The sequence below is a fragment of the Phocoena sinus genome, chromosome 1 (genome assembly GCF_008692025.1).
Source record: "Phocoena sinus isolate mPhoSin1 chromosome 1, mPhoSin1.pri, whole genome shotgun sequence".
Classification (NCBI taxonomy): Eukaryota; Metazoa; Chordata; class Mammalia; order Artiodactyla; family Phocoenidae; genus Phocoena; species Phocoena sinus.
In genome coordinates, this window is record NC_045763.1 from 146,594,697 (window position 1) to 147,684,740 (window position 1,090,044).

Consider the following 1,090,044-nt stretch of genomic DNA (forward strand, 5'->3'; position numbering starts at 1 on the left):
ATGATGGTGTTGATGGAGTGGGGAGGGCGCCACCTACTGGAATAATAGATGGATGCATTATCTTCGTTGGACTGACCTTTTGTGCAAAGACTGATGAATATTGTGGGTTAGTTAGAGCAGGATAAAAGGTCATATCTTCTATCACGGAAAGATCAGTGAGATCATATAAGGAGGAAAAATCCTCTCCTTGGGCCTTACATTGCACCTCTAACTTCAGCTGCAAGTTAAAATGGAAAGTCCTTGCCTGTAATGGAACGACACATGGAAAGTGTGATAACAGCAGCATACCCCTCCCAGGCAAAAAGCGAAACCTCAGGGTACTGAGCACATAGAATGCGCACTTTCTCATTAAGTAGGTCCTGCCTTGAGACAATAAATGAATGAATGCCTGTGGATTTTCTGTATTTAACTTCTTAATCCAGTGATGCGAGGCTCCTTTGCTTTCATCAAATAACCTTTATTCAGCTCTGCTTGTCAGTGTGCTGACCACCACAGAAGAGAGGCAGGGAGTGCTGGGGGAAAGGGGGCTTCTCCGAGGACCGATGTAATTTTTTTTTAAAAAACTCCTTTTCTGGACTTCCCTGGGGGCGCAGTGGTTAAGAATCCACCTGCCAATGCAGGGGACACGGGTTCGAGCCCTGGTCCCTAGTGTGGGAAGATCCCACATACCCCGGAGCATGCGTCACATGCCCCGTGCGCCAAAACTACTGAGCCTGAGCTCTAGAGCCCGCGAGCCACAACTACTGAGCCTGCGTGCCGCAACTACTGAAGCCTGTGTGCCTAGAGCCTGTGCTCCACAAGAGAAGCCACCGCAATGAGAAGCCCGCACACCGCAACAAAGAGTAGCCCCTGCTAGCCACAACTAGAGAAAGCCTGCGCACAGCAAAGAAGACCCAATGCAGCCAAAAGAAAATAAATAGATTTACTAAAAAAAAAACTTTTCCAAAGACTTTTTCAAAAGGTACATCCATTGTCTGGATGTATCACAGTTTGTTTATTCATCCACTTACAGAAGGACATCTTGTTTTTTTCCAGGTTTTGGCAATTATGAATAAAACTACTATAAACATTTGTGTGCAGGTTTTGGCATGAACACACATCTCATATGTACATGCATCCAGCAGCTGCACTTTTAGCTTAGTAGCTCAAAAAAGACCCATGTTTCTTTTGTTCTACTTGATTCACTCTATTCTCATCTAGGCTCAGTGCCTATTTGAAGAAAACAGACTTACACTGTACCTGTATTTTCTGTATTTGTTCCAGGGGGTCCCCCACTCAGTACACACAACTCACCCATCCCGTTCTCTGTTCATGGTCTGATTATCTGATAGTCACTCTTTTTGTAGGAGAAACGAGATTTTTATTATTTTAAAATTAGGCCTGCTGTCTTCATTGTATGCTTGGCTAAATGTGGATTCTGTCCATTTTGACAGTACCTTTAATAAGAGTCACACATGCAAATTCCCATCAGTGCTTGGAAAGACATTTTAACATTAATTCTGCCTAACATGAATTCACTGTAAGACATTAAACTATAGATTTTAAGGTTGTTATTTAACCTTAGGAACCATGAAGTAAGATCAAGGGTTTGGTTGGCATGATTTGGCTTTGTTAGACTTTGTAGTAAGTTGATAACAAGGAAGACCTTTCTTTTTTTTCTTTTGGTATTTCTTCTTTTTGAGAATGGTGGCTACGCTGTATGAAGAGGTTTTAAACAACGCTCTTATACCTTGGTTAACCACATCTTCTGTTTCACAGAAAACAAGACAGAAGAACTAAGAAGCTCAGGAAGGGGTTAACCTGGGAAAATTTGACAAATAAAGTTCAAATGTCTTTGATTCCAACCACACCTCAGTATTCCATGACCTTGCCCCTCTGTCCTGAGAAATCCCATGTGATCTCCTGTGGGCACAATGGGGGCCTCTAATTATGGAAACACTGGAGTCCCTATTGCACATACTTTTGTTTCATACTTTTTCCTTTTTTAAACAACTTTACTGTTATACTTTCAATACCATTCATCCAATCAATGAATTTTAGTAAATGTATACAGTTTTTCAACCATAGCCATAATGAAATTTTAGAACAAATCCATCACCCCTTGTCCTTTTGCGGTCAATCCCCACTCCCAGCCCTGGACACAGGCAAGAGTGGATCTGCTTCCTGTTTCTATAGTTTTGCATTTTCTGGAAAATTTATGTAAATAATCATGTACCACTTTGTGTCACTTGGCATAATGTTTCTGAGTTTCAACCATTTTGTTGCACGTATCAGTAGTTTCTTCCTTTTCATTGCTGCATAGCATGCCGTTGTATAGATACACTACATTTTGTTTATCCATTCACCAGCTGATGGATATTTGGATTATTTCCAGCTTTGGGCTATTATAAATAGCGCTGCTATGAATAAAAGGAAAAGAAAGAATGCTGCTGTGAATATTTGAATACAAGTTTTTGTGTGGACATACATTTTCTTTCTCTTCAGGTAGACCTAGGAATAAATTACTGGGTTGTGTTGTACATGTACATTTAATCTGCTGGAGATTGCCAAACAGCTTTGCAAAGTGGCTTATCACTGTAGCATATTACATTTCTACTGGCTGTATGAGAAGGTTCCAGTTTCTTCACACCCTTGACAACGGTTGATATCGTCAGTCTTTTTAATACTAGCCATTCTAGTGGGTGTTATACACACCTTGTTGTGGCTTTACTTTGCATTTCCCTTATGATTAATGATGTGACATCTTTCCATGTGCTCATTTGCAATTTGCATATCTTCTTTGACAAATGTCTTCAAATCTTCTGCTTATTTTTTTTGTTCTCTTTTTATTGACTTGTAAGAGTCATTATTATTTAGTTCTAAGAGTTCACATACATTCTGGCTTTGAAAAGATCTTTTAAAATCTTGATGAAATCCAATTTATTAATTTGTTTCTATTATAGATCATGCTATTGGTTACATTGTTTCTCCTATATTTTCTTCTAAAACTTTATAGTTTTAGATCATACATCTTGGCCTATAATCCGTTACAAGTTAATTTTTGTGGGCGGTGTGAATTTTTTTTTTTGACATCTTTATTGGAGTATAATTGCTTTACAATGGTGTATTGGTTTCTGCTTTATAACAAAGTGAATCAGCTATACATATATCCCCATATCTCCTCCCTCTTGCGTCTCCCTCCCACCTTCCCTATCCCACCCCTCCAGGTGGTCACAAAGCACTGAGCTGATCTCCCTGTGTTATGTGTCTGCTTCCCACTAGCTATCTATTTTACATTTGGTAGTGTATATATGTCCATGTGGGAGGTGTGAATTAAAGATCATCCTTTTTTTTTTTTTTTTTTTTCCCATACAGATATTCTATCCTTTCTGCCATTGAATTACCCTGGCACTGTCATGGAAAATCAATTGACCATATATTTGTGAGTGTATTTCTGGACTTTATTCTGTTCCATGGATCTATGTGTCTATCTTTACATCGATATCACACTGTCTTCATTACTGCAACTTTATAACAAGTATGGAAATCACTTAGTGTAAGTCACTCAATTTTGTTCTTCTTTTTCAAAATTGTTTTGGTTAATCTAAGTTCCGGGTTGCCACTTGTTTTTGTAAATAAAGTTTTATTGACATATAGCCATGCCTGTTCATTATGTATTTTCTATGACTGTTTTTGAACTACATTGGTAGAGATGAATAGTTGCAACAGGGACTGTGGAGACTGAAAAGCCTAAAATACTTACTGTCTTGGCCATTTAAAGAAAAAATTTCCTGGCTCCTGGCCTAGGTCCTTGCAATACCATATAAATTTTGGAATTAGCTTGTCAATTTGTACAAAACAAAGCTAAGATTTTGATAGGGATTGGGTTTAATATATAAAGCAATTTGAGGGGAATTACCATCTTAACAATATTGTTTTCCAATTCATGAATATGGTATGTCCCCCCATTTATTTAGGTCTTCTTTAATTTGTCTCAGCAGTATTTTATGTATTTCAGTGAACAGTTATTTCACATTTTTGTTAAAATATATTGTTAAATATTTTATTCTTTTTGATACTACTGTGAGTAAAATTGTTTTCTGGATTCTATTTTCAGACCATTCATTGCTAGTATATAAAAATACAACTGATTTTATATTGATCTTGTATCCTGTGACCTTCTTGAACTCATTATTCTATAACTGTTTGGAGGTTTATTAGTATTTTTTACATGCAAGATCATGTCATCTACAAATAAAGACAATTTTTGTTCTGCCTTTCACATCTGTAAGCCTGTATTTTTCTTGCCGTATTGAATTGGCTAGAACCACCAGTAAAATGTTGACTAGAAGTGATGAGAACAGGTATCCTTAGCTTGGTTCCAATCCTAGGGCAAAGCACTCAGTTAAGTGTAATATTACTTATAGGCTTCTTGTGGATGTTTTTTATCAGGTTGAGAAAGTTCCCTTATATTTCTAGTTTTTTGAGAGTTTTTATCAGGAATAGGTGTTGGATTTTGTCAAATGTCTTTTCTGTGTCTACTGTTATGATCATTTTCCTTTTCCCTTTATTTTATTAATATGATGTATTGCAATGATTCTCAACTGAGGGGTTTGCTCCCTGAGGGACATTTGGTAATGGCTGGAGATATTTTTGATAAACTGGAGGTGGGGGAGAGGATGCTACTGGCATCTGGTGGATAAAGGCTGAGGATTCTGCTATACATCTTACAATGCACAACAAAGAATTATCTAGCCGAAAATGTCAATAGTGCTGAGGTTGTGAAACTGGTATATTACATGAATTGATTTCTTTTGTTAAACCAAACTTGCATTCCTGGGATAAACACCACTGGGTTATGTTCTGCAATCCTTTTACTGCTGAATTTTATTTGCTAATATCTGTTAAGGATTTTTGCATCTCTGTTCATTAGTCTGAAGTTTCTTTTTTTTTTTCTTGTCTTTATCTGGCTTCAAATCAGAGTAATAATGCTCTTATAGAATGAATAGGGAAGTGTTCCTTCCTCCTGTATTTTCTGAGTTCATGTAGGCTTGGCGTTATTTCTTAAAGGGTTTGATAGAATTCACCAATAAAGCTATGTGGGCCAAGACTTTTTTATGTGTGAAGACTTTTTTAAAAATTAATTTATTTAATTTATTTATTTTTGGCTGTGTTGGGTCTTCATTGCTGCACGCGGGCTTTCTCTAGTAGTGGCGAGCAGGGGTTACTCTTTGTTGCGGTGCGCAGACTTCTCATTGCGGTTGCTTCTCTGGTTGCGGAGCATGGACTCTAGGCAAGTGGGCTTCAGTAGTTGTGGCACACAGGCTTAGTTGCTCCGCGGCACGTGGGGTCTTCCTGGACCAGGGCTTGAACCCATGTACCCTGCATTGGCAGGTGGATTCTTAACCACTGCACCACCAGGGAAGCCCCTATGTGTGAAGACTTTTAATCACAAATTCAATTTCTTTACTTGATTCAGATTTTCTATTCTTTTTGAGACAGTTGTGGTAAGAATTTGTCCATTTTAAAAACATTTACAAATTTGTTGACGTAAAGTGTTCATAAGGTTCCTTTACAAATACTTTTAATTTCTGTAGGTTATGTAGTGATAATCCATCTTCCAGTCTAGATTTTGATAATTTGCACAATTTTTTTCTTGATCTAACAAACTTTCTAACTAATGAATTTTCTATTTCGTTGATCTTTTCAAGAAGCAACTACTGGTTTCAGGGATTTTTCTCTATTGTTTTCCTGGTATCTATTTCATTTATTTTAATTATGATTTTATTTCCTCTCTTGTGTTTACTTTAAGTTATATTTACTCTTTTATTTCTAGCTTTTAAAGAAGAAAGCTTAGATGATTGATTTTATCTTCCTATATAATATAAACGTTTAAAGGTATCAACTTCCTTCTAGGCACAACTTGCTACAGCCATTGATTTTTTATATACTGTTTTTACTTATATTCAGTTCAAGATATTTTCTAATTTCTCTTGTAACTTATTTTCTGACCCATAACTTATTTAGAAATGAGTAAATTTCCAAATACTTGAGAATTTTCCATATTTCTGTTGCTGATTTCTAGTTCCATTGTACTTAGAGAACATATTCTGGGTAACTTGAACAGTTTTCCGTTTATTAAAACTTGCTTATGGCACAGAATATGGTCTATTCTTGGAAATATTTCATGTGCACATGAAATGTTTACTCTGCTGTTGTTGGGTGGAATGATCTATAAATTTCAATTAGGTAAAAGTGGTTGATAGTGTTGTTCAGATCTTTTATATTCTTACTCATTTGGGGTTTTCATGTTCTATCAACTATTAAGATATGGATATTTAAGTCACTGACTTTAATGGCAGATTTGCCTATTTCTTCTTGCAGTTCTATCAGGGATCCTCTTGATGAATTGGCACCTTTATCATTATGCAGTGAACATCTCTTTGACAATACTCCCTGCTTTGAAATCTTTGTCTGACATTAATACAGTCACTCCAACTTTCTTTTAATTGTGAAGATGGTATATATTTGTTCATTGTATTTGTTTCTATTGTTGCATAACAGATTACTCCAAAATTTAGCAGCTCAAAAGAACACTCTTTAATTCGCAGTTTCTGTGGTGTTAAGAAATCTGGGCACAGCTTAGCTGAGTTCTCTGTCTCAAGGTCTCTCATAGTCTGCAATCAAGGTGTTGGCTGAGCTCTAGTCATCTCAAGGCCCAACTGGGGAAGGATCCACTTCCAAGCATACGTAGTTGTTGGCAGGTTTCAGGTCCTGGCAGGTTGTTATTCTGAGGGCCTAAGTTTTCTGCTGGCTGTTGGCAGGGTGCTTGCCTCAGATCCTTGCCACATGGGCCTCTCCAACATGGCAGCTTGCTTCATCAAAGCATGCAAGCAGAGAAATCTACTAACAAGACAGACGTCCCAGTCTTTTAGCCTAACCACAGAAGTGACATTCCATCACTTTGCTGTATTCTCTTGGTCAGAAGCAAGTCCCTAAGTCCAGCTCGCACACAATGGCATGAATACTGGGAAGCAGGAATCCTTGGAGGCTGCTCCATATCCCTCGAATTTGAGGTTATTATGGGATCCTTTTGAGAATGTCAGTGTTTTCCTGCTCTTTTGCCTTCGCAGAATTGGAGCTTCTTTAATTCTATGAGGTTTTTGTCATAAATCTGTCTCTATCTGCTGGTGGCACCTTCTCTGGCTTTCCAGCACTGTTAAGCATTATTTCTGTTTTTGTATTTCTTGTCATTTCACCAAACTTTGGGGTGGGAAGAAAAATAAATAAGCTGAGGCACAGGGAGGTGAAGTAACTTCAGTGGAGTTGGAAGAGTCACCATGGTACAGGGAGAACTTTTTATATATAAGTCAAGTGACAAGCCCCTCAACAATTCTGATTGTTTTCAAATTCTCTTTTGGAAAGGGCACAGCATGTGAACAAAACTGGTCTTGGGAATAAAGGCCTTTTGAAGCCAAATCCTGCCAATTATGAAAGCTGCTCTGGGCAGTAAGCCAGATAGATACCTCAAGAGATAGATACCTTGTGTTGTGGTATTATTCAGGATCTTCTTAGTTATCGGTAATTGTATCTTATATATTTAAATACAATTAAATTAAATAGAATAAAAATTTAACCTTTCTTAAAATAATCCAGAAAAAAAGATAATTCTATAAAGCATTCTGGAAGATTACCCTTCATGCCATTTACAGTGTGAAGACTGCTCCTAGATCTCTCCACTTCACTTTCCCAGCATCTTTTTCTGAGACTGCTCACCCAAATTCCAGCTTTAAGATTGTAAAGTTTAAGTCACCACAATGCAAAGAAAGACCCATTCCTTATCAATAGCCTACTTTAAATCTGGTATAGACAATTTGCAAACATCTTAATCCAACACTAATTTCTGGTCTTCATTGTTTCTCCCTTAAGTGTTCTTCTGATAACAGAAGAAGGGAAGATAACGCCACAGGGCCTCTTAGACACACATTTAGGAACATTCCTCTTAATGTTTTACTCCCAAACTCCATTGTTACTAAAATTTATTGTTGCAGAACATTCCTTCACTAAGGCAGTTAATCAAGATTTAACTTGGGAGGAGTTACACGTGACCTATTTTTTTTCCTAAGAGAGGGCAGTTAAGGTACCCCCACAAATGCATCAAAAAGTGAGGTACTTTCTTGTAGACATTTTATAATATAGCATGGTTTCTCAAACTTGGTTCTTGGATTCTTTCTGTATTCACTTACTCTGTAATCTTATGAATGATATATCTATAATGATATATCTATAATGTCCAAATTAAAAAACGAATACACACTTTCTTGTTTCCTATTATCAGAATGTATTCATCATTTATTTCAGGAAAGCACAGAGATCCTCCTTTGAGTTCTAAGTCAGATTATTATTTTTGAGGAGACACTGACACCCCAGTGTTAAGTGATCAGCAGTTATTAATATCCATGGATAATATTCTTTTGATAGCAGGAAGAAACATTAAAAGAATACAACATATTTAAGAACTAAACTTGGTACTTTAACCAAAGTATTTGCAACATTCTTAGTATAGTTGAAAATCATGACTGCCAGGTTTTTTTGGCTTGTTCTCTACATCTATTCCTAAAAAGAATGTAGGCCTATATTAAGACAGAATTTGACGTTCTTTCACCTTTATTTTACATTATATTTTACTCACTTTATTATAAGACTATTAAAAAAAAGTGTTGATCATAACCTACTTTTACCTCCATCGTATTACACTGGAATTAAATCATATAGAAAAATAATTTTTATTAATATCACCAGATGTATCAACAGCGTGATTTATTTTTAGTTGAAAAAAATACTTGGGTGTAGATTTTTTTAAAAACTGATAAACTTGAAATTAATGAAATGGTCATTAAAAGATTTTCAGGTTTTGTTTTTTTTCCTTTTTATAAAAGTCAGTATTTAGAATTTCACAGTGAAGAGGTCCTAAATTTCTCATACAACATGAAATTATATAAAAATAGAAGACATACACATCTTTAACTCTTTAATCCTTTGATTAAGCAGCAAGCATATCACTCTTCCAGGCCAAACACTGCTTAAACAAAAAAGAAAAATAATGACGTGCAAAATATTTACAAAATATGCAAAGCACACAATAAAGACATCTCACTATATACATGTGTCATATTACTAATGAAGCTAAGATTTTTCTACTGTGTGCTTCTACTGTGTACGTAAATCAAATTACAGCACATCCCTCAGATACAGCAACTTTGCCCATGGTTGGGATAGAATGGATTTTAAATGAATCACAATATACTTAACAGCTGGACAGATGCTGGTGCTGACCAACTTGACTCACATATCCCACACACCGTATACTGAAGGTCTACTGACAAGAGACAAGACAATAGAAGCTGTATAGTATGCACATATGCAAGACAATCTAAATACTTTAAAAAATGCTTTAGATATTTTCCTTTAAGATATATAACTGTCCCCATGGCTATTAAAGTAAAAATAAGTATAAATTCTTGAATGTTAGGAATTTTAAATCATAAGGTGATCCAATGAGAGAGAAAGAACACATCCTGGAAAAAGTTTTAGATTATGCCAGAACTTAAGGTCCTTATGGAAAGAAGTGGTCTAAACTTCAAAATTAAAACTTATCAATGGATTTAAGTCAATAGCTCGTTAACACTTTAGAGCCAAAGGTAGGGACTACCCAATATTTGGGGAATATACGACATCTCGAAATATAAACTAGGGCCTTTGATGTTGACCATTTCGTGAAATAGTTCTAAATGTGAGAATGTGAATGTGCAAACATTTAGCTTAAGTTCCACTAGTATAGCAATCTAAGAGATCTGTCCCTTTGCACAGGTCATGATTCCAATATGAAATCACTGTATCAAAAATATTAGTAATACATTGTTGAAATACTATCACTTGTAAAATATTCTTTGTAGGTGCTTAATGATTATGTGTTGAATTAAGAAGACTTGAAATTATTTGTTTCTTTATAAAAGGGGTCTCAGCATTTCAAGTTAACAGCACAATTGTGACAATATACTGATACATCTTTGGATAACACAGAGCAAATTCTTAAATTTATTTTATGAAATAATGTTGATGATTTAACCCTAAACCAAACCGAGAAGTACAGGTCAGCTGCAAGGAATACACAAATGCATCCAAATAGTACAATAGAGATTTATCAAGAAAACATCCTTTATATTAAATACAGACCATATTAATAAGTCTGACAGCAATTTAAAGTTCAGAACCTAAACACAAAAAGGGTACTGTAAATAAATGCTTCCATAATCACTATCTCCACATAACTGACAAAATATAATTCTCTTCTAAAGTCCCCAATGTAGGCAACTACTAGTTAAAAGCAGATAGCATTTAGAAAGATTAAAAAAAAAAATCAAAATTAACTCCATTTTCAAGGAACTTAAAGACACTGTACTTTAACAGATTAAATCCTCATTTATATGTAAAATTATTATTCCGATCCTCTTACTACCACAAGATGGCAAGTCAATGACCTTTAAGCAAGGACTTTGCACTAGGACCCTAAACTGTGTGTTAAAGAGTTAGCAGGTTCAGTACATTCTTTGTGGGTTCATATAATTGCTTTGCAATTGATTAAACTGCTTTCTTTTAAAGGAATATATTTAAATTCCTTTAGAAAAAAAAGCAAGAGTTTTTGAAAAAAGGGATATGCAGCTATAATTTCTTAAATATGCATTAAATGAACATATGTCAAAATCTGAAATGCAGGCTATCTATTCTTGCACTCCTAACATAGGAAAATGTTAAAAATTAAATTAAAAAGAGAAAAAGTCAAACATCCTTAACTTATGAAACTTAAGGAGTTTTCACAATTCCTAAGTCAATATTCCTGTACTAAGAGCCTTGACTATGAAGAGGCAGGAATATAAAGATTCTCAATAAAATAAATACAGTAAAAACAAAACAAAACCCCTCGGTATATAGAATACTTAATCTCTTTTCCTTTAATGAGATCATGTCGCTGAACGTATACTCTAGAAAGGAGGCTAACTGTAGGCTTTCTGTTGTATAACATTTCAGTTGCGTGAACTAAAAAGTTTCTTAGGCATCTACTTATGCTAGCCCACTGCCACAGAACTAGTTTGCAGCCTCAGTATCTAGGAAGGATTATTCTTTCTTCTTTTGCATCAGTCAGGTGAGCACTGGTATAATGATGGGGTGAAAAGTTACTGCAGCTCTGTCCAATTTAATCTTAGTGCAGTGAGGACTGTGAATCTGTCTGAATTCCGATAAGTGATGGTGGCTGTTGACCACCAACTGTGGACAACACTGGTCTTGGGTTTAGACGGGGTGGCATAGAATTAGCAGGGCGAATGAGAGGTGGTGGAGGCTGATTTAAAGTTGGCCGGGGCTGGATGAACCGAGCCTGCTGCTGGAGTGGAGGAGGCTGCCGGTGAAGAGCAGGGGCAGCAGGCAGTGTTGGACGAAGAAGTGGTGGAGGCTGGTTCAGAGTGGCAATGGGGGCTGTTGGTGTTGGAGTGGATGATGGGGCAGGAGGTGATGGACCCAGAGTCCGAGGAGCCTGTGGGGTCTGTGCCTAGAGGTGAAGAAACAAAAAAAATACACGTATGAGATGACAGTTCCTAATGAACTTAATACAATATAGTTTGGGCTGTCACAGGAAAAAACAAAACAAAACAAAAACATAACACCAGTGTTTTTTGGAAGCACAAGCTTCTTTTATTTTAAACAAAACAAAACAAAAAACCAAAAACCGAAAAAGCAACGAAGCTACCAAACAGGCATCTTTATTAGTAAACAGCTTAACACTGGAAATAAAAATAAGACTATGAAAGAACAATACACTCTCCATTCTTCAAGGATCAGAACTTAGCATGTCATTATGACTTAAGAGTCACGAGAGATGCACCACTGAGTAAGTGTATTGTCAACCTTTCATGCTCATTTAGCTAGTCCTCTGACAAATTAACCTTACAGAACACCACACAAAATGGTGATTCCTCAACTCATATTAGCTCAAATTCCATACACAAACACACCTCCTCTTCTTCATCAGTGCTCTTCCCTGATGGCACATTAGAAGCACTTTTTGTCTCCTCCCCTAAAGTAGAAGCATCACCATTAGAAGCCTGGGTTCCTTGTTCTGCTTCCCACTCCTGCAATACCTCCTCTAAGTTAAACCGACGCCTGTAGTTTACAAAGAAGTTCTTCACTTGGCCAACAGTCTTGTTGCCAATTACATCTGCAATAGCTTGAAAATCTTTACCATATTTGCGGACACCTGGAAGGCAAAGTAAATAATACACCTGTGAAGGATCAATAAGGAGAGCTGTGTGTACTATACATCATGCACACACACAAGATACCAGCAATGAAAATCCTTTCTGATAAACTCTGCTCATTTCTCAATTCTGAGATAGAGGCTAAGGTATCAGGGTCACAGATGAAAACTATCAATTATGTCATTTCATCGAGCCAGCCACTTGCCTTCAACTGAACAATCAGAAACTTACCATTTTTTACATACTCAGTTATTTTCTCCAATCCTCTCTTGAACTCTCAAATACAGTCCATTTATTGTAAAGCATTGAATTCTTTGTTCCATCCTCAATTCCACATTCATTTATTTCCCTAGTAGCCAGTCACCTAAATTTGAGCAACACCGTTTGTAAACAAAACTGGATGGGAACGAACCATCTCTTTTATCCCCTCAATGGACTGAGTGAGTAGTCTTAGGGTTCCCCCATTAAGAAAAGCATTGTAATTTTGGTCTTAACACCAACTTCAACATAATTACTTGCCTATCTTACCAGGTACCAATGAAGAGAAATGAGATAAGAATTTAAACATAAAAAGCAGGAGAATCATCACAATCTGATGGACGAAAAAAGGGGAAACAATTTTTCAGAGTTTGTTGGATTTTAACTCACCTAACAGTTCTAAGGACTGTATATATGAAGGATTCCTGGATATGCTCTGTAGCCTAAAGAATTAGGGTATAATAGTGACTACTTGTAGATACTTGTGCTTATCATCACTACCTTAAATTTAAGAAGGATTGTACATTCAGTTATTAAAAAACCTAACTTCCATAAAATTATGGAAATTTTATTAAATGAGGGATAATATTTGATTTATGAACTTGAGATAGTCAATTATGCTACAGAGTTTAAAGTGAGTTTATATACTCAGATGGACAATAATTTGCTCTTAAGGGAATTCTAAAAGAAATTCACTGACTCATTCTAGAAAGAGATGCACTTAGCTCAAAATATAAAAGCTGTCAAAATTTTTATTTTACAGTTTGATAACTGCTTTTTAAAATACCAGAAAACAGTAACTCATTAATTAGAGATGAGAAAGGAGAAAAAAAATATTAATGTCTATGATATTAAAGTCTGTAGTTTAACCTAAGCAGCCAGAAATACAGGAATTTAGATAAACTTAACATGTATACAATCACACATAAGAGAATAATATAAGGACATATTAATACCCCAGCAGAAATGCTAGACATATTCTTACTGATAGCTATTTGGGTGATACACCTATTACCTAAAGCACCAGCATGATGTAACTCCTGTTCTTAAATTCTGTGCTTATTTTTTATTGAAAACTTGGGAGTAAGTATCTCTTGCTACATTCAACTTGCTAGGCTTGACTCTATGGGGAGTTCCTTTCTCTTAGAGCATTTTGGGTAGGAGGCCTGACATTATTAAGCTATAACCATATCCCATTGTTAATACAGAGTTTTGGGTTTATAAACTATGCTCATTTGCTCTGTTCTCAAAGGGAAAGACATATGCATGACAACAAAGTAATAATGATACTTAAACACTACTGATAATATTTTATTGTCTATTCTTTCACAATATAAATGAATTTATATTCTCTTAAATCCGTGAGCTGATTTCCAGTTTGAACTTCATAACTGAGTATAAATTCTAATGGTGACTAGGTTCCACCAAGGGTTTATCTGGCAACAAGAACCCAAGGTCATTTCGTATGAAGAATTACTGCTGCATACGCAAGTACTTCTCTACTACTTGTACTTTGGAAAACAGCAACTCAACTTGAGATGACTGCACTGAAAAACAGATACTAATAGGAAATCACACACAGTGTTCTACCAGTGTACTAATTTTCATAATGGATATTTAATTTACATTCTAGAAATGTCCAATGCTACTGAATACGTGAGCTTAGAAATGAAAACCTTAAATAAATCTAGGATTAGATCTGCTATATTCTTAGCAAGAAGTCACATTAAGAGTAACTCTTGACTCCGAGTCTGACAATATTACAACCCTCCGAACACCCATTTGTTTAGCAAAACATACTCTAAAACCTACCACTAAGCTGTCCCCAAGTCTAACTCCACTATATAACTGTCCCCTCTTCTTCTGACTCTATTTTTTTTTTTTTTTTTTTTTTTTTGGTCTTCCACTTTATTTTCTCTTGCTCGATAGACCTTGTCACTAATATTGTTGCATTTCCAGAATTGCATGCCCCCAAACCAAAACTACTTCCTATAGGAACTTTAGTTTACCCAGACACTTTGGATTTTCTTCAGTTCACCTAGGTTCTGAGTCACCTAGGTAAGTTTATCATTAACTTGTGTATGCTAGTCTCGTATCAACTTTGCAAAGTCTTAAGGCTCAGACCACACTGTAGACTTCTGTAGTCTGGCTAAGGATCTCAATCATGTCCTGAGAATAAGTGGGTCCAGATATTAATGTCTTTAACCTGCAGGATGGCTGGGCCGGGTCTGGAAGAGCTAGAGCTCCTTGGCAGTCTCCTCTGGACAAACAGTAGCCTCATCTGTCTGCCCCAGTGTGTTATGAAATTTTTCATAATTTTCTCTGTGTTCCATGATGTGAAAAAAGTTGGAAAGTACTGTCCTATGGAATACAAAGTACCACCAGCATTACTACAACGCAGAGTACAGAGGAAGTGCTCAGGAAATACGACTGATTTTTCTCCTCCATAGGGCTTCATTCTATTATTCTTCCCAAGCTACAAGAGTCACATATGGCTGACTTCTTTATCACTTTCACATTCCCAGTGACGTTGCACGTTTTGGCTAGAAGGTGGAATTCTTAAGCTCTGTACTATGGCTGATAACTAGTCAAACTCTAGTGAAACACCAAATGAAAACTTAATGGGACTGACTCCTTCCGATGAATCCCCAGGTAGGCTTCTGGAGGTCAGCCTCGCAAGGTAGTGGTGCTGAGCAACCATCTTTAACAACCTATGATATCAGAGCTACTTTGTTACAACTCGTACCTGAGGAAAGGGTGGTCCATTCTTTTTCCACAGTTTATAAAAAACGAGGTCCATCATATCTCATATTATATCCCTCATAAGAATTGGTGCTAGAATGACTTAGGATGTTCTTACTACAAAACTTGAAATTTCTCCTTCATTTTCATCATTAAATACTGCAGGTATGAGAATTTTGCTATGCTTTAAAGAATGTTCACCTTGATAATAATTCTAGGCACAAAAAACACATAAAATGGGAATGCTAATATTAATGACCTTGAAAACCCAAATTTGTATTCTAATGAAGGATCAACTTCTCATGGATTTCTTCAATAAACAGATTTTTTTTTTTTTTTTCTGGTACGCGGGCCTCTCACTGTTGTGGCCTCCCCCGTTGCGGAGCACAGGCTCCGGATGCGCAGGCTCAGCGGCCATGGCTCACGGGCCTAGCCGCTCCGTGGCATATGGGATCTTCCCGGACCGGGGCACGAACCCGTGTCCCCTGCATTGGCAGGCGGACTCTCAACCACTGCGCCACCAGGGAAGCCCAAAAAACAGATTTTTATGGTCTGAATTATATCCCATATCACAGGCTGAATCAATAAAGTAATACTGTGAGACAATAAGATAGTACAACTATTCCTAATTAGTAACTCTATTTCCTTATGTGAAATACTATCTCTATCACTTTTGATTGACAATTCACTAAAGGTATCAAAAAGTAAACAAGTTAAATCATCTAATCACTCATTATCTCATTATGAAATAACAAATGTAGAATACTTTTTAAATCTCTCTAAAACAAAACAAAAAAAAGATTAAATCTCTCTCACTCCTCCTGAAGATATAAAAGGCTTAGGTCCATCTGAACCATGGTTTTAAATTAAATTTGTGACCTTTAGGGCAAGAGGTCAGTTTTCAAAGGTGAGTGGGAAAAAACTTAAGAGAACCCCAGAAGAGGGAAATTAAATATTTCCCAGGGAGAGGAAAAAACTGTTTTCAGTAAAATTTCTAAATTTCATTTCAAAGTTACAGTGAAACAACATGGCTTCTACACTGGCAGATGAAACCGTATAACCTTTATAATATATACTTTTAAAGTTTCGTTTGGGAATTAATATAAAAATATAACTCATTAGGATATTGTGTTATCATTATTTTATTTTCCAACCAGTGTTCTATATTACCCAACCAAAAAACAATTTGTATTTTTAGAGCTTTGGGTAGTAAAATAGTAAGTTCAGGAGCATTTGTAATATGGTGTTTCCCAATTCTGGACATGGTATTTAGACGTTTTTTTTACGTTGACAGAAAGGATATCATAAATCTGCTTTCAGTACGTTTAAAAAGTTATTTTTAAAATCTTATTTTGGACTCCAAAAAAAACCCAAAGCCGATATTACAGTGACAAGCTACTTCTAGATATAGGTAATGAAAATTCGGGGGATACTTTTTCCTGCTTCTTGCACAAATGTCTTAAAGTGAGCATGTACTTAGTATAATTGGGAAATATTAATTTTTCAAAAATCTATTTTTGAAGTAAGAATACAGTGACATCTAGAAACTCCAAGGATATGGTTCTTTCCTATCAATAAGAGGTTAATTTTAAACTCAAACCATTCAGGAACATGCATTTCTTTTCACCTCCTGTAAATCTTGTCAAGAATTCCTAGTAAAGAAGGTAAAAAAGATATCAACAGCAGTGGGACAGTGATTGGTGCATCTGGGCAATGGCTAAAAGTCAAAATCATATATTCTCTTTCCAATGTCTAGCCTTTCTCTTCTGAAGCTTCCCATCTTCTTGCTACAAGTTAAATTCCATCCCAAAAATGCTGGGAATTTTGAATCATTAATTATCTGAAGCAAGTGCATCAGAGGGTTGACAATTATACTTTTGGGCCTCCATTCTTGTGGTATCAGTTATAACAGAAGAAACTCTCTAATGCAAACAGATAACTTTGAGATGGAAATGTATGAATCTATCTCCACCTCCTTTTGATCATTCATGTACTGAGGATCATGTAAGGATCGTTACAATCCTTATGCCTTAATCAATAGCCAAATCTCTTCCCCACACACACACTTTAGGGACCATTCTAGCTTTTTTTAAAGTAGGAGATAAAATTAGGAAGAATACAATTTCTAGACTTGCAACTTCATTGCTCCTAAAAAGGAATGAATGTATAAACTATAGGGAGAGAAGGTAAAATTTAACTGTAAGCATAACTCACTTGAACACAGTTCTGTCATTTCCTATTTTATATGAGAAGGCAAGTAATATATAAAAAAAAAACAACCTAAAAATTAAAGTTGATGCCTTGATAAAATTAGAAAAATTTTTTGTTGTTTATCTTAATATAGCACAAATCTTGTAGTTGGGAAGCATATTTTTTTGTTTGTTTTTTACCACTAATGACTAAGAAATGAATACATTTAAGAGGAGACATAAAATAAAAATGTCAAATGTTGTATACCATGCTTCTGCTCCTATACACTTTAAAAAGCAGATGTTTTGCACTATCATTTAAATGTATTGTTACTTTTTGAAAACAGATAATAATTGTTCCATTTTACATGAAAAAAATACACCTAGAATCTAATTCTTTTCTTAATTCTTGCTTAATAAGGAATGTTTATCATATGAATATCAAGACTGATTTTAGGATAATTTCTAAAAGCACCATAGATTAGAAAAAAATATTTATATATATGACATAAGCTACAAACAGGGGTATTTCACCATTAACACAAATATGTGAAGACTATAACTGGTCTTACTGTAAACTAATTTGTTATAATAGAAAATTTAGATACTCAAAGCTGAAACAGATTACAGAAATTGTAGAAATACCATTCTTGGTAAGTATTTTAAGAGGATTAAATTAAATTAAAGCAGCATTTATAATATCCCACTTGGGGACTCTCGAAGAATGCTACTGAAGTTATAACATAGTTAGAATAAAATCAACATAATAAAGTGATAGATTACACAAGTAAAAGCAGACATTCCTATCTGGTCTGAGCATGATTTCCCCCCCTTCCAAATAAGGGAGAAAGAAGGGGAAATGGCTTATTTATTTATTTAAATATTTGTTGTTAAAATATTTATTTACAATTTAAATGGCTAGTACTTAGTTAACAACAATATGAGCAGATGGAAGTGGGAAATATATATTTAAGCCCTAGGAAATGATCTTAATATACTTATTTGGTTTTCAGAATTACAACAAAAAGTTTATTTAATAGTAGAGTTATAAATCTCACTTGTGACACTAGAGTCAACATTTCTCTCTCTAGGTCACTGTAATGGTCAACTATGAGCAAGATAAAATAAAGCATTTAACAAATGCATGTCAAATCAGAATCTATATGTAAAATGTCTTGAATAGACAGTTCTATATAAATTAAAACATGTTAGTATCAAAACATAAATGATTTGAAACTGAAGTGGCCAGAAGAATAATATCATATAAAGGCTTATCATAAATAAAGATTAAAAAGAAGAAGAAAAAACCAAAAACAATTACCTGCTAAGATAAGTACTTCTGGATTACACATGTTAAAATAAAAAGTGCAATTATGTACCTTAACCACACTGAGACTCAGGTACAGGTGACATTACTATACGATTATACTGTTTATAAGACACACTTTTGAGTATTATATAAATACATGGGCACATGAAGCAAAGATGGTACTTTTTAATTCTCCCTAAAATAACTATTTTGGACACAAATAGCTTAGCTTTGTTTTATTTTATATAACAAAAACAAAAACAAAACCCAAAACAAAACCCAAAAAACCCTAGAAACTCAAAGTGAAAATAAAAATTTCCCACACAGAGTCAAAATAAATATTTAAATAAAAATGAAGACATTAACATACTAAGAGAGTGCTTTCAAAATCCTAAGAACATGAATCTTTCCATACAAATTGCTCCATTAGTGTAATTTATTTAAGGACTACTTTTTAAACAAGCATAAAAATATGACACTGAATATCCCTCAGGAGAGAGGAAATGTTTGATTATTTCTATAAATACTCCATTCTTTTAATATCTATAAGCTGAAATAATGTCCACATATATAGCTCAACTCCATATGTAAATCTTTCCATTGTCCTTCTCTTGAATGCAGCTTTTCATAATATCCAGCTCAGCCATAAGATTCAATGGATCCTACCACTTAAAGGAGTACTGCAGAACAGTATCAAATCCTGATTCTGTACATATAGAGAAAGATTAACCCAGAATTCCTAGCCGATTCTCTTAAGAAAACCATTTCACTGGGATAATTTCTTATATGAAGAGTACAGGATTAGTATACTAACCTTTAAGCAATGAAATACTGGAAGACGGGGTTAAATTCTATAGGCTACTCTGATGAAGGGAAACAGTCAAACCATCAGTCAAACCAACACCTACTCAAATAACTATGTTAGAGCCATAAGACATAATCCTAAATAAATATGAGACAGCCATTGAAAATACTGACTTTTTAATCAAAAATTTAAATTGTCAGTTTTTAGTTTTAAAACAGCTATTATTGAACATTATAAACTAATTAAACTTTGTTCTGACTCATTCAGAAACTTAATTCTGCAATTACAGATGTGCTCAATGCACATCCAGCACCCTGCCTCCATCAAATCAAGTATTTCTATTTACGAAATGACTGTATACCAAAGGGAAGGCTGACATTATCCTGTTGGCACCCTCCTGTGACATTTTCAAGTCACACTGGGTGAGTAATTCTTACTCTAATTCAAACTGCAGAGTCATCTATTAATCAATCTTTAACTACATTATTCTTATATCCGAATGATACTTGCACAACATTTTTGAGTTAAATATTTTCCCTATGTTTGAATCCTTGGAACTATTTTTAAAGGTATATGTTTCACTGGGGCCCAACCCTCTTATAGTAGTTAACCTAGACAGAAAAGCTATTAGTACTCAATACAGAGGGCTCAGCCAGGAAGAAACAAATTGTAAACCAAACTTAAATCACACAATCAGTCCTGCAGATAGTTCATCTTGAAAGGGAAAAAAATCTACAACACTGAATTAAAACATACAATATGCCCTTCTTTAAGTAATTCAAATACAAGAAAATCCAAGATTATAGTGCTTCCAAGTTGCCCATGGGTATTCATATTACAAAAAGTTTTCTGCCATACAATTCATACAACAAAGCATTCTTATAAATAGTGCATTTAAAATTGTATGTGTATATACATATATCTTAAGTCTCTCTTTTGTATAAATAGATATATTTAAAGTCAGGTTTTGAAGCATTCAGTGGCATATCTCTTAAGTAAGTTATGGTACACTGAAGGTAAAGCATATCATTAATATTTTCAGTACCTGACATTTATCAAATACAGAGTAATCAGGGAAACCAGAAACAGAGATTAGTTTATGCTTTAAGTAATGAGTTATTGACTGATACAGTAAGAATGAACCCAACTGCAGGAATACTGAAGTAGAGGCACGGAGAGACCATGACTTGTTCAAGCTTGTCACCACCATCATTTATTTAGTGCTGAGAATGCATTACATGCTGTTCAGGACCCAAAATGCACACAGGCTCAGTATGTCACATCCACAAGTGCAAAACAGAATTCATGGTCACCAGGACTTTGTGGTGAACACAAGACCCCTTTCTTGATCCATTTCTAAAGGAAGGGAAGAACTATGGTAGTCACCTTTCACGACAAGTTAAATAATTATTAACAACAGTAACTGCTTATCTTTAATATACCTTGCACTGCTAGAAGCTGCTCCTCTGTGGTCCAACGGGCATTAATTTTCTGATTTGACTACAAAATTAAAGAGAAGTTTCCTAATGAGGATATGAAGACAGACATTTTTCCAAAGTGCTTATTTTTTTTAAACTTTTCACCAAATCACAGACAAGAGATTACTAAAACTCTGATTTATGAGGATTTCATTTTTATAAGAATTAAAAAATATATTCTGAATTACCTTTTACCAACACAAAAAGATAATGAAAGGGAAATGTACCATTTTGGGAGAATGAACAACATTCGCACTTATACTCTAGGCAGAGATATCAAAACTGAGAAAATCTATTAATCGCCTATTTTCCAACTACAATGTTCCTATCATACGTTGCAGATGTTAATTTTAGCCTAGTTTTAAACATTTAAGAGACTTCGCTTTCTTCAGAGAAGGATCTGTGACTCTCTCTAAAATTTCTTCTCCTTCATATTTAGATTAAACCTATCCTTGCTCCATCAAAAACAGTGTTGCATAAATTACCATAAAACTGTAGATCAGGCCTATGCCCTAAAATACTTCATTTCTAAAGCAGAGAGTGACCCACTATAAGAATAGATTTTCCCTGCAAGACCTCCTACATTCTTTCCAGTATTTTTGTTTAACAAATTTCTAAGTTTAAGATTTTTACTATGGCAGCATTACAATATCAATTAAACAGCTAACCACATTTCACTAGTGTATACGCACTGCTGAGTAATCAAGAACCTTTGGCAGTAGATGGAGGGACAGAAATAAGTATACCGGCTTACAGAGGTTTGCAGTAGAAACTGCCCAGATAAAGTGGCCAATGTAATACACGCACATGCTGGGCAAAACAGTAACAAAGGCTTCCTCTGAGAAGGGTGTTTAGGGTTTATCTCACTTGTAGTCTTAGCAACAAGAGTTTCCACAATACACAGCGGTTCTGGGTAACACCAACTTTCTCACCATGAGTGAAGAGGTATAAGCAAGCATTTGGAAGAAAGAATGAAACAAAAATTCAAAAAAAAAAATTAGGAGAGAAGAAAGAAAAAAGTAAAAAAAAAACACCTATAGTAAAGGAGGAAAAAACGTAAAACACAAAGCACTGAATTCCAGATGATGAGATTATAAAGGGATAGCAAGGCAGGCCAGGCAAAGCCTGGATAAGCCTGCAGATTAGGATACTGGTGATAAGGTAAAGGAATAACAGTAAACAGGCAACGAGAAAGAGGGGAAATAGGACATACAGAAGCAGTAGTAAGGGTGAACCAAGGCTAAAAAAGTGAAAAGGAAAAGGAGATGACAGAGGAAAAAGAGGAGTAACAAGAATGAAGTAGGAGCTAATATTTGAGTTAATACCCAGGCAATCTGATGCTACCGTGGCTGTGACAGGTAGACAGAAGAGGCCCTTGGTACCCAAGGATAATTGGTACTGGAACCTATTTAAAACAGGTCCAAATATTTCAGAGTAAATGGTTAAAAAATAAAGGGTTGATTGTAACTTGATCTGAAATATGAAACTAAAACTTAGGAAAATTAGCTCATTAAAAAATAGTCACTGATTCCACTTACATGCTTTAATTTTATTTTTTGGCATACCTCTTCTGACTATACAATAGTATAACATTCTCTAGCTTTGCAATTTACAACATGAGCATAGCATATAGGCCATTTTTGTTTTGAAGACTTCAACAAATTTCTCTTAATTCTTTGAAACCCCTCTTAATTCTTTGTTACTCAAATTATTCTTTTTTAAAGTGCTTGTCTCAGTCACCATCCTCTTTTTTTCCATTGTTAATTCTGCTAGATACCCATTTGTCAACAATTTTGCAAATGATTAAAGTCATTCTCGTGTACTTTCATAGACTTCATGAAGTTTCACATCTTTTGCAAGGCTTACAATTTCATTTTGTATTTGCATTGTATTAGCAAGAGAGTAACAGAGAAGGATGTTGCTGTGATGGACGGGAAGGACAACAGCTAGAGTTAATTAGGGAGAATTGGTGAATAGAGCCTAATTTTATAGGTGCTCAATTCATTAGTGAATATTTTCTTATTTGGCAACTTTTGCTTCTCCATGTATCCCTTAGATTAATGAACATTTGGATACTAAGGATCTCTTGTAATACTACATTGCAAGCTGTTCTTAGGATTAAAGTTAGGATACATGTAGAGCAGATAGCACAGTGCCTTAGCAGCAGAAATTGATCAATCGACGTTTGTTAAACCTGAAAGGCATAAACTGGAGGAAAAGGTGTCATTAGTGAAAAGAGAATAAAAGGTGAAAGAGAAATAACAAGCACTATGAAGACTTATTTATCAGTTTACAAGCATATCAGGAGATGGGATGAAGACGAATAACTATTATTAAAATTAAAAAGTACAGAGTATATTGGGGATTCAAAGATGAGAGGGAAAAGTCAAAATGATTAGAATAGGGAAAATGGAAAGTTGAAGGGACTGGAGTCTGAGATGGGTTTAAGAATAGGAGAAGTTTCTGAAAGGCAAAAATGAGGAGAAGGCATACCATGACAGGGAACAAGAGGATTTTTGCCAGGAAGAAGTGATAAATAAGCCTGGAAGGTTGGTGATACTTAACTAAACCAAAATACGGTAAGGACCACTTTTGGAAGTGCCATAAAAACCAAGGTTGATGAGTTCCTACTAGATTTAATAAGCAATTGTGCTGGGCGGGGGGTGGGGCGGTAAGGAGCAAGGGGAGAAGGGTAGGATTATGAGCAGAGTAAGACTTTAAGCCTAGAAAGCTGGGAGAAGGGTGATGCTGTTAAGGATTTAGGATTTGGGAGATGTGGGAAGGCAAGGCTAAGGTGAGGAATTTAACTTGGGATACACTGAAAAAAGGTATTAGGCAGGAGGCTAATACAGATTCATCTATTCAAACACTTTTTTTTTAAGTGTCTGGAAAATGTTTATGAGGGAAAACAATGGAGTCATCTTACTAAAACCAGCCTGTGAATTTTTTCGTTTTTTCCTTCCAAAATTACTCTTGAAATGTTCTTACAAAGGTAGCCACGGAGACAGGCACAGTCTCTCAAAAAGTCCACATAGCCAATTATTCCTCCAGCATTGGAATGGGCCACTAGTTTCTCAGTTAAATCCCAGATGAAGCCTGTGGCTCGAATTTAGGATAGTACTGAATGAAAAATATAAATACTTATTTAAATACTAGAATATCGCTCAGTTCAAGGAAATGCTCAGAAGGCATATGGAAGCTAAAGCTGACTAAAGGAATGGTGGATTTACAGTTTCCAGCTCATAACTGCTCACTCTGGGGTATACACTCAATAAATGGAGTTTAGGCAGAATTGCCAGTACTACTGCATTCGCTATTACTAAACATACTCTTTTTTATTTGGCTGATAGCTATGGTTGAATTTATGTCATTTAAATGTACATATGATATGACTTTAATATAGCAAAGTGATGAGACTGTATATTTCCAAACAGAAGAGAAATGCATTCTGAGGATAAAAATTTGGAGAATGTCTTTATTTATGTAGAGAAAGAAAAATTACGGCTGAGAAGGGAAAATAATAGTTATAAAAGAGAACATAACTTCTCAAAAGTTAGAGGAAGAAGGAGGTCATCACTATGTGAAGGGCTCAGAAAAAGGCAAGGGAAATGAGTTAGAGCTGTGGAATTTGGTCATTAGCACCAATATTAATCTTTAAGAAGATGCTTCAGTGGAAAAATGCAGAGGGGGAGTTGAAACTGTATGGAATTTAAAAGTCTATGTGTTACAAAATGGAAACAGTGGAAGAAAGGGAACATTATAGGAGAAAGAGAATCAACATTTAAAAAATACAAAGGATTCCTTTAAGTTACTGATTTTTATATTTTAGACCCAAGAAACTTTGGTAGCGATTTGTTTAACTTAAGGAAAGGACAACTAGTCTATATCTAGGAATCTAAAACTGTGTGGTAGTAATGGTGAGCTATGAGGTACCACTGAACTATGAGGTACCACTGGGGTTTGCGGCAAACCCCAGTCTGAAATACTGTTGTTTTAAAAATAATAAAATATTAATATAAAACAATCCAGTATATAATAGTAACGATGATAATGTAGAAGGCCCCAAAGAGCCATCTAGAACAATCTATGACATCCTTAGTGAATTCAGCATCTTTACTACATCCTTCCCCTGCTAAACTGTCTTCACATCTCTCCCATTTTTGTCAGTAGTGGATTCATACTACCTCTACCTCTGACCTGGAAGAGTTAGAAAAGGTCACCGCTACTCTGTGTTGAAAATTCCATCCAACATCCATAATGAAAGGATGTCACACACCTATGCATGAAAATACCCAGACTGGGAAATTTTTAGCTTCAAAAAGCACTCCTTATTCAGTTTCTTCCTTCCTAGATTCATTAATCTCCTTGCCCCCCACTTACCTCCTCCCACAACAAATCAAAGCATAACCAAACATACCACCGCTCCCCACAACACTCTCACATACTTTCCAGGAGATACAGTAACCTCTACTTTGCAATGTTCTCTAGATTTATCACTTGCTGTCCATTCCTACAACTAATACCTGACACTACCCAGTACCCGTTTACCATTTACTTTATCACTCACATGCTTGGCATTTTAGCAGCTCTAAAGTTTCTAATGTATCTTGTAAAACACTGCCAGGATACCTTTTCCAAAATAAAAATTTTGCATTACATCCTTCCTAAATTGAAGAAGCTATAGGGCCTTTCCACTTGACTTAATTTAAGAGGCAAACTTCTCTTCCTAGCTTTCACAAAGACTTTGTTTTCACAGTGTTCTTGCCCACTGACCTCTATCACAAAGAAGTCCCTGTTAAACTCAACCTTATTAACATCTCTCATACACCCTGTGCATTCATCCTCTGCAACCAAGTCTGCCTTCCCAAGTAGACAATATGCTTCTTGAAAAAACATTGTTTTATACTTCCACTGAATTCTCAATAGTAATTAGCACAATAATGAGCACATAAGAAGTGCTCAGGGAATATCCAGTGCTTTTATTTTTCCCCACTGTATTTATATTTTGAATGTACTGCTCAACACCAAACCATTGTTCACGTTATTCCCTTCACCTGCCCTTTTTGTATGTGCAAAACTCCTACTCATCCTTCAAACTTCAGCTGAAACTTCCCCCTCTAGGAAGTCCTCCCTGATTACCCTAGCTGGAATGAATAATAGCCACTTATTTTCCTAAGATCTTTACTTATAAATCTATAACTTTAATCAGTTTGTCTTGTAATATCTAGACTATAAATTCTTCTTTTAAGAAGTAGATGGAAAAAATCTATCCTTCCTCCTTTTTAGGTGTCGCCTCTTCCCCCCACACACACTGCCTAATGCAGTGCCTTACATGAAACAGGTGATCATAAATACTTAGGGAAGTGAATGGACTTTCTTCACCAATATTTTCCCTAAATCAGTGAAAATAACAAATACAACCAAATGAATAAGTAAGCATCATAGTAACTGTTTACTTCCAGTTGAGTTACATAATTTAGTAGCCTATTGTTTAAAAGGTTAATAAAATTCTTTTATTAGGTATTAGGGAGAAATTTTTTAGGTTAGGTACCAGCTAACCTAAAGGTAAGGGGATAGATTACATGATTTTTCAAGGTTTTAATATGACTGTTAATCTAGTGTTTTGAAATATATCTATTCAGGTTGCTCTCCCCTGTAAAGCAATAGGAACAATGTGATGAATATAAATATATCCTGGGCATTTTCTAGATGATAAAACATATATACATTTTTCAAGTCATGTGAGTTCAAAATCAACCTCAAAGTAATATATAAACTTCAGTGTATGGATTGTAGTGTGTTAAGATTTTGATTGTTTCATTTTGATCATTATTTTTACAATAAACTAAGAGATATAATAAATGATAACTTCTAAACCAGTAACTGCATTTATTTTTTTTAATATTTTTTAAGATTTTTTTTTATGTGGACCATTTTTAAAGTCCTTACTGAGTTTGTTACAATATTGCTTCTCTTTTACGTTTTTTTGGACACGAGGCATGTGGGATTTTAGCACCCCGACCAGGGATCGAACCTGCACCCCCTGCATTGGAAGGTGAAGTCTTAACCACTGGACTGCCAGGGAAGTCCCCCAATAACTGCATTTAAATGTGAGAATCTAATATCCACTTTTACTATTACATGAAAACTTCCAAAAGTAAGAGGCAGCATGGCATTAATCTAGGACAGTGTGGCATTAAACTGGACTCTAAACATCTGAAATACAGCCAGAGTTTCACTATTTACTAGATGTGTGATCTTGATCAAGTCAGTTAATCTCTCTGAGGCCCAACTTCCTCATGTAAAATAACAGCATTTACTTCATCTACTTCTTTGGACTTATGCAATTATCAAAAGAAGCAGCATATAGGAAAGTTATAAATGCTATTGTACTTCCACATCTTACTTTATATAATGTTAGTGAATGAGACTATTCTGCAATTTTCTGGAAAATTTGAGATTTCCTTGAAAATTTGGTAGACTTTTTCTGTAAAGTTGTCTTGGCCTGCTGTTTTCTTATGAGAAAAAATGTTATTTGTTCCTTCAATTATTTAATGGTTATAAATTATTCAGTTTTCTTTCTTTTTAAGACACTTTTGGTAAGCCATATTTTCCTAGGAATTTCTAAGTTTCGTTTAAATTTTCAAACTTATTGGCATAAAGTTCTTCAAGATATTCCCATAATGTTTTCAACATCTGCTATATTTTTTAATTTAATTTTAAATTATAAATTCATAGGCATTTTAAGTTTTTTGCTTTTATGCATTTTATAATGCATAATTAAATATTAAATTAATTCCAATACAAAATTTAATTTTTTGTCGCAATAATATAACATAAAATAAAGCAGTATTCTTTGTATTACACTATCTTTATTTAAGTATCACTAGAATATTTGTCAGTTTACCTGGGGGTTTGGAATGAGCTATTAGTCTACATATATTTCATTCTTTTCCATTGCCTGACCTTCTTGAAAGAGACTACTCAAAACAAACAAAAACAACTTCCTTCATAATGATTCTTCCTTTCTGAAAGATTCTAATGAGCAAGATGGCATATGAAGTACTACTCTTCTGCCTCCCCCCATCCCCTCATACATATTTCCTTTGTAGATATTTCAGTCAACCTGTGATTTGGGGGAAAAAAACATCCCATTAAGACCAAGTAGGATTATTTGATTATTACATACATAGAAAAGCAAGTCCAGGATATGAAGCATAACACAGGAGTCTTAAAAAAGAGAGAGAAAAGAGAAAAGACTTTATAATAGAAGCTTCTGTAAAAATATTTGATTGGATTTTATGAGCATTTAAGTACATCCTTAGTCATCACAAATATAAAAAACATATTAAATTTTAGCTGAAGTACAAGTAAGACTTGAGAAAATGGCCAATCTATATCTTGTTTTTGGATTTTATATTTTCCGGGATATGAGTACAAGAATGTAAGTCCACCTACTAAAATCCTAATTGGAAACCTGAGCCAAAATCCAAATACACAAAATTAAAGTAAAATTTTGTTAAACTGTTAAAATGAGCTCCTTTTCTTGTGATCTTTTCTTCCTGTTACCAATTTACACAGGTAGGAAAGGGCTTTGAACAAACACTGCTCTAGACCTAAAAATGCCCTGGCTTGTTCATTAATGACCTTCTAGTTTCACATGCACTGGGCCTACTAGTATCGCTATTTTCCCTAACTACTTTGCTTGATAAGAAGTGCTAAGGACAGGGACGAAATGATTTAATGTAAATCATTAGCCAAGTCTCAAGAGAGTAACTATCTAAATGACAAAATAGAGACATAATAAATTATCCATATTATAAAACCTTCAAAGTATTAACACGTAACCAAAATAGTAGTTGAACACTGGGTAACTCAAAGAACAAGGTTTCACTGTACTTAGCACATGTACTCCTCAATAACATACCTCAGGAGGTTTGAATTCTTCAATTCCACCTTCCATTTTCTGTTTAAGTGCACTGTTTACTTGCTTAGCGTTCTGAACCTTCAACAAAATAACCCAAAATATGAATTAGATCATCTACTTAGGTGAATTTTTGAGTATTCAATAAGTGAAAAGGATATATATCAACACCCTGTTAAACTGAAGTTCATGAGGATAGGACACTTATCACACTTAGTGTGTGATACAACACTCATTCAAGTAATATACACATCAACTATATACATATCTAACAGACTCATAAATGATAGTGTTTGAATATCTGTAACAATGTCTCTTACAATCCAAGATAACTGGTATATATAGGGATTAAATTCCACCAATATTTCTCATTACCATAATGCTTTGATCAAATAACAATTATTCTAATAAGAATAATAATGATGACAGTGGATAATATTTATTAGGTGTTTATTATGTTAAGCATCATTGTCGGTGCATCATATGTAATAAATCACTTAATTCTCATAACTACTCTGTGAAGTAAGTACAATCAGTTCTGTTATAACCTGACATATGCATTCTCAAAAGCCACTGTACTAGGCAAAACTGCACAATAAAAACCACAGGGCTTATGGGGAGAAGGAGCTTGGGACACAACACTCAAAAACTTCATCAGTGACACGTAAGACAGACACCTAATAAAAATGATAGCATAGTTTTTATACATTCAAATAATAAAGAAATTCACAAGCGTTACAATAAAGATGATACTTTACCTTAAAAGGTTGCTTACGTAAGTGGGTGTCAAAATAACTGCAATTTGTGAGTCATTGGGAAGTGGTTGAAGAAGGGTTATTTGAAAACAGATAAAAAGTTTTAACAGCAGATGTGGATGTGGATGGCACATAACACACAGTGAATTGAGGTAGCTGGTATACATCTGAAGTGTGTGGGCATGTACTCAGCAAGATGTAGTTTTTCCCTAACAAAAATCACATGTAAGCAAATGCAAAAGTCACATTATGTTCAAACTGTTCCCTAGTATATCAACTGTGTTGGAAAAAATTCATGTTTTCAAAACAAGCATTATAGCAGAACTGACTATTTCTATTCTAACAATTTAATGATGAGGAAGGTAAGGTACGGAGAAATTAAGAAACTCCCAAGGCTATAGAAATAGGAGGTAGAACCTGATTTTGAACCATGCCAAGTTTGAAACTACTATTCCACTAGCAATTTTGTTAACCTCTACCTAGAATATTAAGGGTTAGGATTTTTTGTTTGTTCATTTGTTTATTTTTTTCTATTTTTTGTTTTTCCGGTATGGACAATCTGATATTTATAAAGTGATGTGCAAAATTTTTTTTCACCTGAGATCTTAAAAACAAAGCTAAAATGTATAAATCTAGGTTGGTTCAAATGAAGTTAATTGATCAGCCATGTTAGATAGATAGAAAGAGATAAAATGTGAAGTCTCAGTTTTTAGGGATTTCATAGATTAGTGGGGAGATAAATAAATATAAAAGTATGATAAGTGCTAAAACACCTAACGTAGTCTTGGAGAGAGAAAGAAGAGAGTAAGTGTGTTTGCATGTGTTAGCAGGTGTGGATCATGGGGAAGATTAGGGAAAGTTTTCCAGAGGAGATGACACCTAAATTGAGTTTTAATGGATTAATAACAATGAAGCAGGTAGACAAGACTGTGGGGAAGGAATGTCTTCCAGGCAGAATAGCATTAGAAAGACATGACAGCCCTAAAGCAGCAGCAAGCAGTTAGGCTGGGGCCAGACCAAAGAATTTGAATCTTGCCTAAAGACTGAAGGAAACCTTAAGCAAGGGAGCAACACAACCATATTTCACTTTTATAACAATAATTCCAGTAGTAATCTGGAGAACAGAATGGGGTGAAGAAGATAGAAGTTAATGTAACAATCCGAATGAGAAACGTTGAGGACTTCGATTTAAACAGTAGAAATGAAGGGGTGGCGGTGGCTGTGGTGCACAGAGATGGGTTAAGGAATAACCTGGAAACAAAATTAAGACGTCTTTGTAAACAACTGATTGTGGAGAATTAGGGAGGGGGAGTAATCAAGGATAACTCTTTGGTCACTGGTTTGAGTAACTGAGTGTACGTGGTGCTATTCACCCAGACAGGGAATGCAAAAAGAGGAACAGATACCTTGTGGGCACGGAAGAATTCAGTCTGGACACTGCTTATGAGATGCGTCTGGGATATAAAAGTGGTAGAATTTGCAAATCCAAGAGCGCAAATCTTTACTATGTTACACATCAAACGAATATCCAAGAAAGGAACTTAAAGCTTTAAAAAAGTTCCTTTGTAAAAATCAATAGGACTTCCCTGGTGGTGCAGTGGTTGAGAATCCGCCTGCCAATGCAGGGGACACGGGTTCGAGCCCTGGTCCGGGAAGATTCCACATGCTGCGGTGCAACTAAGCCTGTGTGCCACAACTACTGAGCCTGTGCTCTAGAGCCCATGAACCACAACTACTGAGCCCACACACTGCATCTACTGAAGCCCGTGCGCTCTAGGGCCCGTGCTCCGCAACAAGAGAAGCCACCGCAGTGAGAAGCCCGCACACCGCAATGAAGAGTAGTCCCCGCTCGCTGCAACTAGAGAAAGTCTGTGTGCAGCAACGAAGACCCAACACAGCCAAAAATAATAAATTAAAAAAATAAATAAATTTAAAAAATCAATAAAAATAGTCTTAAGTGAGGTAGTAGTGAAGTAGTAGTGTTGAGGATTAAGTATGATTACAGGTGACTGAGTACATTTTATTCCTTCATTACTTAAAAAAATTCTGCGAGGGCTTCCCTGGTGGCGCAGTAGTTGAGAGTCCGCCTGCCGTTGCAGGGGACGCGGGTTCGTGCCCTGGTCCGGGAAGATCCCACATGCTGCGGAGCGGCTGGGCCCGTGAGCCATGGCCGCTGGGCCTGCGCGTCCGGAGCCTGTGCTCCGCAACGGGAGAGGCCACAACAGTGAGAGGCCCGCGTAACTGCAAAAAAAAAAATTCTGCGCACTTTAAAAATATCACAGGCAAAGTGTTTCAGAAGTTCTCTAAAGAGAAGGAGTGCTGTGGGTTGGAAGATGGGAGTCTTGCACACAAGTATGGTTCGACTAAAGGCAAAGCATTCAATCAAATATATACTATATATATACTTGAGAGTCCAGGGTCATATAAGTCAAAACAAAGGAATTCTAAGAAGGAAGAAGTGGTTGTCAAAAGAGATAAGAACCAAGAAGAGGGCATTAGACCTGGCAACTTGTTCATAAACAATCTTAAGATAGCTTCTTCAGTGGCAGAATTGCGATGGGATGTAGGGAAGAAATTAGATTGCGAAGCCTCTGAGAATAAGTGGTAAGAAAGCAGAGTAAGCTAATGTGATAGATATTTATTCAGGAACTTTGCTGGAGAAGAAAAGAGAAATATAAAACCAGTTTGGGTGAGTAACCAGGGTCAAGGGATAGAGAAATTTGAATGTTTGGTATAGAGAAAAACTATCTTGGTCCGTACTACCCTGTTGCAAGGTTCTTACATTATATGTGAAATGGTATAATATTAACTCTAAGGATGCACATTGTAATATCTAAGCGAGGATGACACTGTAAGCTAAGGATGCATATTATAATCCCTAGAGCAACTGGAAAAAAAAATACGAAGAGATAAAGCTGAAAAACATAAATATGACCATGTTATACCTCTTTTAAATCCTTCAGTGGTTTTCTAACTCATGATGAATTTTAAATTTCTTAACATGACCTTCCTATAAATTCCTGTCTAGCTCTGCTGTAACCTGCTAAAGGCAAGTGGAAATTAATGAAGAGTTTTAAGATGAGTCATCTGGATTACACCAGAATTTTAAAAGGATAACACTAATAACAATGTGTAACATAGAGCTGAAGAGAGATGGACAGCAAGGAGAAGCAACAAGACGGGGATTGTCAGATAAGAGGTGATAAGGGCCTGAACAAGGGTAGTAGGGATGAGATTAAAAATAAGGGGATTGATTTAAAGGAAATTTCAGAGATGAAACTCACATAACTTACCACTTATGTTTGTGTGTGTTGGGGGAGTGATAAAGGCAAGGGATGAGTCAAGGATGATTCAGATGTTTCAACAGACAAGGAACACAGAAAGAAATCTTTTGGGGGTTAGATGAGATGTCTAGCTCGCAGCTGGAAATGTAGCTATAGAACTTGGGAGAAAAGCCACAGCTTGAGAAGTAGACTCAGAAGTCTCTGGCAAATAGTGTAAGGCTGGTTAATTTAGAGCAAGAAAGTACAGACTTAGAAGAGTACCTAAAACAAGAGAAACAAACAAATAAATAAAGGAAAACATGACTGAGAAAGACCGGAGACCTAATAACAACCATTAATTGAGTACCTATTATGTGCAAGGCAGTAATGTTTTAAGCACTTACCATATACTATCTTGTTTAATTCCCCCCAAGCAAAAATATTATTATCCTCATTTTGAGATGGGAAAACTGAAGTTGAGAGAAGTTAAACAAGCTCCTCTGTGGTTGCGCAGGAAGTAGACAGTGTAGCTAGGGTTAAAACTTAGGATCACTGACCCTAAAACCTAACTTAACCACTACCTGATTATGATAATGATACTTTTAAATAATATTGCTGCTACTACTACTGGTGATAATGATAATAAGGAAGAGGGCAGCCATTATTCACTGAGCATTCAAAATGTGCCAAACACTGCTGAACAATCTACATGCATTATCTCAAATAATTCCCAACAACCTGTGAGAGAAGTATGATTATTATGCCCAATTTTATAAATAAAAAAATTGAAGCTTATAGAGACTTTAGTATTTCCCAACATCACAAAGCTAACAGGTGGCAATGCTGGGATTCAAATCTAGAAAGACAGAGGCATCTTATAACTTGGAAACAAGGTAAATAAAAAAACAAAACTTATGTAAATGGGTGGCTGAGAAAATCTGCAAAAAAACTTGAGTTTACTGAGATAAAAGTATATAAGCAAAATAGATAGAATCATCGAAAATATGATTTTTATAAAATACCTGACGTTTTAAAGAGATCAACTCCATGTCCAGTTGCCTCAGGATGGTGTTGGCTGCATTGGGGCTACAGGAAACAGCTACCACATCTTCCTGGGTTAAATACATGCCCTTAGGTGGACGGCACTTAGAACGCTGAGAATGATGGCGGTGTTGTAAACTCTGATATTCTCTCCTCCCAAGTCCAATCTTGCTAGTTTGGACAGGTTGGTCAGTATTACCCTGGAAGAATAAAGACAGAATAATAGGTCATTTGGTTTTTACAAATGTATAAACTGAAAACAGTCTATTACTAGTAGAAGTGTCTGTTACACTAAGTACACCTACAAAATACTTCTAACCGATTATATTACATACGAGTCCAAATTCACACACACACAACAACTCATCAATTAAGAGGAAATGAGCATATACCATAACGTATCTTTGATTAATCCACTCAATAAAATGTTTGGTTTCTATGCCCAGAGGACTATGAACAAATGAAAAAGTAAGGTGGACTCTAAACTATTTCTGTTTGCTTCAAGATTTCAAGATGGGATATATTTTCCCTCAGCAATAAAGGGGAGGGGGAAGCTATAACTTATTAAGTGCAAAGTTTTAAAGAAAGTAAAAAAAAGGGGCAAATTAGGAATCATGACAAGTGGCAAATTAGACAACTGGTAAAAAAGAGGTAACATCTCATTCTCACTTTAGCACTGGTGAAAGAGAACTATGCCTTCTAAAAATTAAAAAGGGCACAGGGTTATTTTAATCCTAACAACATTTCTAGACTCCAAGTCTATTTAACTGTGAATAAAATAAAGTTCAAATCTGCATTTTGGAAGAGGTTAGGAAAGTTCTAACAATGATCACCATGAACTCTTAAGGAGGGTTTCATTATTACTTGCAATATTCTTAAAGTGTGATGTAAAAATACAATGTTATTCTGTGCTTCTGAGACAGGAATCCATTAGAAACTTGTGTCCATTAGGCTGAAGGCTATTTCACTGAATAGACTTAATAATCCAATTCTTTAGAAAAGAAACTCCAAAAAAAGTCACAAAATAATTGTATAGTGAAGTATAATCCACCTTGTTGCTTAAAATGCAACTCAAAGCAACACATGGCAGATTTGATGTTCAGGGAAACTCCTCCCAGTATAGCACTTCTAAAATTGCTAGATCAAGTACTTTTTTTAAAAAATAAATTTATTTATTTTTGGCTGCATTGGGTTTTTGTTGCGTGCGGGCTTTCTCTAGTTGCGGTGAATGGGGGCTACTCTTTGTTGTGGTGCATGGGCTTCTCATTGTGGTGGCTTCTCTTGTTACGGAGCACGGGCTCTAGGCATGAGGGCTTCAGTAGTTGTGGTGCACAGGCTCAGTACTTATGGCTCATGGGCTCTAGAGTGCAGGCGCAGCAGTTGTGGCGCATGGGCTTAGTTGCTCCGTGGCATGTGGGATCTTCCTGGACCAGGGCTCGAACCCGTGTCCCCTGCATTGGCAGGTGGATATTTAACCACCGTGCCACTAGGGAAGTCCCTAGATCAAACATATTTTTTAAATCTTTTAAATTAATTTCTGAGCTGGCAGAGAGGTGAGGAAGTCCCTCAGAGACCAGAAATGATGAGAAAGCAGGAAACCAGAGGGATAAGCAAGGATGCAGGAGCTGACATTTGCCTAGGCTTCAATGGACAACAGGTGCAGGGCACAGGAGATAAAGCCAGAACTCTGGAAGGGGACTCCATCATTGTGCAAAGTAGGAAAAGTGCCCCTGCCCTGCAGAGGGAGAAGATGATTAAAGAAAGTCATGCCTACTTCATCTTTGGCCGAAAGGAAAGGAAAGAAACCAAAAAGTCTTCCCTAAGAATCCCTAACCACAGGCCTATATTCAGGCAGGTTTGGGGACTAAATTTACAGGAATGTCTGGCCTGAAAAACTCCAAGTCAAAAATGTACTCTGAAGTGTCTCAGGTTGGTAGGGCCTTCAGACAGCTAGCAGAAGTAAAGGCAAACTATCCTCAGAAGAATGCACTGTAAAACCAGGTCTCAAAATTTTTCAACAAATATGTTCCAAGGAAAATGAGCTCACAACCACAAAGTGCCAAACAAGCCTCATGAGTGAAACACAGCAGAAAGCAAACAATAGAATTATATCTGCAAAGATGACAAATATTACAATTACTAGGTAAAGAGAATACAATAAGTGTGTTATATGTGTACAAAGAAATAAAAGAACTGAAAATATGGAATATTCTTATAAGAAATGAGTCTATCAAAACTGACCAAGCAGATATGCAAAAGAACCAAATAGAACACCTAGAAATAAAAAATATTATAAATAAGATTAGAAACTCAATGGATGGGTTACTTAGCCGATCAGACAGAGCTCAAAAGAAAATTAGTGACTTCAAAAGCACATATGAGAAAAATGCCCAAAACATAGTACAGAAGTATGGAAAGACAAAAGGATGGAAAATATGAGTGGTTAAGAGACACGTGAAAAGTCCATTACATTTCTAAAAGAATTCCCAAAAGAAAGAATAGAGAGAATGAGGGAGAATCTATATTCAAAGAGACAACAAATGAGAATTTTACAGAACTTAAGACAGGATTCAGAAAGTACAAATGAATCCGAAGCAAGTTTAAAAAAAGAAATCCATACCCAGATACGTTAAAATGAAACGACAGAACACTAAAGACAAAGAAGAGATCATAAAAGCAGACAAAGAGAAAAGCTAAATTACCTCCAAAGGAATGGTAACTAGCCTGACAGCCGACTTCTCTAAAGCAATGACAGAAATCAGAAAGCAGCAGAATAATATCTTCAAATAATATCCATCAACCTAGGAGTCTAACCCCAGCAAAACTAAGTGTTCAAGAACAAGGAAGGACATTTTGGACATTCCAAAACTGACTGTGTTTATAATCAATAGACTCACTAAATTAACCTGTAAAAGATACACTTTAGAAAAAAGAAAAATTATTTTCAAAGAAAGTTCTAAGATTCAAGAAAGAATGATAAGCAAAATTAATTTCAAGCATGTGAGTAAATCTAAACTAACCCCGACTATGTGTTTGATATGAGATACTTTAAAAAATAAGATGTAACTAAAACTTGGCAAAAATAGCATATAAATCAAGAGGATAGTGGTTGAAGTCAAAGCAGCCTAAGGGTCTTATATTAATTAGAATCCCATTAAAAACACCAATATTAGGCTTTAAGTTAAATATGCAGAATAAAATTTCCAGAATACACAGTAAGAATAGAAATATAGAAACATTCCAAACTAGTAGACAGTTAAAAAAAAAAATCAAACAAGAGATGGATTCTTAATCCAAAAAGAAGGCCATAAAGGAGGGGAAAGAAAACCAGAAAAAGCAAGCCAAATAGAAGGTAAAAATAAGAAAGAACAAAAATACAAATATCAATGATCATGACTGGTATATAGGAGCTAAACTCTCTAGATAAAATATAAAACCCAACCTATATGCTCCTGTAAGACACATACTTAAAATGTGAGGACACAGAAATGTTGAAAATAAGCAATAAAGATATACCAGGCAGGGCTTCCCTGGTGGCGCAGTGGTTGGGAGGCCGCCTGCCGATGCAGGGGACACGGGTTCGTGCCCCGGTCCTGGAGGATCCCACATACAGCGGAGCGGCTGGGCCCGTGAGCCATGGCCGCTGAGCCTGTGCCTCTGGAGCCTGTGCTCCGCAACGGGAGAGGCCGCAACAGTGAGAGGCCCGTGTACCACAAAAAAAAAAAAAAAAGATATACCAGGCAAACACTTAACAAAAGAAAGGTGATAGAGTTATATCAGACAAAATAATCTTGAAAAGTAGAAGACATCAAAAGAGATGAAAGGGTCATTACATATTGATAAAAGGTTCAATTCAACAAGATAAAACAATTTCTATACACCTAATAACAATAGCTTCAAAATATAAAAAGTATTATTTCTCAATAATCCATCAGATAAGCACATAAACACCAACTGAAACAACCCTAGCAAGTAGGCAAGCAGTAACAGAATATTGATTTCAAGCATATAACTGACAAGCTTCAATTAAGACATAAAAAGCCGGTAACCAATAATTAGAGTATGTATTACTCTCAAGCACACATGGAAAAACATTTATGAAAATTCGACATTCTAGACTTGGAGGTTTTAAAACATATCCTCAAATTCCTCAACATTCCAACCACTGAGAAGTGGGACTCTCTCCCATTCTCCTTGATTCTGGACCAACTTTAGTAACTCACTTAAAACCAACAGAATGCAGTAGATTTGGGGATGATTACTTCGGAGGCAACCAGCCATGGTCAGAAACCAAATTACTAAGGGACCACCAGGCTAGAGAGGAATGCTAGCTAACAGCTAGTATATCAACTACCAGTCATGCGAGCAAGTCAAAAACCTTTAATAACATCCTACTTGATGTTGAAACGTAAAAATCATTCTCTCTAAAGTCAGGAATAAGATAAAAATATTTGCTATCATAACTTCATTCAACATTATACTGGTGATTCTAACCAGTTCAGTAAGGGAAGAAATAAAAGGTATTATAAGGACTGAAAAGAAATAAAACTGCTGTTATTTTCAGATAATATAAACCTCTATATAGGAAATGCAAACTAATCTACAAACAATTAAAGATTTCATTTCTCTCCAGTTTATATGTAGATTCAACGGAACATCAAGTAGCACTTTCCTACTTTGAAGTTTGAGAGCAAAAGTCCAAAAATAGCCAAGGACTTTCACCTTTAGAAGCCCTACCAAGTAATGGGACTCATCCTAGCAGCTATCAAGACTTATAAAGTTATAGTAATCAAGACATTGTGTGACTGACAAGGGATATATAACTGACAAGAGAAGCAGACTAGAGAGCCATACATATATAGAAACCTCATCTATGATGAAGCTGACATGGCAGACCAGTTGAAAGAAATGAACTCGCTTCCATATTGGAAAACAAATAAATAAAAACGGGTCTCTATCTCACAACATAAAGAAAACCTAATTACTGAAAGATCAAGGACTTAAGTGTAAAAAACAAAACTTTAAAACTTAAAAATTTTATACATTGTCTTTAAGAAAAAGACAAAACCAAACCAATAGATAAAAAACAAACACAAATAAGCATTAAAAAAAGACACAATAATAGACAATGGATGGAAAAATAATTGGCCTTATTAGTAATCTCATGAATGAACTGAGAACACAATGAGATACCATTTCAGGTCATCAGATTTCTAACATCTTGAAAGTCTTACCACATAAAGTATTGGCAAGGAACTGGATAATGAGTACTCTCATAGCCCAACAGAAGTACATCAAATGTAGAAAATGATTTGCCATTACCTAGGAAAGTTAAACATGGTTATACCCTAAAATACAGTAATTCCACTCCAAACAATCCTAGGGCATTATTACTCACTAAGTCACTGCTGGCATTTTGGTGGAACAATCTGTGCTGTGCATTTCAGGAGAGCTGGCATCCCTTTCCCAATATATGCCAGTGGTGCCCATCAACCAAAAACACGTCCATAATTTTTTTTTTTTTTTTTTTTTTTGCGGTACGCGGGCCTCTCACTGTTGTGGCCTCTCCCGTTGCAGAGCATAGGCTCCGGACGCGCAGGCTCAGCGGCCATGGCTCATGGGCCCAGCCGCTCCGCGGCATGTGGGATCCTCCCGGACCGGGGCACGAACCCGCGTCCCCTGCATCGGCAGGCGGACTCCCAACCACTGCGCCACCAGGGAAGCCCGTCCATAATTTTTAAATGCCCTTTATGTGAGTAATACTAAACCTAGCTGAGAACCACTGTCCCAAAGGAACTCTTATATATATGTATCCAGGGTATGTTCTTATCAGTATTGTTCATAATAATAAAAAGCTAGAAATGATGTCCATTAATTAGAGAGTGGTTAAGTTGTAGCATATGCATACAAGGGAACACTGTAATACAGCAATGAAAATGAACTGCAAAAACATGTTGGACAGCAACAAAAAAATGCGGGTAGCTGAACACATACAATATAATTCCATTTAAATCAAGTCTGAAATGTACAAAACTAAATGTGAGTTGCTCAGAGATACATAACTTTGTGATAAAACTATAAAAAAGGGAGTGAATAATTGATAAATTTCAGGATAGATGTTCCCACTGGAAAGAAGGGAGGGGTGCAATAAAGAAAACATACAGAAAGGACTTCTGTTTCTTGAGCTCAGTCATGGACACACTGGTGTTTGTTTTATTATTATTCTTTAAATTGTACATAGTCTATGGTATGTATAGTTCATAATTTTTTAAAGTTAAAAATAAAAACCTTTCCATATAATGTGTCAACAACATGCAGAAGCAGCTATAAAGATGTGTGTTAAAGGCAATGATATAGTATCATTCCCTGAGTGGTGTCCCTATCATCTGTGAAAGAACAGAGAAATGAATGAAGCTGCTGACAAACAGTACGAGCCTCGGACCACAACCTTGCAGTATGTTTTTAACACTTTTTAACTTTTACTCCCCTCACTACATTTGCTAACAGGATGAGATCACAGGCCAACAAAAGACCAAATGTGTAAGTACCATCTCGCATAGTTGGAAAAAACAGTATTCCACATACATACATTTCCTACATAACTAAACCCAAATCCCTAATCTCTCATATTTGTACAGTAATTAAGAATTCATAACATATATTCTCATCTGTTAAAATAAATTTGACTGAAAGCCTACTATCTACCAGGCCCTGTAGTTAAGACACAATTCTTGCTCTTTAAGGGCTTACCACCCAGGGATAGGTAAGCAGGTGAGGGGAAACCAGATGTAAACAAGTACCACTTAGCTCAATGAGTGCTGCAACGGATTTAAAGAAAACTGAGGAGGTGGTCAATTCAACATAAGGCACAGGAGAGTTCATAGACAAGCTACATGTTGCAGAGTTATGAGGAATTTGCCTGGCAGATTTGAGAAGAAAGGGAATTCTAGAAAAAAAATGGACCAACAAGGAACAAAGGCTGGGGGAACTAAAACACTTACCTGAAACTCTCTTAGGAATGTGAAATAAGTGGGGTGGGGCAGGGAATGCCTAACTAGAAAGACTGTTTTATCCTATGGACAAAGCCATGGAAGGGTTGCAAACAGTAAATTTGGTTTTAAAAAGATTGCTTTGGCAGCAGGGTGAAGAATGGACTTGGAAGGTGTGGTGCAGAGTCTGGAGGCATGGAGATAAGGTAAATTAAGATAAGATAGAAAATGTCAGTAATTCAGAGAAGAGATGAGAACCTAAAAATAAGGCAGTCACCTAGAAGACCAAAGAGAAAAGAACAAAATTTACAGTTATTTGAGAGAGAGAATTAAAAATGGTAATGACAATATGAACAGAGTAATTGAGAAAAAGAAGTCACTAAAACTGAGACACAATGGTTAAAAAGGTAGACAGGAATCAGAGAATCGTGTTAGAAAACTCAAAAAGAGATTTTCAGAAGAAGGGAGGGGTCAATAACTTGAAATAATACAGGAAGCACAAGGAGAGTACACTGAGAAACCAGTCCTTGGATGTGGCAGTTAGCAGGTCACTGCTGGCCTATCAGCAGTTTCAGAGAAGTAAAGGGACAGAAGTCTGACTGAAGCAAACTCAAGTGAAGCCATGCTAAGGAGGATAATTCTTTCTAGACTGGTTGGGAGATAGTCATGCTTTTAAACGAAAGACTGGAGCTTACTTCTGGGCTGCAATGAAAAGGCTGAAAGTATGACAAACAGAAGGTCCTAGAGGCAATATGAGGGGATAAGATAGGTCAAACAAGCAGTGAAATTATACAGAACAAGGGGAGGGGCCTATCTTGAGAGAGAGGCATTCAGCTCAGACTGTTCATTCAGTAATTTCATATTACTGGATTTGTGACATTTTAAAATATCTGATCCTATCAAGTACCAGCAAGGAAGTGGACAATGAGTACTATGTGAAGTGCTAGGGGATACCAGATGTTCCAGTGTTACTGAGGCCCTGACTTCAAAGAGTTCACAGCTTAGTGGGCAAAAGTGGGCACAAGACAATAATTTTAATATAACATCCGAAGTGTAAATATACTCAGATAAAAAGGCTAGTATGGTAGCACAGAGGTTAGGGGAAGGGCTGGAATTTAAGGGTGTTCCTGCTTGATATTTTCTCCATGAAGTAGAAAGTGAAGTTATCTGCTAAGTTTTTTTAGGGGAGTGGAGAGGTGGTAGGTGATGTGTAGCAAAGGATGAATGTTCAAACAGTTGCTTACATAATAAATTTTATTCAAGATTTATTATGTACTGGGTACTGTAATAAGTACTTTTATACATATTACCTCTTTGATTGTCAGAACCTTTTAATTTTACCAATGGAAAAAACTGAAAATTACAGGTTGAAAAAAACTGAGAGGTGCTAAGGGCTACACTGAGATTGGAAACTACTTTTTGTAAGTAGCAACAATGTACGTGATCCTGCAATTTTCTCCTGCTACACCAGACCAAGAATAGCAATTGATCCAGCATTGTGGGTTTATAGGGTTAGAGAAGGAATAGCAGAAGGGTGAGAGAAATGGGGAGTCAAAGATACTGGGAAGAGAGCAACTTAAGTAATTGGTCATTTGGTCTATGGTTTAGGGAAACAAGGAGACTTGGAAAAGAAATGAAGGAATCTAGGAACTTGAGAACATTTAGCAGTAGTAAGAAAATCAGTAAAATATCAAGTTAAGGGTAGGATTTATTAAATTTCATTGATGAAAGATGACAAGGGCCAGAATGGGCCATGGCATTGAGTTCCTTAAGAGGAGGAATGGGAGTCATATTGGATGAAGTAACATTCTCCAATTTTCAATGTTATTTTCACTATTCCACAGCTGCCAATACATCACAAGCCTTTACTCATCAACATTTGGTCTATTTTTTTTACAATTATGCAATTCCTTGCCTTAATAAATGAGCATGCGTATCAATTTAAAACTTTTCTTTTTAATGATTTTAAGTCATCGTTATTATCATTAAATTGAGGAATATGAGTGCTCTTCTAGTTGGGGATTCTTCCATCTCTTCCTTTGATGCAGCTTTCAATTTTCACTGCTGTCAGTATACCTGGTACTAATTAATAATTTGTTATAACATGGAATAAACTAAATGTTTTCCAAGAATATTCTACACCTAATATTGTATTATCTGAGGGTGGTTCTACTTCTTTTCTATGGATTAAAGAATAGGCATCGGGCTTCCCTAGTGGCGCAGTGGTTGAGAGTCCGCCTGCCGATGCAGGGGACACGGGTTCATGCCCCGGTCCGGGAGGATCCCACATGCCGCGGAGCGGCTGGGCCCGTGAGCCATGGCCGCTGAGCCTGCGCGAAGAATAGGCATCGTGGGGAGTTCCCAGGTGGCTTGGTGGTTAGGATTCCGGGTTTTCACTGCTGTGGCTTGGGTTCAATCCCTCGTCGGGGAAGTAAGATACCACAAGCTACTTGGGGCAGCCAGAAATAAAAAATTAAAAAAAAATAAAAAAAATAAAAGAATAGGCATGGGGACTTCCCCGGTGGCACAGTGGTTAAGAATCCGTCTGCCGATGCAGGGGACATGGGTTCGAGCCCTGGTCCTGGAAGATCCCACATGCCACAGAGCAACTAAGCCCGTGCACCACAACTACTGAGCCTGTGCTCTACAGCCCTCGAGCCACAACTACTGAAGCCCGTAAGCCTAGAGCCCGTGCTCTGCAACAAGAGAAGCCACTGCGATGAGAAGCCCACACACCGCAACAAAGAGGAGCCCCTGCTCACCGCAACTAGAGAAAGCCTGCGTGCAGCAACAAAGACCCAATGCAGCCATAAATAAATACATTTATTAAAAAAAAAAAAAGAGTAGACATCGTGGCAGGGCTTTTATACTTCGGAGTGGATGAGATAACCCCAAAATTACTTAACTCATTGGCTAATTGGAGTTCTAGATGTTATCGTTTTTCCAAAAACCTCCAATTAACATTGAAATTTACTACCTTTTAACCCATTATATAAAAATGTTTTTCTTAATATGAAGTACTATTCGTTTTTTGGAGTGGATTTGTAGAACAATTATAAGCACCCTAATGATTATCATTACCTCTTTCTTGGCTTCTTTTTTAGGATCATAATCACTATCATTTCCATCCATTGGGTGTGTTTCTTCCACATCATCATCACTGAAAAAAAAACAAAGATTAATAAACTTAATTCACTTCCTTTTATTGTGTTCCAGTGCTCTCATCAAACTGCAACATACCTGGCTAATAATTTTACTAAATATTCCCCAGGAGTTGTCCTTGGGAAGATGAGCTTTTATAGTTTAGATTTCTGTAGTGTTTAGAAACATTTACCCTTTTAGGTATATAGAATCATTTAAGCAAACGTTTCTAGCTAAAAAACAGAGACCCAATAGGAAAGATATTTAGAAAGAAATATCATTTGGGAAAAAGAACACATTTATTAATTTGATATAATACTTATTTTCCAACTGGAGAACTGAAATAATAAGTTATTATATCAAATTAATAAATGTGTTCCAAGTGGAGAACTGAAAAAATGATCTTTTATACTACCAGAAAGATACAGCTACAATAATGTGGACCTCAGTTACTCAGATAACTGTGGAAAGACCATCTGCCAGAGAATATACTTCTTAATATATTCTAAATATATGTATTGAATACATCAGTACTGAAAGGAAGCATTTGTGATTAGTTAAATACAACTCACATATAACTCAGTTGCAAGGTTTGCTGGCTATGATTAACAGTTAAAGAGTTGAAGAGAGTCCTTACTATTAAGATTTCTGATCACTCAGTTCTTCTCGTCAGAGTGGAAACATGAATGTAAGGATAAGAAGCATTTACACTGTATTGTGATAATTGCTCTGCCTTAGGAAATACAAGCAATACCTGTAACTACATAAAGGCATTCAACCCACCTGTCACCCTGATTATGTCTATTGGCTAGTTTACGAGCCTGGCGATCCATCAAGCTTGTCCTAGATCGAGTTTTTTTCCAGGAATAGTAATATTTCACAAGGCTAGCAATTGTCTTATCTGGAAGCTTGAAAAAAAAATCATGTTAATATCAAGCAAGTTTATTCATAAACTCTGATTAACAGAATGAATAATATTTCTATTATTCTTTGATACTTAGCAAACAAAAGCATAGACAAAAAATATTTTCCCAGGTACCTTTATGAATTATAGAGCTAAAAAATGCAGCTATAGTCATAGCACCCCACCATACCTATGTCACTCACATTTCTAAATAAATATTCCTATTTATTCTGAGCAGGGAAAGGAGAGATAAAATTAAAATGATAAATGATGCAAATAGACTTAAGCTACAAAATGACTAATGATCACGCACTGCTTTGTCATACTGGCAAACAAGCACACACACTTCCAATGAAAAATGTTCTCTTTGATTATGGAAGACACTTAGATATATTTGCAAACATTATCTAATTTCCATTCATTCAAGTTAAAAGAGTTTAATGTAGCAACTTCTCAGATTTATATTATTTTGACACAATACTAGAAATTTAACAACTAGAAATAGCTTTTCTTTAAATAAAAAAAAAGCAACAGCACCTGAACAATGTTGAAATAATACAGAATTTCTAAAAATTGGTTTTCATATCCAAAGGAATATAAATTTGAAAATAAAATCCTAATGTTAGAAAAATGAAACATTTAAAAATAAAACTGAAATTTTTTTCCTGAAATGACATATTTAATAACTCTATTAAACATATACTTAAGTCATAATAAATGTTAATTTATTACAATGAAATGACACATAATGATCATGCATTAGAATAGTAGAAAATAAGACTGTATGTAAAATATACTTATTTAAAAATATTTTTAAAAATTAAAATTAGATTGGAAAACTTTTGTTTTTAATAATTAGGAAGTGTTTAACAATAGAATAAGTTTATCACTCAGGTATGAATCACAGTAAGAGCAAAATTACCATACCATTTGCTGAATCCTGTGAAAGCTCTTCCCATGAAAACTAAAGGCTTGTTCAAATAGGACTTTATCTTCCACTGTCCACTCATCCGGAAAGGGAGTGAAATTAGGGAGATCAGCAAGGGACTTCTCAATGTTATGTTTATGCCAGAACAACATGCCAAGTGCCTTTGAAGAGAAATCATTCCCCTTTGGTTTTAATGGACTTATGTTCCATCACACTTAAGAGAGTTAAACACAAATTAGGTTAAAATCTTAAGCCTATGACTTCAACTGAAGATACACTCACAGTTTGGGGCTTTTAATCAGGGGTGCCCAGGTAGCAGACCTCATTTATTTATTTCTTTTAATCAGGGCCTCAGAACAGTAAATGTTCTTACATACCATATTTGCTGTAGAATCTAGAAAAAGTGAGCTGAGGAGAGTGGCTATAATTACTAAAGCAGGTTTGTAGGCTCATATCAAGACTTTCACTCACATTTATTCATTTGTCAATGTGTAGAGAAAAATATGCTAAAAGGAAAAATAACCTGTAAGTCAATACTTAAATGAAACTATCAATTATAACACAAAACTAGAAGTGCTCGGTCAAGACTCAGTAGAGAAATATTTAGGTTTTAACCTGTTACAAATGTATCATGGGCTAAATACTTCTAAGAAGTAAGAGTACCTCAACTGCAAGTTTAACAATATTTTACCACATATATTTTTAAATGTTCTTTATTATCATAATATACACAAAGAATTATTATGAGGCATATTAATAACTTCAATGACTTTATTACCACATCATAGGAAAGCCTGAAATGGATAATTTCTAACAATTCAACAACTTTCCCTTCTATTGTAAGTAAGCGGTAGGTCTTTATCTTTACTATAAGGTACAGAGTATCATTTAGGGGATAAAGATTTATTTTTTAAGAAGAGATACAGCAACTTTTTAAATAGTGAGTTTTAAATTTCTGTACTTTGGTAATACTCCTTGAAAATGAAAATGAAAATATGTATAGTCACATTTTGAAGGATTAACCTTCTCAAACAAATATTAAAAAGCAAGCCGAGGCTTAAAAACAAAATACGTAATCAAAGTCTTCAAAATCCACAGAATAGTTAACTACATTTAGATAAACATCTCAGCTTCACTGAAATGACTTTCTATTATTTAATCATGTTACTAACTATAAAGTTAGCTCTTAATAATCCAGGTTACAGAAAATTCACTTACTTTATATTAATTCTGATAAAGGTTGATTTTTTACTTAGTCAAAATGAAATTTAAGAATTTCTATTTCACTTTTACTTTTCCATGTTCTCCATTCCCTTATTACTAGGGATATATATATCTCCTTTTAAAGTTATCTAATTTTTTTTAAAGCCCTTTGTGAATGATTTCCTTCAAAATCTAAAAATCTTAATTATTTCTTTAAATTAAAAGTTTAACTTTTAGGACTTTTAGGTTAAAAAGTCAAAGAGAATTACCTCTACTTAAAAATATTTTCCCTTTTTCTTGAGCATCTGCTAGAGTAATCCTGAAGGCTTTCAGATACTTTAAGAACTCAAAACAGATAAGAAACAGAGGTGTCGAGGGAAAAATGTTCAAGTCCTTGAGATAAATAATGTTTATAAAAGCAAAATCCTTGATGATGAAAGGTCAGACTTTGCTAGGACTTTTGTAGTAGCTATAAAGTTGGTTGAACTTATGCAGTTTCTTAAGACAGAAACTATCATGAGATGTTCTTTGGATTTGATAAATACTGAGGCAAACTTTAATATTAAAATGTTTCTCTACATACCTGTTCCACATTGTAGCCATGTTTCTCCTTTGCAATTGCAATATATTCATCCACTGTAATGAAACAATGTTATATAATTAATTATTCTCATTTACTTCATTTGCCCGGTTGACTCTTTTTTTTTTTAACAAAGCAAAATTTAAAAACAATTACACTCTAGGGGTAAAAAAATAGCCAAAGTCATTTTCCATGAAATACTATAAAAAAGACTTTCACTTCTATGACCAGGATCAGAAGTTCACTTGGTTTAAAATTTTACTTAGTATGAGTTATCTCTGTGACCATACAGCATCTACTTATTAAATTCACTGACATTACTATAATTATTTTTGTATTAAAAAAAAAACCAATCTGTGGTTAGCCAATAAAGCCTAATTACAGTATAAAATATTAGGTAACTTCTATTGCAGTCTTTATTTGAAGAGACAATTATTTAAGACCCCATCTCATGTTTAGAGTTTTCCCAAAGCTTTTACCTTCCCGTTTCTGATTACTGTATAAAGGATGGTTTATCTATAGTTTTGCCAGCTATACATAATTACAATTTATATATACTTCAGTATTCCTAAAATTTTCTTCAGCTCTTCCGGCTAGCTATACAAAAGATGTTTGAATATTCCATTTTTCTTCATCCTCAATTATTGTAATCAAGCCAGTAGAGTTGTTTAAATAAGCAGTTTCTATGATGATATATATACTGGCTATTTCAAGGCTTCATTGCCAAGAAATCTGCCACTTCACATTCAGCAGGACTCAGTTTTACGTGAAGTCCTTCTTGATCCTATATTTTATATATATATATATATATATACACATATATATAAATTCTTTAAGCACATTTTTGAGAAGCAGTGGTTGAGAATTCTAATCCTAGAACAGCTGGGCTACCTGGACTTGGTTCCCAGCCCTGTCACTTGTTTTTGGATTTTAGGCAATTAACTTGACCTTTTTGTACCTTAGTTTCCTCACTATAAATAGTGATAAAAATAGTACTATGTTTAATACTATTCCTCCTAGGATTAAATGAGCTAATATATGTAAAGTGCTTGAAACAGCATCTGGCCCATTTTAAGTACTTTCTAAGAGTTTGCTGTTATTAATAGTACAGTACAGTTTAATATATAAATATGCTGCTATAACAATAATGCTGTTAAGATTAACTAATTTTTATGGATGTTATTATATCTCCCTAAGACTGGAAGCTTTTGATGAAGAAAATCCAAATATTATATTCTATTTAGAACCCCTAGTACTTAAACATATGACAGGTCTAAACACATGCTGATTAACAAAAATGTCTCATAGTCCTATAAATAGAAGGCTGAACAATACCAATCACCCTGTGGCTCTCAGCCCTGGCTATGTATTAGAATCAGTAGGGGAGCTTTAAAAAAGTAAGTCCTGGCTCCACCCCCAAGATTTCTGATTTAATCAGTTTGAGGTAGAGGCCAGACATCAACAGAATTTTTTTTAAAGTTCCCCTAAGTGATTCCAAGCACAGCCAGGGATGAAAGTCACTACCCTGTACCTTCAGTTGGATATTCCACATGGACACACCACTACCAGGACATGTTGGCTTTCTGAATTTTGTTTTCCATTTTGCTAAGAAATGCACCATTGTATAAAACAGTGCTAAAACAGCAAACGCCAATGACACCCTAATGCTCAGTTTGTGACTGAAAACCTCTGCCTATAATGAAGATTGAACCAAAAAACCTGATCGTCTCTTTCAGGTTTCTCAGTACACAAAATGTACAATCTTGTGTTTTCTGTTAAGAATACCTCAAGGGCATATAATTCCTAGGTTACCAGCTAGACTTTTTGCTGGTATTCTGAAGCTCTTAAATAGGAAGAATTATCAGGTATGCAAAACAATACCCCGTTTTCAATTTTTAGTTCTCTTACTGCATCAATAAGTATGACTTACTATGCACATGATATATAGGACATCATTAATTTTCATGAAACTAAATAAACCATCATGGGACATCTTTAAGATTTAGTAAATATTTTTAAAAGACAAGCTTATTTTACAGCCACTAGAATAGCTGTTCAGTGGTTTTTGTTTGTTTGTTTTAATAAATCAAATGATAACTGAATGGAGGGGTGGGGATCTTAGTTTTGTTACCTGCACGTTTCCTATATCTGATGTGCCGCAAAGGATCAGGTCCGCTACATCACATTGAAGTCTAAAGCCACACCATGATTCAAGAAGTGCATGGTCAATGATCCAGAAGGTCTCCGTCCAGAAATGGAGAGCACAAAGATGACCTGATTGATGGCTGCTGAAGTCAGTTCTTTCCCCTTTCCTCTTTAAAATGGTAATGATAGTGGGCTCTTGGAAGTTTGAAGGCATTTCTTTACAGCTTCATATACTGAGGAATAGCCTGTGCAGATGTCTACATAGTAACTCCCTCCCCTGCTTGAGGATTTAAGCAGCAATGCCATCAGATCCTAGGTTTTTTCAGTCTTCCTGGGCCTGACACAAATTGGAATGATCAACCCACTACCTTTCAAAAGGAAAAACATTCTAACATAACAAGCTCCATCAAAAAAACAAAACAAAGACAAACTGATTTCTTATGAGAATCTAAGAGACCCAAAAACAAATATAAGTTGCATTTTGAATTGGTTGATAGATTCCCTATTGACATAAACATTCAATTTAAGAAAACTTACATTTGGCATCTGGGATACTGTGATATGGAGACCATACAAGCATTCCTCCATTGTCTTTATCGGTGTACTTTGTAGCACCTGGGGAAAAAATTAATTATTTTGAATATGATGAACTTTACATTCAAAATAAGTATAAACAAAGTAAGTTTTATTTCGATTTTAGTACAGTACCTGCAAAAGAGGACAAAGAAACAAAGTACAGGAAAACAAAGGAAGGAAAACAGATATACACTAAATATAGTAAATATACCACTTATAGATACCAACGAAATTTCACAAACACTGAAGCTTACCCTCTTTAAATTAAAAAGAAAGACTTTATTAAGTACATTTTATATCCCTACTTCTTAACGGGTAGTAAATCTGATTTAACCTTCTATACGTTACTTAGGAGTCATTAAAAACTCTGGCTTTAAAACTAGAGCAAATACCTCAGGTGATGAGTTAATTGTTTTGCCCATATCTAAATGGGCCAAGATTATTATAATTTTTAAATACCTGTATATGCTTTTTATGGTTTTTATTTAATCTTGTTCTCCTTGCTAGGAATCTGCCAGTTATTCCTTTTTAGAGTTAATTTCATTTATTACTTTTTATATTTATAAAAGTTTGTACTCTGTGTAAGAGGAAAACAAAGTCAAACCATGGAAAAGTTAATAATGCTATTTCTCCTTAATGTAATCTGAGTCTACCTCTAATCTAGAAGCACACTACTGCTGTTTCTAATTTTTATTTATTTTTTTTTTTTGCGGTACGGGGGCTTCTCACTGTCGTGGCCTCTCCCATTGCAGAGCACAGGCTCCGGACGCGCAGGCTCAGCGGCTATGGCTCATGGGTCCAGCCGCTCCGCAGCATGTGGGATCCTCCCGCACCGGGGCACGAACCCGTGCCCCCTGCATTGGCAGGCGTACTCTCAACCATTGCGCCACCACGGAAACCTGCTGTTTCTCATTTATTTCTAATCTGTTATAATCTAAAAAGTCAGAAAAATCAAGCTCTATTGAAACTGATTTAAGTTAAGAATAGAGAGAGGGGCTTCCCTTCCCTAGTGGCGCAGTGGTTGAGAATCTGCCTGCCAATGCAGGGGGCACAGGTTCGAGCCCTGGTCTGGGAAGATCCCACATGCCGCGGAGCGGCGGGGCCCGTGAGCCACAACTACTGAGCCTGCGCGTCTGGAGCCCGTGCTCCACAACGGGAAGAGGCCATGATAGCGAGAGGCCCGCGCACCGCGATGAAGAGTTGCCCCCGCTCACCGCAACTAGAGAAAGCCCTCACACAGAAACGAAGACCCAACACAGCCAAAAATAAATATATATATTAATTAATTTATATATATAATAAGATTTATTAAGAAATAAAAAAGAATAGACAGAATGAACGAAAGGCCTGACACAGCTATCCCAGAGCCAAGTCCATGCCAGTAGGTTCTGTCTTTAAATACTCGATGGTCCTTTCCTGGCTTCTTCCTAGTTCTTAGGTGCATTCAAGTTAATTAAAACTATAAGCTGTTGAGGCCTCTCCCGTTACGGAGCACAAGCTCCGGACGCGCAGGGTCAGCGGAGAGGCCCGTGAACCGCAAACAAAAACAAAAACAAAAAACTAAGAGCTGTTGATAGCCACCAGCAACTAATGCCTAGAATTCCAAAATTACTCACAGAAAACATTAATATAATTCTGAGGTTAAACTGTAATCATTTATAAAGTTATAAGATATTCAGAATAAAGAATATTCATTTCCAGGGGTAAAAGTAACTACTATTATACTCCCAACTACAGACTTTATCACGCAATAATTTAATGTCATTCAGCCGTTCTTTATTTTTGGAGAATAATAACACATCACTACTGTATATTCAATCAACAAATTTTAGTTAGAGAATGACACACTGTTAGTGCAATATGAAGCTAAAATTGTTATGTGTGTTTTATTATAAGGAAAAATTAGGTATGGAGAAAAAAGTATTGAGAGAATACTATAAAAGTATTAGAAAAAAGCATAATTACAAAATAAACCTAAAAGCAAAACATATTGCATTTTGTCATAACTATCTTTAATAAGAGGATAAAAATAGGAGCTGAGAATTTAAGAAAATGCAAGTTAGAAGTACATTATCTAAAATTTATATTCAATAAAAATAAATTTTAAGCTATCTTTAAAAAACTTCTTTAAAAAATATTAAGATATATATTTAATTTTTAACCACATAAAATAAAAACACAAAAGCAAAATAGCTAAACCACTCAGTGGAAATAAAACAGACATCTAAGTTGATCAGAAGCCTTTATTTAAGTAATAAAATCTATTGCTATTTCTAGTGAGTATCCTAAACTTCAATCCTTTAGTATGGGACTGATTCATTTTCACTACGGACTGTGACAAAGATAATTTAAATACTACTTAAAAGAACATGGAATGCAACAAAGAAAAGTCTTCCATTAAGTCTCAAGTCTTGATAGCATACATGCTTAATATTTAGACATATTTCCTTGCATCTGATTCTTGTATTACAGAAAATCTGAATTAAAATATTTTCATTAAATATCTCTTCTTAAACAGATATAAACTTTTTATTTTTTTTTTGTATTCTTGCCCATGAAGAACAACAGTTAAGTTTCCTCAAAAATTCTTAGCACTGTAATTAAGGGCCCGATCTTCTGACAGAAACTGGCATCCAAACTGTGGGGACTAACAGCTCTTCTAATATGGGTGTATATATCTGGAGTATAGAGAATGCCTAATTAGGCATTTCACAATGTTCTTTCCCTGACTACTGACTTGAATTGGGCTCCACCATTTTCAATCATATATGTGTCCCACTAGGACCAAAAGATGACTGATGTTTATAGGAAATGAGAGATAGCTTAGCATAATGGTTAAGAGTGTAACCACTTATAGAGCCAGACTCCAGGTTTGCATCCCAGCTCTGCCACTTCCTAGCTTTGTCACCTTGAGCAAATTTACTTAATCTGTCTCTGCGTCAGTTTAACCCATCTTTAAAAATAGGGATAATGAGAGCACCTTCTTCACAGAGTTGTTCAAAAATGAAGTGAATTCATATATGTAAAGTACCTGGCATGTGGTAAGCACTACCTAAGACTTATGATTACTACTATATGCTTACTGAAGACAGTTCTTTAAGTTCCCTTCTTTCTGTACTCTGGAAAGGCTTCTTCTTACCCATCAATCAAATAAAAATATAAATGTATAAAATCTCATGGGGCTCTAACTCAAACGGCTGATGACCTCTCTTACCAACCCTTTGAAAATGAAACTGAATAGCTGAAATGACTTTTTTGTTTTACTGACAACTCAGACCTGATTCCTCTCCTATAAAAGAATAGGAGAAAGTAACTTGCATTATTAAAAACAATTTACCTCTCAGGATGATTTGCATTCAGTAAAGCTTTACCCTTTCCATCATAAAAGTTGAAGTCAACCAAAATATTTAAAGGACACAAAAACACAATTTTTATTTTGCTTTTATCTATAACAATATTTAAGATTATACCTCAGAACTGTCTGATATTCAGAAATAATACTGAGAATCCAATTTGACTCAGCAGCAAAATAACCAAGGCCTTAGAAGTAGCCTATCTTCTGAATGGATCAAAAATAAACAAACCAAAACTTAGACAGCAAGTAACCACAATTTTAAAAGACTATAGTAGCTCAACAGCTATGAAAATAAAATTATTGAGCAATCAGTTTTTTAAGTATTAAATGAAACAAAAGTTCAAGCCTTCTGAAAACTTTTAGATCTCCTTAACTGCAGTTGGTAAAATACATTTATGAGACCAATTTGGGGAAAACCAACAACAAAAGTATAATTTTGATTAGGATTTCTATACAATAGCAAGTTTCAAAGTAAGTACAAAAATATAAATCTTCTATTTCTTTTAAGATTTCCTTTAAGACATTCCAACTAAGGATTTTGATGGAAATCATGGAACAAATATTCTATATAAAGAACTTAAATATTGAGATCAGTAAGACACTCCAAATATTTTTAAAATATACTTAATTCACCAATTTCAAACCAAGGTAAACAAAGACATTCCAAGCAGTACACAAGCATTAATAAGTTTTCTGGGAATCAATTTTCAAACTTCTCTATGTTTTCTTTCCCAAGACAATCTGCCTGAGAAATCACCTGCAGTCTAAGCTGTATACTTATTCTACTTCTGACCTCCTTCTTCACAAACACCCTTCCCTCACTTTAAAAAAAAAAAAAGGCAGGTCTCTCACCCATCCCAAATCTTACAAGAGTACACTGCCTAAAATTTAAAAACCTCTATGATGCCAAACGAACATCAGCAAAGCTCTCTTTTACTCAAGGCACCATGACTATTACAGTTTTAATTAATTGCACATTAATTATAATAACTCAAGCCAGAAGAGATTTAACACTTAGAACCTTATGTTCACAAGAATACATACTATGACGGTAGAGAAATTGGATAGGTGATCAATAAAGCACTTTCAAGCACAAAAATGTATTATAAAATTCTGTGAGGAAAATGCATGGAAATGATTTCAAAAACAAAAGGAACAATGTTAGAAGACTGTTCATATATTTTATAAAATAGATACTACCACATTACTATCGCATTTACATTTAATTGGATGCATTTAAAATAAGTATATAACAACTTTATTTCAAAGTGTTAACATTTTCAGTACACTGGAGATTACATTTTTCAACTAATAAACTCAGTGACAAATAACAGATGTCAACTTAAAAATATGTGAATCTGTTTTTTCAAATATCTTCTACGAGTATGCAGGCAAAATATTTTGAATGCCACTGCTTTATATACATGAATTTTTACTTAATCTTGTCATATAGTTAAGAGTATCTCCCTTTTACAAATGAGAAAACTAAGGCTTGGACACATCAGGTACCCAGTTCATCCAAGGTCACTACGCCACAGTGGCTAAAAGGCATATGATAAGAGGTAAGACTCTTAATCACCACACAAAACTGCTCCTCGTGACGTAAGCATAGTCAGTAGGCACTAAATAAAAGTTGGGGAGGGCCTAGCAAAGAATCAAAAGGAAGAGTCACCTAAAAAAGAATCAAAAATCCGCTTAGTAAATTTTTATAACGGCATTCTTAGCAATGGTCCATCAATTAACATAAACTGTTCCTAATCTCCTAACTTCAGTAATTCCAATTTAAATATCAGTTCTTCTCATATTTTGTACAATACTCATTTTAATAATTCATTCCTTCTGTGCTTAATTTCTATCATCTCCTCCAATAAAAATGGCCTCCACAAAAAAATCCTCTTTTAATTTTCCTACATTCTGATCATCATAATCTTGATACCTCAGGAATTTTTCTTCCAAACGACTTGGATGGCTATGGGTGGGCAACCTTCATGAAGACAGACTGAGTGGTTTATGAGACTAAATAGTATGAAGAAGAGAAAAGGAGGAGCTGACCATTTCTCAATTTCTATCATTAATTAATAAACATCTTTTCCTCTTTATCTCTTCCAAAGAAATATGTTTAAGTTCTCACCCAATGATATTGATTGACGTGGAGTAAAAACTTCACACACCAACACAACACTTAGAATAAGATAGAGCAGTGGTACTATGTTGAATGGCATACAGGCTCAAAATTTCCTTGTAAAAGGTGTCTAATAATTGATAATCTACATTTGCTTGACAAGATTTGCCTATAACAACTATAGAAAAGCCCACCTAAGTTTAAATGATAACTGGTTTTAGCTGTGTCTTTGGGTTGAATATTCTGCAGATTATTAAGGAGAAAATGAATACAGGCATAACTCGTTTTATTGTGCTTCACAGATATGTCCATCAAGTCTATCAGCACCATTTTTCCAATAGCATTTGCTCATTTCATGTCTGTGTCACATTTTGGTAATTCTTGCAGTATTTCAAACTTTTTCATTATTATTACATTGTTACGGTGATCTGCAATCTTGGATGTTACTATTGCAGTAAATGGTTAGAATTTTTTAGCAATAAAGTACTTTTTAATTAAGGTATATACATTGCATTTTTAGACCTAATGCTATTGAACACTTTTATATGCACTGGGAAAACTATAATTCGTGTAACTTGCTTTACTGTGACATTTGCTTTATTGCAATGGTCTAGAACCAAACCTGCAATTATCTCTGAGGCATACTTGTAGATGAAATTAAAGAATATCATATTTGTCCTTATTCTAATAAAAAGTATCAACTATATAGTCCGAGTAAATTATTGAGAATATAACTTTAAAAATTGTAATATTTGTGATTTTTCCCTCAAATATTCTACTTAGACAAATATTCTACTTAGACAAAATATAACGTAAATTGGATAATACAAATAGTGGCCATGTGAAACCACATACAAAGTATTCTGTACTTTCAATGAATTATTTTTCAAACTTTGAAATTTGTTCTAGTATTTGTTTGCTTGAAATTTTTTCCAAAAGTTGCTATAGTGATCAGGCTATGGCATGCATAAATTTGGTCTAGCATGAAGTCTGCGTCTTAAATACAAGATCCTTAATCAACTTGTGTACAGCTGTCTATGAAATATAAACCTATCTAATGGGGCAAAAAGATAGGTATGCTTATTACTCTGCTGAGTTCTAATTTGGAAATAAGTTTATTCTAGAAAAAACAGGATATCAATGAAAGCCCCAAATCAGAAAGGAATAAATGTATGCAGAATCATTCTTCACAATTATGAAATTTCATCTTCATTGAGTAACTGCCATTTGTCCACTCACACAACCTTGGCAAGAATTCCCCTAAGTATTTTTGTTTCCATTTTACAGCTAGAGAAACTGAGGTTTAGGGAGGGCCAGTGACTTGCTCAGGGCACAAACATAAGAGATGAGTGATTAATTCAGTCTGTCTTAAGCCAGAGCAAGCACTTTCCAAATGTCAAGCTAAAACCTGAGGCGGCCCTGTAATGTGAAAGTGCCATTCACCTACTAGCTACGTTAATAAAGAAAATTAGTTTCACAACAGTTAAAACTATTTGAAGCCCTCCAGCACACACACTGATAGCTTTTGAATAAAATGTATCAAAGCCATGTGATTTAGAAGGCAGCTTTTGAATAAAACGTATCAGAGCCATGTCATTTAGAAGGCAACTCTGATCTAGTGAGCACTCTTGTATCATTGTTTTTACCTGTTGAAAATAGCCTGCACTGACAATCCTTTTAACACACATTATTTTACCCTCTCCCTTGGGACAAAAAAAGCTGTCTAAACCCTAAAAATCTTTAAATGGTTGGTAAATATCACTTTGCATTGCAGTAATGGGCAGGAGAGGAATGAAAATACCCACCGAGACCCTATAATCAAATAAACATGCTATTTCCCCCCCAAGAAATACAAGTAAGCCCTATAAATATCTAATATAGAATTCGAGAGTCTGACAGAGACACATTACTATACGCGGGCAATGGGCAAAAACAAGAAGCGAGGGGGTGGGGAAGCCCCTTCAAAGTCTGCCCAAAGCCTGTACTGAAGAGGGTCTGTGGTGGGCTGGGGGGAGAAGGAAACACGCTCCACTCCGAGAGGCTCCAACAAGGGCGCCTCCATATGCGGAACTCTCGCCCAATCCCCGTCCAGGCTGAAATCCCGTGACCGCCAGAGAGCCTGTTTGGAGAAAAGTAGACAGGGAGCCCGCAAGCTGGGCTGGCAGAGGACGCTGGAACCTGGCTGCTAGGGGAGAAAATGTCTCCTTGGCAGCTGCAGTCACTGTCCTGTGGTCTGACTTCCCAGGGCTGGCTCTGGAGCGAGGTGTGCCTCTGGCTTCTCCCCACCCTCTTCCCCCAATCCCATTCGCTCCGCGGCTCCTACACTCCGCAAAGCTGTCGCCACCAAAGCTACACCACCTAGCCAAAAAGAAAGAAAAAAGAAAATCCCGTGTGTGCGCGGGTCGGGCTGGGCTCGCCCTCGGCTTCGGCCGGTGACAGCAGCCCGGGGATCGCCGCCCTGGCAGAGCGCGGGCCTCCGCTCCCGGGGGCCGGTGGTGTGGCAACTGACATTTGCATGGTTCTTCCACACACAGCCCGCACACCCTCTCCTCTAGCTCTCGGCCCCGCAGCTGCTCCACCCCCGGCCTCCGACCCCCGAATCCGCCGAGGGGCCGTCTTCCTCCGTTCACCCCGGGCTCAAGCGGTAGAAAGGTGATGCCACCAGCGGGCAAGTGGCCTCCAAAGGAACCATGTTAACCTTGCAATGCACACATCTGCCCACACGCCCTGTGTCACAGCCCTGCCAAGCGTGACAGCCTCCCCGCCAAAGATGCCTGTCCATCCCAGCCCCGCATCTCCTCCCAACCGCACACCCGGACCCCAACCCCACCCGCCCGCCCTCTACCCCTTCCACCCTAAACCAATCCCAGAAAAGGGGAGACAGGATTTTGCTTAAGCAAACAGATCTACCTGGATCAAATTCAGGGATCCGAGCTTGGTATTCAGCTCCGACTCTCATCCCAACATCTGCAAAGCAAGGTCAAAAAAGAAAAAAAGAAAAAAAGAAAAAGGCGTGGGGGCAGAAAAAGAAAGAAAAAAGAAAAAGGAAGAGACACTTAATAAAATATGAAAATTGCTGAAGGGAAGAAAGAAGCGGCGGGTGGATGGAAAGATATTAACTCCGGGCACTCCGGGAGATGGCAGCGGATGGGGGCGGGGAGCTGGGGGGGGGGGGCGAGGGCGGAGGATTGGGCGAGGGCGGAGGGACGGGGGTCGCGGCGGGTGCTGCTGCACTGCACCGGGAGTTCGAGGCTACCGCAGCGCCCGGGCTCCGAGGGGAGAGAGGGCGGGAGCGCGGCGAGGGGAGGGGGCTGGGGGAGGGGAGGAGGGAGGAGGGCAGGCGGGCTGGCTGGGAGGAGTTCGAGGCTACCACCGTGCTCGTCGTCGCTGCTGCAGCCGCTCTCGGGCTCTGAGAAGTGCAGCCCGCCGTTGGTGGACGAGGCACCGCTGCCACCGCCGCCCGCCGGGCTCTTGGCGCTGCCGTTGGCCGATCGGTTCTTCCCCAGTAACTCGGGCCCTTTCTCCATCATGCCGGGCATGGTAGAAGAGGGGAGGGGGAAAGGTGAGGAGAAGAGGTAGGCGTCAGGGTGAAGGGGGAGATGGCTTACGAGCGCGGGCGGGAGGGAAAGGAGGAGGAGGAGGAGACGGCGGCGGCGGCGGAGGAGGAGGAGGAGGGTGTTAATATGGAGCCGCCATAACCGCCCCGGTCCGGCAGTAGCGCAGTCGCCTCACAACAACCCGCCCCGGCCCCGCCTCTCTCCCCTCCTCCTCCGCCCGCCGGCCGCCCCGCGCAGTCCCCGGCGCCCCTCTCGGCCGCGCCGCGCTCTACGGCGCCGCCGGTATCACTCCGCCCCGCAGGGAGGTTCCGGCCGCCGGGCGGGGGAGGGCAGGAGGGGCGCAGGGGAAGAGGGGGAGGGGAGGGGAAGCCCCGCTCGCCGACGGACCGGGCAACCCCAACCGAGCGCTAATAAAATCGCTGTAGAGGCGCGGCCGCCTCTCGGGCTTCCTTTCTAGGGGGCGCTTCGGAGCGCGGGCGGAGGCGCACGCGAGGCATCCGGACTCTTTGCCCTATCTGGGCGGAAGGAACGCGGCCGGCCTGAGAAAGGGCCTGGTGAGACCCTAGGCGCCCGAGTTCTGGGAGCGGCCCCCCTTTTTTCTGGGGGGTTGCGCGGCGCGATGTCAGGACAGGCCTCGGCAGGAGCGCGGCCCTCTTGAGATGCTGCGGAGGACCGGCTGCCCAGTTTCATGGCTTCTCCAACAGCGTCGAGCTAGGGTCGTGCGCTTGCCCGCGGTGGAGTCGGGCGGAGTAACAGGGCGGTCTTCGGGTCCCGAGGCCCAGGTGGCCGGAGAAGTAGGCTCGATCCTAACCATCCAGACGCTGCAGTTTTGTTTCTGATCCTCAGAACTGGGGCCTGATTCCCTGGAGAGACTGAGGCTTCCGAGATGAGTTTCCAGTGCCGAGCAATACAGCTGTATATTGCTAAAAGGTGGTTGGTTTTGTTGGGTTTTTTTGGTAACCTTTCTCCTCCGTTTTCCTTCTCTTACCTTTTTTTTTTTTTTGGTCTTTGCTATTTCATTAGGGGAGTGGGTGCTGTCAGTTGTTAAATAAAATTAGGACAGGGTCCTTGCTCTGTTGGCGCTTTCTCAGTGCGCTGACCTGCGGTCGAGCCTTGGAGCAGAACTCTGGAGAGGGCGGAGGCCCGGAGTGGAGGTGAGGCCAGAGCTGCAGTCTGGCAGGGTTTCCAGCCTGGCAGGCGATGCGCTCTGTAATGCTTTCCTGAATTTCATTAGGCAGGAGTAGGAACTGCATTTTTCGTTCACCAGATTTGAGGACGTCTGCTCTGCGCCAGACTGCCTGGCATTGGGGGCTACTTAGGATTTTCTTCTTTTTCTATTTTTTTGGGGTTTTGGTTTTTTTAAATTTTGCTCACCAGTAAGTAGAAGTGAGGACTTGTTGTGAACATCTAGTATGCAGATGTATGCAGAGTGGTATTTGGGGTCCACAGTAAGGTATTCTTCAAACACTTAAAAATAAAGATTGTCCGGGAAGATTTCTATAGTAGGTCAATGCAGAATGGATCGAACCAAAAATAAGCCTCTCTGGCCAGAAAATAGTTCACTGAAAGAAACAACATCCCTAAAGCAGGAATGTCTAAATCAGGAATTGAGCCAAGAAAAGCCTGGGAAGTAAGTATTTGACAGCGTCTCAGTCTAAAGGGGAAGGTCTCCTGAGCAGGTACAAAACCTATCTGGTTCTGGTAGTGGAGGTAATTTCATCTCTATCAAAACCTGATATGATGACATTAAATATTTGAATCATAAAACTAAACCTTTTATTCCTTACCAAATACAGTTCTGAATATTATTTTAATTCCCATATAATTTTTCTACAAGGAATGTCTTCGCCGTATGAAATGAATAGTCGTTTCCCTTGACAGTTATATTTTTCATTGTGAATTAACACATTGGTATTTTGGTTTTCATACACAAGTTCTAATGATCATGATTCAGCATCTCTGGTCATGTAACACAAAGGCCAGACCCAGAACTGAGTGAATTCACAAAGATAAATGTCTCTCTGAGGCTGCTTGGCCAGCCAGCTTTCTGACACCCCAACTTTGCAACACCTTCCAGCAACTTTTCTACAGAAAGGAATTTTCATGTATAGATCAGGACCAAAACATTGTGAAAGTTTGGGGACTTCTGTAACTTTTATTTATTAGTAAAACCCTTAAAGTGAGAAGATTTCACGATTTTCTTGAGTATAGCAAAGAAGGCAGAGCAGGCCAGACTGCATTCTACTCGAATGAAGAAGGGGTCTTGGGGTATGAAATTTAAAAAAAAAAGGCAGGGAAGCAAGTTTCTGTTTTGCCCCTGAAGAAAAGGGTTCTGAAGAATAATAATAGGCCTCAAAATGGTATCCCAACAGTGAACAAGGACAGTATAGAAAGAGAAAAGTTTTAAGAAAATTTGGGGGATGTCTGTAAGGGGTTAGAGGAAGAAAAGAATCTGGACAAGGAAGAAGCAAGCATTAAAAAGGGTTAATAATATCTAAGGATGCAGAGTCATGAGGGGTTTAAGAAAAGTCCTTTGGATTTGTTAACTAGAAGGATGTTGATTATTTTGTTTGGCTGCTTTTTTATTGTATTAAAATTTTCTAATATTATTTTCATTATATTTTAAGTTTGGAACAGACAGTACATTTTCATAGTTACAAAATCAAAATGTATAAGAATTTATAATTCACTATTGTGCTAGCCCTCCCAGCGACTGTAAAAAGGCAAGGTAGAAATATATAAGGGTTAGAAAGAAATATGTAAACCTGTTATTTGGAGAAAGGGTGATAGTCTCTATATAAAATTATAATAATTTATAAACCATTTAGTATTAATAATGAATTTAGCAAGTTGATACAGTCAGTATGTAAAGATCAGTTATATTTTATGTACCAGCACTAAACAATTAGAAAATGAATTTTTTAAAAAGTGATACCATATACAAATGCACCAAAAATATCGAATACCTAGTGTATTCGTTTCCTGTGGCAGCTGTAGCAAATTACCACAAACTTGGTAGCTTAAAATGAATTCATCCTCTCACAGTTCTAGAAACCAAAAGTCTGAAATCAAGGTGTCAGCAGGGCCACGCTCTCTCCAGAGGCTTTAGGGGAGAATCTGCTCCTTGCCTTTTCCAGTTTCTGGTGTCTGCTGGCCTTCCTTGGCTTGAGGCCACAATCACTCCAACCTCTGCCTCCATCTTCTCATTGCCTTCTCCTCTGTGTGTGTCTTGAATTTCCCTTTTTCTTTATTATGTAAAGACACTACTGGCATTTACGGCCCATCTGGATAGTCCAGGATTATCTCCTGTCTCAAGATCCTTAATCATATGTGTAAAGATGCTTCTTCCAAATAAGAAAACATTTTACAGTTTCTGGGGATTAAGACCTAATGTCTTTGGGGCACCATCCCACCAATTGCACCTAGGAATAATTTTTTTTTTCTTTTTTTTTTTTGTAGCGGTACGCGGGCCTCTCACTGTTGTGTCCTCTCCCGTTGCGGAGCACAGGCTCTGGACGCGCAGGCTCAGTGGCCATGGCTCACGGGCCCAGCCACTCCGCGTCATGTGGGATCCTCCCGGACCAGGGCACGAACCCGTGTTCCCTGCATCGGCAGGCGGACTCTCAACCACTGTGCCACCAGGGAAGCCCTAGGAATAAATTTTAATGAAAGAGGTACAAGAACTCTGTACTGAAAATTGTGTTATTGAGAGAAATTAGAGAAGACCCAAGTAGCTGGACAGTTATTCAATGCTCATGGATCAGAAGACTTAATATTGTAAAAATGTCAGTTCTCCCAAATGATCTATAGGTTCAGTCTAATCCCTACTAGAATCGCAGCAGATTTTGTGTGTGTGTCTGTGTAAATTGACAAGCTGACCCTAAAATGTATATGGAAAGTCAGAAGATCAAGAACAGCCAAGACAATCTGGAAGAACAAAGTTAGGGGATTTATACTATCAGATGTTAGAAAGTAGACCAATGGACCTGAATAGGGTTCCCAAACAGATGCTTATGTGAACATTTTACTTATGCAAAAGTTGTAAATAGATTGTGGACCTAAATGTAAAAGATAAAATAATAGTGTCTTTAGAAAATACTTACGAATATATATAGCAGCCTATATACATGCTTAGAGGATGGGGTGTCAGACTCTGAGATGAAAGGGAGACTTTATCTCTTGTGTGTTCTGTTCACGGTTGGACTCTTTTACCATGTGTATGTATTACTGTTCCGAGGAAATAAATATTTAAAGAATCACTTAATAGACAAAACACAGGTAAATATAGTTTAAAAAACAATATTAAGACAATGTAACAAAGTAAACAATGTTATAGTTATTAGAAGCTGGGAAGTAGAATGGAAGAGGAAAGATGGAAAGGCGATAGGGGTTTTATCCTCATTTTACAAAAGGAAAAAAATTTAAGCATGGTGATGATTGTGGGCTACACCTTGATTCTCCAACTACAATAGGCACACAGGAAGGACCTCCACAGAGGTCCTGTTTTATTCATTTCCAGGTTCATAGTGAGTGTCTTTATGACACCACTTTTGCTGAAGAGTTTATTGATTTGCTCTTTGGTTCTCCTTTATTTTTACTTTAGCAGTGCCTGTCTTGGAATAAGTTTAACTCCAAGACAGAGTCAGGCAGCATGGCCAGGAGACTACCCACCACTGAGCCACTTATGTTGGACCAGGTCTGGTGGGGACAGTCCACACATGTTTTCAACAGGAAGGAGGAGCTGTGTGGTTTGGTTTTGTTTTTTAGAGCCCCTGATCCCCAGGTGGGGTGGGGTGGGGGGAAATCATACCTTAAGAGCTGAAAGAAACTTCAGAGTTCTGGTAACCCACTTTCTCTTCACCCCCTGGAATATTTACCGTTTCTGAAGCTAGTCTTACAGCCTCCATTTAAACAGATACAGAGATAGGTAACTGCATCACAAAGTAGATCATTTCATTTTTTTAAAGATGTCTAGGTCTTAGAAAATATCTTTTTTTTTTTTTTTTTTTTTTTTGGCACTCAAAGCTCAACTACATATAAGAGAAACCCCAAATAACAGTGTCAAACAAAATGAAAATTTATTTCTTTTCATGTAAAAGGGATCCAGAAGTTGAAACTCCTTGGCTGAAATGACAACTGCCATGAAGGTGTCAGGCACCCAGGCTTCTTCTCTCTTACCCCTCCTCCATTCCTGGAGTGTCACTTTTGCCCTTATGATCCAAAGTGGCTGCTAGAGGGCAGTCATCACGATCACACTCCTCACAAGAGGATAGAGGAAGAAATGCAGGAGGGCACACCCCTTCTCTTTAAGGTGATTTTCTGGAAGTACCATATACCATTTATGCTGATATATCAATGTTCAGAACTTAGTCACATGGCCCACTAACCTCAAAGGAGGCTGGGAAATGTCAAAGTGCTCTGCTAAGAATCAAGGCTCTGTGGCTAAGCATGAAGGGAAAAATGAGTACTGAAAGGCAGCTAGCAAGCTGTCACATGGGTCCTTTAAATATTTGAAAACAGCAATCATGTCCCACTTCAGCTTCTCTTTTAGGGTAAACATCATCATTCTCTTTGACAAATCGACAGTGATACTGTTTTCAGACCCTTCACCTCTTCAACTGTCCTATTAACATGCTCTAGTTTGTGTTGAATACTTAGAATAAGACACCCCCCATGACAGTGTGAGATCTAATTGCTACAAAATCAAGTTGAAATATTTTGACCCCTTTTCTTTGCACCATATTTTTATTAATCCATCCTAAAATTAGCTTTCTTGGCAACAACTGCACATGGTTACTAAATCTAGAATCAACTGCATCCTCCAGGCTTTTACATTTGTTAGTGTTTTGCCTGGTCTCTCCCCACTTAGACTCCAGTAGATTTTTTATTTTCCTTTTTTCCCCCCCACTCCCCTCCCTCCTCAGTAAATGAGTTTAAATGTATTGCCATTTAATTTCACCTGGCTTGTTTTAGCTTACCTGAAACTTTTGAGAACTTTTTGAATTCTGACTTTCTTACCCAACATACTAAATGACTTGGCTGTGGGCATTTCTACCTGTGATAAATGAAATTTATCTTTAAGGTCAGGAACAGTGACTTAATTTATATTCTCAGCATTGGGTACAATGCCTATGCATAGTAGATGTTTGTTTAAGGAATGAATTACGCAGTTAGACATAAAGAGCATTTTCTGGAAGAATTTTTTTTTAAGTTCTGGAATTGTTTGTGAAAGAAGACTACGAAATCTTCCTGTCTTTAAAAATAATATAGACTTTTATCTGGGAGAATTATATTTAAATGTGTATACAGTCTTTTAAAAGTAGGCAGGTGATTTAAACAATTTTGCAAAACTTCTAAATCATACAAATATGATTTTATAATGATTTGTTTGGCTAAATTTTTTAAAAAAAGAAAGAAAAAGACTAGACAGTGAAAAGTTTAAAGTTTACATTTTAATTCTGCCCCGATACAGAGTATACCAACTCATTCATTTCTTTCCCTTGGTTTCACAAATTATAAAAGAGAATTCACAAATCAATTTTTCTTGCTTAAAAAAGGTGTTTGCAAGAATATTCATTAGGGACTTCCCTGGTGGTGCAGTGGTTAAGAATCCGCCTGCCAATGCAGGGGACATGGGTCCTAGCCCTGGTCTGGGAAGATCTCACATGCCGCGAAGCAACTAAGCACGCAAGCCACAACTACTGAGCCCATGTGCCACAACTATGAAAGCCCTCGCGCCTACAGCCTGTGCTCTGCAAAAAGAGAAGCTACTGCAGCGAAGAGTAGCCCCTGCTTGCCACAACTAGAGAAAGCCCACGTGCAGCAACGAAGACCCAACGCAGCCAAATATATATATATATATATATATATATATATATATATATATATATATATATATATATATATATTCATTAAAACCAGTCTATAGGGAACTATAGAATCCAAATTGTGAGGTAATCTGAAGATCCAGGGATAAGATTAGATGTGTCAACCTCTGAAACGAACACAAACTAACATTAAATTGACTTGTGAAAGTAACTTGAAAATGTTTCAGAAACATGCTGCTCATGAGATTAGGGGCTCCTAAAATAAATTCTGGGAGATTGGAGATAGTAATCTAAATATAATGTATAGAATAATCTATAAATTTGGCACTTAGACATTGACAAAAACACAGTCATTGGCACATAGTAAATATTCAGATGTTAATTATTATTATTAAATATAGAGATTAGAAGTAAAATCAAAGCTTCTCCAGAACTGACCAAGGAGATGGCACCCCAGATATATACAATGGTCTCTTTTTTGGATAGAAATATTCCTACAGATAACTATACAAAGAAAGAGGTTCCCTAAAGAATCTTAATTTATTAGGATATAAACAGGATTTTTAAAAAGTAACTTAAAAAGTCCCCCTTTCCCTCTGGATACAGGGTTTCTTAGCTACATCTTGATCTAATTCCATTACTTTTGGTTATCAGAGTAATGTGGTTCTATTTAACATAGGCCAAAATTGTGGGGTTTGCAGTGGGTATGGGACCCTCCCCCCTGTCATCCCCCAGCCCTTTGAAGTGGGTCCAGGGAAGAAGAAGAATGGAGGCAGGTTGTCTTCTTACTTCACTATTCTTAGGGTGGTAACCTTCACTCTGTCATTACTGCTGCTTCTCTAACACTCGCTGGTTATGGCAGTTCCAAATTCTGGGGGTGTTTTTGTTGGTCTTCAAAAGGCCTTTACCGGGGTAGGGGGCTGGGGGCGGGGTTGGGATGAACTGGGAGATTGGGGTTGACATATATACACTAATATGTATAAAGCAGATAACTAATAAGAACCTGCTGTATAAAAACTAAGTAAATAAAATTCAAAAATAAAATAAAATTCAAAAATAAAAAACAAAATAAATCCCCCTCTGCCTCAAAAAAGGCCTTTACCTCCTCCACTGTCCCTCAGCCCTTACTGTGGGTGACTCACCTTACTGGTCTGTAACCCTCACCTGGTGGGCAGCCCTCTTAAATGGAGTACTGAAAGCATGGTAAATATAAAATTTATAGTAATGGGAGTTATTAATTGAGACAGTTATTAGAAATTATTACTTCTCATTACTTCTGAGCCATGAATTGCATTTTGAAACTAAAGTGTTTTAATTATAAGATATTTAAGCCTCTGTGAAGCATCCAACATTTTATAGTTTGAGATGTAATGATAATGGGTAGGATGAATTAAATTGTGAAGAAAACTCCTACCTTTGTTTCCAACATTTAATTTTATATATGATTTAAGCTAAGAATACTGCAAGGAGATGGATTATAAACAGAATGAATATATGCCAGTGTGAAAACCAGGACTTAATACTATTAATAAATACTATTGTATTAGAACTTGAGAAAAGCTTCTCTATGAAGAAGCAACAGGAAACAGTCAATTTTAGGGACCTCAGCATATAAAATAAAGGCTTGTTGCTATGGTGTCTCTGTCTCTTTCTGCCTCCCCACACAGACACCCCTCATTTCTCATCTCTCAGCTCTATTCTCTCTCTGTTTACCTTCATTCTTTATTACTGCAAGCAGCCACTCCCAGACAGGAACTTCCTTTAAGCTCATTAAATAGCAAGGAGTGCAGGAGAAACATGGTATTTTTCTAGACCAGTGGCTTTCAAACCTTTTGTTACCCACTGCAATACATATTATATTGTCAACCCAATACAGACATATAAATGTGTATCAGTCAGCTATTTGTTTGTAATAAAACAGCCAGAACATCTTAGGGATATACAAGAGCAAGCATTTCTTTCACTCAGTTGTGTGTTGGTTAGGGTCAGCTGATCTATGCTGGACTCAGCTGGGTGTCACGGCTGATCTTGGCAGGGCTTGCTCATGGGTCTGTGGGTTGGTGGGTGGTTAGCTGATATAAACTGATCCTGGCTGGTGGGGTCTAGCTTGGGTGGTTCTGCCCCATGTGTCTCTCATCCTATTATTGATTCTCGTGGACTAGCCTGAGCATATTTTTCTTATGGAAATGGCAGAGGTGCAAAATAGTAAGCCCAGTTGCACAAATATTCTTCAAACCTTTGATCATGTCACATCTAACATTCCACTGGCTAGAGCAAGCCAATGGCAAGCCCTAAGTCAAGGACAGAAAAGTATACTCACGGAGATAAGGGGAATGAATATTTTTAAACAATAACCTATCAAAAATGTATAAATATAACTGAATCAAAAGTTCCATAAAACAATTCTTAGCAAGTAGTTTGGGTCAAGATCTGTAGTTTGAAAAACAGTTTTCTAGAGGCATGTTGATTCAAACATACGTGATCTATGTCTTAGAAGTGTAATCTGAACACCAAACTGAGTTAATTCTGACAATTCTCTCTCCAGCCTCACTTGACTGGGGTAGGATGTTGGTGTGGGGATATAGTGAGATTTGCATTCTTGTCACTCCAATCAGTATTACTCGATGTGTAGTCCACAAACAAGCTAGTCCACTGACGGGTGCCAGCCCACAAACTGTTCATTACTAGACCGTAACCATAGTGAGGTAAGGTTCCAGAATATAAACGAACACACTGTTTATTTCATTGAGAAAAATCTTACTTAAAAAAAAAAAAAAAAGTCCGCTGAATGAAACTGCGTGCTTATTGGTGTAGTTGCTTTACATTTTCATGAAACTTCCTTATCTCAACCTCTGATCAGTAACAAACAGTTCACAGACCAGCATTACCCAAGGAAGACCCAGAATCTTCTAAACAGGAATCTCCATGAAATAGTTATCTTGTGTATCTGAGACAAAGAAGGGATGTTTTGGAAAAGTAGATTCTTAAGCGTTTCATAAATATTGTAGGGGAAGAAACCAGTAATGAGAAAGGAGCTGAAGAAACAAGAGCAGAGAGAGATTGACTGATGGAGCAAAACTTTGAAGAATGAAGGAGCGACAAGGACAAGGTGGTCTTGACCAAGAGGCAGTACACCTCATCCTCCTAAAAAGGAGATACTTGTAGGTAAGTCTGTAGGAGAGGGTGCTGGACATTTGGGGTGTTTCATGCCTGAAGGTACCATTCTTGTCTATGAATTAAGGGTCAAGATCATCTGCTGAGATGGCATCTTGTTACTGCCGTTTTGGAATTGGGGGGATTTGAATTAAACTCAATTGATTTAAAATCCTATAAGGATTTTGTTCCACTTTATTCTATTTACTTTATAAACATTCATTTTCCTATTTAACCTAAAGGGTTTTTTTCTCACAACCTGTGCATTTTAAATAAATTTCTTTTTTTTTTTCCACATCAGAAACTGCTTTTTATACATTTTGTACAAGGACCACTTTGGAACCAAGCATGTTTCCTCCAGTTGGTTTCAATGAATGGCAATGCCACATCACATGCTACACTAGCTCAGGATGAGAATTTTCTAATACTTTTTCTGATACTTTTTCTCCTTCCTTTCATATCACCCAAAGATCCACCCCAATCTGAAGGAAGAGAAGGACTGGATGAACCCTAAGTTTCTTGGGGGAAATCCAAGTTGATATGTCCCCTCTTTGCAAGGAGATGGGGCAGGGAGAGCGAGTTCTAGCCCCCAAAGAAAGGACTAACAATCAGTGAACATGCGGCTCCATCTTTCTTATGAGGCCCGCCTGCCCTTGAAAGGGAAGTATACGCTTAACCCACAGGTGTTCTGCAACATGGAGGTGGCTCACGCCATTTCTTGCAACAGAGCGCGCTGTTCCTCCCAGCTCCTCCGCCCACCCCTTACCACCAGCGGTAGTGGGCCCGCGCCCGGTTAACCTCGGCCGTCTTGTGCGTGTCGTGCTTTCTGTTTACCACAGGGCTCCACTTGTGAAAAGCCTCCAGCAGCTCCCGAGACAGCTTCTCCGGCATCAGCGTCCGCCGGAGCTTCATTCTCCCTACATGCAGTAATCATCCACTTCATGGCCAGGAAGTGGCGACTCTGGTCAGCTAGCGGCACAGGGACCTGATAGAAATGGCCACCCTTGAGCATGGGTACCAGCCCAATCACAGGCTCACAGTTTTTCAGTGCTTGTTGGAAGATGGTGTAAGGGTTGCGTTCAGTGGTTGCCTGTTCTTCTGCAGAAGCAGCATGGTACTTCTCAAACTGCTTCCTTTTCACAGTTTCCAGAGTCTGCGTCATGAGGGATCTGGCCAGTATTTTGTTTCCTCCTTTCATCATCATGTTGGTAAATTTACTGATCACTGGGTCTTCAAACACAGAGCTTGTTTTCGTCGCTGGAGCAGCTTTGATAACCGGAGTCTTCCTGAGCTCCCGCTCATACTTTTCCTCCTCATTCAGCTCGGCCGAGGGCTTGCGGTAATATGCCTTGTCAATCTGGGGGTCCTGGTATTCAGGACCATAGCGGCTCCACCTCACCTGGGTCAGCCCTGGAAGCTGTAGGACAACACTCCGCACGCCCAGCAGCAAGCCCGACCACCCTCGTGCAGCCTTCACCGTGGCGGCAGCCAACTTGGCTGGCCAATAAATTTCTTTTCCTCAATATTTTGTTATAAGAATCATCAGACATACAGAAATGTAGAAAGAATTATACAGGGAGAATTAATTTACCTACCACCTGGATTCTACAATTTATTTTTATGTTATGTCAATCTCAGTTTGAGGCCAATTTGGAAATGGGGTTTCCCTGGTGGCGCAGTGGTTGAGAGTCCACCTGCCGATGCAGGGGACATGGGTTCGTGCCCCGGTCCGGGAAGATCCCACATGCCGCGAAGCGGCTGGGCCCGTGAGCCATGGCCGCTGAGCCTGCGCATCCGGAGCCGCTGAGCCTGCGCATCCGGAGCCTGTGCTCCGCAACGGGAGAGGCCACAACAGTGAGAGGCCCGCGTACTGCCAAAAAACAAACAAAAAACAATTCGGAAATGGATTTGTTATTATTTTGTTTACCGAAGTTAGTAAATACTAGTGAAGACTTTGGGAAAGAAATCATTTCTAATTCAATAGGTCAAGTATGAATGTTCTTGGCTTCTGTTTTGATCAGGGTTCTTCAGAGAAGATGGATCTATCTATCATCTATCTATCTATCTAGCCATCTATCTATCATATGTATATTGGCTCCTGTGATTATGGAGGCTGGAAAGTCCCAAGATCTGCAGGGTGAGTTGGCAAGCTGGAGACCCAGGAGGGCAGATGATGTAGTTCTAGTCCAAAGAGCCAATGATTCAGCTCAAGTCTGAAGGCAGGAAAAATGCTGATGTGCCAGTTCAAAGGCCATCAAACAGTAGTAATTCTCTCACTTGGAAGAGATTCAGCGTTTTTGTTCTATTCAGGTCTTTAACTGATTGGATGAGACCCACCCACATTGGAGAGAGCAATCTGCTCTACTCAGGCTAAGGATTTAAGTGTTAATCTCATCCAAAAACACCTTCACAGAAACACCCAAAATAATGTTTGACCAAGTATCTGGGCACCCTGTGGACCAGTCAAGTTGACACATGAAATTAACCATCACAGCCTCTTTATGCTATGTATACTTAGGAGAACAGTATTCATCCCCAACCTACCTCTCAGGTTGCTCCTTCCCCACCCTCCCAGAGAAAAAATCATTGTAACACTCTTGTTTCTGGAAGATATGGCATGTTTACTTTGTAAGTTTTGTGAACCCACCACTGAATATCCTTAGGGGTTTAACACCTCGCTGTGAATAACACTATTTTAAACAAGTCTTATGTAATTGTATATTTTTTTCTCTACAAACACATATAAAACTATTTTCAATTTCTGTGGAATGGAATAAAATATAAATATACATGCAATTATCTTAACCAACCAAATGTTTTAAATTTTTAACTTATAAAGCAAAAGCTGTGTTTTAAGGTGTTAAGTTGTTAGGTTTTCAGACTAACTCAGTCTTCATATTTTTCTTCCTATTTATTAATAAACCAGAAATGGCTTTCCTGGTTCTTAACTTTTTTTCTACTTTTTCACAATTTCTTAGTTTGAAGGAGCAAGTAAGTCACAAGCTACATTCAGTGAATCTAGAGTCTTTAAAATTCATTTCTTCATTATTCCACAAACATTTATCCATCATAATTTTGAGCTTCTGCTGTACAATGAAGTGAATCAACTACATGTATACCTATATCCCCTCCCTCTTGGACCTTCCTCCCACCCCCCCCCCCCCATCCCACCCATCTAGGTCATCAGAGAGCACGGAGCTGAGCTCCCTGTGCTATATGGTAGGTTCCCACTAGCTATCTGTTTTACACATGGTAGTGTATTTATGTCAAACTTCATCTCCCAATTAGTCCCACCCACCCCTTTCCCCCCAGGTCCACATGTCCATTCCCTACGTCTACATCTCTATTCCTGCCCTACAAACAGGTTCATCTGTACCATTTTTCTAAATTCCACATATACACATTAATATATGATATTTGTTTTTCTCTTTCTGACTAACTTCACTCTGTTTGACAGACTCTAGGCCCATCCACAAATGACCCAGTTTTGTTCCTTTTCATGGCTGAGTAACATTCCATTGCATATATATACAACATCTTCTTTATCTATTCATCTATCGTTGGACATTTAGGTTGTTTTCATGTCCTGGCTATTGTAAATAGTCCTGCAATGAACATTGGGGTACATGTGTCCTTTTGAATTATGGTTTTCTCAGGGTATATGCCCAGAAGTGGGATTGCTGGGTCATTATGGTAGTTCTATTTTTAGTTTTTTAAGGAAACTCCATACTGTTCTCCATAGTGGCTGTATCAATTTACATTCCCACCAACAGTGCAAAAGGGTTCACTTTTCTCCACACCCTCTCCAGCATTTATTGTTTGTAGATTTTTTTTGATGATGGCCATTCTGACCAGTGTGAGGTGTTACCTCATTGTAGTTTTGATCTGCATTTCATGTGCCTCTTGGCCACCTCTATGTCTTCTTTGGTGAAATGTCTATTTAGGTCTTCTGCCCATTTTTTAATTGGGTTGTGTGTTTTTTTGATATTGAGCTCCATGAGCTGTTTGTATATTTTAGAGATTAACCCTTTGTCTGTTGCTTCATTTGCAAATATTTTCTCCCATTCTGAGGGTTGTCTTTTCATCTTATTTATGGTTTCCTTTGCTGTGCAAAAGCTTTTAAGTTTTATTAGGTCCCATTTGTTTATTTTTGTTTTTATTTTCATTACTCTAGGATATGGTTCAAAAAAGATATTGCTGTGGTTTATGTCAAGGAGTGTTTTTCCTGTCCGGGCTTACATTTATGTTTTTAATCCATTTGGAGTTTATTTTTGTGCATGGTGTTAGGGAGTGTTCTAATTTCATTCTTTTACACGTAGCTGTCGAGTTTTCCCAGCACCACTTATTGAAGAGGCTCTCTTTTCTCCATTGTATGTTCTTGCCTCCTTTGTTATAAATTAGGTGACCATATGTGTGTGGGTTTATCTCTGGGCTTTCTATCCTGTACCATTGATCTATATTTCTGTTTTTGTGCCAGTACCATGCTGTCTTGATTACTGTAGCTTTGTAGTATAGTCTGAAGTCAGGGAGCTTGATTCCTCTAACTCTGTCTTTCTTTCTCAAGATTGCTTTGTAGACCTGGTCTCTAGTGATGGAGCCTGTGAGTGCACAAGGATGTTAAATACAGGAGTGAGGGCCACACTAGGATGAGCTTCAGTAACTATGGAAACATGGAGGGGGGATCCTATAAGACTTTCTGTAGGACCTGATATCTGAATTGAGTCCTGAAGAACAAGCAGTAGACAGCCAGATGGAATAAATAGAAGGGAGTATTGGGCAAGAGAGGAATAGCATGTGCAAAGGCCCAGGACCTCCATCTTTGGGTTATTCTAGTCCATCTTTTCTGTGTTTTTAATCTCTCTCTTTCCATTTGGCCCCTTTTCCATGTCTTATAAACATGTTAATGTTTCTTATATTCAAAAGCAATGCAAAAAATAATCCCTTCCTCAACATTGTGTCCTCCTCAGGCTACTGTTCTATCTTCCTTTTTCTCAATGTAGGCATACTCCTTGAAGGAATATAGGACCTACCTCAAGTCCCTTACCTCCCGTTCCATCTTTAACCTGAGGACACAGGAGACCTTCATGGAAAAGAGGGGAGGGTTACAAGTAAAAGAACAAATGGTAATTCTGGAAGGTGAAGGATAATGGGAAGACAAGACTTCACCCTGTATGTGTTCAGATGAAAGTTCTGAGAACTTTGGTAATGAACAAAGAAGAAAGACTTTTGAATAACTTTCCAGATGTGTTCCAGGCAATTGTGATAAAGAAAGGGGATTTTGTTGAAGTTTTAAGTAAATTTTCTCCTTGGGGATTTTCTTCTGAGGGTATAGTAAAGATCTGAATTTCTATTTTAATTACTTCAGGTTGCTGGATTTGTGATTCTTTTAATGCTAGAACTGAACCGCACATCTGTCTTGTATTATGTGGATTACATTTCACTTTTAAGCTAGTAAATGCAATATTGGATTTTTGGGTTTTTTTTCGTTACGCGGGCCTCTCACTGCTGTGGCCTTTCCCGTTGCGGAGCACAGGCTCCGGACGCGCAGGCCCAGCGGCCACAGCTCACGGGCCCAGCCGCTCCACGGCATGTGGGATCCTCCTGGACTGGGGCACGAACCCGTGTCCCCTGCATCGGCAGGCGGACTCTCAACCACTGTGCCACCAGGGAAGCCCCAATATTGGTTTTTAAAAAAATTTTTAGTGTTTCATATACTATGATATTTTAAGGTACCAGAAGATCAGTATTTTTTGTTGGAATAAAACCATTATTCTAAAAATGTCTGAAATTTGAATCATTTACATATTAAACTGGATTACAGTTTCTAATCAAAACTGTTTCACTTATTTAGATAAAATTCTTCACTGCCTCCATAATTCTTAAGAGGAAGAATTAATGACAATTGAAAGGAAAATCTCCTATTGGAAGAATAATACTTATTTGTGTTCCAGGAACTTCTGAACAAATAGAATATGAAAATGCCAGTATTGAAACCAAGGCAAGAAACTCTCTGCGTGGAATCCCACCATGAAACTGAAGAAGCCAAAAGAGAACTGTAATATCTCTTTTGAAAGAATTAGAACAACAGCTTGCTGTCAACAAAAAGATCACAACCCATGGAAAAGATAGCTATTAAAAATATGTCATCAAAGTCAACAAGAGATAGACAGAGACAGAGATCTTTGGAGATGGAGTAAAAAGAAAATATATGGAGTTAGCTAATAACCAATATGTCCTCTTCCAACTAGTGTAGAATTAGAAAGAGCTTTCTCAGCAACTGGAAAAATGTGCACAAAAATAAGTTCACTGTCTAATAAAAACCAATTGACACTTAAAGAAACATCTTTCTTTAAAAAAAGATATCATATTTCATCTTATATTTTTCATGATTAATTACATTTTCTTTATTTCATGTAGTGTGTATATTAGTTTGTAACACTTTATTTTACCGGCCAACAACTGATATTGGTAATGATTTATATTTAATGTTTAAATTTTTGTAATTTTTCATTTTACTTAATGTACGATTTTAAAATTTAAACTGCATTAAATACCTAGTATTACACTTTAATTTTATGAATTAAAAAGCTTCAAAACAGAAATACTAGTATATTAGTTATTATTTGAATCAAGCATCCCAATTCTGCTATTATTCATGTTCTCTGGTATTGCAATGATTTTTTTTTTTTTTTTTTTGCGGTACGCGGGCCTCTCACTGCTGTGGCCTCTCCCACTGCGGAGCACAGGCTCCGGACGCGCAGGCTCAGCGGCCATGGCTCACGGGCTCAGCCACTCCGCGGCATGTGGGATCTTCCCAGACCGGGGCACGAACCCGTGTCCCCTGCATCGGCAGGCGGACTCTCAACCACTGCGCCACCAGGGAAGCCTTGCAATGATTTTTTTAAAGATGAAGTTCTGTCATAAGATCATCTCTGATTCCACCCCAGGGAAACTATGGGTTTTACTCCCCTGAGTAGATTGTGCAGATCCATTGATAATAACTACAATACTTAATTGAAATGATGTATTTATCTGTTTCCCTCTATTGTGTCACAAAATCCTTGAATATTTATAAAACAGGAAGTAATTTTCTTAATTACAATGGGGAAATACTCTTTTCAGGTTTGTTGAGTGTTTGTTTAGTATGGGGAAGGACCTGAAAGCTACACCAGCTCTGGATATTACAACGAAATTGAGTTGTGGCCATTCCCTGGGACAGACTGGGCTTCCCAAAGGTACAGCCAGTCAGCTAGTTCTGCCTTATTTTCCCTTAACTTCAACCATGTTTAAAACTGAGGAGGACCATCTGTGCTATGTAATAAAAAGTTATAGTCTTTATGCGATAATGATAATTTTGAAACTTAATATATTCAAAGTCTATACTTATAAAAATAATTTTAAAATGTGTTTAAATCTCATTTAAAAAGGAAAAACTCATTTTGATTATTTTCTTATTATCTAACCTGTTTGGTAAATAGCTTAGTCATGATCAAAATAAGATAATGTATATGGAAGCAACATGTAAATTGTAAAATGCTGCACAAAAGATTCTAAGAGCCATGGTTAAAGACAGGAAACATCCTCTTCTCTCCCCCAGAGGGAATCATCCTAAATCTGTTAATTTTTCTTAATAGATTTTCATTTCCAACCACACAAACTCTTGATACTGGTTTTTGAAACCCCATTAAATTACAGGCAGAAATATAGCCCTACACTGATCCTTTAGATCAAACTTTTCCTCATACCAGGCCAGACACAATTCCTAGGCCTGCCTCAGGCTGCCCTACGCCTGACTTAGGATTCTAGTTTTTAGAGAGGTGGAGCATTCTTTGCTCATTTGCCTTTCCTTCATTGTAGCGTTAGGCTCAAGCATGAAACCTTTCTCTGTAACTTTTCTTTGAAAGCACCAACAAAGTTAGCTTCAAAATTATTTTTTTAAACATTTTTTCTTATGAAGTGTTTATGTTTATTTATTTATATTTATTTATTTTTTGGCTGCGTTGTGTCTTTGTTGCTGCGAGTAGGCTTTCTTCAGTTGTGGCGAGCAGGGGCTACACTTTGTTGCGGTGCACGGGCTTCCCATTGCAGTGGCTTCTCTTGTTGTGGAGCATAAGCCAGCCTATCCTGTATATTTCTTTTTTTTTTAATTTATTTTATTGAAGTATAGTTGATTTACAATGTTGTGTTAACTTCTGCTGTACAGCAAAGTGATTCAGTTATACATATGTATACATTCGTTTTATGTTCTTTTCCATTATGGTTTATCACCAGATATTGAATATAGTTCCCTGTGCTATACAGTAGGACCCTGTTGTTTATCCATTCTATATATTGATATCATAGTTTGCATCTGCTCACTCCAAACTCCCAATCCATCCTTCCCCTAACCACCTCCCCCTTGGCAACCGAAAGTCCATTCTCTATTTCTGTGAATCTGTTTTGTAGATAAGTTCATTTGTGTCATACTTTAGATTCCACATATAATTGATATCATATGGTATTTGTCTTTCTCTTTCTGACTTACTTCACTTAGTATGATAACCTCTAGGTGTTACCGACTCTAAGCTTGTATTGCTCACCGCACAACAGGCCAATAATCAAGAGACGAGTTGTTGGGGCAAAGAATAGCAATTTTATTTGGAAAGCCAGAAAATAGAGAAGATGGTGGGCTCATGCCCCAAAGAACCATCTTGCCTGAGTTAGAATTCAGGCTCTTTTATACTAAAAGGGGAGGGAGTAAAGTCAAACACTTCCTGGTTCCCATCAGCCTCTGGAGGGGGATGTGTTAATTTCTTCTTCCCTGCAGTCATTCACAGGTGGGCCTGGTCATGTTATTTCCTGTGAGCTAAACAAAGGTATTTTAGCTTTAAGTTCATTACCTGGGAAGCAGGATTCCCAGAGATGGGCCATTATGTATAATTTAAGCTTATAGGCAACATCCCTTTAGTGATTAACTTGTAATAAAGTACAAAAGGTTCTTCCCTACTACATATGTCCATACATGTTGCTGCAAATGGCACTATTTCATTCTTTTTTTTTATGGCTGAGTAGTATTCTACTGTATATATGTACCACATCTTCTTTATCCATTTATCTGTTGATGGACATTTAGGTTGCTTCCATGTCTTGGCTATTGTGAATAGCGCTGCTATGAACATAGGGGTGCGTGTTTCTTTTTGAATTATAGTTTTGTCTGGACATATGCCTGGGAGAGGGATTGCTGGATCATATGGCAACTCTATTTAGTTTTTTGAGGAACCTCCATACTGCTTTCCATAGTGGCTACACCAATTTACATTCCCACCAAGAGTGTAGGAGGATTCTCTTTTCTCCACACCCTCTTCAGCATTTGTTTGTATCATGTCTATTTCAATACCAATATCGATATAGAAAGAATTTCAATCTAAAATGGAGCCAGAGGATATAAAATGGAAAGTCTCATTCATGTGCCTTCAGAAAAACAAAACTTAAGGAATGAAAAATGGATTTCCTGATATACTGAAAACTGAAAATGTTGGAATTTTCTTAAATGACAGGGAGTTAATCGGGGGTTATGTCATATCAACTTTGGAAAGTTTTTGCTTATGGTTTCCAGAGTTATGAATGGGAAATGACCCAGGTTGAGTTGGTCTTGCCAAGGGAGCTGAAGGGAGCTTTGTTTGTATGACTGGACTGGTTTTGTCTGCTTGAATTTTCAAAGCTGCTCTCTCTTTGTTTTGATTTTAACAGACTCCAACAGAACCCTCCCCTCTTTACATTCCCTTCCCATAAATACAGCCTACCCCAAACCCTCAGCGGACTCATTTGTAGCTTGCTATAGTTTGTGTGTCCTGAATTGCAGTTTCTCTGCTATTCTCGAATAAACTATCTCTTTGAGCTTACCTCAGTTTACCTCTTTATTTAGGTCGACAAGTAAATTCAGTGAGCATCTAAGATTATATTCTCCCTCTCTTGTTCTACCACCTTCACAATTCATTTTCACATTTACTCTCCAGACTTCTGCCAGCATAAATTAGCAAAATCTTGTGATTATTGAGAACTGTAATCCTTCTCTTCTTGTTTTAAACTTGTAATTATCAAACAACAAAGTCCTACTGTATAGCACAGGGAACTATATTCAATATCTTGAGATAAAGCATAATGGAAAAGAATATTTAAATATATATACACGTATAAAATACATATATATGTATTCATATATATGAATCACTTTGCTGTACAGCAGAAATTAATACATTGTAAATTAACTATATTTTAATAAGAAAAATTGTAATCAACTCTCAGGGGATTTCTGGCATTGCCAGATATTGTCTGATGCTAACTCAGCATCATCCCTGCCCTTTAAGAGTTCACTTGTATTTCAGAATCTGAAAACTATGTTTCCCAGAACCCCTTGCCAGCAGAGTTATGGTTTTGGTTCTTCCAATAAGAGTTATTCATGCTAGATTTTGGAAGACAATGGAACTCATTATTGCTCAGCCTCAACAAGCAGGCATGTGGTCTTCAGCAGACATTAAATGTGAGATTTTGCAATGACTTCTGGGCTTTCTACTGAGCACCATCTGCTTTGGTGCAATAGGCTATTGAGATCATTAGTGGTAGTTTCCTGCAATTTTCTGATTTCCAAAGATAACTGATGACTTTCCCTGTCTATTGCCCTCTTTGGTGCTTTCAAAAGTTTTGTAAACACCTAATTCCTTTCACTAAATACCCTCCTGCCTGAAATGCCTAGAGAGGTTACTGTTTCCTGACTATAGACTGATAGACTATGGTCTGACTCTAGTTATTGACAGCTATTTAGGTATGGTCACCATTCAATCAGAGGAGATGTTGAGCTAATCAAAATAGATTCCAGTTATGAGCAACCAGTATAGCTTCACTGGTAATACTAGCTGAGTTTCAGCTCTAGTTATGAAACTTGAGCAATGAGATATGTATATGAGAAAGGCATGAAGGACATTGAGACAAGGTCTTCACTGTTAAAGTAACAGCCTCATCTGATAGATAATAGGTAGCTGCATTGACTAGAGTAGTATAGTAAGAAATATATGTGGTCTTTGTTCCCAACAAAAACATTTGAAATTTCCTGAGTGATAGAAATGTCTTTTGTCATTCATTAGCTGTCTCTTTTGAGTGTGCCTGAGTTTATACTAATGAGATGACTTAGGGTGGGGTCCCTAGAGAGCCTTGAGATAGGGCTGGTCACCAGAAACACCAAATGATTAGAGGGTTAGAACTTTTAGACCCACCCACTGACCTCTGGGAAGAGGAAGAGAAGGGCAACTGTAGATTAAGCTCTATAAAACTCTTCAACAATAAGAGTTGATGAGCTTCTGGGCTGGTAAACACTTGGAGATGGGGGGAGAGTGGTGTGCCAAGAGAGCATGGAAGCTCTGTGCTCCTTTCCACATACTTTGCCTTATGCATCTCTTTCATCTGGCTGTTACTGAGTTATATCCTTTTATAATAAACTGGTAATCTGGTAAGTGAAATGTTTCTCTGAGTTCTGTGAGTTGCTCTAATAAATTAATCAAAGCCAAAGAGGGGATTGTAGGAAGTTCTCATGTATAAAAAAATATTTATTAATATATTTGCTTCCACTATTTCTTTCTGGGCTCATGTTCATTTTACAAAGAAGATCCTTTAGTTGTTTTTTCACAAAGAACTTATTACTACTGAACTTTCATAATCCTTTTATGACTGAAAATGCTTTCATTTTACACTTATTCTTGAAAAATAGTGTGGTAAACTCTGTTTCTCCTTCACATCTATTTTTGTCATCAATACCATGTATTTTAACTCTACATGTATTTTACATATATTTTAACCTCAACAAGCTATTACCATTGTTTAAACAGTCAATATTCATTTACTTTTAACCATATATCTACCCTTTCATCTGTTTTTTTTTTTAATTTTTTAAAGTTTTATTTATTTATTTTTGGCTGTGTTGGGTCTTCATTGCTGTGTGCAGGCTTTCTCTAGTTGTGGTGAGCAGGGGCTACACTTCGTTGAGGTGCATAGCCTTCTCATTGTGGTGGCTTCTCTTTTTGCAGAGCAAAGGCTCTAGGGTATGCAGGTTTCAGTAGTTGTGGCATGCAGGCTTCAGTAGTTGTGGTGCATAGGCTTCAGTAGTTGTGGTGCTCAGGCTTAGTAGTTGTGGTGCACAGGCTTAGTTGCTCCACGGCATGTGGGATCTTCCCAGACCAGGGATCGAACCCATGTCCCCTGCATTGGCAGGCAGATTCATAACCACTGAGCCACCAGGGAAGTCCTTCATCTGTTTTTTTATTGTTTTTATTTATTTATTTATTTTTTGCGGTACACGGGCCCCTCACCATTGTGGCCTCTCCCATTGTGGAGCACAGGCTCTGGATGCACAGGCTCAGCGGCCATGGCTCACGGGCCCAGCTGCTCCGCTGCATGTGGGATCCTCCCGGACTGGGGCATGAACCCGTGTCCCCTGCATCGGCAGGCGGACTCTCAACCACTGTGCCACCAGGGAATCCCCCTTCATCTGTTTTTATATCTTGTGTTACTGAGCTTCAACCAGGGATGATTTTCCTTTGCCTGGAAAATTTTTTTGATATTTCTTCTGGTGTAGGTCTACTGACATTAAATTCCCACAAGTTTTGTGTGTCTAAAAATGTCTTTATTTTACCCTTACCTTTAAAAGGATATTTTAACTGGATATAACTTTCTAGCTTGGCTGTTATTCTCCTTCAGATTTTATTCCATTGTTTTCTGGCTTCCATATTTTCTTTTGAAGAGTCAACCATCAGTTTTGTTTTTACACCTTTAAAATTATGCATCTCCCTCTCTTCTGCTGCTGCTTTTAAGACTTTTTCTTTTTTCTTTAACTTTTAACAGTTTTACTATGATGTGTCTAGTTATGATTTTCTTTATATTTGCTTTTCTTGAGGATTTTAGAGCTTTTCAAATCTGTAGCTTATTGTCTTTCACCAATTTTGAAAATTTTCAGACAGTATCTCTTCAAACATGATTTTTGCTCCTTCTCTTTCTCCTGTCACTTTGGGACTACATATGTTGATTTTTTGTCATGTCTTACAAGTCTGTTTTATAATTTTCTTTGTTTTCCAATCTTTTTATCTCTTTTTTAATCTGTATGGTTTCTTCTGTCCTATTTTTCAGTTCACTAATGATCTCTATGGTTGTGTCTAATTTGTTGTTAATCCTATATATTATTTATTTCTGAAATTTTATTCTTAATTTCTAAGATTGCTACTTGATTTACTTTTATATATCTCAGATCTCTATGTTGTAGTCTTTAACCTAGGGAATAGTCATTCAGAGGTCTTGGCTTGAAAACTGGCATATTGTCTAGGATTCCTTCTCCATTTCAGGCTCTGAACTCCTGTTTTTGTATGTTGAGCTTCAAGAGACTGCCCAAATCTCCAGTTACCTTTTAAACACCTTAACAACTGTGAGGTGTTTTTTATTTTTCTTTTTACTGCAACTGTTCCTCTTCCTTCCCCCATTATCTAGAGACTTAGGATTCAGAATAGTCCTTGAGGCAAAATCCTTGCAGAATGTCATACTCATTTCTCTGTGATTACACTCTCTATGGGATCCTGGCTGTTCAAGTCTTAGCTACTCCACTTGTCTGAATTCCAACTTTGGTCTTTCCATCCCCATGTGATTGTTAAAAGCTCTTGGCCACTGCTCTTTGCTGTGCCTCTATCTCCTAGCTATAAAATGGAAGAGGCCTTCAGAGGAAAAACTGGTGGAGTACGTCATTTATTCCAGTTTATTTCCCTTTCCTCTATGATCTTGACTTCTTGGGCCTGGCTACCTTGGTTGCTCTTCAATGTCTTCAAATAACTGACTTATTTTTGTGTTTTATCTACGTTTATAGTTGTCCTCGATGGGAGTGTTAATTTGAGAAGAGCTTCTCTTAAGAAGCTTAACTTTAGACTTAAAAACTGGAAGTCTAAAGCCTATGCAGCCTTTTAATGTTAAAAGAACCATACCATTTCCAATTACTATTTATTAGACTCTTTAAGATTTTTAGTATCTTCTATTACACCAAATAGCAGATGGCTTTCAAAGTTGTTCTCTCCTTGTGAGATAATCATATAAATGTTCATTATATATCTATCTATCTCTTCTATTACATCTATCCCAACAGAAGAGTCTTTGAATAGCAACAAAACAAAAGGGGCCAAATACGTTAGCTGAGCGGGAGAAATACAGTTCTTTCTTAAGTAAATCATGATGAATCAAATCCTTGCCTTTTTCCCATTTAGAATCAGGGTAGTGGCCTATAGTAGTGCCTTTTTGTTCCTGAAATAACTTTCTTTGGTCCTACTTTCTATAGCCCTCAGGTAGTAGCTTATCATAGTAGTGACTTTCCAAAAGGCAACTGATACATCTTTGCATTTGCCAGTAGACTATATTCATCATAATTTTAAACTCTTTTTGTGATTTGGCATCCATATAGTTATCCACGATTCCTCAACTGAATGCCTGTCTTGTTTCAGGCACTGAGCATACAAATGGTGAATAGACACATGGCTGTTCTAGTCTGTGACAAAAATGACATGCCTCAGGGGTCTGAAACAGGTAGAACTTAACCACTCTTATTCTTGAATACTGCCATGCTGTTGCACTGTCTTGAGTTATAGTTGATCTGTTTTCTCCATCACTGATGCCTTTGAAACTGTGAGGTTTGTAGGGCTGTTTCCACATTGCATGCTGTCATTCTCTTTTTGGTGGCGATAATGTTTTTTTTTTCTTTCTTGTTGCATCTCTCTTCTCCATGGTAACTTCTTGAAGCTGCCAGAATGATATAACTTTTTTTCTTTTCTTTTTTGTTCAGCTACTTCTGCATGGTTGCCAATGGAAACCAGATAAGTAAGTATTAAGTGTAATATTAATTTAAATATTCTGTGTCTAGATAGAGATAAAGTGCATGACTTTTATGACATCTATTTCAAACTAGCTTCAGGCACTTTATGCATTTACTTTAAGCCTTTTGTCGGGCTGTTCCAGAGTGGGGGTTCCTGGAAGTCTGAGTACCAGATAAATAGGGTGATATGTATGAAGAGAAAGTCCAGACAATGTAGTTCGGGAGATTGGGGGGGAAGACAAGCACTATGGCATATTTTAGATGGTCCTAATTGAAAAAATACTATAATATGAATGAATAAGGACAGACCTAAGGGTAATTTTTAACTCATTCTTGGCAGCTTCTGCTTTTAGTTCCCAAGTGGTAAAGAACTAGTGGGAAAGAAAGGCCACTCACTGGATAAAGTCAGCAAACTTCATCCTGTTCAACTTTTCTCTTCAATGAGCTGATCAGTCCACTTTCAGCTTCCTAAATGCCCACTGACCTTAATTCTGTAGTTTTAATCTGCTCTCTCACTTTGTGACAGTTATCAACTAGTTTCTTCTCCAAACCCACCATTCTATTCCCTGCTTTGTGTTCTTGGGCCCTGCAAACTACAGTTTTTGCTTTACCAGCTGACCCACTCCACCTTAGGCTTTGATAATAGGGGATGCTAGAGGAAAGCTATAAGTCTGGAGGAAAAAGAAACTTCCTCCTTCCTGTTTATGATCATTGTCACCAAGCAGTGATTCTTCACCTTAAAAGTGACAGCCCTAAGAGCAGTACTTGCTTCTCTTAATGATTATCTTTGTGAAAACTTAGCTTCCATGTTTGCCTTTTCAGTGTCCTACAAATGACTAACAACTATTTAAGTTAAATTCTCTCTGTTGAATAATTTGTATAGTTTCTCTCTTTTGAATTGGACCCTGACTGATGCATATGTGCCATCTTTTTTCTTCCCTAAGAAGTACCATAGGTTTATGGCACACTGAAGGTATATAGAAGATGGCCAATATTCATATCAATGGGGCTCCATACCTCCTGGATTCCAGGTGAGGAGCATATATAGTTACATAAAGCTTTCCTTATCAGACAGGAACAAGGTAGTATATAATCACTGATTTCTATAGCACGGAATTTTCTCATAATAAATTCAGCCCAACACAGAAAACTGATGACAGCATGGCAAATGAGGTTTGTTACAACCCACTGAGCTTTCCAGATGCGCAGGCTCAGCGGCCATGGCTCACGGGCCCAGCCGCTCCGCGGCATGTGGGATCTTCCTGGACCGGGGCACGAGCCCGTGTCCCCTGCATCGGCACGCGGACTCTCAACCACTGCGCCACCAGGGAAGCCCCCCACTGAGCTTTCTTTTTTGGTTCTTGAAGATAATGGAGTGCTCCAAATGGATGAGGCTTGGAAACTCAGTTGAAGTCAGCTGCAGTTCTGGCTTTCACAGTAGTTTATACTTAGCACTTGTCATAATGTGTTATTAAATAATTATTTGAGTAATTTTTAAATGTTTATCCAACTGGGCTGCTTCTTAAGGGCAGAGACTATGTCTGTTTTGTTCCTTTCCATATTTCAAATTCATAGCACAGTGGCTGGCAGAAAGGTGGTCAAAAAATACTTGTCAAATGGGAAGCAGAAGGAAAAAAGATAATTTAAAGTCTAAAGCTCACAGGGGGCATATTGTACAACATGTTCCTTTTTGAGAGTCACTAACTTGTCCATACGCCTAGGACATCATTTTTCTGTAAACTTCTTCGCCTATTGTTTAAGGATATCACCAACCAGGGATAGAATTTAGGGAGTGAGTTGGTACGTATTGGTTGTCATTCTACTTTTTTTTCCTGGTAATATTTTATAAAGGAGGACAATAAGTTTTCTGGTCTCTGAAAAATAGTAGACCTGAAAACCTTTCTGCTAAAAACATCTAGAAGTATTGGATAACAGCTAACAAGCATGGTTTTAAATACATTTCTGAGTTGGGCCTTGATTTTTTATCTACTCTGATATTTCCTCTCCCCTTCCCCATTTTTGAAGTGTTTAGTCCATTAACATTTAATGTAATGATTGATATGGTTTAAGTATGGTGTTTTATTATTTATTTTCTATTTGTCTCCTCTGTTTTGTTTGTTTGTTTTGCTATTTCCTCACTTTCAACCCTCTTTGAATTATTTGAATAATTTTTTGAATTCTACCTTTATTTATCTACTAGCTTTTTAACTATATTTTGCATTAATTTCTAGTTGTTCACTCCAGAGGTTATAATACATAGCATTAGCTTTTCACAGTCTGTTTGGATTTAATGTATCATGTCACACACACAAAAAAATGTATAAATTTCCATTTGTATAGTTCCATTTAACCCTCTATCTGCCATTCCTTTATGTTCTGGTTGTCATGTGTATTACATCCATACATGTTATAAACCCCAAAAGATAATGCTAAAATTTTTTGCTTTAAACAATCATGTTTATTTTAAATAAATTATAGGAAAAATAGACGTATATATTTATCGGGTATTTACCATTTCTGATAGTCCTAATTCATTCCTGAAGATCTAAGCTTTCCTTTGGTGTCATTTCTCTTCAGTCTGATGAAATCCCTTTAGCATTTCTTCTTTAGTGCACATCTGGTGGTAGTGAAATCTCTTAGTTTAACTTTACTTGGAAATGTTTTTAGTTTTCTTTAATTCTCATAGGAGATTTTTGTTAGATACAGCATGGTAAATCAATAGTTTCATTCTTTAAGCACTTGAAAAATATTGCTCACTGTTTTCTGGCCCTCATATTTTCTGGAAAAGTTCAAAATCATTGAATACTTTTCCTCTTGTGTGTAATGTATTGGGGTTTTTTTGGTTATTTTTCCTGGCTGTTTTCAGAATTTCCTCTTTATCTTTGGTTTCAGCAGTGCATTGGTTACCTATTGCTGTGTAGCAAATTATTTCAAAACTTACCAGCTAAAACAATACACACTTACTATCTCACAGTTTCTATGGGTCAGGAATCCAGAATTTGGGCACAACTTTCTGAGTCTCTCACACATTTCAGTCTTCTCAGGTTTGACTGTGAGGAACCTGCACATAGTTCACTCATGTGATTGTTGCCAACATTCAGTTCCTTATGGGCTGTTGGCCAGATGACTCGGTTTCTCATGAACTATTGTCCAGAGGCTTCCCTCAGTTCTTTGCCACATGGTCCTCTCCATACAGCACCTCACAACGGCAGCTTGTCTCATGAAAGCAAGCAAGGGGGAGAGAGGGAGAGAGTGAAAGACAGAGACAGAGAGACACACAGAGAGAGTGCTACCAAGAGTTATAATTTTTGTTACCTAATCATGGAAGTGACATCGCATAGCTTTTCTGTATTCTATTCATCAAAAGAAAGTCACAAGATTCAGCTCACACTCATGGGGAGGGATTACACAAAGGAATAAAGACAAGGAGGTTGGGGTCATTGGGAACCATGTCAGAAACTACCACAAGCAGTTAGGCTATGATATGTCTAGACATGATTTTCTTTGTGTTTATCCTGACAGACCTTTTGGTTTTGTCCCTCAGATTCCTAAGGCTCTGTTAATTTTTTGATAATTTTCCCTCTGTTTTCAGATTGGATATTTCCAATTGGATATTTTCTGGCAGTAATTAGAGGAGAGGGTTGAAATTAACCAACCCTTTCTATTCTCATCTTTGTTCTGCTATTAAGTCTACCCATGAATTTTTTAATTGCAGATATTATATTTTTCAGTTCTAAGATTCCCATTCAAAATATGCAACCATGTTATAACCCTTATTAGGCATTCTTCCTAATTTTTTAGTATAATAGTAGCCTCAAAAGATGGAAGTCATCCGACCTCCCACAACCTCTGGAAAGACTGCTGCTTAGAAGATATTCAACAAATGTTTGCTGATTTGAATTTAATTGTAACAAAGCAAGTGAAAGCAACATCAAGCCATAGAAAGCCCAGGAAGGAAGCAAGAAACAAAAGGTAACATTATTGACTAGTTTTGGGAAGTCAGGCACACTAATAAGTTTGATTAGTAGAGTACAAAAAAGGAGGGTATGTCTTAACTCACAGACAAGGAAGGTTTTAAATTTGTGTGGCAGACTGTAAGGTCACTCCATGACCTCTGTCTCCTGGTGTCCACACCTTTGTGTAATCCCTTCCCCTTGAGTGTAGACAAGATTTATGACTTGCTTCTAACCAATAAAATATGACAAAGGTCATGGGATGCCATTCCTGTGACTATGGTAGGTTAAGTAAAACTCCGTGTTGCTAGCAGATTCACTTACAAGCTCTTTTTGCTGGCTTGATGAAGTAAATGGCAATGTTGGGGAAACCTACTTGGCAAGAAGCTACAGGTGGCCTCCAGCCTCCAGCCAGTAAGAATCTGGGCTCTTGGGCTTCCCTGGTGGCGCAGTGGTTGAGAGTCCGCTTGCCAATGCAGGGGACATGGGTTCGTGCCCCAGTCTGGGAAGATCCCACGTGCCGCAGAGCGGCTGGGCCCATGAGCCATGGCTGCTGAGCCTGCGCGTCTGAAGCCTGTGCACCACAATGGGAGAGGCCACAGCAGTGAGAGGCCCGCATACCAAAAAAAAAAAAATGAGCTTTAAAGCAGATTTTCCACCAGTTGAGCTTCCAGATGAGAACACAGCCCAGCTAACACCTTGATTGCTGCCTTGCAAAGGACCCAGATAAGCCATTCCTAGACTCCTGACCCACAGAAACTGTGAAATAATAATGTATGTTACTTTAAGCCACTCAGTTAGTGGTAATCTGTTAGGCAGCAATAGAAAATTAATACAATCTACATTGTTACAGAATTTTGAAACCTTTTATTTTGTTGATATTGAGTTTCCTAACTGTTTTTCATACTTAGTATGCTGCTTGAGTTTTTGAAAATGAAATATTTTGAGAGCAGCAGTTTTATAGTGTAATCGCAGGAAAAATAAGACTCTGGGGAACCCACAAGGAAAGCATTTTTTTAAATGATCTGGTGTCAGAAATTCCACTCTTGAGGATTTGCCCGTAGAAATAAATTTTTAATAGCTCTTGGCAAATTACTCTCCAAAACGAGTATAATGGAAATGTTATAATTCACATTTCCACAACAGTGTATAAGTACCCTTTTTCCTACATCCTGTAACAAATTACTCCTATCCATCTGTTTTAGTTTTCTAGGGCTGCCATAACAAGGCCACAGAGACTGGATGGCTTAACAATTGACATTTATTTTCTTACATTTCTGAAGGCTAGAAGTCTGAGATCAAGGTCTTCAACAGGATTGGCTTCTTCTGAGGCCTCCCTCCTTGGCTCGTGGTTGGCTGACTTCCTCATGTTTTCACATGGTCTCTACTCTGTGTGTTTATATCCAAATTTCCTCTTTATATAAGGATACCAGTCATATTGGATTACAGCCCACTCCAATGACCTCATTTTAACTGAATTACCTCTTTAATAAAGACCCTATATCCAAATACAGTTACATTCTGAGGTATTGAGGGTTAGGACTTCAACATGTGAATTTTGGGGAAAAGACACACTTCAGCCTATAACACCATCCCATAACACCATCCTTTATGGCTCAGCTTAAATATCACTTCCTCAGGGAAACACTTCCTGACTCTGAAAGAAGTTTGCATCCCTCTGTTTTATATATATACACACACACATATACATAAATGTTCCTACACTTCTCCTTTATGACATATCATAATTGTAATATTATCTCATTTTTATAAAACAAACCATGATGTTCTCCTTTATATAAAGTTTGTATATTTGTGTGTAATAATATGAAAATGGAGAAAGGTATAGAAAGATACAATCTAGACTGGTAACATTGGTTACATGGGGACTAGAGGGGAGGGTCCAGTAAGAAGAGTGGGAGAGATATAGTAAGCAAGCAAACAAAAAAAAAAACCCTAAATCAACAACAAGAGCTGAAGAAATATCATGTCCATGTATGCATGGATAATATTATACAATTTATTATTCAAAAAAATTTTTTTCATTGCCTATCTATTGTTGTATGGACAAAGAATTGCAAACTCTAAGTGACATTGGAATAAACATTTCTTTATCTTCTATATCTGTGGCTTAGCTGGGCTGGCAGGGAAGACATCACTCAATGTGGCTCTCACCCTCTTCCTGGGATCAGCAGGAAGGCTGGGACAGGCTCTTCTCATGGAATGGCAGAAGCTCAAGAGGTCAAGAGGAGATGTGAGAGGCATCTTTGGGCCTCGGCTTGACACTGGCAGATTGTCACTTATTGGCCAAAGAAAGTGACAAAATCAAGGTATGAGGAAGTGTACTCTAAGCCTAGACTTGGGGATAGGAGAGGGAGTTAATAATTCTGATCTAATCTACAAATGTAAATATAAATATGTATTTAGAGTTATGCATTTCTATGTGTACATAAAGAGTTTTATGAAAGACTAGACCTCAAATTAATAGGAGTTTTGTGAACATGGTAGATTTTGAAATCGTTTTTACTTTAAAAAAAATTTATTTTTTTATTTTTGGCTGTGTTGGGTCTTTGTTGCTGTGCACGCGCTTTCCCTAGTTGCAGTGAGCAGAGGCTACTCTTTGTTGTGGTGTGCAGGCTTCTCATTGCTGTGGCTTCTCTTGTTGCAGAACACGGGCTCTAGGCATGTGAGCTTCAGTAGTTGTGGCACGTGGGCTCAGTAGTTGTGGCTCATGGACTTAGATGCTCTGCAGCATGTGGGATCTTCCCAGACCAGGGCTCAAACCCATGTCCCCTGCACTGGCAGGTGGATTCTTAACCACTGCACCACAAGGGAAGTCCCCTACTTTTTGTTTTCTTTACTTATGTGTTGTTTAAATTTTTGCCATCCATACACTTTTGTATAATCTTACCATAACAATAAAGATATTTTATTGGGGGATAAAAGTAATTTTTTCAGGTGAGGGTATAGTGGGAAGAGGGAAGAGCAGTGTAAGCAAAAAAAGCCCTCCAGATTCAGGCCAGCTTGACACACAGCCATGAATATATAAATAAGCAAAATATTTTCTGTCATCATGCAAAACCACTGAGTTGAGTCATGTAGATACTCAACTATAACTTGGTATATTATCATCCTAACTTAATTTAATAATTATTTTATACTCTGTAAGAAAATATACTAAAGCAGTAGATCCCCAGAACCTAACTTATCTCTAACCCCTCAGGGAGATTTTCAAATTAAATAAATTTCAAAGCCTTATTGCTCACTCAAGTCCATGACATGGGGCTTAGAAATCAGCATTTTCGCCCAGCTTCCAGACAATTTTTATGATTACCCACATTTGGAAACCCTTGGATAAAGCTAATTTTGTAGAGTTTTTCCTGCATGCCCTCTTCCACACAGATGAAAAAAGCAAGGAAGAAACTAATGACCATAATTTGGGAGGATAGGGGAGATGGAAATGTTGAGAATGCTTGGATATGCAGGAAGGGAACTCCATGAGAGAGAAAGTGGAGGAAAACGAAGGAAGATGCAGCTCCTCTGACAAGCTTGTCAAGTTTGTCTCAATGTGGAGAAGCAAAACCAAACTGACAGCTACTTAACAATCTGGACCAGTTTTCAAAAGTTCTTTGTATTACAGCCAAAGGAATTTGAAATTTACAGCCATCCAAAGTAAAGTAATTTCCTCCTTGTATTTCACATGGGTAAAATGTGCTGAGAAAAGTAAACCTAGACTAAAAGTACAGAATACATATTTCTTGTCCTCTTGCCCTTCTTAAGGGCTGAAAAATTCCATTTCTACCCATTGCATCTTAAACATCTCACTTGCTCACTTTTGGATGGAGTCTTATACTCCAGGCTATAAAAGATAAACACAAAGTCCTGTCAGGTACAAAGATCCCAATTTTTAGCCACAAATTTGACCAATTTGTCCCTTGTGTCAATAATTAAGAGGGCCAAGAAAAGAGTGAAGAACAAATAAAAATGTGATTAGAATTACAAAAGAAAACACAAGTTACGAAACTCAAACTAGGGTCTGGTTCTACTGAAATGTGCTGACTCTGGTCTGGGGGAAATGCCACTCTACTATGGCTAGACCCAAGGAGTTCAAACACGGCCCCTTCTCTCCCTCAACTTTTCCATCCATTATTCTTCCCTAACGTCTGCCATTCACCACTATATTAAACGTGGTGATGTCTTCATAAAAACAAAAGCAAAACAAAACTTCCAGTTCTCCTAGACATATACCATAAAATACTCAAGGTTAAAAGCACTGCCTTCCCTTCTCAAGGGGCAGAAACTTAACCACATGAATATCACTTCTCTTTAGGTTGTTTTGGAGAATATTTTTTGTAGACCAAATTTACTTAGTAATTTTATAAAAACAGCTGCACACTCACTTCCAATTTGAACGAGCGAGGTGCTTTTAAAATCCTTTAAGTTCATTTGAAGTGCAGTTAAATATAGTGCTCCAATTTAGTAAATGTGTGCAATTTGTTTTCAGATTTCAATTGTTTCAGTTTTGTTCCAGTGTCAGGCTAGGCTGCCACAATTAAAACAGTCTTAGAAATAAAAGGATGAGTCCAGTTAAATAAATATTTTTGTGTTATATTTGGTCTCACTGAGAGAAGAGTTTTTTCCTTCTGATAAAGGGACAGCAGGTTGGGAAGTGCTATGTCAATGATGTTTATGAGTTAAAAAGTTGTTAATACAGCTTATCATCTGATGCTTTGAAATGGAGGTGGGGAAAGGAAGCAGAATGCTTTAGGTGATTATTTTAACAATATGTTAAGCCATACTGTTATTCCAATTTCCAAGATAGTGACCCAGAAAGAGATAAAAGAAGGAAAGGAAAGATTGAGCCAGAGAACGACTTTAGAATGTTTGAAAACTGGGTCAGATGGCAGCATTCCTCCCATTGCTCTTCCTAAATTCAAGTCCTCGAATGCATCTTGTTTCTCAAACAGAGTTTATTTTGCCTTAAGGGAAGTCCTAGGAGTTTATTTTTTTTAATGCTAAGAACTTAACCAAAACTTCAACCAAAATAGCAAAGCAATTCAGATTGTTTTCATTGTTTTAAGGGGACCAATGATAGTGTTAGGGACTGAATGTCTGTCTCTCCAAAATATTTAATGTGATGGTATTTGGAGGTGGTGTCTTTGAGAAGTAATTGGGTTTACATGAGATCATGCGAGAGGGACCTGCATGGTGGGATTAGTATCTTTATAAAAAGAGGGAGAGACAATAGAGTTCTTTTTCTCTCCCCCATAAGAGCAAGGAGATAGCCATCTACAAGCAGGAAGAGAGTCCTCACCAGAAACTAAATCTGTCCGCACCTTGATCTTGGACTTGCAGCCTCCAGAACTCTGAGAAACAAATGTCTGTTGTTTAAGTCACCAAGTCTATGGTATTTTGTTATAACAGCCTGAGCTGATTAATACAGATAGGTTAAAGAGAGTAGTAGTCATGGGATGTACAGGATAATCTTAAAAGTAAGTGATGGGACATGTAGCCCGAGCATAACAGAAATAAAGGTAGAATAGGTACAAGTTAATCAGCTGGTCTTGTGAAAACCAGACTTAAAAGGAATATATAGGACTTCTACTTCCAACCATTACTGAAATAATTGGTCTTGAATTTCCTATCCTACCTACAATAAGAAAACCAGACAAAACGTATGTTTTCAAGATATTTTTTTATTTTTGGTTTTCAGCAGTTTGACTCTGATATATTAACTAGCTGTGATTTTCGTTGTATTTATCCTGCCTGGGATTTGTTGAGTTTACTGGATCTGCTAGTTAACATGTTCCACCAAATTTGGGAAATTTTCAGCTATTATTCATCAAATATTTTTCCTATCCCATCTTCTCTCTTCTCTTACTCTGGGACTCCAATTACATTGTCTCATAGGGTTTTGAAATGGTTCATTCTTTTTTCTCTTTGTTCTTCATATTGGATAATTTCTTTGGATCTTTTTAGAGTTCCCTGATTCTTTCTACTGCCATCTCAAATGTGATGTTGAGTCCATCTAGCTAACTTTCCATTTCTATCATTCTACTCTTTATTTCTATTTGTTCTTAAAATATATATATAATTTCCACATGTCTGTTGAGATTATCTATCTGTTCACACATCAAGACCATGTTTTCCTTTAATATTTGAACACATTTAAAAAAAATCTTTATTGCAGTATAATTGCTTTACAATGTTGTATTAGTTTCTGCTGTATAACAAAGTGAATCAGCTGTATGTATACATATATCACCGTATCTCCTCCCTCTTGTGTCTCCCTCCCACCTTCCCTATCCCACCACTCTGGTGGTCACAAAGCATCGAGCTGATCTCCCTGTGCTATGCGGCTGCTTCCCACTAGCTATCTGTTTTACGTTTGGTAGTGTATATATGTCCATGACACTCTCTCACTTCACCCCAGCTTACGCTTCCCACTCCCCATGTCCTCAAGTCCATTCTCTATGTCTGCGTCTTTATTCCTGTCCTGCCCCTAGGTTCTTCAGAACCTTCTTTTTTTTTTTTTTTTTTATTCCATACATATACGTTAGCACACGGTATTTGTTTTTCTCTTTCTGACTTACTTTACTCTGTATGGCAGACTTTAGGTCCACCCACCTCACTACAAAAAACTCAATTTCATTTCTTTTTATGGCTGAGAAATATTGCATTGTATATATGTGCCACATGTCCTTTATCCCTTCATCTGTCAATGGACACTTAGGTTGCTTCCATGTCCTGGCTATTATAAATAGTGCTGCAGTGAAAATTGTGGTACATGACTCTTTTTGAATTATGGTTTTCTCAGGGTATATGCCCAGTAGTGGGATAGCTGGGTCGTATGGTAGTTCTATTTTTAGTTTTTTAAGGAACCTCCATACTGTTCTCCATAGTGGCTGTATCAATTTGCATTCTCACCAAGAGTGGAAGAGGGTTCCCTTTTCTCCACACCCTCTCCAGCATTTATTGTTTGTAGACTTTTTGAGGATGGCCATTCGGACCTGTGTGAGGTGATACCTCACTGTAGTTTCAATTTGCATTTCTCTAATGATTAGTGATGTTGCGCATCCTTTCATGTGTCTGTTGGCAATCTGTATGTCTTCTTTGGAGAAATGTCAATTTAGGTCTTCTCCCATTTTTGGGTAGGGTTATTTGTTCTCTTCGTATTGAGCTACATGAGCTGCTTGTAAATTTTAGAGATAAACTCTTTGTCAGTTGCTTCCTTCGTGAGTATTTTCTCCCATTCTGAGTGTTGTCTTTTCATCTTGTTTATGGTTTCCTTTGCTGTGCTGAAGCTTTTAAGTTTCATTAGGTCCCATTTCCTTATTTTTGTTTTTATTTCCATTTCTCTCAGAGGTGGGCCAAAAGGGATCTTGCTGTGATTTATGTCATAGAGTGTTCTGCCTATGTTTTCCTCTATGAGTTTTATAGTGTCTGGGTTACATTTAGGTCTTTAATCCATTTTGAGTTTATTTTTGTGTATGGTGTCAAAGAGTGTTCTAATTTCATTCTTTCACATGTAGCTGTCCAGTTTTCCCAGCACCACTTATTGAAGAGGCTGTCTTTTCTCCACTGTATATTCTTGCCTCCTTTATCAAAAATAAGGTGACCATAGGTGCATGGGTTTACCTCTGGGCTTTCTATCCTGTTCCATTGATCTATGTTTCTGTTTTTGTGCCAGTACCATACTGTCTTGATTACTGTAGCTTTGTAGTATAGTCTGAATTCAGGGAGCCTGATTCCTCCAGCTCTGTTTTTCTTTGTCAAGATTGCTTTGGTTATTTGGGATCTTTTGTGTTTCCATACAAATTGTAAAATTTTCTGTTCTAGTTCTTTGAAAAATGCCATTGGTAATTTGATAGGGACTGCATTGAATCTGTAGTTTGCTTTGGGTAGTATAGTCATTTTCAAAATATTGATTCTTCCAATCCAGGAACATGGTATATGTCTCCATCTGTTTGAGTCGTCTTTGATTTCTTTCATCAGTATCTTATAGTTTTCTGCATACAGGTTTTTTGTCTCCTTAGGGAGGTTTATTCCTAGGTATTTTATTATTTTTTGTTGCAATGGTAAATGGGATTGTTTCCTTAATTTCTCTTTCTGATCTTTCATTATTAGTGTATAGGAATCCAAGAGATTTCTGTGTATTAATTTTGTATTTGCAACTTTACTAAATTCGTTGATTAGCTCTAGTAGTTATCTGGTAGCATCTTTAGGACTTTCTATGTATAGTATCATGTCATCTGCATACCGTGATAACTTTACTTCTTCTTTTCCAATTTGTATTCCTTTCATTTCTTTTTCTTCTCTGATTGCCGTGGCTAGGACTTCAAAAACAATGTTGAATAATAGTGGTGAGAGTGGACACCCTTGTATTGTTTCTGATCTTAGAGGAAATGCTCTCAGTTTTTCACCATTGAAAACAATGTTTGCTGTGGGCTTGTCATATATGGCCTTTATTATGTTGAGGTAAGTTCCCTCTATGCCTACTTTCTGGAGGGTTTTTATCATAAATGTGTGTTGAATTTTGTCAAAAGCTTTTTCTGCATCTATTGAGATTATCATATGGTTTTTCTCCTTCAATTTGTTAATATGGTGTATCACGTTGATTGATTTGTGTATATTGAAGAATCCTTGCATCTCTGGGATAAACTCCACTTGATCATGGTGTATGATCCTTTTAATGTGCTGTTGGATTCTGTTTCCTAATATTTTGTTGAGGGTTTTTTGCATCTGTGTTCATCAGTGATTTTGGCCTGTTGTTTTCTTTATTATTATTATTTTATTTATTTATTTGTGGCTGTGTTGGGTCTTCAGTGCTGTACACGGGCTTTCTCTAGTTGTGGCGAGTGGGGGCTACTCTTCGTTGTGGTGCATGGCTTCTCATTGCAGTGGCTTCTCTTGTTGTGGAGCACGGGCTGTAGGCACGCGGCTTCAGTAGTTGTAGCACGTGGGCTCAGTAGTTGTGGTTCATGGGCTCTAGAGCACTGGCTCAGTAGTTGTGGCACATGGACTTAGTTGCTCCGTGGCCTGTGGGATCTTCCCCAACCGGGGCTCAAACCCGTGTCCCCTGCATTGGCAGGTGGATTCTTAACCACTGTGCCACCAGGGAAGCCCTGGGTTTTTTTGTTGTTGATACTTCTTTTTTCTGTAATTGCGTTACTTTTGTAAGGTTAGGTTGTTTATTTGAGATTTTTCTTGTTTCTTGAGGTAGGATTTTATAGCTATAAACTTCCCTCTTAGAACTGCTTTTGCTGCCTCCCATAGGGTTTGGGTCATTGTGTTTTCATTGTCATTTGTTTCTAAGTATCTTTAGATTTCCTCAGTGATCTCTTGGTTATTTAGTAGCATATTGTTTAGCATCCATGTGTTTGTATTTTTTACAGTTTTGTCCTGTTAATTGATATCTAGTCTATAGTGTTGTGGTCAGAAAAGGTACTTGATACAATTTCAATTTTTTTTTAATGTACCAAAGCTTGATTTGTGACCCAAGGTATGATTTATCCTGGAAATGTTCCATGAGCATTCTGAGAAGAAAGTGTATTCTGTTGTTTTTGGATGGAATGTCCTATAAATATCAATTAAATCCATCTTGTTTAATGTGTCATTTAAAGCTTGTTTTTCCTTATTTATTTGTATTTTAGATGGTCTGTCCATTGGTGAAAGTGGGTTGTTAAAGTCCCCTACTTTTATTGTGTTACTGTTGATTTCCCCTTTTATGGCTGTTAGCATTTGCCTTATGTATTGAGGTGCTCCTATGTTGGGAGCATAAATATTTACAATTGTTATAGCTTCTTCTTGGATCGATCCCTTGATCATTATGTACTGTCCTTCTTTGTCTCTTGTAATAGTCTTTATTTTAAATTTTATTTTGTTTGAGAATTGCTACTGCAGCTTTCTTTTGATTTCTATTTGCATGGAATATTTTTTTCCATCCCCTCACTTTCAGTCTGTATGTGTCCCTAGGTCTGAAGTGGGTTGCTTGTAGACAGCATATATACTGGTCTTGTTTTTGTGTCCATACAGCCAGTCTATATCTTTTGGTTGGAGCATTTAATCCATTTACATTTAAGGTAATTATTGATATGTATGTTCCTATTCCCATTTTCTTAATTGTTTTGGGTTTGTTATTGTAGGTGTTTTCCTCCTCTCGTGTTTCTCGTGTTCCTTTAGCATTTTTTGTAAAGCTTGTTTGGTGGTGCTGAACTCTCTCAGCTTTTGCTTGTCTGTAAAGGTTTTAATTTCTCCATCAAATCTGAATGAGATCCTTGCTGGGTAGAGTAATCTTGGTTGTAGGTTTTTCTCCTTCATCACTTTAAGTATGTCCTGCCAGTCCCTTCTGGCTTGCAGAGTTTCTGCTGAAAGATCAGCTGTTAACCTTATGGGGATTCCCTTGTGTGTTATTTGTTGTTTTTCCCTTGCTGCTTTTAATATGTTTTCTTTGTACTTAATTTTTGACAGTTCGATTAATATGTGTCTTGGCGTGTTTCTCCTTGGATTTATCCTGTATGGGACTCTCTGTGCTTCCTGGACTTAACTATTTCCTTTCCCATATTAGGGAAGTTTTCAACTATAATCTCTTCAAATATTTTCTCAGTCCCTTTCTTTTTCTCTTCTTCTTCTGGAACCCCTATAATTCGAATGTTGGTGTATTTAGTGTTGTCCCAGAGGTCTCTGAGATTGTCCTCAGTTTTTTTTTTTTAAACATCTTTATTGGGGTATAATTGCTTTACAATGGTGTGTTAGTTTCTGCTTTATAACAGAGTGAATCAGTTATACATATACATATGTTCCCATATGTCTTCCCTCTTGCGTCTCCCTCCCTCCCACTCTCCTTATCCCACCCCTCCAGGCTGTCACAAAGCACCGAGCTAATATCCTGTGCCTTGCGGCTGCTTCCCCCTAGCTATCTACCTTACTATGTTTGTTAGTGTGTATATGTCCATGACTCTCTCTCACCCTGTCTAAGCTCACCCTTCACCCTCCCCATATCCTCAAGTCCGTTCTCCAGTAGGTCTGTGTCTTTATTCCTGTCTTACCCCTAGGTTCTTCATGACATTTTTTTCCCTTAAATTCCATATATATGTGTTAGCATACGGTATTTGTCGTTTTCCTTCTGACTTACTTCACTCTGAATGACAGACTCTAGGTCTATCCATCTCATTACAAATAGCTCAATTTCATTTCTTTTTAAGGCTGAGTAATATTCCATTGTATATATGTGCCACATCTTCTTTATCCATTCATCCGATGATGGGCGCTTAGGTTGTTTCCATCTCCGGGCTATTGTAAATAGAGCTGCAATGAACATTTTGGTACATGACTCTTTTTGAATTTTGGTTTTCTCAGGGTATATGCCCATAGTGGTATTGCTGGGTCATATGGTAATTCTATTTGTAGTTTTTTAAAAAACCTCCATACTGTTCTCCATAGTGGCCGAACCAATTCACATTCCCACCAGCAGTGCAAGAGTGTTCCCTTTTCTCCACACCCTCTCCAACATTTATTGTTTCTAGATTTTTTGATGATGGCCATTCTGACTGTTGTGAGATGATATCTCATTGTAGTTTTGATTTGCATTTCTCTAATGATTAATGATGTTGAGCATTCTTTCATGTGTTTGTTGGCATTGTGTATATCTTCTTTGGAGAAATGTCTATTTAGGTCTTCTGCCCATTTTTGGATTGGGTTGTTTGTATTTTTGTTATTGAGCTGCATGAGCTGCTTGTAAATTTTGGAGATCAATCCTTTGTCAGTTGCTTCATCTGCAAATATTTTCTCCCATTCTGAGGGTTGTCTTTTGGTCTTGGTTATGGTTTCCTTTGCTGTGCAAAAGCTTTTAAGTTTCATTAGGTTCCATTTCTTTATTTTTGTTTTCATTTCCATTTCTCTAGGAGGTGGGTCAAAAAGGATCTTGCTGTGATTTATGTCATAGAGTGTTCTGCCTATGTTTTCCTCTAAGAGTTTGATAGTTTCTGGCCTTACATTTAGGTCTTTAATCCATTTTGAGCTTATTTTTGTGTATGGTGTTAGGGAGTGATCTAATCTCATACTTTTACATGTACCTGTCCAGTTTTCCCAGCACCATTTATTGAAGAGGCTGTCCTTTCTCCACTGTACATTCCTGCCACCTTTATCAAAGATAAGGTGTCCATATGTGCGTGGGTTTATCTCTGGGATTTCTATCCTGTTCCATTGATCTATCTTTCTGTTTTTGTGCCAGTACCATACTGTTTTGATTACTGTAGCTTTGTAGTATAGTCTGAAGTCAGGGAGCCTGATTCCTCCAGCTCCTTTTTTCGTTCTCTTTTTTCGTTCGGGGTCTTTTGTGTTTCCCTACAAATTGTGAAATTTTTTCTTCTAGTTCTGTGAAAAATGCCAGTGGTAGTTTGATAGGGATTGCATTGAATCTGTAGATTGCTTTGGGTAGTAGAGTCATTTTCACAATGTTGATTCTTCCTATCCAAGAACACGGTATATCTCTCCATCTATTTGTATCATCTTTAATTTCTTTCATCAGTGTCTTATAATTTTCTGCATGCAGTTCTTTCGTCTCCTTAGGTAGGTTTATTCCTAGATATTTTATTCTTTTTGTTGCAATGGTAAATGGGAGTGTTTTCTTGACTTCGCTTTCAGATTTTTCATCATTAGTATATAGGAATGCCAGAGATTTCTGTGCATTAATTTTGTATCCTGCTATTTTACCAAATTCATTGATTAGCTCTAGTAGTTTTCTGGTAGCATCTTTAGGATTCTCTATGTATAGTATCATGTCATCTGCAAACAGTGACAGCTTTACTTCTTCTTTTCCGATTTGGATTCCTTTTATTTCCTTTTCTTCTCTGATTGCTGTGGCTAAAACTTCCAAAACTATGTTGAATAAGAGTGGTGAGAGTGGGCAACCTTGTCTTGTTCCTGATCTTAGTGGAAATGCTTTCAGTTTTTCACCATTGAGGATGATGTTTGCTGTGGGCTTGTCATATATGGCCTTTATTATGTTGAGGAAAGTTCCCTCTATGCCTACTTTCTGGAGGGTTTTTATCATAAATGGGTGTTGAATTTTTTTGAAAGCTTTCTCTGCATCTATTGAGATGATCATATGGTTTTTCTCCTTCAATTTGTTAATATGGTTTATCACATTGATTGATTTGCATATATTGAAGAATCCTTGCATTCCTGGAATAGACCCCACTTGATCATGGTGTATGATCCTTTTAATGTGCTGTTGGATTCTGTTTGCTAGTATTTTGTTGAGGATTTTTGCATCTATGTTCATCAGTGATATTGGCCTGTAGTTTTCTTTCTTTGTGACATCCTTGTCTGGTTTTGGTATCAAGGTGATGGTGGCCTCGTAGAAGGAATTTGGGAGTGTTCTTCCCTCTGCTATATTTTGGAAGAGTTCGAGAAGGATAGGTGTTAGCTCTTCTCTAAACGTTTGATAGAATTCACCTGTGAAGCCATCTGGTCCTGGGCTTTTGTTTGTTGGAAGATTTTTAATCACAGTTTCAATTTCAGTGCTTGTGATTGGTCTGTTCATATTTTCTATTTCTTCCTGATTCAGTCTTGGCAGGTTGTGCATTTCTAAGAATTTGTCCATTTCTTCCAGATTGTCCATTTTATTGGCATAGAGTTGCTTGTAGTAATCTCTCATGATTTTTTTTATTTCTGCAGTGTCAGTTGTTACTTCTCCTTTCTCATTTCTAATTCTATTGATGTGAGTCTTCTCCCTTTTTTTCTTGATGAGTCTGGCTAGTGGTTTATCTATTTTGTTTATCTTCTCAAAGAACCAGCTTTTAGTTTTATTGATCTTTGCTATCATTTCCTTCATTTCTTTGTCCTCAGTTCTTTTCATTCTTTTTTCTTTATTCTGCTTTGCAGTAGTTATTTCCACTATTTTATCTTCCAGGTCACTTAAACATTCTTCTGCCTCAGTTATTCTGCTACTGATTCCTTCTAGAGAATTTTTAATTCCATTTATTGTGCTGTGCATCGTTGCTTGTTTCCTCTTTAGTTCTCCTAGGTCTTTGTTAAGTAATTCTTGCATTTTCTCTATTCTATTTCCAAGATTTTGGATATCTTTACTATCATTATTCTGAATTCTTTTTCAGGTAGACTGCCTATTTCCTCTTCGTTTGTTAGGTCTGGTGGGTTTTTATCTTGCTCTTTCATCTGCTCTGTGTTTTTCTGTCTTCTCATTTTGCTTATCTTACTGTGTTTAGGGTCTCCTTTTTGCAGGCTGCAGGTTCGTAGTTCCCGTTGTTTTTGGTGTCTGTCCCCAGTGGGTGAGGTTGGTTCAGTGGGTTGTGTAGGCTTCCTGGTGGAGGGGACTAGTGCCTGTGTTCTGGTGGATGAGGCTGTACCTTGTCTTTCTCGTGGGCAGGTCCACGTCTGGTGGTGTGTTTTGGGGTGTCTGTGGCCTTATTATGATTTTAGGCAGCCTCTCTGCTAATGGGTGGGGTTGTGTTCCTGTCTTGCTAGTTGTTTGGCATAGGGTGTCCAGCACTGTAGCTTGCTGGTCATTGAGTGAAGCTGTGTGTTGGTGTTGAGATTGAGATCTCTGGGAGATTTTCACCGTTTGTTATTACGTGGAGCTGGGAGGTCTCTTGTGGACCAGTGTCCTGAAGTTGGGTCTCCCACCTCAGAGGCACAGCAGTGACTCCTGGCTGCAGCACCAAGAGCCTTTCATCCACGTGGCTCAGAATAAAAGGGAGAAAAAGTAGAAAGAAAGAAAGAAAGAAAGAAAGAAAGAAAGAAAGAAAGAAAGAAAGAGAGAAAGAAAGAAAGAAAGAAAGAGGATAAAATAAAATAAGATAAAATAAAGTTATTAAAATAAAAATTAATTTTTAAGAAAAAATATTTTTTAAGTAAAAAAAAAAAAAACGGATGGACAGAACCCTATGACAAATAGTGAAAGCAAAGCTATACAGACAAAATCTCACACAGAAGCATACACATACACACTCACAAAAAGAGGAAAAGGGGAAAAAATAATAAATCTTGCTCTCCAAATCCACCTCCTCAATTTGGGATGATTCGTTGTCTATTCATGTATTCCACAGATGCAGGGTATATCAAGTTGATTGTGGAGATTTAATCTGCTGCTCCTGAGGCTGCTGGGAGAGATTTCCCTTTCTCTTTGTTCACACAGCTCCCGGGGCTCAGCTTTGAATTTGGCCCCGCCTCTGCTTGTAGGTCGCTGGAGGGCGTCTGTTCTTTGCTCAGACAGGATGGAGTTAAAGGAGCCGCTGATTCGGGGGCTCTGGCTCACTCAGGCCAGGGTAAGGGAGGGGTACGGTTGCAGGGCGAGCCTGCAGTGACAGAGGCCGGCGTGACGTTGCACCAGCCTGGGGCGCGCTGTGCATTCTCCTGGGGAAGTTGTTCCTGGATCCCGGGACACTGGCAGTGGCGGGCTGCACAGGCTCCCTGGAAGAGGGGTGTGGATAGTGACCTGTGCTCACACACAGGCTTCTTGGTGGCAGCAGCAGCAGCCTTAGCATCTCATGCCCGTCTCTGGGGTCCGCGTCGTTAGCCGCGGCTTGCGCTCGTCTCTGGAGCTCCTTTAAGCAGCGCTTTTAATTCCCTCTCGTCGCGCACCAGGAAACAAAGAGGGAAGAAAAAGTCTCTTGCGTCTTCAGCAGCTCCAGACTTTTCCCCGGACTCCCTCCCGGCCAGCTGTGGCGCACTAGCCCCTTCAGGCTGTGATCACGCCACCAGTCCTCTCCCTGTGATCCAACGGAAGCCCGAGCCTCAGCTCCAAGCCCCCGCCTGGCCCAGCAGGTGAGCAGACAAGCCTCTAGGGTTGGTGAGTGCCAGTCGGCACCGATCCTCTGTGCAGGAATCTCTCCGCTTTGCCCTCTGCACCCCTGTTGCTGTGCTCTCCTCCGCGGCTCCGAAGCTCCCCCCTCCGCCACCCGCAGTCTCTGCCTGCGAAGGGGCTTCCTAGTGTGTGGAAACCTTTCCTCCTTCACAGCTCCCTCCCAGTGGTGTGGGTCCCGTCCCTATTCTTTTGTCTCTGTTTATTCTTTTGCCCTACCCAGGTACATGGGGGGTTTCTTGCCTTTTGGGAGGTCTGAGGTCTTCTGCCAGCGTTCAGTGGGTGTTCTACAGTAGTTGTTCCACGTGTAGATGTATTTCTGATGTGTCTGTGGGGAGGAAGGTGATTTCCGCGTCTTAGTCTTCCGCCATCTTCACCCTCTCTCCTATTTCCTCTTCATTTGTTAGGTCTGGTGGGTTTTTACTTTGCTCCTTCATCTGCTGCGTATTTCTCTGTCTTCTCATTTTGCTTATCTTACTGTGTTTGGGGTCTCCTTTTCTCAGGCTGCAGGTTCGTAGCTCCCGCTGTTTTTGGTGTCTGCCCCCAGTGGGTGAGGTTGGTTCAGTGGGTTGTGTAGGCTTCCTGGTGGAGGGGACTGACTGTTGCCTGTGTTTTGGTGGATGAGACTGGATCTTGTCTTTCTGAGTGGCAGGACCACATCCGGTGGTGTGTTTTGGGGTGTCTGTGAACTTATTATGATTTTGTGCAGCCTCTCTGCTAATGCATGGGGTTGTGTTCATGTCTTGTTAGTTGTTTGGCATAGGGTGTCCAGCACTGGAGCTTGCTGGTCGTTGAGTGAAGCTGGGTCTTAGCGTTGAGACGGAGATCTCTGGGAGAGCTCTTGCCAATATTACGTGGGGCCAGGAGGTCTCTGGTGGACCAATATCTTGAACTTGGTTCTCCCACCTCAGAGGCTCAGGCCTGACACCCGACCGGAGCACCACAGCCATATGGTTCAGAAGAAAATGGACAAAAGAAAGAAAGAAAAATACAATAAAATAAACTTATTAAAATGAAAAAATATATTATTAAAATAAAAAAATTAAAAAGTAATTTATAGAAAGAGGAGAGCAACCAAACTAATAAACAAATCCACCAATGATAACAAGTGCTACAAACTAAACTAAGATAAACATATAACTCAGAAACTAGTCAGTCACATACAGCAAACCCCAAGTCTACAGTTGCTCCCAAAGTCTACTTCCTCAATTTTGGGATGATTCGTTGTCTATTCAGGTATTCCACAGACGCAGTGTACATCAAGTTGATTGTGGAGATTTAATCCACTGCTCCTGGGGTTCAGATTTGGATTTGGCCCCACCTCTGCGTGTAGGTCACCCTCTGGCATCTGTTCTTCGCCCAGAGAGGAGGGGGTTAATGGAGTGGCTCATTAGGGGGCTCTGACTCACTCAGGCCGGGGGGAGGGAGGGGTACGGATGTGGGGCGATCCTGTGGCGGCAGTGGCTGGCATGACATTGCAACAGCCTGAGGCAAACCGTGTGTTCTCCTGGGGAAGTTGTCCCTGCATCACGGGACCCTGCCAGTGGCGGGTTGCACAGGCTCTCGGGAGGGGAGGTGTGGATAGTGACCTGTGCTTGCACACAGGCTACTTGTTGGCTGCAGTAGCAGCCTTAGCGTTTCACGCCCATCTCTGGTGTCCACGCTGATAGCTGCGGCTCACGCCCGTCTCTGGAGCTCGTTTAGGTGGTGCTCTGAATATCCAATATTGGGGTGCATCCCAAAACAATGGTCTCTTGCCTCTTAGACATGTCCAGACTTTTTCCCGGACTCCATCCTGGCTAGCTGTGGTGCACTAGCCCCCTTCAGGCTGTGTTCACGCAGCCAACCCCATTCCTCTCCCTGGTATCCGACCTCCGAAGCCCGAGCCTCAGCTCCCAGCCTGCACCCACCCCGGCGAGTGAGGAGAGAAGCCTCTCGGGCTTGTGAGTGCTGGTCAGCACCTATCTATGTGGGAGTCTCTCCGCTTTGCCCTCCGCACACCTGTTGCTGCGCTCTCCTCCATGGCTCTAAGCTCCCCCCGCATCTGCCCCCTGTCTCCACCCGTGAAGGGGCTTCCTAGTGTGTGGAAACCTTTCCTCCTTCACAGCTCCCTCCCAGAGGTGCAGGTCCCGTCCCTATTCTTTTGTCTCTGTTAACTCTTTTTTCTTTTGTCCTACCCAGGTTCGTGAGGAGTTTCTTGCCTTTTGGGAAGTCTGAGGTCTTCTGCCAGCGTTCAGTAGGTGTTCTGTAGGAGTTGTTCCACATGTAGATGTATTTTTGATGTATTTGTGGAGAGGAAGGTGATCTCCACTTCTTACTCCTCCGCCATCTTGAAGGTCCTCTGAACACAATTTAATTCTTTACAAAATTTGCTTTGATATCTTTGATTTCTATATATAAAATCTGGGCCCACTTGGGATCATTGCCTATTGACTTCTTTTCCTCCTGAGTGGGTCATGCTTTCCTGTTTTTTTGTACAGCTAATAATGTTTGGTTGAAAACCGAAGATTGTAGATAATACATTGTAGCCATGCTGGATACTCATAGTTTTCTAAGGATTGTTGGGTTTTTATTTTAATAGGCAGTTAACTTGACTGAGCTAAAACAGTTATTGTCCCATTGGTATCTCCCAGGCACTCATAATTTAGTCATTGGCCAGTAATATGGGCAGATTTATGTTCATATTTTGACACTTTTGCACTTCTAGAATTGTTTCTAAACTTCTAGCTATTCTTTCATCCTTGAACTCTGTCCTCTGTCACATTGAATGACTAAGGCTTCAGTTTTCTGCTTCTGGAAATATGGAATTTAGGGGAATATTTTAAGACAAAAACACCAGAAACTCATATTTTTACTCATTTCACTTGTGGATTTTCAAGCATAAATTCTCATCTGGTTTCTTCTGAAAGCCTTTAAATAATGGATTTTAAAAAATATTTCATCCAGATTTCATAATTATGATATGTGGAAGGATTTGCTTGAACACGTCACCCCACAAATATGGGAAACCAGACTTTCTCTCTTATTTTTGAAAAGTAGTTTTACTGCATTTAGAATTCTCTTCTGACAGCATTTTCTTGTTTTTTTTCCAGCACTTTAAAAATCTGTTCACTGACTTCTGGCCTCCACCGTTTCTAGTGACAATTTAGTTGATTTGATGTTTCTTATCATTGTTCCCCTGTATGTAATGTATCTCTTTTTCTCCAGCTTGGGGTATGTGCGTGTGTGTGTGTGTGTGTGTGTGTTTTGAATTTGTCTAGCTTGGGGTTCACTAAGCTTCTTGGATAAATATGTGTCTAAATACATCTTTTTTTCACAAAATTTGAGGACATTTTAGCCATTATTCCTTCAAATGTATTTTCTGCTTCATTCACTGTCCTCTTTCCTTCTGGGATTCCAATTACACACACTAGAATGCTTATTGTATTTTAAAAAGAATATTATTTAAAGCAAAAATTGTAACATTGCATACTGGGATTTATATAGAAATAAAATACATCACAAAATGGCACAAAATATGGAGGGATAGGAAAGGAATCATACTGTATACTCTTCTTACATTGTATAATATTAACCTTAACTAGGCCATAGTAAGTTAAAAGTGTACAATGTAATTCCTAGAACAGCCACTGAAAATAACTCAAAAACAAACAAACAAAATCAAAGGAGGAATTGAAATGTAATATTGGAAATATTTGAGTAAGCCAAAAGGGAAAGGATGAAGTCATGAAATAATAGATGTGGCACACAGAAAACTAAAAGCAAGATGGTAAACTCAATTCCAGCTCTTATATCAATGATTAGATTCACTGTAATTGGATTAAATACTTCAATTAAAAGGAAAAGATTGTCACAATGGATTAAAAAAAGACTCAACTGTCTACAAGAGAATGTACTTTGAATATAAATACACAGATAAGTTCAAAGTAAAAGGATGAGAAAAAATACACCATGAAGTAATAAGCATAAGAAAAGAGTCGTGATTGTATTGATATCAAAGTAGACTTAAAGAAGTATCACCATAGATAAAGAGGAACCTTTTTTAAAATTGAAGTATAGTTCATTTACAATGTTGTATTAGTTTTTGATGTACAACAAAGTGATTCAGTTTTATATATATAACTTTTTCAGATTCTTTTCCATTATAGGTTATTATAATGCAAGATATTGAATATAGTTCCCAGTGCTGTACAATAAATCCTTGTCATTTATCTATTTTATATATAGAAGTGTGTATGTTAATCCCAAGCTCCTAATTTGTCTCTCCTCCCCCTTCCCCTTTGTTTTTTATGTCTGTGAGTCTATTTCTGTTTTATAAACAGAAATTTCATTTGTATCATTTTTTTAGATAACACATATAAGTGATATCATATGATATTTGTCTTTTTCTGTCTGACTCATTTCACTAAGTATGATAGTCTCTAGGTCCATCCATGTTTCTGCAAATGGCATTATTTCATTCTTTTTTATGGCTGAGTAATATTCCTTTATATATATATATATATATATATATATACATATATATATATATATATATACCACATCTTCTTTATCCACATCTGTTAATGGACGCTTAGGTTTCTTCTATGTCTTGGCTATTGTAAATAGTGCTGCTATGAACATTGGGGTACATATATCTTTTTGAATTAGAGTTTTCTTCTTTTCTGGATATATGCCCAGGAGTGGGATCGCTGGATCATATGGTAAAGGAGGAACGTTTTATAATGATAAAAGGATTAATTCATTAGTAAGACATAACAATCCTAAGTATCTATAAACCTAATAACAGAACTTCAAAATATGAGAAGCAAAACTGGCAGAACAAAAGGGAGAAATAAATGAACCCACATTTTTTTTGGCCACACCACACAGCACGTGGGATCTTAGTTCCCCAACCAGGAGTCAAACCCATGCCCCCTACATTGGAAGTGCGGAGTCTTAACCACTGGACTGCCAGGAAAGTCCCCACGATTTTTAACATCCCTCTCTCGGTAATTAAGTGGATAAAACAAGCAGACAAGAATCTATAAGGATGTAGAAGACAGGTCAACCAACTTGACTTGTTTAAAATTTATAGACTATTTCACCCAACAACTGCAGAATATGAATTCTTTCAAAGTGAATATGGAATGGTTGCTAAGCTGGACCATATGCTGGGTCATAAAATAATTCTCAGTATATTTCAAAAGGTTGAAATCTTACAGAGTATATTGTCAGAATATGATGGAATTAAATTAAAAATTACATATAAAATACCTAAAGAAACTCCAGATATTTGGAAGTTAACACATTTTTTCTCTAAACCATAAAAAAATCATAGAGGGAACTAGAAAATATTTCAAACTGGATGATAATAAAAATAAAACATTAAAGTTATGAAAAATGTTTAGAGGGTAATTTATATTTTTAATGCTTTTGCTAGAAAATGGCAAAGTTCTCAAGTCAATGATCTCAGTTTCTACCTTAGGAAGCTAGAAAATCAGGAGCAAATTAAAACCAAATAAAGTACAAGAAAAAAATATAATAAAGAATAGAAATCACTAAAATAGAAAAAGTACCAGCAATAGAGAATAATTAACAGTTGCAAGTTAGTTTTTTGAAAGAAGTAATAAAATTGACCAAAAGAAAAGGGGAAAACACAAATTTCTAAAATCAGGAATGAAAGAGGGGATATCACTATATAGATTCTACAGTGTTATCTGGGGTGATGGAAATATTATACATCATAATTGTTATTTTGTTACATGGTGTGTACATTTGTTAAAACTCATTGAACTGTACACGTAAGACCTATGCATTTCACTGTAAGTTGTACCTTAAGTTAAGAAAATTAAATTGAGTATATCATGCTCTTAGTTGGCTTCTTTCTTTTCCTCTGTGTATACTTTTGTGCAAACCCAGGTTTAGATAAGACTTGAATTTATTCAGCCCATTCTCTAACTTGCAAATGCAATCTTTGACCTATTCATTTTGTAGTTACTATAATTGTATATTTTTATTTCCTTTCTTCCTAGATTATAAAGTCTTTAAGAAAAGGACTGCCCTTTCTGTATGCCATGTTCCGAGGACCTCAAATGGTACCATGAATTTTGTGGGTGCTTGACAAATATCTGGATTATTTCTTGACTCTCAGCTTTTGATCATAATTAAAGCAAGCAGAGCTAAACCAAGATAGGGTCAAATATCAAGCATTTAAGAGAGCGAATTAGAGCGTAGCCGCAAGTGGTTATATGAGTGTTTGTGCACATATAGCTCTTTGTTCCAAAACAGATGAACAACGATTTGGTTTCATTTCACATTAGCTATTGCTTTTCTCATCGATACCAGGCATGATTAACACTTCCCGTTTTCAATGAGTCTACAAAGTCATCGCAAGAATGTTACTTTGTTATAAAAATGTTTAACAAAGTTAAAGATTACTATGACTCACTTCCTTGTCAGAAACTTCATGAACAGAAATGAAATCACAAATAGAAATCACACAGGATGCAGAGGAAAAAATTCCCTAATGTCAGTGAAATAGTTTAATATGTATACAAGTATATACAACATGCTCATGGTAAATATTAATTAAAAGAACATCAAATGGGGGGAAATATCAAATATGCATTGGAGTCAAACGTGAGAGCCGATAAATTTAACTTCTAAGAATATGCCTTTGTGGGGGACAAGATGAATTAAGAGGGCAGATGAGAGAAAGAGAAGTGGAGGAAAAATTGGGGTGAGAAGGACTTATTTTTAAGGCATCAGAAAATTGATCTAATTATTTCAGGAGCTGTATGCTCCTTTCTTTCATCCTCAGCGTTTCTTGTGTATTGATTTTGTACCAGGTGTTCCACAAAGCTCCATGACTATTGTGACAGTCCTTGCCCTTCAGGTAGCCTGGGACTCATGAGGATACTGCAGGTGTATAGGTACAAAGTGCGTCATCTTTCTGGACATTTGGGCAACTTCTGTCTTACTATGTTTGTTCACTTATGGATCCTAGTACTCTCCCCCTCCACAGTTAGATTTCACACTCTTATGAAGAAACATGCCATGTCTTATAATTTCATCTTTTATTTTACACAGCACTTAAGGTACTGTAGGCAGTATAGCATTACTGTCCTTAGACTCCAACAAAGGGGACTTTGCCTTGGACCATATGCCTCAGAGGGCTCCATTTATCATACACACAAAATTAAATGTGTTAAGTAACCCATGGGCAGTATGTCACTTGTGATTTGTTGAGCTGTGGCAGAGCAGAACCTGTAATCCTAAACAGCCTCCCTCAAGACTAACCTGCTCAATGTCCTCAGAATAAAAGTTGACCATATCTGAGTGCAGTGAAGGTGACAGGTTGTGCCACTGCCAATATCAGAATCAAACAGCATTTCTGAGGGAAGGATTTGAGCAGTAAAATTTCCTAAGTAAGAAAAAGATAACAAATTAACTCTCAGATTATAGGAATAGTAATATAGCGGTATTATACAATATTTGTTTTTCTCTTTCTGACTTATTTCACTCTGTATGACAGTCTCTAGGTCCATCCACGTCTCTGCAAATGGCACAATTTCCTTTTTGACAGTAAATTGATACAGCTACTATGGAGAACAGTATGGAGGTTCCTTAAGAAACGAAAAATAGAACTACCCCATGACCCAGCAATCCCACTATTGGGCATATACCGTGAGGAAACCATAATTCAAAAAGATACATGCACCACAGTGTTCATTGCAGCACTGTTTACAATAGCCAGGTCATGGAAGCAACCTAAATGTCCATCAACAGAGGAATGGATAAAGAAGGTGTGGTACATATATACAATGGAATATTACTCAGCATCCACTTTCTTGCTCACAACAATTGAACATGGCACCTGAGAAACATTTTGTAATATTAAATGATTCACGTTACTCTTAGATTGATATATATGTAGGTCTAGATATAACATGGGTGAAGTGTGATACTGATCCTTTACATAAAAGCTTGGATATAAATATTGATTTAAGAGATGGTAAAATATTTTTATATGATAATAATTTATGTGATGAAATTAAAGTACTTTGTAATATTTAACAATTACAATAATTTGTAATTATACATTTATTACAATAAGTTTATTTATATTTTATTTATATTTATGTTAACAAATTTATCATGTTTGAACATGATACATAAAGTTCATGATTTGTTTCTGAATCTAAAATCTCTAGAGATTTTTTTTTTTTTTTTTGCGGTACGCGGGCCTCTCACTGCTGTGGCCTCTCCCGTTGCGGAGCACAGGCTCCGGACGCGCAGGCTCAGCGGCCATGGCTCACGGGCCCAGCCGCTCCGCAGCAGGTGGGATCTTTGCGGACCGGGGCTCAAACCCGCGTCCCCTTCAACGGCAGGCGGACTCTCAACCACCGCGCCACCAGGGAAGCCCTGCTTTAGAGATTTTACTTCAGGTGCTGTTACCTCAGCAAAGTTTCTCTAAATTGAAATTAGTAAAAAACAAACAAACAAAAAAAATCCAAAACTTATATAAGAACTTCTGTTGTTCAAGAAAGGTCATCTAATTTGGGATAACTTAGAGTAAAAGCAAATTATGTGAAAATCTTGATTATGACCACGTAATTAGTGATTTTGCTAGCATGAAAACTAGAAAAGTAAATTTCATACAAAAAATATAATTAATGAATTGTGTATGCCTTTGTTCTGTTTCATTGGTAATCACTGGCTCATCAAAAGAACAATACCCAGACACATCCAGTAGTAATTAACTTCAGTTGTTTTTGATATTTAGCTGACTTTTGGTCATATGAAAACATAGTTTTAGTTATTAAAATTTTTTTGTTGTTATGAAAGGTAATTTGTCAAGGTAAGAGGATAGAACATATTTTAGTTGAAAGCTTATTCACGTGTTGTATAACTTTCAAGTATTTTCTCTATTGGTATGTGAGTCTCCATTAGTACTCTTGCCAGGGGCCATGCAAATATTAGGGAAAGTTCTACAAAGTCATATATGATGAATACATTTTTGTTTATTGGTTGACATAAGATCTTCATGGGAAATAAACATTTTCTTCATGGTTATAACTGTTTTCATTTTTAAAAAAACACAAATCTTGCTTTGAATTGTTGAATATCTTTTTTCAAGCAGTTTTAAACCAACATCTCCAGTGATTTCCTTTTCTTCTGAACAACTTCCATGTATTTAAATAGCATTAGAAAATGTATCAATTTGTTTCCCTTCTGCTCTCTGAAGAGTTGGGATGTAAAGTCATGAGATGCAGAGCAAAGTGGGCCTGGCCTGGGGCAGGGGTGGGAGGGTAGAACCAAAGCCCACGCAGCAGCGAAGTGCATCCAACTGGACTTGATCCCATTCCCATCCAGTGTGAGGAGTGAAGAGCCCCAGTGGGAGGGGGCCCTTTATGTTTGGGGGCAGCACGGTGTGGGTTTTACAGCTGATCTGGGTGAGGAGGGCATTCACGTGGAGGGCATCCCAGAGGGGAATGTTGGAGCCAAGCGGTGTGAGAAGGGTGCCAGCGTAGGGCAGCCTGGCAAGAGGTTCCAGAGCCTGAACAGAATAAAGAGGGCGTTAGGCAGGGGAGATGTGGCAATGCTAATGGGAGATGGATTAAAAACAGGGGGATTGATCAAGAAAGTAAAGATGCCCAGAAAAAATAGGAGTCAGAATTTTCATTGTTTAATGGAAAGGGAGAAAACTAGAAAGAACACTGTGGTTGTATATTTGTGAACTCATGGATTTCAATACATATAATAAATTAAATTAATTAAATAAATATAGAATTAAATATAGATGTGAAGGTGTGTGTGTGTGCCATCGCCTTGCAGTAGCACCTGCTCCCTCCCTCCCCAATAGCAATGAACACCTTTTTCACCCAGGTTTCTAAGTATCCTGTTCTACTCAAAAGAATCAGAGCTTCTTGGAGATGACTGATTTCAGGACTCTGTCAAAACTTTTGGGACATCTTATTGAGCCAGAGAGTACAAGTATTCTGGGAATGATAGGACCATGTCCAAAGGACACAGAAGCCAGCTGAAAGGAGATCCCACTGATTAATTTGAGCACCAGAAAGATAATGACCTCTGTTATCTAAGTGGTGGTAACCCCTTGAATATAAGAGGACGTCATGAGTCCATGCTAATGTAAATTCCTACATGGAAAGTCTGATGAAGAATGGGATATTTGCAAATGTCCATCGACAGATGAATGGTTAAAGAAGATGTGGTACATATATACAGTGGAATATTACTCAGCCATTAAAAAGAACAAAATAATGCCATTTACAGCAACATGGATGGACCTGGAGATTATCATACTAAGTGAAGTGAGTCAGACAAAGACAAATATCATATGATGTTGCTTATATGGGGAATCTAAAAGAATGATACAAACTTATTTACAAAACAGAAACAGACTCACAGACTTAGAGAATGAACTTACAGTTACCGGGGGGAAGAGTGGGTGGGAGGGACGGATTGGGAGTTTGGAATTGACATGTGTGCACTGCTAGATTTAAAATTTAAGATTTAAAATAGATAACCAACAAGGACCTACTGTACAGCACAGGGAACTCTGCTCAATACTCTGCAATAACCTAAATGGGAAAAGAATTTGAAAAAGAATAGATAGACGTATGTGTATAACTGAATCACTCTGCTGTACACCTGAAACTAAAACAACATTGTTAACTATACTCCAATATAAAGTAAAAATATTTTTAAATACTAAATTATTTCACGTCTTTAAAACAATGTTTAAATATGATCTATAGAACATTGCAAACGATTTTTTTTTTAAACCCACATTTGTTTATTTATTTATTTTTGGCTGTGTTGGGTCTTTGTTTCTGTGCGAGGGCTTTCTCTAGTTGTGGCAAGCGGGGGCCACTCTTCATCGCGTGCGCGGGCCTTTCACTATCGTGGCCTCTCTTGTTGCGGAGCACAGGATCCAGACGCACAAGCTCAGTAGTTGTGGCTCATGGGCCTAGTTGCTCCACGGCATGTGGGATCTTCCCAGACCAGGGCTCGAACCCGTGTCCCCTGCATTAGCAGGCAGATTTTCAACCACTGTGCCACCAGGGAAGACCCACAAACGATTTTTTTAAAGTAATGTGAAAATATTACAACCTAAATGAATTCTTAATGTCACAAGTGTTTTACTTTGATGATGTACCTTTGATTTAATTTGGGACACTTTTAAAAGGATACTTTATTTGTGTTTGTTATAATCTTTGAAGTGCTTGGAAATAGAATTTCTGCTTAATTTTTTAAAAGTGGATTTAATTAAATAAAAACTTTTGATAAAGTTTGAAATAAAAGTGCCTCTACAGGAACTATTTATTTATTAGAAAGAGAAGAGTACATTTACCGTGGAGAAGTTGGCAGACATCACCTTAATCAAATGATTAAGGCTGACTTTCTCAGTAAAGGAATAAATCAAAATCCTGCACCGCTGATAGAATGCAATCAGAAGATCACAGCATTGTTTCATAATATTGCTGCCAAGCATGCATCAGCTGAATTTAATCATGAGGAAACACCAGACATTGGGAGACATTCTGTAAAATAACTGGCCTGTAATCTTCAAATGTGTCAAGGCCATGAAAGTCAAGGAAAGACTGAAGCATTGTTCTAGGCTGAAGAAGACTAGAGAAGGGATAACTAAATGCAGTACGTGACTGTGAACTATACCTATAAAGGACATTAATGGGACAGTTGGGGTCTGGAGATTAAATGGGAGTGTAGTGTCTGTTAACTTTCTGTGATGGTTGTATTGTGGATCTGTAGGAGGCTGTTCTTGTTTGTAGGAAATACACACTGCAGTATTCGGGGGGTGATGTGGCATCAGGTTGGCAACTTATTCTCAAATGGTTCAGGAAGAAAAGGCCTTTGAATTCTGCTTACAACTTTTCTGTAAGTTTGAGATTGTTCCAAGACAGAAAATTTATACTAAATATAAAAAATAAAAATAATCCTTCAAGTTGGCTAATATAGTTCAGAAAATGAATAGAATATAACAAATCAATTTTAGCCAACTAACCTAATGACATTTTCAGAGCACAGTTTTAAGTAGGACTGCTCAGGTTGTTCTAATGAAATGGGAGATAAAAATGCAAGAAACTGTGTGCCTTCTAAGAGATAAATAATCACAAAATACCGCAGAGCAAGGAGAGATGCCTACATTCCGTAGGAACACTGAGTACTCAGTACGGGGGGCTAAAGTGGACAGCTGAGTGTAGAGCATATATCTACATTATTAGAGTAGAAAATAGCATGTGTGTCTGTCCGCTAAGACAGAGCATCACAAGTGGCTTCACTGTTAATTAATTGATTGACTGATTCATCCTGGATCTGCCATTTACTAGCGTAAGATCTGGACGAATCACTTAAACTCTCTGTGCCTCAGTTTCCTCATAGATAAAATAAGTATAATAGTGCCTACCTCGTAGGCACTCACAGAATGAACCTTAAACGAATTAGTATGTGTACAATGCTTAGAACACTGCCCGGTACAAAACAAGTGACATAAAAGTATTAGCTATTGTTGTTGTTATTGTTATTAACTCATTCATCAAAAGTACAGTTTGCATTCTTCAATATTAATAACACTGACTCCATGGTGCATCTCCCTATGAGGAGTTGAGAGAAACTTTCCCTGCTGTGGAAATTCCTTATCCCATCCCCCAGCCTGTGTCCCTTTGGTCCCCCCTTAATGGCAGAGTGTCAGTACCCAACATGGCTTGACCCCAGCTTTTCATCCTGATCCTAGAATCCCACTGGCTGAGCTCAGAGCCCTTAGCCAGTATATCCAGGACATATCTTTTATTTTCTGGCAAATGGTTCATTGTTTTCCTTCATTCGACTCTGCCTTTAAGATGTTGGGCTCTTCTTTACCTCCTTTTATTTATTTATTTTTAAATTAATTTATTTTTTTAACAGCTTTATTGGAGTATAATTGCTTTACAGTGGTGTGTTAGTTTCTGCTTTATAACAAAGTGAATCAGCTATACATACACATATATCCCCATAGCTCCTCCCTCTTGTGTCTCCCTCCAACCCTCCCTACCCCACCCCTCTAGGTGGTCACAAAGCACTGAACTGATCTCCCTGTGCTATGCAGCTGCTTCCCACTAGCTATCTATTTTACATTTGCTAATATATATAAGCCCACACCACTCTCTCACTTCGTCCCAGCTTACCCTTCCCACTCCCCAAGTCCTCAAGTCCATTCTCTACCTCTGCGTATTTATTCCTCTCTGGCCCCTAGGTTCTTCATAACCTTACTTTTCTAGATTCCATATATATGTGTTAGCATATAGTATTTATTTTTCTCTTTCTGACTTACCTCACTCTGTATGACAGTCTCTAGGTCCATCCACCTCATGACAAATAACTCAATTTCGTTTCTTTTTATGGCTGAGCAATATTCCATTGTATATATGTGCCACATCTTCTTTATCCATTCATTTGTCAATAGACATTTAGGTTGCTTCCATGTCCTGGCTATTGTAAACAGAGCTGCAATGAACATTGTGGTACATGACTCTTTTTGAATTATGGTTTTCTCAGGGTATATGCCCAGTAGTGGGATTGCTGGGTCGTATGGTAGTTCTATCTTTAGTTTTTTAAGGAACCTCCATAGTGACTGTATCAATTTACATTCTCACCAACAGTACAAGAGGGTTCCCTTTTCTCCACACCCTCTCGAGCATTTATTGTTTGTAGACTTTTTGAGGATGGCCATTCTGACCTGTGTGAGGTGATACCTCATTGTAGTTTCAATTTGCATTTCTCTAATGATTAGTGATGTTGAGCATCCTTTCATGTGTTTGTTGGCAATCTGTATATCTTCTTTGGAGAAATGTCTATTAAGGTCTTCTGTCCATTTTTGGATTGGGTTGTTTGTTTTTTTGATATTGAGCTGCATGTGCTGCTTGTACGTTTTGGAGATTAATCCCTTGTCAGTTGCTTCATTTACAAATATTTTCTCCCATTCTGAGGGCTATCTTTTCCTCTTGTTTATGGTTTCCTTTGCTGTGCAAAAACTTTTAAGTTTCATTAGGTCCCATTTGTTTATTTTTGTTTTTATTTCCATGTCTCTAGGAGGTGGGTCAAAAAGGATCTTGCTTTGATGTATGTCATAGAGTGTTCTGTCTAGGTTTTCCTCTAAGAGTTTTATAGTGTCTGGCCTTACATTTACGTCTTTATCCATTTTGAGTTTATTTTTGTGTACAGTGTTAGGAGTGTTCTAATTTCATTCTTTTACATGTAGCTGTCCAGTTTTCCCAGCACCACTTATTGAAGAGGCTGTCTTTTCTCCATTGTATATTCTTGCCTCCTTTATCAAAAATAAGGTGACCATATGTGCGTGGGTTTATCTCTGGGCTTTCTATCCTGTTCCATTGATCTATATTTCTGTTTTTGTGCCAGTACCATACTGTCTTGATTACTGTAGCTTTGTAGTATAGTCTGAAGTCAGGGAGCCTGATTCCTCCAACTCCAGTTTTCTTTCTCAAGATTGCTTGGCTATTGGGGTCTTTTGTGGTTCCATACAAATTGTAAAATTTTTTCTTCTAGTTCTGTGAAAAATGCCATTGGTAATTTGATAGGGATTGCATTGAATCTGTAGATTGCTTTAGGTAGTATGGTCATTTTCCAATGTTGATTCTTCCAATCCAAGAACATTGTATATCTCTCCATCTGTTTGTATCATCTTTAATTTCTTTCACCAGTGTCTTATAGTTTTCTGCATACAGGTCTTTTGGCTCCTCAGGTAAGTTTTTTCCCAGGTACTTTATTCTTTTTGTTGCAGTGGTAAAAGGGAGTGTTTCCTTAATTTTTTTCTCAGATTTTTCATCATTAGTGTATAGTAATGCAAGAGATTTCTGTGCATTAATTTTGTATCCTGCCGCTTTACCAAATTCATTGATTAGCTCTAGTAGTTTTCTGGTAGAGTCTTTAGGATTCTCTATGTATAGTATTATGTCATCTGCAAACAGTGACAGCTTTACTTCTTCTTCTCTGATTTGGATTCCTTTTATTTCTTTTTCTTCTCTGATTGCTGTGGCTAAAACTTCCCAAACTATGCTGAATAATTGTGGTGAGAGTGGGCAGCCTTGTCTTGTTCCTGATCTTAGTGGAAATGGTTTCAGTTTTTCACCATTGAGTACGACGTTGGCTGTGTGTTTGTCATATATGACCTTTATTATGTTGAGGAAAGTTCCCTCTAGGCCTACTTTCTGGAGGGTTTTTATCATAAATTGGTGATGAATTTTGTCAAAAGTTTTTTCTGTATCTATTGAGATGATTATATGGTTTTTCTCCTTCAATTTGTTAATATGGTGTATCACATTGATTGATTTGCATATATTGAAGAATCCTTGCATACCTGGGGTAAAACCAATTGATCATGGTGTATGATCCTTTTAATGTGCTGTTGGATTCTGTTTGCTAGTATTTTGTTGAGGATTTTTGCATCTATGTTCATCAGTGATATTGGCCTGTAGTTTTCTTTCTTTGTGACATCTTTGTCTGGTTTTGGTATCAGGGTGATGGTGGTCTTGTAGAATGAGGTTAGGAGTGTTCCTCCCTCTGCTATATTTTGGAAGAGTTTTAGAAGGATATGTGTTAGCTCTTCTCTGAATGTTTAATAGAATTCGCCTGTGAAGACATCTTGTCCTGGGCTTTTGTTTTTTGGAAGATTTTTAATCACAGTCTCAATTTCAGTACTTGTGATTGGTCTCTTTATATTTTCTATTTCTTCCTGATTCAGTCTTGGCAGGTTGTGCATTTCTTAGAATTTGTGCATTTCTTCCAGGTTGTCCATTTTATTGGCATAGAGTTGCTTGTAGTGATCTCTCATGATCCTTTGTATTTCTGCCGTGTCGGTTGTTACTTCTCATTTTTGATTTCTGATTCTGTTGATTTGAGTCTTCTCAAATCAGAAATCAGTCTTCTTAGTTGGCTCTTACTTGTTGGCTCACCATATTCCATTATGAAGTCTACACGGTGTCTTCAATGCATTTGAAACTTAAATACTTTTGCCTTTTTATTTGATGTTTTATATTTCCAATACTCATTCAAGAACTTAGGCCTCAAAAAGTCTAAGATTATGAGCACATGGAACACTGACAGAGGAGGGCTTATGTCATTTTCTTAGGATCATGTGCAAAATTCTGAGCTTTAATTATTGTTACCAATCAATAGTTAGATTTCAGTTCTTGTTTGTTTGCTTCTGTTTATTGGACTCATTTAGGCAATTCTTTTAAGGTCTGTGAGTCACTTATTCATGCATCTATTGCCATGTCACTGTGAAGAGCAGATGGCAGTAAGTACATTTTGACTTGATTTAAGGACTTGAATTTCCCTTGCATTTATGGATTGCCATATTTAATGCTGCCTTCTCTTTTAAAGTTGCTTGCTTGTAAACATCTGAGAATCTACAGTAAAATTCTGTGTGTCGTTTATCTCATCTAGCACTTATGGCTAAATGTATACATCTGTGGATAAAATATGTACTTCAGAGTCAGTCACAGCTGTGTTTATCACCTGGTTCTTCAAGAATGTAGTTCATAGTAGCTGCATGAGTTTGAGCAAATGTCTTCATCAAAGAACAGTGATATTGACTGTGACTTCCCAAAAGACCACCAGAAGAAACACACAACTATTGACCAAACAAATCTAAGTGTATTGAATTTACTATGGTAAGGGTGAACATCACCTTGACAGACATAGGAACATCTCAGAAGAGAGCGGTCCAGGGAGGATATTTATAGGATTTAGAGTTAGGTTGCAAATTTTTTAAGGTGGAGAACTAGTTGAGATTGGGCAGAAGTGATGACATAATAGCTTTGAATTGGTGGGCCCAGTGGGACAAGCATGTTGTTAATCTTAGAATGAACCTATTTTAGTTGTCTCATGCTCTTATTTTCCTGGAGCGAGTAGTTAGGTCATTTTTGCTTCTTTTCAGCACTGACTAACATGGGGATGGGAAGGTATGTCCATTTCCAGGACTGTTTAACATAGGTTTAGGAAGTGTGTTAGTTTCTGTTCTCAGTGATCAAATTAGGTCATAAGATTGTTGTGTTAAATAGAATACAGTATGTAAATGAGACTGGCACTAAGTGCTCATCAAAATGTTAGTTTTTCTCTCTCCCACACCAACTGCTCCCCAACCCTTCCACCTTTGCTTATATGGGGGTCTCATCTTCATATTAATGAATACTATGGTATACCATAGTATTCGTACTATGTACTAATACCATAGTATTAGTACTCAAAAAATTTTGTTGAATGAGTAAATGAAAATCAAAATGTAAAATTTTTAAAAATCAAAGTACTTTGTAGAGTTTTAATACTAGTTGAAGCCCATGAAACCTGATGTTTTCCAAACATAATTAATTTATTGCCTTACTAAATGAAGTTTTCTCATTAACTTATTAAAGTTCTAGAAACTTGAAAACCTAAGGGAAAGCACTTAGATTTTGATCCCAAATATTTAGGTAAATTATTTATCTTTGTTAACTCTTGTGGGGAAAAAATTATCCAAATTAGTGGAGTCGTTATTTAAGATATTCTAAAGAGTCTATAGCATCAGAATAAAGTGAGAGGTCTGAAGATCAGTTTCCTTCTTTAGCATTTTTTCGTCTTTGAACTGATAGCCTTAGTTTTTAAATCACTCTTATTAGAAAACAATTTCAGTAAATGCTCATTCTGTTTGCGTCTACTTTTATCGATAGAGGCTCATATCTCATAATGCTCTACTTTCCCACAGTACTCACCTGTTTTCTTCTCTACCCCCAGGCCCTCCCACACACAAAAGGAGGATCCTAACATCAGATGGAAATGACGTTAGTCAGCAGTTCCCTGATCATTAGAGGCTCTCAGATCTTTTAAAGGCACACATATCAGAATCCCATTCTCTCCTCACCAACCCCTAGGAGATTCTGATGCAGTTAAGTCTAAACCAAGCATTTGGGAATCTGTTCTTTTTAAAAGCTCCTCAAGAGATCCTGGTGATCAACCAGGTTTGGGAACCACTCTCTGAAGATTAAGGTCTTAAGGGCACTCACAACCCAGGACGCCCGTGGTTTCAGAGGAGACCGACATCCTCTGAGAGTCATTTACACACATCAGGTGCAAGTGCTTGGATGTTTTTCTTTTCTACAGGCATCCCAGTTTCAGTGGAAGCAAGCAGGGCACATCTGGTTACAGGCATGCTTCATTAGTTGCAAGGATAATACAACTGTGACTTTTTCTTTTTTGCAGGGACAGCAGGAGGGTAAGATGAACAGGAAAAGGAAAATGAATACAGTAGAGTTCTATTCTTCTTTTAAGAATCGTAATCCCCTTTATTCATTCATGTGCACTATATATAAGGACTTGAGGTGTCACCTGACAACTGATTGTGAAAACCTCATCAAGATATGTCTGAGTTTCTATAGAATTTAAAGCCCCAGACTGATCTATTTTAGTTTCAAAGCAGGTGCTAATTCTTATGGCTACTGCAGGCCTCTCTCACTCTCTCCTGTGGCATTGGACTAATAATAGTTACCATTTATTGGCAGCTGCTATGTTCTGAGAACAAGTTAAGCAGTTTCTCTACTCTGTCTCATTTAATCCTCACGACAACATTGAGATCAGTTATCCTTTTATTACATAAGAAGAAACTGAGGCTTGGAGAGATTAAATAATTTACCCAAGGTTAGACATCACATAAATTGCATAACTAGAATTGAGACCCAGGGTTTTTTTTAGCTCTAAGACCTGTATGCTGAAGGATTCACCGATTAGTAGTTAGGACTGTGGGCTTTGAGCCCACCTGCCTGGGCTCAGCCCCAACTTTGAAAACTTGGGCAATTTGTTGAACCCCTCTGTGCCTCAGTTCCCTACCTGAAAATGGGGTTCTTAACTCAGTTAATACATGGGCAAAATATTTGGACAGATAGCAAATAAGTGTGTAAAAAATGCTCAAGGTCATATGTCATTAGGGAATTGCAAATCAAAACAACAACGAGCTACTACTGCACACCTGTTAGAATGGCCAAAATCTGGGACACTGACCATACCAAACTCTGGGGAGGCAGCAAAGCAACAGGGACTCTCATCATTGCTGGGGAAGTGCCAATTGGTGTAGCCATTTTGGAAGACAGTTTGGCAATGTCTTACCTAGCTACACATACTCTTACCGTCTGATCTAGCAGTCATACTTTTTGACATTTACTCAAATGAGTTGAAAACTTATACCTACACATAAACTTGCACATGAATGTTGATAGCCGCTTTATTCATAATTGACAAAACTTGGAAGCAACCAAGATGCCCTTCAGTAGGTAAATGGACAAACAAACTGGGACATCCATACAATGCAATATTATTCAGCATCAAGCCATGAAAGACATGGAAGAACCTTAAATGCATACTGTTAGATGAAAGAAAGAAGCCACTGTGAAAAGGCTACACATTGTATGGTTTTGACCATGTGACATTCTGAAAAAGGCAAACTATGAAGAAGGTAGAAATTGCAGTGATTGCCAGAGGGTCAGGGTTAGGAAGAGAGGGATGAATAGGTGGAGTGCAGGGGAATTTTAGGGCAGTGAAACTCTTCTGTATGATACTGAAATGATGGATACATGTCATTACACATCTGTTAAAACCCACAGATTGTAACAACACAAAGAGTCAACCCTAATGTAAACTAGGGACTTTAGTTAATAATAATGTATCAATATTGGCTCATCAATGTAATAAAAGTACTACACTAATGCAAGGTGGTAGTAATAGGGAAGACTGTGTTTACGGTGGGGTGGAAGGGGGAGGAGGAAAAGGAGGGTATAAGGGAACTCTCTGTACTTTCTACATAATTTTCCTGTGACCCTCAAACTTCTCTAAAAGAGAAAGTCTACTTAAAAAAAAAGAGGGTTATTGGGAGGGTTTGATGAGTTATTATAAATAAAATAGAACAAGTGCCTAGCACATAGCGAGTACTGAATAAAAGTTTATAAATAATAATATTGTTATTATTACTATTATCTCCACTGCTTTCTTGGAAATGACCCAAACATTTTTCTGGAAGAAACCTGAACTTTTGGTGGGAAACTTAGTGTGACCTTGGGCAGATAACATAAACTCTCTGAACCTCTGTTTCCTCCTCTATAATATGTAGATTTCTTAGGTTGTGGTGAAGATTTAATGAGTTGATGCACATAAAAGGTTTACAACAGTGCCTGGCATGTAAGTGTACACTAAACATAGCTACTTTTTTTGATCTTCTATGCTATCTTCCAACACTTAGAACTCTGTGGAGCTCTGCTCAAGCATACTACCTAATTGTTTCTTTTTCCTTTGCTTGCTCCTATTTCAGCCCAAGAGCCCTTAAGCACCTTTTAACTCATTATCTCTGGCCTTGGTACAGGGCATAGCACACCGAGATGCTCAGTATCTGCTGAACAAACAAATGTTCAGAGCTACAGAGCTGAAACCTGGACAGTTCACCTGCAAGGAACCGTTTAGCATTCAGTGTTGTGAGAGCACTTAAGTTATAGGTCTTATTTGCAGTATGAATGAGAAATAGTACACTTGATTTTCTGGGGGGGGTCCTCCTCTTTTACTATCTACTGTGGCTTGGGCTCTTCTTGGCTTATGCTAACATTTGGGCACTTTTCCTATAATACCTATCTCCCACCTCTCTATAGTCAGGTTTACTACTTGGACAATATTGCCATGAATTTCAGCTGTTTGATCATAGGTTCATGGTCCTATGGTTGACTTTGAATTTGAAAGGTATCCTTTCTGGTATGTTAACCTCTTTTCATCAGAGAGTTTATCAATAGCTAAACTTCACTGTCTGATACGGATGCTAGGTTTCAAATAAACTTTAATGTTTAAGGGGGCAGAATTACAAATATTCCACCATAGTTAATTACTTTTTCTAGAATGGTGTATGTATATATATGTGTGTGCATGTGCATGTGTATGTGTATGAAACATTTATATTGTTTTCTGTTTCATTATGAATTTTACAGATACTTAATTAAAATATATAGACACTGAATGTTCTCAAAACAGAACCACTTCTTTATAAGTGCATAAAAGATTGACGTGTTTATGTATAGCTCTTCTAGAGAAAGGTAGAACTAACAAAGACACAGTTTTAACAACAACTAGACAATCTATTGCCTTACACTTTTAGATGTGTTAATTATGATTAAATTCATGCATGAAAATTGAGATCAAGTTATTCCAAACTAAAAATATCTAGGGAAAGTGTATATACAAGATGTGATATCATTAGTGGTCATTCTAATAATAGGTCGGAACACATATATACCTTTTATAAGTAAACTCTAAATTATAGTTGTTCACTGGTCCTCTTGAATCTTAATCTTTTGAGGTGGCCTGGAGAATGCATTTGGTTTATCAATGCGTTGATGGTGTAGAAAATCCTCAAAGCAGAGAACCCCTTCTTTCTCTGGAAAGTTTATCAATACGTCAGTGAATGCTCACCCCTGTTATTGAGCCAATCAACTGTGCTTACTGACTATTCCAGCTTCTCTGGGAACCCTTAGTCTGATAAGACAATGTTAGTAAAGTGCTTTTGGTTCCTTAGAAAAGAGGCATTTCACAAAAATGGAAGGGATATATCTTTAATAATTTAAATTCTTTTTGGAATGCTAGAAGTCTACTCTATCCTGAGGACCTTGCACATAATAGGCTCTGTATCATTGTGATAAGGGAGGGAGGAATCTGCAAGGCCAGGTATGATGCCATTCTCTAAGATGAGAAAACTAAGTTCCCAGGTAGTCAAGTGACTTTTCAATGCCTACATGAAACTTGTCTTTCTGCCTGATTTACCTGCCCCCACTTCCCTTCTTGCAAAGGTGTAAACTTCCCATAACTTCCTTAATTTTTCATTACCATCAGATTACTGCCAACTGGTCTCACTGCCTCCAGGCCTAGCCCATATTAGCAATATATTTTCTACATTGCAGCCGAAATGATCTTTGGAAAATGCGAATCTAATCCTATGACTCCTCTCTTTAAACTCCTTCAGTTGGGGCTTCCCTGGTGGCGCAGTGGTTGAGAGTCCGCCTGCTGATGCAGGGGATACAGGTTCGTGCCCCGGTCCGGGAAGATCCCACATGTCACGGAGCGGCTGGGCCCGTGAGCCATGGCCGCTGAGCCTGCGCGTCCGGAGCCTGTGCTCCTCAACGGGAGAGAAAAAATCCTTCAGTTGTTCTTTGAGAGAGTAAACCTCTAACAGGGCTAACAAGGTCTGACACAAGCACCCCATCAGCCTCCCTAAACACATCTCTACCCACGTGTCCTCTCATCCTCTTAGTTAAGCTGCACCACGTCTTGACCTTCTATTTCCTCAGCCTGTAATCCTCCCCCTACCAACTGATCCTTAGAATGGGTAATTCCTGCAGGTCTCAATTTATTTTCTTAATTTTACTTGTAAAATATTTTAATGTCTTTTCATTTTCCATGTAATAAAATCATTATTATTCCTGAAGAACTCCTAATCCTGGTTAATGTTCTCATTTGAAATGTTAACTGATTCACACTCTGGCATGCTGTAACTCTATCATTTCCTTGTAAAGAGCACTTTATCTGAACGTTCAAGTTACTATCAACTAGACTATCTTAAGCTACAATATTTGACCTGTGCCATAAAAATCTTTGTTGTGTTAATACTACTGATTTTAAATTTCATTATAATTGGTTATATTTCAGTGAACATTTGTATTGTTACAAAATTTTTTCAATTTCAATTGTTTTGGAAAAGCTTCCTCTGAACCTCCATAGTTCTGTAGTGTGTGAATGAACCCAGCATGAAATGTTGCTGGATGACAGACCCTAAGATAAAGTTTGAAACAGATATTATTTTACTCTCCATATACCTAGAACATGAGTCCACATATTATCACATGAATTAGCAATGTACATCATACATAAATTAAAAAACATTTATTTTTCTATTATGCAGGTTCTCTAAGAAGTAAGCTATAATACAATTCTAAACTCAAGTTTTAATACATATTTTAGACATGATAATTCAGATTTAATAGTGACAATAACAAAAGAGCTTCATGTTCCTGTACTATGCTGAAAGGATCATTCAATAGCATTTAGTAATTACTCATATCTTTCCCTTAATCAAATTAAAAAGCTAGAGAAGTAAGTTTGGGAAATAGCAAGAAAGTTTGCCTTCCTGGAGGAGAAAATTATCATTAGTCCCCAAAAAGCAGGAGTATAAGTAGTTCCTGAGATAAACTGTAAACTCCTGAGACCATTTTTCTGTAGGAGATTCAGCCCACTGAGCTAAGATGAGAGCCACTCACATATCACCTCAGCACCATAGGGTGTGTGAAATGACCCGGCCCACTAGCTGCTCCCACGTTCCTGTTGGATCCAATGTGCAGTGTTGTTTCATTGTTACATCACATACAGTTTACACATTAATTTTCGGAGTAACAGCCGAAGGTTTACTTTGTTTTGGTTTTATTTCAACTAGTTTTTCACTGTCATGAGTGTTCTATATGAAATGATTTTCACAGGAGAAATTTCTATTTTGTATCAATTCACTTACTATTTGGAATGTTCTCAAAGGTGAGGTAGCCACTGTGGCACATGGATGTGGGTCACTGATCAGCCTTTGTACTTCCCATCTTCTCCAACTTGGCATCTGGCAGTGAGGGAGGCTCAGCACTTACCAGCCCTAAATCCTATAGGGCTGGCATTTAAGCAGCTTCTGGGACTGAGTTGGATGCATGGGTATGGGAGTGGGTAGAGCAGAGCTGGGGGCTAGGAGGCAAACTGACATTTCTTCCTGATGCAAGGGAAGGAGATGGACTAATTTTGAGAGAGACCGAAGGAGAATGAACCAGGGCTCACTGGCTGGCTGGACATTGGTTCATCCCTTTGCTGAAGGTCATTGTTACCACCAGCCCAGTTCCCTTCTTCCTCCAGTCAGTTTCACTGTGGCTCCATTATTTTCTGTCAGGTTTTTACTCCACTTCTGTTTTTTTCTTCAGGTCTCAGTTAGACCTTACTTTCTCTCCCCGTGCCCTATATATCTGTTCTTACTCTTCTTACCCATTTTCCCAAATTTGCATCATCAAAGATCTGGGAACTTTGATGGTAAAGCACATCCACTCTTTTGATCTTTCTGGGGATGCGGGGAAGTGGAGAGGCTGGAAGGCACGGGGAAGGAACAGTCCTGAATTGGTAAGTTTTGCCTCCATCACATAAATGACTAGGATCTCTGTTCCCATTAAAAACAAAGCTGTTTGCTTCTCTTTCACAAGATCTTGTGTAGCTTCATGGTTCCTGCATTGGGTAAAAAACTGGATTATATGGCATGCAAGAATCTCTGGGTCTAAGAATCTAGCTTTTCTCCTGGGTAATCTATCTTTCTGTACTTGGGTTCAGTTATCATGCTCTTCCCATGTTGCAAAATGTTTGATCCAAGATAGCTATAAGAATTATTGAGAAATATCAATGTAATTGAAGAGGTACTGAATTATTGCCCTCTGTTAATTTCTTATCATTCTTAAGGCAATACCATCAGACATGTACTGGTAAATGTGTAACAACCAGCCCTCTAAGGGAGAGGGGAAAGCCCATATTTGCCATATTTACTTCTTTCTGTGGTAGACATACTCCCACCATGGCCTGTTTCAAGGTCCCAACCTGCAGTAGCATACCACTATGTAGCATTTCCACTGGACAGATTTAAATAGGTGTGAATAACTTCAAGGAGGCAGATAATAGTAAAGTAGCAAAATAGAATAGTAGTAAAGTAATGAAGTAATTAGGAACTGATGAGTTTTGAGTATTTGTTATCTTTATTTTTAATATAATTTATTTAATTATAATTTAATTGTATTCTAATTTAATTTAATGTTGAATAATGGCTGTATTTAACAACTGGCTTGCAAAATTTTTGAAAATCTGTCAATCAGTTCTCATAAACTGATGTGAGCCAGTTCAAACACATCATTGAATACAGTTTTCTCCCCTTAGCATGAAAGTTCTGTTCACATTGAGATTCAACAAACATGAAATTTCCCCCCCTCCCAATTCCCTTTAGGAATTTAAGTTGTGTGTAAAGTTAGAGTTGTCAGTTAGGCACTAGGACTTTTGCAAGTAAGAAAGGTTAAGAGATGTTACAATGATCTTTTCTCACTGTCAGGCTATTTTTTTTGTTTGTTTCAGTATGCTTTTTCCACATGAAAGGAACACACACCAACTTAACAACATATGGGAGCTTATATCTAATCGTTTACTGTAAATGGTCGCTTCAAAGGTAAATATATAAGATTTAAAATGATTTAAATCTTCTTAAAAGATAATTGACTCTTTAGACAAAAATAATAAGAATGCATTGTGGTGTTTATAACATGTATAATAAAATGTATGACAGTAGGAAGAATTCTTCCAGAAAATTGCAGAGGAGGGAATATTCCCCAACTCATTTTATGAGGCCAGCATTACTCTGATACCAGAATCAGACAAACACATTACAAGAAAAGTACAGACCATTATCCCTTGTATACAGCAAAATTTCTAAAATCTCTCATGGGGCTCTTAATCCTATTCTACTGTCATATCTCTTGTGTACAGTAATGTTAGGGTTTCTTAGCTGGGTTTTCTGCCTCTCCTCTCCTCTTTCTTATTCATTTTATATACTTTCACTAGATCAGTTTTCCTTGCATATGCTTTGATGATGCCATTGCTCTATGGAAACAGCTCTTTACTGCATACTAAATAAATATAAAGTAGAGTTATTGCAGGAGGTGTTGAGGAAAATCTCTCTCCTACTAGACCATTAGGCAGTGTTCAAGGGTGATATATCATTGCTATGCTCTTCTCTGACATAGAAAAGGTCATGAAGGGACCGCTGGCCCTAACTACCCAACCTGTACACTCTGACATCAAGCTCACCTGTAATAACATGAAAATGATGATAGCTAACATTTATATATCAAGTACTATGTGCCAGTCATCGTGTAAGTACTTTACATGCATTATTTCACCTGTATAACGGGAATAATAATAAGGCCTGCCTCATAGAGTTTTATGGGGATCTAAAAGAGCATACAAAGTGCTTTACACAGTGTGGCAAATATTAAGTGCTAAGCTATTGTTGCTGTTGTTGTTGTTGAATCTTTATACTCTTAAGAAAGTTGCCATTATTAACCCTTACTTATAGATGAGAAAATAGGCACAGAGAGCTTATATAAGTTGCCCAAGATCACACAGCCAGTAAGAGGTAGAGTCAGGTCTCAAACTGGTTCTGTTTGACACTAAAACTTGTATTTTCAACCATAATGCTGACCTGACTCCAACAGGAGATTATTTCTACTCCTTTGCTCTTCAGTACTGAGCTAGCTCTAAATCAGCTGGATCTGTCAGAGTGTCTTAGTATGAGTTGATCCTCAAAAAATGTGGTTGATAAGAAAGACAGTCTTTCCATGAACTATTTCTGGAAAAGGTCGATACTCCCTGGGAAACAATTCACACATCATTTCCCACTTCCCCCTGCCCTAAAGCTAATATGGATTTTTAAATGCTGACAATATGTGAGAAGCTAATTTTAGACTTTCTCTCTCTGTTAGGAACTAGAAATATGAAACAATGAATTGATGATTTGAGCAGCTATCGTATCTTTTCCAATTACTTTGACAATCAGAGCATTGCTCTCTGTCCTGTGTTTTATGAGATTATTTATTTATTTATTTTTACATCTTTATTGGAGTATAATTGTTTTACAATGGTGTGTTAGTTTCTGCTTTATAACAAAGTGAATCATTTATACATATACATATGTTCCCATATCTCTTCCCTCTTGCATCTCCCTCCCTCTCACCCTCCTTATCCCACCCCTCTAAGTGGTCACAAAGCACCGAGCTGATCTCCCTGTGCTATGCACCTGCTTCCCACTAGATATCTATTTTACATTTGGTAGTTTATATATGTCCATGCCACTCTCTTGCTTTGTCCCAGTTTACCCTTCCCCCTCCCCATATCCTCAAGTCCATTCTCTAGTAGGTCTGTGTCTTTATTCCTGTCTTACCCCTAGGTTCTTCATGACATTTTTTCCCTTAGATTTCATATATATGTGTTAGCATACAGCATTTGTCTTTCTCTTTCTGACTTACTTCACTCTGTATGACAGACTCTAGGTCCATCCACCTCACTACAAATAACTCAATTTCATTTATTTTTATGGCTGAGTAATATTCCATTGTATATATGTGCCACATCTTCTTCATCCATTCATCCGATGATGGACACTTAGGTTGTTCCCATCTCCTGGCTATTGTAAATAGAGCTGCAATGAACATTTTGGTACATGACTCTTTTTGAATTATGGTTTTCTCAGGGTATATGCCAAGTAGTGGGATTGCTGGGTCATATGGTATTTCTATTTGTAGTTTTTTAAGGAACCTCCATACTGTTCTCCATAGTGGCCGAACCAATTCACATTCCTACCAGCAGTGCAAGAGTGTTTGCTTTTCCCCACACCCTCTCCAGCATTTATTGTTTCTAGATTTTTTGATGATGGCCATTTTGACCGGTGTGAGATGATATCTCATTGTAGTTTTGATTTGCATTTCTCTAATGATTAATGGTGTTGAGCATTCTTTCATGTGTTTGTTGGCAATCTGTATATCTTCTTTGGAAAAATGTCTATTTAGGTCTTCTGCCCATTTTTGGATTGGGTTGTTTGTTTTTTTTATTATTGAGCTGCTTGTACATTTTGGAAATTAATCCTTTGTCAGTTGCTTAGTTTGCAAATATTTTCTCCCATTCTGAGGGTTGTCTTTTGGTCTTGTTTATGGTTTCCTTTGCTGTGCAAAAGCTTTTAAGTTTCATTAGGTCCCATTTGTTTATTTTTGTTTTTATTTCCATTTCTCTAGGAGGTGGGTCAAAAAGGATCTTGCTGTGATTTATGTCATAGAGTGTTCTGCCTATGTTTTCCTCTAAGAGTTTTATAGTTTCTGGCCTTACATTTAGGTCTTTAATCCATTTTGAGCTTATTTTTGTGTAGGGAGTGTTCTAATATCATACTTTTACATGTATCTGTCCAGTTTTCCCAGCGCCACTTACTGCAGAGGCTGTCCTTTCTCCACTGTACATTCCTGCCTCCTTTATCAAAGATAAGGTGACCATATGTGCATGGCTTTATCTCCGGGCTTTCTATCCTGTTCCATTGATCTATATTTCTGTTTTTGTGCCAGTACCATACTGTCTTGATTACTGTAGCTTTGTAGTATAGTCTGAAGTCAGGGAGCCTGATTCCTCCAGCTCCGTTTTTCATTCTCAAGATTGCTTTGGCTCTTCGGGGTCTTTTGTGTTTCCATAAAAATTGTAAAAATTTTTTGTTCTAGTTCTGTGAAAAATGCCATTGGTAGTTTGATAGGGATTGCATTGAATCTGTAGATTGCTTTGGGTAGTATAGTCATTTTCACAATGTTGATTCTTCCAATCCAAGAACATGGTATATCTCTCCATCTGTTTGTATCACCTTTAATTTCTTTCATCAGTGTCTTATAATTTTCTGCATACATGTCTTCTGTCTCCTTAGGTAGGTATTTTCCCAGGTACTTTATTCTTTTTGTTGCAGTGATAAATGGGAGTGTTTCCTTAATTTTTCTCTCAGATTTTTCATCATTGGTGTATAGTAACGCAAGAGATTTCTGTGCATTAATTTTGTAACCTGCTACTTTGCCAAATTCATTGATTAGCTCTAGTAGTTTTCTGCTAGCATCTTTAGGATTCTCTGTGTATAGTTTCATGTCATTTGCAAACAGTGACAGCTTTACTTCTTCTTCTGTGATTTGGATTCCTTTTATTTCATTTTCTTCTCTGAATACTGTAGCTAAAACTTCCAAAACTATGTTGAATAATAGTGCTGAGAGTGGGCAACCTTGTCTTGTTCCTGTTCTTAGTGGAAATGGTTTCAGTTTTTCACCATTGAGGGCGATGTTGGCTGTGTGTTTGTCATATATGGCCTTTATTATGTTGAGGAAAGTTCCTTCTATGCCTACTTTCTGCAGGGTTTTTATCATAAATGGGTGTTGAATTTTGTCCAAAGCGTTCTCTGCATCTATTGAGATGACCATATGGTTTTTCTGCTTCAATTTGTTAATATGGTGTATGACATTGATTGATTTGCGTATATTGAAGAATAGTTGCATGACTGGAATAAACCCCACTTGATCATGGTGTATGATCCTTTTAATGTGCTGTTGGATTCTGTTTGCTAGTATTTTGTTGAGGATTTTTGCATCTATGTTCATCAGTGATATTGGCCTGTAGTTTTCTTTTTTTGTGACATCCTTGTTTGGTTTTGGTATCAGGGTGATGGTGCCTTCGTAAAATGAGTTTGGGAGTGTTCCTCCCTCTGCTATATTTTGGAAGAGTTTGAGAAGGATAGGTGTTGGCTCTTCTCTAAATGTTTGACAGAATTCGCCTGTGAAGCAATCTGGTCCTGGGCTTTTGTTTGTTGGAAGATTTTTAATCCCAGTTTCAATTTCAGTGCTTGTGATTAGTCTGTTCATATTTTCTATTTCTTCCTGAATCAGTCTTGGCAGGTTGTGCATTTCTAAGAATTTGTGCATTTCTTCCAGGTTGTCCATTTTATTGGCATAGAGTTGCTTGTAGTAATCTCTCATGATCTTTTGTATTTCTGCAGTGTCAGTTGTTACTTCTCCTTTTCATTTCTAATTCTATTGATTTGAGTGGTCTCCCTTTTTTTCTTGATGAGTCTGGCTAATGGCTTTTTCAATTTTGTTTATCTTCTCAAAGAACCAGCTTTTAGTTTTATTGATCTTTGCTATCGTTTCCTTCATTTCTTTTTCATTTATTTCTGATCTGATCTTTATGATTTCTTTCCTTCTGCTAACTTTGGGGAATTTTTGTTCTTCTTTCTCTAATTGCTTTAGGTGTGAAGTTTGGTTGTTTATTCGACATGTTTCCTGTTTCTTAAGGTAGGATTGTATTGCTATAAACTTCCCTCTTAGAGCTGCTTTTGCTGCATCCCATAGGTTTTGGGTCATCGTGTCTCCATTGTCATTTGTTTCTAGGTATTTTTTGATTTCCTCTTTGATTTCTTCAGTGATCACTTCGTTATTAAGTAGTGTATTGTTTAGCCCCCATGTGTTTGTATTTCTTAGAGATCTTTTCCTGTAATTGATATCTAGTCTCATAGCATTGTGGTTGGAAAAGATACTTGATACAATTTCAATTTTCTTAAATTTACCAAGGCTTGATTTGTGACCCAAGATATAATCTATCCTGGAGAATGTTCCATGAGCACTTGAGAAAAATGTGTATTGTGTTGTTTTTGGATGGCATGTTCTATAAATATCAATTAAGTCCACCTTGTTTAATGTATCATTTAAAGCTTGTGTTTCCTTATTTATTTTCATTTTGGATGATCTGTCCATTGGTGAAAGTGTGGTGTTAAAGTCCCCTACTATGAATGTGTTACTGTCAATTTCCCCTCTTATGGCTGTTAGTATTTGCCTTATGTATTGAAGTGCTCCTATGTTGGGTGCATAAATATTTACAATTGTTATATCTTCTTCTTGGATCGATCCCTTGATCATTATGTAGTGTTTTTCTTTGTCTCTTGTAATAGTCTTTATTTTAAAGTCTATTTTGTCTGATATGAGAATTGTTACTCCAGCTTTCTTTTGGTTTCCATTTGCATGGCATATCTTTTTCCATCCCCTCACTTTCAGTCTGTATGTGTCTCTAGGTCTGAAGTGGGTCTCCTGTAGAGAGCATATATATGGGTCTTGTTTTTGTATCCATTCAGCCAGTTTGTGTCTTTTGGTGGGAGCATTTAATCCATTTACATTTAAGGTAATTATTGATATGTATGTTCCTATTCCCATTTTCTTAATTGTTTTGGGTTTGTTATTGTAGGTGTTTTCCTTCTGTCATGTTTCTTGCTTAGAGGACTTCCTTTAGCATTTGTTGTAAAGCTGGTTTGGTGGTGCTGAACTCTCTCAGCTTTTGCTTGTCTGTAAAGGTTTTAATTTCTCCATCAAATCTGAATGAGATCCTTGCTGGGTAGAGTAATCTTGGTTGTAGGTTTTTCTCCTTCATCACTTTAAGTATGTCCTGCCAGTCCCTTTTGGCTTGCAGAGTTTCTGCTGAAAGATCAGCTGTTAACCTTATGGGGATTCCCTTGTGTGTTATTTGTTGTTTTTCCCTTGCTGCTTTTAATATGTTTTCTTTGTATTTAATTTTTGACAGTTTGATTAATATGTATCTTAGCGTGTTTCTCCTTGGATTTATCCTGTATGGGACTCTCTGTGCTTCTTGGACTTGATTAACTATTTCCTTTCCCATATTAGGGAAGTTTTCAACTATAATCTCTTCAAATATTTTCTCAGTCCCTTTCTTTTTCTCTTCTTCTTCTGGAACCCCTATAATTCGAACGTTGGTGCATTTAATGTCCCAGAGGTCTCTGAGATTGTCCTCAGTTCTTTTCATTCTTTTTTCTTTATTCTGCTCTGCAGTAGTTATTTCCACTATTTTATTTTCCAGGTCATTTATCTGTTCTTCTGCCTCAGTTATTCTACTATTGGTCCCTTCTAGAGTATTTTTAATTTCATTTATTGTGTTGTTCATCATTGCTTGTTTCCTTTTTAGTTCTTCTAGGTCCTTTTTAAGTGTTTCTTGCATTTTCTCTATTCTATTTCCAAGATTTTGGATCATCTTTACTATCATTATTCTGAATTCTTTTTCAGGTAGACTGCCTATTTCCTCTTCGTTTGTTAGGTCTGGTGGGTTTTTATCTTGCTCTTTCATCTGCTCTGTGTTTTTCTGTCTTCTCATTTTGCTTATCTTACTGTGTTTGGGGTCTCCTTTTTGCAGGCTGCAGGTTCGTAGTTCCCATTGTTTTTGGTGTCTGTCCCTAGTGGCTAAAGTTGGTTCAGTGGGTTGTGTAGGCTTCCTGGTGGAGGGGACTAGTGCCTGTGTTCTGGTGGATGAGGCTGTACCTTGTCTTTCTCGTGGGCAGGTCCACGTCTGGTGGTGTGTCTTGGGGTGTCTGTGGCCTTATTATGATTTTAGGCAGCCTCTCTGCTAATGGGTGGGGTTGTGTTCCTGTCTTGCTAGTTGTTTGGCATAGGGTGTCCAGCACTGTAGCTTGCTGGTCATTGAGTGAAGCTGTGTGTTGGTGTTGAGATGGAGATCTCTGGGAGATTTTCGCCATTTGATATTACATGGAGCTGGGAGGTCTCTTGTGGACCAGTGTCCTGAAATTGGGTCTCCCACCTCAGAGGCACAGCAGTGACTCCTGGCTGGAGCACCAAGAGCCTTTCATCCATGTGGCTCAGAATAAAAGGGAGAAGAAGTAGAAAGAAAGAAAGAAAGAAAGGGGATAAAAGAAAATAAAATAAGATAAAATAAAATAAAGTTATTAAAATAAAAAGTAATTATTAAGAAAAAAAAATTTTTTTTAAGTACAAAAAAAAGAACAAGAAAAACGGATGGATAGAACCCTAGGACAAATGGTGAAAGCAAAGCTATACAGACAGAATCTCACACAAAAGCATATACATACACACTCACAAAAAGAGGAAAAGGGGAAAAAATAATAAATCTTGCTCTCAAAGTCCACCTCCTCAATTTGGGATGATTCGTTGTCTATTCAGGTATTCCACAGATGCAGGGTACATCAAGTTGATTGTGCAGATTTAATCCGCTGCTCCTGAGGCTGCTGGGAGAAATTTCCCTTTCTCTTCTTTGTTCGCACAGCTCCCGGGGTTCAGCTTTGGATTTGGCCCCGCCTCTACGTGTAGGTAGTCTGAGGGCATCTGTTCTTCGCTCAGACAGGACAGGGTTAAAGGAGCAGCTGATTCGGGGACTCTGGCTCACTCAGGCCGGGGGAGGGAGGGGCATGGAGTGCGGGGCGAGCCTGCGGCGGCAGAGGCCGGCGTGACATTGCACCAGCCTGAGGCGCCCCGCGCGTTCTCCCAGGGAAGTTGTCCCTGGATCCCGGGACACTGGCAGTGGCGGGCTGCACAGGCTCCCTGGAAGGGAGGTGTGGATAGTGACCTGTGCTCACACACAGGCTTCTTGGTGGTGGCAGCAGCAGCCTTAGCGTCTCATGCCCGTCTCTGGGGTCCGAGCTGTTAGCCGCGGCTCGCGCCCATCTCTGGAGCTCCTTTAAGCAGCTCTCTTAATCCCCTCTCCTTGCGCACCAGGAAACAAAGAGTGAAGAAAAAGTCTCTTGCCTCTTCGGCAGGTCCAGACTTTTCCCCGGACTCCCTCCCGGCTAGCGTGGTGCACTAATCCCCTGCAGGCTGTGTTCATGCCACCAACCTATGAGTTTATTTTTAATGGCCCCATTCACAAACTAAGATGCTCTGTAATTTGCAACTCTTCTGTTGCCTTCCCAATACCAACTGAGCATTTGATCGCCTATTTTCATGTCATTTTCTAACCCCTAGGCTTGCCTACCACTCCATGTCAGCACCCTCAGTGTCTCTCTGTCATCTCCAAGATCAAATAAAACTCTTTATTCTTGGTTTATGTAACCCACATGTCAATCTTAAATCTATTACCCACTGATGCCTAAATAAGGTTATGTCAAACCGCAAGAAATCCAAGTTCTTCTTCAAGAGTCTCTGATCCTTTTGCATGAACACTCCTACTTCTGGGCTTGAGTTTTAGTGGGTAGTGCCTCTGCAGCAACTCAGATATTTAATTCTGCTTCTTTTCAAGTTTACAAACAGTTAAGGAATCCCATAGAACTTGGCTAGAAAATTAGCTGACACAAAGCTAATCTTGGAATGGTTTACACTGCATTAATGCAAATGACTTCAAATTGAATATTAAGCATGCTTCTTTTTGAAATGCCTTTTAGTTACTCAAACACAAAGAATTTTTACTGGCTCTTCACCCTTCCTGGTCTCCAACTGCACACCATATTCCTGATTCTCCTCTTCCCCTCCATTTTCAGGAGCTAAAACACGTTTCTTTCTTTGCTTTAGGAAGATCACGCTAGCCACCTCCTAAAATGTTTACCTTGGTCTCTGCTGACATCCATGTGGTCTATCACCAAGCAGCAGTACAAGTACTGGCTCAAAAAAATTATAGTAACCTTCTTAAGAAGAATTCTGGTGCCAGCTCTTAAGATAATACATTTTTCACTTCCATTATATCACAAAGCCCTTTTGACCTAATTTTGCTTACCCTTCCAAGCCTCATCTCCCCACTACTCCATGTGCCTTTTCTGCTATCAACACACTACATTCTTCCCCCTTCCCATATTTTAAAAACATGTCACTACTTCTTCTGGAAGTATATATGTTTATATTTATTTAAAATATACATATATATTTCAAAGGAAAATCATGCCTTTTATACAAACATAAAATAAAAACACATCAAAGATTTTATTTAACTCAATTAATGAGGGAGCTAGTAAGATGCTACGACTGGTTCAAAGGAGAATCTAAAGAGTAGCAATGTAATAGGCCATCAGAAATATTTAAATGAATTTTCTTCAAAAGTGCAAAACTGGCTTATTCCACACTGGGGGAGGAGAATCAACTGAACATCCATCAGAAACAATTCATTTGTACATTCCTGGACAAGAATCATTTGTATTGCTATAAGTTGTCTACAAATTACAGAGTTGTAAATAGCTCAAAGATCATGAAAGACACAAAGACCCCCCAAACCAGACACCTTGGAAGGATATGCTAGACACTGCCTGGTTTTCACCGAAGGCCTCCCACAACATTTTTGGTCCATTTCTAAGGCTTTCACATTTTTTTTTATACTCTCTCTCTTTCTACCATGTTCTGCTCCTCTTTTTCCCCATTTAGTTTACCCATGCTGGTTCCCAGTGGTTAACTCTTTTCTTTCTAGACACTCCCACCCCATCTGTTTAATAACCTAACAGCAATGTGTTCAGAATCACTATCAAGCTAACCAGTGGTTTGCAAAATAATTAATTTCTTTCTCCTTTTGAACAAAATCAGGAAGATGTTTTCTTGTGCTTAGGCTTCTGGTGCCTCTAATGTTTCATTCAGCTGGGCTTGGAGACTTGAACTAGCTTTAACTAGCTCTACAGTTTCTCAATATATATTCCCATATCTTAGACTTCAATTTCTTCTTTATGACTTTGGAAAGTTGAGTACAGTTTAAATAGCATTCTCTTTAACAAAGAAGGTAACAGCAAAGGGGACCTTTAGTAATCCCATTTTCTCTATCATTTGTTCTATTTATATGCATACATATTCTCCAAATGGTGTTCCTCTGCCTTGTGTATTCATTTACTTGCTCTAAGAATAAGATTTTGGCCGCCTACAGCATTTTCCACAATACTCAGAATATTGAAGGAGTCAGTCTCTGGCATTTGGTTCATAGGTTGATACAACTCTCTGGCATTTATCTTTTGTCATTTCTGTATTTATGTCCTTCTAAATTTGAACTACTTGGAGAGCCATAGATGCTCTGGTTTCTTTATGCTCTTTCTTCTTTATTGGGGTGATTTATAATAGTACTTTTAGAACTGTGTTGTAATAGTCAATAGTTACTTTAAAGAGGTAAATTGAATTAAGACTCCTGATAATTCATTCGACGTAGTTCTGAAACTGAGCAGGACCCTGTGAGGTTCCTGGGTGTGAAAGCCTTTCTGTGTTCCCCATTCCCATTTCTTGTTTGTAGGGAACAGACTCTAGCCTCCATGACCTTCCCTGAGTTCCAAAGGGCAGAATCGAACAGCTGCTAATCAGGGAAGGGAGGGGGTGCAGAGACAAGGGAGGAGACCACCTGAAGTCAGATTAAAGGAGTGCAAACCCTGCACACACCCTGATCCTTATTAGCAACTCCACCCTTGAACCACTGTTATAAAACTCCTCACCAAAACCTCCCCGGTTGGGACACCCAGATTTTGAGACCCCAGCCTGCTGTGTCCCCCTTTGTGTTCCCCCCTGGCAAAACAATAAAGCTGTTCTTTTCTACTTCACCCAAAACTCTGTCTCTGAGATTTGATTCAGCACCTGTGCATAGAGGCTGAGTTTTTGGCATCAGTTCTTACTAAAAGATACTTTACTAAGTGACTTACTAAGTAGCCACAGAGTGGGCCTGTTAACGCTGAGATAGTATTTTCAGAGAAGGAGGGCCACAGTGAGTAATCAAAGTGGCATTTGAAGAGCAGAGGAAAGTAGACCCCATGCTGGTGAGAGTGAAATCTTGTGAGAGCAAGAACTTGTGTTATGTAAACAAACCAAAGCTATCTAAAGAGAATCACAATGATTTCCCAGTGACTTAAAAGCACAAACAGAAATTACTACTCAGTTGGATTTTCATTTCTGTATTGTGCCCTGTGTTAGGCACAGAGAGGGAGGTCTTATGCTGCTCTCCAGGATTTTGGGTGCAGTTAGACAGTCATTTTTGTGATTCAGGCTATAAAAACTGCTGCTCACAAGGCTGGGCGGACTGAGGATCCCTAGCCTGGGGTAGGGGAGAAAGGCACTACCTGAGGCAGACACCAGGGTGGGTGGAAAGCCAGGCTGAGGTGGGTAGCTCTCACCTTAAGCATGTTGTCATCAGTAGACACCCTCAAGGCTTCTGCCCACTGCTTCTCTCAGGCGGCCTCTGCTACAACTTCTGGAAAGGTGTGTGTGGGGGGAGACTTTAGCTTCAAAGATAAACTCCCAGAATTCATGGTTTTCCTTCTTTCTCTTCTCATGCAGTGTCCCTCTTCCATCCCCCTGAATTATAGGCAGTTTAGTTGCATAAATTATTTTTAGAAAACTAAAAGGGAAAGGCAGGGCATCAAGTGTGTGACCAAAAACAAATCAACAAACAAGTGGACAATGGAGTGCCAGATATTGCTCTCAGTGCTTTACATTTATTAATGTATTTAATCCTCATCACAACCAAGTGAAGCAGATAATACGTATGTGCATTTTGAAGATGTGCAGCGTATATAAAATTACTTGTATCACTCAGCTCTTTAGCCTTGCAACGTAATGATCCATTCAAAAAGGGACTCTTCTTATTTTACACGATTTACAGTCATGGGTAATCCCAAACCTTGGTGGGTTTAGGGGGAGTTAGTGAGGGAGTCCTTGTTTCTGAGTAACTGAGTTAATTTCTGCCCTCTAGTCCAAAGCATCCCTCCCACCTCCCTTTCCTTTTTTTTTTTAATTCCTAAGGGAATAAATTCCACATGTGAAGACTGGTCACATTTTTCTGCAGTTGGCCACACCCAGAAATGTTGATTTAGCATTTCATACCACTATTGAAATCACACCGAATCTTCCAGCTCCCTATAGATCATGTCAAACTTCGTGACCTGTTTCTTTATTTGCTGATCTATCCATGATCTTCACCAGCAATATAGCCATAATAGCAGATCCTCAGATGGCTTTGTGTATATTATATTTGATGAAGATATTTCACTGATATAAGTTGATATTAAGACTCTTTTTTTCTTTAGGACTCTTTTAAACATTCTTTTGCATTATTTGAAACTGCATACAATAGGGTAATGAGCTCTAAGTCTTTTTTTTTTAGGATAACTAAGAAAGTTTACTATACCCCCAAAGACTGTCAGAAGCTACCATTGTTCCCTTAAGAGTAATAATAGCTAACACTTCCACAGTGCTTGTACTGTGCCAGGCACTGCTCTAATTGCTCTCTATATATTATCAAATTGAATCCTCACAATAACCTACACAAGCAAAATGAGTTTGACTTGCTTTCCTGTCATTTCCTTCTAATTCCAAGTCTCATGTGAATGCAGTAAGTAGTGGGACTTATGGCACTTATGCTTACACTTGGTTACAAGGGAGGCTGGCAAGGCAAGCCGCTGTCTTTGCTTTGGGAGTTAGGACTCATAATGAAGGAAATGAGCACAATATAGAATGCGTTCGAAAGATGCTAGGAAACCCTAAGTATGAATAATACCACTACAGAGACACAGGAGGAAAATCAGTCATATGGCATCACAGAAGCCAAGGAAAAAGTGCCACCAAGAGGCCCAGTACTATGAAGATTGAGAATTGTTCATTGACTGTAGTGACATGGAAGTCACTTAGTGACTTTACTGAGGATCATTTCAGCAGAGTGATGGGAGGGAAGGGAGATGGATTGGATGGAGAAAAGAATAGGAGGAAATGGAAGTAGTGAGTTTAGGCAATTCTTTACAGATCAGCTGTGAAGAAGAGGAGGGATGCACTTAGGTTAGGTCACAGAAACGCTGTGGCTTCCATCTTGGGCATCTACTTGTGCTCTCTAACTCAGCCATTCTGAGGGAAGCCAGCTGCCATGTTGTGAGCCACCTTATGGAGAGGCTCACATGTAAAGGACTACAAAGTAGCTTCTGGCTAACACCTGTGAAAAATTAAATCTTGCCAGAAAGTCTTGGCGGGGCTTGGAAAGAGATCCTCTGCCAGCTGAAACTTCAGATGAGAACACAGGCCTAGCCAACAGCACGACGGCAGTCTCACGAGAAACCTTGTACCAAGACACCCAGGCTAAGCTGCATCTGGATTCCTGACTTATGTAAACAGTGAGATAAGAAATATTGGTTGTTTTGATGCCTCTGCCTGAGATGGGAATCCACCAGTGCTGATGGGAGCTAAGTGCTAAAGCGTGGGGTTAGGAGAACAGATCTGGGGAGACCACTGTTGGCTGTGCGGATACAACAGAGGGGACAGGAGCGAGGAGCTCTGTGGCCAGGAATGCCCCTAGAGGAAGTGTGGTCTGCCTAGGAAATGAGACACTGTGGTCAAGTGGTGCGCAAGGGGCAGGGCCGCCAGTACCCCCACATGCCAACCCCTGCCTCCATGGGCACTGGGAGGGACTCCCACCAGAGCGAGTGTGCCCCAGTCTCTGGTCCCCTGTCCATCAGAGGGAAAAGACTCAGCTCTACCCACCAGAGTGTACAGGCACCAGTCCCTCCCACCAGGAAGCTGACACAAGCCCCTGGACCAATCTCAACCACCAGGGGCCAGACAACAGAGCAAGAGGAACTATAACCCTGCAGTCTGTGTAAAGGGACCATAAACACAGTGACTTAGACAAAATGAGACAACAGAGAAATATATTGCAGGTGAAGGAGTAAGGTAAAAACCCACAAGACCAAATAAATGAAGAGGAAATAGGCAATCTACCTGAAAAAGAATTCAGAGTAATGATAGTAAAGATGATCCAAGATCTTGGAAATAGAATGGAAGCAAAGATCAAGAAGATAGAAGAAATGTTTAACAAGGACCTATAAGAACTAAAGAACAATCAGTGAAGAACAACACAATAACTGAAATGAAACATACACTAGAAGGAATCAATAGAAGAACTGAGGCAGAAAAAGGATAAGTGAGCTGGAAGATAGGATGGTGGAAATAACGGCCATGGAACAGAATAAAGAAAAAAGAATGAAAAGAAATGAGAAGAGTCTCAGAGACCTCTGGGACAACATTAAATGCACCAACATTCGAATTATAGGGGTCCCAGAAGAAGAAGAGGAAAAGAAAGTGTCTGAGAAAACATTAGAAGAGATGATAGTTGAAAACTTCCCTGACATGGGAAAGGAAATAATCAGTCCAGGAAGCACAGAGAGTCCCATACAGGATAAACCCAAGGAGAAACATGCCAAGACACACATTAATCAAACTAACAAAAATTAAATACAAAGAAAAAAATTAAAAGCAGCAAGGGAACAGCAACAAATAACACACAAGGGAATCCCTACAAGGTTATCAGATAATTTTTCAGCAGAAACTCTGCAGGCCAGAAGGGAGTGTCAGGACATGTTTAAAGTGATGAAAGGGAAAAAACTACAACCAAGATTATTCTACCCAGCAAGGCTCTCATTCAGATTCGACAGAGAAATCAAAAGCTTTACAGACAAACAAAAGCTAAGAGAATTCAGCATCACCAAACCAGCTCTACAACAAACACTAAAGGAACTTCTCTAGGTGAGAAATACAAGAGACGAAAAAGACTCACAGAAACAAATCCAAAACAATTGAGAAAATGGTAATAGGAACATACATATCGATAATCACCTTAAATGTAAATGGATTAAGGGCTCCAACCAAAAGACACAGACTGGCTGAACAGATACAGAACAAAACCCATATATATGCTGTCTACAAGAGACCCACTTCAGACCTAGGGACACATACAGACTGAAAGTGAGGGAATGGAAAAATATAACCCATGCAAAATGGAAATCAAAAGAAAGCTGGAGTAGCAATTCTCATATAAGACAAAATAGACTTTAAAATAAAGACTATTACAAGAGACAAGGAAGATAATGATCAAGGGATCAATCCAAGAAGAAGGTATAACAATGATAAATATTTATGCACCCAACATAGGACCACCTCAATACATAAGGCAAATGTTAACAGCCATAAAAGGGGAAATCTACAGTAACATAGTAATAGTGGAGAACTTTAACACTCCACTTACACCAGTGGATAGATCATCCAGACAGAAAATTAATAAGGAAACACAAGCTTTGAATGACACAATACACCAGAAAGACTTAATTGATATTTATAGGACATTCCATCTGAAAGCAGCAGAATACCCCTTCTTTTCAAGTACACACAGAACATTCTCCAAGATAGATCACATCTTGGGTCACATATCAAGCCTTGGTAATTTTAAGAAAATTGAAATCATATCAAGTATCTTTTCCAACCACAACACTATGAGGTTAGAAATCAATTACAGGAAAAAAGACTGTAAAAAACAGAAACACATGGAGGCTAAAACACAATCTCCAAATTCATCACACCACCATCCCACCCCACCACTTTCCCCCCTTGGTGTCCATACGTTTGTTCTCTACATCTGTGTCTCAATTTCTGCCCTGCAAACCGGTTCATCTGTACCACTTTTCTAGATTCCACATATATGCATCAATATACGATATTTGTTTTTCTCTTTCTGACTTCAATCTGTATGACAGTCTCTAGTTCCATCCACATCTCTACAAATGACCCAGTTTCGTTCCTTTTCATGGCTGAGTAATTTCCATTGTATATATGTACCACATCTTCTTTATCCATTCCTCTGTTGATGGACATTTATGTTGCTTCCATGTTCTGGCTATTGTAAATAGTGTTGCAATGAACATTGGGGTGCATGCATCTTTTTGAATTATGCTTTTCTCTGGGTATATGCGTAGGAGTGGGATTCCTGGGTCATGGGGTAGTTCTATTTTTAGTTTTTTAAGGAACCTCCATACTGTTCTCCATAGTGGCTGTATCAATTTACATTCCAACCAACAGTGCAAGGGGGTTCCCTTTTCTCCACACCCTCTCCAGCATTTGTTGTTTGTAGGTTTTCTGATGATGCCCATTCTAACTGGTGTGATGTGATACCTCACTGTAGTTTTGATGTACATTTCCCTAATAATTAGTGATGTTGAGCAGCTTTTCATGTGCTTCTTGGCCATCTGTATGTCTTCTCTGGAGAAAAGAGGTCTATTTAGGTCTTCTGCCCATTTTTTGACTGGGTTCTTTTTTTTTTAATATTGAACGGCATGAGCTGTTTATATATTTTGGAGATTAATCCTTTGTCCATTGATTCATTCGCAAGTATTTTCTCCCATTCTGAGGGTTGTCTTTTCGTCTTGTTTGTAGCTCCCTTTGCTGTGCAAAAGATTTTAAGTTTCATTAGGACCCATTTGTTTATTTTTATTTCCATTACTCTAGGAGGTGGTTCAAAAAAGATCTTGCTGTGATTTATGCCAAAGAGTGTTCTTCCTATAAGAGTTTTATAGTGTCTGGTCTTACATTCCAGTCTCTAATCCATTTTGAGTTTGTTAGGGAGTGTTCTAATATCATTTTTTTCCATGTAGCTGTCCAGTTTTCCCAGCACCACACATTGAAGAGAATATCTTTTCTCCATTGTATATCCTTGTCTCCTTTGTCACAGATAGTTAACCATAGGTGCATGGGTTTATCTCTGGGCTTTCTATCCTGTTCCATTGATTTATATTTCTGTTTTTGTGCCAGTACCATATTGTCTTGATTACTGTAGCTTTGTAGTATAGTCTGAAGTCAGGGATTCTGATTCCTCCAGCTCTGTTTTTTTCCCTCAAGACTGCTTTGGCTATTTGGGGTCTTTTGTGTCTCCATACAAATTTTAAGATTTTTGCTTTGGTTTTTTTAAAAATGCCATTGGTAATTAGAGGAATTGCATTGAACCTCTAGATTGCTTTGGGTAGTATAGTCATTTTCACAATATTCATTCTTCCAATCCAAGAACATGGTATATCTCTCCATCTGTTTGTATCATCTTTAATTTCTTTCATCAGTATCTTATAGTTTTCTGCATACAGGTCTTTTGTCTCCTTAGGTAGGTTTATTCTTTTTGTTGCAATGGTAAATGGGAGTGTTTCCTTAATTTCTCTTTCAGATTTTTCATCATTAGTGTATAAGAATGCAAGAGATTTCTGTGCATTAATTTTGTATCCTGCAACCTTACCAGATTAATTGATTAACTCTAGTAGTTTTCTGGTGACATCTTTAGGTTTCTCTATGTATAGTATCATGTAATCTGCAGTGACAGTTTTACTTCTTCCTTTCCAATTTGTATTCCTTTTATTTCTTTTTCTTCTCTGATTGCCGTGGCTAGGACTTCCAAAGCTATGTTGAATAATAGGAGTGAGAGTGGACATCCTTGTCTTGTTCCTGATCTTAGAGGAAATGCTTTCAGTTTTTCACCATTGAGAATGATGTTTGCTGTGGGTTTGTCATATATGTCCTTTATTATGTTGAGGTATGTTCCCACTATGCCCACTTTCTGGAGAGTTTTTATCAAAAATGGGTGGTGAATTTTGTCAAAAGCTTTTTCTGCATCTATTGAGATGATTGTACGATTTTTTCTTCAATTTGTTAATATGGTGTATCACATTGATTGATTTCCATATATTGAAGAATCCTTGCATCCCTGGGATAAATCCCACTTGATCATGATGTATGATCCTTTTAATGTGTTGTTGGATTCTGTTTGCTAGTATTTTGTTGAGGATTTTTGCATCTACATTCATGAGTGATATTGGTCTGTAATTTTCTTTTTTTTGTAGTATCTTTGTCTGGTTTTGATATCAGGGTGATGGTGGCCTCATAGAATGAGTTTGGGAGTGTTCCTTCCTCTTCAATTTTTTGGAAGAGTTTGAGAAGGATGGGTGTTAGCGCTTCTCTAAATGTTTGATAGAATTCACCTGTGAAGCCATCTGGTCCTGGACTTTTGTTTGTTGGAAGATTTTTAATCACAGTTTCCATTTCATTACTTGTGATTGGTCTGTTCATATTTTCTATTTCTTCCTGGTTCAGTCTTGGAAGGTTATACCTTTCTAAGAATTTGCCCATTTCTTCCGGGTTGTCAATTTTACTGGCATAGAGTTGCTTGTAGTAGTCTCTTAGGATGCTTTGTATTTCTGCAGTGCCTGTTGTAACTTCTCTTTTTTCATTTCTAATTTCATTGACTTGAGTCCTCTCCCTCTTTTTCTTGATGAGTCTGGCTAATGGTTTATCAATTTTATCTTCTCCAAGAACCAGCTTTTAGTTTTATTGATTTTTACTATTGTTTTCTTTGCTTCAATTTCATTTATTTCTGCTCTGATCTTTATGATTTGTTTCCTTCTACTAACTTTGGGTTTTGTTTGTTCTTCTTTCTCTAGTTCCTTTAGGTGTAAGTTTAGATTTTTACTTCAGCTTTTTCTTTTTTTTTGAGGTAGGCTTGTATAGCTGTAATCTTCCCTCTTAGACCTGCTTTTGCTGCATCCCATAGGTTTTGGATAGTTGTGTTTTCATTGTCATTTGTCTCCAGGTGTCTTTTGATTTCTTCAGTGATCTCTTGGTTATTTAGTAACCTATTGTTTAGCCTCCATGTGTTTGTGTTTTTTACGTTTTTCCCTGTAATTCATTTCTAATCTCATAGTGTTGTGGTCAGAAAAGATGCTTGATATGATTTCAGTTTTTAAAATTTACTGAGGCTTGATTTGTGCCCCGAGATGCAATCTATTGTGGAGAATGTTTCATGTGCACTTGAGAAGAAAGTGTAATCTGCTGTTTGTGGATGGAATGTCCTATAAATATCAATTAAATCCATCTAGTCTATTGTGTCATTTAAATCTGTGTTTCCTTATTAATTTTCTGTTTGGATGATCTGTCCATTGGTGTAAGTGAGGTGTTAAAGTCCTCCACTATTACTGTGTTACTGTCGATTTCCTCTTTTATAGCTGTTACCAGTTGCCTTATGTATTGAGGTGCTCCTCTGTTGGGTGCATATATATTTATAATTGTTATATCTTCTTTGATTGATCCCTTGATCATCATGTAGTGTCCTTCATTGTCTCTTGTAACATTCTTTATTTTAAAGTCTATTTTATCTGATATGAGTATTGCTACTCCATGTTTCTTTTTTTTTTTTTTTTTTGCGGTACGCGGGCCTCTCACTGTTGTGGCCTCTCCCGTTGCAGAGCACAGGCTCCAGATGCGCAGGCTCATGGGCCCAGCCACTCCACGGCATGTGGGATCTTCCTGGACCAGGGCACGAACCTACGTCCCCTGCATTGGCAGGTGGACTCTCAACCACTGCGCCACCAGGGAAGCCCCTCCGTGTTTCTTTTGATTTCCATTTACATAGAATATCTTTTCCCATCCCCTCACTTTCAGTCTGTATGTGCCCCTAGATCTGAAGTGGGTCTCTTGTAGACAGCATATATATGGGTCTTGTTTTTGTATCCATTCAGCTAGCCTGTGTCTTTTGGTTGGAGCATTTAATCCATTCACGTTAATGGTAATTATCTATATGTGTGTTCCTATTACCATTTTCTCAATTGTTTTGGGTTTGTTTTTGTAGGTCTTTTTTTTCTCTTGTGTTTCTCACTTAGAGAAGTTCCTTTAGTGTTTGTTGTAGAGCTGGTTTGGTGGTGCTGAATTCTCTTAGCTTTTGCTTGTCTGTAAAGCTTTTCATTTCTCCATCGAATCTGAATGAGATCCTTCTGGGGTAGAGTAATCTTGGCTGTTGGTTCTTCCCTTTCATCACTTTAAGTATATCATGCCACTCCTTTCTGGCTTGTAAAGTTTCTGCTGAGAAATCAGCTGTTAACCTTATGGGAGTTCCCTTGTATGATATTTGTTGTTTTTCCCTTGTTGTTTCCAAAATTTTTTCTTTGTCTTTAATTTTTGCCAATTTGATTACTATGTGTCTTCGTGTGTTTCTCCTTGGGTTTATTCTATATGTGATCTCTGTGCTTCCTGGACTGGTGGCTATTTCTTTTCCCATGTTAGGGGAGGTTTTGACTATAATCTCTTCAAATATTTTCTTGGGTCCTTTCTCTCTCTCTTCTCCTTCTGGGACCCCTATAATGTGCATGTTGTTGCATTTAATGTTGTCCCAGAGGTCTCTTAGGCTGTCTTCATTTCTATACATTCTTTTTTCTTTATTCTGTTCCACAGCAGTGAATTCCATCATTCTGTTTTCCAGGCCACCTATCCGTTCTTCTGCCTCAGTTATTCTGCCATTGATTCCTTCTAGTGTAGTTTTCATTTCAGTTATTGTATTGTTCATCTCTGTTTGTTCTTTAATTCTTCTAGGTCTTTCTTAAACATTTCTTGCATCTTCTCGATTTTTGCCTCCATTCTTTTTCCGAGGTCCTGGATCATCTTCACTATCATTATTCTGAATTCTTTTTCTGGAAGGTTGCCTATCTCCACTTCATTTAGTTGTTTTTCTGGGGTTTTATCTTGTTCCTTCATCTGGTACATAGCCCTCTGCCTTTTCATCTTGCCTATCTTTCTGTGAACGTGGTTTTTGTTCCACAGGCTGCAGGACTGTAGTTCTTCTTGCTTCTGCTGTCTGCTCTCTGGTGGATGAGGCTATCTAAGAGGCTTGTGCAAGTTTCCTGATGGGAGGGACTGGTGATGGGTAGAGCTGGCTGTTGCTCTGGTGGGTAGAGCTCAGTAAAACTTTAATCCGCTTGACTGCTGATGGGTGGGGCCGGGTTCCCTCCCTTTTGGTTGTTTGGCCAGAGGCGACCGAACACTGAAGCCTACCTGGGCTCTTTGGTGGGGCTAATGGCAGACTCTGGGAGGGCTCACGCCAACGAGTACTTCCCAGAACTTCTGCTGCCAGTGTTCTTGTCCCCACGGTGAGCCACAGCCACCCCCGCCTCTGCAGGAGACCCTCCAACACTAGCAGGTAGGTCTGGTTCAGTCTCCTATGGGGTCACTGCTCCTTCCCCTGGCTCCCCATGTGCACACTACTTTGTGTGCCCTCCAAGAGTGGAGTCTTTGTTTCCCCCAGTCCTGTCGAAGTCCTGCAATCAAATTCCACTAGCCTTCAAAGTCTGATTCTGTAGGAATTCCTCCTCCCATTGCCAGACCCCCAGTTTGGGAAGCCTGACGTGGGGCTCAGAACCTTCACTCCAGTGGATGGACTTCTGTGATATAAGTGTTCTCCAGTTTGTGAGTCACACACCCAGCAGTTATGGGATTTGATTTTATTGTGATTGCGCCCCACCTACCGTCTCATTGTGGCTTCTCCTTTGTCCTTGGATGTGGGGTATCTTTTTTTGTTGAGTTCCAGTGTCTTCCTGTTGATGATTGTTCAGCAGTTACTTGTGATTGTGGTGCTCTCGCAAGAGGGAGTGAGAGCACGTCCTTCTACTCTGCCATCTTGAACAAATCCAATTTGTTGTTTGTTTTCATATATCCTGCCTTTTCAATTTGAGAATTTCTTAAATTGTGAGATATTTGATTTCTTTAATTCTGGAAAATTTATTCTCATTATCCCTTTGAATGTTGCTTCTTCCCTATCTATGTTTTTATTCCTTAGGGAGTTCTTTTCAGACCTATGTTTGAGCCTTTCACTCCATCCACTTATCATTTACATTTCCCATCTATTTATTTCTCTAGGCTACGTTCTGTGTAATTTCCTTTTCAGTTAGTTGGATCTAGACTACTGTTTAAAATACCCAGGGGATTTTTTAATTTCTGTAAATATTTTAAATTTTCTTTATTTCTTTCCAGCTCTGCCTGTTTTTTATTTTTTGTCATAGTGTCTTGTTTTCACCTTAAGGATTACATTTCTTTCTTATTTTCTGAATATTTAAAATACGCATCTTAAATTCTCTTTCAACTTGCTCCAGTCTGCATTGTTCCTCAGTTGTCGTTTTCTCCAATTTTTAATTTGACCTCATTTACGGTGTAGAATCATTTTTGGTATAACTTGTAATTATGTCTGTATGCTTACTATTGGGGGTAATTTTTATCAGTTGGACCTTAAAGTGTACTGGTTGGTATAAGTTTTTCCTATCAGGGCAGTTTCTTACTGGTTTCTGACAGGGTCATGTGACATTTCTGTATAAATTTCTTGGCACAAAATTCCCACACTGTGAGGGTAGCTGAGACAATTCTATCCCACATATGTGGAAAACTTGGTCAAGGGGTTCTGATTTGTGAAGGTTAACTGTTTCCACCCATGTTCTGGACCAGCTGAGAGCTTGGGCTGGTAGGTTCTATTTTTCCAGGTTCCTGAGTCCATCAGGGATTCAGTTTCAGTTTCCCCACCATGAATGGGGCCTGTGTCCTCAGCTGACATCATCACACAAATACTAAAACTGCAGACGCTAAGGAGCATTTCTTTGGGGTTACACTCCCCTGTTCTACCCCCAGTATTACCACCAACTGCTATGGAATCCTTCCTATTTTTGACCTCTGAAATTTCCCCCTATTTGCTTTTGATCTTGGCTATATGTTAAAGATAAGCTTAAAAACAATTTATTTGGCATTTCTATATGTTTGGGGTAGAAAGGCAATACTTACTAGCTCAGTCCCTATCTGGATTGTAACTTTCTAATTATTCTTTAAACCCATTGTAATGTGGACAAACCCCACTATTCCATTGAAAATGTTTCTACTAAGGTCTCAAATGACCAACTAACCATTCTATTTGGTGGACATTTTCCAGTTTCATAGCACACAGCATATGATTGTGTTCTTTACGCTTCCCATTTAAAGATCCTCACCCTCTGACCTTCTATGAAATGGCTTCTCCCAGTTCTCCCCACTTCCAGGTTGTTCCTTTTCACTCTCTTTTGAAGGCTATAACCTGGTGATTTTCAATCTCTGGCTCCATCCAGATGTTTATCTTGGGCTCTGCACCTGTGCAACCAACTGCCTACTTGATATTTCTCTGCAATGTCTCTCAGGCACCTCAACCTTTTCAAAATGGAATACAATTTTCCTTAAATATATTTAAAGAAGTGAAGAGGAATAGAGTTATTTTTATTGATCATGAACTTCAAAGGAGAAATTTTATATGAATGTAGAAGAATAGTGGTTTGGATATGGTAGTGAGGAACTGGATGAATTCTTGTCTCAACTTCTGGCTTCTAGGTACATGGGCTATGGCAGATGAATATCTTCCAAAGGAGTAGGGTCTGTGGGACTCGAAGGCCTTAGGGGAGAGCCAAGTCTCAGTGAAGAGAACGCAGGAAAGTCTTTAGTGAAGAGATCAAGCTGAAATGTAGTTTGTGGACAAGGACAGCAAGATTTGGAGGACACAACTGAGAGAGGAAAATAGCTGAAAGTAGAGAAATCATAAAGAAGCTAAGAGCTCACTAAGTGTTTACCGAGCTTTGTGAGGGCAGGTGCCACTCACAACCATCTTTTCTTCCTTAGAACCTAGTCCAGTGTCTGGTGTACACTAGACTCCAAGCAGATGTTTGTTATAATAGAATGAGACTGTTATAAATGGCTTTTCATTATTTTTCAGGAGAAGGATGAGGTAAAAGATCCTGTTCTCTTTTGATAAGAGGAAATGAGAAAGAAGGATAATAGCTTTGGGCGTTTAGAAGGATATAACCCAGTTTGACAAACATTTAAAAATGCCTATTAGGTTAGCCACAGTTGAGTGTCACACACACATTAGTGCATATTTTCCCTGCAGTCAATTACATTCATGGACTATGATTCTTATTGAGGCCGATTCTCATCTTTTTCCCAGCACTTGGTGGGAACAGGGTGGGGAGTAGATATCTATAATACAGAATAGATCTTTCCAATGGATATGGCCTGCCCAACATTTCCTATATGTCTATGAGAAAATACATTTTGTGAACATAAATTACATATAATAAATAATAAGTCAGTCATTGGGTTATAGAAGCTGAAATTTCCCATACTGCATATTCCCCCCCACCCTTTAGATATTTCACTCATGGTGGCCGGGTAGGTGAAATCATCTCCAGGTTCAGTTTCTCCTAATAATGCTACTAGTTTTCTGATGAGGAAGCACTGCTGCTTGCCCATTCTGGCTCCCAGGACTTCCAGGACTCATAGGCAGCTCTCTCCTATGTCTGAGGGGTTCTTGGCTTTCTGAAATATGTCACCTATATCTCATGGTCTTAATAAAAGAAAAACAATGTTATTCCTGTCTTTGTATGATGCCATCTGCCCCTCTGGTGTATAACATTGCCTTCCTCTTCATTTGATAAATTTTGTTGCTGTGCTTTGAGATTTTTCTGTCCTCTCCTGGAATCTTTTCCCAGCCAGTCTGTAGAGCTCTATCTCCATGCTCTCTCTGTAGCGTTATACCTTCATCATTATGAACTTATTTTGTGAAGTCACAAATTACACCATGGCTTAATTATATTTATGAGAACAGAGATTGATAAAGTTCATCTTTGTTTCAGGGAGCTTGCCATCTATTGTATGATACAGACATAACCATGTGTTATAATCGAGGGGTAACTGCAATACTGAGGGTATAGGAGAGGAGGACCACTGAGACACTGGCTACAGACATTGGCGTAAAATTTTAGAAGTTTTCATTTCATACTCTGTATTGCCCTTGGTAGAAGTTCTAGACAGATAGAACCCAATTTCTGCAGGGAGGGACGGAGGCAATTTAATTGGAACTCTGGTCCCAGGTACTTAAATCTGTCCCTTTGAATGAAAAGTGGCTTTGCCTGTTATGTGAAAATACAGAGGCTCTTTGCTAAGGCACAATGGTGTATTGTGGATCTATTACAAAGGCGTTACCAATTTTGACCAATTTGTAAGATTAAAGTTTGTTCTAGCTGAGTTTCCTACATTGTAGTGCTAGATCTCAGAACTTTTAAGCTGAGCAGCTCCTGGAATTGAATACAGAGTAGGTAACAGAAGGTGGGAAGTAAGAGGTAAGAAGCATAGTATATGGTACTGTCAAGCCAGCCCCAACAAAGATGGTATGTTTACCCAACAAGGAGCTACTGTATAGCACAGGGAACTCTGCTCAATGTTACGTGGCAGCCTGGATGGGAGAGGAGTCTGGGGGAGAATGGATACATGTATATGTATGGCTGAGTCGCTTTGCTGTGTACCGGAAACTATCACAACAATGTTAATCGGCTGTACTCCAAGATAAAATAAAAAGTTAAAAAAAAAAGATGTTGTGTTACTGAACACGTGCAACCTAGGCCTACAAATATCAAAGAGAACCTGGACAGGGCGGAACACAGCTTTATTCCCACAGTCAGACAGTGTTGAGGGTAGGCCAAGGGAGTGGGGGAACAGAGGATGTGCTTTTGTAGATGCTGTGAGATATCCTCACACTGAGTAGTGATGGTGGTTAAAGATTGCTGACTTTTTAAGTGTTAAGTCTTTTAATCTCTTTGAGTGTGCCACTAAAAATTATTGCATTCAAAATGGTGCCAGTACACACACACACACACACACACACACACACGCACACACACACACGAACACAGAGCACGCAGAGAGCCACTGGAGTAGCACATCTGAAATTAAAATGGAAGATATCTCCTTGTTCCTTTTTCTTATCAGGTAGCATACCAAGGCTTTAACATCTCTCACCTCAAATGACTATAATCTGTTTCCTTTATACTCGAGCCCTGAAACATGAGAGCTCATTAAAATCTGAGAAATTTTATTAATTCTCTCTGATAGCTCCCCCCCATTCTTTTCTTTATCTTCATTTCACAAGCAGGATTATGAAGTTGCTTGATAGGTTTTTAATATCGTCATGAAAAGTCTTCCCTTGGACATGTTTGTGCAGTAGATAACATAACCTTAAGAACCTTATTCAAATGAATGTATTCAAATGAAGTGGGCAGACACCACTGAACCAACTCAGCATCGATACATTTCAAAGGCCTCATTGACACTGTTATCTCATTTGTAATAGAACAAAGAACCACTAGACGGAGCTAGGGTTTAAGAAATCACAGCTTTGAGTTGGTGACAGCTGTGCCGGGTAGAATGTTATCTTATGGAAGAAGTGTATCATTACTGATTTCAAAGCCCATGCAAGCCTTCCTAACTCTGCAAACAGCCGTCATTTGTTTATTTTGTGTCTCCACAAGATAAGACACAGGGTGATGTCTGTAATGGCCCAATTTATTTAGTCACTCTAATGATGACGTCTGACCTTGGTGTAGTACTCCACAATTAGAGTGTTGTCCCCTACATAATTACGTTTGATCTTCACAGCAACTCTGAGAGATTGCTGGGCAAGAATTAGTTCCTCTGTTTTGGAGATGAATAAACTTGAGATGGTATCTGCAATACATTAGGATGCATCAGGATGGTTAACCCAGACAACTGAGGTTGCACAGCTTTTTTCCTCTTACATTCTTGTGTAGACTGTTGGTTGCCCCAGCCTGGAACTAACTAGAATACTATCAACTCATTCTTTTTGTGGGGCATTTCTTTAGTCTCTGATCACACACCCTCTGGGGACACATAGTGAAAAGACAGATAAAGCCCATGTGCAGGTAGAAATCTCCCCAAACTGGTGAACAAACTTGTCTGAGCTCCTGCCCAGAAACCTTGGGTTGATGTGATTCTTATAACAGGAGGCAGATGTGAAGACCAGCACATCATCCTCAGCAGGGTGGCCCATCCATCAAGCCAAGGCTGTGCTTTTTAATTGATGTCAAATGTCTGGGGAAGCTGCCCCCCCATGCCCGCCTGCCCCCCAGCATTTGCCCTCAGAGGGAAGCCCCCCTGTTTATATGTTCGTCAGACACACTGTCCCTGTGTCCTAACGTCACACACTGATCATAACAGGTTGTGCTTCAGCTAAAACAACAACAAAACTTTCTGTATCTATACATGTCTCTTCTTGGTCTTTTAGTAAAATATTCTCTGGATAAGAGTGGAAATCAAGTCGGTCAGCAAGCAAACTTGTCAAACGTCTGGAGCCTGCATCTTTGCCTTTGGTTATCTTTAAAAACAAACCAAGACAGCTCTTCTGGAGCTCACCCAGTCACTCTGCAAGTCTGACCGCTCACAGTGCTTCATTAATTAGTGGTCAAACCACTGGCTTCAGAAACCAGGTGGGGCAACTTTCACAACTGAGGCTAAGAAATCCTAGGGGCCAGCAGGAAGGTGTTCAAAGAGCCTCAGAGGTTCCAAGGGCTCCTGCCTGAAACGGAGCAAACGAGGAGAGGTACAGCATCATGCTCCCCCTCGACTCCGTGCGACATCTTTGGGAATTAACCCGCTAAGACAGCTGTTCCTCTATCCTCCTCTCCATCCAGCCCAAGACGCGTTCTGAACACATTTCCCGTCCGTGTCCAGAGGGTGGCGCTGCCCGCCCAGCCTTGGCCCTCCGCCGCGTTCGGCTTCCCAGCCGCTGCGGGAGCGCCCCGCTAGGTCTCCAGCAGGCCGTCGGGGGGCACGCGCCCGGTAGGGGGCGCTGCGGGCCCGGTCGCGGCGGCTCCCTCCGCCCACCCGGAGGCGGCTGCAGCGAGGCGAGCCCCGCGCGAGTGCAGTGCGAGGCGGGCCGCGGGGAGGGAGGCGCGAAGAGGGCGCTAGGGCGGCAGCCGGTGGGAGCCGCCGCCCCTGCCCGGCCGGGTCCCCGTGGGGCGCATGGGGCGCTTCGAGCCGGGATCGCTTGCGGGCCCCGCGCCCAGCTTGCTGCTGCCCTGAGAAGCTGCGCCGGGACGCCCCCAGACCCCGAGCTGCCGGGAGGATGACCATGGCCGGTGGCAGGAAGGGACTGGTGGCCCCGCAAAACACGTTTCTGGAGAATATTGTCCGGCGGTCCAATGGTAAGAGATGCATTCGGATTTGTTACCCCTGCTTTTTATCTGTGCCTTTATTGCAGACGCCTCCCGCTGCTCGGCGCCAGCAGATGCAGCAGAACCCCGAGGCTCTGATGGGAGCTGCGGCGCGGGCGCTGGGGGCTGCCTCCCGGGGGCTAGGAGAGGTGGGCAGGGCAGGGCGGGGTCTGATGGGCCCCCATCCCAAGAGGAGAGCTCTCCTGGGGTCGCTTTTTGGGCCTTTCTCGCATCTTCTCGGTCTCATCTGCAGGGAGTGTGACAGTTGATGAGCAAAGTACTGGGAAAAGTGATGGGAAGCTGGTCTCATTAGGAACGGCAGCGCGTTCCCCCATCGGTACTGCCCGCCCCTCCACTTAGGCTCTCTGGGTTCTCTGGCCGTTCCCCACGGCGCCGCCTCTACCGGGAGAGAGCCCCAGTAGAGACCCGCAACTCCGGGTCCCGGCCCCCGAGGGACGGGAGGATGCGGCTGCTTCCACCTTCCATCCAGGCAGCTGAGAAGTACGAATGTAGGGACGTGGGAACCTAGGGACGGGCTGCAGGCTGTCCGATTCCACCTCCTCAGCCACCCAACCCTCCGAGGTTAAGTGAAGTCTCCTGAGGGGCAGAGTTTCCTGGACTCAGGTGGAAAGTGGAGGGGCACAAGTGCAGAGCTGGCCAAGTGGTCACAGGTACAAACCTGTCGTCGATCCTCTCTTCCAAACCACAGCAGTGTTTTATGTCTATAATTCTTTTTTTTTTTTTTTTTTTTTTTTTTGCGGTATGCGGGCCTCTCACTGCTGTGGCCTCTCCCGCCGCGGAGCACAGGCTCCGGACGCGCAGGCTCAGCGGCCATGGCTCACGGGCCCAGCCACGCCGCGGCATGTGGGATCCTCCCGGACCGGGGCACGAACCAGCGTCCCCTGCATCGGCAGGCGGACTCTCAACCACTGCGCCACCAGGGAAGCCCATGTCTATAATTCTTGCTCCCCTATACATTCCCAAACTCACCAAACCTGTAAATGTATCTATTATTCAATAAGGCAGTGCTCCCAGATCCTCTCTTTCCCAGCGGCATTAAGACGGCATGAAGCGGTGGGAGGCGAGAGTCCTAGGAGCAGAGATGGAATGGAAACATTTCAAAAGCCTTTAGTACCCACAGCAAAGCTCCCTGGCGAAAGCACTTACAGAGCAAACAGGAACCCAGCAGTTGGAAGGTGCAATGCACACCCGTTCATCAAAGGGCTAAAATGAAAGAGGACAAGCCTAGAGATGCTCTTTACAGGCTCCTGGACCACTCTCGTTCCAGAGACAGATGACATTCTATTAGGAGGAGGTGAAGAGCCAACTCAGGAAATGGGCTTTAAAAATGCGTAAATATCACCATTACCGAGCCTTAAGGAGCTTGTGTTAAAACTATGTGCTTCTATTGGGATTTAGTTAGGGATTCAGGGGAAGGGCATGAAAGTGACTTATGCTACTAGGAAATACTCTTTAATTTAAAAAGTGATCTAAGTTTATCTTATAATAAAAAACTTAGCAACTAGGATAGCAAATCGTCATGTATTATTCAAGTACTTAAAAAATGATCATTTATCGTGTGACTTGAAGAATTTTGGGTCAATCACCTTTCCTTTCAAGGACTTCCTCACTCAAACTAAGGTGGCTTTTAGAACAAGGTCACAGCCATTACCTGGGGAGGGAAGGGGATGATAATTACTACATGAACAGCCACAATGAACCCTTCTGCCATGAAAAAGCTGGAGCTGTTTGTAGCTTAAGTAAAATCACCATCTAAGAGTTAATTTGCTGTGATTGCTTTGTTGGCCTGTTGAAGGAGATGAAGAGAGTCTTGCTATTTGGGGATCCCATTGCCAGTGACATAAACTTTCTCAGAAATATCAATGACAATTCCATGTTTTAGTGAAGAGGCAGTGTTCTTTAAGTTAGAGGTGAAACTGCATCTAACATTTACCTTATTCTGTTTTTGAGTGGAGAGAGTGGCAAGAGAATCTTAAACGTAGCAATCACAAGGTTCCTTAGGCTTGCGGGAGGAATTTAAGAATCCTGGAGCTAATACCACAATAAAATAATAAAAACCATGAATTCTGGAGCTGACAAAATTACAAAAAATCCTGGAGCTGAGAAGGCAGAATACCTTCTAGCTTAGTTGATCTTCTTGGACACCCCCCTTCCCCCTACTGTAAGCAGGCATAGACTGTTAGTAGAATAAGTGCCTGGCAGCGTTGTTAGCACTGGCCTTTTAATTTCAGCACCAGTTCCAACAGCTGGACTCTGATTAACCAACCAACCAAACAACATCAACAACAAAACCAAAACATCTTGGGAGGAGAGGTGGATGAACATTTAAAATGATCTATTGTTTCAGAAAGTCTGTGATCTTGAAATGTGGGATTTAAGTTTTTAGTGACCCCTTTCATTGGATTTCCTGAACCCAAAGAGAAAAAACAATTTGGACTCTTGGAAATATCACAGTATCTATAAGCATTATGTTATTTTACTGTGATGGAAAAAAATCTATTTAAAAATATTGATTGTCTCCTAAAATCCACCAGCCCCTTTTTGGGGGGGGCATTAAAGTATTTAAATAGCATTTTACCTTGAAATAGCAATACTTTATTTATTTATTATCTTTATTGGAGTATAATTGCCTTACAGTGGTGTGTTAGTTTCTGCTTTATAACAAAGTGAATCAGCTATATGTATACATATATCCCCATATCTCCTCCCTATTGCGTCTCCCTCCCACCCTCCCTATCCCACCCCTCTAGGTGGTCACAAAGCGCAGAGCTGATCTCCCTGTGCTATGTGGCTGCTTCCCACTAGCTATCAGTTTTACATTTGGTAGTATATATAAGTCCACGCCACTCTTTCACTTCATCCCAGCTTACCCTTCCCCCTTCTCATGTCCTCAAATCCATTCTCTACGCCTTCATCTTTATTCCTGTCCCACCCCTAGGTTCTTCAGAACCTTTTTTTTTTTTTAGATTCCATATATATGTGTTAGCATACGGTATTTGTTTTTTTCTTTCTGACTTACTTCACTCTGTATGACAGACTCTAGGTCCATCCACCTCACTACAAATAACTCAATTTCCTTTCTTTTTATGGCTGAGTAATATTCCATTGTATATATGTGCCACATCTTCTTTATCCATTCATCTGTCAGTGGACACTTAGGTTGCTTCCATGTCCTGGCTATTGTAAATAGAGCAAAATAGCAATACTTTCTGATCATTTTATTGGGTATTTTCTCCTAGTGGTCCTATGCAGTATTATTGTTCCTCTTTTACAGATCAAAAAACTGAGTCCCAATAATATTAAGTGACTTATTGAAAGTGGCAGGCAGACTGTGCCTGAGGCAGTTCTTTAGAGGGGATCATTCATCCTTCTTGTAGCATCATTGTTTCTCCAGCCATTATGACTTAGCCTGTGGAACTGTTTTTATCATCCTTAAAAAAAATCTCTCATTATATGCTAATGGATAATAGAACTGGATTTTTTCTGGGGCATTTGAATATCTGGTGTCTGGGAAATCATCAGACTGTCAGCTGAGACAGATCTTAGGTGCTCTGTCATCTGCCTTTCCTTCTCTATCACTGTATAAATGAAGAAATGAAAGCAAGTACACTTTCTCAAATACTTAAGGGCAGAACTGATGAGACCTTAAGCTCCTTGACCCCAGCATCATTTTCCTTATGGTACACCCATGAAACGACCTTCCTTGTGTTACCATTATTTTCTCTAGAGGAGCACAGTTTCCCAGTGGAGATTAAATAAAATGTTATAACAACAGGAACAGCAGCCATTTTGGCTAACAGCCATGCCACCACATCCAAACAGAATAATAGGGCAAAGGAGAAGCTAATTCTGTTTCAAGGAAGGACAGTATTTTCACCTTTGTCAATGGTTTAGCTGGAGCCATAGGGAGGATAACGGCACTTATCTGTGCACCTGTTGTAAAGTATTAAGTTATTTTTCATGGAACATCCCTTTGATACTCATAAGCCAGCAAAGGAGATGCAGTGTCTCCATTTTGGATTTCAGGAACTAAGAAGCCTCAGGTTATGTAATTTAGCTACAGCTGGTTAGTAAGAGGCAGAGTTAGAAAAAGGCAGTTAGAGGCAGCTCAGGGAGTAGTCAGCAGTTGTTACTGGTTTGTTCATTCAACAAAGATTTATTGAGCATATTTATTGGACACTGGGGATATAGTGGAAAACAAGAAATCCGCCTTACCCTTAGTAAGTTACATTCTATTGAATCTTGGTCCAAGGATCCTGCCCCTATTCCACAATGTTTCCTGGCTGCAACTCTTATTTAAACCTGACATTGTATTTTGAAAAAAGTTTAAAAGATTACTGGTCTTGGTGGGACTAAAATCTAGTTTAACTTTCTTTGATATATTCTGAAACCATTTGAAGGTGCGATTTGATAATTATCTTTTTTTTTTTTTGCATAGTTGTAAGTAATCAGCAGGAACAATTAGCATCCTAGATGGGGTTTGATTTTGCTTATGATCATTTCAGATCCTTCTGTGGACTTCCTGGCCACATAGGCAAAGCCAGCCTGTTTCTCTTTATATTCATGGTTGGAAAGTGTTATTCCAGAATATTTTTTGATGGTTGCTTAAATCTGTAGGCACTTACTGTCAGAATGCTCACTGAAGCAAATAGATCTGTCTTAGGAAGGCTGGCAGGCCTCAGTGCCAGGAAACTACAAAAATATTACCCTAAATGGTCCCATTCTAGGCGGAACATATGTTTTAGTGTTCGGAAACCTATATCAAACAATGGTAGGTGCCAGTTAAGAACCCATGTGTGTTAGCAGGAGTGAAGCACAACACATTTTGGCACAGACTTATGTACATGTGTAATTTACAGATTGCTAAATCAGCTGTGTTTTTGTAACAGTTAAGTTGGTTCAGGTTGTTGACGTTAAGTAGTTAGCAAACAGGGTGAGAGCCACGGGTAATGTTGTGTCTCAGAGAGGGGCTGAGCTGTGGGAATATTTATAAAACAGAACACTGGTTAAAATCCATTGTTACTCTGAATGGGCAATGGGTGATAATCTGGATTACTACCAGTTCAACAGAACTTGTTTGTTTCTTGTAATATGTTCTAAGATGACCTTCGACCCTGGCTCAGCTGTCTTTCTCTGAAAGAGTCACAAGTTTAATCTATTGACTGACATTGGCTGGGGGATCGAGAGGATGAAGCCTTGTGATTTAACGTAAGGCAACAAGGTTTCTAAACTCCGTGATTTTTATAAAATCCGTATATTTTAATAATCTGTCATAAAAGAATAGATGCATTTGAGGAACACTGCGGTAAATGGAATCTTTGGCTTCGTTCTTTCCAACACCAGCTCTTCATTTATGATTGTGCTCCCTTTGGCAGTGGTTTCTTCAGCATTCCCTTGAAGCTCCTCAATTCGTCCCTTCCTCTTTATTTTTTGTTAGATAATTAATGGCTTGTAAATGAACATTTAAAACATACTTTAGTTATTTATTCAAAGAAGCCCTTTATGTAAAGTGAGTATCTGCTTTATACATTCAGGGTGTTTGGACCATGGTTGTAGTTGTTTTTTTCTCTTTAAGTGGTTACACCTGTAACTGGTGAGAAAGAGAAATAGAATCACAGAATCTGAGGTCTGAAGGGACACACTTTGCAATTCCTTTTCCAGGGTTTGAATCTTCTGCAGAGCATCCCTCCCATTCACTTTTCTTAAGCAACTGTAATTGTGAACCGGTTTCTTCCCCTCCCTTCCCTGCTTCCCTTCCTCCTTCTTTCTTTTTAGCGTCATTGTCTGATCTCACCAAAATCTGCTCTCTTACAGAAACTGCTTATTCCAAGTCTGCCCTGTGGAACAAAACCTAGCCCACTCCTCTTTCCACCTGAAAACCATCTTTTCGGTAGTTTAATAAGTTATCTTGTCTCCATTCCTCTCCCTTGTTTTTATGAAACCTTTTTTATTGTTTAATACCATAATAAAAAAACACACAAAATAATTTTGTGCAGCTTAACACATTTGTATAAAGTAAATACTGTGCTGTCGCCACGTGAGTGACATCTTGCCAGCTCTCCAGAATCCCCGGGACTCTTCCTGTTCCCAACTCTGTTACTTTGTTATGGTGATCATAATTTCCTCATAATTTTCCCCCATATTTTTACCACCTTGTTTTGCATTCCTGGACACTACAGTTTATTTTTGTCTGTTTTTGAGCTCTATATGTGTGGGACCATACAGCATGGATCCTTTGTCAGTTGGAGATTCATCCCTGTCGTTGCATGTACTGTCATCGGCTCATTTTCATTGTATAGTACTTTATGGTATGACCATACCACACATTGTATTTATCCATTCTGCTGTTGATGGTCACGTGTTGCTTTGTAAACTGGCCCCCTTACAGGGATGGCAAGGAGAGACGGAAGAAAGAGGCAGACCACTCCAGATTGGTAGGTGGCAGGTTTAATAACCAAGGGAACTTACTTACCAGGCATGTCGTGGGCACTGCAAGACGAGTAGATCTCTGCACCCACCTGCCAAAACTGAAAGTTTAAATAGAGGCCTTAACTGGGTTAAGTCATGTATTCAGTCTACATGGTCTCAACAACACCTTCCTCTCTCCTTGGAACCGCTCCTACTGTGGAGTGGTGGGCAGAGTGTACATTCCAAGGACAGGGGAGGGGGTGAGGAGTCTCTGATTGCCTGGGTCCGGTTCAAGGGTCAACTAGCGGTCACGTCCTCTCGCTGACCTCCTCCAACAACGTGTGAGTTGTTACCAGATTTTTGCTATTATTGATGCTACAAATATTCTGGCTACAAATATGTCTTTTGGGCATATATTGGGTGTGTACTCTCACTAAAAGTGTAGGAGAGTTTTCATCATTCCACAACATACCCTTGCCAATACTTGCTATTTTCTCCTTAATAATGGCATTGCCCAAACAGTCTAGTAGCCAGTAAAACAGAGTCACTTAGGGTGATGTTAGTAGTGAGCACATGATCAAAATGAAATGAAGACAGAACTTGCCCTTGTCCTTTGGGAGGCTTCGCTATCTACTGTGTATTTAAATATTACTACAGTGTGAATTCCCTCACCGTACTGGTAAATGATATGACAGACTCTCACAGTTAGAACTGTGTGCAAAGGACACATGCAAGTGTGTGTGTGTGTGTGTGTGTGTGTGTGTGTGTGTGTGTGTGTTTGTGTTTGGGAGACTCATTTTCTTAAATTGAGAAGCCTTGCGGACATATTATGTAAGAATTGTGAGCAGGAAATGAGAAGGGACTAGGAGGTGAATGACATGTTTATTTTAGTGAAAGAAATAAAACAAAATGACTGAAGGAGGGGTGCCAATTTCATGGAGGAATCAAAAAATCAAAGACAAATTAAAATGAAAAGCCAAGACTAGCTTACGGTTTGGTTTCATAGACACGGCAGACCTCCTTTGTGCCACATACTGTGCTAGAGACTGGGACTCGCAAAAGTGACTGAGATGTTTGTGAAGCTGGGGCTCATTGAGGAGTGCGTGATGAAGATCAACGTGCATTGCAAACTTGCCAAAAATTTAAGAGATGCTATGCCAATTCAATACTCACCACACATTTTTTTTCCGTTGTAAACATCTCACCCGAAATTATTCTGAGATTTTATATCTATTTATTTTTTTGTGAGATTGGATGTGGGATAACCAGATCCCTTACGTTGACTTAAAGGGGAAGATTGCAGGATGTGTGAAGCTTTGTTTTGCTGTGGGGGAAGTTTTCTTAACAACCTCTCACTCCTCTGGGATGTCCCATTGCCCTGTCTTCTTTGGCACGAGGTTTTGGGTTGCTTACCCATTGCTGTGCCTTTCCAGCCTTTCTTAGATGCTGGAATTTGTTTGATGCCCCGGCTGTTCTCTGTGCAAGTGCAGTCTTGCTGAACAGATTGCAGTTTGGCCAACTTCCGTGTCTCCCTCAGTTCTCCTGGTCTCGGCTCTAACAGTCATGTGTGGCTGTTAAGGACAAAACTACTTAGCTCTTCTGATTGGATATTAGAGAATTATGCCAATTATCAGAATCGGTTTGCTCACTCATCCTAAGGTTGTTCATTCTGTCAATTAAAATGACAACTCTTTTGATTAGTCCTATGTTGCGTAAAACTGATGTTCTGAAATTAACGGAGTCAATCCTGTAATTATTAATGTTAACAATTAACCGAGAGTGCCTCAAGGCTCTCATTTCTCATAGCTTCTTAAAGGGTCTATGATGACATCAGGTGCTTCTATAAGGAAGAGGGATGGCCTCTTGTTACTTCCTTCTTCCCTTAAAGCAATGATGTAGGCACCCGCCACCAGCATTCTCAGAGGGCTGGAGTCAGCATTTGAAAGATGATGCTATTTTGGCAAATTTTACCAATATTTGTCTCCTGCTTAACTTAGGTTTCTATTAAGAGTGAATTTGGAAAGCATATTTTAGAATAGAGCTTTATAACTATGGCAAAGAAAATGGAGTTGAGGGATAAAACTAGATTTATTTCATCTACATGGGTTTCTAAGCTTATATTTTCTTTACTTTTGTTTCCTCTCAGCATTATTGGGACCGAATTGATTAGAGTTCCATGCTGCAATCTTTAAGGTTGTTCTTTGAGTGTCTACAAGGGCCAGTGCACTGCTTATCTTCTCTCTGCCTCCCTTGGGCCATTCTCTTCTCTTCTGTAACCTGTTCTGCATCCTGGGAGGCTGAGCCGCACGGCTTATGTCAATAGGCTCCCTTGCTTCCTGGATGGCTTCACAGCACCATGAGTTGGGGAAGGAGGGGTGGGAGTTTGTAGTATTTACTCTCCTCGTTTCCTCTCTGCAGGGTCATCATTGTAGCCTATCTGTTTTACCTTGATTAAAGGTTACATGTGCAGATTGCTCTCTTTGGGTTTGGGTAAACCTCAAAATTTGTAACTGTTACTAACCCTGGGGGTCCTGCCGTCCCTGAAGTTTTCCTCATGGTGTGCTGGGGCAGGTGCAGCCAGCTGGTCCTACCTCTCAAGATCTGGTTATGCCCATCTTTTCCCTATTCCTGGTTCAGGGACTTCATCTTGATAGCTTGAACTCTGTCATGTGGGAGTATTCACACCTCAGAAACTGGCAAATGGTATAAATCGGGGCTTTTTCTCCCCCAGAGAGTTATACTAGCTGTAAGCACCAATTATAATTATTGGTTAAAACCACGACCTCGCACAGATTAAACAGCCTTTCTCATATGTGCGCCTGGCCGTGAGCCAAAGGTTTTACATGTGTCATCTCCTCTAATCTCACTATGACTCTATGCTGTGGGCACTCTCACTGTTCCCACTGCAGAAACTCAGGTTTAATAAAGAGATTAAGTAAATTGCCTTTGGTTAATTTCTAGTGGTAGAATCTCTAGGAACTTGTTAGGAATGCAAATTCTTGGGCCGTACCTTATATCTAGTGAATCAGAAACTTGGGGGATGGGGCCCAGTTACCTGGGTTTTACTCAGTCCTCCAGGCAATTGTGATGGATGTCACAGTTGCAGGACCACTGCTTCCGAGTCAACCCCATGCGTCTCTTTACTTGAGAGGTAACTACGTGGCTGCCAGGGTGTATGGATGGAGGAGGGAGTGTGTTCGAGGGTGAGTGGACTTTTTCTCTATAGACTTTCAACTGGTTTCCCAGTTTTTGCTCAGATCCCATTCCTGCCTCAGGTAGTAGCTACTAGCATTTCAAGGTCCTGAGTCTCATTAAGCCCCCTCCTTGTCCAGCTCCACTTGGAATTTTAAAATTGGCTTCTTCTGCTGCACATCATCCTCCATCTACTTTTCATCTTCCAGAAACTGAGCTCATGCCTGCTGGTGACTCTTGTTGTTGTGTGTGTATCTCTTGAATTTCTCAGCTATCATTCAAGAATGAGGAAGTAAATGCATGTGCTCAATCTGCCATTTTGAAACAATCATTGGTAGTGTTAAAAGATGAAGGAGAGGGCTTCCCTGGTGGCGCAGTGTTTGAGAGTCCGCCTGCCGATGCAGGGGACACGGGTTCGTGCCCCGGTCGGGGAAGATCCCACATGCCGGAGAGCGGCTGGGCCCGTGAGCCATGGCCGCTGAGCCTGTGCGTCCGGAGCCTGTGCTCTGCAACGGGAGAGGCCACAGCAGTGAGAGGCCTGCGTACCGCAAAAAAAAAAAAAAGACGAAGGAGGTCCTAAATTCTAGTCATTCTCGTTCTGTCAGGTAAAATTCCCCCGATGCTTTTCCCACCTGGCTAGACCATACAGGGATAGTGCTCCTGCCCAGCTTCACTCACTGTGCCACCTTTCTCCGTTATTCTTGTCAAATGATAAAACTAAAGCAATTTAGTAACGACTTTGATGTCCTTTATTTAAGGGAAAACAATCCATGGACTGGGGGAGTGCAGGGCCTTACCAGCCGTGGAACACTCTTCCCGAGGGATCTGAGGCCGGAGCGGGTTTTTTTTTTTTTGCGGTACGCGGGCCTCTCACTGTTGTGGACTCTCACCGTGACAGGCTCCGGACGCGCAGGCTCCGCGGCATGTGGGATCTTCCTGGACCGGGGCACGTACCCGCGTCCTCTGCATCGGCAGGCGGACTCTCAACCACTGCGCCACCAGGGAAGCCCAGGAGCGGGTTTTATAGAGCATTAGGAGAGGCATCTCAGACCCGGGGCACGTTTGCCTGGGAGGTTGGGGATTTCCTTCGCAGGCTAGCTGGACCTGCTTTCTAGGGTGAGGTGAGCCAGCTCAAGCTGTGTTGGAGGATTGTGACCAGTGTTAGGTTTCCTTGACAGTGAGTTGTTTCCCATAAGTGCAGGCTGACTTAGGTTGAGATCTGTGATGTGGGCCACTGGAGTGGCCTCTGTTTCGTGGGTCCTGATACAGGAGTTAACTTTGTCATTCTCTCCCCCAGCTTCACAATGCCCGCCTCTCACTTGTCTCTAGCAGTGCCTTCTCTTTGAATGTTCTGGTTTTCTTCTCTCTCTGTATCTCCCTCTGGGTCTCAGTCTCTCCTGTGCCATCTCCGAGGGTCTTGAGCTCTCTCCTCACTCACTCTCTGGGTCTTGCTGTGGGTCTCTTGCTCTGCAGTGTCCTCTTCAGCTCTGCCTCATGCTCTGTTGCCTGGCCCCCCCAGGCTCCGTGCCTCTCCGTCCCCTCCCCTCCTCTCTCCTTTCCTCATCTCTGTGTCTTCCTGTTTGTCTCTGCCCATTGCTGCTTGCCCTGCCGCTGATTGTCTCTGTTGCTGTCATCTGTCTTTATCAGTCTCTGTCTGTCATCTCTCTCCATCTGTCACTGTTGCTGTCCGTCTTTGTCTGTAGTCTCTGCCTCCATCTCTCCATCTCTGCCCCTCTCTTGTCTGTCCAGTGCTCCCCTCACGTTGCCTCAGTCTCTACTCTTTTGTGTATCTGTCCGAGGTTCCCATTTCTCTTCCAAGATGGCCTTTCTCCACCTACTCACCAGCATTGCGCCTGGTCAGCTCTGCCGACTTCTCAGCTTCAGGGTTTAGTTTTTGTTCTGGAGAGAGAATCTGATTGGCCCAGCTCTGACTGTGGGTTGTTTGGCCAGTTGTCCACTCCTGGTCTACTCTGCTGTGTCTGGGTCCTGGATGGGGGAGCAGGATGTGGAGTTATGTGATATACAGATAAAGCTAGGCAGGGAAGTTGGGTAGAGCTTTCCAGTGGACAGAAGTGTCCCCTGCACTCCTGTAATGCCTGGGACAAAGTAGATACTCAAATATTTGTTGCATTAAACTAAGCTGCTCTGAGATTCCTTCCATCCACCCTGATGCTATACCCTGTCCTCACTGAGCCATTTGCCATGAAAGTGTTAAAATAATACAGGAGGTAAATGTAAAACTAACCTTAAAAAATCTTTTTCTAGTACCATTCAATATTTTTATATTGCTTACTTTAAGCCACTTTTTTTTAGTTCTGGAAATGAAATTTTTCTGTTATTCAGTGATGGTCTAGGAGTTTTGTTTAAAGTGCATATAGTATATACAGATGTGTGTTAAGAAATTATTATGACTATAAAAATGAGAATAAAACACCTGGTTGACTAATCTATTGCACCACTTTTTAGCACTTGATCAGACAAATAAATGTTTCTTAGCAGTAATTCAACATATCATTGACCTCTTATTAAGTAAATATTAAGTAAAATATCATTGAGTAATGAAAACGTCTGTGTTTCTAACACTATTTCATGTATATTCTCCTTGCCTTCCATTCTGCTTGTGAAACGAATTCATCTGTTTTTATTGTTTTTACGCGGGCCTCTCACTGTTGTGGCCTCTCCCGTTGTGGAGCACAGGCTCCGGACGCGCAGGCTCAGCGGCCATGGCTCACGGGCCCAGCCGCTCCGCGGCACGTGGGATCTTCCCAGACCGGGGCACGAACCCGCGTCCCCTGCATCGGCGGGCGGACTCTCAACCGCTGCGCCACCAGGGAAGCCCCTGTGCTTATAGTTTTAAAATCCTTTAATTTGATGCTAAATGAAGATGGAAGTCAGGCTTTTGAAACCACATACTTAGGGGTAACTACCCAGTCAATGAAGTGTTTGAATTTGCTTTTGAAATTGAAATGTCTCTCCCCATTGCAATTTACTGACTTAACCAAAATGTATTTCTGTAGGATATTAAAATCAGAGACAAAGCAAACACCTATTAAATCTGTTGGGAGTTCAGTTTGTCTAGTGCAAAGATTGGGCCCTTGACAATTTGGAAGAGTCATTTTCATGGAATGTTGTTGTTGAAAAGCCACAATAGAGCCACAAAATGACTTTTGCTGATATTAAGATTTTAGATGTACCAAACCGACTCCGCTTCTTCTCATCCCATCCTCTCCATTCTCCCAAATATTACCAAACCTTTTGATCTGTCTTTTTTTTTTTTTTTTTTTTTTTTTTTTTTTTTATGCGTTACGCGGGCCTCTCACTGTTGTGGCCTCTCCCGTTGCGGAGGACAGGCTCCGGACGCGCAGGCTCAGCGGCCATGGCTCACGGGCCCAGCCGCTCCGCGGCATGTGGGATCCTCCCAGACCGGGGCACGAACCCGTGTCCCCTGCATCGGCAGGCGGACTCTCAACCACTGCGCCACCAGGGAAGCCCTGATCTGTCTTTTTTGTTTTAAAATTTTATTGATTCATTCATTTAGCAACCACATTCCACGCGTGTGTGACTGAGGCCCTTGGCAGTGAAATATTAGTGTTTCTTAATTAGAGGCAGGGCCAGGACTTCGAACTCACAATCCCATTCTCTTTTCACTGCATGCGTTTTACATGAAAGAATGAAAGCATTCATTGGAAAGCACTTTGGTATCACTGGGGTCCGTTGTCGTCCTCTGCCCTCTCATACTTTTGTTGTTTAGAAGGAGTGAGCCTGTAAGTGAAGGGTGAGGTGATCTAAGCCACTGATTACCACGGGCCAAAGTCCCCCCCATAATGTCACTTGAGGTGCGATGGAAAGACCCATCCCCATCTGCCTCCCCCACCCACCATATGTCAACACCTTCAACATTAGGGATTCTGGGCATCAGGTTAAGCATTATTCTGTCCCTAGTGTCCTGTCTTAAAAATCAAACCTTCTGAGAGAGGTGATATTTTAATCACTAAGAGCTAACTCTGAATTTGTTTATAAGACAATGTTTTTCCACGATGGGAGAAATAAGTTGATCTAAGTGACAGAAAGCTCAGGAAAGAGAGAAAAGTACAGAAAGAGGAGATGAAGTATCCCAAACTTAATCTGCTTTACAATCTTGCTTAAGCCAGATCTTTACTATATTGTAAACATTGTTGACATATAACATACAAGTGACAAAATCCTCTAGTAACTGTAGATAAAAGATGACTAGTGCCCAAAGAGAATCTAAAGACCAGTTGTCATTTCTAATTGAGTCCAGAATTTTTTTGGCTACTAATATTTCAGAAACAATCCAGGGGAGATTGCAATTCGTGTGAGTTAATAATAAAGATAATGATGATGATGTCAATGACAATGGTAACATCAGGTATGCCTGGTACTGTTCTAAGTGCATTCATTCATTCATTCAACAAACACTCATTCAGTACTACTTCCTATGTGTAAGGCACTGTTCTAGTTGTTGGGCATTCAGTGGTGAAAGGAAAAAAAAAAGGCACTCTCCCTCATGAAGCTTGCATTCTACCAGGGAGGCAAATAATAAGCAAACAAGTAGATGTATAACATGTCAGATGGTATAAAGTGCTTGGAGAATGTAAGGGAAAAGGAAACAGGTGTTGTCAGGTGGAGCTTTTTTTTTTTAATTAGTTGATTCATTGGATAGCTATAGGAAAGGGACTAACAATTGGCAAACATGCTAAGAGTCCTACATTTGGTTAGGTGTTTTTTGTTTTTATAAAAATTAATTTCTGGTATGGATTTTATTTAGGTTCAGGTAAATAAAATCATTGTTTCCTGGTCTTTGTCTAGTGCTTATATACATATCTCTTGTCCTCTTCATTTATCTCAATCAGTCTTGTATTGTTCTAAAAGAAAAAATATATATTTTTACTCAAACCTGCTTTTTGTAAGAGCGTTGATATCCTTAGTAAATCTATAACGCTGAAAGTGTCATGAGGATGTGTTCTCTTCTAAGAAAAATATCCCGAGTTATTAGAAGCATATTGTGAAATATTTACTGTAGCCCTCTAAATAATCGGTGTTGGCAGGGAACAATAAAGTTGTGTGAACGGCTCGTTGAATGTAGCTTTTATCTGTGTAATTGCCCAAACTGAGTCACTTTTCTAAGTCATTGCTTTAGTTAGTTTCTCCTTTGTTAGTTGTGGTAATTAAGATGAAAAGCAATTTTCTAATAATTTCTTTTTAGACTATCCTTGTGTTATGCTTTATGGGCAAATGGTAGGTTTGGGATGATTTTGACACATCTGACTCCCGCTGTGTGGTTTGGCTCATACCCCATCCTCCAAAGAAACTTTACATGCTTGGGGGAGGGGACTCTTTCAAATGTTTAGAGAATGTTTGTTTTAGTCTACTAACTGGAGGAAAACTGGTGTGTGGGCTGAGAACGGTTGAATTTAGGGAGCCTTACATTTTTTTTTTTTTTTTTTGCGGGGGAAGCCTTACATTTAATTGCGTGCAGTCTGACAGCTAAAGACCCTCAGGGAGTAAAAAGGCATCAGAGGGAGACTGTAGAATGTGGTTAATTTGCATCAAAGGCCTGGAGCCAACGAGAACTTTCAGATGAGAGCCAAAGAGTAAATTAAGGCTTAGTGCTTCAGATGGGCCACTGGCTGATTGGAAGTTACACATTCTACCTGAAAAACCTGTGTATATGTGTACATACACACACACACACACACACACACACACACACAAGATATGTATGTAAACGTCAAGAGCATATATCTTACCTGAATTTTATTGATTCCAAAGACAGATTTAGGCATTTTCTGTATATATAAGTGGACACACCAATATGTGATTTATCACTACTGTAGAATCCCTTGACAATACAGTACTTTTTTTTTTTTTTTTTCGGTACGCGAGCCTCCCACTGCTGTGGCCTCTCCCATTGCGGAGCACAGGCTCTGGACGCGCAGGCTCGGCGGCCATGGCTCACAGGCCCAGCCGCTCCACAGCATGTGGGATCTTCCTGGACCAGGGCACGAACCCGTGTCCCCTGCATCGGCAGGCGGACTCTCTCAACCACTGCACCACCAGGGAAGCCCAGTACAGTACACTTTTACGTTAATACTGTACATCACATCCTGTCTCCAAATCCAAACAATTCCACTGAGCAAAAGCTGGATACAACACGGTTCACCTGAAATGTGAGTATCACGTCCCACTGAGTTGAGTTTAGAAGGTGTTTCTGCTATTTTTAAAGTGACCCAGGCTCTACAGAGTCCAGCGTTTGGAGAAGTGATATTTCAAGGTGAGGGCTGGTTGATTACTCCACATGGGTGTGAAGCTTGCCAGGTTGCAGAGGTGTCTTCTTATTCGTTCTTTGTTATGAGCCCAATTACTTAGAGCATCAGATTTTATTACTGCCAGAAGCATGGAGATCTTCTAGTTTGCCGCCATCGAGACTCACAGAGCTGAAGTGACTAACCCACACAGCTCATCAGGGACAACACTGCCACTAGAACCCAACTTGTCATTGTCCCCATTGTTACTCTTTCACATGGTGCTCTGGGAACCTAGGGAATAGCTGGGGAATGGTGGATTAATAAAGTGGCTCTTACCCCTCATTCTTCCACTGACTTTCTTTGTTGACTCGGTTCCTTGGTGCTTCTCCATGTCATCTCAGGGCCTTTTTCTTACTAGGTGGCCTCTGCTTGTCTCCATATGGCCTCTCCACTAGCTGGACTTTTCACATGGCAGCTCAGGGCTCCCAAGAGTACAGAAGCAGAAGCTGCTGGACCTTAATGCTTATGGGATTGGAATGACATCCATTCTACTGCCGTCTGTTGATTGGAGCATATCACAGAACCACCTAGTTTTAAGGGGACAACAGAAAAGTGTGAATGCAGGGAGGCACAGTTTATGGGGGGCTACCAGTATAATCTCAACTGTTTATAGTGATGCTTTTTTTTAAAATAAATTAATTTTATTTATTTATTTTTGGCTCTGTTGGGTCTTCCTTGCTGAGCGCGGGCTTTCTCTAGTTGTGGCGAGCGGGGGCTACTCGTCGTTGCAGTGTGGGCTTCTCATTGCGGTGGCTTCTCTTGTTGCGGAGCGTGGGCTCTAGGCGCGGGCTTCAGTGGCTGTGGCACATGGGCTCAGTAGTTGTGGCTTGTGGGCTCTAGAGAGCAGGCTCAGTAGTTGTGGCTCATGGGCTTAGTTGCTCTGCGGCATGTGGGATCTTCCCAGACCAGGGCTCGAATCTGTGTCCCCTGCATTGGCAGGCGGATTCTTAACCATTGTGCCACCATGGAAGTCCTATAGTGATGCTTTGACTGTACCAGCTACCGTTGAGTCAATGGCCTGAGACATGTAAGGGGTTGGTCTTTCTAAAAAACATTTTTTTAAAAAAGAAGAGAGAAAGTGAAAAGGTCTGACAAAGCACTAGTAGTGTTCTAGAAGGGATTGTATTGTCTCTTTTTCTGTAGGTATTTTGTGAAGACTGTCACCAGTGTGATTCAGTAGTGCCAGGAGGCAGGAGAGCAGGTGCTCTCTCAGTACCCTTTGGAGTATTAGAGGTTTGCTCCTTGTTCATGTGTTAGAGCCCATTTTATCCTCATTGGAGACTGGCTGAAGGAGCCAGAAGAAGGTCAAAATACAGCATCAGCTTTTTTTACTGTTAAACTAGATTAGAGAACATAGCAGTGCTGTCTCCTTCCTCAAGCCTAGGCGTTGGCTTCTAGGCTGTGAGTTACTGACCTACACCTAGGCCAAGAATCTGACAGCAGAGGGCTGGCAGGGCCTGTCGCAAGTAGGTTCTGAGTGTCATAAGGAGACAAGTAGCTCAAGCCCTCCCCTTCTTCTCCCACCACACTGGGGCTCAGGCTAGTTTGAGAGGCAAAGACACACAGAGTGGACACCTCTTGCTCTTGGTATGCCTACTGATAGCTTGATGACTCTACTTAGGGAGGTATAAGTGAGGGGGAGGGAGAAAGGGGTCGAAAGTATTCATTACATTTCTTTCTAGTGAAATGCCCAGGTGTGGAAGGATAAGTGTTGCCTTCATAAAAGCCCTTTACTAAAGTAGAGCTTTATAGAGTTACTGTATTCTGCCTAAACTAGAGTCCCAGAGTACTACCAAGGACTCTGAAGGCGTCTCAGAATTTGTGAGCTCTGGTTCTGCTGATTCTGTTAAAGATTATTGCAGAATGTCATACAGTTAAGAACATTGGCTTTGGCGCTTGTGATGGTTAATTTTATGCGTCAACTTAACTGGGCCATGGGATGCCCAGATATTTGGTTAAACATTATTGTGAGTGTTTCTGTGAGGGTGTTTTTAGATGAGTTTAGCATTTAAATGAGTAGACTGAGGAAAGCAGATTGCTCTCCCTAATGTGGGTGGGCCTCACCCAATCAGTTGAAGGCCCGAATAGAACAAAAGTCTGACTCACTCCCAAATAAGAGGGAATTCCTCCTGCCTTACTGCTTTTGAGCTGGGACATTGTTTTTTTTTTTTCTTGCCTTTGGGTTTGAACTGAAACACTGGCTCTTCCTTGGTCTTGAGCCTGCCAGCTTTCAGACTGGAACTTATACCATCAGTTCTCTGGGTTCTCAGGCCTTCGGACTCAAACTGGAACTATACCGCTGGCTCTCTAGGGTCTCCAACTTGCCAACTATAGACTTTGGGACTTGTCAGCCTCCACATGCACCAATTCCTTATAGTAAATCTCTGTCTGTCTTTCTGTCTCTGTCTCTCTCTCTCTCTATATATATCTCCAAATGGTTCTGTTTCTCTGAGTAGCCTTGACTAATACAGTGTTAGATGTGAGACAGTACCTGCTCTATTAGATGTGTGATGTAGGAAAAGTTCCTTTGATTTTCTAAGCCCTCTTACAAGATCTATAAAAATGTGTTAATACTAGTGCCTGCCCACCTGATAGATGAGTATTAATACATGTGGTCTTGGTGGTGGTGATGCTGTCTTCATAGATGAAGAATGTTAGATATCCTAACATTTCTCAGTTTAAAATCTTCAAATCTCTGAGATCCAGATCTGGCCAATTCTTTTTGTTTGTTTTTGAGTTTTTTTTTGGCCGCGGCCTGTGGCTTATGGGATTTTAGTTCCCTGACCAGGGATTGAACCTAGGCCCTCAGCAGTGAAAGCGTGGAGTCCTAACCACTGGACTGCCAGGGAATTCCCCAGATCTGGCCAATTCTGATGCAGTCTTAGGAGATTACGTTATTTTTTTTTTGATATTTTGTCCATGCAGTGGGTTACTTTCCCAATTGTTTTGTTTGGCTTCAAAATAAGTTTTCATTTACTGAGCTTGGAAATAGTAAATAATCTGAGTCATTTATGGTTGGATGTGGAATGCACATCACTCCATTTGGCTAGAAGATCTGTGTCACTTCACTAGAGCCCTCTTAGTTGGCATTCTTAACCAGCAGGAATATAGCCAGCTGCCTGGAGGAATTAAGGAGCCTTGGCTCAATGAAGTTGCTGTCATGGAGTCCTTGCACCAGAATTTATGCACTTTTTTCAGGAGATTCCTACTTTCTGAGCCTGTCTATTCTTATGACAGATACACTTCTGGAGGAATGATGGCAAATTGACTCAGACCCACCTAGGTCCACTTCTTTATTTTATTTAACAGATCTTATCTCTCCCTCATAAGCTCCTACCCCACTGACCAGCAAGGAGAAATTTGTTAGTGGGGGGACTCTGAACCTCCCAGTTAGTATCTCAAGCTCTTCCAGTTTAGGTAGTCTTTTGGGGCAACTCGGTTTGTGTTCAGATGCCGATTCTACCCACCCCATATGCTTCTCTCCACATGGTATGTGTGGTGGAAGCAGGCACTTGCGTCACCTCTGGGACCTCAGATCCCCAGATGCAAGGCCTTATTTTCCCCCACTACTTCTTTGGATCTCTGGCAATGGCCGCTGGTCGCTGGGTGACCAGTTGATCTGTGGGGCTCAAGTCTGCAGTTGGTGAACTTATGTTCTGTTCTTTGGATCGAACAGATCTTGGTGCTCTGCCCCAACTCAGCATATATTCTCTTTCTCTCTCTCTGTGTGTGTGTGTGTGTGTGTGTGTGTGTGTGTGTGTGTGTGTGTGTCTGTGTATGTGTATATGTAACTTGACCTAATCGAGGCTCTCACTGGCCCTGAGTTTCCTGAACCCTCAAATTAATCTCAGGCGTGGGCAGTTTGACATGCAGCATTGGTCTACATGGTCACCCCACTCCACTCTGATAACCATCTGCTTAGGCAACTACAGCAGGAGTGGGACAGTTGGAACCTTCTGGATCCTTTCCAGACCCCATGGGAGCTGAGGGAGGCTCAGGAATGCTGACAGGACCAGCACCTTTGAGTCACCAGTGTGGTGGTCTCTCCCACCCCTGAGTCTCAAATGGAGATCCAGACACATCTCCCCTCTCCTCCTCCTCTCCTGTCCTTCCTCCTCTTCTATCATTCTGTGGAAGGAGAACTGCTCTAGAAATAGGTTGGCACACTAAATTTTAAGAAGTAAGAGGTGATAGTTTACAAGAAAGAGAAGAGACAAAACATTGGAAAGATAGACAGGAGAACCCAAGCATTTAGAGGAGGAACAATTCATTCCACCCACATCAATATTTCCTGGGGGCATCATTGTATATTACAAGGAAGAATCATAATATAGGATGACAATAATGGTAATGGTAACTCACAAAGGTCTCATTATACTTAGCATTTTTATAGGAAGGCACATCAATCTAATGTGTTGCAAAGATGTTCATAGAAATGGTCTGATCTTAGTACTTAGTGGAATAAGAAGGAGACTATGTAATATAATGATTAAAAGTACGGATTTTGAAGTCAGATAGACCAGGTTCAAATCCCAACTGTACCCTGCTGTAACTATGTCCTTAGAGAGTTTTTCATGAGTAAAATGATAAAGTCCATAACACTTCATTCAATAAAGTAATACCACCTCACAAAGATTGTTGTAAAGGTTAAAAAAAATCCCTACTTTGGTATATGATAAAGTACTTAGTACAGAGCCTGGCACAGAGTAAATTTCAGTGAATGGTACCCATTCTCATCAATACCTGGAATATCACCTATGTAGAATCCCTTAGTTCTTGATGATATGTGATGTTATGGTATTTGTATGGGTAGCCCCCAATTTACAAATCCAGAGATTGTGCTCTGGAATGTAATTTATAGATTACTTATTTATATCTTATAAGTTGAAGAGAATCCAGAATATGCCCTTTTCCCGCCAACCAGGGCAGGGTACACATGCGGGTGCTAGGGATGGGGTAGGGAATGGGGAAGAATTTCTAAATGCTTGGGTCCTCTGGTATTAGAAGGAAATGGGTTTGTGACTGGAACTAGAATTCTTTCCTTCATTCACTCCAAGTTCTTGGATAAAGATGGAATTCTTTTGTTTTCTCCCAAGGCATATTATTTAATTGATTTGTTTGTTTGTTCAATTGAAGAATAGTTAATTTACAATATTGTGTTAGTTTTTGGTGTACAGCAAAGTGATTCAGTTATACATACATATATAAATACAATTTTTCATATTCTTTTCCATTACAGTTTATTACAGGATAGTTGGAATATAGTTCCCTGTGCTATACAGTAGGACCTTGTTTATGTACTTTATATAGAGTAGTTTGTACCTGTTAATCCCAAACTCCTGATTTATCCCTCCCTCCCATCTTTTCCCTTTGGTTCCCATAAGTTTGTTTTCTATGTCTACGAGTCTGTTTCGGTTTTGTAAATAAGTTGACTTGTATCATATTTGAGATTCGACATATAAGTGATTTCATACGATACTTGTCTTTCTCTGTCTGACTCACTTCACTTAGTATGATCATCTCTACGTCCATCCATGTTGCTGCAAATGGCATTACTTCATTCCTTTTTTTTGTAACTGAGTAATATTCCTGTGTGTGTGTGTGTGTGTGTGTGTGTGTGTGTGTGTGCGTGTGTACACCACATCTTCTTTATCCATTCGTCTGTCAGTGGACACTTAGGTCGCTTCCGTGTCTTGGCTATTGTAAATAGTGCTGCTGGGAACACTGAGGTGCATGTATATATCCAGAGAAAACTCTAATTCAAAAGAGGGAATTCTTAGCCCTTCTATCACATAGTGAGTAAGGAGTCTTGCTATTTGGAAGCTATAATTTCTTGCTTGGGTTAACAATGAAAGGAAACTCTTGGAATTTTATTCTATGATGAGAAATCCCCTAAGTGGATGATCAATAGGCTGATGATTCTATTTCTACTGCACTTCCTGTTCTTTGTTTCCTTTCTAAAGTCAAAGAAAATGCTAGTGGACTTGGTTTTTCCCAGATAAGGCTGTAATATGCACCCCAGGAACATTGGCAATGCTTGAGGAACAATCAATACCTTTTAAAGATGACCAGAATACTTTTATGAGACATTACAGTGATATCTGGAGCTTGAAATATATCCTGTTCTAATTTTTTTAGTAACTGAAAAATTTAAGCAATAAGTTAATCTTTTCTGATTAAATTCATTAAAAATTAAGAATATACTTATTTTTATCAAAGTAGTATATGTTCATGGTTAAAAATATCAAACTGAAAAGCTTATAAAGAAAAACAGTCATCCTATGCCTTGTCCTTTCACCCATCCTGCTCACCAGAGGCCACATTTTCTAATTTTAGCTGTTTCTTCTTATAGTTTCTGCCAGGTCTCTAAATAACATGCATTATAGCTATTTCCAGATTTATCAATTTTAGGTATTATCTGTTGACTGCTGTTAATTTATCTGAGCTTTTAGCTTACTTTATCTACTTCCTACCCCTCCTCCTAATATAATTATATTACTCCCTCATTGGTTATCTTTGCAGCTTTAAGTGAAATATTTATACCTTTCTTTTTACTGTATCAGCTCTAGATACCATCTCATGATTGTTTTCTCTTCTCTCTCTAAGCTTATCATTTATATTTTTGCAGTGTTAGAATTGATGTGGTTATTCAGATACTTATAGTTAAATATTCCCTGCTTTGACATGTTTTTATTTTTGACATCTTTATTAGAGTATAATTGCTTTACAATGCTGTGTTAGTTTCTGCTGTATAACAAACTGAATCAGCTATATGTATACATATATCACCATATACCCTCCCTCTTGCATCTCCCTCCCACCCTCCCTATCCCACCCCTCCAGGTGGTCACAAAGCACTGAGCTGATCTCCCTGTGCTATGCGGCTGCTTCCCACTAGCTATCTGTTTTACATTTGGTAGTGTATATATGTCCATGCCACTCTCTCACTTCATCCCATCTTACCCTTCCCCCTCCCTGTGTCCTCAAGTCCATTCTCTACGTCTGCATCTTTATTCCTGTCCTGCCCCTAGGTTCTTCAGAACCACTTTTTTTTTTTTTAGATTCCATATATGTGTTAGCATACGGTATTTGTTTTTCTCTTTCTGACTTACTTCACTCTGTATGACAGAATCTAGGTCCATCCACCTCACTACAAATAACTCAATTTCGTTTCTTTTTATGGCTGAGTAATATTCCATTGTATATATGTGCCACATCTTCTTTATCCATTCATCTGTCGATGGACAGTTAGCTTGCTTCCATGTCCTGCCTATTGTAAATAGAGCTGCAGTGAACATTGTGGTACATGACTCTTTTTGAATTTTGGTTTTCTCAGGGTATATGCCCAGTAGTGGGATTGCAGGGTCGTATGGTAGTTCTATTTTTAGTTTTTTAAGGAACCTCCGTACTGCTCTCCATAGTGGCTGTGTCAATTTACATTCCCACCAACAGTGCAAGAGGGTTCCCTTTTCTCTACATGCTCTCCAGCATTTATTGTTTCTAGATTTTATGATGATGGCCATTCTGACTGGTGTGAGGCGATACCTCATTGCAGTTTTGATTTGCATTTTTCTAATGATTAGTGATCTTGAGCATTCTTTCATGTGTTTGTTGGCTATCTGTATATCTTCTTTGGAGAAATGTCCGTTTAGGTCTTCTGCGCATTTTTGGATTGGGTTGTTTGTTGTTTTGATATTGAGCTGCATGAGCTGCTTGTAAATTTTGGAGCTTAATTCTTTGTCAGTTGTTTCATTTGGAAATATTTTCTCCCATTCGGAGGGTTGTCTTTTCATCTTGTTTATAGTTTCCTTTTCATATTGTTTATAGTTTCCTTTGCTATGCAAAAGCTTTTAAGTTTCATCAGGTCCATTTGTTTATTTATTTATTTATTTTATTATTATTATTTTTTTGCTGTACGTGGGCCTCTCGCTGTTGTGGCCTCTCCTGTTGCGGAGCACAGGCTCTGGACGTGCAGGCCCCGTGGCCATGGCTCACGGGCCTACCTGCTCCGTGGCATGCAGGATCTTCCCGGACAGGGACACGAACCTGCATCCCCTGCATCGGCAAGCGTACTCTCAACCACTGCGCCACCAGGGAAGCCCCCTATTTTTGTTTTTATTTCCATTTCTCTAGGAGGTGGGTCAAAAAGGATCTTGCTGTGATTTGTGTCATAGAGTGTTCTGCCTATGTTTTCTTCTGAGTTTCATAGTGTCTGGCCTTACATTTAGGTCTTTAATCCATTTTGAGTTAATTTTTGTGTATGGTGTTAGGGAGTGTTCTACTTTCATTCTTTTACATGTAGCTGTCCAGTTTTCCCAGCACCACTTATTGAAGAGACTGTCTTTTCTCCATTGTATATTCATGCCTCCTTTATCAAAGATAAGGTGACCATATGTGTGTGGGTTTATCTCTGGGCTTTCTATCCTGTTCCATTGATCTATATTTCTGTTTTTGTATCAGTACCATACTGTCTTGATTACTGTAGCTTTGTAGTATAATCTGAAGTCAGGGAGCCTAATTCCTCCAGCTCCGTTTTTCTTTCTCAAGATTGCTTTGGCTATTCGGGGTCTTTTGTGTTTCCATACAAATTGTGAAATTTTTTGTTCTAGTTCTGTGAAAAATGCCATTGGTAATTTGATAGGGATTGCATTGAATCTGTAGATTGCTTTGGGTAGTATAGTCATTTTCACAATGTTGATTCTTCCAGTCCAAGAACATGGTATATCTCTCCAGCAGTTTATATCATCTTTACTTTCTTTCATCAGTGTCTTACAGTTTTCTGCATACAGGTGTTTTGCCTCCTGAGGTAGGTTTATTCCTAGGTATTTTAATCTTTTTATTGCAATGGTAAATGGGACTGTTTCCTTAATTTCTCTTTTAGATTTTTCATCATTAGTGTATAGGAATGCAAGAGATTTCTGTGCATTAATTTTGTATCCTGCTACTTTACCAGATTCATTGATTAGCTCTAGTAGTTTTCTGGTGGCATCTTTAGGATTCTCTATGTATAGTATCATGTCATCTGCAAACAGTGACAGCTTTACTTCCTTTTTTCCGATTTGTATTCCTTTTTTTTTTTGCGGTACGCGGGCCTCACTGCTGTGGCCTCTCCCGTTGCGGAGCACAGGCTCCGGACATGCAGGCTCAGTGGCCATGGCTCACGGGCCCAGCCGCTCCGCGGCATGTGGGATCTTCCCAGACCGGGGCACGAACCCGTGTCCCCTGCATCGGCAGGTGGACTCTCAACCACTGCGCCACCAGGGAAGCTCTGTATTCCTTTTATTTCTTTTTCTTCTTTGATTGCTGTGGCTCAAACTTCCAAAACTATGTTGATTAATAGTGGTGAGAGTGGGCAGCCTTGTCTTGTTCCTGATCTTAGTGGAAATGGTTTCAGTTTTTCATCATTGAGAATGATGTTGGCTGTTGGTTTGTCATACATGGCCTCTATTATGTTGAGGTAAGTTCCCTCTGTGACTACTCTCTGCAGGGTTTTTATCATAAATGGGTGTTGAATTTTGTCGAAAGCTTTTTCTGCATCTATTGAGATGATCATATGGTTTCTATTCTTCAGTTTGTTAATATGGTGTATCACATTGATTGATTTGCGTATATTGAAGAATCCTTGCTTTCCTGGAATAAACCCCACTTAATCATGGTGTGTGATCCTTTTAATGTGCTGTCGGAATCTGTTTGCTAGTATTTTGTTGAGGATTTTTGCATCTATATTCATTAGTGGCAATGGCCTGTAGTTTTCTTTCTTTGTGGCATCTTTGTCTGGTTTTGGTGTCAGGGTGATGCTGGCCTTGTGGAATGAGTTTGGGAGTGTTCCTCCCTCTGCTATATTTTGGAAGAGTTTGAGAAGCATAGGTGTTAGCTCTTCTCTAAATGTTTGATAGAATTTGCCTGTGAAGCCATCTGGTCCTGGGCTTTTGTTTGCTGGAAGGTTTTAAATCACAGTTTCAATTTCAGTGCTTGTTATTGGTCTGTTTATATTTTCTATTTCTTCCTGGTTCAGTCTCAGAAGGTTGTGCTTTTCTAACAATTTCTCCATTTCTTCCATGTTGTCCATTATATTGGCATAGAGTTGCTTGTAGTAATCTCTTATGAACCTTTGTATTTCTGCAGTGTCAGTTGTTACTTCTCCTTTTTCATTTCTAATTCTATTGATTTGAGTCTTCTCCCTTTTTTTCTTGATGAGTCTGGCTAATGGTTTATCAATTTTGTTTACGTTCTCAAAGAACCAGCTTTTAGTTTTATTGATCTTTGCTATTGTTTCCTTCATTTCTTTTTCATTTATTCCTGATCTGATCGTTATGATTTCTTTTCTTCTGCTAAGTTGGGGTTTCTTTGTTCTTCTTTCTCTAATTGCTTTAGGTGTGAGGTTAGGTTGTTTATTTGAGATGTTCTTGTTTCTGGAGGTAGGATTGTATTGCTATAAATTTCCCTTTTAGAACTGCTTTTGCTGCATCCCATAGGTTTTGGGTTGTCGTGTTTTCATTTTCATTTGTTTCTAGGTATTTTTTGATTTCCTCTTTGATTTCTTCAGTGATCTCTTGGTTAACCTCCATGTATTTGTATTTTTTCCAGATTTTTTCCTGTAATTGATATCTAGTCTCATAGTGTTGTGGTGGGAAAAGATACTTGATACAATGTCAATTTTCTTAATTTTACCAAGGCTTGATTTGTGACCCAAGATATGTTCTATCCTAGAGAATGTTCCATGGGCACTTGAGAAGAAAGTGTATTCTGTTGTTTTTGGATGCAATGTCCTATAAATATCAATTAAGTCCATTTTGTTTAATGTATAATTTAAAGCTCGTGTTTCCTTATTTAATTTCATTTTGGATGATCTGTCCATTTTGACTTGGTTGTAGAAATTGGAATTTAATAATGTGTTTACATGACAGTGATGTGATATAGTATGATTTGGTTTCCCTTCCTGCACAGCTTTTGTTTTCTTTGATGTTTCTAGTTTTCTTTTCTGCCCCCCAAATTATATATGTTTACTAAACTTTTTTGTTTTAATTTTAACATGCCTCAGTATCTTTTTTTTAAAAAAAAATTTATTCATTCATTTATTTATTTATTGTTGGCTGCATTGGGTCTTCCTTGCCGCGCGTGGGCTTTCTCTAGTTGCAGCGAGTGGGGGCTACTCTTCATTGTGGTGCACGGGCTTCTCATTGTGGTGTCTTCTCTTGTTGTGGAGCATGGGCTCTAGGTGTGTGGCCTCAGTAGTTTTGGCACACGGGCTTAGTAGTTGTGATTCGTGGGCTCTAGAGTGCAGGCTCAGTAGTTGTGGCGCGTGGGCTTAATTGCTCTGCAGCATGTGGGTTCTTCCCAGACCAGGGCTCGAACCCGTGTCCCCTGTATTGGCAGCCAGATTCTTAGCCGCTGCGCTACGAGGGAAGTCTGCCTAAGCTTTTTATGTTATTCCAGATTATCAAGAATATCATTAACTCCTGACCTCCCTTATCTCTAAATAACTTCTCTTCTGGAACTTCTGTTCTCTGAAGCATTCCGTATTGAATGTTTTCTATTAGCTTCCTTCCCTGCTTTCTATATTTGGAGCCACTTTTTTTCCCTAGTTCCCATGTTGTCTTCTTTCATGTGTTACTCCCTCATTTTGCTGATACACATCCTCAAGTAACTTCCTAAGAAAGAATATATGGGAAATAAATTTCCCAGATCTTACCTGAAGATCATATCTGAAAATATTGTTATTCTACCCTCAGATTTGATTGTTTAATTAAAAAAAAAAGTCTTCTGTCCTATTGTGTTGTTCTTTCTGCTCTTCTTATTAGGATGCATGCTGTTTTTCTTGATTGATCTTCTGTGTCTTATTTTTTTATGTCTCTTTCTGTACTATACTCTGTGAGACTTTATTTTGTCTTCTAACATTTATGCTGAATTTTTAATTGTTACTTTGAATTTACAGGAGCTCTTATTTACTTTTTCATTTGTTCTCCTATGGGTCTTCCCCACCCCCACCCCCACCCAGCATCTTGTTTTTGTTTTATGGGTATATTGTCACTTGAGTCTTTCTGAGGATACTAATTAGTTTTTTTTTTTTTTTTAAGTTCTTCTTAAGAACTTAGAGAGTTAAACTGACTAGACTTCATATGAACTCAGGGATAATTCAGTGAATTTTGTACTTCTTTTAAGGCTTAGTTACTCAGTTCAAGAAACGTGAGTTTTTTCAGGGAGAGAAGACCAGCATGAAGGGTTAGTTTGTCTCCAGAATAAAGTCAGAGCTCCCTGATATTCAAGACCCTTTGCAGTCCAGTCTGTAGGCTCACCTCCCACTCATTCGTCTTCCTGGCTGCCCTGTGTGTACACCAGTCTGCTCTGTGTCCTGTGCTGCCCGACCTTTGCTCATGCTGGGTCCTCTGCCTGAAATTTTCTGTTCTTCCCACAGCCTCTTACGTTTACCAGAGGCAGGCGTCGTATTTTCAGTTCTCTATCTATTTTTATGTCATCTGTGGCAGGTACATTTTAGGCATTGAAAATGTTTAGGTGAATTTTACTCATCCTTCCAGACGAGAGCAACTTCCACTGTGACCACTCAGAGACACAGTCCTTTACCTCCCTCGAACAGAGTTAAGTATTTCATGCCCTGTTTAGTTAGTTGTATGCAGGCCTATTTGTTCTGGTAAGTTCCCGAAGGGCATGGACCATACCTTGTCAAGCTGGATATCCCAGGGTTTTGCATTGTGCTTGATATCCGATGGGAACTTGAAGTATTTGTGCATATATGGGGAGAGACAGAGGGAAGGACTGGCTGTGTATTTTTACTAAAGGCATATTTATAAGATTAGCAGGTTTGCAGATTCACTTCATGACAGTGCTGTTTTCTGTTCCTTTTCAGTATATCAAAGCATTCCCAAGAGTACATTAAGAGTAACTTACTGTATTACTCATCACAATAGATATGTACACAGATGCGTATCTTCAGCAAAGAGAAAGAAATTGAACAAATAAGTGATAGGCGCTCTCTAAATTTAGCCAGGGGTTAGAACTTTGAAGCTGTGCGTATTCATAAAATGAATCCCTCGAGTTGAAGTCCCTGCTCAGACTGACAGTAAGCGTAGCTTCCATTGCTAATAAATAAGTAAGTAAGCTCTTCTTTCATTTTAATTCTGCTACTTCCGACTGTGGAACCAATATTGTTGTTTTATCTGATGCTGAATCTCTGACCCTATGAGGCTCAGGTTGGCTGCAAGTGCTGTAGCCCATGAGGTCAGCAGTGCCCACATCACCACACCCAGGGGTTCTCAGTGAGGAATCTTACTTCCAGTACACAGCTGAGCTCTGACAACTTGGAGTAAAAGGAAATTTTGAGTAGGAAATGAAGGAGCCACAGCACCCACCTTAGATTGGGGAGCCAGGCATAGGATCCCAGGTGGCCCTGAAGGCATCTGCAGGCTGGGTGAGGGATGCAGCCATGCTCTCCCAGCAGGAAGGGGTGGATGAGCACCCCACCACCTGGTGACCACCTGCTAGTTCCCTCTCGTGTCCACTGTCAGAGGCTCAGGTGCGTGGGGTCCATCTGGATGAGGTAAGGTCTCTCTTGGCGGGGTGGGGAGCCACTGCTACAGGCCCTTTAGCTGTCAGCTTTCCTGGTGGCTGAAACCACCAAGCAGAGACATCACCTTTCACCAAGATTGCTCACACTGGAAGGGGCTGCAGCAGACTGTGAGGGCACAGTGAGGTAGGGCCCATCCTTTTGGACCACCAGAAAGGAACAGGTATCCAGGTACGCTGTGTAGCTGGAGCACTGCAGAGAGTCTTCTCAAAGCTGGTGGCAGCTAAGCTGCCCACTCAAATCTAAGAGCTTTCGAATGTTTGCAAGTGTTAATAAACAAACCAAAAGTCGGAAAAAAGAGTAGATTATGGTATTTAGCTATTCCTCCTGCCTCTCCTTCCTCTATTCCTTCCCACATAGATAGGAAAGGATGGTTACCCATATTGTGCATAAACTGTAAATGCTGTACTAGAACAAAATTAACCCCCCAATTAAATGAGGACATTACATGTCACCATTATTCCACATAGTGTACATATATAAACAAAACCCCCTCCAGTTTACAACAAAGGAAGGGTCTGTATGTGTGTCCTTTCATTCCTTTTTTTGGTCGGGGGGAGGTGTGGAAGGGGTGATTATTCTGTGGAGGGGAGAGAGCCAAGCCAAAATAATGATTATATTGAAGTTCTGGATGTTATTTGCTTAAGGTCTTGAAAAGAGAAGAGGGACACTTGATTTCCTGAGCACAAAAGGTATCGAAGACTTCTGATCTTTAAAAATGTGGAAAGTGGTGAGAACACGCTAAATAGCCCAACATATCTGGCTTACTTAATCCCCGTATCACAAGTGAATGGTGGGCTGGTGCTCCATGAAAGAGCTCTGAAATGTGCTTTCTGTGGCTCCATGATTTCAAAATCAGTAAGAAGGTTTTTGTCATTGCCAGCATCTTGATCAGGTTCTATGGAGCCCTAGCATTAGGAAGGTCTAAGTCACTTCTTTATGGAGAGGAAGACTCTCTGGTGTGTGTATTCCAGGAGGCAACCTGCTGTCCCCTTGCCTTTCTAAGAAGGCCTTCTCCTCCAAGGATCAGCAAATATTAATCAGGGTGAATAAGGCCAGTTTGTAGCTTCTGCCCAAAAGACTGACAGGGCCAAGATGCTGGATGGAGCCCAGAAGAAATTACTTTTGGATTCTCTCTGGCTCCACATTACCAGCATAATCTCACAGAGATGAAAAATTAGGACTTGAGTATGTCTTATGGAAATCACTGGATTTCTGCTGAAAACGTTGGTTGGTTGGTTAAGCATGCTTCCTTTGGAGTACAGAAACCTCAGCATTTGCATTCCAAATATTCAGTTCTAAAGCTCTGTTCTTCTGTATTCCTCAGAGGGCCATTTTGGAGGGAAACAAAAATACCTGGATTGGTTATTATTTATGTCCTCATTGAATCTCAACTAATGTCTTGCCTCATATGCCCTTTTCTTTTCTCCTTCCCCTTCTTCTTCTTCTTCTTTTTTAACAGATACTAATTTTGTGTTGGGGAATGCCCAGATAGTGGACTGGCCTATCGTGTACAGCAATGATGGATTTTGCAAGCTGTCTGGCTATCACAGGGCGGAAGTGATGCAAAAAAGCAGTACCTGCAGGTATTTATGTTTGGGGTTCTGTTCAACACTCTATCATGGTATCTTTTTGGAAAAAGAAACTGGCTTACTCAGCTTGGGAATTTCCTTTCATGCAGCGTTCATTCAGGAATATTGCACGATCATCTCTAGTTCACACACTGTACTGGGAAAATCAAAGAAGATCTAAAACATAGTCCCTACAGCTAATGAATTTACAGTCAGTGAGATGGGAGAAAACCTAGAAAAACTCAGGAAAGTCATTTTATCAATAAAATGTGAACTCAATTTTATGAGGGTTTAGATGCAAATTATGTGAAAGAAGATTAAATGAAATCAAATGAAATGGATGATTTTAGATGATTAAATTAATTTTAAAACACGTATGGCCGCTTTTTAAGAATCAACAGCATGTTGGAGGCAAGGGCCTTGTTCATAGGGCTTTTCATCAGAAAACGAGAAGAGAACCATGTCTTGCTGCCTTGCTGCTGTCACATCTCTCTCTGATCACTGACTCAAAGGCAGAAGCAAAGGGTGCTGTGCAGCTTGTGCATTTGACAGGGTTCCTAACCAAGCAGCACTCTTGGGCCGTGGCACTAGGAAAGCTCTTTTAGAGCATCTTCAAGGTGTCCTGCGGAGCGTGTGACCCGGACCCTGCGCCGCCCCAACAAGGTCTTGGCTCCACAGCCTTTGGCGCCTCTCACTCCTCACCTTCCTCAGAGTCTTCTGTCTTCAGTGGTGTTCGCATGCAGTGGAATCATTTTCCTAAACCTGCTACACCCAAAAGTGAACTCATCTCCAAAGGGTGGAAAAACCCATCTGACCCAGTCATAGTCTTTGGTTCTCAGAAGTTGCATTTTCTTGATATTAAATCAGCCAAGTAACTCATTTGGTGAAAAGTATTAAATGTTTTGAAAATATTATCATTTTCTTAAATTTTAGGTTTTTGGGACTGGGAAATGGAAAATTTAAGATTCCCTCAAAGGAGAGGGGTGGGATAGGGAGGGTGGGAGGGAGATGCAAGAGGGAGGAGATATGGGGATATACGTATATGTAGAGCTGATTCACTTTGTTATAAAGCAGAAACTAACACACCATTGTAAAGCAATTATACTCTAATAAAGGTGTTGAAAAAAAAGATTCCCTCAAAGGTTTAAAAATTATGACTCAAGTATTATGATAGAATTCTCTTATATTCTTGGTGTGCTGTTATCCTCTTGAGTATCTGTGTATCTGCATCTGTGTCTCCATCTGTACGGGCACGTACACAATCAGAACACACTGGGAGAGTGAGCTCGCTTTTTCGTGTGACTTGAGCAGCCTTTCCTTACCTTTCTTGCTTCTTATTGGCTATAATCAGACACTTTAAGAAAATCAGATAAGAGAACTGGATAATTTAGCCAACTTTCTTTTACGCGCAACTCTAAGAAACTTATTTAATTCCCTGAAGGTGTCCCTTCTCTAGAAGGAAAGTAAACATGCCTTTGTGTTAGCCACATCCCTAATTGCTCAGAAGCCTTTTGGCTGATTTCTTGCATTGCAGGCATCTGAAATCTAATGTCCAGACAAAGGAAATGTACACCTACCACTAAACTACAACTTGAAAAATTACATAAGAGTAAGGAAAGCTGGGCATAATTACGGCACTTCATTTATTTGAAGACTTCACTTTGCAGGGATTGGTTTTACCTTGTGAAGGAAATTGCCAACCTATACAACCATCACATAAGTCACTTATCTAGCAAATCCATTCAGAAAGGGAAAGTGGGAGGAAGCTAAAAAGGCCTTAGAGCAAAACCAGCTAAGTAAAATGGTTATAGAGCTTAAGTTTTTACCTCCTGGGAGAAAGAAATCCTCTTGTTCTCAGGCATGGCTAATTTAGCCTTGATCTATCCTTCTTTTTAAAGGTAATTCACCAAGCTCAGTTATCTGTTTTCCTGGTTTATAGACGAAGAGCACAGCCCCAAAGCAGAGTACTACATGAGATGGGCTCACGGGGAACCACAGATAATAGCATCTCTCGGTGGGCTGGGAAGGAACATGATAACAAAAGTGACGCAGAATTCATAAAGTCAATAGCTAGGGCACTTTTCTTGCAGGGTGCTGGAAAGTGGAAGCTCACAGTAAGCCCACGGCTGTTCCAGTATCAAGCTGAGCATGGCGCTTGACTTGGTAGTTCAGGAATTGTGCTTGATAACTTCTGAGGTTCTTGTTCTGAAATTCTGTGATTCTATGACTCAAGGCATCAAGAAAAAGCCAAATTGCACAGTTAGGTATGCGCAGTTTTAGAAGACAGGTTGTGTATTGTTTGGGAACCCACGCTGCTGCTTCTATACATTACATAAGCCTTGAGGGCTGAGCATGGCTGTCCTTCCTTGTTGGTGTCGTCTGAAGGCCTGGGGTGGGCAGGGGACATGCTTGGGGGGGGTCCATGGGCAGCCTTTGTTGGAGGACTGGCTTTTCCAGCCCCATTAAGGGATGGTTTCTCTCCTCTCACGTTTTGTTAGTGTCGCTCAGCCTAGTTGTTGGGAATGTTATCCCGTTCCTAGAGGGAAAAACCTTGGTCTTCAGACCATATTCAGTGTGCGGACCCAAGAAAATGGACAGTCCCGGCAGTTTTCCTGCCTCTGCTGAGAACCAGTATTAGTAGGCAGAAGCTTCTACTATCGAGAGGTTTTCTCTAATTTTTTTTCAGGATGCTTATTTACCCTGTTAGTTTACTTTTCTCCAAATTGTGAGGAGTGTGGAGAAGTATTAGAAAGAATTTATAGAATTTTATCATCTGGATTTATTCAACCCAGAGCTCTTTTTTCTTTTTTAGTGGTGGGGTAGGAAAAAGAGCTGCACAGACAGTGGCTGAATCTTCTGTTTGCTGAATCTTCTTTTCTTTCCTTAGCTACAGTATGTCTTGATGTTTAGAGCATCAAATTGCGCCCTTTTTCTTGTTTGGTGACTTTTTGTGTTTTTTTTTCCCCTATTCTTTTGTTTAATTTGTTAGGAATTAGAGGAGGAAAAGTCTGTGGTCCAGATTTATTCTGCCATCCTTCTCAGGACGTCTCTCAGAATTGTATTTCTAAAATGCAGATCTCGTTATGTAACTCTTTTGCCTGAAACCCTGCAGGGGCCCTCCCTGCATTGCTTTCGGGATAAAGTTTAAATGACTTCACCTGACCTGTAATGCCGTGATCTCCCCCATGATCTGGCCCTTGCTTACCTCTCCATATTACCTGTTGCTAATTTTCCCCTTACTGTCTACATTCCAGACATATGGAACTGAACCGTATTCAGGTTCCAGAATTAACCTTCCTCTCACCTCTGTGCCTTTGCACATGCTTATCTTTTGCGTAGAATGTTCCTTTCCCTCCTTTTCTCAGCAGATTTCCAGCTGCTCTTTAGATCTCTTTTGTTCTTGCCTCTGGGAAGCCTTTTCTGACCACTCAGACAGTGCTCTGTGCCTATTCTTAGTGTTGTAATTCCTCATGTGTTGGTCATACTGTTCTCTAATCTACTGTTTCCTGATCTACTGTTTCCTAGTGTGTCTCATTAGACTGTCAGTTTTGGGGGGACAAGGATGGAGTCTTGATTCCAGCTCAATCAGTAAATCGTTTTTGATTGAACAAATGTTTTCATTGTGTATGTGTGTGTGTGTGTGTGTGTTCCACAGTGCAAAGCACAGTGCTGGGTGTAGAGCAGGTATTTAATAGATGCTTGTAGAATAATAAATACTTGTTCATCTAACTTGGGCTGTTTGGTTGCTTTGCAGTTTTATGTACGGGGAGCTGACTGATAAAGACACCATTGAAAAGGTGCGGCAAACATTTGAGAACTATGAGATGAATTCCTTTGAAATTTTGATGTACAAGAAGAACAGTGAGTATTCAGACCATTCTGAACCATACCTTGATGTGCTTGGAAGAGTAAAATATCTCCTCTTTCTCTGTTGCTGTCTTAGGTTTTCTTTTCTCCCATCAGCTAAATGTCGTTCCTTGAAGCCAGTGTGTTTGTTGGGGTAAATGGTATGGATGAGCATTTGTACTTGTCACTAACCAATTAAGACTTCTTGATCTCTTTTCTGCCCAGAGTTAGTGTTTTTCCTATTGGTTTCCTTATGTTGAGTTGTTGGCCTAAGGCACTTGTAGACTTTAAGGCTTCTTAGGTGGGGAGGGAGGAGGTGGGTTAGAATCTCTGTCCAGATCACATTTGTATCTATCTCCCTTTAGCACAGTGGGTAACACCAGTAGATGCCCAATTAAGAGTTTCTAAATAAAATTTTGTTTCACTGGTGACCCCAGTTTTCTGTCAGAGACAGTATTAATCAAATACTGTAATCACTGTTAGTCAAAATGTATTGTTAATTGGTATTTGTTTTGTGTATAATAACTTCCACAAATATATTAATGAAGAATCTAGGTCAATAGCTATATACAAGTATAGAACTTGCTTTCTCTTAGCACTTTCCTGTTGAATGGAGATTAATTGTATTGGAAGTATGGGAAGTGGGCTGTATGGAAACATAGCCATAGCAGGGCTGCAGAGGTGTTGAAGAGTGCTTTGTTTTTTAAATTTAATTTAATTTTTATTTGTTTTTTATTTTTGGCTGTGTTGGGTCTTTGTTGCTGTGTGCGGGCTTTTCTCTAGTTGCATTGAGTGGGGGCTACTCTTTGTTGCGGTGCAAAGGCTTCTCTGGCTTCTCTTGTTGCAGAGCATGGGCTCTAGGCACGCAGGCTTCAGTAGCTGTGGCACGCAGGCTTAGTAGTTGTGGCTTGCGGGCTCTAGAGCGCAGGCTCAGTAGTTGTGGTGCACGGGCTTAGTTGATCCACGGCACGTGGGATCTTCCCGAACCAGGGCTCGAACTCATGTCCTCTGCATTGGCAGGCAGATTCTTATCCACTGCGCCACCAGGGAAGCCCGAGTGCTTGGTTTTTAAAAACACTATTTGGTTGTAAGGAATCCTGTTCTTTATATGTAGGATTGAACTCAGTAGGTCATTGGTTCACTAGAACATTCCCAGGATACGTGTTTATTTTGGTGGCATTCAGGATGATATGTTTTGCTCTGGAAAGCAGTGGGCACATGTGGCTTTTATCTGGAAGGAGCTCGGACTTTTTTTCAGTCTGGAGTGTTGGTGCAGGCAACGGAGAGGACTCTTTACTTGGTGGCCAGTGCAGACGCTGAGCTGAGAGATTAGCTTTGGGCATCAGCAACTCTGAGAGGGTTGGTCCTGCACTTTCACACTAGAGTTGCTGCCTTGTTCCATTTCACCTCCTCAGCCAGTAGGTCTAGTTCCTACCTCGAGACCTACCCTAGTTCCTACCCTGAGACATTTTGCCAAATAGGCCTGAGAGGAATGAGGTGAAAGACTGTGACTGGCTCCGTGCCAGCCCTTCCTCTACGGGGGACACAACTCAAAGCAACAGCTGTTCCCAGGAGCACGCCAGCAGTGCCTTTGCATGGGAGGGGAGGGGTCTGCCCATGTGCCCAGAGCTAAGGGAGTGAGTTAAAGGTTTCCCACACTGGTAGCTTTGTATCCTGAACAGTGTGGATTTCCCCACGTCACAGACTATTAATCAGGTAGGCGTATCACAAAGATAATGCCTTGCGTTTATACTTTGCTTCAGAGTTTTCAAGCTTCATTAGACCATGCATTTAACTTGCTCAAAGTCAACTATACATGTTGGGCATAAAAGGAAGAGAGAGGGAGACATAATTAAAACTGAATTAGTGATTCCACTTGCTATTCTCTTCAGTGGGCATGTACCCCAGAGTGCGTATGAGACGGCAGGGGGGAAACTGCTGTTCCCTCAGCTGCCTCGGGGGCTGAAGGCCTCGTACTGTGAGTATCTCATCGCACTGAGGGTGATTCTGGTACTTCCGGTTCTGTACGTTAGGTAGACATGGCCTAGGCATGGAAGCCAGTCAGTTCAACTGATGTTTTTACCAAAGAATCAGCATCTCTTCCCTCCCTGGAGGTTGTGGTGGGCTTATTGAGAGAGACGCATGCCAGTCTCCAGAGTGGCATGTCAGCCTGGGCATGGACTCTACTTCATGGGTGATGTGAAGGCATTCTCCAGAGCAATTGTGGTCATATGCAACTTTTACCCTACCCTTTGATTTTAGAAAATACACTCTGTGGAAGGTATGATGCCACTCTATTTAAAAATGTTGAGAGAGCCCTGTGAAGTAGTCACGGCTGACGTTACGTATCTCCATTGTATAACAAGGTAAATTCCTCACCCGAGGTCATGCAGAGCCAGGACCTGGTTTCCAGTGCTTGCTCCGTGGCTGTTCTTTCCAGACGGGGTTGGTTTTAGTCGGGGCACAAGGCAGGAACACCACATATAGTGGTGCAGGCTATACCCTGCATGGGGGCAACCAGAAACCAGTTTGCTTGCTAGGTCCTCAGTGCACCCTGGCCTAGAATTGCATCTGTGCTGAGGGAGGAACTTCTCTTTCTAATTTACACAAGGATGTCCAGTGGGCTGGCAGGGGTTTCGTCCAAGGCTAAGCCTGTGCATAAAACATGAAGCAGACGTGGATGCAGACAGTGTTGGTTTCTTCCTAGGAACCTGTTCACTGTCCCCAACTCCTCCAAATCTACCCTCACCCGAGGAATTTAGAAACTTTAAATTATTTTTTAAGCCTGGGTATTTTACAGTTGCACCAAATTCTATGTTTTTGTTAATGGCTTTTTACCGACCAACTACAGGCATACCTCAGAGATATTGTAGGTTGGGTTCCACAAATTTTTTGGTTTTCCAGTGCATGTAAAAGTTGTTATAGTGGTATACTGTAAACATAGCTGTCTGTTAAGTGTGCGGTAGCATAATGTCTATAAAAAAACAATGTGTATGCCTTAATTAAAATTAATTCAGTTTTTGCTAAAAAATGCTAATCATCATATGAGCCTTCAGGGAGTTGTAATCTTTTTGCTGTAGAGGGTTTGAAATATTGCGAGAATTACCAAAATGTGACACAGAGACATGACGTGAACCAATGCTGTTGGAAAAATGGTGCCAATAGACTTTCTCAATGCAGGGCTGCTACAGACTTTCAACTTGTTAAAAAATAAATGTGGTGTCTGTGAAGCGCAATAAAGCGAGGTCTGACTATACTCTGTCAGACACTAGGCTTGCTCCTAGGAACGCTCCTCTGCTCCCACAGTGTTTGCAGGGGTCGGGGGCCACATCACAGTATAGAGCTGTAAGTGTTTTGATGGTGGCACCACATGGGGGGTGTCCCTTCACCCTAACTTAGGAGGTCAGGGAAGGAAGTCTTCCTAGCAGGCAGGAAATTCATGTGGAAGCTGAAGGATAGTGGGGAGTTAGGCAGAGAGAAGGGCAAAGAGTGTCCCAGGCTGATGAAAGGCACGTGGAGAGGGCAATAGGGGAGAGCAGCACTGACATTTGAAGAAACGCAAAGCAGGGCTCCTCAGACTTTGACAGGATATATAACATCACCTGCAAATCAAAAAAAGTATATACTTGTATTCAGTAGGTCTGCAGAAGGGCCCAAGATTCTGCTCCAGGTGATGCTAATGCCGCTGGTCCAAGAATCACACTCTGAGTAGCAAGGACAGAAAGCAGCTGCAGTGAAGGCTGACTTCCATGCCTACAGGGTGTGTCTATACCCGGCTGGATCCCCTGCACCCAGCACAGTGCCTGACCCAGAAGGTGTTCCACCTGAACTCATGGAGTAATTGAATAAATCTGTAAATGCATGGGTCACCAGTGTAGCTGGAGAGGTTGAGAAGGGCCGATCGTGCAGCCACGTTAAAGAGTTTAGAATTTGTCTTAAGAGCAGAGGTGGTGGGGACAGAGGGTGGCCTGAGAGGCGTTGAGCGGTTTTAAGCAGGGTTAAGTGTGTAATAGGAAGATTTGCATTTCAGAAAGATGACTCCATTAGAGAGTGGAGATGGAATGCATTGTAGGAGACCAGAGGTGGGAGACGCGTTAGGAATCACCATTGTGGCCTGCTGGGGGAGCGGTGGGGAAGAGGCAGCTGAGAAGGAGAGGTGTCCGGGGAAATGGGAGGAGGCTGAGCCTAGGGACTTGCCAGTGGAGCCCACTGACTGGCAAGTGTCTAGCACACAGCCCAGCCCAGAGGAGGCACTCGGCCCATGTTTGCTGAGTGACTTTGAAAGGAACTTGACAGTTACCAAGAAACAGATGAGTGACCCAAGAGTATGTGATTCACAGTGAGGGCTTCAGAGCCAAGGAGCAAGCCTCGTGGGGCTGAACTGACCGGCTGGCCCGGGAGGAGCAGACTGAACAGAGATGGATGGGAGGAGAGAGAGGAGGAGGCAGGTTTGCTGCTACTTTCACAATTTGTAGTTCAATAGATTGAAACTTTCAGCATTTTAAAGCAGTATGGAGTCCCGTGGGGGAAATGTCACCCCATTTGAGACTTTAAAATGTGAAATGTCATCATTTAAAGGAAGGTTTTTTTCTTTTTTCTCTGATTTTTAAATGAATGCATTTTTACTATGGAGAACACGTATGAAGGCTTAAAGAAGAAAATCAATCACCCTAAAGACTCAAAGACTTGGAGAAATACTACCATCCTATTAACATTTTGGTGTTTTGTCTTGCACATGTTACATAGTTGAGACTTTGACATGTATGCAATTTGAAATTGTACATTTATTTAATTTTTTTATCATAAAAATATCCTTATCATTAAAATTCCCCATAAATATAATTTAGAAGGAATTTTATTAACACTTCCTTTATTGTTGGATATTTATGAGGCTCTAAATTTTCTTGATTAAATATAATGTTGAGGTGAAGATCTTCATGCAAAGATATTAGTTGACATTCTGAAATATTTCCTAGAAGTTGAAAATTACTGTGTTAAAGAATGTGAACCAAGGTTCCTGAGACATTTTGCCAAATTGTGTTCCAGAATTGAATGCATTTCCAAGTTCACTTGCAGACTGTGAGTGTCTGACTCATTGAATTGCTCTAGCACCAAACAGATTGCCTATAATTACATTTTTTTGTTTAATGAGTATTTTTAATGCTAGTGAGAGTGAAGTATTTTTCCTATTTAATATCCATTTAAAATTACTTTTTTATGTTAATTGTTCAGATTCTTTGCCCATATGTTCTATTTAATTCTTGTGATTTTCTTTATAAACTCTTAATAAATTGTTTTGATTCTCCCCCCTCCCATTCTTTAGTATTTACAAGGATAACTTTGTAGAAAGGATCCGCTAGTGATAGGCATTCATGCTTATTTTAACTTTTGGGGAGTTGGAAGTAATTAGCAGAAGGCTTCATGGTGTGTTTTGGAATGAGTGTGTGTAATACTATTACCTATCTTGGAGACTGGCTTATTTGAAACATTTCTTTCTATCTATTGGCGAGTCTGACCAGTAAACCTGGGCATTTTGGAATTGCTATATATTTTGTATTGTGACTTAACTCATTCTCAGTATGCTGGATAATTTTCTTATATCAATGACAGTCGTCATTCATGAACTCATTCAGCAAATATTTAGGTGGCCACTTTTGGGCTGGCCAATTAGTTTTTCCATTTTTCGAACAAGAAAGTTAAGAAGTATCAGCCCTGAGTGAAATCAGTCCACCCTCTGGATAACACCCCCCAGCATTTGACTGACTCCACAATTCATGGTGTGGCTGGGGGCCCTGGTTTGGGAGCTGTGGATCAGCTTCTCCAGCAGAGAAGCCCAGAGAAAGGCAGCTTAGAGCAGGAGAAGCTGCCGGCTAAGTCCTTATTGATTACCTACTGCAGGCCTGTGGGTTTGAGCCAAAGAGATCCACATATAAGAAACCGACTCTGCCTTTGAGGAGGTGACAATCTGTTGTGAAGACAAATCTAATAGGAAACAGTCGTCTTTTGCCTATTTTACCAATAGATTGTCTTTTACTTTTTCAGTACTAGAAGCTGCTTATATGTGAGGGATATTGATCCTAAATCACACACATAGTGAAAACATTCTGCCTATTAAAATTTTTTCTCTTTAATTAAAGACTTTTAAAATACCATATAGAAGTAAAAAATGTTTGTCAGTCTTTCCCTTTATGGTTCTGACCTTTATATAATACTTAGGAAGCCCTTCTCCTTACCTAAATAATAAAAATATTCTTCCATTTTTCCTTCTGTTACTTTAATTAAAGACTTTTAAAATACCATATAGAAGTAAAAAATGTTTGTCAGTCTTTCCCTTTATGGTTCTGACCTTTATATAATACTTAGGAAGCCCTTCTCCTTACCTAAATAATAAAAATATTCTTCCATTTTTCCTTCTGTTACTTTTATAGCACTCTTTATTATCATCCAGCTCTTTCTTTCCAATTTGAAATGCTCTTTTTACATATGCTAAGTTCTCACACATTTCATGGGTTTGTGTCTCTCCTCTTTTTCCTTGTGTAACTTATTAGCTACATGAGTTTGGTTAAAATGCTTTCCCACTTGGGTTGTCCATATTTAAATTGGGGATAATGTCACAGTAGCAATTCCACTTCACAGAGTTGTGAAAGGTAAACCATGATGTGTCAGGGATTGGCCCCGCTGGAAGCACTCAGTAAATGATATTATTGTCTTCATTATTGCTTGTTTTAGGGTCATTGCCAATGGCTCCTAGTTACTATAGTAGGTAGTCCCTGTCATACGTTTTCTCTTCAAAAATTTCTTGGCTGTTCTTCTACCTTTACTTTTCTATTTGAATTGAATGTCAATTCATCAAGCTCTGAGAAAAACAAATGAAAAAAGGAACAATTGAGATTCTGATTGAAATTGCATTAAATTTATATATTAAAAAGGGAGGTTTGACATCTTACAGAATTGATTCTTTTAATCTACAAACAGTGTAACTCTCTCCATTTATTGAGGTTTTGTTTTTTTGCCCTTCAGTCAAATTTAAATTACATGGAGGCTTAAGCATTGAATTTTCTACCTTTCCCTTGTTATGGTTGAGACTGGCCCTTTTCCTTATGAACAGGTAGACGCAGCTTTGGAGTTTCATTAAACACCTTAAGATACGTTCTCTTTTAAAGTCATACGAACACCCCTGTGAGGTGAGATTGAACATTTTAACCTTAGAGGTAAAGAATTTAAAAGGAAGGAAGAAAGGAAAGTAATAGTTTTAAATATCTGTGTATCATCATACATTTTAACTTAGTCTAAAGTAGGTCTATTATTCCCATTTTACAAATAAGGAAACTGATTCTGAGAGAAGTTAAAGTGGCGTGGCCAAGACATAAAATAAATGAAGAGATAGGGCTCAAACGCAGGGCTTGGGATTCTGAATCAGATGTTCTAATGGCCAGTGGTCACTACTTCCCCCCTCATGCTCTCTCATCCTGTCTACACTTGTCATTTGTCTCAGTAAAGTTGACTCAAATCCTATTGGTCTGTTTCCTGGGGCTGACTGCCATTCTCTAGTCTAGTTTCTGGACCCATCGGAATGGCCCAGCACATGCAACCCTTCTCAAGAGCCAATCACAGTGGCTTGGTCAATTCTGTTGCTGTCAAACGTGGCCTGGATGCCTGGCTCTAGAGAGTACCTGGGAGGAGGTCCAGGGTAGGAGGCCAAAAATTCTCTCATACACCTGAGCCTTGCTGTTTTGTTATCTGACTGTTGTGGTTGAGAAACCCTATAGCCAGGTTAGGTTGTCAGGCTCATTACTGCATAACCCAAGGGAGCTACATAAGGGATGACCATCACAGAGTGACCAGAAGGAGGAGCCTGACCTGGAACTCCCCTTCTACTGGGCATCCTCATCCAGGAGAGAGCTGCAGCCTTTGCCATCAGTAGGAGGTGTTTCTCCTGGATTTGTGTATTGATCTGCCTTTAATAGAAAATTTATCATTGACCCTTTGTTCTTTTTTGCAGAAACAGGGCATTAAGTACTTGCTTTTCTTGGTTTTTCCCGGAATTTTAACCTCTTCCTGATTTTGTGTGTGTGTGTGTGTGTGTGTGTGTGTGTGTGTATGTGTGTGTGAATATTTGTGCATTCATTGTCTCTCTTTTATCCTGATGGAATGGATGCTGCTGCAGAATCTGGGCTGTAGGAGAGGTCCCTGGAGGCCAACTGCTTGGGCATCTGCCCCTGGGCAGGTCTTTATTTGAATGGAGCCAAAGGGTTCCTTAATATCCCTGGGCGCATCCAGAGGGGTGTAAGGGAAATTGGGTGGGTGGGGCTCTGGACTATGAATGGTTCATGTTTGCTTGAAGGAACTGTTTCATGTACTGAGACCTTGAGTATTGTTTCATTAGTTAAAAATGCTTCGCTCTTAAAAAGCGAAAGGTTGAAATGACTGGTCTGTGCTATCTAAGAGGGACACATAGTCTTTTTTGGAAGAATTTCAGAAATGAAAATTTAAACCCATTCATCATTCCTAGATTGTTTGGGTGTGACAATTTGGGAGAGAGGCAGGTCTGAGTAACTGTGAAGACACTGGAAGTAGGATTTATTTCTTTGAAACTCAGCAAGCATTCCTAGAGTTTGTTGAGTTTCACCGCTGCAGGCTGGTGCCTCCTGGGGTTGAGCATCGTAATGGCCTATGTGACGCCCCATGGGTAGTACTGTATTGGATGCCGTTGGAATACGGGTGCAGGACCATCAGACAGAGGAAGTAGATCAGTTCTCCTGCCCTTGGAGTGCATTATGAATTATTTACAGAGATAGTGTTCAACTGTTAAGCTTTGAGAGGGCCCAATACATAGCACTTTCTTTTCCTGCCTGTGGTCAGAAACAATTGGGAGAGATACAGGAATCAGGCAAATGGAGGTTAAAATACCACCTTTATGATTAGTAAAGCAAATCCTAGAAAATGTAGTTTATATCTGTGGGCAGGTGAGTTTCTAAAAGTGAATCCTAGAATCAGACTTACCCACCCAACCCAGGTAACACCGGAGAACCACAGGCTTCTCCTCCTACCAGCCATCCCCCCTGCCCTTTGACTTCTCCCCTAACATTTATAGAATGGGGAAGTAGAGCAGATTGCACACTAATCTCTAAGCAGAGGAGGAGAGGTGGCCAGGCTACACATGTCCAATTCTTGTCCCCCAAATCGCCAACCCAGGGAAAAAGGCCTGGAGTGTTACACTGAAAGATGTCCCTCCACGAGGAAATACCAGTAGGAGAAAAGAGGTTCCTACCCTCAACAAGCCCAAGTGATCAGCTGGCGAGGAACTCTTAAAGTAATACATACTGACTCTATGAATTTTTGGCACAAGAAACATATTTAGATATTGAAACGGAATGATCAGAGTAGCATGCATTTAGTCAGGGAACATTTCTGGAAGGAAGCAATGGGCACAGTGTGGTGGAGAGAGGCACATAGCTTTAAACAGATTGACTTGTTGAAATGGAGGAAAGTTCACGGGGAGCTTGAACTATGGTAAAATGAAAAAGGCCTCCCACTGTGACAAATACAGTAGCTCTTGTGATCTGGGAGATGCGGGTTAGTGTCATCAGTCCTAGTAGTCATAAAGATTAGGTGGCACAGTCCCAAGTGAAACAAGTTCACAGATATCAGGCCCAGCTGATACAGCACAGGGGATGGCCCATAGGCGGCAGCTGTGAAGGCGATGGTTCTGGGAATTGCAGCAAGACGAGGCTCCTGGTGTGAGACAACATGCGGGGCCTCCCTTCTAATTTATTACTAGTTTGGTAAATTTGGCGTGCTTTCTTGTTTACCCAGCTGAGAGAATATTGCTTAGTTTTCTTTAGAGCAGAAAGAAAAGATTTTTTTTTCCTCCTTTTGTCTTACCAGCTAGGATACAACTGAGAGCTGTGGGTACATGGGCTCGATTGGTATGAGGCTTTCTTTTGAGTTTTCTGTTGCTTAATTGAAAGTGGTTTAAAACCCAGGCAGGTTCTGAGGAGGATACTGGGAGGAATAGTAACACAGACCTTCCAAAAACAGTGGATAACTCAGAGACCATATTCTTTTTGATTTTGGAATACGATGTGTGATTTTTTTTTTTTTTTTTTTGGCCACGCCAATCAGGTTGTGGGATCTTAGTTCCCCGACCAGGGCTCAAACCCAGGGCCTCGGCAGTGAAAGTGCAGAGTCCTAACTACTGGACCACCAGGGAATTCCCCTGATTTTTGTAAGGTGGATTTTCCTTTCAAAACACATTTTTCTTAGGGTGACACTATCATGTATTTGTCTTCTAAGAGTACCCAGAAACCAGCAGCTAAAAAGGGAAGGGGAAGTGGATAGACGTTTAAAATTAACTGGATGAATATATAGATAATCAAGATTTAAGGAGAACGTATTCCTATCTGATCCGTTTGCTGCCTGTTTGTACATTGTGGGGTTATTCATACTTACATATGAATAAGTGGTATAGTCAGATATGTAATCTTGTGATTGTTAAGTAAAATTGGTTCATCCTAATGTTAGTCAGAGATGTCTCTCCGTCCTTGTTGTATAGTATAGAGTTTGATGTGATTGCAGGCAGAGAGACCCAGGTGACCTTTTGGGGATCTATTTCCATCTCCAATATTCAGTGAGTTGTTTGCTTGCTATCTCCTAAAATAAAATATGTGAAATGCTGAGCACAGCGCCTGGTACACAGGAAGCTTCTCTAATACTTAACAACATGGGGAAATATTTACTGTATTTTAATTTGAAAATGCTTATAAAATAGTATGTAAAGCATTATCCCGGTTATGCAAAATTCAACAAATAGTTATTAAGTTCTTATATGCCAGCTGCTGTTTTAGGAACGGGGATACAAGAACAAGATGGGGTGAACATACCATTGCTTTGTGCCCCATTTAATTTTGTATCACAGAAGAGATTGATAGATCTTGCTATGATGTCCTCAATAGATAGAAAACATGTTTCTTTTCCTTCTTTTTTTTGTTTTTGGAAGCCAGAGACTGACTTTGTGCAGATATTTTTCCATAGATACCTGAGTGGGTGACCTCTCTGAGAAGTCAGTCAGGTAAGCCCTGCCCACCTTCTCCTTCTGTGATTTAGGGCAGTGCTTTGGAAGAGCTCATTTATCCCCCAGTTCAGCTCAGGAGCAAGGATTGGAAGTTGAAACATTCATTGAGCTTCCTAAAGTACTAAGTAATCACAGCTGAAACCCACCTGGAAACTCCCTTTCTGGGGGAGCCTTTGCGAGGAGAATCATTGTGGTGATTCTTTTCCTTCCTCAGTGTGTCCTTACTTGCCATTGTATAGGACCTTTGGGATTTTTATTCTGGGGAGAGAGGTTTAGAAACATAGTTTCTAGCCCATGGTCCATTGAGCCAAATTGATGGATTCCCAAGCTGAATTTTGGCACTGGGAGCTTTTAGCAATGGAAATTTGAGTTTCATGGTCGGCCGGCCATGGCTGGCAATACCCAAACTGGCCCCTACTCTTTACTTGTTCACTACATGGTCTAAGGTAAGTCTTTAGGTCTCTGTACCTTAGATCAGGAGGGCTTTTCAACCCATTTTCTAATCATTTTACAAGGGTTAAGAAATCTGCACTTACAAAATTATTTGAACAGGAGAAAACTCCCCACTGAGTAGTTACTATGAAAGTTTTTATTCCAGCAAGAGGAAAAATTAATGTTTTAAAACCCAGTCCCTGAAGGAATGAAACGATTCTAAAAATGAACTAATATTTGTACCTATTCATTCCCAAGTCTTTACTTCCATAGCCCCTCAAATGAGAATACAAATTACTGACCAACCTTTCGGTATTTCTTTCAGGGACACCTGTGTGGTTCTTTGTGAAAATTGCTCCAATTCGAAATGAACAGGATAAAGTGGTTTTATTTCTTTGCACTTTCAGTGACATAACAGCTTTCAAACAGCCGATTGAGGATGATTCATGTAAAGGTTTGTAATTCTGATCTGTACAAATAATTTTATGCCTTTTTAATTTTTTCGCCTATAGTGTGACTCTCGTTACAGAGAATTTGAGGTTGCCAAGGCAATCTCTGCACAAGGATCAAGATTTAAACTTTAATTTGTGTTGGGTAAAGCATTGTATCGTTCTGGAATGTATTGAGGGAAAAGAAAGTGAGAAAAAAGAGCTTTGGTTAGGAAGGCATTTGAATCAATTTCATACCTTTGTAGATTAACCCTTTCCAAGTAGACAGAAGGAGGTACCTGGGCACCTCTGGTATTGTCAGAATCTCTGCAGGTTTTCACATGACAGATGTCAGTCACCCAAATGTGGCAGTTCATGGTCACATTCATCTTATATCTGTATAAGCTTCTTTAGATTTGACTGAGTTCTAGCATTTTAAGAGTGTTAAAGTAGATTTTAGTACATCTCTGCCTCTGTGGTTGGTTAAGTCTGTGACTGGTTAATTCATTGGAAACATGGCATTAATGAGGCCAGTAACATTCCCGTATGGGTCATTTAATCAGCTCTGGGACCACAGATTTTAGCGCTCACCTCAGCCATATCACATGCATGTATTGTTTAAATAACACTGGGGACCTAGGAGAGGAGATGGCTCAGGATTTCTAGAACAACTGTACTCCCGAAGAGGTCCAGCTCATCAGGAAGCACAGAAGATGTCATTCCCAGAGGTTTGGGATTAGGAGGTATCACAGCAGTCTTTTCCATCCCCCTGAAGATAACCAAGTGGCCAGGAGCTCTTTCACGTCGCAGTGTTTCCTGGCTCTGCGGCTGATTTTCCGGCTCTACCAGAGGACGCTACTCCTTGCAGTTTTCTGAGATGCAGCAGAGAGATAAAAGTGGAGTTCATGGGAGAGTCACACTGGGGCACGTTATCCTCGACGTGACAAAATTGTGATTGTTAAATGGCAAGAAATAAAAAGCATTCTGTGGCTGCTCCCTTGGGGGCTGTGTCCTCTAAGGATATTTAAAATCCTACCACATTGGATGCTAATATTTATAGAGTTCAGAGCACAGCGCTGTGTATACCGGTGCATCCTATTTCTTTTGTAAGCTATCTATAGCTCAGTAAATCAATCACAGCCTGCCTTTGGGGTTCAAGACCAGAGCAGGTCTTGAACCTGCTCTAAATAAAGTCTCTTAACTTGTCTCACCCTCCGGCAGTCTCCTTTTCTCCTGCAGATTTGTGATTCCCTGAGTTCTGGTTTCTGACCTGAAGATTTCTCAGTGCAGTAGCTCTTACACAGTGATAGGCTCACTCATGATGAGTGTCATCTTGCTACCATCTAGAAAGGCCGTTTACTTTTTTAACTGAGTAGACTCATAAATAGCATTTTAAAGGTAATCTGATATTTTCACAGTTATTTTTGCAAGTTTTCTCTGAAAAAGGTGAACTGGGGGATGTAATTGAGTCAGAATGTTTTCTTATCATCACCACTGGGACATTTTCAGGTGACGTGAGGGATCGTTTAGTAGGAAAGGCAGAGTTAACCGAGAATGCTCCCTGCATGCCACCTAGGTGTCTGCCTGGCATTCTCATGAAATCTGAAAGAAGAGATAAATCAGATTGATGCAGTGGGACTCACTGAGGTTTATTTTCCAGAAATAAAATGCTCTACTTCATTTTTCCTGCCTCACTGATAAGGGTTTTGGTGGATGTGCGTGCACGCGCACACACACACACACACACACACACACACCTTATTCCCTGTTAGCCAAAGGGACCAGATATTAATTCTTTGTCAGTGAGATAAATTGGAGTAACACATGACTTGATTTCTAAAAAGTAAAACACACATGCACACACACACACATACACGTATATACTCTTTAGCCCTCAATATAGGAATGCTGGTAGTGGATCATGCTTAATATTTCTTCCAGGACATGACTTTATAAGCCTGTTCGCTCCAAATGCTGTGGCAGATATGTTTAGACCCTCCCACTTGTCATGTCACTGTGCCCCTGACCCACTTCTATTTGGTGGTCTGTTTAGGACAAGGTCAAATTTTATATAAGTCTGTTGTTGATGGAAGAGCATGATAATTCTCCAGGCCTTTATCGTTATAAGTCTCTAAACTGCAGTTCTGGCTGTAAGGGTCCAGTCTAGATGGAAAATACACTGCCATGTGGCTGGATTATTCTCCTGACTTGACATTTCTACTCGGAGTTGTTCTCACATTCTGAGAGTCCAACAGGTCCAGCCGGGCTTTCAGTACACTGCCTCAATTAGCATAAAGAGCCTTAAGAGTCTTGCTGACCCAGGCTTGTGTAGAATTCACTTTTGAGAGGGAATGGAAGGGTGGATAATGGAAAACCCCAGAAAATCCCTAGATAATTGCTTTTTGGCATAGCAATACAGATGTTTTCCCACCATTAGGTTAGACTTTTTTTGTTTGTTTTTTGGTTTTTTTTCGGTACATAGCCTCTCACTGTTGTGGCCTCTCTTGTTGCGGAGCACAGGCTCCGGACGCGCAGGCTCAGTGGCCATGGCTCATGGGCCCAGCCACTCCGCGGCATGTGGGATCTTCCCGGACCGGGGCACGAACCCGCGTCCCCTGCATCGGCAGGCGGACTCTCAACCACTGCGCCACCAGGGAAGCCCTAGGTTAGACTTTTTAAAGTCAACTGTGCTCAGATTGTCTTTAAAATGACTTTGTTTTCTCTCATCATGTTGTGCCTAACTTTGGGGCTTGGCAGTCGGGTGAATGCATCCTAATGGTGACTCAGGAAGCCAGTTGGTGCCTGACATTTTCCCATAAGCAACACACAAAGGGGAGAACACATGGGATCATTGGCGATAAACTATTTTAGCATCTCACACAAAGTAACTCCCCTTTGGCCCTGAGCTCCGAGCACATGTGATGGGCCCTGAGGATGCTCCCTGAACCCCCTCTTTTATTTAGTGTGTCAGTTCTCTTGACCCTTTTCATGAATTATCCAGACCCCTGACTTCCTCATCTCCTCTTTCCTATTCATCTTTTGGCTACTTCCCTTTCTCTCTGATAAAATGTGTCCACAGGTGGCATGGAGCAAGGGATCAAGGCAAGCTAGGTTTGCTGTTTGGTAACGGCTCTGCGGTGTGCGTGTGTGTGTGTGTGTATGTGTTTTTAAAGGCTGAATGAGAGAGTAGGTGGGAATTCTTGGTTGAAATGAGACTCAGTGAGGCTCCAGGCATTTCATTTCTTCCTTATCTGTTGCTTTTCTGGTACTTTGGATAATTGGGAGTAGGTTGCAGGAGTGTTTTTCTCTGTCCCATCCGCCCTTCAAAGCCAGGAGTCTTGGGCAAGTGGGTAGAGAAGAATTAGAGTGTAGGGCTCAGAGTTTTCTCTTTACATTGTTCACCCAAGGATGAGTCACCCCTCTTATTTTCTCTTACCCCACTGAATCATCTCACATCAAAGGAGCACATTCATTTTCAAAGATCCACTAAAGTAAATTTAGTATTATCTTGTAAATTCAGAGTTAAAATTGAGCCAAGAGTGGGCAATAAACGGAATGTAAAACTCCAGAGGAGATTTTTAAAGGCCAAAGATTTAGAATATTCAGGGCTGAAGGCTCCGGCAAGCTGTTGTAACTGCCAACCCTTCTCCAGGAGTCTTCATGCGGGATATATGTGAGGTGATCTTGGGGAAGAAAGAGTGTAATGGATACAAGCCACAGGCTCCCTCTCCACCACCAATATTAACATTTTCTCTCTCGGCCCTTAGGATGACTGAAAGGTGATGATAGTGACTTCTGCTTGAAAAAGCCATCCTAGTTTTTTGGTTATTTGTACATCAGTAGGGAAAAGATCTGGGGCGGAAGACTTGAGGACACCTAGTCATTGTCCAAATTGACCTGCTAGTCTCCTGTGTCCATTGTTCTCTGCTGGATGTTGGGTTATGGCACCAGCTCCTCTAAGAGGATCTGTGACTCTTCAGATTAGGACAAGCCCGGCCTCATCGCCTCCTCACCAGGGCGAGGATACTTTAAGGAGTCCTATGCAACTTCTCTTCCAAGTGGCTCAGCATGGTTTCCCAGGGAGGGGCCTGTAGGTCTGTCTTTCCTAGTATCTCTGGACTTAACCCTTGGAGGAACTGGAATTCCAGGTCATCCCAGAACCATCTCTTTGGGCCTAGGGAGGATACAGGGATGTGTGGGCTAAAGCAGCCTAGTGGGAGACTCACCCCAGTTGACACCAGTAGCCAATGTGGGCTCAAGCAAGGGAGATAGTGGTTGTCCTTACTGGGAACGGAGAAAGGGCCCAGTAAATGCTTTTTAGCTGCTTGCTAGATTGCAAACTGCATTCCCGTCCTTCTGTCGTTTTTTCCCTTTCATGCTTCCTCTTCCCCTCCTGCTCGCCCCGTCTCATTTTTCCTGATCATGTGATGCTTTTGATCTTCCCACGGCACCCCCAGCCCTGCCTCTGCCTCCCTTGTGGTGACGTTTATGACAGAGCTGGAAGAACCCTGAGCTAGGGGTTTCTTCATTTGAGCTCAGTTCACTGTTAAACTCCCAAATGGGATATAATTGGAAGGGTGGGTGCAGAAATACCTCCTAAAACTCAACAGAGTTTGTAAAATGGGCTACTTATATTTTGGGGCTTTATGTCTACTGGAAACCCAGGTAGAAGTAGGATAATAAGAGAACGCAATTTGTTCTTCATGCACATTTATTCAGCATACGCACTTACTGGGTGTCTTTGGGGTGTTTAACCTTATGCTAGATGCTGACCTTAAGGAAATGTCTAAGAGCCCCTGCTCATTACAGTCTGTTTGGAAGACAGGCAGACAGGTGAGCAAATAAGAACAATAAAGCCTAATCAGTGATCTAATAGAACTCTGCCTAAGGCAAATGGGGGTACACAGGCAGGCAATTCTGCTAGGGTAGGGTGGTACCAGGGAAAGGCTTCCTTGAAGGCAGCTGCCTTATTTTCCTTGTGGAAAATGACCACGTGGCTCCCCTTAAGCAAGATCATCTTGAGCTGAATTCTCATCAGCTTATTCTCACCCAGTTGACCCTTTGGACAATAGGAAATTGATTTTTCCAGGAATGTTTTTCCTGATGGCTCTGCTATGAGGGACATTGTTCGTCCAAATTGTACATGTATATTCCACCAAACCCATTTGCTTCTCTTCTGTGGTTTCTTAAAATTTTTATTAAAGTGTAGTTGATTTATAATATTGTGTTAGTTTCAGGTATACAGCATAGTGATTCAGATACATATATCTATCTATCTATATATAGATTCTTTTCCATTATAGGTTATTGCAAGATATTGAATATCGTTCCCTGTGCTATGCAGTAGGTCCTTGTTGTTTATCTATTTTATATATAGTAGTATGTATCTGTTAATCCCATACTCCTAATTTATTCCTCTCCTCCTTTCCCCTTTGGTAACCATAAGTTTGTTTTCCACGTCTGTGAGTCTGTTTCTGTTTTGTAAATAAGTTCATTTGTATTATTTTTTTAGATTCCACATAAAAGTGATATCATATACTTGTCTTCTTTAGTTTGACTGACTTTCTTCTGTGTTTTTAATCTCATTTCATGTCTGTCGCTCCAGTCACTCAAACCAGGGACCCAGAGGCCACCTGGCTTGCCTCTTCTCTCCCTCTATAGCCATTGATTCTACCTCTGCAGCTGTTCTCAAGTCTCCCCTTGTTACCTGGCTCAGGCCATAGCACTGGTGCAGGCCCTCATGGTGTCTTGCCTGGGATTCTGACTGGTCTTCTATCTGTTAACCCCCCTCCGCCCTCTTTATAGTCCACTATCCACACTGCCATTTTGTCCTAAAATTCCCCTACTATATTTAAACTCCTTCATTGGATTCCCTTCGGGTTTCAGGTTGAAGTTCAAATTTCTTAACTTGCCATCTAGGTTGTTACCACCTAAGTTCTTCTCGGCCTGGCCCTTGACAACCTCTTTAGCATTACTTCAGGCCACTGCCTGCATCCTCCTCCCCTCTACGGGCCACGCCCCATTCATTTAGCTATTAAGAAGGTCTTACTCTTCCCTGACATATTACCCTGTTGTATGATTTTTCTGCCTTCATAGGTGCTGTTCCTTCTGTGTGGAATGTCTGTCTTTTCCTTCCTGACTTCAAGTAGCTCCTACTCATCTTTTAAAAGTTTGCTCTAGTGTCACCTCCTGTGGGAAGCCCTCCCTGACTGCCCAGCTTGGATTAGATATGCCTTCTCTGGACAGTCTTGGCCATAGCGTCCTCTACTCACCTGTTATAGAATTTAGCTTACTATATCATACTTTTTAATTTACTTATCAGTCTTCCCAACTAGAGTACAAGCTCTTTGAGGCCAGAGCCTGTGCCATTTTTCATTTTAGTATCCCCAGGATTTAGCACTGTGATGGTATTTACATAGTAGTTATGTTTAGAATTAATATGTGAATGAATGATGTTCTTTCATCTGGCTCAGCGTGAGTCCTGTTAGAAAGTGTCTAGAGTCCAGAAAGGACAACATGGGGGTGGAGCTTGGGAAAGAACTTATTTCCTTCCTTCAGAATAGGCAGAGTCTGCCTATCCTGGTAGAGGTGTGATGGAAGATTTCACACTGCCTGTCCATTTCCCAATCCAACACCCACTCACCTTCTTGTGCCCTTCACTCAGCCACCTGAGAGCCAACTCTTTTAAGAGCCACATTCTTGAAAAGAGAATCAGGGCTAGAGTAAGGGACTAGCCTGGGCCTGGGGAAATGCCCTGAAGTCCAGGGATCTTTCTTTTAATTTTTTGTGCCATGTCATCTGATGGACCAGGGCCCTGAGCCCTGCCAAGCAGGGTCTGGGATAGCTGCCCTGCTAGCTCCCTCTTATCATTGGTACCAGAGTGTAGGTTGTGGTGGTGGTGGATGGGTAGGATTGAATGGGGGGGCATGTTTCAGAGCCCTTGCTGATGTTTGAGTGCACAATTGTTTTCTCGCCAGTTGAAAAATATACTTTCTGCTCCTCTTGAAAAACGTTGCAGAATTCAATTCCAGCTTTGTTTTCAGCTGTAGGAGAGGCTGACTCTGAAAGAGACTTTAAAAAATTCTAGTCCACGGTTCACTACAAGCAAATTCCAGTGAACACTTTCATGAATGGCCCATTTGGGGAAGATGTCAAATACCCCTGGAGAGTCTGGGCTGTCCCCTCCTGTCAGCATCAGTGGGAGTCCCCGCAGCCCGACCACCCTAAGCCTCTTTTCAAGGTGACCCATATCTCTGCTTAATGGCATCGGGATGCATGAAAATGCCACTATCTTTTATTAAAGCCCAGAACTTCTGGACTGAGATAAAAAGGAACTTGATTTGCTCTTCTTGTTATGTTGACAAAATTTATATAGATCTTGATTCTTAAAGGTTGTGCAAAAAAAGGGCCATCATTCTGCTTGACCTCATTGTCCTGTGGATTCTGAGTCCGTCTTATAAAGGTGCTCCAGGGTAAAATTTGGTAAATGAGATTTCTGCTGCAAGGCACTGGCTACTTCTAAACTCTAAAGGGCAAAAAATCAAATTGCCTAGTCTCGCTGTTAGCTGTCATGTAAAAATAGTTGCATGCTGTTTATTTGCTGTACCCCACATCCAGGTCTTTGGAGCTCCCTCGCCCCAAGCTTGGTTTTGAGAATCCCTACAGACTTTCAGGGGTCTCATGAGGCAATTGGCACGGTCGTAACCTTGATGAAGATGGCTTGCTGGATATTGGAGTGGACGGTTGTCTTTGGGGACCTTTAAACGATTCCTCATACATATTAAAATCTTAGTAAAGATCACTGGTACATCTTAGATTTTGGAGTATAGAGTGGTCTGGATTAGAAAAAGACAAGTGTTTTACTTTCCTAGGAGGAACTAGTCCAGAGGGCCAAGGAGGCCTCAAGACAATCTTTGTTTTAGCCCGGTAAACTTAGCCACTTTGTTTTACCAGGAAAATGCATCCTGCATTTAAGGCATGTAGATAGAGTATTTTAATTTCCACTTTACAGATGAGATCATTGAGGCCCAGATAATTTAAACAGTTTGTTGGTGACCTCAAGCAGGCCGGAGGCAGAGATGGGATTTGTATCCAGATTTCTTTAAGTTCAGTACTCGGCTCTTTGCGTTTCTAGTTTTTAGGGGACCTACCTGCCATCAGCTATCCTTCCCCCATCCTAGAGCAGACTAAAATCAACTAGTATTGTTTCCCCACCTACCCACGGATTAAATTCGTTTCTTATTCCCCTGGCTTTGGAGAAGGTAGTACATGCAACGGCCATTTGACTAGCTTGTCTAGTCATTTAAAACCCAGAATCAGCTTAGTCTCTGCTAGGATCAGACGACAGGGGGCTTGGGAACAGCCTGAGCCATAAAGTCAGAGAAACATCTTGACTGCCTGGTGTTGTCTGGCAGAAAAGCCTTGGGCCAGAGTGGGGAGATCTGGGTTCTAGACTCTTAGCTACCTAGGCACTCTGTGCCTCGATTTCCCTAGTTGTAAAACAGTGCTAATACCTGCCATACCTGCTTCACCAAGCTATGATTAGGGTCAAGTGAAAGTACAAGGGAAAAGTGCATCACTGCACAGATTTGAGCAAGTTTAGGGGCTTTGCTTTTTTTTTTTTTTTTTTGCCGTACGCGGGCCTCTCACTGCTGCAGCCCCTCCTGCTGCAGAGCACAGGCTCTGGACGCGCAGGCTCAGTGGCCATGGCTCACGGGCACAGCCGCTCCGCGGCATGTGGGATCTTCCCGGACCGGGGCACGAACCCGTGTGCCCTGCATCAGCAGGCAGACTGTCAACCACTGCGCTACCAGGGAAGCCCTAGGTACTTTTTTGATCAGCAAATCTTGATTACGAGGATGGCTGAGTGACTTGTGGATGTGCAGGAGGACATGGAGGGTGGGCGTCTGCTTCTGACAGGGTAACTCGTGGTATGAATGTCCGAGCACCTTCAGGACCTGGTTGAACCTGTCTCTCCTGTCTTCCACATGCTCCAGGCTGGGGGAAGTTTGCTCGGCTGACCAGAGCACTGACAAGCAGCAGGGGTGTCCTGCAGCAGCTGGCTCCCAGCGTGCAAAAAGGCGAGAACGTCCACAAGCACTCCCGCCTGGCCGAGGTAAGGGCAAGGGTTTAGCTCAGCTTAACCTTCACTCACTTCCGTGGGGTCCCTGGACTGAGAAAATGGTCCACAGTGAGTGTGATGGCTTGGAAGGGACCTTCAGGACCCCAGACTCTTGTCTTGGCTGGGCTATACACCACCACGTGTGACTTTGGGTAAGTGATCTAACTCCTGTTAGTTGTGTACTCTCACATATGTAAAGGGAACTGCAAACAACTCCATTCAAAATTGGTTGAGATTACAGTTGTCATCTGACTCTTTTCAAGGAGTAGGGAAGGAGCTACAAGTGCTGTATACGTGAAGGGGGTTTTACTTATAAATCATAAACAATTTTGTTATTTGAGCAATACATACTATTATAGGAAAAGAAGATACAGGAAGCAAAGAGGAAGAAAATAAAAATCACCTAGAATCCCACTAACCAGATAACATTGTTATAATTATTGTGGACATGCCTTAACTCTTTTATGCATTTAAGAAGCCTAAGAAATACATTTTTTCACATTAATGAAGTCGAGATGTATCTAAGAATCAAGGTGTATGTTTAAGGTGGGTTGTATTGCCTTTTCTTCATTTTATAAAGTTATGAACATCTTTCCAGGTTAATAAATATACTTAAAATTATTGCTGTTTCCATAACCTTTGTAGTAAGGAAAACTCATGGTGATGGTATTCTCCCTTTTGCTGGCACAAGTGAGAGGCTTGGAAGCCTGGACAAGATGTTTGATCAGGCTTAATGCACCCAAATTATTATTATCTGTCTTTGGTGGTCCTGCATCCAAATCACTGTTATCTCCCTTTGTTGGTGCCTGGTCTTTTTTTTTTTTTTTTTTTTTTCAACTAGACCAGGGTAGGACCAATTAAGAGCATTATACTTTCCATGTAGCAAATTTCCATCTTACCCAAAGATGACAGCGTTAGCTGTCTCTCTGCCTGGTGGTGGCCAGTCAGTTCCTGATCTGTGCTGAGATGACAGGGCACTTTCTGACCTGCCTCTTGGCTTCCATATCCCCGAGGGAGAAACTCCCAGCACGGTGCAGCTGACAGTGGGTGCTCTGCATATGTGCACCGAATGTTGAATGGGTTGACTGCAGAAGATGTCCTTATAGCAGCCAAAAGCTTCTGCCAGCAGTGGGAAGGGGGGCATTCATTTGTGTCGTGTTAGAGAAGGTGAGATCCTTGGATGATGGCAGCATCGTTTTTGTCATGATGTGGGCTCACCTTGTGATAGAAAGAATAATAAAAGAGACCCTTCAGCTCACAGCCTGCACTTTCTCTGTCCCTGCTGCTTCTTTTGGTTAATGATGTTCCCTCCTCTCCTACTGTCTCCAGCTTGCTCAGTCTTATCCAGCCACATTCCTTGCTTATACACCAGGCTTGCTCTTCCCCCAGACTTTTGTGTTCTATTTCTTCACCAGCTGCAAGTCTTTGCTCAGATGTCATTTTCTCTATGTGGCTACCTCTGCCAGAGATACAAGAACTGGTAGGATATTTGTATGTTAAGGGATTGATTGTAAGGAGGTGCTTTTGTGGGGACTGGGGAAGTCCAGAGTTCGTGGGGCAGCTTGGCCAACTGGAAACCCTTGGGAGGAGCTGGTTGGTGCTGAAGTCCCACATGGAATTTCTTCTCAGGGAAACCTCAGTTTTGCTCTTAAAGCCTTTCAACTGATTAGATGAGGACCACCCAGATTATGGAGTATAATCTCCTTTCCTGCAAGTCAGCTGATTGTAGATGTTAATCACATCTACAAAATACCTTCACAGAAGCACTTAGTGTTTGATTGAACAACTAGGTACCATGGCCTAGCCAAGTGGACACATGAAACTAACCATTACAGTTTAATCCTTGTCAGTTCGGCACCCGTATACATTTCCTTAAACCATACTTAATCTCCAAATAAAGATAATAACAAAGTCATACTCCCACCTAACATGATCCAGTTATGTTGCATATTACCAAAACATACCAGCCCTTTCCCCAGAAGAGGATGCAAAGTCCTCTGGTGAGATCGCCACTCCTTGATACCCTGTAACTGAAACAGTGTGATGTAAACTTAACTCTTAACATCTTATGTTAGATAATAAGGAGATAAGAGAGGGAAGAAAATAAAAGCATTTGCCTTATATATACACTATATACTCTCTCTATATATATATACACACACACATACACACTATAGTGTGTATATATATATATATATATATATATATATATATACGAACATTAATAACAAAATAAGAAATACTCATTAACTCTTAATCCTCTCCTTAACCTGCTCTACGTTATGCTCCACTTAACGGCTTCCAATATACTATACAGTTTACTTATTGTGTATTGTGTTTATTGTTCACTGGTATATCCCAAACATTTAAAACAGTGTCCAGCACATAGTAGATGCTCATCAGTAGCAAGTGTTTTTTTTTTTTTCCTTAATTGATCGAATGGATGAAAGAAAGGAAATGATGTTAGTGTTTTTGTCTAACTGTCTGGCGTGAGTAGTGGCTCATTGATTGGCAATATGAGGCAGACATCTGGGTCCCATCCCAGGGGCTGCTAAATTTTAATTAACCTGGCTAGAGGCTTATAGATTTTATTGATCTTTTCAAAGAACCAACTTTTGGTTTGTGGATTTTCTCTAATGGTTTTCTGTTTCCAGTTTCACTGATTTCTACTCTAATTTTTAATTTTTTCTTCTGTTTAGTTTGGAATGAATTTGCTCTTCTTTTTCTAGCTTTGTAAGGTGGAAGCTTAGTTTATTGATTTTTGATCGTTCTCCTTTACTAATGCATGCATTCAATCCTATAAATTTCCCTTTAAGCACTGCTTTCACTGCATCCCACAAATTTTGATAGGTTGTGTTTTCATTTTCATTTTGTTCAAAATATTTAAAAATTTCTCTTGAGATTTGTTCTTTGGTCCCAGGTGTTATATAGAAGTGTGTTGTTTTATCTCCAAGTATTTGGGGATTTTACAACTGTCTTTCTGTTATTGATTTCTGGTTTAATTCCGTTGTGATCTGAGAGCAGACACTGTATGATTTCTATACTGTTAAATTTGTTAAGGTGTGTTTTATGGCCCAGTATGTGGTCTATCTTGGTGAATGTTCCATGTGAGCTTGAGAAGAATGTATATTCTGCTACCGTTGGATGAAGTAGTTCATAGATGTCCATTATATCCAATTGATTGATGGTGTTGTTGAGCTCCACAACATCCTTACTGACTTTTTGCCTGCTGGAACTGCACGTTTCCATTAGGGGGTGTTGATGTCTCCAGCTGTAATAGTGGATTCATCTATTCTCCTTGTAGTTCTATCAATTTTTGCCTCATGTATTTTAATGCTCTGTTGTTTGCTGCATACTCATTAAGGACTGTTATGTCTTCTTGAAAAATTGACTCCTTTATCATTACATAATACCATTCTTTATCCCTGATAACTTTTCTTGCTGTGAAGTCTGGTCTGTCAGGAATGAGTATTGCAACTCCCACTTTCTTTTGCTTAGCATGAGTATGTTAAATCTTTCTTCATCCTTTTATTTTAATCTACATGTGCGTTTATATTTGAAGTGGGTTTCTTGTCGACAACGTATAATTGGATGCTGTTTCTTGATCCACTTTGACAATCTGTGTCTTAATTGGCCTATTTAGACCACTGACATTTAAAGTGATTATTGATATAGTTGGATTAATATTTACCATATTTGTTGCTGGTCTTTATTTGTTGCCCTTGTTCTGTGTTCCTATTTTGTCTTCCACTCTTTTTCTGCCTTTTGTGGTTTTAACTGAGCATTTTATATGATTCTATATTTTCTCCTTCCTTAGCATATTATACTTTTTTTTACATTTTTTTAGTGGTTTCCCTAGAGTTTGGAGTATACATTTACAAGTAATCCAAGTCCACTTTCAAATACAGTGGTCCCTAGGTATCCAAAGGGGGATATGTTCCAGGACCCCCCACAGGTACCAAAATCCATGGATGCCCAAGTCTTTTATATAAAATGGCATGGTGTTTGCATATAAATTATTCACATCCTCTCATATACTTTTTTTTTTTTTTTTGGCGGTACGCGGGCCTCTTACTGTTGTGGCCTCTCCTGCTGCAGAGCGCAGGCTCCAGACGCGCAGGCTCCAGACGCGCAGGCTCAGTGGCCATGGCTCACGGTCCCAGCCGCTCTGCGGCACGTGGGATCCTCCCAGACTGGGGCACGAACCCGTGTCCCCTGCATCAGCAGGCGGACTCTCAACCACTGCGCCACCAGGGAAGCCCTCTCATATACTTTAAATTATCTCTAGATTGCTTATAATACCTAATACAATGCAAACACTATGTAAATAGTCGTAAATATAATGTAAATGTTATGTAGATAGTTGCTGGTGTGCAACAAATTCAAGTTTTGCTTTTTGGCACTTTCTGGAATTTTTTGATCTGCGCTTGGTTGAATCCACAGATGCAGAACCCACGGATTTAGAGGGCTGACTGTAATACTGTACGTAGTGCAAGTACCTTGTAATAAAATACTCCCAATTCCTCTGTCCTGTCCATTGTGCCATTGCTGTGATTCATTTCACTTATTCATAAGCATACATAAGTGTATATAGGTATACAGTATCAAATACATTGTTGCTGTTGTTTTGAACAAACTGTTATCTGTTAGATCAATTAAGAATAAGAAAAATTGGGACTTCCCTGGTGGCGCAGTGGTTAAGAATCCGCCTGCCAATGCAAGGAATACGGGTTCAAGCCCTGGTCCGGGAAGATCCCACATGCCACAGAGCAACTAAGCCTGTGCGCCACAACTACTGAGCCTGAGCTCTAGAGCCTGCGAGCCACAACTACTGAGCCCGTGTGCCACAACTACTGAAGCCTGTGTACCTAGAGCCCGTGCTCCACAACAAGAGAAGCCACCTCAGCGAGAAGCCTATGCACCACAACAAAGAGTAGCGCCTGCTCACCGCAACTAGAGAAAGCCCGCGCGCAGTAGCAAAGACCCATTGCAGCCAAAAATTTTAAAAAATAAAAAAAAATATTTTAAGAATAAGAAAAACAAAAGTTTTTCTTTTACCTTCCCTTATTCCTTCTCCAGTGTTCCTCTTTTTCATTAAGTAGATCCAAGTTTCTGACCTATATCATTTTCTTTCTCTCTGAAGAACTTCTTTATAAATTTCTTGCAAGGCATTTCTGCTGGCAACAAATTCCCTCAATTTTTATCTGAGACATCTTTATTTATCCTTCACTTTTGAAAGATAATTTTGCAGGGTACAGAATTCTAGGTTGGTGTTTGTTTTCTCAACACTTTAAATATTTCACTCTACTCTCTTCTTGTTTGTGCGGTTTCTGAGGAGATTTAGGATGTAATTCTTATCTTCGTTCCTAATAGGTTAGGTTTTGGGTTTTTTTTTCCCCCTCCAGACTCTTTCAGGAATTTTTATTTGATTTTCTGCAGTTTGAATATGCTGTGCCTAAGTGTTTTTTCTTTTCTTTTCACTTATACTGCTTGGTGTTTTCTGAGCTTCCTGTATCTGTGGTTTGGTGTCTGACATGAATTTGGGAAAGTTATCAGTCATTATTGCTTAAAATATTTCTTCCATTTCTTTGTTTCTTCTCCTCTGGTATTCCTATTCCATGTGTGTTATACCTTTTATAGTTGTCCCACAGCCCTTGGACATTCTGTTTTATTTTATTTTACTTTTTGGTCCTTTTCTCTTTGCTTTTCAGTTTTGGAGGTCTCTATTGACATGTCCTCAAGCTCAGAAATTCACTCCTCTGCCGTGTCCTGTGCACTAAGGAGCCCATCAAAGGCATTCTTTGTTTCTGTTATAGTATTTTTGATCTCTGGCATTTCTTTTTGGTTCTTTCTTAGAATTTCCATCTCAGCTTACATCGTCTGTCTGTTCTTGCATGCTCTCTATTTTAACCGTTAGAGCCCTTAGCATATGAATCATAGTTTTAAAAATTTCTGGTCTGATAATTCCAGCATCCCTGCCATATCTAGGTCTGGCTGTGTCTCTTCAAACTGTGTTTTTTGCCTTTTACTATGCCTTGCAACTTTCTGTTGAAATCTGGACATGATGTACTGGGTAAAAGGAACTAGGGTAAATAGGCCGTTAGTGTGGTATAAGATGTCTGGGGTGGGGGGGGAGAGGAATCATTCTATAGTCCCATGATTAGGTCACAGTATTTTAGTGAGCCTATGCCCCTGGGCTATGGACTTAACAAGTGCTTCTGAGTTAGTTCCCCATTTAGACCAAACAAGATGAGGCAGCATGGCCTGCAGTGGTGTATTTCTCTTTCCATATGCCAGAAGCTAGAGCAGTTGGGTATTTTTCTGTACTCAGGTGAGTTAGGCTCTCATAAAACCCCCCAAATTAGGCTCTGGTTAACTAGTTTCTCCGGAGGGCAGGCCTTTTTAAGAGGAACAGAGTGCTGTGGTGTTTTTAAAAATGGTTACTTTTCGATTCCTCTTTCCAGGAGCATGGGGATACTTTTCTCTGATTTTTACTGTGAGAATCTGGTGGAGCTCCTGGAAGTAAAACTCACAAATGTGCGAGACCCCTGCCCATGACTGGGTCCCCCTAGAATTCTTAACTCTCAGGTTTGTCCATGCTGAGCCTGCAGCAGTTTGCTAGTTACATAACCTTTAGACTTTCCTGTCCGGTACTAGTTCTTGTGGAGGTTTCTGCTTCTGGGTTTCTTTGGCAAGTTGTGATTCTCTGTATTCACCTGTCTGTCTCTCCAATTTTTGGTACAATAGTTTGTCCTCTGACCTCACCTCTTGTGTGGAACTAAGAAGAGTTGTTGATTTTTCAGTTTGTACAGCTTTTTACTTGTTAGGATGGAATGACAATTTCCAAGCTTCTTACAACCTGCACGAGAAATTGGAAGTTGGCTACTAAGTGTTCAACAGAGAAAAATCTTTTCCCTGTCTAAAGCTTACAGCCAGTGTCCTGCTGAGTTTTCTCACTGGTAAATGTCGTTGATCAAATGGAGATTGAGTAAGAGTATGGACACCTCATTGAAACCTCTCCCACCTCCAGGAAAAAAATTGATGCAACACACAAGTGGCTGGGAATAGCAGTTTTGCCTTTCAATGGGTTGCACATGTGATTTTCAAGGCCACCTTATATCCCTGTTTGAACTCAGGCAATTTGGCTTTCGTCCTCACATGAGTCCTCTTGTCTCCCTCCTGGACTGATTCTAGAAAAGAAGGAAGCATGTACTGTGTGCCAGGATCTGTGCTGCTCATCTTCTCCTTTAATCCCCTAGACATCTTGGAGCAGTGTTATAGAGGGGGAAACTGGGGCACAGGGAAGTTCATTAACTTGTTTGTGGTTCACCTGGCAGTAAGTGGTGGACTCTGGATTGAGAACCAGGTTTATGTGACTCCAAACCCAACCTGTTTCCCATCTGGGGCACTTCCTTCTGAGCACTGTCTCTTCTTCCCAGCCCTCTGCTACTGCTTATACTAGGGTTACCATACCTTCCAGCTTTAGACATGATAGGGGACCATGGTCTCTCTCATCTCAGGATGGGACACCAAGTCCGCTTCATCTTGCTATTCTTCAGCACTCCATCCTCTTTCCTCAGGCTAGTGTGAGCACTTGTTCTTTTGGAGGGCCAGTTTATTTTCAGATCTTAAATATATCCCATGTCATACATGCACCCTAATGTTCATGGCAGCACCATTTGCAATAGCCAAGACATGGAAGCAACCTAAATATCCATCAACAGATGAATGGATAAAGAAGATGTGGTATACATATTTATAATGGAATACTATTCAGCCATAAAAGAATGAAATAATGCCATTTGCAGCAACATGGATGGACCTAGAGATTATCATACTAAGTGAAGTGAGTCAGACAGAGAAAGACAAATATCATATGATATCACTTATATGTGGAATCTCAAATATACAAATGAACTTATTTACAAACAGAAATAGACTCACAGACATAGAAAACAAACTTAGGGTTACCAAAGGGGAAGGAGGGGGAGGGATAAATTAGGAGGTTGGGATTAGCAGATACAAACTACTATATATAAAATAGATAAACAACAAGGTCCTACTGTATAGCACATGGGACTATATTCAATATCCTGTAATAAACCATAATGGAAAAGAACATGAAAACATATATATATATATATATATATATATATATATGAAATGAATCATTTTGCTATACACCAGAAACTAACACAACATTGTAAAGTAACTATACTTCAATGAAAAAAAATCTTATGTCAGTACATAGACCAGGCTAGAGGACCCTTTTCACAGGTTGAGTTCTCTGGGATTCAGATACTGCGTAACATCTGTGAAAGAAAAGGGGGAGGAAGCAGCATTGGGCAGGGAGGGCATCAGACACAGTGCAGATCCGATTGAGGCTCTGCCAGCCTGACAGGGAGCTCTGCAGCAGAGAAGGCAGTAGAGCAGCCCCACACAGAATAGGAAGGGCCGGGCTCCTCAACCACCTCCTCCTTTTTTTTTTTTTTTTTTTCTGTATTTCTGTATATATATATATAATTTTTTTTTACGTCTTTATTGGAGTATAATTGCTTTACAATGGTGTGTTAGTTTCTGTTAGTTTCCACTTTATAACAAAGTGAATCTGTATACATACACATATGTTCCCATATCTCTTCCCTCTTGCGTCTCCCTCCCTCCCACCCTCCCTATCCCACCCCTCTAGGTGGTCACAAAGCACCGAGCTGATCTCCCTGTGCTATGCGGCTGCTTCCCACTAGCTATTTGTTTTACGTTTGGTAGTGTATATATGTCCATGCCCCTCTCTCGCTTTGTCACAGCTTACCCTTCCCCCTCCTCATATCCTCAAGTCCATTCTCTAGTAGGTCTGTGTCTTTATTCCTGTCTTACCCCTAGGTTCTTCATGACAATTTTTCCCCTTAAATTCCATATATATGTGTTAGCATACAGTATTTGTCTTTCTCTTTCTGACTTACTTCACTCTGTATGACAGTCTCTGGATCCATCCACATCACTACAAATACCTCAGTTTCATTCCTTTTTATGGCTGAGTAATATTCCATTGTATATATGTGCCACATCTTCTTCATCCATTCATCCGATGATGGACACTTAGGTTGTTCCCATCTCCTGGCTATTGTAAATACAGCTGCAATGAACATTTTGGTACATGACTCTTTTTGAATTATGGTTTTCTCAGGGTATATGCCCAGTAGTGGGATTGCTGGGTCATATGGTAGTTCTATTTGTAGTTTTTCAAGGAACCTCCATACTGTTCTCCATAGTGGCTGTACCAATTCACATTCCCACCAGTAATGCAAGAGTGTTCCCTTTTCTCCACACCCTCTCCAGCATTTATTGTTTCTAGATTTTTTGATGATGGCCATTCTGACCGGTGTGAGATGATACCTCATTGTAGTTTTGATTTGCATTTCTCTAATGATTAATGATGTTGAGCATTCTTTCATGTATTTGTTGGCAGTCTGTATATCTTCTTTGGAGAAATGTCTATTTAGGTCTTCTGCCCATTTGTGGATTGGGTTGTTTGTTTTTTTGTTATTGAGCTGCATGAGCTGCCTATAAATTTTGGAGATTAATCCTTTGTCAGTTGCTTCATTTGCAAATATTTTCTCCCATTCTGAGGGTTGTGTTTTGGTCTTGGTTATGGTTTCCTTTGCTATGCAAAAGCTTTGAAGTTTCATTAGGTCCCATGAGGTGGGTCAAAGAAGATCTTTCTGTGATTTATGTCATAGAGTGTTCTTCCTATGTTTTCCTCTAAGAGTTTGATAGTTTCTGGCCTTACATTTAGGTCTTTAATCCATTTTGAGCTTATTTTTGTGTATGGTGTTAGGGAGTGATCTAATCTCATACTTTTACATGTACCTGTCCAGTTTTCCCAGCATCACTTATTGCAGAGGCTGTCCTTTCTCCACTGTACATTCCTGCCTCCTTTATCAAAGATTAGGTGACCATATGTGTGTGGGTTTATCTCCGGGCTTTCTATCCTGTTCCATTGATCTATCTTTCTGTTTTTGTGCCAGTACCATACTGTCTTGATTACTGTAACTTTGTAGTATAATCTGAAGTCAGGGAGCCTGATTCCTCCAGCTCCGTTTTTCGTTCTCAAGATTGCTTTGGCTATTCGGGGTCTTTTGTGTTTCCATACAAATTGTGAAATTTTTTGTTCTAGTTCTGTGAAAAATGCCAGTGGTAGTTTGATAGGGATTGCATTGAATCTGTAGATTGCTTTGGGTAGTAGAGTCATTTTCACAATTTTGATTCTTCCTATCCAAGAACATGGTATATCTCTCCATCTATTTGTATCATCTTTAATTTCTTTCATCAGTGTCTTATAATTTTCTGCATACAGGTCTTTTGTCTCCTTAGGTAGGTTTATTCCTAGGTATTTTATTCTTTTTGTTGCAATGGTAAATGGGAGTGTTTTCTTGATTTCACTTTCAGATTTTTCATCATTAGTGTATAGGAATGCCAGAGACTTCTGTGCATTAATTTTGTATCCTGCTACTTTACCAAATTCATTGATTAGCTCTAGTAGTTTTCTGGTGGCATCTTTAGGATTCTCTATGTATAGTATCATGTCATCTGTAAACAGTGACAGCTTTACTTCTTCTTTTCTGATTTGGATTCCTTTTATTTTCTTTTCTTGTCTGATTGCTGTGGCTAGAACTTCCAAAACTATGTTGAATAAGAGTGGTGAGAGTGGGCAACCTTGTCTTGTTCCTGAAACTGTGATTAAAAATCTTCCAACAAACCAAAGCCCAGGACCAGATGGCTTCACAGTCGAATTGTATCAAACATTTAGAGAAGAGCTAACACCTATGCTTCTCAAACTCTTCCAAAATATAGCAGAGGGAGGAATACTCCCAAACTCATTCTACGAGGTCACCATCACCCTGATACCAAAACCAGACAAGGATGTCACAAAAAAGAAAACTACAGGCCATTATCACTGATGAACCTAGATGCAAAAATCCTCAACAAAATACTAGCAAACAGAATCCAACAGCACATTAAAAGGATCATACACCATGATCAAGTGGGGTTTATTCTAGGAATGCAAGGATTCTTCAATATACGCAAATCAATCAATGTGATACACCATATTAACAAATTGAAGGAGAAGAACCATATGGTCATCTCAATAGATGCAGAAAAAGCTTTCGACAAAGTTCAACACCCATTTATGATAAAAACCCTCCAGAAAGTAGGCATAGAGGGAACTTTCCTCAACATAATAAAGGCTATATATGACAAACCCACAGCCAACATCATCCTCAATGGTGAAAAGCTGAAAGCATTCCCACTAAGATCAACCACCTTCTTGCTCAGTTATTGGCAGGTGCCTCCCTGGGAAGCTCAGGTTTCTGTCCCTGCCAACAGGAGGCTGTCACCTAACTGCACACTCCACAGCAGGGCAGGGAATCCTTTCTTCAAGCAGGATCTACATCTGCCACCAGCTTCTCTCTTTCTGCCTTTATAGGAAGGAAAAGTCATGGTCGGTGTATGAGAGACTCTGTGGTCTTCATGCGGGAGTGATCCTGGGTTTTGGGTTTTGGTCTGGCTGGGACAACTTTTTGCTGCCAGCTTCTCTCTTCATGGATAGGCTGGGGGGAAGATATGGACGAGAAACCATCTTTTCCTGTCACATCTTCTCACTCTTCCCTATGAGGGACGCAGGTCCAGATAAAATCTGAGCTGTGCGTTTGTGATGGCTGGAGTGCAAGCACACCCATTCAGCCACATCACAGCTCACAGCTCATGACACTCAGCATCTCACTGTAAGGAGATCGGGTAAATGCCGTAGGTGCTGCTGTTTTTCATGTAGGTGACAGGCGTAGTGGGCTGAAACAGCATCAAATGTTACTGCCCACTTGACAACTTACCGTGTGGTTTCAGGCAAGTCATTTCACTGCTAAGAACTTCCATTTCTTTCTCTTTCTTTTCTTCAAATGGAGAAATTGAGTTCAATTGAGAATAATATGTACTTATGAAGAGTAAAGGAGGTTCTGAATGTGAACAAACACTTTGGTATATAGTAAATGCTCAGTAATGTTAGTTTAATATTAAATTTTAATTTTTCGTTCTTTATATTGCTTTTAAAATTTTTCTCAAGAGAAGGAAATCTTGCTATTTGCAATGACATGGATGGACCTCGAGGGCATTATGCTAAATGAAGTATGTCAGACAGAGAAAGACAAATACTGTATGATCTTATTTTTATGTGGAAATAAAACAAGGCAAAACAAAATAAACTCCTGGTCTCATAGATTAGAGAACAGATTGGTGGATGCCAGAGGCAGGGAGTGAGGGCAAGTGAAATTGGTGAAGGGAGTCAAAGGGTACAAAATACCAATTATAAAGTAAGTAAGTTCTGGTGAAGTAATGTAAAGAATGGTGCCTATAGTTAGTAATACTGTATTGTTTATTCAAAAGTTGCTAAGAGAGTAGTTAAAAGTTCTCATTACAAGAAAAAAAATTGTTAGCTACATGTGGTGATGGATGTTAAGTAGCCTTATGGTGGAGATCATTTTGCAATGTGTACAAATAATGAGTCATTATGTTGTACACCTGAAACTAATAGGATGTTACCTGTCAATTATATCTCAGTAAGCAAAATTTCTCAATTTTCAGAAATAAAACAGATTCTTTATTGGATTTTCATACATAGAGGTATATAAAATAAAAGGTGAAACATCCACTGTTTCTTGGAAGTAACCATTTTTAAACAGTGTATGTGTTTAGTAAACTACATATGAACAAGTGTTCATATATATTTATGTTGATTTTTTTTAACAAAAATGTTGTCATACTATTATATATATTATTTTCCAATCTGCTTTTTTTCCCACCTACTAGTATATTTGGGATATTTTCCTAAGAGCATATATCCCCTTCATTGTTTTTTAATGGTTGCAATGTAGTCATTGCATGACTATATCCGACACTATTTAGCTGTCCCCTTGTTGATACATAATTAGATTGTTACCAGTCTTTGGTTATTAAAGATAATGCTCCAGTAAACCTCCTTGTATGTGTATTTTTGGTTTTAATTTAGAAACCTTTAAAATATTCAGAGTAGTAGAGAGTAGTTTAACAAGCATTCATTTACTTATTCTGTTTATATAGTACATGCTGACAATTTCTCACTTCAAATTCTTTTTTAAAAATTAAAATATTACAGGGGAATCCCCTGGTGGTCCAGTGGACTTGGCGATTTCCCTGCCATGGGCCTGGGTTTGATCCCTGGTCGGAGAACTAAGATCCTGCAAGCCACTCAGCATGGCCAAAAAATAAATAAATAAAATAAAATATTACAGGTAAAGTTGAGGTCCTCTTAGAACTTATTCCCAGAGGTAATCACTACCCTGAAGTTGTGTGTCTCCTTGCTATTGATGTTTTGATATTTTTTATTACTTATATATTTATCCCTAAAACACATATACTGTGATTGTGGGGTTTTTAAAAATATATTTGCACAAATGATATCATATTGTGATATTTTATGACTTGTGTTTTACACTCAACATTGATTTTTGAAAGCTTTCTATTTTGAAATTATTATAGACTCACGGGAAGTTGCAAAACTGGTACAGAGGGTGTTCTCTACTCTCCACTCAGCTTCCCTCAACGGTAGCATCTTATATAACTACAGTATAATAGTATACAGTAAAGCATATAACTACAGGAAATCAACATGTGTAGAATATTGTTAAACTAAAGATCATATTCAGATTTCAGCAGCCTTTACATGCACTCATTTGTGCATGTGTGTGCCTTTGTATATACATGTAAGTGTATATTTAGTTTCATAAGAAGCTGCCAAACTATTTGCCAATTGCAGTTGGTTGTATCATTTTACATTCCCTCCAGTAATGTATGAAACAGCCAGTTTATCTATATCCTTGCCAGCATTCGGCATTGTCACTCTTTTTTATTTTAACCGTTTTAATAAGTACGTAGTGATAGCTCATTGTGGTCTTAATTTGCATTTTAGTAATGGCTAAAGATGTTGAACATCTTTTCATGAGCTTGTTTTACAACCACATTTCCAGCTGGTGAAATGCCAGTTCATGTCTCTTGCCTGTTTTCTAACTGAGTTCTGTTAACATCTCTTCCTTTTTTATTGCTTTAGAAATGTCAGCTTACTTTAAATCCTCTCTTTTGGTGTTTACTTTCCTCTTGTAGTGAGCTCATGTACAATCTGAGTTTTTGGTGGGAGTCCAGTGGGTCCCCAGTTGATGAGGCATCTAGATGTGGTGGTTGAGTTTGCCTGTGCCATATTCATAAATTTTCACCTGGATCAGACCAACTTTCCTGTAAATGTTTTTAGCCCTGGGGCTCCCAACTATGTCAACAGCGTGAGTTTGGTTCCACACTCGTATATGGCACATACTTGGGGTTCTGATCTCTTACAGATCATCCTTTTTCTACCCAAAAGTCTGGACAGATGACCAGTTTCTTTTTTATGTCTCTGAGATATGGGTAGAGACTTCCTGTTCCATGTCTCTTTGTTAGGGCAGCCCCTTGTCACCCCAGCAAAAGCATATGGGTTCCCTTCCTGTCCCCTCCAGTGCACACCCAGCTCTAACAACCCCTGTTTCTGAAAAACTCCTGGACTGTTTGGTTTCAGTTCCTACTGGCTGCTTTGGTTTTGCATTCCTGTTACGGTTCTGGCACCTAAGATTTTGAACTTTATTTCTTTTTAAATGTTTGTTTACATTTTTAAACAGCATCTCAATGTGTTTGGTGTGAATGGACAGCTTACCATATTTACTCAGTCCACTCTATTGATTGGTAATTCTCTAAATGCTTGTGCTAGTATGAATATAATAGATTACTAGAAGTGGAATTAAGGAGACAGAGGGTACAAACGTTTCAAACTGGGTAGGAACTGCCAAAGTTCACACAACAAGGTTGTACTGGTTTACACTGCCAGTTTCTTTCTTCTCTCACCATTACCAATATTAATTGCTATCAACTGTTTTACTTAATCTTAAGTTTTAACGTTTCAATTAATTTTTAAGGGAAGATCATCTTTTTTTTTTACTGACCTGCACAAGGATTTGGTCTGATAAATATAGAGGCTGCCTTCCTTACATGCGTGAAAGTGCTGCTGCCCATCAGTAGCAGAGGCATGAGGAGCACGAGCCGGCCCAGCACCAGCCACCTCCGCAGGCAGCTGGACAGAGATGCGGAGAGCTCACGTTTACTTACTGAACATGTGTACAGCTGGGCTTACTGTCCACATTCCCAGGTGACAAGCAGGTATGCTGTGCTCTGCTGAGGGAGAGCGGAAGGTGGGTATGTCCAGTCTGAGCTAGTGTCAGGGTCCCTAGTTTTTTTGTCCCACAGACCAGAATCACCAGTAGAAGCTGCCAGGAGGTATGTGAGCAAAGGCGTTTTTTCTGAGAAACAGGCTCTATGTGACTGGAGATTTCCTGCCCGCTTTTTTTTTTTTTTTTTCCTCTTTGGTTGTTGACTTCATTTGACTCTTCGGACTCAGGGAAAAGTGACAACACTCAGTGGCGTCTCACCAGCAACACCCCATTCTATTGCTCTGCATAGGAAAGTAACTTGGCAACAGGAGCTTCTGCCACAAGTACCTGGGTTTGGAGCTCATTTTGCCTCTTGCAAAGAGTCTTTTTAAACACTCTCAACTAACTCAATATGCCGTAGGCTGTGCCTGGTAGTAAGTGTCATTTCTGGAGGTGTTTTGGGTGACCACTTGATGGCACGTGGAAGGTGAGCTTTGAAGTGTGGCTGGACTAATGGCCTTGCCATTGCCGTCGAGCTTTGAAGGGCAGCCTGGGCTTGGTGGCTCTACGTGCCCTCAGGGCCATGAGGTTCCTTCTAGTCAGTGCTCTCTTGTCTAAGGGCTGAAGTCTTATGGGGGGATTCTTTTCTTTTTTCCTAGGAGGGCCGTTTGGTTTATTCAAGCAGGCAGGGGAAAACTCAAATGTTCAGCAATGCCAGGGATCAACTCTACACTTGATTTTGATTAAAAAAAAGTTGTAAATGAACAGCTGAAATGACGTTTAAGGATTGTCTGCAGGGTTTATTTTTTTTTTTCCCCCTTAGAGACAGGATGATGTAGTGGAAAGAGAAGGGGATTTGGAGTCAGACTGACCCGAGTCCTGTCCAAAACTCCAGTACATTCCAGCTGTGTGACTTTATAAAAGTTACTTAGCCTCACTCATCTTTCCTCATCCTCATTAAATAAAGATACTACCTACCCTGAAAGACTGTCGTGAGGATTTGTGATGCTTTAAAAGACAAGCCCGATCTTATTTCTCCCTGCTTAAAATTCCTTTAACGTCGTCTTGTTACTTCTTTGGATAAATTTAAAATTTACATTGTGACTTACAAGACCTAACTCACCTCTCCAGCCTGATCTGCTAGCTCTCCGCTCACTCTCAGTGTCAGCCAGGTGGCATTCACACTTGTCACACTCTCCCCTGGACCTTGGAAATGCCCTTCCTCTGCCTGCAGCTCTTGCTGTGTCTCTTGACTGGCATCGTTCCTACCCATCCTTCCTTCAAGTCCCAATGTAGACATCAGACCTCCCCCGTGAGGCCTTCCCAACTGCCCCTGCCCCACCTCAGGCCAGGTAGGCCTCCCTTTCAGAAGCCCTCCTTGGCCTGGGCAGTTTCCTCTTTGAGCACTCAGGCCCCTGGGAAGGCTGTTGTTTAACATTGGCTTCCTCCAACAGATGAAAGGTCCATGAAGGCAGGGGCAGTATCTCTCTTGTTTATTCCACACGCCTACCACTGAACACAGTACCAACACGTAGTAAGTGCTTGATAAATGTTCGTTAAATGAACGAAGGAAGAAGGATGCAAGCCCTTAGTTTAGTAAATATTGATTCCCTTCCACATTTAACCTCTTCCTCCCCTCCTGAAAGTTGACTGCCTTGATCATGGATAATGGACAACTATTTGTAGCTGATTTGATGATGAAAGCCACGTTTCCATGACTCCACCTCATCACCTCATCATAATTCTCAAAAACTTGAATTTTAAAACTGTAGCTGAAGAATTCAAAATAAAAAGTTAAAAGAATACCACTGAAGTACTCCTCAGCAAAATAGGAAGAAAACAAAGATCGTTGCGTGATTGCATTTCACTCTGGGCTGATATTTGTGGAGGTATCGTGGGTTGGTACTGTGACATAAAGTATATGGGTTAATACTTTTAATTGCTTCCCACTGCCTTTATCTCTTCCATTAAAGAGCAAGTGCATCATGGAAAAAGTTCTAAAAATAGAGCCTGCCTGGTTTATGGAGAAGGGTGTTTATGACAAGAATTATGCAGTTGTTTAGCTCAGATGTCTGAAGCCCCAAATCAGGTTTTATTTTGTGGCTAGGGCCTTGTTAACATCCAGCTCTCCCTTTTTGTTTGAATATGCTTTTTCTGGCGGGAACACACTCTGTCCTCACTCTGTGGTCACAAAAAACCCATGTTGTTTCTAAACAGGGGAGATTTTTGGAGCTGTACTTGGGGAAAGGGAAAGAGACACACGTATAAGAGGGAGAGGTTATGCCTCGAGTGAGGGGTTTAGGGAAGCGAGGTTTCTCTTCACTCACAGGGCAGGATGTTTGAGGCAGTCGTGGGAGATGATGGTGATGGTGATGGTGCTGTTCGTGGAGGTGCTCTATCTGTGGCCTTAAATGAGGAATAAAGCCAGTTTGGTGGGCAAAGTGGTGAGTACCCGCTCTGGGCTTCCCTGAAAGAGGAAGTTCTCTGTGTTTGACTCTGATTTCTTCTGCCATCATCCAAGGTGATGATGCTGACATTCCCCATGAGATGGTGGTCTTGAGACGGCTGGGTCCTCTGACTCTTGTTGGGGGCCCTCCTGGCCATGGTGGACTGGCCAGGTTTTCAGGCTCCCAGGGAGACCTTAGAGTTGGCGCGTTATCTCTGTCCCGTGCTGCTCCCTGGTTCAAGTCCACATCCTCTCTTTCCTGGCGTTGTGCAGCATCACGTAGCAGGTCTCCCTGTGCCTCCAGGCTTGTCTCCTCTGGTCCTTCTTCCACACCGATGCTCAGGTACCCTCGCACAGAGCAATTTGATTAGGCACCTCCCTTACTTACAGTTCTTACCTTGGTGTAAAGGGCATGTCAAGGCTTGCCCTCCCCTCCCTTATATTCAGCTTCGTTTCTCAATATTGGCCTCCCTAGATCCCGCCCCCCACCCTCCCAAGTGCAAACAACAGCCGCAACAAAAGGCAAAAAATCCCGCTGCCTCAGTACACTGGGCTCCTTCCACGCTGAGCTCTTATACCACCTCCTTCACCCTTCCCAGCTTGTACATACTGCCTGCTGGAAATGCCCTGAGTTTTGTCTGTCTGCGGCCCATCCTTCAAGGGATACAGGACAGTCACCTCACACCCAAGCCTTTCCTGATGACCTAAGTCAGTTTGCTGTCTCTTTCCCTCTGCTCTTTTTAAAAAAATTTATTCATTTATTTTTGGCTGCATTGGGTCTTCGTTGCTGCGCAGGCTTTCTCTAGTTGCTGTGAGCAGGGGCTACTCTTCACTGCGGTGCATGGATTTCTCATTGCAGTGGCTTCCCTTGTTGTAGAGCACGGGCTCTAGGCGCACAACTTTAGTAGTTGTGGCACGTGGACTCAGCAGTTGTGGCTCACGGGCTTAGTTGCTCCGCAGAATGTGGGATCTTCCCAGACCAGGGCTGGAACCCGTGTCCCCTGCATTGGCAGGTGGATTCTTAACCACTGTGCCACTAGGGAAGCCCTCCCTCTGCTCTTAAAGTACTTCTATCCACGGTCTCTTACCACTTGTTGCATTATATCTTCATAGTATGTTTGCACATCTCTCTTCTAAACTGTGGAATCTTTGTATCCTTGTGGGTAACTTTTGGGTCCAAGTGTCCATGGATCTTTTTATTAGGAGACCATAAGTGTCCATAGCATTGATAGGGTCTGTGAAGCCATTTTGTCCTTTTTTTCCCCAAACAGATATATTTTATCAGTCTCCCTTTCTTCCCAGGCCATTTTAGTTCTGTCATTCTTGGTCCCCGATCCTTGAGAAAGCCAAAACATTCAGGTAAAAAGGATGTACTGCATGAGTTGGAGCCTTCCTGATTCTCACTGAGAATTTCCTGAACCAGTCTTTTTTTAAATTTGTGCAACAATCTTCGGGCTTCCCTGGTGGCGTAGTGGTTGAGAGTCTGCCTGCTGATGCAGGGGACACGGGTTTGTGCCCCAGTCCAGGAAGATCCCACATGCCGCGGAGCGGCTGGGCCTGCGCGTCTTGAGCCTGTGCTCCACAACAGGAGAGGCCACAACAGTGAGAGGCCCGTGAACCGCAAAAAAAAAAAAATTCTTCATTTTTCAGGTGAGGAAACTGAGGCATGGAGGCCTTGCCTTGCTTAAGATTGATCAGCTGTATCACTTCTATGTGGAATCTAAAATACGACACAAACGAACTTATCTACGAAACAGAAACAGATTCGCAGACACAGAGAACAGACTTGTGGTTGCCAGGGGGAAGGGGGCTGGAGGAGGGATGGATTGGGAGTTTGGAATTAGCAAATGCAAACTATTATATATTGAATGGACAAAGAACAAGGTCCTCCTGTATAGCACAGGGAACTATATTCAATACCCCATGATAAACCATAATGGAAAAGAATATGAAAAAGAATGTATCTCTATGTATAACTGAATCACTTTGCTCTACAGCAGAAATTACCACAACATTGTAAATCAACTATACGTCAATAAAATAAATTTTTTAAAAAAGGTTGATCGGCTGTGAAATCAAGACTAGGGATTCCAGGCCGGGGCTTGGCCGGGTTCAGCCTGCAAGAGCTGTATCTTGATTGACTTGCTGTGTTTGCCACCCTGTCTCTGATGCTCTCCCCAGCCACCTCTTTGTTACCTGACGTCCTCCCTTCTCACCACCCCCCCACCCCAACTCGCAGACAGTTAACGTGTACACACGTTTGTGATTCACGTTTTTTAATCTGTTTTTTTGCTTGTCTGGTGTGTGCTTAGTTTATCCATTCCACATCTGCTTTTGAGAGCCTTGCCTACATTTGTTTAAGTTAGTTGGGGACATTCTTACAATGCAGTGTAATGTCATGGTTTAGACTTGTGTTGTCCAGTGTGGTGGCCGTATGTGGCTATATGGAACAGCTTGGGTGTGGTTCATCTGAATTGAGAGGGGTAGTAAGTTACACTATACTTACTGGATTTAAATCACTATGATAAAAGGAATGTAAAATATCTCACTAATAATTTCCTATATTGATTACATGTTGAAGTGATAATATTTTGGATATATTGGGTTCAATTATTGGGTTGAATATTATAGTTCATTTGATCTGTTTCCTTTTACTTTTTTTAATGTGGTTATTAAAAAGTTTAAAATTGCATTATATTTCTTTTGGTTAATGACTTTGGGCTTTCAAATCAGATTTGGGTTTGAATCTCAGCTTCACCACTTAATTCGCTTTGTGGTTTTGGGCAACATAGCTTCCTTGGGATCATTTTTCTTACCTATAAAATAAAGACTAATATCTACCTCACGTGGTTATTGTAAGGATTAAATTGTATTTTGTACATAAAGTGCTCAGCCAAGAACCTGGCATGAGAGCATAGCAGTTAAAAGCATGGAACTTGGAGTTAAACTTGACAACGTTTTCGACACTGGCTGCACTGTTTAAAACTTTTGTGGCCTTGGACAAGTTACTTTATTTCCCCAAGCTTCAGTTTCTTCATTGTAAAATAGGGATGATAATAATATGTACCTCACAGACTTGTGAGGATTAAATGCAAGACTATGTAAAGGGCTTACTAGCTCAGGGTAGGGCATACAGTAAGCACTCAATAAATGACAACCAGTGCCATAATACTTCTGGGGAAGGGCACCTGCTGGAAACTTTCGTGATGTTAAATGGTATATGTGGACTCTGGTTTTTATTTTTTTTTCTTCATGACAGTACATATAATAGGAATATGGCCCTAAGATATAACACATTCTCTCTTTTCTATATCATGGTTATTATCGTGTTTGTAGAACATTCTTGATACTACATTTTTGTCAAGAATTATACTTTTATTTGAGTCTTCTTTTCTAGCCTTTTCTTTGGCTTTATTTGTTCAGTCATTCATTCACTTCTGCACGTGGTTTTGTTAAGCACTTACTACGTGCCAGACACTGTGCTAAGGACAGAGTATGTGGTGGTAAGAAGACAAGCTTGTGCCCTCACGGAACCTACAATCTAGAGAGACATCTGTGAACAACTGAATAAACGCTGTAAGAGGAACAGCCCTGGTGATGTGATAGAAGTCACCAGAGGAAGGGAGGTGGTAGAGAGTCTGTTTCAGAAGGTGGTCAGGGACGGCCTCTATGAAGAGATGACGCTGACACTGAGACCCAAAGGTTGGGAAGAACCATCCATGTGGAGAGTAGAGGAGGGGCATTTTGAGCTCCCCTCGGGTGGGTAAAGAGCTTTGGTATTTTTTTTCAGAAAGCAATGGGGTCGAGTGGTTGGTGTGGGGATGAAGGGCTTAGATGGGGTTGGAAATTGCCAGGGGCAGGTAAATTACAGCAAGACTGTTGATGTTGTTTGAAGTTCAATGTAAGAAGTGGGAGGGTTTTGATCAGGGAAGTGCTATGATCAGATCTGAGTTGCTATATGGTGTATGAACTTGACGGGGGGCCAGAATGGAAGTGGGGTGAGGTTAGGAAGCTACTGCTGTGCTGCAGTGAGAGGGGTGGTGCACTGGATGGAGTTGTAGAAGTAAGTTGGAAAATGGTGACTGGATCCTGACTCAGATGTATTTGGTGGTAGAAGCAGCAGAACTCCCTGGTGGGTTAGTTCTGGAGGTTTTCTCGAAGGGAGATATCAGCTGCACACTTTGTGGTACCGTAGCAGGAGAGAGTGGCATTAAGAAAGCCAAGCAAGGAGAGTGTTTCAAGAAGGAAGAAGTGTGAAAATCTGTAAACAGCTCCGGAGAGCATGAGTTAGATCAGGATGGAAACGTCCATTGGATTTAGCAACACTGAGTTTGTTGGTGACCTTGACAATAGCTATTTGATTAGAGAGTGGAGGCAGTGGTCAGGTTGGGGTGTGTTGAAGGTGACTGGAGGGGAGAATGTGGAGCCATCGTGTTTAGGTTACTCTTTCAAAAAATCTGGTCATAAAGGGGGAAGAGCAAAAGGAGCTGAGCAAAAAAGGGCCTTTGATTGATGTCTAAAGATGCTGATGGAATGATCCTGTGTCCAAGGAGAGGTTGATGGGAAGAAAAGAGGGGGAATCATGGCGGGTGTAAAGCACTTAAGGAGGGGGAGGAGAATGAGATTCAAAACACATGAGAGGAATTGGCCTTTGATAGGAAGAAGGCACTTCCTCTGTAGAAACAGGAAGGAGGCAGGTGGATGAGGGTGGAGACTGATTTATAGATACATGACCATTCGAAGACTGGTTCTATTTTTTTCAGCAATTCATTAGGTAAAAACTTGAGCTAAGAGTGAGGTGTAGCAGAGGAGCACATAAGAGCTTAGAGTGAGATATTATGATCTCTCATCCATTTCAGCAAAAATCACTTTGCATGGTGACATTCATTTGACACAGAAAGGTTTCAGGGTAAGTGTAGTTTGGTCCTGCTTCTTTTTTTTTTTGCGGTACACGGGCCTCTCACTGTTGTGGCCTCTCCCGTTGCGGAGCACAGGCTCTGGACGTACAGGCTCAGCGGCCATGGCTCACGGGTCCAGCCGCTCCGCGGCATGTGGGATCTTCCCGGACCGGGACACGAACCCGTGTCCCCTGCATCGGCAGGCGGACTCTCAACCACTGCGCCACCAGGGAAGCCCCCTGCTTCTTTCTTAATCTAGCTCGGTGTGGCTTGGGGACTAAGGTAGTTACTCTTCAGGGAGACAGGCTCTGGCCAGTGTGGCTGGTTCAGGACTTTAATTGGGAAGTCCTGGAGAAGGTCTGTAATGGGAGATGGTACCTTCGACGACAGGTGGCATGTTGCCATCATTCAGAAGTCCTATGGAGAATCAATAGTTTATGAAGAGTCAGTATACAACAGAAGAAAAGCACTGAATCAGGAAACTGAACTTGAGCTTATGGTCCTGTTTTGTCATCTGCTATGTGACTATGAGCAAATCATTTACTCTCTGCATTTATTTTCCCAGTCTATAAAATAAGAAAAATACCAGCCTTCCCGTCTCATGAGGTTGCGTGAGATGTGATGACGTATGTCAGTGTTCTGTGAAAGGCATTTCGGGCTGTACAAATAGATTCATGAAAAGACTCGGGGGCTTGGAGCTGGCGGCCTGGCTTGTACTCACAGCTCTCTGCTTACTCACCCCTGGTATGACTCAGGATGAGTCACTTCGCCGCACGGAACCTACATTTTCCCATCTGTAGAACACCCTCACAGGGTGAACATAAGGATTCAGAAGTACAGTAGAGGACTTTGGAAGTAAAAGTGCTAGAGGAATGTGATAATCAGCCTGATCTCCCTGTTCTTCATTTAGGGAAAAGCCTTCACTCTATTTTCCTTCCAGAATCAGTCTTCAAGATGAGCATTCTTTGGCTCCATCAGTAATGGCTTATAATGAGCCCTTTCTCTGGGCAGAGCCTGGGTGTTGTAGGGGGAGGGATGGGGAAAGTGTGAACTAACATTACACTAGGAGAAGTGGTACCTGCGTTTGGGGGAACTGCTGTCTGATTGGACGTGTAGGACAGACGCAAGCCCACGCTTAGGAAATGCGTTCTGGAAGGGCTGTGAGCTGTCTGCCTTGGGGAGATTCCATTTTACGAGACTTATCAGATGGAAGAATCTAGAAGCACCTGCTCATGCTGTTAAGCATAGAAAAGTGGTGGGGGAGAGAACTGACCCTGCAGTGGTCACCGGGACCACTGCACCAGGTCATTCTCCTGTCTCCACTTCTGCTGAAGCTGTTTCTCTGCAAAGTTTTGAAGCGTCACTGAGCATCTAACATTGAGCAAACTTGTTATGGCTGGATATAAGATCGGTATCCCATCTCTTTTGAATCTGCACCCAGAGACTTCTCCCTTTGGAGGACAGAGAATATTCTGAATGATTCTGAGAAAGCTTTTTCTCCTGAGGGTGGCAGTCATGGAGCTCATCAGAGCCGTGCTGTTACCTGTTGTTCTGGTCTGAATCCATTCCTGTACACATTTCTGTGGAGGAAGGTGGGTGAGTCTCACAGGAATCTTTCTGATAAATATCAGAAAGTCATTTTTCATTACGCTCTGAAAAGACTATTGGTGTCAGATAGTTAACTGGATGCAAAATACTCTTTTGGTCTGGCAAGTTTTCTTAAGAATCTTGATTTTCTGTAATGAAGAACTCACTCCTTGGAATTTCCATCTTCTGTTTTCCATATAATTGCTAAAGAGTTCGTATCAGAGTGAAATACATAGGATCTCAAGTCAGACTATAAAAGCTTGGCCTTAGGGGAAAAATTCATAGCTTTTAACATAAAGATTTGGAAAGAGAATGTGTCACATTTATCCTCATCAAATGTCCTAGCTTCCAAGCCTCCTTGCAGAATGTAGATGTCCTGTGTTTGCAATGTGAAAGGCTGCATCTCAGAGATGGGAAGAGGAAACTGAATACAAGTTCTAACATCCCTCCCTGTCTATCCTAGCACCTCTGTCTAGACCCATTGAACACATGTTGGAATAGCAGCAGAGGGAGAGTCTCTGGGTCAGCCTGGCATTGTTGGGAGGTATGAAGACACTGTTGACTCAGGCCTTACTCAAGCGGGCCTAATAGTGTCCTGGAAAGCATCAGAATGGGAAATCCACCTGGGAATAATTATGGATTAAATCAAACTGTTACAGGAACAGCCATTTTTCTCTAAAAGTACATTTCCTTCTTGGAGTTCCAAGCGACTCTGGTGTGCAGTCAGCAGGCGACTGCTTACTTGTGGATTCTTTTGACTTCTTGCTGAATGGTCTTATCACTGTATTTTGCAAACATACTGTATTAAACCCCTAAGTTAACTCACCTCCCTTTCCCCTGCCTTTCCCTTAGCTCAGTGCCCAGGACTCCTTTCTTACAATGCTTGTGATTCATCTATATTCAGTTGATTTTTTAAAAAATTAAATTTCTTATTTTGAGGTAACTGTAGGTTCACATGCAGTTTTAAGAAATAATACAAAGAGATCCCATGTGCTCTTTACTCAGTTTCTACTGATGGTAACTTCATGCAAAACTACAGTACAGTATCACAACCAGGATATTGACATGGGTGCAGTCAAGATACAGAACATTTCCATCACCATGAGAATACTTCATGTTGCCTTTTTATGGCCACACCCTTCCTGCCTTTTAAGGAGTTAAACCCCTGGCAACCACTGATTTGTTCTCTATTTCTATAATTTTGTCATTTCAAGGATGTTATATAAATGGAATCATGTACTGTGTTGTCTTTGGGGACTGGTTTTGTAAACCTCTGGAGATTCATGTAGGTTGTTGAATGTATCAGTAGTTGACACCTTTTTCTTGCAGAGTAGTAGTCTATGGCAGCGGTCCCCAACCTTTTGGGCACCAGGGACCGGTTTCATGGAAGACAGTTTTTCCACGGACCTGGGGAGAGGGGATGGTTCACGCGGTAATGCGAGCGATGGGGAGCGGCATATGAAGTTTCCCTAACTCGCCCACCGCTCACCTCCTGCTGTGTGGCCCGGGGTGGGGTGGGGGCTGTTGCGGACCCCTGGTCTATGGTATGGATGTGCCACAGATTGTTTAACCATTCATCGGTTTAAGGACATCTGGGCCAATTCTGATTTTTAATATTACAGATAAACTTTCTGTGAGCATTCATGTACAAGTTTTTGCATGAATATAAATTTTCACTTTTCTGGGATAAATGCCCAGGAGTGTAACTGCTGTTGCATACTTAGTTGTTTAATAAACTGCCAAACTCTTTTCTGGAGTGGCTGTCATTTTACATTTGTATTAGCAATATATGAGAAGTCTAGTTTATGTGCAGTCTCGTCAGCATTTGATGTTGTCACTATTTTTTAGTTTGGCTATTCTGATAGGTGCATAGTGATATCTCATTGCAGTTCCCTGATGGCTAATGATGTGAACATCTTTTCACGTACTTATTTGCCATCTGTGTATCCTCTTGGGTGAAATATCCATTCATACCTTTTCTTCATTTCTGATTGTTTTTTATTGTTGAGTTTTGAGATTATATATCCTAGATCCTATTTCTTTATTGGATATGTGATTTGCAAATATTTCCTCCAAGTCATAGCTTGTCTTTCCATCCTTCTAACAGAGTCTTTTGCAGAGCAAAAGTTTTAAAGCTTGGTAGTGTTCAGTTTATCAGTTTTTTTCTTTCATGGATTGTGCTTCGGTTTCAAGTCTAAGAACACTTTGCCTAGCCCTAGGTCCTGAAGATTTTCTTCTGTCTTTTTCTGAAAGTTTTATGTTTTACATTTAAGACTGCAATCCATTTTGAGATAATTTTTATATAAGGTATAAGCCTTATATTGAGGTTCATTTTTTTTTTTTTTTTGCCTGTGAATGTCCTTTTCTCCAGCATCATTTGTTGAAAAGGCTGTCTTTCCTCCACTGAATTGCTTTTTGCACCACTGTCAAAAATCAGTTGGGCATTTGTGTGGGTCTATTTCTGTGTTCTCTATTCTGTTCTATTAACCTGTGAGTCTATTTTTCTATCAATATCACACTGTCTTAATTACTGTGCTGTATACCAAGTCTTGAAATTGGCTAGACTGATTCCTCCCACTTTATTCTTCTTATCCAAAATCGTTTAGGCTATTCCTGTTTTTTTTGCCTTTCCATATAAATTTTAGAATCATCTCATATATATCTATAAAAACTCTTGCTGGCATTTAGGTAGGAATTAATGCTAAACCTATATCAATTTGGAGAGAATGGAAGTCTTTAGTACGTTGAGTCTTCTAATTTATGTGTCTCCATTTATTGATATCCTCTTTGATCTCTTTTATCAACATGTTTTTTTGTTTTTGGCATCCAAGTTCTGTGCATGTTTTATTATACCTATACTTAAGTATTTTTTTTTAGTGATTATAAATGGTGCTGTATAACTTTGGTCTTCATTTCTAGTATACAGAAATACAATGATTTTTGTATGTTTATCTTGTGTGACCTTGTTGAACTCACTTATTCTAGGAGTTAGTATGTAGATTCCTTGGAATAGTCTATGTACCCCATTATGTCATTTGCAAATCGGGATATTTTTATTTCTTCCTTCCTGATCTGAATGCCTTTTATTCCTTTTCTTTTTCTCTCTTTTTTTCTTTTCTTTTTGCCTATTGCAGTGGCAGTACTATATGGAATAAGAGTAGTGAAAGGTGATACTTTGCCTTGTTCTTGATGTTGAGAAAACTTTCAGTCTTTGACCATTAAATATGATGTTAGCTGTAGGTTTTTTATAGATGCTCTTTATCAAGTTGAAGAAGTTTCCCTCTATTTCCATTTATTTCTGAGTTTTTATCATGAATAGATGTTGAATTTTGTCAAATGCTTTTTCTATTACATTGATTCATTTTTCAGTATTGAATTAGCTTTCCACCCTTGGAATATACCCCACTTGGTCATTCTTTGTATATATCACTGAATTCTATTTGTTACTATTTGTTAAGAATTTTTGCACCTATATTTATGAGAGATACTGTTCTGTAGTTGTCTTTTTTGGTTTTTTGTACTGTCTTTGTCTGGATTTGGAATCAGGGTAATACTAGCTTCACAAAATGAATTGAGAAGTGTTCCTTCTACTTTTATTTTCTGGAAGAGATTGTATAGAATTGTTATAAAGTCTTTGTTAGATTTTGATACCATTATCCATTAAAACCATCTGGGCCTGGAGATTTCTTTTGGGAGTCTTAAAATTATGAATTCACTTTTCTTACAGTTTATGGGGCTATGAATTGTGGTAGTTTGTGTTTTTCGAGGACCATTTCATCTTAAGTAGTAAAATTTATATATGTAGAGTTGTTTGTAGCATTCCCTATTATCTTTTGGGTATCTACAGTTTATAGTTGTATCTCCTGTTTCATTCCTGATATTAGTAATTTGTAGCTTTTCTGTCGTCTTTTTTTTTTTTTAAGATTTATTTATTTATTTAACTTATTTTTGGCTGCGTCAGGTTCCAGTTGCTGGCACTTGGGATCTTTCATTGTGGCGCACAGGCTCTTCGTTGTGGTGCATGGGCTTCTCTCTACTTGTGGCATGTGGGTTTTCTCTTCTCTAGTTGTGGCGTGCAGGCTCCAGGGCGTGTGGGCTGTGTAGCTGTGGCGCGTGGTCTCCAGAGCACAGGCTCCGTAGTTTGCAGCAGGCAGGCTCTCTAGCTGAGGTGTGTGAGCTCAGTAGTTGTGGCGTCTGGGCTTAGTTGGCCTGCGGCATGTGGGATCTTAGTTCCCTGACCAGGGATTGAACCCGCATCCCCCGCATTGCAAGATGGATTCTTTACCACTGGACCACCTGGGAAGTTCCTTTCTGTCTTTTTTTTCTTTTTCAGTCTTGCTATAGGATTTCGATTTTATTTTATTTTATTGATTTTTTAAAACCATTGATTTTCTCTATTGTTTTCCTGTTTTCAACTTCACTGATTTCTGCTCTTATTATTTCCTTCCTTCTGCTTGCTAATTTAGTTTTATTTTGCTCTTTTATAGGTTCTTGATTTGAGACTGCACATTATTGATTTGAGACCTTCTTTTTCCTTATGCAAATATTTAGTGCTATAAATTTCCCTTTTAGTACTGCTTTAGCAGCATCCCACAAATTTTGATATGTTGTATTCTCATTTTCACTGAGTTCAATGTATTTTTAAATTTCCCTTGCATCTTCTTCTTTAGCTCATGGATTATTTAGAATTATATTATTTGGATATTTAGTTTCCAAGTATTTGGATATTTTCCTGTTATCTTTCTGTTATTGATTTCTAGTTTGATTCCATTATAGTCAGAGAATATACCTTGTGTGATTTAAATTCTGTTAAATTTGTCAAGGTTTGTTTTATGGACTAGTATATCATCTATCCTGGATAATGTTCCAGTGCACTTGAAAAGAATGTGCATTCTGCTCTTGTTGGGTGGAGTATTTTATAAATGTTGATTAAATCCTGTTGGTTAATGTTGTCATTGAGTTCTTCTATATCCTTGCTTACTTTCTTTCTAGTTGTTCTATCAAAGGTTGAGAGAGGAGTGTTTAGGGTTTGTCTATTTCACCTTCCAATCAGTTTTTTTTTTTTTTTTTTTTTTTTTTTTTGCGGTACGTGGGCCTCTCACTGCTGTGGCCTCTCCTGTTGCGGAGCACAGGCTCAGTGGCCATGGCTCACGGGCCCAGCCGCTCCGTGGCATGTGGGATCTTCCCGGACTGGGGCATGAACCCGTGTCCCCTGCATCGGCAGGCGGACTATCAACCACTGCACCACCAGGGAAGCCCTCAATCAGTTTTTGCTTCATGTATACTTGGAGCTCTTTTGTTTGGTGCATATACATTAGGATTTCTATATCTTCTTGGAGAATTGACCTTTTTATCATTATGCAGTGTGCCTTTCTGTGTCTGTTGTTTAGTTTGGGTAATTTCTATTGTTTTGTCTTTAAGTTCACTGATTCTTTCCTCTGAAAAATTGATTTTCTGTTCTTCAGGCAGTGTGATGTTTTCTTGGTTCTTGGTATAATGACTGACTTTTTGTTGAAATGGGCATTTTTGGATATTATGAGCCTCTGGATCTTATTTAAATCTTTAGCTTTAAGTGACTACTTTTGACACAGATGTGGCAGAGGAGAAATAGGTATCCCCTCATTTCTGCCAGGTTGGGTAGAAGTCCAGGTTTCCAACTCAGCCTCCATTGAAACTTAATGGGGCTCCTTGTTACTGATGGGTAAGAAAAAGAGTTATAGCTCCCCACTAAGGTTACATTGATACCTCTCTGCATTGTGGGGTGGGGGGCCTCATTACTGCTGGGGGGAGGTGAAAGGAAGTCCAGGCTCCCTACTGGGACTTCTTTGGTAATACTCCAGTAGGAAAGAGGTGGAGGCTGGGTGCATCATTACAGCCTCAAGAAGGGGGAGATCTAGGCTTTCTAGCAGGCTTTGCTGACCTGGATGGGAGTTGGTTCACAGCTTTTTCTGTAGTGTTTGGACATGGTAGAGTGGTTATTATCTAAAGTTTTCTACCTTTTGAGGCTGTCCCCTTCCCAGTTCTTCTGCTAGAGAGAGTGGGCTTTTGTTGGGACTCTTTTTGTCTGCACTCATTGGTGTTTCCAGGTTGCTCCAAGTCTAGGAATATATGAAGCAAAAAGAAAACCCAGAGAATTCACCACTGTATTATTCCTAGCCAGTTTGCTTTCCTTTCTTCACCTTTCAGAGTCTTCCTATGTTTACTTTATATATAACATCCAGGGCTTTCAGAGGTACTTAGAGGGAGGAATAGGGAAAAGTATGTCTATTCCATCTTTCTGGAAGCAGAAGTCTCATTCAGTTTACTTTTATTTGTTTTATTCTTACAGGTCAATCACTTTTCCTACCTGAGATCTCAGGGCCCAAGTGTCCTTAATCATACTTGTATAAATTCCTTTTCATGGGGGGAGAAATTTAGATCCCAGTTCTTGAAGAGCTCTGCACATTGGTGGGAATGGTGGAAATAGTTCCCATACCCAACCTGCACACTGAGCCCTCTGTGAACTTATAGCTTTCTTTTGCTCACCTTTAAGGCCTGGGGCCAACCCTAGGGGGACCAGGGATATTCAGATTATTTCATATTCACTAAGGGGTCTTTACCTCTAGAGGAAAAAGAGAAGTTCCCATGACACTAGAGGAAGTTTCACCTAGGGGTTTATAGAAACCTATAAGTGGCACAGAGGAGCAGCTGGGGTGGGATTGGGTGGGGTGGGTCCCTTCCAGCTTGGCCTGGCCTCTAAAAGCAGAGCTTTATGCCTTTGACTGTAGAGGGTGAAAACCATCCATGATACTTTCTTGGAGCCAAGCTTCTCTGCACTTCATCGTTCGCTAAGTCTGCTTCCTTAAAAGTCTGTTATTTAGAGAAATATAACCTTGATATGGGACAGCATGTGTTTTTAATTCAGCTAGACCTAGTTTGGGATCCTTGTTCCATCTTTTGCTAGCTGTGTGACCTTGAAGTTCAGTCATTCACTTAGAAATCATCCTGTAGTGACTGCTCTGGGCCAGCCACCATGCTGTGTTTTGGGAATAAAGTAATGAGTACCGTTCACTGCTCCCCTTTCTTCACTTTTTAGCCAATAGCAAGTCCAGTTGGTTTTACTTCAAAGCTCTATCCAAAATTGGACTACTTTTCTCCATCACCCTTCTTCCCAGGCTTTTATAATAAGTTCCCTGATGCTGTTCTTCCCACTAATCCTTTGCCTCAATTCATTATCTACACAGCAGCCAGGGTAACCTTTCAAAAACATGCATCAGATTATTATTTGCGTACTTAAGACCCTCCAGTTATACTGAGAATAAAATCCGACACCTCGCCGTGGCCCACTAGGGCCTGTGTGGTCTGGTTTCTGCTTCCCCTCTGAGGTCAACTAGCATCCTTTCCCCCTTCATGGCTTTAGTCACACCTGACTTTTTTCTCTTTCTGAAAATATCAAACTTGTCCTACCTTGGGGTCATTACACCAGTTATCCTCTCTACCTTGAATAATTTTTTCATCAAAGTTTGAATGGCTGGTGTCTTGCTTTCATTGAGGTTTTAGTTCAAACACTCTCCTCTTACTTCTCAAGTCACATTCTGTCAAAACACTGTGTGCCCCTCCCCCATCATCTTATTTAGCTCTTCTTACAATTTGAAATTATTTTTATTTGTCTACTAGACTGAGTTCCATGATTTCTGAGAGCAGGAATCATGCTGTTTCCTTCATTGCTGTGTGCCCACTATCTAGAACAATTCCTGGCACTGAGCAATCAATATTTGTTGAGTCAAGTTGCTTTTCTTTTTTCAGTAGAGTGAATTATTTTATTTTATTTTACTTTATTTTATTTTACTGGAGTAAACTTGCTTTCTAATGTTGTGTTAGTTTTTGCCATACAATGAAGTGAATCAGCTATATGTATATCCTCTATTTCCTCTCTCTTGGACCTGCCTCCCACCAACCCCCATCCCACCCATCTAAGTCATCACAGAGCACCAAGCTGAGCTCCTTGTGCTATACAGCAGGTTCCCACTAGCTATCTATTTTACACATGGTAGTGTATTTATGTCGAACCTAATCTCCCAATTCGTCCCACCCTCCCCTTCCCCACACCCTGTCCACATGTTGGTTCCCTACACCTACATCTGTATTCCTGCCCTACAAATAGGTTCATCTGTATATGTACCATTTTTCGAGATTCCACATATATGTGTTAATGTACGATATTTGTTTTTCTCTTTCTGGCTTACTTCACTCTGTATGACAGACTGTAGGTCCATCCACATCTCTACAAATGACTCAATTTCATTCCTTTTTATGGCTGAGTAATATTCCTTTGTGTATATGTACCACATCTTCTTTATCCATTCATCTATCGTTGGACATTTAGGTCGTTTACATGTCCTGGCTATTGTAAATAGTGCTGCAGTGAACACTGGGGTACATGTGTCCTTTTGAATTATGGTTTCTCAGGGTATACATCCAGTAGTGGGATTGCTGGGTCATATGGTAGTTCTATTTTTAGTTTTTTTAAGGAACCTTTGTACTTTTCTCTATAGTGGCTGTATCAATTTACATTCCCACCAACAGTGTAAGAGGGTCCCCTTTTCTCTGCACCCTCTCCAGCATTTATTGTTTGTAGACTTTTTGATATGAGGTGATACCTCATCATAGCTTTGATTTGTTTAATGATTAGAGAAACAAAAATGATTTGTTTAATGATTAGAGAAACAAAAATGATTTGTTTCTCTAATCATTAGTGATGTTGAGCATCTTTTCATGTGTTTGTTGGCCATCTGTATGTCTTCTTTGGAGAAATGTCTATTTAGGTCTTCCACCCGTTTTTTGATTGGGTTGTTTCTTTTTTTGATGTTGAGCTGCATGAGTTGTATGTATAGTTTGGAGATTAATCCTTTGTCAGTTGCTTCGTTTGCAAATATTTCCTCTCATTATGAGGGTTGTCTTTTCATCTTGTTTACGGTTAACCTTTGCTGTGAAAAAGCTTTTAAGTCTCATTAGGTCCCATTTGTTTATTTTTATTTTTATTTTCATTACTGTAGGGAGTGGGTCAAAAAAGATCTTGCTGTGATTTATGTCAAAGAGTATTCTGCCTATGTTTTCCTCTAAGAGTTTTATAGTGTCCGGTCTTGCATTTAGGTCTTTAATCCATTTTGAGTTTATTTTTTTATATGGTGTTAGGTAGTGTTCTAATTTCATTCTTTTACATGTAGCTGTCCAGGTTTCCCAGCACCACTTATTGAAGAGGCTGTCTTTTCTCCATTGTATATTCTTGCCTCCTTTGTCATAAATTAGGTGACCATATGTATGTGGATTTATCTCTGGGCTTTCTGTCCTGTTCCATTGACGTGTATTTCTGTTTTTGTGCCACTACCATACTGTCATGATTACTGTAGCTTTGTAGTATAGTTTGAAGATGGGGAACCTGATTCCTCCAGCTCCATTTTTCTTTCTCAAGATTGCTTTGTCTATTCGGGGTCTTTTGTGTTTCCATACAAGTTGTACAATTTTTTGTTCTAATTCTGTGAAGAATGCCATTGGTAGTTCGATAGGGATTGCATTGAATCTGTAGATTGCTTTGGGTAGTATAGTCATTTTTACAATATTGATTTTTCCAATCCAAGAACATGGTATATTTCTTCATCTGTTTATTTCATCTTTGATTTCTTTCATCAGTGTTTTATAGTTTTCTGAGTACAAGTTTTTTGCTTCCTTAGGTAGGTTTATTCCTAGGTATTTTATTCTTTTCATTTCAATGATAAATGGGATTGTTTCCTTAATTTCTCTTTCTTATTTTTTGTTGTTAGTGTATAGGAATGCCAGAGATTTCTGTGCATTAGTTTTGTATCCTGCAACTTACCAAATTCATTGAATAGTTCTAGTAGTATTCTGGTGGCATTTTTAGGATTCTCTATGTATAGTATCATGTTATCTGCAAACAGTGACCATTTTACTTCTTCTTTTCCAATTTGTATTCCTTTTATTTCCTTTTCTTCCCTGATTGCTATGGCTAGGACTTCCAAAACTATGTTGAATAAGAGTGGTGAGAGTGGACATTCTTGTCTTGTTCCTGATGTTAGTGGAAATGCTTTCAGTCTTTCACCATTGCGAATAATGTTTGCTGTGGGTTTGTCATATATGACTTTTATTATGTTGAGGTAGGATCCCTCTATGTCCACTTTCTGGAGAGTTTTTATCACAAATGGGTGTTGAATTTTGTCAAAAGCTTTTTCTGCATCTATTGAGATGATCATATGTTTTTTACTCCTTAATTTGTTAATATGGTGCATCACATTGATTGATTTGTGTATTTTGAAAAATCCTTGCCTCCCTAGGATAAATCCCACTTGATCATGATGTGTGATCCTTTTAATATGTTGTTGGATTCTATTTGCTAGTATTTTGTTGAGGATTTTTGTATCTATATTCATCAGTGATATTGGTCTGTAATTTTCTTTTTTTGTGATATCTGTGTCTGGTTTTGGTGTCAGGGTGATGGTGGCCTTGTAGAATGAATTTGGGAGTGTTCTTCCTTCTGCAATTGTCTTGGTAGAGTTTGAGAAGGATAGGTGTTAGCTCTTCTCCAAATGTTTGATAGAATTCACCTGTGAAGCTGTCTGGTCCTGGACTATTGTTTGTTGGAAGATTTTAATTACAGTTTCAGTTTCATTACTTGTGATAGGTCTGTTTATATTTTCTAATTCTTCCTGGTTCTGTCTTGGAAAATTGTACCTTTCCAAGAATTTGTCCAATTCTTTGTGGTTGTCCATTTTATTTGCATGTAATTGTTTGTAGTAGTCTCTTATAATCCTTTGTATTTCTGTGGTGTCAGTTGTGATTTCTCCTTTTTCTTTTCTAATTTTATTGATTTGTGTCCTCTCCCCTTTTTTCTTGATGAGTCTGGCTAAAGGTTTATCAATTTTGTTTATCTTCTCAAAGAACAAACTTTTAGTTTTATTGATCTTTGCTATTGTTTTCTTCATTTCTATTTCATTTATTTCTGCTCTGATCTTTATGATTTTTTTCCTTCTACTGACTTTGGGTTTTCTTTGTTCTTTCTCTAGTTGCTTTAGTTGTAAGGTTAGATTGTTTATTTGAGGTTTTTCTTGTTTCTTGAGGTGAGATTTCGTTACTATAAACTTCCCTCTTAGAACTGTTTTTGCTGTGTCCATAGGTTTGGGGTCATTCTGTTTTTGTTGTCACTTATTTCTGTGTATTTTTAAAAATTTTTCTTTGATTTCTTCAGTGATATCTTAGTTATTTAGTAGTGCACTGTTTAGCTGCCATGTATTTGCATTTTTTACAGTTTTTTTTCCTGTAATTGATTTCCAGTCTCATAGCATTGTAGTTGGAAAAGCTGCTTGATATGATTTCAATTTTTAAAAATTTACCAAAGCTTGATTTGTGACCCAAGATATGTCTATCATGGAAAGTGTTCTGTGTGCACTTGAAAAGAAAGTGTATTCTGCCACTTTTGAGTAGAATGTCCTATAAATGTCAATTAAATCCATCTGATCTGTTGTGTCATTTAAAGCTTCTATTTCCTTATTTCTTTTCTTTTCTTTTTTTTTTTTTTTTGTGGTATGTGAGCCTCTCACAGTTGTGGCCTCTCCCGTTGCGGAGCACAGGCTCCGGACGCACAGGCTCAGTGGCCATGGCTCACGGGCCTAGCTTCTCTGCGGCATGTGGGGTCTTCCCAGACCGAGGCACGAACCCATGTCCCCTGCATCAGCAGGCGGACTCTCAACCACTGCACCACCAGGAAAGCCCATCCTTATTTATTTTCTGTTTGGATGATCTGTCCATTGGTGTAAGTGGGGTGTTAAAAGTCCTCTACTATTATTGTGTTACTGTTGATTTCCCCTTTTATGGTTGTTAGCATTTGCCTTATGTATTGAGGTGCTCCTATGTTGGGTGCAAAAATATTTATAATTGTTACGTCTTCTTCTTGGATTGATCCCTCGATCATTATGTAGTGTCCTTCCTTATCTCTTATAACAGTCTTTATTTCAAAGTCTATTTTATCTGATATGAGTATTGCTACTCCAGCTTTCTTTTGATTTCCATTTGCATGGAATATCTTTTTCCATCCCTTCACTTTCAATCTGTAGTCTCTAGGTCTGAAGTGGGTCGCTTGTAGACAGCATATATATGGGTCTTGTTTTTTATCTGTTCAGCCAGTCTATGTCTTTTTGTTGGGGCATTTAATCCATTTACATTCAAGGTTATTATGGATATGTATGTTCCTATTACCGTTTTCTTAATTGTTTTGGGTTTGTTTTTGTGGGTCTTTTCTTCTCTTGTGTTTCTTGCCTAGATTAAGTTCCTTTAGCATTTGTTGTAAAGCTGGTTTGGTGGTGCTGAATTCTCTTAGCTTTTGCTTTGTCTATAAAGATTTTGATTTCTCCATCGAATCTGAATGAGACCCTTGCTGGGTAGAGTAATATTGGTTGTAGCTTTTTCTCTTTTGTCACTTTAAGTATATCCTGCAACTCCCTTCTGGCCTGCAGTTTCTGCTGAAAAGTCAGCTGATAACCTTATGGGGATTCCTTTATATGTTATTTTTTGCTTTTCCCTTTTTGCTTTTAATATTTTTTCTTTGAATTTAATTTTTGTTATTTTGATTAATATGTGTCTTGGTGTGTTTCTCCTAGGGTTTATCCTGTATGGGACTTTCTGCACTTCCTGGAGTTGGGTGACTGTTTCCTTTCCCATGTTAGGGAAGTTTTTCACTATAGTCTCTTTTAATGTTTTCTCAGACCTTTTCTTTTCCTCTTCCTCTTCTGGGACCACTATAATTTGAATGTTGGCACGTTTAATGTTGTCCCAGAGGTCTCTGAGACTGTATTCAATTCTTTTTTCTCTATTCTGCTCCTAGGCAGTTATTTCCACCATTCTGTCTTCCAGCTCACTTACTTGTTCTTTTGCCTCAGTTATTTTGCTATTGATTCCTTCTAGTGTATTTTTCATTTTAGTTATTGTGTTGTTCATATCTGTTTGTTCTTTAGTTCTTCTAGATCTTTGTTAAACATTTCTTCTATTTTCTCAATCTGTGCCTCCATTCTATTTCTAAGATTCTGGATCATCTTTACTGTCATTACTCTGAATTCTTTTTCAGGTATGTTGCCTATTTCCTCTTCATTTATTTGGTCTTTTAGGTTTTTACCTTGCTCCTTCATCTGTGACATAGTTTTTTGTCATCTCATTTGTTTTTTGATGGGTGGGATTGTGTTCCTGTCATACTGGTTGTTTGGCCTGAGGCTTCGAGCAGTAGAGTTTGTAGGCTGCTGGGTAGAGCTGGGTCTTTGTGCTGAGATGAGGACCTCCAGGAGACCTCACTCCTATGAATATTCCCTGGGATCTGAGGTTCTCTGTTAGTCCAATGGTTCGGACTCGGAGTTCCCACCACAGGAGCTCAGGCCTGACCTCCAGCTCGTGAACCAAGATCCTGCAAGCTGCACGGGGCAGCAAAAAAAGAAAACAGGAGCAGAAGAATAACAAAGGGTCAAAAATAAAATGAGATTAGAAAACTAACAGATATGTTAGAAAGAATAAAAAAAGTAAAAATGCAGGTGAAACAACAGCTGGAAGGTAAAACAGAAGTATAATAGTAAAAAAGAGGAGGGGAAAAAAAAGCTGGAAAAGTCCCTGGCTGTGAGGGGTGGGGCTCAGGCAGGGGCAGGGTTTAGGTGGTGGGAAGGGGCCTATGCTTAGGACCCACAGGGCTGGAAAAGGCCCCATTGGGCGGTGGGGGGGGGGCTGGGGGGGACTTAAGCTCAGTGTAGCAGGAGGGGCCCAGGAGTGCCTCTGGCCTTGAATGGCAGAGGACCAGATCCAGGACCCCAGCAGGCTAGACGTGTTTGACCCCATCCTCTGATCCTGAAGGGCCCCTCCCTGTTGGCCTCTCTTCTTCTTCCCCTCCCTCCCTCCCTCCTATGCCCCTAGGGCTCATGAGGCCAGAGGGGGCCCTGGAAGGCAGAGGACCAGACCTGGAAACCCAACAGGCTTCCTGGGCCGAGTCAGTGGGGGAAACACCCGTGGTGCTTCCCCTGATTCCCTGGTCCTAGAGCGCCCCTCTCGCCCACCTCTTCTCTTCTTCCTCCCTACCCCCACCTCTATGCCCCAAGGACGGACGTGGCCCGGAGGGGGCCTCGAAGGGCAGAGGACCTGGCCCAGGCCCCAGCAGGTTTCCCGAGCCTGATTGGACAGGTGAAATGCTAGGTGCACCCCACCCCCCATCCTCTGAGCCCCCGAGCGTCCCTCCAGGTGTGGGAATCCCTCCCCTCTCCCAGCCACCCCTCAGGGGCACCTGTCCTGCCCAGCCTCCACTTCTCCTCCCCCCTCGCTCCCTTCCACGTCCTACCAGGTTGCTTGGGGGTTCCTCCTATCTCCTTGGGCATTGAGGTCCCCCACCAGCATCTGGCAGGTGCCCTAGTTGTGGGGAGACATGAACTCTGCGTCCTCCCCCACCACCATCTTGACTTCAGGAACCAAGTTGCTTAATTCTCTTGCGCCTCAGTTTCTCACTTGTCACACAGAATAATAATTGGCTAATAAAACAAGGTTGTGTTTAGAATTAAGTGAGATAATACTTGTATGTGGAGTACTTAGTACAATGATTGGCTCACAGTAAGCTGAATAACAGTGTTTTATTGTTTCATATGATTGATTATATTACAATGTTCAATTCCATTCTGCCATAGTCCTTTGGTACCTGTTCTTGCATCTAATGATCCGTCTGGAGTGTTATGAGTATTCGGCTCTGACAGATACTGACTGGTTTGATGCTGACAGTGAAATCCTAACTTAGTTCTCTCTTGGACATTTTTTTCTGTACAGGTTCTGCAGCTGGGCTCAGACATCCTTCCCCAATACAAGCAAGAGGCACCAAAGACTCCCCCTCACATCATCTTACATTATTGTGTTTTCAAGACCACGTGGGATTGGATCATCTTGATCTTAACCTTCTATACAGCCATCCTGGTCCCTTATAATGTCTCCTTTAAAACCAGGCAGAACAACGTGGCCTGGCTGGTTGTGGATAGCATCGTGGATGTTATCTTTCTGGTGGACATTGTGCTGAATTTTCATACCACTTTTGTTGGACCAGCTGGGGAGGTGATTTCCGACCCCAAACTCATCCGCATGAACTATCTGAAGACGTGGTTTGTGATTGACCTTCTGTCCTGTTTGCCATATGATGTCATCAACGCTTTTGAGAACGTGGATGAGGTTAGTGCCTTTATGGGTGATCCAGGGAAGATTGGTTTTGCTGATCAGATTCCACCACTCCTGGAGGGGAGAGAGAGTCAGGTACATCCCTCAAATCTCAGACCTTGTTGTCATGTCTTTAAATTAATTGTGGGTGGTCAACAGAAGAGTAATTAAATGGGTGGGAACTAGCATGACTGATGTCTGGAACATAGGGAGCATGATGCTTGATTGATATCCTCGCCTGGTGTTTTTGTCCTTTGGAGGTTTGGAGGCCCTGCATGTCAGTGGATGGATGTGGAGGAGACCAGAGGCTTCCTTCTTATTCCATGTGGAGTGCAAGCCACTGGCTTGGGTGGTGGGGCTGCAGAAGCAGGCATGCATTGCCATTGCATTGATGAATCTTTCACTTGGTATACAATTGCTGAATGCCTACCTACTGATTACTCTCATTATGGGGACTTTTCTATTATCTACTGCTGACCTTTGGCTGTTTGAAAGCTAATTAACTCTTGGCAACAGGGATGGTACTCTCCTCCAAGTTTGCTTGCGTTTTTTCTCATTCTCTTTCCTTCTTTCTTTCTTTTTTGGTAAATGTTGGGAAAGAATGAGTTGTTTCTTTGCTGAAATGAGTTTTGGAGGTGACCAATGGCGTTCAATTGTCCATGCTCTCCATTGCCTAAATTTGCTGAGGTAGTCAGTCTGTGGTTAAGCCTGCCTCTTGTGGCTAAGAGGAGTACTGCTGCTGGATTACCCTGCTGTGGGTTGTTAGTCCTACAGGCCATGGAAGGAATTAAAAGAAGATGAATGCTCTGTAAATGTGCTGGAATCAAGACATGCTTAAACAGTCACTGAATGGGTGCCTAGGACATGTTGCAGCAGGAAGGGGCCACTGGGCTGGTTACAATGATTTTCTCCTTCGAAAAAGCAAGGATGTAACGTCGTGGCAAAGGAAAATGTCAGGTTCTTAATCTAGTTTAAGTGTTCTATGGAAATTGTTCTTCCTTTTTCCTACTCTTCAGTTGACACTTTAGATGGCAGTACACCTGGTAAGTCTTCAGCCTCAGATAGCAGCGGCCCTCATTGCCTCAGGTTACAGAGGGTCCCAGAGGTCTCTATCCAGCTGGACTGCTAACTGGGTGGGTCATCAGGAAGCCATCGGGAGGCTGAGTTGAGGCCAGATACACTCTCAGGGCTAAATGGCTAGTGGGACTCAGCCTTGAGAGAGTTGGAGGGAACAGCCAGCTTCCTGCCAGGATAACAAAACCTGCCAGTGACTAGATGTCTTGCTGGTGGCATAATGATGCCTCTCTGCCTTCAGATCAGTACCAGCAGTGGGCAAGGACTCCAGCCCCTTCCTCTGTGAGGACCCAACTACCTACTACTTTTCTCTCCAGTGAAGAGGAGCTGAGGTTCAGATGCTCCAGACTCAGAACAACCCCTGCTTTCATCTGTGTGGTGTGTTTTAATAGACTTTAAAATCCCAAGGAATAATTCTCTGAGTGGCTTGTGTGGATTTTTTAGGGAGATTAAATGAGTCGAGACTGATCATTTACAAGAGAAAAGTCGTCCCTAAAGTGAATGTTGGGATTCTTAAATGTGAATTTTAGTACATGTTGGGAATGATATTTTTCACTGTGAGCACATTTCTAGAAATTTTTATGTTAGTTAGTGAGGAAAATATGATCATTTTGGCTTAGAGAATTCAACTGATGATTTCAACCTAAAAGAGCTTCTTATACACATATGGGAAATGAAATTTAACTTTAAAAAAAGTGATTGAGTTTTTAAAATAAGCCATTAGCTATTTATAGCAATGGCATTAAAATTTTACAGATAAATAGAACAGTTCTTTGGCTTCCACAGTTTCTTATTAAACACTGGCAGAGCTGTAAACACATATGTGAATGTGTCAAGATTACCTAGTAGGTTAGCAGAGCAGAGAGCTTCTTCCTAGGCTCTGTGTATGTTGGGCTGGAATTCCTTTGCCATTAACTGTGAATACCCTGATGTGGTTTCTGATTTCCAGATTCATGAAATAGATTGTAGGTAGGAAAATCATAATTCCTCTGTAGCTTTCTAGTTGGCAAAGGGTTTAGCATCAAAGCTCTTACTACCATTTCTTGATGATAAATAATAATATGAATATTAGGGGATTCTAGCTATGATTTGCTTCTGGAAAGTCTTGTTTTTATATTTAGTAGCTCCTTTTAAAGCTTTGGCTCACATCTGAAATAATGCCTTTCCACGACAACTGTGGTGGAGTTGGGGAAACACGAGGAAAGTGAAGATTTGCCTGCTGGTCCTCTTGTTCTCACCTCTTAAGACAGCTGGGAACCTTGTGCATGTCATTTAGCCTTTCTGGGTTACAGTTTTCCTAGCTACATCTTAGGGATGATACTACCTTACCTGCCTGAAGGCGTGGCATTTGGGTGGTAGATTTTGAGTTCCCTGCCGGCTGCAAAATCTGGTGAGTTCTAAAATCTCTTTTGTGTTAGTCTCACCTCCAGACTGACTATAAAAATGAGAGACCCAGCCCCCTGACCTCCTACCTTTTGTGGGAGTTGGAGGAAAGTGGGGTAGGATGGGGACATTTAGCAGGTTATGATGAGTAGACCTATTGGAGATCAGAGCCCAGTTGAAGTATCATGTGGTTTAACCCTCTTGACTCACAAATAACCCAGGGGATATGGCTCACTCAGGATGGTGTAGCAAATCATATGGTCACAGCGATGAGTCACCTTCTGACTCTTCTCTGTTCTAATAGTGACAGATTTGATAAAACAGGGACCAAACACTGAAGGATACTGTTGAGTCGAAACTGACCAAGAAGCTCCTGATGTGTGTGGCTCACCTGATAGTTTTTGGTTGTCGTGAGTGGGAGGTTGGGTATTAGGTACGGGGAGGTGGGCAGCTGCATTTTCCCCAAGGCAGCTGGGTTGGTGATGAGAAGGGCAGGTTAAGATACTCACCAAGGTACGGACCCAGCACCATTTTCCAGGTACAGGCCTTTTTGTTAAAAGGCATCATTAAATCAGTGGGCATGAAGGGCTGGTGGGGCTAAGAGGAGGTTGGGGAGCCTGTGAAGGGCACCTATCTGTTGTCTACATTCACCATATGCTGTCTTCTTATCCACACTCTGCTGTGAGGTTGCTCCTCTAATGTTGCAGCTCCCTCGGCTCTAGGCCCTTCCTCTAAGAGAGCGTGGGGAGAAATAGGAAATTATTGATTCATTTCTCATAAAAATTACATGGAGCTGCCCCCTCTCTGGTGTCTTCCTAATTACGCCAATGGAATTGTGTCTCAGTGGAGACCACCAGGGAAGAGGGGAATGAGCAGCGGGGGCTTTGCCATCTGTGTGTGTGGGGGGGTTTAGGGTGTGGGCATGGGTGTTGGGGTGGGGGCTCTTAGAGTGAAAGGATCGGACCCTCCCCAGCCTTGGGTCAAGAAATTAGGTTCGATTGCGAAAGCCAACAATTGTGAACTCAGCCTTGTGGATGTAGCCCATCTCCATGATTTAAGCCACACGGATGATCCCTTTTGGCCAGCTTGGTTCGCTTATGTAGATGGCCTACATTTTCGTCATTCTCCAGTCTGTTGGTAATCATCCGTTTTGGAGGCAGTTCGTGAAAATGTTTGCATATTAGTTAAGCTGGTGAGAGGACAAAAGGTCTGAAAACGGAGTGGACAAAAGCTCGGAAGGGGTATGCCGAAGCAAAAGTCAAATGGGTCTCTTTCAAGCACTTAGCGGATTTTGGCCTGGTATGCTTCATGCCTTAAGTATGGAATTATTAGTCACAAAACATATTCCCTCTCCTAAGGAGACCTTATTGTTTATGGCCATTGGAGTATGGAAGTGCAAAGAGGAGAACGGAGCCAACTGTGCCACCTCCCAGGTCACAATTTTGGTGCCTTGGGGCCGAGAGCTTCCTTCTTTCCCTGACTCTGCAACCTCGGACAGCAACACCACTGGCTAGTGGTGGTCACAGCTGACACTTGCCAAGAGCACACAGAAGATGCTCAGCCAGAGCAGAACAGGACTAGATGTGCTGATGGAAAGATCAGCAGCTTCCCTTTATCTAGTGCATCTAACTTTCCAAAATACTTCCACCCAGATTATCTTTTTTATTATCGAAATGTGGTTGATGTACAACATCATGTTAGTTTCAGGTATATTCCATAGTGACTTGACATTTGCAAACATTACAGAACGTTCACCTGTGCTAAGTCTAGTAACCATCTGTCCCCATACAAAGTTATTAACATATTATTGATCATATTCTTTGTTGCACAGATTATCTCTGTTTTAGATCTGTGGTGGTAAACCGCCCCCCCCCCCCCCCCCCGCACTGAACTGGGAGGAAGGCGGTTTGTCAGCTAGTCATTTCATCTCCTTGGACTTACCTCACCTGTAGGATGGTGCGTTTCAGCTGTAACCTTCAGTGGCTCTAGGGCAGGTATTACCCCTGCTTTGCAGATGAGGGGAAAGGACCAGCTTGTCCAGGGAGTTGAAACTGGACTCTGGTCTCCTGACTGCTAGATCTGTGCTTTACCCTGCCACTCATGCTGCCTCATCAGAAATTTGGAGACAGAGTGAGCCACGCTGTGTGTTTCATTCCTCAAGTCCCTCTCTCTGAGTCCTTCCCTGGTCTGGCCCCTTCCACACAGCGCCTCCCCCGCCACCCCCACGCCGACCTCCGCAGCTGAGGGGTGAGAGGTTTGGGCGGTCAGCCTGAGTGACCCTAAGCTGAGGTCGCTGGTGCATGTGTGTAGGGCCGGACAGTGAGCATGGGGTCGGAAGTGACTCCACAGGCTGGTTGCCCGCCCTGCTTCTCTCTCCTTGGCAGATGGGCACCCCTCTGGGTTCTACTAGGATCACTGTTACCTATGATTTCCTCATCACTGATGCTGAAAGCAAATTGGACCCATGTACCTTGCTCATCCTACTGATTTATAGTTTTCAGGCCTTACCTGTGGCTTCTATTTAGGTAGATGGATACCGTTTGAGTTCTCACACAGGTGACGCGTCTGCTGTCCGGCTGCAAGTCATGAGATGACCAGGACTTTTCTTTCCTGGACTTCCAGCAATACAGGCAGTCCCCGTGTCTTGTCATAGCAGTTATTTTTCAGAGCAGTTTTAGGTTTACAGAGAATAGAGTAGAGTAGAAAGACCACCTTTGCCACCCGCAGTTTCCCTATTATCAACATCTTGCATGAGGGCCGTATGCTTATTATGGCCAATACTGATGCATTATTATCAGCGAAAGTCTGTAGTTTCCATTAAGGGTCACTCTTTGCAGTATACATTCTATGGGTTTTTGACAAATGGAGAATGACATGTGTCTACCATTGTGTATCACACAGAGTAGATTCACTGCCCTAAAGATCCTCCGTGCTCCACCTATTCATCCCTCCCTCCCTGCTCACTCTTGGCAACTACTGATCTATTTACTGTCTCCATCATTTTGCCTTTTCCGGAATGTCCTAATGTTGGACTCATACAGTATGTAGCCTTTTCAGATTGGCTTCTTTCACTTAGAAATAAGTACTTAAGGTTCTTCTGTATATTTGGGGGGCTATCAGAGAGCATATTTCTTTTTATTTTTGAATAATATTCCATTGTATGTATGTACCATAGTTTATTATTTCATAATAGAAAGTAAAAAACCCCACTGCTGATAGCATTGGTTATTTAAGCTTGATCAGCACAGGTCTGGTCCTGGGATTTCCTCCTTCTGTGATCCCTTGGACATGGAGAGTGGGGAGGAGCTGAGACACTGGCATGCCGACCAGCCCATCTCAGCAGCCTGTGGTATGTCCTGGGTAAAAACCGAAAACGTTTAACTCAAGTTATTATGTCTAGTAATACAACAGACAGAAAAATGAAATTGTATTATAGTATCCTCACATTTCATACTGTTTTCCTTGGCATTTCTATCTTTTCTGTTTGTGCTGAGTATTTCTACCATACATTTATTTTGGCAAAAAGAGGACAAAACCAGACACCCTGTAATTTTCATCTAAGTGTCTCATTCGTGGGAGGAAGTGTTTTTCTTGGGTGTGTTTCTCTTCTGACGATCGGGACTTGTCAGCAGTGCCCGGTGGCTGAGGTCAGACTTCAGTGATGTTATCAATGTCACTACTGTCCCAATGCTGGCAATATTGTCATCTCTCTCCTCTCACCTGTGAGAGCAAGCCGGCATAGAAATTTTCCTCTTAGTTTAATTTAAAAAAATCAGTCTTCTTCCTGACTTGAGCTTACAGGAGCTGTGAGCTCAACGATTGTGTCAAGGATTGTGGAGGTTCCATGCCTCTTGTTCAAGCAGAGGCTTCAAACAGAAGAGCAGGCTGTAGGCACTGTACCCTACACAGTCACCTGAATCAAGATCACCCTAGGTGTGTGTGTGGGGACCAGGGAAGTGGCTGGGGGGCATTTTTAATGGGAGGAAGTTGATCCTGGGTGGCTTCCTGGAAGCAGTGATTTACTATGAGACTGTGATTCCAGAGTTTAAAAAAAAATGTAAAAACTTAATGAAGCTCCAAAAGCATTGAACTTTGGAGCAAAATAGACTCAGCTGATGTGCCTGATTCCCCTCTGCTCTCACATTGTCTGTTTTCTCCCAGGCTCCTTTTTGGCCAACCCAAGTTCTACTCTTAATTCTCCACCAACTTTTCTTGGAATCTTGTTTAGGGTGTTCCTTCTTTAAAGAAAACTTATTGACTTAGGTGGTAGGGGATCGGGATACAACTCTTCAATTTTCTCCCAGTCTAGTGGGGACCACTGATAATAAACACCAATAGAGGATGTGAGAGGGGTCAGCTCAGGGTGTTATGTCTTACTGTCGAGGAGCATTTAGCCTATCGAGAGAATCTAGGAAGGCTTCCTGGGAGGAGATGACTGGGGTTAGTCTGGTGAGGAGTAAGGAGGGCAGTCTTGTAAGAGGAGAGATCGTGTGCAGAGGGAAGCGCTCTTGGGGACTAGCAAGGCATTCATTATGTCCAAAGCAGAGAGTCAGCATTGGGGGACAGAAGAAAGCTGAGAGTAGGAGGCAAGATCCAGTGATATAGAATCCCAGGGTCTTGCCAAGGAGTTTGCATTTTGTTATGTGGGCAAAAAGAAACCATAGAGGGTTTTCATTAGATGATCTTATGATTGATTTTGATTTTTAGAAGTGCACCCAGACAACGGTGGTGTGAATGAGAGGGAAATGACGAGTGTCTCCACTTCCCCTCCTCTTGTTCTGTTGATCCTCCTGCAATCAGGCTGATACCTCCACCACGGTGCTGAGCCTTGGTCATATTTCAAGTGATTGTGCATGTTTAGGGTTATTTTTGGACCCTATGATGTTCCACTGGTTTATTTGTCTATTCTTAACATCAGTACTACACTGTGTTAATTGGCATAGCATAATAGTAAATATTAATCAGTTACTGCCTTTGTTCTTTTTCTTCAAGACTGCTATGTCTATTCTAGGATCTTTGTACATACACTAAAACGTAGAGTCAATTTCCACCCAAAGCAAAAAATAAAAAAAAAATAAAAGACCTGTAGGGATTTTGAGTGGGATTATATTGAATCTAAAAACCAATTTGGAGAGAATGAAAATCTTAATATTGAGTTTTCCAGTTCATGACCATTGACCAGCCATATGTTTAGGTCTTCTTTAATTTCTCTTAGCAATATCTTGTAGTTTTCAGTGTCAAGGTCTTACACACTTTTTTTTGTTTGTTTTTGTTAAACTTATTCCTAGATACCTGATGTTTTTGGTGCTTTGTCAGTGGGATTTTAAAACTTCTTGTTTTTAATTGTTTATTGTTAGTATAAACCATTTTATTTACCGACTTTGCAGCAAAGTTGCCAAATGTGCTTATTAATGTGAATATTTTGTAGGTTCTTTTGGATTTTTATATACACAATTATGCCTTTGTGAATAAAAAAATTTATTTATTTATTTTCCAAAATCTTTACCTTTTATTTCTTTTTCTTGAATTAGTGCTGGCTAGGATCTCCAATGAAATGAATGGAAGTGGAGATAATAGACATCCTTGTCTTCAGGAGAATATGTTCAGTATTTCATCATTAAGTATTTAGTTGACTAATTGTTTTTAGTTTGCGAATACTCCTTATTAGGTTAAGAAAGGTCTCTTACATTCCTAGTTTTATGAGAATTTTTATCATTAACAGGTTTTAAATTTTACCAAATACCTTTTATGCATTTATTGAAATGGTATGTTTTTTTCTCCTTACTTTTGTTCATGTGGTGAGTTATGTTGATTGACTTTTGAATGTTGTATTAGCCATGCATTCCTGGAATAACTCCTACTTGGCCATGAGAGATTGTCTTCTTTTATATAATTGTATATGATTTTCTAATATTTAGCAATGTTGTATCTATGTTCATGAGAGATATTGGCCTTTCATTTTTTTTTTTCTTTGTGATGTCCTTGTCAGGGGTGATACACAGGGGCGTGTACCCTCTTCCACTGTCTCTGAAAGAATTTTTGTAACATTGGTAGTACTTATTCCTTAAATAATTCATCAGTGAAGCTGTGTGGCTCTGAAATTTTCTCTGTGGGAAGATTTTAAATTATGATTTCAATTTCTTTAGCAGATATAGGACTATTCAGATATTCTTTTTTTTTTTTCTTGTGTCGGTTTTGCATTGTTGAAGATTTAACCATTTCATCTAGTGTGCCAAAGTTTTTGGCAAGAAGTTATATATAATATACAATTATTCTTTTTTAAATGTTTGTTGGATCTACAGTGATTTTCTCCATTCTTCATTGGTCATTTGAATCTTATCTCATTTGGTCAGTTTATGGTCAGTTGTGGTAGTGTTTTGTTAATTTTATTAATCTTTTAAAAGAACCAACTTTTGACTTAGCTAATTGTTTTCTGTTTCATTGATTTTTGCTCTCATTCTTATTTTCCTTTTTTGTACATTTTGTTTGGATTTAGTCTGTTTCTCCTCCTAGCTTACTGGGATGAAATCTTTGATCATTCAAGCAAAGATTTAATATATGAATTTAAAGCTATTTTATCCTCTAAAGACTTTTCAAAGGCATCCCAGAAATTTTAATGTCATAATCCCATTATTTAAGTTCAATATACTTTCTTATTTCCACTGTGGTTTCTTTTATTTAAAAGTGCGTGGCCTAGGGCTTCCCTGGTGGCGCAGTGGTTGAGAGTCCGCCTGCTGATGCAGGGGACACGGGTTCGTGCCCCGGTCCGGGAAGATCCTACATACCGCGCAGCGGCTGGGTATGTGAGCCATGGCCGCTGGGCCTGCACGTCCGGAGCCTGTGCTCCGCAACGGGAGAGGCCACAGCAGTGAAAGGCCCGCGTACGAAAAAAAAAAAAAAAAAAAGTGTGTCGCCTAATTTCTAAATATTTGATAGTTTTCTAGTTATCATTTTATTATTGACTTCTAGATTAATTCCTTAGTAGTAAGAAAATATATGATTTTAATTCTTTGAATTTTGTTAAGACTTGCTTTATGGCTCAGTATCTGGTCTATTTTGGTAAATATTTTTTATGAATTTACAAAAATGTATTTTGCAGTTGTTGAGTGTTGTATTCTCTATATGCTAATTAGGTCAGGTAGATTAATAGTTTTAAAAATTGTCTATATTATTACTAACTTTTGTCTGCTTGTTCTACCACTTATGGAGAGAGGTTTGTAAAATCTTCAACTGTGATTGTGAAATTGTTTATTTCTCTTCTCAGTTCTATTGATTTTTGCTTCATATATTTTTAGAGCTATGCTGCTATATGCATACACATGTAGGATTGTTGTGTCTTCCTGTGAATGGATCCTCTTGTTATTATGAAATATTCCCATTTTTATTTAATAATGCATTATATACATTATGCATTTTTATTATAATGCATTTTAAAATGCATTATAATGCATTTATGTTTGTCTGATATTAATATAGACATCAACTTTTTTTTAGATAGTGTTTCCATTGCATGCCTTTTTCCATCCCTTTCCTTTAAGTTTCTTGTGTCCTTATGTTTAAAGGATTTTTTTGTAAATAAATAGCAAAGGATTGGGTCTTTTTATTTTTTGAAAATCTGGTCCATCAGTATTTGCCTTATATTGATAGTTGGAATATTTAGTCCGCTTATTTTTTATCATAAGTGTTGCTATCATTGGGTTTTAGTTTACCATCTTGCTATTTGTTTTCTATTTCTCATACCTGTTTTTAGGTTCCTTTATTCCTCCTTTTCTACCTTCTTTGGATTAACCAAGTATTTGTTTATTATTCCATTTGATTTTCTTTCAGTATTTTTTTAAAGACTTTTTTTTTAAATGTGCATGTACCATTCTTTTATATATATTAATTAATTAATTAATTAATTTTATTTTGGCTGTGTTGGGTCTTCATTGCTGCGTGCAGGCTTTCTCTAGTTGCAGCGAGTGGGGGTTACTCTTCATTGCAGTGTGCAGGCTTCTCATTGCGGTGGCCTCTCCTGTGGAGCATGAACTCTAGGCATGTGGGCTTCAGTAGTTGTGGCTCGTGGGCCCTAGAGCACAGGCTCAGCAGTTGTGGCGCCTGGGCCTAGTTGCTCCATGGCATGTGGGATCCTCCTGGACCAGGGATTGAACCCGTGTCCCCTGCATTGGCAGGTGGATTCTTAACCACTGCACCACCAGGGAAGCCTTTAAAGGCTTAAAAAAATTTTTTTTATTTATTTTTGGCTGCATTGGTCTTTGTTGTTGCACTTGGGCTTTCTCTAGTTGCGGCGAGTGGGGGCTAGTCTTCGTTGTGGTGCATGGGCTTCTCATTGTGGTGGCTTCTCTAGTTTCAGAGCATGGGCTCTAGGCACGTGGGCTTCAGTAGTTGCAGCATGCGGGCTCTAGAGTGCAGGCTCAGTAGTTGTGGTGCACGGGCTTAGTTGCTGCGTGGCATGTGGGATCTTCCCGGACCAGGGATCGAAGCCGTGTCCCCTGCATTAGCAGGCATATTCTTAACCACAGTGCCACTAGGGAAGTCCCCTTTCAGTTTTTTAGTTGTATCTTTTTGTAGTTTTCTTTTTGTGCTTACTGTAGAGATTACAGTTGCCTTCAACACATATTAAAAGCTATTTAAATTAGTACTTTTACCACTTTTCAAACAACATAAGATCTTTAAAACAGTTTAATTTTATTTCACCTCCTTCTTGCCCTTTGTGTTATTTTTGTTATAACCCTACGAGTCTTTGTTATCATTATTGCTTTAAATAGTCAATATCTGTTGTATTTGTATTCATGCATTTTTTTTACTCTTCCCTTATTTCATGTTTACTTCTGGGATCATTTTTCTTTCAGCCTAAAGATCTCCCAGTTTTTTTCCATAGTGCACTTCTTTTGGTGATGAACTTTTTAATCATTTATTTGAAATATCTTTATTCTGCCATATTTTTCCTGGGCATAAAATTATTGAACATAAAAGGTTTACTTTTTACTTTTACCTTTGAGCAGTTTAAATATGTTATTGCTTCTGATGAGAATTCAGATGCCATTCTATTATTATTCTCCTGAACGTAATTTTTTTCCCCCCTGAGACTTCTTTTAAAAATTCCTCTTTATTTTTTGTTTTCAACATTTTGACTCTTAAGTTCCTAGGTGGGCTGTTTTTTCTTTCTTTCTTTTTTTTATTTTTTATCTTGCTTCATATTTGCTGAGCTTCATGAAGTTGTGGATTGATGACTGTTATAATTTTCGGAAAAATCTTAGCTCTTCTATCTTCGTATAATACTTCTGCTCTATTCTCGCTCTTCTTTCCTTTTAGGACTCCAATTATATCAATTTTAGGATTGTTTGACTATATTCTACATGTCTCTTATGTTTTGTTCTGTTCTTTTTTCTATCTGCTGATTCGAGCTGACTAATTTTTGTTGACTTATTTTCTAATGCGTGAATTCTATCTTCTGTTTTGACCAGTATTCTGTTAAACCCATCCAAATAGTTCGTAATGTCAAATATAGTTTTCAATTCTAGAATTCCTATTTGATTCCTTTTTTCCTTTTGTGACAGGTTGAGATATAATTCATATACCATAGAATTCAACCTTTAAAGTGTACAATTCAGTGGTTTTTAGTATATTCACAGAGTTGTGCAACCATGACCAAAAAAAATTAATTGTGGTAAAATATACACAACATAAAATTCACCATCTTAACCATTTTTAAGTGTACAATTCAGTAGCACTAGTCCATTCACATTGTTGTGCTACCTTCACTACCATTCATCCACAGAACTCTTTGCACCTTGCAGCATTGAAACTCTGTACCTATTAAACAATAACTCCCTATTCCCTCTCCCCCTAGCCTCGGGTAACTACCATTCTTCTTTCTGTCTCTATGAGTTTGACTACTCTAAGTACCTCATATTGGAATCATGCAGTAGCTGTCTCTTTGTGATTGGCTTTTTTCACTTAATGTCTCCAAGGTTAATCCATGTCATAGCATGTGTCAGAATTTCCTTTTTAATGGCTGAATAATATTTCATTGTACAGATATACCATATTTTAATGCATTCATCTGTCAATGGAACTTGGGTTGCTTTCACTTTTTGGCTATTTTGAATAATGCTACTGTGAACATGGGGGTACAAATATCTACTCAAGTCCCTGCTTTCAGTTCTTTTGCTATATACCCAGAAGTAGAATTGCTGGATCATATGGTACTTCTATGTTTAATTTTTTGGGAAACTGCTATACTGTTTTCCACAGAGGCTGCACCATTTTACATTCCCACCACCAATACATAAGGGTTCCAATTTCTTCTCATCCTTGCCAACAATTGCTATTTTCTGTATATAGCCATCTTAACAGGTGTGAGCAGACATCCTAATGGGTGAGAGGTGGCATTTGATTCCTTTTATAAAAAACAGATGTTCTTTACTAGTTTTTCTTCTTCCTCATACATTTAAATACAGGCAGAGGAAAGTATTCAGAGAGGTAGGAAGTGAGAATATTGAAAGTTATAGAAGCCGCTGGAAGATGAAGTTGTAGCACAGGAGGAATGACCTGCTGAAAGGCCCTTCTGGACTCCTATGTGCTGAAACTCTGTACCTATTACAGAGTTTGGGTTACGTGGATTGCAGAAGGCTTCCTATGGTGCGGGGCGGGGGGGACTATTTGGGAAGTGACTGGAAGAGGGGTGGAACTCTGATGTTGGGGAAAGGAAAAGGACCATATGAGATTGGGAAAAACTAAGCACAAGGCATTGCACGTGGGGCTGAAAGAAATAGGAGATTAAAAAAATTTTTTTTTTTTGGTTTGGTCTCTATTTGTGAAGTAAGACAAATGTTAGTGAAAAATTAGCTGGACTAGTCACTTATTAGTAACTTTCTTAACTTAAGTGAAACTGTAAAAAGCAATAGGAAGTCCATGATCTGGCTCTAACTGATGAGAACACTGGTGGTCTGAGGTGGAGCTGTGCAGACAGCTTATGATTTCTTCCTATGTTATATTGTGATGTTTAACTCTGGAGTCCACATATGTTAGCTTTTAAGAAAGAGTGCTTCAGGCTTCAGAGGAGAAATATTCTGTTTCAAGGATGTGCTTCCATGGGAAGCCAGACTATTAGCTAAATCTGAAAGCCTCTGGACAATTTTCAGAAAAAGAATTCTTTTATTTCAATTTTTTTACATGTTACCTGTAAAAATTTAGAAAATATAGATGAAGAAATAAAGATCACCTATAATTTTCTCTCATTGTTAACATTTTGGTATATATTGTTTGAAGTCTTTTTTTTCCTTGGAATATATGCATATATATGTTTACATATATTTTATTAAAATGGAATTAAACTCTGTGTAGTGAGTTACAACCCATTTTATTATCTAAACAATAGGTTTTATCTTTCTATGACATTAAATATTCTTTTACAACATGAATTTAAGTAATTAAATGATAGTCTGTTGTATGGACATATCATAATTTAATTAGTGTTTGACATCTAGGTAATCTCTCCTCCTTTTTTTTTTTTTTTTTTACTTTTTTAATCATAATAAACAAGCCACAGAGAATATCTTTGTAAATAAATCTGTATCACATTCCTGATTATTCATTTTCTTATTCTTTTTTTATTGTACAGTACAACATACATAGGAAAGTACTCAAAGTAGAAATATGCTTCTTGATGAATTCTTACAAAGTAGGCATGATGTGGCCGTCATCAAGGTCAAGAAATAGATCATTATCAACACCTCAGACATCCCTCATATATCCTAATCACTTCTTCCTCCCCACCACACCAAAGTAGCCACTATTTTAACCCTAATTTACTCTTGCCTATTTCTGAACTTTACAGAAATGAAATAAGACAATAATATATTCTTTTATGTTGTCTTATGTATTTTGTTTAGTACCACTGTTGGGAGAGTTAGGCGTGTTTTGAGTGTATCAATAGTTAGTTAATTGTCATTGTTGCATGTAATCGATTGTATGAATATACTTCAGTTTATTAATATAATGTACTGTTGACATGCATTTAGGTTATTTATGTTTTCATTTGATGAATATTCTTATTCACACTCTAGTACATGCATTTCTATTGGAAAGAGTGGACTTGTTGGGTCATAGGTATTATGTGTATTGTTAGTAAATACTGCCAAACAGTTGTCCAAAGTGGTTGTACTAAGTGGTTATAATGTTTGAGAATTCCACTACTTTGCTTTCTTACTTTTCAATTTGTTTACTTCTAGTTAATTTTGTGAACTTGTAGTGGTTTCTCATTGTAGTTTTTATTTGTATTTTCCTAATGCCTGAAAAGGTTTAGCATCTTTTTATAAATTTTAGTTGGGTGTTTTCATTTTTAGTTATCCTCTTTTGTGAAGTGCCTGTGTGTCTCTTTTTCCATATGTAATAGATTTTCTTTCAACAGAAGTGATTTGTAGAAGTTCTTTATATAGTCTGGATATGTGCAGTTTATGTGCTGTAAATATTTTCCCCCACTGTATGGCTTTCCTGTTTCCTCTCTTACTGGTGTCTTTTCATGAGCAGAAGTTCTTAATTTTATTAGAAAAATTTATCAACCTTTTTATGTGCCTTTGTGGCTTGTTTAAATTTCGTACTCCCAAGTTCATGAAGATATTTTCTTATTATCTTCCAAAAGTTTTATTGTTTTCCATTCAAAATTAGAACTGCAATCCACTTGAAACTGATTATTATGGATGGTGTAAGATAGAGATCAAGTTCATTCTTGATCTCCATATGGGTATGGATATTTGGTTGACATTTGAAAATACTATTCTTTCTTCGTTTGTCTGTAGTCCAGTCTTTAGCATATCAAGCATCTATATAGGCATGGAACTTTTTCTGACCTCAGTTCTTTTCTCTTGATTTGTCTATATATTCCTGCACCAATACTGTGTAAATTAATGTAGTTTTGTAATGAATTTTAACATTGGTTTTATTTCTTCCTGAAATATTTGGTAGAATTTACCAATGAGGCAATCTGGGCCTGGATTTCTTTTTCAGAGCAGTTTTTCAATTATAGGTTTAATAATCAAAGACCCATTCAAATTTTCTGTTACTTCTGGACTCAGTTTTGTAAACTATATTTTTCTAGAAAATTTTCTAATAAGTTTCAATTTGCAAAAGTTATTAGGGTACAGTTGTTCATAAATAATATCCTTTTATCTTTTAATGTCTATAGGACATGTAGTGATGTCTCTTTTTTCATTCTTGATTCCTGCTTTTGGTTAATTGGATAATTGGTTAATTCCTGATATTGGATAATTAGTATTGCCAGAGGTTATTAGCTTTATTATTAAATATTTTCAAATAAACAACTTTGTTTTAAAAATTTGGAATTTAAAAAAATATTTCTGGTGCTTTGAGCCTTTTAACATTATGAAATGTGTATGTCTAATAATAATTTTCCTTTGAAGTCTACTTTGTACAATATTAATAGAGCTATACCAGCTTTTTCAGTTGTTTTTAGTGTTTACATGGTATATTTTTTCCTTTGTTTAACAGAAACCCTGCTATATTTTTATTTTTAGACATACATCTTCTAAGCAGCTTACTTTTAATCCGGTCTGGTACATTTGCCTTTAATTTGAAGGATTTAATTAATTGCCTTTAATTAATGTGATATTTTGGTTTGTATATTCTGTCTTATTTTGCTCTTTTTTGTCCCATCTTTCTTTGTTTCTTTTTTCATCTCATTTATTATCCTCGTTTGGGATTGGTAATTTTGTGTTATTCCAACCCTCTATTAATCTTTTATTTTCTTTAACTATTCTTTTAGTGGGTACCCTGAAAAATACACCATGATTTTTCTAATTATGATAAATTAATATTTATGCCTCTTCCCAGATGTTGCAAGGATTTTAAAACACTTTAGATTCTTTTACCATCTTTTTAACTTATGAGCTGTTGTTAAGTGTATATATATTCTATATGTATTTTCACTGTTGTTTTTTGCAGCCAGTACTCATTTATATCTGTTATCCCTTTCATTGTTCCTTATTGCTTCCACCATCTCCTAGCTTCCATCTGGTAAGTTTTTCCTTCTAGCCAGAGAATACCCTTTAGTATTTAATTTAGTCTGCTGGTGACAAATTTCCTTGAGGTTTGTTTGTCTGAAAATATCTTTACGTTGCTTTAATTCTTTAAAGATGTTTGCATTGGATATTGAATTCTAAATTGGAAATTACTTTCTTTTGGTTATTTGGATATATTTTTCCATAATCATTTGACTTCTATTATTTTCTAAGAATTCAGCTCTTGGGCTAATTGTTGTTTCATTGTAGGAATTCTGTCTTTTGTCATGTGGTTGCTTTTAAGATACTTTCTTTTTGTTTCCTTTTTTTCTTCTTCTCCCCTTCTTCTTCTCCCTCTCCTTTTCCCTTTCCTTTTCCCCACCCCCTTTTCCTTCTCCTTCTAGCAGTTTTATTATGATATACCTAGGTATGGCCAGCATCTGTTGGGGACCTTGTGGGTAAGAGATAATTAATGAAGGGGTGATTGACAAAGGCATTGGACAACATATAGCAAAACAGTGGGAGATAGTGTAGACCTGGAGCTAGTAATAGCAGGAGGCTGGATTAGGATTAGAGTTCAGAGTCTTTACCACCCCAAGTATGAAGGAGTAAGAGGAACTTTTACTAAAAGCTGGAAACAGAGAGACAATATGGAGAAAGCCACTTTACAGGAACTGTCAGTTTTGGTCAAGGGATGCAAGCAACCTATGTGACCTAGGAGACAGCTGTGGGAATAAATACCCCAATCTCACTTTCCTTTCTTCTCCCTCCAATCTCCTTCTCATGACAACCTGGGCTACTGAGCATGAGTGTGGATTTAGAGGAGCATATGGGGTTCATAGGGATTCTTGAATCTGTGGCTCAGATGTCACAAACATTTTCTGTAAAGAAACAGATACAAATTTTAGGCTGTGTGGGCCACATATGGTCTCTCCTCCTTCTCTTATTCTTTTATGACCCTTTAAAAATGTAAAAACCATTCTTAATTCACAGGCCATATCAAAATAGGCAACTGGCCAAACTTGGCTTATCCCTATTATGGATTGAGCTTTTTTTTTCTTTTTTTTGGATCAATTTTAAGGAATTTTCAGCCACTACCTCTTTATAACTTTATTTCTAGTTTATCTTTCCTCCACTCTGGAATTCCCAGCACACATATGTTAACCCTTCTCACTGAATCCCCGTCTCTTCTACTTGCTTTTGTATTTTCTAACGTTTTGTCTTTCCATGTTTTATTCTGCATATTTTTTTTCCTGATTTATTTCCCAGTTTCCTAATTCACTCTTTAGCTTTGCCTAATTACTTTTAAAACCTTCTATTGCATTCATAATTTTGGTTATTGTATTTTTTAATGTTAGAATTGCCATTACCTTATTTTATAGTTTCTAGTTTTCTGCTGAAATTCTTGATCTTGCCTTTTATCCTGTTAAATACATTAAGGATAATTATCTTAATGTTTCTGTATTCAATAACTCTATAATCTGGAGTCTGTGTGGGTTTTGTCCTGTTGTATTCTATTGCTTCTCTTAATTTCCTTACATATTGTTTCATCTCTTCCTGTGCCTGGTTATTTTTGACTGTGTAGTGGACATTCTACGTGAAAAGTTATAAAATATTGTGGGTCCTAGGATGGCATTATTTTCCTCCAGAGAATATCAAAATTTGCTTCTTGCAGGTAACTGTAAGACTACTAGCATCCAGACTCGCTTGAATATAAATCCGAGTATTGAGGCCATTTGAAGCTGTATTTCAAAACTTTCTCTGGCTTACTTTGTTCTGAACAATAGCCACTGTGGTTCCATCCCAAAGCAGGATTACCAGGGCCCTTTTCTTTGGTAGCCTCCAGACTTTTACTTTTGTTCTCTTAAATCCAAGAGGCTGTCAAAAGCAATGCTCAGATCTTTAGCCTCTTAGCTGACTCTACAGAACTGGCAAATACTCCAGGGGAAAACCATTTCAAATGGTGGACTCACTCTTTGCAGTTCCATCATCTTCTGGATTTGCCTCCATAATTCTTCACTGCCTTGCTAGCTTACTGATGCATTCAAGCTGATTTTTAAAAAAAAGTTTATCCAGGGTTTGTAGTTGTTTTCAGTGAGAGAGTTTGTCTAAATTTCTTATTCCACTATTACCAGAGCCCCTGATTATTTCTTTGGGAAAATTATTAAAAGTAGAATTATTAGGACAGTGGGAATACACATTTTAAAGGCTTTTGATATATGCCACCAGATTACCTATCAGTAAGATTGTACAAGTTGACAAAGGTTTGTGCTAATTTTCTCACACCTCACCAACACCAGATATTAATTGTTTAAATTGCTAAATAGATAGGTCAGAATTGGAGTTCCACTGAGCTTTTATTAGGACTATCATTCAGACTGTCTGGGTTTGAATCCAGCTTCTGCCTTTTACTAGCCATATGACCTGGAGCAGTTATATTTAACTTCTTTGTACACAGTTTCTCATCTGAAGTATTATGATAAAGATTATACCTACCTCATGGGATTGAGGTGAGGATTAAATGAGTTAATCCAAGTGAAGTGAGTAGAGCAGTGCCTGGTATACTAAAATCTCTGAGTGAATGTTAGTTTTACTCTTATTTTAGTTATTAATATTTATCTGTTCTTGATCAGGGGCCAGAGGACAATGCTATTGAGGTCTTTTATAAAATTAATTTTTATTGGAGTATAGTTGCCTTACAATGTTGTGTTAGTTGTTGTACAGCAAAGTGAACCAGCTACACATATACATATATTCCCCTCTCTTTTGGATTTCCTTCCCATTTAGGTCACCACAGAGCACTGACTAGAGTTCCCTGTGCTATACAGCATGTTCTCATCAGTTATCTATTTTATACAGAGTATCAATAGTGTATATCTGTCAATCCCAGTCTCCCAATTCATCCTACACCCCCTCCCTCCTTGGTCTCCATACGTTTGTTCTCTACATCTGTGTCTCTATTTCTGCTTTGCAAATAAGATCATCTATACCATTTTTCTGGATTCCACATATATGTGTTAAAATATGATATTGTTTTTCTCTTTCTGACTTACTTCACTCTGTATGGCAGTCTCTGGGTCCATCAAGGTCTCTGCAAATGAACCAATTTCGTTCATTTTTATGGCTGAGTAATATTCCATTGCACATATGTACCACTTCTTCTTTATCCATTCCTCTGTTGATGGACATTTAGGTTGCTTCCATGTCCTGGCTATTGTAAATAGTGCTGCAATGAACATTGGGGTGCATGTGTCTTTTTGAATTATGGTTCTCTCTGGGTATATGCCCAGTAGTGGGATTACTGGGTCATATGGTAGTTCTGTTTTTAATTTTTTAAGGAACCTCTACACTGTTCTCCATAGTGGCTGTATCAATTTACATTCCCACCAACAGTGCAAGAGGGTTGCCTTTTCTCTACACGTTCTCCAGCATTTATTGTTTGTAGATTTTTTGATGATGGCCATTCTGACTGGTGTGAGGTGATACCTCATTGTAGCTTTGATTTACATTTTTCTTGTCATTAGTGATGTTGAGCATCTTTTCATGTGTTTGTTGCCCATCTATATGTCTTCTTTGGAGAAATGTCTATTTAGGTCTTTCACCCATTTTTTGATTGGGTTGTTTGTTTTTTTGATGTTGAGCTGCATGAGCTCTTTGTATATTTTAGAGATTAATCCTTTGTCCTACAAAGTTCCTACATTTGCAAATATTTTCTCTCATTATGAGTGTTGTCTTTTCATCTTGTTCATGGTTTCCTTTGCTGTGCAAAAGCTTTTAAGTTTAATTAGGTCCCATTTGTTTATTTTTGTTTTTTACTTTCATTACTGTAGGGAGTGGGTCAAAGAAGATTTTGCTGCAATTTATGTCAAAGACTGTTCTGCTTATGTTTTCCTGTAAGAGTTTTATAGTTTCTTGACTTACATTTAGGTCTCTAATCCATTTTGAGTTTATTTTTGTGTATGGTGTTAGGGAGTGTTCTAATTTCATTCTTTTAAATGTAGCTGTCCAGTTTTCCCAGCACGACTTATTGAAGAGGCTGTCTTTTCTCCATTGTATATTCTTGCCTCCTTTGTCATAGATTAGGTGACCATAAGTGCGTGGGTTTATCTCTGGGCTTTCTATCCTGTTCCATTGATCTATATTTCTGTTTTTGTGCCAGTACCATACTGTCTCGATTACTGTAGCTTTGTAGTATAGCCTTAAGTCAGGGAGCCTGATTCCTCCAGCTCCATTTTTCTTTCTCAAGATTCCTTTGGCTATTCGGGGTAATTTGTGTCTCCATACAAATTGTACAGTTTTTTTGTTCTAATTCTGTGAAAAATGCCATTGGTAATTTGATACGGATTGCACTGAATCTGTAGATTGCTTTGGGTAGTATAGTCATTTTCACAATGTTGATTCTTCTAATCCAAAATCATGGTATATCTCTCCATCTGTTTGTGTTGTCTTTGATTTCTTTCATCAATATCTTATAGGTTTCTGTATACAGGTGTTTTGCCCCCTTAGGTACGTTTATTCCTAGGTATTTTATTCTTTTTGTTGCAATGGTAAATGGGATTGTTTCCTTAATTTCTCTTTCTGATCTTTTGTTGGTAATGTATAGGAATGCAAGAGATTTCTGTGTATTAATTTCATATCCTGCAACTTTACTGAATTCATTGATTAGCTCTAGTAGTTTTCTGGTAGCATCTTTAGGATTTTCTATATATAGGTTCATGTCCTCTGCAAACAGTGACAATTTTACTTCTTTTCCAATATGGATTCCTTCGATTTCTTTTTCTTCTCTGATTGCTGTGGCTAGGACTTCCAAAACTATGTTGAATAATACTGGTGAGAGTGGACACTGTTTTCTTGATCTTAGAGGAAATGCTTTCAGTTTTTCACCATTGAGAATGATGTTTGCTGTCAGTTTGTCATATATGGCTTTTATTATGTTGAGCTAGGTTCCCTCTATGCCCACTTTCTGGAGAGTTTTTATCATAAATTGGTGTCGAATTTTGTCAAAAGCTTTTTCTGCAGCTTTTTTTTTTTTTTTTTTTTTTCTGTACATGGGCCTCTCACTGTCGTGGCCTCTCCCGTTGCAGAGCACAGGCTCCGGACATGCAGGCTCAGCGGCCATGGCTCATGGGCCCAGCCGCTCTGCAGCATGTGGGATCTTCCCGGACTGGGGCACAAACCCGTGCCCCCTGCATCGGCAGGTGGACTCTCAACCACTGTGCCACCAGGAAAGCCCTTCTGCAACTATTGAGATGATCATATGGTTTTTATTCTTCAGTTTGTTAATATGGTGTATCACATTGATTGATTTATATATATTGAAGAATTCTTACATCCCTGGGATAAATTCAACTTGATCATGGTATATGATCCTTTTAATGTGCTGTTGGATTCGGTTTGCTAGTATTTTGTTGAGGATTTTTGCGTCTATGTATCAGTGATATTGGCCTGTACTTTTCTTTTTTTGTAATATCTTTTGGTATCAGGGTGATGGTGGCCTCGTACAATGAGTTTAGGAGAATTCCTCCCTCTGTAATTTTTTGGAAGAGTTTGAGAAGGATGGGTGTTAGCTCTTCTTTAAATGTTTGATAGAATTTGATTGTGAAGCTGTCTGGCCCTGGACTTCTTTTTGCTGGAAGATTTTAAATCACCATTTCAATTTCATTACTTGTGATTGGTCTGTTTGTATTTTCTATTTCTTCTGCGTTCAGTCTTGGAAGGTTGTACTTTTCTAAGAATTTGTCCATTTCTTCCAGGTTGTCCATTTTATTGGTACGTATTTATTTGTAGTAGTCTCTTATGATCCTTTGTATTTCTGTGGTGTCAATTGTAACCTTAACCTCCTTTTCCATTTCTAATTTTATTAAGTCCTCTCCCTTTTTTTCCTGATGAGTCTGGCTAATGGTTTATCAATTTTGTTTATCTTCTCAAAGAAACAGCTTCTAGTTTCATTGATCTTTGCTATTGTTTTCTTCACTTCTATTTCATTTATTTCTGCTCTGTTCTTTATGATTTTCCTTCGGCTAACTTTGGGTTTTGTTTGTTATTCTTTCTCTAGTTGCTTTAGGTGTAAGGTTAAGTTGTTTATTTGAGATTTTTCTTATTTCTTGAGATAGTATTGTACTGCTATAAACTTCCCTCTTAGAACTGCTTCCGCTGCATCCCATAGGTTTTGGGTCATCGTGTTTTCATCGTCATTTGTTTCTAGATATTTTTTTATTTCTTCAGTGATCTCTTGGTTATTTAATAGCATATTGTTTAGCCTCCATGTGTTTCTGTTTTTTACAGTTTTTTTTCCTGTAATTGACTTATAATCTCATAGCGTTGTTGTTGGAAAAGATGATTGATATGATTTCAGTTTTCTTAAGTTTACCAAGGCTTGAGATTGATATGATTTCAATTTTCTTAAATTTACCAAGGCTTGATTTGTGAACCAAGATGTGATCTATCCTGAAGAATGTTCCGTGTGCACTTGAGAAGAAGGTGTATTCTGTTGCTTTTGGATGCAGTGTCCTATAAATGTCAATTAAGGCTATCTGGTCTAATGTGTCTTTTAAGGCTTGCATTTCCTTAATAATTTTCTGTCTGGATGACCTATCCATTGGTGTAAGTGAAGGGTGAAAATACCTCACTATTGTGTTACTGTCGATTTCCCCTTTTACATCTTTAGCATTTGCCTTATGTATTGAGTTGCTCCTATGTTGGGTGGATAAATATTTACAATTGTTATATCTTCTTGGATTGATCCCTTGATCATTATATATAGTGTCCTTCCTTGTCTCCTGTAACAGTCTTTATTTTAAAGTCTGTTTTGTCTGATGTGAGCATTGCTACTCCAGCTTTCTTTTGATTTCCATTTGCAAAGAATATCTTTTTCCATCCCCTCACTTTCAGTTGTATGTGTCCCTAGGTCTGAAGTAGGTGTCTTGTAGACAGCATATATGTAGGTCTTATTTTTGTATCTATTTAACCAGTCTGTGTCTTTTGGTTGGGGCCTTTAATCCATTTACATTTAAGATAGTTATTGATATGTATGTTCTTATTACCATTTTCTTAATTGTTTTGGGTTTGTTTTTGTAAGTCTTTTGCTTATCTTGTGTTTCCTGCCTAGAGAAGTTCCTTTAGCATTTGCTGTAAAGCTGGTTTGGTGGTGCCGAGTTCTCTTAGCCTTTGCTTGTCTGTAAAGCTTTTGATTTCTCTGTCAAATCTGAATGAGATCATTGCTAGGTAGAGTAATCTTGGTTGTAGTTTTTTTCCCTTTCATCATTTAAAATATATCCTGCCATTCCCTTCTGTCCTGTAGAGTTTCTGCTGAAAGATCAGCTGATAACCTTACGGGGATTCCTTTGTATATTATTTGTTGCTTTTCCCTTGCTGCTTTTAATATTTTTTCTTTGTATTTAATTTTTGATAGTTTGATTAATATGTGTCTCAGCATGTTTCTCCTTGGGTTTATCCTGTATGGGACTCTCTGTGCTTTCTGCACTTGACTGACTATTTCCTTTTCTATGCCAGGGAAGTTTTTGACTATAATCTCTTCAAATATTTTCTCAGACACTTTCTCTTTCTCTTCTTCTTCTGGGACCCCTATAATTCGAATATTGGTGCGTTTAATGTTGTCCCAGAGGTCTCTGAGACTGTCCTCATTTCTTTCCATTCTTTTCTTTATTCTGGTCCATGGAATTTATTTCCACCATCCTATATTCCAGCTCACTTATCTGTTTTCTGCCTCAATTATTCTGCTATTGATTCCTTCTGGTGTGTTTTTAAGTTCAGTTATTGTGTTGTTCATCACTGATTGTTTGTTCTTTAGTTCTTGTAGGTCCTTGTTAAACATCTCTTGTATCTTCTTGACCTGGGCCTCTGTTCTATTTCTGAGATCTTGGATCATCTTTACTATCATTACTCTGAATTCTTTTTCAGGTAGATTGCCTATTTCCTGTTCATTTCTTTGGTCTTGTGGGTTTTTACCTTACTCCTTCATCTGCAACATATTTCTCTGTCTTTTCAGTTTGTCTAATTTACTGTGTTTATGGTCTCCTTTCCAGAGGCTGCAGGGTAGTAGTTCCTCTTGCTTCTGTTGTCTGCCCCCTGGTGGGTGAGGTTGGTTCAGGGGCTTGTGTAGGCTTCCTGGTGGGAGGGATTGATGCCTGCACACTCTGGTGGGTGGAGCTGAGTCTTTTCCCTGTGATGAACAGGGCCGCATCAGGTGGTGTTTTTGGGGTGTCTGTGGGCTTAGTATGACTTTAGGCAGCCTGTCTGCTGATAGGTGGGGCTGTGTTCCTGTCTTGCTGGTTGTTTGATGTCTAGCACTGGAGCCTGCAGGCAGTTGTGTGGGCCTGCGTTTTGGTGTTGATATGGATACTTCCGGGAACGTGAACACCAATTAATATTCCCTAGGCCTGGGAATTCTCTGGTGGGCCAGCGTCCTGAGCTCAGTACTCCCACCCCAGAGGCTCAGGCCTGACCCCTGGCCAGGGAACAAAGAGCCCACAAGCTGCGCAGCTTGGCTAGAGTAAAAAGAAAGAAAAAAAAAAAAGAAAAGAAAACAAACAGATACACCAGACAAAGCAAAGACAAAAACAAACCAACAGCAACAACAACACAACGTACACAGAAAATAAAAAAGAAGAAAGAAAACAAACAGATACACCAGATCCAAGCAAATGATAACAACAAAAGCAAAACCAAACTAAGAGAAACAAAGGAACAGACAGAGAAGAAAAACAAAACAAAACAAGAGAACAAACAAACAAAAGAACTCAAAAATGAGAACAATCAATAAGGACTAAACTAATAAAAAGAGAAATGAAAAATAAATCAAAACAGAAAGCAAACTAAAAAGAAAAGGCAAAGAAAACATAAAACAGCCACATAAAAATGATAAAAAAATTAAAAACTTAAAAAAATTAAAAAAATAAAAGACAAAAACAAGAAAAAAACCACAAAGCAACAACAAAGTAAAGTAAAAATAGAAAAAACTTTAAAAAGATGTATTTAAAACATTTTTTTAAAAAACATAAAAAATAACATATAATGAAAACCACACCAGCAACAACTGAACAAAATGAAACAAAGAAGAAAAGAATAACGGTGCTAAGAATCTTTTCCTGGGGCCTCCTCTTGCAGTGTTCTTGCTCCCACAATGAGACACAGCCAACCCCCACCTCCCCAGCAGGCCCTCCTGTGCCTCCAGGTGGATCTTGGACCTGCTGTGGGCACTGTGGGAACAGCTCAAACTCTGACCTGGCCCAACTCCCACGTGTGCTTGCCCCTAAAGTCCACTGCTGCTGACGTAGACCATTTTCAGTTGTGGGAACATTCACCTCTTCAGATATTCCACAGATGTAGGATTTACCAAGCCGATCGTGGGGTTTTAATCCGTGACTTGTGCAGCTGCAAGGAAAGATTTCCATTCATCTTCCTTAGTCAACCGCCCCAGGGCTCGGCTTTGGTTTTAGCCCCCCCTCTTTGTGTGTGCCACCCTTAGGCGTCTGCTCCTCACCCAGGCAAGAGGGAGCGAAAGCAGCGGCTGATTGGTGCACACTTACTCTGGCTGGGGAGGGGTATGGCGGCCGCAGCTGGGGTGTGTGGGAATTGCCTGTGGCGGAGTAGACCAGCAGGCAGTTACAACAGACTGGGGCACACTCACTCTGGTGGGAAGTCCCTCCCAGAGCCCGCTGAGGCAGGGGCCGGTGTGTGGGGGTACCGGTGGCCCCGCCTCTTGCACGCCACTCAGCTATGGTGCCTCGTTTCCTCGGTAGACCACACTTCCTCTAGGGGCATTCCCAGCTGCGGAGCCCCTCACTCCCATCCCCTCTTTTGTATCTGAGCAGCCAGCAGCAGTCTTCTCCCTGGATCCGCTCTCTTAACCCCACACTTTGGGATTCAGCCCCTGCCAGCACTGTCAGATTCCTGACTCAGGCAGAGGCACCCAGGGCTGATTCTCAAGGTGGCTTTGGGATGGGCAGTGCTCAGGACCCTGGAGCCCACATGGGCGGAGGAGGCCTTGACTTGAGGGGCGGGCAGTCCTGCCCAGATAGGTACCCCTTCCATTGCCCCTAGAGGCCGAAGAAGCTGGCGGGTGGGGAAAGGGGTTGCAATGGCATCCCCACTCCTTGCATGACACTCAACAGTGACGCCTTGCTTTTATGGTGTCCCTGGCGTTTTCCGCAGACTTTACTGGTTGTGGAGCTCCTTACTCCTGTCTCTTCAGGCTGTTTTTTCACAGCCAACAGCTGTCCCCTCCCTGGTTGCATACTCCAAACCCTACTGTCTAGCACCCAGCCACCCTCTGCAACAGGAGACGCACGACTCAGGCTGGGGTGCGCAGGGCTGTGGTACAGACCATGTGTGCAGTTCTTATTTTATCCTGCCTTCCACAGACGTCTGCTGTGTTCTCCTTTGATCCCCTGAAGGTCCCTTTCTGTCCCAGCTGATTTCCCCACCCTGAGGGGGTTTTTCTGAGTGCAGGGACCTCTGTTCACCTTCAGCTTCCTGCCAGGGTTGCTGATCCCTTTTGTGATTCCTCTTTTCTTTCTCTTGTCCTACCTGGTTGTGAGGGGGTTTTTTCTTGTCTTTTTAGGTGTCCGAAGTCTTCCACTAATGTTCAGCGGGTGCTCTATGAGAATTGTTCCATTTGTAGATGTATTCTTTTTTTGTGTGTGTGTGGTACGCGGGCCTCTCACTGTTGTGGCCCCTCCCGTTGTGGAGCACAGGCTCTGGACGTGCAGGCTCAGCGGCCATGGCTCACGAGCCTAGGCGCTCCGCGGCATGTGGGATCTTCCTGGACCGGGGCATGAACCCGTGTCCCCTACATCAGCAGGCGGACTCTCAACCACTGCACCACCAGGAAAGCTCAGATGTATTCTTGATGTACTTGTGAGGAGAGACGAATTCTGCCATCTTCCTATTCCTCCCCCAGTGCTATTGAGGTCTTGCCCATGTATTTCTTTCTAATTCCCATGTCTGTCTCTCAAAAACTTAATCATTCTTCATGGCTTAGCTCAGATATTCTTCACTTTAGACACCTTTTCTGCTTTCTCTGAGCCAGTTGTGTTATATTTTTATATTTTCAATGGATTGACTTTTTTGTCCCCTTCCCCAAATTCATATGTTGATGTGATGGTATTTAGAGGTGGGACCTTTGGGAGGTAATTAGATCATGAGAGTGGAGCCCTCATGAGTGAGATTAGTATCTTTATATAAGAAGAGGCTCTAGAGAGCTAGCTAGTTCTCTTTCCATTGTGCAAGGATGCAATGAGAAATCAGTTATCTTCAATCTGGAAGAGAGTCCTCACTAGATTTCCACCATGCTGGCAACCTGATCTTGGACTTCCATCCTCCAGAACTTTGGGGAATAAATTTCTGTTGTTGATAAGCCACCCAGTCTATGGTACTTTGTTAAAGTAGTCCAAATTGATACTATACAACCCTCATAGAATATTATTTAGATGTGGATTATAGCTAAATTCTGTCTTGTACTACAGATTCACTGTGCATTATCCATAATTCCAAAACCCAAAGGCTGTGAAAATTGAGTTTTCATAACCTTATTCACTGCAGAATCTCCACTGACCTGAATGTACTTGGAGAAACCTGCCCCGAACTGATAGGTACTACTTATGGTCTTCATGTATCCCACTTAGTCTAAACGCTCAGATGTCTCTCTGCAGAAATGTTCATGTGCTTGAGGATAGGGTGCTACCCAACCCTACTCAGGCGTATTTCGTCGTACACAGTATATGGACTCTATTAACTCTCCGAATTCTGAAACCATCTGGGTATAAGGGGTTTGGGTAAGGTATTTTGGAACTGTTTAGGTAGTTGTGTTTATTTTAATTTCAGGAAACATGTCTTAATCCTGTTAAAACTAACTTCAGTTTCTTAGAAGGTGTGTGTGTGTGTGTGTGTGTGTGTGTGTGTGTGTATTTTTTTAATTTGGCTAACAGTGACAGAAAATCTAAACAACAGGCCTGGAAATAGGGGGTTTACTTTTTCTCCCACCATTACAAATCTGTTGGTAGACAATTGGTAGTATGGATTCAGTGACCTAAGTTTGTCTGGGCTGAGATTTCTGTGATTCTCTTGGTCTTCCCATGTGGGCACAGGATGGCTGCTCTAGCTCTAACCATCAAGGTCATGTTCCAAGTAGGAAAAAGGAATAATGGCAAAAGGCAAAAGAGCATGTGTGGCCTGAAACTGTTCTCCTTTTAAGGGGTTTTTTGGAAGTCTGTCCAATGACTTCTGCTTATATCTCATTGGTCAGAATCATGTCCTATTGTTATTCCTCTCTGTAAGGGAAGGAAGTGTAATTTTTAGCTTGGTACATTGTTCCTCAACAATATACTTCCTAGTATAGTAGGAAGGGGAAATGTGTATTGGAGAGACAATTAGCAGTCTTGGCTACAATAATAAATCTCTTTTGAGAACTTAATAAATGTTTAGTAAATGACACACTTTATCTCTTGAACCCCTCACAAGAATCTTATGAATTTGACATGTCATCATCCCATTTTACATATGAGGAAAGTGAGGCTTGGAGAGGTTAGTCATTTGCCTAAGGTAGCACTACTCGTGGAATTTGAATACAGGCTTGTTTGAGTCTAGAAGACACTTTCAACCAGTCTGCTATACATCAGCTAGGGTACAACATGGAAAGGTTACGTAGAAGCTAGATTGTGAAGGGTCTTGATTGTAAAAAAATAAGAGTTTAGGCTATCCCCAGGCCTGCCTCATGGTTTCAAAGTGGTTTGGATTACACATCTGGCTAGTCAGATCCATGGCTTCATGCTATGGGTTTCTTCTCCCTTTTGTTGAACCTTGTGCTTTTCCTTAGCAAGACCTTGGAAGGGAGCCCATTCTTTAAGACCCTGCAGAGATAGCATCTTCTCCATGAAGACTTTTCCAGGCTGACATGGTCCCTTCCTTTTGTACATTCCCGCACTATTCCTTGCACACACAAACCAAAATATCTTTATGTTATTGTTGTATCATTTTGTTACATGCTTAATTATGGTCAGACAATTTGACTGGAGAAAAGGGATTGTGTCTTGTTCTTTTGTGATTTGTGGCACTTAGCACAGTTTCTGGCACATAACAGGCACTGAGATATTGACAGAACGAAGGAAACAATGAAGGAGTGAATCAAGATCGCACAGTTCAGGCTAGTAAGGGAAAAAAGTCTGCAGAAAGTATGTTTTTATTTTAACTAGAATGCTTAATAATTGGTGGTATCATCATTTGAATGTGATTGATATCAGCTGCTCATGAATGGGTATACTATGTTTATAGGAGAATGTTGGCAGTTCTGTGTTTTGAGTTAATTAAAATTTGCATTTAATTCTTTCATTGCCTTTTAAAGTTTAGAAGAGCCTTTCCCCCCTAATACTCTATAGAAGAGACTTTCTTTCCTAACACTAATGTAGTTACTTAATATTTCTATAGTGTTCTATATTTTTACATCTTTGCTTTGAATCTCACAAAACCTTTATAAGTACAGGGTTTTGTATATGTATTACCTTCTGACTATTGATGGAGTCCAAGACACAGAGAGGTTGGTGCCATTGCTGGGAAGCACATAGCCAGTAAGGGACAGAACAAATCTTGTTTTCTCAGTTGAGGTTCCAGAATTACTACATGTTTGGATGATGACTTAACCTCGAGTTCACTGCAGACTAGGGACCCTATTTGGCTTAGATGATTGTGACTTCTATTGGATTATCCAGCCTTTACCAACAACAGCATGGCATAGCCACAATATATAGAAAAAGGAGTCCAAAAAATGTGTAAACTCTACTAAAAGTTTATGAGAATGCAAACTTCTTGGAGAGTTAGTGTCAAACATATTCCTTCAAGCACAGGAAAGCTCTGTGGATAAGATATAAGGTTTGGGGATTAGCTGAGGTGTGTCTCAGGGTGCTGGCTAGGAGACAAGTGAGCATTGACTGATAGCAGAGGCTTTTGTAAGAACTAAAGACTAAGCTTTCCTTTAAGAAGCAGTAGTTTCTCTCTGTGTGTGTGTGTGTGTGTGTGTGTGCGCTGTTACCTTCTTAATATGTTGAAAACTTTTGAAGGCAGACATGGTACTCAGTGCTTATTAATTGACTACATGAATGTCACTGTCCGCATATTGGAAAGTAGAGCGTATGAGAAGCACTCCTTCTAGGTTGAATGAGATACTCCGTAGTGAGTGGTATGAGATGATCAAGAAAAGTCCCTTAAAAAATCATCTCTCTTACCATACTAAGTGAAGTAAGTCAGAAGGAGAAAGACAAATACCATATGCTATCACTTCTATGTGGAATTTAAAATATGACACAAATGAACTTATCTACAAAACAGAAACAGACATAGAAAATAGACTTGTGGTTGCCAAGGGGGAGGGGGGTGGGGGGATGGAGTGGGAGTTTGGGGTTAGCAGCTGCAAACTATTATATATAGAATGGATAAATAACAAGGTCCTACTGTATAGCACAGGGAACTATAATCAATATCCTGTGATAAACCGTAATGGACAAGACTATGAAAAAAGTGTATGTATATAACTGAATCACTTTGCTGTACAGCAGAAATTAACACAACATTGTAAGTCAACTATAACTCAATTAAAAAAAAAAAAACTTAAAGAAAACATCTCTCCCACTAGGCTACTTAACAGTTCTTTGACTTTTTTTGTTGTTGTTTTTCCTTGTTACTTATATGTTTTCATATTAAGCCAAGTAACTTAAATCAAAATAGTGCATGAGTTTTCAATCATTATAATTGTGAGGGTAGAGGTGGGGGCCTGATCTCTCATAAACTTCGGTGAGTAAGAGAGAAGAATGTGTACTCCATGGTCAGACCCCAGCCATGGGCGGCGAGGGCCCAGCCTAGAGTTTTTCAAAGCATAGCCTGCCTCAGAGACATGGATGGCGGTGCTGGAGATGGTCCCAATGGTCCAAAGATGTACCCATGAAAGCAGTGCCAATAGTGAGTGTAGGTTTAGGTGTGTTGCAAACAGATTGGCAGACCATTTGGGGCTATTTAGGAAAGAGAGATGAAACCACATTAAAGTGAAGCATAATGAAAAAAATAGAAGATAAAGAGTGCTAAGCCATAGAGGAGAATTCCTTTTTTTAGTTACGTTTTTGTATAACCAGACTTCTTTGAAACGGATGTATAAAAATGAAAAGATTCTATTTCAATAGAGACAGCAACAAACAGCAAGGTAACACTTAGAGGAAAGAATGGGACCTTGTAAAAGATGTCATTTCAGATGTTTTACAGAACCCCTTATTTATGTCTCAATCCAATAAAAGTGTGTGTGTGTGTGTGTGTGTGTGTGTGTGTGTGTGTGTGTTTTGAAAGCAACCACTAGAACAGATGAGGTAGTAAATATGAATGTGTTTTGTGCTCTTTGGCAAAAGGTATGACAGAAACGTACTACCTCACTTGTGTTTATTCACTGGTTATGGATTGAATAGCACCAGAAATGGAGCTCTGTGTTTAGTGCTTTGAGAATTTTAGAAAAAAATATAATTTCTTCAGGTGGATGGTTTCAAGCCAGGTCTGCAGAAAAGGGGTGGCCTGAGATTGGCAGAGAGAATTGTCATTCAGTCAAACAGCAGCACCTTTTATCACGAACTAATGCCTGCTTGATTCTGTCTGTTACTAGCTATGTGGCCTTGGGCACATTAGGTATCCTCTTTGAACCTTGGTTTTCTTACCTTTAATGAGGGCAGTGTCTATCTTGCAGGAGGTTGAGGAGGTTAAATTAGATAACATATAGACTAGTGCAGTGCCTGGCACATTGCTGGCACTTGGTAACTCGTACTGCTATTATTATTTTTGTTGTTGTTGTTAGCCTTGGAAATGATCTAAAACCAATTACTAACCCCACAAGAATGCTTGGCTTCAGGAAGTATTGCTATTGTGAAGCTCATCTTTATTCTTGAGGTTACAGACTTGAACCACCTGATGATCATTCACACTCAGCCCCTTATGGAGCCTTGGCTAAAAACGAGAGGCTCCAATTGCTGGAGAGATTTTGCACAGAGCCAGCTCTAAAGGCCACATCAGAAAGGCAGTGCTGAGGGCTCATTCTGCTTTTTGGTGCTGGGTATAACGTGACTGCACATTAAAATCACCTAGGTTGCTTGTTCTAAATGTCCATCCACAGATGAATGGGTAAAGAACATGTGGTGTATATATATAACAGAATATTACTCAGCTGTAAAAAGAATGAAATAATGCCATTTGCAGCAACATGGACGGACCTAGAGATTATCATACTAAGTGAAGTGAGTCAGACAAAGAAATATCATATGATACCACTTACATGTGGAATCTAAAAAACTGATACAAATGAACTTATTTCCAAAACAGAAAGTCACAGTCATAGAAAACAAACTCATGGTTACCAAAGGGGAAAGGGGGAGGGAGGGATAAATGAGGAGTTTGGGATTAACATATACACACTCCTAAATATAAAATAGGTAACAAGAAGTCCCACTGTAGAGCACAGGGAACTATACTCAATATCTTGTAATAACCTATCATGGAAAATAATCTGAAAAAGAATAGCTACATATAGCTGAATCACTTTGCTGTACACCCGAAACTAGCACAGCATTGTAAATCAACTATACTCTAACAAAAAGTTTTTAAAAATCACCTAGGTTGCCTGTTGAAAATACATATTCTCAGGCTCTACCCCAATCTATTGAATCTGAGTTCTGAAACTCATTTTAACACCCTCCTCAGCTGGTTTTTTCTGTAGCCAGCCCAGCTCCTGACTAGCATTTGGAGTCGCCTCAGACCACTTGGAAACTTTCCTGTCGGGCTGGTAGTGGCCTCACTAATCTTCCAGGCCTTATCTGCTTCTTCCCTGTTTTCCTCCATCTTGGAATGTCTTTGAACTTTGACCTACTGGCTACCTTGGCTCCCCTTCTCTCTCTCAGCCTTGTCTTCCCTGAGTTCTTCACCACCCCTCCAAATTTGAATCAAGGAACACTTACTGAGCTTCAGAGAGGCAAGGTGAGCAAACAAAGCAGAGTGAGTCCTTGCTGCCTTTGCTCTTTGTGCCTTGCTCCACTGCACACATCTCTTTGTCTTGTAGTGGTGATAAGAACAATTACACCATAAAATAGCTACTACTTCTTGGGCACTTACCATGTGCCAGGCATGTGCTGGGCTAACTGATTATACTCATCATCCAGTTCATTTTATCTTCACAACTCAACGAAGGAGTCTTACTCCCATTTTAAAGGAGAGGAGATTGACGCTTAGAGTGACAGTTTGTTAAGGAGTGGAGCTGACATTCTCACTGTTGGATTTCAAGTGCCTGCTCTTCACCAATTTGTTGATCCAGTGGTTGGTATTTGCATCAACCTCTGCTGGTAGGTCAGGGGGACCTTGAATCTTTAGTTGCCCAAGAGCCCCTTACATAAGTTAAATGCACCCTCAAATGTTGGGAAAGTGAACAAGTGGATGCAGAGGTCCTTGCAAAGTGCTCTGAGAGTGCAGAGGAAGGCATTGTTAGATGGACACGGGGGGATTTCATGGCGGAGGTGGCAGATGGCCTGTGCCTTAAGGGAGAAGTCTGGTTTTGACAGATGACACTGTAACCAAGCAGATTTTCCTCCACTGATGTAGCGAGGATGATTCTAAATTGTGATGCCAACAGTCCACTAAGGACTTGAATGTCATAACATATCAGGGTGGGGCTTAGCCTACCTTTGACATCTGTTGATATGATTTAGCTAATATTGATAATAGAGCTCCTTGAGCCATAGTTTACTAAGTAGAGCTTCAAATGTGGAAAGCATATAGAATATGTTTAGATTTTTAAACTTTTCAGAGGAAGCAGAGGTGTCCCAGAATAAAAGATGGCCTGTGTTGGTTGAGGACCATCTGAGGAAGCATGTCTTGAGGCTGGTCCCTCTTAGAGAGGGGTCAGGAATGCCGAAGATGAGGAAGTTTAACCAGGGGAAACGTAGTATCAGGAGGTAGGAGTAAAGACAGACCCTCTAGGACAGCCACAGTCTGGAGTATGAGCAGCATGGTGTGTTCAGGGCCCGGGGAGCTGCCCTGTAGAGGACAAGAGCATAGTGTGTGAGGAACGAATTGGGAGATGAGGTTTGAAAGGTGGAGTGGGGCTGGATCGTGAAGGGCTCTGAACTTAGGGTAGCCTTTTTTTATTTTTCGGTATGCGCGCCACTCACTGTTGTGGCCTCTCCCGTTGTGGAGCACAGGCTCTAGACGCGCAGGCTCAGCAGCCATGGCTCACGGGCCTAGCCGCTCCACGGCATGTGGGATCTTCCCGGACCGGGGCACGAAGCCGCGTCCCCTGCATCGGCAGGTGGACTCTCAACCACTGTGCCACCAGGGAAGCCCTAGGGTAGCCTTTTGATTACGGTACACACAACGTTCGTCCTAGACTTTAACTCCAGCAATGGGAATTGATTTTATATCATCCTGTCCAGTAGTGTTACTGAATCAGGTCCTGCTGCTTGCCGCTCAAAAATCGATACTCAAGAGAGGCAAATGTTGGTAGAAATGAAAGTTGCTTTCTTTTTAAATTGAAGTAGAGTTGATTTACAACGTTGTGCCAATCTCTGCTGTACAGCAAAGTGACTTAGTTATACACATACAGACATTCTTTTTTAATATTCTTTTCCATTATGGTTCATCACAGGACACTGAATACAGTTCCCTGTGCTATGCACCAGGACCTTGTTGTTTATCCATTCTAAATGTAACAGTTTGCATCTACCAACCCCAAATTCTCAGTCCATCCCTCTCCTGCCCCCTCTTCCGCTTGACAACCACAAGTCTGTTCTCTGTCTATGAGTCTATTTCTGTTTTGTAGATAGGTTCATTTGTGCCATATTTTAGATTCCACATATAAGTGATATCATATGGTATTTCTCTTTCTCTTCCTTACTTCACTTAGTATGATAATCTCTAGTTCATTCATGTTGCTGCAAATGGCATTATTTCATTCTTTTTCATGGCTGAGTAGTACTCCATTGTATATATGTACCACATCTTCTTTATCCATTCATCTGTCGACGGACATTTAGGTTGTTTCCATGTCTTGGCTATTGTGAATAGTGCTGCTGTGAACATAGGGGTACATGTATCTTTTTGAATTACAGTTTTGTCCAGGTATATTCCCAGGAGTGGAATTTCTGGATCATTTTTAGTTTTCAGAGGAACCTCCATACTGTTTTCCATAGTGGCTGCACGAACTTACATTCCCACCAACAGTGTAGGAGAGTTGACAGGAAAGTTGCTTTTAATCAGAACGCTGGAACTCTGGGGAGATGGTGGACTCAGTGTTCCCCAAAAAACACCTCCGAAGATTCTGCTTAGCCATGAAAATTTTTAAAGGGAAAAAGGGAAGTAATCTCAGTTAATCATTGATATAGGGGGTCAGAGTCATCGCCGTCCCCCACTGTGTGCAGGCTTGTCGTGCAGGCTCGTAGATGCTGTCTTGTTCACAGTTTGTTCGCGAGATTACTGAACTGGAAGCTAGGGAAGAGATCTAGTCATCTGTTAATTACTTATTCTTCATTTCTACTTCTGTGATCTACAGAAAGAACCAACCGGTTAGACAAGGTATTATGTGATTGAAAGATCTGAAAGGTGTGCTAGGACCAGAGGTGAGTAGAGCATGGGGGTACCTGCTTTAAGGTTAGTGACAAGACAAAGGGGTGCCTCCTGCAGAGAGCTCTTTCCTGCCCAAAGCTGCTTGCAGTAGGGGCCAGAGCAAGGACTTTTGGGGAGCATCCCACATAGTTATCTTGCCTGTTTTCCCATAATCCATGTTGGTATAACAAAATATAGGTTGTCCAGGTTATTGTAGAATTCTAACTAAACTCCATATTATAGCGCTTTAAGCACTTCAAGTTTTTACCATACCATAGCTTTTTTCCACATGAAATCTCATTTTTGTTTCTCATAATCAAAATGGTTGGAATATGGATCTTGGAACCAATAATAGTTATCACCTACTGAGCTCCTAATATGTGTTGGGCACTGTGCCAGTGCTTCATAAACATTTTCACTCTGCATCCTCCCAGTTGTGCAGGGTAGTTGTGATTATTTCTGTTTTGCTGATGAGGAAACCAAGGCTTAGAAAGGCTAAGTAGCTTCCTCTCTCATAGAGCCCCCAGAGGTGGAGCCAGGTTTGGAATCCACATCTGTCTGACTACTGAGTCAGTGTTCTTTCCACCAAACTCTGCTGCCACCCCATCTTCCAACGGGATACCTAATGTTCAGAGAGGGTACCTTGCCCAGGGTCACACTTGGAATGGTGAAACAGTAGCTTGTCCACGTCATTGTGAGTCTTTTCTTGACGTGTGAGCAGCCTGCTGGCTGCCAGATTTCCCTGGCATAACACTTAGTATGACATGAGTAAATGGTCAGCTGGCCCCTCTGGAATGTTGCAATGTTCATTCTTCTTCATTTACTCCAAGGATCCACAGTCCTCCTTCCCTTAATAGTTAGGTCTCAAAGCTCCTAGTGTTGGCTGCTTAGTCATTATACCCTCTTCTCATATTTACGATTGAATTCACCTATACTTGCTGTGTAAATCCCCAGAAACAGGCTGTTTATAAAGGACATTCTGACAAGGCTGTAACTCCAGCCTGCTTTGAGGATGCTGCTGTAATTAGTTATAGGCTGGCATTAGCTAAACTGAATATAATCCATCATGCTTATTAGATGTGGTGGGGGAGATTTGCACCCTGAAGGATCAGCAGGAAAGACACATTAAATATAGATGAGCTGAGCATTTTCCCAGGCAGCTGGATATACAGAGCAGGGCCATGTGTTCATAACACAACAGCTTTTCCGCAGTGGCACAGAAGAAATAGTAGGGACTGGGGAAGAGAAAGTACTTAGAAGCTTTAAAAATAAACTGGGCTAGTTACAGAGTGCCCCTTATAAAAGCCAAACAGCAAAACGTGAGAGTAGAAAACAGAGTAAGTGACTCTTCAGGTAAATTACCAAAGATTTTTCAGGTAGGATGAGTTATGTCCAGCCATAGGTATCAGATATCTACAGATTATCCTAGTAGCCCCATGGTTTTCACAGCATTTGAGAAGTTTGACTGTTTTCAATCTCCTGAAGTGCGATATATAAGATGCTCTAGATCACAATTTCTTTGCAGTTTTTTTTTTCTTTTTTGTTCCTCAACCTCAAATCAAACCTTTATTAATAGCCTGATTTTAGGAGGCACTGGGGCATATGAGGTATATGGCTCTGTTCACTCGATATTTTGGAGGACATGCCCTTGTTGTGGCTGGCTACGTAGATGTCACAGTCAACCCAATATTTAAGTATCTAAATGGATAGACTCTAATATTGGATTTGTTGCATATATGCCAGCTGGGGAGCAAATCTCAGCTCATGGCTATAGTAAAATTCACAGACTGGTTTTGATGTCTGTTTCTGTTTACAAAATTAGTATTTGGTGTCTTTTACCTTTGTTTTTGTTTCATAAACACATTAGACGTTTGTCAAAGATTTCACTCACAGCACAAGTTCACATCTCTAGGAATCCTAGAGAGTGGCCCTCGTATGGGGAGGATGCATTGAAAAACCACGAAGCTTGGCCTCACTGTGTTTTCTTTTACTGTTGGTGAGCTGGCCCAGGATCCCAGGAGCACTTACAGAGGTTGTGAAAATGCGACTGTTTGGCCCAGTTCATTCCTGGAAAAGCAATCTAAAATGCATGACAGTAGCACCTCTCTTGTGAAAAAAAAGAAAAAGGAAAAAGAAACGGAGCTCCCTAAGTTTTCATTTCCTGTTGGACACCTTGCTACACTTATTCTGCATCTCCCCTGGTTGTTGCTAAAACCTAAGGAGATACGTTGACCATCTTTTATGTTCATCCTACTAGGCATGTCCGTCTCCAAGGCGTGATAGAGACACACACAGCTAGTGGGAGAGCACTGCCATTTGGCAAATGAAATTTACTTGCTTTATTGAATGTTGTCAAGTCTAATTTCAAGCAGGCAGCACAACATAAAGCATAGCTCCTATTTTATTTTGTTTTTATCCTAGAATAAGAATCTGATTTTTTCACTCTACTAGAACATGGGCATTGCTTCCCTGCTGAGCCTCATATATTAAACAGAAATATTTGTATAAAGTGCTTATAGGTCCTCTGTTCTCACAGAATCCAATTCGAAGTTCTCATTCCCCAAATTAATCATTATGACCATTTATTATGTCTTGGGGCAACACTTTCAAATGTGTTACTTCTAAATATTTATCCCACTATCAGGAGATGACTTTCCCAGGTGATGGCTTATTGCAATGGTGCTGGCCTGAGTTACTGTGCTTAGTTTATTTTAGGTTCATCTGAATTTTTAAACAGTTCTTGGCCTGTCTCGCAATAATAAAGCTTTTTATTACTTTTCACATCCTTTTCCTATCTGTTATTTAATTTTATTTTCAACATCCCTGTGTGGATGTTGAAAACTTTATGAAAAAGGAAGGCAGAGGTCAGGAACAATTGACTTGTTCAAAGCCTTATTGCGGGTGGGACTAAGGATCAGATTTCTTAACTTCTAGACCAATTTTCTAGTTCTTGCCTGATTGGTTCCTGAGCTTTTCCTTGTAACTGATATGATCTTTATTTTTGACATCTTCTTTCAGACTACGACTCTTCCCCAACCTACACACCAGACTTACACATGCATGTTCATACATGCATGTGTTCTCACATATGGATTTCCCTTCCCCCTCACTCCCCATCATACCTTGAAAATTTCAGCTCCTTGCTCTGTCCCCAAACAGTCTTCGCTTCTAGAACAAAGTGGGAAATGAAGGCAGTTGGAACAAAGGAAATGATTCTGATGTGGAGGAAAAAATGTCTCAGGAAACTTTGCCTGAGTCACTGAAATCTTGGCCCCATTTCTGCTTCACTTTGACAGTGTAGATGGACTTTGGGCAATTTGAACATATTTATAGAGAAGGAGAATCTGGTTTCGGCTTATGTCACTCCTAGTTGAGATAGTATTTATAGCTAGCCAGCCAAGAGATTTTTATATTGAAAAAGTTTCCCCCATATTAATGACCCAAGTCACTTGGAATAGCCACACAGTCACTCCTACTTAATTATTAAGAAAGCCAAACACTGGCTGTTCTTTTTCAGGCTGGTGATTTTCTTCAGATAGCCGTGGCATGATAAGGGATGATTCATTTTTGTTTGTTTGTTTCTCTTATGACTCATTCACGGGCTAAGGAGTCCCTTGGACTAGACGTAGTTCCTACAGCAATCATATCTCTAACGCTTAGCTTTCTTTTTGGCAATCAGTTCCTTGGCATGTAGTCCAACATGGTTGATGTGTAGAATAAGACCTGGGTTAGATTCCTTGCCTGTTTCCATCTGGCCTAAATATGCTATAAACACTGTCTGCCTTGAGTGGGAAAAATCTTACCTGAATGACTATAGCACATGTTACCCCATTCATGAAAAATTTATTCCTGAAAGCCAAAGGATTATTTAGAAAGAGGGGTATAACTGTTCCAGCAATTGGATGTTAATGAAATCTTCACAGTTTTAAGACACCTAATGAAGATTTAGAAAAATTGTCATAGTGGAAACACATAGGCCTTGGAACTAGAGGACAAGAGTAGCAGTTATAACTAAGCTTCCTTATCTTTACATGTAAAATTCAGTTGACAATATCTGCCATGTAATATATATATATATATGTGTGTGTGTGTGTGTGTGTACATATACATGCCTACACACACACACACACACACACTGCCTAATATTGGGCTGGCCAAAAAGTTTGTTCAGATTTTTCCATAAGACGTTACAAAAAACCCAAATGAACTTTTGGGCCAACCCAATACATCATGATGCCTGTTCTCATAGCTTCTTATGTTGTTGCTTCTCAATGTATATTGGGTGCCATCTCCCTATGGAGAGCCTACGATTAGAGTAGAGAGCTGGATGGGCTGTCTCTGCCTACTACTGCTAATACCTTTTTCATGACCAGATAATTCAGCTGCAACAGTCAGAATCTCTTTCAGCCAAGACTGTATCATAAAACTGTACATTATTCCTTTCTTTTCTTTTCTTTTCTCTGAGGTTCCTGCTGACCCATCTGTTTGTTTGCACATGCCATTTCTGTATCATCTTCCTTCAATATGCATTTGTAATGTTATAGCTTCTTAGCTCACAAGACATTTATCCCAACAGCCTCCTAGGTGGATTGCTTCCTGGTAGTGCACTGGAGGGTAGGGGTATTGAGCTGTCATCAGCATGCTGCCCGGAAATCCAATGATAGGGTAAGTTAGCTATAGGCTGATTACCTCAAGCAGCAAGCCCTGTTATCAGTGTGAAGATCCTTGTGGGGCCCCACCTCGTCCTCTCCATTATGGCTGCCTTGACCTGCAAATGGGGATCAGGTTTCCACTTGAGCTCCTATCCCTTGTCCAGCTACCAATTTCATGTGGTACTCATTCAGCAACCGTTTCAGATGAAGCCTGGACTAAAGCTTGCCAACCATGAAGGAAGCCATTTCAAGGGAAAATGAGATGGAAGAGGTGGACAGAGCATATCTAATCCAAATTTCTGAAATAATTTAACATTTTGGGATATGTTAATTATATTGCCAAATTACAAATGTCTTCGTTTATTATTCTGCTAGAACCTCCTGGTGTTACTTTGTCAAATGCAAAGGATAGTGCAATAAATATAATAAATAAAACTGTATTATATTCTTCAATTTGATTTCACTAATTTTGCCTTTTATTTCAATTTCCTATTACAAATAATTTAATTCATTAAACAATGAATATTTTGTTTGTATAAAAAAAGTACTGTATAAAGTTGGCTGGAGGTGAGAGATTGGGGGATTGTTGAGAAGCCACTAAAACTGGTTTTAGTAAAGTGTAACTGGGAAACATTCTCAGGTTTAACCACCAGAAAACACTCTAAAACTTGAAATAAAAAGCCTCTGAGGAAAAATTATAAAGATAATATAAGGACTTCCCTAGTGGTCCAGTGGTTAAGAATCCGCCTTCTAATGCAGGGGACATGGGTTCAGTCCCTAGTCGGGGAACATGCTGTGGGACAACTAAGCCTGTGCTCTAGAGCCCGCACACCACAACTAGAGATCCCGTGCACTATGACTAGAGAGCCTGCGTGCCACAACTAGACGTGCCACATGCTACAACTACAGAGCCCATGTGCTACAACTACTGAGCTCATGTACCACAGCTAGAGAGAAGCCTGCGTGCTACAACTAAGACCAAGGCAGCCAAATAAATAAATAAATATTTTTTTAAAAAAGAGAGATGAGTGAAATAAACAAAGAATATTTAACAAGAAAAGATAATATAAGAAAAATAATTGATTAATACCTCAAATATATAGGCAAAGATTTAATATCTATAATAATTGTTCACAGAGATGAGAAAGATGAATAAGAGCAAAATTGGAGAGTGGAAAATTCACTCAATGGGAAACACAAATAAAAAAGTTCAACCTTTATAATAATTAAAAATGCTAAATGAAACAAAAATGAGAAATTAAAAATACAGGCTACCTGTGGCTAAATGAGGAGGTTGGCAAATTCTCTCCCTAAAAGATAGCTCTAAAACTTGACAAAATTGGCAAAAATAACAATTTCAGTGCTCTAGAAATTGGCCTAAGTTATACAATAATCTGAGAAGCATTTATACTTAAAAACCTGCAGAACTTCAGGTAAGAATAGTGACAGTTTGTGACCTTTTCACTTGGAGGTCCTCTAATATCCTCTCCTTCCCCCACAGCTCTGTTGGCATGGTGCTTCTACCAGGGCAAGGCAGGCTCTCGAGGACCCACAGCTGTACTGCTGCAGTCAAAGGGGATTCATTTGATTTGGATTAACTGATGATGCCCACACCTATCAGCATTGTCATGGAAGTGACAGTCTCAGTGGTAGGGTGAATGGGGAAGGCCACCATCTCTAGTAGCTTGAGGTTACAGCTGTGATTAATGCAAGCATATTTCTGACTGGGATATAGCAAAGACCAGAGAGGGCCCAAACTATCCACATACTCCTGGACAATTGAGGTTGTTTGCACATGCAGAGGAGACAATAAAGGCCTAACAGCAAGCAAAATACTATGCAGATTTAAACAATGTGAACTTTGAATGGACTCCCCTACCTACATGTATATTCACTGGCAGAGGAAGGAAGCCTTATTGGCTTGAGGTGTTTGATCACATCCTTTGCCCTATCATTGACTGACATCCAAACTATGTAGACAGTAGACACAGGAGTGGCTCCTAAGAATCCAGTCTTAAAAATAAAAGTTAAAAGAAATACAACTTAACAGAGGCAACATGACCACACACAGTGAGGGAGACAGAATTCACAGATTTCCCTCAGGCAAGGTATAAACAAACAAACAACAGTAACCTTCAAGGGTGGAAAATCGGTATCCAGAGTTACTATGATTCTGATTCTATTATCTATAATATCCAGTTTTCAACAAAATATGTTAAGCATACAAAGAAAAAGTAAAGTGTTTTCCATACTTAGGAAAAAAAAAGCGGTCAATGGAAACTGCGTCTCAGTGTCCTCAAATATTGGATTTAGCAGACCAAGACTTCAAAGAAGCTATATGCATGTTCAAAGAACTGAATGGAACTATTTAAAGAATTAAAGGAGAGTATGAAAATAATGATTCAACAAATAAGGAGCCAGAAATTATAACACAGAATTAAATAAGAATTCTGGAACTGAAAAGTATAGTAACTGAAATACAAAAAATTCACTAGAGAGACTAAACAACAGATTTAAGATGGAAGAAGAAACATAAGTGAACCTGAAGATAATTAATAGAAAAGATCTAATCTGAACAGAGAACAGAGAGAAGAATGAAGAAACATTTATGTAGTAAAAGACAAAGTGAAAATTGTGAAGTCTGAAAGAAAAAATTGCTAATAGGCTTATTGATACAATTAAAGGCCTACTTCTCATCTGAAACAATGGAGGCCAGAAAACAATGAAATGACATATTCCAAGTGATAAAAATAAAAGCAAAATTCTATTGAACCAAATTCAACCAAGGAGCCTATATAAATCAAAATTATCCTTCACAAATGAAAGTAAAGTAAAAACATTCCCAATAAACAAAGAATGGAAGAATTGGTTGCTAGCAGACATGCTTTATAAGATATATTAAATGAAGTCCTTCAGGATGAAAGGAAATGGCATTAGATTTAACTTGAATCCCCAGGAAGAAAAGAAGGACATAAGAATAGTAAATACATGTATTCAAAGACTATTAAATGTACCCCTTTATCATTTCTTCTCCTAACTTCCTTAAAAGACACAAGATTGAATGAAGAATTATAATCATGTATTGTTGAGTGTATAACATATATAGATGTGATATGTATGACAATAATAGCACAAAACTCTTTAAAAATGGAAAAAGAGGGAACACATCAAACAAACAGAGAACACTCTATGAGACTAATAATACTTTAATAACAAAGACAATGTAAGATATAAGAAAACAACAGACCAATATGTCTTATGAACATAAACACAAACCTTCTCAACAAAATATTAACAAGCCAAATCTGGCAACATATAAAAATAGTTATTCACCATGACCAAAAGGAATTTATCTCAGGAATGTATGGTTTTAACATCCAAAAATTAATTAATGTAATATTACCATTTTAATAGAATAATGTACAGAGGCCACATGATCATCTTAATAGATGCAGAGAAGGCATTAAAGAAATCCAACACCCAACCATGATAAAGACTCTCAGTACACGAGGAGTAGAAAGGTACTCCCTCAACCTGATAAAGAGCATCTATGAAATACCCACAGCTAACATCACAGTGGTGAAAAACTAGATGTTTTACCCCTAAGATTTGGAAGAAAGAAACAAAGGAAGGAAGGAGGGAAGGAGGGTAGGAAGGAAGGAAGAAAGGAAGGAAGGAAGAAATAGAAGAAAAGGAAGGATGGATGGGAGGAAGGGAGGAAGTTAAAGGCATTCAGATTGGAGAGGAAGAAGTAAAGCTATCTTTATCTGCAGATGAAATGATTCTGTGTGTAGAATAGCAAGGAATCTACAAATTACCAAAATTAATAAACAAATTTAACAAGATAATAGGATGCAAGATCAATATACAAAAATCAATGCTATTCTTATACGCTAGCAATAAAAAATCCAAAAAATGAAATTAAGAAACCAGTTTTATTTACAATAATATCAAAAAGAATAAAAGTTGGATGACTTACACTAATTGAATTCAAAACTTGCTATAATGCCATAGGTACCAAGAAAGTATGGAATTAGCACAAGGATAGACATATAGATCAGTAGAGTAGAATTTGGAATCTAGAAATAAACTTTACATTTATGATCACCTGTGTTTCAACAAAGGTGCTAAAACAGTTCACTGGGAAAAGGGATAATCTTTTCCACGGATGGTGCTGAGGCCATCAGGTATCCTTATCCCTTCCTCAAACCATATACCAAAATTAACTCAAAATGAATCATAGCTCCAAATGTAAAAGCTAAAGCTATAAAAGTTCTAGAAGAAAACATAGGAGAAAATCTTTGCCACCTTGCGTTAGGCAAAGAATTCTTAGATACAATACCAAAAGTACAATACATAGAAAAAATGGATAAATTTAACCTTATCAAAATTAAAAACATTTGTGTTTCAAAAGACACCATTAAGAATGTGAAAATACAAGTTACATACTGGAAGAAATATTTGCAGATCATATAACCAATAAAGTACTTGTACCTAGGATATATAAAGAACTCTTACAATTCAATTAAACAATCCATTTAAAAATTGGCAAAAGATTTGAAAAGACTTTTCACCAAAGAAGGTATACAATGGCTAATAAGCATGACTAAAGATCCTTAAAATCATTAACCACTAGGGAAATACAAATTAAAACAAACATAAGATATGTCTACTCATCCATCATAATAAAAAAGACAGTATCAAGTGTTGATGAAGATGTTTTGAAACTGGAATTCTTAAACACTGCTGGTAGGAATGTAAAATGATGTAGTCACTTTAAAAAGTATTTGGACAATTTCTAAAACATTAAACATAAATTCACCACACACCTGAGAAATTCCACTCCTAGTTGTCTACCTATGGTATGTAAAAGCATATGCTCACACAAAAACATGTATGTAAATGTTCATAACAGAATTTTTAATAATAACTGAAAACCTGGAAACAACCCAAATGTTCAACTGGTGAATGAACCGAAATTTGGAGGATACTAGAAATGTAGTAAAGCTGTATTGTGGTGTTGGTTGCACAACCTTATACACTTACTAGTCATCATGAACTTCACACTTAAGCCAACATAGTGCTCATTCTTGAAAGGTTGTGGTGAAGCTGACAAACTAATACTTTGAAAATGGTTATGAATCTTTGGGAAAATAATGTAGTAATAGATGGCTAGAAAAAATATATTAATGTAAACTTTTGGACCTAACTCACTCTTTAAAATATTCATTGGAAGTAATTCAAAGGAAGAAAAAAATCCCATGTGTGTGAATATTCCTGCAGCATTATCTCTAAACATGTAACACTGGAAACAACCTAAGAGTCTCATAATAGTGAAATGTTTAATACATCATTTGGATGAAATATGATATTTTCATTTAAAGATAGCTACAAAGACTGACATGGATAAATATGAATGTGATTCTTATAATCAAGACAGGCTTTAAAATTAAATGTTTACTATAGTTAAATTGTATAAAATTATGTATACTGGGCCTACACTGGAAGGGAATGTTAACTGTGTAGTTAACTATCTTTTTTTTTTTACCTTTAAAATTTTTCATTACGCTTGCTATAGAATAGTCAAAATAAAACAAACTTGGCACTATGAAGAAAAAATAATGACTTGACAGTATTGGAGACATTTAAATTTGAATAGAGAAGAAGGGATAAATGAATGGATGGATGTATGGATAGGAGTTTTGCTTCATAGGTTCAATTGACATGCTTTGGTGGTTGATTAGGATATGGAGTTGAGAGAGAGAAAAGAGTGTCTGTCTCAGAAGATGGTGATTCCATTAGTAGAAAAGGAATACAGATACAAGGAAAATAAGTCTAAGAGCCACAGGCAAAGAAAGTGATTCCATTTTTAGTTATGTTATTGAGCATACACCTGAAATAAATATATTCAATTAATGTTATTTCTCTTTTGGATATATTGGGTTTGAAGTGCCCCTGTGATTTCCGCATTGAGATGTCCAGAAGTCAGAATGAAATAGAAGTTTGGAGAGAAGTTGGACTGAAAGGATTGATATGGAAACCATATGCCTGTGGGTGCTAGAAAATCAGGAAGAGTCATTAAAGTTGATGATTAGGCATCGCTGTGACATGTAAGAGGGAAGATAAGGTAGACGATGGATATCAGATGTCAAAGGGTAGAGGACTAAGTAAATGGGAGGCAGGCAGCCTGTTTAAATATATTTTGAGAGAGATGAGACAAAAGTCAGTAGCAAGACAAGGTTTTCCATAGAGATTTTCCTTAAGATTTTAGGCTAAAATTTATTGTTGCTTGAAGAACACCTGCATTCATTACTGCTGTGAATGCACTCAGCCCTCTGACTTTAATGGCCCCTTGCTGGGCAGATATAGACCTTTCCTGATGAAGTAAATACAATTTCATTGTGTTCTGTAGCTGAAATGATTGTTACTCTAATGATAATTTTCTACTGCAGCGAAAAAAGAATTTTAAAAATCAATTTCTCATTTTACTGCCTCTTACAGTGACCGTCTTCATCAGAAAACAAACTAGCTTGCCAATTTTGATAGCTTCTTTGTTAAAAGCAGGGTTTTATCTTTTCTTTTCTCCCACAGTATAAATAAGCCTTTTAAAAAGTAACTTTAGGGCAACTGAAAATCACTAGAGATGGAGAGGTTTCCAGATGAGGACCAACAAAAAGATTAAAACTCCTTAGTCTGAAATTACAGAGGTGGAGCGGGTTGGAATTGGAGTCTAAATTAACAAAAGCTATGAGGAAACAATCTGGTCTGCAAGTCTCAGACACAAAATGGGAGACAGTCTTCTAGCTGATAATACCTGCCTCATGAGGTCTTTGCTAATATTGAGAGATACTGTGTATAAAAATGCTTTGTAATCCATCAAGCACTATTCAAATGTATGACGTTATTATTAGAACTTGGTGGGTGGTATTTTGGAAAAAATAGGAAAAAACTGCTTTATGATTGGGTAGGGAGCATGAGCCAATAGTGCATAAAGAGAACTTAGAGAGCCTACATAAGGTCATCTGCATCTGCACCTGAGTGGATTTTTAAGGTCTTGTCTGTACCTTCTCTTTACCTTGAATGTGAACTACCACATGCTTGTGATCACATCTATTTGTTGAACCCAGTAATAGGTTGGATGGACACTAAACCTACCATTTCTCTTAGTATATAGCATTTTTAAAAAGTTTATTTCACACTTAAGGATCAGTTTTTATTAAGATTTGTTTACTGAGGTATAGTTTATTTATAATATTATAATATATATAAATATATATAAATAACATATATTAATATATTATATATATAATATATATATTATATATATTATATATATAATATATATATTATATATATAATATATATATAATTATATATAGTTATATATAATATATTATATATTAATATATAAATATAATATTATATTTACTGAGGTATAATTTATTTATAATATTATATTTGTTGCAGGTGTTCAACATAGTGATTCAAAATTTTAATAGATTATATACTCCATTTAAAGTTATACAATATTGGCTATATTCCCTGTGCTGTATACTATATCCTTGTAGCTTGTTTATTGTATACATAGTCATTTGTACCTCTAAATTGCCTATCCACATCTGTGCTGCTCCCCGTTCCCCCTCCCCACTGGTAATCACTAGTTTGTTCTTTGTATCTGTGAGTCTGTTTATGTTTTGTTATATTTGTTCATTTGTTTTATTTTTTAGATTCCACATATAAGTGATAAGTTAGAGTATTTGTCTTTCTCTGTCTGGCTTATCTCACTAAGCATAACACCCTCCATGTTGTTGCAAATGGCAACATTGCATTCTTTTTTTATGGCTGAGTAATATTCCATAATATATATACATATATATGTATATATATATACATATATATATGACATCTTTATCCTACTCATCTGTTGATGGACACTTAGGTTACTTTCATATCTTGTCTATTGTAAATAATGCTGCTATGAACATTGAGGTATATGTATCTTTTTTTTTTTTTTTTTTTTGCGGTACGCGGGCTTCTCACTGTTGTGGCCTCTCCCATTGCGGAGCACAGGCTCCGGACGCACAGGCTCAGTGGCCATGGCTCACGGGCCTAGCCGCTCCGTGGCATGCAGGATCTTCCCGGGCCAGGGCACGAACCTGTGTCCCCTGCATCGGCAGGCGGACTCTCAACCACTGCGCCACCAGGGAAGCCCTATGTATCTTTTTGAATTAGTGTTTTCATTTTCTTTGGTTGTATACCCAGGGGTGGAATTGCTGGATCCATATGGTAGTTCTATTTTTAATTTTTTTTGTGGAAGCTCTGTACTGTTTTCCACAGTGGCTCCACCAAATTACATTCCCACCGACAGGGCACGTGGGTTCGCTTTTATTCACATCCTTGCCAACATTTGTTATTTATGGTCTTTTTAATGATAGCCATTCTGACAGGTGTGAGGTTGATATCTCATTGTGGTTTTGATTTACATTTATCTGATGATTAGGGATGTTGAACATATTTTCATGTGCCTGTTGGCCATCTATATGACTTCTTTGAAAAAGTGTCTATTCAAGTCTTCTGCCCATTTTTAAATTGGGTTGTTTGTTTTTTTGTTGTTATTGAGTTATATCAGCTATTTATATACTTTAGATATTAACTACTTATTGGTCATATCATTTGCAAATATTTTCTCCTAGTCAGTAGGTTGCCTTTTCATTTTGTCAGTGGTTTCCTTTGCTGTGCAAAAACTTTTAAGTTTAATTAGGTCTCATTTATTTATTTTTGTTTTTGTTTCCTTGTCCTTAGGAGACAGATCCCTCAAAATACTGATATAATTTATATCAATCAGCCTATATCTATCTGCTTATATTCCCTTCTAGGAGTTGTATTGTTTTAGGTCTTTAATCCATTTTGAGCTTATTTTTGCATAGGATGTGAGGAAATGTTCTAGTCTCATTCTTTTACATGTAGCTGTGCAGTTTCCCCAGCACCACTTATTGAAGAGACTGTCTTTTCTCCATTGTGTAATCTTGCCTCCTTTTTTGTGGATTAATTGACCATAGGCATGTGGGTTTATTTCTGGACTCTCTATTCTGTTCCATTGATCTATGTGTCTGTTTTTGTGCCAGCACCATACTGTTTCAATTACTGTAGCTTTATAGTGTAGTGTAAAGTCAGGGAGCATGATACCTCCAGCTCTGTTATTTTTTTCAAAGTTGTTTTGGCTATTCACGGTCATTTATGTTTGCACAGAAATTTTAAAATTATTAGTTCTAGTTCTGTGAAAAATGTCCTTGGTATTTTGATAGGGATTACATTGAATCTGTAGATTGCTTTGGGTAGTATAGTTGTTTTCACAATAATGATTCTTCTAATCCAAGAACATGGTATATCTTTCCATCTGTTTGTGTCGTCTTCCATTTCTTTCATCAGTGTCTTATAGTTTCCTGAGCACAGGTCATTTACCTCCTTAGGCAGGTTTATTCCTAGGTATTTTATTCTTTTTTCTGCAATGTTAAATGGGATTATTTGCTTAATTTCTCTTTCTGATAGTTCATTGTTAGTGTTTAGAAATGCAAAAGATTTCTATATATTAATTTTGTCTTGAAACTTTACCAGATTCATTGATGAGCTCTAGTAGTTTGTTGGTGGCGTCTTTAGGCTTTTTTATATATAGTATCATGTCATCTGAAACAGCGACAGTTTTACTTCTTTCTTTCCAATTTGTATTCCTTTTATTTCTTTTTCTTGTCTGATTGCTGTGGCTAGCACTTCCAAGACTATGTTGAATAAAAGTGGTGGGCTTCCCTGGTGGTGCAGTAGTTAAGAATCCACCTACCAATCCAGGGGACATGGGTTTGAGCCCTGGTCCGGGAAGATCCCACATGCCGCAGATCAACTAAGCCAGTGCTCTACAACTACTGAGCCTATGCCCTAGAGCCCATGTGCCACAACTGCTGAACCCTCATGCCACAACTACCAAGCCCATGCACCCAGAGCCTGTGCTTCGCAACAAGAGAAAGTCATCACAGTGAGAAGCGCATGCACCGCAGTGAAGAGTAGCCCCTGCTCGCCATAACTAGAGAAAGCCTGTGCACAGCAACAAAGACTCAATGCAGCCAAAAAAAAAAAGTGGTGAGAGTGGACATCCTTGTCTTGTTCTTGATCTTAAAGGAAATGCTTTCAGCTTTTCACCATTAAGTATGATGTTAGCCATAGGCTTGTCATATGTGGCATTTATTATGTTGAGGTATGTTCCCTCTATATCCCCTTTGTGGGAATCCCCTGGGTTAAATCCTACTTGATCGTGGTGTTTGATCCTTTTAATGTATTGTTGGATGCAGTTTGCTAATATTTTGTTGAAGATTTTTGCATCTATGTTCATCATTGATATTGGCCTGTAATTTTCTTTTTTTGTGGTATCTTTGCCTGGTTTTGGTATCAGGGTGATGCTGGCCTCATAAAATGAGTTCAGAAGCATTCGTTCCTCTGCAATTTTTTGGAATAGTTTGAAAAGGATAAATGTTAAATCTTCTCTAAATGTTTTATAGAATTCACCTGTGAAGCCATCCAGCCCTGAACTTTTGTTTGTTGGGAGTTTTAAAATCACAGTTTCAAGTTCAGTACTAGTGATCGGTCTGTTCATATTTTCTATTTCTTCCTGGTTCAGTCTTGGGAGATTGTACCTTCTAGGAATTTGTCCATTTCTTCTGGGTTGTCCATTTTATTGGCATATGGTTGTTTGTAGTAATCTCTTATGATCCTTTGTATTTCTGTGGTATGAGTTGTAACTTCTCTTTTTCACTTCTGATTTTATTGATTTGTGCCCTCTCTCCTTTTTTTCTTTATGAGTCTGGCTAAAAGTTTATCAATTTTCCTTTTCAAAAGAATGAGCTCTTAGTTTTGTTGATCTTTTCTATTTTTTTTAGTCTCTATATAATTTATTTCTGCTCTGATCTTTATGATTTCTTTCCTTCTTGTAAATTTGGATTTTGTTTGTTCTTCCATTTCTAATTCCTTTAGGTGTAAGGTTAGGTTGTTTATTTGAGATTTTTCTTATTTCCTTAGGTAAGCTTGTATTGCTTTTGCTCTTAAAATTGCTTTTGCTACATCCCATAGATTTTTGGATCATCATGTTTTTGTTTTCATTTGTCTCCAGGAATTTTTAAAATTTCTTTTATTTCTTCAGTGATCTATTGGTTGTTCTGTAGCATATTGTTTTGCCTCAATATAGTTGTTTTTTGTGTTTTTTTTTTCTCTTAGTTGATTTCTAGTCTTATAATGTGGTTGGAAAAGATGCTTGATATGATTTCAGTTTTCTTAAATTTACCAAGGCTTATTTTGTGGCCTATCACATGATCTATCCTGGAGAATGTTCCAGGATAGAGAATGCAGTTGAAAAGAATGTGTATTCTGCTGCTTTTGGATGGAATGTTATATATATACACATACACACACATATATATAGTCCATTTGGTCTAACATGTCATTTAAGGCCAGTGCTTCCTTGTTGATTTTCTGTCTGGAGGATCTGTCCATTCATGTAAGTGGGATGTAAAAGTTCCCTACTATTATTGCGTTACTGTCAGCTTCTCCTTTTATGTTCATTAATATTTGCTTTATGCATTGAGGTGCTTCTATGTTGGGTTCATGTATATTTACAATTGTTATATCTTCTTGTTGGATTGATCTCTTGATCATTATGTAATGTTCCTCTTTGTCTCTTGTAACAGTTTTTATTTTAAAGTCTATTTTGTCTGAGATAAGTATTGCTACCCTGGCTTTCTTTTCATTTTCATTTACATAGAATACCCTTTTCCATCCCTTCACTTTCAGTCTGTGTGTGTCTTTAGCTCTGAAGTGGGTCTCTTGTAGACAGCATACATATGGGTCTTGCTTTTGTATCCATTCAGCTACTCTATGTCTTTTGATCAGAGAATTTATTCCATTTACATTTAAAATAATTATTAATAGATATTTACTTATTGCCATTTTGTTCATTGTTTGGGGGTTGTTTTTGTATTTCTTTTTTGTTCCTTCTTTTGTTTTCTTCCCTTTTGATTTGATGACTATCTTTAGTGTTATATGTTTGGATTTCTTTCTCTTTTTTGTGTGTTTGTCTATTGTAGATTTTTGGTTTGTGGTTTTGAGGTTCATATATCTATATGTTTGTATATGATTATTTTAAGTTTTGGATATCTTCATTTCAAATGCATTTTAATAAGCCACATTTTACTCACCTCCCCTCATCATTATTGTTTTTGATATCATATTTTACATCTTTTTGTTTTGTGTATCCTTTAACTGCTTATTGTGGATAGAGATAATTTACTACTTTTGTCTTTTAAGCTTCCTACTAACTTTGTATATGGTTGATATACTACCTTTACTGTATATTTGTTTTTACTGATGAGCTTTTTCCTTCATAATGTTCACGTTTCTAGTTGTGGCTATTCTTTTACACTTAGAGAAGTCCCTTTATCGTTTCTTGTGAAGCTGGTTTGATGGTGCTGAACTCTTAGTTTTTGCTTGTCTGTAACACTTTTGATTTCTCCATCAAATCTGAATGAAAGCTTTGCCAGGTAGAGTATTCTTGGTTGTAGGTTTTTTCTCTTTCATCACTTTAAATATGTCAAGCCACTCCCTTCTGACCTGCAGAGTGTTTACTAAAAAGTCAGCTTATAGCCTTATGGAAGTCCTCTTGTACATAATATGTTGCTTTTCCCTTGCTCCTTATTATTCTCTCTTTATTTTTAATTTCCCCCATTTTAAATACAATGTGTCTTGGTGTGGTCCTTTTTTGGTTGATCCTGTTTGAGACTTTCTGTGTTTCCTGGTTCTGGATGTCTGTTTCCTTTCTCAGGTTAGTGAAGTTTTTGGCTATTATTGTCTTCAAATATGCTATCTGCCCCTTTCTCTCTTTCTTATCTTACTGGGACCCCAATAATGTGAATGTTAGTATGTTTGATGTTGTCCCAGAGGTCTCTTAAACTGTCCCCATTTCTTTTTATTCTCTTTTCTATTCAGCTTAGTGATTTCCATTACCCCAGCAGTCCCCAAACTTTTTGACACCAGGGACTGGTTTCGTGGAAGATAATTTTTCCACAGACAGGGGGCAGGGGGAGGGATGGTTCAGGTGGTGATGCAAGCAATGAATGTGGGGGATGGTTCAGGCGGTAATGGAAGCGTTGGTTCAGGCGATAATGTGAGCAATGGTTCAGGCAGTAATATGAGTGATGGGGAGCAGCAGATGAAGCTTTGCTCATTCGCCTGCGGCTCACCTCCTGCTGTGTGGCCCGGTTCCTAACAGGCTGCGGACTGGTACTGATCTACAGCCCGGGGATTGGGGACCCCTGCAATACTCTGTCTTACAGCTTGCTGATCAATTCCTCTGTATCATTTAATTTACTGTTGATTCCTTCTTGTGTATTTTTCATTTCAGTTATTGTACTCTTCAGCTCTGTTTGGTTCTTCCTTATCTTTTCTAACTCTTTCTTAAACTTCTCACTGTTTTCATCCATTCTTCTCCCAAGTTCTCTGATAATTTTTCGATTATTACCTTGAATTCTTTCTCAGGTAGATTGCCTATCTCCACTTCACTTAATTTTTCTTCTGGGGTTTTATCTTGTTCCTTCTTTTGGGACATGTTCCTCTGTCACCTCATTTTGCCTAATTTGGTGTTTTTATTTCTATGTACCTAGCAGTTTTGTTAAGTTTCCCCACCTTGGAGGAGTGGGCTTAAATAGAAGACAGTATGTAGCCTATTTAAAGCTCCTTTAAACTATAAAATAATATATATTAGAAAACAAATATAAAAATGAATAATTATTTAACATCTCACTAGCCAAAGGAAAAAAATATCCTGATTTGTTAAGTTTACTAATATCCATGGTATAAATATTTCCTCCATAGCTGATTTAAAGCTACCAACACAAGAGCACTGAATGTCATTTGGGAAGAAATGTAGAGTAGTACATCATTATATAATATTTTCACTATCCTGACACAGTAAAAGTAAGAACTTTGAGAGCATGGACAATAGTAAAGTGGAGTAAAATCAAAAGCAATATCCTTTGAGTAGTTATTACATTTGCTTTTAATATAATTTACTTTTGTTTATATAAGTTTATCTTATTTTTTTTGCGGTACACGGGCCTCTCACTGCTGTGGCCTCTCCTGCTGCAGAGCACAGACTCTGGACGTGCAGGCTCAGCGGCCACAGCCCGTGGGCCCAGCCGCTCCGCGGCACGTGGGATCCTTCCAGACCGGGGCGTGAACCCGCGCCCCCTGCATTGGCAGGCGGACCCCCAACCACTGCGCCACCAGGGAAGCCCTATAATTTTATTTTTAATAGTAGCTGTGTTTTAACAACTAGCTCTCAGACTTCCTGAAAAATTAACAATTGCTCACTTGAGCATGTGTGAGCGGGTTCAAGTACACAATGCTCTGAATAACTTATTGGTTACAGACGAACTAATATGGAGATCAGAAAATATTTAGGCCTATAAAATGATAAAACTACTATGTATCCAAACTTGTAGGGTGAAGCTAAGATATTACTTACATGGCAATTTAAAATATAAAATGCTTCTATTAGTAAAGAAGGAAGATTAAAAAATAATGAAATAAGCACTCAAGATAGTGAAAAACAAGTGAATAAATCTTTAAAAAGTAGAAGAAAGATAATAAAGATGAAAACAGAAATACAAAGGTAAGATCACCAATGTGAAAAGTTGGTTCTTTGAAGAGACTCACAAAATTAACAAAACTTTGCTGAGATTAATCCGGAAAATAAGAGAGGACGCAAACAAAAAAGTAAAAATAAGGCATGTCTACAGATGTAATAGAAATGTAGAGAAGAGTAAGGGGAAGTTGGGGACTTATAACAATACGTTTGAAAACTTGGATAAAATAATACAAGTCTGGGGAAGGGGGTTTAAAATTGACTAAATAAAAAATATAGAAAACCTGAATTGTCTTATAACAATTAATACTTTGAGTGTTTTTTAATAAACTTCTAATAGAGAAAACACCAATACCAGGTGATTTTATAGATTTTATAGAGACTGGACTTTCAAGATACATATCATGGTAGTCTAATTTTAAAGTTTTTCAGAGAATAGAGAAAGGATAATTCTCCTAATTTATTCTGTAAGGCCAGTTAAATCACAGTACCAAAACACACAAGGGTGGTGTGGGAAAGTAAAATTACAGGCCAAACTCATTCATGAATGTGAATGCAAAATTCATACCCAAAAAAGGGTAAATATAATGCTGTACTGTACAGAAAGGGTAGTTATTTCACAAGTCAGTTTTGTTCCAAGAACGCATAGGTGGTTTACTACTAGAAAATTTATAAGTCTAATTCATCACATTAATGGATAAATGGAGATAAGCAATACGGTACATATTAAAGATGCAGAAAAGGTAGTTTATTAAAAGCCAGCACCCATTCATGATCAAAACTCTTAGCGTCTTAGAAATAGAAGAGAACATTCTTAATCTGGTAGAGAATATGTACTAAAAACCTCTGAAAACATCATTCTAATGGGGACATTTACAAAGCATTTTTTTTTTAAATCAGGGCAAACCTGCTGACCAACACAGCTTCAAGTCAACATTGTAGTGGAAATCCTTACTAGTACAGTAAGAGAAAAAGAAGAAATAGTGTAAGGGTTGGGAAGAAACGAAAGAAGAAAAATTTAGTGGGAGGATATTCTCTAACAGATATCCAGACTCTCTCATAATAACGGGACAGTTGGGACAATGTAATATTGATGCAAGATAGACACATTGGCTGCTGGAACTTAGGCCAACACAAAGGGAAATCTGATAATGAACCAAGGTGGCACTGCAAGTCCCTGGGGAAATAAGTAGCTCTTGGATGTTTGATTATTTGTGTGTGCAAAATGATATTGGTTCTTTTTCTCATACCACACATAAAAATAAATGCTGGATAAATTGTTGACTTAAATGTAAAAGGCAAAACTTTACAACTTTTAGAACAATATATGGAAAACCCCTATCCTCTTTGGACAGCAAAGAATTTCTTTAAAAAAGTTAACGATAAAAGTTTTATAAAAAAGGTAACCATAGAAGTTTGATATGTTCGACCACATTAAAATTGAGAATTTCTATTCAGCAAAGACAGCATGAGGAAAATAAAAGACAAGTTACCAGTTGAGAGATCCATGCAAAACATAATTATTAAAGTACAAGTATTCAGAATATATATTTTTAAAAGTTCAACAAAGCAATAAGAAAAAGGCAAAATGCATGAATAGGTGTTAGAAGAGGAAACACAAATGGTCAACAGTATAGGAAGTGATGCTCTACCTCTTATGTAACTAGAAAAGTAGAAATAACTATGCAGTGAGATACTCTTACATACTCGATAGCTCACGAAATTTAAGAAGTTTTATGACATCAAGTGGCAAGAATGTGATGGCACCGTATAAAATTCAGCAGGACTACTATAGAATCCTAAAATCCCTAGAATCTCATGCAAAGGTGCATCAAGTGACATGTTCAAGGATGTTCGTAGCAGCATTGCTTCTAAGAGTAAAAACCTGAAAACAACCCAAGTCTCCATCAATGGGAAAGTAGACACATATATTGTATATTCACCCAATGGAAAATTACTCAGTGGTAAAAATGAATAAATTTCAGTTATTTGCAGTAACATGACTGAATGTTAAAACTATAATGTTTACTAAAATCAGAGCAAAACTCAGGAGAATGCATAAGGTGTAATTATTATGTTTATAAAGCTCAAGAACAAGCAAAGCTAAGTAACTTAGTATTTAGGGATCCCTATACTTATTAGATGTATGTGTGTGTGGGAGAGAGGGAGAGATAGAGAGGGAGAGAGAGGGAGGGAGAGAGAGAGAGAGAGAGAGAGAGGGAGGGAGAGGGAAGAAAGGAAGGAAGGAAGGAAGGAAGGAAGGGGGAAAATAGAGAGAAAGAGAAAATATTAGCCACAGCATAAGCACTGCTCTGGCCATGCCTAACAAATCTTTAAAAAGCAAGGCCTGAAGAGACCAAAGTATATCCAAATAACTTAATGGTGTCCCAGAACAAAGCTAAGTAATATTTATAGGAATATAAAAATATCCAGCATCAAATGAGGTAAATTTACAATGTCTGGCATCAAATAAAAAATTACCAATCATGCAAAGAAATAGAAAAATATGATGTATGGTGAAAAGAAAATTCAGTTAATCAAAACCGACCCAGAAATGATACAGATGACAAAGTTAGCAGATAAGGCATTAAAGCAATTATTATAATTGTATTCCATAAGTTTAAGAAAGGAGAAAAGACTGAGCATGTTAAGTGGAGTCATGAAAAATATAAAAAGACCCGCATTAAATTTCTAGAGATGGCACAGACTTTGAGAATGAACTTATGGTTACGGGGCGGGGGGAGGGAGGGATAGATTGGGAGTTTGGGATCGACCTATACACACCGCTATATTTAAAATAGATAACCAACAAGGACGTACTGTAAAAAATAAAAATAAAATTTCTAGAGATGAAAACTACTATATCTGAAATAAAAAAAATATGTTGGATGGACTTAACAGTAGGATAGAAAATATAGAAGAAAAGATTAGTAATCTTAAGGATATTCTGGTAGAAACAATCCATAATAAAACACAGAGGGGAAAAAATCATGTGAAAAAAATTGCTTTTTGAAAGATGCTGTTAAGAGAATGGAAAGATAAGCCATATTCTGGGAAGAAACGTTTGCAAGTCACATATCTAATAAAGGATTTGTACCAAAATATAGAGAGAACTCTTAAAACTCAATAATAATAAAACAAACACCAAATAAATGCAGGCAAAGACTTTTAACATACATTTGATCAAAGTAGATATAAAGATGGCAAATTAGCATTTGAAAAGTTGCTCAGCATCATTAGTTATCAGGAAATGAAACTAAAACTATAATATCATTACACACCTATAAAATAGCTAAAACTAAGGACTGATCATACCAAGTGTTGATGAAGATGTGGAGGACCTGGAATTCTCACACACTGCTGGTAGAAATTTACGTAAACTAGAACAATCATTTTGGAAAACAGTTTGGAAGTTTCTTAAAAAGTTAAATAATACACCTATTATATGACCCAGCTATTCAACTTTCACTTGCCAAAGAGAAAATACAGCATATGACCATATAAAGTTTGTACACAAATCTTTTTGGTAGCTTTATTTGTGTTTTGTTTAATTGGACAGTCCAAAAGTCCATCAATAGGTAATGCATAAGCAAACTATGGCACATTCATGCAATAGAATACTACCTAGAAACATAAAGGAATGAACTATCGATATATGCAACAACACATATGAATTTCAAAATATTTTTGCTGAGTGAAAGAAGCCAGAATATATACTGTATGATTTCATTTATATAAAAATTCTAGAAAATGCGAACTAATTGATATTGGGAGAAAGCAGATTAGGCTGTAGAGTGGGAGATTACAAAAGGAAACTTTTGGGGTGATGAATATGTTTATTATCTTGACTGTGGTGATGGTTTGATGAACATGCAAAAATTCATTAGGCCTCAGTAAATTTTTGCGTAAAGCAAGAGAATAAATAATCTAAAATTTATGATAGTAGTTACTTCCGAAGAAGGTTGGGAAGAAGCACATAGGTAGTTGCAATGGAATTGGTAATGTTCTAGTTCTTAGAATGGGCAGTGGTTTGTTGTTTTCATGTAGCATGTATATCTAAATAATTCTTTTATCTATATAAAAATTAAATAATAAATTTAACACAGTATTGCTGGTGGTGAAGAACATTTCTGGCAGAGAAAGCATTTTATGTTAAGTTATGAAGGCAAGAGAAAGCATGGCCCATAGGAAAACTGCAAGTAGTCCAATGTATCTGGAGCTGGGAGCAGAAGAGGTCAATTATGAAGAGAGAAGATGTAGGAGGTTGACTGGTACCAGGTTAGAGAGGGCCTTGAATACCACACTGAGTTCCACCCTAATTTGAACTTTGCTTGTAGGTACTGGAAAGCCACTGAAGGATTTCATGCATGGAGGAGATAGAATTAGGTTAGAATTTTAAAAGAATGGAAGATTTCTCCTTATGGAGGCCAGATTGAAGGGGGTTACACCTGAGCCAGGGGACCAGCTGAAATGCTGTTGGAGAAACCCATGCAAGAGAAGATGAGTGCTGTAGAAACGGAGAGAGAGGGACAGATGCAAGACATTTCCAGAAAAATACTGAGAAAAACTAAGAGAGAGTTGTCATAGAAGCCAGGGAAGAGAGAATTTTAAGAAAGACATGATTGTCAACAATGGTACATATTACAGGGAGATCAGATACACAGGACTAAAAAAGCTAACAGTAGATCTGATAGAAGTCATACGGTGAGTCCAAGTGAGGTCCTGAAGGTGGATGCCAGCTTGCCCCAGATTAAACTTGAGTGGTGAGAAAGTGGAGACCTGGGGTGAGGAATTTCTATTTCTGGAAACTGGTTTGTGCCTGGAGGGAGGGAAAGAATTTCTCTAAGCCTCTAAAAAAGAGGCAAAGGTGGCTACAGATATAGATATAATTATAGGTGTAGGAGATGGAATTTGAGGGAGTTGGTATTTGATAAATTTGATTATCTGGGTCAAATTTAAGCTGAGTTAACTTTTGGAATTGGGTATGGAAGTTCAGAATAGCTGTAATAACAGAGAAGGAGCTGACCAATGAACAAACAAACAAACAAAAAATCACGTAAAATTACTGCTATGATTAGGACCGGTGCATATAGTTGTCTGGCTTACATACAGCACAAGACTAGAGACACCAATATTCTCATAATAGTCTATGTGAATGGTACCCTGGAGGGTTGTGAAGTATGCAACCTGAACAACTGTACCTGGCAGTCTTAGCTTCAGGCTAGACTGAGATTAGAAACCTTAAGTTTGCAGTAAGAACAATCAGCATGTTTGTGTGATTTTTCTCTAAGAGTGAATTTTTGGATTGATCCCAAATATCCAAGGTTAGTGGACTTTTGGGAGCATGGAGTAGAAAGACAAATGGCTGGATATTAAAGATGACTGTTTGAGGGCAATGGGAATGCTGAACTTTCATCTCTTTTCTAGTTTAGATGTCCCTATGGTCTCATCTCCTCCCTGTACTATGAGTCTTATTAGTTTCCTCCCCAAAGCTGTAAGCTCCAGAAAAAAGTGGCCAGTCCTTACTATGTGCACGTGTGACCCCATATTCCCATGCCCAGGTCACACATAGTAAGGACCCCATAAATATCTGTTGGATGGACTGATGGATAAATAAGGTCAAGGTACATGGGGAAGGAAGTTGCATCATTAAAGAGTTATGGACCACAGTAAAAAGAAAGAGTTAGAGTGCATTTGATGTGTTTCAAGGACTGGTGAAGTAGGAATAAAGGTATGACGGAGCTGGAATGGTTTGTGGCCAGAGGTGAGTATGGCAATGTTTGAGGTTTTAGAAATTAGTATAACCTGGTGAAGTGGAAAAGCCTCAGATACGGCCCTGGGAGTGGGTGCTGGGGGAGAGGGGAGGTGATGAGAGGAGAAGGAAGACCAAGGCATCTAGTGTGTGTATGTGTATGTGTGTGTGTATATATATATATAGTGTATATATAGCATATACAGTGTATGGCATATAGCTGATTTCATTCAAGAGAGTACAGGGGAGGGTGCCTGAATCAGTTGGGGAGCTATTCTGCTTGAACCAAGGTAGCTATTGTTGCTTTTGCCCTTTCCCTGAACGGCCTATATAATAACTAGTCAATAGTTACAATAATGCTTTGATCTTTTAATAAAATAACACCATTACAGAAAAAGCATAATCTACTTGTCTTTATCCCATTACTAATATCCCATTTATTCCATTTCTATGCCTGAGGAAAGCTTATCCCATTAACCCCAAGGACTGTGACCAGCAGAATGTCTGGAAAGAAACTGCTTCTGCCAGACAGTTTAATCCAACAAGTTACAAGCAGATGTCACAGCATCTAGTAGCATCATCACAGCAGTCCTGCCCTGATGCATAAATTACATGTACCAGGTTCAGATGGTACATTAAATCATCAAGAACGTTCTCTTTGATGTACGTTAATGCAAGGGTTTCCATTTCACTTTTTCCACTGGATCCCGTGCTTTACAAACCCTATATGTACTTCCCTTTGTATGTTTTTCCAGATTTTCTGGATTTGCACGGGCATATGTTTCTCCCTCTTTTTACGTTGCACAAGGGGTCTTCTCATGGGATTTCTGTAATAGTCCTGAGATCAGAGTGGCCTCGTTCCCAACCCTCTGGAGTCTGGAGTGTGCTGTTTGAGTCTGCAGATATTCTCACTTTTTGTTTAGGCGGAGGCTATCTGGGGAAACTCCCCTTTCCCTTTCGTTAGAAATGGTCCTTTCTCCATGTAACCAACTTATGTCCTTTATAGAACTTTACATATTTAGATATTATTTTGTTAAACCTTTTTTTTTTTTTTTTTTTTTTTGCCTCTCCCACTAGAAGGTAAACTCCATGAACGTAGAGCTTGTCTGATTTGCTTAATGTTGGGTCCCCAGTGCACAGTTCCTGGTACATTGGGGCCACTGAATAAGTAGACCTCTTAAACTAGTGTCAGCTGTTCCTGCATCTTTATTGAAATGAGGATAAATGTACTAATTTCATGGAGTTACTGTGAAGATAAAATGAGATGATGCATGTAAAGCATTTCGCACAGTATTTGGCACACTAGTTATTAGTCCAGTATGTAGCAGCTAGTACAAGGAACTGGAGACATTTTGGGTACTTGTTTAGGGCCCTCCCTTGAGATATCTCAACTGCTGAGAAGTGAGAAATAGCAGCTGTCAGCTTCCCACTTACACTCCCCATGATGAGCAGTAGGTGGCGCTCTCTAGGGGTTCTGTTACCTGGAGGTAGGGGTACATGCACAAGGGAAGAAACTCACCTCCTGCTTATACATCTGTTGACAAAAAAATTAATGATCAACATGAGAAAGAAATGAAAAATTTTACTTGAGCCAACCTGAGGATTTTAACCTGGAAGACTGTCTCTCAGAGAGCTCTGAGAACTGTTCCTAAGAGATAATGGCGGAGGCCAGTATATATGTGATTTTCCCTAAGGGGTACATGCAGTCAAGCACACATCTTGGCAGAAGGTTCCTACTATTCATGAGGAACAGACATCTTGGTTAATGGTTTTAGTGCTTTTCTGAATATGGGAAGATGCAAGAAACGGGGTTCATAAAATTTTCTCCTGCAGATATCTAACTATCTGAGGACAAGTTTTGCCAGTTTTCCCATGCCTCATTCTGATCTTCACCCTTAATTCCTTTCAGGGTGTGTTGTAGGTCAGTGACTGTAGTGGCTAACGACTTGATTCTTGTAGAACTGGCTGGTGGGCAGCATTCATTATTTTATAATCCCCTCCCTTTTGGCCTTAATTTGGACCAAGGTTTGGGAGGCATTTCATGACCAGTTTGCCCCTTGGCACTAGGAATGCTCATTCCCAGGTCAGATGAGGATTTCATTGACAGTCATTCAATGCGCTGTTAGTGGACGAGGCCCTTTTGGCTTTTTACTAGCCAAAAGCCTCTGGACTGTCTGTCTTACTAGTCTGTTATGGTCCAGGAAATGGTTCCCTCTTGTTGCTTCCTCCCTTATCCAGAGTTAAACTATTACAGTCCTTGATCTTATAGAACTATATATTTGGTTGATCATTTCAAGTCGCTTCGTCATCCTTACTTTTTTGAAGCCTCAGTCATACATCTGGTAATGCAGGAAACAATAATCTTGTAAAATAGGCAGAATAGAAGTAATGATATAGCTAGTAACATTAATATGGTCATAACTACGTATTTAAGCTAAGAACTTCCGTTAGACGCAGCCCTGTATCTCCCCAGTGTCTGACCCAGTCTGTTCTGCACCAATCACTATTTTTAAGGGAAATGATATATTGGCATTGTACATAAAGTTCACCAAAGATGTCTGCACATACAAGGTGAATGGTGGGTCATCATGACCCCTTATAAGATTAAGAAAAGAATGTTCTTCTAAAGAGTTATGCGGTTGGCACCAGAAGAAGAAAAATTGATCTTTATGGTTGAGCAGGTATTTCTGCTGTTGCACAGGTCTGTTCAATGCATAATGCAGGTACACAACTCACAGTAGCAGGAAAGGAAGAGGCCCAAAGGGGCAGAGAAAAATTTTATGTTTAATTTTTTCTCATCTTGCCTTAAAATACAAACTTTATTTCATCACATCTGTTTTCATTCTTGTTCTGTGTCTGTGTAGCTTGATAATCTTTTCCTCACTGACTTCTGATTTCAGAAGAATACTGTATTTGATTAAAGCAGGCTTCACAGGCTTCACCATTCTTTCTTTAAAAAATCCTCCCTATGCCCAGCCGAATGATTCAGAGCATCTTTATATAGTGTTATCTCATAATGTTGATGCTGAGGCCTATAATTGAGGTGAGTGGTTCTGTGAACAGAATATAATTACTTTTGCAGCAGCTTGGAATGTGCCACTCTAATGACCAGATGAACAATTACAATGGGCGATACGGCTCGTTGTGGAAGATCTGCCGAGAGCGCTAATCATATCGTTAACTAAACTCAACAGCAGAAACCTGGACCATTTGCTGATGCACCCCATTCATTGGCTGGGTTCTCTTCTCACCATTTATTCAACTAACATTTGTGAAGTCCTCTAGGAAGCTCTATGGGAGGTGGAAAAGTAGCAGAAGGCATGGGTCCTGCCCTTGATCTTAGTATCTTGTTGGGAGGGAAAACACACTGGGATGTAACAATTGGGAACAATGTAAAAAAAAAAAAAAAATCTATAGTCAAATTACATAATAAAGCAAAAGAGTGACCTATTTGGATTGTGGTCACTCAGGGAAGACTCCTTGGAGAAGGTGAGCCTAGAGTTTGGTCTTGAAGAAATTGGTCATGATGTTGAAAACTCGGCCTCTGTGCACCAGTGCTGAATCGAATATCGGAGACAGAGTTTTGGGTGAAGTAGAAAAGAAGAGCTTTATTGCTTTGCCAGGCAAAGGGGGACACAGTGGGCTTGTGCCCTCAAAAACTGTATGTCCCAACCCAGGGGGATTTGGTGAGGAGTTTTATAGCAGTGGTTCAAGGGCAGGGTTGCTGATAAGGATCAGAGTATGTGTAGGGCCTGCGTTTCTTTAATCTGGCCTCAGGTGGTCTTCTCTGGAATGAAGAATGCTAACAACTTCCATTTGTTGGGGTTTTAGTTCTGTAGAAGAGCTCGAAGATATTGTTATGTGTATCCCTTGAGGGGCCCTGCCCCAAAGCTGCAGTAGTGTTTCTTGGCTACTCCTCTCTTGTCTCTGCATCCCCTCCCTTCCCTGATTAGCAACTGTTCAAATCTGCTCTTTGGAACTCAGGGAAGGTCATGGAGGCTGGAGTCTATTCCCTACAAACAGGAAATGAGGGACACAGAAAGGCTTCCGTGCCCCACAGGGTCCTGCTTGGTTTCAGTCAGATTTGGGTTAAGACCTTAGACGGGAACTTGAAATGCCAAAGCTAAGGAATCAGCAAGTCTTGTATGAGAGTCTCCAAGGAGAGATGAGGCTAGACTTCTGGGGCTGTGATGGCTTGTTATGGGACATGGGTTCACAGAGGAAATGAGGTCCAGCTGACTCATGTTTGAATTTGAGGGTGGTCAGTTTTTAATGGCTCTGGCAGACCCCAGGGAATTCATGGTATCGTTCTTTTTTTTCCCTTTAAATATAAAAATCATGTAACAATATTAAAGAAAATTATATTAAAAGAAAATAGTTCACTATATATCACCCTAACCTGGGGATCAGCAAATTGTCACCATCTGGCCAAATCCTGCCCACCACCTGTTTTTGTATTGCCTGTGAGCTAAGAATAGTTTTTACATTTTTAAATGGTTGAAAAAAGCCAGCAGAGAAGAATGATATTTTGCGATATGTGAAATGACATGAAATTCAAATTTCAGTGTTGATAAATAAAGTTTATTGGAACATAGTCATGCTCATTTGTTAATGTATTATTTTTGGCTGCTTTGGGCTAACATGGGCAGAGCTGAGTAGTTGTGACAGACTGTATGGCTTCCAAAGCCTGAACTATTTACTGTGTGGCCCTTTACAGAAAATGTTTGCTGACCCCTGCCCTAATCCACTACTTTTTCATTTCTGCTCATTTCCTTCCAGTCTTTAGCTAAATGTACATGTAATTTACATGGTCGTACACATGTTTGTACACAGCTTTTCTCACTTTGTGTTGTAAATATTTTTCTGTAATAGTCATCATAATTATAATTTGAACGAGCTTGTATTTGTATAGTGTTTTAAAAATGTAAAAATGCCCTTACATCCATTGTCTTGTTTTATTATCACAACAACCCATGTGATAAGATGGAGACTTGGTGATTAAGTGATAAACTCAAGGTCACACAGATAGCAAGCAAGTAAAGTCAGGATTTCTGACCCCAGATCCCTTATTTATTTTATTTTACAGTATATTCTTCTGATAATTGTATAAGTTTTCCAAAGTTAATGTAAATTTATTTTTATTCTTTTATTTTTTCTATTGTTGGATATGTAGGTTGTCCCCGTTTCTTCACTTTGACCAGTAGTGTCTCAGTGAACATAACATATATAGCTTATTTTGTCTTTCATTTATTTTAAGGAGCATTTAGATTTGTTTTAAATTTGCTTTTCAGCATTCCAGTGGTGTGAATGGGGGTAGGGATTGAGCTGTGGATATGGGGGGTAATGGTCTCACCCTTGTTCAGAAGCTGCCTCCTCAGAGGCTGATCTAATTTCCAACGTCATTTCATAGTTATTTGTGGAGTTCCTGTTAGCACCAGGCACAGGGCCAAGTAGGTTCTGGGGATTTGGTGTTGAAATTGACAGGGGCCCTGCCATCAAGAAGCTAAGTCATGTATGGGAGGCAAGTGGGGGGACAGGTAAGCTGGCTGTGATAGCACACAGTGTGAGTACACGGGGTTGCCGTCTGGATGCTTGGCAGCAGGCTGCCTTGGCTGGGAGCTCAGGGAAGAGTCTTAAAATGAAGGATAAGGAGGGAATTGACCGGGTGAAAAGGGAGAAGAGGACGGTGAGAGGAGACATCGTTTCAGGCAGGGTGACCAGCCTATGTGAAGGGAAGGCGGTAAGACAGAGCTGGTGTGTCTGAGGAATTCAGGTTGTTCAGTGTGGCTGGAGTGTAGGTGTGTGAGGAGGGGAGAGAGAAGGCAGGAGGGGCAGGTAGGGGCCAGATCACCAGGGACTTGCGTGCTCCACTGGGGAGCATGGACTGTGTATCATGAGGGCGTTGAAGAGCCTGAGCAGGAGAGGAGTGTGACCAGAATTGCTTTTTAGAGAGAAAAATGGGGTTGCAGCGTGGAGGATGAATTAGATCGGGGTGGGCTTGGAGGCAAAGGGCCAGTCAGGGCAGCTGGGGCAGCAATCCAGGTGACAGACGACCCTGTCGATGAGGATGGAGAAAGTTGGACTGGTTCTGGAAACAGGTAGAGGCACAAGTAATAGAACTGCATGATTGTCTGTATGTGGGGAATGAGAGACAAGGAGGAACCAAGCCAAAGATAACATCCAGCGTTCTGGAATGGGTGTTTTCTGTCTTTTAGATTTTTTTTTTTTTTTTTTTTTTTTTACGGTATGCGGGCCCCTCACTGTTGTTCCCTCTCCCGTTGCGGAATACAGGCTCCGGACGCGCAGGCTCAGCGACCATGGCTCACGGGCCCAGCCGCTCCGCGGCACGTGGGATCTTCCCGGACCGGGGCACGAACCCGTGTCCCCTGCATCGGCAGGCGGACTCTCAACCACTGCGCCACCAGGGAGGCCCTGTCATTTAGATTTTTTTTTCATCTATTAATGTCCAGTAAAAGGATTATTGAGAAATAACCTTTGAAGGTTCTTGATATGATTTGAGGGTAGTACATTCTCAAAGAAGCAATCAGTTTATAATACCAACAAATGGCTTTTTGTGCGGGAGAGTCATTTGATAAAACTAGTGTAAGATGGTAGAAACAGGTAGGTCAAATTCAGTCAGAGAGCCCTGGATGGATGCAGGCCTGAGGATAAGGGTAGGGTTTTAGCTATAACTTGTCGTGTTCCTCCCAATAGCTAATCACATGTTCATGATCATTCAGGAATCAATTACTGTATGTCGGCCATGTGCTGGGTCTGTGCTGGATGCCTTAGGGACATATCTAGGTGAAAGGAACGTGTTCTGTTGCTAAGAAAGTGTTTATATATGTAATAGGAGGTCAAGATAGAAAAACCTTTGGTAAAAGGTAGGACATGATAAATGTTGTAATAATGGTACCAAATGCTGTGGGAATTCAGTGAGAAGAGATTGATTACAGAGAGGGGCGGAGGGGCAGGAGAAGGGGAGATTCAGACCAGGCTTCCATGAAGAGGTATTGTTTGAGCTGGTTTTTATTGAAAAATGGTAGAGGTTTTAGACACATGGCTGAGAATAATCCAGGTGGAGAATAAAACACAAATCTGGGGACGTGATACTCCCTTGTTTATTGTGAGATCTGTCTTTTGGGCTGAAGTGGATGCCCCGGGGAAGGCAGTGCCATGTACTCCGCATCTAAAAGCTGGATGAGTATTACAGGAGTTTCTAAAGCCAGCAGTGTTCCAGCGATTGTCCACTTCACAAACTAGTGTCCTAGTTTTGGTCCTGAGTGAAGCAAATGGAAAAGGATTTACAATTCTAAAACATGGTTTTGCCTCCAGGCTTTCAGCAGTGAGGGGAAGGGCATCTTGCCTCCCTCAGGAAGACTGGTCTGCTCCCTGGCTTCCAGGACGGGCAGGTATGCTGGGGCTGCTTTCCGGCCCAGTGCTCCCTAATTCCCCCAGGAAAGTACAAGCCCTGCCTCAGGCCACTAGGACCTGCTCCAACACCAGGGGGAGATATAAAGTCTGACCTTCATGTTGTGATTCCTCTAAGACATTTTCAGTTATTTAATGAAAACCAAGGGATAATGTTCATGGAAATACTTTGTAAACTCTTAAGTGCTAGGTGGATGCGATGTATCCATCCATTCGACCGATCATTACTGAGAGCTTGTTGCAGTGTTCTAGGTGCTGAGGATACAGCAGAGCTCCTCAGCGTGGTGTTTACCTCGTAGTATGGGGGGCAGGCAATAAACAAGCGTAAAGCCTATAATATATAAAATGCAAAGCCTATACAGTAGTCCCCTCCACCCCTACCCCTTATCTGTGGTTTTGTTTTCCATGGTTTCAAATACCCTCGGTCAACTGTGGTCCCAAAATATTAAATGGAAAATTCCAGAAAGAAACAAGATGTTTAAGTTCTAAATTGTGTGCTGTTCTGAGTGGTGTGATGAAATCTCCAGCCATCCTGCTCTGTCTCACCCTGGACATGGATCATCCCTTTGTCCGTTACTCACTTGGTAGCTACGTCAGTTACAAGATTGGCTGTCGTAGCATCATGGTATCCCAGTGCTTGTGTTCAAGTAACCCTTATTTTACTTAATAATGGCCCCCGAATACAAGAGTCATTATGCTGGCAATTTGGATATTCTTACTGTGCCTCATTTATAAATTAAACTTTATCACAGCCATGCTTGTATAGGAAAAAATATAGTATATAGAGTTCACTCTTGATCAGCATGGGTTTGAACTGTGTGGGTCTATTTATATGCAGATTTTTAAAAATAAATACTATGGTTCTACCCAATCCACAATTGGTTGAATCCACCAGTGCGGAACAGTGGATGTGGAAGGCTAACCATAAAGATATACACAGATTTTCGACTGCTCGGGGGATTGACACCCCTAACCCCTGCATTGTTCAGGGATCAACTGGATAGGGTTTGGTTCTATCCTCAGTTTCTGGCATTCACTAGCGGTCTTGGAATGTACCCCCACAGGTAAGGAGGAAATACTATAAATGCTCTGGAGAAAAGTGAAACAGGGAAGGGGATAGGGTATGTTAGAGAGAGAAGTAAATCTGAGATTTCTGGGGAGGGGAGAATGGGGAATCCTTGTTTCATGGATACAGTGAGCTCTCCCTGCACCTTTGTTTTTTTATCTGTAAGATGGTGGATGTGAGCTCTGTGATCCCTGGGGTCCCCTCCTGATCCAAACTTCTGTCATCCCAGAACTCCTGAGTGAGGCTTATGTCCTGCATTTAGGTTTGGGCCATTTAGTGGTCCCGCCCTGTGGCAGCTTCCTTTGGCCATCTGCTTTCTGGGCTGGAGAACCGTGGCTCTGTTCACTTGCCTGGAGGCCTTTGCAGCTGAGAGCTCTTTTCTGTATAAATATGGGACTGTCCTACGATCACCAGGAAGGGACTTAAATTACTGTCTCTAAATGCATCATGACTTTAAAAACCATTTATAAATAATATCAACAGTGCCACCAGCACTCACTTGTAGAGCTTTAGATTTTAATTTTCCAAAAGATGTCCCTATGAATTTTTTTGCTGTAGCCTCACTATAGCTCTGTGTACCAGCTGAGAGTTGGAAGACCTGCAAAATGGCCCCAGCTTGGCCACTGGCCTTTGGGTTAGTCTCTTCCCCTCTCTGGGCATCAGTGGCTTTGGCGAAGTGATTTGAATAATAAACAGCACTTAAAGAACTGGAGCCAGTTTCCTGTCACTGGGACTGTTATGTGTGGGGAACCCCTAGTTACGGGATCTCCAAGGAACTTGCATGAGGTGCTGCCCTGGGTAGTGCTGGGATGCCATCCTGCCTGTCTGCAGGTTGGTCACCTTTTAAGAGCCCAGAGTCCTCAGTCTGTACAAATACAGCACAGTTCCAATCTAAGCTTTTTCGTGTCATTGGTTTTCAGGTGATTGAAGGAGCATCATCTTTTCATTCTACCACTGCTTTTGTTTTTTACTTTTTCATTCTGCTACTTGCTGTATATACACACAGCCTACTCGCTGCTAGAAGAGAAGGTGGCAATCATCAGTCTCTCCTACTATAGCCAAGTTGGCTTTGGGGGAGGACTTCCTGAGTGAATGGAGGAAAAGAGCAGGCTCGTTGTGTCTTTGGAACAGCCGCGGAAGGGTTTGATTTTATTGCTTGTTTTTAAAATCTGATTGCAGCTCATCATTCCCCATGGTTGCTTGTCCATCAGTTAATTCATAAAAAGTCCATACATTTATATAAAATGGAGAGAATTATACTATTTATCCTATAGGCTTGGCGCATTGCAAGTGCTTAATGAATTATTGTGGTTATTTGTTATGACTTAGCAGCATGGGGTTGACAGGTCAGGGTCTACACACTACTTTTCCATCGCAATCAACTTCTAGGTGGCATGTTTGTTATTTTAATAATTTCTAATCATTGTAGTCAGAGTGCTAGATCTTTAAAGCGCATTTAGAAATACAAATACCTAGGTGTAAGTTGTGTTCTATTAGTTTTCCAGATATCCTCGGGCTTTCATATCCTTATCAGGTGTATGGCCAGGCCACTCAACATGGCTGTCCTCTTGCTCTTTGTATGCCCTCTGACCCAGTCCCCGCTTCATCTGCACCCTACTCACATGAGCCTGCTTGTCCCCACCCCAGCTAGCGATTGTTCTAATGCTTAGGCCAGAACAGGTCCACCTGCTAGCTTATTAAGGGAAGACATCTGCCCTTGTGTTGGTCGTTAACCTGAGGGGCTGTGAGGGAGGAGCCCCAGCTGCTGGTTTCCCTGGTAACTGATGAGCCAACCTAAACGTCACTTCCCCTATAAATGCTAGCCTGCAATGCTGCCATGTTCTGCCTGCTGCCTGCTGTGTGTGATGTGGTGTTGTTCAGGACCTTCTGCATCAGCCTGCGTAAGAGTCCCTTGTCCGGTAATACATTGATGTCTCTTTTGCTGTCTCTGGGCTCTTTCTTCGGTCTTGAGGCTGGGCTGTTACAAAGCTTGCAGGTTGCAGCCCAACATAAGGCGAGACTGACTTTCACTTACCCCTGGGGCTCTGCCTCTCCCGTTGTGGAGCACAGGCCACTCACTGCTGACGCGCGCAGGCTCAGCGGCCATGGCTCACGGGCCCAGCCGCTCCGCAGCATGTGGGATCTTCCTGGACCGGGGCAGGCGGACTCTCAACCACTGCGCCACCAGGGAAGCCTGTCTTTTTCTTCTTTCTTTGGCTGAATTTTTACAGCTGAAGAAAAGCAAGCCGACCATTTCTTGAGTAACGACAACAACAGCTAATACTTCTGTGAGCATTAACCCTGTGTAAATGCATTTCCTCCGCTTTACAGGTGAAGAAATGAGGCTCAGAGAGGTTGAGTAACCTACTAGGGTCACAGAGTTAGTAAGAGCACGGCAGAAGCAGGGCCTGGCCCCAAGCCTGAGTCCTATATGTGGCTTTGCGTGTACATGGGACCTCCTCATGGTGGCCTTTTTTTTTTTTTCCTAATGAGAAAATAATTTCTTTTCTCTGTGGCTTCTCTTTTTCCCCAAAGTTGTAGTTGCTGATTAGTTTAACCACACAGAATGGTGATTATCTTTACTTACTTCCACCTGCTTCCATAAAGTTTGGAGCTCTATACTTACCAGAAGCCTCTTTAAGGAGCCATAGTTTTTCCTTACAATATTCCTACAGAGACTTACTCTCAGAGGGCCAGATGTTAGTAGAGTGAAGCTCTGTGTCTGTCATTGCTTCATGGGATGGAAGAGTCTAGAATGATCCCATCACCACTCACTGCTGAGGCTGCATGGAGGAATAGCCCTTGAGGGCTTTCAATCTGTTGTGAAGATGGGACAGTTAAAACCATGAACAATATTAGAGGCGAAGCACAGACCCTTCTTCTAGCCAAAAGGGAGTTCTTATTACCTTAAACCTAGGAATCCCCGAATTTAGGACCATGCTGTCATCTGAGAGTCTTCTGTTTCTCCCCATCCCTTTCTCAGTGCCCTGTGTGTCAGTAACATCGAGAAGTGTCCTGGGGCTAAGCCGACCCCGTAGCCTGCGCCAGGGACCCTTCTTTGAGTTCCCTGTGGTCCCTTAGAAGTGTGCCCAGCAGCTTGTGTAGCTCTTGTCCTGGAATGCTCTGTGCCCTGGGGCTTGTGCTTGCTCAATGCAGGTGAGCTAGTTCCTGAGCTCTGGGAATACATCACACCTGCCCCAGTTCTCACAGTTACAACCTGGGTGTGTGGGCTACTGGCCTGCTGTTTGCTCTGCCGGGCTCCCCAAACCTCAGGAACCTTTCCCACATCTAAACCAGCTGCATGAGTCATCCCTCCTCACCACCCTGCTGGAGGCCTCAAGGCCATACCCCACGTTCCTAGTGCTTGTCATGAGGCTATACATTTGGGGGCTACTTTATAGCTTTTGGGGTCTTCTGGGGTCTTTTTGAAGCTTGGTTTTGGGTGAAGATGAGAATGAAGTGGATCATGTCTGGGGAAGGAGGGTGTCTTTTAAGCCAAATTAGATTGCATAGGGAATGATCTGCACCTCTCCTCTCCATGAATTAGTGTTATCACCTGTGGTCTGGAGGCCCAACCGAGTCTTCACATGTTACTAGTTAAGACGATGCTTTCATAATATCAGTGTTGTTTCCTGTCAAGAGCTCTGGCCAGACAATGATTTGTGAACCAGTGCGCTACTTGGGCCCCAGTGCTGAAAACTCCTACAGACATGACCCTCCTGGAAGTCACTGGGATTTTCACCTGTGCCATTGCTTTGACTTAAATTCTCTGATAATTTAAATCAGCCTAAAGCAGATTGAGGGCATGGCTGATTCTGCAGCGATATCAGACTTGCAGACACAACATAATTTTATTGCTTCCTTCATAGGAGAGAAAGTACAGTCTAGGCTACTTGGATTCATTTCACTTCCCTGCAAGAAGAAAACCTGAGATTGCTATTCTGAGAAAGACAGAGACACGGCTTGATAAAACCAGATTCTGTATACTATATCCTTTGGATTTTATTTGGCCAGTGATAAAGATTTCCATTTTTGGAGCCTCTAGAAAGGAAAAGAGCCTGATGGTATAATATCACACCTAAATACATAGTTTATTTTATGGTTTGAATTGTAAACAGAAGGAAAGTGGATGGTTTTAAGCGAAATTTCTAAACTTCCTTCAGTGATTGTTTTCTAAGAAGACTGCAGATATGCCTTTTGGATACATTATTGGATTAAACGAATGGAAGGTTGCAAGCTATCCCATTTCTGGCTAAAAGCTCCCTTACACTTCCTAACCACATCCTTCCCCTGCATATGGTCCACAGACCTGTTAGGTGAACTAGAAACAGATTCCGTTTATGCACCACCCCCAGACTTGTGCTCTTTCAGTCGTTATAGTGGCAGCTAACTTGTGTTTGCTGCCACATTGCAGTCTGTGTTTTCAGGCTGTGTCATTTGCAGGCTGTAGTCTTCTCTCTGGTCTGATCGTAGGCACTGTGAGGGCAGGGGATTGCGTCTGCCTTGGTTTTGTATCACTGGTAGCTCTGGGCTATATCTTCCTGTACTAAGTTTTCAGGAAATGACTGAATCAAATTAAATGAGACTAAAGTAAAATGTTGAAGCAATGAAAGGGAAGCAAGTTATATTTAAGCTTCAGGGAGTAACCTCCAATAAGATCTGGTAAGCCAGTTTATTCCATTATGCAGTTAAAATGGACCTGCAGTTCTCAGAGTGGTGGGATCGTCATGGAACATTTACTCTTGAAGTCATCTCTGTTTTAAAGATAACAAACAAACCAAGCTCTGTTAATAAAGTAGTAAATCCTTATAACAGACCTCTAGACTTACTACTGTCACTTCTCCTTGGAGGAAGTCTCAGGGTGAGTTTCCATTCAACAAACACTTATTGAACATCTGCAAGGTGCTAGAACTCAAAAGACGGGAAATTAAAGGTGGAGTCTTTAGAGCAGAGGGTTAAAAGCATACTCTTGGGAGTCAGTTGGTCAGCGTTCAGATTGCAGCTCTGCTACTTTCTACCTGTGTGATTCTGGACAAACGATTCTATCGGTTTCTTCATCTGTAAATTGGATATATAATATACCTACCTCACAAGATTAAGAGGTTTAAATGAGATAATGCTTGTAAAGCACTTACTGTGTCTGGCACTTAGTAAGTACTCAATAAATTGCTATTTTCATTAAATTAAAATAATTAACTATTACTCTCATGAAAGGTGTGTTTCCTGATCTCAAGGGCCTGCTAACCTAATATAAAGACCATGAGACCCTCCTACCCCGGAACATGTGGTACTTGCTGCTCCCTCTGTCTGGAGCATGCTTCCCTTAGATGCTCTGGTGGCTCAAATTCTCATCTCCACTAACTGTTACTTAAATGCCAAGATCTCAGTGAAGTTTTCCTTCACAGCCGTATTTAACACTGAGTGTCACCCCCTCTTCCTGGCACTCCTTATTTTCATTTCCTGCTAGTTTTTCATCTTATTGTCATAACATATAACATACCATTTATTTTACTTATTTTGCTCATTGTGTGTCTTTCCCAATTGAATGAAAATGCCAGAAGGGTGAGGATATTGGTCTAGCTCATCACTGATCTATTATCAGTGTTTGAAACCATGTTTGCTTCATATTATAGGTGCTCAGTAAGTATTTGTTGGAAGAATGAATCAAGGACCAGTCACGGGAATCCAGTGCAGGGCATGTTGAACTCTGCCTTTGGGTATCAGGAAAGGCATCATGGGAGAGATGACTGTGTTATATGTTAGACTAGCAGTTCTCAACCTTTCTCCCACTAAGACCCTGTATTAGTCAGGGACCTACAGAGAAACAACCAGTAGGATGTATATATATTATAAATATATAAAAATAAATATTATCACCATCTATGATCAGGATTATTGGCTTATGGTGATTGTGGAGCTGAGAAGCCCCATAATCCACCATTTGCAAGCTGGAGACCCAGGAGACGTGGTTAACTTTTAGTCTGAGTGCAGGAGAAGACTGATATCCCAGCTTGAAAGCAGTCAGAGAGCATGAATTCTCCCTTATCCGACTTTTAGCTCAATTCAGGCCTCCAGTGGATTGGACGAGGCCTGCCCACACTAGGGGCAGTTGTTGATTCATCTCACTCCAGAATCACCCTCACAGACACACCCAGAATAATGTTTAACCAAATATCTGGGCACCCTGTGTCCCAGTCAAGCGGACACATACAATTAACCATCACGGACACTCAGTGGATTATGTTCCTGAATGTGACATCAGATCCACAGTTTCTAGGGTGCCACCGTGCCTATACTCCTTTTCCTGCGGGTCAAGAAAGCAAATTAGAATTCAAACAAGAGAGTAATACTATTATTGGGATAAATTTGAGTTCACTCTAATATTTATTTTAAAAGGTGAACTACTTTTAAACTTGATACAGTCACAATTTTAGTAATAAATATGGGACTCATCCTACCACTGGGGTATTGAGAACTGTCCTTAAGGATGGGTAAGGGTTTGCCAGGCAGAGAACCAGGGGAATAGTGCTTGAGTCTGAAGGAACAGCCTGGGAGGGAAGCAGTGAATGATGAAGCTGTCCAAGACCAAATTACAAAGGCATTTGTTTTTTGCTAAACGAATGGAATTTTATTCAGAAGACAATGAAAGCCATTGAATGGTTCTAAGCAGGTCATATTTTAAAACTTGTATTTAATTATTTTTATAATTTAAGTTTTAAAATTTTTGGATAAACAAACATTCACATGGTATAACATTCAAAAGGATATTACAATGAAGAATCACCACCCTTCCTGGGACCATCAGTGTTTCTAGTATCTTATGTATAGTTCCATAGATATTATGTGTACAGACAAGAAAATATTTTTCTATTTTTATCCAAATGGCAGCAAATTATGCATTGGAATACTGATATGCCTTAACATCACCCTTGTGAAAAGAACACTGGATTGAAAGTTTGCATAGCTAAGATGAAGACATCTAGTTTTTCACTTGGGAGACGGTATACCTTGGGCACATTCTCCAGGCTGGGGAATAGGAGCTGGGCTGAGGGTTAGACATGTCAGACTGAGGAAGCCATGGGGTATGCCAGTGACATGCCCATAGGGGTCTTAAGGTCAGGAGAAATGTCTGGTTTGGAAAGATGGATTTATAGGTAGTTAGTATATAGATGGTGGTTAAAGCCACATTAATGGATGCAGCTGCCCAGGGAAAGGGGTATATTGCGAAGAGAAGAAGGCCAAGAGCAATGCTTTGGGGAATTATTATTATAAAGCAGAAACTAACACACCACTGTAAAGCAATTATACTCCAATAAAGATGTTTAAAAAAAAAAAAAAGACGTGTTGTGAGAACTAAGGGAGGCAAGTCCATCCCACATTGTGGTAGTAGTCAGGGTTCAAGTCTGGCTAATGTAAGGAGGAAAAAGGTTATTCAGTTATGACACAGGATAACCACTTTTGGATTGGGCTTTTTTATTCCTTATGTTGTTTGTGAATATACCTATATGGTTGCCTGTTGTTGTGATCATGCTTTGCCACTGTTGCATAGGATTCCATAGTGTAAACATTTAACTATTAATTAATTTATTCCAATGTGTATTACAATATGAGTGATTTTCAGTTTGTGTCTATTGAGAATAGCACTGGTATATAAATTCTAGAACTTGAGGAAAAAAAAAAAAAAGGATGTTAGGTACAGAAAACATTTGGAGGCTGTGCTGCTAGGAACGATGCCCCAGATCATATAGCAGAGCTGGTCCAGTGAACACACCACTGCTGTTGATACTGGACATGGACTCGAAACGTGCAGTGCTGACAGCACATCAGTGGACCCTGGGTATCAATTCCAGAATTGCTCCTGCAGCCTCTGGAAACTGGGTGATGCTGCCATGCTCTTGCAAAAGGCGTCCCGCACAGTTCCTCCGTTGGATACCATCCAGCAACTGGGGTGGGTGTCTCTGATGGGCAGGTTCTAGGTCATGTGCTTGCCCATTAGCTGCAAAGGAAGCTGCAGAGGAAGGTTTATGGTGTCTTCAACTTCTGGGTGGGAGGTGAGCTCTATTTTGTAAGATGGTGATTCCCCAAACATAGGCAGACAGTGTAGACCCTGTGTGGCCATGAAGAATGTCAAATGCCCATTACAGGTATCAAACGCTGAAGGTATGACAACTAGAAGGTGACTGGTGACCTTTGAGACAGTAGATTCTGGGAAGTGGTGCGAGTGGACATTTGAGTACAGTGGGTTGGGAAATGAGGAAACTGAGCCATTGTGTGTTGATTATGGTTTCAGGAAGAGAAGGAGAGTTAATATATCTGGAGAGTTGCATAGGACTAGAGACGGTAGTAGGATTATAGTCAAGAGAAATGAGTCTGTGAAGGGGAGATTTAAAGACAAAGGAAGGGAATAGAGGGAAGGGTGAATGGTTGATGGGATGATGTTCCTGGGTGGGTGAGGAGTGAGTTTTGGTCCAGTGTGGAAGGATGGTGCAAATGCTCGTGTTTGTGAAGGTGGAATGTAGACGAGAATTGACACTCATGGCCTCTGCTCTCTCTCTGAATGGGGAGATAATGTTGGCTGAGAATAAGAAGGCACGGGTCAGGTGGGATCTTGAAGAGAGTAGTGAAGATTTGGAATAGCTGTTGATGGGAATGGGAGAGGGGGTTGCTCGATGGAAGAGGAGAAGGATGGGTGAGAAGCATCTGGGGACTTAGCTGAGAATGGAAATGATAGCCCAGTCCCTGTGCTGCTGGGTTTGGCAGTGCAAATGGGGCGGGAGGGCAAGGAGAGAGATTGTGAGGGTTGGAGGAGGGTACTTGAAGTGATGTAACAGGGTCGAGTATGATGCAAAAGGTGGTGAAATCTGGAGACAGCTGATGGTTGGGAAAAAAAAGATGGTGGTAGAGATATGAAAGAGAAGCCCAAGAGCAGGTTGGATGGGATAAAGGAGAAAGTGGGAGGAATGGAAGTGTGTAGTCATTGTGTTGAATGCTGGTGTGTAAGATTTCAGAGATGGAGCGGTTCCCAGTGATGACAAGGCCCAGGAAAGGGTTGGGGGGGGGTTGAAGGTCACTGGGAGTAGAGAGACTGGAGTGTTGAATGATTTTTTCCCCATGAACATTAAAGTTTCCCATGCTGATAGCAGGAGATGGGCTGGCAGCCAGGTGATGAAAGGGAGGGACAGAGAAGTTGATAAATAGGATAATTAATAAAAGATGAAGCCCAAGTTCTGGCATATTTGTAAGCATTCAATAGATGTTAACTATTAATAATCAGATGACAATAATGAGGAGGTGGTATTGCTGGATGGCATGAATCTTAAAGAAGGCGAGTTTCTTTTTCTTTTTTTTTTTTTGCGTGTCAAACAACTCTTATCGGGAAGATGCAAGTGTGGAGTTTGAAACTCCCTACTCCTAACTCCGGGATGGGGAAAAGCAAGGTGCTTGGGAGAGCCAGTTTCAACTAAAGCAGGAAGGTGGTGGGAACAATCCATGAAAATCCTGAGGCTGGGAATTTCTCTATGCATGAGGATAGGTTCTAGAGGACTCTGAGGAAGCATATGAAGGAGAACTTTAGCTGGAGGAGGATGTGGGAGAAGAATAATTTTGAGTAATGTGAGGTTGAAAGCAATCAAAAAAAAGAGTGTACCTGCAGAATTTGCTATGGATGCTATGTGTCACCACACAGACTTGGAAGCCTGGGGAAACTTTTCAGGAACCCGAAAGACTGAGTTGTTCTTTTCAATAACACTTTGTCATCAGTCTGTGACAGTGTTAGTTTCATGTGTACGACAGGAAAAAAAAAAAGAGCAGAAGATTGGTGAATATGGCTGGTTGAGGCAAGGTATAGCCCAAGTTAACGAAATAATTTGGCCTGGGTAAGTAGGCAAAACTTGATAGTTCACACACAAATGAATCTGATCATTACCAAATGTCCATTTCAATCTGAATAACATCAAGATCACTACAACTGAGCTAATTGAGATTTCAGAAGGCTTCCTTCCAATTGTACTTGTTGGCCTTCAATGGTGAGGCTCACCAGCCCAGGTTCTCACTGTCCTACAGCCATGTGGACCTAGCTTGAAATCCTTGGTTCTTCATAACTTTAAGGGTTTGCTAAAGAACTCTCTGGAACTATCTAAATGTGAGGCAGGACTTCTGATATAAGAAGTCCCTGGGGCAATGTGATTCTCTACCATATGGTGCTGTCATATTTTTAGCGTACTAAAATTTTAAAAACGTTTGGAATATTCTATTTATCTAATCCACTGAACTTCAGGCAAATAAGGCAAAAAAAGCAAATTAATAGCTTGAAATGCTTTTAAACAGCTAGAATTCCAACTGTTAGTGCAATAAGAGGGAACTGATGCAAAACCGTGTAATAGAGCATCTGTGTATATACAGATAACACAATGAGGAAGTGCTTATTTTATATTGTTCCAGAAGCTCGTTAAAATGAGAAAGAATTCTCTCATAAGCCAAACTCTTCAATTTAGTTTAGAAAACATTTGAGACCCTCTCTGAGAAGATGCTGGTTTTAAACCTTGTATAGATATATTAGTTTCCTAGGGCTGCTGTGACAAATTACCACGAACTGGGTGGCTTAATACAGCAGAAATTTATTTTCTCACAGCTCTGGAGGCTAGACATCTAAAATCAAGGTGTCAGCTAGGCCATCCTCTCTTTGAAGGCTCTAGAAGAGAATCTGTTCCATGCCTTTCTCTTAGCTTCTGGTGTTGCTGGTAATCCTTGGCATTCCTTGGCTTGAAGACATATCACTCCAACCTCTGCATTCATAGTCACACGTGTCTTTCTGTGTTTGTCTTATAAGGACACCTGTCATACTGGATTCTGGGTCCACCATATTCCAATATGACCTCGTCTTAACTAACTATACCTGCACTTGTGGTCCTATTTCCACATAAGGTTACATTCTGGGGTTCTGGGAAAGACTTGAATTTGGGGAGGAACACTATTCAACCCAATATAAGAAGCTTCTAAAATGAAAAACAAATGGCTTCTACCTTCAGGAAGATGTAGTTCTAATGTAGTTGGGGAACCGGGTATAGGAAACTTTAATGCAAAGTGATGAATACAGAATACCGTGGACACATGGAGGGGTGAGGGATCGGTTGTGACTCCGGGGTGGTCATAGAAGTCTGTAGGGTGGAGGTAGTGGCAGACCTGAACTGAAGGATAACTAGTGTACCAGCTGGCAGAAATTGGGGACCTGGGCGTTCTGGGCTGAGGGAGCAGGCACAGAGATGCCAGTATGCATCCACTGTCTGGGATGCTTGTGTTGTCTGGAGTATATGGCTAGAGGATAGCACAGCCTTTGGGTAGTAGTTGCATGTGATGTGGTGGCCACTGGGAAGGGATGGAGAAGGGAAGAAGGATGAAGTGCGGATGGAGTGTAAGGGAGATGTGAAAGGTGATGGGACCCAGTTGTTCATCTGTGTGAATGCCTGCCACAGAATGGGATCTTCAAGAGGTACGGGAGAGTTCAAGGAGAGGCTTAATGACCATTCCTTAAGGGAGCTCTAGAAGACTTTGCTGGGCTCAGAGGAGCAGGACTAGATGATTTCTAGGCTCCCTCTCAGCTCTCAAGTTCTGTGACTATTAGGTAGAAGTATCTCTTCACTAATCATATTAGTTATTAGGCTTTTGCTTCCTCTCTCCTTTCTTTCTATCAAGCATCCTCCACATGCCAGGCACTGAAGATGCAATAGTGAGCAAGAAGACAAAGACAGCACCATTTTAATCTCTTCCCTGTAGCATTAGCACACGGAGTACATAGTCGGTTCTCCATAAATGTTGCTTTGGGTTGAATATGAGTGAGGAAAAAATGGCGAGGAGTCATTTTGCCCTGGGTAATAAGTTCTCCTTCAGAGTAGAACTGCTTTCAAAGATGATTTCAGGAAACTCCTTATGAGGAGGTGGCGAATAAGTGGCTGCTTATATGTGTTTGATTTCTGAGTCAACAAAAAGGCTCCTTTGCCTCCCAGAATATCTCCTTCTTCCAGGCTGTGGGCGCTTTTAATTCCACAATTGGAAGCTGGTTTCCCTCTGATAAAATGCAAATACTCTGTGGAGAGAGGATATCCATGTACCCTCATCCGTCTTTTACACCTTAATATGAGGATTTTCTCTTGGCAGATTTTTGAGAAAAGCACATGGAGGGTAAAGGGGATCCAGGGGATGAATACTGGACATGCCAACGGTAAACTTCGTCATAGTTAGCAGTTTGGATGAACCGACCCTGGGGATGTAGTCCCTTGGCCTAGAAAAACCCATTATTATCTGTTTGCAGGTGTATGTTGGGGCAGAAATGATTATTTCTCTTGTGAGTTTTATGGCTACAAAACTGTTATTTGTTTTTTTTTTAATTTTTATTTTATTTTTGGCTGAGTTAGGTCTTTGTTGCTGCGCGCGGGCTTTCTCTAGTTGTGGCGAGTGGGGGGCTACTCTTCGTTGTGGTGCGCGGGCTTCTCTTATTGCAGAGCATGGGTATCTAGGTGCGTGGGCTTCAGTAGTTGTGGCACATGGGCCCAGCAGTTGGGGCTCGCATGCTCTAGAGCTCAGGCTCTGTAGTTGTGGTGCATGGGCCTAGTTGCTTTGTGGCATGTGGGATCTTTCCGGACCAGGGATCGAACCCATGTGCCCTGCATTGGCAGGCGGATTCTTCTTCTTCTTTTTTTTTTTTTTTTTTAGCAGGTCTCTCACTGTTGTGGCCTCTTCCGTTGCGGAGCACAGGCTCTGGACGTGCAGGCTCAGCGGCCATGGCTCACGGGCCCAGCTGCTCTGCGGCATGTGGGATCTTCCCAGACCGGGGCACGAACCGGTGTCCCCTGCATCAGCAGGTGGACTCTCAACCACTGCACCACCAGGGAAGCCTGCAGGCGGATTCTTAATCACTGTGCCACTAGTGAAGTCCCCGTTTGTTTGTTCTTTTTTTAAAGGGCAATAAATCCTACCTCCTTCACCCCTACCTCAGTGAAATAATTTGTGGTAACCTGATCTGTGGTTTTTATTGCCAAGGCTATGCTCCATATGGTTTGTGTGTTCATTTGTCAGAGACAGCTAATGATAGCTGTTGTAACAAATATCCCCAAAAGTTTCAGTGGCTTACTTCAGAGGTTCCTTTTTTTATTGACATCACAATAGGTTTCAAGATGATTTGTGGGGGGATGTTCCACATAGTCTTCCAGGTATCCAGGCCCCTTCCATGCTGTACATCCACCATCTTCAGTACTCGGCCTCAAGGAACACATGTCAGGGGAAAGAAAAAGCTTGTAGAGAAAGCACACTTAACTTTTAGCTGTCTTGGCTTGGAAGTGACATTCATTTCACCTCACATTCCACTGACCAGAACTAGTTCCAGAGACCCACCCAGATGGAAAGAGGCTGGGAAATGTGGTTAGCTATGTGCCCAGGAGAAGAAAGCAGCCTTGGTGAGCCTCTGACACAGACTCACTATAAAGCATTTACACGTTTTCCTTCTGCCTGTGACGTATCCTAACCCTTGGGGGTTGTCATTAAGGGTATGGAGGACAAAAGAGAATAGCAGTGACCTGGAAACTGTCCAGTCCTCAGGATAGTGAAAAGTCATTCATTCTACCTGGTGAAGGGAATTATTCTGCTGCTGCATTTTTGCTACGTAAGGGAGACTGAAGTCTTAGTTCAAAGAAATGTCTTTATGCCATTTGCTTGTTTGTTTGCTTTTTAATAGAAGTAGGAAAAGTTTAATGGAAATCTCCTTTCCCTACACCTTGGAATCACTTTGGAATAGGAGTTTTGAGGTTTTGAATGTACAGCTTCTGTAATATGTTTCAGTTCCCTTTGGAGATAAAAGTACATGAGCATTTGGAGAAGATGTAGAGCTCTTCCAGTCCACCTCCCACATTGTCTAGACAAGGGAACTAAGAGGTCCACAGTCACATAGGAAGTTAGTGGCTTACCTGGGCGTCAGACCCCATTTTACAGATTTCTACACTGGTATTCCTGCCCCTACCACAGTGCTATTCCCTAGAGAACTACTATTCGGAGAATAGACCTGTCCGGGTGGGACTGGAAGGAGGAGGCTTGACCAAGTGAAATCAGGCTTCTTCTGGCTCTGAGATTCTTTGATTGACTGTGATTAAGTACATTGTGTCTGATTGTATCCCTGGCCTGAGGGAAGTGATGTAGCCTTCCAAGAATTTGTAACTTTCCTGAGAAAACAGAATCTCAGTTCTTTATTCTTCTCAGCTGTTTCTTTATTTTTATCTTAAAAACTATTTTTTTGTCATTGTAAAGTAAATATATATAAGCGTAACAAAACTATATACAAATATAACAAAAATTGCCTGTAATTCCATAACTTGATAGTGCACCAGTAACCACTGTTAAAGTTTTATGTTTTTCCATGTGTTTCCTGTTTTTCAACACATAAATATTTATATATGTATGCACAATATAATTAGAGTGAAATATACAATATGAAATAAATATGCAACTCTTAAAATATTTCATTACTTAATATGAAACGTTACACAACCCTTAATATTATTTTATTTATTTATTTTTAACATCTTTATTGGAGTATAATTGCTTTACAATGGTGTGTTAGTTTCTGCTTTATAACAAACTGAATCAGCTATACATATACATATTGCCCCATATCTCCTCCATCTTGCGTCTCCCTCCCTCCCACCTGCCCTATCCCACCCCTCTAGGTGGTCACAAAGCACTGAGCTGATCTCCCTGTGCTATGCAGCTGCTTCCCACTAGGTATCTATTTTACATTTAGTAGTGTATATATGTCCATGCCACTCTCTCACTTTGTCCCAGCTTACCCTTCCCCCTCCCCGTATCCTCAAGTCTATTCTCTAGTAGGTCTGCATCTTTATTCCCATCTTGCCCCTAGGTTCTTCATGACCATTTTTTCTTCTTCTTTTAGATTCCATATATATGTGTTAGCATACAGTATTTGTTTTACTCTTTCTGACTTACTTCACTCTGTATGACAGTCTCTGGGTCCATCCACATCACTACAAATACCTCCGTTTCATTCCTTTTTATGGCTGAGTAATATTCCATTGTATATATGTGCCACATCTTCTTTATCCATTCATCCGATGATGGACACTTAGGTTGTTTCCATCTCTGGGCTATTGTAAATAGAGCTGCAGTGAACATTTTGGTACATGACTCTTTTTGAATTATGGTTTTCTCAGGGTATATGCCCAGTAGTGGGATTGCTGGGTCATATGGTAGTTCTATTTGTAGTTTTTCAAGGAACCTCCATACTGTTCTCCATAGTGGCTGTACCAATTCACATTCCCACCAGTAATGCAAGAGTGTCCCCTTTTCTCCACACTCTCTCCAGCATTTATTGTTTCTAGATTTTTTGATGATGGCCATTCTGACCAGTGTGAGATGATACCTCATTGTAGTTTTGATTTGCATTTCTCTAATGATTAATGATGTTGAGCATTCTTTCATGTGTTTGTTGGCAGTCTGTATATCTTCTTTGGAGAAATGTCTATTTAGGTCTTCTGCCCAGTTTTGGATTGGGTTGTTTGTTTTTTTAATATTGAGCTGCATGAGCTGCTTGTAAATTTTGGAGATTAATCCTTTGTCAGTTGCTTCATTTGCAAATATTTTCTCCCATTCTGAGGGTTGTCTTTTCGTCTTGTTTATAGTTTCCTTTGCTATGCAGAAGCTTTGAAGTTTCATTAGGTCCCATTTGTTTATTTTTGTTTTTATTTCCATTTCTCTAGGAGGTGGGTCAGAAAGGATCTTACTGTGATTTATGTCATAGTGTTCTGCCTTTGTTTTCCTCTAAGAGTTTGATGGTGTCTGGCCTTACATTTAGGTCTTTAATACATTTTGAGTTTATTTTTATGTATGGTGTTAGGGAGTATTCTAATTTCATTCTTTTACATGTAGCTGTCCACTTTTCCCAGCACCACTTATTGAAGAGACTGTCTTTTTTCCACTGTATATTCTTGCCTCCTTTATCAAAGATAAGTTGACCATAGGTGCGTGGGTGTATCTCTGGACTTTCTATCCTGTTTCATTGAGCCGTATTTCTGTTTATGTGCCAATACCATACTGTCTTGATTACTGTAGCTTTGTAGTATAGTCTGAAGTCAGGGATCCTGATTCCTTCAGCTCCAGTTTTCTTTCTCAAGATTGCTTTGGCTATTTGGGGTGTTTTGTGTTTCCATACACATTGTAAAATTTTTTTGTTCTAGTTCTGTGAAAAATGCCAGTGGTAGTTTGATAGGGATTGCATTGAATCTGTGGATTGCTTTGGGTAATAGAGTCATTTTCACAATGTTGATTCTTCCAATCTAAGAACATGGTATATCTCTCCATTTATTTGTATTGTCTTTAATTTCTTTCAACAGTGTCTTATAATTTTCTGCATACAGGTCTTTTGTCTCCTTAGGTAGGTTTATTCCTAGATATTTTATTCTTTTTGTTGCAATGGTAAATGGGAGTGTTTCCTTAATTTCACTTTCAATTTTTCATCATTAGTGTATAGTAATCCTAGAGATTTCTGTGCATTAATTTTGCATCCTGCTACTTTACCAGATTCATTGATTAGCTCTAGAAGTGTTCTGGTAGCATCTTTAGGATTCTCTATGTATAGTATCATGTCATCTGCAAACAGTGACAGCTTTACTTCTTCTTTTCTAGTTTGGATTCCTTTTATTTCTTTTTCTTCTCTGATTGCTGTGGCTAAAGCTTCCAAAACTATCTTGAATAAGAGTGGTGAGAGTGGGCAACCTTGTCTTGTTCCTGGCCTTAGTGGAAATGGTTTCAGTTTTTCACCATTGAGGATGATGTGGCTGTGGGTTTGTCATATATGGCCTTTATTATGTTGAGGAAAGTTCCCTCTATGCCTACTTTCTGGAGGGCTTAATATTATTTTAAAGTAAGTAATGATATGGAAAAATGCTCATATGTATTTGTATACTTGCACACAGTATAATTAGAATAAAATTCCAATTTTATTTGTCTTATTTTTTTATTTGCTTTTTAAAGGAAGTAAAAAACGAAAAAAGCTAATAGAAATCTCCCTTCCATATACCTTGGAAAAACTTCTAATTATATTGTGCATAAGTATACAAATATATGAGCATTTCTCCATATTATGACTTACTTTGAAACAACGTTTTAAAGGTTGCCTTATATTGCAACTCAGGGAATACCTGTGCTGAAAGACCAGCCCTGGTGAGTGGAGGGAAGGAGTTGTTAGTATCATTGTTTCTTGGCCCTGACCCTGTGCTTCTCTTCTTCCAGGGCATCAGCAGCCTGTTCAGCTCTCTGAAGGTTGTCCGGCTGCTCCGTCTGGGACGAGTGGCCCGGAAGCTGGACCACTACATTGAATATGGAGCAGCCGTGCTGGTCCTGCTGGTGTGTGTGTTCGGGCTGGCTGCTCACTGGATGGCCTGCATTTGGTACAGCATCGGGGACTATGAGATCTTTGACGAGGACACAAAGACCATCCGCAACAACAGCTGGCTCTACCAGCTGGCAATGGACATTGGCACCCCTTACCAGTTTAACGGGTCCGGCTCAGGGAAATGGGAAGGGGGTCCCAGCAAGAACTCCGTGTACATCTCCTCGTTGTATTTCACCATGACCAGCCTCACCAGTGTGGGCTTTGGGAACATCGCCCCATCCACAGACATCGAGAAGATCTTTGCAGTGGCCATCATGATGATTGGTTGTAAGTATGCCAGTGGCTGGCGCAAGGGGCAGGGGATGTTATGTTTGTCCATCCTTTCTGTTAGCTGGAAATAGGATAATGGCTACAGTGCCAGCAGGATCAGAGTGGTATAGCTTAAAATAAGGGAGAGATTTTTTTTTTTAAAGGCTGGCTTTATAGTTTTCCTGATAATTTAAGCAGTACATGTTTACTGCAAAGAAATTTAGAAAATACAAAAGAGCACAACGTAGAAAATAATGACCAACCATACATAATTCTACTTCTTAGAGATAACTGCTATCACCTTTTGGTGTTACAGATTATTGTCTATCCATATCTGAACACACAGAAACAGATTTTTATAGTTAAAATGAGATCATGCTATACATCTTGGTAAACTCCTTGTTCATAGAGCAGTGAATTGTGGAAGCCTTTCCATGTCAATTTAAAGATAGCTCTAGATCTGCACCGTCCAATATGGTACTAGAAGAAGAAAGTATGAAAACAAAATCTGAAATATCTCACTAATAATCTTGTATTGATTATACAGTAATATTTTTGTTAGAGTAGGTTAAATAAAATATTCTAACAAAAGTTTCATATATCTTTTTGCTTTTTTTAATGTGGCTCCTAGGAAAATTTTAAACCTTATTTCTGTTGGACAGTGCTTATCTAGATCAGCATTTTTGGTGTCTGCTTGATGATTGAGAAATTTTCTAAATCCAAAAGAAAAAAAAAATCTACGGGAAAGAAAAAAGTCTCTTGTTCAGTTGAGAAGTAATGGGTTTTTGGATTAACTTGACTGAAAACCAGAAACAACCCTAGTTCTTGAGGAAGGTACAGTTGGTCCTCTGTATGCATGGATTCTGCATCCCCAGATGGAACCAACCAGGGATTGAAAATATTAAAAAGAAAATTCCAGAAAGTTCCCAAAACTTGAATTTGTGGCATGCCGGCAACTGTTTGCATAGCATTTACATTGTATTTACAACTATTTACATAGCATTTACATTGCATTAGGTATTAAAAGTAATCTAGAGATCATTTAAAGTATATGGGGCGATGTGTATAGGTTATATGCAAATACTATGCCATTTTATATAAGGGACTTAAATATCCGTGGGTTTTGGTATCTGCAAACCTATTCGTCCTGGAAACAATTCCCTGTGGACAGAGGGATGGCTGTACTTAATTTTCAAACACTTAACATTGACCATTGTGTCGCTGTTGCTGTTGCCAAGTCTGGAAACAGCCTTGGGCTGGAAGCAACAATGAACTCCCCTCACTAAAGGGAGACTTAGGGAGTACTGACTAGACCTAACTGGACTGGGGAAAGCACATGAACTTGAGTGGACTGACTCACTGTGAACCTGCCGGATGCACCCTGTTGGTGCTTCCATGCCACATTGTGACGTGGGAGAGGACAGTCCTGTGCAGCATCAGTTTGGACGGTAGTCTGGTCACACGCAGGCAGAAACCCTTCTGCTTGATGTGCTCCTTCAGGGTGGTGTTGATGCCTTGTTACGCCAACCAGGGAATTCTAAGGCCAGGGAAACTGAGGCTTCAGTTGGTCTTGCTTTTTCCAACCCATCTGCGACCCAGTGTCCCCCTCTGCAAGTGGATTTTGTTACCACCAAGTGTCCCATTTTCTGCTTGCCGCCTCCTTTTGTGCAATTACCTCGTCAGGTCTGATGCCATCTTTTCCTAAAAGCCCCCTCTTCCAGGCCCGGAGCTTGCCTCTGAGTGTTTACTCAGTGTGTCTAAGACATAATTGATTTGTGGGAAGTGTGTGCTGGTGGAGCTTTTGGGTCTGCTCCTTTCTTTAAAATAGGTTTTAATAGAGATGATTGCCTGACCATGGGAAGCAGCGTTAAGTATCTGTGGGTGGCTAATTGCTTTAGCTTAATTAGAACCTGAGGTGCTTTCTCATGTCATGTAAAAGGATTTAAGACCTTTGCTTTCTAGAACTATTTCAGCCTTAACGTCTCCAGTTTTCTAGGCTGTGCTCGCAGCATCTTGTGAGCCTTGGGGCAGCAGTAAACAACCAGATGCACCGTGCACAATTTCTGTCTCTTAGAGGGCAAGATGAGACGCCCTGTCAGTCGAAATACTGCGTTATATGCGCTACAGAAAATTTGCTAGGGGTGGTCGGTTAGGAAATGGGCTCCATTTCATGAGCTCCCCAAAGGCTTTCAAATATGAGGAGACTTCCCTGCAGCTTTCTACCTGGAAGAAAAGAAAAAGAAAACAGCTCTGGTGGCATATGAGGATAAGCTGTTTTTCCAAAACCATTCTCCTCTGGAGAGCGTAATTTCCTGGCTGTGGTCTCTAAGGAAAATGCAAACAATAATCATCACCTCTTTTCTCTCCCCACCTTCTCAGAGCTTTGTGATGTTTCCATTTCTTTTTTTAAAAAAGTGTAATACGCAGGCGGTCACCTCTGCATTATGCAGCGAAGTATGACATTTAGGTAGGCAAGTCAGCTTAATCGTCACCCCATCCCCTGATCCCTTGCTATTTGCCAGGTGCCATGATAAGTACTTTACGTACAGCTACTGTTCGCAGCAACTCTACGCCTTTAGAGATTATTAAGTCCATCTTACAAGGAAATGGAAGCTCAGAGAAGTTAACTGCTTTCCCCAGAATACGGGGCTGGTAAGCAGGGCAGACAGGATTTGTGTTCAGAACTCCCTGAATCACAAGCCCTGCTCTCCCCACGGTGCCCACCTGTGGTGGCGTGGGCTGAGAACACTGGCACACTCACACTTTGAAAATTCTTTCCATAAATTTGAACAAACTGGCAGTTTCTGCAGTGGAAAGTGTTTGTACTCTTGCCTATTGTTGTTTTAAGAACAAGATTACGGTACAGACTCAGGGGACCAGGTGCTTCAGAAACCAACCGTTTTTTCAGCCACCTGTCACTTACAGTTACAGCTCTTCCCCTTTTCGCGTGACATCGGACAAATTCTGGTGCTAACAACAGAGTTATTGCATTCTGTGTAATGTGGTGGTAATTATCCTTGTAAACTCACATTCCGAACCTTTGTTCAGGACAGCTGCTGATGTTTTATTAGACTTATGGGGTTCTCTTTTATCTTACTTTGCCTGTATGCACATGTGCACGCTTGCATCCTTACTGCATGGTTCCCGGGGTTGGATAACCCCAGAAGTAGGATCTCGGGCAACAGAGAGCACTGACCGCAGCCTGCATTTACGCCAAGTGGTCAGTGCCTCTCCCTCCCCATCCCTCCATCAGTCAGGCCAGCATTCCTCAAGGAGAGTAGAGAGACACAAAGCCAATGGACTTTGAAGTACTGGTAACATTGTGATTTTCTCCTCTTTGCATCGAATTTTCCATGCATTAGTAATAGTATTTCTTGACTATTCTGTTGCCCTGTATTAACCATATTATAGATTATCCAGAAGCCTCTGTTGCTTCTCCTCTCCGTGCTCTGTTACTGAATATCTTCTTATAACTTGGCTAATTCCCCAGAGGATGCCAGGAAGCTGGAAAACTAAATATTTTCAAGCTTGCCCACCTTTCTCATTTCTGATTTAAAAAAAGAAAACTGCAATAGGAAGAGGTGAAGACTTGGCTAAAATGAACATTTGTGATCATCTCTGGGTGTAGATGATCTATGGTGTCTCCAAATGCCTGGTTGTATGTCTGACTTCCACTCTGGGGTCTTGACCTGGGTCGGGGGCAAGCCAGCCCTGCCCCTGCTGCCGTCCTCGCGTGGGTCTTTGGTGATCTCCAGCAAGGGCTCACCCTGAGGTGTGATGGGTAGATTCCCTCTTTTGCACATCTGGTCCGCCTGTGTGTTGGTGATGCTGAGAGAAACACAGGGCCACTCTGGCCCTCAGTGTGTCACCTGGGAGAGGATGCCCCCACTCAGCAGGCAAATACTGAGTGCTTCCCTTGATGGACTCTGAGGGTCAGAGACTGGACCTGTGGGTGTCCCTGCCAGGAGTCAGTGGTCTAGTGGTGGTCGGGGCTGTGAGTATGACAGAGATGGTGGCCCTGCTGCCCACCAGCCAGTGACTGAGGCCTGGAGGTGAAACCTGCCCTGTGGCCTGAGCCTTGCCGGGGCCTTTGAGGGACCTCTTCCAAGAGGGAGGGATTGCTGGGGGTGGGGGAGAGTCCCTTTATCTGGGGGTATCCTTCTCAGGTTAGGGACATGACCCTGTCTGGGGGATACTCTCCAGGGAGAATTTGATGGTGAAGTGACAGTTCCCATTTTCTTAATATGGTCTTTGTGCTTTTCCTGTTCTCTCCTCATAATGTCATTGCTGTCATCCTGTCATTATAATTAAGCCACATTTGTTTCCTTTCTCTCTGATAATGGCAGACACTCTCCACCCCCCAGCACTGCACAACACCTGTCTCTTTGAATATTTTTTTTTTCCTCCCCCATCTCAGCTCCTTAAATCCAGAGCAGAATGTCAGTGCTGAAGGGACCCTTGTGAGTATCTATTTAGTCCACAGCAGCCCCTTCTAATTCTTGTGCTGGGCCGGATCTCATCCTGATCTGTGCTTCAGTCAAGTTCCCCTACTCCCTCCCCCGGGTGGGGGGCTGGGAGCTCTAAGAGAGTAACTGGGCTCAGCCCTAGGGTTTCCTTATATCAGCTCCTTTCTTGGAGGGAAGGGACACTAGTGACCTGCACCCCGCACCTTTGACCCTACCACCTGACCCCCATGCAGTATGCTTTGTGGCCCCCTTTCAGCTTAGATTATTATTTGCAAGCTTTTCCCTGCCTCCTTCAGGATTTTGTTTAACCATTCTTATTTCTTTTCATTCACCTTTGCTGAATATGCCTTTTCGCATTCTGTGCCAGTATACTGTTTTTTCCAAAATGACTGGGCACATCTCCCTGGAGGCTGTAAAGATACTCTTAGGAGACTTCAAACACATAACAGACTCAATAAATACGTATGGTCTTGTTGAATCCAAACAATTGAGAAGGTTCTGGAGTTTTAGAAGTGATATTCAGTGACACTGGCAAAACATCTTTATTAGTTAGGGTACAGGTTCTGTTACTGGACAGAGACACAGTAATAGTAACATCAGCAGGGTTTATGTTTCCTAAAAGCTTGGGGCTGGTCTGGCTGCTCTGCAGTCCTCAGAGACCAGGTTTCTCTGCTGTCTTAAATACATGCCTTCCATATTGGGATCCCATATGGCCGTTCCAGCTTTGGCCATATATTCTTTTTCCAGAAAACAGAAAGAAGCGGAAGGGGAAGACTGGCTGAACTCTTTCCTTTTGAGAACAAGACTAGGAAGTTGTACATATTGCCTTTGTTCATATCGCATTGGCTGGTGCTTGGTAACCTGGCGGCACACCTAGCTGCAAAGGAGGCTGGGAAATGTAGTCTTCTTCTGGGTGGTCATGTATCCAGGTAGGAATACAGTAATATATACAAGGAGAACAGTTAGTGAGGGATGACCAGCAGTGTGTGTCTACCTCAGCTTTTCTCCCTCTCCTCATCTCCTCTCAGTTGATACCAGCAAACATTAGCTCTCCATGACAGGCAGGCCCTGTTGGAGCTTCATCCCTGAATTGTTAGTTGAGAGATTTGTGTTCAAGTCTTAGATCTGCTCTCTGCTTTAGGTTGTACCCTTTCATTTCCTGTGGATTAGGGGTAAGAAGCTCTCCTGACCATCTCACCTAGTTGAAGTGAGAACTAAATGAGATAATGACGTAGGATAGCTCTTTGAAAAGTTGAAAATCTACATTCAGGTGTCGTGATTTTATTGTTAATAGCGATTATTTCTTGCTCATCTCCGTTAATTTTTTTCCTTCCTGTTCTTAGAAAAAAAAATGATTGCTGCTCCCTTCTCAGGAGCATGGGGATGCTGTTTAATTTCATTTTGGGCTTATGTTTATTTTGGGATATGGGGCGGTGTCCAGAACACTATGGCAGAAATAACTATTCATTTCTCATTTATTCTTAGAGTTTTTTTCCTAGCCAGCAAACCAGCTTATTTTTCTTTAGAACCTGATTTTTTAAAAAGTTCTGGCTGCCATTCTGCATTTCAGGTGGGTCTCCCCATCTTTAACACAACCTCAGGCTACTTTCTGTCCTCTGTAGTCCTGCCGCCTCTCCTCCAGAAGACCGTCTCTGGTTACTCCCTCCCGGTTCTCAGCCCTTCATTGTCTCCATACTTTTAGGGCTGAAAGATCCTGCTTTGGGTTTACTTACTTGCACTTGGAGTCACACTGCTCTGGGCCTCTCACTGTTGTGGCCTCTCCCATTGCGGAGTACAGGCTCCGTACGCGCAGGCTCAGCGGCCGTGGCTCACGGGCCCAGCCGCTCCACGGCATGTGGGATCCTCCCGGACCGGGGCACGAACCCATGTCCCCTGTATCGGCAGGCGGACTCTCAACCACTGCGCCACCAGGGAAGCCCTCACGTGTATTTCTGACTGGCTCCTGTGAAACTCTAGGCTCCCAGAGGGCAGGACCTGTGGGTCTCCCTGCCCTTCCACTTCTCCTTTGTGCCTGGACACATACTGTTGGAATGTGGGGAAGAGCACAGGCTTTAGAACTGGCCAGTTCTTTAGAACTCCACTTTGTAAAAAAAAAAAAAAAAAAAAATTTTTTTTTTAAATTGAAGTATGGTTGATTTACAATGTAACAGTCTCTGCTGTATAGCAAAGTGACTCAGTTATACACATATATACATTCTTTTTCTATTTTCTCTTCCATTATGGTTTATCACAGGATATTCAGTATAGTTCCCTGGGCTAAACATTAGGACCTTGTTGTTTATCCACTCTATATGTGATAGCTTGCGTCTACCAACCCTAAACTCCCAGTCCATCCCCCTCCTTCCCCCTCTCCCCCCTTAGCAACCACAAGTCTGTTCTCTGTGTCTGAATTTGTCTCTGTTTTGTAGATAGGTTCATTTGTGTCATATTTGAGATTCCACACGTAAGTGATAGCATATGAGATTTGTCTTTCTCTTTCTGACTCACTTCACTTAGTATGATCATCTCTAGTTGCCTAGAACTCTACTCTTGATTAATGCTTTGAACCTTGGCCGTTTCCTCCGCTGAAAATGGAGATGCCAACCCCTCCCTGATCATATTTGCAGGCTGAAAAAATGAAATGATGCCATGTGCCTAGCACAGTGCTTCACACATGGGGTGTTCAAACAATGGTAGTTCTCTCCCTGGCCGCACCCCACACCCCCATTCCCTCTCTTGTACTACATTTCTAGGACTCATCAAAGTATGATGCTTCTCAGTCATTTGTTAGTCCTTTGGGTATGCTCTACTTTACACAGATTTGAACTTGCATAAAATATCAGGTGCCTTGCAGTGTTTAATGTACAGGCCATTAAAATGTGTATATCTGGATGTGAGGTTCCCTAGATACAAAGCTTCTCTAAAAAAAAAAAAAAAAAAAATTGGCCTGACTGCAGAGCCAGTTAGGGGAAGCTCTTAAAGGAGGAGAAAGTCATTTGTGTGGTCGGGAAGCATCACTTTCCAATCCTGACTGGCAGGATTTTCACTGGGTGGGAAATGGTACCACATGGAGTGGTAGTGCCTCTCCCTGGAGGAGAGAAGGGACTAGAAACAGTCATGCGCTGAGCACCAAGATATGCCGATGCCATGCTGGGAACTCTACTCAACAACCTCATATATGGGCTTTATTATTCCTGTTTTGCAGGTAAGAAAACTGAGGTTCAGAAACACAAAGTAACTTATCTGAGGTCACAGTGTAAGAGGTGGCTGAACCGGGTTTTGAACCCAGTTTTATCTGAGTTTCACTTTGTTGCTTCCCTTGCTGATTTATGTTGGAATGTTGGGTAGGGGAAAGTGTTCTCTTCAGTGTGTGTGTTGTTGGGGGCAGGGAAAAGAGTTAGAGAAGGGGGCTGTGGAAGGATTGCAGAGAGGGCGTGCTTTCCCTGGAAGCTTTGTCTGTTATTGTAAATGACAATTATGGTGACAAAAATATCTGACTGTGTGTTATGGGAAGATACTGGATTACTTGTTCGTAGCTGGGTTACTGCACTGGGCAGAAGCGTTTACAACAATAGTCTTAGATGTTAGGAAATTCTGACAGTGGGAAGCCAACTGGATGAGGGGTATTGTCTCTGACCTTTTGGATTCCCATGTCATTTGCAAAATCCTCTTTCTCTTTTCAAATGTAATTTTCATCCAAGTGGGAGCTATCCTGTGGAGATGTTGCTGTAGACAAGTCTTTTGTTTCTATGTCTATTGTCTCCTTTGAATTTCTCAATACTCCATGGGACAGGTAGTATTCTGTTTTTTTGGGATAAGGAAATTGTGGAGTAGCTTGCCAAAGGTCACACAGCTAGTTAGAAGTAAAGCTGGGCTCAAGCCCGTGTCATCACTCCCAGCTCAGTGCTTTCCCTGCACTTCCAGATCACCATGGTAGCAGTTGGTGCTGGTAGCCATGGATCACAAGTTATGCCAGTAGACTGTGGCACCTGGCTCCTTTGTGGGATGTCCTCAGAGCTTGATGAGAAGAGGTGAAGGTGGATGAAGAGTGGTTTACCTCTATTTTCAGCAAGGAACTTGACTAATCAAGTTTCACACCTCTTCAGCTGCTTTTTATCCAGCCTTTATTGTGGTTCTCAAATGCTAGGCTGACAGCTACAGACAGCTGGGGCAAAATCATACAGAGAAAATCATGTTCCTTTCCTTCTTTAAAATTGGTGAGGGGAGGGCTTCCCTGGTGGCGCAGTGGTTGAAAGTCTGCCTGCCGATGCAGGGGACACAGGTTCGTGCCCCGGTCCGGGAAAATCCCACATGCCGCGGAGCGGCTGGGCCCGTGAGCCATGGCCGCTGAGCCTGCGCATCTGGAGCCTGTGCTCCGCAACGGGAGAGGCCACAACAGTGAGAGGCCCGCGTACCGGGAAAAAAAAAAGAACAGTAAAATTGGTGAGGGGAGGAAAGCCCACCAGGGAAATGTTTTCTAAAATATACATGAATAAGTATGGTCCCTAAGAAGACATACATTAGATTTACCTGCCAATTCCCCAGAACCTCAGTCAATCGAGTCTGAGAACCTCTTTATTTGGTTAACAAACATTTCTTGAGTGTCTTCCGTGTGCCAGGCGTCATGAGTACTGAGGATGGAGCATTGAATGAGAGAGATGTAAGCCCTGCCCTCATGGTGCTTATGGTCTGCTGCGGGGGACCAGATCAGTAAATAAGAAATGGCTGTGACGTGAGATGAGTCTCTACTAAGGAAAGGACAGGTTGTTATGGAAACATGTGCAGGGGCCCCTCACACAGTCAGGGGTCAAGGAGCGGGGACAGGGAGTATAGACCCCGTTTATTTGGGAAGAGCTCTGGGCCCGGCCCTTCCCAAGATTTTTCTCATTGCATCTTTTTTGCAGATGTCTCCCCAGTCAGACTTCAGCTGCCTGGGGTTGGGGGCTGTGTGGGCCATTACCTGGTCCACAGTGGGCTCAGTAAATATTGAATGAATGCGGTAAAGGAGTTAAAATAAGACATCATCCCTTCCTCGATTTGCTTGCGATCTAGTTCGGGAAATACTAATGCGAACAGGAGAGACCATGTGAAGCTGGGAAGCAGTGAATGTTCGTGGCATAAGTGGAGCCAGTTTGTGCTTTCAGACTTCTGGGAGACTGTGATCATTTCTATAAAGTGGTGGTAAGAGTGGCATTAAGGAGATTTTACTCAGCCAGTGAATAATGGGTAGGATTTGTGTGACGTACAGGTGGAGAGGCAAGCGTAGCACTAATAATGATCTTAGTGAGCATATGCTACGTGTAGGACGCGTTATACATATTCTTCATTAGGTCTCCTGACACTGCTGTGTCACAGGTGTTATTATTCCAGTATTACAGGTGAGGGAACCGAGGCTCGAAGAGTTCAATTATCTTCCCCTGGGTCAACCTTATTATGACTGGTAGAGTCAGAATTGAAACCTAGATTTCTAATCCCAAGCTCATTGTCTGTCCGCCAGTCTGCACTGCCACCCATGACCATGGCCGTGGAGCAGAAGGCTGCAGGGAAAGCAGCACTTCCTGCCAAGTAGGACAGTGGAAAGAGAGGCGTGCTGATCTGAGCGGGGCTAAGCGCCCGCTGTGTGCCTCCTGGCTTGTCAGCCTCTTAGATTCCTTCCTGCAGGAGGCTGGTGCTTGGTCACCACCTCCGACAGTCCATCACATGCCAAGAGACAGGGATTGCAACAAGTAGCAGTAAGGCTAAGCTGCTGAAGTATTTGAACACCAGATCTCAATCTTTTAGTCTGTCATTTAGAAAAAACATCACTGGCTTGCAGATTTTATCTTTTTACTTGGAGGATACCACCAGTGATTTCTGCATTCTATCACTCAGACTAAAGGTGCCGCAGCCACGGTATTGGTCAGCTTGTCTCCATCAAAGACCGCCCCCTTTTCCTGGACAGCTCCCTTTTGAATTGATGCTACCAGAGAGGAGACTAGATAAGGAGGATGGTTTCTGAAAGCTAATCTTCACTGCCATCAAAACCTGTCAAGCTGCACGTGCAAAAGACATTAGGTCAGGAACATAATTTTAATTTCTGAAATCATTATGACAGAGACAGTCCATGGGACCAAAAGAGATAAGCATGGGTACGAATCCTTGGTTCCACAACTTAATAGTAAAGTGAGCAAGGTACTTAATTCCTCAGCCCGTTTCTTCATTTGTAAAATGGGGATGATGCGCTGGCGTAAATGAAAGTAAAGGGTCTTCCCTTTCAGAATGTTTCCGTCTGGTGCTCAGCCTGGAGCCATAGATGGCAGGTTGGTTGATGGTGATGCCATTCTCCCAGCACCTTTAGTCTGCATGTTTTGCTTAACAGTTCAGCCAAGGACATTGGCTGGGGTTTTAGAGGAGGAGGAGGTGTTGTGTTCAAAGGCGGTAATGGAATTAGGGTAGCACAATGCTTTGCATATGGAAGAGCTTGACAATGGTTTGTTGGTGGAACTAGACATCAAGACAGAAATCTTCTGGTGAGGATGCTGCAAAACGAGGAGCTGTCAGGGCTCACTCCATAAATCCTCACCTGATAGTGACTTTGCAAACTTGAAAAATGTTTCCACTTTCACTTTTCCCCATTGTGGTCCTCTGTGCGTGTGTGAGAGAGAATAATTTTAGTTCTTGTCAGCTAGAGGTCTGGCTCTGAATCATAGCTACATGGTGATAAAAACCCACTGTCACCGCAAGAAAGCTTGGCAAGGAGAGAGGTCTTGGTAGGAAGAGCAAAATCAGAGCAGGAGGCTGAGAAAGAAAATCAAATCTGTGAAAAACTGCCAGTGAGTTCTGTAGAACTGCAGTGCCCTGCTTGTAGCACTAACGCCTGTGCAGCAGGGTGACCCTTTGTTCCTCCTTAGGGATGGGAAGAAGGGCTGGGCTGGGCTGGAATGGGGGTGGCAAAGCTAGAACAGGGGAGGGGGTCCCTCTTCCTAAACATAACTGCAGAACTGAGGGCCAGGCCCCCTTCTCCGAGCTCCCCGGGTTAGGGATGAAGGAAAGAGAATGCACCCATTGGAGAAACAGCAGAAACTCTAAAGGGTCCCTGCAAAGCAAGGCACAAATGCACAGCTTAACGGAGAACAGCAGGCTGACTGCAGCTCTGCAGAGACAGCACAAAGCAGGGGGAGCTCTCGGGCCACGGGATTACCTGTCAGGCCTGACCCTGCCACAAAGCAAGCGGAAAGGCAGGGAAGAAGCAGAAGCCACAGGTTCTCCTCTGGCAGTCTTTTTAATTCCATCCCTCCTAGGAAACTCAGGTGTTTAATTACACTGAGCTGAGCTCACAGGCAGACACTGGAGGCCTTGGCTGGAACCCAGCATCTTAACACATAGACGGGAGGCGGATTTCTGAGCACACGGTGGAATGTGTGATCTGGGCCTTTGGTCTTTGCTTCTCTCCGTCCCTCCCTCCCTCCCTTTCACAAATATTTATTAACCCCCTACTGTGTGCCAACCACTTAGAAATGGTGAAGACATATGGATAATCAGCCATCCTTTTTCTGTGATAATTAACCAGATCTCCAGTTATCTCGTGGGTACTTACAGAATTTTGGAATTGAGAAGGACCTCAGGTGTCATCAGTTGAGGTCATCTACCGGTTAGATTCTTGAATCTCTTGCCGGAAGTTTGAATGCCCCCAGGATGGGGCCATTCCACTTCCAGATAAGCTCAAGGGTGAGAATTTCCCTCTTATATAAAGCTAAAATTCCCTCCCTGTGGATTTCACCCCTTGTACTTGGCTCTTTGCTCCTGGGACTTTGTGGGAGAAATCTAGCTTTTGTTTTACACAACAGTGCTTCAAACATTGGAGAACTATTATGTCTGCTTTGAGGCTTCACTTCTTCAAGACAGATAAAACCAACTTCTTCTCTGTGGTTGTGAGAACTTTCTCCATCTAGATAATAATGATTTTTTGTGTCTCTCGTATGAGGACACAAACTCGGTTGTCTGCCTATAGTTTGACTAGAGCAGAACTGAGCGGGACCATTGCTTTCCTCATGTGAAACCACATTTATAGATTGAAAGAGCATCAGAACTAGAAGGGGTCTTAGAGACCATCTGTTCTAACAGCGTCATCATGCAGCTGAAAAGGTGAGGCCCAGAGAGAGGAGGTGACTCAACGAGTTAGTGGCAGAGCAAGAAAAGGACTTAAGTCTCCAAAACCCCCAATCCTCCAAGGTTTGAGCACTTTGCATCACGCCTCACCGCATCTCAACATCTCTTTAGCCTGCTCTTATTTCAAATCTGTATTTTTGACTACTACATGATACTGTTAATTAAAATTCACTGGCACCAGCTAGAAATCCTAAGTTATTCCATAGGTTCTACTGTGAACTATGTTTCTACCATCTTCTGCTTTTCTAGTTGGCTTTTTGGGGCCAAGTCCATGACCTGATATTTATCCAAGTATGTCTCCCCATTTTCCTTGGCTGCACAAATCTGGGGATATAGTCATGGGACAGCATCGCTCTAGTAGGAACAAAACAACAATTTCTTTTTCTATCCCTTTTCAGCAAGGTCATTAGAACCTAGCTCATGGTTTAAGAGGTATGAATGATGTCTTATGATCACTCAGGAGTGACTGTAGACGCCTTCTGCTTCCACCTGGTACGTGGTATCCATTTTCCTTCCTTGCTCCCTCCTGTCACTTACGACATGGTTCCCCAGTTACGACCTCCACCCTGCTGAGCTGTGGATCTTTTTCTCTGCCAAAGCGCAGATGTTACTCATTCCATGTCACCAGCAGTGACACGCAGGAGCTCTGGGTTTTGCTCCGGTGCGGGTGAAATGCCCTCCTCCCACCTGTGCTAAACTCTGGCACCAAGACAGAACAGGATCACATTTATGTTGCCAGTGATAGAACACTTTCATTTGTCTTGCTTTAAAAATTTTTTTCCTTTAATTCCGGTTTCTTTTCTTAAACCCTGACTTGGATGCTCTTAGTTTGGGATAGAAGACACCGTATATGCTGTCCTCTCTCTCTCTCTCTCTCTCCTGCTTTCTCACAGAATCTCACCTTATCCCAAGTTCCTAGACAATCTTGTGCTTGGCAAGCATCTGTGTATGGAGAAACCACATTTCTACCATTCTTTGCTTTTACAATTGGCTTTTTGGACCCAACTCCATGACTACCAGTAGGGTGAACCCTTCCCCACTGGGGTACAACTTCTTGACGCTATAGGAGGGCCTTTGTTCCCTGACTACTTGGAGGTCTCAACCCTGGAAAGCACCGTTAGTTCCCCACACCACTCGCATCTGAGTGGCTCCTGGAGCCTCGCATGTAAATTCCAGCCTTTATGCCCCCGTGTGCTTGGATGCAGCTTTGACCAAATTACAATTTTAGATTTATTTTTGATTATTTGATTGTCAGATATATGATTCACAAATGTATTCTTTCATTCTGTGGATTGCCCTTCCATCTTCTTGACGGTGTCCTTTGCACAAAGTTTTTAATTTCATGAAGTCCAGGTTTTCTGATTTTTTCTTTTGCTGCTTGCGCTTTTCCCATGTTTAAGGATGGTGATCTTTAATCTACCCGTTACTTGTAGATTATAGTTATTATGGTTATTACCTCCTTTGCCTCAAGTCATCCATGAATTTGATCGACATGTCATCAGTTTGAGGGTGTTCTGAGCCACTTAATTATTCCTTCACGTTCTATTGTGTAATAGCAGTACATACTCTGGTGACACTCCCGCCTCCGACTACTTCTGAAACTTACAGGGAAGCTTCCTAAATCTCTCAGAGAATCAGAGTGAATGTGCCAAAAGTGCTGAATTGATAGCAAGACGCAGCTCATAAATTCACAACTTTATTATGGATAGGATACTTAGAAACACTGCTTTGTGAATTTCACCCACTGAATGTCTCTTTTTCCCATTGGTAAAAGGAGACATGGGAAATGGCTCTGAAACTATCTTAATTTTTCTGGGATACTGCTGCAAGCTGGAACCGAGATGGTCACTGGGTGGAACGGCAATCAGCATTGCTCTCCAGGGGAGGCTCCGGAGCGTTACCTGAGTCTGGGAGGGGGCACGTGGTGTTGAACAGGGCTGTCTGACCCAGCAGCATCTTGTCATCGGGTCCCCTGGCACCAGGTCTGCCACGATGCTCTGGCAGCCAAAGCTGGCAGCTGCTCTCCCCGCCCCGTATTCAATCACAGACCCGCTTCTCACAGTCGGCTTGGCCCTGGAGACTTGGCCGTTTCTAATCCCCAGGCTTAGAAGCTGAGCAGGAGGCCTGGGGCAGGGAGGGGACTAGCATGAGGTCACATGCTGACCTTTCCACAGCCGGCCCAGCTGGAAATAGCACCTGGGAGGGATTCCTGTCTCCGGGAGCTCAGACCTGACTGTGCCTCTCTCGCCCGCATTGCCCCTTTAGCCAGCTGCACCCCGGGACCCTGAAACCAGCTGAGACAGAGAGAGGTTGAGAGGAGTGTGGAGGTGAGGCTTGATTTGAGGGAAGTAGATGCTTACACTGGAGTTAGTGGGTTTGATTCGGGAAGAATGAAAATAGGAATTCTAGTTCCCCACACTGATACACTGCTTTGCAGTAGACAGAGTGTATTGTATACATTATGCCACTTAATCCTCGTAGTAACACAGTTGAGAAAGTGAGGCTCGGAGTGGCTTACCGACTTTCTCCCATGACACAGCTACTGAGTGGAAGAACCAGAGCTTACATCGAAATGTTCCGAGGTGTCCCCTGGGCACCCCACAGCTGCCCCTTTGGGAACCCCACTGAGACCAAGGAGTGGCTGGGCCAGTTCCACCTTGTTCTTTTTTCACTGAGATGAAAGTCGTGAGCCTCACAAAGAGCTCTCTTGCTCGAAACTCTCAGTGTGAACTGTTTATTATTAGCAGTAGTCTGAGTTCACTGGCCTCAGGGCCACATGTCAGGAACTGAAGACCGATTGACTGTAGAGGAGGACCAGTGCTCTGCTTTGGGGAGGGGTCTGTGTTGGCTACTTGCACCATGGTCAATATAAGGGAGGACAATTGACCACAAGCCTCTAGTGCTCTGTGTCTGGAAGCTCCGTACCGGGATGTCTTGCTTTTCTATGTTTGGAACAGTCAGGATAATGACATTGCTGACGATGATATTAAGAGCTGTTCAGCTTTACTGAACACTTACTATAGACCAGTGTTTCTTAACTCCTAATGACTCATTTAAACCTCACAATGCTATGAGATGGGACTGTTACCATCATTCCCATTTTACAGATATGAAAATAGAGGCACAGAAAGGTGGTAAGTCATTTGCCTCAAATCAGCTGGGAAGTGGAGGAGCTGGGATTCACAGACTCCAGCTGCAGGTGCTCAGACCTACCCTGTGCCAGATCCTGGCGGTACAGGCATCTTTCAGGGTGTGGCTCTTTGTTCCCTCTGTGCTGACTCTTTGCCCCTGCTTCTGCCTCTCTAAGGGGCTGAAGGTGTGGGGAATCGTGAGGGAGGGCAAAGTGACGGAGACCCTCTGATGAAAATAGGCAATAGAGATGTTCTTCTCTTCTCCTTGCGTTGCCTTAGCTGCTCACTCTCCGTGTGGCTCTGGGAAGTTCCCAAAGCCAAGGGTTATCTTCTGAGCTTCAGTTTCCTCATCTGCAAAATGGAGATGATAATGTCTACTTGGCAGGGTGGTGGTGAGGTGTAGATGTAATGTCTGTGAAATCCCTGAGAGGGGGCTTGACACAGAGTCAGTACCAAATAAATAGGGCTGGAGTTATTAATCACTGTTATTATTCCTCTTCCTCCTCCTCTGTGTCCCCAACCCAGGTAGAGATGTGGGTATTGCCTAGTGAGCAAAAAGTTGTCTGACCCCAGGTCACTTTCAAAAAGGGTACAGGGCTTCCCTGGTGGCGCAGTGGTTGAGAGTCCGCCTGCCGATGCAGGGGACACGGGTTCGTGCCCCGGTCTGGGAAGATCCCACATGCCGCGGAGTGGCTGGGCCCGTGAGCCATGGCCACTGAGCCTGTGCGTCTGGAGCCTGTGCTCCTCAACGGGAGAGGCCACAGCAGTGAGAGGCCCGTGTACCGCAAAAAAAAAAAAAAAAAAAAAGGTACAGAGGCCCATGAACTGAGAGAAGGTGGCCTGCCCCCATGCACCCTGCCCCCAGAGCCTTCTCCTCTTGTTGTGAAATGGCAGGCGTTATTCACTTATTCATACCATTGGCCTTTGAGATAAATAACAGTGCCCCAAAGAGAAATTTCTCCATATTTTCCACTGAGTTTATCAACCCTCCCTCCCCAGCTTTGAGTCCAGTAAAGATGGAGCCCTTGCATGGTGGGGATGGGGAGAGGGGAGGCCTGAGGAGAGAGGGTCATGGGACCAGCGGGGACAGAGCCTGAGAAGGATGCTGTCTTGTACAGCGTGGAGGCTTCTGCGAGGTCACCACTTTGCAGGACTTACTCAGCTGCTACTTTCCCCCTTTAATCAGGCTTTTTGCAAAGCAGTTATCTCATTATTTAAATGACCTCCAGTTGAATGTTCTCACATTCATAACTTAATGACCTTAATCATGCATATTAGTGAGAAAAGTACTTGACATGGCTTTGCCGCTGCCTGCTACATTCCCAGGTTCCTTAGAGGCCGTGAATTGCGCTTATAGGTGCATGTTTCCAGGTACGTAAAGCGATCACAGAACAAGAGATCTACTGAAGGGCTACAGGCCTTACCATGCTGACTGCAGCTCAAGGTCCTCAGGCTGGGCATCTTGGCTGGCTGTCTCCCTCTTAGGGGTGGAGATGAGGAGAGACAAGCGTTGATGCTGGGCCCACTTCAATGTCTGCCCCCAAGGAGCAGTTCTCCTTTTCCGTGCCTCTGTGATTTACCACCTGGAGACAGGAAAGTAACCCCCATCTCTCCCTTCCTGAGCGAGGCAGATACTTGGGGTAAATTTGAGATTTACTCTGTAACTTAGTTCAGAACTAAGGGAGGGAAAAACCTCAAGGGTTGACTTGTGTATGTTACTCTAAACAGGAGGTAAACAGGGCCTTAATCTCTTGGTTATGGCATTCCATTTTTTCTATACTACTATTGAATGCCTACTGTGTGCCAAGACACAAATACCTAGGTATTTCCAGGTAACCAAATAGACCTTTCTTTACTCTCAGCCTGCATATCAATGACAATTTTTGCTATTTGCTGCTGTAATGAAATATATACTGCAGCCACCGTCTGTGCTTAGAGTGGGTGGTGGGAATATCGCTGAGCTATTCAAGGAAAGACAAGTGCTTTTGCCTAATTGTGCTTCCGGAGGCTTGCCATCGTCCTGTGGTGCTATCAGCCCTTCCTGAGTCTTCCCGGAGAGACTGCCGATTTACTGCCTGTGACTGACAAGGATATTTTATTCATTTGATTGCTCAATCAAAAGGTTGAGCAGCTAGAGGCTGAGAATAAATAAAACAATAAATAAAGTTGCAAAGAGATGACAGTAGAAGGGGGATCACTGAAATGCAGGTGAGAAGTCCTATGATTAGAGCTCTAAGGGAAGACATGGGTAGAGATTACCTAAACCAGTCTTAGGGCCGAAGGAACAATGGATGTTTACTGTGACCTGAAGGCCAGCTAGACTCAGCTGGGTGAAAAAAAAAAAAAGAGAGATGGGAGGGCATGGAGGCCATCCAAAGAAGAGAGAGCATTTGAAGAGAATGAAATGAGTTCACATAGCGGAAATGTAGTGGGAAAGAGAGCACCTGGTAAGCATCAAAGCTCCAGCAGAAAGTAGGGGTTAATGTTAAAGGGCATTAAATGCTAAAGAACTTGCACTTTAGACTGAGGGCAGGAGGGACTGTCCAGAGATGTTCACTGGGGCATTTTACCACCGGACAATGGATTGGGGGGCAACAAGACCAGAGGCAGAAATGACAGGATGTTTTTGTATTATTTCAGTGGAGAAATGTGGGTGACGTGAGCTAAGGCAGTGATAATGTGGAAGGAAGGAGATGGAGGGATTCCAAAAATATTAAAGAGCTGGGCACTTCTTGGCCATGTCCCTGCCTGGGGCTGGGGACAGAGCGTGCCTCTGCACTCCTACCTGCTGTGGGGCTTCCTTCCCAGCCAGGCAGGTAGATGCGACATTTTCACAATGCCCAAAAGCCACTTGCAGCCATATGGAGGGTCTGTGGGCGGCCGGGCAGCAACAATGGGGAACAGCCGGCTGGCTGGCAGTGATGATGGGTGAGCACGGCTCCTGAAGCCAAAACTTCCCTCTCGGCATCCCTCCCCCTCCCCGCCGCCACCGTGTGCGAGGGCCCGGGGGTCACCCGGGGGTGGAGAGACACCGTGGTCAACAGCACAGCAGCATCATTATTTGTTCCTTTTCCTGCAGTGCCCTTTGCTTGAGCTCCTCTGGGGCAAAACTGAAGAAATGCTCTGTCTTTACGGGATTCTTTTACTAAAGGAACAGTCGGTCCGATCCTAAGACTCACCCCCCAGCCCCTCACCACGTGTGGATCTTGCCCCTCCTTGTGAGGCCCAAACTGGTTCCTGTGCTCGTGGTTGATGTTTCCAAAGGGTCTGTTCGTCACAGTCTCCCCGGGGCCCCCCACCCCTCTGGGCCACCCATATGTGCACCTTGGAAGGTGCCCAGCACCCTTGGGGAGGCCAGCCCTCAGCACTGGCTGAGAGGTGGCAGTGGTTGGAAAAGGGAAGGCTCGCCTCTGTCCTCCAAATGCCTGAGGTTGGGAGTCTAAGTGCTTAGATCTATGCTCTTCTGAAATCACTACCCATTTGCTTTTCTTATTTGGGGCCCTAGGGCTTTGCTGCAAGGTCTCAGGTCCTGGGGTCCAGGCTTATCCACACTTGTATTCCTCACCCACCGTGGCCCCCTCCTCCTGCCTGCGGAAATGACCACACTCATATGTTGTGTCCCCAAGTGTTGCATTCCTTCCTTCTGGCTTTTTGCCTTTCTTTCTCACTGCTCTCTCTCATTCTCCTCTTCCTAAATGAGTCTGGGCCTTTGGTGTTTCCCCGGCAGCTTCGCGGGGTTGTGAAGGAGAGATTCTCGCTCCCTCCTCAGCCAGGTTTTGGGCCTGTGCTTTGCTCAGAGCTGAAGGCGGTGCCGGGGTGGTTGGCTGTGAGGTCAAAGACCCTCGGGGGTCGTAGCCTCTCACCTGGGGCCTGTCCCAGCGGCATCCGGATCCCAGCCTCTGAAACCAGGCAGGGCCCTGACCCTTTGTTAGTTGTAGAAGAAACTGCTTCAGGGAAGAAGACCCCTCCTTCCTGATCTCCTACATCCAACGCAGGGCTGGCTTCTGCTGACGTGGATAGAAGCACGGGGGAAGCAGTTTTTCTAAAACTCCTCATCTGCCCCTCCCACCCTACCCCACTCCAACCCTGATGCCCCAAACTGGCTTCCTTGAAGTTACTAGGAATAGAAGGGATTGTCTCTTCTAGGGTGAAGAGAAGGGGCAATGGAGTGGGGCCTGTGTGTCACTACTGTTAAGCTCAGCAGCTGTGGTGACAGGCCTTTGCAAGCACTTCAAGGCCCAGGAACCCACGGTGAGAAGGGCCAGTTAGATCTGTTACTCTGGCTTCGGCTGTGTCCATGCTGCAGCAGGCGCCCTCTGGCCTGACCGTGAACTCCTAGACGGTGGAAACAGCAGCTCCGGAAGGCCTGGTGTGGCTCCCTGGCCCTCCGGCTGCAAACAGTCTACTCTCTGCCTTCCTCTGTGTTTCTTCTTTCCAGGACCTCGTTGGTGTTTGTCTTGGAGTTGATCCTACCCCAATGCATAGGAAGTCACATGGTGCCCTTCTCTCCGTGGATCGGGCTACGGGGAGAAGACTCTGGCCCCAAGGGCTTTGTTGCCTTCCCTGTGCGTACACCGAGCCGTCGGTGCTATCAGTAGGGGTGACACAGGAACCTTGCACAATCGCCCCGCGATGTACTCCTCTGAACTATAGTTGCATTGTAGTATCATTTTGTCTCTACCTGGCAGCATTGTTTCCAAGCCTCTAAGCATCAGTCAGGTTTTAAAACCCACACGGAGAGCTGTCTGTGTGGACGGTACTTTCCTTTATTCTTCATTGATCACATGAATGTGTGGAGTTCTGAGTTCCAGGGCTGGGCCAGGCCGTGGGGATCGCGGTGATGAATCACTCTGAGGCCACCCTCAAGGAGCTTATCATCTGGTGGTTATTACTGAGAGTTATTTAACTCTCAGTCAAAGTAGGTGTGATAAATGCTGTAAAAAGTCTCTGGAGAAAGGGCTACAGGACTTTGGAGAATGAGAAATGACTTTCCAGAAGAAATAGCTCTTGTGGCTATGAGAGCAGGCCTGTGAGGACACCGCGTGAATGGCAGGGAGCTTCTCAGAGGTTTGGCATTATCATTACCCGGGAAGCAGGGATTTAGTCATGTACAATGCCGTGTTTGATGTGGGTGTTGAAGAAGGCTCTGTATAATTTGGATATGGGGACGTCTATCCATCTGGGTGTACCATGGATCTTAAGCAGCCAGAAGGGGCAGAGTCAGGGGTCCTGCCTGCTTGGGAAGACCTCATGTAGTGGGCTTAGAAGACATTTAAACAAAACAACCAGCAAATATGGGTAGCTCACAGACAAGGAATGCCAGTTTGTAGGACAAGTGGGTCTAGGTGGCCTGGGCTGCAATGATACAATGTATGAAGCTGGGTAGAAGAGGCAGGGAAAGGCCTCTTATTTTCTCATTTTGAGAAGAAGAAGTGACATTCAGAGGTCAGGGATTGCAAGTCATAGGAGATGGGGTCCTGGCCCCAAGTAGCTCATCATCCAAGTGACCATTATCCCCTCACATGAGACACATGCATGGGGCAAGAGGCACTGTGTGAAACTGTTCTTCACCATCTCAGGGTCAGCAGGGTTGACCCGAACCTGCAAAGCCACTCTTCCTCCTGATTTTCTTAATTCTCTTAATAGCACCACGATACCCCCAGATACCAAGCCCCTACCTCAGTCCCTGGCCTTTCCTCTCTCTTCCTGTGTCACTCCTCCCTGGAAAGCCCGTAGAGTCACCTCCACAAGAACGCAGTGTCCACCCACTCTGCTGGTTCTCGTTACCACACCCCAGTCCTGGCCCCATCGTGGAAATACTGCAAGAGCCTCCTGATTTGACCTCCACTTCTTTTCCCTCTTCCACCCATCCTGCACATGGTCACCCAACTCGACCACCCATGTGGAGGTTGAACCAGAGGCTGCAGGTGGAATGAGGCAGAGTCCTGAAAGGAGGGTAGTGTAGTTGTCTGGGGGAGAGCCTGGTGGGCTCTGACGATGGCAGTGGAGATGGAGGGAAGTGAGAAGGGCCTGGATAGATTTTCAAGGTGGAACGAATAGGACCAGGTGATGGATTGTCTGAGAAAGGGTTGGGGCTCAGGTTTTGAGACTAGTGGTTGGCTGGTTTGATGGAGGTGGGCTGGGTGTGGAAGCGGGGGTGGGAGCCCTGCTAAGAGGTAGATGGTGAGTTTGGGTTAAATATGTTGAGTTTGAGCTATCCAAGAGATGTGAGTAGAGAATTGACACACGGGGCTGGGGCTAAGGAGAGAGGTTTGGCCCAGAGATAGAGATCTGGGAGCTGCTGGCACACAGGTTCCCAGTTAGATTAGGCCATTAATAGCGTACGTACCGTTATATGCAGCTTCCCTACTAAAGGCCTTGAAGGCAGTGTGCATGCTTTATTTTTGCTCAGGTAATGTGAGCTGTGCCTGACTGTAACAGGCATGAAGCTGGCTTCTTTCTATCTGGCTAGGTTGAGGAGGAGGGTGGGAATAATGGAGAGCAAAGAACTAGCTGCAGTTAAAAAAAAAAAAAAAAAGCCCATCAGTGAGGAAATTCTGCTGTTCCTTTAATCAACGGCTATGACAGTGACCATGGCCCTTCTATTAGCCCCATGGAGAGGCGACTTGTGTGAGCCATTCACGCTATCTCCTCTCTCCATCATGACCTTGGCCCAGTGTTTGTACACCACAGCGAGGAGTGTGGCTAACTGCATCAACCCACCTTGGTACCACCCACCGGCCTGGTTATTATTCCTGCTTCTGCCCAGAGTCCTATTACAGAAGTTCTCTATGCAGAGCAAACATGCCCAAGTGCTTCTCACCTCCCACGGCCTTCCCTAGCCCACCAGGCCTCACAAACCGTATTTGTCCTCTCAAACAAAACGGTAATCTTGGCTTCTCTAGAGTCAGTAGTCCAGAGATGGCTCTGGCTGAAAAATAAAGAAACGGAGGAATTTTTAAGTGCGTTTCTGCTCAGACTGTCTACACAGGCCCAGCTAGGATCTGACAGGAGCACAGAGAGGGCTTGTACCGCATGAGCTCTTGTCCTCCCAGCTCTCTTGGTACATCAATGGGGACTGTTCCAAGCAAACTGGATTCCCATCCAGACGTCGCTGTATTTTTGAACTGCTTTATATTTGTGTAATTATCTGTTTAAGGTCTGTCCTCCCTTCTGTAAGCTCCTTATAGGGAAGGAAAAAAGTCTGTCTTGTTTACTGCTGAATTCCCTGGGCACAGGGCAGTGCCTGGCGGGCAACAGGTGCTTAGGGTTAAAGAATTATACTTATTTACTACCCTTTTATCCTGAAGTTGCCTCCTTCATGGTGGATCTCATCTACTTCTATTAAAAAATCAAACTTTATCATGTATGACTTTGCAGTATTGATTTTTTTAAAGAGCAGGTTAGTGGTTAACAGCCTGGGCCTTAGCATTTGGCAGACCTGGGCTTGAATCCTGTTCTGCTCACCTGATACCTGTGTGACCGTGAGCAAGCTCCTCAACCTCTCTGTACCTCCATTTTCCTCATCTGCAAAATGGGGACGAGTTTCTTACCTTAAAGTCTTGTTGCAAAGATCAAATGAGATTACAGGTATAAACCGCCTAGTACAGGACCTGGCCCACCAGTTAGTAGTAGTGGTACGTTACAAATCTGTTCTCTATGTCTATGAGTCTGTTTCTGTTTCGTAGATAAGTTCATTTGTGTCACATTTTAGGTTCTACATATAAGTGATACGGTATTTGCCTTTATCTTTCTGACTTACTTCACTTAGCATGATAATCTCTAGGTCTGTCCATGTTGCTGCAAATGGCATTATTTCATTCTTTTCTACAGCTGAGTAGTATTCCATTGTATATAGGTACCACGTCTTCTTTATTCTTCTGTTGATGGACATTTAGGTTGTTTCCATGTCTTGGCTATTGTAAACAGTGCTGCTAGGAACATATTTATTTATTTATTTTATTGGACTATAGTAGCTTTACACTGCTGTTGTCAGTTTCTGCTGTATAGCAAAGTGAATCAGCCATACATACACATATATCCCCTTTTTTGGATTTCCTTCCCATTTAGGTCGCCACAGAGCACCAGGTAGAGTTCCCTGTGCTATACAGTAGGTTCTCATTAGTAATCTATTTTATACATAGTAGTGTACATATGTCAATCCCCATCTCCCAGTTCATCCCATCCCCCTTCCCCCTTGGTATCCCTATGTTTATTCTTTATGTCTGTGTCCCTATTTCTGCTTTGCAAATAAGATCATCTATACCATTTTTCTAGATTCAACATATATGCATTAATATCCGATATTTGTTTTTCTGACTTACTTCACTCTGTATGACAGTCTCTAGGTCCATCCACATCTCTGCAAATGACACAGTTTTGTTCCTTTGTATGTGGCTGAGTGATGTTCCATTGTATATTGTACCACATCTTCTTTATCCATTTCTCCGTTGATAGACATTTAGGTTGCTTCCAAGTCCTGGCTGTTGTAAATAGTGCTGCAGTGAATATAGGAGTGCATGTATCTTTTCGAATTACAGTTTTAATCGGATAAATGCCCAGGAGTGGGATTGCTGGATCATATGGCAACTCTATTTTTAGTTTTTTGAGGAACCTCCATACTGTTCTCCATAGTGGCTGCATCAATTTACATTCCCACCAAGAGTGTAGGAGGGTTCCCTTTTCTCCACACCCTCTCCAGAATTTGTTATTTGTAGATTTTTAAATGATGGCCATTTTGCCTGGTCACATTTTGAGAATGGCTGTTCTAGGTATCGGGTTCCCAAAATTAGGATCATGGTCAGATATTTGGGGCTAATCTGGGCAAGGAAATCGGTGAGACTGACTGAAAACCCTGTAAGGTGCCGCACACATCCCAAAGTCTGAGCATCTTCAGCTCCATCTTTCTTCCTCCTCTTGCATCCATCCAGGCAGGTAGATAGCTCTCTGCAGAGACTTCTGGCACCTTTATCTTCTCCATACTTTCTGCCTCCACCCGAGTCCAGGTTCTAATTACCTACCACCTGAATGTCCCCTCCAGGAGTCTCTCTGGGGTACGACACTGTGCTGTAGGAGAAAGAGTGTGAATTCTGGAGTCATCTAGAACTGGCTACACATTTCATTTTTCATGAGGCATTGGTTTCCCCAACTGTAAAAGGGGGTAGCCAGGACTCTCCTCAGGGGTCTTATAGTTCTAATGAGATCAAAGTCACACACCTGGCACATGGCCTGTTTCACAGTGGGTACTGTGCCCACTGAGTCCTGCCAGCTCACTTCTGGGCATCACCAAATCCTCCTCCTCTGAACACCCATGGTACCTAAAGTCAATACTATTTGCATCTACTGCTCACCTGCAGGCTGTGTTGTTTCTTAACAAGTTTCTCAAGATGGAAAGACGGGAGGAAAAACCATGCCTCTTAATGTTTCTGTACCTTCCATGGGGCTGAGGTTTATAAATATGTATTGTTTTGAATAAAAGAAATAGAGGGTGCATTTTCTGCCCTTGCCAGATGAACAGTTCAGTGGATGACACATTGCATTTGTACAAGGAAATATTGTGGTCCTTAGAAAGTGGTATTATCAACAAGTGACAATCAGCAGGCAGGTCAGATCCATGGACAAGAGATGGCTTCTACAAACATATCTGTTTAACAGAGGAGATTTCCAAGCCTTTGCCAATGGTAGACATATCTTGAGTATTTTTCAAAAAGTAACACAGTCCGCAGGGAGGAAAAAAAGGATGTAGTGGCTTAGAGGTATCTAGAAAGATGTTAGACTCAGCCAGGTGTTACTGTGAGAGCCAGCTGAGAGGTGGGCCTGACCAGTCACTACGCAGCCACTCCCACCAGCCCCATTGTCATTCCAGGTCCTGAGGAAACCCTCTCTTCTTAGAGCCTGCAGACTGGTGCAGGCTCTAAGAAGAGAGGGCTCTTCTGGTCTTGGAGCAGTGGCTCTCCCTCTCTGTTTTCTACCTCTTAGCTCCCTCTGTGACTTGACCCCCTGAAAGTCCTCAGAATGGCAGGAAACAAAAGCCCAGGAAAAGGTATTTAAAGGCAAGATTTGCTTTTTGCTCTCCTAAGTACACCGCCCCTCCCCCCTCATACCTGCAAAGGCAGGTGTGCACGCAAGGCCTATACCTACTTGGAGCAAGGAAGAGAAAACCATAGTCAGAGCAATGAATATCTCAGTAAATGCTCTTGTCTCATTAGAAGATCATAGAAGGGCTCTTGTCTGATTTCCTACTCCAGCGGAGCCTGCAGGAACCCCAGATGGAGGACTGGGGTGTCATCATCGCATGTCTGGGAGAGAACAATTGATCTCCTTGGCTCCCCGTGAAGGGCACCACAGAGTGTTTGAGATGGAAGGCAGTCCCTAAAGCGGATCCCTAATCTCTAATGTCCTGATGAGATTATAACCAACCCAGATAGAATGGGTAATTATTTGTCTTAGGTTTCAAGATGTTTAAGCCAGACCTTCTACAGTCTTCTTGCCTGCCCAGTTTTGTGTTCAGTTCATGTAGCTTCATCTGCTCCCAGATAAGAAGATTTCCACTTCTCTTTTCTGCTGAAGGAAGCACAACTGGCTGACCTCTTTCTCTTATTGGCCCTTATTGGCTGGCTTAAGGACCAACCCCTGTCTGTGCTCTCCATCACAGTGGTCAGGTTGCCTTTGAGTCATCTAGGTGTTAGTCGCCATGGTGCTGGCTTAACCAGAACTCATTTCTGATCCGACTGTGACTGTACAAACCCTAGGGCCACGGAATGCTCCTTCTTGAAGAAGATCATTGCACTGAAACGTGTGGACTGGTTATGGGCAAGGGTTTGTTTGCCAAAACCAAACAAGCTTGTTTAAAAATGTTGCGGGGACATGGTCTGAGGGGGGGATCCTATTCTATTGCTTAGAAAAATAGGATCTTCTTTGATAGAAGAACCCAGAAAAAGATGGGATTTTGTTATTATCCCATTATCCAAAACCATGGAGTTTTTATCCCCTCCATGGAGTAATAGGAATAGGAAAGCAAAGTCTGCCTTCTTCCTTTTTCTTATTTTCCCTTCTTTTCCTCTTTTGTTCCTGTTCTTTCCTCCTCCCTATTTCCCTGCTTCGTCATCCCCTCTGTTCTTCCTTCTTATCTTCTTTCTTTATGTATCAGATCAGCGTGAGTTCTCCTAGAGAAAGCTGAACTTGACCCTGGGATGGCAGAGGCAGGAACCTGAACTGTCTCCATATCAGGTTGCTAGGCAGGTTCAACTGAGCTTTCTGGAAGAGGCCTTCATTTTTAACCGTAGATCTTTGGTTCATATGTAGAATAAACTACATTCTTCAGAGATTTAGCTGAGGTTCTAGGACCTAGGACCCTATTCTTTCCTTATTCTGTTTGCTTGCTTGCCAAATTCTGCTCCTCAGCCAGTCTGTCCAAGGTGGAGACAGGAGAAATGAAAGAAGAAAAATCTCCAGTCTTTATGGGGGCAGTCTTTGAGCTTATGTTTATCACAGCTTTACCCCTGAACTGCTTAGGAGTTTGAAGGCAACCGCCCACAGCCTGGTTACTGGTTAGGTTTTCTCTAGGGTTTCTGTTTTTCATGGCAGGGATTTGTCAGGTAACATTTCAGAAAGATCCCGTATATTGATGACACCAACTTCATCAGTTACCTCTGATCTGGGGTAGTTGAGACTAAGATCTTAGAATTAAGGACTGGGAAGACTAGTTCTAGACTTTGTCATTTAATCACTTTGGATTGTGGTTCCTGTATGTAAAATGAGGGAGCATGGTCCTGTCTTAACTAAGGTCCAGGGATGGGAAGGATTTATGGAGATTGTTGGTATAAAAGCTCCTTGTCGTAGCTCACGTTAGGTTTCTTCTCACACACCCTAACTCATGATAAGCAGTACCAGTAACAGTTGTTGACAACCTGCATTACCCAGGATCTCTGGTGGCCGTCTGCAGTATTTACAGCCACCAGAGATCCTGGGTAATGTTGGTTGTCTTTCGGATTGCTTGTCTGATGATCTGTCTATTTAAATCTCAGTTGCACGATGAGGTTTAGGGGGTGTGTGTGCCCATGAGTGAGCCTGCGTGTGATTTAGCTCTCTTGGAGAAATGAAGGCAAAGAGATGGTCCTGCTAAGTTGGAACAATGTGAGAACCAAGGAGGAATATGAAGCCAGGCAATGAGGAGCCCCTGCCTTCTTCCTTTTCAACAGCCTGCTCCAAAGAGCCTTTTTCTTTGGTTTGGGCCATATCTCTTCTCTGATAACTATCTCTACCCTGTCTTCTGCTCTCAACTTCTGCCCTACATTGGGTGGTCCTGATGTCTTTGACTCCAGATCTCTGTTGATAATAGGTGTGTGGGGAGATAATTATGAACCAGAGGGGCCTTCTATTGCATCCTGTGAGCAGATGAGATATGGTACCTCATCTCTCATCTTCCTTCCCTACCTAACCAACATATCAGCTTCTGATGCCTTGTTAGGGATGTATTAGAGGACTTCCTGTTTCATAAAGGGATAAAACAGAAGACCTATGTAGTCTCTTTCAACCCTGAGATGCTATTAGTGTCCTATGGATCACCCATGCCATTCCCCATTGTGTTCGAAGCAATGGCAAAAGTAGCATACCTCTGTGATACTGCATTAACCTTTGTCAATTACTGTGCCAGGCATGTGTTAAGATATGAAGGTGAATAAAGCACAGACCCTATCTTTAAGGAGCTCAGTGTCCAGTGGAATGATAGACACATAAACTGAGTGTGAATATACAGTGTGATTGATTGGGTCAAGATTGAGTAACAATGTTGGGTTTACCCTCTTTCCTGAAAACAAAATAAAACAAACAAAACAGATGAAACAATACTTTTATAAATTTATTTTATTTATTTATTTTTGTCTGCATTAGGTCTTCGTTGCTGCGCGCAGGCTTTCTCTAGTTGCGGCAAGCGGGGGCCACTCTTTGTTGCAGTGCGCGGGCTTCTCATTGCAGTGGCCTCTCGTTGCAGAGCACAAGCTCCAGGCATGCAGGCTTCAGCAGTTGTGGCACACGGGCCCAGCAGTTGCAGCTTGCATGCTCTAGAGTGCAGGCTCAGTAGTTGTGGCTCGTGGGCTTAGTTGCTCTGTGGCATGTGGGATCTTCCTGGACCAGGGCTCGAACCCATGTTCCCTGCTTTGTCAGGCGGACTCCTAACCACTGCACCACAAGGGAAGCCCTGAAACAGTACTTTTAAAGATATTGGGCATCAAGCAATGAAGGATGGTGATCCTTGAGACACAGGAAGTAAATGAGGTTAACCATGTGATTCCCCCAGCTTACTGCCTTGGGAGAATTTCCAGGCCATGGGTGCAGGCAGGGGAAACCCAGGTAGAGGCAGAGCCTGAGGAGATGGAGCTGAGAGTCTGGGGCAGACCAAGGTAGCGAGATTTCACAGAATAGAGTGTCCAACAGAAGATGGCTGCACAGAGGAGAACTCTGGAGATATGCCGAGTGTCTCCCTCAAGTCTTCAGGAGACCACTAATTAGTGCATGCCAAGGAAGAAACTACCCAAGACTAGGGAAAGGACTAGCCAAAAGAATAAAATAGTGCTCGGTGCTCACACAGGGCCGAGAACAGTGACTATTCCCGCCAGCCAGCCTGAATTCGTAGGCATTGGGTTGAGTTTTCAGGAGATTCTTTCCTCGGTAGTGGGGAATAATTACCTTTAGACTAAACACTGCCTTCGTCCAGCCTAGCAAATCTCAAAAGCAAGACCTGCAAGGATCAAACTGTTTCCAAGTGACTAAACTGTGTCCCAGAACAAGTCTCAAGAATATATTATAGGTATACAAAAATACCAGCACCCAGAAAGCTCAAATTCACAAAGTCTGGCATGCAATAAAAAATTACCAGTTAGACAAAGAAGGAAGAAAATACAATGCATGATAAGAAGAAAAATCAGTTAATCAAAACTGACCCAGAACTGATGCAGATGTTAGCATTGGTAGACAAAGACACTAAATTAGTTATTCTAACTGTATTCCTTAAGTTACAAAAGTTGAGACATGGAAGATTTCTTTTTTTTTTTTGGATCCAGATCAGGCTTCTAGAGTTGAAAAGTACAATGTCTGAGGTTAAAAAAAAAATGCACTAGATAGGATTAATGGCAGAAGTAGACACTGCAGAAGAAAAGGTTAATGAACTTTACGATATAGCAATAAAAGCTATCCACAATGAAACTCAGAGAGAAAAGAACTTAAAAAAATGAACAGAGCATCAGTGAGCTATGGCAGAACTTCAGGGGGCTAATATACACATAACTGGAGTCCTTGAAAAGGATGGGAGGACAAAAGCAATATTTGAAGAAATAATGGCTGAAAGATTTCCAAACTTGGTGAAAACTATGAATTCACAGATCCAAGAACCCAGGAAATCCCATGCACCAGAAATATGGGGGGAAACAACCTACACCGAGGCACAGCATAATCAAATTGTTCAAGATCACTGATAAAAAGAAACTCTTAAGAGCAACCAGAGAGAAAAATGTGCTGTATACTAAGGAACAGAGATATCAGATTTCTCACTGGAAACAATGCAGGTAGAAGACAATGGAGCACCATCTTTAAAGTAGGGAAAGGAAGGGAGGAGGGAAGGAAGGAGGGAAGCCCTACCAGCCTAGAATTCTATATCTAGCAAAAATATCTTTCAAAAATAATGGTGAAATGAAGACATTTAAGACATACAAAATCTGAAAAAATTTATTACCAATAGAGAAGCACTATAAAAAATGTAAACAGAAGTCCTTCAGACTAAAAAGAAAATGGTACTGGATGGAAATACGGGTCCATATAAAAATGAAGAGGACCAGAAATGATTGCCTTTCTGCCTGAATACGTATCTCCTCAAGCAGAAAGTGGAGAAAGGCTGTACCTGGCAGAGGGTACTGCATTTGCCAAAACAATGAGCCTGGTTTGAGGTTGGGTTCCAGGCATCAGGGAATGGTAAGTGTGACTGGGGGAAAGGGACAGGGGCTAACGGTGAGAGTTTATTCTTCAGTCTTGGTTTGCGCTCAGTAATGCCACCTGAAGGCAAATAGGAAATGGTGTTGGCTTCAGATACTCAATTAAACTGAGAAATTGCCCTTCAGAGGTTTGAGTAACTGTCTGGGGCCAAGTACGGGAACTTTCATCCTGAGCTTGTCCTAGAAGAGTGAAGTACACTCACAATAGGCCAGTGACAGACCTTTTGCCCTCTGCCTGGGGTCTCCTCTGGAAGGGATGAAAGACCCTCATCCGAAGATGTCATTCGGCCTCAGCTCAGGAATTGTGGTACAAACTGGCGTGAACACCTGGCAGAGAGCAGGACAGTTTGTGAACAGACATCTGAAGCTCTGCCCAGCACAGCCTTGCTCGGGGAGTGGCTACCTCCCTGATGCAAACATGGCTCCAGGCCAGGCCTGAGGAGTGAGGGGAGGGATGGAGGGTGGTGAGCAGGCTTCCTGGCTGCTGCCGCTCTTCCCCCACCAGCAGTGGGAGTGACCCTGAGGTTAAGGAGAGATCAGTCCAGAGACTTGAGGGCCCACCTCCATGACTTACAACTTGTGTGCCCTTGGGCAAAGACACATAATCTCCCTGAACTTTAGATTCTTCATCTATGTAATAGAGCTGGGAAGAACTTTTCTACCTACCTCAGGATTCTTGAGGCTCATAAGGTGATAGGTGCAAGAGTGCTTTGTGAACCCTCAGGTGCTCTACAGGTACTGATGTTCTTGGGCTCATAAGGTGATAGGTGCAAGAGTGCTTTGTGAACCCTCAGGTGCTCTACAGGTACTGATGTTCTTGGGGGGGGGGGAGGGGAGCCCTCTCAAGTAGCTCTTGAGAAGGAGGCTGCCTTTGCTGTAGATGCCATGTTGTTGGACTTGATACTGTTGAAGCTGAAGATGGCCAGGCATGGTCCTTGCCTGGCATTAGAGTGAGGCTTGTTGAAGGCTCTGTCCTTTTCAAAGAGTAATGGCCCTTTAAAGGGTAATGGCCTTGGCTCTATGCATGCACGTGCTTGTGGGTGCAACAATTTCTCTGTCTTCTCTTTGCTGCTCCCCAGTTTCTTTTTCTGTCCATAACTCTCCCTAGATCTGATGTAGGTATCCAAGGGCAAAGCTTAGAGCTGTTAGTGGCTGCAGAACTGATAGAGGCTGATAGATCAGCGTCCAGAGCCTGGGCTTGGATGAAGAGGTTTGCATCAGACCAGATCTAACTCAGGCCCTTGGTCTAACCATCTGTATTTAATCCTTTGATGAACCTTGTCCAGTAGTCATTCATCAGTGCAATGAATATCACTTGAATCTCTTTATTTCAGACTCTGTACTAGGTTTTGTTTCCTTTTCCTGAATAGTCCAAATTCAATCAGACTTGCTTGGAATTGATGAAACTGGGCTGGCCAAGACAGAATATCATAAGCCTATGAATTTGTATAGCTCTTTCCTTATACCCCACAACGCTGTTCTCATGGCTGCCTTGAATACTCTCAATGACACTATGGGGTATGCAATTAATTTTTGTGCACTCGAAGACAGCCTGGCTGGAATGAAAATAGATTAAGCAGCTTGCTCAAGGATGCACAGCTAGTAAGTGATGGGCTCAGGATTCAATCCTAGCTTCTGATTCTAGAATCCCAGTGTCATTCATAACAGGACACAGTGTGCCTCATCCTTGAGGAAGGCTTACAACTGCCAGGTTGTGTGCTTTGCGTTGTTCTAGGGCCAAGAGAGGGTTTGTAGAGAAACTCCTTCATCCCCAGATCTGGTCTGGTCTCTGGTGATCAAGCACCAACATGCAGGAGACAGGCTGACTTGGTTAGGCTCCCATGTATCAGCCAGGAAAGAAGAGCTTTTCTCTGTCGGAAGCAAATCCCTGATGACACCCTTTGTCTTCATTAGCACACATTCACTGCTCTAAAGCACTGAGCTTACCACCTATGACTGAATTCGTTTACATTCATTTCTCTGAAAAGGCCTAGACTCCGATTGAAGGTTTTGCTAAATGCTCCCTCCCCCCGGCAACTTCATACCTAGCGCTTGTTTCTGGTCTATTGGATTTGTAATTTAGGGAGAAGATTAGGTGACTTTATTTTTTAGGGCAGGATTTATTCATTTTAACCCCCAGCACTGCTAGCAGAATTTATTACTCATTCCTGCTAAATGTTAGTGGCTGCGTGCTTAACAGTCCTTTTCACAGTTTCTGTGTTTTACTGGATATTAATGACTCCATTTTGCAGAGTGATAATGTGGTGATGCTTTTTCTTTTCAGGGCTGAAAAGCTTTAGAGATTCTGCCTGATGTGGCTTCTAATTAGGATGGAAATTAGATACAAGCATTGACTTCTTCCTTCTAAACAAAGAGAAACACCTTAGCAATTTTCCAGCAAAGCAGATGCAGCCTGAAATGGGAATGATTCTCCCTCTTACTCCTCATCCTCCTTACGTTTGTGTTTTCTTCCCCATCTTGGCTGCTCACAATCGCACCAAAAGCTTCTCTGACTCACAGCAAAGGAGTCAGCAAGTTCCCCTTCTAACCTTGAATGTTTCATGCTTTGGAGTAATGGAGGTGCCACTGGGTTTGCCATGTGAGCCTGCTCTGGTCTCTGCAAGCCCAGGTCTCAGCACTCAAGAATCTTGAGGGTGATTTTTGATCTTGAGGAATCAAAAATCTGAGGAATGAGGTCAGATGTGTTCTTGGTTGGTGGCATAAGATAATTCCTTCCAGAACTAACTCTCTGAATCTATCCTGAGGCCTTCCTCAATAGGAATTTAACTTCTTTCTCTCGTCTTCACATGGGGATGGGCTTTGCCCAATCGCTGTTTTGTAAGAATATTGCTTATTTGCTTGATAGGTTCATCCGTAAGTACACATGGCTAGTAAAACCACCCTTTGGGGGCACTGCTTGTTTTAACAATATCTAAAGGAGTTCTTTCAGCTAGAGATTCCATAAAGCCCAAAGACGCCAGCATACAGAAATAACTAAGTACAATATTGAATTCATTTACCAGATTTATAATTCAGAAACAGAATTAAGTGACTTCATTATTTATGCATTTAATTTATTTCTGTGCATTTGTATGTTTGGCTTATATTGTCAGTGACAGGAGGAAAGGGACTATTCATTCACTCATTTATTTGGTACCACCTGTATTCCAGGCAGTCTCTTATTGGGAGTACTGTGATGAGCAAGATAGACAAGGTCCCTGCCATCCTGATGGAGAAACAGAAAAATAAGTAGTAACTAGAGGGAGGAGATCAAGATGGCAGAGTAGGAGGATGTGGAACTCACCTCCCTCCATAAACACATCAAAAATACATCTATATGTGGAAAAGTTCTCTCTGAAAATTAACTGGAAACTGACAGAAACACTCCTGTACAACTAAGGCTGTAAAAAAGATCCACACAGAATCGGATAGGAAGGGAAGAGAAGGGATCATGTTGGGACCTGTGCCCCATGGAGGGGACTCAGAGGAAAAGGAGGTTACATGGAGGGAGATCTTCCCTGGGGAGTGAGTGGTTTGAGCCACATATTGCATGCCCAGCCTGCCCTGCAGCACAGCTCCAAGCCAGGATGATGGTGGCAGAGGCCAAGGAGAGAGCTCAGCTGTGAGGGACAAAGATGCAGACCTGAGTTACTCGGGCTTAAACCAGCACTGGATCAGAAGCAGACCCGATATCTGTCTCTGGCCAGGCCACCACAGCCCACGTCCAGAGCCATGCCAAAAGCCCACACAGGCCTCTCTCACTCCAGCACTGCTCTGGGGTGAGGGTGCCAGTGCTGGAAGTGGGGAGAGCACACACTTAAAGGGAATGGAACCAGCCTGGACTCAACCCTCAGGGCTTCTGCTCCAGCAGCTTGAGACCTGCCCCCACCCCTAGTAGGGCAGTGATTGGCCACTGAGCAGAGAAGCCCCGACTCACACCTGGCACTGTATCTAGCCCCTCCATTTCCAGGCCCACCTCCTACCAAGGTGATAGCTTCCAGCACTCCCTGAGGAGAGATGTGACCTGTGTTCACATCAAATCCAGCTATCCCACCAAAACCACTGAGCATGTGCAGACTGTGTCGGAATGCTCTCACATAAGGACAGTCCTTCAAAACCACAGTATAGAACTGTTTCACCTAATTTCATAGCGACAGAGAAAGTTAAGCAAAATGAAAAGGCAGAGAAATTAGTTTCAATTGAGAGAACAAGAGAAAAATCCCTGAAAAAGAATGAAAAAGAAGTAAACAATTTACCAGATAAAAAATTCAAAGCATTAGTAATAGGAATACTAGCTGAATTAGGGAAGAGAATGGATGAACACAGTGAGAATTTTAACAAGGAACTAGAAAATATAAAAAGGAGACCCAATCAGAAATGAAGAATTCAATAACTGAAATGAAAAATACACTAGAGGGGATTAACAGCAGATTAGGTGTTACAGAAGAAGGCATAAATGGTCTGGAAGATAGAATAATGGAAATCACCCAATCAGAAGAGCAAAAAGAAGTATTTCTTTAAAAGTTAAAGCAGTTTAAGGGATCTCTGGATACCATCAAGTGTATCAACAGTCACATTATAGGGGTTCCAGAAAGAGAAAAGAGAAGAGAGTCAAATATATTTGATGAAATTATGGCTGAAAAGTTCCCAAAGCTGAAGAAGGAAACAGATATCCAGGTAGAGGAAGCACAGAGGGTCCCAAACAAGATGAACCCAAACAGACCCACACCAAGACACATAATTAAAATGGCAAAAGTTAAAGAGAATTATAAAGGCAACAAGAGAAAGTCAAAGAGTCATATACAAGGGAACCCTCTTAAAGCTCTTAGCTGATTTCTCTGCAGAAACTTTACAGGCCAGAAGGGAATGGCATTATATATTCAAAGTGCTGAAAGGGAAAAACCAGCAACCTAAGATACTCTACCCAGCAATATTATCATTTCAGATTGAAGGAGAGATAAAGAACTTCTCAGACAAACTAAAAGAGTTCATCAATACTAAACCTACCCTAAAAGAAATGTTAAAGGGTCTTCTCTAAGAAGACCCTTAGAGAAAAAAGGTATAACAGGAAAAGGAAAAGAAAAGGTATAACACGTAGTATGAACCTATAGGAAAGAAAAAATTCCACTAGTAAGGGCCAATATGTAGTAAAGGCTGAGGATCAACCACTTAAATAATATAGTATGAAGATTAAAAGACAAAAAATATAAAATCAATTATGACTACAGTAATTAGTAAAGGGATAAACATGAAGATATGAAATGCAACATCACAAAATATGGGGAAGAGAGTAAAAAAATGTAGATCTTTTAGAACATGTTTGAACTTAAATGACTACCAGTTTAAAACAAGTAGATATGCTTATAGGTCAATGTATATGAACTGCATGGTAACCACAAATGAAAACCTACAATAGATACACAACAACTAGAGAGAAAGGAACACAACCATACCACTGAAGAAAATCACTAAACCATAAGGGAAGAAACAAAAATAAGAAAAAAACAGAATAACTAAAAACAATTGGAAGACAAATAATATAATGGCAGTAAGTATATACTTATCAATAATTACTTTGAATATCAGTGGACTGAATGCTCCAGTCAAGAGATGTAAGGTTGCTGAGTGGATAAAAAAACAAGACTCATCTATTTGCTGCTTATGAGAGACTCACCTCAGAGCTAAAGACACACAGACTGAAAGTGAGAGGATGGAAAAAGATGTTTCATGCAAACAGAAATGGTAATAAATCAGGGGTAGCAATACTCATATAAGACAAAATAGACTTTAAAACAAAATCTATAACAAAACACAAAGAAGGGCATTATTTAATGATAAAGGGATCAATAGAAGAGGATATTGTACTCGTTAACCTATGTACCCGATACTTGAGCAACTAAATATGTAAATAAAATATTAACAGACATAAAGGGAGAAACTGACAATAATTCTATAACAGTAGGGGACTTTTAATATCCCACTTACATCAATGGACAGATCATCCAGATAGGAAATCAATAAAAAAAACAGTGGGCTTAAATGACACAATAGACCAGTTAGACTTAATAGGTATCTACGGGACATTCCATCCAAAAACAGCAGGATACACGTTCTTTTCAAGTGCACATGGAATATTCTCCAGGATAGATAACATGCTAGGCTACAAATCAAGTTACAACAAATTTAAGAGGATAGAAATTATATCAAGCATTTTTTTCTGGCCACAGAAGTATGAAACTAGAAATCAATTGCAATAAGAAAAATGTGAAAAGCACAAGCACATTGTGGATAATAAACAACATGCTACTAAAAAACCAATGGGTCAATGAAGAAGTCAAAGAGGAAATCAGAAAATACTGATAAAAATGACAATGGAAACACAACTTTCCAAAAATCTATGGGATATAATAAAAGCAATTCTAAGAGCAAAGTTTATAGTGATACAAGCTTACCTCAAAAAAAAAAAAAGAAAAATTTCAGACAACCTAACCTACCATCTAAAGGAATTAGAAGAAGAACAAACAAAGCCTGAAGTCAGCAGAATGAAGGAAATAATAAAGACCAGAGAGGAAATAAATAAAATAGAGATCAAAAAAGAAAATATTAATAAAAAGATTAATTAAACCAAGAGCTGGTTTCTTGAAAAGGTCAAGAAAATTGATAAACCTTTAGCTAGGTTCATGAAGAAAAGAGGGAAGACCCAAATAAACAAAATATGAAATGAAAGAGGAGAAATAACAGCCAATACCACAGAAATACAAACAGCCATGAATGAATACTACAAATAGGTATATGCCAACAAATAGAACTAGAAGAAATAGACAAATTTCTAGAAACATACAACCTTTCAAGACTGAATCAGGAAGAAATAGATAATCTGAACAGGTGGATCACTAGTAGTAAAATTGAATTTGTAATACAAAAACTCCAAGCAAACAAAAGTCGAAGACTGGATGGCATCACAGGTGAATTCCATCAAACATATGAAGAAGATATAATACCTGTCCTTCTCAAACTATTGCAAAAAATTGAAGAGGCAGGAACACTCCCAAATTCATTCTACAAGGCAACCATTATCCTGATACCAAAACCAGACAAAGACACTACAAAAAGAGAAAATTACAGGCCAATATCTCTGATAAATATAGATGCAAAAATCCTCATCAAAATATTAGCTAACTGAATTCAACAATATGTAAAAAGGCTCATACACCAGGATCAAGTGGGATTTATTCCAGGGATGCAAGGATGCTTCAGTATTCACAAATGAATCAGTATGATATACCACTTAAAAAAAGGAAGGATGAAAATCACATGATCATCTCAATAGACACAGAAAAAGCATTTGACAAAATTCAACATCCATTCAGGATAAAAACTCATCAAGTTGGTATAGAGGGAACAAATCTCAAAATAGTAAAGGCCATTTATGACAAACTCACAGCTAAAATCATATGCAATGGTGAGAAGCTAGAAGCCTTTCCTCTAAAATCAGGAACAGATCAAGAATGCCCACTTTCACCACTTCTACTTAACACAGTATTGGATGTCCTAACCACAGCAGTCAGATAAGAAAAAAAAATAAAAGGCATCCAAATTTGAAGGGAAGAAGTAAAACTGTCACTATTTGCAGATGACATGATACTATATGTAGAAAACCCTAAAGTCTCCACCAAAAAAACTATTAGAGCTGATAAATGAATTCAGCAAAGTTGTAGAATACAGGATTAACATACAGAAATCCATTGCTTTTCTATACATTAATAATGAACTATCAGAAGGAGAAAGCAGGATAACAGTCCCATTTAAAATCACATTAAATTAATCAAATACCCAGGAATAAACTTAACCAAGGACGTGAAAGACCTATACTCTGAAAACCATAAAACACCAATAACGGAATTTGAAAATAATACAAAGAAATGGAAAGATATCCTATGTTCTTGGATTGGAAGACTTAATATTGTTAAAAAGTCTATACTACCCAAAACAGTCTACAGATTTAGTGCAATCCCTATAAAATACCCATGACATTTTTTTGCAGAGCTAGAACAAATAATCCTAAAATTTATGTGGAACCACAAACGACCTCAAATTGCCAAAGCAATCTTAAGAAAAAAGAACACAGCCGGAGGTATCATGCTCCCAGACTTCAGACTACACTACAAAGCTACACTAATCAAAACAGCATGGTACTGGCACAAAAACACACATATAGTTCAGTGGGATAGAATAGAGAACCCAGAAATAAACCCATATACCTATGGTCAATTAATCTACAACAAAGTAGGCAAGATTATACAATGGAGATAAAACAGTCTCTTCAATAGGTGGTGCTGGGCATAAAAAGGAACGAAATTGGGTCATTTGTAGAGACGTGGATGGATCTAGAGACTGTCATACAGAGTGAGGTAAGTCAGGAAGAGAAAAACAAATATCGTATATTAACGCATATATGTGGAACCTAGAAAAATGGTACAGATGAACCAGTTTGCAGGGCAGAAATAGAGACACAGATGTAGAGAACAAACATATGGACACCAAAAGGGGAAAGCATAGGGGGTGGGAGGGTGGGATGAATTGGGAAATTGGGATTGACATGTATACAGTGATGTGTATAAAATTGATGACTAATAAGAACCTGCTGTATAAAAAAAATAATAAAATTCAAAAAAAAAAAAAAATAAGTGGTGCTGGGAAAACTGGACACTTACATGTAAAAGAATGAGATTAGAACATTCTCTAGCACCATATACAAAAATAAACTCAAAGTGGATTAAAGACCTAAATGTAAAACCAGAAATCATAAAACTCCTAGAAGAGAGCATAAGCATAATGCTCTTTGACGTAAATTGGAGCAAAAGTTCTTTTGAATCTGTCTCCTAAGGCAAATCAAATAAAAGCAAAAAACAAATAAAACAAATTAGTCCTAATTACTTAAAAGCTTTTGCACAGCAAAGGAAACCATCAACAAAATGAAAGACAATCTACTGAATGGGAGAGAATATTTGCAAATGATATGACCAATAAAAGGTTAATATCCAAAATGTATAAGTAACTCATACAATTCAATACCATAAAAAAAAAAAGCCTGATTAAAAAAGGGGGCAGAAGATCCAAATAGACATTTTTCCAAAGAAGACATACAGATGGCCAACAGGCACATGAAAAGATGCTCGGAATGGCTATCATCAAAAGACCACAAATAACAAATGTTGGCAAGGATGTGGAGAAGGGGAATCTTTGTACACTGTGGGAATGGAAATTGGTGCAGTCAGTATGGAAATTCCTAAAAAACTAGAGAGAGAATTATCATATGATCTAGGAGTTCCACTTCTGGGTATATATCTGAATAAAATGAAAACATTAATTTGAAAAGATACATGCACCCCAATGTTAAGAGCAGCATTATTTATAGTTGCCAAGCAACTATAAAGTTGGAAGCAGCCTAAGTATCTATCAACAGATGAATGGATAAAGAAGCTGTAGTATATACAATGGGATATTACTCAGGCATAAAAAAGAATGAACTGTTGCCATTTGCAACAACATGGATGAACCTATGGAGTATTATGCTAAGTGAAATAAGTCAGACAGAGAAAGACAAATACCATTTGTTATCACTCATATGTGGAATCTAAAAAATAAAGCGAATGTATGTAAAACAAAACAGAAACAGACTTAACAGTTATAGAGAACAAAGTACTGGTTACCAGTGGGGAGAGGGAAGTGGGGGAGGGCAAGATAGGGGTATGGGATTGAGAGATACAAACTACTATGTATAAAATAGGTGAGCAACAAGGATATTTTGTATAGCATAGGGAAATACAGTCACTGTTCATAATAACAGTGGAGTATAATCTATAAAAATATTGAATTACTATGTGGTACACCTGGAACTAAGTAATACTTAAATCAACTATGCTTCAGTGAAAATAAAGTAAGCAGTAACTATTCCCATTGGTGGGTGTGCTATGAGTACTTAGGCTATAGATATCTTGTATATGTTCCTCAGAAGGTTAATATAGCAATAAGCATGTAGAAGTTGTTCAGTTATTTGCAGAACACATGAATTGAATAATTTGTATGCAATAGTGCAGTGAGAAAATGGGCACAAATTTGGGGAGGATGTTTTGGGTGGTAATGGGGTCCCCTCATTGTCAGTACTGTTGCCAGTGAAGCTGGTGTGTGTTGATGCCGGTGTGGAAATGGGGCATCTCACGTCCTGCTAGCTAAAGACTTTGATGGCCTGTTCACTTCCTGAGGTTGCTGTTTCCTTCATGCCCCCAAGGAAGCTGGGCCTCAGAACCACTTTTCTGTTTGATTTAGGTACTGATGACGCTCCCTTTGTCACTATAGTCAGTGTCCTGCTTCAGATTCTGCAGCCCATCTTCTGCCCTCCTGCTAAGCCCCTGCGCTTGCTCCCTTCTCTTTTCTTTTCCACACAAATGAGCAGATCAATTACACCTCTAATTAGGGATGGCATAGCTGAACATCTAGAAAGCATCCTTCTGCCTCTGGTGACAAATAGCACATCCTGCAAGCAAGTTATTTATCCTGACTGGTGAGCTGTGGAAGTCAGGCTTGGTGGTATTTGCTTTTTTTTTTTTCAGTTCGGGGGAAAGCTGCACCCTAAATTGACTTAGAATTTCCCTTGGGAAAGAGGAATCACCAAATTATTTGGGAAGTGGTTAACTCAAGCTGAGAACTAGGGTTAAGTGCTGGGGAAGGAGGGGTGGAGAGGACAAGCTGGTATACTTAATCCATTTTGAGTTGATTTTTATACTGACCCACTGGAGGTCGAGCAAATTATACCTGCATTTGGCCATGGGCTTAGAGGGGTGTAATGGTGCTAAGTTACAATAAGGGCACTAAAGGATTCCATGAGAAAACTAGATGTCCTTTGCAGCCCCACAAAGAGCCCGGTAGTTTGTGTTCCTTGCTGCTTCAGTGCTCCTTGAAAGAATACAGATCCCAATGATTTCTTTTGTTTGTGGACATTAAATGCTGCTGCATTTTCATGGTTCTCAAGAGAAGCCCATAAAATCAAAGGCCCTTCAGAGATGGGGGGCGGAGCTCAGGGGACCTCTGTAGTTGTAGGGAAAAAGAAGAACAATGAAGAGATTTCAGTTTTCCTTACAGGTCCATTTACCCCTGGCTATTTTAGTATAATTTCAGGAAATAAGTCTTGGTCCATCCCCGTCTATGGAGGAGTGAAGAATTGAATCTTAGGGAAATGGGCAAAACCACTTTTCCTCCCGTCGTCGTAAGCAATGAGATTCCAAAGAGTGTTTGTCAATGGAAAAGGGGAAGATGGGGGAAGAAAAGGTTTAGGATTGGGGGCAGGAAGGATAGATGAGGGGTTCAATTTTGTGCTTATTAAATTTGAGATGTCAAAGAGAGTTGTTTCCAGGGTTCTTTAATCTGATCTACCATTCTATTTGTCTATCATGGCATAAACATCTACTTTAATGTAGATGTTGAATATGTTTTGACCAGTAAGTAGTTCAGTTTTCTTCTTTGCTGTTCTTTTTTTTTTACTTATTTATTTTTGGCTGCATTGGGTCTTCGTTGCTGCGCACAGCCTTTCTCTAGTTGCGGCTCGTGGGGGCTACCCTTCTTTGGGGTGCACGGGCTTCTCATTGCAGTGGCTTCTCTTGTTGCGGAGCACGGGCTCTAGGCGCACAGGCTCTAGGCACACGGGCTTCAGTAGTTGTGGCACGTGGGCTCAGTAGTTGTGGCATGTGGGCTCTAGAGCGCAGGCTCAGTAGTTGTGGTGCACAGGCTTAGTTGCTCCGCGGCATGTGGGATCTTCCTGGACCAGGGCTTGAACCCATGTCCCCTGTACTGGCAGGCGGATTCTTAACCACTGCACCACCAGGGAAGTCCCTTCTTTGCTATTCTTTAAAAAATTATCTTAATTATTCATATACTGTTATTCTTGTATTGAAATTTTAAAATAAATTGCCCTAAAAACTCTTGGGAATTTGCTTAATGTTTTAATAATATTGAGTCTTACCATAATATATTATTTCCCCATTTATTCAAGAATTTAAACAGATTTCTTATGATATAGATTTGATAATTTTCTCCATAAATGTTCTACACATTTTTATTAGGTTTATTCCTAGATGTTTTACACTGTTTAGTTCTATTGTGAATGTTCTCTCTTTTCTTATTAAATTTTATAATTGATATTGCTTCTCAAAATAATGCTATTAATTTTTGCATGTATATTTTATATCCAGCATCCTCCTATTGTAATATTTTCTGATGATTTTCTTGTGTTTTCTATGTAGATAAATATATAATCTACATGTACAATTTTAACTCATGTTCTAATCATCATCGCTCTTTGTTTTTATTGAATTTTGGGGACATTCTATATAATATTCAACAGTAGTAGTCATATTAGGCTTTCTTCTTTTGTTCTTGACTTTAAAGGCAAAGCTTTTAAGGTTTTACGATCGAGAATAATGTTGATTCTAGGTTTTGGATAGATGCCCTTTTCGGGTTAAAGCAGTGCTTTCCTAACCTTGGGTTTTTAAGAGTAATTCATGGTAAGTTTTATTGAATGCTGCTTCTGTATCTCTTGAGAAGAATCTATGTTTTATTTCTGTCTGTTAATGTGAATTACATTGACAGGTATTCGTTCCCCTTCCTTCCTTCATTCCCCTTCATCCTCCCTCTTCCCTCTCCTCCTCTCTCCTTCCCCTTATCTCAGGTAGAGAGAATTGAGTTACTCATACTCCCCAGAGAAAGGGACACTCTCACCCTTGGTCTGTCAAGGTCCTTTTTTTAAAAAAATTTTATTTATTTTAACATCTTTATTGGAGTATAATTGCTTTACAATGGTGTGTTAGTTTCTGCTTTATAACAGAGTAAATCAGCTATACATATACGTACATCCCCACATCTCCTCCTTCTTGCGTCTCCATCCCACCCTCCCTATCCCACCCATCTAGGTGGTCACAAAGCACCGAGCTGATCTCCTTGTGCTATGCAGCTGCTTCTCACTAGCTATCAGTTTTACATTTGGTAGTATATATAAGTCCATGCCACTCTCTCACTTCGTCCCAGCTTACCTTTCCCCCTCCCCGTGTCCTCAAGTCCATTCTCTATGTCTGCATCTTTATTCCTGTCCTGCCCCTTGGTTCTTCAGAACCATTTTGTTTGTTTTTAGATTCCATATATATGTGTTAGCATACGGTATTTATTTTTCTCTTTCTGACTTACTTCACTCTGTATGACAGACTCTAGGTCCATCCACCTCACTACAAATAACTCAGTTTCATTTCTTTTTATGGCTGAGTAATATTCCATTGTATATATGTGCCACATCTTCTTTATCCATTCATCTGTTGGTGAACCCTTGGGTTCCTTCCCAATGTCCTCTTTTTGATTATTATTGCTCTTTTCACTTTAACTCCCATTTTACCTTCTATTTGTATATCTAGAGATATGCACATCCTTGAGAAACATAGCAGATATTGTGTGTATGTTGGGGTGTGTGTATGTGTTTAATTTACATGAAAGTTATTGTGCTATCATGGTTTTTTTTGTTTGTTTCATTCAACACTGTGGTCTTTGGCATTATATCTATACTGCTACATATAAATATATATAATTTTAAAAAATTAATTGGAAAACTTTTAATGATATGATGGAAATCTATTACTTCTGATGTGATTCTGCAGAGAATGCAAACGTTATACAAAACTACATTTTACTTATCCAGTCCCCTAGTGATGGACTTAGGTTACTTCCCGTGGTTTGGTACCACAAACAGTGGCTGTGATGAATATCCTTGTTCGTGTTTCCATAGGACCTTTGGGAGAGTTTTTTTTTTAGTATATATAGATGAAAGTGTAGCATGTTTGCTAGGTTTTCTAATACTGACCAATTCTTACTTTTCTGTGATAAATCCTACTTGGTCATCAGTTAGGATGCTTTTGGCTATAGATAGAAATTTCTAACTCCAATTGGCTTAAACATTGGGAAAATTTATTATCTCACATTATTAGATACCTTAACGTAGATCTCCTGCACACGTGCTGGCTCAGTGGCAGCATCAGTTTCCTTCCGTCTTTCAGCTCTGGCACATTCCACGTTGACATTTCCCTCTGCCAGAGTTCCAGGGTTCACATGCAGGTACTACAGTGCCCAGCAGAAGTAGAAGACAACATTTTTCTTTGACTCCTTTTTTTTTTTTTTTTTTTTTTGCGGTACGTGGGCCTCTCACTGTTGTGGCCTCTCCCGTTGTGGAGCAAGGCTCCAGACGCACAGGCCCAGCGGCCATGGCTCACGGGCCCAGCCGCTCCGCGGCATGTGGGATCTTCCCTGACCGGGGCACGAACCCATGTCCCCTGCATTGGCAGGCGGACTCTCAACCACTGCGCCACCAGGGAAGCCCTGACTCCTTTTAAAAGTGAGGAAACTTTCCCCAAAAGGTTCTACCTCTGTGCTCAGCAGACTTTCTTTTGTGACTCATTGGGCAGAATTAGATTACATGCTGAGGCGTAACCCACTCCCCAGCCAGGGAAATAAAACCCTCACAAGTGGTTTGTATGAGTGACACTTAAACATGGCTGCACATTAGAATCTCCTGGAAGCTTAAAAAAATGAATCAGAGGCTATCAATTCTGCTTATCTGAACTGCATTTACTAATGTTTTATCTAAACTTTTTACTACTGTCTCAGTGTCTTTTGTGGTTATTGGTCTATCTCTGAATTTTTAAATTCTTTGATTTGAATCTTTTATGATCACCAGTCTTTTTATGATTATCTGCTGTCAGCTGTATCTGGAGTAATTTCTCCATAACCATTTCATATATTATTTTTGTCTTTTCTTTTTACGACTTTGAACCAATGGCATGTTCTTCTCATGGCAAAAGGCAGGGGCACAAGAGGGAAATCCCAACTATGCAAGTACGTTTCAAGCCTTCGTTCATGGTAAACTTTCTAATATCTCACTTTTCAAATAAGTCACACGGTCAAGTCCAAACACAAGGAGTAGGCAATTTCATTACATCCACCATAAGACCATTGTAGTGGTGTAGATAATAAAATTGCTCAGGAGAATGAAGACGTAAGACCAGTGATTCAACCTACCTCAGGTAGGAAGTGAAAAGGGCAATTCAGTGGTTCTGGTAGCCAAAGAAGAGAATGGGCAATTCTTTCCAAAGCTGTAGAAAGACCACAGACTAGTAGGCCTTATAAAAGGCTGCTTGGGCTTCCCTGGTGGCGCAGTGGTTGAGAGTCTGCCTGCCGATGCAGGGGACACGGGTTCGTGCCCCGGTCCGGGAAGATCCCACATGCCGCGGAGCAGCTGAGCCCGTGCGTCCGGAGCCTGTGCTCCGCAACGGGAGAGGCCACAACAGTAAGAGGCCCACGTACCGGGGGGGAAAAAAAAAGGCTGCTTAATGTGGCTCAGAGGTCGCTGGTGATTTTTAGAAGAGATTAAAAGTGTTGGCGGATAAAAGCTGGATTAAAGGGAGTTAAGAATGAGGTGGTAGAAAACTGAGAGAATTGATAAGCCATGTTTATGAAGAGCTGGGAAGGGGAAGAAAAGAACATACTCCTTTTTTTTTTTTTTGTAAAATAGGGGAAATCTGGGAATGTTTAGAAGCGGAAGTGAAGGGAGATTGAAGCCGCTTAACTGGTAGTTAAAGAATAATTGTAATAGGTTGGGCAGAGGGATGGCGTATAGAGTAGATGGAAAAGCTAGCTTTAATCATCACCATCATAACTAACATTTATTAAGCATTTGCTGTGGCCCAGGCATAGTACTTTACATGGATTGCCTTGCTTAACCCTTAAAATAACCATAAAAGGTACACAGAATGTATTATCCGTATACCAAAGTATGAACACAAGCTCAAAGGGAGTAAGTAAATTGCCTAGGGCTACCTAGCTAATAAGTGGCAGAGCTGGTACCAGAATCCAAAGGCAGTGTTACTCATTCTAAGGAAGGATGGTGTGGAGGAATGATGAGTTGAGGTGAAGATGGTTATGTACCCTCAAGCCTAAGGATCTCACAACTATGTAGCAGGTTGGTGCTGAGTAGGGAGAGAAACAGGCAACTACCGTAGGAAGAATATATAAATATCATTGAGGACCACGGTGATATTAGGGTCACTCTGTAATGGGCCAGTTCTCATCCCCCTGTCAGATATCTTCACCTTGACAATGGATACTAAGAAAGGAAAGGAACTAAGATTTGAGACACAGCATGTCCACTAATGAGTTGTGACTAGTAAGATGCTGGGACCAGGATAAGAACACTGGGGAAAAGCTAGCTGACTAATAGAGGCTGCAACTATTAGCAGAGATGTGAGTATATTTAAAATAGGGCTTTGAGGAGGGCTTTGGATGACATTGCTTACAATGGGAAAAGGGAGCTGAAAATCTTGCCTGGGAGAGTACCCCGTGCTTTTTCATCCCAACCCTGGTGCTGGGGAAGCCCACCGTGTTCTGGGTTCAGAGGAAACCATCAGACCTAAATCACATCTTGGATGTTGAATACCACAGAGACAGTTTTAGGGGTGGGGTGGGAAGGAGGCGCAACACTAGGTCTTTTCTTTTTAACATCTTTTTTGGAGTATAATTGCTTTACAACGGTGTGTTAGTTTCTGCTTTGTAACAAAGTGAATCAGCTATACATATACATACGTTCCCATATCTCCTCCCTCTTGCATCTCCCTCCCACCCTCCCTATCCCACCCTCCCTATCCCACCCCTCTAGGCGGTCACAAAGCACCGAGCTGATCTCCCTGTGCTATGCGGCTGCTTCCCACTAGCTGTCTATTCATGGCATCAGTTACTTCTACTTCCATATGTGAGGGAGTAACTGGGACTGGATTTGTTCTCCTACTGAAAAAACTAGAAAAACCGGACAAAATCTATGTAACAACTCTTCAGATACCAGACAACAGGCAGTGCAGTTCTCTGACCCCTCAGAGAAGAGAAACAAATGAGGTGAGCCCTAGGATAGTATTAGTTTTCTGTCTAGAGGCACTTTCTGGACCACAGTACCGACTCAAGCGTAGTATGGTTGTATCACAGAGTTTAAGAGATAGAAATTAGATTTTGGGGAGGCTGAGGTGGCTGGAACGTGCTATATAGAAAATTCTCAGGATCTGCCTAGAGGTCCTCTTGCAGCTACCTCTGAGTACTAACTGTAGGGTGAAACTGCATGAGGCCAGTGAAGAATGACTGAGTACCTGTAAGTTGAATAATTCCTAGAGGTAATACAGGGTTAGTAGAAGTGTGAGGTCTAATCGGCCAGGGTGGAGGATCCTTGATGAACATTAAGGGCATTCCAAAAGAGACCCCAAAGAGTCACAGCTTAGTAATAGGATTAAATGAGTCCTAGAGTAAACTCTGCTTAATAAAGTTTTAATAAAACTTAAAGGATCAAGCTGATATGTGAGTAAATTAACTACCTACGGGAACATAGCCCAACACTCATTAAAGAAGACAATAAAATCCAACATTCAATAGCATAAAAGACACAATTTTCAGTATCCAATCCAAAATTATTAGACATGCATTATAGCAAGAAAAGTCCATAATTAAGAGAAAGATCATTTAATATCAATAGAAAGAGGGTCAAAATGGCAGAGAAGATGGAATTAGCAGGCAATTCCTTCACAAGAGCTATTATAAATATGCATGTAATTGGAGTCCCAGAAAGGGAGGAGAGTAAAAAAAAATCAGAGGAACAATGGCTAAAAATTTTCTAAATTTTATGAAAATTATAAGCTCACATATCTAAGCAGCTCAACAGTCCCCAATCAGCATAAACACAAAAGAAGATGACACCAAAGGAATTACTGCCCAAATTACTGAAACCAGTTTATAAATACAAAATTTTAAGAACAGCTAGAAAAATATTGCATACAGACATAAAAACGTTACTTACAGAGGAACAAAGATAACACTGTCCACATACTTCTTGCCAGAAACTTTTTCAGCAGAAGAAAAAGAAATGTCATCTTTAAAGTGCTGAAATAAAAACAACCACCAAATAAGCTATTAACCTAGACCTCTATATACAGTAAAAATATCCTTCGGGAATAAACATGAAATGAAAACTTTTTCAGGGAAACAGTGCCGACAAAATTCTTCACCAGCAGACCTGAAATGCAAGTTCTTAAGGTGACTAATATCAGTGAAACTTAGATCCCCATAAGTGAGGGAAGAACATCATATGTGGGTAAATACAAAAGAGTAAAAAGCCAACCTCAAAAGGTGATATACTTTATGATTCTGTTTATATAACATTCTTGAAACAACAAAATGATAGAAATGGAGAACAGACTAGTGGTTGCCAGGGGTTAAGGAAGGGAGGATGGGAGGAGAGTGGGAGGGAAGTGTGTGTGGTTTATACAAGGGAAGCATGAAGATCCTTGTAGTTTTGAAAAGGTGCTAAGAAAGTATTTCAATTGGGGAAATAGTCTTTTCAAAAAATGGTGCTAAAAGCTTGTTAATCATATTCAGAAATGCACCTCAACCCTCGATTCACACTAGAAACAAAAATTAACTTGAAATAAATATAAAAATTAAAACTGAAACTTACAGAAATCATAGGAAATCTTTGCAGCTGTGGGGTAGGCAAAGATTTCTTAGTGCACATAAAAGAAAAAAGTGAACACGTTGGATCTCATCAGAAACGCTATTAAGAAAAGACACCATTAAGAAAATGAAATTTCTAGCCACAGAGTAGGGTAACATAGCTGATAAAGGATTTGAATCCAGAATATATGAAGAACTCATACAACTCAGTAATAAAAAGTCAATTCAATTTTTTAAATAGGCAAAAGACTTGGACAGACACTTCACAAGAGCAGATATATGAATGGCCAAAAGGCACATGAAAAGATGCTCCATTTAGTCATGAAGGAAATGCAATTTAAAATCGATGAGATACCCACTAGGATGACTAAAATTAAAAAGACTTCAACCCTCATTTATTGCTGGTGGGTGTGCAAAATGGTATGAACATTTTGGGAATCAGTTTGTCAGTTTCTTATGAAGTTAAACATATACTTACCATAATGCCCAGTGTTTCCACTCCTATGAATTTACCAAAAAGCATTGAAAACATATGTCCACACAAAACTTGTACATTAATGTTCATAAAAAACCAAATCAGAAAATCCCAAATGTTCATGAACAGATGAATGGATAAACAAATTGTAGTATATTCATATGAGGTAATACTATCGGCAATAAAAAAAGCAATGAACTAGAGAGGCACAGGTTGAATATCACATACATTAAGCTGAGTTTGTTTAAAAGCCAGATCCAAAGTAGTACACACTGTATGATTTAATTTATGGGAAATTATAGAAAAGGCAAAGCTATCTTATAATGACCTAAAGCAGATCAGCAGTTGCCTGGGGCTGGGCATTAGGGCATAGATAAAGATGCACAAGGGAGCTCTGGGGGCTAATAAAAATGTTCCCTATCTTGATTGTGTTGGTGGTTACATTTGTCAAAACTCATCAAACTGTAAACTTCAAATGGGGACATTTTGTCACATATAAATTATACCTCAGTAAAGTTGTTTTTTTAGAAAGCAGCAGCATCTAGTTGCTTTTCAGTCTACCTCTGGCACACAGCCCCATATGCCAGGCTGAAGCAGAGCACCTGTAGGTGCTTCATTCCATTCTTGATATTGCCCAGGTTTTATATGACATTTTATACATATAAAGGTATGTGTATGTATTATGCATATGTATGCACACATGAACATATGCTTTATTGAAATAAAACTCACATACCATACAATTCACACATTTAAAGTGTACAACAGTTTTTACAGTATTCACTGAGTGGTGAAACCATCTGCACTATTAATTTTAAAACATTTTCGTAACCTTCAAAAGAAACCCCATACCCATTTGCAGTCACTTCCTATTTCTCCCCACATCTTCTAGCCCTGATTAGATTAATAGGGCTATTACTAATCTCCTCTCTCCCTTCTACCCCCATATATATGTGTGTATATGTGTATGTGTGTGTGTGTGTGTATATATTATACATACACATATATATATATATATTTTTGCCTATTCTGGTCATTTTATATGAACTAAACCGTACAGTATGTGGCTTTTCTGACTGGCTTTTTTTTCACTTAGAATAATGTTTTCAAAGTTCATTCATGTTGTAGCATGTATCAGGACTTCATTTCTTTTTGTTGCTGAATAATATTCTGTTGTGTGGATATGCCACATCTTATTTACCCTTTCATCAGTTGATGGACATACAAGCTGTTTACACTTTATTTGGCTATTATGAAAAATGCTGCTATGCCATTGATGGACAAGTTTTGGAGTAGACATATGTTTCCAATTCTTTGAGGTATATACCTAGGAGTGGAATTGATGGGTCATATGGTAACTCTATGTTTAACATTTTGAGGACTGCCACACTGTTTCCCAAAGCATTTGCACCATTTTACATTCCTGCCAGAAGTTTAATAGGGTCCTCTGTCTCCGTATCATCACCAACACTTGCCTTTTTGAGTATCACCATTCCAGCGGTGTCAAGTGGTATCTCATTGTGATTTTGATTTGCATTTCCTTGATGATTAATGAAGTTGAGCAACTATTCATGTATTTATTGACCATTGGTATATCTTTTTTTGAAGAAAAATCTACTCAGTTCCTTTGCCTGTTTTGCAGTTAAGTTGCCTTTTAAATTACTGAGTTGTAAGAGTTCTATGTTCTGGATACAAATCCCTTATCAGATATATGATTCGCAGATATTTTCTTCTCTTCTGTGGGTTATGTTTTCACTTGCTTGATGGTATTTTCTGCAGCACAAAGGTTTTTAGTTTTCATATAATCCAATTGATTTATTTTTTCTTACTTGTGCATTAGGTGTCATAATTAAGAAGGCTTTGCCTAACTGAAGGTCATAAATATATACACCTATATTTTTTTCTAAGAGTTTAATAGTTTTAGCTCTTATTGTTTGGTCTATGATCCATTTTGAGTAATTCTTCTGTATGGTATGAGAAAGGGATCCAACTTCATTCTTTTGTATGTGAATATCCAGCGGTCCCAGCACCATTTGTTCAAAAAACTGTTCTCTCCCCATTGAATTTTATTGGTATATATGCATTAAAAAAAAACCAAATATGGCCTTTAACATCCTTCTTGGATTCATATTTAGCGTGTGCATCTATCAGCTGCCTGAGAAGGAGAATAACAATAAGGGTCAAAATGGGAATTCCCCCATCTTATTTGATTGTGGTTTGCCCCAAAGGCTAAATTTCAAAATAAAAAGTATCTGTTTTAAGGGGTTGGGGAAAAGCAGGAGAGGGGCCTTGTTCCATTTTGAAGAACAGAGATTCTGAGCTGTGCCCTTCTCCTCCCCACTCTGGGAAACGTGACTAGCGGGGAGGAAGCTGGGGAGGGACCAGCAGGGCAACCCACACACCTAGCTTCCATCCCATCTGGAAGGAATGGGACGGCTTTCCAGAGTCTTTCTTTATTACATAAAATGCATTTATTAGCATTTATAAGAGATATATCTCTTATATAGCATTTATAAGAGAAATAGCATTTATGAGTTACAAGGCTTAACTGTGGCCTTCTGTGTACACTGTGAACCTTTAGGCATCAAATAAACAACTTCTGATGAATAAGAGGCTGCCTTTCTTAAAACCTTCTTCCCGCTACCCTAGAACCTAAGATCATTTTGTTTGCAGAACAACGTTCTGGAAAGATTATCAGCTTTGAGTTTGAGTAAGTTGTTAACAGATTTAGATCTGGCTCTGATACTGTTTCTGTGCTTAAAAACTACGCGACCTAGGGCAAGTTATCTAAACTCGTTGAGTTCTGTTTCAGGTGCAAAACGGGATAATGATAAACGACCTTGAAATGTTATTGTGAGGACCAAATTAATGAGCTGTCATAGGAAAACGTGGTCCAGACCTGGCACACACAGCTCTGCAGTGGGAGAGTACGTGCCCAGGACTCTGCTAGGTAAAGGGCGAGAGCTCGGTGGATGCACTGATAGGGTCACCAGGTAAATCAGATCAGGCCTCTCTATCCCTTGGCATATCTGAACTTAGAATTTCCTTTTTTGGAAGCTCTACGTGGATTCAAGGAAGTTCTCTTGGCCATTCCTTACTTTTGTGGGAAATAGGTATTGCTGGCTGCTCCCTTTGTGAACCTTCCAGCCTAAGTCACCACAACCGAACTCAACATGCATGGCCTGAAAGTTCCTTCTCCCACCTTCCAGGACAGGACAGATTCCATTAGTATTTGGTTTTCTTGACAGCACATTGGCTCCAGGGTATATGAGTGGAGGAAGGGGATACTCCTATCATGTTATACATTTTATTGGCTCAGCCAATCAGCTGTGAGCTGAGGCTTCCCCAGGTTGGGAGAAGGACCTCTCCTCTGTTTTCCTGAGTGTTTCTTTAATGTTGCCTTTCCCACAAGAGCAGGGACTGGGTCTTATTTCTGTTTTTATGCCCAAGGCCTAGCATAGTGTACCTGTCACATAAGTGGATGCTCATGGGTGTTTAAGGTAAAGCATGAAGAAACACTTCCCAGTCCTGTACCTAACTATTGAAAATATCCAGGCAAATCTTCTTGATCTTAGGCTCACACCCCTGGGTGATATACTTGGTTTCATCCGAAGGTCTGGCCTCATGCATAAACAAAATAGGCATCCATTCTCATGGTATGATTTCTGGAGTGCTGGTAAGGACTTAGGACCCTCATTTATTCCTTTTCTAAAAACTGAAGTATAGTTGATTTACAATGTTATATTAGTTTCAGGTGTACATAATGATCTAATAGTTTTATAGATTATACTCCGTTTAAATTTCTTATAAAATATTGGTTATATTCCCTGTGCTGTACATTACATCCTTGTATCTTATGTATTTTACACCTAGTAGTTTGTACCTCTTCATCCTCTTCCCCTACGTCTCTCCTCTCTGAACCCTTCTCCCTGCTGGTAACTACTAGTTTGTTCTCTGTATCTATGAGCCTGTTTCTCTTTTGTTATATTCATTTGTCATTTTATTTTTTAGATTCCACATGTAACTGAAAACATACAGTAATTTCCTTTCTCTGTCTGACTTCACTAAACATAATACTCTCCAGGGTCATCCATGTTGTTGCAAATGGTGAAATTTCATTTTTTATGGCCGAGTAATATTCCAATATATATGTCTCACATCTTCTTTATCCAGTCATCTGTTGACAAACACTTAGGTTGCTTCCATATTTTGGCTACCATAAATCTGCTGTGAACATTGGGGTGCATATATCTTTTCAAATTAATGTTTTCGTTTTCTTCAGGTATATTCCTTTTTTCTGCTCCTACATGATGGAAATTCTTTTAACAGAGTAAAGCCTTTCACTGTAAAAAATATTAAATGTAGTTATTGGTGTGCACAGTAACTTACTGACCCAAATGTGCCCTAAGCCAGTGCTTCTTGGTTGTAAATGTACGTACAGATCACCTGGCATGAAGTTCACAGCTCTGCCTTTCTCCAGTGCTCTCAGGTGATGTTGCTGCTCCTGGCCTGTGGACCATACTTCGAATGGAAGACTCTGTTATGGGCTGAATTGTGTCCCCACAAGATTCATATGTTGAATCCTAAGCCCCAGTATCTTAGAGTGTGACTGTATTTAGAGAGAGAATCTTTAAGGAGGTAATTAAATTAAAATAAGGTCATTAGGGTGGGCCCTAATCTAATAGGACAGGGTTCCTTATAAGAAGAGGAAATGAGGACACAGACTCACACAGAGGGATAACAACACAGATTGATCCAGCTACAAAGCGAGGAAAGGTGCCTCAGAAGAACCAACTCTTCTGACACCTTGATGTCAGACTTCTCACCTCCAGAACTGTGAAGAACTAAATGTCTGTATTTAAGCCGCTCAGTCCGTGGTGCTTTGTTATGGCTGCCCTAGCAAACTAATGCAGGCTCAAGCTGGGGCTTCTCAACTGAGGGTGCGTCTATGATGCTGTTACAGAATTTAGATTTAAGACTTTCATTATTAGACCTACTAGGTGAGCACCCCCAGAGCAAACACCAGGCCTGAGTATAAACCATCCCAAAGAGCAATTTCTCTTGCTGGAAGTTCTAGCAGGGGATCTTGGGTGAGGGGTGACTGTCTGGTGATCACTGCAAAAGCTTAAGCAAAGAGAAATTAGAATTCTACAGGGAGAATGTGCCCGAGTGGGTGATTTGTCCACATGGCTGACAGAGCCAGGGAAGGAGGAAGAGGCCAGGCAAAGATCCTTGCATCCATCTGTGTTCAGGGACTTCGGTGTTTCATCCGGCTTAGCTTTCTCACTGCCCCCCACCCCTACCCAGGTAGGCTGCCTCAGAGGTCAGTGGGGAAAACAGGTCTGGGTTGGAGGATGGGCAGCAGAAATCTTCCCTGAACACCCATTCAAAGAGCAGAGAAGCAGCAGACGTTCGGTTCCTTCGAGGGGGTGTTTCCGGATCTCCTGGAGGAGTAGGAATGGGGATTACTGTAGCCAGTCTCTGGTTTGTGAGAGCTACGTGAAACACCCCTCACAGCAAGCCTCTCTAAAGACTGGTCGATACTCATGCTAAGAATGAGTTTGATGAAAAATTTTGACTCTAGCTAAATATGAAAAATAGGGTTTTTAGATGGCAGCTGCCCATAGAGTTTGGAGCTCTTGCTCTATAACGGACTCAGTTGAGAACTCAAGATTCAGTGAGGAGGAATATGTGAAAGTGTCTTGATGTTGAGGGTGAAGAGACATATAGGGGAAGAGGCAGGGATGACTCCAGAATATCAGTACCATTGCCTGGGGCATGAGGTCAGCTGCCAGCCAAGAGGCATATTAGACTAAGAGCAAGATAATTGCCTGATTTTTTTAAGCTCGTGAAATCATTTTTGGAAAATAAATGAGGTATCTAACTATAGTTCAAATACTGGCAGGTAGATGACTCACTGAGGGAGAAAATACTAAGGGGAAAAGTAGATTACAGCAGAACTCAACCCCATAGACCATGTGTGAAAGTCTCATCAGCATTTCCAGCTGAGCCATGAGGCTCTGTCACAGAAAAACAGCAGGTAGGTGAGGAGGGCAGGGGCCCCTGAACATCCCATGAGGTTTACTGAGGCTGAGCTTGCTCTCCGTGTTGCCAGTGGAGCAGCTTCCATCTCTGGCTAAACAATGTGTGTGTGTGTGTGTGTATGTATATATATATTTTGGGGGGGGGCTGCGCCACACAGCATGTGGGATCTTAGTTCCCCAACCAGGGATCGAACCCGTACCCCTTGCATTGGAAACGTGGAGTCTTAACCACTGGACCTCCACGGAGGTCCCTAAACAATATTCTTGGTACCGTCATCTGCTCTATGTCTTGTGTTTAGTTTCCAGCCTAAAAAGGGAGAACACAGTCAAGCTCACATCCTGAAAAATCCACAGACATCTAGAGCCTGGATCTCCCTCTTCTTCCTGGGTGCTGCCTGCAGCCTCAGCCACTGTGCTCACACCTTTGGTGGAGCCATTGGCCAGCACAGGGGAGGTATATTTGGGGGGTTGGGGAGGAGAATCAACTCTGCTTAGAAGCTCACACAGTTAAGGAGAGGTTTGAGGAAGTGTGGGTTCGTATCTCTTTTCTTTTAAAATCTTTGTTTAAACACTGACTGAGAGGATCAAAGTCTTGGTCACCTTGCTGCGGTTTCTACCCGTCCTTATTGTGTTTCCTTCCTCTCGCTCTCAGTGGGTGCCTTGGCCCAGGGCTGATGATATCACTGGCCTGGGCTGTGGACCAGTACGGAGGTGGATAATTCTTCAGGTGATGCTCTTGAGAGGAGACTTCCCAAACTTCCCCACATTTGTTACCTTTGTTCTTTTTCTCCTTCATCACTAAATATTTGTATCCAGGTGTAGTTAGGTCAAAATGAATAAGGAGGGCAGCCTTTTCAAGAGAAAGAAATTGCAAAGGGTAGGTTAGGGGTGGTCCCCAGGTATTTCTAGCGTTAGCTAAAAGTCTGTTGTTTGAGTTACTACTTCCTCTCCGTGGGATTGTCATAATACGAAAGCCAGGGCTATGGATAATTGCTCGATTCCCTGTACTCATACATGTATAGGCTGATATGAGGTGCAACTTGCACCTGAATGGGCTGGTGCCAGGTCGATGATACACTCAGTTGTCACTGGTTGGGACTGGTGGACACCCACCAGTTGCCAGTCTGGTCTCCAGGCCTACCAGATATAAGCTCTGCCGTCATCCCATTCATTCTGCAATGGTTGTGGATTGCCCAAGTCCCTTTCCTTTCCCTTGTTGTTGATCATATTGGAATCCAGCCCTGATTATTCTCCCCTCCTCCTGGACTAGATGAATTAGCTGAGCCTCAGTTTCCTTATTTGTAAATTAATGGGCTCCCCCCTCTATTTTTGTTATTCTGTGAAATGAAATAAAAGCTTTCTCATTATGACTTGATAATAAATAGTGATTGGAAGGACACTCCATTATTGTGTTATATAAAATCAGGTTTGCGGATTTCAAGTTAATGTATGGTTTCCAAATATAAAGGCTCCTTTCTTCTGATAATGGATCATTTGCTGAATTTTTCCTACTTAACACAGAGTCATATAAATGAGAGTAGCACATTTCTGGAATAATGTGATTTTTGATCCTTGGTTATTTTATCAAGAATATCAAACGCATTACACCACCAGCTAAGACTTTGGTCTCATCTTTAACTGGATAAATCCCTTTATTGCTAGGGAAATTAAAATGTTATGGATTCAGACTTATCACTGTCCTAGAAGAAGAATTGAAATGCTATACAAAGAATTCACAAGTGGCAAAGGAGAATTGGGCTGACTTTAACCAGGATGGTTTGAGTCTGTAGGCAGAATTTAACAAGGGTATTGATCAGAAAGACAGGAATAACAAACAATGGATCCATCTAGCAAAAAAGATGTGAGTGAGGGTGATGGCAAAAGCTGAGAAATCTCCCCCAAATTGTATTTCTCTGACACAGGGCTAGGGACAGTTGTAGCTTTGTGAGCTCTTGAAGGTGAATACTTCTCTAGTTAGTTCTACCCAGTGAGGCTGAGTCTGGGCTCTGTGGGGTTCCCTGGTCTCTGGTGCCCTTGCCCAGCCAGGAGCTCTTGGTCCTCTTGTTCTCCTGTAGGACAGAGTCCCTGGGAGATTTGACGTCCATTGGAAAATTTTGGACACTGGTGAGCTCAGTGGAGTTGGTCTCTCATGGCGAGCCCTAGCTCTATTTGTCCTCTGTGTTGGTGGCCAGGCCTTTGGAGAGCAGGCCTGGCAAGGAAGGGCTTTGCTACATCCCAAACGTGGGCCACCTTCCAAACTTGGCCTCTTGTTACTTTGTGCCTATTGTGCTCCATACACAGGGCTAGGGCATTTTCCATGTGATCTTTTTTAAAGCCACAAAGGCCCTGCCAGCTAGGTATTATCTCTATTTGCCAGAAAAGGAAACTGAGACTCAGAAAGGAACAGAAGTTCACGTGGCAAGTGGCAGAGCTGTGGGCTGGATCTAGGTCCGTCTCACTGCAGATCCCTTGCTCTTTTCTATCACAACTGACAAATGTTACCGTGGCAAAATGAATGTTTTAGTGGCTTTTTTTTCTCAGCAAATTATGGACTAGAATCATTGAAATAGAAGGGTTCTTAGAAATCACTTAGATTATAAATTAAATCTACTCTACCAGCCAAACAAAGCATTTATATGGAGCCCGTATTATTATTTATTGAGGTAATAGTTAATTGACAATGTTGTGTTAGTTGCAAGTGTACAGCGAAGTGATTCAGTTGTATAAATATATATTCAGTTATATGTTCAGTTATATATGATTCAGTTATATATGTGTGTGTATATATATATATATATATATATATACAACACATACGTATTCTTTTTCAGATTCTTTTCCATTATAGGTTATTAAAAGACATTGAGTATAGTTCCCTATGCTATACAGTAGGTCCTTGTTGTTTACCTATTTTATGTATAGTAGTGTGTATATGTTAATCCCAAACTCCTAATTTATCTCCCTCCCCCTTACTGTCCCCTCTGGTAACCTTAAGTTTGTTTTCTAAGTCTGTTAGTCTATTTCTGTTTTATAAATAAGTTCATTTTTATCATTTCTTTAGATTCCACGAATAAGTGATATCATATGATACTTGTGTTTCTCTTTCTGACTTACTTCACTTAGTATGATAATTTCTAAGTCCATTCTTGCTTCTGCAAGTGGCATTATTTCATTCTTTTTTATGTCTGAGTAATCTTCCATTGTGTATATGTGCCACATCTTCTTTATCCATTCATCTGTCAATGGACATTTAGGTTGCTTCCATGTCTTGGCTACTGTAAATAGCGCTGCAGTGAACACTGCAGCCCATATTAATTGAGGGCCTACTCTGTGCTCAGCGCAACACTGGGTCTTCCAGGAGTTACCTCGCTCAGCCAGCCACCTCCCCAGCCTTCTGCCTCACAGTCTTTCCTTGTTCCCAAGCTCCCAGCTCCAAACACCTGAGCTTTTTTGAGCTCTTGAACATGCCAAGCCCTTCCTTCCCTCTGAGCCATTGCCAGTGATGTTCCTTTGGCCTGGAACTCCCCTTCTCTACTGTTGCCTTAGCTGGCTTTTCCTCATCCCTCATCCCTCCCCTCAGATGCTTTTTTTCCCACTCTCTGGCTGGAAGAAAGTCCGTCCCCTACCCCATCTTGCTTTCTAACACACTGTTTTTTTAACCCTTCTGACCACATCTAATTTGTAATTACATATTTGTTTATTTACTGATAGTTTCTTTCTCCCCCACTAGACTTTAAGCTGTGTGAGGGCAAAGGCCAAGGCTGATTTGTTCACCAGAACATCCTTAGCATTTAGCACGACTTCTGACACACAGTAGCGGGCACTCAGTAAATAGTTACTGATTTTGGAGTGGGTCTTGTAATCCCCGATTGATGCCACTGATGGTCAGAGAGGTAATGTGGCTTCTCAAAGTCACCCACCTAATAAATGGAAAAGCTAGGATGCCAATCTAGTTCTTGACTCACAAAATCCAGTGCTCACTTCACTTCACAGGCCGGTGACTTTTATTTAGAGAGCGTAGCTTTCTTGCCTCATCGATGGGCTGCTGGAAACAGATTCTTTTAACTGTTGTAGTTATGTCTTAGCTCAGGATTAGAGAAAGTACCAAATGAGGTACCTGGACACATCAGACTGTGAACACTTAGAAGGAGGAGGCAACATAGCCTCTGGTAACAGGGAGCTCCTTGGGCTCAAGAGTCACAGATGCCCAAAGGCTGGCAGCGCCATGACCAGAGAGAGGCCTGCGTTGACTCCCTTCTCTGTGTCCTAGAGCAGACAGCACATGGCTTTGTCTTATGAGAATCCACGAGCCAGGAAGACTGACTTTGAATAGCCCCATAGGTGAGCAAGAAGCCAGACTTGGTAGGCGTTAGAAGGCGGAGAGCTGCCTCTCACTCCCTGGATCTGAAATGACCTCTTTGGGAGTGAAAGGAGACACTGAACGTGGCTATTGTAGGCCATTGGGCTCTCAAGAGATGGAAGGGGCATCTGGAACAAGCTTTAGAATGTGGGCTTTTGCTCTGCTCCTGGATGCTGACAAGCAGAGCCCATTTTCCCTTTCCTCGCATGAAAGGCTGTTATTGGGGCTTTGACTCATTGCAAGTCACTGATATTAGAGTGGCCTTGTTCTGCCTCTTGGTTTGCTGTTGGGGCTGCTGTGTCAGACCTGAGCTGGTGCCCCAAAGTCCTTCCGGAGTCCCTGCTTTGCCCAGGCCGAGCCTGCAGAGCTGTACAAGGGGTGATATGCCCTCCCATCTTTGGAGCGCACTTTCAATTCAGCAGTTCATCTCTTTGGCTGCATTCAATCCTGCTGCAAATGCTTTTAGGTAAAAAATGCATGGCTTGCTTTACCCCTTTGCTGCTGATGTCTTCCTTGACTTTTTGTCTTCTTTCTTTTCTGAAAGCCCTTCTTCCTTGGACGGGCCCGTGCATGAATGCTTTGCTTTCCTCCTTCTGACGTGTGTTCAGCTTCCTTCCCCAGTACAGAGAATACTCCCAGGGTGGGTTTATTATTATTTTTATTGTTATTGGAAACTGGAGGAAAGGCATTCCTTGTCATAAAATGGCAAAAAATTAACTGTGTTCTAGTGTTTCGTGGAAGATAGAAATTGCAGGCAATGAAACTGGATATTTGGCTGAGGAGATTTCCAAGCAAAATATGGAAGTGTTTTATTCTTCCTGACTGCTTATAGTAAAACGCAAAAGCAGAGAGATGAATTTAGGAAGGAATTGTTAAGAATAAAGGGGCCATAAGTTGAAGATTTAGAAAATTCTCAGCCTATCCACATTGCAAAACACGAGAAAGAATTTGAAGAGAAGATAAAGAGTATGGCTGGACCGTTACTCAGTAAAGAGTTTTGGGGATTATATGAGGAGAAACACCACCAGTTTGAACCAAAGGGGACAGATATGGGGCAAAATGAAGGAGGGCTGTTGGACTTCTTGAATTTGAAGACAGGATGATAGAGCTGACAGGATGATAGAGCTATTTGGCTGTGAATGTGTGCTGTCCTTCAAGAAGAAAAATGACCCTGAAGGCAATTCAGAGGTCACCAGGGCCACCACCTCAGTTTCACCAGGCCAGATGGCTTCTGCCTAAAGCATTCGGGGTGGGATGTTCTGTAGAACCATGGGGGCAGGGCCTCCCAGAAACTTGGGGGCAGGACCTGGCTTAGCAGATCCTCAGGAGTAGAACCCACAACTAGAGCTGTGAGGCTGATGCTGCCACCCCAGTGAGGCTGAAGGGCAGAGTATCAAACCAAAGAGGATTATTCTTGGGCCTCAACAGCTCATGGAATTTGCCTTACTAGGTTTTGGACTTGCTTGGGACCCATCACCCCTTTCTTTTTTCTGATTTCTTCCTTTTGGAATGGGAATGTCTGTCCTATGCCCGTCCCACAACTGTGTTTGGGAAGCACATACCTTGTCTGGTTGCATAGGTTCAGAGCTGGAGATAAATTTTTCCTTAGGATGAATTGTATCTCAGCTCCCACTCATATCTGATTTAGATGATATTTTGGTGAGACTTTGGACTTTTAGACTTTAGAGTTGATGCTGGAATGAGTTAAGACTTAGGGGGCTGTTGGGATGTAATTAATGTATTTTGCATGCAAGAAGAACATGAATTTTGCAGGACCAGAGGTGGAATGATATGGACTGAATTGTGTACCCCCAAAATTCATATGCTGAAACCTTATCCCCCATGTGACCGCATTTGTAGATAGGACTCTTAGGAGATAGTTATATGAGGTCATAAGGATGGGGTACTAATCTGATAGAACTGGTAGTTTTATAAAAAGAGGACAAGCGATCATTATCTTTCTTCACGTGCATGCACTGAGGAAATGCCATGTGAGCACACAGCAAGAAGGTGGCCATCTGCAAACCAGGAAGAGAGCCCTCACCAGGAACTGAACTTTGCTGGACTTTGATCTTGGACTATCCAACCTCCAGAACTATGAGAAAATAAATTTCTGTTCTTTGAGCCACCCAGTCTTTGGCATTTGTTTTGGTGGCCAGAGCTGATTAATACATTGGGATGCTGAAGATCACTCTCAGCACTAACGATCACTCACTCTTGCACGAAAGGGTGGTTAATATGGACTGATGAATCTTGACAGAACCCAACTTAAATGCTTATCGTGTTGAATTGAATTCATTAAGACAAGGGTCAGGAGAAAGCAGGCGTGTGACCAACCAGCCAATGAGAGAGACATGAGCCTTAGAAGATTTGTATTGTTCATGTCCCAAGTTCTTTATGTCATATCATCTTCTAGGTGTAAAATTATAGGCAGGAGAAATCATGTATTGAGTAATTAAATTCAACAAATACTTATTGAATGTCTACTATCTGTAAGGTACCTTGCTAAGCCTGATTAGAAGGTATTAAGAGTCATAAGATATGGCCTCTACCTTCCAAGAACCTATAACTGTGGCATTCCTGACTCAACAATTCTTAACCACATAGGTGGACATTATCAACTTTTAACGTCCTTCAGGTTATTACCCAGAGATTATAACTCTTATTCATCTTCAAGGATAGTTGCCTTCCAGGATCTGGCCAAGTCTATCATTCAGTTTTCTACTCTTCAACCATGACCTGTAACCTAGAGTTTGGGGACTGGCTATGTTCTACCTACCTTTATTCCTGGTCATCTTGACCACTGGGAAGATGGCAGAAATCTTCTAAAAAATGGAAAAAGGAGTGGTAGGTTCATGTATTACAAGAACTATTGCATGAAAACTTGACTTAAGTTAGGTCCCTGTAGGAGATGTTAGAAGATGAAATTTAAATTTAAGTATAGTATAATTTCCTAATAGGCACTAGTGATCATAATGAAACTTCTAACCAGTGATTATGATTTGCAGTGAGAGTAACTTGACCCTAATGAATGGAGGCATTCATTGTGCTTCTTCAGTGTTGCCCGAATTTTGCTCTTTAGCCATGACATTGAACAACAGGCCATTTTAACTTTTGGATTGGGTGTTACTCTGCACATAAATGATGAGATTTTGTCACCTTGCTTTGAAATCTAGTACCTATCTCATAGGCAGATTTCAAGGGGCAGGGATGTCTTTTGACTTCCCCACAAAAAATATGGAAAGAACTTGCCTTTCTTGTTGACACTGCCTTTGCCTTCCTGCAATTGTGGAAAAGGCTGTAATTTTTAAATTTGTGGGAATATTGGAGATTTGTGGGTTAACTGGCAATATATGCATGCTACAATTAGTCTCATTATGCTTTGATTATATTAATTAAACTCTTGTCCTGGAGAGTAGGGATTCACTCATTTTTGTTCCCTGCATCTCTCCAAATGTGCATGTGGAAGTTGCCTTCTTGTGGTTTTGTCAGCACATGGGGCAGGAGCCATGCTTGTTCATCCTTATACCCCCAGCACAGTTCTGGCATGTATAAGTGCTTATAGATGTTTGCTGAATTGAATCAAACAGGTAGGGATGTAGTTTGGAAAAGCCATGATGGTAACTCCAAGGGCTGCTAAACTTGTTCTCCATGTAACAAATGCCTGTATTTGCTAGCCCACACAAATGCTTTCGAAGTCTTCTCATTCCCATCCATTTTCCTGCATTAGCAAAATAAATAAAACAACAATCTACCTGCAAGGTGAGAGATGGAAGAAAGGCGGAAACATATATTTCAATGTCGATTTTACCCCAGACACAGTGTTAGGAACTTTCACATACATCATCTTAATTATCACCAAAGTGTTTTTTTTCCCTGGCCCCAGCAGGTTGATTTGAACAAAAGCCAGCTAAAGCCAAAAGGAAATTGCAACTTGGCTTGATAGAAATCCCTAAAGGCATCTGATGCTGCTGAAGGAGATTGATAAAAACAGGTTCAGCAGAAGTTCTCCTTTGTGATCTCATCATTAAATCATCGCCTGTTGGGAAAACAATTATCTAGATTATATACTGACTGTAAGCCAAATGGATCATATCACTTCTTACTTAGAGTCGGTTGCTATTCACCTGGACAAGGCAGCTGACAGTTTCTGAAGGAGAAATGTATGTGAGATAGAGATGGGAGGCAAGTTGCCTCCTTAGTATGTCTGTGCTTTAAAAGGGGACAAAATAGGTTACACTGTGGTAGATAGGCTTCTAGAACAAAATATGATTACAGACAGTAAACAGCTGCCTTTCATCGCTGACAGTAAATGTGAATATTAATAGAGTAAATGTTAATACGTATTAATTATATAATATAGTAAAAATATATAACATATTAACAATATATTATATATTAATATAATTATAAATAATTATTAATTGTATATTATATATATTAGTAATTTTAATATATGTTAATGGAATATTAATGTTTCATACACAAACATGCATTAAATGAACGTGATCCTGTGACTCTGGTAAATACTGTCAGTCATTTGGTTTTTTTTTTTGTTGTTCCCTTTTTTTTCTTTTTTAAAAATCTTTATTGGAGTATAATTGCTCTACAATGTTGTATTTCTTTCTGCTGTATAACAAAGTGAATCAGCTATATGTATACATATATCCCCATATCCCCTCCCTCTTGCATCTGCCTCCCACCCTCCCTATACCACCCCTTCTAGGTGGTCACAAAGCACGGAGCTGATCTCCCTGTGCTACGGGGCTGCTTATTACTAGCTATCTGCTTTACATTTGGTAGTGTATATATGTCAATGCCACTCTCTCACTTCATCCCAGCTTACCCTTCCACCTCCCCATGTCCTCAAGTCTATTCTTTATGTCTGCATCTTTATTCCTGTCCTGCCGCTACGTTCTTCAGAACCTTTGTTTTTTTTTTTTTAGATTCCATATATATGTGTTAGCATATGGTATTTGTTTTTCTCTTTCTGACTTACTTCACTCTGTATGACAGACTCTATGTCCATCTACCTCACTACAAATAACTCAATATCGTTTCTTTTTATGACTGAGTAATATTCCATTATATATATGTGCCACATCTTCTTTATCCACTGATCTGTCGATGGACACTTAGGTTGCTTCCATGTCCTGGCTATTGTAAATAGTGCTGCAGTGAACAATGTGGTACATGACTCTTTTTGAATTATGGTTTTCTCTGAGTATATGCCCAGTAGTGGGATTGCTGGGTCGTATGGTAGTTCTATTTTTAGTTTTTTAAGGAACCTCCATACTGTTCTCCATAGTGGCTGTATCAATTTACATTCCCACCAACAGTGCAGGAGGGTTCCCTTTTCTCCACACCCTCTCCAGCATTTATTGTTTGTAGATTTTTTGATGATGGCCATTCTGACTGGTGTGAGGTGATACCTCATTGTAGTTTTGATTTGCATTTCTCTAATGATTAGTGATGTTGAGCATCCTTTCATGTGTTTGTTGGCTATCTGTATAACTTCTTAGGAGAAATGTGTATTTAGGTCTTCGACCCATTTTTGGATTGGGTTCTTTGTTTTTTTGATATTGAGCTGCATGAGCTACTTGTATATTTTAGAGATTAATCCTTTGTCAGTTGCTTCTTTTGCTAATATTTTCTACCATTCTGAGGGTTGTCTTTCGTCTTGTTTATGGTTACCTTTGCTGTGCAAAAGCTTTTAAATTTCATTAGGTCCCATTTGTTTATTTTTGTTTCTATTTCCATTTCTGTAAGAGGTGGGTCAAAAAGGATCCTATTGTGATTTATGTCATAGAGTGTTCTGCCTATGTTTTCCTCTAAGAGTTTTATAGTGTCTGACATTACATTTAAGTCTTTAATCCATTTTGAGTTTATTTTTCTGTATGGTGTTAGGGAGTGTTCTAATTTCATTCTTTTACATGCAGCTGTCCAGTTTTCCCAGCACCGCTTATTGAAGAGGCTGTCTTTTCTCCCTTGTATATTCTTGCCTCCTCTATCAAAGATAAGGTGACCATATGTGCATGGGTTTATCTCTGGGCTCTCTATCCTGTTCCATTGATCTATCTTTCTGTTTTTGTGCCACTACCATACTGTCTTGATAACTGTAGCTTTGTAGTATAGTCTAAAGTCCCAGAACCTGATTCCTCCAGCTCTGTTTTTCTTTCTCAAGATTGCTTTGGCTATTCGGGGTCTTTTCTGTTTCCATACAAATTGTGTGATTGTTTGTTCTAGTGCTGTGAAAAATGCCATTGGTAGTTTGATAGGGATTTCAATGAATCTGTACATTGCTTTGGGTAGTATAGTCATTTTCACAATGCTGATTCTTCCAATCCAAGAACATGGTATATCTCTCCATCGGTTTGTATCATCTTTAATTTCTTTCATCAGTGTCTTATAGTTTTCTGCATACAGGTTTTTTGTCTCCCTAGGTTTATGCCTAGGTATTTTATTCTTTTTGCTGCGGTGATAAATGGGACTGTTTCCTTAATTTCTCTTTCAGATTTTTCATCATTAGTGTATAGGAATGCAAGAGATTTCTGTGCATTACTTTTGTGTCCTGCTGCTTTATGAAATTCATTGATTAGCTCTAGTAGTTTTCTGGTAGCCTCTTTAGGATTCTCTATGTAGAGTATCATGTCATCTGCAAACCGTGACGTTTTACTTCTTCTTTTCCGATTTGTATTCCTTTTATTTCTTTTTCTTCTCTGATTGCTGTGGCTAAAACTTCCAAAACTATGTTGAATAAAAGTGGTGAGAGTGGGCAACCTTGTCTTATTGCTGATCTTAGTGGAAACGGTTTCAGGTTTTCACCATTGAGGACGATGTTGGCTGTGGGTTTGTCATATATGGCCTTTATTATGTTGAGGTAAGTTCCCTCTAGGCCTACTTTCTGGAAGGTTTTTATCATAAATGGGTGTTGAATTTTGTCAAAAGCTTTCTCTGCATCTGTTGAGATTATCATATTTTTTATCCTTCAATTTGTTAATATGGTTTATCATATTGATTGATTTGTGCATATTGAAGAATCTTTGCATTCCTGTGTTAAACCCCACTTGATCATGGTGTATGATCCTTTTAATGTGCTGTTGGATTCTGTTTCCTAGTATTTTGTTGAGGATTTTTGCATCTACGTTCATCAGTGATATTGTCCTGTAGTTTTCTTTTTTTGTGACATCTTTGTCTGGTTTTGGTATCAGGGTGATGGGGAGCTCATGGAATGAGTTTGGGAGTGTTCCTCCCTCTGCTATATTTTGGAAGAGTTTGAGAAGGATAGGTGTTAACTCTTCTTTAAATGTTTCATAGAATTCGCCTGTGAAGCCATCTGGTCCTGGGCTTTTGTTTGTTGGAAGATTTTTAATCACAGTCTCAATTTCAGCGCTTGTGATTGGTCTGTTTATATTTTCTCTTTTTTCCTGGTTCAGTCTCGGAAGGTTGTACTTTTCTAAGAATTTGTCCATTTCTTCCAGGTTGTCCATTTTGTTGGCATAGAGTTGCTTGTAGTAATATCCCATGATCCTTTGTATTTCTGCAGTGTCAGTTGTTACTTCCTCTTTTTCATTTCTACTTCTGTTGGTTTGAGTCTTCTCCCTTTTTTTCTTGATGAGTGTGGCTAATGGTTTATCAATTTTGTTTAACTTCTCAAAGAACCAGCTTTTAGTTTTATTGATCTTTGCTATCATTTCCTTCATTTCTTTTTCATTTATTTCTGATCTGATCTTTATGATTTCTTTCCTTCTTGTAACTTTGGGGGTTTTTTGTTCTTCTTTCTCTAATTGCTTTAGGTATATGGTTAGGTTGTTTGTTTTAGTTTTTTCTTGTTTCTTGAGGTAGGATTTTATTGGTATAAACTTCCCTCCTAGAACTGCTTTTGCTGCATCCCATAGGTTTTGGGCTGTTGTGTTTTCATTGTCGTTTGTTTCTAGGTATTTTTTAATTTCCTCTTTGATTTCTTCAGTGATCTCTTGGTTATTAAGTAGTGTATTGTTTAGCCTCCATGTATTTGTATTTTTTACAGACTTTTTCCTGTAATTGATATCTAGTCTCATAGTGTTGTGGTCAGAAAAGATACTTGATACGATTTCAATTTTCTTAAATTTACCAAGACTTGATTTATGAACCAAATATGATCTATCCTGGAGAATATTCCATGAGCACTTGAGAAGCAAGTGTATTCTGTTGTTTTTGGATGCAATGTCCTATAAATATCAATTAAGTCCATCTTGTTTACTGTGTCATTTAAAACTTGTGTTTTCTTATTTATTTTCAGTTTGGATGATCTGTACATTGGTGAAAGTGGGGTGTTAAAGTCCCCCACTATGATTATGTTACTGTCGATTTTCCCTTTTGTGGCTGTTAGCATTTCCCTTATGTATTGAGGTGCTCCTATGTCGGGTGCATAAATATTTATGATTGTTATATCTTCTTCTTGGATTGATCCCTTGATCATTATGTAGTGTCCTTCTTTGTCTCTTGTAATAGTCTTTATTTTAAAGTCTGTTTTATCTGATATGAGAATTGCTACTCCAGCTTTCTTCTGATTTCCATTTGCATGGAATATCTTTTTCCAACCCCTCAGTTTCAGTCTGTATGTGTGCCTAGATCTGAAGTGGGTCTCTTGTAGACAGCATATATATGGGTGTTGTTTTTGTATCCATTCAGCCAGTCTATGTCTTTTTGTTGGAGCATTTATTCCATTTACATTTAAGGTAGTTATCGATATGTATGTTCCTATTACCATTTTCTTAATTGATTTGGGTTTGTTATTGTAGGTCTTTCCTTGTCTTGTGTTTCCTGACTAGAGAAGTTCCTTTAGTATTTGTTGTAAAGCTGGTTGGGTGGTGCTGAATCTCTTGACTTTTGTTTGTCTGTAAAGGATTTAATTTCTCCTTCGAATCTGAATGAGATCCTTCCTGGGTAGAGTTATCTTGTTTGTAGGTTTTTCCCTTTCATCACTTTAACTATGTCCTGCCACCCCCTTCTGGCTGGAAGAGTTTCTGCTGAAAGATCAGCTGTTAACCTTATGGGGATCCCCTTGTATGTTATTTGTTGCTCTTCCCTTACTGTTTTTAATATTTTTTCTTTGTATTTAATTTTTGATAGTTTGATTAATATGTGTCTTGGTGTGTTTCTCCTTGGCTTTATGCTCTATGGGACTCTGTGCTTCCTGGACTTGATTGACTATTTTCTTTCCCATATTAGGGAAGTTTTCAACTATAATCTCCTCAAATATTTTCTCAGTCCCTTTCTTTTTTTCTTCTTTTTCTTGGACCCCTATAATTCGAATTTTAGGTTTGTCCCAGAGGTCTCTGAGACTGTCCTCAATTCTTTCCATTCTTTTTTATTTATTCTGCTCTGTGGTAGTTATTTCCACTATTTCATCTTCCAGGTCACTTATCTGTTCTTCTCCCTCAGTTATTCTGCTATTGATTCCTTCTAGAGAATTTTAAATTTCATTTATTGTGTTTTTCATCATCGTTTGTTTGCACTTTAGTTCTTCTAGGTCCTTTTTAAATGTTTCTTGTATTTTCTCCATTCTATTTACAAGATTTTGGATCATCTCTACTATCCTTACTCAGAATTCTTTTTCAGGTAGTCTGCCTATTTCCTCTTCATTTGTTTTGTCTGGTGGGTTTTTACTTTGATCCTTCATCTGCTGCGTATTTCTCTGTCTTCTCATTTTGCTTAACTTGCTGCATTTGGGGTCTCCTTTTCACAGGCTGCATGTTTGTAGTTCCCATTGTTTTTGGTGTCTGACCCCGGTGGCTAAGTTTCGTTCAGTGGGTTGTGTAGGCTTTCTTGTGGAGGGGACTGTTGCCTGTTTTCCGATGGATGAGGCTGGATCTTGTCTTTCTGGTGGGCAGGACTGCATCCAGTGGTGTGTTTTGGGGTGTCTATGAACTTACTATGATTTTAGGCAGCCTTTCTGCTCCTAGGTGGGGTTGTGTTCCTGTCTTGTTAGTTGTTTGGCATGGTGTGTCCAGCACTGGAGCTTACTGGTCGTTGAGTGGAGCTGGGTCTTAGCATTGAGATGGAGAGCTCTTGCCAGTTGATATTACGTGGGGCTAGGAGGTCTCTGGTGGTCCAGTGTCCTGAACTCGGCTCTCCCACCTCAGAGGCTGAGGCCTGACACCTAGCCGGAGCACCAAGACCCTGTCAGCCACATGGCTCAGAAGAAAAGGGAGAAGAAAAAAGAACTATATAAAATAAAATAAAGTTATTAAAATAAAAAATTTTTAAAAATTATTAAAATTTAAAAATAGGAGAGCAACCAAACCAATAAACAAAACCACTAATGATAACAAGCACTAAAAACTGTACTAAGATAAACATAAAAATCAGAAACTAGTCAGTCACATACAGCAATCCCCAAGTGTGCAGTTGCTCCCAAAGTCCACCACCTCAATTTTGGCATGATTCGTTGTCTATTCACGTATTCCACAGATGCAGGGTACATCAAGTTGATGTGGAGATTTAATCCGCTGCTCCTGAGGCTGCTGGGAGAAATTTCCCTTCTCTTCTTTGTTTGCACAGCTCCTGGGGTTCAGCTTTGGATTTGGCCCCGCCTCTGCGTGTAGGTCACCCTTTGGTGTCTGCTCCCTGTCCAGACAGGACGGGGTCAAAGGAACAGCTGATTCGGGGGCTCTGGCTCACTCAGGCCGGGGGAGAGAGGGGCATGGAATGCGGGGCCAGCCTGCAGTGGCCGAGAGGCCGGCGTGACATTGCACCAGCCTGAGGTGCACCGTGTGTTCTCCTGGGGAAGTTGTCCCTGGATCATGGGACCCTGGCAGTGGCAGACTGCACAGCCTCCCAGGAGGGGAAGTGTGGATAGTGACCTGTGCTCACGCACAGGCTTCTTGGTGGCAGGAGCAGCAGCCTTAGCATCTCGTGCCCATCTCTGGTGTCCGCCTTGATAGCCGGGGCTTGTGCCTGTCTCTGGAGCTCGTTTAGGCGGTGCTCTGCATCCACTCTCCTTGCGCACCAGGAAACAATGGTCTCTTGCCTCTTAGGCAGGTCCAGACTTTTACCCAGTCTCCCTCCCGGCTAGCTGTGGCACACTGGTCCACATCAGGCTGTGTTCACGCAGCCAACCCCAGTCCTCTCCCTGGGATCTGATCTCTGAAGCCCGAGCCTTAGCTCCCAGCCCCACCCGTCCCAGAGGGTGACCAGACAAGCCTCTCTGGCTGGTGAGTGCTGGTTGGCACCGATCCTCTGTGTGGGAATCCCTCTGCTTTGTCCTGTGCATCCCGTCGCTGCGCTCTCCTCTGTGGCTCCAAAGCTTCCCCCCCCGCTACCCCCCATCTCCGCCAGTGAATGGGATTCCTAGTGTGTGGAAACCTTTCCTCCTTCACAGCTCCCTCCCAGAGGTGCAGGTCCCATCCCTATTCTTTTGTCTGTTTTTTTCTTTTTTCTTTTTCCCTATCCAGGTACCTGGAGAGTTTCTTGCCTTTTGGGAAGTCTGAGGTCTTCTGCCAGTGTTCAGTAGGTGTTCTGTAGGAGTTGTTCCACACGTAGATGTATTTTTGATGTATTTGTGGGGAGGAGGGTGGTCTCCAATCTTACTCCTCTGCCATCTTGAAGGTCCTCCATTTGGTTATTTTTAATTAGCCTTGGCCTCCCCAGGCCTACATTAGTGTGGACCAAGATATAAGAACACATAGGGGCCAAATAATGTCCACTTAAGGGCAGTTCATCCCCAGTATGTCAGGTGCTGGGAGATTTTATTGTGGATACAAAAGAATTCTAACCCAAAGACCTGCTGAGAACAGATACCAGAGTGGAGTTACAAAATGGGAAGATCAGCATTCGGCAAGACTAGGGGGAGAGTAAACGTAAATGTTTGTCACATGGTCTGCTTGATCCTTCCATCTTCTAAAGAGGTGAGCGTATTAGTGTTTGGTTTGCTAATGAATTATACAGCGGGTTGCTCCAGGGGGTCCATTTGCTGAAGGTGGGTGCTCAGCCTCATGGAGCCCTGAGCACTGTTAGCACCATTAATGGTCAATCGTAATTGTCCAGTGGTCTAGAAATGCCACTCCTGTGTTTCTTGAAAGCTCATTAATTCAACCTGAGAAGGAGCAGAGCTGTACACCACACAGTCGATGTAATAGCATCTGTTTTTCTCACTTCTTTGCAGAGAGCTCTCCCAGCCTTCTGCAGGTCTGGTGATGGGTCTATGTTGGATGATTTTGAATATTTTGTAGGCACATTCTGTATTTGTTTCACTTAAGGCATTTTAGAGGAAAAACTGCGTTCTCCTTAACTCTGGCTTGTTGGCTTGTTACTAGATGCGTGAGGGAATGTGGGTGGCAACGGCACCCGTACCCAGCTGGAAAACAGCAACTCCCTAGACTTCTTGCAGTCTATCAGGGTTGTCTACCCTATCGTCACTGAGGCGTTTTTCAGCCTGCCTTACTTAAACTCCAGCTATTTTGTCACCTGAATCTGAAAATAGTGACACCACACAAGGGTGATTATGACTAATAAATGTCATGATTAAAGGAAGTATAGCCACTCAGTAAATATTAGTTGAATTTGAATTCCCCCATCATCCCTGGAGCATCACCTCATTAAAGGTATCATACTTTTGTCTGGTATATGATAGGTACTTTTCATCCTGTCCGTTTGTTAGCTCATTCCCTCTCCATCTGTGTTCCTTGTCCATCTGCCAACCTAGAAAAACCTTCTTCATGTATATAAATGAAGAGTTCAGTTTTTTTTAGACAACACTTTTTATGTTTTGGGTTTTATTAAGATGGAGTGCTGTACAATATTATTATTTGCAAGGAATAATTTAGTGTCTTATCAAGATAATTAAGACACTATGTTTTCTGTAGATGGGCCTGGTCATGGTAGGGGAGAAAACAAGGTACTCTTCTGCCCTCATGCTGTTTTTGGCTAACGGAGCAAATGTGAAATCCAGAGCTGGTGGATACAAAGTCAAGTTTGCACGTATGTTAGATTTACTGTGTGGGTGCATGTTGGGTCAGTGTCAACAGCCAGCCTGCTGTCAGTGGAATTAGGGCACTCAAACGGGTATTTCTTTGCAGGAGTTTGTTAAAGAGGGAGCTCATGTTGTACCCAATTTAAAACCTGTTTTTCAGAAGTTTTCAGGATTTTCTCACACCCTGTCATCCACATGTATTTCTTAATCCCCACCAGAGTGTACATGGGGGTTTAAAGACATCAAGTCCCTGCCTCTGAACCCTCTGCCCCTCCCTACTTGTGCTTAGATTCCAGTAGTAGTTACAGTACCCAAGGGTCACTTGCTCCTGTTGATTCATTGGTTCTTAGGAAAAAAGACAGCCTCTTGATATATACAGGGGGAAAAGTCTATTAGTGGACAGTTTTCCCTGTATTAATCTAAGAGAAGAGATTGTGGAAGACTTGAGGTGTAAGATATATTAGCCGCTATTATTCCAACAAAGATTCAAGAATCTGGATCCTTGTGGCCCAGTTACCTTTTCCTCCTGTCCCAGAAGGTTGGTTAAGTTGTCACAGTGGGTGGTGGAGAGAAATGTAAATTTCTTAAGCAGTCTTAAGAGCATCTACATTTAATCCAGATTTATAGGGTAGTAAAAGTCACCATCTCTCAATTAATTATGATTTTTCCTAGCCCAACTCATGTTCTAAAAATCAGACTTTACTGTCTTTACAATGCAGAGGATCCCAGAGGCTTAGGGCTGGAAGGAACTAGCTGTGAGCTTACATTCTCTGGGTTTTACAGTGAGCCTTGGAGGCTGGTCTGTTGTAGTATTAATGATATCAAACCACTGTGGCTCCCTTTTAGAAGAAGACAGGTATAAATACATTTAACTAAAATGAGAGTAGTTAGGAGGAAGGTGAGGCATAAGCTAATGAATCTCTTAAATTCTTGAATGGTATCAAGCAGGAAACAGCCCCATTTGTGATCCCATTAATGACTGACCACTTGGGGGCTCAGGCTTTGAATCGTTTTTTAAGTAACAGGGACAGATTTTTGCAGATGCTAAGGCTCTGTTTTGCTTGACCACCTTTCTGTTTACTGGCCCACATTGTAGGACAGCTGGCCTGGTGCCCATTTAAGGGGAGAAAGGTAACAGGCCAACATAAGATTCCAAATCTCGAGTCTGACCTCGTTAGAAGCATGCTTACTAGTGGTGTAAACCATGGCATCCTTCCTCCTGATGGTTTGGATGATCTTGTGACTTGTTTGAGTTTTGTTATTTCAACAGTAGCAGGGAGGCAGCTGTAGTTTAGGAGATATTCCTTTGTGTCCAAAATGATACCCCCTCAGAACACTTTGAATACTTTGACTCAGACCATCCCCTTGCCTTTAGACCATCCTTTGAAAACAGACTTTAACTTTCCTAGTCCCTGGAGAAGACTTAAGACTTGCTTTTGCAAGCCCTGTTTGCAAAATTCTAGAAGCAGGTGCTTCCAGAAGTCTCATCCAGGCCCACCTGGTGTGATGTTACCATTTCCATCTCACCTTTCCTAACTGGGTGCAGAGGAGAGCCTCATCACAGCTAAGTACCTCTCTTGCCTTGCCCCAGGCATGTGTACCGAAACCATGAGTTGCCCCAGCCAGTTCTGGTTTTCATGGGGCTTTTTCCCCTTGTTTTCTTCTCCATCTTTCTTTTTTCTCACAATGTATTTTCTTTTCCTTGCCTTTCATTTAACCCTCTAAAAGCCTGGAAATGTTCAGGAGAATGGTTGCTATGTTTTTGTTTTCTCAGATCTAGGCTACTTTTTTGAGAGAAAAACAACTCCAGAGCCGTTATCTAAGGTGTGTACTTTGCCTTTACTGGAAGAAAAGCACTGTAATTCAGCTAATGCTATGGATGAAAGACATCTATTCTATGATCCATGCTGTCATAGACTGAGAAAAGTAAATATGTGATCAGACATTTCCTGGAGAAAACATTAAGAAAACATTAGAGTATGCACGTGCGTGTGCATGTGCGTGCACGCACACACACACAGACACACACACACACACTCCTCCCTCTCCCAGCACTAGTTAGCTTGCTCATGGATCCTGGGGCCACTCCCTTATTCCAGCCAGATCCCCCTGTAGACAGACAGTCAAGAAATCCTTCATTTGTTCCAGAGAAGATAGAATCCAGCCTGAGTGCTAAGTCAATTCCTTCTGCTATAAATACAGATTATTTTTCTTTAAAGTCTATCTTTAAAAGACAGTTTTAAAAAACTAAAAAGTTGGGCTTCCCTGGTGGCGCAGTGGTTGAGAGTCCGCCTGCCGATGCAGGGGACGCGGGTTCGTGCCCCGGTCCGGGAGGATCCCACATGCCGCGGAGCGGCCGGGCCCGTGAGCCATGGCCGCTGAGCCTGCGCGTCCGGAGCCTGTGCTCCGCGGCGGGAGAGGCCACAACAGTGAGAGGCCCGCGTACCGCAAAAAAAAAAAAAAAAAAAAAAAAAAAAAAAAAAAAAAAAAAAAACGAAAAAGTTTTAAAAGATACACAGAATATTTCCAACTGAACTTGAGTAGAACATCACTTTAAAACTGAAGTCACATTTGATATACAGCTGTGCTGTCTTATAGCCCTCTGGGGACTTTCCTTACTGTAAACTTGGAAAGACTTTGTGAAAACGCTATTTCATCGTTAAGATAATAGGAACTTGTTTAGCTCTTCACAAAGTATTCTCGCAAACTAATAACAATGACAGTAACAATATCTGGTGTTTATCAGTTGCTGAGTATGTGGCAGACACTGTTCAAAGTGCTTTCCAGGCTCATTTAATCCTCTCAATAACCCTATCACATACGGACTGTTATTATCCCCATTTTCAGATGTGGAGACTGAGACATCAAGGGGCTATGTAACTTTACCCAAGTCACACAACCAGTAAGTGCTAAGGCAAAGGATTCAACTGAAGCTGTGGTTGATTGTAAGGCTTTTGTACTTCCCACTACCTCGTGTGCCCTCTTAATCATTAGTGTCAAGTGAGAATCCTGTTTCAGATCAGTTAAGCGACTTCATTCTGGTGCCCCAACCAGAAGTGACCAAAAAACCATTTAACGTTTTTCCTTTTCCTTTTACTGATTTTTTTCCCTTCTATGTCATGAGCCTCTAGGTCAATATTTTATTGAACTCAAAACATTCACTGAACCCCTATTATGCACCAGGTGCTACGTGACCTTTGGTGGTACAAAGATAATGAACTTACTGTCCTTAAGGAATTCACAATCTGAGTTTGGGGGATTAAGCAGATAAAACGCAGTGACAAATGCAAGCAGTGTGGAAAATGTTCTACTCGGGCTAAGTACATGGCATTCTGGGAACACTGAGGATGGGGCACTGTCCTAGTCTAGGGACGGTCCAGAAAAGCTTTGTAGGGGAATTGAGTCTCCAAGAACAAATGGGAATTAGCCAGATTGAGATAAGAAAGATGTTGTAGACAGAAGAAATACCTTGTGCAAAGGCCCAGATATATTTGAGAGCACAGAGCCTTTGGGGACCTCCAAGAACTTTTATGTGACCTTGAGTTTAGAAGAAAAGAAGCCAGAGAGATGGGCAGGATTTTGATAATGAAGACTGCTGTAAGTCATTGTAAGCGGTGTTGGCTCTGCAGTTGGCTGTGTCATTGAAGAATTTTAAGCAGGTCAGGTAGAGAGCGGGATAGAATAGATGAATTAAGCTTAGAGGCAGGGAGACCCATTTAGGAGGCTATTATAATTGTCTAGATAAGAAATGATGAGGGTCCTGACCTGAGGCAGTGAGTCAAGCTTTTTCTGCCTCCCCGGGATACACTTAATTGCTTCACTTGTTGCCTTCAGCAGCCAGCCTGTCTGCCTGGCTGTCCATTCAGCCCCTGAATCTTCATCCCTTTCTTTGTCTTCCCACACTGCAATTCATGTACCTGTCTCTCCTATTAGACCTCAACTCCTCAAAGGCAGCCAGTGTATCTTTTTAATCTTTATTTTCACTGTACAAGTACTGTGTCTGGTACATGTTTTACAAGTTCATAATGGAGATCAGTTTAGTATGGCCATAGTCTAGGGTCCTTTTTGAAAAGGACTAAAGGGACTGTTGGAAAGGAAGGATGAGGGGGTAGAACTCTTTTGCTCTACAGTAAATTGAATGGCGCTGACAGATGAGAATTGCCTATGACTTGGACTCTGGCAAAATGCATTAGCGTTCTTCTGGGATTTAAGGTAATTTCCTGGCAGGCTTAATGTTTACTCTTAGTAACGTTTACACAACTTCTGTGCCATCTCTTAAAAACGAATTAGACTTCAACACAAGTAATTAAAGATGAGAATAGCAAAAAAAAAAAAAAAAAAGGGAATAGCATCGTTCGGTTCTATTACCTGTGTCCCTGAGTACGAACCTACCCTCTACACTGTAAGTGAAACCCTGCTCTCCTCCCTGTAAGTTGTATGGGGGATGGACATTTAGCTAAGGGGCTTGCAAAATTTCTTTATCTTTTAAAATATGAAAGCCTCCACGGAAACCAAATAGAGAAATCAGATTTTTACAAGGAGCTGTTCTTGCTGAAGTCAGGGCCAGTTTGGGGGGCCCACAGCCTTGTACAGCTAGCTGCCTTTTCCACCCCTTCCCCACTCCTAAATAAAGGGACTGTGAAAAGCACTAATCAAGACCATCCACATTTTCCCTCCTAACTATTCACTTTGATCTAGTTCTCTTAAGTTTCAAACTATTATTACACGAGCTTTTCACAGGCACTCAGTGGTTTTGTTTTTATGTTCCATCACTTTTGGACCCTGGTATCTTCCAACAAGAGGGGGATTTGGCTTCTCTTCTGTCTTCCTCCCAGGTTCTCATATACCCTTCTCCAGCACTGACTGGAAGACATTCTTGCACCTTGCAGTAGATGCCTTCCAAGACCTTAACCCAGAGATAATCATCATTTAGGTAAAAGACTTATCCCACTACTGGGCATATACCCTGAGAAAACCATAATTCAAAAAGAGTCATGTACCAAAATGTTCATTGCAGCTCTATTTACAATAGCCCAGAGATAGAAACAACCTAAGTGTCCATCATCGGATGAATGGATAAAGAAAATGTGGCACATATATACAATGGAATATTACTCAGCCATAAAAAGAAATGAAATTGAGCTATTTGTAATGAGGTGGATAGACCTAGGGTCTGTCATACATAGTGAAGTAAGTCAGAAAGAGAAATACAAATACCATATGCTAACACATATATATGGAATTTAAGAAAAAAAATGTCATGAAGAACCTAGAAGTAAGACAGGAATAAAGACACAGACCTACTAGAGAACGGACTTGAGGATATGGAGAGGGGGAAGGGTAAGCTGTGACAAAGCGAGAGAGAGGCATGGACATATACACGCTACCAAACGTAAGGTAGATAGCTAGTGGGAAGCAACCGCATAGCACAGGGAGATCAGCTCAGTGCTTTGTGACAGCCTGGAGGGATGGGATAGGGAGGGTGGGAGGGAGGGAGATGCAAGAGGGAAGAGATATGGGAACATATGTATATGTATAACTGATTCACTTTTTTATAAAGCAGAAACTAACACACCATTGTAAAGCAATTATACTCCAATAAAAAAAAATAACTGGAAAAAAAATCCTTTATTGCAAGGATAAGTGTTAAGAAAGTAACATTTCCCTTGAATTCTCGCAGTTTATTGTTCTTGTTAAAATTTAATTATACCTCACGAGCTCTGGCGCATGTGGGTATATTTAATGGCCTTTGTGCTTTTACCGAATGTGTTAAAATTAATACTTGGCCTTACAGAAAAAGAGGCTGAACTCTGTGCCTAAAGACTTTTCAGGATTACTAAGAGGCTTAAGAGAGATCAAAGAGACCTCAGTTTGTTTGTGCCGACATGTGAAAGAGTAGTTATTTTTTTCTTGAGCCACAGAGAAAGGATTTGCATACATAAAATTTGGTAAAGGATTACTTATTGGAAGAAATGAAAGGCATTCTATGAGTAAGAGTTTTTAGGCACTTTGTTGAAGATGATCAGCCTAGTTCTCTCTTCTGTCTTAGCCCCATTCTCCCCATCTGTTTTCAGAAAGCTTTACCGCTCATGTTCAGAAGCCCTCCAAGGGCTGGGGTGAGGGGCTCCCTGTCAGCCCTGTTAGGTGGCTATGTAATGAATTCTTTCTGTCCAGTAAGGTAATGCTGAGGTTGTGACCCACTTTTTTTTTTTTTTTTTTTGCGGTACGCGGGCCTCTCACTGTTGTGGCCTCTCCCGTCGCAGAGCACAGGCTCCGGACGCGCAGGCTCAGCGGCCATGGCTCACGGGCCCAGCCGCTCCGCGGCATGTGGGATCCTCCGGGACCGGGGCACAAACCCGTGTCCCCTGCATTGGCAGGCGGACTCTCAACCACTGCGCCACCCGGGAAGCCCTGTGCCCCACTTTAGAAATCTGATTCATAAACACAATAGATTCAGTAATTCTCAGCTCTATTAAGGGTGATTATTCACTTTGAGAAAGGTCTTTGCGAGTAAGTGTATTTACCCCAATTCCTGAAAACAGCCCTCTCTTAATCCTTTCTGGGGACTGTGTATGGATCATGTATACAATCTAGAGGAAGGAGAAGAGAAACGCAAAGCTAAGATGTTTAGGGATCTGCTGGCTCTTTGCAGAACAATTCACAAAGGTGATAAAGAATCTCTGAAATGATTTGTTTCTCAAATTCAATTTATACATATCTTTTTTTGTAGAAATGCAACGCCCGTTTAATGATTTGTCTAAAGAGTATCGCAATCGTAATTTTCTGATATTCGATGTGCTGTATAATATATAAGACATTTCAGTATATAGAATGATATCTGCAACCCCTTCTGAGTGCCCTCCAGGGCTCAGTGAGAAGCCAAGGATAGAGAATTTAACTTTCTCTCACTATGAGCGTCACTTGTGATCTCTGAAGGGAGGTGCTTACCTGGAGATTTAATTCTGCCCCCAGATAACAGTTACTTTCTTTCAAGAAGGCTAGTTATTGAGGGCTCATATACTCAGCCCTCAATAGTTATTGAGGGCTGAGTATATGCCAAAAATGTGCTGGCTAGGTAGGTTTCAAGGAGAGGATTTTCAAACATCTGAGCAGAATCAGATAAAGGGCCAACCTCACCAGGAGTTCTCTGCTTTAGTACATTGTAGGAATTTGGCAAATCAGGACATATCCAGAGAGGGCTGACTACAGGGAGAAGGTTCTGGAAGGCATTTTGGTTGAGAAAATGTTGAAGAAACAAGGGCTATTTACCCGGAAAAGGGAAGATTTTTGGTAAAGAGATTCATGAAAAATGTCTCAGTTCTCACTGTTCAGTATGATAGCTGTGAACCACACGTGGCTATTTAAAGTAATTAAAATTAAATAGAAATTTAAAAATTAGTTCTTCAGTTACACCTGCACATTTCAAGGGCTCAGTAGCCACATGTGGCAAGTAGTTATCATATTGGACAACACACAGATTTCCATCTCTGCAGAAAGTTCTGTTAGACAGCGCTGCACTGCATATCTGAGGGATTTCATGTAAAAGAAAGAATGGATTCAAACCGCATATCCCCAGAAGGTACAGTTTTGCCCAATGGAGAAGAACCGGGGGGGAAGTTTTTCCAACACTTGAGGTAGTCGGGAACAGAAGAAGCAGAGTCGGAAGCTCTCTAAGAGGGGAAATATTGCCTCTCGATGACCCTTGTCCAGGATACTATAGAGGAAGTATGGGCATCTCAGCTGTCAGACTTTGTCTGCTTGTGCATGTCAGGCCCTGAGCCTCGGCCCAGCCAGCACACTCAGGCATCGGTTCAGAGCTCTCTGCAGCTTCCTGCATTATATGTGATAGAAAGTACCTGGTAGCCTGGCTGAGACCAAACTCAACTTCCTCTCTCCGTTCTGTTTTAAGCTGATTTAAACCCTCCTTGGGAGGTTGGTAATTTACAAAGCTCACGAAAGCTTTCAAAGAAATTATGCCTAGAAAAAAATTTATTTCTGGAAACTCAAAAATGGGAATATACTTTCTGAAAATAAATGCAGGTGGATGATGGATGAGGATAAAGAAAAGGACTTGTCTTCTAACCCTATGCAGCCTTGAGTTATCCAAGACCCTATATATTCATACACTTGAACTTAAGCCGAATAAAATAATCAATTAGCAGTTGGCAACAGTTTTTCCTTGGATAAGACACAAAGCAAATAGTTGGCCTGTGTTTGGAGAGGTCTGTGTTTGCAGGGTATCTTAATGGCAAAGTCATGCTTTCTCAAATACTTGGTCAAATTTATATAGAATTGAGGGACCATAATAAGTAGGTATTTATAAAGCTCTTTAGTAGCTTTTGAAGAGACTGTGCCTGAGAATTCAAATAATTATTTCTGGAAATCTGAAACCAGGGTTGGTTACCTGAGGGCATCCCTTAATTGAAGCTTGATGGTGTTGCCCTTCCTAAGAATCTCAGTTCTGGTCAAGCCTGGGCAGTTTTATTGGTCTTTTGGAGTTCTGAAACGACACTCTCAAACTGCCTGAGAGTACCAGAGGAGGAAAATGACACTTATTAAATATTTTAGGATTGTCTAAGAGGTCAAGAGAAAAAAGGAATTGCATTTCTGTAGAGTCACTGGAGACAGATTGTGGTCTGAACACCTCAGCTATCTTGGATTGACCTTGCCATTTTCCAAACTCTCCATGGGAAATCATTGTCTACTCTTTTTTTAACCTTAGTTGTTTATTTTTCAATGTCTTTTAATTTGCTTTTTTGAGGACATGGATGGCATGGATGGTGTAAGCAGCTGGTCTCTCCTCTTCCTTCTCTCTCCTCTCCTATTCAATACAGAATCGGGTTTACTCCTATCCAATGGATAGGGATAAAATATGCTCTAGGCAAGTGTTTTTTTATCATTGGTGTTTTCCAACCCGCCCTGTGCTTGAAACTCAGGTATCAGTCCTGTGCCCTGACCCTCTGAGAAAATGTCCAGGCAGACACAGATGATTTATTTGCCAGAACTAAGTTTCTTCGGGAAAGCATCCTTGGTTTGATCTGGCTACACTGAGAAAGGAGCTCTTGACTATGTCTGTACATGGTCAAGAGAAAGTTCTCACGGGCAGTGATGAAGTTAAATGAAATTAAAGGATGGGTGGAGTTTGTGGCATGGGTGAGGGGGACAAAGCATTCCAGGGAGCAGAAGTGGCACATGCAAGGGGAGAGAAACACCAGAGCTTGAGATGTTTAAAGGAAACTCAAGGATGGTTCTGTGAAAAGAAGTAATGGGAGAATCATTCATTTATTAACAAATATTTATTAAGAACCCATGATTTGGGCTTCCCTGGTGGTGCAGTTGTTGAGAGTCCACCTGCCGATGCAATGGACACGGGTTCATGTCCCAGTGCGGGAGGATCCCACGTGCCGCGGAGCGGCTGGGCCGTGAGCCATGGCCGCTGAGCCTGCGCGTCCGGAGCCTGTGCTCCGCAACGGGAGAGGCCACAACAGTGAGAGGCCCACGTACCGCAAAAAAAAAAAAAAGAGCCCATAATTTGCTAGGTACTGTTCTAAGCACCAGAAATACAGTAGTAAATTTTTAAAAATTCCTGCCCTTATGGAACTGATATGCTAGAGAAAGGAGTCAGAAAATAATCAATGCATATAATCAAAGTTTTAAATTAGTTCTTTCTAAAGGGCTATAATAATAATAAGGGCTACATGAGTGTTTGATAAACTGAGTAATTTTGTGTGTTGGTTAGAAGGCAATAAATCCTGTCAGGCCTGGGGGGTGGGTATTATAGAGTTTGGTAAAGAAAATTGCAAGTGCCAAAGGGAGGGTTGGGAGTGGGTTGTAATGTTACAACCTCTTTGAGAAACCTTTTTGTTTTTTTAAGATGACTTTGGATTTATTGATGACTTTTTAAAAAATTTTTATTGGAGTATAGTTGCTTTACAATGTTAATTTCCGCTGTACAGCAAAGTGAATCAGTCACACGCATACATGTATCCCCTCCTTTTTAGATTTCCTTCCATTTAAGTCACCACAGAGCACCGAGCAGAGCTCCCTGTGCTATACAGTAGGCCCTCATTAGTTATCAATTTTATACATAGTAGTATATATACGTCAATCCCAATCTCCCAGTTCATCCCACCCCCCATCCCCCCGTGGTATCCACAAGTTCATTCTCTATGTCTCTACTTCAGCTTTGCAAGTAAGTTCATCTGTATCATTTTTCTAGATTCCACAATAAACAATATTATACGATGTTTGTTTTTCTCTTTCTGATTTGTTTCATTCTGTATGACCGTCTCTATGTAAAACTATGGAACGCTTCACGAATTTGAGTGTCATCCTTGCGCAGGGGCCATGTTAATCTTCTCTGTATCGTTCCGGTTTTAGTATATGACAGCAGAAGCTAATCCTCATGCCGAAGCGAGCATGAGAAGCCTTTTTGAAAATGCACCATTGAGCAAAGACTTAAAAGGGGTGTGGAGTTAACAATACGGTTATTTTGGTAAAGAGCCTTCTGTGCGGGTAACAGCCGGTGCAAAGACCATGAGGCAGAAGAGTGTCTTCAGGAAATAGCAAGGATGCCAGGGTGCGAGAATGAGGCTGGGGACATGGGAGGGGGGCAGATAGAAGGTCACCATAAGGACTTCGGCTTTCATTCTGATGAAATGAAGAGTTGTAAAGACTGACTTGGATTTTAAGAGGTCAGCCTGGCTGCTCTATTGAGAATAGACTTTGGGGGGTAAAACTCATGGCCACATGATAAGGCAGCCAGCTGGGCAGCCACACAGGGTACTAAACTGTAAAGGGCACTAAAATAGCACTATTATAAGAAAAAGATTGTTCCTACCAGAGCTCACCTCAGGGAAGGTACAGTACATATCAATGAAATTTAATCAAGGACGTGAGTAGTTGGGTAACAAAGGTATCCACTGAATGCTCTCTGAGGTCTGTGGGTCTAGTGAACTGCAGGCTTTTTGTTTGGCTGAGTGGGGCACTACAGTATAGGGCCAGAGATACGTTATCAGAACCGTAGAAGAGAGGCTTCCCTCCACCTTGAGCTCACACCTCCTTAGACTGGGGTTCTTTATTGATCAGAGCATCCAGAGAGCCGAGTTTCAGTCCCACCGCCCTAAAGGGAAATGCAGGGCTGGATCCTCAATGACCTTGAATGCCCTTCAGAAAATACCTAGTTACATAACCCATACACACGTTCATGCTGGCCTTCTTTTCCCATCTCCAGACCCCGTAGGAGGAGAACCTATTCCTTCCTCCTGGGAGCAGTTTTATTCCACTCTTCAGTAATAAAGATTCATTGTTACTCAGAAAGACATTGTAAATCATTTCTGAAAGCCTCCACTCTTGAACAATGGGGTTTAGCTGAGGATGATGGCTCAGAGGATTAGCTGCTGCCGTCATAAAGATCTGGCCCCTACCTGGGAGTAGAGCCCTGGGGATCACTGACATGGATGAGTAGTTCCCAGAACCACAGTTCTGAAAGGACAGTCTAGTCACCAACAGCCTGCTCTAATTCAGCACACTTCCGTTGAGTGCCTGAACCATGGCTTGTGTCCTTGATGGAATCACTTCTGGCTCTATCATCTGTCCCCTGAGAATAGCACTGTTGTCAATCCCACCTAGATTAGATCAATTAGCAAGGAAGAAGCAAGCTCATATATGCATGCTGTTCATTCAAAGTGTGCATATAGGCATTTAGTATGAAGAACTGCTATTTCACTTGTAACTTTGTTTAATTATGATTATGGAGTGACAGAAGTACAAGTGTAATAGGAATTTTCTATATTAATCACCTCTGTATACACGTCAAATTAAAAATGTGCAGTGTCTGTAATTCTTTCCTTTTTCTTGGTGTTTGTTCTGAATACGTTTACTGAAATATACATTTATGTCTGAATCAGATTTTAAAATTGGGGCTTGTATTTTATTCATCTTTTTAAAATTTAACTTTTCTAAATTTAACTTATTACATTTTGACACAAGTATTAATCTGAGATAGATTGGATATTTGAAAAAATTAAAAATGAATTCTTTACCAGAGATAGCTTGAGAAGCACTGAACTAGAAAACTAAGAAGAGGGCATATGGTACTATTTTTATTTCTTAACCTGTGGAGACTCTCCAGACCCATCATCAGCTGTGCTCCGAGCTGTTTTCTACTTACAACAATGGGTTTATGGGACGCCATCTACCCCTATTCTCCTGTCCTCACACCCACGACTGCACAAGGTGGTTCCCTATGGAGTTAGTAATGCTGCCCACAGAGAAGGAAGTGAAAATAATAAAGATAGAACCTCACATCGGCCCAACTCATTTGAGACAATAAAGCCAGCTGTAAAAGAGTCAATTCGAAAAGGTCAAACAATGTAGGGGGCACGGCATCTTACACCTCATGGGAAGGAGAACTTTAAGGTTATTTTTCCTTTTCCTTCTTTCTAAAGGGAGCACAGCTATCAAAAGAAGAGAGCTGACAACCTCCAGTACAGCTTTTAGGATTTCAGTTGAGAATATCTATGAAGTATTTTCCTTCTCACCATGAAATTATCTGCTAAAGCAATTCTGCAGTCACTCTGAATACATACAAAGTAAAATGACTTACACTCTGAGAGTTACATTTCCAACTGACGACGTGCAAAAAGCAGCTTTGCAAAATGTACCTTTGTGTGCAGAGCCCAGTGAGCAATTAACTAGCCCTCTTGACCAAGCTGTGTAGGCACAGAGCCTGGGCAGCACCTTTGCCAAGTCTGCCCCAGGCCTGCCGAGGTGACATGTGGCGACTTAAAGTCTAGTGGGAAACATATTCACCATCAAAGAGCTAGTTTCTTAAACCAGGGTAGAATATAAATTTACTTTTTTCAATCACAAAATTCAGTTCTAACCTTTAAAAAACAGCAGCTGGCAAAATCCTTCATGAATATGCATTCTCTCCTTAACTTGTAATTTTGTCCTGCAACAAACATTAACAAATACTGCTGTATTTCAAGGCTCTAGGTGGAGAACCGGGAAGATCAAAGATGAATGACAGTCTCTAAGGTAAAGGAGCATTTGCCATGTAGTAAACAAGTAATTATTTTAATACCTTATTTATACATTACAGCCTACATTTGAACATCACAACTGCCCTCATCCCAATGAAATAGGCGAGAATGAGTTATGCCATTTTGCCAAAGACGAACTGGAGATAGGATGTATTAAATCATCTTCTTACGATCATACCACAAACGGCAGATCCAGAACATAGTGCTAGCTAAGAGCATGGCTTTGCGGTCAGTGGGATCTGGGTTCACAAGCCAGTCATCACCTTAGCTGGTTATTTTGGATATGTTAGCCCATTTGTGCTTCTGCCTTCTTTTTTTAAAAAATTTTATTTATTTATTTACTTACTTACTTAATTTACTTACTTACCGCGCAGCATGTGGGATCTTAGTTCCCTGACCAGGGATCGAACCCACACTCTCTGCATTGGAAGTGTGGAGTTTTAACCACTGGACCGCCAGGGAAGTCCGCTTCTACCTTCTTATCTATGAAATGGAGATAACATCTGCCTCATAGGCTATTGTAGGATTAATTGAGAAAATGTTTGTGAAGATGGGAGGAGCTCAGTAAGTGATGGTAGGTGTCATTATTTCATCAAGAATCCTTTATTAAGCTCCCGTTTACATACACTGCACTATGTAGAAGATAACCTAGACACAGGAACTCACGATATAATACAAGGAGAAACAGACAAAGGATGTAACACAATAAAACAAAAGTGACAAATCAGGCACTGATAAGGACTGCCTCCTCAGTGTTCCTGTAGCAATATCTAGATCTCAGAGCACGTATGGAATATGCTATCATTGTCAGGGTCTCAGGCACCCTACCCTCACCCTTCTTCACCAGTAGATTATGAACTCCAGGTAAGTTTTAGTATTTTCCTAAAACCTTACTTATTTACTCTATAAATACTGATAGAGATCATAGAGTCAGGGAATGAGTGCACCAAGGATACAGCCGTGGTCCTCGCCCCTGGGGACATGCCATGTAGCAGACACTCAACAAAAGCATGCTGAATTAAGGTAGATTGTTGATGATTAGATTGTTCTTTCTGGCATTTTCCAGTTGTCTTTCTTTTATTGATTTCTAGTGTAATTCCATTGTGGTCTGAGAGCAGACACTGTATGATTTCTATTCTTTTCAGTTTGTGAAAGTGTGTTTTATGGCCGAGAATGTGGTCTGTCTTGGCGAACATTCTGTGTGAGCTTGTTGGATAAAGTAGTCCATAGATGTCCATTATATCCAGTTGATCGGTGGTGTTGAGTTCAGCTGGGTCCTTACTGATTTCATTCCTGCTGTATCTCCTTATTTCTGATAGAGGGATATTAACATTCCCAATTATGACAGTGGATTCATCTGTTTCTCCTTGCAGCTCTATCAGTTTTTGCCTTGTGTAGTTTGACACTCTGTTATTAGGTGTATACACATTAAGAACTGTTATGACTTCTTGGAGAATTGACTCCTTTATTTTATTGTTATTTTATTTTATTCATTTTCAGTTTTTATCTAAAACGAGGCAAGTAGTGCTGTGTTTTCAAAATTCACTTTTGGGTCTTCATCAGTAGGCAGTTCCAAAAATAATTAGTTAACTTTAAATTATCTTTTGATGAAAAATGAATCCATAGAACTTTTTATGCATAAATCTAGGAAAATAGATTCAAAACATTCTATCAAATTCAGAAAATATTTGGCGATAACTTTCGGCAGATGTGCTGTATCAATATCATCACCTCTTTCACTGATAACTGTTAAATTCTGGAACGTGGTGTAAATGTGGAAAGTGTTCTTTTAAGCATCTAGCTTTTGTTTTAGGTCTTCAATTTTATCTGCCATTGAAAAACATTGTTTCTCCCGTACATGAAAGTATTAAGATCATTAAAATAGCAAGGACAGGCAAATAAACAAGTCTGGCCCTAATTCATATCTTTACGAAGTTGGGACCAAGCGGATTTCTTACCTTGCAAAACACTAAGAGTTTATTCCGCACTGCAGACATCGTTGAGAGAGCTTTTCCTCTCGATAACCATCACCCATCAACATGCAGTACTGTCGTTTATGATTAGCCACCTTCTTATTCATTCAGAGTCACCGTGAATTTAACTCATTGACCTTTACGTAATTTACTATCTTTACTACGTCACTAAGTACAATGTTTAGTTTAGCTGACTTATTTTTGAAGCCAGTCTTTCTCAACGAAGGCAGAAGTGCATTAATGTACATTCTGGTGTAAGTTTATTAATATGGGTACTCACTCCAGAATGTTTTCCTATCATTGCAACTGTGCTGTCAGAACATACTTGTACACAAAACTGAAACTCCAGACCACACCTGTTGACAGTGTAATTCTTTTTAGCTTTATACATTTGAAAGCTAGTTGTGTCCTTTGACAATGAGCACGAAAAAAATTTTTTTAAAAAGATTCTTCCTTCATATCACCATCGTGTTCAAATTACATCTGTACTGAAAGATTGCCATATTAGCCATATCATTGCACAAGTCAGGTTGCAATGAAAAATACTTCACTTGCTTTATTTGGTCTATGAGTTGGTCTTCCATATCATTAGCCTGGTATGTTAATCTGTGGAGTCATTTGAAAGTGGTAGTGGAGCTACCTTCTTTGCCAAAGATTCATGTTTCCAAACAAACACCTCTGCTGCAGATTGTCGCTAATGTCTCATCAATTGCATAGGTTTTTTTGGTCTTAGCAACCTGAGGTGCTATTTTAGTAGAAGTGCACAAAGCATTAATAAGTAAAATATTGAACATTTGCTTCTGTGGCTTTCTAATGCAATGCTTTTTTATTTCAAAGAATTCTTTTTAGGTTTGAGCTTTATTTCAAAGAATTCTTTTTAGGTTTGAGCTTTTATTTTAGCCTTTTGTGAGTAAATTGCTGCCCAAGAAGTTTTGAAGGAGTCACTAGTTGGAACATTTCTGCCAATAACACACTTTTGGGTCTAGCATGTCATCCTCCAACATGGCTACAAACCCAACCCAAACTTAGTATATGAGGAATGATCCTTCAAAATAAAGCTAGCATGAAGTCTTTGGTCTCCATTTCTTCGCAGTCACTTCCATTGCCATTATTTGGTTTCCTTCTACTGATGCGTTCAGATAAAGTATGTCTTTTCTTGAAACGAACAAAAAAGTCATGTGTAATTTCTTGTACTGTTTGTAAATTAGAAATAAAAATGAGTAATACAGTTTTTTCTTTCTCAGTTTAGCTAGTAATGTTAAGCTATAAGTTAAGCACGGTTGATTAAAAATTGAAATCATGAGAATAATAAGTTAGAAAAGTAAATCCATGCCAACATTTTCTCTATCTTCCTTGTCTTTTGTGGCCTCTCTCATCTGACTTCTTAATCGACACTTCTCATGTGAGCTGACGAGGAGGTGGGTAGGAAGACATTTCTCTAGGAATTGTTGTTTAAAATCCCTCTGTAGCCTAATTCATGGAAAAAACAGGGAGACCAGGGTTTCATGCCTTGTGTTTTACATTTCATGTTATTTCCTAATGAGTAGAGTAGTATCTAATTGTGTCCCGGAGGAATGAGATGTTTTCACCATCCCATGTGTAAGATCCATGATTATACTGATTATATCTAACTGGATATGTGGCATCAAAAAAAGGTGCTAGCTTCAGGTCAACAAATATATTTTGAACACCTACAATATGCAAGGCCCTGTGCCACATGTAGTAGGGAATACTAGAGTAAGTCAATCATAGTTTCTGTCGTCTGTGAGCTGACAAACATAGGGTGTTGGTTATCTGTTGCTGCATAACAAATTACTCAAAGCTTAGTGATTTAAAACAATAAATGATTTTTTATTTAGCTCATACATCAGCAGCTGGGCAGCGGTTCACCAGCGTGTCTCATTTCTGTTAGGTTGTCAGTAGGCTCAGCTCAAATAGGGACTGGATGATCCACTTTCAAGATGGCTCACTCACATGGGCAACAAATTGGTCCCTGGCTGTAGGCTGGGAACTCGGCTGGGGCTTTGAGCCAGTGATCCAGGTTGCTTTCCAGGTAGACCTCTGCACAAGCTGCTTGAACATCCTCACAGTATGATGGCTGGGTTCCAAGTGTTAGTGTCCCAAGAGGTCAGGAGAGAAATGCATGGCGCTTTTAAGACCTAGCCTCAGAAGTCACGTAGCATCTCTTCTACTAGCTTTATAGGTTGTACAAAGACCTGCTTTTACAGGCAGTCGCAAAGACCTGCCAGGTTAAAAGAGAAGGGAGCAGACCTATTGATGAGTAAGTGGCAGGATTATAGAAGAGCGTGTGTGATGGGACGTATTGTTGTAACCATCTTTAGAAAATAACAATCTGCCATACAAGTCATTCATTCATTCATTCATTCATTAACAGATATTTATCAGACACCTACTATGTGCCTGATACTGTTAAGGGCTGAGTATTCAAAGATAAATAAGACATGGTTTCTGCCCTAAAGGAACTGACAATTGTAGGAGAGAAAGAAGATATAATTAACTATATGTAATAAAATATAAGTACTATGCCAGAAGTTTATACAAATCACAGTGGTGGCACAGAGAAGGAGAGGTGGTAAAATTTCTCAGGGAAGTTACATTTGCGATGGCTCTAGAAAGGTGTGTAGGGCAATAGTTCTCAAAGCGTGATCTGTGTATCCATGGGGATCCCCAAGAGCTTTTCAGGGAGTTTGTGAGGTCAAAACTATGTACATAATAATACCGAGACGTTGTTTGTCTGTGTTGATGTGTGGACTGATGGTACAAAAGCAATGGTGTGTGAAACACTAGCCCCTTAGCATGAATAAAGGGAGTGCCAAATTGTATTTGTAGTCACTGTATTTTTCACTGCTGTGCACTCATTAAACAAAAAATTTGGTTTCACTCAAGAACGCGCTTGATGAAGCAAAAATGATTAAATTTATTAAATTTCGACCCTTGAGTACATATTTTAATATCCTGTGTAACAAAATGAGAATTATACATAAAGCACTTCTGCATACTGACATTCTTTGGCTGTTTCAAGGAAAAGATTTTGTGCAATTGAATTTCTAACTGAAATAGCTGCTGTTTTCAGTACCGTTTTTACTTGAGAGAACAACCGACAAACTAGGGTTGTTCAGACTTGGGTATTTGGCAGACATTTTCTTGAAAATCAATGAGGTGAGCCTGTCACTTCAAGGAAAACAACTGACGGTATTCGTTGCCAATGATAAAATTAAAGCTTTCAAGCAAAAATTAGAATTGTGAAAAACTGGTATCTGCCACCATGAATTTGACGGTTTCCAAAGAATGGTTTGATGGAATTGATGTAATTAACAAATAGGATTTTTTTGGTCTTTTTTAGTGAAATGTCGGTTCGGCACAAAGAAATGTGATTTTTGGAAGAGGTTTATAACTCGGGGAACCCATATTTTCCAAATGACCAGCTCATGATCAGAATCACGCGTGAGAAGAAGGTCCTTTCAAAGAGTAAGAAAGACCAGTGGATTAATGTAACAGAGTATGATAATATTATTGATGTGGTTTCAGACTCCACATGAAATTGTAAGAAACTCCCACTTGTTGAATTTTAGGATAGTGTCAAAGAACAATGTTCTCAGTTATCCGAAAAGGCTATTGAAATAGTCTTCCCTCTTCCATCTACATATCTGTGTGAAACTGGATTTTCTTTATGTACTTCAACCAAAACAACATATCACTTAAGATTGAGTGAAGAAGCAGGTATAAAAAGTCTGTCATCTCTGAAGCCAGACATTAAAAAGATTTGGAAAAATGTAAAGCAGTAACAGTCTTCTTACTAATTTTTTAATGTTTTGGACAATATTGTTATTTTCATCACGTATATTATCTATGTTAACGTATGAGTTTATTATTTTTTTCAAGTGGATAAGCAAATATTTTTAATTTCCTCAGATTTAATTTCTAACATGGTGAATAGTGATAGATGTAATCCACATAAATAAAAGCTCTTTTTTTTCCACAGTCTTTTAAGTGGAAAGGAGGCCTGAGACCCAAATTTGAAGCCAAAGTATAACAGGGTCACATTCACCAGAATAATGTACATGCTGGGAACAAAGGCTTGGAAGCCCGAGTGGGAGAGCTAGGCAGCTCGGAGGACTGTACATGCTCAGACGGGTGCCAGTGTGGGGCAGGAGACGAGCAGAGGTGCGAGACAGGGGGCTGGCTGGTGGGCAGGGGCCTGCGCAGTGATGAAGTGCTCAGGCGCTTCGAAGATGAACTGCTTCGAATCTTCTTCCACCACGTGGTTCCTGTGTGATGTGGGGCAAATTACTTAACCTCTCTTTATCTTAGTTTTCAAATATTTCAAATAGGGATAATCATAGCACTGTTCGCGACCAGGGTTCTTGGCCTCCTTAATCAATAGAGACCAGACAAGAAATTCAGGCAAGGCTTTATTGGGGCCCCTGCTACACCAGGGAGGAGCAAGAACAAGTAACAGGTTCCCTTGCTCACTCGCATCCCAAATGGGGGGTGAGCCAGTTCCTTATATGGGGTGAGAGTAGGGACGGGTCCAGGGGTTGGGCCAGAGGCGTGGCTTAGGTGTTTTGCTCCCCGCTTTGGTAGTGTTGAGTGCAGGGGGCTCTTCAGAAGTGGCAGTTGGGTTTTTGGTCTCTTTGTATCTTTTTGTCCATAATTTGCCCCAACTGCACATACACGTAGTTATTTTTAGTCCCTTATAGTTTCTTTGTATTTTGTTGCTCCAGGAGATGTTTGTCCAGGTGCAAGCACGGCAGCAAAAGGTCCCAGGTCCCAGCCTGTCTCAGCATCTATTATCTAAGTCTGTAAGAATTTATGAAACAATCTCTATAAAATACTTGATGTGGTGTTTGGCACAAAGAAAGCTCTCAAGAAATGTTGGCTATACTAAGGTGTTTGGACTCTATTCTCTAGTAAGGAGGGTTTTTAGCAAGAAAAAGACATGACTGGATTAAGATGTGCTGTAAGTGACATACGGGGAGGGTGCATGTTGTAGTTTCAGCTTTCCTTGATGCAGTATGGTCCTCAGAGCAAAACACGTCTGAGTTCCACTGGCTATGTTTGGGGTGGAGATCTTCAACCTCACGAAGCCTCCTGGGCATCCCAGTGCAACACTTACTTTAGGAGCAATTTTACATACAACTGGGAGTCAGTTCTCTCCTGTGGAAAATTTTGCTAGCCTAGTAACTTTCAAATTTGGGTTGATTTTTTTTCTCCTGTTCTCTCAAACAGCACTTCATGTGCTTTACTAGTTACAAAATCATTTCACTCTCCTCAAGTAATTGGCTGCCTAGTGCCTCTTCTTACATTACCATAGTCTCTGAGGTGGCCAGATGTTACCGTGAGCACCGTTTGCAGAACTGGGCTGGGCTGCGAGCAGCCCATTGGGAGAAGAGGCACTAGGGGCCAAGAAATCACTGGGTTATTATGGGGAGTGAAATTCAGTTCATCAATAATGTATTGAGAGTTTACTCTGTGCCAGGTACTGAGAAGCAACAGAAGTGAAAGAATGTACCTCCCACCCCCATCTCAGAGAAGTTTGCCTGTCCTTTTAGTAAGGAGGATGAGGAATGTTTGCAAATAACTACATTGTGAGTTGTGTATGACAAGTGCTAAAACAGGAGTAAAAGAAAAGTGTTTTGGGAACCCAGTGGAGAGTCTGTTTCAGGCTCTGGGAGGCTGGCAAAGACCTCATGACATTTGAGTTGGGCCTTGAAAGTGGGGTCAGGTTCTAGTAGGTAGGAAAGGTCTTTCCATGGAGAGAACAACATGACTAAAGATAAGGATGTAAAGCAGGCAGCATCGGACTTCCCTGGTGATCCAGTGGTTAAGACTATGTGCTTCCAAAAAAAATAAAAAATAAAAAGACTATGTGCTTCCAATGCAGGGGGCGCGGGTTCGATCCCTGGTCGGGGAACTAAGATCCCAAATGCAGCATGACCCCCCCCAAAAAAGAAAAAGGAATATAGCAGGCAGCATCATGATTTGTGGGGCTCAGTGCAAAATGGAAATGCAAGGCTCCTTGTTCAATAGTCATTAAGAATTTCAAATCAGTGACAGCAGAGCATTTAACCAAGTGGGGGACCTTCTAAGGGCAGAGTCCATGTGACTGCACAGGTTGTATGTCAGTGGACTCAGTCCTCAATGCAGGGTGCACACTTGGAAGGGAAGGGTTGTCTGAAGCATAGCTGTGTGACTGTGAGTGGTGGAAGACAAGTGTGCAAAGGCAGGTCGTGTTACTGAATGCAAGTTTTGTGAGGCCAAACCAACCGAAAGGTCAGAGTTTGGAGCAGAGAAAGGTTTATTGCAGGGCCATGCAAAGAGATGGGTGGCTCGTGCCCAAAAACCCCGAACTCACTGAAGGGTTTCAGCAAAGCATTTTTAAAGGCAAGTCGAGGGAGGGGTGTGGTTAGTTGTTGCAAACTTATTGGTGTAGGAATCCTTTGTTCTTGCAGCTGTCTGGATAGATCAGGTCACGATGTTCCCATAAACCTCCAACAAGACAAGTGTTATTCTCTGTTCTGCAACTTTTTATCTCTACATGAATGGACTCAAAAGTCAGAGCCCTGAGAATAGGCTATCCTCTATATTTTAGGCTATAGGCAACATTGCTTTTTTTTAATTAAATGGTTTGTGTTCGAATTTTATTTATTTATTGGTTGAGTTGGGTCTTTGTTGGGGTATGTGGGCTTCTCACTGTGGTGGGTTCTCTTTGTTGTAGAACACGGGCTCTAGGTGTGTGGGCTTCAGTAGTTGTGGCACACGGGCTCAGTAGTTGTGGCTTGTAGTCTCTAGAGCGCAGGCTCAGGAGTTGTGGCACACGGGCTTAGCTGCTCCGCGGCACATGGGATTTTCCCGGACCAGGGCTCGAACCCTTATCCTCTGCATTGGCAGGCGGATTCTTAACGACTGCGCCACTAGGAAAGTCCCTAGGCAAGATTCTTAACTCAAAGCAAAAGCAATAGAATAAAGAAGTTAAAGTAAAAGAAACAGATCTAATATGGAATCAGATTTGTTCTTCCCTATTACAGTTGTGCCACATGCTTGGACACCATGCTTAGGAGGATGGACTGGATGGGGAACCCCTGAGTTTGGAGCTGGGATTGATATGACCAAAAGAATGCTTTGAAAAAATGGCTACTGCAGTGTAGAGGCAGGATTTGAGGTGGTTTGGGAGGAACTGAAGAGAGGACCAGGGCTTGGGAAGCAGTTGAAATGTGGACCTTTTGAAAACGATTGGTTCTAGAAGAAGCAGCAGGAATGGCATGGAAAAAGTGGATGCCAGACACATAGAAGAAATAGAGATGTCAGGTAATGGAATTGAGAAGGGTGAGGAAAGGCGTATGCAGAAATGATACCAAAATGTTTAGCCTGTGTGATGGGACTGATAAGAAAAGTTGAAGGAGAGTTGGTGGGTGAGGAAGTCAGTCATTCAATCCATGTTCTTTGAACGATTGGCTAATTATCTGCAGTGGATTTAACCAAGCAGTAAGAGTTAAATGGTGGAAATAACTGAGTGTGTGTACATTCTTCTGCAAAGGGCAGTCCCTGTACCCTCAGTTTATATATATGTGTGTGTATATATATATATATACATATATATATATATATATATATATATATATATATTTTTTTTTTTTTTCTGTACGCGGGCCTCTCACTGCTGGGGCCTCTCCCGTTGCGGAGCACAGGCTCCGGACGCACAGGCTCAGCGGCCATGGCTCACGGGCCCAGCCGCTCCGTGGCATGTGGGATCTTCCCAGACTGGGGCACGAACCCATGTCCCCTGCATCGGCAGGCGGACTCTCAACCACTGCACCACCAGGGAAGCCCCCCTCATTATATTTAATGAAGCTCTGAAAATGTCCATGGGTTCATAGCACACGCTAGTGGCTTGGTGAGCAAGTCTTGATTAAATGCACATCCAAGTGTCTTGGCTGGGCATAAGTCTTAGGCCTGGCCCCTGCCCACTGATGCAGCCTCTTCTCTCACCACTCTCCATCCATACCTGGTGCCCCAGGGCTGAACTAGTTGCCTTTGCTTGGGAGCCTTCCTTCCCCACTCCACTGCCATACCCCTTAGCTCCCATTTATCTTTCAAAAGTCTTTTCTGGGCATGCTGCACACCCTGCCCGCTTCCGCCACCTCCAGTCTAGATCTCACCCTGACCACACCACAGCTCATTTGTTTGTTCATACGGGACCAGGTCTTATCAGACGTTGTATCTGAGCACTAGCGCCAGGCCTACCAGAAAAGAGATGCTTGGCAAATGTTTGTGGAGTAAATGAATGAAGAGATCAAGTTTGTCCATTGGACTGAAGTGATTGTCTGAAAACCCATTCAGTTTCAGTTAAGTAGTTGTACTGCTTTTAGTTCCAGAATGGGCACAAGATCTGAAATTTCTAAACAGAATAACCAAATGCCAAATGAGGTTCAGTTTGATCATTCTGACAGCCCAGCCCAGATGCTGTAACCAGAGACCAGGGAGGAGCAGGGCTGTCCCAAGGGGGAGATGGGGGTGGGAGTGGTCCACACTAGTGGTTTGTCTGTGAGAATTTTAAAATATTAAAATACAGGGACTTCCCTGGTGGTCCAGTGGTTAAGACTCCCCACTCCCAATGCAGGGGACCAGGGTTCGATCCCTGGTCGGGGAACTAGATCCCGCGTGTTTGCTGCAACCAAGAAGTCCGTATGCCACAATCTACTGCAACTAAGACCCGGCACAGCCAAAATAAATGAATACTTAAAAAAAATTAAAATACTAATTGCAAGTTGGAATATTTCTATGATCACCGTGAGCTAGCAGTTCTAAATGTGTCAGTGATAGAACACTCCTCCCCCTCAGAGACTGATCATACTTGTCCCTCAGGGCGACCCAGTGAGCCCCATTGGGGAGCAGCACAAGGTCTTGATCATGCCTCTCAGGGCAGAATACAGACTATTTATCTGCTCTTTCTAAGCCCTGGGCCCCTTCGAACTTCCCTTTTCCTCATATTGATGGCAATGTCGTAGTGACCCTCCTAGGGCAGCCCTGTCACTTCTTGGGTTCTTTGCATCCCTCCTTTCAGATTTGGTGGGGGGGGCCATGCAGAGGGTCAGTGGCTCAGAAGAGCCCCTCCGAGTAGAGTTGGAATCTAAGTTTTAGAAGAGAAGTGGAGGGCTGTCACAGAGCCAGGACCTCTGCTCTGTGTGTATGCCTGCGGGGGAGAGATGTCTAAGGGAGGGGAGGAGGGTCTACTGCTGATCTTCCAATTAACCTGCACACGTAGACCTCACTCAGTATGTTTCTGAAACTCCTTGCCTTGTGCTGAATTAAGTTGGAAAATATTTCAAAAGTTACAGACGCTGTGGTAATTTGAAAACTTTTACTAGCCAACATTTTATATCAGAATTAGCAAATGGCAAGTTAATTCTGTAACAGATATTGAGACCCTGTCTCGGCAAACCAAATTACCAATGGATCACTCATAAACATGGAAACGGTTAGTGTCTTCCTTGGCCTTAGGCCAGCCGATGCGTGGGCTGCTCTGATCCCTCCCTTGAAACCCATGAGCGGAGAAGCATCTACATCCTGGGATGCTGTTTCAGTTGGTCATGTCTGTGCTGAGCTCAGGGTGGGAGATAGCAAGTATAGATAAGGAGTTCCATTGCCTTCGGGATAAAAACCCGAGGACACCCTTCGTGATGTGGGTCTTGTCATACCCCAAGCTCTTCCCTTAGGATTGCCCCACCACTACCCTTGAATTCTAGGCACCAGCCATGCTGAGAGACTTGCAGTTACTCAGACAAGATTTGTTCTCTCAAATCAAGGTATAGTATGCCTTGGACATACTATTCCCTTTGCGTGGAATTTTCCAGGTATCCCCACTCCCTCATTTATCAGAATAATTCAAGATGTTCTGGCATCTTCTCATGCAGAAGGCCTTTCTTTGCTCAGTTCCCCAAATGGGGTCAGCTAGATGCAGACTCTGTTTTCATGTATATATTTATGTTGCAGCTAAATAACCTCGCCTGTTCTCTAGCCCATGTTGCCCTGTCCCTGCTTTCAGCTCCTTTGCAGACGTTATTTCTGTCATCTGGAACACCTTCCCGCGTGCTTCCTTCTAACCTTGGCCTTGCCCCTCCAGCAGAATTCTCTGAGGGTTATTTCTTCTACTTTCTCAAGGCTGATTGTGTTTTTCTAAGGACTGTTCTTAGACTCTCTGATAGCTTCTGCCAAGTCAACTGTTCAGTGGTGATGCCGTGGTGAAACTGAGTCAGAAATCTAGAGGAATTCACCACTTGGGGCTTTTCTATTAACAACATCACTATCAACAGAACAGTAGAATTCAATAATTTCTGATTGCTGTTTTGGGGACAAATTTATCAAGGTATGGAAATACATTATTAAATAAGCTAAATACAAGTTGAGCGTTGTTTTTTCTCCTCCCTAAACTCAACACATCCACCACTGCTAAGCTTACATTTTATTTTCCTCCCTACCCTCAGGGTAAACTTGACTGTCCTGCGGCCCCGGCGATTCAGGGCAGAAAGCCCAGGACCCTTGGCCTGTCCTAAGTGTCACGGCAGACACTAAAGCTTGGCTGTTCCAAGCCCTGGTGAGGGCTCTGTTTTCTCCCCCTGACACTTGATGAGTCACCTTAGCCATCTCTCTTCATGAAACATAATGACCTTGCTAATTTCAAGGCCTAAAAGTATCTTTTTCTCTACACATTATTTCTTAAACTTTCCTCTTTAAAGTGAGAAAAGAGAAAAAAATAAAGACTGTGATATTTTCCTAGTCTCTGTAAAATCTCAAGCTAGCCTATGATTATTTCTCCTCAACTAAGAAAAAAGTTCATTTATCAACTTAGTACTAATTTCTTCAATTAACTACTCCCCCTGTTTTATTCTTTTAATCATCAGTACCCAGTTAGCACTAAGTACTTCTTGGCTAAGCCTGTGTTTTATAATCTGTTTCAGAAAGACGTCACACTCTTTTCCTTAAACATTTTTAAAACAGTTGAACATAACCAGACTTTCTCAAAACAAGGCATCTAGTGGTTACTCACAGACAAATTTAGAGGTTCACAGATGGGGATGAGATAATGGTGCCTATAAGAATCATGGTACGTTTTAAAACCTCTACTTGCTCACCTCTTCTTACCCCACTTTACCCCTGAGTATAACTAAATTTTAGGAAACTATAATTTTTAAAGGTCTTTTTTTGGTGATTCTCATATGGCCCCTGGTTGAGAATCATGCTTATGGTGGTTCCCGGTGGGTAGGACCCATCTGAGTATTGTTGATTTCACATGTTAGTTACACTAGGGAGCACAGTGGGGAAGTCGGATGTGATAGATCTGGGATGCTTCTGGAAGACTTACATTTTGAGTTGGATCTTGAATGATAATAACATAGCAATAACTGACTTGTACTGGGCATGTACTGCGCGGAGCACTTCACGTACATCATCACATTTAATCCTCACCAAAATCCTACTGTAAGGCCGATGGTGTTATCCCCTGTTTACAGATGAGGAAGACAGAGGTCAGAAAGATCAAGTGCTTTGCCCAAAATTACACAGCAAGTAAGTAGCAGAGCTGGCATTTAACCCTCAGTCGTGTGACTCTAAAGCTCTACTGCTATGACGTGTCAGACTTAGTGGGAAGGAAGTAACAGAGACTCAAGGTGTATGTATTGGCAAGAGAATTATTTCGTACCTGATCAAAATCTTTGTGGAAGACAGATATCTGGGCTTATAAGAAGTCCTCAGAGTCCATTATGGACATCATCATTAGACTGGAAATTATCTTGATGTCTCTAAGAAGGTGAGAAAGGCCACGTTTTTATCATCAGGAGTAGGCCTAGTGTGTTATCATCCGCTTCAAGTTTTCTTTCTAATTCTATAATCAGAATTCATAATCATGGTCATTTTTTGGAGATCAGAGGGACTTTAGATCCCATGCATCCTGTTTCTTGTCTGACTCCCTCATTTGGCAGATTTATTTATTCAAGGAAATGCAGCAGAATGTAGAGCAATGGTTTTCAACTGGAGGTGAATTTGCCTGCCAAGGGACGTATGGAGACATTTTTCATTGCCACAACTGGGAGGTGCTACTGGCATCAGTGAGTAGAGGCCAGAGATTCTGCTAAATATCCTGTAACACAAAAGACAGCTTCACACAGCAAAGAATTAGCTGGCCCAACACATCAGTAGGGCTGAGGCTGAAAAACTCTGGTGTAAAGGTTCAGGGCATGGACTTTGTAATTAGACTGCATGGGTTTGAATTCAGCTTCATACTTGCTAGCTGTGTGACCTTGGCTAAGTTACTTAACCTCTCTGTGGCTCATCTGCAATTAAGGCTGATGCAGTCCTACCTCATAGGACTGTTAAGAGATTTAAATATTCAATATCAATGAAGCATTGGAACAGTATCTGGCACAGCAGACATGTGTTTAGAGAGGCATCTGGTACAGTGGTGGAGTCAGTTCCCGAACCAGCCTGCCTGGGCGTGAATCCTCCATCTGCCTCTTACCAGCTTTGCGACTTTGGGCAAGTCGCTTAAACATTCTTGACTCAGGTTCCTTATGAGTAAAATGAAGAAAATAATAGTATCTATCATTAAGATACGTCATTTATGCAAAAAACAATAACTCTTACATCATAAAAACCATATAAGTACCAGCTGTCATCACTGTTACTATCATTCACTTATTCATTCATTAAACAAGTATTTGGGCCTCCTGTGTCCAAAGGGGTGGAGTCACTTGCTTTACAGCTAGTATTAGACAGCAGAGTCGGGATTAGGACCACTGACTCAGGAAAGGACAGCTCTGTCCGGTATGGTCGTTTACAACTCTCTGCTTCTTGTCAGTAGAAAGCTGAGGGATCTATCATTCTGGGTAATTATTACTTTGGAGGCAATGTGGAGAGAGGTACCATGACCTACCGTGTCACTTAGCAACTAAATACCTCCAATTCTGCTTTTGAAAAATTAGGAGACTGATGGTGGTTCAGGGAGGAAAACCAGCAGATGCTGGAGGTATTGAGATCAGAGTAGTCAACAATGAAAAAGTGATTTTAATTCTTTTATTATTATTGAAGGAGGTATTTCTTTAAAAGGCCCTGTCTGTGGTCATTGTGCTCGTCCAGCTTAGTTCACCGTGGTGATAGTAGTACTTTCTGAAAAGGTTTTTTTTTTTTCATTTTGAGATGTAAAAGATAAGTCTGATATATGTATACATATAGCTGATTCACTTTGTTGTACAACAGAAACTAACACAATATTGTAAAGCAATTATACACTGATAAAGATATAAAAAACAATAAAGGCCATTGAAATGACACCAGCATTTTAAAAAAATGTTTGAGCTTTGTGTGAGCTTATAGCTTTAGTAGACATAACCTTAACTGGGGTCATTTTCCAATGATAGTTAACATGCTTGCTTAAATGGCTTTAAAAACGATGTCATTTTAGATGGCTTTGTTAATTAGATTCTTTTTGATGACTCATGTTGGAGAAATAGGGCTCTCATCGTGAAGTAAAGCAAGACCTGGGTTTGCAAACCTGCAAGCCAGCCTGCCGTTAGCCAGGTATGACTGCCTAAATGGTCGTCTCTTTGCGATCAAGAACTCAGCAAGCACGAAATAAGTGAAGTAGCAAATTATTTGGAGACCTTTCCAACCTGCATCTGACCTTCTTGATTCATGTGCAGAAGTAATTCCCTGTGGAAATTGCTGGGCCTTTATCTGTGTTGCTATTAAAACACTGGTTGAAATGAGGTGGCACAGGCTGCATTGTTAATGGGTTACCGTGGGGTGGGAGCTGTTGTTTTATTCGACAGATGAGAAATAGCTGAAAATAACCTTCTGTCTCCCCTGTAAGAATTTTGCTTGTTAAGTGACAGTCACCAGCACGGCAGAGTTTTAACGTGGTATAGGAATTTGTGCTATTCTTAGCAAGATATTAAATGAGAGTTTGCAGGCTTTTCTTGTTATAAAATAGGGAATGTAAGAGTGTTTTATATTCTCTGATTTCTGTGCCCAGGGCAATAGCTGTCCAACTTGAGAAGGAATGAGGGCATAGTTCTAGCAGGAAATTCAGAGCTGAGTGTAGTCTATCCATCAGTGTCCCATGCATCAAGGTATTACTGGCCTGTAGGATTGCTCTTTGATTCTCTCCTGGCTTTATTTCCATTGTTCTGTCCAATGGAGTAAGGTTAGCTTTCTTCATAGCTCCTTTGTGCTTCCTCAGTTTGGCCCACTGTCTGTTTTTTTCGCCTCTGACCATCCTCCTCCCTTCGGGTAGGCCTTAAACTTAAAACTTACAGGGAGATTCTGAGGATGAGTATGATTTAAAGCAGTGCTTCTCAAACTTCAAGGTGCATCAACATCACCTGAAGAGTTTGAAAAAATACAAATGCCTGGGCATCATTCCCAGAGATTCTGATCCAGTAGGTCTGGGGTGGGCCTGAGAATTTGCATTTCTACCAAATGCCCATGTCCAAGACCAAACTTTGAGAAGCTCTTGTGTGATATTATGATTTATAATAAGAAATATAAATATATTTAGTCTTTGTCCCTATTTCTGGCACAGCTAAAACCCTTGGAATTTCCTGTGATGGAACCAGTAAAGGTGTCTCTTGTTGTGTTAATGCGTGACTTATGGGTCCCATCAAAGGATGGGGCCTGGTTGCCAGTGGAGCCAACCACGCGATTAGAGGCTTAGAACTTTTAGTCCCACCCCTGACCTCCTGGGAGGGGAGAAAGTCTGAAGATTGAGTGCCGTCGCCAATAATTTAATCAATCATGCCTATGTAATGAAGCCTCCATAAAAACTCAAAAGGATGGGTTTTGAGAGCTTTCAGGTTGGTGAACCAGAATGTTTCCACATGTCACCATGCTAGACACCAAACTCCAGAGGGGCAGAAGTCCCTTTGGAGCCTCACCCTATGTGTCTCTTCATCTGGCTGTTGATTCTTGTCCCTTAATATCTTTTGTGATAAACCAGTAAACTAGTGAGTAAAAGGGTTTCCTAAGTTCTCTGAGCCACTCTAGCAAATTAATCAAACCAAAGAGGGGGTTGTGGGAAGCTTTGATCTATAACCAGACAATCAGAAGCACAGGTGACAACCTAGACTTGCAGTTGGCATCTGAAGTAGAGGGCTGTCTTGGGACTGAGCCCTCAGCTTGTTGGAATCTGATGCTCTCAGAATTGAGCCGAATTGTAAGACACCCAGCAGGTGTTGGAGAATTGGTGATACTGTGTGAGAAAAGCCCACCCACATTGTATTTGGATCTAGAACTCTTCTTACCTTGTGTAATTGAACCTGGGCAAACTCACCTCTTTGGAACAGTCTCTTCAATTGTTAGTCAATTGCATTTACTGAGCACCTGCAAAGGAATGCAAAGGGATATGCCCCTGAAATGACTCCACCAAAGTTCCTGCACTCTGTAAAGTCTTCTGTTTAAGGAAAAGCACAAGCTATATATTTCAGGAAGAGGTACCCACTCAAAGCCAAGGACTGAGGAGACTAGAGTCCAGGGGTGATTGATGGAGGGATGTTAACATTTGGTGGTTCAAGAAAGAAAACTAAGATTTATTTCGGGTCTACCCCCATGCCAGCGTTGTGGTTGGTATTTGTCATGTTAATTCGTTGGATCTTCACAGAAACCCTGAGAGGTGGAGATTACCCTCTCCCTTTCATAAATGAGGAAACTGAGGCTCTTAAGACTTGAATTAGTGGCTGGGCCAATAATTCAAACTCAGGGTTTCTTCTCTTCGGAGCCCAAGCTATTTTCATTGTGCCATGTTGCTTCCCAGCATAGCACATGACTCACCTGAGTACTGGGTTGACGTTTGTTGAATTAAAACATCTGATGATTAAGTCAGTGAGGGAACGTTTCCAGGAAATGATAACATAGAAACAGTTCTTCACCATCCTGCAATTAATTCTTATTATTACTTATTGAGCATTTATTATATACCAGGTACTGTGATAAGCATTTTATGTACCTTATACCACTTATTTAAAAATAAACTAAAAGGTAATTATTAACTCCATTACATATGATGAAATTTAGAGAGGGTGAATGATCACCCTGAGGTTGGGAGTGGAACCAGGATTCCAAATTGCAGCTTTTAGTCTCCAAAGCAGGACTTCTTGAGTTCTCGTATGCTGGCTTGATCTGCTAGCACGGCAATGAGCAGTTACTTCTTTTCCTTCCCATTGTTACTACCCATTTCTTCCCAGACAATGAGATTCATTAGCTATGGATTTCAAGTCATAGGAAATAAGATTGTGAAAGTTAGTCACCAGTTACCATGCCAATACAAACATCCTCACACCCACTCCATCATTATCACGTTAGAAAAAGCAAACGCAATAACGGCAGCAAAGGCCAAAACGACGACATTAACAGAAACAGATGTGTTGCTGTCATGTGGGCCAGATGACATGGAGCAAGGACTAGATCTAGTTCCCAGGCCTTGTTCCGTTCCCCCTCCCTGCTTACCCTTATTCTTCAGTCCTTCCTCATGCACAGATGGCTTCATTCAAAATCACTAAGTAGTCAGTATTTCAGCTGGTATGTCAAAGTTCTTAGCATTTATGGATTTTAGAGATTCCTTTGAAGGCCTCTTTTTGTACATGATGAGCTGGTTTCAGACATCTCTCTTCCGGACTCCAATATTTTTCTGTAATGATAAATTTTGAGTCCACCTATGCAATTGAAAGACGAGAGTCCCATTCAGGCTAGTGTTCCAGGTTATTGTCCTGAGGAACTGCTCTTGGATGTGCATATTCTTGACAGTTGACTGCAGGACAGTGAGCTGTAGGGGAAGATAAGATTTAGGGTCTGTATGTTCCTGCTCTGTACTCCAGGCACTTTCACACAGTATCCCATTTCCCCAGCAACCCAGGGAGGTGAGCAGGTGTTTCTCCTTTTGTCAGACTAGCAGAAATGGAAGGCAAAGAAGTAAAGTAATTTGCCTCTAAGTGACTGAGCTGGAATTTGAACCCAGGAGGGTATAACTCCGTAGCCCGCATCTTTATTTCCTTATCAGATAATATGATGGGTGCACAAGTCACTGCGTTCACCGATCAGGATTTGCTGGGCTACACCTAATGTGGGAAGCAGAAGATTCAACTACTGAGCTCCTTCTCTGCCTTTTTAGACTCTAATTGCTGTATCTCATTAATGTCTTGGAAGTGAGAGGGTGTCTCTGGACTGCTTGGAGCTCTCAATGCCAATGTTGGGTGTGTTAATAACCTTCCCCCCAAACCCACCAGTGTAGCTACCTGACTTAACGAGCATTTCATTCTCATCAGATGGCTGCGAAATGGGGAACTAGGATCATTAGACTTGTGATTTTGTTTTAAGGGAAATTCATATAACGTCTTTTTTTTCTTCAAAAGAAAAAAAAAGGAAGAAATTAAGCAGCATTAAAATAAGCAGCAGTGAGGCATAATCTTAATGGATATTGAATTTCAGGTACTGTCTGGTTTAAAAACAGGGATTGGAAGGGGCTTCTACTTCCTCAGTTTTTCCTGTGGGTACCTATGAAACCTGGGGTGCAGGGTAGCCAGGGAGGGAGTAGAGTTAAAGAAGGGGCGAGGGGAGAGATGGAGAGAGAATGTTATAGTCTATATTCAGAAAATGGGCTTTTTATAGGTAAGCGACTCTTTTTTTTTTTTTTTTTTTTTGGCCGGCCGTGCGGCATGCGGGATCTTAGTTCCCTGACCAGGGATCGAACCCATGTCCCCTGCAGTGGAAGCACGGACTCTTAACCACTGCACTGCCAGGGAGGTCCCTATAAGCAACTCTTTTGATCTATCCCTGCTCTTAAAAAGAAAATCAGTGAATAATCTAACCAGCTTACCTAAAGAAGAAATCAAAACCAATGTTTATGTCCATAGAGTTTGACGACATATGGTAAATTAAAACACGAACTGCAATAAAAGAAAGTCTTAGTAGCATGCTTCTCAAAGGTCTCAGTTGTAGCAGTATCACCTGGGAACTTGTTAGAAATAAAAATTCTCTAGGGCCCACTCAAGACCTAATGAATCAGAAACTAGCGGTAAGACCCCCAAACTGTTTTAAAAGCCCTGATGAACTTTTGCTGGGAATTAAGAGTACAGAAACAAACATAGGTTTGAAGGTAGAGTCTTCTTTAAATTCCAGTTTATTATCTGGAATTCGGCATTGAACGAAGTCAGTTTAGATAGACCCATAAACTACCAACAGAGGGCAATGATTTTTAAATGATTATGAAAAGGAAAATGATTCATATTCTTTCTTTATCTCTAAGCTTTGATACAACTGCAGAAGTGGCAACTTACTTATTTTTCTTCTTGAGTTTAGGAGTCCATTATCCTGTGCAAGTTGTTTATTAGAGGGGTGCATTTTCTAACAGAAATAATTTTATGAATAATGACCAACTTCCTAGAGAAGCCCACAAGTCTGTTTAACCCACCAATTATTAAAAGTATGGTGGTGAGGGTCTAACAGCTCTGCAGAAGCTGGTCACCTGGAATTCCAGAGATGCCCTTCTAACCAAAGGACAGGCTCTTCCCTTCTTCACTTCCTTTTGGTAGCAGGACGATTAGGTGCACCTGTCGTAGATGTCCCAAAGAGACAGAGATGGGAGGGGGGAGGGGATTGTGACAGATGGCTCTCAAGACCAGGATGCTGTGAGGAGAATGGGGAGCTAGAGAGCCAGTTACATGTCGCAGAGAATAGCCAGGAGCTTAGGACCTGTGGCTTCCTGCTCAACACACTTCTTAGTTCCAGACTCACTCCTTGACCATCTGCTTTCTGTCCCACCAAAGATCCTAGGGGTTGCGACGCCTACTTCCTTTGCCATTGCTCTTAATGTGTTGCTTCTGACTAGGGCTTCCTTCTATCTAGCGTTCATAGAATAGAACAGTCTCTCAATTTCCCTTCTCTCTTGCCTTTTGAGAAACTGTGAATTTTATCCCAAATGCTGAAAGATAGCTGACTAGAAATAAAAAGTATCCTTATTAATGCTTATCCTTCCCTCACTCCATCCCGTGATTACTATTACCACCCTGATCATCTACTCTTTCTCACCTCTCCTCTCTTTTCCTTTTCTTGTCACTTTGATCTGCTGGAGGAAAGTTAAGAAAAGAATAAAGGGAGAAAAGAGTATGAAATAAACCCAGAAAGATGTTCTTGAAATGAAGGGCATAAATTCTTGGGTCGAAAGGACTTATTGAAAGCCTAGCACAATGGATGAAAACTGAACCACAGCAAAAGGTACATCCTTATGAATTTGCAGAACATTGTGAGAAAAAGAGCTTCTAGAGAGAAAAAAACAGGTTTACTGTGAAAGATGAAGGATTTGAATGCTTTTGACTTCTCAACAGCAAGACAATGGGCAATGCTTCCAAAATTCTGCAAGAAATGATTTCTAATCTAGAATTCTACGTCCAGACAAGGTATTAACTGAGTACGAGTCAACATATTAGGTCTCAGAGGTTTTTGCTCCCTTATAGCCTTTCTCAGAAAGCTATTAGAGGATGTCTTCAACCAACAGAAACAAGTAAACCAAGACACCAGAAGACACGGGGTGCAGAAATTGAGGGCTCTAACTGGAATAAGTGGAGTGACTTCCCAGGATACTGGAGTGGAGACAGCTGGCATTAGATCAGTTCAGAAGCCTCCAGGGAGGACTTCTTTATGGAAATGGAGTGGATAGACCAACTAATGTGTTTTAATATGTTAAGAAGAAACTTATTTATCTGTGGGAGAGTTTGGAGTCAAATTAGCCACAGGTAAGCTAAGCAAATGAAAAGACAACGTCTGTTATTAGAAAACATTGCAGGAAAGGAAAAGTAACTGCAGTCATCACATGAAAAGTAATTACATGACTTAGATGTGACTAGCATTCATCTAGTTATAATATAAGCACAGATAATTGTCTCACCAAGACGGTGATATAAATATCCTGGGAGGATGGGGCAATGGGAAAAGGAGTGGGGTTTGAGTATGAGATTGGAAGTAAGGGATGGGGTAGTAGGAGGAAGCTAAATTCTCAGAGGTGGGTGGATGATGCCTGAAACTGGAGCATCAGCACACAGTGATTCGAGCGTGATGTTCAGATGTGGCGATCAATAGAAGAGCAATCAGCTAATTGAAAGTGGCTGCTTCTGCAGAACAGGAAATTGAAAAGGAAGAAGGCTGAGAGGACTAAGGATTTAAAAAAATGTCTTGGCCATCTAAATGATGTGTATGTATAATGTATACAAAAAGAAACACAAAATTTTCTAAAGAGAAATGAAAACTTTTGCTACCCTTCCCCCCAAATTCCATACAGCAATTTCTAATTAAGGGTCAGAGAATACTGTCTTATTTTTCTCTGGGTAGGACCCAGAGCTCTTGGTGTGATACAGTATTAACTCTTAACCACTCAAATAAAGAAACCTGCTCTTATTCAAATCAGCATTTTGCCTTGGCATTGGTAAAGGTCTTCTTACTTCTTTCCCAACTTGGAAGGACCTAACTAATCCACACTGAGAGTCATCCAGGGCATCCTCTTCACTGTGGGGTTCAGTTATGGCCAGTGACACAGCGACGTTACAATCTCCCTCTCTCCCTCCCCATACCACACTCAAATATCTGTTAAAGTCGTAGATGGACTTTAGGTCTTCCCTTCCGGTTAGGTTTTGAGTATTTAAAGGCATAATGCCTCATGTATAGATATCAATAAATAAAATATACACATTCAGAGCATATAACCCTACTTCACATAAAATTAGAGAAGGGACACTGAAAGCAGAATTACCCGTTTTTAATAATAATAACATTTCATAATAGTAATAATAATTGAATAAGGCCCTCCTGAGGAGCCTTAACCTTCTGAATGCCTCAGAAACAAAGTAGGGTGGGAGCAGCCCTGGGCTGTACATGATGGACGTGGCATCACTGCCTTAACTGTCTGACCAGCACACCAGTGTCTCAGACCTGCGCCTGGTTCTCAGATCATGGACAAGAGAGCTATTCTTACTGTATTGATTTGGTGTAACTATTTTTTGAAGCTTAAGATTCAATCAATTTTTGGCAGCCATTCTAAAAAAAGACACCTCTACCCTGCATTCTTGACTTCTGGTTCACTGTGGACTGGAAAACAGAGCTGAGGCAGGAGTACCATGCAGGCTTGTTGAGTTACGGTCAGACTCACTGGGAACAAGGCTGGTGCTGACAACACTCGGTGGCATTACTGGGCTGGAGGAGCAGCTTCGATCCCGTCTTGTGTGAGGTTATTTCTGAGCTTAGAAGAGCTGTGTCTGCGTTATTCAGGCTTGACGACTTCTGCTTTTCATCTGGTTCCTTTTGTTCAGATTGGCACCACTCCTGGCGCCTTTCCAGAGCTGGCAGTCCTCTTTCCCATCCTTGTTTGCAATTCTTGTTGGGTGGATTCGTGTCCTCGGTTTTCCAGGCAGCCGTGTCCAGTGCTACTGGGCAGATTTAACCGAAGATTTCCTTCCCTTCCTTCTAGAGCTATGCCTTTATTATTTTTCCCTCCCTTAGATTGTCAGCCAAGCCTGAGTAAGATTATTTGAAAGAAATGATTGGGGTGTATCCATACAATGGGTTATATTCATCAGTAAGAGGGAATAAACTATGGATACATGCAACAGTATGAATGGATCTTGGACATTCTGCTAAGTGGAAAAAGCCAGTCTCAAAAGGTCACATACTGTATGATCCTATTTATATAATGTTCTTGAAATGACATAATTATTAAAAAAGGAGAAGAGATTAGTGGTTTCTGGGGGGAGTGATTATAAAGGGGTAGTATAAGGGGATGGCTGTGGTGACGGAACAGTTCTGTATTTTGAATGTGGTACTCAGTACATGAATCTACGCATGTGACACTGTGACACAGAATTATACATACACTTTACGGCAATGTGAATCTTCTGGGTTTTATATTACGCTCTAGTTATATAAGCTGTAACCAGTGAGGAAACCGGCTAAGGGGTACACACATGGAATCGCTCTGTACTATCTTTACAGTTTTCTGTGAATTTATAATTATTTTAAAATAAAACTTTTTTAAAAAAAAATAACTATTGCTATATGCAACAACATGGATAAATCTCAAAATAATTATGCTGAATGAATAAGCCAGTCAGAAAAGGAAACAAAAAAAAATACAGATAATTAGACTACATCAAATCTAAAAACTTTAATGCTGCAAACCATACCATCAAGGAAGTGAAAAGACAACCGACATGATGTGAGAAAATATTTGCAAATCATGTATCTGATAAAGGATTTATATCCAGAATATGTAAAGAACTCTTATAACTCAATAATAAAAAGACAAACCCAACTGAAAACTGAGCACAGGATTTGAGTGGACATTCTCCAAGAAGACATGCCAATGGTTATTAAGCACATGAAAAGATGTTTAACATCATCAGTCATGTGAGAAATGCAAAGCAAAGCTACAGAGAGATAGCAGTTCACACTCACTAGGATGACAATAATCAAAAAGACAGATAATAACAAGTGTTGATAAGGTTATGGAGACATTTGGGACCCTCATACCCCACTGGTGGGAATGTAAAATGGTGCAGCTACTTTGGAAAATACTATGGCAGTTCTTCAAAATGTTAAACATAGTTACCGTATAACACAGTAATTTTACTCCAAGAGAATTGAAAACATGTTCATACAAAAACTTGCACGGCAGTGTTCATAGCAGCATTATTCATCAGTGGAAAGGCCCCAATGCCCATGAACTGATGAATGAATGAATGAAATATGGAATATCCATACTATCCATAATATTGTGAACATTAGTCAACGATAAAAAGGGATAAAGTACTGATGCATGCTACAACATGGATGAACCTTGAAAACGTTACGCTAAATGAAAGAAGCTACTCACAGGAAGCCACATGTATTATTTAATTTATAAGAAATATCCAGAATAGGGAAGTCGAAAGGGACAGAAAGTGGATTTGCAGTTGCCTAAGATTAGGGGATTAGGGAGGAAATGGGGAATGACTGATAAATGGATATAGGAATTTCTTTTGGGGGGGGGGCATGAAAATATTCTAAACTTAGATTGTGCTAATGGTTGCACAGCTCTATAAATGTACTAAAAGCCATTGAACTGTACATTTTAAATGAATGTATTTGATGATGTTTAAGAAGAATATATACTGTCTGATTACATTTATATAAAATTCTTGAAAATGCAAGCTAATCTATGGTGACAGAAAACATCAGTTGCTTGGAGATGGGAGGCGGAGGGGGAGGGATTATAAATGCACATGACAAAACTTTTAGCGGTGATGGATATGTTACTATCTATCTGGATTGTGGTGATTGTTTTATGGGTGTATACGTACGTCAAAGCTTATCAAATTGTATACGTCAACATGTACAGTTCATTGTATGTGAGTAGTAACTCATTTTGGGGCTTCCCTGGTGGCGCAGTGGTTGAGAGTCCGCCTGCCGATGCAGGGGACACGGGTTCGTGCCCCGGTCTGGGAAGATCCCACATGCCACGGAGCGGCTGGGCCCGTGAATATATAGTAACTCATTTTTAAAGTCAGGCATAGCAAAAGCATGTGAAATTCACTAATATGACAAATATTTATTGGGTACTCGTATAGGGTTAGCTCCCCCGGCTGCAATGGCAAGGAAAAGCTGAGTCCAGCCTTCAAGCCTAATGTAAGGGCACAGGCAAAGAAAGAAGAATATGATTGCAAAATGGTGTCTATGACACGAGCTCAGTGGAAATACAGATAGTCCCTGACTTAGGATTTTTCGACTTTATAATGGTGTGAAACCGATATGCCTTCAGTAGAGACTGTACTTCCAATTTTGAATTTTGATCTTTTCCTGGGCTAGTGATATGCAGTATGATATGCTCTTGTGATGCTGGGCAGTGGCAGTGAGCTGCAGCACCTGGTCAGCCACGCGATCACAAGGATCAACCATTCTGTTTTTCACTTTTAATACAGGATTCAATAAATTACATATGATATTTAACACTTTATTATACAACAGGCTTTGTTTTTCACGACTTTGCCCAACTGTAGGCTAATGTTCGCGTTCTGAGCACGTTTAAGGTAACTAGGCTAAGCTGTGATGTTTGGTAGGTTAGGTGTATTAAATGCATTTTCGACTTACGATATTTCCAATTTATGATGGGCTTATTGGAATGTAACCCTATCGTAAATCGAGGAAGATCTGTATGCCTGGGGAGTTGCAGTCACCCTCACGGGGACAGATGGAGGGGAGGAGTGTTGGGGAGGCTTCCTGGAAGAGGTAGCACTTGAGCTTAGCATTCGAGGGCCAATGGGGGTTACGTGTAGAGTGGGGGGTTTTATGATGACGTAATGGTCCTTCTTCATGCCACTAATGTAGGCGGAGCAGCAGTAGCATGTAGTAGGTGCTTGTTACATGTCCAGGGGACCTGATTTTATTCTGTTCATATCAAAGCCATGCTTTTTTCCCCCGGAGCCACATCGCAGTGAAGTGGATTGCTGTGTTGACATGCACCTTAACAATAAATACAAAGCAAAGATATAACATCCTTCAATGCTGTTGGCAGACTTGCTATTATTTAATTATTTGTGATTACATTTTTAAAGTCTGTTTGCTATGTTGTCTGCTGTGTGAGAACCAGGACTGAGTGGCACGTTCCCCATCTTGTCTCTGGCAGGTAGTGTAGTTGGCACATAGCAGGGCTTTAAAAAGATGACTTGCTGATAGGTTTGGATTTGGGCTGGTCCAGAGCACATAAGAACACATTTGACTGATGGCTTCAGGCATGGTTCAAGCTTTTTGTGAAAAAACGTATACAGTGAAGCAGTCCAGCTGTCCTGTCTCCAGCCCCCACTGCTGTCTGTCTCCTACTTCTGGCCCCAGTCATGCCAGCTGCCCCACCCTAGCCCTGCCTCCCACAAGTTTGTCCTAGTGGCCTGGTGTTTGCAGACTCTTTCTTTGGGTCCACTCCCAGAGGCTTCACGGGGTGAGGTTCTTCTGAGAAGGTCAGAAGCATCTGCCAATGGGTGGGCAGCTCTGACCATTGGACTGCTCTGAGCAAGCTGGGCATTCTTGGGCCCTAGTTCACGGACCACTGATGTGTATTTTTCCTCCACCTCTCTTCTCTAGCACTTCTGTATGCCACCATCTTCGGGAATGTGACAACCATTTTCCAGCAGATGTACGCCAACACCAACAGGTATCATGAGATGCTCAACAGTGTCCGGGACTTCCTGAAGCTCTACCAGGTTCCCAAGGGACTGAGTGAGCGCGTCATGGATTACATCGTGTCTACCTGGTCCATGTCCAGAGGCATCGACACAGAGAAGGTAAGGAGGCGACAGGCTCAGGTAAACCACTTGTCTCTCGGCTTTCCCAGGGAGACCTGAGGCTCACCTAGGGCAGTGCTTCTCACACCTGACTGTGCATCTGAATTCTCCTGGGTGTAGTTTTGGAATCCCAGGTCCTACCTCCAAAGATTTTGATTGCTTCCAGATCAGCCTTTCTCAAGAACCGGCAATTAAGAGATATTATTTTAGAAATTGGAGAGGCAGGGGTGTCTCCTGGAGAAGAGACGGACTTACAGTCTAACTGTCTAGGACAGGATTTCCCAGGCTGGTATGCTGATAAGAATCAGGGCCACCCAGGGTGAGATGACCAGTGTTACTGATTTTCCTTTCACCTCAGACTCCAAGATGGTACAGCATTGCTGCTGATCCGCTCTTTATTCAAACTTGCGCTGTTTTGTTCATCATGGATTTTTTGCATGAATTTTGATTTTTCAGAGTATTGCCCTAAACTCTGATTTATCTTGATGACTGAGTTTTTAGCATCTCCTTAAATTTTGTGTCCAAGGCTGTTGCCTTACTCTAGTCTTGGCCCTGTTAAAAACAGATTCCCAGCCACAATCCCAGATCTTTGGAATCAGAATTTTGTGGGGAGGAATGGGGTGGAGCGGCGATTGAAAATCTGCATTTTTAACAAATGTCCTATTAGTTAGACGAGCCTGGGAGATACCGACCAAGGGCTTGTGCCTTAATAAGCAGTTGACTTAACCAGAGCATCCCTTAGGCTCCTTTTTAGGCATCAGTTTTCCCACCTGTAAAGTGGAAATGGCAATAAATATCTATCATTCTCCAAGAGTTGCATTATTCTAGATGCATTTCAATAAAGTGAAGAAAATTTGGTGGTACTGGAAAGAATAGAGAAAAGATACAGTGGACTTTCAATTAATCATTTATGAATGATCTCCTTTGTAATATTTTCTGTGAGCAAAGATGTAATCCGAGGTTAGTTTTTCTCTGCTTCTCAAGTCTTTTTAATGGCACTTCGCCCTTTAATCACCATTCCTTAAGTACTCAGGGAATACTGATACCTTTCATTGTTAGAATGAGGCAAACAGAACGATATCACGATTGCAAAAATACCTTATGACACCTTCAAAGCCAAATTCAGCTGCCTTGGGGATCAGCTCTCCATGCTCCTGGCCTTTCGCCATTGGAAGAGTCAGTTGAGAGTTGACAGTTTAATTGGGGAAATTTAACTAAATTTAACTGATCCCAACTCAAATGGAACAATACCTTGATTCTATTGAATATCTGCCATAATAACAATAACCAGCTACCCTGTCTTGAAGGTGCATTAAGAGCAGATGTTTGGGCTTCCCTAGTGGCGCAGTGGTTGGGAGTCCGCCTGCCGATGCAGGGGACACGGGTTCGTGCCCCAGTCCGGGAGTATCCCGCATGCTGCAGAGCGGCTGGGCCCATGGGCCATGGCCGCTGGGTCTGCGCGTCCGGGGCCTGTGCTCCGCAGTGGGAGAGGCCGCAATGGTGAGAGGCCCGTGTACCGCAAAAAAAAAAAAAAAAAAAAAGAGCAGATGTTGACTGCACAACTGCACGTGCCTGGCCCTGCATTCGTGCTTCACTTAGGCTTCATGACGACCCTGGGAGGCATCCGCTCTTATTTCTATTGAAGGGATGAGGACACAGCAACCCAGTTAATTTTATTAATTGCCCCTGGTCACAGAGTTCAGAATGGCAGTCAGGGTTGGAACCCAGTTTTGTCTGACTTCAAAGCTTGTGCTTTTCCTACTGTTACTTTTTTGTTGTTGTTTTTAATTCAAAACATGTACTGGAGGGAAGAAGGATGAGTCCAGGTGAAGTTGCCCTCATTTCTCAGACAGGCAGGTCATCGGTTGGGTGGGACTTCATCCCTGGCTTTGCTAACCCCTGGCACCACTGTGCCTGTTGTTTCTGCTCTGCTGTCTCAACCAGGTCCCTGTAGCTTCTGTGGGTGCCTCGCAGCTGATGGAGCAGAAAGGAACTTTGATCTCTCAGCCCTGGGGCTCCCTTTCCCAGGGGCCAGGATGCCTTTGTAAATCTGGTTGTTGGGAAAGAAACCCTTTCCTGCCCTCACTGCAGGTCTGGGCTGGGTGGCTGCCCATGGAAGACAGCACCCATCAGCACTGGCCCTCTCTTCCCCTCCCTGCTATCTCCCTGGAGGGCTCTGGGATTTGCCCCACGTCCTGATCCAGATGGAAGGGGGACTATTGTGACACTCAGTGCAGAGCCCAGCCCAGCCTGGGGTGGCCGCTTTTCCTTGGCAGGCAGCTCCTGGGGAGAAAGCCAGTCCCAAGGTTCTGAGCCCTTCTCTGGTTTCCCTCCCCTCCAATCCAGGTCAGAATGGTCGATGATGACCAGGTGATGTGTGTGCGATAGAAGGGTGGGAGTGCTGGGCAACTCCGGTGTTACCAGTAATTATCTGATGACCTTGAGCATATCATTGGTCCCTCTGAGCCTCAGTTTCCTTGTCTGTGACACATGGAAACTAGATAACTTTTAAGAATAAGGCTGAGCTCTAAGGCCCTTTTAGCTCTGACCTCCTGGACTTCAAAACCTCCCTCAGGATGACCCGCTGCTCTGCTGTGATAGCAATGTCAGACATGGCAGCTCCCATGCATTGAGCCCTGTCCCGCGACGGGCATCGTACCAGGACTTTCACACAGCAGCTCATGGACTCCTCTGAAGAATTCTATACTCAAGTTAGAAGAAGAAGACTTGGGGAAAGAAGCACAGCTTCAAGTCCACACGACTAGTACATGTGGAAGCCAGGACTTGAATCCAGATCTGCTTGATCCTAAAGCCTGTTCTCGCATCCATGCTTCATCCTAACCCCCACCCCTCCTCTCCCCCAGGGAGACCCCATGAACTTCTGTGGTGACAGCTCCTTGGGGCCTTCAGAGCCTCAGAGATCAGCAAGAGTGGTCTCTCCTCAAACCAAGTAGAAGGGCAGGTGGCCCGGGAAGGCTGCGGGGTCTTGAGCTGACACCGCCCCTCAGAGAGAGACGTTCAGGAGCCCCCGCCAGTGTGAAGCCAACAGAAGAATGCTGGAGATGCTGATGGCCGTGAGAGTGTAATTTCTCCACTCCAAGTGCCCTCTCCTCTCCACATGTGCTTTCCCGTGGCTCTGGAACAGTGCCCACGAATAAAGCATTATCTCCACACTCTGCCAGCAAAGCCCAGCCCAGGGGAAAGGAAATATTTAAAGGTGAAATCACCTAGAGAACAAATCTTTGTTTCAAACCACGGGGCACAGTTTTGACATGACAAGCAAGCGTTCCCCACTCCCTGGTGTTCTGCTTGGAGAGAAGAGGATCCAACTTAAACCTGCATTTCTACAGCAGTCTTGTTTTACTGAACCTGAAGGAGAAGTACTTAGTGAGCACTCTGCCTAAGCATTGGCTGTCTGAGTTTTCCTCTGCCTCAGTCAGTCCTCCATCCCCACTCCCGGAAAGCATGCTCACTTCCTTGACATCCTACAGCCCCAGGGCAAGAACGCAGAGGCACATAGAGGAGGGGACCTGCGTTTATTGAGTCCCTTACTAGGGCCAGGTGCCGTCCTGAGGATGTGTACTGGTAGATATATAATTTCATTGAATCCTCATAAGGCAACATTAGCAGCATGCTTTTTTACAGAAGAAACTGAAGTGTAGAGCAGTTAAGTCACTTGGAGAGGAAGGAACTGGGATTTCAACTGTTTGACCTCCTCTTTCCAGTGCAGAGCATGGGGGCATGCAGAGGGGTGGGATTGGAGCAGAGCTGTCCTGGGCAAGGTGAGATTTGAGCTGGGTTTTGAAGGAGGCTGAGGGACTTCCAAATTCGGAGGTGAGCACCAGATGCAGAGGCAAATGTCCCGTGCTGAGGCGGAGAAGCAGGGGTGGGGAAGTAACCAGCACCCCAAGGAAATGTCTTCACTTAACACGTTTGATTTAATGCCCCCCGCTTTGTTCACAGCCTAGGACAGGAGAAAGGATTATTTTAGGAACACTCCTGACTTCTCTGGAAAAGTACACTTGAAGGTGTCCTCTTGTGTTACTTCGTGCTTGCTACGTAAGGAGCTTTGAATGATTTCTTGCAAAAATTTAGTCCAGAGGAATATTTCTCTCCATAGGAAAGGCTGAGAAATTTTTATTTCTTTGGAATATGAGACCCCCATGGCCTCTTACAGTTCCCATTTTGCCTTGAGTTCCGAGACGCTGAGAGTCAAATTACAAGCCCTTTTGTTTCGGGCAGCTTTATCATATAGGAAGTGATTTGTATCTAAACTGGGCTCTGGAGTCAGACTACCTAGTTGGAGAGCCCAGCTCTGCAGTTTCCTGGCTGTGCAACTTTGAGCAAGTTATTGATCTTTCCTGTACTTCAGTTTCCTCATCTGTAAAATGGTACCATAATAGCACTTACATCATAGGGTTTATGTGAGGATTTCAATTAGCTTGAAAACGTAAAATCGCAACTCTCCTGACTTTCCCTCTGCTTTCTTTCTTCACTGTTCTCCTTAGCACTTACTGCTAAATGTTACTTATTTTGCTTTTTGTTTGCAAATAGCCCTAACCTCTAAATTTTACTTATTTTGCTTTTTATTTGTCCCCTCCCACTAGATAGTAAGTCACACAAAGACAGGGGGTTTTGTTCACGCTACATCCTCAGAGCTTAGAATGATTCCCGGCATACAATAAGGTATTCCATAGATGTGTGTGAAATGAATGAATGACTCCAAAGTGCCTAGCAATGCCTGGCATGTAGGAAGTGCTCAGTAAATATTACTTAATATCTTTCTTCAAATCACATCCACCTTCAGTCCATCAACAGACCATGTCAGCTGTATCTTCAGAATACATTCGGAATTTGATTACTTCTCACTGGCTTCCCTGCCAGCATCCCAGTCCAAGTCCCCTCACTGCTCACCTAGACACCTGCAGGAGTGAGCTAACTCGATTCCTGGCTCCACTCCTGCCAGCCTACAGTTGGCCCTCTAACTCCACTCTGGAGCTGCAATGATCGTCTTAAAATATAGAGGATGCCCTGTCACTCCCCTGTTCCAAGTCTTCCGGTGTGTCCCCATTACACTCAGTATCATAATCAAGATCTTTTCATAGTTTAAAAGTCTCCACATGCTCTTGTGCTTGACGTTCTCCTGAAACCTCATCTCCCATGCCCACCTTTCCCGTCATTCACACTGGCTATTGCTCAGGTCTCCTCACAACCTTGGCTATTCCGCTGGAATGTTCTTTCATAGGGCTCCTTCTGACACGTTATGTAGATGTCAGCTTAATTGTCACCTCCTCAGAGAGGGCTTCCCGGATTTCCTGTCTAAAGGGTCCCAACATACTCCCAGCCCCCGACTCAGGCCCCTGTCCTGAGCATTTAGCACAGATTTTGGGGTCACTGTGGCTGTCTTGTCCATTGGTGCCTTGAAAAGTATGGTCTAGTCTAGTGGGTGTTGCTTCCGTCCTGCGAAGCAGTGAGCTGGAGGCCACACCGAGGATCCTGACGCTTTTTCTCCCCATGCTTGGCCAGGTCCTGCAGATCTGCCCCAAGGACATGAGAGCTGACATCTGCGTGCACCTGAACCGCAAGGTGTTCAAGGAGCACCCGGCCTTCCGGCTGGCCAGCGACGGCTGCCTGCGGGCACTGGCCATGGAGTTCCAGACGGTGCACTGCGCCCCAGGAGACCTCATCTACCACGCGGGAGAGAGTGTCGACAGCCTCTGCTTTGTGGTCTCCGGCTCCCTGGAGGTGATCCAGGATGATGAGGTGGTAGCCATTCTAGGTAGGTGTTGCCTTTGCTGGATGGAAACCTGCTGGTACCTGGGGTTGGTTTACCTACTGCCTTCAACCAGAAGTGGCTCCACAGGGCAGGACCAATGGTTGGCATCCATTCATCTATCCAGCAGATATCTGAGTGCCTGTCTTGTGCCAGGCAGTGTTTGAAGCACTTGGGATGTTTCAATGAAAGAAATGGATCTTGTCCTACAGGGGCTCTACTGGGGAAAGGTGAACAAATTAGCAGACATTTGTATACCGTGGAAGGGACATCTAACCCGGGATTCAGGTATTGGGGATGGCTTCCTGGAAGAAATGACGTCGAAGCTGAAACCTAAAAAATGAATATGAATTAACATGGTGAAGGGAAGGGACAAAGGAGTATTCTATGCAGAGGGGAAAGCATGTGTGAGATCACCGCAGAGAGAGAAAGTCATGATTCATTTGTACACGTGTGCGTACTCAGTGTGGCTGGAACACGCAGTGTAAGGAGGGGTGTGGTGAGAGATGAGTCTGGGAAGGGAGCTCTGAGCACTAGGCAGATCATGGCAGGCTCTGGAAGCCATGTTAAGGGACTTGGATTTTATTTTGGGGAGCCGATGAAGGGAAGGGAGAGGCACGATCAGATTTGTACTTTAGAAAGATAATTGTAGTTGCAGAGTTAATTGAAGGGGGAAGGCCGGGGTAGGGAGATGAGCCTGGAGACCTGTTATCTAGGGGCAAGTTGGTGGAGCCCCGAACTAATATTTGTGGCGGGCAGAGGGAGAGAAGCAAATGGAGTTGACATATTTAAGAAGTAGAATCAACAGCACCTGATGATGGTTTGGCTGTGGGAGGAGAGGGAAGTCAATGAGGACTGCAAGATCCCTCACTTGGAAACTTGGGAGGCGGCGTGCCAGGCACTGTAATAGGGAGTGTGGGGGGAGGAGGCATGACATGGGGGGAACGTGGGTATTTGGTATTTGAGCATCAGTGGCCTTTGAGAGATTCATCTGGTTGCCTGAGGCAGCTGCAGAACGCTCTTTAGTGGGGGCATGTTTACCTCTCTGAGGGGGCAAGCCCTCATAATAATACCCATCATTTATGGTCATCTATTCTGTACCAGGCATTTTACATACAGATTCTCAGTTCATCTTTACAGTAACCCTATGAAGTAGTTTTATTATCCCCATTTTTTAGATGAGACACTGACAACTCAGAGAGGTTGAGGAAGTTTCCCAAGTCTTCATAGCTGATGAGGTCCATGGAGCCAGCATCCTGGGGTCCCTCTGACTCCAGAACCTCTGCTCTGATCTATTTAGCGTCACTTCATTCCCAGTGTTAGTATGTAGTTTGCTGGCCCATTCAGTTGCCAGACACTGCTAGACATTGTGGGCTTCTTTTTTTTTTTTTTTTTTGTAATCTTTGGGTGTGCTCTCTTAGGAAACTGAGGCAGGGAGACATTGTTAAACTGAAGTTAGACTTGAGATTCAAACCAAGTATCAAGACATAGATAGTATTTTTTTTTCCTAAGGCCTAAACTTTGTTCCTGCTTGATTTGAGAGTATATGATATGCAGCCTCTTTTCTCCCCTGACCCTGAGCCAACTTGCCCTCTTGATTATATTCTACTCAGGTTAACCCAAGGATGCTTTGTATTCCTTCAGTGTGTGCCGACAGATGGTGGGAGGGAGGCTGGGATAGAGATTCAGTGGGGGATGGAGGCTGAAACTGTTTGTCGAAATAAGTTTTGGATTCCTAGTGTCCACTGAACTCTACAGACAGGATTATTATTCTGTTCCTTGCCTTTCTCATCCACAGAGACATGAGATTTGACTGTGTGTAAGGAACAGCACACATTAAGGGCAAAGCCATTGCTTTAGTATCACTGCAGGGAAAGGATACTTATCTCTACCTTTAATACTATCAATGTCCCCAATAAAGAGGATTTTCCTTTAGCGATGGCTCTCTCAGGACATTTGCCTGGCTGGGAAGAAGAGTCACTAGTGACTAGTGGGCTTTCCTTATTTGAATTTGAATTTGATCCTTTGGTGTAGGGCATCTTTCACCCATTCCCTTCACTGATAACTCACCATATGCCTTTCCAAGGAGTCTAGCCTCAGACCAGTGCCATCTCCCTTACATATTCACGCTCAGGGCTTCCTTATTGACACCTCACCACGCTCCCCCCACCCCCACCCCAAGCTAAATAGCTGCACTGTTAGGGGGTTGGGTTTGGACACCTAGGCATGGAGGTAGGAAGAGCTGCAGAGGGTGAGGAAGGCAAATGATTACTTCCCAGCCCCGTCTCATTTCTCCTCAGCCTGGGCTTCTAGTGGGGAAGCAACCAGGGCTTGGTTCAACTTTGATTTATTTGGTCAATTGACTACTTCTCCAAGTCCAGCCCTCCGCCTCGGGCCCTCCTGGGCATCCTGCCAGCTCTAGCCAGCAGCATGGATGGGGCCTCTGCAATAGCTCAACAGCTTCAGATTCAAAGTGGTTGCTGCCCTCAAGCTGTCCAGACTTGAAAAAGCGGGTATCCCCAGGAGCCAGATTGGGTCCAGAAAGTAGGTCCAAGCTTGACGTCCTAAAGAATCTTTGACATTTCAAGAGACTCTTATTCTTTAAAAGGACAACACAGGCCCTTTGAATGAACTTGACCTCTGGGCCAAGAGGTGTAAGAGAGTCCACACTCTTTTTCCCTTGGAAACTTCAGAGTTTTGTTGTTTTCCTCTAATTAGAGTACCTTCTGCTCAATGAACTGAAATCAGTTAGTTCTTGTAGAGAGGGTTTAAGCATCCAATAGCTATTAGAACTAGATCTTTAGTGTCCTTTGATGCCTTTCAGTTCAATTCAACTGAAATTTATTGGGGCAACTGTCACAGAGGTGGGGAATGCATCACTGGATCGAATATGAGCCCGGCCTTCAAGGAGCTGCTGCAAGGAGTTCCTCAAGGAGGAGACTGACATTATTTAAAAGGCACCAGTCACACTGCTTGGCAACTGTTACCACAGAGAGAATACAGGTGCTTCTAGAAGGTTATAGGACGTGTAACTATTGAGCAGCTACTGTGTACCCAGTGCTCCAGTGAGAACAGCCAGGGAATCCTTAGTTACCATAAAACAGGAGGCTTTTGGAAAAAGCCCAGAACTCATCCATCTCATTCCTTTGGTCTCTAGTCTCTTGTTATCAGTTCACTCATTTACACTCTGCTCATTTGTTTGCTCCTTCCAGTTCTAACATTCCACCCCCATTCTCTGTTTCATTTTAGCACAGACTCCAAAAATGAGGAAAAGGGTCAGGACTCATAACTGAATGTGTTCAGTATGTGTTAAAAATAAAACCCTTTCTAATAAAAGTTTTCTAGAAAAGTGTTTTTCAGACTTTCCTGACTCAATGTATATTGTATTATGAACTAATAAACACATGTGCACACACACAATTATACATAAAACTCAGCACTGAACTCTTGCTGCATGAAATGCAACCTCGTGTTTTCTACTAGATTCTATTCACTTTCATTGAAAAAGAAATTGACTGTCATGACCCACTAAATTACTTACTTGACCTGCTGTCAGCCCGCAGTTTAAAAACATGGTTCCACAAACACATACGATCTCTCTCCTGGATTGAAAGCTATGCCGTCCCCTGAGGACAGAGAATATACTAGATGATCTCCTGTGTTCTCCTTTCCCTCTGAGGTTCTCTGCCTGGTTTTTGAGGTGATACCCTCCTAATCTCCTTTTGGAATTCTCTTAGAAATCACTTCGTGGCTTCTCTAATTTAGTTTCTTGGCTCTTTGAAATAAATTCAAGCCTTTAGCCTGTGCATTTTATTCATTAGATTTTTTTTTTTTTTTTTTTTTTTTCTTTTTGCGGTACGCGGGCCTCTCACTGTTGTGGCCTCTCCCGTTGCGGAGCACAGGCTCCGGACGCGCAGGCTTAGCGGCCATGGCTCACGGGCCCAGCCGCTCCGCGGCATGTGGGATCTTCCCGGACCGGGGCACGAACCCGTGTCCCCTGTATCGGCAGGCGGACTCTCAACCACTGCGCCACCAGGGAAGCCCTAGATTTTTTAAAAAGTAATCTTCTTCTAGTTTTTCATAGATATCAGAATAAAAAGTCACAGGTCCTCATTCTGTCCCTGCCCCAGTGGTACTCTTAGCATCCGCAAGTAAGTTGTTATCTCAGTTCTGTGTTAGTTGACCAATGTAAATGAGGGATGAGCTTTCATCAGGGCTCAGCTTGAGTGTGATCCATCTCTCTGTGTTTCCATCCTATAAGTGCAGTGTTTAAATGCTCCTGTTTCACTGTGATTTAGAATCCCTGTAGTAACTTTTATGCGTTTTGCATTTTAATACTTAATTTATATTTTAATCTCAGATCATCTTGTATCTTTTTGTTTTGCTTTGGTTCATCGTATTGGGCAAGACAGATGTTTTTGTTGCCAGGCTACACTGAGTAGTGGAAAGAGCCCTGGACCTGGGACTGGAGATGTAACTGTAACCCCAGTTCTGCACTAACTCCCTGCAGGAGTTGCCACTAACTGGTTAAGTCTCCAAGGCCTCCTGTGGTTCTGCTAAGACCATCACACTGCCGCAATTGCATGTTTACTCATCTGTCGCCTATGAGCTGAGGTCCTTTGGTTTCATATCTCTGGCATGGCCCAGCACATGGAAGGTACTGGAGGCTGTTTGCTGAATTGAGCTGAATTGAATTGAAAGGCAGAGGCTGGGCTGTGAAGGGCCCCATGGTCCAGAATAAGGGGCTGGACTTTATCTTGGGGGGATGAGGGGCCCAGAGAGGGTTTTAAACATGGGAGTGACATGAAGATTTGGGTTCCACAAATATCGAGGCATGGAGGCTAACAGGGAGGCTCAGGTGAGAAATCATGAGGGCCTGAGTGAGGTGGTGGAAGGGAGATGGGGAAGAAGAGCCAGAGAGAGCGGGAGAGGGGGAACCTCCAGGATATGGAGCTGAGAACCCTGAAGGGCAGCAGTGGGACGTGGGCTGGAGAGGCAGATCTGGGCTAGCCTGTTGACGTTTCTAAATGTGAGCCTGAGGAACTAGGTAGTGGGAAACCACCAAGGGTGGTGAGTAAAGTATGACACTGTTAGAGCTGTGATTTGCAAAAATTAACGAATTTGACATAGAGACAAGGAGACCATTAGGTGACTGTGGCTTATAGTAAGGATGAAAGGTGTTATGGTGTGGGCAGGAGAAACCGAAACAGGAGTCGGGCTGCCAAATAAAACAGATATCCAGTTAAATTTGAATTTCATATAAACAAAGAATAATTTTTAGCTGAAGTATTTCCTAAATATTGATGGGGCATGTGTTTGCTAAAATGTACCCATTTATCTGAAATTCAGATTTAACTGGGTGACCTGTATTTGCTGAAGCTGGCATGGAAGGGTCAGGTGGCTGAGACATTCTGGGAGGAGAGTCTGAAAGGTTGTAAATAATAGGATGTGGGGAGCAGATACAGGGAGGTGAGAGGGGACTGACCCCCGGTGGGTGGAGAGATGGAGGCACCGGCAACAAAAGAAACCAGTCAGGAGGAAGAGGTGGTGAGAGGGAAAGGTGTGAGCTCGGTTTGACTTGTTGCGTTTAAAGGCCAGTGGGGTATCCAAGTGGAGTGTTTAACAGCTACTCAGAAAGGCAGGTCTGGAACTGGGAAAAGAAGCCAGGGCTCAAGACAGAGATTTAGGATTCAGAGGAAAGAATAGGAACCTGGGGAGAAAAAATAGGTGCAGAGTTAATAGAGCTTTCTAAAGGAAATTCTCATAACTTTAGAGCCCAGACAGAGGGTACTGGTTAAATCAAAAAATATGGTAAATCAGGGCAGTTGTTATGATGATGGTATAAGAAGTTTGATTGGAATGCAAAATGTTTCAAATATAATGTTAAGTGGAGAAAAAAGCAGAATATATAACTATATATGCAGTAACTGTAACTACATAAAAATGCATATGAGTGGAAGAAAGATGGAAAGTGTACCAACACGTTAACTGAAGCTTTCTGCATGGTGGTCTTAAGAGCCAATATTTTCTACTTTTTCAATATATTTCATTTATTTTATACAATGCACACATATCCTTTTATAAACAAAAGGGGAAAAATCAAGTCAATTTTGAATTCTTATCTGTAGCCATCCTGGAAAATTATCACCTGCTTTCAGTGGAAGATTTGTGATCTGTTCACTTAGTGGAGAGGCATTTGGCTAATTTAATTTTATCTAACTGCAGTTGTGAAGAACAGAAGGAGAATTGTCATGATGTTTCCAAGCCACTGCTTTAATGTAACCATTTATGTGTGGGCCCCCCTTCAGATAGCTATGCCAACATTGTTTCCTCAGACTCAGTATAGTCTCCACGAGGAAGGCTGGTGACCCATATTGGGGTGAAATTTAAATTCCGTTAAGGAGAGCATTTGTATCATAGGGTAATTTCTAACATCCATCATTTTTATTTCTTCTTTTTAAATAGGTCCATAAATTTTCAGCTCAGCACTAAGCTGGATCAGAGGGAATTACAGGAGTTTTTCTGAGCAGGTCAGCAAATTCCTTCTGGAGCCAGGCTGACAATGTAGCCACCTGAGGACACCAAGGTTCTTGCACTTGGACTGGGGGCCAGTCCTGTCCTCAAAGTCATCCATCCTAAGTCATTCATAGTCTTTCAAATCCTGTCCCACCTTACATTATTCCACTCAGACCCATCTTTTCATTGATCTGTTGATTAGTTCATTCCATAAAAATGCCAGGTGTAGTGCTGGGTCTTGGAGATACAACAGTGAACCAAACATACACTCCTGGCATAGAACTAACAGTCTCACCAGGGAAACAGACAAGTGAATATGCAGTTTCACGTATAAAATAGAGTGCCAAGAGTTGTAATAAGAGTACGAACAGGATGCTATGGGAGCTTATAAGACAGGCATCTAATTCAGCCCAGCCAGAAGAAATCAAGGAAGGCTTCCTGACAGAGGTGGTATCTGAGCTGAGACTTCCATGATGAACCGAATTCCACCAGGTGTGTGGGAGCGGGGTGTTCTGAGCATAGGGGATTAAAGAGAGAGTGTTCCCTGGCAGAGGGGCAGCATCTGCAAAGACTTTAAAAGAGAAGAGTCACAAAATCGCATTTGTGTTTAGAAAGATCATCCTGGCTGCTGTGAAGAGAATGGGTAGCAGGCAGGGAGACCAGTGAGGAGGATGCTGAGAGAAGAGAGAGGCCTGAACTGACTTAACAACAGTGGGAGTGGAGAAAAGTAGACAGATCCAAGAGATCTCTGATAAATAAAATTATCAGAGCTTGGTCATTTATTGAATATGGAGACAAGCAAGAGGGTAGAGTCTGCAGTGACTTGGACAACTTTCACAGGGAGGAGAAACACTGGAGGATGGGCAGGTTTCCCTGGGAGCAGGACCAGTTCCAGTTTTGAATCTGTGGATTTGAGCTAAGTGCAAGTATCCAGTGGGAGGTTCTATGGACTCGGAAGAGAGATCGAAGCTCGAGGTATAAACCTGGGGATCACTGAGATCCGGGTGACAACTGAAGCTAAGGGAGAGGCTAAGGAAACTCGAGGAGAGAGAGGAGGGTAAGAAGCAACAAGGTCTAGAGCAGAGCCCCAAGGAATACCAGTTAATATAGGACACATGTAGGAGTCCTAGATGGACCGCCATCAGACGGGGAGAGACCAGGAGAGTGGGATGTCACAGAAGCCAAGGAGGGGCAGAAAAGGGCATTCTCAAACGCTACAGAACCACATTTCAGTGACTAGAAGATGCCATGGATGATAAGACACACCAGTATTCTATGGCCCACTGAGAAACAATGCTGCCAGTTAAACTGTGACATATCATTGATTGTAAGGCACCTTCTGATTTCAGAGATAAAAAATGCTAAACAACTTAAGTATATCTTAGAATCAAAGAGCTTTAATATGTTGAGGACTAAAAACTATCTTTTAGGCTGTTGACAGGAAAAGAGTTACTGACCACGGTGAGAGTAATGGTGAGTATAGGGTCAGAAGCAAGATTAGAGGAGCTTGAGAAATGAAGAGGGTGGGAGTTGGGTTCAGGGGTGCTTCATAATTTGCATACATCTCTCCCAGAGTTCTGAACCAAGAGAGAGATAATAAGTAAGATGGGTACCAGTCAAACTATCACCTTTTATTTTTGTGATAAAACTAATATCAGAGAATATGCATTATATTTGCATCCAAGAAGGCTTCCCAATATTAAGCCCCAGGATTAGACCCACCCTTGTGTTGCTGACCAGCACAAGCCTACCCCTGTGAGGGTCCGCCCTGTATCTCTGGTGGCAGGAGGGACAGAGGGAACAAGCTCCTGCCAGGCAGATCCCAAGGAGAGCGAAGGGGCTGGCCTGCACACATGCAGGGTCTTCTCCCAAACTCATCAATCAGATGAGGGCACGAGGGAGGCCAGGAGTGTGGTGCACCTGAAGCTGTCTTCTGGGCAGAAAACATCAGGAATGGAACAAATCATTCCCCCCTTGATAGTCAGAGCATGGAGGCAGTGTAAATAACACAGCCAAGAAATTGAGCCCTGAAAGAAAGGAGAACATAGCCCAAACCAGCTCTCTTCATTCCTGACCATCCAGCTTTCCCCCTGCTGTTTGAAGGGATTTCCCTTCTCTTTCATGTATCTGAATTCTCTTGCCTCACTGTAGAAGGCTAGCTCCGTTCCCTTTTTCTCTATAAAATCTCTCTAGTTCTGCCCAGACTAGCCTCCCACGTACCTTGGTATTACATTTTTGTTTGTTTTAACTTCACTCTTACATACATGTAAGTTTTGTCTCATATTGTAAGCCCCTTGAATGCAGAGATGATGTCCTATCTTTTTGTTCTATCTCCCTTAATTGCTGGAACGTTGCCTGATCCATAATAGGTCAGGCCAAATTGCTGAACTGGTTTGAATTGTGTGCAGAAGGGTGGTGAGACATAACCCCACCTTTGGGAACTCCCAATCTCATAGCTGCCTGGGAGAATCAGAGGCAGTTCACATCGCACCTGGTGTATGACGTTACAGATTCTCGTGTGGGTTTCATTAACCAGATATGTGGCTGAACCACAGCATGGTCCCATCCCTAATACAGAGATGGTTTGCAGAAGAGCAGAACAATTGTTCTCCTCTGTACCAACTTCAAAAGAAAACAAATGTTTCTTGAACGTCTCTGAACTCTCCTACAAAGCCTAATATGAGACCAAACCTTTCTAGAAGGAGACGCCCCTCTGAGAAGTGGGGTGAACTGCACACCTGGAGCCACGCCTCCTGAGCATCTCCTTCCCTGCTTTCTCTGTCAACAAAAAAAATCCAGTAAAACATGTTGGCTCAGCACCTGACATCACAACACAATCCGATACGATCTGGCACTTAAAGCTAAGGCTTTATTCCTAGTAGTAGATCTTCATGGCTTGGATGGGAAGGCAAATGGATGAGATTTCCACCATGTCTGTCTGTCTTTGATGTACATTCTCATGTCTCTAAACTATAGCAGATGAAGCAGAGGTCACAGACTGCCAGCAGCTTTTTTTTTTTTTCCAGTGAGAACAAGAAGGGCTTGGTGGTTTCACTACAGATAAGAGGAGGCAAAATTTATGAGGTGTCAGAACTCTGCTTAGCTACTGTCCCCCATGGTCTCAGATAATGCAAGGGAAATGTCCATAAGCGCATGCGGGAGAGTTAACTATTCCAAAATTAGCTTGAAAGCCTGGACTTTAGCACCTTTGGGGCGAGGTACATGGTGGATGCCTGAAACGGGGTCCCTGGCCAGTGCCTGGCCTCATGCACAGGGACTCCTCAGCAGATCCTGGTTCCCTGTCCATAGTCAGGGCTGGTGTGGGAGGTGGGTGGGTACCACCAAGGTGTTTAGCTCAAGTCGTTGTAGCTTTTTCTCTGAATGTGCTGCCAGAGCCTCCATCGTCATGTCCATCCGATTCTTCAGAGGTGCAGAAGCCCATGCTTTTTCCTGGAGCAGGTGAAGAAATCAGATGTGTGTATACCTGCCCCCGCAGAACCCAACACACTGTACTGCCCCAGTGGACCGTGGACTCCTGAATTGGCTAGGATGTGGATTCAGCTGCTCCAGCAAAAACCCGAAATAATAGAAGCTTACACAAGACAGAAACTTGTTTTTCTCTCACGGCGCCAGCTGTCCAGGCATAGAGGGCTGGAGTGGTGACTTCATGGTGTCAGGCACCCAACCTCCTTCTAGCCTGTTGCTTCATCCTAACGAGGTTGTCACCTTGGCTTCCTGGCCCAAGAGAGCTCACATCTTGTTCCAGCCAGGAGGAAGCAGGGAGAGGGGAAGGACAGGGCATGACCCTAGAGGTGGCACACATCCCTCTGCACCCCTCCCCTTTACCAGAGCTCAGACAAATGGCCACATTTAGCTGTAGTGCAGTCTTTCTTCTGGTCATCTTTGTGCCCAGCTATAAGGCATGGGTTTTATTTCCATAAGAGGAGAGAATTGGTTCTGGGGAACATGTGGATTCCTAGGCCATGGCTCCTTAAGGTCAAGGCTGTCCCTCATCTATCCTCTTTCCCATCACCTAGCATGGTGCCCGCCCCAGGTAGAGCTCCCTAAATGTTGACTGAAGAGGAGGCTGCGTGAGAGAGGGGATGTAGAAGACAACGCACTGGGAGCATTTCGTGGCCTCTCCCAATGTGGAGGCTGCATGGCAGTGGGGGGAAAGCCGGTGGGTCACGGACAATCATTTAAACCTCTCTGGAGCTCTCTCTTCTCTTTCAAACGGGGCTGATGATCCCTGTGGGATTTGCCTCCCAGGGCTGTTATAGAGGACTCTTCTTTCACTGTGACTACTAGTTTTTGAGCACCTACTCTGTTCCAAGCACAGTGCTAAGTGCTTTGTTCACATTATTTCATGTAATACTTAAAATCGCCCTGTGAGGCGGGTATTATTACCCACATTTTCTAGCTGAGTGAATTGAGACTGGGAGAGGTTAGTAAGATGCCTAGTGCCTTTGCTTTGTTTATGCATCCAACAACCATTGAACGCCAGCTGTGTGCCCAAGACCCTGCTGGGGACCCGGCAATGACAGGGATGAAGAGTGTTTGCAGAGTGCAGGGGCACACGTAATGGGGAGCTGCTCTGGTCAAGGGTCAGAGAGGAGGTGTGGGTGTAGTTCGAGGCATGAGAAGGAGTTATCCAGACCAAGGAGCAGGGCGGAATGTCTGAGGCTGTGCTGAGACGGCCCGGAGGTGAGCCGGGAGCCGGACTTGGAGGGAATCTGAGAACCCACTGTGACTAGAGGCAGAGAGCGAGGGGGAGGGGCTGGCAGGGGCTGCTCCAGCACCCAGCAAGGCGGACCTGAGCTTGAAGCCAGCTTGTCTGGCCCTGAAGCCTGTGTCGAGAGCCTCATCCCCCTCAACTATCCAGTTCAGTGGGTGTGCACAGTCTGCTCAGGACTTGCCTGGAGGGTTTAATCCAGCTTCTTTGTTATGTCCCATAAGCAGAATTATCCCAAGGGCCAGGAGAGAGAATGGCTCTCCCTCAGAGCCTTCCTCGACTATGCCAGGATCTCTGCAGCCACATTTCACCATCCTGATGCAGTGAGTGACAAGGCCCCTCTAGTCTCGAGATGGCTTGAGGGCAGAGGACTTCCTGATGCCCCAGAGAGGAGGAATAAAGGCACTAGGGATGGCCCTCACTGCAGTCTATATTCCTGGCACCTCTGCTCACTGTAGAGTCTGGAAGGTGCTTAGATGAGTTTGCAGCTGAATGAGGAGACCAGGCATTTTTGTCAAAGGATTACAAAATATACTGTCCACGCTCATCCCTGCAGGCAAGTGAAGGAGCAGATAATCCAAAACCTGGAGAACCCAGAGGCTTCCGAATGGCTTTCAGTCCTGCTAAAGGGACATATCCTGTGCCTCAGGGCCTTTGCACGTGCTGTTCCCTCTCCCTGGAATCATCTGTGCTACGTTTTTACGCTGATTCACTGGAACTCATCCTTTAGGTCTCAGCTCAGACGCCACGTGTTCCTGGAAGCCTGAGCTTGAGCCGGATACCCCTCCTGTACTCTCCGCATCATAGCCCCTAACATGTTAGAATCACCTGAGTCTCTCTGAACTCCACTGCATCTGTCATCCCACTGCTATACCTCAGCACCCAGAACAGTGGCTGCCAAGAATTGCATGAGTAACCGAATCAGTTCTTTGTCAGTGGTGTGGGCCTAGAAATGGCTGATGATTTTAGCAGCATATGATGACTTTAACTGCAGAATTATGTTTTGCTTAATACAGGATACCACTGTGAGTGGTCTTTATAAGAGGACATGATAGGGAGTAGTGAAGAGAAGCAGCTGGAGTTTCATTTTTGCTCTGACCCCTCTGGTCCGCCAAGCTCACTCACAGCCAGTCTTTTAAAAACGGGGCTTTTTCTGGAGTGTTCTAAACTCGGTTGTCCGTTTTTGCAACTCTTTAATATTCAGTAGGCTGTGGATCTTCTCAGGTCCCCAGCACCTCTTGAATTGTCCCCAATCACCCCTCTTAACCCTCCCAACCCCCCCACTCCCATCTTCCTTCCCGCTTCAGCCTCTGCAAGTGGCTGTTGCAGCCTCTGCCCTTCATGACGCCAAATTGTCTGCAGGGTGTTTGTTTCCTCCTGTGCTGGACTCCTTGCAGAGATCTCCCCTCCCTCTCTCCTGGTGCCACCTTATCCCTGTGTCCCAACTCCCACCTCTGTTTTGTGAATGTTCCTCAGCCCCACGTTTGTACCCAGAGGGCTGTTTATGTCTGTGGCAAAAGTGGAGGCTCAGTAAAGAAAGCTGCGTATAATTGGGGGTGGGAGGGCAGGAGGATTAATTATCACAGGGATGTTTGCTTGGAGTTTTAATGAGACTGCCTTTCCTTTATTCCCTCTCCCTTTTTTTCCTTTTTCTTTTCCCCCCAGCTCAGAATATCCACTTAGAATGTCTTTTAGAATCTTAGAACCTTAGGTTTTAACATTCTGCACCCAGCGCCTCAGTGTAATAAATAAATCAAAAAGCTGAGGGTCTCAAGAAGTCTGATTGCCGAGTGCATTTGGGTACCTTTTGTTCTTCGGCGAACGATCATTTCACACTAGGGAACAAGAGATGAGTGTGGTTACAGAGTTTGTCCTGGCCTCCGATTCGTAACCCTGACCTGGTAAGTCATTATTCCAGCGATGTGTGTAACTTACAAGCAGCCTGCCAAATGCTCTATGTCCTTCCCTTTGACGGTTTTCCCAAGTTATATGTGTCATAGCTTTATTTCTCATTTGCCAGAATAGTCTTGGGTTTGTTTTGAATCTGACAGGTCCTCTGACACCACATTCTTAAATCTCACTAACAGGTCATTTATACCAAAAAGGCTGCCTTGACAGCAAGAAAGATTGTATGATTTTCAATTTGGGTTGAAAATCAAATGCAAGTTATGACAACACTGAGACTTCCTAGACCCTACAAGTTAATCATGATGATCTTACCTTGAATTACCTTTTGTAGTAGGAACTAGTCTCCATTTATTGTTTCTGTCAAAACCTTTGATTGGAATACTCTTCACGGTGGGAATATTGTCATTTCTAAAGATGCACTGATTTATTTCCTGGAGTGTTTCAAATACAATATGTTTGCCCTTTGTTGTATGCAGTAGATATGCTCCTGAAGAGTTGTTTATAAACTGAATTTTTACAGGTAAACTCATATGTTAAATGCACACGAGGGGCTATTATTTTACTTTATGGGTTCTTTTATAATTAGAAAGACTACTCCTAATTCATTTGAGAATGTTCACATGTTGGGCTTTGTTTAAATGAAGTAATATTTTTTCTGATTACAAGATATTACACTTTAATTGAGTAAAAGCATAAATAAGGAAAATCACAATTCGTAAATCCACCTCCCCATCCCCAGGTAGCACAGTTAATATTTTGATATATTTCCATTGAGTCTTTTTTTATGTCCATTCTTATGACATGGGAACATAATGACTACATTGCTAACTGACCCACATTTCCCCACTTCATGTCTTCAACAATTTTCCCTCATTTTTTTTCTGTAGCGTTTTTTTGAACTTTATTTATTTTTTTATACAGCAGGTTCTTATTAGTCATCCATTTTATACATATTACTGTATACATGTCAATCCCAATCTCCCAGTTCATCACACTACCATCCCCTGCCCCCCGCCACTTTCACCCCTTAGTGTCTACACGTTTGTTCTCTACATCTGTGTCTCAATTTCTGCCCTGCAAACCAGTTCATCGGTACTATTTTTCTAGGTTCCATATATATGTGTTAATATACAATATTTGTTTTTCTCTTTCTGACTTACTTTACTCTGTATGACGGTCTCTAAATCCATCCAAGTCTCTACAAATGACTCAGTTTTGTTCCTTTTTATGGCTGAGTAATAGTCCATTGTATATATATACCACATTTTCTTTATCCATTTGCCTGTTGATGGGCATTTAGGTTGCTTCCATGACCTGACTATTGTAAATAGTGCTGCAATGAATATTGGGGTGCATGTGTCTTTTTGAATTATGGTATTTGCTGTATGCCCAGTAGTGGGATTGCTGGGTCATATGGTAATTCTATTTTTAGTTTTTTCAAGAACCTCCATACTGTTCTCCATAGTGGCTGTAGCAACTTACATTCCCAGCAACAGTGCAAGAGGGTTCCCTTTTCTCCACACCCTCTCCAGCATTTGTTGTTTGTAGATTTTCTGATGATGCCCATTCTAACCGGAGTGAGGCGATGCCTCATTGTAGTTTTGATTTGCATTTCTCTAATGATTAGTGATGTTCAGCAGCTTTTCTTGTGTTTCTTCACCATCTGTATGTCTTCTTTGGAGAAATGTCTATTTAGGTCTTCTGCCCATCTTTGGATTGGCTTGTTTGTCTTTTTAATATTGAGCTGCATGAGCTGTTTATATATTTTGGAGATTAATCCTTTGTCCGTTGATTCGTTTGCAAATATTTTCTCCCACTCTGAGGGTTGTCTTTTCGTCTTGTTTATAGTTTCCTTTGCTGTGCAAAAGCTTTTAAGTTTCATTAGGTCCCATTTGTTTATTTTTGTTTTTATTTCCATTACTCTAGGAGGTGGATCAAAAAAGATCTTGCTGTGATTTATCTCATAGAATGTTCTTCTTATGTTTTCCTCTAAAAGTTTTAAAGTGTCTGGTCTTACATTTAGGTCTGTAATCCATTTTGAATTTATTTTTGTGTATGGTGTTAGGGAGTGTTCTAATTTCATTATTTTACATGCAGCTGTCCAGTTTTCCCAGCACCATTTATTGAAGAGACTGTCTTTTCTGCATTGTATATCCTTGCCTCCTTTGTCATAGATTAGTTGGCCATAGGTGCATGGGTTTACCTCTGGGCTTTCTATCCTGTTCCATTGATCTCTATTTCTGTTTTTGTGCCAGTACCATATTGTCTTGATTACTGTAGCTTTGTAGTATAGTCTGAAGTCAGGGAGTCTGATTCCTCCAGCTCTGTTTTTTTCCCTCAAGGCTGCTTTGGCTATTCAGGGTCTTTTGTGTCTCCATACAAATTAAAAATTTTTTTGTTTCTAGTTCTGTAAAAAATGCCATTGGTAATTTGATAGGGATTGCATTGAATTGATAGATTGCTTTGGGTAGTTTAGTGATTTTCACAATATTGTTTCTCCCAATCCAAGAACATGGTATATCTCTCCAACTGTTTGTATCATCTTTAATTTCTTTCATCAGTGTCTTATAGTTTTCTGCATGCAGATGTTTTGTCCCCCTAGGTAGGTTTATTCCTAAGTATTCTTTTCATTGCAATGGTAAATGGGAGTGTTTCCTTAATTTCTCTTTCAGATTTTTCATCATTAGTGTATATGAATGCAAGAGATTTCTGTGCATTAATTTTGTATCCTGCAACTTTACCAAATTCATTGATTAGCTCTAGTAGTTTTCTGGTGGCATCTTTAGGATTCTCTGTGTATAGTATCATGTCATCTGCAAACAGTGACAGTTTTACTTCTTCTTTTCCAATTTGGATTCCTTTTATTTCTTTTTCTTCTCTGATTGCCATGGCTAGGACTTCCAAAACTATGTTGAATAATAGTGGTGAGAGTGGACATCCTTGTCTTGTTCCTGATCTTAGAGGAAATGCTTTCAGTTTTTCACCTTTGAGAATGATGTTTGCTGTGGGCTTGTTGTATATGGCCTTTATTATGTTGAGGGTAGGTTCCCTCTATGCCCACTTTCTGGAGGGTTTTTTTTTTTTTTTTTTTTTTTTTCTGGAGGGTTTTTATCATAAATCGGTGATGAATTTTGTCAAAAGCTTCTTCTGCATCTATTGAGATGATCATATGGTTTTTATCCTCCAGTTTGTTAATATGGTGTATCACGTTGATTGATTCACGTATATTGAAGAATCCTTGCATGCCTGGGATAAACCCCACTTGATCATGGTGTATGATCCTTTTAATGTGTTGTTGGATTCTGTTTGCTAGTATTTCGTTGAAGATTTTTGCATCTATATTCATCAGTGATATTGGTCTGTAATTTTCTTTTTTTGTAGTATCTTTGCCTGGTTTTGGTATCAGGGTGATGGTGGCCTTGTAGAATGACTTTGGAAGTGTTGCTTCCTCTGCAGTTTTTTGGAAGAGTTTGAGGAGGGTGGGTGTTAGCTCTTCTCTAAACGTTTGATAGAATTCACCTGTGAAGCCATCTGTTCCTGTACTTTGGTTTGTTGGAAGATTTTTAATCACAGTTTCAATTTCACTACTTGTGATTGGTCTATTTATATTTTGTATTTCTTCCTGGTTCTGTCTTGGAAGCTTACACCTTTCTAAGAATTTGCCCATTTCTTCCAGGTTGTCCATTTTATTGGCATAGAGCTGCTTGCAGTAGTCTCTTAGGATGCTTTGTATTTCTGCAGTGTCTGTTGTAACTTCTCCTTTTTCATTTCTAATTTTATTGATTTGAGTCCTCTCCCTCTTTTTCTTGACGAGTCTGCTAATGGTTTCTCAATTTTGTTTATCTTCTCAAAGAACCAGCTTTTAGTTTTATTGATCTTTACTATTATTTTCTTTGCTTCTATTTCATTTATTTCTGCTCTGATCTTTATGATTTCTTTCCTTCTACTCACTTTGGGTTTTGTTTGTTCTTCTTTCTCTAGGTTCTTTAGGTGTAAGGTTAGATTGTTTATTTGAGATGTTTGTTTTTCTTGAGGTAGGCTTATCCTGCTATAAACTTCCCTCTTAGAACTGCTTTTGCTGCATCCCATAGCTTTTGGATCGTCGTGTTTTCATTGTATTTTTTGATTTCCTCTTTGATTTCTTCAGTGATCTCTTGCTTATTTAGTAACGTATTGTTTAGCCTCCATTTGTTTGTGTTTTTTCCCCTGTAATTGATTTCTAATCTCATAGCATTGTGGTCAGAAAAGATACTTGATATAATTTCAATTTTCTTAAATTTACTGAGGCTTGATTTGTGACCCAAGATGTGATCTATCCTGGAGAATGTTCCGTGGGCACCTGAGAAGAAAGTGTAATTTGCTGCTTTTGGATGGAATGTCCTATAAATATCAGTTAAATCTGTCTGGTCTATTGTGTCATTTAAAGCTTGTGTTTCCTTATTGATTTTCATTTTGGATGATCTTTCCATTGGTGTAAGTGAGGTGTTAAAGTCCCCCACTATTATTGTGTTACTGTCGATTTCCTCTTCTGTAGCTGTTAGCAGTTGCCTTCTGTATTGAGGTGGTCCTATGTTGGGTGCATATATATTTATGATTGTTATATCTTCTTCTTGGATTGATCCCTTATCATTGTGTAGTGTCCTTCCTTGTCTCTTGTAACATTCTTTATTTTGAAGTCTATTTTATCTGATATGGGTATTGCTACTCCAGGTTTCTTTTTATTTCCATGTGCATGGAATATCTTTTTCCATCCCCTCACTTTCAGTCTGTATGTGTCCCTAGGTCTGAAGTGGGTCTTTTGTAGACAGCATATATATGATTCTTGTTTTTGTATCCATTCAGCGAGCTTGTGTCTTTTGATTGGAGCATTTAATCCATGCACGTTTAAGGTGATTATCGATATGTATGTTCCTATAACCATTTTCTTAATTGTTCTGGGTTTGTTTTTGTAGGTCCTTTTCTTCTCTTGAGTTTCCCACTTAGAGAAGTTCCTTTAGCATTTGTTGTAGAGCTGGTTTGGTGGTGCTGAATTCTCTTAGCTTTTGCTTGTCTGTAAAGCTTTTGATTTCTCCATCGAATCTGAATGAGATCCTTGCCGAGTAGAGTTATCTTGGTTGTAGATTCTTCCCTTTCATCACTTTAAATATGTCATGCCACTCCCTTCTGGCTTATAGAGTTTCTGCTGAGAAATCAGCTGTTAACCTTATGGGAGTTCCCTTGTATGTTATTTGTCATTTTCCCTTGCTGCTTTCCATAATTTTTCTTTGTCTTTAAGCTTTGCCAGCTTGATTACTATGTGTCCCAGCATGTTTCTGCTTGGGTTTATCCTGTGTGGGACTCTCTGCGATTCCTGGACTTGGGTGGCTATTTCCTTTCCCATGTTAGGGAAGTTTTCAACTCTAATCTCTTCAAATAGTTTCTCGGGTCCTTTCTTTCTTCTCCTTCTGGGACCCGTATAATGCGAATGTTGTTGTGTTTAATGTTGTCCCGGAGTTCTCTTAGGCTGTCTTCATTTCTTTTCATTCTTTCTTCTTTATTCTGTTCTGCAGCAGTGAATTCCACCATGCTGTCTTCCAGGTCACTTACCCATTCTTCTGCCTCAGTTATTCTGGTATTGCTTCCTTTTAGTGTAGTTTTCATTTCAGTTATGTTATTGTTCATCTCTGTTTGTTTGTTCTTTAATTTTTCTAGGTGTTTGTTTTTTAATTCCTCTAGGTCTTTGTTAAACATTTCTTGCATCTTCTCGATCTTTGCCTCCATTCTTTTTCCGAGGTCCTGGATCATCTTCACTATCATTATTCAGAATTCTTTTTCTGGAAGATTTTCTGTCTCCACTTCATTTAGTTGTTTTTCTGGGGTTTTATCTTGTTCCTTCATCTGGTACATAGCCCTCTGCCTTATCATTTTGTCTGTCTTTCTGTGAATGTGGTTTTTGTTCCACTAGCTGCAGGATTGTAGTTCTTCTTGCTTCTGCTGTCTGCCCTCTGTTGGATGAGGCTATCTAAGAGGCTTGTGCAAGTTTCCTGATGGAAGGGACTGGTGGTGAGTAGAGCTGGCTGTTGCTCTGGTGGGCAGAACTCAGTAAAACTTTAATCTGCTTCTCTGCTGTTGGGTTGGGCTGGGTTCCCTTCCTGTTGGTTGTTTGGCCTAAGGTGACCCAACACTGGAGCCTACCCAGGCTCTTTGGTGGGGCTAATGGCAGACCCTGGGAGGGCTGATGCCAAGGAGTACTTCCCAGAACTTCTGCTGCCAGTGTCCTTGTCCTCACGGTGAGACAGAGCCAACCCCCGCGTCTGCAGGAGACCAACACTAGCAGGTAGGTCTGGTTCAGTCTCCTATAGGGTCACAGCTCCTTCCCCTTGGTCCTGGTGCACACACTACTTTTTGTGTGCCGTCAAAGAGTGGAGTCTCTGTTTCCCCCAGTCCTGTTGAAGTCTTTCAACCAAATCCTGCTAGCCTTCAAAGTCTGATTCTGTAGGAATTCCTCCTTCAAAGTCTGATTCTGTAGGAATTCCTCCTCCCGTTGCCAGACCCCCAGGTTGGGAAGCCTGACGTGGGCACAGAAGCTTCACTCCAGTGGGTGAACTTCTGTGGTATAAGTGTTCTCCAGTTTGTGAGTCACCCACCCAGCAGTTATGGGATTTGATTTTATTGTGATTGCGCCCCTCCTACCGTCTCATTGTGGCTTCTTCTTTGTCTTTGGATGTGGGGGATCTTTTTTGTTGAGTTCCAGTGTCTTCCTGTCAATGATTGTTCAGCAGTTAGTTGTGATTCCAGTGCTCTCACATGAGGGAGTGAGAGCACATCCTTCTACTCTGCCACCTTGAACCAATCCTCTATAGCTTTTTAAATTGAAGTATAGTTGACATACAATATTATATGTTATGGGAATACAGAGTAGTGATTGACAATTTTTAAAGGTTATATTCCATTTATAGTTATTAGAAAATGTTGGCTATATTCCCCATGTTGTACAGTATGTCCTTTTAGCTTAGCTTATACCTAATAGTTTGTACCTCTTATTCCCTTACCCCAAAATTCCCCCTCCGCCTTCCCTCTCCCCACACTAGTAACCACTAGTTTGTTCTCTGTATCTGTGAGTCTGCTTCTTTTTTGTTTTATTCACTAATTTGTTGTATTGTTTTTAGATTCCACATGTAAGTAATATCATACAGTATTCGTTTTTCTTTGACTTATTTCACTTAACATAATACCCTCCAAGTCCATCCCTGTTGCTTCAAATGGCAACATTTCATTCTTTTTTATGGCTGAGTAGTATTCCATTGTGTGTTTGTGACATGTATACACACATACACCAGATCTTCTTTATTCAGTCATCTATTGATGGAAGCTTAGGTTGCTTAAAGGAAGTAATCTTAATAAGAATTAGGCAAGATTACCAATGGTCTACTCTCAATAGTTCTGGCTTAGTTATACCACATTTGATCACAGTAGGAGACTGCAGAACTTGTAAATTCCGCATTTTCTCACTGATGGGCAAAACACTCACTTAAGAGAACCTGCCCATTAGAGCCACCTCTAGCTCTTTCTCATCTCGTTATTTCAGGGAAGGAAGTGGGGTGCCGGTTCAGAGCTGGGATGATTTTCAGTGTTCTGCTGGAATATTAGGTAAACCATTAAGTAATTTCTCATGGGCCTCTCATCCTAGAATTCCATGATTCTGTTTGTTCTGGTTATCTATTTCTGCTTAACAAACAGCTCCTAAATTTAGTGGCTTAAGAAAGTAATTGTTTCTCATGATTCTGTGGGTTGTTTGGCTCAGATGGCTCGTTCTCCCTTGAACTTCCCACGCGTGGTTTCTGTCCAGCATTGGCTGGGGCTACAGTCATCTGAAGGCTCGACTGGGCTGGATGACCAAGATGGCTTGCTTACATGACTGACAGAGCCTGGCTGTCCCCAGATCACTTCTATGTGACCTCTTGTGTGGTTTGTTCTTCTCAAAACATGGTGGTTGGGTCCAAGAGGGAGCATCCTGAGAGTAAGTGTTCCAAGAGACACAGGCAGAAGTTACAAGGCTTCTTATGACCCTGCCTGAAAATCCTGCAACATCATTTCTGCCACATTCTATTGATGAAGGCAAGAGACTAAAGTGAGTTCAGATTCAAGGAAAGGGAATTAGGCTTTGCCTCTTGAAGTAAGCTGCAGTATATGTGTAGGGTCCATTTTTTTTTTTTTTTTTTTTTTTTACTGTTTACCATACTGCATGTCAGATAAAGAGCATTCTCTAGGAGAACAGGATTACATAATTATGAAAGGTGTGAGAGGCACTGCAGAGCAGTAAAGAGGGGTTATAGAATGCTCCATATGTATGAATGAATTGGCCAGCCTTTTTGGTGAGAGCTCCATGCTAGGGAGCACACACTGAATGAACCTCTCTCCATGGAAGCCAGGTGGTGTCACACTGAGAGAAACATTACCATCCGCTGGCCCCTGCCCTACTTTAGCCCACTCATAACAGATGGCTGAAAAACACCTGGTAAGGGAATTTAAATAGCACAGTTTTAAAGGCATATTTACCTAAATGCTACCCCAAGCATGTATCCTACTCATATTGAGTTGGTGAAACCGTCTTCATAAATTAGAACTACACATTATTTCACCAACACATAGAGTAATGTGTCCAGTATACTTGCTTTTCAGCTCACGTCGTGGAGGTGCTTAGAGAGGGCTGTACCCGTGGAGTACCTTATGTACTTAGAGCGGACACTTTTTGGTGTTTGAGAAAAAGTCAAGTTCTGTCCAGATGCTTAAAACTCTAATTGCCTCCTTAGCCTGAATTAGGAAAACAGTTGCCCTGTAGATCACACTGAGTCGCGGGTACCTGGGTTCTCGCTGCAGAGTGTGGCTTTTCTGGATGCATGGGCTGACAACTCCCTTGAGAGTTGTTAGATTGGTTTTCACCCTTGTTGCATTGTTTCCTTCCCCCAACCACACACACCCCCCCCCTCTCTGGCTCCCTGGGGATTCAAATTTGTGTTTATCTGTGCTGAAAATTTAAAAGCAAGAGAAACAACATTTCAAGCTATTTATAACCAGAGGCTGTGCCAGGAATGAATTAAGCTTTGCATTAGACATATGTTAAAACATGGGATTCTGGGAAAGGTAGGAAGAATACCCCTAGGTGTGAAAAACAGATATTTAGAGGAGATTGATAGGAGTTTGACCCAGAATATGGCTATGTGGAATGAGTACTCCATTGACTTACTATTAAATATATTGTTAAATATAGTCTTGTGGAATACTAGGTATAGAGGATCCTGGAGATGCCACTTATATAGGGCCCATCTTTTTATACCGCCATTAGGGCATTTGGCAAGGGGAGGAACATGGAAGGAGGTATGGGAGAGAGGATGGGGAATGAGGCGCCACACAAACATAAACCTCAGGGCAGTGGACAGAGTGTGGGAGAAGAGGAACTCCACTCTTGCCTGACTCCTTCCATGTAGGTCATCCTAAACGGGGGAGACACCGCCTGTTCTTCAGCTTCCAATGAAGAGTCCACACCCTCCCCATCGCAGCCTAGTGTGTGCCTCTAAGTCCCTCTAATGTAGACCCCCCGTTCACCTTCCTTCCTCACTTCTCTTTTGCCAGCAGATATTGTGAGAACTCCTACTGTGTGCCAGACACTGGGTGTTAGTGGAGAGATGAGACACAGGAATGCTCATGTTGGGAGACAGACAAAAAACAAGTAAATAATATAATTGCAGACTATGATCGATGCTTCGGAAAACCGTGGGTGATAAAGAATAACACGGGGCTCCCATTTTGGTTAGGGTGTTCAGGACATCACAAACGAACCCACAGTTATTGGTTGAACTTTGACATATATCCTATGGTATTTTAAAGTTTCTTAAATTGCATGTTGCTAAGGTCCAAATTAAAACCATTTTTGCCTTTTCTGAGCCCAAGCCATGGGATGCCAAATGGACAGCAACTCTGGGAGACAGTGGGAAGCCAACCCCGATAGCCAGACACCTCCTACTGATACTTTCCTCATCACCATTTTCTCTCCTCAGGGAAGGGAGACGTGTTTGGAGACGTGTTCTGGAAGGAAGCCACCCTTGCCCAGTCCTGTGCCAACGTCAGGGCCTTGACCTACTGTGACCTGCATGTGATCAAGCGGGACGCCCTGCAGAAAGTGCTGGAATTCTACACAGCCTTCTCCCACTCCTTCTCCCGGAACCTCATTCTCACCTACAACTTGAGGAAGAGGGTAAGCTGGCAATCTCAGTCTCTTTTCTACCAAGAGAGAGTCTCTGTACACTTAGGATAACCACATGAGCCAGGAAAGTCTTCTTGCTGTTTACTTCAGTGGAGCAGTTGATTCTGTAGAGGTTCCGTTTGTTGCTTGCTCTTTGGAGCTTTTGCTATGAAATGAGAGAGAAAAGGATATTGCTAGATTAAAAGATGGATTGATTTTGGTGCAGAAGGGATTTGCTCATGAGTGTGTCTGTGGGCTTTTCCTCAGTAAAATCCTGACCTTCTAGCATTTTGAAAAGATGAGTAAAAAATGAGGTTGTTAGTCAATAAAATGGCTGAGCGGGACCACTTAATTAATATAAAGTGAATTCTCCCTGGCGACTAGGACCCACTAAATGGTGTGAGGCTATTAGCCAGCTGGTAATAAGAATTTTTTTTAAAGATGTGAAAATGATTCAGTTGAGTCCAGAAAATAAGAGATGGAATCTGATTGTCTAGAGAATATTTTGTATACAACTGTCAATTTAACGGACTGAGAAATGATTTGTAGTTTTAAAACCAGAAGATTTCTCATCTGAACTTGTTTCTTTCACCCTCAAATCATCAGAATTGCTCTGTCTCTGCGAGGATTAAAATATGTCTTGTACTCTTGAGGTTTTCATGACTGATTTTCTTGCATTTCATTTATGTCCTTTAGTTAAGAAGTAGCTCTCAACCTATAGACATCGTCTGGGAGGATTGTCATAGGAATCTTTCCAGGAATGACCTCACGATCTGCCCCCCGCCAAAACTGTTCCTCTTCTCGTGGCCCGTCTCTATTAACATTGTCTGTCTCACCCCGGGATTCCAGGTTAGAAACACTGCCGTCAACACTGATGCTTCTTCCCTGTCTCCCACGCCTCAGTTTACTCATCAGATCCTGTTGGTTCCACTGATGCTCTCAAACCTGGGTCCACACTTTGCATCCCCCCTCAGGGCTCTTCCTGAGCTCCTGCACCACGGTGCCCCTGATACAGAGTCTCCCCCTGTTCTGAAGCAACCATAGGCTCCAAACACACCCTCCTTCCCTGTGTCTCTCCTCAATGCGGTGCTTCCTCCTTGGCCACTTATGTGACCTTAAAGACTAATGGGATGACGTCACTCGCCTCCATAAAGACTTTTTGCACCCACCCTAACTACAGGATAATGTCTGCAAACTTCAGCACGGCTTATGTGGTTTTTCACATCTGGCCCGAACTTAACCCCCGAGCTCCAACCCCAGCACTCCAACGCCCACCGGGAGAATGGCCCACACAGCTCTGCAGACATGCCACGCCCTTTCAGAGCACTGTCTCTCTGCATGGGCTTCCTGACCTGGAATTCTCTTCTCTTCTTCTGTGTGTGACACATTCCTGTTAACCCTTAAGAGTCTGCTGAAATGTTTATTTGTTCATCAAATCCAGTACATGCCAACTGAACCAGACTAGATGTATAAAACTGAGTAAAACTAAGTTCCCTAGCTTCAGGAAGCTCAAGTCTAATGGAGACAATCCACACGGGAAAGCTAAGTGTGGTACATGATGCTACGTACAATGAGCGTGATTCGTACAAGGTGTTAACGGGATCATAAGGGAGAAGGGCAGATAAAGGGGGAGTCAGGGAGAAAGTATTGGTGGGGGTGGTGATACCTAAGCTGAGTCTTAAAGGATCAGTTTGCCAAACAAAGAGGAGGGTTACACTTGGAGGAGCAGCTTGAGTAAAGGCGCAGAGAAAGGAAACAGCCTTTTGCCAAGTTTTTTGTACAAGGTTCCAAACGCCTGTCATTGGGTTACCCCACCAATGTGCTTCTACCTATTTTACATTCCTTGAATTACACTGCCTTGTGAGTCCCTGCTCAGAGACCTGGGAGGGCAAGGGCTTGGTATCCCCAGTGCCTAACCCAGCACGGGGTATTATAAAAACATCCGGGGGCTTCCCTGGTGGCGCAGTGGTTGGGAGTCCGCCTGCCAATGCAGGGGACGCGGGTTCGTGCCCCGGTCTGGGAAGATCCCACATACCGTGGAGCGGCTGGGCCCGTGAGCCATGGCCACTGAGCCTGCACGTCCGGAGCCTGTGCTCCGCGGCAGGAGAGGCCACAACAGTGAGAGGCCCGCGTACCACAAAAAAAAAAAAAAAAAAAAAACATCCGGGGATGGCATGGAGAAAGAGATGGGATCGCTGGGCCTCAGTATCCACATCATAAGATGTGAGGTTGTGGCCGATGATTGATGATTTTTATGGTTCTGTGATTGGAAAGCTGGTCGTTTAAATTCCAGTGGGGAATGGGTAGTGGGGGAGAAATGTGCATTCATAGTTCTTCCCTGTTTATCTGTGAACATGGAACGCTTGCTGGTGATAGTTTTAGCCAAGTGGATTCTCTTAAAGTCTATTTTTTGATGGATTCCTTCTTTTTATGAAAGCAAGTTGATTATGATCAGCCTTCAGTGTTGCTGATAATATAGGTTGGAAAAAATGCACAGTTTGGGTTACTTGGAGGACTAATCATCTTGGAAAAATTGTGGATCAAGTAAATCTGTCTTAGAAAAACAAGGACGACAACAAAAACAACAGTGTGTCAGCGGTCAGATTGTTTTTGTAAGTGCAGAATGATTGACAGCTCTGCAGAAGAGAAGACTCGGGGACCACGTTTCTGAAGGACTGTGTGGAGGAGCATTTGGCGTAGTCTGTGTGGCCACAAGGTGCAGAGGTGGAACCAAAGCTGTAGACAGTATAAGAAGGACCTCGAAAAAGATCGGAGCTGCCCATTGAATTCAATAGGTATCTGGTTTCTTGTCCTGGAGGTATTTAGGCATCCCCTGGAGACCCCTCAGAGACACTGTGGAGGGGACTTAGCCATCCAGTGGAGAGTCAGATCAGTTGATCTTCAAATGTCCTTCCAATATCAAGTGCCTATGAGTCTGATATGGATCTGAGAGAATTTTAGTGAGATCTTTTATATAAAGAGGAAAAAAAGAGAGGCATTTTGGTATATTCATTGTAGTCTCTCATTTTGTCCTTTTGCGAATTAATGCCTAGTTACATAGGGCATAGAAGATGAGAACATTACATGCATGAATCATTCTTGTAGCTATTTTTTTCTGGCCAAATGAAGTGTATTCTTGCGGCTGTTTCTATCTTGGCAAAATCAAGTGTGTTATTTGCAAAGATTCCTGAGAACACAGTGCCTTTGACATCTGTTTGGGGAGTTGTTCGGTCCTGTAGATGTCCTCCAGCGCACAGCAAGAACTCTGTGCTGGAAGGTGCCTCAATGAACATCCAGTCTCTCCTCCATTTCACCACCACCCTCATTTCACAAATATGACATTTTATAGAAAGGTCATAGTAAAGAAAGAGCCGGAGCCAGAAATGACTCATTTGACCAGGTCTCTTCCTGCTTCTCACAGCTTCATAGCTGACCCTAGCCTCTGTATTCCAAGTCTCACCCCCTTATCCCTGAACCCATGTGTATGAGCACCACCCAGCCCTTGGCACTGCTCTTGGGATCCAACTCATGGAGGACCTGTTACCTTCCTCCAAAGACACCTGAGGTCACAGGCAAGGATGAAGGAGGCAGAACCTGAAGGCCGATGCAGCATTTTGACCTTTGGTTTTCCTTGTCTGTGGGCTCTGAGCCAGGTGAGACTTTAGTCTGCATCCTGCTCTACCACTTAGTGCTTCTGCAAGCTCTAAATGCTTCCCCATCTGTAAAATGGGGCTGATGGAAAGGTCTACTTGTAAGATAATTATGAGGATTAAATAAGATAATATTTGCAAAGCTCCTACATACAGGTTCTAGAACATAGTATGTGCTCAATTAAACTGTGAGTTATTATTTTGTTTCATCCACTTGACACTCCCTTCTTTCTTATCTTACGCTTCTGCCTTTGTGTATACAGGGTACTCGCTCTGCAGAATGTTCCGTGGGGTGGATGTTATCCCAGGGTTCTCTGCACCTCTTGCAGGAAAGGAGGGGCCAGCTGCTCTGGCCTCACTGTCCCTTTAGCTCCTGTCAGTGGTGAGGTCGGCGCACACCCACTCTTGGCTAGTTCCATTCAAGGAGGGAAAAATGAGGTTGTTCTGACCTGTTAGGTCAGTCACCAGGGCATCAGTATTTTGCCAAAAGGAAAGCACGGCATCCTCCTCTCTTCTGAGGATGTGGCGTGTACTTGTTCATGAAAAAAGGGGAAGTGGGACCTTCCTCATCTCAGACCCTCGGCTTCCTAGGATGTCAGGCTCTCCGGGCATTTTCCTACAGGCAATCGGAGCTTTGTGCACTATTAATAGTAACATTATTACCAACTCCAGATATGTCACAATGTCAGTGTATGTTTTATGTCAGCTTATTAAATCCTCAGAACAACCTCATGACATTACAGTACCAACCCCGCTTCTCAAAGGAAGCAGCTAGGACCCCATGGAGAAGAGAATCACTTTTCCAAGGCCACCCAGCTCATAAGGGGTAGATTCCAAACCGGCACCTGCCCCCATCTTCCTGATAAGCAGCATTGCATCCTGTGGTGGGCCTCGGTTAAGTGTGGCTCTCAGCTTTTCCCATGCTGGCATTCTTCAGCTTCTGCTTTCTCCCCATCTGTTGACTTTTCAGGGGTGGCACAGATTGTCTCCAAAATATCTCCAGTGGCCTTTGCTATCCTTCAGAACACTTGGAGGATACTTTATTGTACAGTAAATCCCAGTCATATCCCAGGTTGCGAGACATAAGAGGTTTTCCCGTCAGAGTGACAGCTGCACCATTGGTGGGTGTGCTGGGGAGGCATGGCCCAGCAGGTCAGCTTGGCCGTGATGTTAGTGACTTACTAAAAAGAGTACCCGCTTTGGAGTTAAGGACCTGGTTTTGAACCCTGGTGTGACTCCTGATTAGCCGTGTGCCCTTGTGCAAGTTACTGAACTATTCTAAGCCTCAGTTTCCTCATCTGTGAAAAGGGTCTAATAAAAATCCCTCCTAATTAGGTTTATTGAGAAGATCATATGCATTAAAACAAAAAAAGTTGACATAGTGCCTATAGGAACCACTCGCTACATATTTATTCCCTCTCTTCCCCGCCACCCATCCTCACCTTCCGCCTTCAGTCCAGGAGGTTCTGAGTTCATGCTTTGCCCCTCTTTGTTTATAACCGGACCCTTTCTTGAATCATGTTTCACCTGGGCTCTACTCTCCTTACGACTGGGGAAGAGGTCTCACTTCCCAGGTGCTGGCTAGGAGATTGGTCCTCCTGCTCATTGTCAGGACAGTAGAGGAAGTGCACCTCAATTAAATGACGTATTGCAGACAAGCCGTTAGGTAATTAGCAGCAGTCAGTGCATGGGATAATTGGCATGTAGGTAGTTAGTTGGGTGGAGCTCATTCTCTGTGTAGGGCGCTTTATTTTTAAAGCCAGTATTTTTATGTTTGTAAGTATGTTTTGCATCGTGTTTGCATATAGTAATTTGTTCCAGGATGGATTTTTCTTAGCTTGATAAGGCCCCAACATAGTGAGTTTGGGAGGGAGTTGGGACTGTAGTTACTGGTGGTTTCAAAGCACCAGTTTTCTAAAACTGAGGTTGCCATAGTGAATTGTCTTGAATACTATATGTACATTTCTAGCCCACTTTAACAAAAGGGCATTTTATTCTGGCGAAGAGGAGGTCAAAGCATTGGAGGTTTGGAGAGAGCTCTGTGTATAAGTGGCATTGGAAAGGCTTTCAGTTTTCTCCCTGAACGAATTCTTCTGGAAGGCTGATAAGATGGAAAGAAAGCACCACAGAGCCAGGTGCTTAGAAATACATCCCCTTCCTCACTGAAGAACTAAGTTTTCAAAACGATCTCTACACAGCCCATATTTTCCTTGCCATTCTTCCACAGGGAGGGCTTCTGTAGAATTAAAATCATCTATTAAACTGTCAAGCTGTAAAGGTTATTTTAAAATCAGGGTGTTGGAATTAAGGGTGGGAAGGGGACAGATGATGTGAGTGATAAGACCATAATTCTTTCTGGACAACAAAATATAAACCAAAGCCAAGTCCTTTTGCATCAAGAGGATCAGAAGTGATGTTAGGGACCTGGGAGGCCCTCTGTGGATTTTGGGGGACACTCCTTAGTACCCCCAAAAGCATATAGCAGAAACCCATCATGATCCTGGGGGTGGGAGATAATGAAAGGGCTCCATGCTTCACTATGTATAACTCTGCTTAAACTGCAGGTGGTCAGGCTATATCCAGCCATTTCCAAGGTAGTAATAAAGTTCTACAATAAGTATAGGCTTTAAAGGAAGATATTCACATCTGGGCTCAGCCACTTGTGAGCTGGGGAGGTGTGGGCAGCAGGGGGGGTGGGAATTTGAACAAGTACAACTATTTCTCTTCTGTGGATTCATCCTGTCTACCCCACTGGGTAGCTGTGGAAGGGTGATTACGTTGCCAGGCACAGTGCCTTGCAGGTAGTAGGTACACAGCTGGGTTAGTTCTCTTCCATTATAGGTAGGAGTGGAGGCAGCAGAGCAAAGAAGGAGAGCAGGGACTGTAATAGTTTGGCTCATAGAATAATCGTATGGAGGCAAGTCAAGAAGACTTGAAATACTTCAAATCCTGGCTGTCCTTTTAGTGACCTTGGGCCAGTTACCTAACCTCTCTGGGCCCCAATTCATTCATTGATAACATAGGAGTGGTAATAGTACCTTAGAAAGGTGCTTTGACGAAGCAAGTTCTCAATGTATGTGTTGCTATCATTATTGTTATGGACGAGCTTAGTTTTTCTGGGAATTCAGAGACCCTGTCAGGTGCTAAATGTTTTAAAAGGGGAGTGGGGGCTAAACTGTAACGCCTGGAAATCTCCCAGACAGATGATTCCAAGATCTGTGCCTGGGCCCCCCAGGTAACACCAGAGGACCAGGTGGTTCATCAGGGGGGTTTGGTAAAGAATGGTGCTGTTGGACTCATCATCACAGATCCGATTTCCTCCTAGGACAGAATAGATGGAGGGACTGGAAGAGCCCGACGTGGAGGCAGTGGTGGGGGAGGGAAGCTGTAATTTCTCTTAACTCTTATCATCCTTGATGTCCTATGACACAGTGTGTTTACCACAAGTTAGAAAGGATCCAGCCTACCTTAGAGGACTGCCATGCCAATGCAGTCCTTTGGAGAGTGACGTACCTTCCTAATATTTTCTTAGAAGTGTGTGGTTGACTCATAATAAATAGGGTGGTGCTAATGAGTCTCAGACCATGGACTCAGTCCCCAGGTGAGCAAGTTGGCGTCCCAAAGTCTCAGATGTTTAGCCCAACGTTTCTCACATTTATTTGGCCCCTGAACACTTTTTTGAATTATACCAATAAGTATTTATTATCTTTCTTTTTATTATCTATTTTAATATACTTAATAGCATCCATCAGAGCTAGTGTTTTGCAGAACATCTTTGGGAAACAGGAACTAGATGATCTTTCATCTCTCTTCTGGCTCAGACGGTCAGTGACCTGTAGAATGGACAGGTCTTGTCGGTGAAACATCAAGAAGCCAAAGAGACTCAGCAGTGGGAGTGTCCCTCACTGGGTCCTCGGTAAAGCCCCAGCAGAGGTTGCTGGCGGAGGCTCCCTGCTTTCTGAACATCCTCCTGAACTCAGCCTTCCCTCACCTCCCCACAAGCGTTCAGGAGCCATTGCTTTCTAGAGGGCAGCCAGCCTTACGTCATCAAAGAGAATTTAGCTGCACATGCGCTAATAGAAGGCTGCTGAGACGTGTTTTCGCCCTGGCCTCAAAGGCCCTCCTTGGAGGTTACTTTCTGGTTATTTTATTGGCTCAGTCAGATTTCACGTTCCTACCTCATCTGCCATGTGTCTGAGCTTCCTTGTTCCCATTTAAATGCTCTTCCTACTCCGAAAAGTTTTCTCTTTGGCTATGAGCTCGTTCTTATAAATTTTGCCAGTGAGTCATGGAGGTTTTTATTCCAGCCCCTGCTCTTAGTCAGTGGAAAGTCAGGATTTGAACCTAGGCTGCCTGTCGTAATGGTAACTACCTTCTAAGAGATGTTAGAATAAAGGAATCAAATGTGAGTTCAACCCCTCCAAGGGAGCTTGGGATGCTGGCATCGGGAGCTCACACGCAAATCTATCCCAGCCCAGATGCCTATGTAGATGGTTTCTAGTAGAATGTGTGTCACGGAGCTACCCAATTTTGGTGCCTCTCACTGCAAACTTTGTTGGGTGTAATTTACTTGTTACCAGTGTCGCTTAATGGTCTTGTCCTGCCCTTCCTTAACTTAAACTTCTAGAGTAAATCCACAGTCAGGCCAGGACTCCATATAGCTTCTCTTCAGTCTCTCTGGTATAGGTGAGGCCCTGTGTCCTTTTGATCCAGTAAGCACTGGTCATCTCCCTGGTAGCTCTCGCTATACTTCCAATTAACTCTGTGTGTCTCTCTTGCTATATAGAAGCTCCTTGAGGGCTGAGCCTTTGTCTGCCCGACTCGCCTCTGTCCTGATCAATTCTCTTAGAGCTTAGTACAAAGTAAGCATTCAATAGTTGAATGAATGAATGAGTGAATGAATGAATGAACGGACTCGCCGACCAACCAGCCAACCAACAAATGAACATGCAAGTCCATCAACTTATTGGCCATGTGCCTTTCTCTTGTTATTGCTATAGATTTTTGAAGCCTTGACTGTAAGATGGTATCTGTAGAGACACCTCTCCTTTCTCCCTCCTAATCTTTGCCCATATATCCCACACCATCCCTTTCCCATTCTTTCTTCCCCAGGCCCTGGGTATAGAGATCTCTCAGCCTCTGTAGGTACCACTGATGCCAGCATAAAATAATAACAATCACCCTCATATATTGAGTGTTTCCCAGCCAAGTACACGCTAAAACTTTTCTATGCGTTATTATCTCATTTCCGTGCAGGGCAACCTGAGGTCCAATTAGGTTAAATAATTTGCCCTAGATCCAGTAAGCTAATTGGGGCTAGAATTTGAGCCCAGGTCTGGCAATCACCAAGACTGTACTCTTGCTTTTGTGCCCCTCCTCTAAATGTGAACCCCACGTCCCAGATCCAGGGATAGCAGCACTGGTCCCTGTGCCCTCAGTTCCCCTGAGGAGCCTGTCAGCCACACGGGGCTTTGGAGGCTGCAGCACGCCCTGCCTGTCTCCCGTGTAATTCCATTAGAGAGCTGTGGCCTAAGGGCATCTCGGCCTCCTGGAAGGCACCGCAGGGCTAGATGGTTTGCTGTTTGTTCAGAGAAGGGGGAGGGGGATCCAGGTGAGTCACATAATCTAACGATGGAGTAGAGAAACCAGAAAATCGGAGGCAGAGTGATCCTCCTGACAAGTTCTCTTTGGCACGTGGGTCAGCTCTGGCACCACGGAGGTGGCATAAAATCCTTGTGATGGTCTGTGGCTGGGACGTCCAGAGCTGCAGCGTGTCCCAGACCATCATGAAAGGCCAGAGGAATGACCTTCAGCTCTCAAGTGGGTGGCCAGCTGGGCTGGAGATTCGCAGCTGGGCAGGCTGGAGAGTCACACTGGGGCCCAGAACACAGCCAGGGCTGGGGAAAGGCCTTAACGTCAGAGTAGGCATATGAGGACCATGAGTCTAAGCCCTCTCTAGCCCAGGAGTAATTAGCAAAGGCTTTGAGGGGGTAACTTTGAGCTGGATCTTGATGGAGAGGAGGTGGGAATTTACCTGACTGGGAGAGAAATCCAGTCCTATGGGGGTACACTTGTGTCTTATGGAAGGCAACTCTATGCCCCATGGAGGGTACCCCCCATGCCTGATGCCAAAAACTCAGCCTCTGGGCACTGGTGCTGAATCGAATCTCAGAGACAGAGTTTTGGGTGAAGTAGAAAAGAAGAGCTTTATAGCTTTGCCAGGCAAAGGGGGCACAGTGGGCTTGTGCCCCGAAAAATTGTTTGTCCCAACCTGGGAGGATCTGGTGAGGAGTTTTATAGCGATGGTTCAAGGGTGGGGTTGCGGATAAGATCAGAGTATGTGTAGGGCCTGCACTCCTTTAATCTGGCCTCAGGTGGTCTTCTCTGGAATGAAGAATGCTGACATCTTCCATTTGTTGGGGGTTTTAGTTCTGTAGAAGAGCTCGAAGCTATTGTTATGTGTATCCCTTGAGGTGGAACCAGGACCTGCCCCAAGGCTGCACTAGTGTTTCTTGGCTACTCCTCCCTTGTCTCTGCATCCCCTCCCTTCCCTGATTAGCAACTGTTCGAATCTGCCCTTTGGGACTCAGGGAAGGTCATGGAGGCTGGAGTCTATTCCCTACAAACAAGAAACGGGGGACACAGAAGGGCTTCCTTGCCCGGGAGCCCCACAGGGTCCTGCTTGGTTTCATGCCTCATGGTGGACAGCACGTAGAAATGGCTGGTTAAATGGCTGCATGGATGACGGGAAAATAGTGAATCTACTCCGTAAGAATCCGAGAAGAGAGGGCCGGCTGAGGGAACCACTAGCCAGTCTCCTCACCCCTCAATTTTGTTTCTTTTTTCCTATAACTCCACCTGGTTTTACCTATGAAGGGGTTGCTTGAAGACTTCAAAAGGGCATTTGTCCCAGACTTACAGGCGAGGGCAGCTTCAGGATTCTTCTTTCCTAGAGGTGTCTAGAGACCCCAAGGAGAAGTGGACTAGGATATGATGCTTTCCGGGGTCTAGAGTGAGCTTGCGATCTCTTCTGTACCCAGCAGTGTTACAGGAACCCAGCAGCAACTCAAACCTTTTTACTTTCCAGGCTTTTACATCCACCTGACTGTCCCTGGGCTGCCTATAATAGCAAGAGCCTGCATATTTTCCAGAACAGATTTAATTTTTAAGAAGCCCCTTGCTACAGGCAGCATGCCGAGGATGGTGCCTTTTTCCTCGGAGATCTATTTGCAGACAGCTCCTGCGTTCTGCTGCATTTCCCAGCACACTCCTCGCAAGTGCTTAAACCAGACATGAAATAGCTTCTGGTTCACAGAGTATGAATTTTTAAAAGAGGGTACTTGTTTGTATTATCGCAGGGAAAATCTTGCACTCCTCCAGCTGGAGCACATCATACATTTGGCGCCTCCTGTTGGTGAGGTGTGGTAGTGCATCTAACCGTGTTGGACCTCTGTAACCAACTGGATGCATGGAGAAGAGAAGCTGGTCCCAGTAACTGAAACAGGGAGAGGGCTTCCCCAAGCCTGGGACAAATCCTATGGCAGATGGCAGCGGGTGGGAGAATGACATGGAAAAAGAAGAGAGCACCTGCAGAGTTAAGAATTGGCATAGATCACTTAAAATCCTTGGTGACCGATGTTAATTGGACTTGCAATGATCATTTCACGATATATACAAATATTGAATCATTATGCTGTACACCTGAAACTAATAGAATGGTACTTGTCAATTATATCTCAATTAAAACAATACTGAAAATCTTGACAAAGTACACTACTCAGGGCTCTAGCTAGCAGCAGGCCATGTAGTAAACTGGTGACACTTCCTTCCCTGAAGTCCCATTCTCAAGCAGTTGGAGGAATTTTGCCATAGGAATTTGAACTCGATTTCATAAAAGAGATGATGAAATGATTATGTAAGGCTCGGGGTGGGGGTGGGGTGTGAAGGGTGCTGCTTTCTCCGACATCCTCTCTGTTTGGTTTTCACTTGGCTCTGGGGAGGACTCAGAAAACTTACTCTGAGTGGAAGCCGCTTCCTTTTGCTCTAGGACAGTGAGGGTGTGGGGAAAGAATTGGGCTAAGGGAAAGAAAGGGGAGAGAGAAATAAAGGCAAAGGATACCTGTGACTGGAGAGTTGCAGGGGGACGAGCGGATTTGGCAGGCATTATTTATTGAAGAGGGGAACCCGGTCCTTGCTGTGCACAGCTGAAATTTCACGCAGGGAGGCAGATGCCTTTGCTAACCCCGAACTGTGAGCTGGGCTGGAAGAAAAACCCGGGGCAGAGCCGGCGTTCCAAATTCAATTTTCTCAACCCTTCTGCCTCAAGGCCAGATGAATCCAGCAGCAGAGCGGCTTTGTTTCACTGTTTGTTTCACTGCAGGTCGAGGCAGCTGAGAAGCTGCCAGGCTTTTCATCCTGGGCTTTGTGTTTCAGCACCTTCCTAATTCCACTCTGACGTTTCTCTCAGGTTAGAACCTGAACGGGGATGCTTTGGGCACAAGGCTTGCTGGCTGGTGCTCCTAATTACGGTCCCAGTGACAAAACTCCTTGGAGTCTATCATCAGTCACTTCAAGCAGTGTTTCTCCATGTCCCCCAGCCCAACTCACCTGACAGCACAGCTGCGTCCCGTGCCATGTGCAGGGGTAGCACCCGTGGTGCTCTGTGCTTCTTCCTCCGCGCTCCGCACTGCTGGTGACCGCTCATGTGCTCAGGGCTCACAGAGGGGGCCAGAGCATAAGCAGCTGCCCCGTTGTCACTGTGTGGGCTTTGGCTGCTGTCTCCTTCTGCAGAGCCAGGCACTGTTTGCACGTGGGCACGCGAGCCCTTCTCACATCCATGGCTAGAGGTTTGCGGGCTGTCTGCCAGCAGTGTTGCTGTTGCCGTGTGTGTGTGTGTGTGTGTGTGTGTGTGTGTGTGTGTGTGTGTATGTATGTGTATGTACTCACGTGCTCACACGCAGCATTTCCTCCTGTCAAATACTAGTCCTAAAGGAAGCAGCCAGGGAGAAGAGAGCTGGATAATCCACCAACCATTCCCTGGATCCAATCACCCCAAGCATCTTGTTCCTTCACCAGCTGGTGTTGTCGGGTCTGCTTTGCTTGGCTAGGGAAGTATTTTTTTCTTCCTTTGCATTAGCGGTAAAGATTCACCTGACATCTGTAAGCTCAGAAACCCTGTCATGAGCCATGTGGTGATCCATTGTTATTCATCTACATGTGTACATTATGGAGGGTAAACGTCCCCATTTGGGGCTACTTGCTTGAGCCCCAAATCCTTTGTAAGTACAATAGGCTGATTATAGGGCTGGGGAAGGGCCTGGGGAGAATAGGACCCGTGCATGTAATGCACTCTGGGTGCAGGACCTTCTAGGCCAGGGGCCTTTCATGGCATTTACAAATAATTCATGCCTACAAGCCCCCAGTGGGTTTACCATGGGTTATTTATGATCCTGAGGCTTTGGTTCAGGAAACAAAAGATGCTCCTCCATAGAAACAGTGGGAAACGTGCGTCCGAGGCCCTGGCCTGAGACTGACAACAAACGTCCAGGGCACGTGTTGACGCTTCCTGTCACTGAGGCCAAGGACAGCCCCACGGAGGAGCCTGGCCTCAGGCTTTCTTAGGCTGTCAGTGGCATTTGGACTTCAAGTTTCAATTGTAGTTGACTTTGTTTCCACGTTATCTGCATGTCTCTACTATTATTTACGACTATGTCCTGTATGGCCTAGCAGTCTCAGATTTCCTTGGAGCTTCCCAGGGTAAAGAAAACCATCAGACCAGAAGCTTCTCTAGGTTGGTACACTGGTACCTCCCCACCATCTCCCAACACGCACTCACACAGGGGATCCCCAAGTGCATTAGTTTGCTGTAGCAGCTGCTGTAACAGGTGACCACGCACCGCAGGGCTTAAAACAACAGGAATTTATTCTCTCACAACTTCTGGAGCCAAGAGGTCAGAAATGGTGTCAGCAGGGCCGAGTTCCCTCTGAAGGCTCTGGGGGAGAATCCTTCCTTGCTTCTTCCAGCTTCTGGTGGCTCCTGGCGTCCCTTGGCTTGTGGAGGCATAACGTCCATCTCTGCCTCTGTATGGCCTTCGCCCTTGGCCTCTGTGCATCAAACCTCCCTCTCCTTTCACTTATAAAGACACCAGTCGTTGGATTATTCAGGGCCCACCCTAAATCCAGGATGATCACATCTCGAGATCCTTAAGTTAATTACATCTGCTGAGACCCTCTTTCCAAATAAAGTCACATTCACTGGTACTGGGATTTAGGACTTGGATATATTTGATGGGGAAGGGTGTCGTTTAACTCAGTATGCCTCCCTTTCCTCTTCCTCATCTGCCTTCTCTTCTTCCTCTTTCTATACTTTTACCTCCTCATCCTTCCTTCTTCCTTCCTTCTCCTCTGCTCCCCTTTCCTCCTCTCCCTACATCTCTTCCTTGAGTACATTTCCAGCACAGGAATTTTTTTTGTCGTAAGGAATAGTCTTGTGTAAGTTGTGTTTCTTCTCCTGGATGGTTCATGGTTCTTGGAATAAAGTCCCAGTATTTGGTTAATCCTTCAAGTCCCAGAATAAAATATCATTTTCCTTTGCGTTCTCTTGAGTAGTGTCTCCTTTGAACCCTGTGGAACTCTCGGTTTGACACAGAGATTCACAAAGCACAGGAAGCATCAGGGTCACAGAAAAGAGCTTTGTGTTAGACATTAGAGAGAACTTCCTGCTGGTAAAGGTTATGAGGTGCAGTAAGTAATACCTAAGCGGGTTATGGACTCCCCTTCCCTGCAAATGGTTAAGAACAACCCTTTGTTGATCGTCTAGCTCTGATCTCTGTCGTTTTCTTGTTCTGAAAATCTTTGATGGATTTTTCCAGTCTCAGAATAAAGTCCAGGCCCAGGGATCTCATATAAGCTCATATTCCAGCTGCAATGCATGTTGCATCTTCATGCTGTTGTCCGATGCCCAGCCCCACAAGTTACAGAACATGCAGTGTACTTACTTCTGCATGTGTCCTCTCCCTCAGGATGTCCTTCACCCTTCCTCACCACCTCCCTTCAAACCAATCCAGTCTTCAAACCCCAACTCGGATTCTTCTTCCCACTTCTTCCCTCAGTCTGCGTCCAGCTAGAATCTCTCTCTCCTCTGCTATTTTGTTTGTCCTTTAGAGGAGCTGTCACTCATGGTTTCATGTAGGATTAAGCACATATTTAATTTTTCCTCTGGATTTGGGGGCCTTGCATTTTTATTCCTTGCATTTCTTCCTCCAGGGCCTGGCACTCAGTAGACAATAGTTTAGGCTACTAGAGTCCCAACTAAATTGCCACTCACCCTGCCTTTGTGGTTCAAGTTTAAAGTTCGCAGGTGGGGTCCCGTGTTCTCAGCCAGCTTTCTCCTCCACCTGTCTCTCCAGCAGGCGCCCTCAGGCCAGGCCGGCTGCCCTCCCCGCCCTGCCAGGGTGACAAGTAATCTCAATTTGCCTGGGGCTATCCTGGTTTCAGCATTTAACGCTCCACATTCTCAGAAACTCCTCAGTCCCAGGCAAACTGGTCATCCTACTCCACGCTCACCTTCTCCTGACTCTTGCTGAAAATCTCTGAGTTGAATTGTAAGTCAGCCTCCATCTCTCTCTAGACATTTGTCATATGGCCACTAAAACCGCTTTCCTTACCTGCAGGTGGGTGTCTGTCTGGCTCTGGCCCTGCACAGCCTCCCCAGGGCTTCCCCCAGTGCAGTCTCATAAATGTGACTGTGAACTTCCCACCGGCCAGCAGCGTCCGCATATTCCTGCTCTCTCTCCCGTTCCACCTCAACCCAAACTCACCTGATCCAAGTAGCTGACCCTCCCAGGCAACTGCTCGCTTCTCCTCCCCCACCCAATTGCTTGCCTTTGTCCCATCAAAGAGGTCCTGGGAGGATTGATCCCAGTCAGAACCCTCCCCTCTCTGGAGCCGCAACTCAAAGATGCCTCTTCCATAAAGCTCTCCCCAGGAAACTCCTTCCTGCCAGCTTATCACCCACCCACCGCCCATCATTCTTCCTTTGGGGGCTCCTAAGTGATTGAATGCAGCAGGACCTCTTGGGGAAAGTACCTGGTGGCCTGGACTAGCTGTCAGGACCTGGGTTCTACCACAAGTTTACCATTAGGGCACGTTCTTAACCTCAGTTTTGCTCATTGTAAAATGAGAAAGTTGAGTGAACTCTAATGTTTTTAGCAGCCTTACCAAACTTGGATTCTAAGGCTACCTGCCCACCCTGTCTGCTCTGGAGAGCATAGATACTAATGTCCTAAGCAAGGCAGCATTAGCAGGAGGCCTCTGAGATCACATCCCCTATCACCTGTCCCTACTTGACTTGTAATTCCCATCTTTATCCTTTGATTCCCCATAATCCCATCCTGGCCTGGCCGTGAATAGGACAAAAAAGCTGCCACCTACAGCTTAAGAGATTTTAAAGTACAATTCGAAGACCATGATTCCTTTCCCATGACCTGGCTTACAAAACTGAAGATTTAGGAGGAGAGGTTCAATTCCTGAGCCTTGTCCCCGGCTCAGTTTCCACCAGACCCAAAGCTGTGTCTGATTTTTCCCTCTGTGCCCCAGATGAACTTGTCAGGACCTACTTGTTGCTGCCCTTGGATGTCCTCCATGTAGCTGAATCTGTTGGAGCAATGGGCTGGGTGACCATCTGCTTCAAAATCTATCACGTGTGCATGTCTCTGCGTGTGGTGCACACACCGTTTTAACGTCTGCACCCACTTTACTTTCACATATTTTATCTCATCTGATCCTTGCAGTAACTTGGTGAGGTTGATGCTCTTATTTCTCCATGCAAAACCTGAGGCTCAAACAAGGGAAATGTAGGAGTATGTGGTAAAATAGAACTTGAACTCAGATCCTCCAACTCCAAATCCCACGTCCTTTCCACTGGGCCACCTGCCCGTGTGTGCCTGCGTTGGATCCCCCCACCTCCAACAAGGGCCCCGAGAACACTGCACTGACAGAGGTGGCCGAGGGGAGCTGCTTCCTCCCCAGGTTAGCGCTGTAAACTAGCGCCTCTCAATCTTTAATGCGCACACAAATCAGCTTCTGTCTTGCTAAGATGCAGGTTCTAATTCAGCGGCCCTGGGGAGGGGTCAGAATTGCATTTCTAACGAGCGCCCGGCTGATGTTGTCGTTGCTGGTTGTGGACACTGAGGAACACACTTGAGTGGCAGGGCTGTAGGCAGCTCTGCTTGACACATGTAGAGGGGAAAGGATGAGGAATCTATATCTTCCCAGGCCTGTACCCCGGAGTCCACTGTTCTTCCCTAAGTGGCTGAGGATGTTGAGAGGCCCAAGAACGCTGATCCCTGGGGTGGAGAGGGAGTGCTTCTGTGTAGAGACAGCTCACGGTTGCCATCACCCAGGGCTCAGATGGTGAAAACAGGCGGTCTCCCTGGGGCCACAGTCAGGGTGGGGAGGTGAGGGCCTGCCGGAGAGATGATGGTGAAGGTCCCTTCTCACCCTGACACTGAGGTTCTGAGCATAGTACGCTCTCTGGGGCTCTCTGAGTACTGCCCATGCTGTCCTTTGTTTGCTGTTCAATCCCCCTATACTAGGTATCCTCTCTCGCCCTAGCGAAAACCTGCCCATCCAGTATCATCCCTTCTTATTTAAAAGCCCAGTTGAAAACACTCCCAAAAGCCTTCCCTGGTGCCCTACATCCCGTCTGCCTGTCTGTGTACAGGCGGTGTGCCTGCCTGGGCTCTGAGGTTGCCGTGGGTAACTTTCTTGCCCAGCCAGGTGCACTGGAGGCCTGTCCTATTTGGGTTCTTCTTGAGGGGCTAAGTGAACCTCGTGGGAACCCTGATGACGTTTGAGTGGGACGGGAGACTGGACGGTGTCCAGGGCTGAGCCTCCAGAGCCAGGTGAGACCTGGCTGCCGAAAGCAGTAGAGCCAGAGGGAGAATTCAGTCTCGGGCAGAGCAAGGAGGCCAAAGCAGAGCAAATGTAGGGTGAGGAGAGGCTGTGAACAGGAAATGTTAGAAGGCTGAAGCCAGGGACAGTAGGAACAGAACAGTGTAAGGGTTTCAGGCCTGAGACTTTAAAGAAAGCTGAGGAGGGGCAGACCTGGCTCAAGGGGTCTAGTGCAGGGAGGCCTCTGGGTGACAGGAGCCATGGGGGGGTCAGACAGCCCAGTTGGGGAAGGGGACAGGTCTCCACAAAGCCAGACCCAGCCTTCCAGTTAGAAAAGCACCTCAGAGTGGATGTCCACTTGGAGTGGGCCAGGAGGGTTTTTGGTACAAGGGTTTGGTACAAGGCCCCTGGAAGGGCCTGTGTTTGTTGATCTTGGCCTGGGAAGCTCCCCTCCTAGGGGAGCAACATATTTTGGCAGAGTTATGATTATGGTTATATAATTTACACAATACCATAACATTGTTTTTGTTGTTCGTTGTTTTTATTACCATTCCCCAGTACTGAGTTTCTTCCTAATGAGCTGCCCTGTGCTAGGCACCGTGCTGTCTCTAAAACAAATCTAAGGATTTCAAGGGCGGGGACTATGTCTGGGGGATTATATGTACTTCTATACATAATAGTTGCTCAATAACTCCTCCGTTAACCGAGGATTTCTTTCTCCTTCTGATCTTTGAAAAGTGGCTGTCTGTGAGACACATTGAATGTGGTGTGTGTATGTGCGTTTTTGTTTTGTTTTTGATGGTCAAGATTGGGCATTAAGGAGTGGAAATCATGCAGTAAGAGAACCCAAATTCCCACCCTTCCCCTCCATCCCCACAGAGTCCAGCTGGACTCAGGAGCATGGCTTGTTGGGTCCTATTAGCCTCCTGTATCTTACACACGGTGCATCGTCCCAGGACCTGGCCTCTGTGCCCTTGCAGCTGTGGCCCCTTGACAGAGTGAAACCAGCTCTGCCCGGGAGCAAAGCCAAGGCATGCTCTAGCACCAATTCTGCCTCGCATCACATTATCCCGGATAGATGGCATTTAAGTCTGGTGACCGTAGTTTCTCAACTGGCCTACGTAGCAAAGGTCTTTTCAGCTGCTTTCAGGAGCAAATGGATATCTGGAAATAGAGTTTGGATATACCAATACCCGAATTTCCATATTTTAAAAAAATGGAGACTATTTAAATCCTGTTTCCCCAGAAAATGGAGGGGATACAACGCCCCCATAAAGCATTTCCTCCCAGAGACCTCCCCTGACCCTCGTGCTCCCAGTGCAAGTTAGTCCTTCTGTTGGCTTTTACTCACAGCACCCTTTTTCTCCTTTGTAGCCTTAAACAATTTATAATTTTAAATATACAATCTTTGTTTGATATTTGCTTCTCAGAGTTTTTTCCCCTGCTGTATCCCCAGTAATTAATGGTACCTGTGTGTTACAGGCTGGGTCCCTCTGATCTTTACCTCTCAGGCATTAGGCAGTGGTTCCCAAGGCGTGGTCCCTGGTTGGAAAGGCAAATTCTTGGCCCTACCCTAGATCTATTGACTTAGGATCTCTGGAGCTGGATCCAGAAACCTGTATTTCCATTCCTGTAGTGATCCTAATGCCTCTAAATCTTGAGAACCATTGCATTAGGGTTTGGGACCAATTCTACAGTGTCACACGGCATGGGTTAAGGAACAGCCTTACGTGGGCTGAAGGTCAGTAAGAGAAGAGAGACATAAAGAGAGGTGTTGGGGCCCATTCCGGGTCTGCGTTCCAGCGGAGGGACCCCACCGCTCACGCATCTTCCCTCTCAGACGGTAAGGGAAAGAGCAGGCTGGAATGAAGGGCCTAGAAGGGCCTTGGCACAGGCAGGCTGGAGCTGGGTAGCTAGCGGATTACAGGAGTAGTCTGGGGAAGCTAGCTGCCTGGTACCCAGAGAAGCTGTAGACCCCACTCCAACAGAATGGAGATCCCCCGCCCCTGGGAAGCACCGCTTGAGCGCCACCCTGCCCACAGGGAGAAGGGGACGCTCCCAGTCTCAGCTGGCTCACGGCCCAAACAATGCAGGGTGAGATCCCTGGGTCATCCTGGGGCAGCTCTGCTCACAGCCCTGGCACATAGCAGGCATACGAGCTTTTAGGGGTGAATAAGTAGGGTCACTTCCAACTCTTGAGACTGATTCTGCTTTTCTGAGGTTTGGGTTGGTCACCAGCAGACTCACAACTGCTCTCGATTATTGAAGCTGAATTGTTTAATGATCTCTCTTGATGGGCGGGCCAGAGGCTACATTAGCACCAGTCCTCACACCTAAAAACAGGCGCTTGTGCTGGATTTCCCGATTCCTCACTCCCACGCCGGCAGCCTGGCTTCCTGCGAGGCCTTGAGGGTTCTCGGTTCCACCCCCCTGGTTGTAACCAGCACCCCCAAGCTGTCAGGCCTACTCAGGCCAGTGAACAGTCCCGGTCCCTCTCCCCCAGGACTGCCCAGGTAGAGACGGTGACTGGGAGTATTTCTTTCTACCCCAGTGGGAGAGCTATCTAAAGATCTGACCCCAAAGCCTTTCCATGAGGCGGCCTGGCCCTCCTTGGAAAGCTGATCTTGCCTGTATTCCCACCATTTCTCCCAAGAGCCTCTCCCAGGGCACTCGGATTGACTGTAATTGCTTAATTAGCAGCCTCCGAACAACTGGTGGGGAACCAATTACACAGCGCCTTCCCTGCCACCTAGGGAAATGGCAGGGGCTGTCTGGTGGGCAGGCCCCCAACCCCAGGCTCTCATCTCTTTCCTCTACCCTCCATGCCTCTTGCTTTGGCCAGAAGTTCACATTTCTCCCCCATCTTTTGTGAAGTAACGTCTGTATCACATGAAACATTCACAAATGGCTCCCTTCCTTGACTCTTAATTTCTTCTCAGTGCTTTAATCTCTATCTTCACTCTTATTTCCTTCCTGCTGCAATACATTTTCTGGACCTATAAATAATGCCATTGACAATGCTTTGAAGTATTTTTGTAGTATCCTCCACCCCTGAAAACACAGACAATCAGATACACACAGACACAGACATACCATGAACTGAGCTGCACTGATCTGTTTCTATAACTTGAATCTCTCAGGTCCATTATCCTTCCTCTTCCTCTGCATTAGGCTCCCGCAACTCATTAAACCTGCTCCAGGTATGATTACCCTCCAGGCAGCTTCTCTGGGACCTCATCCACAGGTGAGAGCTGGGAGGGTAGGGCATTAGGGACCTAGCCAGGGCCTTTATTTACTGTCCTTTATTGGGAAAGTGCCTGAGGCAGCAGAAGCAGACTAAGACGTGAACCACAATGCTCCCTCTGTAATTCAACCCAATCCCACAAGCGTTGCTGTGTGCCCAGGAAAACTACGAGTGATTCAGGGGTCTGGGTGTTGAGCCCACAGGAAATGGAGGGTATGGGACTCTCAAATAAGGAATCCTACTTTACCTCTGTTGGACTCCAGCTGGTTCAGGTGTGGACATAGAGAGAAAAGCCATGGGTACTAGTACATAAGGACTTCTGGTTGAGTGAAGGGAATCCTTTTATGACAACTCTCTTTGGCCAAAGGTCTCCTTGAACCAATGGTCCCTTTTTGCTAAGATTTACTCCAGCCAAATTCTCAGAAATAAAATAAGATTTGTTCCAGCTAAATTCCCAGAAATAGAATAATTCCTTCAGAATTCATGGTGACTAGGTTTGACCCATTGTCATTTTCTTCGTTGTTTTTGTTCTCTCGGCCTTTCTGCGCCCTAACTTGTTGCTTCTGAGAAGGCCTGCGTCTGTGTAGCGTCATCCCCACTTGCCCTGGGCTCCAGCAGGTGACTTCCTGACTCAGCCCTGGCAGCTCACCCAGTTGTCTTCCTTCCAGGAGTTATGAGGGCACTATCAGTAATCAATTTACCTCAGGCAAATTAAGCCAAATCTTGCCTGCCAGGAATCCTGTCTACTCTACTCCTTTTTTTTTTTTTTTTTCTGCCGTATGCGGGCCTCTCACTGTTGTGGCCTCTCCCGCTGCGGAGCACAGGCTCCAGATGCGCAGGCTCAGCGGCCATGGCTCACGGGCCCAGCCACTTCATGGCATGTGGGATCCTCCCGGACCGGGGCACGAACCCGCGTCCCCTGCATGGGCAGGCGGACTCTCAACCACTGCGTCACCAGGGAAGCCCCAACAGGTTCTTTTAATGCAGTTCTTTAGAACACTTCCACATTGACGTCAAGTTAATTAATGCAGACGGTCACTGCAGGGGTCCCCAAGTGCCCCGGCTGACTGTCCTTTCAGATTGGCAGAATGTTGACTCTTGCCACCTGGTACCTAAGGCTGGTCTCCGGCGCACAGAATATTGGCTGCACACTCAATGTGTCACCTGAAAACTGGGCTTGAGACCACGCACCTCAGGTTGGGACTCAAACCCCGCCGAAACCCAGATTGGGACTTGAGCCCATGGTCTTCTAATTAGAATCATTCACCTGGTGTCAGGACTTACTAAGGCTCAGGTTCTTTATGTCTCAGCACAGAAGGAATTCAGCGGGAGGCAAAGTGATAGGCAAGAAGTAGATTTAGAGAGAGACACATTCCATAGAAAGAATGCAGTCTGTCTCAAAAGGCGAGAGCAGCCCCAGGGCATGGGGTCATCTTCGAAAGTGAGAGCAGCCCCAAAATATGGTGTGGTGACTTTTTATGGGCTGGGTAATTTCATAGGCTAATGAGTGGAAGGATTATTCCAACTATTTGGGGAAAGGGGTGGGGATTTCCGGGAACTGGGCCCCACCCACTTTGGGGCCTTTTTATGGTCGACCTCGGAACTGTCTTGGTGCCTGAGGGTGTGTCATTTAGCATGCTAACGTATTACAATGAGCATATAATGAGGCTCAAGTTTTACTGGAAGTGGAGTCTTCTGCTGTCTTGGACCTAGTTGGTTCTAACCAGTTTGTGTCATATCCCCAATGGCTCTCATTCTTTTAAAGGTTGCCCCCTTCCCTACTGTTTCAGGTTCACCTCTTGGGTGTCGAGCCAAAAGACACAACCAAGCCAAAGATAGGAAAAGGAAGGATTTATTATTATTTGCAGCAAGTAAGGAGAGCACTGAGGATCATTCCCAAAGCAGTGTCTTCCCCAACAGCAAAATTGGGGAAGTTTTAGGCTACGGGTACATGCATATTCACGAAGGGGCTTAAGCAGAGGAGAACTCAGAGTAGAATTGGGACCAAGGTCCACAGAGTCCAAGCTTTAGTTGATTGAAGTCAGGGGTCAACATCATCATTCCATCTTCCACCTGGGTGGGAGCCTTATTTCCTGTAGAACTCAAAGATGTATTATTATATACATCCCTTGAGGAGGGATTAGGACTCTGCTTTATCACTGCACTATTGTTTGGCCTTTCCTCTGTTCCTGCATTCCTTTGTTCTATTTACTTACTTATTTATTTATTTTATTTATTTTTGGCTGTGTTGGCTCTGTTGCTGTGTGCGGGCTTTCTCTAGTTGCGGCGAGCGGGGGCTACTCTTCGTTGTGGTGGCAGGCTTCTTATTGCAGTGGCTTCTCTTGTTGCGGAGCATGGACTCTAGGCACACAGGCTTCAGTAGTTGTGGCATGCGGGCTCAGTAGTTGTGGCTTACGGGCTCTAGAGCACAGGCTCAATAGTAGGGCATACGGGTTTAGTTGCTCCATGGCATGGGGGATCTTCCCAGACCAGGGCTCGAACCCATGTCCTGGGCATTGGCAGGCGGATTCTTAACCACTGCTCCCTTGTTCTTTTAAGATCGTTAATTACTGAGACCTGTTCAAGGGGAAGCATCGTGGCCAAGCTCAGCTCACAAAATGGCTTAGGCCAAAACGGGTTCTCTTATGTCAAGAAAACCATTCCTGGTTCTCTCTCTCTGGGGACCGCCAACCTATCTGCTTACAAGTTTGGGATGCACACTCTGTGGGCTAGGGCTCTCCGTGAGGGCCTTGCCTTCAGCACTCATACCTCCATCCTCCTCACGCCTGCTTCCCAGCAGCAGGGCTTGGGTAGAACAATTGCTTAGGTGCAGCTTAGTGTCAAGGCCCAGGGCTTGAAGGCCCAGGAAGGAAGATGGCCTGAATCTTCACTTCTGCCTGGCCCCATCTTTTACAGCTGCTGTGTTTTCCCTGTCCCTCCTCCTTCCTCCTCCCGTGCCTGTACAAGAAGTCCTGAGGAACAAGACTGCTAAGGAGGGATCTGTTTGGCCTGGTCCCTCTGCACTCTTCTTGCCTTTGGGGATTTTCCTGCACCGTTTATACTGAGCGTGTTATATTTACCAGTGTGTTTTGGTTTAGTAATATGAATTCATCCATCCCATTGTTGGTAGGCTCTGTGTTTACAGAAGCCAAAGTGAAGAGGAAGTTTGGCAAGATTCTATTATTTTCTACGTCTTAATGATCGTGAGTCATGTGGTGACATGATTCAGAAAGCTCTCCCGGGCTTCCCTGGTGGCGCAGTGGTTGAGAGTCCGCCTGCCGATGCAGGGGACGTGGGTTCGTGCCCCGGTCCGGGAAGATCCCACATGTCGCGGAGCGGCTGGGCCCGTGAGCCATGGCCGCTGAGCCTGCGCGTCCGGAGCCTGTGCTCCACAACGGGAGAGGCCACAACAATGAGAGGCCCGCGTACCGCAAAAAAAAAAAAAAAAAAAGAAAGCCCTCCTGCTCACACTGAGCAACACCCCCTCCAGCCATTTGAAGGGCCCCAATGACAGGTGATCAAAGCCCACAGTGGGCCAATTTAAATGAGCACGTGTCCCTTCAGGTGGAAGTTATTTAGTCCCTTTAGAGACTTGATCTTATGGGGAGAAAGCAGACACCTTGATCACTCTGATTAGGAGTGACTGAAGGCATTGCTTCAATTCTGGTTTTGAGACAGCTTACCTTTCCCAGTCTTGGCCTCTGGAACTGGCTCTGCCTGATGATCTAGGATTCCTCCCTCTTGTCCATTGTTGCAGAAATGCTCTTCGTCCCTTGGTCCACACTCCCTGTCATTACCATATGAAAGAGACATGCTGAGTGTGTCTTGGCTCTCACTAGCCTGAGTTTGGTTCCTCAAAAGACTCTTGAATAAAGAAAAATAGTTTTTAATCATAAAATTTAATCAGAGACTTTTTCTCAAAGTAGGGAGAAAGGGAGGTGACTATTTCTAATTCGCCTAATTAAATCCCGACAGGTAAATAACAAAGGGCAAAGGAAATAAGACATTGGCAGCCTGTAAGTAAAATTCTAAAAGCTTTCCAGAAGAGAACAGTTCTGGCAGAGTGTAGGACTGAGGATCTAGGAATAAAGGAAGGAAAAATGCACCCAGAAACAATAGAGCTGAGTAATCAGGAGAGGAACAGCAGCGCTGAAAGTGAGAGGTCTCATAGCATGGCTAATATTTCATCAGGTCTAAATATAGTCACCATTGTTAGAAGGTAAAAGTCCATTTTTAGAAAAAGATAGGAGGGAATGAAAAGAGCTTTATCAGAGAGTTGATTTTGAGACTATTTGAAGAATATAACTGAATATAATTTGAAGAAGACAGGGTTGGGCATTCTTTTCAGAGATGGTATTTCCTGGTGTGATGGGGGAACACTTCAAATGTATTGACGGAAATCAGTGTGTCGGACTTGATTGTCTGGTTTGTCTTTATCTGTCTGTACCCTCCTGCCTTGTGTACCCGTCTCTCTATCACACCAAGCTCCTCCCTTCCTTCAAAGCCCTGGGTAGGCCTCTCTTTTCCAGAAAGCTTTACTTTCTTTATTTAGCTCTTATCCCTCCAGCAGTCTGATATTTACTCTACGGAGTTGCTGCAGATTTTTTGTTTGTTTGTGTTCATGTGTTTGTTTTTCCTCCTGGTATTCTGGGGTGATCTTGAGGACAGGCACTAAGATGGAACAGCTGGGCTCTTCCACCTGCAGAGTGTAGGACCTGGCCTCCTGGAGCTGGTTTCAGGGGTCCATCCTCTTTGGGCTCATGGAGGACACTGTCCAGGGTGCTGATCAACTGTTGGTCATTCAGTTAAGATGCCTTCTGAACTTCCAGAAATCTTAGACCGAAAATTCATTTTGGCTAAGGCCCTATGGCTGATTTCAGTTAGAGTTGAGAGATACTATCAGTGGGCACTCATGCCGGACTGTTAAAGAGCTTTTACCAGCATTTCTTTCTCCCTGACCCCTGCTGCTCTCCTTCCAATGAAAACAAGCCTGGTGATGTCAGAGAAATTGTGCAGGATCAGCCCAACAGACAAAGCTCATGGTGGTTTGGGTCCTGCCAGGTGGGCATCATCTCTGAGGATTTTCCATGGCCAGACACGGCCTTGGAAAGGCAAGAAAGCAAGCGATGCAGTCCAGTGGGGACCTCAAGCTATTTGCTCGCGGGGGCTGTCGTATTCCAGCAGCTATGCTTTAGGCGGAAGGGATCAGTCCTAGACACTGTGCAGGAAGATGACTGACTCTACTGTTCCAGCACTTGCCAGGACTGAGAATGAGCATTTTTGAGCACACACTTGGCCACTCTCCCTCTCAATTCTGTGTTCTTTCTTTAGCAGCCAAGCTCTAAACTCTGGACTCTTTTCACACACTCTGCCACTTCAGTTCTTGGGCTTCCATTTTCTTTTCAGTAAAATGAGGAGTTAACCTACACTTTAGAGCTATAAAGGAATATGGGAGCCTGTTAGTATTATTTTTAGTACAAAAATAACATTTTAGGGGAGAGGAGTTCTTAGAATGTCGATAGCAAGACAACTAAACTAGTCTGACTAGAACTCTCATGGAACGTGTAACACTTCTGCTGAGTGGCTGGGGAACCCAGAGCAGGAGAGAACAAGAATCGGGAAATGAGACGGCCCGTCAATTAAAGTTGTTAAGTTTTCACACAACAGAAAATGACACTGGCTAATTTGAAAAAGAAAGAGAATTTATTGGAAAGAGGTAGAGTGGCTCACAGAATTGAAGGTATAGATGAAGAGTCAGTCTGAGAAAAAAATGGATCCAGGACAGGCCAGGTATCCAGGCCAAGACTGTCAGGGCACCACTGCTGGGATGGATACACTCCAGTTGGTGTTTCCTTCCTCCCATTCCTCAGGATTCACAGACCCAGGAGAGAAAGGTCAAATGTCCCAACTTGGATCATATGACCAACTTAGCTAGATTTGCTCATCCTTCAAAAGCATGTAATGAGTGTCTTTGATATGTCAGGCTGTGTTATGTATCAGGCATATATCAGTGAACAAAACTGGTGCCTTCACGAATCACTTGATATAGGGTGGTCAGAGAAGCCTTCACACAGCTTAGGAAACATTTGAGGAAAGACTCAAATTATATGAGGGAGCAGGCTGTGTAGTTATCTGGGAAAGAGGGTCCACACAGAAGAAACAACAAGTGCATAGGCCCTAGGGTGTCCAAGAGGAAGCAAAGAGACCAATATTGTTGTGTGGAATAGGTGAGAGAAGAGTGTTTGGAGATGAAATCAGAGAGGTGGAGGTGGGAGACTCATCCCTGTAGGACAATATGTGGACATTGACCCTCACTCTATGGCAGATGGAACTGTTGGAGGATTTTGAGTAGGAGAGTCATATGCTTTGACTTAGATTTTGAAAACATCAATCTGGTAGCTACTTTGAGAACAGAATAGGACAAGGATGGAAGCCGGGAGATCAGTTAGGAAAACACTGTAATAATTCAGACAAGAAATAATGGTGACTTGGTGCAGGATGGTAGCAGTAGAGGTGTGAGGAAAAGTGGTTGGTTGCTACAACAGATTTTCCTGTGGGAGTATGAGAGAGAGTGGTAGACAACTGCAAGACCTTTGGCCTAATTAAATGGAAGGATGGAGTTGAGACTAAGTTGATGAAAACTTTTAGAGGATGGAGTGTGAGGGATGGGGGGGGTGGAATCAGGATCTCAGAATCAGAGATCAAAAAGGGACTGGCTATATAAATTTGAGAGCTATCTATCTATCTACCTACCTATCTACCTATCCACCTATCTAATATAAAGCCACAGTACTGGATGAGATATGAGTATGAGATGACCTGGAGAGTAAATACCTATAGAAAAGGGAAGAGGTCAGAGGTCTCCACCCTGAGTAGAGGAGTATAAATATTAACTGACCTAATACTACTTGAGTGAAGGACTAATGTCCATAATTCTAAATGTCAAGAGGTAAGATAGCAGAGAAGCATGTAGCCTTTTGTTACTGAAGAAAAACAATCAAAACATTCATTAAGCATACCTTAATGCATAATGAGAAGCCCATCTTCTCATTATGCAACAGATGACTTTCTTTCCCTTGGTCTCCTCCCTTTGGCTGTCTCCCCTCATCCTTGCTCTCTGTGTGACTGAACCACTTAGCTGAGACCACTTTCCACCAACATCTTGAGCACAGTTGCTTGTTGCTGGCTGCCCAGTGACCATCCTTCCTCTTTCCCTCCTTCCCACCTTAAATTCAATGGTAGAAACCCAGATGTTGGGGCATGGGGAGGCTGGAAAGAAAAGATCTGATCACGTCTTGGCTTTGTCCACTCCTTTCTCTCCTTGCTTTGGTCCTGTATCAGAAAGTGGCTGCAGCCTCCTTTAGGAAGTGCTGAATCATATAATTCAAATGGTGATGCTTGGTGCGGGGTGGGGGGGGGGAAGGCTCTTGGGTGAGCAAGCAGCCCAGCCTCATAATCTTGCCTAGTGATTGTCCATGCTGTGTGGAAAACCCAGGAAGGAGGTGCGAGTACTTTGAGAATTACAGCCTAGACAATCTGAGAGGTAGTCATGACCGTTTGAGAAACTGCTTCCCTGACTCTGCCCTGCCTGTCTAACCTCCTCCTTCACTCATCCCCCTGCAACCTGGGTACTGAGGTGCTTGAGACTATTTGGGGCTCATTTTTGTGTGCCTTTTAAGAATTGATATGTCTTCTTTTTCAGGGTTTGTTTCCTGTCTTTACCATTAATCTGGGAATTCCCAAAGGCACAGACTGTATGCAACCTCTGTACCCCGGTTCTGAACAATCTTAGAGCTGCTCCCTTTCCTCAGGAGAATCCCCCCTTTTTTTTTAAATCTAAAGGCTAAAAAAAAAAAAAATAGGTAAAAATAATGCAAAACAGTCATAACTTGAAATGCAGCCTGCAGAAAGCAAAATGGATAAGATAATGAAAATGACTATAATGAAACATATAAAACTTTGAACAAAACACCCATGCAGGAGTAAAGAAACAGTTTTGGCAAAACTGAAGTGACAGGAAATGGCTAGTGTCAGGAAAGGCGTGTGTGTGTGCGTGTGTGTGTGTGTGTGTGTGTCCCCTGGACCTGTGCACTCAGCTGGTGGGGAGAAGACAGTATTGTTAGACTCATAGGCAAGCAAAAACCCTGTATCCACTGCAGTCGAAATATAGAAACTTTCTGGCAGCCTTCTTATCCTACAGCACTGGGTTGAGGATTGACCAGTCCACTTGTGTAGATGGAATCCCTACTCTCTGGGTGTGACAGTTCATGTTTACAGGCTGTAGTGCTGGGCAAGTATATCCTTCATCTTCTGTGGCACCCACCACCCCATCCCAGCATTATACATGCTCCCACCCACATGCCCACATACACACATTTATTCATCAAACATTTGTTGAGTGTCTTCTGTGTGCAGAAAATACATAGAGAGCTGAAGTCTTACTCCGCGATGAGCAGGACGTCTGAAAGATGAGATGGACAAATAACAAATAATGGAGATAGAGCATGATGGGTGCTGCCTCAGGGACACACACTAGGTCCGTGGAGGCTTGAGGGGCTGAGACGTCTCACAGACAGGGTGCTGTCTCCCTTGGGTCTCATCAGGTGAGGGGGGTCACAGGTGGATTGGGAGGCTGTATGGTAGGCATTCCAGGGATAGCACTCAGAACATACGAGACCCAGAGGTGTGAAAGATCAGGGAAGTATGGGGACTTTAAATTATCCCAGACTAAATGGTGGAGTCCAAGCATGAGTGACGGGGAAAGAAGCAGAAAATGAGGCCAGAGAGTTTGGTGGAGGCCCATGTGGAGGGCCTTGTAGCCTGAGGGGCCTCCAAAGGGCTGTAAATAGGGAAAGGATATGATCTTTTCTTTTTCTAACTAGATACAAGGAGGAGAGAAATATTAATATTAATAGCTAACATTTCTTGAGTGCCTGGCATGGAGCATTTCATATGTATTACTTCCTTTAATCCTTCTAACAGCCTTATAGGGCAGGTACTATTAAGACTTTGTGTTTAAGTGGGCACCCTCTCCAGGTCCTAAGAGGCCCCAAGAGCAGGCGGGCCATTACAGAGCCAGGGCCTGCAGCTCTCTGACACAGGGCTTAGCATCTGCCCACATGTGGCTCAGATGGCAAAAAAGAAGGCTGAGCCACCCGGAGAGGTCCCTGCCTCTGCTCCAAAAATACTGCTTCCTGAAGCATCCACTGTACCCAGGAATTTCAGAGTCGGGGGAGAATTATGTAAGAATAAAAGCAGATGCTTTATGGAGTAGGATGCAAACTTTGTCTAATTATAAGATAAACGTAAGATAAAAGAAATGTTGCATTTTTGATGGGCCTTGAGCTGTCCCTCTCTTTTCCCTCTTGCTTCCTGCCCTTTCTGGAACATCTTGGTGGGAAGGTTTAAGAAGCTCAGGAAACCATTGTTCTGACCCCCAAAGAAGAAACAGCGTCTAGCGAGGTCTCTGTAGGTGGGGGCTGCCTGAGAGTAGTTGGGACCAGCTGAGGAGTGGGACACCTGCCACGACTCCCCCAGTTCATCAGCTTTGTAAGTTCATCATTCTTTGGAACTGAGTGCAGTATAAGTAATGACAGTCATGTATATTTGAAGGTTTTTGTTTGTTTGTTTGTTCTTTTAAGTCTATGATTCCTTGTTGCAAGATTTCAGAACCTTGTCTAGTAGCACCATGGACAGCGCTACATGAGCCAGGACTGATATGTTACTGACTCTAGGGGAGCTGAGTGTGATTTCTGAAATGTGAGAAATAGGAAGGTTAGTTGAAGGTGCTCCAGGCACTAACTTTGTGGAGATAAAAAGTGTTTATGACCAGACCCTGCACAGGGCAGAACAATGAAGCAGCTGACTTGTCCTCCTACGCTCTCCTCCCATGATCTTCCCCTCTTTGTTGTGTATCTCAAATGAATTTGTATCCCCCAGCCCAGTCTCTCTCTTCACAGCCCTGCCCAAATCTGCTCTCCTCAGAAGCATCTGTGTCCTGTTCCCTGATTGTGAGTCATATGAGGGCTTCCTCTTAGGCAAGAAAGTTCAAAATCCCAGGAAAACCCTGATACATGCTCACGGCCAGTATGGCTTACTTATCACAGGAGGCAATGCCATTTTACTAACTATAGTGATATCTTGAACTTGCTCCCATTAAAACATAAATTTTAATGCAGAACCTTATCAATTAATTGTTAATAGTGTGATTTTTTTAGTCTTTGTGACAGGCCGGTATGGAAAGTAATTGAGGGTGAAGGGAGCCTCTTGACAGCTGCCAGATCCCCTACTTCATCTGCACATAACTGGACAAGCATTGTGCTGCTTTATAGCCGCCCATCATAGTTTGGATTAACCTTCAGGTAAATTCCAACCCTTAGCCAAATTCCCATGAGCTTTGCTTCTTCTTTCTAAGTCAGAACGTTTCCCAAACTTAAGCTCATTTGACCTGAGTTCTACTCAGAAAGTCCATACACAATTTGCACAGCTTTCTGGGAAGGGGAAGAAGTACATTCTCTCAAAAACTTAAGGCAAGAAAGAAAGGAAAAATTAGGCCCTGTCAAATGATACTTTGTTTTCCATTATGCTTGCTTCATTTAATTGATAATTTGATCTCCTGGTTCTTCTGTCACCAAAAGCAAGTAGGAAGGAGCTTGTTTGTTCAACTCTAACAGATTGAGGGGCCCTGGGCATCTGAAGGATTCAGCTCAGGGAATGAGCTGGGCTCTGAATGACTCATCACCTAATCCAGAAAGTGTTGGGGCCTCCTGTGTGCTGAAGACTGAAGGAGGTTCTGTGCTAGAAGACAGCTAGAGGGAAGAACTCTGCCCTTGAGCCATGAACACACAATAGATGAGATGGCCAGGCTTGTGGCGGAGTATAAGGCAAGGATGCCCTGCTGTAGGAGCTCTATAAGGGCAGAGGTCAGGGTGGACTCCAGTGGTTGGGGAGAACCCTGGTGCTTGTGCACAAATCATGCCCCTTTCTTGTCTGACGCGCTGTCTCCCCAGGTACCTCTCCTGCCATGTTGATGGTCCGTCCGTGGACTGCTTGCTTTCTGAATGTGAGGCTACTGGGTTGATACTGGAGCTGGTGGTGAATCCCAGAGGAGCCCACACAGGGTTACCTCATTCTGCCTATTGGGAGCGGGGCTTAGAACACAGTTCCTGGAGGGGAATTTATCCTCAGCTAGCTAGCCCCTCTCGGGGCCCTGGCCTCATGGTAGGAGGAGCATATGCCACTGTTTTCCGTGCTCTGATGGCCACAGCTGGCCTGAGCGCCCTCTGATCTGATGAGCTCCTAAATGATTCTGAGGTGCCCAGGGGCTGCCTCCCTCTTTGGTACTCCGGGCCTCGGGCTACAGGAGAGCACTCATTTGCTTCATTTGTTCCAACCTGACACAAGTCAGCTCTGCACAGAAAATCAGAAGTGGCTGAGAATAAAAGGTGTGATCTCGCCTCTTTGGCGTGGGTGGTGAAGCACCTGCTGAACTGGGAGCAAGAATCAGGCAGGGCTGGGCTTCCCTGGTGGCGCAGCGGTTGAGAGTCCGCCTGCCGATGCAGGGGACACGGGTTCGTGCCCCAGTCCGGGAAGATCCCACATGCTGCGGAGCGGCTGGGCCCGTGAGCCATGGCCGCTGAGCCTGCGCCTCCGGAGCCTGTGCTCCGCAACGGGAGAGGCCACAGCAGTGAGAGGCCCGCGTACCGCAAAAAAGAAGAATCAGGCAGGGCTGACTTTCGTATATTGGTTCTCTCACTTGCCCGGTGTTTGCTCAGGTAATGATTTGTGGGTTTAATAAATGTACCTAGAGCTCTGTTACTTTACCTGAGAAGTCCATCAGAGCCTCCCTAAGACAGCTGTGTATTTGAACAGCAACGTATGTGTTTTGGAAAAGGTAATTTAATGTGAATTTACACCATTCATAGTTTTTCAAAGGGCTTATGGCATTTCCTGAAATCCTACCTCTTTCATAAAATTTCTCCAGTAACTGGAAATAAGACCTTGAGTTCCTCTTCTTCCAGTAACTCACTTTTTAAAACTCTGTAAATAAATTGTCTATGGAGAGAGAAGGTCTTGTGATAGAATAAAAAGAGAAGTGGGCCCACCGTGGTGAGGGGCTGTACAGTGATGGTGAAGTATGCAGGCTCTGAAGCCACACCACCTGGGTCCAGATGCTGGCTCTGTCTCTCCTACCTGGTGATGTGATAATGTGGTAATATGTAAATTGTTTTGGGTAGTATTGACATGGGAAAGTCTCTTAATGTCTCTGGGGTAAGTGGCAAAAAAGAGTTGGACCCCAAGAGTAAGAGCTTTTTATAAAATGCGAAGAGCTATGTACACATTATTACTGTAACTACAAATAACATTTCATAGGAAGTTAGGGAAGGTGACGGAAGAGCTAGACATATTTCAGCATCATTTCCACGCTTAAAAAGCTTGCAGTCTAGCTGGAAAGATAAAACACAAGAAAATAACAGGGCAGAGACAACTCTCAAATCTTCTCTCCCTATTCTCTAATCAGTTGGCCCCTTCTCTGTCATAGATTCAGCTGTCTTGTAAACAACAGAATCCTCATCTTTAATAAGGAAGAGGAGAATTAAAAAGACAGGACAAGTATGCTAAATGTCCAGGTACCTGCCTGGATGGTGTCCAGAGGAGAGGGTTATAATGGTCGTTGGATATATTGCAGGTCACGGTTGAAAACAGAAAAGCCACTTGGTTTGATTACGATTGGGCATGAGTAGGCGACACGAGCATCCCAAATTGCTTTAAGTGTCTTTGCAAAAGTATGAAACACAAGGGTGTGCTGGGCTCGTGCCTGGATAAGAAGCTTGCTGCAGGGCCAGGCAGCCCTTGAGGCCAGGCCAGGAATCCAGACTGTTTGAGTACACTTTTGCTGGCTGCCATGTCTGACTTCCTGCCTTCTCAGAAAGTCATCCTGCCCCTACCCACCCCTGACTCTCCTTCAAAGTCATAAGACACCAAAAGAACTGCAGGTTAGAAAAGCATGGGAAATATTGGCAAGTTTCATCACTGATTACTAGATACACTCAAAATTGGAGGGTGTCAGAGGTAGGGAATGAGACAGGGTTATCACTCAACTGCTTCTCAGCTCAAAGCCATTTGCTATCCTTAAAAAGATGACTTGCCAGGAGGCCACTAGGTACCCAAGGTCACCTGGTGGATGGCTGAGGCCATTTCACTCTTTTTTTATACTTTCCAGTCAAGAGCTCTTTCTGCATTAGATGAGCCATGCTTTGACACCCAGGGGTTTAGCTCTGACCATGTCCCTTTGGAAACTGGCAACACCTGCCTTTTAGAAAGAAAATAATTTGGACATTAAGTCTCATTTTCCTGCCTAGCCTCAGGCAGTGATGGTTCTCAGCTGTAGCTTTGAGATTCGTCACCATCATAATAGCAAACACTTATACAGCACTTACCATGGGCCAGGTACAATGCTTAGCACTTTGCAGATGTAACTATTTTAATCTTACCCTTGTGTCATAATTGCTCTGGAAAATAAGACGACTGACCCTTATTTTAGAGTACGATTTTGGGCTTTACTGAGAGCTGCCTGCAGGAATGAATAGGGAGGGCCCAGCCAGAGGCTGGGGGACTCTCCAATCTCCATTCCTTCACTGGGTGGTTTATAAAAGAGGGTGGGGTGGGCAAAAAGACAATGGATAATCTTTAGCTATTCTTTAGCTAATGGATAAGTCTCGAGCAAGGTGATATGCCAACCTACAGCATTACAATGCTCTGGTGTTGACTTAACTCTTCATTTGCAAACTTTGAGAGCTATTTATAGAGCACTGATAATATGCTTTTGAAAGGATATTTATCCAGGGGGAAGGGTCTTCTCAGCTTGCTAGGAATTTTCATTTTTTTCCACACCCTGAGGAACAAGTACTCCATCTATTACTGAGTAAGACAGATTGATTTCTTTTTCCCAATAAGTTATTTTTTTTTTTTTTTTTTTTTTTTTTTTTTTTTTTTTTTGCGGTATGCGGGCCTCTCACTGTTGTGGCCTCTCCCATCGCGGAGCACAGGCTCCGGACGCGCAGGCTCAGTGGCCATGGCGCATGGGCCCAGCAGCTCCGCGGCATGTGGGATCTTCCCGGACCGGGACACGAACCAGTGTCCCCTGCATCGGCAGGCGGACTCTCAACCACTGCGCCACCAGGGAAGCCCTATGCGGTGTTTTGCGAGTAATTTATTACTAATGACAATCAACTACAAATGTTTTCAGATGATTTACTTTAAAAGAATTATACTGCATTCAAGATTATACTTATAGTAATGCCATTTCACTCACTTGTATTTCAACTTGCTTTCTTGAGTAGAGAGAAAGGGGGAATTATAGCTCACAAGCTGGGAGGGTCCCATGGCAATGTACACTGTGTTTGAACATCCGTTGCCACGTGTCAGGGTGACACTATTGCCCAAAGCACTTAATGCTAGATTTGGAGTATTTCCACCTGAAGTTTCCCTTTGATTTTGAAGCATGGGGGAAAGATAGGTGATTTTTTTTCTTGATACTCTCTTAACCAAAGTTCAGACCAGCAGCAGGAAGAATAGGCAAATACAAAATGAAAGGAAACCTAAAGAAGAAGCCATTTATTATGATTGATTTGATCTCTTGATTTATAAATGTACCTTGTGCTCTAAATTCCATTCCCCTCTCTATCTGCATGCTGGGGAATTTTAAAATACAGGATGGATTTTAAAATTTCCATTTCCAGCAAGACATTTTCTGGCTCTGTTTATGCCCCCGAGGTTAAGTAGCAAAGCCATCAAGAAAGGCTGCACCTTCTACCTAAGGGTCTTTCTGCTGAACTGATCAATACTGAATGCACCGCTAGATCCCTAGGGGTGTGTGTGTGTGTGTGTGTGTGTGTGTGTGTGTGTATACATGCATATAGCACATGCCTGTGTACATACTTCAGACCAATGATCCACACTATTTCTTTCCCTATTTCAATTAAGTGCCTGACATGGAATGTCCAGAGAGAAATTTATTTGTGATTTCTATGTCATCAAGGCAAAAAACTCACCCTAAGTTCATGTTTGGTAATTGCTGTATTGAAATCTATTATTTCTCCAATAGTTTCCATCATTCATTGTTGCATTTATGCAATCACCTGTCCTTCTATGTGATCTCTCTGTATAGTCTATTCACCTATTCCACCCTCCACCATTCATTGAGAATTCATTATGTGCCAAGCACTGGAAAGGACAGACACAGTCTCTTTCACATGGACTGAGGCGCTGACGTTCTCAAAAAAGAAGGCACAAACTCAGTCTGGAAATACAGAGCTCATCAGAACTTGGACAAGGGTGCCAAGAGTCTTCATACCCTTAGGCCTCAGTTCTTAATGGTTTGAGAGAAGTTGTCAGCCAACTTTAGTTCCTGAAGAGCTTCTTTTAAAATGTAAGCGCTTGTGCCAGCCCCCAGAGTAGATTAATTAAGATTCAGGAGATATTGGGTGTTCCCCATGAGTGTGCATTTTTAACAGGTACCAGGTGACTGTGAAGCAGGTGGTCTCTGACCATAAAGAATATAGGATTAGAACCTCCAGGCCTCCTTTGCTGTCCTTTAGTGGTCCAGCCACAGTTGCTTCACTTTGCTTTGTGGTTCAGATCAATCTCTTGTTTGGAGGATCACCAAGATCCCTGTGGGATTAGCTGTGAAAATCCCTCGGGACAGGAGATAGGCTTCAAAAGGGTTTTGTTTTTATTTTTTATTTATTAATTTTTTTAAGTTATTTATTTATTTGGCTGGGCCAGGTCTTTAGTTGCGGCACGCGGGATCCTCATTGCTGCATGAGGGATCTTCATTGTGGCATGCAGGATCTTTAGTTGCAGCATGCGGGACCTAGTTCCCTGACCAGGGATTGAACCCAGGCCCCCTGCATTGGGAGTGCGGCGTCTTAACCACTCGACCACCAGGGAAGTTCCCAGAAGGGTTTTGTTTTTAAATGTTCTGCTGCTTTCTATCCCATGACAGTCTTCTGTACTCTTTCGAACATTGGAGGGAGGATGAAAATGTGCCTGGCTCTTACATGTCAGCAGAAGCTAGAGTCCAGAGAAGCCTTGTCAAGTCATTTCCAAAGAACCAGACCTTCTCATGCTTTGATTGAAAGGAGCTTGTTTTGTTCGAAGTCAGGATAATTTCTTGTATATCTGGTGGCAGAGCATCTAGACATATTTTTTAAAGATTATCAATATCTCAGCTTGCTCCCATGCCTGTAGCTGCACACACCTCTTGCACCATTTTGTCCTCAACAGCGAAAAGCTAACCAGAGGCTGTGCTCCTGTGTCCTATGGACTTCTTGAGTAAGGGAAGCCTCTGTGTGCACGTTGGAACTATCACATACTTACCGTGAAGGAGACCCTGTGGGAATCTGCTTTGGTTTTGCTGATCAAAAATAGGGCTTCAGTATTGAAATATGTACTTCTTTTCCCCCTTTGAAATACACATTTCTCTGTGTTCTGTTGGCCAGAATAGTTTCTTTTGCAGTACAAGGAACTTACAAGAGAGCATGAAAAGACTTTGTGGCCTTCCTAACCACACACAGCATGTGAATTTTTGATGTGTTGCTTTGTTCCTTCATTCCTTCGTCAAAAAGAAGGCATTGATATGTCTCCTGTCTACCAAACACTGGGCATGTGAGAATGATTAAGAGGCAGTTCCTGTCCTCTAGAAGCATATAGCCTAGAGAGGCAAACAGATAACTATAATATAATGTCACAAGTGCTGTGATTGCCCCGAGGTGGGGAAATCTTCACAGAGAAGGTAACATTTGTGCTGGACCTTGTTGGATTCATAGGAGCTTAGTGGGCCAAGAGGGCTAATGAGCATTCCTGACAAAGAATACAGGCCCAGCAAGAACAGAAATATATGGATGTATTAATATATGACCTGGTTGGGGAATGGTGTGGTATGGGATTCAGCACAGGGGACTGGGCAGGAGAAGGAGCTGGAAAGCCATTTTGTGAAGGGCCTTCAGGGTGACTTAAAACATTTAAATGAGGGAAATGCAGTCCTGGCTGCCCTGCAGAAGTGAGCTTCTACAACTGGTCATTAAGCTCCCGATCATCTTTGATGCCTCTGTGAAGATTTCCTCCATTCAGATTTCCTTTTGTTCAGGAGGCCTTCCCCAATCACCCTTCATCCCCTCCTCCCCGGCTGAGTTAAGTGATCCATGGGCAGGTCCACCATTTAGCCACCACGTTGGGTTATATTTGCCTTTTATGTATCAGGCTTCCCCGCTGGACTAGAAACTTGCTCAGGTCAGAGGCTGGACCTTACTTGGTGTTTTTCACCCAGAATCTTGGGTCATGTCTAGCACAGGTAGGATGCTCAGTAAATGTACCTTGGATGAATGTGTGGAAACCGAATGAGTGCCCTACACTCCCCTGTAAGATGGAACCTAACATGTCACACTGAGGGGCTTAAAAATACTTTCATAAGTAATTCAGACACCAGAACATGTCTGTGCTATGCGGCTGTGAGTAGTGAGAATGGAAGTTGCATGAGATGAACTGTGAGGGACGCCTTAAGGCAGTTATAAGCTATAATCTTATAGGGTAAAGAGGAAAGGTTTAATTAGATGGCAGTGACAGGCTGAAGGCTCTGAGTATCCAAGCCTTTATTATACAACCCAAACTAGCTGTCTCAGCTAAAGTGGCCATGGTGGCCCTCGTCCTCAGAAAAACAGGCGCTTTAATATGGAAAATTATTTTCCATCATTTCCTTATGACAGGAAAAGTCAGGGAGATGGGATGTTCTGTTCCACATGGCAGTCATCGGAGGATGTTTAAATCCTGATGATTTTGCCCTAGAAAATGAGAACTATTAACTGAAGCATTCGTTGGAATTGGCAGGCAGGACCTATCTGTCTGAACAGATGAGGTATCAGCATGGGGTGGGCCGTGGATGCCTTCGTGAGTTGAAACACTCACTGTGGGCCCCAAAAGGTAGCATGAGACCCTGAAGTCAATCTCCAGCTCAGCCTTCCAGAAGCACATGGTGGAACTGGATGATAAAATAAAAGCATTTTGAATGTCTGAAAATCCTGTTCACAAAGCCCATGCACTCTGTTGTATGGGAAAGACTCTTAGCCCTCAGCCTGTTTTTTTAATCCTATTTATAAGGAAAGTAAACATGATGTCAAATGGGATTTCCTTTTTCTGAAACCCAGGTCTCCCAGTATGTCCAGTAGGAAAGCCATCTGATGAATTTTTTTAAATCTCTAGATTATTCCTTCAGGATTGGCAGTATTGCAGAGAAAAGTAAGCAGAGGCCTGGAATCAGATTCAGATCCTACTAGTGACTAGATTCGTGGTTATCCAGCCTTGGTTGCACGTTGGAAATCATCCAGGGAGCTTTAAAAAATACTCTACCCCAGAGATTCTGATTTAATTGGCTGACCATGCAGTCTGGGCACTGTGATTTGGGGGTCTAAGAGTCAGCCATGGTTGAGAACTACTGTATTTTATAAAAGAATCACCTTGGAAAAGTTACCCAACCTCTGTGGGTCTTATTTTTTCTTGCCTGTAGACTGGGGATTATAATATGAAACTCACAGAATCGTGAGGATGAAATCAGATAAGGTCTGTTCAGTGAGTGATGATTACTGACAGCTATTACCACGTTGCTAAAGATGGGATCATGGATGGCCCATGGAAGCTGGTGACCTTGGGCTTCCCATGTGAACAACCCAGGCCACACTCTTTCCCAGCCATGGTGGGGACCACGTGAGAGGCTGTGGATACCCATGTGTGGTGTGTGGCAAGGAGTGTTCAGCTCACTGCATGGACAGATCACAGGCTTTCTTTCCACATGAGGACATCCGATGCTGTCCAACCAACTGTGCTTTGACTCACAAGTGCCCCTTGGTTAACCTTCTGAGGGCTGGACTTTTCCACTCCCATGGCTAACTTCCATTGTTTGTCTTCTTTGTTCTAGAATTATTGATTTCTTGTTTGTTTTTTTCTTTTTAATCTTCAAGAAATCAGGACCTGAAGCCAGAAGAGCCATGGGAGCAAAATCACCTCGCTTTTATTTTTCTCTTTGTTGCTTAGCACATGGGCTGACAGTCCCCAGACTGTCATGAGAAGGGCTTTCTGTTTTGGTGAGGTCATCAGGTTACCAATTAGCTTTACTTTAAAGGAAAGATACATTGGGAAAGAGTTTTTTCTGTGTTTCCCTGGGGAGGGCTTTCTGGGGGACAGAGTAAACCCTACCTCCCTTCCTCTCCTCCACCTCTGAGGAGTGGCTGGACCCACAAAGGAGGGCTTCTCTCCCTGAGGGCCACCATCACTCCTAGCGCAGAGATGTTAGCATTGACTGCCATGATTGACCATGACTACCGTGACCTTCCTCACAAAAGAACATTTTTCTGGTGGCTAAAGGGTGAGAGATGTGATATTTTTATTCTGTATAACATAGTTGTTTTCTGTTTGTTTGTTTGTTTTACAGAGAAGTGCAAGGCTTTTTATTTTTATTATTTAAAAAAAATATTTATTGGAGTATAGTTGACTTACAATTGTGGTGTTAGTTTCTGCTGTACAGCAAAGTGAATCAGTTATACATATACACATATCCACTCTTTTAGATTCTTTTCCCATATAGGTCATTGCAGAGTATTGAGTAGAATTCCCTATGCTATACAGTAGGTCCTTATTATATATAACATAGTTTTTAAATTTTAAGTTTAAAAATGTAAGTTATCTCTGTTTTTTCAGGGAAGAAAGGGATTTGAGAGTTCTTCAGAGATACCCAATATGGGTGAGGCCAAATGGGTTTCCTGTCTGATCTGCCCTGCTTACTTAAGTACTTTGGTCAAACATCTTTACTGATTAATTTTACCCTTACAGTTGAATGCCCTTCACAAGTCTATTTACATTTCCATAAATTGGTGTTGGTTTTATCAGGATAAGTTATCTCCTTGGAGGCCTGACAGGAACAGGCAGTACATTAACCCCAGCCAGGCTAGTATGAGATATTTCCAGGAATGCCTTTGTTCCTCTACACATATGGGGTTAAAACGAACAGTCCAATTTCTGGGAAGCTGTCCTCTGTTCATCATGTAAACTGAATCTCTCTTCTTCCATCCCTCAGGCTTTAGATTACTATATTTTACTAGACCCAATTATAGGGAATTTCAGAAATTCATAGAGAAGGGTAATCATACGTTCCATCAACTTGTATCGAGTCATACACTGTGCCAAGCCAAGAGATGGAAGATGAATCAGACCCCAAGGAACTCAGGTGGCTACGAGGAATACTGTTCCTCTATTATCATTCTGAAGAATATAGGCGATAGCATGGGGCAGGTACACACAGAGGCAGGGGTGGTGGAGTGCAGAATTCATCTGCGCTATCAACCCAACCAGGCGCTTCTCTGCTACCCGCTCGCTGGGCACAGGAAAACTGATCCCTTCGCTCAGGGAGCTCCGGCTTTCCTTCATTCCCTGGCTATTCAGTGGGCTTCTGCTATGTGCCAGGCATTGCTCTCAGCCTTAAGGATAGAGCAATTAACAAGACAGCTGCAGTCTATCTGTGATGGCCAGAATAATGGGGGGAGGTGGGTGCCTCCCTGCAAAATGGGAGAGTAAAATATGAATATGGTGACTATGTATAAGCACACGTAACAGCAAACTCTAAAGCCAGAACAGCCCTTGGAGCCCCAGGAACCCTTCTGGGGATAAATCAATAGTCCTTTCTCTCTGTAGGGCTTCATCTTTTGCAAGTGTCTTTCCATCCTCACCTTTTTCACTCCGCCTCAAGAAGCAGCACAGCCTAGATTGTTATCCCTGTTCACAAGTGGGGTGTGGGGAGCCTGCTTGGGTTTAAAGTGCAATCCCTTGGCCTCAGAGCAGATTTTCCATTTTATGTTTTTGTGAAGCTCGTGGTCTCTTGTGAGGCTCCAGCTCAGGGCATTAGTCTCCTTATAGAGTCTGGGGCGGGAACCCACTGGAACTTTCTCAGTGCTTGGTCATGGACTGTTGGGCATGGAGGGAAGGGTGAGGGGATATGAGGGAGAGGCAATCTTCAGCAGATCATGAGTCAGCTTAGAAACCTAAGGACAAAAAGGTGGGCCAGGTTTGTGGTCTCCCCTGGAGCCACAGGGAAAAGGACAGCTCAGATGTAGCAGCTGGCTTCTGACAGCTTCTATCTGCAGCTTCTGACATGTCACAGAAAGCAAGGAGGAGCTGAGACAGAGTCTTCTCTGTGCCTTGTTGCCTGGGGGCAATTGTGTTCATCCACGGAGTCTAAATTTTATTCCAGCCATCCACTTCTACGCACTTAAGTCTCAGAGTCATGTCAGGGATCTCATTATTATAAAAAAAACAAAACAAACAAACAAAAAACACCTCGGGCTTCCCTGGTGGCGCAGTGGTTGAGAGTCTGCCTGCCGATGCAGGGGACACGGGTTCGTGTCCCAGTCCGGGAAAATCTCACGTGCCGCGGAGCGGCTGGGCCCGTGAGCCATGGCCGCTGAGCCTGCGCGTCCAGAGCCTGTGCTCCTCAACGGGAGAGGCCACAACAGTGAGAGGCCCATGTACCGCAAAAAATTAAAAAATTAAAAAAAAAAAAAAAAACACCTCAAGAGAAAAGGCATTTTATAAGAGCTAAACATTTTATTAACCCAAACCACCAAGCGCTTATACAGCTGGTCGCAGCCTTTGTGAGCCTGAGCTCTTGCATTCAAGAATTTTCATTAGAATTAAAAATTACTCTGATGACCAGGCTGGCGGTCAGAGCTAGGACAGCAGGACCTGGGTCATGCTGGTTAAAGTTAGGTGCTTTTAGTCACCAGAGCATCAGGTATGTATTGTGTGTGCAAATCCAGTGGCAGGTGGAAAAGCCACAAGATCCAGTGGAGAGAGCTCTTGAGCTGAGCCAGGAGGCTTGGCCTGGCTTCCCCACCTTAGCTCAAGGCTCCTGTGTACAGCCAGCACTTCCCTCCTGCTCTCTGGGCCACTGAGTCCTAGGTATAAAAAAGCAGGTTGAACTTGGGTCCCTTAGGGTCCTCCTAGCTCTAAGGCACCAGGGGCAGTAGTATGGCTTGCAAGAATGATAAAGGAAGCAGCTGCAGAAGGGCAAGATGACAGCAGTGTCAGGGCTTATCCTTGTTCTATGACACCCAGTTTTTGTTGACTCTGTTCTCCTCCCACTAGCCCCTGAGGAGGCCCAACTTTCTGGACAAACAGTGAGGGGCAGAGAGAACATCTCAGCTGCTCTAATTGCTCCTCTCCTTGGTCAGGAGTGAGATCTGCCACCTTTTCCCAGCCAGCGTCCCTTTAGGCAGGGATTCAGCCAAGGAAAACAGGTGAGACAGTGTGGCGATGCCACTACATGCTTTATTACACACGCCATTTTTGGCCAGAGTTGGTGAGAAAAACAATAGATGTGTATTGTTCCCAGCTCTTTTGAACAATCAGGTTCAAGTGAACCCATTTAGATAAAATTAAAATTATAACCCTTATGACTTTTCCCTTTTCTTTAGCACAGATTGTTCTGTGTTCTTCCCCAGACTGTCCCCCAGCTAACCTGCCCTTGAGTGACTCCACCTTCTTTACTGTTTAATTGTAGCTGCTTATTCCCACTCTGATATCACTGCCTATGAGATGGGGGTTGCATGGTCTAGACAAGCCAGTGCAGTGTCAGCCTTCATGAAATTCTATTTGGTTAAACCCTGCTGTCTTCTTGGTTCACCTCATTTTTTAGTCAAAAGAATGCCAAGAATTCCTCAATTCTCTCCCCTCCCCAATTCTTCCTTCCCACACATCTTTATTTTCTTGTACTCTCTCCAGGAGTTCTGGCTCACCATACTAATTTTACTGCTTCTACAAATCCTTGATGCTCTTTCTGCCTTCTGTAAAGTGGTTTTCTCCTGTTAATTCTACCCACTTGGCAGTTTGCAAATTGCCTCCTCACAAGTCCTCTTTGGCCATAGCATGGCCCTCCTGCTATGGGGGCTTCAGGGTAGGGCAGTGGTGTGGCCCTCGCTTTCAGAGAGCTGAAAATCTGCCCACTCCCCCATTCAAGAGGAGTGGAGGAAAGGGGATGGGGAAACACACACACACACACACACACACACACACACACACACACGAGGAGATGGAGGGAGGGAAGGGAGCCCAATGTGCCAGGCCTTGGGTTGGGGATTTAACCTTTTTTGTCTCATTTGATCCTCATAACATCTTGTGAGGCAGTATTGGACTGCTTTCCAAATTTACAAATAAAGCAACATGCTCCAAGAGTTAAAAAGAATGTCTATTAAAAGTTAAAAGAATTATGCATCTCATTCCACAGATTCAGTTAGGCAAGAAAAATGACCTTATTTTTCTGTAAATCAATTTAGGTTTTATTTCAAGCCCCCATAACTACAAGTGGCAGCACGTTCAACTCAGGAGATTCGGGGCCACTCCCCCATTTCTCAGGGAGTGATCCAAGTTCTGGCCAGCACTGTTCATTTAGAACTTTCTGTGATGATGGAAACATATTTGCACTGCTCCATGCACCTTGCTCCTAGCCATAGGTGACTGTTGAGCATTTGAAATGTGGTTAATGTAACTGAGCTAATGACTTTTCAGTTTTATTTAAATTAATTTAAATTTAAAGAGCCATGTATGAATGCCTATCATACTAGACAATGCAGTTGTGGGCAAAATCACATGGTTCAAGGGCATTTGGTGGGTCTTAGCTGAGGGCTTATCTGGGAATCGTCATTTACCATGTTGGGAACCCTGAAAATGATTCTGTTTCTATCGAAATGTCCAAGGTGTTTGTCCCTGCAGGCTCCTGGGTCCCTTTTATTCCTGGCCCTGGGCCTCTTTAGGACTGGCTCCCTCTTCACCACCTCTTCACAGTTCATTGGCTCTAGGATGACACTATGTAACGTGGGGCCACTAGCCATGTGCACATGTTGAGCACTTGAAATATAGATGGTGAAGACTGATAGAAGGAAGATACAATTGCGGACCTGGGGACTGAATGCCTTGACTGGTGGTCACACTCAGAGCTGGGACATGTCGGGGATGTGATGGGATTCATCAGTCAAACCCTAATGGGTCAGGATATGTAGTGTAAAAAGTACAATGGAGGGCTTCCCTGGTGGCGCAGTGGTTGAGAGTCCTCCTGCCAGTGCAGGCAGGGGACACGGGTTCGTGCCCGGGTCCGGGAGGATCCCACATGCCGCAGAGCGGCTGGGCCCGTGAGCCATGGCCGCTGAGCCTGCACGTCCGGAGCCTGTGCCCCGCAATGGGAGAGGCCACAGCAGTGAGAGGCCCGCGTACCACCAAAAAAAAAAAAAAAAAAGTACAATGAATTTTGAAGACTTAGTATGAATAAAAAGAATATCACATCATTATTTTATATTTTAGATATATATGTGTTAATGTATGGTATTTGTTTTTCTCTTTCTGACTTACTTCACTCCGTAAAAAAAAAAAAAAAAACACGTTCTGAAGAACCTAAGGGCAGGACAGGAATAAAGGCGCAGACGTCTTTATTAGAGAATGGACTTGAGGACACAGGGAGGGGGAAGGGTAAGCTGGCATGAAGTGAGAGAGCGGTATGGACATATATACGCTACCAAATATAAAATAGCTAGTGGGAAGCAGCCACATGGCACAGGGAGATCAGCTCAGTGCTTTGTGACCACCTAGAGGGTGAGATAGGGAGGGTGGGAGGGAGATGCAAGAAGGGGGAGATATGGGGATATATGTATATGTATAGCTGATTCACTTTGTTACACAGCAGAAACTAACACACCATTGTAAAGCAATTATACTCCTATAAAGATGTTAAAAAATGATCATATTTTAGACATATAAGGCTAAATTGCATATTATTAAAATTAGTGGGGTTTTTTGTTTAGTTTCCATTGTTTTATTCTTCCTTATTCTTTTTTTAAATTTCTTTAATTTTTTTTATTTTTATATAATCTCTAAAGGTTACTTTCCGTTTACAGTTATTACAAAATATTGGCTATATTCCCCGTGGTGTACAATACATCCTTGAACCTATCTTATAGCCAATAGTTTATACCTCCCACTCCCCCACCCCTATATATTTTATACATATAATATATAAAATTAGTTTTATCACTATCTTTTTACTTTTTTAATGTAGTTCTAGAAAATTCACATGTGTGACATCTGTGGCTTGGCTTAAATTTCGGGTGGAGAGCACTGATCAAGGGAATCACCGTGCTACTCCAAGTCTCCTCAGGGAGATGCAAATCCATTTCCTGAGAGTCTGGCCTCCAGGATGGGGAAGGGTCAAGGCAGAACTGGAAATACACATTTCACAGTGTTACTCCCCCCACCCCAGCACCTGGGCTCTCCGGTGAGTTCTAAAAGAGAAGAGGGTTCCCAGCCTGGAGCTGGACCTCCCTACAGGCTGAGGGTCTGTCCGGGGAGTGAAGTGAGGCCCAGGAGGGAGGGAGAAAGTTCAGTCAGCCTCAGCCTAGGGCAGGGCCCGCCTCACCTTGTCAAAAGCTGAATCCCTGAGGAGAGGGAAGAGCAGGGGCCTGCTGAGGGCAGTCTGGGGACTAAAGTGCATTCATATGCTGACCCATCAGGGTTTGACTGATGAATCCCATCACATCCCCAAGATGTCCCACCTCTGGGTGTGACCACCAGTCAAGGCATTCAGTCCCCAGGTCCGCAATTGGATCCTCCCTCTCTTACCCCAGACCCTAGCTGAGGGCCTGGCCCTTCAAAATCCTTTGGGGAATACTTGTAGAACACACTGGGCAACTGAGGACACCTAATCCCAGAGGCTCCCTGGGAGGCCAAGAGGAGCCACTTATAAAGCAATTTAGAAATGAATTAGTGTGTGGTCAAATAGAAGACAAAACTCAAACCAAAGATGTGAACTCATCTTTTTTGTTGTTCTCAGTCCGTCAATCAACTTGTGTGCCCAGCACCTACTCTTTGCAGAGCCCTAATGATCTCCATGGCTGGAATGGGGAGAATAGGAGCCCTCAGGGAGCTTGGTTGTAGAGGCCGTGGGTCACTGTGCCCATGGAGCACATAAACACCTGGAGGTGGGGAACGGAGGCCTCGGTGAACGTAGTAGACATGCTGGGGAAGGTAAACTTCCATGCAAGTTGGAGTTCAGAAAGCAAATTCGATTTTAAATGTCTGTAAGGGAGACCCCACTGTTTGAAGAAACCTGCAGCAGATCATTCCACAATGTAAAGCCTTCAATAGTAGCATACAATTGTTGGGGGGGGCGGTTCAGAAAAATCTGGATTTTTTTTTTGTGGGTCACACACTTTCTCAAATCAAAACCCACCTGAGCATTGCAAACAGAACATCTTTAAGCAGGGATGGGGATGCTTAGAAAACAGATGCCAGGAAACGTGGTGCGTCAACTTGCCGGTGGCCTTCTCTGAGGGACTATTCCCATTGTCCCAGGATTTGCTTCCCTTTGGACCCCTGAGACCAGGGCAGTAGGGCTCCTGCAGCATCTCCTGAAGTTCTGTCTGGAGAGCTGTCCTGCTACTCTGGTCTCAGCCTGTGCTGAGGCTAGAAAGACCCCACCGAGGACTCCTCCTGTCCCAGGGCCCCCAAAAGCTGTGTTGTTTGGCTATATACCTCAGAGAGCATGTCTCCTCCAGTCCCCGCAGAGAGTCACACATGGGCTGGTGTTTATGATTATTGTTGCTGACGTTGGGTTAGAACCTCAAGCCCCTTTTCCTCAGCCCTGAAAAATTACGGTGACTCATGGTTGTCTATAACAATTAACTCTTGATAGGAAAATTATGCCCTAGTGATTATGGTGCAAAATCCCGGGGAGGTTGTTATAAGAGATCAGTGATACAAACTCGAACCAAGTCAAACTAATCCCATTAAGATTTTTATTGTAAGTTGTTGTAAATCTGGCTGTTGACAGTCGAGGCTCAGCAAAAGAAAACTGGGCTCCGCATCCCTCCTGGTCCACAGGCAGGGAGTGGCCAGAGGCGTGCTCAGTGCCTGGGCGTGAGTCATCTGGTGCAGGCAGCACATCTGTTCTTCCAGAAATGGTCCTGAGCCTGTCAGAGTGGGTGGAGGCCTGTCCTGGCCCCTGATGGAGGAGAGCTGGGAGTTTCTATTCTAGAACTTTCACTGAGTCATTACTGGTCTTTACTGCTGTTGGGCCTTCCCGTGAAGGCAGACCTTTTCCGTGGACTTGATCTGGAGTCTTCCTGCTCCGAGGTCTGGCTTCTCCATGCCCTCCTTCCAGGACTAACACAGTCCTCCGACAGAGAGTCTGTGCTGGTCAGACATCACCATGGAGCATCCCTTCGGGAACCAGTCCTCTGTCTGAGGAGACAGCGTGCACCCCAGAACATTCCAAGAGACTCCTCTTAGAGCAGTGCCACTGGCAAGTGGGATCATGTATCAGCCTCGTACGGGTACTGCCTGAATTAAGTACCCGCGTTCATTTCTTACCTTCTGGGTTGTTCCCCCCAAAGGAGAGACGCCTAGATAGACAAATGGCGTAGAGAGGAGCTGGAACGCATAACAGATGAAGACAAAAAGGATACAGACCACGTCCTCTCTGAGGACAGGAACGGTGTGGTGATCCTCATTGTGTCTCCAGAATACAGCCTAGAACACTGGAGCCACGGGGCTACATATTGGAGTGAATGGATGAATTAAGACCATAATTCACGAATTAGGGTGTGCATGTATATTGACCCCTGTAATAAACATGTAATACTGACCCCTTGTGTAATGCAGCAAACCCATTGCATGAATCATCACATTTACTCCTCGGCGGCCCATTTCGCTGATGAGTGCACTGAGTTTTAGGTTGAGAAATTTGCCTAAAGTCATATGGTAAGTAAGAAACAGACAGCCCAACCCCAGGTAAAGGCCGGGGGCGGGGGGAAAGGACAGAAGAAAATGTTTAACAAGCACCTATCCCGAAGCAGGTTTCATTTAAAACACTTTCATCTACCTTATAACGATTGTCGTAAAGTTCCACGAGATAGACTTTACTCTTCTTATTGACAGATGAGAAACTGAGAGTCAGAGAGGCTAAGTGATGTACGCTAAGCACACACAGCCCTCAGCCATTGCACAGAGACGCTGTATCACAGCTCACATGCAATTCCACAGCCCAGAGCTCCTTCTGTGAACTGCATGCCTCCCCACTGCACCCGACACGAGACAGAGGCCTCTTCACTTCTCACATCAGGAGCAGTGCAGGCAGCACATTGATCTGTAGGTTGGAGACAGTTATCAATATTCACCCCCTTTTGTTTAGGACAATCAAGAGAAGCCACCCCCCAGAGTGGTGGGAGAATGGTTGAGCCCTTCGAGGTCACTGAGGCTCCCAGCACACCGGTCTGCTTTGTTGGTGCTGAATTCCTGCTAGTTCCACCCAGAGCCACCTTGGTCCTGAATGAAGTTAACTTCTGTGTATTTGACCTCTGAACTTTCCACTTCGTGAAAATAGATTAGCTTTAAGGCAATGCAAGCAGGTGTATACTGATTACTGCTTATGGGCCTGGCCCTGGGCTGTGTCCTGAAAATTCAGACATGAATAGGACAGGCCAGAGGGAAAGGCAGAAAAGTCTATGTCAGAAGGAAAAATGAATAAGTGCTAAATTGAAGCAATTGTCATGAACTGTGGGAACAATTACTTTAGCCTGGAAATATATAAGAAGGCTTCCTGGAGGAGGTGGCATTCGCGTTGGACTTGAAAGAGGAGAAGTTCTCTGGGCATAGAAAGAAGGGCCAGACGTTGCCGGCTGAGAAGAGAGTAAAGCTGAGACAGAAGGTCTGTTCTTCCCCCAACCACTTCCCTAACTCCCACACCTCTGGGCAAAAACTCACCACCGAAGCCAAGGATAATTGGGTAGGCAAGTCTATTTCTTTAAGAAGATCAGGGAAAGGGATCACATCTTGATATATATTTTACCCCCAGAGCCTACAGACCTGGCAATTAGAAGATGCTCATTTAATGTTTATAGAAGAAAGAGAGAATGGATTGCATTCCTCAAAGCCAGAACAGAACTGCAACTTCAGTGCTGAAAGAGTGATTTGGGACTTTGATGATCTCTTTGTGAGTTAAGGTCTGGAAACTTCCAATCCTTGCCTGGTCCTATGGCCATCTTTGCTTTGGCCTCTAGGAGACACAGAACTAGATTGATGGCATCTGTTAGAACTTTGTGTTCGGTTTTCGGCTATATCTCATTTGCTACCTTTGTTTTCCTTCTCTCCTCATTTTCTTGCTAGTGTTATCATTTATCTTGTCTTTTATGCATTTGAAAAAGCACCGCCGATTCTGTTGGTTTTTTTTTTTATAAATTTATTTATTCATTTATTTATTTTTGGCTGTGTTGGGTCTTCGTTTCTGTGCGAGGGCTTTCTCTAGTTGTGGCAAGCAGGGGCCACTCTTCATCGCGGTGCGTGGGCCTCTCACTGTCGCGGCCTCTCTTGCTGCGGAGCACAGGCTCCAGACACGCAGAGCTCAGTATTTGTGGCTCACGGGCCCAGTTGCTCCGTGGCACGTGGGATCTTCCCAGACCAGGGCTCGAACCCGTGTCCCCTGCATTGGCAGGCAGACTCTCAACCACTGCGCCACCAGGGAAGCCCGATTCTGTTGGTTTTTGCATTGAGTTGGAGAAAACGTTTTTTAAAGGTGAGTGAAATCAATTGGCAAACACAGGAGCAAACCAAAGTAAAGGATTATTGCCTGCATAAGAGCAACCCTCCCGATGAAGAAGGTGAAGTGAAAAGGATGCACAGAGCTCTCTGAGCAAGTGCCGGGTGAGCCAGGCAGAAGGGAGGCCACCAGCTCTGCGGCTGGGACGCAGAGGGAGACTGTTCACAGCTTCTCCAAGGCCTTGGCACTGGGCGGGGGCTCACAGGCTAGCATTCTGGGGCTCGCAGATTCCTGTTCATGTGGATATGCAACTCTCAGACCCTTTAGTGAGCTTAAGACAAAAGCATGAGGGCCCCAAGCATTAAGAGAAAGCGAAAATGAGTCTTCTGAAAAGTTGGAAGCCAGGTTATTTATGGCAGCAGCAACACAGTTAGACATCTCCTCCTGCTTCCTTCAGCATTGTTTTTAGGTGAATGGACAGCCAAGCTAGTTGAGGAAAAAGTCAAAACGAAGTAGGTCTAGCATCGAATCTTCACTCACCATACTGCCAAGAACAGATTCTGGGCCAAACAGATCTGGAAAGAGCAGGAAGTCAGTCTCTCTCTCTCTCTCTCTATCTCCTTCTCTCCCTCTCTCCTTCTTCCTCCTCCTGTGAGAGACTTGGGAATGGGAGTGCAGTTTGGGGAGATGATGGGGAGCCAGGCCTGGGCCCTGAAGAGGCTACGTCCACCAGTCCCCCCAGCTCCTCAAGACTTTAAGATTTACTCACATCTTAGCAGAGTCCCAGGTAGCAACCCCGGTGTGATGGCCCAGCAAGATTTCTAACTGCAGGTAGGATGACATTTGCATCAACCATAGTGCCTTGCTTCTTCCTCTCCCTTCCCCACGGAGGGGCCAGGGCTAGCCAGGGAGAGGCTGGCTCGGCTAGGAGTGGACCAGGGGTGAGTTCCACAGGTAAAAGGAAACTCTGGGACCAGAGAGGAGGACTGAGCTGGAACCTCTGCAGAAGAGCAGAGTCCAGGAGGGGCCAGATGGGCAGCGTGTTTAGAGCTGGTACTTTGAAGGGCAGCAGGTTGGAATTTTGGAGCAGAGGGCAGGGACTTCATGATGACCCCTGATCATCCTCTGTTGCTGCAGAAGTGAGGGCGGGCTGGCCTGGATTATAGAGAGTAAAGACAAAACCTTCCCTTTTTTAAAAAAAAGTATTTATTTATTTTGGGCTGCATTGGGTCTTCGTTGCTACGTGCGGGCTTTCTCTAGTTGTGGCGAGCGGGGCCTACTCTTCATTACAGTGCACGGGCTTCTCGTTGTGGTGGCTTCTCTTGTTGCAGAGCACGGGCTCTAGACACGTGGGCTTCAGTAGTTGTGGCTCACGGGCTCTAGAGCGCAGGCTCAGTAGTTGTGGCGCACGGGTTTAGTTGCTCCGCAGCATGTGGGATCTTCCCGGACCAGGGCTCGAACCCACGTCCCCTGCATTGGCAAGCAGATTCTTAACTGCTGCACCACCAGAGAAGTCCCTAACCTTCCCTTTCTAGGTCACTCTGCATCCCTGGCTGAGTCTGCCGAGCTCCCTTATTTTAACATGGGATCCATGAGGGCAGGGTTTGTGCAAAACAGCAGGTGTGACAAAAGAGCCTATGTTTGAGGCCAGGCAGACTTGAGAATGAATCCCAGCCCTGCCACTTACTAGCCGTGTGGTGTTAGGCAAAAGACTTAACCTCTCTGAGCTTCATCTTTCTATTCTATAAAATGGGGATAAGAATATCTAGACCACAGTGTGTTCAGGAGGACCAACTGACATAGTGATGGTGCAGCGTAGAGCCCATTGTCTCCCTGTGTGATGCATCCCCAAACAGGAGGACAGTCTCTCCCAGCCCCGTGTGGGAGAGCTACTGAGCTGGGGGAGGGCCCAGGCACAGTGCCTGTATAGCTGTTGGATCCATTTATCTATCTATCTATCTATCTGTCTATCTATCTACCTATCTATCTACCTATCCATCCATCTCTAGCTTCTGAATGTATGTGTGTATATATCTCTATCTCTATATATCTATATTTTAAACTAATAGGATTGTGGCTCTGACCCTTAGTTAACTTAGCTTCATCAGCACAAATGGTCTGTTTTAAGACTCTATGTTAATTTGCTAAAGCTGCCATAGCAAAGTACCACAGCCAGGATGGCTTAAACAGCAGGCATTATTGTCTCACAGTCCCAAAGGCTTGAAGTCTGAGATTAAGGTGTCAGCAGGATTGGCTCCTTTTGAGCTCTGTGAAGAAGAGGCTGCTCCAGGCCTGTCCCCAGGCTTGTGGTGGCTTGTGGGATCCTTTGGTGTTCCTCGGCTTCTGCTGCCTCACCCTGATCTCTGCCTTCATGTTCGCATGGCATTCTCCCTGTGTGTATGTCTGTCTCTGTGTCCAAAGTTTCCCTTTTTATAAGGACACCTGTCATATTGGATTAGAGGCCCATCCTACTCCAGTAGGACCTCATCTTAACTAATTACACCTGCAATGACCCTATTTCCAAATAAGGCCGCATTCTGAGGTTCTAGGGGTTAGGATTTCAACAGATGAATTTTGGAAGACAAAGTTCAACCCATAATGGTCTCCCACTCTTTTATCCAACTGCCCTTGCATTTATGACACGGCCGTGTAGGGTCATGGCCACAAAATGAAGTGGGGTTTGGGGGATTTGAGAACCTAGAACTTGAATCCCCAACCTTGATTTGCTAGGACCTAAAAAGTGGGTGGTTAATTTTATCTCTTGGACCTCATCATCTTGAGTTATTTATGCCTGTCTCCCTCACGTGTAAAAGAGAGAGAAGTACCAGGGTACCCTTAGTCCACACACCCCTCCCAGGTACTACAGCCCCTGATCTTAGGCCTCAAACACAGATACCGCCCCCAGCTTGTCCTTCCTCCCAGGGAAATAAGACTCGTGCTGGTGGGAGGAGTTTGGAGACTGTTAAAGTAACCAAACGGAGACTTTTCACTTTGGAATTGGGAATCTGAATGTTGCAATAAGACCAAATGTTCTAGCCTTGCAGGAAGCCTTCTCACAAATTATCCTGATCCCGTTCAAATCCCTTCTTACTTCAGCCTGTAGCCTCAGCACTTGTGCCTGAGTGGCTGAGTACACTTGAGAATGAGTGTGAGGGGACCCTTCCCCTTGGTGAACTCCAGCAATCCTGCAAAAGTAAAGGAACTCTGTCTAATCTGGGAGTGATCAGTAAGTTTAAAGAGTTAATTTGTGGAGCCAGTAAATATGAAACTGTCTATCACCTGTAACTGTGTCCATGGAAGATCTAGGGATGTTTACTGTTTCATTACACATCCAGGCACAGAAAGGGTATGTCCTACTTTAGAGGCTCAGGTTTCCTAGACGGTGAAAGTTTCCGTGAATGGAGGAAACCTCATGGGTCCTCGCGTGTGATGTGTGCTCTGGGTGCTATAAGGTGTGCAGGCCTCTCTGCATTGTGCATCACTGCAGGAGGGGGCACAGCTCCACAGCCCCTGTCGGCTCCAGGGTAATGCGGTCTTAGTGCCAGACCCTTAGGAGCTCACAGGAGGACCAACGCCTTCCTACCTATCTCTCCATCACTGTGCACATGGAGGCCGCCTCTGGAGAGCTCCGTCGGTTGGGGAGTCCCTTCTCTCAGCCACCCACCCGTCCCCCGACCTTTTCCAACTCCACCATCCTCTCAAGAGTCCTGGCTCTTTCCTCAAAGAATCACAGGGGACCTTTTAGTCCCTCCGAGGGAGCAGATGGCTGACTTTTCAAGCCTTGAGAAGGCAGCATCTACTGGACTCCCAGACAACAAGCTTCCTTTTTGCTAATGCCAGCTACCACTCACTGCACAAATTTGAAATGAAATTCAACGATTCATTGGAGAAAACAAAAACAGAAACAAAATTCTTCTACCCGGGGTGGACAGGAAAAGGAGTGAAATAGGTGAGGGTAACTGAAAAAGCTTCCTGCTCTCCTTGTGTGCTCTTCATGTGTATCGTGTAAGAAGGTTGTGTTCATTCATTCAAGAGACAGTTCCTGAGCTCCTGCCATGTGCCAAGCACCATGCTGAGCTCTGTGGGGATGCTGAGGTGAGTCAGCCATGAACCCTGCCCTGAGGGGCTGATAAGTTAGTGGGGGAATTTGGACATTTACACCAAAGGCTAATTCAGGGTAGAAAGTGTTGCTTATAATCAGAGCAGAATGGAGATGGAGCTATGTTGAGAAAAGAGTTGAGCACTTCTGGCTGGGAGGCTCAAGGAAGGCTTCCTGGAAGAAGTGGCATTCCTCAGGCCTTTGCTGCAGGGATAGCATTTGAACCAGTGGAAATGGGCATGGGGGAAGGAGAGAGCAATCCAGTCTGAAGGCAGCATGAACAGCTTCTGGAGTGGGGTCGATGGTGGGCACGCAGCATTGGTGTCCTTTGCCTGGAGAGTGAGGGCTTTAGTAAACACATGTGATGCAGCTCCACGCGTTGCACTGTGTTTACGCATCTGTGCTACATGCACAGGTGTGTTCGTGTTTGCATTGTGTCCGGCCTCATCATGTGCCCCAATTACATGCCTGTAAGGTAGCTGGAGCACACTTCAGACTGGGTGGCAGGCCAAAAGGAAGGCCTCGTTGGCAGTTCTGTGAAAATTGTGTCTGCTTGAATAGATTCATCTGACATTTCCAGGGAGCACAGGGAAGGCCCCTTTTATTTGTTCTGTCCCCAGGAGCAGATGCATTGATTGCCCTTTTATAGGCTCTGAAGGGGAAAGAATGGCCAGGCTGTAGGAGTTTTCATCTTTGTTAGCACGGAGGGGCTTCTTAGAAAATGCTCCTGCAGACAGGCCACATCTGGAGCCCATGGCCCGCCCCTGGGCTCGGGCATGAACCCAGCTGCCTGGGGAAGATGGTCAATTTTCCCCTGCGCAGCCAGCATCTTCCTGGCTGTTCCACTCACACCTAAGGTCTTTGCCAAGAACCCGGCTCAGGTGGCCACTTCACTGACCATATAAAACACGCACAGGGGAGTGGAGCAGAGCTGGGCTTGGGTTTTACTGCCAGTAATTGCTTGTGCTGTCCCTGTCCTTGAACAGTTCTTGATGTAAGTAGCTCTCTCTGGGAGCAAAGTCTGGGTCAAGCCAGAGTGGATGCCTGCCACCTCATTACGGGAAGATTCTCTGCGCGCCCTGCGGAGGCTAAGGCCTTGTGCTTCTCGGTCCTGGGAGCACAAGGATGGACACTTCACTTCTGGCATGGGGGACCCTGCTTGGCCACTGAGTACCTGGCATTCCCTCCTGCCCCTTCTAGGCATGGCTGCCCTTGCCCACACCTACCAGACTCCTCTGAGATATTGGTCCAACAACAGTGTAAATGGAAAGCGGACCTCAGTGCCCTCGTGTACCCATCCCCACACATATTCCCTCCCCACTCCCCTAACACCTGCCGTTCTCCGGGACCTTGAATTCCCAGAGAGGAGGGACCACGCTTTCTGCCTCACACCCAACATTCTGTGTGGTCCTGACATCACTCGGGTTTAGTACTGTTTGTCAAGTGAGAGGTAAGAGAGGGAAAAGAGCAAGCGCCCATCAGGGACACCCCCGCCCCCCTCCCCAACCATGCTCAGGCTCTTCCGTTAGTGCTGATGTGTCCTTGAGCCTCGGTCTTCTCATCTGTGAAATGAAAACAATCGCATCTACCTGGGCATTGCGGTAAGAATTAGCCACTGTGCTTAGCACATATTACCAGTAAGCGCTCTTATTGCCTTCCACCCACCTGATAAGAGGGGACAGTCTGAGACTTAGGAGAGCTGGCCGGTCCCCAGTTCACGCTGCTGTCTCCTGGCTGTGGGGCCTGTAGGACATGCCTACCCCTCTCTGGGCCTCAGTTTCCTCATTTGTGACACAGAGAAGTTGAACAGAGTGAGAACTGAGGTCCTTTCCAGCCTTGACAGTTTGTGGTTCTAATTGGATCATTCGGCAGCAACCACCCACGTTCTGAGTCATCAGCCATGGCTCACATAATCCCAAGTAGTGGCTAAAGCAAAGGTCATTTTTGTTTGACTTTCAAATATTTTGCTTATTTTATGGTAGATTTTACTTTCCACGTTGCATTTTGCTCAGGCAAATACTAAAGGTTGTTTGCTTTGTTTGCATCCCCTGAGTACACCCGTGACTTTGGGTAAGGAAGGGGCATCATCACGCCCTCCGGGGAACATTCTCCGCCTGACACAGTCCTGGCTGTGAGCGGTGGTGTCTGAATTTTGTGAAGCTGATGGCGGCAAAGGCTGAGTGAGTCTGGAAGAGGCTTTACCTCTTCCTGTTTCTACAGAAGGCTTCATCGAAAAGGGGAGATTTTCAGGATGAATGAAAATAGTGACAATGAGGAGTAGAATTAATTGGTGAAAAGACAGGATCTGGGGCCCAGTTCTCTGGATATGAGTCTCAATTATACCACTTAACCTCTCCAAGTCTCAGTTTCTTCATCTGTAAAATGGGGCCAGTGATAGTACCTACCTTAGGGTTATTGTAAGGATTAAATAAAATATAACACGCAAAGAGCAGATGGCACATCTTCTGGCTCTCAGTAAGCATTCAGTAATGCTGCTGGTGATTATGACTATTGTGGGGGGAGTGTTGTTTAGGGGTGGCGTGGCATAGGAACGGGCTGGAATTGGAATTAGCAGCCTCCAGCATAGGGGAGAGATGCAGTATAGCCTGGGAGGGAGGATGTAAGGAGGGGTGATCATAAGGGGGTGAGTGTGGGCAGGGAAAAGGACCCTGACTCAGAACTACAGGGCAAGGGGATCCCCAGGGGGAGGACGACCGAGGAGAGGCAATGAAGCCTCAGGGTTGGGAGGCCTGAGATTTGTCTTCTGATCACTTTCCTTCTCTTATATTGAATATCTTCAGAGCAATCAAATTAGGGTGTTTTAGCCTTTTTTTTTTTTTTTTGGTTATGGAAATTGCAGCCAAATGGACTCTGTCTGGGCCTCAGTTCCCCGGGTACACCTCTGGCTCAAGTGGCACTAGAATTTGGCTTTCCAGCTCTCAGAAGCCAGCCCCAAGACTCCGTCACTGTCCCTCTGATGGATGCTGCTTGGTTAACCAAAAATCCATGCCCCAAGAACTTCGTTTTCTCTGTCTGGCCTGTGACCTCCATGCATTTCTTGAGGTGAAGGTTAAACCCCCAGGGAAGAGAGACTTGAGAGGCCTGTAATTCTTCTCTGCCAGCTTTGTTAGCTCCTCAGGTGGAGAAGAGTCTGCCAGCTGCAGGAGACTTCAGATTGGAAGCTTAGAAGAAAGGGTTTTTTCACCAAAGGCCTGAGCTGACAGTTCCTTTCCCCAGAGAGGCTGGCAGGTCTTGCTTATTTCGGGTCCTTCTCAGCAGGCGCCCTCTATTTTTCCCTCCACCGTGGGCTGGCAGGGAGGCAGAGGGGAGGGATGTTGATGTCTGTGGTTTTCTCTAAAACTGTCAATGCCGATGAGATAAATTCCCATCTCCAGACCAGGTGCTGCCCCACCTCCCTGCTTTCCCCCTCCTCTCACTTCCACCTGGGAAAACCCAGACCAAGCCCCTCCCCAACCCACTTTCAGCCCCACAGACCTCTGCTCACTGGGGAGGGAAAGAGAGCTTGAGTTTGCAGCCTAGCAAGGAGAAGGCTTCTCTGAATGAATCATTTGCTGTCCTTGATTTTGCAATGTATGTATAGGAAGAAAGGGTCCTGACAAGGTGTTCTCCATGTCTGAGAAGAAATGAGCAAGTGGAATTGGATTGAAATAAAAGCAGACAGAGCTGTGTGTGTAAATGAAGTTGACCATTGGATGATTAAATACAGAATTGACTCTATGGCCCTTTAAGAACAAAAGTAGCATTTAGGGTTGGAAGAGCCAGGGACCTTGCTTCTCCCAGCCTCTGTCGTCATCTACAGAAAGTAAGAATACTTGGCCCACATACACTGCGGGGCCACTGTGATCCCAAAGGAGACACTGTGTGTGCCAGCTTTCTGTCAACCGTAAACAGGGAGCAAATGTCAGTTGTCATATTGTTAATAATGCCAGGCGTGATGCCCGTTGCATTGAATGGTTGAGAAGGTCACTGGCCTGAAGACGAAGGACTGGACCAGGTGACCTCCTGAGGTCCCTCTGACTCAAGCACTGCTCTCCAGGCTCCTCTGCCTTTGTTATCAGAGGAGCCCTGGCTGCTGGGAAACAAAAGAGGAGGAATGGGAGTGAGTCTGGCGGAAAGGCTGTGTGTGTGTGTTTGGGGGGTCTGAGGTCTCTAATCTTTGAGGTTTAGTGACTGTTATTGGAAAAGAGGATGATAATCTAAACATTGAAATGGCCAGGAAGTCAAGAATCCTCCTGTTGTACTGCTCCTCGCCCCTCCCTTCCCTTAGGCTTCCCAGCAGGGGGCAGGAAGGGCCCCTGCCATTGAGACTTGTTCTCAGGTGGCACCAGAAGCTTCCCTCATCCTTGACCCAGGGAGATTGCATTGTGGTGTCTGTCCTGGCCCAGGGCACCTCTCCCTGCCCTGGCGTTGCCTCCTTAAGCTGAAAGCTGGGCGTCAGTGATTGGCAGTCTTGGCAATGGCAGAGTGATGGGCCTCATCTCTCACAGGGTTGTCTGCTGATGGTGGGGAGCGCTCTGCACTGCAGCCCTGGAGCTCCATCTCTGAACATGACCCTCCTGCCGGGCTCCTGCATTCCTGTTGTTCATCTTAGCTGCTGGCCTATGCCTTCCTGCTTTGGAGCTGGACCATTTCACAGCAAAATGAGAAACTAAGAGCACAAGCCCAAGATTACAGGTTTAGCCGAAGAATAGACTGGTATATGTCAAAATCAGATGCTGTGTGCCCTGCAAGATGCCTGGAACTGAGAGGGACACAGAAATATGAGACATGGTCTCTGTCCTCAGACATCTCATTAGAGAATTAGGAAGGTAGCATTTAATCTTATCTTTTGTAGAAGCATCAGTGAAGAAAAACAAAAGGACATGATCAAGTATATGTTAATAATATTAATAGGTAATATTCATTAAGTGTGTGTTATGTATGTGCTATGCACTTTACATACATTATTTCTTTTAATCCTTATAATAATTCTATAAAGTAGGTAGGCACTGTTATTAGCTCCATTTTACAGATGAGGAAACTAATATTCAAAGACATTAAAAACTTTGCCAGCAATATATGAGAACGCTGGCTTCCCCACACAACGTGGATTGCCAAACTTCTGAATTTTTACCTCTCTGATAATTAAAAAAAAAAAAAAAAGTATCTCAGGATAGTTTAAATTTACACATCTCTTATTATGAGTGAGATTTGGCTTTTTTTCATATGCTTAGAGTCATTTAAGTTTCCTTTTCTGTGACCTCTCTTCATGTCCTTGTCCATTCTGAAAATTGGAATTTTTTAAATCAATTTTTAGATGCTAGTTTTTGTAATAATATAAATTACAGATATTCTCCCATTTTGTCATTTGTCTCTAATTTTGCATAAGTTGTCTTCTGTCATGCAGAGGGTTTTTTATGTAACCAAATCTACTATTTTAATTTATAGCTTCTGGTTTCCAAGTTAGTTAGAAAGGGCTGCCAGTGGTCTCTTTAAAAATTAAAATAGTAAAATTATGTTAAACAGTGGGCATTGGGCATAGGCATTTATTTTTTCTTCTTTCTCCTGAAAACCCAATGAAATTATGCTAAAGAAATTAAAAAATAAAGAAACCCATAAGGACAAAAAAAATTGAGATAAATTTTTAGCAGATAGATAGTGGATGGAGGAATGGAAACTGATTTAGTAAAGCAGAGGAAGCTGCAGCCCAGATGCAAAAGGGGCTGAAGATGAGAAAGGAGTCCTTTTTTTTTTTTTTCTCTTGTGAAACCCTAGAAAAGCTCTGGTCTTAGAAGTTCAAATCACCATGGGGGTGGGGAGAGATAAACTGCAGCACTAAAACCAGGCGGTTGATTTAAAGTCTTTATCTGGTCACAGTAAGCTCTCTAGCTCTATACCTCAGCCTCATGCCACCGGGTAGCTGTAGAATAAGTTCAGGGATCAAAAAGAAAATGCTATAAAAAAGCAGTAATCAAAAGGTAAATAAGAACTTTTGAGTCTTAAAATATAGGGTAGCAGAAAATTTTAAACAAAATAAGTCTGGAAGGTAAGTAGGAAATCTTTCAGAAGGTAAAATAAGAAAACAAAGTGAGAAAAGAGGGGGTGGGGGGAAGGTGATAAAATTGAACCATCAATCCCACATTTCAACTTATAGGAGTTCCATAAAGAAAGAAGATTAAAAAATGGAGGAGAGAGGGCTTCCCTGGTGGCGCAGTGGTTGAGAGTCCGTCTGCCGATGCAGGGGACACGGGTTCGTGCCCCGGTCCGGGAGGATCCCACATGCCGCGGAGTGGCTGGGCCCGTGAGCCGTGCCCGCTGAGCCTGCGCGTCCGGAGCCTGTGCTCCGCAGCGGGAGAGGCCGCAACAGTGAGAGACCTGCGTACCGCAAAAAAAAAAAAAAAAAAAATGGAGGCGAGAAAAACTATTGAAGAAAATAATATAATAATACTTTTCAGAACTGAAGAAGAAGAACCCTCAGGTTTCAAGGTCATCAGGTGTCCAGCTCTTTGAGGAAGGAAGCTCTTTGTCCACATCAAAGCATATTGTTGTGAAATTGTACAACTTCAAGGGATTGAAAAATAAATCCTAAAAACCTACAGAGGGATGTAACAGGTTACTTTCAGAAGACTGTTAATCAGAGTGGATATCTCAATAGCAACGCTGACATACAAAAGCTAGTGGAGCAATACTTTCAAAATTGTGATGGAAAATATCTTATCCCAGAATTCTGTACCCAAACTGTTAGTCAAGGGTGAAGATAAAGACATTTTTAGGAATGCAGGGATTCAAATGACTTTCAGGACATTTTTCCCATGTGGAGCCACTAGTGGCTCCTACAAAATGAAGAGGAAAGTAAAAAAGAGAAAATCCAGCCATAGGACAGCAGTGGAGGGAGATCCTAGGACTAGAAAGATCAGCCAGACCAAATTGGAGCAAAGGGACTGAGGGTTCCAGAGATCCTGTCTCCAAGGGTAAGAAATGGAACTAATGTACTTAAATACATGGGATATGTTATTAATGGACATTAAATGGAGGTATTAGAACATAGGAAATAAATTAGTGATGGGTTCATGGACAACGAGGCCAATTAAAAAGTCTGAGATAATAATTAACTCTAGGAAGAAGAAAGGGTTGTATTCAAAAACAAAGGAAACCTTGGCTAAGTAGCAAAATTCGAAGCTAAGACTGTTTGATCCCAAAGTTGGTGCCTTAGGATCTTTTTTCTTTCTTAAGATTTTTTTTTTTTAATGTGGACCATTTTTAAAGTCTTTATTGAATTTGTTACAATATTGCTTCTGTTTTATGTTTTCTGTTTTTTTGGCCGCGAGGCATGTGGGATCTCAGCTCTAGACCAGGGATTGAACCCGCGTCCCCTGCATTGGAAGGCGAAGTCTTAACCACTGGACCGCCAGGGAAGTCCCTGGTGCCTTTGGATCTTACAGGAGAAGAAAGCTCTCCCTGCTGCAGAGTAACTATGTGACCTTAGTAAGCCAGCTCTCCCTCTCTGGGCCTTAGTTTCCTTACCTATACAGTGAATGGATTACAGGACAAACTGTACATGAAAAAGATGGAAAATTTTGATCACGTCTAAGTGAAAAATATTGGTATGACAAGAAACCATAGAAAACGATTAAAAGACAAAGTTATGGACCAGGACAGCAGTTAGCAAACCAGACTCAAGTCAGGCCCACCACTTGCTTTTGTAAATAAGGTTTTATTGTAATACATCCACTCCCATTCATTTACGTTTTGTCTGACTGCTTTTGCACTACAATGGCAGAGTTGCAACAGAGACAGTATGGCCCGCAAAGCAGAACATATTTACTGTCTGGTCTTTTACAGAAAAAAGTTTGCCAACCAGTGAACAAGGAGATTTTTATAACATATGTAAACAGCAACAAATTAAGACCTGCCTGTGTGATATGATAGATGTGTCCTGTGAGCGGTATCTTCGGCGGCTTGTCACCCCCAACTTGCCTTCATTGGCTCACATGTTGGCTGGCTGATTTTCAAGGGGCAGCAGCAGGGAGGGGGCTCCTCCTAGGTACCACCCCCCAGGAGGGGTACCTGGGACCATCAGGGAGTCACCACTGAGGAGTGGCTGTGCCCTTGGCAGCTGGGCAGGAGGGAAGCGAAGTAAGCCTGGCTTTGTGGGCTCACACCTAGGTTTGAATCCCAGCTCCACCAATTATCAACCAAATAACCTCTGAGCCTCGGTGTACACACTTATGAAATAGATGATGAACGTTGCAACCCAGCTGCTGACTACTTATCTGATAAGATTGACTTTTTTTTTTTTAATCCAGAAAAAAAAACATGTGTAGAATGTGGTATACCGATGAAATACTTTTGAAATATCCCTGGCAATTGGGGATGGGTGAGAGGCGCAGAGGAAGGCACGTAGGAATTTGTGGATCCTGCCAGTGGTGGGCAGTAAAACTCTTTGGCCACCTCCCATCCTAACCTCTCTGGTTCCCACGTTTCTCCTTTGGTCATGCAGAGTGACTTCCCCTGCTGCCTGCGGATTGGCCGACCCCAGGCGGGGAGTGCTGCAGGAAGGGGGACAAAAGCCCCCAGAGTGGGCTCTTGTCTAATTCTTGGAAATGAATTGTCCAAGGAGCAAAAGACTTTATTGGGAAGGGGCGTCTGGGAAGAGAGAAGCAGGGTAACGAAACCCAGGAGAACTGCTCAGCCACGTGGTTTGCAGTCTCAGGTTTTATGGTAATGGGGATAGTTTCTGGGTTGTCTCTGGCCAGTTATCTTGTTTGTGCCCATATTTGGTCTGACTCAGCATCCTTCCTGGTGGTGCACGCATCTCTCGGCCAAGATGGATTCCAGTGCAACAGATTCTGGAATGTTGGCAGGACAATATTATGGGCTAGCGTCTCCTCCCTCCGTTTGGCCCCTCTTGAGTTCTCCTGGTTAGTTTTTGGTGGCGGCACCCTGTTCCTTACTGGGACCTCCTGTTGTGAGGCAACTCAGGCAAGTGGTTTTCATCATGCCTGGCCAAGGTGGGCTCTTTCAGTCATCAGTTCCCTAACAGGAGGGTTGGGGGGATTCTACTCCTGCCCCAAAGATGGCTTATGGAAGCTTCTTCTCCACCAAGTGGGGCTCTCTCTTGGCCATTCCCACAGTCACATACAAAGGTATTCCTCTACCAGTCTTGGTCTGAGCAGCTCTGTGTCCACACAGTGCCCAGGTCTGACCACACACAGCTCCTTTGGCCCCGGTGGCAGGACTGCCCTTCCCACTGAATCAGTGACACAGGAGGACCACATTCGCAGAATGAGGAAGGTGAGACCTTCAATCCAGGGGGACTCAGGGCAGGAACTGCACTTATTACTGGGCGTCACGAGTGCCGTGCCGCGTGCTGTATTAGATCTCCCTTAATCCACATGTCCACCCCAGGGAGCACACTGTTCTCTTTATACTGGCTATAAATATGTCAGAGAGACCTGCTTTGGGGAGGAGAAGGTCCAAAATACAGAGGCAGAGAGTGAAGGTAGACATCTGGCCTGGAGGCTATCGACTGAAAAAAATGCACAACCTAAAAGTTGAGAGTAATGTTTTATTTGGCAGACAAAACTGAGTGACTTACGCCCGGGATGCAGCTCAGATAGCTCTAAGGGGCTGCTCAGAAGAGACAAAGGAGGAGCCAGGATATATAGGAGTTTTTGCAACAAAGACCAGGTATCAAAAGATTACTGTTAATTAAAGAAAACCAGACATCTCAAATTAATGAAATTAGCGCTTTACTACGTAAGGGAAGATGCGAGAAAGTCTGGGCTCATTGAAATCATTCCTTTGATATGCACCTCAGCTATCTGGGGCCAGTGCTGTCTCATCCGAGTGTCCTCAGGGTATACCATTGGTGGGCATCCTGCTTCTATCCTGAGTTCCCTCAGGGCGCACCGTGGAGGCAGCTATAGTGGCTGATGGCTCATGGCTGTAACATCCTTTGTTTACTGATATGGCAGGCAACATTTTTTCATTGACAAGACAGAAGCCTACCCACGTGGGTCTGTTACACAGTAGGCTAGGGGAAAGACTGGCGAGAAGGAAAGTGAGTCCCATTTTCAAATAAAGGCGTTTTCTACTCCCAGTGAGAACCAAGGAGGAAGGAGCAGCTGCACATGCCTCCTGGAGGGGGCTTGAGCTGGAAGGCACGTAGATGCTACAGCCCACAGCCTCGGGTGTCAGACAAGCCTGGGCTTGGCCCCTCACTCACTGTGTACCCTCTCTTGGCCTCAGCTTTCTCATCTGTATAATGGGATGCCAACAACAGCTACCTTCTACCTTGTCTGGATTCATTGAAATCACGTGTGCACAGTGTCAGAACGAGGCCTGATGCACAGGGAGCGCACAGCACCTGGCAGCCGCTGTCATCAAATGATTCTGGGTCCCCTCTGGGGTTGTGGCCCCTGCTTCTCCCCTTCCATGGTTTGGGTTTAATGTCTCTGTGCCCTCTCTTCTCTGCAGTTTCTCTTGCTGTTTCTTATTTTATCCTCTCCGTGAAGCTCTTCTGCAAAGGCTTCTTCTCTTTCTCTTCTTCTCTCCCTCTTGCTGTGCTCTGTTCTGTCTATCATCTCTTAGGGCCTCTGTCCCTCTAGGATGCCTGATTCCCCCTGAGCGGGAGCAGGCATCCTCCAGGCCCACTTCTCCTGCTTCCTCCGGACCCTGTGGCTCATTTCTTGCTCACGGAGGATTTCCCACAGGCTAAGCCGGGGGAGGCACCAGCCCTCGGTGGTCAGAACAGACAAGTGGGGCCAGTTTGCAGCACTTGTGCTCCCATCGCCTCCTCTCCCTGAGAAAAGCCAAGAATACTGCAGGCATCCCTGCTCCAAGTTCGTGGGCTGATATAGACGTGGGATGGGAATGACAAATTGTCCAGACGTTCTGGGTCAGCTCAGACGCCAAAAGTTGTTCCTACAGTGAAAGCTTCATCAGAGAAATGTTGAAAAACTGAAGGCCAGATTCTGCAACCCAACAAACCAGCCTTCCTATCCTGTGTGGGATTCAGGACCAACTTCTGCCATCTGGTTATCAAAAGGAGGAGAGAAATACAATCTGTAAGCTGCCTATCCACGCACCATGTGCTTATAATGATATCGTGTGAAACACATGCAGAGGAAAAGGAGGTGGAAGTGATGTCGCCACTTGATATGCACCACAAGCCCCCTAATTTTGCATTAGCTGCTTCCTGAAAATTAAAACATCACTTTCCCAGACGCATTGATGTGCGTTACTGTACTGGAAACAGGCTTGCCTGGTGCAGGGGTGTGTCTGATGGAAGCAAGATCAAAGTCCTTGGAAAAGATGGCCTTTGGCAGATTGCATGGCCAGGCCCCTTTAGCAAGGAGCTGGTCCCTGAGCTCAGCACAGATCCATGGGCCAGAAGGAGGGCAAACCCCCTCCCTCTGTGTCAGCGAGTGGCCGCAGAACCAGCGTACAGTCTGTAATTTTGTGTGAATGTGCAGTTTGGGACACAGATGATTGCATTTGCTCCTGTAGGAATGAGGAGTCATCTGGGATTGAAATAAACACACCCTATGTCTGCATTTGGCTAAAGGGTCTTAGGGGGCTGCAAGAGAAGCAGAGGAGCGCACCCCTGAGGGCTGAATTGACTTCTCAGCCCCCAGGCCTGGAGCCTGATCCCAGTGTAGGAGGCAGTACAGGGTCTGGGTAATTGACATTGGTCCTACTTTAGCATTATCTCATTAATCCTCAGGGGTGTTCAGTGCTTAGCCCAGGATATGCTCCAAGCCCAGTGCAAGTAGGTATCCTGCCATGTTTCTTGTGTTCAGTCTACCAGAAAAGTCCTACTAGCTCCCACGTGCTCAGCTCTCTCCAGAGCCCTGGTGACTTCCAGAGCAGAGAAGCGTGAACCTCTGCCCTACCCAAGGTCCCTTCACCCTGGAATCTGCAGGGATCTCGGCTCTGATGACAAAGCTTGGATATCAGCCCACTTGGGCTCTGGTCATGGTTCTGCAGACTAATTGAGTGAACTGTCAGCAGAGGACTTAACCCTCTCTGAGCCTGAGTCCCTCACCTTTTAAAGAGGGGTGATAATAGTTCCAACTTGATGGGCTTGTGGTTGAGAGTTAAGATAAGGCTGGTAAAGGCTCAGCATTGGGCTGGGCTCAGTAGATGGCGGTGAATTACACTGCTTCACCCAAGGTCACAGCTGGCCAGTTGATTCCTCTAAAGACGGAGTATTTCTAAGACAGACTTGGGTAAAAACCTGCCTCTGCCTTCCCTGCACAGGCCTCTGTGCACACTATTCTCTGGAAGCTTTAGAAACAACAGGTCCTTTAAATGACGAGAATAGACCGAGCACAGAGGAGGGAGGGAGGGGACCCTCAGTGCTCGTAGCTAAGAGAACAAGGAGAAAGTCAAGGCCTTGACTGTAGCCCTCACAGGCTCCAGAGAGAGAGACTAGAGTGCTAATGGCACCAGCAAAGGTGACATTAGCCAGGGCCCCTGCCCCAGCCCCCAGTGGCAGCCTGTGGTGAATAAAACAGGGGCTGTGGGTCATCCTGTGGCGGTTCAAGTTCCTCTCCTTCTCATATGTGCTGAGGTTTCCACTGGAACCTTCTTCCTTCAAGGCTCCCTCCTCAGTGATAGTCCAATCAGGAAAACGGAAATTGAAACTACACTAATTTTTTTCTTTTCTTTTTTGCTGAGGATATAATATTTATGTTTAATACTGCTGCTTGCTTTAACATCTTTTTGTCTGATATTAGTATTGTCACATCAGCTTGCTTTATTGTTTACACAGTATATCTCTTTCCTTCCTTTTCCTTTCATCTTTATGTAACATCTCTTGAAAGCAACATATAGTTAAGCGTTGTTTGCTTGTTTTTGAAACTACACTAATTTTTTTCTGCACGATATGCGGGCCTCTCACCATTGTGGACTCTTCCGTTGCGGAGCACAGGCTCCGGACGCGCAGGCCCAGCGGCCATGGCTCACGGGCCCAGCCGCTCCGCGGCATGTGGGATCCTCCTGGACCGGGGCACGAACCCGTGTACCCTGCATCGGCAGGCGGACTCTCAACCACTGTGCCACCAGGGAAGCCCAAAACTACACTAATTTTTATTGGGGTATAATTGACTTACAATGTTGTGTTGGTTTCAGGTGTACAGCAAAGTGAATCTGTTATACAAATACATATATTCATTCTTTTTTTTAGATTCTTTTCCCATATAGGCCATTACAGAGTATTGAGTAGAGTTCCCTGTGCTATACAGTAGGTCCTTATTAGTTATCTATTTTATATATAGTAGTGTGTATGTGTCAATCCCAATCTCCCAATTTATCCCTCCCCCACTCCTTCCCCCGCAGTAACCATAAGTTTATTTTCTACATCTGTAACTCTGTTTCTGTTTTTGTAGATAAGTTCATTTGTAGCCTTTTTTTAGATTCCACATACAAGCAATATCACATGATATTTGTCTTTCTCTGTCTGACTTACTTCACTCAGTATGACAATCTCTATGTCTGTCCATGTTGCTGCAAATGGCATTATTTTGTTCTTTTTTATGGCTGAGTAATATTCCATTGTATATATGCACCACATCTTCTTTATCCATTCCTCTGTTGGTAAGGTTGCTTCCATGTCCTGCTATTGTGAATAGAAACTACACTAATTTTTAAGAGAGGATTTAAATAAGGGAATTGGTGAAAGAGCAAAAAGGAAAGGTTGAGGATGCCCAGAGATTAATAATTAGAAGAAGCAGCACCCCCTCCCAGGGATGGGGGCAGAAAAAAGTAGCATTATTAAATCCTGGAAGGCCAGAAGAGGGCCCCAGTTTCTGGAAGGGGCGCTCCACGCAGCTGGTGTCAGACCTCTGAGGAAGAGTGCTGCACGTTTGGTGCTGGGACACCTGAGGAAGAGATACCCCAGGGCGTGTCCCCAGAGCTCTGCGGGCAGAGCTTGGCTTGGGGATGCTCAGTTCACGAGGAAAGCCATGGAATTGTTCTCTGACTGCACTGTGCACACAGCTGGGCTGCTGCCTGGGCCTTGGAGGAAGCATGGCAAAGCTTGTGCAGGGAATACCACGGACGCTGCTGGAGGGTGGGGCTGAAGTTAACCACTGTTGCTGGTGCCATAAGTATAGGAGCAGAAAGCAAGGAGGAAGTCTCTTCTCCTCCTGCCTTTCACTCCTGCCAGGGCCTGCCATTGGTAGAACCTAACTGCAAGCCAGCTGGCAGGGAGTCTGGCAAACATGGTTGGCTGGCTCTCAGTGCAAGCATTTCCAAGCAGAGTATGGAGGGTGGATTTGGTGCTGATCAGCAATAATAACTAATACACACACACACACACACACACACACACCCTGGGGTGCACTGTCTAATTTCACCCTCCTGGTGTTCATATATAGATTGTAGTAAAGAGTTTTATTCCCAAGTTAGAAAGACAAAACCAAAGACCAGAGAAGTTCAGTGATTTGCCCAAGTCTGTCAGTCAGTCAGTCACCAAATAGTCCTTAAATGCCTACTGTGTGCCAGGCATTGTTCTAGCTTTAGGACCACAACAGTGAACAAAACAGAGCTTGTTTCAGTAAGGACACTTGTATTATAACTGGGGGAGTGGAGACAATGGGATGAGGAGATAATCAAAGCACATATATAGACAGGTAAATACATCAAGTCTCTCACGTACCAAAAGCAAGTAGGTGTTATGGGAGGTTAGAAGAGATCCAGGCTTCAGGGGACAGGTATGTCCTAAATACCAAGAACCCAAGTGAATGGCCAGTGGCCATTCTGAGTCACGCTCCACACCTGTGAACGGAGAGCTTTGCTCTCAGGTGTGGAAAGGTTCTTCATCAGAGCAGATTCTGCAGAGCAGCAGATCAGGGGGCGTCTCATCATGATGAAGCCGGATGAGGTAAGCAAAGGCCTTGAACCCTCAGTGGCAAGGCCAGAGCTGCTCTCAGGAACTGTTAGTTGCCCCCTCTCGTTAGGAGAGTGGCTCGATCCACGGCTCAGGAACAGAGCAGCGCCGACCTGTAAAGAGTGCCAGCATCGTAAAAAGGGTGGGCTGCCCTGGATGGTGCGAGTAGGATAAAGGCACACAGGGTCTAAACCATCTGTAGGATTCTAAGGAGAAGCCCCTGGCCTGGCCTCCCTCCCACTCTGTCTCATTCTCCGTGGGTCCTTCTGTAAAATGCAGCTGCTTCAGATCAGCTCAGGCCAGGAAAGCACCGGACCATCAGCTCCCGAGGGGAGGGTTCTTTTTGCTTTCCTTAAGTGTGGACCAGCCACCTCGCCCATCATATTCAGTGGGCACTGCATGAAGACTTTTTGAATGGCTGATCAGAGCTGTTTCCTTGTGGAATGAGGTTTTGGGAGGGTGTCATTTCTTTGTAAGACACAACATGAGGTTTAAAACCAGCGCGAGGGATTCAGGATAGGTCTAAGAAAGGAAGTACTGAGCACAGAGGGCCCCGGCTGCTCTCCTGACAGGGTCTGGGGCGGGGGTAGGGGCCAGATGGGGTGGTCCAACTCCACGGGTGATTCACTGGGGCCTCTCTGGTGTCAGAGGAATGGGCTATATGATCCAGGCCCCATTCCATCCCTAGGATGGAATGCATTCTAGGGTGCCTACAGCTGCAGACCCCTGAGAGCTCCTCCCTACCTGGGGGACAGGGCGTGGCTCTTCTCCCCACCTGCACGTGCCCTGCAGGCAGAAGGCTCAGACAGTACAGACATAAATCACCCTGGCAGAGTTATTTTTGTCTTCAGATTCAGCATCTCCGGGCTCTGTCCAAGATGGAACTTGGAACTGGGAAGTGGGGATAGGGATGCCTGGTGTCCAGGAGGGAAGCACAGAGGGAGAGAGGGCTGGTGTAGTCAGGAGGGTCAGGGGCTACCTGTGTTCAGCTGGTACACAGGCACTGAGCAGGGACATCTTGTCTTCTGAGCGTGCGTGTGTGTGTCTGTGTGTCTGTGTGTACACGTGCATGACCTCTAAACAAGAGTGAACTGTATGCCTACGTGGCAGTCTTGCTGTATTTCCCAGTATATGTCTATTTTTAGGTCACTGGTTCTCAAATAGAGGTGAAGTTTGGGGCAGGGGGTAGGATGCATAGACATTTTAATTTCATTTTTTTTTTTTTGCTGTACGCGGGCCTCTCACTGTTGTGGCCTCTCCCGTTGCGGAGCACAGGCTCCGGACGCGCAGGCCCAGCGGCCATGGCTCACGGTCCCAGTCGCTCCACGGCATGTGGGATCCTCCCGGACCGGGGCACGAACCCGTGTCCCCTGCATCGGCAGGCAGACTCTCAACCACTGCGCCACCAGGGAAGCCCAAATTTCATTTTTTAACTATATAATTGAGTGCCATTAATTACATGTACAAGGTTGTGCGACCATCACCATCATTCATTTCCAAAACTTTTTCATGATTACAAACAGACACTCAGTAACTGTTAAGTGATAACTCCCATTTCCCATTCCCCAAAACTCTCATAGCATCTAATGTACTTTTTGTCTGTATAGATTTGCTTATACTAGATAAGTGGATCTTATAAGTGGAATCATATAATATCTGGCTTTTTGTACCTGGTTAATTTCACTTAGCATAATGTCTTCACGATTCAGCCATGTTTTAGAAGGAGTCAGAACTTCATTCCTTTCAATGATTGAATAATATTCCATTTTATGTATATACCACATTTTGTTTATCCATTAATCTGTTGATTGACATTTGGGTTGTTTCCACCCTTTGGCTATGGTGAATAATACTGCTTTTGAGCACTGGTGTACAGGTATCTGTTCAAGTGCCTGCTTTCAATCCCTCTAGGTATATATCTAGGAGTGGAATACACAGTAATTCTGTGTTAGCTGCCAAACAGTTTTCCACAGAGGCTGCAGCATTTTATATTGCCGCCAGCAATGTGTGAGAGTTCCAGTTTCTCCATACCCTGTCAAAATTAGTTATTTTCTGTTTTTGTTTTTTTATTAAAAACCATCCTAAAGGGTGTGAAGTCGTATCTCATTAGGGTTTTGATTTGCATTTCCTATGACATGTATTGTTGAGTACCTTTTCATGTGCTTTTTGGTCCTTTGTATGTTTTCTTTGAGAAATGTCTGTTCAAGTTATTTACCCATTTTTTAGTTGGATGGCTTGTATTTTGTTGTTGAGTTGTAGGAGTTCTTTATATATTTCTGGAATGAAATCCTTATCAGATATTTTCTCCCATTCTGTGGGTTGCCTTTTCACTCTCTTGATTGTATCCTTTGATGCACAAAAGTATTTAATTTTCATGAAGTCTAATCTACCTATTTTTCTTCTATTCCATATGCTTTCAGTTTCATAGATAAGAAATCATTGCCAAATCAATATTACAAACATTTCTCCATATGTTTTCTTCCAAAATAAAATTCAGTTTTATGGTTTTACCTCTTACATTTAGATCGTTGATCCTCTGTGAGTTAATTTTTGTATGCAGTATAAGGAAAGGGTCCAGCTTTGTTCTTTTGCATATGGATATCCAGGTCTCCCAGCATCATGTGATGAAAAGACTGTCCTTCCTTGGAACCTTTGTCAAAAATAATTAACTGTATAGGTTTAGGGTTTATTTCAGGATTCTCTATTCCATTCACTGTTCTGTAAGTCTGTCCTATGCCAGTACCACTCTATTTTGATTACTGTAGCACTGTAGTAAGATTTTATATCAGGAAGTATGAGACATCCAACTTTGTTCTCCTTTTTCAAGATAGTTTTGTCTATTCAAAATCCCTTGAGAATATATATGAAATTTAGGATGTATTATTTTATGTGTGTAACAATGCCATTGGGATTGTACTGAATCTATAGATTGCATTCACCAGAATTGTCATATTTTTTAAATTAAAGTATAATGGACGTACAACATTCCATTAGTTTCAGCTGTACAACATAATGATTTGACATTTGTATACATTGTGCAGTGATCACCGCAATAAGTCTAGTTACCATCTGTCACCATAGAAAGTTACAGAATTTTTTTGGTGTGTGTGATGAGAGCAACTTTAATATTTGCAATAGTATTATTGACTGTAGTCACCACGCTGCACATTATATCCCCATGACTGATTTATTTTATAACTAAAAATTTGTATCTCTTGATCCCCTTAACCTGTTTCACCCACTCCCCGATACCCTCCCCTTGGCAACTACCAATCTGTTCTCCGTATCTATGAGGTTTTTTTGTTTGTTCATTTGTTTTGTTTCTTAGGTTCCACATATAAGTGAATTCATAAAGTATTTGTTTTCCTCTGATTTATTTCATTTAGCATAATACCCTCAAGGTCCATCCATGTTGTCAAAAATGGCAATATCTCATTCTTTTTTATGGCTGAGTAGTATTCCATTGTGTGTGTGTGTGTGTGTGTGTGTGTGTGTGTGTGTGTGTGTGTGTGTGTATCTCCTGCACCTTCTTTATCCGTTCATCCATCGATGGGCACTTAGTCTGCTTCCATGTCTTGGCTATTGTAAATAATGCTGCTACAAACATTGGAAGTGCGTATATCTTTTCAAACAAGTTTTTTCATTTTCTTTGGCTAAGTATTCAGAAGTGGAATTCCTACGTCATATCATAGTTCTATTTTGAAATTTTTGAGGAACCTCCATATTGTTTCCATAGTGACTGCACTAATTTACATTCCCACCAACAGAGCACGAGGGTTCCCTTTTCTCCACATCATCGCTAACACATGTTATTTCTTGTCCTTTTGATAATAGCCATTCTGACAGGTGTGAGATGATAGCTCATTGTGGTTTTGATTTGCATTTCTCTGATGATTAGTGATGTCGAAGATCTTTTCATGTGCCTGATGGCCATCTGTATGTCTTCTTTGGAAAAATGTCTATTCAGGTCCTCTGCCTACTTTTTAGTTGGATTGTTTGCTTTGTTGTTATTGAGCTGTATGCGTTCTTTATATGTTTTGGATGTTAACTCCTTTTTAGATATGTGATTTGCAAATATGTTCTCCAATGCAGTAGGTTTCCTTTTTATTTTGTTGATCTTTTCCTTTGTTGTACATAAGCTTTTTAGTTTGATGTAGTCCCATTTGTTTATTTTTGCTTTTGTGGCCATTGCCTTTGGAGTCAGATTCAAAAAAATATCACCAAGTGTGATGTCAAGGAGCTTACTACCTATGTTTTCTTCTAGGAATTTTATGGTTTCTGGTCTTACATTCAAGTCTTTAATTCATTTTGAGTTAATTTTTGTGTATGGTATAAGATAGTGGTCCAGTTTAATTCTTTTGCATGTAGCTGTCCAATTTTCCCAACACCAGTTATTGAAGAGGATATCCTTCTCCATTTTTGCCTCCTTTGTCATAAATTAGTTAGCCATATATGTGTGAGTTTATTTCTGGGCTTTCTATTCTGTTCCATTGATCTATGTGTCTCTTTTTATGCTAATACCATACTGTTTTGATTACTGTAGCTTTGTAATATAGTTTGAAGTCTGGAAACGTGATGCTTCCAGATTATAGTTCTTTCTCAAGATTGCTTTGGTTATTTGGGATCTTCAGTGGTTCCATATAAATTTTAAGACTTTTTGTTCTATTTCTGTGAAAAATGCCATTGGAATTTTGATTCTGTAGATTGCTTTGGGTAATATGGGCATTTTTACAATATTATCTCTTCCAATGCATGAGCATGGTATATCTTTCCATTTTTTTGTCTTCTTCAATTTCTTTCATTAATATCTTACAGTTTTCAGTGTACAGATCTTTCACCTTCTAATTTATTCCTAGGTACTTTATATTTTTACAGTTGTAAATGAGATTGTTTTCTTAATTTTAGTTTATGATGGTTCATTGTTAGTGTATAAAAATGGGACAGATTTTTATATGTTGATTTTGTACCCTGAAACTTAACTGAATTCATTTATTAGTTCTAACAGTTTTTTTGGTGGATTCTTTAGGGTTTTCTCTATATAAAATCATGTTATCCACAAACAAATAGTGACAGTTTTGCCTCTTCTGTTCCAATTTGGGTGCCTTTTATTTCTTTTTCCAGCCTAATTGCTCTGGCTAGGACTTCCAATTCCATGTTGAATAAAAATGGCAAAAATGGGCATCCTTGTCATCTTTCCAATCTTAAGGGCAAAGCTTCCAGCTTTTCACATTTGAGTAGGATGTTAGCTGTGGGTTTGTCATATATGGACTTTATTATGTTGAGGTACATTCCATGTATAACCACTTTGTTCAGAGTTTTATCATAAATGGATATTGAATTTTTCCAAATTCTTTTTCTGCATCTATTGAGACGAGCCTATGATTTTTATTCTTCATTTTGTTAATGTGGTGTATCACGTTGATTGTTGTGAATATTGAACCATCCTTGCACCCATAGAATAAATCCCAGTTGATCGTGGTGTCCGATCCTTTTAATGTGTTGTTGAATTCAGTTTGCTAATATTTTGTTGAGGATTTCTGCACCTATGTTCATCAGGGATTTTGGCCTGTAATTTCCCTTTTGTGTGGTGTCCTTCTCTGGTTTTGGTATCAGTGTAATGCTGGCCTAGTAAAACTTTTCAGAAGAGTTTGAGAAGGATAGGTATTTAATCTTCTTTGAGTGTTTGTAGAACTCACCTGTAAAGCCATCTGGTCCTGGACTTTTGTTTGTTGGGAGTTTTTTTTTTTTTTTTTTAAATTACTGATTCAGTCTCCTTACTAATAATTGGTCTATTCAGATTATATTTCTTCATGATTCAGTCTTGGAAGATTGTATGTGTCTAAGAATTTATCCATTTCTCATAGACATCTATTTTTTAAAAGATCATCAGGTGGTTCTGGCCCTCTTCCCAGATGATAACCACTGCTGGGACAGGGGAGGTGGGTGACTCTAGGCTTCCTCCCACAAGGTATTGCCAAAGTGAAGGAGCTCTGAGTTACACAGTTGGGCCATGTGCTTCAAGGATGGAGCTTTTGATGAGAAGTGGGGAGAGGTTAAAAGCTCTTCAGTCTCTAAGAGGTGCCATTTAGGACTGGTCTCCCCAAGTTTTCTTCTACTCTAATGATTTCTTCTGAGAATGGGGCCACTGTGACCCTTCTCCCTGAAAGGCCAGTGGGGTGAGGGGGGGCCCCTAGGAGTGGAGGCATGGACAGGCAAGCTACTAAAACTGCCTCTGATAGGACTAAAGGTAGCCTCATGGCTTACAGATGGTTTCATCCGGCTTCCTAGGGTGGGAGAGGAATTGGTAGCATGTGTTTCTTGGATATGTCCACAGTGCTGCAAATGCCCCTTGGGAACATGGTGTAGATGAGGCCACAGGTTGAGATTCAGAGTTTTCAGATCATGTCCATTTCTCTTGTACCATGACCTGGCATGCCTGTCTAGAAGCAAGCCATGTTTCATTTCATCTGCCCTTTCCTCTGCTTCCCTGGGTCACTCCCTCCATACCTGTCGTTAGCTAGAGTCACAGCTTTCTACCTGGTCTCCCTCCCTTCAATTGTCCAAACACCCCACCCCCCTTACCCAGTCATTTCTTTTTTTTTTTTATTTTTTTTGCTGTACGCGGGCCTCTCACTGTTGTGGCCTCTCCCGTTGCGGAGCACAGGCTCCAGATGCGCAGGCTCAGCGGCCGGGGCACGAACCCATGTCCCCTGCATCGGCAGGTGGACTCTCAACCACTGCGCCACCAGGGAAGCCCTACCCAGTCATTTCTTAAACCTTGCTGCCCTTTGTGCTTTGCACAAAGAGAAAGGTTCTTGTGGCCCCTGGGGCAAAGCTCGGAGATGGCCTCCCCTGCTGGGAGGTTACAGGGGAATAATTGAGATGTAGCTCTGATGTAGCTTGTGTGTACAGCAGTCTACCTTGCACCAGTGCTGCCTGAGAGCCAAAGCAAGCATTAGCGTCTTCAGCTTGCAAATGAGGAAAATAAGGCTCAGAGAGGAAAGTTTCTCAGCTAGTTGTGGCTGGGGTATGACTCAGACATGGTTAGCTGGCTCTACACACAGTGCTGGAAGAGGATTCTGTGAGAAAACAACGCAGACTCAAGCTCTGGCCTCCTCTACTCCTGATGGTGTTTGCAGAGAAGGCTGCTTGAGCCCTTGGGTGGGCTCACCTTGCTACGTGGCCCAGGCTGCTCCCTCCTGTGCACCCCTCCTGTGTGAGCCCCGACTCTCAGTGGTCATTGTGGGACCAGGCGTGACTCTAGAGCTGGGGTATGGTGCCCACACTTCAGCAGGGACAGGGAGACCTCTGTCCTGGCCTAGGAAGGCAGTGGAGCTACTGGGGCAGAGACCCCGCTGTAACGCAGTGCTACACAAGCAGAGAATGCAAGTGTGAGGATGGAGGAGACGCCCTCTAGTCACCCCTCTTACACATGCACCCCATATTCCATAGGGGAGGGGACTAGGCCTCAAAAGGAAAAGCTCAGGGAGCCAATAACCCTCTCCCTTATCATTAAGAGCCCTCCACCTCCGGGGAGCCCGTCTCCAGACCACTCGTTCTACTCCCCACCCCCACCCAGGCGCTCTTGCTTCTGCACGGCCCTGTGGGGAATGCAAGATTCCTCCCAACTGGGCTCCCAGTTCCTCCCCACCGCATCCCCATCACTGAAACACCCCCCCCAGGGATAGGGGCAAACGGGACTAGCTCTCCAGACGAGTCCCATCGCTTCGTTCAGGGCTGCTCTGCTGAGAGCTCGCGAGAAGGCACATGTACCCGAGTGCACATCAGGGAGAGAACTGGTCCTCGCTCTGGGATTCTCCCACACCACCTCTCACCTCTCCCCGTGAGGGGGGTGGGAGACTTCACCGTATAGCCCAGGTGTGATGAATGTCTGGAGTTCAGATGTGAGTGGGACGGTAGTGGATACTTTCTCAAGGAGGGCAGAACCGGCAAGTTTCCTTGGCAGCTGAGCGGCTGTGCTCTGATGGAGCAGTGGGAAGGCATCCCGCTTGGGGGTCATGCATTTGATGGCTCTGAAAGTCAGCATCCTAGTATAAGAAATGGGAATTTTAACAGTGCAACAGAAAATTATTTATTGGGAGAGTCAAACCCTAGAATAATCCAGTGAAGTTGTTCTAACCATCATGTTTCAAAACTAGACAATTGCTTGAATCGAATTCTTTGCTCTAGTGCTTTGTGCGTGGGACGGTATGATCTGCTGGCTGAAACGATGAGTGTCACAGTGGCCCAGTCACATGCCACAGGGTGGCACAGATCACAAGGGACAGTGACAGTGATGTCAGAGCCAACTCTTCAGTAACATAGAAGTTCTCAGAATTCTCAGTTGTTTGTCCATTTTGGTAGAAAGCGACAATTTTTAAGAGTGGAATTACAACTATGCAAATACATGCTTTGTATCCGATTCTTTAATCCAGAAAAAATAAGAGAATGCAGCCAACCAGAAGATGTTGGGGGTGGGAGGTGGATGGATCTTTCCTTGATTATTGTCCTCTTTTGGCGGTGAGAAGGACAAACTGCAGAGGTAATCCAGAGTACATCAGGTGCAGGCTTGCCTGGGTGAATGACTTCCGTATCCGCTTCACCAGGTGGCTGTGAGGAGTGAGTCACAGATGTGTACAAAGTGCTTAGCCCAATATCTGGTCCTTTGTTGAATGCCTGGTTGGTGTTAGCCGCTACTTGTGTCGAAGGCTCAGCTGAGGAAGGGAGAAGCGCTGGAGAGTGACTCGGATGTAAGGTGGTGATGAAACGTCAAGTCTCAGCGCTCGCCTGTCTCTCCCGACGCTGGGCTCCCCTTGCTGCTGTTTTCAGGACAGACCCTTTCCCCTGTTTTCCAGGCCGGAAGGCAAAAGGAATATTCAGAAGACTATGCCTAGGGTGGAGATAAACCTGGTCCCAACTTTCCAAAGCCATGATAAGCAGGATTGTGCAGGAGTAGAAGGTTGAAGGGGGTGGAGGGCAGTGAGCTGAACCCTCAGACAGGGAAGTATTTGGTGGGTTCGATTTCTGCAAGTCGCAGTTCATCTTCACCTTTTTTTAGATTATTATAGTTGATTTACAATATTGTGTTAGTTTCAGGTGCACAGCAAAGTGATTCAGATGTGTGTGTATGTATATATATATAATTTTCCATTATAGGTTACTACAAGATATTGAATATAGTTCCCTGTGCTACACAGTAAATCCTTGTTGCTTATCTATTTTATGTATAGTAGTTTGTATCTGTTAATCCCATACTCCTAATTTCTCCCTCCCACTCTCTTTCCCCTTTAACCAACCGTAAGTTTGTTTTCTGTCTGTGAGTCTGTTTGTATTTTGTATATAGATTCATTTTTTAGATTCCACATGTAAGTGATATCATATATTTGTCTTTCTCTATCTGACTTACCTCACTTAGTGTGATATTCTCTAGATCCATCCATGTTACTGCAAATGGGAATATTTCATTCTTTTTAATGGAGTAATATTCCATCGTGTGTGTGTGTGTGTGTGTGTGTGTGTGTGTGTGTGTGGTGTATGCCACATCTTCTTAAACCAGTCATCTGTTGATGGGCACTTGGGTTGTTTCCATGTCTTGGCTAGTGTAAATAGTGCTGCTATGAACACTGGGGTGCATGTGTCTTCTTGAATTATGGTTTTCTCAGGGTATATGCCCAGAAGTGGGATTGCTGGATCATATGGTAGCTCTATTTTTAACTTTTTGAGGAACCTCCATACTGTTTTCCATAGTGGCTGCACCAATTTACATTCCCACCAAAAGTGTAGGAGGGTTCCCTTTTCTGCACACCCTCTCCAGCATTTTTAACTTGGAGACTTTTTGATGAAGTCATTCTGACAGGTGTGAGGTGATACCTCATTGTGGTTTTGATTTGCACTTCTCTGATAATTAATGATGTTGAGCATCTTTTCATGTGCCTGTTTGGAGAAATCTGTCCTCTTTGGAGAAATGTCTGTTTAGGTCTTCTGCCCGTTTTTTTGATGGGTTGAGGGTTTTTTTCTTTTATTATTATAATGAGTTGTATGAGCTGTTTGTATTCTTTGGATATTAAGCCCTTGTCGGTCACCTCATTTGCAAATATTTTCTCCTATTCTGTAGGTTGTCTTTTCGTTTCGTTGATCATCTCCTTTAATGGGAAAAGGTTTTAAGTTTGATTAGGTCCCATTTGTTTATTTTTGCTCTTATTTCTTTTGCTTTGGGAGACTTATCTAAGAAAATATTGCTACAATTTATGTCCCAAGAATGTTTTGTCTATGTTCTCACTAGGAGTTTTATGATGTCATGTCTTATATTTAGGTCTTTAAACCATTTTGAGTTTATTTTTATATATGGTGTGAGAGAACATTCTAATTTTATTGATTTACATGTAGCTGTCCAGCTTTCCCAACACCACTTGCTGAAGAGCCTGTCTTTTCTCCATTGTATACTCTTGCCTCCTCTGTTGTAGATTGACTGTAGGTGTGTGGGTTTGTTTCTGGGCTCTCTATTCTGTTCCATTGATCTATATGTATGTTTTTGTGCCCACACCACGATTACTGTAGCTTTGTAGCATTGTCTCAAGTCTGGAAGGGCTACGCCTCCAGCTTTGTTCTTTTTCCTCAGGATTGCTTTGACAATTCTGGGTCTTTTGTGGTTCCATATAAATTTTAGGATTATTTGTCCTAGTTCTTTGCATCTTCCACTTTCTTAAGTTCTCCTATGGAATCATGAGACGGGATAGTGTTAACCTGATTTCAAAGGTCATGATTAGTGCTTCCCTAGACAGGGGGGAGGTGTTGTTGAGGGAGAGTTGGAGGCTGAACGCTGGTCTACCTGTCTTAGCACTGGAGCAACTCTGATGGGGGAGGCGTGTCACCAGCTCCACATTTGGCCCCATTTCTTCCTGCTTGATTGGTGACTTGGCTCACACTGAGGAAAGACGGGTGGGAAGAGAGACTGCTCTGGCTGGGAGAGGTTGAAAGGTCTACGAGACGTCGATATAGCCACGCTGTGTGTGGGAAAATTCAGGTTTAGAGTTGGGACTGGAGTGAAAAGCAACATTACTTTGTGAATGTGAAGGGAGGGAGAGGTTTCTCACAAGTGTCACTTCACTGCATCACTGCAGCAAGGTTGGAAGTAGGAATTTTTGTTGAGAAGACAACTGAGGCTTAGAGAGATCAGGAAATTTCTTCAGGGTCACAGCAGGGTGGGCATCTGTACCAGTCTTGTCAGCACCTCTGTTGGCTCTTAGCTGCATGAAGGTGAGGTGAGCATTGAAGCAGAAAGACCTCATGGAGCACAGAGAGCAAAGGGCAGGGCTTTGGGGGAGGACTGCATTTAGGGGATGGAGGAAGAAGAAGCCGTAAAGGAACCGAGTCCTAGGGCTGCCGTTACAAATTGTCTCCATCTGGGTGGCTTAAAACAAGAGAAATTTATTCTCTCACAGTTGTGGAGGACAGAAGTCTGAAACCAAGTTGTCTGTAGGGTTGGCTCCTTCTGGAGGCTCTGAGAAAGAATCGTTCCATGCCTCTCTTCTAGCTTTTGGTTGCTGTCAGCAATCCTTGGCATTTCTTGGCTTGTAGCTACAAAACTCCAGTATCTACCTCTGTCTTCACGTGACCTTTTGCTCTGTGTTTCATGTCTTCTCTTTTCTGTCTCTAAGAAGGACACTTATCTTTGGATTTAGGGCCCACCCTGATGCGGAATGATCTCACCTTAAGATTCTTACCTTGTTACATCTGCAAAGACCCTTATGCCAAGTAACATCACATTTTGAGGTTCGGGTGGACGTATCTTTTGGTGTCTGTAATTCAGCCTCCTACACTGAGGGAGCACAAAGCAAGGAAGAGAGTGGCAAATATGGCCCTAGTGAAAGGCCAGAGGCCAGTGGCTCCCACACGGCAGTGCCATCTCTTCTCTGAGCAGCAAACAAGGGATGTATCTCCTTCACTTGGTGGCTTTGAGAAGGAGAGATCCTCATTCCTCTTGGGTTTGAATCTTCCTGAAGACAGGAACAGGTGCATCTGTAGGAGTCTTTCAGACACAGGCCAGTCTGTCAACAGACACCTTGCTGATCCTCTCGTTCTCAGTGGGGGCCCTTACAAGAGTGAATGAGATGATGCCACTCCTCATGGGATGTCACTAAGGGATCATGGTCATGGTCCCTAAGGGACAAGGTCATTCTTGATTAATGCCAGAAGAAAGTACAGATGTTGCATGGTAGTGGGAGGGACTGGCCTGTGAGCCGCACTCTGAGAGCCACTGGACCAGGTCACTTGAGAGCAGAAGACCTCTAACCTCTAGATTCTTCATGGATAAAGTCCACTGGGACCTCTGCATTCCTGTTCCTCCTACCCGGTGCCGTGCCCTGAGGGTAACTGGTGACCTCACCACTGTGCAAGGAGGCAAGATCTTCCCAGGAACCAAAACACTCAGCTCGTGTGTCTTACAGCTCCTCTTTCTTGCCTTGACCAATCAAAGCCTGACTCTCACGCTAAGTCACACCCCTATCCTGATAAATCAAAGGACCACACTAACAGGTCCTAATGTACCTAGTGAATCCTCTCCTTAAAAGCTCTGAGAGCCTCAGCTTCATGGCCTCTCCCCTCACCTTGGCCTGATCTCTCTGCTTCACAGTTCTGTCCCTGGATTCTTTAGAGAACTTGCTGATGGACTGGGAGTAAGAGAAACTAGTGGAGAGAGGTGGTGGGGCAGGGATGGAGGTTATTAACGTATGTGAGAGAAGATCACCCTTTTCCCTAAAACCAAGGCATTTTCCTAGCAGAATGGCTTAGAACGTGGGCATGGATGGGGGCTCAGATGGCTGAGGTTTGAATCTTAGCTCCACTATCTGAGTATCCTTAGGTGGTCACCTACCCTTTCTAAGCTTGGTTTCTTCATTTAAAAAATGAGGATAAAGACTTTCCCCACCTGCTGGGGCTGCTATGAGGATGTCATGAGATAGCACACATTTAACAAAGTCAAAAATGTAACAAAGTCAGCCCCTCCCACTGGGACTACTACCACAAAGACATCTTTCCCTGGTGGGTGGCCTTTCTGCCTTTGTGTCATTACATGTGCTTCTCCCTGTGTGAGCCCCTTTGCCCAAATCTTTCACCTTTTATTCCCAATTCCAGCTCATCCTTCTAGAATCATCTCACGGGTCGTCCCCACAAAGAATGATACATAATACATTTACTCAGCAACTATTAAATGTCAGGTACTCTTCTTAAGAGTTTACTTATATTATCCAACCTTATCCTCATGATAGCCCTATGAAATCAATAGCTTTATCTGCTTTTACAAAGAAACTGAGGCTTGGGGACCATGATCCCAAGTCTGTCTGGGATCCAAAGCTTGTGCTCATGTTGCACGTGACTCCACTGACTCCGCCCTCCCCCCCCCCCCCCACTCCGGGCACATTTAGCCCCTTGTGCTTCAGCATGTGCCCACATGGAGGACAGCAGAGTGGCAGTGATCTCACCAGTCACCAGCCCTGGGGTTCCGAGTCCCTGGTCAGCAGATCTGGCCTGGGCTGCCTGGGTCAGAATCACCTGGGATCTTGTTGCAAATGCCAGTTTCTGACGCTGCCACGGGAAATTCTCCCTCAGTAGATAACAACACCTCCTCCAGGTGGTTCTGAAGTGCAGCTAGATTTGAGAACTGTTGTTCTGGTCCAGCCAAGCAAGGACATGACTTGCCCGAGGTCACACAGCAGCCAGTCAGCAGCAGAGTTGGGACCACTGTAAGCCTGTGTTCTTTCTACTGTTCTCTGTGTGTTTCAGATTTGGGCCATGCGTCTGAATTCAATTAAAACCAAAATAAATCCCTTTTGGTTTATCTATGGTTTTCTCTGATTCATACGTCAGTCTCTATTTATGCAAACCACTGAGAACTGACATTATGTAAATCTTTTTACTCCCCAGTCTAAGCTCTTTTAAGCAACTGGACTCCCGTTCTCTGTGCTGTCAGAACTCTAGGTGGTCCCTTACCCTCCCGGGGCTGTCTTTCCCCCTACATGTGCTGCAGGGACCCTGTTGCTCAGTGATCCTGAGGGGACTCCTCCCCTTGGTCTGGTCTTAAGGGGGCTTAAGAGGGACTGGGCCCTCCTTAAATGCAACCCAGAAGAGGCAATCGATGGTCCTGACTCACCTCAGCTTCCAGTGGGATTACTTTTTCAGACAAACTTGAAAATAACTGCTCAAGAAGCCCTGCAGATTGAAGAGCCGGGTGTCAATTCAGTTCAGCTCAACAACTGTTTGTTAACGGCCTCCCAGGCTCTAGGCCATTGCTTGCTGAGCCTTCAGAGGAATGTGGAGATAGATGAGTGAGACACAGCAGCCACCTCTGCCCTGGGGCATTCTCTGTCTCCCCATATCCAATCAGTCACGAGCTGCTCAGCATTCAGCATGGGTCTCCCATGCCCAACACATCAGGCACCCCTGTGGGCTGGCAGGACTCTGTCTGGCTAGGGAGGATCCAGACCTATCCCATCAGTGGTGCCTGGACCAGTGTTAGCCTGTGTCTAGGGCTGGACCTCCCCAGTGGGTAATTAGTGGGAGTCCCTGGTAATAACCTCTCCAGACAGACCCTGGCACCTCTCTGTTGATGTGGCCCCTGTCTACGGACTGCTGATGTGAAGAAAGGTGACGTCAAGGCAAGAGCACTGGCCAATACCCTGAAGTTCTGTTTCTGCTTAGCTGTGTGACCTTGAGCAGGCCACCCTACCAACTAAACCCCAGTCTCCTCCACTGTCAGATTGTGGAGGAAGTCCTTGCACACCTCCCAGGAGCTTTAGCTTAAATGAGATGATGCACTTGGGTATGTGGAATATGCTATAAAACACAACACAAAGTACTGTATTATTAAAATCATTAATTGTTCATTCTCAAAGGGACTTTAGAGATGATCTCATCCAGTGGTTTTCATAATGATAGTTCAGGCCACAGAATCCTTTCCTGGGATGAAGTCTTACATTGAAGCCCAATACGTAACAGGAAAATGGAAAGAAAGAAGACCCGGCACAACTCTGCCGGGAGCTGAGGGAGGAGGTTGTCCCGCTGGGTGCGAAGGGGTGGCTTGCTCAGGGCCCAGCAGGGCTGAAATGAGCACTCCCGTCTTCCAATTCCTAGTCCAGGCTCTTCCCATTGACATCGGATTGTCTTCCACAGGAAGATCCAGGTTTACATAAAAGAAAAATTCAAGAGCAGTTGTCCTTAGATCTAAAATACTTGGTCAAATGCCTGGTCACAGCTGCCTCTGGAGATGAAGACTTCTCCAAAACATCAGCGGAAGCTAGTAAGCAGAGGCCTAGACCTCAGACTAGAAAAGCTGTTAGACCACATCAGCTCTGGTCCCCTTGGGGGAATGCTAATTTTACTTGCTGATTCTCAAAGGCAGGCTCAGGCATTTCTGCAGGGCAGAAGGATGTTCCCTGGTTTACCTGCCCATTGGATGAGCCAGTGATGTTCAGGTGGGGCTACCCCAGGCACACAAGGTGACCCTTTAGGAAAAGCCAAGAAGCTTCAGAAGACTCAGCACAGACCCAGACACCCACGTCCCCTCCCCAGGAGAGCCCCAGCCCGTGAGTGCTGAACTGACCCCACTGATGATGTGGCCACAACATCCGAATATGCTGCCCAGGCCAGGCCCCTGGCCCCTGGTCCAGGATTCTGACCCCCATGAGGCATTTGGATTGAAGAGCTCAGTATTTCCACGCCCTCAAGGAAGAGCTACCATTTCCCGTCACACATACCCACCATGGATGCATACTAAGCATTTGTGAGCCTACTGGTATACTTCATACTTCACCGTACAACCGCTTGGTGTAGGAAGTTTGGGGTTGACTCCTCGATATCTGAAGAAGTACTTCCTTTTCTTTAGTCTTGAAACATCTCATTTCCGGTCTCAAGGGCCGCCTGACCTTTGAGGTTGAGAGAGCTGTTAAGAGGACCCTGTGTGTTCTGAGCCAATCCCTTCCTTTTATAACATTATGACCTCTGTGATTGCATCTTTCCAGGTTAAGACATTCTAACATTGATTCATTGGCTTATATTTATCTGTTCTTTTTCTTCATCCATCCTACAGATATTTACCGAGGACCCCCTAGGTGCCAGGTACTTTCTAAGTGCTGGAAATAGCGAACAAAACAGACAATCCCTGCTCTCGTAGGGTAGGTAATAAATCTTTAAAAAGTAAAAGACACAATGTGGCACGCCAAGTACAGTGCTAGACCTGCAGAGAGCCTTCCGAGGGGATAAGGTATGGACGTAAGTAACTGGTATCTTGTTTGGGAATCGTTGCTTGCAAGGAATAGAACCCCACCCAAACGAGCTCAAGTAAAAAGGGGGATATTGATAAGAATCAGATGTCCTTCAGAATAAAGGCAGGACCAGAGCAGTCGGCTCTAAACGCCATCATCTCTCTGGGGTGTATTCACATTGTCATATGTTCTCCCTTCCTCCCTCTTTTTCTCATTCCTCCTCTCTGTCCCACCTTCCTTTCTTATCCCCTTTGCCCCCCGCTCCCTTCTCTAAGAAGGGGTGTGAGTAGGGGAGGCAACAGATGGCATCACTACTACAAGTGGACGCAAGATAGTAATTAGGGCAGAAGAGTGATGTGAGCACAGCAAGGGCCGTTAAGGTTGGGAGGTGGGAGGATGACTTAGAGCTCCATGGAATCAAAGAAGGCTTTCTGGAGGAGGTGCTGTTTGAGTTGGGCCTTGGTGTGAGGAGGATTTGGACTCCTCTTAGAGATCAGGGTCCATTGCCAGAACAGAGAAAGGAGGTGGAAGACTGCCAACTCAGAGCACTGGGAGGACAGAAAAGGTCCTGGTCACTCTACTTATCATCATCCCTCCATCCCTATGATGCCTTCAGTTAGGTTCCTCTTCAGAGTGGATGGGATTCTCCTGAGTGCCATGGCTTGGACCTGCAGGATCCAGACTACAGGAGCACATGGGGTATGGCTGAAAAGGACCTGGGGAGACAGGGTTATGAGATTACATAACCCTGGGCAGGGCAGAAGATGGATAAGGGCAGGGCTGGGAGAAATGCTGTCCAGTGGAGGTCAGAAAGCCACTCACTGGGACCCAAGTAATGTGGCTTGAAGATTTAGCCAGGTGGCAAGAGGGGCGGCTGCTCCGTCCTTCCCACCTGTTAGTGTCAAGTCATCCAGTGACAGAAGCTTTGATGGAGAAGTCACGTGACAGGTGAGCCTCCAGTCTGCTGATTGATCACTGGCACCAAGCACACAATTCAGTGTTTGTTGGGTTCCTCTGTATTTATTGACACTTTATATAAAATGACAACGTTGTCGGTCATATCTGAGAACCTAATGAGTGGTGCCATCTGAGAGCCCCGGGTGGGGTGGGGCGGGGCCTTCCTGGAGGAGGTAGAATTAGTCACATATTACATGTGTCTACAAGTTAAAAAACAAAAAGGCCTTGAAACGGTGGGGACAGGAGGATTCATTTTTAGCGTTCACAGTTAGCCAGTGCTTTCACATAAGTACTCTTCTGTTGGCTTTCCATCAAGTCGGAAAAGGAGGGATTTTTCCCACTTTTGAAGGAGGAAACAGAGACTCAGAAGTTAAGATACCTGTTGAGATCACACAACTAATTGGCAGAGCTGGGACTTAATTCTGTCTGACCCCAAAGCCCAGGCTCTGGGCATGCCAACACATGTGCCTCCCCAAGAGCTGGGGGTCCTGCAGCAAGTCTCTGGGGCAGGTTCTGGGCTGGTCAGAGGCTGCCCACACAGGGCTGTCCAGATTGTGATGGAAAAGCTGCCCCTGTCCCTCCCACAGACCTCTCCTCTACTTCTCAAGGATCTCAATTCCTCTGGTCCCCAAACCAGCATTTACAGTTTAAAAAATGACCTATTGCAGGTTGCTTCTTTCTTACAAGTTCAGGTATGGGATGAGTCAGACATGCCCCTGAGTGTACCTGCTACATGCAACATAAGTCAGAAATTACAGGGCTTTCCCATAATCGGATGTCGGCGCAAGGGAAACCCTGTAATATGTGGCCTACGCTGCACTCAGATCCAGAGTCTTGAGACGGTATTGTTGGCTGCTGTCCATCCACTGCATGAAGCATTGTCATCGTCAGGAAGAACTTGTTGGACGTTGGATGGGTCTGGGGCTTAACTGCTTGAGCACAAGTGTCTTGGAGGAGACCTATCTGTTATGTGACATTTAGCCACTCTGAGCCTTGATCTCCTCTTCTCTAAAATGGGGATAACAATATGTGTCCCTGTGACTTTACAGTGTCGTCGTAAGAAATACACGAAGTAACATTAAGGTCACGGGGCCTTTCTTCTCCCGTGAGCTCCCTCACGACAGGGAGGGCTTCTATGTGAGAACAGCGTGTACTTTTCACAGCCAACTGCATTCACTTAGGGTCCAGATCTGCAGATGACAAGGGCAGCCTTAGCCGTCACCCTGCCTGGGAACTCGGCTGAACTTTCTTGCCCTGGACTGTGGTGTAGAACTTCAGTGCATCAGAATCACCGGGGGAGCCTTTTAAGTTACAGATTCAAGGGCTTCCCATCTGGTGACTTTTAGTGCAGTAGGTCTGAGGTGGGGTCAGAGAAATGATTTTTGAAAAGCTTACCAGGTGATACTGAATTGCAGGCCAGAAAGGGTTAAAGGGGACCCAGGCTCAGAGGCCAGGACAGGCTCCTTGGAGGAGGCCACTTGGCATCTCCAACCTCTAGGCCTGTAGAGATGGAGAGGTTGGGGGTTTGTTTCTGTTGAAGAGGATGACAGCAGGAGTCAATTCCTTGCTGTTGGAGAGGTGGGAACGAGGGTCAGCAAAGGAAAGTGATGGCAGTCACTGAGCAAGGACCTGGAGGTCTTGCAGGGATGTGACTGGACTGTGAGCCCCCTCCCTTAAGGCTGGAGCAGGACACCAGGCCTGTGATGGGCAGAGGGGCCGAGCTTCGCTGATGCCACAGCTGGGTTAACAGGACGTGTCATTCTGTCTCCCTCCAGATCGTGTTCCGGAAGATCAGCGATGTGAAACGGGAGGAGGAAGAGCGCATGAAACGGAAGAACGAGGCCCCCCTGATCTTGCCGCCGGACCACCCTGTCCGGCGGCTCTTCCAGAGGTTCCGACAGCAGAAGGAGGCCAGGCTGGCCGCGGAGAGGGGCGGCCGGGACCTGGACGACCTGGATGTGGAGAAGGGCAGCATCCTCACCGAGCACACCCACCACGGCCTGGTGAAGGCCAGCGTCGTCACCGTCCGCGAGAGCCCTGCCACGCCCGTGGCCTTCCCTGCGGCCGCCGCATCCACAGGGCTGGACCACGCCAGGCTGCAGGCGCCGCCGGGGGCCGACTGCCTGGGCCCCAAGGCCGGCGGGGGTGACTGGGCCAAGCGCAAGGGCTGGGCCCGCTTCAAGGACTCCTGTGGGAAGGCTGAGGACTGGAGCAAGGTGTCCAAGGCCGAGTCCATGGAGACGCTCCCCGAGAGGACAAAGGCGAGTGGTGAGGCCACGCTCAAGAAGACAGACTCGTGTGACAGCGGCATCACCAAGAGCGACCTGCGTCTGGACAGCGTGGGCGAGGCCAGGAGCCCCCAGGACCGGAGCCCCATCTTGGCCGAGGTCAAGCATTCGTTCTACCCCATCCCTGAGCAGACACTGCAGGCCACCGTCCTGGAGGTGAAACACGAGCTGAAGGAGGACATCAAGGCCTTGAACACCAAAATGACGAACATTGAGAACCAGCTCTCTGAGATACTCAGGATATTAACTTCCAGAAGATCCTCTCAGTCTCCTCAGGAGCTGTTTGAAATATCGAGGCCCCAGTCCCCAGAATCAGAGAGGGACATTTTTGGAGCGAGCTGAGAGGTCTGCTGAAAAAAGAAAAAAAAAAAACAAGTCGAAGACAAAACACCCTATACCCTCCTGCCCTATAGACATCACCTCTACCACACACACCTACATGACCAACAACTTTCAAAGTAGCCTCTTCCCGACAGAAAATCCAAGTGGGACCAGTCGCTTAGGCACGCTCTCTCCTTTTCTCTATCTGGGGGAAGATCCGGGAAGAGGACTGTGCCACCACCCTGCAAGATGGCAACTGCACCTGAACCGTCTTTGCACAATTTTGGAAGAAGAGGCACGCCATCTAGAGGGTATTTTCCTCCATTTTAAATTTTTTACTGCCATGATATTTGTAAAAGATGAAAACTACCAGGAAAGAACAGCAGCCATTGGGGATTGGTGGGAGAGCACCGAGAACCCCTCGTGTATATTACCACGCTGGGCTCCTTCGCCAGGACCGCCGGAGACTGTGGTGGGCACAGGGAGTTCCCAGCATTCCCTGCCCTTGGACAGCCTGTGTCTGAGGTCACCGTCTATTTCCCTACTGTAGTCATTTGTAACAAGCTCGGGACAGGGGGAGCTTGAGGGACAGGGAGGGGAGGGTAGAGCCTTTCGACTTTCTGTCTCTGACGGTTAAGGCCGAAAAGCAGCTGAGGTGCTTTGGGTGCCTCCTGTAGACACTTAGAGCCGGGAATCTTCAGGTCTCCTTTCCCAAGAGAAATGAGCCAAGTGTAAGAGCTGGAGAGGGGCGGTGGCGATCCAGAGGTTCTCTGGGCTATGGTCTGCACCCTGCTCCTATAGGATAGTGGAAGGGGAGGGCCCTGGAGGCCCCGGATGAATCTCTGGCTCCGCTCCATGCCACTGGCCTCATCACACAGGCCCTTTGCTTCTTTTCCTTCTTGACCTCTTCCCAAGTGTTCCTGTGGCATTCCTCAGGGTATGGGGCATCGGCAGGAAGGGTGATGAGCCCAGATTTGCTTTATTAGCAAAGCAGACACACACACATGACCTCAGAAAAATGATTGTAGCGAGTGCTGTGTTTCTATTATGACTCTTGTTGGGATTGCCCTAGAGAAGTTTGTATTTTGTCCACGGCATGGGTTCATTCTAGGACACTCGGGAGCCGTGCTTGGCCTTATTTTTAAGCTAATCTCTTTATCTCATACTAAAGTCAGTAGGACTTCAAGAGAAACCATGAGATTGCAGGGCTGTGATTGTAGTGGCTTCAGGAGCTGGGAAAAGAGAAAGAGGCAGGAGTTTCCAGACTGTCTCTGTAAAGTGATGGAGAGAGGTGGCTGCGGGACAGTGGTCCACGAGGAAGGTCTGAGCTTAGAATGATGATCACGGAGCCACCTATGGGCCATCCAGGTCCCTATGCCATGATGCTCGGGACTGTCCACTGCCTCACAGTCCCCTGGGTTCAGGTTATTCGTGTGCTTGGGCTCCTTTCAGTGGTGTCTGAGAAAGGAAAGAGATCTCTCCCAGACAAAGTGGAGAAGAGGGGTCAGGACCCTAAAAATTGATAAGTAAGATTGGAAGTTCAGCTCTAAAAACTCAGCTTTGAGAGAGTGAAATTAGGAGTGCAGGTGATCTGGAATGATTAGTGACAGCATGGAATCGTCTAGGGCACTGACCTTCTGCACATGTGATGCTGTGGCAATCCCGTCCTTAGCACCTCTGCCTGGCATTGCTTTGCAGTAGAGATTCTGGATCCCAAAGTTGATGTCCCTCAGTACTGAAGGGAACCTGACAGGTCAGGGCCTGCCCTACCAAAGATATCTAGTGTTTCTGAAAGCTTCCTGTCTGAGCCTACCCACTCTCTTTAGTCCTGCTCAGTGGCCATGGCATGACCCAGGACTTGGACCTCAGTTGTCTGTACAAGAGTGCGGCTGTCCTCTCCTGGCTGCCAGGGTTGGCACAGACAGCCTTGGGGAGCAGAGTCTGAAAGGTCAACGTGAGGGTCCTTCCCCAGAGGCCCCACACACTCATGCAGCTTCTTCCGCGACTCTTACAGCGGTGCTCCGATGCTTCCCGAGGCTGAGACATTATTGGATTCAGCCTCAGATGGCAGCATACAAAGAAGAAGTGAAATTTCCCAGGGCCGAGAGTCATGACTGTTAATGACTCTGGGTAAGCCGTGGGGCTTTCAGCCTCTTTAACTTGAGAAGCTGCCAACTAGTCTTCGGAGCTGAGGCTCTAAAATATCTGGACTCCCATCATCTGCTAGCTGCCCCTGAATCGTTCCAGTGTGCCATTCCTTAAACAGGCTCATCAACCTGCTTCCGGAGTTTAGGACTCACCACTTGTAAGGCGGGGCGAGGGCCCTGATAACTGCAACATCCAACTTCAGAAGCACCTGCCCAGCACCCCGCAGGCCCTTCCCTCCAGCTCTGCCTGAGGGGTACAGGTGTCTATTAAGAAATGTCCCCCCAGCTGGTTCTGAGGGGCAAAGATGCTAATGTGTGAGGCTTTGAAGTCCAGACCTGTTTTGGGGGGAAAATAATGCTTCGTGAATGTACTGCTTGATCAACTCCTAGGATTCAAACTGGGCTAGTGATGAGAAACCCGGATCTGCTCATCTTGGGGTCGCAGGGCCTGCAACCCATGCTCCTGGGGGTGACAGCGCACCACAGGTATGGCTGTATATGCTTTTATTCTTCTCCCCTTAAGGATTTAAGGATTTTAGGGATTTTTGCTATAATGGTTTTCTCTGGGAAAAAAACAAAAACAAAACATTTTTAAATGAGCCAAACCTTCTTTCCTTGCATTTTTATGACATGCACTTGGCCGTGGGCTGCTTCGTACTAACTACCTACCTACACCCTTGCCCAGATGCCGCTCTGGCTTCCCAAGCAAGAACCACGAGCTTCAGATACCACTGACTCAGCCTTCCACTTATAAACCGTTATCTGGTGGCTGAAGAGAGATTAGGGAAACAAAAGGTATTTGGGTATTGGACCCAACCTTTAGACTTTAGAAAAGTTACGCTGAGAGATGTAGATTTACCTGAGCTATTTTTTTCTTTTCGAGGGAAGGGGACATGCCGTTATAGCATTGCAGAGTGATTGCTGGTTACTTGATCTCTTACATCAGTTCCTTACCTTGAATGTCATTCATAGGGAGGTTCCATTTCCCAGAGTACCCTAACAGACAGGCTGTTTAGAGTAGGAGGTCCTGCCCCTACCACTTGGTTGGTTGCTGAACATGGCCACTCCCACCCCTGCCCCCACCTTGGCTGGAGGTGTGGGAGTGAGGGGTGAGTCGGTGAAATAAGGCAGTCAACAAGATGGAGTGCTTGTTCTTGGTGGAGGCGCCATCTCCAGCAATGACTGCTCCCGTTCCATATACCTACAAAGGCTCCCCCACTGGCTATGACGAGAGTCCCATAGGAAGTAATGGGAGGCAGCCATCTGGTTGAGAAGCCTTGGTCCAGTTCACAGTCTTGGTATCTCCACCTTCATCCATCCCCTTCCCTCGCACTCACACCCCCTGGCTTGATTCTTTCTAAGACTTTTCTTTATATTCTGGACCTCAGATTAAATCTGTGGGCAAAGGGTTTGTAGCTCGTGGTAGGCAGCCAATGGCTTCTAAAAACTCTGATGCTACAGCAACATGGGCCCTAGCATTTCAAGGCTGTTCCCGTTTCTTGTTATTCCAATTCCTGGGCTTGTTTTACCCTCAGCCTTCTAGATCATCCTCTGCACTGCTGCTGGTCCTGGAATCCTCTTTCAGAAGTGGAGTTAGCTAGCACAGCTCAGAGTAAAAATGCACCCCATCACACCACCCCATCCAGCGACCTTCCTCTCCTGAATCCTTAGGTGGGAGGGGAAAGCATTAAGCCAGCTGTTAAGCTTTGTGCCCAAGCCTGTGGGGAGTGAATGAATGCCTTCGAAATAACCAGGTAGGTGTAGGAAGAGCCTCGTCTCCCCTTGCTGCCCTGACCACCAGTTAGCACATGCACCCTCTGGGAAATTTTAGGAGCCCTGGTGGACGTACAAGTGGATGTGCGCTCGATGCATAGGTTGTACAGTGTTTTGCAATAAAGATGTTTAGCCTTAAGACCCTTGAATGGCACTCCAACTGTGATGGAGCCGCCAACACTCTTTCCTCTCCTCCCTCCTCATGTAGTGTTGCTTAAAGAGGAGGCCCACTGAGGGCGCACTCAGGCCCCTGGACGGCCTCTCTTCTGTCACTCCATCATTGTACTGCCTTCTTTCTCGCTTCGATAAAAATTACCTTCACCAGCTCTCGTGCCCTCCAACTGGACGAGATTTCACTGTCCTCCCAGCAGTAGCTGCGGCCATCAGAGACAGCACCATTTTCTCACCCATCATGTTCATGTTGAGATGTTTTCATTTCCACCCCCTCACAGTTCAAAAGAATCAATGTGAACTTGCCTCCTGCTTAAATTAGTTTCAAATGAAACTTCATTCTCATGCGAGCATATCAGACTTATTCGGGAACCTTTAGAACTGGACTTGAATACACTCCAGGTGCCGGACCGGTGGGTGCCCTCCCCGCCCACCATTAAACTTTCCTTAGAGCCACTGTCTCTTTATCTGTGACTTCTGAGTCAGCCAACAGATCCATTAGTTGTTCAATGAGACGTTCACGGATCTTGTATCAGGATATGAACTGCTTTTATGCAAAGAAAGATGCAAACCCGCCCCCCCCCCCCCCCCACGATGAATGTATTCTCAATATTCAGACGCCGTATTAGTGCATCTGTTGGAGACTGCCCACATCTGACATCTCACTGACACTGCGAGGACACTTCTACTCACGAGCAGTTCGTCATCCTGGGGCTCCTCCTTGTATCAACACTCTTGCCATTGAGTCCTGCCAAATCCTTCATTGGATTTTTCTTCTTCCTTTGCATCTGTCACTTTGTCCACAGGAGCATGAATCAACAGACGTGCAAACGAGCTGAGACTACTCGTGTGGTCAGCTGAGTACGCTGACAGAACACTGCGTGACTGCAGCCTGGGGATGGTAAGAGGGACAGGTGGGCCCCTCCATTGATATTCCCTTCTCAACATTTTTAAACAAGCACAAATGATATTTGTTAAAAAAAAAAGTTTAATTTTATTTATTATGGTAATAAAACTATTTTATACATGATCATACATGATTGCTTTTGCCTTGCCTTTTATAGAATTTCCGGGCATTGAATTGGGTGTTCGCACCTAAGATGATGACAGAACAAGGTGGTACTTTCTAGTCCTTTTCAAGAGCCCGGGGAGCTCTCATTTGGATAGCACCTGTAACTCCGGTTTTCGGAGAACTTAAAATTCTAGAGACACCGAGATTGTGTGTCAGTCAAAGTACTGCATAGCAAGAGAATGGTTGTGAAGGAGCTTCACCATGTGATCTTGAAATAGAGCTGTATCTGCTATACAAATGTACAGAGATGCCCTCCAAACCTGGCATCACTGGAAAATTGTGGTACAACACACTGATTGAACACAGAACTGAAGCTGACCTCCCACCTAGAACCGAACTTTTTAATCTTTCTTGAACAATTTGGATTAACATTTGTGTACTCGTGCTTTGCTGCCTTTTAAAACATACATACTGTCAAAAACTTTACTCTTTCTTTTTGGAATGACTCAGCGTCAACAGTATGAGTTCCGATCTGTGCTTTAATTCACTAATCGTCACAGAAGCCATTAAGGTAGAGGACCGCGTGTCCCTAAGCTAGTCCTGTACACCAGCACTGTTTCAGTTCTGCTGTGGTTTGAACAGCTATTGCTTCCCGCTCATGGCAAGAGTCTCCACGATACTGCCAACACGAGTTCTTATTTCATACTAACGGACTACATTTCAAAAATGGCGCTTTTCTTCTCATAGACAGTACAACTTAGGGATGAGGAATCTGTGATCTGCAAGCCGTATTCAGGCCTCTGCTTGACTTCATAGGGCCACAGTATAAATCTAGTATTTTTGATGACTTTCTCCCCACACCCTATTATGTTTTTACATTGCAGAAGAGCATAATAAAACTATTTTAAGGGTGATATTTTTTTAAATTCCAAATGGTTGATGTTCATTTCAAAAGTCCCACCTAACAAAGCACTAAACATATTGTACTCTTTAGATATCCTCAACGATGAAAAAAAAATCTTTCTTTGTGACTACGATTTTTATAATTAGTCAAAAGGACTAAGCAACACAGAGCCAAGTAACAGATACTACATTTTGGATGACAAATGGGTTTCAACAATAAAAAAGAGGGATTTTGTTGGTTGGTTTTAAAATAAAACAGTTACCCTGAAGAAGGGCCTCAGAGAGGCATCTCACCATGCACTGAGAGAGGCCAGGACCGTCAAGGTAATCTGGTTTCTCCACAGTTGGCCTTTCTGTATGGATGTATTCTGGTACATGTGCTAGAAAAGAAACTCATTGTATTATGGTTAATTTGTTATACTTAATCAGTAATTATATTGTTCCCTTAAATAAGCAACGAGCAGTCTCAGTTTCTCTAAGGGGAAACCCCCTCCCACTAAATTACTGTTCTCCCAATATGCAGATTATACAAGTATATATATGACTGATATATTTTCTTTCTAAGTCTGCAGGATTTAGTAGAATAAAAGGCTTCTGCTGTCACTTCTCAAATAAATTAATCTGAGGAAATAACGAAATAAACACTTCTCAGTCTTCTTGCACGGTCCCAAGAACTAGTCAAAATGACCAATATTTTGCTGTCCTTCAGATGTTTTACCTGCCTCCTTGGGGCTCATCGTGACGATCATGCTCGGAGCCCTCCGGTTTGCTCACAGAGCTAGGTTGGAGTCGGAGGATCCTGGGGCGAGAAGTGATCTTGGGATCTGTCTAGCTGTTTCCCTTCCCTGTGCTTGAAGTGGCCCAGGGCTGATAACTATGGAAAGTGACGCATCGGACGCACCTCAGCTGGAACTGCTCTGCCTGCTCAGACACCTCGGGAGTCTCTCATTCAAAGGAACTCCAAGATTTGAGCTCATGTGCATGAAAAGAGACATCATTTTCATATTACAGTTGGAGAAAAGCAAGAGGTTAAAGAAAACACTGGTCCTGGATAATCCACACATTGTGTAACCAGGCCTCAAATATATAGCTAAAGACAGTAATCATTTACTCATTCCTGAGAACCACTCTAAATCACAGAATAGCTTGAAAGAAATTCAGGGCTGTTACTTTCAAATATATTCACTGACTCTTCCAATGTAGTTTAACGAGCAAATAAGCCTATTTGTTTTTATATAAATGGCGTCTCTGAAGAGCTGAAAATATTCTGCACTGTTTGTATATGCGCATATGCATTAGACATTTCCCTGCAATCATCTTCACACTACTTTTTCCCCTGTAAACTTCAGCCAAGAGGGTTCTGGCTGACCACAAATCTTGAATGTGTTAAGAGTCCATGAAGTTTTACTGTGTTCATTTGACGGCTCAATCTTCCTCAACTTCATCCCCACCTTAAGACTTCGCAGCACCTTGGACTCACCTGCCTGTCTCCCCGCCCCCCCCCCCCCCCCCCCCCGTCCTTTACCAAGGCAGCTGCCGAGGCGACTGCTGCCCTGGTCTGCCTGCCTCCCTCCAGCCTCTGTCCTTTGCTGCAGCGAACACGGTGTGTACCCCTCCCTGGCATCCATGGCTGGTCCCCTCCCAACTCTCTTCCGAGCAGAGTGGCTAGGAAGAAAGCACGTCGGCAAAATGGTCCTGCACCAGGAGTTTAAACCTCGTTGAGCTAATAACCACAGCCCGGACACAAGGACAACAGCAAATGACTAACGGGAGACAGCGGGGCCCAGAACAGGTCCAGGTGCACCTTTCACTCAATGACGATGAATTCATGTGCTTGAGATGTTCTATTTTCCCATAATTGGGTACACTCTGGATTCAAATTTTGAAACTGCTTCACTTACCCTCTTGCCCCCTCAGAAGAAAAAAATCCAAAGCCACACAGAAGTATTCTGAATTATCTACCACTTGGGGCCATTAGTGGCCTGTCAGCATCTTTCCAGAAGAGTGAATAATTCAGAATTAGGTACGTGTGTTTTGATTTTAAACATTTTCCTCAAAAAATATTCAAAACAATTTTACAAAAATATGAATTACCTGTGTGATACAAAAGGCTCCATTTTATTGGAAACAAAACAAAACAAGGTAAACCACAGAGTGTAAACCGCTCAGTGGGAAGATGACTGCTGAGACTTGTGTGAAGAGAGGAGAGACCACAGGAAGTCATCTTTACCCTCTATGACTTGCCTGATAGCACCTGTCTGTGATACACTATTCCTTGGTTTTTAAATTCTGCTTCTTTATTGGGAAAGAGTTAACTGTCAGGTAGGGGAACTGCCATGTTTATACTTCTCTGCAAATCTAGGGAAGAAGCAGCCAAATGTAGATCCGCTCAAGTAACAGCTCTCCTTGGGTACTGACTCCTTGCAATGCCACAGAACACATTCAGTCTTCTCTGACCCGGTAATTAGAAACACCTCCCTGGCTTTGTGGCTTTGTCACCTCCCTGCTGAGGAGCTGAAGTGTGAAGCTGAACCCAGGGCTGGTTCTACAGACTACACTGCAGGACATGGGGAAGGGGACACTCGAATGCCACTGACCCAACATGTTTCAGAAATACCGCCCAGGGGAGGACAGGCCTATCACTAATGAGAATTTCTATGCCTCAGTCAAGAAATGTCTATTACATTTCATTCTTGGTAAAGGAGAAAGAACCTAAAGGGCCCTTGGGACTGGATTCTGGATCACGTCACCATGTGCAGCTAGGCAAGACACTTTACTGCTTTGGACCCCAGCTTACTCAACAGGAAGGCTGGGAAGATGATCTCTAAGTTCCCAAAGTTATGAGAGCTCAAGCTTCCAGTCTTGGAGTGAGGTAACTTCGACAAAAGATGAGCAGATCAGGCACTGCTCCCCTGGAGGTTACCTTGAGGTGCAAGGTCAGGGTGAAGCAATATTTGTCTTGGAAGCCAGCCAAAAGGGCTGACCGGGGCCCAGCGCCATTAGTTCACGGAGTATGTCTGGGCCCAGGCAATGCCCACGTGGGAGTAGCAGTACAGGAATCCCAGGACAGAGAGGGTCACACACGGCCAGCCTGCAGGGGGAGGACAGAGATAAGAGGATGGTTAGGAATGTCTGGGGCAGGACCTCCCACCGGTCCAAACTGTCCCCTTTGGAGAAGGCAACTCAGGAAACAACGTGGGCCTCCGTTTATGCGTTAAGACACATGCCTCCTAGAAAGTCTGTACTAACTGGAACACCAGCAAGTTGATCCCTATGTCCCCAATGGGAATGGGTCAGCATAAAATGAGGGGGTGCACTATAGCACATGCAAATTACGTTGAGAAACAGGACAAGCTTTTAAAGAATACATGTTTAGAAGACTAACGTAGTTAATAATCAAAAAAGATGAAACATCCATGAGACCCATAGCAAATCTCAAAAATGTACATTGACCGTCATATTGAATTGAGTGCCGTCTGCCAGCACACAGAAGAGGGCCTACGTTAAACATTCAGTTTCAAAAGTCAAAGCTTTTAGTGGTTCCTTCTACAAGTACTTGTCTTAGAATATCTGACGTTGTTTTCTTCTTTTTTAAAAAATAACAGCCCTCTCTGCTCCTTGTTACTTAACGATCTCCATGTCTTCTACATGTTTCACTTATTCAAACACTGGGGGCCTGGGGAGCCAGAGGTGCTGTGGAATGCCAAAATAGAAAGATTTGGTCCTGTGTCCAAGGTGCTCTCACTTCAGTGTGGAAAAGACAAACACCCTCCGGTGGGATTTACAAGCCATGTAACGTGTGCTAGGTAATGATGTGTACAGAGCACATTTAAACTGCACCATGGGGGATGAGCAAGAGATGTCAGATGGAAAGGAACCAGGGACAAGCTACCAGAGAGACCACTTGACGTGTGACCATAATGGGGTCATCCAAGGAACAGGGATCATGTGATGTGACTACTGCACAGGGAGGGACGGGCAGGGTAGGGACAGAAGTAGGAGGAGGGAAGCCACTGAGGGTGATTATAACTCTGGCAGGCTCTCTCCTTGCTAAGTCAACCATTAGTTACTATTATTAATCTGACATAGGTTCAGTCAATATAGCATAGTGGTTAAGTGCAGTTGCTGAAGTGGAACTGGACACAAGTTCAAATCCTGGCTCTGCCACTTGCCAGCTGTGTGACCTTGAGCCACTTAAGGAATCTCAAACGTAAAACTAGGAGGGATAGAGCAACTTACTGAATAGTGTCTTTAGAAGGTGCCACGGACTGAATTGTGTACTCACTCCTCAATTCATATGTTGAAGCCCTAACCCTCAGTGTGATGGTACTTGGAGGTGGGGCCTTTGGGAGGTAAATAGGTTGAGATGAGGTCATGAGGGTAGGGCTCTCATGATGGGATTAGTGCCCTTATAAGAAGAGATACCAGAGACCTGGCTTCCTCTCTCTCTATGGCCTATAAGGACACAGAGAGAAGGCAGCCATCTGCAAGTCAGGAAGAGAGTCCTCACCAAGAACAAAACCATCAACCAACAAAACTTTGATCTTGGATTTTCCAGCTTCCAGAGAAATAAATGTCTGTTGTTTAAGCCACCCAGTCTGTGGTATGTTGTGATGGCAGCCTGAGCTAAGATACAACAATTGTGTGAAATGATGTAAAGACCTGCACGGTGCCTGGCCCATGGTGGAACACTAAAGAAAGGTAGTGATGTAATAGTGGTATTGAGAGGGTACAGAAGTCTTTCTGCACCAAGATTAGAGTGACAACAGGGAGAGCAAGCCCTGGTCTTCCTCCTAACTCCTGCCTTCCCCTTGCTCCTGGGACTGGGTTGGCACAGTGTTTTCCCAGGCCCTGAAGGCAAGAGAAGAAAGGGCAGCAGAGGAGGCCCAACAGCCTGGCTCTAGGACCAGTCCTGCAGTCCCACCTCCCGTCTGCTAGTCGGCCAGGCTAAGAGTTTCCTATACCTGCTGGAACAAATTACCACAGACTTAGTGGCTTCAAAGAAGAGAAATTTATTCTCTCACACTTTTGGAGGCCAGAAGTCTGAAATCAAGGTGTTGGCAGAGCTCCCCTCTGTCTGAACGCTCTGGGGGAGGATGCTTCCTTGCCTCTTCCAGTTTCTGGTGACCCCAGGCCTTCCTTGGCTTATGGAAGCCTTCTTCCCTGTCTCCTCTTCTCTAATAAGGACACGACCAGTCATTGGATATAGGGTCCACCCTAAATCCAGGATAATTTTTTTCTCAAGATCCTTAACGAATTATACCTGCAAAGACCCTATTTCCAAACGAAGCCACATTCTGAGGTTCTATGTACATACGAATTTTGTGGGTGCTATTCAGCTCAGTACAGCCAGGTACTTTTTCAAGCTTCAAGACAGACCCATCCTGCCTGGAGGCACCCTCAGATCCCTCACCCCTGTGGCTCAGACACAGATGCCAGGGGACCTTTCAACACCTGGTCCTCAGGTGCCTCAGGGAGCAGGAAGAGGGGAGGGGGCTTCGGGTGCAGGAGGCGAACCCAGACTTCAGCTGTGTTTAGGGTAAGCCATCAGCACGTGTTTGGTAAACACAGAAACCAGAGGCTGGCTGCGGAAGTGGGAGAATGGGGATGTTTCATTTACACAAAGCTGGGCCTGGGGCATGGCACAGCTGTGCTTGGCCCCGAGGCTGTCAAGGGACATCCCTGTGAAAGCTTCTGCCCGGCACACAGAACTGCAAGGAGCCCTGCCCAGGGGTAAGGCATATACGTGTTCAGTCTGGACCACAGCTGGGCCCTGAAAATTCTCCCTTGTGTTACTGCATGCCATGCACAGAGGCAGCTAGACAGCAGTGATCCTGACGCTACTAGGAGACCGTAGCGGGATCTCAGTTTCTCTGTCTACACATTGGAGGTCAAAAATAAATAAAAGCATGTGAAATAAAATAAAATCACAGGTTTGGTAGTGCTTTTAAAAAGTATTTCAGAAAGTCAAAGGATTACCTGAGAATTCTCTTACGTACACACAGCTCATTGGTCTTTTTAATGCATGAGTGTTCCTCCAGACAGTAGCCCCAGTGTGTACCAGATGGCGTTCAAGAACCCGGTCTCCTTTCCTGACCTCAGGAGTAAGATACGTGATGACAACAAAAAGAGAGATTCCACAAGTCACCCTTCCACAGCATTCAACCAACACTGGACGAGCAGTTGCTATGTGCCTGGCTCTGTTCTTCAACTGTGGCTGCTGCTAACCAAGCAGATGTGGCCCAAGCGTGACAGGGTGCTTGGGGCAGAGGCCCCTCTTCATCAGGGCTCAGAGAAGCACAGGATCATAAAACTGGAAATAAACGGACTGTCATTCTGGCAACATGCCAAGGGTTGCTGTGATACACAGTCATCCAGGCTTGTCAACCGTTAACAAAAATGATGGCATCAGAAAGGGTTCTGTCCTGCCAAAGGAACAGGGATCTCATCCTTCGGCCCTCTCTCCCCCTGGCCTCTCCCTACTAAGTTTTCTTCTTCCACGTTGTCCCTTCTCACCAGGCTTTCCAAACCCACGTGTCCAGAAAACTCCCTTATCCCCACATCCTCAAACCCATGCATGCATACACACACACACATCATTAATGTGGCTTATAAAGACTGGTAGGCTGTACTGTACTGGTCAAAGGAAAAGATCCTACTTTAGGGCTGAAGCCCCCTGCACACGCTGTTCATTTACGGCTGGGACCCCAGAGTCAATGATATGTGCAGCTTCCTGGTGGGCTTTTGATACCTGGACCTAACAAGATGCAAACAGGTGAACACTTTGAACAGGTGAACAGCGAGGCAGCACTGAAGATATTAAGAACAGTGTGCTAGCGAGTCAGACAGCAGTTGCAAAGGATCGGGGTATACAGTTAATAGGACAGATTATTTAACAGATACAGCAAAATGCATATAAGTAGGATGTTTAGCACAATAAAGTCAATTAAGAGGACCAAGGTAGGCGTATAATATATGGAGTTAATAGGTGGCTGTATCATGATATTGTTAATGGGATATTGGTGGGTTGTATAATAACTACAGCTAATGAGAGACAGGTAGGACACAGGGGAATGGCTGTAGCTAATAGAAAGTGAGCCATGTAATTTCACTTGAGGTTATTAAGGCTGAGACACTCTGAGCAGTTACATCAGTAGGAAAGGACTAGAAAGGCAGAGGTTCAGGACACTGAAGGAAAAGACCGTTATCATGCAGGGCCATGAGAAGTCAAAGGATATCTCCAGCTGGGTTTCTGGAAAGTGAAGGGATAATCAGAACAAGAAGCAGGTCTAATGAAAAATATTGTTTAAAAAGTAACGTTGTAAAATGGTGCAGCCACAGTGGAAGAGTACGGAGGTTCCTCAAAAAAAAAATCAGAATTACCACATATATACCCAAAAGAATTAAAAGAAAGAAGAGGTATTTGTACACCCAAGTTCATAGCAGCACTGCTTCCAACAGTCCCAAGGTAGAAGCAACAAGCATCCACTGACAGACGGATACACAAAACGTGGTCTACATATATAATAGAATATCAGTCAGCCTCAAAAAAGGAAATTCTGACACGTGCTACGACATGGGTGAACTTTGAAGACATCATGCTAAATGAGATAAGCCAGTAACAAAAGGGCAAATACTGCAAGATTTTCACTTATATAAGGTACCTAGGGTAGTCAAATTCACAGAGACACATAATACAATGGTGGTTGCCAGGGGCTGGGAGGAATGGGGAGTTAATGTTTAATGGGTACAGAGTTTCAGTTTTGCAAGGGGAAAAAAGATCTAGACATGGATGGTGCATAGCAATGTGAATATACTTAACACCACTGAACTGTAGAATTAAAATGGTAAATTTTATGTTATACATATAATTTACCACAATAAAAAATTATGCTGAATGAAAGAAGCCATCAACGAAATAATACATGCTGTATTATTCTACGCATAAAAAATGCAAACTGATTTATAGTAACAAAAAGCATGTCAGTGGTTGCCTGGGGCTGGAGCAGAGGGAGAAATAGATTACAAAGGGCCACTAGGAATCTTTGGGGATGATGAAGATGTTTTGCATCTTGATCATGGGACAGTTTTTCAGGTTATATACAACTGGAAAATACATTAAATGGATCTATTTTATTGTGCGTAAATTATTTCTCAATAAAGTTGTCATAAAAATTTTTAAAGGTGTTCTTGGAACATTAGCAAATCACAGGCTTGCAGTACTCTACTGCAATGTCCTAGGCGATATATGCCCCAAGGTATTCAAACAAAAGATGCAAGAAGATGCAATTCATTTATTTTTAATGTCTTTATTGGAGTATAATTGCTTTCCAATGGTGTGTTAGTTTCTGCTTTATAAAAAAGTGAATCAGCTATACGTATACATATATCCCCAAATCCCCTCCCTCCTGTGTCTCCCTCCCTCCCATCCAGGTGGTCGCAAAGCACCGAGCTGATCTCCCTGTGCTATATGGCTGCTTCCCACTAGCTCTCTATTTTATATTTGGTAGTGTATATATGTCCATGCCACTCTCTCACTTCGTCCCAGCTTCCCCTTCCCCCTCCCCGTGTCCTCAAGTCCATTCTCTACATCTGTGTCTTTATTCCTGTCCTGCTCCTAGGTTCATCAGAACCATTTTTTTTTTCGATTCCATATATATGTGTTAGCATACGGTATTTGTTTTTCTCTTTCTGACTTAACTTCACTCTGTATGACAGACTCTAGGGCCATCCACCTCACTACAAATAACTCAATTTCGTTTCTTTTTATGGCTGAGTAATATTCCATTGTATATATGTGCCACATCTTCTTTATCCATTCATCTGTCGATGGACACTTAGGTTGCTTCCATGTCCCGGCTATTGTAAATAGTGCTGCAGTGAACATTGTGGTACACGACTCTTTTTGAATTACGGTTTTCTCAAGTATATGCCCAGTAGTGGGATGCAATTCATTTTTTGATATGATGCTGGGTCTTCAGTCCCTCACCTCCCTAGGGGCAGGAGGACTTGCCACGTGTGGGACTGAACACTGGGCTCCTCTCATCATGCTTTCTTCTGCTGGGGCCTCTGAGGAGGACAACCAGGAGAACTCTCTTAGCCATGCCGATGTATTCAGCAGCTGAATCAGCACAAATCCCTATCCTGGGGAAGAAATCAATCCTTCCTAATGGGAGAGGAGTTAACTGAGTTGCTGAATTGTGTATGAGCTATCAATTACCCCATCAAAGGCTTGCTCTGCTGTCAGGATGGGCAATACTGCTGAGCCTGTGACCGCCATCTTGGCTCTAACAAGGCTTTTTTTTTTTTTTTTTTTTGGTATGCGGGGCTCTCACCGCTGCGGCCCCTCCCGCTGCAGAGCACAGGTTCCGGACGCGCAGGCTCAGCGGCCACGGCTCACGGGCCCAGCCGCTCCGCGGCACGTGGGATCCTCCCGGACCGGGGCACGAACTCGTGTCCCCTGCATCGGCAGGCGGACTCCCAACCACTGTGCCACCAGGGAAGCCCTAACAAGGCTTTTTTAAAGGCCACATCCTGCTGTTAACCATTTTTAGAAGAAAATGGCTGGTGACCAGCATGTGAACAAACTTTGCAGTGAAGCCTTCTTCCCATCCTTGCTTCCAGTCAACCAGAAACATAGTCCCTATCCATATGTGAGTAGTTTACAAAGAATACACAATCTTTTTTTTTTTTTTTTTAGTTTATCTATGTTTGGCTGCGTTGGGTCTTTGTTGCTGCGCGCGGGCTTTCTCTAGTTGCAGCGAGTGGGGGGGCTACTCTTCGTTGCGGTGCGTGGGCTTCTCATTGCGGTGGCTTCTCTTGTTGCGGGGCACGGGCTCTAGGCACGCGGGCTTCAGTAGCTGTGGCTCATGGGCTCTAGAGCGCAGGCTCAGTAGTTGTGGCGCACGGGCTTAGTTGCTCTGTGGCACATGGGACCTTCCCAGGCCAGGGCTTGAACCCGTGTCCCCTGCATTGGCAGGCGGATTCTTAACCACTGCGCCACCAGGGAAGCCCAAGAATACACAATCCTAGTGAATCCTCACAACACCTTGAGATAGAAATTACTAACCTATACTAATGTTCTTTCTTGAAGCTATATTGCCTCAAAGGGGCCCAGAGTCCACATCCCAAGGCCAGGGTGTCAGACTGAATCCTACCCGGAGAATAGTCTGAAGGACTTGAGTCTGTCCTTTAGTTTTATCTACAATTATCTGTCATTTATCTACCATTAACAATGCCCTAGCTTCCTCCCTCCATCCACTCAGGCAAGATTTCTAGCCAGAGGCTCTGACGCCCTGTGGCCCGTTGTCCCTCCCACTGACCCACTGCTCAGTCGTCCCCTTGCTGAGCCACAGTTCTCCTGAGGGTTGAAGGACATCTTGACCCTCTCAGCTTGGCTCTTGGGTCCCTACAGCTGGACGGATAGACTCTCACCTTCTGGCCCCTGAAGCAGCAATGTCACTCAGCGACTCACAGCCATTCTAAGAAAGGAAAAAGAGGAGCTTCCCATCCTAAGAGCCATCAGGCTACAAAGGAAACAAGTCTCACCTCTCCAGACAAACTCGCCTTGGCTGGAGCCTAGAACACAAATGTGAAGGATGTATCATGATCATCAAGGGCCACCAACATATCCATCCATAACCCTGGGGATGCAGGTGCATATATAACAGCCCACACCACCATGTGGGTGAAGACGAATGTGAGACTGATGAATTTCAACCTCTACAGCGGGCCTTTGTGAATGGACAGGCTCGGAGGATATGCAATAGGGAAATGGAATGAAGAGGTGATTCTCGGGGATGCTGCAGAAGACAGAGACATAGGATGTGGTGACTGATGGAGCTGGGGGCCAAAGAACACATTCCCTCTCACTGACCCTGAGCACTGCCTCAGACAGTACCCTCAGGGCTGACACCAGCTGGTGCACATCAGAGAGACCATACCTTACGTTAATAGACTGATGCGCTACCCTACTAGTTAGTAAAAGCCATGGTCCCAGCCTCCCCTCAGGACCTGTCCTCTGATATATATAACATCCAAAGGAGTAACACCTGCTTCTGTAGGGGCCTCTAGGACCTGCTCTTGCTTGCTTGCTCTTGACAGCACTTTATTTTTAACAATACTCAGATCTGATGCAGGGAAATGAAAAAGGGCCTTGGTAGCTTTCTTTCAGACTTATTTTCCCGAGGAGCCCCAGCCCGGAGATATTGTGGAGCCGTTCATCAAATGGTCCTGAGCCTGCAGACCTTCCTTCACAGCTCAATTTAGAGCTTTCATCTTAATAAAGCTATAGGACAGGAGCCTTTTCCTGTCCAAGGGCTACCTTATTCATTTATTTATTGTTTGCGGTACGCGGGCCTCTCACTGTTGTGGCCTCTCCCGTTGTGGAGCACAGGCTCCGGACGCGCAGGCTCAGCGGCCATGGCTCATGGGCCCAGCCGCTCAGCGGCATGCGGGATCTTCCCGGACCGGGGCACGAACCCGTGTCCCCTGCCTCCGCAGGCGGACTCTCAACCGCTGTACCACCAGGGAAGCCCAGGGCTACCTTATTGAAGGATACACAGCAAGAGCACAGCTGCCCAGGCTTCCAAGCCTGTACACTGCTGGGTCTATTTTCAAACCCATGGGCATATGGACAGAAGGTCTAAAGAACAGGCTTTTGCTATCTAGTGTTAGAATAACCATTTCTTGCCTTCGAGTCGTTTATAAACCAGGGCCTCAAACCCAGGTTTTGAGGCCTCGGTGTTCTTTCAAAAAACGCTCAGCTGCCTCTTTCACACCCTCGCGTGAGAAAGAAGAACTAGGTGGTTCTAATTTGTTCAAAATTGAAGCATGAAATTCTAGGGCACTGGTTCTCAAACGCGAGCCACATCAGAGTCACCGGGAGGGCATGTTAGAATGCAAGGTCCCATCCCCCAGAGTTCCTGATCCAGGATGTCTGGGTGGGCCCAAGATTTGCATTTCTACCACGATCCCCAGTGATGTAGATTCTGCTGGTCCAAGAGTCACCCTTTGGGACCCCTGTTCTAGGGCACTCTGCACAGGGCTGAGGGAAGAGCTCATACCGGTCGTTCACACACTGACTGGGCTGTCTCTCGAGCAGAGGGGATGGACGAGCAGTGAGCATTACGGGTCACCAGGTGCTTTGCTGGCTGCACTCCACACCCTCACAAACACCTTCTCAGGGAGGTATTATTCGCTCCACTTCACAGAAAAGGATACTAAGGATCAGAGGAGGAGAGTAACTTTCTTGAGGTCTCACAGCCAACTGGTCATCAGGTCACACTTGGAACTCGTGACCGCGTGGCTCCGAGTGTGCTCGGCCGCCTCAGCTCCAAAGCCCTGACTGGCCTCGGAGCACACCGGGGAAAGGCTCACGCCAGAGCCCCACCGCCTAGCGTGGTGTCTTTCCTTTAAATCCTCCGCCTCCAAATCTTGTTTCATCCCCCTACTCACGATGCTAAGGCAACAGGAAGTGGGAAGGATCAGGTTCATATTTTTAGGCGTCATCGTCACTAGCTTGCTTGGTCACCCCATCTCTGGGGTCCTCAGTCTCCCCATTCTTGTAATAACTGGGAAAAGAAAGCCTGGATGAACATTTTACACCCCTCGTGGTGGCAGCTGCCTAATTTAGCCTGGGGCCACAAAGGAGCACGTTCCCAGTGCCTGGATGGTCTTTTATTAAAATTGTAAGAGTCACAGTTATTTGATCCTGGCCATGGGCTGAGCCTGCACAGGGCATCCAGCAGGGAGACAGAGAGGAAGGGGTGACTGACGGCCCTCAGAGGGCTTCCTGCCATCCTGAGCAACAGTCATTTGCTGGGCGCTGTGTGCACATTTTAACAGGCACGAATAGCGTGCCGTTGATAACTCGCGTTGTTCACGGTCAATTTCACATTCTGAGGGAACCAACCTGTGCTGTAGTCTTCACCCTTCCCCCGCTCCCAGCACAAGCCCCGCAGACTGGTGCTTACTGAAGCACTCGCTGCCATAAAGCAAAATCATTTCACGTGAAACTGAGGAAGTGGGGAGAACAAACCAGAGCCACTTTTTCTTATCCTGACAGCGTGAGGAGAAGGTGGAGCTGAGAAAACACAGATTTTCTTCTCTCTCCAGGGCAGGTGGGGGACCTGCTTCCGAGAAAACCGTCCTTGCCGTTGCTGCCACGCCCCCGACTCCGGCCACTGGGGCCAGAGGCTGCGAAGTCGGATCACGCTTCCCAGCTGTTTCTCTTCCTTAACGTGTTTTGTTTTAAACAGGCTGATTAGGGCTATTGTTCATCGTTCATTCATGACCACGTAACGTAACACGGCGGAGACTGCCTAGGGAAGCGGCTCCCCGCAAACAAAGGGACGGCGCGCAGTGTGGGGTAGGCTCCCTGTCGCACCGCCCTGACAACCACTCACCCACCTGGGCATTTATGAAGCACCTACTGTGTGCCCAGCGTTTAGACAGGCAGCCTTGACACATGTCACACAAGCAGTCTGAACCTTCATCAGAGGCCTGTGAGAACGTGCCCCCAAAGGCTAAGTGCACGCTCGGGGCCCCCAACTCTCCACGTTTGGCTCTACAGCTCCACCTCCAAACGTGCACATAACGGAAGGCTTGGGGAAACACAGAAGACAGAGACAAATTCTCAAACACCTGGGCCAGCCGGGATGATGGGCTGACACTAGTAAGTTGACATTGCACTAGGATAAAAATGGATGAGCTTAACGGTTTTTGTTTTGTTTCCTAATCCAACTACATACATATGGGATGGCGGTGGCCTGGGATCCATGTCACGGGAGGAGGGGTTGACAGACCTGGCAATGTTTATCTGGAATCACGGAGACTCTGGAGAAGAGAAAAGAAGTACCTGCAAATATAGAACAGTCTACCCTTTGGAAGCAGGATGAGGAGACATGTGCACACCCCACAGGGGGTGCTGGTTGGGGGAGAGACACTCTGGAGGCAGAGAAACACTCTGGCAGCTGGAGCCCTCCAGCACTGGAACAAGCTCAGGACACTCTGAGCATCCCCATCCAGGGGAAGGCAGCAGAGGCAGGACAGGCGGCAAGGAGATTCCTCTTCTGGACTGGAGGTGGAATAGGTCTGAGAATCTGTGAATCGGCTCCTTTCTTCCCAGGTCACTAGGACCAGGGCATCCATGGTAAAATGGTCAATGAATAAACAGACATGGGTACATGAGTACTTCTGAGTACTCAGTCACAAGACTCCCAAATCCCTAATACAGGTAATCAAAAATAACAGTTGTTGCAAAATCCCTGATCAAGGAACCCTACGTATGTACATCTGGCCTCTATCTTCCCAGCCCATGGGACATGCAGCCAATGGACAGAAGTGCCCACAGTTGAAGAGCTGAAGCATCATCTACACTTGTGTGCGTGCCTGGGAGAAGAGGCGCCTGGCAGGTACTGGCTGAGAACACCTAGACTTTAGCAAAGGACGGCAGAGCAGGAAAGCCACTCCGGTCATCCCGCTTCCTGTCACCACTAAAGGAATACACCAGGGAGAGCTGGAAAGGAAGAGAAAGAGAGTGACGCCTAAATCACGTGAACCTCTGAAAAGGTGATGTCAGCAGATCCGGCTGACACGTTCTTTTCCTAAAGCAGTTATTAGATAAATGACTCCAAATTACTTGACTTAAATTTCTCAGCAAAGAACGCAACGACAAAACCAAGCTCCCGGCGGCGGCGGCAGCATCATCTCTCCCCCGGAGCTCTTGGGGGCAACAGCGGGCTAGGCACTCCAGCCGCCCCTCGGGAAGAAGGAAATGTTCCTGCCTGTCAGAGCCACCTTTGTTCTCACCTCGCCGCTCCCACTTACTGTGTCTGCAAAAGTGTATTTTGCTCATCTCCACGCTGAGGAACGGGTTCAGATTGAGCACAGGTGGTACTGCGGAGCAAAGGGCTTGTCTATGCACCATCCTCAGTGGGCACAGTCAGTGGCCAGGATGTAGTTTCTCTCTAAGGGTACTGAGCCCAGAGGTTTGGTCTCATTAGTGCCGACTTTAACCACCTGAGCTGCTGCTCGCCTTCTTCAAAAGGCACTTGACAGAAGCACGAAACAGCTCTGAGATGAGTTCAGAAAAAATGTGGCTCCAACGTTTATAAATGGTATTCGGGAAAGGCATCTTCACTTCCTAGGTGCTGGTGTAAGGAAGGCTGTGGGAAACAGAGGTAAGAAGAGTGTCTAAGCTCAGGGGATGTGCTGCTGGCAGCAGCGTCCACATGTCCCCCCCCTCCAGCCAGCCAGCTTGAGGCGGGGGTAGCAGCCTGGTCATCCCACAGTAGCACAGAGCACCTAGGTGGTCCTGAGCACCAGGTGAAGGCAGCACAGGGAACGGCCAGCCACAGCCTCAGGGAGCCCGGGGCCCTTCTCTGCTGAAGAAAAATCAGCGCTTCCATGGGATGGGGCAAGGGCAAGCGCTTCCATGGGATGGGGCAAGGGCTTCCATGGGATGGGGCATGGGGCAAGGTCACTGTTCTGGGGAGGGAAAAGAAACACAGAAGACTCCATAGGGCCCTCCCATCAAACCCACACACACTGGAGACCCAGGGCTCTGCTGAGGGTGAACAGAGAGGCACAGAGCAGCCCCACATCATAGCTGCTTTTCCTCTGCAGGAGGGTAAGGCTATGGGGCCATGTGCAAGCATGGGGCAAGCATGGCTCTGGACAGTAGCCATGGTCACTGCTGCTGCTGTCACCTCAGGCCACAGGGCACACAGGGGCTAGCGAGAGGGATGTGTGTTCAGCCTGAGAGTGAGAGAAAGCACACACGTATGAGTGTGGACTCGAGCAAGGCTGACCAATTCCAGGCACCATGTTTTACAAGTGACACGATCACACAGAAGCCACTTCAAGGAGGGTCTAGAAGGGCTCCTCAGGGTGGGCATGCTGATAAGTTAAAGTTTAGCCTGGAAAAAGGCCATGAGGCCACGTGGAAAGAGAATTAATTAGGCTTGTTTTACGTCACTCCGGAAGACAGAACTGGGGCCAAGAGATGGAAGTTAGAGGCAGATTTTGGCTCTTACCAAAAGGAGCCTGTGACATTTACAGCCTCCCCATCCGGGATTTGCACCCCTGTCAGCATTCATAGTATGGATGGCTGCCTCTGATGGGCGATGGGACCAGATGACCCGTTCCAACTCTTAAAGAGATTACAGCCCTGTAAAATTCAAGTCCTCAAATCATCTTCCCCTCCCCCTGCCCCAGGAAAGGTACAGACAAAGACTGAAGTTAGACTAAAAGACCACTGCAGTCAGGTGCAGGGGGAGAAGGGGCATCCTGTCTGGACTGGGAGCAGAAAGCAGCGTTCTAGCAAACTGTGGAAATGTCTCAAGATACGACAGACCCTTAGTGAGGTGCTTATGACGATATTTACCTGACATATAGAGTGACTCAGACACGTTTCTGATTACAGAGAAAGATGTTTTTGTGCCTTAAAGACCAAAGGAACACTGTGTTCCTCTCAGGCTACTGACTCTAGCCCGTGATCCTGAGGGTGGGTCTGCCTGGGACAACAAGGCTAGTACTGCAGAAGCCGGGATTTGTCCCCCGCTTCCAAGGGTCCCTTCTGGCACCCCTGCTCACTTGGGCAGCCTGGATGTACCTGATCCCATGCAAACCTTTGCAGGGAGCAAACATTCAGCAATCTCACATGGGGTGCTCACAGGGAAGCGCTCTTCCTCCCTTGCCTATCTGCTCAGAACCAAACACCTCGAACCAGTTTTCTACGGGGCAGAGAAGACAGGACAGGGCTGTGTTGCAGTGGAGCTGAGGAGGTGCAAGGCAAAGGCAGCCTGGATCTCTCCAGGAATGTTAGGAATTAACTAATGGTAATTAGCTGTAGTCACTAATAAGGAGTGAGCACCCTTCCCCGCCGCCTCCTCTGAGCTTCCTGACCAGCCAGCAGGAGTGGCGGGAGGCTGGGACCCTTCAAGGAAACTCATCCCACTGTTTACTCTCTTCCCGGTAGTCTTTACATGGGATTAATTGTCGGGCTCCAGGGAAGGGACAGCCTCCAGGGAAGGGATCTCAGTTGCCGCAGTTTCTGGCGTGGTTCTGCTTGTGACCTCAGAGCACACATGACACTCTGGACTCCTTGCAGAGTTCCCAGATGCTGCCTCGGTGTGGGTCAACTCAGGGCGTGGAACCAGCCCGTAATGCGCTTTCTCGGATTCCTCTAAAGGGACAAGGCAGTGTGTCTCCGCGAGTCAGCTCTATGGCGTGGATCTGGACTCCCCCGCCATCTGACCTGTCACATCTACCCAGTTCTTCCTAACTTGTGTCCCAGCAACGGAGCTTGAAGTGGTGATGGAACCGTGACAGTCCCCTCTCCCATGACACTCCTGGGTGGAGGTCTGACCTTGGCTGTTGGCATCTTTCATTGCAGAGCCTCCACCTCCCTCCCCTAGGGGGCTGCCCTGTGCTCCATTTGGGAAGATTTGGCTCCGTTCTTGCTGTAAGGGCTGGGAAGGATCTGATCTTAAACTAATCATCTTTATGACTCATCATTCAACATTACTGAGCTCCTACTACATACAGGGCACTGGGTTAAGTGCTAGGGATACTGGAGAGATTAAAAGGCTGACTTGCAGTTACAGATACAGGAATTCCACGTAAAAAGATAAGTCATGACCTCAGGGTGTTTCCCAATGTGGAAGATTTTTCCGTGCACTGGACATAATGTCAAAGGCGGGTAAAACTGGACAGGAAGAACTGGCTTCTGTGCTCAAAGAGCTCCATTCTGGAGAAGGAGAACCCAGAGCACTGAAAGCCCGGCTGTGGAGGACATAGGAGCAGAGAGAGCTAAGGAAATGTGGACCGCCTTGACTTTGACCATCACCGGTGCGTCAGCCAGAAGGGCCAGCCATGGCTAGCTATTCCACTCTCTTAAGCACATACCTTCCAGTAATTTCCATCCTCTGGATAAACCCTCCCTCAGTGGAAGAAGGCCTGCCCTCCAGTAAGACTGTCCACCCAACAAGACTTAGAATGGATTTTTCCCCCAGATTTTAATCTATTTTTTGACCAGGTAATGCACAATATAAAATTCAAATGTATCGAAGAGTAAGCAAGGAAAAGTAAATCTCCATCTCCCAACCTCATGTCCAGTCCACCCAATTCCTCTTCCTAGAAGGTCTGTTTCCAGTTCCTTGTTTCTACTCCCAGAGATATTCTTTGCACACAGAAGCATAGACATATATATCCATATATACACATGCACACATACAAATACATACATACACATATATATATATTTAAAATGGTTTTTAACTCTTCATTTTGAAACATGTATTATTTTGAACACAAACACTACACACACTGTTCATTTCCTTATTTTATTAAGGTTTTATATATGGGGGATTGTTCCATGTAAGTACACGTAATGCTGCTTCATCCTTTTTAATGGCTGTGGAAATTTCTGACTTTATATACCATAATTTATTTACCTGACTCCCTCTGATGGGTATTACGTCCATTCTAAGTTTTGCTAATACAAACAATGTCACAATAAATATTTTTGTATAACATTTCATTTCACGTGTATGAAAGTATATGTGAATGACAAAATCCTAGAAGTGGAATTGCTGCTGGGTCAGTTTTGGTAGATATTTCCAAACCATTCCCTACGGAGGAGTTACCACTTTATACCCCAAGACGAATGTATGAGGTTAAACTTTTTGATCTGTGCAATCTGGTGCTTCTAATTTGCATTTCTCTTATTGAGGCTGATATACAAATACTGACTCCTTATGTTGTACACCTGAAACTAATATAATTTCATATGTCAATGACACCTCAATAAAAAAAAAGAGTGAGGTTGGGCATCTTTTCATTTGTTTCAGAGCCATTTGTGTTTCACCTTTCTGTGACCTGTCTATTCAAGTCCTTTTTCCACTCTTCTACTAAGCTGGTGCTTTTTTTCTCACAAATTTTAGGGGTGAGAGTGGTTATTACTATGCCCAGCCTGAAGGGTGTTCTGCAACCATCAACAAGAGTGTGAGGTCAAGGGCGCTGAGTCAGTGGGTAGCTGGCCACAGTCAGGGACAGGCCTGGGTACAAGCTGCTGAGATGGGAGCAGTCACCCTGAGCAATCAAGGGGCCCCCATGCAGGGATCCCTGCCCAAAGAACACGGCCGGCACTAGGTTCCGCCTTCTGTAGCAGCTCAGTGCTCCACTGTTTCTGAATCTTTATTAAGTGAAGAAATCAAGACAAAGTTCTTTACTATTGGCATCACAATCTCTGCAGAGAGTTCTTGGTGAGCCAGGCAGGAAAGGCTGTATACTTACTTCTATTCTCCCTCGATACGGCCCTTCAGCTGGGAGCTGGGGCAAGGCTTTATTTGCCTGCCTTCCTTCCCTCCCTCCCTCCTTTCTTTCCTTCCTTCCTGCCTGCCCTGCTCTCTCCCTTTCATTCATCTCCCTCCCCTCCCCTCCCCTCTCTTCCTTCTATCCACCCCATCCACTGCTCACTTAATACTGAATTCTGGGGCAGGCAAGGCTTTGCTCCCTAAGCCTTCTCTCATGCATCTCCCAGTATAGCTGGGTGACATGTATACTGTACCTAGCATCTATTCCAATTACTTACCCTCTACCTCCTTGACAGTTAGGTCTTCCTTCAGTTCTGAGCCAATCACAATGGATGGAATTAAGGATTCTATAAATGAGCCTCAGCCACACCATGCAATGGGCCTCGAGGCCAGGGTTCTGGGCTGTAGTGAGCCTCTCATCTATTGCTCCACTAGCCCCTTCTCTGGGCTTTCCTTACTACCAGCCGAGTCCTGGCCTAGAGGCTGCCAGGGGCAAGTCCAGATGTCTGCTTATTACTGTGAAACCCGGGTTTTCTATGTTCCTCTCCAGGATGGTCCAGGGCTGATCATTAAGCTTGTTTTGCTCCTCAATTCTGAGCAATTTCTACTAGAATGGAGGAGGAAGAGGGGAAGAATGGACTTCTTTCTGTTTCCAGTTCTTGTCAGTATTCCTCCCAGCACCAGAAGGCGGCAGTGGCTTCAAACTCCAGCTCCTACGCACGCTCTCAAACTCAGCAACACTGGACTCCCTTAAGGTCTAAGAACCAGCCACAGCACCCCTGGTCTGAGGTTCAGGCATAAGCCAGAGGGCACCCCTCTGAGATCTGAACACCAGCTGCCAGGGGCCTCTTCTTCTCTGAGCTCCCACAGTCCAGTGATCCTACCCCTTCCTTTTTATTTCCCCAGCCCTAGGCTTAGTAACTGCTTTCTACAGTTGCTAATATCTGGGTTACTTTAGGGTCCCTTTTTGCTCTTTCAGCCTTCTGATGCTTATGTAGTTCCCTGTATTAAATCCCTCTGTTTGAAATACCTTGCATCATCTCTATTTTCCTGACTAGACCTTGACTTTGTGCATCACTTAACTCCCAATTTTAGCCCAGAACCTTATGAGTGCCCCCTGTGGTAGCAGGAGGACTAGGGAAGGAGAAAACAATAATCAAGTTGAGTCTGGAGAGGTGAATGGGGGAGACTGCCATGCACAGAGGAGGGACCCAAGATTCTGGGGGTTCACCATTTAAAGAGAATCACCTGGAGGGTTCTCATCCAAGTATTATTTCTCCTATAGTCAGAGTCATGATCTGTTGTAGTTTTTTTAATTGCTCCAGGCTCCATTCTGAGCTAATTCTTCTCTCCCCGCCAGAGATGAGACTGTATAACTCCCAGGAGACAGTTATCCAGGGCTTCTCAACACAACATTTAGTCAGTAAAATTTCTTATAGTGAATTATCTTCTCTTCCTCCTTCTGAATTTATAATATGAAAATATGTTAAAAAAAAAACCCACAAAACCCCCCCTATATTTGGCCCTCCTGGACAAACTAGAGAAGGAGTGTGCCATGAAGCAAATAAGTTAAAAGGGTAGGCTTGCCCAGTGCCCACATACCTCTAGCTCATTCCCTACCTTCTCCATCACCTTATAAGGAGAGAAGGGTTGAACAGCTTATCTTGTCTAAATTAATAGCTATACAGGGATATCCAGTTGCTCTAGAATGAGATTAAAAATTCCTTTTGTCCAGAAATAAAAGCAAAAATAAACAAGTGGGACCTAATCAAACTTAAAAGCTTTTCACAGCAAAGGAAACCATCAACAAAATGAAAAGACAACCTACGGAATGGGAGAAAATATTTGCAAATGATGCAACCGACAAGGGGTTAATAATGTCCAAGATATACATACAGTTCATACAACTCAATATAAAAAAAATAAACAACCCAATCTAAAAATGGGCAGAAGACCTAAATAGACATTTCTTCAAAGAAGACATACAGATGGCCAACAGGTACATGAAAAGATGCTCAAAATCACTAATTATTAGAGAAATGCAAATCAAAACTACAATGAGGTATCACCTCACACCCATCAGAATGGCCACCATTAAAAAGTCTACACATAATAAATGCTGGAGAAGGTGTGGAGAAAAGGCAACCCTCCTACACTGTTGGTGGGAATGTAAGTTGGTGCAGCCACTATGGAGAACAGTATGGAGGTTCCTTAAAAAACTAAAAATAGAGCTACCATACAACACAGAAATCCCACTCCTAGGCATATATCTAGACAAAACCCTAATTCGAAAAGATACATGCACCCCCCGTGTTCATTGCAGCACTATTTACAACAGCCAAGACATGGAAGAAACCTGAATGTTCATCGACAGATAAATGGATAAAAAAAGATGTGGTGTGTATATATATACAATGGAATACTACTCAGCCATAAAAAAGAATGAAGTAATGCCATTTGCAGCAACATGGATAGACCTAGAGATTATCATACGAAGTGAAGTAAGTCAGAAAGAGAACAAATATCATATGATATCATTTATATGTGGAACCTAAAATATGATGCAAATGAACTTATTTACAAAACAGAAACAGACTCACAGACATAGAAAACAAACTTATGGTTACTAAAGGGGAAAGGCGGCAGGGGAGGGATAAATTAGCAGTTTGGGATTAGCAGATACAAACCACTATATATAAAGTAGATAAAAAACAAGGTCCTACTGTATAGCACAGGGAACCATGTTCAATATCCGGTAATAAACCACAATGAAAAAGAATAACTGAATCACTTTGCTGTATATCAGAAACTAACACAACATTGAAATCAACTATACTTCAATAAAAATGTTTTTTAAAAACCACAGTGAGGTATCATCTCACACCTGTCAGAATGGCCATCATCAAAATGCCTACAAATAACAAATGCTGGAGAGGGTGTAGAGAAAAATGAACCCTCCCACACTGTTGGTGGGAATGTAAACTGGTGCAGCCACTATGGAAAACAATACAGAGGTTCCTTAAAAAAACTAAAATAGAGCTACCATATAATCCAGCAATCCCACTCCTGGGTATATTTCCAGAAAAGATGAAAACTCTAATTCAAAAAGATACACGCACCCCAATGTTCACAGCAACACTATTTACATTAGCCAAGACATGGAAACAACCCAAGTGCCCAACAACAAATGACTGTTTTAAGATGTGATATACTTATGTCCCATTTTTTATATATAATATATAAATGGGATATTATTCAGCCATATATATATAATGGGATATTATTCAGGCGTAAAAAAGAATGAAATATTGCCATTTTCAGCAATGTGGATGGACGTAGAGATGATCATACTAAGTGAAGCAAGTCAGACAGAGAAAGACAAATATTGTATGATATCACTTATATGTGGAATCTAAAAAATAATACAAATGAATCTATATACAAAATAGAAACAGACTCACAGACATAGAAAACAAACTAAACTTATGGTTACCAAAGGAGAAGGGGAGGTGGGGGGATAAATTAGGAGTATGGGATAAACTACTATACATAAAATAGATAAGCAGCAAGGATTTACTGTATAACACAGGGAATTACATTAAATACCTTGTAATCACCTATATTGGAAAATAATCTGTAAAAAATATATATATAGCTGAATCACTTTTCTGTATACCTGAAACAAATACAATATTATAAATCAACTATTCTTCAATTAAAAAATTGCCTTTTGTCCAAGAGCTTCCAATCATTCTGATAAGAATTTCAGTTGTAGCTGAATCCCCTTAAATGTGTTTACAGTTGGCTAAATTCCAAAACTGCAAATAAAAGGCTTTTGTATTATGTTTGCCCTTTTAATAAAAAGCAAAAAATAATCAGACTATGTTCTCCCCTTTGTTACACCCAAGAATGCACCTATACTCCAACCTGTTTAATGGAATCTTTAAAAATGTTTTAAAAAATCCTCTCTTACTTTCATCCTCTCTCTAGGATGAGGAACCACAAAGCAGAAAGGAGTAATATTACCTACCTCCATGGTTGGGCCAGTTTCAGGAGCCAGAACCCTCAGCCCCAGAAAAGAGCCCTGCCCTTGGACTCAGGAGTCTGAGTTTCACCCCATTTCAGCTATATATACTAACTTCATGTTAGCTATATATACTGACTTCTCTGAACCTCTTGTTTTCTTTTCTTTAAAACCAGATTTAAAAATCTCCACTCACAAAATCATTATGATTCTCCATTCATTCAGTAGGATGCCTGAAGAGAGCAAAACGTCTCAAAACTCTAAGTCTAAAAAGGCTTCCTTATGCCTAAAACCTGCTGTTGAACAAGCCCATTTCTGGCTTGTAGAGGTATGGAGACACAAACCCTGAATATACTCTGCCTGCATAAACACTTTGCTATTTTGTTGTTTCTAACCCCAAACTTGCTGCTGTTATTTAAACCTATCATCCCATCAGCATCGCTGTTTGTCAACAGCATGATTTCTGTAACACCAGCTTGGATCCCCATGCCCAACATTTCCACATTCTGCTTTCCCACTGGTTGACACTTACATATGACAGGTCAAGGTCATTCGTGACTCTGACCCCCACGTGGTCACTGCCAGAGACAACACGGACCCTGAGGCAGCCACGTTTCAGACACAGTGTGGGCAGTGTGGATGGCTCTAAGCAGCCCACCCTCATAACTGGAAAAACAGTGTGCTACCTGCATCCCACTATCTGAGGGTCATCCTTGTACAGAAAGGTCTACCATGGGCATGGCAAGGTTTGCCTCCAGTACCACCAATCATTGCTGTATTCAGTGTGGCCAGCACCATGTGGGAGCTACCTCGGTCTGACCCACTCAGGCCTATCTAGGTTATTCTTTGGGAGCTGATATGAATCCACGGCTTGTTTTGTGAATTCCTTTGTAATTGTGCTATGCTTAGACTCCTAGAAATGAGTCTATATTCCTAAGCCCACTGAGACATGGGGGAAAAGGGACTTCTGTGTATGCTGGGTGGTCAGAGGGCACCCAGAATGGGATTCCAAATGCCATCTGAAGACTGCCATGTATCTGAGGATCATCCCCATATACTAGAGTTGAATATATAGCCAAATATATGCTAAATATCCCTTGTACCCTCCTCAAGTATTTAAATGGCTGAGGCCAAGATTATACAGATGGGCGTATTCCAAGGATTTAAATCAGTGTAAGCTGTTTCATATACCCCAGGTGGGTTATTTAACCCAAAATTCAACAGTGGTAGATGTCTGAGTCTGAATAAATTATAGAATCATTATGCTGGGAATGGTCTGTTTTTAAAAGGCTCAATTCTGGTGTCACTTTAACTGAACCACAAATTCCCTGAATATTTTTGCATGCAGACATGTTAATTCAAACGTTCATAATACAACTAGTTTTTGCATTTTGCATAATGCACTTTCAGAACTCTGTGCAATTTTACAATTAATCCTGCATTTTGTATGAACGCACATGCAATACATACAGCCACAGATTTTTCTACAGAACAAATAAATCCTCCTTGGAGGGAAAAAAAAATAACTGCTGGAGAATGCATATGCTGGTATGCATAATCAATCAGCTTGTGGGGCTTTACACCAAGTCCATATGGATTTAGGGTCTTGGGATAATAACCAAACAGCACTAAATAAGCAATTGGACACTGAGGGCAAGACTGAAGACCTTTATTGATGAGTAATGAACCCAGAGCAGTGAAATGACAGAGAAAAAAACAGATGCTGCCAAGATGGGGGGAACGTTTTCTCCACCACCAGCCCCACCAAGTACACAGCCAGGGGAGGAAGGGCCTGAATTATAAATGCATGGCTTATTATTCAACATAGTTTTGGAAGTTTTAGCCACAGCAATCAGAGAAGAGAAAGAAATAAAAGGAATCCAAATCAGAAAAGAAGAAGTAAAGCTGTCCCTGTTTGCAGATGACATGTTATGATACACAGAGAATCCTAAAGATGCTAACAGAAAACTACTAGAGCTAATCAATGAATTTCGTCAAGTAGCAGGATACAAAATTAATGCACAGAAATCTCTTGCATTCTTATACACTAATGATGAAAGATCTGAAAGTGAAATTAAGAAAACACTCACATTTACCATTGCAACAAAAAGAATAAAATACCTAGGAATAAACCTACCTAAGGAGACAAAAGACCTGTATGCAGAAAATTATAAGACACTGATGAAAGAAATTAAAGATGATACAAATAGATGGAGAGATATACCATGTTCTTGGATTGGAAGAATCAACATTGTGAAAATGACTCTACTACCCAAAGCAATCTACAGATTCAATGCAATCCCTATCAAACTACCACTGGCATTTTTCACAGAACTAGGACAAAAAATTTCACAATTTGTATGGAAACACAAAAGACCCCAAATAGCCAAAGCAATCTTGAGAATGAAAAATGGAGCTGGAGGAATCAGGCTCCCTGACTTCAGACTATACTACAAAGCTACAGTAATCAAGACAGTATGGTACTGGCACAAAAACAGAAACAGAGATCAATGGAACAGGATAGAAAGCCCAGAGATAAACCCAAGCACATGTGGTCACCTTATCTTTGATAAAGGAGGCAAGAATATACAGTGGAGAAAAGACAGCCTCTTCAATAAGTGGTGCTGGGAAAACTGGACAGCTACATGTAAAAGAATGAAATTAGAACACTCCTTAACACCATACACAAAAATAAACTCAAAAAGGATTAAAGACTTAAATGTAAGGCCAGACACTTTTAACCTCTTAGAGGAAAACATAGGCAGAACACTCCATGACATAAATCACAGCAAGATCCTTTTTGACCCACCTCCTAGAGGAATGGAAATAAAACTAAACAAATGGGACCTAATGAAACTTAAAAGCTTTTGCACAGCAAAGGAAACCATAAACAAGATGAAAAGACAACCCTCAGAATGGGAGAAAATATTTGCAAATGACAAAGGATTAGTCTCCAAAATTTACAAGCAGCTCATGCAGCTCAATATCAAAAAAACAAACAATCCAATCCAAAAATAGGCAGAAGACCTAAACAGACATTTCTCCAAAGAAGATATACAGATTGCCAACAAACACATGAAAAAATGCTCAACATCATTAATCATTAGAGAAATGCAAATCAAAACTACAATGAGATATCATCTCACACCAGTCAGAATGGGCTTCATCAGAAAATCTACAAACAACAAATGCTGGAGAGGGTGTGGAGAAAAGGGAACCCTCTTGCACTGTTCGTGGGAATGTAAATGGATACAGCCACTATGGAGAACAGTATGGAGGTTCCTTAAAAAACTACAAATAGAACTACCATATGACCCAGCAATCCTACTACTGGGCATATACCCTGAGAAAACCATAATTCAGAAAGAGTCATGTATCACAATGTTCATTGCAGCTCTATTTACAATAGCCAGGACATGGAAGCAACCTGAGTGTCCATCGACAGATAAATGGATAATGAAGATGTGGCACATATATACAATGGAATATTACTCAGCCATAAAAAGAAACGAAACTGAGATATTTGTAGTGAGGGGGATGGACCTACAGTCTGTCATACAGAGTGAAGTAAGTCAGAAAGAGAAAAACAAATACCATATGCTAACACATATATATGCAATCTAAAAAAGTCATGAAGAACCTAGGGGCAAGACGGGAATAAAGACGCAGACCTACTAGAGAATGGACTTGAGGATACAGGGAGGGGGAAGGGTAAGCTGGGACAAAGTGAGAGAGTGGCATAGACATATATACACTACCAAACGTAAGATAGATAGCTAGTGGGAAGCAGCCGCATAGCACAGGGAGATGAGCTTTGTGCTTTGTGACCATCTAGAGGGGTGGGATAGGGAGGGTTGGAGGGAGGGAGACACAACGGGGAAGAGATATAGGGATATATGTATATGTATAACTGATTCACTTTGTTATAAAGCAGAAACTAACACACCATTGTAAAGCAATTATATTCCAATAAAGATGTTAAAAATAATAATAATACTAAAAATAAATAAATAAATGCATGGCTTCAAGTCTCCTGAGCGAAACATACACTGACTATATGTTCATAGTAGTCCTCTGAGGATTAGCACAACGGCACTCAATTTGCTTGAATATTTTTATCTGTGGTTGCCCTGCAGAACGCCACCACCTTCTGCAAAAGTGCTTCAGGTGTTGAGAAATGATGATGCCACACATGTACCAAGAGGGTATAGAAAGTTGTATTACTCACATAATGAGGATTTCTGGGGAAGGCAGGCACCCAAGCCATCCTGAAAGGGAGTGGCAAATGGCTTTGGTTTCTGTCGTGGTTGGGGGCAGGGCCAGGGTGAGCAGTGGCTGGGTCTGCATGGTTTGAGTTTGCCACCAGCACCCAGGGAAGGAGAGAGTCCATTTTCTTGTTGGCTTGCCCAGAGATGGGACACAACGGGATGAAGGAGGGTGGGGTTTGGGTGCTGTCAGCAGTCGAACATCCAAAATGGAGCCAGAATATTTATTATCATCTTCCTATCTTCCAGCTGTCATTTAGGGATTTAAATGAAATCTACCTATGCTGAAATTTACCTACTGTGTGACTCAACCTACTTAAACTCTCTCCTCATCAGTAAAAATTGCATAACATTTAAAATAAATGATGTCACACATATCAGAGGAAACTGGCTCGGTGGCTGCATAAAACAGACACTCAATAATTGTTTCTGAATCTCAATCTGGAAATTTAAGGAAAAAAAAAAAAAAAAACCTGTTTCCTTCCCATAGTTCTATCTCTACCCTTAGTTTGTATTCTTATAAAAACTGGAGAGAGGCCACCAGTTCTAGTAAAGACTCTTGAAACTATTTAGCAGAGATGTTGGGATGAGGTTAAGAAAAGGGGAGTAGAGAGGTAATAAGGCTAATGGTGGTGGGAGGAGCAGGGAAGGTGGTGGTCAGGGCACTGCAGAGGGTGACTCCCCCAAGATGTGTCACAGAACATGCCTGTCTGAGGCATCTCTGCTGGTCACACTGAAAGGTAGGTGTCCTGGCAAGTATACCCACCGCTGGTAGAGTGGGTAAGGACAGGAAATGGTGTTATAGGTTGAATTGTATTGCCCCCAAAGCACGTGTCCTTATGTGGAAATTCAGTCTTTGCAGATGTCATCAAGTATGAGGTCATAGTCAATTGGAATGGGTCCTAAATCCGATATGTTTGATATCCTTATGAAAAGAAGAAAGAGAGACACGGAGACAGACAGTCAGAGAGCCTGCCATGTGATGACAGAGGCAGAGATGACACTGATGCAGCTGCAAGCCAGGGGACACCAAGGATTGCCGGCCACCACCAGAAACAGAGAGACGAGGAAGGATTCTCCCCAGGGTCCCAGAAGAGCATGGCCTAGCTGACACCCTGATTTCAGACTTCTAGCTTCCAGAACTGTGAGAGAATAAATTCTGTTGTTTAAGCCACCATGATTATGGTATTCTGTTATATCAGTTCTAGGGACCTAATATGATAGAGAAAAAATCATCCACTCCTTCTTTGAAGATCTGAGTGTGTAATTTTATTCAAAATTGGAATAACTGGGGGTGCTGACATTTTTTGTTTTAGAATGACCAAATTGCAGACCTTTATATATTGCCAATTACCCTTTAATTCCTCAAAAGTATTTTAAATATAAATGAGAACATGTTTTATATAAAATATCTAGGATTTTGGCTTAAAATAATTTTTATACTCCATGGTTAATAGTATAACAAATTCACAAACAGAAGATAAAAGATGCATTTCTGCAAGATCTGTGAGCAAAGACAAAATGTTAACAATGATTATTTCTGGGCTATGGGATTATGGGTAATTTTTCTTTTTTTGGTAACTTTTAAAATTTCCTCATTGTATAAAAAATGTTTTCAAAAGAAACACACTTTTACTTTCCAGAGACATTTTTATTTTCATAAAAGTAAAAAATAGGATTCAGGGCTTCCCTGGTGGCGCAGTGGTTGAGAGTCCAACTGATGATGCAGGGGACACGGGTTCGTGCCCCGGTCTGGGAAGATCCCACATGCCGCGGAGCAGCTGGGCCTGTGAGCCATGGCCGCTGAGCCTGTGTGTCCGGAGCCTGTGCTCCGCAATGGGAGAGGCCACAGCAGTGAGAGGCCCGCGTACCGCAAAAAAAAAAAAAAAAAAAAGAATAAAATATGGAAGCCACAGAGGGGGAGAACGTATTTGCAATATATAAAACCAACAAAAGACTCTTAACCTGGAATATATAAAGAATGCTTACAAATCAAGGGAAAAAAAGGCAACTGACTCAATTTTTTTAAACGGCTAGAGACTTCTAAAGGCGTTTCACAAAAGAGAATATACAAGTGGTCAATAAACATATGCAAAGCTAATTACACTTTAGTCATCAGGGAAATGTAAGTAAATTCATGATGAAATCACACACACACACACACACACACACACACACACACAGAGAGCAGAAGATCAAGAAGATGGACAACTCCAACTTCTGGAGAGGATATAGAGTCATTGGAATCCTCGTGCACAATGTTTAGAGAATAAATTGGTGCGACAACATTAGAAAACTGGTGACTTCTACGGAAACTGATCATATGCATATTCTAAGACCCAGCAATTCCACTCCTGGGCTCACACCCAATAGAAATGTGTACATGTGTCCAGTAAAAGACCTGTACAAGATTTTTCACAGTAACGCTATTTGTAATAACCTCAATCTAAAAACAACCTATAAAGTCCAGTGGAACAGATACATGAATTGTGGTATATTCATACAATGACATCTTATACATCAATGAAAGTGAAAAAACTAAAGCTATATGTAATGATATTGATGAATCTCTCAAACATAATGTTAGAAGAAGCAAGGCACAAAAGAGAAATACAGTAAGATCTGCTAAAACATGATGTATGTGCTCTTAAAAATCACCACACTATGCAAAGTCATGCGGTTAAAACCACAGGGCCTAAGGGGGAAAAAAACAGAGTTGGGGGCATAACACTCAAAAACCTTGCCAGTGACACACAAAAGGAAAAAAAAAGATAGAAATCTGATCAAAGTGGTAGCATGGTTTTGCACATGTAAAATGATTAAGAAATGAGTAAATACTAAAACAAACAGTACTTTAGGTTTACAAGGATCCGAAGTTTGCTTATGGAAGTGGGTGTCAGAAGGGCTGCAGCCTGCAAGTTACTATATACAAAGTGATGGAAGGAGGGTTGACTGACATTGGATGGAGTGTTGTAACAGTAGACATGGCTGGGTGTGGCTCACAACATGCTAGCTGAACTGCGGAGGCTGGCAGACCTTTGAGGTGTGTGCGTGTGTGCGTGTTGTGTATTCCTGTGGGCTCGGTTCAGCTGGGTGCAGTTTTCTGCATTCACCTAGAGTTTCTTGAGGACAACACCGTGCAGAAGCAAACACTAAACTGCATTATGCTCCAATTGTTCCCTAAGGTATCAATCATGATGGAAATCTGCATGTCCAAAACAAGCATTACAGCAGAACTGATAGTACCTCATTATCCTATTTAAATAAGGTTCAAACACAGGCAAAATTAATCAGTGACATTAGACATCAGGATGTTGTTTACCCTAGAATGGGTTGTGACTAGGAGGGATCGCAAGGAGAAACTTCTGGAGCGCTAGGTACTAGCTAAACAGGTATGTTCAGTTTATGAAAATTCATCCTGCTGTACACTTAAGATTCGTGGCCGTTGATTTACATATATTTTTTAATAGAAGTTCAAAAAAACTTTTAAAATTGAAAAAAATCTGCCCCTTTTCAGGAAGGCTTCCTGGGCTTTTAGGATAAGTACTGAGATTTTCCTGCCCCACTGTATGGACATCCAGTTCCTCGCAAAACACAGAGTACACTAATCACTGACACTCATGTCACATTTATACAGCTCTTTCCATGCAGTGTTCATAGTTCATCATTCATACCCCAAAGAATTACAAACGAGGATTCCTAAATTATCAACTCCAGACAGACAGTTTAGCAGAAACTGCAGCATTTTCTTAGCCAGGTGAAAATAGCATTGAAGAAGGAACTACATGACATGGATTCAAGTCTCAGCTGTGCCATTTTCTAGCTAATTGGGTTTGGCAAGTCACTTCACCTAAGTTCTAGTTTCCTCACCCACTAAATAAGTATAATAATTCTGTTCAATCTGTAAAGTAGGACTGTAATGCAAGTGAAAGTGCTTTGCAAAATGTAAAGAGATATACATGCATAAGGTGTTGATACAGTATTTTCTCTCTCATGTTTAACTAAAATTTAGTTTAAGCCTCCTCTTTCCCTGTTGGTGTACATCAACAATGTTGTGTACATCAACAATGTTGTGGACATCAAAATCCCAAATAACAAGGATGGCTGGCATTAGCCTAAATTTTTTTATACAGCCTCGTGTGTAATTAGGGCTTTCACAAAGGCATTTTGATGGTGATGTCGTGAGGGATTTGGTGCTCTGATGCATTAATGTCTTCATTAGGAAAACATGTGTCCACTCAGCATTTGGAGGTATGTGCAGATCTAGAGACACTGTGAAGCTTCCTGCCCACCACGTTGGAGTCAATACTCAGTTATCTGTGTTCAGAGAAGAGTTTTTGCTACAGCTAACACTGCCCCCTTTCCACTCCCCCTGACCCTGGTTCATTCTCTTCCTAAGGCCCCTCCATCCTGTCTCCTAAATTTTGAGTTTGTTTTTTCTATCAAGTAAATTGAAGAGGGCACAAAAATCTGTTATCTAAAAATATGCCTCTAAACGCAGATGCTGGACTTCCCTGGTGGTCCAGTGGTTAAGACTCCGTGTTTACACTGCAGGGGTTCGATCCCTGGTTGGGGAACTAAGATCCCACGTGCCATGCCATGTGGCGTGGCCAAAACAAACCAAAGAAACTAACTAAATAAATAAATCTTATAAAAAATAAACGTAGATGCTGATTATTTGGATAAGTTCTTTTGGATTATCCATATCATTGTATATATGGATGCTGCCTAGAGGTGCTGGGCTGTTGGGTTCTTATCTCCTTCCGGAATCTCAAAGCTCATTATAAATTCTACCCACTAAACTCAGTGGGAGAGGTTCACACACAGAATAATCCTTGCTCCTTCTTAGCCATAAAGCAACTCTTCCATGCTTGAAGAGAAGGACACTAGAAGGGAAACTAGAAATTTCCCATATTGTTAACTAATGCTTGTATTAACAGACCGAATTATATGACCAAAGGTCTCAAGGGTGACAGAGAGAGCATTTCAATTAGAATCATTAAGAGTGTTCATTAAAATACAGAGTTGGGGTGCTATCCTAGACCTACCGAATCAGAATCTCTTAGAGAATCTCAGGGTTACGCATTTTAAATAAGCTTGTCAGGTGGTTCTGATGGGCAATAAAGTTATGAAATAACTGTCCTGGAGGTTGGGCAAGAGAACGGCTGACAACATACTGATTAGTGATGACACAAAGGGAAGCAATCTCCTTAAGGAAGCTGTGTTAGACCAGATCAACCTTGAAATCACTCAACACTGTGTTAATAATGAGAAATGCAGCAACCAGGCATCAAACCTGCACTGAGCCACAGACAGGAGGCAGGAGAGAATGTCATACATATTTAACACTGAGTTGTCACAGCAAATAAACAAAACCAGAAAATTTCCTACACACCATTCTGAGGACTCATCAGAAGTGAGATGTGACCAGAAGTGAGATGTTCCTGCCATTTCAGCATGCCCCTGACTACGGATCAATCTCCCCATTCTCCCTGCTTCTATGCATCCATCTGTTTACCAGATGGATTGATAAAGAGCATTTCCTCTGGAGAGCTTGGAAAAGTCACCTTATGCTAGGCAGTTGCAAAGCATAAGGACACCAGAAATGTCAAACTAACATGATGAAAGTCAGGGACTAGAATGGTTCCTAGACTTTAGCAGATGACCAATAAATCTTTTTTTTTTTTTTTTTTTTGGATTTATAGAGTGAGCAAGGAAGGAGAAAATGAGACAGGATGGGATAAGAGGCTGGAAGACAAGGGAAATGGATAAACGCATGGACTGATAAAGAGTGGATGGATGGATGGATAGATGATAGATGGGTGGATGGAAAGAGGGATGGACAGATGGCTGGAAGAAAATGTAAAAGAACCATGTCAGATCAATTATCTTTTATCCCTAAACTATTTTTAACAGATTTATTGAGATGTAATTAAAATACCATACAATTCACCCATGTAAAGTATATATAATTCAATGGCTTTTCATATACTCACAGAGGAGTGCAACCATCACCACAATCAATTATAGAACATTTTGTCACCCCAGAAAAGGAACCCCGGCTCATTAGCCATCACCCTCCAAACCCCCATCCCTCCCAGCCCTAGGCAACCTAACATACTTTTTGTCTCCATAGATTTGCTTATTCTGGACATCTCATATAAATGGAATCATACAATATGTGGTCCCTAATGACTGGCTTCTTTCACTTACAGTAAAGTTTTCAAGATTCGTCTATGTCGTAGCATGAATCAGTACTTCATTCCTTTTAACTGCTGAATAATATTCCATTGTATGGATATACCACTTCTTATTTACCTATTCTTCAACTGATAGACATATGGGCTGTTTTCACTTTTTTGTCTATTATCAATAATGTTGCTATGAACATTCATGTACGAAGTTTTTGTGTGGGTATATACCTAGGAGTAAAACTGCTGAGTCATATGGTAACTCTATGCTTAACTTTTTTTTTAAGTCCTGTTTATTTTATGTTACTTATTTATTTATTTTTTATTTTTTGGCCACACTGCACAGCACGTAGTTCCCCGGCCAGAGATCAAACCTGCGCCCCCAGCAGTGGAAGTGTGGAGTCTTAACCACTGGACAGCCAGGGAAGTCCCTATGTTTAACTCTTTGAAGAACTGCCAGACTATATTCCAAAGTGTCTGTTTTCTACTTTACAGTCCCACAGGCAGTGTATGAGGGTTCAAATATTTCTATATCCTCTCCAACACTTATTTTCCACTTTTTGTTTGTTTATTTGTTATTAGAGCCATCTTAGGAGTATCTCACTGTGGTTTTAATCTGCATTTTCCTGGTGGTTAATGATGTTGACTATCTTGTCATGTGTTTGTTGGGTATTTGTATATCTTCTTTGGATAAATGTCTATTCACCTTTGCCAATTTTAAATTGAGTTATGTGTTATTCTATTCTTGAGTTGTAATCATTCCTTATATAGATAAATTCTTTATCAGATGTATGGTCTGCAAATTTTTCTTGTACTCTGGTTGCATTTTCACTTTCTTGATGTCCTTTCAGTCACAAAAATTTTTACTTTTGATGATGTCCAATTGATCCATTTTTTCTTCTGTTGCTTGTGTTTTTGGTGTCATATATAAGAAACTATTGGCTAATCTAAGGTCCCAAGGATTTAGCCCTCTACTTTCTTCCAAGAGCTTTATAGTTTTAGTTCTTACACTTAGGTCTTTGATGCATTTTGAGTTAATTTTTGTATACGGTATGAGGTAAAGGTCTAACTTCATTCTTTTGTATGTGGATATCCACCAAACTATTTTTGATAGAAGAAAAAGAGACCATGTGAGTAGAACATAATAATATAATATAATAATATTACCAATATTATTTCAGGAGCAAAGGTAAGGAAACAGAGGAGAAATCTGTACTGGCCATTCTTTCTCCAGAACTCAGAAATTAATCTATGTGAGCTACGAAAACAGTGGATAAACCTCAAGTATTTTTGTCCCTGTCTCAGGTGCCAAAACCATTAAACTGTACAAATACGAAGACTTAAGCAATTCCCTAAAATCTTCTGTGGGAGAATTCTGAAGATTCCTTCTTCCATCCTTCCTGTCTTTGACACCCAGAAGCCCTTGTCATTCCTCACATAGCCTTCCTGACTGGCCTTCCTGTTCCTAGTACTGCTTTCCTCCAAATCAGCATCCACGTTACCTCTACATGGATCTTTCAAAAATGAGATTTGTGCCACTCCCTCACAAAAGTCTTTCTGTGACCTACCCCTATTTCAGCCTATTAAGGATGAAGTCCACACTCCATGGCATGGCATGCGCGGCCTTCGTTATCTTGTCTTCAAGTTACCTTTTTGGTGTTCCCTGGTGCAACCAGCCTATTCCCTGACATCATACGTCACATCTTCTCCTGCTATGATCCTAGATGCTTGCAGTTTCCTGAATGTACAATTTTATGCCTCCATGCCTTTGTGCAAGCTGTGCCCATCCCCTAGGTCTGATACTTAAACATCCTCTAAGCCCAACTCTGAGGTCACCTCCTCCATGGTGAATTTCTCACCCAGAAGATAAAGTTAACCATTCACCTCTCTGTCCCCAAAATACTATGTCCCGAAGCACTGTGGCATACTTTGCCGTATTTGATTATCACTGTCTCCCAAGCACCTAGCACAATGACCAGGAGAAATACAGGAAGGCCCTCTCCTTTAAGCGATTTTCTCTGTAAAAAAAGATCTTAGCCTCATCCAGACTCATCTGAGCACCGTACCTCTTTTTCCTGTATCAAATAGGCAGAGAGGCTTCCCACATTTCTTATTTTCTTACTGTGTACTTTTGCTTCGTTTAGTAAAATCCTCCCTCTGGTAGCAATTTTTTACAGCAAGGCAAAAAGTATGACCCAACCCTCCAGCTATCTTGTTGGGGCAGCCATGAAGTGAGAAAAGTAATCAAGAGGCAAGCTTGAAAAATAAGAAAAGTAAGTGATAGGTAACTGTGGACACAAATAGAATGATAAAACAGGAGCAGAAACGATTTTATTATAAATTACCTGTTCTCTTCTAGTTTTGTTAAAAAAACAATGACTTTCCGAGGAAAGGCATGGCTCCCATGACAGGTCTGTGTGACCACCATTTGTCTATCTGTCATTTGAAAGTCAGCCAAGTAACAGCACTCGTTATGTTATCTGACATCTTCGTGATTGACAGCCCTCAGAATGCAAATGGTCCCTTCCTGTCCCTTATTACAAATGTTGTCAAAAACCTTCTCACATAGGAAACTCAACCTGGAACCAAGACAAATGAGAGTGGACCCACTCTCATTTGGACCCACTCGCATTGTTACCCAATGTGCAAACAATTGGGGAAAGGGAAATCAGGTTTATCAAGCGAAATCCCATGTTGCCGTGTCATAAACTGGGTGGTCTGGCCTCCTCCAAACAGCCCAGAGACATCTTCCTGGGCAGAATGTTATATCCCCTGGCTCAACCCTCAGTTACCTGTTTTCTTCTCCCCCTAAAAGCCAGAGGTTATAGGCAACTCCCTTTGGTACATACTCCTGGCCCCTGGAAGTCTTCTAACAGCAAAGGAATACAATCACCATTTAAAACAAGATATCAGATTTCCCCTTTTATTTTCCTGACAGCAGGTGAATCTTCTCAGTTTTTTCCCCCCAAGGTCACATGAAAATGTCACCAGAAAAATAAAGAAAAGTCTGGAGATGTGCTGCCCAGAGACCTAAATAGGGCTAAAATTAGCAGCTGCCTCCCTCTCTGGGCAAGAGCTGGCAGCAGCTGGAGTGTGACAATACCCAGAGGAGAACAGAGGGGAGCAGAGAGGCGCCGCGGGCATGCTGCCGCGGCCATGCTCTGTCCCCCAGCAGGGGACAGAGGCTTCGAGCCTCGGGCTGGCTGGATGCTGGGCAGCTGCCGAGTGGAGCATCAGCCCTGCCTGCTCCCCCGGAAGCCTGACGTAGGGTGACGTATACCTCCAGACCAGCTATTTCTATCTGCCGCTTCCTGTATAAACAATGTCATGGTCAGAGAAGGTCACACGAGCAAGAGACAAATGTTAAGGCAGGCGGTAGTTGGAAGTTTGGCTTTGTTTTAAAATCAGCTGATTTGGGATTTCCCTGGCGGTCCAGTGGTCAAGCCTCCGCGCTTCCAATGCAGGGGATGAGGGTTCGATCCCTGGTTGGGGAACTAAGATCCCACATGCCACATGACGTGGACAAAATAAATAAAACCAGCTAGTTAGTGCATCCCTGGATGGTCACTGTGGGTCTCCACCTCTGCCCGCCCATCTTCACCAACCATCACCACTCTTTAACCTGACAGGGATCACCCATGAAAGACGAGATTTCTCCAGGAACTAGGAGGTCAGCTTTCCTTGCTTCTCACCTTCACTGGGCTCTCACCACTGGGCTTCTGGCTCAGAATACCCTACTCTGAGTGACTACATTTACCACGTGGCATTGTTGTGGCCGGCGTGTAACTGCTCCTACCCTCATTTCAGACCTTTGGGATGCCTGTCCTGAGGCCCATGCCCAGAGAGCAAAGTCTAAGGTGTGGATCTCAACACCTGAAGAGTGTATTTCTGACCGTCCAGCTCTGGACTCATGCTCTGCACTGCGTTTCTTATAGTGGGGAAGGAGTCACTCCCCGTCCAGCTCAGTACTGCATCCGACCCCTCCACCCACCTTCCCACACCACACAACCTGTACGAGCTTCCTAGGGCTCCTGAAACAAAGTACCACAAACGGAATGACTTAAAACAACAGAAATTTATGGTCTCACAGTTCTGGAGGCTAGAAGTCTGAAGTTAAGCAGCTGGCAGAGCCATGGTCCCTCCGAGCCTCTAGGGGAGGTTCCTTCCTTGCCTCTTGCAGCTGCTGGTGGTCCCAGGCAGCTCAAGTCCAATCTCTCCCTCTGTCTTCACATGGTCACCTTTTCCTTGTGACTTTACATTATCCTCCTTCTGTGTACGCCTGTCTGTCCAAATTTCCCCTTTTGATAAGGACACGAGTTCTATGCATTAGGGCTCACCCTAATGGTCTCATCTTGACTTGAGTTCCTCTGTAAAGACCCTATAAGGTTACATGTTGAGATACTGGGATGGGGACTTCCACCTATCTTTTTGGCGACACAATTCAATCCATAGCACCTCCTTTGCCATGCCCTCCTCTCTGAGTAGGTTCCCCTTGTAAAGAAAACGCCACAACAGCAGGTAATATGACCGGGGGCAGCTGGCAGGCTACAAGAATCAATCGCAGGGTCAGTGCAGAGAAAAATGGTCCAGATGAGGCTCAAGTGCCTGTCGGCATGAAGCTCTAACCTCCCAAACAATCCTGTGTGGAACCAAACAGGTGCTCCCAAAACAGGATTCTTCTTTCTCTCTATCTTTATTTCAAGACAATGAAAGGTTTTTCTCCATAGTTTTCATTCTCATTTACTGAATATTCACAGAAATAGTTGACTGCCTCAATTATACTCCAGAGAGGTGACCACAGTGCCCGACAGAATTCCTGAGGCGAGGGAACGTTCCCCTGGATTCCAGCTCCTGATCTGTACTGCAGAGAAAAGAACCACAAGCAGCCCATGCTGCTGCCTTCTGCTGCATTTCCAGCACCGCACCACATAATATATCACGATCACAGGCCTTCGGCTCTTACAATAGCCATTCCTGAGATCGTTTTCGTTTCTTTGGTAATTCAGATGGCACACCCATACAAAACCATTTTCTCCTTCCACTGCTTTCTTGGTCTGAGCAAGGGTGATGAGACACAAGAGAGCAAGCTAATGCAATGCCCGAGTAAGCCTAAAAGAGGCAAAACCAACACCCTGAGGGCTGGTTCGTCGGGTGAGCCAGAGTCCTCCACCCACTGAACAAGATTAGGATAAAACTACAGCAGTCCCTCCTTGTCTGCGGGAGATATGTTCCAAGACCCTGGTGGATGCGTGAAACTGCAGATAGTACTGAACCCTACATATACTGGTTTTTTTCCTATACATACACACCTATGATAAAATTTAATTTGCCAAGTAGGCACAGTAAGGGATGAACAACAATAATTGATAATAGAATAGAACAATTATAACAATATACTGTAATAAAAGTTACGTGAACGTGGTCTCTCTCTCTCTCTCTCAAAATATCTTACCATACAAATCTAATGCGTTTCCCATCTTAACTAAGTACCTGTAATGCACCGTGGCCATAACTTTTGCAATTTGAGGTATAACAGCAAAACTAGCATGAACTTCTTTTTCCTTCTTCATAATTTCATGTATAGAAGATTCATTCTTACTGTAGATCTTAGCACCTCAGCATATGATTTTTTTTTTCTTTCCCTATTAAGTCAAGAACTTTCACCTTTTCACTTAAAGGACGCACTTCACGGTTTCTCCTTGGCATATCTATACTGCCGGCACCACTACTCCCGTGCTTTGGGGCCAGAATTAAGTAAAATGAGGGTTACTTGAACACAAGCACCGGGATACCGTGAACAGCTAACCTGATGACCAGGACGCGTACTAAGTGATTAACAGGCAGGACAAGCTGCACAAAGGGATGACCCATGTCCCAGGTGGGTTGGAGCAGGACAGCGCGAGATTTCACCGCACTACTCAGAGTAGCATGCAATTTAAAACTTAAGAATTGTTTATTTCTGGAATTTCCCAGTTAATATTTTCAGACTGCAGTTGACAAAGGGTAATTGAAACTGAGGAAAGTGAAACATAGGATAAGTGGGTACTGCTATAGTTGTAGAGAGACACAGACCAGCTGGCGGCCAATCCAGCTAGTGGCCACGGGCTGGCCTATCAGCTCCAGAAACTCTAGGTCTGACCACTGTCACCTGGCCCCAACCGCCTACTGACAGCTACCAGAAACAGAACAACAAACCAGGCACCCTAGACTCTTGTCTCCAACAATGACACTCAGGCATGTTCTGTGATGAAAACTGTGGTCACCTGCACGGTTTAGTTCTCACAGAGCAGAGAGGTCAGTGTAGTATAATACAAAGCTATGGGATTTGGCGTCCAAGGGCTTCTAACTCAGCTGGTTCCTCTGCCTCCCAGCTGTGTAACGATAACCAAGTGTCCTGACCTCTGTGAGCCTCAGTGCTATTAGTAATACTGTGATGATGTCTGCCTAACTGTCTCACAGGGGGCTGTTGAGAAGATCAACCGAACTAGTGACCTGGAAATTACTTAACCAACAGTGAAGAGTTAAAATAGTAACAATGGATGCTACAAAGTGGCATTTAATTATATTGAGTCAGAGGACTCAGGAAAATCTGAATGCCAGGTAGCCTAGAAATCTGTGCAAAGGAAAGGAATACTTGGGCTCTGGTCCCACACCCTATGCGGACTCCACGTGGCCAGGCTGGACCGCAGAGAAGCTCCTTTAAGTGAGATCAGCCTGAATGTCTCAATGTCCCAGATTTTAACAATACGGATCTCTCTCTCTCACACACACGTGCGCGCGCGCGCGCACACACACACACACACACACACACACACACACACACACACAGAGTGTTAGTGATTATTTCACAGAAAGATGCAGAGCTGGCCAAGGCCTTAGCCCCCAGGCTTGCTCCTGGCTTTCCCCAACCAAAACAAAGGGTCTGAGTTACCACACGGGAGGCAGAGAAACTCTCCGCAGGGAGAAGAGGGAGGGAATCTGGGAAGAAGAGGTCAAGGGAGAGACGGCAAACTGGGACCAAATTCATGGGATCGTCTAAACGACCACACTCTTGCGTCAAGTGAGGTAGACTGCAAAAAATGGTCAGTCACACTCCTTCACTCCTACTCGTATCAGCACCCTTTGCAATACGATTTCGTAGCTCTTCCTATCAGGAGGTGGAATCTATTTCCCCTCCCCTTGAATTTGGGCTAGTATACCACATGCTTTGGCCAAAAGGATGCAACAAGACTGATTATGTGCCAGTTCTGAGCCTGAAAAGCCTTGCATACTTTCTGCCCTCTCTCTTGAACCACTATGACTGCCATATGAACAAGCCTGGACAGGTCTGCTGAAGGATAAGAAATCAACATGGAGCAGACCTTACGCAGCCAATTTGTCCTAGACAAGGCCCTAGAAATGTGACAGCCCAGCTAAGAACAGCAAATCCAACCCAACAACAGCTGACCCACAGATGGATGCATGCAGCCGTCCTAGACCAGCCAGACCCCAGCTGACACAGAGACCCATGAGTTATATAAATGCTTATTCTTTTAAGCCATTAAGTTTTGGGGTGGTTTGTTATGTAGCAGTGGCTAACTGATACCTGCTAACCTCAACCACTGTCCAGTCCAAATTAACACTTCTTTTCCTTTGGGCTAGAATAAAGATGGTGAGGTGGGACTCAAAGGACAGAGTGACCTTCTCTCCCCAGTAAAGCAGTAGTCTTCAAACTGGGTTATGCATACCACTAGGTGTATTCAGTAGGACTTTCCAAAGTATAAACAACATGGAAAACTTTAGAAGAATGGATTTCCAGATCCTAAAAATTAACCTAAGGCTAAGTGTCTCCCTTCCCTTTCTCTTCTCATAAAATATCCTTCATCTCACTTTAAAAACAAAAAAAGCAAACTTCCTCCCCATCTTTCTTATCTCAGATTATTGCTCCAGGATGTAAAAACCTCAAGAGAATCAGTACAACACTTTGAGAAACTATTTGACAGTGGCTATGAAAGCTGAATATATGTACACCCAGTGACACAGCAATCCCTTCCCAGGTATAAACCCAACAAAAATGCATACAGAGCTTCCCCACAGGTCATATACATGACAGCCCATAGGAGCTCACAGCTATTATGTTCATCAACATTAGAATGGACAAACTGTGGCATGTTCACACAATGAAATACTTTATAGTAGTGATAAGCAGGAAAAATCTATAACAACACTCAAAAATATGAATGAATCTCTCAATACGATATTGAGCAAAATAAGCCAGACACAAAAGTATGTATCTGTGTGTGCGTGCGGGCGTGTGCGCGCGCATTAAATGAACAAGCTCCTCACAGAAAGCTATGCATTTAGATGTCAGAATAGGGCAGGTAGTAACTGGTAGGGGTCACGAGAAGGAGCCTCTAGGTGCTGGTTATACATGTGTGTTTGCCTAGAGAAAATTCTTATGATACGTGCACTTTGCTAGGCTATGTTATATTTCAATAAAAAGCTTTACAATAGAGGAACCACATAAAGGGACAATTAGATAATTCCTTTAATCAAATAACCACAAATTCCTACTCCATCTATTCAAGAGAAATTTTACTTTTTATGTTTAATAATTATGTATCAAACGGTATCATCTTTAAGACGAGTTATGCACTAATAAAAACTGTAATGATAACCCGACCCAGGAGAAAAATGATTACACTTCTAGCCTTACAGTGGTAGAAAAACAAGCCAAAAAAACCCAATGCCACAGAGAAGTATGATAGTTGATAAAGGACACAACTTTGAGACGAGACAAAATTCTGCGGGAGCAATGAAATGGAAGTTACTGTGAAATAAGATCATCTTGCTCATTTATATTTTTAAAGGATGATGGTGGATAGCAAATCACTAAGTTATTTATAATTTATATTATCTAGAGGCGTTGGTTTATCTTTTAAATGTCAATATTTATAATATGGCAAAAATTAGGTATCTCATAATTATTTAAATTTATAATACAAGAAATTAGATGCCTACTTTTTTTTTTATATGCCTACTTTAAAACACTTAACCGGGTACATAATTTCTCAAAGTTACTCTATTAGGAGGCACATAAGCCCAAAAAAATTATACCAAAAAAATGATTCAGTATAAAAGAATCTCCCCAAATATCCTTCCCTTAAGGACCTGTAACAGTGGTGTATTCCACCTCCATTATCTCATTAATCTACATTAATCATATGCTTTTGGTTACAAGTTACAGAAACCTAACCAAACTGGATTGTCAATAAGTGAAGGATCTGAGATTTAACTCTACTTGCAAGCAACAAATTAGCCTGACACAGTTCCATGGATTCTGGCAGAAGACATGAGACTCTTAGGTCAGAGGCGAAGGACTTTCTCGCTCATAGCAATAAAAGTAGCCAGAGCATTTGCACCGTTTCCCTGAGCCCCAGATCCCACAATGCGATGCGAAGAGGGCCAAGGTGATGCCTGCACGTGCAGTGGTTATGATATAGGAGATAAGCCCCAGACATAGGAATCTAAATATTTTATAATGGGCAGTAAGCCTGCCTGACCTTTGTCCCAGAGAGAGAGATCACTTTTATTATACTGGACAGTAATCAAATACCCTCTACTTTGGAGAAAGACACTATCTCCATCTTCCAAAGATGTTTGCCATACAAATATTCTTGGAAAGAGAGCCTGGAACAAAAACAGTCAGTACATCTGCTCAAAAGACATGCAGAAACACAAGAGAGCGCTGGAGAATCATGTGAACTGAGTAAAGAACAGAGGCTCCTATTATTGAAAAGTACACGTATATGTTGGCTTCAAGATCTCCTGGAAATCAGGAGCTTGGGATTAACATACACATGCTACTATATATAAAACAAATAACCAACAAGGACCTACTGTATAGCACAGGGAACTCTGCTCAATATTCTGCAATAACCTCTGTGGGAAAAAAAATCTGAAAAAATATGTATAACTGAATCACTTTGCTGTATACCTGAAACTAACACAACATTGTAAATCAAATACACTCCAATAAAATTTTTTTTAAAAAGAACATGTTGGGGCTTCCCTGGTGGCGCAGTGGTTGAGAGTCCGCCTGCCGATGCAGGGCACATGGGTTCGTGCCCCGGTCCGGGAGGATCCCACACGCTGCGGAGCGGCTGGGCCCGTGAGCCATGGCCGCTGGGCCTGCGCGTCCGGAGCCTGTGCTCTGCAACGGGAGAGGCCACAGCGGTGAGAGGCCCGCGTATCACAAAGAAAGAAAAAAAAAGGTAAAAAAGGATATGTTGCAGTGGGTTGTCTCAAAATACTACCTCCAAAATACAGTTTCCAACATGCAGTTCTTCTTTCCTCAGAGTCGGCTTCCCTCTCTACTTGGCTCTCCACTGGTAACAGCAAGAGGGCTGCCAGCAGCTCCAGCCCAATATTCTGACACCTCTGCAACAAAAGAGAGCTTCTCCTCCCTGACAGTTCCAACAAAAACTCTGGAATTGCACCACATGGGGAGACACACCATACCGACGGGCCAGTCCCGCTCACATGTTGACCCCTAGATCTCAGTATGACATAGACCGAGAGTGGGGTAACAGAGATTTGTTACCAAAGAATGTGGAGCAAGTGTTGAACAAGCAAAACTGCAGCTTTTCCCTACACTGCTCTCTAAACACCCTCAAGACAACAAATCTCACATGTGTACTTCTGTGAAATTAAGCACCATTTCTTTTCACAGATTCTTATTTTAATAAGACTAGCAGTGTGTCCAAATTGCTATTTTACAATCAAATTTCTTAAGACAGAAGCTATTGCAGTGGTGCAGCGGTGCCACATCCAGTGGCGGATGTTCTGTGTAATAGCAAATGTTACTCAATCGTGCCGTGGTGGACTAAATGATGGCTCCTCCAAGGATGGTCGTGTCCTAATCCCTGGAACTCATGCAAATTAGCTTACCTGGCTTTGCAGGGACTTTGCAGGTGTGATCAAGTTAAAGATCTTGAAATGGGAAGATTATCCTGGATTATTGTGAGCTCAATAATCATAAGGGTCCTTATAGGAGAGACACAGGAGGAGTTAGAAAGTGGGCAATGCGATGATGGGAGCAGAAAAGCAGGACAGAGAGGAGGAGACTTTACGATAGCCAGGACATGGAGACAACCTAAATGTTCATCGACAGATGAATGGATAAAGAAGATGTGGTACATATATACAGTGTAATATTATTCAGCCATAAAAAGTAACGAAATTGGGTCATTTGTAGAGATGTGGATGGACCTAGAGACTGTCACACAGAGTGAAGTAAGTCAGAAAGAGAAAAACAAATATTGTATATTAACGCATATCTGTGGAATCTAGATAAATGGTACAGATGAATCTATTTCCAGGGCAGGAATAGAGACGCAGATGTAGAGAATGAACATGTGGACACCGGGGTGGGAAGGGGAGGGTGGGACGAATTGGGAGATTATATGTCAATACATATATACACTACCATGTGTAAAACAGCTAGTGGGAACGTGCTATACAGCGCAGGGAGCTCAGCTTGGTGCTTTGTAATGACCTAGATGGGTGGGATGGGGCGGGGGGAGGGGATATATGTATACGTATGGCTGATTCACTCCTCTGTACAGCAGAAACTAACACAACATTGTAAAGCAATTATACTCAAATAAAAAAATAAAATCGAAAAAGGAAGATGCTACACTGCTGGCTTTGAAGAGGAAGAAGGTAAGCCATGAGCCAAGGGATGTAGCCGGCCTCCAGGAGCTGGTAAAGGCAAAGAAACAAACCCTCCCCTAGAGTTTCCAGAAGGAACCAGTCTTGCCAACATCTTGAGTTTAGCCCAGCGAGACTGATTTCAGACTTCTGGCCTCCAGAACAGTAAGAGGTAAAACTGTGCTCTTTGAAGTCATTAAGTGCATACTAATTTGTTACAGTGGCCACAGGAAAACTAATGCGAGTGGCAGCACACAGCAAGTGGTCACTGTCCGGTGCGCTGGTAAACAGAAACAAACTCAAGGATGGGGTCTACTGCACGAAAGAATCTGCTCCCAGAGCTGAGACACCTGAGAACGATGACTCTTGCTAGATGTGCCCTTCTGTTACAAAAATGTTACTGAATTCCAAATTAAATACTCTTAACTTTTAACACTTAAAAAAAAAATGTTCAGTAATGACCTGAGGAGAAGGTTTGGTGAAAAGGGCCTCCAGCGTGTGTGATAACCGTTTCAGACTGCCAGGGCACTTCCCGTTCACCGTCAGCTGGTATTCACTGGCACGGCTGGTGCTGAGCTACTTCTGCACCCACTGGTAATATAATAACAACAGTGATACAGTCAAATAAATTAATAATATAAATTCCAGGATGTGTGTTCATTTCAGAAATCCCACGTGACTTCTTGGTTTGAGCCTTAGAGTACAGACTTGGGAATGCGGCTACAGATAGCCTGTTACATATTGAACACGTATCAGGTTTAATTAGAGGATAAAGGGAACTTACTTAAATTTTTTAAATTATTTTGGTTTGATTTTAACTTGTAACATGCTTTTTTTTCCTATTGAGAAATAACTGACATAATTATGGAGCTATAATTGACATGTGATATTGTATTCAAGGTGTACAATGTAATGATTTGATTGTAATATGCTTTTGAATATCACACTGCATATATATGATTGAGGGCCAGTGAGAGGTAGAGACTTTGAGTCAGTAAAAATCAAAATTGTTTTCTTTTTATTCGATGAACTGTGCGTAACCATACTATCCTTTACTTGATATTCTATTTAAAGACACTTTAAAATGTTCCCAAATTCCATAAAACTCTTTTCAAATGAATTCGCAAAAACTCCTGGTTAACAGCAAAAAGTTTCACACAACCTCACAGAAAGCAGGACTTAAATGCACGATGATTCAAACTCCTTTCTAGATATTTTAGAAATTCTCTCAGCTTTAACATAACCCCAGGCACACTTCTGGAGAAGAACTCCCACTCTCTATTTCTCACGTCCTATGCCTAGTGACTTGTGCTGAAATACTTTTAGGAAAACTGATGCCCACGACATCTGGGTGACCACGTGGCGCAGACTAAAGAGGAAACCAAGGCATCTGAAAGTCTTGAAATTCAGATTCCAAGAATGGTCTGTAACGGACCAACGTGCAACCATGGATAACTCGCTTCACCTATATCTACGTATCAACTTCACTGCCAATACGATGGGTGGGAAGCACCTGCTCCTCCAATGCTTCTAGAACTTGCAGAGGATCCAGTGGGGCAGAAGCAGAATCAATCAGAGCAATGAAAACTCCATTGCAAGGTAAGGGCTAGTGAAGAGGGTGAAATAAGTAATCACAAAGAAGGTGCCTGAGACACTGACATCTGCCTTCTGTCTCCCCTCATCAAAGATGAAATTTTAGTCCCAAGAATATAACGAGATGTGAGGGGAATGAGTTTCTATTTAACCACAGCCTTTAGGAATTTCCAGGGCAACACCCCAATTCGGCTTTAAATAAAATGCCTGTCCGGAGCCATCTGAGTCAGGACATGACTGAACTGCCTGGACAAGCTAGTAATCAGAGAGAAAATATACTGTCTCCTTTCTCAGCTAGAGATAGCAAGCAAATATGGGGAGTGTAAAGGTTCTGACCTACATAAGAAAATTGCTAGCTCCTCTCTCATTGCAGTCTGGTGGGAAAACAACCCAATTCTCCTCGCCTTGTCACAGGGTCAGGAGCTAAGTGTTGAGATGGAGTTTGCCAACCTAGATCAGGCAACAAGAAGAAGGGAAAACAAACACGTGTGTGTGTGTGTGTGTGTGTGTGTTTGTGTAAGAGAGAAGAGGAGTCAGGCAGGAGAAAGGTTGACGGATACGTCTCTACCACCTCCAACAGATGCAGGATCTGGGGCTCTACCACTTAGGAAATGATTAGGTTCCTTTTTGACAAAATCCATGCCTTCTGTTGACTAGATGGACTTTTCAGAAGGAACACGACCCTGCACCCAAACAACACTGTAAAGCTCTCAGCCCCCTCAAGGCCAGATATATTCCCAGTGCACACCCATCCCCACTGACTGCCTTTTCTCCCCACTGTCCCAGGACGACAGAGCACTGCAAGGATGCTTAAGACACAGATTCGGAGATTTGGAGTTATAATGCATTGATAGTTTTGAGTTACAGAGCAGTCATCAACTGCTTGTTCAAGAAATTAACTTACACTTCAATGTTGAGATTTTAAGGCAGACATGAGAAAGCTCCTTCCAACAACAAATCCTTTACAGAGCCACAGAGTTATGTAAGAAGCAACCTGTGTTTGCCTCTGCAAAGCACGACACAGCAGGGTCCCTCTTAGAGCAGGCTTAGGGACCAAATCCCCAGCCACAGCCTTCTCAGATCCCTAGACCCAGCTAAGTTCCTTTAAATACATATATAATAGGCTTTAAACAGTCACTCCTCAAGATGCTTGACGTAAATTTCAATAGTAAAAGTTGGGGGATTTTTTTTTAAAAGGCAAAGATCTAGATTCTTTATTCTCCACTGAATTAACTGAACATTACTTTTCCAGTCTCTGCAGCAGAGATAACACTGTGTGACATGCACCAGACCCCCAGAAAGCCACTCAGCATTTCCATCCTGCGGCTGGCATCGTCCACTTTTCTGGACAGCTGGACAGAGTGCACAGCAGAAATGGGGAAGGATCTGGTTTTACAGCCTCACATCACCAACCCCGTTGAGACCAGGATAGAGATATTTACATAAGGTAAATATTTAGATATTTACTAAAACAAGCTTTGTAGCTTAAAGCAAACAAATCCATGTCTAAAGCAGTAAACTGGAGTCAGGGAGACAAGGCAACTCCTCCAGGCTAATCGTGAGATACTTCTAGAGACACCAGTGATACCGGGGAAAAGGCTCCCTAAGGATTAATGAGGCTGTCCTTTAGGGCGTGTGTGTATCCACATCCCATTCACTGTGGGGCACTGGTAATCTCCTCCATAATCCCTGTCCTCCTTGGACACCTTGGAAGTCTGTGGTGCTACCAGCTCCTCTGTCACTGCAAGTCCCATCCCATCAAGGCACAAAGGGACAAGGGTGGTTACCCTTGGGGGAAGATTTACCTTCCCATGAAAGCTGGAAATCTAGAGACTGAGCTTAACCGCTCCCTGTTCCCCACAGTCAGACCTCCTGGCTCACTCCTTCGCGTTTTCCTCCGTGTGTAGAGATGGGTCTTGGAAAAACAGCTCCTGATCACGTGGCCAAAGGAAGAGGCCAGAGACAAGCAGGATGTCTAAGTCCTGGCTCATCCATCAGCAGCTATAGGTACAGCACAACAAGCCCTTATCTGAAACCTTTGGAGCCAGACGATTTTCAGAATTCAGATTTTTTTTTTTTTATTTTAGAAAGCTAATATGACACCCATAGCAGCGGCTGAGGAAGCAGCCTATAAACTCATTAATACTTTTTTTGTACCAAAACATGAATATTCATACTAATCTTCTATCAGGTCAACTAAATTAATTATGAAAAGAAATCCAGAGTTCTCAAGGATGGTGGATTTGCCACCATCTGGTTCACTTTCCTCCAAAAGATATCTAAATTCAATCACTCAGGGATAAAAGACCCGCAGCGGGGAACAAACGAGGTAACCACCAAAACCCCAGGAAACCTTCCCTGACTGAGGGCACCCATGGGACAGACCAGCTGAGATGGGACCAGGCTGATGTGAAGAATCTCTGACACAGAAAATGCCTTCTAAGCTGAGCTTCCCTGGCCTCAGAACCCAGAGAGAAACGCTTCCAGAGCCCTCCATATTCAGAGAATCATTCGCTTGGGACCCCAGCACCTGGCTCCAAGGAGGACACAGGTCTATCCAGTCGTAGATCATAATAGGACCCACACAGCAGAAGCAGACCAGATATTTCAGACCCCCGCTCCCCGCTCCCCCGTGTGCCTGATGTTAGCTCCACCGGGTGCAGGGCAAATCATGCTTTGATCTTCGTGTCTTAGAGAAGCAGAAAGAACATCTTATAGCTGCTATCTTTCCTCTGCCCCTTTAAATGCCAGCATCGCCAGGTTTTACCTCCCAGCTGTCTCTTCTCGCTCCGTGCATGCTGCTTGGCGAACTGTATCCACTCCCGCGGCCTCACCCACCGCCCATGCCCTGTCTTGCAGTCATTCCGTCCCATTCTCCTCCCCAATGCCAGGTCACATTTTTAACTGCCTCCTGGGTGCCTCCAGCCGGTTGCCTCATGGTGCCCTGTCCTGCCGCGCCACAGCCTACGGTACCTGTGTGCTTCCCCACATCTCCCTGAACTGCATTTAGGGTGGTCACATGACTGGTGCTGGCCAACGGAATGTGGGCAGAAACGCCGAGTGTTGCTTCTGGTGGGGGTGTTTAGTACCTGGTGACACTGTCTCCGTGTTCTCTTCTCCATAATGCTGGGACAACAAGGTGAAGAATCAAAACAGAAACAGTCTAGGTCCTGGAGTCACTGCTTAGAAAAAACCACTGGACCTTCACTGAACTGTGAGAGGAATACACTTCTATGGGGAAAAACTGCTGAGAGTTTGGGATGGTCTGACGTAGCCGCTAGTGTTCCATACTCTCTGTGAAGTTCAACTTCCACGGGAAGGCCAGCCCTCTGTGCTGTGATGTCCAGCAATCCCGTATGCCTTTGGCACAGCAATTACCTGACTCTGTTGACACGTCTGCATGTCTGGCTCCCACATTTGTGCTTCTTTCTCCACCCTTGTCGTCTCAGTGCCTCACAAGTAGCAAACACCTGCTGTGTTTATTTACTGAAGCAAAGATTAGAGTCGTCTTGCTCATGTGACCAGCAAAGCCCAAGTCAGCATTTTCCAGTCATCGTGTTCTTTGCACTGTGCTAGGCATGGTGGGAGGAGGCAAGAAAGGTCGACATTGTGTTGCCCACTTCAAGGAGGATTCTTTTATCTTTAGGTCCTCTGCACCCCATTACTTCCCATCTTTTTTTTTTTTTTTTGGCTGTGTTGGGTCTTTGTTGCTGCGTGCGGGCTTTCTCTAGTCGCGGCGAACGGGGGCTACTTTGCGTTGCGGTGTGCGTGCTTCTTATTACAGTGGCTTCTCTTATTGCGGAGCACGGGCTCCAGGCGTGTGGGCTCAGTAGTTGTGGCTCGCAGGCTCTAGAGCACAGGCTCAGTAGTTGTGGCGCACGGGCTTAGTTGCTCTGCAGCATGTGGGATCTTCCTGAACCAGGATTCTTTTTTTTTTTTTAATTAATTTATTTATTTTTGGCTGTGTTGGGTCTTTGTTGCCGCACGTGGGCTTTCTCTAGTTGTGTCGACAGCTTTCTCATTGCAGTGGCTTCTCTTGTTGCGAAGCACGGGCTCTAGGCGCACAGGCTTCAGTAGTTGTGGTGCGTGGGCTCAGTAGCTGTGGCTCACAGGCCCTAGAGCACAGGCTCAGTAGTTGTGGCACCCGGGCTTAGTTGCTCCACGGCATGTGGGATCTTCCTGGACCAGGTCTCGAACCCAGGTGTCCTGCATTGGCAGGCAGATTCTTAACCACTGCGCCACCAGGACAGTCCACCTCCCATCTTTATCAAAGGGCAGCTTCCACTTAAAAAAGTACCTGGTCCTTTCAGGAACTTATCAGCTAAAACATTTCTCAGAAAGCAAGATCAAAGGGGTATTGTAGTGACAAGAGGAAAGCAGAACAGGGCTCTCTCGTGGTCCCTTTGAGCCTGGCTCACCTAAGCCTGTCACAGTTTAGATTCATGACCTGGCACCCTGGGATCATGCAGCTGTGTTGGGGTTATTTCTGTTGTGAAAAGAGCTGCAGCCAAAGCATCACTGGCTTGTCGGGGACCCAGATGTAGAGGCAACAGCCTAGCCATGACCATTACCACTTGGCAAAACTTCCGAAACCAAAAACACAAAACCAGGTCACTGGTCAGGGAAACGGAACAGGGGACCTTGGCTCTGAACACACAGCGAACTGGCTGAATAATGTGCTCTGTGAGCAGTTCCCATTCTCCCAATGCTCTTAGGACGTGATGTAACTCTCAGTTCTAGCCCAAAGGAAATGATGACCATAAATAAATAATGACCAATTATTAATGCAATGCAATTACTAATGCAATTTTACCCGCTGCGGGGGTGACTCTGCTGTGGACATGGAGACATACATGACATTAAACACGTGTACATTAAACATCAGGTTGGTTGCTGATGCTGGCAAGCCAGTGTTCAGAAAAAAAGCATCCACAACAAAGAGGTGTGGCAAACCGGGCACCGTGCCCATAGCAGCAGCACAATGGGGCTTGTAGGACATTCTCCTGGTAGGACGTTCAGGGTAGTAAGTGGAACAAGGTTAAGACTCTACAGTATAGTGAAGGCTGATCTAAAGATAGCAGGGAAGATTAGGAAAAATCCAATAATTGGAGAGGTAACTTAGTAGAAGGGAATGATAGAGTTTGGGAGATTTGGGATGGTACATTTTGATGATGAGTATCACACGCGGCAGATAAAATGTACATCAAAATAGGGAACAGTTAAAACCACAGCTAAACACAGGACTTTGCTCCTGGCTGGTATTTTTATAGGTCACACACCACGCATAGAGCAAGGAATGCCTCCCCGCCGTCACATACGTGATACCAGCTGCACAAATGCGGAAAACAAGAAATTGTCTGAAAACAGCAACTTACCTTGTATGAAGATCCTATTCCAGTAGATTTTCCCGACTTGATTGCCCCCAAGAAACACCAGGTTGGACAGGATCAGCATGGAGGTGGAACAAGATGCCAGGGCAGCATGGAGTCGACGGCGAGCTTGTGGGGAGAGGAACTGGGCCTATAGGGAAAAGGGAGAAGGCATCTCATCACAAGGGTGGAAAAAATCGGGCTGAGACATCACACAGCCTTTCTTGTTACCAGCTCAGGATACCTCCCTGCAGAGCCTGAGGCAGGTTGATATTTAAACAGCTCTCAAAACTTCTGTTCCTGCAAGATGCTCATTCTGGTCTACGGAATGAAGTGACACACTCCCAAGTTGCTATTTCCTATTGCCAAAATGGGCTTCCCTCTGACATGTGTAACACAAGCATGGAACCTAGTTAGGATCTAGCTGAGATGTCTCCACACGCTTTCTGCACGTACATCTACAGGTACAAGAACGGTTTAGACTCCTCTCCATGATAACAAGCACAACTCTATGTGATGAGGTCAAGCTCAGGGCGATCTTCTGGGCCAGTTAACTTGACTCAGGGAAGCACCCCCATAAATCTGACCCACTATTAGAAGGAATCCCATTAAAAGGGTTCAGGAGAATCAGTACAAGCCAACCCCCTTCCTGGAATCAGAGCTCAGGGTACATGCCCCACCGAGAGTGAACTTGTAGCAGCAACAGAGAATGTCAGCTTATCACAGCGCCTGAAACATGCAGGAACTGGAGAGGTGTTTTCCAGTAATGATGATAAAAATTTCTGCTCGTCCGTCCAAGTTCTTCACTGCACTTTTCCTCCCCTTTTAATATTTTCTCAGGGATTTCATAAATTAAAGAAAGTGTTTATTTCTCAGCGTTGATCATTCTGGTGCCCTACTGAGTGAGATCAGTACGTGCACAGGGATTGTCCTTCGGGACTGCAGATTCAGAATGAGAACCAGGTACGGCTCAACCCAAGCTTTCTGACAAATACCTCAGCCTAATCCAAAGACACAGAAAAGAGGGATTTCCCTGGTGGTCCAGTGGTTAAGAATCCACCTTCCAATGCAGAGGACATGGGTTCGATTCCTGGTCGGGGAACTAAGATCTCACATGCTGCGGGGAAACTAAGCCCGTGCGCTGCAACTAGAGAGCCCGCGGGCTGCAACGAAAAGATCCCGCGTGCCGCGAAAAGACCCGACGCAGCCAAATAAATGAAGATTTAAAAAAAAAAAAAAAAAAAACAAAAAAGACATAGAAAAGAGAGAGAGCAGAGGTTCTAGAGATCATTCCTGAATATCTTCCTAAAGTCTGCACATCTCTGGGGTCACTTGCATCTTGATTTCAGCTGTGCTCCTGTTACAAACAGAATTCTGAATTAACAAGCAAAAAGGACTAAGCTAGAGGGTGAGTCTCAAATAGGAGATTTACTTATTCCTGGTGACCCTACTATGGATCATCTGTGGCTACTCTGTAAGCCTTGGTAGCGTCCTCTGAAAGCCTAGAGAAATGAATTCCTGATCCCCTCCCCGTTTCTCCCCTGCCAGTCCCAGGTCTGGTCTGTAGGCTCAGATATACCTGCTACCCTATAGCTTCCCATCCATGGCTCTCTCCTCCAGCATCATTCTGGAGCACGGGTTTTACTGCCACCAACTGTGAGAGTGTGGCTTTCTCATGGATAAGCTGTGTAGCAGGCAAGTGACTAAGTTGTCTGCCTGCACATGGTTGTTCTGGAAAGCTCTCACGTGATGCTGACATGCCCCTGGTTAGAGGCCACCAGACAAGATGACCTCTAGTCTCTCCCTGTCCTCTGAGAGGCCACAAGCATGCACAGGGGATGCTGCCAAACAAGACCAGAGAAGAGATAACGACACAGCATAAAAACTGGTAATGAAAGAGAAATAGGGATGAAGCAGGATTGTAATTCAGCACTCTTCACCTCTGAGAATAAGGAGACATTAATCTGCCCGTTTCTGCATTTTCGAGCAGAAGAAGATACTTTCTCAGTGTTACTGACTCAGTTAGCAGTGACTCAGGAGGTGGGGTGAGAGGAAGCAGGGAGATGGGGGAAAAATCCACAATAAGTCAAGAAAATATGAACTGTTGTAACTGACATAAATGTGCCCAAGTAATTCTCTCCAGGTACAGGGGTCACTGATAACACATTTGATTTCTAAGGAACGTGAGGAACTTCTGTTCAAACCCTATCAGTCTTCCCTAACCTTATATCCTGTTAGGGGAGTTCAAAGACCCCACTGATCTTTCCCTTTTTAATGTCGATTACAAAGAGCGCACATTGCTTGGTTAAAGCTCAAAGTGGTTCTCCTTTTGTGGGAAATGATTACAATTATTAAATAATCAACACAGAGATAACCAGAGAGGAAAACACTGTTTGCGTTAGGTTGCTAAGCGGGGCTGTGGTGCCGGGTTACCTGGTACAGGGCGAGGGCCGGGCTACACGGGGAGGCAAAGCTGGGGGGCAAGAGGCAGAGCAAGGGGAGAGATACAGCAGACAGTGAGGGCTGGAGGCACGGGGATCCTCTCTCCAGCACCTGAGACCCTGGTTCCTACTGCTCTTCCTTTGATTCTCTGATTACCCCAGTATCTCTCTCAGCTACATGATTCAATAAATTCCTATTTCTGCTCAGGAAAAACAGAAGTCAGCATAAGAGCAAATACAAAGGAGCCTCTTATCTCAGAGACAGGAGGGAAGATCTAAGATTTGAAATGACCGACTACAAGTCAACCTTTAGAAATAGTTAATTTATTTTTTAAAAATTAACAAGAATGGTAAAGGCACAGGCTGTTGGAATCAATAGGCTAGAAAGACTTAAGGAGAAATCAAGATGCTCATGGGCAGTTCTTGATTATCTGACCCCCACCCCGGGGTGAGTGGGTGGAAGACAAAATAGATGATGATAAAGAAAATCCCCAAACCCAATTTTAACTAAGAGCCCCATCCTCTGAACTGGCAAAATTAGCCTTGCCAACACGCAGCAAACTTGACAGAACACTGTGTCTCTTCATTGTGAACCAGTGGGAAGGCAGAATGATGAGCCAGAAAAAGGAAAAAGAGGACCTGTCTGGATAATCCACAGGAGGGTAATAATTAATAGCAAAGGGGATGGAAGCCTTGGCTGCAACTCGTCTTTCCTCTTTGGGTTCCCTCGTCTCATTGTAGAAGGTGACAGATTTGACATCAGGGGTTTCTTTCTATCTTCGGAACCATCTGGCCTTAGTCACTGGTTTACAGGAACTCCAGAGGTAAGCACCACATTCAGGGTTCCCAGGAGAAAAAAAATGCCATCTGGGCAAGGCTGGAAGAGTATATTCCCTTGGCCCAGCCAGCTCCGTCAATAAATATGACTTTCTGGGCCCCTAGGGCCACAGGGCCAAAATTCCCACTTTAAACACTTCCTATCTTTTGCACTGTCTCTTCTGAAGTCCTATCGCAATTACTGTCATCACTCCTGTGGTCCTTCACATCTAGGATGCAGGCTGTTCACGTGCAGGGTCAAGCCTCACATGTTAGTCACCCATCCTCATGGCTCAGGTGCTTGAAAGGTTGAGGAATTGTAAACCAAATAGGGAGGAAAAAAAAATAATAATGAAAAGAACTGCCAACTTGATCAGATAAGGCACTGATTAGTAAACAGATTTTCATTTTCATTACCATGACTACATGAGGATAAAAAAGAACCCTGGTCTCGTCAAGGTCTCTTCCCAGAGGACAGATGAGTCTGTGGCCATCCAGTATTCTGGCAGCAAAAAACCCCAGGGGATGTCTGGAAATTTGTTGGACATTTTTGGTTGTCCCAAGGACAACACAATTGGCAGGAGGTAACTGTGGCATTTGATGGGCCCGGGATTATAAACATACTGCAATGTGTGGGATAGAACCGTCCTGCCCGAAATGTCAACAGCGCCCTCTTGAGAAAGGGTCAAAGGTTTTCTTCTACTTTCATTATAGAGCTAACTTCTCTCTCGGCCCATGGGGCGCAGAACCTTCCTTCCTCTCTCACTAGGAGCAATGGCAAAAACATGCCTCTTTCCCCCTGGGGCCCAGAAAAATGCACCCCAGGGCAGGGAAAGCGTTCTTTTATAGTGTCCCAGTGCTAGGCTCCCTCGCTCCCCCCAACCCCCGCCACTACCACCTGGTATCACATTTGAGAGAGGGGGAGCCTCTTGTGTCCCCAGCTATGTTCAGGCAAGACGTAGCAACCTCCTCACCCTCACAGCCCTGAGACCTGGAGGAGAAAGGAAGAATGGGAGGCCAAGCACGTTGGAAAGCACCACTTTGTTCCCCTACAGGGATGACCAGTGCTCTCGCACTGACTCTTAACTCATGTGACAGGTTGGGGCAGTTTCTCTCCATGTTAGTGTCACTATAACCCACTCTTCAGGCCCAAGAGCAGGCACCCTCTAATTCCTCGGGGTGAGCTCGCTGTCTCTGAAAGAAGAAACAAGGGCTGGTGTGTGGAAATGCTACAACTAACAGTTTAGCGACGGCTCTAAACTTCCCTCTAAGACACTAACTCCAAAGGTGAGGCATGTAACCCAAACAAAGGAAACCTGGGGCTGAACTAAAGGTCTGTCAGAAGTTTGCAGTTCCTGCTGCGAGGTGTCTGCAAGTGTGTTTATTCATATCTCCATGGCAACCCCTCTATCTTTTCCAGTCAACATCCTGTCCTTGGAAATCACAGGACTGGCCAGACAAACAAGCCAGGGCCTGGGGTGGGGGGTGCGGTCCACGGAATCTGGGTCAGAAGTGATGCTCAGAGTGGCCATGGGGGTGAGAAGCAGGTGGTGTGGTGGGGCTGCAGGTGGCTGTGCTCCGGGGGCCCCGCACTTGTCCACGGAGGGCCCGCACGTGGGGCTGAGACAGGAGGAGGGGACGGGCTGAGCATCTGGGGGAGCATATGGGCCGGAGGAACGGCTGCTGGAGACAGTGACAAAGGCTTGGCAAGTGGGACCTGATGCTTTTTATTTTTAAGTGGGGGAGAAGCTAAAAAAAGAAACCGGGTGGGTTTGAGCAGCTGGACACAGTTCTTCCATATAATCACTGAAGTTTTTCATTCTCTAATAAAAACACTAACGAGAGGGAAAGAGAGGATAAACAAGGACATGGCAACGGGAGAGACTAGTGCAGACCAGGGAGAGCAAACGAGGGGTGGACACCCCACAGGCCATAAAGATGAGACCAAAGACAACAAAAGAAACAATTATAGCTCTTGTGAAAGAGAAGGGTGGTCAGAGTGAAACGCTCAGGGTCAGGAGGACCCAAACCCCAAACTCATTCCAGTGTCCCTGTCCCATCTCTGTACCAACCTGCCAGGACACTGCTCCCCTTGCTTCCATTCTCAAGGCACTTGGGTCATTTCCACTTAGAAGTCTGTTTTACCAGTTACCCATCTCTCTCATGTTCCCACCAGCATGGTAAGTTCCTGAAGGACAGCGTGGCCTATTCTTCAATCTGTATCACCCAAGGCCCATGCATACTCTGTGTGCGCTCAGTAATTATCTTACACCTGTTCCTCCCTTTGCCCTACGTAAGTTACGGAATCTCCTGACTTCCTTACTATTCCATCCCCACGCTATATCCAAGCCAAATGAATACATGAAGGCACTCAGAAAGCAACACTTTGTACACGTATGGAGTGTCAAAAAAATCTCTGGCCAATGAAGTTAAAATTTTCAATCTCTGTTTGCTACTGTGATCTAAGCAATGCATGCTCCTAAGAGAGAGTCAGATACCTGCAGTGATGAAGGCAAAGCTGGCTTTGCTTAAACGGAACAGTTACCTGCTCCACAGTTTAGAAGTCCAGTTCAGTTAAAAACAGCAGAGGCTATAACTTAGGATCCAAATCCATGCAGCATATGAAAAGATTTCAGAGAACTCTCAAATAACTAAGCAAACAGCTGTCTCCTGTTACATTTAGAAAGCTTAAGCCATATATTAAGTGCCTGGGGTCTTGCTAAAAGTTCTGGAATGGCCAACAGAACCGTGTCACCCTGTGTTTTTACTTTTCCACTACCATGGACCCACCTCCAGTCTGTACGTCTCTGCTCTGGATTTCGCAGAAGCCTCTTTCTTAACTGGCATGCTCTACTCTAGCCTTCACTCCTCTAGTTCATCAAGCACACTGACTATGACTCTCCATTATGCAAAGTATTTTAGTGGTTTTTCGTTGCTTACAGACTAAAATCCAAACTGGGAAGGCACTTTACAATCAGAGACCATTTCACTTTCCAACCTTAACTCCTACCACTCTTTATCAATGGTATAGCTCTATTCACTGCTCTCCAAACATAACATGCACTTTTACATCTCTGTGCCTTTGTACAAGCTGTTTTCTCTACTTAGAATGTGCCCTCCTTATTCCTTCCTTCAAGCTCCAGCCCAATGTCAGCTCAGGAGAGCAATGGCTTTGGACCAGCCCAAATTGGGTTCAGGTTCTGGCTTTCCACCTTTTAACTGTGCTGCCCAGCACAAGCTCAGTATCCCCATCTACCTAGTTCACAGTTGGTATTTGATAACTGTAGGCCACCCTAAACCTGGGAGTGTTGATCACCTATTTTCTGTTTCTATAAGCTATGGGATAGATAGCATCAATCTATATAGGTCTTAGAGAGCTACAATTTTTAATGTAAAAAAATTCACTATGTGAGGAGCTTTACCTATACTGCAAAGTAGGTTAAATTATTCCCATTTTACAAAGGACGAACTAGAGGAGCAGACATTAAGTAACTGGTCCCAGGTTACATACACTGGTAAGTACAGAGCAGGATTCACACAGGTTTCTCTAACTCAATGTCTTCCTACCCCCCACTACATTATACAACTTCACGTCTGTGTAACAGTGATTATCCCCTCCTCTAGACTGGAATATTCAAGGAGTTTATCTCTTCAGTGCCAGATGCAAAGTAGATTTTCAAGAAATGTTTGCTCCACAGATACTTCATGCATGTGTTCCTTTAGCAATGGTTGATAGATACCCACCAAGTGTCAATTTCAGGACCTCAATATTTTCAAGAACAATATAGCTTAGAATGACATTGGACTTTTAAAAAGCAATTGGAATTCACAATTACAGAAGGAGGTTCAGTATATCTCCCTAGAAAATGACACCTAACAGACCAAAAGTAAGAAAGAATACAGAGTTGCTGAATAGAAATGAATAGGCCTAGCATCCAAATTGAAAAGGATGAAAAATTACCTCTGTTCACAAATGACATGATCTTATATGTAGAAAGCACTAAAGATTCTATTTAAAAAGTTATAACTAACAAATTCAGCAAAGGTTGCAGTATATGAAATTAACATGCAAAAATCAGTTGTATGTCTATACATTAACAATGAACAATCTGAAAAGGAAATTAATAATTCCATTGACGATAGCATCAAAAAGAATAAAATACTTAGGAATACACTTAACAAAGGAGGCAAAATATTGTACACTGAAAACTACAAAACATTGTAGGTATGACATCCATATCCATGGGCTGGGATACATAATACTGTTCAGGTGACTTACCACCCAAAGCTGTCTCTAGCTTCAATTAAATCCCTATCAAAATCCCAAAGATTTTTGTTTGCTGAAACAGAAAAATTCATACTAACGTTAACATGAAATCTCAAGGGACCCCTGAATGGTCAAAACAATCTTGAAAAAGAACAGGAGAGTCAATCAAGATGGTGACATAAGAGGGTCCTGAACTCTACTCCTCCCATGGAGGCACTGAATGGACAGCTATATATGAAGCAATTCCCTATGAATAAATCAATAAAGTATAAGAAAGTATCAAACAGAAATCATAGAGCTGAAGAATACAATAACTGAACTGAAAAATTCAATAGAAGGGTTCAACAGTTCAACAACAAACTAGATCAAGCAGAAGAAGAGCTCAGCAAACTCAAGGGCAGGGCAGTGGACTTCATCCGATCAGAGGAACCAAAAAAAAAAAAAAAAAAAGAATGAAAATGAGTGAAGATAGCTTAAGGGACTTATAGATGCCATCAAGCAGACCAATGTATTATGGGGGTCCCAGAAGGAAAACAGAGAAAGGGGCAGAGCACTTATTCACAGAAATAATGGCTAAAAGCTTCCCTAACCTGGGGAAGTAAACAAAGATCTATATCTAGCAAGCCCAAACAGTACCAAATAAGATAAATCTAAAGAGACCCACATAAAGACACATTATAATTAAACTGTGAAAAGTTAAAGACAGAGAGGACCTTAAAAGCAGCAAGAGAAAGAAACTTGTTATAAACAAGCGAACTCCCATAAGACTATCAGCATATTTTTCAATAAAAATTTTGTAGGCCAGAAGGAGCAGCATAATATATTCAGATTGCTGAAAGAAAAACACTGCCAACCAAGAATACTCTACCTGGCAAAGCTGTCCTTCTGAACTGAAGGAGAGATAAAGAGTTTTCCCGAACAAAAACAACAAAAAAAGCTGAAGGAATTCATCACCACTAGACCAGCCTTACAAGAAATGTTAAAGGGATTTTTTTCAAGTTGAAAAAAAGGGATGCTAATTAGTAACAGGAAAACATGTGAAAGTATAAAGCCTAATGTTAATGGTGGACACAGTTAAATTCAGAGTACTCTAATGTTGTAATTGTGGTGGGTAGATCACTTATAACTCTAGTATAAAGGTTAAAAGCAAAAAGTTTTAAAGATAACTACAAGTACAATAATTTGTTAATGAATACACAATGTAAAAAACTCCAAAACATAAAATGTGTGGAGTGGAAGTGTAAAAACCTAGAGCTTTTGTATGCATTTGAAGTTAACTTGTTATCAGCATAAAATAGACTGTTATAAGATGTTTTATGAAAGCATAATGGCAACCACAAAGCAAAAACCTACAGTAGATATACAAACATAAGGGAATCAAAGCATACCACTACAGAAAATCATCATATCACAAAGGAATAGAGCAAAAGAGGAACCAAAACACAAAGGAATTACAAAACAAACAGAAAATAATTAACAAAATGGCATTAGTAAGTTCATATCTATCAATAATTACTTTAAGTGTAAATGAACTAAATTATCCAATCAAAAGGCACAGAGTGACTAAATGGATTAAAAAACAAGATCCAGCTATATCATGCCTACAAGACACTCACTTTAGCTTTGAGGACACACACAGTGAAGGGATGGAAAAAGATATTTCATGAAAATGTAAACCAAAGAAGGCTGGGGTAGTTAAACTCTTCAACAAATGGTGCTGAGAAAACAGGATAACCACATGCAAAGCAGTGTATCTGAACCCTCACTTTATACAAAAATTAAGTTGATGAATCAAAAATCTATACAACAGGGACTTCCCTGGCGGTCCAGTGGGTAAGACTCCACGCTTCAAATGCAGGGGGTGCAGGTTCGATCCCTGGTCTGGAAACTAAGATCTCACATGCTGCATGGTGCGGCCAAAAAAAAAAAATCTAAACAACAGAATTGAAACTATAAAACTCTTAGAAGAAAACATAGGAAAAAAATTTCATGATATTGGATTTATCAATGATTTCCTGGATAGGACACCAAAAGCACAGGCAACAAAAGTAAAAATAGATAAACTGCACTTCACCAAAATTAAAAACTTTTGTGCATCAAAGGACACTATCAACCAAGTGAAAAGGCAACCCAAAGAATGAGAGAAAATATTTAGAATCACATATCAATAAGGGATTAATATCCAAAATATATAAAGAATTCTGACAACAGAAATACAACCCAATTCAAAAATGGGCAAAGGACTTGAATAGATATTTATCCAGAGAAGATATATAAATGGTCAATAAGCACATGAAAAGATTGCTCAATATCACTATTTATTATGGAAATGCAAATAAAACCATAATGAGCCACATGAACCACACCTTTACACCTACTAAAATGGCTATAATCAAAAACAGAAAATAAGTGTTGATGAGGATGTGGAAAAATTGAATCCTTGTGCATTGCTAGTGAGAATGCAAAATGGTGTAGCCATTGTGGAAAACAGTATGGCAGTTCCTCAAAAATTAAAAACAGAATTATCATATAATGCAGCAACCCACTTCTAGGTATATATTCAAAAGAAATGAAAGCAGGGACAGAACAGATATTTGTATACCAATGTTCATAGCAGTATTATTCACAATAGACAAAACATAGAAACAACCCTAATGTCCACTGATGGATAAATGTGTAAGCAAACTATGGTATACATGTAGAATGGAAATACTGCTCAGTCTTAGAAAGAAAGGAAATTCTGACAGACACTGCAACATGGATGAATCATGAAGACGTTAGGCTCAGTTACAATCATGACACAGAAGGGCAAATATTGCACAATACCACTTATATACAGTACCCAGAATAGTCAAACTCATAGAAAAAGAAAGTGAAATAGTGGTTTCCAGGGATTAGGGGCAAGAGGTAACAGGAGTCATTGTTTAGTAGGCACAGAGTTTCAATCTGGGATGATAAAACATTCTGGAGACTGATGGTGGTGACAGTTGCACAACAATGTGAATGTATTTAATGACTCTGAATTTTACACGTGAAACTGGTTAAACTGGTAAATTTTCTGTTATGTACGTTTTATCACAAGAATTATTAGGCCTTGTCTAATAGATCTGCCGAATAGTGAATACATGCAGTTTTCATATACATGTGGGCCATAATCAAACTGAACGTGTACTAAGCCAGGAAAGGAATATAAGTACATTTTAAAAATTTATCATGAAGTTTATGCTCACCAACAACAAATATTAGCAAAAATTAACACACCGGTAAATTACTTCAAATTTCATTCATTTTAGCTAAAAGTTTTTATTCCAGGAGTAATAAAATGGATAAACTTTGGCAAATGTGATCAATTAAGAAAATAAGGTGAAATAAACAACAAGAGGAAATAATACACAGGATACTTAAAAATCTTTGGAGAGTATACAGCAATATATTTGGAAACCTAGATAAAAGACAATTTATCTAGAAAATTTAAACTACCTAAAACTCTCATAGAAAAAGTAGGAAGACTTAAAAAAAAAAAGCATAAACATAGAAGAATTGAAACTGTGGTCAAAGCTCTATGCTCAAAGAAACACTGCCCAGATATTCTTAATGAGCAAGTTCTACCAGATGGTCAAGAAACAGATAATTTCCATCTCATAGGAACTGTTTCAGAGGGTAGAAAACCATGGGAAGCTTCCACTCATTTGAGGATGGCAGCATAACTCTGATACCAAAGTCATAAAAAGCCAAAACAAGAAAAGAAAACCAGAAGTCAATCTTTGTTCCAGAAATTACCTTAAAAATTCTAAATTAAATAGCCGCAAATCAAATACAGGAATGGTTCAAAGAATACTCTCGATCAAGTAAGATTTATCCCAGGAATGGAAGGATGATTCAACATTAGAAACAGTAGAAATCCATGTAACTCATGGGATTAAATAATTAAAGCAGAATAATCATATGATCACTCAATAGATGACAATAAAGTAAGCTTTTTTAAGTTGATAAAGAGGGTATGTCAAAAACCCAGAGAAAATATTCCCACTAGCTTCAAGAAAAAGACATTTTTGGAGCTTCCCTGGCAGTGCAGTGGTTAAGAATCCGCCTGCCAATGCAGGGGACACGGGTTCGAGCCCTGGTCTGGGAGGATCCCGCATGCCGCGGAGCAACTAAGCCCGTGCACCACAACTACTGAGCCTGTGCTCTAGAGCCCCCGAGCCACAACTACTGAGCCCATGAGCCACAACTACTGAAGCCCGTGCACCTAGAGCCGGTGCTCAGTGACGAGAAGCCACAGCAATGAGAAGCCAACGCACAGCAACAAAGAGTAGCCCCCGCTCGCCGCAACGAGAGAAAGCCCGCACGCAGCAACAAAGACCCAACACAGCCAAAAATAAATAACTATTTTTTTTAAAAAACAGTAACTAAAAAAAAGAAAAAGACATTTTTTTCCTGTATCATTCAAAACTGTACCAAAGGACCAAGTATAGTGAAACAATTAAATGCAGTAAGAGTTAAAATTGTTGGCAAAACCAAAACTGTCATTATTTGTAGATGATATGACCATCAATCTAGAAAATTCAAAGGAAACAACCGACAAATCACTAGAGCTAAAAAAAGATTTAAAGTAGATGCAAAATGATCAACTCAAAACAAAAATCAATACCTTTCCTACACAATAGCAATAATTCAAAAAGAAATGCACAAGACTTCTAAGAAATGATAAAACTTTATGTAAGAAAAAATAACTATTCAAGGCTGGGAAGACTCAGCATTACAGACATGTCAACTCTACTCAAAGATACAATTCAAAGCAAATCTAATAAATACCAATATAAATACCAAAGGGAGTTTTGAGAAACTTCACTTTTGAGGAAATCTAAGATTCATACAGAAGAAGCAATGTGCAAAAACAGCCAATGTAACTCCAAAAAAGAACAAAAAGGAGCACAGGACTTTCCTTACTGGGAATCTTAAGACATTCAAAACTCTAATATTTTAAACAGGCCTAATTAAATAGATCAATGCAACAGAAAAGAGAGCCCAAAAATGAACCCGTGTGTATCTGGATATTTACAGTATATTAAATGTGATCTTTCAAATCAGTGAGGGAAAGATTACTGAATAAAACAAATTTAAAATGTAGAAAGCATTCTTGGTGCAGGCCATACAAAAACAGGCAGCAGACCAGATTTGGTCCCTGGGCCATCCTTTGCCAACTCCTGCTCTATTCTATTCTCTGTATTGCCCTAAAGAAACACTTTATGAACAAGGAGGCATGAACAGGCAATGTACTGCAGCTGCATTTGCAAAAGAAAAAAAAAAATGAGAGGCAACCTAAATTTTCAACAGAATAATTTTCAACAATAGAATAAATCAATTATCACATATCCATATTATGTCCAGTTATGCAGATCTACATACTCCAATATAGAAACATCTTCAAAACATAATATGAGGAGGGAAAAAAAGTGAAAACTTAAAAATATTTATACATTTCTAAACCACACACACACATATATGTACATACAAAGTATGAAAGGTATGCAAGGCTACACTGCAATCTGATAACAATGGCTACCTTTCATGGGAGGAAAGTGAACAAGGTGTGTCTGTTTGGGTGATGAGTGCCTTAGAGGAACTTCAGCCTTATCTGTATTTTTTTCAAGATCATATGGTCATAAATGACTTCATAAAGTATAAAGAATAAAAGAATAAAAAAAGGAAATCTAGGAATCTTTCCACTAAATGACCCTAGATCCGGGTCACCTCCCCTGAGTATAGAGAGTCAAGGCACATGGGTGGAAAGATGGAATCCAGACGACCATCACACCCAAGTCGTGGCTGCTCATGGCACTGGGGTCCTCCCTCTCTAAGCAGCACTGAGGTCCATTGGGACTATTAAATAAGCCTAGGATGTCACAGCTATGGCCTCAGCTATATCCTGTTCAAACACAGAAACAACAGCTTAGGGCAAGGCCTGCTTCTAAAGCAAACTTTACATTTAAAAATCTAAAACTGACAAACAGGTAAAGCATTCCAAAATAATTCACCAAATGATGGCACAGAAAACTCTTCTAGTGACATTCAGTTAAACATAGTAGATGAGACATCTCTGCTCCCTTCACAAACCCCATTAAAATGAAAAGTAAACATTTGAAAAGGTATAAATCCACAGACAAGGAATGGAAGAGAAGTGAACAGCAAGTGAGCAAAGTCAAACCATCTTTATAAGATAGAAAGCAGATGAATGAATTAGCAGAGCTGAGATACCTGAATACTACTAGATGCCAAAGAGAAGAAAAGTCACTCATATACCAGGTCCCCAGAAGTCCCAGGCATTAGAGATACCATATACCACAGATGACAACAGTAAACCACGGAGGAAAAAACCAGAGATTGGTTAAAAACCTGGGTAATGAGCATATGGACCACAAGGATAAAGATCCTTCTTTCTACCCATCCCCACCCCCACCCATGATGAAGTTTTTTTTTCCCATAAATAAACTCCATCAAAGAGATTCTAAAGTCAGGGACAATAAGCACAATGACATTTCAGAATTACCAAAGGTATCTGCATTAAGCTTCTAGAGAGAAAAACAGTACATACAAGGAATCAAGAATTAAATGGCATTTCTCAACAGTAAAGCTAAAAACTAGAAGACAAATAATATCTTGAAAATTTTCAGGAGAAATTAGTTTTCAACCTAAAATTCAGTGCTAAGATAATCAATTAAATGTGAGGGTAGAATAAAGAGAGTTCTAGAAATACTAGGTCTCAAAAAAAAATAAAAAGGTATCACCCATGATCCCTTTCTAAGGAAGCTACTAAAGAATGTGCTCCAGCAAATCAAAGGGAAGGGGGGAAAACAAGGAGATCTGGGGCCCAAGACACAGAGATACAGCCTAGGAGAGAGGAAAGGGGACATGTCAGGACAACAGCCACAGAGCAGATGTGAAGAGAAATAATCCAGATGGGAAGGGAGGATGGAAGGTCTCCAAGAAATATTCTCCAGGTAAAGAGAACTGACAGATTACCAGATACACCTGACCACATGGAAAATAAAACACTATTCTCAGGGATTTTCCAATTTTATTAGGGAGTTTGGAAAGAAGTGATGACAGTAAACCAATTAATCAAACAAAATAGGCAAGGCAATTCTTAATCTGAGTTGCGGAAACGGTTGACTAAGAAAGAAAATGCAATTATAGAACATTAACTGGTTTGGCAGGGAGCCACACTTAACATAGTGATGATAATGTAAACATTGAGCTCTGATTTAACAAAAGGGAGAGCTATTATTACATTAGGAGGAGAAGTGGGGAGTACGTCTAAGAGGCTAAAACCTCATGTAGAAATCACTCAATATTTATAATCCGTAAGTGAAGAATAATAGAATACACTTTAAAAAGACAGAGGTAAATATCAGAAACAACTAAGAGAATTGCAAGTTGTGGTGGAATGAATTGGGAGATTTTGATTGACATATATACACTAATATAGATAACTAATAACCTGCTGTATAAAAAATAAATAAAATAAAATTCAAAAAAAAATGTTGCTAATGGAGATAAGAACATAAGACTGAGAGGAATGGAGACAGCTCTTCTATTTATTTATCTAAATGAAGCCTTGTGTAATATTTGACTTTTGAACCATGAATCTATTTTTTTTTAAACTTCCTGGGTTTCAGTTTTTCACACTGTAAAATAGGGATAATGATGATACTTACCTATCAAGCTACTATTAAAATCACATGAGATAATGCAGTAAAAGTGCTTTGGGGAACATTCTCACTTCCCTTGGACCAATTTTTCAGAAGAGTTCTTCCACAGACAAGTTGTATGGAGCCACACTGAAAACACAAGTTGTCTAAGAACTGAGGGCTGTTTTGTCGACTCATCGAATGCCAAATCTGCACAAGCAGCAAGGAGATGGGACGTGGATGAGTAATCTAAGTGGCTTGGGTTTATCATGGAAGACTCCTAGTCTGAAATCAAGGAGGCTTGAATAGATCATGAGAAACTGGATTTGACTTCTTTCTATCAAACTAACCATCTGTTCTTAGAAAGATTACTTTTACATTCCTCATCTGTAAAACTGGAGGTAGTAACACTTGCCCTGAAGGGTTGTTGTGATGGGTAAATAATATAACGAACATGAAAGATCTTTGTGCAGCGTCTGGTGCAGTTCCTTCTACAGCACAGGATGGCAGTTACAACAGTCGCACATCCACGTGCTCCTGAGAATGACAATTTTAACCTTCAATTTCTAACATAAACTAAGCATCCAGGGTCAACTAAGCAAAACCGGCGGCTAAGTCCACCCTCTTCCCTTTTCTCTCAATAATCTTTGATTAGATAGCAATACTTATTCACTGTAGAAAAGGTTGAAAATATAAATGAGCCAAAACAAGAAAACATGCACCATAAATAGTCTGACCATTGACGTTGTAGTGTATAACCTTCCATACGCTCTTCTATGTTTCAATTTCTAAATAAAAATGCATTTTTATTATACCTGCTATTTCGCATTCTTCATTTTCATCTTCTCACAGTGAAATTACTGCAACATCATCACTTTCAAAAGCTGCATAGTTGGCTTGACAGATGTCCTGCACCGTTTATATTATACTCTTTCCTGTCACCCTTCAGGGGTTAAACAGTGGCCGTTCGAACACTCAATCTGGCCTATTGAGTGGATTACAGGGTTGACACCAGAGGAGAAAGCAAGAGCCACCTTAAATTGTGTGTTTCAATACATGTTGGTGATCAAGAGTACATTGATTCCAACCCAGCTCATCTCAAAAAAGGCCAGCAGCTGCTTGATATGCTTTTTAAAGCAACATTTATTTCTAGACATTGAAAGGAATGTGAGATATTTTGGAAGTCCTGCGCATTTCTGACATCTCAGAGATTTAAAAATGAATAGATAGACAAAGATTTACTGAGCTCTGCCCACCAGAGCAAAAGCCAGCACTACCCACCACCAGTCTCTCCCATCAGTAAACTTGCACAAGCCTCTTAGATAGACTCATCCACCAGAGGGCAGACAGCAGAAGCAAGCAGAAGTACAATCCTGCAGCCTATGGAACAAAAACCACATTCACAGAAAGACAGACAAGATGAAAAGGCAGAGGGATATGTACCAGATGAAGGAACAAGATAAAACCCCAGAAAAACAACTAAATGAAGTGGAGATAGGAAATGTTCCAGAAAAAGAATTCCGAATAATGATAATGAAGATGATCCAGGACCTCGGAAAAGGAATTGAAGGCAAAGATCGAGAAGATGCAAGAAATGTTTAACAAAGACCTAGAAGAATTAAAGAACACCTAGAAGAATTAAAGAACAAACAAACAGAGATGAACATTACAATAACTGACATGAAAAATACACTAGAAGGAATCAATACCAGAATAACTGAGGCAGAAGAACGGATACGTGACCTGGAAGACAGAATGGTGGAATTCACTGCTGAGGAACAGAATAAAGAAAAAAGAATGAAACGAAATGAAGACAGCCTAAGAGACCTCTGGGACAACACTAAAAACAACAACATTCGCATTATAGGGGTCCCAGAAGGAGAAGAGAGAGAGAAAGGACCAGGGAAAATATTTGAAGAGATTATAGTCAAAAAGTTCCCTAACATGGGAAAGGAAATAGCCACCCAAGTCCAGGAAGCGCAGAAAGTCCCAGGCAGGATACACCCAAGGAGAAACATGCCGAGACAAACAGTAATCAAACTGACAAAAATTAAAGACAAAGAAAAATTATTGAAAGCAACAAGGGAAAATGACAAATAACATACAAGGGAACTCCCATAAGGTAAACAGTTGACTTCTCAGCAGAAACTCTACAAGCCAGAAGGGAGTGGCATGATATATTTAAAATGATGAAAGGGAAGAATCTACAACCAAGATTACACTACCGGGCAAGGATCTCATTCAGATTCAATGGAGAAATCAAAAGCTTTACAGACAAGCAAAAGCTAAGAGAATTCAGCACCACCAAACCAGCTTTACAACAAATGCTAAAGGAACTTCTCTAAGTGGGAAACACAAGAGAAGAAAAGGACCTACAAAAACAATCCCATAACAATTTAAAAAATGGTAATGATAACATACAGATAGATAATTACCTTAAACGTGAATGGATTAAATGCTCCAACCAAAAGACACAGGCTCGCTGAATGGCTACAAAACCAAGACCCATATATAGGCTGTCTACAAGAGACCCACTTCAGATCTAGGGACACATACAGACTGAAAGTGAGGGGATGGAAAATGATATTCCATGCAAATGGAAATCAAAAGAAAGCTGGAGTAGCAATACTCATATCAGATAAAATAGACTTTAAAATAAAGAATGTTACAAGAGACGAGGAAGGACACTACATAATGATCCAGGGATCAATCCAAGAAGGAGATATAATAATTATAAATATATATGCACCCAACATAGGAGCACCTCAATACATAAGGCAACTGCTAACAGCTCTAAAAGAGGAAATCGACAGGAACACAATAATAGCGGGGAACTTTAACACCTCACTTACACCAATGGACAGATTATGCAAACAGAAAAGTAACAAGGAAGCACAAGCTTTAAAGGACACAACAGACCAGATAGATTTAATTGATATTTATAGGACATTCCATTGAAAAACACCAGATTACACTTTCTTCTTAAGTGTGCATGGAACATTCTCCAGGACAGATCACATCTTGGGTCACAAATCAAGCCTCAGTAAATCTGAGAAAATTGAAATCATATCAAGCATCTTTTCTGACCACAACGATATGAGATTAGAAATCAATTACTGGGAAAAAAACATAAAAACCACAAACAAATGGAGGCTAAACAATACGTTACTAAACAACCAAGATATCACTGAAGAAATCAAAGAGGAAGTCAAAAAATACCTAGAGACAAATGACAATGAAAACACGATAATCCAAAACCTATGGAATGCAGCAAAAGCAGTTCTAAGAGAGAAGTTTATAGCAATACAAGCCTACCTTAAGAAACAAGAAAAATCTCAAATAAACAATCTAACTTACACCTAAAGGAACTAGAGAAAGAAGAACGAACAAAACCCAATGTTAGGAGAAGAAAAGAAATCATAAAGACCGAACAGAAATAAATGAAATAGAAACAGAGAAAACAATAGCAAAGAGCAATAAAACTAAAAGCTGCTTCTCTGAGAAGATAAATAAAGTTGATAAACCATTAGCCAGATACATCAAGAAAAAGAGGGAGAGGACTCAAATCAATAAAATTAGAAATGGAAAAGGAGAAGTTACAACAGACACCACAGAAACACAAAGCATCCTAAGAGACTACTACAAGCAACTCTATGCCAATAAAATGGACAACCTGGAGGAAATGGACAAATTCTTAGAAAGGTATAACCTTCCAAGACTGAACCAGGAAGAAATAGAAAATATGAACAGACCAATCACAAGTAATGAAATGGAAACTGTGATTTAAAATCTTCCAACAAACAAAAGTCCAGGACCAGATGGCTTCACAGGTGAATTCTACCAAACATTTAGAGAAGAGCTAACACCCACCCTTCTCAAACACTTCCAAAAAACTGCAGAGGAAGGAACACTCCCAAACTCATTCTATGAGGCCACCATTACCGTGATACCAAAACCAGACAAAGATACTACAAAAAAAGAAAATTGCGGACCAATGTCACTGATGAATATAGATGAAAAAATCCTCAACATAATACTAGCAAATAGAATCTAACAACACATTAAAAGGATCATACACCATAATCAAGTGGGATTTATCCCAGGGATGCAAGGATTCTTCAACATATGCAAATCAATCAATGTGATACACCATATTAACAAATTGAAGAATAGAAACCATATGATCATCTCAATAGATGCAGAAAAAGCTTATGACAACATTCGTCACCCATTCATGATAAAAAAAACTCTCCAGAAAGTGGGCACAGAGGGAACCTACCTCAACATAATTAAGGCCATATATGACAAACCCACAGCAAACATCATTCTCAGTGGTGAAACACTTAAAGCATTTCCTCTAAGATCAGGAATAAGACAAGGAGGTCCACTCTGGTCAGTAAGATTCAACATAGTTTTGGAAGTCCTAGCCACAGCAATCAGAGAAGAAAAAGAAATAAAAGGAATACAAATTGGAAAAGAAGAAGCAAAACTGTCACTGTCTGCAGATGACATGATACTATACATAGGGAATCCTAAAGATGCCACCAGAGAACTACTAGAGCTAATCAATGAATTTGGTAAAGTTGCAGGATACAAAATTAATGCATGGAAATTTCTTGCATTCCTATACAGTAGTAATGAAAAATCTGAAAGAGAAATTAAGGAAACACTCCCATTTACCATTGCAACAAAAAGAATAAAATACCTAGGAATAAACCTACCTAGGGAGACAAAAGACCTGTATGCAGAAAACTCTAAGACACTGATGAAAGAAATTAAGGATGATACCAACAGATGGAGAGATATACCATGTTCTTGGATTGGAAGAATCAATATTGTGAAAATGACTATACTACCCAAAGCAATCTACAGATTCAATGTAATCCCTATCAAATTACCAATGGCATTTTTTACAGAACTAGAACAAAATAATCTTAAAATCTGTATGGAGACACAAAAGACCCCCAATATCCAAAGCATTCTTGAGGGGAAAAAATGGAGCTGGAGGGATCAGACTCCCGGACTTCAGACTACACTACAAAGCTACAGTAATCAAGACAATATGGTACTGGCACAGAAACAGAAACATAGATCAACGGAACAGGAAAGAAAGCCCAGAGATAAACCCACACACCTATGATTAAGTAGTCTATGACAAAGGAGGCAAGGATATACAATGGAGAAAAGACAGTCTCTTCAATAAGTGGTGCTGGGAAAACCAGACAGCTACATGTAAAAGAATGAAATTAGGGCTTCCCTGGTGTCACAGTGGTTGAGAGTCTGCCTGGCAATGCAGGGTACACGGGTTCATGCCCCGGTCCGGGAGGATCCTACATGCTGCGGAGCGGCTGGGCCCATGAGCCCTGGCCGCTGAGCCTGCGCGTCTGGAGCCTGTGCTCCGCAACGGGAGAGGCCACAATAGTGAGAGGCCCACGTACCGCAAAAAAAAAAAAAAAAAAAAAAAAGGAATAAAATTAGAACACTCCCTATCATCATACACAAAAATAAATTCAAAATGGATTAAAGACCTAAATGTAAGACCAGACACTATAAAACTCTTAGAGTAAAACATAGGAAGATCACTCTTTGACATGAATCACAGCAAGCTCTTTTTTGATCTACCTCCTAGAGTAACGGAAACAAAAACAAAAATAAACAAATGGGACCTAATGAAACTTAAAAGCTTTTGCACAGCTAAGGAAACTACAAACAAGACGAAAAGACAACCGTCAGAACGGGAGAAAATATTTGCAAACGAATCAAGGGACAAAGGATTAATCTCCAAAATATATAAACAGCTCATGCAGCTCAATATTAAAAAAACAAGTAACGCAATCCAAAAATGGAGGGAGGACCTAAATAGACATTTCTCCAAAGAAGACATACAGATGGCCAAGAAGTACATGGAAAGCTGCTCAACATCACTAATTATTAATGAAATGCAAATCAAAACTACAATCAAAACTACACCTCACACTGGTTAGAATGGGCATCATCAGAAAATCTGCAATCAACAAATGCTGGAGAGGGTGTGGAGAAAAGGGAACCCTCTTGCACTGTTGCTGGGGATGTAAATTGATACAGCTACTATGGAGAACAGTATGGAGCTTCCTTAAAAAACTAAAAATAGAATTACCTACAACCCAGGAATCCCACTACTGGGCATATACCCAGAGAAAACCAGAATTCAAAAAGACATATGCACCCCAATGTTCATTGCAGCACTATTTACAATAGCCAGGACATGGAAGCAACCTAAATGTCCATCGACAGACAAATGGATAAAGAAGATGTGGTATATATATACAGTGGAATATTACTCAGCCATAAAAAGGAGAGAAATTGGGTCATTTTTAGAGATGTGGATGGATCTAGAGATTGTCATACAGAGTGAAGTAAGTCAGAAAGAGAAAAACAAATATTGTATATTAATGGATACATGTGGAACCTAGAAAAATGGTACAGACGAACTGGTTTGTAGGACAGAAAAAAAGACACAGATGTAGAGAATAAACGTATGGACACCAAGAGAGGAACGTGGTGGGGCAGGGTGGTGGTGTGATGAATTGGGAGATTGGGATTGACATATGTACACTTATATGTATAAAATGGATAACTAAAAAGAACCTGCTATGTTAAAAAATAAAATATCATTCCAAATAAAATGAATAGATATATATACATATACACATATATAAATGCACTATATATATGCTACACACAGTCACAGCATATATATACAATACACATCATACATAATACATAAATATACACTGTAAATAAATACATACTGTAAACTATATTGCACTAAGTATGTGCATATTATTTTGGAATGAAGGGACTATTTTACCCTTCCATTGATAATAGGAACACTGGAAACTCAAGGTCTGCTACCTCCAGTGGGTAATTTGGATTTTCTGGGAGGAAAAAGAGACCCAGATTAGGAAACACACATCCACAGCTTCAGCATGTACCTAATAAGATTGTGCTTCGTCCTAAGTTCATCTATAGAAAACTGCTAGGCACTAGACTGTGCTGCCAAAGCAGAAATCAGGGTCTCTCACATAAAGAATCTCACACCACAAGCCACCTAGAAAAGCCCGTTTCAACCATTTACGTTCAAGCCGTGGAATCTCAACTTTGGCTCAGTATTCTTTCCCGAGGCTACAGTTCCCCAGGGTGAGGGTTTGTGCTGCGCACTTGGAGGGGACAATGGACAAGAGTGCCCTGGAAGCAGCAATGATGAGAGAGCTGCCCCTGCCTTGCTTAAGCCTAAACTGAGAGGGACGGGAAAGGCAGCAGAAGCCCCAGAGCTGACCAGACCAGGGGGGCTGAATATCTGAAAATTGCCTCCATTTCAAGCCTTCTCTCTGTCAGATAGCAGACTCAGTAATGGAAAGTTAAAAAAGAACCTTTGAAAATGCTCTTGCCTTTCTAAACATATTTGAACTAAAAGGTGGAATTATTTGCAGCATTCTACCACTCAGACAAAGAGGGTTTAAGGCACGGGTTCAGATTCCCACAGAGAAGAAAATGTATAACCAGTGGATTGCACCATGTTTCCTGCATTGTTAATGATCCTTTGGAGTGGGAGACAATGCGGGGGGCGCCAAGAGGTCGTCATCCACCAAGGAACACATTGTTCATAACAACGGGCATTGCTTTTTTGAGACCCAGGGGCCCAGGTGAGGGCTAGCAAGCTACTACAAAGGCTAATTTAACGTGTGGGATTAATATGTTAATTTGATGCCCTCCTGTTTGGTTAAGTGTTGCATTTCTATATTTCTAAGTCTGGCATTCAAATCTCTTTATGGGGGGACTATTTGGCCTCTCTAACCTCTTTTCCTCCATTCTCCCCAGTGACAGCCCCTTGACTGTCAAAGCAGCCTCCTCACCTGAGCATGGCACGCCCACGCCTGACTTCAGGCTGTGTGTGCTATTCCCCTGGCCTTGAGCCTGTCTTCTCTCTACTTACCTATCCAAATCTAAGATCTTAATTCCTCAGAATCCTACTCAAGCCCCAGATCTTTAAATAAACCATTCCTAAAAGCTTAGCTCACTCTGACCACCACCCCATAAGAACATCAGCTGCCTCTATGACTCAATCGGGTCTCTCTGCACATAATGCCTTATACTGGTCCTCAACTGGTGTGCACACATCTTGCCTCTCCAACCAAATCATAAACTCAGGATGGGGATGATGACTCACCGCTCTTTTCTTCCACTGTTAGCTCTCTGACATGGAGCCATAACCTCACCTTACTTGACTCCCCCATAGCATCAACACCATTGACCACTCCCTCCATGAAGTACCTTCTTTTTCTTGGTCTCTGTGAAATTATCCTCTAGATTTCCCTCCCACCTCTTGGCTCCTCCTTCTCTATCTAACTTCTAAATGTTGGTGTCCTCAGTTCATTCCTGGGCAGTCTCCTTTTCCTCTCCTTCTGTACTCCCTCTCTTTAAAAAGTCTCAGACAATTCCACAGCTCCAAAATATCATCTACATGCTCCCAAACATCTGTCTCCAGCCCAGACCTTTATTCCGAGCAATGCCTGGGAAGAATAGGCCAATTAGTATTTTATGATATTTATGAAGACAAGTCCATTTTTTAAATATAAATCACTTAGCTCCTCATGGAGAAAAGCTCTCATTCCGTGGTTTTATTGCCTCTCTACTCCAAAGGAGCCACTGCAAAGATGATCATCCTGATAGGAGGCCAGGTGAGATACCTTATTCATGGAGAAAATCAACTAATAATAGACTGTACCATTATACACTGATAGACTTGTACACTGTATTCACTGAAGCACCAAAAGAATATGCAAAAAAAGGAATGAGGAGGGAGGGATCAAGTCTTTCACTCAGAGTTCCCTAACTGCAATGTGTCTCCCACATAGGGCACTGAAATTTTTTTTTCCTAGATGAGCAAACTCAGAAACAAAGGACCAGGTTGACTCTGCCTAAATGGGCTCAGTCTAAGAAGGGTTCTGGTCTGAAGAAAAGGGTCATTGACAGGAAGCACTTGATCTCTGTTTGTCGAAATGAATGCAAGTGGTGGAGGAATAGAAGATCATGAGCCATTGTCCAACAGAATAACTCTTCTCAGACCAGTTTGCTTTGTATTCCTTCAGTGAGTTAGCTGGGCTATGATCACTGACCTCCAGTGAAAAGGTTTTCTGATCAGGCCAACTGCCATGTACATCTTGCCAACTGGTGAGTTAGGGTTCCACAGAACTAGGAAACCATTGGGTGGATCATGTCAATAGTTTTACAATCAATTATCCTTTCAAGTTGACTGACCTCTCAAACTCCCCTTCAAAATCAAACTGATCAATATAACTGATAAACTGAATGGACATCACCACAGAGCTATGGGTTCTTTCTGACACAGCAGAGCATCAGGTCCCTCCAAGAACCATTAAACTGACCATCCATGATTTTCACTGGAGGCATGTTTTCTCAATTAAGTCTATACATAGAAAGTTTACTGCTTCAGATAGGACATAAATCAGCTCAGCAGGACACTCTTGGGGCAAAGAAGAAGGGACAAGGGCTGGGGGAAGAGGATGTATTTAAATTACTCAATGAAATGGAAATCAGGGGTAGGGTGGGTGAGCAGCTTGAGATATAGATTCTCCTTTGTGTAGGAATAACTAACAAGCACCCTGAAGGTGTCTTACTTCAAAGGAGAGATCAAAAGCTTTAAATGATACATTAAACAAGATGGACTTAATTGATATATATAGGACATTCCATCCAAAAACAACAGAATACACATTCTTCTCAAGTGCTCATGGAATATTCTCCAGGACAGATGATATCTTGGGTCACAAATCAAGCCTTGGTAAATTTAATAAAATTGAAATCATATCAAGTACCTTGTCCAACTACAATGCTATGAGACTAGATATCAATAACAGGAAAAAATCTGTAAAAAATACAAACATATGGAGGCTAAACAACACACTACTTAATAACCAAGAGATCAATGAAGAAATCAAAGAGGAAATCAAAAAATACCTAGAAACAAATGACAATGAAAACATGATGACCCAAAGCCTATGGGATGCAGCAAAATCAGTTCTAAGAGGGAAGTTTATAGCAATACAAGCCTACCTTAAGAAACAGGAAACATCTCAAATAAACAACCTAACCTTACACCTAAAGCAATTAGAGAAAGAACAAAAACCCCCAAAGTTAACAGAAGGAAAGAAATCATAAAGATCAGATCAGAAATAAATGGAAAAGAAATGAAGGAAACGACAGCAAAGATCAGTAAAACTAAAAGCTGGTTCTTTGAGAAGATAAACAAAATTGATAAACCATTAGCCAGACACAAAAAGAAAAAAAGGGAGAAGACTTAAATCAATAGAATTAGAAATAAAAAAGGAGAAGTAACAACTGACACTGCAGAAATACACAAGATCATGAGAGATTACTACAAGCAACTCTATGCCAATAAAATGGACAACCTGGAAGAAATGGACAAATTCTTAGAAATGCACAACCTTCCAAGAATGAACCAGGAAGAAATAGAAAATATGAACAGACCAATCACAAGTAATGAAATGGAAACTGTGATTAAAAATCTTCCAACAAACACAAGCCCAGGACCAGATGGCTTCACAGGCGAGTTCTATCAAACATTTAGAGAAGAGCTAACACCTATCCTTCTCAAACTCTTCCAAACTATAGCAGAGGGAGGAACACTCCCAAACTCATTCTACGAGGGTCTCACCCTGATACCAAAACCAGACAAAGATGTCACAAAGAAGGAAAACTACAGGCCAATATCACTGATGAATATAGATGCAAAAATCCTCAACAAAATACTAGCAAACAGAATCCAACAGCACGTTAAAAGGATCATACACCATGATCAAGTGGGGTTTATCCCAGGAATGCAAGGATTCTTCAATATATGCAAATCAATCAACGTGATACACCATATTAAAAAACTGAAGGAGAAAAACCATATCAGCATCTCAATAGATGCAGAGAAAGCTTTTGACAAAATTCAACACCCATTTATGATAAAAACCCTGCAGAAAGTAGGCATAGAGGGAACTTTCCTCAACAAAATAAAGGCCATATATGACAAACCCACAGCCAACATCGTCCTCAATGGTGAAAAACTGAAAGCATTTCCACTAAGATCAGGAAGAAGACAAGGTTGCCCACTCTCGCCACTATTATTCAACGTAGTTTTGGAAATTTTAGCCACAGCAATCAGAGAAGAAAAATAAATAAACAAAAGGAATCCAAATCAGAAAAGAAGTAAAGCTGTCCCTGCTTACAGATGACATGATACTATACACAGAGAATCCTAAAGATGCTACCAGAAAACTACTAGAGCTAATCAATGAATTTCGTCAAGTAGCAGGATACAAAATTAATGCACAGAAATCTCGTGCATTCCTATACACTAATGATGAAAAATCTGAAAGTGAAATTAAGAAAACACTCCCATTTACCATTGCAACAAAAAGAATAAAATATCTAGGAATAAACCTACCTAAGGAGACAAAAGACCTGTATGCAGAAAATTATAAGACACTGATGAAAGAAATTAAAGATGATACAAATAGATGGAGAGATATACCATGTTCTTGGATGGGAAGAATCAGCATTGTGAAAATGACTCTACTACCCAAAGCAATCTACAGATTCAATGCAATCCCTATCAAACTACCACTGGCATTTTTCACAGAAGTAGAACAAAAAATTTCACAATTTGTATGGAAACACAGAAGACACTGAAGAGCCAAAGCAATCTTGAGAAAGAAAAACAGAGCTGGAGCAATCAGGCTCCCTGACTTCAGACTATACTACTAAGCTACAGTAATCAAGACAGTATGGTACTGGCACAAAAACAGAAATACAGATCAATGGAACAGGATAGAAAGCCCAGAGATAAACCCATGGACATATGGTCACCTTATCTTTTTTTTTTTTTTTTTTGGCGGTACGCGGGACTCTCACTGTTGTGGCCTCTCCTGTTGCGGAGCACAGGCTCCACATGCGCAGGCTCAGCAGCCCAGACGCTCCGTGGCATGTGGGATCTTACCGGACCGGGGAATGAACCCATGTCCCCTGCATCGGCAGGCGGACTCTCAACCACTGTGCCACCAGGGAAGCCCTGGTCACCTTATCTTTGATAAAGGAGGCAAGAATATACAGTGGAGAAAAGACAGCCTCTTCAATAAGTGGTGCTGGGAAAACTGGACAGCTACATGTAAAAGAATGAAATTAGAACACTCCCTAACACCATACACAAAAATAAACTCAAAATGGATTAAAGACCTAAATGTAAGGCCAGTCACTATAAAACTCTTAGAGGAAAGTATAGACAGAACACTCTATGATATAAATCACAGCAAGATCCTTTTTGACCCACCTCCTACAGAAATGGAAATAAAAACAAAAATAAACAAATGGGACCTAATGAAACTTCAAAGCTTTTGCACAGCAAAGGAAACCATAAACAAGAAGAAAAGACAACCCTCAGATTGGGAGAAAATATTTGCAAATGAAGCAACTGACAAAGGATTAATCTCCAAAATTTATAAGCAGCTCATGCAGCTCAATATCAAAAAACAAACAACCCAATCCCAAAATGGGCAGAAGACCTAAACAGACATTTCTCCAAAGAAGATGTACAGATTGCCAACAAACAGATGAACGAATACTCAACATCATTAATCATTAGAGAAATGCAAATCAAAACTACAATGAGATATCATCTCACACCGGTCAGAATGGCCATCATCAAAAAATCTAGAAACAGTAAATGCTGGAGAGGGTGTGGAGATAAGGGAACCCTCTTGCACTGTTGCTGGGAATGTAAATTGATACAGCCACTATGGAGAACAGTATGGAGGTTCCTTAAAAAACTACAAATAGAACTACCGTACGACCTTGCAATCCCACTACTGGGCATATACCCTGAGAAAACCATAATTCAAAAAGAGTCGTGTACCACAATGTTCATTGCAGCTCTGTTTACAACAGCCAGGACATGGAAGCAACCTAAGTGTCCATCAACAGATGAATGGATAAAGAAGATGTGGCACATATATACAGTGGAATATTACTCAGCCATAAAAAGAAATGAAATTGAGTTATATGTAGTGAGGTGGATGGACCTAGAGTCCGCCATACAGAGTGAAGTAAGTCAGAAAGAGAAAAACAAATACCGTATACTAACACATATATATGGAATCTAAAAAAAAAAAAAAAGGTCATGAAGAACCTAGGGGCAAGACGGGAATAAAGACGCAGACCTCCTAGAGAATGGACTTGAGAATACAGGGAGGGGGAAGGGTAAGCTGGGACATAGTGAGAGTGGCAGGGACATAATATACACTACCAAACGTAAGCAGCCAGATAGCCCAGGGAGATCAGCTCGGTGCTTTGTGACCACCTAGAGGGGTGTGATAGAGAGGGTGGGAGGGAGGGAGACGCAAGAGGGAAGAGATATGGGAACATATGTACATGTATAACTGATTCACTTTGTTATAAAGCAGAAACTAACACACCATTGTAAAGCAATTATACTCCAATAAAGATGTTTAAAAAAAAAAAAAGGAGCGATCAAATCGAGAATTGGCAAGAAGTAGTGTCTCTCTACTGATGCTTGAAAATGTTTCCACTTATTAAAAGATTTCTGTGCTGAACACAAATTCTAGCTCCCCGGGAGAGTACTTGTACAGAGAAGAAGCATGCTGCTTTAGCAGTAACTCCTCTTCATCCACCCTGCTTGGTGCCTTGTGAAAATGCCTTTTGTCAGCTTCCCACAGCTCTGGGCCTCAGTGAGTCACAGCCAATATTCCCCCCTCTCATAAAGCAGCAGGGTACCAGGAAGGCTGACTCCTCCCTACCCTTTTCTTTCTTCTATATATATTTTGTGCATCACTAGACCAATTAGCGTTTTGCCGTCACTAGACCAATTAGTGTCTACCCTGCTACAAAACAATCTCCCTATATAATGTTCAATAAGCCTCGGCCTTAGTGAGTTCTTCCAGTATTCAATCTATATTCTTCATGCTGCTGTGTAAGCTTATTACCTCTTATATGCCCCTCAGTAAAGTCAGAAAATACATTCACTCATTCATTCAGCAAGTATGTACTGCATGCTTCCTCTGCGCCAGGCATCATATGTGTCAAGGATACAGATCTCTGATTTCATGAGGCTTACAGTCTGGTGAGGGAGATAAGGATTAAATAAATTATTGTATAAAAATATTTCATTGTAACTGTGATAGGTACAACAGAAGAGACCACGTACAAGGTGCCCCCAAATGAGTTACTAATTGGGACCTGATTGACTTAGGAGGGTCAGTAAAGGGTACCCAATCAAGCTGTCATTGAAGGTGAAATCTGAAGGATGAAATAGGAGGGAAAGGAGCAAGAGCACTGTAGAGATGGAAGAGCCTGTGCGGGGGAGCTGGGGCTGGAGGGCCCAGGTATGTAAACGAACAGAAGGAAGGACAGAGTGCGAGGGGAGAGAGGCAGAGAGGATGGAGAGAGGTAGCAAGATCGAGATCAGCCAAGGCCTTATAGGTCATCTTAAATATTGTGGACTGAGCCCAGAGAAAACGGTATGCCACTAAGGATTTTACGGACAGCAGCATGGTTCGTTAGGTTTTTATTGAGAAGCATCATTTACTACTATGAGAATAATGAACTGAAGAAGGCAAAAGTGGAAGAGGGAGAGCAGTTCAAAGCTACTTGGTAGACTGGGCAAGAAATGATAACAGTGGGGTTAGGATGATTCAGTGGAAATGGAAACAATTTTTAAAATTTAAGATCTACCTAGGAGGTAGAACGTACAGTACATACAGGTAGAACTGGGAGAGAGGGAGGTACAAAGGATAACTTGATGGTTTTGGCCTTGAGTGACTAGAAAGATGACGGTGGCTTTTGTAGAAAGAGAGAATGCTAGAGGCAAAGGAGTTAATTGGAATTATTGGGGGACGGGGGTCCACGAGGTCCGTATTAAGCGTGTTAAGTCTGAGATACCTGTGAGATATTCAAGGGGAGAGGTTCAGTAGCCAGCTGGATATACAAGGCACCACATCAGTAATAAAAATCATTCTATATTATAGCAGAGTCAAACACTATATTCTTTTACTTCTTTTTTCTTTTTCTAGAAAAGGGGTATGTTCCAGAACTGTATTATTCAAAATGGAAGCCACTAGCCACAAGGGGGCTACTTAGATTCAAATTAATTAAAGTTAAATAAATTAAAAAACTAGTTTCTCAGTGATGCTAGGCGCATTTCAAGTACTCAGGGTGGCTCGTGACTACTTGTATTGGACAACACAATGGACATTTCCATTACTACATAAAGTTCGATGGGAAAGCCCTGGCTAGAACGTCAGAGGGCTTCCTATTTACAACACTCAGCTCTGACTGGTCTTTCAGTGAGCGTTCAACTGTCACCAAGAAATAGACTCCTACTGTAATTTGTGTCCCAGACAAAGCTTTGAGGTTGAAGATGAAGAAGATATGGGAAAAGAAGTAATGATAATCCTTGTTATTCAGATATCTTTCAATCCATCATAAAAAAGAAACAACAAAACAAAACAGATGAAGGATGAAAGGCATGGGGAGAGTGTATAAGAGGCATGGGGAGAGAGCCCATATTTTAAAAATACTATCAGATCAACTGGGGAGACTAAAATCAGATGAAATTAAGTACCAAGGAGGCATTAAGTGCTTATTTGGATTTTGACAAAAGAATGGTAAATTTATAGCCAATATTTTACAATAACTATAAATGGAGTATAACCTTTAAAACTGTGAATAACTATGTTGTACACCTGTAACACATAATATTGTACAATAATATTGTACCTCAATTTTAAAAATGAATGGGAAATGGATTCATGAAAGAGAGGGAAGGATGTAACCCAAGTGGGGAAACAATTTATTCAAAAGGCTGTGTACATCTGGAATGCCAGCCATGTTTTTCTGAAAGAAAACAGAATCTGTGCTGAGCTGTATAAGAAGCAGAGTAATGGAGAAAAAGTCCTTAAGTGAACAAGTGGAAGAAGAACTAAAGAACCCAATTTGGAAGCATTAATTGTGTGCTGATTTACTGAGGCTAACTCAGACACACAGCTAACCACTGGGGGTATAAGTGATAACGGGGTCCTGACCTTGTGCTCAAGGAGCTCCTAGTCTAAACAGCCATAGCCAACCACCAGGCTGTCAGGATGCAAGACAGGTGATAAAAATAGGTTTTACAAAATGTGTTCTTGCTCAATAAATATGTAAACTAAACACCACATTTGCAATATACAAGACGTATATCTCACCAAAGAAACGCATGTTCAGAAATCACTATACACCTGGGAGCTTAAATTGTGGATGGAAGCTCAAATGAGGTGAACACGTGAAGGTCCTGGAATGAGCTGTGATGGGGCAGAGCAGACATTCAAGTGCTTCATCCTGTGAGCATGTCTTTTCACTGTCTTCCTTCATTTTTAACCAAAATTAACGAGCCAGACACTACATTGCCACAGCGTGGGTTACTCCTTTAATATTTTAGATTCTTTAGATTTCTTAGTAACGTAAGCCATGGCTCAAAGTCTACGGAGCTCTGCATAAGATTAAGTTCAAGGTTAATGTCAGACCCTTCATGAGGGAACATGGAAATGTGTCATAGGGCTTCAGCCGGGACTGAAAAGAATTTTCTGGCTTTCATGCCTGATGACTGGCGGTGACGTTTGTAACCTTTATGATACCACCCTTTATGGTTTTTCTTTGTGTTACAAAGCCATGACTTTCATTGAAATTCCACTTTCTACTGGAATTCACTGACATTTCTTTCCTGCTGATTGCTGGGTACCAGTACTGAATAAAATACTTATCTGTAAATATACATAAACATATTTAACTTCCTTCAGGAGTGTTATTTTTGTTATGTGCTTTGTATCAGTTTTTATTGAAACAACTGTCCACTTGTACTATGGCTATCTTTATAGAAAAACACTCGGATATATTATATTTTGGTGATGTTGACTTTCTGAAATACATTTGCTTTAGTTGCAAATACGGGGGGAATTTACCCACGTTAATCATTTCCCAGTAAATCTCTTGTGTTTTACTGCCGGCCATGAACACTGATGCTAGCATATTTCTTTTTAGATACTTTTTTTCAGGGTTATCGGAATACTGCTGCATATTCAGAATTGATGATTTCCTATAAGATTCTAATACATACTATGCCACACTTACATGATAAAACACTTGCTCATAGTTTAAAATCACTTAAAATATGTGTGTAAAGAAAAATGCTTAATTTTCCAAATCATTTGCCTATAGAGTGCGAATGTGTCTTAAATCCTTACCTGATTTTTATGCTACTAGAACTTATCAAAACAGCAACGATTAAAAATACCAGTACTACTCAGTATTGGCAAGGGCATTCTCAGGCACTGTTGGGTAGGAATGTAAATTGGCAACCTTTGTCTACAGGGCAGTTAAGAAACAGGTAAGCAAGTATGTATGGCAAAACTTAAAAGTGAGAAAAACCTTTAACTTAGCAATGTTACACTGAAGAATGCACCCTGGTTATGATAGTCATCTCAATGCAACTGGTAACTGCAGAAAAACTGGAAGAACATGTTAATAATAGGAGACTAATTAAATAAGTTATGACACATCCACGTAACGGAATTCTATGAAGCCATTAAAAAGGGTTGTTAGAGGGCTTCCCTGGTGGCGTAGAGGTTGAGAGTCCACCTGCCGATGCAGGGGACACGGGTTCATGCCCCGGTCCGGGAAGATCCCACATGCCGCAGAGCGGCTGGGCCCGTGAGCCATGGCCGCTGAGCCTGCGCGTCTGGAGCCTGTGCTCCGCAATGGGAGAGGCCACAACAGTGAAAGGCCCACGTACCGCAAAAAAAAAAAAAAAAAAAAGGGGTTGTTAGAAATGCATTTGATGACAAAGAAAGGCGTCCTGATACAACTGTATCTCTAGTATAACAGCATGTTTTAAATGGGGTGTGTGTGTGTGTGTGTGTGTGTGTGTGTGTGTGTGTGTGTGTGTGTAGAGAGAGAGAAAAAATTTAGAAGAATGGGATATACAGTGGTTTCTCTTGAGGAGACCTTTTTCTTTCCTTATACTTGTCTGAATTTTCTAATTCTCATATAATAAGTATGTATTACTTTTATAGTTAAAACATTTATTTTTAAAAAATAGCTACAGAAGCCTCTTTTTCAGCTGTCCTACCTCTGGGCACACGAGTTTTGAACCAATCTAGCAGGAATGACCCACAATGGGGTAAACGTGATGACCGCCTTCCCTCCCAAACCCAGTCCACCGAGCGTGGCTGTCCCCTACTGCACAAGCAAGGACCCAGCTCACCAAGCTGTCCTGGACACGCGGCGCCTGCACAAGCCTCTGGACTCCGTTCTCCACGGTGACTCCCAGCCAGTTGAGTGTTGCCCAGCACCAGAGGTAGTCATTCCCACCATGCCAGAAGCTCACAAACGCAAACGTCATTGCAGTGGAAAACAGTGTCCCTAGCAGGCCGTGCTGGGACCCGCCCGCTGGAATGTACACATACCTAGAGACAGAAGAGGCTTTTAGGAACCATGTGGAGGGCTGTCCCGGCAATACCGCTTTCTCCCGGGCTTGATTCTCCCATCACACATTGCCGTTCACTGTGTGCAGACCCTTCCTGACTTCCAGGAAGCCACAGAGCACTCCCTGAATTCTCCATCACACACGGAGGTGGCAATACATGAACCTCAGCTCTGAGGGCCTTTAGCTTAAATGAACACACAGGCTAAAGAGCTCTCACTACTCGAGCAAAATAGCACTTACAGGAGGCAGGGTGAGGAGTACTGAATTTAGAGTTTCTAAAAGGGATGCACCCCACCGTAGAAGCTCACTCACAGAATGGCAGTTAAGTTTCTGGTTACATGAGGACACCAGACTTCAAGGCAGCTATGTATTTTACAGCTCAAAACTATTAAGTTTCTGGTAAACCCAGTATTTAAGCACAGTTGCTGAATTCAGGCCCCTAAATGGCAGGACAGCTCCTGCAGAAGAGGGGGGGCCAAGGCCAGACCCTCGCGCTTTCCTGGGAAGCTGCCCGGAAGCAGTACGAATTCGCGCTGTGCTCACAGGGCAGCCGACTTATCACCCGAAAGCTACAGCCATCCCTCGGGTATGTTCTCTACTGTTGAGACAGCTGTCTGACTACATACCCACAGAGCCGTGTTCTTCAACCAGTATGTTCCTGCTAGAGTTGGGCAAAACTCACATCTTGGGCTGTCAGGATCTGGACAACTAGGAACACGCCCTCCTTACAGCAGCCTTTTTTAAAAAGCCCATAGGCCTTTGTTTACTGCTGGTCAGTGCTTCTTTGTCCAACCTTCTTCCATGAAGGAGAAGGAAATCATCATTCTTTGAATACACAGTGTGTCCCAGGCACGGCACTAGACACTTTCCATGGATCACTCAGCTTGATTCTTTGAAACACCATATGCTGTTCTAGCATGCCAACCCATGGACAAGTTGTCTTGTTTATATATTATTTTAATATTTTGTCAGAAATGTTATCTTTAAAATCATTTTCGAATAGAACAGTTTTATAGGCAAGCCAAAAAAAACCAAAATAAAAACCATTCCCCAGTCAATAAATACTTCTAAAGACTATGTGACTATAAGTATTTTTAAATGTCCTCCCTCACCTTCCAAGGTGCTCCAGGTTAGACGGTAGCTTATGCGATCAGCTTAGCTAGCCCCACTATCTGGGTGAGAAAAACGGGCTGAGAAGGGGAAGAGCCTAGATGCAAATCTGCGACTATGGCACCAGAGTTAATGTTTTCCGTGACACCTCTGGGTTTATTTTGAAAGCCCTCCTATCTTACATCCCAATCTGAAACAAACCGGAAAGCATGTGAGAGTGTAGGTATTTCAGAAACAAGCGAAGCAAAGAAAATACTTTCTCTTGTGCACAGACAAGACCATCTTGACAATCAAGTTAGCAAATACGCATCAAGCACTCACTACCGATTAAGGAATCCTCCATCTGCTGTCAAGCATTTATTTAGGTCTCCAGGGCAGGCCTGGCATTATGAGCAACGCAGAGACATAAGACGTTGTTCCTGCCCAAAGGACAGGTATAGCTGGTTGTGAAACAATAGCAAACAAGTCCCATCGTTAAGCTGATACGGTACTTGTTTGCTATATGATACGGTAGAAAGTATACCAGGAGGGCTTAAGAGTGTGGAGGAGAACAGGGTCAGTGGAGGCGAGTGGGTTATGGGAGGCTTAATGGTAAAGGTCCCCACCCTGGCAAGGCCTAGAGGATGAATTTTGCCAGGCAAAGGGGAGAAGGGTGGCTGCTGCATCATGGACCAAGAAGGGGCGGGCAATGAGCCAGAAAAGCCTGACAGCCCCAGGAACAGGTGCTTTATTTGGCATTCTGCTGCCCCCTACAGGCTTCTTGGTTATTGGTGTAGAACGCTCAGCAGAGGCAAAAAACGGACCACAGACCTCTGCAGCCTCCTACCTGCGTGAAGGTAACGACTGACCCATCATGGAGCTCCATGGGGCTATACTCCACTTCATACAATCAGTTCTGTGTGTAAGAAGGTTGCATGTTAAAAAAAAAAAATGGGGTGGTCAAACCAAGTTCAAAAGGATAAGAAATAACTGCTGTTTACAGAAACTTTGCAGATAATCATTTTATACAACAAGTTACTTCTGATCCTAACACTCTTCTCATCCAACACTGGTGTGTTTTATGTTGAGATTTTTGTTGTATCTCACTACGTTAAAGTGAGCTGCACTACATATATCAGAAAACCCCAGTATAGAATAAAAACCTCACATCGTCCACATCAATGGTCCTTAATATTAGATTCAACTCCAAAAAGAACATGTTTTCAAGCTTGTGACAAGGAAGCATCTAGCCCCGTAATTACATGCACAGCTATTTCAGGCATCTCTTGGCATCATGGCTTTGTTACTTTGCCTTCAAAAGTGACAGCCGACAAAAATCTCTGAAAATTCCTTTTACTCCAGAAACTCATATATGGCAGGTCTCCAAGGACATGAGGTTGCTTGCTTGGTTTAAACCAGAGGAGGGTATGGTTTCTAGACTGGAAGACAAAAATCCCTTCTTCTCTCTTAATTTCTAGAAGGCAGTAGATACAGCAAGGAGAGCGCGCATGTTTCCTTTTTACAAATTCTACCAGGCTTGTGTCAGTTCCATGATTAATAAAAACAGAAGTACGTGTCTCTTTTAGAAAAGCAGTAGTACGACCTCACTTGCTTAGATCCGCTGCACACTGAAATTGATTTCCCAGTGGAAGAAAGCATTCAGTACCACCTTCTCAGCGAAGCAAAAATAAAAAGATTTTTCTTCCTGTCAGTGACTGTGTGAGCTTGAGTGTGCACTAGGCCTGCCCCTGCCAGGATGGCTTCGCGGGGTCACTGCTTGCAGAGAATGTTGCCTGAGGTAGTTACCATCCATCTGTGCCACCTTATTAATTTAAAACCATCTAACAGAATTAATGCAACATAGCAAACCCCCAACTCAGGAGGAGGAAACTATTTAAAATGTAGATGTTATTTATAACGTCTACCCTCTACTGAATATCCATGTACCAGGTACTTTATATAAACTGTTTCTAATCACTTACACAACTTTGCAAGGACCAGCCCTATTTTACATGGGAGAGGTGGAACCCGAACCTAGAATGTTCTACTTTCAGAACCCCTAGGCCTGTGTTCTATGAAGCCATTTACTGTAATGGGAGCATCTCTTGGTGAGATGTTCCTCTGATTCAACCAAATCTTCAAAGCGGTCTCCACAGAAACATCCAACCAGTATTTTATTAACTGAAGAAAGATGCTCATTATTTACAAAGGAGTTTAGGCCAAGGAGCTCTGTGCCAGAAAGCCAGAGTTACAAGTTCCATTTTTAAACAGACTAAATAAATTCCTTCTGTCCCACCTACTGTCTTGTCCAGGCAGGCATCCTGCAGATGTCTATGTTAGAAGTTAAGTATAAGAGGTTGACGGTTGGGGCTTGTTGCTGAGTAGTAGGCATACGTGAAGGGAGAAGAAAGTATCTATTTCCCTCATACCCACTCTGAAAAGCAACTCAAGAATGTTTGACAGTTGGGACAGGGGTGGTGAGAATCCACGTGGTAACAATAAATGCTGGAGAGGGTGTGGAGAAAAGGGAACCCTCTTGCACTGTTGGTGGGAATGTAAACTAATACAGCCACTATGGAGAACAGTACGGAGGTTCCTTAAAAAACTAAAACTAGAACTACCACACGACCCAGCAATCCCACTACTGGGCATATACCCAGAGAAAACCATAATTCAAAGAGGGACATGTACCACAATGTTCACTGCAGCGCTATTTACAATAGCCAGGTCATGGAAGCAACCTAAATGTCCACTGACAGATGAATGGATAAAGAAGATGTGGCACATATATACAATGGAATATAAATATAATACAATACAGTATATAATATATACTATATAATATATAAGTATACTATGTTATATATAAAAATATAATAAAATATAATGTAAGTCTCAGTCATAAAAAGAAACAAAATTCAGTTATTTGTAGTGAGGTGGATGGACCTAGACACTGTCATACAGAGTGAAGTAAGTCAGAAAGAGAAAAACAAATACCATCTGCTAACACATATATATGGAATCTAAAAAAAAAAATGGTTCTGATGAACCTAGGGGCAGGACAGGAATAAAGATGCAGAGATGGAGAATGGACTTGAGGACACGGGGAGGGGGAAGGGTAAGCTGGGACAAAGTGAAAGAGTAGCATTGATATATACACACTGCCAAATGTAAAATAGATAGCTAGTGGGAAGCAGATAAATAGCACAGGGAGATCAGCTGGGTGCTATGTGACCCCCTGGAGGGGTGGGATAGGGAGGGTGGGAGGAAGACACAAGAGGGAGGAGATATGGGGATATATGTATACATATAGCTGATTCACTTTGTTACACAGCAGAAACTAACACAGCGTTGTAAAGCAACGATACTCTAATAAAGATGTAAAACAAATTTAAAAAATTTTTAAAAAGACATTACTCTTAACATCACAATTCTCTCTTTTTTTCCAGGACCTACTCAATAGCTTCCTGGCTTGCCATGTTAGTTTCAAACCCTTTGCCACGAACCCCAGACCCTAGCGAGGTAAGAGGATGAGGCACCTAAGATACTGAAAGACTTGGTTTTTACTGTCCCATGGATTGAGTTGAAGTTGCTGACTTCCCATCTTTAATTACCTATTACTTGGCTGAGATGGGGCAGGCAGTGGCTGACATCCTATTCCAGCTCTGCCTTATCTTTCTACCCTATTTCCCACTAGTTCTCTCGAAAAATCCTGAAATCCTGAACAAATGGGGCTTTCACACTTCTGTGCTTTTGGTCATACCATTTTTATATCCTTCATCCTCTCTGGTTTCCCAACTCCTCCAGGAAGTCTCTTTTAAATATTCCCACTCTCTATTTAACCCAGAGAACCTACTGTTTGTACCACTGAATTGAACTGTTATTCATCAAAAGACGTCTTTTCTATTATGATGGTCATTTCAGCTAAACTGTAAAATTCTTTTAGGCAATTCTACATATGTGTGTGTGTGTGTATGCATGCATGCGTTATTATATAGTTACTAGTCAACAGTATTTAAATACCTAACAGTAATATAATTTTCATTTACTTTTCATAATCTCCAATAGCTTTTACATTTGTGATAAACTTTCACACTGTCACAGACCCATTATGAAAGATTAGGAAACAAGGAAGGATTACACGGACCTGCTCTCATTATTGGGGAGACTTCGGAAGACACCCATTCCCAAAGAATATAGAGACCTGATGGCTCTGAAGTCTCCCCACACTTTGTAACCCTACTTCCCCTATTAAAGTAAAAATCATGCAGCCCCAAAGCTCCAGACATATCCCAACCTTGAGAGATTTCAAAAATGACAAGTACTAGCCTTTTAAACACTAGAGTCTTTAGTGGCTGGGAAGGGAAGACTTCTGGCTGTGTCTCATTGGTGGTAAGGTGACCCCACCTTGGCTTCACCTGGGCTCTGAGATGAGTTCCTGCTTAGAGTTCTCTGCAGAGGTGGCCGTGCTCTCCTAAACCCAGATCTCACGGGCAGTGGCTTCCGCAACCCGACCCTGGCTCTGGCTTTGGCCTTAGCCCACGTCTGAGTTCTCTTTCTCACAGCCCAGTGATGACCCACCAGTCAAATCCCCATCCTCCAGGTAGTGGACAAAGGTCTGGTGTTTAGTTCTCACAAAGGAACTAAACTATATATTTACTTATTAAAAGTTTTCAAAGGAAGATGCACGCAGAAAGTATAATTTACTTTTAATATCTTTCCGCCCAGTACAGATCATAATGGGATTTTAATAAGTAAAAACCAGCAGCTGGTTAATGGGCATCTGTAGACCTTATCTCTGGAGGCTAAGAGAGGTCCACTTTCAAAGCAGAGGGCATGTCTGAGCTGGGCTAAGACTTTACTGAAGGATGCTGGCTAAAGGTTTTGTATGCAACTCTGAAAAATTGCCTATTAAAAATGTTATGTCCTATTTGGCAACAAAATACTGTGGAATTTATAAAAGAGAGATTAAAACCTGGCTATATTTAGTCTACATTTAAACTTCTAGGTTCATGTAATTAGATGCCAAAATTTTTTTTAAAAATTAATCTTTTCATTCCACGAAGCCAGTAGCTCAGTGGGCTGAAGTACCGTGCTGATGAACCTAAGCCTATAACTTCCATCCTAGAGAAAGATTCAACTCTACCCTCATAAACCAAGACCCAAACTCTAGCTCCCCAAAAGCTCTATCTTCCTTCCTGCGGAAGAGGCTAAAAGAGCATGAATGGCTCAGCCCAGCTGCCCTTACCACTAGAACACGCCCAAGCAGCAACAGCAGCAAGGCATGGGACAAGAAGGAGGGCAGCACCCGGATGCTGGAGATGTGGCCTTGGTCCTGCTCTGCCACTCACCAATCTCTGTAACCTTGACCTTGACAATCAAGGCTGCTCAGCTTAAGTCTGTACACTGAGCACATACCGGGAATGTTAAAATCTTCTTTGGTGTGAGTTTTTGTAAAGATCAGATGATACAATACATGTTTAAGGAGTTTGGAGATTTGAACACTCCATGTAAACAGAAGGATGCATACTTAATAACAATGGGCCAGCGGCAACATGCCTGCACTCAGGAAAAAAAACAAGGTGCCGTTATCACAATGAATAGCATCCCTATATTTTTCACAAGCATTTCAAGGCACCAAGACCTCCGGCCTGCTTGCTCAGGGATGTTCTTCACTTAAAACCATTAGCCTTAAATATGCCACCATTGGCACCAGGTCGCTTAGTGCTAAGGGGTCAAAGCTAGAGCGGAGGAAAATTTTTTTCTCCTGCTCTTCTAGGTTCTTTGGCTGGCCTAACAACATAAGAGACATAGGCAGGTTAATAGGAGAAAGACACATTTAATTACATATGCAGGGGAGTTCACAAAGACAGTGAGACTCCAGGGCAAGTGAGGCAGTTGAGGCTCATATGCTGTCCTGAGCTACGGAATGGGAAGGGGATCTGGGGCTTCAAAGTGTAGGAAGAGAATTCAGATGTTTGGCCATTAGAAGTTTGCCCTGCCCTGCAGATAGGTCTTTCACATAAATACGTTATCTCTGGTAATACCTCTTTTTCTGGTACAGGCCCCCTGTCTAAATTCTTTGAGATAGTTAAGTTAGAGGGAAAAGTTTTTCCTGAGTCTGCTGGATCTTGATTGCCTGCAGCTCAAAATAATCCACATGCCAAAGTGGCATCTTTGGGGGTTGGCACATTCTGCCCCCCTTCAAAGTGATGGGTTCAACACTCACATGGACTTGTTGATTCTGCTTAACCCAGACACCTGATACAGGCTACAGAAGATCCTGTAGGGGCCACGTGGGCGGATCAGGGCAAAGCAGCCTCTACCACAGCTTGGTCTGATACCAACATCTCACCTTCAAATCGCCGTAGCCCTTCCGCTCAGGTCCCCTCTTATCTACAGAGTACAAGTCACCTCACCAAGTCCTTTCCTTATAATGGGGGACTGCTGGGCGGGCAGGACCCCAAAGTGCTTATACTGGTTTAGTCATTCAACTCGTTTAAAGCAGCCTACTAATGTTCCAGAGGTTAGAGTCTTGGTGATGCCTACGTCTTTGCCGTATTACAACCTTCGTGCTTACAGACTGAAAAAACAAACAAGTCTTTAAGATGTCCTTCTTCAAAAATGAGCTTCTAGTCACAAATGAGAGATGGGAAGGCCCGGGGGGTGCGTGCTTTTTCCCTCCATGGGGCTGCTAACCCTCTTTTTCTTAAGAGCACACTGAAGCCTCAGCAATCCCCAGGGCTCCCGGGCCCACATCTATTTTGGGTTATACACAAACACCATATAAAACAGATTCTTTGGAGGTCTGAGCAAAGGAGAGTGAGCGGGAGTTTGCACTCTCTAGTGCTAAGGACTTGAGTCTCATCGCGAATAAAAAGGTCCTCAAAGCCTCAGTTAAATAACCACCAAGACTTCCTGGCTGCCTGCCTGTCTTCCCACCTTCCTCCTGAGAGGATGCTGAAAGCATCTATAAGCTGCCCTAGGCCGGACCAAGAGGGGGAGGGTACAAAAAGCCGGCTGTTGTGCAGGCAAACCCGCATGTTTGTAGGATGGAGGTGTGTGTGATTCCGTGTCTCAGAGTCAGAAGGAAAGGGTTGAGGGGAGAGACCCCATTGTCCCCTTCTCCTAACACACTTCTCAGCCTTTGCTCCATCAGCAGATCCCAAACCCAGGGTCCAAATTACCACCGTCTGGAGCCTATGCCTCCTCTTATCAGCGGCTGTACTGTGTCTCCTTTGTGCTCCCTTTTCAGCTCTGCCTCTCACCCACATCCTATTCAGTGCCACTCCTGCTCGTCCTCACCTTCTCACTCATTTATCACAGCTGTTAGGAAAATGTTCACTGTAAAACGAACATGTACAACTCAAAAATGACTGTGCTGGTCCAATGCCTTGGGTGGGTGGGGGGTCTCTAGAAGAACGCGCTCTGCAGACAAGCGCGCTAAAGAAATGCCTGACTGAATGCTGAAGCGTTTCATTCTCCATCTGGGTTGGAGGTGTGATGATTTTGAGACAGCCGTGCTGGACAGGTCCCCACAGAGGCAGGCCCACAGCCTTGACAGGTGTATACTCTACATTCCTATGGTGACACAGTACCTCAAGTGATAAAGCCCAGTAGGTTGGTCACTCGGGCAAAAACAAAAATGAACTGCTGAGGCAAAGAAGAGGCAAATTCTTTGTCCTCGGGAGGCATCCAGTCTTAGAATGGCAGTGCCTAGCCTCAGGGGTCCTGCTTACAGAGCATACCCATCACATTACGTCCTAAACTAAAACCCATCAGCCTGGCTTTTTAAAAATCATTCTCCCGCTGGCTCCCTCCTATGCCATCAACTCCATCTTACGAGTCTCCAAAACAGATTCTCCACTCCAATTAATGAACTTCATTCTTGCACAAGCGTGGGCCCTACAATCATACCAGCCCACCCCCCAATCATGTAAGACCTCTATCTGTCCTTTCCACCATCTGATCTTTCAAAATGGGTTCGGCATTCACTTCAGGGACTATTTCCCCCAGCTGATCCCACTGAATGCGGGTGGCCCGATGATTCTTCATCTCTGCAGAATTCACGTGTTCGTCTCGGGCTAAGTTATTTCTTCAGACTTGCTGATGTGCTGTTCCTTAGCAATTCTGAGCTACTTCATCAGGTCTGAGGGTACGTGGGACTCCCCACATCACAGTCAAGACATGGATCAGAGAACTATAACATTTCTCTTTTTATTTCCCCCAGAATCTAATTTAAACTCTGAACTCAGGGGGTGCTCAATGAACCCTGACCAACTGCTTTCTTTTCCTGTTCTTTTCCTCATCCTCCTTTCTCTGACTCATTCATTCATTCCCTTCCTCTTTTCCTTGTCACTCTATATACACAAAAGAGAATTCTCCATCTGGAAAGCGTGGCCTCCTGAGTAAATGTCCTTGTTCACGTCTGCCTCCACTACTGTCTCCTCTAAAGAGCTATGGGGTTTGGAGGGCGATATTTACAAAGTCAGACTAAATCACAGATGCCAACTGGAGGTGCCCCTAAGTGAGGGGACAGCTGGCAGGGACCGAGAGGTGGGACAATTAGCAACTCCAACTTCCTCAGGAAGCTGCCAGAAGTACCCAAAAGGGAGATTTAACCAAAAAGCAAAACTTCAGCGTTAAATGGTTTTAATATTAGAGCACCCAAACTGGGAGGTTTAAGATTTGTGATATTAACTTTAAAAGCCTCAGATAAAATCCTGGACATGCTCCTCAGTAACAGATGCATGCGGGGGTGGGTGTTCACGAGGCCAGCGGGAGTGTGGCTTGGCCCTTCGCTGGATCGCTTGGCTTAACTTTGCTAACGAAATCTCTTCCTCTGCCGTGAACATCACTTCCAAGTCCGATGCGCATTTTGGTCACAAGAAAAGTAGTGAGGGGTCAGGACCACTGTTGGACGTGAATGAATGCACACACACACACACACACACAGAGTGCCTCAGAGCACAGAGGAGAGAGTGGAGTGTGGATGGGGAAGCCAGGGTCACAGATTCCAGTGATGGTCTCTTTTCCAGGCCTTGGTTTACAACTGGTAAAAGTTTCAGGGCTACAGGACAACTAGGGGTGAGGTCTATATAGTTTGGAACATTTGGGACATAAGCACGAATGGTCTTGAAGAGTTATGATCAATTACAACAGTGTGCTCCTTTGCTACTGGTCCCTGCTAAAACAGAAAGATCTGTCTTCCCTAATGGATTTTCAGGACACGGAGCTCCTAAAACCATAGCTTCTGCTCCTGAGTTCCCCATTCCCCCCCTTTCTCTGCTGCCATGAAGCTAACGTATGAACTAACGCAAAATGCACAAGGAGAGGGTTATCTGAAGGAAGCCTGAAGTGAATCTTGACTCAAGGTGACAAATCCTTTCCTAAGAGCAAATTTCCACCCCCACCCCCACCCCACTCCCAGTTTATCTGCTTCGTCACTTCAGACGTACGTATTCTGGACTTCCTTAAAAAGTAACAGTCATTGGTAATAAAAATGTTCAGCTGAGCGGGCCACAGATGGGTTTCAATGCCCAGAAAGGGAGAAAACTGGGAGAAAATGCCAGCAGGTATACAGGCACCTCTTTCAAAACACTGCCATTGAAGACTGTTTTCAGGAGGAAGAAAAATAAAGGTCCCAGGCAACGAAGTGCTGTTTAAAAAATAATCAAAGACGCAGACCTACTAGAGAATGGACTTGAGGACACGGGGAGGGGGAAGGGGAAGTTGGGACAAAGTGAGAGAGTGGCATGGACATATATACACTACCAAATGTAAAATAGATAGCCAGTGGGAAGCAGCCGCATAGCACAGGGAGATCCGCTCCGGTGCTTTGTGACCACCTAAAGGGGTGGGATAGGGAGGGTGGGAGGGAGGGAGACGCAAGAGGGAGGAGATATGGGAACATATGTATATGTATAACTGATTCACTTTGTTATAAAGCAGAAGCTAACACGCCATTGTAAATCAATTATACTCCAATAAAGATGTTAAAAAAAAAAGAAAGAAATTATCCTAAAAAAAAAAAACCAAAGAGAAATGGTTGCTGGTGGTAATAAAGAGGCTGCTGCTCCCTCTCTGGACTGAAATCAGTACTCTGACAAATCAGCTCTAACAGAACTGTTTCGAGTGCCTCTCATTTATCATGATTATGATCCACAGTCCCTACCAGACATGATACCTTTTAAGGCTGGGCACTGGCAGAGAAGACTGATAATGCTTGGGTTTGGGCATGAATGACGATAAATCTGCAGCAGCGTCCAACAAAACCACGCCAGCGCAACACTTAACGGAAACAAACTAAGAGCATCATCCCATGCCCGGGAAACAATGCCCCATAAGCATTTTCCCCTTAATGCAGTGAGAGCCACCCAGATGACGCTGCTTACTCAAAAGATGCTATGGTATAACTGAATGAACTCTTGAGTGCCCATTTAGAGATTAATATTTTAAGAGCTAGCATTTTACAGAGACAGTCTAAGGATGACATTCAATGTGTGCCACAAAAGGGAGTCTTCTGTAGATGAAAAATGCCACCGTTTATACAATAAAACCATATGAAATCCAAAGATGTCAGTCATGGAACTGGATATTAACATGGTCATCCACGTTGGGAAACAGTCACTTCCCAAGGGTTGGAGAAAGACGTAGACCATCAGAATGGGATTTTGCTCACCAGGCTCCCTCTCAAGTGGGGTCGAGGTGAAGAAAGCAGCTTTGTGGGCTGGAGAGGACTATGCTTGACTTCTACCTTATCCCTGAGAAAGGCGGGCGGAGAGGATGACGGGAAATCAGGTTCTCTCAAGCAACCTGTGGCTAATGTAGCTGCAGAGAAAAGCCAGATCTTGAGTCTGAGCCTGCAGAGAGGCAGCTGGGGTCCAAATGAAAGAAGCGCTGTTGCCAGCTCTCCCCTCCCACACCACCACCTTGCTTCCCGGTAAAAGAGCAGACAAAGGGCTTCCCTGGTGGCGCAGTGGTTGAGAGTCTGCCTCACGATGCAGGGGACACGGGTTCTTGCCCCGGTCCGGGAAGATCCCACATGCCGTGGAGCGGCTGGGCCCGTGAGCCATGGCCGCTGAGCCTGCGCTCCGCAACGGGAGAGGCCACAACAGTGAGAGGCCCGTGTACCGCAAAAAAAAAAAGTTGACAAATCTTTAGAAAATGTAATCTTCCATTTCCCTTTGGAAAATCTAAATGTCAGGCTACAGAGAGATATTTGGGCACATGACACACGAAATAAAATGAGGCTTTCTTAACGAGTTACCTGGGAACCAAGGGCACCTAGATGTCACACGTGGATGTTAATGAGGCTGCCTGGGGGGTGAGCCTGGCTTGGCAGGCAGCACCTTAAGTACATGCCAGGATCTGTCTCTACCTCCATAACCCTGAACTGCTGTGACCCAGGTAGGACCAGAGTGTCAATCTAGGAGATACACTATTTATAATCCACGTCCAGTTCACCTCATAGGATTGTACATGATCATCAGATAAGGCAAAAGGGATGAAAAGAACTGAAAATTAATGTAAAACAAATGATTATTATACTAACAGTATACAGATAATAGTATATTAGGATTACCATTAGCCATAATAATCAAGGAAGGAATTTCCAATGAATTAAATATTTTTCTTAATAAGGAGGAGAGAGAGAAAACACTGACTGCTCACCGTAAGGCGGGCACTGTGCTGAACATTCTACATGTTATTCAATGTCCCAAACTACCCAGGGAATCTGCCCCCTCCCTCCATTTACAGATGAGGAAAATAAAGCTCAGAGAAGGTTATTTACAGCCCCAGTCAAGGAACTGGCAGACTAGATCTATGTTGCATCAGAGAACAGGACCCAGACCAACTGGTAAGAATCACAGGCAAGCATGTTCTCTTCACTCTGAGCTGTCTGAAAGGAGAAAAGGAACACAGCTAATCGTGGAGCAGGGGAAGGAGAGTCAGGTCTGCTTCCAAAAACGCATGCTCTTTTCACTAGATCAAGTGGTTTCCCCTCGATAACTATAGACTTGAGGCACAAATAACCTGTATGCCTAACATTACAAAGATAGCTAAGAAGTGTTAGATCAAATACTATCCATCTTTTGAGCCCCAAATAGGTGCCAATCACCATATTCGGTGCTTTCTACAGCATCTCATTTGATTTAGATGGCACTTTAGCATTTTTTGGTGCCTCAGAGTCTTTTCTGGGAACCTAAATTATCTTTGTAGCAGCAAAGCATGACAGTTCTACATAAGTGTCCAGATCACTATGAGATGACAAAAATCCAGTGAACTTCCACTCAAATAAATCTGGTAGAAATGTATTATAACACCTCAAAGTCTAGAGGTCAAGGACAATCCCCTCTTGTTGGCACAAAGGACCCTGGAGACAATAAGGATCTGAGAGCTCATCGTGTGTATGGATCCCTGCGTACTATACCCACAACCAGAAACCATCCAGCTTACACCTCAACACTCTCAGTGACCAAGAACTCTTGGCTTTTTGAGACAGTCTTTTCTACCCTTTTAGGACAACTTAGATTGGAGACAGCGTGCTTCTCTGTACTCTTCACAGTTGACCCTGGTTCTCCTCTCTGAAGCAACATTTTGAACATGGGTACCAGGTCTTCAACTGGCAGCCTGTCAAACATCTGATGAAGGTTCTCATGTCTCTCCAAAGGTTTGATTTTGGACACAACGTAGCCTCAGTTTCTTTATCCATTCTTTTACACTCAGTTCCAAATCTCCTGTTATAATTTCCCTTTTTCTAGATATTTCCTCATTTGTCTGTGTCCCCCTGGGATTGTGATACCTGAAATAGACTGCACACTTATGGAATGACATGAATAGTGAAGAAGAGACTCGGAATACCGTATTCTTTTTCTAACCATATATTCATATCATCAACAAACATTTTCTACACATTTACTATATTCCAGGTACAACAATTAGCAGTGGAGACATTCAGGAACGTGCCATGGAAGACTGCCCTCAGAGAGCTTACATCTAACCTATTATAATGATGAAGCCCGTTGTGACATTTATTTCAAGGCAGCCTTATCTCATACCAAAGTCTGCACCTACTATGTTCCTGAGAAAGTCAAGACCATCGCATAAGAGTGCCCTCACTTCTTCCCTAACCACATACGTTTCTATCTCTATCGGTACCTATCCACTCATTCATTTATGTGCACACAGTGGAAGAGATGTCCTTTCCATGACTAAGGCTACCTCTGCTCTTTTGTTCTATCCCCTTCTGACTCCTGAGGGACCATGCTCCATCAATTACCCCGTATCCTTATCCAGTTTAACTGAAATGGTTCCCTCCTTAGCACAAAGACGTATTTTCCAGTCCTCCCTATTTTATAAACACCCTTCTTTTACCCCGCAACTTCTTCAACTCTGATCCTAACTACTTTTCTTCACAGTCAAGTATTTCAAGATCCTTGAAGGAGCAGTCTACACCCAGCCTCTAAGCTCCCCCACTCCCAATCGATCCCTAACCTGTTGCAATCTGACTTCTGTCCCTCCCCATTCCATTCAAACAACATTTGTCAAGATCATTAATGGCCTCCAGATCGCCAAAGCCAATGAATATATTTATATCTTCCTCTTACTTGTCTGCTATATTTGGCATTGCCTGTGTCTTGCATTTTCCTCTTTTGATAAATTTCTGCTTTATGTCTTACCGTTACAGCACTACTTATGTTCATTATAGAAAATTTAGAAACAGATATATAACAAATCCAGAGATAACCACCAATGACCTTTTTGTCTACATTCTCTCTGACATCTTCCTATAAATACACATTATGTACCACTTTAGGAAACTGCTCTGTTCACCTAATCTATCATGAGCATCCTTCTGTGTCTCCACCTTCCTTATTCACATTCTTTCCTCCCTTGGCTCCAGTGAAACCACTGTTTTTGTTTTCCTTTTACCTCCAGAGCCCTCGCTTCTCAGTCTCCATCGCAGGCTTCTCACTCTCTGCCTCGTTCTAAAAGTGTCAGCAGCTTCTCAGGGCTCTCTCCCTAGACCTCTATGTGCTCACACTGGGGGGCTGCACTGGCACACTGACAAAGCTGTCACTGAGTGTGGGTTCATCTGTCACAGCCAGCTAGTCTGCCACACATAGAACAGGTAAACAGAGATGTTAATATACAGAAGATGCTCAAGGAATATCTGCTACACTCATCAGAAGGCAAGAGGAAGGGGGAGAAGGGCTCTGGGGAGCAGTACTGCTGCGGCCATGACTTTCCCCAGCAGTAGACCCATCTGAGGGCAAGGAAAAGAAGAAAGAAGGGGTGAAGGGAAAACGACAGAGAAGCACCAAAGCCAATCTCTCTCCTTCACGCCTTTGCTGAGAGCTGGATCTGTCACGCAGTGGCTGAGATGCACTACTGAATGGGCAAGAAGAAGCTCCCAACTGGCCCCTAGGGTGATCAGCCCCCAGCAATCCCTGGGCACAGGTACCCTTGGGAGGTGACCCTGAAGAAGTGCTCCCTATATTTCACTCTAGAACCCTGCCCACCACGCCTCCCACCTTCCCACCCACTCTCTCATGAACTGCCTTCCACTCCCCAACCCACCCCAGCTTCACCTCTCAGCTCTTTCCCAGATTAATGTCATTCAGCTGCCAAACCCAAAGGACAACCCCTGACCTCCAACACAATTTTTTTTTTTTTTTTTTGCTATTCTTAACTTTTTATAACTATACAAGTTTTCAGTTGCTTCATTTTCTTGACTACAGTTGAATGCCATAGGGTTGAGACCTGGTCTGTTACTTGAATCTACAGCCCCAAATGCCCAGTATACTTCCTTATTCCCTCTAGGTGCTCGCCACAGGCAGAATCACCTGACCCAGGGGCATTAACATAGGAGCTTAAAGTACAGTGGTTGAGAGCATGACTCCTCCCCTGGGTTCTCATTCCACCTTCACTTACTAGCTGTGAGGCTGAGTCTCAGGGTCCTGACTGGTCGAGTGGAGGTAATAAAACCCACCTCATAGGCTTGTCATAAAGATGACCTGGGATACTGAATGTAAAGAGCTCAGAACAGTGCCGGGCATACAGCAAGCACCCAACAGATGTCAGATGTCAGCTGTGACAAGGAAAACACACCTGAGAAGAAGACAAGTGAAGAGAAAGCGAGAGAGCGTAGTCCTCTCTCCAAAGCATTAACGTCCTCACATCCACAGCAACTTCACAATTCTTCACCCACGCCCACCCTCTTCACCCTTAGTGATCGGATTGAAAAGAACTTCTACAAAGCACTCTTTTCCTTATGAGCATTACATGCCTTAATAAGCTGGATCAGTGGGAGTCCCAAACGTCAACCATTCACATTAGAAAAATACACGTTATTCCCAAGTACCCTCTCTAATTAGTGTTTACATGATTTGTATGGCTAGCATATTTTACACTAAAGGGTGTTCTAGAAATAGCAGTAAATACCCAATGTCCTAAGAGTTCAACAGCTAGCTAAAATTGAACTGGCTTGTTGCATGATATTTGTGAGTTGTAATCCTGTAATTAAGGCTTCATTAGTCCCTGCAATGCCAGGGCTCTGTAGTGGTTGATTTAATATGATGAAGTTTGTCATATTCAGTTAACCTCTGTCATATTCATTCATTCACTCATGCATTCATTCATTCCCTACTTTGGGCACCCACTGTGCACCAGGCACTGGGCTAAGGATTGGGGATATACACACCTCAATGATGTCTCCCTGAAAATGTCATGGCACCAAATACCTCTTGTTTCACCATCTCTAGGTGAACCATCATTAAGGATTTATTAAGTGGCTTTTAGGTATCAGACACTGTGCCGGGCACGATGAGAAATATAAAAATGCTAGAGACACACTCCTTACCTCCATGGAACTGATGATCTGATTGATAGACTAAACAATCACTGCTTGAAAGAGACAGCAGTGTGAGTGCCTCTGAAAGAGGAATAACAATTATCGTTCATCCAGTACCTTCTATATGCCAGCCACCTGGCTGGGCACTTGCCACATTTAAACCTATCAGGTAAGTTAAAAACTTCCCATTTTCCAGAAGAGGAAAACTACTCAGTGTGTTTAGACTTGGACTCAGATCTGTCTCTGAAACTGGCATTTTGTCGCCATACCATGCTAACCCTTAGCTCAACCTCTTCAGCTAAAACTTATTTATATAAAATTTATGCAAAATGAGGTATAGAATGGTTAAGGGCCCTGCTCATATTTTAAAATTACGAACAGATTTATTTTTAAGAGTTCTTAGTCTTTTAATCCTATAAACTCTTTATGACTAAACCAATAGCCCCTCTCTCTGCCCAAAAATGTAGGCCATGATCACCCAGAAGCCATAACAAGAGTCAAGAGCATAGGCCAGGAAAGAAATTACCTGGTTCCACAGGGCTCGTCCCAAACTCAGCTGGGGACTGGAGTATGGCAAATGATTCTGTATTTAAACTAAGAAAGAGGGTGGCCACTGTCACCATATCTCTCAATTCTTTCTTTGAGAAAAGGTTTATGAAAGAACCTTGTAGAGTATCTGGCCCTCAGTAATGATTAATTTCTGCGATCGACTGATTTGTGTCTTCCCTAAATTCGTATGTTGAATCCTAACCCGCAATGTGACGGTATCAGGAGGTGGGGCCTTTGGGAAATAATTAGTTCATGAGGGTGGAGCCCTCATGAATGGGATTTGTGCCCTTATAAAAGGGACTCCAGAGAGCTCTCTTGCCCCTTCCACCATGTGAGGACACAATGAGAAACCAGCGGTGTCCAGGTGGAAGAGCACCCTCACCAGAACCTGACCATGCTGGCCCCTGAATCTTAGACTTCCAGCCCCCAGAACTGTGAGCAGTAAGTTTCTAGTCCGCCCAGTCTATGGTATGCTGTTGTAGGAGCCCGAGTGGACTAAGACAGCTTCCTTCTGTCTCCATGGTCAGTGTAGCTCAGGGTTTGGCATTTCTTAATATGCAAAGCTTTCAAAGTGAAAAAAGAAAAAGGAAAAAAGGAATCCACCATGCTGTCCCCCGCTCAGGCTATCTGACGATGTCACTGCTGTCCTTTTTCTACTGGCTCTTTCTAACCTGCAGTGTAAGCGCTCTGCACCACAAACATGTCTCAGAATAATCCCATTTGGGGAAAAGCAACCAAGTATGAGAGAGGCAAGATGTCAGACACGTTCTCATCCTTTCTCTCTTTGTTCACATTTCTAAAAGAGAACAAGCAAGAACTAAATTTAATCTTCAAGAACTAAATACCAATTCAAAGGTAGGGCCTACTCCTTAGAATGGTCCCAGAGAGAACCTGGAGGCCTAAACACCTCAGTACTGAGTATTTTCACATGATTCTAAAGGTTCATGAGAAAGGAAAGCACAGGAAAACTTTACAGAGTGGCGGAGCTACGAGGTGGTCAAACCAAAAGAAACAAACATTGGATCCTACTACATGGCCTTTTAGGGCCTTCTAATGTCATAGTGGACCAAAGCTCTCACTCCCCTGACCATTACCCAAATTATTTCAGACTCATCAGGCTCTCAGCCTTATTAGAAACATTTCTGGGTGGAAATGCTATAATTTCTTAGATAATAAGTTATGGAGCCTGGAACATATTTTTTCACTTATAACACACACACATACACACACACACAAAACACCTTCATTTTCCTGGTAGCAAAATGACTAGAGAGCTGAAAGAAGGAACAACATCTACATAACTCATGGCAGAGCTGCCAGCACAGCATCACAATCAAATTAAATCCTGGGGCTTCCCTGGTGGCGCAGTGGTTGAGAGTTTGCCTGCCGGTGCAGGGGACACGGGTTCGAGCCCTGGTCTGGGAGGATCCCACATGCCGTCGAGCAACTGGGCCCGTGAGCCATGGCCGCTTGAGCCTGCGCGTCTGGAGCCTGTGCTCCGCAACGAGAGGCCGCGATAGCGAGAGGCCCACACACCGCGAGGAAGAGTGGCCCCCGCTCGCCGCAACTGGAGAAGGCCCTCGCACGCACAGAAGCGAAGACCCAGCACAGCCAAGAATAAATAAATAAATAAATAAATTTAAAATATAAATATATAAAATAAAATAAAATAAAAATTAAATCCTGGTTGGTTGAGCACATGTAGACCAGATCTGAATTTCTGTCTCTGACCTGTGGTCCCCAGGACGTTTTGTGGGGAAGACCTGGCCATTTTTGTAGATGGCAGAATCCTGCAGCGGGAAGATGTGGCTTTAGGAGCCAGACAGGCCTGGGTCCAAACCCCAGCTCCACTACTCCAAACATCAGCGTGACTCTGCAAAGAGCTAAAATCTACATACAACGGGTGCTGAATAATATATGCTGAATGGATTTAAAAATTAGGCCTATTACTAAACCCTGCTTCACATTAACCTTTTCTGACAAACCTCTCCTCTAGCACTTAGGATCCACTCCACTGGTTCAACAGATACCTAACTGAGCACCTAATACGGGCCAAGCAGACAGAGGTTAAATTGTTTATTTAAAATTGTGAACAAAACAAAGTCTCTGCTCTCATGAAGGATTCTAGTGGAGGAGACTTAAATAGGTAAACAAATGAATAGGTGAAATGCTTTGATCCATAATAATTCTGATTATACTTTTGTTAACAATAATTAATTAATAATACTTTCTGTGTAAAAATAAAGCAAGATAAGGGGCTAGAGCAGGATGACGTAATTTAGAATCCCACTATAGATGACACCGTGTTATTCACTACTCTTTCCTGTATGTTAATCCATATCCTGAACTAGGAGATAGACTTCTTGGGCACACAAATCATGCCTATAAATTCTTTATTCTCTATGACATCTGTTAGAGTGTGAAGTACACAGCAAATGTTCAGCAAATTCCTATCAACTGACTAAAACTGAACTGGCTAAAGAGGATTCCTTCAAGTTAGATGTTATCTAATTCCATGAGTTACTACTTGACATCATTATGAAATAAATAGGAACTTTACAAATGCAGTCTCCTCACCATTTCCAGACTAGGAGGTATCTTATATACTCCTCATCCTTGCAACTGATCTGATGCCAAGACAGAGCCTAGCCTTCCATTTCAATTTCTTTGGGCACCTTCCCCAAGGATGTTCCATCAAACCACATACCAACCATCTGACCCCAATCTATGGATGCCTAATCCTGAGAAAAACCTCTTTCCTCTGGAGCTGCTCTGGAGCTATGAAGAAAAGAGCAGAGATTGTTTAACCACATGGAAAGGAAAGTATTTTCCTTCCTCATTTTGCCAAAACATGTGAGCCCTTTCAATGAGGCATACCTCAAAATTGACCAGGGCTTCCCTGGTGGCGCAGTGGTTGAGAGTCTCCCTGCCGATGCAGGGGACACGGGTTCGTGCCCCGGTCTGGGAAGATCCCACATGCCGCGGAGCGGCTGGGCCCGTGAGCCATGGCCACTGAGCCTGCGCGTCCGGAGCCTGTGCTCCGCAACGGGAGAGGCCACAACAGCGAGAGGCCCGCGTACCGCAAAAAAAACAAAAAACAAAAAAAACAAAAAAAAACCTGGGGCTTCCCTGGTGGCACAGTGGTTGGGAGTCCGCCTGCCGATGCAGGGGATGCGGGTTCGTGCCCCGGTCCGGGAGGATCCCGCGTTCCGCAGAGCGGCTGGGCCCGTGAGCCATGGCCGCTGGGCCTGTGCGTCCAGAGCCTGTGCTCTGCGGCAGGAGAGGCCGCAGCGGTGAGAGGCCTGCATACCGAAAACAAACAAACAAACAAAAAAACTGACCAGAAAGCAACAAGAAAAGAAAGTAACTAAATCCATTTCCTAATGCTAAACAGCTTTTTTCCCTTCCCTATTCCTTTTCCCTAGCAATTCTCCCACCAGAATCACTAAACACTAAAAAACCACTCAAGCCAACAAAAACAGACCCAAAGGCAAGTCCTGGCAGGTGGCAAGTGTCTGACCTTTGGGACAAATGCATCCTTTGTCTCTGAATAAAGTAGCAAGAGAAAGAAACACAGGGTCAGCCAAGTAGGAGAACTCTGCTGCAGTACTCTGCAAAACAAAGTCACCAGCCTTCACCTAAAGCTCCCGCTATCCTGATTCCTTCTGTAATATTAGGAACCACCTAATATTTGTGCTTTGTGAGGCACATTTCATAGTTTTTTTTAGCTTTCACCCAACTACCATTTGTTGAATACCTTCTAGTAGAAGGTCCAGTGTTAGGTGTTATAGGATATTCAAACCTGAGTAAGAAGAAAGTCTCTGCCACTTGCAATATGGTATTTCCCCCAAATACAAAGTGGAGTCAACCACTGTCATTACCTAAGCTGAAGAAAAAATCCTTGGGGATCCAGGCCCATGTGAAGTGTAGCCACTTGCCCAAGACAGCTGAAGGTCAAGTAGGAACACTGCCCTTCTGGCCCTCCTAGAAGATGTGTCTAAACGCTCATGTAGACAGTGTCATCTGGCCTGCTCTACCTACATACTCCTGTTCACCCAAATAATCAGCTAACACCTTTCCCACTTCTTCCCTGACAGTAGCCAACAGATAACTGGCCCTGGGTACCTACTACGCAAGCAGGAGGCAGTCATTCAGAAATGTGACTTGGGTTATGATCTCAACACTGGGAAGATTACAAAACTGCTCAACTCTCTGAACCAGGGATTGTGGAGCTGGAAAGGTAGGGAGGGGAGGTTGGCTCATCTGGGACTCACCTGTCATCTAAGGAAACTCTGACATCTGCGGGGGTATTTACTATAAGGAACCAGTCCTTGACTCATGAGAAAGACCTTTCTGTATCGTTTATCCAGCAATTTGCCAAGGGTCAGTTAATAGCGTAATGCATTTTACTCTTTAAATGAACTATATACTCAAAGTTGGTCCCAGCAAATACAGCCTCTCTTCCTGAGGTCTCTTTCTCATGTATGAGTCTTTAGTGTCACTGGGCTTTCTCCACACTCCTTCAACACACTCAGGGGTAAGGACTGAATGTGGGCAACAACCAGCACAGTCTGTAGGAAACCTCACATGAATTTGGCTCCCATGCCCCTCCAGCCACAATGCTGCACCCTCCCTCATGTAAAAGGACGAAATGCCTATCTGGCCCTGCAGGAGGTCACTGGCTTTGAGCTGTTTTCCTGGTGGTACCAAATTATGGTGAGTCTGATATACTTACTCTCCCAGAACAAATCATACCCATTTGTGAGCGACTGGCCAGTTTAGGGGTAACATCTGTGGTCAACAAGTTGCTATTCTGGGGCAAATTACATGAAGTTAAATTTCACAGTCTTGGTCTCATCAGTGCCAGTCTGCAACTCAAAGAGCTAATCGACAGCATCTGCCAAGCTGCAATCAGTCTAACGTGGGCACAAAAGCAGAGCTGTCGTGTTGGACTTCTGAGCCTGCGGGAATGGTCTATGTGTGTATCAGTGGAAGGAAAGGACGTGCAGGGGTAGGAAGGTGATGACAGGAAGGCAGTACCATGTGTTGGTAAGATGGCAGGGAGGGCAGCCCCCAGAGTCCTGGTGAAGCAGCGGGGAGAAGTGGGAAACAGGATGGGTGAGGATGCTTTTCCATATTCACGCACTTAACAATGTCTGGGGCTGACCACAGATAACGCATGTAGTGATGAGCAAAAGGGACACAGTGCTGCTCTAGTAGAACTGCCACTTTAGCAAAGATGGAGCCAAATTATAGAAGATTTAGGGGTTTTGCTTGTTTTAAGAAAACTGGGTGAAAGATACCACCTAAGAGGAAACTCTCTCTGAAGGCTGGCTGACATGAGGAAGTGGTTGGTGGGACTGTGACTTGCAGCTGCTGCCCTGCCCCCTGACCCTGCCCTATCCCCACCCCTCCTGAGAGCTGGGGATGAGCTGAGAAAAAAACAGGGGTGAGGGATCCTGGGCATATATCCAGAGAGAACTCTTATTTGAAAAGATACATACAGCCCAATGCTCATTTTAGCACTATTTACAATAGCCAAGACATGGAAACAACCTAACTGTCCACTGACAGGTGGATGGATAAAGAAGATGTGGTACAGGGAGATCAGCTCGGTGCTTTGTGACCACCTAGAGGGGTGGGATAGGGAGGGTGGGAGGGAGGGAGATGCAAGAGGGAAGAGATATGGGAATGTATGTATATGTATAACTGATTCACTTTGTTATAAAGCAGAAACTAACACACCACTGTAAAGCAATTATACTCCAATAAAGATGTTAAAAAAAAAAAAAGAAGATGTGGTACATATATACAATGGAATATTACTCAGCCATAAAAAATGAAATAATGTCATTGGCAGCAACATGGATAGACCTGGAGATTATCATACTAAGTGAAGTAAGACAGAGAAAGACAAATACCGTATGGTATCACTTGTATGTGGAATCTAAGATATGACACAAATGAACTTATCTACAAAACAGAAACAGGCTCACAGACATAGAGAACAGACTTGTGGTTGCCAAGGGGGAGCGGGAGTGAGGGAGAAATGGGCCGGGAGTTTGGGATTAGCAGATGTAAACTATTATATATAGAATGGATAAACAACAAGGTCCTACTGTATAGCACGGGGAACTATAGTCAATATCCTGGGATAAACCATAACAGAAAAGAATATGAAAAAGAATGTATATATGTGTATAACTGAATCACTTTGCTGTCCAGTAGAAATTACCACAACATTGTAAATCAATTATACTTCAGTAAACTAAATTAAGAAAAAAAAAAGACAGGGGTTGGGGGGAAGGAAGAGGAGCAAAAGTGTGGAGCAGACCAAACCCTCTGCAGATCACAGGGCTGAGCCTTCACAAATTACGTTTTCAAATGAAAACTGTCATTGAAAAAAAAAAAAAAAAAAAAAAATCAGGTGGAAGGAAGGGTGAAAGAGAAAAGAACAAAGATGGCTGCTCTTATGAAAACAGGGACTCCAAACATCAACATTAATAAGCAGATTTACTGGTGGGAAGAAATTCCAATCAATACTAATAAGGCTCAGCTGGCCCACCTTTTCTTGCTGGGTTTAATAACACTTCCCGGCCCTTATCTGATTGGAGTCCACACACATGCATACTAACGAGGCCACCAGCACCGAATTTACTGCTAGGCTTCCACGGGGCACAACAGGCATCATTTCTGTCCCTGAGTGCCTGTCAACCATACATGAGTCTCGTGCCATTAGTTCAGTTGGTTTGTTGGTTAGCCTCTAAAGGTTTCAACCCAGGTGTCTGATCACGGCCACACTGCTGAGTCCCGTTATCTGACGGTTATCAGGGATGGCATGTGAAAGACTGGCTGTGTGAAACAGCACAAACTCCCCTACGAAAACAGAAAACCAGAGAACTTCTTCTGACAGTGATTGACTGATGGCCTCTTCTGATATTTCCCTAACGGCCCCAGGTATTCTACATCATCCCCACCCTCCCGGGAACTCCCACTGATGGGTGCCACTTCCTGAACAGGATCTCAGCCCAATTCCAGGACTTCTCAGGCCATGTGACCTACAACACTCCAATCTCATACATGAATTAAAACTAATCTCTTTCCTGTCGCCCCAGTACAGGCAGGAATCGTTGTATGTTCTACCAGCTCAGAGAGAAGGGGAAGCGGGTTCTGTAAGCACACGTTTCTCCTCCCCCGGTGTGTGCTTCACTTCTGGTGTCAGGGTGGGATCGTGGGAGGAACAGAGAGAGCTCTTCTCAGGTGAGGGCTTATGACAGTGAGATAGTCCCCTTTCTGTGGCCTGTCCCTGTTTCCTCAAACTGGCTCGTGGTGACTTTTTCCTTGTGGCAATGTGTCCAAATGCCAGTCTTTTGTGGCAAGCTTTTATTGGTTCTTAGGAGGGACCTCCTCCAGAAGGGTCTGGGTGTGAGGTGTCCACCCAAAAGTTCACCACGGAGCTCCCATCCATCCATCCTCTGGTCTTTCTCAGAGGAGGCCCAACCCATACCTTCTTGCTTCCGGGACCCCTTACCTGGTAGACAGCTTTCTCGGCAGAAGAAGGGGGAGAAGCGCAGAAGAGAAGATGCCAGCAAGACGGCTCAAGCCCTGGCACCTTCCAAGAGGCCCATTCAACAGACGTGAACCTCGGGTATTCTAGCCTTGCCAGATGGCCACAGAGCAGACTGCTGGATGGCAACCCCTTTCCAGACTCTCCATTTCTCCCCTGACCCCATCTGCAAACCACAGCAGCTTTGAGATTTTGCAAACCTGGTGGCTCGACAACTTTCAGAGGTGAGGTAATCACTAGTCCTGATTTAACTGAGGGGGAAGAGTTTTGGGCACCCCCAAATTTTATGAGTTATTTTCTTGGGATCTTCCTCTCTCAGCATCAGAGAGGGGAAATACTCCTTCTCCTTCCCCCAGGGATAGGGAATGGAGGAAATCAAGAGCATCTATTCACAAACACCTCACTCCCCCTAAACCCCTTTCCTCTCTTCTGGTCCCTTAATATTGGCAGGTAGGTGGCGGGAGGGGGCACGTAGGGCTGCTTCTCTGACTCAGGACTTTCAATAAGCCCTGGCAGCCCTCTGAACTTAGAATGTGGGGTTAATTGCCTCTTGTCCCAGCTTTGGATCTTCCCCAGCTTCCCAGAATAAAAAGAAAAATCTCTCTTGGCATCACGTTCCAACAGTTACCCACCCTTAGCTCAGATCTCCACTGACCACATGGGGCACCTTGAGGAAGACTAGATGGTTCCATAGAAATCCATTCCTAAGGACAGGAAATCCCGAAAAACCCACCCTCCTGGCCATGGTTTAGGGATGGCATCTCCCCGCTTAAAGGACCACAGCACCTTTACAGGCTTAAGGTGAAAGCTACCCGCTTCCTCCCCAGCATCTCCCCTACACACACCAGCAATGCACTGACACACATGCTCACGGCACCTCCACAGACTCACACACACAGACCCATGACTCTCTCTGCGTAGAGAATGGTACCTTCATCCCCAAAGCCAAATCTCAACCTTCAAGTCCCAGACCCTACACTGAGCTCTAACCGAGACTTCACTGAACAGTGAAATCACTCCCTCGGCCCTCAGAGTTACAGCATCATCAGAGCACAGTACCGAACCAAAGCTTGTCTGCCAAGCCAGGAGAGCAGAGCAGCAGAATGAGGCTATGCCCTTAGCTGAATCAGAGTAGAGAGTTATGATTTTCCTGGAAGCCATTCATTCAACAGTATATTTGAACCCCTACATTATCATAAACACTCTAGATGGTACTGAGGACACAGCAGTGAACAAAACTCTAATTACACGATTATAACAGTGGGCTGTCCTCATTCTAAAATTATTAACCTATGTGTTTTTACTGCTGCTGCTGCTACTACTATTACATTCTCTGAAAATTCCTGCTAGAAAAATCACAGGCACTCACCGTCCCCATCCCTGCCCCTCCGCACACACTGCTCATAAACGCCGTCAGCCCTCGGTTTCGCTCACTCACTCACTGCAAGGCTTTACGTGTCCGTGATATATGACAACATAAATGGAGCCTGCTCCTCTTGAAACTTTCCATAAAAATACACATCTAAGTGATGAATATTTTATCCAGGGGAGAAAACAATCTCAGGGCCATTTCTAATAACACGTCAACCCCAGACAGGAGTAGGAGGGAGCTGGAGACTAATGAGGTGGATAAGTACCAGCACCAGGAGAAGGCAGGGCCGGGGGCGACCAGAGGGGGAGAGAAAGAGAGGAAAGGAGGCAGAGCGTGGCCGCAACAGCCCCGCCTGCAGAGGAAGAAACCGAGGCCCACGGAGGGGTGGTTTGGGAAGCTCACACCACAGGGGACTAGACCAGTCCTGAACGCCAAGATGTTTAACCCTGGCCTCCGAGAAGAGCACTGTAGGATGCTCTGCGAGCAGGTAGCAGGTGTAGGGACGGAACTTGGAGGGGTCTGTGAAACCCCATAGGTAAGCGAGCTGCCACTCCAAAATGCAGATGGGTTTCAGCCTGTTTGCCCTGCGCACGCTCTTGTGCCTAAAGTCTCTCTCTTTTGCCTTCGTGGGTGTGTGTCTATCTTCTCCATGATCCTGGAAGCAGCTCGATGGAAGGAATAATGTCCCTCCCCTCCGCCTGGAAGGTTCCTGAGAAGAGGGAAGCTGTGTAGCCTCTCTCCACCCCAACCTCTCTGGGAGCCTCTGAAGTCAGAGTGCAGAGAGGGGCCCCAGCTGAGAGCTGAGGAAGAAGAGGCAGCAGGGGCTGCCAGGCTCTGAAAATTCACCGGACTTGGCCCTTCTTGCTGTGGACCGAGAAGCCAGCCTCGGTCCCCTCCTTGTGGGCAGCCCTGGAGCCCCTGGGGGCAGGAAACCTCCACAGCTGCCTCTGGAAACCTGTCTTCCTCTCCTCTCCTCAGCCCCTCAGTCTACTGGAGCAGTAAAAGATGCTGCAGACAAGCACAGATTGTTTACAGTGGCTGGAATGAGAGAGAAACTGCATTTAGTCATTCATTCAACCTGTGCTTACTGAGCCCAGGAACTGCGGTAAATGCTGGGACAAGAAATGGAGGAGGTAGAGGAGAACTGCCCCTGCCCTCATGGAGCTCACAGTCCTACAGAGAGGCGGGCAGGGGGTGGGATGGGCAGCCATGGTCGCACAGAAGCCAAGCACAAAGGAGGGCAAGAATCACCCTGCGGGGGGAGAAAGTCATAGAACACTTCTCAAAGGAGTGCTGACGGTGACAGGGCACAACCACCACGTGCATTTGTTTTCTTGGTGGATAGCTGAGTCTCTCTCCAGGAACTGCCCTCAGTCAGAGCTGCCAAGGGCCCAGCCGCTTCCTAGAGGCAGCTGCATCCAGTAACTGGTCAAGAGGGAGAGGGCTGTAAAGGTCTAGCCTCTCTGTCTCGACTGTGAAGAGCATCCCAGCTCCAGAGCTACCCGTGGGGCTCACTAAGGGAGGCCTCTCTGTGAATGACAGCAGCTCAATCTTCCCTCTGCTTAAACCCTCTTCCCGCGCTCCCTCAAAGGTGTTTGTCCAAAGAGCACTTCCCAGAAGGGACTCTGCACTCAGGATACAGAATATAATTAATTCCCTGTGCTATACAGTAGGACCTTGTTGTTTATCCACCCTGTGACAAACCATAATGGAAAAGAATATGATAAAGAATACACACACACACACACACACACACACACATATAGAGAGAGAGAGCTGAGGTACTCTGCTGTCCAGAAGAGATTAACGCAACGTTGTAAATGAACTATACTTCGCTAAAATTTTTTAAAAACCCAAAGGGGAAAAACAAAGAGCCTGCACTCAAATCTCCACCTTGGAATCTCTTTCCCAGATAAGCCACTACCTCAGCCAGGTACAGGGCACAGGCAGAGGTTTTGGGGGAAGACATCTCTGAAGGAGGTAAGTCTGGTGCATAAATAACTTACATTTTAAACAAGTAAAGCACTAATTATTTGTCAAAGATGAAACGTCCTCCCAAAGCACTCAAAGTTATGAGACGTCTGGAGGAATCTATACGGAAAATTCTAATGCCTGGAGGAGTCCTCTCGAAACTTAATTCCCGCCACCTGCTTCCCTGTGGACCCTCTTCATTCTTCACAACCCTGTTTATCCACAGAAACAAAATGTTACCGCTGTCACAAGGAATACAAATGGGGGGAAAGCTGCTCTCGAGGCAATCAATAACGCCGAGGGAACAACGTCACTGCAAACTTTTTATTTTTTTTAACTGTTGGTCATGGATTTTGAAGCAGAAAGAAAGGAAACTGAACTCTTCACATTGTAGCTGACTGTAAGGACAGCCTGTTTCCCTAAACTAGAGTCTAGTTTCGCCACCGTGCAGAAAAATCAGAGCTCAGGCATAACTGAAATGGCCTTGAGAGTGAATTAAAACACCAGCTTCCCTTCCCAAAACGTCAACATTACAAAACCTTCAGGAGCTCAGCCATTCTGCAAAGCTTGCACGCCTATTTACAAAGGTAAAAGCTTCTCCAAAGTACCTTGGTTACCAGAGCAGCCTGGGAGACAATAAACCAATTTGTTTTCCCCTCCATAAATCGTTCATAATGTTGCTATGACATTTAAAGTTTAAAACGGTTTTATGACTTGAGATTAAAAAAGAATCATTCCAATAAATTTCTTATAACCGAGAGGATTCCTGGCATTTTGATTAAGGCGTTCCTTGTGATGGTAAAACTGTATCTTGAATAATGAAGGGGGAAAGCATTCATCACTTTAAAGTCACTGGTGGCTGGTCCTGGAAGCCAACAGCCCAGCTGCCTCTCCTCGGGGATTACTCAGAAACACAATTAGAAAAACAAACTACCAATCTTCCAGCAGGGTTAGAATTTTCAGAAGAATTACTAAATCTGAGCTGTCTCTAAAATGGTGCAGGATCATCAGAATGGGGACAAGGAGGGCTGGGTGCCCTCCTTCCAGCTGGTCGTGGAATAGGGGTGGGGGAGGGCAAGGGTTCTGGATCTTGTCTCATGGACGGCACTTCCACTGGGGGTTGCGGTAGGGCAGCACTAAGAACCTCTGCAGGCACTTAAGTTTGTGCAGTGGAGTATGCGTCACATCATACAAGGAACCCAAGACTTGTGAAGAGTCAGGACATCGCTGCTGAAACCCACACTCCGGCTAATGTCAAGATTCTTGACACCACAGGATGTGTGCATCCGAGTGGTGTCAGTCTTCAGAAGATGTCCTCATTCCCGTTGAGAAATCATCACTTCTGAAGATGAGACAAGCCACTGAGAAGTAAATGTTGGGTTTCAGTGGGGTTAAAAATATCTTTTTCACCTCTCCTCCCCTTCCCCACTAAGCCGTTCCCGGCAGGGGAGAAGGGAACTGAAGCAGCATTTACTGAACGCCTACCATGTGCTCGTCACTGTGCTCAGAGCTTTCCATCATTTAAGCTGCAGAGAAATCCTGAAGTAGATATTAATATCACCATTTCACGGTTGAGAAGACTGAGGTTCAGAGAACTGAAGTAACCCACCCAAGAACACAGACTGTGGAAGGCAGATTCCAATCCCAAGACTGAGAGTGCTTTTCCTGCTGTACAGACAGATCTGTTTCTCCAGCGTACTTCTGGACGCACACATGATAACCGTGGCTCGTACAGGCAAGTCACCTACAAAGCGGTTAGAAACCCAAGCTAGCTGAAGCGTAAGTCGATGCTGAGTTCTGGATTTTAGAAAAGAGAGAACGCCCTGTGGCTGGAAGAGTCAAACAGCTTTGGAGAAGAGCGTGAAACGTAAGCTGGGCGTGAAGGCAGAGTCACGTTTAGATGATGAGAAATAGGAAAGAAAACACTTCAGGAACCAGCACAAAGGCCTGTGCTGGGAATTGGGAGGTGGGGACTGACAGTAAATTTCCTCCTCGTTGGCCGTAATGAGCCTTTGGTACATGCGTCCCAGGATAGAGGATGACTCATTATGCTGTTTTAAAAGGCAGAATGTGAGGAGTGGGGTCCAATTTAATAAGAATAAAAAATTGCATTTATGGATATCTTAATCCTTTCAAACCTTTCCCTTCTTCGTTTTTATGCTGTCATAATGCCACAGGGTTAACAGGGCACGCATTATACCACTCAATTTAAAGAGAGGAAAAATGAGGCGTAACTGACCCACAACTGCCCCAGGTTAATGGTGAACCTAAAACTCAAGACTCGTAACTGCCAGACCCTGCAGGGGGATGGATGATTTCCCACGAAATGGCCACAGAGAACTGACCAGAGCTCTGGGTTCTCCTCCACACACTCTCCTTCATACAGTTTCACAAGTTCAGCAGCCCTGCCGGCTTACCATGGACTTCCTAGAGGACCAGGGACTCTGAATATCAAAGCCCACACAAGACCACACTCTGCTATAGCAGCAACAAAGACCCAACACAGCCAAAAATAAATAAAATACATTAATTTTTTTAAAAAAGATTTACTATTTTCTAAGCCTTGTTGTATATATCCTTCGTATATAAACAACAAAACGCATTCCCTCGCTGCCAGTGGCTCAATACTGACCCTTCATTCTAAGAACCTAAGCCTCGGTTGAAAAAAAAAAAAAAGAGATGACATCTGATCCTGCCTCCTTCACCCTACTTTCAATAATAAAAATAACACTGAAAACAAAAACAACAATAATACCTAACTTAGCACTTTGAATGTATTATGCCGTTTGACCCTCACAATGACCCTGTGAGGTAGGTACTATTATTAATCCCATTTTATAGATGAGCAAACTAAAGCACTAGATGCCCAGGGCAGTCAGTGGCAGAGCCGAGACTGACACCTGGGAGTCGGGCTCCAGGGTCCACGTTCTTAACCACTGCACTGCCATCTACCACCTGGGAGGCCCCGCCCAATGAGAGGCTGGTGGTAAAGCACAGAATACCTTCCCCCTGGTGAGCGGGGGTCTAGAACAGTCTGTTGCCTGCTCCCCAGTGCACCAAGGAGAACCAGAGCCCTGGATGTGGCATGGGCATCAAGCTGCAGCCTGGCTCCTGTCTCCAGCCTCCTCTACCCACCTTCTCACTGGAGTCCCCTGCCTCCTACTCTGGGGTCCTTGGCTTGGACCCTGATTCACCCTTTCATCCATTTGTTCTTCATTCATTCATTTGTTCATGCATTCATTCAACTTACAAATAACTATTAAAGATTTACTATTTTTAGGATTTCCCTGGTGGTGCTATGGTTAAGAATCCGCCTGCCAGTGCAGGGGACACAGGTTCGAGCCCTGGTCCGGGAAGATCCCACATGCCGCGGAGCAACTAAGCCCGTGCGCCACAACTACTGAGCCTGCGCTCTAGAGCCCGCGAGCCACAACTACTGAAGCCCGCGTGCCTAGAGCCCGTGCTCCACAAGAGAAGCCACCAGAATGAGAAGCCCATGCACCTCAATGAAGAGTAGCCCCCGCTCGCCACAACTAGAGAAAGCCCGCACGCAGCAACAAAGACCCAACACAGCCAAAAATAAATAAAATAAAATAAATTAATTAAAAAAAAAGATTTACTATTTCCTAAGCCTTGTTGTAGGCTGGGGGGATACAGGCTTTCAAAGCAGCTACTGTTTCTGTTAACCCTAGCATCACGTCCCCTTAAACAGAGCCCCAGAAGCTCTGTACCTCCTCGCATCTGCCCCAGCACCCATCTCGAGAACACCAACGCAGGCCACAATCAGGCCTGAGTTCACAGTGGCTCGCTTGGCTTTAGTAACTGGGTCAGGCCCTTTTCCCAGGTGTCTGTGGGAGCTTTCCCCAAGTTCCATGAGTGGGCACCAAGCAGATGGAAACGTTCAAATAAGACAACAGCAACTCCCGAGGACGGCGCATCACTTCTGGTGACAGTAAGCACGGTGGGATATGGAATGAGAGAGCAAACGCAGCTCTCTCATCAGTCTCCCCTGAAAGCTTCTTGGACTCTGTTTCATGTAAACACCATCTTGCCGCTAGGTTGTTTTATACCCCTTTTATGTGAATAGTTTCATATTGTGACTTTTCAAGCCATCGCACTTCAAAGCCAATTTGCTGAGCTCTCCACACACACTTGGGAACCAGCACCTGTGCGGTGTGACACACCTGCTCAAATAGCCCAGGTTCAGTACAGGCCATGGGAAGTGGGTCCCTGAGGGAGGCTCTGGAGCCCCTGGGGCACTTGGGCAGATTTATAAAAATAAAGCTATCTGGGAGGAAACTTGGGAGTCTCAGCCACCAGAGGCTTTAGAAGAAATGAGGTTTTCACAACTCAACTCAATCGTATTCCTCACAGCTCCCAACTCAATGTTATATACACAGTGGGGGTCCGCTAAGTCTAGAAAATAAAAACAGTAACTAGATTACTGGAGTATTGCTAAATAGAGGCCCTTCGGGACGTGCCTTAATAAGCAGATAAAACCAATGTGCCCTCGTCACAGCTAGCAAGAGCGCTGCTTAGGGGCCGGGATCCAGATTTTGAACGGGCTCACACATGCCCCTGTCATTTTCTGTTAATATTATTAACAAGTCAACTAGCTTGCTTTTTCATAGAAAACCAGTTCAAATTTCTGCTCAGGCTGTCCTCAGATTATGAATCAAATATTTTTTTTCTTGCAATCTATTAAATTTAATTCTCTGTATTACATTTCAACCCACACTGCTATCTGCAGACCAGTAAGGCCACCTGGGACCATCTGAAAGAGTCCAGAGAAGTCCTGACCAGCTCAATCCAAAGCATCGTTACCTATCACTTCCCCCTAACTAAAAGCCCCAAGCCATCTTTGACTCCACTCTCCCCTCATTCTTACCCATCAAGACTCATTCATTATCAAGTCCTGTTTCTCTCACTTCCGCGATTTTCTCCAATCATCCCATCAGACCCCCTCCCACTTCCGCGGCGAAGATTCAAGCCCTTCTCACTGAGGGCGCAGATCACCGTCACAACCTTCTTACCTATCACTATGCCTCCATCCTTGCCACCACCAGCCGCCGCACACTCTCCATACTAAGACTGGGCTATCGTTTTAAAAATATGATCCAGTTAATCCTGTGTTTAAAGCCACGCAGAGCCTCCACAGTGCCTGGGTAGGGTTAAGCCCCAGCTCCCTGGCCTGTTCCTCAAGCCTCCCCTCTCAGCATGAGACAGGCTGTGACCTGGGACCCTTTGCTGCAGTGCTTGCACCTGGACAAACATCTCCTCAAGCAACAGAAGACAAAGGAACTACAAGGGACTAAAAATAAATGCGTGCATGCACAGCTAGCTGGGGAAAATTATGGACAACAAGATACAAAGAGACCAAAACCCCAACTACCACTTCTGAAGAGCTGCGGGAGGGAAAGCACCTTGTCGGAGTAAAAGCAGGGTACTGCGCGTGTCGCCGGCACACAGCACCACCAAAAAGGGTGGGAAAACGACCTAAGCCCCGCCTCTGGCCCAACCCGCGGACACACGCCTACCCTCACCCCATATAAAGAACCAGCTCGCTGCCCCTGGGCAAGCAAGCGAGCAAGGGAACCTGTTGCTTATTTTCGCTTCCTTGTGCTGCAGCAGGGGCCCCCAATAAAGGCTTGCCTCAATTTCTTGTCTGGCCTCTTATCAATTTCTATTGATTAAGGAGGCCAATAACCCAGGTCTGTAACAACCACAGTCCTCCACGTGGGCCTGACACCTCTGCTCCAGCCACAGTGAACCTCGTTCTCTCCAAACACACATTCATCTTCCCACCTCTGCTCCCACGGCTTCCTCTCCAACAATGCCCTCTTCCCCCGCCCAGCAGGCTTCGCAAAATCACAACTCAAATCTCCACATCCAGCCCCTGTGTCACAGTCTCTGAAGCGTTCCCCTGGCTTCCCCAGGCTGAGCTGATGCTCCCCCTTCTGTATTTCACTGTCACTTTATGTTATCACTGAGCACAGCACTTAGTCACACCATGTTCTGGTAAGCTATGGGTCATCCTGCCATGTCTTTTCCATCTGTATATCCCCAAGGAGCAGTGCATTGCCAGGCACAGCAGACACTGAGAGAATGTTAGCTGAACTGATCCGTTGAATCACAGAGTAATTCAGGCTGCTGAGGCCCAGGAGAGTACAATCTAGGATCAGGCATCTAGACTGAACCTTAAGTAAGAGGAGGAAAAAGAGGAGCGTCGGTGAGAAGACAACATGAACTTAAGTGTACGGCAAATGTCCTTCCTCATGGCCTTCAACAAATATTTAAAGGAACCTATTAAGTACCAGGTATTGGTGATCTAATAATGAGCACAACCAGACATGATCCCTGCCTTAATGGAGCTTACAGCCCAACAGGGAAATAAAGCAACTGAATCATTTAACAAATCAATAAAAAACTGTAATGAGGTCCCAAAGAGGTAGAACATACTATTTAGAGAGAAGTAATAGGAGGATTTGACTTGAAGATCAGAAAAGGTTCTCCTGAAGAAGGAATGACTAAATTAAGTTCTAAAGGGAAACTTTATTAAGCAAGTGAGAGAGGGATAGTATTCTAAGCAGATGGAATAACTTGTGCACATGCCTGTGGCAGGAAGGGAAAGAGTGCATGCAAGGAATGAAAGAGAACTCATGAGGCTGAAGTGCAGAGAGCGAGGGATGCACAGCAGAAGTTGAGGCTGGAGGGGTAAGAAAGGTGAGAGGCCAAGAGCAACCTCTTTGCCCTTTCCAGGTCAGTTCAAGAATTTTGTCTTCATCTTCAAAGCAAGGAAACCACTGAGTGTTTAAGCAAAGGGTGTCATGATCAGAACTGTGTTTCAAAAAAGTCATTCTCATTACGATATGGAGAATGGGGCTTCCCTGGTGGCGCAGTGGTTGAGAGTCCGCCTGCCGATGCAGGGGACACGGGTTCGTGCCCCGGTCCGGGAAGATCCCACGTGCCACGGAGCGGCTGGGCCCGTGAGCCATGGCCGCTGAGCCTGCGCGTCCGGAGCCTGTGCTCCGCAACGGGAGAGGCCACAACAGTGAGAGGCCTGCGTACCGCAAAACAAACAAACAAACAAACAAACAAACAAAACAATATGGAGAATGGACTGGGGGTAGGACTGGGGGAATGAATGGAGGTTGACCACAGAAGAAATTATTTCAGTTGTCCAGACAAGAGGTGAGAGTAGCAATGAAGATTTGGAGACAATGGGCAAATCTGGGAGACATTAGGGACTTAACAATCAACAGACTTGGTAATGGATTGACCTGGAGGTGAGGACAAGGTATCAGACATGACTCCTGCAGTCTGGTACATGTAGCAGGAGAAGTAATAGCACTATTTACTGAGATAACAACTCTTGAAGAGGTCAGATCTTGGGGAAAGGTCATGAGTTGTAGTTAAATATGTTTTGGATGAACCAGGAGGGGGCCACATGTAAGAGAACTGAAACCTGGAACCCCATCAGACCCTTCTGACTTTCCCTAGATGAAGATATTTGACAAAGTCACTTGACAGGAACCCACACAGTCAAAAGTCATGAAAACTGTGTGCACTGACGGCTACACCCTTCTCCAGGGAGATGCTGAGAGCTTGAGAGGATCTTGCCTCAGGACCAGTGCTGGGAGAATAGAGGGGATGGCAGTGCATACCACTTCCTTCTCTGTCCTTTTATCAGGGACTGGTGTTTGAGAGGGCCAAGGACCACGGAACAGACAGATCTTGGATCTTACAGACAGTTCATAGGCTATGTGCAACCCAAAGGCACAGAGGGGAGAACTGTCAACAATGTGTTCTGGACTAACAACCATTTCAGCTCCGAGGTTAAGTGCAAGGTAAGGAAAGCAAGTGTAGAGAAGTAAGGTTGGAAAGGTGACCTGGGGTCCAATATGAAAGCCTCTGATTGGCAGGCCTCTGACCCTCACCCTGTGGGAAGAGGGAGGGGAGCTTTCAAAGGAGACTCTGATCCATGTTCTGAGAAGGTAATGAGGCAGTGGAAGGGCTGAGCTGACAGGGCAAAAGAACACAGTCGATAATATGAAACACAGCAAGAAGACTGTTGGAAGGGTCCTATGAAGAAATGATGAGAGCCTAACAACAAATTAAAAGAAGGAAAAACATGCAATTATAAAAATTCATAAAACCTGAGTTTAGAAGTGTCAAGAGAGATTATTTGAGCAACCCCTTCAGTTTTTCAGATAAAGCATGGAGAACCATTCCACCCATGACGTTAGTCCTTCCTGTCACCTTCTCCCCCTATCCTTCTAGTTAGCCTACCTTTATGAAATGTGCCGAATTTCTTTTCCTTCAAAACCCACCTGCTTTTTTTTTTAAAGTTCCTTCATCGTTTCCTGATCATGGACTCACTAAATGTGCCTTCCCCCTCTCAGTCGGACTGAGGTTCTATAGAGGCTTTGGAACAGGAAAATTAAAAACTTTACTTAACTCTGGTCATTACAGAGAAGTAAATGTAATTTTCTCCATGATGCTTGCCTGTGAGCAACAGTGTCACATTAACCCACCTCTACTGGCCACCAGCTCTGAGAACAGCCCCTAAACCTTTTGCAAATGTAGAACAAAACAATCGAAAATACAGAATCACACACATATATGCAATATCTATACAACACATATATGACTTAGCATAATACAGGTTCTTTTACACAAAACACTGAAGCAGTAAAAACAGTTTCAGAACTTTATTAATTTCCTACACCTAACACTGAAACGGCAAAAACAGGAAAAGCAGATAATGCTTTTGCTGGATTGGAGAGAAATCAAGATGTGTTTGTCAAACACAATGACCCCAGTGGCATAACCATGACAGTGGTAATCCAGGGATAACAGTTCAGTGACAGCAAGAGACATCTAGGCAGTTGGAAGCCAGTCTCCCTCATCTGTTTATTTCCCACCTCCAGGTTGGAGAGGCTGGCAGATGGGAAGGCGGAATAGTCAAGGTCTATAAGGATGCAAAGGCATCATTCCTGTCAATAGTGAGAGTTTCTCGTCTTGTCCATCTTGAAACAGTTTGAATTTCACCTTCCTTTGCCACCCAAAATGTAGGGTTGGAAGCAAAGAAAACAGCCAGGAAGACATCCAGGGGGAGCGGGAAGAGAAAGCAGGGGGAGGAGAGAGACGAATCCACCATCTGGTCAGTTGCCCTGTTTATAGACACTGGGGCATTACCGGCAACCACTGAAAAAAACCTTGACAGACTCCCCTGGCCAACTCAGAAGATGATCACCAAGGAGTCGCATGGCTGGCCTGGAATGCTGAGCGGATCCCTGGCTGACTCATTCAGACTAGGCCACAGATGATTCCATCGACACTCTCTAAAGTTCCCCCGTGGAAGTGGATATTCTTTTTGAGGACAGTCAACCTTTATGGGTAATATACATTTTCTCAGAGGGTGGGTTCACAGGTACTGCATAAATACCAATTGTAAGGGATTACCCTAAGCCATCTTCAGAGGCACAGACCTACCCCTGCAGCTCTTCACTCCCAGCCACGTACGCACTGCTATTCAGGGGCCCTTCCACCACCCCCGTGTGGCCTTGATATTACCAAAGTGCCCAAGAACTCAGGTCCTGGAGTTGAACTACTTGAGTAAATGTTCGGCCGTTTAACCTTATATAGTTACTGACACTCTCTGAGCTTTCTAACTTTAAGTGGAGTAATAACAGTACTCTCTAACGTCAAAAGGATGTCCTGAGATTTAACTGAAATAACACATACAAAACACTCAAAGTTCCTGAAACTTAATGAGTACTCAATAAATGCTGGCTCTTACTGTCATATTTTCTGTGTATTTTGTCAGTCAAGCGGAGTCAAGAACTCTTTAAAAAGTGAGGAAAAAGTAGTTTGTAGGCTACAGCGAGTGTTGGAATGGGCACAGTTCAACTCATTTTATACATGAGAAAATTGAAGCCCGATAGGTAGAGTAACTTGGCCAGTTTTATATAGATAGGTAGGGGCAATCTCCTGGCTCCTAAGCCATTGTTCTCTTTAATACATACGTGGAACATGATGTATTCAGGCACAAAAGCAGAAAGAAATTAAGATAATAACTTATGGTTAGGTCAACTGACTCATTATAGTGTGAATACGTCTGTTAACTAGTGTCATTTAAGGAAAGTACTGGAACACGTGTTATGATTTCTGGTTAGAATGAAAAAACTAGACTTTTCCATCAAAAATGTACAACCCAGGGGCTTCCCTGGTGGCGCAGTGGTTGAGAGTCCGTCTGCCGATGCAGGGGACACGCGTTCGTGCCCCGGTCCGCAAAGATCCCACATGCCGTGGAGCAGCTGGGCCCGTGAGCCAGGGCCGCTGAACCTGCGCGTCCGGAGCCTGTGCTCCGCAACGGGAGAGGCCACAGCAGTGAGAGGCCCGCGTACCGCAAAAAAAAAAAAAAAAAAGTACAACTCAGATGAAAAAGTAATTGCATGTTTCCAAGTCATTGTTCAACCCATATTATGTATTGCATAATAATTACTGCTTTCTGGGACTTTAACCATAAAACTCTCTAACTGAACTCTACTGTACAACCTTGCCCATGTTTTTCGTTCCCATCTCAAATCCCTGCTAAAGCAAAAACGAAAAGCAAGCAACAACAAAGAAATGAGCCCAATTCTGGTTGGCGTGCTCGTTTAGATGAGCCCAAGAACATAAGAGTGGCAAGATGCCAAGGGACTGAGTGACCCAAGTCCTTAGTTTCACAAAGAAACTGAAGCTTAAAAGGGAGAAGAGTCGATGACTTGTTCCATATCATATACCTGGTGGTTTCTCTAAATAACCTTCCTTCAAAACCCTGGAATTCTCCCCAACATCTATTCCTCTTCATAGTGATTAATCCCAGTGCAGTGACACAAGTTTACAAGTCCCATCTCAATCCCTGGCTTATTCAGAAGATGTGGTGCAGTGGGGTAGAGAGAGGACTCGGGAGTGGAAGGGATCTGGATTCAAATTCCCAGACCTGCTAATTACTGCCTGTGACACCTTGCCAAGTCTTTAACCTCAAAGAGCATGAGTTTCCTACTCTAGAAAATGGCAATAACCCACCCTCTCTTTGTTGGATTCACAACATTTGGGGAGACAATGCCTACAAACAGCCTGAACACGGTATCCACAAATAGCAGGCTCTTAGTAGGTCATTACTACGGTTTTATTTGGAAATGTTGCTCAGTATTTTTTCAAATGTTTTAATAATATAAAGTTTATCTTTTCATTTAAAAATCAACATTTACTCACTGAAGCAAACATATACACACAAACCTCTGTGTGGATATGTGGTGTATGGGACAGAGAGAGAGAGAGAAAAGGAAAAAAAAAAATCACTTCTTGTCCCACCATCAAAGAAAATCATGTCAATATTTTGGTATGTTTTTCCCCAGTCTTCTTCCCAGGCTACGTCGTAGATGTTTGCTACATTGTTGTAGTTATATTTAAATGCAATTAAAATCCTGATGATAAAACCATAATGGAAAAGAATATGAAAAAGAATATATATATATATGTACAACTGAATCACTTTGCTGTACACCGGAAACTAACACACACTGTAAATCAACTATGCTTCCATTTTTTTTAATTAATTTTTTAAAAAGTTAATGCCCTATGATAAACATATAAGATCATTATTTCTCTTATAACCAAGCATTCTAATCAACAGATAACCTTTAGCTAACAAAGTAGCCTACACACTGTTAATTCTTAATAAATATTTGTTGAAAATCCTGATGATAAATACTACCTCAGAGAGAAGCTGCTCTGGAAGATCCTTTATGTCAGATTATAGGATTTTTGCCTAAATTAGGAATAATGATCCCTAACAACATTCTTTACTTTCAAGTTTCATCCTGGTGCCACTGTGAACAGAAGCACCAAACCCTCCGCCATCTTCTGTCATGAGAGTGGCTAAGACATCAGGGTGGCTCGCTAGGTGACGTGTGTCCTCAGGAATTTAGTGATAAATTTAGTGTTAGGCCTGATGAGAGGCCCACAGAGAAATCCAAACTTTTCATACTTTGTTATTATCTGATTTATAATTTTTATTCTACTTCAAGCAACTTTTGCAATTCCAGATTCCAAGGTGGCAGGCTTCATAAGTCCTTGATTATCTGAAAATGTCCTTGTAGTAAGAACTTTTCTTGACTGGAAGGAAGAGACACCTGCCCATGTCCAAGAGGATTTACTGTAATGGCACAGGATAAAACTTGAAAGATGAAAGGGCTTCATGGGAACAAGAAAGGAACTGAGGTAGCAATGCTGTCTCCTTTCACGGCCACTCTGCTTCCCTCTGACCCTGGTCTCTTCTCCTGTCCCCCCCCCACCCCCGACCCCGATCAGCTTCTCTGCGTCCTCCTAGTTTCTGCTTCTCCCTGAAGGTGTTTTTTTTTTTGTTTTTGTTTTTTGCGGTACACGGTCCTCTCTCACTGTTGTGGCCTCTCCCGTTGCGGAGCACAGGCTCCGGACGCGCAGGCTCAGCGGCCATGGCTCACGGGCCCAGCTGCTCCGCGGCATGTGGGATCTTCCCGGACCGGGGCACGAACCCGTGTTCCCTGCATGGGCAGGTGGACTCTCAACCATTGCGCCACCAGGGAAGCCCTCCCTGAAGGTTAGTTTGCACATGGTTTGACTTGCCACGGTGCTAGCAATACTCTCATCCCTGTGACTTCCCAGCTCTAGTCTTCAAACCAACCACAACATTTTCTCTGCTCCAAAATCCCTGAAGAAGAATCTAATTGGCTCGCTCATCTCCATTAGCCAACTCTTAAGTTACAGGTTACTTCCGAGAGATGTCCACCCCTAGTCCAACCAGGTTAGCTGGAGATGGCAAATCACATGGCTCAAGGGCCCACCTACTCCTCAGGGTCCTTAGGGTTGAAGGTGATTCTACGAGAAGAGGGCTTGACCACAGCAGGCACCTCAAAGCATCTTTAGAGCAGTCCTTCTGTTGACTTCACACATTAAAGCAATTCTACTGGATATAAACTTCTCGAACTACCGTCTTCTCTCAGTACTCGGTTACATCATTTCACTGTGTCTGGCATGAAGTGTTACCAGGCAGACGTCTGACATCTTTTTCCTCCTTATAAGCAGCCCTGTTTTATGCTTGGATCCTCATACACTTTCTTCCTTGATTCAGGAATTTTAAAATTATGGCAGACTGTGCCTCCATATGGCTCCCTTTCTGTGTATTTTGTCTGTAATACGGTTAGTCCTTTTAAGCCCAGAAAAGTTTTCTTTTCTCTTTTTAAAAATGATTTCTGCTCTCATTGTTCCGGTTTCATCGTCAGGAACCTCAATAATTCTATTCTATATTTACTACTTCCTCTCATGATATTCAGCTGTTTTTTCTACATTGTGGAAGAACATCTCAAGATTGCCTTCCACATATGAGTCCATATTCTAAAAGTGTCAATTCTGATCTTAACATTCTTCAAGTGAATTTTAATTACGTGTTTGCATCCTTATTCTTCCTATAATCCTTTCTTGTTTCCCCTAACTCCATTTTCTTCCCTTCTTCTCCTCTATGTATGGCTTACCACTCCTATTTCTTATATACCACCATCTTCTTGTTTCATTCTGAGTAAAGAATTTAAAAAATATTTCTCCTGTTTCTTACAATAAATCACCTTACAGGTCTGCTCTTGCACTGAGCTGTAGCGTGATGTGGCCTTTTTTTTATAACGGAATTGTTTTTCAATGGCTAAATATTATTTTTTTATATATAGAAATCCCTAGATGAAGTAAATTATATTCAGACTTCGCATCTATCAACAACTCGATATCTATCAACAAAAACTATATTGCCTTTTACTTTTTTATATATTACATTCAGCATTATATTTCAGAGATGGAAATAACTCATTTTCATGATGTAGGGTAATAGCAGATTATAGCACACAATGAATCCATTCTGATTAAAGTCTATATGGAGAAGAGCAAAGAATACAAAATACATACAACTGTTGAAAGGAAAAATGCCATGTAATATAAAAGATGCTCTAATCACTCTTTCTAACTATGAAGAGAAGAAAACCACTAAAAAATTCTTACAGCACTTAATCACTCAAAAAAAGACCCATAAAATTACTTTCTATAAAATTAATAGATCATGAGAGATTATCACAAGTAACTATATGCCAATAAAATGGACAACCTGGAAGAAATGGACAAATTCTTAGAAATGCACAACCTTCCGAGACTGAACCAGGAAAAAATAGAAAATATAAAACAGACCAATCACAAGCCCTGAAATTGAAACTGTGATTAAAAATCTTCCAACAAAGAAAAGCCCAGGACCAGATGGCTTCACAGGTGAATTCTATCACACATTTAGAGAAGAGCTAACACCCATCCTTCTCAAACTCTTCCAAAATATAGCAGGGGGAGGAACACTCCCAAACTCATTCTACAAGGCCACCACCACCTTGATACCAAAACCAGACAGGGATGTCACAAAGAAAGAAAACTACAGGCAACATCACGGATGAACATAGATGCAAAACTCCTCAACAAAATACTAGCGAACAGAATCCAACAGTACATTAAAAGGATCATACATCATGATCAAGTGGGGTTTATCCCAGGAATGCAAGGATTCTTCAATATATGCAAATCAATCAACGTGATACACCATATTAACAAACTGAAGGAGAAAAAACATACGATCATCTCAATACATGCAGAGAAAGCTTTTGACAAAATTCAACACCCATCTATGATAAAAAAAAACCTCCAGAAAGTAGGCACAGAGGGAACTTACCTCAACATAATAAAGGCCATATATGACAAACCCACAGCCAACATCATTCTCAATGGTGAAAAGCTGAAACCATTTCCACTAAGATCAGGAAGAAGACAAGGTTGCCCACTCTCACCACTATTATTCAACATAATTTTGGAAGTTCTAGCCACAGCAATCAGAGAAGAAAAAGAAATCTAAATCGGAAAAGAAGAAGTAAAGCTGTCCCTGTTTGCAGATGCCATGATACTATATGTAGAGAATCCTAACGATGCTACCAGAAAACTACTAGAGCTAATCAATGAATTTCGTCAAGTAGCGGGATACAAAATTAATGCACATAAATCTCTTGCATTCCTATACACTAATGATAAAAAATCTGAAGGAGAAATTAAGGAAACTCCCCCATTTACCACTGCAACAAAAAGAAAAAAATACCTGGGAATAAACCTACTTAAGGAGACAAAAGACCTGTATGTAGAAAACTATAAGACACTGATGAAAGAAATTAAAGATGATACAAGCAGATGGAGAGCTATACCATGTTCTTGCACTGGAAGAATCAACATTGTGAAAATGACTATACTACCCAAAGCAATCTACAGATTCAGTGCAATCCCTATCAAATGACCAATTACCTTTTTTCACAGAACTAGAACAAAAAATTTTACAATTTGTATGGAAACACAGAAGACCCTGAATAGCCAAAGCAATCTTGAGAAAGAAAAACAGAGCTGGAGGAATCAGGCTCTCAGACTTCAGAGTATACTACAAAGCTACAGTAGTCCAGACAGTATGGCACTGGCAAAAACCAGAAATATAGATCAATGGAACAAGATAGAAAGCCCAGAGATAAACCCATGCACATATGGTCACCTTATCTTTGATAAAGGAGGCAAGAGTATACAATGGAGGAAAGACTGCCTCTTCAGCAAGTGGTGCTGGGAAAACTGGACAGCTACATGTAAAAGAATGAAATTAGAACACTCCTTAACATCATACACAAAAATAAACTGAAAATGGATTAAAGACCTAAATGTAAGGTCAGTCACTATAAAACTCTCAGAGGAAAACATACGCAGAACACTCTATGACATAAATCACAGCAAGATCCTTTTTGACCCACCTCCTAGAGAAATGGAAATAAGGTCAAAACTAAACAAAGGGGACCTAATGAAACTTAAAAGCTTTTGCACAGCAAAGGAAACTATAAACAAGAAGAAAAGACAACCCTCAGAACGGGAGAAAATATTTGCAAAGGAAGCAACTGACATAGGATTAATCTCCAAAATATACAAGCAGCTCATGCAGCTCAATATCAAAAGAACAAACAACCCAATCCAATAATGGGCAGAAGACCTAAATAGACATTTCTCCAAAGAAGATATACAGATTGTCAACAAACACATGAAAGGATGCTCAACATCACTCACCATTAGAGAAATGCAAATCAAAACTACAATGAGGTATCACCTCACACCGGTCAGAATGGCCAACATCAAAAAGTCTACAAATAATAAATGCTGGAGAGGGTGTGGAGAAAAGGGAACCCTCTTGCCCTGTTTCTGGGTATGTAAATTGATACAGCCACTATGGAGAACCTTAAAAAACTATGGAACCACTATGGAGGTTCCTTAAAAGACTACAAATAGAACTACCATACGACCCAGCAATCCCACTACTGGGCATATACCCTGAGAAAACCATAATTCAAAAAGTCATGTATCCCAATGTTCATTGCAGCACTATTTACAAATAAATCACGGCAAGATCTTTCTTGACCCACCTCCTAGAGTACTGGAAATACAATGAAAAATAGACAAATGGGACCTACTGAAACTTAAAAGCTTTTACACAGCAAAGGAAACCACAAACAAGACTAAAAGATGACCCTCAGGATGTTCTCTGTCTTCTTAAACGAACAAGAGTCCGAGCTCCTTCTCAGGCAATGCACGTGAAGAATATAACGAGGTGTCAGCACCCAGTCCATTTCCAGTTTCTAATGGGTATTCTCTGATATGGCTCATCTTTCCTCAGTCCATTTCCTTGCTCATCCAATCAACCAACCAATAGGACACATTAAAATGATGATTTCCGATGTGTTGGCAGGGCCCCTCTGTCTCCATTCTCACCTCCAGCAGAAATGCACCACTGCCAGTCCAATCCCACATCTCCCACTTCCTGCCTACTTAACTTATTACCATCAGAGTCAGTCTCCATATTGATGCAGAAAGAGAGGTGCTTATGAAGGGAGGAGGAACAGAATAACTGTATTGGGACAAAATACAACAGCTATGGACTGGCGGAGGGCAGTTCACTTTTCTGGTGGGGACAGACCACGTGTTTCCAAACTGGTGGAACAGATACCAGGAGAGGGGCGACACCGTATGCAGGAGCCACCGAGTTCCTTCTTCAGACCAGCTCTGTGTGCCACGTTAAAGGAAATTTCTCATTGATTCTGACAACAAGCTGAATTCCAGCCCTACTTCCCAGTATTTATTTTCATCTCTTCCAGTGTTTTCCAGACATCATCATGGGTAAATGAGTTAGGCTGCATCAGAAGCCAGAGGCAGACATCATTTTAAACTTGCAGCCCTTATAGCCACCTTTTTTTTCACATCCTCTTTAGGTACAGTTCAAAACCAGACATGGTATTTTATTTTATAGAAGTTTCTCAACCAAGAGCAATTCTTGTCTCCTGACCCCACCCTCAGGGACATTCTGCACTGTCTCGAGACATTTTTGGTTGTCACAACTGAGGCTACTACTGGTATTAGGTGACTAGAGGCCAGAAACGTTGCTAAACATCTATGGTAGACAGGGCATCCTTCCACAACAAAGATGTTTCTGATCCAAAATGTCACTAGTATCAAGGTTGAGAAATCCTGCTTTATATTTTAGCAAGGGTCCAATTTAGACAGTAGCTCTTGGGGGAGCTATTTGACAGAGGCCTTTGCTACTCTCCCGATCACCTGTATTAGCACCACATCCCTTATCTGAATGCCCCAGCTACATTAATTTTCTGTTGATTAGAACACACAAATCCTTCTCCAGCTGAAATGGGAAAGGACAGCTTTTGCCCTCTTTGGTCTTCCCATCAGGTGATGCAGTGCAGGAGAGACACACAATCACTAAAAGCCCCCAGGCCACCAGCAGTAAAGTGGTGCCGAATCCAGCATGACTGGGGTAGACACACACAACAACAGCAGACAGCTGGGTTCCCCAGTGGGAAACTGGGGCGAACAGGACACATTTTGTCTAATTAGACAAACGGGGTTGAAAGAGCACCGGAAAGATGCTCCGAAACTCATCCTCAGAATACCAGCAGCAGCTTTGAACCAACAGGAGTCAGAACCTCTGGGCTGCATGGGTGGTGGACAGTGTGGGTCTGCGTGCGGGAATGGGCTACATTTATACAGCTGTCTCAGCGCCTTCAGATAGGTATCTGTATACTGAACGGCAGTGGCTTTGGTGATTACCTGACGAAAGCTCTAAAAGTATTTTCCCCAGTTAAAGGGAAGAAGACATCTTTTAAAAACTCTGCCACTTTAAGAGAACGAGACCAGTTACCCATGAGGCACGGCTGGACGTGACACGCCCGGTACTCCAGGCCTCTCTGCAGCAGCTCTCTGAGTCAAGGAGCTGGCTGCTGGCTAAGTAATTGCTGGAATTAGCCTCGAGACCTCAACGCCCACTGCCAACATGCTCTTCTGGGCTCTGTAATTCAGAACCACGGGGTGTAATGCTACTGGTTGCAACGCTCTTAGCGTTTTTACATGTTTTCTGTGGTTGTCACTTTGGTTTGATCTGGAACATTGTTTATTTTGTGTCTTTGTTTTTTGGCTCTTGGAAATACACCCGTGGGTATGCTAGACACAGGGATTCTCCCCACCTCCAAAAAAAAAAAAAAAAAAACCAACCAAAACCTTTGCTGTATTTCCCATGCAGATGCAAGCATAAGGAGATACAGACCCTCACACACATCAGCAAGTGCATCCCTCAAAGTAGCTTCTGTTATAAAAGGCCAGTCCAGGTCTGATGCCTGATGTGTGGACAGAGCTTTCTGTACACTAAGCTGACTGGTTTCCTGCTCTTCTCCCTCCTCCAGCCACAGGGATTCCAGCCAATGTCCAGAGAATCATCAGCTACGAAACATCGATTATTTTTATATATCTGTTTCTCTTAGATCCTTGAAAGCAGGGCACATTTCTTCCACCTTAGAAAACAGCAAGAGGCAACCGACTGCCACATTATCCAGTCCCCTGTCCCCACAAGATTACAACCCAGTGGGTTAGAACAACGGGCTGGTAATTAACCTTAACGATATTTTACAAGGGTACCAAGTTCTTCTGCATAGATCATCTAACCCAGTCCTCCCCAGGGTGAGGATGGGCAGGGGGGCGGGCATTCCACCATTCAAGTCATTTATATTAAACAAAGCGCTATACTAGATGCCATGGGTTTTTCAAACACTCAAGGAAAAGCGGAAGGGAGAAAGACCCACCCAACTATATTTAAAAAAGTGATAGAAAGAAAATAAATAGTCTAGGATAAACAACAAGGTCCTAATACATAGCACAGGGAACTATATTCAATATACTGTGATAAAACATAATGGAAAAGAATATAAAAGAAGAATGTATCTATGTGTGTAACTGAGTCACTTTCCTGTACAGTAGAAATTGACACAACATTGTAAGTCAAATATACTTCAAATTTTGAAAAAATAGGAAAAAAAAAGAAAGAAAATAAATAGTTTAGATTTGGCTCAGCAAAGAGAGCAGAAAACCAAGTCCCATCATTCAGTTATAAATATTGTCCTTAGGAATTTGTCCAATTCCCCAGATTTCCCACTAGGACACTCTTCCTTCCATATTCCACAACAACTGGGAAAGCTTGAGCACTGGCATTTCTAACCGGCTTAATCTTCCTGACTATGTTATAGATGTTTGCTTTCCCTCTGCAACTAGACCACAGGAAATTTAAGCAGTTTTTTACTCTTCTGCCCCCTCACTGGCCTTAATGTGCTCTGCACACAGTAGGAGCTCTATGCATGGTGCTGAATAAAACAGAAGATCTAGTATCTTTAACTCCAGTCTGGGGCATCAAGGAGACCAGTGTTCTTGGATGGCTCAAGTGCTCACAGGAATTTGTCCACTTTCACCAAGGCACAGAATCCTACAATCACATATGGTCAGAGCTAGAAGAGACCTTTTAAATCATAAGGTATTTTACAGATGAGTAACTGATGCCCAGAAACGCAAAGTGACTTTCCCAAGACCATGAAATGAATGGAAAAGCCAGGACTAGAATCGCGGGCCTCTAAAGCATCAGATGTGAGTAAAAAATGTCACAGAACCTGGAGATAAAATGAGGAACCTCTCCCCTCTGCCTACCCTGATAGAACAGAAGGAGACAGCATATATTTGCATCCCATCCCAACCGAATAATTTGCTTGTGTAATCAGATGCACTTCCTCGGCTAAATGCTTTCCAGTTCACTGTTTGGCTTAAAAAATGATTAAAAGGTTCAAAAACAATTATCTATTTCCATTTCCAAAATGGATTTTACTGCAATAGACTCTGTATTAATAAACACCTACAAATGTCACTCTATGAAGAACATATTGTCTGCAAATAACCTTTCAATTAGAAACAGACGCTGTGGCTTCCAGCATCTAAAGTGTTTTTAATTGAAATGTCCTGGTTGCAACTGAAATCAGGCTGGAGGCAAAGTTCTTTCTACTCAGGCTCTGTTCTGAAGGTCTGACCTTCCCTTGGGATTTTATGTTAGTACTCTCAAGCACCCGGGATGCACACACAGCCCGCCAGTCCAGAATGTGCTCCTGAATCTGTCCTTTCAATACAGATCATCCAGTCCTTGCCAGTAAGCAGTGTCCACACTGACTTAGGAGGAGGAAAGGAAACTGTGCTGGTTGCAGTCTATGTGGATATTTCTCACTGGATCCAAATTCAACAAATGTGGACCGAATGCCTATTACATGTTAGACCCAGTGAGAAGTACTTCACGCGAGCTTTCTCCTTACCCTTGAAGCAGATCGGATCGTAGACGGATAGATGAGAAGTCAACAACAATGGACATCATTTAGGGAACTGCCCCAAGTATTTCACATGCATTAACACATTTAAGGCAGTAGCCTTATTATCTCCATTTTACAAATGATCAAACTAGGGCTCAGACCTAGCACATGGGAGAGGAGGGATTCATATCCAGGTGGTCTGTCCACAGCCTGTGCCTCTAACTTCTATGCCAGGCCATATCTCTTGCCTTCAGCAATAAGACAGTCTACTCTTCTCCTGGGGTTCCTCCTCTTAAATAATGCTGGGGATCCTTTATCCCACAGTCCCTTTATCTACAGGCCAAGCGTCTTCCATATTTTCAGGTTTATGGAACACTCTCAAATACACTCTCATCTACTATAGCACACGTTTCCCTAAATACCATAGTCCATATGTCATTGGTAAATAGGAGAACAACGTCCATACAAAGCACAAACGGTGTCTGTTTATATGTAATTTTTTCTTAGCTTGTTAATACTCAGCCCCAAGTAAAAGCATCTGAACACAAAACTCACTAACAGAGCTGATTACGTTACTGTACCAGGTACCCATTCATCCCGCCCCTTTTTCCTATTAGCCTAGTAGAGCCTCATGCTCTGTCACAGACAGACATAATGCACAGTTCTCGAAGATGCAGTGTAAAAGAACATCACAAAACAAGGATCCAGAGCCATCCATCTCAGTCATCACTCAAATCTGTGTAAAGCCTACAAGCACTTTTCCCCACCCCCCTCTAACCTTGCTTTCAGAACTCAGCAGTCTCTATCCCCCCCTTCCATCAAGGTACCGTCACCTTTTAAGGTAAAGGCTGATACTCCCTAGAATATTTATTTCTTAGTAATTCAGTGTGACTTTCCAGTTGAGCCGATATCCTCATTAGGCTTGTTGTTTTTCTTCGTGCTCTGGATGGAGTTTCATAGATTTGGGGTGATCTACCCAACTCTCTTTTTCCGTAAGTCCTGTTATCTTTTTGTGTGCCATTTTATATAACCTGAGATTTTTCAAGTTTGTATGCCTCGCATTACACCAGAAACACCTTGAATTGGCAGCACAACCAAAAGCATGAAACTGTATCCAGTTTCCTCAAGATCCCCATGGTCTCTGGTCAGTACTGAGTTGCTGTGAGAACAGAGCTGCCTTGGCCACGTCCATTTATATAGTCTCCCATATCATTCAGAGCTTTTAGTTGCAAACAACAGAAGGCACTCTAGATAACTGAAGCAGAATCGAAATTTCTTAAGGACATTAGGTCACAGAACATCTGGTGGACCAGTGAATCAGGCTAGGAGATGACAGATTCACCAGAAAGCCCCTGCAGACCCTACTGCAGATGCTACTAGCACCCTCTCGAGAAACACTTCAGTGGGATGCCTCTCCTGACTGCCTTCTGAATCAAAGTCACCCCTTTGATGCATCTGACTGGCAGAGCCTGTAATATATTCTGGTACTGGCTGCCAGGGAGATGCAGAAAGTGACTTTTTGACTTGTACTTTGAGGAGGTAGAGTTCAGAAGGCCAGACATTTCCCCAAGCCAGAAGGATGTCCAAAAGGTACTTACTGAGTCGCCAGAGGATGAAGCAAATGTCCACTCTACTTAGGAAGCAAACTGTACCCAACTCCTGGCAAACATTGATCTCCTGGTACTAGGCTGGTGCCCTACCAAGCCCCTCCCCCATAGCAAGTCGACCCCTTTCCTCACAGGTGTGCTTGCTTCGATGTTCTGTCTGATGTCCACCAACTCAACAGCACGTATCATCCTCATTGCAACAGACCTTGATCTTGTATGTTGACTAACATTTGGAAACATCCCCAAGGTTCCAAGGCTGCACTTATTAACAGGTCATGTTCAAAGGAGTAACATATTCCCACGAGCACATCAGGATTTTGACAATCCCCCAAAAGAAATGATGGAGAAGAAAATCGCTACCCTGACTCACAGCATCATACCTCCTCCCTGGTACATCAGCAGCTCCTCATTCCTACAGACTGCAGGGTATACCCAACTCCCAGCTCGCTGACTGTCCCTTCACACGTTCTTCTCATTTGGGTAGAGGTTTTCTGAATGCAAATGGATCTTCTCTAATTGATATAAAAGTTTTCATCATTTTAAATGTTGGTATTATTAGTATTATTGACATATTAGTGATAAAGCTTCTCCCACTCTAGTACATTAATTAATAGGCTACACTATGCATTTTCTACTGAAGGTTTTTTCCCTTCAGTACATCAATTCCATTGTCTAAGTGAGGACTTCAGATGTGTTAGGATACATATGCGTAAGTAATTTTTAACTACCGCTACACTTTCCCAGCAAACTTTTTGGTCACCCATTTCCAAGTTACTGCTTAGAATCTGAGTCTGACTTTGATTATTCTTTTAAAATTTTTTATTGAAGTATAGTTGTGTTAATGGCGTGTTAATTTCTGCTGTACAGCAAAGTGACTCAGTTATACACATGTACATTCTTTTTTATATTCTTTTCCATTATGGTTTATCACAGGATATTGGATATAGCTCCCTGTGCTATACAGTAGGACCTTGTTGTTTACCCATTCTATATATAATAGTTTGCACCTGCCAATCCCAAACTCACAGTCCATCCTTCCCTCCCACCTCTCTGGCAACCACAAGTCTGTACTCTATGTGTGTCTGTTTCTGTTTCATAGATAGGTTCATTTGTGCCATATTTCAGATTCCACATATAAGTGATATCATATGGTATTTGTCTTTCTCCTTCTGACTTACTTCACTTAGTATGATAATCTCTAGTTGCATCCATGTTGCTACAGATGGCATTATTTCATTCTTTTTTATGGCTGAGTAATGTTCCATTGTATAAATGTACCACATCTTCTTTATCCATTCCTCTGTTGGTGGACAGTTAGGCTGTTTCCCTGCCTGACTTTGATCTTTCAAACAGCATTCAGTGGAGCTTATTTTAACCGACACATATCAACACCTCCCCCCCCAGTTAACGGTCCTGTCTCAGGAGATGTTGATAGACAAAATTAACACCACAAATGATCCTCATGGAGCTCACTGCCTCTCTGGGGAGACAGGAAGTGTGCCATGATGACGTGGCAGGGTAAGAGCTGTGAGGAAAAAGAAATCACAAGAGGCTGTGGTTACATGTTGGAGAGCAAGGAGGCAACTCTGAAGAGGTGATGGATGGCCTGTGACTGAAGGGTTGAGTAGGAAACAGCCTGGAAGCAAAGGGGAAGGGGAAGAACATTCAGGAGAGGATATAAAAGCCAAAGAGAGCATCGCCAGTTAGGGCGACACTGTTCGGCGTGACTATGGCTGGTGCCAGGGCAGCAGGAGGGAAAGTGGTGGGAGCTGAGGCAGGTCAGACCTTCACAGGGCTTGTATGGCCTGATGAGGAGAAAGCTTCAGGCGGATTTCAACAGATGACAGGACCCAACCTACATTTTGAGGCATCTGTGGCGGCAGAGTAGAGGGTGGATTTGAGGAGGGTGAGGCGAGAGGCAGGGATGCATACAGAGGCTAAGGTGGTCATTCTCACCACCCAAGGACTTGAATCAATGCAGAGGAGAGCGAGGAGGAGGGCGTACAGTTCAAAAGTAAAAACAACAACAAACAGCACTCAAGACCTTGCATGGCCTGGTCCAGGACAACCTCCCAGCCTGCCTGTGCCCCCGTCACTCTGCGCTTCAACCACTAGGACCTTCTTTCTGTCCTTCCTCCTGGAATGCACCCTGCTCTTTGAGGATACTTTTCCCTCCACCTCAGCATTGCCTCCTGGGGAGCCTTCCCCCCGGGGAGCTCCCGTTCCACTCCTGGGTCAAGTGCCCCACGCACTTGTAGGACCATGTGTCTCCTTCTTGGCACTACTGGCTACTATACTTGTCCACAAACGTGTATGACGTCCCACAGACAGCTCTCTGCTCCCAAACCCTAAGCTTCATGAGAGCAGGAGCCATGTCTCTATTTGCTTCGTACTGTGTTCTAGCCCACAGTAGGTACAAAAATGATCTGATGATAAATGAGTGGATCCCTGCATCTAGAATGATTGATCTCACCCATGTGGTATTGATTTGCTTGATTTAACTCATGTTTTTGAAGTGCCCGACTTTCCTCCTAATAGCAGCATTTCACAAATGGGGAAACGGCAGCCGTGATATGAAAACACTTGCTAGTCAAGTCACGTTGCTAGTAAGTACCAGAGCTGGCTTGGGTTTGGGCTACAGCCAACTCCACCTGTTCACGTCCATCCTGTGGACACACCATCTGTTGCCAGGTGCTCAAAGGAAAATGGAGGAGAAAGCAAGCTCACGGAGCTTACATGTCAATCATCAGACCGAAGAGAAAGCACCATCCTAGATTTCTCTTTAAAAACAAAAAATTGGTGTTGCCATTCAGTCTACTATCACCCCAGCAGATGAACAAGGAGTCAAGTGAAGTATAATGATGGTGACAACAATGAACAATTATTAAGTGCTTACTCCACGCTGAGTGCTATTTTAAGCACTTTAAATATATCAATGTCACCTCATCCTCAAAAAAAGCCTGGGAATTGGGTATTATTACTAATACTCATTGTATAGATGAGGAAAGTCGAGCACAGAGCTGTCAAGTTGGTCACAGAATCAACAGTGATGCAACCAGCATTCAAACCCAGGCAGCCCAACACCGGAGCCTGAACCCCAAGCCACCACCCGTGACCTTCAAGACGGCAGAGCGCCCCAGGGGGAGCACCTAACTCCTCCAGGGGAGCCAGCAAGGGCTCTGCAAGAGAGGTCATGACCTCTGCACCCAGTGCTGAGAAGGCTTATATGGGAAGAGGGAAGCAAACACGCACGAAAAGAAAGAAGAAAATTAAGGAGCGAGTCTTGTTCAGGGAACAGAAAAGTTAACGCGGCTGCTCATGGGGCTAAGAGTTAAGTCAGGAAAAGGCAGTTGAATACATGGCGGTGGAGGGAGGAAAATGGCTGATTAAAACTGCCTTTTGTTGGTTTGTCTGTAAACTGTGTTTCGATTCGATGGCTGAACTGAGGGGACAGGCGGAATGAGGAAGAAAGTCAAAGTGAGGTTCACAATGGAAGGGAAACGGAAGATGAGGGGCCTCGGTTACGGTGCACACCGTACAAATGAGGAAAATAGGGCACGCTCCGTTAATATGTAACAGGAGGAACTGACAGAACTTAGGGACCAAGATGGGGGACGTGAAGGGTGGTGACGAAGGGCATTTCCAGACCGACCCCAAGGTTTCTGCATTGGTTAATATGGGTGGGGAGCCATCCCTAAGATGGGCGGAGAGTAGGGATGGGACAAAGGGGAGGTTGGGAGCGGGTAAGAGTGGATAAGGAGTTCCTTTTGGGGCAAGCTGAATGGCTAATAAGATGGATGTTGATCTTGCAACTAAGCAGGCAGAAATACAATTGAACACCCAGCACCTCTACAAAGGAAGAAGACACTTGGCATTAACAGGTAGACCAGTGTGGGCCAAGAGAATGTTCGTGATGATGGAAATGTTCTATATCTGCCTTGTCCGAGATGAGAGCTTAAAATGTGGCTAGTGCAACTAAGGAACAACAAAGTTTGTAATTTTGTCGGACTTTAAACCATTTAAACTTAAATAGCCACAGGTGGCTAGTAGCTGCTGTATTAAAGAGCACAGATCTGAACAGGAGCGGCTCGCTAATAATAAAAACACCAGAGCGCTCATCAGAGGCTGCCGAGATTGGAAGGGACCTTAGAGTTTATCAGGTATAATTTTCTCATTTTACAAAGAAGAAAACTAAGGCCCCCAACAGGAGAAGTGACGTGCATAAAATCACTGCAGCGAGAGAGCAGCAAGGCAGGCTGGAGCCACGGCCTTCTGTATCTGATCCAATGCCCTTTCCATTTCACAGGCTGCTTCTGGTACTGATGCAAAAATAACTGCAATTTTATTTAAATCTGGAGTGTGGAATCGATGCGGCTCATGGGCAAAGCCAAGTAAAGATCATGTACTCCCCCTGCTGAGCGAGACATCCCAAACATCCCTGGGTAAGTAGCTACATCAGATACTTTAGATGCAGATAACAGAACCCACTCTGGTTAGTTTTAATAGGAAAGGAATCGATTAAGGAAGGATCAGCAGTTTGCACAATCTCTGAGAGAGGGTCTCAAAGCCAGGCTTGGAGGCTGTGCAGTCAGGTACTGTTGTCAAATCACACCACCACGGCTCTGACGGGGACCCTACTGTGCCTGCCACTGGGCTCAGGGGAGCGGCCAGCCAGATATCTGCCTCTCCACGCTGGACGGCACTGCTGCCAGGATCACCAGAATGCATTCCACGGCCCCCTCCCTCCACATGCCATTCTCAGTAAAAGCTAAAGAGAGGGGAGGAGACTCTTACGACAAAGGAAAGCAAGTTTCTGGCTTCTACCTGGTGCAGAAGCCCCACAGGTCAGAAATTAGGAAAATAATTTTTTAAAAAGGCACCAGGCTTCCCTGGTGGTGCAGTGGTTAAGAATCCACCTGCCAATGCAGGGGACACGGGTTCGAGCCCTGGTCTGGGAAGATCCCACATGCTGCAGAGCAACTAAGCCTGTGCGCCACAACTACTGAGCCTGTGCTCTAGAGCCCGTAAGCCGCAACTACTGAGCCCGCATGCTGCAACTACTGAAGCCTGCGCGCCTAGAGCCCGTGCTCCACGACAAGAGAAGCCCCTGCTCCGCTCGCCACAGCTAGAGAAAGCCCGCGGGCAGTAATGAAGACCTAAAGCAGCCAAAACTGAAATAAATAAATTAAAAAAAAAAAAAAGGCAACACCACCACCACTTAACAAATGCCCTGTTGAATAAATACCCCATCTGTACTGGTTTGGACCATGGATTTTACAGCCCATCCCACTCAGCAGCATCCTTCCCTGACCCAGAGCTTTGTACACTTAAAATTATGTCTCTATATTGCAACTTTTCTCAATTAATTCACCAGGGGCTCTTTTCAATTTTTTAAAGGATACATTTATTCACCAGAACATCTATATTGATAGAAGCTATGTATGGTGGGAAGTGAATTATGCATTTCGACTCTTGCAGCGTGAAGGGTTTCTTTTCTTTTCTTTTTTAATCTGGATTTTCTAATTAAAAAACTCGATATAAGCACAGCCATGAAGATGAACAATTCTGGAAAGTTCTTCCTCAGAAGTGGCAGCAGTAGGAAGGAAGCAAGAGTGGATCTGAGAAATCTTCTAAGAACTGAAAAGTATTGTAATGTGAGGCTTAATCATCGAGGCTCTTCCATCCTAAGATTCTACAAAGGGAAGGAAAAGACTACAAATCACTCCAGGTGTTGGAGTCTGGGGGAAGAGAAATGCTGTCTTGGACAGTGATTGTGATGGAGGAAGCCAGGAAGGGGTTCAGTCTGTGACAAAAACTGAGAATGTACCAACCGAGAATATGAGGGGAGAATATACCAACTCATTATGCAACAGCTCTCATGAGCGAACCAGATGGAGTTCTCCTCCAGGCAGCCCCAAGGTGGGGGACCAGCGCTGTACTTAGATCGAGGAGGCCTCCTGTCCTGAGGGTGGCCGACATCCAAGGGGAGCGGCACAAAGACAGGAGCACGGAGGGTTAAGAACTGGACCTTCAGAGACTCCACAGTGAAGGAGCAAGAGCTCACGAGGCAAGATGGTTACCTGTCCCCATGAGAAAGCTACAAACACCACCCCAGGTGGGCTTCCCAGAGCCAAGCCACGGTCTCCAAATGCCTATTGCCAGGTTCCACCATCGTTTAACTGCCTCCAGGTTCATGTCCACATGTATAATCACACCTTTTACAACACACCAAGCAAACGTAAACAGAAGGAAATTAAAGGATAGTTAGGGCTACTGTTACTCAACACAGAGTAGCTTTCACAGCAGCTGGTTGTCAAAGAAACTTCCCCGAGGAGCATGGACAGGCCTGGGTCACCAAGCTCCAGCTCACGGTAGAGCAGCATGGTAATGGCTGAGGTTCAAAGATCACAATTTCACTAAATTCCTAGCTAAGCCTGACACAGACCTGTTACACCCCTACTGAAAACCCTCCAATGGCTCTTACCGCATCTAAAAGAGACCCTGCTCTTCTTCACCGTCCGGCCGTCGCCTCGTCCTCCAGAATCATTTCGGACCCTTGGCTCCTTGCTCCACACCCTCCAGCCCCACGGGCTTCCCTCCTTCCATTCCTCAAGGGGCTCCTTCCCATCTCAGGGCCTTGGAGCTTGCCCTTCCCTCTGCCTGAAACAGTCCAGCCTCAGATCTCCCCTGGAAGCCTCTTCCCACTCACCTTTCTCTTACCGAGGGTCACCTACCGCCTCCAAGAGGCCCTTCCTGCCCATGCTATCAAAGGGAGCTAGCTCTCCCACCTGGCTCCTCCGTCACATCATGGGCATTACAGGGCTTGCTTGCTTGTTTTCTCTGCCTTCACCCACACAAGGCAAGCCAAGGGAGGGCAGGGGTATTGTCTAGCTCGTCATCGCTTTTATCCCAGCTCCTGGAACAGTGCTTAGACCACTTAATTGGTTGCATAAATAAATGGATTAAAAGAAAAAAGGATCACGGTGATGGTTGACCAGGGCTCCCTGACCTGTACAGGCCTCTGCTATGGGGGTGATGGCCAGTCCTGGTGTCTGAGTGATTCCCTGGGCCCAGCACAGGGACCAACTTTCCAGAGCCCTGAAGACAAGGGGTAACACCCCAAAATACGGACTCATTTTCCACTCTACCTTCATTGGCCGAGCAGTTGCCAAGAACAGAGGCCGCATCTCCCGATACCTGGCAAACAAATGCAGTATTGCCTCACGAATCGATTGCTTCTCTGAGGTACCTACCAGTGTATCTGGGGAGAAGCTTCGAGAACAAGTTGAGGAGTGGCTGTCCTTCTACGAGACTGGAGAGATTCCACGAAAGAATCTGGATGTCATGAAGGAGGCAATGGTTCAGGCAGAGGAAGCGGCTGCTGAGGTTACTAGGAAACTGGAGAAACAGTAGAAGAAACGCTTGAAGAAGGAAAAGAAGAGGCTAGCTGTGATTGCCCTGCATCTTCATAAAACAGCAGTAGGACCCCGGAGGAATGTGAGGAGACAGATGAAAAGACCCAAAAAGACGAAGAAGCAAAAGCCCCAGGAGGCTCCTCAGGAGAATGGAATGGAAGACCCATCTGTCTCCTCCAAACCCAAAAAAAAGAAATCTTTTTCCAAGGAGGAGCTGGTTAGTAGTGATCATAAAGAGACAGCTGGCAATGGAAGTCTTACCAAGAGGAAGAAATCTTTCCCCAAAGAGGAACCAGACAGTGACCCTGAAGAGTCAGGAAACAAGAGGGTACCCGAGAAAAAGAGGAAATTCTCTTCCAAGGAGGAGCCTCTCAGCAGTGAACCTGAAGAGACTGCTGCCAGCAAGACCTGCAGCTCCAAGAAAGAGAAAAAGCGCCGAAAGCTGTTCCAGGAAAATGAGAATGGACATTTCCCTAGGAGGGCACAACTTACAGAGATATTTCCCAACCCATCCCCTATAGCACAATAAAAATAAAAACAAATTCACGAGTCCAAAAAAAAAAAAAAAAAGAAAAGAAAAGAAAAGAAAAAAGGAGATGGTTACTAAGTCATGTTACATTTTTGAGAAATAAAACGTATTCATTAAACATTTTTTTAAATTAATGGCACCAAATGCTCAGGTGACCACTTCCCTACGCTCTATGTCCTTGGGTTAGTCAGGCTAGAGATACTGGTTTCAGCTCTGTCACCAAGAAAAGGAACTTTCTCAGTCCACTGCTCTACTTTTTTTTTAATGGAATAAATATTACATTATTTTAAAATGGAGATATAATTGACATATAGCCTGTTAAAAACAAGACAATGGGCCCAATATGGAGACACTTATGCTGAGCATGGAGAAGGCCGCATCTGAGATGGACCTGAGAGAAGCAGGACTTGGATATGGGGGCAGTGTGGGCACTTCATGCACAGGGAACACATGAGCCAAGAAAGGAAGCCAGGGAATGGGGGAAAGACAGAAAGCAGCATTTAGACCCATTTGGCGGTGACCCAAAGGAGAATAATGGTGAGATGAGATGGAAAGGGAGCCTGAGACCTACTGTGGTGGACCCAGGACATTGGTGTGGGGGGGGATTAGTCTGGTTCTGACAGAGGAAAGAGAATCACTGACTGGTTCTGAGTAGGGAGAGACAGCGTCAGGTAAGTCGTCAAGGGTTCAGAAAGGGATAGTGAGCTGCCTAAAGTCACACAGGTAGGAGAGGGGCCAGGCCTCAAACCCTGTTACCCTGATTCCAGAGGTGAAGTGGGGTAGGGGGAAGGACAAAACTAACCCCTACTACGTCCCCACTGTTTCCAGGCACGGAGCTAAGTGTTTCGCACATACTACTAAACCTCACTACAGCCCTATGAGGGAAGAAGCCCAAATTACTGACAAAGATGCCTATCTTTCCTCCAGAAACAAAGGAAAGGGTGATGTGAGAGATGGTGAGGAGACAGACTCAACAGGATCTGGAAGCTGACGGGGCCCGGGAGCAACGGTGGTTGCAGTCACCTTCTCTTCAGCATCCCGCCTGCATCCTATGATCTGCCTCCGTGGGGCCGCTTTGGGATCCGGCTTTCTTCACGCACAAGTTCCTCGCTTTTTATTGAAAACACTTTGTTACTGGAACACCACACAGCTCATGAGCTGCTGGTTTCATATTCCACAAATCGAATGAAAGGAAGCTTTAAAAAGAAGGCTGGGAGGCTGCAGTCCCTGCAAAGGAGAGGAGTCTGCAGTGGCCAGGGACCAAGGGGACTTGGTGGCTCCAACCCAGGTGCCACATCTCTCCTCCCATTGCCACTAAGAGGGGATCAGCAGTGCCTAATCAGGGGCAGAAATGCAGAGGTCAGGCTCCCTCAGGCGGGGGCAGCTTTTTAATCAGCTCATTTACTTTTTATACCACTATTAAAAAGTTATCTACGTAGACAAACAAAAGTTGACTTCCATGTTATAGTCACACAGTAACAAATTCAAAATGCTATGTAACAAATCAGGTATTTGGCCTCTGGGTTATCACCTCTGTGTGTGCTGATAAATAGATATATATTGGTTTTATCTTCCCTCCTTTTATATTTGTCTATAAAAATATACAGAGGGCTTCCCTGGTGGCGCAGTGGTTGAGAGTCCGCCTGCCGATGCAGGGGACACGGGTTCGTGCCCCGGTCCGGGAAGATCCCACATGCCGTGGAGCGGCTGGGACCGTGAGCCGTGGCCGCTGAGCCTGCGCGTCCGGAGCCTGTGCTCCGCAACGGGAGAGGCCACAACAGTGAGAGGCCGGCGTACCGCAAAAAAGAAAAAATATATATATATACATAATGGTTTCAAGTATGTATTTAAGTTGTTTCTAAGCTACTGGACTGAATACAAATGCTAATTATCTTCCTGGTTCTTACTCCCAGGACCAAATGCCCACATTCTTCCTCAACGTCTCCGCTTCCAGAGCAGCTCAGAGCCTAAACAGGTCTCAACTGTCCTGAGGAGACAGAGGAAAGAGAGAGGCTTATCCCCAGCACTCTTCCTTCTCCTTCTCAGGAGGACGCCTTTAGCCTGAAATGAATCTCGCTTTTGACTACTAGACTTCTTTTTTTTTTTTTTTTTTTTTTTGTGGTATGCAGGCCTCTCACTGTTGTGGCCTCTCCCGTTGCGGAGCACAGGTTCTGGACGTGCAGGCTCAGCGGTCATGGCTCACGGGCCCAGCCGCTCCGCGGCATGTGGGATCCTCCCGGACCGGGGCACGAACCCATGTCCCCTGGATCGGCAGGCGGACTCTCAACCACTGCGCCACCAGGGAAGCCCTTAACTACTAGACTTCTTAAAGATGCAAGGCGGACTCTTTTGAACATTTTGGACATCATACAATCCAAGACATATTTCAAATGACTTCTTTATCAGCACCGTTATCTATAGCAAATGTGGTGGTGATCTTCAGGGTGCTCAGAATAGAGGTGGAGAAAAACTACCCTGTGATTCATGAAGCTTCTGTTCTGCTGTGGGGCTGGTTTTATGAATGGGTCAGGTAGGTACAGGTTGTCACTAAGGGAAAGCTAAAAACCGTTGTGTTTATTTCAGAATTCAGTGAACCATTAATTCACACACCACTGAAATGTGCTGCCCTCTGACAATTCAAAGACACTCCAGACCATTGTGGGATCCCAGGATCAACCTCCAGAAGAAGAACAAAAGACACTACAGAAGTGAGCAGCTGGCCCATTCTACCTTCTCTCTCACCAGAACAAAATCACGCTTCAAAAGGGCACAGCTGTGCTGTTTCATGGACACATCAGCATTTGTACAGGATTCAATCTGCGCTACACGGAACATTCTCTAAGCAGAATCTGTTTGCTTATGCAAAGGAATTTATCTTCTGATGAGTGTATTAACTCCCGAGAGCTTCTCAAACAGCTTTACGGCCATGCCTGAGGCTCACTGCCTTTTTCTGTTTGCCTAAGAAGTACCCATGGCATCACCGCCACACTGCACTTCTGGTCCTGACAGGATATCAAAACAGTCTCCTAAGGACAAAAGTAATGGCTCTGATGCACTCACACATGGACTTTAGAATAAAAAGGGAAAGTGATGACCTTTATTGAATACATTGCCATGAGGCTTGGGGGACCTTTGTTCCCCAACCACAGATTGAAACCAGGCCCACGGCAGTGAAAGCACCGAGACTTAACCACTGGACCACCAAGGAATTCCTGCTATTTTTTTTTAAGTTAGATTCTTATTTGAAATATGTATTTGAAATGGCTTAAATAGCTAAATATAAACAATACAGAAAATAAGACGGAAACACAGGTGAATACTTTCCTGTTTTTTACATGCATAAGCGTAGGAGCAATCGTTTAAAAAAAAAAAAACTGACAAATTTTATCTTTCAGACAATATGTAAGAGGGATGTCTCCAGGTTTTCTTTTAAAAGTCACGAGAGCATCCTGCATTACTTAAACCGATTCCCCAACCTGAGGAACTTAGAAGAGGGCAGGGAGGTAGGTACAAAGCAATTAGAGTATACCTTTCATAAAAGGGGTAGGGCTGGCTACAATTCTGGGTAAAATGAAATATGCCTCGGTCAGCAAGAATCAAACCGAACATCACTAGTCAATTCTACTTTCTTGCCAAAACTTAACTAAGCTAAATTTAAACAAGCCATCCTGTTATCTAAAATCAAAGAGCTGGTTTCTTCTGTAATCTCTTTTCCTAGATTGGTCACTTTTTTCCTTTTTCTTTTGTAGCATCACATTAAGAATTCCAACTAATATTCTTCTGAGGCTATTTCTTAAGTGAGTTGTGATTACTGTTTCCTGAAAGTCTTCCCTTTGGTTTCTGTAAGATGCAGAAGGACTGAGCACACTGAGTTTTCCCACAGTCATCATGAAACGCCAATATCAAAAATGCTCACATTTCATTAAACGTGACAGCGCCTTCCTGCCCCATAGCTCAGTGAAGCACTCCAACAACTTAAAAGGAAACATGTCCCTCCCTGCAGTTGCCCAGGCTGAGATCACAGATAGGGCTCTTGCCTTTGTGGAAACTGATGTCATTCCAGAGAAGTCGGCATTGCTTCCATCAACATAAAAGATGCAGCTGATGAAACAACCTTAGCCACTGGAGACAGACATCAAAAACAACGGGAACTACGAACGTGCAGCCTGCAAAAAGGAGACCCCAAACACAGTAAGATAAGCAAAATGAGAAGACAGAAAAACACACAGCAGATGAAGGAGCAAGATAAAAACCCACCAGACCTAACAAATGAAGAGGAAATAGGCAATCTACCTGAAAAAGAATTCAGAATAATGATAGTAAGGATGATCCGAAATCTTGGAAGTAGAATGGACAAAATGCAAGAAACAGTTAACAAGGACCTACAAGAACTAAAGATGAAACAAGCAACGATGAACAATGCAATAAATGAAATTAAAAGTACTCTAGATAGGATCAATAGCAGAATAACTGAGGCAGAAGAACGGATAAGTGACCTGGAAGATAAAGCAGTGGAAATAACTACTGCAGAGCAGAATAAAGAAAAAAGAATGAAAAGAACTGAGGACAGTCTCAGAGAGCTCTGGGACAACATGAAACGCACCAACATTCGAATTATAGGGGTTCCAGAAGAAGAAGAAAAAAAGAAAGGGACTGAGAAAATATTTGAAGAGATTATAGTTGAAAACTTCCCTAATATGGGAAAGGAAATAGTTAATCAAGTCCAGGAAGCACAGAGAGTCCCATACAGGATAAATACAAGGAGAAATACGCCAAGACACATATTAATCAAACTATCAAAAATTAAATACAAAGAAAGCATATTAAAAGCAGCAAGGGAAAAACAACAAATAACACACAAGGGAATCCCCATAAGGTTAACAGCTGATCTCTCAGCAGAAACCCTACAAGCCAGAAGGGAGTGGCAGGACATACTGAAAGTGATGAAGGAGAAAAACCTGCAACCAAGACTACTCTACCCAGCAAGGATCTCATTCAGATTTGATGGAGAAATTAAAACCTTTACAGACAAGCAAAAGCTGAGAGAGTTCAGCACCACCAAACCAGCTTTACAACAAATGCTAAAGGAACTTCTCTAGATAAGAAACGCAAAAGAAGGAAACGACCTATAATAACGAACCCAAAACAATATAGAAAATGGGAATAGGAACATACATATCGATAATTACCTTAAATGTAAATGGACTAAAAGCTCCCACCAAAAGACACAGATTGGCTGAATGGATACAAAAACAAGACCCTTATACATGCTGTCTACAAGAGACCCACTTCAGAACTAGAGACACATACAGACTGAAAGTAAGGGGATGGAAAAAGATATTCCATGCAAATGGAAACCAAAAGAAAGCTGGAGTAGCAATTCTCATATCAGACAAAATAGACTTTAAAATAAGGACTATTAAAAGGAATAAAGAAGGACACTACATAATGATCAAGGGATCGATCCAAGAAGAAGATATAACAATTGTAAATATTTATGCACCCAACATAGGAGCACCTCAATACGTAAGGCAAATACTAACAGCCATAAAAGGGGAAATTGACAGTAACACATTCATAGTAGGGGACTTTAACACCCCACTTTCACCCATGGACAGATCATCCAAAATGAAAATAAATAAGGAAACACAAGCTTTAAATGATACATTAAACAAGATGGACTTAATTGATATTTACAGGACACTCCATCCAAAAACAACAGAATACACATTTTTCTCAAGTGCTCATGGAACATTCTCCAGGATAGATCATATCTTGGGTCACAAATCAAGCCTTGGTAAATTTAAGAAAATTGAAATTGTATCAAGTATCTTTTCTGACCACAACGCCATGAGACTAGATATCAATTACAGGAAAAGATCTGTAAAATATACAAACACATGGAGGCTAAACAATACACTACTTAATAATGAAGTGATCACTGAAGAAATCAAAGAGGAAATAAAAAAATACCTAGAAACAAATGACAATGGAGACACAACGACCCAAAACCTATGGGATGCAGCAAAAGCAGTTCTAAGGGGGAAGTTTATAGCAATACAAGCCCACCTTAAGAAGCAGGAAACATCTCGAATAAACAACCTAACCTTGCACCTCAAGCAATTAGAGAAAGAAGAACAAAAAAGCCCCAAAGCTAGCAGAAGGAAAGAAATCATAAAAATCAGATCAGAAATAAATGAAAAAGAAATGAAGGAAACGATAGCAAAGATCAATAAAACTAAAAGCTGGTTCTTTGAGAAGATAAACAAAATAGATAAACCACTAGCCAGACTCATCAAGAAAAAAAGGGAGAAGACTCAAATCAATAGAATTAGAAATGAGAAAGGAGAAATAACAACTGACACTGCAGAAATAAAAAAAATCATGAGAGATTACTACAAGCAACTCTATGCCAATAAAATGGACAATCTGGAAGAAATGGACAAATTCTTAGAAATGCACAACCTGCCAAGACTGAATCAGGAAGAAATAGAAAATATGAACAGACCAATCACAAGCACTGAAATTGAAACTGTGATTAAAAATCTTCCAACAAACAAAAGCCCAGGACCAGATGGCTTCACAGGTGAATTCTATCAAACGTTTAGAGAAGAGCTAACACCTATCCTTCTCGAACTCTTCCAAAATATAGCAGAGGGAGGAACACTCCCAAATTCCTTCTACGAGGCCACCATCACCTTGATACCAAAACCAGACAAGGATGTCACAAAGAAAGAAAACTACAGGCCAATATCACTGATGAACATAGATGCAAAAATCCTCAACAAAATACTAGCAAACAGAATCCAACAGCACATTAAAAGGATCATACACCATGATCAAGTGGGGTTTATTCCAGGAATGCAAGGATTCTTCAATACACGCAAATCTATCAATGTGATAAACCATATTAACAAATTGAAGGAGAAAAACCATATGATCATCTCAATAGATGCAGAGAAAGCTTTCGACAAAATTCAACACCCATTTATGATAAAAACCCTCCAGAAAGTAGGCATAGAGGGAACTTTCCTAAACATAATAAAAGCCATATATGACAAGCCCACAGCAAACATCATCCTCAATGGTGAAAAACTGAAAGCATTTCCACTAAGATCAGGAACAAGACAAGGTTGCCCACTCTCACCACTCTTATTCAACATAGTTTTGGAAGTTTTAGCCACAGCAATCAGAGAAGAAAAGGAAATAAAAGGAATCCAAATCGGAAAAGAAGAAGTAAAGCTGTCACTGTTTGCAGATGACATGATACTATACATAGAGAATCCTAAAGATGCTACCAGAAAACTACTAGAGCTAATCAATGAATTTGGTAAAGTAGCAGGATACAAAATTAATGCACAGAAATCTCTGGCATTCCTATATACTAATGATGAAAAATCTGAAAGTGAAATCAAGAAAACACTCCCATTTACCATTGCAACAAAAAGAATAAAATATCTAGGAATAAACCTACCTAAGGATACGAAAGACCTGTATGCAGAAAACTATAAGACACTGATGAAAGAAATTAAAGATGATACAAATAGATGGAGAGATATACCATGTTCTTGGATGGGAAGAATCAACATTGTGAAAATGACTCTACTACCCAAAGCAATCTACAGATTCAATGCAATCCCTATCAAACTACCACTGGCATTTTTCACAGAACTAGAACAAAAAATTTCGCAATTTGTATGGAAACACAAAAGACCCCGAATAGCCAAAGCAATCTTGAGAACGAAAAAAGGAGCTGGAGGAATCAGGCTCCCTGACTTCAGACTATACTACAAAGCAACAGTAATCAAGACAGTATGGTACTGGCACAAAAACAGAAAGATAGATCAGTGGAACAGGATAGAAAGCCCAGAGATAAACCCACGCACATATGGACACCTTATCTTTGATAAAGGAGGCAGGAATGTACAGTGGAGAAAGGACAGCCTCTTCAATAAATGGTGCTGGGAAAACTGGACAGGTACATGTAAAAGTATGAGATTAGATCACTCCCTAACACCATACACAAAAATAAGCTCAAAATGGATTAAAGACCTAAATGTAAGGCCAGAAACTATCAAACTCTTAGAGGAAAACATAGGAAGAAGAACACTCTATGACATAAATCACAGCAAGATCCTTTCTGACCCACCTCCTAGAGTAATGGAAATAAAAACAAAAATAAACAAATGGGACCTAATGAAACTTCAAAGCTTTTGCACAGCAAAGGAAACCATAATCAAGACCAAAAGACAACCCTCAGAATGGGAGAAAACATTTGCAAATGAAGCAACTGACAAAGGATTAATCTCCAAAATTTACAAGCAGCTCATGCAGCTCAATAACAAAAAAACAAACAACCCCATCCAAAAATGGGCAGAAGACCTAAACAGACATTTCTCCAAAGAAGATATACAGAATGCCAACAAACACATGAAAGAATGCTCAACATCATTACTCATTAGAGAAATGCAAATCAAAACTACAATGAGATATCATCTCACACCAGTCAGAATGGCCATCATCAAAAAATCTAGAAACAATAAATGCTGGAGAGGGTGTGGAGAAAAGGGGACACTCTTGCACTGCTGGTGGGAATGTGAATTGGTTCAGCCACTATGGAGAACAGTATGGAGGTTCCTTAAAAAACTACAAATAGAATTACCATATGACCCAGCAATCCCACTACTGGGCATATACCCTGAGAAAACCAAAATTCAAAAAGAGTCATGTACCAAAATGTTCATTGCAGCTCTATTTACAATAGCCCGGAGATGGAAAGAACCTAAGCGCCCATCATCGGACGAATGGATAAAGAAGATGTGGCACATATACACAATGGAATATTACTCAGCCTTAAAGCGAAATGAAATTGAGATATTTGTAATGAGATGGATAGACCTAGAGTCTGTCATACAGAGTGAAGTAAGTCAGAAAGACAAAGACAAATACCGTATGCTAACACATATATATGGAATTTAAGGGGAAAAAATGTCATGAAGAACCTAGGGATAAGACAGGAATAGAGGCGCAGACCTACTGGAGAACGGACTTGAGGATATGGGGAGGGGGAAGGGTGAGTTTTGACAGGGCGAGAGAGAGTCATGGACATATACACACTAACAAACGTAGTAAGGTAGATAGCTAGGGGGAAGCAGCCGCAAGGCACAGGGATATTAGCTCGGGGCTTTGGGACAGCCTGGAGGGTTGGGAGGGGGAGAGTGGGAGGGAGGGAGACGCAAGAGGGAAGACACATGGGAGCACATGTATATGTATAGCTGATTCACTTTGTTATAAATCAGAAACTAACACACCATTGTAAAGCAATTATACCCCAATAAAGATGTTAAAAAAAAAAAAAATAATAAATAAATAAATAAATAAAAAGATGCAGCTGATTAATTTCAGGCATGCTGCAGCTTCTTTCCTTCCAAACGCTAAGCATTCAATACAGCGGGACAACCCAGAGTACATGCTAAGAGTTTACTGGAGCCAATAAATGCAGTTAACTAAAAAAAAAAAAAAGGATGCCAATTTCTCCAACATCTCCTCTTTTACAAAGGGAAATATATTTTCTTCTCCCGGCCATCACAGAACGAGAAGGGTCCCACAAGTACGACCCCACATTCTTCCAACCTCTAAGGTGCTCTCCAGCGGTATACTTCCAGGAAAGCGCCATTGCCCACTGGAGTCACTAAGTCACCATTCACTGCTTTGCTTCTTCGTTCCGCCGGCAATCGTGTGCTGCCTCTCTCCACCCAACTGAAAACACTTTCTCTAAGTCTAAAGAGCACTTAAGACCTTCTGGTGGCTAAATACAAGAGCTCCTCCAATTAAAAAGAAAAAAAAAATCCCCACTCAAACCACCTTCTCCACTAGCTGCCATGCCTTTCTTTCCTCCCTATCACAGCTTAACTTCTTAAAGGAGTTGTGGCTGCCATTCCCTCACCTCCCACTTCCATTGTGCTCACACATTTCTTCAACCCCGCTCGCTGGCTTCTGGGGTCGACATGCAGATGAAACAGTTCTCACTAAGGTGCCCAAAGATCAACAGGGCTCAGTCTCCACCAGGCATGACCTCCCAAACTGGGAGCAGAAAGGACCCATTTTCTAAAGACAGCTGCAAACAAAGGTGTTTGCACCCCATCCTGGGATTACTAAGAGATGGACAACTGACTGCTCCCCCAACCACCTCCCTACCCCACACCCGGCCCCACCCTATCCCCAAGCTGGTAAGAGGACCGAGGAAGAGACTCCTTCAAGCCCCTAGGTTCCTGGCTTAATGGGGAGTGCTGATGTATGTTGGGGGAGGGGATGAAGAGACTTCATCCAGAGACTGGGCATGCCTGCAAGAAGGGGAGACTTTTACTCCCACAGTGGATAACAGTGGGCACGTTGATTTGTCCCGCCCCTACCAGACTAAAAGAAAGGAAAACTACAGGAAGACAGCAGGGCAGAAAAAAGCCCCAGATCTGCTTGGTTCACAGAACAACCGATTAAGGTGACTAGTTGAGCATCTTACTAACACGCACCCTTAAGGGCCTCCTGCCAGGGCCAGGGCGTCCCAGCATCTGTTCCAGTTACATTAGAGGCAATTAACCCTTCCCTCTGCCTCCTCCGCACCCAACATAGGAAACACGGCTGGAGCCCATTAGAAGGACAGGGGGGAGGGGTCCCAGAGGCAGACCACCCTCCTCCTCACTTCAAGTTGCTCAAACCACAAGGCTGGCAAGAGATGAGCTCAGGCAAAGCTTTAAATCAAACGTCTATTTTCCTCACCGTGGTATTCCCAGATGTAACCAAGGAGGTGGCACATGGTAGGCTTAATAACTTTCTGTTGAATAAATGAACAGCTTCTTCTTAACCCTCACCCTCTGTGTCGTTTCTGCCTCATTTCATTCATTTGCTCATTCAGTCACTTCTACACAAATGTTTGTTTTTTTCTTTGTTTGGTTGGGTTTTTTTGTGTTTTTTAACATCTTTATTGGAGTATAATTGCTTTTCAATGGTGTGTTAGTTTCTGCTTTATAACAAAGTGAGTCAGCTATACATATACATATATTCCCGTATCTCCCCCCTCTTGCGTCTCCCTCCCATACTCCCTATCCCACCCCTCCAGGTGGTCACAAAGCACCGAGCTGATCTCCCTGTGCTATGCAGCTGCTTCCCACTAGCTATCTATTTTACATTTGGTAGTGCATATATATCAATGCTACTCTCTCACTTCATCCCAGCTTACCCTTCCCCCTCCCCGTGTCCTCAAGTCCATTCTCTAGTAGGTCTGTGTCTTTATTCCCATCCTGCCCCTAGGTTCTTCATGACCATTTTTTTTTTTTTTTAGATTCCATATATATGTGTTAGTATACACTAGTTGTTTTTCTCTTTCTGACTTACTCCACTCTGTATGACAGACTCTAGGTCCATCCACCTCACTACAAATAACTCAATTTCATTCCTTTTTATGGCTGAGTGATATTCCATTGTATATATGTGCCACATCTTCTTTATCCATTCATCTGTCGATGGACATTTAGGTTGCTTCCATGTCCAGGCTATTGTAAATAGAGCTGCAGTGAACATTGTGGTACATGACTCTTTTTGAATTATGGTTTTCTCAGGGTATATGCCCAGTAGTGGGATTGCTGGGTCGTATGGTAGTTCTATTTTTTGTTTTTTAAGGAACCTCCATATTGTCTTCCATAGTGGCTGTATCAATTTACATTCCCATACACAAATGTTTGCTGAAGGTTGATTCCATACAGTTTAATTATGGAAAGGTGATTGAGGCGTGTTCCCTGCCCTCAAGAAAGTTACTAGAGAAAGTAAGAAAAGTACAAACTTGCAGCTACCACAGTAATTATGTGAACAGTAGCACAGGAGTAATACAAAGTACCAAAGACATTAACTCAAAAAATCCAAACAACTCCCTGAAGTACACCCAGACAGTTTTCCTTATCGGTTTAGATATAGAATTCTCATGCCTGCCTTTCCCATGACCACTGGCCCTTTAACCCTCCTAACTAAAATACATTTACCCTTGATGTGTCAAGGGTAACTGTCTACACACCGCCTTGTGTGTGTGATATCCTGGAGAAAGCCAGGATAATCCAGATTGCTTGGGTCTGGGGTAGGCCAAGGAGATTTCCAAGCACAGCCTTGCATAAAGACCTAGAGAAAGGACAAGGCTTTGCTCGGAACACCACCATATGCAATCTGTCACAGAGGAAATGCTGCTGGTTTAGGATCAAGGTAATGCCAAAGATGTACATGTCCCCTCAGACAGCATCTTAACCACAGGGAGATGGCCATGCATTGTGGAGAACTGAACTACTAAAACATCTACCCAGAAATCACATGTGATTTACAATACTGTTTATTAGTGGACTCAGAATTAATTAGCGTTTAGAGCTACATATTTGCAGAAAGTAAATCACTCTACATGATTTCTGGTTTCCTTGTGATCTTAGCTTATAGTCGCTCAGCAACCATTATTGCTCCCCACATATATTTTTGATAGGTATTTTTAATGACCATTTTCCACCATTATTAGAATAATGAATACATGCTCCGTATAATAAAAAACCTAAAAAGTACAATAAAGTTTATAACAGGAAAAATATCGTACATATTATTACCAACACTGTTAATCTTCTGGTTTATTTCCATTTAACCTCTGATTTCAGAGCTATTTGGAATTAATATGCCTCATAAGCCAACGCTGGGAAAAATCACCAATATACTAGGATATAAACTGCCATCTGTGATCTCTTTCGATGATGAACAAGACTGTATCTTCATGATTGTGAAACAAGTAGTAGATTCAGTTTAAAAAGCTTAAATTCAACGGAGGGAAAATTGGTCAAGAGGGTTGTTTAATGTATGAATGCAAGCTGGCTCTCTTCACTTTTCTTTTTATAAATTTATTTATTTACTTTATTATTTATTTTTGGCAGCGTTGGGTCTTCATTGCTGCGCATGGGCTTTTTCTCGTTGCAGCAAGCAGGGGCTACCCACAGCATGTGGGATCTTCCTGGACCAGGGATTGAACCCATGTCCCCTGCATTGGCAGGCGGATTCTTAACCACTGAGCCATCAGGAAAGTCCCCTCTTCACTATTCTATTTGTCTTTCCAGTAGCCCAATAGTTGGGTAACTATCATTTCAGATACAAACCCCTTTAAAAATAAATGCCTTTGATTGTTTAAAAAGGATATTCTTGTGTGATTCTGGGAGGCACAAAAAACAGAGCTAGTGGTGTTTTCTTGTCAAATATATGGTTGCCATTATTTATCAAGATATCTCACAAGGATTTTATTTTCATCTCAGTATTCCATAATAGACACGCTATTCCAATGATACCTAAAATAAAAACGATCGGCTTACCTAACCAAGAAATCATGCAGTCCAACGTCAAAATACCTGTTGAAGGGAGACAAAGACAAGCATATCAATAGAAGATATTCACAGCAGTGGTGGACTTGACCAAAAATACATCATTCACATTTGGAACATGGTGAATATATGGATTACTCCATGACAGTGGTTCTCGAAGCATGACCCCTGGAGCAACCACAGCAGCATTCCCTGGTCAAATTCTCAGTCTCCACCCTCACACACTGATTCAGAAATCCTGGGGATGAGGCCCAGTAATTAGATTTAACAAGCCCACCAGATGATTCTGATGCAGAACCACTGCTTCATGAGAGCAAAAGTATCTTCTCTCTCTCTCTCCAGAAGCCAGAAAAGTGAACTTCACCACTTTTCCAAAAGGGGAGTCATTTTATATCACTAGTTGTCTCTGATGTTCATTTACTCAAAAATAAATGAAATTATGATTTAAAAGCATGAATCCACACTGGCCAGAGGGAAGAAGAGGGGTGGGGGAAGGTCAACTCTGTTCTTCCATCTCCTCCCGGCCATAGTCCCTGGAGCTTTCCGCAGGAGAGAACGACCCCCCCATATCCGGGTCCGCTCTAGCAGGGAAGGGAGAAGGCAGTTCCACGCACTCGCTGGTGAGCCTGCATTGTTCTTGGGTGTCACCCCAGCATCCAGAAAGCCCTGGGCGGTAGTGGACCCCTTCAGTCACAGCCTCCCTCTGACACCTCCAGACTAGCTCAGTCCATATGAGTGGGACTGCCCTGGTTGCCCTAATGAGCATGCTTGTTCCCCCTAAACCTCTGCCCGCTTAGCCGGTGTCCTTCTCTCACCTTTGGGTCTGGCCCGAGTCATGATGGTGCTGCCCACCAGGTATAATCACTACTCCTAACACCTGGATGGTGGTGGTTATGTGCCACCCACGGGACTGGCCTCCCCAGTTAGCAAGCAGCCTGGGGCAAGCTCGAGGGACTTCTGTCCCTACAGACAGTGAGCAGTGGACTCAGAAATTCCCCCTAGAGTGGGGTCCAACTGCCCAGGCAGGCCCTGACTGTCCCTAGCATCCGGGTCCACCCTAGCCCTTTCCCTGGAACATCTCAGCCTACTTGGCACCCCACCGTCCCTGACATATAGCAGGTGATTATAGGTATTAAGATTCCTTGTGGGATACCTTCTTGACAAGGTTCTTTCATGCGCTCAAGCATCTGTTTATAGATTATAGACACAGGGTAGGTGAGAATAAAGAAACAAAGCCAAAATACGAGGTACCTCATTTATTAGAGCACTTACCTGAAATAGTTATATAATTCAGGGAAACTCAAAGTCAAGGTATTGTGCGTAAATTCCCTCTACCCATAAGCCTCTGAGCAGAGCTCTAGAGGGAGATATACCTGCAGGGGTAGCTGATTTGTTTCAGCTGATTTTACATTGACCTGGATACGGTCAATTCCTATAGTCACATTTAACACAGATTTAAAAAAAGAAACAGAAATGATCCCTCCTCTCAACCAAAACCAAGGCTACATTGCTCAGCCATATAAGTAAAACCCTCATATGACAGACAGCAATTGTACGTCTGCCAGAACAGCAATATGGGCGGTAGAAGTATGTACGGATTAAAACAAAGATTGCAGTCTTTTCAATTACACCAGCAACAGACTCTGTTACAGGAATCAGAGGATGAAACAGACATGAAAGGAATCACAGAGACCCTCAGTGTAGAGGTGCGGTAGGGGAAGAAGACACTGAAGCAATAATGAAAAACCTAATAATATTCATAGAAATTGTTATTCATTTAGCACCTAGAAGGTGGCAATTACTCTGTTCAGTACTCACACACGTACCTGGTTGCCGGCGAGGTGGGTACTGGCATCCCCATTTATCGGTGAAGGAGCTAGAGGGCAGAGGCTAAGTAACTGGCACAGAGCTCACAGCTAGGAGAGGACAGAGCTGGGAGTCAAACTGAGCCCTGACAGCCACGAATTATGTGCTCCTCCCACTAAAAGTACAGGCTCTCACTGCCCCTCATTATTACTAATTGAAAATGGCTGTTGATTTTAAATCAGCGCTCCCTTTCCACCTCCACCTGACCTCTGCTTCCCCCAAAGTGGCTGCCCTGTTCCGGGCAAGCCCACCGTCTCTGCAGGCGCCACCTACCTCCTCGGGTCTTAGAGTCAGCCAGGCTCTGGAAAGTTGTGTCGATTCTCTGGGCTCCAGCTTCCCCACTGGGAAAAATGGAGACCCCTTACTCGTAGGGAGGTTATGAGAATTAAGTGAGAAAATAGAGATATGGGGCTTAGCACAGTGCTTGGTCCACCACGTGTACTCAATAAATAGTAGTCTCCTTTCCTCCAGTTTTTAAGAGTTGTTTTAATGGCAGCACCATTCCTAATAACTCAGCAGGAGAAGCAAGCCACATTAAAAAGAAGGACATATGGGGCTTCCCTGATGGCGCAGTGGTTGAGAGTCCGCTTGCCGATGCAGGGGACACGGGTTCGTGCCCCGGTCCGGGAAGATCCCACATGCCGCGGAGCGGCTGGGCCCATGAGCCACGGCTGCTGGGCCTGCGCGTCCGGAGCCTGTGCTCTGCAACGGGAGAGGCCACAACAGTGAGAGGCCCGCATACCGCAAAAATCAATAAATAAATAAAAAGAAGGACATAAGTTGTCTTACAATGCAGCCCAGAAAGGGAGGCCATTTAATCCAGGGCACGGGCAGGGCCTGAGCCCTGGAGAAGGCGGCAGCAGGGCTGGAACTCTGAGGGGCGAGCACCAAGCTCAGGGCATAGGCAGGCGAGCCGGAGGATCAGTGTCCCACAAAGAGCCTTGAAGCTGAGTGCAGGGGTGAGGGCTGGGGTCACGGGGAGCCTCACCCTGCCTGCCCCGCTCCTGACCAGCATCTCATACTGGCACACCAATACACACCAGTGCACACCCAGCTTCACCTGTAGCTATGGCGGCCCTAAAAGTCGGGGTCTAAATGTACAGAAGTGAGGGACTATGACACAGGTTGTGTTTCAGACTGTTTCCTCTCATACACGTGTGACTGGTGGCGGATGGAATTTGAGGCTGGGACAAGCGGAGGACTTTCAGCATCCTTGTGACAGGCAAGCTGTCAAGAGAACAGTATAAAGAAGGGGTCCCCGACCTTTTTGGCACCAAGGACCAGTTTCGTGGAAGACAATTTTCCCACGGACCGGGGGGCAGGTGGGGGGGCAGAACGGTTCAGGCGGTAATGCGAGCGATGGAGAGCGATGGGGAGTGGCTGGCGAAGCTTCGCTCGCTCCCCAGCCGCTCACCTCCCGCTGTGCAGCCAGGCTCCTAACAGGCCGTGGGCTGCTACTGGCCCGAGGCCCAGGGATTGGGGACCCCTGCTATAAAGGGTTAATAATTACCTGGAAACAAGTAGAATGGAGATGGTCGAGTTGAGGGTGGGATGGGGATTTGCATCAGAAAACGTGACAGGAAAAATGTAAGAGGACAAAAACAGAACTATTTCATAGGTAAACATATCTTACTCCTTTACGGCATTAATTCATCCGGTATTCATTCATTCGATAGATATTCCATCTGGGCCTTCTATGGGCCAGGCATTGGTCTAGCCCTGAGGATGCAGTGGAGGGTAACATAACAAGGCACCTACTTCTCATGGCACTGACATTCTAGGTGGAAGAGGTAAACAACAAATAAGCACTTATATACAGAAGATAACGTCAGAGGGCAGAGAATGCACACACAGTGACAGCACAGAGGGACAGGCCATACAGGCACTCCGGGAAGGCCTCTCTGAGGTGGTGACATTTGGGTTGAGATCTGTATGGTCAGAAAGAGCCAGCTATGCAAAGATCAGAGGATCTAGTGTTCCAGGCAGCAGGACATCCAGAGAAAGGGTCCAGGTTGGGAAGGAATGGGGCAGGTGAGAGATGGAGAAAGAAGGCCAGCATGACTGGAGAATGGTGAGCGAGGGGAGACGGGGACAGCAGAGGTTGGGAGAGGGGGGCAGGGACCAGATCTTAAAGGACTGTGCATGCATGATAAGGAGTTTGGGTTTTAATTTAACATTGATAGGAACAGAGGAGTGGTATTTTTTCCTTTATTTAAATTTCATTCTTCCAGAGGTAGAGCTGTGGTATGCTTTGGTTTGCATATTAAAAAGAACACTCTGGGTGTCCTGAAGAGAATGGATGGTAAGAGAAGCAGGAGGGCAGGGAGACCACTTAAACAGCCATTGCAGTCCAGGTGAGAGATGATGGGGGCTCAGCCCCCAGATGGAAATACTGGAAACGAGAGAGGAGAGACAGGGACGGATTCCAACAGGATTTTGTGTAGAGTCAAAAAGACTTGTTGACAGACTCATGCAGGGTGGAGCAAGTAAAGGAAAGGGAAACATAACCTGCAAAATAGGTGTGAGTGCCTCTTATCACTCAATTTCAAACCAAGCAGCCTCAAAGTCTGGGCTTCTTAGGGAATTACCACCTCAATAATGCTTGGTGACCCACATGCAGATTAAGGGAATGAGAATGGCCTGGTGATTAGTTACACTTAAAAATGGCCCACCTGTTGGGAGAGCTATAAGTCATAGCAATATTTTTTTCTTTTTTTTGTTGTATTAATTTATTGTGGCGAAGTATACATCACATAAAATTTACCATTTTAACCATTTTTAAGTGTATAGTTCAGTGGCATTAAGTACATTCACATTGTTGTAAAACTATTACCATCATCCATCTCCAGAACTTCATCTTCCTCAAGTGACACCCTGGGTTTCCTCTATACAATGGAGAAGCTGATTTGGGCTCCTTCCAAAGGGTTCGGGGTGGGGTCTCACCTGTGGGGCTTTGTCTTTAATTTCAAAACACAAGCAAACCAGTGAACTCTAGAAATATGTTCTCCTTGGTTTTCCTGGATAGATGGAAAAGGTGCCTTAAGGGAGCTAGAGTAGGAAGAGAATACTATTTTTGTTTTTAGATTTGTATGCCAGGCACTGCTAGGCAATCTGTGTATTCTTTCTTTTAATCCTCACAACCACCCTGCAAAATAGGCCCCTGTTTCATAAAGCTGCATGGCCTTATCCCCAGCCACCTAGCTGGCAAACTCCTGAGTCAAGACCTAGCTCAGAGCACCAGATGCCAAAGTCTGTGTTTTTCCCTTCATGCATTTAGCTACTGATTCATTTAACAAATATTTACCTTGTGCCTACAATGTGCCAGGTGGGGGGGATTCAGTAATGCATGGCACATAAGCCCCCTGCTTCAAGGAGAGCAGAGCCTAGTAAAGAGGTGGGAAAGTCAATAATAATTCAATACAGTGCGATCGATATCAAACACTGTCTCCCTCGGTGAATTGCAAACTCCTTAAGGGCAAGAACCAAAGGCAGTCACCAAGTAGATTCTCAGTAAGTATCTATTGGGTGAATCTGAGACAGGTTGGGACCTGGGACCCGGGACTCTTTGCTGCAATGCTTGTACCTGGACAAACGTCTCCCTGGGCAACAGAATACAAAGAAACTATAAGGGACTAAAAATAAATGCATGTGTGCACACAGCTGGGGCAAATTATGAACAAGATATAAAAAGGCCAAAACCCAACTGCCACTTCTGAGGTGCCTGGAGCAAAAGCAGGGCACTGCGCACCATCCCCTCCCCCCCCCACCCCACACTCACAGAGCACCACAAGGGGATGGACAGGTCACCCAAGCCACTCCTCCAGCCCAACCCACCGGTCCGCCCCAACCCTAACCCCATTTAAGGGACCAGCTGGCTCCTCTTCAGGAGCGAGCAAGGGAACCTGTTACCTGTTTTCGCCCCCTGTGCTGCAGCAGGAGTCCCAATAAAGCCTTGCCTGAATTTCTCGTCTGGCCTCTTATCAATTTCTATTGATTAAAGAGTCCAAGCACCCAGATGGGTAACAAGTCAACGTGTGACTGATGTGCTGTCATAAGGCACCAACGCCCCTGCCTGCTCTGGCACTTAGATGCTCAAAAGTAATCATTTAACACATCCATTACTATATGTAAATACATAAAATTAACACCCACAGATAGAAATGGGGCTTCTCTCCTGAAATAACATACCTACCAAACCATAGCACCATTATTCTGATCACCTTTTAAGAAAGTAATCTCTCACGGCTACCAGCTCACAGTAAACCAAGATACCCTTATGAGGAGACATAAGCAGCAGCGGTCCTGTACATATTATTCCTGGTTCCTTAAGGAAAATAAAGATGGGAAATCTTCTGTGTGCATATGTGACATGGACATTTTTGTTGTCTGAACATCACCTGATAGCAGCAACAGCTTGACGGAGGAGAGGGAAATTTGGAACAAGCTGCAGTAACCTAACAAGGCTGTGAATTTCCCATCACAAGACGAGTTCAAGCATGGGTTAAAAGGGTGTTTAGAGGAGACTGAACCATCAGATAGAAAACCGGAATGGATGAACTTAAAGCTGCCACCTAGCCTCAGGCTTCCGACTCCCTGTTTCAGTCACTTTCAGGAAGCATCTCTAAGTACGAAGCCTCACTTCCATAGCAGTAGCTCGTGTCTGATAACCATGAGCAAATCAGTAGACTGTGCCTGGGCTAATGCTTCCACTGCAACCCTGACGGTTTAGTTATTACGATTCTGACTGCTGTTCCTGTTGGGGCCTCACGGTGCATCAAAATTAGGTTCGTACCACCTGCCAGGGTGGTGTGCACTTACATTTACTCACAGAGCACAGAGAACCCCCTCTGAGAAAAGGAAGGGTCAGGCCAACACAGCATGCCCATGGCAGAACTCAGACCAGAGCCCGCAGTTAGATCCAGGATCTGTTCTGCTCTGCCAGGCTGCCTGCCTTTTGGGGTCCTGGTCCTCTCTCCCAGGCTGATCTTGGCTGGTTGGGAGCTGGAGTTTAACAACAACAACAAAAAAGCAATGAACTGTGGCCAGAAGCTGCAAATGTCATATAATCAGTGAGGTATGGTTTAGAACAGTGGTCCCCAACCTTTTTGGCACCAGGGACCGGTTTCGTGGCAGACAATTTTTCCACGGACTGGGGATGGGGTGGGGGATGGTTTGGGGATGATTCAAGCGCATTACATTTGCTGTGCACTTTATTTCTATTGTTATTACCTTGTAATATATGATGAAATAATTACACAACTCACCATAATGCAGACTCAGTGGCAGCCCTGAGCTTGTTGTCACTTGCCACTCACTGATAGGGTTTTGATATGAGTCTGCAAGCAGTTGATTTATTATGGTCTCTGTGCAGTCAAACCTCTCTGCTGATGATAATCTGTATTTGCAGCCATTCCCCAGTGCTAGCATCACCGCCTCAGCTCCCCCTCAGATCATCAGGCATTAGATTCTCATAAGGAACCTAGATCCCTCGCACGCGCAGTTCACAGTAGGGTTCACGCTCCTATGAGAATCTAATGCCGCCGCTGATCTGACAGGAGGCGGAGCTCAGGCGGTGATGTGAGTGATGGGGAGCGGCTGTAAATACAGATGAAGCTTCGCTCACTTGCCCGCTGCTCACCTCCTGCCGTGAGACCCAGTTCCTAACAGGCACTGGTCCTGGCCTGGGGGTTGAGGACCCCTGGTTTAGAACCACTGTTGTTATGGCCACTTAGCATGACACATGTGGGGCAGTATTTGGTGAGGTACCATATTCAGATCTCAATCCTTGCCTCGCCTTCTTCAATGTACAATCCTCACAGTTTTTCATCTCCAGACCTGTTTATCCCACGAGTGGGCTGCCAAAGTTTAGCTCTCACATTCCTACCTGGGAAGTCTGAAGACTGACTTAGAGGGCTGGAGGTCAAAACGAAATCAAATCACTAGGAGAATAAAGTTTACACCCAGACTCAAGAAACCCTGATTAGTTCTGGTTGGGCTACCTAACTTAATTTCAAAGAGTGAAAAAGACCTTAAAGTTTACCGGCTCTAACCTCCTCACTTGGCAGATTAGGAAAGAAAGGATAAGGAAGATGAAATAATTTGAAACACAATGAGCAGCAGAGCTGAGGCTTAACAGCCCAGGTCCCCTAGACCCCAGTTCTAATTTATTCAAAGTGTCACAATAGCGCCCTCCTCTCGGCCTCAATCAGCGTCTTTATTTTCTGAGAATGCTCAGGACGTAATATTGTTACTTAGAACAGGCTTCCTGTGGACATCATATAATAACTGACATCAGGGCACACCATCTCCATCACCACCTGTAAAAGTCACGTGTATAGAGTCTGCAGCATGCCATTCCCTCACTTTCTTATGCTCTTCCACAGTCTGGTCCAGTCTGGATCTAACCTGCCTATCAATTTGAGATTAGAGCCTGCACGGTCACAAACAGAAAGTGATGTGGGGAAAACAGGGAAAAGTGAAAGTGAAGTTAGGCCAATCAGATCCCAGTTGGCAGCCAAAACATGTTTGGTGAAACACAGTTTGACGGGAAGGTAGAAAATGAGAATTGTAGCCCTGGGAGGACAAATTCTCAAAAACAAACATAGTGAAAGCTAGTGCCAGGTTTTCACATGACAGCTCTTCACTTCATCAGACAAGTGTGTCTGCCATCAGATTATCAGGGAGCAAATTCTGAGAAAATAACCCCAAAGCCTAGAGATCTGGACATCTCATACTGTCGGAGAAAGACAAGAAGAGAAGGCACAGTGCCAGGCATAAGTGGCTCGGGAGTGAAGAGCTTTCCCAAACTACAGTGGAAACCACATCCCATGTTTCCTTAGGTGGAATTAGAAATTCGAGGTCTGCTCTCTGGCTCTCCCACTTCATAGTATTTGATCTCAGGCAAAAAAAATAAATCATCCCTGCACGTCTCAGTTTCCTTCACTGTGGCATGGAGATGATGATACCTACAGTGCCAAAAAGGAATAAATGTAGTGGGTGCAAGTGCATTCTACAAATGTTTGAGATTATTTTCTCTCCTCCTCAGTCTTTATTATGCTCCTAAAAACTCTTCTCCAAACTGCATTAGTGCTATTTATATTGATTCATTTATCCCACAAATATTTATGGAGCCCCTTCCAAATGTCATGCACTGCAATAGATGCTTAGAATATAACAGTGAACAAGAAAGCTAAGTTCCTACGCTTGTGTACCTTCTAGAAACAGGTCCTTTATCCAATGTGTGACTTGAAAATATATTCTCGCAGTCTGTAGCTTGTCTTTTTATTTTCTTAAAATTGTCTTTTGAAGTGCAAAAATTTTGAATTTTTAAATGTCCAACTTATCAACTTTTCTTTTACGGATCATGCTTTCAGTGTCATGGCTAAGACATCTTTGCCTAACCCACAGTCTTGAAGATATTTCTCCTACGTTTTCTTCTAAAAGCTTTAAGTTTTGCTCTTATATTTAAGTCGCTGAGCTATTTGAAGTTAACTTTTGTGCCTGGTGATCTAAGTTCATCTTGCTTTTCATTTCTTCATGTAAAACTATCCACTAGACATACTGGCCAACATGAAAGGTCACTGGCAGCTTGGACCAGTGCAGTCTCACTGAGTGGCTGAAATGGAAGCCAGGCCAGAGTGAAGAGTGAATGGGAAGGAGAGGAAGCAGGGACAGTGGGTATAAATAACTCCCAGGTTGGGTATACAGTGTGGTCCTAAAGGGGAGAAGGGAGGGTCGTAGCTTCAGAAGGATGAGAGGTGTGGTTTTTTTGTCCACCTAGGGGGAAATTTTCCATTGTGCCAAGGGATGGGTGCAGAAGCCAGCGGAATTAGTAGAGGGAGGTCTTTTAACAGAGTATGAGACAGTCATCCGTTGAGAGAAAAATGGATAAGAGTTACGTGGTAGACATTTGCTGCTTCTGTTTGCTTGTTTATTTTTGGGGAAGTCTGACATCCTTCTGGGGACCTCCCTCTCACCCACTGTGTCCAGTTCTAGTGAGATAGTCAGTTCCTGTTTCTGCCTTCCTGAGGAGGATAGGAAAGACACCGAGGCTAAGCCAATGGGATTCTTGTTCTCAGGATTATATTTCAAATATAGAGACAGCAAGGAAGAAAAAAAAAAAAAGAATTAAGGCTGATCCACCCCAGATGTTGCACTTTGATATGTCCATAACACTTTTCTGATGTGGCTACAACAAATTCTACTAAAGAAGCAATTCTGTGCTTCTTTGTTCTATTCTATTCCTAATGCACAAGTCCTTGTCCACTAGAACAATAATCAATAATGTCTCAATAGAGCTTTACATTTACAAAGCACTGTCACAAACAGTTCTTAACAAACTGTAAGGAAAATCAGGGCTCGTATATTATGCCCATTTGCTAGCTAAGGAAGCCAATGCAGGGTGCCTAACAGGGCCTGGCCCACAGGCTCAATAAATACATGAATGAATGAATAAATGCATGAATGAAGGTTAAATGATTTGCCTACAATCATAGTTAATAAGGAACCCAACTTCAACTTGAACTCAGATCTCCTCATTAAAAATTCAGGGCTTTAGGACATGGAAGCAACGTAAGTGTCCATCAACAGATGAAAGGATAAAGAAGATGTGGCACATATATAAAATGGAATATTACTCAGCCATAAAAAGGAATGAAACTGAGTTATCTGTAGTGAGGTGGATGGACCTAGAGACTGTCATACAGAGTGAAGTAAGTCAGAAAGAGAAAAACAAATACCGTATGCTAACACATATACAAGGAATCCAAAAAAAAAAAAAGAAAGAAAGAAAATGGTCAGAAAAACCTAGGGGCAAGACGGGAAAAAAAAATTCAGGGCTTTTAAAGTGACATATATTATAAATCAAATGAGATATGCTTATCAAAAGATTGTGTTTGTAATTTCTGGACTAGGAAAGATTTTTTTTTTATTATTCTTAAGAAGAATACACTGGGTTTGGATGCCTGAAACATAGTAATAGGGGATATTAATTGCTGAGGTAGGACTATGGTAGCGGGGGTCCCCTCACATTAATAAAATTAAAGCACCTACTGATGGGATGGACAGGGTCTTGTAAAAAATCAAACAAACTGGGCTTCCCTGGTGGCGCAGTGGTTGAGAGGCCGCCTGCCGATGCAGGGCACACGGGTTCGTGCTCCGGTCCGGGAGGATCCCACATGCCGTGCAGCGGCTGGGCCCGTGAGCCACGGCCACTGAGCCTGCAAGTCCGGAGCCTGTGCTCCGCAAAGGGAGAGGCCACAACAGTGAGAGGCCCACGTACCACAAAAAAAAAAAAAAAAAAAAAAAAAATCAAACAAACCAAAAGACCCCCCAAAAAACAAACACAGTGTCCAGCTGCTCACGAAACAGGTATTTACATTATAACAGCAGGGGAGGCATTCAGTAAGGGCTTCCCAGAGGAGGTAATGTTCTAGCTGGGGTTTGTAGGATAAATAGAAGTTGGCCCATCTTGGGTGGGAAGTGCCATTGAGGCAGCATGTCAATTCCGTGGTGCTTAGGCTCCTCCCCCTGGAAGCCAGTTACTAGGACCCCCACAGAACATCACTATGGTCTGGAATCTAAAATATTGCTGAGTAGGAGGAGAGCTGGCTCCAGAGCCATAGGAGATGGTGATAGATGTACTCTTCTCTCTCCCAAGCAGCACTTGCAGTGATGATGCCCAGAAGGCAACCAGAAGCAACAAGATAAAAGGAGAGAAAACATACCCCCATGGAATTGCTGATACGGCCCTCCTGATCTTTCTGCCCAGGTTGCTCTTGACAACCTGACTACCGAATTATCTCCAAACAGAAAATGAGGACATCTGATCTTCGCCTTTCGTTCCCCCATCAGGGAAGATATATAGAGACATGGGCCTCAGCTTCTGTTTATAAAGTAAACTGGACCCAAGATACTCAGTGTTTCAGGAACCTCGACAAAGTAGGTCAGGCCTCAGAAGGTTGGGATTGGGAACTAGGCAATTAAACAAGTCAATACTTATCCCCCAAATGCCACCAAAACACAGGAATTTAACACAGAGCAAATGTTAACACAGTCTTAAAAGCTGAAAAGTCTTCCCTGTACATGTATATTTACAATCAGTCATCTGATTAAAATCCTGTTCCACCATACAGCATTTCTCTTGTGCATACAACATTACAATGAGTGATCACTCGTGCCATGTGCCTCATAAAGCTGTTCATTATGGTCTGAAAAATTGCATCACGTGACCATCAATGATCTAGTTTCACTCCTTGGGACAGTCAAACATTTGGTTCTGCCACTATTAATAATCGAAGGCCAATAGGTTTGAAAAGACAGAAATAAGACTCAAGTATGTTTAACTGGGGTGAGGGACACAGGTTCTTCCTCTTTTTTTATACTGAAACAAAAGATTCATTATCATAATTGGAATTTCAAAAACATGTAATATATATATTATATATATCATTATATATAAAAATGATACTTGAGAATACATTTTATAAATAAATTTGATATTGGCGTCAATTCTCACTAATTTGTGCCCTTCCCCTCTTCAGTTTTATTTTCGTACTAATTATATATGGGAGCCTTGATAAGAATGCCCCTTTGTTATTTATTCCCTACTTGACTGTCCAAGATGTCAGCAGAGTTCCAGGGTTTTAAAACAATGGGTCTCCAAGTCTTTGCGGCCTCTGCTATGCTAATTACTAGCAACATTCCTTAGTCTCTCCTTAGGCATCTCTTTTACCTAGATGGCTCCAGCTAATCAAGGTGAATAGGACTACCTGTCCTTCTGTAACTTTTCTATCAAATTCTCTTTATGGAAATTCAGAAGAAAAAAGCAGAAGAGGTTACAAAGCAACCTTTGTCAAAGGGAAAATAACGCACATCGCAATAAAGCAGATACAGGTATAGGGAATGGGGAGCAGGGAGCAGAGGGGCACAGATGAGGATGGAACTTTGCAGGGCTGTATCACGGTGCAAGACCTGAGGCTTAAAGCAGCATGACACAGATGGTCTTACGCAAACCAGACAGGACATACTGCGTGGGACTGATCAGCCCAGCACAGCCAGCGAGGAAAAATCAAGAGACAGCAAGGCAGAGAGCTAATACACACAAAAGCTCTTGACTTTTCACAAACCATCATGCAGACATTTGCTTTTGTTTTTCATAGTTATAATGCCAAAGCCAGGTCAGCGGGCCAAGGCTACGTCAGCCTCATTAGTGGTCCTTTGTTCCGTGTTCTGGATGTAACCAAGCAGGACCCTATGGGGCCTTCCAGGGACAGCCTTCCCCTCGTATCCTCTGCTTTCGCTCCTCTCTGAAGTACCTAGATAACAGTATCTGATGCACATTTCCTGAGTCATTTTACAGATGCAGAAAAACCCCACCAAAGGAAGTTAACTACTTGATGACCATGAGCACATAGTCACCAGGCCTACTAGAGCCTAAAGATGGATAATGTTAACCCCTGTGACACCACCCTGTTACCTAACCATCAACCAATCAGAGAACTGGACACGAGTTGATCACATGACCTAGAAATACCCTCCCTCACCTTGCCTTGAAAAATGCTTTGCTGAAACCCATCGCGGAGTTTGGGCTTTTCGAGCATTAGCTTTCCAGGACTCCTTGTCTGGCGCCTTACAATAAGCGCTGCACTTTCCTTCACCACGACCCAATGTCAGTAGATTGGCTTTACTGCGCATGGGGGGAGAGTACCCAAGTTTGGTTCGGTAACATGGATAGAGAGGAAGGCATCTCATACAGCTGACTGATGATGCTGCCTGGTCTACAAGGACTCTGGCCTTCAGGGATGTACACAGCTTTGAACCTCAAGAGACCTTCAGTTCTTTAGCTCAGCAGTCCTCGACCTGCTCACTCACACTGTCAGTGGGCCACGTCTGCGTTATGAAAATTAAGCCCTTCTCCCATTGAATGTTACCTAAAATGAGACAGGCTTCAAAGGAAAAAAAGATCTTACTTCAAGAAAGAAAAATGATATTGTAAATAGTCTTCAACATTTTAAAGTTCACATATTTCAGGGAAAATTAAATTTTACTACACGAAATAGAAACACTGAGAAAAAGTAGCGTCATATGCATATTGTACCACAAACCTTGTTCTTCTAAACATAAACCCATTCAACAGAATAAAGAATTTTCTTCCTCCCTTCAACAAATATGTGTCTAGTCCCTGCCTTGGGCCAGTTACTGGCAGGTGCTGAGGACAGTGTCTGCTTGTAAGAGTTTACTGGTTAGGGAGGCAACTAATACACAAATAAAAACTACAGTAAGCCCAGATTGCTAGGAGAGCTCCTCTCTGAGAACCAAATGGGCCTCTGTCCCTGGGAGCCTGCCGAGAATAACAGTCCTCCTCTGATCCTCCCCTGCAACTTGCGATGGAGAAGAGCCCTCAGTCACAAGATCTCAACAAGTCAGAAAAAACCTATAGTTGCAGGGCTGAGAAGCAGTATGAGCATTTTGAAGCACAAACAGTAAACAGCAAACCACAAGGCTTCTTGTAAAACAGCGGCTTTCCAATCAATTGGTAGCGCTCCTTTTACCCCTAAGAAACGACTCCATTTTGAAACTCCCACAGTTTCAAGTTAAAAGCCAAGGACTAAGAGGGCTTTCCTGGTGGCGCAGTGGTTGAGGGTCCGCCTGCCGATGCAGGGCATACGGGTTCGTGCCCCGGTCCGGGAAGATCCCACATGCCGCGGAGCGGCTGGGCCCGTGAGCCATGGCCGCTGAGCCTGCGCGTCCGGAGCCTGTGCTCCGCAACGGGAGAGGCCACAGCAGTGAGAGGCCTGCATACCGCAAAAAAAAAAAAAAGCCAATGGCCGTATTTTTTTACTTAGTGTTGTGCTTTCCACTGGTCTCTTAACTGTTTAACTAGAGACTTCCTAGCCTGCTTAGAGCCTCTTAGTGCTTCAAAGATCATTTGTTCTTTTTCAGTCACTTAGCGTTAATTTTTTTAAAAATCGGCTAGGAAAGCTAAAACAGGTTTGCTTTTCACAGCAGGGTATATTAAGCTATATTAAAAGTCACAGCTATAAATATTCTATAAGAGTCCTTTAAATAGGGCACATTGTTATGTATGTAATAAGCCTTCTTCACAAAACATAAAAGTTTAATTATAAACCTACATCTTTATCTACAGGTAAACCCCTTTATCTACAGGTAAAATTTCCCACAAGCTCATTACTCAGACCACACCCACAGGCCAATAAGCAAACAGAAAAAAAAGCAGAAAGTATAATTACTAACACAAACCCAGATATCATATTCCACAAGATACATGAAACAAGTCACACAGTTGGCATAAAATATGGCCACAGATCTGAAGTGAGAACCCACAAACAGCAGATGTGTTGGCAGATGACCAGATGGGTAAATGATGCAGCACTACAGAAATCAGATGGGGGACTAGGAAAGGACACAAGCACAGGCTCATTTTATTTAAGGATAAACAGACCCACACAGCCCATTTAAGACTTCAGTTGTATTGTTTCATTGTAAAAATCACTGGTGTTCATATTCATGATCTGAAAGCCACTGGTAACTAACCATGGGTATAAAAGAGCAGAGCTTCGTAAATGGGCTTCTGCCAGCTAATGTACACCTCCGTCCAACGGCACACAGTATGAGACATCGTAGAGCAGTGTTTCTTAAACATTTTTTCACATGACCCACATTAAGAAATGTAGTTTATATCTCAACCCAGTATTCACAAATATCTAGAGAGGTTGTGGTAGCCAGGCTCCAATGTGGTCCTCAACGGCCCTTGCCTCCCGGCATCACACCCCTGTATAGTCCCCACCGTGCCAGGATTGGTCTGTGTGACTAACGGAATAGAAGAGAATCATGGCAGAAGTGATGAGAGGAGGTTATAAACAAGACTGTGGCTTCTGTCTTGGAGATGCTCTCTTGCTCTCTCTCTCAGCTCACGTGCCCTGGGGGAAGCCAGCTACGATGTCATGAGTAGCCCTAAGGAAAGACCCACATGACCAGGAGCTGAACCTCCAGCCAATGGGCACAAGAGTGGCTGCAAGTGGTTCCTCCAGCCCAGTCAAGTCTCCCGATGACCACAGCCCTGGAGGACAGCTTGTCTTCAACCTGAGTCAAACCATCCAGCTGGGCAGCCACTGACCCTCAGAAATAATAAATGCTTGTTGTTTTAAACTGCTAAGTTTTGGGGCGATTTGTTACATAGGAAGAGATAACTACTACAGGTATATAACTGAAACAGAGACTTTCAAGAAATCTGACTTACCTTTACTCTGAGCAATTCATAGTGATGCTTTCTATTCTATTTTTCAAAACTCTGTCTGCAACCCACGAAAATGATTATGACCCACTAATAGGTCATAAACCTGAGCGATTCATGAGACATTAATAATATACCAAATATCTGGAATCCAATAATGCATATATTCACATATAAGTATACACGCATATACATATACACATGTGTGTATACACATATACATGTGTGTATATGGAGATAGAGAATATAGATATGAGAGAGGGAGTATGTGCTAACAAACCATATCTATATCAATTATTTCAACTGATTCTCACAATAACTCTGATAGTAAAACCAGGATTAAAATCCCCACTTTCCAGATGAGTAAAAAAATGTTGCTCAAAATAGCTATTTAAATTGTCTAGAGTCAAAATACTAAGAACAGGAGAACTGAGCCCAACACCCAGGTGTTCTGATTCCTGGTTATTCCCCCAGATGTAATCCATTACATATACTTTCTAATCTATTTGTATTTATATAAAGATATATTTATATGAAGTATTTATTACATATTCATCTTAACTGTTACATATGATGTATATTGATATTGTTTGTAATCTATCATATAAATATCTCCCCTGCCCTTCATTTCGCACTCTGCTGGTTTTCCTCACAACTCACTGGCTGTTCCTTCTCAGATGCCTTTGCCGACCTCCAACCTGTCAGGTCAGAGAGCCTTGGCTCACTGGCCCTCGGTCCTCTTCTCGTCCCCATATATTCATTGTTTTGGCAGTCCCGCCATCCTATATCCAAATTTTAAATGCTATCTGTATGCCAAAAACTCCCAAATTGGTATTTCCGACCCAGACCTCCCTCTCATCCTCCAGACCCACACATCTCCCTGTGTTTTTTAAACATATCTAGTCGGATGTCTAAAAGAAGTTTCAAACTTAGCACATCCAACAGCTGGTGTTTGTCAAGTGGAGTAAAAGTGGAGCTTTGTTTTCCCTGGACACTCCAAGGACAAAGTTAATGGGAGGAGCTGAGCTCTGCTGGAGTAAAGAGATAAGATGCCCACTCCTGAGGTTAAGGAGACCTCCCCAACTACAAATGTGCAGAAAAGTTCCATGGGGGTCAAAAAGGGAGGGGGCGCCACCCTATTATAGGTGGTGTCAACCTCCCCATAGGCCTCTGCGCTGGACTCCATCTTCACAAAAAGATGTGCACACATATGGGGGAGGGTCCTAGGACAGGTCAGGTGTGGGAAAAGAAGTAAGATAACTGGCCAAAAGTAAACAAAGACCCGGAAGAACTGCCCTATATAAATGATTTAACTACCTCTTTACTGCGCTACTCCTCATTAGGGAGGATGCACACACCCTTTCTCTCCCAGTGTGTATTTCTGCCTTGCCTCTGTCTTAAATAAACAAACTGTTTCTCTGCGTGCTCTCCCACATGTTGTGCTGTGTCTCTAATAATAAACTTTGTACCTGTTTTTACAGTTTTTGCCTCCTCGAGAAATTCATTTTTCAAATGGGGCAAGATCCAGGGCAACTTTGCCTCTAGCCTCTAGCCCCTAGCCCCTGGTGGATTAGCAGTTAGCATTCCTGATTTTTCACCCAGGATACCCAGGTTCAATTGCTGGCCAGGGAACTAACATCTTGCTTCAAGCCACCACTCTCTGGTGTCTCTCCAAGATCACAAGCACACAGTGCATAGATAGTGAGTATACAGAAATGACCAAGATATAATCCCTCTTTCACAAGTATAAAAGCGGTGAGGAAAGACCTACACGTGAATAGGCCGTCATTCTATCATGTGATAAGTGGTAGGATTAAAGCAAGAACTGGAGCAATGGGAGCCTAGAAGATGCAGACAATGACATGTGGGTAGGCCAATCAGAGGAAAGGAGACTTGACTGAGCTGAGCTTTGGAGGTTGAAGAGTTAGCCAGAGGATGTAGTAGGTGAATGGAGAGGATGTACATAGATGTGTAAGAGTGCGTGTGTGCATGCGTGTGTGTGTGTGTGTGTGTGTGTGTGTGTGTGTGTGTGTGTGTGGTGACATTCCAATCAAAGGAAGCGGCTTATAGAAATAGAGACCAGAGGAAATATGTCCCATTAGGTGAATGGAGGTGCGGAAGGTATTGCAAACAGTTGATACGACTGAGGGGCAGAGGCAAAATGAGAGCAAAATATAAATAATCATGTAACCAAGCAGGACCCTATGGGGCCTTCCAGGGACAGCCCCCTCCCCTCATATCCTCTGCTTTCGCTCCTCTCTGAAGTACCTAGATAACAGTATCTGATGCACATTTCCTGAGCTGTTTTACAGACGTGAAAACCCCAACAAATGTAAGATGTTAACTGCCTGATGACCATGAGCACACAGCCCTCAGGCCTCCTGGAGCCTAAGGACTGAAAATGTTGACCCCTGTCACGCTGCCCTGTTACCTCACCATCAACCAATCAGAGAATTGTGCGCAAGCTGATCACATACCCTGCGACCCACCCCCGCCCACCTGGCCTTTAAAAATGCTTTGCTGAACCCCTTCGGGGAGCTGGGTTTTTTTGGGGGGCATGAGCCACCTGTATCCTTGCACGGCCCTGCAGTAAACCTTTCTCTGCTCCAAACTCTACCTTTTCGGTTTGTTTGGGCTTCACTGTGCTTTGGGCACATGAAGTTGCCTTAGGTAGCAATCATCATAACCGTGAATGCTTATTGGGTGTTTGGCATGTGTTAGAACTCATTTAGTCCTCACAACAACCCTAAAGGATTCTATTATTATTATCATCTGTTTTACAGTTGAGGCAGTTGAAGCCCAGAAAGGTAAATGGTTTGCCTAAGGGTTCTCAGCAGGAAGCGGCACAGGCAAATCCTAACCCGGGAGGTGTGGCTCCAAACCCACAGCGGTGAGCTCGGCCTTCACACTGCCTCTCTCAACAAGCTTGCACATCAGAGTTTGCAGTTTATCCTAAGGGCACTAGGCCGCCATTACAAGCAAAGGAACGACTGGCCAGAGATTCGTCTTCTACCAAAGATCCCACCCTGGCCCCAGTGAGGGAACAGAGGAGGTGGGGAGGCCAGTTCTGAGAGATGGCGGTGGTCCTGCTGAGATTAGCCCGAGGTGCCTGGACCAGGCTTGCACCAGCATGGACTAGGGTCACAGAGGATTTAGCAGCACATAAAGAAATCACTGACCCTCTCCCATCTCTTCCCATTTTCAATCAAGGGCTTTATTTAACGTCATTAAAAAAAAAAAAGTGGTGTCTTTGGGCAGGTTACATGAGATGGTTACAGAATAAAAAAGCTTCAACACACATTGGCTGTTTTCAACTGTTTCTTTATGGGACTTCTGGGTTTGGCCTGGTGCTCCTTGCAATGTGTTCTTTTTGTCTCTGGTGTGAATAAAATGGTTTTGTAATTTCATATTGTAAGTACTCTTCTAGATGCAAAGTAAAAATCTCTCCCGTGTATGTTTTTCTTAGTAGATGAAAGTCTTCACAATCTTTCCCTATTACTCAGCTTAGACTTGACGAAAATTATGATGTCGACACCCAGGTTAAATGCCACAGACCTAATTTCAATTTCTAGCATAATGCCACCATCAGGTCTGTGGGTCCTGTTTCATTCCTTTTGTGAGAACATTAGCTTTGACTAATCTTATTAAAGATAAGGACTGAGGACACGCAGGCATGTCAAACCTGGGGACTTTTCTAAGGCATGTGATTCAGCCAGAATACCACCTCTTGGGTGAACATGAACGGTCTCAGATTTCGTGTTCGAGCCTCTATTTTCATGTCCAGAGGGGTTCTCCTCTAGAGAATTCTCCTGGGAGCCAGGTCTAAGTAAAGGTGTGTCAACACCAAATGAAGATGGTTCAAGAAAATCAGTAGAAACACCTCCTCACTCATTTAAATTTGTGGTCGTTACTTCTGGCAGAGCACTGCAGGGGGCTGAAATTTCTCTGAGACGCTCAGAGATACATTTTCTCTCTTTAGAACGTGTTAAAGGCCAGTTTTCCTCTTAATTTAACAAGTCTCTTTGCCTCCCCTTCTTCTAAAACATTGGTTGGCCCATCACTTCATTGAGGCCCAATGGAACTTGAAGGTCTGGCAGCCTATGAGCCCGGAGTCCAGCTCCCTTATCAGACATCAGGGAGCCAAGCTCAGATGCCAAACCTGGGCTGATTCAGGGGCCTCTTGGCTGGTTACCAAAATGGCGTGTTTCAGATACATTGTGGACTTTTGGCAAGTTACTGTTCTTTCTAAAATGGTTTCATAAGGAACAGACTTGTGGTTGCCAAGGGGGAAAGAGGGGTGAGGGAGGGAAGGATTGGGAGTTTGGGATTAGCAGATGCAAACTAGTATATATAGGACGGATAAACAACAAGGTCCTCCTGTATAGTGCAGGGAACTATATTCGATATCCTGTGGAAAAGAATATATATATGTCTAACTGAGTCACTTTGCTGTACAGCAGAAATTAACACAACACTGTAAGTCAACTATACTTCAATAAAATTTTTAAAATAAAAAAATAAAATGGGCTGATAAGATTCTTTGCTTCCTTACATCTCAGTGGTTAGTAAAGGCTCTATGTTAGGACATGGGAAAATGTTTAAGGACTATGCCTCCGACAGATAAGCCCACTCAGTTGGTTTGAAATAACCTTACGTGATGTAATGACCTTCCCAAAGGAAGCACCATAGGCCACTGGAGGCAAATACTTGCAAGTAATGTGGGATAAGCGTCCAAAACTTTCCACCACGCCCTTCTTTAACTAAAGGCATGCACTCGACAGGTGTACGCTCTGATTAACATGGTCAGGGGTAGTTTTCCTGGATTCTCCAGATTAGTCAACATGTAGGACACCTGACCTCCAACCTCAGCTTTACAAGCTCCAAATAAGAAACTGAAACACAGCAGCTGATAGTTACCAGGACTGCACTGAAGACCAGTTGCCATGGAGTAGACAGAGAACATTACAAAAAGAGACCCTGGTCAGAGAAACTGCCAAAAAACTCGGGGAGGCTGAGAACAAACAAAATAATGCTATGGGGACAATTACAAACACAAGCCAATAGCACATAATAAGATCCTCAAATCAGGCCTGCTTCTCTCTCGTGAAGACTTTAATCGGCATGTCCACAACATTTCTGTATTTAACTATGTAGAGCAATTATGTAGTTAAATTCACAGGGTCTCCAAATGACTCCTGAGTCGTTTCTCCTAAAGAATCCCGGTGTGGCCCTGACCCCAGGTTTCTTCTTCCGCTCTTCCACTCTCTTCCCTCCAGCTTGGCTAATCACACTCCCCACACTTGGCTCTTCACCGCCAGCAGAAAACTATTACCAACAGTAACACGACCTTTTGCAAGACTGTCATACTTGAAAGAAATAACTTATATTGCATTCAAGTTCAGCTGTACCAAAAATGAATAATCAAAATAATGCCTTTTTTTTTTTTGAGTTGTCGTCTGAGAACACACTATGTGCATTACTGTGAAATTTGGTTACACCTACTGTTTTTCAAGGCTAGAATGTCTTAGGTGTTCCTTCCAGGTAGTATCTTTTAGTCTAGCGCTTAATATCATTGCTTTATTTTTTTTTTTTTAATTTTTGAATTTTATTTTATTTTTTTATACAGCAGGTTCTTATGAGTTATCCATTTTATACATATTAGTATATATATATGTCAATCCCGATCTCCCAATTCATCACACACACACACCCCCACCCCCACCCCACCCGCCCCACCCCCCACCCGCTGCTTTGCTTTTTTATCAAAGAGATTGAATCTTGAATGAACAAGCACCGGAAAACCCATTACATATCAGTTGATAGAATTTATCGTAAACCATTCAGGAAAGCATCCTTCTGTTGTTCGCCTTTTGTTATGGAAATCCCCTTTTCCGCTTACACCAAACTTGATCATGGGATTCCTCCAGGACCCTATTTGGCTTCTGGGCTATCTGTGAATGTTTTCTATCTTAGTCATTTCATTCAACCATTGAACAAATAATAACGGAACACCTACTAGGTGCCAGGCATCGTTTCGTCTCTTGGAATACATCAGTGAACAACACAAACACGGAGATCTGTTCCAACGGGGAGAGAGAAACAATAAGCAACATGCACTATAGGTAAGTAGACCGTAGAGTGTGTCAGGGGATGGTGAGCGCTGGAGCAAACAGAAAGAGTAGAGTGGGGAAAGGGAGATGGGTGGGGATGGTCAGGGTGAGTCTCTGTTGAAGGTGACCCCTGAGTCAAGACCTGAAGGAGATGAGGGAATGTTTGATACAGAAGTTTGGGGGAAGGCCAGAAGAAAGAAAGGAAGAGCCAGGTGACTTTTATAGGTGTCCCTCTGTATTATGAACTACCGCCCTGAACTGTCAAGTTCTCCAGCAACTCTGGACCTCTTTTCCAAGGTGTTCACTATCCATCTCTCATCACAATGAAACATACCCATCTTTCCCGGTCGTCAAAACAAATGTGCAGGAGGACGGTGCTCTGTGGCGACCACCGTGAACCTTCCTTCAGAACACTCTTGATCTTCCATCTTTCAGCTGGATGCCCCGAAGATCATTCTCTTTGAAGTCCGGGAAGAAACTCAAATAGGTGTTGTATGGCTCTGCAGGAAACCGTGTTTATCCTCTTCCATTGCTGAAAAGCCTTCTTGGTAGCTTTCCCTTATTTTTAAGTCTTAACTAATCCTAGGCATTCCTAGCCATTACCATACCCTCCCAGTTCTGCAACTCCCCGTGCTCTCACCCATGGTCCTGAGCCCCTCCCTCTGTCCACACCTGCTGCATTGCCATCTGGCTGACTCCCAAGTGCCTGTTTTGCTTGACCCAAGAGCAGAATCTGTAGGGTTGATGGGTACAGACAAATATGTAAGAGTATCAATTCAAGCACATAAAATCCCTACCTCAACTTTCAGAATTAGAGAATTTTAAAGCTGAGGAGGATTTTAAAGACCCTAATTCTAGTCCCTCTTTTAGCATTAAAGGAAACTGAGGCCCAATGTGACAGCTTATTAGATGCCCTCTGGAAACACAAGACAACATAGGGCACGCGGTCTTTGATCCCATGGTCCAAGTGGCCCTGGGACATGAAGAGTTGCTGGCGGAAGAGGTCTACGTGTCAGTTCTGCTGGGAGCCCCCAAGGAGCCAATTAAATAGCCCCTGTTCTTAAGCATCTGTGAACACAAGGCACTCACATTCTCACATACCCTCTTCTCTCTCTTGTTCTTCTTGAGTCATTCGACATGAGACAAGACACTGAAGTTCAAGTTTGGGTCCAATAATGAGCAAAGAGACCCCAAAAACCTCATCTTACTAGTACTCTGCACATAGCCATGACCCTGGACTTATTTGTAGACACTTCTGGGACCAGAGGAGAGAAAGGTTATTGGCAGGACAGAGGTTTGCAAATATGAGTATCCTTCCCAAATACCATTTGAGCATGTCCAAGGCAGGTTGATGGGGGCCCCACTGGCTAAGACTGGGACAATGTGAGCACTACAAAATGAAGTACAGTGATAAATTATAAACCTCTGGAAAATAGGAAGTGGTGCAATTATACAGATAATGGTGAGTTAAACAAATGGGGGAGAGGCTGCTGTTTACAATAGAATGCCAAGTGCCAACTGGTAAGCGCCAAAGTTGGAAAATCATCATTTTGCAATCACCACAGTGAACACTGGCTCAGGCAACGATCACCCATAATGCTAAATCTGGGGGGAATGTCTTAAAGAAGAGCAGAATATTTGTATCATACTAAAGTGTCTCCTACAGAATGCTTATGAGTTACAAGGCCAAAAAAGTAGTACTAACTATACAGTAGATAAATCCTTATCTAATGAAGTGTTCAGTATTCTCTTCCAGGATGGTGAAAACTAACATCACCAATGAGACGGTTGCTCATGATCTGCCTCCAGATGTGATGCCCTAAATAGGACACATTCAGGACTTCCCTGGTATTGCAGTGGTTGGGAATCCACCTGCCAATGCAGGAGACACGGGTTCGAGCCCCGGTCCGGGAAGATCCCACATGCCGCAGAGCAGCAAGGCCCATGCGCCACGACTACTGAGCTTGCGCTCTAGAACCCACAAGCCACAACTACTGAGCCCGCGTGCCACAACTACTGAAGCCCACATGCCTAGAGCCCGTGTTCTGCAACAAGAGAAGCCACCACAATGAGGAGCCCGTACGCTGCAACGAAGAGTAGCCCCCGCTGGCCGCAACTAGAGAAAGCCCGCGTGAAGCAACGAAGACCCAACATAGCTAAAAATAAATGAATGAGTGAATGAATGAACGAATGCATAAATTTTTTAAAAAACGACACAATCTAAATCTACTCACGAGGAAACAGCAGACAAACTCAAAATGGGGAATGTTCTATTAAATAAGGGGGAACTATACCCTTCAATGTCATAAAAGACAGAAGGGCTGTGAAGATCTTCTAGGTGTGAGGTAACCCTACAACCACAGCTCCATGGTAGCCCAGAACTTTCCACTCTCTCCTCTGAAAGACATCAGGCGTGGAGTTAATAACAGGGTTTATCATTCCTATATGAATAACGAATGGGTGGAAAATCAGAAGTTGTTTTTTTTTTTAATTCACAGACCTCTTACATAAGCTAGCCCACACTGAATCTCGCAAAAATAAATAAAGTTAGCCCTCTCTTCAAAGATGAGCCTGCCAATCAGCCACAATCCCACTTTGCCTCTGGGCTTTGCTTCTTAACTCATATATTTTTTTTTTTTCTGAATTGTGAATTCACAGCATTCTGAACCCAGCTTTTGCTTTGTGGTAAAAAATGGATTTATCTTTATACTAGAGAAATAGATTTATACTATAGAACGGTGGATTTACACTTCTATTATCCTACTTTGGTTGCTATGTCTTAATCCCCTTTCCAACTGAACTTTCAAAATGCAGTACATTTGAAGATATACAGTACATGTAATACAAACAACTTTCTTCTGGGAGCTGAGGTCCTAGTTCAGCTGGATATCTAAAATACATCACTTCTTCGACTTTGTACTATAGAATCATTTATCTAGATCGTGGTTATTGAACACAACCAGAAGCTTATCTATTTTTCACACCACTTCCCCTTGCCCCTCACACACACACAACCTACAGCTGGAAGGAGCCATTAGAAATCAAGCAGACCTCTCCCTGTCTTAGGATGAGAAGATATCAGGAGCCCCACTTCACAGATGAGACAATCACAGCTGACTTAAGTTCATGCAAGCAGGCAACACTAACTATGGGGTTAGGATCTGCCAGAGGCTCCAAGAAGCATTCATTGTACTCTTCTAAACAAATTTATACAATCAGCATACATTATCGCATTTCACAGTCTAGCTCTCCGGCTCATCTTGAGAATCACTAATATGGTTTGATTCATTACTTTTAATTTCCCACCATGTGAACAGTCTCAGTGCTCTCCTCATAGCGCTAGAAGTAAAGGTCTGTGGACTCGGTGCCAAAGTAACACTAGAAAGATTCACAGTGACAAAGGGCCATCGAAACAGAAAACAGTGCGATTATTTGTGCATTAGTTAAATTTACTGGTGGTAAATCTACAAGAGGTACATTCACATCAGACAATGTGGGTAAAAAACAGCCCACCACACGGCCCCAGTGTCTGGAAGCACAAAAGTGGCTACACAGTACAACACAGTACCTTTGGAAAATAACCCCCGGCTTTGAATCCAAGACGGGAAGCCGAGATCCGCTTGAGAGCGTGAGGAAATGAGAGAGTGATGAAAACCTACCGTCGTGAGCCCATTACACCTTTTAAGCAGTGAGAAATTCATTTAATAAACCGACTGAAGCCTGAAATCGAATTAAATCTAAAAGAGGCATCAACCTGAAATGCTAATAAGTTCACACTTAGATTGTATACAAGGCAGCTCTGCCGTGCGTGCCTTTAATAATGCATTACCCAAAGTCTTTTCTGTATTCATTTGGGCCATGCAGCAACGTGACGTGAATTATTTCTACACTCTACTCTAGGTACAAATAGCTTCACGCAGGCAATCTGTCTGGTCATGTTCTCCTTCCCTGTCAAGGTGAATGAGATGTGGTTCTCAAGGGCTGTGATTGTGGTTGTGAAAAGGAAGGTCAAAACAGTAAGGATACATCCGTACCTTTCATTACGAAAAACAATGGAGTATTTTTCTAATTACTCGGCGTCCTGTATTTAATTTGAACGTGCAAGACTAAGAATGCAGATTGCCAAATTGCTTTATACAGACTAAAGCTTCAATTAGTTCAGTTTCAAGCTGGAGCACATCTTCAGACAGGCACCGGTAGCATTGGGTACAGCAATCCTCTGGTTCAGCTCTCTTTTAGTTCTTCCTGAGGCTGTGCTCCCTTTTTTAACCTGAGAGTGGTTTAGGGGCAGAGGAGGGGCTGGAAAGTTCTCGTAAGCTGTGAGCCTCACAACATCAAGGCCTGGCTCTGGGTTACTACAACACCCTCTTAACTGCTCACGGCTCTTGCCCTGACCCCTAAGGACTGGTCTCATAACACAGTACAGAGTCACTTCCAGCTCAAATCCTTTCCATGCCTGCCCATCTGTGATGGTTCATTTTATGTGTTGACTTGACTCGGCTAAGGGACGCCCAGATAGTTGGTAAAACATTATTCCTGGGTGTGCTCGAGAGGGTGTTTCCAGAAGAGATTAGCAATTGGAATCAGTAAACTGAGTAAAGAAGATCCACCCTCACCAGCGTGGGTGGGCATCACCCAATCCATGGAGGTGCTGAATAGAACAAAAAGGCAGAGGAAGGGGGAATGCGCTCTCTGCTAGAGCTGGGACATCCATCTTTTCCCGCCCTCGGCCACAGACACTACTGATTCCCAGACCCTCTTACGCAGACCAGGATGTACACCATCAGCCCCTCATCCTCGAGCCTTTGGACTGGGGCTTACACCATCGGCTCCCCTGGACTCAGGGCCTTTGGACTCAGGCTAAATTATACCACTAGCTTTCCTGGGTCTCCAGCTTGCAGATGGCAGATAGTGGGACTTCTCAGCCTCCATAGTTACATGAGCCAATTCCTATAAAAAAATCTCCTCATATATACAGTTGACGCTTGAACACTGCTGGGGTTAGGGGCTCCATCAACCCTCTGTGCAGTCGAAAATCCATGTATCACTTAAGAGTCGGCCCTCCGTATCCACAGATTCAACTGACTATGGATCGTGTAGTACTTTAGTATTTGCTATAGAAAACCATCCATGTATAAACAGACCTGCACAGTTCAAACCTATGTTGTTCAAGGGTCAACTGCATGTATTACTGGTTCTGTTTCTCTGGAGAACCCTAAATAGTAAACTATCTAACTCGGATAAAATGCACAATAGTTTACAAAGCCCTACCTGACACATATACATACACACGCACATATATTTTATTTATATGTGTATGTGCGTAATTATATATATATATACACATTTACACACACGTATACATATATACGTGCACATATACATACACATATATACACATACGTATACATGCATATGTATATATACACACACACACGTATAGATACACAGGCAACCCTTGAACAACATGGGGGTTAGGGACACCACCTCACCACACAGTCAAAAATCCAGGCATAACTTACAGTTGTCCCTCTGTATATACGGCCCCTCTGGACCCACTAATTCAGCCAGTGCAGATCGTGTAGTACTGTAGTATTTACTACTGAAGAAAATTCACCTATTTACGTGCACCTGCGTAATACAAACTCATGTTGTTCGAGGGTCAACCGCATTGATTACTGGCTCTGTTTCTCTGGAGAACTCTATCTAGTAAACCTTCTAACTGCAGTAAAATGCACAACGGCTTACAAAGCCCTATGTGACCTGCCATCCCCCCCCACTCCCATCTCCTCTGATCACTCCGCACTCCATTGCAGCTGCCCTGGCCTCCTTGCTCCTCCTTGAGCACTTTGGGCATGTTTACAGCCCGGGGCCTCCTCGCTGGCTGCACCCTCTTCCTGGAACCCTTCTCCGGATATCCATGTGATTCACACCGTCTCCTCCAAGTCTTCACCAAATGTCACCTTCTCAGTGAGGCCGACCCTGATCACCCCATTTACAGTCAGTCCTCATTATTCTCTGATTCTGTATTTGCGAATTTGCCTACTCACTGAAATTTGTTTGTAACCCCAAAATCAATACTTGAGGTACTTCGGCAGTCATTCACAGACAAGCTCAGAGCAGAAGAAAATGTGAACCACCCAGCACCCATGTACCTGGCCAAGACGGAACGAGGCAGCACTCTGCTTCTTGTTTCAGCTCTCAGACTGTAAACAAGTGTCCTTTTCATAGTGTGTCTGGTACCACGTGTTTTGTACTTTTGTGCCTTTTTTGGGGGGGGGGGTGATTTCACTGTTTAAAATGGCCCCCAAGGATACTGCTGAAGTTCTGTCTACTGTTCCTAAGCACAAGAAGGCTGTGATGTGCCTTATGGAGAAAACATGTATGTTAGACAACCTCACTCAGGCATGATTTATAGTGCTGTAGGCCATGAGTTCAAGGCTAATGAATCAACAATATATATTAGGTAAGTGCCCTTAAACAGAAACGTACATTAAAACAAGGTTACATATTGACCGGCTGACAAAAATGTTGCAACCAGAGACTCACAGGAACCGAATCCTGTATTTCCCTAGGAGCGATGGCTCAGTATTCGCTGATTCAGTGTTTGCAGAACCTTTGTTGACTGAACATTGCAACGCTTCCCCTGGAACTCCAGATCTCCCTTACCTGGCTTGAGTTTTGCCACAGCATTTATTATGTCCTAACATGACATATTACTTATTTATTATGTTGATTATTATCTGTCTCACCAGCTGGAAAGTAAACTCTGTGAGAGGGCATGCTCTCACTTGTTTTGTTCACTGCTCTGTCCCTAGCACCTAGCACAGTTTTTGGTATAATAGGCACTCAGAAAATATTTGTTGGATCAATAAACGAATACACAAATCAACGGACAGTCAGAACTTCCCCTGAAGCAGGGGTCTGGACAAGAAGGTTCCTGCAGGGTAAGTCACACACGAGGGCATCCAGAGAAACAAGGAATACGGTGGCAATTCTGGGCTGGATAGGGTTTATCAGAGGAAGGTGAGAGAAACAACAGCTCAGGGTCAGCTGGGACTAACGGAGGTGGAGGCCAGATGGGACAGAAAAAGTTTGCCCGCAGGCTCTGAAGCTGAACCAGGTGGACAGTTAGGAGGTTTCTAAAGGTGGACTGTACGCTGGGAAGGTACAGATCACCCGGGACACAGAACCCAATGAGCTCCAAATGGAGGGGAAAGGGGGCGCCAGGAGCACCCATAACGTTTCCTAGGTCTCTATATGGTCAATGCAGAACTGCTAAAAGAAATTATTAATAATCCTTGATAAATAAAATGCTGACGTTGGTTCCCCCGGAATAAGTTCCAGAGGTGCCCAGGTAAGAAGGACTGTCTCACCAATCAACAGCTGCAGGTCAGAGTGTCTGCCCGGGCAACTTTTGACTTGGGGCTCGACTCTGACAACTCAGCTTGTGTTCTGCCTGTGGAGTCTGAACTACACAGGCTACACCTCTCCCAATCCTCATTCACTCGCTGTCAGCACACCGGTAGGGTGACCGCAACCCATCCTGCCCCAAGTGAATTCTGATATGCTGTGCAGCTCATATTTTAAGTCAGTTCACCCCAACCACATACATCTTTAATGTCTGCATGATTCAGTAACAGCCAGAACATGAACCTTATTTAATTTATAAAGAAAGATTAAACCCTCATTTCCACCCCAGCACGTACGTAGCATTAGCCCATTAACAGGTGGAGAAACTAAAACTTAGAGAGGTTAAACAAACTTAATCAAGGTCACAGACCTACTAAAGAAAGAATGGGATGTCGGGTCTGTCAGACTCCAAAGCTCCACCTTATTCTCTGTACTATGTAATTCTTTAAATTCTTTTTAAACAAATTGATATAAAAATTGCTGTACTTTCTCGACAGCTTTATGTCAATGGTCACCTACTATTATCCAAATGAAACAACTTATCTTATATATTTTCAGGGAATTCGTGTAAATCGATTTATTTTTCATGGTGTCCATTAACTCTATGATATTTGCACCTTACAGACATAACTGTTTAAACCTAATTATTGCTAAAATATATTTTTTAAAAAGCTAACATTAAATAAATGAAGACATGTTATTGAGAAAGGACATGGTGTGGTCCCAGCTCTACTACTTACCTCTTTGGGCAAATCATTTAACCTCTATGGCTTTTATTTTCCTTGTCAATAAAATGGGAATAATAAAAATAAGACCTTCTCTGACTAACCCACTGAACCCACAAATGAGACAACAGATGTGGAAGTATTTTTAAATGCTGAAGTACTTTACAGGGTCAAGGATGGTCATGCCTGACTTGGGATACATTACTTGTTGCCATTTAATTCCCTGAGGGCAGAGACTACCCTACTCAGCTCTGTATGCATAAATTGGTGGCTGGCACATAGTAGGTGCTCAATAAATACCTACTGAACAAAGAGAATTTGGACTTTTAGTTATAATCCCTTAAGACGGCATTTACAATTTACTTAAATAGTCTGTAAGTGGAAGATAATAATAAAATCAATCATTTTAATATTTGAGAATCAAATATGAAGTTGCAGAATAATTTGGAAATAAGCCCATGCACCAGGGACACTCTGCTCAGTGAGATGCTGATGAAACTTGCCTTGGAAAAGCAGACAGGTTTTTTGCTGCCCCTGCTGCTGGGCACCTCCACCAGTGGTCCCAGCACTGAGCCATCAGTCATGAATTTAACCCCACACGGTCCAAGTGGCTTTGCAGACAGACCGCCCCATCCTGCTAATCCTCTCACAAATGCCCTTCTCTCATCGTGGAGGGAGGGGCTTCGGACAACTATTCTCGATACCAGAAAAACATCAAGGCACATTCCCTGCTGCCAGCAGTTCAAGTATCCATCTGTGTTTGGAGGAGCAGCATGTCTGAGAAACTCACAAGAACAGGCTGTGTGGAGTTCTGGAGGGCAGCTCCTGTACCTCTCTACATTGTGCTGACATAGCACTAAATCCCTGTAGCCCAGGCTCCATCAGGGAAGAGCTTTTATAGAGTGGGAGACGATCGCTTTTCCCACCTCACCTCATACCCTCCCCTCTCCTCTGACTCCTCAGCCAGGAGACCTGGACCTCAGGTTACTAAGGATTTTCCCAGATTACAAGAGGTAACCCTAACCCTCCCCTTTTGCCATGTCAAGGAGTCAAGGACCACAGTCAAATCCCTCAGGTCATTCAAGCCGAGGTCTCCCACTCAAACCCACACGAGGTGATGGCACAGTTTCTTGGCTTTACTGATAGGACTTGAGGGACCAATGACCTTCAGAAAGGAAAGTGCAAAGTCCACGTGGTAGTTGCTCATGATTTTGAGTCAAACACAAAATTCTGGCAGACGATCTTGCTAGCAACCTTTAGGAAATTAAATCTGCTGTCAAATAGGAAATGAAACACAGAAAACCTGACATAAAAAACCGGTCCCTCGGATTTCTTTATGGACCAACCTCATGGAACTGAGTGACCACACAACTATTAGGAGAAAACACACCCTGTCTCAGATACACCACATCTCACCCTGTTGTTGAAACTCACTTGAGTAATCCTAGGGAATCTAAAATTTTGGCGCTCAGTTCTTGCAGTAGAACCACAGACTGCAAGAAGGGTATCTAATCCCAGCTGTAACAAAAATATAAGTAGTCTGGGAGATATATTGCTACAACAATTACTGCTACCAATGAAGTCAGTTGCCAACTAGGCAAGGAATATCTTTGCATGCATATTTATGTTATTGTAAGCAGCTCTTTACAGGAAACCGCCCTCAGCAGGAAGCCCCTTTTCTTGTCACTTTGGCAAAGCTATATTGTAACTAACTTTCAAACCAGGCACCTGCATGCTCTACTCATTTCCAGCCCAAGCACAGCTTTCAAATATTTTAATCACATGATACCTTGCCTAACTTGTCGGTTCTTTCCATAGATCAAAGAAGTGGAAATGAAGAATAAGTAATTAACAGATGACCAGATCTCCTCTCTAGCTTCCCCTTCAGTAATCGCCGGAACAAGCCGTGAACAAAGCGTGTGAACAAGAGAACATCTGGAGGAAGATCACGAGGAGTCCACAAGCCTGCACACACTGGTGGGTGGCGTCGACTCTGACCCCCATCTCAGTGCTTAACTGAAATTACTTCCCTGTTGCTTTTTTTTTTTTTTTTGCGGTACACGGGCCTCTCACCGCTGTGGCCTCTCCCACTGTGGAGCACAGGCTCCGGACGCGCAGGCTCAGCGGCCATGGCTCACGGGCCCAGCCGCTCCGCGGCATGTGGGATCTTCCCAGACCGGGGCATGAACCCGTGTCCCCTGCATCGGCAGGCGGACTCTCAACCACTGCGCCACCAGGGAAGTCACCCTGTTGCTCTTTAAATGCTTTCATGGCTGAGTAGAATCTTCAGAGGTTGTTTCTGGGGGACACTGAGTCTACCATCTCCCCAGATTGCTGGCATTCTGATTAAAGGCAACTTTCCTTTCTACCATGTGTAATGACTTTGTAAGCAGCGATCAGCGGGACCCCCATTCGATAACATTAGGGTGACAGTGTATCATAATGGGATTTGGGCTACGTCACCACCAAGCCTCTGTGAGTCCATTTTCCTGTCCCCCAGATAAGAACCCTGCTTCCCACCCACAGCGGAAGAACCTCAACTGTAATAAGGAAGCCAGCAACCTCGTCTGACTGCTGCTAACTCATTCACTGTTCACAACCCAGTTGGCACCTGTAGGGTACCCAAGATGTATATTTTAATTAACTTCTTAGCAAATCCTCTATACACTGCTGCTAGCAACATTTCCCAGAAACATCATGACTACCTGTATCTATCATCTCGACTTTAACAGTAAGGTCATGTCCGCAGGCATTGCTTTCCAGAAGTTTGGTGGGCCAGATCTCCTGTGTAAATAGTCTCATAGGGAAAGCCGTGCCCCTCCCTGCAATGGGGAGCAGGAAGGAAGCCCTCCAAAATCCAAAGAAGGTTTTCTGCAGGACACAGTCAGCTCCCAGGAGAGAGAGGTCAGACGTTCCTTCCTGGATGGCACATTCTCTCACCCATGGGCTTCTTACACAAGAGGAACAATTCTAGGAGAACTGAGGGAAGAGGGCAGAGAAAGGGAGAAGTCCACGTGAAGGAAAAACAAGTTGGAGGACAAACGCATCCTGGACAACAAATAGGGGTGGCTCACTGTTCCTAAGTTTTTGTGACAGTAGGACAGTGGCCTCCATCTTGCTTGGGTGGCTCCAAGTCTGGTTTGACTGATTCCTTATCTCCGCATCAAGGGCTACCCCCCAGGCCCCTCCTTACCTTGGGGCTGATTGAGTTCACTCTCCCCCCCTCCCCATCTCTTTAGTCCCTCTGTGGTCCCCTCCCCTGAGAACACCAGCAAAAGCTCCTGCTGGAGTTCTTCCGGGGCCCAGTCCCTGTGACCCATGTGAATGTAAGATACTGAACGTTCACAGATACTTAGAGTCACCCAAGGCCATCCTCCAGGTAGTCTACGGTCATGGCATGTCAGCGAGGAGGAGTCCTTAGGAGACCTCTAGCCCAGCCCAGTGCCTCTTAAGTTTTAACGTGCACACAATGGTCCTAGGAGATCTTGTTAAAAAGCAGATTCTGACTCAGTAGGTCTTGGGTGGGACCCAATATTCTGCATTTCTAACAAGCTCCCAGAAGAGGCTATTCCCCAGACCATACTTGGGCTAGCATGGCTCTTGCTAAATACAGACATTGGCTGTATGAAATACCAAAAATACAAAATAACCAAGTAAGGTATGGTAGTCCCTGGCCTCCAAAAGCTCAGTGAGCTAGACACAATGACTGCAAGAGCATGTATACATATTAAAATACATGAACGTACACGGTACCATGGAGTAAAGAGGAGACAGCGATTCCTCTGCTGGGGGGTTGAGCACAGCTTGACAGACACTGAAGCTGGGACTGACTTGAAGACTATGCGGTATCTTGCCTGATAGAAGGAGAAGCATGACAGCGAGCCCTGCAGAACTAGCACAACAGCACCAAGGTCATGAAGGCTTGTGAGAGAACTGGATGGGCTCGACTGAGGAACAGTGACCAGTTCTGCCCCGTTGTCTTATAAGGTGAGTGAGGAGCATTTGAAATGGTAGGTTGGAGCCAGGTTTGTATGTCATGCTTAACAATGAAATATTATTAGAGAATTAGTCTTAACTTTACCCTGCAGGTTATCTATAGCGTACAGTACTCAGGAGGCGACAGTATTCATCTTATTCATTAGGTAAGTAGTTGGACAGCATCAGAGAATTTCATTAGCACACCAAGAGAAAAATCTTTGAATGCCTACTGTAGTCAGGTGGATCGAATAAAGATGGCAGGTAACATGTCTGGAGCTAAAGTAGTCTGAAATCTCAGGACTCACAAGGTGGATGACATCAAATATTTTTGCACTTCTTCTTGGTATAACGGGAAAAGGAAACCTATTTACCCACTGTGCTAGTGAAGGTATGAATTTTCACATACTCATCTACAAGCAAATGCATTATGCATCTAAACCTTTCTTATTAAGAGGATTAGGATTTAGATTTTAATGCAATTAGAATGTACTACCTATGTGACTCTGAAAACATTACTTACATCTCTAGTTCTTACATGGTGATGATGACATTTAAATCCTTATCCAACGATACTATTACAAGAAAAAATAAGTTAATTCTAACAGGGGACTTTTTAAAACTAAAACAATGTATTTTGTTCTCAGCAATCCCTACTTCCGGTTTGTCCAACTGCTCACAGATTTAGCACTAAGTCTAACTGAGTTGGATCTTAGGGTATTTTTCTCCATATTAATAAAGAATACCCCCTTCTATCTATAATACCTGGGCCACAAGGCTCTCTGCCCTAGAGGAGAAGAATATGTCAAAAGAGAAGATAGAAAACCTGCCCCTGTGACTCAGTGGACTCTGGGAAGGGGAGGAAGGGATGAAAGAGGGTGGAAGAATTCAGAAACCTGTCCCGGCTCCTCTTCCCATCAGCCCACCCCATGACACCCTAAAAGGGAAGTCCATTATACAGATGGAGATAAAAACCCAAGCAGAGAGACTCCGTCTTTCCTTTCTAGTTGGAACTCCGAGAGACCACCTTGCAGGATGCTCTCTACAACAAAGGGTGGGCATATTGGAAGATATATAGTTAGGCAGAGTGAAGGAGAGAGCGTAGCTGCATTGCTAAGCCTCCTTCAGCAAACTTATGGCAAAAGAGATTCAGAAGTTCTGCATGGAAGGTAGTAAGATGAGAGCCAATAAACCTGGTTTAGGGACACCTGTGATGAATGGCAAGGTGAGTACACTGCAAAGTGTAGTGCAACAGCCTTGCCAGCGCCTGGCCGAGACTCAAAGGGGTCTGCCTAGTCAAAAGAACTGTGATGAGGCTGAGTCAGGAAGAGAGGAAGTCTGGGCCAGCTTCACCGGCTTCTTCCTATGAGACTCTGCACAGGTTCCTGGGCCTCAGATAAGATCCGCATCCTCCTTTGAGTCCACTTTAATGGGGCTTTTGCTCCTACCACTTCACTAAAACTGCTTCTGTCAAGGTCACCAGTGACCTCCACAGGGGCAACTCCAGTGTCAATCCTCATCTTCCTTTACTACTTTAGGTAGGGATATGAAGCAGCAGACTGGACACAACAGAAGGAAGGAGCAATGGACTTAAAGATAAGCCAATAGAAAGTATCCAAATCAAAACACAAAAAGGAAAAAAAAAAAAAAAAGAATTGGGAGGCAAAAAAGACAAACCAAGCATCAAAGAATTGTGGGATAATACCAGACAGTCTACTTGGAATGCCAGCAGGAAAAGAGAAAATGGTAGGAAAGAAATATTTGAAGGGATAATGCCAAGAATTTTTCAAAATTAATGAAAGAAAATAAATCATAGATCCAAGCTCAGAGAACTCCAGGCAGAAAACAAAGAAAACTATACCTAAGCACATCACAGTCAAACTGCTGAAACCAAAGATAAAGGGAAAATCTTGAAGTCAGCCAGAAGGAAAAAAAAGAAACATTAACACACAGAGGAATTATATGAGACTTCTTAGAAACTAGGCAAGCCAGCAGATAATGGAAAGACATCTTTAACACGCTGAAAGAAAAAAATAACTGTCAACATAAAATTCCATATCCAGTAAAAATATCTTTCAAAAATGAATACAAAATAAGAACATTTTCCCCAAAAAAAGAAATAATAGTTTATATAATTCATTGCCAGCAGACCAGAAGGCTAAGGAAGTTCTTCAGGCAGAAGGAAATATAATATCAAATGGAATATTTGGATTTATACAAAGAAATTAATAGCATGAGAAATGGGCTGGGGAGGAGAGTTATCGTTTAGTGGGTCTGGAGTTCGTGTTTGGAAAGATGAAAAAGTTGCACAGATGGATGGTGGTGATGATCACGGAATAATAAGAATGTACTTCATGCCACTGGACTGTACACTGTAAAATGGTTAAGGGACTTCCCTGGCGGTCCAGTAGTTAAGACTCTGCACTTCCAATGCGGGGCGGGGGGGGGGGGGGGGCATGGCTTTGATCCCTGGTCAGGGAATTAAGATCCCACATGCTGCACGGCGCGGGCAAAATAAAATAAAATAAAATAATTAAAATGGTAAATTTTCCCATCTCGTTAAGGGAAAAAATGTAGATAGTTCAGTAACTGAAGGGCGTCATAATATCACAGAAAAGGAAAGTACGGACAAGAGCTCAGATGACGCTACTGACCTGATCTGCATTCAAGTTCACATTAGTATAGTGACCTTAGGTGATAAACTTTATAAACTCCAAACTACTTACTTGTTCATTAGGGAAATAAACTCTTCTTCAGAGACATACTGTGGGCATTGATATAACCTTTGAAAAATACATAGCTCTATATAGTGACATGGAGTAAACCTTCAATAAATGCGAGCTCCTCATACTACAAAAAAAGTAAATTTTATATTAAATTGTGTATGTTACCATGATAGATAGATAGACAGACAGACAGACAGACAGATGGGTAGATACGACGGCATAAAAAAAAGCACAAATAACAAATGGGATAAACAGAAAACAATGATCAAGATGGTAGATTTAAATGCAGCCACACCAATAATAACATAAATGCCCCAATGGCAGAGACTGTCAGTCTGGATAAAAAAGTAAAACTCAACTCTATGCTGTCTACAAAAAACCTTATTTTAATTATAAAGACACACAAGGTTAAAAGTAAAAGGGTGGAATAAGATATGCCATGAAAACACATCAAAAAAAAAAAAAAAAACAGCTGGGTTCACTATATTAATATTAGACAAAATAAACCTCAGAACAAGAAATATTAACAATAAAGAGGATCATTATAAAATGATAAAATGGCTCCTTCATCAAGAAAGTATAATACTCCCAAACGAGTGTGCATGCAGCAGCAGAGCTTAAAATTCATAAAGCAAACATAAAGTCCAAAGTCCTTAAAATGGCCCCCGTTCTCTTGGCCACCCATTTGCCTCTACATTTACTGTTGCTCCTTCTGCCCCACCACACTGGCAGCCCTGCCATGCCTTCCACACCGAGGCTCACGCTCTGTCCTCCATGTACTTTCTGCTGGGAACACCCTGCTCAGCCACCGATGTGGCCACTCGCTCATTTCGTCCAAGGCTCTGCTCACATGGCGCCTCCTCAGTGAAACTTCCTCGTCCGCCACATTTCACACTGCAACTGCTACCACCCCCATCCCCTTCACCTGGCTTATCTTTCTCTGTAGCTACGAATTTCTAACAAACTACCTAGTTTACTTATTTTGCTTATTATCTTCCCCTTATTATTATTATGGAAGTTCCATAAGGGGCAGGATGTTCTGCTTCTTTTCTCACTACTTTACGTCATGAGCCTAAAACAGCATCTCCCACATAGGCACTCGACATTTACTGACTGGCTTTTAAAACTGAAATGCCCCTTTCCAGCCCCATTCCCAGATATCATAATGAGGAAGAGTGCATAAACTGTTTGAAATAGAGAGATTACATTTATTTGGTATATTAGAGTGATAACACATGAACTACGCTCCATGACATGAAGAATATGAAAATGACCAGCCCAGTACCTGGCACATGTGATCACTTGCTCAGCCTTCTTGCTCCACTCCTTTCCCATCCCTCCAAGAGTTTGGGGACTTTATCATATACACTTTTGTACAGCCGAAACCTAACAGAGCCTGGTTCATGGTAGACACGATGATAAATGAAGAAATGAGCCCTCCTCTTTATTTTTTTTAAAACATCTTTATTGGAGTATAATTGCTTTACAATGCGTTAGATTCTGCTTTATAACAAAGTGAATCAGCTATACATATACATATATCCCCATATCTCCTCCCTCTTGTGTCTCCCTCCCATCCTCCTAACCACCCACCCAGGTGGTCGCAAAGCACCGAGCTGATCTCCCTGTGCTATGTGGCTGCTTCCCACTAGCTATTTTACATTTGGTAGTGTATATATGTCCATGCCACTCTCTCACTTCGTCCCAGCTTCCCCTTCCCCCTCCCCATGTCCTCAAGTCCATTCTCTACGTCTGAGTCTTTATTCCTGTCCTGCCCCTAGGTTCCTCAGAAGCTTTTTTTTTTTTTAAGATTCCGTACATATGTGTTAGCATACGGTATTTGTTTTTCTCTTTCTGACTTCCTTCACTCTGTATGACAGACTCTAGGTGGATGGACCTGAGCCCTCCTCTTAATGCCAACTCATTCAGAACATCTTGCTTGATAAGCCCAGCTGGAAGTAATCTCCACTGCCCCTGTACTCCACATACACTCACTGCCTAAATCAGTCTTTAAGCCTTGCCATATTCTGCCATGTATTTGATATTTAAGCACATGTCCTCAGAGGGCAAACAAAATTCACATTTCTTTATTTCCCTCTGTTCTTCTTAGTACATGGGATATACTCAATAGTTACGTGTTAAGTGAATGGAAGTAGCATTAGAAAAGACGGGAACCACGCTACGTTTCACCTCTACAAAGAAGAGTCCTGAATGGCTAAGAGCACGCGTATTACCAGCTATATAACAATGGTATATTGTCATATAGTCAGTAACAAGATGTTATATATGATAGGAGTATACATGACAATGATCCTACCACAGACATCACTCTAGCCATAACTGAATTATACGCTCATTCATTCATTCACTGTTCATTCCACAAACATTTACTGAATGCCTCCTAACTGCTCAGCGATGCAAAAGGCGTATGTGATACGATAGGAGCACAGTGCTGGCCCTGCCTTGAGGAGCTCAGAGCCCAACAGACAGAGACAGGCAAGTTGACAAGCGATAATAATGTCAATGGGTACAAACCATGGTAATAGTGAAAGTACAGAGAGTACCACGGAAGCACAGCAAAAGGGTACCTAATTCAACCTTAGAGAACCAGGTATCCCAGAAAAGATGCAGTGTGAGGTAAGAGCAGAAGATGCAGAAGTAGGAGGGAACAGAGAATGGGTGGAGGAGGATGTGAATGGGCAAAGGCTCTCAGTGAAGAGACAGCTGATGGCCTTGGAGGCAACAAAGAGTCCGACAGAGCCAGGACATCGAATTGAGGGAGGGGCTGCAAGGAGATAAGGGTTCCCTCCCCTCTCACACTGAGACCCCTCACATCCAGCCCCCAGCCCCTTTACTCCACTGATGCAACCTCTCTTGTTAAGGTTAGTAATAACCTTCAGTTGACAAACCCCAAAAGGCTTCATCACCCTCAACCTCAGAAGCACTGGGCTCTGGTAACCGCTTCCTCCTTTCTCAAAACACTCTTTGCTCTTCTCGGTAAAATATCCTCCCTGGTTGTTCTTTTTTATTTACCAAGAGAAGTTGGCCTTCTCTAGCCAATCCTTTTTTTTAATCTGCTTTACAGGCTCAAACCTGTCCACCCAGGCTGAAAGTGCTGAAGACCTAAAATCTCAGTCCTTATTTGAAGACTAAATTCCTCCCTGGGCCTACAAGGTCATCTCTGGTCAGAGACCCCACCTGTATGCAATCTCATCTCAAATGAGCCCCAAACATGTGCTCTCCGCACACCACACAATGGCCTTCTTTGGGCCAGAGAACTGCCACACTCTCCTACCAGAGGGCCTTTGGACATGCCATTTCCTCCTCCTGGAAAACTCTTTCCCCTTCTACTCAACTTTCAGACCTCAGGTCAACCCACATCTCAGCAGAGGAGCTTTCTACGATGAGAACAAATCCCCCTACACAGGTTCTAAGAGCACCATGGATCTCCCCTTCACAGCATCTGTCTCAGTGCAATTCTATTAGTCTTTGAATTCGTATCTCTCTTCCCCATTAGACTATCACATGGCAAGTGCTCAGAATAAAGAGAATGAAAGACAGTAGCTGGGGCCACACCAGGAAAGGCTCTGCAGGAATCTGTTCTCCTTCCCAAGGCTAAGGGTGATGGTAGCAAATGTTTCTTAAAGTGCGGTCCGTGGACCACAGATCACTTTAGTTGCTTGACAAACTTCAGGTTACTGGGCCCTACTCCAAACTACTCAAACAGAATCTACACATGGACTCCTATTCTGCCATTTAAGAAGCCGTGCAGATAATCCTAATACCTACTATCATCTGAGGCCTACTCCTCAGTCCACTAGTAATAGTAATGTGGAATCTGACCGTGGTTTAGACCAATTTTCCAAGGGAACATGCATCAGGGGGGCAACCTGGGATGCCAGAAGCAATCTTCACTCAAAGCAAAGAAGCAAGGGCCTGCCTTCCCCTCGACTGATAAGTGATCAAGCTGGTCCTACTCCTCCCAAGCCCGGGCCCAGGCAGGAGACGTTATATCATGTAAAACAGGGAGAGAGGACAGAGAGGAGAAGCAATGGATGGAAAGCTCCAGGGGGTCCAAGGAGGAGAATCTGAGGTTCAGTTACTCAGAACCCCCGGGGGGCATAATTTTCCCACCCCAGATGACACCTACTCAGCCCCTTTCTTTTCCTCAGGAGGCTCCAAATTTGACCCTTATCCTTTGCTTCTGCACAAACACCACTGATGGTCCAAGATGAGGGTTTCACTCCTTCCCACCCACTGAAAGAGGACAGCCTCTCCCTAGTCTGTTGTCCCTGAAATAATGAAAGTCCTTTAAATTTTTCTTTTTTTGTTGTTGTGGTGGTGGTGGTGATGGTGATGGTGATGGTGATGGTGATGGTGGCTGGTTTGCTGGTTTGGGGCCTTTAATGAGGAGGAATAAAAGAGTTCTTTTCTTTACTCACCCCCTGCTCTTTTTTGCACCAGACCCAACAAAGAAACACAAATTCCCTCTTGGGTTCTAATGGTAAGTCGTTCAATACAAAAAAGATAGAAACATTCACATTTGAAAGAAACACAGAACCTAGAATGCACGCTGTAGGAGGGGGAGCCCAGAAAGAGCCTCAGGTACAACATAGGAAACTGATTATACGGAAGCAGGTGGCATTGTATAAATGCACCATAAATGCGGTCAGGAAGGCAGGTTAGCCACTGGGAATAATTAAGTTCGACCCATACTTCACATGTAAGCCAATTTCCCTTTTATCTCTTAAAGGAGTGGGAGGCCTGGGGGATCATCTTAACTTGGGATATATGTTTGTTGAGGGCCTACTATGTGCCAGGCTCAGTACTAGGTGATGCAGAGACTATGGAGAGCGGGTTTCTGAGAATCTACAGAAAAACTCTTTCAGTAGCTTACGGATCCCCAAATGAAGGATTCTTGCCTTATATAAAAGTTAGTAAATGTCAAATGGACTTCCTCAGATTATCACCAAAGGCAGAAACTACACAGGAAAATAAGAAGAGACCTGAACGCATACAAACGTAACACTGATACATCAAAATGCCTATAAACATTTCAGGGAAACAGCAGGTTGCACTTTGAATTTAATCCTCAGAACGGAGGTGGGGCAAAAAGCAACAAGGGTTTGCTAAAGGGAGGGCGTGAATTAGAAACAAGAGAGTGCTAAGTGCCCATAAGGTTACCGGCTGGCAGATGTGGGACAATTCTCCATCCTTGTTGACAAAGAGGGTCTGACCCAGCCTGATGTAAAGCAAAGAAACAGAGCAGGAGGGGGATGACAGCCATCAAGGTGGCCACGTGCCAGGGGACACAGGAGGAGGAGACAATGGCAGGAGAAACAAAGTCCAGTTTTTATGTGGCCCCCTTCCCACCTCCACTGAGGCAGCCATTTCTGGATCGACATTTGTAACATAAGGGATGTAACATAAGTACAGAAACCCGGTGGACCCCACATCATTCCCTTGGTCAGTTACTCAGGGTTAAATGGCAACTCCCTGTCTCCTCATCCCTTTGGTACATAGAGGCCAACCCACTGCCCGACTGCCCCCTCCCCTCACCCCCTGCACCATCTCCCTCTCTAGGGAGTCAGTACAAAAGCCATCGTCATTCTCAAGTATCCCTGAGTTCCAGAGCCTGTCACACAAGCCTTACATTCCAGACCCTGGAGGAGGAATCCACTTCAGCTCCATTTCACTGGAGACAGTGAAAGGCAGTGATTCTGAGCACAGATGCTACAGCCATGTGCTCGGGCTCAAATCCCAGCTCCACCACTAACTAGCAGTGTGATTTAAGGATTTAAGGTGTGTGATTCCATCAGTTTCATCATTTGTAAAGTGGGGATAATAGAACCTACACCGTAGGAGTTTTGTGAGGATTACATAAGTTAAATCTATAAAAGCATTTAGAAATGTGCCTGGCGTGATGTACGCGCTGTTTGCTGCCACTGCCTCTATTATTATTATTACTCCTGCCATACCTGTTGACCCTTGAACAACACGGGTTTGAACTCTGTGGGTCCACTTATCCTCGGATTTCTTTCAATAGTAAATACTACAGTACTATTTGGTCCAAGGCTGACTGAATCCAAGGATGCGGAACCACGGAACCATGGATACAGAGGACCGACCATAAATTATACGTGGATTTCCAACTGTCAGGAGGGTCGGCGCCCCAACCCCTGAGCTGCTCAGGGGTCAGCTGTATTCGTTGTGAGGACATGTTTTCAAAGCACTTCCCTCCAAGTCTTGTTCCGCATTCTCCATCTTCCATCATAGCCCCTCCCTCGGAAAAATCCTATCTCCAAAGAGAAACAGTTGTCAAACTCCTCTCTCACATCAAAGTCTGAATGAAATCTCTTTTCTTCCTGTAAGTTTGCAACGTTCTCCCTCATCTGGTATCAAGGACGTGGCACAATGTCAGATAAAATGATGATAGTAATTAAGTGAGAAAGGCGTACATCCCTCCTCCCTCACAAGGCAGATTCATTCTCAGGAAAACTGCAAGCAGACACAGTATTTTGGCAAGCCATGTACACACATTTAATGAGAAAAACAAGGAGATAGAGAGGGTGGGGTACTGACACTGGTCATGGTGTGTGTACCTCAGCAAGGACATGTCAGTGCCAGCGACACAGAGGAACTGCTCAAACACCAGATCAAACTATTTGAAAAATCTCACTCTTCAGACCTAGTGCCCAAAATTACAGAGAAGAGTGACTATTCACCCATTCACCCATTCACATATTTCCCGAGTGCCCACTACATGCTGGGAACCAGGGAGGGTGCTGGGGACACAGCACTGAACACAACAAGATCCGGGTGACCAACGAAAGCCTTCTGTTTGAAGATGCCCTGGTGTTTCCTGCATCAAAGCGCTTCGTACTCTAAAAAGTTTGAGGGTTCGCTCAGTAATACATGAACTGAAAACACTCTCCACACAGGGAGAAATGGAGAGAGGAGCAGAGCAACTGTCTTTGAAGTAAAAATAAATCCGGGAAGCAAAACATGTGATGGCTCACAAAATCTGTCTCAACTTGACATCCCATTTCTGCTTTGATTTACGGAAGTCTGTGCTTGGAGGAAAAGGTAAGAGGATTTTTGAAATATGAATGGAAGAAGAAAGAAAATATGTTTTCTGAGTCTGTTGGGATTCAGGAGAGAAGGGTAGACTAAGAGAGGTGTCCAAAATGTGAGAGAATACGAATGGCCCGCAGCTGGAAACTATTTGCAAAAACAATTCCCGCAGGGGTGAAGGGGAGGTCGCGATGGTCTAGATTTCGGGGACCCCCGTGCTTCCATTTTGAAATCCACGCCTCCCACATATCGCCCTCCACCCCCACTTGCCACATCCTCACCCGGCCACCCGATCAGGCCTTTCTTTTCTGAGAAATTAAAAAACAAACAGTGCAGCCTTTACTCTCCTGTCTGCAATTCTGATTATTAGCTAACGTGTTGATGTCTACAGCGTGCCTGCTTGCGTTCACTGCTTCAACACATGGTCTCACTTAACCCTCGCACCTCCCCAGTGAGGCAAACACTACGATTCGCCCCATTTTGATACCTCAGAAAACACAGGCATAAGGAGGTTAAATCACCTGCCCAATTACACAGGTGGGGGAGGGGTGGGAGTATTTTAGCACAAGGATACTGGTGGTCATCTCCATCCAATGGGGCTGGGGCTAATATAATGGTAGAACTGCAAGGGACCATAGACATCATCTAGTGACGAGAGTCTGTCTTTCATTTAACAGAGGAGGAAACTGAGGTAAAAGTAACCTGACCAAGCTCCCTCCTGAGCGCAGAGCCTGTCTCTTTTCCACCACAGTCTGTATCTCTGAATTGTCACATCTCAGGCTCAGAGCTGCACCAGAGCCTCTCTTCAGCCAGTCTCATCCACTGCTTCCCCAACCCGGCCCATCTCTCAGTCACCTCTGGCTTTGTTAGATTTTCAAGTGTAAAAAAGTAAGAAGCTACCACTTCCTGAGGAACGACTATACCCCAGGCTCAATCAACCCTCATGTCACCACGAGGAGGCAAGGGCTATTATTATCTCCATTTTAAAAACAAAAAGCTTGGCCCAGAGACTTTTAATCATTTGCCCAAATCACACAGCTAGTATGTGGCGTAGCAAACTCTTCGTTAACTACGTTGCCTCCAAAAAACAAGTGAACTCTTATTAACAGCACCTGTTAATAAGCATCCTTTCTCCTTTATGTTCATAATTTCCCTGCTTTCCCCCCAACAATGCTGGTAGATACGGTGTGTATTTCACAAACTCCACGCTTGCCATCCTGCCCCGCAACTTGAGGTTAAACGTGATTCAAAGGCAGGACTCACACAAGGCCAGCAGTTTGTGTAGCTGTTTTTAAATCATCTACTGCAGGCCTGGACCAACTCTCCATCTGGGAACCTAAATTCTTCTATTGACCTAACAGTTCATGCAATCAATGCCCCACTGAAAAAGGAGGCTCGGATTCCTCCCATCCCCAGCCCAAAGATGTCCCCATACATTAAAGTCTAGTAGCCACCAACAGCACCCAGATCCCTCTGGGATAAGCAGTGATGCATGAACTTGCCCGTTAAGACCTGAGAGCATCATAGTTCAAGAAATGCAGAGGGCAAGCGTGCGAGATTCCTGAGATAATTGAAATTGACCCATAACTCACCAGCCACCATGGGAAATTCTATCACTTTGCACACTTTGCTTCCATAGCAAGAAATCAAATCAGAAGAACATGATCAGATTTCTAATTTGGAACCTCGGACACGCAATGTCATCTTTAATGACTCCTGGAAAAAGATGCTCATTACAAATCTCAGCCTACCTAAATTAAAACCTGAAACCCCCCCAAATTAAGCAGAAAATTCTCAATTTCTCATGTCTGTACAGCCACAGAAAAGTCACACATGGGGGACCTTGAAGATGGCGGAAGAGTAAGACGCGGAGATCGCCTTCCTCCCCACGGATACACCAGAAATACATCCACACGTGGAACAACTCCTACAGAACTCCTACTGAAGGCTGGCAGAAGACCTCAGACCTCCCAAAAGGCAAGAAACTCCCCACGTAACTAGGTAGGGCAAAAGAAAAAACAGAGACAAAAGAATAAGGACGGCACCTGCACCAGTGGGAGGGAGCTGTGAAGGAGGAAAAGTTTCCACACACTAGGAAGTCCCTCCGCGGGCGGAGACTGCGGGAGGCAGAGGGGGGAGTTTCGGGACCGCGGAGTAGTGCACAGCGACGGGTGCGGAGGGCAAAGCGGGAAGATTCCTGCACAGACGATCGGTGCCGACCGGCACTCACCAGCCCGAGTGGCTTGTCTGCTCACCCGCCGGGGCGGGCGGGGCTGCGAGCTGAGGCTCGGGTTTTGGTTTTGGACGGAGCTCAGGGAGAGGACTGGGGTTGGCGGCTTGAACATAGCCTGAAGGGGTTAGTGCACCACGACTAGCCGGGAGGGAGTTCGGGGAAAAGCCTGCACCGGCCGAAGAGGCAAGAGACTTTTTCTTCCCTCTTTGTCTCCTGGTACGCGAGGAGAGGGGTTTAAGAGCGCTGCTTAAAGGAACTCCAGAGACGGGCGCGAGCCGCGGCTAAAAGCGCGAACCCCAGAGACGGGCGCGAGCCGCGGCTGAGGGCGCGAGCCCCCGAGACGGGCGCGAGCCGCGGCTGAAAGCGCAAACCCCAGAGACGGGCGCGAGCCGCGGCTGAGGGCGCGAGCCCCCGAGACGGGTGCGAGCCGCGGCTGAAAGCACAAACCCCAGAGACGGGCGCGAGCCGCGGCTAAAACCGCGGACCCCAGAGACGGGCGGGAGACGCTAAGGCTGCTGCTGCCGCCACCAAGGGGCCTGTGTGCGAGCACAGGTCACTCTCCACACCCCGCTTCCGCGGAGCCTGTGCAGCCCGCCACTGCCAGGTTCCCGGGATCCAGGGACAACTTCCCCGGGACAGCGCACGGCGGGCCTCAGGCTGGTGCAACGTCACGCCGGCCTCTGCCGCAACGTCACGCTGCCTCTGCCGCCCGCAGGCCGGCCCCGCACGCAGTGCCCCTCCTTCCCCCATCCCCCAACCCCCGGCCTGAGTGAGCCGGAGGCCCCGAATCAGCGGCTCCTTTAACCCCGTCCTGTCTGAGCGAAAAAACAGACGCCCTCCAGCGACCTACACGCAGAGGCAGGGCCAAATCCAAAGCTGAGCTCCTGTGAGCTGTGAAAACAAAGAAGAGAAAGGGAAATCTCTCCCAGCAGCCACAGAAGCAGCGGATTAAAGCTCCACAATCAACTTGATATACCCTGCATCTGTGGAATACCTGAATAAACAAGGAATGATCCCAAATTGAAGAGGGGGAATTTAGGAGCGAAATCTATGATTTTTTTCCCTTTTCCTCTTTTTGTGAAGGTGTACGTGTATGCTCCTGTGTGACATCTAGTCTGTATACTCTAGCTTCCACCATTTGTCCTAGGGCTCTATCCGTCCATGACTTTTTTTAAAAAATTCTTTTTCTTAATAATTAAGTTTAATTGGAATAACTTTATTATACTTTACCTTCGTTCTTTCTTTCTTTCCTTCCTTCCCTCCCTCCTTTAGACAACGAATCACCCCAAATTGAGGAGGTGGTATCAGGGAGCAGGATTTATGATTTTTCCCCCTTTACCTCTTTTTGTGAAGGTGTATGTGTATGCTTCTGTGAAAGATTTTCTCTGTATAGCTTTGCTTCCAACATTTGTCCTAAGGTTCTATCCGTCCCTATTTTTTTCTAAATATTTTTTAATTCAATAACTATATTATACTTTATTTTATTTTTACTGTATCATCTTTCTTTCTGTCTTTTTTTCCTTCTTTCCCTCCTTCCTTCCTTCCTCCCTCCCTCCCCCCCCCTCCTTTCTTTCCTTCTTTGCTTCTTTCTTCCTTCCTTCCTTTCCTCCTTTCCTTCTTTCTTTCCTCATACTTCTACTAATTCTCTCTACTTTTTCTCCCTTTTATTCTGAGCCGTGTGGATGAAAGGCTCTTGGTGCTCCAGCCAGGAGTCAGGGCTCTGCCTCTGAGGTAGGAGAGCCAACTTCAGGACACTGGTCAACAAGAGACCTCCCAGCTCCACATAATATTAAACAGCGGAAATCTCCCAGATACCTCCATCTTAACACCAGCACCCAGCTTCACTCAACGACCAGCAAGCCACAGTGCTGGACAACCTATGCCAAACAACTAGCAAAACAGGAACACAACCCCACCCATTAGCAGAGAGGCTGCCTAAAATCATAATAAGGCCACAGACACCCCAAAACACACCACCAGACGTGAACCTGCCCACTAGAGAGACAAGATCCAGCCTCATCCAGCACAACACAGGCACTAGTCCCCTCCACCAGGAAGCCTACACAACCCACTGAAAAAACCTTAGCCACTGGAGACAGACATCAAAAACAACGGGAACTACGAACCTGCAGCCTGCAAAAAGGAGACCCCAAACACAGTAAGATAAGCAAAATGAGAAGACAGAAAAACACACAGCAGATGAAGGAGCAAGATAAAAACCCACCAGACCTAACAAATGAAGAGGAAATAGGCAATCTACCTGAAAAAGAATTCAGAATAATGATAGTAAGGATGATCCGAAATCTTGGAAGTAGAATGGACAAAATGCAAGAAACAGTTAACAAGGACCTACAAGAACTAAAGATGAAACAAGCAACGATGAACAATGCAATAAATGAAATTAAAACCACTCTAGATAGGATCAATAGCAGAATAACTGAGGCAGAAGAACGGATAGGTGACCTGGAAGATAAAGTAGTGGAAATAACTACTGCAGAGCAGAATAAAGAAAAAAGAATGAAAAGAACTGAGGACAGTCTCAGAGACCTCTGGGACAACATGAAACGCACCAACATTCGAATTATAGGGGTTCCAGAAGAAGAAGAAAGAAAGAAAGGGACTGAGAAAATATTTGAAGAGATTATAGTTGAAAACTTCCCTAATATGGGAAAGGAAATAGTTAATCAAGTCCAGGAAGCACAGAGGGTCCCATACAGCATAAATACAAGGAGAAACACGCCAAGACACATATTAATCAAACTGTCAAAAATTAAATACAAAGAAAGCATATTAAAAGCAGCAAGGGAAAAACAACAAATAACACACAAGGGAATCCCCATAAGGTTAACAGCTGATCTCTCAGCAGAAACCCTACAAGCCAGAAGGGAGTGGCAGGACATACTGAAAGTGCTGAAGGAGAATAGCCTGAAACCAAGACTACTCTACCCAGCAAGGATCTCATTCACATTTGATGGAGAAATTAAAACCTTTACAGACAAGCAAAAGCTGAGAGAGTTCAGCACCACCAAACCAGCTTTACAACAAATGCTAAAGGAACTTCTCTAGACACGAAACACAAGAGAAGGAAATGACCTATAGTAGCGAACCCAAAACAATATATAAAATGGAAATAGGAACATACATATCAATAATTACCTTAAATGTAAATGGACTAAATGCTCCCACCAAAAGACACAGATTGGCTGAATGGATACAAAAACAAGACCCTTATATATGCTGTCTACAAGAGACCCACTTCAGAACTAGAGACACATACAGACTGAAAGTAAGGGGATGGAAAAAGATATTCCATGCAAATGGAAACCAAAAGAAAGCTGGAGTAGCAATTCTCATATCAGACAAAATAGACTTTAAAATAAGGACTATTAAAAGGGACAAAGAAGGACACTACATAATGATCAAGGGATCGATCCAAGAAGAAGATATAACAATTGTAAATATTTATGCACCCAACATAGGAGCACCTCAATACATAAGGCAAATACTAACAACCATAAAAGGGGAGATCAACAGTAACACATTCATAGTAGGGGACTTTAACACCCCACTTTCACCCATGGACAGATCATCCAAAATGAAAATAAATAAGGAAACACAAGCTTTAAATGATACATTAAACAAGATGGACTTAATTGATATTTATAGGACACTCCATCCAAAAACAACAGAATACACATTTTTCTCAAGTGCTCATGGAACATTCTCCAGGATAGATCATATCTTGGGTCACAAATCATGCCTTGGTAAATTTAAGAAAACTGAAATTGTATCAAGTATCTTTTCCGACCACAACGCCATGAGACTAGATATCAATTACAGGAAAAGATCTTTAAAAAATACAAACACATGGAGGCTAAACAATACACTACTTAATAATGAAGTGATCACTGAAGAAATCAAAGAGGAAATAAAAAAATACCTAGAAACAAATGACAATGGAGACACAACGACCCAAAACCTATGGGATGCAGCAAAAGCAGTTCTAAGGGGGAAGTTTATAGCAATACAAGCCCACCTTAAGAAGCAGGAAACATCTCGAATAAACAACCTAACCTTGCACCTCAAGCAATTAGAGAAAGAAGAACAAAAAAACCCCAAAGCTAGCAGAAGGAAAGAAATCATAAAAATCAGATCAGAAATAAATGAAAAAGAAATGAAGGAAACAATAGCAAAGATCAATAAAACTAAAAGCTGGTTCTTTGAGAAGATAAACAAAATAGATAAACCACTAGCCAGACTCATCAAGAAAAAAAGGGAGAAGACTCAAATCAATAGAATTAGAAATGAAAAAGGAGAAGTAACAACTGACACTGCAGAAATAAAAAAAATCATGAGAGATTACTACAAGCAACTCTATGCCAATAAAATGGACAATCTGGAAGAAATGGACAAATTCTTAGAAATGCACAACCTGCCAAGACTGAATCAGGAAGAAATAGAAAATATGAACAGACCAATCACAAGCACTGAAATTGAAACTGTGATTAAAAACCTTCCAACAAACAAAAGCCCAGGACCAGATGGCTTCACAGGTGAATTCTATCAAACGTTTAGAGAAGAGCTAACACCTATCCTTCTCAAACTCTTCCAAAATATAGCAGAGGGAGGAACACTCCCAAATTCCTTCTACGAAGCCACCATCACCTTGATACCAAAACCAGACAAGGATGTCACAAAGAAAGAAAACTACAGGCCAATATCACTGATGAACATAGATGCAAAAATCCTCAACAAAATACTAGCAAACAGAATCCAACAGCACATTAAAAGGATCATACACCATGATCAAGTGGGGTTTATTCCAGGAATGCAAGGATTCTTCAATATACGCAAATCTATCAATGTGATAAACTATATTAACAAATTGAAGGAGAAAAACCATATGATCATCTCAACAGATGCAGAGAAAGCTTTCGACAAAATTCAACACCCATTTATGATAAAAACCCTCCAGAAAGTAGGCATAGAGGGAACTTTCCTAAACATAATAAAAGCCATATATGACAAGCCCACAGCAAACATCATCCTCAATGGTGAAAAACTGAAAGCATTTCCACTAAGATCAGGAACAAGACAAGGTTGCCCACTCTCACCACTCTTATTCAACATAGTTTTGGAAGTTTTAGCCACAGCAATCAGAGAAGAAAAGGAAATAAAAGGAATCCAAATCGGAAAAGAAGAAGTAAAGCTGTCACTGTTTGCAGATGACATGATACTATACATAGAGAATCCTAAAGATGCTACCAGAAAACTACTAGAGCTAATCAATGAATTTGGTAAAGTAGCAGGATACAAAATTAATGCACAGAAATCTCTGGCATTCCTATATACTAATGATGAAAAATCTGAAAGTGAAATCAAGAAAACACTCCCATTTACCATTGCAACAAAAAGAATAAAATATCTAGGAATAAACCTACCTAAGGATACGAAAGACCTGTATGCAGAAAATTATAAGACACTGATGAAAGAAATTAAAGATGATACAAATAGATGGAGAGATATACCATGTTCTTGGATGGGAAGAATCAACATTGTGAAAATGACTCTACTACCCAAAGCAATCTACAGATTCAATGCAATCCCTATCAAACTACCACTGGCATTTTTCACAGAACTAGAACAAAAAATTTCGCAATTTGTATGGAAACACAAAAGACCCCGAATAGCCAAAGCAATCTTGAGAACGAAAAAAGGAGCTGGAGGAATAAGGCTCCCTGACTTCAGACTATATTACAAAGCAACAGTAATCAAGACAGTATGGTACTGGCACAAAAACAGAAAGATAGATCAGTGGAACAGGATAGAAAGCCCAGAGATAAACCCACGCACATATGGACACCTTATCTTTGATAAAGGAGGCAGGAATGTACAGTGGAGAAAGGACAGCCTCTTCAATAAATGGTGCTGGGAAAACTGGACAGGTACATGTAAAAGTATGAGATTAGATCACTCCCTAACACCATACACAAAAATAAGCTCAAAATGGATTAAAGACCTAAATGTAAGGCCAGAAACTATCAAACTCTTAGAAGAAAACATAGGAAGAACACTCTATGACATAAATCACAGCAAGATCCTTTCTGACCCACCTCCTAGAGTAATGGAAATAAAAACAAAAATAAACAAATGGGACCTAATGAAACTTCAAAGCTTTTGCACAGCAAAGGAGACCATAACCAAGACCAAAAGACAACCCTCAGAATGGGAGAAAACATTTGCAAATGAAGCAACTGACAAAGGATTAATCTCCAAAATTTACAAGCAGCTCATGCAGCTCAATAACAAAAAAACAAACAACCCCATCCAAAAATGGGCAGAAGACCTAAATAGACATTTCTCCAAAGAAGATATACAGAATGCCAACAAACACATGAAAGAATGCTCAACATCATTAATCATTAGAGAAATGCAAATCAAAACTACAATGAGATATCATCTCACACCAGTCAGAATGGCCATCATCAAAAAATCTAGAAACAATAAATGCTGGAGAGGGTGTGGAGAAAAGGGGACACTCTTGCACTGCTGGTGGGAATGTGAATTGGTTCAGCCACTGTGGAGAACAGTATGGAGGTTCCTTAAAAAACTACAAATAGAATTACCATATGACCCAGCAATCCCACTACTTGGCATATACCCTGAGAAAACCAAAATTCAAAGAGAGTCATGTACCAAAATGTTCATCGCAGCTCTATTTACAATAGCCAGGACATGGAAACAACCTAAGCGCCCATCATCGGATGAATGGATAAAGAAGATGTGGCACATATACACAATGGAATATTACTCAGCCTTAAAAAGAAATGAAATTGAGCTATTTGTAATGAGATGGATAGACCTAGAATCTGTCATACAGAGTGAAGTAAGTCAGAAAGAAAAAGACAAATACCGTATGCTAACACATATATATGGAATTTAAGGGAAAAAAATGTCATGAAGAACCTAGGGGTAAGATAGGAATAAAGACGCAGACCTACTGGAGAACGGACTTAAGGATATGGGGAGGGGGAAGGGTGAGTTTTGACAGGGCGAGAGAGAGTCATGGACATATACACACTAACAAACGTAGTAAGGTAGATAGCTGGGGGGAAGCAGCCGCAAGGCACAGGGATATTAGCTCGGTGCTTTGCGACAGCCTGGAAGGGTGGGATGGGGAGAGTGGGAGGGAGGGAGACGCAAGAGGGAAGACATATGGGAACATATGTATATGTATAGCTGATTCACTTTGTTGTAAAGCAGAAACTAACACACCATTGTAAAGCAATTATACCCCAATAAAGATCTTCTTAAAAAAAAAAAAAAAAAAAAAAAAAAAGAAAAGTCACACAAGCGGGAATACACACACTCCTTAGGGGTTTGTCCTGCCTGCAAATATCTGAGCAAGAATTACACGAAACAGAAGAGCTAGTAGGAAAAAAAATAATAATAAACACATCAGGTCCTAACTTTTACATTTGGGCCATCTGGGAGAATAGCAATTTTTCATGATCAATTTGAACTACCGTGTCAGGGAACATTATCTCTCTGCTGATGGCCAGTTTCATCTCTTCTGTAATGTAGAGCTCAGATTCCTCTGATACGGTCAGCTGCCGGCTTCAAGTCTTCTCTCACTGCTAAGTGGGCTGAAAGATGGTGCAAATGTTCAGGTGTGTAAGGCTCCTTTCAAATAGGAGGCTAAAACGCCATCTCTCATCCTCAGCTGTAAACCTCATTCAGTGTGGATTTTCTAGACGCTTAGGTAGCCATTAAACAATCTCCGGAGATTGGTTTTAAATCTCTTCCCTCCACTTCCCATCCACCTTGCCCTTTGTGTCACTGGATGAGTGGCTTGCCACAGCCCCGCAGAATGAGCTGCATCACCAGCTTTCACAGCTGCTCATGATTCAATTCTTCTCGAACCTTAACCCAGGAAGGGGGAGCAATGCCCTGTCTACAGCAATGCCTCAATGATGGCCCAGAAATATTAGATATAAATAGAAACTACACATTGGAAATTTTATTTTCCTTTGGCATGCCTTCTTACGGAGAAAAGTTAGAGAATGGGGACCAGGACCACTGCAGGGTTATGCGACCGGATCCTGACTATGAGCATCGTAAACTAAGGGTGGAGGAACATCATAAATAGTGCAAAGGAGAATCTACAATTATTCTTTTTTTTTTTTTCACTTAAAAAACTACTTCTTCTTAACCTTAAATTGGGCACCGAATTGCTCAAAAAGAGTTCATCTCCCTTCCTAAATTCAACTACTTAATGTGGAACAGTTATTGTACAGAGAATGAAGGCCCAAGTGTTTCTACATATAACTGACAAACCAGAAAACCCTTCAAGAAACTGAAACAAACATGAAGGGGCAGATCTACACCCATGCCTGCTAAAGGAAGCCAGGATACAAGTCTAGGTCACCACCAGGAAAGACCATGTCTGCTGTTTCATCCCATGCCCTTGTGAGCACCGCCCTTTAGAATCACATCACTCCAAGCAGTCACCCCAGAGCGCCCCCTCAGAGTAACTTTTCATTATTACTCTCTTGCCCGCACAGTAACTGAGAGGGAGGAGGGAGGGTCTCAACAAGCTGGGGTTTACACTATTTGAGTCTGGTTCCAAACAAGAATGACAAAGGTCTTGGCAGACATACTTTCTCCACCTCAGTGGTTTGTCTACAACAGAGGATCCTGGACAAAAAATAAAATACTTAATTCACTCGCTTGGAGCCAGCATGCATGCCAAGAGTCAAGGATTTTTTTATTATCCCAGCCAACAGAAGCCCTTTAGGAGAAAGTGCTTCCCAAGAAATGCATGAGAGCAAGCATTCACACCAAGGAGGCAGAGGAACCGTGCTGGGTGCCCACAAGGCATTCAACACATGTCCCCCAGGCCATGCTAGGTCCCAACCCGTCTATTCAGTAAATTACTTTTATGAGCAGGTCAAAAGTGAACAGAGCCTTCCAACGAGGCTCACCTTTCAAACAGAACCACTTCCTGGTCCCCTAGCTACAGAGAGAGCCCCTTTCCTAAACTTGCCATTAAAGCCAGGCAACCTATGATATTTGATAAAATTAAATTAAAGACAAATCACAGTTCTAAGAGGGAAGTTTATAGAAATACAATCCTACCTTAAGAAACAGGAAACATCTCAAATAAACAACCTAACCTTGCACCTAGAGCAATTAGAGAAAGAAGAACAAAAAAACCCCAAAGTTAGCAGAAGGAAAGAAATCATAAAGATCAGAGCAGAAATAAATGAAAAAGAAATGAAGGAAATGATAGCAAAGATCAATAAAAGTAAAAGCCGGTTCTTTGAGAAGATAAACAAAATTGATAAACCATTAACCAGACTCATCAAGAAAAAAAGGGAGAAGACTCAAATCAATAGAATTAGAAATGAAAAAGGAGAAGTAACAACTGACACTGCAGAAATACAAAGGATCATGAGAGATTACTACAAGAAACTCTATGCCAATAAAATGGACAACCTGGAAGAAATGGACAAATTCTTAGAAAAGCACAACCTTCCAAGACTGAACCAGGAAGAAACAGAAAATATGAACAGACCAATCACAAGCACTGAAATTGAAACTGTGATTAAAAATCTTCCAACAAAGAAAAGCCCAGGACCAGATGGCTTCACAGGTGAATTCTATCAAACATTTAGAGAAGAGCTAACACCTATCCTTCGCAAACTCTTCCAAAATATAGCAGAGGGAGGAACACTCCCAAACTCATTCTATGAGGCCACCATCACTCTGATACCAAAACCAGACAAAGATGTCAAAAGGAAAGAAAACTACAGGCCAACATCACTGATGAACATAGATGCAAAAATCCTCAACAAAATACTAGCAAATAGAATCCAACAGCACATTAAAAGGATCATACACCATGATCAAGTGTGGTTTATTCCAGGAATGCAAGGATTCTTCAATATATGCAAATCAATCAACGTGATACACCATATTAACAAATTGAAGGAGAAAAACCATATGATCATCTCAACAGATGCAGAGAAAGCTTCTGACAACATTCAACACCCATTTATGATAAAAACCCTGCAGAAAGGAGGCACAGAGGGAACTTTCCTCAACATAATAAAGGCCATATATGACAAACCCACAGCCAACATCGTCCTCAATGGTGAAAAACTGAAACCATTTCCACTAAGATCAGGAAGAAGACAAGGTTGCTCACTCTCACCACTATTATTCAGCATAGTTTTGGAAGTTTTAGCCACAGCTATCAGAGAAGAAAAAGAAATAAAAGGAATCCAAATCAGAAAAGAAGAAGTAAAGCTGTCACTGTTTGCAGATGACATGATACTATACATAGAGAATCCTGAAGATGCTACCAGAAAACTACTAGAGCTAATCAATGAATTGGGTAAAGTAGCAGGATACAAAGGTAATGTACAGAAATCTCTGGCATTCCTAAACACTAATGATAAAAAATCTGAAAGTGAAATTAAGAAAACACTCCCATTTACCATTGCAACAAAAAGAATAAAATATCTAGGAATTAACCTACCTAAGGAGACAAAAGATCTGTATGCAGAAAATTATAAGACACTGATGAAAGAAACTAAAGATGACACAAATAGATGGAGAGATATACCATGTTCTTGAATTGGAAGAATCAACATTGTGAAAATGACTCTGCTACCCAAAGCAATCTACAGATTCAATGCAATCCCTATCAAACTACCGCTGGCATTTTTCACAGAACTAAACAAAAAATTTCACAATTTGTATGGAAACACAAAAGACCCCAAATAGCCAAAGCAATCTTGAGAATGAAAAATGGAGCTGGAGGAATCAGGCTCCCTGACTTCAGACTATACTACAAAGCTACAGTAATCTAGACAGTATGGTACTGGCACAAAAACAGAAAGATAGATCAATGGAACAGGATAGAAAGCCCAGAGATAAACCCACGCACCTATGGTCACTTTATCTTTGATAAAGGAGGCAAGAATATACAGTGGAGAAAAGACAGCCTCTTCAATAAGTGGGGCTGGGAAAACTGGACAGGTGCATGTAAAAGTATGAGATTAGAACACTCCCTAACACCATACACAGACATAAGCTCAAAATGTATTAAAGATCTAAATGTAAGGCCAGAAACTATCAAACTCTTAGAGGAAGACATAGGCAGAACACTCTATGACATAAATCACAGCAAGATCCTTTTTGACCCACCTCCTAGAGAAATGGAAATAAAAATAAACAAATGGGACCTAATGAAACTTAAAAGCTTTTGCACAGTAAAGGAAACCATAAACAAGACCAAAAGACAACCCTCAGAATGGGAGAAAATATTTTCCATGAAGCAACTGACAAAGGATTAACCTCCAAAATTTACAAGCAGCTCATACAGCTCAATAACAAATAAACAAACAACCCAATCCAAAAATGGGCAGAAGACCTAAATAGACATTTCTCCAAAGAAGATATACAGATTGCCAAAAAACACATGAAAGAATGCTCAACATCATTAATCATTAGAGAAATGCAAATCAAAACTACAATGAGATATCATCTCACACCGGTCAGAATGGCCATCATCAAAAAATCTAGAAACAATAAATGCTGGAGAGGATGTGGAGAAAAGGGAACCCTCTTGCACTGCTGGTGGGAATGTAAATTGATACAGCCACTATGGAGAACCGTATGGACGTTCCTTAAAAAACAAAAAATAGAACTACCATACGACCCAGCAATCCCACTACTGGGCATATACCCTGAGAAAACCATAATTCAAAAAGAGTCATGTACCAAAATGTTCATTGCAACTCTATTTACAATAGCCAGGAGATGGAAGCAACCTAAGTGTCCATCATCAGATAAATGGATAAAGAAGATGTGGCACATACATACAATGGAATATTACTCAGCCATAAAAAGAAACGAAATTGAGTTGTTTGTAGTGATGTGGATGGACCTAGAGTCTGTCATACAGAGCGAAGTAAGTCAGAAAGAGAAAAACAAATACCGTATGCTAACACATATATATGGAATCTAAGAAAAAAAAAAAAAGTCATGAAGAACCTAGGGGTAAGATGGGAATAAAGATGCAGACCTACCAGAGAATGGACTTGAGGATATGGGGAGGGCAAGGGTAAGCTGTGAGAAAGTGAGACAGTGGCATGGACATATATACTCTACCAAATGTAAAACAGATAGCTAGTGGGAAGCAGCCATATAGCACACGGAGATCAGCTCAGTGGTTTGTGACCACCTAGAGGGGTGGGATAGGGAAGGTGGGAGGGAGGGAGACGCAAGAGGGAAGAGATATGGGAACATATGTATATGTATAACTGATTCACTTTGTTATAAAGCAGAAACTAATACACCATTGTAAAACAATTTACTCCAATAAAGATGTTAAAAAAAAAAGACAAATCAAAGCAATTACTTGACATTCCTTACAATAATCACATGACATTTCTAACCCCAAGAAGCAAAGTGGACCAAAAATAAAATGTGTACAAGAGGCTTAGATCAATTCAGCCTCCATAATAAATTGCTATGGAAAACCAGAAAGCCGGCCACTTGTTCCACACTGGAAGTGATAATAAAACACAGTGGCAAGCAAGCCCATCTGGAGAACAACAATCAGAAATGGCAGGGGGAGCTGAGGGATCTTTTAGAACAAAGACTCCAGGGCAACTATACGTTTATGGGGCAAAATCAAGAAGGCTAAGAAGACTCAGAAGAAGCACCTGTGTAGCCAAGTGCATGAGTGTAGGAGTAACATAAGCATAGGGACTTCCCTTGTGGTGCAGTGGTTAAGAATCCGCCTGCCAATGCAGGGGACACAGGTTCGATCCCGGGTCCAGGAAGATCCCACATGCCGCGGAGCAACTAAGCCTGTGCGCCACAACTACTGAGCCGGCGCTCTAGAGCCTCCAAGCCACAGCTACTGAAACCCGTGCAACCTACAGCCCGTGCTCCGCAACCACTGAGCTCGCATGCTGCGACTACTGAAGCCCATACACTTAGAGCCCGTGCTCCTCAACAAGAGAAGCCACCACAATGAGAAGCCCACGCACCACAACGAAGAGTAGCCCCTGCTCACTGCAACTAGAGAAAGCCCTCATGCAGCAATGAAGACCCAGCACAGCCAATAAATAAACAAACAAATAAATAAATAAGGATGAAAGCTAACGTTTGTAAACACCTACTATGTGCCAGATGCTTTCAACGTACATATTAGCTTATTTAATCTTCAAAACAGCTTTTAGAGATGAGTATTATTATTATCATTACCATTATTACTACCATGTAAGAGATAAGAAAACTGAAACTTAGATTTAGTAAGTTGCCCTGGATCTGAGAGCTAGTAAATGCCCTGGCCTGTGCTATTAACCTAAGACTATTTTTTTAATCTACAGTCCCACATACAAAGATGTTATTTTCAAGAAAAACAGACAGTGATAAAATCATCAAAATATACGTCATGGGGGCTTCCCTGGTGGCACAGTGGTTAAGAATCCGCCTGCCAATGCAGAGGACACAGGTTCGATCCTGGGTCCAGGAAGATCCCACGTGCCACAGAGCAACTAGGCCCGTGCACCACGACCTCTGGGCCTGCACTCTGGAGCCCATGAGCCACAACTACTGAAGCCTGCGAGCCTGGAGCCCATGCTCTGCAGCGGGAGAGGCCACCGCAGTGAGAGGCCCACACACCGCAACGAAGAATAGCATCTGCTCACTGCAACTAAAGAAAGCCCGAGCGCAGCAACAAAGACCCAGTGCAGCCAAAACTTAATTAATTAATTAATTAATTAATTAATTAATTATATATATACGTCATGTCCCAAGTTAGTAAAAAACTGCTTTAGACATAGCCCTTTGTGTATCTGTACACAAACTTGGTGAGAAACTTTCTTACCTCACAATTTTCATAGCCTGACAATATTTTTGAGAGGGTCAGAAAACATGGATTGTCATCCTGTTAGACAGATTAAAAACACCGAAGTGCCAAATGCGGTTTGAGTGAAGGGCAGTGAAAGGATGGTGGCCCAGGCGCTTTGAAGCTGGCCAAGCCATGGGTCCTCCCACTGGATGTCCCTGAAGGGCCTTAATAAACCAAGACACTGACCTCCACATCCCCGTGAAACTGAACATGGTGCTCACACAGCGAGGGAGGGGCGGTGGCGTGAGTCCATCCAGGCGCATGAGCAGAGCTGGGACACCAAAGAGCACCAAGTACTTCACATAGAAGAAGAGCACTTGGGCCAACGCCAGTCCTCCTGAAAGACAGAGGGGCCTGTTAGACACAGCGACAAGAAGTGGAGCAATCTCCTGGGAAAGATGCAAGGCTCCAGAAACACACTACCTGCTCCCGCTTCTCCGACCACTCCCCTCCCCTCCCCGCAACTCACACATTTAACAAGTCTCCCATGTCGGTTCTGGGCAATGATATTTTGGGATTAACAAATATTGAAATCTCCTTTATTATTGTGACAGGCAACAGGACCTCTTAACCGCCATGCTTTTACAAATGCTAGAAAAGGGCACACTTTAAAAATACATAGATATGTAAATATATATATATATATATATATATATATGGCATTAAAAACTATTAGAAAGGAAAAATCCTTCCCAAATCCTTTCAAAACCTCACGTGAGTTCACACCCACTAGGATGGTTAAAAGCATAAAGTCAGATCAAAAAGGGGGCAAAGATGTGGAGAAGCTGGAACCATCATACACTGTTGGTAGGAATGTAAAATGATGTGGCCACTTTTCTTTTTGGCCATGCCACACAGCATGGGGGATCTTAGTTCCCTGACCAGTTCCCTGACCACCCTGCAGTGGAAGCACAGAGTCTTAACCACTGGACCACCAGGGAAGTCCTGATGCGGCCACTTTAGAAAACATTTGGCAGTTCTTAAATGATTAAACATACAGTTACCATATGACCCAGCAATACCACCCTTGGGTATATACCCAAGAGAAATGAAAACAGGGGTCCACATAGAAACTTGTACCTGAATGTTCATAGCTGCATTATTCACCCAATAATGTGGTTAATAATCCGCCTCCCAATGCAGAGGACACGGGTTCGAGCCCTAGTCCAGGAAGATCCCACATGCCCTGGAGCAACTAAGCCCGTGAGCCACAACAACTGAGCCTGAGCTCTAGAGCCCATGAGCCATACCTACTGAGCCCGCGTGCTGCAACTACCGAAGCCCATGCACCTAGAGCCCGTGCTCCGCGACAAGAGAAGCCACTGCAATGAGAAGCCCGCACACCGCAACAAAGAGTAGCCCTGCTCGCTGCAAATAGAGAAAGGCCGTGCGCAGCAATGAAGACCTAATGCAGCCCAAAATTAATAAATTTCAAAAAAGAAAGAAAGAAATGAAGTACTGATACATGCTGCAACATGAATCTTGAAAACAACATGCTAAGTGAAGTGAGCCACAAAAGGCCACATATTACATGATTCCATTCAAATGAAAGTCCAGAAGAGGGAAACAAAAACAGAAATAGAGACAGAAAGTTGATTACTAGTTCTGTAGCACTGAGGGGCTGGAGAGCAAGATTATGGTGGGGGTGGCTAAATGGTAGGGGCTTTTTCTGAGGTAATGAAAATGTTCTAAAATTGGTGGTGGTGATATTTGCACATATCTGTGATATACTAAAAGCCATTGAGTTGTACACTTTAAATGGATGGATTGTATGATATGTGAACTCTATCACAATAAAGCTATTAAAAAAAAAACACACACACAAGGGCCCCAAGCTGTAAGAACCAGCAGCTTCTTGGCCAGAACTGTGTCCTTCTGGAGCAAAAGGAATGCAGGGTGTGGGCGCAGGGTGAGATCTGAGGCCGAGACACATACTCTGGCGCCACAGGCCTCCGCCTGTGCCCTCTGAGGGCGACCCATGTCTCCAGCTGGAGCTCAGGATGCTCTACTGATTGACACATCCCTGTGGGCTTCTGGGCCAGTTGCTTCCAACCTCTTCACCCTGAGAGGAGGATGGGGCATCTGGGCTATAGGTCTACGGGGCACCACAAACCTGGGCAAACTGCTGGCCTCAGCAGCAGCGTGAGGAGGTGAAGCGAGTCTGCCAGGGCAGTGCCCATAAGGAGAAGGCCAAGGCCAAAGTGCACGAGGAAACCCTGGAGTAGATGACCAGTGGCCACGTGCTGTCCAACCTCCAAATTCACCTTCCCCAGCATGCAGGGAAATAATGCAGGGCAGGCTGATGCCACTGACCAGCTTATCCGTGGGATAGTCTGAAGGAAAGAGCTAAGCCTTAAAGAAGTACTAGCAGAAGATATTACTATCTGGTCCTCTTGATGTTACACAAGGATCTTTTAAAGACTATCACTACCATGGAATGTATGTCTATAAATAGTAATTCTGTACCAGAAGAAACACATAAGCCATTTTCTGAATATACAATTTGGGCAAAGGCAAACAGTGGTTCAAATTCAACAGCCATATGTCTTATAAGGAGAAAACCCCCGGAATCACCGTGTCTCAGTCCCACTCGGGCGTGGTCAAACAGGTTCTTTTTGGAAACCAGACCACAGTCATATCTGTTGGAAGGGCTGGTATATAATGGTAGCCTTCTTGGATGTATCTGATAAGAGACAAGAAAAAAGCTGATGTGTGTGCATGTGTGTGTGTGAATACATATATATATGTGTGTGTGTGTGTATGTATATATACAAATTCAACAGGAAGAGGGGTATATATGCTAACAATACCATCCCAAAAGCATTTGCTGGGGGGCACAGGACTACCCTGAATGGTGGAGAAATCAGTTCCATTGGCTGAGATGGCAGTGAGGGAACCTATAACATATTTCAAAATGAACCACCAGGCTCTAGTCAGAAAAGTCTCAGAGCTACCAAAAGGCAGGACAGAAGTAAGAATGACTAATTAAAAGGCACAAAGCTTCCAGATCTGACAATGATCAGCCTGAAGAACTGAAGGTGTCGAAGGACCTACGGAAGACTGAATATGGATGGTCAAGGCCACCCAGAGCTCTTTAATAGATGAAGCATCAGAGGTTTCTTTTCCTTGTTAACGGATACCAGATCAGGAAGAACAGGCTGCTCCTCGTCTCAAATGCTGCCTTGAATTTGACATTTTTTTCGTACAGCTGTTATATATGCAGCATATGAATTAAAATCCATAACTGAATCTACATTTTTATGAACCACCATTTGCATACAATCGTCACCATTTGTTAGTACTTTCATATGGAACTAGGCTAAGGAAAGGGTTGACTTTGTACAGGTCTTTAATAGAACTCTGTGGCTAGACCTAATTGAAGATAACACAATTGGGGATTTTTTTCCCCCAATATGGATGGAAAGCATAAGAAGCCACACATTTATCAATATGCAACAAGTGCCCCATTTACCTGATATTGACTAGTTTTTTATGGATTAAGATACAAAAGGCTTAACTTTTTCCTTGACATTTTAGTAACTGGTTCATAAGCTTATAGAAAAAGAAATGATGCATAGTGGTTGTTAAAACATTATAATTGTGATTTCTGTATTTAGTCTTTCTGGAAAAAAAAAATGTGTTAAACCCATGTGTTAAACCCATGAGTTTAACAATTCTGCTCTCTTGCTGTTGATTTCTATCATCCCTATGAAAGACGCATGGCTCATTCTTCTTTCCCCTTGACCTGAAGATTAGTCTTTCCCTTTTAAGATTTGGCCCAAGGTTTCAGGGCTACCCCTAGGGATTAACAATCTCCCACTAGGAATAGGATATGCTGGAAGGCAACATAAGAAAGAAAAATATCATATGATATCACTTATATGTGGAATCTAAAAAATGGTACAAATGTACTTATGTACAAAACAGAAATAGAGTCACAGACGTAAAAAAAAACAAACTTATGGTTACCAGGGGGGAAAGGGGGAAGGAGGAATAAACTGGGAGATTGGGATTGACATATCTAAAATAGATAACTAAGAAGGACCTACTGTATAGCACAGGGAACTCTACTCAATACTCTGTAATGACCCATATGGGAAAAGAATCTAAAAAAGAGTGGATGTATGTATATGTATAACTGATTCACTTTGCTGTAGAGCAGAAACTAATACAACACTGTAAATCACCTATATTCCAATAAAAATTCAGAAAAAAGAATACAATACTCTGATTGAAAGTTATTTGACATACATAAATTGAACTCACTTTCAGTATATTTAAAAATACAAAATTTAGCTATTTTTTTAATACTTTAAAACATTTTTGCCAGGATTATATTTAAAAGATCTTCTTACTAGCAGGAGTTATGATTGGTTTTTACCTGACCCAACACCTTCCTCCCAAAAAAGTCATAGATGAGTTCATACGTTACACTCATTTATTCAACAAGCATGGCCCGAGCATCTGACCACTGAATCACTAGTTAGTTGCTATAGGAAGTAGACTAGTGGTCAGACCAGGTGGGGACCCAGGCTTCAGGGAGCTCACAGGTCAGTTTCATTACAGTTCCATTTATCTCTCCCCTTGGCACTTGGTGTTTTCTTCTGCCTTTATGCCCTATCCCACCGTTTCCTGGCAAAATCCCATTTATCCTTCAGGCCCCAATTCCAATATGGCCTCTTCTTAACTTCCCTATGCCTCAAGCGGAATCAATAACTTATTTTGCATTAATTCAATATATAATTATTGAGCACCAACGGCTTACCAGATACTGAGCCATACAGTGTTGAATAAAGACATGAGATCCCTGCTTTATAGAGTATACAGTGTGTTAAAAGTGACAGAAAATAATGTAAATCAGGAGTGGGATTAAAATCCTCACATCTAGAACGATCTGAACACAGTGACTTAGACACATTTGTTAGAACACTTAAAACTATTCGTTGTAATTATTACATGCCTAGTATGGTGTAGATGCTTGGTATACATCAGTGGACATTCCTGCCTTCATGGGGCTTACATCCTAACAGGACTCAACAAAAAACAGACATAAAAATAAATAAATTCTATATGGATACTAAGGAAGTATGGCAGAACATATTCCCCAACAGTGGCTGCAATGATATCTTCCATCTCACATGCCCTTCTGTAATGTAATCTTGCCACTCCCCCCGTCAAAAGTAAATCTGGGCAGATCCTAGGACCAAGAGATTCAGAAAAAGTGATGCTGTTCCAATTCCAAGTGTAGCCTGTCGTTGGCCTGGCATCTTCTGCTTCCTGCCCTTTGGAACGCTCACTCTTGGATCCAGCTGCCAGGCTGCGAGATGCCTGAGCCACACAGGGAGGCCACATGAAGATGCTCTAGAGGACAGCACCCGCTGAGCTCCCCGCCAAGTCAGCCTCAACTGCCAACCGTGTGAGGAGCCACCTTCGATGTCCTGCCCAGTAGAACCTTCAGATGCCTGCAGCACGAGCTGATATCTGGCAGCAACCACAGGAGAGACCCCAAGCAAGAACTACCCAACCGGGCTTCCCTGGTGGCGCAGTGGTTGAGAGTCTGCCTGCCGATGCAGGAGACACGGGTTCGTGCCCCGGTCCGGGAAGATCCCACACGCCGCGGAGCGGCTGGGCCCGTGAGCCGTGGCCGCTGAGCCTGGGCATCCGGAGCCTGTGCTCCGCAACGGGAGAGGCCACAACAGTGAGAGGCCCATGTAACACAAAATAAATAAATAAATAAATAAATAAATAAATAAATAAAAGAACTACCCAACCAAGTCCTGTCAACCAACGAAACAGTGAGAGAGAGGAAATCACTGTTTTCGACTAAGTTTGGGGATGGTTTGTTATTCAGCAACAGCCCACTGGGACAGAGGGTGATAAATGCAATGGAAAAAGAAATAAAAATTGTTGAGCAGGGTAAGGGAACTCAGAATGCAGAGGTAGCAGGTGCTGCTATGTTTTAAAAGGGGAGTCAGGGTGGTCCTCATTGAAAAGAGGATATTTGAGCAAAAACTTGAAGGTAAGGGGGTGAGCTATGCAGCCCCCCGGCTCTCTCCAGGCTGTCATCATCCTTTGTTCTATGGTTTGTGCTGTGATTATCACACCAGACCACAGTTGTACCCATTCTGCGAGACCACAAGCTTTTCAAGATCAGGAATTATATCTTATGCCTCTTGTATTCCCAGCACCTAATATCTGACCTATAATTAAAGCTTAATAAATGTTTCCTTGAAAAGTAACTGAATTGATAACTCACCCTGTAGTATGAAAACTATTTGTATCAGGGTTTTTCTGGGAAGTATACTGATATTCTAAGATCTTAATCCTCTATTCTGAGGACTAAGCCACTACTGAAGTTCAGACCTGCCACCAAATAAAAGAATCCTCTGTGGGTCTGGGACTTCCCAGCATCAGGAACAAAGCCGGGAAAGGGAGACAGAAACAGGAGTCCTAGGTCTCTGCTTGCTATTGCCTCCAAGTGACTGAATGTGCAGTGACTTCTACCACCTGTGGGCCACCTCCAACTGGAAGGGCCTCAAACTCAACTTGTCCAAAGAGAATGAGGCTTTCTCTCCCTCAAAACCAGAAAACAGAGTAGACTTTCAAGACAGGAGGAGATTAATTCTACAAAGAGTTCTAGGAGAATGGGGACTGAGAAAAAGCCCCAAATGTTGGGGTTCCCTTGAGTTCAGCCCTTCCTCCATTGACACCCCTACCTATCCAGCCCTCCATACTCTCTGCATTTGATATGACCTCACCGTAATTTGAACTGATCTAAAGCAGCTGGTGATGGGCTCCCATTTGGCTTTCCCCCTCCTCTCAGCTCTGGTCCTCAAACAAGTAGATGAAGAATTTCATATTGGGGGGGGGGGGGGGGATAGGTGTGAAGGGGAAAGTGAGTCAGGCCCAACTCACTTTTCCTCCCTGGAACTACTCATTTTACCCAATCGCACCCTTCACTCTCTCTTTGCTCACTCATTCCTCTGCCTAAAGGTCTTCCCCTCTCCATTTTGTCTGCTGAAACTGTATCCTTCTTTAAGGCCCCACCTAAGGCCATTATTTCACAAAGTCTTCCCTAAAGCTCCAGCCAAAACAGTCACATGCTTCCTTGCAAGTACATAACGTGGGACAGCTTTCTGCGAAGTCCGGTCACCGTAAGCTCTATGGGGCAGGGGCCACAGCTGTCCTCTCCACCTCCATCCCCTTAGCCCCAAGCAGTGTCTGACACAGCATGGATATGACCAATGGGTATTTGCTGAATGAAGGAATGCACTGAAAAAAATAAATGTACTTTCATGTATATTAACCCACTGCTATTTTTTATTCAACCCTGGGTCCTAAGTATTACTCCCATTGTCAGATTTAAAAAAACAAACATTTGTAAGGATTATGACCTCCTCAAGTCTCAGGGGTCATCAACACTGGATCTTAAAACCCAGGTCTCTTGTTTCCAAAATCAATGACCTCTCCCTCTAGTGAAAAGCCTTCACTAACCAGAGAATGGGTCAAGTCATGTCTTATGCCACAGTTTGCCGAGGATTGAAGAGAGACGTCCCTCGGCTCTGCTGGCCTGCTGCAGAGCTGCCATCTTTGCATGCCTGAGCCCTGTCCTTGGGATGCCAACAGTCAGTGAAAGGCACTGGCTCCGGCTTCACTCCGCTTCAGGAGGCATGTTGTCTCTGCACCATCACACTGTCGTATCTGTCCCCACCAGCTTGTGCCACCCTGACCCACCACTATACTCCCATCTCCAGCCTGTCCTAGGCTCCTGCCTCAGTCCATACCCTGACCTCAACCCTGGACCTTTTCTGCTCCAAGGCAAGTGACTCCAGTCACTTTCATCTTGCCTACATCTAACTTATCCTAGATTTTGTGAACCATTCTGTGATTGTCTGTTCGGATTAGGAAGCCTAGATATTTTATAAAAGTTTCCTCACACATAAAGTTCTTTATAAGAATTTTCGTGCCTACAGTGAACAGTACCGTATTTCACACCTAAAAATGTGGTAAGAGCATAGATCTCATGTTAAGTATTCTTACCACAATAATTAAAAAAAAGAACCTTTCCTATATAAGATCAGGGTGAGTACTAGAAGTATAAAGATTAGTCAGTAAGAATACAGATCAGGAACCACAACCTAAAGAGAAGTAGTGCCATGAAAGAATTGGCAATTCTTCCCTTCTCGCTGGGGGTATCAGGAGGAAGGGGAGCTCACGTCTTGGGAAGGTCAACACCTGTGGTCAGAATTACCATGATTTCACAGATTCCCATAGAGACACTAAAGCAGAGATAGCTATTGCCTTGCAGTGGTTACATAACACTCTTTGTCAGGAGGAGAAGATGGACTGGTGCCAAGAAAACCAAGTCAGTAAACGTGATTGACAGGGGAAGGGCATGAGATAATAAAACTGAGGAATTGCTACCACGAGCTACAGAAGAGCAAGCATTGAAGTCAGGAAGGAAAGAACGGCGTGCTGGTGAGAGATGCCGCCAACGGGGCTCATGAACCTTGCCCAGCCTGCCGAGGCCAAGGAGATACAAGGAATTCAATAAGTAACTACAGCAAATTCTGTAGTTTCAACCTAAACCTAAGGATTTAGAAGTTGAACCTGCAGCCCCACCAGGTAGGAGTCAGTGTCTCACCTTCTGGGTCAACAGGATAACTGACCTACTGAAGGAGAAACCAGCTGGAACCCAGCAATGAGTTCAGACGCATCCACTACATCGTCCTGAGCTGAATCTCTAACTAAAGTGAATACCTGTCATTTATCTACCGGGGCATGGTTTGCGTCACAAGATTCCCTGCTCATACTATAGTAATAATATGCTCTAAACAACTGGCTGTACGTGTAGATGACAAGGTCACCCACGCCCAGCAGTTGACCCTCCAGGGCTCACAAAGGAGGGATGGTGGTCCCAGCACCCAGGCTGCATCTCCCCCATGAGCAGTTCAGAGAAGGCTGCTTCTTAGAAATGCAAATACTGAGTATTCAGTGCAAGTAATGCCAAACCAAGGAGCTGGGAGGAGTCAAAAAAAAAAGGCAATGAGTCGGAGAGGCTAGAGGAATGGTAATCAAAGTGCCCAAACCCCCAAACTGGAGGTGAGCCAAGAGGGTGGATGCCAAATGAAACAAGAACACACTCAAGTTGTTCAAGAGTGATCCTGGAGATGTAACTTTCTGGCCACACAATTTCTTTCTAAGTGACGTACAGCAGAGGACAGAGAGGCCAGGCTGTAGTCCTCAGGTGGGTCCCCATTCCGGCGGGGGGCGGGGCAGCAGCCAAGCAAGGGGACCAAGGCCTGGGCTCTCCTGACAGGGTGTAAGTCAGAGCTCTGCCCTTTCTTCTCTCCCTACGACTGTGAGGATGGGACCCACAACATCCTTTACATGAGGCTCCTCAAACAACTCTAGTTCATTTTCCACATGCCCTATTCGTTACCAACAGCCATTTAAAACAATAGTCACATACGTAGCGAAAGTGTAAAGAAACACATGAGAGCAAAAATCACCAAACTCAGGATAGCGGTTACCATTTAGAAGGAGGAAGGGAAAGGCAATCAGGAGGGGTCTCCACGGGGCTTCAACTATGTTGGTGATACTTTACTTTTTAAACTAAGTGATGGATAAACACATATTCACTATATTTTTAATGACTTTTGAAATATCTCAAGAGTGTGTGTGTGTGTGTGTGTGTGTGTGTGTGTGTGTGTGTGTGTGTGTATAAAATATAGTCTCACTGCCAGGACAAGTTTACCAACAAACTAGTTTCTGAGGATACATTCTGGCATACTAGCAGCAGCTACTGATTACTAAGCACTTGCTCTCTCTATATACCGAGCAGTAGGCATCATCATTCTTAATTCTCACAACATACCCCTCTGTGGGCACGGGTATTATTACGACCCACATTTTACAGACAGGAACCTGGGCACAAAAAAAGGTTACAAAGCTTGCTTAAGATCACACATTAAAGTAGCAGAGTCAGGACTTGAATCTGGATCTGCTGTTTCCAAGTCACCACATTTACTAGATTCACATACAACTCTGAGACCAGACTCGGAACAGAGTCTGTGTGAGGTAGACCAGATGACAGGACAACAAGTGAGTTGCTAAAGGGAGTTGAAGGAGGTATTCCAAGCAGAAAAAAACAGGCAGGGACCGGGCTCTAAAGATCCTCAGGAAGCCAGCTTCAAGGAGCACACAGTAAGTAAAGATATGCAAAAAACAAATGTGCTGTGGTGAGCAACTCTGGATTCACAGATGTGAGAATTCTGATCCTCATAGCATCAAAATAAGTAGTTATCAACTCAGAAACTCAGAAAGTTTACCTTCCAAAATGCTTAATCTTTGGGCATACTAGTTAATGCAAAATCTACTTTTCAAAACTTTCTTCTTGTTAGAGTTTAAAGCACCAAAATGCCTCTCTTCAAAGAAAAGGTATGTTGCTAGGGGGAAAATAAGTTATCTGGATAGAATATTAAATCCTATTTTCCCATCCTCTTTAATTATAGATTGTTAACATCTTTAGGGAAAAGGCTATAAGCCACAATAAATCACACTTAATATCAAATCATAATTGTCCAATAAAAATATTAAATACATCACAAAATATATCTTAAAGTAAAATCAAAGTGTTCCAGAAGCATTTTTAAATGGTAAAATAAATTTAAAATCTTTTTAAAAAATGACTATTGCCATGTAACAGAACAGACATGCTGAATTAAGAGTTTATATAAGTCTGCAAAGGCCCCTCCCCATCCAAAAACTGTGAGGGAAGAAGAACCCACGCAGCAGAAACAAAGTAATACTACACACACAGCTAAGTAAGACTTAATGAAGTTATGTGGGAAAGGAGGGAGATTTACACGGGGCTGAGTGACCTGAAAACTCTAAAAAGCAAATCTGCAGGTAGAGATCAGGTGTAGATTATTGTTTGAATTTTAATGTTTCAGTGTAACTCATTTTGCCCAGAAGAAGTGGTCTGTAAAATCTATGTGCAAAAAGAATTGGAAATTAACTACTAATTAAAGTATTCTATTGCAAATCCTCAAGAAACCAAAAAATCACTTTAGGAAGCAAATAACTGCCTCCCCAAAGTATCCAACAAATTTATATTTGCATATATCAACTTTGCTTAAAAGAAAAATACGCCTATTTTATGGTATCTAAGAAGTTAGCTGTACACTAAGCTACCTGAGCACAATAATGGGTTAGGTAGGGATCAACAAAGATCACAGTATTCTGAGGGATACTGGGGAGGGAAAGGGAGGGCAAGGGATAGTGTTTTAGTGTTTTAAATAACTGTGGTGCAACTTGCTACCCTTTATGACCCCACATGGAGCAGGCATCTCTCCCATTCTGCAAGCATGCACCATGAAATTATCCTCCCACCACCCGGAGCACCTGTAATTGAACAGTCAAGTCCCACGGTAGTAAATCCCAGTGTAGCTACGGGTTCACGCTATATTAATTTTAAATAACCTCAGGATTCTAATCCAAGGAGAGAATTTATAAAAATTTTCTGTTGTATCTTAACAAACCTCGGCATATTTAATGCCTCCAAAGGGTGAAAAAATGAAGAGACTCTTAACGCTATCTGACATGTGTTTGTGTCCCTAGTTTTCAAGACAGACATCAGATGTCAAACGTCTGATCCCTCTTCCTTCATTGTGATGTTATAGAAGGAGAAAAAGCCAATGGATGGCTTTGTTAGCATTTCGTTAGCATTTAGGTAGGTGCGCAGACATTATTTCAACAACAGCTAGTGCTTAAACAATGAGTTACAAAACTACATGTACTCAGGAGATGGGGCTCTAAAGTCCAACCAGTGAACAGTTAAGATTTCAAAAGACTGTAATGTACATTCCGCAGAGCTTCATTATATCTTTACCTATGAGGTGAGAACAACTCACTTGCAATTATTTTCACCACCCCACCCCTTCAATCACTCTCAAATCCCTCGCCAAAGCTCTCTTTTATCCCCATAACCTCATATACCTGGATTTACCATAGGTTTACCATGGTGAAACACTATTCAATAATGAACTCAAGAAATGTGATCTTTTTGGGGTCTTTTAAAGAAAAGCCCTAAGTTATTGCCTTTGCCCTCCTTAATCCTAAACTCCTAAACTCAAATTCAGGTATAGTTTCAGGTTGCCATATTTTGTCTTCTTATAAGATTCTGATGTTCAAAAGAAAATGAGGATACATGTCATCGTACATTTGTCCAAAGCCCCAGGATGTACAACACCAAGAGTGAACCCCTATTGTAAACTATGGACTTTGGGTGATAATGATGTATCAATGTAGGTTCATCAATTTTAGCTGATGTACCTTCTCTGATAGGGGATGTTTACAGTGGGCAGCCAGGGGGAACAGGAGGTATATAGGAAATCTCTGTACCTTCCTCTCAATTTTGCTGTGAACCTGGAAGTGCTATAAAAAAAATAATAAAGTCTTTTTAAAAAAGAATGAAAGAAAAGAAAGTGAGTTATTATCTTTTAGAGATACTAGTGAAATGTTTATGTATAGTGATAAGACATCTGGGATTTGCTTCCAAACAGTAGTATCGGAGAGAGTACAGATGAAAGAAAAAATGGCCATGAGTTGATAATTGTTGAACCTGGGTGATGAATATTTGGGGGTTAATTATATGCTTATGCTTTTATTTTTCCAAAGTATGAACTTTTAAAATGGGAGGCATTAAGAGCCCCCACCAGAACGCTGAATTTTAGCCAGAAATATTTAACTTCCTGTTTACCCACCAACCAAACACATTTGCAGGGGATAGTGAGCAAAATGTACTAATACCAGCACAATTCCACCTCCTTCTCACATTGTGAGCACAGAAAGTCTGCAAAGGGTAAAATGGAGAGGCCAGTTACAGGAAGGAGAAGGGAGAGAATGCCATGAGGTGGAATAATGAACCTGCTTATCAGTCCCTGAATCACTGGGAACTGGCAGCCCATGAAGAAGCATGTCTCCATATAGGAAGATGCCCCACTGCGATCTTCATCAATAAAAACGTTTCTCAAGTTGATTTGGTTCTAAGAATCACCTAGGATAACAGGTAATCACAGAGATTCCCAGGCCCCTCCCTGACAGATTCTGGTTCAGTAGGTTTGGGTCAGAGCCCTGAAATCTGAATGCAGAACAAGTGCTGGGAAGTTATGTTCAGTCAAGTTTGAGAAATTCTGAGTTAAAAAATACACACCCTATTCCCTTTCCCCATGTTTAAAAATATACATCAAAGTGTAAACAGCAATCTTCCTGGGGAAAGTAAGGTTACCTTTCTGCTGCTGTTCATTCACATTTTCTGATTTTCATATATAGAAAAGAGACGCCTCTCTTGCTCAATCTGTTGGTTCTACGACAGAACTTCAAAGGTAATGTTTCAGACTCATTCTGACACTCATGGCCGAGTTACCAAAAAAGGGAACATGCAGGGAATTTCAAAGGAAAATCTGAGCCACAGGACTGACCTTCAATCTTCTTAGCTAAAGACTGCTATAATTTTGATAACAGCAACATAATTGTGAAGAAACAATATTCTTCTAGCTTGAGACGGAAGACCAGTGGTCTCCTGGGCCCAATCTGATACCCTCCATTAGAGAAAGGAAGCCCCAAATTTCTCTGCAAAGAGTTCTGCTAAAATAAATACGTCCTCAAAAAGTCATGCTACTCTATTTACAACAGCCAAGCAACCTAAGCATCCATCAACAGATGAACAGATAAAGAAGATGTGGTGTATATATACAGTGGAATATTACTCAACCATAAAAAAGAATGAAATAATGCCATTTGCAGCAACATGGATGGACCTAGAGATTATCATATTAGGTGAAGTAAGTCAGACAGAGGAAGACAAATATCGTACAATATCACTTATATGTGGAATCTTAAAAAATGACACAAATGAATCTATATAAAAAACAGAAATAGAGGACTTGGTTCAAAGTAGCAGAGTAGAAGGATGTGCTCTTACACACTCTTGGGAGAGCACCGGAATCACAACTAACTACTGAACAATCCTCAAGAGTAAGACACTGGAACTCACCAAAACAGATAACCCACATCCAAGGACAAAGGAGAAGCCACAATGAGACAGTAGGAAGGGCACAATCACAATAAAATCAAACCCCATAACTGGTAGGTGGGTGACTCACAAACTTGAGAATACTTATACCACAGAAGTCCACCCACTGGAGTGAAGGTTCTGAGCCCCACGTCAGGCTTCCCAAACTGGGGGTCTGGCAACAGCAGGAAGACTACCTAGAGAATCAGACTTTGAAGGCTAGCCGGATTTGACTGCAGGACTTCAACAGGACTAGGGAAACACAGACTCCACACTTCGAGGGCACACACAAAGTAGTGTGATCATCGGGACCCAGAGGAAGGAACAGTGACCCCATACGAGACTGAACCAGACCTACCTGCTAGTGCTGGAGGGTCTCAAGCAGAGACCATGCTGTGTCTCACCATGACGATAAGGACACTGACAGCAGAAGTTCTGGGAAGTACTCCTTGGCGTGAGCCCTCCCAGAGTCCGCCATCAGACCCACCAAAGAGCCGGGTAGGCTCCAGTGTTGGGTCGCCTCAGGCCAAAAAACTAACAGGGAGGGAATCCAGCCCTACCCATCAGCAGACAAGCAGATTAAAGTTTTACTGAGTTCTGCCCACCAGAGCAACAACTAGCTCTACCAACCACCAGTCCCTCCCATCAGGAAACTTGCACAAGCCTCTTAGATAGACTCATCCACCAGAGGGAAGACAGGAGAAGCAAGAAGAACTACAGTCCTGCAGCATGTGGAACAAAAACCACATTCACAGAAAGACAAGATGAAAAGGCAGAGGGCTATGTACCAGAGGAAGGAACAAGATAAAACCCCAGAAAAACAACTAAATGAAGTGGAGATAGGCAACCTTCCAGAAAAAGAATTCAGAATAATGATAGTGAAGATGATCCAGGACCTCGGAAAAAGAATGGAGGCAAAGATTGAGACGGTGTAAGAAATGTTTAACAAAGACCTAGAAGAATTAAAGAACAAACAGAGATGAACAATATGATAACTGAAATGACAAATACACTAGAAGGAATCAATAGCAGAATAACTGAGGCAGAAGAACAGATAAGTGACCTGGAAGACAGAATAGTGGAATTCACTGCTGTGGAACAGAATAAAGAAAAAAGAATGAAAAGAAATGAAGACAGCCTAACAGACCTCTGAGACAACATTAAACATAACAACATTTACATTATAGGGGTCCCAGAAGGAGAAGAGAGAGAGAAAGGACCAGAGAAAATATTTGAAGAGATTATAGTCAAAAACTTCCCTAACATGGGAAAGGAAATAGCCACCCAAGTCCAGGAAGAGCAGAGAGTCCCATACAGGATAAACCCAAGGAGAAACACGCCAAGACACATAGTAATCAAACTGGCAAAAATTAATGACAAAGAAAAAGTATTGAAAGCAGCAAGGGAAAACAACAAATAATATACAAGGGAACTCCGATAAGGTTAACAGCTGATTTCTCAGCAGAAACTCTACAGGCCAGAAGGGGGTGGCATGACATATTTAAAGTGATGAAAGGGAAGAATCTACAACCAAGATTACTCTACCCGGCAAGGATCGCATTCAGATTTGATGGAGAAAGCAAAAACTTTACAAACAAGCAGAAGCTAAGAGAATTCAGTACCACCAAACCAGCTCTACAACAAATGCTAAAGAAACTTCTCTAAGTGGGAAACACAACAGAAGAAAACGACCTACAAAAACAAACCCAAAACAATTAAGAAAATGGTCATAGGAACATACATATTGATAATTACCTTAAACATGAATGGATTAAACGCTCCAACCAAAAGACATAGGCTTGCTGAATGGATACAAAAACAAGACCCATATATACGCTGTGTACAAGAGACCCACTTCAGACCTAGGGACACATACAGACTGAGAGTGAGGGGATGGAAAAAGATATTCCATGCAAATGGAAATCAAAAGAAAGCTGGAGTAGCAATACTCATATCAAATAAAACAGACTTTAAAATAAAGAATGTTACAACAGACAAGGAAAGACACTACATAATGATCAAGGGATCAATCCAAGAGGAAGATATAACAATTATAAATATATATGCACCCAACATAGGAGCACCTCAATACATAAGGCAACTGCCAACAGCTATAAAAGAGGAAATCGACAGTAACACAATAGTAGTGGGGAACTTTAACACCTCACTTACACCAATGGACAGATCATCCAAACAGAAAATTAATAAGGAAACAGAAGCTTTAAATAACACAATAGACCAGACAGATTTGACTGATATTTATAGGACATTCCAACCAAAACCAGCAGATTATACTATCTTCTCAAGTGGGCATGGAACATTCTCCAGGATAGATCACATCTTGGGTCACAAATCAAGCCTCAGTAAATTTAAGAAAATTGAAATCATATCAAGCATCTTTTCTGACCACAATGCTATGAGATCAGAAGTCAGTTACAGGGAAAAAAACGTAAAAAACACAAACACATGGAGGCTAAACAATACATTACTAAATAACGAAGCGATCACTGAAGAAATCAAAGAGGAAGTCAAAAAATACCTAGAGACAAATGACAATGAAAACATGACAATCCAAAACCCATGGGATGCAGCAAAAGCAGTTCTAAGAGGGAAGTTTATAGCTATACAATCGTACCTCAAGAAACAACAAACATCTCAAACAATCTAACCTTACGCCTAAAGGAGCTAGAGAAAGAGGAACAAACAAAGCCCATACTTAGTAGAAGGAAAGAAATCATAAAGATCCGAGCAGAAATAAATGAAATTGAAACAAAGAAAACAAGAGCAAAGATCAATAAAACTAAAAGCTGGTTCTTTGAAAAGAGAAACAAAATTGACAAACCATTAGCCAGACTCATCAAGAAAAAGAGGGAGTGGACTCAAATCAATAAAATTAGAAATGAAAAAGGAGAAGTTACAACAGACAAAACAGAAATACAAAGCACCCTAAGAGACTACAACAAGCAACTAACTCCATGCATATAAAATGGACATTCTGGAAGAAATGGACAAATTCTTAGAAAGGTACAACCTTCCAAGACAGAACCAGGAAGAAACAGAAAATATGAACAGACCAAACACAAGGAATGAAATTGAAACTGTGATTAAAAATCTTCCAACAAACAAAAGTCCAGGATCAGACGGCTTCACAGGGGAATTCTATCAAAAATTTAGAGAAGAGTTAACACTCCTCCTTCTCAAACTCTTCCAAAAACTTGCAGGGGAAGGAACACTCCTAAACTCATTCTATGAGGCCACCATCACCCTGATACCAAAACCAGACAAAGATACTCCAAAAAAAGAAAATTACACACCAATATCACTCATGAATATAGATGCAAAAATCCTCAACAAAATACTAGCAAACAGAATCCAACAACACATTATAAGGCTCATACACCATGATCAAGAGGGATTTATCCCAGGGATGCAAGGATTCTTCAATATACGCAAATCAATCAATGTGATACACCATATTAACAAACTGAAGAAGAAAAACCGTATGATCATCTCAGTAGATGCAGAAAAAGCTTTTGACAAAATTCAATACCCATTTATGATAAAAACTCTCCAGAAAGTTGGCATAGAGGGAACTTACCTCAACATAATAAAGGCCATATATGACAAACTCACAGCAAACATCATTCTCAATGGTGAAAAACTGAAAGCATTTCCTCTAAGATCAGGAACAAGACAAGGATGTCCACTCTCACCACTATTATTCAACAGAGTTTTGGAAGTCCTAGCCATGGCAATCAGAGAAAAAAAAGAAATAAAAGGAATACAAATTGGAAAAGAAGTAAAACTGTCACCGTTTGCAGATGACATGATACTATACATAGAGAATCCTAAAGATGACACCAGAAAACTACTAGAGCTAATGAACGAATTAGGTAAAGTTGCAGGATACAAAATTAATGCACAGAAATCTCTTTCATTCCTATACACTAATGATGAAAAATCTGACAGAGAAATTAAGGAAACACTCCCACTTACCACTGCAACAAAAAGAATAAAATACCTAGGAATAAACCTACCTAGGGAGACAAAACACATGTATGCAGAAAACTATAAGACACTGATGAAAGAAATTAAAGATGAAACAAACAGATGGAGAGATACACCATGTTCTTGGATTGGAAGAATCAATATTGTGAAAACGACTATACAACCCAAAGCAATCTACAGATTCAATGCAATCCCTATCAAATTACCAATGGCATTTTTTACAGAACTAGAACAAAAAATCTTAAAATTTGCATGGAGACACAAGACCCCGAATAGCCAAAGCAGTCTTGAGGGAAAAAAACGGAGCTGGAGGAATCAGACTCCCTGACTTCAGACTATACTATAAAGCTACAGTAATCAAGACAATATGGTACTGGCACAAAAACAGAAACATAGCTCAATGGAATAGGATAGAAAGCCCAGAGATAAACCCACACACCTATGGTCAACTAATCTATGACAAAGGAGGCAAGGATATACAATGGAGAAAAGACAGTCTCTTCAATAAATGGTGCTGGGAAAACTGGACAGCTACATGTAAAAGAATGAAATTAGAACACTCCCTAACACCATACACGAAAATAAACTCAAGATGGATTAGAGACCTAAATGTAAGACCAGACACTATAAAACTCTTAGAGGAAAACATAGGAAGTACACTCTTTGACATAAATCACAGCAAGCTCTTTTTTGATCCTAGAGTAATGGAAATAAAAACAAAAATAAATAAATGGGACCTAATGAAACTTCAAAGCTTTTGCACAGCAAAGGAAACTACAAACAAGACGAAAAGACAGCCCTCAGAATGGGAGAAAATATTTGCAAACTAATCAAGGGACAAAGGATTAATCTCCAAAATATATAAACAGCTCATGCAGCTCAATATTAGAAAAACAAACAAGCCAATCCAAAAATGGGCAGAAGACCTAAATAGACATTTCTCCAAAGAAGACATACAGATGGCCAAGAAGCACATGAAAAGGTGCTCAACATCACTAATTATTAGAGAAATGCAAATCAAAACTACAATGAGGTATCACCTCACACCAGTTAGAATGGGCATCATCAGAAACTCTACAAACAACAAATGCTGGAGAGGGTGTGGAGAAAAGGGAACCCTCTTGCACTGTTGGTGGGAATGTAAATTGATACAGCCACTATGGAGAACAGTATGGAGGTTCCTTAAAAAACTAAAAATAGAATCATCATATGACCCAGCAATCTCACTACTGGACATATACCCAGAGAGAACCATAATTCAAAAAGACACATGCACCCCAATGTTCATTGCAGCACTATTTATAATAGACGGGTCATGGAAGCAACCTAAATGCCCATCGACAGACAAATGGATAAAATAGATGTGGTACATATATACAATGGAATATTACTCAGCCATAAAAAGGAGCAAAATTGGGTCATTTATTGAGACGTGGAGACTGTCATACAGAGTGAAGTAAGTCAGAAAGAGAAAAACAAATATCATATATTAACGCATATATGTGGAACCTAGAAAAATGGTACAGATGAACTGGATTGCAGGGCAGAAATTGAGACACAGATGTAGAGAACAAACGTATGGACACCAAGGCGGGAAAGCGGTGGGGGGTAGGGGTGGTGGTGTGATGAATTGGGCGATTGGGATTGATATGTATACACTGATGTGTATAAAATGGATAACTAATAAGAACCTGCTGTATAAAAAAATAAAAAATAAATAAAAAACTTAACACCATTCTATTCCATAGTGTAAGGAGTCACTGCAGGTATCAAAGCTCCCCTCAAAGGGTAAATCATCAGGTAATTGGTAAGTCTGCTAGAATTTCAGGGAAAAAAAAGTTTATAGATTTTATCTATGTGCTTATTTAAACTATAGTTTCATCACAATATGTTCCCTCTGCTACTGTGATAGTCCTTAAGGTACATGAAAATGATTTAAAATGTACCAGCGATAAAAGATATACAATGATTTCTTTTAATCTTTCAGGAAACAGAAGTTATACTCTGGGCACCTTTCCTTTCACAGGAAGAGAAACGTCTGAAAAGCAAGCTGTGCCCAACATCCCGGCGATCTATGTGGAGTGCATTTTCCCCACCTGGTGTCAACTGCTCCCACAGCTTTAATGGCCACCCATTCGCTATGAAACCCAAACACATATCGCTAACACCGATATTTCTCTTGAATTCCAAAACTGTAGATGCAATCACCCCTGGACACCTCCACTTCATCTCCATACCTCTGGTCCCCACACAGTATCTGGCATCCAACATGCGCCTGATGAAGGTCTGGAGAATGAGTGAGCAGACAGTGACTCCCTTCTGGAGGCTTAATGAAACCTTGTTGAATTGATTTGAATGAAACGACCATCAATTTCTCATTGACCACAACTAGATCTGAGGAAGCTTAGCACTTAAATAACACTTCACAATCATTGAGCCCATCTCAACTCCCTTAATATGCCCAGTATTGCAAAGTTGGTGACAATTCAGGACGAGGACACTCAACTTTGCTCTCCTACCCAAAAGTAATTCATCACAGTTGTTGGAGGTGAAGGGAGGCATCACCGGAACCTGAGCAATGGGGGAAGTAGCCCAGAAGTGAGATGTTTTGAGGGAGGAGTTAGTTAGACAAAGGAAACCTCAAGCAATGACGTGTACAAAGCATGAGGATACGAAACGGTCCAACAAACGAACCTATCTACAAAACAGAAACAGACTCACAGATGTAGAGAACAGACTCGTGGTTGCCAAGGGTGGGGAGTGGGGGAGGGAAGGATTGGGAGTTTGGGGTGAGCAGATGCAAGCTGTTATATATAGGATGGATAAACAGCAAGGTCCTCCTTATAGCCCAGGGAACTATATTCAATATCCTGTGATAAACCATATGGAAAAGTATATTAAAAAGAATGTATCTACGTATAACCAAATCACTTTGCTGTACAGCAGAGATAAACACAACACTGCAAATCGACTATACTTAAATAAAATAAGTTTTTTTTAAAAAACGGTTCAATATGCCAAAAGGAAAAGCATTTGCGGGAATCGTACTGCAGCTTCAGTGACAGGAGAGGCATGATCAGAAAGGGTCATCTGTCAGTTAAGAAGCAAACTTTACAGTAAAAGACCTGAGAAACCAATCAGGAAAGTAAGATGATCTGTTTTGTTTTATTTTATTTTATTTTAGGCTGTGTTGTGTCTTCGTTGCTGCGCAGGCTTTCTCTAGTTCCGGCGAGCGGAGGCTACTCTTCCTTGCGGTGCGCGGGCTTCTCATTGCAGTGGCTCTTTTGTTGCAGAGTTTGAGCTCTAGGCACACGGGTTTCAATATTTGTGGCATGCGGGCCCCGTAGTTGGGCGCACAGGCTTAGTTTCTCCGCAGCATGTGGGATCTTCCCGGACCAGGGCTCGGACCCGTGTCTCCTGCATTGGCAGGCGGATTCTTAACCACTCCGCCATCAGGGAAGCCCTGTTTTATTTTAGAAAGCTCTGTCTATAAGAAAACGGGGGATGGTTTTGTTCCGGAGAGGAGAAGGGCAGAAAGAGGAGGAGGACAGAGAAAAGGATGGAGCAGCATAGCCGGGACCTGAGCCTGAGTTCCGACGTGGTGGAGGAGCCAGGGAGCTCCAGTTGTCTATTTCAAGTCGTTAGCATGGCTATCTGCCAAACCTTTGCTAAAGTCCCCTAACACACACAAAGGCTTTAGTTAAACAGATTTCAGTTCGTGCGTGTGTGTGTGTGTGTGTGTGTGTGTGTGTGTGTGTGTTTACGTAGTAGTCAAGAAAAAGAACCAAGTACCATGTGATAATGAGGGCAATGTCCAGTGGGGATAGCACAAGATCCCTAAACAGAACAAACTCCACAAAAGCAAGAGATGAGAGACAGAGGAGGTCACGAACTGAGTCTCAGGAGAGCACTGGGCTCTGCTCAGTCCAGGGAACAAGAAGTCAAGTTCACGTTGTCTAGAAATTAAGGGGCTGGGAGACGCTCACAGCTAAAATCCAGTGAAATCTGATCGACAGCCTATATATAAAAACATGTTCCACAAAAACCCTGAAAATTAGAGTATATTAAGATTTTTCATTATTATTTTACAGAATTTCATAAAAAGAACTTAGAGTGGTGAGACTCGGGGATATTGTGATAACTGGGATGAGAATGGCCACTATGGTAGACCACCTCTCTCTGGTCCAGCAGTAGTACCACCACGTTACCCCCACTTCAAAACTTTGGAAATTGCCCAGGAGAGGCTGAAATGAGGTTAATAAAATGTCTAATTGGAATTGCTCAGATGACTGCCTAGCTTTGACTGCCACCTCCTGGCCCTTTCCGGTATGTCCCCCCTGAACCAGTGGTGCTGATAACCACACACACACAAAATCCATTACCACATTCACGCATCTCCAGCTAGACAGAGCATCAAATTAAACCACGATTACACTGCAACTGTACAGCTGTGATATCGAGTGGGAGCCCCTGAATAAGGCAGCTGTACACTGATAAGGTCACCCCAGCCAGGCTGACTACGCCCTGCCCCCAATCTGTCGGCACGCCGAGGGCAGATCTGTGTCGAGGGGCAGATGCATATTCACCAAGCTCACGGAGACAGGTCGCTAATATATAAACACCAGTGTACCAATTTAGAGTGAGAATCATCACCTCCAGGGTAACCCAGGCCTCATATTTTCCTACAAGTACCACTTTTCTCTCTAGGTCAGTCACACTGGAGATCAAATCATGCACTCAGAGAACTGCTTAGTGAGGAGGAAATCAGGGCCAGGGCACTGGCCAGAGAATATGAACTTTTAAAGGCATCGGGCTCTGAGAGATGGGGTCGTCTGCCCCACAACTGGAATATTCTGCCACTGGACACGACAACGCAAATCTCTGGAACAGGGTATCTATCCTTCTCCCGTCAATGCTTGAATGGGAATTATCAGGCCTTGCCTTTGAGATATTTCCCTGTCCAGTTCTGGCCAATCCACCTCCCTTTCTGGTTGGCAGAATGTTTTCATGGGGATGATAAAGCCTCCAGTGACGCTTCCATCAGTCAAGTGTTGACCGAGATCCGATGTCTCCACTCCACTGTGCACTGGTACCACAGTCAGCTGTCTGTAACGGGCTGTCCCGTCCCTATTTCCAAGCTTTTGGAGGCACCGCGGTAGTTCCATGTACTTCCAATAAATAGGTAATGATAATTTCCATTTGTTGAATGATCAGAAGTTTACACAGAGTTTGTACATCCCTCATTGCAGCTAGTCCTCTCAAGCACCCTTTGGGGTTCTTTGGGTAAATATTACGATTCTTGTTTTACAGATAAAGACACTGAGATTCAGAGATGGTAAGTGGTTTTTCCAAGGTCACAGAATTAGTGAATATAGGGTTAAGACTAAAACTGACATCTTTGAACCCCAGGTGAGTCTACTGAGGAAGCCAGCTCTTAACAGAAAACATAAAGGAACTCTGCCTGACCGACTGACCTACTGCTATATAACAACGAGTTATGGACAGTCAATTATCAGCTACCTGTTGTTCTAGGCACTTTGGAACACCAGGATGATGAATTATTTATTTTTTCATGCTACGACATGGATGAATCTTTTTTGGTTTTTTTTGATCTAAGATTTCTACTTTACTCTTTTATTTTATTTTATTGGAGAACAGTTGATTTACAATGTTATGTTAGTTTCAGGTGTATGGCAAAGTCATTCAGTTATATACATACATATTTTCATTCTTTTTCAGATTCTTTTCTCATATAGGTAAAGGATGATGAATTTAAATAAGGTTCCTATTCCATGGAACATATATTCAGTGACAAACAAGGAAAGATTCAGATGGTGATAAGCCCTGTGCAGAGAATAAAATCGGGGATGTCAAATGCTGATTGGCTATTTCCGTTTGGGTCACCAGGGAAAGCTTCTCTGGGAAAGGACATTTAAGCTGAGGTGGAAATTCCAAGAAGACATACAATGATGAAGGGGAAGAGCATTCTAACCGGAAGGGACAGCTAAGACCACAGCGTGGTCCCCTGAGATGGGACCATACTGGCTACGTCTGAAAAAGAACAAGAAGTTCAGTGCTGTGGGGAGCAGAGGGCAAACAGGGGGTGGTAAAAAGGCTAGTCAGGAGGTGGGTGGGAGCCAAACCACACGGCCTTTTGTTAAGGAGGATCAGTCAGATTTTATTCAAAGCACAATGGAAAGCCATCAGCTACTACGGAAATGTGCCACCTTTCAAAGAAGTCACAGCATTCTAGAATAGGTTTTACACCCCAGAATTCCAAAGTCTCAATCAGCTCACTATTCCTACTGCACAACACTCAAGTCTTTCATGAACTTACAATGCCTTCCATAAACAAGTAAGAGGTATTTGAAAAACTCAGAACACAAGTTATCTGGGGAGAAGGAGAAAGGTTTGTCCTGATAAAAGAAATGTTCATAGACTGAGGTCTGGGGAAGCCATTCTGGCTTATACTTGAATTTTATGCTAAGTAAAATAGCCTGTTCGTGGCTTATCAAACACACATTGCACATCTGCTTTAATTATTAAAGAAATGGGCACACTGACCAGAAGTAAAGAATGTCATGTTAAAAATAAAGATGAAATGCCTCCCTTCCTGGGACGCCAGTGCTGGTGATCCTTCAATGATACGACTCCCTTTCCAGGTACCAAAGCCATGCTGACTCACTGTGTATGTGTTGATCTGTTGGTTTTGGGTTTGGGGGTTTTTTTGAAACCTTGAAGAAATGTATCCCTGACTTATTTGACGTTCTTTATTCTGACAAGATATAAAACTGTGTTGAAAACCATGCTTCTCTGGAGCAGTTTCTCAGAGTAATCTGGGAAGCTGTCTTCTGGGCTATGGTCCTCAGTTTGGCTCAAATGAAACTCTTTTCTGTTCCTATTATAGGTTGTTTGTTGATTATTTTCATCGGGAATCCTATCTATGAAAACCCATACTTAGAAGTGGTGGATTCATGGCCTCTGCGCTCCAGAAAGCCCAGCAAGGCTCCCAGGAGGCCCAGTGAGGCTCCCAGGAGGCACTGACTGCCTTCTAGAAGAGCTCAGTTCAGAAACATGGGGGGGGGGTGGGGGGCTGCCTGACTCCTCCCCTCACCCACCGGGACAGCAGCGTCTCCCTCAGGCCCAAGGCCATCCTGCTTTGCCGCAGTTCACTGCTCAGATGGCGGCCTGACAACTGCTTTCTCCGCAACTCTTAAGATAAAACCTATAGCTGTCCCATAGCAAAGAGATGTTCAAAAACACCCCAAGAGGTGAGCAGGGAAGGAGAGTCAAGAAAAGAGAATGGTGGGGAGAGAAAGAGAGAGAGAATGGGGGCGGGGGGCGGGGAAGAGCCCTGAGGGGTAGGAAAGAGGGTAAGGTAGGGAGGATACATGCCTTCTACGTAGAAGTTTATTGCATAAAAAATCACTGCCCTCCACACCCACGTTTAAACACTGCTGACACAGGGAAAGAAAAACGGCCCTTTCTTTCCAAAGACTGGTTTGGCAACAGTAGCCTTTGACCTAGGAAATCACCCTCAGGACGTCATGAGGGATGGGCTCAAAAAGGCTTCCACAAATACGCTCGCTGAAGGTTTATTTACAACAGGGCAAACTTTTAAACAGTGGTCAACAACAGAGAATCCGTCAATTCAATTAGTCGAGTCACAGGAAGGAACGTGGTAAAACTGGTAAAAATCATACTCTAAGGGAATTCGAATCTAAAAGACTCTTTCAACACATAAGGAAAAATTCAGAATACACTCAGTTAACAAGTGGGTTGGAAGGTAAACAGGGGAACGCACAAATCTTTGTAAATAATCTGGACAAGAAACAAAAGGGAAATGGGGAAAGTAGCGGGCGGCTGGGGAGACTTTCGCAGTTTTAACTCTGCACTGTTAGTGCACTCGCTGGTGAGCATGGAAATGGACACACTTGGCTCCCACCTATGCTTGGCCACCAACCAACCGTGACCCTGGAAAGGCCACTGAGTTTCTCTGAGCCTCCATTCCTAATCCGCAGAATGAATGTTAGACAATCTGTGAGGTCTAATTTGGCTCTAAAATTTCAGAGTTCAAAATCTCCCAAATATTTCACTTCCAAAGAAACCCCTGGACCATGGGAAACAGATGGCCCAGTGTACCTGGAAGCCAGGGGATCTTCTCAAACAATTCCATTTTATAGTAACTCTCACAGCACCAATCTGGACTCTGCAAAACCAGTTCGGGTGCCTCCTCTATGGGCCTCCTGGGGAAGCCATTCTTTACAGCACTTCTTTTTTAAACATGCATTTACCTGATCATGCAAAAGCACCCCTTCATCTGCTCTATATTCAGCTCTGAGTTCTCATATAGGGGAACCAAGCATCCCAGTTTGCCCAGGACTGGGGAGTTTCCCAGGATAAAACTCTCAGTGCCAAATCCAGGACAGTCTCTGGCAAACCACGTCAGTCGGGTCACTCTATCTCTCAACATGCTCTCTGTTTGGTTTGCTTCCCCCCAGACACCCTCTACACTCTGCGTCAGAACAAAATATAACACTTTTTTGACTTGTACTCACACTGCTGCTCAAATCAACACCATCTGCAAATCACCAGCAATGGGGGCCTTAGGTTGCCTCAAGGACACTTATGTTCCTTAATTAAAAGTGCCTTCATTCACCTTGTCCCATTAGGTGCCCTTAGTTTGACAGGATTTTTTTATAACCAATAAAACACGTACACAGAGGAATTTTTGTAAGTATTCAACAATAGTCATATGAATAAGAAAAATCCCTTATTTTAGCATTGAACCATCACCGTACATTATTTCACTGCGTCATTAATGTCTTAAAGAAAATCAACTGAAAAACAAAGAAAACATATGGCTGACAACAGAAGAGTCAACAAAGGAATCCATTTGTTCACCTGCGATCCTTTTGACAAATATGTACGGAGCACTTATTCTACACCAGGCAAACAATGATGAAAGAGAGACACAGTCACATGGAGGTCACGATCCATGTCTGCTGACCATTAATGGATATTAACCAAAACATTTAACAAACACATTTCTCAAATGGACTCCAGTCTGGTTACCTATAATAAAAGTTAAAACGTTAACTATTTTACCCTTAAGATTACAGAAAAACAGGAGTATTACCAGAATATCCACCTGTTTGCCTCTTCCAAAACATTGCATATTCATAGATGACAGACATTGTGTCTTTTTGTAACCCTTCAGAGCACCTAACAAAACTTATGAAATTGACCTGAAATTTTCAGAAAGAGTCAAAGAACAAAGGATAAGAATGTCTGAAGCCAAAAGACAGAAAGGAAGCTGTTCTACTGCCTGTGATTAATCAACTGTACCCAGTCACCCCTTAGACTCAGCTAGAATTCAGAAGCACTGGAGTAACTGAGAGCTCACACCCAATCTTAAATGCAGAGAAATCTTAGAACCAGAACAAAAGAAAAATAAGTGTCCTGCACTCAGTTTTCAGAAATTCTCTACATACTCAGGCAATGGCTAGTTTAATCTCAGGCGTGTCTTTAAAAAACCAACACATGCATTAATGCAGTGTGCCACCTCCAGAGAAGTTGATAGTGGTTGCTTGCAATCATCAACCTGTCACAGGAGAGTTGGGAAGACATGTTTAGCTGCAAGAAGGTCTGGGTAGAACGTGTGGATTAAAAGGCTGACGGCAACTCACCTGCCAGGTTTCCAAGGCAGAATTCCAGCCTTCATCCCTGACTCCGCCCTCTCTCCCTCACTCCCACCACCAGCTGTTTAGTAATGCCAGTCAATTCCACCTCATGAATGTCCCCAATTTCCTTTTATGTTCATTATCAGAAATCTTGAAACTTTCCATCACCCCTTGTCTGCCTGCCTTCACTCCAATCTTGCTTTCCCCCAAAACACACACACATACATATCACAGGAGCTTCTAACCATGCTGAACTTCTCTCTTTTCCCCAAACCTGCCCTTAGATGTGTCCTCTTTGGACTTTTGCATGTGCTGGTGCCTCCGCCTAGAGCATCCTTCCCCCGATCTTCATTCCCTCATCTACCTATTATCTGCTTAATTCCTAGTCATCCTTCAGGTTTCCTCTTAGACATCACTTCCTCTGAGAAGCCTTTCCAGGCTCCCCTAGACTGACCTATGTACTTCTTGACACTTCCACAGCACCTTGGACTCCCATGATCACAGGACCTATTGCCCTGCATTGTTATTGCTTTTTTTGTTTTTCCTTTATTTTGTTTCTTAAACAACTCTTTAAACCACGCATTATGCCAGGACAGAGGCTGAACTTGCCTGTTCACCTTTACATCCTTGTTACCTAACCAAAAAAGGTGTGAATCAATTAGTTCATTTGTGAATGACTACAGCACAGTTCTTTACCTGTCAGTGTCTTTGCCACAAGGCTCCACCTCCTGGCCAGATTCTCTGACCCAAGGTGGGTTGTGACCTGCTTTCCGTCTGTCTCCTAAGCTAGACCTATGTAAAAGACCAATGGCACTGATAGGTAGCACCTTGAGAGGAGACAGTGTTACATAAATGAGCCAAAACTGGCTTCTGTGTACTGGCTCCTAAACTTTATTTCTTCACATCAGGCTGAGACCCATTAGTTCACAACCCCACTAGTGCCAAACTCAAATTTTTATACATCCAGTTTTTTAAAACACAGACCAAATAAGCAGACTTCTTTGCCACCTAGAACCTGCTTTGCATACCCTGTGAAACTGTGCCCAACATCTACTAGCCGTAGACAAGACAAACCTCAGGGCTACAAAGACCCACACCACTGCTGCCCTTTGGCGCTCTCTGACTCAAAGACTCCAAGCCATGGTGCTGAGCGACATCACCTAGACACCCTCTCCTCTCTGATTCCACTCTCCCCAGGGAGTTCCCTTGCCCTCCTCCCCTTCTGAGTGGGGACCCACACCATGTAACCTCTGGAGGGACTCATACCGTGAGGGACTTCCCCTGAACGCAACCTGTCAAAGCATCACCCAGATAAAGTTTGTATGTGCTACTGCCACTTTGTGCTCATGTCTTCTTCCTTGATCAGCCATGGAACCCCCTGAACCCCCTACAGGTAGATATCTGAGGAATTCTGCGCATTTATAATTTCTATGTAGTCCCAGCTTGATAACTTTTAACCTGCCTTGGTTACAATCCTAGCTTTAAATTCATCATCTGGTTTAGTCAGGATTGCTTCTAAAACCAAATCTTCACCTGCAGAGTTCCATTCCAGCAATTCAGGACAGCCTTCTAGCTCTCATGACCCTGGTCACCCATCTCAAATCTTACTGGACTTTCTATCTCTAGCTTCTATTCTCCTGTCTTGGACAATAATCTGGGACTGGCTTTATTAGTCCAATCCATCTTTCTAGCCTGCACTCCTGGCAAACAGCGCTGGAACTATACCTTTATCCATGAATCCTATAAGAAGGTCTTGAACTGAAGCTCTATGAAATTTCTAGTTTCCATCCCTAAGATTCCAATGTCCATACTTTTGCAACAGAACTCACAGTAAGGTGGCTGGAGATAAACTCAAGGGTAATGAGCAAAAGAGCAAATGGCATTTATGTTCTTGTTCACAGGTCTACAGACGAGGAAAGATATTTGTTAGCATGATAGGATCTCGTGTCTTGATTTTTTTTTTTAGTATACATTTATGTATTTATTTTTGGTTGCATTGGGTCTTTGTTGCTGCACGTGGGCTTTCTCTAGTTGTGGCCAGCGGAGGCTACTCTTTGTTGTGGTGTGGGGGCTTCTCATTGCGGTGGCTTCTCTTGTTGCAGAGCTCGGGCTCTAGGCACACAGGCTTCAGTAGTTGTGGCACACAGGCTCAGTAGTTGTGGCACACGGGCTTCACTGCTCTGCGGCATGTGGGATCTTCCCGGACCAGGGCTCGAACCCGTGTCCCCTGCACTGGCAGGTGGATTCTTAAACACTGTTCCACCAGGGAAGTCCCATGTCTTGATTTTTTTTTTAAGTTATCTGTTAGGACACTGAGCGAGCCTGAGATCCTACTAAGAAATGCTGGAAGGAAATAATTCATCATCCACGCTTCTGAAGGCCAAGTACATTTTCTTACTGAATTTTAACTATCCAAAAATATCCAGAAGTAAGGTCTCACTTCCCACAAATCAAACAGTGCAGTGGATAAGAAATGTTAACACACCTAATCTAATCACTTTTCCCTTAGGGATATCAGCCCAAGTTCAGGCTTTAACCACATAGAACTCTTGGCTAGGAAGAATGACCAAGAGTCTAAAGAGAATGCCACAGGAGATGGGATAATTAGAGAGGCAAGTATAACTACAAAGGCTAGAAGTGATAGTAGTCTCAGATCAGAGGTATCAACATCTGACAAATACGTGCACAGAAGCATTTGCTGCTGGGGAAGAATTCTCAGGTGGTGTCTATGGTATCTATCAGATAAGTGCCCCCCCCAAAAAAAAAACTTGACGCTGAACATCTGGCCTCCATTTTTCAGTAGGCACTCAAAAGTCTTTTTCTTCCCTTTTTCTCAAAAGTCTGGGGCCTAAAAGAAAGTGCAGCCTTAAGCAAAGGGAGATGCCACAAAGAAACAGCCTCAGAGCATGAGAGGAGATCTTTTCCTAACACCAGGATCTTTACTGTCATCTCTCTTGTCCCCAACAGAAAGCCTCAGGTAGACACCCAGTTCACGTGGCACCACATTCAGGACATACAGAAGATGTTTTTAGCTTCTCACGGATCTGCTCAAAATATTTAGGTGCACTAGAACCAGCATACAGGTATGAAATATTGAAATAGCACATATGTATACACATTCATACAAATACCACATGCATGCACATACACAAACACACACACACACACACACACACACACTCACACACACACACACACTCACACACACACACTCCAACTTATGAGAAAGCAATAGGCCATATCATCATGGAGAAGTTAGGCCTGAGAGTGGAGACCGGGCAAGAAAGAACATAATTGGGAAATGATGATTTGGAAAAATGAGAATGAGAAAGTCATAGAAAGACAGGCTCTTAGTTCAGAGAAAACCAACAGTTCTCCCACTTTAGTTCCTGGGACAGAACTGTGCATCCTAGCAATGCCAGATTACTTGACTTTTGATCTAAGGGACAAAACTGGCCCTATTCTTCTACAGTTATGGCATTTTCCAAGAGAATCCACTCTTATTTTTATTTATAGTTGCAAAAACACAAAGAATTCTTAATTATCTCACAATTAAGCCCACATGTCTACTTTTAAATGTCTCGGTTTCCTGGTACATACTTGTCTGTGCTCTGTAGGTTCGTCTCATTCTTCATTTGTCCACTCAACAGATATCGATGTGCCAGATATTGTACTTAGTGTGGAAGACACCGCCACTCACCTATCCAATATCCATTTGCCCTTTCTTCCTAATAGAATCTTGACTTTGCTCAAGTAGCAATGTGCCCTCTTAAAAATAATCACCTTCCCAGGATGCTTTGCACCTAGGAGTGGCCATGACTCATATCTGTCCCATGAGAATATAATAAGCAATTTTCTATTCCATCGGGCTTTTGGGAAAATGACTGTTTTTCCAACAAAAGGTAGAGCATGCTTTGAAACTCATCTTTAACCTTTCTGTCTTCCCACTTTTTCCTTCTTATAATGCCTAAGTGAGGCCACCTTGAGACCACAAGCTACAGAGAGCTGGAAGGAGCCCAGGTCACTTGTAACTCCTTAGAGCAGCTACACCAGCACTGACCTGCTCATCCTTCCATTTCTTGTTCTGTGAGAAAAATAAATGCCTATGTGATTGTGCTACTACAGTCAGGCCCTAACTGGGGATACAACAGTCAGTAAAACAGAAACTCTGCTCCTACCTTTAAGAGCCTCACTCTCAAAAGTAAAGGGTCAAGCGTCACCAGTCATTTATTAACATGAAAGACAGACCAACAAAACAAAGGAGAAAATAGGAACCTGGAAAAAGGAGCAATGCAAAGAGAAGAACCCCCCACCCAAAGACATAAGTAACATCACCAATGAAATTAGAAAAGATACCATGATCCATGAAAACAGAAGGCTAGGAAATACCAACATTTGAAGAACAAAAGGAACTCATGAAAATTAAAACTGTGAAAGCCAAAATCTTTTTAAAATATATTAAATAGACAGATTAGAGACAGTTGAAAAAAATATCCCAGAAAACAGAGCAAAAAAAAAAAAAGGTGAAAAAAATAAAGGAAAAAGTATTAGAAAATTAGAGGAGGCCCTGTCCAGGAGGTCTAACAACTGAACGAAAGGCACCAAAGAGAGAGAACTAAAAAATTAAAATTAAAATATGGAGGTAAGGAAAGCATTAGCAAAATAATTCAAGAATAGTAGCCAGAATTAAAGAAAATCAGCTCCTTTTTTTGAAAGGGCCTCTGACTATAGATGAAAATAGTCTCAAACCAGGACATATCCTTATGAAATTTTAGAACATTCTGGACAAAGAGAAGACCTTAAAAGCTCCCAGAAAGGAGGCTCAAAAAAGTCGAATTTCATACACAAGATCCAGAAAATGAATGATGTCAGACTCAACTGTAGCACCACAAGCCAGAAAATACTGGGGCAATGTTCTCAAAACTCTGGTGAGGAAAAATGATTTCCAACTCTGAATTCTATACCTCGCCACCTTATAGAGCATGAAGAGGGCAGAATAAAAACATTTTAGGGCTTCCCTGGTGGCGCAGTGGTTGAGAGTCCGCCTGCCAATGCAGGGGACACGGGTTCATGCCCCGGTCCGGGAAGATCCCACATGCCGCGGAGCGGCTGGGCCCGTGAGCCATGGCCGCTGAGCCTGCGCGTCCGTAGCCTGTGCTCCGCAATGGGAGAGGTCACAACAGTGAGAGGCCCGCGTACCGCAAAAAAAAAAAAGAAACTGATACCAGAGTAGCTATAGACATCGCACCCTTGGTGAAAGCCAGGAAATATGGTGTGGGCTGCTTGCTTCCAACAGCCATGGAGGGCTTTAACAGGAGAGTAAGAAGAGGATGACAGGCTCACAGTCCTAAATTCTCAGCTCAAGCAATGGATTGAAATCCAGGGACCTTTTATTACTCTGCTTTAAAAAAAAAAATCTCATCTCCTGCAGTCACAGGTCTGCGAGAGCCAAAAGCAACCCAAAAGTTTGATCATTAGGTTTATTGAATTACAACATTAACTGAATTCTCACCCGCGCCTTTAATGCAAACATCAGGCACCAATCTTTAAAGGGTGGGACCCCTAAGAACTATAGTGGAGACGACCCAGAATACCCTGAACCCCCAAGCCTTAGTGAGCATCCCTTGCCAGTAGAAGCAGTCCTTCTTCCCCTGTGAGATAAGGCTGATCTGGCCTTGACTGAAGACTCCTTTAGTGAAGTCACTTGAGGGAATTCCTGTGCCAGTGAAGCCCATTTTCCTCGTTCCTTCTGCCTACCACTCTTTACCAGCTAGGATGGACCCCAGCATGACCCAGGGGGCCTACTTCAAGGCTTTCACTCCAAAAGAACGGCAAGAGTTTGTCATCTTATATTGACAAAAATTGTGGACGTGGATTCTGAGGATTCTCGATGGAGGAGAAAAGAACTAATGCTACATTGGGTGGAATTATCAATATGAGTGCACTTACCAGCAACTCGGGATTCCATATGACAGCTGTAGCCGCTGGGAATGGTGCCAATCGTTTGAGAGTTTAGAAACCCAGCCACCACAACTGCCCATACTTATGGGACTGAGATGCCAGAAATTCTTTAGTAAATCATAAAGGAAGTAATAGAATCATTTCAGGAGATAAGAGTGTTCGGGTAGATTTACCACGTGTGACCTGCTAACCCACCCCTAACTATGTCCCCAAGAGAGCCCAGAAGATACTCCCTTCACTAAGACTTTGAGATTATACATTAGTGAGGAGAGCAGGAACATCTCTGAAATGCGTTGCCAAGGCCGTTCTCTGTGGGCTGGGGAGGCTGTCTAGGGAAAGCGAGATCCCACCTTTCATTGTAGAGACAATGTTAAGTGATAAAGACTAAACAGCAGTGCCTTACCCTCAAGGCAAAGTGGGCGTAATTATGACAGTAAGGCATGTGGCCAGCTTGGTAGTCACAATGCTCTGACCCACAGGCATCTTTGGTGAAGGGTAACTGACCATGAGGTCCCTGGACTTTAAATCAGTGAGGATTCTCTTCACTTACTTTGGACAAACTTCTTCACTTACTAAGTTTCTCTGTGTCTGTTTCCCCACCTGTAATATAGGTATAGACCTACTGCCTACTCATAGGACTGCTGTGAAGATTATATATGTCGATATATGTAAAGGTTTTAAGGAAATGTCTGGCACAGAGTAAGTGCTCAGTAAATGTTAGATATCATTATTACCACTACCGTTATTATTATATGAATAGCTAGGGGAAAAAAATCAAGTCTTAATGAACAGAGACCAGACCTAAGCCACCATGACAGTTATAGCTCTTCAACCTAACCCAAGACCTGAGTCAATTCATAGATCTAGAGTCCCTTGAATGAAGGGGAGGCCAAGTTACTATGAGGGAAAAAATTCTACAACAATATCACAAGTACACAGTATGACTCATCTCTTCTTCCTAGCACTCCCTAAAGAGATGAGGTCATTTACTGGGATGACTGTGCACCCAAAAGACGTAGGTAAAAGGATTCTAATCACATCGTCATTTAACTGGCCAATCTCTCAAGTATAGGAGACAGATGAGCCTTAGAGAATGACTATGCATTACTGTATATTTAATACAGTTAGGGACTCCAATTACAGACTTAGAAGGTGCTCTTCTAGCTGTAATATATTGGGGAAAATTCACACAGCCCCCGGCACCTGATTTCCAGCTCTTAACCTGGAAAATGTTTTCTCTTTCCTAATAAGAAAAAGTATCAAAAGTAGAATACTTCAACTTGGTTGGGACAGAAGGACACCTCTACAGTGTGGCCTTAGGGGTAACACTACCTCTCCAGTTCTGTGTCCCTAATTTACCTGTAGGAAACAAGTTTGTCTCCTCCCTCATGGAAGACCTGAAGTTGATTTGGTACCTTAATAGGATCATGCTAATAAGACCTATAAACCTAGAAGTTCCAGGTATACCAGATGTAAGATACAAGCAAACCAGAAATGAAAGAGAACATAGGGTTGAGTTACCTTAGAGAAATTTCTGTGGGGGACCTTGAGATCCAAGTAAAGGACAAGTAGATCCACCTTATGCTACTTAGTCCTAATAAAGAAGTACAACTGTTAGTAAGCCTCTTGGGACTTTGGAAGCAATATATACACAGTTGGGCATGCTGCTTTGACCCATCATTTACTAGATGAACTATGCCTAACCATAGGATACCAGAAGACCATGCTACCCGAGTTGTCTTTTATCCACTGGGAGTTATCTGATCCACCTAGCCATAAAATCAGGTATGCCTGGTAGCTCTCCATCATCAATGGATACACACACATATATACACATACATGTGTATTCATACACACATACATATACACGTACATATATTCATACACGTACACACACACACACACACACACACACATACACACAAAGAGAGAGGATCTTGAAGTCACAAATATGTTGCAGGAAAAGGGACCTCACCTTCCCAGTATGTTGACTCCTGCTAATTGCCATCTTTCTCTCATCCCACACCTAAGGCCCCATGAGGATTTGATAAAGAAGGGAAAAAATGAGCTCTGTTCACGGATGGCTGTCTATGGTAAGCTTGGAAGTGTTGATAAGGAGATTTTGAAGAAGAGATGTGTAAGTGAACACCTTAGAATGAAGCCAATGAGAAGATTGTAACTCGTGTAAATAGTCAACCAAAGGGCCCTACTGCTCTCAACAACAAGGTGATGTGCCCTGTACATACCAACCAGCCTCTTTCCACAGCGATTCCAATGATTTTCAAGGGTTCCATGACCAAAGTGGCCACAGTGGCAGCAATGAAGGCTTTGCGTGGAATCAACAATACAGAATGCCCCTCACCAAAATTTCCCTATCACTGCTGCTGAGCATCTAACTTTCCAGCCTCCATACTCTGGTGTCAGGTTGATTACACTGAACCTCTTCCACCCTGGAGGGGCCAGAGAACTATTCTTATTCTGGATGTGAATTTGCTTTCCACAATGCTCATTCCAGTACTGCCATCCATGGACTTACTGACTGTCTTATTCACTGCCATGTTATCAGACCTAACACAGCTTCTGACTGGTGACCTGACTGCATCAAATGGAGTGAGACAATGAGTTACATCCATGGGATTCACTGGTCTTATGCCATCACCCAGAAGCAGCTGACCTTATAGTCTATCAATAGTTCCAGTGTGGCACCAGAGGAAAGACACTGTCTGATGACGCTGAGATGCTGTCCTTGCCTATGATGTTGAGGTGCTGTCTCACGGGATGTAGAAAGTGTTCTGAACCAGCAAACTACATATGCTTTACTCATTGCTTAAATAAGTAGAGTCGGTATCCAAGAAGTAGAAGTGAATTAATTATACCTATTAATCCACTCCTAAAATAGCTGCTTCCCATCCCTGTCAACTCTGATCTACTTGTCTAGAGGCTTAACCACCCAGCAAGGAAACGCTTCCATCTGGGAATACACAATGATTCCACTGAATCAAAAGCTAATATTATGTAGTCATTTGGGGCTCCTCATGGCACTAGGTAAACAAGCAAAGAGGGATAATGGTGTTAGCTGGCTAAATTAACCCTCACTATCAAGGGGAAACAGAGTTACCCCTACACATTGGAGGCAGGAAGGAATACAAGAGGGAACTTGTGGGCTGCTTCTCAGTATTGCTGTTTCTACTGGTTAGTTAATGGAAGACTACAGCAGCCAAACGAACATAGAAGCACCTAGGGCTTAGAGCCCTCAGGAATGGAGATTTCGATCACACCACTGGGCAAAGAACCCCAAACAACAAAGGTACTGATTGAAGGCAAAGAGAACATGGAATGGAAAGTAGAGAACAAAAGTCATAAGTCCTCTGATTAGAATTAGCTCTAAAACATTTACCATTTTTCTTATTTGCTGTGTACTGTATTCACATATAAATTTTTTTTTTCATTTCACCCAACAAAGGTGTCTTTATTACCTGGACAAGAAGAATCTGTGCAGTTTGAGCCTGCCTAGCAATGCCTTTGATGGTATTAAGTAGCAGTACACTGAGGTATAACATTGTGAGTTATGGATTCCACCTGTATTGTCCAATATAGTGACTAGTGCAAATGAAGAACTGATTTGTAACTTTAACGGATTTTAATTTAAATAGCTACATATGGCTAGTGGCTACCCTATTGGACAACACATATAAATTTTAACTAATATTCCTCTTCACTCCTAGCCCATTCCCCTACTATTTAACATAAAGTGTGTTGGTGGTGGTGAACTCTACAAATTAGCTCACAGTTATAGAATGTTATCATTACGACAGAACTCAAGGCGACACGGACACCCCCCTGAGAGCCTGGACTTGGACTTGGAGGCAGTTGTTGATGGGTTGTTCCTCTCTGGAGAAGGATGTGCATGTTTTGCGCTCCGTGAGGGATAGTTGTGTGTCTTCTTGAAGGTCAGTCCGTGGCAAAGCACTTGAGGACCATATCTAACAAGGTCTCCTTGCTTTAACTTAAATCTTGTTTGAACTCAACAGACATGAAGAGGAGCTGGTCAGCATCCTGTGTCTTAACAGAATTCATCCTCCTGTTGGCCTTCAGAAAGGTACAATTACTGTCACTGTTCCCACTGTGTCTGCCCTGCTGATGGTTTTTAGTTGGTCTCAACAGACACATTAAAAGTTACCCCCCAAACTGCTTCTATGTTCTCACTGCTGCCTTATTCTACAACCCCGGTTTATACTCCTCCAAAATGACCAAAGAGAACAATGACTTCTTAACTGCCAAATGAAACAGAATCCCTTCCAGTCCCCTCTTACTTGACCTCTCTTCAAATTCTGATCAATGGAGCACTGCTTTCTTCTTGAAACCTTCATAAAACCTTCACTTATTAATATTCCTTCTCATTTGTCACTGGATCCTCCTTTTCTACCCGTCTCTTAAATGTTGATGCTTTCTAAAGTTCTATCCTTCTAGTAAGGAACAGCCCCACAGCTCCACAGGGGACAGAGGTAGCCCCTTGAGGGCATGCACAACCCTGACATGGGCACCACCCATAGCCCCTAAAGCTCTGTCCACTCTGTTCATGTAGCAAATCTTCCTAGAATCTGGTCTCCACCTGAGAATCTGATTATAGCAGCTCTAAGCCTCACAGGAAACTAAAGTAGAAGGGAAAAGAAACCAACATCTCGCTGAGAAGAGATAAAATACATGGGAAGAATATCTTATTTTGACATCTCTAGGAAAGTATGAAAGGGAATGAAAGAAAAGCAAATGTCACCTGTTGCCATGGAGTTCCTAAAGTCCTCTTAATTAGTGAGGTACACTTGAGCTCTGATGGCCAAGCCAGCCACCACTGCTTTTTCCATCCCCACCAGGAGAGGATTTAATACCTTCCACAGAGTTTGTGAGTATCTTCACTGTTGGATTCACCAAACCAAATGAATCCCATAGTAAACAACCTCTATTTACACCCTTATTCCTGTTAACTTTGCAGTCATCACTTTTTTTTAATTGAATTATAGTTGATTTACAATATTATATTACTTTCATGTATACGACCTGGTGATCCAATAATTTCATAGATTATACTCCATTTAAGGTTATTATAAAGTAATGGTTATATTTCCCTGTGTTTGTACAATATACCTTTGTTACTTCCTCATTTTATACATAGTAGTTTGTGTCTCTTAATTCCCTACCACTATCTTGCCCTCCCCACTTCCCTCTCCAAACTGATAACCACTAGATTGTTCTCTGTAACTGTGCATGTTTTTATGTGCTTATATCCATTCATTTTATTTTTCAGATTCCACAAATAAGTGATAACAGATTATTTCTCTTTGTCTAACTTACTTCACTAAAGCATAATACCCTCTAGCTCCAACCATGTTGTTGCAAATGACAAAATTTCATTCTTTTATGGTTAATATTCCATTTTATATATATATATATATATATATATATATATATATATATATACACATATATATATCTCATTCATCAGCTGATGGAATTTAGGTTGCTTCCATATCTTGGCTACTGTAAATAGTGCTGCTATGAACACTGGGGTGCATGTATCTTTTCGAATTAGCGTTTTCATTTTCTTCAGATATATGCCCAGGAGTGGAATTGCTGGAGCATACAGTAGTTCTAGCTCTAGTTTTTTAGGAACCTCCATACTGTTTTCATAGTGACTGCACCAATTTACATTCCCACCAACAGTGTACGAGGGTTCCCTTTTCTCCACACCCTCTCCAGCATTTGTTATTCGTAGACTTTTTAGTGATAGCCATTCTGACTGGTGTGAGGTAACAATGTCTCACTGTGATTTTGATTTGCATTTTTCCGATGATTAACTATTTTGAGCATCTCTTCATGTGCTGTTGGCTATCTGTATATCTTCTTTGGAAAAATGTCTATTCAGGCCTTCCGCTCACTTTTTAAACAAGTTTTTTATGTACTGAGTTGTACAAACTGTTTATAAACTTTGGACATCAACCCCTTATCAGTCATATCATTTGCAAATATTTTATTCCATTCAATAGATTGTCTATTTTTGTTGTTGTTGTTGTTGCTGTTGTTTTGCGGTACGCTGGCCTCTCCCGTTGCGAAGCACAGGCTCTGGACACGCAGGCTCAGCGGCCATGGCTCACGGGCCCAGCCGCTCCGTGGCACGTGGGATCCTCACAGACCGGGGCACGAACCCACGTCCCCTGCATCAGCAGGCGGACTCTCAACCACTGAGCCACCAGGGAAGCCCTGTCTATTTGTTTTGTTGATAGTTTCCTTTGCTGTGCAAAAGCTTTTAATTAGGTCCCAATTGTTTATTTTTGCTTTGGTTTCTTTTGTCTCACCCTTAAGATCCAAAAAAATATTGCTACAATTTACATCAAAGATTGTTCCACCCATGTTCTCTTCTAGGAGTTTTATGATTTCTGGTCTTACAGTTAGGTCTTTAATCCACTTTGAGTTTATTTTTGTATATGGTATGTATAAAAAGCTATAATAGACTTCTGTATTTAATCTGTATCCTGCAACTTCACTGAACTCATTTATTAATTCTAATAGTTTTGTGGTGGGTTTTCTACATGTAGCATCATGTCATCTGCAAACAGTGACAGTTTTACTTCTTCCCTTCCAACTTGGATGCCTCTCATTTCTTTTTCTTGCCTGATTGTTGTGGCTAGGACTTCCAATACTATGTTAAATAGAAGTGGCGAGAGTGTGCATCCTTGCTTTTTCCTGATTTTAGAGGAAAAGCTTTTAACTTTTCACTATTCAGTATGATGTTAGCAGCAGGTTAGTCATAAATGGTCTTTATTATGTTGAGATATTTATGTCCCCTCTATAACACTTTGATGAGTGTTTTCATCATGAATGGGTGTTGAATTTCGTCAAATGCTTTTTCTGCATCTTTTGAGATGATCATGTAATTTTTATCCTTCCTTTTGATAATGTGGTGTATCACATTGATTGATTTGCATATGTTGAACCATCCTTCCATTCCTGGAATAAATTCCACTTGATCATGGTGTATGATCCTTTTTATATATTGTTGGATTCAGTTTACTAATATGTTGTTGAGGATTTTTGCATCTCTGTTCATCAAAGATATTAGCCTGTAATTTTCCTGTTTTGAATTGTCCTTGTCTGGTTTTTGTATCAGGGTAATGGTGGGATCACCAAATGTATTTGGGAGTGGCCCCCACCCCTTCATTTTTTTTGGAATAGTTTGAGAAAGATAGGTACTAAGTTCTTTATATGTTTGGTAGAATTCCACTGTGAAGCTGTCCGGTCCTGGACTTTAGTTTGCTGGGAGTTTTTTTATTACTAGTTTATTTTATTATTATTATTTTATTATTTATTTTATTACTAGTTTATTACTAGATTCAGTTTAATTACTAGTCATCAGTCTGTTCAGATTGTCTATTTCTTCCTGATTCAGTTGCAGAAGGTCTATGTGTCTAGAAAGTTGTCCATCTCGTCTAGGTTGCCCAATTTGTTGCCAAATAATGGTTCATAGTATTCTTTTACAATTTTTTGTGGTACAGTTGTTATTTCTCCTTTCATTTTATTTTTTAAATTTTGTTCTTCTCTCTTTTCTTCTTGATAAGCCTGACAAAAGGTTTATCAATTTTTATTTATCTTTTAAAAAAACCAGCTCTTGGTTTCCGCGATCTTTTCTAACAGTTTTCGGTCTCTATTTTATTTATTTCTTTTCTGTCTTTAATTTTTCCTCTTTCCTGCTGACTTTGGGCTTTTTTCATTATTCTTTTTCTAATTTGTTAGATGGTAGGTTAGGGTACTTGAGATTTTTCTTACTTCTTGAGGTAGGCCTGTATCTCTGTACACATCCCTCTTAAAATTACTTTTGCTGCATTCCATAGGTTTTGGAAAGATGTGTTTCCATTTTCATTTGTCTTGAGGTATTTTCTGATTTCCTCTTTGCTTTCTTCACTGACCCATTAGTTTTTTAGTTTCATGTGTTTGTGTTTTTCCCATTTTTCTTCCTATAACTGATTTCAATTACAGTTTCATACCATTGTGGTCAGAAAAAAATGCCTGATATAATTTTTATCCTTTTAAATTTGTTGAGACATGTTTTGTGACCTAGAATGTGGTCTATCTTAGAGAATGTTCCATGTAAAGAATGTGTTTCTTCTGTTTGGGGATGGAATGTCCTGTAGATATCTATTAAGTCCAACTGATCTAATATGTCATTTAAGGCCAATGTTTCCTTACTGATTTTCTTTCTGGGTGATCTGTCCATAGATGTCAGTGGGGTGTTAAAGTCCCCTGCTATCAATGATTATTGTAAATTTCTCCCTTTATGTCTGTTAATATTTGCTTTATATGTTTAGATGCTCCTTATTGAGTACATATATGATAAGGAGTGTTATATACTCTTCTTATATTGATACCTTTATCATTATAGAATTCCCTTCTTTGTCTTTTGTTATAAACTTTGTTTTACATCTATGTTGTCTGATATGAGCATTGCTACCCCCACTTTCTTGTCATTTCTTTTTGCATGAAATATCTTTTTCCATCCCCTTGCTTTTATCTGTGTGTGTCTTTAGATCTGAAGTGAGTCTCTTGTAAGTAGCATATAAATGGGTCTTGTTTTTTTATCCAATCAGCCACCATATATCTTTTGATTAGAAACTGACATTTAAAGTGATTACTGATAGGTATGTACTTATTGCCATTTTGTTACCCATTTTCTGGTTGTTTTTGTAGGCCTTCTCTGTTCTTCTTTTAGTTTCTTTCCTTGTGATTTGATGATTTTCTTTTATGGTATGCTTGTGTTCCTTTCTCTAGTTTTTGTTATCTATTGTAGGTTTTTGATTTATGGTTACCATGGTGTTCATAAATGTTGACCTATAACTGTATCTACTTGTTTTAAACTGGTAGTCATTTAATTTCAAATACATTCTAAAAGATCTACATTTTTTACTCCCCTCCCCCATTTTGTGTTTTTGATGTCATATTTTACATATTCATGTTTATCCCTTTACTATTTATTGTGGTTGTAGCTGATTTTAAAATTTTTTGTCTTTTAATCTTTGTACTAGCTTATTTAAGTAGTTGATCCTCAGCCCTTAACATATATTTGCCTTTACTATAGAGTGGGATTTTCCCCTCATCTACTGATCCTTGCTATAGCCTTTTCTTTTCCATTTAGATAAGATGCTTTAACATTTCTTTTAGGGTAGGTTTAGTATTGATGAACTTTTAGTTTTTGCTTTATCTGAGAAGTTCTTTATCTCTCCTTCCATTCTAAATGATAATCTTGCTGGGTAGATTATCCTATGTTGCAGGGTTTTTCCTTTCAGCGTTTTAAACATATCATGCCACTCCCTTCTAGCCTGCAAAGTTTCTGCAGAAAAATCAGCTGACAACATTATGGGGGTTCCCCTGTATATGACTCTTTGTTCTTCTCTTGCTGCCTTTAGAATTCCCTCTTTAACTTTTGCCATTGGTGCACTTGATGTTGTTCAAGAGGTCCCTCAAACCGTTATCACTTTTTTTAATTTGTTTTTCTTTTTGCTGTTCTGATTGGGTGACTTCCATTATTCTATCTACCAGATCACTTGTGCGTTCTTCTGTATCACCTGGTCTGCTATTAATTCCTTCTAATATGTTTTTTCATTTCAGTTATTGTATTCTTCAGTTCTGACTGGTTCTTTTTTATATTTTCTAGTTCCTTGTTAAAATTCTCACTGTGTTCGTCTATTCTTTTCCCTGTATCAGTTAACATTCTTTTTATTAATGCTTTGAATTCTTTACAGGGTAAATTATTTATTTTTGTTTCATTAGTTGTTTTCTCAGGGGTTTTCTCTTGTTTTTACAATTGAAACAAATTCTTCTGTCTTCTCATTTTGCTTAACTTTCTCTGTCTGTATGAAATTAGGTGAAATAGTTACCTATTCCAGTCTTGAAGGTGTGCTCTTGTGTGGGAGTCTCCCTATACAGGCTGCGTGTGCCCAGTGCCTGAATCTGACAGTGGGAGAGCTGGATCTGATGTGAGCAGGAGTCATGTCTTTCCCCAGGGTGTGCTGACAGCTATCACCTTGGTAGGAGATGGGGCTGGAGATGGAGCAGATAGGGACAGAGCCAGGTGTGAGCTGGGGCTTCTCCTCTGCTCAGTGGCCACCACCACCCTACAAGGGGCAGGGGTGGGCCCCAAGCTGCTGGAGCAGAAGCTCTGAGGGTTGGGCCCAAGATGGTTCCATTCCCTTTAAGTGTGTGCTCTCCCCACTCCTAGCACTGGCACCCCTGCCCCAGAGCAGAGCAGTGCTGGAGCAAGAGGGCCTGGAGCAGGGGCTGGAGCAGGCGCTCAGCATGGGTCAGGGCTCAGGCTGTGGCAGCCCTGGCCCTAGAGTCCAAGACCACTTCTGATGCGCTGCCTCCATAAGGACCAGTACAGCTGTCCCCACCCTGTTCAGATGTCATTCCGGGTCCAAGCAGGCTCTATCCCTCACAACTGAGTACTCCGCTCAGCTGCAACAGCCCTTACCCTAGTGTGGAGCTGTATCACGAAGCAAGTGGGGCCAGAGTGGACACTCAGGGCAGGCTGGGGTGCATGCGAGGGTGGTCACAGAAAACCAGCCAGAGTCCCATGCAGTTTCAATCTACTTTCTCCACCTTGTTCCCAGGAGTAAGCAAGTGTGTGCATGCTCTTCCTGAGAGGAGTCTAGGTTTCTTACAGTCCTCCTGTTAGTCCCACTGGCTTTCTAACCAGCTAAGGAGACTTGTCTTCCTGGTGTTGGACCCCAGTACTGCGACATCCAACATGTGGCTCAAACCTCTCACTTCCAAGGGAGGACCTCCACCTCTGTAATCCCCTCCTCTTCTGAGTCCCCTCCCAGGGGCACAGGTCCCAAACCTAATCGCTTCTATTCCCTTCCTACCCCACTCCACGTGGATCTTTCTTACAGCCTTGGTTGTGCAAGAGTCTTTCCGCCAGTCTCCAGTTAGTTTTCAGTGAGAATTGCTCTGCATGTAGATGTATTTTGGATGTCTTCATGGGGGGAGGTGAGCTCTGTGTCCTCCTACTCCACCATCCTCATTTGAATCTGCACTCACCACTTTTTGGATGCGTTCCCTTTGGCACCTTATGCAGAATGTTGAATTGATCACTGGTTTGAATGTCTGATCACTCACATTCACTAGGCAGAATTTCTATAAGATTTATTTTGTTCACCTGAACGTGTATGTGAGTACTCATTAAGCACCTGTGCAGTGCACTCTTCTTTAGTGAGCAGTGAGGGGGACAGACACCAAAGGTAGTGGCACAGTTCCTTCTCCAAAGCAGCTTTCACCCTACTTAGTGGTGCTCAGAGGGAGTCATCTCTGGGCAGAGGAGAATGTTACTCAGTCCTGAGATCCTTGGAGGTGAAAACCCAGTTGTATATCTTCTCGCATGTGAGACAAAAGAGGCACCTTTTACTCTGTCTGCACTGCTGCTTCACACTCAACTGCAACTTTAGAGTGGGAAGAAAAGGCCACCACAGAAGAAGGCAGAACCCTTTCATCAAGAGAATAAAAGCCTAACAGAATTAAAAAAATAAAAGTATTTCTTTGCTATGTCAGAAGGAAATCATAAATTGCAGACCAGGGCCCAAGGGCCTTTGTAAGCCTTACACTCCCTGATGTTTATTTTCTTTATCTCTCTGAACATCCCAAGAGGGATTAGCCCCCAAACCCTGAAGCGGGGAAATCCTGTGCATAAAGAAAGGGGATGCTTGTCAGGCTCTACTCCAATCCCACGGCAGCCAGGAGAAAGGGAAACCCCGAGGAGAGACACAGGGGTGGCAGGTCTGCCACAAGAAAGTGAGAAGCAGGCCAGGCCATCTGAGCTTCCTTGACAGGGAGACAGAACACAACAGGCATTATCATTTAACACCATTAAAGCAGCATATTAGCTTCTGCCTCTATTTTCTGATTATTCTACTACCCTGGTTTATTCTCCTTAACAATGACCAAGTCAACAACAAAAAAAGTCAAACATGGCCAAAGTCAACAATGACTTTCAGAATGAAACACTCTCTTCAGTCCCCTCTTCCTTGGCCTCTCTTCAACCTCTGATAAATTGAGCCTCCCTTTCTTATCGAAACCTTCGCAAAACCATCTGCTTCCCCCTTCATTTGTTAATATTCCTTCTCACTTGTTGCTGGCTCTTCCTTTTCTGCCTGCCTCTGAAATGTTGGCATTCCTTCAAGTTCTATAGTTGGCCCTCCTTTATTCTCACTCCACACATTTTTCTAGGAAATCCCTTTACTCTCATGGACTCAACTACCACATATACGTGATGGCTTTCAAATGTCTGTCTGCATCCCCAATCCCTCTCCTGAGCTCCAGTGTCATCTAACTGTAGCAGAGATGTCTCCACCTGGATGTTCAGTTTTAAGCATAACTTGTCAAAAACTGGACTCTTTATTCTTCCCTAAAACCTGCTCCCAGTCCTCCTATATTCCCTGCTCTTGGTGAATGGAAGTGTCAATCATCACCTAAACTCTAAATCAGAAGATTCTCTAGATCTTCCCTCTCTCATCTTCCCTGTCTCATTGGTGAGCAGAGCCTATTGACTGTACCTCCATCCCTCTCATCACTCCCTTCTTCTCCAACCTCCCTGCTTCACTCAAGTCTTCATCACCTTGCTCCTGACTGAGTCTAATTCCATCATGTAAAGCACTGTCTGGCTCTTTAATATTTGTTGAATAAAGACATGGACCTTTTTCTATTCAGATTTTCCTATTTCTAGTTTTAATCCACTCTGATTCATATCCTACATTGCAAGCAGAATATTTCTAAACCCCAAATCTAATACTGTTTCTTCTCCCCTTAAATACTTTGTGGTTTTCACTCTTTGGGTATTTAAATTACTTAAACTATATAAATACGTCCATGGGTCCCTATCACCTAAAAGGTAGAACAAATCCTCCTTAGCATGCTCCAGAAGCTCTTCCTAATAAAAACCCTTCATGTCTTTCTGGCAGAATCTCTCACTATACCTTAGACTCCGCATCCAGCTCTCCTTATAACTCACAGTTCTCTGAGTACAGCAGAGTAACCCATACCAAGCAGGACCTTTATTTAAGCTGCAGTCCAACCCCTCCCCCTCAGCCCTGTCCATATGTTCTTCTTAACAAGGACTGTCCTCCTTGTTAAGACAAACTACTTTACCAGAGCCTAATCTACTGGGATTTTATCAGAGCTTTACCAACTTGGGGGAAGGAAAATTCCCAACTCTAGTCTGCTATATAGCCTTCCACATGAATGGAAAAAATACCCAACTCCAGTACCCCCTAGTCATCCTATACTACCAAAGAGGATAGGGGGGAAAAAATCTGAGACTCATTTGTGAAGTTCACACCACAGGGGCATAGACTCACTGAAAGTCTGAGACCTAATCACAGAACTAAAGAACACTTCCCCTCTCCCAACGCCTTATATACTAAAGTTCTTTTTACTCAGCACATCATGTCCACCTTCCCCAAAATCATTACAAAGCATGCTAAAAGGCAAAAAAACAAAACAAAACAAAACAAAAACACAGACAAAGCAGCAGAACCAGACCTAGATATGGCAGGGATGTAGGAATTATTGAATTGGGGATTTAAAACAACTATGATTAATATATGAAGAGCTTTAACGGAAAAGGTAGACAACATGCAGGAATAGATGGATAATGTAAGCAGAGAGATGGAAACGCTAAGAATCAAAGAAATGCTAGAGCTCAAAAACACTGAATAGAGATGAAGAAAGCCTTTGAAGAGCTTATCAGTAGACTGCATACAGCTGAGGGAAAAACCTCTGAGCTTGAGGATTTGTCAATAAAAACATCTAAACATGAAAAGCAAACAGAAAAAAGACTGAAGGAAAAAGAACACAGAACGGAGTACCCAAGAACTGTGTGACAATTAGAAAAGGTGTAACATAAATGTAATGGGAATACCAGAAGGAGAAGAACAGAAGCAATATTTGAAGCAATAATGACTAAGAATTTCCCCAAATTAACATGAGACACCAAACCAAAGATCCAGGAGCTCAGGGAACACTAAGCAGGACAAATGCCCCCAAAACTGCACCTATGCGTATCATATTCAAACTTCAGAAAACCAAAGGCGAAGAAAAAACACTGAAAGAAGCAAGGTGGTGGAGGTGGGAAACATCTAACCTGTAGAGGAACAAAGACAAGAATTACCTGCCGCTTCTCCTAGAAACATGCAAGCAAAGAGAGTAGAAGAAAACATTTAAAGTACTGACAGGAGAAAAAACAACCACCTAGAACGCTGTGGTCCTGTGAAAGTATCCTTCAAAAGTGAATGAGAAATAAAGCCTTCCTCAGACAAACAAAAATGGTGGAATTTGTTTCCAGTAGACTTGACTTGCAGGAAATGTTAAAAGAAATTCTTCAGAGAGAAGGAAAATGATATAGGTTAGAAACTTGGATCTATATAAAGAAGGGAAGAGCTAATAAATGAAGGTAAAATAAAACCTTTGCTAATTCTTTTCTATTCTTGATCTAACAAATAACAGTTTATTCAAAATCATAAAAGCAACAATGTATTTACCACTACAGTTTATATGTAAGTAAAATGAACGATAGTAATTACACGAACGACAGGAGGGAGGAATTAGAAATATTTTATTATAAGGAACAATCAGGAATATTTTTAGGTACTTGCAGTACCTGTTAAGTGATATTTTGTTATCTGAAAATAGATTCGGAGTAGTTGTAAATGTATACTGCAAATTTTATGGCAACTACTAAGAAAGTTGTTAAAAAAAGAGGTATACTTGATATGCTAAGAAAATAAAGAAAATGGAATGATATAAAATGTTTAATTAAAAACAAAAAAGGCAAACAAAGAATGAAACATAAAAATAGGAACAAAAATCAAGGGCGATGAATAGAAAAGAGTAACGAACATGATAGATAATAATCCAATCATATCAATAATCACTTTAAACATCAATGGTCTAAATATATCCATTAAAAGATAGAGATTATCAGAGTGGATCAAAAAATAGGACCTGGGCTTCCCTGGTGGCGCAGTGGTTGAGAGTCCGCCTGCCGTTGCAGGGGACACGGGTTCGTGCCCCGGTCCGGGAAGATCCCACATGCCACGGAGTGGCTAGGCCCGTGAGCCATGGCCCCTGAGCCTGCGCGTCCGGAGCCTGTTGCTCCGCAACGGGAGAGGCCACAACAGTGAGAGGCCCGCGTACCGCAAAAAAAAAAAAAAAAAAAAAAAAAATAGGACCCAACCATATATTGCCTAAAAGAAACCCACTTTAAATATAAAGATACAGTTAAGTTAAAAGTAAAGGCATAGAGAAAGATATACCATACTAAGACTAATCAAAGCTGGAGTAGATATATTTCAGACACATCAGACCTCCAAGCAAGGAAAATTATCAGAGATAAAAAGGGGCATTACATAATGATAAAGGGGTCACTTCTCTAAAAAGACATAATAATATATAATACGTATGTGCATAACAACAGAGGGTCAAAATATGTGAGGCAAAAACTGATAGAAAAGCAAGGAGAAACAGATGAATCCAACTATTGTAATTAGAGATTTCACCACCCCTCTAACAGAAATGGACAGATTTATCAGGCAGAAAATCAGTAAGGACATGATTGAACTCAACAACACCATCGGTCAAGTGGATATAATTGACATCTATAGGCTATTTTATCCAACAACAGAACACACAGTCTTCTCAAGCTCACATGGAACGTTCTCCAACACAGACCACATTCTGGACCATATAACACACCTAAATAAATTTAAGAGAACAGAAATCATACAATGTCTGCTCTCAGATAATAATGGATAATAATCGAATTAAATTAGAAATCAACAATATATAGCTAGGAAATCTCAAAATACTTGGAGATTAAACAGGAAAAAAGGCAAGGATGTCCCCTCTCACCACTCCTTTTCAATATCATACTGGAAGTCTTAGCTAATTCAATAAAAGAAGAAAATGAAACAAAACACATATACTTTGGGAAGGAAAAAATTACTTTTCCTTGCAGATGACATGATTGTCTATGTAGAAAATCCCAAAGAAACAACAACAAAAAAAAAAATCTCCTGGAATAAGAAATTGTAGCAAGGTTGTACAAAATAAGGTTAATATAGTAAAGTCAATCACTTTTCTATTTACCAGCAATAAACAAGTGGAATTTGAAACTAAAAACAATACCATTTACATTAGTACCCCCCCAAAAAAATTCAGGTATAAATATAAATATAACAAAATATGTGCAAGTTATATATGAGGAAAACTAAAAAAGTCTGATGAAAGAAATCAGAGAAGAACTAAATAAATGGAAAGACAGCCATGTTCATGGATAGAAAGACTCAAGATAACAAGATATCAATTCTTCCATACTCCATCTATAGATTCAATGCAATCCAAATCAAAATCCTAGCAAGTCATTTAGTGGATATCGACAAACTGATCCTAAAGTTTATATGGAGAGGCAAAAAGACCCAGAATAACCAGTACAACATTGGAGAAGAAGAAGAAAGTCAAAGGCCTGCCACTATCTGACTTCAAGACTTACTTTAAAGCTACATTAATCAAGACAGTGTGAAACTGGTGAAAGAATAAACAAAAAGATCAATGGCACAAAACAGAGAGCCAAGAAATAGACTCATAAATAAAGTCGACCAATCTCTGACAAAGGAGCAAAGGCAACATAATGGAGCAACGACAGTCTTTTTAACAAATGGTGCTGGAAGAAATTCATGTCTAATTTCTTACACCCTTCACAAAAATTAACTCGAAATAGATCATAGACCTAAACATAAAACACACAACTCTAAAACTCTTAGAAGATGACACAGGAGAAAACCTAGGTGACCTTGGGGATGGTGGATTTTTTAGATACAACACCAAATGCACGATCCATGAAAGAAATAATTGATAAGCTGGATTTCATTAAAATTAAAAACTTTTGCTCTGTTAAAGGCACTGTCAAGAGAAAGAGAAGATAAGCCACAGACTGGGAGAAAATATTTGCGAAAGACACACCTGATAAAGGACTGTTATACTGGCAAGTATGTGCAGTAGCAGGCACTCATAACTTTCAGGTAAGGAAAAAAAAAAAAAAGCCAGCTTGAAAAATGTCAGTTTGAGAGTTTCTTACGAAAATAAACATTTTCTTACCATATATTCACTCCAAAGGAGTTGAAAACTTATGGCCACATAAAACTCTGCACGTGCATATCTATAGCAAATTTATTCATAATTGCAAAACTTAGAATCAACTGAGATGTACTTCAGTAGACAAACAGATAAATGAACTGTGGAACATCCAGACAATGTAATATTATTCAGCACTAAAAACGAATGATCTATCAAACCATAAAAAGACATGGAGGAACCTTAGATGCATATCACTAAGTGAAAGACGTCAATCTGAAAAAACTACATACCGTATGATTCCAACTATACAACAACATTCTGGAAAATGTAAAACTATGGAGATGGTAAAAAGATCAGTGGTTGCCAGGGATTAAAGGGGAGAGAGGGATGAATAGAGCACAGAGAATTTTTAGGGCTGTGAAACTACTCTGTCTCATATTATAGGAGTGGATACACGTCATTACACATCCGTCAAAACCCACAGACTGTACAACACTGAGTAAATCCTAATATAAAGATGGACTTCGGGTGATAATGACGTGTCACTGTAGGTTTATCAATTGTAACAAATGTACCACACTGGTGGGAACGTTGATACTGGTGGAGGCTGTGCACGTGTGGGGCAGGGGATATATGGGAAATCTCTGTACTTTGCTCTCAGTTTTGCTATAAATCCAAAATCGCTCTAAAAATAAAGTCTATTTAAAAAAAAAGATTTTATAAAAAGGGAATGATAAACCCAAAAGTCAGGTTATCTTTGTGGAGGGAGTGAAAGGAGGTGATGGAGTTATTATGGGTGCAAACAAAGGGCTTGTAGGATTCTGGTTAGCTCTTAAGCTGAGTGGTTGGTACCCAAATGGACCCCTAATGACTTTTCTTTGTCACTGGATTTACCACCCTTAGTGCTGACCTTAGGAGTAATAGCTGTCTGAGATAACTTTTCCTTTTCGTTTAAACCCCATTTTCAGTTTTGCTTTCCAGTTTTCATAGTTACAATCACCCAAACGGATACAATCTCCTAATTTGGATGTAGTACAACCGGGCTATGATTTAGCATAAGCCATCACTTAATCCTATTTTGTTTGCCTAAGTGTATCATTAAAGCCTTAGATTATTAGTTACCCCCAAGTATGAAAAAAGATTTTGTCTGGGAAGAACAGACTGTCATTAAAACAACTCAGCATTTTTCCAGTCCTAAGAGGCATCTTCCTTGAAAACATTCTGATTAAGCATGTGTGATAACAAGGGCAATCAAGATCTTTTTTTTTTAAATCTATAAATCACCAAACAGATAAGGAGTCAGGCTATTACTCTTGCCCTCGGCAGGGAGCTTAATCTGGCCGGAAGATCACTCATTTCCCATTGGAGCCACAGGCTGGAGGTCAGACCACGGGGCTGAATTTCAGTTCTTGAAAGGAGTGCAAAGAAATGAAAAGATTTCGTTCAGAAAGGAGCATGTTCTCTGATGTTTCGGCCAAAGAAATAAAGAATGATAGCGTCTCCACAGAAAAGTCTTATACTGGAGACCGTGTCCTGCTAAGGAAATAAGACCTCCAGCCCACCTACCTGCAGACAGAAAGAAATGGGCAAACAAGAAAAAGGGGCCAACAGAGGGGCCTACATAAGAACACACCATTAATTCTATCTATCAGACATTTTACGAGGTAAGCTCTTCACCTTCATGGTTTCACTTAATCCTCCAAACAACCCTACAAAGGTGAGTCTGCTCGTTTGACAGGTGAACGTGCAGACAGAGGTAGCAAGCTGCCAAAGGTTGCCCACTAGCGACTGGTGGAGCCGAGGTTCAAGCCTATGTCTGGCTGTGAATGGATAAAGAAGATGTAGTACATATAGACAACGGAATATTACTCAGCCATAAAAAAGAATGAAAGAATGCCATTCGCACCAACATGGATGGACCTAGATTTTATCATACTACACGAAGTAAGCCAAACAGAGAAAGACAAATATCATATGCTATCACTTATATGTGGAATCTAAAAAAATGATACAAATGAACTTATTTACAAGACAGAAATAGACCCATAGACATAGAAAACAACTTATGGGTACCAGAGGGGAAAGCTGGGGGTGGGGGGAGGGATAAATTAGTAGTTTGGGATTAACAGATACACACTACTATATATAAAACAGATAACCAACAAGGTCCTACTGTATAGCACACGGAACTATACTCAGTATTTTGTAATAACCTATAAGGGAAGAGAATCTGAAAAAGAATATATATATATATATATATATATATACACACACACACACACACACACACATATGCACATATGTGTGTATGTATATATATATATATATACACATATATGTATGTATAACTGAATCACTTGCTGTACACCTGAAACTAACACAACATTGTAAATCAACTACACTTCAATAAAAAAAAAAACCTGTATCTGTCTGACTCTAAAGCTCATGCTCTTTGCTTTATATCATACAGGAAAACAACAAGGATTACTGCAGAACTCGGTCTTAAAGCATTACCTCTTAGCAGGGGCTACAAGGCTACACCCAGCATCTCTCGCCTTCTCCTGTCAAGTGCAATACTGGCCATACCAGGAAGATGCGGACCCAGCTGAACTTAGCAGGATTCCATTAGGAAGAGGGATTGCTACCATCCTTGGTTCCAAGACCACCAAGCCTGACCCTCACCTCTGTCAGCCACCTCACACATGCGTCACCTCGGCCACAAGAGGAACAAGGTGAAAAAAAGGAGGGTTTGCTCAAGGCAACTACACCCCTGTCTGCCCCCGTCCAGCTGCTTCGCCGTGAAGCTACCTCTCTCGATGCTTGTTCTACCGCCAGTGATTTCCACCATTACCTAAGGTCCAACATGAGACGGCCCTCAGGAGGGAGGTGCTGCTGTAGATGGCGTGCATGTACATAAAATGAAGCATCAGCTCCGCCAGCCACCAACAGGAGAGGAGGCGGCCCAGCCCCCGGGCAAGGATGGAAAGGCTGGCCTTGGGCGAGCCCTGCTCCTGCCGCTGCATCTAGAGTAGAAACAGAAGAAGTCATTAGATGGCACCTCCATTTCTTTTTTTTTTTTAAAGAAGATGTTGGGGGTAGGAGTTTATTAATTAATTAATTTATTTTTGCTGTGTTGGGTCTTCGTTTCTGTGCGAGGGCTTTCTCTAGTTGTGGCGAGCGGGGGCCACTCTTCATCGCGGTGTGCGGGCCTCTCACTGTCGTGGCCTCTCTTGTTGCGGAGCACAGGCTCCAGACACGCAGGCTCAGTAGCTGTGGCTCATGGGCCTAGCTGCTCCGCAGCATGTGGGATCCTCCCAGACCAAGGCTTGGACCCGTGTCCCCTGCATTAGCAGGCAGATTCTCAACCACTGCGCCACCATTTTTAAAACCTTTCAGAGTCCCCTAGACAACGTTTTTATAAATTTTCACTTTCGCTGTATCTTCTAAGGGAGGGCTGGTTTAGTTTGCCTCGGGAACACTCGGCGTTCTCGGGTAAAAAAAAAACATGTCCGACAAATACCATATGATATCACATATGTGTGGAATCTAAAAATTATGAGACAAATGAACTTATTTACAAAATAGAAATAGACCCACAGACATAGAAAGCAAACTTACGGTGACCAAAGGGAAAAGGGAGTAGGGATAAATTGGGAGTTTGGGATTAACAGATACACACTACTATATATAAAATAGATAACCAACAAGGACCTACGGTAGACACAGTAATATATTACAAGATGTTCAATATCTTGTAATAACCTATAATGGAAAAGAACCTAAAAAAGAATAGATAGATAACTGAACCACTTTGCTGTACAACTGAAACTAACAGAACATTGTAAATCAACTATATTTCAATAAAAAAAAAATTTTTTTAAGTCATGTCCAAGCTAGAAAACTCTGTCCAAGAGCAAGAAAAGGGTGGAGGCCACAAGCTAGCCCAGTGCCGAGAACCAAGAAGGGGTTCCGCATCCCTTCACCCCAGCAGCAGCCCTGCCAAAACTCAGGATGGAGGGCAGTTCCTGATGTATCCTAGACAAACACAGAAAAACAAGAGAGCGCATATAAGTTTTCCAGATCTTACACTGACACGATTTTATTAGACTGAAGGCTGCCTGGAAATGCAGAGGTGAAGTGACGGCCTTAATTATGAAGTTGTATCTGCACACATTAGCTGGCAGAGGATATGGACTTGGTTCAGCAAGGGCTTGACAATTAGGGCTCCAGACACTACATGAACAAGAGAGGCCCATCCCTAGGGGAAGGTGATCCTGACATGCTTCTTTAACTTCTCCTCTCCTCTAACCATCAAGGCGCAGTGGGTCCCACGGCAGCCAGGAGGGGCGGCAGGCACTGCCCTTAGAGGTGATGGGCTATCTACACTCCAAGGAGTTAATTTCTATTCCATTCTTGAGCATATATTCTACCACGGTCTCAAACGGTCCTCTTACAGCAAGAAACCAGACCGAGAAATTATACGCCCAGGAAAGCTGTTGTTTTAAATTTTTTAATGTAAGTTGATCAAATTAACAGGAATTTCCTTTCATTTTCTTCAGTTCACCTCAGAAAGATATTTATTAGGAAACAAAAGTAACTGCTTTGCAGGATCCACCCAGCCAAATTTGACAGGGGAAGCACTTAGCTGGGAAGGTTATCCAGGAAGGAAGGTGGGGCACAGATGGGTTTGCAGTCTTGCAGGGATCACAGCTCACTGCAATTATAGCCGCAGCACAGCGACCCAATGCAGACCCCTTTCCCTCTCTAGGCATAACTGAGGGTGGTTTTATATGAATCCTTAACGTCAAGCGTGCATGCTACAAAGTCTGGAGCAGAGCATCGACAAGCCAGTGGATGGAGAAATCCTCAGTGAGAGACCCCCTACCTGCCCAATCCCTCATGTCTGCATTATATAATTCAGAAGAAAAAGGAAATAACCCAAACTTCCAACAGTATGGGCTTGGGGCTTGGTTAAATGCACGAGTGCGCCTCAATCTTACGTAGCCATGAAAACTATTTCTTGATATAAATGCATAAATAAAGAAAGGTTGGAGACACAGACACCAAAATGGCAGCAGTGATGGTAATCTTTGGATACTAAGATTCTTGTTATTTTTTAACTATTATTATTTTTGTAATCAGGGCAAAAAGGTAATGTCACTTTACGATATCGTGAAGACTTTTGTCCTCTCTGTTAAAGAGGAAAGCCCTCTGTTTCTGCAGCCTTCGTGTAAAAAAATGCCGAGTCTCAGGACCTCCCCAGGGGAGCCCAGCATCCTCTCTATGAACAAGCAAGCCTGTCTCTCTTTTGTGCTACCCATCTTTATTTTTCCTTACCTTCCCACCTCACTCGGAGACTTTCTTAGTTACACACTTAGTTGCCCTTTGTTCATTCTCAATCCTTTTTCAGCTCTCTAAAGCAAACTCATTTTGACCAAATGACCATCAGCAAATGAAGAAACAATTACGAATACAGTGTCCATTAGTCTATGGAGGCTAGAACAGTTCACACCAAGGCAACTGGGGAAGCTAAGACACGAAGAGGCACCTAAAACCATTCCAGACCAACAGAAGGGGCCTTTCTTGGTGCCAGACTCTTGGAGGAAAGCAGATTCCCTGAATGAATGTGATAACGACCTCAAAAGCAGTGTTGACAAAAAGACAATCTTTGCACAACTGTCTCCAGTGTTCCCAAATAAGCAACTATGCACATGGCCTGCAGGCCCCTGAGCAGTTGCCTAACCCCAAGCTCAGGTCCCCTGAAGACCAGAACTACACCCCGAGGCCTTGGAGCATCACTGGGTGTGCAGCCCCGTCCCAGGGAGAGGAGAAGCATCTAGACAGGAGGGAAGCCACTGTGAGATCAGAACAACAGCCACGCCAGGCCATCAGGAAAATAAGTCTGTCCGATCACCTCCAGCTCCAGGCGACCACATCTTAAGGTCAGTCCAGAGGCCCTCCTTTCCTTCCCCAAACAATGCACGGTCTAAAATGACACGAGTATCTGTAATTAAGAAGAAACATGAGATGCATTTTGTGGCTGACTGGCCTCCCAATAATGACTTCCCTACTTTCCCCAGGGCCAAACTCGCTCTCCAGGTTTAAAAAGGCATACTTATGGGCTTCCCTGGTGGCGCAGTGGTTGGGAGTCCGCCTGCCGACGCGGGGGACACGGGTTCGTGCCCCGGTCCGGGAGGATCCCACGTGCTGCGGAGCGGCTGGGCCCATGAGCCATGGCCGCTGGGCCTGTGCGTCCGGAGCCAGTGCTCTGCCGTGCGAGAGGCCACAACAGTGAGAGGCCCGCGAACCGCAAAAAAAAAAAAAAAAAAAAAAACATGGTTATTAGTCTTTCTTCAGAGTTGTGCTGTTATTACAGCCCATTTATATTTGTCCCTTGTCAATTCATCAGCAGGAAAAGACACACCATACACAGCTCACCTAAATGAGCAGGGTCGCTCACTACCCAACCTCTGCATGCAAAGCGTTTCACTTGAGATATTTCAAACTGAGGGGAGTGCCAATCTCAAGACCACTGGAAACTGCCGTCAATGGGAATTTTTAGTTAAGGCTCCACTAAAAAATACACCTTAACTCATCTGCGAAGCGCATTTTAAAGCACGTTGTATTTTAAAACCTCATTTCATGCAAATTACATAAAAAGGAATATCGAAGCCCTTCCAAGATATTCTAATGATTAAAGATGACAGTGCTCAAAGATGAAAGGTTCTTTTCTTTCGCATACGACTAATACCCATGTTGGAGAGCACCAAACAGAAGCCTTCCCCAGAGGCAACTGTTCAACTGAGTTACCTCTGCTCCAACCTCCACGCTTGGGTCAAGGGCACTGTAGCCCGCGTCTTGTTCCTTTGTAACATGGGAGCTTCTCTCCAGCCCAGGGTCATAGACCGTACCCCTACTCCCAGGAAATCATTCCCTAATCAGTCCCTCACTGCCCCTCCCCAGCATCCGGACCAAGGCCAGTAGTACCGAGTGGTCTCTGGCAGAACGGCAAGTGGGGCCTGCAGTCGGTGTAGCTGCCACAGGACTGGGACCCGGTCTGGCCAGCTTGAGCCTCCAGACCCGTACGTCCACCAGGCCACACTGCTTCCTCCCTCTAACTCCTGTGCGGCTCCCCGAGCTGGCGACAAGGCTCTGTCTGGTCTTCGTCCCTCCCACTCCAACGCGCATTGCGTTAGCCTGTCCTTGCCTCCGTGTTAATGTCTGTGAAGTGGGAGTAACAACAGTGCCTCTCTCCTGGGGTTGTTGCCAGGATGAAAGGCATCAGAACATGGAAAGCCTGGTTAGGAGTAAGTGCTCGGTTAGGGTTACTTCTCACAGTTAGCACCATTCCAGATGCGCCCTAGAACCAGAGCCCACCCCATACCCTGAGTGGTTTGTCTGGGATGCTGACTGCCAGGCCTAGTCCTTCAGGGGCTGGGCCCGCCCCTGCACCTGCAGCCACTGCCTGCATCCGTCTTCCGCTGGCCTCCTCTGAGATCAAGGATGGTCCCTGCCCAGAATCCTGCCCAGAATGGCCCCTGCTGCTGCCCTCACCTATCAGCCTGGACACCCAGGGCCTCAGTTCTGGCATAAACTTACGTTAGTTCTCACCCTCGGGAGCTTCCCTGGGTGAAATCTGAAACTGGCCCCTTGTACACAGAGGGCGAGGAGAGACCAAAGAAAAACAGCCAGATCATTCCGGGTTGGCAGGTGGCAGGTTTAATAAGCAAGGGAGCTTACAGATGAGCCTTGTCTTGGGCGCTGAAAGGCAAGTAGATCTCTGCATCCACTGGCCAGAATTTTAAAGTTTAAATAGAGGCCTTACCTGGGTTTAGTCACATAGTCAATTCAGATGGTCTCAACAACACCTTCCTCGTTCAAGGTCAAGGCTATGTCCCTGAAATGGCTCCTAGTGTGGGAATGGCAGGCAGAACGCATATTCCAAGGGCAGGGGAGGGGTGAACAGCCTCCAACAGCCCAGGTCCAGACTGCAGGTCAACCAGTGGTCACATCCTTTCAATGCCCTCCTCCAACAACTTACCCTAGAAATGCCCCTGCTTTTGGATAACGATAACAACAATAATAGTAATAGTTAACACCTCATAGCGCTACATGTTAAGCCCCACTATCTATACAAAATCGTTCAATCCTTATGACAACCCTGTGAGGGAGGTATTATTGCTTTTCCCATTTCATTGATAAGGACACTGAGTCACAACTAAGGTGAGTAACTCACCAAAAGCTCTCAAGCCAAAGCAGAGCAGGGATTCAAACCCTGTAACAATAGGATTGGGCACGAGAGTCTTTGCTCTTAACCACCAACCTAGTTCCCTATGTGAGCACTGGCTCTTCCCCTCAGGGCAGGAACACAGCCCTCAGCAAGGAAAACCCCCTGGTCCTCCCACACCCAGGCTCACCGTCCCCCCCCATATCAGCTCCTCCCTCACTGCATGATTCAACCTGCTCAGAGTTAAGATGTGGTGGCCCCAGGCTCCCAGCTCAGCAAATAAACAGCATTTCCTGCCTTTCCCTAGACCTCCCCGACCCTGTCCCCCGACCTCACCCCCGGCTCCGTATCTGAGTTCCATAGAACCCTGGGAGAAAAATAAACGGGGCCCATATTCCTGAAACTCCAAATGCCATCAGAGATGGCCTTCAAGTTAAGGCACTGAGGCCTGTTGACAGGCACATTTTCCCCTGTTCATGATTGATGTGTACACATTTCACATGCCATACATTACAGAGGCACCTCTTCTATACTTGACTCATCTTGGATATGTAAATTTACACACTAAAAAAAAAAAAAAAAAAAAAAAAAACTGGGTGAAAGAGAACATTCTCCCAGGGTGGGCCTAGTACTGTAAATTTATGGACTGTGGTTTGCCCAGCTGGGTTCGTCTCCACGGTGAGGCTCTGCTGCCCCCTGGTGGCAAGTCTCTCCCTGCTCTTTAGAGTTTGTGAACGTTGACCTGAGAAGCTAAGAGCCAAAATTTCAATATTACCATTTCCTGTTAACATCTATTCATTCACACAAGCACTCGTTCAGAGCAAACCTTACTTACAAGCTCTTCCAGTTGGCTTTCTTCTGCCCCCTCCCGGCTTCTCTGAAGGAGCCCTTTCACTACTAGATTAGCTCCCTAGTTTAAATGCTCTCCTCTTAGACCCATTTTTCTCACAGGAGGTTAAGTGCCCCCTACACACCCCCAGCAACTGCAGAAACCACCTGGCGTGTTTTTATTGCCCTGTAGCTTATTAAACATTTTGCCTTTTCTAGACTGACTTTTCTATGAATCTTCTCAGACCACAGAGAAAGGTTTCAACTTGCCTTTTTGAGTTCCCTGCTTTCGGCAATTGTCACCACTTTGAAAGGGGTAAAAAAAACAGAGAGAGGGGACATAGATGGTACCTGGAGTCTCCAGACCTGACTCCCTACAGGGAGAAACCCCTTCATTTCCCCAGGCTGAAACTCAAAAACAAGAGCCTTTGGCTAAGGATTTAGGTGAGCAATAATCTCAAAGCTCGCCTCTGTGTAACATATTCAGGACCCTGAGACCCGCCTCTCATATTCCCTCAAGACCCTATAGGGTGCAATCAGAAAGGAGGAGACAGACGAGAACTAAGAAGAATGATGATTTGCCTAACAACAAAGGACAGATCCCATAGGGCTAAGCTCCTTAATGGATAAGAGGCAGTTAGGAAAATAATTTGCTTCCTCTTTTTTTGTATATATAAATTTATTTATTTTATTTTTGGCTGCACTGGGTCTTGGTTGCTGTGCACTGGCTTTCTCTAGTTGCGGCGAGCGGGGCCTACTCTTCACTGCGGTGCGCGGGCTTCTCATTGCGGTGGCTTCTCTTGTTGCGGAGCACAGGCGCTAGGCGCACGGGCTTCAGTAGTTGTGGTGCACGGGCTCAGTAGTTGTGGCTCGCGGGCTCTAGAGCGCAGGCTCAGTAGTCATGGCGCACGGGCTTAGTTGCTCCACGGCATGTGGGATCTTCCTGGATCAGGGGTCGAACCCGTGTCCCCTGCACTGGCAGGCGGATTCTTAACCACTGCACCACCAGGGAAGTCCCAATTTGTTTCCTCTTAATGGGTTTAGTCTATGTTTCTCTGAGAATTATCTGTCTTCAAGGGAGGGGTGGGGGTGTGCTTGTGGACGTTTAGTCCAAAAGTTATTGACTGCAACGTTAGAATTAAAAACTTACAGTGGCAAGGAGGTTGTAAAGGAGACAAAATTCGGAGAACCTGAACCCACCCTACCCTGGGTCTACCCCACCCTCACCCAACCCCCTGCTCTTCTAAGAACTTCGGATAGTGGTTCTCTACCTCTAACAGCATCAGGACCACGCTGCCGGGCCCCGCCCCCGGGTTCCTGATTCATTAGGTCTGGGGAGGGGCCTGAGAATGTGCATTTCTGACAACTTCCCAGGTGATACTGTAGCTGCTGGTCCAGGGACCACACTTTGAGAATCACTGAGTTAGAAGATCAGCTGCCATCACTAGACCACCTCTTTCTTTTACACAACAATTTTAACCATGAATTTCAAACACAGATTTTAAATTCCTTCATGGCAAAAGACCGATCCTAGATAACCCAAACTGAGGTATGAGAAACCATGTACTAAACATACATCTGCCCAGAATATCAATTTCACTTAAAGAGTTGCAGAGAGGAAAACATTCAATGATTTAACTGGCAATTTTTAAACATTAAGTTATTGTTATAATGCAGAAATATACTTCTGAGTACCACGTGCAACTCAGTGAAATTTTTAAGACGAAATAAGGGATTTCTAAGAACCCTCCTATTTGTGCAGGGGGCACCTTTCGGGTTGCCCTCCAAAAATGTCAAACACTGCTGCTGGCCCTGCTCTTCAAACTACGTGTCCAGGCCCCAGTGTGTGCGCACATGTGTGTGCTTGCACATGTGTGCACTGTGTGTGCATACGTGTTATTGTTCTCACCTCCATGGGGATTGTTTTCTTGGGAGGAGGGAGACAGGAATGTCCTTTGAGAAACACTGTTTTTCGGGAACATCAATTGTTTACTCACACTTCAGGTGAATTAACTTAGTACACGTGTTCCACGAGGCTAGCTGTGGAATGAGGAAAAAAATCGGAACTAGGAGGAAAAGTGAGGTGGCAATGACGAAGGTGGCTTCCCATGAGCTTCAGACAAGGCTGCTGTCCAAAAGTAGGGAGGCGAGATCCTGGGCACAAACAGGCACCCAGACCCGAAAGCACACCATTGCTCTCAAACCCTCTTCAACTCCACTCTGTTATCCCATCCAGATCGCCCTGAACAATTCCCAGGCCACGGCAGAGCTATTTCATAAGCAGTTTGTGAAAATAAAAGGGTACTTATTATTTGCCAAACAAGAGCTTAGCCAGTTCCTCCTTCCACTTTCCAAGTAATACCACGAGAAGTCAGTTTTCTTCCTCTGGGACAGCCCTGCAGGGGATGCCTACCCCCAAGTTCCTGGCTGTGCCCAGTTATTATTTCTGGCTGTCACAGTCCACAGAGAATCCTACAACCAACAGGCACAAGAGATAGGCTGACCTTTATTTTGAAGGCTTATTTCCCAGAAGTATTTCATTTATTATCAGAGATCATGACAATAATGTGTGTTCTTAAACTTGTGGGCACCCCTGTATGAAAAGACTCACGGATGACCACAGCAACAAAGACAGAAGCATCATCGCAGAAACACCCATCCAATCCCCGAAAGGCTCTCACCTGTGCGATGAACTCCGGGAAGCTGAGGATGGGCCCGTTGTGGAAGACTGGGTAGTAGAAGACATAGGCCACCATCCAGGGAAAGGAGCAGAAGGTGTGCTCAGCCAGCGGCTGCTTCCAGCAGAGCTCCAGGCTGGAGCTGGTGTAGTACAGGCAGCGAACGGTCAGTGTGAACTGCAGCAAGTAGTACTCATTTTCCGTCTGGTACCACCCTCTCTGCAAAGTCACAAGGAGACAACAACCTTGAGTGGCAAGGAGGGACGTCATCCAGTCTCCCAGGAAGGAGATCTCTTCCACGGGCAGAGCAGCTGTCCCATCCAGGGAGTCGAGAACCACTGAACAGCAGGCAAACATCATCGATCATCAAAACAAGCAATTAATGAGCAACGGGCAGGAGAGTGTCCCTAACATCAGCCATAAGCTTCGCATTAAGCCTGATGCAACACAGTGAAGGTTTTCCCAGATATGCTTCTGTCAGGTACACCAGCGGACAGCATGCAGATCAGCTACATCCAGTGGGTACTCTAACAGCTCCTTCAACAACTCCGAAGACAAAGACAGACTTATACAGGCAGACCTCAGGGTACTGCAGGTTCGGTTCCAGACCACCGCATTAAAGCGAACACCGCAATGAGTCACACAGTTTTTTGCTTTCCCAGTGCACAGAAAAGTTATGTTTACGCTATACTGTAGTCTAGTAAACTGTGCAACAGCCATTATGTCTAAAAAGACAAAGAACATACCTTAATTTAAAAAGACTTTATCGCTGAAAAAAAGAAAAAATGCTGTTGATCATCTGACAACGCAGGGTTGCCACAAACCTTCAGTTTGTTAAAAAAAAAAATGCAATATCTGCAAAGTGCAATAAAATGGGGTGTGTCCGTAAATGTCACATGGGATTTATGTGTTCAGCGTATCTTTCCTTCTGTTCTTCTATCATTAATTTGGCTCCACATGTAGTGGAAGACTATTTTCCAAATAAGCTTTAGAGAAACACCGTCAAAAGAAATAGTCCCTGCCCTCAATGTACCTAAATTCTCATACCGGAGATAGGTATGTAAAAGTATAATTACAACACAGCATGAAAGAATAAAAAGCACGTACAAAATTAGGTACGGAACAAAAGACTAAAAGCAAATGTGGTAAAATCTTAATATTGAGGGAATAAAATTATGCATCATTTTATAATCTTTATATTTTTCTATATTTTCCATATTTTCTATAATACATATGTATTGCTTTTTTAATTAGAAAATAGGTTATGGAAATAGATACAAGAAATAAAATTGGGACAAAGGAAAAAGTTGTTCACTTGATCCGCGAGGGTCTTTTAAGGCTTTACACTGAAAAACTAAGTACCGAACAGAGTTTCTATTCCACGTCCAGGACTTCAGCAGCCACCAAGGAAAACCAAGAAAACTGCATGTGTGAAAGTATGGAAACCCAGGGCAACTAGTTTCTGGTCATTTGCTCTCTCCCCTTCAGCAATATTTTGCACACCACCAGCTTACATAACAAATGGAATACTTATTCACCACCAACACCCATAACTGATGCTAAGAGTCCCCAAATAAAGGATAATTACAACTGGAGACCGTCTTTGAACGTTTGCCAGGTCCCCCAAAAGTTAGGTGTGAATTTATTTTTATTTTTATCACAAATCTATTTTTAAGCACACTTATTTAAGTGATCGCCTAGTTTAATCATTCTGGGAAGTTATGTATCTTTGTTAGAAGAGAGGCGCTACCCTGCTTATTCTCTTAAGTCCAGGTTTTGAGACATGTGCTTGAAGTATTCGCCCCAGTCCTTTGGTAAGAGTGAAGAAAAATTAAGGCAGCCTAACAACAGCAAGAATTCTTGAATTTTCAAAATGCTACCATTTTTACAAAATTGCTTAACATGTATTATCTTGTTGGATCCTTAGAACAACTCCATGAGGAAGGCAGAGCAGCTATTACCTCCATTTTCCAAATGACGAAATTAAGACACAGAGGTTAAACACCGCCTCCAGTTTTAAGAGGAGAAGAGACAGTGAATAGAAGAGACTAGAAAACCACTGGCTCATCCTTCCCGTCGCATTCTTTCCCATGACTGTGCAGATCCAGGGCTCACCAATTCTAAGTGCCATCACTTAAATCAACGAAAAGGTGAACAAATGAGTGAACAAATGAACAAAAATAAAGACACCATGGGAAGCCCAGTTCCACATGACTAAAGAAAGAATGTCAAAAGCTTCCCAAGGTGTTCTGTGCAAGGAAAATACCTGCCTTATCTGTTCAGGGACTATCATGGGCTTCTGATGAGATAAGGAATGTGAGAGTTCCCTATAAACCATGCAGCATTCTATAGATGATTGTTTTATTAAATGCATAGGGGATTTTTTTTTTTTTGCTTTTTTGCATATTGCTTTTTTTCCCCCTTTGTTCCTGTGACATCTGGCACCATCCATGCCTGCCCAAACTGGGAGAAAAGGTACAAGGTCAGCGCTGGGCAACCTCCAAGGACTAAGGCATAGTCAGATACAAAAGACTGCAGAACGCAACACCAGGGTTCACATGCATCAACCCCCTGTGGCCACTAGAGGGAGCGCCACCGCAGTTCTTCAATTGACTCTTGTCTGAAAACAAAGGCATCTACCTGGATAAAGGCACTGCCAAAGGGGCCTTCTCCTTCCCAATGGTAAAACGGAGACTCTTACCATAACTTCCTCCACATCTTGAAGCCTCAGTGTAGAGAGCAGGAAGAGAGAACAGAGCCATGACAGGAACGGCGACCGGAACTGGGCAACACAGAAGGAGATGGTGGTGTGAATAAGAACCATGGCTGTGCCTTGGGTCCCCAGCACACACCAGCAGGCCCACATCCCATAGGCTGTGAGGATCCAGGGTTTGTGCTGCAGACAGGGAGGGACCCAGTGAGAAAGACATGGGGGGGGGGGGAGGAAGAAAAAAGAGAAGGGTAAGTTAACAGGCATTGCTATTGAAGGTTCTACATAAAAGAGGGTCATGTCTTGTGACCCATTAACCAAACTGTTCTCACTGGCCTGGAGATTTAGTGTAACACAGACAAAGAGGATTCAGAGGGACTTTCCACATTAACCCCAGAGTGATGGCTGCCTAGCCCCAGGTGCCCAGAACTCCACCAGATCCGCCCAGAGAAAGGAGCCACTTTCCTGCCTTCAGCCAAAACCACCCAGACCACTGGATCCCACAACAATAAGATTTATGGCTGACTTTCAGCAGACATTATGGGAGCCTGAAGACAGTTCGAAAAGCTGCCAACCTGGCACACTAGCCCCTGCGTACACTATTCTACAAAACGAAGGTAAGATAAAATACTGGTGCAAATTTCTCGGGAGTCTTACTGAGAAAACTGGACCATCTAAACCACAAAAGGCTTTCTAAAGTTTAAACCAGAGACTTACAAGTAAATCTCTAATTACATTTTTATTTCATTAGCATATTATTTACAGTCAAGTTTGTGTCACAGAAAAAGTATAGCTTACCTGTTTTCAGTGATCGTGAGGCCTTTGCATAGTCAATCCAATTAATACATTTATTCCCATTTTAGGAGAGAATTTTTCTATTTCATTATCAAGTCTTATAGTTATTGACATTGAATGACTAAACAGATAAATTAACATGTCTTTGCTTTTACAATATACTCTTGGTCATATCTGGCTGGTAAATCCTTACTTAAAAAAACACAATAATGTTTTAACATTGTTTGAGAGGCAACATATCTTAGTGGTGTAATTACTCAAGCTTTGAAGTCCAACTGCCTAAATAAATCCTGGTATCCCCATTAACTAGCTGTGTGACCCTCGGCAACTTACTTAATCTCTCTGTGCCTCAGTTTTCTCAGGTATAAAATTAGGATAGTAACAGTATCTACTTCATGAGGTTGTCGTGAGGATTAACTAAGTTAATGCACGTAAAACGCTTACAATGGTGTCTGCATACACAGGAAGGACAAGGCAAATACTAGTTATTATTCCTATAGGAAAATATGATGTGGCTTTTTGGTGAGCATTCAAAAATAGGATTTCCAGGAATACACTGGGTTGAAAAGTAGGGGCTGCTTGAAATTAGGTCTTCCTGTGAAAACAAAAAGACTTCTTTAAGGGAAAGACAGATGTGGACTGCACACTGTAAATGCCATCCTTCAGTGCTAACTGTCCCAAAATATTGCCTTAGTACAATTCCTTACCAACCTTATACTCCAGCCTAAGAGAGAACATTTTAAATGAGGGACTAGGTCAGCCACTTTGAAGTTCCAAGAAAATCAGAGAAATCTGCAGTTCATTTTTACTATTTTTCCATCCTACTACCCACATTAAACAGCCACATAAATTTGCTTCAAACTTTCCCCCAAGCACTCACCTCTGGACAGAGTTCAATTATAAGGAACAAGGTCACCAGAGACTATTTTAAGAAGTAGTTCTAATGAACGAAAAAAAGGGAAGGGGTGTCTTTTTCAACTTGATCTACAGCATTTACCACTTGGAGTCTTTTTCCATGTGTGCATGGCTACATACATATATACATAACACAGCTACATTTTTATTGAATGCTATTTGATCCATTTGGAAGAAGCCTGTTGGGATTCATTTGGGAACTTAACCACAGACTTAAGCTGCTTCAGCTTGAAAAAGCTGGAGGAACCTTCAGGAACTACTTAATAGTGCTGTGCAAACCCCATCTACTCCAGACATTCTCTGATGAATTTACCTGTGCTCACAAATGATACCATGGGGGCACACAAGGTTGTCCTATACTCTCATCCCTCACCATCTTCCTCCTGCCGAAGAGCAGAGGCAGACAACGTCTAATTTTCTCTAAGACATCACAGAAAATGCACCCACGTGAACCTCATATTCTCTGCTATCCCTCCTATTACACACTCATCCTCCCCAACGGGCAAAGACAACTCCGCTATACACATTCACGGCGGGCAGGTGATAAAAAGGGAAAGATGTGAACAATGCAAAAAAGAAATCGCCTATTTTAAAACATGAATTAGAACCCGACTAACATATTGATTTTTTTCATTCTATAAAGTGAATGCAATTGGAATCCCATCCTTGAAAACACCACTAAGATGCTGATACAGCATGATTAGTCTACCATGCCTTGTTCTCTGACTGGCATCAGAGGAACAGTCCCCCACCATCAATGCAGCCCTTAGGGCACACCTCCTCCAACCACTATCCCCCCCTACCACACACACACACACACACACACACACACACACACACACACACACACGCCTAGACCAGCAAGAAGCAGGGCAGAGAGGGCGAGAAGTAGAAATGTGACACTGCCTAGCAGTGCAGGCAGCAGCATAGAAGGTCTGCTACTCTGGGGAGGAGGGGGGCTTTGCCCAAGTGTTTCAAAGACCATTTTCATATGCAAAGGCCTAAAGACAGCCCGGTCCCACCTATTTCTACTCCAAAAGTGCTTATGTATTTAGTTTATCAAATTTGTGTCCTCTTTAGCAAAAATGCTTAAATATCAGACATTGAGCCTCTGACATCAAATATGCCAGGAATCTTTTAACTTTTCAAAACTAAAAAAGGAAGTGTGTTATGTTTTATTCCAAAACAATACTTCTGATTCATCACTAGAAAGGCTTTAAAAACGTTTTCTCCAAGTTCTCAGGGCGATCTGGGCAGATACGCACAGTTTTGGTCACAGACATAATCTATGTCAAGTTCAAGATTTAAAAACCTGCCTAGGGAATTCCCTGGCAGTCCAGTGGTTAGGACTCCGTGCTTTCACTGCTGAGAGCCTGGGTTCAATCCCTGGTCGGGGAACTAAGATCCCGCAAGCCGGGCAGCGCAGCCAATGTAATTAATTAATTAAAACCAATTAGTTAATTTTAATTAATTAATTTTAATTAATTGATAAAAGATCTGCCTAAAAGTCAGAATAGCCCCATTCATTTAAGTTAAGAGGTTCAAATGACGATTATGATTGGAAACTGCTGTTCACTTGAAATGAGGCACAAAGAATCGTGTTGATCAAGTAACGTGTACAAATAAAACAATCTTAATTTAATGTTGGGCTGTGATGTTTCTAGTTTAGAGATTTAAATTTGAATCAAGTATTATTTTATATGATGCTTTTTTTTCATTGAGATTTTTATTGAGACAGTTGTAGACTCTCCTGCAGTTATAAGAAATAACACAGAGAGATCCTATGGACACTTTACCCAATTTCCCCCTATGGTAACATTTTGCAAAACCAGAATATATCACAACCAGGATGGTGACATTGCAACAATCCACAGACATTCAGGTTTCCCCAGTTTTACCTGCACTTGTGTATGTGTGTGTGTGTGTGTGTGTGTGTGTGTGTGTGTGTGTTTAGTTCTTACGGTTTTATCACATAAAAGGTTTTATCACATATAGGTTCAGTGTCCACCACAGTAAAGATACTGAACAGCTCCATCACCCCAAGCATCTCTTGCATTGCCCTTTTATAACCACACCCACCTTTTTCCTGCTTCCTTTACCCCACATCCTTAATCCCTGGAAACCACTAATAATCTCTCCGTTTCTAAAATTTTGTCATTTCAAAAGTCATACAGTATGTAACCTTTAGGACTGGCTTTTTTTTTTTTTAATAAATTTCCTTGCTTTTTATTTTTTGGCTGTGTTGGGTTTTCACTGCTGGGTGCAGGCTTTCTCTAGTTGTGGTGAGCAGGGGCTACTCTTCGTCGCAGTGTGTGGGCTTCTCATTGCGGTGGCTTCTTTTGGTGCGGAGCATGGGCTCTAGGCACACGGGCTCAGTAGTTGTGGCTCGCGGGCTCTAGGGCGCAGGCTCTGTAGTTGTGGCGCACGGGCTTAGTTGCTCCGCGGCATGTGGGATCTTCCCGGACCAGGGCTCGAACCCGTGTCCCATGCACTGGCATGCGGATTCTTAACCGCTGCGCCACCAGGGAAGTCCCAGGACTGGCTTTTTTTTCACTCAGCATAATTCCCTGAAATCCACCCAAGTTGTGACAGGTATCAAAGGACTGCCCCCTTTATATTGCTGTGTAGTTTCCACGGTGTGGATGGACCACAGTTTCTTTAACCCTTCACCTGCTGAAGGACATCTGGGCTGTTTTCCAGCTTGGGGCCATTATGAATAAAAGCTGAAATGAACATACATGTACAGGTTTTCATTTAAATATGTTTTCATTTCTCTAGGATAAATGCCCAAGGGTGAGCTTGCTGGGCTGCATGGTAGTTGCATGTTTAGAGCTCTGTAAAAACTGCCCAACAGTTTCCCGGAGTGGCCATTTTACATTTCCACCAGCAACATACAAGGGACCCAAATGCTGCCTCCTCACCAGCATTTGGTGTTGTTACTATTTTTTACCTGATCGACTCTGGTAGTTGGACGGGGGGATCCCACTGTGGCTTTAACTTGCATTCACCATGATGCTCTTTTAAAGGGTATCAAAGTGTGAGCAACCTGGACCCTGCATCAATAAGATGGACTGAGTGAACTTCGCTGGGGCACAAGAAGCCAGCCCCTCAGAACTCTCCTGACCCCCTTAACTCTCTTTATTCCAGGCTCTTCAGTTCCTGATTAGGAGACCGAAAGGAAGGCAGGGGAAGAGGAGAAACTTTTAAAAGTTTAACAAACAGTAAGAAAGAAACTGTACTCTGTTTTCGCGGCAGTTGAGATAAAGCGAGACTAAATACTACGGCCTTTCTGATGGAATTAGGCCAGACTGAACTGGGTAGGTGAACTTGCCCTCGGTTCCCATTGCCCCCTGTGTTTATACTGAACCACTTCTCAAAACAGGGCATAACCGTCTCTCCTTTTGATAGGCTCCCTTAACAAATTAATATCCTGTCTTGTTCATAATACAATAATGTAAGAATCTTACATGGTACCTAGCACATAGCAAGTGTTTCATAAACACTGGATAAATGAATGGTTAGAATAGTTGGATGGATAGATGGGTGGATGGATGGGTGGATGGATGGATGGATATGCTTCCCCAGGTATTGGGGTTTAACCTGGCAGTTATGACTAAGAACAAGAAATTAGCACCAAAATTGGGGGCTTTTTAGTCACTAATGTGAAAACCTGCTGATTTCCGAAGTCTCTGCTTGTACACCTAACCCCTTATGAACAGACTGCTTGGCCAATGCAGATAGGATAAAAAGGTGTTATTTCACATCTCACTGCCTACTGCCTGTTTCCACTCACAGGGATCTCTTACAATCTTGTGCTGGGGGAAGCCTCAAATAGTGCACAACTGGTAGGGTACAGGCACCAAGCTTTGAAAGCAGACTCTCTGATAGAACCTGATTCCTGTCAGCCCAGGGAAGACTTCCGAGAGATCAACAATTTCAGCTGGCGTGTTTCAAAGGCTGAAATCAGCACCCCTGAGAAAAGACCATGGACTTGCGGCCTTTTCTTTCGCAAATCTATATTCTTCAAATCTTCCTCATAGGGAGCCAGGACCCAGCCACAGGAGGAGCTGGCTGGCCATGCCCCCCTCACACCATCTCTCCTTCCCTTCCGCTTTAGCTTGTTCTGTGCTGTGGACACTGAGTGATAACAGGATGTGCCTGAGTGGTTCCCCTCGTTAGCTCACCTCTGTAGGGAGGAACCAAAGTGCAAAGGCTTGGTGAAGACTCCTGCTGGCAACTGGACCAGACTTTGCTGTATATTAATTCTTTTTGTACATCTACCCAGAAACCACTCAGTGGGGGGCACTGTTTGAGAAATAAATAAAAGGAGTCAATCAACAACCCTTATGCACGGCATAATTTATTGCATACTACATAATCAACTGCAGCTGCTACTGAAAATATATAAGTGTGTGTGTGTGTGTGTGTGTGTGGTGTGTGTGGTGTGTGTGTGTGTGTGGTGTGTGTATGGTGTGTGTAGTGTGTGTGTATGGTGTGTGTATGGTGTGTGTGGTGTGTGTGTATGGTGTGTGTGGTGTGTGTGTGGTGTGTGTGCTGTTTGTGTGCTGTGTGTGTGCTGTGTGTGGTATGTGTGTAGCGTGTGTGTGGTGTGTGTGTGTGCTGTGTGTGTGGTGTGTGAGTGTGTGTGTGGTGTGTGGTGTGTGTGTAGCGTGTGTGTGGTGTGTGTGTGTGTGGTGTGTGTATGGTGTGTGTGGTGTGTGTGTGTATGGTGTGTGTGGTGTGTGTGTATGGTGTGTGTGCTGTGTGTGTGGTATGTGTGTAGCGTGTGTGTGGTGTGTGTGTATGGTGTGTATGTGTGGTGTGTGTGTGTGGTGTGTGTGGTGTGTGTGGTGTGTGTATGGTATTTGTGTATGGTGTGTGTTTGCTGTGTGTGTGGTGTGTGGTGTGTGTCTGCTGTGTGTGTGGTGCGTGCAGTGTGTGTGTAGTGTGTGTGTGTGGTGTGTGTGTGGTGTGTGTGTGGTGTGTGTGGTGTGTGTGGTGTGTGTGTGTGGTGTGTGTGTGTGGCGTGTGTGTGTGGTGTGTGTGTGGTGTGTGTGTGGTGTGTGTGGTGTGTGTGTGGTTTGTCTGGTGTGTGTGTGCTGTGTGGTATGTGTGTGGTGTGTGCAGTGTGTGGTGTGTGTGTGGTGTGTGTGGTGTGTGTGGTGTGTGTGTGGTGTGTGTGTGGTTTGTCTGGTGTGTGTGTGGTGTGTGGTGTATGTGGTGTGTGTGTGGTGTGTGTGTGTGACGTGTGTGTGTGGTGTGTGGTGTATGTGTGTGTGTGTGTGTGTGTGTGTGTGCGTGTGTGTGTGTATCCCCACACAAACAAAAAGGGAAAATAACGAAAACCATTGCAGAGTCCACACAATGGCCTTCTAGCCTCCTTTTCCTGGGAGCAAAGCCCCGTGGGCCCAAACAAAGCCAATTTCATCCCTCCTTAGAGATGCAGTGATGGAGGTGGAAGAGTCTGATTCCAGGAAAACCATTAATGCATGAGATTCCTATTAGGTGTGTGGTTTCGATAATATGCTGGAAGGGAGCGCCTGTTCACCTCGGCCTTCCAGAGGTTAGTTTACTTGTCTCAGCCAGCGCCATGGGACCACGCTTTTCAGCCTGTGGCCAATGAGCTCAGCCAGCCAGGGCCCAGTGCTAATAATGCAGGTGCCGCCAGTCAGAGGTCAGGTGAGAACGCACCCTGTGGTCAGCAACAGCACCCAGCCTCGGCCCCCCACGTGGCCAGCCTTCTCAAAAAGTTTGCACAGGTGTATTTTTGGTTCTGAGGGCAGGGAACGCAATGTCTCAGGTGGTGAGGGTGTTCAAGAAAGGAGGCCACTGTCTGACCCACCCCACATACGTTCCAATCATAACAAACCCCTAGCCAAAGCTCAGAGCCATTACTCAGCCTCCCCTCCCTCCCAGGGCACTACCCGCGATGTAGTCTTGCCAAATCCCAGAGAAAGCCCTACCCAGAGAAAAGGCGTTTAACCTTGGCCGAGGAGCTCAGTGGAAAGTTTTATTACTTGTCATGGCAAAAAAAAAAAAAAAAAAAGGAAGAAAAAGAAAATCCCACTTTTGAAAATAAACTCTTCTTTGCCTCTCTCTGGGAGGAGGTAGGGCCACAAAGGCAGAGACGGGATTATAGTAGATGAAGGCGGGAAGCATCCTTCAGGGTTCAAGGGTTGTAACCGCAAGAAGTGATAATGTCTAATCCTCTGTGCAGCATCGTCCACAGTTCATGGTGCCCCAGAATGGAGAAACAAAAGACAACTGCAACCCAAATCTTCCACCCAAATTAAGGCCATCTGGAACACTCAGTCCAGGTGGTGAAAGCATGGAGCTAATGGGGCCAAAGTTGTGGTTCATACTTACATAAGGACCAAGCGGACTCAGACAAAGAGCACACTGTGCCCCAGCCCGACCAGAACCCTGCCCACCAGCTGTTGCACAAATCAAACCTGCGGTCACAAAGAGATGGGAGACCACACACACACACACACAGACACACACACACACACACACACACACACACACACGGCTCAGTGCAAACTCTGCCACATTCCAAGAAAAATGCAAACAAAACCTCCTACTGAGTTTGGATAAGATGTGCTCTGCAGATAAAAAGACAAGTCCACCTATCCACTCATGCCTGGTAATGAGATGCAGGAAGCTGAACTAAGCAGATGCTTCCACTCCCTTCAAGGCACAGCTTACAAGCTACGTCCTCAGGGGCCTTCCCTGACACCCCCAGGCAGATGTGGCCCGCTCCTCCCAGCATCCTGATCAGGATTTGGTTTCTTCTGTCACTTCTCACTCAGCTCCTGAGGGCAGGACTGTGTCTCCCCATCCTTTCTCCCACAGCCCAGCTCAAGCTTGAAACAGGGTCAGACAAAGACATGCAGGAGAGGAAGGTAGGTATGGCTGGACAGACAACCTCTGCCCTCTGGGGTTTCAGAAGTTCTGACAGTCGCCTCCTTTTTGAGCACCACAGAGGGAACGGCTCCCAGGAGCACACACAGACCGCAGTCGCGGCACACAGCAGAGGCCAGCGGACCCCAGCAGCAGCCACCTCTTACTTGGCTGTCATCGTACGTATGCCAGCACAACCTTGAAAACCATCGGACTCTCACCACTACCCCAAGGAAGCAAGCGGTACCGTCCCTGTTGTACAAATGAGGAGAAAGGCTTCAAGATATTAATTAACTGGCTTAAGACTGCATCACTAAAAAGCGACAAAGCCGGGTTTCAGCCAGGAGCCCTTAGCCACCCTGAATGTGGACTCCTAACAGGAAGAGAGTTAACTCAAAGTTACAAGCCAGTTAACCACAGGAACATCTATATCCTAACCTAGGTAGGTTTCTGATGGTGGTAGGTACAAAACAGGAGCTGAAAACAGAGGAAATTTGGAAAGAGGGAGGAATATCCGTCCACGAGCAGAGGGTGAATCTACATCTTGCACTGTCTACTGGGGCTGTATCTACTCCAAGGGAAGGGGGGAATTGGTTCTTGCAGACAAGAAAACCTTCCTCTATGCATAAAGCACAGGCAGGTACACAGTACATAAACAGACAGTACATCTGTGGTATTAAAATGTCATAAAGAGGAAGTGACAATTGGGGGAAAATAGCTAAAAATGCTCCTGGGGGAGAAATAATGAAAAAAAAAAAAAAAAGCTAGAGAAACACTGATCTACAGGAAGCAAACAAGAGGTAGCAAGACAAAGAGTGGGAAGCAAAGGAGACCAGTCAGATGGGGCCATGTTGGGCCTGATGCACATGGCAGAACGGTGAGGAAGGTAGGGGATGAAAACTCAGTGTGCCCAGGGCAGCCTCATCTTTCCTTCTCCCTGCCACACCATTCTTCCACATGTTCAGTTAAAAATATATCACATATCAAACACAGGGAAAGGAATATTTATAAAGTTTATAAGGTATAAAGAATAATGAAATAACACCTGCATACCTAGCACCAGCTTAAGAAAGATAAAGCTACCAGTGCTTTAAAGGGCCCCTGAGCATATGTCAAATACATCTCAATTTAAAAAATGTCAATTATACCTCAATAAAAATAAATAAATAAATAATCAAAGCAAAACCAAACAAACCAAAAAAGGCCCTGGTTATCTCTTCTCTGATTCTTTTTTCAGCTTTTTTTTTTTTTTTTTTTTTTTTTTGGCTGCGTTGGGTCTTCATTGCTGTGTGCAGGCTTTCTCTAGTTGTGGTGAGCGGGGGCTACTCTTCATTGCAGTGCGCGGGCTTCTCATTGCGGTGGCTTCTCTTACTGCGAAGCACGGGCTCTAGGTACACGGGCTTCAGTAGCTGCAGCACATGGGCTCAGTAGTTGCCGCACACAGGCCCTAGAGCGTGCGGGCTTCAGTAGTTGTGGTGCACAGGCTTAGTTGCCCCATGGCATGTGGGATCTTCCTGGACCAGGGATTGAACCCATGTCCCCTGCATTGGCAGGCGGATTCTTAATGTCTGTGCCACCAGGGGAATCCCTCTCCCCTCTGATTCTATCTCCCCAACCAGATGTGACCACTATCCTGAATTTATTTTCATGGCTATCTCATCTTTGTGATCATACACGTGAATGTATCAATGTAGTCTGTACAGCTCTATGTGCATAGGAGCATATCTGATAGATTCCTCTGCAACTTGCCTTATTAGCTCAATGTCGTGATCCAGAAATTCAGCCACGTTGACAATTACAATTATAATTCATTCCTTTCCATGGAATAAATTCACTACAATTCATCCACTTCCCCATAAAGAATATTTGGATTGCTTCTGGCTCTTTGTTACTACAATCCCATTGCTGCAATGAACGTCCTGGCTCATGTCCCCTGATTGGCAGAGAAGAGCTTCTGCAGGGAACATGTCCGAGTTAGCACTGGTAGCTGTGGACTTTGCACCTCTTTGACTTCACTAGGTAATGTAATACAAAGAAGCCATACCAACACATACTCACAACCTCTCTGTATGAGTTCAGGTGGCCAGTACTTGATATCATCAGGGGATTTTTGTTTTATCTTTGCCAAACTGAAAGTATGAAATGGTATCTTGTAGATTTAAGGTATATTTGCTTGACTACTAATGAAGTTGAACACATTTTCATAAGTTTATTGGTCATTTGTGTTTCCTCTTCTGCAAATTCCTTTTCCCATATTGAGCCCTTTTTCTATTGGGTGACTTGTTTTTTCCTTTTGAAATTTCTTTATATATTCCAATACCAAACCTCTGTCAGGTTGCAAATAACTTCTCAATTAGTGACTTGCCTTTTCACTTTCTTCACTGTGTTTCTGGATACATACAAAGATGTACATTGATTATTATACATTGATAAGTTCTTGGTTTTAATGTGGTTAAACTTATCAAATTTTTCCTCTACAAGTTATACTTTTTGTGTCTTAATTAAGAAATCTTTCTCTAGCCTACCATCAAGAAATATTCTCCTCCTACATCATGCTTTCTAAAAGTTTCATACTCTTTTTTTTAAGTCCTTTTTTTTTTCTGGCTGCATTGGGTCTTCGTTGCTGCGCGCGGGCTTTCTCTAGTTGTGGCGAGTGGGGGCTACTCTTCGCTGTGGTGCGTAGGCTTCTCTTGTTACAAAGCATGGGCTCTAGGTGTGCGGGCTTCAGTAGTTGTGGCACAAAAGCTCAGTAGTTGTGGCTCTAGGGCTTCGCTGCTCTGCGGCATGTGGGATCTTCTTGGACCAGGGATCGAACCTGTGTCCCCTGCACTGGCAGGTGGATTCTTAACCACTTTGCCACCACAGAAGTCCTATTTTAAGGACTTAATTCACCTTGAAAATGATTATGAATAGTATGAGGTAAGTATTCATTTCTTTTTAATATGACTCAACAATTGTGTTTATTGTTTATTATTATTGTGTTTATTGAAGTTTATCTTTTCCATGCAGATCTGAAATGCCACATCTGTCAAAATCAAGTTTCCATCTATGTACAAGTATTTTCTAAACTCTATTCTGTTACATTGGTCTATTTATCTATCCTGGTGCCAATACAACAATGTCCTAATTATTATATCTTCATTAAGTCATAGTATCTGGTAGGGCGCATACTCTGATTTTGGTATCAATTTTATGCTCTCTTCTTCATAAAATGAATGTTCCCTCTTTTTCTATTTTCTGAAAAAGCCTGGAAAAGATTTAAATAATTTGTGCCTTGAATGTTTGGAAGAAGTGGTGTGTTAGACTATTGTTTTCTTTACAAATAGATTTTTAACTACTTACTCAACTTTTCATGGTTATAGTACTATTCAGTCTTTCTATTTCTTCATGAGTCAGTTTTGGTAAGACACATTTTCTAGAAATGTGTCTGCTTTGCCAAAGTTTTCAAAATTATTGTCATAAAGTTGTGCAAAATATCTTTACTATATTTTTTTTTTTTTTTTTTTTTTTTTGCGGTACCCGGGCCTCTTACTGTTGTGGCCTCTCCCATTGCGGAGCACGGGCTCTGGACACGCAGACTCAGTGGCCATGGCTCACAGGCCCAGCCGCTCCACGGCATGTGGGATCTTCCCGGACCAGGGCACGAACCCGTGTCCCCTGCATCAGCAGGCGGGACTCTCAACCACTGCGCCACTAGGGAAGCCCTTTACTATATTTTTTATCCTCTTCTCCACACCTAATATTGGTTATTTGTGCATTTTTTGACCAATCATGCCACTGATTGTTTCATTAATGTCTACTCTTATTTTTGTTCTTTCTTCGTTTCTCTTTTCTGTTCTTTCCTAATTTCTTAAGTTGTATGCTTAGCTCATTAATTTTCAGCTTTTCTTTTGTTTTAATAGGAGCATGTAAAGTTATGTACTTACATAAACTTAAAATTATCCAAGTAGCACCCTACAAGTATTGATATGTAATATATTTTTCATTCATTTCTAACTATTTTCTAATTTCCAGTATGATCTCTTTTTTTACCTATTGTTATTTTAAAGTTTGCTTTCTCTTTTAATTTCTAAATGAATTACAGTTTTCAGGTCATTGTGTTACTGGTTTCCAACTTAATTACACTGGGATTAGAGAAGGTAACCTATTTAAAACACAGCCTTTGAAATTCATTGAAAATTACTTTATGGTTAAGATGTGGTCAGTTTTTATAAATATTCTATGTGTTCTTTAAGAGGATGTGAATTCTCCAGTTGTTAGATGTAATCATTTACGTTTCTTTTTTTTTTTTAAACCTTCAGTGGATTCCTGCTTCCCAAACTATAGTATTTAAGATCCTTCATAGTACCTTTTTATTTATTTATTTATTTATTTGGCTGTGCCAGGTCTTAGTTGTGGCATGTGGGATCTAGTTCCCCGACCAGGGATCGAACCCAGGCCCCCCGCATTGGGAGCGCAGAGTCCCAGCCACTGGACCACCAGGGAAGTCCCCATTTACGTTTCTTATATCAAGCTTATTAATTGTATTATTTGTTTTCTTCTATCTGATATATCAATTAAGGATAAAATTATGTTAAAATCTCTCCCTAAAATCATAGATATATCTATCTTTATGGTATTGATCAACTTTTGCTTTCTATATTTGGAAGGAAAATAAGCAAACTTAGAATTATATCTTCCTAATGAAATGAACTTTTTATCATTAAACAAGAACCCTCTTAGTCACAAATAATGTTCTTTGCCAGCTATTAATGAAATTGCACTAGTATCTAGGTGGACGGGACAAAGATGAGTCTTATATTTGCTGGAACACCTTTCTCCATCCTTTCACTTTCAAACACTCTGTGTCCTTGTGTCCTTCCGTTTTAAGTATATCTTGCTAGAAAGCACCCCTGTGGATGCTGTTTTATTTCTTTGTTTATTTTCCTTTTTTTCTGTTTTACTTTTATCCAGTCTGACAATCCTTTTCTAGGGTTGGGGGGTGGATTGGGTCCATTCACACTGATTGTGACTACTGATATATTTACATTTATTTCTGCCATTTCTTTGGTGCTTCCTCTTTGTCCTACCTTTTCCATGTTTCATCCTTACTTTTTAATGAAATTTCTAACAAATGAAGCCTACCCCTTTTTTTAATGTATTTTATTGAAGTACAGTTGATTTATAATGTTGTGTTAATTCCTGCTGTACAGCAAATTGATTCAGTTATACATACGTATACATTCTTTTTCATACTCTTTTCCATTATGGTTTATCACAGGATACTGAATATAGTTAGGACTTTGTTGTTTATCCATTCTATATATAATAGTTTGCATCTGCTAATCCCAAACTCCCAATCCATCCCTCCCCCACCTCTCTCCCCCTCGGCAACCACAAGTCTGTTCTCTATGTCTGTGAGTCTGTTTCTGTTTCATAGATAAGTTCATTCGTGTCATATTTTAGATTCCACATATAAGTGACAGCATATGGTATTTGTCTTTCTGACCTACTTCACTTAGTATGATAATCTCTAGGTCCATCCATGTTGCTGTAAATGATATTATTTCATTTTTTATGGCTGAGTAGTATTCCACAGTATATATGTGTCACATCTTCTTTATCCATTCATCTGTCGATGGACATTTAGGTTGCTTCCATGTTTTGGCTATTGTGAATAGTGAGAAGCCCACCATGTTTTAAAAGGAGGAAAAGAAAAAGAATAATACTATCTCATCAACCCTACTTTACAGAAAATGATAAATTAGGATTCAGTGGTGAAAAGCCTTTCTAAGGTCAGAAAGCTAACAAATGAGAAAGCCCAGGACCTAATCCATCATCCAGCACTCTTCCACTCCACGACAGCTGACCCTTTCCCACAGCAGCAGTAGTGAGACGGGCTGAATTTCACATACTCCTCAAAATAGTTCACCTTCCCCCCCCCCCCCCGCCACAGAGATAGAAAACACAAGTATTAAGCTATTTATTTTACAGATGGGAAAACTAAGACCTAGGGGCAGTAAGTCATTTACCTAGGGGCAGAGAAATTTTGTGTTAGAAACAAAAATGTTAAATTTCTAGAAACACTGATGTCTTAGCAAATACCAAACAAATTTGTGGAAGAAAAGAAACACATTAATGAAGGCTGAGGTGGATATGTTCATAACTAGTTTAGGAATACAAAAAACAATGGATTACTTATTATTAGGTTTGCTCAGAAGGTTATATAAAATTGAATGAAGGTGATCAAAAGGTACAAACTTCCAGTTATAAGAAAAATAAGTACTAAGAATATAATGTACAACATGATAACTACAGTTAACACTGCTCTATGGTATATTTGAAAGCCGCTAAGAGAACAGAATAGATCCTAAAAGTTCTCATGACAAGGAAAACACATTCTTTTCTTTTTTCTCATTTTTTCTTTGTATCTATATTAGACAATAGATATTAACTAAGCTTATTGTGATAATCATTTCACAATATGTGTATGTTAAGTCATTATGCTGTATACCTTATACAGTGCCATATGTCAATGACATCTCAATAAAACGGAAAAAAAGTTGTATGAAATTTTAAAATATATTCAGATCTGACAGCATCTAAAATTTTTTATTTTTTGCTACTTTAGAAGATGGAAACTACTTGAGTACAAAAAGGTAATCATTATCATATTTAAAACAAAGAAAGTTGGTGTGCTACTGGGATTTTCTGTATTCCAGCACGAGAAGCAGGCCCAGAAAGTACCAATTTTCAGGAAAGAGCTGAAAAAGAGCCCAAGTCCGGTGACATCTCTAAGCACATGGCACTGTTTTCTCAGTTCACGTTTGGGTCTCTTGAGCCCAGAGGCTCCTGCTTCTCCTGTCCCTTCAGTTTCTTCACCTCCATGAACCTCTAAGAATCAAACATTTCTCCTGGGTTGACTTCCAAGTCCATTTTTGGCTGTGCTTTGTTTTTACTGGGTAGAATTCCAAGCACAGACCCATTTCTTTTCAGATTAGGAAACCACAGAGGCAAGATGCATATATGAGAGGATGCTGGACAAAGTCTGGCCCCTACACTAGAGAAAGATCCTCCTGGCACTATCTCAGGCCCCGTATTAGCTACAATATAAAGAGGTTCTCAATCCCACCTCTTGCAAAAGCACTTTTCAAACATCTGCTTGGAAGAATCTCTTGTTCTTGAAACCAGGCCAAGGAAAGAGCAAAATACTAGAATTCTGATCTATAACAGCTACTGTAGCATAAATTACTTGACATGAAAATCATTCCCACTTCTTAATGAAATCATTCTCTTTCTTCTGAACTGAAATCACATATATTCTCAACAGGTGGTTTTTATGGGATCATTTGATTAAGAATGGTCTTAAAGAATACCATCTGAAGTTTAGTTTTAGTCTAAAACCTTCATATTCATTGGTTTGAAAAACGACTTGGAGGAAGTAAGCACAGGATAAGCATGTATGAAATTTTTATCTTATCAAACATCATTAACAATTTATCTTATCTTTATCTTTTATTTTTATCTTTTTATCTGATAATTTATCCTATTGACCAGTAACAATTCTTTCTCATCTTTTCCAGTCTTCCAAGGCTAATATCCATGTCTCCTGATTTGCTAGCTCAGGTCTCTTTCTTCACAAAAAGCAAAGGAGAAAGAAGCTTAAACGGAAATGATGCACATAACCATACCTTCCTTGCAAGCAGGTTGGCTACTTGAGACACACCCATGTGGCCAAGGAGAAGCCACACCAGCCGCTGCTTGCCCCACTCCATCCAGAAGCTCCACTCAAAGTCAGTTGGGTCCTAAATCGGCCAAAACAGCAGTTTATCAGAGGGATCTTGGTACGTGTTTGAGGCAGAACACAAACTCCAGTTAATAAAACAATTGCAAGAAGGCCAGTGTGAGTCCAAATGCTATACAACGGCATTTACACAACATTTCCAGCATCTACCCCACCACACACCGCACCTACTTATACCCTCCCCTCCAGCTTAGCTGGTTTCATTGCCATTCCCCCACTGAGTGTCTTTGTTAAAGCTGATCTCCCAACCTCTGGACCCTCTATGGGACAGAAACTATTATTGACCCCACGTTATAAAATATGAAACAGAGACTTAAAGAATTCAGTTCACTTACCCAGCGTCACATAGATAGTACAAATAACAACTTAGGTTATCTCAGTTTCATCACCTAGATGCTTTCACCAGCAAGAGAAATGTACGCTGGACAGTAATAAAATTGTGTAAGGTCAGTCATGTTAAATCTTGCTGTCACTTACAGGCAGGAGGATAATTTGATAGAGAAATTAACTAATTCCCTATAAGATTACAAGGAAAGAATGAAAGATATACTTCCCTTCACCTTGGGAAGCTATGTCCATCAGTGCCCTTTGTCTGCGTCTGTACCAGGCTCTGTGTCTATATGGCTCCCTGACAGGGGCAGGTGAAAAACCTCTGGCAAGATTGGACCCATGGACACCTGGGGTTCACACCTAAAAGCCTCGGCCTCAGGAGCTCCAGGGAGATCATGGCAGCCAAGGAGAGCATGGAGGGAATAAGCACAGTGATTGGCCACTCTCAAACGGATAATGTGGGCTTGGCCCATGAGCACCTCGGCACCACCAGGATGGAGGGCAGATGTGAGGCCCTCAGAATTTTCTAGCCAAATCGTGTGGGTGATGAAGGAATCCCCCACTGACTACTGATCTATCGATACTAAACATCTCATCAGTCTGTACAAGTGAAACTTTGAGTCAAATTTTTAATTGGGTTTAAAGGAAAATAGGATTTTTTTCTATTTTTTTCTTTTTTTTTTTTTTGCACTTGAGGATTGAGGGGCAATTTCATACAAGTTACACATATTACAAAACTCTTTTTTTCAGAAGGTAAAATATAGATTGAAGTGATCTTGATTCATATCAGACTATGGATGTAGAGGTAGCAAATGTAGCAGCTAAGGCTGCCGATTCATCTTGGGTTTGGATCCCAGATCTAGCTACATACTGGCTGTGATGACCTTGAGTGAGATACTTCACCCTTCCGCTGTCTGTTCATATGATAACAGGACTGATTTTCTAGGAATTTATGAGGTTTAACTGAAAATACATGCATATCAAAATTTTAAAACAGTACCCGGCACACGGTACGCCACTAAAAATTGTTACTTGCCACTAACTGCTAGTCCCATGTGCTTTCCATCCTGTGTTAACCAGCTAAGATTGTATCACGCTTTACATGTTGCCTCTTGTTAATAAAAAAAAAAAAAAAAAAAAAGCTTTTCTATTTTCCAAATGAAGAAAGACAGCAGTACTGTGCTTCTCAAACAACACGTTTTCCCCACAATCAAGATCCTGACACACATACAACCTGCTCATAGAGCCCCCCATCCCATGAAACTCATAGATCTAGTCCAATTCCTTCCATTCAAAGACTGACTACATCAGAGCCCAGGACGTGCCCACGCTGCACACCCAGGCAGCAGCAGAGCAGAGAGCTCAAATCGTTAACTGGGCTTTATCCCTGTTCCAGAGCTCACTTCCCCATCTTAAAAATGTCAAATTAGTGGAGAGTCAATCAACTGATTAAAGGCGCAAAGGTCATGTGATGAGGCCATGCTAGTAAAATGCCACTTTGTAACATGGATGCATACACTAAAAACCAAGATGGAATTATTTTACCCCCCTCAAAATAAAAATCCCAACATTTTAGTTTTTTAAATATAAATAATGTTTTTGAACATTCAGAATTACATTAGAATTCATCACCTCAGACTTATACCTATGTTTCAAAACTTGTCCAAGTTTAATTTCTAGGGGGTAAAAATGAAATAATATCTCATAACATTCAAGAAACCAAAAAACCTTTATGCTTCATCCTAAGGCCCAAAACTACTGAAAACCCTGTGCTGGTAAAATCCCATCAACAGGGCTTCCCTGGTGGTGCAGTGGTTAGGAATCCACCTGCCAATGCAGGGGACACAGGTTCGAGCCCTGGTCCGGGAAGATCCCACATGCCGTGGAGCAACTAAGTCCGTGCGCCACAACTACTGAGCCTGCACTCTAGACCCCATGATCGACGACTACTGAGCCCGCGTGCCACAACTACTGAAGCCCACACGCCTAGAGCCTGTGCTCTGCAACAAGAGAAGCCACTGCAATGAGAAGCCCGTGCACCTCAACGAAGCGGAGTCCCCGCTCGCCACAACTAGAGAAAGCCTGCGCGCAGCAATGAAGACCCAACGCAGCCAAATATAAATAAATTAAATAAATAAAATTTTTTTTTAAATCCCATCAAAACTACACAGTCTCTCATCACTAATTATTTCAGAAAAGAGTCATTTAAAGGAAATAAAAACATTTTTCTTATGTCTATTCTTCTCCATTTAAAATATTTACCTAAAGGAAATAACCAGACAGAAAAGCTGACTTAATGAATAGAAGATGGCCAATAAGTAGCAGTTACTGATTTGGGGAAGAAAAACGTTGACTTGCCTGATTCCATAAGCAAAAGCCTTATAGACCCTGAGCTCAGTCATTTCAAGGTAAATCTTAAAGTCTCAAATCAAGAACAACTTTTTCATGTTCTGTTCCCTCCCCATTTTCTTTCTCGATCCTGTAATTCTTAGTCAATTAGAAGCCTCTTCTTTGGTTCTGTAAGGAAGTCAAATATAAACCGGGGATAAATTCTAGCTGGACAGAACCAGGAAGGCTCCCCCGTGGAGAAAGGGGAGCCTGAACTCCAAGATTCACAACCAATCTTCTACATCAGCGCTTCTCAAACCTCAGTGGACACACAAATCACCTACAGATTTTGCTAAAATGCAGATTCTGATCCAAGAAGTCTGGGATAGGGCCTGGGATTCTGTCTTTCATCCAAGCTCTCAGGGGATGCCATGCTGCTGGCCTGGGGACCACATTTCAAGTAGTAGAGATTGACATCATCAATCATGATTCCCTACATTGTTCATAAGCCCAGAGCACCCTTAACAGCTCACACCACCCCACGCCATTCCCAGGCAGGGACACGCTAAAGCTGACCACCTAATATTCACAAACAGAGCAACCATCATCCTGTAATAAACTGAGTGAGTTAAGCATGGTCATTCATTCTGAGGTTTTCAGTGTGCAATGAGGCAAGAACAGAAGACTCTAAGGACATGATGATTCTTGGTCTCGTAAATAGTGACTCTAACTTCCTGGTGAAACGTTATTTCTCCTACTCTTAACAAGGAAAAGGATCTGGGCCTCTTTTCCCATAGAGAGCAGAGTTCTACACTAGGTACGGGGGGGAAGAAATGTAGAATTCCTCACCCTGGAGGAGGTCACGGTACCAACACTAACACCCCGGACTCTGAAAACCACTGCAAAGAAAGACAGGTAACAGTGGTGTCATTCATCTACATATACTAGAGATACAACTGAGACCTTTCCTTTTTTTTAATCCATGTTACAGTTGAGTTAACTGGAGGTCAGAAGAGGCAAAACTAGAGGCGGCAGAGCTGAGTTTCAAACCCAGTCCTGTCTGATACCAAAGAGGAAGCCCTTTTCCAAGCTGTTTCTACTTGTGCTGACGCTCTACCTGGATTCCCCCACCACTCCCAGACACATACACACACCCCACTATCCGACCAAATTGTTTCCAACCCTAGGGATGCCTCGTTAATGCCCCATATCCACAGACATGTCAGCTCCAGTGTGAAGCCTTCTCCACCCTTCCAGGTGGCCCTCACTGCAACCCTTTCTCTGTCAATTCACAACTCAATTCTAGCACTTTTATGATAGCACATTTTACTACAGCATATTTAATATAGCACTTTTCACTCTAGCTATTTCATGTATTTTCTCTCTAGAGGGAAAAAATAGTAAGTTCCTGAGAGCAAAAACCTTAACTTAACCACAAATTTCTATCATGATTACCCAACAATCAGTAGGCCTTTTAACATGGTGGGGAAGTGAAATCAGGTGACCTAAGTTCTCATCACATTTCTCCCCCCGTGTAAACTTGGACAAGTCACTTCACTATCTGGCCCTGAGCCTTCCCGTATGTAAGAAGAAGGGCAGATTGCTTTCAAAGGGTGGAAAAAAAAGTTATTTTTTTCCTAAAGGAAAAAACACTAAAGGAAAGAAATACTAAGAGAACAGCTAGTCACCCACCTACAGAGAGCGTCCTGACTGAGTGCCCATCATTCGGGGGGTAGGGGGGGAGAGATTCCCCCCTCACACTCCCATGTCACCAACCCAGGCCTCCAAGTTCCACATCCACACTGTCAGCCTGTTCTGTTCCAGCAAGTTCCCCAGTCATCCAGCCTCTTCCCCAGATTGGGAAGAAACTACAGCATACAGACTGACTATGTGCTATGATTCTGCCTATAGCAAGATAAGAAAAAGAAAACTATCTTCAGAAAGGTTAAATATCACATCCAAGGTCCCACAGCTAATATATGACAGAGCTCGACTTTAAAGCCCCAGGTCCTCAGGCTGCAGAGTCTGTGCCTCACGTAGTAAAATACATGTAACGTACAATTTACCATCTTAACCATTTTTAAGTGTGCAGCTTAGTGGCATTAAGTACATTCACGCTGTTATACAACCATCACCACCATCCACCTCCAGAGCTCTTTGTTTTGTAAAACTGAAATTCTGTACCCATTAGACAGTAACTCCCCATTCATACCTCACCCCCGCCCCTGACAACCACCATTCTACTTCTGTCTCTATGGATTTGACTACTCTGGGTACCTCATGTAAGTGGAATCATACGGCATTTGTCCTTTTGTGTCTGGCTTGTTCCACCTGACACAACGTCCTCAAGGTTCATCCATGCCGCAGCAGACTGCAGAATTCCCCTCCTTTTTGAGGCTGAATAATATTCCACCACTGAATGGATACCCCACATTTTATTTATCCATTCATCTGTCAATGGACATTTGGGTTGCTTCCACTTCTTGGCTGTTGTGAATAATGCTGTTACGCACATGGGTGTGCTAAAGGTTTACTTTTTAGTATTTTGAATTTTAAATGATTTCCTAATGTTGCCAAATGACCTATTTTTTTTTTTCTTTTTAACGTGTGTACTCATATCTGGCTGTTCAAATCTCTTTCAAAATCATCTAGTACTTCAAGGGCAGAAAGTTAAAAGAAAAAACTCATGGCAAATGAAGATCTTATGTTGCCAACTCACCACTGAGTAAATTTTTCCTTATTCTAGCCATGAATTCCCATCAGCCCTGAAGCTCACCAGATGACAGCACCCTCACTTCTGGCCTCTTAGCTGGAGTCCTGCAGTGTTATCACAGGGGAATGGCCAAAACTCTCCTTCTTCTGCTTTTTTTCCTGCATTCCTCAGACCATGTTGAATTAGCTGAAGATAATCCCATGGCTAATATGGCCAGGCCACTGGACTCAAATGTTGTTAAAGCATCCGGTACCAAGTACAACCCCAAGGCACCTACCAAGACACCCCAAGGGACGCTGAGAAAGTCATCCCACAGATAAAATCAGTTACACCAAGTCCACCACTGGTTTTTTAACCCAGACTCTCCCAAGACCTTGCCTACTTTCCAGTAAATCACTGCTCTTACCAGTAGCTGAACCTTTAACTCACATATGATTAGAAGGGTATTTGCCAAGATTTAACAGAACTGAAACTCCACAACTTAGGAATTCTGAAAAAGCTTGAGTTTGGGGGAATTTCTTGTTTTGCTGCTGTTGGTTTAAGGTAAATTCACATAGCACATAATTAATCACATTAAATTCAACTCAGTGGCATCTACACTTCCAGTGTTGTGTGACCACCACCTCTATCTAGTGCCAAACATTTCCATCACCTCAAAAGGAAGCTCTGTACCCATTAACTGGTCACTCCCCATTCCACCCTCCTCCCCCAGGCTCTAACAATCATAAACCAGCTTTCTATCTCTGTGGATTTAGCTACGCTGGGTATTTCATATACGTGGAGTCCTGCAATGTGTGACTTGGCTTCTTTTACTCAGCATAACGTTGCTAAGGTTGATCCACATTGTAACACAGACGAGTACGCCATTCTTTGTTATGGCTGAATCACATCCCTTTATAGGGATATACCACATTTTGTTTATCTATTCGTCCATTAATGGATATTTCAGCTGTTTCCCCCTTTCGTCTACTGTGACTAATGCTATAAATATCTGTGCACAAGTGTTTTTTAAAATACCCATTTTCAATTCTTTTAGGTCTACACCTAGGAGTAGTACTGTTGGGTCATATCACGATCTATGTGTCATGTTTTGAGCAACCCGCAAACTGTTTTCCACTGTGGCTACACCATTTTACATTCCAAGTTTGAGTTTTTAAGGCCAAAAAAAAAAGGCTTCCTAAACTAACCCTCTGCCCACGGGGAGTTTTACTAGCATCACAGACAGAGAACTCAGCTCTTTCAACAAGGCCTCTCGCTGCTCTGAGCCTGCTTACCTCTTTGGGCAGACACTTGAGGAATCTGCTGTTTTAACATTCCAATTTCATCCTGGGGGCAAACGTCAGCAATGGCTGGAAATAAGGGGGTAAAAATTGGCTTTGGGATATATCTTATTACATAAAGTGCTCCCTAAAAAGTTAATCCTGTCAGTCTGCAGGATTTTGCATCTGAATTTCTTAAATTCAATAATTCTTTCGGTTCGTTTGAAAGAATTATTGTTTTGTTAAGATTGATACAAAGGCTAAAATGGCTATTTACTTAATGATGAAATCTGCTCTGACCAGCAAATTTATTACCATCCATAAACGCGATCAGGAACTGAAAGAACGTGATAGAAATCTCCCGGGTGCAGACAGTCTTGGCTCAGTACCCACCAGAAGGAGGGTTCAGGACCTTAGAATCATAAAATTCAATTCCTCAGGGTTCAGGAAGAGCTGCAGCCTAACTGGAATGGTCAGCTACTTCCATTGACTCAACAGAGTTAAATCTGACCTTCATTTCTACACTCTTCTGGGGCCTTGAAGGGAGCACGGGTGGAGATTCCCACAGAGTTAACAGAGGGAACTAACATCACTAGTGAGGAGATCGTGGGCTTTAACATCCCTCCCAGTAAAGGACACCAAGAACGCAAAGTAAAGTGATTGTAATGGGTGGCCTCAGAGGAAGACCTGCCTGTTTCCCGGAGATACTATTCTCACCTCGAATTTGTGTCTATCACAATGCAGGGAAAGTGACCTTATTCTCGAAGTGTCTGATGGAGCCAGTGGTGTGCTGTGTGTGGCAGAGACTGGACTGTGTTCACGTTCAGGAGAGCCAGGCTTGAGTCTCAGTTCTGTCACCTACCCTTATGTGACCTCAGGCTGGTCAGTCCTCCTTTATATAAATAGAACTTTTTAAAATTTATTTTATTGAAATAGAGTTGATTCACAATGTTAATTTCTGCCATATAGCAAAGTGACTCAGTTATACATGTATCTATGTGTATATCTATATATACACATAAATATATATTCTTTTATATTTTATTTATTTTTTATTTTATTTTATTTTTTATTTTATTTATATATTTATTTTGTATTATATATATTTATTATATATATATTCTTTTATTCTTTATATATATATATTCTTTTTCATATTCTTTCCCATTATGGTTTATCACAGGATATTGAATATAGTTCCCTGTGCCATACATTAGGACCTTGTTGTTTATCCATCCTATATGTAATAGTTTGCATCTGCCAATCCCGAACTCCCAGTCCATCCTTCCCTCCCACCTCTCTGGCAACCACAAGTCTGTTCTTTATGTCTGTGAGTCTGTTTCTGTTTTGTAGATAAGTTCATTTGTGTCATATTTTAGATTCCACATATAAGTGATATCATATGATATTTGTCTTTGTCTGACTTACTTCACTTAGTATGATAACCTCTAGGTCCATCCATGTTGCTGCAAATGGCATTTATATAATTAGAGTTTAAAGTGATCATAAAAGATAAGGGGATTCATTGGTGAAGTGCCAAGTCTAAAGTTAAAAACTGTTAATGCCTCTAAAATTGAACTCATCCCTCGAAATCCATCCTGCTTATTGCTATCAAAATAATCACACTGAAACAAGGGCTAGCAAACTTTAATAAAGGGCTAGATGGTAAATATTTTCAGCTTTGTGAGCTATAGAGTCTCTGTGGCAACTACTCAACTCTGATGGTGTAGCCCGAAGGCAGTCATAGTAAGACATAAACAAATGGGAGCAGTTGTGCTCCAAAAAAAACTGTACCCACAAAAACAGGTGGAGGGTCAAATTTGGTCCAAAGGCCCTGGTTTGCAGGCCCCTCTTCTAAGGGACTGCCATTTCTCCTAGACCCACCACTTGTCTCCTAGTGAGAGTAGGTCAGGAACATTGTTTTATTACACATATGGATGGCATTTTTAGGTAATTTACTATCAGCTCTGAAGTCTACATCTACAGATGAAGCAGATTCTACGAAGGCCACAGAAGTCTCAGCCACAGCACACCCATTACCCTTGGTTATCCAGGAAAAACTCAGAGCTACTGCACATCTTTTTCCTCCCGGTACTCTGCGCTGGACATACTTCAAAGGTGGGGACTATTCTCTGCACAATTGGTCTTGTTCCCCCCATTCTGTTCCCTCTTCACAGCACCAAAGTAATATTTTTAAGATCACACCTGATCAAGTCACTCTCCCACTTAATATTCTTCAGGTTTCCCCCCTTAGCATACCAGAGAAACATTCTTAGCAAGACGCATGCAGCTCTTCCTATCTGGCGCTGCCCAGCCTTCATCATCCTACCCAACTTTTCTCCCCAGTTCTGCAACATGGCCATGCTGACCACCCAAATGCACTGCGTTCATATGGCCAAAACTTCCCACCCTTTGCTCCCTTTACTTGGAGAAACCTGTCCCTCAAACATCAGGATGATGACCTATCTTTCAGGCCTCAGGTCAGGCAAGCCCTCTCCCAGGAAGCTTTACCTAATCCATCCATTTATAGTCCAGACAGATTGTCCCTTGTCTATTTTCCCTCAATGTACGACGGTTACACATATCATGGCAATTTACCACATTGTACTTTAATTGTAGGTTACTGAGCTGCCTCTCCACTAAACTGTGACCTCTCCCCCCGCCCCAAAAGGGACTACATGTATATTCAGCATTGTATCCTCCAAGAAACCAACACATACTAGACACTCAATAAAAGTTTGTTGAATAAACTGAATGACATATGGGTCAAATCATTTTTAAGAACCTAGTGTAAACACAGTCTACTGGGAAAAGGGAATAAGAGATACAAAAAGTGGAGAACCTGGCACCTATCCTTGAATGCCTTTATAATCACAGTTAGAGAACAGAAACTCATGGAATATTTCTAGTGCATGATGTGCTCTGCAGATTATCTTCACCAACTCAAGGCCCACCCTCTGGTTATATCAATTACTTGCTCTAAAGAGTTGGACAAAATAGAGTACTGTCATAATAGAGGGTCTATTTCATGATTTAATTATAAGACTTAAATAAATTAAAATATGGAAAACACTTGGAATAGTGCCTAGTACTTATTAAGTACTATGTGTGTGTTTGTTAAGTAAATATGCAAACAAAAAAACAAACAACAAACTCTATTTTATTCTGATAGCCCCAGAAACATACATCTGAGAGTTTTCAAGCTGTATATCCTGAAACAGATAGAGATACTCATAGATATGGAGATAGATAGAAGTAGAGAGGGGACCTGCTCAAGATTCCCTCAAACCCAGTCAAAAGAAAGGAAAGCAGAAAGGTTCTAGAAACTGGACTGGAAAGGAGTGAATCCATGATTAACAAAAGGGGAACATCTGCATTCAGAGAAGCTGTAACATCTAAAATGCCTTGGGAAAGCAACCATCTTAACCTTCTTCTCAAAATAAAATATCTGCTCTGCGTGGCTGATACTGCCAATTGCCTCAATCAACACTCCTCCGACCACTTCTAGTTTGACTTCCTATACATTAGAGGTTAGAAGGCAAAAAACTACATTTCCCAGAATTCCCTGTAGCTAGCATGTTCCCTCTGGACCTAGCTTCTGATGAAAAAATACACAGACCTGAAGGTGAAAGAACGAACATAAAAATGTATGGGCTTTGAGACTTCTGAAAGAATGGTGGCAGAGGCTTTTGTTATTCTGCAGCAGCCATGGTGGAGGCTCCAGGGTCCAGTCAGTCCAGAGGTGCTGTAGCTTCCTGGTGTGGCAGCTTTTACTAGTGCACCACAGCATTGCATTCTCCAGCCAGGAGCTGGGCAGCAGCCACGGTTTTACAGGGTGGCTCTGGGAATTGCTCCAGGAACCTTACTTAGTGCCCATCCCTATAGACCTTTCGACTATTCTGAAATCTCCTTAAATCCCTGCAATAAAGTCCTTTCTGCTTAAAGACTGGGGTGGATTCTGTTGTCTGCAATGGAGCCTTGATCAACATACTTTGGAAAGGATTTTTCTTCTGACTGCAGTACAGCTCTAGCTGTATTATAGAAGCATTATGAAAATAATTCACTTTGAAGAACATCATTCTGAAATAAGTCTATTCAGTGCAGAAAAATAAATGGAGAAAAAAACACCAGGTAGATCACTCCAAGGAGTGTTCTAGAACTGGATAATGAAGGCAGTGAGTTTCACATTCATAAGTGCACCAATTTATGGATTTCAAAACCAAATAGAAAATTAGCTACCTTACCCACTGGTCTGTATTTTTCATTACCATGGCTATTTTCTCCTTGGATAGGGAAAACAAGGAGAGCTGTATATATTTACTGTTTTCCTTACCTCATATCCAACATTTTGCAAAAAAAAAAAAAGCAATACAACAGAAACACTAAACACTTCTGCATATCTGTTTCCTAAACAGCATTTGTGCATATTATTTACTTTGAGACCATACCTAATTCCCAAACACACTGATCAAAACTTATCTATGAATAGAGAAAACCTTTATAAAATACTTGAATCCAGAAATGTTTCCCTACACATTCAAAGACAGCAAGCTCACCTTAATGGTCTATAATTCTTCAAAGGGGAAGGGAAAAAAATATGACTAATTTGTAGGGACTTTGCACAGAAGCAGCACTGCTCTCTGGATGAACTCAGGCTAATGATTCATTTAGCAATTATTGGAAGAGTTTTCTTTATCTTTCAACAGATGCTTTGCTATTTCTAAAATAATTTGAACTAAATTATTTTACTGCTCACAATTTCCAGAGACAATACTCTTTCTCCAACATTTCCTCAAAGATAAAATATTTTCACTAACAAAACTTTTTTTTTCCTGTAAATAACAAGTCTCTGCTTAAACATCTTTACCATCCTACCCAGGTAAAGAAGATGCTCACAAGGGTGGGGACGCCATCAACAGGACTAGCACAAACAGTGCAACAGGGAAGAGCCAATTCTGACTCCATGTTGGATCTGCTTCTTTTACTTTAACCTTTGCTTTTCACTGCTTTTGTTATTATAATCACTGTCTATGGCTGTAAGCATACATAATGGCCTGCCACAGGGAGCCCTGCCCCTCTGCCTGTTAAACTAAAAGGTCTTTGTTCAGCTCACAGAGAGACATTCTGACCCTGCCCACCTGTGGATGGCTGCAGAACATCCCGTCCTATTTTGCAAGATAAATGGCCTTTTTACTGTACTTCCTCAACTCCTCCCCTTCTGTTCTATAAAAGAAACTGTCATCCAGACCCCGTAAGATGGTTTTTTGGGGACCCTAGTCTGCCATCTTCTCAGTCTGCCGATCTTCCGAATAAAGTCGCTATTCCTTGCCTCAACGCCTCGTCTCCCAATTTATTGGCTTGTCGTGTGGCAAGCAGAGCAAGCTTGGACTCGGTAACAACAGTACTGTTTAACATGTACCATCCAGTCTCTTAACTGGCCCTCAGGATCTAAGCCTTGCAAATAGGTCCAGGGTATAATGGGGGTGGGAGGTGTTCTGCACAAGGAAAGAGAAAACCTCTCAAAATGACTTAATTCATCAAGGGGACCTAATTAATGTGGGTGGATTCTTTGAATCTCTTCAACCCAATTGCCAACCCAAACTCAGTAACATCCTCGGGCTATACCTCTACCTCCCTGCTTTCTAGAAGTTGCTCCAGATTATTCAAGATATGTGCAATATACGTGATCAAACAAATATAGATTCTCTCTCCGTACTTTGTCTATTCCATATTTCTCCTTTTCTTCCTAAAGCTAACAAAGAATCAATTTTTTTAAAGAAATATTAAATTCTGGTATGAAATCAAAGGCACAAAAACTATATTATAGTCTCCATATCTGTCAAACTGTTAAAACACTAACCATATTTTCTATAAGGTATGTGGAGAAGTGAGCTATAAACAATAAATAAAGCTGCTAAATAAGTTAGGGGTCATGACCAAAAAAAAAAAAAAAAAAAGTAATAGACTGGGATGACTAGACAGCAAGTTATACAAGCTCATAAGATTTCCCAGCTACAAACTATGCTAATAAATCATGCATCTCATTAGTGTCACTCCTCCAGAACACCAAAAAGACAAAGTCACAGTAACATGGAGAAAAAACAATGATCCCCAGTCCTTTGGGAGCCATGGCCCCTAAAATGGCCCTCACGCTCGGAGAATTTGCTTTCTTCTTAGGAAGTCTTCACACATTCAAGAAAACTCATTAACATGTAACGTCTCTGTGGTGGGCAAATACTAGCAAACTACAACTCCAGATGGAATCCCAAAATGTTGAAGTTCCCCAGGGCAGAAGGCCAATTAAGAAAGGTAAGAATAATACAAGAGAGAAAAAGGAAAAACTGACATTTTTGCCATCCATCTAGGGGGGAGGAGGGGAGCTTTTCATAATCCCACATACCATTTCTCTCCTTGAATTTTACACACTGCATGAAAGACCAGGAAAGTGAGCAATCAGAGTATGTGGAAGGATTCTCCCATGTATCTTTTCAATCTGTCCCCTTTGCCCATTAGCTGGCTGCCCAAGCTCTCAAAGAGAGACCTCCCTGTGAAATAATAGAAAATGTATATTGTTGACTGCCCATGGTGCCTAGCACACAACTTCTGAAACCTTGGAATTTCCTGTGATAGGAGCACTAGGAACACATTTTGTTTGAATATTTGGTCTTTGACCCTGGTTCCTGACACAAAGCTTCTAAATCCCCTGGAATTTCCTGAGTAACAGCAGTGTCTTTTGTTCTAATAAGGTGACTTTTAGTGGGCTACTGGATGAGGGCTGGTCACCAGAAAGACCAAGCTGGGATTAGAAGCTTGGAATTTTCAGCCCCACTCCCTGTTGTCCAGAGAAGGGAGAAGGCCTAGAAATGAAGTTAATGATCGATCCTGCCTACATGAGGAAGCCTCCATAAAAATCCCAAAAGGACAGAGTTCAGAGAGCTTCCGGATTGGTGAACACATAGAGGTCCTGGGAGAGTGACGCTCTTGGAGAGGGCATGAAAACTCCACGCCCCTTCCCACATACCCTGCCCTATGCATTTCTTCCATCTGGATGATCATCTGTATCCTTTATTACATCCTTTTATAACAAACCAGTAAACAGTAAGTTAACTGTTTTCCTGAGTTCTGTGAGCTGCTCTAGCAAATTAATTGAACCTGAGGAAGGGGTGGTGGGAAGCTCCGATTTAAAACCAGTTGGTCAGAAACAAAGGTAACAAACCGGACTTGCAGTTGGCACCTTAAGGGAGGTAGGGGGAGCAGTCTTGTGGGGTTGAGCCCTTAACCTGTGGGATCTGATGCTATCTCCAGGTAGTGTCAGAATTGAGTTAAACTGTAGGACACCCGGCTGTTTTGCAGAACTGCTTGGTGTGGGGAAACCACACACACAGCTGGTGTCAGAAGTACTGTAAGAGTGGTAGTATTATGAGAGTAAAGGAGAAACACAGGAGAAGGGAAGTTTTCTATACCTTTCCCTCCCAAAGCATCCCTTAGAACTGTCAGCCATCACAGTAGCTGAGATACCTCCAAGGCTGGGAATGCAGACAAACAAAAACAAGATCCAAGGCTCACCACATCTTCCAGGCACATCTCCACCAACCATTCCCCCACAGTGCATTGCCTCAGCCATCTCTCTGCAGAAACTTATTTGTTATTAAAATGACTTATCGGGTTTTTTTTTTTTTATCATTTCTGAACTTATTTTAAATACTTCAACACAGAGACTTCTAGTTCCAGTCAAGATACAATGAACACATTTCCCCCTAACCCTCCCACTAAGGACAGCTAAAAACCCTGGATGTAATTATAAAACAAACATAAGAAGATTCTGAAAGATGGAAAGAAGGTGGCAGACTGGCTAGGGACCTCAGGACTTGAGGAATAAATCAAATAAAATAACTCATTGGATGGACTTAATAGCAGAGGTAGATTACAGAGGAAAGAAACACTGAGCCTAAAGATATGTCAACAGATATTACACAGTCTGAATAACAGAGAAAAAATAGGCTGAAAAACATAAACAGAGCCTCAGGGACCTGTAACACGGTTATAAAAGGTCTAACATTTGTGTCATTGGAATCCTAGAAAGAAAGGAGAAAAATGTGGGGATGAAAAAATAGTCAAAGAAATAAAAACTAAAAATTTCCCAAATTTGCAAAAGGAATAAACCTAAAGATTCAAGAATCTGAACCCAATCAAATTAAATATACCAATTAAAAGACAGAGATTGGCAGAATGGACTTTTAAGAAGCAATCTAACTCTATGCCATCTACAAGAAATTCACTTCAAAATAACGATATAGGTAGGTTGAAAATAAAAGGCTAGAAAAGGACATGGCCTACAAATATTAATCAAAAGAAAGCAGGAGTGACTATATTAATATCAGATAAAGTAGATTTCAGTGAAAGAAAATCACCAGTGTCAGAAAGGATCATTAAGTTATGATAAAACAGTCAATCCATAAAGAAGACATAACAATCCTAAATGTATATGCACCAAAAAACAGAGCTGTAAAACATATGAAGCAAAAACTGATAGAACAGATAAAAATAGACAAATCCACAACTATAGTTGGAGACTTTAACACCTCTCTCTCAGCAACTGATAAAACTACCAGACAGAAAATCATTAAGGATACAACAAAACTTACCACTACCAACCAACAGGATCTAATCAACATTTGTAGAACATACCATTCAACAACATCAGAATACACATTCTTTGCAAGTACCCATGGAACATTCATTAAGATAGACTATATCCTGGGCCATAAAACGAATCCCAACAAATTTAAAAGAATTTCATCATACAGAGTGTATTCTCTGACAAAAATGGAATCAAACTAGAAATCAGTATCAGAAAGATAATGGGAAACTCTCCAAATACTTTTCTAAATAACACGAGTCAAAGAGGAAGTGTTGAGGGAAATAAAAAATAAATAGAACTGAATAAAAATGAAAAGACAGGGACTTCCCTGATGGCGCAGTGGTTAAGAATCCACCTGCCAATGCAGGGGACACTGGTCCAAGCCTTAGTCTGGGAAGATCCCACATGCCGTGGAGCAACTACTGAGCCTGCATGCCACAACTACTGAAGGCTGCACACCTAGAGCCCGTGCTCTGCAACAAAGAGAAGCCACCACAATGAGAAGCCCACGCACCACAACAGAAAGTAGACCCCACTCACCACCACTAGAGAAAGCTCCCACACAGCAACGAAGACACAACACAGCCAAAACTTAATTAATTTTTTTTAAAAAATAAAAAGACAATTTATCAAAATGTATAGCTAAAGCAGTGATGAAGAAAATACAAAACACTTAACAGTTACATTAGAGTAAAAATCTCAAAATTCTAAGCTACCACCACAAGAAACTAGAAAATGAGAAGCAAAACAAACACAGAGCAAGCAAGAAGAAGGACAAAAAGAGCAGAAATCAATGAAATTGAAAACAGAAAAATAGAGAAACCTCATGAAACAAAAAGCTGGTTCTCTGTAAAAATCAATACGCTCACAAATTTCCAGAAAACAAGCAAAAAGTAAAGAAGAAGATGACCCAAATTACCAAAATCAGGAATAAAAAGGGGGCTATCACTACAAAGTCCACAGACATTATGAGGATAATAAGACATACTAAGAAAAACTCTATATACATAAATTTGACAACTTAGATTAAATGGCTTAATTCCTCAAAAATCACAAACTACCAAAATTCACCCAATAAAAATATATCATTTTGGCCTCCCTAAGCTTCTCAGCCCCTCTCAGACAAATCACAGGGCAGGCCCTGAACCAAGATGGTGGAATAAAAGGATGTGCTCTCACTCCCTCTTGTGAGAACACGAGAATCACAAACAGCTGCTGGACAGTTATCGACAGGAAGACACTGGAACTCACCAGAAAAGATACTCCACATCCAAAGACAAAGGAGAAGCCACAATGAGACGGTAGGAGGGGCGCAATCACAGTAAAATCAAATGCCATAACCACTGGGTGGGTGACTCACAGACTGGAGAACACTTATACCACAGAAGTCCACCCACTGGAGTGAAGGTTCTGAGCCCCACATCAGGCTTCCCAACCTGGGGGTCTGGCAACGGCAGGAAGAATTCCTAGAGAATGAGACTTTGAAGGCTAGTGGGATTTGAATGCAGGACTTCAACAGGACTGGGGGAAACAGAGACTCCACTCTTGGAGGGCACACACAAAGTAGTGTGCACATCGGGACACAGGGGAAGGAGCAGTGACCCCAGTGAAGACTGAACGAGACCTACCTGCTAGCGTTGGAGGATCTCCTGCAGAAGCAGGGGGAGGCTGTGGCTCACTGTGAGGACAAGGACACAGGCAGCAGAAGTTCTGGGAAGTACTCCTTGGCGTGAGCCCTCCCAGAGTCTTCCATTAGCCCCATCAAAGAGCCCAGGTAGTCTCCAGTGTTGGGTTGCCTCAGGCCAAACAACCAAAAGGGAGGGAACCCAGCCCTACCCATCATCAGAAAAGTGGATTAAAGTTTTACTCAGCTCTGCCCACCAGAGCAACAGTCAGCTCTACCCACCACCAGTCCATCCCATCAAGAAACTTGCACATGGCTCTTAGATAGCTTCATCCACCAGAAGGCAGACAACAGAAGCAGGAAGAACTACAATACTGCAGGCTGTGGAACAAAAACCACATCCACAGAAAGAGAGACAAGATGAAAAGGCAGAGGGCTATGTGCCAGATGAAGGAACAAGATAAAACCCAAGAAACACAACCAAATGAAGTGGAGATAGGCAACCTTCCAGAAAAATAATAGTGAAGATGATCCAGGACTTGAGAAAAAGAATGGAGGCAAAGATCGAGACGATGTAAGAAATGTTTAACAAAGACCTAGAAGAATTAAAGAACAAACAAACAGAGATGAACAATACAATAACTGAAATGAAAACTACACTCGAAGGAATCAATAGCAGAATAACTGAGGCAGAAGAACGGATACGTGACCTGGAAAACAGAATGGTAGAATTCATGGCTGCGGAACAGAATAAAGAAAAAAGAATGAAAAGAAATAAAGACAGCCTAAGAGACCTCTGGGACAACATTAAACACAACAACATTCACATTATAGGGGTGCCAGAAGGAGAAGAGAGAGAGAAAGGACCCGAGAAAATATTTGAAGAGATTATAGTCGACAACTTCCCTAACATGGGAAAGGAAATAGCCACCCAAGTGCAGGAAGCACAGACAGTCCCATAAAGGATAAACCCAAGGAGAAACACGCCAAGACACATAGTAATCAAACTGGCAAAAACTAAAGACAAAGAAAAATTATTGAAAGCAGCAAGGGAAAAATGACAAATAACATACAAGGGAACTCCCATAAGGTTAACAGTAGAATTCTCAATGCAGAAACTCTACAAGCCAGAAGGGAGTGGCATGATATACTTAAAGTGATGAAAGGGGAGAACCTACAACCAAGATTACTCTACCACGCAAGGATCTCATTCAGATTTCACGGAGAAATCCAAACCTTTACAGACAAGCAAAAGCAAAGAGAATTCAGCACCGCCAAACCAGCTCTACAACAAATGCTAAAGAAACTTCTCTAAGTGGGAAATGCAAGAGAAGAAAAGGACCTACAAAAACAAACCCAAACCAATTAAGAAAATGGTCATAGGAACATACTATCAAAAATTACCTTAAACGTGAATGGATTAAATGCTCCAACCAAAAGACACAGGCTTGCTGAATGGATACAAAAACAAGACCCATATATATGTTATCTACAAGAGACCCACTTCAGACCTAAGGACACATACAGACTGAAAGTGAGGGGATGGAAAAAGGTATTCGATGCAAATGGAAATCAAAAGAAAGCTGGAGTAGCACTACTCATATCAGATAAAATAGATTTTTAAAAAAAGAATGTTACAAGAGACAAGGAAGGACACTACAGAATGATCAAGGGATCAATCCAAGAAGAGATAACAATTACAAACATTTATGCACCCAACATAGGAGCACCTCAATACATAAGGCAACTGCTAACAGCTATAAAAGAGGAAACCGGGGCTTCCCTGGTGGCGCAGTGGTTGAGAGTCCGCCTGCCGATGCAGGGGACGCGGGTTCGTGCCCCAGTCTGGGAAGATCCCACATGCCGCGGAGTGGCTGGCCCGTGACCCATGGCTGCTGAGCCTGTGCGTCCGGACCCTGTGCTCCGCAACGGGAGAAGCCACAGCAGTGAGAGGCCCGCATAGCGCAAAAAAAAAAAAAAAAAAAAGAGGAAACCAACAGTAACACAATAATAGTGGGGGATTTTAACACCTCACTTAAACCAATGGACAGATCATCCAAAATGAAAGTAAATAAGAAAAGAGAAGCTTTAAATAATACAATAGACCAGATAGATTTAATTGATATTTATAGGACTTTCCATCCAGAAAGAGAAGATTACACTTTCTTCTCAAGTGCGCATGGAACATCCTCCAGGATAGATCACATCTTGGGTCACAAATCAAGCCTCAGTAAATTTAAGAAAATTGAAATCATATAAAGCATCTTTTCTGACCACAATGCTATGAGATTAGAAACGAATTACAGGGGGAAAAAACATAAAAAAACACAAACACATGGAGGCTAAACAATACGTTACTAAATAACCAAGATATCACTGAAGAAATCAAAGAGGAAATCAAAAAATACCTAGAGACAAATGACAAGGAAAACACGATGATCCAAAACCTATGGGATGAAGCAAAAGCAGTTCTAAGAGGGAAGTTTATAGCTATACAAGCCTACCTCAAGAAACAACAAATATCTCAAATAAACAATCTAACCTTACACCTAAAGGAACTAGAGAAAGAAGAACAAACAAAACCCAAAGTTAGCAGAAGTAAAGAAATCATAAAGATCAGAGCAGAAATAAATGAAATAGAAACAAAGAAAACAAGAGCAAAGATCAATAAAACTAAAAGCTGGTTCTTTGAGAAGATAAACAAAATTGATAAACCATTAGCCAGACTCATCAGGAAAAAGAGGCAGAGGACTCAAATCAATAAAAGTAGAAATGAAGAAAGAGGAGTTACAACAGACACCAAGAAATACAAAGCATCCTAAGAGACTACTACAAGCAACTCTCTGTCAATAAAATGGACAACCTGGGAGAAATGGACAAATTTTTAGAAAGGTATAACCTTCCAGGACTGAACCAGGAAGAAATAGAAAATATGAACAGACCAAACACAAGGAATGAAATTGAAACTGTGATTAAAAATCTTCCAACAAACAAAAGTCCAGGACCAGATGGCTTTACAGGTGAATTCTGTCAAACATTTAGAGAAGAGCTAACTCCCGTCCTTCTCAAACTCTTTCAAAAAATTGCAGAGGAAGGAACACTCCCAAACTCATTCTGTGAGGCCACTATCACTCTGATACCAAAACCAGACAAAGATACTACAAAGAAAATTACAGACTAATATCACTAATGAATGTAGACGCAAAAATCCTCAACAAAATACTAGCAAACAGAATCCAACAGCACACTAAAAGGATCATACACCATTATCAAGTGGGATTTATCCCAACGATGCAAGGATTCTTCAATATATGCAAATCAATCAATGTGATACACCATATTAACAAACTGAAGAATAAAAACCATATGATCATCTCAATAGATGCAGAGAAAGCTTTTGACAAAATTCAACACTCATTTATGATAAAAACTCTCCAGAAAGTGGGCATAGACGGAAACTACCTCAACATAATAAAGTCCATATAGGACAAACCCACAGCAAACATCATTCTCAATGGTGAAAAACTGAAAGCATTTCCTCTAAGATCAGGAACAAGACAAGGATGTCCACTCTTACCACTATTATTCAACATAGTTTTGGAAGTCCTAGCCATGGCAATCAGAGAAGAAAAAGAAACAAAAGGAATACAAATTGGAAAAGAAGAAGTAAAACTGTCACTGTTTGCAGATGACATGATACTTTACATAGAGAATCCTAAAGATGCTACCAGAAAACTACTAGAGCTAATCAGTGAATTTGGTAAAGTTGCAGGATACAAAATTAATGCACAGAAATCTCTTTCATTCCTATACACTAATGATGAAAAATCTGACAGAGAAATTAAGGAAACACTCCCATTTATCACTGCAACAAAAAGAATAAAATACCTAAGAATAAACCTACCTAGGGAGACAAAAGATCTGTATGCAGAAAACTATAAGACACTGATGAAAGAAATTAAAGATGATACCAACAGATGGAGAGATATACCATGTTCTTGAATTGGAAGAATCAATATTGTGAAAATGACTATACTACCCAAAGCAATCTACAGATTCAATGCAATCCCTATCAAATTACCAATGGCATTTTTTACAGAACTAGAACAAAAAATCTTAAAATTTGTAGAGAGACACAAAAGACCCCGAACAGCCAAAGCAGTCTTGAGGGAACAAAATGGAGCTGGAGGAATCAGACTCCCTGACTTCAGACTATACTACAAAGCTATAGTAATCAAGACAATATGGTACTGGCACAAAAAGAGAAACATATATCAATGGAACAAGATAGAAAGCCCAGAAGTAAACTCACTCACCTATGGTCAACTAGTCTATGACAAAGGAGGCAAGGATATACAATGCAGAAAAGACAGTCTCTTCAATAAGTGGTGCTGGGGAAACTGGACAGCCACATGTAAAAGAATGAAATTAGAACACTCCCTAACACCATACATAAAAATAATCTCAAAATAGATTAGAGGGCTTCCCTGGTGGCGCAGTGGTTGAGAGTCCACCTGCCGATGCAGGGGACAGGGGTTCGCGCCCCGGTCCGGGAAGATCCCACATGCTGCGGAGCAGCTGGGCCCCTGAGCCATGGCCGCTGAGCCTGCGTGTCCGGAGTCTGTGCTCCACAGCGGGAGAGGCCATGACAGTGAGAGGCCCGCGTACCACAAAAAATAAATAAATAAATAAATAGATTAGAGACCTAAATGCAAGACCAGACACTATCAAACTCTTAGAGGAAAATATAGGAAGCACACTCTTTGACATAAATCACAGCAAGATCTTCTTTGATCCACCTCCTAGAGTAATGGAAATAAAAACAAAAATAAACAAATGGGACCTAATGAAACTTCAAAGCTTTTGCACAGCAAAGGAAACCATAAACAAGACGAAAAGACAACCCTCAGAATGGGAGAAAATATTTGCAAACCAATCAACGGACAAAGGATTAATCTCCAAAATATATAAACCGCTCATGCAGCTCAATATTAAAAAAACAAAAAACCCAATCCAAAAATGGGCAGAAGATCTAAATAGACATTTCTCCAAAGAAGACATACAGATGGTCAAGAAGCACATGAAAAGGTGCTCAACATCACTAACTGTTAGAGAAATGCAAATTAAAACTACATTGAGGTATCACCTCACACCAGTTAGAATGGGCTTCATCAGAAAATCTACAAACAACAAATGCTGGAGAGGGTGTGGAGAAAAGGGACCCCTCTTGCACTGTTGGTGGGAATGTAAATTGATACAGCCACTATGTAGAACAGTATGGTGGTTCCTTTAAAAACTAAAAATAGAGTTAACATATGATCCAACAATCCCACTACTGGGCATACACCCAGAGAAAACCAGAATTCAAAAAGACACATTGCACCCCAATGTTCATTGCAGCACTATTTACAATAGTCGGGTCATGGAAGCAACCTAAATGCCCATTGACAGACGAATGGATAAAGAAGATGTGGTACATATATACAATGGAGTATTACTCAGCCATAAAAAGGAACGAAATTGGGTCATTTGTGGAGACATGGATGGATCTAGAGACTGTCATACAGAGCGGAGTAAGTCAGAAAGAGAAAAACAAATATCATATATTAACGCATATATGTGGAACCTAGAAAAATGGTACATATGAACCAGCTTGCAAGGCAGAAATTGAGACACAGATGTAGGGAACAAACGTATGGACACCAAGTGGGGAAAGTGGCGGGGGCGGGGGGGTGGAGGGGGGGGTGATGAATTGGGCGATTGGGATTGACATGTATACACTGATGTGTATAAAATTGATGACTAATAAGAACCTGCTGTATTAAAAAAATAAATTAAATAATATTCAAAAAAATTTTAAAAATATATATGTATCACTTTAACCATCAAACAAATTGAATTCATGGTTTTAAAATCCCTAAAAAGAAATCTCCAGTCCCACATGGTTTCACTAAAGAATTCTACCTGACACCTAAAGAACCTCTCTGTAATAGGGGAGATACTGCCGAACTCATTTTCTAAGTCTAGTAATAAACACATGGAATCCGAAATTAAAGATACAAGACCATATATAATTAGTCAAAAATCAGACATAGACAGTACTCAGAGAGAAAGAGAGAACTACAGTCTAATATCGCTCCTGAACACAGACAAGAAAAATCTCAGCAGAATATCAGCAAGTGTAGTCCAGCTACATATATAAAAAAATTATACACCATGACCAAGTGGAGTTTATCCCAGGGATGCAAGGCTGGTTCAATACTCAAAAATCAATCAAAGTAATGCAACATATTAACATTTTCTTAATTAAAGAAGAAAAATAGCATCATCATACCAATTGATGCAGAAAAATCACCTAAAAAAATTCAATACTGATTCACAAAAATTCTCAGAAAACTAGGAATAGAGGGAAACTTTCCCCCCTTGATAAAGAACATCTACAGAAAAACCTACAGAAACATCATACTTAATGGTGAATGACTGATGTTAATGGTTAAGACTGGGAAAAAGCCAAGGATGTACACTCTCATAACTCTTATTCAACATAATACTAGAAGTCCTAGCCAGCACAATAAGAAAAGAAAAGAAGAGTCATAATAGATTGAAAAGGAAGACATGAAAATGTCCCGATTTGCAGGTGACATGATTGTTTACACAGAACAACTCAACAAGTCTGTCCAGAAAGAAAGGGAAAAAAAACTCTCCAATAAGGAATAAATGAGTTCAGAAAAGCCACAGGATATAAGATCAACATGTAAAAGCCAACTGTACTTCTATATACTAGCAATGAACATGTGGAAATTGAAATTTAAAATGTAAAACCATTTATAATCGCTCAAAAAATAAAATACTTAGGCATAAATGTAACAAAACATGTATAGAATTTGTCTCCTAAAAACTACAAAATACTAATGAAATAAATCCGAAAAGATGTAAATAAATCTAAAGACACACTGTGTTCATGGATTGGAAAATTCAACATAGTGAAGACATCAATTTTCCAAATTGATCTATAAATTTATCAGAATTGTACCAAAATCCCAGCAAAAAGTCTTGTAGATATAGAAGAGCTTATTCTAAAGCATATTTGGAAAGGCAAAGGAACTAAATGAGCTAAAACAATTTGGAAAAAAAGAATAAAGTTAATTACATTACTTGATTTTAAGACTCACCAGTAATCAAGAAAATGTGGCATTAGTGTAAAGACAGATACATATATCAATGGAACAGAAATGAAAACCCAGAAATAGAGCCACACAAGTTTGGCCAACTGATTTATGACAAAGGTGTGAAACAATTCAATAGAGGAAGACAGTCTTTTCAACAAAAGGTGCTGTAGCAATTGGACATCCATAAGCAAAAAAATAATAATAATAAATCTCTACCTAAATTAACACAAAAATTAACCCAAAAGAGATCACAGACTTAAAGGTAAAATGCAAAACTAGGAACCTTTGTGGGAAAAAAAAAAAATCTTTGGGTCATAAAACTAGGCCAAGAGTACTTAGACATGACACCAAAAGCACAGTTCTTAAGAGAAAAAAAAAATTAATAAACTGGATTTCTGTGAAAGACCCTACCAAGAGGATGAAAAGTCAAGCTACTGCCTGAGAAATAATATTTGCAAACCACCTACCTGACAAAGAACTAGTACCTAGACTATACAGAGAACTCTCTGAACTCAACAGTGAAAATAAGCCAAACAATCCAAGTGAAAATGGGCAAAAGATATGAACAGAATTTCACTAAAGAGTATATAGAGATGACAAATAAGTGCATGAAAATACGTTCAACATCTTTAACTATTAGGGAAACGCAAACTAAAACCATGATGAGATATCACGACCCACCTATCAGAAAAGCTGAAATTTAAAATGTTAATAAGGCCAGATGCTAGTAAGTGCGCAGAGAAACTGAGTATCTCATACATTTTTTTGGTGGGAATGTAAAATGGTAGAGCCATTTTGGAAAACAGTTCATACAGTTTTTCACAAAACCAAACATGTACTTATCATACAATCCAGCAATCAAACACCTGGGTATTTATCCCTGAGAAAATAAAACTTAAGTTCACACGAAAACCTGTACACAAATATTCACATCAGATTTATTTATAATAGCCAAAAACTGGAAACAACCGAAATGTCCTTCACGAGTCAAATGGTTAAACAAACTGTGGTCCATCCATATCATTAACTAATACCCTGCAAAGAAAAGGAATAAATTACTGATACACACAACTTGTATGAATCTCAAGGGCATTAAGCTGGGGGCGGGGGAGGGAGCCAGTCTCCAAAGGTTATAATACCATATGACTCCATTTATATAACATTCTCAAATGACAAAATCATGAGATGGAAAAACAAAACCGTGGCTTCCATGGGTTCGGGATGGCGAGAGCAGGATGGGTGTGACAAGAAAGAGGCAGAAAGGAAGTTCTTTCTGGTTCTGTATTTTAACTGTGTTGGTGGTTAATGAAAGGAAAGGAATAGAACCACACTCAAAAGTCCCAGTACACCACATACAAAAACTGCAGTTTCCATGGTTGAACCAGGATGGGGTTTAAAGCCCAGCCACGTAGACCTCTGCTTCGCCCCCCCTAATGGTGGTTCCTGAGGCATGCTAGGAATACTATGTTATTTGCAGAATCTCAAAGTTGATGAGTCAGACTTCTCATCTGCATACCCACAGTACCCTGTATAGAGTACAATCCTTTCAAGTTTAAAAGAATATTCCTTTCAACTCAACATTTCTAACTATGAGAAGTTTGCTTACAAAATCCCTTGTACAAACTTTAAGCAGGAAGTGCCCTTGGGGATAAAGAGCCACCATCAGTGAAGTAGGATCTGTGGTTACTGGAGAAATGAGCTTAGTAAACCAGCGTTATAGTCTGGTTTCTCTTCAGATAGAATAAATCTTTCGCCTTTTACTAAAGATTTCCGTGAAGAGAACTAAGTCTGAATGTTCCACAAACTTTTTGAGGCCTTGCTTTGGCAGGGCTAGTGTCTGATGTTGTAATAAAAGACATGATCTTTCTGAAATAACCCATCTTCTTGCTGTTTTCAACATGCCACTATTCCTCTTAACCTACAAAGTTTAGTATTATAAGAAGCTTATAGGCTAAGGTTTTATTGGTTTTCTACCTGAACTGTTCTGATTAACCTACACAGTTTTAGTATTATAAGTAAGAAGCTTATAAAGTTTTATTGGTTTTCTGCCTGAGCTGTTCTAGTAAAATGTCATAAATTTATGTCAGATGAATTTCCACTGATGAAGTGTTGACTTGCCAGTTGCCACTCACGTCAGAAACATTGACTAAAACAACTGAACCGTTCCCCTTCCCTCCCCTATATAATGAAGAATCTAAAATGTTGAAAACATATATCCTAAGTGATGGCCCTGAAGCCCCACTCAAAGGTCCTGTATTCAGTTCCAAGTCGTAAAGTATGTGGTGGTCTGACGCCAGATTGTCCAGAATCCCCAGTGCATGATGTCATAGCCATGAGAGGAACCTTAAATGCATGGTAGTGGTATCAGCTTCTAAAAGACAAAGAGCCTCCTGAAACTTCACCCAGCCCAGCAAACAGGCTGGTATGAACTGGTTTCTACTGCTTGCCTAATAAATGTTTATATGTGTGATCAAATTTAGCTGGAGAACTGCCTTCATACAACCCGCGAGCAAAATTATAATGGACTAACTAACCCTCACCAACGTGAACTTTTCAGCAGATACTGTGATCCTGCAAGTGGCTTCAGTCAGTTCCCCACACAAAGAAACCACCCTTCACATCTCCCACGGGCCCATGATCTCACTTTTATCCTGCAGCTGCTTCTAATTTCTTTTTAACAGAGACTTATCAACTGTCATGTCATGATTTTAAAAGGTAATAACCTTTTAAAGAATGGTGACAGGCACCACTTTTAGGGAATGTACTGGGAAAAGGAAGGGTTTCCCCTCCTCCCCACTCCCCCATGTCTCTCCCCAAATTTCAGCTCTAAGCCACTGCTGAACTCTGCTCCTTCTACTCTCAGAATCCTATCCGTTGGAGCACTTACATAGGATGTGTTGTGTAAACAACCCCCTCTACCCTGAGGGGCTGTTCTTGACAATAAAAGTGCCCAAATGCAGAGTCCACATTCCAGAAGGAATGAGTTAGCATCCGAAGGGTCCCAGTCAGAAATCCAGTTCCAGACATGGCTACAATTCAAATGATTTCAATATTGGTATTGAAAGCTGCACCTGAGAATTTATTGGCATTAAGGATGTTAGAAATAAGTAATGTACAAATGAAGGAAGTGGTGTTCAACATAGGCAGTGGGTTAGAAATTTTCTCAGCCTCCAATAACCTCAAAAGGGTGAGGCATCAGAATCCCTGGAGCAGGCACCCAGAGCTTCAGAGAAAACAGCCCTCCTTCTAGCACCCCCTGTGCTTCTATGTCCCTTTACTTCATAAGGTTCCATTCCTCCTGTCAGACTAGCAGGGTGTCTGCTCCAGCCCACAGAGTAGAACTGCCTCAGCCTCAGATGAATCCTTCCTGCAGGGTGCTTGTTGGAGAACCTAAAGACAGAGAACAGGTTCAGTGGCAGATTTTGTACCTGCCCCTGAAGAAATAAACAAGTGTTTGCACACATGGCAGAATTCAGATCTGAACTCTTTCCCTGTGACATACCACTTGGTAGTGAGGTTACAGGAAAGGAAGATATTTAACTCCTACCCACCTCCAACTACCAGAAGCTAATAAGAGTAAAACCAAAGAATATGACTTTTGTTCAACAATCAGACAGACTGGGGTCAGTTCAAAACACTATCCTGTTCAAGGCTCAGCTCAGATCCACCTCCTCTGGGGAGCCTTCCCTGGTCATTCCAAGGTTGGAAACTCACCTGGCAATTTTGGGCTATACCAACCAGGGACACTCATAAAAATGGAAACACTTTGTTCAATGTAATGCCGATTTTCAGGAAGGACACACAAACAGGGTCAGTTGTCCTGGCTGTGTACACCTGCTACCTCTTCAGCTTGACAGATGCTGCCGCCCTTAGTTAAATAACTAGAGCATCATCCCTATTAAAGCCACATGGCAGCCTGGCATTCTCAGATGGAGTATTAGCTTCTTGAGGAGAGAAGCTATGCTTCTTACTTCCCCTAACCCACAGCACCTATAGAAAAGCAGTTGATTAGCAAAGAATTACTTGTAAACTGACTGGCCTGTGGCTGAGAAATGTCTCACCACTCCAAACCTATATCATCACCTCAAGGTTTTACTAAGTAGTCACGGGGAACCTCTCTCTCTCTCAATCTGTTTCTTTTTCTCTCTTCTCTCCCTCCATACGTGTACGTGCACACATACACACACCTGATTTTTTAGTCCTGCAGGGCTAAACCCTTGGTTCTAACTTCACCTTATCTTCTCCCGGCTCCTTCAAGAAACTTTAAAACAAAATAAACAATATTTGGGAGGACTTCCCTGGTAGTGCAGTGGTTAAGAATATGCCTGCCAATGCAGGGGACACAGGTTCGATCCTTGGTCCAGGAAGGTCCCACATGCCACGGAGCAGCTAAGCCCGTGAGCCACAACTACTGAATCCTGCACGACTAGAGCCTGTACTCTGCAACAAGAGAAGCCACTGCAACGAGAAGCCCGTGCACCGCAACAAAGAGTAGCACCCGCTCGCCGCAACTAGAGAAAGCCCACGTGCAGCCACAAAGACCCAACGCAGACAAAAATCGATCAATCAATCATTAATTAATTTTTTTAAAAAAACAATATTTTGCATGAGTTAGTAGATATAAAAGAGAGAGGAGGGCCAAGCAGGGGCCTTAGTGATTGAGCTAATAAGCAAATTTGATGCTTATCCATCTGCATTACAGACCCTATTTTCACATAAGGCAGAGAGCTTCCCTTTCCTGTGCTCCCCAGGAAATCACGACTGCCTCGCTTTTCCCCCCGCCTAGTTGCAAATCTCCTACGTACCAGGAAGGACATCCAGCAGGGATGAGACTAGACAAGAGACAGCGTACTGGCAGGTTAAGAGCAGGAGTTCTTCATGTAAACAAGAAGGAATCAAGCCCAACGTGTGCGCAGGAATATTCCCTCCGTTACTAGTCTGCGGGCTTCTTGCTCTGACCATTTGGAGACTCCTCAGCCCACACCCTCTCTGCCTGGAGGGGCTGGCACAGGACACAAGAATCTACCTCTGCTGAGCAGCCCCTCTGTGAAGGGGCAAAGCTGCATCAAATCCAATCCTCTGTTAATAAGGACGGGCTGAAAATTCACACAAACAGCCACACGTTCACCTGTTCCCATCAGATGGAGGAAGGCAGACACGACCAGAACACCGGAATCATCTTGGAGGGGTTACGGCTTAATGAAAATGAGGTAAGGCCTACACTCTCTAAACCTGCCAGAGTTTAGACACGTGAAACAAAGCAAACATTGCCAGGGGGCCAATGATCCTTCACAGTAAGTGCCCAACCAGACAGCCATGTCCACCTTAACCCAACCGCCACTACTGAATGCCTGCTCCAGCGAGGCAGGGATGAAAGATCCTCTTACATCTAAAACAGGTAACTGCTCTATAACACAGGCTCGGGGAGGAGTCCTGGGAATGGAGCTCATAGGAGGGAGAAATCAATGCCAACAGGGGGAGGAGCCGGGGGGAGAGGCGTCAGGAAAGGTTCCACGTGGGCTGTTCCTTGAGCTGCAGGGAAGTGTGCCCAGTCTGCATGAGGATGACGGGGAGGAAACCTCAAGGCATCCTTGGGGAATGGCAGACGATCCTGTTATTTAGTAGCACATGGTTACTACATGGAGGTGAGGCTGCTAAAACGAGGTAGGGCCAGTGGACAAACGGGGCTGAATGTCAGCCACCGAGTCTGGACTTCATACTGTAAGAAATGGGGAGCCATGCATGGGTTTTGAGGAACGTTATGAGATATACATTCCAGGACATTAAGTCCAGGGATGCACGAACCTTGAGTGGGGGAGATCGGGAGAGGCGGGCAAAGTAGAGAAATGCCAAGGCTCCTCAAAGAGTCCTCAGAAGAAATGGCAATGGCCCCAACCCCTTCAGTAACCGTCCCTTGCCTTCTGAAAAAAGTCCAGGCTCCACCTATGGAACCCAATGGCCTTTATGATCCAGCCCCTGTCTATCCTGTATCATCTCTTGCTCTCACTCAACCTCCCAGCCAAACTGATGGACTCTCTCAAATCCAGTCCTTAGTCCTGCTGCTCCCTTCACCCATCCTTCCCCAGTACCTCAGCTCTAATTTCTGTGAGTCTGGGTTACAGGCACCTTCTGTTTCTGCATGCCCCGTAAATAGCTGCATCACTTACCTCACTGTCTCAGTATCAGTGTCCCCCGAATTCAGGGCCCAGTGAAGACAGAGCCTGGAAGGTCACAGCCCCCCAGCACCCAGCCTAGAAGCCTCTCACACAGCAGCCACTCAATGAATATTTGTTAAATGATTCAACATAGAGCTTGCTGAGGGTTTTTTTTTAAGTATCAAAATACAGAAGAATTTATAAATAAGTTGAATATTAAAATTTTTATAGGTAAAATCTGAGTAGCTAAAAATTTTATCTTTACTTTAGAAACGACCTCTTCTCTCTTAACATTCAAAGACATAAGTGATCAAGCTTCCCTTCCCTGATCTTATCTTCTCTTTCTAACCTTCTTGGCAGGCACTGAAAATTCCTCTCTGATTCTACTTCTGAAAGAACGTCTCATTCACAAGTGGGCCCCAATTTCAGAACTGTCACAGGAAGAGATGTCCTCAGGAAAGAAATGAGTAATTGATTACATGTAAAATTCTTCATAATGCATTAGGCTTTTGAGAGCTCCTTTCAGTAGCAATCCATTCCCTTCTAGATTTAAACGTTTCTCTGTAGAACATTATCTCCTTGCCAGACAGGGGGAATCAACAAATCTTAGCTCTAAAGCAAGGACGTCATCATCCATGGAAGGAAAAAATAATGACCACAGCAGCATGGACTGAGGATCCATTCTGTACCAACCACATACATGCTGGGTGTTTTATCATCATCTCTTTCTCCACAATAAGACCTCCCGTTCCCATATTCCAAAACATAAAACTAAGGCTCAAATGAGGTGAACGATTTTCCAAAATGGAGCAAACTGCATTTTGAACTCAAGTCCATCCAACTCCACACCTGTGCTCTTTCCGTTATAACAACTATCTTGAATCATAAATAAAAATAGGGGCTTCCCTCGTGGCGCAGTGGTTGTGAGTCCGCCTGCCGATGCAGGGGACACGGGTTCGTGCCCCGGTCCGGGAGGATCCCACATGCCGCGGAGCGGCTGGGCCCGTGAGCCATGGCCGCTGAGCCTGCGCGTCTGGAGCCTGTGCTCCGCAACGGGAGAGGCCACAATGGTGAGAGGCCCGTGTACCGCAAAAAAAAAAAAAAAAAAAAAAAGAAATAAAAGGAAAACAAATTCATGATAATACAACCCAACATGGAGCTTCATTCATGTCAGTTTGATTCAGAACCTACTATCTAGAAATATCAAGCAAGGAACATGGCCACTAAAAAGTTTCCTTCATGTTCTTGGGACATCTAGCAAGAACACTAGGCAAGACAAAAGGGAACCACCAAACACCGAGACAGATGGCCAGAACTGGAAAGGCATCGGGTTCGACCTGTCCGTGGCCACACACAGGTTCCCAGAGCAGGACTGCTCCAAGAGGCCACCGGAGCCCACGCGGGGAGGCACTTTCAAGCCTGGAAAAAGAGACATCACGAAACAGGATGCAAACGTCACAGCATACCTAACCCGAACACTCCTTGAGAGCTACACCTACGCAATCTCCCCCACCACAACTGGCGTCTCGGCAGAAACAAGCAGCTTTACACCAAAGGAATGATAAGACCCAAAGGTATTCCTGATTTGGGCTATAATCCTCCCTACCATCATCGGCAACCAGAGGACTGTGGTCAGACCCAGCAACCTTTCACTGTCCTAAGGGAAGCTTCCCCTTGAGTCACCATCACCCTGATACATTCGTCTCCTTTCCAACCACACTGAGCCCCTCTGGAAGAGCATCTTCTCTACAGATGACCTTGCCAAATCCCACCCATTCTGTGGAGCACAGCTGAAGGTCTGCCCCCAGAAGCAGTGTGGCATTGCTTGTGCCCACGGTGGTCTCTCCCTGCTCTGACTGTCAACACTGTCCCACTCGGCATTCACGTACATGCCAATCAAGGTGAACTTAGGACTGATGCATTTTACGCCAATGTTGCCACCTGGCACAGTGTTACTCACTCTTTCCTGCAGTTAAATTCAGCAAAATACTCACCTACTCTGTCCCAGGCACTGAAGATACAGGACTCATTAAATCCCAGCCCTGCCCCTGTGAGATTCACAGTCTGGCGGAGGATGGATACTACAAGATAACACTGTACAAATATATTTATCATAATAGGGTACAAGATCCAATCCAAAGCATGACTACACATCACCCTGTTCATCTCCTTCAGATCATTTAGCTCCATCTGTGGCTGTTAACGTTTATTCATTTACTTACTGTTGGTCTGTCCCCACTAGGAGACACTGGGACAGGAAGTGTGTCTGTCTGGTTCACTACTATGTCCCTAGCACTCCACATGGACTTGGGCACAGAAACACATGCGTTAAAAGCTGTATTTGTGGAAGGAGATAAAAAGAGAAGCAGAGAAGTGTCAGGAACTATGCGCATTAAAAAGTCCAAGTTAAAGGTCCACGCAATGCTTCCGTGACAGGAGACACCTGGGCTCAGATGTGAAGTGTGAGTGAGGACCAGATAGGGAGGAGGTGGAGCACAATCCAGAGGAGGAAACAGGACGAGCAAAGGTAAGAAATGGCCAAGTCAGCACGACAAAGCCCTTAAATATGACTGCAGGCCAGCTGTTCTCAAAGAGAGGCGGTTTTGTCCTTAGGGGGCATGTGGTGACTCCTGGAGACATTCGTGACTGTCATGACTTGGTGCTACTGGCATCTACGAGGTGGAGTCCAGGGATGCTGCTAAACACCCTACAATGTACAGAACAGGCCCCCAAACAAAGGAGGTCAGCAGTGCTGAGGTTTAGCGACATTTAAAGGATGGACTGGTCAGAGGACATAAAAGCTTCCTTCTAAAGTTCACGATTTCTACTCACGCCTAATTTCACCTTTTGATTAGAATTTAGACCAGAATAGCGTTTGCTTGCCACCTCCCATAACCTCCAAAGGAAATACTCAGAACCTATTAGGCTTCCGTTTTAGCTGAAATAAGACTTTCAGCAGACATCCATGAACCTCCTGTCACTACATATGGCCCCGGGTCTATTTTATGATCTTCACCAAGGACACAGAATCAATTTCCTTCATCTGTTGGCTATGCACCCTGGCTCATCATTTTCTCTCTAAATTCTAGGACTCCAAACTACTCATCCCCTATGCAGGGTAATGAGATACAGAAAGATGAGGACAAGAGGTGCTCAACACCATCAGATGAATGGATGGAACGATGGTCAGCAGGACAGAGGAACAGAGATTTTTCAGAATAGAAAAAGTCCTTGGAGCTTTTATCTGAGCCTTATGCACTGTTCCACAAAGGCAGGGTCGACCTAAAGGTTGACATCCACTGCCTGTGCCCATCACCACAGGGGGCTGTCATGGAGAATGCACAGAAGAGGTCATGTCCCCAGGATTCTGAAGACTTGGCAGGGAGTCAAGCAGCTGAACGTGATGGAGTGGTGGGAGCTGGGAAGTCAGCGAAGACAAAGCCCCTTTGTCTAGAAGTAGCAACACCCAGCAGGGCTGAGCGTGCAACAGTGAAATCCATGGGAGCTCCAAACCTGTCAGGGCCTGATCCTCGTTCAGCTTCTCATACTGCCTCACAGTTGCTTCTCTTCAGCGAAAAGTCTCTTAGTCTAAAATGAGTTTGCTTATTTTTGCCTCTGGCAAACATTTCAGTATTATCTGAAATGCCTGAATTATGACTCTAAAATTTTTTTTTAAATCACCATTTTTTTTCTGTTGTAAGAGATCCAATAGCAGTATATTTCTAAAGAGTAGATCCCAGACACTCACAAGGGCTATCTGCTGTTGTAACCAGAGCAGGACCCGGTGGGGCCTTCCCAGGACAAACCCCCCTGCCCACTGTCCTCCGCCTGTCTCGTCTGCAGAAAAACGTAATCAAAGAGTAAGTTTAATCAGAGAAGTGAGAAAATGCAAAAACAAAGGAAAAAGCCAAACAAGGCAAAACAATAATAGTTTAGCCATTAAACAAAGTCAAGGACCTTTAGTTTCTCCTCAGGGGCTATAGATATATCCTGAGCCATATCGTTTGAGCTCTTTTGCAGATACTGAGACCCCCACCAGGTGGAAGAAGTTAACTATATGCTGCCCACAAGCACGTAGACCCCAGACCAATCAGAACCAGAAGGTTGATGATGTTGACTCCTGGTTGCCTCACCACCAACCAAGAACGTCCACGAGCTGATCATGCACCTTGCAACCCTCTCCTCAACACATAGCCCCTTCCTCCTTTCCCTATATAATTTCTGAACAAAACTTGGGGAGTTGGTTCTTTGGGACATGAGTCCACCTTCTCGCCAGGATTGACAGCTACCTCAATAGAGCTACCTTTCCTTTTACCCAACACTTATCTCTCAGTAGTGGATTCCTGAGCGATGAGCAGCTAAACCTGAGTTCTGTAACACTGTGACAACTCAAATTCCACTGTGACATACAGCTTCCCAAATTTCCTCATCTCTGAAGTGGGCACAATACCACCCACATTACACGTCTTACTAATAATCCTAAAAAGGGCTTATTTAAATCAGAAACATTTGCAAATGGATTCGATGCACGAAAATTAAATTTATATCCAACTTTTCACGGAAATGTCTGGTGGGCAGAACAACTGGGAAGAGCATCATGCAGGGCAGGACATGCTTCCCAGCCCCAGACAAACATGAGCCATGTATTTAATACGGTGGCTCTGTACAGAGCCAGAGCTGGAAGAAAAGGGACAGGTTACCCTAGAAAATCAAATGGAAATGCAAGCCAGTTTTCTTCAATTCTAAGTAAGATCTGTAACTCTCAAAGTAGGAAGATATCAATACAGGCAGTACCCAGTTTGGAAACTCATTGTCTTCCAGAGTTCATTTGTAAGTCAGGTGCTCAGAACCTGGAGTGCAAGCGTCATTCTGTGCCCCAAGCCAACCAACAACAGCTGATTAAACTTACAATACACCTGGCACACTACACACTTAGAGCAAAAATAGTAAAAAGCAATGGTGTGATATCATTTTTTTAAACATATCCAAATGCCTGGAAAAACAAATACACAGCTCTTCACTAGGGTTGACCTGAACCCAAACAATGAGCTGAAGCTGGACGTCATGTGATCCAAGTCATTACTGAAATGGGGTCCTGGAAAACTGAAAGGGGAAGAATGGGAAAAACTCCAGACTCAAGAGGAAAGGGGTTCTGGTGGGACACAGAAAGTAGTCTAACATCTTGCAATCAAAAGAGGAGGGTCTGGTACCTACCCATGACATACTCTGAAGAACAGAAGTGCTAACCGTCACCACTAGGAGAGCAACAGCGGCCACCCTGCCAGCGATCTAAGCAGGCACAATGAGCTGCAGTGGAGGATAAATGGCCCACTGCCACCTGGAACCAGGGAGCAGAGGGGCGGGGGATTCCCAGCATGCTCTGCAGGGTGTGGACGGCCAGGGGCAGTAGAGGCAGGAAGGAAACAGTTCCATAGTTGCCATGAGTTGGTATAGGGAGTCCAGGAGCCACATTTGACTCCAATAGCTATGGCTAGGTCAGGAAGGAACTTCCTAAACTTTACAAAAGTGAAATCTGCATGAACCGATAAGGTTACTGATCCACATCTCTAGTATTTTGAGAGGGGAACATGGGATGAGATAAAGACAAAGCACGGGGAATGCCTTTCTCTACACGGCACACTTGCACCTTTTACAGCAGGAAAGGTACTTAATGTCCAGTCGTTGCTGAGTACTATGGCTGGGTCAACGCCAAATACAAAAGTGATGCAAAACACTGAAACCAGGTTTGAAAATTGAAAAGGTTTATCACTGACCCACTCTGTACCTTCTTTAATCCTCCAAATAAAGTGCCAGTGTCCAGGTCAAATTCTTGGTCCAGTTCCTCTTCATGTTCTGACAAGAAAAACAGTGTGCATTAGTCACGAATCCGTATGAAACTGGGCTTGGTTTAACAGGAGAGGTACCAAAGGAAACTGGAATACGTCCTGGAAAAGCTGCCCGTGGACTGAGCTACAGGCATGGAAAGATGTCACACTCCTTCATTTCTGCGACCTCAGTTCCTGGAAATACATGGTGGGGCTGATGGAAATGTCCCTTTAATTTGTCATAAGGGTCACAAAAGGAGAGGGATTAAGCGCAAAAGCTTCCAGCACAAGGAAGCACAGGAGGGATGAGGGCAAATGCCCCACTTGTACAGATGGTGAAAAAAATTTTTCAACAGACCATGCCACAAAATGATGGTGATCATAGCCCTGTGATATAAAGCTAACAAGATTATTGATGGAACTGTATAATGGTAATACATATGCTTACAAGTAAACAGTACAATTGGTTTAAAACAAAAAATATTTTAAAATCTTATTCAAATACTTCCTAAGGGTGAACAATAACCAGGCGCGGTGTGAAATAGTAGGAGTAACGCAGAACACGATTGGCAAGGCTTTTGCTCTCCTGGGACTTACTGTACACTGGATGAGAGAGACAAACAAATAGTAAGAAATTACAATGGTGCTGAAGAATGCCATGATATGGGAGGTAAGGAGTGCTATGGGGGCTGAGTCTGGGGTGTCTATTTGATGTCAATAGGCAGCTGGATGGGCATGGACGGAGCTCAAAACAGCGCCTCAGTTGGAGGTAAAGACTTAGCAGTCCCCAGTATAAGGGTAGCAATGAAGCCTCCAGAATGACTGAGATCACCCAAAAGGGCACAGACTGCATAGACAAGAAAAGAAAAATCCAGTGCTCATCGGACCAACAAACATACAAAAAACACAGAGGACCACAAAGGAGCTACCCAGAAAGATCAAAGGAAAACCAGGAGAGAGTGCGTCACTAAAACATAATCATGAAATGATGCTGGTTTCAGACTAGGATCAAAGGGCAGATTTACACACACTAGATGCAAACAGCAGCCCCAGCCTCAAACCCCAGGCAACACTGCTCCCAGGAAAAGCAGAAAAGGGAGGCTCATCGAGTACTGGGGCCCAGTGTGCCACAGGGCGCAACTCCAGGACGCATTCACACTGAATTCCTTAAGGTCCAGGAGGTGCTGTGGCTGTGTGTGATTGCCCTGGTCCTTTCTGTTACAGCTGCACACAGGCCACGTTGTGTGTGTGTGTGTGTGTGTGTGTGTGTGTGTGTGTGCGTGTCTGTGTGTGTGCGCTGTGCTGTACACAGACTCAAGTTCCAAGGGAACAACCCACAAACAAGCAGCAAGCTACTACAATCCAACAAAGTAACAGGTCTCTCTGAACGCTAACAAAAACAAGGGGGGAAACCTCTCTGCTTTCCTGCCTCCTCTGTTTTGGCTTCACTTTCCTACAAAGTGCAACCTCCAGAAACAGCAGAGTTATGCAGAATTGAAACAAAGCAAAAACTTGAGTGCTTCTTTTTTAAAAGGGTACATTCCAAAGCAGTGAAGTTTACAAGCTAAGCAGCTGACTCCCCCAAATTAGGACACATCTCCCTCTAGTGGGAAAAAGGAATCGTATGCAGACATGAGAATTAAGATGAAATCCTGTCTGGCGCTGTCCAGTTGAAATACTACCTGAGACACATTTATAATTTTAAAGTTTCTAGTAGCCACACTTTAAAAAAATAATTTTTCAAAGTGAAATTAATTTTAGAATATTTTATTTACCCTAATATGTCCAAACATTATTTCAACATGGAATCAATATTAAACAATTATTAATGAGTTATTTTACATTCCTTTTTCTTACTAATTCTTCAAAATTCCATGGACACATTATCCTTACAGCACATCTCAATTTGAAGTGGCCACATTCCAAGAGCTCATCAGCCACGTGCGGCTATAGCAATGGACAGTATGGTTCTACACCAAAACCCTCCCTCAGCTTTTGGAGAATTCCTACCAATCACCCTTCTCTGATTTCTTGACACAAACAAATGCTGTATGATGTACATTTAAATTACAACTTAGATCCTTTCATGATACTTCGGTGATCTCTGTCTTCAGACCGTCTTGAATTAGCTGAAGTGTATTGCTATAGGGTTTGGTAGAGTTCTACCAAAGTTTGGTTGAATTCTACCAAATTTGGTAGAATTTGGTAGAACGGAAGCTGAGAAACTGTAGCAGGAGATCTTTCCGTGAAGGGTGACGACCCTCAGAACTTCTCTGATTATCCTGCTTAGGTGAGGACCCCACACCCTCACCCTTTGGGCGAGAACGAGATTTCATCATAACTCACATTCCCTCAAGCAAGAGGACGCTGCAAATGGAGAGAAGCCTTCTCTACCTGAGCACTTTTCTCCGCACCACGCGGGCCTGACTGTGGGCAGAGCCAGCCCTTTCTTCTAGGTGCCCTGGTTCCACTTCCCCAAATTCAGCGCTCCACAAAACTGCCTGAGAGCAGAGAAATTAAGCAGTTTCTGCTGAAGAGCCCTCAATACTACGTCAGCTGTTGATTCTTCCCCTGCCCTCCACCACCAGCCACCACCCAACAATGGGATACATCAAAGCCCCATTCCACCTGCTGAGTGAGAGGGTTTGCATTTCGCCAATGAGCTGTGGTGGTAAACCGTTCACTTAAAGCCTCTAACCTACCTACCCTCTCACCCTCAACAGTTTGATGGGAAATCAATTCTGGTGTGGGGTAGGGGTAATTAGAGGGAAGGGGAGGGAAACACACACACAAACACACACACACACACACACACACACACACACACCCTCGTCTGATACAAGCCGCTGTCGGGTACATGCACACCCAACCGTGGCCCAACTGTCCTGCTGTTTCTATGCATTTGAAAAATTCCAATCAGCTCCTATGGATTCTTTATTTCTCTAGGAAGCCGGAGGATATAGCAGACCGTGGTAGTAAATGAGAGTGGGGGAAGGGAGCCGAAAAGATGGGCTTCTAAAGATAAGAGAATTTAATAGTAAGCAACTCTCAAATATGCACAGGTACGTGATCATACACAAGAGGGTAGAAAAGGTGCTGGTTTTTCCATGAGATTCTTGAAGTACGTGGGCTCCTTCTCTCTTCTCTTCCAGTTCCCACTCAGGGAATAATAAAGTGGTTTAGAAATAGCCCAAGCAAAAACAAATCATATATGTAAATAGGATGCAAAGCGATATACACATAAATGACCTTCAAATCTCCCTGAAAGAGCTGCTCATCTGCGACTCCTTAGGAATTCTGGGGTCTATCAAGGCAGGCCACCAGGCACACAGTTTGCATGGGAATCCTTAGGGCTTCCTGGAGAGCCAGAAGCCCCAGACTAAGATGGAAATGCTCCAGTAAAGAAAAAGCCATAAGCTTTAACGCAACACAGAGCAAAGGCTGGGGGAGCAGGGGGCCTGAGGGGTGAGGCGCTGTAGAGTCTAACACTGAGGGTTGCCTTCAAATGCCCCCCAGCCCAGGGCCCGGTCCCGAGTCATTGTGAGAGGTTAATCACAGGCTTTAAGAAAGCAGACTCTCTGGAAGCCAACAAGCCCCTCCCTTGAGGATCAGTGTCAATCTAGGAAGAAAACACCAGTGCAAGCCTGAGAGGAAGGGGTGGGCCAGGAGACTTGGAATTCCAATAGGAAGGCAGCGACTTGACGGTTTCCTATGACCCTGGCCATAGGTAACATGGAAAAAAAAAGATCAAATGTAACACGAAGCCCTGCCAAATAGAACACTCGGAGTCTTAGCTGCACCACAGCACAATTAATGCTGGCTATCTAGACAGGCTGTCCAGACCTTGCCCCCTGCACTTGGGTCCTTTCACAAAGCTGTATTAACTGAAGGGCCCCTAGTGGTTCTGTCCACGGGCAGCCAGCTCACCTGGTTCCAAGGGCATAGGCCACCTGTACAAACACAGGACTGGTAGCCTTTGTTTCCCTGCCCTGAACTGGGGCCACCAGATAAGTAACCAGCCGTCTTGCAACCAAACTCCTAATCACAGAAGCAAGTGGGAAAAATTACCTCCAGATTGACAAAGCCTGTCCGCTATGACAGGTTAGTATGTTGCATGAACGACATAAAAGAATTAATCCATAAATGAGCTGCTATATCCTTTTCTCATAAGCTGGGATTAGTGACAAGTGATAAGAAAAGGCATGTAAAGGAACAAACAAAAGATGAATATGCTCAACTATATTTGCATCCCACTTTAAGAACACCTACTATAAAAAAAGAAAGAAAAAAGAAACTGGAGGCGGCAATTCAAATGATTTGCTCCGTATCTGCTTAAATATCAGGGCTCTCTGGTGTCACAGAGTTTACTTAGAGAAACATTAACTGCTTGTCACTGAAGATTAAAGAAATGAAAATAAAATACCTGTGAAATAAAAACTCAAATCAATGGAAAGCACAGTTCCTTTTATAAAAGTGTCTCTAACTGCAAATTTTCAGGAAGATAGCTACTCCATGAAAGGTGAGCCTGGGCTCTGTAAAGCCAAAAAGATCTAGGGTGGCTGCTGTTCATCAGAAAGTAATCACAGCGAACAGAAAAATGGGAGAATTTATAAATAAATCCAAGAGCGTGTTCTTCGAAAAAGAGAATCAACCTACCAAATAGACAAAACCTTTTTAAATTTCCTAAAACAAGGGACACACGTAGAATTCAAAACATTTTAAGAATATGACACACAACCGTACATTAATACATCTGAAAATTTCAATGAAATCGAAAAATATAAATTACTCACGCTGACTTAAGAAGAAAAGCTACGTATACCAATAATCCCGAAAGATACTGAAGAGTTTTCGATAGGTCTACTTCCAAAGAGACTCTGTGGCTAGACAAACTTACAAGCGAATGATATCAAACTTTGATGCCGACACTTTGTATACTACTTAAACAGTTCCATAATATTGGCGGAGTCAGTGGGGGAGCTTCCCCATTCATTTCAAAAACTTAACAGAATGCTGATACTAAAACCTGAGGATGAAACAATAAAACTATAGGCCAGTTAATCTCACTTAGAAATTATTAATATTTTTTTAAACACAGAAACAAGCAGTGTATTTAAAAATAGCATAGTCACAGTAGGTTTGTTGTAGGAAACCATATGAACTATATTGGAAATATGATTACAATATCAATAGGTTGAGAAAGGAAAACTATGTAATCATCTGAATAGATACTTTTAAAAATGGATAAAATTCAACTAAAATTAAATTTTAGTAAAAGGGAGCTAGACATATTCCTTAACATGTTTTTTTTCCAAAGAAAAGCTTATTCAGCGTTTCACTAATGGTAAAAATATACGGCTTCCCATTAAAGTTAGGGATAACAAAATAAGGACAGCATTCTTTTCCAACTAGTATATTGTTCTAGAAGTCCTGGCTAAGTAATAATAGATGAAGCAAAACCATTATCATTATGTGTGGATATTATCTAAGTACAAAAACCAGGAGAATCAAATGATAAAAGCCAGTGGAACCCTAAGAGAATTCAATAATTTTTGGAACATAAAATAGAGAAACCAAAATAAACAACTTTACTATAGACCAGAAATAATCAGCTAGAAATTATAGAAAATATAATTGGAAAGTATCCCAATTATAAAACGAAGAAAAAGACTTATAAATAATTTTAGGAATTTTAACAGGGCCTAGACAACCATGAACTTTTTTTAAGGGAAGTAACAGAAACCTTGAGAAAAAAATACCATACTCCTGGATGCAATATTATAAGATTGTCATTTATTTACAAATTAATTTCTAGGCTTACTGTAATTCTGATTAAAACCCTAATGAGATTTTTTTGGAACCTGCCAATTTCAAACGTATCTCGAAGAATAAACCAGTAAGAATAGCTAAGAAAAGAATGGAAATAGAGAACAAGGAGTGGTAACTTACCCCACCAGATATTCAGACATTTAAAAAGCAAAAATAATTAAAACAGCACAGTATTGATGTTAAGAATTAATTGAGAAATCAATGAAACAGAAAAGACAGCCCCCATACTGTGTGTGTATGCATGTGTGCATATCCATAAAAGAATTCAGTAGATATAATAATTTAGTACATGATCAAGACTGCATTATAATTCAATAAAGAAAGACTTATTAAATAGTGTTTGGTTACCTATTTGGGAAAAAAAGTAATTTAACTCTTCACACTTCTTATCAATATACCAAATACATATGAGGTGGATTGAAGAATAAAGATTAAACTTACTGAGACTACAGTAAGATGGACATTCTCCAATAGAAAACGTGTTAATTGGCACAGCCTTCCTGGAGAACAGTCTGGGTATATCTACCAAGAACCTTAAAAACATTCATGTAGTTTGACTCTATACTTCCTCTTCCGGAAATCCTTCTGAGAAAAACAATCAGGTACAATAAAACAGTACAAATAGATTCCTCACAAAATAAATGAGCTAAGCATTCAACTCATGAAGTTGGAATGAAGGAACAGAGCAAACCCAAAGAAACAATAAGGAAGGGAATAATCAGATAAGGGCAGAAATCAATGAATTGGAGAACAAAAAGAAACAATTGAGATATCTAACAAAGCTGAAAAGATTAATAAGATCTCTAGCACAACTGATCAAAGGGAAAAAAAGTAGGACGGAGGGAGTGAAGGAGAAGATGTAAATAACAAAGTATACAATGAGAGAAAGGCCAACTAGAGAAACAACAAATTTTTTCTAAGGTAAGTATTACAAACCACAATATACTAATTAAGTTGAAAACCTCCATAAAATGCATAGATCGCTAGAAAGCTACAAAATGTCGAAATAGGTACAAGAAGAAAGAAATTTTGAATATAAATCAATAGTAAGCTGAAACAGTAGGCCATGACTTCCCTTTCCAGATGCTTCTCCAGGTGACCTCCTATCACCAATGGTTTTCACTGATGAGAATTCAACTGTTTTCATTCCAAGAACTGCATTAAGCTGATATGAACGACAAAAATACATAGCCCTCTTTTAGGCAGAGGCATTAATTCTTTCAAGGTTACTGCATGACACATTGTATCTTTCCTCAAATTAAGTGCAATCAGAGAGACATAAAAGTATTTCTACATGTTCTAAACCATAAGACACAAACAATGTACCAGGTTTGGATTAGCCACAATACTGCAGAATACCAGGGGAGAGGTCACCAAGCATAGAAGATCACCACTACCACCACCCCCCCCCCACCCCCAAGCATTTCCATATGACTTTGACACACTCTATGTAGACTCTTGGAAGAGCTGAGTGGAAGAAGGGCTGTTCTGTTCAGTCCTTGCTGTGGGTTTACTAAGAGATCCCTTGTGCCTAGGGCTGTTATAATCAGTCTGCTGTCCCTAATGGTCAGACCACCCTGCTACTGCTGATGGGGAAGACAGCAGTGAATGAGATGCCTGTTCTGTGCCCAGAGAAAGCAGCCGTGTAAGTGCCCACCCGTGGCATTCCACTTAACAAATAAGTTCTGAGCCTCTAGTATGTTCTAGGCCCTATATTTGCTCCAGAAACAAACACCCAAAAAAGTTCACAGAAGAGACAGTTTTCCCAGTGGATCTACTTCCATAATTGGGTTAAGTGGCACTTTTTCCTGAATTAGATAGTAAGACGTGGAGTCAAAAAAACTCAACATTGCGTTAAACACACTTTGGCAAGGCAGGGGGATCTGGCTTCCATGAGCTGAATGGAAAAAGGAATAGAGAAATAAGACACTTCTTGGGAGTGGCCACTTTGGTAATGATATTGAGAGAAAAAGCCTGAAGGATAAAAGAAGCTCCAGGCTAGGGTGTGGTCAGTAATAAATCAAACAGGATGACAGCCGCTGGATCAACTGAGATGCAGAAAAGTTCTGTATTCTCCACAGAAGGATCCCCTCCCACCTCCATCCCAGTAGCTTTCACCACATAAGAAGGAAAAATTTTGTTCCAGTGGGATAAAATTTTAAGGTTTGAACTTTTACAGTATAATGGATAAAAGAGCTTCTCCTATAAAGCAAGCTGCTTTAGGAAATTAAATTATCAATAAATACGAGTGGCAGAATAGAATAAAATATTGGGTCTAGAGTTGGACAAACCTGTTCCATTATTTATTAGATGTGTGGCCTTGGACAAGTTATATTTTTCAACCTCAGTATCCCCATCTGGGTAAAGAAGTATAACACCCATTGTGGTAGAGAGACTCCAAAGATGGTCACCATCAATTCCTTGTCTCCGTGTCTATGTGCACTGCTCCAGCCATAAAAAGCCATAGTCCTTCCTCCCCTTGAATCTGGACTGGCCCTATGATTTGCTTTGACCAATAAGTGAGGCAGAAGTGACCTACTCAACTTCCCAGATTGGGCTTTAAGAGATCTGCAGCTTCTGGTTTTACACACATGCAATACTCCTTCTTCAAAGCCATGTGGAGAACCACATACAGAGAGCCACAGCATTCCAGTTGACAGCCTCCAGCTGAGCTCTTGGCTGATAACCAGTCATGTGAGTCAGCCATCTTGGACGTTTCAGCCTAGCTGAGCCACCAGATAATTGCAACCCAGCAACAACACACAAAGCAGAAGAACTGCCCAGCTAAGTCCAATCCAGATTTATTAAAAACAAAGTCTCACAGAACATGAAACTCGATCAATGTAATCCATCAAAACAACAGGCTAAAGAAGAATTACATGATCATATCAGTAGATGCACAAAAAGTATTTGAAAAAATCCAACACCCATTTATGATTCAAAACTCCCAGTAAGCTAGAAATAGAGAGGACCCTCCTCAACTGAGTAAAGAACACCCACAAAAACCTACAGCTAACATCATCCTTAATGGTGAGTAACTAGACGCTTTCCCGCTCAGATCAGGAAAAAGGTAAGGATGTTCCCTCTCATCACTCCTTCTCGACACTGTACTGGAGGTTTTAATTAATTATTAATATTATAATTTAATTAATTATTAATTATTAATAACTCCTGGAATTAATAAGCAATTATGGCAAGGTTGCAGGAAACAAGGTTAATATATAAAGGTCAGTCGCTTTACTATATATCAGCAATGGGGCTTCCCTGATGGCACAGTGGTTAAGAATCTGCCTGCCAATGCAGGGGACATGGGTTCGAGCCCTGGTCCAGGAACATCCCACATACCACGGAGCAACTAAGCCCGTGTGCCACAACTACTGAGCCTGTGCTCTACAGCCCCCCAGCCACAACTACTGAGCCCATGTGCTACAACTACTGAAGCCTGCGCACCTAGAGCCCATGCTCTGCAACAAGAAAAGCCGCCACAATGAGAAGCCCGCACACCACAACGAAGAGTAGCCCCCACTTGCTGCAACTAGAGAAAGCCTGCATGCAGCAATGAAGACCCAACACAGCCAAAAAATAAATAAACAAATATATATATCAGCAATGAACAAGTAGAATTTGAAATTAAAAACAACAGCACCCCCCAAAATGAAATATTTAGGTATAAATCTAACAAAATATGCATGTTATATATGAGGAAAACAACAAAACTCTGATTAAAGAAATCAAAGAAGAACTAAATAAATGGAGATATATTCCATGCTCATGGAAAGACTCAATATTGTCAAGATATCATTTCTTCCATACTTGATCTATATATTCAATGCAACCCAAATCAAAATCCCAGCAAGTTATTTTGTATATATCAACAAACTGATTCTAGAGTTTATATGGAGAGGCAAAAGACCCAGAACAGACAACACAATATTGAAGGAGAAAAACAAGGAGAGGCAAAAGACCCAGAACAGACAACACAATATTGAAGGAGAAAAACAAAGTCAGACAACCAGTACTATCCAACTTCAAGACTTACTAAAAAGCTATGGTATGCAAGACGGTGTGGTATGGGTAAAAGAACAGACAAAGAGATCCGTGCAACAGAATAGACAGCCCAGAAATAGACCCACATAAATATACACACCCAATCTCTGACAAACAAGCAAAGGTAATAGAGTGGAGCAAAGAGAGCCTCTTCAACAAAAGGTGCTGAAACAAATGGACATCCGCATGCAAAAAAAAATGAATCCAGACACAGACTCTACACCCCTCACAAATGGACATCATAGATCTCAATGTAAAATGCTAAACTATAAAATTCCTGGAAGATAACATCAGAGAAAATCTAGATGACCTCGGACGTGGCAATGACTTCTTAGATACAACACCAAAGGCATAATCCATGAAAGAAAAAATTGATAAGCTGCCTGTGTTAAAATTAAAAAGTTTTGCTCCATGAAAGACACTGTAAAGGGAATGAGAAGGCCAGCCACAGATTGGGAGAAAATATTTGCAAAAACATATCTTATAAAGGATTATTATCTAAAAGATACCAAAAACTGTTGAAAATCAACAGTGAGAAAATGAACAATCTGATTTTAAAATGGGCAGAAGTCCTCACCTGACAGTTCATCAAAGCATGTAGATGGCAAATAAACATATGAAAATATGCTCCACAATATACATCAGGGAAATGCAAATTAAAACAATAACAAGATACCACTACACACCTATTAGAATGGCCAAAATCTAAAACACTGACAACACCAAATGCTGACAAGGATGTGGAGCAACAGGAACCCATTGCTGGCGGGAGTGCAAAATGATACAGCCTCTTTGGAAGAAAACTGGCAACTCTTTGCAAGAAAGCTGTTTATAAAAATAAACATACTCTTAACATACAATTCAGCCATTGCTCCTTGGTATTTACCCAAAAGAGCTGAGAACTTATGTCCTTACAAAAACCTTCACGTGGATGTTTATAGCAGCTTTATTCATAATTGCCAAAACTCGGAGACAACCAAGATGCCTTTAAGTAAGTGAATGAATAAACTGTGGTACATTCAGACAACGGAATACTGTTCATCACTAAAAAGAAGTAAGCCACCAAGCCATGAAAAGTCATGGAGGAACCTTAAACGCATATTAAGTGAAAGGAACTAATGTGAAAAGGCTACATACTGTATGATTCCAACTATATGATACTTTGAAATAGATAAAACTGGGAATTCCCTGGTGGTCCAGTGGTTAGGACTCTGCACTTCCACTGCAGGGGGCCCAGGTTCGATCCTTGGTCAGGGAACTAGGATCCCACAGGCTGCGCAGTGCCGCCAAAAAAAAAAAAAATTTTTTTTAGAAACTGAAATAGGTAAAACTATGGAGATGGTAAAAAGATAAGGGGTTGCCAGTGGTTAAAGGGGAGGAAGGGATGAACAGACAGAGCACAAAGGATTTTTAGGGCAGTGAAACTACTCTGGATGATACTATGATGGGTACATGTAATTTATACTTCTCAAAACTCACAGAATGAACACCACCAAGAATGCATCCTACTATAAACTGTGGACTTTGGATGATAATGATAAATCAATACAGGTTTGTCAATTGTAACAAACTGTATCAACTCTGGCGCAGGATGCTATAGTCAGGGAGGCTGTGCTTGCAAGGGGGCACTGAGTGCATAGAAGCTCTTTGTATTTCCTGCTCAATACTGCTGTGAACCTAAAACTGCTCTTAAAAAAACAGTCCATTTAAAAGGAAAAGAACCTCGCAGAACAGTGAGAGATAATAAATGGCGGTAGTTGTTTTAAATCACAAAGCTTCAGGATGGTTTGTTAGGTAACAATGGACAAAAATCGCACCCATTTTATGGAAAAGACTGATGATTAACTGCTAACACCCATTCTTTCTTTCTTCCTCTATAATAAAACCCTTTGGTTTAGCTGGGAAAAAGATGGCCTCCCAACCAAAGATTACATTTACCAGTTTCCCTCATAGTTGATATGGCCACGGACTAGGTTCTAACGAACAGCACATGAAAGAATACGATATAAGCAACTTTCAAGGTTATGCTCTAAAAAAAGAGAGGGTCTACCCTCCCCCTTCCCTTGCATGCTTCCTGCTGGGAAAAAAGCGAACATGGCAGCTGGAGTTGGAGCAGCCACCTCACGTCATGAGGTGGAACCATATGCCAAGGATGGCAGAGGAACATAATAGGAGCCAGGGTCATGGATGCTATCCAGACACCATACCAGCCCTGACCACAGTTATTCTGGAGGCTATGTTTCTGCAGCCAAGCCTATCTTCTAAGTAACACACCATCTCACAGGGCTGCTCTAAAGACAGAATGAGACAGGGTACATAAAGTACCTAACATGGTGCCTGACAAAGACCAGGTGAGTTCCTTGCACATGGGCCCTGAGAGCTCAGAGGCTCCAGCCAGGGAATGCAGCTACTTGGACGGCCTTGACCAAACAGTCTTCATCTACTTTATTTTTTTTTTTTTTTTTTTTTTTTTTTTTTGCGGTACGCGGGCCTCTCACTGTTGTGGCCTCCCCCATTGCAGAGCACAGGCTCCGGACGCACAGGCTCAGCGGCCATGGCTCATGGGCCCAGCCATACCGTGGCATGTGGGATCTTCCCTGACCAGGGCACGAACTCATGTCCCCTGCATCGGCAGGAAGACTCCCAACCACTGCGCCACCAGGGAAGCCCCTTTCATCTACTTTAGATGGTCAGTCTCTCCCATGGCTTTGAGTGGGACATATGTAGAATGCGGGCAAAGCTGATCCCAGTGACGCAAATCAATCCCAGTGATCCACAGCGAGGCAGCTGCTGGGGCACAGCACTGTCAACTGTGCTTCCCAAAACCTACCTTTGCCATTTTAAGTGACCACAATTACTTTCAGCAAACTCCCCTGCCTTCAAGATAAAGTCCAGACTCCTCTGCCAAATGAATACACAATGTGATTCACAATCTATCTCGCTCTCTGATCTAAGCTCAACTCTTACCACTCTCCCTCCACGCACTACACTCCAGCCCTCCTAAGTGGTTTGGGGTTCCCAGGTCATGCTGTGTTTTCTCACACCCCAAAGGCATTTCACATGCTGGTCCATTTGCCTACAAACACATCTCTGTCCACAGAGCCTCTGCCCCTTTCTCTACTTGGCTGACTTCTGTTCTTCCTTAAAACAAGGCTCACCATCACCCCTAGAAAACTGTCCCTGACTACGGAAGATATCACTCATGGACCCTCCAAAATTCTTTCTTCCATTCTTCCCCAGTATGGGAAGTTGTATGTAGCACACGGCCACCAAGTTAACGACAAGATTTCCCAGCCTTCCAGCTGTGGCCAGGGAACTCAGTGCTGGCCAACTGGTGTGAGCAGAAGTGACAGGGCAATGTTTATTCCAAGCTGCCCTTACAGGAAAGGAGGGTTCCCATGCCCCTTCCCATGGGCTGGCATGAGGACTTGGTAATGAGTCCTCTTCAACATGTGCACTGTGGACAGCAGAACAAGAAGAGTAAACAGTCCGGGCCTCCATGTGTCTGAGGGGAGTAATGGCGAGAGAGAAGTTAAAGAGATTACTGCTAATTATGAATGCAAATCATCTCCATGGCCTTCAGTAGCCATTGAATCAAACCTTCTTATTACAGAAGACCAGCCACAGGATCTCCTAAAAGATCCAGGATTAAGGTGGAAAACTCCACGACTCAGGTCATTGATTCAAACTGTCCAAGACAGGAGGAAAACAAAGCAGGGCTCAAGTCACCCTGAGCCCATGAGGCTACCTTTCTGAATCTTCCACCTCTGAGCACTCCCTCCTCCATCTTTCTTTCTTGATACAAGTTTAGAAAAGTTGGCGCCTTACCTCTGGAGACTTTGTAAACTTCGTAGAAAGAATAGAAGTGGAAGCCTAGGGAAGCAAACAGGTAAAAAGACAGTTCCCATCGGGGCAGCATTGCTCCTTGTGACAAAGGGTCCCGTGGCCCACGCTGAGAGTTTCTAGGAAGAGAAACAGAAATAAAAACATTAAACCATAAACATGACACTAGAGGACAGAATCTTACTTGTTCTCCCAGGGACCCATCACTACTCAAGGGGATACAGACATAACCCTCCTCCTATCACACCTCCTCCTGCCATGACCTTATCCCACCTGTCCCACAGCCCCCCATCTGTCTCCCATCACAGTGTACACCAGACACTTCTGTTCTCATTGCCTGCCACACCTGTCTCCTCCTGTGGACCTTTAGAGAGTAAGGACCATGATCTCTGAGTCCCAGCAGCTAGCACAGGACGTGGAATGTAGCAGGAAAGGACTACTAAATGCTCCATGAATAAATAATAAATTACTATTCAAAAGCCTGAATAAAAGAAAAGCACGAATCATCTCCAAACCTCTTCTAAGCGAACAGCATTAACCTCCTTGTTCTCCCCTTCAAATGTCATCCCATAGTTGTTTATAAGAATGGATTAATAAAGCCACTCTGTCTTCCATCTTCTGGGTACTTCTTAAACAGAAGTTAATAGCCTGCTAGTTGCCCACCCTGTATATGCAAGCTCCCTTCTTACACAGTAATTGAATTTCTATCTGAACACATGGATGCTGAGCCCAACTCTACAGTGTATCCAAGTGTGGACATTTGAATAGTTTTGGCTCTGAGGCTGTGGTCATCCCCTTCCTGCTGGGTGGAATTGGAACAGCCACCTTTGGACCAAGAGGTAAAAGCCACATAGAAAAACAAGACAGAGGCGCCTCGGTCCCTGACTGCATGTACCACCCCACCTCAGCCCCACCCCCAAAACTGCCCTGAACCTCTTATATCTGGACCATTACATGAAAGAGAAATGCATCCCCAGGATATTTAAGCCTGTGCTGTTCTCGATCTCTCTGTTATGGCTGCCATGTCTATATTCTAAGTAATAAAGCAGGTAACAGAAAGTCCTAAAATGCTGTAAATTAAATGATCAGTTCCCAAATAACAAAGAGTTAACTAAATGTAAACCCTTTTATGGCCCTCATTGCTTTACTTAAACCTCTCAAATAGGTCTCATTGTGGATGTCAAATTAAAACAAGAGCAAAATTTTAAGCCCAAAGCAAGCATTTCTAATATGTGACAGTAACGCCAAAAATCAGAATTCACTCATGAGCTCGTTTTACCTTCACAACAGCCAGGTGAAGTAGGTGGAGCAAGGGAGGTAGGCATTTACAGATGAGGAATGTGAAGCACGGTGAGGTCACACAATCAGAAACAACTGAGCCAGGGCTCAAATCCAGGTCTTGGGACCATTGGGTCCCCACCCCACTGCTCAGGTACAGCCATCAGCCCCATTACTGCCAGTTCACAGGGTTACTTGTCCTTAGGGCGTGGCTCGAAATCTGCCACACACAAACTCCTTTCTTCAGGCTACAGGGAGACGCAGCAGGAAGGGATATAAACTTTAGCTTTTGTAATAGGGAAGAACAAATCTGACTCCATGTTGGATCTGCTTTGTTTAACTTTTAACCTTTGTATTCTATTGCATTTGCTACAAGTTAAAAATATTGCCTGAAACATACAGGAGAGCCCATTCTCAAGGCTCTGACCTTTAATGGTATAATTCTTTTTCGTTCATATAGAGATAAAAAGTTGCAGGACAGAGAATAACATTTGTCTTGTTGGAGGTTCACAGGAACATCATAACCATCTGACCTACATGGACAGCTGCAAGAACGAACGATCCTGACACTAAGATGTTTGCAACAACCAGCCACACCCTCTCTCCTTTCACTATAAAAGAAACCTGAATTCAAATTCAGGTAAGATGGTTCTTTGGGACACTAGTCCACCATCTTCTCACTCTGCTGGCTTTCCGAATAAAGTCACTATTCCCTGCCCCAACACCTTGTCTCTCAATTTAATGGCCTGTTGTGTGGTGAGCAGTACGAGCTTGGGCTCAGTAACACTTTCATAAAATATGAGGTCAGAAATCAGTGGTCCTAGAACCAGAGGACCCTCTGGTCATTACCTAAAAGTTGCCAAGCCAGTCTAGTCTGAGTTTCTCCTGCAGATCTCCTAAAAAATCCAGAAGCAGCCACTCATGCTCTCAATCCCAAGCTCTCTAAGCCCTAGTACTCCAACAACACCTTCTCAGGTTCCCCTACTACTTTTCAGAGCCACTTCTAACTTCATACATTCCTAGTCACACTTTATTTTTAAATACCTGGCATCTCCTAGAATATGTTAAGATTTCTTTTTGGAACTTTGTAGGAATATAGTAATTTTCAATTTACTGGGAAGTGAATTTCAACCTCTGGGTTTCGTATTGTCTCTCCTTTCCAAGGATGTTGGTATTACTATATTGGATGACTTCCTCAATTAGCAAAGAGCTGAACCCCTCTTCAAATGCTACTAAATTTGAACATAAATAATCTTGGAGATTAAATCAAAGTTCCTGAAGCCCTGCTCTTTTGAACCTTTTCATGGACATTCTCCTTCTAGGACAGTTCCCCTGAATTAGTGATTTAACTGTCAGGAAACTAGAAAACTCAGCGTTATAACATTTTCCTTTTTGATGCTGCACTTAGCTACAGTGTATATGTTTTGCAGACATATACGCAAAGTTACATAGTAATAAACAACAAAGCAGCAGGGCTGTGTCCTCATATTTAAAATCTGGGGACTGGACCAAATAGCCTCCTACTGACAGCATATCAGGGAGAGATGCATCAGGGAGAGATGCATCAGGGAGAGATGCATCAGGGAGAGATGCAGACCTAGGGGAGACCGGGCTCCGCCGCTGACTGGCTGAGGAATTTAAGTGGATCACAACTTTCCAGATACGTTTCCTCATAGAGTTATTGAATGGATTAAATGTAAAATGTTTACCCAGGGCCTGGCACAGTGCAAGCACTCAATAAACATTAGCTAAGATCTGTCCAGCAGGACCAGTTAGTGAATTTAACTCGTCAGGACTCACCTAGCCAGAGCCCTGGTTTCCTTTCAGAATTGATGACAGCTAACTGACCTTCCATGGGGAGAGGGGGTGAGCATCCTACCTGCTGCTGGGCCTTCTTCAGCTGATCGGCATCCCCAGAATTCTCTCCAGTTTCTCATCCCCATCCTCTCCCCACATTCGACCCAAGGCCACCGCAGACAGCTAACAAACTGTCCTTGGGAGCCACCTGGAGAGCTTTCTGACCACTGTCTCTTCTCACCACCTCTTAGCCCCAAAGGAATTATATACAGTCCTCACTTTTCTTGCCTCCTCATTCACAATCCCAGGAATGTGACCTCAAAACACCACCACCACACAGACACCCACCTGTCCTTCTTAACAGATCTTTCTTCCTTAATACTTCTTTTCAACTCTTGTCCACTTATCTCAAGAAAATTCCTCTCCCCAGTGTTTCTCCCCACTCCCTGTTCATTTCAGCTGTGCACTCAGAGAGCCAATCAGAGTAGATACGTTTTAAAGGATTCAATGACACAACACAAAGCTGTACCTTTGGGAATGTAACTAGAACTTTTTTTTTTTTAATGTCCAAACCCATAAACGTTCCTAAAAACTCTCTCAGAGAATTCTCAAGTTTCCATGTCTCATTTTCTAAACATGCTTATGTTCTTCTTTAGGCATAAGCTACCACGATGAAATCAAAGAAGCCCTTACTCAAATGTGTAAGTAATGCCTCTTTTCTGTTTTTCATGCATAAGATTCAGTCCTGCAGCAACATTATCAGCTAAGTGGGCATCCATTCGATAGCCTGGAAACTCGTCACCATTTATAACATGACTTCTATAGGAAACAGCCAATCTACAGCAATACAGCCTGTTTTTAAGTAGGAGACTACCGGATCGATCTATATAAAGGAGGTTATAGTACTGATATGTGAGAGCTAAGGCGGGTTGCTGGGATGTCTGATGGGGAAGATGTGTCTGAGAACACTTCCACTTTGGTGGGAATACTGGTCAGGACTGTGAGGAAGAAATAAATGGGGACAGTTTAGGAGCCAAGTGGCGGAGGGTCTTAAACATATATGATGACAGGCTCGGATCTGATTACGTGAAGAAATCTCAGGCTTGTGAGCCAGCACATTTAATTTTTTCATGAAGCTTCAGGAAGAAGCCCCTTGACATAGCAGTAGAGACTAAAGGCAGGGAGGTCAGCGATTCCGGCTCTCGGTGGGAAGTGGAGAGAAAGTGCTAGAACCAAGCAACAGAGAGGAGGGAAAATTAAGTTGCACCTGGCACCAAGTTAATCCAGGAGGCATTGGGGGGGGGGAGGAGAGGAAAATAAAAGACATAAAATAGTATCTCCAAAGCTGTCAAGACTACAGTGTCTCAAAGCTGAATATTATTGATGAAGGTGAGAAACGGGCACAAAGTGAAGACAGAGAGAAAATGCATTTAAGATTAGGTCTTAGAAGAAAATCATAGCAGAGCTTTCCCTGGGATTAGGGGAAAGAAGTCAAACTGGAGGAACAAGATTTCTCTACCCCCATACTGGGTATAAGAGCCCCAAGCTGGGTATTTCCAAAAAGTATTATATTTATCTGGGAACTGTAGAACTCAAGCGGCCCACATAATAAAATCTTACCTGGAAAATGGCAAGAATTCCTCAGCTTAGAGGGATTTTTCTATACTGAAGCAATGTACATTTGCATTCACATTGTAATTTAACACTCCACCTGCTTTCAGAGATGCCATCCACTCTCATTCTCACCAGGAGGGCTAACTGTTAGCTCTTTTTTCAGGAATCAGAATCTTGCTCAGAGAAAAGACATGATCTGCCCAAGGATCCGGAGAAGCCAGCAATGGAGCAAAAAAGAGAACCCAAGTTCTCAACTCCCACTCTCCCAGGCAGAAATCCTGTTCTTTACTCTTGGCAGAAAAGTAGAGCTCACTATGCCAGAGCCTGAAGTGTACACATAACTTCTGTAAGATGCTTTTCCCCAGTAACTTCTAATATCTTTTCAAAAGTCTTTTATCTGGGCTTCCCTGGTGGCGCAGTGTTTGAGAGTCTGCCTGCCGATGCAAGGGACACGGGTTCGTGCCCCTGGTCCGCGAAGAGCCTGCGCGTCCGGAGCCTGTGCTCCGCAACGGGAGAGGCCACAACAGTAAGAGGCCCGTGTACCACACACACACACACACACACACACAAGTCTTTTATCTTTATTGTTGATAAATACAACACATGGATTCTAACACTCCCACTTTAAATTCTTTTCTACTCCTCACCCTTGATATTTAGCGCTAAAGGGGCTATCACCAAATACTCCCACGCACCAGAGGACTTTAAAACGGCACCCACAGCATGAAGCTAACACTCTCCAGTGCCATCACCATCATCACTCCCAACTAACTAAACTGAAATTTTTCTCTGAGTTTTCCCAGAGTTTAGCAACAGCTGTACTACAATAAGGAGTATTTACAGATTACCTATGCTGAGAAAGCACTTTACAAGTATTCTTTCATTTAATCTCCATAACAACTCTTTGAGGTTGGTACTTCTGGTATCCTCATCTAACACAAAAGATAACCAAAGCCCAGAAGGATCAAGAAACCTGCCCCAAATCACACAGCTAGTAAGCAGCGGAGCTTAGATTCATACCCATCAAGTCTAATTCCTTCTCTCACCCACCTCCCTATTCTTACAGAGTTCACAGGATTCATTTTTTCAACATCTATGACAAAATCAATTCATTGGGAAAGCTAGAAGATAATATAAGCTATATACATGCAAAAGAATTTAAAGTTATGTATGACGTAGATACACCCCAGGAAGAAAATCAACTAGATGTACTCAAAATACACATGAAACATCTAACTCGTCTGTTCCTTAGAAGATTTACTGAAGAAGACAAACTAAACCAAACCAATTTACCTCGGAAATAAGAGGGGAAAGTCAGCAGTTATATAGAGGTAAGGGCTGACTAAAATGGAAATAGTTCTAAATTTAGGAACCAATGAGCACTCTGGAAACCACAAAGTAATAAAGTAAAAGGAACTCATGCCCACTGAAATGACAATGGCTTTGAAGAAAAGAAAATATAATAGTAGAGCAATATTCTAGCACATCTGGAAAAGATGTTAGGAGGCTTCTGCTCTTTTCCAGGTAGAATTTGATGAAACCTATTTTGCAGAATATAAATTACATGACTTTCACCAGGAAAACCAGACCCAGATTCATCGTGTCTTCTCACAGTACAGTGTTCTCCAAACCCTGCTTAAGAGTCTTACAGTCTTATTCTTCTACCCACATGATACTACAGAGAAACGCTTTTCCACACCCAGAAAGCCTTCACCAACGCACTGGAGTGATCAGCTAGATTGACGAGGTCCATTGGGCTGGGCAAAAGTCTAATTACAGAATATTTAAAAATACACATCACTACTTCTAAATATGCACCAAATGTTATGTATCACCATGCAATAAACCATCCCGAAACACAGTGGCTTAAAATAACAAGATCTATTCTGTCTCGTGATTCTATGGGATGGCAATCTGGGCAGTTCTTCTGCTGATCTCACCTGGCATCACTCATATGACTAAGTCACTGCATGGCTCAAGGAAACTGGGGAGGACAACATGATCTCACCCACATGTCTGGCATTTTGTGCCAGCTGTCACCTAGGTGCCTTATTTCTCCTCCATGTGGGTACTCATCCTCCATAGGGTGGACCCTTCATAGCACGGTGGCTTCAGGGTCTTAAAAGAACAAAGGCAAGAGGTGCAAGGTCTCTTAAGGACCAGGTTCCAGAATTCAAAGAACATTTTATTGGTCAAGAGCCCAGCCCAGATTCAAGGGGGAAGAGAGAACAGCTTCCATCTCTTTACTGGAGGAACAGCAATGGCACCTAAAAAAGGGGCGGGACGTAGCTTACCATACTGGTATGTTAGAACTCCTAATAAATAAAATCTGGAAAGTTAGTGGAAAAACTACATCTCACAGTAGGTCTTTATTACATAAAATGTCACAAAGGTTGAGAGAGATGTATATTTTAAAGAATTACGTTCTCAAATCAAAATTTCAAAATCAATATTGTCATCTGGTCTAATCTCCAGCCAGTCTGGGAATTCCTTTTACAATAACCTACCTGACCACTTCCAGCAACACTGCAAGGCAGGGAAACTCTGTTTCTAAGAAGTTCTTATTGTTATCATCATTTTTTTTCTTAAACTGAGACAAAATCTGCCCCTCTATTTCTAAAAAACGTTCTGCTACTAGTCCTATTGTACCTGCAGGAACTAAAAGCACGGAGGCCAGATAGTATGATAGTTTAGAGGATGGCTCTGGAGTCAGAATGCCAAAGGCTGAATCCCAGCTTTGCTACTTTCTAGCTGTGTGACCCAGCACAAGTCGCATGACCTCACTGTGCCTCAATGTCCTTACTTATGAAACAGAGATAACAGTAACCCTCAGAGAGTTGCTGTGAGGATTAAACGGGTTTACAAAGAGATAGAATATTACCTTGGCCATAATAAGATCTAAAATGCTCATTCTTGTTGTGTTTAATATTACTGCTACTATTAAGTATACTGAAAGGCTTAATTATTCTTGCCAATCATACTCCTTCAAATATTTAGAGATAATTAATGCTACCCGCTCCATCCCAAGCCCTCTTCCAGGACAAACCCCCATGCTTCCTTCAATCATTTCAGTGGTTTGCTTCCCAGACCCTTTCCCATTCTGTCAGTTGTCTCTTTATAGTATAGGTACCTAAAGCTGAACCCAAAATTCCAGCTGTGGCAGAGCAAGAGTAGGACAAGACCATCGTCTCTCTTCTTCCGAAGCTATACTTCAAATAGTGAAATCTTAGACTCATTCCTGCATTCGACAGATATCAGTGAGCTCCTACCGAAGATCAGGAACTGCACTATTTGTGAAGGCAAAATATAAAGATTCCGTCTGTAGGATTCCCCCAAATACAGCTACCCCAGAAACGTCCATGCCCTATTCCCTGAACATGTAAATATGTTACCTTACATGGAAAGGGGACTTTGCAGATGTGATTAAGTTAAAGATCTTGAGATGAGGACATTATCCCTGATTATCTATGTGGGCCCATGTAATCACAAGGGTCGTTCGAAGAGGGAAGAAGGAGGGTCAGAGACAGAGAAGGAGATATGATGATGGAAGCAGAGGTTAGAGTGATAACGCTTTGAGGATGGAGGAAGGGGCCGAGAAAGGAATGGTAGAGGCAGAGAACAGCAGCAACGAAGAAAGACACCATTCCTCTGCCTCGCCCCCCACCACTCCAAGCCTCCAGAAGGAATGCAGCCCTGCCACCCCATTGTGGACTTCTGATCCCCAGAACTGTAGGTAATCAATTTCTGTTGTTTGAAGCCACTAAGTTTGTGGTCATTTGTTACAGAAACTAATATGCTACCCCTGCCCTCAATTAGTTCATGGCCTAGTGGAAGGAAAGTACCTAATTAAAGGGATTTATATAAAACATCAGAATATTTTAATCTAATTGTTATAAACTTTAAAAACTTAAATTGCAAGAAAATGAAACCTGAAAACAAAAATTTTGCATTCAGTTCTCAACTTAGCATTTTTTTTGGCTTCTGTCTCACACTGATATCAATCTTAATATCAAACATAACTCTTAAGTCCTTTTATATGAACTGCCCTTAAGCCAGATCTCTGCTGTTAAAGATTGGCAGAAAAAGAGTCAGATTTATAAGCCCCTAGTTCAGGAAAGCTACTGGTGTGATATTGTATCCTTTCCCCGGAAAATTCTCAACCTATTTTAAGCCTGTTTAATCACCAAGAATCATGCCCACCACATCTTACACTCTCCAGATTAGGGGCATCTTGAGTGAATCAAAATTTTTAATAATATATTTTAAGTAAACTTTGTATTAAAGTATGCTTAAAGAAAAAAAAATGTAAGGCTTTCAAAAAGCAGACTCACGCCAGGAATTACTGCTCAGATAAAAAACTGAAGGCCCCTTCTGTTCTTTCCTTATAACTCCACTAAAGGTGACCACTAGCCTGACTCCTAACGCCCCAGTTTATTTAGTTTTGCCCATCTTCGGACTTCAAAAAAAAAAACAACATGGAATCACATAGCTCTTACTCTTGTTGTGTCTACCTTCTTTTGGCCCCACTTTATATTTGTGAGGCTCATCCATGTTGTGTATAAAGCAATAATTTGTTCATTCTTATTACTGTGGAGTATACCATTGTATAAGCAGTTTACTTAGGCTTTTGTCCATTCTACCCTGGATGAACCCATGGGTTGCTTCCACCTTAGGGCTATAAGGAATAATACTGCTCTGCATATACTTTTACATGTCTTTCGGTACAAATACACCTGTCTTACTGCTTAGTGTTTATCAAAGAATGATAGACACTAAACAGTAAACTAGGTCATAGGGGATGTGTATGTCCATCTTTAGTAAATGATACTGCAAAACAATTTCCAAAAGTTGCACTAATTTTCATAACCATCAGCAATGTATGAGAAGTTCAGGTTTTCCATATCCTAACAAATACTCAGCATTGCCAGGTTTTTTGGGTTGTTTTTTGTTTTTAGCCACTGTTGAGTATAGAGTGATATCCCATTGTAGTTTTAATTTGCATTTCCCTAATTATTAGGGAATTTTCATATGTTTATTGGGAATCTGGAAATCTTTTGGGGAAGTGACTTGCCTGTTTTTCTACTGGGCTTTTTCTCAATGATTTGTAAAAATTATTTCTACATTCTGGGTATGAGTCCTTTATTGGATATAACTATCACAAATACCTTCACCCGTTCTGTAGCTTGCCTTTTCACTCTCTTTATGGAATCTTTAGATGAACAGTAGTTCTTACCAATATTTTCCTTTATAACTACTGCTTTTTGTGTCCTAGTCCATAAACCTTTGTCATAAAGGTGTTTGACTTTGCTTTCTTCCAGAAGCTTTCCTGTTTCAGATTTCACATTTAGATGTATGATGTACCTTAATTTTTGTGTATGGGGTGAGGTAGATGATCAAAATTCATCTTGTCCATTTGCAATATCCAGTTGGCCCAGCATCATTTACTGAAAAGGCTGTCCTTTCTCCAGAGCACTGCAGTGCCACTTATGTCATAAATCAAGAGACCTCATACATGTGAGCCTGTTTATGAATTCTCTACTCAGTTCCGTGGTCTGTCTAGCACTGTGCCAACACCATGCTGACAAACTACATACAGTACTAACTATTAGCTTGAGTTTTCCAATTTTGTTCTTTTACTTAGATTTTCTAGAATTTCCAAATATATGTTAAAATTGGCTTACTATTTTTGGAAAAATCTGCTGGGATTTTGATTGGGATTATACTGAATCCACACATTTATTTGCAGAGCAATGACTTACCTTCATTATTTTAAAACTTTAAATTCTCTCAATAATGTTTTACTTTGCAAAGAATTTTTATCACAGATGGGTGTTGAAGTTTATCAAGTAGTTTTTCTCCTTTATTCTGTAACTGTGGTTAAATTATTTATTGATTTTCTAATGTGAGACAAAGTTTACATTCCTGGAATAAATCCAACTTGGTCATGGTTTGCTATCCTATAAATATAGGTATAGGTCGCTAGATTTGATTTACCAATACCCATTTTAGGGCTTTTGCATCTTTTCTGTGAGAGTTTGGACTATAGTTTCTTGTAATCTCCTTATCAAGCTTTAGTAACAAGGTTGTGCTGGCCTTATAAAAGCAGTCAGGGAGTATTCCTTCTTTTTCATTTTTTAAAATGTTTGTAATATTGCACTAGTGACACCACCTAGGCCTGGAAATTCTGCTATGAAAAGATTTTTAATTACATATTTAATTTCTTTATAGATATAGAAGTATACAGATTTTCTAGTTCTTATGTCTTATGAGGTATTTTATTGAAAAAACTTGTCCATTTCATCTGAATTTTCAAATGTATTACCATAAAATTGTTCATAATAACATCTGAAGATTTTTTTAAATGTCTGTAGGATATGTAGTGATAACTCCTTTTTTCTTCCCTGACACTGGTAATACCATACACCGTCGGAGGGAGGGGAGGGAAGATGGTCATGCATTATATGACACAAGTAAATCCACTATCACTGGAATATTCTCCAGCAGAATTACGCACAGAAGGAGCAAGAGAGGTAGAGCATGTAAACAATCCAGCAATTCTCTCTCAACAGCTTTTATCACCAGAAACAACTGTGCACCTGCGGAAAAGGAGACACAAACTGAAGGAGAAGGGAACAGCCATTAGTAACGCTGTAGGGTGGCCAGCACGAACGTGGAGGAAGAAAAACCACCACTAGCTGGGTTTGTAACCTAGATACCCAGCCCTCCACCCACAAGATGTCCATAGGCAGAATTCAGGAGGCCATGAACTTAAATTTCTTTTCTCGTGTGTCTGTATTTTCACGAACCTCTAACTGAAATTCAGGATTTCATTTGATTGTAAGTGCGAAGAGCAAATCACACTAGTAAGAGCATTTCTGGTGACTGTCACCAATAAGTGTCACAAATTCTGTCACACTACAGTGCAGCTGTTGCAAATACTGCAAAACATCATTACATGGGCATCCCTACTTTGAAATTCTGAGACTTACCTGATGCAGCCCTGAATTTTGTCACTTAATGCAGTAATCAAGAAAAAAAATGCTATTATAAATGTTGGGGGTTTTACACTATTTTGATCACTGTTTCAATATAATTTGTAACTCTAGGTACTTTAAAATGCCTTTTAAAAATTGGCTTCCCCAGACTCCAAAGAAGTCCATGGCACAAAAAAAGGGTAAGGAACCCCTACAAAGAATCAAGGATCTCACCCAAGCCATGGAACTCCCAGGCAACGGTTAAGGAGCACTTCCCTTTGGCCAGGCCCTGGCCTGGAAGAAGACACACAGATGAGTAAGGCCCACCCTGGCTAGTCCCTGACATTACCTTCAGAGTTCCCACCAACATCTAGCCACCCACAAAAATGACTGCTCTCTCTAAAGACTTGGCCTTCACTCTAAGTTAGTCTATATAACTTACTTCCCAAGGAGGGGGCAAAGTAAACAGCAGAGAAAGCATAGGCTTTGACCCAGAAAGAGGAGTGCAAAACCCGATCCCAGCACTTAACTTTCTGTGGCTCTGGCATCTAAGTATTCCTTTCTTCTGCTGTGAAAAGGGCTAACACTAGGTATCCTTCCCAGTTATTGCAAGGTTTAAAAAGAATGGATTTAAAGCACCTGACAAGGACATGGTCCCCATCACTATTAGCTGAATCTTTCAAGTCAGAACTGACTGTTCCTATCCAACACTTAATCACAGTTAGGGGCTGCCACTGAGAAAGGAGGGAGACAAATTATAGGAAAGGTGGAACATGAAGAATGAAAGGGAAAAAAAAAATCATACTTATTCTTCAAATTCCAGTATAAAAACCACCCCGTCCTCAGGAAAGCCTTCCCTCTCCTCTCCTTGTGTTCCCGTAACACTTATCACATGGAAGTAAACGCCTAGCTGTGCGAATGAATGAAGGAGGAATACAAATCAGAAAAGGACAGAAACAGTGAGTCGCACCCCCATATAATGTAAACCACCGAGGATACCAATTGGCTAGACTGACTGCCCTGATCCAAGAGCCACGAAGCAACGAAGCAGCACATTTCTTACCACCAGTGCTATCCATCCTAGTACCTCTCCCGCCCACTTTGTAGGGATTGAGAGGAGGAGGGCCCTTCCACATCAAGACTGATGCCACCTAAAGGCCACAGGTAGAAGAAAAGAGGGAAACTGAGTCCGGAGAGTAGAAAGCAAAAGTCCCTAACTTTGGGGGTCACTGGAGCCGCAGCAGTCAGGCAGGCGCACTTCTAAGATCGCCAAGGGGACCGGCGTCCACACTTCCAGCAACAGTGCCAGAAACTGGGGACGAAGCCAAGGAGGGGGGACGCTGGCAGGGGCGTGAGCGGACTCGGCCGGCCGTGGGGGAACGCAGCCTTGACCCGGGCGCACGCCCCCCTCACCGCCCCCCCACCCCGCCTTTGTCTCGGCTCCTCTGCCCCGCCCTCGGGCGCGCACGCAGGAACGGGAATTGGAAACAGAAAGCGTATCGGGCGTTTCTTTTCCTCAACCGAGTCAGTCGAAGCAGAAAGTCAACACCTAACTTCCCGAGGACCCGCTACGATCACCAGCTACCAACCTCCGGGCTGTCCCGGGTGGCGGCAGCGTTGGTGACGCTCACGCGCGCCCCGAGTTCCCAACAACCCTCTCCGCACCTCCGACCCGGCGGCGGCAGCGGCGACGGACTTCCCGGGAAGCCGCCCTCTTCCCCCGGAGCGGCGGTTAGAGAACCAACCCCGCGCGCGTCCTCGCCGCCGCCGTGCCCGCGCGCGCCGCTCCAGGCCGCCGGGCTCGCAAGCTGGCGGCGCCCCGGGAGCGGTGGCGAGCAGGCCGCGCGGCTGGAGGGGTCCCGCAGGAGGACTGCCCGCCACTCCGCACCCGGAGCGCCTGGCGCCGGCCCGCGGAGCCCCAGCCCCCGCTCACCCGTGGGCCCCGGTGCCTGCGCCCAGCAGCGCACGGACCTCTCCACCCCGTTTGTTAATTGCAGGCCTGGGGCTGCAGGTTTGGGAGCGGAAGTCACCTGAAGTCCAGCCCCAGTGGTCCCCACGTACGTTTTGTACGCGAAAGGAGGTAGCTCGGTGGGGTGGAAAGAGGGCGGGCCTTGCCGCTCCGGCGGCTTCTGGAGCTTGCTGTGTGAATTTAGCCCCTGTGAGCCTCCTTGTCCTTCTCTGTAAAGCGGAAATAAGCTTCCCGGCTTTCCTGGAGAATTAGAGTGAAGACCAAATGGGATGAACTTCATGAACTAAAGCAGCTTACAAAGATGATCAGCACTGCAAAATGTGCATCAGTGATTTTGAATAGGTCGTAAAAGAGTGGAAGATCTGAAGCCGCCTTGGACCGTGACTTTATGCCAGGTGTTACTCAGAGGCCTCCAACGCCAAGGCTGCCAGAGTTCCACAGACATACCTGGGCAGGAGAATCACCTGGGCTCTTGTTAAAACCGTTGGCACCTGGATCCCTCTTCAAACCAAAAGAATCAGACTCCCCAGGGGAGGGGTGTTTCAGGTGGTTCTGTGGTCAGGTGAACGTGGACAACTCTGCGTTAGGCAGCAGGAAAATACAGAGGCTGTGCTCAAAGTTTATTCTAGCAGTCATTGAAATAGTCCAGGAGATTATTTTTCTGATCGCAAAATTCTCTGGGAAACCAGAATATAAACTCTCTGAGGACAGGAACTATCTCCTCGTTCAGCTCCCACCATCCGCAGCCCCAACACAGTACAGGATGGTGTTAAGTAAGCAGGTGTAAATAAACTAGTCCCAAGTAGGAGTGCCAGATGTAGCAAATAAAAATACAGGATGCCCAGCTAAAATTGAATCTAGTCTCAGATGAACAATGAATACTATTTTTTTAGTATCCGTGTGGCCCATGCAATATTTGGGACATACTGATGCTTTTTTAAAAAAGTATTTGTTGTTTATCTGAAATTCAGATTTAATTGGGCATCCTGTATTTGATCTGGCAACCCTCACCTAAAGGGTTTGGCAGAGGGAGGGACAGAGTAAGAACTCTCACTACTCAGGTAGTGTTAGACTCAGGGACAGGAATGAGATAACTCCTGTGTTATTTCTAAATGACACTATTGGACAATAATGTAGGTTCACTGCCATTTACATTTAACCACTTTCTGCACACACAACATATTCACTGGAAAACACAAATGAAAATAAGGGCAGATTCCATCATAGGTAAATTAGAAACATCAATTAAATAAAAATAGTCAAAATTGAAATGTAAGCAATAGACTGGGGAAAGTACTTGCAGGAACTATGATACAAAGTGTTACTGTTTATTATATATAAATTAAATACAATTAATAAGAAAACATTAGAATGCAATTGTAGATGAGCAAGACACATGAATAAACAATCCACTAAAAAAAAACTAGGATATACAATAAGGACACAAACATACTGAAAAAAGCTCAAAGAAGTTCAAAGTAAAATAACACAATTTTTCACAAAAATATTTGACAAAAATTAATAAATGACATTAAAGGCTGGCGAGGGTGCTGTGTGACAGCACTTATACACTTTTTAGGTAGGTAAGCGATTTGGCAATATCAAAACCCTTACAATTATGAAAACCCTTAATGTTTAAACCTTTTGATGTTGAATTTTGTTTATGGGAATAAATCCAAAGGAGAGGGCTCCCCTGGTGGCGCAGTGGTTGAGAGTCCGCCTGCCGATGCAGGGGATACAGGTTCATGCCCCGGTCCGGGAAGATCCCACATGCCGCGGAGCGGCTGGGCCCGTGAGCCATGGCCGCTGAGCCTGCTCGTCCGGGGCCGCTGAGCCTGCGCGTCCAGAGCCGCTGAGCCTGCGCATCCGGAGCCTGTGCTCCGCAACGGGAGAGGCCACAACAGTGAGAGGCCCGCGTACTGCAAAAAAAAAAAAAAAAAAAAAATCCAAAGGAGATAATCCATAATGTAGAAAATGCTCTTTACAAACAAAGATTTTAATTTATATTGTTTTAATTTATACCATAATAAGGTAAATATAGTATAATGCACCAAAATATACTATAACTGGGGGGGGATATCCTGAAAATTCCCTAATTTTCCAAAAATAAAAAAGTGGAAATTAAAGTAAAACTTATATACTCTGTCATCTATTATACTTGCAACCTCTTAAAATAATGGTTACTATTCATATGTAATATGATCATAACTAAATTTTTTTTTTTTTTGCGGTGCGCGGGGCTGTCACTGTTGTGGCCTCTCCCGTTGCGGAGCACAGGCTCCGGACGCGCAGGCTCAGCGGCCATGGCTCATGGGCCCAGCCCCTCCGCGGTATGTGGGATCTTCTCGGACCGGGGCACGAACCCGTGTCCCCTGCATCGGCAGGCGGACTCTCAACCACTGCGCCACCAGGGAAGCCCTAAATATTTTTTTAAACTTGTGCATGGAAAAATGATTGGAAAGGAAATAAGGTTAAATTTGGGTGGTGGGACTTTATTCTTAATTTTTCCACATTTTTATTAAGCACAAATTAATTTTATAACAGAAAAATCTTAAGGTGATACCCCCTAAAAAACAAAGGACTTTTCTTATAATGTCAGTTTTACAAACTCTAGAATCTCACCTTTGCACAATCATGTATTAAATGCTGAAAGTATCTAAACAGTAAAAGCTCCTTAAAACATTTTCCCTAAATATAATCACCTTAGCCAACTCTGCATGCTATCTGTTAACCTAGGGTCTATCTTAGCAAATTGTTCTATGTTGAATTTATCAATTTAGTCATTCACATAACCATACCGTAATTAAAGTACCTTAAATATTATTTTTAATTCAGCAAATTATATACAGCCTTGGGTTTTACATTCTAAAAGGAAACAAGCATAATAGCATCGAGTTTTTTAAAATTTTGTAGTAAAATACACATAACACAACATTTACCATCATAACCATTGTCAGGTGTACAGTTCAGCAGTGTTAAGTATATTCACGTTGTTGTGCCACTCCAGACTCTTTACATCTTGCAGCACTGCAACTCTGTACCCATTAAAAAGTAACTCCTCACTATGCTAGTCCCTGGCAACCACCATTCTACTTTCTGTCTCTATGAATTTGACTACTCTAGGCCACTTATATAAGTGGAATCATACAGCATTTGTCCTTTTGTGAGTGGCTTATTTCACTTAGCATAATGACCTCAAGGCTTAGCCTGTTGTAGCATGTGCCAGAAGTTCCTTCCTTTTTTAAAGCTGAATAGTATTCCTTTGTGTGTATAGACAATCCTTATCCATTCACCTGTCAGTGGACACTTGAGTAGCTTCTACCTTTTGGCTATGCTGAATAATGCTGCTGTGAACATGGGTATATAAATACCTCTTCCAGACTCTGCTTCCAATTCTTCTGGGTACATACCCAGAAATGGAATTGTTGAATCATATAGTAATTCTATTTTTTAATTTTTGGAGGAACAGCCGTACTGTTTTCCATAGCCTGTTTTCCATAGCTGCACCATTTTACATTCCAAGCAACATGTACAAGGATTCCAATTTCTCTACATCCTCACTTTATTTTGAAATTCATTTGTTTTTTGTTGTTGTTTTGTGTTGTGTTTATTTGTTTTGATAACAGCCATCCTAATAGGTATGAGGTGATAAATCATTGTGATTTTGATTTGTATTTCTCTAATGATTAGTGATGCTGACCATTTTTCATGTGCCTAGTGACCATTTACAAGTCTTCTTTAGAGAAATGTCTATTCAAGTCCTTGGCCCATTTTTTAATCAGGTTGTCTTTTTGATGTTGAGTTGCTGTAGGAGTTCTTTATATATTCTGGATATTAACCACTTATCAGACATATGATTTCCAAGTATTTTCTCCCCTTCTGTGGGTTGCCCTTTCACTCTGTTGATTGTGTCCTTTGATGCACAAAAATTTTTAATTTTGATGAAGTCCAGTATATCTATTTTTTTCCCTGCAAGCACTTTGGGTGTCATAGCCAGGAAATCATTGCCAAATCCAGTGTTATGAAACTTTTCCTCTAATATTCTCCTGTTTTTTTTCATAGTTTTATAGTTTTAGTTCTTTATAGTAGATATTTGATCCATTTTGAGTTAATTCCTGTATATTGGGTAAAGCAAGGGTCCAAATTCATTCTTTTGCATGTGGATATCCAGTTTTCCCAACACCATTTGTTGAAAAGCATGGACATCTCACAAAGGCCAGGGTTTAGAGTGGAAGGAGTGGATGGTTGGATATTCAGCCCCTTTTGGAAGTGAGAGGGAAGATAACTGGAGTAAATGTCAGAATCTAGACACCAGGAGAAAAGTTGTGGGTGTTGAAGAGGAGAGGATTTTCCCTTCTCTCTTCAGTGCTTTACACATAGGTGGAAGTATCTGGCCTTCAGTGATCTGTGCCTGTCTTAGAGCAGAAGTATCAGGGTTCTGGAGCTCCCTGACTTGGAGCTGAAGTGGCCAGTCCAGGGCCCAGACATAGCCAGAGCTGCCTTGCCTTGGAAGGCCTCTGTTCTGACCATTCAAGTAAAGCCAGAGAAATTCCTCCCTGGAGTTGAGAAGTGAACCATGCCTAGAGTAAACTGACCAAAATTGATGATAATTGAGGTTTAAAAGAGGAAACTAATTTGTGCCTTGGCATTATGTTCCTTTAAAAGAAAAATATCAAAATTAGTATGTAAATGTGGGCAATTAATGGTCAGTCATTCTTTATACCATTATTTTGATCCTAAAGTCATTAATCAGGTGCCTTCACTGGGCATGTTTTCTCTCCAGCCCTCTCAGTTAGTGGGGCCTAAGTAGTCTAGTGGGGCCTCCTGTCTCGACAGGCAGCCCTGAGCACCTGGGAGCCACTCTCCAGATGGCAGGACTGGTGCTTAGGAAGGATTAACCAGCCAACTCTTCTTTGTGAATTCAACTATGACTCATAGAAATTATACTGATTCAACAGAGGCACAAATGATTGTTGAGACAATTGATAAAGGCTTAAAGATAAAGGAGTGAATTTCTAATTATGAAATTTCAGGCACAGGCAATAATGGGGAGCTATTCAGAAGGATTCAAGGGTCTTCCCAGCCCTCACCACCTGGCACAGGCTCTCATCTGCTCCACCTACGAGGATGTTCGCTCTACTTTATGGTGATTTGCAATAGTCAACATTGACCTAGCATTTGTCCAGCATATACTTTACACACAGCACAAATTGAATGCTGGGGGAGATTTTTTTAAGTGAAAAAAAGACTTGTCCCACAGGAAGTTGCAGTCTAGCTGGGGATTCATCAAATATACACAAAACAGCTAAAAAATAATAAGTATATTTAAAATAATATAATTCAAACTGCCCATAAATGCTGAAGAATGGATTCATATCAGTAGCGTAAACTCTACAGAGGACAATTCAATGCCACCTCCTCCAGGAAGCCTTCCCTGACCACCTTGGCAAAATTAGTCTCTGCCCAGTCATTCTCTGTTCTATTACACTATTCTTTTATATTTTACTATAGCACTGCCACTCTCTGAACTTCTCTTGGTCTTTTAACATGTGTTTATTATCTATGCCAGTATTATTCCGGCTATTTGCAAGACATAATACTTTAGTAGATTGTAAAATAAAGCTAACGGGTCATAACCAGACTTAATTTTTTTTTTAACAAAGTACAATAGAATAGAGTAGAATAGAATAGAATGAGAACACATCACTGGATTTTTATTAAGAATTGTGAACTTGGAAATACTGTATCTGTTTGCTAGGAACAGAATTAAGAGAAATAATGGAAGGCTATGATGAATTTCAGTTGACTAATACAAGTTATTCCGCCTTCTTCTAATTAACATCTCATTTGATTTTTTGGTATATGATGTGAATATGACCATCACCATTACAAAACAATTAACCAGAATTTATATTTTATATTAAAATTTTTCAGACTTCATTGTAAAGCATTTTTCTGAAAGAACGTTATCAAACATGATATGTTTCAGGTTTGCGTCAAATGTACATTTAATTAAATTAGCATGAACTTCCCTTTAATGGGATTTCTCCTTACCATTACAAGAGCAAAGAATGATGAAGGGAAAATTGGAGGAACGCCCCAGTTCAAACTCTAGGTATCTAGAACTGTAGACAATGTTGAGAAAAATATTGGCTCTAATAGTAAGCTTCAACTTCATTGGAGGAGCATTCTAAAAAGAAAAAAAGAATGGAAGATCTTATGAGGTAGATTATTTACAGTATTTTTTTCAGTGAGTAAAATCCAACGAAAGCGACAAATCCCAATATATTATTTGTAATGACACCTTCAAAACTAAGTAGGACACTTAGAAACACAGCATACTGGACTTGTCAACAAGCCACTCAAACACTTTTAAATGAAAACAAAAGACGAAAAATTATTGGCACAATTTCTTAGTTGTTCTACAGACTCTTAATGAGATTTTGTCGCATATGGTTTGGCAAAGAGAAAATGGCTCATACAGATGTTAAAACATTACTCTTCTAACATAAATAGAAATGATGCGTATGATTTTTAATGCTAAATCAGCTGATAAATTAAAATTTACAACTCTTTGGGATAATACTATTTCTAGTTGAATCTGCACTACTGCAGAAACTTCCAAAGCCATGCTCCTCATGTAGTTAAAATCCAGTATCGAGTTTGAGATCCATCTCCACAAGAGCATGGATGCTCGAAGTTATTCAACTCTTCTAGTTTATGCAAGATGATAAGGAATGTATGTGTGTGTGTGCGTGTGCGTGTGCGTGTGTTTAAAATTTAACCTGGCATACACTGGGTCAGATGTATTTACAAAACTGGAAAAAAATGCCTTGTCGGTCAATATCTATCGAACTGGAAGAATAATAAAGGAAGTGTGAGTGGTGGAGCCAGCAGATGTGGCTAGAAAACATAGCAACAATTATTTAAATATTGTTAAAAGCTACTAATAACACTTGTGCTTAGAATCAATAGGAATTCTACTTGACATCTCTAGAAATGATTCTGCTGTATCTCATGGAAGTGTTAAAAAAATGGTGAAGGTGTTAAATTTATTAAAGAGAGCTCATGGAACAGCCAAAATATTGATGTGTTTTGTTCAGACTGGAGCTAGCCAGACCCTCATGCTGAAGCACACTGAATGAAGTTCACTGACTGTCCTAAGGGAACCGAAGGAAAATGTGACTCACTATTAAGCATGGTGAATAAACTCAGAAATGAGTCATATTTTTCTAGATGAAAAGCAATCTCATTTGGCAAGCAATCTCACTTTTGAAGATGATGTTTGGGATTTAGAATTAGTATATTTAACTGATGATATTGATTTTTTTTTTTTTTTTTGCGGTACACGGGCCTCTCACTGTTGTGGCCTCTCCCGTTGCGGAGCACAGGCTCCAGGCTCCGGACGCACAGGCTCAGCGGCCATGGCTCACGGGCCCAGCCGCTCCGCGGCACGTGGGATCTTCCCGGACAGGGGCACGAACCTGTATCCCCTGCATGGGCAGGCGGACTCTCAACCACTGTGCCCCCAGAGAAGCCCGATATTGATATTTTTAATAAACTGAAATTTATAACTTCAGGGAGAAAACAACATGATAATTCAGCAAGCTAAACATATCCAGGATTCCAAATGACATTTTGTTATGGCAAGTAATGTGAAAGCAATCACCCTCACTCCTCTTTGTTCCCAGTATCATCACAACATATTGAAAAGGACATTATCAGTAAAGACAGGGACAGAAATCAAATTAGGGAAATTGTTACATTCCATTTCTTAGTTTCAAATGTGTAATCATTACTTTCCAGAAGAGAAATTATAAATACTAAGAAAATTCTTTCAGATGAAAAAAATCATTTTCTTTTTTAAAATTCGGAATCAATAATTGACCTAAATTCGGAATCAATAATTGACCTCAGAGAGGCAAATGAATTATTGCACCTTAGTTCTTCCTTTGCACTAAAGGATGATCACAAGGCATTAAATTCGTCACCATTTTAGGGTGAGATTAAAGAAGAATCTCCACTGCCAGGTAAAAAGAATGCATCACTATTATTACCATTATTGTATGAACCAGGATTTTCAAACTTTAAAACTGATTAAAACAAAGGAGAGAAACAGGCTCGTGCGTTGATGCACGAAGTATCGTCCTTGTATGTTCTGGACTGGAATGAACTGAGAAGCGTACAAGCACCTAGTGCACTAAATAAAATCTTGCCTAATTTTTGTCTTTGTATTGCTTATTTGGGAATTTTTTCTATGCTGCATTCAAGTATTAATATTAATTTTGGGGGTTTTTTTTAATACATAATAAGAGTGTTACCCTACAAAACTTTTTATTCTGTTGGGTGACGAGAAGAGAAAACGAATGAATTTCTCAGCTGTGCAAAAGTATTCTTACTGGGAGGTGTGATTTGCGAGAAGGTTGAAAAGCACCCGACCTGTCAGTGTCTAGCCTCCCCTGAAAACAGCCCCTATAGAATATAAACTCCAGAAGGGCAAGAGTTTGAACTGTCTTGCTCACCACCAAATCAGCAGTACTACATAGCATAGTACCTAGTACATAGTCAATAAATATGTGTGGACTACACAAACTAACCAAATTGGAAGGGAAAAAAATTCATAGTTTGTGATTTATCTCTTGTTTGCATTATCCAGGCATCTTTTTCCCTTCTAAAGATGTGGGTTTTAGAAGATAAAGAGAAGTCACTAGAGTCATTTCCTCTGAGGGCCTGCAGGTTGCTAAGAACCAGGAAGGACTCCAATCCCTTCTAGTTTGGGAGAAGATTGTAGATGACCTTGAGTTCTAGGCCGTAGGAAGAAGCCCTGGATGGGAAGTGACTAAGAGCAACGGGAGGGGATCATGTGCAGGTCAAACTACAGGCTTACAACGGACTGTTACTTTTCTTTTTTTTTTTTTGCGGTACGCGGGCCTCTTACTATTGCGGCCCCTCCCGTTGCGGAGCACAGGCTCCGGACGCGCAGGCTCAGCGGCCATGGCTCACGGGCCCAGCCACTCCGCGGCATGTGGGATCTTCCCGGACCGGGGCACGAACCCGTGTCCCCTGCATCGGCAGGCGGACTCTCAACCACTGCGCCACCAGGGAAGCCCCAGACTGTTACTTTTCAAACTTCACAGAAAGTAGCTGTGCCTTGTGTAAGGTTGCTGAGCTCTTTTTTAGCTGAAAGAGAGAGTCTAGTCCCCATCCCTCATCTTATGGAGGTGGAATCAGCACAAAGTAGGACATAGAAATGAGAAATGGTCTTTAGATGTTGAGGGAGGGGACAGAGTCAAATGTAGGTTAGCCTTCATTTCCTCTTTATTAAATGAGGATAATATTCGTACCATATCACTGAGATGTTATGGGGATTAACTGAAATAGTAAATGTGAAAAGCCAAGTACAGTGCCTGACCCATAATATGCACTCAGTCATCATTAGCTATTATTATTACTATGAGCAACAGAACATAAGATGTTTGGAAATACTAACTGAGGTTTGATTTCTTTCTGTGTCTTTCCGCTACTCTTTCCTCTACCGTTCTGTCATATTCTATACATATTGTTCTCAGAGAGTAGAGAAAGCTGAAAATGAAAAGTCTGTTGAATGTCTGAATGGATAACTCGTAGTAGAGATAACATCTTGAAAGGCAGAACTTTCTTTTATTCCAAAAGCTGTGCATTTTGAGAAAGAACCACCCAAGTGTGGAACTGTTTCCTGATTTTTGATTTGGGGCCCAGTGCCCACCCCATGAACCAAATCCCAGGACTAGTGATGGATAGAAACCCACTATTAGGGGGCAGTGTTTTTCAAACTGTGGGTTGAGACCTACTCGTGGATAATAAGATTGATTTATTGGGTTAAAGCTGGTATTAAAGGAAATGGAATGAAATAGAAAATACCAGAGTACATTGCAGTACAATGGAGTACATTGGAGTAATGGTAAATATTGTTTCATGAAGCTGTTGTTTCACTTATGTTGTGTACATGTACTCAGCCATGATGTAAAATGTATTTCCTACTGTACTCACAGTCAATGAAATTTGCACCAGAAATGCCATAGCAGAGGGCACGTGTGTCTCTCCTCTCAGAGTGTCCCAGGAAGAACAACGGCTCCTGGGAGAATTGCTGCATCCAGAATGGTGCTGGGAGAACACGAAAGCTGTAGCCTAGAGTGGCTGCACAGACTTCTAGGCATCTTGGCAAGGTGGGAAAAGATCTGAAAACTTTCTGTGGCCACCAAGAGGAAGGCATGAGAGGCCCTGAGCCAGCCAAACAGACTCAAAGTAACTAGACTCTAGACTATGATGATATAGGCAAGGAGAAGCAATGGTGAAAACTTGGACTTCAGGAGCTGACACTGGCTCAGGACAATGGGACCATATGGGAAGAGCTGCTAGCAGTGTCAGAGCCTCCTGGTGGGCTGTACACTGCTTTCCCTTCCAAATCAGGGTATGCATAAGCTCCACTCCCCAGACGGATGTCCTCTGCAGCTACAAAGACTGAAAGAAGTAGAAGGAATAAAGAGAAGAAAACTCCTGAACAGCTACCCAAAAGAGACCATGTTTTAATCCTGTTTTAGAACCAGAATTATAAAACAGTATGGAGGTACCTCAAAAAATTAAAAATAGAACTATCATATGATCCAGCAATTCCACTTCTGGGTATTTATCTGAAAATGAAAAGTCTAACTCAAAAAGATATATGCACCCCCATGTTCATTGCAGCATCATTTATAACAGCCAAGATATGGAAACAACCTGAGTGTCCATCAATGGATGAATGGATAAAGAAGAGGTGAGATATATATATATATATATTATATAATATATATAATATATATTACATATAATATATAATTGTATATATTATAATAATTATATATAATTCAGCCATAAAAGAATGAAATCTACGCAAAAATCCTCAAGAAAATATTAGCAAACTGAATTCAACAATATATAAAAAGGATCATATACCATGATCAAGTGGGATTTATTCCAGAGATGCAAAGATGGTTCAATATCTGCAAATCAATCAATGTGATATACCACATTAACAAAATGAAAGATAAAAATCACTTGGTCATCTCAATAGATGCAGAAAAACCATTTGACAAAATTCAACACCCATTCATGATGGAAAAAAAAACTCTCAACAAAGTTGGTATAGAGGGAACATATCTCAACATAATAAAGGCCATTTATACAAACCCACAGCTAACATCATACCCACTAGTAAAAAACTGAAAGATTTTCCTCTAAAATCAGGAACAAGGATGTTCACTCATGCCATTTAACGTAGTATTTAACGTAGTATATATATATATATATATATATATATATATATATATACTATTAACGTAGTATTGGAAGTCCTAGCCACAACAATCAAACAATAAAAAGTAATAAAAACATCCAAATTGGAAAGGAAGAAGTAAAACTGTCACTATTTGCAGATGACATGATATAGAAACCCCTAAAGTCTCCACCACAAAACTATTAGTACTAATAAGTGAATTCAGTAAAGTTTCAGGATCTAGGTTAATATACAGAAATCTGTTGCTTTTCTATACACTGATAACGAACTACCATAAAGAGAAAGCAAGAAAACAATCCCATTTAAAATTGTATCAAAAAGAATAAAATATCTAAGAATAAGCTTGACCAAGAAAAAGACCTATACTCTGAAAGCCATAAGACACTGATGAAGGAAATTAAAGACAATACAAATAAATGGAAAGATACCCTGTGTTCATGGGTTGGAAGAATTACTATTATTAAAATGTCCATAATACCCAAAGCAATCTACAGATTTAATGCAATCTCTATCAAAATACCCATGACATTTTTCACAGAATTAGAACAAATAATCCTAAAATTTGTTTGGAACCACAAAGACACCAAATAGCCAAAACAATCTTGAGAAAAAAGAACAAAGCTGGAGGTATCACACTGCCTGACTTCAGACTATACTACAAAGCTGCAGTAATCAAAACAAGTTGGTATGGCACAAAAACAGACACACATCAACAGAACAGAATAGAGAGCCCAGAAATAAACCCCATGCATATATGGTCAATTAATCTACAACAAAGGAGGCAAAAATATACAATGAAAAAAGAGAGTCTCTTCAATAAGTGGTGTTAGGAAAACTGGACAGCTACATGTAAAAGAATGATATTAGAATATTTTCTCACACCATATACAAAAAGAAACTCAAAATGGATTAAAGACCTAAATGTAAGACCAGAAACCATAAAACTCCTGGAATAAAACATGGCAGGACACTCTTTGACGTAAGTCTTAGCGACATATTTTTTGGATCTGTCTCCTCAGGCAAAGGAAACAAAAGCAGAAATAAACAAAGGGGACCTAATTAAATTTAAAAGCTTTTGCACAGCAAAGGAAACCATCAATGAAATGAAAAGACAACCTACTGAGTGAGAGAAGATATTTGCAGATGATATGTCTGATAAGGGGTTAACATTCAAAATATATAAAGAGCTCATACAACTCAATATAGAAAGAACAAGAAACCTAATTACAAAATAGGCAGAAGACTTGAATAGACATTTTTCTAAAGACACACAGATGGCCAACAGGCACATGAAAAAATGCTCAACATCACTAATCATCAGGGAAATGCAAATCAAAACCACAATGAGGTATCACCTCACACCTGTCAGAATGGTTATCATGAAAAAGACAACAGATAATAAATGGTGAGGATGTGGAGAAAAGGGAATTCTAGTAAACTGCTGGTGGGAATGTAAATTGGTGTAGCCACTATGAAAAACAGTACAGAGGTTCCTCAAAAAACTAAAAATAGAACTACCGTATGATCCAGCAATTCCACTCCTGGGTATATAGCCAAAGAAAACAAAAACACTAATTCAGAAAGATACATGCACCACAGATATTCACAGCAACATTATTTACAATTATTTACAATAGCCAAGATATGAAAGCAATCTATATATCCATCAACCGATGACAGATAAAGAAGATGTGGCATATGTACACAATGGAATATTACTCAGCCATAAAAAAGAATGAAATGCTTCCATTTGCAACAACATGGATGGGCCTGGATGGTATTATGCTAAGTGAAGTCAGATGGAGAAAGACAAATACTGTATGTTTTCACTTATATGTGGAGTCTAAAAAATACAACAAACGAATATAACAAAACAGAAGCAGACTCACAGATATAGAAAATAAGGGGGTGGTTACCAATGGGAAGAGGGTAGTCAGGAGAAGCAAGACAGGGGAAAGGAATTAAGAAGTACAAACCACTAGGTATAAAACAAGTAGGATACAAATATGTAATGTACAACACAGGGAGTATAACCAATATTTTATAGTAATTTTAAATGGAGTATAATCGATAAAAATACCGAATCACTATGTTGTACACCTGAAACTAATATAATATTTTAAATCAACTATACACCAGTTTTTTAAAAAAGAATGAAATCTTGCCATTGCAACAACATGGACGGACCTTGAAGCCATTATGCTAAGTGAAATAAGTCAGACAGAGAAAGACAAATACTGTAAGATCTCTCTTATATGTGGAATCTAAAAAACAAAACAAAACCAAAAACCAAGCTCATAGATACACACAGATAACAGATTGTAGTCGCCAGAGGCAGGGGCAGTGGGGAGGGGATGGGTGAACTGGGTGAAGGGGGTCAAAAGGTACAAACTTCCAGTTATAAGATACATAAGTCCTGGGGATGTAACGTACAGCATGGTGACTAGAGTTAATAACACTGTATTGCATATTTGAAAGTTGCTAAGAGAGCAGATCTTAAAAGTTTCCATCACAATAAAAAAAATTATAACTATGGGCTTCCCTGGTGGTGCAGTGGTTGAGAGTCCACCTGCCGATGCAGGGGACACAGGTTCATGCCCCGGTCTGGGAGGATCCCACATGCCGCGGAGCGGCTGGGCCCGTGAGCCATGGCCACTGAGCCTGTGCGTCTGGAGCCTGTGCTCCACAATGGGAGAGGCCACAACAGTGAGAGGCCCGCGTACCACACACACACACACACAAAAATATATATATATATATATATATATAACTATGCTTGGTGATGTATGTTAACTAGACTCATTGTGGTGATCATTTCACAACATATACAAATACTGAATCTTTATGTTGTACACCTGAAACTAACATAATGTTATATGTCGATTACATCTCAATAAAAAACACATACTTTTATTATGTTATGTTTTCCTTACCATAATATAAAGGACAAAGTGATATATAACACAACCATGTAGAAAACAGAACTGCCCGGAGTACCAGAAAACAAAGCTAATTTTTGAATCATAATTGCCCAAGTTATTGTCTGTAAATGGATCAAAAAATAAAACAGAATTGGCTGAGTTTATGTTGAATTAGGAAAGGCTATGTTTTCTGCTGCCAAGCAGACATTGGAGTCTGAGTTGCTGGTCTGAGGTCAGTTCTAGGAAAATAAAGTTATATCCTTGAACACCAGGGGCTGAGACTGTAAGAAATATCAAACCTGACATGTTATTAGTAATGAGGCCTTTGGATTGGGCACCGAGAAAGTCCTGAGCAGTCTCTAAAAGGGCAATTTCCAGGGAATGGTTAAGACAAAAACCAGATGGGAATAGGACAGAGGGGTCAGAATAAACTGCTCTTCGGTACTGATGAACCTAGGGGCAGGACAGGAATAAAGACACAGGCATAGAGAACAGACTTGAGGACACAGGAGTGGGGAAGGGGAAGCTGGGACGAAGTGAGAGAGTGGCATGGACATATATACACTACCAAATGTAAAATAGATAGCTAGTGGGAAGCAGCCGCATAGCACAGGGAGATCAGCTTGGTGCTTTGTGACCACCTAGAGGGGTGGGATAGGGAGGGTGGGAGGGAGACGCAAGAGGGAGGAGCTATGGGGACACGTGTATGCATATGGCTGATTCACTTTGTTGTACAGCAGAAGCTAACACAATATTGTAAAGCAATTATACTCCAATAAAGATGCGGAAAAGAAAAAAAAGAATAAACTGCTCTTTGGAGACACCTGTACGGAGAGGAGAGTGGATGTGGAGGAGCACGACAAGAACTGAGAACAAGTTCTTCTTATTCTAAATGGAGAAACCTAAGGATCGATAGGGAGAATTTGTAGGCGCACAGGAAGGGCTTACACAGAGCTATCTGGGTAAAGGTAGGTGCCAGGGCTAGAGGTGATTTCCAAGGTGGTGCACATTCAGGCAAAACCTGTTAAAATTAGCAAAGGGGGCTTCCCTGGTGGCGCAGTGGTTGAGAGTCCGCCTGCCGATGCAGGGGACGCGGGTTCGTGCCCCGGTCCGGGAAGATCCCACATGCCGCGGAGCGGCTGGGCCCGTGAGCCATGGCCGCTGAGCCTGCGCGTCCAGAGCCTGTGCTCCGCAACGGAAGAGGCCACAGCAGTGAGAGGCCCGCGTCCCGCAAAAAAAAAAAAAAAAAATTAGCAAAGGAAAGGTGACGTCTCACAATAGTCTCATTCTTTGTGGCACCTGCAGGATGAGTGTGAAATTGGGGGACGCTCTTGGTAATGGTGTGTGTCTCAGCAGTGCTGATCTTGTAGTTCCGTCTCCCAGCGCCACTCCCTTCTTGGGGCCCAGTACTCAGGGATCTACGTAGATTGAGGGCCCCGTGGGAAGGTTCTAGAGTGTCTCCGCCTAGGAGCCTCTTTCTATGTCACAGCCCAAACTCCTCATTTAAATTCCATTTCCCAGCGGCTGTTGAGTTTTGCTGGCTCTGTTCTCTGATCACCATTTTGCTGCTCCTTTTCTGTGTCCTCCACAATCACTACAGTTTCTCAGTTCCAAAGAACAATTCTCTAAAGGAACTCGAATGGAGAGTTCAAAATTGAGGCGAGAGATCTTTGCTAAAAAGTCTCTCAAAGCCTGACCTTTCCCAGGAAACAAGGACTTTCTGTCTCACCCGGGCACTCATTCCACTCTCCCCGCCCCCCACACACACACCCCACCCTCCGTTTCAAAGGCATCTCTGAGGAGGAGGCCGTGACATCACTTCCTCCGGCTGGATCAGGGTCGCCCAGCCTCAGGCGCGGCAGGCTTTGGCCACCCATCCCTGCGGAAGTGGGGCAGCGACCCGAGCCGGTCACGCCTTCAAGTTCACCCGCCTTTCTCCTCTGGCTTACGTTCCAGGGCGGGTCTCCAACGTCCTGAGGAAGTGCGGAATCTTCGGAGTACCTCGTGCCTGCAGTTTCCCTCAGCTCCTTCAAAAGCTACGAGGAACTGCAGGGATGAAGAGACTCCACTAGGTGGCCGCACAGACCACCTGTTTGTTCCTGTTGGAGACAAGCTGGTGGCAGACACCAGACCCTCCCCAGCTACTCCTGTGTGTGGTGTGTGTGTCTGTGTGTGTGCGTTTAGGAGCGTGCCCAGTGGAGAGGATGAGGAGGCAAAGATGGACGTTTAAGAAAAATAATCAACATCAAAATACCTAAATTTATGAAACAGGTAAGTAGAGGGTTATTTTTCTTAATACCTATTAATGGAAGGACCTCAGAGCTAATATGGAGCAGAATTCCCTCAATACCTTTAATCATTCTGAGATCATCAGTTATTTAGTAGAGAAGTGTTAGCCTATTAACATTTATGCCTACTAAAAATGAACCAGAAATGAGGGCACTGCATGAGATCTGTACTCCTCTAAGAATCTGATTCATACATTCATTTTCAGTCATAATCAGAAATTAAAAGGGTGTCTACTATGTGCCACACCCTGAGCTAGGCGCTGAGGATACAGGTGTGAAGAACAGGACAGTAAGACCCCTGTCCTCTCACAGAACTTATATTTTCTGAACATTCATACACATAGGAACGATTGCAAACGATTTCTCCAGCTCTTTCATCCTGTGTTCCATGACTACCGTCCTCCTTTGCCCAGCCCTCACATGTAAACTATGGGATTATAAGATACAGTTTATCTACCACAATTAGAGGCACACATGTTTTCTGGAGGAGGGTCGTGATGTAAATTCCAGTACTTGGTCGTTATACCATCAGGAGTTCCATGAAGAAACAAAGCCCTGGAATTTCCAAGCCTCTCTTCTTTATCCATCACCCTCTTTTTGAAGGATCTGCCAGAGCCAGGACACACCATCTGAGACGAGACCCCTCCTGGGGCAGAAAGAGCAGTGGACCCGCCGAAGACCAGAGACTGAAATGCTCAAATGGAAAAGAAGAAAAGAAGTGTTCCGAAACCCAGGACAAGAAGATTGTGGAAAAACTCAGGATATAAAGGTGCGGCATTTTTAAGCACTGCCAAATAGATTTCTCCAGCCAAGTCAAACATGACACAATGGAAGCGAGATTCCAGACTCCCCACATGAAACAGTATAAATTCAATACTCAGCTGGGTGACTGGGAGGTGTCTGGCTTGATCTGCAGCAGGGAGGGGTGTGCTTTGCATGCACGCATGTGTGTGTGTGTGCGCATGTACACACATGAGCACATGTGAGATCTAGTTAGAAGAAAGACTATCAAATGGAACCATAGAACAGTGGAGCTGGAAGAGCTCATTTAATCCATTTTCTCATTTTCGAGATGCAGCAATTGAGCCTACAAAAGGGAGGATATTGCCCAAGATTACAGAATCACTATTATTGACAGAACTAAGACTATAATCCAATATCTTCACTCCCAGTTCACAACTCCAGTCTATTTGATCTGTTCTACGATTGTTATAGAGATGTTGGTTACCTTTCTTATTTGGATTTACTTGATTTTCCTTTACATGTTGTATTGGTTAAATGTATCTCCCCAAAAGATATGTCTACCTAGAACTTGTGAATGTGACCTTATTTGGAAAAACGGTCTTTGCAGATGTAATTTAATTAAGGATCTTAATTAGGATGTACCCTGAATCCAATGGCAAGTTTCTTTATATAGGAGAGAAGACACTCAGTGAAGAAGGTGCTGTGAAGACAGAGGCAGAGGTCATAGTGATGCATCTGCAGGCCAAGGAATGCCAAGAGTTGCAGCAGCCACCAGAAGCTAGGAGAGAGGCATGGAGCAGATTTTCCCTCAGAGCTACCAGAAAGAACCAACTTTGTTAACACCTTGACCTTGGACTTCTGACCTCCAGACCTGTGAGAGAATAAATTTCTATTGTTTTAGGCTACCAAGTTTGGGGTAATTTGTTGCAGCAGCTGTAGCAAACTAATACATGTGTATCTCACAATTCCCTTCACTGCCTTTTTTTCCATCCCTCCTTCACCTTGGAAAGGAGTTCTTTTACCACAATAACATGTCACAGTTATTAGAGGCCATCACTATTGATAGAAGCAAGACTGCTTCAGAATAGTGTTTTTGGATGATTCTGAAAATGTTGGACTCTAACGAGCCACTAACTGAAATCAGCTCAGAGAAGTCCTCAAGAAGGACTGTCTCCAGTGACCCAAAACGAGAGCCAATGGGGAGGGAGACAGTAGGTTTTCCCCATCTTAGATGCTGAATATGGTCATGACTCGCTTTTGTTAGAATCGTTTTCTCTCCGGTGATGTCCTGTATGAGTGTCTCTTTCCAGCTGTGGTGCATCTTGGCTTATGGACCAGTGTTATGGACTGAACCTTTTTGCGCCATGCCCCTAATATTCATATGTTGAAACCCTACCTCCCAATGTCATGGTATTAGGAATCGGAGCCTCTGGGAGGTTATTAGGTATGGATGAGGTCATGAGGGTAGAGCCCCACGATCAGAGTAATGTCCTTACAAGAAGAGGAAGAGACCAGTGTGCACACTTTGTCATGTGAGGACACAGCAAGAAGGCAGCCATCTGCATGCCAGAAAAGGAGACCTCACGAAACCCCAAACATGCTGGCACCCTGATTTGGATTTAGCCTCCAGAAATGTGAGACATAAATGTCTGTTGTTTAGGCCATCCAGTCTATGGTATTTTGTTATACCAGCCCAAGCTGACCAAGATGGACCAGAGATAGATGCATAGTTGCCTCAGAACTTTTCTACAGATACACATAAGGGCCAGAAACTTAGACATCCGTCTTAGCAGTGAGGTGGCCGGAGGAACAGTAGAATAGCCTATCCAGTCTGGTGGGCAGAATAAAGAAAGAAGGAACTTCAACCCTTTGAGAAAATGTCTCAGGTCAAGCATGAGCATGGAAATACTAGGGAGAGACAACAGCCAGTGGTGATGACCCTGAGGGCTTAGGGAAAGGGGGATGTGACCAGCCCAGGAGCCTTAGGCAAGCAGCCTTACTCTTTTCACAGACACTGACAGACGCACAGCAAAGTCCTCCCCATTCTGTCCCTGATTTTCTCCCTTGGGACCAGGAACATTTGTATTTCTTCCCCAGCTCTCTGAGGTCTGCTCTCAAGGCAGATGTGGTTACTTAAAACCAGAAGTCATAGAGCTGAAGAGAACTTTCAGGGTCCTTCCAACTTTTCTCCCACCCTAGGAAACTGACACGTAAGTTCTTTCAGGCCAGTGGGGCTTGCTGCCTTCAAGCTCCAATGCTCTTTCGCTGCTCTCTTTAGCAAGTCCTTTCATCCCAAGGAGATCTTCTCCCAAGCTCTGGGATCAGCCAGTGCACCTTCATTGGGAACAGATCTCCTTCTGGGGAAACATGTAGGCTGAGTGGTTTCTGTTACCATCCGGGCTATGGTCAATCCCCTGGAAATCCCAGGGGCCACCCACCAGGAAAAACAGTGTAGGAACCTGCAACTGGGTGGCACAGGAAAAGCTCAAAGACCTGTGGTATTGATAGCCCAGGTTTATTGCTTCTTACCCACTCGCACAATCCAGCCTCTAGACCTCAGGAGCAGGGACTAAGTAGGAGACCCACAATGACTGAGATAAGTCTATGTATCTGGCCTGGGTATTGGGGCATGAAGACCAGGACTGAGTTAGACCAGGCAAGGAGGCCACGGCCAGGGTATCTGTCCCTGACAATCCGGTGTGTGCGATAATATCTCAGTTCCATCTGTATCACGCCTAATCTCAGAGACATGGGGGAGACCATGACATTGTTAGAGTACAAGCTGTCATAAAAAGTCCCTAAGGTTTGGATTGACTTACGCAGACACTATGGAAAAATACATTTACGCCCCACTTTGAGGAACCTGAGAATGAGACCTTCTACATAACAGATATACTAGGTATATAGTGAGCGTTCACTTTATTACCTATGTCTGTCTCGGGGGAGCATGACTTTTTTAGGGGGTTGAGGATGGTCATACCTTGAGTGAATTTAAAACAGAAACGGAATTATAAGTCATATTAAAGGGCAAATCTATTACATAATGCAACGCCTTCAAGTTTATTTTTCCTTTTCATGTGGTTGTTGGCAAATCTCTGGAATGGGAAACGGGATCAGCCTTTTGGGAGGCTTTCTCTTTGTGTTTCTCAGTGTTGCAGAAATAAACACACAACTTTAATTTGTTCCCCAAAGGAAGGGATAATAAAAAACAACCACTCAAAACTAGTCAGAGTGGCTGGGAGAGCCAGGAAATAGCTTTTGTGGTTGGTTGGTTTGTTTGTTTTTCCTCGTAGCTTTCTGGGAAATATAATCAAGACAGTAGCTGCCCTTTGGGTAGCACATTCATTCCAAGGGCCAAAAGAATTGATGTGTTTGCTGAAACTGTCTCATATCCTGAGCACATCTCTGCGTTTAAGCTCATGGCACCTCAGGGGCTGGGCTCAGAGCCTTGGCTTGGACAAGTCAATGGTGTCATTCTAAGCAAAGCAGGACAGCTGATATCAAACTTGGCTCAAAGTAACACAGTCTGATGAATTCCACCTTGAGCCCAAACCGAGGTCCACCCATGTCAGAGAATGTACCTAAACTGTTGAGTAGATGAGAGTAGTCAGTTTGTAGTTTTGTTGTATGGGGCTGAAAGAGAAGGGAGGAAGTTTAGTGACGACTGGTGGGGTGAAAATGAAAAGCCAGCATGGGATTTGTTCCCTCCTGGCACTTTAGCTTGGTGTTTGAGCCCTGTAGAACAGGGCCTGAGCCAAAGCTGTAGGGTTGGTCTTCAGGAAGGACTCTGCGAGTAGCATTCTTATATCCCCAGGAGAGCATGACACAGGCTGCTGGACAGATGGGCGAGAATATAGCGCTATTCTGACCCTAATGGATTGGCAGCTTTGGACCCTATATTTATTTGCTTTGGCTTGAAAGTTGAAATTCTGACTGTGGTGGCCAGAAGCAGGGGTCAGGGAGGCACCCTCAAGAGGCTTTGTGGACAGAGGACCTTGGATCGGCCAGGGCCAGGGATAAGGGGATGCACCTGGGAGAATCTGCATGTTGCCTGTAATAACATGGTCACCATTCATAAGGACATGTGAGACATCTCTGTGGAGTCTGGGTGGGACTTTATTGAAATAGGTTGAAGGTCCTGGTTGAATACACAGCAAGAAGACTCACTAAAATTTGGATTGATGCTGTTAAGGTGACCCCCCTCTGTACCCAAGAAGAACTAGGGTTGAAATCACATTTCGCCTACCAGGTTGTAGCTTTCTAACTGTGCTTCACGGTAGCCTGAGTGCTTGGAGGTAACCCTTGAGAGAGACCTTGAGATTGGGGGAGTAGCTCCTGGCAGGTTCCGGGCCTTTCACCACCAATTCAACCATGACCGTCACTATTTCATCTGTTTTCCCTATAGTAGGAAAGTTTTCATAAATTAACAAAAAGGTCTCCACAGCTCAGTAGACAGGTCTTGAAAACAGGTCTGTTTTAGGTGACTTGTATGTAGTAGATTTTCAATGGATTCTATATTTATTTGTATTTGCAATCTAGCCAAAAGAGGATTTGAAGTCATAATAACTTTTTATTAATGGATAAGACCAGAGTAAGTGATTTATTTCTAAAATACACTGAAAAGAACAAAGCAATTAAAATATTAACTGTTGGGAATAGTGTCTTATTTCTTTTGCACACACCAGAAAGGAACAAACACAAATCTTAACACGAGACATTTATATTGATTCTTATCACTGAAAACAAGCAAGATAGTGAAAAATCATGAATATGTTTGTTATTAACTGTATTTCAAAGTTATTGCTGGTTGTGTGGGTCTGTTGAACAGCTGTTGGCTAATTTTCTATAGCAAGAAAGAATAATGACCAACTCATAAATTGTGTTTCTGTATGCGTTTTGATTAACAGAGATTATTATTGATTTTAAAAAGCCAGTTTGAAAAGATGAAAAGGACATTAATAAATAAAAACTGTCTGAGTGTTAACAGTTTTGAATGTCACTAGCCTAACACTTCATAACACACAGATTTAACAAGTGTTTTCCTCCAGGCAGAAGGTCTCAATGAAAACAGCTTTGAAAATAGCAGTACTTTGAGACACAACTAAAGGCTCGGCTGGTTGTTTTGCTCGCTGTAAGTTGATTGACCATTTGCAAGAACCTTCCCATTTGTGTAACTATGTCTGACCAGATGGGCCTGCTTCAGGGCAGAGCATTCTTTCGAGGGCAGGCCAAAGCTAGCCAGATCACCAGATCGACGCATTTAAAAAAGGCCTCGTCATAAATCTGTCAAATCACCTCTGACTTGAGCTAAGCCGCTGAGCAAATAAAACCATGTTATCTTCTAGAATGTTCTTGGGAACTTTCCGTGGAAGACTTTGAAAAATAGATAAAGTTCTCTGAAAGTCTCCTCACTCGATAAGGTTTCTTTATTTTGTTTGGCACGGGTTATATCTCTAAGGAACTATTCTGAAAGGGGGCTAGCATTACCTAGAATTCCAGATCAGAGCCTGTTGCACCACAAGCTGGGGAGACAGGGGGTAACTTGAATCAGAATATATGGAGAGACGTGGTACAGCCACCATCTGTTTCCAAGCAGGCAAAGTGATCCGGCAGGGTCTGATCAGAAGGGGCCAAATGGGAATCCAGTTTCATGAGTTCTTGGCAGCAGCTATGCTCCCTGTTAGGGGTAGACTGAAACGCTAACAGGAACCAGCCAGCTCCATGTGAGGTGTGAGACTGGGATTAGACCCAAGTCCTGGGAAACTGAACTGGCAGCAACCAGCCGGGCGGCTGGAACACGGGCTAGGCCTACCTCCATGCCAAAGACCAGGGCAGAAGGGACCAGGCAGACAGCCTGGCTACTCATGTACTTCTATTTTTTCTATTTCCAGTCAGTTTCAAGGCTGTGTCCACAGTGCTCCAGCTACCAGCAAAAGGCAGCTGCAGAGGGTCTTCCCATCCCGGTCCTGATGGGAATGAAACGCAGCCTCTAGGCTGGGCTTCCATGGGCTGTAGGCAGGACATGGTGGTGGGATGGGGCTGGGAATCACTGCAAAAGGTAGGACCCAAGCATGAGGCCTGCAAAGTCCTGATTTTGTGGTGGCCAAACTTGAACGGCGCGATTCACAGATTAGGTGTACTTGGTAGACCACCACCAAATTCTGCATCTCCATCTTGAAAATGTGCTTTGACCAGGAAATCAAGATCAACTCTTCTCTAGCCAAATGCATGAAGGTGAATTCTACCTTCAACCTAGCTCAACAACAAATTCTCTGAAGCATTTCTGAATCATTTGGAGAAGCTTGAGGAGGTAGCGTTAGCTTTCCCACTTTCCTCCATAAGTGGGGCACATCTTTGCTTTTGTGCATTTTCCCAGAGCCTGGGAAGCACGGCGAAACAATGTTGAAAAAGGAGGGGTTTTTGAACATAAAGCCAATTCGGGTTCACGTTCAGACGATACTAAATGTAAATGTGCAATGTCACGTCACAGCCTCGCTCTTAATTTTCGTCAGTCCGAAAAGCAAGTATCCGAAGCTGTTCTGAGTCTTAAGTCTAAAAGCAAGTACCTTCTGCTGTCTGGAACCAGTTTCCACCATACCACACAGCCCCCTTAAAGATTAACCAGAATTTCTTTCAACTTACTCCTTGCAGCTGTTTGGAATTCCACAATGATGCTCTGCCGAGTCGCAGAGCCTAGCTGGGAGAGCTGTACAGTAAACACGTGAATCCCTGCCAGCACTGGCATCTAACAGCACCATGATTTGCAAACATGTTGAATTGCTATTTTATTCAATAAACGGAACTTACAATAGAAAATAGATTTGGAAGTTACATCAAACTTGTTTATCCTGTTACAGTGGGCTGGGTGAAGCTTTTGTGCTTTGGTTATGAAGGAATCTCGTTCGGGAAAGAGGAGGCGGAGTTTCTGCCATTCCTTCCTAGCCTAATATTAAGCACTCAGAGTGTACCCCGGCCACACTCTCTCCCTTTAAAGACCTCTTCCCTCGGCACTAACTCCAGAGTTTGGGTCAGCTGATACTAATTATGTCCTTGTTTTCAAGTCTCAGCGTTATTCATCAATGCCACTTTTCTATAAGCATTCTAAGAAAAACAATTTATATATTAATAAATATAATAATGTTTAGTGGAAATATATAATGTATATGGCTGTGCACATATGTATGAACGTGGGTATGTGGATATATACGAATATGTGTGTATATGTATATATGTAAATTTCCTCAGTGTCAGCGCTGGGCTCCATCAACTAGGAGCTCTCCAACCACAGATGGCTGTGTCTCCTCACCCAGTCTTAGGGTTTCCTCCCCCACCAGTCAAGAGGCATCCTCTGTCCTAGGACTGGGAGTTCCCTGACCCTTGTCAAAGGAGGGCTCAGGAGAAAGGAGGCAGTACTTTCTGTACATGACCAAATGAACAGGGGGCAGTGAGCACACAGCGGAGCACACAGGAGGGGGAAGACACGCAAAGATTTGCCCACGTAATAGCTACACTTACTTCGCCAGCTTTTTCTGTCTGAGCGAATGGGTGTGGTCATTATAAGAAGGTGACTATTCCCCTAAGTAAATAGGGTATGCTATTTGGAGGAAAAGGAAATTGTAAGAGAAAGTGTCTCATTTCTGCCGTTTGAAAGCTGGTAATCTCTGTAGTCTGGGTGTCTATTTACACGGCTTTTCAGCAATAAAGGGTAACATTACCTTAATAACCCGCTCATCTGAGGCAGGGAGGATACTTAAGGCATCAGAGAAAGAAGCATTTACTGATGAGCCACTTTCCCCAAACAGCACAAGATCGACACCATTTGCCCGGGAGATTTTTTTTTTTTTAATTTCTAAAAATATTTCCTGGTTAGGACATGTGATCTAACGCAGAGGCACCCTTGGCTCACTTTCTGGGATGGCTAATGCCACCTTGATTCCCACCCCTGTCAAGAGTGGGGGGAAGGGAAAATAAATGTAGCACTAGACTTTGAAAGAAGAAAGTTTTACAAGTTAAAAACCCAACCAAGTAATTGTGAGGCAGAAAATGGCTTAGTAATTTGATCTCTATGCTTCCAGAAACACCTCTGGGAGAAAGTGCTCAGTCAATGGGAAAATACCAGCTCTGCTCCCCTCCAGACACGGAGGAGCAGAAAAGTTGTTTTTTTTTTTCCTTCAAAGAGACCTCTGGACATTTCTGACCTAGGTACTGCTCTCTTTGAGGCAACAGGACCATTTATTCCAAATTGGCCTTTTTTTGACACCTGTTCAAAAGCTGCCGGATGACAAGCTGCACCCACTCCCACACCCACGCCCACAGGGCATTGTTCTCCGTTCCAGCCAGCTTGCAAACCTCGTCTCAACTTGCACTTCTAAAAGGATCTGAGGACAGACTCAGGGGAAGATTTTTTTCTTTTCATAGCTATGGCCTAAGGCATACAATGTTGCGTGTGGCTTTTGTTTTGTTTTTTAATCAACAACTAGTATTTACAATGCAAGCAAATGCCTTTACTTTGACTGAAAAAGCTTCACTGGACATTATGGCAGTGATGGGCACTGGAGGTGTGAACTCCAGTAAACTCACCGATTCAGACACAGCTAAATCAAAATCCGATCATTTTGACCTTCGAAGAAAGGGTTGGGTCTTTTTGCTTTCTCTTAAAAACCTGTTTCTAAAGGTAAATTGAAAGGGTAGGCAAGATGAGAGAAGGTACGCTCAATCTATCTGGCATGCTTCTAAGTATTGTAGGATATTACCAGCATCTCAATGGATGCTTCTCGGTACAAAATAGTCTTACCTGTTCATTAACCAGGCTCCAGAGGACCATAAAACCACCTCTGGGAAACGCTATGAACAGTTGACTCAAATATGATCATGAAACTAAAATAACTGAAATGGACTCAACCATCTTTAAAATGATTTTGTTAAGGCAGGTTGGGTTGAGGTGGGAAAGTATAGGTTGTGACTTTGGCATTTCTGGGTTCAAATCCTGGCTTACTCACTCTCTGTCTAAGAGACATTAGGTAATTCACATAACCTCTCAGAGCCTGAGCTGCCTCATCCTTGTAAGAAGTTTCTCATTCCCAAAGAGTAAATGGAATATTGATTGTCAAGGTGCTTTGTCAACTGTGCTAGACAGATGTACATTGTTGGAAGGGCACTGTTATCAGATGACAAGATCTTTGAATCTGCATTTCTTCAAGTGGAGCCCAGGAATCGGTATTTTAAAATATGATTCCTTAAGCGCGTCCTGTTAGGCTTGGGAATCAGCTTGATGTGGTCCCTGGACCCGCAGCAACTGCACCACCTGGAGATGTATCCAAAATGCAAATTCTTAGCCGCTCCAACCTAATGAATCAGAATCTCTGGGTCCTGCATCCCGAGTTTTAATGAGCCCTCCAGGTGACCTGAGCCAAGTAAAAAACTGAGAACTGCTGGTCTAGGGCATTACTTCTCAAGCTTTAGTATTCATACAGATCACCTGGAGGTCTTGTTAAAATGCCTGGGATAGGCGGGTGGAAGGGGTGAGGTGATTTTGTGCTTTGAAGGGGTTTCCAAGCGATGCTAATGCTTCTGATCACATGTTAAGTGGCAAGGACCCGGAAAACACCAGCCCCTTCAGCAGAAGGAGTTCCCACCTGCAGGGCAAACACCCTACGGGATTGCAGAATTTCTCCTCCGGCACACAGCCCCAACGACTGGGGAGTTGAGTAGGAGCTGGGTCGGGGAGTGGGGGGGATTCTAAGTTGCCCTAAGGCCACTGTGCCTGGTGGAGGATGAGGAAGTATGGCTGGGAGGACTCTAGGGTGCCCAATCTGGGCCATCCCTTTGTATGGTTGGAAAAGGGGGTAACAAGAGCCCCCTCAGATCCTGATATCAATGACTGTGTGGGCATCACCCCAGCCCTGGAAGAATATGATTCAGTGTCTTCTCTGGAATCTTTTCACCAGGATGGGTTCTTGACCTTTTTTTTTTAATTAATTAATTTTATTTTTGGCTGCATTGGGTCTTCATTGCCATGTGCGGGTTTTTCTCTAGTTGCGGTGAGCAGGGGCTACTCTTCTCTGCGGTGTGCGGGGTTCTCATTGCGGTGCCTTCCCTTGTGGAGCACGGGCTCTAGGTGCACAGGCTTCAGTAGTTGCAGCACGCAGGCTCAGTAGTTGTGGCTCGTGGGCTCTAGAGCGCAGGCTCAGTAGTTGTGGCGCACGGGCTTAGTTACTCCGTGGCATGTGGGATCTTCCCGGACCAGGGCTCGAACCCGTGTCCCCTGCCTTGGCAGGCGGATTCTTACCCACTGTACCACCAGGGAAGCCCAGGGTGGGTTTTTGATAGGGGAGGAAGAAAGAAGAAGAGCTGATTCAGATAACTTTTTTTTTCTTTCTTCTTCATCTTTCTTTCTTTCTTTCTTTCTGTTGGTTCAGATGATTTTTTAAAACTCACAGTCCAACACCCCCTCCTGATTACTGTCTCCGCCACAAGATCCTGCCTCTGGGGAAAATGTGGCCAGAGAAGACTTTGATTTCAGACTCATGAGGATATTTCCAGTGATGGAAAAATTAGATATTGTATTCAGACAAGGAAAAACATTTGGCAGAGCCCTGCCCCTCCCATCCCTGGTCCCCGGGACCCGGGACCCAGCACCCGCCTCACTGACACGGCTCTCTCGTCAGAGATCAGGGCGTTGAGGGGAGGTTCTTCTCGACAGGGAGAAGCATCTTTCTGGGTTTTAATGAGATCATTTATTGTCTCTTTGCTCTGACGAAGATTGTAAATGTGACGGGTGAAATATAAAGAATAATTAGTCCCAGAGGTGAATCCATCCCCTACAATATGTCTTTTCTTTCTCTCAGCCTGTTGAAAAGTTTACTGCTTCCAGATGCGCCAGATTTCAACAGTTAAGAGGGGCCGGCTTCTTTTGAGCTGCAGACTTGTCAGGGGAAAGCTTGTTTCTGAAAAAAGGCTTAAGCTGGAGAGATGATTCCCAAAGAAACAGCTGACGTTGGGAGGAAATATGGCCATAGTAAAGCACTGCTGACCTGCCCAGGGGCCTTGACCCCTAGGAGGAGGTGGAGGAAGGCCCAGGTCAGCCCCCATCACAGTAGCGACTTCTCACTAATTAGCTGTTAAAGGAATCCAGCAGCCTCTGAAGGAGACATTTGTGAGGAATGCTTTCCTCAGGTCCTGCCAGTTCTCCAGCAAAGCCAGCAAGCCCCAGCCTAGCCGGGAGCTTCCTGCTTCCACAGCGCTCGGGACAGGCCTCAGCCATCGTTTGGAGGGGCCACTGGAGCCCATCAGTCTTTGATAAACACCAGCCACTCCCACTTTCGAAACATAAGTTCTTTAGTTCCCGCCAGTTGCCTGATAGCTTGAAGAGAATCATAAGGGCTTTGAGGCCCCAGGGCGGCAGGATCCAGCCTTGTGACTTGAGACAGGCAAGAAGCTAATATCATGCAAAAGCGGCTTTTTTTCTCCTGTCCCCTCTCCTCCCGAGACTCTCGGAAGCTGAAGAGGGGGCCTGCTCCAGGGAGGAAAGAGGGTGGGGAAGGCACAGCCAGATATGCCAGATGTGGGCCTCAGGAGGCGCAGTGAGGGAGGCCGACTGAGAGCCCCAGGGCCCGGGATGTCCCCTGGCAGGAGGGGCAGAACAGATGCCCGTCCCTGAAAAGGGACCGAGGAGATGGAGCTAGAGGGGTGGGTGGGCCTCATTCTACTTGCCTGGGTATGAGCAGACGGAGTAGAAATGAAGGCATGGAGGTGCAGAAGGCACATGTAAAGGAAGCACGGTCTGACCCATCCTGCAGGGAAGTCTGCACCACAACCCACATGGGGTGGAGACTGGATGGGAGGGGGCAGTGGGTGATGAGTTTGTGAAGCTGCTCCTTTCCGTCCCCCAGCCCTCGGTCAACACACTCCTATCTCAGTAGCTTCTCTGCTGGAGTTCCTCTAACGCAGTATGTCTTAGTTTGGGCTGCCCCAAAAGCAGACTCTGAGCTGAGAGCCCAGAGTCTCACTGGGTGAGGGCCAGCCCACTTACCATTACGATTATCCATGCAGAGGGCCCACAGTACTTTTGGGGGCCCGTGAAAATCTTTTCTTTGTAGAAACAGGAGGAAAAATAAAATTTTAGATTAAAAAAATGTTTTAATACATAATATGAGTATATGCATCTTTATACCCATGCAATCATAAAATATATTTTTATTAAAAAAGAACACTTTGGGCTTTCCTGGTGGCGCAGTGGTTGAGAATCTGCCTGCTAATGCAGGGGACATGGGTTCGAGCCCTGGTCTGGGAGGATGCCACATGCCGCGGAGCAACTAGGCCCGTGAGCCACAACTACTGAGCCTGCGCGTCTGGAGCCTGTGCTCCGCAGCAAGAGGGGCCGCGATAGTGAGAGGCCCGCGCACTGCAATGAGGAGTGCCCCCCGCCCCCCGCTTGCCGCAACCGGAGAAAGCCCTCGCACAGAAACGAAGACCCAACACAGGCAAAAAATAAATAAATAAAAACTGCCTCTCTCTCTTTAAAAAAAAGAAAAGAAAACTGTTTGAGGAGCGGGTCCACAGCCACAAAGGTAAAAGTGGCTACAATCCATGAAAGTCACAATATGGCCCTGGGTACAGTCCTCTCGTTACCCATGTAATCAGTAAAGAAACTGAGGCTCAGAGAGGTTCAGTCACTGGCTCAAGGCCCCAGCCAATGGACTGTGGAGTTAGGATTCCAATGCATGGCTGTCTGACTCCCATGGCTCTTGCTATTCCCCCACCGTCTGCAGAAACTTGCGGGGCTTGGGTGGGCGGCAGGAGGAAGAGTGTGGTAGGGAAGATGTGCCTGCTCTCTTGGCTGGTCTCACTTCTCAGGAACCGTCCTGGGAGGGCACCCAAGCCTCTGGCAGCTTGACATCTGCAAACAGCCGTCACAGTGCACTCTGCAGACTCGGAGCTGCTCCGTCTGCCGCGGCCAGATGCGTATTTGTGGCTTTCCTCCTTGGCTTCTTTCCCCAGGTTTTCATTCCTTTTATTCTGAGATGGAGATGAAATTTTTCCAACAAGGGCCATGGTGGACACCCAGAAGTCAGTAGGGACTCCAAAAGGAAGTTAAGGCCGGGGAAGGGGGCCAAGAAGAGGGGGACCAGTCTAAAGTATACAACACTCAATCCTTTATTACTCACATGTGGCCTGACCGCCAGTGGACTGGCTCCAGGAAAATCTGAACCCCGGACTAAGCCTCACTCCTGGCTGCCCAAGTCAGGCCTGGATGTCTCCCCCATCTCCCGCAGAGCCAAGGTTTTTTCTTTTTTTTTTTTTCTATCATAGCTGAAGAAAGCACTGCGCTGGTCTCAACAGACTTGGTTCCTCCCAGCCCAACCACGAACTTCACCTGTGTGACCTTGAGCAAAACGCAAAACCTCTCTGGTTTCCAGTTCCCTCATCTGGGAAAGGAGAAGGCTGTTGGACTTGATGATCTTTTAGGTTCTAATATTAAACAAACAGAAAACCTGTGTTTCGAAGCTGACGAGTCTAGCAAGGAAGTCTCTTGCCTTAAAAAACAGTGCCCAAAGTCCCAAAGGCCACTAACGCCCTGTTTTATGAGTGTTCTATTGAGGACAATCTGGGCGCTGCCCCCCCAGTTCTGGCGGGGTAACTGAGGACCGCCGGCTTTAAGCGGACATTCGTCCCACACAGCATCCGCGACCTTGACGCCCCGGCAGACGCAGAGGCATTTCTGGGGAGATGATTGCAGAGCTGGAGGGAGGCTCAGGGGGCCCGTCCGCATCCGGTCAAGGGCGGCCCGCCTCGGACACCTGTGCGGGACCCATCCTCCCGCCGGGCCCGGGGCAGACACAGGCCGAGCCCGGAGCCCCTCGGCCTCCCCTCCCACCCGGGCCGCGTTTCCCTCGGGCCCCAGCGGCTCCGGCTCGCGGAAGTGGCGCGTTCTTTCTTTCTTTTCTCCTCTTTAGTCGAGCTGAAATCTGATCGTGAAAAGTCTGGGGCGGGTCTCAGACCTGGCCGGCTCGGGCTCACAGCGCCTGGGGCGATTCCTGCTGGAGGAGCCCCGGCTGGGCCCGCCAAGGGGGCGGGAGGTCAGACACCTCGGGAACAGACCGCTTTGTCTACGGGCAAAGCAGGAGAGGGAATTAATTGCAGGGGCGGGGAGGGGGAGGGGGCCCGGGAAAGCCGAGTGACACCTGACAGCTCTGAGCGAGTCCCCCCAGCCCCCGCAGGGCGGGGGGGTGGTCCTGCTAATCCCCTTCGCGAGAGGAAGCTAATTGCTGCAGCCAGAGAAGGCAGGATAAAAGCGAGCGTGGACCCACACCCACCAGCCCCGGAGTCATGCTATTTGCTGCTAAATTAATATAATTATATTACCTAATGCAAAAACCACGTTAAGAACTCCGTCTTTTGGCTCCGACTAGGAGCTTCTGATGGGTTAAAAGCAACATCTTGGTTTAATTCCCCATTTTTTCCCATCCTCCCCCCACCCTTCCCCACCAACTACAAATGTCAGAAATAAATTATCGAAACCAGATGTAAGGTTTTGGGTGCACATTTTCGGGCAGTTCTGTGCTAACAGATGCCTTGTATTAATAATGTACAGTTGTGACAGGAAATATGGTTTAGAGTCCTGGAAAAACATGAAAGCTAATTCCATTACCCCTTTTCATGGTACCTACTTCTTCTCAAATGCTCAACTGGTTTGGATTACAGCGAAACTTTAGAAGAAAAATGATTTGGTCTGAAATGGTAACTTAGCTCTGCTTTCCAGCCTCTCCCCTCAAGCAGCACCCACCTTCCCAGGCACCTGCAAACCTACATTCTAAGTGCGAATAATCAGGGATGAGAACATCTGGGCCAGGTCACTCCTCAGGGGAGACGCCTCCAAATGTTCCCTACTTTCCTGTTCATGAGGATTTAGTAGACAGGAAAGCAGGGCCAATCATCCCCACTTCACACTCTTGCCTGGTACAGTCCCTTTAAACCTGGCCTACCCCCTCACACTTCACTTAGAGCAAAAGTAAAAACAATAAAACACTTTTATGCTCGAGGAACCAGATAAATCCCGGTAATTGATCTCGCGAGAGGGATTATTAAGGGGCTAAGTGCAATGCTTTCCAGAACCGGGGTGTAATAAGCATGAAGCCAAACAAATGCACAATTTGTTATCTGTATTTCATCACTTGATGCATTGCAAGCAACTGGCTTGAAAATGGCTTTTCTCCTGGAGAGGAGAAGGCACTAAAATAGCTGTAACACATCTATTGACAGTTATGCTCTGTTGCTGAAAAATGTCTGCACTCGCCGTGTCTCACACAGGCAGGCACACTCAGGAAGGTCAGAATGTTCCTGCTTTCCTTTTTTTTTTCCCCAATAAATTTATTTATTTATTTATTTATGGCTGCAGTGGGTCTTCGTTGCTGTGGGGTTTTCTCTAGTTGCAGTGAGCGGGGGCTACCCTTGCAGTGCGCAGACTTCTCATTGCAGTGGCTTCTCTTGTTGCGGAGCACAGGATCTAGGTTCGCGGGCTTCAGTAGTTGTGGCACATGGGCTCAGTAGTTGTGGCTCGCGGGCTCTAGAGCACAGGCTCAGTAGTTGTGGTGCACGGGCTTACTTGCTCCACGGCAGGTGGGATCTTCCCGGACCAGGGCTCGAACCCGTGTCCCCTGCCTTGGCAGGTGGATTCTTAACCACTGTGCCACCAGGGAAGTCCTGCTTTCCTTTTTAAGAGACAGATTCCCCTCCACTTAAGGCACTGTGCAATGCAGAAAGGGAAAACTCTTTCCAGGTCTTTCTCTCTCTTACCTTCTGCCTATGAAGAAACAACAGGGCAACCAGCAAGGACATCCTAACTGACCTGGGCCTGCCATGCGAAAGACTTTTCCTATCCCAGATAAAGGACAGTTAGGAAGGATAGATATCTACCAGTCAGTTGGGTGGAGCCAAACATCCAAAGTAATAGCTAATGTTTATGGAGAGCTTACTAAGGCCAGGCACTGTCCTATCTGCTCACGCATCTTGTGTTATCTTAATCCTAACAATGTCTGATAAGGTAGGTGTGGTACAATCCTATCCCTAGTTTACAGATGAGGAAACTGGGTTTTTGGGATACTGAGTCATCTGCTGAAAGTCACAGAGTTAGTGGCAAAGCCAGTACGCAAAATTAAATCTGTCTGATTCCAAAGACTGTTTTTTACAACCCCAACCATGATTTCCACCTGATGGGTAAGGAACGTGTGTCCTGAATTGTTGGCAAATCCGAACTGTGTCATTCTTTTAGCATAACTTTTCTGCAGGCAGAGTGCATTAAGTCCAGAATAAATTAACAAAGGCAGCCCTGTAGATGGTTTGTGTTAATGACATCAATAAAACTAGGAGTGGAAGAAGCTACTGGGAATCAGGAATCAAAAGTCCTGGCTTTAAGCTCTGGCTTTTGCCCTCACTGGCCATGAAATCAAATCAGTTAGTCTCTTTGGCTTCAGTTTCTGTACCTTTAAGGATGACTTGATAATACTTGCTCTGCTTGTGAAGATTCTGTGAAATAATGCCTATTCAAATTTTTGTCAAATACTAAAGAGCTGTGTGATCTTGGACACATTCCTTTCCCTTTCTGATCTTCATTGCCTCAATTGTAAAACTATGGGATTGAATGAAAGAACAAGTAACTTCACCTCCGGCTCGGAAACTAACCTTACATTTCAAGGATGGGCGTTGTGGCATAGTTCAAAGGAGCAAAAACCAGGAAACAGAGAGAGAATGCCTTCCAAGAGGGAATAGCTAAACAAATTATTGTACATCCACACCATGAAATAGTATGTAATCAATGAACATGAAAAATCAGAGCTATGCCAGATAACGTAGAGGAATTTCTATGAAATGTCATTGAGGGAGAAAAGTACGGCGTGGGGATAAAAGGTGTATAAATGATCCACATTTGTGAACCAATGAACAGCCTCCCCTCAGTATGTGTATATGTATATATTCTATGTAGAATATGTGAGCCTAGAGAAAATATCGAAAAATATACTCTATATTGAAGGCATTAAGCTGGGTAGAAAATACGGCTAGGGCTGACCATAAAAAAAGGAAATGAAAAGAAAGACTGCATTAAAAAAATTTAAAAAGAGCATGTATACACTCGACACATGCATTTGTATAAAGATATGTATTGTGGATATGTGCTATTTTTTAGAAGATTAATCAGTCATAAGTTGTTTAAAATAAATAAATATTTTTTTTCATTTAAACCTGTGTTGAGATGCAAGAAATTGCTCACATCCATATAAGTACCAACCTAATGGTACTCCCCTCACAAGTTGGCTGTGTGGCAACAGGTATTTAGAATAGAAAGTTCCCTAAGGTAGTTTGAATATTACCCCTGCCCTTAAATCATGTTTACGCTACACATTTGCATATGAAACCCTGTTCTCATATAAAGAAAACCTTCCCAGCTCCTACACAAGTGCTTCACTGTGTTCACCAAAGACCTGTGAAGGGTCTGTTTGCAGGCACTGGCCAAGAGGCAAATCCAAGCCCCTGCCCTCACGGAGCTTACCTTCTAGTGGGAGAAGACAGATGATAAAAGTAAGGAAATAAACTATAGAACAGAAACTACAGAACAGGGAGTGATACAGAACGTGAATAAAAATGAAGCAGGGAGGGAATTCCCTGGCGGTCCAGGGGTTGGGACTCTGTGCTTTCACAGTCAAGGGCCCGGGTTCCATCCCTGGTCGGGGAACTAAGATCCCACAAGCCTCTCGGCCTAGCCCACACCCCTCCCCCACCCCCACCAAAAAAATTGAAGAAGGGAAAGGGAGTGAATGAGAAGAGCGTATCTGGCACCAAATGCAAGAAGGTATCGAGGTATAGATGTATAAAAAACAAGGTCCTACCGTAAAGCACAGGGACCTATATTCAATATCCTGTGATAAACCATAATGAAAAAGAATATATATATATACGTATAACTGAATCACTTTGTTATACAATAGAGATTAACATGACATTGTAAATCAACTATATTTCAAAAAATAAATTAAACAGAAAAAGGGATTGAGACTTCCAAGGAGGTAGCGTTTGGGCAGAGAGCTGAATGAAGTGAGTTGGAGAGTGAAGCACAGTCCAGACCCAGACGAGGGAGTGAGTTTGGTGTGCTTGAGAAGGAGCAAGTGTTCATCACAGGGGAGACACAATCTGGTTTGTCTCATCCACACCACCGCTCCCAACCTGGTCAGCCCCCACTGTCTCCCACCTGATTCACTACTATAGCCTCTAGCCAGTCTCCCGATTTCTGTTTCTTGTTTTCTATGGTTGATTTTCCACACTTGCAGCCCGAGTGATCCTTTTAAAATGCAAATCAGATCGTGTTACAACAAGGTGCAAAACCCTCCAAGACCTTCCCATCACTTAGAACAACACTCAAAAGAGTCTCGCTCGGCTGACAAGCTCTCTGGGATCTGGTTCCTGCCACCTCTGTGACCTCAGCTCGCTCACTGGCCTCCTTGAACAGGCTGAGCCCACACCTGCCTAGGCCTGCAGTTCCCATAAATGGACCCATGATTCATGCAATTGCTCCGGCCATGGATTTAAGAGTCATCCTTGACTCCTTTTTTCCCCCAAACTCCATAGCCAGCCCATTAGCAAGTCCTGACAGGTTTACATTCTAAAGAGATCCCAAATCAGACTACTTATTATCACCTCCATCAGCAGTCCTAATCCAAGCCACCACCATCCCACACCTGGATTACCATAGCCGCCCACTAAACGGCCACATTACTTCACATCTTACCCCTGACAGCCTATCCTTCACTCAGTAGCCAGAAGGATCCTTTTAAAACATTTATTCCACATTCAAAAAATATTTATTGAGCTCAGCTATGTCTATTTTAGTTGCTAGGGATTCAGCACTGAACAAAATAGATAAGATCCCTGCCCTGCGAGAGGGAAAGATTTGGGGAAGAAAACGAAGAAGGGTTTTGTTTTGTACGTGTTAAAATAAGCAGTCAGTTTAATCAATCAATATTACCAAAAAGCTTTGGGTACAGAGATGAAGCATCAGCCACCGGCCCTTTATTGTTGTCCTTTTAAAACTTTAGTTTTACAGATACAGCTCTCGGGATGTTCTATTTTTCCCAGACTTGGAATGCTCTGCACCCAGCTGGTGGTAGACGCTTTGCTATCACATTCCAAACTGCATTGCGTGTGTTGTACCTAAGATCTAGCCTGGAATGATAAAATTTTCAGATACTTTAAAAACGAAAATTACAATTCTTTGCTAAAGCATATGAACCATTTGGATAAGATGCTCAGGAAGCAAGCTTTTCAATAAAACACATAAGCAAGGATATCTAGCTACTGACTCATGTCAGTTCCAAAAAAGGATTTCAGGGAAACAGCTACACAGAGTCAGTTAATTTTAACTGTCATCAATCACAATTTAAGCTTGGTCTTATTCCCAAAGTTTGATTAAAATTTTTCTTCCAAGTTACCTCTTTTTTTTTTTTTTTTTTTAACTTTGGATGCTTGCCCCAGGTACTTGGAGGGCAAAAATCATGGTTTATTCTTCATTTGACCCCAGTGCCTGGCCTAGTCTCTTGTACAAAATAAATGTTTGTTGAGTGAATGAATTAAACTTTCCTAGGGCAAGCTTGAAATCTAAGTCTTCTTTCCAAACTGGAATAAATATTGCCATAAAGAAATACCTTTCTACCTTTTTATGGGCATTTCAGCAAGAAGGGTAATATGACTTCCTCTTTCCACAGGCAAATACTAAAACTTTTTTTCCATAGTTCTCAACTCTCTTTTCTTCCACATCTTCCTATTTCAAAAGAGTTCAGTTGTAGGAAACAGAAACCATTATACCTATGTTAAACAGAAATATTATTTACTACTGGGAGTTAGGTGGCTGAAAAATTGTTGGAAGGGCTGAAGCAGGAGGCTCTAGATGGTGCCTCTGGAATAACTCCCAGAGCACCCCGGAACTGCCCCAACACGGGAGCTGACACCTAGGTGGGTGAATCTGAAGCTGATGAATTAAAAAACCCACATGGCCATGGCTATAGCTGGATTCAGGGATCAGGAACCTGTCACCACCACCACCACAGCCACTGCTTCTTGACACCTACAAGACTGGTGACAGAACACTGGAAGGCTGCTGCAGGAACTCATAGTGTCTACACAGCCACACCCGCTGCAGGTTCCAGGATTACTCTGGGCAAGACCATGAGGTCAGACAAGCTGAAATCCCTGGTTCTCAGGTAGATGCTCAACAGCCAAAGCTGCAGGAAGAGGGCTTTTGCCTACTTGCCTCAAGCGCATCGAGTTGGCAGAGCCCAAATCCTCATCCCAAATCCTAGCTACAAGGGAGTCTGAGAAACAGAGCGTTTCAGCCTGTGTAATCCAGGAAGTCATACTTGGGGAGGTGGAACAAATACTGAGTGACCATCGACCATCATCACTGCAGTCCTTTCAGCCATTTTGGCAGAATAACAATAATACAGCTAACACGTTGCATTTATTCTATGGTAGTGTAAAGAACAAAGACCTATCTGTGGCACCCCTAGTAGGAGAGCATGAAACTCCCCCGCGGACAAACACTTTAATGGGAGGAGGAATTACACTCTATTAACTTGAGGGTACACACCATCCTTGTTGCAACTGCAAGTGGGGAGCAAGAAACAGAGGGATGTTCTAGGTGGTAAGAGGAAGGATGAGAGAGAGAGGGAGAAGAATTTTCCATTTTGAATAGGCATCTTTTACTTCAGATTGATTTCGCTGTGGCTGTACTGGATGTCTTTCAGCTGGTCAGTGTGAGGGGTGGGGAAAGGACACAGCTGTCTTCAGGCTGAGGGGAGAGACCCAGTTCCTCCTCCTAGGGCCCTCTGGGGGTCTGGCATGGTGACTTACTCTCTGCTAGAATGTGGTTCTAATTAAACTCGGAGCTTGACAAAGAAAAAAATAATTAGATAAAATGGAGAGGGCCTGAGGGTGAGGATTGGAGGATTCTGCGGGGCCCTGGGGGACAACACCATTTAAAACCACTGTGAGGGCTTCCCTGGTGGCGCAGTTGTTGAGAGTCCGCCTGCCGATGCAGGGGACACGGGTTCGTGTCCCGGTCCGGGAAGATCCCACATGCCGCGGAGCGGCTGGGCCCGTGAGCCATGGCCGCTGAGCCTGCGCGTCCGGAGCCTGTGCTCCGCAACGGGAGAGGCCACAACGGTGAGAGGCCCGCGTACCGCAAAAAAAAAAAAAAAAAAGAAAAAACCACTGTGGAGCTATGTGTGGGGAGCAAGGAGGAAGAGGAAGAGTGGGGCAGTGTGTAAATGACAACAGAACCCTGAGAGCAGCCGAGTAGCTTCTTGAGAACCAGACGTGTCGCAGGAGACCCCAAAGTTTCTTAGCTTATCTCTACACCCCTATTAGGGTTCTGCCCAGAACCATCCCTGGTACCAGAACAAGGTAGGCTCTGAATGCCCACCTCATGTTAGTTCTGGTGAATCAATGGCAGGACTGTTCCCCTGCTAAGGTAAGACCCGCTCAAGGACACTGGCCAAAGACCCAGTGGTCCCTGGCGAGGAAGACTGATTTGGTCAATGACAAAATGAGGTCTACCAAGAGGAGCTAGGGAGATGGTGATGGCGGAGGAGGGGAATATATGGAATTGCACGTTTAGGAAAGTCTGCCTAGGGAATCCCGTCAGCTTGTCCTGTAAAGCTCAACAACCTGGAATACAAGAAGTGCCAGCTGCTCCCGGCTCTGCTTCTTTACCTGCTGCTGGTCGCCTGGAGTGACTTATGCAAGAAGAGGCTGCCCTCAGCACATGGGTTTCAGGGCCATCAGAGAAGAGCCCACAGCTGCCCCAGGGACCTCCTTGGTCGTATATAGCCTGGCTCTCACACTCTTCAGTGACCTCGAGGACTTTATCCTTGTGTGTCTCTGTTTAGGATTTCTAGAGTCAGGATCCCTGTATGATTAACGGTAAGAGCATCCCCTCATCATTTTGTGCCTCAGATTCCTCATCTCCAAAATAGAGGGAATAAAACTTTTTACCTCAGAGTGTTGTTGAAAGGTTAAAATGAAATGTCATTAGTTAAGATGTTACTTGAATGAGTAATTAGTTTAGAACAGAAAATGGCCCATGATAAGCACTGAATAAATATTGTCAGCATTTGTTCTTTTATTTCGATGGATTCTTTTCAGAAGCTGGAGATCACAGATTGTCTGGAGATGGGCCATGGTGGAGAATTGAGGATGGGATTGGATGGGGAAGTGATATAAGCTGCAGTAAGAAAGGGAGAGTGACTGAGGAAACTGGCAATGGATCATGGTGGCAAAACGTCAGAGGTTGACCAGCCGTTTGAAATGGAGTCTAGACGAGGATAAAAGTAACTAGGAGCAGGAAAAAAATGTGGCTGGGACCAAGATGGAGTAGAACACAGATTTGGCTACTATGCCAAAGGCCAAAATAATGGTGTCTCTAACATCGTATACTTCTCTTACGTAAAGATTAGGATAGATGGTGATTTAAGGCTAGGGGGGTGATTCTGTGTTGTTGGAGATACAGGCTTCTTCTATCTTCTTGGAGAGCCAGGTTTCTTCTATATTGCTGCTTGCAATTCTACCTCCTGGTCTAAGATGGCTGCTTCAGCTCCTGCCATAACTTCTACCTTCCAGCCAGTGGGAAGGGGAGAAGAGGTGATGATGGGCACATCTTTTCCCTAAAGGAATGATTTGGAAGGTGCACATATCACTTCTGCTTACATCTCACTGGCCAAGACTCAGTCATACATCCACACTGAGCTGCAAAACAGCTGGAAATGTGGTCTTTAGCTACGTAATAATGTGCCCAGATAAATCTTGGTGATTCTATACTAAAGAAGGGAAGGGAAAATGGATATTGGGGGCAAACCAATATGCTATAGGACCAATGCATATTTTAGGAACTAAGTGGAATTTTTATTCCTGATGATTTCTGAAAATACCTGGCAAAGTTGTACCATGTTGTTTGTGACTACTATTCAAAAAGCCAAACTGTACACAGAGTTGGAAGCTGGAAACTTCCTACAGTGACCCCACAACTACCTAAGTACCAAAGCCACTTCTCACTGTTACTGACAGAAAAAGTCTTGAATTGTCCGATTCCTTTCCAGGAAAATATTTTGAAGACTAATTAAGTCAAATGACTGTTAAATAAACTTTCTTCCTCCTGACGGATTCCATCCATTACCACTGAGATTTATTAAGTAGCTTACCTTTTCTGAGAAGGGATTATTAAAGGACAGAACATGCTAAGCTTTTTAAGTTTGACAAAAATACTCACGTAGATTATTATTAGATTCTGAGATATGCTCTAAAGGTGGGGAAGGAGCTTTTTGGAATAGAGCCAAATGCTAATGCTGATTTCAACCGCTGAGCAAGGTCTCTGCCAGCATTCCAGGATCACTCCTGTGTTCTCTATCCTGCTGTCTGATACCTAAGACGTAGGTTTGCATATGTTGAAATATTTTTATTTGCCGCAAGCCCTTTCTGGAGGGAGCTGGGATGCAAATAAACCATTGGATGGATACCTTCCCCACTAGAAAATGAGAGTGGGGTCAGCGCCTTTGTTTTTCCCCATTCTCTCCTGATAGGGATGTTTCATTTTTAAACAAACATATCAGAAGTATGTTATGAGGCCTTCCCTGGTGGTCCAGTGGTTAAGACTCTGCACTTCCACAGCAGGGGGCACAGGTTCCATCCCTGGTTGGGGAAGTTCCGCATGCCACGCAGTGTGGCCAAAAAATAATGAAAAAAAGTCTTATTAATTTAAAAAAAGTGTGCTATGAGAAGGGGTCGGTATTAACATCAAAGGGCATTTTTTGTCTTGCAGTTGCCCTGCTAAGAAAACTGAGAAAGAAAGGAGAGAGGAGAGAGAGGCCCTGGGTTCTTAACCTTTTTTTGGTACCATAGACCACTTTGACAAACTAGTGAAGCCTCCAGACCTCTTCTCCAAATAGTGTTTTCAAATATATAAAATAGGGCTTCCCTGGTGGCACAGTGGTTGAGAGCCCACCTGCCGATGGACGGTACATGGGTTCGTGCCCCGGTCCGGGAAGATCCCACATGCCGCGGAGCGGCTGGGCCCGTGAGCCATGGCCGCTGGGCCTGTGCATCCAGAGCCTGTGCTCCGCAACGGGAGAGGCCACGACAGTGAGAGGCCCGCGTACCACAAAAAAAAAAAAACTATATATATATATATATATATATATATATATATATATATATATAAAATACATGGGATTACCTGGGAAACCAATTGTATTGAGATAAAGCTCTACTCATGGACTCCTTTGGAGGTCTCTGGACCCCAGATGAAAAACTCTCTTGGTTGCTTCCTATGTTTAGATTATCATCTCCCTTAAAATCACGCCCAGTTTCCAACTATTCAGGCTGCTTTAGCTGAGCGTTTGACAAACACAGTACCTCATGTGAAATGGCTACAAAATATGCCCAAACTCTTTGCCAGGTGCATAGTCACTTGTGTTCTGAAGACAGGTACCTAGCATTTGAAGGCTGTTGCTATAAAGCTCAAATGCACAGGCATATGACTTTCTGATTCTTGCCATCCTAGCAGGTGATTTTGATTTTGTACTTCCCTAATGACTAATGATGTCAAGCAACATTCCATGTACTTATTGACCGTTTGTTTATCTTCCTTGGAGAAACGTCTATTCAGATCCTTTCCCCATGTTTTTAAAAAATAAATTTATTTATTTTTGGCTGTGTTGGGTCTTCGTTGCTGCACGTGGGTTTTCTCTAGTTGCGGTGAGCAGGGGCTACTCTTCGTTGCCGTGCGCAGGCTTCTCATTGTGGTGCCTTCTCTTGTTGCAGAGCACGGGCTCTAGGCACACGGGCTTCAGTAGTTGCAGCACGCGAGCTCTAGAGCGCAGGCTCAGTAGTTGTGGCGCACAGGCTTAGTTGCCCCGCAGCATGTGGGATCTTCCCGGACCAGGGCTGGAACCCGTGTCCCCTGCATTGGCAGGCGGATTCTCAACCACTGCACCACCAGGGAAGTCCCCCCTTTCTGCATTTTTAACTTGGGTTACTTGTTGTGTTATTATTGAGCTGTAAGCATTCTTCATATATTCTGGATACAGTCCCTTTATATATATGTGATTTGCAAATATTTTTTCCTATTCTGTGGGTTGTCTTTTCACTTTCTTGATGGTGTCATTTGAAGCAGACGAGTTTTTCATTTTGATGAAGTCCAAATTATCTAATTTTTCTTTTGTTGCTGGGGCTTTTGGTGTCATATCTAAGAATCCTTTGCCAAATCCAAGGTTATAAATATTTACCCCTATGTTTTTTTTTAAGAGCTGTATAGTTTTAGGTCTTACATACATATCTTTGGTCCACTTTGAGTTAATTTTTGTATATGGTGTGAAGTAAGGATCCAGCCTCATTCTTTTGCATGTGGCTATTCACATTTCAACTATTTGAAATGTGATTATATGTCTTTCCTGTGCCAGTACCATAATGTTTGTTTACTGTTGCTTTATAGTAAGTTTTTTAATTGGTATGTATGAGTCCTACTTTATTTTCTTTTTTCTTCAAGATTTTTCTGAGTTCCTTGCAAATCCATAAGAATTTTAGAATCAGCCTGTCAAAGAAACTTTCTACAAAGAAGTAGTGTTTTAAATACCACAGACTATCACTTTTCTCACCAAATATTTGTCCATTTTTCTTTAGTAGAAATTTCTTTATTTGCTAGATGCCATTATGGTCATTTCCAGAGCCTTTAAATGTTGTTGTTGTTTTTAAAGAATTGTTACCAACTTCACTGGGGAGTGGTCCTGCAGAGCTCCCCACTCTCTCATGTCAGAAGTCAATCTCCTGAACAAAACTCCTACAACCCAGTAGCAAAGAGAAAAAACAACCGAACGTTGATGAGGCTATCAAACAACCAGAACTCTCATCCATTGCTGGTGGGAGTGTAAAATAGTACAAACACTTTGGAAAATAGTTTGGCGATTTCCTATAAAGTTAAACATTCCACTTACCCTACTACCCAGCAATTCCACTGCTACATATTTAGTGAAGAGAAATTAGAGCTTATGTCCACAAAAAGACTTGTGTAAGAAGGCTCAGAGTGGCTTTATTCATAGCAGCCTGGAAACAGCACAGATGTCCATCAGTGAAAAACATGAATAAGAAAACAGTGATATATACATTCAGTGGAATAGAAAGGAGTAAACTGCTGATACAAGCAGCGACGTGGATAAATCCCCAAAACATTACGCTGAGCCAAAGAAACCGGACAAACATGAACATATACTCTATGTTCCTTTAATATGAAGTTCTAGAACAGGAACAACTAATCAACAGTGAAAGGAAGATTGAGACAGTGGTCAGGGTATCTGAGGGTTGAATAGGCTATAGAGAACTCCAAATAATCTTCTGGGAAAAGTACTAGGCATCGAGGAGCTGTGAGTGATTCTTTCTCACCCAAGAAATATGTTTAGCCCAATCAAACCCTGGTTTACTTACCTCAGTGACTACAATTGCCCTGAATTTGCCCTGTGGCCACTGCAGACCTACCACCTGGTGGTCACTTGGGCTTCATAGGGCAGGGTACTTCCCCGTGGGGCTATGGTTAAATGGTCCTAGGAAGGTCCTCTTCTGTCTCAGGGCTATTTCTCTTGGGACCTGGTGCCTTTTCTTAGGCCCTTAGGATGAAATCTCTACCCCTGGGAAGATGCTTTATTGGGAAGAAGGAGAAGGAGGGAACGAGAGGGAGAGGAAGAGGAGGAAAACAGTGGTGGTTGCAATGGGCTCCAGGACAATTCCTAACATGGGGGTGTTGGTGCGGGAGGATAGCTTCTTTCTCTTGAAAGTGACCATATTTCTAGTATTGGAAAGGGCCACGATGGTGTTGGATTATTACTTTAAGGGTCCTCCATAGAGAAGCCTTCAGTCATAAAGCTCTATGAAACTACTATCTCTGATTTTCAAAATGCTGTGATTTTTCCATGACGAAAAAGCTACCTTCAAGAGATTAAGAACATGGGCTTTGGAGTAAGGTATTCAAACTGCTGTGTGACCTTGGGCAGATTACCTGGCCCCTCAGAGTCTCTGTTATCTTTCTGTAGATGGGGACTGTTGTGGGCTGAGTCGTAAGCCCCCCACCCCCGCCCCTGAAATTCACGTGTTGGAGTCCTGACCCTAGTACATCAGAATGTGAGTATTTGGAGATAGGACCTTTAAAGAGGTAATCAAGGTAAAATGAAGTCATGTGGGTGGGCCCTAATCCAATATAACCAGGGTCCTCATAAGAAGAGGAGACTAGGACAGGAACAGGCACAAAGAGACAACTATGTGAAGACACAGGGAGAAAGCGACCGTCTACAAGCCAAGGAGAGAGGGCTTACAAGAAACCAACCCTGCCAACACCTTGGTCTTGGACTTCTAGCCTCCAGAACTGTGAGAAAAATAAATAAATTTCTATTGTTTAAGCCACCCAGTCTGTGGTACTTGGTTATGGTAGCCCTAGCAAACTAACACAGGGACCCTAGCTTCTATTGATGGAATCGTTAGGAGGACGAATTGAGATAATATATGAAAAGCACTGAGCACGGTGCCTGGCACACAGTGAATGCCCAGTAAAAGGCTGCTTAATACTACAGTTGACCCTTGAACAACTCGGGAGTTAGGGGCACCCACGCTCCGAGCAGTGGAAAATCCACATACAACTTTACAGTCAACCCTCCATATCCACAGTTCCGCATCCTCGGTTTCAACCAGCCATGGATCGTGTAGGACCGTAGTATGTATTTAGTGGAAAAAATCCACGTATAAGTGGACTCAGGCAGTTCACAGCCATGTTGTTCAAGGGTCAACTGTACCTCATCTGGAAATATAAACTGCCAAACAACATGTAAAAGGGAGCTTAGCTAGTGTAAATGGACATAATGCTGGGGAACACTGTGTGTGTGTGTGTGTGTGTGTGTGTGTGTGTGTGTGTCCACAGATGTATGTAGTTTGCATGTTAACAGATGGAATCTGTCAGTCACCGCGTGCATCCCATGAAGAAGCTTGGAGCAGAGTGTAAGCTTTCTGAGGGCAGGGCCCCTGCATGGGTAATCAGATTTCTTATAGAGCAACCTGACCAAAGGGCCAAATCCAGCTCTCTTCTTATTTGGTTAAATTCTGTTGAAGTGCTGCTGTGTTCACTGACTCACACATTGTCTATGGCTGCTTTCACACTATGAAAAGTAGAGTTGAGTAGTTGTGACAACAGAGGACAAAGATTGCACAGACCTCAAGGTCTAAAATATTTATCGTCTGGCTCTTTACACAAGCGTTTACCGACTCTGTTACAGAACCCCATGTAGTAAGGACTTAATTCTTCTTTCTCCTTCCTTTTCCTCCTTCTTGTTGTTAAAAGAGACCAACAGAAAGAAAAAAAAGTTGGTGTTGAAAGGTACCTTAGCTTTATCTCATCTAACCTTTCTTTATAGTTATGAGGAAACAGCAGTTCAAAACAGGGATGTGTCGATGTCCCGAAGGTCATACAGGTCTGCCTGTTTCCTCATGTGTAAAACAGGGATATTTTGAAAACTAAGTGTGCCAATGTATATAAAGCAATTAAACTAGTGCCTGGAACACAGTTTTGCTATTATTACCATCATTGTTAATTTCTGTTCTCCTGTGAACATCTGAAACGCCATATCTTTCTTAGTTCAAATATACTTAACCCACATCCTTCCCTGCAGAGAGCTTGGAAGATGGGGGCAGAGGGGGAGTGGAACCTGGAGAAACAGAGACAAGCAACTGAAGGCCCTACTTGGCACCAAAAGCTGCTGGATGCCCCCCTCCCCTTTATAGCGCTACCCGCCCCCGTCCCCGCCCCAGCCAGCCTGTGCTAATAGAATTCAGAAGGTAATACAATCTCCAGGCTCTGAATTCCTCGGGACTCCTGGCTGGGGGCGACTGGGAGCTGGCAGGAGGCCGGGAGGCAGAGAGGGCTCTGATATAGATCAAGTACCCACAGCCCTCCCATTTCACCGGGGGCTGCCTCCTGAAGCCTGGCCTCAGCGCAGGTTTACAGATTTTCTCCAATTGGCTGCCTGGAGAGAAAGTGTTCAAGCCCAGAATCTCAGGAATGGGAGTCTAATGAGACCCAGGTGTAGACAAAGCCTCTCTTCCCTTCCCCTTGTTCTTGCTGCTTCCACCCGACCTGGGAGGAGACAAGAGTGGCCCGATCTGGGAGGGCCTTCCTCTGGGGGAAAGCTGGTGGCCAGGGTCCCTCCCGCCCTCTCCACCGGTCCTGACCCAGGGCTGGAGCTTAGAGATGTCCTCACCCGGCCAGGAAACCTGGATACCCACAAGGCTTTTGTTCCTCTTTTCCTTCCCTCCAGGAAGAACAATCAAAGCGGAAGCAACAAACAGAAGATAGTTGGGACTGAGAGGGAAGGAGGGCAGAAAACACACACAGGGCAAGAGTCACGGCCCCCTTCACATCCCCAGGCTGTGAGGAGACGTGGCACGTGCCTAGAGCTCCTTGTCTGAGGACAGAAATGTGAGGCATCCAATGGCTAGAAAAGGAATAAGAGAGCAACGTATTTACAAGAACAAAATTTGTAGCAGCGGGATGGAGCTATAAGGGGTGGTTATACCCCATTGTTGTATTACTGATTCTGCCAGGAGAGAATGGTGTGGGGACGTGCAAAAAGAAGTTTTTTGACTCTTTTAGGAACCAAATTCCTGGCAAAGCATGAACAATTATGGCAATAAACTGGCTGGAGGGCTTCCTGCCTTCTTCTCACTGAGATTCGGAGTCAACGCTTCTGAACGCTTATCTACACCAGGTGCTGTGTAGGTGCTTCCACATCGTCCGTTCTCATTGTTCACGGTGGTTTTATTTGTAAAGTCGCTGTGAACCCTGAATCAGCAAACCATTGCTGAACCATTGCTTTTGGGGAAAATATGGGGTTAGGCTCCTGTGAGTCTTTGGTCACAACGTTTTCATCAACCAGTCAACGCACAACCTTGTTTTATGTGTTTATTTAATATATATTTTTGATTCATTAACATTGAACTCACAGCCAACAGCACTATAACTCACGGCTGAATGAAGTACATCTAACCCATGTATTTTCTCCATAAGGCACATCACTGCCTTCTTGTGCTTGGGAACAATAGATAGCACATCAGCGCTGTGCTGGGGGGGGCCATTTTAAACAGCGAAATTGCCAACAAGAAGCACAAAAATGCCGAAAACGTGGCACTAAATAAACCATAAAGTGGACACTTGTTTATAGTATGAGGGCTGAAACAAGAAGGCAGAGCGTGTCTTATTTGACCTCAGCTGGAAACGTGCATACCAGGTGACTCAAACTTTCTGCATTCTTCGTGCATGTCCAGGAATGATCCTGAATGCACAGCAAATATTGATTTCAGATTTACAAATACATTTGAGTTAGTAGGTGAATTTGCAAAAACAGAACCCCACAAATAATGAGGGCTGACTGTGCATTATCTCACTCACTTTTTCTAGCAACCTCATGTGGTGGGAATTGTTATTCCCATTTTAAAGATTGGAAAACTGAGGCTCAGAGAGGTTATGCAATTTGCACAATGTGATACAGCTAGCAAGTGATGCTTTGTATTTCTCCCACATCAAATTTAAGACATTTCACTTGGAAAAAATACTACCTCTCTGGACCACCCTGCCTCAGTCAATTCTTTATTTTGTATTTATTCACTGTACCTAAATGGACTTGCTCAGCTGTTGCTGTGAATTCATATATTCTACCTGACTTAGGAATGCTGCTGGGGATGGGGAACCATATCCTCTTTTCCCTGTCCCCATATGGAAGCTTCCTGAGTATAGAAAGGGTCTCTTCTTCTGTTTATTCCCTAGGAGCAAGCAGATTCTTGAAAAATCATCCCCATCCCTCTCCTGGATTCAGCTATTGCTACAAGCTCAAAGGACATGTAGTCTGGGCAGGTGTGGGAGGCCACAGGGAGGCTCTATGCTGATTCATTCAATGGATGCAACAAATATTGGTCTCCTGCTGTTTGCTTAGCTCAATGCTGAGCTCTGCTCAGGGTAACTGTGAAGACATAGGAAACACCTTAATCCTGCCCCTCTTTCAAGGAGGTTGCATGGGGTCTGGGGAGACTAAATAGGATGGTCTCCTATTTAGGAGACCATGAAGGCTGGAGTGGGTGTTTCTTCACAGAGAAGGAGTCTTGAACTGGGCCTCAAGTGGTGAGTGGAATGGAAGAAAGGAAGGGTGGGAGGAAGGGAGGGAGGAGTCCAGGCATTAAGAGGGTGGGACCAGGTGTAGCCTGTGAGGAAACCAATGTGGCTGGAGTCTGGGCTGCATGTTCAGGATGGAGCTGGGCAGTGACCAAAAGCCATTCAGGGAAAAATCCATGACAGGAAGGGAGACAACAGAGCTGTTGGCTAAGGTTTGGAGGAGGGGCTGCAGAAGGCAGCACATTCTCTCAGTTCCCTCCCGAACAACACCGTGTGGAGCCCGAGAAAAATTCATCCAGGTTCCTTTCCAGTTTCAATGGGGCTTCAACTCCTCCCAACTTCTGTGTCCCTGGGCTTGAAGAGCCAACACAGATGTCCAGACTGACAACAGGACACGCTGTAGAGGGGATGCAATGCCCAGGTGGGGGGTTCTATGGTGGCCATCTTTATCGCCAGAAGGCCAGAGCTATCTTCACCTCCCCAATCCATTTATTACGTTCCTCAACCAGCCCCAATCTGGCTTCCAAATAAAGCCGTTTTTATAACAGTCACCACTGACCTTCATGTCACTACATCCAGGCACATTTATTTTTGGTCCTCACCTAACTAGATATTTTTCTCCTAGAATATAACCAACATGAAGTCAGGGAATTTTGCATTTACTACTATAGTCCCAGTACCTAGAACAGGCTGGCATAGATGATCCTTGATAAATTTTGGTGAATGAATGAATGAACTGTCTTCCAATGGCTTCTGTGATGCCATGCTCTCTAGTTTGCTCCTCTCTCCTTGCCTGCTCCTTTTCTGTCTCCCTGGTAGACCCATCTCCTTCATCCTGCCATGTGGGATGACTCCAAGCCTCCATTCTAGGCTCTTTTCTCATCTAGATTCTCTTTCCTTGGGAGATCTCATCCATTACCTTCAATTACCATCTGTGACAGATTGTATTGCCCAAGGATAGCCACATCTATATATTTATTCCATCCCACATACTCTTCTTACAATGTAACTGACACTCTTCCACGAAAAAGTGGGGTCTGAGTTCCCTCCTCTTGACTCTGGGTTGCAGCTTATGCCTTCCTTGGCCAATAAAGTATGGTGAAAGTGACACTGTATGACTTCTGAGGTTAGGTCATGTAAAGGATACAGTTTCCACCTGGCTCTCTCTCTCTTGGGATTTTTCCTTTGGGGACCAATCCATCCAATTGTGAGGAAGCCCAGGCCACATGGAGAGGCCACATCTGGGTGTTGCAGCCAACAGCTAAGCAGTTAAGCTAAGGTCTCAGCCAACGGCCAACATAAACATCAGATAATTCCAGCTCCCAGCCATTGAGTCTTCCAGCTGAGACCTCAGACATAGTAGAGCAGAGTTAAGTCATTCCCTCTGTACCCTGTCCAAAGTCCCAACAGACCCAAACCATGAGAGATAATAAATGATTGTTGTTGTTCTAAGTCGCTAAGTGTTGAGGTAATTTGTTACTTGGCAATAGACAACCACTACCCTATCTGTATGCTGATATCTCCTACATTTATACTTCCACGCCAGTCTTCTCCTTTGATCTCTAGAGCCATATTGCAAATGCCTACTCATCGTCTCCACTTGGAGGTCTCAAAAGAACTGCCATCTCACCATGTCCAAAGCTAAACTCTAATTTTCCCACAAGTCTGCTCCTTTTCCAGTGTTTTCTTTCTCAGAAATGGCTCCAGCTTCCTCCCATTTTCACAATCCAGAAACTTAGAACTCAGGCTTACTCATCTGTAACCCTTTCTTCTTTCCCCTGGTCCACAACAAATTCTGTCAGTTTTCTCTCTTAAATATCTCTCTAATCTAAGAGCCTCTCTTCATTCTCACTACCAGCCTGGTTCAAACCACCATGACTCCTCACAGGCCTCTAGCCCTGCCATTCCCCATCTTCCCGAATCTCACTTGATTCTCTCCAATTTGTTCTTCACACCGCCATCAACGTGATCTGTGTAGAACACTTGAATGACTTTTCCATGCTCTTAAGATCAAGATTAGAATCCTTAGCATGTGCTACAAGGCCATAGGAGATCTAGCCCTTGCCTAACTTCTCAAAATCTGGGCCATCCTCTGGATCTCTGCTCTGCACTCCACTGCCATTTGCCAATTCCTGGATTGAGCTGTGGTCCTCCCTTCAAAGGGGTGTGTACAAGTGCCCATCCTCCCAGGAAAATCTCCTCTGTTCCCCATCTTTTACCTAATTAATTTTTATCCATTCTTCAGATCTGACCCTCTTCCATCCTCCCTGTAAGATTTTGTCATATGCTGTCACAGCTCCAGGTACTTTTAAGCCACAGCATATCTCTGTCTATAATTGCATATCATCCATGAGACTGTTCGAATGATATCTCCCCTACAAGAGCAAAAGCTTCAGGCCGGCAGTAGCCATGTCTGTTTCACCCCTAGCACAGGGAGGAAGCTTTCTGTAATAGCTGCTGTTCATGAAATGAATGACTTAAGGAGCACTGGATCCAAGTGGATAGGTGAGTGGCAAGCTCCAGTCTTGAGGGCCGGGAGCATATCTCTCAGTTTTATGAGCCCAGTAAGCCAGAGAGATTTTGTCATGAACTACGCAGTGCACTTTCTCCTCTCTGGAAGGCACATATTTTTCTAACAAAATATAAATTGCCTTCAGGTTTCAGGCCCCAGGGGTGTGGGGGAGATGAGGAATCACAATTAATTTAAAACCAGTCATGGGACTCCCCTTGCCCAGGACTGATTTAGGAGTCGGCATGTGATACGAGGCTTGTGACACAGGAAGGGAAGTTGAGCTTTAAAAAGGGACAGGAAGATGCTCTTGGGTTAAGATGTAGCGTTGGAGTCATTGTAGTCTCTTGTGGCCCTGAGAGAACACAGGCCCCATAAATGGCAGAGGCAAAGCCTACGGATGGAGAGAACCTAGCTCTTCAATTAGCAAACAGAATAACCAACCACAGAACTGCTTGTGGTACGGGACAATAAATTGTTCCTTATTGGTTTAAGCCAGAGTTTGTCAACAACATCACTACTGACATCTTGGACTACATAATCCTTCATTGTGGGCTACATAATCTTTTATCGTGGGTAGCCACCCTATGCATTATAAGATATTGAGCAGCATCTCTGGCCTCTCACCACTAGATAATAATAGTAGAGATCCCCCATCCCAATTGTGAAAACCAAAAATGTCTCCAAATATTGCCAAATGTCCCCTACGGGGATCAGATCATCCTCCATTGAGAACCACTGGTGTAAGCCAACCGAACTAAACTATTTGCTACTTGTCGTCAAAAGCATCTCAAAAAAAAAACAGACTAATCTGGGTTTTTAAAAACATCTTTATTGGAGTATAATTGCTTTACAATGGTGTGTTAGTTTCTGCTTTATAACAAAGTGTGTCAGCTATACATATACATATGTTCCCATATCTCTTCCCTCTTGCATCTCCCTCCCTCCCACCCTCCCTATCCCGCCCCTCTAGGTGGTCACAAAGCACCGAGGTGATCTCCCTGTGCCATGCGGCTGCTTCCCACTAGCTACTGATTTTACGTTTGGTAGTGTATATATGTCCATGCCACTCTCTCACGGGAATAAAGACACAGACCTACTAGAGAATGGACTTGAGGATATGGGGAGGGGGAAGGGTAAGCTGGGACAAAGTGACTAATCTGTTTTTACCTTTGCCCACCCACATCATCGTCCAGCCCCAGACCTGCTCACAGATCCATTAACATGATTACACTGTCCCACCAGTCACCTTCCATTCTAGCCTTCCTTACCTGGGCTTCACCGGAACTCTCGAAACTAACTCGCTGCTGCAGCCACATCCCCAGACATCTCTCCTTTGCCATCTCCTGACACATGCTGATGGGGATGCTCTCAGTTACAAGCTGTGGCTCTGACGCAGACCTCTGCCCCCTCTCCACACGTCAGGTGAGGTCACTGAAAGCTTCCTTCTGACCTCCCCCTACCGAGACTCTTTCCGCGTGCCCCCATTCCTACCTCATTCATCTTATGAACCTATCCCTCCCTCCACTATTCAACACATAGTTTGCACACTTAGTAGGAGCTACAATAGACACCGGTTAGCAAATGGATAAGATGCGGAACTTGTCCTTAAACAGCGTACAGCCTGGCTAAGAAGACGGTTTGCTAAGCCAATGAGAAGTGCTACTAATGTTGAAAGTATCTGACCTATTATGAAATAATGTATTTTCACACGCTGAGGAGCTCTCACATTTAACTAGGTATTCAAGAGGTTGCTAATGACAAACTTCATCTATACATGAAGCAGACCTGGCAGGACCACATCTGCCAGTGCGATTAGTCCATTTCCAGTAACTCGATGAACTTGGGGGGAATAAGAAGGCCTACATTTCAATGTATTCTGTTAAGTCGGATTTTTTCTTCCCCTCCGGACTGTTCTCCAACTGGTCTGAATTAGTGAGGTCCAACTGTTTCTATTTAAAGAAAAAGGCAACAAAATCTTCAGGGTGTGCCTCCAAAAATCATGCCAGAAGACACACACACACACACACACACACACACACACACACACACCGCCACCACAGCCACCAACTCCATCATTCACACACTCTGCCCTAGGGACTGGGATGCACACTGACATACACTGTCAGGCAGTTGAGGAAAAAACAGAAGTTGGGCATTAGCTCAAACAGCTTGAAGCTAAAGAGATGGAAGGACGGCAGCGGGAGGGGCAGAGCAAGAGGGGGGTTGGTGAAGAAACGGTTCCAAGCACAACAGCAAAGGTCTCGCCTGAAGATTCTGGATTTCCTCTTTGGTTCTTTCAAAGAATAAGTCTCTGGTTCTATTTGGCTGGGGGACCAGCACTTGTGGGGTGTGGCCTTGGGCTCTCTCTTCCCCTTCACAGTAACTCTATTGTTCAGAAACTGCGGCCAATTTATGGAAAGAGGTGGAATGTTTATGTAACTGACTCTGCTTTAGACAAGACGTTTGAAAGGGGAAAAAAATGACAGATGGAAGGAGGCCAGTCCAAACAGGGTTTTTCTTCCTTTCTGGACACAGATGTTGGAAAATGGAGGCGAGGGAAGGAGGGAGGGAGAGAAGAAAGTCAGGGACTGAGAAGGAATGCCAAAGTCCAAGCTGGCCGGAGACGGCGAGAGTCTGTCTCTGTGGACAGGGGCAGAGCCTTGGGAGCAGAACCTCCATTTTTGGAAGCTGCTGTTTTAATTAAATAGGTCAAGCCAGTCAGAGCAGCTCCGGTGTGGGGTCTGGATCTCATTAGCCTAAAATGGGTGGGGCAGGGCTGGCCGTGAGGGAGTGGATCCCCTGATGTGTACTTGAGGGGCGGGGGCCAGGGATGAGGGAACTTCTTTACTGCTTCCCCCAAAGCTAGGCCCCCGGCAGCTGGGGCTGCCAGGAGGGCCAGACCACAGATGGAGAATGCGCTTCATTAAGCAAGGAGTCCACTCTGCAGCCTGGAGGCCCAGGCAGACTGGAAAAATCAGAATTGCTCTGAGGGGGAGCAACAGGGACAAACCTCACCCCTTCACTCAGCCCAAGTGGGTGAGGAGTTAGGAGAATGAGCCTCACGCCTGTAACTTCCCTTGAACCTTGGGAGCTAAGTTCGGACACAGAAGGCAAAGACAGTACCAGGATGAGTTGAAATATTTGTCTTCCAGATTACAGGATTCCCGTCTTTGGGAGCCCCCATCTGATAGAAGAGACAGTTCTCTGCCCTTAGAGAACCCCAGTTTCATGGGGGAAATCCAATCCCTGCATTTAGGGATTCCCCGATAGACATCTCCTGACCCTGGGGTCTCCAGTCTGATAGGGAAGGCAGGACTGTAGTAGATGAAACAGGTACGAAACTCATACCAAATTAGCATGAAAACAGGCTCCACTGAATTTCATGCAAAGTGAGGACATGGCTCACCAAAGAATTATATTTACAGTGGGATGGGTTAGGGACGTTTCCAATAAAAGGGCGGTTTTGAGCAGCTGGATGGCCATGGCTTGGCAAGGACAATAGGACAACAGGCTGAGTATGAGAGTCTATGAGCTTCACATTCTTAGCTCTTAGAGAGCAGGGGTTAGAAGCCCACATCCCCAGAGGTCTCAGTTTGACTAGTCCAGGGTGGTGAGGCAGGGCCTGGATCTCCAACATCTGACAGTAGGAGCATAAAGACAAATTGACGGACTGCTAAGTTTTCCCCAAGGGATTCAAACCCAGCCACTGGGATTGCTGGGTCAGGCTGCAATGATATCTCTGCCAGCACATCCAAGAGGCCAAAGACCTGTCAGGTGTCCCCGAAGAATAAAATGACCATACCATTTCTCATGAAAATGGGGACATTTGGGAGAGGGAAAGGGATGTTATGAATAATTATGCCGGCCCACAAGCATAAACCGGGACCGTTCCAGATAAACCAGGACGTTTTGCTATCCTCCCTTCCTAAAATCTTTCAGGGCTTAGGTGTGTGTGCAGCTGGGGTTTTAGGCAACCAGAAAATTAGCTTCAAATATCGCCCTCAGCATCTCAATTCTATTTGAAGATTTTAGGAGAAATATGATTACTATGCTAAATAAAACATATATATATATACACATATCTACATACATATACATATAGAGTATGTGTGTGTGTGTGTACTTATGAGTAGTATATGTGTGTGCTGTGGTAGACATATATACATACCTATGTCTATATAGGTAGATAGATTGAGATATATTCACATATAATACAGAATTTTCATGAATTTTCAAAAAATATTTAAATTAAAATGAGAGACCTCAAAAAACTTAATTCTTGTAGCAAACCTCTTGGGACTATGTCCCCAGCATCCCAAGGGGCACTATCATAGATATATGTTATTTGTGGTCGCTCAAATCTTTTAGACACCCTCTTGATATTTTAATAGTTCTTCAGAGCATACATCCTACTTTCCCAAGAAAAGTAACACAAAATGAAACTGCCCAGGTTTTCCAGTTTCCCTTGCTGTGAGGGGGCAGGTAAGGGCTTTAAGTTCTACCCGTCAGATGCACTTTTGACTGAGAACAGAGTTATCTAAAGACAGGGATGTAGCAGGGGTCATACTTTTTTGCTGGCATCAGATTGCAGCAGGCACAGTATGGGTCGGAGCTAGCAGCTTCCTGCTCCTGACAGAGGCAGCAGCTCCCGTGGCAGCCAGGTCTGCAGTGTGGCTCTGGGAGTTGTCCTAGAAACTCAGCTGGAGTCTCTTTTTTCAGTCCTCCCAATATCCTTAAAAAATCTCATTATACTTAACCAGATGGAGAAGATTCCCGCTTTTTTGTTTTGTTTTGTTTTACAAAGAAGGACTCCGATAATACAGATGATACAGGGGCAAAGTTTGAGGAGAATTTTGCTACACAGTGCAAGGGAAGGGGCTCATCCCAGGGGAAATTTAGTCCCAGGGAATGAAGTGGGACTCTAAAACAAACCTATCTCATTTATCGAGTGCCCAGCCCTGGCCTCTTCAACCAGGGTCCACATCCACTTGCTTCCCTCTGTTCTTCCCTCCACTGTCCTGCATCTCTGGAGTTCCATTGTGTTTCCTACCTTTGTATCCTCACACTGATCCTCAGAAGTAAGGAGTCAGGAGATACCTCTCTCTATGGTTCAGGAAGGGAGAATGAGGTCCAGAGAGGGCAGAGTCGTGGCCATGGTTGTGCAGTGGCAAAGTGTAGAGCTGAGACGGCACATCCATTCTTAGTCTCTATCTTGCTTCCGAAGCCGTGATTCCCTGGATCCATGAGCAGCTAGCTCAGGCCCCTGCAGACCTCATTAGCTTGGTGAACAGTGAAAGGAGCAGCCTGACTCAGATGTCCCACCTCTGCCCTGAGGCCAAGTAATGCTGCGTACATCACTAGCCCTCTTTGAGCTTCAGTTTCCTTATCTGTTCAATGAAGGCATTGGAACAGCTCTCTAATTCTTAACCTTTTGGATGTCATAGACTCTGTTAAAAATCTGATCCTCTTTCTTCTTGTCTCTACTCCCCACCCCTAAAAATGGACATATAATACGTTCTCTAAAATTTCAAGGGGGTTGTAGACCATTTGAAGTCCAGGTTTTCAGTGAGGGGGTTCAAAGTTTTAACAAGACTCCCCCCAAAAAACTAACCCCCCCCAATTTTAAGAACTTTGCTCTCAGGTCTCTGTGGGCAATGATTTTGGAGAATTGGATGCTGGAAAGGCCTGTCTGCCTGTTTATCTTGGTGCTGCCCCTTGAAGGAGTCTTTTGCTTCATTGAGCCACACAGTTTTCTCACCTGTAAAACAAAGATAATAATACCTGCCCTGGCAACGTTATAGGATTGATAGGAGAATTATACCACAATCGAGGTAAAAGGTTTTATAAGCCAAAAAGTATTTTATAATATGAGAGCTCAATTAGCCGGCTTACTTTTTCCTTTTCTAACATCTGGGGGCTGGTGGTGACATCCAGCCAGAGCTCACCAAATTCCTGGTATGAGAACTGAACCCCACTTGTGTTCTCTCACTGACAGATGGTCCTCTCCCCACTCCCAGGGCCTCAATGAGGCTGCACCACGTTCCACAGTCCAGGCCTGTGAACATCATTTCCATCAAAGCTCTCTGCTCCTTGTAACCGCCGTCTCCCTCTACTCAACAAACTGATGGTGGGGACAGTCACGTGGTCACCCACCCACTTCTATTCCACAAGGTGGCAACGAGCAGTCCGGGAGGAAGGATGGACTTGATGAGCACAGTGCCATCTGTCCCCGTCCTGTGGTCCTCTCCATCACACTCCCATTTCTCATGTCTAAATTTGGGGGTCAACATATGAACCCAGGACTCGTTCCCCCGGGATACTCTCAGACTGGAGAGATGCAGAGACAGGCAGGGGCACCCTGATTAGAGGCTGGGACACACACTCACACACCCAGTCACACTCACCCGGGGTGGGCTGTGTCTGTCACAGGCTTGACCTGGCCTGCATGGCACCAAGGCACGACATCAAAGGAGGGGCGTGGTGGACTTGGCAGTTCCCCGGGCGTGTGGCTCACCTTCCTGCCAGTATTTTCCCCGACAAGACTTTACTTGCCGCCTCTCTGGTAGCACAGAAGATTAAAGACTGCTCTGCTTCTAACAGAGGCCTTTGCCAGCCTGGGAACACTGCTGTCTGCAGCCCCTTCCCACCCCCTCATGGGGAGTGGGGATGATGTGAGGAGAGAATGGACCAGAGCCAGGCCAGCCCAAGATGTTAACCCCCTGGTGCTGGAAGTTTTCATTGGAAATCACTGGGAGAGGCAGAGCTGTTGATGCCTTTCTCTGGTCCCATGGCCTTGAACTAGAGGGCTGGGCCTGAGGGTCTCCAAGAAGCATGAACATGGTGCCCGGACAGCAGGGAGGAGAAGGGATGTGATTGTGAGCCAGGCGGGAGCATCATGTCTCCCTGTACAAGGGATCATGGGGATCCAGGCTTAGACCCGTAGCCAGGCCTTGGCCCAAAGGGTCCAGAACTACACTGTCTGGTATGGTAGCCCCTAGACACATCTGGCTACTGAGTACTTGAAATGTATCTTGTCCTAAGTGGTATGTGTTGTATAAAATACACACCAGACTTCAAAGACTTAATATACAACAAAAAAGAATATGAAATATCTCATTCATTATTTTTATATGGATTACACGTTGAAGTGATAATGTTTTGTACATTTTGGGTTAAATAAACTATATTATTAAAATTAATGTCACTCGTTTCTTTGAAATTAAAACATGTGGCTACTAGAAAATTTTAAATCACATACCTGGTTTGCACTATATTTCTACTGAACAGTACTGGTCCTGCAAAAGTGAAGCAAAGAGCCCATCCAGGGTGGTCAGCTTTGGAGAGGGGACCAGCAAGGAAGGGCCTGCTACGCCCTCCTCACAGGCCTCACTATGAAGTTCATCTGGGGTTAGGAGCCTCTGCAGAGCTTATCTGAGAATGGGCCAGACCTGGAACTAAAACCAGAACTCCTGGCGCCCATTCCTATGCTGGATTCCCTCAAGACAAGCCCCCATCATTCCCTTACTCTCAGGGCTGGGTTGAGGAACTTGTGGCTTGCAGTGGAGGGGATGGAGGAGATGCCCCCTGGGATGTTGCGGCCTCTGTCTAGGGGAACATACCTGCTGGACCCACTGAGGTTTCAGGGACCAAGGGAGGAGGTAGTGGTGGGGATGGTACCCATTTCTTCCTGCGGGGAGGGCTTGTCACAGCCTCTGAGCTCAGAGAAGAGAGAGACCCCTTCCAACACAGGGCATGTTCTATTATTTATTAACCCCGAGGAGGGCTGCCCACACCGGCCTTCCAGCTGGTTAATTGGATTTCATGACAACTTTTTTAAAGGGAATTTTCTGAGGAGCAGTGTTGTGTCCTGCCCCAGGGGTCCTGTGAGGTTTCCTCTATCTCCTTGAAAACACAGCCGCTGCTGTATAACACGGAGCTTTAATCATATATGTCAGGCTAGTCCCAGCCCCATCGGAAGCTGTGGTGAGGCTCACACAGCCCTTGATGCTCAGGGTTGGGAAATGAGTCCCTTTCTTGGCTGAGATGAAGAAAATATACACTGTGTCTGATATGTGGGGGACTGCTGGTTAATTTGTGTGCCACTTCTGTTTTGATTACAGCCCCTGGTAGGTGAAAGTGTGCTGCTTATCAGAATCAGGATGCCATATGTTTGCATTTCCTTCTGATGAGAAGACTCTAATAAACATAAGGTCTTGTGATAATAGTTATTATCAAGGCAGAGGCCCTATTTAAACAATTACTTGGAGAATAGGCAGCTAAACACTAGTGCCTTGTGATCTGTTCATTGTCCTTCCTCTGTGGTCAGTTCCGCCATGGTTAAGACTTCATCTAAAGGATGCTCAGGGGTGAACAGCAGGGAAGGCTCCTGCTCATTCACGGCCACTCACTGTCTCATGGCCTAAGCGACAGATAAGGAGAGGTGCAAGGTCTGCTATGCAAAATCCTCAGATGTCCCAAGCTATGTTTTCAAGCGCAGGCAAGAATGCTCGGTGTTAGGGTAGGATTTACTGGAGAGCTCTTTTTAACTGTTAGATCCCTGCCAGAATGTGTTCATTTACAGGAAGGGTTGCTGAGGATGGAGGCTGAGAAACATAAAGCAAGAAGGCAAGGAGCTGACACCCAAGGTCCAGTGTCTTTCTTCTGCTGAGTTCTGACAGTAGACGCTTGTAGTAAGTATGTGCCCATAAACCACTGCCCTGTGGTCCCCAGAGAAGAGTCCTATCCCAGGGTTTTGGAGAAACCCTGGAGAGAAGGGATGAAGGGGAGGCACGGAGGCACTGAAACCCCTAGAGATGCGTCTAGCAGGAGTTCAGGTAGCCAGGGAATCCCTTTGACTGTGGGCTCTCTCTTCTTGGTGTACTTGTTCATACCCCCTGAATGGTGCGCCACATCAACAATGACAATGAGCACAGAGCTATTAGCATCATATGCCTGCACTGCGTAAAATGACTTACATGCATTATCTATTTACACATCCTAATAACTTAGTGATGTAGGTATTAACATTAGCCTCACTTACTCACAAGGAAACCAGAGCTCAGGGAAGTCAAGCCATTTACTAGACACGAGATATTTAGAGCAAGGATGTGCCCATAAATCACTTCACAAATTTATGGAAAGCCAGGATTGTAACTAAGGTCTCTGATGCTAAAACCCATGTTTAATTCTGACTTTATAATTATATATATATATATATATATATATATATATATATATATATATATATATAAAGATTCTAGCTGAAAAGCATTATAGATGGGGGGGGGGGAATATTACATTTTATAAGTCATGGACCAGCCTATAATAGCCTGGGAAGGGTTCATACAAAATATGGACCTTGGCTGCAAGCTAGGAAGGGTGCTCTCGCTAGAGACCAATCAGCCGGCATCTTGATCTTGGACTTCCCAGCCTTCAGAACTTCCCAACTGGCCCAGAAAGCTGTTTTCTTGGTTTTCCGCCAGCTCATCAGCCACAGGATCCAATCCATTGCCAGCACAGGCTGTTACAACTCCAACCTGCATCCAGAGATGGGCTTTGGACTGTGCAGGCATAAAGGATAATAGTTTAAAAAAACAAATATACCAGAGGGCAGACAGCAGAAGCAAGAAGAACTACAATCCTGCAGCCTGTGGAACAAAAACCACATTCAAAGAAAGAGAGACAAGATGAAAAGGCAGAGGGCTATGCACCAGATGAGGAACAAGATAAAACCCCAGAAAAATAACTAAATGAAGTGGAGATAGGCTACCTTCCAGAAAAAGAATTCCGAATAATGATAGTGAAGATGATCCAGGACCTCGGAAAAAGAATGGAGGCAAAGATCGAAACAATGTAAGAAATGTTTAACAAAGACCTAGAAGAATTAAAGAACAAACAAACAGAGATGAACAGAACAATAACTGAAATGAAAAATACACTAGAAGGAATCAGCAGCAGAATAACTGAGGCAGAAGAACGGATACGTGACCTGGAAGACATAATGGTGGAATTCACGGCTGCGGAATAGAAAAAAGAATAAAGAATGAAAAGAAATGAAGACAGCCTAAGAGACCTCTGGGACAACATTAAACGCAACAACATTTGCATTATAGGGGTCCCAGAAGGAGAAGAGAGAGAGAAAGGACCAGAGAAAATATTTGAAGAGATTATAGTCGAAAACTTCCCTAACATGGGAAAGGAAATAGCCACCCAAGTCCAGGAAGCGCAGAGAGTCCCATACAGGATAAACCCAAGGAGAAACACGCTGAGACACATAGTAACCAAACTGGCAAAATTTAAAGACAAAGAAAAATTATTGAAAGCAGCAAGGGAAAAATGACAACATACAAGGGAACTATGATAAGGTTAATAGCTGATTTCTCAGCAGAAACTCTACAGGCCAGAAAGGAGTGGCATGATATACTTAAAGTGATGAAAGGGATGAAACTACAACCAAGATTACTGTACCCAGCAAGGATCTCTTTCAGATTCGATGGAGAAATCAAAAGCTTTACAGACAAGCAAAAGCTAAGCTAAATCAGCACCACCAAACCAGCTCTACAACAAATGTTAAAGGAACTTCTCTAAGTGGTAAACACAAGAGAAGAAAAGGACCTACAAAAACAAACCCAAAACAATTAAGAAAATTGTCATAGGAACATACATATCGACAATTACCTTAAACGTGAATGGATTAAATGCTCCAACCGAAAGACACAGGCTTGCTGAATGGATACAAAAATAAGACCCATATATATCCTGTCTACAAGTGTCCCACTTCAGACCTAGGGACACATACAGACCGAAAGTGAGGGGATGAAACAAGATATTCCATGCAAATGGAAATCAAAAGAAAGCTGGAATAGCAATACTCGTATCAGATAAAACAGACTTTAAAATAAAGAATGTTACAAGAGAGAAGGAAGGACACTACCGAATGATCAAGGGATCAATCCAAGAAGAAGATATAACAATTATAAATATATATGCACCCAACATAGGAGCACCTCAATACATCAGGCAACTGCCAACAGCTATAAGAGAGGAAATCGACAGTAACACAATAATAGTGGGGGACTCTAACACCTCACTTACACCAATGGACAGATCATCCAAAATGAAAATTAATAAGGAAACAGAAGCTTTAAATGACACAATAGACCAGATAGATTTAATTGATATTTATAGGACATTCCATCCAAAAACAGAAGATTACACTTTCTTCTCAAGTGTGCACAGAACATCCTCCAGGATAGATCACATCTTGGGTCACAAATCAAGCCACAGTAAATTTAAGAAAATTGAAACTATATCAAGCATCTTTTCTGACCACAATACTATGAGATTAGAAACGAATTACAGGGGAAAAAAACGTAAAAAAGACAAAACACATGGAGGCTAAACAATACGTTACTAAATAACCAAGAGATCACTGAAGACATCAAAGAGGAAATCAAAAAATAACAAGGGGGCTTCCCTGGTGGCGCAGTGGTTGAGAGTCCGCCTGCCGATGCAGGAGACGCGGGTTCGTGCCCCGGTCTGGGAGGATCCCACATGCCGCGGAGCGGCTGGGCCTGTGAGCCATGGCCGCTGAGCCTGCGAGTCCGGAGCCTGTGCTCCGCAACGGGAGAGGCCATAACAGTGAGAGGCCCGCATACCGAAAAAAAAAAAAAAAAAAAAAAAAAAAATAACAAAAGACAAATGACAATGAAAACACGATGATCCAAAACCTATGGAATGCAGCAAAAGCAGTTCTAAGAGGGAAGTTTATAGCTATACAAGCCTACCTCAAGAAACAAGAAAAATCTCAAATAAACAATCTAACCTTACACCTAAAGGAACTAGAGAAAGAAGAACAAACAAAACCTAAAGTCAGCAGGAGGAAAAAAATCATAAAGATCAGGGCAGAAATAAATGAAACAGAAACAAACAAAACAAGAGCAAAGATCAATAAAACTAAAAGCTGGTTCTTTGAGAAGATAAACAAAATTGATAAACCATTAGCCAGACTCATCAAGAAAAAGAGGGAGAGGACTCAAATCAATAAAATTAGAAATGAAAAAGGAGAAGTTACAACAGGCACTGCAGAAATACAAAGCAACCTAAGAGACTACTACAAGCAACTCTATGCCAATAAAATGGACAACCTGGGAGAAATGGACAAATTTTTAGAAAGGTATAACCTTCCAGGACTGAACCAGGAAGAAATAGAAAATATGAACAGACCAATCACAAGTAATGAAATTGAAACTGTGATTAAAAACCTTCCAACAAACAAAAGTCCAGGACCAGATGGCTTCACAGGTGAATTCTATCAAACATTTAGAGAACAGCTAACTCCCATCCTTCTCAAACTCTTCCAAAAAATTGCAGAGGAAGGAACACTCCCAAACTCATTCTGTGAGGCCACTATCACTCTGATACCAAAACCAGACAAAGATACTACAAACAAAGAAAATTACAGACTAATATCACTGATGAATGTAGACGCAAAAATCCTCAACAAAATATTAGCAAAGAGAATCCAACAACACATTAAAAGGATCATGCACCATGATCAAGTGGGATATATCCCAGGGATGCAAGGATTCTTCAATATACGTAAATCAATCAATGTGATACACCATATTAACAAATTGAAGAATAAAAACCATATGATCACCTCAATAGATGCAGAAAAAGCTTTTGATAAAATTCAACACCCATTTATGATTAAAAAAACCTCCCGAAAGTAGACATAGAGGGAACTTACCTCAACGTAATAAAGGCCATATACGACAAACCCACAGCAAACATCATTCTCAATGGTGAAAAACTGAAAGCATTTCCTCCAAGATCAGGAAAAAGACAAGGATGTCCACTCTCACTACTATCATTCAACAGAGTTTTGGAAGTCCTAGCCACGGCAATCAGAGAAGAAGAAGAAATAAAAGGAGTGCAAATTGGAAAAGAAGAAGTAAAACCGTCACTGTTTGCAGATGCCATGATACTATACATATACAGTCCTAAAGATGCCACCAGAAAACTACTAGAGCTAATCAATGAATTTGGTAAAGTTGCAGGATACAAAATTAATGCACAGAAATCTCTTGCATTCCTATACACTAATGATGAAAAATCTGAAAGAGAAATTAAGGAAACACTCCCATTTATCACTGCAACAAAAAGAATAAAATACCTAGGAATAAACCTACATAGGGAGACAAAAGACTTTTATGCAGAAAACTACAAGACACTGACGAAAGAAATTAAAGATGATACCAACAGATGGAGAGATATACCATGTTCTTGGATTGGAAGAATCAATACTGTGAAAATGACTATACTACCCAAAGCAATCTACAGATTCAGTGCAATCCCTATCAAATTACCAATGGCATTTTTTACAGAACTAGAACAAAAAATCTTAAAATTTGTGTGGAGACACAAAAGACACTGAATAGCAAAAGCAGTCTTGAGGGAAAAAAACGGAGCTGGAGGAATCAGACTCCCTGACTTCAGACTATACTACAAAGCTATAGTAATCAAGACAATATGGTACTGGCACAAAAACAGAAACATAGACCAATGGAACAAGATAGAAAGCCCAGAGATAAGTCCACGCACCAATGGTCAACTAATCTATGGCAAAGGAGGCAAGGATATACAGTGGAGAAAAGACAGTCTCTTCAATAAGTGGTGCTGGAGAAACTGGACAGCTACATGTAAAAGAATGAAATTAGAACACTCCCTAACACCATACACAAAAATAAACTCAACATGGATTCAAGACCTAAATGTAAGACTGGACACTATAAAACTCTTAGAGGAAAACATAGGCAGAACACTCTTTGACATAAATCACAGCAAGATCTTTTTTGAGCCACCTCCTAGAGTAATGGAAATAAAAACAAAAATAAACAAATGGGACCTAATGAAACTTCAAAGCTTTTGCACAGCAAAGGAAACCATAAACAAGACGAAAAGACAACCCTCAGAATGGGAGAAAATATTTGCAAACGAATCAAGGGACAAAGGATTAATCTCCAAAATAGATAAACAGCTCATGCAGCTCAATACTAAAAAAACAAACAACCCAATCCAAAAATGGGCAGAAGACCTAAATAGATATATCTCCAAAGAAGACATATAGATGGCCAAGAGGCACATGAAAAGTTGCTCAACATCACTAATTATTAGAGAAATGCAAATCAGAACTACAATAATGAGGTATAACCTCACACCTGTTAGAATGGGCATCATCAGAAAATCTACAAACAACAAATGCTGGAGAGGGTGTGGAGAAAAGGGAACCCTCTTGCACTGTTGGTGAGAATGTAAATTGATACAGCCACTGTGGAGAACAGTATGGAGGTTCCTTAAAAAACTAAAAATAGAATTACCATATGATCCAGCAATCCCACTACTGGGCATATACCCAGAGAAAACCAGAATTCAAAAAGACACATGCACCCCAATGTTCATTGCAGCACTGTTTACAATAGCTAGGTCATGGAAGCAACCCAAATGCCCATCAACAGACGAATGGATAAAGAAGACGTGGTACATATATACAATGGAATATTACTCAGCTTTAAAAAGGAACGAAATTGGGTCATTTGTTGAGACGTGGATGGATCTAGAGACTGTCATACAGAGTGAAGTAAGTCAGAAAGAGAAAAACAAACATCGTATATTAACACATATATTTGGAACCTAGAAAAATGGTACAGATGAACCAGTTTGCGGGACAGAAATTGAGACACAGATGTAGGGAACAAACGTATGGACACCAAGGGGGGAAAGCGGTTATGCGGGGGAGGATGGTGGTGTGCTGAACTGGGTGATTGGGATTGACATGTATACACTGATGTGTATAAAGTTGATGACTAATCAGGACCTGCTGTATAAAAAATAAAATAATATAAAATTCAAAAACTAAAAAAAAATGACCTTGAATTGGCCTTGAGGGAAAGTTACTCTTTGCATAAGTGAGGACAGGGCAAGGTTATCCCAGGCTAAGGGTGAAGCAGGGGTGAGGGCTGGGCGACGGGAAGGAGCGGATCAGCAGGAGAGGATACTGAGAAGACAACAGTGGCTGGAGCAGATGCTTCCCTGCAGAGAGCAGGAGGTGGGATTGGGCAAACAGCCTGGGCTGAAGTCTGCAGGGCACTGAGAGGCCTGAGAGGTGAAGGAAACTGCTAGCCTGGTGATTTTGGACAATCAGCCATAGAATGGATGGGGAAGGAAGGAATGCCTGGAGACAGATGGGGAGCTTTTGAGAAGAGGTGAGATCTGGGGTAAATCAGGGCTGTAATGGTAGTTCATTTCCAATTTAAAGATAATTAGAGGCAGAAAACTGGCCTATTATGGGACAGAGGGAGACGGTCAGGAGACTCTGAGGCTCCAGTTGGAGAAATGTGGACAGAGGATCCCTCCCCACAGCTGTCCCCCAGCACAATATGAGGCCACCCAAATCTGGGGTCTTCTGTGCATCCACCCGACACTCCTGTCCTGCAGGCCTGGCTTGGAGCTAGCATCTCCCTTCCCAGCTCCTCCCTGCCCCCTTCTGCAGAAAGGCTGAGACATTCCCCATTTCTCCAGCCTCTTGTTTCTCTAATTTTATGATTGTATGAAAATAAGGCTCCCAAATTGCCTTTAATTAGCTTTAATAAGACAGCTTTTTTCTAATTAAAATGATTATTAAGAAACCATTTATTGAGAATGAACGCAGTTGTTAGAACGTAGGAGAATTCTGAACTCTTAATAACAGCAGCCACCACCATCCCCTTTAGACCATCAGTTCGCCTGCCGCACTCCATAACTCAGATGGGGTGGCACTCAGGCTAGGGGCCCAGGGTTTCAACCCTCTTCCTCTCCAGGACACCTCCAAGAGCAGCTGCTGCCTGCATTCCTAGTGCCGCTCCTTTCCTCGGCACTGGGGTTCTTACTATAGACTATGGCCCTGGTAAGCAAGCACCGGGGTTTGCCTATCAAAGTCTGTGCAGCTGAGCAAAGCTGGGCAGGCAGACAGAGGGCGGTGAAACTTGGAGATTTACTTCATCTCCCAGGGGCCTTGGTCTCCCGGACGGTGAGAAGCCTGAGTGGGCCCCGGTGGCCTGAGAGGGAGGCCTTTTCGGCTCTAGAGCTTGGCGATGCTAAGGCGCCCGAAAACAGGCTGCGCTTGTGGAAATGCACACCTCCGGGTAGTGCGGAAGCTTGGGACTGGCAGAGCCCCGCAGCTCGTTCAGTTCGCCTCCCTTCCCTCTCCGGGAGGGCTGTGCAGGCAGCCGAGGCCAGGGACTCCTGTCACGGAACGCGTGAGGAGCCTCAAAGGCGCCCGGCGCCCGCAAGGAAAAAGCGGGCGCGGTGCAGCGAGGCGAGACCCAGGCGCTGGGCCCGAGGCGCGGAGGTGTAGCTCCCTGGTCCCCCGGTCCCCCGGTCCCCCGGTCCCCGGCTGCAGCGCTCTCTCCCTCCAGCCCCCGCCCCCCCGCCCCTGGCTGCGCAGTTGCCGACAGCTCCCGGATGGCGGCCAATGCCGTGTGCCGTCATTTTCCCTTCCTGTAGGGAGGGGGCTGGGGGCCGGAGTCTGCGGGGGGCTGTACCGAGAGCCGGGCAGAGCGGGGAAGGGGCGATCAGGTCGAAGGTGGCGCAGAAATCGGGGCTGGAGGAGAGGCCCTGGGTATTTTCTAGGGACGTCGTCTGGTCTGTGTCTGCCTTCTCGGGCCATGGGTTCTTGCAGGGACCTGGTCAGCTTGAGGTCTGCTGCGCATTAAACAGCGGTGTTTGTTTTTGTTGTTGTTTAATGTCACAGTGGAAAGAACGTGGGCTTCGAGTCCCACAGCCCTGGGCTCCAATTCGGTCGGCCGAATTACTGCTTTGTGACCTTTTGTGACACTTAACGGAGCCTTAGTTTCCCTACAGTTTTCTTCTCACGGGCAGCTCTAAGGATTATATGCAAACACTGAGATGAAGTTGCCCAGTCGGAAGCTTGAGACCCAAGCGCTAGTGTGGGAGGAATGTGCTCTTGACCTCAGCCAGTGAAGGCGAAGGCAAAGATTCGAGGCCCTAAACGCAGGGCTCGGAGGTCCTTGCTTCCTCGGTCGCTGGCTGGCGGGTGGGTCAGCCAGTCCTCACCTGTTCTCACCCCAGGGGCGGGTCGGAACCCGCGAGGGCGGATTAGGAGACACCGCGCTGGAGACCCCCGCAGGGGCCTGTTATTCGCGAGTTGGGGGCCGGGGGCTTTGTAAAAGCTCCCCAAGGGGTTCCACGGGGCCGCCAGAGTTAAGAACCGGTGATTCCCTTCCTCTCCAGGGAAGGAATAAACAAAGAGGCCTAGGTTGGGAGGGAGCGAAGGGAGCTAGTGGGTCCCCTCCAGTCTGCAGGTGGCCTCTTCACATGCCCGCAGTCACATGCACGCCCATGCACACACTCACGCACAGAGGGACCCACAGCATCCCGACACAGGCGCGCGCGCGCACGCACACACACACGCCCACTCACGTTGTCACGGGCACTCACACCCACACGCACTAATTTCTCCCGGCGAGCCCGGCGGCCGGGACGCTGACCGACCTCGCGCTGGCGCGGTCGTCTGCAATGGGGTCCCGCCCTGCAGCTCCGAGGGTCTCCGGCCCCGCGGCCCGGGGTGCGCTGCTGATGACAGCGCGGCTTCTCCGAGCCCGGGGCTCTCCGCAGAGCCCCAGCCGGGCCGCACGGCGCTCGCTCCGGCTCTTTGTTATGCTAATTCCCCTTCCCAGCTGGTGCCAGCTGCCTGCACAATGAGCGCCCCGAGCCCTCGCCAGTCCTCGCCAGCCAGGGAGTGGGGGCGGGGTGTGGGGTTGCTCTGCGACCTGCGCTCTGGATCCCAGCTTGGCCCAGCCTGGCGGGATGGTGAGCTGCTCCCCTCGAACGCAGCTTCCCCCCGTCCTCCCCTCCCCCACGCTAGCAGGGCCTCGCCCCTCGGGGCCTGCAGGGCATCCACTGATTCATTCCAGTCACCCCGGCTGCCTGTCTTCCAGGTGCCAGGGCTTGATGAAAAGTAAAAGGCTCCTCGGCGGCTCGAGAGCGGTGCGGATGAAAGAGAAGCAGCCGCCTCCCAGACCACACAGCTAATCCTCCCATAAACCTCGAGCAAATAAGGGGAGAGGAAGGACAGGCCAGCTACAGATGTGGAGTGCAGCCTCCGGGGGTCCCCAAATTAAAACTCGTGCAGGGGAAGCACTTGGACCACCACCAAATGAGACTAATTGGGTTACGGGACCATAATCTTGGCTCATATGAAAAAAAAAAAGTTACAGTCACAGCTTCAAGGACTGTCTTCACAAAAAGAAGGGGGAAAGTCCGCTATTTCGTTACTCATAAACATGAGAGAGAAGAGGGTTCTCGGATCTCCTGCCTGCGTAGGACAGGCAGGCTGGCTGCTTGAAGGGGAGGACAATCTTGTGTCAGGAGGAGCGGCGCTGCGCCCGGCTGGCTCCGAATGTGTGGAGCTAATGGGCTAATGGATGGGGGGAGCCCTCTCCGGGGAGGGGGAGGGTAACTGTACTGAGACACTGCGGGGGAGCGTGGCCTATCCGGAGGAATGTATTTCAGCCAATTGGTTAGCAGCCATATGCAGAATACAATCATCTGGACGAAAACTCAGACATTTATTCTTTAAGAAACATCCAGAAGCAGTATCTCGGTTTCACTGGGGGGAAAATAATAAAGGCATACTGGGGAAGTAAAGGAAGGAGTGACACGTGTAGAAAATTCAAGTGAAAATCTTCAGAAAGATTTCCGGTTGTTTGAATCACAAATGTCAGGGCCAGAAGAGACCAAGGCCCTTTGAGTGGAGCCTCATCATTTAACAGATGGGAAATTAAGACTCAGAGAAATTAAGGGCTTGTTGATGGTTAGACAGCTAGTGAGTGGTACAGCCAGGCAAGAACCTGCCTCCTAACTCCTAATCTAGAGCTCTCAACATACTTGGTTATATTTCTATGGTTAAGAAACAGAAGTCATTTGATCAGAAACCAGTGCAATAGACTATAGGTAAAAAGTTAGAAATTTTTAGAATGAGTTAAACAGTGTCTGCTCTATAATGAGCATAAGGATTGGAAATCTATCAATTCTTGCAAACTCCACCCCAGGGTTCTTCCTAACATTTATCTATTCATTCATCCATTGCAACACCCAGATAGACAGATGGCCCCAGGATTTCTTTATGGGTCCTTTCTGTGCAGACCAATACCTTTTCCAGAGATATCCCCCCCCCCACACACACACACACGCCAATGCCTCATGTCCCTTGCACATTAAGTCATCTTGGCTAAAACCAGCTAGGTTAAAGCTAGACTGGTTAAGAATTCCAACTGAGCATGCTTACTGGTTGGAATACTACCCACTGGAAAATAAAAAATCTACTCCAAGGGACTTCCCTGGTGCGCAGTGGTTAAGAATCCGCCTGGACTTCCCTGGTGGCACAGTGGTTAAGAATCCGCCTGCCAATTCAGGGACCACGGGTTCGGAGCCCTGGTCTGGGAAGATCCCACATGCCGCGGAGCAACTAAGGCCCTGTGCCACAACTACAGAGCCTGCGCTCTAGAGCCCACAAACCACAACTACTGAGCCTGCATGCCACACCTACGGAAGCCCACGCGCCTAGAGCTGGTGCTCCACAACAAACAGAAGCCACCACAATGAGAAGACAGCACACCGCAACAAGGAGTAGCCCCCGCTCTCCGCAGCTAGAGAAATCACGCGCGCAGCAAGGAAGACCCAATACAGCCAAATAAATAAATTTATTTTAAAAAAAAATCTCCTCCAGCTGCTGAGTTTCCAAGTAAAGGGAGAACAAGAGTCTGGAGATGGCCAGCCTGGATCTCCCTGGGCAGGTTGAGGTGTCCCCCCGACCCCATGCCCATCTCAGCTGTTCTGCTAGCTCAAATGGCAACTACTGGTGTCACTTATGAGATCCTAGAGCTCGGCTGGGTAGGAGGAGAACCTGTCCCAGAGAAGTTCTGGAACCATCACGGCGCAACACTGCATTTGCTCTCACTCTGGCACCAATCTCTCACTCTCAAACTATATGGTTCAGTTTTGTCTTCATTTCAGTCCTAGCAATCAGCAAGCATCACCACAGGTGATGTACCTCAGCTTACGGGACAATATATACTCTTGGAACATCGAGAGAGACAGAAATGTAATTTTAAAAATGAAATCCTATTTTGAAGTCATCAATTGGGCTCTGAGTTTAAAGGCAACATAGAAAGAAATGAGGTCTTGAAGTAGGGGCAACCACTCCCTAGTTGAGCTGTTTCTAAACTTAGATCTTGTAAGTGGAAACTGTATCGAAGTTATTTTATAACTACTTTGAGGCCATGTCCTCGAAGTTATAATTATACAGAAAATTCTGTTTTGGCCTCCATTATCAGATATAGGAACATAAGGAATAATGCTTGGTCTGTATTTATTTACTCCATATTGTATTTTTTTCTGAGGAAAAACTAGGTCTAAGAGAATCATTCAATATAGTAATTGGATAAACTTGAACTTTGGCAAATCCTAGGGGTGAATCAGAGGTCAGTGGTTTTTAATCTTTTCATTTGTAAAGGACACCTCTTACGCCTTTCAGGTAGCCAATGTTCTGAAAGATACTATCCTCAAAATAAATTCATTTATTGGGAAAAGTGCCTTCATTTTCCCAGAGTTTCTTCTCAGTTTGTGCTGTGTTAACCCAGAGCTAATTTAATTCCAGCCAAGGGTAAAGAAATCTGACAATTTCCTGCACAACTGCTTTCAGGAAATTTTATGATTTCCAATAAGCTTTTGAAATATTAAACATATCTCAGGAAAACCAATGACTACTTCATAGCTGTCTAAGGGTCCTGGGTCCCCAGGTTTGACACCATCCCCCTATTTAATTTCAAACTTGCTGTACAAAACCCGGGAGGCCGAATAATTTCCCCAGAGGATCTGGTACTGTCAGCTCCAGCTTTCAGGGGGTCCAGGGACATTAGCGGAGAAGTCATGGAGGCTCACTGCTATTTCACACCCATAATGTGTGCCCAGGCAAGATCAAGCCACTTCCCCAATATTAAAGTCTTTAATCGTGACAAACTGACAAGGTGGGTACGGCATGCCACCCCATTTTACAGACAAGGAAACTGAGGTGCTAGGAAGTGAAGTGGCTTGCTGGCCAAGGCCAAGTTTGCACATCTACACTGGCAGAGCTGGAATTTGCATCCAGGCAGTTTGACTCCAAGTCCCGCACTCTTAACCCTCTGCTGTATTCCAGTTTCACGAGAAACCCACAACCATTGTGCCTGAACTGAATAGGAGATATGAGCTAATGCCTATACTTAGTCACAAAGACAGTTTGGTTGGTTTATTGAAAAGCACAGCACCTAAGGACTTGAAGAACAACGAGAACCCCTCCCAGCTCCCAGAAAGGACAGACAAGCCATTTCTCTCTTCCTAAAAAAAATCAAGGAAATCCTTTAGTACCTGAAATGGTTTTTCTTGTCTTCATAAAGAGGTTTGACCAAAAAATTGCCTTCTTTCCTTTTTAATCTTTAGACTTCTCCGTAAAGAAAGTGAACACACTCCTCAGTGCACGTGGAGTGCTGGATTTCCCAGACTTCTTCCCCTCCACTCCATCAGAGATCAACTCCCCAAACTTTTGCTGAAATCCCTTGCCTTGAAGGCTGTCATTCTCCATCTTTTCCTTATTATGCACACAGGGGGTGTGTGAGTTTGAGGATGGCATAGATGCCTGAGCACTGTGCCAGATGTGTTTCAGAGAGATCTGCTCACTTCTTAATTGACAGAATACAAGGGATACGTCACATCTGAGCTTAGCTCATTGCAGTTGCCTCAGAAGACATCTGCAGAAAAGCACCGTGTCTAGAAGTATCCGGGTTGGGTTCATGTGTGAGCTGACCAATCAGATGGGGTGGTGGAGGATCACACACCTGATGCCTGGACTCAGCTGCTCCCATGGAATGACGTGATTGGAGGCAACTCCTGCTGAAACCCATCCCCCCCGCCCCAAAGTTCTGCTATTTACCCACTGTCTTGGGATCTCAGCAGGAAGCAAGCTCACAACTTACGTCTCTAAAGTTCTTTTCTGTGTGTGTTCTCCCCCCAAGATATGGCATTTTATAAGATTTCATAATGTTAAATGAAAGGAACAGTTCCATTGACTGGGGATGAGAAATACGGGAAATTTCATGAGAAACGACTAATTCATCTCCATACATTCCATCAGTTTCATTGTGGTCAAAAGCAGGTGTTTCCAGGCTGTGAATAAGTAGTCTGCATTTTAAAAATTAACAAATTGGACCAACACCAAGGGAAAAAAATACAGCAATAGACAGCCCACCAGAGAATTGTTTACCAGAGAAGATGAAGCTCACGGTGATGGTTTGCAAACACCACCAGACTAGCTTGTGTAAATTCCCTTCGTTTAGTCATCGTTCTTCAGCCTGTCACAGATACTGAAGGGAAATGCAGAAACAGGAAATTACAGACTATTTTAAACAGCATGTTTTATTAAACTCACTTGCTGATGCACTTTATGGCAGGATGTGAGATTCAAGTGTTCATAACTTACATCTTTGCAAGTGCTTTTCCTAAGTGAATTCTCCCAGCTAAAATATGGCAAGTACACAGGGCTGGAAATAATCTCTCAACTAGTAACTGAGTTACTCCAGGTCATGTAGCTACATCACATAAAATGGAGAAGTTTTAGCCAAGTGAAGAGAATATACCTTGCTTATTCACTATGCTATAACTAAGAAAGCACTGGAGGCATCGTGCAGTTAACTTAAAAGATCCTTAATGCATTTATTTTAAACCACAGGATCAAAGCACAACAATCTTAAAATGAAATCGTAGAAAACATACATTGTCTCTTTTATTATTTAAATATTGATTTCATTCTTCTCTTCACAGGACATTTCTGTATCTCGTTTAAACCACCATGATTGATGCCATGTTGAATCCTTATTTTTGAATAAGGCCTAGTAAAACTGGCAGGAATGCGATTTCACTACAAATACAATGACTACAAATTTCAGGGACTGTCATAAAAGTGGATTTGAACAACGAATTATTTTCAAAAACGTTTTCTGCTCATACGTTGTTTGAGGGATATAAAAGCTTAGCTGCATTGCAAACAAATCCTCATATCCCTGTCTGATATTTATTGTGAGGCTGGCACCTCTTAACACCCATGTCTTCTGCAAGTTGTTCTTGGCTCTCTTCTTGATACACAGAAAAGAAGTACTCAAGGGAAGCTGTAGCGCAAGTTCACGTTTGGAGGGGTGGGTAGCCATGCTTCGATGGAGTTGTAATCTATGAGCTCTAAAAGCAAATACCTTACATTCACTAGCTTCAGCATCTATTTAACAAAGTAGCAGGCAAAATGTTCAACATTTCCATTGTCTTAAAAGATCAGGCCGAAGATGCTTTACCCTAATTATTGATTGTTGTCAGATAGTCACTGCCACTAGGTTTAAGTTTTTCGTCAAGTTTTCCTCCCAGGTCCCTGTCCCTACAATCCTGTCCCTAGGACACCTTCAAGGTGAACCTCTAGAATAATAGGATTTTAAGAGCGGAAGCATATAATGATACCTTTGCCCTTTTAAAGGGCCTTTGCCAGGCTATCCTCTACAAATCACACACTTTAAGAGAGGAAGGACCAGAAACAGAGGTTAAAGATTTGGTTACAGACATGCACCTAGATGCCTAGGGGAGTAGCAATTAAAGGCACATTTGGGGAGCTGGGCCATTTTCTTAAGTGAAGGTTTCCCCTCATTCAACTTTTAAAAGTCTGGATTCGGCCATATGAGCTTTTCCTTAAAGCAAAGAAAGCAGAGCGATAAGAAAAGGTGTTACTTCCAGCCGGAGAGACAGCAGTGTGCTGTGGAGGGCGGTCTTAGCTTTCCCCATCTCTGAGGATATAACTATAGAACCCAATCCATAGACTTAACTATGAAGGGGAGCCTTGACCACTCTGGAAAATCTAACTTAACATCTCTTGAGTAGAAATCACAAGGTAGGCACAGAGGAGGCCCTAACGCTTTCACACCAACACCAGAAACATTTTTGTTACTTGGATGGGTGTTTAGGGATTATTTTTTAGTAAAGAAAAAGTATGCTGGAAATGTCCTAGAAGCAAAAACTTGATTACTAAATATTACACATTTTAATGCTGCTGGATTCAAAGGCACCCGTCATCCTGCAAAGAAGCGCTAGTGGGTTCTGTGGAAAATTAAAAAGCAAAAATATAAGTCCTTTCTTTCATATTTAAATCTCCATGATGTATTACGCTCACAATAAGAATGCTACTTTTGCAAATTAACTAGCTTCCGACTAGCTTGCCCGTTTTATCAAATGAAATATTAGCCTCTAAGAGTAACAACAATACAGAATTGCATGGAATACTACTGGCAATAACCTCTGTAGCTATTTTAACCGTTTACATATGGGCCATCTTTTGACAATTTGACATTTCATAAAGGAATCAGCTAGGATTCAGTATTTATGGCTTCATGTTATGCTATTTTTTTCAGAAACTTTATAAAAATGAAAACCTTCAGATCCTTTAAGATAAAACCTTATCGATCACAAACCGCATCATTTACTGTGCTCTTAATCAACAGAAATCTAAACCTACAAACTAGGAGCATTCTGAAACACCTGTTAGATGGGCCTTTCAAAGTACACTTTAACTTTGAAAACGCCTGTGTGGCCACTGCCCATGACAGTTTCTAGACATTTTGAGTTTTTTAAAGGAGAAAGAGCAATGGAAAAGAGAAACATAGCCAACAGTCATTAAAATAAGAAAATCTGAATGAATTTTGATCATTTTAATAAATATATATCAAGAAAACTTCACTTTATTACAACAACACAATCATATACAAGCATCTATCGTCTAAGTTTTCAACATCAAATGTTTATCAAATATTGAAAATAAAGGACAAAACATCACTAGACTATTCAGCCATAACACAAGAACAGGTTTTAAAAATTGGTCCTTGTGGACATTGTCCAAATGATGATCCTACTCATACACTGTATGAATGAGACCTATATTTAATATTAATAGCAATAATAAAAAAGCTTTATCTTGGAGAAACTGGGAGGACTTACTTACTTCCTCCGTTTGGCATTTGGTTCCTGTGAAGTAGTGTGTAAGGAGGCCCAAGTCAGCCAGTAACCTTGGAAATGGGAATACAGTTTAACAGGCGGAGTTGGCTGGTGTGGAAGGAAGGATGGTCAGAGGGGTACTCTGAACATCCTTGCCAATGCACAAAGGAAAGAAATGATTGAGAAAAATGTTGACCAAATACATAGGAGCTTTTGCCGACTGAGTCCCATTTCTCCAAAATAACTTTCCCCAAACTAAAATCTTTACATTCTTTAAGATAAAACCTTATTGATCACCACATCATTTATCAACATTGTGCTCCGTAATCAACAGCAAAAGTCATATATAAAAAACCACATGCTTTTATAATCTAAACGAGTGAAATGATGCAAAACAGATTAAAGTATGATGCATGCCACTGGTTCATGAACTTCATTGGACAAGAAAACGAAACAAAACAACCCAAAACCCAGAAAACCCAAACCCCAGCAACAGACCGTTGCCATAGAAAAGCTCGAGCAGCCAGTGCTGGTTTCTAACAGCTCTATTGTTTCCTCCATCCCTTTCTAAAAATGCCAAATCCGAAAGCAATTGGGCATCAAAAACAAAGGAAGAATAGAGATGTTGAATCAAAAGTTGAACGCAATAGTTCGACATTAACTGTTTCCAAACAATATCGATCCACCCTGTGTGTTTTTTTTTTCCTGTTTGTTAAATCCCTGCTGTACTCCGATTTATCCTTAATTTTCACATTGGCAAAAATTAAGATAAAGTAAGGCACCACAAATCGTCCTGTATAATATATCTCTAAAAGCCTCATCACCCATCACAGGCAAGCAGGGATTAGCTTCTACTCATATTGTTGATTGCTGCCCCTAGACAGGTGTGCTTTGTTACGTTCTATTCCTGTTTTCATCTGTCACACAAGACTGTTGAATCCAAACACTTAACAGCACCAGGAAGCCATTTCACCCAGCTCCCTGTCTTCAGTCTTTTAGTCAGAAAAAAAATACCGTATCACAGAGAAGCAGCAGACATTCTTTGCTGGTTATATTGATTTGCTTACCAAATAACTACCTAATTAAGTGGCAAACAGGTGGAAGGTTCTTCGCTAGTGACAGGCTCCTGGAGGTCACGGAAATATCACAAGGGCACGTTGTCCCCCATTCTAATCTACTGATCTTTTCTGTGAGAAAACTAAGATATACTTTTAAGCGTCAACTGTGTTCTCGGTAACGTCACCACATTTATAAGTAGCTCGCCGATGCCTACTATACAGGTGTTTTATGCAATCTGCTCTCCAGGCATGAAAATGACATGGCATGTTCATGGCATAATTGTATCAGTTGTACAAAACTCTAAAATCCATTCAAAATACAATTTATGAGAGCTAATTGATCATGCTGTGCGTGCGTCAAAGTTTCGGGGAGAAGACGGCTCATATCTTACTTCCTTTGCTGCAGCACAGTTTGTTACTTGGTGAAGGCTCCTTTTTCCTTAAGGACTTTTTCCACGACTCACTTACATTGCTCTTTTCATTATATCCAGTCTCAAAATAATCATAAAATTGGCCTTTGCACTCAAAAGCAAGGTCATTTCCCACAGGTTCATGGCTTAGGGGGCCACCATCCCTGTTGGTGTCATCATTTGCCTTCTCGTTTAATTTGGCCTTTTCCTGGACACCAAGTGACCTCACATTAGTAACAAAGATTTCATTGGCAGGTATCTGGCCATCACCCTTGTAAATAGGCGCACTGCCTACATCAAAATCCACCTGGTGGGAACAGCTCGGCAAAGGCAGAGGGGGAGAGGAAGAGGAAGATGAGGAGGAGGAAGAGGCAGTGGTGGAGGCATTTCCGACATTAGCATTGACAGAAAGGGGTAAATTTAGGTAGTGACCACCACACTCTTGGTACAAGCAGCAGGCATGAAACTTTTCACACTCCTCTTTGGCCATCCGAGGTCGTTTCCGGTAAGGACAGTCTTGAGCCATAAACCACTCCTGGGCAGAGGTGCCATTGAAAGAGCAGGCAGGAAAGCACCAGTTATTCTGCATGATAATTTCTCCATGGATCCTTTTCATCAAATTGTTTATAAGGACAGATCTTCGGAGGTACACTTCAGGATCATCGATAAACTTTAGCTTTTCTAAGGACATATAAAGGATGTGGGCTCGTTCCTCAAAGATTGAGATGGTCTAAAAATCAAAAAAGGAAGAGAAAGCTTAGGAAATGGTCTATATTAAAATATCATCACAGCACATTTCTCTCTTGGCAGTTTCTGAGTCTGGGAGTCTGGGATCTTGTTTCCCCAGGTTTATTTAGAGATGCTGTCCCAGGGGCTGCTAATGTCTCCCCTTCCCAGCAGACTCACTGGTGATGTCGAGCACTGGGGAATCCAGCCACAATGCAGAACTCGGCAGGGACAGGTCAGGATGTCTGCTCTTTAATGGCTCGGTGAGGGGGATGCCGAAATGCACAAAACTAATCTATGCTGTTAGAAGTCAGGAGAGGGGGTTCTTTGGAGGGCAGAGAGGTAGTGACTAAAAGGGGACACAGGAAAGGTTCTGGGTTGCTGGTTATGTTGTTTCTTTATCTGGATGTTAGTTATATGACTATTTCACACTTTGTGAAATTCATCAAGCTGGACTCTTATGACACTTGGGTCTTTATGTGACACATATATATTATATGTCAATAAATGCTTTTTAGAGTATGCCAACATGCAGGTCATCGTAAGTATACTTCAGACCCTGGCCCAGCCGTCAAGGGGCATGAGATCTGGCTGTCAGATCTCATGGCTCTCTCTGGCTGTTTTTCTGGGTTTCATTCTTGCAATTATCTTTGCTGGCTAGAGGCACAAAAATAATGAATGAGGCTCAAACCCTAAAAGGAACTGTTGGTTGAAGGGCCAAAGTAGGCTTTTTCTGGTGTTGGGCAGGAGGAAAGATGCAGAGAGGGAATCAGACGACTCACTCCTGAGCTGTGTGATACCATCACTGTGTGATCATTGCTACAAACCCAGCGGCAATTTGGAAAACTGCTATAAGCCACAACACAGAAATCAAAAAGGACTTAAAATGCTTGTGTCCTGGGGGCTAGCTCTTCCAGGTCATAAAAAAAAAAAAAGCCAACCTGAGGAGCTGTGAATTAAACCAGCCCAAGCTGACCTAACGGAGGAACTACAAATGCAGGGGAAAGCCCAGCACCCGCCAATGCATGCTGATGACTTTTTATGAGCAGAGTCAAAGCAACATCTAAAGGGTGGGAGTGGGGGAGAGGGAGTAACAAGTGAGGAAGATGATTCAAAAATTAAAATTCTTCTCTGAGTTTCAAAAAACTCTGGTCTGGGTTATCCTCTCCTCGATTAAACCAGCAGATTGTTTTTGAAGGAAGGCAGCCATAAGGAAAAGGAACTGGTATTTCAAAAGCTTAGATAGCCAGTTTCGTACTTCTGTGCACTTTCCCAATCCTGTTATTTTCTTCTTATACATGCAAAAGAGTTAGCTTTGGTCTTTTCCTGGGAATGAATTATATTTTTTAACAAATGAAACGTGTAATGAATGCACCATGAAGGACGTTTCTTACTTTCATGCACACATTCAAAGGATGGTGAGTCCCCCGCTGAGAGGTGAGGAAAAGCCCTGGGTGACCACCCCCACGTAGGCACATACATGTGGCATTGGCCATGGTAGCTGGAGCTCAGATACGGGGAACAGGTCAGGAAAGAACAGGTGCATTTCTGCACACGTGAAAGCACCAGTCACCATGACCCTTAATGCAACTTGAGAAAATGAAATCATTAGTAAAAAAGACATTCTTCAGATTATATAATTTTGTTATTTCTGGGCAGAGGAGCTCTTGCTGGCTCTTTCTTCAAATACTTGTGAAAAATAACACAGGACCCAAAAAAGTGACAACGATTGATATGGCTCTGCTGAGAAGTGGCTCATTTTCATTGCTTGGGTGGAACAACTTAATTTCTCGAAATGGATCAAGCAACTGTTACTAAGTATCTTAAACTCTTAATAAAAATAATGACTATTAAAAAAAACATACTTTATGGCTACAGCTGCTGAGTGGTGGGTGAAAATCCTCTTCTTCCACATACTTCCTCTTAAAGTATGTGATCTTGGATGTTGTTATAGGATTTGAAATTCCCCTGTAATGTGATCCTGTGGTAATAAATCAGATACGACAAATGACATGCGGTTTGCCAGAGGTTCTCCAAACAAAATACTTTCCTTGCCTTGCCTTTCAGAAGATAACTTGGCTACGTATTTGTCTGTACATGTGGTGATTAAAAATAAACATTAGTCTTAATAGTTACTATCATACGGAATCCTGTGACCCAGGCTAGGCAAGGATTTCTAGACAATTATAGACGAAAATGACATATTTCAGCACTTACTAAATACTCAGAATCTTAACTCTATCACAGGCAAACAGCAACATTCATAAAGGGGAGTAGTGTAATAACTCTGAAATAATATTAGTATTTATTCCAATTATTTAATTAAACCCATGGTAATATAACACCACTGTTCAAATGTATATATCTTTAACTGTAAGGACTAATAACCAAATAACATTTAAATATTACTGGCTCTCAGTAAGTAAGCACATTATTATCTGCACACTGGAGTCATAACATTCCTTCTTTTAAAATATAAAATTTTAAATTTTTAAATTTAAAACTAAAATTCAGGGTAACAAAAGTCCTTTTTGCTCTCAAAAATGTAACATATCAACCATGAATAAAAATAGGGTCTAATTTTTAAAGAGCAAGCTTTTAATCCTTTTTAGCAAATCTGACTTCAACGAGTACTCATTTTACATTTCAGGTTTTTGGTTTTCTTCCAATCACTACTGCTACACAAAAATCCAAAGGAACTCACCTTAAAGTATAAGAATAAAGAATCAGGGAGAGCATATTTTTTTCTGGGCTTAAAATTTTTTTTTTTCCTATAATACCAAAGCCAATTGCACGCTTAATAAAAAGAAGAGCCACATAGCTGCTGGCCCAAAGTGCAGATCCCTTTATGTCTCATGGGATAAAGATTTCATTGTCAAGCCCACCAGGGCTTGTGTAGCTCTGAGAGAACCATACAGTTCCAGAAGGTAGAAAACTGAAACTCAAACTGAAGTTTCAAGATCTGGTTTGGTTCTCTTAAAAATACAGATGCCTGACTTTTACCCGAAGCAGCAGCACATGGAAACTCAGGTTTGAATGCAATTAACATCACTCCTGCTCCTTTCCCTGGAGCCTCGGGCTCACTTATGAGCGGTACACAGGCAGCCTGGGACGTCCCTGGAGCACGAGCTCTCTCAGCTCAGAAGGGCACCCCAGACACCACCGTTGCCCATCAGTCTGGCCGCAGAGGGCAGCAGAGGAAGGTCAAGGGCAGTACCTGCCAGTGGGGGACCAGCTCCCCGGTCTCCCTGCAGAGGAGCCTGTGCTGGCCCTGGGGGGCTTGGACCTCCGTAGCTGTCAGCCTCCCATAGTGTCTGGTACCCGGCAATTTCAGCAGCTCCTTCCGAGACAATGGGCTCGCAGAATCTATTCATGGACAGAACCAGAGTCATCTCTGACAGCCTCAGATCTGAAAAAAAAAGAAAACAGCCCTAATCAAGAGCAAGCCAGGGGATGGCCTTGGCTCCTTCTTCCTTTGCTTTGGGAAACTTTTACGTCTCAGTCCTCCCCTTTGCCCTGAAACATTTTATTATTTTTTCAAAGAAAACCTCAGCAAACTCTCTTGCTGCTATTAGCTCAGCCTCGGTGCTCAGCAATCTGCATTTCATGGGCGGATCTTTAAAAACCCCATTTCTTATTGTTCTCAGATTCCCCTCAGCCCTCTTCCAGACAGCTGCTTTGCCTCCTAAACACATTTTCCTCCTGACCTTCCCGCAGAAAATGTACCGCTAAGAGGCAAGGCCAAAACCCTTGCCGCTGTCTTTCTATTAATAAGGCAAAATCAATTTTCTAGTCAATCCCCTGAGAGTCTCCTTTGATGAAATCCGCTAATCAATCAAAAGAAAAGGAAGGAGGAGACAGAAATCTTCCCCGGAATCCCTACTGATGCTCTCAGGTTCAGTCTGTTCCGCTGCCCGCTGCCCCCTCTTCCTCTGTTTCTGCAGGGCCAGTTCCTCTACAGCATTCTGGGGCTCTCTCCACTTTCTTCTCCCAAAGCGAAGCAGACAGAGACACACTTGGTAGTTGTTTCCACCAGCCCTGATTGGCCTGAACTGGATCTGCCTCCAGTCAAAACACTGAGAGATGAAGACAGAAAATTGGCTCCAGTTTCCAGCCATGAGTTGCAGTCCCACAGGAGCCAAGCACAACATCAACGGAGCAGGCGGAATATTAAACAGGAGCCAGGGCTTCAGGGCCAGAGGCAGCGGACAACTCTACACCGCAAAGCCCAGAGGCAAGGCAGAAACTTTCCAAGAGGCAAAACACCACTGCGCTTCTGTCCAGTTCACGCCCTTCCCTAGGGTCTGTGGGGAAACTGGGAGCCTCTCTACTCTTGGGATGCGCCCTGGGCTCCTCAGCACCTTGGGTGGTGGGGGCCTTTCCCTGGGGGCTCAGTGTCTTCACCTGGTCCTAAGTAGGGCTCAAGGTGGGGTCCAGAGTGAGTGCAAAGGAGAAGAGGATCTAAAGCCAGAAGACCTCCGGGCCACAGATCAGTGGTGACTGCAGAGCAGCCTCAGTGCCTTATTATCCACCAATTCCTTTACGAGACCCAAACCTCCACTATCTCACTTTGCCGTTTAAAGAACTGTCACAAAGAGTGATGACAGGCCTGCTTTCTTGAAGATTGATTGTCTTTCAAATAGACGCTAAGGGTCTAGTTCTTGCTTTCTTCTCCAAATTATACAGCTTGTAATGTTTGGGGGAAAGAGTGAATATACTATTGTCTCGTGGGAGACTATTATTACCTACATGTTATAACAAGGGTCCACTTCCAGGTAAAAGGAGGAAAGGCGCAAGGGGAAGGGCTTCATTAAGTAACAATGGCCTTCTGGCTAACAGAGCAGCTCTTGGCAGCAATGACTCCATCACACAGACTCCTCTCTGAGACCTGAAATTCTGTCCCAACCTCACTGAAGAAGTAAGTCAGGCCTTCCGACATGCAGGGGAGGTGTCCAGGTCAGTGGTTGGAATTAGGACCCAGCTGATTTGGGCTGCTAAATTACCTACCCCCTTTTAAAATGCCCTCCAAAGAGGCAGCAGCAAGGACTTATTAGAAAACCTTATTTCAAGAGAATAAAAAAGGTTCAATTAATTCTCTAAAAAGAAATGGTCGGACATGCCATTTATTCTGTTCTTTGAGTCATCAATCAAGAAATTTAGACCACACTGATCTCACGAACTAAGCCACTCTATCACCCCTCAAACTCGACATCCAAACCAAGTATTTATTTCCTGGAAGACTCTTATGAAATGGTCCAATTTCTTAACTTATCTAAGAGACAACTGTATCAGGAAGTGCTATTGCCAGGAGCACATGAATTATATAGCTTTTTCTCAGAGCCGGTAGCCCCTGTCTCATTGACTGCCACAGTATTTTCTCGCTTGAAATTTACACTCACTTTGTGCTAGATTCTGGGAATAAGATCCAAGCTTTTTGCCTACGTGGAAATTTTTTTTTGCCTACGTGTCAAAGCACGTTGACAAATCCATATCGCATAAGACAGAGAAGCATTTGCAGGCCCCTGGCAGCAATTACCTTTGTTTAAAAGGACATTATATGGGTCCTGTGCTATTTTATGTTAGTAAGAGTTTGTTTATATTTTAATGACTTATCCTTGTAGCTTTTTGGTTAAGGATTTCAGCGTTTCTATTTGTTAGTATTGTTTCCCGCATGAAATTCTCCTCATGCATTTGAACTTGAAACATGGCATAATAGTTTGTATCTTGGCTGTTTCTTTCCTTTTATGATATCTAGTTTCAGTAAGTTTTTCTTTTCTTGAATGGGAAACTTTTACACACAAAATCCTAAACTGGAGAGGTGAGTTCCAAGAGTGATTTATGTAAGTCCAAATAAAAAAATAAATGAGTTGGGATTATTTGGGAGCAGGGAGGAGATTTTGCAATTGAATCTTCCTAGTCTATCCAGAACTTACACTGGGATGTTAGGAAATTAAGAAGGCAAGTTTAACGTTCATGAAATATTGGAGTATGGGGCACGAAACCATGATTCTTTTTATTTGTATTATATGTACAGATCCAAACTGTCATTTTTTCTCAGTACAATGAGATTTACATTATAATTCTGCTACTGAGTTCAGAAGTTGAAATTCACAAATTTCTGTGCTGTTAATACTAGAGTCACAAAGATGTACATATAGAGTAAATTTTGTTTTTTTTAACATCATTGGTGAGTGAATTCAAAAGAACGGTGTTAAAGTGTGTTTTGTCTACACAAGTGTTTAAAAAAAATAAAAACTAGAAAGGTCCTAACCTTTTATCCTCAGGCTCCTGTATGTCTGTTTCGTCAGCCAAGGGAATGTAGTAGAATGACACCTCAAGCATTCCCAGAAGGCCAAGGGCTAAAGTGTCAAGTTTTTCCAGCAAATGTTCACAGTAAAGTTACCAGGCCTTTCTATACAACTTGGTTTTTCCAGATGAGTTGGGCTTCTTCTTTCCTTGGAGCCATGATGATGCTAATAGAAGTAGCACACATAACAGGGTAGCTGCAGATTCAGTGATGCCTTCCATCCAACAGGCGATCCTGGTCACTCTTTGCCAACCCCTCCCCTTCATCCATCATTAGAAAACATTTTATTAAGAGCATTATAGAAGTTAGAGGTCTGATTCCAATACTGAAATGCAAGAAAGTAAAGGGCTGGTATTTTCGATACACCTTTGACACTGCCGGTCTTAGCTGTCCTGCCCAGGTGTAATCAAGTCCTTGACCTGACACTGTTCCTAACAAGACCTCAACAGCTTGTCCAGCTCGTGGTAGTGGTGGTGGTGGAGGAAGGGGCTGGGTGGGTGGAATGAAATCCTTCAACCCTTCTAAATAGAGAGATACTACTTTTCTACGAGTCCCAGCAGTACACCTGTCTGCCCTGGGAAATACATTTCCTCAGCTGCAGCTCTGAAAGGCCAAAATCTTTAGGTCGGGTTCTGGGGCTGGAATGCGGCTGCTGAGCAGGAGGGAGACGAGGGGGTGCCCGGGTGCCCGAGCCCGGGAGCCGGGTCTCCCCATCCCAGGCCTAAGACTGGGGTCCGAGGTTTAGAGACCCACCCCCTGCAGGCGGGCAGCAGACACCACATCCGAGTTCCCACACTGACACACCCTCGCGTGTCGGTGCCGCAGCCCAAGCCTCTCTCCGGGGAAGCGGGCAGAGCCCTGCAAGCCGCCGACCGAAGGAGAAAGTAAACAACATCCCAAGTGTCTAGGAACAAAGGCAAGTTGTCTTTCCACGGTGCTGGAGCCGTGCGCCTCTCCTGAAGAATAAGAGCTATGATTATTCTTCCTTTTCTTCTTCTTTTTTTTTTTTTAAACCAAGTTTCCTTCTAAGGGCAATAAACACCAAAGGTAGGATTCCAAGGAAATGACTCACGGCGGTTGGCAGGGCTCTAGAGAGGCTGGCCCCGGCCCGCGCTCCAGCCCGCAGCAGATGCCTGCCCGGCCCTCCCCCCTTCGCCGGCCAAACCCACTCGGAGCCCGCGCCTGCGGGATCGCCCTGCGCATCCGTTGGAGCCGGGCGGCCAGGACTCTGCCCGTGCCTCCCGCAGGCGCCCGCCGTGTCCGCGCCACCCTCGGCCGCGGAGCCGCCTCTCCCCCCGCCTCTGCGGTCCCGGCCGGGCACTCCGGAAAGTTGCTAGGGCAGTGGAGGCGGGAGGGGAGGCAGGGAGGAGAGAGGCGGAGGCGTGGACCAGGCGGGCAGCAGCCGAGCCCGCCGGGGAGGTGAGCTGAGGACAGAGGAGCCGCCGCCGCCCGCAGCGCGGCTCGGCTGCCTGGGAGGAGAGTGCGGGGGCGGAGGTGGCGGGGGGGACAGAAGGTGTCAGCTCCTGCAGCTATTCCTTTTTCTTGCAAACGCGCGCTCCTGACATCCACCATCCCTCCCTCCCCACCTGCCAAGCGCCGCGGCGTCCAGACCTGGTGGCATCCCACCTACTGACCCCCGTCCCCCAGGACAAGGGAATAAGCGGCCACCGAGGACCCTGGGGTCTCACTAGAGCTGTGGTCCCCACCCGCCCCTAGACTCGCCTCGGTGCGCGCGGGCTGCAGCGCGAGCAGCCCTAGAGGCGGCGGTGGTTCCCGCCCGGGTAAAGGCTCCGCGGCGCTCGCCAGCGCCGGGAAAAAAGCCCGCGCCGCCTCCGCGCCCAGCAGCGCCCCGGCGCCCCAGCCGCCCCGGGTCCCGCTTCGGCCGGTGCGCGTCCACTCGGTGACCCCGGAGCAGCCCCGGGGCCGGAAGGGCGCGCGGGAGCCAGTCAGCCCCAGAAGACGCCCGAGGGGACCGGCTGTCGCGCTCCACCCGGCCCGGCCTCTCCGCCCCCGCCGCCCGCGCCCAGCCCGGCTCTTACCGCGGGGTCAGCCGGAAGGCGGCGGCCGCGGCTCTCGAGCTGCTCCTGGCCCTCTCCGGGCTCGGCGCCAGCCCGGCCGCCAGTACACACTCGCGCGGGTCCCGGCCCAGCGGCCCGGTCGGCTGTGGCCGCTGGAGCGCGGCGGGCGAGGGTCCCGGCAGGTCCCGCCGCCGCGACTGGGGTGCTGCGCCGCCGTCGCTGCAGACGGTTATGGTAATGAGCGGCTCTGTCTAGCGAGGAGCGTGTGAAACCCGTCAATCCTGTTTGCCATTTCCCCGTGGATTTCCGAGGAGAGGTTCTGCAGGATGCCCCCAGGGTGAGAAAAGGAACATGACAAGCGCGCCCGCTCTCCTTCCCTCCCTCCCTCTGCTCCCGCCGCCGCCGCCGCCGCCGCCGCCGCTCTTCAGGCAGCACACGGGGCGCCTTCCCCTCACCCCAGCCCGCCCCCTGCCTTCTTCCCTCCTTCCCGCCCTCCCTCCTTCTCTCCTCCCCTCCACTCCCCTCCCCTCCCGGTGCCCGGGGACACGCGGGCCCAGCTCCAGCCCGCAGCCCAGACCCCACGCGCTCCCGGGCTCCCGCCCCAGCCCTGGGGGCTCGGCTCCAGCCGAATAATGTATTCACTCTGCAACCTTCTGAGATGTCTTCTCTTTTTTTATTTGGTTTACTTTTTTGTTGTGCGTGCGTGTGATTTAAAAGAGAAAGAAAGAAATCTGTGCCTTTCCCACCCTTTGCAAAAGACTTTCTTCTCCTTTGCCACAGCAAACGGAGATGAGAAACAGATGTCTTTGCAGGACCAAGCAGTTATTCTCCCCTCGCCACCCGCCCCCGCCCCTCTGGAGCTGTATATGTATAAAAAAGCAACCTTGGTCAGACTGCAACTTGAATTGGTAACTCCTTCTGGGTGGGGAGCCTCAAGGGAAAGCCTCCAGGAAATAAAAAAGTAATAAAGGAGGCTGTCCTTGGTCAAAAGAATTTAATTTAAGCCCCAGAATCACATTATTTTGCAAATAGTAATTTCCCCCTATATTGGACTCAACTGGAGTTTGTGTTTTGAAACATTAATTCATAACTTCTGTCTAGGGACCCCTCCATAGTCGAGATGGGTCCTTTCAGGCGTAATGAACACAGAGGCTTGGAAGGCATAGACCTAATAAAATGGGGGGGGGGGGAAGGCACCTGCACAAAAGTGTTACAAAGACTGTAATGTTTGTTTACTGCTACTATGCCAGATGTGCTAAATACAACACTTCTTTAAAACAGAGATCCTCCGACTGTGAAAAACCAAACCTCTTACTGCCTGGCTCCCTAGGAATCAAGAGGAGGCACAGACTGAAAATCAGGGAGAAAAGGAACAAGATCAAGGATGAGGATTAGCATCTGCAAATTGAACCCTATCTAATTTGCATGTTTATTTCTTAGAATTGTAATTAAATTTGTGTAATAAACGTTTTCCATTTCATTTGTACGCTTAAAATTTGGGTGACTGACATGCAGTTAAGTGAATTTCTTTTTTTTAAAGCAAATGTAGTTTATTCAATAAGGCAGCAAACAAATATTAAACATAATTAGAACTAATCTGCTTTGAAGGTATTTTTGCTGAACTTTGTACGTTAAAGACGCTCAGAGGTTTTAAGGGTATTAGGAAGCTGAGAGAAGGCAATTATGCTGAAAACAGACTAACTCAACAGACTTCCAGGAGCACTATTTCATTTTTTCCAAAAGGCATTTCAGGGTTGCATGCCTAGGATTGGGAATTGGGCATCCATCTTGGCTTTATTCTGAACCAGATTAAACTGCATTGGCTCATGCACGATATATAGGCCATTATGATGATAATTTAAGTATTGTAAAGATCCTACCCAGGTTATGGATAGAATGTAATTTTCATTTAGGTGGGGCGAGGAAAGGCACAAGGGCATTTAAAGCAGTGCAAGTACTTGAAAATCTAAGTGTCTAAAACTGGTTAGTGCCTAACTCAAATAAAGAACTAAATGTGAGGGCTTGGAGGCATGGCTTATTATTGTTTTTATCTGCCTGTATTAAAGTTTTATAGCATTTAAAGGACTATGGGGAAATCCCCACATACCCTTAGCTGTGTCAAAATACATAAAACCAAAAGGAGCAAATTAAGCATAAAATTGAGAAAAACATGAGACTTAAGTATCAGCATGGGTTGCATTGGCATCTTTGGAGCCTTGGCTCTGAGAAATGAGCCTTCTGGGAAACTGGCATTGCCCTTGGGTGGGGAGGACTCTTGGCTTTAATGTTACGAGAAAATGACATCATAACAGAAGTATGAAATCATTCTACTTCACAGCACCCTTGTGGTTCTGAGTAAGAACTTGACCATGTCCTGTTCAGATATGTTAGGTTAGCATGTTTTACCGAAAGCTTTCCCTGGCCTACTTTTAATCTCAAGCTTAACGTTTGCAGAAATTCAGGGCCCGACTGTTGACAACACGAACTAATGTCTACAGGCAGAGGAGGCAGTCAAATGTCCGTGGAATGAGAAACATCACTGAAAAATTTCAAGTGAGTAAGTGGTGGCTATGGCACAAGGAAAGGACTCACTCACTATACATCAATAATGAAATATTTGGAATGAATGAATGTAATTTATGAGCTGCAATATTCAACCTGAGAGCTCTGACGTCATCATTCCTGGATGTGTGTGCGTGTGTGTTTGAAGTTCCAAGACAAAAGTTTGATTATGAAACTTAAAATATCTTGAGCTGCAAATTCACTGAAGACCATGATTGTTTTTCTTCAGTGAACAAAGAGAGTGCCAGACTTAAAACTGCTGAAACCCATTTCTCAAAAACTTGTTATCATTTGAAAGGGGGATTTCTCAAGTAAAATTTGACGTATTCAGATTACTGTGGACACAGTGCCCATTTGGGTTATAAAAAGTCGGAATTACTGGCATTTTTTAAAATGTGCAACCTTTTTTAACAACAAAAAGAGATATCTAATATTAAATCTCTCCAATTCCTTCTCTTATTCTCAAACCTTCTCTAATCAGGCTTTCTTATCCCATCACTCCATTGAAACTGTTATTGTCAATGACACCAGTGACCTCTGGGTTGCTAAATCCAAAGGGCTTTTCTTGGTTCTCATCTTTCTTGACCTGTAAGCAGCATTTGACCAGGTTGATCACTCTCTCTTCCTTGAAAACTTATATCCTGTTTCCAGGACAACATACACACCTGGTTTGCCTCCCACCCTACTGGTTCTTCCTTCTCAGTCTCCTTTACTGATTCTCTGTGACCTCTGAAAGCTATAGTGCCTCAAGCCCAGTCATTGAACCTTGTCTCTTCCTTTTAACCACTCTCTTGTGGAAATCACTCAGTCTCATAGCTTCAAATACTGTGTATATTCTGATGACTCCCAAATTTAGATCTCCAGTCGAGATTTTTCTCTTGATCTCCAGACTCCACTTAGATGCTTAATAGACATCAGAGGATTTACAGATCAAATTCCGGATTGTCTCTGTTCCCCCTTCCTTAATATTCTCCACTCCAGTTAATAAACCACACTATAGCTTTGGAGTCACCCTTGACCCATTTTTTCCTTTACACCCTACATCTAATACATCCTCAAATCCTTAAGGCTCTACCTTTAACGTTTTTCTAGACTCTGATCACTTCTCATTATCTCTGCTGCCACCACCCTGGTCCAAGTCACCATCATCACTCTTGCCCGGGATATTGCAGTAGCCTCCTCCTTGCTTCAGTCTCTGGTCCTTTCCACATTCAGTCTCAACCCAAGTGTCCTTTCCACATTCAGTCTCAACCCAATAGCCAATGATGTCAGTTTTTGCTCAGACTCTTCCTAACGCTCTCCATTTCACTCAGTGTAAAAACCACATCCTTACAATGGCCTACAGAGGCTGCAAGTCTCCCTTTACTCCTCTGACCTCACTCTGTCTCCAGCTACTTTGGCTCCAGTGTGTCAGGCCTGTGCTTACCTCCAGTTCTTTCTGTTCCTCCAGTATGTCGGGCCTGTACTTACTTCAGGACATTTGCAGTGGCTGTTCCCTCTGTCGGAATGCTCTTTCCCCAGATAGATGCACAGATCAACGCTCCACCTCTTCCAAGTCTTTGCTCACATATCACCTTCCTAACAAAGCCTGACCACTCTGCTCAAAATTCTAATACTTAATCTCCATATCTTATTTTATTTTTATCCAGAGAATTTATCACCTTCTAGTAAGTTCTATATTTTATATATTTATTCTATTTATCACTTATCCCTTCTCACTACAAAGGTCCTTGAGGGCAGGGATTTTTGTCTTTTTTATTCACCCCTGTATCGCCAGCACCTAGCACAGTGCTTGGCATACTGAAAGCACTCAATAATTATGTACTGATTAACTGAGCAATTAACGGACAGTTTCACATATGTACAGAAACCCAAACAAGGCTAAAATAGAGCTACTTTAGTCTAGTGTATGTAGAGTGGTGAAACACGCAGTTCGTTTTATCACCTACTCATTTGCCTGTTCTAGAATTCTCTGACCCAGTGCTCTTATCTGCCCTGCAGCATTCCAGGACCTGAAGACACTCTCAAGATCCCCAAGCACCCAAATCGTTTCATGCTGTCCTGCCTTCACTGAAAGTCCCCAGTACCATGTTTTCATCCAGGTGGGTGCTCGTGCTTTGGACCAGCCCTCCTTTCCGCCAATGCAGATTTCCATCCATTGCCAAGATGCTTGTCCTAAGCCATAGTCTTCAGGTTACAAAGTATGTAAAGTTGCTCTCCAGAACCCTGTAAAGTCACTTCTTGGCAAAGCCACCCTTTCAGAAGCCAGGAACTCCTCTACTGTCTTTTTCATCCTCCATCAAAACTTGCTAAGAAACCTTCAATAATTATGTGCATTTTATATGTGAGCATTGAGCTAGGAATTGCAGGTGAGGTAGAAATGAATAAGACACTGTTCCTAGACTTAGGGAGTTGTCAGTATAGTGAATAGCATAAGACAGGCATAAAAATAATGATACTATTTAGTAATTCAGGGAGTAGTAGCTGCCATGGGAGTTCAATGGTGGGACAGATCACATCCAGCAGTGGGGAACTCCAGAAGGACTTATTGAAGAAAGCAAAATTTGAAGTTGACCTTGAAGGATAGGCTCTTAATGGGTGGAAATGGAAAATGGATGAAAGTATTTCAAGTGGAGGAAACCATTTGAGGCACATAGGTTGGAAAGCTAAAGCCATCTTCAGACAACAGTGAGTATTCCAGTTTTACTAGAGGGGTTGAAAAAAAGCATGTGAAAGTGGAAGGTAGATGAGGCCATAAGTTAATAAACATTGAAAACCAAGGTGAGTTTGATTTTAATTTAATGGGCAATGGGGAGGAATAAAGGGTTTTGAATTGGAGAATGACACAATCAAAGCCCAGCTTTAGGAAGAGTAGTGTATAGTGCAGAGTGGTGTTTCAGCAGCCCAGGTGAAGGGAAATGGGGGTGTGTGTTACAGTGGGGGAGTCCCTGGAGATGAGGAAGGAGACAGGTACGAGATGTTGCAGTGTTGGAATCTTTAGGATATTATCATTGATTGGTTGTGGGGAAGGGAGGAGTGAAAGATGACTCTGAGGTTGCTGCTTGAGTTACCGTGTGGTTAAGTGAACCCACAACAAATGAGAAGAGGCAAGTTTGAAGGGAATAGAATGTGTTGCCTCTGCTTATGTTGCGTATGAGATGTTCACGGAACAGACAGATGGAGATGTCCAACAGACAGACATCTGAATATTCTGGTCTAGCTGAGGATAGAATTTGAGAGCAAATTATAAAAATTTAGGATGATTTCAATAACTATGGAGGTGGAAGTCTTAGGACATGATGAGGTAATTGAAGACATTACAGGGAGTTTAAGAGCGAAAGGCTTGGGTCAGCACCTTGAAGAATCTGATAATATTCAGAGGTTAAAATAATGTTTTGGCCTAACGTGTGACCTCTTTCAGGGATATTTGTATTTAATGGTGTGCTAAGACCCTTTTGGCTTAAATTTAAAAGAAGAAATTTGGGATGGGTTGGTGGATGGGGGGTAGCAGCATTCTTTCCTGACTATCCTGACATCACAACACAGAAGTGGTTATATGCTGTGCTTCCTCGTGTGACTGAGTCTACTGATTTGCCATCACAGGTGGAAAGGGATTTGATATTTCATCAAAGAATCTTGAGAAAATCCCTGAAAAGATGTAAATCATTGATAACAAGCTTGGAGTGTTTCCTCTCAGGGATATTTGTATTTTAATAAGAGTCTCCTAAATACCACACAAATTTTAATCAAAGTAATTAATAATGACATGATTTCAGATATAACACAAGCCAATAAATATTATTTCTGAATGGAAATCACACAACGTATATGATCCCTTGTTCAGCGTACTCTTTGGGGGCACCTATATTAGTAACTAGGTAGGAATGGTTTACAGTAAGTATACCAATTATTTGTAAAGAGATGTTCTTCCAACATACTTGGTAATTTTTGCCATTTAAAAATTTCTATTAAAACACTTTTAATGCTGTTAATCTTGTATTAGCTACAAGAGTGTGGTGCTTGGGTGTACATCACCCTTACTATTCAACCCAAGTCTTCAGGGAAAAGATGGATCCACGTGAGGCATGAAAGTTGGGTGGGACCTGGATAACCAGAGATGGGGAGGGAGGAACCCCCCAAGAGGATTAAGGGCAAGTGCTTACATGGTGTGATCCAGGGATGAGGGACTGGATGGATAGAAGCCAACTCTAAGGTTTAAATCTTCATATTTGGAAAGATGGCAGTGCTGTTGTCGGAAGGAAGAATTATGTGAGCAAGAAATGGTCAAAGTGTGTGTGTGTGTGTGTGTGTGTGTATTGGGGATGGGGTGGGTTTAAAGTTTTTACAATATGAACTTTTTACAGTATTCATTTAGTAAATAGATAAATGAAAAGTGGTGATATGAATACTTTATGGGTATATCACCTTTTTCTGTTAAACTATTTTTCTTTTTTTTCTTCCAAGGAGATCTCCCCACCCATATTCCTTTCCTTCCTTTGGGATCAAGGACCTGTACAGTTTTTTCTTGACCAAAAACTTAAACACATGTGTTCACCTGTGCCAGAGCACTAGTCCAGAAGTCTGAGTTACTGAATAAAGAGGTGCGGTGTTTCATCTAAATCCTGAAGACAGATTTTGGCGAGGCCAGGGAGAGGCTAGGCAGGGTTGCAGGAGGGGATGCAGAGCTGGCCAGCAGAGTGGACCCCAGTTAATCTTAAGCCTGAATAGAAATCTCACCACATAAACAAGGGTAGGATCCAAAATTCACAATTTTGTCATCCTTTTAAAAAAAGACATAAACCAAGGGGAATGAGACCCCCAAAGGGGGCAGTCTGTGGAGAAACTGTAGCTACTTGCAATTTGATTTCAAAATCCCTTTCCTACTTTATTTACAGATAAGTACATTGTTGTAAAACAGATAAGCTAAACATTTTATGAGGCTTAATATCAGAACAGCAGGTTAGGTTTATGATACTATGTCATCATATCAAGAAGCATTTATTAAGTCACTAATAATTGCATTGGCACATAGAGAATTTATACAACATGGTTCTTTCAGGGGCTTGAGGAGTTGGCGGTATTTTCTCGGACTCGCCTTTTGTCTTATATTTGTGTAATTTCTAGAGGTCTTTTCATCTTGGTGCATAGCTATTCTATTTTTTTTTTTTTTTTGCAGTTTTTAAAAGATTAAAGCCTCAGAGAAGAGTTTTGGTAGCTGACGAAGGCAAGGATGTAATCTGATTAAGTAAAATTTTAAGCTATACAAAATTATAGAGATTTAAGTGTGACCCTAATTACATTTATTAAGTATTACCCAATTTGTTTTAAGTGGTATGCTCTCTCTTTACTGAACGAATCAATACTGGGTTTAAGTGAAATATGTGTGCTTTTCACAAGCATGTTTGATTTCCACAGGTCAAACCTTCTATAACAGAGACTAGGAGAAGGAAATCAGTATTGTGAAGGCATAAAGCTCTAATTAGGGTGAAAATGTAAGGGAAATATGTGGTTATTATTCTGCCCGTCTGTAGGCATTAGCTTGATTTCGATCTACTTCATATAATGTCCATGTACACAATGCCAACAGAGTAAACAAACTGTATCAATAACTAGTGTCAGGAAAGGGGAATAAGGAATCATGTTTCACCAGGGGGATAGCTGAAGACAAATTTGTCTTTGAGCATTTCGTGTTGTATTCCTAGTTTCTGAGTGATATAAAATGCATAGGCATATCAAAGTTCATAACAAAAACTGCTTATGCCGCCAGGAAGATGTATTTATTTTCAATAACGTAAAGGGAAAAGCATACAATTGAGGTGGAGAGAGAGACAGAGACAGAGACAGAGAGACCTGCAGCAGACATCACCTGAGTGGGAAATTACACATCCTGCACGCACACGCCCGCTCTGCACACACATGCACAGAATTCATCTCTGACAATTTAATTGTTTAATGGTAGGACTAACAAGGAATCCTTTCTAAAGTAATGGCATATAAAGGCTTCCTAGCGAAGTTAATATTCCTGCTGCATTTGATGGGTGTTTCCCATTTGTGCAGTTCTGCCCTAACAGACTCCTGGCGTTTGATGGGGGGGGGAATCAGGAAGGGTGGCGTGTCTGTGCTCAATTGCAGAATCTGGAGAATGCCTTAGCCTGTGACCTTAGCCTCGAAAGCAATAAATCCGAGGCCACGATTGGCACCAGAGCAATCGCTCCCATCAGTTGTAGTGTCTTGGCTTGCAGTCTGAGGATCTGGTCTTCGTGGACGGTAGGCTGGGTGTTTTGAGCACAGGGCCCTTGCTTCTTATACAGTTATCTGTTTTCTCTTAGCTCACTAGAACCAGGATTTGGCAGCCATTTGTGCTGAGTTTCAGGACGCCGGTTTGACCAGTCTTCCGGATAATGAAATGCATGATGTCTCAGATGCTAGGGTTTGAATCCTCATCCTGACCTGCAGTCTCTTCTCCTCATATTTCCTTATGGTTCAGCCTGGCTCATTTCGGCGCTTTAATTGGATCCCTGGGTGGCCTTCCTGTTACAGCAGTGTACACAACCACAGATGCTCTGCGAGAAGAATAACTGTGTCTCAAGAAGCATAAAGTTCTCAAAGCAGACCCTAAAATGTCCTCATTCTGTAGTTTCCATTCTTAAATCAATACATTTTACATTTATTGCTCTGGTTATCTAACTTTGAAAAAAATGTTTCGTTGCCTGCACCAGAGAAACCCGGTGGTGGTGGTGGAGATAGAGTTTGACCACAATAGAGAAGCCGGTTTGTTGTGGAGCGGCGGTTGCCCTTTGGTTGTGGACTGGGTCCCAGGCTGCCTGCTTTTCTCCCCGAAGGTCTGTGTCTTTCAGTCTAGGAAAAAGCTTAGTAGGCAGAGTTGAAAATGACAGCCTATTTTAAACACACGCTTTATACCCCACAGTTCTGGTTCTTACTTCTATTATCATTACTTATTCATAGACTTTTATTCCCAAATATCATTACCCTTTACAGTAATAGGATCAGCAAAGCGACCACTTAAAACAAAATAAACACACACAGTAATCCGAGGCACAGAAACATTTCCCCCCTTCTCTCCAGCTTTCTGCCTCTCTCTGACTACCTGGGGCAGAAGCAGTTCTTACCAGGCACTAAGAAGCTCTGCTGCTTCAGAAATACCAGTGTAATGGGGGCTTGGCAGTGGGAAATGATATGAGGCCTCCAGCAGTGTAAGGGAGCAGCAGAGAGGTAATGAAATCTGGAAAAAAAAAAAAAAAAAAAAAGGGAGAAAGAAAGGAGTGGAGGAAGGTGGAAATCAGGAAGAAAACTAAGAAGAATATACAGTGTGCATCCCTTAAACTCAATTTCAGCAGAGGAAAATCCCCCTAAAACAGATCCCATTTAATTTCGAGCGATTCTAAAGTGGGATCACTTACTTATTCCTTGTATAGTAAGAATAGGCACAGTATACTGAGGGCCTCCTACATGCTCAATGCTTTCTGTATGTTATTTGATTTGTACAGCTGTTAATAGCGGGTGTGATTATCTCCATCTTACAGTTAAGGAAACTGAGGTTTAGAAAGGTCAAGTGACTTGTCTAAAGTTGTATGCCTCAATCTGGTGGGCCCAGAGCATAAATTTAGATTTTATGAGTCTAAAGCTGCTCACTAGAGTTTTTTCATCCTGACTCCCACTATGTTATATTGCGTTCTATTTTATTCAGTCATTTGTCTCTGCACTCATATATTTATTTACATATATACCAACTTGTTCCAGGAAAGATTTAAGATGGTGTAAAGGCCTTGGAGCTACACACATATCTAGGCAGCTTGCACATGGTGAGGACATTCTACTTATTTGTTGATTGAGCTGTAGAACATCAACTGTCAAGAGTTCAGAATTCTCTCACTGTGGAGTTCCCTTCCTTTTTTATCTTTAAAAGTAGGCCAGCCAGAAACCCATCTGTGCAGGATGGCTTGGGCCCAGAAACTGAGCTAACTAATCTCCCCAAATCTCCTCTACGTCTATGCTTCTATAAAGGACTAGATTAACATGCTGTATGGGAACTATTTTTTTTTCTTTAGTAATTAATTACAGAGATGTAAAAATTGAGTTGTTAGGAGGAAAAAAGAGTAACTTTACCATGATGTAACCTGACAAAAACTACTTCAACCAGGTGATCAAGGTCAACATTAAAAGTGATAAATCACGCTGATAGTATGTACCCTTGATATGACGTGATAAAAACGAAACTTTATCTCTGTAGTCTTCCGCCCCCAAACTCATCGCTACCGTCCAATTATGAAAAAATATCAGACAAATCCCAACTGAGGGATTCTAAAACTGCCTCACCAGTATTCTTTGAAACTGTCAAGGTCATCAAATACGAGGAAAGTCTAAAAAACTATCACAGTCAAGCGGAGCCTAAGGAGCCAGGATGATTAAATGTAGTGTGCTGTCCTGGATCAGGAAAGGACATTAAGTGGACACTAAAGAAATCTGATTAAATGATGGACTTCAGTTAATTGTAATGTATCCGTGTGAGTTCATTCATTGTAATAGTGTACCACACTAACGTAAGTGTCAATAATAGGGGAAACTAAGTGCAGGTACTCTTTGTACTATCTTCTCATTTTTTGGTAAATCTGTAACTTCTAAAAAACAAAATCTATAGAAATACTTTCACACGCACATGCACGTGAATTGACCAAGATTTTTGGGAGAAGAAATGGTATGAGTAGAAGTAGAATATATGTCCCTGTCCTGAAAGCCTAACCCAATAATCAGGATGCGTGTTTCTTGGATTTTTATGACTGGCTTTTTTTAAAAAATTTATTTATTTTATTTTTGGCTGCGTTGGGTCTTCATTGCTGCATGTGGGCTTTCTCTAGTTATGGCAAGCGGGGGCTACTCTTCGTTGTGGTGCGCGGGCTTCTCATTGTGGTGGCTTCTCTTGTTGCGGAGCACAGGCTCTAGGCACGCAGGCTCAGTAGTTGTGGCTCATGGGCTCTAGGGTGCAGGATCAGTAGTTGTAGCGCACGGGCTTAGTTGCTCCGCAGCATGTGGGATCTTCCCAGACCAGGGATCGAACCTGTGTCCCCTGCATTGACAGGCCAATTCTTAACCCCTGCACCACCAGGGAAGCCCTATGACTGGCTTTTGAATAACTGAAGATAGGATCAAGCTGCTAAGGAAGGTCCACTCTGTTCCTGGTTCAATCCTTCTTGAATGAATAAATGCCACTGCCACATACACTTCATGAAGGAGCTTTTCTGGCTCTAGGATACATATAGCTTAGCTTGGGTTCCAGACCTTCCAATGATGGTACCCTGCACCCCAGTCCAACATGTAGCCACTCCAAGGTCTCTGTCTCATTCTTCACAACCCAGCAAGAGTTGTTGAACCACTCCAGAAACCGGTCAAATAACTATTTCCATTCAAAACTCTAATACCACATCCTGTTTGGCGTACTATTTACTGGGGACATCCAAGGTCTCATATGTAGCAGTGCCAGTTAAATTGTCACCAGTAGGAATCACAACCTTTTGCATATCACAGTACAGTTGTTGCAGATATATCAATTTCAATATCTTTGAAATTGTGGTAGTTATTAGGTTTGCTACTGTATATTGATGTTTAATGCATTAATAAAGAGCCCATGTATCACCGTATCAAACATTTTAAAATATTTTTGATAATTGTATTTTAATATAATTGGTTTCCTTTGTAATCATATGGTGATTCTAAAATGCAATTAAAAACACTTTTCTGCGAAGGGGTCCAAAGGCTTCTGCAAATTCCCTAAGAGGCTCATGGCACAAAAAGATTAACACTGGATGTAATGGAATAAACACTCATGAGTCCTAAACTGTGTAGTCTCCATCAAGTCCTTTGAGCTCTAGGTTCCTCATTTTTCTGACCGGTTCCCACCTTGGGGGAAAAATTGAGCAGGTGAAATATTTTTAACAAATAGGGAGATGCTTGTAAATTGCGAACCCATGTACATATAAGGAATCATTGTTATTATTGTTAGGTATGTTTGGCCATTAGATAAAAATGACTTTTTATTGAGGTTTTAAATGCAGTTCATTGCTAGGAATACTTCTCACCCAATGATTTAGGCCATGCTTACATGAGTAAAGTGAAATGGAAAATCGATTCAATTCTCTGGATAATAATTCATACTAATAGTTTCCTACATTTGCCTGCAACATCCGGATAATCAAAGAAAATGTGATTTTAACTTGAGTTATCAGCATAGCTATATCACAATCCTCAACTCTTCTTTGGATGTATAGACTCAAGTGCCAGAATTGAAGTTCTTAACTCTAAGAGGAATAGAATCTTTTCAGGCCTTTATTCTAGAGATACTCCAGTTGTGCATGTTGAGATAGACCATGTGTTCTAAAGACATAAGTGGTTGACTGTGCACTGAAACACGTATATATCATTAATTAGAAATTTCTTCTGTGTTAGGCAACATTTTCAATTCCATTTGTTTTCACAGATCCCTAAACCACTTGAACTTCTGTGTAATGCATATGTCTCAGGACAGTGTTGTCCAGTTAGACCCACGGTATTTTGCCGTCAGAGAATATTTTAGATGGAAAGGCAGGCTTACTCTTGCCTCACAGTGTATAGATATTAAGCATTCGACACACAACTATGTGCATTCATCTTTTAAGAAAACTTACAAATGAAATGTAAACCGACAGGAATTGGATTAGGTCGAAAATCAAATAAAGAATGCAACTGGAAAGTCTTAATGACCTGATACCTTCCACCCCTGATGTAAAAATAAATGCATTTGTTCAGTTTAAAGAAATCAGTAATTACATTTTCTTTCTCTGCTATCTCACCCCCCTCCCCAGCTTCTCATACACAACTATACAAATGTAACTCTAAAAAGGAATCTAATTCGGCTGATGATGCATTTGTGTTGTGAAGATACGCTATACCTATATTGACTCTTTGGAAAAGATTTGCAACAAAAAGAAAATCATCTGGGAATTAGACCTTCACTTAATAGAGAAAGCATATTACCTACCGTGTTAGTTTGCCAGGGTGGCCATAATGAAGTAACACCAATTGCGTGGCTTAAGCAATTGAAATTTAATTTCCTACAGTTCTAGAGGCTAGAAGTCTAGATCAAGGTGTTGGCAGGGTTCGTTCCTTCTGAGGACTGTGAGGGAGAATCTGTTCCATACTAAGCCCTTAGCTTCTGGCGGTTGGCTGGCAATCGTTAGCATTCCTTGGCTTTTAGAAGCATCACCAAGGTCTCTGCCTTCATCCTGACAAGGCATTCTCACTATGTGTGTGTCTCTATGTCCAAATGTCCTCTTTTAATAAGGACACCAGTTATGTTGGATTAGGGCCCACTCTAATGACCTCACCTTCACTAATTATATCTGGAATGACCATATTTTCAAATAAGGCCACATTCTGAGATACTTGGGGGTTAGGACTTCAACTTATGAATGCTGGTTGGGGGGGGACACAATTCAACCCATAACATATAATGGAGTGTTCAATATATATCTGACACACTGAACTGAAGCATAATATACTTGTGAAGAGCTAGAGGGGCATGTACTTGGGAGGAGACACCTCTCAAAACCTCTGATGTTAGTGTAACCATGTATATATCTTAGCAGCCAAAGTAATCCAACTCTCTATCCTTCCTTAAAGTAACTTCTAGCGGCTGTTCTTAATTTTAATTCTGAAGTATCTGTAACACCAAAGAATGAACACATGGAAATTTTTCCAGAAACGTATTTGAATGTTCCACCATCCTCCATAACATACGAATGTTTTCTAATACATACAAAGAAGATTTCCATGGGTTCCACCTGGGTAATCTTGACTCTCTACTGTAAAGATGGGTCATGCTTACACTGTAGTTTCTCATTCTCTCAGGAACATATTGGTTTTGACTATCATACAATTTGAGGAGGGTGTCCTTACTGCCTAAGGACTTTATGTTCCTGAGTATATGTCCAAAGCAGTGAGATAGACCCTGGGTAAGTCTTTGGTTGAAATAATTTGAAAGAATGTGTTTAACCCAGACTTAAGTTCCAAATCAAACTTAGGGAAGAACTTTCCCTTTACTACTTATTTTTCCCCCAGTTTCTATTGGGGATACTTATATACATAGTTTAAAATGTCAAAATTCTGTAAGTCTTATAACTAAAATTGACAATCCCTATCCCACCTGTCCCCATCCCAAATTATTGCTACCCAGAAACAACCCCTGCTAACACTTTTAGGTCTTTCTTTTGGTATTTACCTTCATATTTCTGAATAGCATTTTTATAATGTTTCTTCCTCGTGTTTTTCATTTTGATTATCATTTATCATTGATTTCTGTGTAAGGAGGGGCTTTAATACTCTCGTATCTCTTTTTATTCTTCCCTCTGCTCACTTCATCTTCCTACTACATGAGTTGGCCAAAAAGTTCGTTCGGGCTTTTCCGTAAGATGTTACAGAAAAACCCAAACAAACTTTTTGGCCAACCCAATAGTTATATCGTGATTTTTAGTTAGTTGAATATTTGTTTAGATTCTTAGGACTATGTAAATACTTTGCACAACTAGCCATGTAGTGAACCTTCTTTGTAAAATAGTTTTTTTTTCCCTCTTGTATTAATAATTGTCAGGGTTGGGTTTCTTTCTTTCTTCCTTCCTTCTTTCCTTCCTTCCTTCCTTTCTTTCTCTCTTTTGCTTAGTTTTTGATATATCTATCATTAATTCACCTCCAAACTCACTGCCAGAGCTTAAATTCCTTTCAATAGTTCAAACCTTTTTCTTTTCTTTTCTTTCCTTTCCTTTCCTTCCTTCCTCCTCTTTACACCCCCCTCCCTCAAGCGCTCCCCCGACTCTTCTCTCTCTCTCTCACACACAACACACACACGCGCACGTGTGCACACACGCACACACACACACACACACACACTTTCTGTCTTGATGCATCCCTCCTGGAGCCCTGTATCTTCCTGCTCCAATCAGAGATCCTGATTGCTCCCTAGGCTGCTGCCTTTAGCTGTCATTCTGGGTCTTTCATTATCATCCTTCTGGGATTCCCTTTACCTCATTCCTGTGATCAATCCCCTATCTCTTGTTTCTTGGATTTCATATATTCTTCTTTCCTAATTTACTTTCTTTTGGAGGATCACATTTTTAGTAGCTTCCTGAGAAAAGGCACCTGGGAGGTAAATATTCTGAGACGTTGTGTGCCAGTTATCAATTACTGCCTCTCGGCTCCATTGTCCTTCTTTATGGAAGTAGAGGTGGACCTTGTGAACATGTCTCCTTTTCCAGCAGTGTTAGGTTCGGTCAATAACCAGGTTCTGGAAGGACATTGCAAGGCATGGCAGAGGAAAGGGCTTCTCCTTCTAGGTCCCACGTGCAGCTGCCAACAGGTGTGCGGGGAACTCAGTGGTTCTTGCCCTCCAACAGGTTTCTCCACTCACCTCCAGTGAGTTCCTCCAGTTCTCCAACAAGTGACTTCTAGTGAGCCATCTCCCGCTTGCTCCAGTGGGTGGTCTCCTGCACACTGGCTGCAGTTCACCCCACCCCAGTGGGCAGCTTCCTGTGGACCAGCTGTGGCCCACGGTACCCTAGTGAACATCTCCACCAACTAATGGGTCTCAGCAGCGCCCTCTATGATGAGGTCTGAATCTCAGCCTTAGGGAGAGGAGGCTCTTCTGAGTTTATTCCTTCCTTGGTTTGGGGTACTCTTCCTCAGCCCTAGAAGAAGTAACTGCTGCCTACACCTGGTACTACTGTATGCTTTAGGGTTCTTTTTCAAGGGATCTATTTTTCTTTTTTATAAAATTGAAGTATAGTTGATTTACAGTGTTGTTAGTTTCAGGTGTACAGCACAGTGATTCAGTTTTATATATATATTATTTTCCCAATTCTTTTCCCATATAGGTTATTACAAAATATTGAGTATAGTTCCCTGTGCTATACAGTTGGTCCTTGTTGGTTATTTATTTTACATATAGCAATGTATATATGTTAATCCCAAACTCCTAATTTATCCCTCCTCCCCTAGGGTTCTTTCTTTTCTTTTCTTTTTTGTGTATTTTTTTTGTTTTTTTACCACATTTATTAGTTAAGCATCTTCTACTAATTAATAATTCTTCATAATAAATTTTCCTTGTTCCAGTCAGAATACCCACTTGGCACATCTAAAAATGCCTTTATCCTCTTATTTGATTACTTGGTTAGGTAGAGAATTCTGGGTTGAAAATAATTTTCCTTAGAATTTTGAATACTGTTACATTTTTCTACTTTCCATTGTTATTATGGAGAAGTTTGATGCTCTTCAGCTTCCTGATCTCTTGTATAGGATAGTTTGAAAAATCTGTGGAAGCTTTTAGGATCTTATCTTTATTACCAGGGTTCTGAAATTTTATGACATATCATGGCATGGTAGGGTGTAGGGCATAATCCGAAAACTCATGTCATTGAGTTCTAGGACATTCTCTTGGATTATTTCTATAATAACACCCTCCTCTTCATTTTCTCTACTCATTCTTTCCAGAATACCTATTACATGGATTATTGGTTAGTCCAGACTGGTCCCCTAATTTTCTCTCTCTTATTCCACCTCTGCCTTTCTTTTCGTTCTGTGAGAGTAATTCAGCTCTATCTCACAATCTGTCTTTGCTATTGTGTGTCTTACTTAAGGACTGAGGCACTAAGAAACTGTATTCAAGCCCTCGCGTGAGTGGTGGTGATGCTTCTGGAATGGTGATCTTCATCACAGGGTGACTAGGGTGGACAGTGTCATAATGATGCTCTGCAGTCAGTATCTGTGAGTCTCTCGGGTTGGTCAATTTTCCCAGAGAAGAATCTTTCCATTTTCTGCTTGTGGGTATCAACCTGAATGCCAGCATTCTTGGGCATCAGATTAAAGAAAGGCAATGAGATTCTCACCTTTCATATGCAGACTTTCATTACCAGCAGTGTATCCCTGTCTTTGGCTTCCTGATGTCCTATGTCCTGAGCCACCTGGTGCAGCTTCTTCAGAGATTAAACCAGTCTTCTACTGGGATGTTGAAAAGGTAGTCACTATGTGAGGTAGAAGAAGGAATTTGAGAGCTTTATTTCCTACACAGATTTACCCTGTCCTGTTTTTAGCCCCACCTGACTTTGAGGTATATGATACCCATAATTTCTGAGCCTTTTTGAGGTTCTGTGGAGTTCATTGTTTTGATTCTGTGTAACCCTACTTTGTCTCGCTGCTGGTTTAAATTTCAGCATTCTTTTATCTAATAAGTCATTTACCACTCATCTATTTACTTTCCAAATTCTAACATGTTATGCTGTTATATCCTTTCTCTTTCTCATGGCCTTTCTTGGTTTATGTCTTTTAGGAAATCTATTTCATGTCGTGAGGTTCTGGAAGGAAGTGGAGGTAAATATATGTGCTTAATCTGTCATGTATGATCAGAAGTCTCTTTTGCTTCTTAAAGCTCCATTCTAGGACTTCCCTTGTGGCACAGTGGTTAAAAATCCGCCTACCAATGCAGGGGACATGGGTTCGAGCCCTGGTCCGAGAAGATCCTACATGCCACAGAGCAACTAAGCCTGTGCACCGCAACTACTGACCCTGCGCTCTAGAGCCCATTAGCCACAACTACTGAAACCCACATGCCTAGAGCCCGTAGTCCACAACAAGAGAAGCCACCGCAATGAGAAGTCCACGCCACAACTAAAGACCGCACGCAGCAACAAAGACCCAACGCAGCCAAACATAAATAAATAAAATAAATAAATTTATTTTTTAAAAAAGCTTCATTCTAAGAGATATGGAATAGGAAAAAAGTTCTCCCATTAGGCCTCTGAGTTGACCTAGATGAAAAGGCCACATTTTCTAAATGCAAAGCTTACTACTGGGAGAACAGAAAATTTGAATCAGGATATCCTACATGAATATAGACCTTTCAGACCGCAAGCATCAACATTTCCAGCATATTAGAAATTTACTAAATTAATAGATTAAAAAATACATTCAAGATTAATAGATTAAAAATATAATCAAGATGGCCAAAATTAAAAGCAGTCTATACATTCCACGATAACATGCTTCTTGATATGAATGGACTGGATAATCTATCCCAAATCTCAAAAGATAATTGGAAGCAGAAAGTTATGCCCTTCATGTATCTAAATTGGTTTGCAACCTAAATTATTTATAAAAGAGAAAATTAACTAATTTCTTTCTTTCTTAATATTCTCCATGTTTAGAGATTTTCTGTCTATTGTCACTTCTCTAAAATTTCAGAGAAAGAGAGAAAGGGGTTTGGTAGAGATGAGCAGAGGGGAACAGGTTACAAGCTGTAGTAGGTGACCACTTGGACCTTTATTTTCATTCATCAGCAAATTTATACTCATCAGCCACCAGAAATGTGTGAAAACAATGTATGAAAATGTCTGCTTCTCCTCACTCTCACCGATAATCTAAAATAATTTAAAATTCCTTGATTCTTTGTATTTAAAATGTTTTCTTTCTCTGTACATTAGTAATAGATATAATAATTTTGAAGAATTTAAACCAATGTAGTCTTAGATTTCTTTTAAAAATGTGAAGCTCACTGGATGATGTCTTTACTCACTGAATCAGTATTTCATTGTTTTAGAGAGAGGGCAGATACCAGCTAGAAAAACAAAGTTATTGTTCAGTTCTGACTGCCATTTTTTTTTTTTTTTGCATCTGAATAAGAGAAAAGTCTTAAAAGCCAGGCTTGGTTTAGAGAGAAAATGTCAAGCCTTCCCTTTACTTACCAAAACCAAAGCTCAAAGATCTGAACATAAAGTTCTGCATAAGAGAACTTGGAATATGAAATAAAGCAACACCTCCTTGCCTGGAGAGGAAATGGATGGCATTTCCAGCTGAAGGATGGAGTGGGTGGAAGGAGGAAGATTCAGAAGGCGCAAGATTAGGGTGGAGAAACCAGGAGATTCCTGAGAAAGGATCCAGCAATCATACCCCTGTGCTTAAGGGTGAGGGTGTGCATGTGAGATCAGAGAAACTTCAGATGGATTGAGGGAGACTCTGGTAATATCTAAGCTTGCACTTTATGCTATGAAGGATAAGGCTTAATCTATTCCCACTTGAGAATAAATAAGGAACACCATCTGCAAATAAGTGACACCTTGCAACTTGGTCTTCTATTCACAAACTGCTATTTTAATAATAATAATAATAATAGGTAATTATAAAAGCTCTTTTTATGGGTTGGACACTGTGCTAAATATGCTACATGGATTATCTCATTGTTGTTTCACAGTAGTCCTAAAAGAGACATTATTTCACTGAGGGGCAGTGGAGTTTAAAGATAAGTACCTTGCCCACGATGACTTGTTAGTAAGTGGTGGAAACAGGATAGGGACCAAGCTCTAGCTCTCCAAGCTCTGAATCCCTCTGCAATGCAGCCTCTCTCCTGTGCCCCTCCTCTTCCCATCCACCCTCCCAAAAAGCCTTTCTGCTCTCCTCAACCTCTCCCCAAACAAAAGAGGCTAAGCTCTATAACTAACCACCCATATTAGTTCAGAGTTTGACTAACTGCAGTGTACTTGAGACTCATTCACACTAAACTGTTACCTCAAACAGACACTTAGTTATTTTTTAACTTTATTGAGGTATCTTCTACATATGGTAAAACTCACTCATTGTAAGTGTCCAATTCAGCAATTTTTAGTAAGCTTACTGAGCTGTGCAACCATCCCTATAATCCAGTTTTAGAATATTTTCTTCACCCCCTCTTATGTCCATTTACAGTATACCCCTGTAGTCACCCTCAACCCCAGACAACCACTAATCTACTTTCTGTCTCTATAGATTTGCCTTTTCAAGACTTCATATAAATGAAAGCATACAGTATGTGGTCTTCTGTGTTTAGCTTCTTTTACTTAGCATGGCATTTTTGAGATGCTGTAGTAGGCATCAACTCATTCTCTTTTTATCACGGAATAGTATTCCATTCTGTGGATATACTACATTTTGCTTATGTGTTCGCTAGACCTTCACTGGACATTTGGGTTGTTTCCAGTTTGGGGCTATTATGAATAATGCTGCTGTGAACACTTGCATGCTGGTCTTTGTGCAGACATATGTTTCCATGTCCCTTGAATAGGTATCTAGGAGTAGAATTGCTGGGTCATATGGTAAGTTTATGGTTGACTTTTTAAGAAACAGCTAGTTGCATTTTAAGCCTCATCTCTGAATGTGAATTTCAGGTCTTTTCCCTCATTTAAAGGAATTTCAACCATCAGTAAGCAATGGGAACTTTGACTTCATTCTCTCTCTTTTAAAAAATAATTTTAGGGGCTTCCCTGGTGGCGCAGTGGTTGAGAGTCTGCCTGCCGATGCAGGGGACATGGGTTCGTGCCCCAGTCCGGGAAGATCCCACATGCCGCGGAGCGGCTGGGCCCGTGAGCCATGGCCGCTGAGCCTGCGCGTCCGGAGCCTGTGCTCCGCAACGGGAGAGGCCACAACAGTGAGAGGCCCGTGTACCGCAAAAAATAATAATAATAATAATTTTTAAAACACATTTATTTATTTATTTTTGGCTGCGTTAGGTCTTCATTGCTGTGCACGGGCCTTCTCCAGCTGTGGTGAGCAGGGGCCACTCTTCGCCGCGATGCATGGGCTTCTCATCGCGGTGGCTTCTCTTGTTGCAGAGCACGGGCTCTAAGCATGCGGGTCTCAGTAGTCATATGTGGGCCCAGCAGCTGTGGCTTAGGGTCTCTAGAGTGCAGGCTCAGTAGTTCTGGTGCACGGGCCCCGTTGCTCTGCAGCATCTAGGATCTTCCCAGACCAGGGCACGAACCCGTGTCCCCTGCATTGGCAGGCGGATTCTTAACCACTGTGCCACCAGGGAAGTCCCTGACTTCATTCGTCTTTTTTTTTTTTTTAAGGTTTTCAAAATAATGTTTATTTCTTAAAAGTTAACATGTGCATAATAGGAAACCAAAGAACACAAGAAGCCCGACTTCATTCCTTAAGGATGCTTTGCAGAGTGCCCCGGGCCCTCACTGAAGACAGCCGTGGCTCCCTGTGCCACACAGCTCCTCCCTACTTGGGGTCAACTGTTGAAGGCTCCTGAGGTCAAGCCTGGTTGTCATGGGGACTGCAGAGGACTCCTGCAAGGGCTGGTGCTCTACAAGAGATCCACCAGGAAGTCTTTTCCTTCTAGACAAACTGGCAGTCTACAGACTGAATTCAGCCTACAGATATGTATGGTTGGCCTACACAAATTTTAAAAAATTAGAGTGTTTATAGATTGGTCATACGTTCTCCACTTTACCTGCATTTCTTATCACTTCCCCTTGACTTAACACAAGAACAAAGTTGGAGGACTCACACTATCTGATTTCAAGACCCGCCATCAAGCTATAGTAGTCAAGACTCTGGTATTTGGTGAAAGAATGGACATATGGATAAATGGAACCGAATAGAGAGTCCAGAAATAGACCTGCTTTCTGCAGTCAATTGATATTTGACAGAGATGCCAAGGCAACTTAATACAGAAAAGACAGTCTTTTTAAGAAACAGCGCTAGAAATTCGACACCCATATGCAAAAAAACCCCACAAAAACTAAACAAAACAAAATACCTCTGCTCTTCAAAAACACTGTTAAGAGAATGAAAAGAAAGTCACAGATTGGGATAAGATATTTGCAAAACACTTACCTCCTAAAGGAGTGGTAACCACATTACAAACATAAAGAACTTTAAAAAACAATAATAAAAAAACCAAACAACCCAATGTGAAAATGGGCGAAGTGTTTAAACATATACCACACCAAAGAAGATATACAGATGGCAAATAAGTACATGAAAAGATGCTCAACACTACCGGTCATTAGGGAAATGCAAATTCACATCACAGTGTGTTACCGTTACACATCTAACAGGTGTGTAACATAGGTAATGGCTAACATTAAAAACCAAAATAAAAACTTCTTTTGATAACAAATGCTGACAAGGATGCAAAGCACCTTGACCTTTCGTACATTGCTAGTGGGAATGAGAAATGTTAACAAGCTTTGTGGACAACAGTTGGGCATGTAATAAACTGTTAATAAAGTTAAGCATATACTTCCTGTAAGATTCAGAAGTCCCACTCCAAGGTACTTATCCAAGAGACATAGAAACTTATGTTCACACACACAAAATTGTATATGAATGCTTATAGCTGTTTTATTTATAATCGCCCCAAACTGGGAACAAACCAAATGCTCGTCCACTGGCACATGGGTACGGAAACTGGTACACCCACACTGTGGAAGAGTATTCAGCCATTAAAAGGAACCGACGGCAAATAAACATGACAACTTGAGTGAATCTCAAATGCATTATGCTAAGTGAAGGAAACCAGCCTCAAAAGGTTTAACACTGTACAAGTCCATTTATGTGAGGTTCTTAAAAAGGCAAAACACAGAAAAAAGATTAGTGCACTGGTGGGTTGAACTTGGGGGAAGAGGTTGAATAGAAAGAAGCATGAGGAAACTTCTGGGGAGAGGGAGATGCTCTGTATCTTGGGTGTGGTGGTGGTGATGGACTGTGAATGTTTGTCAAAACTCACAGGACTGTACACTGTACACTAAACATGACGAATTCTACTGCATGTAAATTATTCCCCAATGAACCTGAACGCAATATAGGACTACTTTCAACTTTAGCATTTATAAGATAGTAACCTAATGGTTCCAGGTAACCTTACCATATGGAGAAAGTCTCTCTCTTTTTTGGATTAATTATTAAGTTTTCAATATGAGAAGATGAAGGTTACCAAAGTTAGCTTGTATAAAAGATGCTTACAATTGTAGAGTATCTCTCTAGCATGAGTCTAAATAACGCTTTTCCATTCATATTTATAGGCATGCTCACATTTTTACGTCCCTAATATAGCTGTTAAGAATGTGAAATCTTCCCAGTTTCCACTTCAGCCATGAGCATTTTTCATTAGCATTTTCTGGTGTGCAAGCAGTATAACTTTTGTTGCGTCACTTTACACCTTTTGTTATTTCTGACTGCACCATTTGCAAATCACGTTTAATTTTGTTTGCCCAGAAGAACAACGAAATGCTATAGATATATAAATGTTTTTGCTATTCACCCTTCACACTCTTATAGTAACATAAGAGCCTTAATGCACTTCCGTCCTCTGAGGAAGCTTGTGGTAAAACAGGAGAAACATTATGAATAATTAAAAATATGATATTTACTCCAGGAGGAAGGTGAATCTTTGAAAAAGTTCTCTGCCAGCAGAAAGCCTCACAATCAGGTACCATATCCTGATAAATAAATTGCTAGTCTTTTCAGGTGTCAAGGTATTTCACAGTCAGGTACTAATGAGATAAAGATGCTCGCTTGATCATTAGGGGGAGAAGAATAAGGATTGAGTTGCTTCTTGTTAATTCTTATCATTCTTCATTATTAGCTAACAAGTAGGTACCAGATGCTTACCTATGTGCCCAAACTAGAGTCATAAAAAGATAAGGAGGATTCTAGGTTGAAGAATTAATTCTGAGAGATTCCATTTCAAAATATTCAGAACTTAGGATTTTAATTTTTCTTCATTATAGAGATCTGATGTCTTTTGTGTGATTGGCCAATGGCCCCATTATTCTTTTGTATATTATTACAGAAAAATCTCACTTTTCTCTAGGTAAGGAACACGATCGATTGAAGAAAAAAAGTATTCTGTTAGTCAACCTGGCCAATAAATGGATACAGTAATGGGCTTGAACTCAATAGATTTGGGATCCAGCTGCACTGTGACATTAACCAGCTGTGTGGCTTTGGACAAGTGACTTCACCTATCTGGGTCCTTAGTTTTCTTATCTGTACAATGATGCAGTTGAATTTGATAATCTCTAAAATCAACTATTTTTCTAAAATTATTGCTGATTCTGCATTCAATGTTAATATTCAAATTGTTTGAATATGATGTATAAGCCTATATTAAATACAATTAAGTCCTTGATAATTCAGAATGCATTTCAAAACAATGCAAACTTTAGAGCTGTCATTATGAACGCCTAGCAAAATTCTGGTTAAATAGAAGTTTCAGACTAATGAAAATACTTATTAGATTGGCTTTTGCAAGCATTTTACACAAATATAAAATTATAATTGTAATGAGAAATTTACCCTCATTTCAATAAAACAAAGCCAAATTTTGAAATTAACCAGGAAAGAAAGGGATATAAATCCTCTATACATGGGTTGAGGAAGTTCACATATAACGTTCTGATAATTATCAGCCAGTCCAAACTCTCTCACTAGTGTGAAAGGCAGATTATCAGCTAGTGTTTATGAAAGAATTCATACAAGAGAGAACTTTCCTTTTTTAAAAAAAGTATTTAGTTTTTGGCTGCATCGGGTCTTAGTTGTGGCGCACAGGCTTAGTTGCCCTGCAGAATGTGGGATCTTAGTTCCCCGAACCGGCGCCCCCTGCACTGCAAGATGTATTCTTAAGCACTGGACCACCAGGGACGTCCCAGAGAGAACTTCCTGATGGGCTCTAGGTAGGCATCTGCAATGCATTCTATGTGGATTTTATTATAATTGACTGATTTAGAAGCCAACATATTAATTTAAAAAAGGATACAGTTGGGCTTCCCTGGTGGTGCAGTGGTTGAGAGTCCGCCTGCCGTTGCAGGGGACGCGGGTTCGTGCCTCGGTCCGGGAAGGTCCTACATGCTGCAGAGCGGCTGGGCCCGTGAGCCATGGCCACTGAGCCTGCGCGTCCGGAGCCTGTGCTCTGCAGCGGGAGAGGCCACAACAGTGAGAAGCCCGTGTACCGCAGAAAAACAAACAAACAAAAAACAGTTAACTTCTTTTAATATGATTATGTGAACTGAAATCTGTGATTCTGTAGACAAAGACCAGGTTGAAATTCACATCTCTTTCCCTCATTTCTTCCTTCATTCCAGCCTTCCTTCACCAAACCTGTACTGAATGGTTATCATACCAGGCTCTGTAGCTGTGAGATAACTCAAAAACATATAAAACAAAAATCCCTGACCTTAAGGAAGGTCACAATCTATCAGGCAAAACATATTTTGATAATTATAAAGTGATGTGACAATTTAGTGATAGAAATATGTATATAGGCTGTGAGGGGAGAATTTACTTACCTTGGCACTGTCACACACACACACACACACACACACATTTGTGTGACATGACCATTCCACATCAAATTTTAAAGAAAAACTTTGAACCACTCTGAAGCATTTTCAGAGCACTAGGTTTACACACAAATAACACCATTCTCATTGGTTGTTTTTTCTTTTTAATTTATTTATTTATGGTTGCGTTGGGTCTTCGTTGCAGCACGCCATCTTTCTCTAGTGGCAGTGAGTGGGAGCTACTCTTCATTGCAATGTGCGGGCTTCTTACTGCGATGGCTTCTCTCGTTGCCGGGCTCTAGGTGCGCGGGCTTCAGTAGTGGTGGCGTGCGGGCTCAGTAGTTGTGGCTCGCGGGCTCCAGAGCGCAGGCTCAGTAGTTGTGGCACACGGGCTTAGTTACTCCGCGGCATGTGGGATCTTCCCGGACCAGGGATCGAACCTGTGTCCCCTGCATTGGCAGGCAGATTCTTAACCACTGCACCACCAGGGAAGTCCCCATTCTCGTTGTTTTTGAAAGCAGATACAAGAGTCCATACTTTAAAAAAAATTACTATACTTTTGTAGTCGCTATCAGTAGGAGAAATCAGAAGTAATAAAACCACATTTAAAAACAATCTTAGATGGAATGGCCATCTTGTTTTGGTGAAAATGAAGAGAGGCAGGCATTTTTCATATATTTCTGGCTAGGAGTAAAAGTTGGTGCAACCTTTCTGGAGGGCAATATGGCACGATTTATCAGAAGGTGTAAAAATGTACATACCTACTTCCAGCAAATTTATCCTAAAAAAATAACTGAGTATAAATGCAAAGATTCAGCTCTAAGTGCATACACATTTAGGATTGTTAGGTCATTTTGTTGAATTGACCCTTCTATCAGTATGTAATGTCCAGCTTTATTTCTAAAGACTGTGGGAGAAATAAGATTCTCAGTGGAGGGATACAAATAAATCAATTCCTGTTGTAAGAAGTGGAAACCTGGAAAAATATGTTCTTTAACTTACAGTTAAAAACAGTTGCATGGATTCTGCTTGAGCCAGAGCAGGTACCTGTTAGTGATAACATATATTTGTAGAAATAGCTTCCTATTATCAAAAGTCTGAGAGGCATGACTTCTAATTAGTCACAAAACAAAAGTAAACTTTACACATTGTTCATAATCATATTAAGGGTTTATTGTTTCTGTAAAATTCGCATGACTTGTTATCCCATTGGATAAATTTTATTGCCTTCCTATGGCTTTGTGCTTTTTCTTAATATCATTTTAGAGCACCCCTTTGAGTTTATATTATAGCATTTAAAAATGATTAGAACTAAATAAGCAGAATGCCAAACACAAAATAGAGAAACTAAGCTACATTGCCTTCTTTAGACCAACTCTTCCCTACCCAATTATCCAGATATTTTGATGAGAATTAATTGAATTCAAGCTTGTACTGACACCTTGTGTCTAAATATATTTGAGCGACGTTTTGCCAAGTTAAAAGAATACGAATATGAAAACTAATGTATAGCTGTATCTGCTTCACCATTTCAATGGTCTGCATTTTTCTTAATTATAGTCAATCACCCATTTCACTTTCCACTTGCTATTTTTTTTGGGGGGGGGCTGCATTGGGTCTTCATTGCTGCGCGTGGGCTGTCTCTAGTTGCAGTGAGCGGGGGCCACTCTTTGTTGTGGTGCGCGGGCTTCTCACTGCGGTGGCTTCTCTTGTTGCGGAGCACGGGCTCTAGGCGCGCAGGCTTCAGTATTTGTGGCTCGAGGGCTCAGTAGTTGCGGCTCATAGGCTCTAGAGTGCTCAGTAGTTGTGGTGCACAGCATGCTTAGTTGCTCTGTGTCATGTGGGATCTGCCCCGGCCAGGGATCGAACTGTGTCCCCTGCATTGGCAGGCAGATTCTTAAACACTGCACCACCAGGGGAGTCCCCATTTGCTATTATTTGACATTGCAATATATACAAATGTTCATATTCCAAGTAATGAAATCATGTTATAAAAGTAGATCTCTTTCAAACAAAGATGGCTGCAAATTCTCTGCTATTCTTTCCATTAACAGGTGGAATCTAATTTCACTCCCATTAAATCTGGGCTGGCCATAGTGATTTGCTTGACAGATACAATGTGGCAAAAGTGACCTTCAAGGACCTTTGAGGCTATGTCATGAGAAGCCTTGCAGCTTCCTCCCGGGCCACAGTACACTCATTCTTGGAGCTCTGAGCTACCACTTTTAAAGGTCTGACTACCTCGGTGCTGCAACGCTGTAAGGACACCCAAACCAGTTCCTACTCTGTTATAGTTTCCAGCCATTCAAGTCCTACCTGCTGAGGCCTCAGACATCCGGAGTAGAGATTAACCCTCCCCACTGTTCTGTGTCTGAGTTCCAACCCACGGATTCATGAGCAAAACAAATGATTGCCATCTTGAGTAGCTGCACAGCGTTGAAAGCTGAAACAGAATTTGGTGCCAAGAATGGGTTGCTTGTAACATTGGTTTGGGACTGGGTGGTGTGTGGAAACTGGAAGGGCCTCAGGAAACTCTTCGTAAGGCCTTGAAGGATGATGAGGAAAATGTTATCAGAGGCGGGAGGAAAGGACACACGCATTCTGTCCTGGTAGAACAGTTAGCCAAACTGTTGCCTGTGGTAATGTGGGAAAGAGAGATCGTGAGCATCTGGCTGTATAGATCTCCAGGCAGAATCCTCAAAGTGCTACTTGGCTTTTCCTAGTTACTTATTATAAAATACGAGAAGTCAAGGAAAAAATTAAAGATGGAACTGTTCAATTTTTGAGAATCTAGAGGACCTATTAAGGTGTCAGGACATTTTTTGTTTTTTTAGTATGAACTCAATACATATTTATTGAATATTTGAATAATGGTATGATTTTCAACTCACTTGGAAAATGTCTTCTTTTTTTTAACATCTTTATTGGAGTATAATTGCTTTACAATTGTATGTTAGTTCGTGCTTTGTAACAAAGTGAATCAGCTATACATATACATATATCCCCATATCTCCTCCTTCTTGCGTCTCCCTCTCACCCTCCCTTATCCCACCCCTCTAGGTGGTCACAAAGCACCAAGCTGATTCCCCTGTGCTATGTGGCTGCTTCCCACTAGCTATCTATTTTACATTTGGTAGTATGTATAAGTCCATGCCACTCTCTCACTTCGTCCCAGCTTACCCTTCCTCCTCCCCAAGTCCTCAAGTCCATTGTCTACATCTGCGTCTTTATTTCTGTCCTGCCCCTAGGTTCTTCAGAACCACTTTTTCTTTTTTAGATTCCATATATATGTGTTAGCATACCGTATTTGTTTTTCTCTTTCTGACTTACTTCACTCTGTATGACAGACTCTAGGTCCATCTACCTCACTACAAATAACTCAATTTCATTTCTTTTTATGGCTGAGTAATATTCCATTGTATATATGTGCCACATCTTCTTTATCCATTCCTCTGTCGATGGACACTTTGGTTGCTTCCATGTCCTGGCTATGGTAAATAGATCTGCAATGAACACTGTGGTATATGACTCTTTTTGAATTATGGTTTTCTCAGGATATACGCCCAGTAGTGGGATTGCTGGGTCATATGGTAGTTCTATTTTTAGTTTTGTAAGGAACCTCCATACTGTTCTCCATAGTGGCTGTATCAATTTACATTCCCACCAACAGTGCAAGAGGGTTCCCTTTTCTCCACACCCTCTCCAGCATTTACTGTTTGTAGATTTTTTGATGATGGCCATTCTGACTGGTGTGAGATGATACCTCCTTGTAGTTATGATTTGCATTTCTCTAATGACTAGTGATGTTGAGCAGCCTTTCATGTGTTTGTTGGCAATCTGTCTGTCTTCTTTGGAGAAATGTCTATTTAGGTCTTCTGCTCATTTTTGGATTGGGTTGTTTGTTTTTTGGATATTGAGCTTCATGAGCTGCTTGTAAATTTTGGAGATTAATCCTTTGTCAGTTGCTTCATTTGCAAATATTTTCTCCCATTCTGAGGGTTGTCTTTTGGTCTTGTTTATGGTTTCCTTTGCTGTGCAAAAGCTTTCAAGTTTCATTAGGTCCCATTTGTTTATTTTTGTTTTTATTTCCATTTCTGTAGGAGGTGGGTCAAAAAGGATCTTACTGTGATTTATGTCATAGAGTGTTCTGCCTATGTTTTCCTCTAAGAGTTTGATAGTGTCTGGGCTTACATTTAGGTCTTTAATCCATTTTGAGTTTATTTTTGTGTATGGTGTTAGGGAGTGTTCTAATTTCATTCTTTTACATGGAGCTGTCCAGTTTTCCCGGCACCACTTATTGAAGAGGCTGTCTTTTCTCCATTGTATATTCTTGCCTCCTTTATCAGAGATAAGGTGACCATATGTGTGTGGGTTTATCTCTGGGCTTTCTATCCTGTTCCACTGATCTATATTTCTCTTTTTGTGCCAGTACCATACTGTCTTGATTACTGTAGCTTTGTAGTATAGTCTGAAGTCAGGGAGCCTGATTCCTCTAGCTCCATTTTTCTTTCTCAAGATCGCTTTGGCTATTCGGGGTCTTTTGTGTTTCCATACAAATTGTGAATTTTTTTGCTCTAGTTCTGTGAAAAATGCCATTGGTAGTTTGACAGGGATTGCCTTGAATCTGTAGATAGCTTTGGGTAGTACAGTCATTTTCACAATGCTGATTCTTCCAATCCAAGAGCCTGGTATATCTCTCTAACTTTTTTATCAGCTTTATTTTCTTTCATCAGTGTCTTATACTTTTATGCATACAGCTCTTTTGTCTCCTTAGGTAAGTTTATTCCTAGGTATTTTATTCTTTTTGTTGCAATGGTAAATGGGAGTGTTTCCTTAATTTCTCTTTCAGATTTTTTCATCATTAGTGTATAGGAATGTAAGAGATTTCTGTGCATTAATTTTTATTCTGCTACTTTACAAAATTCATTGATTAGCTCTAGTAATAATTTTCTGGTTGCATCTTTAGGATTCTCTATGTATAGTATCATGTATAGTTGCAGGTTTGTAGTTCCCGTTGTTTTTGGTGTCTGCCCCCAGTGGCTAAGGTTGGTTCAGTGGGTTGTGTAGACTTCCTGGTGGAGGGGACTGGTGCCTGTGTTCTGGTGGATGAGGCTGGATCTTGTCTTTCTGGTGGGCAGAATCACATCCGGTGGTATGTTTTGGTGTGTCTGTGACCTTATTATGATTTTAGGCAGCCTCTCTGCTAATGGGTGGGGTTGTGTTGCTGTCTTGCTAGCTGTTTGGCGTAAGGTGTCCAGTACTGTATCTTGCTGGTCATTGAGTGGACCTGAGTCTTAGCCTTGAGGTGGAGATCTCTGGGAGTGCTTTTGCCATTTGATATTACGTGGAACCAGGAGGTCTCTGGTGGACCAATGTTCTGAACTCGGCTCTCTCACCTCAGATGCACAGGCCTGACACCTGGCCAGAAGACCCTGTCAGACCAAGACCCTGTCAGCCACATGGCTCAGAAGAAAAGGGAGAAAAAAGAAAGAAAGAAAGTAAAAAATAGTAAAATAAGATAAAGTTATTAAAAAAATTATTAAAAATTAAAAAGTCATTAAAAAAAAGAAAGAACAACCAAACCAATAAACAAATCCAACAATGATAACAAGCACTAAAAACTATACAAAAAAATAAACAAACAAAAAAATGGACAGACAGAACCCTAGGACAAATGGTAAAAGCAAAGCTATGCAGACAAACTCACACAAAGAAGCATACACATACACACCCACAGAAAGAGAAAAAAGAAAAAAGTGTATATCTTTTGGGAAGTCTGAGGTCTTCTGCCAGCGTTCAGTCAGTGTTCTGTAGGAGTTGTTCCACATGTAGATGTATTTCTGATGTACTTGTGGGGAGGAAGGTGATCTCCACGTCCTACTCCTCTGCCACCTTGAAGGTCTCCCATTTTTGGGTTTGAAATAAAACTGTGTTATCCCCAGATTCTTTCAGCAAAAGTTCTCAGTGTAAGAAATGGCTTCAGAGAAAATGAACTCTTGATATGGATCTGGATGGATTTCACAATTATTGTGAAGGAGTGACTATTAGGAGCCTTTTATTCCAAACTTCTCTGTTTTGAATGGCAGTGTTAACTGCAGTTACCTTACAGCAGATAACTTGTATCTTTATTTCCCAAGTCTTCAGATTCATACAAACTGTATTTAAGGAATGGCACCCAGGTGCTTCACCCTGATTTACACGATGAGATGCTAGACTTTGGGTCAGTGCTGAAATGGGATGAGAGTTTCGGGAGCCTTGGGAGGGGTTAAGTGTATTTTGCATGTACAATGAATGTAAATAATGTGGCCAGAGGACAAACTATGGGAGATTGAAGATGGCTATGAATTCCTTACTACTGCTTCCACTGAGAGGCGGAGTCTATTTCCTTCTTCTTGAATCTATCCTGGTCCTAGAGACTCACTTGACTGATAGAAAGTGGCGGAAGTGATGTTCTGGGACCTTCTGAGGCTAGGTCATAAGAAGACCTGCAGCTTCCTCCCAGGCCTCTTAACGACACTTGTCTTGGAGCCCTGACTGCCACGTAAGAAGTCTGAAAACGCAGAGGCTGTCATGCTTTGAGGATGCTCAAGCTAGCCATGTGGACAGGCTGTGTGCAGAGAGAGAGACAAGGGGTGGGGGAGGTCGTGGGAGCTCCCAACTTTGGGGTCATCCCAGCTAAGACCTTCAGACATCATGGAGCACAGATGAGCCATTCCCTCTGTGCCTTGTCCCAATTCCTGACCACAGACTTATGAGCAAGATAAATGATTTTTTTGTTATAAGGCATTAAATTCGGGAGTTGTTTTTTATTTAACAATAATTAAGACATCCCCCTTTGCTCTTAGGGATGCCACAGCCATTTCCTGTGATCCAGACTTGGTTTGGTCCTACCTCAGTTCATCAGAAATGTTATTTTATTCTTAAACCTCATTGGATGGCAGTTACATTCTTGCCGCTTCCCCTCTCAAGGGGATGCCTCAGTCCATGCGTAAATCAATGGATGCAAAGCACCTCAGTGGAAGTTAAGCTGGCTGAATCTACACCTTAGTACCTATGAAGTTGGCTCAGTTCCAAAAAGATTCTAGTAGTGACAAGGGTTAAAGAGAAGTTCCTGCCCAAATAAAATGTCCTGCTAGAAACAAACATATTTAATGAACACATAACTGGACTGAAACATTTTGAAAACAATATTCAATGTATAACAAATATAGTTTAGTTCTACAATAAACATTAAAGCCAGGTAACGTTTTCTAGACCTCCAGAGAACCCACATTCATTCAAAGCCTGAAGATGCTTGAGAGTAAACTCTGCACCTGAAATTTTTCCAGGTGACATCAGGGTTTGGCCTCACGTTCAGGCTACTTCAGAAGAAACATTTAAAGTGTTTTCAGAGGAAGGAACCAGAAAGGGTAATTCTCCCAAGTTGAGAGGAATTGATGCATAGATCCAGTCGAGGGTTACCCCGTTGGCCCTAGAGGTGAATCTAATTGATCTTTGGGGTTGTCTCGGGATGCATCTATGAGGCCTGAAAACCTGTATTTTTAACACTTCTCCCTCCCCGGTGATTCTCAAGCGCATGGAAGTCTGAGGCCCACTGATTTAAGAATTGTGATGCCTGAGGTTTCTTCCTATGCCCCCCGTCTACCACCTGACCTCCCAAGTGCCCTTCGAGACGTTTCACTCTGTTGCTGTCAAAGAGAGACCCATTTAGAACAAAATCAAATGCAAGGAGAGAATCAGAAATACCTTTATTGGGAACAAAGTGATTAGATTTGTAGTGACAATGAGCAGGTAGATGACCACCCACTAATGGGTTTCAAGAAATAAAGACTAAAAAGCCTTGGATGGTCCAAACGATTTTTCTTTCTTTTCTATGCCTCAAGCGCTAGGCACGTGTCTCTAGTTTCTAGTGCATTTGGCATTATTTCAGTGAGCATTTCATTTTCATACCATGAACCCCAATTTGACATCTTGAAATATAGCCCTGTAACTCACATATTATTTCACCCAAGGGTTTTTATGGAAGATAACTTCTTCACTTAATATTAATATTGCTGCATTCAGAGCCCCAGTCAATCCAATTTGGCAGGTATTTTATTTCAAAACTATCATATAGAGCAATTTCCCCTTCAAGAAATTTTATTCTGTTGCTGTCAAAGAGAGATCCATTTAGAACAAAATCAAAATCAAAATGAAGGAGGGAATCAGAAATTATTGGGAGCAAAATGATTGTGTTTGTAGTGGCAATGAGAAGGCAATGACAAACCTCCACTAACAGTTTTCAAGAAATACAGACTCAGGGCTTCCCTGGTGGCGCAGTGGTTGAGAGTCCGCCTGCCGATGCAGGGGACATGGGTCCGTGCCCCGGTCCGGGAAGATCCCACGTGCCGCTGAGCCTGCGCGTCCGGAGCCTGTGCTCCACAACGGGAGAGGCCACAGCAGTGAGAGGTCTGCGTACTGCCAAAAAAAAAAAAAAAAGAAAAAGAAATACAGACTCAAAAACCTTGAATATACCTTGAATAATATGAAAAACCAAATTCATTTTCGCCTTTTAAGGTTTCCTATAGCCTACCAGTACAGTGTTAAAGGTTTATTATCTATCACCTATCATCTATCTATCTTTAATAATGATTCAAAAGAACAAATTTTATTTTAATTTTTTTTTTTTTTTTTTAAACATCTTTATTGGGGTATAATTGCTTTACAATGGTGTGTTAGTTTCTGCTTTATAACAAAGTGAATCAGCTATACATATACATATGTTCCCATATGTCTTCCCTCTTGCGTCTCCCTCCCTCCCACTCTCCCCATCCCACCCTTCCAGGCTGTCACAAAGCACCGAGCTAATATCCCTGTGCCTTGCGGCTGCTTCCCCCCAGCTATCTACCTTACTACGTTTGTTAGTGTGTATATGTCCATGACTCTCTCTCGCCCTGTCAAAACTCACCCCTCCCCCTCCCCATACCCTCAAGTCCGTTCTCCAGTAGGTCTGCGTCTTTATTCCTATCTTACCCCTAGGTTCTTCATGACATTTTTTTCCCCTTAAATTCCATATATATGTGTTAGCATACGGTATTTGTCTTTTTCTTTCTGACTTACTTCACTCTGTATGACAGACTCTAGGTCTATCCATCTCATTACAAATAGCTCAATTTCATTTCTTTTTAAGGCTGAGTAATATTCCATTGTGTATATGTGCCACATCTTCTTTATCCATTCATCCGATGATGGGCACTTAGGTTGTTTCCATGTCCTGGCTATTGTAAATAGAGCTGCAATGAACATTTTGGTACATGACTCTTTTTGAATTTTGGTTTTCTCAGGGTATATGCCAAGTAGTGGGATTGCTGGGTCATATGGTAATTCTATTTGTAGTTTTTTAAGGAACCTCCATACTGTTCTCCACAGTGGCTGAACCAATTCACATTCCCACCAGCAGTGCAAGAGTGTCCCCTTTTCTCCACACCCTCTCCAGCATTTATTGTTTCTAGATTTTTTGATGATGGCCATTCTGACTGTTGTGAGATGATATCTCATTGTAGTTTTGATTTGCATTTCTCTAATGATTAATGATGTTGAGCATTCTTTCATGTGTTTGTTGGCATTCTGTATATCTTCTTTGGAGAAATGTCTATTTAGGCCTTCTGCCCATTTTTGGATGGGGTTGTTTGTTTTTTTGTTATTGAGCTGCATGAGCTGCTTGTAAATTTTGGAGATTAATCCTTTGTCAGTTGCTTCATTTGCAAATGTTTTCTCCCATTCTGAGGGTTGTCTTTTGGTCTTGGTTATGGTTTCCTTTGCTGTGCAAAAGCTTTGAAGTTTCATTAGGTCCCATTTGTTTATTTTTGTTTTTATTTCCATTACTCTAGGAGGTGGGTCAGAAAGGATCTTGCTGTGATTTATGTCATAGAGTGTTCTTCCTATGTTTTCTTCTAAGAGTTTGATAGTTTCTGGCCTTACATTTAGGTCTTTAATCCATTTTGAGCTTATTTTTGTGTATGGTGTTAGGGAGTGATCTAATCTCATACTTTTACAGGTACCTGTCCAGTTTTCCCAGCACCATTTATTGAAGAGGCTGTCCTTTCTCCACTGTACATTCCTGCCTCCTTTATCAAAGATAAGGTGTCCATATGTGCGTGGGTTTATCTCTGGGCTTTCTATCCTGTTCCACTGATCTATCTTTCTGTTTTTGTGCCAGTACCATACTGTCTTGATTACTGTTGCTTTGTAATATAGTCTGAAGTCAGGGAGCCTTATTCCTCCAGCTCCTTTTTTCGTTCTCAAGATTGCTTTGGCTATTCGGGGTCTTTTGTGTTTCCATACAAATTGCGAAATTTTTTGTTCTAGTTCTGTGAAAAATGCCAGTGGTAGTTTGATAGGGATTGCATTGAATCTGTAGATTGCTTTGGGTAGTAGAGTCATTTTCACAATGTTGATTCTTCCCATCCAAGAACATGGTATATCTCTCCATCTATTTGTATCATCTTTAATTTCTTTCATCAGTGTCTTATAATTTTCTGCATACAGGTCTTTCGTATCCTTAGGTAGGTTTATTCCTAGATATTTTATTCTTTTTGTTGCAATGGTAAATGGGAGTGTTTTCTTGATTTCACTTTCAGATTTTTCATCATTAGTATATAGGAATGCCAGAGATTTCTGTGCATTAATTTTGTATCCTGCTACTTTACCAAATTCATTGATTAGCTCTAGTAGTTTTCTGGTAGCATCTTTAGGATTCTCTATGTATAGTATCATGTCATCTGCAAACAGTGACAGCTTTACTTCTTCTTTTCCGATTTGGATTCCTTTTATTTCCTTTTCTTCTCTGATTGCTGTGGCTAAAACTTCCAAAACTATGTTGAATAAGAGTGGTGAGAGTGGACAACCTTGTCTTGTTCCTGATCTTAGTGGAAATGCTTTCAGTTTTTCACCATTGAGGATGATGTTTGCTGTGGGCTTGTCATATATGGCTTTTATTATGTTTAGGAAAGTTCCCTCTATGCCTACTTTCTGGAGGGTTTTTATCATAAATGGGTGTTGAATTTTGTCGAAAGCTTTCTCTGCATCTATTGAGATGATCATATGGTTTTTCTCCTTCAATTTGTTAATATGGTTTATCACATTGATAGATTTGCGTATATTGAAGAATCCTTGCATTCCTGGAATAAACCCCACTTGATCATGGTGTATGATCCTTTTAATGTGCTGTTGGATTCTGTTTGCTAGTATTTTGTTGAGGATTTTTGCATCTATGTTCATCAGTGATATTGGCCTGTAGTTTTCTTTCTTTGTGACATCCTTGTCTGGTTTTGGTATCAAGGTGATGGTGGCTTCGTAGAAGGAATTTGGGAGTGTTCCTCCCTCTGCTATATTTTGGAAGAGTTTGAGAAGGATAGGTGTTAGCTCTTCTCTAAACGTTTGATAGAATTCACCTGTGAAGCCATCTGGTCCTGGGCTTTTGTTTGTTGGAAGGTTTTTAATCACAGTTTCAATTTCAGTGCTTGTGATTGGTCTGTTCATATTTTCTATTTCTTCCTGATTCAGTCTTGGCAGGTTGTGCATTTCTAAGAATTTGTCCATTTCTTCCAGATTGTCCATTTTATTGGCATAGAGTTGCTTGTAGTAATCTCTCATGATTTTTTTTATTTCTGCAGTGTCAGTTGTTACTTCTCCTTTTTCATTTCTAATTCTATTGATTTGAGTCTTCTCCCTTTTTTTCTTGATGAGTCTGGCTAGTGGTTTATCTATTTTGTTTATCTTCTCAAAGAACCAGCTTTTAGTTTTATTGATCTTTGCTATTGTTTCCTTCATTTCTTTTTCATTTATTTCTGATCTGATTTTTATGATTTCTTTCCTTCTGCTAGCTTTGGGGTTTTTTTGTTCTTCTTTCTCTAATTGCTTGAGGTGCAAGGTTAGGTTGTTTATTCGAGATGTTTCCTGCTTCTTAAGGTGGGCTTGTATTGCTATAAACTTCCCCCTTAGAACTGCTTTTGCTGCATCCCATAGGTTTTGGGTCGTTGTGTCTCCATTGTCATTTGTTTCTAGGTATTTTTTTATTTCCTCTTTGATTTCTTCAGTGATCACTTCATTATTAAGTAGTGTATTGTTTAGCCTCCATGTGTTTGTATTTTTTACAGATCTTTTCCTGTAATTGATATCTAGTCTCATGGCGTTGTGGTCGGAAAAGATACTTGATACAATTTCAGTTTTCTTAAATTTACCAAGGCTTGATTTGTGACCCAAGATATGATCTATCCTGGAGAATGTTCCATGAGCACTTGAGAAAAATGTGTATTCTGTTGTTTTTGGATGGAGTGTCCTATAAATATCAATTAAGTCCATCTTGTTTAATGTATCATTTAAAGCTTGTGTTTCCTTATTTATTTTCATTTTGGATGATCTGTCCATGGGTGAAAGTGGGGTGTTAAAGTCCCCTACTATGAATGTGTTACTGTTGATCTCCCCTTTTATGGTTGTTAGTATTTGCCTTATGTATTGAGGTGCTCCTATGTTGGGTGCATAAATATTTACAATTGTTATATCTTCTTCTTGGATCGATCCCTTGATCATTATGTAGTGTCCTTCTTTGTCCCTTTTAATAGTCCTTATTTTAAAGTCTACTTTGTCTGATATGAGAATTGCTACTCCAGCTTTCTTTTGGTTTCCATTTGCATGGAATATCTTTTTCCATCCCCTTACTTTCAGTCTGTATGTGTCTCTAGTTCTGAAGTGGGTCTCTTGTAGACAGCATATATAAGGGTCTTGTTTTTGTATCCATTCAGCCAATCTGTGTCTTTTGGTGGGAGCATTTAGTCCATTTACATTTAAGGTAATTATCGATATGTATGTTCCTATTTCCATTTTATATATTGTTTTGGGTTCGCTACTATAGGTCATTTCCTTCTCTTGTGTTTCGTGTCTAGAGAAGTTCCTTTAGCATTTGTTGTAAAGCTGGTTTGGTGGTGCTGAACTCTCTCAGCTTTTGCTTGTCTGTAAAGGTTTTAATTTCTCCATCAAATGTGAATGAGATCCTTGCTGGGTAGAGTAGTCTTGGTTGCAGGCTATTCTCCTTCAGCACTTTCAGTATGTCCTGCCACTCCCTTCTGGCTTGTAGGGTTTCTGCTGAGAGATCAGCTGTTAACCTTATGGGGATTCCCTTGTGTGTTATTTGTTGTTTTTCCCTTGCTGCTTTTAATATGCTTTCTTTGTATTTAATTTTTGACAGTTTGATTAATATGTGTCTTGGCGTGTTTCTCCTTGTATTTATCCTGTATGGGACCCTCTGTGCTTCCTGGACTTGATTAACTATTTCCTTTCCCATATTAGGGAAGTTTTCAACTATAATCTCTTCAAATATTTTCTCAGTCCCTTTCTTTCTTTCTTCTTCTTCTGGAACCCCTATAATTCGAATGTTGGTGCGTTTCATGTTGTCCCAGAGGTCTCTGAGACTGTCCTCAGTTCTTTTCATTCTTTTTTCTTTATTCTGCTCTGCAGTAGTTATTTCCACTACTTTATCTTCCAGGTCACTTATCCGTTCTTCTGCCTCAGTTATTCTGCTATTGATCCTATCTAGAGTGATTTTAATTTCATTTATTGCATTGTTCATCGTTGCTTGTTTCGTCTTTAGTTCTTGTAGGTCCTTGTTAACTGTTTCTTGCATTTTGTCCATTCTACTTCCAAGATTTCAGATCATCCTTACTATCATTATTCTGAATTCTTTTTCAGGTAGATTGCCTATTTCCTCTTCATTTGTTAGGTCTGGTGGGTTTTTATCTTGCTCCTTCATCTGCTGTGTGTTTTTCTGTCTTCTCATTTTGCTTATCTTACTGTGTTTGGGGTCTCCTTTTTGCAGGCTGCACTTTCGTAGTTCCCGTTGTTTTTGATGTCTGTCTCCAGTGGCTAAGGTTGTTTCAGTGGGTTGTGTAGGCTTCCTGGTGGAGGGGACTAGTGCCTGTGTTGTGCTGGATGAGGCTGGATCTTGTCTCTCTAGTGGGCAGGTTCACGTCTGGTGGTGTGTTTTGGGGTGTCTGTGGCCTTATTATGATTTTAGGCAGCCTCTCTGCTAATGGGTGGGGTTGTGTTCCTGTTTTGCTAGTTGTTTGGCATAGGTTGTCCAGCACTGTGGCTTGCTGGTCGTTGAGTGAAGCTGGGTGCTGGTGTTAAGATGGAGGTCTCTGGGATATTTCCACCGTTTAATATTATGTGGAGCTGGGAGGTCTCTTGTTGACCAGTGTCCTGAAGTTGGCTCTCCTACCTCAGAGGCAGAGCCCTGACTCCTGGCTGGAGCACCAAGAGCCTTTCATCCACACAGCTCAGAATAAAAGGGAGAAAAAGTAGAGAGAATTAGTAGAAGTATGAGTAAAGAAAGAAGGAAAGGAGGAAAGGAAGGAAGGAAGAAAGAAGCAAAGAAGGAAAGAAAGGAGGGAGGGAGGGAGGGAGGGAGGAAGGAAGGAAGGAGGGAAAGAAGGAAAAAAGACAGAAAGAAAGATGATACAGTAAAAATAAAATAAAGTATAATATAGTTATTGAATTAAAAAATATTTAGAAAAAAAAAAAAAAAGGGACGGATAGAACCTTAGGACAAATGTTGGAAGCAAAGCTATACAGAGAAAATCTTACACAGAAGCATACACATACACCTTCACAAAAAGAGGTAAAGGGGGAAAAATCATAAATCCTGCTCCCTGAGACCACCTCCTCAATTTGGGGTGATTCGTTGTCTAAAGGAGGGAAGGAAGGAAGGAAAGAAAGAAAGAACGAAGGTAAAGTAGAATAAAGTTATTACAATTAAACTTAATTATTAAGAAAAAGAATTTTTAAAAAAAAAGTCATGGACGGATAGAGCCCTAGGACAAATGGTGGAAGCAAGAGTATACAGACAGGATCTCACACAGAAGCATACACGTACACATTCACAAAAAGAGGAAAAGGGAAAAAAATCATAGATCTCGCTCCTAAATTCCACCTCTTCAATTTGGGATCATTCCTTGTCTATTCAGGTATTCCACAGACGCAGGGTATATCAAGTTGATTGTGGAGCTTTAATCCGCTGCTTCTGTGGCTGCTGGGAGAGATTTCCCTTTCTCTTCTTTGTTCTCACAGCTCACAGGAGCTCAGCTTTGGATTTGGCCCTGCCTCTGCGTGTAGGTCGCTGGAGGGCGTCTGTTTTTTCGCTCAGACAGGATGGGGTTAAAGGAGCAGCTGATTCGGGGCCTCCGGCTCACTCAGGCCGGGGGTTGGGGGATCTAATTTTTTTTTAAAAAAGAACATAAGTGGGACTTCCCTGGTGGTCCAGTGGCTAAGACTCCATGCTCCCAATGCAGGGGGCCCAGGTTCAATCCCTGTTCAGGGAACTAGATCCCACATGCTGCAACTAAGAGTTCGCATGCGGCAACTAAAGATGCCATGTGCCGCAACTAAAAAAAGATCCCTCATGCAGCATGGAGGATCCCGCATGCCGCAACAAAGATCCTGCGTGCCACACTGCTGAATAAATAAATAAATATTTTAAAAAATAAAAATAAAAAAGAACATAAGCAAGGAAGTTTCCTTTGCATTCAAAGGCTGACATTTATTAAGATTTATGTAGGGGCTTCCCTGGTGGCGCAGTGGTTGAGAGTCCGCCTGCCGATGCAGGGGACACGGGTTCGTGCCCTGGTCCGGGAGGATCCCACATGCCGCGGAGCGGCTGGGCCCGTGAGCCATGGCCGCTGAGCCTGCGCGTCCGGAGCCTGTGCTCTGCAGCGGGAGAGGCCACAACAGTGAGAGGCCCGCGTACCGCAAAAAAAAAAAAAAAAAAAAAAAAAAAGATTTATGTAGTAAAATCAGTATTTATATATTACTAATTAGTATGGCTAATGTTTAAGTTTACTTTTGGCTTATAGAACAATTCAATTAATTAATCAAGATACTACAATGACTCAAAATAACATTGATGCAAATTATACTTTTAAACATCTTATTATCCTTTAAGAAGTATTTCAAGTCCCACCGTCTCCATAAGGCTCTCTCTCCTTGTTCTCAATGACAAAGTAGAGTCCGTTGAAGAGTCAACATCATATGACTTGGAAAAATTAGGTTGATGCTTAAATCTAGGAGAGAAAGCTGAGGAGCTGTAGCAGCCCTCCTAAAGATGGCTCACATAATATAAATAGAAGAAAAATCTGTCAGTTTCTCTAAAGTCATACTTAAACTGTTTTCTAAAACAGTATTACCCCCTGAATCTTTGACTATATTTGCAAATCTGATACTCTAAAGGTTGGGTGTTTCCTTCCATCTGCAATTAGAATAGAGCAACAGTAAATGGCGCTGAGATCTTGGTAAGAGTTACATGGTCCCAAGTGAAGGCTGCCATTCCAAGCATGCTTATTTGACATGTAAAGATGCAAATTTTTCTTTTAAAATCTGTTTTTAAAGAAATTTTATTGGAGTATAGTTGATTTACAATGTTGTGCTAGTTTCAGGTGTTTTAAAAGTTGAACTTGTAACTATTACTAACATGATTTAAACTGTTATACCTACACAGCAAGTATGTAGAGAAAGACACTCAAGTAAAATGTGCTAATTTTCACTAAAACATAACATATTAATCACTTTTGAGTAAGAAACTTTTTTTTTATTACTTATTCTGCTTCTCTTACTTTTAAGTCAAAAGGCCTGTTCAGGGTGACTGCAATGATCCAGAATATCTGTAGCCACCCCAAGCATCTCTCTTCCTGTGCTTATTTTTCTTCTGTAGCCCTATGCCTATAGAGTATTCTCCATGTGTTGAGTGTCTCAAATATAGCAGAAAGGATTATATATTAAATACTTCTCAGGGGGCTTCCCTGGAGGCGCAGTGGTTGAGAATCTGCCTGCTAATGCAGGGGACACGGGTTCGAGCCCTGGTCTGGGAAGATCCCACATGCCGCGGAGCAAGTAGGCCCGTGAGCCACAACTACTGAGCCTGCGCGTCTGGAGCCTGCGCTCCGCAACAAGAGAGGCCGCGATAGTGAGAGGCCTGCGCACTGCGATGAAGAGTGGCCCCCGCTTGCCACAACTGGAGAAAGCCCTCGCACAGAAATGAAGACCCAACACAGCCATAAATAAATAAATAAATAAATAAGAAAGACAAGCATTTGAAGCCCTTAAAAAAAAAAAAAAACTTCTCAGGGATTCCCTAAAAGTCTGCATCAGTTATGTCTTCCTTTGGATACAGAATTTAGCAAAAGATCCTACAACCAACTTTTAAAAAGCTACCTCTTGGAAGAATTAAGCATACAATTAGATTGTTACATACTCTTGGGCTATACTCACAGAAAGTATATATTAGTTGATTTTCTTCATGGAAATGTGCTAGTGGGAAAGAAAAATTAATCATGCTAATAATTAACCATATCAAAGATCTAATAAAATTATTCACAGGTTTTGGGGAACTTGGGAAATTAACTAGTCTGCCCCTTGCCAGCAAAATTTAATTCTCTTCTTGATAGTGATAATCTAACCATTGTAATTGATAGTCGAAGTAGACAATGCATTCAATTACACATATAAACAATCTATTTTAAAGGGTTGAGTTAGAATTTGTTCAAACAGTTAGACTGTTCAAACGGTCTTTCCAATATTTTTGTTCAAATATTTGAAAAACTCTTTGGGTATTTGAAAGCCTCCACGATATTCTTCCCAATACCTCAGTTACAGTTCCTTGAAAATGGGTTTGATCTTCAGAAATACAAAAATATCATTTGGGACCTAGACTTGTGAATGAGATACAAGTTAAAACTGTAAGTTAAAGCTAAGTAATATCCCTCAACAGTAGTGTGGCAGATTTTATTTCCCAAAGATGGCTGCCACCTCATATTATGTCTCCCATATTCCCTCCATTCTCACCTGGATAGACCTGTGTAACTGTGTCAACCCATAAAGAATGGAGGAAGTGACACTATGTGGCTTCCGAGGCTAGGTCATACAAATGCTGCACACTTCTGCCAGTTCTCTTGGGACACTAGCTCTTGGAACCCAGACACTGTGGTGCTAGGAAACAAGAAGAATTCATGCGTAAGTGTCCTAGCTGACAGCTCATTACGGACTGAAAAGAAATTGAAGAGAATGTTATTGGGAATTGGGGAAAAAGACCTTTTTTTAATAGTGGCGGAGAGTTGTCCCCAAAGTCACCTGCAGTAATATGGAAAATAGGAAATGCACCCAATGCAATCAATAATCTAGTTGAGGAGATTTGCAGGCCAAGTGTGAAAGTGCCACCTGACCTCTCACTGGCTCTGGATTAGTAGAGAGATAAGAGAAAGAACGGTTAAACTTAGAAGAACCCAGGAATTGCTGGGTGCAAAAATTAAACTTTCTCATTTTCAGCCTCTCCAGATGGTAAATGACACTCAAATTAAGAAATGGCTTCTAGGAAAATCAGTGGTGCTGCAGAAAGATGTGGTCTAAATATGAAGCCAAGGACATGACTGGGAATTTCTTTGTTAAGATCTCAGAAAGACAAGATGGTGTTTCATGGACCTTTTCAAATGGACAAAAAATCCTTCTAAAGATCTTGAGGGTGTTGTCAAGTAGCAGCCCCACAGAGGTTCCTAGGTAGAGAAGGGCTTTTCTTAAAAGCCCTTCTACATTTAATGGCAAAGGAAGGACTACTCAGAGGGCAGAACTCTTTTTGAACAGCAGGGTTTGGAGTGGTTATCCTCTGCCTGAACCATCATTGTATGGAGAGTCTATGTTGAGTATAAAACTTATTTCTTTAGTTCATAGTTCTTCAGAACTCTACTTAAAGAGCTGAATTCAAGGAACTGCTCCCAAGGAGCCTCAGCCACACTTAGACCTGAATGACATGACATGATGAGATCTTGGACCGTCCGTCAGTGAATACCATAATGGTTAGAGGCTTAGGGCTCTTGGGGGAGGGGTTGAATATATATTGTATGTGGGAGGGATGTGAACTCTTGTGGCCAGAAGGGAGACTGTGGCAGATAGCATTATCCAAAGATGGCTATCATAATATGTTCTATCCCACACATCTTACAGTGTGACATTGACATACTTATGAGTCATGAAGTCTATGTGCTATTCCATTGAACCTAGATAGAACTTTATGACTGTGATGGCCAATAGAGTATAAAGAAAGCTATGCTCTGTGATTTCTGAGACTAGGTCATAAAAATGCCACACTCCTGCCTTGTTCTCTTGGGATGCATGTTCTTGGAGCCCAGCTGCCAGGCTGTGAGGAAGCCAAGGCCCCAGCTGAGTTCCCAGCTGACAGCCAGCATCAACCATCAGGCATGTCAGTGAGTCTTCAGATGATTCCAGCCTCTAGCCCTCAAGTGACCTCCAGCCTTTGAGTCACCCCAGTTGACGCCATGTAGAACAGGGAGAAGCTGTCCCTCCCATGCCATGGACAAAGTGCAGATTCATGAGTGAAATAAATGGCTGTCAGTTTTTTAAGCTACTTAGTTTGGAGTGGTTTGTTAGGTGGCCATAGGAAACTGGGACAGGGAGGATGGATAAACAGATTGTGGGCTATCCGTGCAATGGAATAGTATCCAGCCATAAAAAGGAATGAAGTGCTTATACATGCAACAACACAGGTGAATCTCAAAGCTCTTATGCTGAGCAAAAGACGCTGGACCTGAAGAGTACATACTGCATGATTCCATTTATTTGAAATTCTATAACAGGCAAAATTAACATAAGATGAATTCACTAAATAGTGGTTGCTTTTAGGTGCAACTGACTAAGAAGGGATACAAGGGGACATTCTTAGCAGACGAAAATGGTTTATGTCATGATAGAGATGTAGGGTTCCAAAGGTGTATCCATTGTCAAAATTGTACAGCTAACATTGGTGTATTTCAATGTATGTGAAATTTACCTTAAAAACTAAAAAATTATAAATAAAAATTAAGTGAGAGTGGGAAGTGTGTCTGAAAATATAGATGCATTAAGAACAGCAAAATGTTGATAACTATTAAATCTGGGTGAGCAGTACATAAAAGTTCATTTTTTTCTATTCTGTTGAATTTGTATATGTTTTAAATTTCCCATGATAAAACTTTAAAAAAGAGGAAAAAAAGTTCTGATTTTTCTGAAAAATGAGACTTGACTATAAAACAATGAAGTTTTTTTTCTTGTATGGCCACTAGGGAGGCTCTGAAAATAATACCAAAAGAATATGTTTCTAAAATGTTTTGAATAGGCAGTATTATTTATTTAAAATTAATTTTTATTTTATATTGGAGTATAGTTGATTAATAATGTGTTAGTTTCAGTTGATTCAGTTATACATATACATGTATCTATTCTTTTCAAATTCTTTTCCCATTGAGATTATTATAGAATATTGAGCAGAGTTCCCTGTGCTATACAGTTGATTCTTGTTGGTTATCTATTTTAAATACAGCAGTGTGTACATGTCAATCCTAAACTCCCAATCTATCCCTCCCCCCGACACTTCCCCCCCACACAAGTAACCATAGGTTCTCTCTCTAAGTCTGTGAGTCTGTTTCTGTTTTGTAAATTAGTTCATTAGTATCATTTGTTTTTTAGATTCTGCATATAAGTGATATCATATGATATTTGTCTTTCTCTGTCTGACTTACTTCACTTAGCGTGATAATCTCTAGGTCCATCCATGTTGCTGCTAATGGCATTATTTCATTTTTTTAATGGCTGAGTAATATTCCATTGTACATATGTACCACATCTTCTTTATCCATTCCTCTGTCGATGGAAATTTAGGTTGCTTCCATGTCTTGGCTATTGTAAACAGTGCTGCCAGAACATTGGGGTGCATGTATCCTTGTGAACCATGATTTTCTCTGGATATATGCCCAGGAGTGGGATTGTTGGATTATATGGCAGCTCTATTTTTAGTTTTTTAAGGAATCTCTGTATTGTTCTCCATAGTGGCTGTACCAATTTACATTCCCACCAACAGTGTAGGAGGGTTCCCTCTTCTCCACGCCCTCTCCGGCATTTATTGTTTGTAGATTTTCTGACAATGCTCATTCTAACTGGTGTGAGGTAATACCTCATTGTAGTTTTGATTTGCATTTCTCTTATAATTAGCGATTTTGAGCATCTTTTCATGTGCCTTTTGGCCATCTGTATGTCTTCTTTGGAGAAATGTCTATTTAGGCCTTCTGCCCATTTTTGGACTGGGTTGTTTGTTTTTTTGATATTGAGTCACATGAGCTGTTTGTAAATTTAGGAGATAAATCCCTGGTCGGTTGCATCATTTGCAAATATTTTCTCCCATTCTGTGGGTTGTCTTTTGGTTTTGTTTATGATTTCCTTTGCTGTGTGAAAGCTTTTGAGTTTGATTAAGTCCCATTTGTTTATTTTTGTTTTTATTTCCATTACTCTAGGAGACAGATCGAAAAAGATATTAGTATGATTTATGTCAAAGAGTGTTCTGCCTATGTTTTCCTCTAAGAGTTTTATAGTGTCCGGTCTTACATTTAGGTCTTTAGTCAATTTCGAGTTTATTTTTGTGTATGGTGTTAAAGAAAGGGCAGTATTATTTAAATGGATAAGTAGCATACCATGTTTTAAGACTACCAGAGCACAACGCTCAATGTAACATGTAAATATTTGTTTTAAAAATGTTTATTACTTTATATGGTTCAACATGTTACTTTAACCAGCTTACAAAATTTTCATTATTTAGTTAGTATTTACTGTCCTTCCACCTAACATCAGTTATGTCCCTCCACCATGAAACATCAGTTGTAGAAGCTAGTTCCAAACAGAATAAAAAACACAAACAAAAGAAAACAAAAAGCAAAGAAAAAGAACTAGTTCCTTATAATGATCTAACTGGCAGAGGGACAACAGCAACTTAAGTAAACACAACATTAATTATGGTGGCTCTTTACAATCTAGTGTGAATTTTTAGTTGTCATTTAACTTATTTGAAATCTCTTCCAATTATTTTATAATAATCCTTTTTAGCGAATGGTAGGAGTGTTTGTTAGACACTATGCCATCTTCCCATTGGGTTTAATGTTGCCTAAATGATTTTTAAATGTTCACCCATGTAACATATACTGCTTATACTATATACTATTGGCATATAACAAACCCCATTTATCCAGACTTCAAATAATTTGAAATTTGATGAACCACAAATTCATTTCTTCACCTCAGAGTTTTCTTTTTTAAATTTTTTTTTAAAAAATTATTTTTATTTTATTTATTTATTTTTGGTTGTGTTGGGTCTTCGCTGCTGCACGCAGGTTTTCTCTAGTTGTGGCGAGCGGGGGCTACTCTTCGTTGCAGTGTGAGGTCTTCTCATTGCAGTGGCTTCTCTTGTTGTGCAGCATGGGCTCTAGGCACATGGGCTTCGGTAGTTGCAGCACACAGGCTCAGTAGTTGTGGCTCACGGGCCTAGCTGCTCTGCGGCATGTGGGATCTTCCTGGACCAGGGCTCGAACCCGTGTCCCCTGCATTGGCAGGTGGATTCTTAACCACTGTGCCACCAGGGAAACCCACCTCAGAGTTTTCTTCTGGGTTTTGGATCTGCACATGCAACAATCTGTTAGAAATCTTCTCTGGGATATCCTTACAGGCATCTGAAACAAACTTACCTTCAGAGAGGCTCACCCTGTTAGTAGATAGCAACATCTTCTATCCAACTGTCCAAACCAGAAATGGAGTATGTTCGCATACTTCTCCCTCTCTAATCCTCCATATCTAGTCACTCACCAAGGCGTGTTCTGTCTTTTTGAGTATTTTCTCTTTTTTCCCCCTGCTATTATACTAGTTCAAGCCCCCAACATTTCTTACCTAGATTACTGCAATGACCTGTTTATAGGAGGTTGTGCTTCTAGTTTTTCCCTTTGCTCAGATGCATCCTCCAAATAGTTGCAAGAATGGTCTTAAGAAAATCTCATCGTGTTACTATCTAGCTTAACATTCTTCAGGGATTCTCCACTGCCTATTGATAAATGAAACTCTTAGCAAGGCAAACACAGACCTCTATGATCCAGTACTTGCCTGTCTCTCCAGCATTATCTTTCATCCTATCATCCTCACGTTATGCTCCAGCCATGATCAATGATGTATGGTACTCACGAAGAAGCACGCTGCCTCTGTCTTCGTGCCTGTGTTCAATCTGCTACCTCTTCATCCCAATTCCCTAGAAAATATGTACTTCTCTTTTTAGATTGTACTCACGTGTTAGATCCTTGTTGAAATGCCCCCCTCCCCAGATTCCAAAGAAGAACCAACCATTATAGCAGTTGTAAGCCTGGGTACCATTTATAGACTTATAGCATTGCACTTTAACAATTTTTTGCCTTGTTTGGTTTTCAGGCCCAAGTAAAAGTGGCTTTTTTTGATGTTCTACTTTTATCAAATAATAAGAAAAAACTAATATCATAAAATCTATAGGATAGATTCATATTATAAATGGTTAAAGTCCTTTGACAAGTATGGATATTTCTACAAAGAAAATTTTACACACATTCAATCTGTCCCTCTCTCTCACATACTCACACATGTAGTCTGAAATCCTATCACTTGTAAAGCTGGGATTCATAATAAATATTCTAGGGTTCTGTTTCTGATTCATTAAAAACTCTCCACTGAAGTTTAACATATTTTTGTTGCTTTCAAATTCTCTGGATATCTATAGGCGTGTATGATATGCAATATATGGCAGCTTCCAGTTAACAAAATGTGAAAGTAATTTGGGTGAACATCTGCATTGCATAGTTTAAGAACAAATATAGCAAAGTACTGCCTAGTAGTTAAAAATAATCTCAAAATTTTTGTTTTGCTTAAACAAAACTTTTGCTTAAAAAGTCTGTAAATAATTAAAATTGAATCCTCAAATGTGATTCAAAAGTAAAGAAGATAAGATGAGTGGTGTAAAATGTAGGGTCATAAAGTAAGCCCTTATCATGTTCTGACCCTTGATAGATAATTAAGTAGTGGTTTAGATTTCACAGATTAAGAGGATGTCAAGATAGTAGCTCAAAAAGATCTAGAGGATGGAAAAGCTGGAAAATAGAATTTATGGAAGGTATTAGTATTATTTAGAATAAAGATGGTCGATTTAATAATGTTTCTTTTTTTTTAAATTTTTTTAAAATTTTTTATTTATGTATTTATTTGGCTGTGCCGAGTCTTAGTTGTGGCATGCGAACTCTTAGTTGCAGCATGTGGGATCTTAGTTCCCTGACCAGGGATCGAACCCAGAGCCCCCTGCACTGGGAGCGTGGAGCCCCAGCCACTGGACCACCAGGGAAGTCCCTAATAATGTTTCTTAAGCATATGAAGTTACTATTCTAAAGCTCATGAGTTTCTTTTCATTAAGCGTGAAAAGATGGAAATAAAGAAATAAAAGTACCTAAACACTTAATAAGTAAGTGCTGGATAATCCCAGTCAAGCCGCTTAAAACTCATAACTCTGTGCTGAGTAAGTGTATGGTCAGGCCACTCAAGACGGCTGTTCTCTTGTTCTCTGTGCCTCCCCTGCCCGACCAGTGCCTGTCTCACCTGTACCCTACTCACATGACTCACATGACTGACCTTCCTACATACTTGCCCCTGCCCCAGCTAGTGACTGTTCTTATCAAAGGGGTGGTGAGGGGCGTGCCCCTCTACTGGTTTGCTTAGTAACTAATGAGCCCACCTCATGCCAATGTCAATTCCCTTATAATCTCCCCCCCACTCATCTTCCCCCCACCCACTTCGCCCCCTCCCCCCACACTCCTGGGAGGAAAGATTGCCACCATGCCCTCCTGCCTGTCCTCAGAAGTGTAAGCTCCCCCATCCATTAAACGACTGATGTCTCTGTTGCTGACTCTGGGCTCTTTCTTTGGTCTCAAAGCTGGGGCAAGCACAGGCCTTATAGGCCTGTGGGGTGTAGCCCAACAGTAAGTCATATCTCCAAATGAGAAAATAAGCTCAAGTGGTTACAAACCTTTCCAAGGACTTCTGGTTTCAGCTTTAACATATAGAACTTGGAAATTGTCACTTATATCCTTAAAATAAGAAAAAGCTGAACAAAGTAAAAATCAACTACATTTCTTAATTTGGAAATTAAATAACATGCTTCTAAATAACACATACGACAAAGGAGACATCTCAAGAGAAATTTTAAAAGTATTTAAACTAAATGAAAATAAAAAATATAATTTATCAAAATTTGTGGGATACAGCAAAAGCATTGCTTAAAGGAAAATCTACAGCTTTAAATGCATATATTAGAAAAGAAGACAGTTCTAAAACCAATCATCTAAGTGGACCTTAGGAAACTAGAGAAAAAAGACCAATTTAAAATTAAAGCAGGCAGAATAAAAGAAACAAAAATTGAGCTGAAACCTAGGAAACTAAAAACAAGAAATCAACAGAGAAAATCAACAAAACCAGAAGATGGTCTCATAAAATGTTAATGACGTTGATACACTTCTAGGCCAGGCTAGTACAGGAACAACAACAAAAAAGAAGACACAAATTACTAATACCAGTAATGAAAGAAGGGATATCCCTATAGATCGCATGCACATTAAATGGATAATAATGGAATATTATTAACAACTCTGTGCCCACAAATGTGATAATTTAGATGAAATGGGCAAATTCCTTGAAAGACACAAAGTACCAAAGCACACAAAAAGATGTGTGTTTCTATGATGATCTGAATAGGGCTTAATCTGTTCAAAAATCAAAGCAGTAACTTACAACCTTCAAAAAAGAAAGCACCAGGCGCAGATGGTTTCACAGATGAACTTTAACAAACATTTATGAACCTGACATTACCCCAATACAAAAACTAGATAAGGACATTACAAAGAACGAATCTACAGACCAATATTTGTTATAACATAGATGCAAAAACGCTCAACAAAATCTTAGCAAATTGAATACAACAATATATAACAAGAATTATACACCATGCCCAAGTGATATTTGTTCCAGATATGCAAGGCTGGATCAACATTAGAAAATTAACCAATGTAATCTTCTACTTAAACAGGCTAAGGAAGAATCATGTGATCAGTATCAATTAATGCAGAAAAAGCATTCGACAAAATTCAAACCTATTCATGATAAAAACTCTCAGCATACTAGGGGCAAAGGAGAACTTCCTCAAACTGATAAAGAATATCTACAAAAACCCTACAGCCTAACATCCTTAATGGTGAGAGACCAGACAATGTCTCCCTAAGATTGAGAACAAGGCAATGGTGTCCTCTGTCACCACTCCTACTCAACATTTTATTGGAAGTCCCAGACAATATGTAAAGAAAAAGAAATAAGATATACACATTGGGAAGAAAGAAAGAAAACTGCCTTTGTTTGCAGATGACATGATTGTCTATGTAGAAAATCCCAAAGAATTAACAACGACAAAAACTCTTGAAACTACTAAGTGAGTATAGAAAGGTCACAGGGCACAAGATTAATATACAAGTCAATTGCTTTCCAACATACGAATAATGAACAACTGGAATTTGAAATTAAAAAGACAATGCCGTTTATAATAGCACTAAAAAGAAAAGAAGTATTAGGGACTTCCCTGGCAGTTCAGAGGTTAAGAAGCTATGCTTCCAGTGCAGGGGGCAGGGGTTTGATCCCTGGTCTGGGAATTAAGATCCTGCATGTTGCATGGTGTGGCAAAAAAAAAAAAAAAAATTAGGTATAAACCTACCAAAGCATGTACAGGAGCTGTATATGGAAAGTTATAAAGTTCTGATGAAAGAAATCATCTAAAGATCTAAATAAATGAAGAAATATTTTGTCTTCCTGAATTAAAAGATTCAATATTATGAAGATGTCAATTTTTCCCAAGTTGATCTTAGGATTCAACCCAATTCCAATCAAAATTGCAATGAACTATTTTGTAGATATCGATAAACTAACATTAAAGTTTATACTGAAAGGCAAAATACCTAGAATAACCAACACAGTACTAAAGAAGAACAAAGATAAGAGTACTCACAATACCCAATTATCAAGACTTATTACAAGGCTACACTAATCAAGACGGCATGGTATTTGTGAAAGAATGGACACACAGATCAATGGAAAAGAACAGAGCCCAGAAATAAGCCCATACTAATACAGTCAACTCATCTTTGACAAAGGAGCAAAGGCAATTCAATGGAGAAAGGATAGACTTTTCCACAAATGGTGGTAGAATAATTGTACACCCAAATGCAAAAACAAACAAACAAAAAACACATATCATATACCTTTCAATTTTTTTTTACTCAAAATGCATCATAGATACAAATGTAAAAGGCAAAACTATAAAACTTCTAGAAGAAAATAAAGGAGAAAATCAAGGTAACCATGGATTTGGCAAAAAGTTTTTAGATACACAACTGAAAGCATAATCCATGAAGAAAAAAATAGATGTTTAACTTTTTTAAAATTAAATACTTCTGCTCTGTGAAAGACAATGTTAAGAGAATGAAAAGACATGCCACAGACTGGGAGAAAAAATTTGCAAAACTTATTATCTGATAAAGGATTTGTATGCAAAATATACACAGAACCCTTAAAATTCAGCATTAAGAAAACAAACCAACCAGTTTAAAAATGGGCAAAGATCTGAACAGATACTTCATCAAAGAAAATGTACAGATGGAAACCATATACCCCATCTGTAGGGAATTGCAAATTAAAACAACAGTGAGATACCACTCCATACCTATTAGAATGACTAAAATCCAAAAAACTACCAATTGCTTGCAATGGTGTGGAGCAACAGGAACTTTCATTCATTGCTGGTGGGAATGCAAAATGCTACAGACACTTTGGAAGACAGTTTGGCGGTTCCTTACAAAGCCAAACATAGTGTTAACATACAGTCCAGCAATTGTATGCTTAGATACTTATGCAGTTTTAGTTTGAAAATTTATGTCCACACAAAAACCTGCACATAAACGTTTGTAGCAGGCTTATTTAAAGTTGACAAAAACCGGAAGCAACCAAGATGTGTTTCAAAAGGTGAATGTATAAAACAATAGTATATCCATACAATGAAATAATAGCCAATGATAAAAAAAATACGAGCTATCGGGCTTCCCTGGAGGCGCAGTGGTTGAGAGTCCGCCTTCTGATGCAGGGGACACGGGTTCGTGCCCCGGTCCGGGAAGATCCCCCATGCCGCGGAGCGGCTGGGCCCGTGAGCCATGGCCGCTGAGCCTGCGCGTCCGGAGCCTGTGCTCCGCAGCGGGAGAGGCCGCAGCAGTGAGAGGCCCGTGTACCGCAAAAACAAACAAACAAACAAACAAAAAAAACGAGCTATCAAGTCATGACAAGACATAGATGGTTTTTTAACGCATATTGCTAAGTGAAAGAAGCCAGTTTGAAGAGGATATATACAATATTATTTCAATTATATGACACTCTAAAAAGAGGCCCCCCTCCAAAATGATTGTAAAAGGATCAGTAATTGCTTGCGCTTGAAGGAGAGGGTTGAATAAACACAGAATTTGTGTTCATTTAGGGTGGTGAAACTATTCTCTATGGTACCATAATGGTGGATACATGACACTGCATTTATTAAAACCTATAGAAGTTTAAAATACAAAGAATGAACCTTAATGTATGAAAATATTTAAAAATGATTTAGGAAGTCAAGGAACCCCAGGATGGAATGCAGGGCGTAATAAAATGATCCAACTGTATTATGAATATATAAGACAACCTCACTGAAGGGAGTAGGGAAATGTGCTCACCTAAGCAGCTTTGAAAATGGGAGGAATTTGTAAGAAAGAATAAAGGCAAAAGAAACTGTACTATTCCCTAGTTGATACAGTTGTTACTCATGGGGTACGGTGTAACGCTGTACATGTATACTGGAATTGAAAAGATCCAGCAAAGGGATGGCAAATGCTCACTGCTGGAGTGGGATTTTACAGACAAGCAAGAAGAGGAGGCTAGAATGATCCATGTGGTAATGGGTTAGAGTTGAAGACAGTATGAACTCATGTTTAGCTTAATATAGATACAGATTGTTAAATACACACATTTGTAGATATATGTATACACAGGTTAGTATACACATTATATATTTCCTGCCAGCTGAGAGGGCCTGGAACCAATGATACCCCAGGAGCAACAAGCATACCTCTTGCTCAGATATTGGTTTCTGATACCTTTCCCTAATAACAGGAACAGAGACTTCTTGGAGAAATGGCTGATTCTAGGACTGGGGCCAGAAATGTACAAGATAAGCTGAGCTTGGAGCATCTCTACAGTGCCAGAAAGTAAGGAAGTACTAGAAAGAAAGAGAGGACAAGAGGATGAAAAAAAGAAAGAATGAAAGAAAGAAAGGAAAGAAGGAAGGAAGGAAGGAAGGGAAGGGAAGCAAATAATGCACCTACAATGAAGGAGGTATGTCAAAAGGACACCAGAGCCAAATGAAAGAGTTCCCAATTGCCAAAGCTAGAACATTTTGAACAACACAATAAATATAGTAGTATATACCCAGAGTATAAGATATCGGTGAGTCTATACTGATATTAAATGATTGAATAAATGGGAGAAGAGAACAAATCTGTGCAGAATTCCAAATAATTTATGTAGATACCCTGCCTTCAAGAAGGTGGAGCACAACTCCTTAAGTGTTGGTGCATAGTGACTTCCTTCCAAAGAGTACAGTATACAAAGGGAAAAAAGAATAACTTTACATTTGGAGAATTACATTGGAGAAATCTGACAAACACTGCCTTGGCCAGGTGATCAAAAGTCAGCATCGACAGTGATAACGCGTGTGGATAGTATGCACCCTTGATAAGATGCCCTGAAAATGGCACTTTACCTCTGTGGTCTTCCTCCTGAAAACCCATACCCTCAGTTTACTCCTGAGAAAAACATTCAACAATGCCCAAACTGAGGGACGTTCTACACAATACCTCACCAGTACTACTTGAAACTGTCAAGGTCGTCAAAAACAAGGGAAGTCTGAGAAACTGACAGGATGACTAAATGTATTGTGGTGTCCTGGATCAGGAAAGGACATTAAGTGGAAACTAAGGAAATCTGATTAAATGATGAACTTCAGTTAACTGTAATGTATCAATATGGGTTCACTAATTGTAACAAATGTGCCACACTGATGTAAGATGTTAGTAGTAGGGGAAACAGGGTGCAGGGTATGTGGGAACTCTGTATTATCGTGTTATTCTTTTTCTGTAAATCTAAAACTGTTTTTTTTTTTGGTTGTCTCTTTAATTTTTCTTTTTTTAATTTAAATTTTATTTTATATTGGATTATAGTTGATTTACAGTGTTGCGTTAGTTCCAGGTATGCAGCTAAGTGATTCACTTATACATACATCCACTCTTTTTTCAGATTATTTTCCCATATAGGTTATTACAGAATATTGAGTAGAGTTCCCTGTGCTATACAGTTGGTCCTTGTTGATTATCTATTTTATATATAGTGGTGTGTATATGTTAACCCCAAATTCCTTATTTATCCTCCCCATAAAGCTGTCTTAAAATAAAGTGTATTTAAAATATTAATAAGCTTAGTATTAGCTTAATATTGTTTTCCCATTAACAATTAAACTATGTCAGAAATGGAATTTTTATCAACTAATGAACCAGAGATCACAGATGCCATGGGGCTTCATAAATCAAATTTCATGGTTAGACAAGAAATTTTTTCATTTCAGGTACTAGGAAATATTTCTAAAATGTATTTGTATTTTTTTTTTTTTTTTTGCAGTACGCGGGCCTCTCACTGTTGTTGCCTCTCCCGTTGCGGAGCACAGGCTCCGGACACGCAGGCTCAGCGGCCATGGCTCACAGGCCCAGCTGCTCTGTGGCATGTGGGATCTTCCCGGACCGGGGCACGAACCCGTGTCCCCTGCATCGGCAGGCGGACTCTCAACCACTGCGCCAGCAGGGAATCCCTGTATATTTTTCTTGCTTTGGTAAACTTCACACATTAAATAGCACCTTTCTGGATAATTCTATTCAACTGAAATAATTACCAAAAGGAGACAAAAAACAAAAATAGAAAACACCAAAGAATCCTCCCACCCATACTTCTCAAGATTTCAAACCTCAGTCAGAGGTTCATTAATATCAGTTATGCCCTAGACATTGTTCTAGGCACTGGGGATACAGTTGTGAACCAAATGAATAAATAGTTTCTGTCACCACAGGACTCACATTCTAGTGAGAGGATGGGTCAGCTCTTGACTCCTGTGACTTAATCACTTTACGGCTTTGCACGAGACCCAAGACACATTTCAGTCTGTATCTTTTTCCTAAACTTTAGTCCTTCATTTCCAATTCATGGACATTTCCCACAGAATGTCATTTGAAAGTCAACATAGCTGAAACCAACCCTTATAAACCCAGCTTCTTTTCTGGACTCCTTTATTTGGTGGTCCCACTCCTCACTCACCTGCTCCTCAAAAATCACTCAATTTAATTCCATCCTCTCTCAAGCACTACCCCCATCACCACTTTCAATTAGTCATCAAGTCCCAGAGACTTTTCCTTAAACAACAGTGCCTTACCGATTTTATTATTATTATTTTTTTGGCCACGCCCTGTGGCTTACAGGACCTTAGTTCCCTGACCGGGGATTGAACCCAGGCCCTAGGAAATGAAAGCACGGAGTCCTAACCACTGGACCGCCAGGGAATTTCCTCACCAATCTCATGTTTAAAAAAATATTTATTTACTTATTTGGCTGCGCCGGGTCCTAGTTGCGGCACGCGGGATTCTCGTTGCGGCATGCAGGATCCTTAGCTGCTGCCTGGGGTTTTTAGTTGCGGCATGCCAGGTCTTAGTTGAGGCATGTGGACTCTTAGTTGCGACATGCGAACTCTTGGTTGTGGGCACGCACGTGGGATCTAGTTCCCTGACCAGGGATCGAACCTGGGCCCCCTGCATTGGGAGCTCCGAGTCTTAACCACTGGACCACCAGGGAAGTCCCACCAACCTCACTGAAAAAAAAAACAAACACGTTTTTTTTTTCAACCTCATTTTAAAAAAACATTCTCCACCCCCCTAAGCTAAGCTGCTGGTATCACCTCATGTCTAGTTATTTAACGTTTGTAAAACATCTGGATTCTAAGAATAGCTTCCTAACTGATCCCCTATTCGATGACAGTTCTTAAAACTCACTCATGTACTCAAAACCTTATCTCAAGTCTAAAAGTCTCTGAACTGGATTCAAGGTGTTTTTTTGTTTGTTTGGTTGTTTTTAACAATCTGGCTCTCATCTCATCCCTCATAATGTTTTCTGGTGTCCTTGCCTTAACTCTGCTGAGTTATCTGTTCCAGCTCGATTTCCTCCTCTCCCTTACCCTGTGGTCCTCCAATGTTCTTACTGCCTCAGTCCTGTCTCTAGGTTTGATGCCTAGGTTTTAGGCTTTCCACCCATCACCTCATCTCATCTCTTGGGTCATAGTTTAAACCCGCTTCTCTGGTCAAGCTGGAGAGACAAGTAATTTGAATCGCTCCAGTAGCCTTAAAACCTGTTCCTCAAAATAATCTCTTCAGGTAGTGCTGGCAGGCAGTGCTCCTGAGACCTACCTCATTCCTTGGCTTTGGCCCCTGAACAATCAGCTGTCAGATACTGTCCTTCCTCGCATCGTATGGAAGTTTTGTCTTTTTGGCAATGGTGACATCCAGACTTCTCTCAGTTGCTAGCTTGGAACCCATGAGCTTACCTGTTAGTGTAAGGTAGGTGCTTCAGGAATAAAATAGGCCTGAAACGTAATTGATGTAACAGCTCACAAACACAGATGTTTATTTCTTGCTCATGTAACACAGGAAGATGGCTGGTAGGAAGATGATCTCCAAGCAGTGGTTCAAGAACCTAGGCTCCTTTCGTCCTGCGCTCCACCATCCCCTCGGGCACTCGTAATCAGCTAATGGATGGGGAAAGAGATGATGAAGGAGGCATTCGGCCTAGAAATGACATGTATACTTCCCCTCAAATTCCAGGTGGCTAAAACTCAGTCAAATAGCCACAAACATTTGCAAGAGAGGCTGAAAATGTAGTCTAGTGTGTGTTGAGGAAGAGGAGAACAAAGAGTTTGTTAAATAGCTTACATTCTCCCTGAGGGAGACAACCTCAAGTTCCACCCAGTTACTGCAGTCCTTTCAAAGTCCCATATCTCTGGTGATGCGCTCTCCTTCCCATCAAATCCAGGGATCTGGGAATTTAAAGACAAGTTACCCACCCCCAACTTCCACAATGTGGAGCTGGAAGTGGATAACTGCAATTAAAATTCTCATTTGAAAAGGGGAACAATGAGAAACATACAGCAGTCATTGATTCATAGCAGTGAAAACACCTACTTCCCTCCTGGTAGAGGAGTTGTGATTTGCTCTGGGCTTCTTCTCTACGAGAAACTCCCTCATCCATCATTCTCAGTGGTTCCCTGCTTTGACTTCTGGGAAGGTTTTCCTTTTCCCTCTCATGCTATGGTTTCACTGGAAGTAGGCATTGAGAATTATTTCCTTCTTGGGGGTTATACAACTTTCATAGATTGCTTCATGAGCTTGTAAGTTTACCTTTTCTTTGAAATGAGGCATTGTTTTGAAAATTTTGAACTTTGCCACATGGTTGAGTCCTTTTGTTTTCTTGTGCAGATTTAATGGGTCTTTTAAACTCAAGACCCGTTTTAGTCTAATCTTAACATTTGGGGTTCAGAAGCAGCAGACTTTTCAAACCCCTAAGGGACTTTATCTCCGGGCCCTCTCCATTCCCTTCAGTCTCTGCTGGAAGACCATTTATTTATAGCCTGAGTTGACTGCTTTCTTGTAATATCTTTTAACAACAAAAAAAATCTCAGACACACTGTTACTGTCTCTTCTGTCCAATTCCCCTAAACTACAGGTTCAGCAGTCACACAGACCCCCTTCCAAGTAAAATGCGTATTGCTGCTGCATAATGAATTACAGTTTTTCAGCCTGCTGTATCCATTTCCTCTCTGCTGGCTGCTCCTAAACCAATGTACCGTATTGAAGGTTTTCATCCTCACAGAACACCCACTGTAAGGTCCCAATATTTGTTTTAGTTTCAATTGTTTGCAGTAACAAATGAGTCTAAAATGTGTATGGCTCAAATACAATAGAAGTTTTTCTTCTCATTTATGTTAATGTCCCAAGGCAAATATATCTGGTTGTCTCTTTTCTGTGATGTGACTCAGTGACCCAGGATCTTTCCAACTCATGGTTCTGCCATTCCCTCGGCTTTCATTTTCCTCCGCTTCCAGCCAGTGGAAAGGGAAAGAAGGCGTGGAGAGCACAAAATTGTTTCTTAAAAAGCCTCCTCGAAATTGGTGCCCATCACCTTCTGCTCATATTCCATTGGCTGAGCTCAGTCACACGGCCATACCTAACTTCAAGGGAGGCCAAGAAAAAGTAAGCTAGCCATATGACCAAGAAGAAGAGAAAACATGAATTTCGGTAGAGTGGGTATATTAAGAGTATTAAAAGTACTGTTTGGAAAGTTTCCCCTTTGATATATTTCCTTACGTCAACTGAGAATATGCTCTCATTTTTTTCCTTTTACTCATTGAGTTTGTGAGATCCTTCTAAAATTTGTTCCCATTTATTTGGCATTTACTTATGTAGAAGCCTTTAGTGTATTATATACTATTATTATTTTTTCTAATATATGCATTAATTTCTTTTTATTGGAGTAAAATTGCTTTACAATGTTGTGCTAGTTTCTGCTGTACGATGAAGTGAATCAGCCGTATGTCTACATATACCCCCTCCCTTTGGGCCCCCCACTCCCCTCCTCCCCCCACATCTAGGTTGTCACAGAGCACTGAGCTGAGCTCCCTGTGCTATACAGCAGGTTCCCACTAGCTATCTATTTTACACATGGTGTGTTTATGTCAAACCTAATCTCCCTGTTCGTCCCACCCTCCCCTTCCCGCCGTGTCCACATGTCCGTTCTCCACCTCTACGTCGCTATTCCTGCCCCTACAAATAGGTATATTTCATTATAAAGTACTATTCAAACAAAATACTTCACATATTTTACAGAGACCTTTTATTTTTGAATTGGAAATGACTATTTTCAAATGGGAAACATCATGGAATATTTTGATAACCTATGGAAAGAAAAAAATTGACTTAAATACTACTTTGTATATTGAAGATCAAAGGAGTTATAGTCAATTTACAATTAAAACTTAATCTTAAGTATGTAACATGGTATGATGAATAACTAAATCTCTCTGTAACAAAAAATGATAATTTATTGATTTGCTTGTTGCAATGCAGATGTGCCTATTTTCTGCTGGAATTTCATTTTATATCAATTGTAATTCTGTGACAGACAAGCCATGACCCAGACGAATATGACTTTTTTTGCGGTAAACTCATAAGCAAGTCTATTATTTTTCCTTCTTCAACCTTAAATGTCTTAATAATGGAAGCCCAACATGGGGGAAGGGGGGAATGCAGCAGCACGTACTGGGAAGGGATACAAATTCTGTAAACTTAGTTGGAGATTATAAGTCCATTTATTTTAAGCAGAAGTGTTTCATGTTTTCCTTGTGTTTAAGTAACGATGACTCTTTTAAAAAGAAAAACCCTAAACCAGACCAATTGGGCACTGGTGTTCTACTCTAAAAAATTAACTTAAAAGCCTTCTGGTTAGGTTATGGAACTAAGGATTCAAAGACACTCAGAGGTTAATGTAGCAACTTTAATTTCTGTCAGTTTTAGAGCACTAAAAGTTTAAACTCTTTTGAATATGGAAAATAGTACTTGTTAAGTCTGTTCTTATAAGTCTTTGTTGCTGGAAATAAAATGGACAAGGGAATGAAATATGAAAAACATCTAAATTCAAGGTCTTTGGGAAACATACAATAACTACCTAATTAAAAAAGAATTAAAAATCAACAAACTACTCTTGCCCAATAGAAAATGATTTTGTTAAACAGAATGAC

At 42.2% G+C, this 1,090,044-nt stretch overlaps 5 protein-coding genes and 4 non-coding genes across 29 annotated transcripts; 4 read left to right on the forward strand and 5 right to left on the reverse strand.

Annotated features, from left to right (window-relative positions):
- Window positions 1–8,635: 8,635 nt before the first annotated feature.
- Window positions 8,636–59,826, reverse strand: RCOR3 (REST corepressor 3). Of its 8 annotated transcripts, XM_032623417.1 has the most exons (13): window positions 59,371–59,826; window positions 58,908–58,964; window positions 50,482–50,559; window positions 49,931–50,281; window positions 47,803–47,855; window positions 46,016–46,177; window positions 44,968–45,092; window positions 44,125–44,203; window positions 34,036–34,254; window positions 28,999–29,076; window positions 21,036–21,093; window positions 12,048–12,289; window positions 8,636–11,584 (listed from the first exon to the last, which is right to left on the reverse strand). In XM_032623417.1, exons 6-13 carry the CDS (start codon window positions 46,166–46,168, stop codon window positions 11,240–11,242), a joined length of 1,299 nt encoding a protein of 432 aa, XP_032479308.1. In that variant the 5' UTR covers window positions 46,169–46,177; window positions 47,803–47,855; window positions 49,931–50,281; window positions 50,482–50,559; window positions 58,908–58,964; window positions 59,371–59,826; the 3' UTR covers window positions 8,636–11,239. The 8 variants fall into 8 exon arrangements, with proteins under 8 accessions (XP_032479308.1, XP_032479279.1, XP_032479302.1 ...); XM_032623388.1 differs by lacking the exon at window positions 49,931–50,281; XM_032623398.1 differs by lacking the exon at window positions 49,931–50,281 and having other exon boundaries at window positions 8,998–11,584; window positions 12,174–12,289; window positions 59,371–59,805.
- Window positions 59,827–69,393: 9,567 nt separating this feature from the next.
- On the reverse strand, window positions 69,394–78,444 carry LOC116739850 (28S ribosomal protein S7, mitochondrial-like). The gene is given in 3 exon segments (XM_032604683.1): window positions 69,394–70,443; window positions 70,445–71,052; window positions 78,414–78,444. Coding segments are annotated over 3 exon segments (786 nt in total). The 3' UTR covers window positions 69,394–70,296.
- A 78,535-nt stretch (window positions 78,445–156,979) lies between these two features.
- On the forward strand, window positions 156,980–572,320 carry KCNH1 (potassium voltage-gated channel subfamily H member 1). 2 transcript variants are annotated; one of them, XM_032641744.1, is made up of 11 exons: window positions 156,980–157,247; window positions 188,251–188,374; window positions 192,114–192,220; window positions 204,037–204,165; window positions 213,136–213,254; window positions 252,284–252,757; window positions 339,639–340,068; window positions 453,370–453,569; window positions 459,096–459,348; window positions 482,536–482,732; window positions 571,111–572,320. In XM_032641744.1, exons 1-11 carry the CDS (start codon window positions 157,169–157,171, stop codon window positions 571,963–571,965), a joined length of 2,967 nt encoding a protein of 988 aa, XP_032497635.1. In that variant the 5' UTR covers window positions 156,980–157,168; the 3' UTR covers window positions 571,966–572,320. The 2 variants fall into 2 exon arrangements, with proteins under 2 accessions (XP_032497635.1, XP_032497644.1); XM_032641753.1 differs by having other exon boundaries at window positions 252,284–252,676.
- Window positions 423,487–423,591, reverse strand: LOC116745176. Its single transcript, XR_004347306.1, has one exon. It is a non-coding gene; the product is annotated as a U6 spliceosomal RNA (small nuclear RNA).
- A 7,729-nt stretch (window positions 572,321–580,049) lies between the features above and the next one.
- On the reverse strand, window positions 580,050–941,916 carry HHAT (hedgehog acyltransferase). 11 transcript variants are annotated; one of them, XM_032614697.1, is made up of 12 exons: window positions 941,862–941,916; window positions 928,154–928,287; window positions 914,410–914,477; window positions 878,293–878,406; window positions 862,001–862,195; window positions 859,303–859,518; window positions 850,418–850,589; window positions 796,855–797,005; window positions 736,351–736,386; window positions 663,994–664,195; window positions 630,409–630,553; window positions 580,050–581,041 (listed from the first exon to the last, which is right to left on the reverse strand). In XM_032614697.1, the coding sequence occupies exons 2-12, from the start codon at window positions 928,242–928,244 to the stop codon at window positions 580,950–580,952; spliced, it is 1,482 nt and encodes a 493-aa protein (XP_032470588.1). In that variant the 5' UTR covers window positions 928,245–928,287; window positions 941,862–941,916; the 3' UTR covers window positions 580,050–580,949. The 11 variants fall into 11 exon arrangements, 9 of the variants coding, with proteins under 9 accessions (XP_032470588.1, XP_032470596.1, XP_032470613.1 ...); XM_032614705.1 differs by lacking the exon at window positions 941,862–941,916 and adding an exon at window positions 941,765–941,828; XM_032614722.1 differs by lacking the exon at window positions 941,862–941,916 and adding an exon at window positions 941,497–941,588 and having other exon boundaries at window positions 862,001–862,081.
- LOC116745595 lies at window positions 722,004–722,089 on the forward strand. Its single transcript, XR_004347494.1, has one exon. It is a non-coding gene; the product is annotated as a small nucleolar RNA SNORD86 (small nucleolar RNA).
- Window positions 904,186–904,301, forward strand: LOC116745660. The gene has a single exon (XR_004347512.1). It is a non-coding gene; the product is annotated as a U5 spliceosomal RNA (small nuclear RNA).
- TRNAG-UCC lies at window positions 925,511–925,583 on the forward strand. Its single transcript has one exon. It is a non-coding gene; the product is annotated as a tRNA-Gly (tRNA).
- Window positions 941,917–1,017,631: 75,715 nt separating the features above from the next.
- SERTAD4 (SERTA domain containing 4) lies at window positions 1,017,632–1,030,879 on the reverse strand. Of its 3 annotated transcripts, none has more exons than XM_032644409.1 (4): window positions 1,028,470–1,030,879; window positions 1,023,341–1,023,532; window positions 1,021,989–1,022,104; window positions 1,017,632–1,020,127 (listed from the first exon to the last, which is right to left on the reverse strand). In XM_032644409.1, exons 2-4 carry the CDS (start codon window positions 1,023,513–1,023,515, stop codon window positions 1,019,369–1,019,371), a joined length of 1,050 nt encoding a protein of 349 aa, XP_032500300.1. In that variant the 5' UTR covers window positions 1,023,516–1,023,532; window positions 1,028,470–1,030,879; the 3' UTR covers window positions 1,017,632–1,019,368. The 3 variants fall into 3 exon arrangements, with proteins under 3 accessions (XP_032500300.1, XP_032500291.1, XP_032500310.1); XM_032644400.1 differs by lacking the exon at window positions 1,028,470–1,030,879 and adding an exon at window positions 1,026,395–1,028,228 and having other exon boundaries at window positions 1,023,341–1,023,489; XM_032644419.1 differs by lacking the exon at window positions 1,028,470–1,030,879 and adding an exon at window positions 1,026,395–1,028,228.
- Between the last annotated feature and the right edge of the window lie 59,165 nt (window positions 1,030,880–1,090,044).

Excerpts from the sequence above, each read along its gene's own strand:
- RCOR3 (XM_032623379.1), bottom strand. The coding sequence starts at position 59,536 with ATGCCCGGCATGATGGAGAAAGGGCCCGAGTTACTGGGGAAGAACCGA. Across the intron at positions 46,178-47,802 it reads ATGGCTACAATGTGGAACAG|GCACTTGGCATGTTGTTCTG; the intron begins GTATGTAGAGAA and ends TTCTCTTCAAAG. Across the intron at positions 29,077-34,035 it reads TGATCTCTTTAAAACGTCAG|GTTCAGAACGCTAAGCAAGT; the intron begins GTATTTTATAAA and ends ATTTTGTTGAAG.
- KCNH1 (XM_032641744.1), top strand. The coding sequence starts at position 157,169 with ATGACCATGGCCGGTGGCAGGAAGGGACTGGTGGCCCCGCAAAACACG. Across the intron at positions 188,375-192,113 it reads CAAAAAAGCAGTACCTGCAG|TTTTATGTACGGGGAGCTGA; the intron begins GTATTTATGTTT and ends GTTGCTTTGCAG. Across the intron at positions 252,758-339,638 it reads TGGAGGGGAGAGAGAGTCAG|GGCATCAGCAGCCTGTTCAG; the intron begins GTACATCCCTCA and ends CTCTTCTTCCAG.
- HHAT (XM_032614697.1), bottom strand. The coding sequence starts at position 928,244 with ATGCTGCCCCGATGGGAACTGTCTTTTTACCTGTTTGCTTCCCTAGGC. Across the intron at positions 878,407-914,409 it reads TATTTGGAGGATTAAAGAAG|GACCCAACTGACTTTGAGTG; the intron begins GTACAGAGTGGG and ends TGGCCGATTTAG. Across the intron at positions 859,519-862,000 it reads AAGATGTGGAGGAAGTTATG|AGAGGGTGGTACCAGACGGA; the intron begins GTAAGAGTCTCC and ends GTGACTTTGCAG.
- SERTAD4 (XM_032644400.1), bottom strand. The coding sequence starts at position 1,026,465 with ATGCTTGAGGTGTCATTCTACTACATTCCCTTGGCTGACGAAACAGAC. Across the intron at positions 1,023,490-1,026,394 it reads CAGGAGCCTGAGGATAAAAG|ATTCTGCGAGCCCATTGTCT; the intron begins GTTAGGACCTTT and ends GTCCATGAATAG. Across the intron at positions 1,020,128-1,021,988 it reads TCAGCAGCTGTAGCCATAAA|ACCATCTCAATCTTTGAGGA; the intron begins GTATGTTTTTTT and ends TTTGATTTTTAG.